Raw genomic sequence first — 1,153,433 nt, forward strand, 5'->3', positions numbered from 1 at the left:
GGAGAATCCACCACTTCCCTTAGTAGTGTGTTCCAACGTATAATCACCCTCACTGTTAAAAATCGTGCCTAATTTCAAGTTTGAATGTATCTGGCTTTAGTTTCCAGTCATGGGTTCTTGTTTTGATTTTTGTTACTACTCATGAAAAACATTGGATTGGCAGCCCTGGGCATAGAATCATCGGACTGGAAGGGACCTCAAGAGTCCAGTCTAGTCCAGTCCCCTGCACTCATGGCAGGACTAAGTTTTATCTAGACCATTCCTGACAGGTGTTTGTCCAACCTGCTCTTAAAAATCTCCAATGATGGAGATTCCACAACCTCCCTAGGCAATTTATTCCAGTGCTTAACCACCCTGACAGTAGGAAAAACTTCCTAAATGTCAAACCTAAACCGCTCTTGCTGCAATTTAAGTCCATTGCTTCTTGTCCTATCCTCAGAGGTTAAGAAAAACAATGTTTCTCCTTCCTCCTTGTAACATCCTTTTATGTACCTGAAAACTGTTATCATGTCCCCTCTGTATCTTCTCTTTTCCAGACTAAACAAATTCAATTTTTTGATCTTCCCTCACAGATCATGTTTTCTAGACCTTTAATCATTTTTGTCGCTCTTCTGTGGACTCTCTCCAATTTGTCCACATCCTTCCTGAAATGTGGCGCCCAGAACTGGACACAATACTCCAGTTGAGTCCTAGGGTATGTCTACACTACGGGATTAATCCGAATTTTGGAAACAGATTGTATAAAGTCGAATGTATGCGGCCACACTAAGCACATTAATTCGGCAGTGTGCGTCCATGTACCGGGGCTAGCGTTGATTTCCGGAGCGTTGCACTGTGGGTAGTTATCCCATAGCTATCCCATAGTTCCCGCAATCTCCCCCGCCCATTGGATTTCTGGGTTGAGATCCCAGTGCCTGATGGGGCAAAAAACATTGTCGCAGGTGGTTCTGGGTACAGCCTCACCCCTCCCTCCATGAAAGCAACGGCAGACAACCGTTTCGTGCCTTTTTTCCTGGGTGAACACAGCAGACACCATACCACGGCAAGCATGGAGCCCGCTCAGCTCAAGACAGCAGTCATGAACATTGTAAACACCTCGCGCACTGTCGTGCAGTTTATGCTGAACCAGGACCAGAAAAACGAGGCAAGGAGGAGGCGGTGACGGCAGCGCGGCGACGAGATTGATGAGGACATGGACATGGACACAGAATTCTCTCAAACCGTGGGTCCCGGCGCTTTGGAGATCGTGTTGTTGATGGGGCAGGTTCTATCCGTGGAACGCCGATTCTGGGCCCGGGAAACAAGCACAGACTGGGGGGAACCGCATAGTGTTGCAGGTGTGGGACGATTCCCAGTGGCTGCAAAACTTTCGCATGCGTAAGGGCACTTTCATAGAACTTTGTGACTTGCTTTCCCCTGCCCTGAAGCGCCAGAATACCAGGATGAGAGCAGCCCTCACAGTTGAGAAGCGAGTGGCAATAGCCCTGTGGAAGCTTGCAATGCCAGACAGCTAACGGTCAGTCGGGAATCAATTTGGAGTGGGCAAATCTACTGTGGGGGCTGCTGTCATGCAAGTAGCCAAAGCAATCATTGAGCTGCTGCTACAAAAGGTAGTGACTCTGGGAAATATGCAGGTCATAGTGGATGGCTTTGCTGCAATGGGATTCCCTAACTGTGGTGGGGCGATAGATGGAATCCATATCCCTATCTTGGCACTGGAGCATCAGGGTACCCAGTACATAAACTGCAAGGGTTACTTTTCAATGGTGCTGCAAGCACTGGTGGATCACAGGGGACGTTTCACCAACATCAACGTGGGCTGGCCGGGAAGGGTTCATGACGCTCGCATCTTCAGGAACACTACTCTGTTTAAACGGCTGCAGCAAGGGACTTACTTCCCGGACCAGAAAATAACCGTTGGGGATGTTGAAATGCCTATAGTTATCCTTGGGGACCCAGCCTACCCCTTAATGCCATGGCTCATGAAGCCATACACAGGCAGCCTGGACAGGAGTCAGGAGCTGTTCAACTACAGGCTGAGCAAGTGCAGAATGGTGGTAGAATGTGCATTTGGCCGTTTAAAAGGTTGCTGGCGCACGTTACTGACTCACTCAGACCTCAGCCAAACAATATCCCCATTGTTATTGCTGCTTGCTGTGTGCTCCACAATCTCTGTGAGAGTAAGGGGGAGACCTTTATGGCGGGGTGGGAGGCTGAGGCAAATCGCCTGGCTGCTGATTACGCGCAGCCAGACACCAGGGTGATTAGAAGAGCACACCAGGAAGCGCTGCGCATTAGGGAAGCTTTGAAAACCAGTTTCATGACTGGCCAGGCTACCATGTGAAAGTTCCGTTTGTTTCTCCTTGATGAAAACCTGCCCCCTTTATTGACTCATTCTCTGTAGGCAACACACCCTCCCCCTTCAATCACAGCTTGCTTTCAAAGGAAATAAAGTCACTATCATTTAAAAATCATGTATTCTTTATTAACTGATTATAAAAAGAGGGAGAGAACTGACAAGGTAGCCCGGGTGGGGTTTGGGAGGAGGATCGGAGGGAAGGAAAAGGCCACTAAAAAAAGGTTAAAATAATGACAGCCTTTTGCTTGGGCTGTCCACTGGGGTGGAATGGGAGGGTGGACGGAGCCTCCCCCCCTGCGTTCTTACACGTCTGGGTGAGGAGGCTATGGAACTTGGGGAGGGGAGAGGGGAGTTATACAGGGGCTGTAGCGCCAGTCTGTGATCCTGCTGCCGTTCCTGAAGCTCCACCAGACGCCAGAGCATGTCTGTTTGCTCACGCAGCAGCCCAGCGTTGCATCCTGCCTCCTCTGCTCTTCCTGCCACCACTTCTCATCTCGAGCATCTCTCCTCTCCTCACGTTGGTCCCTTCTGTCCTCACGTTGGTCCCTCATGTCCTCACGTTCACTGGCATCTTTCCTATACTTTGAAACCGTGTCCTTCCACTCATTCAGATGAGCTCTTTCATTGCGGGTGGATTCCATGATTTCCGTGAACATCTCGTCTCGCGTCCTCTTTTGCGACGCCTTATCTGAGATAGCCTTCGGGACGGAGGAGGGAGGCTTGAAAAATTTGCAGCTGCTGGAGGGAGGGAAAAAAGGAGAGAATTTTTTAAAAAGATACATTTTACAGAATAATGCTTATACTCTTTCACGGTGAACAACACTATTCACATTACATAGCACATGTGATTTCTGTGCAAGGTTGCATTTTGCCTCTTAATATTGAGTGCCTGTGGCTTTGCTGCTAGAGATCACAGACGCAGGTCCGGGCAACAGAATTCAGCTTGCATGCGGCCATGGTAAGCCACTGTCTTTCGGCTTCTGCGCCCTCCTTTCCCACATACCAAGCAAAGTCCGTTGAGTGCTGCGGTTTTCCTGTTAACCTGCAGCAGCAGAAAACAAACTAACTCCCCCCCCCCATCCAATTCTCTGGGATGATCGCTTTATCCCTCCCCCCACCGCGTGGCTGGTATCAGGGAAGTTCCCTGCTAGCCACACGTGAAAAGCTCAGCGCCAATCCCCCCCCCCGCGCTTGGCTTACTACAGGGAAGGATTTCTTTTCAGCCACAGGCAAACAGCCCAGTAGGAAGGGCCACCTCTGTCCCCTTAATTAAATTCCCGTATTTCAACCAGGTTACCATGAGTGATATCACTCTCCTGAGGATTACACAGTGAGATAAAGAACGGATGTTGCTTGAATGCCAGCAAACACCGGGACCATACGCTGCCAGGCTTTGTCATGCAATGATACCAGATTACTTGCTACTAGCATGGCGTGGTCAAGTGTCCTACCATGGAGGACGGAATAAGGCTGCACTGCCCAGAAACCTTCTGCAAAGGCTTTTGGAGTACCTCCAGGAGAGCTTCTTGGAGATGTCCCTGAAGGATTTCCGCTCCATCCTCAGACACGTTAACAGACTTTTCCAGTAGCTGTACTGGCCGCGAATGCATCCCAAGTCCTCAGGGCAAATTAATCATTAAAAAACACTTGCTTTTAAACCATGTTTTATATTTTAAAAGGTAAACTCACCTGAGGTCCCTTCCATAGGGTCATGGTCTTGGGTACTGGCTTGGGAGGGTACTTCACTCAGGCTGAGAAAAAGATCCTGGCTGTTGGGGAGAACGGAGTGCTGTGTGCTCTCCGCAAGCTCGTCCTCCTCCTCCTCTTCCCCGTCCGCAGAATCCTCAGGTGTGGCTGATGAGATTACCCCCGCCTTGGAATCCACGGTCAGAGGTGGGGTAGTGGTGGCGGCCCCCCCTAGAATTGCATGCAGCTCAGCATAGAAGCGGCATGTCTGCGGCTCTGACCCGGAGCGACCGTTTGCCTCCTTTGTTTTCTGATAGGCTTGTCTGAGCTCCTTGACTTTCACGCGGCACTGCTCTGAGTCCCTATTGTGGCCTCTCTTCATCATGCCCTTGGAGATTTTTTCAAAAGTTTTGGCATTTTGTCTTTTCAAACGAAGTTCTGCTAGCACTGAATCCTCTCCCCATATAGCGATCAGATCCAGTACCTCCCGTACCTCCCGTTACCTGTGCTGATGAGCTCTCTGTGGTCACCTGTGCTCTCCTGTGCTGGGCAAACAGGAAATAAAATTCAAATGTTTGTGGGGCTTTTCCTGTCTACCTGGCCAGTGCATCCGAGTTCAGATTGCTGTCCAGAGCGGTCACAATGGTGCACTGTGGGATAGCTCCCGGAGGTCAATACCATCGAATTGCGGCCACACTAACCCTAATTCGAAATGACAATCTTGATTTTGGGCTACTCTGCTCATCGGGGAGGAGTACAGAAATAGATTTTAAGAGCCCTTTATTTCAAAATAAATGGCTTCATTGTGTGGACGGGTGCAGGGTTAATTCGATTTAACGCTGCTAAATTCGAATTAAACTCATAGTGTAGACCAGGCCCTAATCAGTGCAGAGTAGAGTAGACATTACTTCTCATGTCTTGATTACAACACTCCTGCTAATACATCCCAGAATGATGTTCGCTTTTTTTACAACAGCGTTACACTGTTGACTCATATTTAGCTTATGGTCCACTATGACCCCCAAATCCCTTTCTGCAGTTCTCCTCCCTAGGCAATAATTTCCCATTTTGTATGTGTGCAACTGATTGTTCCTTCCTAAATGGAGTACTTTGCATTTGTCCTTATTGAATTTCATCCTATTTACTTCAGACCATTTCTCCAGTTTGTCCAGATCATTTTGAATTTTAATCCTCCAAAGCACTTGCAACCCCTCCCAGCTTGGTATCATCCACAAACTTTATAAGTGTCCTCTCAATGCCATTATCTAAATCATTGATGAAGATATTGAACAGAACCAGACCTAGAACTGATCCCTGCAGGACCCCACTTGTTATGTCCTTCCAGCATGACTGTGAACCACTGATAACTGCTCTCTGGGAACAGTTTTCCAACCAGTTTTGCACCCACTCAAAATAGCTCCACCTAGGTTGCATTTCCCTAGTTTGTTTATGAGAAGGTCATGTGAGACAGTATCAAAAGCTTTACTAAAGTCACGATATACCAGTTCTACTGCTTCGCCCCTATCCACAAGACTTGTTACCCTGTCAAAGAAAGCTATCATGACATGATTTGTTCTTGACATGACATGCTGACTGTTACTTACCACCTTATTATCTGCTAGATGTTTGCAAATTGATTGCTTAATTATTTGCTCCATTATCTTTCCGGGTACAGAAGTTAAGCTTGTAAGCATGTAAAGCCTACATTTAAAAAGATATCTAGCAGTGGTGCAAATTTCCTCCAGAGTGGTGAGCAATTTACCACAAACCAAATCAGAGGTGGATTCTTCAGTCTCTTTGCCCATTCAACCCTAGGCCTCTTTGCCGAAACAGCCAATAAAGGTGCCTACAGTAACTCCTCATTTAACGTCATCCTGCTTAACGTTGTTTCAATGTTAGTCCCTGCTCAATTAGGGAACATGCTCGTTTAAAGTTGTGCAATGCTCCCTTATAACATCGTTTGGCTGCCTGCTTGTAAGATTCTATGGAAGAGCAGGGACTTTACAAGGGAGCATTGCACAAGTTCCGCTTCTCCGCCTCCTCCCCCTCCCTCCCAGCACTTAGGACTTCCTGGGAGGGAGGGGGAGGAGTGGAGACATGGGGCTTCTCCGCTCTCCCCCTCCCTCCCAGCACTTTGGGCGTAGGACTTTCTGGGAGGGAGGGGCAGGAGCAGGGAAGCGCCGCGTCTCCGCTCCTCCCCCTCCTCCCCTGCCTCCCTCCCAGAAAGACTTGGGGATGGGGGAGAGAAGAATGTGATATGCTCCGGAGAGGAGGTGGAGTGGGGGTGGGCCTGGAGTCGAGCAGGGACAGGAAGAGGCAGGTCTGGAGCATTCCCGGCAAAGTCCAAGCCTGTTCTTCTCCAGGGAAGCTGCCACTGCTGCAGCAAAGGTGCTTCCTAGCATCCTTGCCCGCAGCAGGCTGTGCCTGTGTGGGGTAAGCCAGGGTGTAAGCGTGCGGACTCACTCCCTGCGGCACCTCCTGCTGGTCTCTGTCGGGAATTAGCTCGTCCAGCTTCCGGAGCGCCCTCTGCAGGCCGGTGATTTGCCTTACCGCTGGCCCCCATGTCCATCCCAGGACCCCGGTGCCCCTTTCTTGGGGGTGCTGCCCCTCTGGCAGTAACCTCTCAGTCTCAGGGTCTCCCCACCCAGGGGAACCCCCACCCCCTATCCCCACCTTGCCTCAGTGTAAGGCTACTGCCAGTCATCAACTAGCCCCCATTCCCTGGGGCAGACTGCAGTGTATGCCACTCATCACTGGCAAGGGGGGTTTGGACCTGCTGCCTTCCTCTACCACCCAGTACCTTTTTAGGCCTTAAACCAGGCCTTACAGCCTGGGGAGTTGCCAGCCAGGAGCTCCCCTGCTCCTCTGGCTTTCCCCAGCCCTGCTTCACTCCTCATACCCTTTCTGCTAGGCAGCCAGGCCCTGCTCCCTCTCAGACCAGAGAGAGCCTGTGAACTCCTGGCTGCCCTGACCTTTATAGGGCCAGCTGGGTCTGTTTGGGGCATGTCCTCCAGCTGAGGCTGCCTCCCAATCAGCCCAGCTTTTCTCTCAGTCCTCTCCCACGGGTGGCTTTAAACCCCTCAGGGCAGCAGCGGGTAACCACCCCGATACACAGGGGCACTTCCCAACCACAGTACAGTACAGTATTGTACAGTATATAATGCCTTTTGTCTGCCCCAAAAAATTTTTCTTGGAACCTAACCACCCGTATTTACATTAAATCTTATGGGAAAATTGGATTAGTTTAACATTGTTTCACTTAAAGTTGCATTTTTCAGGAACATAACTACAACATTAAGTGAGGAGTTACTGTATTATGATGGTAGTTTTTATAAGATGGACTTGTCCATTAGGAACTGGATTAAAGTAATCAGTTAATTTCATAAAGTCCAAAGAACAGCCATCAGAGAGTAACAACCTTCAGAAACTCACAACCCGGGGCATATTTGACTGATAGGAGAGAAGCTTAGAGCAGTACACAGCTTCTTATTATCAGTCCCTTGAGTCATCCAGTTCTCTATAACCATTTTTATTTTATCTCATTATGCTGCTGCTTCTAATTATGTGGTCTGTAAACTATTTTTTTTACTATCAATTTACTCCCTTTATTATCTGCAGTTTTTAGCTGTAATGGCTTAGTCCAATGGTAATTCTTCAAGTCTCATGGCTCATTTTGTTCTAAACCTGCTTTTACATAAAAATCTTTTTCTCCTAATTTTGTAGCTCAAAGTTTACATGTTTTCATAAAATAGTGTATGCATTTTTTTTACAGTACCAGATATGCATGCACCCCCTGATGCATAGACCTGTGACAGGGATTTGCATGAACACATACCTTATACATGTAAATGAAGTTTTTGCAAGCATAATTGAACATGGGTAAATGTGCACATGCACATACACAGTTTGGGTCTCTGTCTTCATAGAATCATAGAAATATAGGGCTGAAAGGGACCTCAACAGGTTATCTAAGTCCATCCCCCCTGTGCTGAGCTAGGATTAAGTCTACGTAGACCATCCCTGACAGGTGCGTCTAACCTATTGCCCATCTCTCTTTACCGCTCAATATTTAGCTGATGTTTGTTTTCATGTGGTGTCATGTTTTTAGAGATGGGGAGAACCCCAGATCTGAATTCTGCTGAATGCTGGGGTATTTGGAATCTAGAATCAGAGTTGAATTTTGTGATGTGAATCAATTTTTCCTTGTTTTGTCCCACGATTTTTAAAAATTGCCATCCTTCTTGAGGGTCCAGGAGTAAACAGAGAATGTATCTCCAGCAATGAGCTTCTGAAATAAAATGCATTTATTTATTGCCATTATCAACTGCCTATCTACTACACACACTAGTTTGCTCACTTTCACTAACTACTCATGTAGTAGATAGATGCACAATACTGCTCAAATAGACCTCTGTCCTGTAGCATAATAACATGCATTTAGAAAAACACAGCAATGTTTTTCTAAAGAACTTACTTGGGATATATGTTCATTTACTATGCACAAGCTCATCCATTGTTGAAATTAGGAAAAAAAATCTTACCTTTTGTGAATGTATTTTTGTAGGCCCATCTATCTTTTCCTGCTTCTCCACTCCTTTAGCCCTTCCTGTCTCAATAGCTAGATGTATGCAGGTTCCCCTTCCTAAACTCTGATGACAAATTTACTCTTGTACATAAGAGAAGCACTTATGATATCTGCTCCAACAAACTAAACATTTATAAAGAGCTTGAACTTGCTCCAGTTGAAGTAAATGACAGGACTCCCTCTGACATCAATGTGATAAGATCAGACCCAAAAGCTTCTTAAAAGAAGTGAGTAATCAGGAAACAATATCACATCCTTAATATTACAATTTCCTCTAGTGATAGTTTGGTTTGGTAATGATACAATGAGTCTCACCTGTTGTGATTTGAGATAATTAATAAATGGTCCACTGCCCTCCCATATGTTGTACCACAGACAGAGATAAATAAATTCAGGCATATAATTCCAAAGAATTAAAATCATAATATTAAAATGGTAGCAGAATTAATGTTTCTTGGCAGAAGAGGGGAAGCAAGTGGAGTTCTCACCCGGCTCTGAATAGTGGATACATCAAAGTCTAAACAAAACTCCCTTTCTATAGTTAGTCTTTATTGGCAGTTGAAACAAAATAAAAAAGCCTATTCCTAGCGTTTTCCCTATAGAATCCATCTATCTCTGCCCCTTGTTGCCTCTATCCCAGAGAGAAAGAGAGGGCTCCAAACCCTGTTTAGCCTGATTTGAAAGATCAAGATCTAGCTCCAAGCAGGAGGTGGCAGTAATAAAACTGCTTCTTTTATGTAGGATTCTAGCGCCTAGGTTTAAGGAGATTCAGCAGAGAAGTCCAGCATTTTGACACATGGTCCTAGCATCTACCATCCTGTTACAACAGCATATTATCAAAGAAGAGGTTTTATTTGATCAGCAAGAATGCATGATTCTTTAGAAATGTAATGGTAATGAATGACTGTAATGATAATCACTAATAATGAATGTGAGAAAAGCAGTGTAAAACTGCAAAATACATCAAACTTTCTGTAGCTAAGGGTTACAGAAAGATTTTTCTTGAATAAATATATTGTTATGGCAGGCATCGCAAGGCAGTGCAGTTACACATCGTTTTCAAAGTTCTTTTTCTTAGAGTGTGAGCAAGTTTTTACTTTTGGGAAGACATCAATGTAGTTCCCAGTTTTGAATTACGCAAGATTTTTATATAGAGGCAACTTGAGGAGAAGGAGCTGTGAGATTAGCAGGAGTGGATTTGCTCTCTGCTTTAGGCTCTGATTAAAATCAATTCTTGAAGCAGAGCCTGTCTCTGTATCCACCTTTTGTCTCATCTTATATATAGATTGTAGGCTCTTTGGGACAGGGTCTGTGTATTTGTCCTGAGTTTGTACAGTACCTAGCACAAATACCAGTACAAAACATGAGCTCAGCAGTATATGGGAAACACAGATCATGTATATTGCATAAACCGATGTTTAAATACTTGTATAGACTCAAAAATATAATTTTACTATCAGAGCATGAGGAACTGAAGCAGGTGGGTCAACTGTAGGTTCTGGGTTTAATTTAAACTCACGATATAACAATGTTTCTTCCCATCTCTGTTGTACTTTTCAGTTTAACGTATCCCTGCTGGTGACCAAGTCAAGGAGCAAATGCTTGACTCCTTCACTTCATGCTGCAGACCTGTTATTCTACCAGTGGGAAAAAAGGCTTTTGCAGCCCTACTATGGGAAATAAAATTATTCATTCTAAGGAACCTGAGTATTTCACTGGGTAGCAATAGGGAGCCCATACAAAGCTATAATTTGCAATCTGAATCTAATTTCAAACTTCATCTCACCAAAAATGAAAATTAATGTATGAAGGGACTCCCTGTATCACAAGTACTTTCCTTTTGAATTCTATTGCCTGCTGAGTTAAACCATAATTTAATTTTTTAAAAACAAATTACTGTAAATTGAAATTGATGGATGTTTTAAAGTTTATAGTGCAATTTCTTTGTGTACCGTATCTTAACAAATTACATTCAGTTTAGGATAAAAATCAATTGTGCATAGTATGGAATAAGCTTGTCAGGGTTACTGCTTAGCTTGAAGAGTTTTCAAATCTTCTTAGATTAGAAAAGAACTTTTAATAGATCTTATCCAAATGTTCTGAGATTGTGGGATCATACACACACGGTGGGAAAAGATGATAAGTGTTATATCTGGACCCAGCAGAGAAGCAGATAGACACAGAGAGAAGCTGAGAGAAATGCAGCTGTCTGCTGTGGTAGCTTTATTGTTTTGGCAGCAAAACTGAAACCAAACACAAAAGTAAGGCTTTTCTCTGGGAATAGAGGAGTGCAGAGTGCCCACACATTTAAAAGGACAGCACATTATATTCCTCCACCCTGCTTAAAAATACTTTCCAAATATATTTACGTATTATCATTTACATGGCTAACATAAAATACTATATAACCTAACTAAAAGTTGCAGGTAGACTACCACAGACACTTAAATTGCAAGGGATTATTCTGTCCTGGAATGGCAACTCACTAACTAAACAATTTATAAGAATCACCGGTTTTTGCACTCTCTTGGGATAATGTGGTGATAGTGGTGCAGCAGTGTCTTGAACAATAGGAACCACTAGTGGAAAGGAGTCAACTGGATCAGATAAGGAATCAACTGGATTTGGTAGCAAAGTTTCTTCAAACAAATCATCAAAATTAGGAGTTGTAAAAGAAGGAGGTTGGATTGGAGAAACAGAAAGTTCTACTTGAACATCCACTGACTCTGGTACTTGTCGAGGCTGCAACTCGTCCATATGTCATTTCCACAAAGCGCCATTGAATTGTCTGACCATGAACAAAAGAGGTCCCATGCATTTTACAAGTTTTCCTGGTACCCATTTCACTCCACAACCATTGTTGCGAGTCCACACTAAGTTTCCTACTTGAAAAGAATAATGACGAGTCTCACATTAGTATTGGGAGCATAAGTTTTCGTGGGTAAGAACCTCACTTCTTCAGATGCAAGTGAGGTTCTTACCCACGAAAGCTTATGCTCCCAATACTTCTGTTAGTCTTAAAGGTGCCACAGGACCCTCTGTTGCTTTTTACAGATTCAGACTAACACGGCTACCCCTCTGATACTTGAGTCTCACATTGTCGATCAATTTGCATAGCTTGTGATTTAGCTACATGTGAGGCAACTTCAGAGCAGGTCCCAATAGATACACAAAGAGTGCTTCAAGAAAAGAGTCGCAGGTGACTCCTGGGTAGGAGTACATGGTGTGTTCCTGTAGAAAAGCAAGACATTGCCCAATGTCTGCAGATGACTCAAAATAGACTTGTTAGCTCGTAAGGCATGCTTAACTGTCTGTACAAAGTGTTCTGCTAGTTCATTTGTAGCAGGATGATATGGAGCAGAACACATTTCCTGAATTTCCTTTGAAGCTAGTAACTTCTGAAATTATTCAGAACCGAACTGAGATCCATTGTCATTCACCAACTATAATGGTAAACCAGATTGGCTAAGCAAGGTATGAAGATGTCCAATGGTCTTGGTAGCTGTAGTAGAAGTCATTCTGAAAACTTGTGGCCATTTTGAATGAATGTTGACTAAAAGTCCAGTCAATGTGAATAAGGATTCTGAGGCCATAACCAATGGTGTATACAAGACAAGCTGGACTAGGATCATGCTTTATTTGCTGACATTTAGCACAGCACTTTACCTTCCTTTCAATGTCTTTGTCAATCCCTGGCCATCAGACCAGACTCCAAGCTATGGCCTTCATCTGTACGATGCTAAAAATTACCTTTATGAAAAGCTTCCAAAACCTGAGATTGACATAATTTTGGAATGATCACTAGCATTACCCATAAAATGCAACCATGATTCACAGATAATTCACGCTGATATGACACAAACTGTGTAAATGGGGAATTCTTACAATCCTACACACTATCTTGCAGTACCCTTCACAAGAGAAAGCACACCATCCTTAGTGGTTCCTTTATTGATGTCTGTGCTAATGATGAGTAACCTATCCATCAACTGAGATAGAACACTTTGTCCAAAGTTTCTTTGGATTGACAGGAGCTTGGACATGGCATACATAATAGCCCATCGTCATTGCCGTGCTGAGTTCCTTTACAGAATTGAATAGCATATGAATGAGCTGAAAGAACCAATGACCATCATTGCATATGTAACAGCTAATGATGGTGTGATGGGGTGCACTCACCTCTTGTGAGTGCCTCTTGTTGGCTGAGTGTGAACCTAACATCTCTCTCTCTCTTTGTGCTCGTGGTGCCCCCTGTTGCCCTCAGTGGGTGGGTCTTCAGTGGCTCAACCCTCTGACTAAGTCACACAGTCTAAAACAGATGAAAAAGGTCCAACAAGTGCTATAACTGGGCCCTTGTTGGTATCTGCGGCTCTGCCTCTGGGCTCAGTTCTTGGCCCCTTCTGGGCCCCATTACAGAGCAGTGCCCACTGTTTTTTTTCCCTGGAGACTCTGCCTTTTGCAGTTCTATGGTTCCCCAGCTCTCCTTCAATACGAGGTAGCGGATACCAGCCTGCACACAATCTGGATTTGGAAACTCCACAAATTCAGACAGAGTTATCATTATTGATCACTGGTACAATGGGTGTAGTTCACTCACTGTGTGAAACAGATGACAAGACTTCAAAGTTCATTAAACGGTCCAAATCAGCTTCTACCAGAGGCTTTACAGCATAAGGCACAACTCTGAGCTTGCAATATTTTGGTTGGCTGTTAGACACAACAGAGAGCTTAACTAACACATTGTTCATCCGTCCACGTTCTTTTTCAAAAACTTTGTAGTGTCTGTCCAGCATATCTTGAAGATTTCAAGGTTTTTTCGTGATTGCCTGGATCTCAGTCCAATTCACCTTGAGCTTAAGCCAAGATCTGCCAAATAATGGTGGATAGTTTCCTTCAATTACATACAAGGGTAACACAACTGATTGTCCATCTAGTTGAACTTTCACCTGGAGTATCCCATTTGGGACTAACTTTTTCCAGTATACATCTTCAACACTATGGAAGTTTCTTCCAGAGGAATTTGTGACAAAGTCTGATGATAGGTAGATGCAGAAACCAGTGAGATGACAGCTCCAGGATCAAACTCCTAGATGTCATCTCTTACTCCAGTTTCTGATAACATGTGCAGTGCTAGATATTTTGACTTTTTCCACATTATGAATTCCCGACTTCTGTCCTTTCTTAGGTTCAACCTTCATAGGTTTCTTATTGGATGGATGGTTACTCTGTGTTGCTGGTCGTTGAACTGTGTGACTGGTCATGATGACGTGTCTTTTCTTTTGTCACTTTCTGCAAATGACCTGGTGTGCCCAGCAGTCTCTCTTAGCATGCAAAGTTTGTGCACAACAGCCATATGGAAATTCCTTATGTTTCTGTGGTCCTCTGTCACACTGATTCAGGAGATGTACTTCTTGGCTCACATTACATTGGTTTCCAGGGCAATATCCATTTCAACAGCCTTCTTGAATATTGGCGCTGTGTCGGAGGTTGGTTGAGTCTTCTTTCGTATGACTGGTGGAGAGCAGCAACTACAATTTCACCTGAAGTTGATCAAGCCAAATGGCTACATCAGGAGTAGCAGAATTTATTGCAGTGATGCCTCCTTCATATTTATAAATTTGGCAGTAGGTAGTGATATGTTCGATGGTCTGTCATGGGGAACCACACTCGCACACCATGGAGTCCTTGATTTTCCATTTGTGCATTAGATATCCGCATCTACCATGGCTGGTTTAAATTCAGTTCAGAGCTGACCAAGATGACCATGGAAGGTCAAACCCAGGAACCTTCTGCGTGGGATCTGGCACAGGGTTCTTATTTTTAAAGTCTCGTTTAGCCCAATCTGCTTTCCAAACCTCCTTGGTTGAGTGCTCCAGGCTGACAGTGCCACCTAATGGTAATGCTCAGGGATATAACAATTAAAGGTAAGAGTCCAAGGGCTGCTTTGCCTAGCGGCAGAGGTGGTGGAGCCTTCCCAAAAGTGGGGAAGCTAGGAGCCAGGGGCCTCCGCCCCCTCTGTGGCCGCACCCCTGCCCCTCCTTTTCCGCCCGAAGCCTCACCCCTGGCCATGTCGGAAGCCGGAGCAGGCTGGGAACTCTGGACCCTCCACATGCTCAGGGTGGGGGTCTGTGAGATCATCCCCTGGCCTGTGTTCCCACCCCACAGGCTCCCCGCCCAGGGCAGGAAGGTCTGCGGCTCTTCACAGTTGCCCGAGTGGCTCTTACCCCATCCTGGCTTGGGCTGGGGGGCGGGGCCTTGGAGCCACAGCCTGGCCATGATAAGAGCCACGTGGGCAGCTATGGGCGCTCTTTCACATGATAGTGTTGCCCACCGGTGAGAGTCCAAGGGCTGCTTTGCCTAGGGGCAATATCACGTGGTAATGTTGCCCATCGGTGAGAGAGGGGAACCTGGGCCCACCTCCTCCATTGGGTTCTGACCCCGGGCCCTTTGAAACAATGGACCCTGACACATGGTTCAGGCCCTGATACCCCCAAGCATGTTCTCTAGTTCACTTTCTACCCTTGTTCCAGTCCCTCCGATGTTGTCGGAGGGTTGGACATGGGATCCCTCTTGCATTCCCTCTGGTTTATCTCCAAAGTCTCTTTCATTGGCAACAGCAGTTCTCGTGGTCGACCGGCTTTCCATGGCGTGGCTAGGAGGCTCGACCCCAGTGGCTTGGAGTCCTGGTGACTTCCTGGCAGGAGGCTACTGCCCCCAACCGCTCTCCTCCTCAGTCAGCCCAGTTGAGCTGCTCACTTTTGAATGCTCCCTACACTGGAAGCATGTAAGTAGGGGTGAGGGGGCCCCTCTTGGGCCCAGAGCAGTTTGTTAACAATTGCCTCCCTCAGTGCGAGGTTGGTACACCCTGTCACACACTGATACAGTCAATAACGTCTTCTGGATCTGGTCATTGTGTAATCCAAAGACAAACTGGTCACTCAGAGCATCACTTAATGTTTGTCCAAAATGACAATGCTCTGACAACTTCCTCTGAGCAACAATGAATTGTGCTACTGACTCTCCACTTCCCTGGTGTTGCTGATGCAACTGATATTGTTCTGCTATCATTGATGGGGTAGGAGAAAAATGTTCCTGCACTGCTGCCGTCATTGTGCTGTAGGTGGCAGTTTGGCCAAAGTTGGAGACAATAGGTCACGCAGTAGTTCATGCCCATCATTGTCAGCGAGGTTGAAACTGTCCGTCTGAAATGGAGCTGCAAGCTACGAATTGCTCAAAATGTTCGAGGTCACTGCCCATCAGGGCCGGCTTTAGGCCGATTCCCCTGATTCCCCGTAATCGGGCCCCGCGCCTTAGGCGCCTTTTAAATTTTTTTTACTCACCCAGCAGCAGTCCGCTCTGGGTCTTCGGCGGCACTTTGGCCGCTGGGGGTCCGCTCCAGGTCTTCGGCGGCATTTCGGTGGCAGGGGGGCCTTCAGTGCCGCGGAAGACCCGGACCGCCACCGGGTATTCGAATCGGGCCCCGCAGGTCCTAAAGCCGGCCCTGCTGCCCATGATTCTCACTTTTCATCAAACTCCCCAACATTGCCCATAAAAGTTGTCATTTTGCTTCTCTCCTGTTGAACTTCATGTCTCCTGGATGTCTTCTGTGCCACAGGGAAATGTTTTTTTTTTACCATACACTATATGCACTTGATCTCTCTCTTTTGGCTGTGTGCTTATACTGAAAAGTCACTCCCTCTGTTGGCTACAGACCTTTAATGCAGGCTAAAGCTGTTTCTTGGCTTTCTTGCATGTGGTCAACCAAGATTGCTGCTCTCTCTTTACTGTTCTGTCTCTTCAGCAGTGAGGTAGCAATAGCAGAAAACTCCTGTGTTCTGCTCTTAAATGTCAACTTCCCCATCTCTAGCTGGCTAGTTCCAGCTATACCTGAAGCAAAATGCAGCAGCAGTCTGCCACCTTCTGTTTCTAGGAGAACTTCTTTTCCTTCCCCCACCCCCCAGTATTATTTGCTTACCTTTTCTTCTTCTTGGTCAGGCAGTGGGAGCACTGGTGGGATAGAAGACCTTTGTCGCCAATATATCTGGACCCAGCAGAGAAGGAGCTGATAGAAACACAGCTGTCTCCTCAGGTAGCTTTATCCTTCTGGCAGCAAAACTGAAACAAACACCAAAGTGAGGCTTTTCGCTGGGGGAGGGAGGAGTGCAGAGAACCCACAATTTAAAGGGACAAGACATCACAACCAGGACTATAATCACCTTGCTGGATATGAACTTTACATTTAATTCAATGGATATATGGTAAATTGTACTTCTGAGTTGAAAAACATTATATTAGAAAAGATAGTCTGGACAGAGATCAGTGTAATGGTGATGAAGAGAATGATTTTAAGGCCCTAGAAAGGCAATGCTTTCCAAGCAGAGGTGGAATAGATGGCTACTTTTACACAGACTGAATCTCTTGAGTGAGTAGTTTTCAGAATTCTCAGGGCCAGATTGACCAATAGGCTCAACAGTCCTGTGCCTAGTGCCCCAGCTCCAGGATCATGTGATGACAGCTCTGATGACATCACATGATCCTGGAATCCACAAGGAGTGGGTTCTTTGCACAAAGGATATTTCATTCACAGGCCAGACACCTTTTCCAGCCTGGGCTCAGCTCTTCTCCCCCACTCAGTCTTTGTTTCTTAGATGTTTCCAGCAGTCATACTGGATAGGAATTCAGTGAAGAACGAACACTGATTATATCCCTCCCCTTCCTTAAATAGGTTTTTCATATGGCGGAAACCCTTTGTTTTCCAGGATGGTTCCCCCCTCCCCAGTGGAAAAATACTGGTATGCTATCATGGAGTCCAGTACCAGGTGATATGATCACATGACCCTGCAGTGTCAAAGCAGCCATGAGTCAAAGGCCATTTGTAGCATCCCAGGAAGTTGGGAGATTAGCATCTTCAAAGACCTATTGTTCTCCCTAATGGTCCACTTACTTGTCCCCCGCTAGCCAGTCAGACTGATTGCATACTGTCTGGTGGGCATTCCCCAGGTGCAAACACTTTTGTAGTACAGAGGTATAGTCAATATTCCTAACTTTAGATACAAAAATGATATATTCATACAAATAGGATAATCGTATTCAGCAAATCATAACCTTTCCAATGATATCTCACATGCCTTATCTTGCACAAAACATATCATAATTATGTTATAATCACATTATAACAATATTTCTATGAAGAATATGGGGGTGTCACACCCGACCCCACCCCAGAGCTCGTACCCCCAGCCAGAGCCCTCACCCCTCTCCTGCACCCCAACCCTCTGCCCCATCCCAGTGAAAGTGAGTGAGGATGGGGGACAGCGAGCGATGGAGGGAGGGGGGATGGAGTGAGCAGGGGAGGGGCCTCAGGGTAGGGCTGGGGTCTCAGGGAAGAGGGGGAAGGGGGCAGGGCAGGGGTGTTTGGTTTTGTGTGATTAGAAAGTTGGCAACCGTAATTGGAGCAGAAGGGTAGGGGGATGGAAACCAGGATGGGAAAGGGGGTGGATGAGAACAGAGGGGACAGAACAGTCTATATGTAAGCGGGGGAATGGTCCCGCTATTGTGGGGAACTTTCCTGGCTTCTGCACTACCCCGGTGAAGTGGGCTAGCGAAAGGATCCGAGTCCTCGCTCCCACTTCCTTTACCCAGAGGCCTCCCTGCCCTTGAGGACTCCCCTTCCACTCTCCTGTCTGGCAGAGTCCTCGTAAACCCCGACAAGGCTGGGCCCAGGATTCCTGGGGGGCTTGACCCCCAACCCTGCTGTGGTCACCTAGGACAGGGGCTAGGGTGTCCCCACTCCGGGGTACTCTCTTTGCACTGGGCACCTCCCTGACCCACTGATCATCTTATACAATTTAAAGCAAATACAAGTTGTTTAATTAACAATTACTTTTAAAAAAGAATAAGGAAAAATGGAAAAGGTTAAAGGAAACACATCACCCTGCTCTGAGGCAGGGAATATCACAAGCAGTGTCTCTGGAACGTCAGGGCAGTTCACAGTCTGTTCCTTGTAGGTCCCGGGCCTCCTTCTCAGGCCCTGGCTGTGCTGCAGAGACGCTGTGGGTTGGACACTTGCTCTGGCGGTGGCCACACGCTCTCAGGCTCTAGGTGGCAGGACCCTTCTTCCCAGCGTCGCCCCCCGCCCTGTCAGGGTTACGATCCCCCTCCAAGTCTGGCCTGCAAGGCCTCTTGGCTGAGGTATCTCCCTGCGCTGGGCCCCACTGCCAGGGTCCCCCTCACTCTCCCCAGCTGCTCACCGCACCCAGCTCCGGACTGCTCCAGCCCCAGCTCCAGCTCCACTCTGCCTCAGCACGGCTGCTGCTGCTGCTCTGCCTGCAGCTCCCTGGGCTGCTTCTCTGGCCTCTCTGGCTCTGGTTGCTACAGCTCTGCCCCCAGGACAGGTCTGCTCTGCAGGCTGCTTCTGTGACTCTGCTTTGGGGCTGCAGCTCTGCTCCCAGCAACTTAGCTCAGGCCCCTGCTCTCTCCTGGCTGTGCTCTGGCTTTGGGGCTGCAGCTCTGCTCCCAGCTCAGGATCTGCTCTCCCTGGGCTTTGTCTCTGGCTCTGTGGCTGCGCCTCTGGCCCCTCTGGATCTGGCACGGTTCTGCTCTCCAGCTCAGCTTGGGCCCCTGCTTTCTCCTTAGCTCGGCCCCACTCAGTCTGACCCAGGCAATTCCAGCTCACACAGAGGACGGGACCTCCCTGGCCTCCTGACCCTCTGATTAGCCTGCCCGCCCTGTCAATCAGGCTGATCTGGAGCATTGGCCTCTCCCCATTGTTCCTGGGGACTGTCAGTCTCAGGCTCCTGATTTGCCATCGACCCTTCCCCTTTTAGTACTGGGAGCAAGCCAATCAAAACACCCCCACTGAATGTTAGTAAGGGGGCAACAGTCCCCTTACATATAACAAATAGAGGACACTCCCTTCCAAAACCTGGATTTGAATCCAGGAGTTCTGAGTCTCTACATATCTCTGTATCAGCAAATAGCTGTGAAACCCACTGGCAAAGTGTGTTTCTTAGCCTTCTTTGTTTGGGCCACACAGAGGATAACAGCCTACTATTGCCATCATTTACTCCATTAGCTTAGTAGGGGTCTGTGTGGTGGATTTAAAGGTCCAAATCCTGCTGATGACCCAAGCTGGGAGTTTGTAGGTTCTATATGATGTAATTTAAATCAAGCACTTAGAAGTTAGGAAATGCCAGAATAAGGTTGCCTGTGTAACATTAATTTGCCCCCCTTGTGCATATGCATTTCCTAACTTTTGAGTGGTTGACTTTGGAATCTTAATGTTCTTTTATTATTGATTTTTGGAAGTAAAATAAATCTAGTGAAGGTCCCACCTTTGAATGTGCATTCCTCCTTCAAGTCAATAATTTAGTTAGCATTGATTTTGTTAGATTTCTTGTTGTGGTGTTATTGCTTTGTGTAGTTTGGTTTTGTTCTTTGGGTGGGAAATCCACTGCTGAAATTGGAAAAACAACGCCGTCTAAGAGGGCTTAGTTAATAATAGGGTTATGAAATTTCTTTGTGGGAGAGATATAATTACATGTGGATAATTCATAGTTGTATGCTCTGTTGGTTGTTCAGAGTCCTTTATAAGGCAGGACAGGCATTTCCACATTGCTTTATCATTTACTTCAACTTTTAACTTGGAAGAACACTTTCAGAGGTGAGTGGGCATATAACTCAGTCTCTTTGCCCATTCAGATATCTGGCCTCCTTACTGAGACTGACAACAAGGTGACAATTCCACATTTTTTCTGCTGTGGACCTCTTCCCAATATAAACCACCAAATCATTTCACAAAGGTCAACAAACCATCTTGTGGCAATAATTCCCATTGATTAGTACTGACTAATTCAAACTGAAGAAGTAGAGGTGAATCATCCATGTTCCATTACAAAGCCACTTACAAACACACATAATAATAAGATGTATTTTTAATGACTCTGTTTATTGAATTGAAGATCATATTTACCTAAACTACTTTCCAGAATAATTTAAAACAGGACTGGTCAAAACACTGTTCAACACAGTCAGAGGAGAACCCTACTTTGGCCGGGGGAGGGAGTAAATAAAATAATAGTTCTCTTTCATCTCTAACTTCATCTGCTGTAACCTTCAGAGGCCACTTATTAAGAATGATTGTAAGTTGGGTAGATCTGATGTTTTGAACGTTATGATTCAATGTGAATGCATAGACAATTCAATTGTATGGCAGATAATCTTCATGTATTTTCATGAACAGCTTTTTTTGAACAAATACCAAATATTGTTCAGAAGTAAAAGAAAGATCTTAGCTAATACTCAGTCCTTTTTTATTTATGCACATATATTATTGTTAAATAATTTATGTTATTTGAAAATGGAAAGTTATTCTTATGACCGTTGATACTAGTACTGATGTTTCTACTAACATGTAAATTTCCAAAATATATGTATTATCTTTCTCCTCTGTGCTTTGCCTGTACTGCAAGATTAGTTATAATAATGCAGTATTTCACTGTATAAAATAACAGTAGAAGATCTTACTGCACCCACTATTTTTTGAAGCCTCTACTTCTCTCCTTTTTGTGGCACATTTTAAAACACTAATTCCCAGACCAATGTTCAGCAGCACAGACTTCACTTAACAAAAGAGCTCTACAAATACAGGTTCAATTACAAAGACTGTGGTTCAGTGACACAGGTCACTTTGAGCCCAACAATACATGTTATTTCCTTCCCCTGGGGGGGCAGCAGAATATTGCTGTTTACGGGAGTTCATTACAGCTGTATTTGCTATTCACTGGGAGACTTATTTGTAATTGCCCAGTGTCCTGTAAGATAAATAAGCTGTGGTGACACTGGGTGCCAGCAGCACTACTATTTAAAGTGTATGATGGGTATCCATGGGATGGGATGAAATGTGATGTTTCTCTCTTGATGACTTCTGTAAATATTGAAGCATTAAATGAGGGAAATCTCTACATTGTAGTTACTTTACTCTTTTGTGTAAAAGAAGAAATTTGCCCCTGTGAAGAGTGCCAGCCCAAGACCTATGTACCTCTTAAGTTCCACTCCTGCTCTGTTGGGACTGCACATTGTGGTGAATGCAGTGCTTGGTTGGCAGTCCTGGAGGGAAAGTCCTGCCTTGTTTCACACTGAAATTCCTTCTGGAACACTTAAAATGCTGTGCAAAGGGGACCATGAGCAAACTGACTGTTCAGAGAGGTCTCTGCATCCCTCTTTGTGCCACAAAGTTTGTCTCTGTACTGGCTCTGAATAGACTTGGGCCTCTGTGAGCAGGCCAAATGCAGGTGCCCACAACCCAACATTACACATATGCAGGGGCCCCAACCCTGCCAGATGATGGGGCACAAAGGGACAATGGTTCCTATTCCAGTTGATTAGTTTTTGTGATGGAAACAGTGGATTTCATTCTCACAGAACAGGAACAACATAGCCAGTGGCAGTACAACTTTTCCACATTACCCTGCCAATATACTTCAACCCTGAGCTGACCTGGAGAAATCATCTTTAAAGTAAGAGGTTTTTAAGATGAAGTTCTTATTCCAGTATTACCAATGCCAAGTGTTCAAAAATCAGGAGACAGTCCAAAAATATGATGAGATTGTCTTAAAAATCATGAGATTTTTTTTAAACTAATAAATTTTGGGTTTTTTTCATTGCCTTCTGGTTTCTGAGCCTTTAGGTGCTCATTTTCAGTTCATTTTTTCAAGTTTTTCTCTGCAATCATGAAAAATCATTAAAAAACAAAAGTTAGACTTTAGATAACATGACTCCAAAAGTAAGTAATGCCCCAAATACTGCAAGATATACAATAAAATTGTAAGAAAATATCTTGGCCTCCTCTTCCTCACTTGTCCTGCTGCTCTTTGCTAAGATTGCAGAATAAAGCCAACTGCAATGACAGATATTTTTCATGTAGATAACTGATCACTAGGAAATTGACTGTAGCTACTAGCACATTTCATATGGTCTTCCAAATATGGTAACAATCACTAGTTTGTACCAATGTAAGCTAGCTTCAAAATGGCAATTTAGATGTGAAAGGCTCCAGATCCCATTACCAGGTGCCTGGTTTACCCCATCTGCCATTTCATGTGTCTTTTGAAAAGACCCAAGACAATGTAAGACATGCTGAAAGGCAGCTTACTAAATTGGACCTTTCAAAAACCATTTTAGATTAGTTAAACATGGGTGGGATGAGGTTTAACAAAGTGATAGAATGTACTTAATTGAAAAGCATTGGAAGGTAAGTGCGAATGTCCAGCAAGGGCAGCATATATGGATATGCATTAAATAGGGTACCCTGCCATGGAGCAGGACAGACTACAGCTGTAGAATATATGATGGAAAAGAGGGCTGGGAGAAGGTTAAAAGGCTCTGTGTTCTAAATTACTTTGTAACAGAAATGTCTTGGTGATTTATGAGAGATTTAGAACTTATATGACTTCTGGGAAATGTTTTTTTATGGGAAACTACTTAGAATGCAGTGAAAAACATGTTTCTCTAACTAAATATATTATGCACCTCAAGGTGCTGTACAGCAAAATAAACAATAATAAAGATATGTCAGACTAAAAGTCTCATTTCAGCTGGACACATCCCCAGGCGAAAGCTTCCTTTGTACTGCAATTTGGATTTGAAAGGCAGCTGTATTGTTCTCTTTTTCTTGGAGTAAGGCCCCCCAAACCTACAAGGGACTGCACACAGGTGGACTACTTGGCTAAGCTACTCTCTGTTGAAAGCAATGGGGCTCCACATAGGTACAACAGCCTGCCCACATGCAATCAACTGCAGGATTGGGGTCTTTAATTTGTAACAGGGCAGGGACCAGAATGGAGGAGAAATGTGCAAGTTACACTTCACAGTCACCAGCTTTGTTCCTTGCAATCATCCCACTCTGCTCATTAAAGTGCATTTCTGCTCTGAAGAGCAATTATGTACTATATTGCACCTTCACACTCAACAGAACTTGTCACTGTGTGTATTCAGAGTCATAGTTGCTGGCTTTAGTGACAAAAATAAGTTTTTGCTGATTTTTAGTTCTGCTAGCCCTGAAGAGCCAATCCAACTCAAGGAGAGTTAGCTGGATTCTATACTTTTTGAGCATCATCAACAGAATTATTTACTAAATTATAGCAACTTACACATGTGCAAACTCCTTGACAATAGAGGGTTACACAGTTGACTCTGAGAGACTTATCTGGTCTAATCACTGGTCTAATCTTTATCACTAGTGATAAGCTGCGAAAAGTTTGATTCACAGAGACCTGGTTGAGTCCACAGGGCTGGCAACTGGAAACAAACATCTTTTTACTTGTAAACAGAGGACATCTGATATGGAAATCACTGAATGACAGTAAAGATGAATGCTACATGCCATTTTTACAGAGTCACTTTACAGAATATTAGGACACACTAAGGCAATATCCTCCTTTCCAATCTGCATGGCAGCTTTTGATTCCAATAATCTGCTCTTCTATTTATATCAGTGGGAGTTCGCAGCATCTAAAGAAGAACATTCGAACTGAGATTTGCCTTGCAGGACTGAGATGAGAATTCTTCCCCAAGTCTGAATAAACATCAAGTTCAAAAGGTGCAGGTTTTACTAGTTCAGACTATAGAAAAAAAATATTAAGTGCTGCAATGTCAAAAGGAGTCCACTCCTGTCAACCATTTGGTTATCTTCTTAAAGCACCGAAATCAATCCCTGAAATAAAGTAAAAGTAGCTGTATTGATCCGGTAATGGCCTAATTTTTGAAAGTCAGTGAGAGGTTATAATGGTATTTTAATAAAATCCGGCAAATGCTGCATTTTGTTGCGAGTTGACATGCAGGCAGTGAGAGGGTGATGTGATTGCTCCCATCAATCTCAGGACTAGCGAGTAAACAGTGATAGGAATCTTCCCCAGGGTACAACTGGAAAATAACAAGATCATTCAAAAATACAAATTACTAGTCAATTAAATGTGACAGTCTTGATAGTGGGAAGATTTTGTGGTTATCTTTGGAGCTGAGAGGAAAAAGGTGCAAGGCTGTGCATTTTTCAATGAAAGCACACTGAAATGGTGCACTTCCTGTTCTGATAGTTATTTTTCAAGGAAAATTTCACACAAGCCAAGAAAAAGATGGCCGAACAGCAAATTCTTTTTTGTTCTAACCTGCCTTAACTTACTTGCTGTAGCTCTCTTGAGAGCCCTTGTAGAATCATAGAAGTTAAATATAGAAAAAAACCCAACTAGATCACCCAGCCTCTCTCCATGTTGATGCAAGCTGTTTCTGACTGTACATTATATTGGATTAGGGCCAGACTGAGTGCCACTATTGCTCACCCACGCAGGGATTTGCATGAAGCCATCCCCCATCATCCACTTTGTGGAACTGCTCTAGGCAGCACACAGTGGCAGCACCTGCACTCTTTTTGATATGAGGAGCACAGGGACTACTTGCTTCTCCTCACTACCAGGGTGCAAGGTGGCTGACGGAGGGCCATGGCCCTGTCTCCACTCTACAGCAGTCTGCAGAGAGGGCCAGGTGTTCCAGTTGGGAGCATTCTGTGTCAGTTTCTCGGCTAGTGCAACGTCTGCCCTCTCCATGCTCTGGGAGCAATACCAGGAAAGAGACTGCTTGTGGCATAATCTCTCTGGTGCTCCTCCTGGAGCAGTGTGACTTGACAGCCCCTGCTCAGGGCTTGTGTGGTATGTGTCACAAGCTAGCCCCTACAGTTCTGTGCAGGCTAGTTTTTAAAGGCTGTTGGTGTGCTAACACCACTACCTAGCTTACTGCCTCATTGTTCACTTGTACTCTCCTCTGCCTGGGCTCCAGCCTGAATGGGGATGGCTACACTGCTATATTTAGCCCCATAGCATGAGCCTGAGTCACCTGCCCCGGGCTCTGAGACTCCCTGCCCCGGGTTGGGTTTTCTTGCCATGTAGACATACTCTAAGTGCGTCTTTCAGTGTCATAGTGCCTTTTAGGCACCTACAAAAATCACAAGAATAATACAATGAATGGGAAGAGAAAAGCACCTGTCAAGGCTGTATCCCCACTTTGAACTTTAGGGTACAAATGTAGGGGCCTGCATGAGGACTTCTAAGCTTAACTACCAGCTTAGTTTTGGTTCGCTGCCACCATTCCCTACCCTGGGAAGCTTTTAGAAACCTTTCACCAATTCCCTGGTGAATACAGATCCAAACTCCTTGGATCTTAAACAAGGAGAAATTGACCCTTCCCCCCTCCTTCCTTTCACCAACTCCTGGTGAATACAGATCCAAACCCCCTTTGGATTTTAAAACAAGGAGAAATCAATCAGGTTCTTAAAAAGAAGGCTTTTAATTAAAGAAAAAGGTAAAAATCATTTCTGTAAAATCAGTATGGAAAATAACTTTACAGGGTAATTAAACTTAAAGAGCTCAGAGGACCCCCCTCTGTCTTAGGTTCAAAGTGTAGCAAACAAAGATAAACACTCTAGTCAAAGGTACATTTACAAGTTGAGAAAACAAAGTAAATCTAAGACGCCTTGCCTGGCTTTTACTTACAATTTTGAAATAAGAGAGACTTGTTTAGAAAGATGGGGAGAACCTGGATTGATGTCTGGTCCCTCTCAGTCCCAAGAGCGAACAACCCCTTAAAACAAAGAGCACACACAAAAGCCTTCCCCCCCCCCCCAAGATTTGAAAGTATCTTGTCCCCTTATTGGTCCTCTGGGTCAGGTGTCAGCCAGGTTACCCGAGCTTCTTAACACTTTACAGGTAAAAGGATTTTGGAGTCTCTGAGGAGGGATTTTAGTACTGTACACAGGAGAGCTGTTACCCTTCCCTTTATAGTTATGACAGCACCTTAGACTACGAGCCACAAAACCCACACGCTAGGCAGGGAACTGCCTAAATTAGCCAATGGGAGATGTCAACAAGAAGAACCCTCCTACCCTCTCCCTCTTACCCTCTTACAGAGTTAAGGGGGCTAAGTCCAGGTTACCGAGAGGCACCTATCTCTGCTTGCAATCCACAAATGGGAACCCCTCTCCTGGAATCAGGTTGCTTAGGCACCTAAGTTGTTTCTTGCAGGAATGAATTAGGTGCCTGCCTCACTCCATGCCAAATGGTTGGAGGAGGAGAAGGCAGTGTCCCCCACCTTGTAACTTTTAGCCCAGTGGTTAGCGCACTAAGCTGGGATGTGGGATTCCCAGGTTCAATTCTTCCCTCAGATGCGGTGGAAAAGGATTTAAACAGGGGTCTCCCTCAGCTTTCAGGTGTGTGCTCTAACCAAGATGGGATATTCTGAGGTGGGGCTCCCTCACTTTCTCCTGTTGAAGCTGTTCCACTTTGGATAAATACTTGAAGAGTCAATGGGCGAGAAAGCGTGAGAGAGACTTTCTAGCCTGGTGTTTGAACATCCACTGGGGAGGTGGGGTGGCTGCTTTAGTGGGGGTTCCTGGGTTCAATTGCACCCACAGAAATCATGAAACCAAGGGTGCAAAAACATCCTGGAGGGCAAGGAGCCGTGTTTCCTCCTTTGCATGAGAAACTGCACAGTTCCATAGCCTAGTCCCATGTCCCTGTGGCTGTGCTCCTGGCAATGTTGCTGCGCAATGTCAGTCACATGCTGCTACCAGATGCCCAAAGGGCAAAATCTGCCAGAGGGAGCCCTGGGATGATGCCCTCACATATCCCAGTCTCCAGAAAGTAGGGACACTGAAAGAGGTGCCTGACTCATGGTGGGGCCTCTCCCCACTCTGAGCATCCAGGTTCAGATGGTGGGCGGAGCTGCCTCCCCCACTGCATCCTGGATGGGGTTTCTCTCGCCATAGTGAATAACCGGGTGCAGTATAGTGCCATTGAATCAACAGGCTACATCTGTCACTGGAGGTGGGAAACCTAGGGTCCAGTCTCTCTGCTCCATTGACTCTTTAATTATGTTTATACAGCAGAACAGCTTCAACAGCAGAGACTGAGGGAGCCCCACATCAGATTAACCAATAGCTCCGTAATTAGAAAATGTACCTGAGTGGTGGGTGATCTCTGTTCAAATCTTTTCTCCCCCACCTCAGGGAGAGGGGGGAATTGAACCTGAGCCTCCCACATCTCAGGTGAGGGTGCTAGCCACTGGACTAAAAGCAATAAGGTGGGTACCACCAACACTACCTTTTGCTCTAGCTGAATTTTGAATAGGACATGATCCAACAGGTGACCTCTGAGCACACCTACTGGATCAGGCCCCATGATAAGATAGGGGGAGGAGTGCCTATCTTTACCTGGTTTGTGGATTGCTTTGGGGCTTATGTGGGAGATAGGTGTCCGGACACCTCAAGGTTGCAACAGTGCGTATGCCCAGAGGCAGAAACACAGGTTCCTTGAGAACTCTTACCCTGAAAACTTAGGTGCCTACACAGTTAGGTGCCTACAGGGTTAGATGGCAGCCAATGGGAGTTTTGTGAATGGTGCCTAAAATTGGACTATGTCTGGGTTTTTGGTACCCAAGTACCTTTGTGGATCTGGACCTAATCTCTTTGGGGCAGCACTTTTGTAGCCGGCATTGCAAGGTATTTACATGCCAGATATGCTAAACGTTCGTATGCCCCTTCATTCTTTGGCCACCATTCCAGAGGACATGCTTCCATGCTGATGATGCTCATTAAAAAAAATAATGCATTAATTAAATTTGTCACTGAACTCTTTGGGGGAGAATTGTATGTCTCCTGCTCTGTTTGACTCACATTCTGCCATATATTTCATGTTAAAGCAGTCTCAGATGATGATCCAACACATTGTTCATTTTAAGAACACTTTCACTGCAGATTTGTCAAAATGCAAAGAAGGTACCAATGTGAGATTTCTAAAGATAGCTACAGCACTTGACCCAAGGTTTAAGAATCTGAAGTGCCTTCCAAAATCTGCGGACAAGGTGTGGAGCATGCTTTCAGAAGTCTTAAAAGAGCAACACTCAGATGCAGAAACTACAGAACCCGAGCTGTGACGAAGTGGGGGATTTTCATATCTTTTTGTGGTTTTCCAATGGTTTGCATGCAGAGGGAGTGGGAATCAGTGTCCCTGGGTGTTGCTGGTTTAACAAGGTGAGGGGAGAGGGAGTTTGTTGTTACAGAGGACCGGAGAGGGAACTTAGGACCCCAGCCAATGGCCTGGAGGATGGATATCCCAGCGACTGGTGACCTGACGACCCGGAGACTCAGCCCAGGAGTCACAGCCGGTTCTGGCCAGTGGGAGGACAATGGGCTGCAATGAGAGGACCCCATGACCTAACCAGCCGGTTCCAGCCAAAGGACAGCAGAGCGGAGAGGAGGCCCAGATGACCCTGTTTACGACCGTGTTTACCTGGAAAGAAGACGATGGACAGAGGCGGGGCCTGGGGTCGGTGATCTCAGATGCCCAGCTGGGAAGCAAGGGGGCTCGGGGCTGGAGAGAGAAAGCAGGCGGGGGATGCAGGGAAGAAGATGGGGAATGTGCTGTGCTGAGGGAGGCCAGGCCTGAAGGTCAGAGAGTTTCCTGTGCTGAGTTCAACGCTCAATAAACCCTCCTGTTTTACGCTGGCTAAGAGTCACTCCGGTCTAGAGAACAGGGTTGCATCAACCCCTTCGGGGGCTGGAGGCCCCGAGGGTCCAGAGCGAGTGGACTCCCCGAGGGGGCCCATGGCAGAGGCAGACGTGCTAAGGCTCAGAGAGGTGCGGCTCCAGGAGGTGGAGGGGCCAACCCCGAGAGAGAGTGGACCCCCGAGAAGGGCTGTCTCACTGAAAGGGGCACCCCCCACGGACCGCACGGGGTCAAGAGTGGGCACGATCTGTAAGTCCATGACACGAGCCACCAAAAAAGAAAATCAACTTTCTGGTGGCATCTGACTCAGATAATGAAAATGAACATGCATTGGTCTGCACTGCTTTGCACTGTTATCAAACAGAACCCGTCATCAGCATGGATGCATGTCCCTGGAACGGTGGTTGAAGCATTAAGGGACATATGAATCTTTAGCACATCTGGCACATAACTATCTTGCAATGCTGGCTACAACAGCATCTGTTCTCACTTTCAGGTGTAATCGTAAACAAGAAGTGGGCAGCATTATCTCCGGCAAATGTAAATAAACTTGTTTGAGTAATTGGCTGAACAAGAAGTAGGACTGAGTGGACTTGCAGGTGCTAAAATTTTACATTGTTTTATTTTTGAATTCAGTCTTTTGGTACATAATTCTACATTTGTAAGTTCAACTTTCATGATAAAGAGATTGCACTACAGTACTTGTATTAGGTGAATTGAAAAATACTATTTCTTTTGTTTATCATTTTTACAGTGCAAATATTTGTAATAAAAAATAATATACACTTGGATTTCAATTACAACACAGAATACAATATATATGAAAATGTAGAAAAACATCTACAATATTTAATAAATTTCAATTGGTATTCTATTGTTTAACAGTATGATTAAAACTGCGATTAATCACGATTAATTTTGAACATCTAGTTTTGGTTCATCGCGAGACTTCTTTTACAGATCATTCTGATGCCGCATTGAATTGACTGTTTGATTTCCCCCACAGCCTCCGAAGTTCAACTTAAATGTTCCTTTTCCAAAGGCCAAGAATCCTTGTTGTCACTTATGGACACTGAGACGATCCCTGCTCTTTCTTATGCTGTTACCTTTCCATTAATTTATAGACAACTATCATGTGTCCCCCTTGTTGTCTTTTCTCTCATTAACTTAATACAGGACATGTAGTAAGTTCATTTCACCTTACAGGTCATGGGTCTGCTGTCTAATCCTGTGCATGACTTTGTTGCCTTCCTTTAAGTTCTTTCCAATGGATCAGCGCATATTTTTAATCAAATTGGCAGACAATAAGGGGAGCCTGACATGCAGCAAAGATTACAATTTTTTTAAAATTTGGCCTGAACAGAAAAAAGGTGGATTTTTGCTATATTGCAAAGACTTGGATCAGTTTCCAGACCTAACTAGAAGCATAGTCTGTATTTTTTGCAGTTTTGTCTCTTAACAAATTGGGAAAATGAGAAGTTTACAGATTTTTTAATCCTGCAACTCCTTCCATTAGAATGGATACCTGTTCTTGTGCAGAGATGTAGTGGAGTCTACAGGTTCTGTGCCTACTCAGAAGTTTGCCCATGCAGAGGCGGTTGTAGGATGGGGAGGCCCTAAATATTAGTGTAGGTTATAGAAGTGGTATTTCAAAATGGATTCTGGGAGATGCAGTCTATTTAGGGTGACCAGATGACAAAGATGAAATATCGGGAGGCGGGGGGAACAAAAAACAAACAAAAAACTGGTGGCGGAGCAAAAAAAAAAAAAGCCGGCGCGACCCCCCCCCCCCGCCTCCAGGCGGCAGTGGAACCGCACCATCTCCACCCAACTCTCGGCTCCGACCCCCGATACACCCCCAGCTCCCCCATCCCTTCGCTCCCGGGCCCAGCCTGGGCTCCAAGCTGTGCAGCTGAGCCGCGCTCCGGGCCCCTCCTGCAGCTCCCGGCCCAGACGCTCCCAGGTTCTGTCGCCCTGGCCCCACAGCAGAGGCTGCTCCGCTCCGCCCCGCCTGGGACACTCGCCCCCGCAGCCCCTCTCTGGCCGCGGGAAGCTCGGGGACCCACCTGGGCAGGGGGCGAACCAGGCAGCCGGGCCCGGCCCCTCCCGGCAGGAGCGTGTCTGCCCCACGCGTGTCTCTACCCACCCGGGCCCTGCCCGCTCCACGCTGCCCCCAGACCCACCGCGCTGCCCCGGGGGCTGAACAAACCAGTTCTAACTTCCAAAATGAAAGTTACTGTCAGAAAAATAGAAATTCCTTAATAGTCTTATAAAGTAACAGAAAATGAAAAATCAACAAAATATCCACATAAGGCTTTGTATTAAAAAAATCTTCAGGTGACTGAAAGAAAAGTGAAATAGATGTAAATAACTTTAGTTAGTGTGTATGTGTGTGTAATGCTGGTTTCAACATTAGCACTTCTCTGAATACACATAACCTGTGTTTGATGTGAAAGTTCTGGATTGTATTGTGATCATATTTTAGAAGAGCCCTGCGTCTTCAAAACCAGTCATCAGAGTGAAGATGGCAGAAGTGGGTGTCTCTGGGTATCCTTCTTTTTTGTAGGCTCAGGAAAGCCTGTATTTTGGAAGCCTGTTACTAGTGCATGGGTAGAGAGAGGAGTTTGGAGTCGGAGTTTAGGTTGCTGAACTTTGAGTGCAACAGAAGAATCCCAACCAAAACTCAAACTTCGTGTATTTGCTCACCCCTAACAAAATATTACTTGACAGTGTCCTTTAAATAAAACGCTGAGATGAGAGCAGAATCTGGAAGTGCCTCTTTGCGGTTCAGTGCATAGAGCTGTACTTATATAAACTCTTCTCTACTGAGCGCAGTAGAACTTAACTCTGGGCAACTTCTAAAGGAAGACACATGTTGTTTCTTGTATTGAGGTAATACAATTAAGACAAACCCAGGAGATATAGCAAGTACTGTGAATCTGAAATATTCAAACTGAATTCAGTGCTTTACTCTGACAATACCTTTGTTTGTTTTTAGGCATAGAGAAGAAAAAATAGCTCTGCTTGGGGCCTGTACTCTTCTATTTAGACAGATGTACATTATAAAGAGTAAGTGGCATTATTATAAACTAAAAAGGTGGCAATTCTTAACAGTGTAGCGCAGAGGTAGGCAACCTATGGCACGTGTGCCAAAGGCGGCACATGAGCTGATTTTCAGTGGCACTCACAGTGCCTGGGTCCTGGCCACCGTTCCGGGGGGCTCTGCATTTTAATTTAATTTTAAATGAAGCTTCTTAAACATTTTTAAAACCTTATTTACTTTACATACAACAATAGTTTAGTTATATATTCTAGACTTATAGAAAGAGATCTTCTAAAAACGTTAATGTATTACTGGCACGTGAAACCTTAAATTAGAGTGAATAAATGAAGACTTGGCACACCACTTCTGAAAGGTTGCCGACCCCTGGTGTAGCAAATTGTCTAATATAGTGGTACAAGCTATATAGCAAAAAGAAGGCCTGATTTTAAGGAATGCTGGGCACCCACAAGTCCAGCTGAAGGTACTGGGTGTTCACTGCCCCTGGAAGTCAGCCCCTAAGCGTTAATACTCTGCTTTTTACAGATATATCATGTCTATTTATCACTGTATTTCTAAAGTGCCCAATCATGGTGGTGTCTCCCAGGGTACTTAACAAAATCAGATAAACCATAGCAACTGAATAATAATGTGGTTTGAAAGGAGAAGCCATTAACAAAAATAAATGCATTTTCTTCACCAGCTACACGAGTTAAAATTCATTCCAGGTTTTAGCAGTTTGAATACTTCAAGAAAGTCATTACATATTCTCTTTGAAAATTCTAAGTAATTATACATTTCCTTTTTCTCCTAGAAGATTAAATGAAAACTACAGTATAATGGAACATAGGTATTTCCACATCCTATCAGACCAATTGTGTCCAGTATTCTGTTTCTGGTAGTGGACAGTTCCAGATATTTCAGACTAAGGGTATATCTACACTACGAGAGTAGTTCAATTTTACTTAAATCGAATATGTGGAATCGATATTACAAAGTCGAACGTGTGTATCCACACTAAGGACAGTAATTCGACTTTGTGAGTCCACATTAACGGGGCAAGCGTCGACATTGGAAGCGGTGCACTATGGGCAGCTATCCCACAGTTCCCGCAGTCCCCGCTGCCCATTGGAATTCTGGGTCAAGCCCCCAATGCCTTCTGGGGGAAAAAATGTGTCGAGGGTGGTTTTGGGTAACTGTCGTCATCCAACCGTCACTCCCACCCTCCCTCCCTGAAAGCGCCGGCGGGAAATCAGTTCGCGCACTTTTCTGGTCAGTGACAGCACGGACGCCACAGCACTGCGAGCATGGAGCCCGCTGCGACCATCGCTGCAGTTATGGCCGTTGTCAACACCTCGCACCTTATCATCCACCTTTCCCAGAGGCAGATGCTGAGAAATCAGGCGAGGAGGCTACGGCAGCGCGGTGAGGACCTGAAGTCTGAGAGTGGCACAGACCTGTCACAAAGCACGGGACCCCGCGCCGAGGACATCATGGTGGCAATGGGTCATGTTGATGTTGTGGAACGGCGATTCTGGGCCCGGGAAACAAGCACGGACTGGTGGGACCGCATAGTGCTGCAGGTCTGGGATGAATCACAGTGGCTGCGAAACTTTCGCAGGCGGAAGGGGACTTTCCTGGAACTTTGTGAGTTGCTGTCCCCTGCCCTGAAGCGCAAGGACACCCGGATGCGAGCAGCCATGACTGTCCAGAAGCGAGTGGCCATAGCCCTCTGGAAGCTTGCAACGCCAGACAGCTACCGGTCAGTCGCGAACCACTTTGGCATGGGCAAATCTACCGTGGGGGTTGTTGTGATGCAAGTAGCCAACGCAATCGTTGAGCTACTGCTCTCAAAGGTAGTGACCCTGGGAAACATGGAGGTCATCATAGATGGCTTCGCCGCGATGGGATTCCCAAACTGTGGTGGAGCTATAGATGGAACTCACATCCCTATCCTGGGACCGGACCACCAGGCCAGCCAGTACATTAACCAAAAGGGCTACTTTTCAATGGTGCTGCAAGCACTGGTGGACCATAGGGGACGTTTTACAAACATCAACGTCGGCTGGCCGGACAAGGTTCATGAAGCTCGTGTTTTCAGGAACTCTGGTCTGTTTAGACGGCTGCAGGAAGGTATTTACTTCCCGGACCACAAAATAACTCTTGGGGATGTGGAGATGCCTATAGTCATCCTCGGGGACCCAGCCTACCCGCTAATGTCCTGGCTCATGAAGCCCTATACAGGCGCCCTGGACACTGAAAAAGAACTCTTCAACTACCGGCTGAGCAAGTGCAGAATGGTGGTGGAGTGTGCTTTTGGACGTCTCAAGGGGAGATGGAGAACCTTACTGACTCGCTCTGATCTCAGCGAAACCAATATCCCCATTGTTATTGCAGCTTGCTGTGTCCTCCACAATCTGTGTGAGAGCAAGGGGGAGACCTTTATGGCGGGGTGGGAGGTTGAGGCAAATAGCCTGGCTGCTGATTACGCCCAGCCAGACAGCCGTGCGATTAGAAGAGCCCAGCGGGACGCGCTGTGCATCCGGGAGGCTTTGAAAGCTAGGTTCCTGAGTGAGCAGGGTAACCTGTGACTATTAAGTTTGTTTACAGAGAAGCTGAACCTGCCCGTTTCTTTACCCAGTGAATGTTCACTATCCTCTCCAGTTACATACCCCGTTCACCCCGTTCACCCCCTTCCAACACACGTTTAAAAATAAAATCACTGGAAATTTGTTAATGAACACCGTTTTCTTTATTACTGTTTTCGCGGGAAAGTGTTGAACCTGGGACGCAGACTGTGGTGGGGAGCGGGTGTAGTGTAGTGATGCAAAGGACGCTTCTAAACTACAGGAATGACAGGCTCCGCACTGGTGGACTGGTTGTTTCAACGGAGCCTGCCACCCCTCCTGTTCGGGACTCTGTGTGTGGGGGCTATGTGACTTTGTGGCAGGGGGAGGACGGTTACAGATCCCCTGCTGCGTGGCTCTGTGATCCAGGATAAGGACCTGGATAAGATCTCTAACCCCCCCCCTCCCCCCACAGAACATGAAAACCACCTCCCAGACTGACCAGGGTAACTAGTGACTGCAATGTGTGTGTGCCCCGCTGCTGAACCTGCCCCCGCGTTTGTACCCTGGTAAAGGTGACTGTCCTGTCCAATTGCCAACCCCCTTCCCCCCCTTCAAACAGACTCTCCTCTAAAAGAACATGATGGAAACAGTAATTAACAGAAACGTATTTTTTATTAGCAACTACACATGAAACTGGGGGATGAAACTGGGACGGGGGCTTGGGTGAGGCGGGAAGGAAAGGACTTATCAAATTTTGGGGAATGAGAGCCTTCTGGTACTTGAGCAGTCTGCAGGGGTGGAGTGAGAGTTTTCACGGACTCTGCCGCCCCTCCTTCTTGGGACTTTGGTGAGGGGGGTATGGGACTTTGTGGCGGGGGAGGGCTCTGTCCTCCTGCCTCCGGTCCTGCAGAACATCCACAAGGCGCCGGAGCGTGTCCGTTTGCTCCCTCATTAGTCCAAGCAGCGTTTGAGTCGCCTGCTGGTCTTCCTGCCGCCACCTCTCCTCCCGTTCCATGTGTGATCAGTGGATTTGGGACAAGTTCTCCCTCCACTGGGTCTGCTGGGCTGCCTGGGCTCGGGAGCAGCCCATAAGTTCCGAGAACATGTCCTCCCGTGTCCTCTTCTTCCTACGCCTAATCTGTGCTAGCCTCTGGGAGTGTGATGCCAGGGTAGGTCGGGAGACAGTCGCAGCTGTGGGATGGGAAAAAGGGAGTGAATTCCTCAGAAAGATAAATTTTTTTGTGAACAAAGAACATAGTCTTTCTCTGTGAACAAGACCATGCACAGCACCCATCACATGCGCACTCAGGACAAGGTCGAATTTTCGGCCTTCGCATTCAGTGCCTGGGGTCTTGCAGTGCAGATCAGACAAGCGGGGCAGGACAGAGGAATTTGGGTAACAGGCTGACATGGTAAGCCGTAGACTTGTGGCTGCTTAAAACTTTAATAATAGCACTGGCCTCCTTTCACGTTCAAAGCAATGCCAGTCCCTGCTGCCAGCAATCTGGCAAGCATGAACTCTGCCCCTGTCCCACCCCCTCGCGGCTGTCCCAGGGAAAGATCCCTGTATGCTGCTCCTCTCCCGCCTCCACCGCGTGGCTGTAATCCGCCGGTTACAGTTCTGTAAAGGAACAGGCAAGCAGTCCCAATACTAACATTCCCCTACCTAATTCAAAGCAGGTCACCATGAGCGACATCACTCTGATGAGGATTTCAGAGACTGAGAAAGAAAGGATGCTTCGGGAAAGCCTGCAAAGACCAGGACCGTATGCCGCCATGCTCTGCAAGGCAATGATCCCCGAGTACTTGATTGTCTCCTGGCGCGGAAACGTTTCCTACCACGGAGGACCCAATAAGGCCGCTCTCCCCAGGAACCTGATGCAAAGATTTTCCAACTACCTCCAGGAGAGCTTCGTGGAGATGTCCCAGGAGGATTTCTGCTCTATCCCCGGACATATAGACCGGATTTTACTGTAGCTGCACTGGCAGGGACTAAACAGTAGAGCGCCTAGGGCAAACCAATCATGCTAAACCGGACATTGTTAGATTTTTTTCCAGTAGTTGCACTGCCAAGGACTGAAACCTTAAGCGCCTAGGGCAAACTAATCATGAAAAACCCATTGTTAATATTGTTAATATTCCTGATCTGTTAAAAATAAATGTTTACATGTTTAAAACACTTACTGACTGATCCTTCCCCTGATTCTGTGTCCGGGTTAACGCCTGGGGACGGTTGGTAGGGGATCTCTGTAAGGGTGATGAAGAGATCCTGGCTGTCGGGGAAATCAGCGTTGTAAGCGCTGTCGACTGCCTCGTCCTCCTCATCTCCTTCCTCATCTTCCCCGTCCGCTAACATATCCGAGGAACCGGCCGTCGACAATATCCCATCCTCAGAGTCCACGGTCAGTGGTGGGGTAGTGGTGGCGGCCGCACCTAGGATGGAATGCAGTGCCTCGTAGAAACGGGATGTCTGGGGCTGGGATCCGGAGAGTCCGTTTGCCTCTTTGGTCTTCTGGTAGCCTTGTCTCAGCTCCTTGATTTTCACGCAGCACTGCGTTGCATCCCGGCTGTATCCTCTCTCTGCCATGGCTTTTGAGATCTTCTCATAGATCTTTGCATTCCGTCTTTTCGATCGCAGCTCGGAAAGCACGGACTCATCGCCCCACACAGCGATCAGATCCAAGACTTCCCGATCAGTCCATGCTGGGGCCCTCTTTCTATTCTGAGATTGCATGGCCATCTCTGCTGGAGAGCTCTGCATCGTTGCCAGTGCTGCTGAGCTCGCCACGATGTCCAAACAGGAAATGAGATTCAAACTGCCCAGACAGGAAAAGGAATTCAAATTTTCCCGGGGCTTTTCCTGTGTGGCTGGTCAGAGCATCCAAGCTCGGACTGCTGTCCAGAGCGTCAACAGAGTGGTGCACTGTGGGATAGCTCCCGGAGCTATTACCGTCGATTTCCATCCACACCTAGCCTAATTCCACATGGCCATGTCGAATTTAGCGCTACTCCCCTCGTTGGGGAGGAGTACAGAAGTCGAATTTAAGAGACCTCTATGTCGAACTAAATAGCTTTGTTGTGTGGACGGGTGCAGAGTTAATTCGATGTAACGGTGCTAAATTCGACATAAACTCCTAGTGTAGACCAGGCCTAAGATGTAGAATCCCCAAATAGAAAATGATTAAAATAATATGCCTATGGGGGACTTTTCTTTCTGATGCCAGGAAATTAGTGGTGGGTTTCTGTCCTGGAGCATGATGGTTTGTATCTCTGATACATTTGTATACCATCTATTGTAACTGCAGATGTTTGTGTTACTTATATCAATATCTAGTTCTGTAAAATCCTAGTGAGCCATTAGTTTCAATGACATCTTGTGGCTGTGAGCCCCCATCTTACTTATGCATTGTGAAGAAAATTATTTTCTTTTATTAATTTTAGATGTGTTGCTTTTCTGTGTCATTGGTTGCCCCCTTGTCCTGGTATTTTGAGAGGGTACTCTCGCTACTGATTATTATTTTGTATACCCCTTTTATTTGTCTGCTTTTTAACAAAATAATTCTAATCTCTCTTTAAATGGAAGGCTTTCCATGCCTCAGATCTTTTTGATTGTCCTCGTCTGGACACCATAATGAATGTAAAAGCATGTCTATTTAGAGTATATAATAGTACTATCATGGGCCAGACCTCCCACCGGTATACAAATAGCACAGCTCCAATGACCAATGGAACTACATCAATCTACATCAACTGAGGATCTGGTCCTACATTTATTTAGTATTGTTCTTTATCCCTTTCTTAGCACATTCTAACATCTTGTTTGCTTTGCTCTTGTACCTTCAGCTGAAATTTTCATTGAGTTGACCATAGTGATGACCAGGTCTCTTTCTTAATTGGTTACAGTTGATTTAGAATCCATCAATATACAGAAGTAATTCAGATTCATTCTTTGGCCTTGCTTTTCCAGCAGTTAAGTTTACAAATACTGTCCATGTGCATTGAATTTTGTCTGCCATCCTATTGCCTTTGTTCTTTCCTTCTGGAGATCTTCACAATCTTTTGTTGAGATGAATATCTTAAATAAATTTGTGTTGCCCACAAATGTTGCCATTTCATCCATTCAATACTCTACCCCTTTTCTGGAGCATTTAACAATGCTTGTTCTAATACAGAGCTGTAAAACTGGCAAACCAGCCAACCTGTGTATGACCCATAACAACTTAACAAGATGACAGGTTTCAGAGTAGCAGCCGTGTTAGTCTGTATCCGCAAAAAGAACAGGAGTACTTGTGGCACCTTAGAGACTAACACATTTATTAGAGCATAAGCTTTCGTGGGCTACAGCCCACTTCTTTGGATGCAAATAGAATGGAACATATATTGAGGAGATATATATACACACATACAGAGAGCATGAACAGGTGGGAGTTGGCCTCTCAGAGTTGGTAAGACAACTCCCACCTGTTCATGCTCTCTGTATGTGTGTATATATATCTCCTCAATATATGTTCCATTCTATATGCATCCGAAGAAGTGGGCTGTAGCCCACGAAAGCTTATGCTCTAATAAATGTGTTAGTCTCTAAGGCTAGGTCTACACTACAGCGGGGGGTCGACCTAAGATACGCAACTTCAGCTACGTGAATAGCGTAGCTGAAGTGGCGTATTTTAGGTCGACTTACCTGGCTGTGAGGACGGCGGCAAGTCGACCGCTGCCGCGCCGCCGTCGACTCCGCTACCGCCTCTTGCCGCGGTGGATTTCCGGAGTCGACGGCAGAGCCATCAGGGATCGATTTTATCGCGTCTTCACTAGCATAGACCGATTGCTACCCGCCGATCCGGCGGGTAGTGAAGACGTGCCCTAAGGTAACTTAACAAGAGGCATTACAATTGTATCAGGACAATTCACTTGGATGTAAATATCAAACAGATGTATTAGACCAGCAATCACTAACCCATTCATTTGTAGTAATAGAAATCTAGGGTAGATGCTAAACGTGTTTGTCTGCATTCCTGTATCCTGTTAAAAGTTTACCAATGTAATCAAATTAGCTTCTAGATGCTAAATCCTTTTCATGTCTTAATTTGCCTTACATTATGTATGCAACTGTGTTCAGTTAACCTTAAGATCAAAAGATGTGAGACACTACAGGAAACTAATAACATTATCTATATTGTCTTCAGCTTATCTTTCCCTATTATAATGAATGACTGGCTGTTGCCTTATGTAAATGAGTGTAACTAGATTACCTGTGTATCCATAGGAAATTGAATGTTAACTTCAAAGTGGTGGGTCAGTGTGTCCTCAACAAAGAAGAATCCTCAGTCACATGCTGTGCTCAAAACACTTGGCAGCCTGCTTCACAATAAAAGTGAAACCTTGGGCCTGATCCTGCATCTCTAGTCCAGTGGTTCCCAAACTTTAACAACCTGTGAACCCCTTTCACTAAAATGTCAAGTCTCACGAACCCCCTCCTAAAAATGAATATTTCCAGGGATTTTCTCCTTTACCTGAGTATAAATTATAAAAGCAGTGATCTTGGAAATATAAAAATTGTTTTTATGACATGCTTATTACACACTATTTATTAATTATTTATCATTACAGTATTTTGATTACATTATGAAAATGGCAACACTCTTCCAAGATCTCACTTTCGTAGCTTGTATCACTTTGAATAAGCCAGTTAAAGACAAGGCTCCTATGTTTCATCAAGGAGTATCAGATGTGAAACAGTGTGAAGGTATTTAAGAAGCCAACTCAAAGAATTCCTCCTACACAAGCATTGAGGTCTTGAGCAGTCCAGGCAAACAACGCACGTTACAACAAAGCTTAAACTTGTTCTTCATAATAATTTTAAAAACAATACTAGCTGCCTATTTACTTTTAAAAACAGCAAAAAATATCCACCTCCCTTTCCATTTCTTAGAAGGAGTCTTGAAGTTTAAATCTCCTCAGTGTGATAGATATGCTTGCTTTGGTCTGCTTAGCTCTTGGAAGTCCAGGGGCTCCGGGCTGCTGGCCCCATGGTGCCCGGGGTCCCTAGGGACAGCTCTGTCCGCCATTAGGGAATTTTTTTCCCGAGAACCCCCTGTAACATTTCGCGAACCCCCAGTGGTTCACGAACCCCAGTTTGGGAAACACTGCTCTAGTCTGATGAACTTTAAACAGGGAAAGGTTCAAGCCGTAGAACTGGGATCTCCAAGCAGTTACTTGGAAAACCATGGAAAGACTAAGACTCTACATCTGAGCTGCATTTGGATGCTAATCATTTGGGATGATTCCAGAGAGACTTTTGCATGCCAGCAGACTCATCCATCACTGCTACAAATCTGATCTAAGGACCTTGCAAGCATTTGTAATGTATATAATCTTTTAACCATTCAATAACTCTCTTCTTTTATTAATAAATCTTTAGTTAGTTTAATAAGGATTGGCTGACAGTGTGATATTTGGGTAAGATCTGAAGTACATATTGACCTGGGGGTAAGTGTCTGATCCTTTGGGATCAGTAGAACCTCACATATGGTGAATTGGGTTCTCAGTAACCTCTCACTATATTAGACCTGTTTGTCTAGATGGAAGCCCAGGGCTGGAATGCCTAAAGGGGACTGTGTTTGTCTTCTTGTTAACCAGTCTGGTGTTACAGAAGCTTTTTTGTTACTGGTTTGGTGAATCTAATTATAACCTCTTTTCATACTGAAAATTCACTATATATTCCTACCTCTTTGTTTACTATCTTTCAGCCTGTTTTTAATTTGCTACAGAACTTTACCTCTCTCTTCTTATCCAGTGTTAACTCCAGATGTGACTGAGGAAACGCTTGGGACATTCTGATAAGGAGCATTATTATCTTATCCTTGATAAGAAAAAAATACATCAAAATGAAACTGGACCAAAATTATATTTAATATATTTTAAAATAAATAAACAAGTGCAAACCTGAAATATTGACATTTAGTAAAAAATAATTATCACCATCCATAACGATCACTGTTCTTTTTCTATTGCAGAATTCTGAGTACGACTTAGAAGATTTAATTGACCAGAGAACACCTACTTTGTGTCACGGAATAAGAGTTAGCAAAGTAGCCTTTAGTTACTGGAGCTTATATAATAAAACGATTAGTAAGAGAACTTGTCTATCAAAGATGGTAAATATTACACTGATTTTCACAAAAAGAAACAGCTTTTTCTAATGGCCCCTGTAGACGAGTTCTTCCTTGCTCGTGGTACAAATCAGTCGGAGCCCAGTCTTTTGCAAACCCCAGTGCCTTTTATTTTCCTGCGTGCGTTTCCACCACCACCTATATACAGTTCTGTACACTTCAATATTACTCAAGTAGCCACCTGGGGAAACAGCTAGCTCCTGTAGCTAGGTGGGAACAGCGATCCCTAACTCCTCCCTTTCCTGTTCCCTCCTGTGTTCCTTCCGGCTAGCTTTATAGGCCTCCTCCCATAAAGTTCACAGGTGATTACCTTGCAGCCCTTTAATGAGCCACACCCTGCCAGGTCCAATTACTTCCCCTAATGGGAGCTGAGCTTACAGGGGCTGGTTCAGTGCCTCTTAGGCCAGCACCCTGTTACACCCCCCCCTTAAGAACGGCACCCCCGGGCCGCCTTTGGCCCTTTGGCCCTTCCGCCATTTCCCCGAGGGAGGCTCTTTCGGGGAGGCCTCCCTGCTCCCTGCCGGGTACTTCTCAGCCAGCACCCCGGATGGTTTCTCCATCCCTCTCCCACAGAAGGAGCATTTCTCCGGGAGTGGTGGCCCCTCCCGCCGCATCTCTGCTTCCGCCCGCAGGTCATCACACCAGCCACAAAGCGAGCTCCCCCTGGGGTTTGGAGTCTGCCCCAACTTCAAGCGGGATCTTCCGTGACTCAGTTTCCCTCGTATCTCCTGGCGGCTCCAGGGCCTCCTGCCCCTCTAACAGGGGGTCAGCATTCATCCCACCTCTGGGTGGGACCTTCTGTGCCTCAGTTTCCCCTGGACTGCCCTGAAAATCTGGGCCCTCCTCCGCGGAGAGCGGGATTCTGGGGTGCTCCCCTGCATCCCTCCCTTCTCCTGGAGGGCTCAGACTAACCAGCTCCCCCATGACATTTCCTGTGGGTTAGCCCGCTCAGGGCTTTGCTGTCTAGGAGTTTTCTTTTGATTCTCAGGCCTAGGCCCACTTCCCTCTATGGGGGTTCTCATTCTCAGGGTATCTACAACCCCTCTCGGGGTTCCCCCCTGCTTTGCACCCGGTAGCGGGAGCCAGTCCTGACCTAACATTACCGGACATGGTAGTTTCTCCAGGATCCCTACCCGCTTCCACCTGAAGCAACCCTTCGCTTCCAGGGGTACCTGGCAATGGCGTAGCCAGGTTCTAAGTGTAGGGGGAGCAAACATAAAAAAGGCGCCCCCCTTTGTTCCTCCTCTGTCCACGCCCCCTTGGCTCCTCCTCTGGCCATCCCCCCTTGGCTCGTCCCGTTTCCCCCCCAGATTAACCCCGGGGCCCGGCTCAGGACTCCTGTGGGCTGCCCGGGAATGCGGATACCCCCGTCCCCCCGCGGTCCCAGCAGAGTCTCTCCTGCCCAGCCCGCTCTGCAGGTGTCCCCCACCGGGCTGCGCCGCCCGGCCCCACCCCCAGGGTCCCATCCCCCTGCCCCAGGCTCCAGGCTCCTGCGCCGCGCCAGGGCCCCCCGTCCAGACAGCGCGGCCTGCGCTCCTGCCCTGCGGTCAGGACAGGCAAGGCACCGGACCCCCGCCGCTCACCTTCTGTCCTGCGCCGCCGCCTGTCCCCGGCGGATCCCAGCTCCGGAGTCGCTGGCCGAGCCTCGCTCCATGGCGCTGCTGGGCCGGGCCGAGCTGGGCCCTGACCCTCCCGTCGCTGTCCGGGGTAAATGCCAGCCCAGATCCACAAGCTCGCCCCGCTCCCAGCGCTCGGTGAGCTCCACGCGGGGCTCGCCAGCCAGGCGGCCTTAAAGGCGCAGGGGCCCTTTCGCCTCCCCCAGCCCACCGCGATGGGATGCGGGGGCTGCGGAATATTTCACTGGGCCGCGAGCCGCTGCCGGGAGCTGCTGCTGCTGCCGCATTAGCAAGGGGCGGGGAGCGCTTGGCCGCCGAGCCCTGAGCCGTTGCAGGAGGTGGCTGCGGCGATGTTGGGGCCGCGCTGAGCGTGGGGCATGATGGCCGAGGAGCCGGCCCCCTCGCTCCTCCAGCCGCGCCTGCCGCCCCCCGCGATGGCTCCACCAGCCGTGCTGCCCCCAGCGCTGGCCCGGCAGGTGCCGCTTTTGGAAAATGTGCTGAGGGGAAGCGGCTGCTTCCCCTGCACCCCGCTAACTACGCTACTGGTACCTGGGCTACCGGGCAGGACTTACTGTCCCCATGTATGCACCCGAGGGCCATCCTTTCCCCCGGAATGAGCCAATGTGGCTTGACCAGCGCCTTTCGCACCAGCGTGCAATTTGAGGCGGTGTCAACCACAGCCGTTTGGGTTTTTCTCCCCAACTTCACAGGCACCGTAGACATACCAAGCCCCCAGTTCCTTCCTGCCCGTTGTGTCCACGCACAAAAGTCTGCCCAACCGCACTCCATATCCGGGCAGTCTTGTTTAACCTGTCCCGGCTTCCCACACCACCTGCAGGTTACCTAGGCGGGTCGTTCGGGTACTCCTCGGGGTTCCCCTTTCTTCTCCTTGCCTTTGCCGGGGAAGGAGTCTATGGGTCTCCGTCCCAGTTCTCTGTCCTTTCGCTGTCGGTCCTCCCTCCGGGGTCCCTCCGCCTCTATATATTCCTCAGTCACCCTAACTACCTCTTCGATGGTGCCTGGCAGGTGCCTTCTCACCCACGTCCTCACCGTCTCTGGGAGACTTTGCAAAAACTGCTCAAGTATCAAGGAGTCCATTACCTCCTCCAGGGTCCGTGTATCTGGCCTCAGCCAGCGTGTGGCCCAGTCCCTTAACCTCTGTGTAAACGCCCGTGATCGCACGGCAGACGTCCACCGGGCCAACCGGAGCTTTTGCCTGTACTGCTCCGCCGACAGGCCTACCCGGTCCAATATCACGGCTCTCACGGCCTCATAATTCTAGGCATGTTCCTCCCCTAAGGCCATATAGGCAGCTTGAGCCTCTCCGGTCAAATAAGGGGCAAGCCGGAGGGCCCAGGTCGCCCTGTCCCATCCGGGACCCGTGGCTACCCTCTCAAAAGTCCCGAGGAAGGCGTCTGGGTCATCTGCCGGGCTCATTTTACAGAGTCCCCAGCCCAGCGGCCGGGTGCCCTCCCCTGTCCCAGGACTCACCAGCCGTTGCAGGAGTTGACCCTGGACGTTGCTCTGCACGCGGATGGGAGCCGAGCTAACGGGCTGGTTCAGTGCTTCTTAGGCCAGTACCCTGTAATAGCCCCTATCCTTAGAGGGGAGTTAATCTGCATATAGAATACATACCAAAAATTGTGTCACTAATAATCTCAATGATCTGCTAAAAGATAGAGCAAGCCATTCATTTGGAAGAGCTTGATAAGATCATACAATCCTCACAGGCTAATTAAGTACGGGGTCCTGACTGGGGCTTTAGTCAGTTGTGTAAACTTTGCACAGTGTACCCCTTTTATCACACATTTTAAGTGAGGTCTTTTACATACTCTAACAGTGGTTCTCAACCTTTCCAGACTACTGTACCCCCTTCAGGAGTCAGCTTTGCCTTGCGTACCCCAAGTTTCACCTCACTTAAAAACTACTTGCTTACAAAATCAGACATAACAATACAAAAGTGATACAGAACACTATTACTGAAAAATTGCTTACTTTCTCATTTTGTCAGTATGAAATTTTAGTTTGTACTGACTTCACTAGTGCTTTTTATGTAGCCTGTTGTAAAACTAGGCAAATATCTAGATGAGTTGATGTACCCCCTGGAAGACCTCTGTGTACCACTGCTCCATCACACTTGAAAAAAAGAGAGTATTTATATAAATGCCTCTGTGTGCATGTGTGTGTGTGTGTGAATTCTATGAAACTACTCACAAAATAAGCTACTAAGCATAGGAGTAGGCTCTAGCCCTCAGGTATTACATTTATCTGATTTCTTACACATTACTATCAGAGACTTCTACTACTTTCCCTCTTCACTAGTCTCAAGCCATCTCCAGGTCATCCTGCGCGCGCGCACACACACACACAGTCATTTGGAGACAACACCTAGAAGTCCAGCTATTTCCTCCAACTCTGACTGTCTAAGCAATGCAAATACATGACCACAGTCACATTTTGACTGTCACTAACATGACCCTAAGCATAAGTGCATGACTTTATGTTTACTACTTTGAAACATGGGATAAGTAGCTCACTGGCAATGAGCCTCCCTCAACTGGATATTCTCCAGTTCACAGTACATACACTGTAAATGTTCTGTGATTACCTGGGTAACCTATTACAGATGTCCTTACCCTACAAGAGACTCACTTATCAGATAAAGAAAAAGCATCAAAATGTCGCATTCCAGGATACCCCTTAGTGGTGAGTTAACACCACTCAAAACATGGACTGGCAACATTCATGAGACAAGACCTCTGGAACATGTGCTCCATCGGTTCAAACTCTTCAATGGCATATGCTTTCACAATGTTCTGCTCTCATACGATTTTTTTCCTTGTAGCAAACTTGTCCTGTTTCAACCAGTCATACATTGGAAGCAGTTGTAAGAACACACATCCAGGATAGCAGTGGTTTTCCAAAGCCTGTGGGAATTGGACATCAGCAAAAAACTATGGGCCAATAAAAAAACCTTTGGGTACTGTAGTTGTGCTGCTCCTGGCTGAAGGTCTTCACAGATCCCATGGGAGCTGTTTCTTTCATGACCGCCATTCCATAGGTTACTTTGCCAAACTAACCTGCTCAAACTTGGCTTTTGAGGTGTGGTTTTCCCCAGTCCAGGGGAAGTCAGTGCTTCACTTCTCTATATCTTCCCTAGGCACTGAAGTGCGGAGTGAAAGACAGAGGATTGATGTTTGTGAATGGACACCAGCAGGTGAGTCTGAATCTCCTGAAACCCACTCTCCTCATTCACGGCTTGTACACTTGTGTCCTTTCCACACTAAAGCTTTCCATCCACAGAATCACTGAGGCCAAAGCCTCATAAACTGAAGGTGTACCCCAACAATTATCTTAAAGCCCCCAGGGGAAGATTACCCTTGTACCCTTCTTTCAAATTGTGTGTACTCTTTTTTTTCTAAAACAATATTTTGTGCCTAAGATATTTATCTGTTTATATTTATAAAAACATTTATTGGTGCCCATGCCTTTGACCTGGGCATCCATCCATCAATTAAAATACTTTTTACGAAAGTCAGCTTTTCCCATCTTAATACACATGTATACATCCACCAGCTAATATGAGGAAAACTCAACCCAAAGCCCTTCACTGTCAGCCCTAACATCTTTTCCAAAAGCTAGGGAGAAAAGATTGGCTAAACAGCATGGCCAGAAAGTTAACAAAGCCCAGCTCTGTTGAACCAAAAAGGGGGAGCAAATTCCAAAGTTGAAGACCCCTTATGGAGAATACCCTGCCAGCAGCTCCTTCTTATGCGCAGCAAAGCAGCGGCAGCTTGAATTGATATCAACTGCACCAGTATGGTCTGGGGAAAGAGTGAAGGTGAACAGGTCTCAAACCATTTATGGATTTATGGATAAACACCAAACACCTTAAATTCCACCTGGAAACTTATTGGAATTCAGTGCAGATAATGGAACACTGTTGTAATTTGTATTTGGTGTGAAACTGCGCTCAGTAAGCAAGCAGCCACATTCTGCACAAGTTTCAGTTTCCTAATGGTCTCAAGGTACAGCCCCATGTAGACATCATTACACCTAATTTCAGGGTGATAAAAGCATGGTGTGACAGACCCAGACCAGTGGGGTACAGGAGTCTGGTAGAGGGCAAATATACTGGTCACTGGATGAGTAGTTTTCTGTTCCCTGAGTGACCAGAGAAGGGGCTGCACTAGAGTAATCAGGAACCTGCTAGAACCAGTTAAGGCAGGCAGGCTAATTAGGACACCTGGAGCCAATTAAGAAGAAGCTGCTAGAATCAATTAAGGCAGGCTAATCAAGGCACCTGGGTTTTAAAAGGAGCTCACTTCAGTTTGTAGTGCGAGTGTGAGGAGCTGGGAGCAAGAGGCGCAAGGAGCTGAGAGTGAGAGGGTGTGCTGCTGGAGGACTGAGGAGCACAAGCGTTATCAGACACCAGGAGGAAGATCCTGTGGTGAGAATAAAGAAGGTGTTTGGAGGAGGCCATGGGGAAGTAGCCCAGGGAGTTGTAGCTGTCATGCAGCTGTTACAGGATGCAGTCCACAGGGCCCTGAGCTGGAACCCGGAGTAGAGGGCGGGCCCGGGTTCCCCCCAAACCTCCCAATTGACCTGGACTGTGGGTTCTTCCAGAGGAGAAGGTCTCTGGGCTGTTCCCCAACCCACATGGTGAATCTCTGTGGCAAGAAAATCCACCAATAAGCGCAGGACCCACCAAGATAGAGGAGGAACTTTGTCACAATGGATAACTGTGGCAAAATCTGCATCATCATAAAGAACAGGTCACACTCCTCTCACTAGGCACAGATGAAGAATTTGCACCAGTTCCTTTCTACCAGCCTATAGATAGCTCATTTGTAACTGATGTGTGTTGAAGGGGATTTATGGGTACCCACCGAGGATTACGGTCTACATGGGTCTAGTAGCTTAATCAGCTACAGTGCCTTTGAGCTTTGGATATAATAAACTATTAGGTGTCCAAAACTGTTCAGTGTACCATGACACATGTGATGACTTTAAAAGTGTGTGTATGTCTTTTACTACTGCACTGAATAGTAACAATCAGCATGAACACCGTGAGCTACATCAGTCCAATTCCTGTTTGTCTAGTGGAAGCCTTATTATTATACCAGCTAGATGCAACAGCATGCAGTGAGTGTTTCCACTTCACCTGCTGTGTATGAGAATTTTAATAACCTTGTGAGCCAGTATCATGCTTGACAAGCAGGACAAACATGATTTTTGTTCTGTTTTCTTACTCAGACCTACTCTTTCTGAAAGTGAATCTTCCAACACAGCCCTAAAAGAATAAATCTAGAATGAAGGACTAACATGGGGAATCCATGAAATGAAAAAATCTAGTAGTTTTGTTTCCTCAATATGATTAACACACCAAATACCACCAGTTAATAGCACTGGGTAAACAGTCTGCACCACTGTTCAAATAATAAAATAGAACACTGACAATTCTAACAGATTTTCATTCCTGTGACTCCCCAGCAGCCTCTGGATGGTAGAAATGAAAATATCTGTGCACTACCAGAGGTCAGAAAGTAGGTATCAAATCACATATTTTCAGTTGAGATATAAAACTGAAGCCCCAAACAATTGCAGTTACTCAAATCCATGCCCTACACCACTGGATTAAATGAGATTTTTGTCACGGAGGTCAAGGAGAGCAGGATCAGGTCCTAGAGTGCTTTGTTATACGTGTTGCACGATAACAGCTGCACATATAGAGACAGGACAATCATGCATATATAGCTGAAGAATATAAATATCCATAATGAAGAATTATTATTCAGGATAATACACTGGGGTATAATAAAATAGATTAAGAAAGGTAAGATTAAGGGTGAATATCAAGAAAAACTTACTGACAATGCAATGCACTGGAATATAAAATAGCTTCCCAAAGGAACTGATAGTAGCCCCATTCCTTGGGACATTTAAAATTAGTGGGATAACACTAAAAAAATGTTTTGTAGGGAACAATACATTGGTAGGGAATTGGACTTGGTGGCCGAATGTCTTTTTTCATCTTTAATTTCTATGATATTTTATGACTACATGAAAAAAAGAAGGGATACAGATGAGTGTTCTGATTAAATTATAATTGGGTTAATTATATTCTGCCCATCTAAATTCACCTGTCACTTTAATTAGGTAAAGTAAACTTGTTCACTACCAGTCCTAAAACTGTTTTCTCCTAAAGCCTTTCCTGTTCTAAAAGCAGGATGTAGTGTCGCTAAGGCAATCAATAAATGATGTGCCTGCATGTTTGCAATATGCCAACCAGGCTGTACCATATGCCACAAATTGGTAGTGGCCTAGTGGAAGAGAGAGCTGGGTGGTCACCGTGACATTAATTCAGTGACCAATTTTTCACATGCAGCAGAATGGAGAAGGAACATGTGTGATTTAGGATGGGGAAGCGTCATTATGTGTAGCTTCTTCACACCTGGTGTTCAGGAAAATCTAACAGACAATTCTCCCTATCTGGCTCCTCAGTGAGGTGCTGCATTCTCAAGGTTTGATGCCAAGCATTTTTCATCTGTGTTTCTGTTTTCATGCTGAGAAGTGAATCATTTGACATTTCAGGGAACTGATGTAAGGAACAGGCATACATTTTCGGGTGGTTTTGTGTCAGATATTTGGGAGATGGACTGAACCTGTCACAAGCTGGCAAGCCTAATTCATAGGTGTAGGGAGACATAGCCTCCCAGGAGCCTCTTCCAACCCGATAGTCTTGACTAATGCCCTTTTCATTAACTTTCATTACAGTACAGGGCATTCTCGGTCTCCATAGTGATTCTGCACCTAGTATAGCTGATGTACATCAGCTATTCAATCTACTCAGTGGAATATTGTTGTCATCTGACATGTCCTTCATTTTAGTCAGGGTTGGGGTAAGCTGCCAACAGCTCTCAAACATTTCCCTAGCAGGACTAACTTTTTGATTGCCAAATAGAGCTAATTGAAAAATGCCATATTTTCCATGGGAAATTCTGATATTTCAAAATTTGGTGTCATCCCGAATCAGGACAAAAAAATTGAAATCCTGAAATGTTTCATATAACAAAATATTCCAAAAATATTTATATTATAATTTACATTATAGTCTAACGTAAAAGTCAAAATGGTGAAGGAGACATTAACTGTGACACTGGCAGGCCAGGTCATGCTAGAGCATATACCCCTGTAAATAAATAACCCACCAATGAAATCTTGTGAAATACTAATGAAGGACTTAAGGACTTTAACAGAAAATGCTAATTTCAAAGCAAGTGGCCATTATGTATGATGATCGGAGGTCAAAAGACTAAGTACATTCCTAACTCACCATAACCAAAGGAAAAGCTCACGTTGGTAGAGAGACTGTCAACTTGTCTGCTTTCAGAAGACGATATAAGAATGGATTCAATGAAAGCTCCTTCATCTCTGAACAGTTTGGACTCTTACAGGGAAATGTACCAGATGCAAAGCGGAGATCATCACTGCCACCGTTTGGAGTTACACTCTGTGATTCACCTATACATACATTTTACCTGCTTTAATCCCTCAATAACTCTATTTCTTTTTCTTAGATAATAAACTGTTAGTTTACTATAGAATTGGCTGCCAGTGTCGTCTTTGGTGTAAGATCTGGAGTACCAATTGATCTGGGGTCAGTGATGGTCTCTTGGGACTGGGAGAAACCTGCTGTGGTGTAATTTTTGGTTTAAGCGAACATCATCACAAAGTCCAGTTTGAGTGGCAGGATAGGCTGGAGAGTCTAAGGGGCCTGACTAGTGACTCCATGGTAAGACTGATATAGTGATCCAATAGTTATTGGCTTGGTAGAACATACCACCAGTTTGGGGTATCTACCCTTGTTATCTGACAGTCTGCTGTGAGGTATCCATTGACAGTTGTGAGCCGCTTTAGACAGCGTGACGGAAACATTTCAATAATGTCCAACAAAAATGTCAACATTACTGATAAGTTCCTCCAAAATGTTTAGGTTTAGTTGAATCAGTATTTTACAAGGACAGCTGTTCCATCAGCTCTACTGCCAACTATTCATAACCATCCTCTCTCCATCTAAGGTATTTATATGGTCTGAATTTCCATAGTATCGGAGCACCTCACAATCTTTACTGTATTTATCCTTACAGAGTCCCTGTCAGGAGGGGTAGTACTATTATCCCCATTTTATAGAAGGGGACTTGACTTGCACCAAATCACACAGGAAGCCTGTGGCTGAATTGAAAGCAGGTCTCCCAAGTCCAAAGCTAGCGCTCTAACCACTGGACCATCCTTCCTTCCCTTATTGGATCTCATCAGTATTTATAATATGACATTTCAAAATGCGAGGCCAACTTAAGCCCATTGCAGGCAGCCTAAATTGATATTAGTTGCACAATTCTGATAACTTGGAGGATTAAAGTTATTTTCTAAGTTGTCCTAACATTATTTATTTTTTACATATTTTTATAAGCCTCAGATGATCCTTGTTGGCAGCATGTAACTTTATACAGATGTTAAAAAGAATGGGATAAACAGAGTGGAATCTTTTGTTCTGATCCTCCTCCCAAGGGCACCGGAACCTTTGTAAAAGTGGTGGGAGGGGGAGGACAAAGTGCACCCCCACTCTGCAGCTGGCTGCTCCAGTAGTGAGCCAGCTGCCCTGTCTTCTGATGCCACAGTAGCTCTTGGTGAGTGAAAGGTGTAATTGCAGTCCCTCCCCAGCAGAATCTATTATTCTGCGGAGTAAAAAATCTGCAGGGGACATGAATTCTGAACTTACGTTTCATTTGATAAAAAGTGGAGGGGAGGTGTGGCCTCCCACCCATTCCCACCCCCAGTTCCAGCACTGATGTCTCCTCCTGTTTCTCAGCCTTTGCACAGTACAGTACAGGAATGTTCACCTGTACACAGTATTGATATCTGGTGCTTATTTTTCCTGTTGCCCTCAAGATTGTTGTGTAAACTCACTCACACCTTCTCCTGCCCCTGTTACTGTTCCAGCATTGGACTTGATTTTCTTGGCAAAATCTTGCAGGCAGGAGTCCCCTCTCTGAGCACCTTAGGAATGAAACTCTGTGTACTGTGTGGCAAGATGGACTCAAAATTTGCAGCCAGCCTCCTGGTTTCCATAATATTTTGGTGAGACAAGCTTGAAATTCTGTGACAGATTAAGAAAATAAATAATGCAAACAGTACAGCATCCCTGGTAGGCATAGTTCTGTGATGGGGGCAGTGTGGAGCCATCCAAAAATTGCAATATGTATGACTAACTCTAATATTGATTCCTCTTGATACCTTGCTGCTTACTCTCTCTTTTCTCTGTCTCCTTCCTCTTTATTAATATGCAATAGACTGGGCAGGAGGATTGCAAGTTAATACTGATACCAATCTTTCTCCCACCAAATCTTCTCTCTTTGAGAATGTATTTAATCTGTGAATGTTTTTTGTTTTTACTTTGAATACAAGCCATTAACAACCATGTATAGAAATTTGCTCATCTATCTTTGCTCTTCTGATCAGCTGAGACCTGTATAAGCTTTTGCTGATAGCACTAACGAATTTGATCAAACTATGAGCTAATACCAGGAAACACGTATTGAACTGAGAAGAAGAATGTAGATGTCAGAAAAAGAGTCTGTAGTTTTCAGAGTTACATTGCGGAAAGGTAAATTAGCATTGGAGTCATAACTAATTCAAATCATAATTGTACTGTATGGGATGCTTTAATACATTGAAACATGGTGCACACTCTTTGGTTAGCAAAGATTTCATAACAGAGGTAAACTGAAAAGAGAGAGTCAGATTGAGCCTTGGTGCAATCCCAGTGACTGTCTTGGAGTTGCAGCTACATGCTCCAGATTTGAATATGTCCTAATGTGCCTCTAAGAAGCTTGGAATGAACTTCAGTTGTGGGGTTGATGACACGGTTATAAAAGAGTTGGCTGAGGGGACCTCTGGCCTGCTTATTTAATAAATCTTGGAATACTGGGGAAGTTCCAGAAGCCTGGAAGAGTGCTAATGCTGTGTCAATATTCAAAAAAGGCAAGTGGGATGACCCAGGTAATTACAGGCTGGTTAGCCTGACATCAGCCCTGGTCAAAGTAATGGACAAACTGATACAGGATTAAATTAATAAAGAATTAACAGCTGGCAATATGATGTCAGTCAACATGATTTTATAGAAAATGGGTCTTGTCAAACAAAAGTGATTTCATTTTTTGATGAGATTACAAATTTGGTTGATAGAGGTAACTACATAGAAGTAATGCACTTAAACTTTTGGAAGGCACTTGACTTAGTACCGTATGACATTCTAATTAAAATATTAGCACAGTACAATATCAATAAAGCACACATTAAATGTATTAAGAACTGGCTAATTGAAGGATCTCAAAAATAGTTGATGGAGAATCACCATCAAATGGAGGTGTTTCTAAGGGGGTTCCACAAGGATTGGTAGTAGGGCAGCTCTACACAATATTTTTATTAATGATCTGGAAGTAAATATAAAATCACCGCTGATAAAATTTCCCAGTGGCACAATGGTGGAATGATAAATAATGATGAGGACAGGGCAGTCATACAGAGTGATCAGAATCACTTAGTTAGCTGGGCCTATTCCAACAAAATGTGTTTTAATACAGCCAAATGCAAGAAGCAAAAAATGTAGGACATAACTAGAGTGAGGGAATGGATCCTGGAAAGCAGAGACTCTGAAAAGGATTTAGAATCATAGAGAACAAGTAATTGAACATGAGCCACTAGTGTGATGCTGTGTCAAAAAAAAAAAAAAAAGCTAATGAGATCCTTGGATGTATAAACAGAGGAATAGTGAGGTGATTTTACTTTTGTTTACAGCAATACTGCATCTAGTGCTGGTGACCACATTTCCATAAAGAATGTTGAAAAATTGGAGAGGATGCAAAAATGAATTGAAAGCTGGAGAAATGCCATATGGTGAGAGAATTAAAGAGCAAAAGCTGCTTGGTATATCAAAAACAATTAAGAGATGACTTGTAATTTCCCTTTCATCACTGGTTTAGCACCTGCATGATGTGTAAACAGAAGAGGGGTACTTGAAAAAAAGGGTAACCAGTGAGGTGGCAAAGTTTGCAAATGATATAAAATTACTCAAAACAGTTAAATCCAAAGCTCACTGTGAAGAGTTACAAAGGGATCTCACAAAACTGGACAACAAAATGCCAGATGAAATTCAATGTTGATAAATACAAAGTAATGCACATTGGAAAACATAATCCCAACAATACATATAAAATGATGGGGTCTAAATTAGCTGTTACCACTCAAGAAAGAGATCTTGGAGTCATTGTGGATAGTTCTCTGAAAATATCTGCTCAATGTGAAGCAGCAGTCAAAAAAGCGAACAGAATGTTAGGTACCATTAGGAAAGGGATAGATAATAAGACAGTAAATATCATAATGCCACGATATAAATCCATGGTACACCCACACCTTGAATACTGCATTCAGGTCTGGTAGCCTCATCTCAAAAAAAGATATATTACCATTGGAAAAAGGACAGAGAAGTCCAACAAAACATATTAGGAGATGGAACAGCTTCCATATGAGGAGAGGTTAAAAAGACTGGCAGTTTTCAGCTTGAAAAAGAGATGACTAAGAGGGGATATGATAAAAGTCTATAAAATCATGAATGACCTTTTCTTTCTGCCTACACTTTTAAAACTCTAATTCAGAACCTCAACATCTCATATCTTCCTGACTGTAATCTTCTCTTCTTTACCCTCCCTAACACTCACATTGCCCCTTCCAGTCCATTCAAAATGGATTAAGAAGAATCTACTCTGGGCGTGAGTAGAGCTGTCAAAATTTTTGCCAGCCCATTTCGCACCAGTGGAGAAGAATGCCACTCTAGTTCAGGAGCTCACCTTACCCACATCGAGACAGCACATTGGCTCAGAACCAATTGGCTGGCACAGGTATGGTGCTAGGAGGAAGACCATGAGCTTAGGCAGAGGACATGTTCCTGCAGCAGCTGCTGGAACGAGCAGTCCCAAATGCAGCCTGGACCCAGTGCTGGTTTGGCCCATGGATCAGGCTGGGGTACAGCTGCAGCCAGGCTGGAAGGGTGGCCCAAATCCAGCAGAGGCGCTGGCTAGCATGGCAACCACCAGGATGCACAGCTAGAGGTAGAGGGGAGATGCGGATTCATCACTCTGAGCTCACAGTGCATCCAAGCACCAGCAACCACTGTAATGGGCAGGAGATAACTTATTCTGGGACTTTTGGCTGGTTGGCCAATTGTACTCTTAATCAAGTTAGGTGGTGGTAGTCCAAATATTTAGATGCTTAGTAAATTGTGGTATTGAGGAGAGGGGGAGATCTGTATGAGTCCCATAGGTGCCCCTGAATGGTGTCTTGTACTACCTGAGATTTTGTCGCTGGCCAGATAAAAGTCTTAGAATTACATCTGAATGCAGCATTTAATTCTGGGGTTCATGGCTGCCTCCAAAAAGGTTGTGGAAGGGAACCAAGGGGTTTGAGCCTAGTGAGAGGCAAGTGGGATTCTCCCCTCTGAGGCACATGGATTGGAATTAGGGAAATGCACAACAAACTGGGATCCCCCACCACACATCCTACGAACAAAGGAGCGAGAACAAAAAAACATGTGCTGTGAAATGTTAGAGTTACAGGGGTGAAAAGGGGGGATGAGGGGGTAGGAGTAGCACTTTCCTAAGAGCTCCTACAACTAAACTCCACCCACTTGGGATACCAGAAAGAAGAGCTAATACAGATTGGCCAGATCTTAATAATGGCCTTACTCACGAGTGGTGTCTTACTTCACAAGTATTTCCATTGTCTTCAATAGGACTACCCATGGAGTAAGGTACTATTCAACATAAGTAAGAGTTATCACAATCTGACCCAATATGATCAACCTTCTCCTTTCTGGTTTGCTTTGGTCGTCTGTAAGATAATTTAAAATGTCCACAATGCTATCATAATTACAGAGTTAATACCTCACTGACATAAATGTGGGTGGGTAGCTCACCTCTCTGACATTGCATGTTAATTTAAAGCGAACCTGGTGGTTATTAAGAACCCCAACCATGTAGTAATCCTTACTTGTGTGTGTCAGTGGAGTCAAAAGTTACTACTTAATTTAATACCTATGTGAATAATGATTTCCAGGACTGGACTTTCAGGCTTTGTCTTCACTAGGATTAATTCTCAATGAGTCAAGTATCAGAGGGGTAGCCATGTTAGTCTGGATCTGTAAAAAGCGACAAAGAGTCCTGTGGCACCTTATAGACTAACAGATGTATTGGAGCATAAGCTTTCGTGGGTGAATACCCACTTCATCAGATGAAAGCTTATGCTCCAATACATCTGTTAGTCTATAAGGTGCCACAGGACCCTCTGTTGCTTTCTCAATGAGTGCAATTCTATCGATGGTTGCACCAGAAGAAGCTATAATGTAGAGATGGCTCAGACATTTTTACCACTATCTTATCTATCCAAAGCCACTCAGCAAATCACTGTCATAGCAAGGTCCTTAGGCTTAGAACTCCTTAAATAATATTAATCAAATAAATCATTTGAATAATTTTGCAATACTTTTTGCATGTATTATATGACTTTTTTAAAAGAATTCATTCATCTATAGAGCTGCACTGATCATTTGACAAATATATTTGTGAGTAATTTATCAGACACATTTAATGTTATTTTTAAGGTTATTCACCCAGCTCTATCTTGCAACTATTCCATATGGAGAAATGGCAGCAATGTATATAAAAATTTCCCAATTATGGGTGATTAGGGAGCACTGAAAGAATGATTTGCCTAGCTAAAAGGTTTTGAGAGGGCTTAATGAGGTGTAGAATACTGTGGAAGTGTTATTGAAAAGTGCTTGTGTGTGTTCTTTCTGGAGACTACAATAAGATTCTAAACCTAGCTAATCTCTCTAGAGCTCAGTCAGAGCTTTGAGAATATTCTGATTTATCTAAGGCCTGGAAATGATTTCTGCTAGCAATTGTTGATGTATTCCTTTTACTTAGTAAAGGTTGACCTTTTCTCACAAATGAAACCTGAAGACAATGTAATTTTTAAATCCTAGGGCAATTTACTTTAACGTGACAGTACATTACATTAACCACACAATAGAAAATAATGTTCTAACTAACCAAGTGGCTGCAGGATGTAATTGTTTAGGAAATTAAAAATGATCTTCTACAACATAGTCCAGAGTATATTATTTCAAAGGAATCTATTCTGAAAAATTCTGTCTCAGTGGGTTTTGTCCTACAGTGTTTGGGTTGCAGCTAACACAAAAACTAAAACATATTCAGCTGTGTCTTGTCTCTTGTTATAAAGTGAAATATTTACTATAAGAGACAACAGTGAACAGACAATGAAATTATTTTCCTATAATAACTTCCTAGGAACACTTAATTTTTAAGACGACTGTGGGTATGGTGTGCAAATGGATGGTTAAACAGATATGGAAGGCTAGGAGCAACCATTTTAATCAATAAGGCACTTAAAGCATTACCTTTAAAATCTAGTTGACTGAGTAGTTTACATTGTCTCCCATAAAGTTACTGTAAATGTTTTGCAATAAAAGCAACTGTTGAAGAGGAAAAATAAATCACCAAGGCCCATGTCAGGAAGATAAAGAGAGAAAGGTGGCTGGCTGTTCATGAGACACTTCATCAGAAAAAAACAGCTTATATAGATGGACACATCTCATGAATAAGGATGATTTTTAAAAGGAAATTTTATAGAGAGAAATGATAATATTATGGTTAGGGCCGTAACCTGGGACTAGGGATATCTATGTTCGATTTCTGGCTCTGCCACAGACTTCCTTTGTAACCCTGAGTGAGTCCTGTGGCCCAGATCTGCAAAGGGATTTATACATTATAATGCTTAGAATTGCACTGCCTTACTTTTAGGTGCCTAGAAAATCACTGGAACAATAATGTGATCCACAAAGCCTGGGTCAGGTGCCTACATTCCCTATACAATTCATGGGGAGATATAGAAGCCTACAAATTAGATCTACAAAAGCTAGTCAATTCAAAGTCAGGGATAGCATTATATATATATATACACATATATATATTTTCCTTTGGAAGAAGCTGAGAAATCCTTCTATATAACACAACTTTTCTGTAGAAGTCCACAATTTTATACTTTTTAGCATTCCAGGAATGTGACTTTTAGACTATCTTTGGTTCTCAGACAACTTTTGCAGCCCCTGAGGATGGAGCAGAGGCTGCCAATGGCATGAAAACTATACTAATGCTTTCAAAAATTTAAAATGCTGAGATTGTCTGAAGGGATGAGGGTGAGGGATGGGGGCAGGACTTAGTTCCTTCCAAGGGTATATTACTAGCTTACTATTTCTTCTTTAAAGGCTTGCCAACATTTGGAGAATATAGCCATTTTCAAGGTGCCAGAATGGAAAAGAGACGTGACTTTCCAGTCCTGTGGAGGAGATCCAGCAATCTATGCCAGAGAGATGACTCAGTTAATGATCATCCCTGTACATATTGCTGAATTACTCCTGGGGGAATTCTGCACCAGTATGCACACGCAGAGTTCATGTCCCCAAGATTTTTTTTCTCCACAGAATAGATTCTGCTGAAAAAGTGCTGCAATTACATCTTTTGCCCACCAAGGGCTTCTGTGGCACCAGAAGAGAGGGCAGTGGGCAGAGAAGCTGTGTTCCTCATAGTGGGGCCAGGTGAGAAGGCATGGGAGGGACAGAGCAGGGCACACGGGGCTACTGGGGTCACAGACTGGGGCTCAGAAGGGATAGTGGGGGAGGGAACAGACTGGGGCATGAGCTTAGGAGCTAATGGGGTGACAGCATTGAGCCACGGCCTAAATCAGAGGGGGGCTGCAGGGTCACATGGGGATGGGGGTTGCAGTGCCACATGGGGATCGGGGAGGGGGAGGTTCAGGGACACATGGAGTAGGGCGGAATGGGGGTGTAGGGACACATGGGGATGGGGGGTGGGAGGGTGCAGAGACACACAGGGACAGAGGCAGATGTGATTGATTGAATGGGAGAAGCTAGGGGTCAGCCAGGGTCTGCATGGGGAGGCTTTCCAACTCCTTAACAATCCCTCTCCCACTCTAACCCCCCCCTCCAGTTCTATACTTCTCCAACCCACACCCAACAACCCTCCAGGTTCACTCCCAGGCTCCTTCCCAGCAATTACTTCCCTCTCCCAAGCCTTTGCACTGCTTCTGAGGGGTGAGGGAAATAAGTTTCTGTGTTGTAGCCTAGTAAGGAATCTATCTATGAAAAAAAACATTTCCCAAATCTTTTTTTTGGTCTGTATTGTTACAAAGTCCCACAGTGACTGTTTGAGTCTTTAGCCTTCCTGTACAGGATCCTCAGATTCTTGATATATTCCCGGCACTGGGCTCAATGCCTGCCTGCTCCAGCCTCTGTGAAATTTCCCAGTACAAGTGAATGTTCGTGTCGTTCTGGGTGAAATCATGGAGGATGGTGTACTCTGATCACACATAGATCAGGTGTGGCTGGCAGGCCATGTGGCTGCTCAGAACTGCATCCATTGTCACCTGTACAGCTTTGTAAATAGTGTAGCAGAAAGCTCTTCCAATGTGGTCAGTGCAGCATGCTACTACCAGTGAAAACAGCGGGAAAGGACCTCTATAGATTGTGTAAGGATTAGGAAGAAAAGGGTTCAATGCATTGTGAGAATGAGGATGGACTTGGAAGTAACGGAGGAGGAGAAGGACCTCGGAGTCCTGGTTGATCGCAGGATGACTATGAGTCGGCAATGTGACGTGGCCGTGAAAAAAGCTAATGTGGTCTTGGGATGCATTAGGCAAGGTATTTCTAGTAGGGATAAGGAGGTGCTGCTTCCGTTATACAAGGCACTGGTGAGACCTCATTTGGAGTACTGTGTGCAGTTCTGGTCTCCCATGTTTAAAAAGGATGAACTCAAACTGGAACGGGTACAGAGAAGGGCCACTAGGATGATCCAAGGAATGGAAAACCTGTCGTATGAAAGGCGACTCGAGGAGCTCGGTTTGTTTACCCTAACCAAAAGGAGGCTGAGGGGGGGATATGATTGCTCTCTTTAAATATATCAGAGGGATAAATACCAGGGAGGGAGCAGAATTATTTCAGCTCAGTACTAATGTGGACACGAGAACAAATGGATATAAACTGGCCGTGGGGAAGTTTAGGCTTGAAATTAGAAGACGGTTTCTAACCGTCAGAGGGGTGAAGTTCTGGAACAGCCTTCCGAGGGAAACAGTGGGGGCAAAAGACCTCTCTGGCTTTAAGATTAAGCTTGATAAGTTTATGGAGGGGATGGTTTGATGGGATAACGTGATTTTAGTCAATAGGTCAATAACGTGCCATCGCTGGTAATTAGTAACAATGGTCAATGATGGGATATTAAAAGTTACTAGAGAGAACATTTTCCAGAGGGTCTGGCTGGAGAATCTTGCCCACATGCTCGGGGTTCTGCTGATCGCCATATTTGGGGTCGGGAAGGAATTTTCCTCCAGGGTAGATTGGCAGAGGCCCTGGAGGTTTTTCACCTTCCTCCGCAGCATGGGGCAGGGGTCACTTGCTGGAGGATTCTCTGCGACTTGAAGTCTTTAAATCATGATTTGGGGACTTCAACAGCTGAGTCAAGGGAGAGAATTATTCCAGGAGTGGGTGGGTCAGCTTTTGTGGCCTGCATCATGCGGGAGGTCAGACTAGATGATCATAATGGTCCCTTCTGACCTTAAAGTCTATGAGTCTATGGAAGACTATTCAAATTAAGACCTGGAACATGCCCTTTACCCCATCCACACTCAAACTGGCATGGGTACAGGGCCATGCCAAAGGCTGAGGCATGTACATACGCACACCCCTCAGGAATGCTAGCTTACTTGCCCTCCACTTGCCTTCAGACATGTGCTACTGGGGTTTAGTTGTGGGCAATAGGGACATTATGGGACAACCACGCACATGGACCGGTGTACAGTCACTAGTGTAGATGTACTTTAAGAATTAGAAATGAGCCCCACCATCAAACTTCTGATCTAAAACTGTATCACATACATTCCTTCCCCTTAAAATGTGTCTGTGTTCAGATCCAGGTGGTGGTGCACACTTATCCCTACTAAAAACTAAATAAAAATTATCTGAACGTTTTCAGATTTGACATAAGATTCTTGTTCAGTTTTGGATCAAGCTTTGAGTCAGGTCTTATTTATTTGAGCTAGTTCTCCCAATTATTATTAATCAAAATCTACAGCCTCACAACTTTTTATAAATATAAACAAGTTCATTGAGTTTTTCTCTCTCCATCATCCAAAAAGAGTTGGAATTCCATGGTCTGAATGAAAACAGTTCCTTTCCCTGTTCAGTTCCCTGCTTCAATTAAGCAGACTGATTTAATAATCTTAACACGGGAAACCTTGGGTTCATCTAAATCCCTCAGAAATTGGAGCCCTGGGTTTATATACCTAAGAAACTGAAAAATTAAAAATCCACCCAAAATGGCAGTGAGAGAAAAAACAGGGAAAGCTGTAACACCTGTCAGATCCAATGGCAACTCTGTTTCTTTCCCCTCTAAGTGAAACTGACAGGGATTTTGATCTGAAAAGTGTAACACTGTGAGATGGACTGAAATGCATAGTAGTGCTGAAGAGATTCAAGCATTGTGAACACTTCTTTTCGACATTATACTACAAAGAGATTATAATTGAATTAGTCTGAGGCTTGAGGGATGTTGACGTTTTCAGCAGGAGAACTTGTCTCTTAAAAGTGCAGTATCTCATATGACCTTTCAACTTTGCAGACCTGAAATAATACTTTGTTGCTTGGAATATCTCTCATATTTCAGGTGCACTGTTTGAAATATGTTGGGATTGGCAGAACTCTGCAGATAAGCATAAGCTACTGATATAGAAGTGTTCCTGTTCTGTTTCTCTGTGCATTCTTTTCTATACTCTCTTTTTAAAGTGAGTTTAGTGTTAGCGAAAAATGCCAGACTGACAGCTCTAGAGAGAGAAGCCCTCTTTATCCACCTAACAAATAGCAGCAAAGCAGCCTTCCTTCACATAACATTGCCCGAGGATGTGCTTAACAAGGAGAGACTAGTTTTAGGAGTGAGACGTTAGCTAAGGCCACGTCTACACTACAGCTTCTACAGTGGCACAGCTATGGCATGGCAGCTGTGCCACTGATGCACCAGTATGTAGATGCTTACTACATTGATGCAAGATGTTTTTTCAATCAACGTAGTTAATCCACTCACTTCTTCAAGAGGTTGACGGAGGCATTCTCCAATTCTCCTACACTGGGGGTTGTGTCAACCTAACCCTGGTATTCAGGTTGATCTATTTTTGAAGTGTACACGAGGCTTCAGTTTTACTCAGTCCTTAGCCTGTTTGGAAAGGCTGCCAACAACAGTGTCAACTGATGTGACTATCAGTTGCTTATGTGGCTGAAACAATGATTCATTGGGACCTGGACCGAGACAACCAAAATCATTTTTCATAAGCCCTCAATAACTGTTTGATGGTCTTAATGACTTTCAGTCATATTGGCTTGAGCCAAATTCAAAATGGTGACTTCCAGATAAAAATCTTTGGATGGCTTAATTTAAACCGTGAGTTTAAAAAATGTAACTAGTCCATTTTAAGGACTAAACTCCTGATCTAAAATTATTAGCAACAGTAAGAAGAAAAGAAATACTATTATCTGCACATATTGAATACCTTCCCTCTGAGAAACTTAAGTTCCCTTAAAGAGGTTGGTATTAATAATTATTATCACAGTTCTATTTGTATAATGCCGTAAGTGTGCATGGAATTTCATAGATAAATAAATATCACAGGCTGCTGCCCTAAGGAACTTAGAATATTAATTAGCCTCAACATAGCAAGGGATGACAAAAAGTGAAGAGTGGGTGAAAGGGAGGTGTGGGAGAATAAGGATTATACCAGTGTAATATATGAGATAAGTTTATTGTGATGCATGCATCCTTTTACTTCGTTTTTGGATCAATTAGCCCCCATTTTACATTTGGGGAAAGTGAGGCTGAAACAAGTTGAGTTGCCAGGGCAACCAAGTAGCACAGTTGGGAATAGAATCCCAGTCTATTGCCTCCCAGCTCTATGTTTTAACTACTACACCAAACTATTCTCTGCAGGGTTTGGAAAAATAGAACAAATAGTGTCTGAAAACTTGATAATGTAAATTGTTTGTTGCTACTCTCTACTTTGAAAGAGGCTTAAATAGAATTTCACTCAAAACTATTCATATCTTGATGGATAAGTTTCAGCCGAACCTGATTTGAAATGGCAGTTTAAAAAACGTGATAAAGGGGGTTTATGATGGAAATGCTAACAGAATGTGAACAGTGGTGTTGCTATCCGGTGCCACTGTGTTATATTATAGAAACTGTCAAGTCTGATACGGAATTGCCTTCCTTCCAAACTCCCACAGTAAATTTCTTACCCAACTATTGAATTTCTCATAATATTTGCTAGGCATCTCCCCGGGCACATTGTGGAAACTGTAATTAAGCTAGGCAGAAGGCATTCTTTGTATCTGATTAATCATACCAATCAAGGAGAGGTTCCACCAGTTCCTTTTTCCTATTGCAAGGTAATTTGGACAGTGATTCCAAATTAAGGACCACATTTTCCTCTGATTGCTACAATGAAGCCACAGTGAAGCTGTGTATAGTCTATATTCTCCAGTAAGATAACCAGAGCTTCTATCTATAATGTGCCTGGCAGGACTGACCCTAGAGTTTGCAGGACCTTTCATCTCCATTCCCTAAGATTTCCTCTCCTATGACAACCTATCTGTATCATCTTTCACAAACCATGGCAAACATCTTTTCAACGCTTCATGAGGCTCAGTGGCAACTACTGACCCACCTATACTGAAAACACTTGAAAATGACTAAGGAAAAAGCTGCGCAAGGAAATATGTGTATGAACTTGAAACTGGAGATGAGAGTGTGAGGATGTGTGTACTCTTTGTAGCAAAACAAACAGGCAGGAGAGGAAATGGGAAAAGTTCCAGGCAGAAGCTCTACAGTGAAGCAGAGAGAATGTTAGATAATACTGTTATCTTTATTCTAATAAAGTTCCTTGTTCACTTTTAGAGGAAAGTGACTCTTTCCCATTGTTGTGCAACAGAGAGAACTGGCTGAGAGAGCAACTGAATTGAAACTGAGATGAGAGAACAATTAGATTTGAAAGAGTGCTGTTATTAGTGCTGCTGTGGTGGCAAATAATGTGGCTATGTCCAGGGTTCCTGTCCTGTCAGGTCCTAAACTACCAGAGAGGTCACATGGGGCTAAGGCTGCAATTGGTGCCTGATGGTAATAGTATTATTTCCTTTTCCTTCCAGCTAAATTTTAAACCCCGATATTTCTCCATATCTTTGTAAACAAGAAAATCAGTAGCATGATATGGGATGGAGGGAAGTTGGAGAGGTACGGTATGGCATGGGAATGTCTGATCATAAAATAATTTTGGAGACTGGCAATATAAAATGATGGCAAATATACACCTTAAACAGCTGCTGAGACTACTAGCTTGTACCTCTGTAACCTAATACTCTTCTTTTTAATAGATCAATTCAGAAAAGATTGCACACTTTTTATTAATGGTACTAAGTGACACACTCTGTGCTGTGCCACTGGGAGTCTTTATTTTGGCATTTGTAAATGTCTACCTGAATGACACCCATCATTCCAGAGGGAACGTATTTCTGTGAACCACCTTTCTAGCTGTAGCATCCTGTAGGATCCTTCAGGGGGAAAGGTACTGTGTGCATGTAAAATATTTTCTGAGATTCAAAATAAGAGCATGAGACAATAAATAAGGGAAGAAAATGATGTAAATATAAGTTACAGAGTAAATGGAATTGTAGAAGCCAATGTATAGAACATTTATATATATTGCACTGCAGGATATCACATGGTAAATAGAATGTTGTTTTATGTAGTATCAGGAATAATTATGTCTACACAAAATGTGTTGCTGCCATTTAAGGAAAGTGTGAACTGAACGAATACATTGATCTGCTGTACTGAATACTCCTAGCATATTGGATAAAGTCAGACTTTTAATAATATTACACCATCTGGAATCATATGATCAACTCCTCCATATTTTAAATGTTAAAATAAAATTAATAAGTGAAATTTGAAACTGAAGTGGTACACATCAACACAAAGATGCCTGTTGCTAGGCATCACTTAGTCCCACTGTGACTGTTTTGATGCCAACATAAAGAAAGGCGGTTAGACTTCTCCACCTTGAAAACACTTCATCAGGAAGCATAGCAGATGCTACAAAGGAACCAGGTTAGATCTATCATCCTTGCAGATCCAACTGGAGAGCAAGAAGCTAGTCAGGAAAATGGAGAGCTTCTACCATTCCCACCATATTTGTATCCCTGTCTGGAAAGTTTGTCCTATTCCCAGAAGGGTTAGGTGAAAAGTGGAGTTAAATATGTGTGGGTAATAAGGAACATTTTCCTGGCCAGAGTCTGTACTGATTTCTTTCTTCTTCTTCTTCTTTTTTTTTTTTTTTTTTTGGATGGGGGAGATGAACCAGTAAGATATGGGTCACAGACTGGGACGTAGATATGCTTCTCAATTTTGTACCTGCAACATGTATCAGAGCTGCATACTGCTATGGTATAGGTTAGTACATTCTATAATCTAAGACAGCACAAATACACTATGCAATACATTTTCCTATACTCTTGTATTATTCTTTGTTATACTTATAGAGTTCAAGGCTAGAAGGGATCATTGGATCATCCAGTCTAACATCCTATATATTACAGGCCATTACCCTAAGTGAGCCCAATAACTTGTGTTTGACTTAAGCATATCTTCCAGAAAAGCATCCAGTCTTGATGTGAAGAACATCAAGAGATGGAAAATCCACCACTTACGTTTCTAGCTTGTTGCCTTAGTAGTGGCTAATCACTTAAAAAATTGTGCCTGGTTTCTAATTTGAATTTGTCTGGCCTGAGTTTTCAGCTACTGATTCTTGTACTGCCTTGTCCACTAGATTAAAGAGCCCTTTAGTAATGGTATTTTCTCTCAATACTTAGATACTATAGTCAGGTCACCTCTCAATCTTCTTTTTGAATAAGCTAAAGAGACTGAACTCTTTAAATATCTCAGGGTCAATGATCTTCTCCAGGTCTCAAATAATTTTTGTGGCTGTTTTGTGCTCTCTCTCCAATTTTTCAAAGTCCTTTTAAAAATGTGGACACCAGAACTGTATACAGTACTCCAGTATCAGTCTCATCAATGCCATATAGAGAGGTAAAATCACCTCCCTACGCCTACTCACTATGCCCCTATTAATACATTCCAGGATTTTTTCCCCCCCCATAACAACACACTAGGAGCTTGTTCAGTTGCTTGACCTCTAAATCCTTTTCACTGTCACTGCTCTCCAGGATACAGACCCCCATTCAGTAGGTATGGCCTGCATTCCTTGTTCCTTGTATCACTTCGTATTTGGGCTATATTAAAATGCTTTTTATTTGAATGGGCCCAGTTTACCAAGTGATCCAGATTGCTCCACATGACTGTTCTGTCCTCATAATTCTTTAACACTCTGTGTCATCGACACATTTTATCAGCAAATTTATATTGCAGTAGTCCTAAAACACACCAAGTACTGGGCCCATTGTGCTAGGTTTGTATAAATTAATGGTAAATGACAGTCAAGGAGCTTACAATGTAAAATATGCCATCAGCTAAGTCTATAAATCTAAGCTCACATTTAGTTAGAAATAGTGTAATATACCATTTCCCGCTTGTCCGAAGGGAAGGGCAAGAGAGAGGGAGGGGGGAAAATGTCACCAAATATGTTTGAAATCAAGTATACAAGATATCCTATAGCATAATGTTTTGAAAAGGACCCACCACAAAAATCTTTAAAGAGACATTTCGACTTGAGAGAAGGGAACAGCATGGCCTTCAATCAATATATATGATGGTTTTGTGCAGCAGGAGTACAGTTCTTAAATTCTTGACCAGACAAAGCAGCTGCAGAGGAGAGTCCAGCTGTTTTTTCATAATCCCAGCATTTTAAGAGTTTAAGCAGCAAATGCCAGAAGCTGCTGCTGTTAAAAAATATACGGTACATACAAATAAATTGGATTGGGGCACTGTGACGATCCCTTTGAAAATGAGTTTGGGGAACGAATGATAATCAGGCTTTATTTCCATCACTAACGACGTCAAAAGAGCACATCCATTATCAAACCAGGCTGAAGCATTATTTGATGGAAGAAATCTAATGAAGATGTAATGGAGCTTTCCTATTAAATCAATAGCACAGAGTAATAGACAGATGTCCTAATTACAGTTCATCATACCTAGCGGCCATATTAGCTAAGTTTAAAAGGACACTGCTGAGGTATTTTTCATGATTTTCAAAATTAGTTTTCTCTGCAATTGGAAGATTAGTACTCACTCAGATCAGCCATCTTAGCTACAGCAACAGAAAGGTCAATCTGTGCTTGACTTTTATTTAAGAGGCCGGGGATAGTTTTATAGCAGAACTTCACAACAGCAGCTCTTTTCAACAAGTTGCAGTATTGTTAAGGAAACAGCCTGTGTTTTGGAATCAAGTTTCCCTTATCTTTCACTGTGGTCACTGTTAATAGGAAAGACTCAGTGGTGGGACTGGGTTAAAAATCATTCATGTTTCATTAATTAACTCCCAATGTCTTTTCAGCAGAAGCATAAACCCTATTTTTAGAATAAATGGCCACATGGAAAATACAAATGCATATATATCCTTGTTGGTAAGGTTTATTCTGACAGTAACACCGGGTCCAAATGTCAGGATTCTGTAATGGAAACGGTGCAGCCTGTGATATAATTAAGGAAGAATAATCACGGAATCACAATACATTTTCCATGTAGATTCTGAGTAATTTCAAGGGTAACCTCATGTAGAGCATGTTGCAATAATCTAACCTGGAAGTTACAAAGGCAGGGAACAGTGTAGTGGAATAGTCACTGCCTCTTAAACAACTGTAAGTGAAACAGGCACTAAGAGCCAGATCCTCAGGAGGTGTAAACAGGGCCAGATTAACACAGGGGCTTTAGGGGCTGCAGCTCAGGGCCCCGGGCTAAGGTGGACCCTGGCGCAGCAGGGCTCAGGCAGGCTGCCTGTATGCCGTGGCCCTACACCACTCCCAGAAGCGGCCGGCTGCTGGCACGTTTCTGTGGCCCCAGGAGGGAAAGCGGGGCAAGCGGCTCCGTGCTCTGCTCCTGCCCCCAGCACTGTCCCCGCAGCTCCCATTGGCCAGTTCCCAGCTAATGGGAGCAGTGGGCGCGGCGCTTGTTGGCAGGGGCAGTGCATGGAGACATGCTGTTCCACTTCCCCCAGAGGTGCACAGAGACATGCCGGCAGCCAGCTGCTTCCGGGAGTGACGTGGGGCCACGGCATGCAGGTAGGCAGCCTGCTTGGGCCCTGCTGCACTGCCAGCCGGGAGCCGCCTGTGGTAAGTGCCTCCCAGCCAGAGCCTGCACCTCACACCCCCTCCTGTACCCCAACCCCCTGCCCCAGGTCAGAATCCCCTCCTGCACCCCAACCTCCTGCCCTAGGTCAGAATCCCCTCCTGCACCAAACTCCCTCCCAGAGCCTGCACCCCTCACCCTCTCCTGCACCCCAACACCCTGCCCCAGCCTGGAGCCCCCCCTGTACCTAAACTCCCTCCCAGAAAGAAACTAATATAACAGCTGTTCCAAGGTAAGAAGGAGGCTATTTTGAATTAATTTAACTATATTCTACATGTTTTAAGACTGAAATGTAACCACAGAATGGCTTAATGTTAATTAAAAGGCAAGTTTAGTATAGCGTTAATAGCCTCGATGCCATAATTGTGATCATTTTGTTTTAAATTAGGAAAAAAACTTGTATACAGGGCCCCACAAAATCTAATAGCTCTGGGCCCACAGGCGAATTAATCTGGTCCTGGGTGTAAATGAGCACAATCTATTGATTTCCATACACGCATCTTACAACTTGCAATGCGCTCGTCTTCTTGATTTTCAGGATGCAACAGTAGCACATACGGCCAAATCCTCGGGTGGTGTAAATTAATACAGCTCTATTGACCCCAGCCTAACCTCACCCTTTCTATGTAATCTAGACAAATCTTTGTGTATGGCAGGAAGAGGAGAGTACCATGAGCCTCACTCACCTGGTCATGCAGTTACACCCTTCCTGATGGTCTAAGTACTAGAGGTCCCTCCTTGTTGCCCCCCCTTCATCACGAGAGGGTTGAGAGGGACTCCCTAGTGCCACCTCTGCTGCTGTCAAGGGAGGTGAGGACCCTGCTGCCACTCCTTTGGGAACTGAGGGGGCCTCATGCCATGCCCTTCCTCTTTGGGAGGAAAATGTTTTGTCATTGTAAGGGGTGGGGCCACCAGGGAGGTGGCTTGTTGTGCTTAAAACCTTGGATTACCTCAGTCTGGCCCTGGTCTTTATCGTCTATGAGGGGCAAAATTCTCTCCAGCTGACAGATTGTTAGAAGATACCCTGTAAACACTGCTACCTCACTGACCAAAACCAGATGAAACACCAGCAGAGAAGACTGTATTTATAATCTGATTGGCTATCACCTAACTGAGCTGGTCCTATCAGTTCAGATCTAAATGTGGTAATCCACAGCTAGGTTCCAATTCTACTTTCACTTGCATCTGTTCAATTCTAGTCAGACACCGTTCTTTCACTGAGGCTGTTCTTTTAAAGTATGTGAGATATTGGTTTGGGGGATCTTGTTTTTAACCCTGTTGTACAATGAGCAGTGTTTATGTTTTTGTTTTGGGGGGGAAAAGTGTGCTTTAGCCCACCATTTACAGTACAATGCAACTGAAATAATCTTTTGGGGGCACTGAATGCATGTACTTATCCCAACTTAATGTTTTATCCCACTTGTTCAGCCATCTAGCAGTAAAGATTCAGTAGATGTAATTGTTTTGCCAACTGTTTGTTAAAAAATAAATTTGGTTGAGTTTTTAAAAAATCAGAATCTTTACTTTGAACAAGTCAAGTGGAATGCAATGTGAAACTGCAGGTAGGATTTAGGCAGGCAAAATGCAATTGCCCAAAACTTAAATTATTATTTGAATTGCAGTAATGCCTCAGACCCCAGTCACAGGCCAGGACCACACTGTACAGACAGAATAACTAGAGATGGTCACTTCCCCAAATAACATACAATCTAAGACAGATTCACACAGACACGCGGATACAGACAGATGGGAGAACATAAGGAAACAATATTCATCAGCCTGGTAGGCAGTCGGCTCAACACACCAGGGGCTAGATCCACAAAGGGACTTAGGTGATTAATTGCCCCTATAGGCACCAGAATCAAACATTTAGACACCACTGAGAGCCTCAGAACCCCTACACAGCTGCTGCCTAAATTTCTATCAGGGGGCATGTGTAAGATAATCGAAGCCCCAGCAGGGTTCTCAAACGAGGCATAGGGTGTGTTCCAGAATACCCAGTAGCCAGGACAATCACCTGGATGTTGGAGATCTGTTTTCAGACTCCCACTCTGTCTGATTTGGAGCAATGACTTGAATCCAGGTCTCCCACAGCCTAGGAGAGTGCCCTAAACACAGACTATTGGGTATTTAGGGGGCTAGCTCTTTCTCAATCTCTTCAATTGAAGATGTGCCACTTTGCATGAAATAATTAAATATTTCTTGGGCCAGAGAGCAAAAGCGAGAGAGTAAGTCTGTAGTCGGTAAGGGCATTCATCGGGGGTGTGGGAGACCTAAATGCAAGAGACCCCAATCCACTGAAGATTAAATTATTTATACACATAACAGCTTTAACAAGAGAGCGCCACACCCAGAAGCCTGGTGGTTAGGGCACTCCTTGGGGACATGGGAACCCCAAGTTCAAATCCTTCCCCCAAATCAGGCAGCGTGGGGAGTTGAAAACAAGCCCCTCAGGGAAGAGCCCTAACCTCTGGGCTATTAGCTGTACTGGACTGGTTTTCTCTCCTTTGTGGAAAAAGGGCTCACCTAGTTTAGATACTTAACTCCAGGAGATGGTTCACAGCTGTGAATCCTCAGTGACAGCAGGTGCTCAACTCCCTTTGAGGGGCGGGTCTCAAGCCCCACTCCTCTCTATGGCATTTCCTACTCAATAGGAGGTGGCTTCTTTCTGGCCTCCATGGATCCCATACTTAGGCACCAACATCTCCCTATTGTATGGGGAGCCTAGACACCTAACTCAGATCTGTGAATTCCACTGGCCAGCAGCATGCCTTCAAATTAGGTGTTGCATCACCTAAATCCCTTTGTGGATTTAGCCCCAGCTGCATAACTGTTGTCTTTTTTTTTAACAGAAGTGGTTAGGATTTCAGCATTATGTTTCATCTGAAAAGACAATACTTCCATCCGCACAGAGTAGCCCAACACCACAGTGGTGAATTGTTTCAATATTAATTCAGAGGAAAGAGTGTCACCTGCTGAATAACCAAGACCACTTTCTGCACCGTCTGGATTTCCTTGGAAAACTCCCACCCATACTGAGCTTCTGAAGTCTTAGGAAAAAGGAGGAAATACATATAGGTGGCAATCCTTTTCTGCCCTATACTTGCTAATGCTCTATAAATGCACCAGAAGAATGGCATCAGTGAATTGTTGTACCAGAAATCATGTTAGTTATTGTCATGGAATATTTTTTCTGGCTGGGCTAGGCAGCATTCAGTTACCCCAGCATTGGTACCAATAGGCCAATTGCCACTGCCACTAAGGACTAGACTATTTCTTATGGGAGTTTAGCATCAAGATCAGCCACTTCCACCAAGAGGGCTATCCATGCCCATGCTGGTTTTCCTTCTGCAAATTTGTTTTTGCCTAATTAATTACTTCATGCATGATGGGAACAATATTTTCCCTTGTTGAATTATGTGTAAAATCTATGCAATGAATTGTACAGTGCTCAAAAAGGTTGAGCATGTAGAACAATTGTTTTATGTAGGTGAATAATGCCTGTCTTGCCTCTGTATCAAGATTTTACTTTAAAAATTTTGTTCAGGTTCCTTTGTATTTTTTGTGCTACCTGCTGTAAGAGTTAAACACTGACTTTCTCTGTGATTTAAGCTGTGAACAGAAGAGCCAGAATAAAGGAAAACAGTGAGGGAGATCGACCGAGCCAACTTTCTGTCAGTCTTTCATGCTGATTATAAGTCTCACACTGCGCAGTTACCCCTTGGAGTATTTTACAAAAGATTTAAAATTCTGTTGAAAAGGTAAATGGAATTAATTTAGGAAAAAATTGAAAGAATTTTCTGACAGGCTTTGTTCTAATGAAGTAAGGAATTATTTTTGTATCATTTACATTCATCGGGCACAGTAAAGCTTGCTGACAATCTGAGTGGCTTTATAAAGTAGCACTGTATGTGAGAGATGGCTTAGCCTGTTCTACAATTTTGTTGTTTTAGAATTATTTTTTCCTCTTAATGTGATTGATTTTAATATGTTGTGAAAAACAGATTTTTCCCCCCCTTGCCACAAAACATTTTTTGTGCACCCTCCTATTCAGGAAACACTGGATTGTAAGCATTTCTCACTTTGCTATCTGATAACATTTAAGATTAGCCAAAAAAGGTTGCTACAAACCGTGTTAATATTATTTTAATCTCTGGCTCCTTTTAATCTTACACACATCAGAAGTAGCATGGTTTTTCTTGAAGAATAAAGCATTCAAGTTTTCTTCCATATTGTTAATTAAACTGGGCAGTTTTATAAATCAGATTAATCTCCTCTTTAAATATTCACTGTTAAATTATACCACCATACAGTCTAAATTGGTCATGTGTTATTCAATGAATAACTAATTCAAATTGGCTTTGTGCATATGACTGTCTATTTTAAAAAAAATAACTTCCATTTTATTTATGCAGGAACATACTGTATTTATACCACCACAGTTAGGGCCATATTGTACCATTATTTAACTGATTTCAATGAAGACTTCTGCTTAAAAAATGATAGCATGATAGACCCTTAGTATATTTTTGAAAAGCATTACATAATATTTCTCTGTTGGTGACTCTATTAAAGCAAGTAACATCCCTCATTGTGACACTAGAGTCATTCAAATTTAGAGAACTGGAGTTACAGATCTTAGGGTAACATTTTCAGATGTGCCTAAATCCCATTTCCATTGAGACTAGTGTCTAAGGGCTAAATCCAAAAGGATACTGAGGTGCCTCACTGCCTCTTTACGTGCCCAAGTCCGCCATTTAGATACCACTGACATTCACAAAACCACTGCTCAGCTGCTGCCTAACCCTGTAGGCATTTAAATCCACATAAGCACCTAAGTTTCTGCCGGTGGCTATGTGCAAAGTCATCCAAACCCTGACACTGCCCCATAACTAATGAGCTGTTTAGAGCACTTGCTCATGCCTGGCCAGGAGTCTCAAACTAGGCCACACAAGAGAGGGGGGATGCACCCCCTGGATCCTTGCACCCCCAGGAGTGTGTAAGGGACACCTACATGTGCACATGCTCTGCCCACACTAGGACCCAGATGGTGCTTTCTCCCTTCATGTGGCTTTGGCAAAAAACTGCAGAGGAGCCAGCCAGAAACTCCAGCTGGTAGGGACAGAAGCGGCCAAAGCACAGACCTGCAGGCATCCAGAGACTATTCTGCAGCTTTGACTGGACTTTCTCTGCCTTGTGCTGAGTGACTGTTCCTGCCAACCCTCTCCTCCTCCTGCAGTGTCGCTTCACCCCACACCTGCAGGGCCAGATATACACCTTATGCACCCCTAGGCACAGCATCTTCTACACCCCCCGCCTACACCTGACCTTCACGTTTTCCATAAAAAACGAAACTTTTAACCCACTTTTAACTTTTAGGCATCCCTAGGCACGTGCCGACTGTGCCTATTGGAAATCTGGCCTTGCATATCTGCGCCTCTTACCCCTTGACCTGTTCTCCCAGCCCATTCCCTTCCCATTTAGCTGATCCCCTAAATGGCCTCCCCACCCTGTGAAAAAATCCTGTGGCACTAACATGCCACTTGCTGCCATCACATTGTTGACTCTGCTTGTGTGTTCTACCCCTCCCCCCACTTGAGTCTGTCTTGTCTGTGTAACCCCAAGGCGCTCCCCTGGCCTCCTCGGGCTCTGTGCGCTGGTAGCTTGGGCGGGAGGCCAAGGGCAAACTCAGCCTCTCCTAGGCAAATCAGCGGGCGAGAGGAAAGACACCATATCGAGTGCCAGGGGCCCTGTCGGCGCAGAGGCCAGAAAGCAGGGGGTTTGCTCAGTGTCTGAGAGAAAGGAGGCGGCAGAGTCAAATGGCTGACAAGTGAAAGCTGGGGAAGAAGAGCTAGTCTGACCAATGGGAAGTGAGATGCCTGCGCCTGGGCACTCTGGGGAGGGGAGAAGCCAGTGTGGTGTGAGTAGTGTGGAGCCAGCCACAGAGAGGGCTGGACTGGCTGAGTGAGCTGGTTAGTCCCAGGACTGCACCCAGGTCCCCCCCGAGAAATGGCTTCTGCGGATCTGGAGGCAAGGATTTGAAACCAGGCAAAATGCCCTAACCACTGGGCTCTTAGCAATGCGGGGGATCTCTTTCCCTCTGTTTTCTTTTTGCAAGAAAGGGCTGACCTGCCTTAGATGTAGGGTGACCAGACAGCAAGTGTGAAAAATCGGGACAGGGGGTGGGGAGTAATAGGAGCCTATATAAGAAAAAGCCCCAAATATCGGGACTGTCCCTATAAAATCGGGATATCTGGTCACCCTACTTAGATGGCTAACTGCAGGGGTTCTGCAGTTCACAGCTGAGAATCCCAAGTGGAGATAGGCACTTCCCTCTACCTGTCAGTCAGGTGCTTAAGGCCCAGATCAATGGGAGTTAGGCACTGTCAAGGCTGTATCCCCACTTTGAACTTTAGGGTACAAATGTAGGGGCCTGCATGAAAACTGCTAAGCTTATCTACCAGCTTAGCTCTGGTCCGCTGCCACCATCTTAAGAATTCCCTCCCTGGGAAGCCTTGAGAAACCTTTCACCAATTCCCTGGTGAATACAGATCCAAACTGCTTGGATCTTAAACAAGGAGAAATTGACCCTTCCCCCCTCCTTCCTTTCACCAACTCCTGGTGAATACAGATCCAAACCCCCTTTGGATCTTAAAACAAGGAGAAATTGACCCTTCCCCCCTCCTTCCTTTCACCAACTCCTGGTGAATACAGATCCAAACCCCCTTTGGATCTTAAAACAAGGAGAAATCAATCAGGTTCTTAAAAAGAAGGCTTTTAATTAAAGCAAAAGGTAAAAATCATCTCTGCAAAATCAGTATGGAAAATAACTTTATAGGGTAATCAAACTTAAAGAGCTCAGAGGAATCCCCTCTGTCTTAGGTTCAAAGTATAGCAAACAAGAAAAGCACTCTAGTAAAAGGTACATTTACAAGCTGAGAAAACAAAGTAAATCTAAGACGCCTTGCCTGGCTTTTACTTACAATTTTGAAATAAGAGAGACTTGTTTAGAAAGATGGGGAGAACCTGGATTGATGTCTGGTCCCTCTCAGTCCCAAGAGCGAACAACCCCTTAAACAAAGGACACACACAAAAGCCTTTCCCCCCCCAAGATTTGAAAGTATCTTGTCCCCTCATTGGTCCTCTGGGTCAGGTGTCAGCCAGGTTACCCGAGCTTCTTAACCCTTTACAGGTAAAAGGATTTTGGAGTCTCTGACCAGGAGGGATTTTAGTACTGTACACAGAGAGCTGTTACCCTTCCTTTTATAGTTATGACACGCCCCCCAAATCACAGATAGTGTTGGACGTTTGGTTCCACACTGGCTGTGATTTCTTTCCTGGAGCTCTAGGAGAAAACAGAGTTAATAAGACACACGTACCTTTAGACATACTACTGATTATATAAAAACTAACAATATGTTTCATTCCAAAAACAATTGTTAACCAGTTAACCCTGGGAAACTTTCCCGGGAGAGTGCATCAGCCACTTTGTTAGAAGCTCCCGAAACGTGTTGTATTTCAAAATCAAAATCTTGGAGAGCTAAACTCCACCGAAGAAGTTTTTTGTTATTTCCCTTGGCGGTATGAAGCCACTGTAGCGCAGCATGGTCTGTTTGTAGTTGGAAACGCCGTCCCCAAACATATGGGCGTAACTTTTCCAGCGCGTACACAATGGCGTAGCATTCCTTTTCGCTGATTGACCAGTGGCTTTCCCTCTCAGACAGTTTCTTGCTGAGAAACACGACAGGATGGAATTCTTGATCCGGTCCTTCCTGCATTAAAACTGCTCCCACGCCTCGCTCGGACGCATCTGTGGTTACTAGGAACGGTTGGTCAAAGTCTGGGGCCCTTAGCACAGGGTCAGACATGAGTGTTGCCTTAAGCTGGTTAAAGGCCTTTTGACACTTATCAGTCCACTGAACTGCATTTGGCTGTTTCTTTCTGGTTAGGTCTGTCAGCGGGGCGGCGATTTGGCTGTAGTGTGGTACAAATCGCCTATAATATCCGGCCAAGCCTAAGAAGGATTGGACCTGTTTCTTTGACTTTGGAACCGGCCACTTTTGGATAGCATCCACTTTGGCCTGTAGGGGATTTATAGTTCCTTGACCCACCTGGTGCCCCAGGTACGTCACTCTGTTTTGGCCTATTTGACACTTTTTAGCCTTAACAGTTAGTCCTGCCTGCCGGATGCGCTCGAAGACTTTTTTCAGGTGCTCCAGGTGTTCTGTCCATGAATCAGAAAAAATGGCCACATCATCGAGGTAGGCAACTGCAGATTCTCCCAATCCTGCTAGGAGACCATCTACAAGTCTTTGGAAGGTGGCGGGTGCATTTCGCAACCCGAAAGGGAGTACATTGAATTCATACACCCCTGCCTGGGTGACGAAGGCTGACCTTTCCTTAGCGGGTTCATCTAGTGGTACTTGCCAGTACCCTTTGGTTAAGTCTAAAGTAGAGATGAATTGGGCATGTCCCAATTTTTCCAATAGCTCATCTGTGCGTGGCATTGGATAGTTGTCAGGACGAGTTACAGCATTTAGCTTACGGTAGTCCAGGCAAAAGCGTATTTCCCCATCTGGTTTGGGAACTAGAACCACTGGAGATGCCCATGCACTGGTAGAGGGGCGGATTATACCCATCTGTAGCATGTCCTGGATCTCCCTTTGTATAGCCGCTTGGGCATGAGGTGACTCCCGGTAGGGTGGGGTTCTAATTGGGTGAGCATTACCTGTGTCAATGGAGTGGTATGCCCGTTCGGTCCATCCTGGAGTGGCTGAGAAAATCGGTGCAAAGCTTGTGCACAGCTCCTTTATCTGCTGTCGCTGCAGACGTCCCAGAGTCGTGGAGAGGTTCACCTCTTCCACGCCACCATTCCTTTTTCCTTCATAGTAGACACCTGCAGGCCACTCCGCGTCATCAGTTTCCTGGGCTGTAAACTGGCAAACGTTTAATTCTCTAGAATAAAAGGGCTTAAGAGAATTAACATGGTATACCTTAGGCTTTATGTTGGAGGTGGGGGAGGCTATGAGATAGTTAACAGCTCCTAGGCGCTCCTGGACCGTGAATGGTCCTTCCCACGACGCTTCCATTTTATGGGCCTGGAGCGCCTTTAAGACCATGACTTGGTCTCCTACTTTGAAGGACCGTTCTCTGGAATGTTTATCATACCAGGCCTTTTGCTCTTCCTGAGCATCCTTTAGGTTTTCTTTAGCAAGGGCTAAAGAGTGTCGGAGGGTGTTTTGTAGGTTGCTTACAAAGTCTAGAATGTTAGTTCCTGGAGAAGGCGTAAACCCCTCCCATTGCTGCTTCACCAACTGTAATGGCCCCTTAACCTCGCGGCCATACACAAGTTCAAATGGTGAAAACCCTAAACTGGGATGTGGTACAGCCCTGTAGGCAAAAAGCAACTGCTGCAACACTAGGTCCCAATCATTGGAGTGTTCATTTACGAATTTACGTATCATGGCCCCCAAAGTTCCATTAAACCTCTCCACCAGACCATTGGTTTGATGGTGATGAGGGGTGGCAACCAAGTGATTCACCCCATGAGCTTTCCACAGGTTTTTCATGTTCCCTGCCAGGAAATTAGTTCCCGAATCTGTAAGTATGTCGGAGGGCCACCCTACCCTGGCAAAAATGTCTGCTAATGCCTGGCACACACTTTTAGCCTTGGTGTTGCTTAAGGGTACAGCTTCCGGCCATCGGGTAGCAAAATCCATGAAAGTCAGTACGTACTGCTTTCCTCTGGGTGTCTTCTTTGGGAAAGGACCCAGAATATCCACAGCTACTCGCTGAAATGGGACCTCAATTATGGGTAGTGGCTGGAGAGGGGCTTTAACCTGGTCTTGGGGCTTTCCCACTCGTTGGCACACCTCACAAGACCGGACATAATTAGCAACGTCCTTGCCCATTCCCTCCCAGTGGAAGGACTTCCCCAACCGGTCTTTGGTTCTGTTCACCCCAGAATGGCCACTGGGATGATCATGGGCTAAGCTCAAGAGCTTTACCCGATACTTAGTGGGAACTACCAACTGTCTTTGAGGATGCCAGTCTTCCTGGTGCCCACCAGAAAGAGTCTCCTTGTATAAAAGTTCTTTTTCTACAACAAACCGGGATCGGTTAGAAGAGCTGAGAGGCGGTGGGGTGCTCCGTGCCGCCGCCCAAGCTTTTTGAAGGCTGTCATCTGCTTCCTGCTCGGCCTGGAACTGTTCCCTTGATGCTGGAGACATCAGTTCCTCCTTGGACTGTGGACTGGGGCTTGGTCCCTCTGGAAGCGATGCAGGTGCTGGGGCTTTTTCCATTGACTGTGAACCGCTGTCCGCTGGTGCACTATGTGGTATTTCAGGCTCTGGCTGAGCCTCTTGGGTAGGGTTATCTGCTGCTTCCGCCAGTTTAGGCTCGCTGGTGCCCTCTGGCATTGGAGTTGTAGACGGGGTTGCAAGCGCTGGACTCAGTGCTGGCAATGGTTCTGGTGCTGGTTGCGTTGCCAGTTCCGGTTCTGGGACTGGCTTTGGCTGGGTCTCTGGGATTGGATCCACTACGGCTGTTGCAGTCGTTGGCAGGGGATCCGGTTCCACCACCTGTGTTTGGGTCTCCGGTAACACAGACGGGGCCCTGGTGAACGGCTCAGGAACAGGGATGGGGGTGAAAGCTTGCTTAGCCTGGCTGCGGGTGACTATTCCCACCCTCTTGGCTAGCTTCACATGGTTGGCCAAGTCTTCCCCCAGCAGCATGGGAATGGGATAATTGTCATAGACTGCAAAAGTCCACATTCCTGACCAGCCCTTGTACTGGACATGCAACTGGGCTGTAGGCAAGGTTACAGACTGTGACACGAAGGGTTGAATTGTCACTGTAGCCTCAGGGTTGATGAGTTTGGGGTCCACTAGGGATTGGTGGATAGTTGACACTTGTGCCCCAGTGTCCCTCCAAGCGATAACCTTCTTTCCGCCCACTCTCAAGGTTTCCCTTCGCTCCGAGGGTATGAGAGAGGCATCTGGGTCTGGGGTTCTTTGGTGTGATTGGGGTGTAATGAACTGTAATCGGTTGGGGTTCTTGGGGCAGTGAGCCTTTATGTGCCCCAGTTCATTACATTTAAAACATCGCCCTGCTAAGGTATCACCGGGGCGATGTTGGTTGCTGGAGACTGGTGTGGTGGGGTGAGAAGACGTCTGGGGTTTCCCTTGGGATGTGGGTGGGGTCTTGGGTTGTCCCCGGTGATAAGGTTTTGTTTCGGCTTGCCCCTTCTGATATTCGCTCCAACTGCTACTAGCTTTTTTCTTTTCTGTCACCTCCACCCATTTGGCTCCAATCTCCCCCGCCTCGGTTACAGTTTTGGGCTTCCCATCTAGGATGTACCTTTCTATTTCCTCAGGAACACCCTCTAAAAACTGCTCCATTTTTACTAGGGAAAGCAGATCTTCCAAAGATTTAACATTTGCTCCTGATACCCAGGCATCACAATTTTTGTCAATGTGATAGGCATGCCGGGTAAATGACACATCTGGTTTCCACCTTAGGGCTCTGAACCGCCGACGGGCATGCTCGGGTGTTAGCCCCATTCTGAGTCTGGCCTTGTTTTTAAAAAGTTCATAACTGTTCATCTGTTCCTTAGGCATTTCAGCCGCCACTTCTGCTAAGGGTCCACTGAGCTGCGGCCTCAGCTCTACCATGTACTGGGTTGGAGGGATGTCGTATCCAAGGCAGGCCCTTTCAAAATTTTCTAAGAAGGCCTCAGTATCATCGCCTGCCTTGTAGGTGGGGAATTTCCTGGGATGGGAAGTGGTACCTGGAGAGGAGTTATTAGGATGGTCTGATGCACCCTGCCTAGTCCTTGCTGCTTCCAGTTCCATCTCTTTTTCTTTCAGCTCCATCTCTCTTTTATGGGCCTCCTGTTTGGCTTTTTCTTCTCTTTCATGGGCCTCCTGTTTGGCTTTTTCCAGCTCCATTTCTCTCTTGTGGGCCTCCTCTTTGGCTTTCTCTTCTCTGTCTCTCAGCTCCATCTCTCTTTTATGGGCCTCCTGTTTGGCTTTTTCTTCTCTGTCTCTCAGCTCTATCTCTTTTTCTTTCAGCTCCATAGCTCTCTTGTGGGCCTCCTCTTTAGCTTTTTCTTCTTTGGTAGTCATTTTCCTGGTTTTCTTGTGCTGGGTCACACCCCTCTGCAGTTGACTGAAACTGGGATGTACTTAGCTCAGGCTCCTGCTGAGTGCTGCTGAGTTAACAGAGAGTTTCTAACTAGCTACTTCCGAGGATGTAAAAAAGAAAAAAAAACACAATTCAGCTTGTAAATTATCTTTACCAGTTGTTTGCTCATTAATTGAACCCTTCTCTTAACAAAGGACCTTGTTAAAAAAACTTAACACCTCTGCCTTCAGGCCAGGAGAGATAAGATATGCATCTACCTTCAGCTCTGCTCTCCAAGCAGCTAGAAGGAAAAAAAAATCTCTTACTGGCTTTTGGGTTTAAAACGATCCCACCGCTGTGCCACCATGTCAAGGCTGTATCCCCACTTTGAACTTTAGGGTACAAATGTAGGGGCCTGCATGAAAACTGCTAAGCTTATCTACCAGCTTAGCTCTGGTCCGCTGCCACCATCTTAAGAATTCCCTCCCTGGGAAGCCTTGAGAAACCTTTCACCAATTCCCTGGTGAATACAGATCCAAACTGCTTGGATCTTAAACAAGGAGAAATTGACCCTTCCCCCCTCCTTCCTTTCACCAACTCCTGGTGAATACAGATCCAAACCCCCTTTGGATCTTAAAACAAGGAGAAATTGACCCTTCCCCCCTCCTTCCTTTCACCAACTCCTGGTGAATACAGATCCAAACCCCCTTTGGATCTTAAAACAAGGAGAAATCAATCAGGTTCTTAAAAAGAAGGCTTTTAATTAAAGCAAAAGGTAAAAATCATCTCTGCAAAATCAGTATGGAAAATAACTTTACAGGGTAATCAAACTTAAAGAGCTCAGAGGAATCCCCTCTGTCTTAGGTTCAAAGTATAGCAAACAAGAAAAGCACTCTAGTAAAAGGTACATTTACAAGCTGAGAAAACAAAGTAAATCTAAGACGCCTTGCCTGGCTTTTACTTACAATTTTGAAATAAGAGAGACTTGTTTAGAAAGATGGGGAGAACCTGGATTGATGTCTGGTCCCTCTCAGTCCCAAGAGCGAACAACCCCTTAAACAAAGGACACACACAAAAGCCTTTCCCCCCCCAAGATTTGAAAGTATCTTGTCCCCTCATTGGTCCTCTGGGTCAGGTGTCAGCCAGGTTACCCGAGCTTCTTAACCCTTTACAGGTAAAAGGATTTTGGAGTCTCTGACCAGGAGGGATTTTAGTACTGTACACAGAGAGCTGTTACCCTTCCTTTTATAGTTATGACAGGCACCTAAGTACCTTTGTGGATCTAGCCTCTAAGCCCTGCCCTTTCCTCTGCATTTTGCTTCTGGATAGCTTAGGTGGCTCCCTGATCAACTTGCTGGCTTCTGGGAATCTATTTGTTAGGCACCTAACTCTTCCCATATAATGCATGGGGTATCCAGGCACCTCAATCAGGGCTGTGAATTCAAACAGGCAGCAGGGCATCTAGGAGTTAGGCATTGCAACTAAGTCTCCTATGTGAATCATGTCCTATAGCCCTTCACATCTTTCCTCACACTCCTCCTATCTGGTGCATTTTAAAAAAATTTATTGGACCTTTTTTATTTTATTATTTTTATGAGTCAGTTGCTTTGAGGAGCCTTCCTAGATTTAGGCTATAACATTTTTTACATTAGGGTACTTTAACAAGAGAGAGAATAGTCTAAAAACATTTGCAATATAAGTTTGAATAATGACACTGCATATTCTGACTTGGTGTATCCCTATTTGAGTATATTTGTAAATGGGAAGCAATAAAAATAAATTGTAAAAAAATAAACCCTGTAAGAATAATTTTTCACTTGGAGAATTTTGCTCATTTACTTTCTCCTAGCCTGTTGAAGTTTCAATTGAGCCATAATCTTATTTTTTATCAATATGAGGCATTATGAAAAAAGTACTAGATCCATATGGAGGGACAGGGCTTGACTCCATGTTCTGTTGCTCCTCTTCTTGTGTCTTATTTAACATTTAAAAAAAATCCTTTACATTTGTTTACTGCAGCTTTTGGTGTCTTCTGTAGCTCACAAGTTTTCATATTTTGGGTGCTGAGTTACATGACTAGTCGGAAAGAAAGAGCTGATGAAATGGATGTTTTTCACAGCAAGCTCAAGTGCCATCTGACCTAGAATGGTGGTTCTGTCTTGTCAGGATCTACATAGGAAGGCTCCCCACTCCCCAGGCACTTAAGAGTCCTAACTGAAGGTATACACAAGAAAACCAACTGACTTATGGTGACTATGACCTTTCTGCATGGCAAAGTTGAAAGGTTATTAGCGAAACATAATTTAGAAGAGAGTTGAGGGGAGGAAAACATTGAAGAGGGTGAAGGAAAAAGCTGAGGTTTTTAGGCCTGGACTCATCAAAGCATGTTCTTAACTGTAGGAATGTCAGTAGGGCCACTGATTTAAATTGGACTACTTGTGTACTGAAAAGCATATGCTTAACTACTTTGCTTGATCAGCGTTTTTCTGAAGACTGTGATATTTTCAAGCATACCAAGAATTTTATCAATAACATTCTGAAACAAAGGTTTTTGAACAAGTAGTGAAGTTGCAAAAACTGAAAATGCTGAAGGCCTGAGGGTGACTGGAAGAGGTGTGATGTTTTATGGAACAGGTAGTATCTCATTTAGTCATAATCAGTTTAAAAGATAACATATTTTCAGTACAAAATTAGGTCATCAGAGGTGACTAACTGGAAGTCAGAAGCAGGGGAGAGCTTTGAGGCACAATAATTGTTATTGTCTTTGTCTTCTGAGCCATCTGATCAATCCCTTAAGACAATCAAGTCCAAAAATGACATCCTTATGGTACTGTAGATCATGAGATTTAATTTTTCTGGACATCCCAAGACAAGTAGGAAAAAGCTGCATGTGATTAAACAAAACTTCCCTGCAAAGGAATTGAAGAATGTGTTGTCATCTCCCTTGTGACACACTCCATGGCTATGACTACATTTGGAGCTGGAGGTGTGCTCCCAGCTCGAGTAGACATACTCGTGCTAGCTCTGATGGAGCTACTACACTAAAAATAGTAGTGTAGACTCAGTAGCACAGGCAGTGGCATGGGCTAGCTGCCCTGAGTACATATCCATGGAGTCTAACCAGATTTGTACTCAGGGTGGCTAGCTCGCCACTGCTTGTCCTACTGCAACTATACTACTATTTTTTAGCACACTAGCTCAATGAAAGCTAGTGCAAGTCTACTTGAGCTGGAAGTCACATCCCCAGCTCCAAGTGTATTCAATACAATATTCAATATAAGATCAATATTTCATATTTTGACATGCAATGTCTGCTCAGTAGTTAATTTATTAAATTAAGTCTGAATTCTTCAAACACTTACGGGTATGGATAACTTTATATTCCTGTGTAAACTTACTCATGTGTGCCAGTGTTTTCAGGAGCGGGCCCCTAAATGAATAATTTCTGGTTAAGGACTTGGGATCAAATAATTTGGACACAAGATCTTTCCTCATCCCTTTTCTTTTTATGAATGAGGCTGTGTTAAGAATGTTCACTTATATGTGGGTTTCCTATAAATGCTGATACAAATTTTGCAAGAAGATCAGGTTGTTGCACTAATAACTGCTAAAGTCATGCTATCTCTTTTGAACTACTCTCTACAGAGTTACACTTACTATTTGAGTTTGAGATGCTACTATAAAAATAATCTACTTATTCTAATACCAACCACGCAGTCAGGCATTAAACTAAAGGAGGCCTGGGAAGCTCCCCTGTCTTGCTCTCTTTCTAGATTGTAGGAGCCTTGCTTTCATAGAACTCCCTCTCTTCTCTAGCTGGTGAAGTGAGGTCTCAACAGGCAGAGGAATCTAAAGTGGAAATAGCAGATGGAGCTGATGCCTGGCCCTCCCAGCTTTCCCCCCAGTGTATGGAACAACATTGTCACCTAACAGGGGAAGAAAAAATGTCTCAGCTGAGGGTCCTCTAAAGAAAAATCTGCTTTCCCCTCCCTCTTCCAGGGGTAGAGGAAGAGAATCCCTATCACCCACCAACCTTCACTCTTCCATCTTCCTTTCCTCCCTGGAAATGTGAAAGGTGAGGAAAGAGGGAGACAAATAAATATAGAACACAGAGTTTTGCATAACATTTCTCTCTTGAAATGCATTTTAAATCTTCTAAGATACAGGGAAATTACTTTCAGCATTTCAAAATTTACACACCCTGCTCCGAATCCTCCATATTTTATTTGCTTTTACATCAGTACAGATACTTATTTTAGGCAAATCCTCCATTCTGTTGGAAATTGGAGTGGGGGACAAAAGAGGTGTCTCTCTAGCCAGATCCATGTTTTGCACACGTTCTGATTTTCTCCTACCTCGAGAAATTAGCTAATTTTAGATATTCTTCTTTTGTCCCCATCTATATCACTCCAGTCACAGATTATTGGGTCAGAAAAGAGCCCTATGATAACCTAATATGACCTCCCATATAATACAGGCCATTGGACTTCCTTGAATTCATTCTTTGATTGATTTAAAAATTACAAGTGATGAACCTTGGTAAATTGTTCCAATGATTAATTACCCTCACTGTTAAAAACTGGCACATTATTTCCGGACTGAATTTGTCTAACTTCCACTTCCAGTCATTGGATTGTGTCTGCTAAAATAAGGAGCTCATTATCAAATTTTTGTTCACCATATAGGTACTTACAGACGATGATCAAGTCACCCCTTAACCTTCTTATAGTTAAATTAAACAGATTAAGCTCTTTGAGTCTCTTACAAGGCATAATTTCCAGTCCTTTAATTATTCTCATGGCTTTTCTCTGAACCCTCTCCAATTTATCAACATCCTTCTTGAATTGTGGACACCAGAACTGGACACAATATTTTAGTAGTGGTTGCACCAATGTGAAATACGATAACAATATACTAAAATAATAAACCTCCCTACTCTTACTTGATATTCCCCTCTTTATACATTCAAGGATTACATTAGCCCTTTTGACCACAGCATTACACTGGCAGCTCATGTCCAGCTGATTATCAGCCATGACACCAAGTCCCCCTTCCTGTAAGTATGGCCTACATTCTTTGTTCCTATATATATAACTTTACATTTGGCTGAATTGAAACATATAGTGTTTGCTTCTGCCCAGCTTACTAAGGGTATGTCTACACTACGAAATTAGGTCGAATTTATAGAAGCCGGTTTTATAGAAATCGGTTGTATACAGCCGATTGTGTGTGTCCCCACATAAAATGCTCTACGTGCATTAAGTCGGCAGACCGCGTCCACAGTACCGAGGCTAGCGTCGACTTCCGGAGCGTTGCACTGTGGGTAGCTATCCCACAGTTTCCGCAGTCTCCGCCGCCCACTGGAATTCTGGGTTGAGATCCCAATGCCTGAATGATGCAAAACAGTGTCGCGGGGGGTTCTGGGTACATGTCGTCAGGCACCTCCCCCTCCGTCAGAGCAACGGCAGACAATCGATTCGCGGCTTTTTACCTGGGTTACCTGTGCAGACAACATACCATGCCAAGCATGGAGCCCATCCAGCTCAGCTCAGCTCACCGTCACCATATGTCCTCTGGGTGCCGGCAGACGTGGTACTGCATTGCTACACAGCAGCAGCTAATTGCCTTTTGGCAGTAGACGGTGCAGTATGACTGGTAGCCTTCATCGGCGATCTGGGTGCTGGCAGACGTGGGGCTGCATTGCACACAGCAGCAGCCCCTTGCCTTTTGGTAGAAGATGGTATATTACAACTGGTATCCGTTGTCATCGTACTGCAGTGGCTGTCAATCATGGGCACCTGGGCAGACATGCTCAGTCCTATCGAACTATCTTGATGATGATGGCTATCAGTCGTAGTATGCTATTTTCTGCCAAGCACCCAGAAGATGCCGAGGGCTATCAGTCATGCTGCACCGTCGTCTGCCAGCTTAAGATGTAAAAAATAGATTTGTTCTGTATTCATTTGCTTCCCCCTCCCTCCGTGAAATCAACGGCCTGCTAAACCCAGGGTTTTGAGTTCAATCTTTGGGGGGGGCCATTCTGTGTGACAGTTGTTTGTGTTTCTCCCTGATGCACAGCCACCTTTGTTGATTTTAATTCCCTGTACCTGTATGCCATGTCGTCACTCGCCCCTCCCTCCCTCCCTCCGTCACATACTAGTTTCGCGCCTTTTTTCAGACCAGACGCCATAGCACTGGGATCATGGAGCCCGCTCAGATCACCGCGGCAATTATGAGCACTATGAACACCACGTGCATTGTCCTGGAGTATATGCAGAGCCAGGACATGCCAAAGCAAAACCAGGACCAGCCGAGGAGGCGATTGCAGCGCGGCAACGAGAGTGATGAGGAAATTGACATGGACATAGATCTCTCACAAGGCATAGGCCCCAGCAATGTGCAAATCATGGTGTTACTGGGGCAGGTTCATGCCATGGAATGCCGATTCTGGGCACGGGAAACAAGCACAGACTGGTGGGACCGCATCGTGCTGCAGGTGTGGGACGATTCCCAGTGGCTGCGAAACTTTCGCATGCGTAAGGGCACTTTCATGGAACTTTGTGACTTGCTTTCCCCTGCCCTGAAGCGCCAGAATACCAGGATGAGAGCAGCCCTCACAGTTGAGAAGCGAGTGGCGATAGCCCTGTGGAAGCTTGCAACGCCAGACAGCTACCGGTCAGTCGGGAATCAATTTGGAGTGGGCAAATCTACTGTGGGGGCTGCTGTGATCCAAGTTGCCAGGGCAATGAAAGACCTGGTGATATCAAGGGTAGTGACTCTGGGAAACGTGCAGGCCATAGTGGATGGCTTTGCTGCAATGGGATTCTCAAACTGTGGTGGGGCAATAGACGGAACCCATATCCCTATCTTGGCACCGGAGCACCAAGCCACCGAGTACATAAACCGCAAGGGGTACTTTTCAGTGCTGCTGCAAGCCCTGGTGGATCACAAGGGACGTTTCACCAACATCAACGTGGGATGGCCGGGAAAGGTACATGATGCTCGCGTCTTCAGGCACTCTGCTCTGTTTCGAAAGCTGGAGGAAGGGACTTTCTTCCCGGCCCAGAAAATAACCGTTGGGGACGTTGAAATGCCTATCGTGATCCTTGGGGACCCAGCCTACCCCTTAATGCCATGGCTCATGAAGCCGTACACAGGCAGCCTGGACAGTAGTCAGGACCTGTTCAACTACAGGCTGAGCAAGTGCCGAATGGTGGTGGAATGTGCATTTGGACGTTTAAAAGCGCGCTGGCACAGCTTACTGACTCGCTCAGACCTCAGCGAAAAGAATACCCCCATTGTTATTGCTGCTTGCTGTGCGCTCCACAATATCTGTGAGAGTAAGGGGGAGACATTTATGGTGGGGTGGGAGGTTGAGGCAAATCGCCTGGCCGCTGATTACGCGCAGCCAGACACCAGGGCGGTTAGAAGAGCACAGCAGGGCGCGGTGCGCATCAGAGAAGCTTTGAAAACGAGTTTTGTGACAGGCCAGGCTACGGTGTGAAACTTCTGTTTGTTTCTCCTTGATGAACCCTCCGCCCCACCCCACCCGGTTCACTCTACTTCCCTGTAAACCAACCACCCCACCCTCGCCTCCCCCCTTCGAGCACCACTTGCAGAGGCAATAAAGTCATTGTTACTTCACATTCATGCATTCTTTATTAATTCATCACACATCTAGGGGGATAATTGCCAAGGTAGCCCGGGATGGGTGGGGGAGGAGGGAAGGAAAAGGACACACTGCAGTTTAAAACTTTAACTCTTATTGAAGGCCAGCCTTCTGATGCTCGGGCAATCATCTGGGGTGGAGTGACTGGGTGGCCGGAGGCCCCCCCACCGTGTTCTTGGGCGTCTGGGTGAGGAGGCTATGGAACTTGGGGAGGAGGGCTGTTGGTTATACAGGGGCTGTAGTGGCGGTCTCTGCTCCTGCTGCCTTTCCTGCAGCTCAACCATACGCTGGAGCATATCAGTTTGATGCTCCAGCAGCTGGAGCATATCAGTTTGATGCTCCAGCAGCTGGAGCATCGACTCTTGCCTTCTGTCTGCAAGCTGACGCCACCTATCATCTTCAGCCACCACTTGCTCTGTTCATCCTGTGATTCAGCCCGCCACCTCTCCTCTCGTTCATACTGTGCTTTTCTGTAGTCTGACATTGACTGCCTCCACGCATTCTGCTGTGCTCTGTCAGCGTGGGAGGACATCTGGAGCTCCGTGAACATATCATCCCGAGTCCGCCGTTTTCTCCTTCTAATCTTCACTAGCCTCTGTGAAGGAGAAACATTTGCAGCTGGTGCAGGAGAAGGGAGAGGTGGTTAAAAAAGACACATTTTAGAGAACAATGGGTACACTCTTTCACGTTAAATTTTGCTGTTCACATTACACAGCACATGTGCTTTTGTTACAAGGTCGCATTTTTCCTCTTATATTGAGGGCCTGCCGGTTTGGTGTGAGAGATCACTCACGCAGTGCCAGGCAACAGATTTCGGCTTGCAGGCAGCCATGGTAAGCCACAGTCTTTTGGCTTTTTTAACTTTCTTAACATGTGGGAATGGTTTCAAACAGTAGCGCCCTCATTTTCCATACCAAGCACCCGTTGGGTTGGCCATTTAAAATGGGTTTGCAATGTAAAAGGAGGGGCTGCGGTTTCCGGGTTAACATGCAGCACAAACCCAACTAACCCCCCTCCCCCCCCACACCCAATTATCGGGGATGATCACTTCATCCCTCCTCCCCACCGCGTGGTTAACAGCGGGGAACATTTCTGTTCAGCACAGCAGGAAGGGGCACCTCTGAATAAAATCGCCCCATTCCAACCAGGTGACCGTGAATGATATCAGTCTCCTGAGGATAACGAAGAGCGATAAGGAATGGATGTTGTCTGCATGCCAGCAAACACCGGGACCATATGCTGCCATGCTTTGTTATGCAATGATTCCAGACTACATGCTACTGGCCTGGCGTGGTAAAGTGTCCTACCATGGCGGACGGGATAAGGCAGCCCTCCCCAGAAACCTTTTGCAAAGGCTTTGGGAGTACATGAAGGAGAGCTTTCTGGAGATGTCCCTAGAGGATTTCCGCTCCATCCCCATACACATTAACAGACTTTTCCAGTAGCTGTACTGGCTGCGATTGCCAGGGCAAATTAATCATTAATCATTAAACACGCTTGCTTTTAAACCATGTGTAATATTTACAAAGGTACACTCACCAGAGGTCCCCTGTGTGCCCTCAGGGTCTGGGAGCATGCCTTGGGTGAGTTCAGGGGTTACTGGTTCCAGGTCCAGGGTGATAAACATATCCTGGCTGTTGGGGAAACCGGTTTCTCCGCTTCCTTGCTGCTGTGAACTATCTACATTATCTTCATCCTCATCTTCCTCGTACCCCGAACCCGCTTCCCTGTGTGTTTCTCCAGTGAGGGAGTCATAGCACACGGTTGGGGTAGTGGTGGCTGCACCCCCTAGCATGGCATGCAGCTCCGCGTAGAAGCGGCATGTTTGCGGCTCTGCCCCGGACCTTCCGTTTGCCTCTCTGGCTTTGTGGTAGGCTTGCCTTAGCTCCTTAATTTTCACGTGGCACTGCTGTGCGTCCCTGTTATGGCCTCTGTCCTTCGTGGCCTTGGAGACCTTTTCTAATATTTTGCCATTTCGTTTACTGCTACGGAGTTCAGCTAGCACTGATTCATCTCCCCATATGGCGAGCAGATCCCGTACCTCCCGTTCGGTCCATGATGGAGCTCTTTTGCGATCCTGGGACTCCATCATGGTTACCTGTGCTGACGAGCTCTGCGTGGTCACCTGTGCTCTCCACGCTCAGCAAACAGGAAATGAAATTCAAACGTTCGCGGGGCTTTTCCTGTCTACCTGGTCAGTGCATCTGAGTTGAGAGTGTCCAGAGCAGTCACAATGAAGCACTGTGGGATAGCTCCCGGAGGCCAATAACGTCGAATTCCGTCCACACTACCCCAATTCCGACCCGCTAAGGCCGATTTTATCGCTAATCCCCTCGTCGGAGGTGAAGTAAAGAAACCGGTTTAAAGGGCCCTTTAAGTCGAAAGAAAGGGCTTCGTCGTGTGAACGTGTCCAGGCTTAATTCGATTTAACGCTGCTAAAGTCGACCTAAACTCGTAGTGTAGACCAGGCCTAAGTGATCCACTGTAGTGACTACTTGGTAGCAGTGACCAATCCTCTTTGTTATTTACCACTCCTCACATATTTGTCTCATCTGCAAACCTTATCAGTTATGATTATATGTTTTCTTCCAGGTCATTGATAAAAATATTATTTAATGTTGGGCCTAGAACAGAACCCCACTAGAAATACACCTGTTCAATGATGATTCACCACTTACAATTACATTGAGAGATGTCAGTTAGCCAGTTTTTAATCAATTTAATCTTTGTTGATTTCATATTGTTCTATTTTTTAAATCAAAATGTCATGTGGAACCAAGTCAAATCATTTGCTTTACTGAAGTCTATTACATCAACATTATTATCTTTATCAACCAAACGTGATCTCATTAAATATATATCCAGTTATCAAGCTAGTTTGACAGGATCTATTTTACATAAACCCATTTATATTGGCATTAATTATATTAACCTTGAATTCTTTATTAATTGAGTCCCATATCAACTGTTTCATTATTTTGCCATGGATCAGTCAGACTGACAGGTGTACAATTACTGTGTGACAGACTACACTCGCACCCAGCACCCTGGCTGGTTTGTTTACCTGCCGTGTCCGCAGGTTCGGCCGAACGCGGCTCCCACTGGCTGCAGTTCACTGCTCCAAGCCAATGGGGGCTGCGGGAAGTGGCGGCCAGCACATCCCTCGGCCTGTGCCGCTTCCTGCAGCCCCCATTGGCCTGGAGCAGCGAACCGTGGCCAGTGGGAGCCGCAATCGGCTGAACCTGCGGATGCAGCAGGTAAACAAACCGGCCCGGCCTGCCAGGGTGTTTACCCTGGCGGGCCGCGGGCCAAAGGTTTCCGATCCCTGTCCTACACACTGTTATAATAATCTTTGTACAATATATGCCATATAATGTATCATTTGAAAACTCATAATTTGCTGGTCAATATTGTCCTGATAAATATGTATGGAAACATTGTATGTGAAGTTATATGATTCCCCTATATGATGTTATTAACACATGTTCCAAACCCTACAGCTCTACTCAGGCAGAAGTCGGCAAATAGGTCTGTCCTAAACAAAGGAATGTGTGCTTGCCTTAATTTGCATTTAAGCAATAAACAGAGTCATGAAGCAGGAAGGGAAACTAAAGGTGAAAAAAAAAAAAACAGCAGGGAACTCTGTCTCCTGGTTCTAGTTCTGAGCTGGAAATATTTTTCAAGAGTGGGACTGAAACAATAAAAATGAGAAGCAAACACCCCAAGACTCCCTTCTCTCTCTTTCTGTCCTTAGTATTCTCTGTACCTGAGAAGACAAAGGAAACAGCCATTGGACTCTGGGGGAGGGGTCCTGACCTATAGAGGTTAGTCAGTAATCTTGCTGGAAGCATGTGGTGAGAAATTTTGCTTGAATCTAGAGTTGTTTAAGGTAAGCACTAGAAAGTGTTTAAGGTCAGGCTTGACAAAGCCCTGGCTGGGATGATTTAGTTGGGGATTGGTCCTGCTTTGAGCAGGGGGTTGGACTAGATGACCTCCTGAGGTCCCTTCCAACCCTGATATTCTATGATTCTATGATTCTACTGGAATAAATTGTCATTTTATTTATTTGCTTTTCAATGGTACATATTTCTATATTATCTGAGCACCAAACCATAGGAATTTCACTAATCTAAGCCATTAAAAATCATGAGATTTAAAAAAATAAACATGGGTTTCTTTTTATTTGTCTTCTTTTAAGCCCATAGGGTTCATGTTTTCAAGCTTTACTATGCAAACATGAGGTCTGGAAATTTACTTTTATACAAAATGAAAGCTCATACTGTAATGTAATCACACCTTAAAGTTGAGGCTTTAAGAAAAACAACCAAGATCACAAGTCTCAATAAAATCATGAGCATTGGTATCACTGCCTTAGTACTGAAACATAATGAATTTATCTTCATCTCACCTTTGGGGTAAAGAAGTATGACTGTTCAGTTTCACAGATGAGGAGCTGAGGCACAGAGACATTAAGTGATTTGGTCAAGGATATGCAGGGAGTCTGTGGTAGGGCCAGGAAATCAAATACAATTCCCCTGAATCCCATCCCTGTGCCTTAACTGCATGACCATCCTCAGCACTGCCAACTCTACATGCTCCAAAATCATGAGACTGGCTTAAAAATCATAAGATTAAAATAAAATAAATGCATTTTGGGTTTTTCTAGTTTTTCAACCTTCAGGTTATGAGAGGTATGTATGTCATATTTTTTATGATTTTCTCTGAACTATGAGGGCTAAATTCCTTTTTTTTTTTAAAAGGAAAGCAGAGATTTGCAAATACTCATGACTCCAGATGTTGGGCTTTAAGAAAAAACAATTATTGCGAGACTTAAATGACAAATTTTAGTAGCCATTTTCTTCAAGCTTGCTTTCCATTCTTGACTGAAGCATTTTTTTGCTGCTGTTTCATGTGGTGGGCCTGAACAATGAAGTGATAATGCATAGTTGGACAGCTGGAATCAGATGCTAGCACTGATGTGAGATCCTTGCCAAGATTCCTCACAGGATTCTCTCTGTTGAAAAGCCAACTCATCTCCACATGCAGCCAGCTCTATTCATATATTCCTCTCAGAGTTAGTGACAATAAATATTATAAAATCACACAAATCCAGATGGCATGGGTTATAGTTGCCAGCCGTTCAACTACTTGTGAGTTCTATCTCTTGTTCTGCAGCTTTGCACACACAAAAAAAGATAATCAGTCTTCTCTAGTCCTGTTACAATTATTTTTAAGCCACCCTTCACCCATAGATATTTTCAAGTCTTGGTGTACAAGAAGTGTAGGAGCATAGCAAATTGTTGGTAGCAAATCAAAGATTTGGCCACTGTACATGTTTTCAAATGGTGGCCTTAAACTCTCCTAAAATAAGAGCATCCCAATTTTTACATTTGAAGAGAGACTGTTTCAGGAATTCTACCTATATATGCTAAGTTGTTTAGATAAAAAATTCCTGCTTAGCACATTTTCCTAATATTTACTGCTGCAAAAACAAGGGGAAACTGCTACTGAATCATAGAACTGGAAGGGACTTAGAGAGGTCATTTAGTCCAGTCCCCTGCACTCATGGCAGGACTAAGTATTATCTAGACCATCCCTGACTGATGTCTGTCTAACCTGCTCTTCAAAATCTCCAGTGATGGAGACTTCACAACCTCCCTAGGCAATTTATTCCAGTGCTTACACACTGACAATTTGGAAGTTTTTTCTAATGTCCAACCTAAACCTCCCTTGCTGCAATTTAAGCCCATTGCTTCTTGTCCTATCCTCAGAGGCTAAGAAAAACATTTTTCTTCCTCTTTCTTGTAACAATCTTTTACATACTTGAAAACTATTATCATGTCCCCTCTCAGTCTTCTCTTTTCCACACTAAACAAACCCAATTTTTTCCATCTTCCCTCATAGGTCATGTTTCTAGACCTTTAATTATTTTTGTCGCTCTTCTCTGGACTCTCTCCAATTTGTCCACATCCTTCCTGAAATGTGGTGCCCAGGACTGGACACAATACTCCAAATGAGGCCTCATCAGCACAGAGTAGAGTGGAAGAATTACTTCTTGTGTCTTGCTTACAACACTTCTGCTAATATATCCCAGAATGATGTTTGCTTTTTTTGCAACAGCGTTGCACTGTTGGTTCATATTTAGCTTGTAGTCCACTATGACCTCCAGATCCCTTTCCACAGTACTCCTTCGTAGGCAGTCATTTCCCATTTTGTATGTGTGCAACTGATTGTTCCTTCCTAAATAGAGTACTTTGCATTTGGCCTTATTGAATTTCACCCTATTTACTTCAGACCATTTCTCCAGTTTGTCCAGATCATTTTGAATTTTAATCCTATCCTCCAAGGCACTTGCAACCCTTCCCAGTTTGGTATCGTCCGCAAACTTTATAAGTTTCAGAGTAGCAGCCGTGTTAGTCTATATCCGCAAAAAGAACAGGAGTACTTGTGGCACCTTAGAGACTAACAAATTTATTAGAGCATAAGCTTTTGTGGGCTACAGCCCACTTCTTCAGATGCATATAGAGTGGAACATATATTGAGGAGATATATATACACACATACAGAGAGCATGAACAGGTGGGAGTTGTCTTACCAACTCTGAGAGGCCAATTAAGTAAGAGAAAAAAACTTTTGAAGTGATAATCAAGATAGCTCAGTACAGACAGTTTGATAAGAAGTGTGAGAATACTTACAAGGGGAGATAGATTCAATGTTTGTAATGGCTCAGCCATTCCCAGTCCTTATTCAATCCTGAGTTGATTGTATCTAGTTTGCATATCAATTCCAGCTCAGCAGTCTCTCGTTGGAGTCTGTTTTTGAAGTTTGTTCCTGTGCTTTGTCAGGGAGTTTTTTTGCCCCATAACCTCAGCCATGCTGAACACAACGCCATCTACAGCCTCAGAAACAACCCTGACATCATAATCAAAAAGGCTGACAAAGGAGGTGCTGTCGTCATCATGAATAAATTGGAATATGACCAAGAGGCTGCTAGACAGCTCTCTAACACCACATTCTACAGGCCATTATCCTCTGATCCCACTGAGGATTACCTAAAGAAACTACACCATCTGCTAAAAAAACTCCCTGACAAAGCACAGGAACAAATCTGTACAGACACATGCCTAGAACCCCGACCAGGGGTATTCTATTTGCTACCCAAGATCCATAAACCTGGAAATCCTGGATGCCCCATCATCTCAGGCATTGGCACCCTAACATCAGGCTTGTCTGGTTATGTGGACTCTCTCCTCAGACCCTACGCTACCAGCACTCCCAGCTATCTTCGAGACACCACTGACTTCCTGAGGAAACTACAATCCATCGGTGATCTTCCAGAAAACACCATCCTGGCCACTATGGACGTAGAAGCCCTCTACACCAATATTCCACACAAAGATGGACTACAAGCTATCAGGAACAGTATCCCCGATAATGTCACAGCTAACCTGGTGGCTGAACTTTGTGACTTTGTCCTCACCCACAACTATTTCACATTTGGGGACAATATATACCTTCAAGTCAGCGGCACTGCTATGGGTACCCGCATGGCCCCACAGTATGCCAACATTTTTATGGCTGACTTAGAACAATGCTTCCTTAGCTCTCGTCCCCTAACGCCCCTACTCTACTTGCACTACATTGATGACATCTTCATCATCTGGCCCATGGAAAAGAAGCCCTTGAGGAATTCCACCATGATTTCAATAATTTCCATCCCACCATCAACCTCAGCCTAGATCAATCCACACAAGCGGTCCATTTCCTGGACACTACTGTGCTAATAAGCGATGGTCACATAAATACCACCCTATACCGGAAAACGTACTGACCGCTACACTTACCTACATGCCTCCAGCTTCCATCCAGGACACACCACACGATCCATTGTCTACAGCCAAGCTCTAAGATATAACCGCATTTGCTCCAATCCCTCAGATAGAGACAAGCACCTACAAGATCTCTATCAAGCATTCTTAAAACTACAATACCCACCTGTTGAAGTGAAAAAACAGATTGACAGAGCCACACGAGTACCCAGAAGTCACCTCCTTCAAGACAGGCCCAAGAAAGAAAATAACAGAACACCACTAGCTGTCACCTTCAGCCCCCCACTAAAACCTCTCCAGCGCATCATCAGAGATCTACAACCTATCCTGAAAGATGATCCTTTACTCTCACAGATCTTGGGAGACAGACCTGTCCTCGCTTACAGACAACCCCCCAACCTAAAGCAAATACTCACCAGCAACCACACATCACTGTACAAAAACACTGACTCAGGAACCTATCCTTGTAACAAAGCCCGATGCCAACTCTGTCCACATATCTATTCAAGTGACATCATCATAGGACCTAATCACATCAGCCATACCATCAGGGGCTCGTTCACCTGCACATCTACCAATGTGATATATGCCATCATGTGCCAGCAATGCCCCTCTGCCATGTACATTGGCCAAACCGGACAGTCTCTACGCAAAAGAATTAATGGACACAAATCTGACATCAGGAATCATAATACTCAAAAACCAGTGGGAGAACACTTTAACCTGTCTGGCCATTCAATGACAGACCTGCGGGTGGCTATCTTACAACAGAAAAACTTCAAAAACAGACTCCAACGAGAGACTGCTGAGCTGGAATTGATATGCAAACTAGATACAATCAACTCAGGATTGAATAAGGACTGGGAATGGCTGAGCCATTACAAACATTGAATCTATCTCCCCTTGTAAGAATTCTCACACTTCTTATCAAACTGTCTGTACTGAGCTATCTTGATTATCACTTCAAAAGTTTTTTTCTCTTACTTAATTGGCCTCTCAGAGTTGGTAAGACAACTCCCACCTGTTCATGCTCTCTGTATGTGTGTATATATATCTCCTCAATATATGTTCCACTCTATATGCATCCGAAGAAGTGGGCTGTAGCCCACGAAAGCTTATGCTCTAATAAATTTGTTAAACTTTATAAGTGTACTCTCAATGCCATTATCTAAATCATTGATGAAGATATTGAACAGAACCAGACCCAGAACTGATCCCTGCGGGACCCCACTCATTATGCCCTTCCAGCATGACTGTGAACCACTGATAACTACTCTCTGGGAACGGTTTTCCAATCAGTTTTGCACCCACCTTATTGGTCCCTAGTTTGCTTATGAGAAGGTCATGCGGGACAGTATTAAAAGCTATACTAAAGTCAAGATATACCATGTCTATCGCTTCCCCCCATCCACAAGGCTTGTTACCCTGTCAAAGAAAGCGATCAGGTTGGTTTGACATGATTTGTTTTTGACAAATCCATGCTGCCTGTTACTTATCACCTTATTATCTTGTAGATGTTTGCAAATTGATTGTTTAATTATTTGCTCCATTATCTTTCCAGGTACAGAAGTTAAGCTGACTGGTCTGTAATTCCCTGGGTTGTCCTTATTTCCCTTTTTATAGATTGGCACTATATTTGCCCTTTTCCAGTCTTCTGGAATCTCTCCCATCTTCCAGGACTTTTCAAAGATAATCACTCATGGCTCAGATATCTCCTCAGTCAGTTCCTTGAGTATTCTAGGATGCATTTCATCAGGCCCTGGTGACTTGAAAACTTCTAATTTGTTTCACTCTATATGCATCCGAAGAAGTGGGCTGTAGCCCACGAAAGCTTATGCTCTAATAAATTTGTTAGTCTCTAAGGTGCCACAAGTACTCCTGTTCTTAATTTGTCCAAGTAATTTTTAACTTGTTCTTTCCCTATTTTAGCCTCTTCTGATCCTACCTCATTTTCACTGCCATTCACTACATTAGACGTCCAATCACCACCAACCTTCTTGGTGAAATCCGAAACAAAGAAGTCATTAAGCACCTTGCCATTTCCGCATTTTCTGTTATTATTCCTCCCCCCACATCCCTCATTGAGGCCTACCCTATCCTTGGTCTTCTAATGTATTTATAGAATGTTTTCTTTTATCCTTTATGTCTCTAACTAGTTTGATCTTGTTTTGTGCCTTGGTCTTTCTAATTTTGTCCCTACATACTTGTGTTAGAATCATAAAATCATAGAATATCAGGGTTGGAAGGGACCTCAGGAGGTCATCTAGTCCAACCCCCTGCTCAAAGCAGGACCAATCCCCAACTAAATCATCCCAGCCAGGGCTTTGTCAAGCCTGACCTTAAAAACCTCTAAGGAAGGAGATTCCGCCACCTCCCTAGGTAACCCATTCCAGTGCTTCACCACCCTCCTAGTGAAAAAGTTTTTTCTAATATCCAACCTAAACCTCCCCCACTGTAACTTGAGACCATTAGTCCTTGTTCTGTCATCTGCTACCACTGAGAGCAGTCTAGATCCATCCTCTTTGGAACCCCCTGAGTAAAAGCTGTTAAAAACAACAAAACAATCAGATGCTGAACACATCATCTAAGTTGGCAGGTCCCTGCTTCAGTAGCGTTCTTCTTTGGTATTAGGAAAACTTTAACTATAACAATAGTTAAGCTCTGAAATAGGCTTCCAACAGAGGTTGTGGAATACCTGTCATTGGAGGTTTTTAAGAAAGGGTTGGACAAACACCTATCAGGGATAATCAGGGTCTAGGTTTACTTGGTCCTGCATTTGCGCAGGGGGCTAGACTTGATGACTTCTCAGGGTCCCTTCCAGCCCTACATTTCTATGATTTTGTAATTTTGCTCTGTCTGAATCTCTGGCTTGCTCCTCCCAGTAGTTTAATTTGTGCCCATGGCGGGGAGGACTTGTGGGACTGCATAGTCCCTGGTACTTTCAGAGTGGAGGGTGGTCTCCTTTACAAATTTCTGCATCTGGGAGTGCTAGGGAGAGGGGGGTACTGGGTCTCAGCTCCTCACTTCCCCCAGTTTCATATAGTTTATAAACAGACTGTTTAGTTGCAGAGATTAATCTGCTTAAAATTTTATACTATGTTCAACATTGTGGTATCTGAGCACCTTCTAATGCTAAAAATAAAGGGCCAGATCCTGGGTGATATAAATCAGCATAGCTCCACTGACTTTACTGGAATGATACTGATTTACACAAACTGGGGTTTGGCCCAAAGAAGGCTAACACCAGTTAAAGATTGAGATTTGTGGTCATCCTTAGGTCCAGCAATAGTGAATTCTACAATGCTGGACCAGGTCCTGAGAAAACCCAGCCTAAAGTAGGCACTGGCCTCTTAATCAAAACTCTGCTCACATTATAGGAAGGTATCATCTGATTTGTAGTTCCATGAATGCCTCAGGATTTCAAATACAACATGAGTCACAGCTGAACACCTTGTTATTTCTACTTAACTCCACTGACAGAAACTTACAGTGGGAATTTTGCCTGAGTAAAGAAGCGCACCCAAGAGCAGCACTGCCAATTCTTATGAATAACACGATTTTGGCCCTGACTGCAGATGATTTTGTGATGATGTGATAAACTGCAGTGTCCACATGGCTTTTAGACAGCAAACTATAGCTCTTCCACTGCCAGTATTTCTACTGTAGCTACTCTGGGGAAGGCAATAGGCAAGATGCTAATGTCAGGGATCGTATTTCTTTCCCTTACCTCAGCTTACGTTTCTGCTGTAGCACAGACAAGAGTTCGGTCTTTCCAGGCCTTTTGATTATATATATATATATATATATATATATATAAAATTTTACAGTTAAATCTGCACTAGTTGGAGTGTGATGCAAAATCTCTAAAGGAAAACATTTAACAAATCTATCTATCTTTCTATATACGAGAACTTAAAATCCTTGAAATAATTGTGACTATTGTCAGTAACAACTGTTTTATGGACAACACTTTCAGGGTGTTTCTCCCAAGTTTTAGTACTTGTTACCCACCCACCGACCCACAGTCCCCCAAGGCTCCTCTCTGGGAGGATTTATACCTTTCAGTTTCGGTGGAATGGTGTCCAAGTCCTCTGTAGGGCACGCCAGCCTCCTTCAAACTCCCCTGTAGTCCTTTCAATTTTCACAGTGTGCAGCAATTCTAGTTCTCTTCTTCTTCTCCAGCAGAGCATGGGAGCCTACAGCTGAAATCCAACAAACTGGTGAAATCCCTAGAGTACAATTCTTACATCAGACCTTTCTGGAACTTGTGCTGCTCCACCACTGGATCCTCCAGGCTGGTTCCCACTGTTCCTGTTTATAAACTACTACTCCTCCTCCCTCCCCCTCCCCAATTCTACTCTCAGAGAGTGACTCCGGATGTCCTACCAGACTGCTTGCCCACAATGGAGAAAACCCAAGTAGCTTCAAACAGACCATGAGTATATATACTGCCTGCCACACCCAAATTCTGGATGATTCTGAGTCACACCTCCCTCACTCTTCACCGCCCCCCACATGACTCCAGCAAGTCTGTAGGCACAGAGTCCCCAAAAACAAAAACAAGAATCCATATATCTTTCCCACTGTTCCTTCCCTCATGTAAGTATAGAGAAGATAGCTCAGAAACTTCTGTTCTCCCTCTCTCATAACACTAGAGCTAGGGGATTCAATTAAATTAAAACGTGGCAAATTTGAAACTAACAAATTAAATGCTTTTTCACACAGCATACACAGAGACTGTGGAACCCAGTGCCACAGGAAGTTGTTGAGGCCAAGAATGTAGCAAGATGCAAAAAGGGATTGGACATTTATATGGATAACAAGAATATCCTTCATTATAATAATAAATGCTAAAAATCATTTTGGAAGAGATATTAAATCTCATGCTTGAGGGTTTAAGCTAATCTCTAATTATTGCTTACTGCAGTGTTCTTGTTCCTACCTCAGAAGCACCTGGTGCTGGGCACTGTTTGAGACAGGATAATGGACTAGATGGACATCAAGTATGATCCTGTATGGTAAATCCTGTGTTCCTAGAGAGTAGGGAGTGGCACTATAGGGGAGTAGTTCAGCACATTGGTGACAGGATACAAGAAAACACAAGAGATATTTGTGGGACAAGTGGACAAACATTAAACATGTTTTCTGATGTTTTATTCCTTCAAGGGTCCTTTCAAATCCTTTCCCAAAAACTACAAAAGAAACATATTGAAAACAATGAAAAATTATATTGTCCAATTTAAAGCATGTCTTATCGCATTAAGGAGATTTATTGGATAATGTTTTTGGCAAGGGCTCCTAAAGGACACATTAACAAAATGTAAACCTTGCATTTGTTTTGATGATCTTACTATCCATGCTGAAAGTGTATTTTAATTGGGCATCACAGCAACTTGTATGTCTTTTGGTACTGGTTACTGATAAACAGATCCACGGCATCTAGTATAATTTCAAACAAACAACTCCCTGCCCTGGAGGTAATTACCAGGAACCTCTCCAGCACAGGTCCTTAAAACTGAATGTGTCTTTTAGTATATATAGTTAACTTCATTCAAAGACAATATGAAGTGGTTCTTACTGTATGCCAGCCAAATTCTGCCTCAGTTTACACCCAGTAAACATGGAACTCCATCCAGGCCATGGAGTTGTACAGCAAGTAAATCAGAACAGAGCCTGGCCCTGTATCTATACTCAATCATTCAGATCTGCTGCATTAGGGAACTAATTTAAAATAAGCACTGGTGTTCCTAGACATGCCCCAGTGCAGCTTTAACACATTTTTAGCTTGAATCAGCAGAATTTCTGTAATTATTGTATGTTTGCAAGAGACTTCAAGATTGAGGTAGGGAGAAATGTTTTATCAGCAGAGTTTTATCCAAAGTGGGCAAAATTATTTTAAAAGCACCATTGGGAAATCTTGTCTGTAGCATTTTATCTTTACTAACATAAGCAAGGGCTGATAATTGACCTTAATACCTTAGAAGAAAAGTTTCAGGTACATGCAGCCAAAGCCTAACTCAGACAAGTAGTCCCACAGAAAACAACGAGATTCCATATATTAATCAGGTGAGCAAGATTTGGATGTACTTATGGCCTACGGGGCCAATCTCCCATTACACTGGTTTTGTCGGTGTGACTATTGCTTTCTACCTGGTGTAAGAGAGTGGTGGTGTACTAATTTAGATGGAATATACGGGGGCCAAAGAGTTAAAGGTGTTAACATGAGCCTGTAACTGTCCAACATTGAACAATGTTAAACAAGGTTTGGGGTATGGTATACAGAGACCTTGGCCTTCTTAGTACCAGGGCAAACAATTAAAAATCTTTTTTGCCTTCTATTAAAGACACGGAAGAGCAGTTAAAGCATTTGAAATAAAGTATTAAGTAAAGCTTTCATTTTAAAAATACTCCCTGCTCCCTTTTCCTTCAGCTGAAGAGAATTTTTAGAAATAAACTCACCTTTATTTACAATCTTGTAGATGCTAATAACTGTCCTTTTTGGGGGAAAGAGAAGACTTCAGTTGAGACAGACTGGATCTCTTGTTGTTGAATGCTGTCCCATTTCCCAGACAAACACACACAAGGGGAAAGAGAAGAAGAACAGCAAAGAGAGAAAAATATAGCTTCTATCTCTGGTATTAACTCTCACTGGCATCCTCCCTGCTGGAAAAACAGAGGTACAATACATGGCTTTATTAGCCACTCTGAGGCCTGGCAAATGTGTACTAGCATCAGGCTGTTTGGGGCATTGCTTTTAACTACTTTTTGGCCACAGGCTTACAGCAGTGTTGCAAAATATGCAGTCTTGGATGGCTGAGCCAAATTCTTACTAAACACAGTAAAAAAGGGAGAGGAAAGAAAATAAATATCATAGCAAAGAAAAAGGATGCATAGGGGAGTGACAAAGTCTCACAACCTAGGTGGTGTTCAGGATTTAGCTGAAACCTGTGGAGGCAGCAATGTCATCTGGCTCCCTTTCTCTGGCCTTGTCTGGTCAGGAAATCTCTGGATCAGGCCGATATTAGTATAAATATTGGTATATTGTGCTAAAATTGGCAATAAAGATGATCTTCTAGAATCTTAATATTTTTAACTGAATATATTTTCATTAGGGATCTTGGCATACCACACAATTCTCTCTCATTGGGGTATATTCACATTTAAGATAAAAGGAAATTCAGGAGCCATTTGGAAACTTAGGCTGCTTATTAACTGATGGTAAAATTTTCAAAACTGCCTATTTGAGCTAGAAGCCTAAGTCCCAATAAAGGTTTACAGCAGTGCTTCTCAACTGGCAGATCATAACGGGGTGGGGGGGGGCGGGGGGGAGGGGGGCGGAGGACAGGTCATAAAGGCAACTGAAGACCATGAGATGTTGAAAGTTGTATAACAATCTAAAGCTAAGAAAAGCTAATTTCCCGCACACCCTTATCCTTCAAGGTGAAGTGTTCGCTCAACCTCTGAAATCACATACACAAATTATATAGGCTTATTATAATTGATATACTTTTATTCTTACTTTTTTAGTAAATGTAAAGGGATAAATTTTACTTCAAATAAGGGGTTGCCAACAGGAAAAATTGAGGGGCTGTTAGCACCAGTAGCGTGTAAATTCTAGTGCACTAGTGTGTTGCACACTAACTGGCCCATGAGGACCCTCCTGGCATGCACTAAAAGTTTTCTAGTGCCCAGTTTGAAATGGGACATTAACACACACTAGAAAACTTTTAGTGCATGACAGCAGGATCCACACAGGCCAATTAGTCCACAAGATGCTAGCGTACACTTGAATTTACATCCCTTTGCTGCGGACTAATGCACCACACAGAGAAGGCCTGAAACCCCCCACAGATTTATGGGATTGTGAACTTAAATTCTGATTGACCCACTTAAGTGTGGGATGCTATGGTAAAATTTTCAAGAACTAAGTGACTCAGGCTTAGATTCCTAAGTGCATTAGGCACTTTTGAAAACTTTACTCAGGATCTTTATTCAGAGGCCACTGGTTTAGGCCTTCAAATGAAACAAGAGAAGTGAAAATGTGAAGTTCCTTTTTTCTATTTTTATTCAGAAATTTGAAACAGGTGTCACACTTGTTTATATAGGGTTTGTTAGTATGTATAACCCTAATCTCGATCTAGCTGTGAAATATGTTAAACCACAAAGGAAAGAAATAGCTGGGTTTAAACATTTTTTTCACACATTCAATAATCCACACCATTGTGGATATAGAATATAAATAAATACATATGCTTGTAAAAGTGTAAAATGAACATTATTGACCTTATGAACATTTTAAAAAACCAACATTGCAGAAGTTTCTAACGATACAAACATTGGGCAAAAAAAATTATAATACAAATAAAATGTGATATGGGGGTGTGTAATGCAGATTTTCATAGGGAAGAACCAAGGGAAAGAGTACTGTTTTAAATTCATTTCAATATATGTTGACCAGGATCAATCCTAAGCAAAGGTGTGAGCTTCCAAATAATTGCACTAGTGCAGACACCTGTGCCCAAACAGATCATGGAGGGCACAATTTGATCCACAGGAACTTTATCACTGGTTATGATGCACAAGAAATAACCCAGCTTGACACTTAGATCCCATGCTGAGTCTGAACAGCTGGGGGAAAAAACATCGATTTACTTGCAAATGGAGAATGTTTGATATAGAATCCTTTGAGACACAAACAGGGAACCACATTATGGTCCTGGTCCCAAAAATTTCCTTCCCCACCCCACCGAGTCACACTAAGGAAGAGGCTCAATGGATAAAGGTTGAGAGCAGCTTTTAGATAGGGAATAAACTATGCAATACAGTCACAATGAACTTCTAACATCCATAGAGTATACCTCTGAAGCACTATGTTTTATAAAGTTATGTACTGAAGTACATCAGAAGCTGATGCTTCCACAAATCTTTATAATTACACAACATTTTGATAAAATCCTTTTTGTTATTTCTTCAATGGATCAGGTTTAAATTGCAAAAAGTCATTGTTGGTGATTTAACTTTCAAATAATAGTGCAAAGGTAGGTGACTTCTGGGAGTGGTAGCGTTTCCTAAGACTTTGTTTTTGCAGTTTATTATCCAACCCCATGAAACAGGGCCAGTGAATGATTATAGAAAAAGTGAAATGTAATTTGTTAAAAGAATTTTGCCCAGTTTTCTTAGATTAAAAGAACTACTTTTGAAACTAAGTGCAACCGTCATTAACATTTTGGTACTTGATAATAATTACCTAGATAATTCAAATTAAAGTGATGTTATTGTCTCCATAAAATGGCACTAACAGGTACCTGCTAGAAAAAAATCTCAAAACAACAAAGAGATCCCTCCCTGTATAACTACGTCAACAAGTTTAGATTCTAAATGAATCTTCTCTACTCAGCTCTGTGTATAGTAAAGGCAATTGCTGAGGCTCTAGGGCCAAGGTGCAGGCATTGTGATCTTACAGCACTTCTTTGTGAGGTGCTGCCTACAACTACTAAAGTGAGAGCCATGTGTCCATTTTCCATTTCAGTTACAACAGAACGGTAAGGAGAGGGAAAAGAGAAAGATGAACGGACAGAGAAACTTCTACTTTCCTCCCTTATATGAGGCAAAAATGTACAGCTTTGAATAATTAGCAGACAAACAGCTCATCCTGGTGAAAAGGATGGATAACAAAGACAATTACTTTAATTTATTCTGTACTTGTCCCACAGGTAGAGCGCCTATTAAAGTCAGGGGGAGATTTGTGCACACGGTAGCTAGAAAATCAAGCAATATGTTAAAATGTACCTTGACATTAGCTAATGGTGTTTCTTAGATTGAATACTAACAGTTATGAAATGGCAATGAGTACCCAAAAAGGTAGTGAAGTTAACACTTCTGAGTGTTGTGCATATATTTACATCCAGCATTCTGCCACTGAGGACAAATTTTAAAAGGAAGAGCCAGTATTAATGAAGATGTGATAGAAAATCATTAGTTTATGCTCTTGCTTTTTGGCAGTGGCTCGGGGAAACTTTTCACAGCTGCTTTGATGTCACTGATGGACAGGATTCATACTGGAACAAAAAAGTGTGGTGGTATTTTACTGAACTATGCCCACAATCCAGAGCAGCTGAAATATCTAGAATACCTGGCTTCAGAGTTTAACATCCCACTGATAGTAGGAGGTAAAAAAGCTTCAGCTTGGAAAAAAGATGACTAAGGGGGGATATGATAGAGCAGTGTTTCCCAAACTTGGGACGCCGCTCGTTTAGGGAAAGCCCCTGGTGGGCCTGGCCGGTTTGTTTACCTGCCGCGTCCGCAGGTCTGGCCGATCGCGGCTCCCAGTGGCCGCGGTTCGCTGCTCCAGGCCAATGGGAGCTGCTGGAAGTACGTGCCGCCAGTACGTCCCTCGGCCCGTGCCGCTTCCAGCAGCTCCCATTGGCCTGGAGCAGCGAACCGCGGCCACTGGGAGCCACGATCGGCCAGACCTGCGGACGTGGCAGGTAAACAAACCGGCCAGGCCCACCAGGGGCTTTCCCTAAACGAGCGGCATCCCAAGTTTAGGAAACGCTGTGATAGAGGTCTATAAAATCATGATTGGTGTGGAGAAAGTAAATAATGAAGTGTTATTTACTCCTTCTCATAACACAAGAACTAGGGGTCACCAAATGAAATTAATAGGCAGCAGGTTTAAAACAAACAAAAGGAAGTATTTCTTCACACAACGCACAGTCAACCTGTGGAACGCCTTGCCAGAGGATATTGTGAAGGCCAAGACTATAACAGGGCTCAAAAAAGAACTAGATTAATTCATGGAGGATAGGTCCATCAATGGCTATTAGCCAGGATGGGCAGGGATGGTGTCCCTAGCCTCTGTTTACCAGAAGCTGGGAATGGGCAACAGGGAATGGGTCACTTGATGATTACTTGTTCTGTTCATTCCCTCTAGGGCACCTGGCATTGGCCACTGTCGGAAGACAGGATACCGGGCTAGATGGACGTTTGGTCTGACCCAGGATGGCCGTTCTTATGTAATTCCATTTCTCCGAGTTGAGAGTGAGTCTACAGTCAAAAACTACATACTGCTTCAGTTCTCATTCAGAAAGTTATCTTTATCACTTAATTCTTTACAAAGAAACTGATGGGGCCACCACACTGCCTATAGAATGTATTACTGAGCACTAGCTCAATCTTACCCCTGGATGATATGCCAACAAGGAAGTAAATTAAAATAACCATGTTAATTTCAAGCTTGGTTAGAGATATGGGCTGTGTGTGAAGTATTCTTTCCCCATCAATTTTTCCATCTGGCAAATACCCTCTGCCCTGTTTGGAAATAAACATCTGAGAAGAAAGAACTTTGAACTATTTTAAATTACTCAACAAATTGACCAAAATTATGCTCTGATAAATCCATGTAAAACCATCTATGTAAATCCATGACATCGCTGTACAAAATATCAACGCAATATAAATTGAGGAACTGAGCAGAAGTTGGCCAATTCTCTCTAAAAAGTAGAATTTTAGCTCAAACTGAAGCTGAATAGAAGATACAATATTCTCCTATTAAGAGTGTTGGAAACATCACTGGTTACTATTACAGGATCAGTATCTAGAGGGTGTTATAGTCAATGACATTTGGTGGTGCTCAATACCTCACAGCATTAGCTCTTTAAGTAGTCAATATTGTACACAGGTTTGAAAATGTAATGGCTTCAATAATATACTGCAGCTGGAAGCCTGCTTCCCAGCCTGGGTAGACAGATCCGTTCTAGCGCCACTCCCACTATGACGCTAAAAATAACAGTATGGATGTTGTGGAATGGGTGTCAGCTCAGAGTAGCCACCCGAGCTTGGACCCAGGGGATTGGGTGGGCTTGGACTTGGGTGGGTTTGGACTTGGGTGGCTAACCTAAGCTGTTGCCAGTGCTACAGTGTCCATGCTGCTATTTTTAAGTCTCTCTACCTGGGCAGGAAGGCTCGCTCCTAGCAGCAATGTAGACATACCTTACGTATGCCCCCAATCCTGCAACTGGGTCTGTGGCAGCAGACCCACAGGCCCTGCACAGAACCTCCGTGACTTCAATGGGGTTCTGTACACACGGATCATCTTGCGATGTTATTATTAAACTGCAATTCTTAAAATGCTTCCAAAAAGGAGTGTTTTCAGATTACATTTCTTTAATAAAAATATTAAGACTTTTAGAAAAAGAAACACTCTGGGCTTAAACCTGTTCTCCTATCAATGGTGTTTTTGCCATTGACAACAAAAGGAGCAGAACTGCATCACTGAAAAGTGCTTATATAGACAAACATTAAATACAGGAGACTATACATACTGAAGCACTTGAATAAATAGTCAGATCTACATAACATTCCAACACATTGCCAAAATAATGCTGCTAAAGTGAAGAGGCTTTATTATTATTATTATAGATTTTGGCTGCAGTTATTAAAAATATATTTACCTGAAAGGAAGGAACTCCAAGTATATAATTTTACAAACAAATAATTTAAAATACTGCAATAAGCAACAGAAACTATTGCTTTTTTTGTTTATACATTTTTGGCATAAAACATTGCCATACCATTACAGAGTTATAAAATATATTTTTATAGTACCTTACAAATCCAGAAACTGGTTACCACTTCTACCACATACATATGGTATTGGTACTAACAAACATGCACAGCATTCTGTAATTTAACACTGCAAAGGAATACAGAGTACAGAGCAGGCCCATACATTAAAAATAACATGTTGCCATTTCATGTTACAAGTAAAAAAAAATTTTTTTTTTTTTTACAATTACTGCACTTTTTCCTGAAATACATTTTAATAACCATGTACACAATAAGTCCAAATTTTACTAGTGCATAAGCACATCCAACCATCTGTCACTGAACTTATTCAGAAAGAGCGAACAACTAGGAAGTTAAGTCACAGGAAAGAAATAACTAATGACTAGCAAACATGCCCTGAGCAGGTCCCTCCAAAAATAAGTGCTAAAACCTTATTTACTATGAAGACAGTAAATTTCACATCATTAACTACAGTAGTAAACACATTCAGTATAATCTAGTTAATGGATATACTTTCAAATTTATAAGCATGTTAGAATAAAAAGTGCTGAGTTCCCTAGGAAATAAGAAACTATTTAGAACTATTTGCCCACTCTTCTATTCAGCCATTTACAGCAAACACCTTTATGCTTTCTAAAACAAATATGGAAGCGATTATAAATGTTAAACCACAGGGGTCTCAATTTAATTGATTTCCATATGATTTTGAATTACATTTTTCAGACTGCATCAGATTAGAACTTATTTTCATCAGATGTATCAAGGATAAAGCAGTTTTTTTTTTTAAAAGAGTATATTGTATCTTTCCCATGTTCTTTGATACTTAGGATTTGAGCTGTACAAGTAACATATGATGTGAGAAAAAATGGTTTATAGGATAATGTGGTGCCCAAGAGAGACTGATCACAGAGAGAGAGGTCTAAATTACACTGCAATGTTGTATTTAGTTAGATGTTAGTAGCTAAGCCACCCTCATTTTGCAGCACATCCATCACAAAGTAGTGATACATTATCACAAACTAATGGGCAGATAGGGCACTGGTTTTCATGGTTCAAAAGGGGGAGAGAAGGGATTTTGAGCATCTTATTAGATTCACAAAGAGGCACAGTGAACTTGTCAATCTGCATCCTGCACAAAATCTTCTCCATGCACACTCTCCTGACCCAACTGCTCTTCTCAAATTGTACCACTATACATAAGAAGAGGATGAGTTAGTATGGGGGCAGAGTGAGGTGGCTATTAATGGGCCTTGTTGGACCATTCTTGACCCTCAACGTCCAGCATTCAGCAGCTAGATTGGGTAAAATAGTTACTTCTGTGCAGCTGCATTAGCAACGGGAGATACGTACTAGGACAGCCACCACTATTACCTAAATTGGGGACTACGCTTGTCACATGCTCAGGATTGTATCTTTGCCTTCTGCATTGTCACAACTCTACACCCACTTCCTATCCCTAATTTTTGACCTAAGAGATCTGACATTGGTTTAAACAGTGCCATAGTACCACCACTACTATTCTCTCCAAACATAAATCTTACCTCATTGGGCTTTGTGCTAGGATTACGCTTTGCCTTTGAGTAATTACTTTTACACCATTAGACAAATAAAATTATTAATTTTGTTCTGAAGATGGAATTTTATTTTTAATACTTCACTCATTAAACACTGTATTTTGAAACAGTTCTGTAACTATTTACTCACCAGAGGCAAGTCATCCTTTTTTGGCTGTCAAGTAAAATATCCTTACTGTCATCATCATGATAAGGACAAATTAATACATTTTGCTGGGCGGGTAAGTTTTCATTACAATTTATCAAGGTTGTTGTGCACTAAAATTAAGGTGACTAACATTCACTTTACCCACGATATTCTTTTAATGTATTTGTTAGAGTACAGTGGCAGGTTCTGAGTTAGTAAATGATATCATAGGTCAAAGTGTATAATCCACAAATTGCTTTCCATTTATTTAATGGGGAAAGCTACTGGTAGATTGCTGCTTTCCTAATGTAAACCAGATAAACTTAGCAGTCGTCAACAAAATTCAAAATTATATTTTTCATACTTCTGACAAACATGCACAATAAAGTTGTGTTTTTCACTTGAACAGAAAAAATTCTAGTCCATTAAATTTTACTATAATTTATTATTCATTTTCCAGTGGAAAAAAAAGTCACCATCATTTCCTTTTTAAGGAGAATAAAGGATTTTTGTAGCTTCTAAATGGCAATATTGTCAAGTTTTATCAAGTTTTGAATAAGAGATGCTACTGAATTTTTTTAAAAAAAATCAGTGTAAAATGGTTTTAGAACTCATTAAAAAAGCAACATTTTTGTGTTTTCATTTCCCCCCCATATTAAAGTTAAAGTTAGTATGTTGCACACACAAAACAAGGCTGTAACCATGTGATCAGTCTTTTAGAGGCAAACCAGCATTTCCTCTAGCCACGTTTATAAATGTATGCATGCTATAATGTAAGTTTACGTGCAGCTTAAAAAAAATAAAATGCCCCAAACCCCATTGCATGAATCACTACCAGCACAACCCTCAGTCTCAATAGAAAAAAAGGTTCACAAAATAATTTAGTTAAGCAGATATAAATACACTTTATTTTAAAAGAAACAAGACTCGTTTTCCATTTAAATCTATTATACCTCATTTGACTTATCTTATTGGATCATCCATCAAAACTATACCGCAGATGTAAACTTTCCATGTATGGTACAGATATATGCAACTGTACATTATTAGAATTACCCTAGAATAATAATTCAAGCAGGATTATATCTAGGTAACATGAAATATAAATTAATATTATACAAACACCTAGTACATAGGATCCTTAGAACCTTAAGAGTCTGATCCTGAGAGGAACTGAGCAAGCCTAACCCTCAGTGGCTTCAGTGGGGAGTCGCGAGTACTCAGCAACCTTGAGGATAAGTTTGTTAATTACCAGAAATATCGACACTGTTTTGCTCCTAGACATGTGCACATTTATTGCTGCATTTCTTGTTTACTGGGTAGTAGTTTTTATGTATTCTGTGTCAAAGGGTTTCCATGTATTGAGGCAGGATTAGGTTCAGGGTGGTGGGGAGGTGAGCTGTAACTCCAATTTCAGATACAAAGAGAAGCATACCTGCAGAACTTGTAAAATAAACTACTACACTTGCGCATGTGTACCCAGTAGAAAGTTTTTCAAGTTACACACTGGTATGCCCCTTCACATGATATTAGAATAAAATACTATGGTATAAATCAAATTCCCACCTGTCTACGTATGCATATAACTCCTAGTTACATTATTAAGAGTTAAACATATCTATTTAATAGAAAATAGACCCCTAAATGGGAAGGACGCTTTAATCTATACATGAGCTGATCAAACTCCCCTTAATACTGGGCAGAAGCAAGTTACTGTACTAAGCACACAAAAAAGTCCCAAACATTTAAGACTAAACAAGTTCAATAACCTATAAATTTTATGGTGACAGGTTTCAGTGGTAGCCGTGTTAGTCTGTATCAGCAAAAAAACCCGAAGAGTCCTTGTGGCACCTTGTCCTTGTGCCCAAATAAATTTGTTAGTCTCTAAGGTGCCACAAGGACTCCTTGGTTTTTTGGTAAATGTTATGGTTTGTTTGGATTTTGAAATAACTGGTGAATAACTAACTACTTACATTTATGAATACACAATCATTTTCAATAATTTCAACATGAATTGCCCTTTAATCCTGCAAACCAACCAAATCCAAGTGTTAAAAATCATGTATGCAAGTTCTGGCAGGTGCTTTTACAGACTATGGGTTTATGCACACAGAGACTTAATGCATGGCAAGCCAGGCTGTGAATGGAAAGCACATATTTGAAACAGCAGAAGTCAAGTGCACTATGGAACTTTTAGTGAACGGCAGCAGGGTCCACATGGCAACTTAAAACACAGCAGATTTACACCCTGGTCTACACTACAGAGTTAGATTGATGCAAGACAGCTGTACATTGACCTAACTCTGTAAGTGTCTACACTAAAATGTTACTCCCATAGATGGAACTTGCACGCTACTTGCAAGAGGCATAGTGCTTAGGTTGTTGTAGTTATGTCGACGCAGTGTCAGTGTAGACACTGTGTTGCTTACATCGACTGTTGCTGCCTTTCAGAAGCTGTCCCACAATGCCCCACACTGACAGTTAAATCAGCGCAAGTTCTCTTGGCGAGGCTGCACGCTGCCGACACAAGGAGCATAGTGTGGACATGCAAAAGTGATTTAATTACTGAGGTGGCTGTACGTCGACATAACTTAGGTCAACATAGTTCTGTAGTGCAGACATCTCTTAAGTCTCTGTATAGGCAAGCCCTACGGCCCTGATCTTTCAATGCAATGCAGATGCATGCAGGTGGACCCCTGCATCCACTTGAATCCCCACTGATTTCAAGGGGGCTCCACATTGTAGGATTGGGGCTTGAGCTGAATTATTCTTTAACCACTTCCAAAATAGGGGGACAAATTTTGATGTTCTTCCATAGCATATCCATTGACTAAAGCTAGATATTAAAATGCTTCATTGAGGCAAAAACATCCTTATAAATAGTGGTCTACTGTCACAGCATGAAACAATTGGAATTTTTCCAAAAATTGAAACAAGGAGTTTTCCTCTGCTTAAGGTGTATTATGTACAACATGATTATAATATTTACTTTTACCACCTTCCTTCAGGAAAATTATGACATACCATAATATTTTACATATAATGGCATTTATTAGCTAAATGCTGAAGTGCCCATGTAGGAATTGTTTTATTGGTGAAGTTATAAACAACCATTATGGAGCCCAGGAGTGCTATTAGGCACAAAGACATTAGTTTTTCTGTAGCATGACACTTTGTGGGAAATTAATATCTCATTGCATTTCATCTTTATGAGACCTGACCAAAATGCTCAATCTTAGGTGCTTATAATTAGGCAGTTAAATCTGAATTTAAGCACCTAAAATTTTGACTGTCTTTTCAGAGATAATTCTCAGGTTCTCAGCACTTCTGTAAAAATCAGGCCATTTTTATTTTAGGTGTCTAAATATGGATGGACGGCCATTATTGCATGTGCAAGTAGTGTCACAATGACAGAATATATTTCTGCAACTATAAACTTTTTGGATTCACATCCCAACAATCCTGAGCCCAACAACTGAAAATTCAGAACCAGATTTCTTTTCTTTTTTATACAGTAGATGGAAGAAGCAAAACCTGTCACCAGAGGGACACACTGGAGAGAGATTGAAAGAGATCTAAAGCACAGCTCACCCTGCAACTGTGACAAGGACTGTACATATTAAGATTTTGTACAGTTTAATCATGAGTTACACTTCCACTTAATTTATAATGATGCTTCACAAAATGGAACATTTTGATACCCATTTCAGAAAGTCTCAGCCAAAAATGCTCATTTAAGATTAAAGACTTTGTACCTAATTTTGCCCTTGGATATCATGCGTGACTTCCACTGACTTCAAACACTGGCAGGCCTGGGCCCTTAAAAATAATTTGCAGAATATTGAAAAAGGCAATCAATATTGCAGTCTTTTCCTGTAAATCTTAAAACACCAACATTCTAATATTCTAATTTTTTAAATAATAGATGAACAAAGTGATATCAGAAATGAATGGCATTCCTTTCTAGACCGCAATCTAGCTGAAAAAGGGAATGTATAGAATTTAATCCTATATAGTTGTTTCAAATTAGCATATACATATTTTTAAACCATTTTGGATTGTGCCCTATTAACTGAGTTAAAATTAAAAAAAAAAAAATCAACCCCTGAAAAGCTTAATCTGATGCTTTCAAATCCAGCCTGGTCCCATGATCTTCCTTACATTACACTAGATGTGAATATCATCCAAAATGAAAGAACAATGAATTATTTGTTTCATTCAGTATGAAACATAACTAGTTTTAAATTTGGACTCATGATTGTATCTCATCTTTGTTCTTTATGGTGGATTCCACTGGAGGTTTAACCTGACCTAGGTTGTCTTGCACGTCCGCTGATATATTATTTGAACAGTTCTCACTGTCACATGGCTCTGTCTCTATAACTGTCGGATTTCCACAATCTTGGCTCAGATTTTCGCCATCTTTTCCCTTATCTTTTTTGGAATGAGAAATGTTCTCCTTTTTGTCTGACGAATTGAGAGCTTCCTCTGATTTGGAATTTTGACTTTCAGTATCACTGTTCTTTTCACTGTTGCTCTGCTTAGCAGCTTCACAGTTGGTTTCTGTTCCACACTGGTCGTTTTTTTCTCCATTTCTTGTGAGTTCTACCTTTTTTTCTTCAGCTGTTTTGCTACTTGAGCTACCAGTTATGGATGTATTCTTGGAATCTCTCCATTTCTTATGTTTAGAAATGTAACTATTGTGAGAAGAAACTGGGGATGTTGGCTTTTTACCTGTTTTGTTTCCCTCCAACTTCTGTTTTCTTGGTGGTCCCCAGATGAAATGCTCTGAAGGTGTGTAATGTTGTTGGGCAAATCGCAGGAGCTGTCTCCTTTCTCTTCGGTCTCTAATGGTATATACAAAATATTCCAAAGCACTTTGCTTAATGTTGGGAATTGTGTCTTCCACAAGAGCTTCATGGAGAATAAATTTTACAAGCGGAGATTTGAAACTCTCATATCCAAGCTCTCCAAGACTTTTCAGAATGCGAGTGATTCTTAAGTAGTTGTGTTGGGACCTGCAAGAAAAGATTCACTGAACTTATATAAAACTAACAGGGACAAGAAATGCTTAAAAATAAATTCTACTGAAGTGAGAGATAGAGTATAGTCTAGTGGTTAGAGGACTAGAGCCAGAAGTCTTGGGTTCCATTATCTGGTTTGCCATTGTGTCACCCTGGACATGTCATTTAATCTTTCTGTGCTTTATTTTCACCATCTGTAAAATGCAGATACTACTACTTAATAGTACCTTCCTCATAGGACAGTTGGGAGTGATAACTAATGTTTGTAAAATGCTGGGAGACTCCTGAATGAAGAGCTGTAACTATGGAATCTGATCACTACTATCTGTTTATTTTAGCAATACACTGAATTAAAACTGTTTGGCTAGCTAGCACTGGAACACCTGAATTGAGCTTGTAAAATATGCAGTGACTGAGACCTTGGCTCTTGTGCTGCCTGACTTATTTAGGGCCTGATTCTAAGTCTACTAAGGTCAATGAGATGACTCAGATAAATTACTGGATAAAGTACTTGATGATTTTTTTCAAAAAAGGTAATTATTTGACCAGATTTATTTATAAGCAACCCTAACCTAAGAAAGCAGTGTGCACCCATAATGTCAGGAGAAAATATTGCAAGAAAACACACTTCAATTTCAAGCTCAGTGGTATTAGAAAAGTAGTATCAAACTTAAAAAAAAATTGAGAGATAAATGTTGGCCAAATTCAACTCAGATTTATCTCCCAGATAATTCCTGTGAAGGAAATGGGATTACACAGGGTGAGAGTCAGGTCAAAATTTGGTCCAGTGTATGTTAAAACTATTCAGGTAGTGTTATAGTTGAGATAAAGCATTTAATTTTTAGGGGAGGATGGAAGCCTGCGCTTTTTCAGCCCTATTAAAAGTGTGGAGAATTTGCTCTTCCTTTTAAAAGTAAAGAAAAGTGAATACTTAGATAATCCAATATTTGTTAATAGGCTAGAAGCATCATTTTGGGAATAGTTGAGAAATGTGTATAGTAGCGTGTTAGCCAAACTAATATGGAGTTGTGTTCTTATTAAATAGTACTTGAAACAGGGGTGAAAGTAAGTTAAAGGACTTACCGGTATGCCGGAGTCCTGAGCAGGGGCGTGGCCTCAACCGGAAGAGGCGTGGCCTCAACCGGAAGAGGCGTGGCCTTTAAATCACCCCTGGAGCTACCAACTGCAGAGGCGGCTGGGAGCCCCAGGGCTCAGGGGCGATTTACAGGGCCCGGGGCTCTGGCCGCCGCTACCACAGAGGAGCTCTGGGCCCTTTAAATCGCTGACGGAGCCCTGTTGCCGCTCCGGCAGCCAGGCTCGGGCGGCGATTTAAAGGGCCCGGGGCTCCGGCGGCGGGGATCCCTGGGCCCTTTAAATCGCCGCCCAAGTCCCCCTGCCGGAGCCCCGGGGTAGCAGCAGCAGGGCTTGGGCGGCGCTTTAAAGGGCTGGGGCTCCCCACAGCGGCAGGAGCCCCCGGCCCTTTAAAGCGTCGCCGGAGCCCTGCCGCTGCTACCCCGGGGCTCCGGCAGCGGGGCTTGAGCAGCGATTTAAAGGGCCCTGGGCTCCAGCCGCTGCAGGGAGCCCTGGGCCCTTTAAATCGCCAGCCTGGGAAAGCCGGTCTGGCATGGTGTACTGGCTTTTGCCGGTACGCTGTACCATACCGGCTTACTTTCACCTCTGACTTGAAAGTACTACGGCCAGTGAATTCATGGCTGTTGGTTAGATTGACAGTAGGTAAGGAGCATAGTCACAAGAATGTGTGGAAGATTTACACACATACAGACACAAAACAATCATTGATTCTTGCTTTTTGTCTCTCCCACTTTCCTGGCATTCTTTTGAAAATATGTCCTGCTTTTCTCTAGAAAACAAAGGATAAAAATTCTAAGGTAATTACATAGCATCTAATGCATGCCATTACTTACTCATTCAAATGTTGAAATCTTTCTTGCCAATTAGCAGCTCGAGCTACATTTCCTGTTTTATCAATTAGTTTTATTCCAAAAAACTCCAACATCATTTTATAAGCCAACAGGAATCTTCTAATTGCTTCTTTTGTTTTCTTGAATTCCTAATAAAACAAGAAGTTCATCTAAAATCCTAAATGGCTCTACAACAAATACTTTTGCATTGTACACAACAACCTGATACAATAACAAACAGTCATACTTCAATATTAATCTGACAGTTGACAGTAAACTCAATTTACATTACCTCTATTTCATATGTAGTTAATTCTTTAGCATAGAAATTCAAACCTTGTTCTCTAAGTGGAAAAAGCCTGTTTAAAAAAAAATTGTTTCAGTTTATGGTGAACAAAATAACACTTTTAATCAAATCAATGCTTTAAAATAAAAATAGCTAATAAGTAACCAACCACTGTATATAAGTGTGATTATGTTCCAATTTTTCATAGTCTCCCTTCCATTTATTCAGGACTTCTTCAATGTAAACTCCTGTATAAACAAATTCAGGAAATTATTAGGTAGCGATCAAAAATATCTTTCAAATATATCACAAATGTTTTAGGCCTATATTGTGCTTTGTGCTAAAGACATGCCATTAAATTAAAGAAGAGGATAATTAGCATTGTCCATACACAGATGTTAATTAATATAGACCAGCTATTCACCTTGCGTAAATTGGCATAGCTCCATTGATTTCAATAGATGCAGATTTATAGCAGCTGAGATATGGCACTATAACCTGTGTAAAGTATATTGACCATTGTTTACTCAATGGAGTAGATTTCTTATCACATCTAAAACAAGCTATTTACTCTGATGATATTCAGAGTGAAATCTGTAGTCACTCCATTAACTCAACTCTGCATATATGAGATCCTAGTCTAGTAGCATAGGTCATGAATACTGCAAGGAAGTCATTGATTCAAGAATCTCTCTGGTTGCCAGGTGCATTAGGATCTGGGAATTTGTTTCAATTAATTGTGCCTGAAACTCCTGATGCCACTAGTGCTGCCAAGAATTTAAATGGAGTTTCTCAAGTCACACTGGAAAAATCCACAACACTCCAGGAGAATTTCCACTTGTATTAGTCTCATCACATTAATGCATTTGGGTCCTACTGGCAAGCACAAACAGAAACCAACAGTAGGGGACCAAACCAAAATGGAATTTATGAATTATTATTAATCATTCATACTGTGCAGCACCTCAGAACAAGCTCCAGTCACACATTAGCACCCCTTTGTGCTAGGTGCTGAACAAAACACAGGACAAACCAATGACCCCCGGCCCAAAGCCTTACATTCTAATTATATAGTGGGATTTTCAAAAGCACTCTTTGCTAACTCTTCTCTGGTTGAAATGAACGGCAGTTTTATCACTGAAATATTGCCAACCCCCAAATTCAAAAACCATGAGAAAAACTAAAAAACAAACATGAGATTTAAGAAAAAAAGATTCTCTCATGTCACAGTGCCACCAACTCTCCCAAATGTATAGGGCACGCTGATTTTGGCCCCCACTGCAGGGTCTCCACATGGCTACCTGATGGTGCAAAGCTTCCAGCTTCTCCCCAAACCAAAGTTCTAATTCATTATTTCTGTGTCTGCCTGCCCCAGTCCACATCTGCCCATCTCCCAGCCCAGCAACAAATTAAATACAAACACTGTGCCTACATCAGCTTTGCTCCCCACAGCCTCCCTTATCTGCTCTGGCAGTTTCAAGGGTTCTTCACCCATCTCCTAGGACCTTCTTCCTTTCCCCCCAATCCTGGGAAGGAGAAAAGCTCTAGAGGCTCTTCACCCCCACTGTCTCTGCCCAGGACTGCATGGAGGGGATGCAGAAAGCAGACTGACCCATTTTTCACAAAAGGGCAGCGGGAAGGAGGGAGCAGAGCTGCCTTGAGCTGCTAGGATCTTTCTACTCACTACCTCCTCCCTGTGATGGAATGCACCCCTATATTCACACCCTACACATTGTTGTAATAATCTTTGTACAAAGAACGACTTGTGAGATATCATCTGAAAACTCAACTTGCTGATCAGTAATATCATGGTAAAATGTGTATAGCAGCATTAGATGTTAAAAATGCATGTTCAAAACTCACAAAGCATCAAACTGGTCAAACAAGCCTGTCTTGAACAGAGTGTGTGTTTGTTTTAATTTGCATTTAAGTAATAAACAGAGTCATCAAATAGAAAGCGGAAGGGAGGAAACCTGCATGTGAGCATACACAGGTGAAAAACACCTCAAGAGTCTCCTCTCCTCTCTCCCCCTGTCCATCTCACTCTTCGCATTTGAGAAGACAAAAGAAGCAGCTGTTGGATTCTTGGGGAGAGGTCCTGGAAGCATGTAGTGAGAAATTTTGCTTAAATCTAATATAGTTTGGTAAGTGTTTTCATCTTTATTTTTGTAACTATTTCTGACTGTTTTTCCTATGCTTATTCTCAATTAAAATTTCTCTCTTTATTATTAATAAACTGGTTTTGTTGTTTTATCTAATCCAGTGTGTTTAAGAAGTGTCTGGGTTACTCCATTTAAGGTGGCAAGTTGTATATTATTCCCTTAAAGGAATAACAGACTCAATATATTTGGACTGTCCAGAAGAGGGCTGAGCAGTACAAGACATCCAGATTTCTCTCTAGAAATTTAACTGGGAATGTGTTGGTGTCACCCTGCGGTATAACCAAGGCTGATGAGAGCCAGGTGTGACTGACAGGCTGCAATTACAGAAACACATCTGGGAGTGACCTGTATGCTGGCAAGCTGTTTGTAAGAGGTCTAAGTTGGGAGCTACAACAGTAAGGCACCGCAAGGCACCACATGTTGCAGGTCAAGGGTGACACAGCCCCCCCACTGGTCTGGATTGCCAGGGTGTGACTGGTATGTCACACTCCCCTCCTGTGAGAATGGCATCACTCCCCTACCCAAAACCACCTCTGACTCCTGAGGGGAGAGCTAAGCCTGCCTCCTACAGTCCTGGTTGGATGCTCTTCCACAGGACATGGGGCAGTGAGGAAGGTAGCCAGTGAAAGGGGTTTTTTCTCACGAGTAGGGCTAGAAATCACCAGGAACGCCTCACATTATTACCATGCTGGCTTTAGTACCAGCCAAAATGATGTTATTCACAGTGATTCAAGAGATTGGCAGCACTACCACCAAATTCCAGGGGAGCAGGGGAAGGCCTATTCTGAGTGACTCTGGAAAAAAAAAAATCACACCCTAAATCTATAGCCTTTAGCACCAAACTATGGCTACCTCAGAGCCAGTGTTGTGGTAAGCAGGTGGAGGCAGTGAGCTCCTTTCCCACTATGCTCTCGAGCAGTTGGCCCCATAGAGTGGGTGCTTGCACTCCCTATGGACACCACCCAAAATTATATGGAGTCACACTGGAGTGGGAGATCCTTCCTATTCTCTCTTTGGAACACTTCCTTGCCAAAGCTCAGAACCAGTACTTTATCCTCATCCCCCTTGATCTGTCAGCCATTTTTGGCATAGTCCTCCATGCTTTTCTTATTGAAATCTTGTCTTCCCTTGGCTTCCATGATTCTGTCCTCTCCTGGTTCTCTTCCTATCTCTCTAATCACTCCTTCAGCATGCCCGGCAGAGGATCCACCTCATTCCTCCTCCAATTTCCTGTGGGGGTGCCACAGAGCTCTGTCCTTGGTCCCCCCATCTCTTCTTACTATACATTTTATCTCTAGGTAATCTCATCCACAATCATAAATTCAACTACCATTTCTATGCTGACAACTCACAGATCTACCTCTTGATTCCAGACCTGTCACCTTCTGTCTCTCGTTTTATACTTATATCACCAGCTCTCTAGGGCAGGAACTGTCTGTTTGTTCTTTGTCTGTACGGAACCTAGCACAATAGGATAATGGTCCATGACTAGGGCTCCTAGGCGCTACAGTAATACAAATATTAATAATTCCCATGCATAAGCAAGCATCCAGAGGGTTGTGCTGGAAAAGCACCTTCTTAACCATTTTTAAAGGTGTAACAAGTGCTGCTGGTGACTCTTCTTACCACTGGAGGCATTGAGCCTGCTCCTGGCCTTCTCAGGTATAATGCGTCCAGTGCTGGTGTTTGCAAGAGGCACTTCCTCCAGCCCTACTGCATCATCACTCTGTCTGTAACAGTCATAACGCAGCCCTTAAACTATTCTTAATGGAATATCTTATTTCTATGTTAAGGATATCACTGCAGCTTGATGTGCAGTTCGTAACATAAGCAACTGCCATTGGTGTTCATGAAAGGTGCGGTTAGTGCCCCATGACTGCATTGGGAATGCATTGCTTAGAATTTCTAGCCATGACTGAAATTTTCCACTGTAGAACAGGGAGTAATTTAATAAATAATTTCTGTGTTATACATCCACCTTTAAGGAATGGTGTATACTGCAGTGTTCTCAGTATATTAGCATTACACTACAGGAAAAGTCAATTAAAAAAGGCACTGTGTGGACATTTTTGTGACATAAGTATTACACAAACCTAGTCCTTAGTACTTAGTAATTATCAGTTCAGTTTTATGTTATTATTTCATATTTTTTTGTTACTACTAATGTCAGATTACTCACCATCAGGTTTAAAGGGAATTTTATTCTTATAAAATCGGAGATTGCACAAGTCATTTTGATACCGGAGATCTTTAAAGTTCTGCTGAAAAGAAACAAACAAAGCATTATTAGCCTGCAATAAAACTATCAACAGTGGAAGTATGCTGGCATTCAGCTCTTTTAAAAAGATTTTAGAACCAAAAAAGTAGGCCTTTAAAAATATTAAGTCACTGGGACTACTCACGTGCTTAAAATTAAGCATGTGCATAAGAGTTTGCATGATCGGGGCCTTAGACTGTAAGCTCCTCAGGCATGAAGAAGTTTTATAGGTTTGGGAGGAAACAATGGCACATCGGGTCCAGTCGTCTCCCTCTGGCATTTTCTTTTGGCTATTACATCAGAAATTCTACTCTTTTCATGGTCTCATACTTAATAGGGAAAGATAAAGCCTCTTTTAATGAGTTCTGTTGGTTATTGTTCTTTATTTAAAGAGTGTTTTTAAACCACAAAATGCCCTTACTGGATATTGGTGTCGATACTTGTACAAGTCTCTTGCTGCATAAAAGCTCCTCTTTGGTTTCGTTGTCAGCTCAGTTGCATCATCACTCTGAAACATTTAAAGAGTAGTTAACATCCACCTACAGCCAAACTGAACACTGATTTGTATTATTATGGTGTTAGACATTTTAAAATAATTATTTTGCAGAATGGGCTTCAACAATTCTGAATATATAGATCTACAATTGCATAAATTTACTTAAGCTTTCATCAAACAATATAAATATGTGACAGGAAGGATATTTTTAACACAACAACTTTACTTTAACATATGAACAAAAGCAGGGCTAGTACACATGGTAGATGCTTTAATAAATTCCATAATTTCTTGAATTTGGACCAGTAGGTTGGCCACTGATTTATTTACTGAATGTAAAACTTATCTAGAAATTATTTAAAAAGCGCAAACGCTTATCATGACAAAATAAGAAGTGGCTGAACATGAAAGTGAAGCATAAAAGTGTTAAAGTCAACAGTGTGCTGTTGTTGCCAAGAAGGCTAACGGCATTTTGGGCTGTATAAGTAGGGGCATTGCCAGCAGATCGAGGGACGTGATCGTTCCCCTTTATTCGACATTGGTGAGGCCTCATCTGGAGTACTGTGTCCAGTTTTGGGCCCCACACTACAAGGAGGATGTGGAAAAATTGGAAAGAGTCCAGCAGAGGGCAACAAAAATGATTAGGGGTCTGGAGCGCATGACTTATGAGGAGAGGCTGAGGGAACTGGGATTGTTTAGTCTCCAGAAGAGAAGAATGAGGGGGGATTTGATAGCAGCCTTCAACTACCTGAAGGGGGGTTCCAAAGAGGATGGAACTCGGCTGTTCTCAATGGTGGCAGATGACAGAACAAGGAGCAATGGTCTCAAGTTGCAGTGGGGGAGATCTAGGTTGGATATTAGGAAACACTATTTCACTAGGAGGGTGGTGAAGCACTGGAATGCGTTACCTAGGGAGGTGGTGGAGTCTCCTTCCTTGGAGGTTTTTAAGGCCCGGCTTGACAAAGCCCTGGCTGGGATGATTTAGTTGGGAATTGGTCCTGCTTTGAGCAGGGGGTTGGACTAGATGACCTCCTGAGGTCCCTTCCAACCCTGATATTCTATGATAACTATACCTTTATGTTAGTGAAATCAGACTATTCTGATTCATAAATCTGTGTCATATCTTACCATAAAAGCATACCTATAGCTACCACTGCATCCTGTGGAAGAAAACTGTTGAATGGCAAACAAGAATATTTGTAGCACTGTCAAACTATTTTATATAATTCAATAAACTAGTGTTTAGAACTGTCAAGGCTGATTCCCCACTCTGGTACTTCGAGTGCAGAAGGTGGGGGCCCACAAGGATTTTAAAAATTAATACAGGACACTCCAGGCTTGTATTAAACTCCCAAGGTTACAGCTTTTCTCTGACCTTGGCTTGGTAAATGCGGCCACCACCCAAATACAAACCCCTTTTGGACCCAGGAAAGAGCACATGGGAATTCCTCCCTGGGGGGTACCCTCAAGCCCTTTCACACACACACCCCCTTCCAGGGAAGAGCTAAGAAAGAAAACAAAGGAATCAGCTGTTGCCACCAGCTAATTAAACAACATGTGCACAAACCTCTGAGGGCACCAAAAATCCAATCCTGTTCTTAAAAAAGGTAAATTTTATTAAAAACAAAAAGAAAGAAAATACATCTGGCACTTAGGCTTTTGCTAGATTTTAAAAGAGCAATTCCAAAAATTAAGCACCCAAAATAGCTTTCTTGGGGGTTCAGCTTAAAGGTTACAAGCAAACAAAAGCATCTGGGGTTAGAACAGAGCCTTACAGAAAATAAAAGAAATAAACCTAATTGCATCTTTCTAGACATTCCTAATCTACTTACATATTTGGGTAGTTCTAGGTATAATCTGATGATTTCCATACCTGGCAAAAAGCTTTTTACAGCATAGTCATAGCCCTGATTTGCTCTGTTCCCCTCTCTCCGGAGAACAACCACAGAACACAAAGGGAAAGCTTTTTTCCACCAATTTTAAAAAGTTCTAGCCTTCCCATTGGCTCTTTTGGTTAGGTGCCCACTCCCTTTTCTATACCTGGAGGATTTTTTAACCCTTTACAGGTAAAGCAAGCAGCCACCAAGAGGGACTTTATAGCTAACTGGCTGGCTGGGTGTCCATAAAAGGGAGCTACTCCCTCCCCCCCTTCATTTATCACAAGACATAAGTTTACGTTCCAGTGAAAAGCATCATTAAACCCCTAAAGCAAAATTGTTCTTGAAAAAAAAAAAAGCATTTCTGAAAGCTTGTAGCAGATCCCAACTGTTTTGGAATCTATGGGCCTGATTCAGAGCCCACTGAAGTCAATGGAAAGACTCCCATTGGCTTCAGAGGGTGCTGGATCAAGCTGTATACATTTTACAAAAACCCAACCAAAAGCATCCATATATTGAGACTTGCTAATTCTGTTATGCACTTTATTTTTCACACCATTTTGTTTTCTACAATACTGTAATCAGAGATACTGCTATTTGTTTTAAGATACTGAAATAAAACTCTCTTACAGAAATCAATACACAAACTTTGGTGGGGTGGGGAGAAAGCACACACTCCTTTACACCTTATTTGTGGTAGTACGGACAGAGCCAGGCTTACTCCTGTGTGATTACACAGGATATCCTCCATCCACTGTACCCCAAACTCCTTGCCATTAATACATTGTTTACAAGATGCTTTGATGACAAACTGTCTTTGATGACAGGCTGGCTCTGACTCCAACTAAAGATAAAACATGCTTACTTGGACAGGAAATAGCCTTTGATAATTAAATACCAGGCATTAGCTGCTCCACCATGATACATGAAGCAGAATGACAGTAAATTTTAAAATTCTAGTTCTTATTTCATTTACGTATACCTCAAAAATTAAACACTTCTACAAAGCTAAGAAAAAGCTGGACCTCATTGATGAAGTTCTGATGCCACTGAAATCAATAACTGTTTTGCCATTGACTTAACTGGGTCAGGATTTCATCCTACGTTCCTAAACATAGAACTCAGTACTTGAAACTCTCGATATCAGGTCCAGCAAGACGTCACAAATCTATGTTGTATACTACCCAATACTTATACATATCCTCAACCCCTTCAACAGAGGGGGTCAGTTTAGAAACAAATTTAATTTTGGTGTTTCAAAGTTTAAAAAATAATCTTCACTGTGGATGTCAGCAAAGACTTAGCGCAGGCTTTCTGATTGAAATTGTAAGCACATTGCAAGGGTTACCGTATATACTTGATCATAAGCCGGTTCGTTTATAAGCTGACCCCCCCCGCCCAAGATGGATAAGTAAAAATTGAAATTTTTATAACCCATTCATAAGCCGAGTCTATAATTATTCAGGGGTCAGCAAACTTTGGCTTCCGGGCCATCAGGATAAGCTGCTGGTGGGCTGAGGTGGTTTGTTTACCTCGAGCATCCGCAGGCATGGAGGTAAACCTAAGTAAACAAAGCGTCCCGGCACGCCAACTGCTTATCCTGATGGGCCGGACAGCAACTGGTGGGGAAATTTTTTGGGGGGGAGAAGCTGGGCGTCAGGGGAGTAACCCCTGTGACCACCCCCCACATGACCCCACCCTTAGCCCGGGACCCTCACACTCTCCCCATCCCTTCCCACCTTATCTGGGGAGGGCCAGGGGAGGATGTCTCTGACCTGGCTGGAGCTGCTCCGGCAGGCTGGGCAGCGCGGCCGCAGCCTGCTCCGGCGGGCCAGACTGGGTGGCGCGGCTGCAGCATGTTCCAGCAGGTTGGGCCAGGTGGCACGGCCGCAGCGTACTTTGGCGGTGTGAACACAGCCTGCTCTGGGGGGCGGGGCCAAGTGGCATGGCTTCAGCCTGCCAGCCCCGGAGCTGCAGCTGCTTTGGAGGCTGGGGGGAGCAGCGTGGCCAGAAGCGGACAGACTCTGGCCCCGCCTCTTCCCTTCTGTCTCTGCTATCTGTACTGCCTCTCCTTGCCCCCTCTGTTGGGGGGAGGGGCTGTGTCCCACCTCTCCCTCTCTATACCCATTCATAAGCTGACCCCCTTCTCTGGTGCTTCCCTTTTTTACTAAAAAAAATTCGGCTTATGAACGAGTATATACGGTAGTTATCTCACTTTATGGCTTACAAATATCTGCTACTATAGTAAATCTGGAAAAAAAATGGACTTGTTTTGGACATCCAAGTGTAAGAATGCTTACCATAACAAGACACTTGCAAGCTGTGCAATATATTTGTGTTTGGATTGATCTTATGTTGTTAATTTTCCTAGTGCCATCTATGATACACAACATTTAATTCTAATTGTTCATCTCAGTCACTCAGACATGAGACAATCTTCAGTTTAGACTCCTAGGCACTGGTTCTACCCTGTTACATGGGGTGCAGGTGCACCTCCTATTAATGTCAATGGGAGTTGCACATGAGTAATTGAGGGTCAAACTGGGCCTTTAGGCTTTATTTACATTAGTCTTTTTCCCCCCTTTAAAATTTCCCACCACTGCTGCCACCAGTTCTGCTACTCTGGGGGTAACAGTGGTAGGAATGATGCCATACATAGCAGCTAGCAGCTAGCTCTGCTCAGAATCGGTATACGTGTTATGGCAACTAAAATATTGGCAGCTGCTGATACACTGGCACCCAGGCGTAGTCAATTATTTTTTGGCAAGGTCCACATTTCTTGGGCAAGATTTAGTCAAGGTTCATATTCCGGAGAAAATAATAATAAAAAAATAACAATAATGATAATAATAAGTAAATACATAGATTTTGGGGTCCATTCAAAAACATCTGGCGGTCCGGATCTGGCCCCTGGTCTGCCTATTGTTTGGGTGCCAGCAGGGATAATCTACACAAGGGCTCCCACTGTCGCTACTCTTCGTAGAACACTACCGATGCTAGCAATGGTGATAATTTTAAGGGAAAGTTTCCTACTATAGATAAAATCTTAGTGCAGAAACAAACATGGAAGCTTCAGAGATATCAAGACCACATCAATATACTAGTCTTATATCTCTTAATAAGCCACTGCTGCTGAGCCTGACAGCTGCTCTACTACACTAACAATTCTCAACCTTTTCAGCAACTGTACTAGTTTAGCAGACACTGATCCCGATGTCTGGTAACGTGCTGAGCTCTGTGTTAGGGATGTTGAGCACTTTCAAATCTCACTAAAGTCACTCAGCCTGTCGTAGGTTCAGGAGCATAATACCTTGGTTATACCAACCAGTGCACATCACTTTCTATCCTTTTGTGCACAATTTGTGGACCCTGAGCTGTTCCAAACCTCAGACAGGTGCAATCATGAGAAAGCAGCAAAGCTGCCACTGCAGGTCACTTACAGATGAATGGGAAATTGGTAGCAAAGCAATGTGACCTTGCACTGAGAATCACTATTGAAAGGGGAGCATAAAACTCCAATCACGGGTGCCAGAAAGTACTAGAAGTAATACTATAATTATTGTACTTAGCATGTTTCATCTTGAAGGACTCTACAAATATTAACTAACTTTCCCTCTCAAGAGAGATTAAGTCTTCACAGAGAGGTGAAATCAAAAGACTTGCCCTAGGCCACACCAAGGTGTCAATATCAGAGCCAAGATCAGACCTCCTGAGTTCCTGGCTTCCAGTCCTTTGCTCTAGCCACACATTCCCCATGGTTGGTAATCATAGCATTAGATTACTAAGAGGATATCAAAACAATCTTGGTCTCAAACAGCCCTTGAGGCCAGTAGAAATGAGCTGTGAAGCAAACTGTGCATTAGGGGAAATACAAAAAAAAAAAAAAAAAAAAATCCCCACAGCCCAACACACTTCCTCCTTTTTCAGCTTGATAACAGAGCACACGTCACCAGGAGGAAAACAAGCAACCAGGCAGCAGCAGGCGGCACACACAGAAAGCAGCGAAGTACCCAAGCGGGGTCTGCCTCCCCCAGCTCGGGGGTGCCACTCAGCCCCCTTCGCCCCCCCCCCCATTTGTGCTGCTTTATTCCAAGGCAAAGATCCAGCCCAATTTACTCTTACAACACAAGGGGGAAGGGTACCGAGAAAGCAGAGCAAAGCCTCAGCGCCCCAAGCCTGCTGCATTCATGGGACACCCATGACCGTAGAGACCTCCCACAGCCCTGGCGGGGGGCGGTGAGAAAACACCAGCCGCTCCAGGACTGCCGGGGCACGGGGGGTTCTGTCTGGCTCCTAGCCAGCCTGCAGAAGTTGGCGGTGTCAGGGGTACCTGCTCAGGGCCGGGGGCTGCTGCTGCTTCTCGGCCCCCTTCCACCTCTTCCCCTTCCTGCTGGGTCTCCTCGGGCCGGGCGCTTGCAGCAGGGAGCGGGGCCGGCGGTTCCGGGGCTGGCTCTTCCCCGCCGACCGCCTCCTGCTGCTGGTCCCCGCCTGGGTCCTGCAGCTCGGGCTCGGAGTCCGTCTCCCAGGTGGAGTCGCAGTCCTCCACCGTGGCGGGCTCCTTGACGCTGACCCCGCTCAGCAGGCTGCCCATCGGGGAGGCGCGATGACAGCCCCTGAGCCGAGCGCCTTCGCCTCCTCCGGGAGAACGCGGAGAGCCGGGGGAAGGGGCCGCGGGCGGGCTAGGGCTGCAGCGGCTGCTGCTGGGGCATGTCAGTGCGGGGAGGCCGCAGGCGGGGAGCCCAGGGAGGAGGAGAGCGGGAGCAAGGCAAAGGCGGCAGCCGGGGCTGCCTGCGCCTCAGCCGGTCCCCAGCCTAGAGACACACACACAGGGAGGAGCTGGAGGCTTCGGGATTTCCACAGCAAGCGCTCGAGCACGCCCCTTCCCTCCCCCTGCTCCTGCATGAATGAGACACATGGGGCAGGGTCTCGCTCAGGCTCCCTCGTGGGCTCGCCTGCACTAGCCGGTTAGCACGAGGTAGAGCTCTAGTCCCCTCCCCAACAGGTAGGGCTACACTGCAGCTGCAGGTGTAATTTCCAGCTGGTGTAGACATAGCCGTGCTAGTGGCGTAGGTGGTGGCTCCGTCCAAGACATGTCCGCACTATGAGGAAATGGATTGCTTCATTAGCAGTTCCACAAGCATTGACCCTGATTTTACACTGGATAGTTTAAGGGCTTTGTGCAGGGTTGTGGGTCAGATGGACAGCAAGGAACCCACAGAGCAAGAAGACAGAAAATTGGAGCTAGAGGAACCAGTGTTTGGTGCTTCTGCGCCCAGTCTGAGCTGGGTCTTGAATCCCAGGACATGTTTGGGAATTAGATTGAAGCAACAGGAAGGGGCATCACAAATTCATAGTTTACGGTCAGAAGGGATCATTGGATCATCTAGTCTGACCTCCTGTATAGCACATGCCATTAAATTTACTCTTGTATTGAGTCCAATAACACTGCTCTACAGCCAAAATGCTTCTGAAATAAATGTAGTCAAACTTTACTAATTCGGGGTCACTGAGAACGAAAATGATGCTTAAAATTGTTGATTGGCTCTAGTTTTCAAGATATGCTATTGGGTCAGTATATACGACCCTTGACTTGGGAATGGCGGAGGATAAGTGAGTTATAAAGGGAAAGGGATCTCAATTTAAACCAGAAATGACTAAAATACATCTTTGACTGGATCTATGAATAAATCTATGACTGGGTTTGGACAGTACTTGCTTTTTAGGCAAACCAATGAATGATGCAATCTGAAGCTGGTATTGCGTCATACATGATATGAATTGCATCATGTTATTCCTAGAAGTCATGGATGATGCAATCATAACGAAGCTTACATCACTCTGCTGAACAAATTGCCCTATATCAGCTCTAGAAATCATACAGTGCCGTGCTCTCTTATTTGTCAGTGTTTGATTTTGCAAAGGGACATATTTCTGTTTAGCCAAAGTGAGCAGAGATGCCTCGTACTTGTGTGAACAGTGCAGATAACTTCTGCTATGTTTGTGGTGAAGTGACTTTTGCATCACAAAAGCGCAGTATAACCACTATGGTTATGAAAGCCTATCACCTTTCTTTTGGCTGCAAAATTGGAGATCAGGACAAGAGGTGGGCCCCACACATATGCTGCAACACTTGTGCAACAAATCTTCGCCAGTGGTTGAACAGGAAAAGGAAATCTATGCCTTTTGCAGTGCCAATGATTTGGAGAGAGCCAACAGATCATACCAGCAATTGTTACTTCTGCATGGTGCCTCCAGTTGGGAAAGGTGTGTCAAAGAAGAAAAAGTGGACTGTGCATTATCCAAACATTCCATCAGCTATACGCCCAGTACCCCACGGAGAAGGACTGCCGGTTCCTGATGCACCAGAATCATTCTCACTTGAGTCAGACGAGGAAGAGGAAGAGGATGAAACTTCTGGTCCTGAACCATCAGTGTCACAGGACCCACATTTTCTCCCATCCTCCTCCTCTGAACCACACCTCATAACACAAGGTGAACTGAATGACCTTGTCAGGGATTTGGAACTACCCAAGAGTAAGGCAGAGCTGTTGGGCTCCAGACTACAGCAGTGGAATCTCCTGGCAGGTGTTGTTAGGGTTTCCATGTTACGTGACCGTCAAAAGGATCTTGTCCCATTCTTCTTCATGGAAGGTGATCTTGTAGCCTGCAACAACATCGATGGTGTGATGGCAGCCCTCAACATCGTTCACGATCCAGATGAGTGGAGACTGTTCATTGATTCATCGAAGACGAGTCTTAAAGCTGTTTTACTGCATAATGGCAATGTTTTGCCATCAATTCCAGTTGGTCATGCAGTCCATATGAAGGAAACCTATGACAACATGAAACAACTTTTGAGGTGCATAAACTATGACCAACATCAGTGGCAGCTTTGTGGCGATTTGAAGGTTGTTGCTCTCTTGCTTGGTCTGCAGACTGGATACACAAAGTACTGCTGTTTTCTCTGCGAATGGGATAGTCGTGCAAGAGATTCCCACTACGTCAAGAAAGATTGGCCACTCCGACAGTCATTGGAGCCTGGGAGGAAAAGTGTTCAGCATCCACCACTTGTTGAACCAAGGAAGATTTTGTTACCACCCTTACACATCAAGCTGGGTCTGATGAAGAACTTTGTCAAGGCCATTGACAAAACACAAGCAGCTTTCAAGTACCTCCGTGGAAAATTTCCAAGGTTAAGTGAAGCTAAGATAAAGGAAGGTGTCTTTGTTGGTCCTCAGATTCGTGAACTTCTTCGAGATGATGCATTTGACCATGCACTGCGTGGCAAGGAAAAGACGGCATGGAAAGCCTTCCAGTTAGTGGCAATAAATTTTCTCAGAAACAACAAGGCAGACAACTACAGGTTGTTGGTGGAAAACCTCCTCAAGGCATACAAAAGCCTTGGTTGCAACATGTCACTAAAGATACATTTTTTGCACTCTCATCTAGATTTTTTTCCACCGAACTGCGGAGCAGTGAGCGACGAGCATGGCGAGCAATTTCACCAGGACATTGCAACAATGGAGAAACGCTATCAGGGCAAATGGAGCCCATCAATGCTTGCAGACTATTGCTGGACAGTGACAAGAGATGCTCCATTTAATGAATACAAGAGACAAGCCAAGAAGCGCCAAGTAGACACTGAATAGGACTAAACTATGTACAGAATAGTTTTTTGCCTTTTGTTTCATAATAAATTTGATTTATATAACCCTTTTGCTGATTTTTGAAGTGTTACATAAACAGGACAGGTGAAATATTATCATGTAAAGCAACCATAAACCCATGAAAAGACCTAGGTTTACAATTTATGATTAAAACTCTACTATCTACACAATATACATAGACATAAAATGTAAAAACTTAAATATCTTAGAAACAGTAGCCAATCAGTTGTTTTAATTGTCATATTTGAATTCAGCACATCAAAATACATAATAAATAGCACATTTTATCTCTGAAGCAGACGACTTCTCAAAAATTGTAGACCAGTGATAACTTGTGTTTGGCAAAAGTATATCTTCCAGAAAGGTATCCAGCACTTCTCTTAGTATTTTGTTCCAATTTTGTTCCAACCTCACTATTACAAATTTGTGCCTTATTTTTTAATTGTCTGGCTTCAGCTTCTAGCCACTGGTTCTTGTCAGAGCCGTCCCTTGGGTAGGGTGAATCGGGGTGACTGCTCCAGGCCCCGCGCTTTGGCGGCCCCGGCGGGCCCATGTGGTTGGCCGGCACGGTCGGTCCTGGAGGAGATTAATCTGTCCTTTCTGCCCCAGGCCCCCCTGTTCCGGGCCCCGCACTTTGGGGGGCCCAGCGGGTTGGTGTGATTGGCCGGCGCGGTCGGTCCCAGAAGAGAAGACTCCGTCGCTTCCGCCCCAGGCTCCGCACCCCTCTAGGGACGGTCCTGGTTCTTGTTATGCCGTTCTCCACTGGATTAAAGAGCCCTTTAATACCCAATATTTTCTCTCCGTGAAGATATTTATACACTATAATCAAGTAACCTTTCATTTTTCTTTTGGGTAAGCTAAATTGATTGAGCTGTTTAAGTCTCTCACTGTGAAGCATTTTCTCCAGAGTGTAAATCATTTTTGTGGCTCTTCTCTGCACCTCTTCAATTTTATTAACATCCACCACAACTATATTCACTATTCCAGTATTAATCTCACCAGTACCATATACACAGGTAAAATCACCTCCTTACTCCTACTCATTACTCTCCTGCTTATACCTCCAAGGATTGCACTAGCCTGATCACTGGTGCTGCTGGGTTGAGCTGTAAGGGGTTATGCCTTTCAATAGCCCAGCCCAGCCCAGTCTTGTCCAGCAGCACCAGCTCCCCCAGCCCGTGTACCCACTTCTCTGCAAGAAAAAGCGTTCTCCCCTCCCGCATGGCCTGCAGGATGCAGACCTCCTCTAGTCTCTACAAAGACCAGTCTCTTCTTGCCTCTCCAGCTACCCTTCCATACCATCATCCCAGCAACCTGCTGTCCTCAGAACCCAGCTCTTCCAACCCACCCCTAGATCAAACAATCTATTCCCAGTCCCCAAAATGGGGACCCTATAATCCAAGATCCCCTTCCTGCCACAAACCCCCAACCTTTCCACAATCCTGTTCCCTGATACCTGGCTTTCCAGTCTGCTCCTAACACCTGCACTCCAGTTCCATCTGATGGCTGCCCCTAAGGCCCAGGCTACTATCCAAAATTTCCCACATCCTAAATGCCTTATACCTTTTAGCTTCAGTTCCACCCTGTGCTCCTCAATGTCACATTTCCTCAACCTCCCTTGGCCCTATTATCCTAATGTGCTGGTATGCCGATCTGTGTCTACCTACCTGCCTACTTACTTATACAACCACCCATCACCATAATGTCTCTTTTCTCTCCAATCCTGCTAGGAAAGACTTTTTGTTTCCCAGTCCAGGAAAGTAGTTGAACAGTAATGGCTCAGCTCCATCCCTACCAACAAGTAGTATTTTAACAATATGATTGAAGGAACTCCCACCAAATGTGCCTGAGCAGTAGACTTGTCAACCATGGTCTTCATTTACACTTGTGATAGTGTTCCACTGTGCCTGAGCAGTAGACTTGTCAACCATGGTCTTCATTCCTGAGCTTTGGGTGGTCTTTTAGATATCCTGGGCCTAGGCTATTGAGTGCTTTGAAGATAAGGACCAAGACCTTGAACTTGACTCGATATTCTTTGGGAAACCAGGGGAAAGAGCAGAAGTCAGATTTGTTCTGCTTGCAGTAGCTCCTGTTGCTGAGGAGATTTGCTGGAATGTTCTGTCCCAGGGCAGTGCGTGAACCGCTGGTTCGGGGAGGCTATCCCCCAGTCCCACCCCATTTGCCCCCTCTGCCAGAGCCCAGAGCCCCCCCACCACAGCCACCTGCCTCCCACCTCAGGCCATACCAGCCTTGGAGCACCAGATGGGTGGGTGGAGCAGCTCCAGCACCCCCAGCCTCGGAGCGCAGGCAGGTAGGTGGCACCGCCCTAGCACCCCCGAGCCCCCATGCGCCAGGCAGGCTCCCCCAGTCCTAGAGCGCTAGGCGGGCAGGCAGCGTGGCCCCAGCGCCCCCCAGCCCCGAACCACTGGGCAGGCTGTGTGGTCCAAGTGCCAGGCAGGTGGGCGGTACGGCCATAGCCAGGGGCGGCTCTAGGCACCAGCAAAGCAAGCATGTGCTTGGGGCAGCCCATTTGCAGGCGCGGCAGGGATCCAGCCTGGGAGCTGAGAACCAACTGCTGCCTGTCCCCCGACTACCCCCCCGAACCCCTGACCCATCTAACCCCCCCTTCTCCCTGCCCCTGACTGCCCCCCTGAACCTCCACCCCATCCAACCCCCCCTGCTTCCTGTCCCTTGACTGCCCCCCCCGGAACTCCCTACCCCTTCTCCAACCTCCCAGCCCCCTTACCGTGCCACTCAGGCCAGCGTGTCTGGCTTCACGCAGCGCCAGACACGCTGCTGCATACATGCTGCCGTGCTCCCCTGCGGAGCCACAGGCCCCCGCCCCAGCACCTGCCTTCCAGATTTGAACACCTCAAAATTCAGGAGTGCTCAAGCTCAGTTTGGGCAGCTGTTACTTCATTTCTCCCAAATCAAATATACTGATCCACTGTAACTTGCTATAGAAAAAGTAGGATAAAATTGAGCAAGAAATGCTTCCCAGTGATTATTAGGACTGGAATTGCTATTTTCAACAGCCATTGCCTTTTGTTTGTTTGTTTGTTTGTTTGTTTGTTTGTTTGTTTAAAAGGAAGACAGTGATATTGCATTGGCAAATTCCCCATAGAAAGAAAGAGTGGAACAAAAGAATAATAAAGGCACCTCAACTTTTCCTCATTTATGTAGGACCGTCTTATAATATTCATCCAGATATCCTCCAATCACACAAGCTGAAAATGGTTCCACTTTACTGCAGTTCTGTAACCATATGGATTCTGTGCACACCTAAAATTCCTGCTGAATGACCTGCCCTGGGAGCGAGTTACTAGGGGGGGGAGAGCCCAGGGCTGGGGCGGCAGGGGGGGTGCAGCGAGGAGCCCAGGGCTGGGACGGGGGGTAGCCAAAATTTTTTTTGCTTGGGGCGGCAAAAATCCTAGAGCCAGCCCTGGCCATAGCCCCAACCCCAACCCAAGCCTGGGCCACGGCACTGGGGAAGAGCTGCAGAGTGGGAAGCAGGAAGGGACCTGGGGGCAGAATGTGGGTGGGGCCACACCTGGCTGTTTGGAGAGGCTGAGCCTCCCCCAGCCTATGATATCTGCTGCCCATGGTTCTGTCCTATTTGGAGTTTGCTGAAAGCTTTATGCCAAGGTATGTTGCACTGCTGTAGTCCAGCTGAGAGGTGACAAAGATGTGTATAAATGGGACCAGAATAGGATGGAGTCTCCTAGCCACCTGGAGATGGTAGAAGGCATTACTCGTGGATGCTGCTATGTGAGCTTAGTGTCAGCAAGGAAACCAGGAGCACTCCGAAACTACCATCTGAAGTCACCATTTGTTGGTGTATGCTTTCAGCCAAAGAAGACACCCCTGTGACTGCAGACTCTTCAAAATGCTTTCCTTTGTCCACCAACACCACCTCTGTTTTGCTCAGATTCAGCCAGGTTTTTTCTATCCATGAGTTTTGAAAGTACACTATATCCACTGGATCACTCTTGTCCACGTTTGTTGACCCCCTCAAAGAATTCTAATAGATTGGTGAGGCATGATTTCCCTTTACAAAAGCTGTGTTGACTCTTCGCTAACAAATCGTGTTCATCTATGTGTCTGCTAATTCACATAAGCAGTCAAGAGATAAGAGGGAAGGTCCTCTCGTGGATGAGTAACTGGTTAAAAGACAGGAAACAGAGGGTAGGAATAAATGGTCAGTTTTCAGAATGGAGAGAGGTAAATAGTGGTGTCCCCCAGGGATCTGTACTGCAACCAGTGTTGTTCATCATATTCATAAATGATCTCGGAAAAAGGAGTAAAGAGTTTGGTAGCAAAATTTGCTGACAATACAAAACTACTCAAGATAGCAGTCTGCTTTGGACTTAACTAAGAGTTACAAAGGGATCTCAGAAAATTGGGTGACTGGGAAACAAAATGGCAGATGAAATTCAGTGTTGATAAATGCAAAGCAATGCACATTGGAAAACATAATCCCAATTATAAATACAAAATGATGGGGTCTAAATTAGCTGTTACCACTCAAGGGAGAGAACTTGGAGTTCTCTGAAAACATCTGCTCAATGCACAGCAGCAGTCAAAAAAGCTAACAGAATGTTAGGAGCCATTAGGAAAAGGATCGATAATAAGACGAAAATATCATGATGCCACTATATAAATCCATGGTATGCCCACACCTTGAATACTGCATGCAGTTCTGGTTGACCCATCTCAAAAAAGACATAGTAGAATTGGAAGAGGTACCTAGAAGGTCAACAAAAATGATTAGGGGTATGGAACAACTTCCATATGAGGAGAGATTCAAAAGAGTGGGACTGTTCAGCTTGGAAAAGAGACGACTAAGCAGGGATATGATAGAGGACTATAAAATCCTGAATGGTGTAGAGAAAGTGAATATGGAAGTGTTACTTGCTCCTTCTCATAACACAAAAACCAGGGGTCATCCAATGAAATTAACAGGCAGAAGGTTTAAAACAAACACTTCTTCACACAACACACAGTCTACCCGTGAAACTCATTGCCAGTGGATGTTTTAAAGGCCGAAGCTATAACAGGATTCAAAAAAGAAAAGTTCATGGAGGATAGGTCCATCAATGACTATTAGCCAAGATGGTCAGGGATGCAACCCTATGCTCTGGCTCCCCCTAGCCTCTGACAGCTAGAAGCTAGGAGTCAGGACTGGATGACAGGGTATGGATCAGTTGATGATTGCCTGTTCTGTTCATTCCCTCTGAAGCACCTGGCATTAGCCACTGTTGGAAGTCAGGGTACTGCGGTAGATGGACCATTGGTCTGATCCAATATGGCTGTTCTTATGTTATGAGTTGATCTCATCCAAGCACTGAGACATCTTGGTGGTAGTGATGTGCATATGTGTGGTAAAGAAAAGATAAAGCAATGTGCAATCTGCATAGGCCTGGCACTTAGTGCATGTTGTCTGAGCAGTTCATCTAGTGGCTGCATGTAGATGTTGAATGGGACCAGAGAGAGAATTGATTCTTGGAAGACTCAACAAGTGAAGACTGTAGTAGCACTCACTGCTACTCTTTGGGTGAGTCCTGCAAGTAAAGATTTAAACCATATTAATAATACCTAGCTTTTACATAGTACTTTTCATCTGTAGAACCCAAAACCCTTTACAAAGGAGGTCAGTATTATTATCCCATTTTACAGATGAGGAAACTGAGGCATCCAGAAGTGAAATGACTTGCCCAAGGTCACAAAGCAGGACAGTGGTAGAGTTAGGACTAGAACCTACATTTCTTGAGTCCCTGGCCAGTGCTTTATCAACTAAGCCAAACTACCTTGTCAGGACCACTGCTACCTCTCTCAGGTGGAACAGATGTATCTCACATTCAACAGTGCTGAATTCTGCAGACAGGTCCAGAGGGATGAGAATGCATGTCTGCTCTCCACCCATTGACAGGAAGAGACTATCCAACAATGCTGTTAAAGATGTTTCTGTCCCATGCCATGGCCTGAATCCAGACTGTGGTGCGTCTAGGCTAGGGTATTAGCTTAAATTAGACAAGACTGTAGCTGGATTTTGGCTAGTTTCTCTATCAGCTTGCTCAGGAATGAAAGATTTGATACTCTGTTGATCACACTATTGCATGTTTAAAGGAGGAAGAGAAGATTCCTTCCCGGAGTGAGCAATTGCCTATTTTTGTCATAAGTATCACCGGTTGCTCATTAGAGAGATATTTAAAAGATATTACACCACCCACCTTGTCTCGCAAATATCCTGGGACCAACACGAGTACAACCACACTGCATACACCAGTTGCTCATGACTGTCTTTCACCAGCCAGGCAGGGCATAGATTGGGTACACAGTTCTTGGGTTGAGGCTCTGTTAGGTGTTCAGTATTTCTTGAGCAGTGACTGTACTAAACTTCAAGAATTCAGTGGGCTGTGGGGGTTTTTTGTTTCTTGTTTTGTTTTGAGTATTTTTGCTGGTATAAGGTGGGGCAGGTTCATGCTCTTTTGAGAGCCTTCCCAAATATAGATGATCTTTTCCGTGAACATGTTAGTTCTTCACTGTGCTTGGTTCTGTTGTGGGCTGTAGGCACTCAGAATTGACAAAGTGGGTTACCACACTGGATAACTCCTTGATTGGCAATCATTTCCGAGGACTTATGGAGGATTGTCGACATCCCAGTACACTAGAAAATTAATGGATTCTTAGATTTTAAGGCCAAAAGGGACCATTATGCTCATCTAGTCTAATCTGCTGGATAACACTGGCCACAGAACCTCACCTCAGTTTTTAAGAATGGCATAAAACCTGGGAAATTACAGACCACTAACATTGACTACAGATATGTGGAATATTGCAAGAACAAAACAATCAGTTAGTTATTATCTAGAAGAACATATTTAATAGGCAGCATGGATTTGTCCAAAAATAAATCATACCAAACTCATAATTTTTCTTTGAATAGAAGCTTGTTGCATAAGGGGTATACAATGGACTTAGTATTGGGCACAACCTCCTCTCAGGGAAGCTAATGAAAAGTGTATTCAATGGAACTACTACAAAATGGATACCGAATTGGATTAAAAATTAAATATGGGGTAATTATTAATAATTCAGTATCAAATTGGAAGGAGGTGTTGAATGGGATCCTTGAGGGTCTATTCTATTCTGCATTAATAATCTAGAGGATGGTGTGGAGAGTCACACAAATCCAAAATTCAGGTGACAAAGAGCTGGGAAGGGTTATGCAGTCCTTGGAGGACAGGAGCAAAATACAATACTATTTTGATAAACTGCAGAAATGGTCTGAATAAATAATCTCAGTAAAATGAGATTCAGTCAAGCTAATGTAAAGTGATTCATGTAGGATATTCAAACGCACAAATGCAGAATTGGAAAATGCTGGCTAGACAGCAGTACGGCAAAGAAAATGGAGGTTTGTAGTAGCTGATTCAGGCTCATTCAGTAAATACTTTCTAGCTAGGTTTAAAAGAACTGCAAAAATGTTGAAAGGTTCCCATGTCAGATAGGTAAGTTCACGATCAATGTACATTAGAGTTCAAAGATCAGTAATTTTAGGAGAGGCTAGGATTTGTTCCATCATTTTGGCATGTTTCTGCAAAGTGTTCAGGGCCTCCTGTGTGGTGCTTAGCATCCTCATATTCCACTGAAATCCATCCCTAGATCAGTTTATCTGGGAACTGGGGAGAAGGACATTCTGGATGTAGTGCTCTCTATTACCTCTCTCCCTTCATATGATAGAGCCCAATTTGCTCACCTTCAAGGCATGGTTTAAAAACTAAAAAGGGCACATTTGATTTATAAAGTCTTTATCATTTGTTTCCATTGACATCACTTGGAGTTGAGGGTATTCAGTATCAGCATTGGGCTGTATGTGAATTGGTGTAGAACAAAAAGAGTAAACAGCTTTTCTATTGGATTCTGAAATTAATCCCAGCAGGTAGAAAGATTTCACATAGATTAAAATAAAATACTACAAAACTGTGCACTAATGGCATGTTCCAAAGCTCACTGAAGTCAATGGAAATCTTTCCACTGATTTCCATGGGCTTTGGATCAGGCCCAAAAGCCTTTAATAAAAATCCTGCTATTACAACACACTGTACTAGGATCCTGGGTATTTTTTCTAATAGACTGGTACACCCATTTACAAGAGCTAGTGGTTTATTTCTTGAGTGTCCAAGGATGTACAGTATAATGTGGCTATATAGGGATAAACTATAACTCTAGGGGAGTAACTTTGAAAGCATTGCCATTACATAGGTCACAGTATATAAGCTTTAATAGCCATAGTTTTCTGAGAATTTTGGAACCATAGCACTGCTGGTATAAAGGAAAGAAAATTTGTAAGCAAATTGATTTTAAAAAATGTGTGACGGATACCAAGAATTTCTTTCAAGTGTCAAGATTTGAGCTCTGTGCCAGGTGCCTTAGTCTAAACAAATGATGTTTCACAGAATAATTAAATCCATAATTCTGGGTAAGAATTTTCAGTTTCAGGATTTTTTCCTATCCCCCATCTGCTGGGTACAGTATGGAACAAGCCCAACTAGCAACTTCTTATTTTTATAATTTGTTCTATTAGAAGTGTTCAGAAAAAAAATATATAAACACTAAGGGAAAATTCACCCCGGTGTATGCAGCTGCCACTTCATTTTGGTCAAAAGAGTTGAAGCCATTTACACCAGGGATGGGTTTGGCACATAAGAGTACGTCTACACTGGGGGGGGGGGGGGAACCCACAGCAGCGAGTCTCAGAGCCTGGATCAACTGCCTTGGGCTCCCACTATAGGGCTAAAAATAGCTGTGTAGATGTTCCCATTTGGTCTAGAGCCTGGGCTCTGAAAACTGGCCAGGGCAGTTGGGGCCTCAGAGCCCAGGCTCCAGTCCAACCGGAAATGTCTCCACTGCTATTTTTAGCCCGGTAACATGAGCCCTGCAAGCCTGAGTCCGTTGACCCAAGCTCTGGGATTTGCTGCTGCAGGGTTTTTTTTTTTTTTTTTTTTTGACAGTATAGACATACCCTGAGTCTACAATTAACTTTAAAGGCTTGATAATTCTTTTATGTGCAGAAAAGCTTGCAAAGAGAAAAGTTATGGTAAAAATTCATTGAAAATGTGCCCTGTAACTAAGATGCAACTGTCTCTGCAAAAATCATGGACACTGGCTGCTGTCATCCAGGAATGGCTGACGTTCCTTAGACTGCAACATGCCACTATAAGGACATAATGTTGTTAACAGAGCGGTTGAAAATATGGCTCAGGGCAACAACTATCCTGAGAGTTAAGGGTATCCTTGGTGTGATGGGGCATCATCTCACACAGGCTAATAAGGGGTTAACAGAGCCCTTGGGAGGCTGCATTAGAAGCAGCCAATAGGGGAGGGGCTCTGAGAAGCAGCCAATCAGGGCCCAGCAGGCCCATATAAAAAGAGCCTTAGGGCAGAGCAGAGTCAGTAGTTGCCTGGAGCTTGAGGACTGTGTCTGGAGTGGGCTGGAATCCGGTAGCACCTTGGACAGAGCAGTATAGGCAGGAACCCAGGGAGCAAGAGAGGGTGCTCCTGACGGGCTGCTGAGACTGAGGAGGGTTCTGTGGCCATGGGGAATTGGCCCAGGGAAATGCAGCAATAGGAGAGGTGCAGCAGGATGCTGAAATCCACAGGGTCCCTGGGCTGGGACCTGGAGTAGTAGGTGGGCCTAGGTCCCCCCCACTCGCCACTGGGGAAGTAGCAGGACAATTTACTGTGGTCGCCACTGAGGTGCAGGACTATTGAGAAGCTAAACTTCCCCTGGAAGGAGGGAACACAGACAGTGACACAGAGAGGACACTGTGGTTCCTGACACTGTGAGACGGGCTGCAGGACTACAGAGAAGGAGTGACAGTGTGCAGACTGTGGATGGAGGTGTCAGCCTCGAGCTAATCCCCGGAGTGACCTGGAGGAGGCGCCAGTCCGGTGATGAGTGATGTGCTCTGTGACACTTGGTTAAAAGGCCAGTACTGATAGCAACCACAGGATTTTCCTAAAGTCCTATGCTGCAGCCATGATAAAGTTAAATGACCCATCTCTTCTGCCATCACAGAATCTAACTCCTACCCTGAACAACTTTTTCAGATTGTAAATTGCTTTGTCAACCCAGATTGTCTCCATGCCATCCCACAAGCCAGCTCTGAAAGATACGAGCAACTATCAAAATACTCGTCACAGACGGTCACTAGCATCCAGGACACACTGTCTGCACAGTAGCCTCTGTAGACTGAAATTAACATGTAGTACACATCTTCTTCCCTCACACGCCCATCCTCAAGAATTCACAGATCAAGACATCCTACAAGTGCTGAAGGAAAATACTTCCCTCTTCTGATTTGAACTTATATCTACCATGGCAGGTGTGTGTGTTAAAATAAAAATGCCTGGGAGCACCAAGGGCCACTGCTGACAAAGTGTCAACATCATCTTTGAAGAAGACAGAGTACTATCCACACTAAAGCATACCTTAGCACAGCCCAGTCTCAGGAAACCAGCTCTGGACCCAGCAGGGAAACAACAAAGTATTTTTTTCATCTGGTTGTACCTGCCTTTGCTTGGGCCATGCCCAGCTTTTTGCCATTCTTCACTTGTGAGTGCTGCTGATGCAGTTTTCTACTCTCAGTTATGTACTCAAGGGCAGCTTAACAGCATTGTAATTTGCCAATCATCTTCTGCAGAACAGTGCAACCTACATCTTTTCATTCACTGGGATGTTATGCACATTCAAGGGATGATCACGTTCAAATGATCAAATAGCAATCTCTAACCAGAGAACAGCAGAAAGCATACCTGAAATAACAAAATATAATGGTAAGATCAATATGGTAATTGTTACTAACAGGTGCCATAATTATCATGGAGAATAGATGATAATATAAAGAGACAATAAAAGACATATACAGAAAATGATGTAATCAAATCTGACGATCAAACCCTCTTGCTCAGGATACACTCCTAATTCAGTCCACCTTCCAGTTTCCCTGCTTTTTCTTTTTTCCACTTTCACTTATGCCAGTGCTGCTGCTGTTTTCTCTCTCTCTCTCTCTCTCTCTCACACACACACACACACACACACGCACGCTTCTAACATTTTCTTCTATATTTCTCTCTCTCTTTCTCTGTCTTTCAAAGTGAAGATTTACTTGACCGGTTCTGGACCTGAGCAAAGCATAGTGTATAAACTGCACCACCCAAAGTAGCCCCGGGGGAGGGCACTGGGTCTCAGCGGCTTCCCCAGCATTAGAGGGCTTTCCCTTCACCCTCTCCCCTGGTTCTTGTCACGCAGACAGAAAGCAGATGACCAGAAGTCCAAAGTGCAGGCAATGTGATGTTTATTGAGGTTAGTTCCAAGCAAGCATATCCATAGCTCTATATGCCAGCAGAGTCTGTTTCCCAGGGTCCCCCTTCCCAGCTCTGATGCCGCAGAGCCTTGCCTGTGTCCCTATTCCCCATTCCCACCGCCTCCTTCTTAGCAGGCCAAAATATACCTGCAATGCATGCCCACAGTCCCACCCCTTACAATTTATGGTTATGTTCCATTTTGGGGGGTTGTGGGTCTGGGGTCTTCATCCCACCTCTTTTGTACTCCATGGGAGGGGTGAGGAATGAGGTTGTGCTATGGTCAGGGACAGGCATTTCTTTGGTCTTTCAGTGTTTTGTACCTTCCCCAATCTCCCTTTGCCTCTCCCGACTGGTTGCTTGACCTTGTCTAGAGATAGGGGTTGAGACAATCTTAAAGTGTGAGCTCCAATAACAATAACTGATCTTATCTATTCCCATTGTACTAACAAACCCGTCTGGCTAGGCAGAAGCAACATACACAGTGTCTTTGTCCTTTATTCACACATATTAGTATAAGATATAAGAGTATCAAAAAGTCAAACCCAAAATTCTCTCTCAGGCTGACCAACAAGCCTATATACTAACACCCAGCTTCCCTGTTGCTCCAGAGTGGGGGAAAGTAACTACTGCAGCCCTTGGAAGGGTGCAAGTTATTTCTTTGCACATGGTCAGCTACTGTAGCCAGTGAGTAATAAAATCAAAGTCAAGGCTCCACCCACTTGTCAGCCGCTCCACCATTCCCTGCTGACAACTGACAGTGGGGAGTATCCGGAGACCAGGGACTCTGCTCTGCACCATACCTGGACCCAAAGTACAAGTAGGCCAAGCAAGTGGTTTACTCACCTTTTCTCCACTGCTTGGCTGAATAAGACATGGATCCAATGTAGCCTCAAAGAAGGTAACTTTAATTGGATAAAGCCTGAAAAAGAACTGAATTAATATGAGCCAGTAGCTAAATATGAATCAATGCAAAGAGATATCATAAAAATTAGCCTATTTATAATTTTATTTATGAGCCTTTAACATGGCCTATAGTAGTATATGTGATGTGTGGATATAAAAATATAGTACCTGGTCCCACCCACCAAACAGGTACTAATCTCCTTTCCCTGCATTGCAGCCATCATCTTTAGATATTCCACACAGAATACAATGGGATAATACAATTCTGCGTGCTACATATTTATGATGTTCTCAGCTCCCTTTAACAATAATGGGAGATGTACATCTAGTCAACTGTCCATGACCCATCCATACAAAATTATCCATATGTGTCCTTTGGAGAAGACCATTGTGGCCAAATCCGAACATTATTAATTTGCTATTTGATGGGCAAAGGCTGAAGCATGTCAAATATTTGGCCAAATATTAAGCCTCTGTAGTAAAAGGAAAAGCCTTGGAACACTACTGAATTGATTGATTTGTGTGTTCCATTGTGCCACTTAACTCCTTGATATTTAATTACACAGTGTTTTATTTTCTCTTCTGACACTTCAAGAAACTCTATTGAGTGACCATCCATCATTTGCTGATTAATTAAAATGTGGAGGCTGTAGGGAATCCTGTCATGTTACAGTTGTACTCATTAGGTCTGATTCTCAGCTAGGGTAAATTGATGTAGCTCCATTGAAGTCATAGCTGAGAATCTGGCCCATACTTAAATGAATCATACTTTATCAATGGAAGTTTTGCAGAAACAAACACCTTCAGTGCGTATGGGGGGAAAAAGTTAGTAAATAATTATTTTAAACCAGCAAATTCTGCCTGTTCCTTCTTGACTTGCTTTTTGTCTGCTTGTATGAATTATACTGGAGTGCAGCAAAGCTACTTCTAAGATCTAATTGACTTCATGCTGGATGTGACTCATTGAGTTCACAGAATTCCTACAAGTAAAAAAGTGTGCACTAAGTTTGATGCACATTCTTGCAATTTGTGGTTTGTCTTTGGAGGAGAACTGTGGATTTTATATAATTGATTAAGGACAATTTTAAAAGGCTTAACCCCATCAATCTTTCTGACAAACTCTGCAACAGTTAGTTCCAGTCTATGGTTGGCACAGTGCCAAGATGCGTGACTGCGATAATTGTCGGCAACATCTGTAACACCACCTGCTTTTCTCTACCTTTTCTACATCATGCTCGATATGTCAACTGTAGCAAAAAATAAATACATTACAAATATTTGGGAGTGAATTCAATGAAGCCATTTCTTTAATTAGGTCACAGGTGTTCTACGATGCTTTTAGTTGGTGAATTTGTTAGTTTAATGAGATTAAGGGGAAAAACTCACTGCATCAGACTTAATACTAACTTCTGCTTTGGGATACACTCATCTCAGGCCCAATGATTTTACAGCCATTTGGACTAGTTTGTTTAAATGTTAAGCATGGAATAAAAAATATAGGGCAAGATCGCCAGGTGCACTAATGCAGAGCTCATGCAAGGAGTTGCTGTGCTACCAGGTTTGGTGGAGCACATCACGCTCCAGTGCCACCCCCAACATAATCCTACCCCCAGCCTGCTCTAGGATCCTTCCAGTGCTAGGTGAGGTGGGAGTGGGGGGCGGAGCTACGCTAGCCCTAAACAAACTAAGAATTTCCCTACACTGGAGTGGTGCAAAGAAGACTGAGAAGGGGCAGAGTATCCAGCCCATAGTTGATATTAGTAAACTGATCAAAGTGTGAGTAGATCTCATTTCAAACACCTTTTGTTCTTCATAAATGCAAGTCTTGGTGGGACTATTGGAAACAATTGATGTCTTGGCTAGACTGGGCAAATAACAGATTTTTCAGATCAGTGGTTGAATTGGCGGGAAAAATCATTTAGGATCAAACCAAAATGATGATTTTTCTGTTTTCCTTGAAACAAAAACCAAAAAGTATTGTTTTGGATCAAATCAATATTTTGTTGGATCAAAAACAAATTTTTGTTTTGTTTCGTTTTCTGGAGGTGGAGGATTTAAATTTGTTTAAAATTAAATTTTAGGTAAATTCTGAAACAAAAAATCAAAATGTTTCATTTCAGAAAAGCCAAAACAAAATATTTTGACAATTCCAGGTTTTTCCTTTTTTTTTTTATAGCCAAAACTAATTTGCTGAATTTGACCCAAATTCACAAATAGTTTTGGATGACCTGGACTTGCAATTTTGGTTGAAAAAACTAGTAGCACAAGATATTTCACCCAGCTTCACACAGCTTCCTCTATGAAATATTTAAACATTAATTTGAATTTCATTTCTCTTTTGTTTCCCATATTATATTCATTGACATGGGCTCCTTCAGACCACTGTAGGACCATAGCCATAGCAACTCTTTCTGTTCTGTAAAAAAAAAGTCTTAATAGTTTGATGTTATACCCCATATTCTTTATGGAAATATGCTTATGATATGGATATGGCATAACTGAGATATATTTTATGTAAGATGGGTCTTGTAAGGTATCACTGGAAAGATTATAATTTACTGAATGTGATTATCCAATTTGTATGCATGTATCATTTCTGTATCTAAAGTTAGGAATATTGACTATGTAACAATTACAGCTGTGTGTGTATTTGTGAGGGCAGGTCTACACTAACCCCCCAAGTCGAAACTAAGGTACGCAACTTCAGCTACGTGAATAACGTAGCTGAAGTTTGAAGTACCTTAGTTCGAACTTACCTCGGTCCACACACGGCAGGCAGGCTCCCCCGTCGACTCCGTGGTACTCCTCTCGCCGAGCAGGAGTACCGCAGTCGACGGCGAGCACTTCCGGGTTCGACTTATCGCGTCCAGACAAGACGCGATAAGTCGAACCCAGAAGTTCGATCGCTCGCCGCCGAACTACCGGGTAAGTGTAGACCTACCCTGAGACACCAACCAGACAACAGGCCATCAGCCTCAATGGGCTATCAGGAAGAAACAATAAGACTTTGAAGATACTAATCTCTCTCCTTCCTGAGAGGCATCCTGGGATGTAGCTGTGACACTACTCGGTCAGGTGGTCCTGTCACCTGGTACTAAACACCATCTTGGACTTCTAGTAATTTTCCACGAAAGGGAGGGGGAGGTCAAGTCTGGGAAACAAAAGATTCCTGCCTTATGAGGGAGGCTGGCTCATCTCATCAAAAGGGCTTTAAACTAGGAATTTGGGGGAGACGGTTGGGAGATGTCCAGTTAATCTCCACGCCAGATTCCAACACTGAAAAAGAGGGCGAAGAGATAAGCACAGATATAGGTAGGGGTAGGGAATTGGACATAAGAAGGAGGGGGCAGATGGACAGTACGGGGTCCGTACCAAATTGCATAACTAATGGGAGAAAGGATAGACAGCATACAGTAAGATGTTTATACACCAATGCGAGAAGCCTAGGTAACAAAATGGAGGAATTGGAGCTCCTGGTCCAAAAAATGAAACCTGATATCGTAGGAATAACCGAAACGTGGTGGAACGGTAGTCATGACTGGAGTACAGGTATGGAAGGGTATGTGCTCTTTAGGAATGACCGGAAAAAAGGTAAAGGTGGGGGAGTGGCATTGTATGTCAATAATGAGCTAAAATGTAAAGAAATAATAAGTGATGGAATGGATAAGACGGAGTCTGTATGGGCAATAATTACACTGGGTAAAAGAACTACTAAAGCCTCCCCTGAGATAGTGCTTGGGGTGTGCTATAGACCGCCAGGATCTAGCCTGGATGCGGACAGAGAATTATTTAATGTTTTTAGGGAAGTAAAAACTAATAAGAACTGTGTAATCATGGGGGACTTTAACTTCCCGGATATAGATTGGGGAACAAATGCTAGTAACAATAATAGGGCTCAGATGTTCCTAGACGTGCTAGCAGATGAATTCCTTCATCAAGTAGTAACTGAACCGATGAGGGGGGATGCAATTTTAGATTTGGTGCTGGTGAGTAGTGAGGACTTCGTTGAGGAAATGGTTGTAGGGGACAACCTTGGCTCGAGTGACCATGAGCTAATTCGGTTTAAACTAAATGGAAGGATTAACAGAAATAAAACTGTGACTAAGGTTTACAATTTCAAAAAGGCCAACTTTAATAAATTAAGGCAACTACTTAGGGAAGTGGATTGGGCTAACATACTTAGGGATCTAAAGGCAGATGACGCCTGGGATTATTTCAAGCTGAAGTTGCACGAGCTGTCCGAGGCCTGTATCCCGAGAAAGGGAAAACGGTTAGTAGGCAGGAGATTTAGACCTAGCTGGATGAGTGGGCATCTCAAAGGGGCAATTAAGAAAAAACAGAAAGCGTACAAAGAATGGAAGAGGGGAGGGATCAGCAAGGAAACCTACCTTATTGAGGTCAGAGCATGTAGGGATGCAGTGAGAAAGGCCAAAAGCCGTGTAGAGTTGGACCTTGCGAGGGGAATTAAATCCAATAGTAAGAGGTTTTATAGCCATATAAATAGGAAGAAAACAAAGAAAGAGGAAGTGGGACCGCTGAAGAATGTAGATGGAGTGGAGATTAAGGATAATCTAGGCATGGCACAATATCTAAATGAATATTTTGCATCGGTCTTTAATAAGGCTAATGAAGGGCTTAGGAATAGAGGGAGCAGGACAGAGGGGAATAAAGGAGGGGGGATTGACATTACAGTATCAGAGGTGGAAGCCAAACTTGACCAGCTAAACGGGACTAAATCGGGCGGACCGGATGATCTTCATCCTAGAATATTGAAGGAACTGGCGCAAGAAATTGCAAGCCCCTTAGCGATAATTTTTAATGAATCTGTAAACTCGGGGGTGGTACCGTTGGACTGGAAAATAGCTAATGTGGTTCCTATTTTCAAGAAGGGGAAAAAAAGTGACCCGGGTAACTACAGGCCTGTTAGTTTAACTTCTGTAGTATGCAAGGTCTTGGAAAAAATTTTGAAGGAGAAAGTAGTTAAGGACCTTGAGGTGAATGGCAATTGGGACAAATTACAACATGGGTTTACGAAAGGCAGATCGTGCCAAACCAACCTGATCTCCTTCTTTGAGAAAGTAACAGACCTTCTAGATAAAGGAAATGCGGTGGATCTAATATACCTCGATTTTAGTAAAGCGTTTGATACTGTACCGCATGAGGAATTATTGGTTAAATTGGAAAAGATGGGGATCGATATAAAAATCCAGAGGTGGATAAAGAACTGGTTAAAGGGGAGACTGCAGCGGGTAGTACTGAAAGGTGAACTGTCAGGTTGGAGGGAGGTCACCAGTGGGGTTCCTCAAGGTTCGGTTTTGGGTCCGATTTTATTTAATCTATTCATTACTGACCTCGGAACCGAATGTAGGAGTGGGCTGATAAAGCTTGCGGATGACACAAAGTTGGGAGGTATTGCCAATTCGGAGAAGGATCGGGATATTCTGCAGGGAGACTTGGATGACCTTGTAAATTGGAGTAATAATAATAGGATGAGATTTAATAGTGAGAAGTGTAAGGTGATGCATTTAGGGATGACTAACAAGAATTTTAGTTATAAGCTGGGGACGCATCGGTTGGAAGTAACGGAGGAGGAGAAGGACCTCGGAGTCCTGGTTGATCGCAGGATGACTATGAGTCGGCAATGTGACGTGGCTGTGAAAAAAGCTAATGCGATCTTGGGATGCGTTAGGCGAGGTATTTCTAGTAGGGACAAGGAGGTGCTGCTTCCGTTATACAAGGCGCTGGTGAGACCTCATTTGGAGTACTGTGTGCAGTTCTGGTCTCCTATGTTTAAAAAGGATGAACTCAAACTGGAACGGGTACAGAGAAGGGCCACTAGGATGATCCGAGGAATGGAAAACCTTTCCTATGAAAGGAGACTCGAGGAGCTCGGTTTGTTTAGCCTAACCAAAAGAAGGCTGAGGGGGGATATGATTGCTCTCTTTAAATATATCAAAGGGATAAATACCAGGGAGGGAGAGGAATTATTTCAGCTCAGTACTAATGTGGACACGAGAACAAATGGATATAAACTGGCCGTGGGGAAGTTTAGGCTTGAAATTAGACGAAGGTTTCTAACCGTCAGAGGGGTGAAATTTTGGAACAGCCTTCCGAGGGAAACGGTGGGGGCGAAAGACCTCTCTGGCTTCAAGCTTAGGCTAGATAAGTTTATGGAGGGAATGGTTTGATGGGATAACGTGATTTTAGTCAATTAGGCAATAATGTGCCATCGCTGGTAAAATGAGGGTCCGGCTGGAGATTCTTGCCTGTATGCTCGGGGTTCTACTGATCACCATATTTGGGGTCGGGAAGGAATTTTCCTCCAGGGTAGATTGGCAGAGGCCCTGGAGGTTTTTCGCCTTCCTCCGCAGCATAGGGCAGGGGTCGCAAGCTGGAGGATTCTCTGCGACTTGAAGTCTTTAAATCACGATCTGGAGACTTCAACAGCTGAGTTAAGGGAAAGTGGGTGGGTCAGCTTTTGTGGCCTGCATCATGCGGGAGGTCAGACTAGATGACCATATAGGTCCCTTCTGACCTTAAAGTCTATGAGTCTATGTAAATCTTATTAAGGCTGGGGAGTAAGGCAAACAGGACTCTCCCTTTCACTGCCTTCCCACACAAGAAGAAAGACTGCTAAAAGTACCTGAAGAGACAAAGGAACTAAGCTGAGGGAAAGGCAAGGGCTGAATCCAGACTGAAACAGAGGATCTAGTCTGTAAAGAGAAATAACTGGAATTCTAAACTACAGAAACTCTGCATCCCGCCTAAGTCAACATTTAGGGTGAGAAATTATATTTTGTAACCAGTTTCTTTAAAATCTTAAGCTTAGTATGCGTGTTTTGTTTTATTTGCTTAGTAATCTGTTTTGTTCTGTTTACTATCCCTTATAATCACTTAAAATACCTTTTATAGTTAATAAACTTGTTTTGTTTGTTATAAAAACCAATTTGTGCAATTTATAACGGGGGGGGGCAAGAAGTTGTGCATATCTTCGTCCACATTGAGGGAGGGGGCGAATTTATGAGCTTATGTTGTATAGATTTCTCTACAATGCAAGACAATATTATTTTGGGTGTACTTTCCAGAGGGGAGCTGCACTTGAGTGCTGGGCGATTTCTTAGCTGAGTCTTCTTATAGAGAGCTGTTTGCAGACTCTGTGTGATTCTACAGCTAGTCCATCCCTACCAGTCTGTGTGTGTGTGCTGCCAGAGGCTGGAGAGCCTAATTCAGCAAAACAGGGAGAGGGAGCCCAGGCTAGTGGAGCAGGCAGGCTCAGTGACATCCCAGTGCATGAGGTGGCTTTCCAGAAGGGGGGTCCAACCCGTCACAAATAGATTCTGTAAAGACTTCCAATTTGTTTTCCCCAAATCTTCATTGCCTTACTGCACTTGTCATCTGTGCTGAGTAAATAAGATTGCAAACTGAGGGAGTAACATTCTACAGTAGGTGCCACTTAAGGATACAGCTACTAGGGTACTGAACAGAGATACACCATCATGCAAGTACATGGAAAATCTTTTCCTTGCCAGAGGAGCTGAATTATATATGCTAACAAATAAAGAATCTTAAGAACATTACTATGTTTCATCTGTCAGGTGACATAATATCACAAATTATCTGAGCCCTGTGTGACATATGAAGCATTCCAGAATTAGCACATCCTAGCTGTGCAATATGCCTTATTACAATCCACTTGACAGCTGTCACTGTGCCCTGAAAAGACAGTTATCCTCTCAGGTCTATATTTTGACAAAGCTGGATGAACCAGTGACATACGAGTTAACTCCTTTTCAAAGGGGAAAGAGACTGAACATATTTATACTTTTTTTTAATGTGAGAAAATAGAGCTGGAAAATATTTATAATGCTGTGTCACAAAGCTACCTCATTATCCACCTTCAAATCCCTCCTGAAAACTCTCCCTTGCCATGATGCCTACATAAAACTTGACAATGGTTAGGCTGCTGATGTGCAGAGACCCCGGCTTATCATGCCGTGTCTCATTGTTTCCTTGTACCCCCTTGTCAATCTCTCTGTATCCATCTGTTCTCTCTTGTCTTATGTTTAGATTGTAAACTCCTTGGAGCAGGGACCGTCTTTTTAGTTCTATGTTTGCACAGTGGGGTCCTGATCCATGGTTAGGCTATACAACTAATAAATGACCAAATGATACCTTCTCCCCAGACAACTTCACATAGGAGAGTCCTTGCTTGCACCATGATTGTTGGAGCACTCACAGAAGCATTCGGTAGAAGAATCCTGTGTGAACTGGCAAACACTCTAACTTTGGAGCAGACAAAGAAGAACAAATTAGATATGCATTTATAACTGCAATGCTGTAAAAAAAAGCAGTGTCACCACAATTACATATGGAGTCAGAAGTGACAGTGGAGAAAGCTATCCAAATAGCTTGTCACTCAAAGCTCATTAAGAAGCAAAATGCAGATGAGGGAACCGCTAAGGAGCTGAGTGAGCTCCTGGGTCAGCCTGCAGAGTCAAAGACAGAGAAGAAATGGAATATGATCCAGAAAAGTGACAAAAAGCAAGGAACTAGCATAAGAGCATGTCAGAAATATACCTGCTGGAGTCACAATGACAACCAAAAGGAAAATTGCCCAGCACTGAATAAATAAATAAATAATTAAATGCAGGAAATGTAACAAACTAGGGGCAGAAGTCAAAGAACATTCTTTTTAGGACTGATACACGTGAAGAAGACAATGATGTCTGATGGTCTGTGATACTATCACTCAATGGTAGGAGAATAGAATTTAAGATCAATAGATAGCCTTATCATACAAGGGAAGAAAAACATGTTGAAAGTGTTTTGTGTTTAGATTTTTAAGGAAGGCTGTTCTGCCTAATCTTTTACCATACCTGCTGTTACAGAATGAAGTATCTACTACTTCTTTTAAAAAGTGTCTTATATTGGAACCAAGATATCTCATCTGTTGTTTACACTGGCAAAGAGGTGTCAAACCGAAAAAAATCCTTTTTATAGAACTGTTTGAATTATTTAGTTATAAAAGTTTAAAACTTTGTTGTGCTGAACTTTCTGAGATTGCACTTTATAGTTACTTTTTTTATTGCTTCTTTAAATACATGTCCTGTATAAAGAACTGCAGGGTTAGGATCTTTTTTTACATGCCCTATACAAAAGCTCTAAGAATATCTAGAGGGGCAGAGTTAGGTACATGCATTAATAGTTTAATCTACTTTTAAAATGCAGTGTAAAATAATCCATATGATCTTTATTTTAAAACTATTTCTATTTCCGCTCAAATCAAATGAGGGGAAAAATTACAGTTTCTTTGACTGGTAATGGAACAACAACTACAGGGAGCTCTGTTTCTCTATGGGTGTCCCTGTGTGACTGATAGAATTGTAGGACTGGAAAGGACCTCAAGAGGTCTTTTAGTCCAGTCCCTGACAGGTGATTATCTAACTTGCTCTTAAAAATCTCCAGTGATGGAGATTCCACAACCTCCCACATGATTGTCATGTTGCACCTTCATTCTGCATAGCTGCTTTGTTCTTTGTCAAAAGGCAGTCCATTAAAATAAACAAGAATCCTGCTCTCTGATGCATTTCCCCCCCAAGAATGGAGAAGCCAGGCAAAGAGGAGGGACATGCCCATGTACATTTGTATCAACTCTTATGCATCCTCAGATCCTAAACAAAAAGTTGCACCCTCCTCTAGGCCTACCAGGCACAACAGTATTCATCATCCTCATTCTTTTTATTAATGAATTCATTATTATTTATATTAAAAGTAACATCCAGGATCACAAATCAGAAGGTACCCCATTGCATTGGACACCGTTCAAACCCGCAGCAAGAGACCATCCACTGAGACCCTGAGCCTACAAACACTTATGCAAAAAGAATCATTTTATACACATGAAAGTCCCATTAAAGTTGCTCACACGTGTGGGTCTAAATTAAGACAAACTGCAACAAGTATGTGTAACAAACAAGCAGAATGAGTATGGGTAACATAAGATGCCATGTTTTTACTTAAACTATGTGCACAATTTGCTTCAGGGGTAGGTTTTTTGGATTTTTTTAAAAAACATAAATACATCAGAGATATTCATGATATTGGTAGCCTCTAGTGGTCACCTTCATATATTATAGTTATAAGTAGTGTGTCATACCCTTGGTTGGGTTGTGGGAATTGAACCTGGAGATTTAGCTCTTAAAGCGCAATTTTCTACTGCTTGAGCTAAATGATGCACCTCTGTTAGTGAAAGCTGTAGTAGACTCATCAACATCTCTCTGTGGCCCAGCCATCGGTAGACAGGGACAGAGTGCCACACTAAGAGGGCTGCATCCATGAGGGACCCCTGAGCCAGGGACAAATCCGCAGAAAACTGTGATCCAGGGCCACTGTCACATGGGACCACCACCTCCTGCCGGCTAGAGATATTCATAACATGGCCCTTTTAATTACTTCTATTCAACTATCACTTTGGCTTATCAGAATACATATATAGGACATCTGGGGCTCTCCACTTTTTGACCCATCTAATCAGAATAACCCTTATTAAAATTATTTTAAAAGGAAAAATAATATGATTGTGTAAACTTTACTTTTATAATAGTCCATCTAATTGATTGTCTGTGACATCTATAGTAAGTGGATCACTTACAGCAGAACCACTCACTGTAAATGGGTATCACACTAAAGTAAAACAGCTTTTCCTACTTATGTTTCACTTCATCAAACATTCTTCCTTCTCCTTTTATTACAGTGCACAATAACATTGGTTAAGAACATAAGAACGGCCATATTGGGTCAGAGCAATGGTCCATCTAGCCCAGTATCCAGTATCCTGTCTTCCAACTGTGGCCTGTGCCAGATGCTTCACAGGGAATGAACAGAACAGGGCAATTTATCAAGTGATCCAGTCCCAGCTTCTGGCAGTCAGTGGTTTAGTGACCATCTTGGTTATCTAATCTAATTCTTTACTGAACCCAGTTATACTTTTGGCCTTCACAACATCCCCGGGCAACAAGTTCCACTGGTTTACTCTGTGAAGAAGCACTTCCTTACATTTGTTTTAAACCTGCTGCCTATTAATTTCATTGGGTAACCCCTGGTTCTTGTGTTATATGAAGGGGTAAATAACACTGCCTTATTCACTTTCTTCACATCAGTCATGATTTTATATCATATCCCCCCCTCCCCCATCACCTCTTTTCTAAGCTGGACTGTCCCAGGCTTTTAAGCTCTCCTCACATGGAAGTTGTTCCATACCACTAATAATTTTTGTTGCCCTTCTTTGTACTTTTCCCAATTCTAATATATCTTTTTTGAGGTTGGATGACCAGAACTGCATGCAGTATTCAAGATGTGGGCATACCATGGATCTATACAGAGGCAATATGATATTTTCTGTCTTATTATCTATCCCTTCTTTCTTAATTATTCCCAACATTCTGGTAACTTTTTTGAGTACCGCTGCACATTGAGTGGATGTTTTCAGAGAACTATCCACAATGACTCCAAGATCTCTTGAGTGGTAACAGCTAATTTAGACCCCATCATTTTATATGTATACTTGTTTTGTTAATTTGGCATTATTAGTTTAATTTACCTGTTTGCATAAATATATATACACACTTCTTTTAAAAAGATTTTGTAGGTTTGTTTGTAGGTTTTTCCATAGCTGCAGACAACCTAACACAACACTTTTAAAGCTCCATCAGTTAGATTACTGAAATTGAAGTTTCACAAGGGCATGTTCATAAGAGAAAGAAACTCTTAAAATTAACACTTTAATTCAATAGATACTGGTAAGGCCATCAGAAAGGTACCAGTAGAGCATACTGTGATGGGGTTGGGTCACAGAAACTCCCTCAAGACTGTCACTAGATGTGCTGGGATACCGCTGAGAACAAACCCCCCCTGCCAGAGAAGGCTTCCCTCCACTCCCATCTTGCTGAGTTAGACACTCCAGTCAGCTACATCACAGAGCACGCCCCCCTGCAGTGCACATAAACTAAGATTCACTTAGCCCAGGGGCTTCTCAGTTAACAGGGACTTTCCCAGCACCCAGTATTCAGTCTTTCTGGGAGCCTAAACCCCAAATGAATCAGTTTTACACTGTATAACGTTTATACAGGGTAAACTCATAAATTCTCCACCCTCTATAACACTGATAGAGAGATATGCACAGCTGTTTGCTCCCCCAGGTATTAATTACTTACTCTGGGTTAATTAATAAGCAAAAGTGATTTTATTATGAATAAAGAGTAGGATTTAAGTGGTTTCAAGTAATAACAGACAGAACAAAGTAAGTTACCAGGCAAAATAAAACAAAACACACAAGTCTAAGGCTAATACAGTAGGAAACTGAATACAGGTTGTGACGGGTTGGATCACAGAAACCCCCTTGGGAGCTGCCACCCAATGTGCAAAGACTACCCCTGCTTCTGTTTTCCCTGCCAGCTCAGGATTCCAGCACCCTGTTTTGCTGAGCCAGACACTCCAGTCTGCTCTAACAAAGACTCAGGGTCTGAATCACTAGTCCCAAAGCTGCAAGTTTACCAGAAACCAGCTCACAGGAGTGTGCTTGTCTTTAGCACTCAGATGCCCAACTCCCAATGGGGTCTAAACCCAGATAAATCCGTTTTACCCTGCATAAAGCTTATGCAAGGCAAACTCATAAATTGTTCGCCCTCTATAACACTGATAGAGAGATATGCACAGTTGTTTGCTCCCCCAAGTATTAATACATACTCTGAGTAAATTACTAAATAAAAAGTGATTTTATTAAATACAGACAGTAGGATTTAAGTGGTTCAAAGTAGTAACAGACAGAACAAAGTAAGTCACAAACAAAATAAAATAAAATGCGCAAATCTATGCCTAATCAAACTAAATACAGATAATCTCACCCTCAGAGATGCTTCAGTAAGTTTTTCTCAGACTGGACACCTTCCAGGCCTGGGCACAATTCTTTCCCCTGGTACAGCTTTTGTTCCAGCTCAGGTGTTATCTAGGGGATTCTCCATGATGGCTCCTCTCACTCTCTCTTCTCTTCCACCCCTTTATCTATCTTTTGCATAAGGCGGGAACCCTTTGTTCCTCTGGGTTCCCACCCTCTCCCCTCACTGGAAAAGCACCAGGTTAAAGATGGATTCCAGTTCAGGTGACATGATCACATGTCACTGCAAGACTTCATTACTCACTTGCCAGCACACACATATACAGGGAGACTCACAGGTAAACAGCCATCTGCAGACAATGGGAGTCATCAAGATTCCAAACCATCATTAATGGCCCACACTTTACATAATTACAATAGGCCCTCAGAGTTACATTTTATATTTCTAGTTTTAGATACAAGAGTGGTACATTTCTACAAATAGGATGATCACACTCAGTAGATTATGAGCTTTGTAATGATACCTTACAAGAGACCTTTTGCACAAAGCATATCCCATTTGCATTATAGTCACTTATTATCAAATTTTTTATAAAACTATCCCAGTTACATTATATTCACTTATTATCATGTTTTTATAAAACCATGTAGACTGCACAACGTCACACCCTCCTCCTGAACTTACTGCCAGAGACTTGGACACTGACCATGGCGGAGGCAGTATACCTAAAATTCGTTTTTGGGCTCCCCTATGGGGCAGACACTCCTGTGTCCCCCAAAAGGGAAAGAGACCCTGATCCAGCTGTAGGCTCACAGCTACCAGCTATGAGGGACCTTTCGCTGGCCAGCAAAATCCCCCCCCTTTCACTCAGGTTGGGTTTGCTTCCAGCTAGAGTCCTTGAGGTTTGTTCCCACCGCAGCAGTCACCAGGACCCCAACTTCCAGCTCCAGGATACATGTCTCTGTGCACCTCTTCCACTCCATTACAGCCAGGTCATGCTTCTGGGTCTTAATTGCTTTGTCTCTTAAGTCCAGGCTGGTGGGCAGCCTTTTCTTTTTCCAGGTCAGCCTTTTCCCAGGCAAATTGTATATCAATTTCCATTTGTCTTCCCTTGAGACCATCACTCGATGAGCTGGGATACCACAGAGAACACCCTCCTGCCAGAACAGGCACCCCTCCACTCCTGTCTTGCTAAATTAGACACTCCAGTCAGCTTTAGCACAGACAGAGGTTGGGCCACACCCATCTGCAGTTCACTGAAACTGAGATGCACTCAGCTCAGGGGCTTCTTAGAGTTAACAGAGACATTCCCAGCGCCCATTGTTCAGTCTTTCTGGGCAATTTGCAACTTGTGTAGTTTTAGCTTCTTCTGATCTTCCTTCTTACTTATTTTGCTTCCTTTTCTGTCCCTACTTCCCTTTCCCGAAATAAGCAAACAGAAAATAACAAACCAGTAACCACTTTGTCTGTTCTCCAGCCACCACACTTAAAACTCACTTAAAATCACTACCAGTATCTCAAAGCAATCAGCTGTGCACAGATCCTGCTCGACTACGCCACTGTGACGGGTTGGATCACAGAAACCCCCTTGGGAGCTGCCACCCAATGTGCAAAGACTACCCCTGCTTCTGTTTTCCCTGCCAGCTCAGGATTCCAGCACCCTGTCTTGCTGAGCCAGACACTCCAGTCTGCTCTAACAAAGACTCAGGGTCTGAATCACTAGTCCCAAAGCTGCAAGTTTACCAGAAACCAGCTCACAGGAGTGTGCTTGTCTTTAGCACTCAGATGCCCAACTCCCAATGGGGTCTAAACCCAGATAAATCCGTTTTACCCTGCATAAAGCTTATGCAAGGCAAACTCATAAATTGTTCGCCCTCTATAACACTGATAGAGAGATATGCACAGTTGTTTGCTCCCCCAAGTATTAATACATACTCTGAGTAAATTACTAAATAAAAAGTGATTTTATTAAATACAGACAGTAGGATTTAAGTGGTTCAAAGTAGTAACAGACAGAACAAAGTAAGTCACAAGCAAAATAAAATAAAATGCGCAAATCTATGCCTAATCAAACTAAATACAGATAATCTCACCCTCAGAGATGCTTCAGTAAGTTTTTCTCAGACTGGACACCTTCCAGGCCTGGGCACAATTCTTTCCCCTGGTACAGCTTTTGTTCCAGCTCAGGTGTTATCTAGGGGATTCTCCATGATGGCTCCTCTCACTCTCTCTTCTCTTCCACCCCTTTATCTATCTTTTGCATAAGGCGGGAACCCTTTGTTCCTCTGGGTTCCCACCCTCTCCCCTCACTGGAAAAGCACCAGGTTAAAGATGGATTCCAGTTCAGGTGACATGATCACATGTCACTGCAAGACTTCATTACTCGCTTGCCAGCACACACATATACAGGGAGACTCACAGGTAAACAGCCATCTGCAGACAATGGGAGTCATCAAGATTCCAAACCATCATTAATGGCCCACACTTTACATAATTACAATAGGCCCTCAGAGTTACATTTTATATTTCTAGTTTTAGATACAAGAGTGGTACATTTCTACAAATAGGATGATCACACTCAGTAGATTATGAGCTTTGTAATGATACCTTACAAGAGACCTTTTGCACAAAGCATATCCCATTCGCATTATAGTCACTTATTATCAAATTTTTTATAAAACTATCCCAGTTACATTATATTCACTTATTATCATGTTTTTATAAAACCATGTAGACTGCACAACGTCACACAGGTAAATCTCACTCTCAGAGATGTTCCAATAAGCTTCTTTCACAGACTAGACTCCTTCCTAGTTTGGGCCCAATCCTTTTCAGAGCAATGTTGTGATTTATGACCTGGGTCCAGCAATCACTCACACCCCTGTAGTTACAGTCCTTTGTCCCAGTTTCTTTCAGGCATCTCTTTGGGGTGGAGAGGCCATCTCTTGAGCCAGCTGAAGACAAAATGGAGGGGCTTCCAGGGCCTTTTATATTCTCTCTCTTGTGGGTGGAAACCCCTTTGTTCTTCTGTGCAAAATCACAGCAACAAGATGGAGTTTGTAGCCACCTGGGCAGGACACATGTCCATGAATGATTCAGCTTTTTTGCAGGCCAATGCCATTGTTTACATGTTAGTTTGAACGTTCCCAGGAAAGCTCAGATGTGGATTGGCGTCTCCCAAAGTCCATTGTCAGTTAAGTGTTTCTTGATTGGGCACTTACTCAGAATAGTTCTTTCTCAAGAAGCTGACCAAATGCTTCACTGTTGTTACTTAGAATCAAACACACTGAGATATAAATACATAGTCAATATTCATAACTTCAAATACAAAAATGATACACACATACAGACAGCATAATCATAACTAGCAAATGTGACAGACCCAGACCAGTGGGGTACAGGAGTCTGGTAGAGGGCAAATATACTGGTCACTGGATGAGTAGTTTTCTGTTCCCTGAGTGACCAGAGCAGGGGCTGCACTAGAGTAATCAGGAACCTGCTAGAACCAGTTAAGGCAGGCAGGCTAATTAGGACACCTGGAGCCAATTAAGAAGAAGCTGCTAGAATCAATTAAGGCAGGCTAATCAGGGCACCTGGGTTTTAAAAAGGAGCTCACTTCAGTTTGTGGTGTGAGTGTGAGGAGCTGGGAGCAAGAGGCGCAAGGAGCTGAGAGTGAGTGCTGCTGCTGGAGGACTGAGGAGCACAAGCGTTATCAGACACCAGGAGGAAGGTCCTGTGGTGAGAATAAGGAAGGTGTTTGGGGGAGGCTATGGGGAAGTAGCCCAGGGAGTTGTAGCTGTCATGCAGCTGTTACAGGAGGCACTATAGACAGCTGCAGTCCACAGGGCCCTGGGCTGGAACCTGGAGTAGAAGGCGGGCCCGGGTTCCCCCCAAACCTCCCAATTGACCTGGACTGTGGGTTCTCCCAGAGGGGAAGGTCTCTGGGCTGTTCCCCAACCCACATGGTGAATCTCTGAGGCAAGAAAATCCGCCAATACGTGCAGGACCCACCAAGATAGAGGAACTTTTTCACACAAATTACAAACTTTCCTTAGACACCTTACTGGACCTCCTTTGTACAAGATTTGGTGCAACTATAGGACCTTGGTTGCAACAATGATCTATAAGGTCACAGTTCATGTCAATAACGTCACACCAATAGATACTGATAAGGCCATCAGAAAGGTACCAGTAGAGCATACCATCAAATACAGGGTCACTCCTAAACCGTGATAGAATGATGTACAATCACACGTGCTCCTTTATTCATTATTTCATAGTCTCTTCCTGCAAAAAAATAATTATGACTTATACACCATTATTGGAGGAACCAAAGTAATAGAGTCCTGGAATCCTAGTATTGCTTTTATGAACATGTGTACTTTTGTACCACCTACACCTTGTGCTTGGTGAAAGTAATTGGGGGAAGTTATGAAAACACCAGGCTCCTAACTCTCTAATCAAACTTGTAAGCTTTATCACTGCACTACAAACTTGATGTACTTGACAGGAACCAGAGACACCAGTTATTTCTTTAGATTAGCAACAGGTGTTTTCAAATATTCGAGTCAACTGAAAAACAGTAAAGGTAACCAGTGACAACTACATGGAGAGTGAGCAGAGCCTGGAACAAGCTGGTGGGAAAGTTTCATTCACAGGTTGAGCAAGTAGGCCAAGAAACTGCCTAAGGCAAATAAAATAAACATCACTTTCATTTTATAAGCGTTGTATTGGTATTTGTCAGTAACTACATCCAGTAATTCTACATGAGGGAACCTTTTAGGAGTAAGCTAACAATAATGAAAATACAATATCTAGAATTAGAATAATAAACCGAGAGAGAGGAAGCAGTACTGAACCAAGGCTCTAGGCACTGTACACAATTTTTAACATCAAAGTTCCATTTTAGCATTTCAAAGTATGCCCACAAGAACAGCCACCCACACTCCCAACTGCAGACTGAGTATATGCAGTAGGACGAGGGAGACAGAGACAGCTAAGAATAGTCAGAATTCAAGTCAGGTTGAAGTGCAATGCCAGTTCATAGACAGCACATACTTACATGTTTGATTAGGTAGTCAGGAGCCTGATGTTTTCATAACTTTCACCAAGTACTTCCGCTGCCAAAAAAGGCTTTGTCCTCCTCTGAGAGCTCTGCTGCCAGTGGAAGGAACTGGCCACAGCAGTCTCCACCTAACTGTCTTTAGTTTCCGTGAAGGAGAGGCAGGCTGCCAGCAGGGATTCCCTAGGATCCCTGCTGCCAAAGGGAAAGGAGGAGAGCAGAGAACTTGACTATCTGTAGCTAGGGGGACCGTGAGCAACTCTGGAATGAGAGATGGCAGCTTTTTATCCTCGGTAACCTGAGCAGCCAGAAGTAGGGAGTCAAGTCCAGGTAATTCTGGCACTTCTTTTTTTAGGGCTTGAGCACTGTTGTACACATGAATGTGTATGCATCTTCCACTACATTGCCTTACTTCAACAGACAGCCTCACATTTACACTTAATTTATTAATATAAACACACCTACCTAATATAATGTACTAGATTTTCTTAACAATCAGTATTTGTTGCCTTTTTTCCTGTCCTCCCATCCCCCAATATTAACCATGATATTTATCTAGAAAATTTTGAAGTTAATTTTTTGCACTGATTTTTCACTTGTTTCTTAATTTTTGTACTAAATACCATTAAATTCCCAAGACATTTAAACAAAATAAAAATGAAGGGCATTGGGAGTAGTAAGAAATGCTTAAGCAGTAAGGAAAAGAAAGGATAAAAAGAGGAAGTGCCATGACTCTGTGTGTGTGTCAGCTTGCTGATGAGGTAGATGTGGATTATGTATCAGTCTGTGGATAAAAACCAGAGCAGACTTAACTTTCAGAGTAAACCTGATGGCTGGACTCATAGAACAAAAACATTTCATACCTCATAACTTAAGTTGTGCTCAGCAGCAACCCCACACATTCACACGTTACTGTAGGTATTTATGCATACAAATACTCAGTAATGCACCCAATTAGCTAACATACATATCAAATTATAGGATTTCCTTTCTTTCAACTAGCTGTGCATTGTTTGCAGACATCACTAAGGAGATGAGAGGTTGAACATTTAAACTCATTGTCCCCAGATATTACCAGAGCCAAAGTTAGAACTGGGATCCTTGTGGTCCTGGCAGCAGTTCTACTAACGAGCCAAAATTTCAAATTAGCACAAGCTTTGATATGGTTCTCAGCTGGAAAGTTTTCTTTGCAAAATTTAACCTTGGAAAGAGTGCCGAGTACCAAAAAAGACACCTGAAAGTAAGTTGCAATGTGCAGATGTTTGTCTCTGCTATTATCCCCATTCTACCACTGAAGAGTGGAGAAAGGCGTCAGATAGTAATTTCTTCTGCCACATCACAGGAAGAACAACAAAAAGATAATTGGGCTACACATCTTTGAGTTAGTGCTTAACCCTGCTTTGCTGTTTTGCTTTGATTAGAGGTCATTTGAAATTATTTGCTATTATAATTGCACACTTATGAAGTTCCCTTTGAAATAAAAGTGTGTTTTTTTTCTTTAATGTTTTTATATGCGTTTACTTTTTTGTCTAAAGAAAATGCTTTTAGTCTACAGGCAAGAGGTGAATATCTTTAAAGATGTATAGCTTTAATTTCTCTGTCTCATTCACTCATCTGCAAAAATGGGAATATTAATACTTCCTTCAGTCTTTGGTCTTCTCTATTTTGACTGTATGCTCTTCAGAGCCGGGACTGCTTCTTGCACATGTGATTCAGCAACTAGTGCAATGGGACGCTGATCTCTGTTGGGGTCTCTAGGTCCTACTATGATAAATATAAAATAATGGGAAGTCAAACTCAGTTCTCTCCAAAAATTACAGTAAGACTCCTTTTATTCCAACATGGAGTGCACAGTACAGGCTTCCTGAACTTGTGCAAAAATTAAACACTTTTTCCATTCAGAGAACATTATCAAATCACCTGAAGACTTGAGACAAGACAACACTTTCTGTATATACAGACAAAGAATTTCATCTTAATCACTGGAGCCCCAGAAAATGAATCAGAGAAACCTGTGAGTTAGAGAAATGTATACATCTTAAAATCCCCCAAAGGAACAATATCATACTTAATAAAATGTTTAGACTAAAATTAGAAACTAACAATAAAAGCCACAGAACTGTCTGGAATACAGATCTTGGTACAGAGTTATCAGAAAGTCAGCGTAAAGTACCTCTTAGTCATGTATCTATTTATAATAAATTGAAGAAGTTGGAATATTATATACTCCACAGGACTTACTTCACTCCTTACCTTCCTTTGTACATTTAAACTAGTCATATTGGCTAAGTGTCCCAAGTGTCACCCAGAAAGGACAACTTTCACTCTTTTGGGGCCAGTTCCAAAATATCCAGCGTTTGGAATCAAGTATATAGGTTTTCAAGGTTATTTCTGGACAAGCAACTGAAAAGCTCCAGCTTTAAGTATTTTTGGTCTTGGTGTAATTCACTGAATAGCTCTGCCTTGAAGTTCATTAGAACTCAATTTTTAATCAGTAGGAGTCAAGTTCTTAATATAGGGATCAAGTACAAATCTCCTACACTCATGACATAGCTTAAGAAGCACTTTTTGAGTGGCTTTGAGTTATGAAACAAACAGCAGAATTGGATAACAAACAAAAGACATTCATATGCTACTGGGGTGATCAGCTACCTACACTTAGTATTTATAGGTTAGTTTAAAATTTGTATAGAAAAACTTAATAGAAAATTATATCTTATAGACTTTTAAAGAATAATGGCTCTAGAATCCTAGTGATTACTTCTCTAGTAATTTTTACAGGATTTGTCCATAAGATATACATTAATAAATAGCTTATTACATGGTATCATTAGTTGGTAAATCATTTTGGGATACAATTTGTATCAAAGAGGCTATAATATATATACTACATATATATATATGTAGTATTGTAAAGCTTTTCAGTTTCTATCTAGATAGGCTGGATTTAAACAAGTGATTTAGAAGCAAAAGACTCCATATTCCATTACTAATCCCATGAGCAATCCAGCTCCCATGGGAAAATATTGATACAGCTGGGATTCCTAATAGGAATCATCTTGCTGAAAAATCAGTAGCATTGACAGTATGGGAGCCCAATGGGAGAGAAAATAAGCCAATTTCCATCTGGCAGCATGGGAGTCCTGTGCCAAACACTGCAAAGCGTCTTCAGGCTGTTTTAATAGTGGTTTAACAAGCAGAAGGAAAACTTAATTTAATGTTAAAAAATTAAACACTGAAATTCTCTTTATGATTGTTCAAGTTAGTATTAAAATAGGATGGGGACTTTTTACAGTGTCAGACAATGAGCTTCCCATTGCCACCACCAGAAATTATTTAAAAACACTTATTTTTTTTTTTAAATATTCAAATACATTTCACAGTTTGTTCATAGAGGGGAGTATTCTTGAACTCTGGATTGTTGGTTTTAGCAAATTAGGCATCATTGTCTTTAAATGCCTGAAATTATTCTAAAATCACACACCCATTATGTTGTCTGCTCTCTTTGTTTTCAACTGCATTTAACTCTGTCTTATTATTTAACAATATGACTTAGAAAGGAAGATGACAAGAATTCAATTTATTTAACCTAAGGAACAAGAATTAAAGGGAGGAACAGAATAACAATATAAATATTCATAGAAAATAATAAAAGGAAGAAAATAATTTGCATTGAGAAGCCACAAATATAACAGTAAAGGATTAAAGTTGAAAAAGGATAAATTTAACTTGTATATTAGAGAAAAAAAGTTTCTGAGGGAGGTAAGGACAATTGGACAGAAAGGATGTTTTCCTTGAGTCACAATCATTAAACGAATATAAGGCACCCAAGCTAGATAAGTACAGCACAGCATATAGAAAATATCATCTTTGATTGTTTCTGGACAACTAAATAGGGCTCTTTCAACCCTTCCAGCTATAATTTGTTGGTTTTGGTAGTCTCTGCCTTTAAATTAAATAAAAAAAAACCTTGTTAGTAAAATAGTCAACCTATCTTTTTAAAAGTCATTAAGATAATTAGGATTGTCAAAAGACTACATTTTAAGAGAGACTGTCAAGAATTGAAGGCACACAACTTCACCTACCTTAAAACTGCTATCATCCAATGGGGAGCATCTTCCAGATGCTAGGAAGTAAAACCCCTGTCTGCGCCTCCCCCTGCTATGGGCATGGAAGGCAATGAAACCTGTGTGGTACTGTCATATAGGGGTAAGGCAGGTTATAATGAGCCCACAAAGGAAAAGGTCCATCACCTCTTGCCCATCAATGGTGCTATGCTCCTTGTGCGCTCCTCTCCACCACTGCACAAGATGTTTTGTTCGGGGGAGGGGGGCCTGGCTGATCTAGAACTACTGAATATGAATCCGTCACCTAAATATCTGGTTGGAGGGAAGATTCACCTGCTGTGATGGCTAACATAGCCTGAGAAATTCAGTATTAGCCATAGAGTGGCTCTGTGGGATAAGAATTTCTTTACCCAGTTGCTGTACAAAACACCACCCCACCCAATCATAAGACTATTTACTTGGACTTCATGAGGAAATCAGAATTTTGCCCTATTTGTTTAGTCAAAAAAATAGTTCAGCCACTTCACCACCAAGAACATCTAAAAAATCAACTGCAGCTATTTTATCATTCTCAGAAAAGCAAAATTGTGCTCTTCCCCAATGCATCTGTAACAGCACCAGCTAAATGAATACTATTCCCAAAGCAAGGTTAGCATTAATGGCTAGATGATGCTGAACAAAGATGAGTTTGGTAAGAGTTGTAGTCATGAGGGGCTGGTGTATTTTGTTTATTAAAATGGGTGTGTCAATTTCAGCTCTATCTAAAACACAAGGAAAGATCAATGATCCCCTAAATGGGGTGGAGGGAGGAGGGAAATAAAGACCATCCCTTTAAAATCAATGGAAAAACTTCCAAACTATTAAAGGAAAACAGGTTTTCATGCTTCTAGGATTGCACTTTAAAACACACACAAGCATGCACAAAAGATAAAATAAATTAAGCTATGGAATAATTATAGTGCTATCAAATATGGCTGATTAATCAATATAACAACAAGAAGTTAAACTTGTGTGTATGTGTTTGAAACAAAACAGTTTTGTCAATTCTTGTGATTTTTAGTGGGGGGGAGGGTTCTTAAACCCCAGCAGCTGGAATCATATTACATGGAAATATCAGCTTCCAGGGTTTTTTTAAAAAATAATAATTTTCTAGCCCTTATGCTTGCAGAGAAAAGCTTCAAAACATGATGCAAGTGCACCCAAACGGCTCAAAAGCCAGAAGGCAAATAAAACATACTCAACATTCATGATTTTTAAGACAATCTCATGTTTCATGAATGTTTGGAGATGGCAATACTGACACATTTCTCATTATTTGTGTTGAAAACCAGTTTCCGCTCAACTCAAACACCCTTTGGTAACCCATCTCATTACATCTAAAGATTTGTCTATACACCATAAAGTTTGTATGTCTGCAACAATACAGACAACAGATCCATGAAATGTTTTTTGACGAATAGATTCCTTACTAGGCATATTAATACGGAACTTTGAGTAATAATTCATTTAAACTACAATACAGAAACGTATTTCCTGCTCCCCTCAGAATCAATGCAAAGGCTTGGGAGAGTCAGGGGTAATGGAGGAGCTGAAGGAGAGGGAAGTAATCTGGGATGGAGCCTAGGAGTGAACCTGGAGGGTTGTTGGGTATGGGGGGAGGGGGGGAGAAATATGGAACCAGGTTTTTTTGGGGGTGGGGGAGGGATTCTTAGGAAGTTGGGGAGCCTCCCCCATGCAGACCCTGGCTGACCCCTAGCCTTTCCCATTTGGTCAGGCAAATCTGCCCCTGTCCCCATGTGCCCCTGCACCCGCACTCCCCATTCTGCCAGGCATAGCTGCCTCAACCCCATTTATCCCTGCACCCCGACTCAGCCACCCTCACTTCCCCATCCCATGTGCCCCTGCACCTCCTCTCCCCCAACTCCCATGTGTCCCTGCACCCCCACTCCCATTCAGCCCCTGGCTCAATGCTGTCACCCCACTAGCTCCTGTGCCCCTGCTCCAGTCTGTTCCCAACTAGCCCTTCTATGTTGTGGTCTTGTAGGGAGTTGTGACCATAGAGATCTCCAAGGGCTGCAAAGGGTGAGGAGTCTGGGATTTTTAGAGCTGTAGGTCAACCAGGGTCTGCAGCATTTGGGTTTGTTGCCTGAGAAGACCCATTATGTTCCAGTGCATTTCCTGCTCTTTATCATGCTGGGACTCCTAGGCCTTTTTAACTGCTTCTTTCTCCGTGGTGTTGGTTATGTTGGTCCTCCAAGCCCTTTGTCCATGGCCTGGATGCAGCATGGGCTTGCGCGATCTCACATATCACAACGGAAAGAGAAACATACATTTCAAGAATCCCTTCCCTTATTCCCATAAATGCTTTTAATAAGAAATACTTATTGACACATCAGTTTTGGAGTGCCTTGGCACAGCACTGCTCTCCAGCCCCAGCCATCGTGAGTATGGATGGGGGGGGGCAGGGTGGGGGAGAAAGGGGAGAGGCAGGATTTCCTCTTGTATGAAGCTGTAAAATGTTGGTCCTTATTTCATGGGCGTAGGTATAGGGAAATGGCACAGAACACTGGCACTACTCTCCACAGGCATCAGTGATTTTAGTGATATCTCACTCCTGAAGGTCACAAAGATACAGAGACAATAGCTGCTGCTGGTGTCCTGAGACTGCCAGGCCCATATGCTGCTAGGTTGTTTACTGCAATGGTGGCAGCTGAACTCATCACAGAGTGGCGTGGGAAAGTGTCCTACTGCGAAGGAAGAAATAAGGCTGCCATCCCCAAAAAACTTTGGGAGGATGGAGTATCTCCATGAAAGTTTCATCGAGATCTCTTAGGAGGGTAAAGAAGCCATCCCTATTCACACAAACAAAGTGCTCCTCATGCCCCTCCCCCACCTAACAACATGGGAATAAAAAGGTGATGCCAACTCTACCTCTGTCTGTGGTACCTTCTACCTCTTCTCGCATGAGTAGACCAATGAAAAGTTGATACCTTTGCGTTAACATGCGGATGGATTGGGCCATTTTAAAATTTAAACACTGTAAAGAAAAATGCATGCGCACACTTACCCAATGTTCTTTCCCCTTCATCAGGCTCATCTGTGCTTGCCTGGTGGGACTGGCTAGACTGTGGAGGAGTCTCAAACAGGTCCTGGCTAGTGGCTTGGTTGCAGTCTCCCACTCCGTCTCCCTCCTCCTCCTCCCAGTTCTCGGCCATTGTCTCTGTCTTGGGCTCCTTTGAGGTATCCACAGTGCTATGAGGGGTTCTGGGGTGAGGTCTCCACCAAGCATAGTATGCCAATTGTTGTAAAATCGCCAGGTCTGCAGCACAGCACTAGATTGCCAGGGATACCACAAGGCCAGGGAGTGCAAAGTTCCTTCATTTTTACGAGTCACTGCTGCTAATTCCTGTTGTACCCTGATGGAATCTGCTCATATATGTTCACATTTCTGCAATTGGTCCATAGCTGTGCCTGCACAGCCTTTTTCCCCCACAGGCCCAGGAGATCCAATACTTCCTGTCTACTCCAGGCAGCAGCAGTTGGAGATCAGTTGGACAGTTGCACACAACAAAGATGAGCTGCTAGGTGTTTTTACCAAGCAAGGCCATCAAAAAAGGTCATTTCAAAACCACATGAGGTGCTTTAAGGGAGGGAGGCTGGCTTCCAGTCTCTGTAATCCCTGGGCAATGGAGTTTAAAATTGTGAGCAGAATGATCACTGTCACAGGGAATGGGGCATTGTGGGACAGCTGCTGCAGGACTGCTAGGGTCAACACAAGTCATGGTGCTATGCTGTTAGGAGAGTTAGTTTTACTGCATGACTATAATAAGGCGCTCATGTCAGATGGGGACAAATATGAGTGCAGACATGTGCACAAATAGGTTGTTGCAAGGCTACTTCCACTGACCTACCTTTGTACTGAAGACCAGGACTTAATCTATATTCCATGTCCTCTTATCTTCAAGTGCTCTCTGCCCTACCTGTTACAATTGCTGGATTGAAATTAAGTATTTACTGAACTCCAGGGGGTGAAAAAGAATCGGAAAGGTCCGAACATTACACCTCATCATCCTCCATATAAAACACTTCAAGGGCCTATTGAAAGTACATTGAAGTCAATGGGCGTCTATCCATTGACTCCAATGGGCTTTGGATCAGGACTATAGAACACTGGTTGCACTATAACATGCAAACTACTTGCAATCCAAGGGCAATCTCATATGGACACTAAGGATTTGCATTCATAAACACTTAGATTTCTGTGCTATATGACAGGAATTGCTCCCATAGGAAGACATTACCTTCCAAGTTGAGTTATCAAAAACCCATTCACTGCCTTTGGCATAATTGTTAAGTAATGTGCATTTTGTGTATGAAATAAAATAGAAATGCTGACAGGCTAGCATTTATGGCTGCTGACACAAACTTTCTGAACAGAGGCTGTGTAAGTTCTGCTGACATAAACCTTCTCCTTAAGAACAGCTGCTGTTGCCTGCTAATTTCCACACTCTCCCCCCTCCGCCTCCCGTGGAGTAAATCCCAAGTGCTGGCTGTGCCGAAGTGCTGTAGCATCTTCTACTGAAACTTAGTTATGTTACAGATGTAAACATATAAAAGACAAAAATGCATCCTTTCTGGTTTCACTCTGGTTTCTTTTCAGACTATTTAATAATCCTACACTGAGGAGTACTTGGATAAGGTGAACAGCTGTCATATAAAATTCTTTCAACACAACGTTATATCTATTCTGTCTGAAGTGATAAGCATTCCAGATAGACAAGTTAGAGCCGACTTTCTTGGCATAAACTAAGGCACCGTGCACTTGATGATTATCAATCACTACCACGGGGAGGAAGTGTGACTGGAGGTTGGTGCACAGGAGTTCTGGGATCTAATCTGGGTGTGGGGTTAATATCTTAAATTTAAAGACAACTTCAAGAGTTTTGCTGATTTGGAGCCTTAGCACCTTGATCAGTAAGCCGCTAAGTGTCCTGAACTCCCATTGAAAGCAACAGGATTGCACATGTATCATGGAGGGCCTAATTTGACTTGTAAAATGTTTCTTACACATATGACCCATGATATAAACCACGTTACATAGGTTTATATATTGTATGGCCCACCGCAATTACAAACAATAAGACTAATATTTACATTTAACAAATACAAACAGCAAATACTACCCATGTAAAACACAACTGAATTGACATACATTTTGGAATTTCCTGAATTTTGTGTACTTGATTTATCATCCTCATTGTTAATATTAAGGGGCTGTTGGCTTCCCCTCCCCCCCATATTTAAACTGTTCTTTTTTAAGAAAAAAATATTCAGTGCTATCTGGCTTGAGGAGCTTACAAATGTGTTCAGTGTGCTTGTAAATTCTTTGCCATGGATATAGCCAGTTTGGGAAGATTACAAACCTCAACCTCTCTCACCGGCATAGCTTGCTAGCTCCTTGCCGTATGCCTAAGCTTAAAACTCCATCTCAGGCAGCAAGTCAGTCTGAAGGTATTAATACACCATGAGCCAGGGAAGAGCAGAATCTAGGAGCAGCAAATTAGGAAGGTCTGATGTGAATGGATTTACAAAAAACTAATCTTTGGGCTGGGATCTTGTGTCATTTTTTTCAGCTAGATATTGCAGAAGACAGTACAGAGGTGGAAAAGGCAAATTTTCATTCTGCTTAAAAAGCGGGGGGGGGCACAAAGTGTCTTTCTTTCTTTCTTTTTTTGCACAGCAGGTATAGTCCACCCTCTTTAGAGCGAGCCATTGTCATTGGGGAGATTATCCCCTGGCCACCTGCTCTTTATGTTCTTTCTACCACAATGTTTTTTAAGACTGGTATCTTTGAAACTTTTTGTATTTCTAACATTTCAAAGATACCAAGAAAGAATGGGAAATGTTGCACATCTCTTGGTTTCCTTCCATTGTGTGAAGTCTGTGTGTTGGTTACCTAGGAGACTGCTGTAGTATGGAATTGAACTGGCTGTCATGACAGTCAGAGTGCTTTCTCAGAGAGAATGATGTGCACAGGTGATGCACAAAAATTAAAAGCCTGATGACATCTATTTGTCAGAATAATGAATACAGAAACTACTGCTCACACATACTCCCCATTCATCCTTGCAGAGGCACAATACACATTTGCTTGCGTTGATGTGGGAGGGAAGTAGGGTGGGCTAGAATGTATCAACTATTAGATGGATATAAGCCTATGAATCCTGCACGTGATGTAAAACTCACCCATCACCCATTCTCCTTTCTTTCCTGGCAGTGAAATTACCCCCAACACAAATCTCTGCGTAACAGGCCTCTTAGCTCATAAAAAGAGATCCCACATGCAATTCTGAAGCCTCACTTATCATTTCGTTTACATTGTTGGACATAACAGTGGCACTTTAGCTGGCTCTGATGTTCCCCAATAATTCTGTTCTTTCCTCTGTCTGAACACTAGTGGTAGACTCCTCCCTCTCTGCCTCCTTGTTCTAACCAATTCCTACTCCCAAATGCAGTGCTACCCCAGTGGCGGGTTAGTCATCACCATCAGGAATATATGAAAGCTACTCCGCATACAGTTAGAGACACATGCACTCCAAGTATTATAGTATACAGCCACTGTGGGCAGTGAACATGCTTTCAACATGGAAAAGTTCCAAAGCAGTCCTGTATCTTCCCTCACCCCACATGAGGTTTTGTTTGTTTTGCACCTAGAGCACCTTGTGAATAACCAATATGCCACATAAGCAAGTGAAAAAATGCAACTACCTAAGGTGTGAGGAAGATTGTGCTTAAATGAGCTCTTTCCAATTATGCTTGTGCATTTGATTTATATTTAGATATTTTCTTTGAGCCTAGAACGCAAAGTGGTATGAGAAAGATGTGATAAGAAGCACTAGTCACAAGGAATATTGGGCCAAGTTTTTAAAAACCAGCCTTAATTTTTACATTTACATTTTGGCATCCACAATCATCTGCAGATACTAACACAAGGGTGGCAGGGGGAAAGGGTCTGTAGCATTAGATGTCTAACTGATCATGCCTGTTGTTAGACATCAAAATGTTATAAATTGTGTCTGCACCTCATTACATTTGCTGACTCAAGGCATGTTTAAAAATTTGCCCCATTATGTTAAATGTGCCTCTTTCACATTGCAAAAGGATTTCATTGCTTGCATTTCTTGTAACTTTACATAGGTGGGATTCTATTTTTTTCAATCCATGGTGCTGTTTGGAATGTTATTCCTTTATTAATTGTTACCAACCTACACATTTCAAAAATCCAAAACTGTGCACAGTGTGGCTAAAATCGAAGAGACAATTTTACCCTTTCCCTAACTATATAAGAATCAATTCGTCCCCCAAACTAACAGAAACCATCTCCCTCTCTCTGAAACGATTTATTGATTGTATTCTTTCCCTTGCCTCTACAAAGTTTTTAAAAAAATTAATTGCAATGATCATACTTCCTCAAAACCTGTTTCTTTTACCCTCGAGACCCCTCGTTTGGGTAACTCAGCAATGAAAGGAGAGGTTACCCATGCAAAATGGATGCCAGTATTTTATTTTCCTGAAGATTATGTCAATATTTGTAACAAACATAACAACGTCAAGGTATATGTGAATACATGTCAAAAGATTTAAAATAACAAGGTAGTTGACATATTATTGTTCACTGTATTATGTGGGTGAATTTTACCACATTTAAATCAAGATAAACATTTTCCCAACAAACAGGCTGCAGACAACCTACATCTCTCAAGGCAAAGTAGATATTCTTGTGTTTGTGAAAGGGAATATTCTGTCCATTCCTTACACTGGTTTTCAGTCACTTTGCCAAGTCAAGCCACCCACTCACCCATTCCTTTAGTCTCACACTCTTTAGATCTAGCTGTTTGGTTTGTTTCTTCTCTCCCCCCTCCCCCCGGGCATTATTATTCTTGGAACCACATACTTTAGGATTTTGTACAAGAACTATAGTGCCCTCTCGTGGCATTTCAACCTGAGTAAAACATTCATTTGACAATCATTGTTTGAAGAAATCTGAAATATAAATACATTTAATGTCTTTAATGGCTATGAATTTGAGTCCATTTTAGAGGTTCATATTATAAAACACTTCTAAGGGTTAAAAAAAAGTCCCAAACCCTCTTAAAACAATATATTGAGGACATGAATCTCTGGTCATATGCATTTTGTAGCTAACACTCAGTGCTTGGAAAACAAATTCAATTTTATTATACTTACTATAATCTCCAGGGTAGAGCAGAAGGAATGGGCTCAGTTTGACAGCAAAATTACTGTATGGTCTGACTGTTATTTACACAGTGCTACTGGTGCCCATGGTAATTAATTATTTAATTAAGGTCAGAGGGCCTGATGCTCCAACATAATTCTGCAGGCAGAGCGGGACAAAACAGCAGCAAATTTGAAGAGAGACGAGGGAAAGGCAAAAGGGGACCTACCCCCTCCATCTATGGAAGCCCCCCTTTAGGTTCTCAATGGACATAGGAGCTTGTAGGCAAGGAAACTGGGTGTAGACCAGCTCAAAAGATAAATGGGGACCTAGGGAACTTGCGAGGTAAACAAACATCAAGAGATAAAAGACAAAGCCGAGCCTTTGAGAGGAGATTAGCTTCCCAGTCCAACCATTTCGATTTTTAAAAACATTTTCAATGACCGACTAATATTTTGGAGAAAGGAAGTCTCTGTTACACATTCAACACCCCTGAATCTTCAATTCAGATGCACAAAGCATCTGCAACACGTTCTCTGTGACATTTACAAAGACCAGACTTGACCTTTTAGTAAAGAGAGCCAGGAAATCCCACCTTCCTCTTCCCAAATCTTTCACCCACAGCTTAAAATAACCACTTTTTAGCTCTTCTAACACATAATAAAGAAGCTAAATAAAAAGGCACAAATCCAATTTAAAAAAATCTTTTGCGGAACAGTTTTAAGGTTCAGCCCATGGTCAGTGGGGATGGTGCATGTACTTTGCTCCAGCTCCAGGAGGTGTTAGGCCTCAACCAAGCAAAGGGGCTCCTGGAGAGCAAGGGCTGTGGGACTGCTGCACCTCTGCTTGACAGAGTGCAGAATGCACTTGCCCTCCCTCTGCTGAGAGTCAGTTCCCTTGTCAGTACTGGTGTAGGGACAGAACATTGCTAGCACCAGCCGCCTAATGCACTTGTTACACTCAGGGGAGCAGAGGCTGCAGTTGTGCCTCCCCCTGCACAGGGAAGAGAAAGGAAATGCTCCTTTTATCCTCCTCCGGTCCCCTGCTAATATTTGCGCCCTCATGCAGGACTGGGTATAGTCTTGCATTAAACATATTGATCATTACATTCTAAGGCCATCACAAGTGATAGGTATTATGTAAAAAAAAAACCACAAAAAAACACAAAACCAAAAACCAAAAATCCACATTATTAAAAAGTACCTTCTACTACATTTTCCAGGAGCTTCTAGTCTTGCCTTAGACACCACCAAGTTCAGATTTCATGGGAATCAGAAGGAATTAATACAGTTTCCTTTTAGAATTTCTTTGCTTAAGGAATGCTGTAGGAAAAGTTATAAAGCTATCTTAAAAAACATTGCTCTGAACTACTGCAGTGTATGAAAAGGAAGCCTCCTGTAGTCTTTCTTTATTAAGGGGAAGAAATCAGTTCACAGAGTAGCTCAGTTTGGAGCACTGCTTGCACAGAACACAGTTAAGGGTTCTGCTGCTTTTTATTTTGCCTCTGTTCAGGATCGCTGAGAACAGAGTGATGCAAGGGTTTGGTTTACTCCTCCCCCCAGAATCTGGATGTATGTAGGCCTTAATTACCCCTGCTCTGCTGTCTCCCTGATGGTACGGTGATGTTGACCATTTGCCCTTTTGGCAAAGCAGAAGCTCCTCCCCGTTCCAGGGCAAAATCAGAGTCCAAATGAAAGCACAAATCAGAGCCTTTGGCTCAATAGTGATTGGCCCTCCCTAGGTCGAACAATCCTTGTAGTTGGCCCTCCTGGAACCCAACAACCATTTTTGCACTTCCTATGCTGAATAATCTTTCACGCCTCTATGCAATGGTCTTCCCCTTTCCCTGTCAATCAGGGGCTAACTACAGTCTGTATTGCAGGGTTTGGTAGTCCTTCAACCTCCCTGGCCTTAACTGTCCTTTTAACCTTTGGTGCATGGGTTTCTGCACCTCCATCCTAGGGGGCATTATGGGGAGAAGGGAGTGTGCTCTCCCCCTCTACTATGAGATCCAATATCACGAGGCAGTGTCTGCCCCAACCCAAGACTGCCTTTTTCCTCTGTTTCCCAAAGCCACCTCATGTGATGCCTCTTTCTGGTTACAGCTCCCTCAGGCCTTGACAGCCAAATGCCTTGCAAGCTCCACTCCCAGCTCTGCTGGCAATCACATTAGCCCAGCCCATGGTGAGCTTCCTCAGACAGCTGGATCTCCCTCCTACTGAAAGCAGTTAGCTTTCTGAATGCTGCTTCCCCATTGGCTTTTCATTTCTCTCAGCCCCCTAGCCTATTGTAGGTTTCAGAGTAGCAGCCGTGTTAGTCTGTATCCGTAAAAAGATCAGGAGTACTTGTGGCACCCAGGGCTGGCTCTGGCTTTTTGGCCGCCCCAAGCAAAAAAAAAAAAACAAAAACTGGGCGGCCAGAACGGCAAAGCAAAAAAAAACAACCTGCGGCGTGGCCGGAGCGCGGGTGCAGGGGGACCAGCTGTGGGGGGGGGGAGGGAGCGGGTGGGAGAGAGAGAGAAGGGGGCGGCCAGGGCTACAGCAGGGGTGCTGCCATGCGGCCCCTTCCGCTGCGCCGCCTCCTGCCGCCTGCCGCGAGGGCTCCGCTCCGGTCGGCGGGGAGGGAAGGAAGAGGACTGCCCTGCAGGGCGCTCTGGTTCTCCGCGCCGCCGCCCCCTACAGGGCGGCCGGAGCGGAACAAGAACAACAACAACAACAAAAACGGCCGTGCCGCCCTAGGATTGGGCAGAATGCCGCCTCCAACAATCTGCCGCCCCAAGCACCAGCTTGCTCAGCTGGTGCCTGGAGCCGGCCCTGGTGGCACCTTAGAGACTAACAAATTTATTTAGCCTATTGTATTAATTCCCCCCGCAGAAGGGAGCAGCTTTGGAAAAATATCTCAGAGATGGTAAACCACTTGGACCAGCCCTTTAGGAAATGACAGATTCTTCTCTTCCACAGAAAAATGCAGGTTGCGGAAGAGGCCTGGAGAAACTCCACTGGTCTGTCCAAAACACTGTAGAGGACTGGTCCAGAGGAGGGATTGATGCCTAGAAGATATCTAGGACCAAATCAGCAACACTTGCTCATATGAGAAGTTAGCTTATCACAAGTCTCTACCATCCAGGCCTGTGAACACTCAGAATTAGATTGCAGCGCTAAATAAATCTGTGCATCATTTGCTTAATGGTAAGAACTCAACTTCCAAAAAAAAAAAAAAAAAAAAAAAAATCCCAATAGCAACTGTGAAGGTCTCAGAATAAACCTCCACAGGAGACCTGAATGCAAGTCAAAATGGATCGCACCTAAATCCTTACTCTCCTCCCCGCACTGTTTTTCATCCCTGACATAATTACAGATCACTGGGGAGAGAGGAATAAAACCAGCCCAAGGCTGTCTCAGACAATTACACCAGTTATTTCAAACAGAACAAAAGAACGTCAGGTTTGACCATACCAAATGCTGCCAAAAGGCGCAAGGAAACCAATAAAGAAAAGAAACACCCCATCTACATGAGCACCATAAACTTTTGAGCAATGTTGTTTCAGTACAACGCTGAATATAAAATCTAGACAAATTCCTGAAAATGGTCAAATTGTACAATATGAGAATATAATTACAATATCAAATGTCTTTCCTAGCATTTAAGATTAACCTACCTTCCCTCTCCCCCCTCCAGAAAAAAACAAAATGTGAGAAAACCTGGAAGATTGTTTAATCATCCACAAAAAGGAAGTTTTGCTTTTTTTAAATGAAATGACAGGGTTTTAATCTAATGCAGGAAATAATGTGCTCATTTCTATGCAATTAATTTGCTGGCTGTAAATTAATTGTAGTAAATGAATTGTAGACAAATGATCAAACATTTCTCCAATCTTTAATATGCTTTCAGTGAAACCAAAGTCAGTCAGTCTGCCCCCCACACCTCCAGCTATCACGTAAGCCCCTTTTCCATACCATTCATTATATTTTACATGTCCAACATCTTAGATAGTTCCTTTAAAGTCTCTCTCAGTCAAAGGCCTGTACATTGTGCTGGACCACTTTCTTTTACTGCCAAGAATCTTGAATTTCTTTCCTGGCTGACAGTAATTATTCAGTTCATGGATGTAAATCCTTGCTGTTCTCCATTTGGGCACTTCTTAAATTCTTTGTGGATTTTAACTGAAAAAACTTTTCATTCAGTCAGTTCAGGAAACTCTGGAGACTGACAATTCAAGCATCAACTTCAATTTGTCTTTAACATTCTTCACTTTTAATCCTTTCCTCCGCCACTTGAAAGCGCTCAGCAAGTTTAAAAAAAATAATCCTGCCAGAAATGTTTTTCTTTTCTCCTCTTGCCCCAGAGGTTTCACTCTCCTATTTTCTTTCTATCCTAATGGCCAAGTCCCTTGATGAAGACTCTAGGAAGCATAAGCTTGTGTAGCTCTAACTGATGGTCTCCTCAAACTAAACAGCAACAAAGCTGAATGCCATTTAAACCCTTTTCCCACCTGCCCGAGGAAAGAATTTATAGGGTAGTGAATATTTAGTGATGCACACATGTAAAATGAACTGTCATAATAAATAAAGTCTATCACTTCCAATGACAAGCAAGAGCTCTTCATTAGCAATTAGAATCTCCAAAGGTTCAGTACCAGCAGGTGCCCCTAAGTTTCGATGCTTATCCAACTTTTTGGAGTCTGCAGACTTGGACTGGATTTGTCACAAAAACAGTCTCTCATAATACTTCCCTTACTTTTCACTTCCAGCTAGGGAAGAAATGCCATTAGAACCACTTCTCTTTGGGGTAGCTATTTTGGCAGGAACCAGGAAGTGCCACAAGGAACCAATAACAATTGTATAAAAATGAGCACCACTGTTTTTGGACTCCACAGCCTGTTTATCTAGAACTCCGGGCAAAAGTGGAGGCCATCTATTTCATTCATACCAGTTGCCCAGCGTCCGGCATAGAAGGCATAGTAAAGAAGTTGCTGCCAGGGAACCTGTTTGTCCTTGCAACCTCTGCTGCCATAAAGGCCCCTGGGAGCTGTTGGCAGTAGTTGTAAATTAGAGCTACTACAAAGGGTGCTCTGGCTTTTGCCTGGGACTGGACCCATGTCAGAATGGCATCAAACACAAAAGTGTCTTATAATCATCTTTGCAACCCCTCGCTGAGACTTGCAGTAACTGCTCTTTTTCCTAGTAGTGTTGAGTGTAGAAGGCACTGACACGTAAATCACAGTAGAACTGGAGGGCGATGGGGAGAGCAAGTTTATGACATGATGTTAAGATGTGTGGTTCTAGTATAAAAAGTGACACTTGTTAAAGTAGCATGGGGGTCTGTGTTCACTGTGCCTTGTGAAGAAAAGTAGTATTACTCCTTTTGCAGGTGGGAACCAAAGCACAGAGTGCGTGCCCTAGGTCACAAAAAAAGTGTCTGTGGCAAAGCTACGAGTAGATCTCTTACACCTAGAGTATCAGTTCAGTGCCTCACATCAACATCAGCTGGGCTGAATCCTGCTTCCATTAAAGTCATTGACAAGTTTCCTATTAACTCCAATGGGAGCAGGACTGGACTAGTGTAAAACTTATAGGTTATTTCATATATAAGATGTAAGCACAAGTTGCACAGCCACCTTTCCCTGCAGAGATAAACAAGATGTGATGACTTTCAGATTACTCATTAAGATAAGCAAGACTGATAATTTTCTTTGAAAAAATAACAGGAGTACTTGTGGCACCTTAGAGACTAAGGGTATGTCTACACTACAGGATTAATCCGAATTTATATAATTCGAATTTAGGAAACCGATTTTATAAATTCGAATGTATTCGGCCACACTAGGCTCCATTAATTCGGTGGTGTGCGTCCAAGCTACCGTAGTAGCATCGATTTCCAGAGCGTTGCATTGTGGGTAGCTTTTCCATAGCTATCCCATAGTTCCCGCAGTCTCCACCCCCCTTGGAATTCTGGGTTGAGACCCCAGTGCATGATGGGGCAAAAAACATTGTCGCAGGTAGTTCTGGGTACAGCCTCCCCCTCCCTCCCTGAAAGCAACGGCAGACAACCATTTCGCGCCTTTTTTCCTGAGTGAACTCTGCAGACTCCATTCCGCAGCAAGCATGGATCCCGTTGTGCTCCAGAACGCAGTCTTGAACATTATAAACACCTCTCGCGTTCTCGTGGAGTTTATGCTTACACAGGACCAGAAAAAAGAGGCGAGGAGGAGGAGGCGGCGATTGCAGCGCAGCGACCAGCGTGATGAGGACATGGACACGGACACAGAATTCTCTGAGACCGCGGGCCCCGGTGCTTTGGAGATTATGATGTTAATGGGCCAGGTTATAGGCTTGGAACGCCGATTCTGGGCCCGGGAAACAAGCACAGACTGGTGGGACCGCATAGTGTTGCAGGTGTGGGACGATTCCCAGTGGCTGAGAAACTTTCGCATGCGTAAGGGCACTTTCATGGAACTTTGTGACTTGCTTTCCCCTGCCCTGAAGCGCCAGAATACCAAGATGAGAACAGCCCTCACAGTTGAGAAGCGAGTGGCGATAGCCCTGTGGAAGCTTGCAACGCCAGACAGCTACCGGTCAGTCGGGAATCAATTTGGAGTGGGCAAATCTACTGTGGGGGCTGCTGTGATGCAAGTAGCCAAAGCAATCACGGAGGTGCTGCTACGAAAGGTAGTGACTCTGGGAAATGTGCAGGTCATAGTGGATGGCTTTGCTGCAATGGGATTCCCTAACTGTGGTGGGGCAATAGATGGAACCCATATTCCTATCTTGGCACCGGAGCACCAGGGTACACAGTACATAAACCGCAAGGGGTACTTCTCAATGGTGCTGCAAGCACTTGTGGATCACAAGGGACGTTTCACCAACATCCATGTGGGCTGGCCGGGAAGGGTTCATGACGCTCGCGTCTTCAGGAACACCAATCTGTTTAAACGGCTGCAGCAAGGGACTTACTTTCCGGACCAGAAAATAACCGTGGGGGATGTTGAAATGCCAATTGTTATTCTTGGGGACCCAGCCTACCCCTTAATGCCATGGCTCATGAAGCCATACACAGGCAGCCTGGACAGGAGTCAGGAGTTGTTCAACTACAGGCTGAGCAAGTGCAGAATGGTGGTAGAATGTGCATTTGGCCGTTTAAAAGGTCGCTGGCGATCCTTATTGACTCGCTCAGACCTCAGCCAAACCAATATCCCCATTGTTATTACTGCTTGCTGTGTGCTTCACAATCTCTGTGAGAGCAAGGGGGAGACCTTTATGGCAGGGTGGGAGGCTGAGGCAAATCGCCTGGCTGCTGATTACTCGCAGCCAGACACCAGGGCGATTAGAAGAGCACACGATGAAGCGCTGCGCATTAGGGAAGCTTTGAAAACCAGTTTCATGACTGGCCAGGCTACAGTGTGAAATTTATGTTTGTTTATCCTTCCTGAAAACCCGCCCCCTTTATTGACTCATTCTCTGTAAGGAACCCACCCTCCCCCTTCCCCCAGCTTGCTTTCAAAGGAAATAAAGTCACCATTGTTTAAAAATCATTTATTCTTTATTAATTGATTATAAAAAGAGGGAGAGAACCTGAGTGGGGTTTGGGAGGAGGATCAGCGGGAAGGAAAAGCCCAGTAAAAAAAGGTTAAAAAAATGGCAGCCTTTTGCTTGGGCTGTCCACTGTGGTGGAATGGGAGGGTGTACGGAGCCTCCCCCCCCCGTGTTCTTAAACGTCTGGGTGAGGAGGCTATGGAACATGGTGAGGAGGTAGGGGGGTTATACAGGGGCTGTAGCGGCACAGAACCTGAGTGGGGTTTGGGAGGAGGATCTGCGGGAAGGAAAAGCCCAGTAAAAAAAGGTTAAAAAAATGGCAGCCTTTTGCTTGGGCTGTCCACTGGGGTGGAATGGGAGGGTGTACGGAGCCTCCCCCCCCCGTGTTCTTAAACGTCTGGGTGAGGAGGCTATGGAACATGGTGAGGAGGTAGGGGGGTTATACAGGGGCTGTAGCGGCACAGAACCTGAGTGGGGTTTGGGAGGAGGATCTGCGGGAAGGAAAAGCCCAGTAAAAAAAGGTTAAAAAAATGGCAGCCTTTTGCTTGGGCTGTCCACTGGGGTGGAATGGGAGGGTGTACGGAGCCTCCCCCCCCGTGTTCTTAAACGTCTGGGTGAGGAGGCTATGGAACATGGTGAGGAGGTAGGGGGGTTATACAGGGGCTGTAGCGGCACTCTGTTCTCCAGCAGCCGTTCTTGAAGCTCCACCAGACGCCGGAGCATGTCTGTTTGCTCACGCAGCAGCCCCAGCGTTGCTTCCCGACTCCTCTGATCTTCCTGCCGCCACCTCTCATATCGAGCGTCTCTCCTCTCCTCACGTTGGTCCCTTCTGTCCTCACGTTGGTCCCTCATGTCCTCACGTTGGTCCCTCCTGTCCTCACGGTCACTGGCTTCTTTCCTATACTTGCAAACTGTCTCCTTCCACTCATTCAGATGAGCTCTTTCATTCCTGGTGGATTGCATGATTTCGGCAAACATCTCTTCTCTCGTCTTTTTTTTACGACGCCTTATCTGGGATAGCCTTCGGGAAGGAGTAGGGAGGCTTGAAACATTTGCACCTGCTGGAGGGAGTGAAAAAAGGAGAGAATTTTTTTAAAAGATACATTTTTCAGAACAATGCTTATACTCTTTCACGGTGTATACTATTCACATTACATAGCACATGTGATTTCTGTGCAAGGTCGCATTTTGCCTCTTAATATTGAGTGCCTGTGGCTTTGCTGCTAGAGATCACAGACGCAGGTCCGGGCAACAGAATTCACCTTGCATGCTGCCATGGTAAGCCACTGTCTTTAGGCTTCTGCGCCCTGCTTTCCCACATACCAAGCAAAGCCCGTTGTGCTGCAGTTTTCCTGTTAGCTTGTTTTCTGCTGCTGAAGGTTAACACCCCCCCCCCCATCCAATTCTCTGGGATGAGTGCTTTCTCCCTCCCCCCACCGCCTGGCTGGTATCAGGGAAGATCCCTGCAGGAACCAAACTAACACCCCCACCACCACCACCCGCCATGAATTCTCTGGGATGAGTGCTTTCTCCCTCCCCCCACCGCGTGGCTGGTATCAGGGAAGATCCCTGCAGGAACCAAACTAACAACACCCCCCCCCCCCACCCGCCATGAATTCTCTGGGATGAGTGCTTTCTCCCTCCCCCCACCGCGTGGCTGGTATCAGGGAAGATCCCTGCAGGAACCAAACTAACACCCCCCACCACCACCACCCGCCATGAATTCTCTGGGATGAGTGCTTTCTCCCTCCCCCCACCGCGTGGCTGGTATCAGGGAAGATCCCTGCAGGAACCAAACTAACAACACCCCCCCCCACCCGCCATGAATTCTCTGGGATGAGTGCTTTCTCCCTCCCCCCACCGCCTGGCTGGTATCAGGGAAGATCCCTGCAGGAACCAAACTAACAACACCCCCCCCCCCACCCGCCATGAATTCTCTGGGATGAGTGCTTTCTCCCTCCCCCCACCGCCTGGCTGGTATCAGGGAAGATCCCTGCAGGAACCAAACTAACACCCCCCCCCCACCACCCGCCATGAATTCTCTGGGATGAGTGCTTTCTCCCTCCCCCCACCGCGTGGCTGGTATCAGGGAAGATCCCTGCTAGCAAAACGCGAAAAGCTCTGGGCCAATCCTCCCCCCCCCCCTTTGCACTTGGCTAAATGCAGGGAAGGATTTCTTTTCAGCCACAGGCAAACAGCCCAGTAGGAACGGCCACCTCTGTCCCCTTAATTAAATTCCCTTATTTCAACCAGGTTACCCTAAGCGATATCACTCTCCTGAGGATTACACAGCAAGATAAAGAACGGATGTTGCTTGAATGCCAGCAAACACCGGGACCATACGCTGCCAGGCTCTGTCAGGCAATGATACCAGATTACTTGCTACTAGCATGGCGTGGTCAAGTGTCCTACCATGGAGGACGGAATAAGGCTGCACTGCCCAGAAACCTTGTGGCAAGGCTTTTGGAGTACCTCCAGGAGAGCTTCATGGAGATGTCCCTGGAGGATTTCCGCTCCATCCCCAGACATGTTAACAGACTTTTCCAGTAGCTGTACTGGCTGCGAATGCATCCCAAGTTCTCAGGGCAAATTAATCATTAAAAATGCTTGCTTTTAAAACATGTTTTATATTTTAAAAGGTAAACTCACCTGAGGTCCCTTCCATGGGGTCATGGTCTTGGGTGCTGGCTTGGGAGGCTTGGGAGGGTACTTCAGTCAGGGTGAGAAACAGATCCTGGCTGTTGGGGAGAACGGAGAGCTGGGTGCTCTCTGCCAGCTCGTCCTCCTCCTCCTCCTCTTCCCCTTCCACGGAATCATCAGGTGTACCTGATGAGATTATCCCCATCTCGGAATCCACAGTCAGAGGTGGGGTAGTGGTGGCGGCCCCCCCTAGAAATGCATTTAGCTCAGCGTAGAAGCGGCATGTCCGCGGCTCTGACCCGGAGCGACCGTTTGCCTCCTTTGCTTTTTGATAGGCTTGTCTGAGCTCCTTGACTTTCACGCGGCACTGATCTGTGTCCCTATTGTGGCCTCTCTCCATCATGCCCTTGGAAATTTTTTCATAAGTTTTGGCATTTCGTCTTTTCGAACGCAGTTCTGCTAGCACTGAATCCTCTCCCCATATAGAGATCAAATCCAGTACCTCCTGTACGGTCCATGCTGGTGCTCTTTTTCGATTATCAGCCTGCATGGTTACCTGTGCTGATGAGCTCTCTGTGGTCACCTGTGCTCTCCACGCTGTGCAAACAGGAAATGAAATTCAAATGTTCCCGGGGCTTTTCCTGTCCACCTGGCCAGTGCATGCGAGTTCAGATTGCTGGCCAGAGCGGTCACAATGGTGCACTGTGGGATAGCTCCTGGAGGCCAATAACATCGAATTGCGGCCACACTAACCTTAATTCGGATTAACAAAACCGATTTTGACGCTACTCCTCTCGTCGAGGAGGAGTACAGAAATCGAATTAAAGGGCCCTTTAATTCGAATTAAATGGCTTCGTTGTGTGGACGGGTCAAGCGTTAATTCGAATTAAGGCAGCTAAATCCGAATTAAAGTCGTAGTGTAGACCAGGCCTAACAAATTTATTAGAGCATAAGCTTTCGTGGGCTACAACCCACTTCTTCGGATGGGTTGTAGCCCACGAAAGCTTATGCTCTAATAAATTTGTTAGTCTCTAAGGTGCCACAAGTACTCCTGTTATTTTTGCGGATACAGACTAACACGGCTGCTACTCTGAAAATTTTCTTTGAGGCACTCTACAGTCATAGACTGTAGTGGTTAGTTAAGCTTACTTACAGGGCCGGCTCTAGGTTTTTTGCTGCCCCAAGCAAAAAATTTTTTGGCTGCCCCCCACCCCAGCCCTGGGCTCTCCCCCCACCAGTGCTGACTCCGCCTGCTCCCCCCTCGCCTCCAGCCGGTCCGGCGCTGGCAGGGTCGGGGTAAGCAGCGGGGCTCCCGGGCTGCGTCTCAGCTCAAGGTCCCTCCAGCCAGGGCTTCCGCCTCCAGGACCGGCCGGGACCAGGGAGGGCAGAGCCGGGGAACCGCCCCGGCAGGGGGCTGAGGAGCCGCGGCAGGGTGGCCCCAGAGGGAGCGGAGCCCCAGAGAGCGGGACGCGGGCCCCGCACGGCAGCGCCCCGGGCACCGGTCCCCACTATTCTGCTCCTGGCCGCCCTGCCGCAGTCCCTGGGTGGCTCGGGCCGCTTCACCCAGCCCCGGCTGCGGAGCTGGGGGGCGGCCGCCCTGCGACATCTGCAGGCGGCTCCGTGTGGCCTGCGGGGCGGCCCCCAGCCCTAGTGTCCCCCGCTCGGAGCCCGCCCAGCCATAAGGTGCAGGCGCTGCTCCCCGACGTGAACTGCAGCGGCCCCAGGGCGCCCCTGCTGCTGCCAGGGTCGACTCTAGGCTTTTGCTGCCCCAAGCGCAGGGCCGGCTCTAGCTTTTTTGCCGCCCCAGGCAAAAAAGCCTCCGGCCATCCCCCCCCCCGAGCGTGGCAGGGGAGGGCGCCGGGGGGGAGGGGGACCGGAGCCCCGGGGGGAGGGCGGCGAGCCCCAGCCGGGGCTCCGCTCTCCCCGGCGGCCAGAGCGCCAGGGGGAGGGCAGCGAGCCCCGGCCGGGGCTCCGCTCTCCCCGGCGGCCAGAGCGCCGGGGGGAGGGCGGCGAGCCCCGGCCGGGGCTCCACTCTCCCCGGCGGCCAGAGCGCCGGGTGGAGGGCGGCGAGCCCGGCCGTGGCCCCGCTCTCCCCGGTAGCCAGAGCTGGAGCGCCGCGCCGCCCCCCTCCAGGTGCCGCCCCAAGCACAAGCTTGGTGGGCTGGTGCCTGGAGCCAGCCCTGCTTACTTAGTACAACTAATCTATCTATATATCATTGCTACAAAACAAGTCTCAAGTGATGTTGGACAAAACTATCTCCATTTAATTCACAATAACATCCTTATAACCAAAGCAAAAGAAGGAAACAAAGGCCTACTGGTAGCTAAGTAGGTCTTGGATGGAGCCGAGAGCCGACTGGAACCAAATTTCACACAAGAGTATGAGACGCTTCAGCTTTTCCCTCCTCTTTTAATTAACAGTTCTTTAGGAGGCAATTTTTAAAGATATTCAGGAAATATGAAAAATATACTAAGAAAAGTTTGCTTTATGTTGAAGTTACTAACACTGGCATAGTTAGTTCTGGCTTTTAAAGGAGCATTGCATTTAAGCTTTCCGAATTGGAATTTTTTGCATGAGTAATTGTCCGTATTGTGCTTGATGTTCCAAGCAAGTTCATGTATGATCCAACAGAGAATAGTTTTTACATGTTTCTAGCTGGACTAAAACACCTAGGACAGGGGTCGGCAACCTTTCAGAAGTGATGTGCCGAGTCTTCATTTATTCACTTTATTCACTTTAATTTAAGGTTTCACGTGCCGGTAATTCATTTTAATGTTTTTAGAAGGTCTCTCTCTATAAGACTATATATTATATAACTAAACTATTGTTGTATTGTAAAATAAACAAGGTTTTCAAAATGTTTAAGAAGCTTCATTTAAAATTAAATTAAAATGTTGATATTACGCCACTGGCCCGCTCAGCCCGCTGCTGGTCTGGGGTTCTGTTCACCTAGGCCGGCAGCGGGCTGAGTGGGGCCTGCGGCCGGGACCCCGGCTGGCAAGGGGCCGGCAGCCAGAACCCCAGACCAGCATCCAGAATCCCAGACCAGCAGCGGGCTGTGGGGGGCCGGCGGCCGGGACCCCAGACCGGCAATGGGCTGAGCGGCTCAGCCCACTGCCGCTCAGGGTTTCCATCCACCGGCTCCTGCCAGCTGGGATCCCGGCTGCCGGACCCGCTCAGCCCGCTGCCAGTCTGGGATCCCGGCCCTGCCCACATACAGTGGGTACCTACCTTCTCCCTGGTTCTGGCCCATTCTCTTCCTCTCTCTCTGCACTGAGCTGAGGGTGGGAGTGCACTGAGCACAGGGCTGGGGGTGAAGGAGCAGGCTGGGGGTTGGGGTGTAGGGTCTGGCCAGGAGCTAGAATGAGGGAGGGGGCTCAAGGTTGGGGCAGGAGGTTTGGGTGTGGAGCGCTTACCTGGGCAGCTCCCATTTGGTGCGAGGGGTGCAGGTGGGAATGTGGGGGGGGGGTGTGCAGGAGCTCCCGTTTGGTGCTCAGGGTGGGAGTGGGGATGTGGGGGTGGAAGAGTCAGGATGTGGGGGTGTGTGTGCAAGAGTCAGGGCAGAGGGCTAGGAGCATGTGAGGGGGGTGCAGGTGTCAGGGCATTGGGTGTGGGGGGGCCTGGGTATGTGTGTGGGTGCCAGAGTCAGGGCTGGGGTCGTGGGGGTGGTGGTGAAGGAGTCAAGCAGAGGGCTGGGTGTGTGTGAGGGGGCTGCAGGGCTCAGGGCACGGGCCTGGGGGGTGTGCGGGGCGCAGGGCTCAGGGCGGAGGGCTGGGTGTGTGTGAGGGGGATACAGGGCTCAGGGCATGGTCCTCGGTGGTGTGCGGGGCTCAGGGCATGGGCCTGGGGTGTGTGCGGGGCTGCAGGGCTCAGGGCTGGGTGTGTGTGAGGGGGGGTCAGGGCAGAGGGCTGGGGGTGTGGGCTGGGGTCGTGGGGTGCTCACAGCAGGGGGCTGAAGGGGATGTGCCCCTATTCCACCACCCCCTTCACCAAGGCCCTGCCCCGCTTCTTCTCTGCCTCCGCCGGGAGCAGCGAGCACGCTGACTCCACTCCTCCCCCACCCTCACAAGGGCCATCAGCTGATCGGCCGGCAGGGAGGGAGGGACGGAGAGGAGGAGGAGGGGCAGGAACCCAGCACACTGTGGGAAGAGGCAGGGGAGCTGGCAGGACCAAGCTTCTGCCCCCTGCCCCTAGCCCCCGCGGGAGGGGGTGGGGGGGGAGGGGCAGAGGGTGGAGAAGAGCATGACATTAAAAATCGGCACGCGTGCCATAGGTTGCCGACCCCTGACCTAGGAAATGCAATATGAATGGGCCATTGCCTTATTTCCAGTATAACATTTCATTGGTAATCATGACTGAAATCCATAGTATTTATTATTTTGCTTTCATTCCAAGACCTCGAAGTACAAGATTCTGTCAGAGACCTTTCAGGAGCTCTAAATTCACAAATACCAAAAGTTAGAACCATCTGTGATTAAATTTACTGTAATAAATAAAATTTGACTTTTGCACATAGGCATCATTGACAGTGCTGGAGGATTCTCTGCACCTTGAAGTCTTTAAACTACAAGTTGAGGACTTCAATAGCTGAGACATAGGTCAGGGCTTGTTACAGGAGTGGGTGGGTGAGATTATGTGGCCTGGGTTGTGCAGGAGATCAGACTAGAAGATCATAATGGTCCCTTCTGACCTTAAAGTCTATGAGTCTTAGTGAAAGAATGCCCCTCTTTCGTTTTATCATTAGGAATGTTTACACTTACAAAGTCAATAGAAGACTTCTTTTCTAGGATATGACAACTAAGCCACCATTCCACCTCCACTATATTGGCCTGCTAAACCCAGGGTTGTGAGTTCAATCCTTGAGGGGGCCACTTAAGGATCTGGGGCAAAAATCTGTCTGGGGATTGGTCCTGCTTTGAGCAGGGGGTTGGACTAGATGACCTCCTGAGGTTCCTTCCAACCTTGATAATCTATGATTCTATGATTACACTACCACCTTTCCCTCACTCGCAGCTGACATTTTATAGGAAAAAACATCCCTTGTTTTTCTTATATTCCATTTGTGAACCTCCAAGGGCAGGCGGTAATATTTGAACCACCAACAATTCCATCCAAGGACTCACAAGCCTTTTTTCTGCCCACGGGTATCTCCTTTATCATCAAAGCTGGTTGTTGGGTAATTTCCCAACTGGGTTTACATAATCAAATATGAAACCCCAAATAAGGGTATTGGTTCAATTGACTTCTGAAGCCACTTACACCTGCAATGTAAGTATTGTAAATTTTCCCACTTATCCTAAATTTAGGAATTAGGAAATACTGTAATAAACCATTTCTAATCACGCCCAGCAATGTTATATAACAAATGAGAATAATTCTGTCACAGGTGGTACAATGGATTGACAGCAGCAAGGTGTTTTGGGTTATCTCAGGAATGTGGGTCAGTAATAAAAGCTGGTCACTGCAGCCTAAGGCATTCTACAGGTGAAGCTGCTGCAATAGCTATCCAGATTGCCTCTTTATGGACCATTGAACGACTTCACTGGTCTTTGGATCAGGGCCTATATGTTTTTATGAGGGGGAAGTTTTACAATAGGTTGATGGTCTGGGAAGAAGTTTCAGTATTTGAAGGCAAGTGGAGATGAACTGGAGAAAAGGAAGTAGGATTTTGCCTTGGAGAGCGATCCCTACAAGGAATCGGTGACCTGCAGATACCATAATTCATGCAGCATTCAGTCAGATAAAAGCCCTTCAGTTAATGCTTTAAATTGAAGGCCTGCAGAGGGTGAAACTGCTGGAAAACCCAGATTACCAAACCTTCAAGTGTCTCACAGTTTGTCAGATCTGTGAAGTGTCGCTAAGAGAGGCACTAGACAGTGAGGAGGCCTGTCTTTTCAATAAGCACGCATAACAACTGAGATAAGTAGGCAACATTAATTGAAATGCCTTTTTCCAGGACAAATGTATCCAAGGCTTTCGGGTAGGTTTGTCAGGGGTTCATTCCTAATTGTTGTTAGCACAGGGAATGTTAGAATACCAGTAATACTAATATGCAAAAACCCCCTAATTTCCCCCCCTTTATTAAATAAGGATTCCATCCACTATTCAGAATGTAACATCCCTAGCAGCCACGACTGTGCCCCTCCTGGAGAAAGGTCAAACTTAAAACACTAGCTTTTTATGGCCAGATTCTGCCTCTGTTACTTGCACTGAGTCTTTATTCTGTCAGTAATCTCCCTGAAACGACTATGGCTTCTGGAAGAGTAAGGTAATACTCAGTGTCTCACCCTGAATGGATACATCTCTGGTTGTAGCACTACTGAAGTTCTTCCACCTGAGACAGAAACCAAAGTGCTTGGGTCTAAGGCTTTTTAAGGCAAATCTGAGTTTCAAAGGAATCAAATTTGAGGGCCAGTATTGCCCAGTGGAGCACTGAATTAGGACTCAGGATCTGCTTTCTATTCCTAGCTCTACCACTATCCTCCTGGGTGGCCTTGGGCAAGTCACTGACCGCCTTGTGCCTCAGTTTCCCCATCTGTAAATTATGGATTATGATACACAGTTTTACAGTATAACCCACAAAAATACATTCATATAGCAGAGAATGGTGACAGCTGAATCTACATTATACTTGAAGTAGTCACTTAAATATAGTTATTTTTATAATACCACATGCATTAGGATATCCTACATGCTCATACAATATCTTGAGTCCAGCAGCAGGTGTTTGAGGAAACAAGACTTGCAATTTAAATTGTGAGTGTCAGTAGTGATCAGTCCCATGTCTCTACATTGACTGAGTTATTTTTAAAAGTTGAACATACCATTTTAGCTTATACTCTTTCTACTGAAACTTACTTTCTGTCTGTGTCACTTGCCCTCCAGGTTGTACTCTTCTTTGGACTCTGGCCTGCCAACACTTCTCCCTCCCCATATTTCTTCCACTCTCTGCTTTAGCCAAGGGCAAAGACTTTATCATTTTAAATTTAGAAGAAGCTGAAGGCATTGTTTCTCCCAAATCCAATATCCTGCTGGCATGATCTCAATCCTGATGGAGAGCAGACTTCAGCTCTTCTGGAGCAGAGCACTGGCACTTGCCGAAGCCGGGACAGAAGGAAATATTTCACAGGGGTGGGGGAGTAACCCCTGAGCTGCCGCCAAGAAATTCTTCATGATGCAGCAGAATCCTAAGACTACCTCACATATCCCATCATGACAGCTGGGGCTGGATAAACAAGACTCCCATTTTAGCTTTACTAAATATAAAATTAAACATAAAACAGCTGAGGGGTTGTGATGAAGTGAGGAGAGTGGAGCAGGGGAGGCAGTAGAGGCAGTGGAGAGAGAAATACTCAGTACGTGTTTTTATTGTAAAATGTACCTAAAACACAAACTCACACCTGTAGGCAGACACTAAGAAGAGGAAGTGAAATTCAAGTCAATCTAACTTTAAATTCATTTCAAAATACATTTTTTCCAAACCATGATTGGACAAAAAGCCATAAGTAGGTGTCCACATGTGCAATCTAGGGGTGTGGTCAATGATGGAAAAAGGAAGGAATGGGGGTGGGTTGGTGAGGTAGCAAACACTGGTATTTGTTCAATACCCTTAGTGAGATCCTGACAAAAATCTTAACTTCACGTTTTTCAAAAAAAAGTTCAAGCTCCACAACCATGAGGGCTCAAAAGTGAACCCCAAAGGCTCATTAAACAGAAGACAAAAAGCACCCTAAGTTCTTTTTTTTCCAAAAGTGTTAGTCTGGATCTGTAAAAAGCTACAAAGAGTCCTGTGGCACCTTACAGACTAACAGACGTATTGGAGCATAAGCTTTCGTGGGTGAATACCCACTTTGTCAGATGAATACCAACATTCATCTGACGAAGTGGGTATTCACCCACGAAAGCTTATGCTCCAATACGTCTGTTAGTCTGTAAGGTGCCACAGGACTCTTTGTAGCTTTTTGGGGAAAAAAAAAGTCTCATGATTTTTGGGAGCCTTACTCATTTTTGAACACTAGAGCAGGGGTTCTCAACCTTTTTCTTTCTGAAGCCTCCCTCAACATGCTAGAAAAACTCCAGGGCCCAGCAGGGAGTGAACTCGGGGCTCCGGGCCAGGGTGGGAATCCTTGGTCATATGCATGAGCACCACCTCTACCCTCTGACCCACCGCAACAGGCCACCCACCCATCTGGGGCTGTGTGCCAGTGGCTATTCCCTGAGGGCTCTGCTGGACCCGGAGCCGCCCGGGCAGCTCTGACCGGCTGCGTGAGCAGTCCAAGGGGGCTGGGAGCTGAGGAGCAACCACAACCCCGGGCACCAGCAGCAGAATGGGGAATGCCATAGCTGCCTGCTCCATGACACCCCCAGCCAGAGGAGCAGCTGCCCTGCGCTGCCTGGATCTGGCTTCCCGCCTAGGACCTGGCCAGAGGGCGGGGCCTGAAGGGGGCTGGAGGGAGAGAAGGAAGAGGAGGAGAGGGAGGGTGGAGCTGCCCCCAGGACTGCCCCACTTTGGGTTGAGAACCGCTGTACTAGAGGATGGCTACACTAGTACTTTTAATTTTCATTATACTTATAAGCAAAAAGTAAAACTACTGTCTTGGAGTCATTCTATTTAAAAAAAAACAAAACACCCCACACATCAGGTTGTAAGTGCCATGCTGTTTTAATTGCTACCACTCAGCACTCTCATATACCAGCAACGCCACAGAAGCATATTAATAACACACCCCTCCTCTCACATTCCTTTCTCATTAAAATTTCACATCACTACATAATTCCATTACTCGTATACTGACACCAAAATGTAAAATACAAAATGCAAGTTTTCAGAATTACAATCAACACGATCAGAGCAGAGACATATTTGAACTTGCAATACTCTCCATCCTCTTCCCTCCAGCTGCATTCCAAGGCAGAGAGAGTAAACAGCCTTCTCCCAGCTTCCTTACTTTCCACAGCTGAGAGTGTAGGATGTTTACAGTACCTGCCACTCAGAGCTCTCAAGAATGAATCACAAATCAGCTGGCCAAGTAAAGACGTCATAACTAAAACTGCAGGAAATATACAGACATCAAGTCAATGGAAGAAAAATATCCTCTACATTTTTATACCACAAAATTCTTACACTTTTTTTTTAAATTCAAGATTTGTCCTTCTTTCTTGGTGTGTGAAAGGGGAGGAATAGTAGAGGAAAGTCCACAAGAACATTTAGCTTGGCATCTCCAGAGGATATCCACCATCAGTTTGACAGTTGTGTTTCAAGACTTCATGCCAGCTCAACTTCTGACGAAGCTGTGCCTGCAGACAGAAGATATTTCCCCATTTTAATTAGAGTGCACAAAAGCATGTTAACAAAAGGAAAATACAGAACACAATATGCTGTCCAAACAGGATTCAAAGTTTTTAATTAGTAGTAATAAAAAGACCTAGAGTGATGGGTTAGAGGAATGTGGAAAACAACTTTATCTACTAGAAATAGCCACCCAGTGAGTCTAAGTACTCAGCCTACCTGCCAGGAAGCGGGATGGGAAAAATATATAGTGTTAAGTGTTGTTTGCCATCAAGGCCTGTAGTGCACATATGAAGTTGCAGAACAGGCCATACTATATTATCTGTAATGTTTTATTTCTGGAAGCACCCACTGTGTGCTAGATAATGTAAACAAAGAGTATTCATTCATACTCATAACACTGCTACTGCCAAAGAGATGCAATATGGGGAATTTTATGGATTCAGATTAAACCAACCTGCAGAAGAGAAAAATTAGCCTGTTGCTGAAGAGGCAAGAGAGAGCTTTACAATACTCTGCTTATTCAACAGAAGGTTTGAACTCATTTCAGGACGGGCTCTGGCACTGTTCTAATCAAGCTGTTCCCTTGTAGCAGAGAAGACTGGCCGAAATTTGAAGCATCAGCATAAGGGCAGGAACTACGTTTTATTTGGACTAGAGTTTACCATTCGTGCATAACTCCCATATCATCAATTGCATCACTTTTGAAAAATCAGGCCAGTTATTTGGCAGCCTGATTTTTCCCACTCATTTTTAGAACTCTTGACCCCAGTTAAGACAGAGGTGACTATATCATCGAGAGAGAGAGAGAGAGAGAGAGAGAGAAAGTGGCTATAAAGTAGCAGACTGATACTTTGGCATATGTAGAAGGGTCACAAAATTGTGCAAGTCTGAAAAGTTCAAAGGGACTTGAACATTTAGATCACGTCCAACATTTAGATCATGTCCACAAGGCCAGGTGAACTGCCTCCAGATGGGATTAGGTGCCACACTTGCAACCAGCTGGCAAATGTGGAGGTACATAAAGAATTAAAAGGTTTACTGCTCATCTTAAGCTCTCCATGAGGAGTAAGTCATCTCTAATTAGCAACTAATAACAGGAATTCTAAATAAGCTACCATGCAACTTTTCAATTTTGAACTCACAGAATACATCGATTCCTAAAAATTTCATTTTAATTGTTTAATAAGGTCAGGGGTTGGGTGCCCGTCAGAGACACTCGGTGAAAAGAGAAACCATTGATCCCCAGCTGGGAAGCCAATCTTTTGGGAGTGCCAGCTACCTTTCAAGAGACAGGATGGCCTGGTGCTGGACCAGATACAAGTTAAACGAGAAAATTAATAGACAAACTCAGAAAAAGGAAAGAAGAAAGGGAGTAAAATGTGTAATCTGCTGCTAGGTAAAAAGATGAGACTTTTCTCAGAATTAAATTGTCAGTATGTCAGAAGGGACCACACTTCTATTAAATGGAGAAAGAAAGAAGTCAGGAAATTCAGCTGAAGATTCCCATGGTAGTTTGAACACAACCCTTTTGTTGATACATCTCTGATGGGTTTTCATTATAACTTTAGAGGACAACATTGTTAGTTCTTCCAACAGCTCCGACCAAACAAAGAAAAAACCCCAAATAATCAGATTACGTATCATGACATTACCTCAATAGGTATAGTCTGACAGCTCCGTTATGAATATTTTCACATATCCATTGTGAATAGGGCTGTCAAGCGATTAAAAAAATTAATCATGATTAATCGTGCTGTTAAACAATAATAGATTATCACTTATATAAATATTTTTGGATGTTTTCCACATTTTCAAATACAACACAGAATACAAAGTGTACAGTGCGCACTTTATATTTATTATTATAAATATTTGCACTGTAAAAAAAATTGTATTTTTCAATTCACATAATACAAGTACTGTAGTGCAATCTCTTTATCATGACAGTTGAACTTACAAATGTAGAATTATGTAAAAAAAAAAACTGCATTCAAAAATAAAACAATGTAAAACTTTAGAGCCTATGAGTCCACTCAGTCCTACTTCTTGTTCAGCCAGTCGCTCAGACAAACAAGTTACAAGAGATAATGCTGCCCACTTCTTGTTTAAAATGTCACCTGAAAGTGAGAACAGGCACTAAAGATTCAGCTTCAACCACCATTCCAGAGGACATGCATTCATGCTGATGATGGGTTCTGCTCGATAACGATCCAAAGCAGTGCAGACCAATGCATGTTCATTTTCATCATCTGAGTCAGATGCCACCAGCAGAAGCTTGATTTTCTCTTTTGGTGGTTTGGGTTCTGTAGATTCCGCATGGGAGTGTTGCTCTTTTAAGACTTCTGAAAGCATGCTCCACACCTGGTCCCTCAAATTTTGGAAGGCACTTCAGATCCTTAAATCTTGGGTCGAGTGCTGTAGCTATCTTTAGAAATCTCAGATTGGTACCTTCTTTGCATTTTGTCAAATCTTCAGTGAAAGTGTTCTTAAAACGAACAACATGCTGGATCATCATCCGAGATTGTTATAACATGAAATATATGGCAGAATGCAGGTAAAACAGAGCAGGAGACATTCAATTCTGTACACTTTGTATTCTGCGTTGTAATTGAAATCAATATATTTGAAAATGTAGAAAAACATCCAAAATATTTAATAAAAATCAAATGATATTCTATTAACAGTGCGATTAATCACGATTAATGTTTTTAATCTCGATTAATTAATTGTGTGAATTAACTGTGATTAATTGACAGCCCTAATAGAGAATTCTATATGGAGAATAGTTTCAAAGTTGGGTGCCTAAAGTTAGGCATATTCTGGCTACCTTAAAGCATCCCATCAGAAACTTATTTATCTATTACAGTCAAACCTCGCAATAACACGCCCCACGATAACGCGAATTCGGATATAACGCGATCATAAGTTGGCTCCCCTTTAAGGACGTAATACTGTTCGCGTTTTGCCAGAATACTTTTTTTACGACATTTATAAATAAACTGCGTTCTTCCGGTCTTATAGGATAAAGTGACTCATGGCCATTGCAGGCTCATTGCACTTAGTACTCGGGTTGTACAAGTGTATGGTGTTTGCCTATGAACTTATTATTAATTTCCTATATTTTTAAAAATATTTTACCGTTATGGATATGCCAGTTCACAAACGCAAGTCGTTTTCTGCCCAAGAGAAATTGTACGCCCTGGATCAACTAAAGAAGGGCAAACAACAAACTCAGCTTGCTAGAGATCTAGGAATTAGCGAGTCCACTCTGCGAGGGTGGAAAAAAGAAGAAAAGCTCTGTAGCCTACTCTGCATTCTTGAGGAGGAAACTGGTTTACAGCATAAAAAGGTCAAGTTTGCTAATGACGAAAGCCTAGATTCAGCCTTGTACCAATGGTTTGTCCAGGCTCGCTCAGAAGGGGTTCCCATTTCTGGCCCTATTCTGAAAGCTCAAGCAGAGAAATTTGATCGCCTTACCAATGGAAATGAATCCAAATTTAAGGCGAGTATCGGCTGGCTGGACAGATTCAAGAAAAGGCACACTATAAGCCAAGTTCTTGTGTCTGGGGAAATCCGCTCAACTGATAAAGAGGCTGACGATTCCTACCCAATTGAGCTTAAAAAGTTGCTGGAGGAAGGTTGCTACACAGCTGATCAAGTTTACAACTGTGATGAGACTGGTTTATGCTTTAAAATGTTACCAGATCGCACCCTCGCAACCAGGACTGATAGTCACAAACGAGAAGGCTTTAAGCAGAGGAAGGACCGAGTCATTCTCTTGTTTTGCATCAGCAAGTCTGGCAGCCACAAAGTTAGAACTCTGATGTTCGGAAAAGCGAGGTCTCCCAGATGTTTTCATCATGTTAATATGAAGGCCCTTCTCTTTGAATACACCAACAGCAAGAATGCATGGATGAATAGCTCCATATTTAAAGACTGGTTCCATAAAACTTTCGTGCCAGCCGTTCGGGGTCATTTGCGAAAACTCAAGCAGGAGGAAAAAGCTCTCCTCCTGCTGGATAATTGCCCTGCCCACCCCCCAAGCGGAAAAACTTGTCAGTCATGATGGCAAGATTAAAGTCTCTTATCTCCCAAAGAACACTACGTCAGAAATCCAGCCACTGGACCAAGGCATCATACCGGTATTTAAGCAAAACTATTGTCGCGAAATGATCAAGCAGATGGTAGCGGATAACAACTCCTCCGTCGACACATCACTCAACTTGAAAGAAGTCTGTCACCTCGGCGGGAAAGCCTGGGATGCTATCTCTGCACGTTGCATTGAACGATGCTGGATAAAGGGTCTTGGTCCAGCTTTTCCGTCAACTACACATGATGATGGTAACGATGACGAGCCTGAATTTACAAGATTCGTTGAAGACGATGTACGTTTAGCCGAAGAAGCACTCAGAGAATATAAGCACAGTCATGATATCCTCAACTGGTTTTCAGCAGATGACATTTACCCCATATATGAACACATCTCAGATGACGAAATTGTTGCAAATGTCAGCAGGAAGAATGAAGTTGCACCACCAGAGCCCAAAACCAGTGGCGCTAATGATGACAACGATGATGGCGCCTCAACTCCCCCACCAAAAGTGTCCGAGGCAGTAAAGCACCTAGAAGCCAGTTTTAGGTGGCTGAAACTCAAGACGTGGACAGCGTCAAAATCCTCCAACTCAGAAGCATTCTTGACTTTGCTAGAAGTCAACAGTCTGCGGCAAATAAGCAGACCACACTAGATAGCTTTATTAAGAAGTGATGAAATTTAAAATTATGGAGTCATGCAACCAGATTGACTTGGCACTCTGTGCAATGATTAGTATAGTCGATTTCACATGTTTCTTTCATGTACATGTAATTAAATTACTACTTTTGTGTTTAAAACACGCTGGGATAACCATTGGTTTTTTTACAAGACTTAAACTGACCGGCTTGAAATGGTAAATTTTCATAACCCCGCTATAAAGCAACCCTGCATTTATCGCGATCAAATTTTTTGGACCCCAATTATTGTGTTATAGCGGGGTTTCACTGTATTTATATCACAGTAGCACTTAGAAACCCCAGCTGCAATCACTATCAAACCCTCTGTGCCACACACTGCACACACATAATGAGCGACAATCCATTTCAAAGAGCTTACAATCAACACAAGTGACAAGAGACAACAGATAGAGGACAGGGTAGCAGTGAAATGATTGCACTGAGCATATATTTTGTATTTTTATTACTTTTCTATCTATTTACCACATCTCCCTTCAACCTTCATTCTTCTTTATATTACATAGGAGTTGATTGAGATGGATAGCAAGGGAATGGGTACTCTATTGGAAAAGGCACCTATTACTGCCTGTAGGGTACGCCATTAATTTTGGTTTTATTACAATCAGTGTTTACCCCTGGCATATTATCAGATATTTTATCTAATACCTATGAAAATGGAGGTAGTGTTTGTGGGCTGGGGGGAAGACAAAGGAGAAATAATAGAGATTATATCAGCCCTCCTAATTGAAGTAGCATGACTACCATTTGTTAGACAGGTTTGCAAATGGAGGTTATGTTGGCTCCTCATCTACTACTAGATGTCCAGGTAGCAGCAGTAGCTAAGCGTATTTCTCCCCCATCTGCCTGGTAAGAATACTGCAACCTTTCCTTTTAGATGCAGAGTTCACCGCTATTATTCATAACAATCTCACCCCAACGTTCGATTACTGCAGCAGATGCTACCTAGGGCTGCACACCTTTAAGCCCTATCTGAAATTTTAGAGATTGCAGATGTTGCTTATAAGTTGCATATAAGTGCTGTGCCACACTACACTACCATGCTCTGCAATACGCACACTTTCATTTGGCTTCAGAGTGATGTTTAAAGGTGTTGCTTTTGACCTATAAAGCCCTTAAGGGTGATTGCTCCAACTAGTAGAGAGACTGTCTCATAACTTACAGAAATACTACAAAGTTGGAATCAGCTGGGACACCTGAACCAACAGTCCTCATTTTAACTGGAAAGGAAGGGTGGCAGGCCATTTGCAGTGGAGAGTCCTCTATTTTGGAGCTTAATTCCACCTCCACTGTCAGAAAGATCCAGATTCCCAAAAATGCCCATTCTTTCAGCTTTTCACCAACTAGTGTAGAAGTGAGAAATAAAGGAGAATTTATGGTATCTTGGAATTCTGGATATCAATGCACCAGAATGTGGTATAGACTTTTGTTTTAAAATGTAAATAATGGACAAGTGTCTAGAGGTAGAAAGATGCATTTTTAAGTCACACTTATGTGCTTCTGGAAGAGTCAAGAAATCCACAGTATTTTCAAGATAGCACGCAGTGGGAGGGAGGAGATTAAGGGCAGATTTATTAATCTACATCTTGGGGCCTCACATGCTAAAACTGTGGATTGGCAGAGTATCTGTGTGCTTTTATGGGGGACGGAGCAGAGATGTGAAGGTGGAATGGAGGCCCAGGACCTTCAAAAAGGTCACTATCCAGGCCAACTGCTGTTTGAATTCAGTGTTTTACTTCACTATAACCTATGCAGTGTTATCCAGGATGCCTCAATGCCCAGCATGACAACATGGTGAACTCAAAGAGCAGCAGAAGTAGGAATTCCTAGTACTGACACGGCTGGACCTACTGGGGTTAAAGTGGGGCAGCAACTGTATAGGACTACAGCTTAGCAGAAGAAATTAAGGTCTGGGGAAGTGGGGAGGGTGAAGATAGGCTGCTGGAAGAAAAGCTTGTTCCTCAATACTTAAAGTAGCACAGTACTGGTGGGCCTGAGCCTGGGTTAGCCCCAAACTGTCTATTCTCATTACGTTTACCCTTCCATTCACCCCACCAACCCACTATCCGTCACTAGATTTGAATCAAAGAGAAAGACTACAGAGTGATTTGAAGAAAGCAGAAAGCAAAACCAAATCAAATCAGTGAACCACGGCCACCCGGCACAGACCCCAATTTGCAAGCTACAGCCAGCCTGTATCTAAACAGACTGTGGTCTTTTCATGAGCTTTTATTTCACATTAAGCATTAAAGGGAAGCACTTCAAAAAAAATCCTAGTCTCTAGTTCTTCCTCTCTTTTAGGTAAGTTAAGACATCACAAAAATCTAAAGTTAGGTGCGCACTTACACAACATTTTCACAACTCTGTTACGTGTTTGGTATATTTAATAACCCAACACTTAGTATATTAATACACACAGCAGTTTTTCCTAATCTTTGGGCCAAACTGTATCCTGATAGTGGGAATTTAAATCAAGTATCTGAGGGAATTTAGGCCTGAGCTTGCAAACATGGGGACAACTGTATATTACCCAAGTACATACACACCTGAAATATGCGACATTCTCACAACTATTTGAGATCACAGTTCATTTACATGCTCCCTTACACTCCCTGTCGTATCCCACCGATACTTCTGCTTCCCTCACACTCCACCATTCAAATGGAAAGGGGAGGCACTGAATCATTTGGATAGTCTGGCACTGGCAGAGGCAGCACTAGTTAGACTTTAAGCTCCCGCATGCTGTATTTTATGAATGGGAAAGCTCCCCATTAAAATCTGTGAAGTTGACAGCTTGCCCACTTTCAAGTCTCCCCCTCCCCCCCCCGAAAAAAAACTCACCTCTGCCATAGGTGTATGGACGGTAGAATAGAGTAGAGGCAAGTGATCACCTCTATCAGGCAGATTCAGTGCTGTAGCCCTCCCCAAGACATTTAGAGGTCAGCAGGGAGAGCGAAGAGCAACAGTCTCAAGGAAACCCTGAAATATTTCAAATCTGTTCCCTGCTCTAAGGAGTCTCTCTGGGAGATGGCGTTACCTTAGTCCTGACATGGTCCTAACATCCAGGTAGATGTTTCCAAACACCTTGCTAGCACCCCCTAGATCAATGGTATGTCTTGGGAGCACGGTGAGGGTCTCTGAGAGTATATGAATAATGAATAATAGTGCAGATTTGGAGTTGTGTGCGGGCACAGAGAAAATGGCAGGTGCTGTTAGGGATGGGTGTGGGTGCGGTGTACTCCCAGTGTATATGACCACACCCTTAGAGGCACCATTAAGGCTTTTGGGCTGGGTGGGAAGCACGACCTTAACTGCATTTCCTCTTTTCTTCTAATGCTTTTATTGTGTGGCTGAGTGGTTTTTTTGGTTCTCAGAGAGGTCTGCTTTTGGCTGCCAGCTTCTGGAAGGGTGCATGGCATTGCTAAGCAACCCTAATTCCCCATTAACAGAGACTTTTGTTACTGAGCTGCTGCCCTTTTTTTTTTTTTTTTTTAAATAATGAGAGAGTGCTAGTACTGAGGAAGGTATGACTAGGAGGCACCCTGGGCTGGGGGCATGATGTGGCTTCCTGGTCAGATCTCACCACCCATCAGCTCCACCCTGCCCCCTCCACATTCTGGGCAGGAGTGGAAGGATCAAGCTAAGGAGTGAACCTGGTAGCTGACAGGATAAGGAGTGTATCTTCCAGGTGGAGGCAGCATCAGTGAAGAGCTGCTGAGTTTTTGCTTCACATTGGGACCTAGTTGGGGGCAGGGAGCTCTGCACACCCCTTGGCTCCTGAAGTGGTTATGAGGAAGGCCAGAATCTCTTCCCCTGATTAGGGAAGGAGCTCAGGGGAAAGGGAAATGGAAGCTCCAGAATGCCTCACGTGTCTCCAAAGCTCTGGGAGGCACCCCAGGCAGCTGTGCACCCACCTTCTGGCAGCATGCAGATGTCTGGGGGTAGTTCATACATCTCCTTGCCCCTCCCAGTATTACAGCAGTCTACCCATGGAATGGACCCAGACTGACTTAACTACATTGTGTAACCATCATGAAATCAGCATGGTTATTCTCTGCTGCACACACGAATCCCAGCACTGCGTGCCAATGGCATGCACCAGTCATTTTAAAAACAGGACATTTTGGAGTTGGGCCTTTAGGAAACCTTTGACCAAGTAATCCTAAATTTGCAGCACAAACTCTATTTCATACCCTAATCTGGCATGCTCATTTTCAGGCCAGTTTCACTAAGTTTGTGGATTTTAGAGCACTTAAAAAAAAATGGCTCCAAACATAAAACACCTCTTAACACTAACTGCTGTGAGGACCACTGCATAAGACAAACTTATGAAATAAAGGTTCAGCAGATGGTTTCACAAGCTTGTGTGAAAGGAACAGCTATAGTTAGGTTTTGTACAAACACCAGGGCTGGCTCCAGGCACCAGCAAACCAAGCACGTGCTTGGGGCGGCACATTTTCAGGGGCAGCATTCCAGCCAGCCTTTTTTTTTTTTTTTTTTTTTGCGCTTGGGGCAGCAGCAGTGCATCCTGCACGGGGGGCGCCCTGGGGCCGCTGCAGTTCACGTCGGGGAGCAGCGCCCGCACCTTATGGCTGGGCGGGCTCCGAGCGGGGGACACTAGGGCTGGGGGCCGCCCTGCGGACCGCACGGAGCCGCCTGCAGGTGCTGCAGGGCGGCCGCCCCCCAGCTCTGCAGCCGGGGCTGGGCGAAGCGGCCCGAGCCACCCAGGGACTGCGGCAGGGCGGCCAGGAGCAGCATAGTGGGGACCGGTGCCCGGGGCGCTGCCGTGCGGGGCCCGCGTCCCGCTCTCTGGGGCTCCGCTCCCTCTGGGGCCACCCTGCCGCGGCTCCTCAGCCCCCTGCCGGGGCAGTTCCCCGGCTCTGCCCTCCCTGGTCCCGGCCGGTCCTGGAGGCGGAAGCCCTGGCTGGAGGGACCCTGAGCTGAGACGCAGCCCGGGAGCCCCGCTGCTTACCCCGACCCTGCCAGCGCCGGACCGGCTGGAGGCGAGGGGGGAGCAGGCGGAGTCAGCACTGGTGGGAGGAAGCCCAGCGCTGGGGCAGCAGGGGGTTCGGGTGGGGGGGGGGGGGGGAGAGCCCAGGGCTGGGGTGGGGGGCAGCCAAAAAATTTTTTGCGTGGGGCAGCAAAAAACCTAGAGCCGGCCCTGACAAATACGCTGAAATAACTTTGCAGGAGTCTGAAGTAGGAAGGATAGCTAGCAGAAAAGCCAAACGGTTTCTTGGCTCAGTGAAGGAAAGAGCAAGAGCTGAAAATTTATAAAGTTATTTCCCCATCTTTGACTGGAACAACCTGTTTTAAACATTAGTACACTGACTACCACCAGGTGTCAGTACAACCTAAAAAATTGCTATTTGTCGCCCCTGTAACTGGTTACTAAGGCTTTTTACCTATTTCTTAGCATGCACAAATTTAATAGGTTTGGCACAAGTCAGGAGCCTACGATCCATTAGAAAGTTAAACTCTTGGAAGAGTAGATGATTCCTCAAGGTCTGCACTTCAATACCATATGAAAAGGTTTTGCACATTTTCTAGATGTTAAAGGGAAATATATATATATATTTAAAAACAAAGCTAGTTAAATGGCTCAAGTTTCATTCCATCCTCCTCCTCCTCCTCCACCATTATTGAAGGCATCAGGAATCAGCATGAGGGCTCACTTCTGGGTAAATTAACCAGTGAGGGGGAGAAAAGGATATCATAGATCTCTTCACTATGACAACCTATTACACTCCTCTTCCCCTGTTCCCCTCCCCCGCTGCCCAAAGCCCCAAATGTTTTTGCAGCAACTCTTCTTTCACAAATACCCCCGAAGCTCCTCAGACTATACTGTTACTTGCCTGTGGGTGTTTACAATGATAACTAAATATAGCTTCCCTCTGAAAGGAGCATTGCATTATTCAGATGGACACATACTAACTGTTGTAGCAGCTCTGTTTCCCACATGCCCCTGGTTTTCCAGAAGAGTTGCAGGAAATGGCTTGACAGGACTTTCGGGTTAAGATCGGATCAGTGTACTTGGAAAGTTCCAGTAGCAGAGCTTAGCTTCAGTTAATTCACTCAAATGGGCATCCAACCATTCTATACAACTATCATTACAATTCAGCCAGGCAAACTGCAGCAAAATATTTTGCTGCATATAGTCTATTGTCAGTAGTTTCTTATGACTACATAGCTCTTATCTTGCAACCTAAAATAATTATATTCAGTTTGTTTCACAGGGCACTTACAAAGATTATATGGCCTACCTAGAACTTTAATGCACACATTAAAAACAAAACAAAATGCTTAATCTATAGTTAGTTGGTCAGTTTTTGCAAGAATTTGCAGATTCAGTGGCTCACACTGTGTGTATGGGTTTTGTTTGTTTGTTTATAAATAGAAAATCTTCCTCAAAAGTAAAAGTATGAGTTAAGAGACTAATAGAACAGTACACACCAAATAAAGATAACTGGTCAGTGACTCAAAAATACAGGCTAAAGGTTTCTAGCTGAACTAGCGCAAAGCATGCAAGGTGTTTATCAATTTCAGATAAAAGGTGTCATTTACGATGTCAAACAATATTCAGGTAATCAAAGTGGCAGATACTGTATGTTAACATAAGGTTTGTTTAATGACACAAGAATGAGCGCCATGAACTTTTGAGTTCTAACCATGGCTCCGATATCACAGAGATAGTAGCCATATAAAGAACTAGATTAGACAGAGCTCCAACACTGACTTGCTGACTTCCCCGGGGCTATAAACTTATCTTCTCTTGCCACGTGTAAAAAAGGTAATACTTAATGTAGTGATATTGTGAGAATTCATTTGTGTTGGTAAAGGACTTGGGAAATGAAAAGCATTAATGATTTATCAATGTCAAGGTTAGATTTTGTATAAATAGGAAAGAGGTCTCTTTGGGCAAATGTCTAAGAATATTTAGTTTCATATTTAGGGTTGTGCGAAAGCCAAGAGTTTCAATGCACTGGAGTTTCAAATATACCTCATTGGTGTATTTATTGTGCATATTTTCCATGACTCCTAAGTTTTGCCTTACCTTTTTTGGGAGGCAACATAGATAGAACCTATAAACCAAATCAGATAAATACAGAGAAATTCAGTCTGGAGCATCTCTACCATCTAAAATGAGGTAAAAGAAACACTGGTGGATCAAACTGGATCCTGCTAGTTCAGAAACAGGAGTGGGAGAGAAATTAGGAGAAGGGACAAATGACCATCACCCAGAAGATTCCATGGTTGTTCAATCTCACCTTGTCGTACCATTCTATAGAGGAGAAGATGGGACTAACAGCACCCTAGGGACCTGATGAAAGAGAGGAACCCAGCCAGGCTGGGCCAAATGTACCCCAAACTGAAACTCAGTAGCCCCAAGTGTTCACTGATCTTCAGACAATTCGCAGGCTGTTATGCTGCCATAACCAAGGATAAGTGTCCTGTTCACAGAATGGGAATAACTATGCTAAGGCTTGTATTAAGTGTCTGAGCATGCCTAGTGGGAACAAGATGTTTTCAAAGGAGTCCGTCCAAGGTGCTTGCTCACAAAGTTAGGAAGGAAGACTGAATTTCTACTGACAAACTCGACTGAATGCTTATTAAATATGGTAAAAGGTCCACAAGGGACTTTCACCTTGTTTGGGGATTAATTGTGAAACTTTTGCATATCTCTATTTCTTATTATGCCATAGAACTGTTAATCTTTGTCATGTTTACCTAGGTTAACTCGTGTTTTGAGATTGCAAACTGGAACTGCTGGTTCTTCAGTCTTGTTCCTAAATGAACAAGGACCCTTGAAACTCAAGCTTCCCCCTCTCTACACTAACTTTTCTTCGAGGATCTCAAATTTGCCATATCCAAACACTTGCATCTACCATATGTCCTCTACAAACATTTAGCTAAGTACTGCAGGTCCTGCCCACCCCTTCTAAAAAAATCTGAAATGGCTTTTGATGCATTCAAAATATGTAACAAAAATAAACTCTTCAAAAGTTTAAGCATTCCTTCTGCATATTGAAAGTCTGAGATGCACATCATGCAACTTCAGTCTGTCAAACCTCTCTTCAGAAAGTACTAAGAACATTACTAGTATCTAGAGTATGTGAATCAAAAGGCGGTAATGGAATAGTTAACATGCAGTCCACTTTTTTTGCTGTATAGACTATTCTGTATCGTTGAGCTCAAAGATCTTTTATTAGACAGTAATAAAGGAATTCTAGCTTCTATAAAAGGTAAATGGCAAAGCTTATTTAAAAAAAAAAAAAAAAAAAAAAAAGCCTGCTGAAGACCTTGCATCAGTAACAGAATTAGTGCTGACTTGTTTAGTCTCAGAATTTAAAACGGCAGCTTTTCTTTTAAGATTGGCAAAAGCCAGTAGCATTCCAAACTTACCCTACAGACAACAACATTGCAAACTGGGAACGCACAGATATGTTTTGATGTGTTGTGGTGATGTAAATCAAATGTTTCAGGGCAGACCAAACTCTGAATAAACTGACAGGTGAGCAAAGAAAAAATAGATTTTTTTCAAGCATTTAAACAAAACAAGTGCATTAGCTGTTTAATAACAGATAATATGTGCAGGTTTACAGCTACTCAATTTTATTTCTTAAAATAACTTTAGCAGTTTACCTTTAAATCAAAGTTCACCTTCTTGGAAGGATTAGGCCAGTTATTCCCACTCTTCTCCTCACCATCTAGCCCCCACCCTCAGATGCTATTAACATTGTACTACACACACTAACCAAACTAGCTAGGCTATTGAATGAATGCCATTTTGCCACAGTCAAGCCTATAAAGCTTTGTTGTGTGGTTGCACTTCAACACTGCACCACTCGTGTGACAGAACAGCTGGGGAGTGATGTCAGGGATGCATCTTTTTCCCACTGACCTAGTTCTTCTAGATAAAGAGGTACTTAAGAAAGGGACATTGTCAGCTTGAAATCTCATCTGTTAAAAAAGTTACAAGTAGATTCAAATAATACACCTGTTTCCAGTCCCCGTGTTGCTTCCTGAAAGACTCTAATAGGACAAAGTGAAATGGACAGTAAAAAAAATAAACAAAGTACTATCAAAGATGCAAAGCAAACAAGATGAAAAAATACAGAAACATTTATCTAATATTTCATTTATAAGATCATATTTTTAACAATAATAAGTAAACATTTTAAGACAGGAGCGATTTTTAAGTTGATAGGGTCACTTTAATAAAAGGTTTGAAACTGCACTTTGAAGGAAAGATTATTTAACATTATTTTATCAGAGCTAAGGACTTTTAAGAGCTTCATTTTAGTGATAAGCTAAGCAAAAATGTTTCTGTTCTAAATGGCTACTGAAGAACCTCAGGCTTCCAAACAAGCAAGTTCTAATAAGCAACAAATACAGAACTTTTTTGAAAATTTCAAACTTGAAATTGAGAGAATTTTTACAAATTATTAAGAGTTAAAATGATATATCTGTAAAACGATTTTCAAAAAATAACTCTCCAGTACATACTCTTATTCTCCTGATCAGACATTCCAATTAAAGTTTCTTTACAGGTATTTCTATGATATCCATCACCATGGTATCTGATTGCCTAAAAGATCAAGTTATTCATCTGTGTAAAACAACAGTTGTTAAGGGACACAAGTAAGTGCCATTTCAGCTGAAAGAAAGGGAGGCTTAGATCCCAGTCCCATTTTATCTGACCCCTCCCAACGTAAAGGGTTCAGGTGAATTCTCTAGTTCCGGTTTTAGCATGCATGCACGGACAGTACTTTTCACAACCCAGTCTGTTTTTTTAACAGTGATACATCTAATTTATCATTACATTTAATCAAATTCCATTTTTTTAGTTTTCTCACTCCTTCACCAAATTAGCAGATTAGTGCTGAAGCAGGCAAAGAACATGTGGCTTCTCCCACTCATTAACATCAGACACATTGTGGCAAGATTCCAAGTCCTTTTTTCCCCTGTAGAGAGTACAGCTTCTGTAGATGTGAACAATCTTGAGCAAGAGCTTATACTCATCAGCTCATTTCCTCTGTTGGAAGGGAGTCTCCCAACTAAATCTCTGCACAAACAGAGCCATGGAGCCAGCTCATATATACTCCGTTTACAGAGACAGCAATATCACTGATACGACAGTTTCAGAGAACTGATACTTGATAACAAGGGACTTGTAGCAAAAAAAAGAGTCACCACTAAAGAGCATACCATACATTAGATCAAAGATGTATAGATTTTAGTTACTTAAATAAAAAGCCTATATAAAAATCTCTCCCCTTGACTCTGGTAGTGTTTATTCAAGCAGAGAAATTAAGAGAGTCCGGATTTGGCTCCAGTTCTGCCTCCCTGCCCCCACCCTCCCTTTTCCTCCTGCCTGCTTTTGAAAACACACAATAGAACAAGCCCACATGATGGCAACATAAAACAAGGGAGAATTTTTTGAAATGAGACCGAGACACTTAATATTTTCATGGACTGAAAGTTTTGGCAGTGGGAGGCAGGGGTAACTGAAATATTTAATAAAATACTGTGTCAGTTACAATTCTTCCTACATATGCTTTGACAATTCTATTTATTTAATAAGCAATCAACCCTTCAACATCTAGTGAACTGCTAAAGATTGGTTCACATCATGATAGTATATGCTATACCCCAAGCTTAGGCAAATAAATAAATAAAATTATAATCCTGGAATAGGACATTTCAATTTAACTCTTTCAGTGCTGCAAAATTGACTTGAATAGCAACTTTTGAAAAAGCCAGTCCAATGGTCAACTCTTAAAGCCAGGTGCTGTTTTGATCATGTGGCTACTGAACTGAATCCAAGACATTAGTGGTAGAAAGTTATCAACTCATATTTTGATTGCTCACATAAAATAAGTTGGTCTAGTATTCTTAGCAGATGTCTGTTATACTGTAATTCTATTTGTCATCTTCTCTAGCAGTTCTGTCTGCTACAAAGCATGCAGCAAAGAACCGCCAGTCATGGACAATATAAATTCCCAGCTTCACCCAAGAAGCAGAAAGGAAGAAACCAAGTGTTAACTGTGGAAGATAAGGGCAGACAGGGACAGGCTCTGGCACAAGGAATTTTTGTGAGCAGATGCCATAGCAATGGAAGCAGCCAGAAAAAAAAAAAATCACGTCTCCTCCACCATAGTAATTGCTAAATCACATATTGCTGTACTATTCTGGACTATGAGTCATCTTGTTAAAATGGAACGATTCCATTCACCTCCAGAATCTGGCATGTCCCATTAAAACAATTAATTGAGCTGATAAGTAACCTGCACCCAAGAAAGCCTTTTAAGGTATCAGATACCATACAATGGATTTAGGCCTGATAATACAACATCTTCCTCTCTCAGTTTGGCCCATTTCACAACATCAGAACATCTCAGAAGCACTGCAGGACAATCAAACGACTAACTGCAACTCCGTTTCATGCTCTTCCTGGCTAGAATTGAGAGCATCCAGTTAGTATTCAAAAGCCATTACTTGATGCAACTAACCTATCCAACTACTTCACTGTATTAACCTCCTGAGCAAGCAAAGAAAGAAGCCTGCCAAGGGTTGTAGGGATGCAGACAGGTACTTCCTTTACGGAGGATTTTTTCATCAGTGTTGCAGTTCGAGTTCTTACCAGGACCCAACTGCTGGGTTGTATCAAAGGGTCAACAATACACTCTGAGGGGGCACTTAGCACAAAAAGTTAGAAAAGTTTTCAAAAAGTTCCCTGATTCACCTCCTCTCTAACACAATCATATAATCTGCATTGTTCACTGAAGATCTCCCACAAGCTATCATTTTAGGATATCAGACGGTTTGCAACCCACATTTTTTCAGTTTGCTCTTCACATGACATATAAAGGGATCCAATTCTGTTACCACCTCAAGTAATGATCCCCTGGATCAAGAAGTGTCAAACAGTATACAAAACACAAGCCAAGCTTTTGGAAGACTTCGCCATAGGATACTCAACCAGCATACCATTCAACTGTCAACAAAAACAAAACATTGGCATACATTGGCTGCCTTTGCTGTAGACAGTCTGTCCACTCCAACAGGCTTCCCATACCAACTAAACATGAAAGACTGCCAACTGCCCTCTCAGAAAAAAGAAAGGAAAGTTATTCCCACCAAAGCAAGGACAAGAAACTAGAGCAACATATCAGGGTATAAGGCCAGCTAATTAGGTCTCCGAACCTGTCATTCCTCCATAAGAGTTAGTAAAATGCAAATTTCAGTCTAATCAGAGAGATGATTTACATTATACTGATACAAGGCTATGAGATTTATAGCTTTAGACAACCTTTTCAGTAAGTGACTGCAATTCAGTACTGGCACAATGTGTTTTCTAGAATATGATGTCACAGCCTGATATGGCTCAGGATAACATTAGCACATACTGTTTCTGCTCATACCCTGCAATATCAAACTTTTAAAAAAAGAGTAGAAAAGGCTATTTAGAAATTGTGGTTAATAAAATAAGTTTAAAAAGCAAAACCGCATGCATCTTTTAAAACGAAAGAAAAAAATCACTGTATTCACACATTAGAAGCTGAACTATATAATCCCATTAGCAGCTGCTGAATCTCATTAAGGACACTAGAAGCAAAGATACTTCACCAATGAAAACAGACAGCAGACAATCTATTTACAGATCCAGTTAGAGTGCTTGCTTGTTTTACAGCTTTCATGGAAAAGAAAGCATCTCTGTGTACAATCACCTTATCCGGTAATTCAACACATCTAACAAGTGTAGTCTGCCATCTGTTTAGAAAGGTTTTCTTCTGTAAAAGAAACCCTTAAAATTTAGTGCAGAACAGTAGTTACAATAGTGCTAAATGTCAAATTGCGTGCTAAGTATCTGTACGAGGACTTTAAGCACCAAATACCATACCCACAATCACGAACCTTTCAAAAATAGTACATTTTAATTCAGTTTAATCAGTACATCTAGCACTGAAGCCAATGGGAGCTGCAGACACTCAGCACCATCTGAAAGTCATGTGTGAGAATGGGAGTGGGGCACACAAAAGGAGTAGACACTTTTGAAAGTTATGGCATTAGCGAATTTTGCAATATTAAACGAGGAGCCTATGGTGGAAAACATTCTAATCAATGTAACCAAGATAAATGGAACGAGAGCCCCACAAAATAGTGGCTTGAAAAGCTGTAAAATGTGTGTAGCTTTTTAGAAACTGAACCCAATTGACACCATACAAGAACAAAAAGATTTGTGCACTTACCATAGTTTTCTGCCTCCACCATTAGCTAAAAAAAATTGGATCCTCTGCAATAGGTTTTCAACCTGCTTGCTGTTTAGGGGCAGAACAAGCCCTGTAAGTCAGCAACAGAGCAGCAGTGACCCAGTTACTGACAACCCAGCCATTATGAAATAAGTTACTTCTATAAGCAGCAGAGTGGAAGAGATCAGAGATACTAAAAATTGTTTTTATTAAAAAAAAAAATTGTCAAAGCATGTGTCCTCTTCCTCCTGGTTCTACCAATATTGTCCCACATTATAAGAAGTTATGTAAGGTGAGGCAGATTTGTGACCCTTCCTACAAGAAAGAAAGGAAATGTGCAGGTAAGCAGGGATAAATTTTCATGTTTTCTGTGCAGGAAGGTGTACAGATCCTTTATCATAGGATTTTGTCAGCAGTGCATAGCCAGGGAGGCAAGTGTTAGATAAGAAAAAAAAATCCCTACATATTATGCATCGCTATTTACAATTGGTCTCTCTGATCACGGAGGTTCCAGAGTGTAGCACTCTTCTTCCCAAAACAGCATCATATACACACACCTATGTTGCAAATCTTTGTTTTGTGAGAAGCATGGACAAAGCATGAAACATCTTCCTTCCATGTTTCCTCACATAACGCATAAAGTCTTTCCACACAGATAGTTGCCATGGCTCTGACTTTGAAGCAGGGGATCAGACGTCTTGTTTTACAGGCTTCCAGTGTGCTCCATTTGATCCATCTTGAAACTGAAAACCCTTGAGGCTTCTTCAGGGCCGGCTCCATGTTTTTTGCCACCCCAAGCAAAAAAAAAAAAAAAAAAAAAAAAAAACCCCCCAAAAGCCAGAGTGCTGCCCCCAAAGGGCCAAAATGCCGCCCCTTGAAAAGTGCCGCCCCAAGCACATGCTTGGAACGCTGGTGCCTAGAGCCGGCCCTGGGCTTCTTGCTTTTGGCTGCTGGATTGTACAGGACACTTTGGCAAGTTTGTGTGTTCTATATGGATCTTGAGAACCCTGTGGACATTTAGCATACGTCAGAGACTTTTTGAGCGATGTAATAGTTTCGGAGAATAAATTCAGCATTAACTCTTGTATAAAGATGTTCAACTTGGGAATTAAGGCCAAATTAGTTCTGAGCACTACTTTCTCTTTGTGAAGTGTCAGTACTATAGATCTATGGACAGAACCCCGAGTCTGACATCCTTCTGGCTGAAATCATGATTATGAGGAAAGTTACTTGGAAAAGTAGCCAGATTGATGTCTCTGGATTGATGTTATGAATAGATGTCAATTCAGTGACAATGGACAACCTTTCTCTAATGTAAGATGCCATCCCAAACAGCTTGTGATGGTGATGAGCCATGACAGCATAGCTTAGAACTGGAAGTTGTGCACTGGTGGTGGAGTGCATTTCCTGGAGCAAGATTTCATGTGCTTCAAGGTTTGTAGTTATGTGGAAGTAGATATCCACTTTCACCACTGATTTCCCCTCAATATTAAAATGTAGCATCTTGAGAACCACCCCCAGCGCTAGAGTTTGCAGCGCTGGTCCTGAAAGGAGTCCCCTTCGAGGGTGTCTCTTCCGGGCTCAATGTCACTTAGAATGGGAGCATTTGTTCCACACTTCTATTTTCATCCATTTTCATTTCACTTTGTGCTACTCACGGGAGACACCCTGAGAAGGGAGTAGACAAGCCTCAGGGTTGTGTTATATGCACCAAAGGAGGACTGATTGGAGACTCCCCCTCCCACAAGGAACTTCTTCGTGTCTAGGTATAGCGAGATTCATCCTCTTCTGACAGTTGTCAACAGTATGGTGGATAAAGCTGCCACTTTCACTTTAAAGATCCAAAGTTTAATATCTGTGGTCAGATTGTCTTGCAGGAATTCCAGGACATGTCTGACACTGGACTTACTTGAGACTACATTATGTACCTTACCAAACATCAGGATCATCGGCCAGGTCCAACAGTATGTGCTGTGGAACAACTTCTTTACAGACGCTCGTTAGGTGACGAGTTTGCTAAGTCCCCCTTCATTTGAATGTTCTCCTTTCAAATACCATGCAGCTGGGGTCAGCATGCAGCCATGATGCAGGATCAGATCCTATGGGAGAGACAGAGAGCAAGCAAGCACAATTTTTTTTTTTTTTTTTTTAAATGGAGATATCCTATCTCCTAGAACTGGAAGGGACCTTGAAAGGTCATCGAGTCCAGCCCCCTGCCTTCACTAGCAGGACCAAGTACTGATTTTGCCCCAGATCCCTAAGTGGCCCCCTCAAGGATTGAACTCACAACCCTGGGTTTAGCAGGCCAATGCTCAAACCACTGAGCTATCCCTGCCCCCTGCATGGGAAGTCAAGCTGCCAACTTCTTCAGGTCAGAATTAGGTTCTCCTCAGTCAGCAAGGAGCTATCAACATCACTCTCCTTCCTGATCTTCAGAATGTATGGATATTTATAAGAGATTTTGGACAACTCTGGGAGAGAGCATCTGTTACCATTTTCTTTTGGTCCTGTCTTTTTGAGAAGAACCTTAACATTATAGCTAAATCAATTGTTGCATTGCCAAGAGTTGACTAGAAGTCTGACCACCTTGTGATGGAGACTCCATTTGGCTTGATCAATCACCTGTTCGAGCCAAACTGTCTTGACGTTGAGCTTCCCCTCTACGTGGAAGACATGAAGCAATGAGAGACTGTTTTCTCAAGAGAGCAGCTTTTTGCTGTAGGGTTGAAGAAGTGGTTCCTCCAGGCTTTTTTGATTTAAAGCATGGTAGATGTGTCATCCATCATTATTGGGATACCGTTGTTATGCAATGTGGGAACAGCTATACTCCAAGGCCATTTCACACTCCTCTGAGTTCCGGCCAATGTATGCCATCTTCTCCCATCTCCTGAAGAGGTTCCCTGTACATATCTCCCTTTTGCAGGTTCTCCACAGCTGCTTAGATTGGCATCTGTCACAGTCTTTGTGGCTTAAAAATCTGATGTCCTTCTCAGATACCAACTGTCCTTCATCCATCACTCTCTGTGGTATTTTAATCTGGACAGTTGAGTTGGATAGCGTGTATGTGGGTAACAAAAGGAGGACATTTTGAAGGGCCTCGTGTAAGTCTATACACTTTAGACTTACACGAGGACATTCCAAGGAGGACATCAGTGTTTGAACCAGGGATTATATGGAATTCAGGATATCCATAGTTGTGACTTTCAGTCACCATACATTCTTCAGATAGTTCATTGTACAGCTACAATGTCATTTGGCACTGAAATGACTTCAGTCATGACATATACGTAGTGCCATTGCAACAGGTAGATTAAGTGTAAACCATCACCACATTCTAATTTTGTGTTACATGAGAAGTAAGTTCTCTGCACAACTCAAATATACTCAGTGGGGAAGAGTTCTTATTCTAAATTATGTGGAAACTGTGTGTGTGTAATTTGGTACTTAGTTTTTTCTCTTGTTTCTGCTGTTACTGGATAGTGATCCAGATTGGGTTTCCCGTACCAATACCCAGCCTGAGGGAACTGTATTCAGTCAGACCACTAGAAAGGAAACCTGCTCTGAGAAAACAGGAATTAATTCAGAGAAGTCCTATGACCTTGGATGTACAGGAAGTCAGACTAGATCAGAACAGTCACTCCTTTCTCTATAATCTATGAAAAATACACTTCCCTCCCAATGTAGCTCAGCAACTTAAAGTCGGTGGCTTTACCATTCAGCTTTCCATTGACAAGGAGGGTCTAAATTAAGGGTGCCTAAATTAAGTGGATCTTTGGATGGCATTTAGGGGTCAAAGGTGACTTTCAATAGCAGAGAGACAGGGTGAAAGTGTCTGGCAGAATTCAGTGTGTTGAACACCTTCCTCGCTCTGTGGTTTGAAGTGTTAATCTAGAAGAATAAATCTTTCTTCTACACTGGATGCATTTAGAGAAAGTGTGTCTAACTGATGCAGCATCGAGGGCCACATCAGCTTGCTATAGTTTTAGGGCTCGATCATATCTGTTAGGGAAATGCAATAGAATGAAGAAACAGGACCTGTACTAAGTTTCAAGCTACATACTGCTTTTCTTGCTCTCTTTAGTTCTTTCTCCTTACTTTCCCCACTTTCATTCTAACTATTTATCTCACTCCTCACTTTGAAAGCACTTTTTCATTCTTTCTTGCCTTTAACTTCCCTTCCTTTCTTCTTGTCTTGATCTCCAATCTCAGATCTTGTCTTTATTAGCTTTTCTCCCCTCAAGTTTCCCATTGTTAACTCTGGCACAGCTCTACCAGTGCAAATGTCGGTCTAGATGACAATAGTTAGAATACTGGTGGTGTGACAAGATGGTCTATATAGTATGGTGGGTCCTGCGCTTTTCTTGGTGTGTGTGTGGGTAAAATACCACCCCTTACCCCTGCTCTTGGGGCACCGAGGGCCCCACTAGTGGCCCAGGAAGGTGGTAAAGGAGGGAAGCGGGGGAGGGGTCTGGGTTTGCTCCTCACTCTGAGTCCCAGCCCCTCTCAACCCCTGCAGGTTCTTACCCTCTTCCCCCTTGGGTGGGGTACCTTCAGTCCTTAAATGCTGGGGGAGGGAATGTCCCTCCCCTGCTGGGGCAGGGTCTCCCTTACTCCGGTTTTCTGTTCCTCCAAGTCTCACAGCACACCTCCAAGCTCCAGTCCTCTCTCCTTCCTCCTGACTGCCTGAAACAGGGAGTTTTATTAGGTTTCTATCAGGGCCTTAATTGATTACAGGTGCTCCAATTAACCTGTAGCAACCCTCCCTAGTCTACAGGGAACCACGCCTTAATTAACCTAGGGTTTATATACTTCCCTTCTACCACTTCCCACTGCTCCCTGGCCCTCCCGTATCACATATCCCCCTCCCCTGCTCAACGCCATGGGGTTGGGCTACTTGGGACGAAAGACAGTGTTGTCGTGATAGGCTGTCCGCGTTGCTGTGTTGGCTGCTGGCTCTATGCTGGATCCGGAAGTGAAAAGGTTGTAGGGACAGGAACCATCTAGTCACTCGTGCATTCCTCTCCTTATTTGTGTGCATCCATTGGAGTGGGGCGTGGTCCGTCACAAGGGTGAACTGCCGCCCAAGTAGGTAGTACCGTAGAATCTCCATGGCCCATTTAATTGCTAGGCATTCCTTTTCTACTATGGCGTACCGTTGCTCCCTGGGCAGGAGCTTTCGGCTGAGGTAAAGGATTGGGTGCTCCTCATCTCCCACCATCTGTGAAAGGACGGCCCCAAGTCCTACTTCCGAGGCGTCTGTTTGTAGGATGAATTCCTTTGTGAAATCTGGGGCTATGAGCACTGGATGGCTGCAAAGGGCTGTCCTTAGGTCCGTGAAAGCTTCCTCTGCTTCCTCGGTCCACTTAACTATCTCCGAGCTCTTATCAGGTTTGTCAGAGGCGCTGCCCTTGTAGCGAAGTGAGGGATGAACCGGCGATAGTACCCTACTATCCCTAAGAATGCTCTGACTTGTTTTTTGCGGATTGGGCGGGGCCATTTCTGTATTGCCTCCACTTTGTTCCACTGGGGCTTCACCAGGCCCCTTCCGACTACATACCCGAGATATCTGGCCTCGGCCAGCCCTATTGCACATTTGGATGGGTTAGCGGTGAGGCCAGCCTGTCTAAGAGTATCTAGTACCGCTTCCACTTTCCCCAGGTGTGTCTCCCAGTCAGGACTATGGATTACCACATCATCTAAATAGGCAGAAGCATACTTGGCATGGGGTCGAAGTAATCTGTCCATCAATCGTTGGAAAGTTGCGGGGGCCCCATGGAGCCCAAAAGGGAGGACGGTATATTGGAAGAGGCCGTCAGGTGTAGAGAAAGCGGTTTTTTCCTTGGCGTCCTCAGCCAGGGGGATCTGCCAGTAGCCTTTTGTCAAGTCCAAGGTGGTCAAGTATCGGGCCTTGCCTAACTGATCCACCAGCTCATCAACACGTGGTATCGGGTAGGCATCGAATTGGGATACCTCATTTAACTTCCGAAAGTCATTACAAAATCTCAGGGTGCCATCAGGCTTGGGGACCAAGACAATAGGGCTGGACCACTGGCTGTGGGATTCCTCAATCACCCCAAGTTCCAGCATCTTCCTTACTTCTGCCCTAATTTCTTCTCTTTTTGCCTCCGGTATGCGATATGGTTTTATGGTCACCCTTGCTCTGGGACAGGTGACAATGTGGTGTTGGATCAGCGTCGTACGGCCTGGTTGTGTGGAGAACACATCTTGGTTCCGCTGGATCATTTCGATGACCTCTGTTCATTGTTCTGGGGCTAATTCGGGGGATATCCTTACCTGCCCTTGTGGGCCATCTGCCTGGGGTGTGGCCGGCAGGCTGGCCAGGCACGTCTCCCGATCGTGCCAGGGTTTCAGTAAGTTGACATGATAGATCTGCTCTGGCCTTCGGCGGTCTGGCTGCTTTACCTTATAATTCACCTCCCCAACAGCTTCCACGATCTCATAGGGTCCATGCCAACTGGCCAGGAGCTTACTTTCTGCTGTTGGTATCAGCACCCGTTCTCCTGGTTGAAATTTCCGTGTTTTTGCCCAACGATTGTAGTAGGTTCGTTGGGCCTCTTGTGCTTTCTCCAAATGCTCTCGTACTATGGGGGTCACTTGGGCTATTCGTTCTCTCATCTGGGCTACGTGTGCAATGACATTCTTCCCTGGGTTGGGTTGTTCCTCCCATTCCTCCTTCGCGATGTCTAATATGCCACGTGGGTGGCGTCCATACAGTAGCTCGAAGGGGGAGAAACCAGTAGAGGCGTGGGGAACTTCTCGTATTGCAAACATCAGATATGGTAGGAGGGTATCCCAATCTTTTCCATCTTGGGCCACCACCTTTTGGATCATACTCTTGAGAGTGCGGTTAAATCGCTCAACCAGACCATCTGTTTGGGGATGATAGACCGAGGTCCGCAAGGCTTGGATGCGGAGCAGGGTACATAAGTCTTTCATTACTCTCGACATGAAGGAGTCCCTTGATCTGTCAGGATCTCCTTAGGGATGCCTACCCTAGCAAAAACCTGCACCAGTTCTTTTGTGATTGCCTTGGACGTGGGGTTCCTTAGGGGAATGGCTTCGGGGTACCGTGTAGCGTAGTCCAGGATAACAAGTATGCTTCGGTGGCCCCGGGCTGTTCTTTCTAGTGGGCCCACTAGATCCATTGCTATTCTTTCAAAAGGAACTTCAATTATGGGCAAGGGTACCAACGGGGCCCTTAACTGAGGTCGGGGACTATGCAGCTGGCACTCTGGGCAGGAGGTGCAATAGTGTTGGACTTCTGCCCGTACCCCCGGCCAGTAGAACCTTCTTAGGACTCTATCCAGGGTCTTGTCTGCTCCTAAATGTCCCCCAAACAGATGACTGTGAGCTAATTCTAATACAGCCCTTGTGTGCTTCCGTGGCACCAAGAGCTGTTCTACTACTTCCCCCCATATTGGCACTACCCGGTACAACAGATCCTGCTTGATCATATAGTATGGCTCTGTGCCTTTGGTTTTCCCTTCTACTGGCATGCCACTTACCTCTACTACCTCCTCCCTCAGGTTTGCATATAGTGGGTCATCAGCTTGGTCCTGCCCAAAACATTCACATGCGGGACCAAGCTGGCCTGATTCTATTGACTTGGGTTCCCCTCCTTCTTTTGGGGTGCTTCTGCTCGTGCTGGGGGCCGTCTCTGGGTCTCCATGAGCCTTCCTCCCAACCAGGGCAGCTTTCTGGTTTGCTGCCAAGATCCTGGTTCCTAATCTTTTGTCTCCTCTCCTTTCCCGTCTGGATTTCCGGGACTTCCCAGGGGGTGAAAATAACTCTGGGGAAAACCCAGCAAAAATTTGGTAGGATCATCCCTAGGCACCTCACATTCTGCTCAGGGTTTACTTCCCTTCCCTAACTCAATGGGGGTGAGTAGGCTCTTGAACCCAGGAAAGTCCCTGCCAATTAAGACTGGGTAGGGGAGCTTGGGGACCACCCCTGCAGTCATCTTGGTAGTACTTCCCTGGATCTCAATCCGTATTGGAATTGTGGGGTAGAAATTTACTGTGCCATGGACACATGTCACTCCAGTGCTCTTGGCCCAGCTCAGCTGGTCTTGCCCCACTAATTTCCCTGAGACCAATGTGACAGCACTCCCAGAGTCCACCAAAGCTATGGTCTGGATGCCATTCATCTTTACTGGCCTGGTGTACTCATGTTGGGCCATCGCAACCCCCACCAGGCTGATTAGGCCACATTGGTCCCCGGGATCCCCCAGATTACATTGCATGGGCTCCTCCCTGTTGGGGCACTGGGCTGCTATATGCCCCAACTCCCCACACTCATAACAGCGATATCTCATTCTGGAGGTTGCCCTCTGTCTTGGGCCCTCTGACTCGCTTCCCCAACCCTCTCCCCCCGGACCCCCAGGTCCCTTTGGGGCCTCAGGCCGCTCCTTGGTGCCTGTTCTTCCAGCTATGGCTTTCCTGGAGTTCTCGATGATCCAGGGCCTCGGGGTTGGGACTGGTTTCCTAAAACGCCGTGTTTCACCTCCCGGGGTTTCGAACAGTTCACGGGCTGCCAGTTGTCTCTCTACAAGGGTGACTAGTTCGTCATAGGTGGAGGGGTCATTCTGGCCTACCCAGGCTTGGAGGCACGAGGGTAGTCCCCTCGTATAGTGGTCCAGTACCAGGAGCTCCATCATTTTCTCTGAGCTGAGAGCCTCCGGGCGTAACCACTTCCGGGCTAGGTGGATTAGGTCAAATAGTTGTGAGCGCGGTGTCTTGTCTTCACAGTACTGCCATTCACGGAACCTCCGGGCTCTCAAGGCCGTTGTTACCCCTGCCCTGGCTAGAATCTCCGCCTTCAGTCGGGGGTAATCTGCTGCCTCCTTTGTGGTCATATCATAGTAGGCCTTCTGGGCCTCCCCGCACAAAAATGGGGCAAGGATCCCTGACCACTGGTCTCGGGGCCAGGCCTCCCTCAGAGCTGTCCTCTCAAAAGCCAGGAGATACGCCTCCACATCATCCTCCCGGGTCATTTTCTGTAGACAGTAGCTGGCCTGTATAGTCTGTGTCCCATCATACCCGCGGCTCAGCTCCGTAAGGACCTTCACTTGGTTCACTAGTTCCTGCAGCATGGCCCGATCTTGGGTGGCCTGAGTCATCAGCAGGTGATTGGTCTCTTGCTGCAGCCGCATGGCCTCCTGTTGGGCAGCTGCCTGGACCCGGGTAGCCTCCTGCTGGGCGGCAGTGGCTTGCACCAGTGCTTTGACCAGATCCTCCATCTTGAGGTAGGGTGGTTGTGACCCACTCTGGATTATGTTCACGGCGCAGAGATCCCACTCCTGACACCACGTGTGACAAGATGGTTGATATAGTATGGTGGGTCCTGCGCTTTTCTTGGTGGGGGGGCTAAAATACCACCCCTTACCCCTGCTCTTGGGGCACCGAGGGCCCCACTAGTGGCCCAGGAAGGTGGTAAAGGAGGGAAGCGGGGGAGGGGTCTGGGTTTGCTCCTCACTCTGAGTCCCAGCCCCTCTCAACCCCTGCAGGTTCTTACCCTCTTCCCCCTTGGGTGGGGTACCTTCAGTCCTTAAATGCTGGGGGAGGGAATGTCCCTCCCCTGCTGGGGCAGGGTCTCCCCCTTACTCCGGTTTTCTGTTCCTCCAAGTCTCACAGCACACCTCCAAGCTCCAGTTCTCTCTCCTTCCTCCTGACTGCCTGAAGCAGGGGGTTTTATTAGGTTCCTATCAGGGCCTTAATTGATTACAGGTGCTCCAATTAACCTGTAGCAACCCTCCCTAGTCTACAGGGAACCACGCCTTAATTAACCTAGGGTTTATATACTTCCCTTCTACCACTTCCCACTGCCTCCTGGCCCTCCTGTATCACAGTGGCTAGTCTACACTTGTGCTACCACCATTGCTATCACCAGTACAGTTCCAACCATGGGAAATTTTACAGGAAGAGACATCCTATATGTTCTTTGCACCTCTCTCTGGATTCTCCCGCTGCCTACCTTCTGAGGCTGGACTCCCAGCGAAGTGTTTACGTTCTGGCTGCCCACAGGTCTTCTGTCTGTCAGACACAGTATGTCTGCTTGCTGGATTCAGTCTGTAGGCCCACCAGTTAGTTATTCTCCAAGGCCAGAACAACAAAGCAGCTAGCACACTTTTGGTGCTATATAACAGTTTTACAAAAAGACCACACACACACACACACACACACACAGAGAGAGATCTAACCAGAGATTCGGTGTTCTTTGCTGCTCATTTAACAATTGTCTGAATTACTCTCACATCTATAATACAATTCTTACAGCCTGAACAGAAATTGCAAGCAAGAAAACTACCCAGGGTTTAAAAAAGTGTCTCTACAGCTGTTTATTACACATAAGTCACTTAATATGAATATTTTAAGACATCTGCTATGTTTCCATGTGTAGGCGACTGAGACCCTGTATGCATATATTCCAGGTCTACTGAAAACAGAGAAGAGCTTTCACGAAGGTTAAATTTTGGCAGGCAGCATCATCTCCATATTCTAGCTTGCCAAACTGCATTTGGATTTCACTGGACATACCTACTTTTTCAATACACCCATGGAAGTAGAAACATTTGTTGCTGCAGAGAACTTGGCTTACTCAGAAGATCTGGAACTGTGCTTCAAAGATGAATCAGAAACAGATTGATTTAGAAATTTGATCTACCTACTCTGACCTCACTGTTCCATTGCCAATATCTGGACGCACTGGAGGTTATACAAATAAGTTAAACTATGTCAGAACTTGAGAGTTCAAACTAGACTATTCTGTAATCTCTAAATGAGACTTTTTTAAAAAAAGTATTGATTTTATATGAATAAATACAGCTTTCTTCAGAATTATGACCCAGCTCAAGTCAAGTAAGGGTCATTTTACCAGAACTGTATCTAACTGTTAGAAGCAGACAACAGTTATGACATCTTAAAAGGACTGGTTTTCCCAGGATAGGCTCATGAGACAACCTTAAGAATGGCTTCTGGAAACCCCAGAATATGGCTAAGATTTTCCAGACTGACATGATTTTGGGTGCTCAACTGGAAATACCTTAAATAGGCCTGATTTTCAGAAAGCATTGAGCACCCAACCTTTGAAAAATTAGAAGCCTTTAAGAGGTCTCTAGCTGGACACCCAAAATCACTGGTTACTTTTTAAGATCTAGACCTGTGTTTTTCAGTCCTAAGCTATTCAAGTCTCAATTTTCACCATCATACTCAAAAACTCAAACTGCTTTTGCTCAAAAACTTTAGAAACAAACCTAATTTTCAGGCAGAGGTCAAACCACAAAATTTTCAGCATGATAGATGAAAGTAATGAGCAACTCCGAAATAGTAGGTTAGAGTCAAAATGTTTAAACAGCCTTACTGATACTGCAATAAGTGGAGAGGACGACTTGTAGTGTTGTGCAATAAGTCAATCCTTCTCCCTCCAATCCGACTTCTTCTATCTCCATGGTCTTCCAACAATCCTCTCTTCCTTCCCCCCCGCCCCCTTGATCTTTAATCATAGGAGTTACCATATTGGATCAAAGCTCTGGCCCACCTAGTCCTGTATCCTGTCCATGACAGTAGCCAGTACCAAATGTTTTTGAGGAAGATGGGAGGAAAAAAAATAGCCACTGTAGGCAGAAGTGGGAGTTTCCTCCTAATTCCTAATATAGTTAGAGATTCGCTTAAACCCTGAACTAAAACTTTTACTATAACCCTGGAAATTCTTGTTATACATGTAAACGTTCCGTCCCTCCTCCCAATTGGACCCTCAATCTCACCTCTTCAACTATTTTTCAACCCATTTATATCACACTGAAGAAGAGTGGAGGACTGGGAAAACTGACCTGCCACAATTAAGTGGGGGAAGGAAATGAATTTAGGAAGAAGAAAATAATCTTAGAAAAATTGGTGCATTATTTTCTTGCTAGAAAAGGGACACCTATATAATCCTTGACAAGTGGCCCACTAGGCCATGAAGTTTTATCCTCTTTGCTGCCAGTGCTTTAAATACATGCTGGGTTTTATGGGAAGGGAAACAGTGGAAGCCCCTCAGAAGTGTTCAGGAGTCAAAATGGACAGCGCACATTCCACTGAGAGGAATGGAGAGTTCACATTTCTAGTATTTCTCAGATTCAGGCAGACAGTATTGCATTCATTTACATTAATGGAAGGGGTTTGTTTGTTTGTTAAATGTGCAGAAACTGATGAGTAAGCCCACCCACTTGTCAAGGAAAGACAAGGTAAATGCATTTGTCAAGCTCCAAAGTAGAGTAATCTGTTCATCACTTACCCGCCTTCCACTATTTCCTTTGTAATTCTGTAGAGCCATACCCATTCAAGGGAATCTTTTAAGGGCTACTACTTACATTATAGCATTAACTGCCCAACTCACTATAGTTAGGAAGGAGAATTAAGAAATCAGTAAATTTGTTAAAGTATAATTTCTTTTTTGTATGTTTGATGGCTATATATGAGAATTATATGACCTGGTTGTAAGTCTACATTACGGTTACGGTGAGATCTGAAAATCTTTAGAAAGTGCAACACTTTTTACATTTTAATGTTCAGCACCTAATATTTCTGTAATCTTATTCACACCTATAAATCTTAATCACATCAGATATGCAAGGAAGCTTTACAATTACATAATATCCACTAATCAAGATAGCTCATTCTATAAAATCCCTTATATGCCAGAATTTTTTATCTGTAATACACTCCAGCCTCTGTATTATGCTGTTGGCACACTGGTAAGTTATCTTGTTCCAGAGAAACAGAAAGTGTTATACTGTTCTTCATGTAGACAAACTAGATATACCAGTTAATTAAAAAAAATGTCATTTGTTAATGATGCAATGAATGCCTAACAACAACAACAACTTCAGGTGTATTTGGAAAATTTGTATTTGTTACTGTAATTAATATCTCATTCATAACTCTACACCCTGAGTTTGGAATAAACAATTTTAACACAAGATGAAATGGAGTAGCATTATAAAAAAAATTAAGGGACCAGAGAATTGTGTTAGGAGTTTATAAAATACTGTTATAGCTATGCTGCCATTTTTTGTAATTAGTGTTTTCACCACCTCTCATAAAAACAGGAGAGGTAGACAATTTTGCTAACAATGGCAGCATACATTGAAAAAATCTAACCATCATGTCACAGTATAATTGAAATTCTGGTAAGAAGTTATTAATTCCAGTCTCATGTTATATGGAGGGCAATGGCAGCCGAAGACAGCAAGTGTGCCCGGCCCTTAAGCGGGCTATGCAAAGGAGGCTGGGGGAGAAATCTCTAAATGCCAGCCAAAATTCTTAGAGATCAGAGTAATTTTCTTCAAGAGTTTTACATAATAAAAGTAACTTTTGCTTTTGTAATTTAAACTCCAAGAAAGCAGAATAAAGGAGAATGCCCAGACACACAAACTCCTCTTTAGAGCCACTCCTTGAAATTGAATAGTTTCCTTGCAAATTCCTTACCTACCACACACACTCATGCTCTACCAAATGTGATCACTGGGCTGCTCAGTCAGTATCTTCTTTACTGGCAATATCATTGAAGTGCATGTTTAGTAAGATGCTACCAAAAGTTTTCAAAAACAGGTGCAAGGAAGAGGTGGATCACATTATTTTTAATTTTTTAAAGAGAAAATAAAATTCAGTGTAATATACTATGGATAATAGGAATTAGCAGCTATACAACAAGGTTGAATTTATGCAAGAGTGACTGTTATGCTTGCTATTTAATTTGAGAGATTTCAATTAAGGAAGTTACTTTAATACCTGAAGCTAAAGAAATGCCTACAGCCATCATCTGGAAAGCCACTAATTGCAAGGTATATGGTTTTCTCCCCATACCCTTTGTCAGTTTAAATAATTTAACTGTTTAAAGCAATAGGAAGTCAGAAATATGTGCCTATAGTTTTGATATTATGTACTGGTAAAAGGAAGGCCCCAGCCCTAAGATTTCACTCATCTTAATCTACAAAATATTGTTTACGGAGGGAAAAAAAAAAGCCTACTCCAGTCCACAATCTTTATGAGAAAGCCATACCTTGAGAAAATTTCCATAACTGCACAATTCCTAGATAGAACATACTTCTGGTGGGTTTTGTTATACTTCTAAAGGATATGTTGTATGTTTTGTGTTAATATGCAAAGTACATATTTTAGTTCTAGAAGATCTAGTTCTCACATCACTAATAGATTTTAAAAGTATGGAGTTTAGCTGTGCATAACAATAACATGGCTTTTTTTTTTTTTTTTTTTTAAAGAGTTAAAATGTATTTTATTTTAGTGAGGCTTGAGTTAGGACAAAAGTCCAGTACTGAAAGCTTGCCTTTCACATCATCAACTGTATTATCTTCATAGCAAGCACATATGTAGGCAGGAATATAATGCTATTGCTGGCAGTTGCCCAGTCATTTTACAAATAATTTCCACAAAGAATAGTCATGGTTAAGTGGTGCTGGTTCATTTAGTAACAGTATGCAAGACTCTGCAGGGTCAAATCTAGTAGCCCTTAGATACAATACCCATAATTTTAGTAGGAGTTATTGGGTACTCAGCTTTTTTGAAAATCAGGCCATTTCTTCAGGTGCCTAAATAAGGCTTTCAGAGCCTAACTTTAGGCACCCAGCCTTGAAAATCATTGCCTACGTGTCTAGCTTGATAACACTTGCCTGCTGGTAGATGCAGCAATAGGTTTTTAGGAGACTGAAAGGATGTCAGGTATTAGGGAGCTTCTACTGAGCTAAAAAAAGATTTTCTCCTAAACACACATTTGAACATGGTAAGATTTGAGATTGAGGAATTCAATCCCCACATATTACGTAATTTTCCCAGAGGAAGGGCACTTTTAATTTTGAGACACTATGAAATTCCGGAAGAGGAGTTATGGAATGAGTATTGAAAGAATTTCATGCCAAAGCACAAGAATTATCAATATGTAAACCTTCACAGGCAGTACTTAATACTCATGATATCAAATACTTTGACTTTATAGGTTTTTTCCCCAGTTGCCCAGTCTTCAAATCTAGTAAAACTTCCAGATAAGCAGGTTGTGTTATGCTAATTCTTATTAAAAAGTGTTGATTAAGCATGTTAAATCTTCATAACCTAATTGTAAAATCACATATGCATTCTATTACATGTCAGTAAGGACAGCCTGAAACATAGCAAGAGTGCGATACCACCTGCCTAAGAATCTGACAGGGCCATGCATTTTGAGCTCTACCTCCAAGCCAACACACTGGTGGGCTTCAATTAACGTTGAGTTAAATTTGCTCGCACATTTCCTCTTGTCTGTGCTGTTCATGGCACTCAGACCAGCTGCAGGATTACAGTCACCGTAAGAGTGACTGCTGCTTGCTTGCTGAAGAGTAATGGCAGAGTTAGAGACAACCCTCCCTCTCTCATATAAGAATGATGGCAGAAATCTTCAGACTCACTTTTTTCAACTGGTCAAAGGGCACATACATAGGTCTTGGCTACACTTGTGAGTTACAGCGCAATAAAGCCTCCCAGAGCGCTGTACCTCACTCCCCGTCCACACTGGCAAGACACGTACAGCGCTGTATCTCCACAGCTACAGCGCTGCTGGTACTCCACCTCCCCGAGAGGAATAAAGAGTATTGCGCTGCTGCTGCTGCGCTGCGGTGCCAGTGTGGCCACCCAATGCGCTCTGATTGGCCTCCAGAAGTATTCAGCAGTATCCCACAATGCCTGTTCTAGCCACTCTGGTCATCAGTTCGAACTCTACTGCCCTGGCCTCAGGTGACCAACCGTCAGACCCTCCCTTTTTATTCCCCGGGAATTTTAAAAATCCCCTTCCTGTTTGCTCAGCCAGGCGTGGAGTGCTATCAGCGAATCTTTCCAGGTGACCATGTCTCCACGTGCCAAGTGAGCCCCAGTATGGAGCAATGGCGAGTTGCTGGACCTCATTAGTGTTTGTGGGGAGGAAGCTGTCCAGTTCCAGCTGCGCTGCAGCCATAGGAATTACTATACTTTTGGGCACATATCAAGGGCCATGATGGAAAGGGGCCATGACCAGGACACACTGCAGTGCAGGGTTAAAGTGAAGGAGCTGCAGAGTGCCTACCGCAAAGCCCGCGACGCAAACGGCCGCTCCCCCCGTGACCTGATGATTCTACAAAGAGCTGGACGCGATACTTGGGGGTGACCCAACCTCCACTCCAAGCATCACCATGGACACTTCAGAGCGGGGGGGGAGGAGGAGGATGAAAGCAGGAGTGAGGGTGCTGGGGTGGGGGGAGACACCCCAGAATCCCTGGAGGCATGCAGCCAGGAGGAAGGTAGCCAGTCGCAGCGGCCGGAACTTGGTGGAGGACAAACAGAAGAGCAGGTTCCCGGTAAGCATTTTGTTTTTTTCCGGGAAGGAATTTTTTCGGTGCGGGCTCTTTGGGAGAGGAGGGTTAGTGCTGCATGCATGCCTAGATGCGGAATAGCGCATTGATGTGGTCTATCACATCACATCACAGTAATCGGCCTCGGTAATCTCTTCGAAAGTCTCATCCAGAACGTGGGCAATGCGCTTGCGCAGGTTTATTGGGAGAGCCACCATGGTCCTTGTCCCAGTCAGGCTAACGTGTCCGCGCCACTGTGCCGCGAAGGGGACCATTGCTGCACACAGGCAAGCTGCATATGGGCCAGGGCAGAAGCCGCATTGCAGTAGAAGACCCTCCCTTGCTTCCCAGGTCACCCTCAGCAGCGAGATATCTTCCAGGATGAACTCCTGTGGAAAATGTTGGGACAGTGTTCAGTGTAGGTGCCCCCTGCAGCTGTTGGCTCTCCCCAAGGCACAGAAACCCAGAGGACAGTACAGCCCTGAAACAATCAGTCCCCCTTACTTACCATTTTGGGGCTCCCATGGGTTATGTGCACTCTCTTTGAGACGGGAAAAGTATGCTATTGTGTAGACTGTGTGTGCTCTCCTTAAGTGCGGGGGAATCATTACTCTGTCTGGTATAAACAATGCTGCCTCTGTTAAGTGTTGCATTTTGACGTTACAGATGCAACCTTGAGATCTCAGCCGTCCGTGTTATCACCGGCTGAGAGACTGCAAAAACTCTGGAAGAGACCGCGAAAAAGCAAAGAAGACATGCTGCACGAAGTGATGCATCAATCTCTTACAGAGAATCAAAAAGCGCAGGAGTGGAGGGAGAGCGAAAGCAGGATCTGCAAGGAAAACGCAGCGCACCGGAAGCAAAGCATGGATCGGCTGATAAGCATCATGGAGCGCCAAGCGGACTCTATCCAGGCGCTCATAGCCATGCAGGCGGAGCACTACCGCGCCCGACCCCCCCCCTGCAGCCCTTGTCCCAAAACTCTTTCCCTTGTGCCCTCATGTCACCTCCAACCCACTTTCCCCAACATCTGGGTTCTTACCGCCACCAGCTGCCTCCAACACCTGTATCTTCACCAAGCAGCCCTGAGACCTACGACCCTTACCCTCTGCACTCAACCCCCATCACCATGCAGTATAGCCATCCTGAAATGCAGCACTCATTGCACAGCACTACCAGACAGGACATACGTAAATCTGTGATTGTACCGTTCCCCACCCCACCCCCTTGCCCTTTCTGATTCCCAAACACTTGTGTTTCTTTTCAGTAAATTAATTTTCTGGTCAATAAATGGATTTTTTGGCTTTGAAAACATTCTTTATTATTGCATAAAGTAAAGGGCACTGCAAATCAGCTTAGCAAACACAGATTCCTACTAACATTGGAACCACTGCACTTCACTCCCGTGCAGGGCACCAGACATTACTGCTGGTTTTCAGCCTCAAATTGCTCCCTCAAGGCATCCCTAATCCTTGCAGCCCTGTGCTGGGCCCCTCTAATAGCCCTGCTCTCTGGCTGTGCGAATTCAGCCTCCAGGTGTTGAACATCGGAGGTCCATGCCTGACTGAATCTTTCACCCTTCCCTTCACAAATATTATGGAGGGTACAGCACGCAGATATAACCGCGGGGATGCTGTTTTCGGCCAAGTCCAGCTTCCCATACAGAGATCGCCAGCGGCACTTTAAACGGCCAAAGGCACACTCCACAGTCATTCGGCACCGGCTCAGCCTGTAGTTGAACCGTTCCTTGCTGCTGTCAAGGCTCCCTGTGTAGGGTTTCATGAGCCACGGCATTAACGGGTAAGCAGGGTCTCCAACGATCACAATGGGCATTTCGACTTCCCCTACTGTGATCTTCCGCTCTGGGAAAAAAGTCCCGGCCTGCAGCTTCCTGAACAGGCCAGTGTTCCGAAAGATGCATGCATCATGCACCTTTCCAGGCCAGCCTGTGTTAATGTCAATGAAACGGTGATCCACAAGCGCCTGGAGAACCATGGAGAAATACCCCTTCCGATTAACGTACTCGGATGCTAGGTGGGGTGGTGCCAGAATAGGAATATACGTCCCATCTATCACCCCTCCACAGTTAGGGAACCCCATTTGTGCAAAGCCATCCACTATGTCCTGCACGTTACCCGGAGTCACGGTTCTTCTAAGCAGGATGCGATTAATGGCCCTACAAACTTGCATCAACACGATTCCAACGGTCGACTTTCCCACTTCAAACTGGTTCGCGACCGATTGGTAGCTGTCTGGAATTGCCAGCTTCCAGATTGCAATAGCCACCCGCTTCTCCACCAGCAGGGCAGCTCTCAATCTCGTGTCCTTGCACCGCAGGGTGGGGGCGAGCTCCTCTCACAGTCCCATGAAAGTCGCTTTTCTCATCCGAAAGTTCTGCAGCCACTGCTCGTCATCCCAGACTTGCATGACGATGTGTTCCCACCACTCGGTGCTTGTTTCCCGAGCCCAAAAGCGGCGTTCCACGGTGCTGAGCATGTCCGTGAATGCCACAAGCAATTTCGTGTCATACCCATTACGCGACTCGCTATCATCGTCGGACTCCTCACTGTCACTTTGGATCTTAAGGAATAGCTCGACTGCCAAACAGGACATGCTGGCGAGACTCATCAGCATACTCCTCAACAGTTCGGGCTCCATTTCCCGCAGACCGAAACGGAACACAGATCGCGCTGCACAGAAACCGTTGAAAGATGGCATTGAAAGCTGGTGCCAAATGGCGCCAAATGTGGACGGAAACACAGGGATTGCTGGGATGCGAAGCGATGCATCACGGGGCTTTGGGACAGGACCCAGAGTGCCCCGCCCCCTTCCCACAACCCACGGTGCCAGAATGGGAAGGGGTGCTCTGTGGGATAGCTGTCCATTATGCACAGCTCCCAATGCCGCTGCAAGTGCTGCAAATGTGGCCACGACAGTGCGCTGGCAGCTGTCAGTGTGGACAGACTGCAGCGCTTTCCCTACTCAGCTGTACGAAGACAGGTTTAACTCTCAGCGCTGTACAGCTGCAAGTGTAGCCATACCCATAGTGTGATTTTGCTAAAAGCCTCCCTTGTCCTGCTCTAATTTGGCATCAGAACTTAAGCCTCTCACCATCAGCAGCAGTGGGTGGAACACAGCAAGCGTTCTAGCTCTTTAAGGTGATAGGGCCAGAGGTAGAGGTAGTACTCCCTCACTGGTTTGCAAAGCAAACCGTAACCCTTACTGGCCCTGCCCTTGGAATCCTGCCACCAGTCTCCTCATTTCCTTCAGCATCATTCACCTGTCCCCTCCTCGACATCTGTCTCCCAGTGCTTCTTCCAGGATCTCTAATTCCACAATTCTTTAGCTCACTACCACTCTCAGGCCCCTTACCCTCTCATCCACTGACACACCCATTCCATTCTCCCCTCCACTTTCTACTACGTCACTATCCTACCTACTTCACTAATCCTCAGCATAGGTTCACCTCCCACATCTGCTGCCTCTGGCCCCATGTTGCCAAATGACTTTTTAGGAAGTCTCATGACCTACAGACTCCTTCCACTACAAGTTTGTCCTCTCCTCCTTCAGTACTGCCATCTCTGTTCCAGGTCAAGCAGCGCTACTTCTCTACTCTGACTGACTCCCATGCCCATAATCCCAAATACCTGTTCACCACATTTGACACTCTCCTAGAACAGAGACACACACACTCTACACATAGGGTCTTCCTGACTGATGAAGGCCAGACTTCTCTTTTGAAAGCCCATCCCATAACCTCCCCTATCACCCTCTCATCTGCTGTCACTAATGCTGATTTTGTCGACATTTCTCCTCTAATTCCTCTGCCTACCCCAGTAACCCCAACTTTCCCCTACCTCAAAGCCAGAGGTCATAACTACTTCTCTTATTCCCCTTTCTCCTTACTCTCCTCAATCCTTCCCTGCTTTCCCCAGTACAAGCTTTTGTCTCCCCCTTCCATAAAAAGATCCCAACTTGGCCTCACCTACCTCTCCAATTACTACATCTCTCTTTTCCCCTTCTTCACCTCTAAATTCAACAAATGCCCATAGAAATGTAGGGCTGGAAGTGACTTTGGGAGGTCATACAGTTCAGCATCCCATGCTGAGACAGCATCAAGTAAACCTAGATCATCCCTGACAGGTGTTTGTCTAACCTCCTCTTAAAAACCTCCAATGATAAGGATTCCACAACCTGCCTTGGAAACCAATTCCAGCTCTTAACTATCCTGATGGTTAGAAAGTTTTTCCTAATATCTAAGCTAAGTCTCCCCTGCTACAGATTAAGCCCATTACTTCTTGTCCTACCTTTGGTGGACATGGAGAACAATTGATCACAGTATTCTTTATAATAACTCTTAACATATTTGAAGACTTATCTGGCTCCCCTTCAGTCTTCTTTTCCCAAGACTAAACATGCTCTTTTTTCCCTTTTAAAAACCTTTCCTCATAGGTCAGGTTTTCTAAACCTTTAATAATTTTTTTCTCTTCTCTGGACTCTCCGATTTGTCCTCATCTTTCTTAAAGTGCTGCGCCCAAAACTGGACATGGAACTCAAGCTGAGGTCTTACCAGCACTCAGCAGAATTGGACAATTACCTCCGATGTCTTATATATGCCACCCCTGTTAATAATAATATGTCCCAACTGCATCACGTTGTTGGCTCATATTCAGTTTGTGATCCACTATTAACCCACAGATTCTTGTCAGCAATATTACCGCCTAACCTGTTTTTCCCTGTTCTGGCTTGTGTTCCTTTCCCATTATTGTTAATATTAATTGCGTGAAGCATCTGGTCAGAGTTAATCTTTGAAGGAGGACTGAAGCAAAATAGGCATTAAACACCTTAGCCTTCTTGGTGTTGTCCATTATTAGCTCTCCTTCCCCACTAAGTAGAGGACCTACACTTTCCTTCATTCTTCTCTTGCTCTCCAACCCAGATTCACTTCTCCACTTAACACTGCTCCTACCAAGGTCTCTAACAATCTCTTCTTGCACGTCTCAAGGCTTCTACTCTATTGTCATTGTCCTTAATCTCTTGGCTGCTTTAAATACCAGTGATCAGAGACTTCTTGAAATCCTGTTGTACCCCTCTCCTTCTCCTGCACCGTACGTCCAGCTTCTGTGACCGTCTACATCTGGCTCTCCTATGTCTCTGGTTATTTCCTCAGCATTTCTTTCAGTGGACTCTCCTTCCCCTCCTCCCCCAACTTCCACTATCTGTGTAGTCTCTTGTGACTTAGCCCTTTGGGCCCCACTTTCTCTCTCTCTCGCCTCCCCCCCCCCCCCCTCACCCCACCTCCACCCCCACTTCAGTAGATCTTAATTTTTCACATGGATTACTCACAGATCTCTCCCTCCTCTTCCAGAGAGTCTCCTACATCCAATCTTGCATCACAGTTTGGATCTCTGATGTGGCTCATTGTCAATTCAACAATTATATTAACTAAAACTGAACTCATCATTCCTCTACAAGTCTCCCCACTTGCCAATTCTATTGACAATACCATCAGCCTCCAAGTCACTCAGAATCATAGCATAGCAGTTATCTTTAACTCTGCCTTTTCCCTGGGCATCCAGGCTGCAACCCAAGTCTTGCTGCTTCTTCCTCCCTAACATATTCAAGATCTAACCTTTTATCTGGACATATCACTTAAACTGTAATCCAGGCCCTCGTTTTCCCTCTTGAGTCCCACAATTTCCTTCTCTCTGCCATTTCTGATATCCATCTTGCCCCCTTCAATCTATTCAAAGTTGTGCTGCTAAGATTATCTCCTTGGTTGATTGCTCTGTTGTTGTGGCCCCACCTACCTCTTTGAACCCATTGCAAAAATGTCAAGGTTCTTATACTCATATTTAAGGCCCTTTACAACAGTGCCTCTCTCTGCTTATCCACACACATTGCCACATGTCTCCTCTGCTGTACTAATGAAGTCAGCCACAAATCATCCATCGGTCAGTTTCTCTTCCAGTTTTCGCAAGCATATGCTTCCATGCCATCCCATATCCATGGAACTAAAGCCTCTACCCTGCCCTCATTCAACTCTATCCTCAAGGCCTACTTCTAGCATAATATTTAATAGGAAACTTAACTCAATGGCTAGGTAGATGGCTAGCAGGGATTATCCATCCTATTTTGTTTATAATTAATAATAAGAGAACGAAAAGACGGACAACTCAAAGCCATCTAATGTAATGCAGACAGCTAATTTATGCAATGTGTTCTTATGGTTAACCTCTCTCTCTCTCTCTCTCTCTCTCTCTCTCTCTGTCTTCCTCCAATTATCTTTGTTGCAGTTTGTCTTAAAATTAGATTGGAATCTCAGTCCTGAAGAGCTCCCTGTACACTGTACAGCACTGATCCTGATTGGAGCCTCCAAGCACTACTGAAATACAAAATAAAACAAACTGAATGAACAGCAAGCCTGCAAATCTACATTAAAGCTGTGTGCTAAAGCATGGATTAGTGACGTTGTGTCAAATATAGATCACACTTCCTTGACCTCAGAGATATGGCTTTGAATCAGTGCTGGCGCTAGGCATAAGCAGACAAAGCAATTGCGTAGGCCCCCTATTTGCTTTTTTTAATGTGTGTTGTGTGTATTCCTGCTTAGGGCCCCCAAAGGGCTAGCACTGCTTCTGGTTTGAATAAGTATGTCAATATGAGTATCGCGTCCAGAAATATTAACTCCTTTATAACACAGAGCTATAGTAGGGTTCAAATGTCTTCTTGGTCATTTATTTTTATATAAATATATAGTGAAGTATACTAAAACATACATATTTTCTTCTGAGAAAGGAAACTGACAAAAGGAAGATGCGTTAAAACTGAACTACGTTCATCTAAACTAATTTAATACACAGATAAATTTTAAGATGAGATATTCAAAATATAAGTGCTTTTCCTATCAATTTCAATTAAGAATGAGCTTCTGACCCAGTTTTATTTTTCCTTTCTTGCCTATGATGAAGTTATGACTTCGCTAACTATAACCCCAATTCTGCAAACTGTTTTGTGCAGCTGAACCTCTGGAGCTTTATGCAAACACAGGGATCCACAAGCACAGAGAAGTCTGCAAGATCAGGGGCTATAATTGTCTTAAAGCCAGTTTGTTTTGGGGGAGTCCAATTAGTTGACTTTTTGTTTGTTTTGGGGGAAGGGGAAGAAATATCATTAGATTTTATTTTTTTTAAATATCTATATATGAGACACAAGATGGTATATGAGCCACAAAAACCAGTCCAGTGAAATGCTGCCATCTCCCCCCTATTTTGTTAAAAATGTTGTTCTTCTCCAAGAATGCTGAGTTTTGAATTCTTACTTTACTGTTACAGCTGGTATATTTCTCCCTTTTGAAATCTTGCAGGCTTCACTTAGTTTCCTAAAAGGCGTCATTTGAAATTCTATATGAACTATCAAAGATAAGCTAAATACACAGACTCCTCTTATAAAGTTTAGTGGGACCTGATATATGAGCCATACAGTATAAACACTTAGCTGTATGAAGCCTACTTTTAGCTTAACACAAAGTTGAGCAAGCATTTTTCTAAGTCAAAGATCTCACCTTCACTATAATAGTTCAGTGTTCCAGGAATTCCTGTTTCATCCCTCTAAGATTTTACTTGTTTATATTTCACATCATTCCCTCAAAAAAACCCTATGAACTATTACTAGATATTTAATATAGAGACATTTCAAGATACATTAGAAGTCAAACGTTTCCACTCTTACTGTTTTAATTTCATGTCTCTGAAATGGACAGAAACCTAGCACACTAGAAGTTTTAAAAGACTACTATGCTTAGGTGTCAAACATTTCTTGAAGTCTGTGGCAGTTGGCAGCTGCAAACATCCGACTGAAAGCCCCATCTGCTGCTTCACAGCTTCCAGTCGAGGATGTTTACAGTCGCTCACTGTCAACAGCAATACACATTCTTTAGCTGCTTACGTCACATTAACAACCAACAGGAGGATCCAAGCAAGTTGCTTAAGAAGACTGGTACAACCTCTCTCCATGTTGCCATCTTGCTACATGCAAATGTATAAAGTAGCCTGTTTTCACACGTTTTTATTAATATGATAACTTATGACTTCTAGTGGAATAGTTTGAAACATAGGTATAGTTAATACTCAAATGTTATATAATTGAAATATGTCTGTTTTACTTATGGTGTAGAATTACAGTAAAGATTTATGGAAGAAGTGACTTGCATGCTCTGTTGCAACTTATTTGTGCCTCCAAGACACTAATAGAACAGTCATGGTGGTGTTTATTATTGCATTACTATGCAATCTACTAAATTCACTTATCAGTAACAAACTTATCAGTAAATATAGTGACAGATCCTTTATTATCCACTGAAACAGAAGATCTAATTTTAAGACTGTTTTAATATAGTGATGGGATTGGCTTTCTTCCTTTCTGCAAAGAGGAATGGGGGAAGCTATGTGATCTTAAAATTAACTTATCCAACCTTTGCTCCAGAATGACTGCAGAAGATAACTGGGTGTGGGGGAGGGCGTAAGCATGCTCTGTGAAAGCTTATGTAAAGTTTAAATGAGTAATAAAACTCTACTAATTTTCTGTTTTGGATAACCAGTTGCCATTACATCACACAGAGTTATTAGAATTACAGTATTTACCACAGAACAAAAAACACAACAACATCTGACATAACGAGTCTCAGTGGTGCAGTTTTGCAGTTGTTTCTTCATCCTAACTCCTGTTTTCTTATGAAGATAATGAAGGGGGAAATTGAAGATTAAGAATTCAACTATTTTTCCAAATTAATTCAAAACCATAGAGAATCAGTTAAGTGATTAAAGTGGCATAAGTAGAAAATGATTTTCCTTGGAACTTGCCTTAAAAAATCAAGTTATCATATAGCAAACTAACTAGTTTATGGGAAGAATATAGCTGCTTGGAATGCAGAAATCTATGGTATTTATAAAAAAAAAAGTGAAGAATCCTCATAAATCATTATTTCAAAGACACAGGGGTTATATTTTCTACACTAAGGTTAAGAAAGTTAATCTTCCAGGCAGCAGGTGAAAACAAGCACAATTATGTTGAGGTCTTTCCCTTTATTCACTACCAACTTTGAGCTATTAAAACTTGCTAGGGAACCACATTTTCCTCAATGGGTCAAGTCACTAAGGGAACAAAGCAAACTTTATTAGCGCTGTGGCAATTCTACATTCCAGGAATTCTTAGCACTTGGCAGCCGTACACTCCAGACCAGAGAGATTGATCCTCCCTCTACATAGCAGAATGACTGAGACTAACTTTGTGAAATTCTCACTAAGATGCCCACTTCAGCGAGTTACAGATAGAATTACTTAATAAATCCCTTTGTAGAGTCTAAACAGCAAAACAAAGGTTAAGAAAATATTTCCTTGATTATCGACTCTTAAAACTCTTGTAAAATGTAATCCAAGCAGAAAACAAGTGAACACACACTGTACAACACAATGCACACTGAGTGCAGAACTAGATATAATTCAGTGATAGCAGAGGGCAAAGATTTCAGTTTAATTATACCTTGTCACAAACTGAAGATTAATAAATTGACAGATGAAAGGCTAATCTAATATCTACAATTCATTAATAGGAAAAGTGTGGGGGAAGGGAAGAGAGAGACTAACAAGATCTTAGTTGTTTGAATTTATTAGATGAAGGACACTGTCACAACAATACACTATATCATTTTCCTCATGTATGGTTCCCTTTCAGCTATTGCAACATAAACAGATTAGATCTATATGAAAGTCAAAGCAAGGTCACATCTAAAATGCTAGACAGTTTTACCAGTAAGGTAAGGGCCATTTATACAAGACAATTTAAGATTAGGTGTTTCCACTATATGATGATTTTCCAATTTGTATTGTGCACAATTTGTATACTATAAAGTAATTCATTTAGCAGGATAATGTAACATTTAAAACATTAAATAAAATGTGTTAAAGACAGAAATATCAGGTAATTAAAGCTTTTTATGTATTAGTGGTGTAGATGCAGAGATTTTGAACGACTATGACTTGAGAAATTAAAGAGTGTTCCAACAGGCTAATACACTTTTGGGATGGTTTTCATAAACTTGTGCCTTTATGTTCACATCTTAGCATGATAACTTTCCATGTTATCAGTGGTAGTGTAACTAAGCAAATTTTGGTCATAAGCCCATTGAGTTTTTCACAGAATGTCAAATAAAAATTATATGAATTATCTGGTGAAGGCACTATAGAAGGGCAAGAGAGAATCGGTATTTAAAAAGGGTGACAAAACTGTCACTCAAATTAAACTCATGCTACAATTGAAAGTTAGCTGGGCAACTAAAATGGCTCCACTTTTCCACCACCTGAAACGTGGATAGAATGACACAGGCAAATGCATAAAGGTAAATTCTAGTCCTTCAGTTAAATTAATCTAATGTCAAAATGCTAACAAAATAAATAATACAAACCAAAACATGGGGAATTTACAAGACCCATGATAAAAAAAAGTCACTCCTTCGCATGTTGCGACTCATTCCCCAACTGTACGTTGTCTACTTATTACAACTTATCTGGGCAGAGACTTTGTTCTCATATTTAACATTAATCCAAAATTCTTCATCTTTCCATTTCTATCACATAGAGTACAGGCAGGGATAAGTGAGAAATTACAACTTAATTTGGCGTTCACTTTTTCTATAATATAGTGGACTAAGAGCTGCACTATTTGTTGATATCTCAGAGTTGGGAATAAAAGCTGTTTGTGCCTGTTCTGCAAAGCCTTTGACTCAATATTTTAGAGCTGTGAGTTGATATGCAGATTCCAATGCATTGAGCAAACATGAGTGCAGTTGCAGACAGACAGGTGAAATTCAGCGCAGTATTTTCCATCTCACTTTGGTAAAGTGACAGTTCGGACATCTTAATAGGAAAGATTTATCAGTTTCCCAAAATACAGCTTGAACAACACTTAGTGCTTTATGTCAGATGCCTCCCCATATTGTCTGATGTAAGTTTCACTTTTTAATGTGGTTTATTTAGGAGGATGAATAATATATTGAGTTATATACAAGTATTAAAACAGTCTCCATGTGGAAATATTTGGGGAGGAAAAACCCAGGAACTTACTTGTTGGGCCCAATTCTTCCTATTTCAACTTCCATTATAATTTATGTAAGCTGCACACTCAACCAGGGACCACCACACTGCCTGGCCATTAAGAGAAGATTCCTGGAAATTCAAGACATGAACTGTATTATACATTTACAAAAATTAGTTGAATGGATTATTGTAATTAAAGAAGCTCAGTTAGCATTTCATATCATCTGGCTCCCATCATTAACACTCTTTTCTAGAAGTAAATTAAAAAAAGTTTCAAGTCAAATAGTTGGATTGGAGAGCAAGTGTCACTTTACTGTTCTACATTTTAGAAAGCTACACTAGGAATATGACTTATTGGCTGATAACGGTTGTCCGAAACTGCCTCCCCTGGCCTCCTTCAGCAGGTGTTGAAAAAAGTTTAACTGCTTGTGTAGAAACAGTTTTTGGGACCATTTCAGAAGCTTACAAGACCCTATGGGGCACAGGACTAAAGTAAGTGATAATACCACACAGACCTAGTGCCAATACCTGCTAAGAAAACCTATCAATTCATATTTTTAGGAAATTTATACATAAAGGTTCCTAGACACTCAAGAGGTTTCCAGGTAAACTCACTCTGCATCTATGATCTGTGACAGAAGTATCAACAATGAAGTGGATGCAATTTTCATGTGGTAATGTGAAATAGCAAGTTGCTGTGGCTAGTAGTTTGGAGTGGGGAAAAGGTTATTCCTGAAGTTGCACACTCAGCAGCTGGATCCTATCTTCAGTACTTCTGGTGGAACTGTTACAAAGAGAAGGAACACAATTACTGAAATGCCAGTACTGAGTACCTTGCATAGCTTTTTCTGTAAATCAACTAAAGATAGATACGGGTTTCCCAGATTTGCCATCTGCCCCAGTAACCTGTAGTCTTTTGCTTTGAAATCTGTCTACACTGTAAGCTAGAGGTGTGACTCCCCATCTGTGTACACATACTCACAGTAGCTCCCATCAACCCAGCGGGAGTATAAACAGCAGTGTAGCCGTGGTAGCACTGTTGGCTGCAGTGGTGGCTAAGCCGTGCCAAGTACATACCTACCAGTTTTAGGCTCAGCCGTACCTAGACAGCAGCCAACAGCAGTACAACTGCTACATTGCTCTTTACACTTGCACTAGCTCAATGAGCGCTACTGTGAATATGCGTACACAAGCAGGGGAATCACACACCCTTTGCTTGCAGCATAGACAGAGCCTAAAACTGAACAGAGAAGCAGTGAGAAAAAAAAAGTACAGGCACTGCAGGATTATATACGTTAAGTTTATTTCTTTTTCCACATTAACCTAATTTCATTAATGTAAATTATTTACATCAGAAGCACTAACCATGATACTGAAGTTATGGAAAATATCTTTGAGAATTGAGCTCACTTTATTTTAAGCTTTCCTTTCTACTTTTCTTACATCCCTCCTTCTGTGTCTTCAGCCCACAGCATCCCATATTTGGGCTTCAGACAATTGAGAAGCATAGTCAGGGTTGGAAAAAACCCCACTGGCCCACAGCAAATAGAAAGCTTTCCCAATGTCATTTTCTGCAGAAACTAAGCTTTGATTTTTGAAGAATTAAGTTTCTAGCCCTTATGATTGAAAATAAAGCCTTCCAAATGCAAACCTGGGATAAATTAATGAAATGCTTTGTTACTAAGCTTGCAGACAGGTAGTTCCAGGGCTTCTCTTGCTGCTCAGAGCTGTCCCTGGCTGCAGTGAGTGAAAACCGACCACTATATTTTCAGAGTTGTTTTTTCCAGATTCCTAAGAGCAGCATTTAAAGTGACAAGAATCAAGTCACTTTCATTCTACTGCTGTTCCAGACAGCCTGGAGCAGCAACAAGAGGAGGCAGATCCAAAAACCAGACACTTGAGGAAGGTAAGAGTAGCAAAGATACATGCCTCTATTGCAGCAAATATGAGTACAGCGGGGCAGGAAACAGTTTTCACAATTTCAAAAAGTCTTCATCAGAGGAAGAGCTGAAATTTCAAATTTTCACACACGGAAAAGCCCCCCAAAAAACTGGTTCGGGTCAACTGAAACATTATGAATTTCAAAACATGTTTTGATTTTAAACTTTTTTGTTTCAAAATTTAAGTTACTCGACAGTGTAAAAACATTAAAAAAATGAAAAGTAATTCCTAACAAAAAAAAAATTTACATTTCAAGTATCAAAAAAATGTAAGTTTTTTTTTTTGGTCAAAACCAATCTTCCCATGAAAAGGTTTTGCTTCAATGAACTGGCATTTTTCTACAGTGAAAAAGTTTCATCCAAAAATTCCTGACCAGCTCTAACCAGGAACCTGGGGAAGGGGTAAAGTAGCAGAGAAGCCCCAACAACTGTTGAAACCGCTGAGAGGCTCTGAGATGGGAGCATGGACAGCTGGAATATTGCTTATTTCTTCTAAAAGCCAGAGAAGAGGCAGAGAGAGCTACTTTGAGTTTCAGACACCTACTAGCAAGAGTTTCATACAAAAGATGGAGCCACCCGAGGGGAGTTCAAGATCTCTAGTCAGAAGAATCTCAACTCCCTAGCTATTTGTCCCTAGGGAGTGGCCAGTAAGTTTTTTCTCTGGTTATTAGGGTCAGGTAAAAATTTCCAGGTCCTACAGGAGCCTGGATAGACATATGAGGGAGGAAGTTAGAACAGAAAAGTATGGGAACAAGGGAAGGAGGAGGAGAGAGTTTTTAGGAAAAGATGACAGCAGAGAAAACACAGTATAGGGACAAAGAATAAAAAAGGTGATAGAAGGAAAGAAGAAAAGGGAGAAACAAGACCGCTCAGGATTATCCACTGTGAACCATACAACAAAAGCAAGAGAAATGCAGGAAGTATGACCGTTAAATAGCACTGAAATATATTTTACAAATTTCACCAATATTCAGTGAATACTTCATATAACAAACACTTTTTGTAAAACACAGGCAGCTCTAGGTGAGCAAATGCTATACAGAAAATACATTAGATCAGGGGTTCCTAAACTTGGTTCGCGGCTTGTTCAGGGTAAGCCCCTGGCGGGCCGCGAGACACTTTGTTTACCGGTCTGCACCGCTTCCCACAGCTCCCATTGGCCGTGAACAGCGAACCGCGGCCACTGGGAGTTGCAAGCGGCCGTACCTGTGGATGCTCAGGTAAACAAAGTGTCTTGCGGCCTGCCAGGGGCTTGCCCTGAACAAGCCGCGAACCCCTGCATTAGATGAATATAGATGAAATTCACTGAATATATTCAATAAATATTTTTTCTGCTATTTGATCAGCCCTATCAGTAAGTTAAAATTAAATAGTAAATTTGATTGGCAATGTCTACAGTTCATTACAGAACACATGAACAGTACAAAATTGTTTTATTCTTTTAAATTTCAGGGATGGGGGTGGGGTGCAGATATTTTTCACTCTGGCAGGTAAGTGTCAAGTGATTATTTCAAGCCCTAGGTATGGTTAAATATTGACATACCTAGTGTAGAAGAAAACTGAGGCCTAAGACTCCTTTACGCCACTCTGCCAGAGAAAAAGATCTAGTGGCTAGAGCACTAACTTATGATTGGAGAGATACTGGTGCAAGTCATCGTTCCACCAGACTTTCTGTGTGACAGCAGGCAAGTCATTTGGGGAAGTAAGCGAAGCACAGAAGCCTATCTTCAAACTGGGAATGGTACATCCCTACCTCAGGGCTGTTGGGAGGCTAAATATATTTAAGATTGTGAAGTGTTCAGATACTCCAGTAATGGGGGCCATAAGATAAGAGCCTTTAATGAGGCAAAAGGTAGCCCCTAGGTGTACTCAATGAACTCCCTAGATGGCGTAAAGCTGCCACAATGATGTCAGCCCCCGCTTAGTAGCATTCCAGGGTAGGGAGCGGGCAACTACAGAGTGACCCGTGCTTAAACTAGTTTTGGCTTCCCACCGCCTGGAGACAGCTCTAAATTTGCATCAGGCAGGCCCCTGGCTGCCCCATGAAGAGAGAGAACACAAAGTGGTGTAAAGCACCTTTTCCTCTCCCTTGCCACTCTTCCTGTGCAGAAACAGAGAACAGGAATGCCTAGACACCTAGGAACAATTAGCTCAAATCATGGCAGGGTCTACGTAGTCTCAAATAACTAGCTGTTGATAAGCTGACTTCCACTCTTTTACTGTACAGAGGTTTTTTAGTCAAGATCTTAACAAGCAGAGATCTGTGGAGATTTCAGATCCCATAGCACTTTTGTAAGAGCAGGATTTTGAACGAATGCCTTTAGTCAAAGTTTTCTCACTAAAAAAGTAGTGCAATGTATTAGCTGGTTGCTAACTTCACATCCATGGTATTTATGTACCAGTCTGTGCCACACACAATAGGAAATCTTGGGCACTGCACTGACAAAGCAATTCAGCTATTTTCTGAGTGTTCTGCACAAACTATAATCACTACCACCACATATTAAAATGGTTTTATAAGAGGCTTGTTCATAGGGAAGTGTATAGCTAAAATAAGGAAACATTCTTGTCCTTAAAGAAGCACAAAGCATAGTAAATGAACTCTAATTGTCATCAAATATAGAGTGGTGTATTCACTGCAGGCCAAACCTGCTTGAATTCTAGCCCTCAGTTGATTTACGAAGGATTCCCTGTTCCTAGGTATCAATATTGCATTGAGGCGAGCAGGGTGAAAAGGAAAACACCTATAAGCCAGTTAACACCTGTATGTTCCCATGGTTGGTAATTAAATACCGTGACCCAGGGGATAAAGTGTTGAAATTTATTGCCAGGGTCATGGACCTGAAATCCTGTTAATGTTATACCTTTAAGTTCCTATTACCTCCAGTGCAATTACTGATTAAAGAGTTACTTCTTACAGCTGAGGTAGAGGAAAATGTAACTGAGTCAAAGTTATCTGTTTATAAAAAAAAAAAAAAGAAAGAAAGAAAGAAAAAAAGCACCAGTTAAAAGATCCCTGTTAGACCAAGTAACTTAGGTAAAGGGGGTTAGCTATTTAAATAGGCCACTTAAATAAGCCATAGTTGGGCACTAGCTAGTATGCATCTCTCACATTTCCCCCAGTACCGACACATTGGAGTTTTAAACCAGGAAGGGGTGAGTGAAAAGATCAAGTGAGCCTCCATTTTTTTTATGTCATGTTCTTAGCCAGTCACTGGAGGTCAGAATTATCTTGTTTATTTCTTCTCTTCTTACTCCAACCCTTTCCCCCCTAGTTATAACATGCTATTTTAGATCTATTATAGTAACGTGATAAAGAATTATGAAGGATGACATAAGAACAGTGTTTTGTTGTTGAATAGCAGAACAATGTCTCAATGATTACAGCTGGGAAAGGCAGGGTCAAGAGACCCATGTTCTTTTCCTGACTTTGCCAGTGAGTTAATATTATAACAATACAAAAGGGGCCCTTTGAGCTCTAAATGCCATACAAATGCATAAGAAGTGTGGAGATTTCCAAAGCCAACTAAGGGATTTGGCCTCACTTTGAAATTGTGTGTTGTGTGGTAGAGTGTATTAGTTGGCTTTGAAAACCTTGACCCTGTTCCCTTCCCCAAAGTGCTTACGATCTATACATGGCCCTCATCACAATAATATCTGAGTACCTGATGTTATTAATGGATTTGTCCTCCAAACACCGCAGTGGTGTAGTAAAGTATCATCTCCATTTTACAGACATGAAACTGAGGTACAGGGTAGGTTAAGTCAGTGGTTCTCCACCGGGGTACACAGAGGTCTTCCATGGTGTACATCAACTCAAACATTTCATACAGGCAAAATGATAAAGTAAGTAATAGTGTGTGGTGACACTTATGTCTGATTTTGTAAGCAAGTAGTTTTTAAGTGAGTTGAAACTTGGGGTACACAAGCCAAATCAGACTCCTGAAAGGGGTACAGTAATCTGGAAAGGTTGAGAACCACTGTGTTAAGTGAGACTTCTCCTAGGTCACAGAAAGAATCTGTGCCTGAATCAAGAATTGAACCCAAGTTTCCTAAGTCCAAGTCAATAATGCTCACTTGGTAAGAGTGCTTCCAGATCCTTGGTTGAAAGGGTGTTCTAAATGCAAAAAAATTAGTACCATTTAAAAAGCCAATGAAACCCTTTTCTAATGTAACTGTGAATATATACTGGTAAGTAATTTATAGAGGGTTTTCCTCATTAAGCGCTTGTCTGTACAGCCCTGCAGTCAGGATTACCAGGGTGTGAATTCTAGAGAGAGGAGTTTGTTAGTTTCACCTAATTCCCAAAAGGTAGCTCACAAAATCACCCCATAATATTATCTCCCAACAATAGTAGTCAGAGGCTTTGATAGTGAATGATTTTAAAAGATTTTTGTTAGACATACAATCAACATAGGTCTGATTGGTGTTTTGGTTAAAAAAAACAGAACAGGGCACTAAGACATATTCATTTCTATTTTGAGGAAATACCTGTCAGTCAGTCAAAATTTTATCACTTGCATATCTTGCAAATCTCCTGCCGCTTGCATGGAAAGAATACTATCCCCAGGCATAGGAAAATGTGGTACATATTGCCATTTTCCATCTTGTACTAGAAACTTTTTAACCCAGGCAGAGCATGAAGTGTTAGGAATTATTTTTAAACCGTTTACTCAACAGGAGGCCCTCCTGAGAAATATGACTTTACTCCAATTACACAACCTTACATACTTCAGTGAAATTTATATTAGTTTTGGCCTGATACTACAGTCCTTATTCTGCCAAAGCTCACATCAGCCTCACAGTGAGGATTGCAGGATCATCCTCCTTAGCTGCATTTGTATAATCCAGGAGTACTACAAAATGAAAGTATATCAGCTATGGAATACACAGAGAATTTTAGCTCATCTTTCCATAGACACCAACATGATTAAACTAAGTTACTTGGGGATTTTGTCAATTTATTTCATCAACTTCACCAATATATAGACACAGTATAGTTTTATTTTAGTGTTTGACCTAGATCACTAGCGATGTGGTAAATTCATTACCTATCAGAACTTTCTGATCTGTAAGGTATTTTTTTTAAATACATCTCGTGTGTGTTGATCCTCTTTTCCAAGGAGAGTCCCCGCACAGAGTGAAGTAGGCAGGAGTCTGACTGCATCCGTGCAGTAGCAAGATCAAGACTTAAGAACGAGCTTGAAAAACAATTTCTGATTTTGCATTGCACGCATTCTATTCAGGATTGAGTGTTCTAGGTTTTGCTTTTTTCAGCGTCAAGAAAATAGTTTAGAAATCCAAACAATCACTACTCTCTTTTGGAGCCCAATCTTTTAAAGTAGTCATACTTTTAATTAACGAATCAATTAATTTTCAATGGTAGTGTCCAAGAGATGAAAGGCTATTGATCTTAGGACCTACAGGTATTAGATTTCATTGTCTGCATTTAAATGCTTTCCTTACTTTCCATAAAGAAAGATTACTTGTAAAACTGATAAACAAGAAAACAAAATTTAATTCTAATCTACAAACTACACAAAAATCCCAGAAATGCTAAGATATACAGCAGGAGATATTACCTCGGTTACAAATCTGGCCTTTAGAACATAGATGTAACAGAAATTAATCCTCAATTAGATCCCTTACTAGCAGCCTCTCAATAATATTGCTATTTTGAGTATCTATACAATTTTTGGTTAAAAGAGTCCTGTGACTAAGAACCATAATGCAGTAGTAAGAGTTTTCTCCCATATACAACTATTAGCATTTAGATTTAAGTTTTTTTTTCAAAACAATCTTTTATATTCAGAACGTTAGTATTAAGACAACTAGATTTTACTTTAAAAAGATACTAAGATAAAGGTTCATAGAGAAAATATTGAAGCCCTGCATTTTAATTTGTGCTAGACAAATATAACCTTCAAACCTTTCAAGGTTACCTTTCCCTATTTGAAAATGCTTCAGGAAAGAGAAAAAATGCAGTTTAAGGAGACAAGAATTTCCATTACTCTCTAACTAGAGGCCACACCCCACACAACAATTAATGACATGAAAGAATTTTGAATCAAAACTCTACAACAAGTACCCAGCCTGAGGCAAAGTAAAACTTTCTCATTTTCAGAGAAGAAAAGAAACTCTTACTCAATAAGTAGCAATTATGCTGTAGAATTTATATGCTGAGCACGACTGAATGTAAGAACACCAGAGCAGTCAACCATAGCTTTAGCGCTTTGAGTATGATTAACAGAATGAACTTTAAAAGGTCAATTAAATGTCAACACATTTTAAAGAGATATTCTTCTTAAGTTTGGTCAATGTGTAATGGCACCCTCTAAATCAGTAATGTCATCTTTACATTTAAGTTGTACACAACCTAAATTTATGTATGCACATACAGGATAGATAACTTATTTTCTATAAATTAATTAGTATTTATATTGTTGGCTTTAATACGTCTAAGCTGTCTTTTATTAGTTGTGTTTAATCAAGTACACTGAGACACCCTTTTTTCATTTCATTCTAACCCACAAGGGAAAAACAAACAGTTTGTTTCACAGGATGAAAGCCTAGTACATTACAACATTAGAATGAAGAGGTTTTCTGAGAACACAACTGAGTACATTACGTGGCTGTAACTCTTGAACATAACTTTGTCAAAAGAGACTGTGACCATAATAATAATAATAATGATTTAAAAAGATCACATATGTATTTTATTTTGCCTCTTCACTGTCACTTATCTTCATAGGTAAGTTTTTAGTGGCTAGAGATTCTGGGAACATCTTAAAGCGGGATTTTCAGTGGCTACTGGTTCAACACTTTCTGAAAAATCAGGCCTCTAATGGCATCTCAAATTGGATACCCAAAATCACTGGTAATTTTTGAAATTGTAGGTCTTTATATATTTGTACAAGCATAATGGGACACAAACCCTGATTAATCTCAGGAAACTACTCTCACAAAAACAAACAATCATATCAATACCAGTTTTCATCAGCAAGACCTTCAAAATAAAGTTAAAATATATTAAAGATTTTTATGGGTGAGTGAGGGGAGGACAGAGGGAGACAATGCAGATTCACTTTTTCTGTAATTAAAAAGGGATACAGTTTTCTGTAATGGTACTTGATAGAACTACATAGTGATGCATTACACATTCCTCCACAGGCATGTTTTAACTCCAAATATGAATAATGGATTTGAAGAAAGGATGTTGCTGCACATATTAATCTGACAAAAAAAGAAAACACTCCAGAGGGCTTGAGAACAGTCAAGATTACTTTATATGGTCAACAATCACATGACAGAAGTATTAAATTTTGAAGTAAATATATACAAGTAGAATTACTTTGAAAATGTAAGAAAAGACTTTCCAGAGTTAGAGATCTGATGTTGTTTATCTTGAGATTTTTTTTGCACACTGATGTTGACTGTGCATGCCCACTCTCTATTTTTTTTAAAAATTATCTAACTTTTAATTGTTTTAAATGAGGCATGGTTAGAATATTTTTCTTCTGGATAGTTATCCACACAAACATCTGTTAAGACTATGTTACTATGGTATGCCAGAGGATCAAAGCCACAGATGATTTAAAGTTTGGTCATATTTTAGTAAAGCTATGTTTAACGCACATAAATACTAGCCATAATTAAAGTTACAAAACACAAGTATGCAGATGTCAGATATCCTTAAGACTGAAATTATGCAATCATTTTAAGCACCTCTTCAAATTGTTTTCAAGCCTTCCTTAAGCTCACGTTCAGCTAATTATAACGATATAGTAATGTCGATGTGTCAGGCATCAAAGGACATTGGAGTTCAAAATATAGTTGCTACATGTAATTTCTTTCTACCTGCTCCCGTTTTTGTTCCTGCCAGAAAACTGAAAATTCCTGTATGCAGTGCAAAGTAAACCAGGGCTGGGGGCAAAAAGCAGGCGAGGGTGGGTTAAAGTACCAGTCGCTGCAGATCTCACTCCAGCTCGTCCTGTTCAGTAGCACTTGCGAGTAGTTTGTTACAGCGTGGGGCAGGCTGGAACCAAAACACAACAGGTGAGACCCAGCAGACAGGTTGCTCCTACCTCTGGGGTTCGCCCCCGCTGCTCTGCCCGGCGGGGCTGCAGAGAAGCGGCCCGGCAGGGAAGCAGCCCGGGCCACCGGCAGTCCAGATCCGAGAGGGGGATCCGAGGAGCCCAGGCGCATTTCAGACAAGTTGCGAACACCCTGTAAAAAAGTTCCCAAGCGCCGCCGCCGCCGCTTTCCCGGGTGCAGTTTCGCGAGCGGCGGCTCCGCTGCCCCCTCCCCGAGGGAGGCTGGTCCCCCAAGCGGAGCTCTCACGGCCAGAGCCGCCCGCCTCAGGTGGGAGAGCACCGGCCAAGGGCGGGGGAAGAGGCCGCCGCCCCCAGGAAACGCCTCTCAGGGCGAGTCCCAGCGCGGGCTGGCGGGACTGGTGCCTGCTCCCGGCCAGGGCAGGTCCGGGGCGCGCCTGCCTGCCCGCCCTCCCCGAGCAGCGGCACGCCCGGGACAGGTCTAGAGGAGCGAGCAGCGCCCCCTCTCCCTACCTGGGCCAGCTCCCGGAGGGCTGCAGCCGAAGCCCCCGGCAAACTTCCCGACTCCTGCAAACTTCCCGCAGGCAGGGGGGCTGCTCGGCTTTGGGGCGCACTGCGGCGAGGTCCCCCCACCCCGGGGAAAGGAGAGGAGTGGGAGCCACTTACCGGAGACACCAGGGGCGCCCAGCCCTGGGAAAACAGCCCCCCTCCCCCGGGAGCCGGGCGGCAGCTGGGCCAGAGTGGGCTGGCCATTATCCTCCCTCCCCCGAGCGTCCTTCGGGCGGGGGAGCGCAGCTGCCGTCGGCTCAGACTCCTCCTTCCCTCGCCATGTTCTTTGTGTGTGTCGCTTTTCTTTGGCCATTTCCCCTGACAGCGGCGGGCCCGGCAGCTCCAACTCCCCCCAGCGGACCCCCAGTAGCAGCGAGAGGCGGGGATGAGGCGGCGGAGACACAACAGCTGCCTGAGCTGCAGGTGACCGGGTATGACTCCGCTCCCCCTCCCAATAAACCAAAGGGGATTCCGTCCCCTCCATCCCGGCTCCTCCAATTAGCTCAGGGGGAAGGGGGCAAGCCAGGCCAATGAAATGCCAGCAAGCCCGGAGAGTCCCATAAGGATGAGCCAATAGAAGGGAGAGAGGAGGCTGCAGATCCGCCCCCACACAGCTCCATTCTGAAATAAAACAGCTGTGGCCAGATGTGTAGAACAGCTGGGAGGAAGTAGACCAAGGTATTCGCAGTAAGCTATCGGTTTGCAAACTTTTCTGCGTAGAGGGGCAATGGTGGCGGGGTTGTAAAGCAACTTTTCTGGAATGTAATAGCCACTTAAGTAAGGAGTGTCAGAGGGGTAGCCCTGTTAGTCTGGATCTGTAAAAAGCAACAGAGAGTCCTGTGGCACCTTTAAGACTAACAGATGTATTGGAGCATAATCTTTCGTGTTTCTGATGTTGCTTTTTAGGTAAGGCGTTGTACTAAAAATACATTTTGTATAAATTCTTTATTAAGAGATTCTGATTTGATTGTATGTTGTTCACTTACAAAAACAAGTAACAGAAATTTGCAGAAAATGAAGAAACAAGTTATAATTAAAAAGCCCTGAAGTCTTTAGCATTGTGTTTTGTTAAAATTCAAAATCAAGTTTTCCAATTCTGTTTAAAAATCTACTATTTTTGTTTTTTGAAATAGTTCATCTCAATTTTTATTTTCATCTAACAAGTTTGCAGAAGTTACTGATAAATAATGGAAACTGTGATTGAGCTTTCACAAAGAAAGTTATACAGCCAAATTGCAGAAAATAATTGGCAACCTTATTGCAGGATATGCTGTGATAGGAGTCCCTTCTAAATGCTCATTATACCATAAGTTTGGAGACTAGCTCTGTGAGTCCTCCATGCACTAGATTGTATAGGCTGTATACAGCCCTTGGTGAGGGTTCCCATAAATACTCATGTTTCAAATAAGTAACACAAAAAAACCTAGAATTGGCAAAAATATAAGATGCAAGTAGCCAAGGTAGAACTCCAACAATTACAATAAGGATCAAACTAAGTTCCTAACTTTATCCACTAAGGGCAGCATGCTACAGGAATACAAAGTTAGATAAGGATATTACTGGGATCCTTCTACACCATTTCCCTGGCTTCTGGCCACTGCCTTGTATCTTCCTGCTATGGCCACTACTGTGCTAACAACATGAGTTTTTGCCTGACTTTTAGCTTTCCAGACCAAGCTCTTAAGCTCCTTGCTGCCTTGTCTTCTCCCCTGGTGCTCCTGTTTCCACTCAGCCTCTGGCTCTTTCCTGAATCAGGTCCCCACTGGTCTCAGGATGTTACTTCCTTCTTTGGTACTCTACGGACCATAGATATCTGTACTAGCTGGATGTTGAACAGGTAACAGTAGCCTCCACTGACTAGAGCTAAACCCTCCAGGTCAGCCAGAGTCAGGGGGAGGTACCTAGTAACAAGCCAGTAGATTCATTACATGCTTTTCATTCTACTTTATAGTTTTTTATATTTCTTAGAAAATACATGAAATTTATATACACACACACACACACACCCCTCTACCCCGATATAACGCTGTCCTTGGGAGCCAAAAAATCTTACCGCGTTATAGGTGAAACCGCGTTATATTGAACTTCCTTTGATCTGCCGGAGTGCGCAGCCCCCCCCCCCCGGAGCACTGCTTTACCGCGTTATATCCAAATTCGTGTTCTATCGGGTCACGTTATATCGGGGTAGAGGTGTACTTAGTAATTATGGTTTTGTGACACAAATGGTTTTGGATTAACCTGATAATAAACAAACCTTGGTCCCAAGCCTGCAGAGAGTTACACGTTGTGAGCAGTCCTATGGAAGCCATTCATTGGACTGCACAATAATCTATATAATAAGATTCCTGGAACATCACTCCATGTATTATGCTGAAGCCTAAAATGTCTGTTGATTCACTGTGAAGTGATAGAAGTAACTACAAACATGGTTGAGAGTACTCTTTGTTCAGAATATCACCAGGTTCAATCATTTTTTTTAAACTCTCTTTAATTTTTAAGCTTTCAACCAGTTTGACTTTACAACTTACACCTGGGTGGTGTACAGCTATAGTAAGGCATGCCAAGAGTCCTAGACTATTGTGATACCTGTCGGCAGTAACTCAACCAATCACCACCCTTACTCTACAGGTAATTTACAGGCAACAACTTCAGTAGTTGTATGAGGGAGACTGCACAAATGGATTTTGTGGCCCAACTGCCTGTTGCACAGGCTTTCAGCTACTAGTTTCCACATAAAGACTTACCATAATTTCCATTATTTATAAGTAATTACTGCAGACTGGTTAGATGAAAATACAAATTTAAATTAACGATTTCAGAATAAATCAAAACATAAAATATACTGTTTTAAAACCAAGCTGGCAAAGCATTTGATTCTGAAACTTAACACAAACAATTAAACACTGTAGGGTTTTGTGTGTGTGATGAGTGGGGTTGTTAAACCTATAATTTGTTACTTTTGGGGTTTGTATTCCTATCCTATGAGTTATCCCAGTCTTCAACACAATCACTTGGAGAGTAGCCAATAGGACTATAAGTATGTTCAATCTGGTGGTGAGTTACAAAAAGTGATACAGAACTTTAGAAAGGGAGACTTCAATAAAATGAAGAGATTAGTCCTCAATTCAAAAGTAAAGGAAAGCATGGCAGGGATGCTACTTAAGCCAACAATGATAGATCTCAAAAGGCACGTATACCTCACGAGAAGAAAGGAACCAGGAAGGCAATAAGTAAACCAGTATGGCTAAATGGCAGGGGTTGAAAGGTTACATAAGCCAAAGAGAGTCTTCAGTTTAGAAATCTAACTCTAGTGAGATCAAAAAACAGAAGCAAAAACCAGGCAACATGTAAGAGAGAAATAAGGAGGGCTCAGATGGATTTCAAAGAGCAAATAGCTAAAGGTATAAGAAGAGACAGCAAGAAATTCTTAAGTATATTAGAAACAGAAGTCTGCAGAAGAGTCAGTGGGTTTTCTGGATCACCACAGAATTTAAAAGGAGCAATTAAGAAAGATAAGAACATTTCTGAGAAGCTAAATGATTTCTTTGCCCCAATCTTGGGTCTGATCCAGTATGTCAGTACCTGTATTCTTATGTTCTTATATCATCACGAAATGCATCCTAGCTGGCCACATTTCCTACACTCCCTGCATCAAAGACATGCCCCTTCAGCCTTTCTGCCAGCATCCTGCTATGTTTGTTTTCACCATATTGAACACCTCCCCAGCAGTTATGCCAGCTTTTGCACCTCTCATCTCTACTGCTCCATGTGTTACCAGCTCTGAACTTATTTGTGTGCTTAATTTAAAGTCAGTGGTAACTTAATATAACAGTGGTTCTCAACCTTTTGTACTGGTGACCACACAGCAAGCCTCTGAGTGTGATCCCCACTTATAAATTAAAAAACACTTTTTAAAATATATTTAACACTATTATAAATGCTGGAGGTGAAGCGGTGTTTGGGGTGGAGGCTGACAGCTCGTGAGCTCCCATGTAATAGTCTTGTGACCTCCTGAGGGATCATGACCCCCAGTTTGAGAATCCCTGATGTACCCCTTTTGCCAGATGCCAAGAGCAGCAACAAGGGCTGGGTTCAGTCCGTCTAGGGGTCCTTTTCTAAAGTATATCAAATGATGTCTTGAACCTCCCTTACCCCGAGTTGTAATCCTTCCAGGCCAGGGAAACTAAAAATTAATTTCCCTGGTCACTTTTGAAGGTTGTTCATCCCCACCCACAGGCCCTAAGGAGTGTTTGGGAATATGGAATCACAAATACTGTTTATTTGGGGGGAAAGGGATACATGAAACAAAAGAAACACCCTGTCATGTCCCTGTCCCCCACACAAATGAACAAAAACCAGTCAGTAGGTCAGGAGTATGGTCATCCCACAGTTCAAATTTGAATTGTTGAGGTCCAGTCACAAAACAATCTCCACCTACCTCGTGGGTCCAGTTAGACCTCATAGTTAAGGCTAAGGTTTTGTCCCGGATATTTTTAGGAGAAGTCAGGGACAGGTCACAGGCAAAAACAGAAATTTTTTTGGAAGCCGTGACCTGTCCCTGACTTCTACTAAAAATACCTGGGACAAAATGGGGATCTGAGGATCCTCACATCACCTGAAGCGGGGCAGCTGCGCAGGGGCTAGGAGCCACCTGCAGCAGCTGGAGTCTGCAGGTACCCCTGCTGCCTGCAGCTCCAGGGGTCCCCCGCTGCCCATGGGGGCAGGAAGCTGTTGGGTGTCCCTGGCTCCCATGTCAGCCAGGAGCTGCAGGGTACCCCCACCACCCTCAGCTCAGGGACCCACGGCAGCTGGGAGCTCGGGGGTTCCTCCACAGCTGTGAAGCTCAGGATCCCCCCGTCACCCCCCTGCAGCTTCTGGCCGCTGCAGGGAACTCTGCCACAAGTGGCTCCAAGGGCCACCAGAGGTGGTGGGGTACCTGCAACTCCTGGCCCCCGTGGGTGGTGGGGGATCCTGCAGCTCCTCACCATTGAAGTCACGGAGGTCACTGGAAGTCATGGAATCCATAACTTCCAGCCACCTCCATGACTAAATTGTAGCCTTACTCATTAACTAGAACTGTGAGTGAGATTTTTGGATAGACTCACTGGTAGTCAGGGGCATCAGGATTGGCTCTTTTCTGTTTCTCTACTCCAGTTCAGTGAAGTCCACCCCAGCATAGTCTGTTCTGATTTGCAGCTACCTGGTCGAGTTCCAGACATTGGCTCTGCTGCTGTTGGTCTGGCCTCAATGTGAAGTCAGCTCTGTGCTGCTTCCAGTCCAGTCAGGCCCTGATGTGACGTCAGCTCTGCACTGCCACCACTGTGAAGTCAGCTCTGAACCACTCCTCCTGCCAATCTCTAGCTGGGAGACTACACAAAACAGGGCCTTTGGAGAGAGCGCTTGGTCCCTGGAACAGAGCCCTCGTCTTGCTGAGCTCAGTCTTGCCAGCTTCCCCTTTTTTTTTTGGCAAGTGATGGAATTTTGGATGGGCTGGAGCCCATCTGCTGATGACAGGAGAAGCTCCAGCCCTCTAGCAAATTTCAGCCTGGCCTGGGAGAAACCCTGCCTCTGATTGGCTGCTTTCCCCCTTTGGGCATCTCCTAAGGAAGAGTAGCCAATCTGGGCTGCTGCAGTGCTTTCTCTACCCCCTTCTCTCAGTGAGGAGAGAGGGAAGGAGGGAGCAGAAAGAACTTGGTAAGCTCAAGGCGGCTCCCCTCACTCCTCCCTCACCCCCCTCTTGTGAACAACAAGACAGCTCCTCTTTCTCCCCCCTCCCTTGCTGCAACATCCCCCCTGAGAAGGGGCAGAGGGGGTTGAAGAGCTCCTGGAAGTGTTCCCCCAGCCTGAAAGGGATAGAGGGGACCCCACTGCAGCTGGCCCCCAGGCCTGGGAGCAGGGAGTGAAAAACCCCAGGAGGAGCAGAGGTGAGGCTAGAGGGCAGAACTGATGGGAAGCAGGGCAAATGTGGGAGATGGGGGACAGATAGAACTGATGGAGGGCTAGGCAGGCAGAACTGACGGTGGGCAAGATTGAGTTGGAGGTTGGGGGCAGAATTAGTTGCTGGGCAGGAAGATATGGGAGTGAGAACTCCTGCAACAAGGGCCAAAATCACCTTATCTAATGTGTTTGGAAGAGTGGGCACACTCTCACGCTCACAGGGGATGGACACAGGGAATTCAAAAGACAGATCCTGAAACACAATATAATCTTTGGCCCAAAAAACATAAGATTTTTTTTTAATCTCATGATTTTTGAGGGTCTGACTCATGATTTATTAACCTTTAATGCTGTCAATATTGTGAGCTTGAATCCTGTTCCCAAACTGGAGTCCATGACCTGTACGGTCATGGTGACCCACATACTCCAAGCATGTCTTACACAATACCTTTTATGAGTACAGTTACTGTAACAATATGTTATAATTTATACAATCAGAACAAAGATTAATTCCAACTAAAGCAACAAAACACAGTATGTGGAACTGTAGGCAACCAACATTATAATTTATGTAAATGAGACCGGCCAGAGCGGAGTTTTCCTGTCCCTCTAAGCCTTCTAGTTCTGAGGCTTACATTAACATGTTTTTCCATAAACAAATTGATAGAGAATTACATGAGTAAATGTCATTCCCAACCAGCTCTAAAGCAGTCCTCATGCTGGGCCAGAACCTCAGCTTGTGCGTGGATTTAAGTGTACTTTAGTCTGAACATCTCTGGCCCCTTACGTAGACTCCAAATTCACCCTCTTTCTGTGGTTTGGTTTATTAGCACAGTTTAACTATAACAAACATTATTATTTCATTTATTATATTGGTATTGCAGCCATGCCTACTGCACCAATCTGTCAGCAGAGCCCACTGTCCCAGTTGGTTTGCAGACACCCAACAAAAGATAGTCTTCCCCCACCCCAGAAGTCACAATCTTAATTAGATGTAGATACAATAGATTGATGGGGGGAGGCAGTGGGGAGGAGGAAGGATGAGGGAACAGTAAAGAAAGCAAATTATCAGACATTGAATAGTGATGTAGGAACTCTAGAACCAGCCAGGCCTTGGGCCTGAGCTGAAAGTTCAGCTCAAACTTTCTCCCAAGGCTTGGCTGCTTCTAGGGTTCCTGCATCAGTGTTGCTCACACCATACTCTAGAGCCTCTCTCTAGTCAGCCATGCTCACCTCCTTTATATCTGGGTGAGATTAAGCCACCTGCTTCAGTGTGTCACCAGAACCCAATTAACCCTTTATCAGCAGGAACAACCAAAGTGTTTAACAATGGAATATATTTGTTTTCAAAATAAATATATATATGAAATGCTTTTGGTTTTAAAAAAGGGCCAACTTTATATGTATATAAATTTAAAAGATATAAGGTTATATTTACTAAAGTTTGTAATCGCTGTCTCTTATGGTAATATGTCAGCATAGTTAACAGAAGCTGAGAGCTCACAGAATCAGTCCGCTGAACTGCCCTTTGTGTTAGAAGACAGGGATTTTTCTATATTATGGGTATATGTCATGAGTGAAATCAACAATATCCATATGGTGATCCACACAGGGAAGTCATTCAGAGTCTTTGGGGTTTTATTAATTAACAAGATAACTTTATCATCAAATCCACAGCCCAAAGATACAACAACTGTGTTTTTACTCACTTTTCTTGTAAGATGAAAGTGATAATTCTCCACAGAGCTCATTAAAAATCCAAACAAGGTAGTAGATCTAACCTTTGCTCACAGATTGGTGGATAAAACTCGTACTGCCAAGCTTGGGTTACTGTGCTGTAAAAGACATCAGAACTAAATGGAAGAAGGAGTTTAAACAAGATTTTTGGGAAATAAGAGCTACTCTATATAAGGGTTGCTATGTGGGAGTGTGAAGGAGTGTACTATCCATTTAAGGGACATACTGGAGCCGAGAATGTAATCAAGGAGGCCCTGCCGTGCCCTGCCTTAGGGCTGGGCTGTATAAACAGGAAGAGGAAGCTGACCAAGGGAGAAGGGAATGGAAGCTATGCAGAATACATGGGTTGTTTCCTCTCAGGCTCTAGAAACCTTTTTAGTGAACATTAAGTTTGGGTGTTGAACTAGGGCCCTGATGTGAGGACTTTATGAACTGTGTATTGTGCTTTCTCCTGTCCTTAAACTGTATTAAAAGGGAATGTTCCATTTGTTAGTGAATGTTGACTTCTCCTTGCCCCAGCCTCCAGGCTGTTAAAATGAACTCATTGTTGCCCCAACTGGGTGAAATTAAGGTGGGGAACACACACACAGGGCCACAAGGGGGTGCAAAAGAACTGTGAATGACTTTACATATGGTGCCTGAATAGGGACTTATGAACACCCTCCCATTAAGGAGGGATGAGAATGCAGATATGTGCCTACACTATCCTTGGATGTGAGATGTCTGAACTCCCAGACTGGTGAATAGAGCAACAGCGACTACCCCAAAAGTTCTGGTCCCAGGCTTGGAGGGCACCCAACAGCGCACGGACAGGCCAGATCATCACAAACACCAAAAGGGAAGAACACATGCATTCCTGCCAATCAGGTGCATGGACTGAGGGCACGAAGATAACTGGGGAGGTCAGGACTATTAAGGATAATGGGATTTGGAGTGCAGGGACCCAGACAACTCAACAGAGACCTGAGGGATGCAGTTTTGGGCCAGGAAGAGTGATACACTGATGATAACTTGTTTTAAGGTGTGGGGTAGTGGGGCAAGTTGGAAGATGCTGCCATCAAGAACTTGGGACTGAGGGGCTGTCACTATGAGGAAGTAAAAGATTGTATGTCTGGGCAAACCTGGGATAGCTCCAGAAACAGGCACCAGGAGGCAAGCTTTTGAGAGGAGGCCAAAGGTCCTGGGAAACGGGTGGCACAGTGGCGCTGCTGGTGTTATTGAAGAGTTAGGTCACTTGCAGTCCCAGATGTAAGCTCTCTTATGGAAACTGGCTGAGCAAAAGGAATAAATCCAGCAATTATCAGAAAGACAGGAAGTGCTGGTTGCAGACAAGCAGAGAAGCCATTTGGTTGTGGCTATGCTGAGGAAACAAATCAAGACACTGGAAAGTGAGCATGGTGTTTTTCAGAGAAAGATCCAGGTTAGCCTCCAAGGGTACATCTACACAGCCCATGGCAGTGAGCCTCCCAGCCCAGGTCAACAGACTTGGGCTTCTGGGGCTCATGTATCGCACCAAAAATATCTGTGTAGACACTGTGGCTTGGGCTTTGAAGCCTACGGAGGGGATGGGCTTCAGAGCCTGAGCTCCAGCCCAAGCTGCGTCTTCAAAGCACTGTCTACACAGCTATTTTCAGTGGCATATCTTAAGTACCATGAGCCCAAGTTTCTCAAACTGGGCTTGGAGGCTTGCTGAGATGGGCTGTGTAGACATACCCCAAGAGCCCCTGCAGTTAGAGGAAGCTCCAGCACCTGTGTGAGCAGATGAAGGCTGTGAGATGGTCCAAATGAGGGAGACATTTACAGCTGATAAACATGACAAGTGCCAGGCAATGCACAAGAAGAATGATTTGATGGTGGGACTGCCAATTCCCACGGTCAAGAAGCACTGGCCCTAGAGAAGAAACAGTGTTGGACTCAGCTGCCAGCGGAGTAGAACAACAATGAGACAGTGAACAACAAGAAAATAAATCTGCGGGTCAGCCAAGTAAATATGAGCTTTGAAAGAACAATGATGTCCAAGTACCAGTCTTCCTTCAAGGCCTTGGAAACAAGGATAGCCCCAGTGGAAAAACTAAGGGACACTGAGTCCAAGAAATTCCAGGCTGCCTGCCACCAGGAGTCCAAGGTGGAAAAGGAATTATACAAGGGAAAAACCTATCCAGAAGTTGGAACTGGAAGGGCTTGAACAAGCCCTATAAATAAAGAAGGAACAACCCCAGAATGAACTGCAGGACATGAGCAGGGCAGCTAGAAGACTAGAAGAGTGTGTACCAAGTCTTCCAAACCTGCATCTCCAATTAGAGGAAAGTAACCAAAAAAATATGAAACTCTAGCAATAAAAGACTGAGCTCCTGGAACAAGTTATGGCTTTGGAAGGCCTAAAGATGACTACTTTGGAGAGGACAGAGGTTTACCATAGGACCACTAGTATGTGCGATATGGAGGAAAGGAGACTGCTGTCCATTCAGGAGAGTGGAATGGTGACTCCGATATTCTAGAAAATCGTTCAAGGGAACTGGGTATCAACAGGTGTCTACAATGGAAGCTACAGAAATGGCGATACCCTCTACAGCTGCTCAGCAAACTCATCAACTAATAAGCTGGAAAGAATTAGAAGAGGAGGTTACTGCAGCTGAGTGGAAGCCTTTGCAGAGAGGAACACCCTACAGGCCCAAGAAGCAGAAGCATTGCAGGAGCTGGAAGAGAGATGCTCCTCCAAGGACCATGTCTTGGCTCAAGCCATAAAATGGGAGCAAGAGTTGGCCTGCTTGAGGGCAAAAGAAGAAAATGGTGAGCAACAGTACTTGGTGTTGGAGAGAGATCTGGAAGGGCTTCATGAGGAAATCCTCTGGCAGATCATCAAGGCTAAGGATGAGAAGGCAGCACTTATTCAGGGTTGCCTTCTCCATCTCTAGAAAGGTATAAGCTTTGGGGGATGTCAAGTAAAAGATGAGCTGTGTGAGTCAGTGTGTAAGCCCTCTGAAAGGAAAAGCCACCATGTTAGTGATGCAGAAACACCTGTCCAGGAGAAAACCAAAGTAGATAAGAGAGAGAAACAAGGGCTCAGTCCCTAGCTGGAGGTCTGGAGACAGCACCACAGTGCCTTAACCAGAGTAGGGCTGAAACTGTCCATCCCCACAAGAGGAGAAAAATAAAGGTGATCCTCCAGTTGATACTATCACACACAAAGTAGCTTGGGTGCAAGAGGATTGGAAATGGGCAATTATAAGTCTGGAGACTGGACAGAGAAAGATGTGGTCAGTAATAATTAGAAACCCTAACAGGGAGTTAGGCTGGATGAAAGACTACTTTAACTGCAAAGGTGTTCCTTTATGTGTATCCTTTGCGGCTGCTCTTGAAGAGATAGGAGGCAGTCTTACATCACTTAAGCAATGGTGCAAGCCTGGTGCATTTGATTACCTCTGATACAGCTGGAGGACTTGTCTTACAAGGTGTAGAGCTTGTTTTGAATTATGACATGTCAAAGATTATGGGGGAGTTTGTGCGTCAGGTGAGCAACAAAGAATGTTGGGGAATGCAACTCCAGATCTAAAAGTACATCACTGATGAGAATAAAAATATGGCCAAGGGTCTTGAAGATTTCCTTGGGGCTGCTAAGCAGGAAGTGCCCCCCTGGCTGGTGGTCAAGGGGAGATAGCTAGGCCAGCAGCCTTGTGAAGTCAGTTAGGATGATTGCCCTGTTGGAGTGCACATTTTGTTTGTGTGAAAGAGAGAGAATCAGCAGTGGTCAGCTTGGAAAGGCCTCCGGGGAGCCCAGTGTACAATGCAGGTATGTTCTCATTGTGTACCCTGTAATTACCCCATTCGGGGGAAACCAAAGCTGCGGCCAGTGAACAGGATGTGGGCAGGTGGTGATTGTTCCCTTTCAAGCTCAAGGAGACTGGCCTAACTTTGTGAACTTAAGTTTGGGCCCTGAGGATCTTATGAACTGTATAGTATACTTTCTTCTTCCCTGAAACCCTATTAAGAGGGGGACATGCCATTTTTAGTATGGGTTGGCTTCTCCTTGCCCTAGGCAATTAAAGCGAACCCATTGCGGCTCCAACTGGGGGAAATTAAGATGGGGCACACCCACAATGCCCCATGGGGGTGGGTCCTATTGTTGCACCATTCTTATTCCAAAAAGGCGCTTAACTACCTCTTATATTTTTCCAGCCTGAAGGGCTGCTGTCATGCCCACTAGCTTGAATGATTTTTCCCCCAACTGCCATCATAACAATTATATATTCTAAGAGAGACACTTGTAACACATAGCTGGATTTAAGATTCCTTTTTTTGTTTTAAAAATTATAGTTTAGTGTAATGAAAATGATGAAGCAGAAAATTGCAATGAAGATGGTGCCATATTACACCATATCCACAATCTAAGCCTTAATGTATACGTTTTTCCATTCTTCCAATATATTTATTTGGAATAAAGTTAAAGGGTGGTGCGACCTCATGTGGGGCACTGCTCCAAGCAACACTTGCAGTTGTACAAAGTGATTTTTCTTTTATTTTGTTTTCTGCGTGGCCAGGACTTTTAGGAGAGCTTCATTCAGACGGTATTCTCTTCCCTCTAACTTTTAATTAAAACATTAATACATACATAATATGTATTTTCCCAACAAATTAAAAATGAAATTTCTCATCTGCAAAAGAATCACTATTTATATCCATTCCACACTCACCAACATTAGAGCATGGGGAAAGGGCTAGGAACTTAAACTCTTCACTACAGTCTTCTGCAGTAGAACATAGAGGTGTATTCCTTTGGAAGTGTTGACATTCCAATAGAATATCCGTCCTTCAACACTGCATGACTGATAAATGAGGCGCCACACAATGTACATTTTGCCCTATGTAAATTGGTATTTATAGCATACACTCAGCAGACGCTCAGAGTTAAAACTGAGGAGTAGTTTACATTAATATAATTATAGTAATTAACTGTTTCTCTGCCTTGTAAACCCTTCAAAATCAGAAGATTAGGACAGCTGGAAAAATATCCTGCATTTTTCTGCCTAGAGACCATAAATCAATAGTGTATGAAGTAAATAAAAATTAAAAATGTTGTAAAATATTACATTAGTGATTAAGCCACAGAGTTCAGGTATAGAACTATCTCCAGAGATGGAATCTCCATTGTGACGTTGTGCAGTCTACATGGTTTTATAAAAACATGATAATAAGTGAATATAATGTAACTGGGATAGTTTTATAAAAAATTTGATAATAAGTGACTATAATGCAAATGGGATATGCTTTGTGCAAAAGGTCTCTTGTAAGGTATCATTACAAAGCTCATAAGCTACTGAGTGTGATCATCCTATTTGTAGAAATGTACCACTCTTGTATCTAAAACTAGAAATATAAAATGTAACTCTGAGGGCCTATTGTAATTATGTAAAGTGTGGGCCATTAATGAGGGTTTGGAATCTTGATGACTCCCATTGTCTGCAGATGGCTGTTTACCTGTGAGTTTCCCTGTATATGTGTGTGCTGGCAAGTGAGTAATGAAGTCTTGCAGTGACATGTGATCATGTCACCTGAACTGGAATCCATCTTTAACCTGGTGCTTTTCCAGTGAGGGGGGGTGGAAACCCAGAGAGACAAAGGGTTCCCGCCTTATGCAAAAGATATATAAAGGGGTGGAAGAGAACAGAGAGGAGGAGAGGAGCCATCATGGAGAATCCCCTAGATAACACCTAAGCTGGAACAAAAGCTGTACCAGGGGAAAGAATTGTGCCCAGGCCTGGAAGGTGTCCAGTCTGAGAAAAACTTACTGAAGCATCTCTGAGGGTGAGATTATCTGTATTTAGTTTAATTAGGTATAGATTTGCGCATTTTATTTTATTTTGCTTGTGACTTACTTTGTTCTGTCTGTTACTACTTTGAACCACTTAAATCCTACTGTCTGTATTTAATAAAATCACTTTTTATTTAGTAATTTACTCAGAGTATGTATTAATACCTGGGGGAGCAAACAACTGTGCATATCTCTCTATCAGTGTTATAGAGGGCGAACAATTTATGAGTTTGCCCTGCATAAACTTTATGCAGGGTAAAACGGATTTATCTGGGTTTAGACCCCATTGGGAGTTGGGCATCTGAGTGCTAAAGACAAGCACACTCCTGTGAGCTGGTTTCGGGTAAACTTGCAGCTTTGGGACTAGTAATTCAGACCCTGAGTCTTTGTTAGAGCAGACTGGAGTGTCTGGCTCAGCAAGACAGGGTGCTGGAATCCTAAGCTGGCAGGGAAAACAGAAGCAGGGGTAGTCTTTGCACATTGGGTGGCAGCTCCCAAGGGGGTTTCTGTGATCCAACCCGTCACATCCATCTCTGGAGATATTTAAGAGTAGGTTAGATAAATGTCTATCAGGGATGGTCTAGACAGTATTTGGTCCTGCCATGCGGGCAGGGGACTGGACTCGATGACCTCTCGAGGTCCCTTCCAGTCCTAGAATCTATGAATCTATGAATAGCAATATCTAACTCTTATATAGCTATTTTCATCAATAGATCTCAAAGTGCTTCACAATATTGAATGTATTTACCCTTACAACGCACCTGTGAGGTAGGGAAGTATTATCCACATTTTACAGATGGGGAACTGAGGCATTATTCTTGTTTAGTTGATGAGATTATATTAGAAATACCATATCACTGCAGTAACTCCATGCTTATCTCAGTATCTCCATAGCCACTGTCAATTTTTGCCTCTGTGCTCATTATTACTATAGTTCTAACTCCACATGGTGCTTTAAAAGGAATATATGCTAAATGAAAAAACAAAGATTTCTTAAAGGCATGAATGGATACAGTGCACTGAACACAAGGTGGTGTATGTATTTTATCACTGCTAGTCTTGGTGAAACAGGGTGACAACTTTATGAAACTGATTAGAAAACTAGCTCTTTCCAATACCTATACCAGCTTCCATATTCAATCAAATAACCTCACTCTAACAATTTATCTATTTATTTGTTCTTTTTAATTTTTCGCAAGTATTCTGTTCCTTAACCAAAAACTCTAGGAAATTCAACACATTATATGTGATTTCTCCCTAGAGTATATTTTAACCATATGGTACAAGGAAATCAGCTTGTCAACACACTGATGTTAATACAGACACACTGCACTTATGTATTCACAGCTACCGTACCTGTTGGTGTAGGAAATCCTAAGACAGAGATGCTCAAAAAATCATTGCCAATTGTTAAAGGATGATCCCGCCTCAGTGGAAGCATAGAAGTATAGATGGTAGGTAGGATGGCAATCCCTCACTACCTGACCCTCCTTGATGCTGCACAGGAAATTGATTATGTTCACATCCTCACCTCATTTTTATAGCTGCTCCCTGCTCAGTGTTCCACAGGAAGGCAAAATACTTCTAGAGTCTGGTCAGCATATATTGTATGAAAATACCTTATTGTTGGATCAGGATTGCTCTGGCATTTTAGAGGCTGATCTTATTTCCTAGCCCCAGTCACATGACATGTGTCAGCATTGCAATAAGTCAGGGTTTCTCAAACATCATTGCGCCACGACCTCCTGCTGACAACAAAAATTACTACATGACCCCAGGAGGGGGGGACTGAACTCACCTGAGGCCTGCTGCCCAAGGTGTGTGTGGGGGGCAAAGTCCAAGCCCCACTGCCACAGGCGTGTGGGGGGGGGGAGGCCAAAAACCAAGGGCTTCAGCCCCAGGCAGGGGGCCTGTAACCTGAGGCCCCGCTGCCCAGGGCTGAAGCTGTTGGGCTTTGGCCCCAGGAAGTGGGGCTCGGGCTTTGGCCCCAGGCCCCAGCAAGTCTAAGCCAGCCCTGGCAACCCCACTAAAATGGGGTCATGACCCACTTTGGGGTCCCATCCCACAGTCTGAGAATCACTGCAATAGGTTATACACCTCACATGGCAGGAGTACTGATTCCACTGGCTACTGTTACAGCCCCCTCTTTCAGAGGGAGTATGAGGCAAAGTTTGTTTCAGCGGGGGCTTGGCTTCCAGAATCCATGGATCTCAGAAGAGTTGCCTGAAGAAAACTGCCATCTACTCCTCACTGGTTTCGGGGCCCTCTTTCCCGTAGCTAATTTCTCTCAGGGTTCCTCCACCCCATCCCCCTTGCCTAAAAGCCCCCAATCTGAAGGGAATTTCACTTAAAAGGCTGATATAGCCTCAGGCCACATTAACTTTACAGGGTGGGTAAGTAGATTCTGCCCCCGCACCGTCTGCAGGGCTAGTTGGAAGGCCAATAACCATAGCACAGCCGGTACCTGATTCTTCAAAACTCCCATTGATTAATATGGTGCCAGATCAGGGCCTTGCCCCCATCAGCCTGTTTCTAACTTATTATTTGTATTGTGGTATTGCCAGGACCCTTTTCTGCTAGACAATGTACAAATATAATAAAAAGCTGGTCCTTGCCCAAGAGTTTACAGTCTACATTTCAGATGTGACAAGAAGGGGGGTAGGGAGAACAAGGGAACATCGATGCTGTTATGAAGAGTGGAATAAGCAACAGACCCAACACACTAGCCACCTAACTACTAAAAGATGTTCTTTCCTAAGTGTCAATGCAAGGGGTAATGACAGATGCATGCACTAGTGGACATGCCATGGGCCAGGTGATCACATTCTTTGCACATTTGAATAAGGAACATTATAGCCAAGCACTCAGAGATAGCATTGGTGTTTAAATTAACCTGAATCTTAGTGAGAATTATGCTAGTAGCTCCAGCAACAGAGATTTCCTCTCATCAACTTATCCCACCCTCAAGAAAAATATAGATGTAAATGTAATTTTTTTCTCTTAATTTCTAGGATCATCTGTGTTTTTTATTTAAGTTAAACAGATCCTTTTACAAGTCCTTAGTACCTTTTAAGGTGCATACATAAAGAGAATGTTCCCTCTTGTTTTCTGATCCCATTGAATGGTAGTTTGTCTCTGAACTTCCCTGGAGGCAGAATGTCACCCTATGTAGTCTGTCAGATCTGTGACCCTTATTGTATTGGTCTCCATGTGCTTTTATTTTACACAGTTTTTTATTAAAGGCAATGTTCTTCTGAAGAAGAAACATTCATATAGTATACTAATCATGTTCAGATATTGCTTGTGGTTAATGAGAAATGTTGTGGTAATAAATTACAAAATAGTTAATCCTCAGAGGCCACAGAAACTACATTGATATACTAGATATCCCTTCAGGTCACTTCATCCAAGTGCTTGCAGTCCAAGTTTGAAAGCAGCAGAAACAAAGTGAATGGAAAGCACACTGAGAACCTGAAATTTTATAATATATAAAACACAAATCTGTGCTAGCTTTGCTCACTTTTGTTACACAATAAATATGACATTTTTGTATGCCTGATTTTTTTTCTTTTTCTGAACCTGGCTACTTTTGAACAGGGTGAACAGTAGTTGTCTCGTACTGTGCTCCTGTAGCCATGGAGTCAAAGTGAAGCTGTGCACGATGAAAGTCTTCAGTATTGAAAACCAGCGTAAGGACAGTGTTACTTTTTTATCATTGTTTATAAAACTGTGGGCCCACTTCTGCCTCCCTTACTCATACTGGTGCTGATTCTGAGTGTACTGACTGTGGAATAAATAGTCATTCCATTAAGCAGTGGTGTTACATTGGTGTGAAAGAGATCAAAAGCAGGTCAGTTGAACAGTACCTTATTCCCTAAGTAATCCCGCTGAAAATCATGGGACAGTTTAGGGAGTAAGAGACTACTCAACATGAGGAAAGATGGCAGAATCCAGCACTGAAATTTAACATAAGGCAATAACCAGGAAGAATTCTAGTGTCTTTGTTAAGGCACAAACAATTGTTCTCATGACAAGATATATATATTCTTCAAAAGAAGCTAAAACAAGATATTTGTGTTGTTATAAAGTGGTAGGAAACCTATATCTGTGTGAAAATGTTGAAGAAAAGAAAGTATAAGCTATTACCATGTAAACATAGTTAAAATTTGGGGGAAAAGAGAAAGGGGGAAAATGAGGGAAATTGAGGGAATATGAAAGAGTCAGATCACTACACTGTCAGGGCTCACATTTTACACATTTAGGCCCCAATCTTGTAAACACTTACGCATATGCTTAACTTGAAGCATTCAGGGCTTGTGTCATTAAAGTCAATGAAAGATTGGTTATTGACTTCAGGATCAAATCCATGAATAGTCCCACTCATTTCAGTGGAACTACTCGGATATCTAAAGTTTCCCAGAGGTGTGTGCATAAAATTTTGCAGGATCGGGGCCTTATAATTCATGTATCCATAATAGTTACTAATTCCTTTATTTTAACATGAATTGTTCTGTTCACATTGCTGTTTAAGTTTCATGGCCTTATATCTTATCTCCAGTTTAATGACTAAGGAATTGGCTACCACTCTGAAATTAGTCTGTCTGTATCCCTTGTTTTTCTGGGACTTAATTCTACTTGCCTTAAAAGCTTTTTTTGCCCCAGGCTTTCATATATTCCAACTGTTCACTTAGATGCTCTTATGAAGAGCTAACAAAAACAGTGATAGCAATATTTTACATCATTCTTGTTTTGCTTCATGGCAGGGAACTCTGAGGCAATCTAGAGGCAACTCTGAGGCAATCTACGTGGTGGAGCAACCCCAAAGCTATGGCCCCTGGAAGCTCTGGGTCCCCAGCAGCCTGCCAGGGAAGCTGGCAGGACACCAGTCAGACAGGGTTACTTCAGAAACCTGCTGGTGTTCTGGTGGAAGTGCATCAAAGCTGACATTTTTTGCGAAACATTTCTGTTTTAACAAATCAGCATTTTCTGAGGGGAAAAAAAATTGTCATAAAATTCCTGACTAGCTCTCATAATGCATATGTATGAGGAGACTGAATTGCAACCTTAATTCTGGCATTTGCTAACATTTGAGTGTGTGACTGCTACCTTAATAATGCTCTTTTAAGGTACTTTGTGTGTAATTTCCTAGGTTTTTAAAAAAGGAAACACCCTCCCCCCCCAGGAATTCCATCATGTGGCATCATATTGACACCCACCTGGTTCATCAGTAGAGTTGGAAACTTTAGATCCACTGCACAAACCTCTGCCACTTGAGCTGATGGAGTAATTGTTAGTAGTAGTCAGTTGTCATCCTCCATGTGGATTGTAGACCAGTACCAAAAGAGGAATGAGACACTCATTTTGCCGTTGGGTTTCACGGATATTTGCTGACAGACAGCAGAGGAATAGCGAGACTGAGGAATCTTGGGTTCTATTCTGGGAGTGCGCTATAGTAGGCATAGACTCTTCTGCCTGTCCTTCCCAAGTGTGACTCCTCCTGCCCCATCCCACCCAACCTGTTTCTATCCCAGTCTTGTCTCTTCTACACCCTGATTTTGTGACTATCCAGTCTCAGTCTCCACTTCTCAGTCTCCACTTCTCCACTTCTAATCTCATTCTCTTTGCTCCTACTCTCCCACTCTGGGTTTGTTGTCTGAGTCTCAGTCTCCATTCACTCCTTATCCCCAGTCTCCTTTCCCAGCTAGTCATAGTCCCCTCCTTCCTGAATCCTTGTCTGATCTGTCTCTCCCCATTCTCTCCTGGCTCCAGGTCTCAGGCTTCTCATCCAATCTCAATCTTGCCCCAATCTCCTCCCCAGCTCCTTGTCCCAGTCTCCCTCCTTCTTTGGTCCTTGCCCTAGCACTTTGTCCAGCCAGTCCCAGGTCTCCCTCCATCCTCCAGTTCGATGTCAGCTTTGTCTCCCTTCCTTTATTCACCCCCACTCTGGTTCCTAGTCCCAATCTCTTTGTCCAGTTAGGCCTAGTCTCTCCCAGCTCCTCGTCCAATCTCAGTCATTCCTCCCCTACTCAATTGGCTCCCAGTCTCCCCCAACCCACCCCATTACTCTCACTACCTCCCAGTCCCAATCTCTCTGGGCTGCCTCTTCCAGCTTCCTTGCCCTACCACTCCCAGACTCCCCTTCCCCCTGCTCCCAGTTCCCACCCACTTCCCAGTCCGTCTCCTTTCCCAAAGAGTCCCAGTCCCCCAATTCCCTCAACCCCAATTCCCAGTTGCAGCTTCTTTCCACACCCTCAAAGTCCCTGTTTCACCAGATTCCTTGTCTCAATTTACTCCATTCCCTCTTCCTGGTCTGGCTTTTGTTCCTTCAACATTCAAAACAGATGGCTTCTTCCTCCATTCTGCCTGGGTGTGAGCTGGGTTTGGGGAGTCAGTGAGAACACAGCAGAGACAGGCTCCCTGCTCTCAGTTCCAGTGCCTGGCCCTACACTGGCCCAGAGCAGCTGTGAAGAGAGGGAGTATGCCCAATCTCTCTGTGGGGAGGCACATGCACAGTTTGGTCAGCATTAGGACCTGTGAGTAGAGGAAGCATACTCATGCTCCATGGGGATGTCACATGTGCTTTATAGTCAGCACTAGGAGCTGTGAGAGGCTTAAGCATGTTCAATGAGAATGGAATCAGAGATTTTAGCTGCTGAAATCTTAAAGTCTACTGAGCATGTGCAAACTGAGATTTTTCCAAATATAACGTTGGCCAAATTCAGGCAGATTTTCACAGGATGTCAAAAGGCACACCCCTGACAAAAAGAGTACCACCTCTACCCCATTTCAAGCCCCTGATTCAGCGGATGGGTGAAATTTTACAACAATTTAGGCTGAGACACACCCCCAGCATGAAAAATTTCAACCCAAAACAGATAAAGTTTAGCAAAAAGTTATAAACAACAGAAAACAAGGTTTATAGTGGGAAATTTTGGGCAACCTTAATAATAGATGGTATGACCAGCCCTGCCTCTAATACAGGGGTGGGCAAATTGCGGCCCGTGGATCTGATCTGGCCCACGAGCCATTTTAAGCCAGCCCGTGAGCCACACCATGCGGTTTGGCCCTGCTCCAGCCAGGGCGCAGGTTCGGGGGGCCCACCAGGTGGCTCGGCCCTGCTCCGGCGCTCTGGCCGGAGCGCTTGGTCAGGGCCACAGCACGCGGCTCGGCCCCGCTCTGGTACCCTGGCCGGGGTGCTGGGTCGGGGCCGCACCACGCGGCTTGGCCCCGCTCCGCCGCTCTGGCTGGGGCGCTGGGTCGGGGGCCAGACCAGGTGGCTCGGCCCTGCCGTGGCCGGGGTGTTGGGTTGGGGCCACACCACGCGGCTTGGTCCCGCTCTGGCGCTCTGGCCGGGGTGCAGGGTTGGGTCCACACCACGCAGCTCCCAGAAGCCGCAGCATGGCCCCACTCCGGCTCCTATGCACTCCAATGGGAGCTGCAGGGGTCGTGCCTGCGGATGGGGCAGCGTGCAGAGCCGCCTGGCGGCGCTGCCACGTAGGAGCCAGAGAAGGGACATGCCACTGCTTCCGGGAGCTGCTTGAGGTAAGCACCGCTCAGAGTCTGCACCCCCTGAGCCTCTCCCCATGCCCCAACCCCCTGCCCCACCTCCGATCCCCCACCCTCTCTCCAAACCCCTTGATCCAAACCCAGAGCACCCTCCTGCACCCCAGACTTCTCATCCCCAGCCCCACCCCAGAACCCGCACCCCCAGCCAGAACCTGCACCCCTTCCCACACACCTGCCCCAGCCCTGATCCACCTCCTGCCCTCCGAACCCCTCGGTCCCAGCCCAGAGCACCCTCCTATACCCCAAACTCCTCATCCCGAGCCCCACCCCAGAGCCCGCACCCCACCCCCAATTTCATGAGCATTCATGGCCCGGCATACAATTTCTATTCCCCGATGTGGCCCTTGGGCCAAAAGATTTGCCCACCACTGCTCTAATAATACACATGGAATATAGGCATTATACTTACAGTCAAAGGCACGATCTAAATTGTTACAAAAAGTATAAATCATTATTGAAACTCATGAGCAGCACACATCTTTTCAGGGACAAATCTCTGCGAGTTAGAAGGAGCTGCACAACAAAGGGAGACAGCAGAAGTTATCCAGGATAGAGGAGGTGAGGCAAGGGCTTGGAAAGAGGGAAAGGAAAAGTGTATCAGGAATGGAAATGAAGGAGAAGTGTTGCCTAGTGAATATGGCACTGGACTGGAACTCAGAAAACCAGGGCTCTATTCCTGGTTCTGCTACAGGCCTGCTGGGAGACCTTGGGCAAGTCACTTCACCACTCTTTGCCTCAGTTTCCCCATCTATAGAATACTGACTTCCTTTGTAAAGTGCTTTGAGATCTACTGATGAAAAGTGCTATACGAGAGTTAGGTATCATTATTAATTATTATTATTATTTATTTGACAGACAAAAGTTGCCTGGGTGTCAAGCTGTCCTGCAGCAACTTAAGAGCATGACTATCAGCCACAGGGCTGACTGTTAGAAACAGGGCACTAATACCAAATTGATTGTGAGTTCTAAATACTTGGTTGATGAAATCTAATTTAAGTGTAAACTCCGCAGACAGTATAACAGTCTAACCTTGGAGTCACACATAGACCGCTTGGATACTCTGATCTGTCTCACCACCCAGGTGAACCAACCTTTGTGATAATTGGTCCCTTACACCAAGAATCATAGCAATATACAGGTCACTCCCAATCCCAATGGACTAGTCACTTACCCAGGTCAATTGCACCTTATATCTCACACCAAAGACAACTCTTGTAAGCCACTCTATAATATACTACATACAGATTTCTTAACTAGGAAAAGGAAATAAGAGTTATTTACAAGGTTAATGCAGATAAACAGGTACACAGATGAGTTACAATCTTAAATTTCAAATAGTAATAGAAGCTTTTGAAAGGGCTAACCCAGACTAAGCACAAGGGTTCTCTTGCTTATGCCTAAAAAACCTTGTGCCCCAGAGTCCAAGCAGCATAGAGATCCAATTCCTTTTTCTTAAGGGTTTTTATTCTCTTCCCCCCATATGTTCTGAGCTGCAAACTTAGCTAATGGGAAGAATCTATTTGCATGACTCATCTTCTTGGGTGGGGTGGAACAGGAGAGCAGCAAAGTCTTTTGTCCTCTTTAAATGTTCCACAATAGTGCATCTGTTGTTGATAGGCCTTCCCTGTTGGGCAGGACGTAACACTGTCTTCTGGAGACCAGCACTGCACACTAGTTAATGTCTCTCTCCTGTCTGGTGATTTACAATGTCACAGAGGCTTATAATATAAATGCTTAAATATTACCTTATAACATGGGATACAAATGCTATAAGTGAGATTAATGCATGCAACAACTCACAAGTATTTAATAAAGTATAAGCACTAAACCCAGTCTTATAATGCTAATACCTATTTTAACAATACTAACACACAACTGGAATCAATCTGGCTCCCCTATGTATTTATCAGTGTTCAGTTGAGACACAGGGACCTTGGCATAAGCTGGCACCTGATCCGACAGCGTTACACTGGAGTCTAAGCAAAGTAAGAAGAAACAATAGTAAAAAACCCAAACAAGGTGAGGAGTACTGAAGTGAGATATTTGAGATACATATCCTCCAGCTGTATCTGTAGAACTGGTATTTCAGGACTGATACTTGGTACAGTAGCAGAGGGACTGACTTTTTAGTGTTCTCCAGCTGTCCACATTTAAAAACATGCTTTAGATAGATCACAGGGCATTGCATATTTTGATGTTAATAATTACAAATGTTCCAGAGCATGTTCCTCCTGGCCTGCCTAGGAGATGCTTTGGTTACTTAATCAACTGGAAGTGTACCCATTTACCAAATATTGGAGGGTGTGGAGATACACAAGCATATTTTTTCTACAGTGTGTGGGTGCTGAGGCTTAGGGGAGGGACACTAACGGCAGCTGACTACTCTTCCATGTAAGAATTCGGTCCTCTCAAAGGAGATTCCAGTCAAGCCCTTATCTCGCTCTTATTGCAGTCATTGGCAGTTTTGTCATGGACGTGAGCTGGAGCAGGAATTGGACTCCTAATCAGCATTTCCAGTTCCAGAACAATCTGTTTGATTAGTCAATATTTTCATCATAATTTTGGAGGATTTCAAAAAATGCACTGAGCTGAAACCATTTGTAGTCCTCAGCTGAACAGTCCTACACCAAATAATGCTGACCCCCCCACCCCATTCTCAAATGGCAGCTTTTGCTACTGCATGAAATGCAGTGCTCTTGCAGGTAAGCCTAGAAACACCACTTCAGGGACAGATCTGAATGAAAATGAAGGTTTTTCAACCAGCCACGCCCTCTCAGAGGTCCAGAGAGGCCTGGGCCACTTCCAGCATTTGAGGCACTTAGCCATAATAAAAATAAAAATGACAACACATGAAAACAAAATAAGGCACCAAAAAAAGAGTGAGATATACTGGTAATTTGAATATTTTTTTAACAAATGCTTTTCTAGCCTTTTTCTGTGCAAATGCACTAATTATTGAGGAAAAATCTAGCTTTCGTGCAATGTCACAGTTGATATTAAGCATAGCAAGCCCATTCAAACGCTCTTGTCCCATAGTTGAACGGTGATAGTTCTTTACCTGCTTCAACACGTTGAAGGTGCATTCACCTGAAGCCACTGATGCAGGCAAACTGACAAAAATACGCAGTGCAATTGTGATATTAGGAAACACTCCAAAGAGTCTCATAGACTCATAGACTTTAAGGTCAGAAGGGACCATTATGATCATCTAGACTGACCTCCCGCATGATGCAGGCCACAAAAGCTGACCCACCCACTCCTGGAATAATTCTCTCCCTTGACTCAGCTGTTGAAGTCCCCAATTCATGATTTAAAGACTTCAAGTCGCAGAGAATCCTCCAGCAAGCGACCCCTGCCCCATGCTGTGGAGGAAGGCGAAAAACCTCCAGGGCCTCTGTCAATCTACCCTGGAGGAAAATTCCTTCCCGACCCCAAATATGGCGATCAGCTGAACCCCGAGCATGCGAGCAAGATTCTCCAGCCAGACCCTCCGGAAAAAAGTTCTCTGTAGTAACTTTTAATATCCCATCATTGACCATTGTTACTAATTACCAGCGATGGCACGTTATTGACCTATTGACTAAAATCACGTTATCCCATCAAACCATCCCCTCCATAAACTTATCAAGCTTAATCTTAAAGCCAGAGAGGTCTTTCGCCCCCACTGTTTCCCTCGGAAGGCTGTTCCAGAACTTCACCCCTCTGATGGTTAGAAACCTTCGTCTAATTTCAAGCCTAAACTTCCCGACGGCCAGTTTATATCCATTTGTTCTCGTGTCCACATTAGTACTGAGCTGAAATAATTCCTCTCCCTCCCTGGTATTTATCCCTCTGATATATTTAAAGAGAGCAATCATATCCCCCCTCAGCCTTCTTTTGGTTAAGGTAAACAAACCGAGCTCCTCGAGTCTCCTTTCATACGACAGGTTTTCCATTCCTTGGATCATCCTAGTGGCCCTTCTCTGTACCCATTCCAGTTTGTATTCATCCCTTTTAAACATGGGAGACCAGAACTGCACACAGTACTCCAAATGAGGTCTCACCAGTGCCTTGTATAACGGAACCAGCACCTCCTTATCCCTACTAGAAATACCTCACCTAATGCATCCCAGGACTGCATTCGCTTTTTTCATGGCCACGTCACATTGCCGACTCATAGTCATCCTGCGATCAACCAGGACTCCGAGGTCCTTCTCCTCTTCCGTTACTTCCAACCGATGCGTCCCCAGCTTATAACTAAAATTCTTGTTAGTCATCCCTAAATGCATCACCTTACACTTCTCACTATTAAATTTCATCCTATTACTATTACTCCAGTTTACAAGGTCATCCAAATCTCCCTGCAGGATATCCCGATCCTTCTCCGAATTGGCAATACCTCCCAACTTTGTATCATCCGCAAACTTTATCAGCCCACTCCTACATTCGGTTCCGAGGTCAGTAATAAATAGATTAAATAAAATCGGACCCAAAACCGAACCTTGAGGAACTCCACTGGTAACCTCCCTCCAACCTGACAGTTCACCTTTCAGTATGACCCGCTGAAGTCTCCCCTTTAACCAGTTCTTTATCCACCTCTGGATTTTCATATCGATCCCCATCTTTTCCAATTTAACCAATAACTCCTCATGCGGTACCGTATCAAACGCTTTACTGAAATCGAGGTATATTAGATCCACCACATTTCCTTTATCTAAAAAATCTGTTACTTTCTCAAAGAAGGAGATCAGGTTGGTTTGGCACGATCTATCTTTTGTAAAACCGTGTTGTAATTTGTCCCAATTGCCATTGACCTCAAGGTCCTTAACTACTTTCTCCTTCAAAATTTTTTCCAAGACCTTGCATATTACAGATGTTAAACTAACAGGCCTGTAGTTACCTGGGTCACTTTTTTTCCGCTTCTTGAAAATAGGAACCACATTAGCTATTCTCCAGTCCAACGGAGCTATTCTCCAGTCCAAGTTTGAGTATTTCTTGAAGCAATTCCTTTGGCTTGCAATCCAATTTAAAGTTGCAATGACTCAAATCGACGTGTAAGACCTGTTTGAATAGAGTCAATGATGACAAGGAAGACTTTGACCCTATAATGCTGATCGACATCGGATTCAGTAGATAAGTTGCGATTGGTGGAGATCTTGGATGAAATGCCAATATTCTGTGCTACTAATTTGAACTCAGTCAGGATCACATCCCATTGTTCATGAATCTGTTGAATGTCATTGATAAGACTTTCAATGTTATCCCTCTCAACATCAAGTGTAGCGTTGTGTTCTTCAATTACCAGATTAGTTTGGTGGATCATTGTAAGTAGCATCATCCACAAAGATGACATCAGAATGCATTTGAATTTGGACATGTGCTTCTGAATAGACTGGAGTTCAGTTTGAGCCTGTGCAGTGAGATTGAGCGAGTCAAGCTCATTTAAAGCCTTTCTCACTGAATTCAGATGCTGCACAACTGGTTGAACATGATCAATCCCTGCAGACCATCTAGTTTTGGACATCCCATGCAGTGAAACAGGAAGATATTGCTTCAGAATTTCCCACCTTTGTGGACTGCTACTGAAGAGATTGTACATTTGCTGAACAGTTCCAAATTAAGTAATTGCCTCCTTGCATTTTTCAGCACAGTCAACCTACAAGGTTTAGTGTGTGGTTTCCACAGCTGGAGAAAATACAGTTTGAATTATGCTCAAGCAGAACTGCTTGTATACCTTTGTACTTCCCAGCCATATTAGATCCATTGTCAGAGGCTTGACCAATGCAGACTTGAAAATCTAACTTAAAACCTTCAAGAATTGCTAGTACTCGAGCAGCAATTTCTTTTCCAGTTTTTCTTGTGAAATTATCAAACAAAATAAACCTTTCTTCAATTGAAATTTTTTAGCTGTCTACAATCTTAACATAACAAATAACCATAGTAGTCTGTTCCTTATGAGAACAATCTGGAGTGGCATCAACAATGATTGAAAAATATTTGGCATTTAGAATCTCATCAAGAATTGTTGTTTGTACGAATGACCCACATAGCTCAATAAATTCATTTTGTTCTATGTGGAGAGATAATGGACTTGCATGTGCTTTTGGCTCTCTTGTGATTCTCAAACACATTTAACATGCGCTGATAAAAGTGGGTCATATTTGCTGAGGAGCTCAACTATGCCTAAAAGTTTCCATTTGCACGATCACCAATACGTTGACTGGAACCAAAGAAAGCCAATCCCTGCTCAGAAAGAAAAAGGATGACATGCAGGATGCGCTCAAGAAGTTTTTTCCAGTTATTAGTTTCTGTAGAGAGTTCAGTCAAGAGTAAATTCTCAACTGAACTTTCAGCTGATGCTGCCCTACTGGCTGATTTCCATGCAACATAGTGTTTTTTGTGTGATGTTGAACTCTCATGTGATGGTATTTGGTCTTTCAACTTCCTCCAACCTCTGTTGATGATCCATCCTGATTGATCAGAGAGAACTGATGCATTTGCAGCACTTTTGTTCAAAATGAAGCAGAGTGCATAGTACAGAGATTGTTTTTCCATACTCCAGCATAATCAGTCTCTTGTGCAGGTCTCACTATTTGGAAGATTTTTTGTCAGCAGACGAGTAGGGAAAGCATGATTATCAGCATCTCGTGGAATGTTACTTGGAATTTCAAAACAACTAATTTGAAGAAAAGATTGCATTTGGGCAGCATTGCTCTTGTCAATAATTCCAATGTCAGTCACAGTCAAACCTGTAGTACTCATGGATTGCTCTTGCTGCGTAAGATCTACATCTTGCTGTTGCTCTTGAGTTTCTTGATCGTACACAGGATCTTCTGCTGCATCTGTTACTGTTGGCACATCTCCTTCTTGACTACTGTCCTCATGTACAAGATTGTCCTCACAAATTTTCACCTTGAATCTAGGCCTATAGACTACGAAAGCCTATGATGATGGCCAAGCTACCAACCTAGGGCTCAACCAACCACCAGTCACCTCTCTTAGCTACCATATGAAGATAATAATGAGAAATTCTCACGCATAAATAATTCCTTAATCAACTAGACGTAAAACTATAAAGACACTAAAATGTAACAATTCTCTACCTTTCAACATGCACATGATCCAGCACCAGCCACTAGTAGTGGTTTGTTTAAATAATCAGCTGATCTGAGAGGACACCTTCATCACGGTCTAATCTTGTGCCATCAGAACCGATATATTTTTATTAATATGTATGAACATTTTAACTCTTTAATATGACAAAATCTATATAGTTAACCAAAAATTATGTCTTTTACCAAATCACATCTCTTATTTGCTTAAATTTGCAGCTCTAAGCTGAGAGAGTGTGTCACATTTTGGTCTGATAGGGATGCGCATAAAAACAAGTTGCGAAACTTATCAAATGCCAAAAGATTAACAAGTGTCTGAATTTGAGGCCCCCTTTGAGCTTGAGATGCAGGCCAAATGGCCCTCCTGGCCCCTCCCCCCTCTGATTGGCCCTGCAACCAGCTTAATAGTACAATATCTATATTTATTTACTATGGATGTGAATGGGTTGCTGTGAAAGTAACTTAAAATGACAGGCTCTGACCGCCAGGCAATGCAGTTTATATTAGGTCACTGATATCCTGAGTATTTGAGAGAAATACTGGATTCATTGGTAGATCTTTCAATGGAAGGATAATATGCAAAAAGCAGCTCTGTCAAAATGACTTTACTACTGATCATTTTATAACAGGCATACAACTTGAAATCTAGTTTATTAATTAAATCATATCAACAAACATTCTGAAGAAACCAGCCTTGCTGAAATATGTTTCAACTAAACCAGATAAAGAACATGTCAAAAGTTTTTATGGTATGCCAAATTACCTATAAAGGATACTATTTGTCATTTTTCAAAATATTCTGAATACATTTTCTCTGTATCTTGCCTCACTGACTATGCCTATGGGAGCATTTGTAAAACTGAACTATGTAAGAACAAAGAGAAAAGAAAAAAACCCCAAACACACAAAAACACATCTGGACAACAGTGGAAATGCCTTTATATCCTGAACATATTATCTAGCCTATCAAATAACAGAGCGAAGGACACCTGCGCAATTCTACTACTAATTCTTCCACATTTACACTTTTTGTAGGATTCCTTTTTGATTTTCAGCTCATTAAAGAGCTCCTAACGGAGCCATATTGGCCTCTTTCTATTCTTCCTATCGTTTCTTCACATCAGGATAGTTTGCAGTTGTGCCTTTAATATTGGCTCCTTGAGAAACTGCCATTTCTCCTGAACTTCATTATCCCTTAGACTTTCTTCCCATAAGATCTTACTTACCAGTTCTCTGAGTTTGCTAAAGTCGACTTTTTCGAAGTCCATTGTCCTCATTCTGCTGCTCTCACTCCTTCCTTTCATTAGAATCATTAAATCTATCATTTCATGATCACTTTCACCCAAATTGCCTTCCACCTTCAGATTTGCAACCAATTCCTCTCCCTGTTAGTCAGAATTAAGTCTAAAATGACTGTCCACGGGTTACTTCTTCCACTTTCTGGAACAAAAAGGTGTCCCCAATACTTTGCAAGATCTTACTGGAGATTGTGTTTTTTGCCATATTACTTTTCCAACAGATGTCTCAATAATTGAAAACTCTCTTTACTACCAGGCCTTGTGTTTTGGATATTTCTGTTATTTGTTCTAAAAAATGCCCCATCCACCTCTTCTTCCTGATTTGGTGGTCTATGGTAGACTCCTCCCATTACGTTACCCCTTTTATCTTTTTATTTTTTTACCTCAGAGTCTAAACTGGTCTGTCTCCCACCTGCTTCTGGACCTCAGAACAAGTGTATATATTTTTGATGTATAATGAAATACCTCCTCCTTTTTTACTCTGCCTGTCCTTTCTGAACAAGCTACCCCTCATACCAATATTCCAGTAATGAGATTTATCCCATCAAGTCTCTGTGATGCCAATTAAGTCACAATTTAACTTATGTACTAATACTGTCAGTTCTTCCTATTTATTCCCTGTCCTACTTGCATTTGTGTATAGATATGTAAGATGTTGATCAGATTCCCCCACTGATTTCCCCCTAGTTGCTCCTCCGTTTCCCTCAAAAGGGAGTCCTCACCATCAGCTCACTATATCTCCACCTCTTGGGTGCGGTGGCCATGAGCTTTCAAGCCTTGGGGGCGAGTGGATCTTTCTCCTCAGCCAGTGGGGTCTGCTCATCACCTTCTGTTTCCAGTACAGAAGAATGGTTCTTCACCTCGATGAATGGGGGACCTGGGTGGGGGGTAAAGTGCTCCCTGAGGTGGCCAGCAGCCAGTTCCTCCTCTGGTGCTGCTGTAGTCATCTATAATCAGCCAGCATCCTCCATCCCAGATGTCTCCATGTGTGTCCTGTTAGTGAAGTCCTCACGCTAACAGGCAAGCCACCTCCTCCTGCACCTCTCTTACCTGCTTCCTCAGGGACTCCTCCAACACACATCTCTCACACTGGGTGGTTCCCCTGCATGGCTTTCATTGGCAGTGACATGCAGCCTGCATTCCCAGCAAGACCAGGGCCTGTATGGAAGCCTCCAGGACAGAGGAGATGCATGGGGGACACATGGGGTCATGTGCTCTCCCCCCCTCTCCAGATTTCTCAGGGTGCCTCTTGCCAGGATGCCCAGGAGCAAGGAGACAGCAGCTCTCCCTGGGAGCAGCTGGCTGAGCCTCCTCCCTCTCTCCTCTGCCTCCGCTACATGGGGTTGCTTCTCCTTCCTTGCTGCTGGAGACCCAGCGCTTCCTGCTGCCTGCTTTGCAGACTGCCCGCTGAGGTGAGTCAGGAGGTGGAGGCAGAGCCAATGAGATATACACTATGCATTAGCCACAGTTACGTGTTGCCTCTGCTCAAGGGTCAGGATGCCTGTCTGATGGAGGCCACCACAGGTGCAGGGAGAGGAGAAGGTAGCAGCGGTGTTGGTGACATGCTGTTTTTCCTTGTGGAGTACCTGCAAGATAAGGAAACAAAAACCAACAAACAACCCTACCTCCCTGCCTTCTTCTGCTGGCGAACACAGCTAGCTAACTGCCTTAGTCTCCCAGCTGCTGTTGTCTCACCAGTCATAGGCAGCCAGCATGCTTTTTGAAAACTAGGATCCACACACAGCTGGAATGGGTGACTCAACCCCTCTCACTCAGCCACCTCTACTCACTGTCCTATCCAATCACAAGCTGCACTGCTCTCACTTCCAAGGACGCCCTGCTAGAAAGCAGGTGCTAATATGCCTAACTTCAGAACATCTTAGCCCAGACAGTCACCAACCAACCTAGATTCCAAAACACAGCCAATGCAGCAACCAGCCCAGAGTCCTACCAAACTCAATGGCAAGTTCCAAGCACAGAAAGTGCTCCTCTTTTGTCCCTCAAAGGTAATCAACAGCAATAAGACAGAAGTGCCCCAGAGATACTCCCCAGTTAGCTAGCTACTTCCCTTAGTCTCCCAGCTGCCTTCATCTCACCAGGCATTGGAAGCCTACATGTTTGTTGAAGCCTTGACCCCACACCCAGCTAGAATGGGTGATTCAACCCCTCTCACTCATCCGCCTCTACTCATTGGCCTATCCAATCACATGCTGCACTGCTCTCACTTCAAAGGACCCCCTGGTATATATATTTCATATACACATTAAAAACTCTGTGTGATTTTAACTATAGAGGTGTGACCTGCTCCTCAATAATAAATAAATGTAACATTACACTGAAGTCCTCTTAAATCTCTTTCAAAGTTTTATTGGTGAAATGCTTTAATTAACTTGTGTTTTTATTCACAGATCAGTTGTGGCATTTCAAATGTTAGAAAAAAACACACTGAAATTCATGTACAAAAAACTCATGCCCACTAAGCTTGTCTAGGAAGAATATGTCCCAGGTCTTGCAGCACTCCCTGTTCACTGAAGAACTGCTGTTCTGGATGCAGTCAATAACAAGCAGAAGAACAGTGCTGTGCTGCTAATCCAGAAGTCTTTGGAAGAAATATATAAAAGTGCTGGTGACATTTTCATAGGAGTTAGAAATAGAAGTGACCTGGGCAGGGCTGTGAAAAAGTTTCATCAGGAACACAGAGCCCACTTGAACTGAGCCAGGATTCAGTGTCCATTTTCCATCGCAAGCCACAGTCCAGGTTCACACAAGGCTCTTGAAGTTGGACTGAAGTTCTAGTTTCTTCGCAAACTTGTTCACCAACCCCTTTCCTCACCAACACCCCTCTTCCCACAACCCTGCCATTAACTCTATCGGCATGCAGAGGAAATAATGGGATATCCCTACAACAAAGGCCCCCACAGAGGCCTCACCTCATTATCTTACACAGCCCTCCAATCACTTTCCTTAGATTTGAACTGTGATGGGCGGCAATTCAGGTGGCCCACCACATCTTGCCCTCCCATCTTAACGAGAGTGACTAGCTTGCCTGCTTCCACTTTCTAAACACTTTGGTGGGGAATTCATAGATTCATAGTTTCATAAGGCCAGAGGGACCATTAGAGAATCTAGTCTGACCGCCTATATATCACAGTCCATAGCATTTCACGCAGTTACCCCTATATTGAGCCTAGTAACTCCCTGTACCACTAGTAGGGATAATGCAAGGACCCAGGGAATGCGTCTTGTGCCTTTGTATTTTGTACCTCTGGGGGCCAGTTTGGCACTAATCAGGTTAGGGAAATTCTGAGGGCAGCCCTTGGTCCTGCCTCACTGCAAGGGGATGGAGTGGATCACTTCCTAAGATCCCTTCCAGCCCTACATTTCTGATTTCTATGATTCTAACTTCTGCTGCCTCCTCATGCTCTTTGCCTACCCCAGAAAGCCCTCTGCATTGAGTGCTCATATGGCAGGCTTGGACCACCAGGTTATGTGCTTGGTGGAAAGGTCCTCTGTGCAGTAGTTCTCACCAGGAGAGCCTTATATCCACCCTATGGCTTCTCTGTGCTGGTGTAATTGGTACAAAGACACCACCATGCAACTATGAATCAAATCCTTATGGAGCAGTTGGCTTGCCTACTTCCCCATCGTCCGTTTTTGAGCTGGGCATTGTGTGGCTAAAGCATGGATCTCTGTCTCCTCCTCCCCCCAGTTCCACAATCTTCAGGTGGATTGTCCCCAGCTCACTCTTCCATCCTATACATTGGGACTGACTTCAAACTGAAACGTTTGCCTCTGCTGACCCATCTTTTATAGGCTTATCCCTGAGAAACTCCACCCCCATTTGGCAGGGTTTCTAAAGCCTGGAAGGCAGGGGGGTCAGCCCTTTGGCAAAAATGCAAGAAGAAGGTCATTTCAGTGTATTCAGCAATCCCCTCCATGACAGCAAATTGCAGGCAATTTCATAGGGAGATCTTAGGCAGGATAGGCTGTCTTTAGTTAGCCTGGGAACTAGACAGCCAGGCAGAACTACAGGGTCCATTCTGCATACAACAGCCAAATTAAAGAACCCTCTTTATATTTGTGATAGCCAAGCATCTCTCTCTCTTTCTCTTGCATGAGTTTTGCTACAGTCAGGACATGTGGGTTCTATTTCCAGTTCTAGCAGGACTTCCTTTATGACCTTTGGACAAGTAACAACTTCGTTTCCCTTTCCATGAAATGAGGATAATAATACTTCCCTACCTCAACAGGGAGTTCAGACTTAATCCATTATTCGTGCCTTGGGATCCTTGGACAGGAGGCACTATGTAAATGCTTGTAGCTATAATTAGTATTCCCTGGGCTGAGATCCTCTCTCTCTTTGCTTAGTGATGCGGATGGTCTGTAACAAGTATTCCAGGTTGGAACAGCAGCTGCAGCCTGACGGTGGGCGAGGTGGAGTCCATCTCCCACTTAGGTCCCTGCACAAAGCTTATTTACTTCTGAATAAAATGCTATGGATAATAGAAATTAAGCTCATGGAGGTTCCGCCACTAATACTGGTTGGTAGAGGTTCTATATGATCCTTGTTTCTCAACAGGAAAGATTTTGAATTTTGTGTTTAACAAAAGTTTTGTATTTGGTGCTTAGCAGCAAGAGACTTACTTGGTAGCTTCTTGCACATTTATTTGTATGCTTTAGGCTATTTTGATTTCAGAAGAAAATTACACTTGCAAACAAAGTAACTGGAAATTTGTAAATAAAAGGCAATTTCCCCTTAAGAAAAAGCTGAAGTAATTTGGGTACTTGGGAGAATCATTGTTTAGCAATTCCTGCTGTGGGTGCTTGGAATTCAATTCTATTGTCCCTTATCTGAATTGCTTTGAAAAAGGTCACATGAGGAGAAAAGGAAGTTTTGACTTTCACAAACCTGTTATTGCTAAGGAAACCACTTCCTTGGTATTCACATATTCAGCATGTCTCCAGTTTTGGCTCTCGGACAAACTACATTGTGCTACTGCATCAAGTAACAAACGGGGGGGGGGGGGGGGATATTGTTTAAAAAAACCCTCAGCCTATTTTTAAAGCAAAAATAGAGTCTTCCCATGTTTCGCCTGACATGTTTTCCATACTCCATTTAAGTAGGAATGACTGGCCTTCTTTAGCCTCAACTGGATGTCTAGAACGCACAAAAATGATGATAATCTGTCACTAATCATTGGCAATGGTTCTGTGTAATCTTGGATACTGGGAGCCTCATTTTAAAATATGGATGCATCCAAATCTTCCTCCTTGTACTTAATTCAGCATTTAAATGCATAATTGCCTATTCCAGGTGTTCAAATGCCAATTTGAGTAGCCAAATGTGGAATTCAGTGACCTCATTAAGGCATTTACATTTGAAAATTGGGTCTAGAGGAACTGTCCCTTTCTCCAACTTCTAATTTGAACAAAGAAAGAGATGAGAGTTACTGTGGTTTAGGATTAAATGTAGTCTTTGTAACCCAACTGTAGCAAAAGTTGCTTTGAAGAAATATGTTTGCTGCTCTCAAACTGACAAGAGCCTATATCATAACTAGGCTTCTTTATTTCTAATTTTTTTTTTAAAAAAAAGCCTGTAATATGCCTCAGGCTATAATTGAGTTTTATTATAAATATACAGTAATTACTAAAAAGTATGAGGCACACACAAATAATGGAAATTGTGCAACTAAACCATTGTGCAACTCGTTGATAATTTAAGAGTTACTGTTTCCTTTGATGCATCAGGAGCTACTTGTCTGAGCATTTTCAATAGAAGCAGCGTAATCTAGTGAACTGAATTTAGGACTATGGAAGCCAGGAACTCAGAATTCTAATTCTGAATCTGCCGCTGATGTCCTGTGGGGTCTCAGGCAAGTTATTTAATCTCCCTGCATCTGTTTCCCCATCTGTAAAATAGTGATGATAAAATTGAGCTACCTCACAAAGGCGTTGTAAAGATTAGTTAATGTAAATCATTTTGTGCACTTGGACTTGAGGTTTCAGATTTGTTTGTTTAGTACTGAACACCCCTTGCACAGCTTTTTTGGAACAGTAGAGCTGTGGTTATTATTATTAACATCTTCTACAAGGCAGGACATCAGGAAGGAAGGAAATAGTGCATTGCTAGTTTGCTCCCATCCATCCAATCCCACCTCCTCCAGCCATATGTGCAATGTTTCCTGGCGGTACCCAAGATTGTGAGGCACCTTTCAACCACCTGCCCTTAGCAGGAGGAAGCCTTGTCTGTGCCTGCCGGGATGGGGATGGTCAACTCCCCAACTCCACCAGCCAGAGGCAACACAGACACTGTTCGCTAGGCCTCGCAGACTGTCCCATCTCTCTATAGCAGGGGTGGCCAACCTGAGCCTGAGAAGGAACCAGAATTTACCAATATAGTAATACATCAGCAGCCCCCCCATCAGCTTCCCCGCTTCTCCCAGTGCCTCCCACCCACCAGCAGCCCCACCAATCAGCACCTCCCCTTCCCTCCCCATCAGCTGTTTCATGGCGTGCAGAAGGCTCTGGGGGGAGGAGGGGGAGGAACGAGGGCTCGGCAGGCTCAGGGGAGGGGGCGGGAAGGGGTGGAGTGGGGGCAGGGTCTGTGGCAGAGCCAGGGGTTGAGCAGTGAGCACCCCCCGGCACATTGGAAAGTTGGCGCCTGCAGCTCCAGCCTTGGAGTCGGTGCCTATACAAGGAGCCGCATATTAACTTCTGAAGAGCTGCATGTGGCTCCGGAGCCACAGGTTGGTCACCCCGGTCTATAGGTTAGCGATTGGTAGCCTTGAGCCCTTCAAGCTTCTCCCTGGAATGTCCAGCCCCATGTCCAGTGGACACCTGCAGTATTCACAGATTCATTGTTTCCAAAGCAACTGTACACCCAGCTTACCAGTTCCACCTCAGATCACCAATTTGCTTCACACACAGCAGTTAGAAGAAAATTGGAAACAAACGTTACATATAAAATAAAATCATAACATGCATTCTAGATCTTAGACTAAATTAACAAGCTACTCTCATGTCTAACGAAGTATTGCTCACCCGAAAACCTTGCAGTGCTTTACAGTCAGATTTTGCTGTGACTCTCCTTTCATGAGACAGACACACTGTCCTCTTGCCTCCATTGTGTTTTCTTGCACCCCCAAGATATACCAGAACAATCCTTTGACTTTATTCATAAACAGGAAATCCCGGCCCCCCCGACTGTTTGTTTAATCTTGTAGATATCTTTTCTTGTAGATTTCTTATTTGCCTGTGGCTCAGTATGCAAGCAGGCATACACTGTGAGTTATATAATACACAATGACCAGAGAGGGAGATAGGGGTCTGTTCCCTCCTGCTGGAAAGGAACATTTCTGAGGTATGTCACTTCCTGGTGACCTGCCTTAAACCCAAGACCTTAAGAACATATTTTTTTGTATAGAGATATAACTCCTTAAATATTATCTGTACGTGCATTTTTCAATTACAATGACAACCAATTGGCTATCTATTAGTAGACACCCATATGCCACCCTTCTATGAACTGTTATGCAGATATCTATGCCAGGGGATCCCTATAAAACCCTGTGCACCCCATGTGTCCTCTGCCAAGGGGTCCTTGGGTCACAGTATGGATGACACCTAATCCTCTCTTCCATGTGGAGAACCCTCTATGCTGGATCAGGGGGTTTCACACTCTCTTCCTTCCCAACTTGTAGGAAAAATAGCTTGGTTTATGAGGATTTTTATTGTAATTATTCCAAAACTCTTGGTGTGTGCGCATATGCATGTTCTTCAGACATTCTGATCACTTCAGGAATGAGTCCCATAATCTGGGTTCAGTGCCTGAAAAAGCTCTGTCTCCTGCACCCAGCAGAGTCTCTTGTTGGTCAACAATGTAATGGTTCCAGTGTAACATAGCTGTTGTAGTAGGTCATGGCTGGAGGATTAGGTAGCTAGGGCCAATCCCGTGAATGGCTTTGAACATCAGGACAGAGACCTTTAATTGATCTCTACGTTCAGAGAGGTTGCACGGGGGTGATGTGTTCATGGTGATCTGTGTTGCGAAGCAGACAGGGTGTTATGTTGCTAAGCAGACATAACAGGACATGGCCATTATGTCTGGCACAGACACATTTTTAATGAGCTACATGCTACCATGCATTACATGGTTTAAGTTGTAGTAAAGCACTAGCAAAAAAGGGTCAAAAGTATAGCGCTCATGAGCTAGCATGCAGCCTGATACATTAGATCATTTATAATGTTCTCAGTAGAAAAGTAGCTACTCAGGGACTGCTAGAAACCCGGAAGCCCTGAAAACAGGGAGAATTTTGATTGGCAAAGGGCAGGAATGTTACCCTGTGAAACTGGTGAAAAGTAACTCAAGGCCAGCACTAGCTCTAGCAAGCTAATTTACATAAGTGCTGGGTGTTTGCATGTCCCCAATAGGCTGGTGGATGAGACTACTGAGTGCAGGGGGAGGGAAAATGAGATTCTCCTCCCCCTTACTTTGCATGTCTACACTGTTATGCACACTGTAAGGGGCAGGACTCTGCCTGCTGTGAGGATATGTCTGTATTACACGCAAAGATGTGACTGTAGCAGGGGTGGACGTACCCACACTAGCTTTAGTTTAGCTAGCACAGGTAACAAAAGTAGCCTAGACATGGCAGGCTGGGCTTTAGCACAAGCGAAGCTCCCAGGTACAAGTCCACAAGGGAGCCCAGGAACATACTCAGTTTGCTAGCCTGTGTCACCCCATCTACACTACTATTGTTATGCAGGCTATCTATATTAAAGTTTGCACAGTAGACCTATCTGAGCTGTAGTCACACCTTCACTGGCAAGGTAGACATACCCTGAGCAAGCCCTAATACGTCTGCAATCTTGGTGCCAGGCTGATGTAGCCTGCCTCTTTGCTCATCCATATATCCTTGATCCTGCTTTTTTTGTGAGGTCCACTGCCATCTATTTCCCTTCCCTTTTATGGATTTACTCATTTCCTAGTGTGTTAGCCACTCTTCTGGGTCTCTGTGACAATGCTTGTGATTACACAATTTGCTGTTTTCCACATATCTGTGGGTAGAGTGGGCTTAATTTAGCAGTCTTTTTTTACAGCACACTTTCCTACCTACCTATCTTATATCTCACAGCAATATGGGGTAGACCAATTCTTCTGAAGAGCCTGACCTTGAGCATGCGGGCCCAAGTCTGATTTTACTTCCATTGGTGTGACTATTAGACTTCAGTGGCAGTACTGTTGATTTATCCTGGTGTAACCAAGATTTGAAATTTCACCGACAGCAAGTATTTACTATAGAAGAATATCAGGGGAGAAGCAAGCAAAATAGCCAGTGCCATTGAGCTTGTGCCAAGATTTATTTCAATGTCATTTGGAAATCACATCCGGGAGACTGACATTCACACCCATGATCTCTTTTACTTCCCCCCCAAAGAAGAGTTAACTTATGAGCAACTAAAAAAATCAAACCCCCAACTCAACAAATTGGAAAAATTACTGATGGACAGAACAAAACACACTATCCCATTGGTCTTTTGCACTGCTTTTTGTTACCTCCTATGATCTTTTATTTCTACATTGTTTATTTAGAATGGAACCTCTTTTGGGCAGGAAACCTGTGACTATGAAGACTCTTAATCATCAAAGACCAGATTGTGTCTACAGGCACAGCCCTGAACAAAGGATGGTGTACCTCTGGAAGCTAAGGGGGAGATGTGAGCAGGCAATGCAGTTGTATGTCCAGACTCAATAAGCAGGCAGCCCACTGCTGAGCCCACACTCCACATTGCCAGCAGCACTGCTGTCAGATGACTAGGCCTGCATCCCCACAAACGCTCGATGATTAGGGGGCGGGAAGAGTGGAGGTGTTGGCCTCTCCATCCCCAGAGCCCTGATTTGCTAGAGAGCTAACAGGAAGCCCTACTCCTGACTTCCTGCTGTCAGCCCCTTCCCATTAGAAGAGGGGAATGTTGCTTCAGAGAGGAGTGTAGCTCTGTTCTAGTGGAGATAGGTGATTAGTTATAGGACACCTGGTCAGATCCAGACCAATTGGCTGGCTTAAAGAAAGCCCCAGGGCCTGGGCTGTAGGGAGGTGCATGTGCTAGTGCTGCTGGTGGTTCAAGAAGCCACATAGGGTAGATCTACACAGCATTGTAAACCCAGATCTGCAGGACCCAGGCTTGTGGACTCAAGTGTTTCCAAGCCCATGCTTGAGCGTCCATGCTGCATTGTAAACTTGGGCTTATCATTGCTGGACCTTGGTGTCTCAGCCTTCTTACGTGTCCATACTGCATTAGACAGACCTTCTGACTGAGGTCTGTGGTCTGAGCTGCATTTGCACTGCAAAATGACAGGGCTTTGACCTGAGTCACAATGAGATTAGACACTGACTCACCCCCTTCCCCAGCAGGGTCCTAGGCCCCGGGTCCTGAGTGCTTGCTGCCCCAAGTCACACTGATTTGTATGGGGGCTCAAACCAGAGCCAAAGCCTGGGTTTAATGCGCCGTGTCAACATACCCACACAAGCATGACGTGTAAGCTGGGAGATCAGCCCAGGAAGCAGTCTGGGTGCCCAGTTACAACCAGCTTGGTGGTGCAATCCAGCTCTAATGGAGAAAGCCTGGATCAGCACACTGGCCACAAGGATGGATGCTAGGAGATGCAGCAGAGATTGTGAGGAAGGGACTGGGGTTGGAAGGAAACTGGAAATGCTTGGCTACTAAAAATTGCCTAAGTTGAGCCTAATTGCCTAAAGCTCCAGGATGAGGACTGTGGACGACAACTGTACTCATCAGCACAATGGAGCTTCCAACCACAAGTGTGAACCTTGTCTGTGTAGGAGAAAGAGCTTTCTCCAGGGTCAATCTTGAATAGTGTGGAGTTTGTTCCTCAGTCTAAGGACCATCCCAAGCCTCACCCTCTTCCATTCCAAATGCAAGCTACACTTCTTTGACCTTGCCTTCTGTAATATAAACACACAGCATATTTTAAAAACCCTACAAAACACTTCACTGCACATACATTTCCTCCACTAGGAGAGGAATGAGGGAGAATGAATTACACATGACAGATATTCATTACATTGCAGGCATTTAAAATGACCTGTGTTCGCTGGAGATCCCTATACTGTTCTGAGCACCATAGTATCTGACCACCTTCCAGTTGTGCATTAAGCAAGTTATTGCATTGTGTTTTAGGTGTACAATTGCTGTGAGAAGTTCACCATGTGTCAGCCATTTTCTGCTCCTTTTAATGACACTACGATTCTACCCATGCCACTATATTGGCCAATAATGGTGTTAATCTGTATGTGTGGCTACATCTACACGACAAGCTACGGGTGTGATTCGATTACAAACTCACCTGAAACCGATAGGAATGTACTCAGTTTAGCTAAGTGATGCCCTCCACTGGTTCTGTGGCTACACTGCTGTTTATACTCATGCAAGCTGAGTGGGCCATGAGCAGGGGAATCACACCATTAGGCTAAGTCTACACTACGAGCTGTGTGTTGTGGTGATTCTGGTATAAATGCCTGCCTCTCCAGTGTAGAAGGGTTCTTCACCCCAAGGCCAAGGGCTGGAAAGTTGGGAAAGCCTCTCTAAGCTGGCAGCTCTGATCAAAATGTAACCTTGGCATGTGATGTAGGGCTGAGTTGTTATTCCTCTCTACTCCCATGCATAGGCATGTTGCCCAAGTCACAATCTAGCCCTAACTGTTCCACAAAATTGTTTCTTCTTAATTAAAAATCCTGACATGAAGAAGTACAGTCGAGGTGGTGGTGGGGTATGGCTGAGTCTAGCAAAGCTCCTCCTAAATCTGCAGAGCTCCATAGAGCTTCCACAGAAGGGCTTCTACAGGGTTAAACTCAGACTTTAAAATCAGGAGAGACCATCATGATCATCTAGTGATTGACCTCCTGCACATTGCAGGGCACAGAACCTCACCCCTCCCCTCCTGTAATAGACCTCTGGCTGAGTTATTGAAGCCCCCAAATTATGGTTTAAAGGTTTCAAGTTACAGAGAATTCATACTAATTTAAACTTGCAAGTGACCCTGTGCCCCATGCTGCAGAGGAAGTGAGGTGCATGCAGCAGGGCCGCTACTGTTTTCTTCCACAAGGGGCAAAGGACAATCTGGCCCTATACTCACATTGTCGCTTTAAGATTTTTGCCTTTATCCTATGGGTTTTTAATGACATTCAAATGCACCAGGGCTCCTTTTCTGATTAAAAATTTATATTCCTTATGTTCGTACAACAGTTTAACAGACTCATCTTAAACTCCTTTGTAATTGCACAAGCAGCCAATAATGACCAGGAATATTCCATACGCTCCCACAAGCAATGAAGTATATCAGTGCTCCAAGATTACATTTTGTACATAAGAATATCTACTCTTTGCCTGTAATTGTCCACTCATAGATGCCACTCATCTGTAACTCCTATTGAGATGTGGGTTAAAGTGCCAAGGATACTAAATACTATTGGCAACCCTACCATTTTGTATAAGCCACTTCAGCATCATGGCTTGCTTACTGTAGATAGGATATAGACGTAGAGAATTTAAAAACAGCATAGGATGTGTTATTTTTATTGTGGTTATTTCACAAGGGAACATGTAGTTTGCTACCATACTATTAGTTGATCTAATTTCACAAAAAGTACAGGTCATAGCAGTGGCTAAAGATGTACTGGTTATTAAATTACACAGTAATAATATACAATAGGTGTGGCTAATAATAAACCTTTATACATTTTTCTATGAAAGAATCTTGCTAAAGGATTATTTTCCTTAACAAATACATTGTCAAACAGATTAACATGGTAAAATTATGTAGGAAAAAGGTAAAGATAAAGCTGTGGTCTAAAGCCCTTCACAAACTTAACCAAGTGCTTTAGACACAGTACAAATAAGCATGATTTTGTTAACAGAAACAACTGCATTTGTGGTGGCACAATCTGCTTTTATGACTTCACTGCTTCAGAGAACTACTTTCCAGCTAATCAGCATGAATTTCTCATCTATGTATTGATAAGGGTACCTATCGCCTTCTTATCTAGGCAGTGAAGATTGCATGCTGTTATGTTTACTATTAATGAGGCTTGGTTTTCATCTTTATCATATTACTGCAAAAATTTTATTCCCGTAGTTTGAACTACAAGTATAATGTTTTAGATTGTGGGTTTTAAAAACAAATGCCAGGTTTACCATGTGTGAATTAAGTAAATTAAAGCTTCTTATTGTTAGCTTTCCCCCAAACCAGGGAACTACAGTTCCTTTGCATCATTCTCTCTCTTTCCCCCTCCCCCAAAGCGTCTGGGGACTGGTGCCTAATGAGGTAGTCTTTTACCTTTATATTGTATTTAGAATCTCTGTTGGCAGTAACCAACAGTTGTTACCTATATGATGGGTGTTCAAAGGTGGTCAAAGCTCAGTTTTTAGTGGTTATGTCTTCACCTCATCATCAATGGAACTGGCAGTCTCCAAGATTGGGCATGGAGATGAACTACTCTCTTGTCCTGACACATGGCCTCTTTTAGCACAGCATTGAGGCATGCTAAGTAGGAGTCTGGGGAAACTTACACATGGCTACTGGCCTGTGATGGAATATATATCCCATCCTGTCTCTGAAAGGGTTAATGTGAGCCTGAGAGGCCACTCAACCCAGCTGGTTGTACCTGAAAGGTAGGTTAGGCTTAATTAAAGATGAAGCCCAGCTGGGGAAGGAACTGGGTGGTGATTATAAATGCAGGAAGTGTGGAGCAGAAAAATAAAATATTTTATGTAGAAGCTACTCAAACACATTCAGCGTGGAATGTGGAGAAGGAGGAAAATGCCAGTGAGGGAAGAGAGCTATTTGTACACCACCACATTACACCAGGGCAGAAAGATAATATAAGGGGAACAGATGAAGATGTACTACTTGTAGGCAATGAGAAATTTATAGCATTTATGACAGAAGTGAATAATTGCACTTTACAGACAGGGAAGAAGATAGAAAGAATAACAAAAGCAGTAGAAAAGTATTTACATATGGGCCATCTCTCAATAGACCACATTGATGCAATTTTAAATGAAGGTAGCAGTTTAAGCAATGTTTCTAATGGTTTTTTTGTTTGTTTTTTGTCTGGAACATAGTTTAACAACACATGGTCAGGTAATAAAGGAAACTTTAAATGGGGGGGGGGGGGGAAACAAAACACTTGACGTGATACATGTACCAGAAACATGGTTAGTGAGAACTTATATTTAGACTTCCAGGATATGATGTAATCCGACATGACAGAGAAATAACTACAAATATAAAGACACTTCCTGCTCTAAAGGAAGGTCTTAGTTACATTGACATAGATCAGTGGTTCCCAAACTTTAACAGCCCACGAACCCCTTTCACTAAATTATGAAATCTCATGAACCCCCTCCTAAAAATGAATATTTCCAGGGATTTAAGTTTAAATTTCCTCAGTGTGATGGATGCGCTTGCTTTGCTCTGCATAGCTCTTGGAAATCCGGAACCACTGGAGAAAGATAAAGTCTCAGATCTGGTTCGGCATCAAATCTGTTTCTGTATTTGGTTTTCAGACGTGCATACAAGGAAAACGCTTTCTCGCATAAGTATGTTATTGAAAATGGTAACAAAACTGCAGCAGCTTTTTCTGCCAGAAGGGGGTACTCGTTTCTTAAACTCAGCCAAAAGTTGATCAATGACAGATTTCTGAAACTCCTTTTCAGTTCGTAATCACGGGAGATCTCAATCAATTTCTCTTTTTCCTCAGCGTTCAATATCTTTGTTGAGAAAGTGGTATCATCAAAAGGGTTGCAGATCCAGTCATTATCACCTGAGATAGTTGGAAAGTATTCCCTGAAAGTTGTGCAAAGTCCTTTTAGGTGTGCAATTATATTGGTTTTAGTGCACTGATCCAACTGAAGTTTATGTTCTGCCAGGAAGTCGTGAAGATTACTGAAACACTCAGTTTGATTGTTTTCCAAATAAACTTTCCCAGAACTGCAACTTCTTTATCATGGATTCAACTCGCTCTTGCACATTGAAAACTGTTATATTGAGACCTTGAAGAGATAAATTTAGGTCATTAATTCTTGAGAAAATATCTGCTAAATAAGCGAGGCTCTGGAGCCAGACATTATTTTCCATACAGCTGGCAAGGTGGAAAGGGTGGCTGTTGAAAAAACAAAACAAACAAAAACTAGGATTTCCGTTGTAAGCTCAAACAAGCGCACAAGGATTTTGCCCCATGAGAGCCATTTAACTTCAGTATGGGTCAGACAATTGTGTATACTACCCATTTCTTCACAAAGTACATAAAATATTCTGGAATTTGTTGGCTATGATTTTATGAAATTCACCATTTTCACTGCATTGTTCAGCACTTCCTTCAGTCCCTCAGGCATGCGTTTTATTGTGAGGGCTTGTCTATGGATGCTGCAATGAGACTTTTGATGCAACCTTTTTTGTTCGAGCTAAAAATCCAGTATACTTCCCTGTCATTGAAGTGGCCCCATCAGTGCAAATGCCTAGGCAATGACATCAATCTATTTCCTTTTCTTGAAAATATGCATTAGTCAGATTGAAGATATCTTCTCCAGTTGTATGTTCTTCCAATGGTTGGCAAAACAACAAGTCTTCTTCAACCAGACCTTCATTCACATAATGTACAAATAGTAGCAAAATAGCTAGATTAGCTACATCAGTTGATTCATCCAACTGTATAGCATAATATGGACTATTTTTCACTCTCTGTACAATTGTGGTCTCTACATTATTTGACATGTCATTAATTCTTCGTGACAATGTATTATTGGACAAAGGTACCATGTCAATCCTTTTTGCAGCCTTTTCTCCAAGCCTGCAATGAACTACTTCTTTTATACGTGGACCAATCAAGCTCTCTGCTATGGTATGGGCTTCTGATGCTTTTGCTACTCGGTAGCTCACGCGGTATGACGCTTCAAGTGCATTTTCATTATCAGTACTTGCTTTGGATATAAAACTGGTAATGTCACTTTTCCTCTCAGCTAATTTTCGCTTGAAAAAATCAACAGGCTTGTTGATGTGTGCAGGATGCCTAGTTTCTAAATGGCGCTGAAGTAGAGAAGGTTTGAGGCTGCTGTTTGCTAGAACATCATCACAAATCACACACAGTGGTTGTGGACGTTCTTGATCACCAATGCATGTAAAGCCATATTTTATATAATCGTCATATTTTCTTTTCTTTGTAAGTGACTTTCCAGGACCATCATAATCATTAGACTTAGATTTTCCACAGTGTGGACTTGAGGAAACACTAGCTGATTCTTGCGTCTTTACACTTTCCTTTTTCAGCCACTTATCCATTGAACTTGTGTACAAAAGTTCTAATAAAAACAACACAGAGAGACTGCTAACAACCAACAAACTAGAAAATTGTCCAGAGAGAATGACAATTACTGAGGCACCTTAACACTGCTACACGGGCTAGAACGTGCTTCCGGCTGGTTTGGCTCGCAAACCGCTTTTCTTCCGCCACGAGGTCTGTCCCTAGGAGGGTGTCCTGCAAGGGACAAATTAGCTTGGACCACCTCCCACGTACAGCGTGGCCCCTGCTCACTCTGCCCTCCGTAACAACTTCCCATCTGACAAGGACAGGGGTCCGAGCTGCCACATGCGTGCCTGGGGTCTCAGCTGCCGCCTTGCCCACCACAGGGCTCAGGCTACTGGCTCCGCACCGGGGTCTGGGCTGCTGGCTCCGCACTCTGTGGGGCTCCTGCTGCTGGACCCTGTTGACCGCCCCAGTCAACTGAGCTCCACTGAGCTTGTGCTGCAGGTCCCACTGACCACCGGGGATTGGGCTGCCAGCCCCAACTACCCGGCCCCACTCTCCCTGGGGCTCGGGCTGCCAACCCCGCATGGAGCGCTGGGGTTCGGGCTGCCGGCTCCCCCGCTGACAGGGGCAGGGCTCGGGCTGCCAACCCCAACTGCCCAACCCTGCTCTCCCTGGGGCTCGGGCTGCCAGCCCGGTGCGGAGCGCTGGGGTTCGGGCTGCCGGCTCCCCGGCTGACTGCCAGGACTCGGGCTGCCAGCCCCAACTGCCCAGCCCTGCTCTCCCTGGGGCTTGGGCTGCCAGCCCCGCTGGCACGCTAGGGTTCATAGATTCTAGGACTTGAAGGGACCTCAAGAGGTCATAGAGTCCGGTCCCCTGCCCTCATGGCAGGACCAAATACTGTCTAGTCCATCCCTGATAGACATTTATCTAACCTACTCTTAAATATCTCCAGAGATGGAGATTCCACAACCTCCCTAGGCAATTTATTCCAGTGTTTAACCACCCTGACAGTTAGGAACTTTTTCCTAATGTCCAACCTAAACCTTCCTTGCTGCAGTTTAAGCCCATTGCTTCTTGTTCTATCCTTAGAGGCTAAGATGAACAAGTTTTCTCCCTCCTCCTTTTGACACCCTTTTAGATACCTGAAAACTGCTATCATGTCCCCTCTCAGTCTTCTCTTTTCCAAACTAAACAAACCCAATTCTTTCAGCCTTCCTTCATAGGTCATGTTCTCAAGACCTTTAATCATTCTTGTTGCTCTTCTCTGGACCCTCTCCAATTTCTCCACATCTTTCTTGAAATGCGGTGCCCAGAACTGGACACAATACTCCAGCTGAGGCCTAACCAGTGCAGAGTAGACTTCTCGTGTCTTGCTCACAACACACCTGTTAATGCATCCCAGAATCATGTTTGCTTTTTTTGCAACAGCATCACACTGTTGACTCATATTTAGCTTGTGGTCCACTATAACCCCTAGATCCCTTTCTGCTGTACTCCTTCTTAGACAGTCTCCTCCCATTCTGTATGTGTGAAATTGATTTTTCCTTCCTAAGTGGAGCACTTTGCTTTTGTCTTTGTTAAACTTCATCCTATTTACCTCAGACCATTTCTCCAGAAGATTTTGAATTATGACCCTGTCCTCCAAAGCAGTTGCAATCCCTCCCAGTTTGGTATCATCCGCAAACTTAATAAGTGTATACTTTCTATGTCAATATCTAAGTCGTTAATGAAAATATTGAACAGAGCTGGTCCCAAAACAGACCCCTGCGGAACCCCACTTGTTATGCCTTTCCAGCAGGATTGGGAACCATTAATAACAACTGAGTACGGTTATCCAGCCAGTTATGCACCCACCTTATAGTAGCCCTATCTAAATTGTATTTGCCTAGTTTATTGATAAGAATATCATGCGAGACCGTATCAAATGCCTTACTAAAGTCTAGGTATACCACATCCACAGCTTCTCCCTTATCCACAAGACTTGTTATCCTATCAAAGAAAGCCATCAGATTGGTTTGACACGATTTGTTCTTTACAAATCCATGCTGGCTATTCCCGATCACCTTACCACCTTCCAAGTGTTTGCAGATGATTTCCTTAATTACTTGCTCCATTATCTTCCCTGGCACAGAAGTTAAACTAACTGGTCTGTAGTTTCCTGGGTTGTTTTTATTTCTCTTTTAATAGATGGGCACTATATTTGCCCTTTTCCAGTCTTCTGGAATCTCTCCCATCTCCCATGATTTTCCAAAGATAATAGCTAAAGGCTCAGATACCTCCTCTATTAGCTCCTTGAATATTCTAGGATGCATTTCATCAGGCCCTGGTGACTTGCAGGCATCTAACTTTTCTAAGTGATTTTTAACTTGTTCTTTTTTTATTTTATCTTCTAAACCTACCCCCTTCCCATTAGCATTCATTATGTTAGGCATTCCTTCAGACTTCTCAGTGAAGACCGAAACAAAGAAGTCATTAAGCATCTCTGCCATTTCCAAGTTTCCTGTTACTGTTTCTCCCTCCTCACTGAGCAGTGGGTCTACCCTGTCCTTGGTCTTCCTCTTGCTTCTAATGTATTGATAAAAAGTCTTCTTGTTTCCCTTTATTCCCATAACTAGTTTAAGCTCATTTTGTGCCTTTGCCTTTCTAATCTTGCCCCTGCATTCCTGTGTTATTTGCCTATATTCATCCTTTGTAATCTGTCCTAGTTTCCATTTTTTATATGACTCCTTTTTATTTTTTAGATCATGCAAGATCTCGTGATTAAGCTAAGGTGGTCTTTTGCCACATTTTCTATCTGTCCTACCCAGCGGAATAGCTTGCTTTTGGGCCCTCAATAGCGTACCTTTGAAAAACTGCCAACTCTCCTCAGTCTTGATTCCTATGGGACCTTACCTATCAGCTCTCTGAGCTTACCAAAATCCGCCTTCTGAAATCCATTGTCTCTATTTTGCTGTACTCCCTTCTACCCTTCCTTAGAATTGCAAACTCTATGATTTCATGATCACTTTCACCCAAGCTGCCTTCTACTTTCAAATTCTCAACGAGTTCCTCCCTATTTGTTAAAATCAAGTCTAGAACAGCTTCCCCCCAGTAGCTTTTTCGGGCTGCCGGCTCCCCCGCTGACGGGGGCAGGGCTTGGGCTGCCAGCCCAAACTGCCCAGCCCCACTCTCCCTGGGGCTCGGACGGCCAGCCCCAACTGCCCTGCCCGCTCTCCCTAAGGCTCAGGCTGTCTGCCCTGCAGCCGGGTCCCACCTGCTGCCTCCAATGCCCGGGGTTCTCTGGCCGCCATTAGAGAAATTTTTCTGGCAACCCCCCTATAACGTTCTGCAAACCCCCAGGGGTTTGCGAACCCCAGTTTGGGAACCACTGACAGATGTACAGAACATAAGTTTTGAGTACAATGCTGTTGAGATTCCTCTGCAGGATAGCACTGCCTTACACAAATCAATAAGGTTTACAACCCGTCTAAAAAAAAACAACAACTAGACAATCTAGAATTGGAAGAGTTAGTTAAGGGTGTCAAAGGCCTGGATATTATTTGGGGAGATTTTAATAGCCATAATGAATTGTGCGGAAGCAGGAAAACTGATTATAGCGACAAATGCCTGGAACAGTTCATTGAACTGCACAACCTGGTATTGCTCAATACTGGAGCACCTACTAGGTTTAATTCTGTGGATAGAATCTTTTTATGTTTAGATCTGAGAATAGCAAAACGCAATATAGAATGTAAATGCAGCTGGGAAATCTATAGCGAGGCCAAGGTAATGTTGAAAACACTTAAGAAATTCCTACCTAGAGCCTTAGAAAGGCAAACTGGGGACTCTAACAGTAAGTATGCTGAATATCTAATATCCAATTGTATCAGTGATAATCTAGAGGAATTTCATGATAATACAATAAAGGGAGTTGTAACAGCAGCCCACCTAGCTATATGTAAAACACCAAACTGCCACAAACTCAGAAATCCAGTTCCCTAGTAGAATGAAGATTGTCTAGCAGCAATTAAAGAAGTATATACAAACAAGCAAACAATACAATGAATAGCAAGGACTTAATGAACTATAAAAGATGTAAAGCAATGGCGCAAAGAATGATTAAAAATGCGAAGAGAGTTGGCGAGAGTATTGTGAGAAAATGAACAAAGATTCCAAGGTTTCAGAGACATAAACAAGTTAAAAAAAAATCAGAGGGGTAGCCGTGTTAGTCTGTCTCCACAAAAACAACGAGGAGTCCGGTGGCACCTGAAAGACTAACAGATTTATTTGGGCATAAGCTTTTGTGGGTAAAAAACCACTTCTGCAGATGCATGGAGTGAAAATTACAGATACAGGCATAAATATACTGGCACACAAAGAGACGGGAGTTACCTTACAAGTGGAGAATCAGTGATGACAAGGCCAATTCAATCAGGGTGGATGTTGTCCACTCCCAATAATTGATGAGGAGGTGTCAATACCAAGAGAGGGGAAATTGCTTTTGTAGTGAGCCAACCACACTTAGTCTCTATTCAAGCCAAAAAGGAATGGTGTTAAGTTTGCAAATGAATTGTAAACTCTGCAGTTTCTCTTCAAAGTCTGTTTTTGAAGTTTTTTGTTGTTGAAGGATGGCTACTTTTAAATCTGTTATTGAATGTCCAGGAAGATTGAAGTGTTCTCCTACTGGCTTTTGTATGTTACCATTCCTGATGTCTGATTTGTGTCCATTTATTCTTATTATGTCTTTTAAATAGGGGCTGGCTCACTACAAAAGCAATTGTCCCTCTCTTGGTATTGACATCTCCTCATCAGTTATTGGGAGTGGACAACATCCACCCTAACTAAATTGGCCCCGTCATCACTGATTCTCCACTTGTAAGGTAACTCCCTTCTCTTTATGTGCCAGTATATTTATGCTTGTATCTGTAATTTTCACTCCATGCATCTGAAGAAGTGGTTTTTGACCCATGAAAGCTTATGCCGAAATAAATCTGTTAGTCTTTAAGTTAAAAGACTGAATGGGATATGGAGTAAAAACAAAATTTATACATAGTCTTATAGTAAATGATAATGTTGACATTTCTAACTTAGGAAAAATGAATATTTTAGTAAAAGAGTTCCAAAAAAGTTAGTAGTGATACAAAGCAAAGAAAGGAGTTTGATGAACAAAAAATGTTTGCTGAAGAAAATTGTGAGCAATCACATGACAGGGTAGAATATAAAGATGATGTACTGAATGAAAATTTCAGCATACAAGAACTCAAAAATGCTAAAGGCAAAAGTAAAAATGCAGTATCCCAAGTAAGAATAGCATATGTAATGCAATGCTAAGCACCTACTGGAAAAGAGTTTGTTTTATTGAAATTATGGTATATATGGGGAAAAGGAATACTAGCAGCAGAATGGAATCAAGTGGTGGTTATACGGATAGGAAAACCTGGCAAACTATACAAAGACGTGATGCATATAGGTCTCTCACATCCGGTGTGGGCAACATTATGAAAAGACTGATAAATGAGAGATTAGTAGCATACTTGGAAAAATTATAAACTGTGTACAAAGTGGTTTCAGGAATGGAAGATGCATAGTTGATCATATTGTAAGATTAGAAACAAATACAAAACAGATTTTGATAGCTGTCTTTTTGGACACTGAAAAACATATGACATGCTACGGAAGGAAGCTTGATGTATAAAGTAGCCACAGTTGGAGTAAGAGGAAGAATGTTTTGGCGGATAAGAGACTGCTTAAGTGGTAGAACCATACAAGTCAGGTGGGGGCAGGTTTGTCGAATATTTATAAATTTACTAATTGCATTTCACAGGGGAGTGTTATCAGGCCAACCCTGTTTAATATTATTATTAATGATCTCCCGGAGAGTATACAGGCAGGAATAGGTATTAGTCTATTTGCAGATTACTGTGATATATGGGCCAAATATAGAAGACTTAAGATAGCTGTGGAGAGAACCAATGAGGCACTCAGGAATTTCAGAATGGGGAGATACTTGGGGATTTAGGTTCTCACTTGCCCAAACAACGGGAATGATCTTCACCAAAAAGTAAGACTGGGGAAGAACGGAACTTCTCTCTCTCTCTCTCTACAGAAAAAAAAATCAGTTCAAAATTTTAACATTCTTAGGAGTTATGTTCAATAAATTAACTTGGAAGGGTTATAGATAAAAATCAGAATTAACTGTAAAGATAGGATGAATTTGCTTAAAAGTATTGCTGGGAACAACTAGGGGTGCAGATAAGAACGAACTGTTGATGCTGTAAAGGACATTAATAACACTAGTTATAGATTATGGATACCAAGACTTTAATTCAACTTCTAAAATCAACACTAAAAAGAAAAAAATTTCATCAGAGCTGATCCAAGCCCAAGCTCTGTGAATCACATGTTGTGCGAGTATTACGACTCTGGACTCTCATGTGTGCTGCAGGTAGCAACCTGAGAAACGCCTATAAATTTAAGGTAGAAATTGTTAGATTTAATCTTTTGAGCCAAGGTTAATGGAAATAGCAAAGATAAGAGTACTAAACAAATATATGAGCACAGTTGGGAATTAAGTAGACACAAACTCCCACCTGCGAACAGGGTCAAAAGGTGGGTTAAAAGGAAGGTCTGGAAGAAATTAAAATCCTTAGTCATGGGAAATTAAACTATAGCAGGATGGTTTTCTCCCCAGTTGTGGATTTGAAATTATATGATACAACAAAGGTAAGAGCAGAACCATCAAATAAGACGGCTATAATTTACGAGTTTATACATGGCAAATGGGGTCATCATTGCCAAACCTATACTGACTGCTCTAGAGATGAGAATACAATTTGGGAAGGGCTTTTTGTATCCCTGAATCTGAAATTAAGAGACCTATGAGACTATCCAATTTTGTGGCCATTATGACAGGTGTATCAAGTATAATGGTGATTAGAAAGGAAGCCTCAGAAAGCAGGACTGGTTCAATCAATTATTCTTAACTAAAAAGAGTACAATTGGGTATACCTATCATAATAGTGTGGATTGCAGTGCTTGCTGGGATACTGGGCAACAAAATGGCAGATAAAGCAGTGAAAAATGTCTTAAAATGAGGAGATTGACATAAAGAGCCCTCTGAGTATACAGGACTTCAAAAGTTTGGTTAAGAGAACTTAAGAGGGAATGTCAAGGATTATGGACCAAAGAGAAGGGAAAAAAAGGACATAGGTCCTATGAAATTTGTCCTAAACTTGAGGATAATGGTATACTTAATAGCTGTGATAGAAGAAGTGAAGTAACTATACATTTAGAGGGCTAACAGGTCACTGTGATCTGAATGGTAATTTATATTTACTAAACAAGCACAAAAATGGGTTATGGACACCTGCAAAGTCCAAGAAACAGTTAAGCATCTGCTGTGGCAATGCAGGGGCAGTTACATAGAAAGAAAAATTCTTTATGAAGAACTGAGACGCACCCAAGGTGAACGAATATAGTCTGAGTACTGGGAAAGTGGGGTAGTATTAAAAAAGAATTTATTTGATTTTTTAAGGATACAGGACTGGGTGAGAGGATATAGATTTTGCTTATGCAAAAACTGCTGTAGGTGGCAGTCATAGCCTCATAGGCTGAGGCTGCTGCACCATAAAACAGGAAGCAGATAGAAAAAAGAAAGAAGGTGGTTTCGGGGAGAGAGAAAAGAATTTTGCATTCACTCCTCAGGTATAAGAGTAGCAAGACCCTGAGGGTCGAGGAGGAAGTCTAGGAAGAAGGTTGGCCCTGGAACCCTCTTATGGGTAGAGAAGTTTAGCAAGAGGCCAGGTGAGAGACAGTGCAGCCACTAGGACTGAACAAGCTTCAGTGTGGTGAGCTCTGATAAAAGGGCAGGATCTGGACTTCCAGAAAGAGAGCTCTGGCAGGTGGTTAACTGAGGGACTGTGCAAGGGAAACTTAGGAGGGATGAAAAGTGAAGATGGGTTAAATTGTACACTTGGTATGAGATTTACTGGCGGATTCCAGGGGGAAGATCTGGCCCTGAAAGGAGGGTGAATTTAGAGAGGTTGTGAGAGAGACCTGCTGGCAGACTTGGTAGGAAGAAGTCCAGAGAGGCAGCAGTAAAGAGTCTGACATGGTAGACTTTGGCTGCTGGTTGTAGGGTCCTTGGACTGGAACCTAGTGTAGTGGGAGGACCTGGGTTCCCCTGCTAGCCACCAGGGAAGATGGCATGAAACCCCTGATACAAGTGGAAAAGGACTTTTGACAGCCCTGAGATAAGCAGCTCTAAGGAGCACAGTAGGCCAGAATCGGGGCTGAAGACCTTTTGTAAGGACATTGGATTATCTGTTGGACTTCACTACCCTAAAAGGGGTGGGACCTGGCTGGAGAGGCTGAGTCACAAGAAGAGGCAGATCACTACAGGGCTTGAGCAACTGTCGGCAGAGGGTGCTAGAAGAGAGTCAGCCCAGACATGAGGGGATGCCCTTGTACACGCCTATATGCTATCTGGTTTTTGAAAAGAGGACACCAGCCCTGGTGCTTTCTAGAGACATTTAATTGATCACTATATCCACATCCGTCATCTTTAAGCCCAGTGCTTCTGGGTTTCGGTTTGCTTGTAAAAAGTGGTGAATTCTGGGACTATTTAATAGAGGGTAAATCTTTTTAGAAAGATAACATCAATTTTCACTGCTCCCCATGAAGACTGAGATCTTTGTCCTGCTGTACTGTCCACTTTTCTTCATCCCCAGAATTACTTGGACTCAAGTGCTTCTGCAACAGAGCTCGTATGTATCTCCCCTGTGTAAATGCCATACTGCAATTGGTCATCCTTCACTGTAGCCCAAGACATCTGCTTGGTGGAGAACCTTGCTGCCCAGCCCCCTGAATTGCTGACAACTATGACACCTCCTAATCCACCCACTCTTGTTTTCATATAATTCAATGCAGTGTCAGCAGCGTCCACCGGTGACATTCCTGAAAACAAGAACACAGAAGAGTGATGATCATGTAGTATCTGCTTCTGGTCCTATTGAAGTCAATGACAAAGTTCTCTTCAGACTTCACTCTGTGCAGAACCAGGCCCTCTATATTTCCTTTACTGAATGCCCAAGAAGTTACAAGTGCAATGGCTGGAAAATGCTTTGTTTATGGGAGGAATGTGAACAACTGCAAATAGCTTCTATGCTGTAGTAATATGTAGCTTCCCATTATTCTGAGGTTTTAGTCTTTTTGATCTAGCATATCTGGTGAACTTTGTAGTTCAGTGACACATAATGGGACATTTTTGAAGGGTGGTGGTGGTCACTGTTGGCAATCTGCAAACGTGCCACTAGCAGCGGCCTGCCAGGGAATTTCTGTCTAATATACTTATGACGAACACTCACAATAATTCACAGAGTGAGAGTTTAAGGCCAGGAGGGACCATCAGATCATCTAGTCTGACCTCCTATATATGACAGGCCACCAACCTCCCCAGCACCCACTCAAAACCCAACAACCGAAAGTAGACTAAAGTATCACAGCCCTTAGGAGATTAGACTATTACAAGCCACAGGCAGAGAATAGGAGGGATTGAAGTGCACCATGCCTGAGGCCCCCCACAATGGCAGGGAAATGATTGAGATATACCCAGATAATCCTGGCAAATGACCCACACCCACAGGCTGAAGAGGAAGGCAAAAAAAAAAAAAAAAAAAAACCCAAGGTCACTGCCTATTTGACTTGGGTGAAAATTCCTTCCCAACCCCATATATGGCGATCAGTTAGACCCTGAGCATGTGAGGAAGAACCAGCCAGCCAAGACCCTAAGAGAGAATGCATGGAGAATTGAACTGAAACGTCACTGTGGGAACCCCTACAAAGTTAGACCAATGAACCCTGAGGAGCTCAGAGTGTGAATTCTGTTTGTGATGAATTTTGGTAATGTGGACGCTGATGCTACTGTGGGTGCAGCCATTGTTGGGCAGGATCTGCTATTAGCCTTCATATCGTTATCGGACTATGCACTGATGACACCAACAGCCAAGATCCTTTACCATACTCAATCCCTACTAATGAGAGCACTTTATAAACAAATTGAAGAACACTTTGGCCTACGCAGAAGTCTGTTAATAGTTATGTCCTTGTTCACAAGCTGTAACTCTTCATTTGTCTCCAGAAATGCCGTAGTGCTTGGTCTTAATACTGTGAACTAAAGCAGCTGTGATGTTCACTTGTGTGTGTGTGTGTATATATATATATATATATATATATATATATATATATATATATATATATATATATATATACTACTGACTATATGCATTAGCCCTCCTTCAAACTTTCTGTGAAAAAAAACCATAATAGAAACTATTCACAATCTTTGCCACTGCAAGTTGGGAATCCATTCTCTAACATTGTGGCAAAATCCTGACTACTGAAGTCAATGGGAGTTTTGCCACTGACTTCAACAGGATCAGGATTTCACCCCGTGACTTTTCACCAAGGCAACAGCTGCCACCATAAGGCAGAAATTCCAATAGCTGTTAAAGATTTTTTCCAAACAAGTCACAGATTATACATGACAAGAAGAACTTACGTGAACTTGTAATACTTGGCACCCAGCAAAATGGAGGAAACTAATTAAACACACTGCTCAAAACATTCCTTCAAATATTGAGGAAACAGAAATAAGACTCTCCCCAAATGAAAGATGTTAAGGGAGAGCCAGCCATTCTTAACACTTCATGGATGCATTATATGCAACACTGGCATTCTAAAACACTTGTTTCCTATTTTTAGTAGTCTAAATCCTATTTTCAAAAATAAATTAAGCATTTAGGAGCCTATATCACACTGACTTTCAATGACATATAGGCTCTTAAGTCACTTAGGGAAAAAATTTCAAAAGTGCCTAAGAGTGCACGCAGGCTTATTTTACGGTTCTTAAATATTCTGCTTCTATTGGCAGCTCAAGTGCTCAAAGTAGAAATAACGATAGGAGTGAGTTTTGGCCCTTTCTTGAAATGCTGAGGAATTGCTCATTTGCTGGGGTCTTTGCCTGGAAGCTGGGTTGCTCCTCAACATTTCAGGGAAGGCTGAATAGCGGCAAGCTAACAATGAAAGGATTTCTACACACTAAGAAATTTAGAAATGTTTAAAAAGGGTTTTAGTGTGATTCTCCTCTCAGGCTAGTGTAAATCAGGTGCAACTCCACTGAAAACAACGGAGTTACTCCAATGTAAAACCAGGGTATGTGAGAAAATTACCTGGCTCAATTCTTTCTGGTAAATTTAAGATCGGGAGGCCATTTATGAAAGGAATGAACTCCAGTGAAATAGGACAGTGAGGTGGGGCTGTGGCATGTCAGGGCTTTGGGGAACAATCTGTACGGAGTATTATATTTTATACTGATATTTTCTCTTGGCTCTGCTAAGAATGAACCATGAATAGCATATGTTGGGACCACAAAACATGTAGCAGTTACAGAAATCTTCTCAGCTGCTACTTGCCTTCTTGTTTCACATTTCTCTTATGAATAGGAATGTAAATGAAAAATGGTTTACTGTAATTCATATTCCGGTAAGAGTATCAAAAGTTATTGCTCATTAATACTTGCAAACCATAGCTTTCTAAAATTAGCAGTGATGTCTACATTAATGGTTCTGTAACTGCGTGCAGTACAAGTATGTTGTCTGACTGTTTACAGGCTGTAATATAATCAAGGGTTTGGATGACAGCCTAACTGATGAAGGTAAAGCTTTAAAGAGTCATCCACAGTTAGATTGTGTTACAGTCAGATGAGACACTCCATGCCAGCTGTTTACCACATATGCACCTGGTCTACTTAACATACAGTTTAGTACACTTTCCAAAACAAAACTAAAATGCAGTCATATGAATTCCTTTTTGAATAGAGAGAAAAAGGTTGTAAAATTTCTATTGCTACAAGCAATTCAGTCCTATGAATTGTTAGAACTTGTGGAGTCTCTAAACTTCTTGTGTTATGGAAGCTTTGCACTATCCTTTATTTGTACTCTTTTTGGTTTTTACTAATACTTGCTTGCATTTGCATTTTTCCAATTCTCTGCTCATGAAATTACTTAAAATTGTAAAAGAAAGCTTCAGATAAACATAAAATAATTTATATGAATAATGATATATTATGATGCTGTATCTAAAACATAATGGAACAAAAATATCCACACTACTTGATATTCAAAGAACACAGTTGGAATTTATTTGGTTTGCACTTTTAGTCCTGCTATTTTGTGTGTGCTTTGAGATAATCCAACCAAAAATGGCCAGGAAACCGGTTTTTTGGGGGCGGGGGGCAGGAACTGTATTGCTAAGAGTATAATTTACATAAACCAGTTAGTTCCAGTATTACTTTCCTTCATCTTACTGGAAAGTTTAGATTGTACCTTGTTCCATGTGATAGAGAATAAGTCGGGCTAGGACCACTTTCATCATGCTTTCTCCATGTCCTGTGGTAGAGATGGCACCAACATGGTTATCAGCATAGCCTCCACTTCCTGCTCAAAGAAAAAGTATGATACTAAAGCTTTAGGGCAAAAGAGATTTACAAGCAATGCATGATTTCGAATCACAGGCCAATTTCTGAAGTTCTGGAGGTCCTGTTGCTTCTAGGAACAAAGACCTGAAAGTTCATATGTGACATCTTTGTTTCTGATTTCTTCCTCAAAGTTTCAACAGTGTGAGAAGTCAGTCACAGCTAGAAGAGGTTGGTTGCCGAGTTATAGGGTTGGAAAGATAATGGCATAATGGGGGAAGGAGGAATAATGGCGAATCGGATGTTGGAATAGGAAGGAGTGAGCATTAATAGTAGCCAGATCAATAGCAGGTAGATGCAGGAGAGGCATGCAGGAAAGACAAAGGTAGAAAGGCAGGCAGGGTGATGGTGGGGAAAATAGGAAGCAGGAAGTGGAGGATGGGAGGCAGCTAGATCTGCACTGATGACTGACTGGCTAGGGAGGTGCACTGCAGGAATGTGCTGACCAATGGGCAGCAGAGAGGTGGTAAGAGCTCGCCAGGTAGCAGCATTAAGATTCCACTGTGACAGAGCATGGGAGAAAAGCCCAAACAGGAGAGCTGCTTCCAAGTTAGCTTTGTAAATTCAAAAGGCTGCACTGACCCAGAAGTGCAGCAAACCTGCTGATATCAGAGGACCTCCAGGTGCCATCATTTAAGCAACAGGTGTTTGTGCCTCTCCGTGGGTCACTAGAATCAGCACCAAAGTTAAGGTCCTACAGCCACCTGATATCCCAACTCTCAGCTAAAACAACCACTCACTGAACTGTTTTTTTTTTTTTTTAAGTCAATCTAGTGCTCATGAATGGTGCAATTAATAGTTACAATGTCAGGAGCCATGGAAAACAAAGTCAAATTATCATTTGCTTATACTTTTAAAATTCTTTGAATTAAAAAAAAAAAAACCACAACAGTAGAAAATCTTGCATTCAGAAGAGACATGGTTTCAAGCATGCTCCTTTTTATGAATGTTGTGCCTCCCCCGAAAAATGAACCTTAAAAAAGCCACACACCGATGATGCTCTGGGAGAGAAAAATGTCCTGGCAGATATTTTTGAATGGGAAACTCCTGTAGGCCCCTTGAGGGTCACACATTTGGTGCCTTAAGATGTTGTTCAGGGGTCAACCAAAATCTCTCCCCCTCCTGCAATCCTATTTAGGCTAACATCTGCCAAGCCTAATAAGGCTCTTTGTGAGTGCAGGTGTGTTTTGAGGGATCCCACTGAGACAATTAAGGCAGATCAACCCCCAGATAGTGTCCAAAGACTTGTGGGGGGTGGGCCCTGATGCACCTCCTATGTAGCACAGAGTGATGAACCTGAGGTCCTCAGGAGAAGCAGAATGCTCTCAGGCTGCTGACCCCCCTTCCCATCATCACCACTACTTCATTCCGTGCCCCCTTATCCACTGGCTCCCTTCCCTACCATTCTCTACGCTGGTCATCTCCATTGTATCTGCTGAGGCAGTTATTTGCCATGGGCCTTTGGAGGTGCATAGGATAGGATTACTACAGTTAGTATGGAGTTTAGGATGGGGAGCAGCAGAGAGTGAAAAGTTTTCCTCCTTCCCACCCAAAAAGGGATACTCAAGTTCCCTCCCTTGATTAAATCTGGACCTCCCAGAAGATCCAATATGCATTGAAAATGTTGCCATATTCTATTCTGCAACAAGTTTGGAACATGTTTTACTAAAAATATTGTTTTTCCAGTTTCTGGTTCCATGGGAGAACTATGTAGCAATCACCAAATACAAGCCTGTCCCGTTAGAGGAATTCACTGGAGAATGGATTAAGAGTCCCTTTATCTACAGATGAGAGAACACTTATAACATTTATTCTATTCTGCTCCCCACCATCATGCTTTCCATGGCTCTTTATGAACAGGAACTTATTGAGAGAGTCAAAGCTTTAAATAAGAGTGACTTAAGTTGCCAGTCATGTTAGAGACTTCTAGTCAAATTCTCATTGCTCTCATGAAACTCCAATGACTGCAATTGGAGATGCACCTGATATACAATGGTATAAATGGGAGAAGAATCTGGTGCATTTGGTTAATTTTTCACAGTAGTTTTGACCCTTTTCTTTGGGAGACACCTGGATTAAACACCATCTGAGCAACTAATAGAGCCTTAGAGGGGAACGGGTTGCAATTTTGTCCGTGTTGCAAGGGAACATAGCAGATGAGTTCTTGGTTTTTGCATAAGAGTATCACAGTATAAGGGACATGATAGGGAAACCCCAGACCATACTGTTTCCAGAAAAAGGGGGAATGTCTCCTATTTCTGTTTGTTCAGACCTACCAGAAAGCTGGACAGTAAGTACAAAACATCTACCCCACCTGCAGCCTTCTGGTTGCATGGAAGGAGCAGTCGCTAAGAGGATAAACTGACTCATTTTAGTATGCTTTAATTTAAGCCTCAATTCTAGATCAGTTAGTGTCAATATTTCATTTCAATCATAGAAAATGTGAGTGTTAACTGATTTAATTTACCCGTACCTATGCATGCTGAATCACCGACTCGGCCAACCAGTTTATTAGTGAGTCCCCCAGTGGATGTTGCACAAGCTACGTTTCCTTCATTGTCTATAGCAACGGCACCAACTGTTCCAGGGTCTCTGCCAAGAATAATATTTCACAGAATTAGGCAGGGTTAAGAATACTTGCCAAAGCATGTTGTGTCCATTCTGCAGGTAGCTTTTACAAATGTGAGATTACAACAGAAGTCTACAATTGAATGTCATTAACTTTAATCTAGTCTCATGTCAGAATCACTTCATTTTCATATAATTGTGTTGTTTTTTTAATGTAAAGAGTTTCATTATGAAATCCACTATCCATTTCAGATAACAAGCAATATGTAACAATTCTGACAGATGTCAAATTCTTGGCCTGTTTGATCTATTTATCTGATCTCCACACGATAAATTTATATGCTACAGTATGAAAGCTTTCATTTGGAAAGAATATAAAAATTCCTAGCCCTCCTGACTGTGAAGATAATTTTTCAAATGGGACACACTGAAGCTCTGAATTAGCCTGAAACAGAAACTCAGAAGTGGGAACTGCCTCCACTGTTCCAATTGGAGGAGAGCTCTAAGCCTAGTGATGATACATGCAAAAAGAGAAATGAATAAAGAAATAGCAGTGGTCCTAAAAATGCCATGCATCACTCCCCCATATAGACTGGCCAGCCCGCGCCGCTTCCTACAGCTCCCATTGCTCGGGAACGGCGAACCGCAGCTACTGGGAGCTGCGGGCGGCTGTGCCTGAGGATGGTCAATGTAAACAAACTGTCTCACGGCCCGCCAGCGGATTACCCTGATGGGCTGCGTGCAGTCTGTGGGCCGCAGGTTGCTCACCACTGCTCTAAAGCCTAAAATGTTGGAGTCAGTGTGAAGTGATAGAAACAGCTACAAGCAGGGCTGAGAACTCTTTATTCAGAATATCACCATGTTGAATCATCACTGAGTTTTGCAGTCTGTTGCCATCCTGTTTTTATGTTCTCAGCCCTTTAGACTTTACAAATTACACCCAAGTGGTGTACAGCCTACAGTAAGATGTGTATCTATGCTATGCCAAGAGTCCTAGACCACTGTGATATTGGAGGTAACTCAACCATTTAACCACCCTTACACTACAGCTAATTTACATGCAACAGTTGCATTGGTTGTATGAGGGAGATGGCAGAGATAGCGGATTTCTTGGCCCAGCTGCCACAGTCTTTCCAAACCACCCACCCAACACAACCAGCACACATAATCCTAAATACACACACAGCCCCTTAGTGCAGTGCACATACCTCACTTGCCACCCCACAAATCAACGCATCTCCCACCACAACCCCCGAGACCTGAAGCAACACAACCAGCATACACAGGGACCACATACACCACTCTGAAGTCTGAGTCAGTGCGAAGTGAGTAAAACAGCTACAAGAATGGTTGAGAAGTCTTTCGATTTAGAAGATCACCAGGTTCAAGCCTCACTGGAATTCGTGGTCTGTTACCCCTTAACTAGTAGCTGAAAGTCCATGCTGTTGCATGGTTGTAATTCGTTTAGAATATATCCTCATCCTGTCTACAGCGTGAGCTTGGCTGACCTCTGAGATGTACTTTGTGTCATACTACTATACTACTTAATAAAATAGCTAAGTAACAATACATAATACATTGTCTTTCTATTAATGAGTCTTTGCCCCCTTCCACTGTCACAAGATTGAAGCTCAAACAGTTAGTATTAATAACCCCACTCCCCACTGAAAAGGTCAGTCATTTTGATAGTTGGTTATTCTCCCTACTATTTTCCCCTCCCCCCCATTTTATTATAAAAAGTTTCTTTCTTTCAAATGTCTTTCATTCTGCTGCTGTCTCCTACCCTCTCCCTCTGCTAATGGCTTTGTTTTTCTCCCTCATCCCCCCAGAACTGGTTTTTAGGCTATTTTAGCAATGCATTTTTAACCACCAAACTGGTCTGCTTGTTTTCTCAGTGACCAAATACCACTGCCAACCCCTGAAGAAAGGAACTATTAACCAAAATTTTGTAGATTATAAATTAATTGTTTGATCCATTTTAAAACAAATCCCAGTCTATCTTGGTTATGCGGACTTATGGATAGATATTTATGTTCTGCCAGGGTCTGGCTGTTGGTTTAGCAGTGGAGACAGTGCCTCATTTAAACCGCAGCTCTCCTTTGGAGAGTGACTCTATATAGATGGCACTTCCTTGCTCACCAGATCTGCTCAGTGTTTTTGTTCAGGACTATCTGCTAACTTCAGTTGAAATATTTTTTCCCCACCTGCCAATGGTGGAGGGCCCATGCTGCTAAGTGATCATGAGCTGGATTCTCTTCCTTCTTCAGCATCAATGGGATTGTTTCTCAAATTTCATCAGTTACACTTGCCTACTGAAGGTTGCCCACATATCATGGAGGGCATAATTTAAAAGCCACGTGGAAGCACATGTGTATGTCATGGCAGAATTAAGCCTACAGAACTACTTTCAGATCCCACAGCGAGTCTGCATGGTTGCTAGTTAGAGAAAGCACTTACACTCTAATGTCTCTGTGGTATCAGTAACATATTTTGTGCAGTACCTACTTTTTAAACTCATGAGGGTTAGAATCTGGCTCAAGGTTCTTGTTCCATCTCTCCCAGGATCTTTCCGTTATAAGTTTCTCCCCTGGAATCTCAGGAACACCCATGGCCTTGGCAAAAAGATTTGCCCCATGGTCAGTCAGCAACATGTGCTCTGTCTGATAGGGACAGAAAAAAAAACTCGACACTAATTGGAGTTCAGTACTGATCTGTATAGTCTTAAACACTTCATTGTTTTTACAAATGTATTCAAAGACATGTTTTTGTGTTAAACTTCTTGGAAACCAATAAAAGGCACAATTGTGGCCTCAATCCTGCTCCCATTGACTTAAGTAGGAGTATGTTTGGATTCCTGTTTTACTTTTTTGATGGAACAGGAAGATTTTGGATTCAATAATGCAAAAAACCCCAAAACAAAATAATTAGGATTAACAGAATATAATTGCCTTAAAATATTCAATACTCGTTAGATGAGAAAAATAGAATTCACTCATACTATTTTTTTTCTGAAAAAAGATAGGATACTGCTATTGCAATCCTTTATGGAACTGGTTTTGCAATCTCTTGCAAATCCAATCAATCAGTGGTATTTTGCTTATCTACATGATTGGTTTGACCAGGTCACTGAATGACCTAAAGAACTATTTTTATTCTAAGAGATATATGCTCAGTGGTGACCTGCAGAAAAAATTATCCTTTGTTCAAACGTTGTTATTCCTTGTAAATAGTAAAATAATAATCCTAAACTTATCACACACTAACATACATTTTTCTTAACGTCTAAAATGACTAAATTGATGTTAACCCACCACCAAACTATTTACTGACCTATTTAGGTCCAGCTCCTGTCCTTATGTATGCAAATACCATTCCCGTACAGTACCTGAATCAGTTGTCACATGAAGTCAATCAGTTTGGTGAGGGTCCACTTCTTACTGTAGTAAGGCCCTGATTCAGCAAAGCACTTAAGCACAAATTTATGTCATACTGAAGTTAATGGGACTTAAGTACATGTTCTTAACGTTAAGTACATGCTTATGAGCTCTGCTGAATCAAGGCCTGAATGAATGTCCTCAAACTTCTGAGCCCCTTCTGTTCCCCAAAATGAATTTACTCAAAGTAGCACTTCTGTCATTCTGCTTTACTAGGAGCTTTATAACTTTGACAGAATGAGGAAAGAAAATTTTAAAACAAGAAAAGCATTTAAAAACATTAAGATCCAAATCCTTTAACTAGTGCCCATCCTGAGCAGCTTGGCTGGGTCCGGGCAGTGTTGCAGAAGGGAGAATTTGACGCTAAGAGTCTGATCGTACGAGAATGCTGAGTGCCATCAACTCCCACTGACTTTTAAAGTTGTGACATGACATAAAAAAACAAAAACAAAAACAAAAAACTTCACCCTGACACAGATGCCAGGACACAATGTTTCACTGTTACTACGCAGCAAACTAGAGACCTAAGAACACATAGGCAACCTGACTTTAAATTGCCTGGGGTCTATCACAGGGTGTGTTACGATCTTAGTGTTAAATGTTGCAAACATTTACACATGAGTACTTTTACTCCCGTGATTAGCCCCACTGAATGCATTGCTTGCGTGCATAGGCATTTGCAAGATCATGATCTTAAGATACATCTGCACTGGAATAAAAGACCTGCAGCATGACTGCCTCCGGCCCATGTCAGCTGACTCAGGCTCACAGGACTCAGGGCTGTAAAATGGCTGTGTAGGCATTCACACTCAGGCTGGAGCCCAGGCTCCCTGAGAAGGGAGAGTTACAGAGCCCAGGTTCCAGCCTGATCCTGAATGTTGACACAGCCATTTTGAAGTCCCACATACTGAAACTTGCAAGCCTGAGTCAGTTGACTGAGGCCAGCCACAGGTGTTTAATTGCCAGATAAACACACCCTCACAGTCAAACACTTTTTACATTTTTTTTTATTGTCAGACTAAGTCCTGATTCATGAGAACACAGACATGGAACAATTTTCACTGTAGAAGTGGAGGCATGAGACAGGAGTCTGTGTCTTCGTAACAATGGACAACACAGTCTTTTATACAGAGTGATGTTACCAAACAATAGAAGACATACCTGTACTGTGAGCCTATTAATATTTGTCAAGGAGAAGAATAAAGACAGTGTATTCAGACAAAGCTGAAATGATCTTGTACTTTGCTGAACAAAACTTCCTTTGTGCAATACTGCCCCCCTATGCCTTTGTAACTAACCCACTAGCAACCTGTTATTCAAAACCTCCGAGAATTAAAGTGGGAAGAGAGACACTTAAATACATACATTTCAAAGCAAATTTTAAGAAGTCTACCTCCAACACCTGCTCTCTTCTGCCTGCCCCCAACAAAAGGGCAGATGGGCAATGGAAACCTCTTCACTTAAATACAATGAACATAAATTCTCGAAGCCATTACATGTCTAAACAAACAACTTTTCATTTTATATGCCCTATTAGGTTATTTAATTTTTAAAAGTTTGTTTAGCAAAGCAGCTCTCAGGTGTTCCCAGCATGCACTGCTCTGGTGATGCCTTCACACCTTAGAATAGGTTCTGAACAGGGAATCTTTGTCAACAGAGGAGTGTCACAGAGGCCCATTCCTTTAAGCTAGCTCTTACTAGGAAAGAATATAGGATGGGTCCTCAGTGTTTATTCTATAGCACTTTTCTAAAAGGTTTGTTTATTTAACAATCTTATTGCATAGCCTAGAGCTGGAATATTGAAAAATGGACTTCCCCGCCCTCTAGAGAGGTAGATACGATACTCGCTTCTCCCCCCACCTATTTTTTCCATGGCCTCTTGAATATGTTTGTTTATTAAATTAACAATATTACAGATATTGGCAGTTAGTGGAATATAAATAATATATAGACAAACAAGAGTTTCCAAAGTGAATAAGAAAGGTCTCAGGGTTAGGGTGGCAAACAACAAATGGTCATGGGTGCCAGTTTAAAAGACTTTGGCAGCCAGCCTTGAATTCAGACTAAGATTGCCATGTGTTTATTCAAGACCCTGGCACAATACAGAACACAGCAAAGATACTACCTCCTGCATTAAGGAGTTTATATTCTGTATTAAAATCTTTGGGGTCTAATTTAGGGAGGTGGGTTGTACTGTAGTTGAAATTTATTCACACAACTCATTCATTGCACAGAAAAACCAAGTAAACCAGTGTTCCAATCATCATACAATCTTTGCCTTTTTGAGTTCTTTTCTCCTGAAAATGCCTAATAATTCTTTCATTTTTGGATGGCTATTTTCACACACATATACCCTATACATCAGTTTTCTATTTCTGTTCATTGCAAATAATAATTTAACAGGAACTGTTGGCTCACTACATTAACCTACTAAGCCTTTCACCTCTAGACACTTCTCAATTCTGTCTTATGGTAAGTCATCAGTTAACGTTATTCTGGTACTCTCATTTTCGTTTGGCTAAGTTTGGCCCAACTGAGAGCTTGAGTTACAGAAAACTAGGATACCAATGGGTGTTGCAGAATTTAAAGGAGTTGTTTTGGCCACCAGATGGAGCCCATATTGTTCCACAGGCAGAACTGAAATACTGATAATTACAAAACAGCTTTTATCATCATCATTATGGCTGTTTTTCAAAGGAATCTAAGGGAGTTAGGCACCTGATTTCCATTGAAATCCAAGGGGATCTGGGCACCTAATACTCTTAGGATCCTTTAAAAATCCCAGCCTTCATCTTCCATGTGTTATGGAGTTCAAAAGTTGTTCCTAGTGCATACAAAAAAGCTTTGTAATCTGCAAATATTAGACCTCCATTCAATTTATTAGCAACTAATTTTTTTTTTCTTACCTTCCATAAATAGGGTACTCTTTAAAATGATGTGCATGATGTTAAGAGTAGCTAGGGCTGTACAAAGACAAAGTCACACTTGGGTGCAGAGGACTGCTACAAGGCCTAGCTCAGCCATTTTGTAAGGTTGTGCAGGAGGGGAACTATGGCTGGAGCAGCCAAGCGGGAGGCCTCTGCACCTTCTGTGCACCGCAGAGATGAGGTCTGCACATATGCTGCTGGCCCAAAATTTCTGTCTACAGCGAGCAGAAGGGCAACAGCTGGTTAATAGACTAGAATTCTAGCCAGTGGATGGGAAAAGGTGAATTCCCCTGCTGGCTGAGGATATATCAATTACATCCCCACCACCCACTTGGACTTCTGTGTGAAGCCTGGTTACTAGAGCTTTGAGGAAAGGAGTAAATTTTACCAAAAAATAAAATCTCATTGTTTTGTTCTGTCAGATTAATACAAGCAATCTGTTCCTGTATAGTAGCATTCTATTACTTGACTTAAAAATCTAGCCTCAATATTTTTGACTACCAAAAAATTTTACCCGCCATTGTACAAAGACTTCACCATGATTGTAGGGAAAGAGAGAGGCAAGTAAATAATAATACCATACAGCTCTTGAAAAGCACTTTTCATCAGTAGCTCTCAAAACACTTTACAAAGGGGGGAGAGGAGGTGTCAGTATTATTATCCCCATTTTCCAGATGGGGAAACTGAGGCACAGAGTAGGGAAGTGATCTGTCCAAGGTCACCTGGTAGGTCAGTGGCAGAGCTGGAACCAGAACGGGGGTCTCCAGAGTCCTAGTTCTGTCACCTGAGATGACTTTTTCAAGAGTGCTGACTGTTAGCCTAATTCTGCTCCCACTCAAGTCAAAAGGTGGTTTTACCATTTAAAGACAATAGCCAAATCAGAACTTTTATCCTTTGAAACATGAATTGCCAAAGGTTATTAACGGTGGCAAGTTTAAAAAAAATACAATCTGTGTCTTAGAATTTTGAGAAAGACCTGGAAATATTCCTCTCAGACTTATTTTTACATTAGAAATGTTAGGCCTTGTCTACCCTGGTTTTGCCTGGATGACTCTATGAACATCTGTCGAATTAATGAGAGAAACATCACAGGTGAATGAAACCTTAGTAACTGAGTGAAAAAGGGATTTTTTGTCAGAATCCTTAAAGAAAGCCAATCTAGATTTTTTTTTTTTTTTTTTTTTACATTTGTTTAACCCAGTGTTTTGATGACAAACATTTTGGTGGAAAGCTCTCTTTGTTAGAGATTTGAACTCCCTATTCTTCTATTAAGGGCTAAGATTGCTCAACTCCAGTTCTTTAGTCCTTCAAGAAGCCTTTCAGAACAAGTCTTAATATTTTTGATCATACGAGGTTATAAGAAGAGAAACAAATACCTTTAAAATCCCACATATTCAGGCTTTTATAGATCATGAAAGGAGGGGAAATGTTTGTACTCCTCCTTTGTAAGTCACCTTTAAAGTAGCCAGGAGACTGAAGTAGAAGAAACATGAAAAATAAACCCACTTAGGCCTGGTCTACATGAAAATATTTCTTACCCTTGTTCAGCTATAGTGGAGCTGCACTGCTACTATCAATAGTGTAAATTCTAGTTTAGACAGGGTTGCTAGCACTTTTAATCACCGTGTCATATAATCCTCATTGTGGTTAAAAAACAGTGACACCCTGTGTACTCTAGAGCTTCCCCATTGGTTGCAACACTGTGGCTACGCCATTGCTGAAAAACAGGCAAGTAATTTCCTCATGTAGATACCCATTAAGACACACTTGTTACTGGAGAAAAATGACATGTAACAGTTAACATGTATGTAGTCAAGTCCAGATGCTCATTATTTCATTTGCCACATATACTGATAAATTATTTGTGTTCAAACAAGTTCAGTTACCACAAGTTGCAGCTTTTACTGCTATCTGCTCCTAGTGCAAAGTTGCAGTGCTAGTCTGTGACATCACTAGTCTTTCCAGATCAATCATCTGATTATTTCACAAAATCTTAAAGTAGAAGTGGAAAGGTCATCTAGTGTAATCTATTAAACCATCTAATAGAGTCACTATTGTGTTATTTAGGGCTTGTCTTCACTACCCGCCCGGATCGGCGGGTAGAAATCGCTCTCTCAGGGATTGATTTATCGCGTCTCGTCGGGACGCGATAATCGATCCCCGAATCGACACACGTACTCCACCAGCCCAGGTAGGAGTAAGCGCCATCGACGGGGGAGTCGCGGCGGTCGATTTGCCGCTGTCCTCACAGCGGGGTAAGTCGGATCAGATACGTCGAATTCAGCTACACTATTCCCGTAGCTGAATTTGCGTATCTGAAATCGATCCCCCACATAGTGTAGACGTAGCCTTATTTCTATCGCCTGACTTTGCATGATTGTCTGTGGGGGACAATCTCCAGTACATTGTCCTGCAGGATCAGGCAGGAGGGCTGTGAGAGACACTGCTCTTATTAAAACAAATATCTACAGTATTTAGCTCAGAAAAAAGTGAAAACAACTGGCAAAGTAAATTACGTATATCAATTTCTCCTCAAGTTTGCAAGTATATGCAACACCCTTTTAAGAGTTGAATAAAATTAGCACTTCAACTAATTGGAAAATCTGAAAATAAAAATAGTCTTGCCTCTTTATATTCATGCCCATGGTCTCTACCAGTACCACTGATTTCTTCCTCCTTCCCTGATTTAAAATACTACACAAACATCATAGTCAGTGAGGTGTATCAATACATGCAATGAAATCCTAAAATAAACAATGTTTCTTATTCAAGTGCACATTCAGCATACCTTTTCCATGACAAGACGAGCAAGCTTTATTGGGTTAGCTATACATTTAACTGCAGATACTGCTCCTGAGGCTAGATTTTTTCCATCCATGATAATGGCATCCATTTCTACTTCACCCTTCTCATTTAAAACAGATCCACAGCCTAAAGACCAAAAGGGAGGGGGGAAAAAAAAAAAAAAAAAAAAAAAAAAAAAGACATTAAGAGCTAAACATGGGGTGATTCAGTTTTATTAGCCTTTATTAGGCAAACCTTTTTTCCAGTTTGTGTATCGGTTTGTTTTAAGCCTCCTAAATGCCAAACAGGTTTTGAAAAGAGAAACATTCCTGTTCAAACAGAAATAATTAATAGGACAGTATATGGAACTTAATATAATTGAATTGTAATGGTACCTAAGTCACATTAGGTGTGAAGAGCAGAGTTATAAACAACTATAAATGAGACTGTTTCTACCCAAATATCACTTTTTACACACAAAACTATTTTACCTCCACATTCCTCCAACAATAGATGCAATGCAACCTATCTGAATACCTGAGGCTAGGTCTACATTAGGGGAGGGGGGCGGGTCGACCTAAAATACGCAACTTCAGCTACGTGAATAGCGTAGCTGAAGTCGGCGTATCTTAGGTCGATTTACCTGGCTGTGAGGACAGCGGCGAGTCGACCACTGCCGCTCCCCCATCGACTCCGCTTCCGCCTCGCACCACGGTGGAGTTCCGGAGTCGACGGCAGAGTGATCGGGGATCGTAGACGTGATAAAAATCGATCCCCGATAGATCGATCACTACCCGCCGGTCCGGCAGGTAGTGTAAACGTACCCATAGTCTAATCCTTTGAGGTGCTGAGATCAATCAGAGATGACGGCCCACAGTATCTTGCCAGGCCAAACAACAAGATTTCAACCACTGTTGGATTTGATGCAATGGCACAAATGCAAAATTCTAGCAAGAGTGAAAAAATATATTTTCCATTCACCAAAAGTCTGAAATAAGGTGAAATATTTATTGTTAGCAAAAATAAATTTAGGAGTTAAGTAAAACACCAAGATAAAATGCTGTGAAAATCTAAGCAGTTATTGGAATAGCTTTTGCAAATATTTATGTCAATTCTGTAGTGAAACCTTCCTTTAACAATGAGATGTACTGTGTGATATGCAGGGTGTTACTGCAAAAAGCTCTCTAGTAACTGGAATATTTTATCATGGGTGCTGGTTAGTAATCAGTCATCACTGAAATCAACACAAATGTATAAGTCTTGCAAACAGTGGGGAGAAAAGTACAACTCCATATGAAGGCAAGCTCCTACTAGAAACACTTTCAGTATGTTGTTAACAGGATTGGTGCTTTAGCTGTGTTTAAACTGTGAAAAGGTATTTTCCTGTTAGTAAACACCAGTTTCCATCTGTAGCGGGGTGGACAGCCGCTCCTGCCCTGAAGGGCTTAAAACAGCCCTGGTAGAAGGCTGTTGCAGGGGGAAGCAGCTACTAGGCTGATTGGGGAAGCAGCTGCAGCTGGGCCACACCCCAATCAGGCCTCGGCTGGCCCTATATAAAAGGCTGGGAGCCAGCAGCCTCTCTCTGCCTTCAGAGAAAGAAGGGCCTGGCTGCTGGGAAGCTCAGGGTGCCTAGAGTGAGGCAGGGCTGGGGAGCTCCAGGCTGGCAACTCCCCAGGCTGCAGGGTCTTGTCCAAGGCCCCAGAGAGGGGCAGCAGGCCCAGACCCAAGCTTGCTTATGATAAGTGGCTTATACTGCAGTCTGCCCTAGGGAGTGGGGCTAGATGGTGACTGGCAGTAGCCTTACACTGAGGTGAGGTGGGGTTAGTGGGTGGGGGGTTCCCTGGGGAGGGAAGACCCAAAGAGAAAGGGGTTACTGCCAGGGGGCAGCCCCCAGATAAAGGGGCACTGGGTCTGGGAGGGACATGGGGGCCAAGAGGCAGGTGGATCACTGGCCTGCAGAGGCAGCTCCAAGGCAGGCAGAGCTAATTCCCATGGATGACCAGCAGGAGGCGCCGAAGGGGTGTGTCTGCTCCTCTACACCATCCTTCTTTAATATTGGTTTAACAATCTGACAGACTCTTAGGCCAAAATATTACAGACCTGGTGACACTGACTTCTGTGAGATTATTCACCTGAGTAAAATTATGTATGCCCTGATGTACAGGGGATGAAGTATCAGTGACCTCAACTCCCCACTTTCTACTAAAAGCACAGCTCTCCTTTCCCCCATAGTTTGAATTCATCCACAATTTAGGGTTGCCAACTCTCCTGATTGGCCTGGAGTCTTCTGGAATCAGCACTGATCTCCTGATGACTATTGAAAGCAATCTGGGAGATTTTAATAGGATATTTTAAGAAAACATTGTCATGTTGGGGAGGAGGAAATCTCTGGAATAGCTTCAGTCAGAGTTGGCAACCCTACAGCTGCTCCTGCACTATTCAGGTCAGTAAGTTAGCAGTCTGTGACTACCCCTGGCTGCCATCTCCCAGCTGGGTCACATATCTGTTCCTACCTCACATGCCTAGGAAGACCAGTTCATGCAGGTGTTTCAAACCCAGGGTGTTCAAACATGACAGCTGCTGTGCATTGAGATGGGCATAACTAATCACAAGCCACTACATTTGCAGCAGCACTTCACAAAAATATGGGTAATTTAGCCCAGCTTTGAATCAAGGGCAGGAAGCAAGAGCCAAGGAAAACCCAGTGGGTCTGACCTCTTCCAAACTGTAGTAGGGGTTGTAGGGTATTGCACTTATCTAGCAGATGCGAGGGAGTCTGTGTGCGCCTTTGTCTGCTCTCACTAGAGCCTGTTTCTCCACCCTTCCTACTATCTATGGACCACAGTGTAGCTGGGCCTGCAAGGGAGAAGAGAGCATAAAAAGCCTTATACTCCTTACATAGGAGCTGTAGTCCTTGTACATCTTGTACACGGTAGGTTCGGGGTTGCTACTAGCAGGTCAGGCTTCTGTATCGGATATGGACTGGCTGCAGAGCTATTCCAGAGAGATACACCAGAGATGTAAGACACTTTAATAACTACCAGGAATAGCTGGTGTGAACTCGTTATGTTACACAGAGCACCACCTTGTGGCTGAACAGTATAATACAGTTTAGAATTCCATTCCATATGGAATGTAAACTAGCACTGTTAGCCCCCACAGAGGGGGTGGAAAGGAGATGTGACCATGGCCCCCTCTCACCTCAGGCAGTGGAGCTAACCAGCTTCTAAAGGGAGTATATGCTGCATGCTCTGTGCATGCACTTAGATCTGGAAGATATTGTGCCTCCTGAACGCCTGCAAGGGCTGGGAGACTCACATCATTCACAACACACAGCCCAACTGAACCCTGTTATCTGAGAAGAGACCTGCATCACTTGGTCCTTATCCCTATTTCCTCCTCACCACCCTGCTTGTCTCTTAGCAATGCTGGTGTTTTCCAGCAAACATTACACAATAAAACGGCTTTCTCCTTTATGGAGATAAACACCACATGGTGGGTTTTAAACAGCCACTCCAATCAGGCCTCTCTTCACATAGCTTTCAACTCATTTTCTCCTGCTCATTAAATACAGCTGTTCTCAATGAGCTTTAACACATGTAGCTGTATATGCAAGTGATTACAACTACTTACCATGTGCATTAGGGAAGCCAAACTTTAATAAGTGGGCTGCAAAACTGTTTCAGCTGAAAGCTCAGGCCCAACAACCTTAGAAATTTTTTGTTAAAAGTCAGTTGTCATTTAATGTGTGAAGTACATTATAAACAGAGCATGAAATACAGTTATCTGAGCAAAGAATAAATTTGAGTAAACATTATTTAAGCAAAACAATCTATTTCAGGCTTAAAATATCCTGATTTGCTCATTTATAACAAAAGGTGGCCACAAGACTCAGTCCAGGAAAAGGGAAGCCATATACATGTACTTTGCTTTACATGCTAGTTAAATGTTAAAATTGTTGACGATCTCTTTGGTAGAGGATAATCTGATGTTTTATCAGCCATTTGCAATAGTTTGATAAATTCTGAGCAGTTGCTCACAGTCATTAAATCAGCAGAAATAACAGTTTAAACACATGGGGCTAAATTCCCCTCTCAGTTACACTGGCCCACTGAAGCCAAAGGGTTCAATGCAGTGAAGCTAATGAAGTAACACCAGTGAAAGAGAAGGAAAATTTCACCAACAGATTCTTTGTCATGTGGTACAGCCACTCCATTTTAATGGATTAGTTGGTTGATACTGGGGTAGTAAATTCTTACAATGCTCTGTCAGAAAGGACATGACTAAGAACCTCAAGTCTTGTATTCTAGAAAACAGGGCAAGACTTCCCATTTAGGGCAGTGTTTTGCAGATGATCACTTTTCTTGCCCTAGAGAGAAATATGTAACTTTAAAATATTGGTTACTATGCGTCTGAGCTTGATGTCTACAAGATCGACAACTTGGACAAGGAATAATGATAAAGTGAAGGGGAATGAAAATATCCCCAGATGGAAAAGCTAGGTACATATGTGGTGGTGGCAAAAGAATGGTATACCTACCTGTCCCTAGCCAACTTATTTTTTCTACTCACTCCCCCTCCATCCCAGTAGGACTCAAGAATAGTAATCCCAGGAGTCACAAGATACTGTATAGAGGGCTATGGAGAGCCTTGGGTCAGCTTTTGGGTATTACAAATTATATTATTTCAGTGGCCATTGTAGTCAGCCAGGTTTTCAGCCTTTTAAATTTAAAAAAAAAAAAAAAAAAAAAATCTCAATGGCACCCAGATATACTACGAAAAACACCACACACAAGTAAACTTTACTCATCCAAGAAGCTCCATTGGCTTCAAATAGATGCTCTGTCAGAATAAAGATTAAAAATACATGTTCACATGTGTATTTGTAGAACCATCTATACTTGTGCACAACAAATCAAGAGACCACATGATCTTTTGGTTGTAATACTTCCCTTTCCCCCGTCCTCTGTTTTTCCATCATCACACATAGTGTTAAGTTTAAATGTAGGCCCAGACCCTGTGACTGACTCCCTGCAGGCTGATGAAGACCTAAGATCAAGTGGACCTGCAATAAAGTTGGCAGGACTCCTCAAGGGATCAGGGATTTGCCTGTGCAGACCTAGCTGATGTCTTGTATGGCAAAAAGGCAACGTCTGGCTAGAGGAGTGCTTGTCCGACACATACGAAGTAAAGCTTTACAGTACTGAAGCATTAAAATAAATAAAATGCTGAAAACAAAGTTCACATACTGATCCATTAACATGAGCAAATCAAATCTCCAAAGGTTGGGGGAAAGAGAATGAAGACAGCTCTCATGGACAGACAAAGAAAAATGCGAGCTTAAGTAGAAAACAAATCTAGGGCTGGTTATATAACAATCCCACCATGCGTACCATGTTTGCCCCATGTTTCTGTTTCCATTTTGCTAACTCAGAAAGGCTTGTCACCAGCAGTGATACTCTCTGAACTAGGTGGCCATGCTGAAAACAAGCGCTTCTACATAAAGCACTAAACAAATGCAGGCCTTTGTCTTCAGCTCCATTCCTGACATATTGAGTGGGAGCACAAAAGGAGCACTATTTTCTACTCACTTTAAGCAAGATGATAAAATGAGGTTGGTGGGAAGGAGAAAATATTAGACCGCATCATTGAAGATAGGGGCTCATAACTGGTGTTCTTAGCAACGAGTGTACTCGTAAGCATTCACAAATTATCTACTGTCTTAACAGCACTGGTATTCTGAAAAGAACAATCCCACTCAGGCAGTAGATATAGGCCAAGCACTGACAAAAAGATTGAGGTCCAAGTTTTGCCTATAGTTGCATTCAGGTGATTTAAATGGAAATGCCAGGGTTATAATGAAGGCATAATTCACTCTTGAGGGTGTGGGTCTCTTATTAAACTCATAGTACAAAAATGAAGGAACTTCTGCAGAAGAACAACACTGCAGCACAAGAACAAAGCTGCAGGTTTAAAAAAACCTGAGACCAAAAATAGAAACTGTTCTCCTTTTGTGAATCTACATGCTCTTTACTTACAATGAGAAATGAGGCCAGCATCCAAACTAGTGCAGTCTGTGCTCAACTAAATGCATCACATTGAAAAATTCCCCCTCCCCCCAAACCAACAACCAACACAGCAAAATACACAAGGATAATAATGTGGTCTACATAGACAGATTTCATTCTGTGGTTATATGCTTGAAAAATTACCTGCATTAAAATGTGGATCATCTTCCATTGATGTCACTGCTTCTTCAACTGCATCTAATGCATTGCCTCCTTGTTTAAGGATACTGTAACCTTTCAGTGCTGCTCTGGTAACACCTGAACGAGCTCCTTCTTCCCGATCTTTAAAGATGCGGCCAGCTCCACCATGAACAACAACAACAGGCTTCATGCTGCCAAATCCTTGCCAATTACAGATGTAGAAACAGGTTATTCAGAACTTATTTTCCTAAAACACACGCAAGGCAAGAAGCTTTAGCGATTGCTCCCTTCTTCATGTACCAGCCCCACAGATGAAATCCACTACGGTGCTCAGTGTGATATTCACTAGGTTTATTTTTCAGGAGACTGAACATTCTCAATACAGGCTTCCTGATTCTGTAATTCACCTCAAGTGCTGACAGGGCATAAGTATGCTGACCTTCACAGCATATTGCAAAGACCATCTATTTACTCAGCTTTTTCTTGAGGGATGGGTTGAGGAAGGAGGGTTTTTAAAGGTCCATTCTTACTGCCAATATAGTCAATGGAAGTTCTGCATGTGATTTTAGTAGATGCAGGACCGACCCTTCATATCTCATGGGGAAAGAGAATTTGGCTTGAATAGTTATTTCATATGTATTTTCAATTATATTATTCATATAGCTTGAGATACTGTGATAGGCACAGATTTTATACTCTGAGAAAATAAATAGGAGCTCGACAAATGAGTAGTAGAATTATACTGAAGAAAGGCAAAAGAGAAAAACACCTCTCAGGAGAAACATTATCATACTTAAATACTTTTGTCTGTAAATTCTCTTTCTGCATTATGACTGTATATTTAGTAAGTAACTAGAGCCCAGAAACAGCAGCTACAAACTGATTGAATCATATGGTTAGGTGAAAAGGGAACAAAAATGAGGTCATGACAATTCTGCACCTGAAATGGTTTTGGTTTCAAGTTGCTCTTTTTATAGGCTGATGGCAGAATTTGGTCTTAAGATATATGCAGGTGACCGTCATTCACTTCAGTGGGGGTTGTAATTTTTTTAAATGAATCCTAACTTTGACAAGCTTTTAAAAAGAAGTTTGCACACTATATATCTACATCTACAAGCTATTGCACTTGTCTCCCTCAACCTGTTTTAAGAAGTTTCACTTACATGGGGAGAAATAATTCTTCTATAACAAATTATGAGGAAATTAAAATTTGAGGCTTGTTCCTGCTAACCCTTCCTTCATGTCAGGTGAATAATCCTTATCATAGAATATCAGGGTTGGAAGGGACCTAAGGAGGTCATTGAGTCCAGCCCCCTGCTTTCACTAGCAGGACTGAGTACTGATTTTGCCCCAGATCCCTAAGTGGCCCCCTCAAGGATTGAACTCACAACCCTGCCAATGCTCAAATCACTGAGCTATCCCTCCCCCCCCTTATCCTTCACTTTAATCAACATGTTTGCATAAGTGAGTTAAAGCTACTCACCTGACGTGTTAAGCAAGATCTGGCCTTAGTTTAAAACTTAACTGATGCTTTTGCCTGGATTTCAAACCTTTGACCACTTGCAAGGTAAGTGCAAACTTTGTACTCTGTGAAACAAGATGCTAAAAGCTGATAATGAACAGTTTAATTTTTAGCTTTGACTGTATAGAAAGGAACATTAATTGGTTTGCCTCTCTGTAAAGAATGAGAAATAAGGCATCTTGAGAAGCCAGCATCCAAACAAGTACATTTTTCACTCACCTAAATGTTTCACATTAAAAAATTTACACACACCCCCCCCCAACTCTGGTGAGAACAAAGATTTCTTTGTCTTTATGGTCATTTCTCCTTTGCTTTTCCTCCATTTCCATCTTACTTCTAGGACTCATGAGGCATTTCACCACATGAAATTAGTATATCAGGACTCACTTATTATTAAGAAGATGACACATGCCAATGGGAGGAATAGACTTGGATATAATACATCTTTTCACAGATAGGTGGTAAACTGAACCATGTGACATGGTAAATTACATTTATCATGCAATTGTTATAGTCTGGATTCTGCCTTCATCTTCTCCTGGGACTGCTTCAAACATTACAAGCCTCGGAACAGTCACCATTAAAAAAAATAGCCTGATGCCAAAAAACAAACCAACCCCATTTTATTCTTTACCTTCCCAAATGTTTACTCTGAGGTATTTGACTGGCATTATTTAGTCCTGGACATTTGACCAGTTTAGAGGCTCAATCTTTATAAGCCACAGGGTTTTAGAAAGGGGGTTTTATACCATATTACCAGTGTTATTTACAATAGCACACTAAATGTGCTAGGCATTGTACACATACATAGGGAGGCACAGTCCCTACTGCAAAGGGGTTACAGTCTAAAAATGGGGCACACACTTACTTGATTATAGCTCTGAAAGGCACTATGGTATTCAACTTTTAAGCTGAGGTATTTAACAATCTAAATGCTGCCCTACATAAACAAACAATACTTTCCTCTTTGTCAGGGAGAGTCCCATAGTTCGAAGGGAGTCTGGCTTTACTAGAGGAGGGATACAAAATAGTATGGGTTTTAAAAAAAATGCTCTAAAACCAGTTTCTGTTAAATATGGGACACAAAGATAATATAGATGGTGTCATGTGACAATTTTAATTGGCACTGTTTTAGGGTGACCTGCGTAACTCATTCATAACTTTGCAACTGGTAAGGAGTTTACCCATCCCCAACTCTTGCAAATCAAACCATTATACCCCCTAATCATGAACCCTCTCAATAGATTAGATTTGTGGTATTGACCACTACCGAGATTAAATAAAGGGGGAAAATACACCTCTTTTAGCATAAAATGATACAGCTTAGTGAAATAAAATTATTCTACTTAACTGCCAGGGGACAAGTTTGTCATGTACACATGGGAGAAAGTAGAAGGGAGATATGCAGCTTCAGCTGTGTCTTAACTCAGGAAGTTCCTTCAAGAGGAAATGTAGCCAAACTCCAAACCTGGAGACAATGGAACTTTCTGTGTCTGCGTCCTGTAAATAACTAACTGTTTGGTTTGCAAAATAACGCAAGGGGGGGCAAGTAGATGAACAATAAGGGGTCATAAGAGGGGTCATAACATGTAACTTGCTAATTATGTATGGTAATGATAGCAAATTTTGGCCAATCATAGAGCGATAGATTATCATAGTTAACTGCATATAATGCTTTGGTGTAAGTGTTTTCTTTGTTCCTTCTGACTTATGAGCTCGAACCCAATTGCAATTGAAATAAACGGATCGCCCCTCCCGGGGCTCCTTGCTTAATTAGCTGTGTCCCTCTCTTCTTATTCCTCAGCTGGAATGGACAGGAATTTCTACCACATTAAAAATGCAAATTTGTTCCCCTGCTCTTTGGGAGAGGGAACGGATTTCAGAACTCAGTCTTCACACACTCCTCCTGGGGACAAAGGATTTTGCTACACGATTTTCAATTACAAGAGCTTAAATAAGCAAGAGAGGGTCCTGTGGCACCTTTAAGACTAACAGAGGTATTGGAGCATAAGCTTTCGTGGGTGAATGCCCACTTCATCAGACGCAAGCGGGCATTCACCCACGAAAGCTTATGCTCCAATACCTCTGTTAGTCTTAAAGGTGCCACAGGACCCTCTCTTGCTTTTTACAGATTCAGACTAACAAGGCTACCCCTCTGATACAAGAGCTTAAATGTCTCCCTCATTCACAATTCCCCACCAGCACCTGCGGACAAGCGACAGTTCCCAGAAATTCCTGAGAATCTCCCTGTGTACTAAATCAGCACGAGCAGCAGAGGAAGCAGAAAAAGCAAGAAGCAGCTGCTGCTGCAGCAGGAGGAGGGATGCATTCATTCACGCCGTTGCAGGCTGTTTGTTTTGTTACAGGGTAGCGTTACTCACAGGTGGTTGTTCTTGCAGGCTTCACTAATGAGTAGGAAATCTTAAAGGGGGACACAGGAACAAGAGCCAGCAGTCTGCAAATGTTCAGTCTTACTTCCACATAAGATGGTTCTAGGTCAGGAGTCTTCAAACAGGGGCTGCCATTTGTCCAGCCCTCCAACCAATAGGGGAGAAGCGAACAGCTGAGTAGGCAAGGGGCGGGGCCGCCGGCAGTAGCTCACACGGCGCAGCAGCACAGCTGAGCTGGGCAGAGGGGTGAGTGCCTCTGGGAGCCAGTGTCTCCCCCCCCCCCCCCCAGAAGGGGAGCCAACTTAGGGGAGAGTCATTGCTGCAGCCGAGTAGGCATGGACACCTGCCTTAGGAGTAAAAATACAAGCCAGATGCTTAATTACATCTCCAATAAATGGAGTAAAGAAGATGGAAATTAACAATTTCATAATGGTTAAATTTTAACTACATCACTAATAGAACCAAACAGTATTTGTATGATACAAATGTGTGAGTTTTTAGAAATAAAATAAATATGAAATGGTTTTTAATGTATTGACAAATATCTTGTGTGATTTCGCAGTACCTGCATCGATTAACATTTACACCTGATTTAGAATTTAATGCAACACTGACGCAGTAGAATAGTGCTGTTTTTTTAATGATTTTGCATATATTTGCATATATTTAATTTCTTTCACAGTCGCTTCGGCTCGCGAAGCCCCTTCAAAAATCTAATATGGCCCTAGTCTCACAAAGTTTGGAGACCCCTGCTCTAGTGTAAAAGGCTGGTGATCACATGAGCAGCAATTATCAGGCATGTTTGCCCATAGTAAAAAGACCTACTGTTTTCCTGTCTTTAAATGGATTTGAAGGAAGAAGGCTCCCTTAGTTAAAATGGCTACCAGTTCCCTAGGTCCTCTCAGAAGCGAGGCTAGTAAAGGCTGCCATCTATTACTGTCAATAGATTTGAAGCTAAGGTGCCCTCTGTTAAGATTTCTACCATCCTTATCCTCTAGTAGTGGTTTTTTCCTGCCTTTTGTTCTCCCTGAGGCTCTTGTGAGGCGAGGAGGGAAAAGGGCTCAGGAAGCTGAAGGGAGGTGCAGGCTAGAAAAGGAAAACGGAGAGCTGCCCCCTTCTTTCTGCTGGAGTGGAACTGCCGAATCCCCCACCTGGCTAGCAGCCTTTGGCTGTGTGAGTTGCAGGTTAGATTTGCAATGGAAAATGCACACACACATTTGTGGAGAGGCTTCTAACTAAAGATCAACAGCATAAAGCACACAGAAACCTAATCCGATGTGGTGGTTTTAATCTCATGAGTCTAAATTAGTGAAGCTGAATGCAGGTGAAATTGAACAAGTGGAACTTTATTAAACCCTGTGGACTGCTCTATCCACCTGGCTGAGTTGCTTCCTGCCTAACTCCCTATGTTCCCCTCACCAGAGCTGTGCCATCTATAAGAGTCTCTCCGGGAACATGGTCCCTCTGGCAGTGATACAGCATTCAGGTTTTTGAATTCATGAGCCCATGTGCTGCCCCCCTTCTGTAGGTTATGCTGCTGGCTCATTAGGCACAAGAGCCCAGATTCTCGAAGGTATTTAGATACAGATAAATATCTTCAAGGGTCTGGGCCAAAGCCTATGGTCACTTCTGTGCCCCTGGGCCCCAGATGGACATTGGAAGTGATTTCATTATTACAAACACACATGTTTACAAGCAACTCTGCCCAAGGAAGATCATCATAGGTAAACACCCCAAACCAGATGTCATAACTATAAAGGGAAGGGTAACAGCTCTCCTGTGTACAGTACTAAAATCCCTCCTGGTCAGAGACTCCAAAATCCTTTTACCTGTAAAGGGTTAAGAAGCTCGGGTAACCTGGCTGACACCTGACCCAGAGGACCAATAAGGGGACAAGATACTTTCAAATCTTGGGGGGGGGAGGAAGGCTTTCGTGTGTGCTCTTTGTTTTAAGGGGTGGTTCGCTCTTGGGACTGAGAGGGACCAGACATCAATCCAGGTTCTCCCCATCTTTCTAAACAAGTCTCTCTTATTTCAAAATTGTAAGTAAAAGCCAGGCAAGGCGTCTTAGATTTACTTTGTTTTCTCAACTTGTAAATGTACCTTTTACTAGAGTGTTTATCTTTGTTTGCTACACTTTGAACCTAAGACAGAGGGGAGTCCTCTGAGCTCTTTAAGTTTGATTACCCTGTAAAGTTATTTTCCATACTGATTTTACAGAGATGATTTTTACCTTTTTCTTTAATTAAAAGCCTTCTTTTTAAGAACCTGATTGATTTCTCCTTGTTTTAAGATCCAAAGGGGGTTTGGATCTGTATTCACCAGGAGTTGGTGAAAGGAAGGAGGGGGGAAGGGTCAATTTCTCCTTGTTTAAGATCCAAGGAGTTTGGATCTGTATTCACCAGGGAATTGGTGAAAGGTTTCTAAAAGCTTCCCAGGGTAGGGAATGGTGGCAGCGGACCAAAACTAAGCTGGTAGTTAAGCTTAGAAGTCCTCATGCAGGCCCCTACATTTGTACCCTAAAGTTCAATGTGGGGATACAGCCATGACATGGTGGCACAGCGGTGGAGATCGTTTTAAACCCAAAAGCCAGTAAGAGATTTTTTTTTTCCTTCTAGCTGCTTGGAAAGCAGAGCTGAAGGTAGATGCATATCTTATCTCTCCTTGCCTGAAGGCAGAGGTGTTAAGTTTTTTTAACAAGGGGCTTTGTTAAGAGAACGGTTCAATCAGTGAGCAAACTTTGACTGGTAAAGGCAATTTACAAGCTGAATTGTTTTTTTTTTTTTCTTTTTACATCCTCGGGAGTAGCTTGTTAGAAAGTCTCTGTTAACTCAGCAGTAGCCAGAGCTAAGTACATCCCAGTTTCAGTCAACTGCAGAGGGGGTGACCCAGCACAAGAAAACAGGAAAATGACTACCAAAGAAGTAGCTAACAAAATAGAACTGGCCAAACTAGAAGCAGAAGAAAATGAAAGAAAACATCAGAGACTGCTTCAAATTAAAAAACTTGAAGAGGAGGCCCATGAAAGAGAAGAGAAAGCCAAAGAGGAGGCCCATAAAAGAGAAGAAAAAGCCAAAGAGGAGGCCCACAACAGAGAGATGGAGCTGGAAAAAGCCAAAGAGGAGGCCCAAGAGGAGGCCCACAAGAGAGAAGAGAAAGCCAAAGAGGAGGCCCACAAGAGAGAGATGGAGCTGGAAAAAGCCAAAGAGGAGGTGAGAGAAAAAGAAAGGAAGCATGAACTGGAAGCAGCAAGTGCTAGGCAGGATGCATCAGACCATCCTAGCAACTCCTCTCCAGGTACCACTTCCCATCCCAGGAAATTCCCCACCTACAAGGCAGGCGATGATACTGAGGCCTTCTTAGAAAATTTTGAAAGGGCCTGCCTTGGATACAGCATCACTCCAACCCAGTACATGGTAGAGCTGAGGCCGCAGCTCAGTGGACCCTTAGCAGAGGTGGCGGCTGAAATGCCTAAGGAACACATGAACAGTTATGAACTTTTTAAAAACAAGGCCAGACTCAGAATGGGGCTAACACCCGAGCATGCCCGTTGGCGGTTCAGAGCCCTAAGGTGGAAACCAGAGGTGTCATTTACCCGGCATGCCTACCACATTGACAAAAATTGTGATGCCTGGGTATCAGGAGCTAATGTTAAATCTCTGGAAGATCTGCTTTCCCTAGTAAAAATGGAGCAGTTTTTAGAGGGTGTTCCTGAGGAAATAGAAAGGTACACCCTAGATAGGAAGCCCAAAACTGTAACCGAGGCGGGGGAGATTGGAGCCAAATGGGTGGAGGTGACAGAAAAGAAAAAAGCTAGTAGCAGTTGGAGTGAATATCAGAAGGGGCAAGCCGAAACAAAACCTTATCACCGGGGACAACCCAAGGCCCCACCCACATCCCAAGGGAAACCCCAGACGCCTTCTCACCCCACCACACCAGTCTCCATCAACCAACATCGCCCCGGTGATACCTTAGCAGGGCGATGTTTTAAATGTAATGAACTGGGGCATATAAAGGCTCACTGCCCCAAGAACCCCAACCGATTACAGTTCATTACACCCCAATCACACCAAAGATTCCCAGACCCAGATGCCTCTCTCATACCCTCGGAGCGAAGGGAAACCTTGAGAGTGGGCGGAAAGAAGGTTATCGCTTGGAGGGACACTGGGGCACAAGTGTCAACTATCCACCAATCCCTAGTGGACCCCAAACTCATCAACCCTGAGGCTACAGTGACAATTCAACCCTTCGTGTCACAGTCTGTAACCTTGCCTACAGCCCAGTTGCATGTCCAGTACAAGGGCTGGTCAGGAATGTGGACTTTTGCAGTCTGACAATTATCCCATCCCCATGCTGCTGGGGGAAGACTTGGCCAACCATGTGAAGCTAGCCAAGAGGGTGGGAATAGTCACCCGCAGCCAGGCTAAGCAAGCTTTCACCCCCATCCCTGTTCCTGAGCCGTCCACCAGGGCCCCGTCTGTGTTACCAGAGACCCAAACAAAGGTGGTGGAACCGGATCCCCTGCCAACGACTGCAACAGCCGTAGTGAATCCAATCCCAGAGACCCAGCCAAAGCCAGTCCCAGAACCGGAACTGGCAATGCAACCAGCACCAGAACCATTGCCAGCACTGAGTCCAGCGCTTGCAAACCCGTCTACAACTCCAATGCCAGAGGGCACCAGCGAGTCTGAACTGGTGGAAGCAGCAGATAACCCTACCCAAGAGGCTCAGCCAGAGCCTGAAATACCACATAGTGCACCAGCAGACAGCGGTTCACAGTCAATGGAAACAGCCCCAGCACCTGCATCGCTTCCAGAGGGACCAAGCCCCAGTCCACAGTCCAAGGAGGAACTGTTGTCTCCAGCATCAAGGGAACAGTTCCAGGCCGAGCAGGAAGCAGATGACAGCCTTCAGAAAGCTTGGGCGGCGGCACGGAGCACCCCACCGCCTCTCAGCTCTTCTAACCGATCCCGGTTTGTTGTAGAAAAAGGACTTTTATACAAGGAGACTCTTTCTGGTGGGCACCAGGAAGACTGGCATCCTCAAAGACAGTTGGTAGTTCCCACTAAGTATCGGGTAAAGCTCTTGAGCTTAGCCCATGATCATCCCAGTGGCCATTCTGGGGTGAACAGAACCAAAGACCGGTTGGGGAAGTCCTTCCACTGGGAGGGAATGGGCAAGGACGTTGCTAATTATGTCCGGTCTTGTGAGGTGTGCCAACGAGTGGGAAAGCCCCAAGACCAGGTTAAAGCCCCTCTCCAGCCACTACCCATAATTGAGGTCCCATTTCAGCGAGTAGCTGTGGATATTCTGGGTCCTTTCCCAAAGAAGACACCCAGAGGAAAGCAGTACGTACTGACTTTCATGGATTTTGCTACCCGATGGCCGGAAGCTGTACCCTTAAGCAACACCAGGGCTACCAGTGTGTGCCAGGCATTAGCAGACATTTTTGCCAGGGTAGGGTGGCCCTCCGACATACTTACAGATTCGGGAACTAATTTCCTGGCAGGGAACATGAAAAACCTGTGGGAAACTCATGGGGTGAATCACTTGGTTGCCACCCCTCATCACCATCAAACCAATGGTCTGGTGGAGAGGTTTAATGGAACTTTGGGGGCCATGATACGTAAATTCGTAAATGAACACTCCAATGATTGGGACCTAGTGTTGCAGCAGTTGCTTTTTGCCTACAGGGCTGTACCACATCCCAGTTTAGGTTTTTCACCATTTGAACTTGTGTATGGCCGCGAGGTTAAGGGGCCATTACAGTTGGTGAAGCAGCAATGGGAGGGGTTTACGCCTTCTCCAGGAACTAACATTCTAGACTTTGTAAGCGACCTACAAAACACCCTCCGACACTCTTTAGCCCTTGCTAAAGAAAACCTAAAGGATGCTCAGAAAGAGCAAAAGGCCTGGTATGATAAACATTCCAGAGAACGGTCCTTCAAAGTAGGAGACCAAGTCATGGTCTTAAAGGCGCTACAGGCCCATAAAATGGAAGCGTCGTGGGAAGGACCATTCACGGTCCAGGAGCGCCTAGGAGCTGTTAACTATCTCATAGCCTCCCCCACCTCCAACATAAAGCCTAAGGTATACCATGTTAATTCTCTTAAGCCCTTTTATTCCAGAGAATTAAACGTTTGCCAGTTTACAGCCCAGGAAACAGATGACGCGGAGTGGCCTGCAGGTGTCTACTACGAAGGAAAAAGGAATGGTGGCGTGGAAGAGGTGAACCTCTCCACGACCCTTGGACGTCTGCAGCGACAGCAGATCAAGGAGCTGTGCACAAGCTTTGCACCGATTTTCTCAGCCACTCCAGGACGGACCAAACGGGCATACCACTCCATTGACACAGGTAATGCTCACCCAATTAGAACCCCACCCTACCGGGAGTCACCTCATGCCCAAACTGCTATACAAAGGGAGATCCAGGACATGCTACAGATGGGTATAATCCGCCCCTCTACCAGTGCATGGGCATCTCCAGTGGTTCTAGTTCCCAAACCAGATGGGGAAATATGCTTTTGCGTGGACTACCGTAAGCTAAATGCTGTAACTCGTCCTGACAACTATCCAATGCCACGCACAGATGAGCTATTGGAAAAATTGGGACATGCCCAATTCATCTCTACTTTAGACTTAACCAAAGGGTACTGGCAAGTACCACTAGATAAACCCGCTAAGGAAAGGTCAGCCTTCGTCACCCAGGCAGGGGTGTATGAATTCAATGTACTTCCTTTCGGGTTGCGAAATGCACCCGCCACCTTCCAAAGACTTGTAGATGGTCTCCTAGCGGGATTGGGAGAATCTGCAGTTGCCTACCTCGATGATGTGGCCATTTTTTCTGATTCATGGACAGAACACCTGGAGCACCTGAAAAAAGTCTTTGAGCGCATCCAGCAGGCAGGACTAACTGTTAAGGCTAAAAAGTGTCAAATAGGCCAAAACAGAGTGACGTACCTGGGGCACCAGGTGGGTCAAGGAACTATAAATCCCCTACAGGCCAAAGTGGATGCTATCCAAAAGTGGCCGGTTCCAAAGTCAAAGAAACAGGTCCAATCCTTCTTAGGCTTGGCCGGATATTATAGGCGATTTGTACCACACTACAGCCAAATCGCCGCCCCGCTGACAGACCTAACCAGAAAGAAACAGCCAAATGCAGTTCAGTGGACTGATAAGTGTCAAAAGGCCTTTAACCAGCTTAAGGCAACCCTCATGTCTGACCCTGTGCTAAGGGCCCCAGACTTTGACAAACCGTTCCTAGTAACCACAGATGCGTCCGAGCGAGGCGTGGGAGCAGTTTTAATGCAGGGAGGACCGGATCAAGAATTCCATCCTGTCGTGTTTCTCAGCAAGAAACTGTCTGAGAGGGAAAGCCACTGGTCAATCAGCGAAAAGGAATGCTACGCTATTGTGTACGCGCTGGAAAAGCTACGCCCATATGTTTGGGGACGGCGTTTCCAACAACAAACAGACCATGCTGCGCTACAGTGGCTTCATACCGCCAAGGGAAATAACAAAAAACTTCTTCGGTGGAGTTTAGCTCTCCAAGATTTTAATTTTGAAATACAACACATTTCGGGAGCTTCTAACAAAGTGGCTGATGCACTCTCCCGGGAAAGTTTCCCAGAGTTAACTGGTTAACAATTGTTCTTGTAATGAAACATATTGTTAGTTTTTATATAATCAGTAGTATGTCTAAAGGTACATGTGTCTTGTTAACTCTGTTTTCTCCTAAAACTCCAGGAAAAAATCACAGCCAGTGTGGAACCAAACGTCCAACACTATCTGTGATTTGGGGGGCGTGTCATAACTATAAAGGGAAGGGTAACAGCTCTCCTGTGTACAGTACTAAAATCCCTCCTGGTCAGAGACTCCAAAATCCTTTTACCTGTAAAGGGTTAAGAAGCTCGGGTAACCTGGCTGACACCTGACCCAGAGGACCAATAAGGGGACAAGATACTTTCAAATCTTGGGGGGGGGGGGGGGGGAAGGCTTTCGTGTGTGCTCTTTGTTTTAAGGGGTGGTTCGCTCTTGGGACTGAGAGGGACCAGACATCAATCCAGGTTCTCCCCATCTTTCTAAACAAGTCTCTCTTATTTCAAAATTGTAAGTAAAAGCCAGGCAAGGCGTCTTAGATTTACTTTGTTTTCTCAACTTGTAAATGTACCTTTTACTAGAGTGTTTATCTTTGTTTGCTACACTTTGAACCTAAGACAGAGGGGAGTCCTCTGAGCTCTTTAAGTTTGATTACCCTGTAAAGTTATTTTCCATACTGATTTTACAGAGATGATTTTTACCTTTTTCTTTAATTAAAAGCCTTCTTTTTAAGAACCTGATTGATTTCTCCTTGTTTTAAGATCCAAAGGGGGTTTGGATCTGTATTCACCAGGAGTTGGTGAAAGGAAGGAGGGGGGAAGGGTCAATTTCTCCTTGTTTAAGATCCAAGGAGTTTGGATCTGTATTCACCAGGGAATTGGTGAAAGGTTTCTAAAAGCTTCCCAGGGTAGGGAATGGTGGCAGCGGACCAAAACTAAGCTGGTAGTTAAGCTTAGAAGTCCTCATGCAGGCCCCTACATTTGTACCCTAAAGTTCAAAGTGGGGATACAGCCTTGACACCAGATCTTTCATTCGTGCTTATAATGTTCCTGTTTCGTCACAGCAGCAGCCTAGACTGCCGGCAATATTATGCAATGCTGTAGCCTCAGGAGCACTGTGGACAAAGACATGCACCTATTCAGTGAGCCAATCCCAGGCAAAGCCACCTGTATGAACCACTCTCTTACTTGGCTAATGGCACCAGCGTCTTATACACTGAGAACTAGAGTTCGTCAGGAATTTTCTATCAATTATTTTGTTATACCAATAGAATAAAAACCAGCAGGATCTTATTAAGAGGGATAAGGCAAAGATGCCACATTTATTGTAAATATAATGATAAAGCAAAAAATAAAAGTAAACAACGTTGTTTGACTACTTATTTTTTTATATATACACACACACATGTATATATATATAGAGAGAGAGAGCGAGACACAAAGAGATTTATTTACACAATCATTTATTCAAGTTCTGTATAGGTGTTATAGTTACCAGCCTAGAAGTTGCTCATGCCAAGTTACTGGCCAGGTATCTTGGTCATGAGGATGGAGCCGAGTTTGTGTCAGGTGCACCTGATGCTCCTGGAGGTTGGCAGCAGAACCAGAGACTCAAAGTCATTAGTGTTTAGAGTCCATTTTTATAGGAATTAATTCCTATGTTAGTTTATGGGAACAGTTTTATTCTGCTGTTGCTGACTTAATCAGCAGATGGCACATTCCTGTCCAAAGTGGCACATTTCTGGTGGCTCCGCACTGTCCAAAGTTTGTGTTTTTCATTTTTCCAGGCGATGGGGTGGATCCCAGTTTACCCTCAGGGGGTTGTCTGGTGGTCCTACTTGACACATTCTTCGGCCGATGGATACTCCCTTTATAGGCTGGCACCTTTCTAACCATTTATGTACATCAAGCATTTATCAACATACATTCCATATGTTAACCATATTTTAATTTACTGTCTCCACCACTTTCGGGGTGTGTGCTAATTTATTTGAGACTCCCGGCCCTTTAATCACAGAGGGTGGGGGTCTGTCCTAGGAGCCGTTGAATGAAGTGAAAGTCACTTAACAGCTTATAGTGTTTGTTTACATTGTATCAATTACTTTAAGAACAAAGTCAATTAACTTGTTTGTAAGTTTTACATAGTAATAAAGTATCTTTCACAGGATAGATATAATCAATGGTTTCTACAGACGGTAGCTTACAAGTTTTAACAGAAGACCCAAGAGATTTTTGTACTTGGTGAAACTGTTGGATTTTAAAGTGTGGGGGACAAATTATGAGGGGGTCACTGTCACTTGGGGGAATCACTGTTAGTACCTTCTTTTATATCCCTACAATTTTGCATAAGAAAATGAAGTTTTGGGAAAATCAAAATTGACTAGTATGATATGCCAGGATTATGCCTGTCCCATTGCAGAGAAAGGTCAGAAAGTCTCATGAATTTATGGACTGTTCTGCAAAGTTCAGGGCAGATGCCTCCCCTAGATGTGAGCATGTGGTGAGCTATTCACATTTTTTAAAAGAAATAAATAAAATTGTTTTGTTTTGAGAAAATGAGGATTTCCAAGGGTATGATGGTGTCACAGAACTCCTACTTTGTCCCATGATGGGACCTCTACTTTAGTTAACTCTTTGTGCCACAGGTGATTTACTCAATTTTAAATATCAGGTGTTGCCACTGCCTCAGTGTCCTCGTCACTCACTACATAATTTGATTTATCCCTCTGGCTACATTCAGAAAACTCCACCCCTTCCTGAGAAAACAAAAGTTCAGAATAAACAATTATTTGAATCAGGCATTCTTTTCTTTCTCTGTGCCACAGGCCTCTTTTGAGGTGCTGAGCAAGTTTGACAGCATTCATGAGCAATCTTAGACTGTTCATTTCAGTAATACTGTAGTTTAAATTTAAGCTTGATTCAAGGGCAGATATGATTGTGACTTGTAGAGAGACTTATAAGAAGTTGAAGCAGCTCAGAAGACAGTCAAGATGCCTGGATCAATTCAAATCCTATATTGATTACAAAGGCAAGGAGTGGGTGTTTGTCAATAATATGTTCACGGCATATAAACAGAGATGTTAGCGTATGTTATGTTTTATCTTTCTGGAAGGTTGCAATGTAATACTTCTTAAAACCCAGAACCTTAATGCACAAGAACCAAAAACCAAGAGGGAGAGGAAGCAGGCAGCTTTCTTAATCAGAAAGGAACAACTCGCCCCACCTTGCTCTAGGCTGATTCTTTGCAGACTGAAAGCCCAAAGACACAGATAGTACTTTTTCCTATGGAGCCCACTAACAGGTCCAGGAAGCCCCTGAAGAATTTAAAGTGATAGTTTATAATTTTAAACACAGAGTTCACTAAAACACAGTCAATTTTTATTAATGGTCTTCAGGTGAGTGCTCCTTCACTGAAAGGAACTCCGGCAAACCAAGAAGGAATATAAAACAAAAACATTCTCTTTAGGTTTTATTCTAAATCCAGTCCCAGAGTTCCCCCTCATCAGGGTCAAGGCAAACAAAGACTAGGTCTACACTGCACACCACTGGTGGAGGCGTGTACGGTATGTGTAGCTACATGCCACAGTGGAAAGCAAGCTGTGTCCACGGTGTGTTGTGTAGCTACGTACATCTGTGAAAGATTCTGGCAGGGAGAAAGGCTCCAGCAGTGGGGAGGCAGCAGGACACTACAGTTCTAAAATAGCAGTGTCGATGGGGAAGGTACCACGTGGGTATGTAAAGAGCCATGTAGGGTACATACCCTAAGGCTTCAGCTGTGTCTTTACTCACCTAAGCAGTGCCTCACCACCTGCACTGCTATTTATACCCATGTAGCTGTACCCAAAGTCCCAAATTCGCAGTTGTGGCCAACAAGCAGCCAGCTTCCTTCATCATAGCTGTTTGGCTTACTAGCACCTGAGCTGCTGCTTCTCCCTCTTTTATTTGAGGAGTCCATCTGCTTCTGGGCACAAAATGGGCATGACAAACAGTGGGGAGCAGACAGACAAGGATTTACAGCAATATACAATTGCTTGGGTTAGGTATGTTTTAATCCTCAATGTTATAATAGTTTAAAATGAATTAAAATGTAGTTAAATTGAAAGAGAAACTACGTTGGATGGTTTTCCATTGTCACTGACAGGGATTTAAATTGTATATGCAAATCATGTAAGTGCACTATTCACTTTTTTTTTTTAAGTTGAGGACTCTCCTGGTTGTCTACATAAGATAATTTTACTGATTAACTAAATTGGTTTAGAAACTGATTTAGTTAAATCGATGCAGACTCCTTCTGTGTATAACTTAAGCTAAACTGATATAAGGCACTCAAATTGAAATCAGAGTGTCTATACAAGGAGGATACATCACTTTAAACAAGAATAGGCGTGTCAATTTGACTAAACCAATATAAATAATATTAGCACGACTTCTGTGTGTAGATAAACCTAAGTCACTTTGTAAATGCCTAATGAAATTGATACAATTTTAACATGCAGACAAGGTCTGTGCAATCAAGAATCTGAACTCCTGGGGTAGGCTATTTCCTTGCTGGGATAGAAACAAATGGACACAAATGCAGGTTGTCACCTACTTAGTATAATTTATTACGAGTGTGCATACTCTCAAACAGATATGTTGATGCAACATAAATGGAAGTTTATTGCATTAATATGCAGCACTACTTTCAGAACTTCTGCAAAACAGCTGTGTACAGATTTGTAGCCAGACAGCAGCTTAGCCCCAGATGCTGCCTTCAGCTCACTTTATCGCTCTGTCTTAGCTCCTCAAACAAACTAGATGCATTTTATGCTGAAGTATTCCAAATGAATTTGGTACTAACATCCAGAACACCTCCAAACCAGCACCAATCCATCTTAGGTATCTAGCTTTGTCAGAAGGGAGCCACTTATGATTTCTACCTGTGAGACAATGGGTGCAATAGGTACCATATAAAATAGTAGCAGCTGTCCAAGAATTCATCACTTATGTGTCTCAACCCTAAACTATGAACCCATCTGATTAGTTCTCTGGGAGTCCAACAGAGCCTTTTAACAGTTTGTGTAGAGATGGTGTATCTCAAAAAAATGATCTAATTACCATTCCTTTCATATCTTTGTCATTCTTTTTACAATGGAAACCTGTTGCATACAGAAGAGTTGAGTCAAGGCATAGAAATCAAAAACACTTACAGAAAAGTTCTATAGAACTAGATGGAAATCAATCCAATAGGATTCTGTAGACATTACTATAAAAACCTATAGAATTTAGTGAAGAAAGTTATTCTTTCTGTAGGTTTATTAAAGCCAGAGACTTTAGTTAGACCAAAGTATTTCAGTCCTCAGGAGATTAAACTATGTACCAATGCTCAATGCCCCGTAACAGCAGGGAATTGACTAGGTAAGATATACCTAGATTATCTCAACAGCTGAACCATGCCCCATGCTGGAGAGGAAGGCAAACAAGCCACTTAATTACATATTAGGGATTTATTTTTAAATCCTCATTTAAATTATTACTCTAGATATTTAGAGAAATATTTAGAGAAACTTCTGTAGAATCCTATTTACTTCATCCATGTTAAATTCCAAAAGGAAAGACCTTGTATGTTATAATTACCAGGGGAAAAGCTTTCAAAAAGTTTATAATATAAATGTGTTTTATTGAATGGTGCAGCTTTGCAAAGACCAGCTTTCTTACATGTTGGACTGAATGTAAAATGTATGAAAGAAGTGGGAACAGTGTTATGGTAGCTGAGTAAGGGCCAGGATGATGTTGAGTGATTTCATCACATCTGGCTAGAGGATGTTTGTGTGAAAACTGCTAAATAGAGTATCATGTACTCTGCATCTTGGATGCCTAGAATATCACAGAAATCATGCCTTTTATTTTCCTGCCAAAACTGCTCCTAGAGAAATTAGTCCCCAAGAAATGCATCATTACATGTGTTTACTTCATTTGTATTCTTAAATTATTTTTAAAATAGCTCAGTGAAGAAGTTCAAGGTGGAAAAAAGCACTATCCCTTAAGGAACAGTGTCATATACTCCTTGTAAACGGTAGGTTGCAGGGCTGCTACTAGCAGATCAGACTTCTGTAGAGATTTGGACTGGGTTATAGAGCTTCCATCAGGGAGAGAGATACAACAGATGTTCTCTTTAAGACACTTCAATGCACTGCCAGAAATGGCTGTTACCAGCTCAGGTAAGAGTGTGTTTCACACAATGTCTCTTAGTGGCTGAGTATAATACAGTTTTAGCATTCCATCACAGACAGGCAGCAGCCTACAGCCTGGGGATAATCAACCACCAGGGGCTGAGTAATATGAACAGGAAGAAGAAGAACAGACAACTCAGGCAAGCTGGAGGGGGTGGGAGTTGTTCCCTGAGGCACCTGAAGCCAAGCCTAACCTGTTTCAGGGACTTGGCTGTGGGCTATAAGTTTGGGAGTCCTGAATAACTGTTTGGTGTAATGTTTCCTGGGCTGAAGCCTTATTAAAAGGGATACAGCATCTGCTTAGTGTATGTTGTCTTCTCCTTGTCCCTGGCCACTGAAGGTAGGGCACACTGGGCTGTAAAGTGGAGGGAGAGGAAGGTGCTCAGGGACTGCTCACACCTTTTTACAAGCTCTTACACAGCATGCAGGGTCCCCACGCCCCCATTGAGTAAGAGCTTCTAAATGAACCTGTCTTTGTTCTAGAAGCTGTATGAAAAAATCTTGATCAGAGTCATCTAGAAAATATGAGAGACAAGGTAGGTGAGATAGCATCTTGTATTAGACCAAGTTCTGTTTATGGAAGGTACAAGCTTTTGAGCTTCACGGAGCTCTTCTGCATGTCTGGGGAGGGAAACCAGAGTGACCTTCCCCAGACCTACAGAAGAGCTCCGTGAAGCTCAAAAGCTTGTACCTTCCATAAACAGAACTTGGTCTAATACAAGATGCTATCTCACCTACCTTGTCTCTCTTGTATGCTGGGACCAACACGGCTACAACAACACTGGTAGCAGATAGAAGATATAGCAGTTTTCTCCATTGTTTGTATTGCAGTAGCACCCAGAGTCAGTCAGGACCAGAGTACCTTTGGTAAAGGCATACAGACATGTAGAAAGAGTGAGGAAGGGCTTAGTACTTATCTTTAAAAAGGGGAACAAAGAGGACCCAGGGAATTATAGACATCTCAGCTTAACTTTGATGCCTGCAAAAAATTATTAAACAAACAATTTGTAAGCACCTAGGGGATGATAGGGTTATAAGGAAGAGCCAGCATGGATTTGTCAAGAATAAGTCATACCAAACCAACTTGATGTTCTTCTTTGACAGGGTAACTGTGCTATTGGATAGGGGAGAAGTAGCTGACATGATATATCTTGTTTTTAGTAATGCTTTTGACAGTCCCACATGACAGTCTCATAAGCAAAACTATAGAAATGTGGTCTAGATGAAATTACTATAAGGTGGTGCACAGCTGATTGAGAGACTACACTCAAAAAGTAGTTATTAATGATTGGCTGTCAAACTGGGAGGTTATATCTAGTGGGGTCCCGCAGGGGTCTGTCCTGACTCAGATACTATCCATCTATCATTAGATGACTTGGATAAGGAGAGAAGAGTGTGCTTATAAGACTTGTGGATGACATCAAGCTGGCAGTGTTTGCTAGCACTTTTGAAGACAGGGTTAGAATTCCATCCAATTTGTCAAGATCCTTTTGAAATCACCAAGATGAAATTCAATAGAGGCTAGTGTAAAGTGCTTTACTTAGGAAGGAAAAAAACCCAAATGCATAACTACAAAATGGGAATAACTGGCTAGGTGGTAGTAATGCCAAACAGGGGGTTGTAATGTATCACAAACTGAGTCAACAATGTAATGCAGTTGTAAAAAAAGTTAATATCATTCTGGGATTATTAACAGGAGTGTCATATGTAAAACACAGGATTTAGTACTCCAGTTGAGGCCTCACTAGAGCTGCATAGAGTAGAACAACTGTGTGTAGTTTTGGGTGCCACACTTTAAGAAAGATGTGGAGATACTGGAGAAAGTCCCGAGAAGAGCAACAAAAATGATAAAAGGTTTAGAAAGCCTGGTCCACAAGGAAAGGTTTAAAAAAAACTGGGCATGTTTAGTCTTGAGAAAAGATGACCAAAGGTGGACCTGATACATCTTAAAATATGTTAAGGACTGTGTGATTGTGCTCTTGAGGGTCCAACATAAACTACAGGGTAAATCTGAGTAGGGTGCAAAAGTCCTCAGAGTTTGAGGCAGTTTCCTCCCACCCACCCACTGACCCTGGGCTGGGGTCCCCTGAAATCATCTTGTTAGGCCTCTCGCAGCCAGCACAGACCACCCAATGGTATCTTTATAAGAAAGAGTCCTGTGCTGGGCCTACCTTCTTTCTGGAGGGGCTCTGGCAGTTAGCAGTCTCTGCAGAAGTTCTGGGTTAGTCCTTTCCTCAGGAAGCAATTTGATTATTAATTTGTTATGGTATCTTTCCAGATATCAAAGTTAGGCTGACTGGTCTATAATTCCCTTGGTCCTATTTGTTCCCCTTTTTAAAAACAGGTACAATAATCACCCTTCTCCAGTCTTCTTGCAACCTCACCTGTCCTCCATGAGTTCTCAAAGAATACTGGCTATTGCTTCCAAGATGATTTCAATGCATCAGGATGAATTTTGTCAGGCCCTGCTGACTTGAATACATCTAACTTATTGAAATATTCTCTAACCTGTTCTTTTGCTATTCTGGCTTGTGTTCCTTCCCCCTTGTTGTTAATATTAATTGTGTTAAATAGCTGATCACAATTAACCTTTTCAGTGAAGACTGAAGTAAAATAGGCTTTAAACCTACTTGGTGTAACCCATTATTAGGTGTCCTTCCCCTCTAAGTAGTGGACCTATACTTCCTTTGTCTTTCTCTTGCTCCTAATGTAGTTATAGAACCTCTTCTTATTACTTTAAGTATCCCTTGCTAGGTGTAACTAACTCATTTTGTGCCTTAGACTGATTTTGTCCCTATGTGCTTGCACTATACTTTTATACTCATCCTTAGCAATTTGTCGATGGTTCCACTTTTTTGTAGGAATCTTTTTTCATTTTTCAGGTCATCAAAGTGCTCCTGATGCACTGTATGATTGAAATATGACCATGCATATCATTAATATTGCCATTGTTAGACAATTAAAACAAATCTTGTACAAAGTACATAATGTAAGGTGTCAATGGAAAAGTTATGATTTGCTAAATAAGATTATCCTGTTTAAATCCATGTATCATCACTGTATCTGAAGTTATGAATATTGGCTATATATCTCTATCTCATGTGTGTTTGTTCCTGGGGTAATACCCATGAGGTCAAAATCTACATTGAAGCCGGACTGCTCTGTGTTGATGGCCCATTAAAGACACTTAACTCTCTCAATGGGGCTTAGAAGAAACTCATCCTGCCAGTAAGTGTTCCTGTGGATGCCTTAGCATGGATATGACCAATGGCTGCCCCTGTAAGTCAGCAAGCAGTGTAAGCAATGATATGCTCATCTGATCCTGGACTCCATTTTGTGCCAGTAACTTTCCACAGACGGGGGCTATGAGCTTTTTTTGGGACAGTAAAATTCCAAGCACATGGCAGAGGATATAAAAGAACATTGAAACATCTCCATGTTGCCTCTTTCCTGCTCCTCTGGACTATGGACTGAGGACCTTCCAATCTTTTGGAAGTTACCAGAGACTTTACAAGCCAGCAGGCTATAATATCATTGCTACAAACCTGATATGAGAAGATTGCCATTATTGTGTGTATATGAGCTATTAACAATTTTAACTCTTCTTCTTTTCTTTATGAATAAACCTTTAGATTTTAGTTACTAAAGGATTGGCAACAATGTGATTATTGGCTAAGATCTGAGTTCTATATTGACCTGGCTATGTGGCTGATCTTTTGAGATAAGAAGAACTCTTTGTTTGATGAAGTTCGTTTTCAATAATCACTCATCATGAAGTCTAGTGTCTGGGTGGTGAGACAAGGGCTGGAATTCCTGAGGAGACTGCATTTTTGACTTCTTTTTAATCAATGTGGTGAGACAGAAGTTTATTTTTGTTACTGGCTTGGTATAATCTAATGATACAATAACCACCAAGTGGGGTGAGTCTGCTCTGTCAGCATTTTGTTCTCAGCTGTGACCCACTGAAGCCTGGTGACACCTTAAAATACTGTCTCTGAGAAATTGGCACTTCTCCTGAACTCCCTTTTCCCTTATATTTTCTTCCCATGGGACCTTACCTACCAGTTCTGAGTTTGTTAAAGTCTGCTTTTTTGGAGTCCATTGTCCTTATTCCACGGCTCTCATTCCTTCCTTTCCTTAGAATCACGAAGCCTATCATTTTATGATCACTTTCATCCAAATTGCCTTCCATTTTTAGACTGGCTACCAATTCCTCCCTGATAATCAGAAGGAAGTATAAATTGGCAGTCTCCCAGGTTTACTTCCTCAACTGGAAATGTTTATGTTGTGCCATATTACTTTTCAAACAGATACCTGGGTAGTTGAAAGTCCTCCATTACTACTAGGTCTTGAATGTTGGATATTTTTGTTATTTGTTCTAGAAATGCCTCATCTGTCTCCTTCTCCTGATTTTGGTGTTCTATAATTGACTCCAACCATGATGTTGCCTCTTTTTCTTTCTCCTTTTATTTTCACCCAGAAACTTTCAACAGGTCTGCCTCTCACCTCTTTTTGGACCTCAGAACATTCTTGATGTACAGTGAAACATCTCCTCCCTTTTTTTCCCCTGCTTGTCCTTCCTTAATAAATTATAGCCCTCTATACCAATATGCTACTCGTGAGATTATCCCATAGAGTCTGAGGCCAATTAAGTCATACACAAACTGAATTAAGATTTCCAGTTCTTCTTCTTTATTTCCCATGTTCCTTGCATTGTGTATACGCATTTAAGATGTTGAGCAGATTCCCCCATTGTTGCTCCTCTGACTCCCCATTGTAATTTCATAGCCCCCTAACATCCAAGCCTCTGTCAAAGTTACTTTTTTATACCTTCCTTTGAGCTTTTGTGATATTCCCCCTTTTAATCTAGTATAAAGCCCTCCTCCCTAGGTTGCATAATACAACTGCAGTGTGAATGAGACTTATGTTCCTAATCACTTGTGCTTTTTGGACTCCCACCCATTCTTGTTAAACTGCAGCTTGCTCCTTCCTCAAAGTACTTTAACTCTGACTTGGATAATACCAAGTCTTTCTCCTTCCATAAATCACTTGCAGTTATCCCTTACTAACACTAAAACAGTCTTCATTCTAGGCTTATCATTCATTGCTGTATAGTAACTTCTGTCATTCCAATCTTGTCAATTTTTATTAGACATGAGAAACAAACACAAATCTAATTATACATGCTACAATAAAAAAAAAAATTACCACTTTCCAGTGACAGCAGGAATGATCACAAACAAATGGTAGAGCAAGGTTTTTTCTTTTAAAAAGACATTATGAAAGAATCAATTGACAGCTGGCAAAGGTCTCAAACTGCTGGTAATCTGAATACTCAGTAATGATTAGATAGGAGTAAGGCAGCATTATTAAAATTTGAAATTTTCACAACATGCTACAGTACTTTGTTTAGGATTTTTGTGCGTGTGTTTTAATGAGTTTCACCTGCTCAAATTTCAAAAATAACTGATTGCATGTCAAGTTACACAACTAAGTGGGCATGTTTTATTTTTATTTCACAAATACAAATCTGAAATTGCCATATTTTGTCCAAATTTTTATTTTATTTCTGGATTAGCTCTAGTAAGAGTCAATTTTGAAATGCATACTTTAAGAACTGCAGTTACACTAAGTAAGGATTAAAAGTACATTCACTAGGTAAAAGATTAAAAGTACATTTTTATTTTTTCAATTTAAAAGGTATGAGCCATTCTGTTGGGGAAACATTGCCATATGGGAAATCGGAGTTCAGATCTTAATCTGAATTGGGAACTACTAAGCCTATGGGCTGAAGGGAGGCAGCCCATTCAGAACTGGAAAGAGCAGCGGCTATTCTGGGACAGTTCACAGTGGTTTGGTGAACTTCAGATTCTAATCTAAAAATCTATTCTGTCATAAGTGTTCTAGCGCAGACCGGGAACTGTCTCAGTTCCTCCACAAACATGAAAATGCTTTGTGGCTGCATCTTCACTAGAAGGGAAAAAGGGCCATGTGGTTAATATAAGTTAGCTAACATGGTCACTAAGACAAGGTAACATCCTAGTGAAGACAAGGTAGTTTATAACTTTCACACATTAACAGGTCAAGTTACAGACTATGAACAAGCTGAGGGTTTACCTCAGTTTACAACCTGCCTTGTCCTAACTAGCTCAAGGTACATTCCTAGTGAATTAGAGTTGGTATTTTGAATTAATACATCTTGTATTCTAGTGAAGGCATAGCCTTTATGCTTTAATTCCCCTCGTCAGGTTGCCAACTTTCTAATCGCACAAAACTGAACACCCTTGCCCTGCCCCTTCTCCGAGGCCCTGCCCTGCTCACTCCATCCCTTCTCCCTCCATTGCTCACACTCCCCCACCCTCACTCACTCACTCACTCATTTTCACCGGGCTGGGGAGGGTCCCTTTTCAACTGGGTGTTCTGGTTGAAAATCGTACACCTGGCAACCCCTGTGAAATGAGGTTAGTAATACTCCCTTACCTCACAGGTCTACTCTGAGGCGAATCTCTAAGTGCTGACAGGCTGCTGCTCAGATGCTAGAGTGCTGGGGTCCAATATTAATACGTAGGACAGTTTAATCCTTTTATCTGTTTCCTTATTTCTCTTTAGGAGCATGTTTCCTTCTAGACTGCCCAGGACTCTCAACAATTATACACATTAAAAATGAAGTAACTGGAAGATAGTTCTTCCTTTTACTTGCCTTCCACAATTGTGTTTCCACTATAAATATTGGGAACATTCGGGTTGATGCAGTTTTCTTAATTCTTCAGGTGTTAGTGATATCATCAATGGCTGCAGAAGCAACAGAGCTAACATGCTTAACTGTGGAGTTAAAGCAGTTGGGCTCTCTCCACCCAGGCTGTAACGTAACCAGCTTAGCTCATGTTATAGGCAGAGTGCCTTTACACAAGACTTTTAAAATGTTAGCTAAAACTAGAGCTGGTCAGGAATTCCTCCCCCCCCCCTTTTTTGGGGGTGGAGGTTCAGAAAGTGCCAATTAGTTGAAACCAAAACTTTTTGCAGAACTACTGAGTTCTGGGCTAGTCTGGGGTGGGTGCCTTTTTTTTTTTAAAGTGAAAATTTTTGACAGATCTAGTATTTGTTTCAATGTGGAACAAAAACAAATGTCAAAATCTCAGACGTTTTGGTCAAACTAAGTTCTTGTTTTTTGGCCAGCCCTAGTTAGAACACTTGCTAGTGAACACATGCTTACAACGCAATTTTAAATCCTACTCTAAACAGCACCTCAGACACAGGATCTAAAACTTCTGAATATCTCAGGAGTTACTAAATCACATATAAAATCCCTTGGCATTACAAGGGGCCAAATAATGACGTTCTTTCTCCTGCATGTAATCTCATTGGAGACAATGGAACTGCATACAAACAATTTATAGAAGTGAGGGTTTCAGGCTCAACTTCAAAGTTTGGAGACCTGTCTCTGAATAGGACTCCAGAAGGAGAAAAGACAATCACAGTTTCTCAAAGTTAAAAATGATTCAGACAAGTTTTTCCAGTCTCCCGGGATGAGGAGAAAGGGGGGGGGGAACCCTAAAAAGTCAAATGAAGAAAATTCACTAAAGAGTGTTTCTCTCTTCATTACTCCCCCCTTTGCCCCCTCCCCACAAATATACAGATTCCTTGTGGCCTTAAAGGGGTGCGTCACAGGACACAAAATGAAGGGGCACCAGTATGGCAGATATATGCTGTGTGTCATGACACTTTATGGAACAAAATGAAGCTGAGAGTTAAAGGACATTGTCATGGAGTTAACAAAGTGATTGCTCTTGAGTGACTTGAAGGCTTGACAAAGCTACAAAGTAAAGTGGCAACAGAGAGAACCATGGAGCACCTGAACTAGATCTAAGAGTTCATCTCAAGATTTGAAATCAGAAGGCAACGTCGCTATGTGTATACCCTCTAGTGACCTTGTAATTTAAAGAAAGAATCTTAAAAATAACTTAGTTAAATCCCATGAAGTTTTACTTAAGAATGACATAGTAATGATCGGGCATTGCTTAATCTGGTGTGCAAAATAACGATACAGGGAAGATAACTAGATGGTAGTAAAACAAAAATAAAAGGCCAAGATTTCTAAAAAGTGGGTGCCTGAATTATTTTCCTAAATTGAGATTTAGGCATCTAAATAAGAGGCCTGTTTTACAGAGGTCTGAGGGTCTGGACACATCCATGGATTTCAATCAATAAATACAGATTTAGGAGCCTAATTTAGGAATCTATTTTTGAAAACTTGACCAAGAGTTTTATGGAATTTAAATAATATCGTACAAGCTAGGCAGAGCACAGCATCACTTACAGAAAGCTGTAATGTATCAATTAAAACTGTTCCATCATAAGGCCAATAGCAGTAAGAGAGAGAAATTAAGTGTCCTGAGAAAAGATACATTTTAAGATGAGAATTGAAGTGAGGTGGATAGACAGTGGACTTCTGTTTCAGATACCAGGAGCTGTAGAGAAATCTGTCAGACTCAGACTCAGAATAGTGAAATTGTGACAGGGATTAGAGTGGGGCCTGTTGCAAGATAAATAGAAGGAGCAGACATAGTGTAAAGGGAGACCAGGTCTATGAGGAAGGCTGGCATAAGTCCAAAGAGAATTTTGGAAACAGAGTATTTTAACTTAATCCTGATATGAATGTAGAGCTATATAAGATGAGTGATGTGATTACATTATTGTCAAACATGTGGGAAGGATAGGGCAGCCTCCCGCAGAACACTTGTCAGCATCAGGCTGTAGCACATCCAGTGTGCCTGCCTCATTTTCCCCTTTAGGATCCCCCAGAAATAGCCCTCAAAGGCTTTCCAAGTATACGTAGCTCTTGCAGGGTTAATTTATTAAGAGTCCCATGCACATGAATCATAACAAGAGTCCCACAGCCATAGTCCAGAATTCCCCAGCATAGTCCAGATGGTACATGCCCTGGCATCTCTCACCAAATCCAGCCCTGGCATCTCTCTCTGTGTTCATTCAGGCTCTCCAGTACAGCTCTGGCATCTCATCTCACACCCAGTCCTCAGCCCTCCCTGGCCCTCCAGGTTCTGCTCTCTGGTTCAGAGAACCAGCAGGTATCTTCCTCTGCTGCTTTCAGCCTTCACTGGCTGGCACTCTGGCCCCCTCCATATGCTTCCCAGCAAATCCACCCTCTTTCCAGGGACAGTCTGCAGAGAGCTTTCTGCAGCTTTTCCCAGATTGCTCTTCTGGCCTCCTGACCCCCAGCAGCTCTCACCTATCCTTTTCCTGAGTCATCAGCTCTTTCTATCTCTTTTAAGCCTAACTGGGAGGCAGCTGAGGAGTCACAGGTGCACTTGACCCTGCCCATTGGTAAAGGGCCAGTGCTACCCTATGACAGAAAGCAACAGCATTCTGCCTATACTGGAGGAGGAGGTAGTTGGGGGGGAGGGGGTTAGGAAGGAGATTTTGGAGTTTTTGGACAAGAAGGGTCAAAGTGAGAGGATGTGAAGGTATGGGGAAAGATTTCAGCAGAGTTACAGATTCAGTAGTGAGTTAGAGTTAGTTCTATTGCTGGATCCTTGGCTGTTAATCTTTAATCTTTAAAAGTGGGCACAAAACAATACATTGAACCTGACTTTTGATATGCAAAAATCTGACCTGCAGGTGCACATAGAGGCACAAATACCTCAAAATTAGGGGAGTCAAAATTACACGTGTACTCTTGAAGATTGAGACATATCTATGTAGGACAGCTTAAGCATGATGCTAAAGGTACATATTGAGGGAGTGATGATTTGGTGGCTCTGTCTGTACCACTTCTGAACAGTTCATGATTTTATGAATTTGTATTGTGAAATCATGTCATGGAAAGACTACATGTATGTGGATCCACCATGAGTTAACAGTGTCATATCTCTGCCAGGCCAGAAACAAGGGTGAGCAATCAGCACTCAATGATAGTTTACTCAAACACCCGGAACAATGGGTTTGCACTGATTGGGAGAAGACACTTCCTCCTCTTGTCGGAAGGGAGTGGGCCTTGAGAGTAATGGAAAATTACCAGGAGCAGAACATAAAGAAGTGGGCAACCCCAACAGGAGTCTATACATGGAATCAAAAGGGGGAGCTGGAAAGAGAACCATTTTGCACCAGATTAATATGGGAGAGGCTGCTGCAGCATCAGGTTAGGCAAGGGGGTAGAGGACACTGCCAGCCGGCCTGATGGAACACAAATTATCCCCCAAGGGCTCCCCAGGAGAAGGGTGAGTTAGTGAGGGACATTGCATTTAGGATGTTTTAATTGTTTTGTGTGATCTGTACTCTCCATGTGATCTATATAACCAGTTAAGGCCAACAAACACCGCTCACATTTTTGAATATCAAATTTTCACAGTGCTTTTGCAGGGAAAGCAATGTTCTGGAACAATTACCATACATACTATAGTAAACCTAGCTATCAAATTCATTATGTGGCCAAGGCCAACTTCTAGATGCTAGTGTTGTGCAAAGGCCCATACTCTTAGTTGTTCAAATCAGCCTGTTATGTAAAATGGTATATAAAAGTCAGACAAAGCTAAAGACAGACTGAATTAGTCCAAACAAAAAGGTCTACTGATGCCACACAAGGACTGCTTTAAGATCATGACTGGTACACAAAGGAGAATGGAACTGGAAATTAACGAACCAAAGTTGGTGTGTCAGAAATTATGCCTAACTGGTGGACAAAATAATGAGGGAATGGGGTATTCGATTCATCACCTGTTTTGGGGTCCTTCAAAAGAGACTTTGGAGGGGATTCATGATGCCAGGTTGGAGGGGTGAACTGTCACTGCACCCTTCCATCCTGGCTGTCACCCCCACTTTGTGTCACCCCCATTTTGTGTCCAGACTGTGATACCATTGAGTCTTCACTGTCCTGATCCTGAGGGATCTCATGACCAGACTGGGCCAGAGAAAGGGAACCAGATGACATAGCCAAATCTGGTGGAGGTGGCAAAGTCCTAAACAACACCTGAGATGTGAGACTTCCCACACCTTATTTCTTCTCTTTCTCTTTTTGCCTTCTGTTTAATAAGAATCAGGCTGACCTGGCCAAGACTGTCTCTTTTGCAACACTGCTGGAAGCCTGTGACCAGTGAGGCAGCTAAAAGCAATGCTTTAAACAGCCCAACACTGTTACAAGTTGGCCAAGTCTCAGAGTACCTGATAAAACCATGTGCTGTGCTCAGTTTCACCAGCAGTTAGGCTGCATGTGAAAGTTAGCACAAAAGACAGAAGCTGAATTTTCTGTATTTGTTCTTCTTTACTCTCCCCTTTTGTGTGCATTTATCTTGTTTTGTCTTAAAGAAAGCAGAATCAGACTTTAACAACAAGAGCAACAACAGCAGCTCAAGCCATCTCAACTAACTTCATATCTTCCCCCCCCCCAAAAGGGCAATTCCCATCTTTAATACCATCTAAAAGACTACCAGATAGGGAGGGGAGAGGGTTCCCTATAAAAAACTCTGCAGCTAAAGGGCAAGTGAATAAAGGATATTGTTAAAATAAAAGCCTTACTTAATATTTTATATTTCAAATGCTTTAACTGTTTCTTTTTTCTGTATCTCTTATTAAAAGGTCCTAAAGATTTTTAATGGTGGTTGTTGCCATGGGACTAAGCAGGCCAAGGTCTCTGTACTCAAAACCCCAAGACTTGCTTAGCTGTTCAATGTTGCACAGTGACAGGGTAATATTAACACTTTTGACTCTCTGGACCCATTTATTCCATCAAAATTAACTGGGTGTAAACTTAGCATTTCACAGCATTCTCAGTCCAGAGCGATAGAATACCCAGTGATGCCAGTGTGAGGTTTGCACAAAACCACGGGTAAAATAAGGTCTTTATGTAATAACTGAACTTTTAGTTATTTTTTCAATACCCAACGGTTGCGTACTGCATCAGCCAGTGTGAAATATGCTCAACGTTAGGACCCTTGCTATTTCTGCCCTTTGTTTCTCTTTCATCCTCATCCTCCTTTTTTTCATTCCTGTCCCTATTCCCTGTCTTTCTCTCTTTCATCCCTCCTTCCCTCTGAATTTCTTTCCCTCAGCAACAACAAATTCCCTGCAAGGTTCTTCCCCATTCTATCTTCTAAAATTGTCAGCAGTTAAACAGCTAATGCTGACAAAAGTGTCATCATTAGGTTTTAGAGTTAATGCTCCAAGTGAGATTCCTGGGGGAGATGACAACTGAGAATTATTTTTTCAGGCTGTCTACAGACTCAGGAAGATGGCATGGCATCATTCACATTCAGAAAGTTATCTTTGCAAAAGAGTTCCTCAAGCAATAGCAACACTTATGGTAGAATCCGAAGTAATGGACAGAGAGTAGTTAATGTTCTGGACACTTGTACCCCTGTGTCTGTGGTGGTAGATGGTTAAATTTGTTTTGTAGTGTTTGAACCTGCTTGTTTCTTTTTGTCCTTGCCTTTCAGGGGGAAAACAGTTATATATATTATATATACACGATATAGATATTCATAATGCATTTTAACTGGTTATATTATCAGCTCCTTTTTTTTAAAAAAAAGAGGTTTTATGATATTGTGGATAAATGATGTGTAAAAACAATAGAAATGCTTCAAAGCAGGTTGAAAGAAGGAAACTGCAGGCTTTCTGGAATGCTTTCTTTCCGAATGCAAGATAGGGGAACATCAAACTTGTTTTAACAATGGCAACTTTTTTTGTCATGTATAAAAATAGATCATAGTGCAGTGACCCAGAGAGAGGGACTGTAAAGAAGCGTGTGTTCCTGTAAGACTCCTGACTATATTGTTACAATCTGTGTCAAAGAATGAGAAATCAGAATGTCATTGCTTCCTGTATTCTTTGGATTAGAGTTTGAATTGTGCTATGCTGTTTTGACATCTTCAGTATTTTTTAATTTAATTAAGGCTCATGTTTCTCTATCTAGTCCAGGTAGAAGGGCATAGACGAAATAGCCATTTACCACTGTAATAGCACTTCACATTTTTCCATTTCAACTGATATATTTTGAATGTAATTTATGCTACTGCATTCTTTAGCAAACTGACTGATTATGAATTTTAAATGAGAAAAGAATAGAAATGGAGCAAAGTTAACCTGTGTTCATTAGAGAGTGCCCAGGCTGGCTAGAAAAACTTTAGCTGCTTCTCAGTCAGCAATTTGGAGTCCTGCAGGTGGCTGGAATGTTTTCTCACTCATAACTGTCTTATCAAGTTGTTAAAATTTGAACTGCATAGCTCAGGTAATTGGCAGTGCATTATGGAGCCTTTCACCTCGAGGTCATTGGTCTGAATCAAGGTAAGATTATAATGACTGAAGGTTATTATAAGCTGATAGCTGTTCAGTGGCCTATTTAAAATGAACTTATCTCAGTATTGTTCCTAGTTCACAGGTATATGCATTAAAAAACAACAAAACATCCTAATTGACACAGTCCTTGACAATCTCAGGAAGGAGACCAACCTATGTTTCTTATATTAGTCCTTCCAAATGTAACCTTTGATTTAAATATTTACAATTACTATTTTAAATGTAAATAATAATACCAATGACCAAATTAAATTCTTTAGGTTAAAGCCTAAAGATGAATTTAATTTCGTGGAGGATTATGAATGACACAATGAATGATAGAATTAAAGACTTTATTTCAAATAAAATATTTATAGTAGTTAAGGCAAACAGGAATTACAGAATAACCATACACTGCATTTTATACTCACATTCCATGAAGAAATGGTGCATCCAGGGGTGATCAGTCCCTGAAAGAAAAGAATGGGTATATAATCCTTTCTCCTAACAGTACCTTGATGGTAGATGAGCATGCTAATCTAAAATTAGCATGCTACTCTTTTTGTAATAATTTACAATAACAACCCTTAATTAATTAGCATTAAGCTTGCCTTTTACCATATGGATAGTCTGCTACCATAATTAAAATACCTTCTATTCCTTCATTGGCTATGTAATATTAAACATTGTCTGAATTAACATCTGCATAAATATCCTTTCAATAACTATCAGTATAGATGGCATTCTTCCAGAACATTCACATTTTGTCTAAAACTCTTGTTAAAACACGTTTACAACATGACCTGCAGTTATGTCCTAATTTATCTCTTACTTGCCTCTGAGTTGTCTTATTTCACAGTCCCAACAATTCTTGTCAAGCCTAAATTTAGGCCCCAAAACCTGTTCTCTACTCACATTTTATGACATTTCTATTTAACATAAACAAACATCATTTTTATAGGCCACACAAGATGAGGTGGTTGACATACCTAGAAAAGCTATCATGGGAGAGTCTGCATACTCGTTGCTTATGCTTTATATACTGAGTGGGGAAGGAGAAGATATCAGCCTTGGCTGCTGTCAGTCAGGTACCTTTCATAACCATACTGAGAAAAACATCTAATTAATAGACCCTCCGATTTCTGTCAAGGGGAAAAAAACAACTGTTCATTAATTATAAAACTCCATCACTGATCCATTACACAAAAGTAAAGAGCAATGATCTTGCACCTGAAACCTGATGAACTTCAACACATGTACTCCAGATCTACGGCAGTGTAACCGAGAGCAGAATCCATTCCATTTTCTCTCCCATTTTTGTTACCAGGATGTACTTCAGTATTTCAAGGACTTTGACACTGGATAGAAACTAATATTATGCTGACTTAATTGTCACCTGAGAAATAGGGTTGCCAGGTTTCCGGTTTTTGACCGGAACGTCTAATCAAAAAGGGATCCTGGCATCTGACTGGGCCACTAAAAGTCTGTTTGGCCACATTAGGCTGGGGCCAGGCTGTGCGGGGGGAGAAGAGGGCAGTCAGGGAATGGCACTGGGGCTAAGGTAGGCTCCATTGCCGGCTCCATGCAGCTCCCGGGAAGCAGTGGCATGTCCAGCTTCTAGGTGGAGGGGTGGCCAGGGTGCTCTGCCCTGGCCCCTGCCGACAGGAGCCAGCTCCACAGCTCCCATAGGCTGGGAATCCACGGCGGGCACAAATCTGAGACACCGTGGCCACAGCCAGCTTCCTCTGTCCCTGGGAAATGCTGGGGCAGTGCTGGTGCAACTGCTATTTAAGGGACCACCTGGGGGCAGCGCCTCCCGGAGCCCCCACGAACCGCACCAGCCAGAGCCACCTGGAGCCCACACCGCGAACCCCTCCTGGGCCCCAACCCCCTGCCCCAGCTCAGAACCCCCTCCCACACCCAAACTCCATCCCATAGCCTGCACCCCTCATCCCCTCCTACATCCCAGCCCCCTACCCCAGCCCAGAGCCCCCCCTCATACTCCAAACCCCTCAGCCCCACCCCCCAGCCCGGAGCCCACTCCTGCACCCCAAACCCTTCATCCCCAGCCCTACCCCAGAGCCCACACCTCCAGTTGGAGCCCTCACCCCCACCCACACCCAACCCCTTGCCCCAGCCCGGAGCCCCCTCCTGCACCCTGAACCCCTCATTTCTGGCCCCATCCCAGAGCCCCGAGCCCCATCCCAGAGCCCGTACACCCTCCTGCACTCCTAACTCCCTCCGGTACCTCCAGTCCCAAGCACCCTCCTGCTCTTCCTAACAGCTGCCCCAGCTAGGTGATCCTGCTCCCCAGAAGTGGCCGGTGACTGCTTGGGGAGGAGGGGTCAGGTGGAGATGCTCCGAATTTGCGGCTCCCTTCCCCAGTAGTCCCTACACAGGAGCCTCCACTTCAGCCCCTCTGAGCTCTCTGGGGTATGTCTACACTTCAATTAAATGCCTTGCTGGCCTGGCTCAGCGAACTGGGCTGTAAATTGCTGTGTAGACATTTGAGCTTTCTGAGTCCCTCCCCCCTTGGGGGTCTCAGAGCTTGGGGTTCAACTAGCCCAAACACAGCCCCACAGCGAGCCAAAGTCAGCAGCCACAGGGCAGCCAGCTTTAATTGCTATGTAGACACACCCACCCATACTCCCTCCCAGCAAGTGGGACACAGCAGCTGCTAGCTTAGGTAGCTGTGCAGGCCAGTCCCTCCCCGCAGGACCTCTTTAATCTCTCCTGATATGGGACCCGTTCCAAACCCCTAATCATTTTAGTTGCCCTTCTCTGAACCTTTTCTAATGCCAGTATATCTTTTTTGAGATGAGGATACCACATCTGTATGCAGTATTCAAGATGTGGGCATACCATGGATTTATATAAGGGCAATAAGATATTCTCCGTCTTATTCTCTATCCCTTTTTTAATGATTCCTAACATCCTGTTTGCTCTTTTGACTGCCACTGCACACTGCGTGGACGTCTTCAGAGAACTATCTACGATGACTTCAAGATCTCTTTCCTGATTAGTTGTAGCTAAATTAGCCCCCATCATATTGTATGTATAGTTGGGGTTATTTTTTCCAGTGTGCATTACTTTACATTTATCCACGTTAAATTTCATTTGCCATTTTGTTGCCCAATCACTTAGTTTTGTGAGATCTTTTTGAAGTTCTTCACAGTCTGCTTTGGTCTTAACTATCTTGAGCAGTTTAGTATCATCTGCAAACTTTGCCACCTCACTTTTTACCCCTTCCTCCAAATAATTTATGAACAAGTTGAATAGGATTGGTCCTAGGACTGACCCTTGGGGAACATCACTAGTTACCCCTCTCCATTCTGAAAATTTACCATTTATTCCTACCCTTTGTTCCCTGTCTTTTAACCAGTTCTCAATCCATGAAAGGATCTTCCCTCTCATCCCATGAGAACTTAATTTACGTAAGAGCCTTTGGTGAGGGACCTTGTCAAAGGCTTTCTGGAAATCTAAGTACACTATGTCCACTGGATCCCCCTTGTCCACATGTTTGTTGACCCCTTCAAAGAACTCTAATAGATTAGTAAGACATGATTTCCCTTTACAGAAACCATGTTGACTTTTGCCCAACAATTTATGTTCTTCTATGTGTCTGATAATTTTATTCTTGGCGTTACATTAGCTATCTTCCAGTCATTGGGTACAGAAGCTGATTTAATGGACACATTGTATTACAGTGTACAATCTTTTGCATGATTATTGGTGTATACAAGACAAATATTTATCGATTTGCTGTGTAATGTGGAACATTGGGCACTGAATGAAGGATAGGTGGACACTGACACTCTAACATATTTCCTCTCAACCTGCTTTGGGACAAATTTGGGACACAGTACAGGTGAAAAAACGTGAACACTAGAAAATCTATTGGTTAGCAGGATGGTAAAATAGGGAGGGGTCAGTTTCTGCAGCATGAATGACTTTTTATGCAACCTCACCTTAATATTAAAGAGCTATAATGAATTCATAAAATAACATCAATGCAATATTAAGGTTATATATTTAAACATAAGTGTCAGGAAATGTTAACATTAAGACTCCCATAACATAAATTTGTCCACATTGAATATATTGTCTATTAAAGCATACATTTAAACAATTTAACTAGTCATTAAACATGGAACAGCATAACTTTCCCCTCGCTATGCAGTTCATTGTCAGGTAGGGAAGGAATGTCAGTGGCTACAGCACTACTGGAGCCCTACCAGGACAGTTGGCTCCTGCAATAGTCTCAAGCTCCTGCAATAGTCTCTTTAGTCTCGCTCATTGCGAGTGAGCAGGACTCTTTTGGGCAAATAATTTTACATTTGTGTTTAAAATTTCTCCCTGGTGAGATGAAGGGTATTTGAATCTCACGTTCTATCTCCCACATTCAAATTGTTGCAGCTTCTGGTCTTCTCCTGGTGCCTGCTTGGGCCTTGCAGTGAAAATGAGTGGGGAGGGGGGAGAGTAAGCAACGGAATAGGGGGGATGGAGTGAGTGGGGACGGGGCCTTGGGGAAGGGGTGGGGCAAGGATGTTTGGTTTTCTGCAATTAGAAAGTTGGCAACCCTACTGAGAAGGTAAACAACTGGCTGCTGCTCCACCTCAGATGCTTAATACTCTAAAGCACCCTTATAGGAATTACAGATAAAAGTTCAAAACTAGAATTACTGGAAATACTTAATGTTAAATTAAAAACACTCACTCAACCTATTTTGGAATTTGTGGAGTGTCAATGAAAATTTCAAGGCAACTTTTCATGAGTATATTTTGATTTCTGAATTTCATACTCAGTTTAGTTCCATGGCGGACCAATGTTTGAATGTTTGAAGTTGAGCATGGCTAGTCAGCAAAAGCGTAGTTATCTCAGAGGTAGTGCCTTCATTTTCTTTTGCTTGTTGGTTCTGTCATAACACATCTAGTGACTTATTTCTGCAGGGGCCTGAGTGTTGAGATGTTGGCTGCCACACAGATCCTGAGCCCTATGATCATATCAGTACATGATACAGATTTTTTTGTACATTGCTTGGTGACTTATTTGCTAGAATTGACTTGCTGTGATCTGAGTCTACTAATCTTAGGTGTGTAAATCACCATGGCAAGTGGAGAACTCACGAGATTATTTTTGGTATGGAATGCCATGTTTGTAGGTAAAGAACAAAATAGGTCAACATGCATGGAGTAAATAGCCTCAGAGAACAAAGAACTGGTCAATCTTGATTAGCTATAAGGGAAAATATCAAGAGTAAAAAATGGTTGAGGTAATCTAGAAAAACAAAAAACCCAAAGGCTTCAGAAAAAGATATACTGCAAAAAGATGAAAAGAAAGTTAATGATGAGATACACTGGACACTGTGTTTGCAGTGAAAGAGTTCAGATGACAATCAGGTTTGGGAAGTGGAAAGAGTTTCCACTTTAAATCATATATTAATAAAAAAAATAGTAAAGATATCCAATGTAGTTAAATTTCAATCTGATGGATATGTTCAAATCCTACTTTCCAGGACTTCAGAAAGAAAGTGAAGGAAGATAATGTCAGAAAGGATGCACTGACATAACTAGGGGAACAGCAACATTATTTATAGTCTCCAGAACTGTCTTATGAAGCTCACTTGCTACATACCAGATAATATGGTAGAACCAACCTGTCACCTTACTGTTCCATAAAGAAGATTTGACTATAATAGGAAGCATTAAAACTGAGTAACAAGAAACTACTTGAGAAACTAATGAATTCATTTTTGTTCTAAATATACCCTTATTGGAAGGTAACAGAATTCTGCTATACAGTATGACTTGTTTTGTACTCCAAACTGAATGCATCTGTTAATAAGAAATGTGAGAAGTTCAGCCTTTTTGGAATATTTTACTGGACTTACATGTTGTGAATAAATGTTCTTACCTGGTGCAAAGCTTTAAGCAACATATAATAAAATGAGATCTCAGGTATGGACTTTTGAAATCATTATATGACTCAAACTGCTATTATTTAACAGAGAATTGTAACTGCTTCTCCTGTGAGTGACAGATGTGATTCATTACATTTGGTCTTGTTTTTACCTTGAGAATGCTACTGATGCCAGCTCATAGACTAACTTTTGGCAAGTAAAGAGAGCCTGCTATTTTGGAATGTTTCTTTATCATTTGAAATGCCTAAGCTGTAGCTTTGAACTCCGCAGTAAACACTCCATACTAGCACCAAAAAAGTTCAAATAATAAATAATAGAAGCCTTTTATCTAATATCGGAAATCCATAGATACAAAGTGAGTATATATATATATATACACACATTTACTTTAATATTTCAGATCTTGCTTCCACTTAAGAAGTTTAAAGGTCTTTCACTAAGAGTGGACGCAAGCCAAACTTAATCATTATACTGATCATGAATATTTAACATGAGAAGCTCCTACTAAATATTACACAGTTTCATAAGGAATGCACATGTACTGAAAATACCTAAGTATTGCTAAAATTAGGTTCTTAACCCTCTGGGGAGCTGCACATGAGCTGCTGCAGTGTTTCTGACATTGTTGATCATGTTGAAAACTGTTCATAACAATTAAAATAAGGTGTTTTTCCTGCTGTTTCCAAATTAAGAATGAAAAGCTATTAGGAATTCTAAACAGCTCTGACAAGAACCTCAGAGCAATTAGTGCTGAAATAAACAGGGTCAGCTCTGGATTACTTTCACTATAAGGAACCCACAGCAGTTCGTTACTCTTCATTACCACCAGACTCATAAAAAGGATATTCAACAAGTAGACGGAGAAAGAAGCAGAACATGGATGTGCATGTTATGGCCCATTTGCTATAGTCAGAGTTAACTGTGAATCTCAAGTTACTTACATGATGCTAACTAAACACTTTAACTTCTTAATCACCTGCACCCTGTGTCAGCACATAGCATTCACATCTGGAATCAAAAGTATCCTATGATTGCTTATTTGTATTCCCTGGGGGATATAATTTAAAATACGATAGTACTTTCTATCTCAAAGTGCAAATGTCAAAGCTTCTAGGTCTCCATATTTATCTTACCAAAAGGAAGTAAACAATATTCTTGAATGAGTTTATAAAGATTAAAAGAACAATTTAAAACTAAAAACATTGTTTGAGTCCCAGCAAACCAAACATTTGAGGACCCAATCAATGATTTTTAAAGAAGCAGAATCTATGGAAATAGATACATGGCATCATTTAAAGGTGTTGCACAGGATACCAGGGGTAGGCAATCTATGGCACGCGTGCCAAAGGCGGCACGCAAGCTAATTTTCAGTGGCACTCACACTGCCCAGATCCTGGGCACTGGTCTGGGGGCCTCTGCATTTTAATTTAATTTTAAGTGAAGCTTCTTAAACATTTTAAAAACCTTATTTACTTTACAGACAACAATAGTTTAGTTATATATTATAGACTTATAAAAAGAGACCTTCTAAAAATGTTAAAATGTATTACTGGCACGCAAAACCTTAAATTAGAGTGAATAAATGAAGACTCGGCACACCACTTCTGAAAGGTTGCCGACCCCTGGGATAGACCCTTCTAAGCTCAGTGGCCTGAAGCCTACAGAGTAGGGAGCTTGCTATTGACATCAGGCGAAGAGTGACTTAGGCTACATCTACACTACAGGGGGGGGTCGATTTAAGATACGCAAATTCAGCTACGCGAATAGCGTAGCTGAATTCGACGTATCGCAGCCGACTTACCCCGCTGTGAGGACGGCGGCAAAATCGGCCTCCGCGGCTTCCCGTCGACGGCTCTTACTCCCACCTTCGCTGGTGGAGTAAGAGCGTCGATTCGGGGATCGATTGTCGCGTCCTGACGGGACGCGATAAATCGATCCCCGAGAGGTCGATTTCTACCCGCCGATTCCGGCGGGTAGTGTAGACCAGGCCTTAGATCTGCCTGTGAACTCCAGGTAGACAAACTCCATAGGGGAGGGAGTTCTTTGCTGTTATCTGTTGGTGAGCAAGGGGAAACCATGAAATCATAGAATATCAGGGTTGGAAGGGACCTCAGGAGATCATGTAGTCCAACCCCCTGCTCAAAGCAGGACAAATCCCCAGACAGTTTTTTTTTTACCCCCGTTTCCTAAATGGCCCCCTCAAGGATTGAACTCACAATTCTGGGTTTAGCAGGCCAATGCTCAAACCACTGAGCTATCCCTCCCTAAAATGGCCCAGGCCTCATTTGCATTTCTGTTATATTATAGTTTGGGTCATTTAGGTCAATATTCAGCTAAGTTTTAAGTTTGGGGGTAATAAAATATTATTATTCCTGCCAAGTAATGAAAGGGCAAGAGAACTGTATCAAATTTGCCTGAGGTGAGGGGTCACTTTAACCAACTTGCAGTTTGATATAGATGGGTAGCAGAGCCTAGCCAAAGCCAGAGAGAGGTTTTTGTCTTTTGGTGGGAATGCATTTCCTTAGGGGCTGGAGACGAATCTGCCCAAAATCAGGACTCTACAAACCCTAGACAACAAATAGTGAGTGGAGGTGTTCCAGAGGAAGGGGAGGAGGACAATGACTATTGGAGGAACACATTACCTCGGTGGACTCTTACAACTGCAAGTGGAAGATTGAATTCAAGACTATTGCCAAGACACTCTGAGGGTTGAGAGTCTTAATAGATATATACAGATACTGATGATTATTGCTGGCTTTCCCAAGTTTATTTTTATAAAGTTTTCTTTATTGTACAATGGACTCAATGCGTGTGGGCAAATATTGCTTATCAATGGTGCTTGAGGGTATTTAGTTTTCCTGGTTTTCTGAGTGGGGGCTTAAGCCATTGTTATTTGTTAACTTTTCAGAAGGAACCCCATGTTAATTGCACAAAGCCCATTTTGTTGAGATGAACCTCAGTAGGGTGACAGTGTCCTTTAAATATACATATGGTGGTTTGAATTTGGTAACCAGAAACTGATGCATAGTTGTACTATTTACAGAAGATACATCTGTGCTCAAATTGACAGAGATTTGGGCTTAAATAAAGTACAGAATTCTTGATATTCTTAAAACATGTCTGTACAAAAGAGATTCAAGAAAGTATTCAAGAGATGGATACGCATGCATATAGATGTGCCCTGTACTAAGACTGCGGAATCTTGGGTTACAGCCATGTGCTATAAATGTGAGATACATAAATTAGAATTGCTTGAGGATAGACTCACTTGTACAATCCTTTTCTTCAATATTTCTCACCTATGAGCGAGTGTGCTTTTCATGAACACTGCCATCTCTTCTAATCATCTCAAGCTGCCCTCCCACTGCAGTTTTCCATGTATCAGATGGGTTGCAAAATGTACACAAGCAATCCACGTATCTCAGTACTGATTTAGTGTAGTTTATGTGGAAAGGACACTTCAAGTCTTCTTATGCACTACATAAGACAGAGCTAAAATGGAATATAAGGCATTTAAGAATAGAGCCCTCAAGGAGGGTCTCTGTTCTTCCTCAAAATAAGGCCCATTTCTGCTCTCATTAAAGTCAAAGGCTAACTTCCCATTATCTAGGTTTGATATCCATGTTGGTATTAAAGGGTAGATTCTTCCTCACTATGTCTCATCCATTCCATACACTCCACTATAGTCCTAGGACATTTCTTCTTGGCATTCTAAAGATCTCTTTTTCTCTGTTATTCCAAATCCATCACTCTACTCACTTTTCAGTTGATGCAGGCTGGTGGGGAAAAAGCTTCCTGAAACAGCATTGCCAATATTGCTATGTATATTAGCCAGGAGATAGTGCTTGTAGAGCAGCTCTGCTAGCTTGAGGATGAAGAATCCCCCAGGACAGCTTTTATACTAGAGTTTCTGACATGAAATCAATATACTGTGAGAGCCAGTTGAACCCCTCAATATTTTCTGCACCTGCTGGGGCCAGACGGGGAATGTTGTCATAAAGGTGTCTGGTACCACTCACACACATGGGACAAGGAGATCCATGTGGAGAGAACCCCCTGCATTCTTTCAGTTGGGCCCCCATCAGGCCCATTATGAACTTCCAAAATGAGCGTATGTATCAAATGTATGAATCCCCAGCCCCTTTCAGTTATACTAGTTCATGTCCATTGAACCCCATATATTAATTTCACCAATAGAGAATCTAGATGAGGGAGACCCGGGAAGACTATTTGAATATGGTTTGCAGTGTTGTTGTAGCCGCCTTGGTCCCTGGATATTAGAGAGACAAGGTGGGTGAGGTAATATCTTGTATTGGACCAACTTCTCTTAGTGAAAGAGGCAAGCTTTGGGGCTACTGTGTAGCTCGAAAACTTGTCTCTTTCACCAATAGAAGTTGGTCCAATACAAGATATTGCCTCACCCACCCAGTCTCTCTATTTTAATATGGGTTATTTAAGGAAGATTGTCATTTATTTGCACTGGAGTAATATCCAGAAGCTCTAATCAGTGTGGGGCTCCATTTTGCTAAGTGCCATACAGACATATAGAAAGACATGATCCCTGCCCCAAACAGCTTATGTATAATTGATTAAACACATGAATGGTAAGAAATAACTTTGTACTTCAGACTGTAGTAAGTTATATGTATGCATCTAGGCCTCTACCAACAGTACACTATCACTATTTGTTACAATAAGAGGTGTTGAGAACTGAAGTACACGTGCCTATTTGCATTATATGCATTACACAATTATACAGAAATTGCATTGTAGCGAGTCCGTCCAGTTACATAGGGAGTACAACCAAGTCTACTTGATGACTCTCACATTTCATTGGAGTTGCCAGGTGTCTGGTTTTTGACTGGAACGCCCAGTCGAAAAGGGAACCTGGCCGCTCCGGTCAGCATGGCTGATGGGGCTGTTAAAAGTCCAGTTGGCGGCGCAGGCAGGCTCCCTACCCATTTCCACGCGACTCCCGGGAAGCTCCTTGGTGGAGGGATGGCCACCGGGGGGCTCTGTATGCTGCCCTCCGCCCCCAGTGCCAGTTCAGCTGCTCCCATTGGCCAGGAACCATGGCCAACGGGAGTTGAAGGGGCGGTGCCTGGAGGTGCGGGCAGCGCAGAGAGCCACACGATTGTGCCTCTGCTTAGGAGCCTGAGGGAGATGCCAGCAGCTTCCCAGGAGCCGCCTATGGAGTTTGTCTACCTGGAGTTCACTCCATACCCCTCATTTCTGACCCTATCCCAGAGCCCGCACCCCCCAGCATAGAGCCCTCATCCTCTCCCACACAGCAACCCCCTGCCTCAGCCTGGAGCCCTCTCCTGCACCCCAAACCCCTCATCTCTGGCCCCACCCCAGAACCCGTACCCACAGCCATCACCCACAGCCCCCTGCTCCCCAACCTCCTGCCCCATCCAGGATCCCCCTCCCACACTCTGAACCCCTCATTTCTGGCCCCACTCTGGAGCCCGCATCCCCAGCCCAGAGCCCGTACCCCCTCCCACACCCCAACCTGCCCCAGCCTGTAGCTCTCTCCTGCACCCCAAACCCCTGATCTCTGGCCTTACCCACAGCTGGAGCCCTTACCGCCACTCCCCCCTGCACCCCAACCTCCTGCCCTAGCCCGGTGAAAATGAGCAAGTGAGTGTGTGTGGGGGGGTAGAGCAAGTGATGGAGGGAGGGGGATGGAGTGAGCCTTGGAGTGAGCCTTGGGGCATGGCCTTGGAAAAGGGGTGGGACAGGGGGCGGGGCAAGGATGTTCAGTTTTCTGTAAATAGAAAGTTGGCAACCCTATTTAGGTTCCAGGTGTCTCATTCTACTGTCCAGTACCCTAATCCACTGAATAAAGATGTCTCCAAATTTAAATGAGGTTTTGCACAGCTATGTCTGTTCAAGAAAATCAAAGGTTTTTCAACATTAGTCAAAACTGACAAAAGAGGAAAGTTTTAAATCATTAGCATTGTGAACTGGGTGGAACAGTTTTTGTATATTGCTAGGAAATAAGCAGTCCTTCCTAAAGATCTACTCTTTTAATAACCTGAATAAATTTCAAATGGGATACTAAATGGGCTGGCAATGATCTTGCAGTCTTTATTAAGAAGGGACATTTACTTACATTGGCAGAGCTCAAATGACCCTCTTCTATTTTGTGCAGTACAGAAATTCTTTCTGTTTGCATAGTAGTAGCCTACCCTGTCACTGAGAGTAAATATTAGAATTAAAGGCTGAAGAATTTGCACTCAGCAATATTCGGGAAGCACTATTGGAAAACCATCATTTGAGAAATGGAATGGCTTTTCTCAATTGCCTGTGAGGAGAAAGGAAAAAAACATCTAAAATCTTTCCCTTTAGGTGCAAGTGACAGAAGACTCATATTTTAAAATCATCAATTTCCTCATTAGAAGTTCTAACTTGGGTGTTTATAGAATTTGACAAAAAGGATCATTTATCTTCTGTTGAGCAGCAAATTCCTTGTAATAATTACATACTGCTAGAACAAATTTGCATCTTTCTTACCTAATCTATCAAAAGGCATCTCTTCCATTCTCACTCTTGATTGAATCCCCTTCTTAATTTCCAGAATAAAAAATTCAGTCCTATGTTAACTTTATGTAGCTGGTTTATAGATGTTGTCTGGTCTCAGACAGTTCTACGTATGTCTCTGGGGTTCTTTTACATTACTTTCAGCTTCCTGAGGTGTATTCCAGTTTTATTCTTTGGCTCAGATAGTCATGTATCTACGCTGAATGACTTTTAAAGAACCCCACATAAATATTACTATTACAGTCAATCAACTTATTTTGAGTTTTAAAATAAACTGAAATGTTCTGTTTGATTAACTAGCTGTCACTGAAGGGATAATGTGCAGTCATACTAGAACATGGTCTAAGGGAACATATTTTGTACAGTAGCATCCATGACAACCACTGCAAATGCGTGAGAAATCAAAAACATCGAGTCACAACGTAAGAACAAGCATAAGGGAATCTTATGCTAGGAAAAAGGGAAATTGAAGAGATTCTAACTGTAACCTATAATATGTAAACTAATGACAAATTATAGTCTCAAGTCTGCAAAGCCTTACACACCTGAATTCAATTGTATATTTTATTTCAGTGGGCCTGTTCAAATGATTAAAAGTTTGTAAGCAGGGCTCTAAGTCACACATAAGAGAACAGTATAAAACAATATAAAAGAATGTGAATCATCCCTATCAAAGATCATAATAATTAACTATAATCCAATTTTGATCCCCTACCAAACACTTATTTCATTTGGCAAATGTATTTAAAGAGGGAGAGAAACTATAATTCAAATAATATATGGAAGTCTTGTTTCTATAGTGCTTACCACAATGGGCTCCTAGGTGCTACAGTAATATTATTTTTTCTTGTGGACTTATTACTTGTATTACTGAATCAATAGTTTGATGAGCTGGAAACTAACCCCACTTACTGAGGAACTAGTCTACTCCTTTGATGTTAAGGTTGGCAGTTTACACAATACAGAATTCTATCAGCCTCTCAAATTGTAAGTGGTCTGGGAAGTTCTGCTTAAAAACTGATAGCAGAATGTGGCTCATAGTTGTGTAGTGGTTAAGAACAACACATAACTTTGTTTTAAATGTGGATCCCTGCAGAACAATCTTAGATAAAAAAATGTAAGTGGTCTTGAATAAAACACTGGAATTGAAGAACTTTTGCAGTTGGTTTATGATGAGGGATTATGGAGCCAGATGGAGATCAGTGTCACCAAAAAGCCAGATTCACTGACAGTGTTGCAGGGAAGTGTAAATTACCATATATGTATGTATGCAGAAACATCACAGGATGGAAAGGTCTTTATCTGTATGGCTATGATGTAACATGCACATGCACTGGTGTTCAGCTCTTGACAACTCATTGCTAGAAAGCTATTGACAAATTAGAGAGAGTTCATAAAAGAGCAACAAAAATGGGTAGGAGATTGGAAGAAGGAAGGAAAGAATAAAAAGGCTAAATATATACAGCTTGGCTAAGGTCCTATGGAGGCATTATAACAATCTATAAATATTTGAAGGGTGTCATGTGTGAGAGACGAATTAGATAGCATAATGAAAGGGGTATAATTTGGAACAATGGACTGAAACAGGGAAAAGGAAAATTTGGGCTTTTAGGAACACTATCTGGCAGTGAAAGATATTAGTCTCTTGGAATAATCTCCTAAGGGAAGTGGTGGAAGCTCCACTGCTTGGAAGAACTAGACTGGACAAAACACCAGTCAATAGGGAACAAGTCTATACAGACAGGAACTGGGACTAAAATTAACAGATTATGGGGGCCAGAAGGTCATCTAGTCTGACCTCTTGTATAACAGAGTGTATAGAATTTCCCTGAATTAATGCCTCTTTGAACTAGAGTATTGTGAGGGGCCTTGGTCCTCTCCCTTCTACCTAAGATACTATTATGGGTATGCTGGCTTTTAAGAGCCTACTCTCCTATTCCTCTGGCCTATGCCTGCTGCTTTTTAAGCCCTGTTTCATGCTTTCCCAAACATGGGCTTTAGAAAGTCCAGTCCTCCCAACACCTTGTGGGGTAGGGTGGAAGGAATACCCACTTCCCTGTTCCCCAGCAATCTCACTTCACTCACTGGCAGGTTTCTGGGTCTCTTCCTTGGGTTGCTCTTTGCAGCTCACTGCAGAGGAACCTTTCTCTATGTAGACCCCTGCCTCTCTGGCAGCCACTCTCTTCTGCCTGAATTGCAGCCTTTCATCCCAGCTGTTGCTAGTCCATTCGCTACCTGGAGGTGAGGAAGTAGCTGCTCTGTACATGAATCATTTTGTGTTTGTTGCAGCATTGATTTTATAGATCCCATCAGAAGCATTTCTTTTAGAAAAGCATCCAATATTGATTGAAAAATTGCCAGTGACTGAGAATGCCCTCTACCCTTGATAAATTGTTCCAATGGTTAATTACCCTCACTGTTAAAAAATGTACATCTTCTTTTCAGTCTGATTTGTCTAGCTCCAGCTTCTAGTCATTTGAGTGTGTTATAGCTTTCTTTGTTAAATAAGAGACCTCTATTATCAAATTTCTATTTCCCCTTTTACTTATGAATTGTGATCAAGTCACTCCTTTAACCACTTCTTTAATGAGCTAAATAGGTTGAGCTCCTTTAGTCTCTCACTATAAGACAGGTTTTCTAATCCTTTAGATCATTCTCAAGGCTCTTCTATGAATCCTCTCCAACATCATTCTTGAAGTATGGACTCCAGAACTGGACCAGTATGCCAGTAGCGGCCACATCAGTGTCAAAATATAGAGGCAATATTATGTCTCTACTCCTACTTGAGATTCCCCTGGTTATGCATCCAAAGATCTCATTAACCCTTTAGTCATGGCATTACGCTGTATGCTCATGCCCATCTGACTATCCACAATGACTCCCAAGCCTTTTTCAGAGTCCCTGCTTCCCAGGATAGAGTCCCATATATCCTGTAAGCATGACCTACATTGTTTGTTTCCTAGAACATTACATTTGGCTGTATTGAAACGCATGTTGTTTTCTTATGCTTACCAAACAAGCCAGATCCTCTGAATCAGTGACCTGTCCTCTTCATTATTTATGACTCTCCCAATCTTTGTGTCATATACAAACTTTCAATGATGATTTTGTGTTTTCTTTCAGGTCACTGATAAAAATGTTAAATGACACAGGGCCCAGAACACATCGCTATGAGGTTGCTACTAGAAACACAGATGCTCGTTGATGATTCTCCATTTACAATTATATTTTGAGGCTGATCAGTTAGCTAGTTTTTAATCCATTTAATGTGTGCCATGTTGAATTTGTATGGGTTTAGTTTCTTAATCAAGATGTTGTGTGGAATCAGGTCAAATGCCTCACAGAAATCTGAGTATGTTATCTCAACACTATTACCTTTATCAGCCAAGCGTGTAATCTCATCAAAACTGGTATCAAGCTAATTTGAAAAATATTTTATTTTCCATAAACCCATGTCATTTGGCATTAATTCTTTTCCCCTCCTTTAATTCTTTATTAATCAAAACCCACACCAGTCATTCCATTATTTCAACTATACAGGTCATCCTGTTTACAGTTTTTAAATATTGGCACAACATTCACTTTCTTTTTCAGTCCTCTGGAACTTCCTCAATTTTCCAAGACTTATTAAAAAAAAATCAACATTAAACCATCCAGGGAGCTCCTTGGCCAGCTCATTTAAAACTCTTGGATGCAAATTATTTTGACCCGCTGATTTAGAAATGTCTACCTTCATTAGCTACTGTCATCATCATCACTATCACCTTTCCCTTTTATATATGGCTGCTTTTACTTCTCCTCTAAACTAGGTTGGTGTTTTAACCTCTGTAGCCTTTCTCGGTTGTGAATTTTGGGGCATTTAGAAAAATATTCAGTTCCCAATTATTCACATTTTGACTCTTAATTGGTTTTGGCTTTGTGAAACTGGCTCTTTTAAAGCACCAAGCACATATCTTCTGGCTTGGACCTTATTCTGTTTTCACACAACAAATGTAATCTAGTCATGATTGTTTGCACCTTAGCAACCAGTAATTTTTAGTTCTGTGATCAATTCCTGTTTAGTTGTCAAGATGAGGTCTAATATGGAATTCTCTGTGTTGGATGCAACATTTTTTGAGTTAAGAAATTGCCATCTATTCTGAGAATATTTTAATATTGGTAGCATGAGACCTCCAGCATGTCACTTAGACTGAAGTCCCCCGACTCTGCACTAGTTTACTGGTTTGCTGTTTGATGTATTTGAAATGTAGACTTCGTTGCTGACTGTCTGGGGTTAGATTGCCCTTCAGTTATGTGGATTAGTGCCTGAATTCAAGCAGGGCTCTTTGAAGTGAGAGCAGTGCAGTTTTTTTGAATGAGCTGATGAGGAGGAGTGGTTGAGTGAGAGAGGGTGAGTCACCCATTCCAGCTATAGCCTCCAGAGGCTCAGGTTTTAAAAAGGACTTGGGCTTCCAGTGGCTGGTAAAGTATGTGGCTAATGAGATGAAAGCAGCTGGGAAACTAAAGTTAGCCAGCTGAGTTCACCAGCAGAGGAAGGCATGGAAGTAGTTTTTTTTTCAAATTGCAGGTACTCCACAAGGAAGAACCTGCTATGGGAGGAGAATGGCATGTCACCAACAGAACTACTAGCTTTTCCTCTGCCTGCATCTGTGGGAGCTCTGGCCAGACAGGTTTCCTGACCCTATAGGCTTCTACCCAGCTCCAGTTCTTGATTTGCTGGGAATGTGGCCTGCATGTGCCTGCTAAAGAAAGCCAGGCAGAGGAACCACCCAGTGTGAGAGATTGCTGTTGATGGAGTCCATCAGGAAGCATGTAAGAGAGTTGCAAGAGGAGGTAGCTTATGTGTTTAGCATCTGGGAACATGAGAACATCATTGATTGGATGTCCGGAATGGTGGTGTAACGGGGTCAGCACTCGCATCTTGCAAGCGCCCCTTTCTGGCCAATATGTGCCAGAAATCCCTCAGTTTTGAATTATGTAGCACCTGCCTCTCGCAGGTTCCCCCTTTCTGGTCGGGTATGAGCCTGCTTATTTCTTTGGTCTTAAAATGGGGTAGCATACACCTCCCGTGAGCACCCTCTGGCCAATGGTTGTTTGGTGGGTCTTCAGCGACTCAGGCCTCCGTGGGTGTACAGTCTCTAGTTCTTGCTCATGGCCCTGGTATGGGGTTGTAGCTCTAAAGCTTCCCCCCGGAGGCACTGCCTTCTCTAACAGCCCATCTGGGGCCCATCTCCGTACCATTGGTTGGTGTCCTTTTGGCAGCCCTTGCCTTGGCTCAGTCTTCAGCCAGACCAGCAGAGCACATCATGGTACTCTCTTGCCAGGTTTAATTAGGTTCTGGGCTCAGTCCCCTGGGCTCAGCCTGCCCACACGGATCTGTCCATGGTCCTGCTGCTCTTCCAACCAGCCAGGTACCCAGTCTTCAGCAGCCTTCCCTGGGCTCAATCCTCCCTCTTCCAGTTCAAGGCAGCAATCGACTGCTCTGCCTCTGAAACTTCCATTCATATGGTCCTTCTGGCCCCTGACTGGATGCTCCCCTGCAGCCACTCCAGGCTGCCTGGAGGATTTCTCTATTTCTGGAGCAGGGTGAGGCAGGGGCTGTTAGGCCTCTAGCAGGGGGCCTCCAGACCCACTCCACCCCGTCGCAGATGGATACAAGCCAACTAGAGAAGCCTATAGCAGCTCCAGAGAAGGGAGGAAAACTGGCAGTTGAAATAGTTTATTTAAAGTAAAAACCCTTCAGATTATTTGGAACCATCTTGTTGTTCAATATCAAACCTTTATAACCATGTGATCTTATTTTTGTTCACATTGTTCTCCCTAGCCCACTTTGTCACACTCACCTGTTGCATCTTGTTTCAAAGCGGGCCTCACTACTGCAGTCTGATAGGAGCTGTACCCATGTGGAGTGCTACTGAGTGCAATGGGTGTACATGAAGGTGTAAGGGTCTGCCCAGAGGAAGTCTATTATGGTAAATGGGATTCTACATAGGTCCAGGAGGTTGTCTGGGAAAATCAGGTAGCAGGATTGCGAATTTAGATTATAAATTATTTGGAGCAGAGATTATGTATACCTATGAGTTTGTACAGCACCCAGCACAATAGGTCCCTGATCCTGCCTGGGGCTTTTGGTTATTGCCAGAATAAAGTGTAGGGATCATCAGCTCTAGATAAGCTGTATCATTTCTTCACTTTTTTTTCTTATAATGAATATTTTTATTCCTTCAACATTTGTTAAATTGTTTTTTCCTCCTATGAGAATGTATCTCCCTATCTGGTAACTTACTCTAATACATATGAATTTGGAAACAAAGATAACTATTTAAAAAGTTAAACAAAGAATAAGGCTCCAATTTAAACCAACAAAAGCAAAGACATTCAGTATTTAAGTTTGAGGCTAACAATCCATCCCCTGTGAACATGGTAGCTTCCACAACTTTGAAATGAATGGGCAGAGACCCAGAAACTGATGCTGACTTATGGTTATCTTGATATAGTCTCTTCAGATAATAGAAATTAAATAATTCACCGTACACTTGAAAACAAAGTCTTATTTCAATTAAAATGGTAACATTGATAAAGAAGTTCTCTTTACTTTTGGGAAAAGATCCCTGGCTTGTAATTGCATTAATTATAAATATACACAGTTGAAAAGTGATTCAAATGTAAATGTTCTTAATGAGAAGAAAGCAACTGGGAGTATAATTTTTGGTTGGTGCAGTTAATGAAACTATTTGATTTTGTTTTAATTGGACTTTTAATAATTTAAAGTGCTCTCACACTGATGAGATTTCCTTAATATAGCACCACCCAGCAGCAGTGCTAGTACTTCCAGGGGCTACTACTGCTGTGTAGGGTGCTTTTATAAGACCCTCTGTAGAGATAGGTGAATCAAATACCACCTTTTGGGAGTAGTACTATTTGGCTGATCGATATTAGTGTGGTGCTCCAGCTCCCTGGATAACCTCAGGGCACCAAAGAGCTACACTCTTTTGAGCCACTGGGAAGGCAACTTACTCCTTAAAACAAGGTGTAGGAGGAAGTAAAGAAATCTCTAGGGCTTTCAACCTAAGTGAGAGTGGAGGGAGAGACCCGGTGCCCTAGCCCCTCAGTGACACTACTGCAGTGAGACAGAGACTCCTTCTAAAACCCCTGCCAACCTTATGGAGAAGTCCTATAAAAAGTCCTATAATGTTAGACAATAATATCCCTTCTATAAGTTTTATGAACCAACCTATAAAATGCCATTCTATGGGATGGTTCAAAAAGCTTGTAGAAGGGATATAATTCTCTATAGTTTGAAAACATAATTTCTATAGAACCCTATTGGTTTCATTCTCTTTATAGTCTGTATGACTTTTCCATAAAGGCAGTTTCAGAATTTTGTTACCTTCCTGCCCATACCTAGCCTGCCTCACAGTCTCCTAGCTTCTGCACCGTCCTTTCTTTTCCCTTCATACCAGATCTACCTGGCCCTCCCTTCCAGTTTCCACACTTGTCCCACTGCACCAGTTCTGATTCCTTTCTGCTACCTCCCTTACTATGTCTGTGAAACATCCCTCATCATAACAACTCTTTACCCTCAACCAAGCTCAGGCCAATCTGCACAGGACCCCCCTCTAACCAGCTGGCCCTGGTTGTGTACCCTGGCTCCAGTTGTACACCCTGACTTGTGCATCCAGTTGACCCCATGATTCCCACCCTGACTTGATACTATCTTGAGGAATAGCAGACCTTTATCCTTCCAACTTTCTTTGTCTTCAGGGAGTGACTGATTGACTGTCTCTCCCCTCCTAGATCAGCAGCTCAGGCAGGAACTCTCTGGCCAACTACCCCATCTTGCTTCTTTGAGGGCGGGGCCAACTGATAGCTGCCACCCTAAATCCAGGTAGGATCTTCATGTGATAATCCACCTGCCTGGCCTCCTCACCCATTCGTCTATAGTACGAGTGGGAAACCATCCTAATTCCAGTGATACTAGGCCTTTAATGATCTAGGACTAAGACATCCAACAGCGTACCGAGATATCCTGAAACTCCAGCCTGTGAGAAAGTAGTGGCTGAGCAGAACCCAGGCTGATGAAATTTTTTGAACAAAATGTTTTTCTAAAGAAAAAGTCTTTCTAACAGAAAAATCCCCTGACCTCAAATTGCTGACACTGGCAAAGTGTTTTGGTTTTAATAAATGTAACTTTAGCGCCCTTGTAGCCAAGATGGAGTCTGCTCTGCAGGCAGCTCTGGCCAAGAGAAAGCGAGCGCAGGAATGCAGCAGGAGAAATCCCTTCCACCCCAGGGGCACCTGTTCCAAACCCCCCGGAGTGAACACACCCACCCACAGGAAAAGTACAATGGATATAAGAAAGGGAAATATTTATTTACAGAGGGATAAGAGGAAAAAACAACAAGGGAAAATATAGGGGGAGCAGTAAAACAGGGTTGCATCCAAGCCAAGGCCCCACGGGCCCAGTGGTAGCACAGTCTGAAAGGGTAGACACCGAGCAATGTGTCTGCACACAGAGTTCAGGAGTCCTGAGCAAAGTTCCAGTCCAGTGGTGAGTCTTGGGTGCTCCTGGTCATCTTCAGTGCTAGTGAACTTTCCCCAACAAACCCCTCCGGTGCCCTCTTCTGCCGCTCTTTGCAAAGCCACACAGAGGGACTACCTCCCCACTTAACTAGCTAGCAGCCTCCCTCCTTCCCAATGCAGAGTCACAAGCCCCAGTGCTCACAGCCCCATGCAGCTCTGGGCAGCAGTGATACCAGGGCCAGTTCCAGCCTGTCCTTCTTGGGCGATTCCTCCCTGGCACAGTGCTCCTCCTGGCTCCTGTCCTGGGGTGTTCCCGATCGGCCGCCCTGTCCTTCCCAGGCTTCAGGCAGGTTCTCTGCTGCTTCACTTTGTGAGGGCCTGCGGGCTGCAGCCCTTCTCTCTCTGGAGCTCCAGAGCCACTCCCTGGAGTTTCCCTCCTTTCTCTCACTGCTCCCTCTCCCCCCTTAGGAAAAAGATTTAAAGGGGCAATGCTCTCTAAACCCCAAAGGGGTTACATAAAAAATAGTGCCTTTTCTCAATTTCCCCCATAACTTTTATAAAAAATATTACTGAAAATATGATTAAAGTTTTGACAACATTTTTGACAGAATTATTGGGAAAAGGAATTGCAACAATTTATTTTCTTAAAAAAGCATCCATTTAAATGTTTTAAAATGAAAACAACTTTGAAAATTTCCCCAAAAATTGGTTTTCATTTTTTCAATGAACTCTTTATATAAATATGAATACAACTACAAATAGATACATGGTATACATAGACCATGTATATTTATTAACATAATATACTGTAAATTAGGAGTTTAATTGTATTACTTTAGCACTTTCCAGTCTGGCTTCAGGACCTGATACAGTAGATGTGAAGTAATTCTTCCACTCTACTCTGCACTGATAAGGGCTCAGCTGGAGTATTGTGTCCAGTTCTGGGGGCTACATTTTAGGAAAGATGTGGACAAATTGGAGAAAGTCCAGAGGAGAGCAACAAAAATGATTAAATGTCTAGAAAATATCACCTATGAGGAAAGATTGAAAAAGTTGAGGGTTTTTTTAGTCTGAAGAAGAGAAGATTGAGGGGGGACATAGCGGTTTTCAAATACATAAAAGATTGTTACAAGGAGGAGGGTGAAAAATTGTTCTCTTTTACCTCTGAGGATAGGACAAGAACCAGTGGGCTTAAATTGCAGCAAGGGAGGTTTAAGTTGGACATTGGGAAAAAACTTCCTGTCAGGGCAGTTAAGCACAGGAACAAATTGCCCAGGGAGGTTGTGGAATATTCGTCATTGGAGGTTTTTAAGAACTGGTTAGACAAACACTTGTCAGGAAAGTTCTAGTTGTTACATAGTCCTGCTTTGAGTGCAGAGGACTGGACTAGATGACCTATGGAGGTCCTTTCCATTTCTACACTTCTGTGTGAGAGAGGGATTCCCCAGGTAGCACAAAGCCAGCCCCCTGCCACTCCTCCTCCCATCCCCCAGTGTAGGGGTGTTCTGAGGAAAAAGGAGAGCCTGCACTCTGGAAAATTCCTAGTGTCTGGAACAACCCTTTATGGCCAGGAGCAGCTGGGCAAAATGTAGGGCAGTTCAGATTCATTCACCTGTGAATTACAAATACCAAACACTCACTGAATAATTTAAAAAATGAATGAATTTCAGGAGACTACAATCTATTTACAGACAATTTATGAACTACAAAGGAGGGAAAATTAAATAAGAACATTGTTGCCCGACTCCAATTATACATATCATAATTTGAGCAGATATAAAGATGCCGCCATTGTAAATCACAGCAACCTCAAATATTTACACTATATATACTGAAAAATGGTAGATAAGGCATTTTAACTCAGTATAATTGGTTATGCAGAGAAACAGTTAATTTTTTATTTCTTTCACAGCAGCAAGTATTTCAGAAGTACAGATATGACAAGTTAATCCTTCACAGATATTACTTATAAAGGGAATTTGGAGAAAAATATGCATGTTTTAAGTTAAATAAATTGTTCATGGAATCCTTCAAAATAAGCTGTCACCTGTTACTAATTTTATTCTGAGCTAAAAAGGTTCTCTAAAAACAAAGATAGATAGATAGATTAGATAGATAGATAAAATGCATATCTTCTAGTGAGAAGTACATTTATAAGATTAATATTTCTCACATATTTTGGGCCTGATCCAAACTCTATTTGAGTCCTTCCTGTAATGTTAATGGGTGTTGGATCTAGTCTATCGTGCTTTTTTTCTGAGGATCTCAAAGCACTATGCAGAGGTACATATTACAAATTAAGGCACAGAGATTTTAAATGAGGTCACAGAGTACATAAATAGCAGAATGAGGAATAGACTCTAGTCTCTTGGCTGCTAGTGTACTGCTCATTGCATCTAGATAGCATACTTGTATAACCCCCATTACTGTAGCATCTGAGCTCCTCACAATCTTTAATGTTTTTATCTTCACAACACCCTGTGAGATAGGGATGTACTATTTTCTCTAAAGCACCTGTCACTTCTCGTTGAGAAAAAAAAAAGAAACATGCCTATCAACAATCTGATCATGATGCTTGTATGGCAAATCCTATTTTCACTCTCATCATCTGTTTTTTGCTTTCCTAGATTGTAAACCCTTACATGCAAGAACTATGTCCTACTATGTGTTTGTACAGCACCAAGCACCATGAAGGGATCTTGATCTTGGCTGGGCTGTGGGGTGCTATTGTAATACAAATAATAAACGCTATAGTAATACCCTTGGAGTAAATCAAGGGTGTCTTCTCAGAGACTCCCCTGAAGACATATCGCCTAAAGAGATTATTACAGCTGTGCAGGAACTGGAATTTCCATTTAATGGGAAATTCCAAAATTTCAACATTTGTTTTCATTCCATATCAGAACAAAATCAAAACATTTCAAAATTTTCCATTAAACAAAATTTTTGAAACAATTTGTTTTGGGCAGTCAAAATGTACCATTTTTATAACGTTGAAAAGTTTCATTCCAGTTTCAACTTTTAAAATGTTATATGATACCTTAAAATAAATTTTGAAGTGAAAAGTAATTTCAAAATGGAAAATCAAAGCGTTCCATTCAGGTCTGGTTGAAATTGAACACTTCAAAATGCTCCATTCTGATTTTTTTCTAAATGAAATTTTGTTGAAATTGACACATTCCCTCCAAAAAAAAAAAAAGTTTTGATTTGGACAAAATAGGAATTTTCCATGGAATAAATGTTCTGTTGGAAAATTTTCAACCAGATCTAGGGATTATGTCCAGTATGGCTGGAACTGGACTTTTTTGGTATAAACTAGGAGTACGTCTTCACTACCCGGCATATCAGCGGGTAGCAATCGATTTATCCGGGATCGATATATCGCGTCTCGTTAAGACGCGAAATATCGATCCCCGAATGCGCTCACCGTCGACTCCGGAACTCCACCAGAGCGAGCAGCGGTAGCGCAGTCGACGGGGGAGCCGCGGCCGTCGATCCCGCGCCGTCTGGACCCCAGGTAATTCGATCCAAGATACTTCGACTTCAGCTACGCTATTCGCGTAGCTGAAGTTGCGTATCTTGGATCGATCCCCCCCCCCCCCAGTGTAGACCAGCCCTAGGTCTGTGTTTCAAACAATCTTCATTCCAAGAAAAACAGGGAGATTACAGAAGTAGGGCACAACCTCTAGGTGGCTCTTATCTTAGAGATGCAGGCTCCTACTATGAGCAAGCACAGAATGAACACACAGATGAGACATCTGAGTTAACTGTGTGACAGTTATTGCCATAAGTAGCCCAAAAGACTAGAACAGTAGAAGTTAATATTATTTGGCCCTCAGTTCATCAGACTGATGACAGAAAAATAAAACCAAACTTTCATAACCTGAAGAATTCAAGTACACGTTTGTACTAATTTTCAAAGATTTAAAAGTCAGGCATTTGAATTCTGTATTGTAAACTAATATTGAAATTGAAGCTATGCGGGATAGTAATGCTAATACATCAAGTTACAGTATGACAATAACCACCACTGACAGTCTAACTGAATTAAGATAAGTTTCACAGCGCTGGGTGCCTGGAAGCAGAACATCACATTTGACAGATTTCTCCCAGCTAACATATCATCTTCTCCAAGGCAAATACCAGTGATTCTGAGGGACAGATGTTAAATGGAGCTAGATAGAACTAGTCCACATAATGGACAAATCCAGGAATCATCCTGGGGAAAGTCTGATAGATATTTAAGACTTTGTCGAGACCCATACAGACCTAACACTGATCTTGGAAGGGAAAATGATAACCTACCCATGCTAAGGAAAATTTGGAGTGCTAAGTATCATTCAGTCCTTGAGGGAAATAAGCAAAAGGTGGAGTCAGAAAGACTGCTACAAACTGGATTGTGTTCTGCAAGAACTGGGATAAGGAGTCTAAAAGACTCCTGTTGAGTCCCATGTTGGCATGATAATAAGCAGAAAGAGTCTAGACACAGGAGGAAGAGTTTATAGTTGAAGTGATGTCAGATATGTTCTGATAGGTGAATTTGAATAGGGCAAGGTTATCACCTCTTTCTGGACATTGTTCATCTTCATGTCACTGAAAAGCTGAGTTTGGAAGGCAGACTACAAAGAGTGAGGTTCACCATCATGGCCATTCCCACTCCCCGACACTGACATTTACGTTCATGCCTTTGGGCCTTTGTCCTGATCCTGAAAGACTTTCTGACCAGACTGGACAAGAAAGAGGGAACCAGATGACAACTCTCACCTCCCTCACGGTCAGGTAAATCATAAACAGCATCTGCAAATGTGCATCCTTCTCTTTGTTTTCTCTTTCCTCTTCAATTTTATTTTAATCTAATCCATCTCTATTCCTTAATCTTAACTCTACATACATTTTCCTTCTATATTTAGTCTAATTTTCTTCCATTTCCACTCCTCGATTTCTTTATTGCTTATATTCAAACTAGATTAAAGCCACCCACTTTTCTTGTCTGTGTTGTATAAACATATGAGAAACTAATTCTTATAATAATATTCTTTTGATACTGGCCATTAGTCTCGGAATTACCATTCTGTAATTAGCATGATCTTGATTTTTGAAGTCTGGTAATGGACATCTTCCTGTGGGTACTGTTTGTTTATTTTCTAGATCTAGCTCCTCTTTAGAGTTAATTTTTCCTGTGTAATATTACTGCTATTGCCTCTGTCACATCACTCTAATCATGGGTTTGAAAAACTCCCTTTTCCCCTAAAATTTTGTATCTAGTCAACATATGAATAGTTCTTTGGTTCCTTGAAGACCAAAGTTACCTCCTCTCAATTTACTTTTAAGCTTATCTATTTTTTCTTCTAGTTTCCTTTTTCCTCCTTCCCTCCTTTTGATTCTTCCTTCATTCTTGTCTTTCCTCTTTCTTATCTTTTGTATCATTACTATGCTGTTACTTCCCCTCCCCAAAAAACCCATAGTCTCTAGAACCACAACTTGCACCAATTTGTCATTCAGTAGATGTGCCAAACAAGCATAACTTGTGCTGATTTGGAATTATGTAGGAAACTAACTGGACCCTGGCTTAGGCAAGTGCAACTCCCAGTAAACTCACAGAATGTACTTCCCCCCACATCCCTCGCAAGACTGTTGGGAATGATGCAGGTATAAGTAAATGATGGGCTGCATTATGCATTTTATGTTAAAACCCATTAGTTATTTTTCCTCTTGTACTTTTACTTATATAAAAACGGCCATATTGGGTTAGACCAATGATCCTTATAGCCCAGTATCCTGTCTCTGACAGTGGCCAGTGCCAGGTGCTTTTGGCAGTTGGAGGTTTAGGGACACCTAGAGCTTGCGGTTGTGTCTCTGATCAAACTGGATTCTGTGCTGACCTATCCTCCATGATCTAATGTAATTTTTTTAACTCAGTTATATTTTTGGCCTTCACATCATCCCATGGGAACAAATTCTATAGACTGATTATGCATTGTGTGAAGAAATGCTTAGTTTTGTTTGTTTAAACTTGCCACCTATTAATTTAATCAGGTGATCCCTAGTTCTTGTGTTATGTGAAGGAGTAAATAACACTTCCCTATTCATTTTCGCCACACCATTCATGATTTTATAGATCTCTATCATCTCCCCCCTTAGTTGTCTCTTTTTTCTAAGTTGAACAGTCTCCTTGGACAGAAGCTGTTCCATACCCCTTATTATTTTAGTTGCCCATCTTTTTCAATTCTAATATATCTTTCATGAAATGGGGTGACCAGAACTGTATGCTGTATTCAAGGTGTAGGAGTACCAGGGATTTATATAGTGGCATTATGATATTTTATGTCTTACATCTATTCCTTTCCTAATGGTGCCTAACATTTTGTTAGATTTTTTGCTGCTTCTGCACATTACACAAAAGAAGGACTCTGGTGTGGAAATCTGCCTCACATCCTCTGCAATGAAGACTAATGTGAAGGATTAATTTAGCTTCTCCATAATGACCTTGTCTTCCTTGAGTGGTTCGTTAACACTTCAATCATCCAGTGGCCCCAGTGACCATTTGGCAGGCTTCCTGCTTCTGATATACTTTAAAAAATTCTGTTAGTGTTTGTGTCCTTAGCTAGTTAGTCTTCAAATTCTGACTTACTATACTTTTATACTTAACTTGCCAGAGTTTATTCTCCTTTCTATTTTCCTCACTTGGATTTGACTTACAATTTTTAAAGGATGCCTTTTTGCCTCTAACTGCCTCTTTTACTCTGCTATTTGGCCATAATGGCATTTTTTTGTCCCTCTTACTGTTTTTTTTTGTATTTTTGGTATTTGGGGTATATATTTAGTTTGAGCCGCTATTGTGGTGTTTTAAAATAATCTTCATGCAGTTTGCAGGCATTTCACCTTGTGACTGTTCCTTTTCACTTCCATTTAACTAGCTTCCTCATTTTTGTGTAGTTTCCCTTTTTGAAGTTAAAAGCTATTGTGGTGGGTTTCTTTGGCATTTTCCTCCACAAGGATTTTAAATTTAATTACATTATGGAAGGTACCATATCAGAACATGAGGGGGTGCAAAGTTTATACTTCTTGCTTCCAGAAATAGTAGTAAATCTTCCTCATATTTGGTATTTAACTCTTTCTTTTTATTACTCTCTCCATATATGGAATGGAAAAGGCGGTCCAAAACAGCAACAAAACAATATTATGCCTATGAAGAATGCAACTGAAAATGTGATACCATTTATGTAAATCAATGCTATGATCTTACCCGGCATATTGTGTTCAGTTCTGTCATCCCATTTCTGCCAAATTTCCAACCTACATTAGTGAAGAGAGATTGAAAAGACTGTTTTTTGTTTAGAAAGACAACAAAAAAGATGGGAATGGATACAGATACATACATTAATGCATGATATAGAAAAAGTAAATCAGGAACTTATATTTACCTTCTCTCATAATACCAAGAAGAAGTGGACATCCAATAAAATTGAAAGGCAATAATTTTAATACACCTTTTACACAGCATATAATAAACATGTGGAACTCATTGCCTCACTACATTGAGTCCAGAAACTCAACAGTATTCAAAAGAAGAGTGAGATTTATATGGATAATTAGATAGGATATGAAATCTAAGGGACAGAAATCCTCATGCTCTAGAGCATAGAATCATAGAACTGGAAGGGACCTTGAGAGGTCATTTAGTCCAGTCTCCTGCATAAGCCAACTGCCTAGAATTAAGAAGCAATTTCCCCTAATGGTAGGTTATTTTGTAATTGCCCATTCTGGGAATTCTTGCATCTTCTTCTGAAGCACCAGCCATTGCCGGAGACTTGATACTGAACTTGATAAACCACTGCTTTGATCCAGCATGGCAATTATATGCTTCTATGATACCACGGGTGAACCCAAATCAAACTTTCCCAAAGCTGAGGCAGAGGCTGTTTGGATTCAGGGTGTTTATTTGTTTTGTTGTGTTTTGTTTGATCTGAGACCATCTCTTGTTTTAAACTGCAAGTCACAATACATAGTAAATTTTGACATGTTCTGAAAGACAATTGTTCGCTGTGTTGCATACTTCTAGTCCAGCTTTGCCTGTTTGAAAAACTAATTACAATTTGTTTATTTTATAAATGACACTATTCCAAACTTGAGAAATTAAATGAGTGTTTTGGACTTGTATCTGCTTTTTAGTTAGATTTTTTTTTCAGTGTGTTCATAATGATGGAGTAGACAGAAAGAGATAACAGAGCTACTAATATTAGTGCCACTAAGAAACAAATAAGGCAATTAAAAACACACACAGTTTCTGTACCATGATCCTTTGCTAAGACATTTACTTACAGACTTCCCTGTAAAGCCACAACAACTGTTTTAGAATTAGAAATACTGATTGCTTCATTACCAAGACTAACTTTATTCACTAAATACAAAGGGAGGGGGTTCTGAAATTCACTTCCACTGAGAGCCAAATATTTATTTACTTTTCAAGATCTAGCTCTTTTTAGCCATGAGAGAGCTGAAGCCATCCCTGCTATTTTCACATCACTAAATGGCAGTGTGACTAACTATTGCTTTAAAACCAATTTAGTTAATAATATAGGGTGAAATCCCATCCCTCTCATCCACAGGTGCAGAGGCCCCTTCCTGCAGCAGAACACCTGCATATCCCATCTCTGCAGAAAATCTTTCCTCTCTGCTCTTGGAGGTAGATTCATCAGTCATTCAATTGCCCTGGGGGTTTGATTACAATGGTGGTTCTCAACTAGGGGTACGCAGAGGGTAACTCATCTAGATATTTGCTTAGTTTTACAACAGGCTACATAAAAAGCACTAGCAAAGTCAGTACAAACTAACATTTTATACAGACAATGACTTGTTTATACTGTTCTATATACTATCCACTGAAATGTAAGTACAATATTTATATCCCAATGGATTTATTTTATAATTATATGGTAAAAATGAGAATGTATGCAATTTTTCAATAATAGTGTGCTGTGGCACTTCTGTATTTTTATGTCTGATTTTGTAAGCAAGTAGTTTTTAAGTGAGGTGAAACTTGGGGGCATGCAAGACAAATCAGACTCCTGAAAGGGGTACAGTAGTCTGGAAAGGTTGAGAGCCACTGGTTTACAAGAAGAAAGGAGGCTGCTGAGACTGCATTAGTGGCCAGAGAGGCTTCACTCTCTGATTTGGGGAGAGGGAGATGCCTTCCTCTCTTGACTCCTGTGCCAAGCTTTCCTACTGGGCTTGCCAAAAAAGAAAGACATACCTGAGGGTAATCCAAACACTGCCTAAGAAGAATAGGCCCAAGAAAGCTATAGTTCTCTTCATTACTGATAGTAATCTCTTCATGAACCCTTGTGTAATAATATCTGGTGGTTAATTGCATATGCCCTAAAAGGGTAAATTAGGCCCAATTAACCTATAGGTGGCACGTGGAGGAAGAGCCAGGGAGCAGGGATTGATTAATCAGACAGGAGGCTCAGCTGGACAGGAACAGGAGGGGCCTGTATAAAGTGAGGTAGTTGGCAATAGAAGGAGGCTGTAGGAAAGTAGTCCTTGGGAGAAGGGGGGGGTGTTGGGATTATAGTGGACAGCCCACAGTTACTCCCTTGGAGGAGGGAGGATGGTGACCTCAAAGAGAGGGGGGGAGCCAGGAAGGTAGGAGATCAGGGGAAAAGCAGCAAGGAATTGGAGTGCAGATCTTGACTGCTGATTAGAGACACCCTGAGCTGGAACCTGGAGTAGATGGCAGGCTTGGGTTCCCCTACTAACCAGTGGGCATGTGGCATAGACCAGGTAGAGGACAGTGGACTGCCTAGGACAATTTGTTCTGGAAATACTTTTACACTCCCAGCAGGGGGAATTACTTAGTGACCGGCCAGAAGGCTGAGTCGTGAAGAGGAGGCTGCAGTTCCTGCAGTGAGAAGGGTATGCAGAGTGAGAGGATGCTAGAGGAGGGTGCAATGCCTGGCCAGAGCTAATCCCCCACAGCAAGTAGGAGGAAGTGCCACCTGTGGTGAGTGGACCCTGTGACACACCTGCAACTAGACAGACAAAATATAAATGTTGCCAATGACTCACTAATCCATCCACTACTAGCATGACTATTTATGGCCCATTTGGAGATACATCATCATGCAATTAGGTGATATATATTACTTCAACTCTCATTGAAGTAAATGGAGAAACAATCAATGAATTCAGTGGGAGTTGGATCAGGCCTGAATACAGAAATCCTCCAGAAGAATAGACACATTGCTAGTATATAAGGCTCTGTGGGAGTGATTAAAAATATACAAATATGGGTGTCAGATCTCATTCTTAGTATATCAAGATTTCTCACATAACAGAAGATAGACCAGGCAGAGATCTTTAAAATACTCCTATGTAATTAGCAATCTATATACTTTGTGAGGAGAGGAGGGGTTTTCAGGGCTAAACGAAGGATGTTTCCAAACTCCCTGGATACATTTTAAAGATAGGAAGATTTACAATAGAATTACTAAAGGTATATTAGTAGACAATGATACTTATCTGGAAAGAGGGGGCATCTTAATAAAAATCTTAGTCAAGATTTGACTTTCACACCTCTTTCCACGATGTCCTGGGGAAATATTTTTCAAGAAGAAGATTGAAAAATTTACAGATTTATCTATACAGGAAAAAAATAGCAATTTCAATGGGTGGTCATTATCCTGCCAGCTATGAAAATTGATGTTGAACATATAGCAGCTCAGGTTTACACTAAAATGTTAAGTTGACCCAGCTATGTTGCTCAGGGGTGTGAAAAATACAGTCAAGCCAATCTAACCCCTCATATAGACAGCACTAGGTTGTCAGAAGAATTCTTGTATCCACCTAGCTACTGCCTACCAAGGAGGTGGATTAACTAAAGCGATGGGAGAACCCTCCTGTCACTGTAGTAAGTGTCTATGCTGAAGTGCTATTGTGGTGCTGTTGCAGTTTAGGTCAGACATTTAGCAAGATGTGAAGGAATGTACTACCCCTTCCAGGGCCAGCCTGGAGCTCACAAACAGAACAGTCTGGGTGCAACTAAGGACTCCCTGCTCTGCTCAAGTGACCTATTCATGCAGGAAGAGGAAGCTGAGCAATGGGGAGCAGACTAGAAGTTCAGCTGTTCTGCAAGGGGGCGGGGTTTGGGTGCTGTCTTCCCCGTCTCAGGAGGCCAGCATGATTAGGTTTGTTTTGGAAGTCTGGGAGTTCTGAACTAGGGTCTTGAGAAAAGGGCCTTTGAACTGTTATTCCAAGTGCTCCTTCCCTGGGCTTCATTAAAGGAGACATGCCTATTTTGATTAGCTTTCATTGCACTGTACTTTCAAGAGGATTTTCTGATGCTGAGTGGATGGGGCTCACCTGCATGGCCATACGTGGCCTCAAGGGGTGCCTAGGGTGGTTCACCTTTTTGCACAAGAACATTAAAGCAACAAAGTAGTGAGGTAGTGCATGAGTGATTCTGATTACAGTAAATGTGTTTGTGCACAGTACTGGCTTGCACAGCCTGAATTCTGAAGATAACTAAAAGAAAAAAGAGATGTGGAGTGAATGTATTAAACCAAACAACTGTCAAACAGTCCTAATTTGCAGATTTAAACAATAGAGTACAACAGTAACCTATACTTAAAAACACAAAGCCAACAAATAATCATTAAGACTACTTGACCTGTATTCAAGTCAACTGTTAATTTTAATCTCCAGTATTTAAATCTTGTTCTGCCTCATGTTGTCTTGGTGGATTGCAGTGCTCTATCCTGGAGCTTCTCAGATAATTCTGCTTCCCTGGAAAGCGTTCTCCCACTGTGGTGTCCCCCCGCAGTGGCAAGGAGACCCAGTTTTTGAGAAGAATGAAGTGGGATGGAGAAAAGATCTCCCTCTTTTGTCAAAGTGGGTGGGGAGGTGTCTGATAGTGAGTTTGGGAGCGTATTTTGTGTGTGCATGTGTTATTTTGATAATAAAGTCTGCTACTTATTTACATGGGGGGGAAATCGGTATTTGCCCCCTCTGGCCTTTTCACTGCTGAGGCTTCCTGACTGAGTGAGTTTTTGTTTTAATAAGCACATTTAGGGAGCTCCTTTTGAATTTCCTACTTCAATAGCTTTGGTAGCCAGTGTTTTAGAAATCCAGTGGCAATTTATGGGCACCTTCTGACAATCTGACTAGATGATTTGACTAGATGAATAGTTTTAAACAAATTGCATTTTCCCCACAGATTCTAGCCTAAATCCAGTGGTGATGTTTCTAGCAGACCTGCAAGGATCTGTTCTTGGCTCAATGCTGTCCAATATCTTTATCAACTTATATGAAAAAATATAAAACACTGCTGGTAAAATTTATAGATGACATGAAAATGGGGGAGAGGTAAACAGTGATACGGATAGGTCAATTACACAGATCGATCTGGATCACTTGGTAAAGTGGTCTCCTTTGAATGACATGGGTTTTAATACAACAAAATGTAGAAATGTAGTCATACATCTAGAAATAAAGCATTTGACTTGCAATTGGAATTAGGCTCCTAAGTCACTTATGCACGTTTGAAAAAATGTTATCCCCAGTCTTTAATTACATGCTAATTTTCAAGTAACTCAACATGTCGTTGATATTTTCATTCATGGCTTCTCAGTGAGAAAATTGTCTTGCCAAATTTCAGCTTTAAAATGTCAGCCATTTTGGCTGACAGACTGTTCAAAAAAGTCACAAGATTTTTTTTTTTTTTTTAATGGTATGGGAATATATTTTTTCTTCATTCCCGTCATTCCAAAATAGCTGGCTTTTTGCTCAGACTTTTTTTTTTTTTAAACCTTTTGGCAGAAACTACCCATTGAAAGTTTCAGTTATAAGCAAGTGAAATGGGAAGCTAGGTAGGAAACTTGCAGAACCTAAATTACAGCAGTATCTGCCATTCTTGCTAAAGTTAACTTTGCTACTTGGCTTTCCTTCCAGGGCTCTTCAGCACATCCAGCTTCTAGCCTCTGTGTTTCTGTGGTGACTGTTCTCTGTTCTCTTCAGTCATGAGTTACTAATTATTTCCTTCTGAATCCCGCTAAGTCCCTGGGCTGCTCTCCAGTTGTCAAGATGGCACACATGATAAGAGACCTATTGAACTTACTGAAAGTCCTGGACATGCAAATAATGTTGACCAGAGATGCCTTCTTTCATTTTCATTTAGGCAAGGACTACAATCATTCTTTTCAGATGCAGCTCTGACATGGTTACTTCTAGGAGGGCTGCAATGTGCTTTGCCCTCCAGATGACTATAATGGCCTCATAGAAATCTTCAGCTGGAACAGCGTGCAGCAGTCTGCCTTCTCTGGTTAACGAGATCATATCATACCAGTGCTCCTGGTGCAGCACCATTCCATATCCACTGCATGTATGTGGCATTCATCTTCAAGCTCTCCATGGGCTGGGACCTATTACGTACTATCCTGCTTCCAGGATTCCATCTCTCTCTCCACTTCTTAAAGGAGACCACAACTAATTGGGAGGCTGTCTCTAAGGCCTGGTCTACACTAGAAGTTTATGTCAAATTTAGCACCGTTACATCGAATTAACTCTGCACCCATCCACACAACGAAGCTATTTAGTTCGACATAGAGGTCTCTTAAATTCGACTTCTGTACTCCTCCCCAACGAGGGGAGTAGCACTAAATTCGACATGGCCATGTCGAATTAGGCTAGGTGTGGATGGAAATCGACGGTAATAGCTCCGGGAGCTATCCCACAGTGCACCACTCTGTTGACGCTCTGGACAGCAGTCCGAGCTCGGATGCTCTGACCAGCCACACAGGAAAAGCCCCGGGAAAATTTGAATTCCTTTTCCTGTCTGGGCAGTTTGAATCTCATTTCCTGTTTGGACATCGTGGCGAGCTCAGCAGCACTGGCAACGATGCAGAGCTCTCCAGCAGAGATGGCCATGTAATCTCAGAATAGAAAGAGGGCCCCAGCATGGACTGATCGGGAAGTCTTGGATCTGATCGCTGTGTGGGGCAATGAGTCCGTGCTTTCCGAGCTGCAATCGAAAAGACGGAATGCAAAGATCTACGAGAAGATCTCTAATGCCATGGCAGAGAGAGGATACAGCCGGGATGCAACGCAGTGCCGCGTGAAAATCAAGGAGCTGAGACAAGGCTACCAGAAGACCAAAGAGGCAAACGGACGCTCCGGATCCCAGCCCCAGACATCCCGTTTCTACGAGGCACTGCATTCCATCCTAGGTGCGGCCGCCACCACTACCCCACCACTGACCGTGGACTCTGAGGATGGGATATTGTCGACGGCCGGTTCCTCGGAGATGTTAGCGGACGGGGAAGATGAGGAAGGAGATGAGGAGGATGAGGCAGTCGACAGCACTTACAACGCTGATTTCCCCGACAGCCAGGATCTCGTCATCACCCTTACAGAGATCCCCTACCAACCGTCCCCAGGCGTTAACCCGGACACAGAATCAGGGGAAGGATCAGTCAGTAAGTGTTTTAAACATGTAAACATTTATTTTTAACAGAACAGGAATATTAACAATATTAACAATGGGGTTTTCATGATTACTTTGCCCTAGGCGCTTAACGTTTCAGTCCTTGGCAGTGCAACTACTGAAAAAAAATCTAACAATGTCCGGTTTAGCATGATTGTTTTGCCCTAGGCGCTCTACTGTTTAGTCCCTGCCAGTGCAGCTACAGTAAAATCCGGTCTATATGTCCGGGGATAGAGCAGAAATCCTCCTGGGACATCTCCACGAAGCTCTCCTGGAGGTAATTGGAAAGCCTTTGCATCAGGTTCCTGGGGAGAGCGGCCTTATTGGGTCCTCCGTGGTAGGAAATGTTTCCGCGCCAGGAGACAATCAAGTACTCGGGTATCATCGCCTTGCAGAGCATGGCGGCATACGGCCCTGGTCTTTGCAGGCTTTCCCGAAGCATCCTTTCTTTCTCCGTCTCTGAAATCCTCATCAGAGTAATGTCGCTCATGGTGACCTGCTTTGAATTAGGTAGGGGAATGTTAGTATTGGGACTGCTTGCCTGTTCCTTTACAGAACTGTAACCGGCGGTTTACAGCCACGCGGTGGAGGCGGGAGAGGAGCAGCATACAGGGATCTTTCCCTGGGACAGCCGCGAGGGGGTGGGACAGGGGCAGAGTTCATGCTTGCCGGATTGCTGGCAGCAGGGACTGGCATTGCTTTGAACGTGAAAGGAGGCCAGTGCTATTATTAAAGTTTTAAGCAGCCACAAGTCTATGGCTTACCATGTCAGCCTGTTACCCAAATTCCGCTGTCCTGTCCCGCTTGTCTGATCTGCACTGCAAGACCCCAGGCACTGAATGCGAAGGCCGAAAATTCGACCTTGTCCTGAGTGCGCATGTGATAGGTGCTGTGCATGGTCTTGTTCACAGAGAGAGACTATGTTCTTTGTTCACAAAAAAATTTATCTTTCTGAGGAATTCACTCCCTTTTTCCCATCCCACAGCTGCGACTGTCTCCCGACCTACCCTGGCATCACACTCCCAGAGGCTAGCGCAGATTAGGCGTAGGAAGAAGAGGACACGGGAGGACATGTTCTAGGAACTTATGGGCTGCTCCCGAGCCCAGGCAGCCCAGCAGACCCAGTGGAGGGAGAACTTGTCCCAAATCCACCGATCACACATGGAACGGGAGGAGAGGTGGCTGCAGGAAGACCAGCAGGCGACTCAAACGCTGCTTGGACTAATGAGGGAGCAAACGGACACGCTCCGGCGCCTTGTGGATGTTCTGCAGGACCGGAGGCAGGAGGACAGAGCCCCGCTGCAGTCTATCTCTAACTGCCCTCCCCCGCCACAAAGTCCCATACCCCCCTCACCCAAAGTCCCAAGAAGGAGGGGCGTCAGAGTCTGTGAAGACTCTCACTCCACCCCTGCAGACTGCTCAAGTACCAGAAGGCTCTCATTCCCCAAAATTTGATAAGTCCTTTCCCTCCCGCCTCACCCAAGCCCCCGTCCCAGTTTCATCCCCCAGTTTCATGTGTAGTTGCTAATAAAAAATATGTTTCTGTTAATTACTGTTTCCATCATGTTCTTTTAGAGGAGAGTCTGTTTGAAGGGGGGGAAGGGGGTTGGTAATTGGACAGGACAGTCACCTTTACCAGGGTACAGACGCGGGGGCAGGTTCAGCAGCAGGGCACACACACATTGCAGTCACTAGTTACCCTGGTCAATCTGGGAGGTGGTTTTCATGTTCTGTGTGTGTGTGTGTGTGGGGGGGGGCGCTATGTGACTTTGTGGCAGGGGAGGGCGGTTAGAGATCTTATGCAGCGGTCCTTATCCTGGATCACAGAGCCACGCAGCAGGGGATCTGTAACCGTCCTCCCCCTGCCACAAAGTCACATAGCCCCCACACACAGAGTCCCGAACAGGAGGGGTGGCAGCTCCGTTGAAACAACCAGTCCACCAGTGCGGAGCCTGTCATTCCTGTAGTTTAGAAGCGTCCTTTGCATCACTACACTACACCCGCTCCCCACCACAGTCTGCGTCCCAGGTTCAACACTTTACCGCGAAAACAGTAATAAAGAAAACGGTGTTCATTAACAAATTTCAAGTGATTTTATTTTTAAACGTGTGTTGGAAGGGGGTGAATGGGGTGAACGGGGTATGTAACTGGAGAGGATAGTGAACATTTACTGGGTAAAGAAACGGGGGCAGGTTCAGCTTCTCTGTAAACAAACTTAATAGTCACAGGTTACACTGCTCACTCAGGAACCTAGCTTTCAAAGCCTCCCGGATGCACAGCGCGTCCTGCTGGGCTCTTCTAATCGCCCGGCTGTCTGGCTGAGCGTAATCAGCAGCCAGGCTATTTGCCTCAACCTCCCACCCCGCCATAAAGGTCTCCCGCTTGCTCTCACACAGATTGTGGAGCACACAGCAAGCTGCAATAACAATGGGGATATTGGTTTCGCTGAGATCAGAGCGAGTCAGTAAGGTTCTCCATCTCCCCTTGAGACGTCCAAAAGCACACTCCACCACCATTCTGCACTTGCTCAGCCGGTAGTTGAAGAGTTCTTTTTCAGTGTCCAGGGTGCCTGTATAGGGCTTCATGAGCCAGGGCATTAGCGGGTAGGCTGGGTCCCCGAGGATGACTATTGGCATCTCCACATCCCCAAGAGTTATTTTGTGGTCCGGGAAGTAAATACCTTCCTGCAGCCGTCTAAACAGACCAGAGTTCCTGAAAACACGAGCGTCATGAACCTTGCCCGGCCATCCGACGTTGATGTTTGTAAAACGTCCCCTATGGTCCACCAGTGCTTGCAGCACCATTGAAAAGTAGCCCTTTCGGTTAATGTACTGGCTGGCCTGGTGGTCCGGTCCCAGCATAGGGATGTGAGTTCCATCTATAGCCCCACCGCAGTTTGGGAATCCCATCGCGGCGAAGCCATCTATGATGACATCCACGTTTCCCAGGGTCACTACCTTTGAGAGCAGTAGCTCAATGATTGCATTGGCTACTTGCATCACAACAACCCCCACGGTAGATTTGCCCACGCCAAAGTGGTTCGCGACTGACCGGTAGCTGTCCGGCGTTGCAAGCTTCCAGAGGGCTATGGCCACTCGCTTCTGGACACTCAGGGCTGCTCGCATCCGGGTGTCCTTGCGCTTCAGGGCAGGGGACAGCAACTCACAAAGTTCCAGGAAAGTCCCCTTCCGCATGCGAAAGTTTCGCAGCCACTGTGATTCATCCCAGACCTGCAGCACTATGCGGTCCCACCAGTCCGTGCTTGTTTCCCGGGACCAGAATCGCCGTTCCACAACATCAACGTGACCCATTGCCACCATGATGTCCTCGGTGCGGGGTCCCGTGCTTTGTGATAGGTCTGTGCCACTCTCAGACTTCAGGTCCTCACCGCGCTGCCGTAGCCTCCTCGCCCGATTTCTCAGCATCTGCCTCTGGGAAAGGTGGACGATAAGGTGCGAGGTGTTGACAACGGCCATAACTGCAGCGATGGTCACAGCGGGCTCCATGCTTGCAGTGCTGTGGCATCCGCGCTGTCACTCACCAGAAAAGTGCGCGAACTGATTTCCCGCCGGCGCTTTCAGGGAGGGAGGGCGGGAGTGACGGTTGGATGACGACAGTTACCCAAAACCACCCTCGACACATTTTTTCCCCCAGAAGGCATTGGGGGCTCGACCCAGAATTCCAATGGGCAGCGGGGACTGCGGGAACTGTGGGATAGCTGCCCACAGTGCACGGCTTCCAATGTCGACGCTTGCCCCGTTAGTGTGGACTCACAAAGTCAAATTACTGTCCTTAGTGTGGACACACACGTTCGACTTTGTAATATTGATTCCACATATTCGATTTAAGTAAAATCGAACTACTCTCGTAGTGTAGATATACCATAACAAAACAAAGGTGAAACTCTGTGGGCTGGAGCAGGGCATTAAGTGGAGGACTCTTGGGTACAAAACTCCTTGCCTTCGGAGACCAAGCTATTTTTCTTCCCAACCTTCAACACACAAGGCAAGACTCCCCTCTCTGCACATACTTTCCTCTCACTAATGGAGGCTGCCAAGCTCATCAGTGATACTTCTGTCACAGTACAGGCAACTGCACCTGTATTTCCCCTCAGTGGTCCAGCAAGGACACTCACTCTCGGGCTTGCAGATCTCCAGCTGTCCCCTCTTCCTGCCTGTCCCTTTCCATTCTGACCCTTGGTATTTCCAGGCTCCATGGTTCCCTGCCCACATTATTATCCCCAGTAGAGACAGGCTGCCCAAGCAGAACCTGCTTGCTTTGTCTTTAGAGACAGTTAACAGGTGTAATTGCTACATTTATAAGGTGCCACACAGCAGTTCCTAAGGAAGCCTACTTTATTCTGAAGGTGCAAAGCATTACAGAGAAAACATATTACAAACAATGAAAGAACCTTCATATATGCTAATTAGCTCACTAGAGTGACAGAGTCCTGTGGCACCTTATAGACTAACAGACATATTGGAGCATAAGCTTTCGTGGGTGAATACCCACTTCGTCAGACACATGTAGTGGAAATTTCCAGAGGCAGGTATAAATATGCACAAGAATCAGTCTACAGATAACGAGGTTAGTTCAATCAGGGAGGATGAGGCCCTCTTGTAGCAGTTGAGGTGTGAACACCAAGGGAGGAGAAACTGCTTTTGTAGTTGGCTAGCCATTCACAGTCTTTGTTTAATCCTGAGCTGATGGTGTCAAATTTGCAAATGAACTGAAGCTCAGCAGTTTCTCTTTGAAGTCTGGTCCTGAAGTTTTTTTGCTGCAGGATGGCTACCTTTAAATCTGCTATTGTGTATCCAGGGAGATTGAAGTGTTCTCCTACAGGTTTTTGTATATTGCCATTCCTAATATCTGACTTGTGACCATTTATCCTTTTATGTAGGGACTGTCCAGTTTGGCCGATGTACGTAGCGGAAGGGCATTGCTAGCACATGATGGCATATATTACATTGGTGGACATGCAGGTGAATGAACCGGTGATGCTGTGGCTGATCTGGTTAGGTCCTGTGATGGTGTCACTGGTGTAGATATGCGGGCAGAGTTGGCATCGAGGTTTGTTGCATGGATTGGTTCCTGAGTTAGAGTTACTATGGTGCAGTGTGTGGTTGCTGGTGAGAATATGCTTAAGGTTGGCGGGTTGTCTGTGGGCGAGGACTGGCCTGCCTCCGAAGGCCTGTGAAAGCAAGGGATCGTTGTCCAGGATGGGTTGTAGATCACTGATGATGCGTCGGAGAGGTTTTAGGTGGACTGTAGGTGATGGCCAGTGGAATTCTGTTGGTTTCTTTCTTGGGCTTGTCTTGCAGCAGGAGGCTTCTGGGTACACTTCTGGCTCTGTTGATTTGTTTCCTTATTTCCGCACGAGGAAATAGAACTTCAAAGAGACTTCACAGAGAAACTGCTGAGCTTAGGTTTCTCCTCCCTTGGTGTTCACACCTCAGCTGCTACAAGAGGGCCTCATCCTCCCTGATTGAACTAACCTCGTTATCTCTAGACTGATTCTTGCCTGCATATTTATACCTGCCTCTAGAAATTTCCACTACATGCGTCTGACGAAGTGGGTATTCACCCACGAAAGCTTATGCTCCAATACGTCTGTAAGTCTATAAGGTGCCACAGGACTCTTTGTAGCTTTTTACAGATCCAGACTAACACGGCTACCCCTCTGATACTTAAGCTCACCAGAGTTAGCCAGAACTTTAACTTGAGGTCTGGCAGGCGCAGTACTTCAAACACCCTCTGAAAAGGGATTCTGTGTGGTTACAAATTCATCACAACTTCCGCTCAGAGCCAGTATAACATGTCTAGTTCACCTTTTATACAGTGCAGGGATCTCTGAACTGGAGTTTCCAGGAGCATGTAATTAGTAGACAATGGATTTTCCTCCCCAGGGCATAGCTTGAAAAGGGAGGAGATGAGGTGGGTCATTTGCATTCCTCAGGTACTTCCTACAAAATCCACATCACAGGTGGTGTTCCAGAAAGTACTTTTGACATTCCTAATAACTTCCAGAGAGTGCATTAGTCAGTCTTATAGAGAAGATATACACATACAATAGCTCATACATAACTGCATTTTTAATACAATGGATCTCAAAAAGCACCTGGAGCATGGAGAGATCCTAAGCAAGCAGAGGAACATGTCCATTGAGAGACACCTTACAATGGTGCAGTATGTACTCCCTTGCATGTCTCACCAGCAGAGCGAAAGGAAGGGCCAGGTCATGATTTTGCCTTCTCCTTGTCCCCGTTGGGGTTACTAAAGCCCCAGGAACAACTAGGAGAAATCAAATCATTGTCTTGCTACTAGTGATGCATTAAGGTAGATTCACAATTCATTCCTTGCTCCCCTCCTCTGCCGTAGGAGTTTGGAATAAATTACTTCACCCCTTGTAGCTTACTAGTCTCCTTATGCCCTCCTGCTTTGCTGGCTGGAGACTTGGGGATGTGGGGTGGAGTTGCTGCAGTGATCCCTCTCTTCCAGAAGACTCAGATGTGCAGCCCTTGCTCTTCTCCTAGCCCCATTTCAAATTGGAGTTGTTCCCATGCGACTATGATGGGTTCTTACTTTCCTATGTGGCTGCATAGGACCAGGCCACAGCTTTGCCCCAAATTCTTTAAACTTCTATGCACAAAAAGTGTATCATGCTTTAGCAAGATGCTCAGGTACTACATTGATGGACACAGTACAAGTCATGATTGGAACAATCCACTGCATCACAGATGTGTATGTTTAATGCTACATTAGTGCTTCATTTGGTTCTTATAAACAGATCCTTGAAGAATGGATTTAAGGAGCTCTAGTAGAGAAGAAAGGATTCACCTTAAAAATAAAAAAGATGGTGCCTGCCCATTGCTGCTCCGGGAACATTGATGTATGTAAATAAGAAGTTGGCCAGTTTTCTTTTTCTGACTTCAGAGACTGTACTCCTCCTCCTCCTCTGTCTAAACAAACCATTCAGCCAAGCCATTTGAGGATCGAGCTGTGGTTAGATGTGTAATTTCCTTTTATATAATGAACTACTGAAATTCCACTGACGTAAACTGTGGACAGTGATAATTTACAATCTGCTCTGTGGTAAATTCATGCAAACAAATGACATATTATTTCATTATGTGAAGATGTAGATCGTATGCAAAAATAATTGCAACCATTTTGAATAAGCATCAGTTGCAACATGGTACATTTGGTTCTGGAAAGGTCCTATGAAATCTGTATGTATGCTCTGACATGATACCCTTGGCCTCCCTCATTGGTGTATTATCTGGTATGGTCTGTATCTGTTAACATGCTGTGCATTCTCTGGCTAACTCTTTTAATTGGCTGTTAATAGCTGAGTATCACAGGTAGCTCTGTGTCAAACAACCCTTAGATGCAAGGACAGATCTATGGAAAGCAAAGTCAGTAAATGCCAACACAGCTCTGCTGCTGCTAATATAAAGAAAGGTCTGGATCCCTTAGTGCTGTATCCCTTTTGTCTCACAAAGTAGAGCTGAGTAGGGAGCAACTCAGTCCCCAACTGATGCTGCAGCTCCTCCACTGCCCCAGACTAGGGTGACCAGATGACAAAGATGAAATATCGGGATGCGGGGGGGGGGTGTGGCCGAGCAAAAAAAAAAAAAAAGCTGGAGCGCCCCCCCACCGCCAGGCGGCAGTGGCACAGCCCCGTCTCCACCCAACTCTTGGCTCCAACCCCCGATACACCCCCAGCTCCCCCATCCCCTCGCTCCCGGGCCCAGCCTGGGCTCCGAGTTCTGCAGCCGAGGCGCGCTCCGGGCCCCTCCTGCAGCTCCCGGCCCAGCTGCTCCCATGCTCCGTCGCACTGGCCCCGCAGCAGAGTCTGCTCCGCTCCGCCCCGCCTGGGACACTCGCCTTGGGGCAGCCCCTCTCCGGCCACGGGGAGCTTGGGGACCCACCCGGGCAGGGGGCAAACCAGGCAGCTGGGCCCAGCCCCTCCTGGCAGGAGCGTGTCCTTCCTACGCATGTCTCCACCCCCGGGCCCTGCCTGCTCCGCTCCGCGCTGCCCCCAGACCCACCGGGCTGCCCCGGGGGCTGCAGGGCAGGAGCAGCCTCCGCGCTGTGCTCCCGGCCCCGGCCATGGCCCGTGCGCAAGCCTGGGAGGGAGGAGGAATGCCACATGGTTGGGGAAGAGGCGGGGCCAAGGCGGGGATTTGGGGAGGGATCCAATGGGGGAAGGAGGGGGCGGAGTCAGGGCGGGGGGGGTGAGAGCCCCTCTGGGCTCCGCCTGTGAGCTGGAGCAGAGGGCAAAATTGCTTGTTTGTCCAGTGTCCCGACCGAACATTGGTCGGGACGTGGGACAAACAAGCAAATTTCGGGACAGTCCCGATAAAATCGGGACGTCTGGTCACCCTACCCCAGACACAGGGCATTCATTCCTCCCCACCCAAGTGGCATTCTGTTTCCACTCACAGGGTGTGAGGCAGGGGAGCAGGAGCTACAGGAGCAGTGCTGGATGTTGGTAATATAACACAAAGGTCCTCCATCCCTGCTGGAGCTCTGTCTACTCTCTTGCTTCCCACCTAGGCAATAGCCCTCACTTCACCAGCCCACCAGCAGGAGAATCTCAAGCTGGAGCAGCAAGATGAGCTGGTGCCTGGCTATGGAGAATCTTGGGCTTCCAGCCTTCTTGGTGATAGGTGGAGCAGCAGTAGGTGAGATAAATTATCTCCTTCCCCTGCCATCTGCCTCAGATGGGAATGAGAGTTGAAAGGAATGGGGGGTGGTGAATGGAGATGCTAGAAGCTTTAGGAGAATGGAGACAATGGAAGAGGAAGGGGACAGAGGGGAATTTTAGATAGAGGAAGTTGAGGGGGATGAAATGGAAGAGAACTGAAAAATGATAAGAGGCAGAGCGAAGGAAAGAAACAGAGTGAAGTTTCTTGTGGGAAGGAGGAGGAAGAACAGCTAACTTGGGAGACATGGAAAGACACATTTTACATTGTGTAGAAAGTCTGGTGCCATGATATTTCACTACATTATACACACATGTTTGATGTAAATGTTGTAGGACATGGTTGTGTAGGAGGAAAGAATTCCAGACGCGTGGTTTTAGATGTCAGCAATCTGAGCCCATTTGTGTATGTGGGGCAATAGATAGGAGAAGGGATAGCCTTTTCAGGGCCCTATGGGGACATGCTAATATCTGTAGATTTAGTGCATATTTGATATGCACTAAATCTACAGATATTGGGGGGAGGGATAGCTCAGTGGTTTGAGCATTGGCCTGTTAAACCCAGGGTTGTGAGTTCAATCCTTGAGGGGGCCACTTGGGGATCTGGGCAAAATCAGTACTTGGTCCTGCTAGTGAAGGCAGGGGGCTGGACTCAATGACCTTTCAAGGTCCCTTCCAGTTCTAGGAGATGGGAGATGGATATTATTATAAAATGTAACTTGTCTGATCAGTTACAGGTAAATACCAGAGAAGCTTATGTTTTCGGCATAACAATTCTTCGCATTTTAAAATATTTTAAAATGCAGGAAATTGGAAATTAAAATGTCTTGGATTTTCATTTTTTATTTGTTTTTACATCATTAAAGAGGTTCCATTCAGGCAATGTATAAATGATGGTATTTGTATATAGAGAGGCCTGTAGTCTCCATCCTAACTCTCAAATCTCCACCCATTGCACGTATACTTATATTGCCTGCCTGAAAACAAGAACTCCTTTCAAATTCTCTCTTGGCCTATTCACCTTCTCCCCATTCTTTCCCCTTGATTTGTCCCATCACCACATGATGATGCAATTGTGAGAGAAATAGTGTATATGAGAAACAGAATTGTATAAACCTACATTTATCTTCATTTCAGATGAAGTCTATATTGAAGTAGAAACAGCAATTTCCTCTTAGACGAGTTATGAGATGAGTTGCGAGCTTGACCTAGTGAAGGATTTGTAAACTTTCACCTAGTTAGCCTGTAATTGCTGGTTTCAATTTCTTTTATGTGTAGAAGAATTACGTGATATATTTATAAATCTATGGCAAACTATTTTAAGATATATTGGAGGGTGCATGAAGAGGTGTGGCTGAGGGTAACTTCCTCAAAACTGATCTCATGTTCCTCCTTTTGATTTTTTTTCTCTGTAAAATATGATCTGTGTGTGATTAATTTGAGCAAGATTGTTGTCAAGCTTAAGATGAACACCAGTTTTGCCAGTGTTAGGCCTAAAACTTCCGGAAGCTTTATAAAATGAGCTTTGCAAAATTATCTTTAAAAAGCAAGCTTTGCAAAATGAAGCTACAACTTGTGGTCAAAAGACACCTACAACCAGACATTTTATGCTGACTCTTATATGGTATAATAGGTCATGCCCCCGGGTATGGCTTATTGAAACCACCTTTGGAACTTGTGGTTAAGAGACGCTGCAGCCAAAAAACTGATTCCTATGTGGGTTTGATGGGCTAGGCCTTTAGGCATAGGTCATCAAGATAACCTTACCCCCAATCAAGCCAATAGCCCATTTAGAGGTAAGTTACCTAGAAAACTAAGGGAAACCACAGTCGAGACAGTGGGCTATATAGAAATAAGCTATCTCCTTGAGCATAACTTATAAAATTAAAACAATAATTGGCTACAAGAAAATAAGTAAGCATGAATTATACAGCCAAAGTGATAACACTAAATTTGGCCTAACCTGATTGGTTGACCTGCTTCAGAGCATGGCGGGCAGATGAGATTAAATGTGCAGAACCTCAGGAGGGTGTGTGTGTGTGTCTTGGACTATGAAGTTATTCTCTTTGATCAGTCTGACCCGCACCCCCTGAACCGAGGAAACCTGAACTGCACCGACTATCTGCACCTGGCCAATGCAAAGAGCGGTCGACTAAAGGGTAACGTATTCTCGGCAGGGTAAGGTTTTAAAGAAAAAGTCTGGTTGTATGCAGAATAAGGTAACGGAGTAAAGAAGTCTGGGTTGCTCGAGCTGTTTTGATCTCAAGTTGTGCTGACACTATAGTATTAAGAATGGTAGTGTTGGGATAATTTGATCTCAGATTATATTAGTGCTGCAGTATTAAAAATAGTAGTAAAAGTTTAATACTAGTGTTAAATTGTTTAGAAATAGTAGAAAGTTATTAATCAGTTTATAGTATCTTTGTACTTATAGTTATTAAGAATAGGAATAAAAGTTGTAAGGTTAATGGTTAATAAGTAATAATAGCTTAGCATGTACTCGTCCCTGTCATCAGTAAAAACTGGCAATGTTAAGAACATGCTTTTATAGTAATAAGTAGCCAATGCATAACATTACCTGTACTTGTGCTTGTTTGCAATATAATTTGTCATTTATATTAATCCTTATGCAATGCTGGTTTTTAATTTTTCTTTTCCTGTTCTGTCTGTGTTGCATTTATAGCCGTAAGTCATTAAAAGCCTATCTTGAGGAATAACACTGGTCTACAAATTTTGAGAAGTCGTCTGCTTCAGAGATAAAATGTGCTATTTATTATGTATTTTAATGTGCTGAATTCAAATATGACAATTAAAACAACTGATTGGCTACCGTTTCTAAGATATTTAAGTTTTTACATTTTATGTCTATGTATATTGTGTAGATAGTAGAGTTTTAATCATAAATTGTAAACCTAGGTCTTTTCATGTGTTTATGGTTGCTTTACATGATAATATTTCACCTGTCCTGTTTATGTAACACTTCAAAAATCAGCAAAAGGGTTATATAAATCAAATTTATTATGAAACAAAAGGCAAAAAACTATTATGTACATAGCTTAGTCCTATTCAGTGTCTACTCGGCGCTTCTTGGCTTGTCTCTTGTATTCATTAAATGGAGCATCTCTTGTCACTGTCCAGCAATAGTCTGCAAGCATTGATGGGCTCCATTTGCCCTGATAGCGTTTCTCCATTGTGGCAATGTCCTGGTGAAATCGCTCGCCGTGCTCGTCGCTCACTGCTCCACAGTTCGGTGGAAAAAAATCTAGATGAAAGTGCAAAAAATGTATCTTTAGTGACATGTTGCAACCAAGGCTTTTGTATGCCTTGAGGAGGTTTTCCACCAACAACTTGTAGTTGTCTGCCTTGTTGTTTCCGAGAAAATTTATTGCCACTAACTGGAAGGCTTTCCATGCCGTCTTTTCCTTGCCACGCAGTGCATGGTCAAATGCATCATCTCGAAGAAGTTCACGAATCTGAGGACCAACAAAGACACCTTCCTTTATCTTAGCTTCACTTAACCTTGGAAATTTTCCATGGAGGTACTTGAAAGCTGCTTGTGTTTTGTCAATGGCCTTGACAAAGTTCTTCATCAGACTCAGCTTGATGTGTAAGGGTGGTAACAAAATCTTCCTTGATTCAACAAGTGGTGGATGCTGAACACTTTTCCTCCCAGGCTCGAATGACTGTCGGAGTGGCCAACCTTTCTTGATGTAGTGGGAATCTCTTGCACGACTATCCCATTCGCAGAGAAAACAGCAGTACTTTGTGTATCCAGTCTGCAGACCAAGCAAGAGAGCAACTGTCAAGGCTGCTTCCCCACTTTGAACTTTAGGGTACAAATGTGGGGGCCTGCATGAAAACTTCTAAGCTTAACTACCAGCTTAGATCTGGTCCACTGCCACCATCCCAAAGCTAATTCCCTTCCCTGGGTAGCCTTGAGAGACATTCACCAATTCCCTGGTGAATACAGATCCAAACCCCTTGGATCTTAAAACAAGGAGAAATTAACCATCCCCCCTCCTTCCTTTCACCAACTCCTGGTGAATACAGATCCAACCCCCTTGGATCTAAAACAAGGAAAAATCAATCAGGTTCTTAAAAAGAAGGCTTTTAATTAAAGAAAAAGGTAAAAATCATCTCTCCTAAAATCAGTATGGAAAATAACTTTACAGGGTAATCAACTTAAAGAGCTCAGAGGACCCCCCTCTAGTCTCAGGTTCAAAGTACAGCAAACAGAGATAAACACTCTAGTAAAAGGTACATTTACAAGTTGAGAAAACAAAGATAAAAACTAACATGCCTTGCCTGGCTGTTTACTTACAAGTTTGAAATATGAGAGACTTGTTTAGAAAGATGTGGAGAACCTGTATTGATGTCTGGTCCCTCTCAGTCCCAAGAGCGAACAACCCCCCAAACAAAGAGCACAAACAAAAGCCTTTCCCCCCCCCAAGATTTGAAAGTATCTTGTCCCCTTATTGGTCCTTTGGGTCAGGTGTCAGCCAGGTTACCCGAGATTCTTAACCCTTTACAGGTAAAAGGATTTTGGAGTCTCTGGCCAGGAGGGATTTTATAGTACCGTACACAGGAGAGCTGTTACCCTTCCCCTTATAGTTATGACAGCAACAACCTTCAAATCACCACAAAGCTGCCACTGATGTTGGTCATAGTTTATGCACCTCAAAAGTTGTTTCATGTTGTCATAGGTTTCCTTCATAGGGACTGCATGACCAACTGGAATTGATGGCAAAACATTGCCATTATGCAGTAAAACAGCTTTAAGACTCCTCTTCGATGAATCAATGAACAGTCTCCACTCATCTGGATCGTGAACGATGTTGAGGGCTGCCATCACACCATCCATGTTGTTGCAGGCTACAAGATCCTTTTGACGGTCACGGAACATGGAAACCCTAACATCACCTGCCAGGAGATTCCACTGCTGTAGTCTGGAGCCCAACAGCTCTGCCTTACTCTTGGGTAGTTCCAAATCCCTGACAAGGTCGTTCAGTTCACCTTGTGTTATGAGGTGTGGTTCAGAGGAGGAGGATGGGAGAAAATGTGGGTCCTGTGACATTGATGGTTCAGGACCAGAAGTTTCATCCTCTTCCTCTTCCTCATCTGACTCAAGTGAGAATGATTCTGGTGCATCAGGAACCGGCAGTCCTTCTCCGTGGGGTACTGGGCGTGTAGCTGATGGAATGTTTGGATAATGCACAGTCCACTTTTTCTTCTTTGACACACCTTTCCCAACTGGAGGCACCATGCAGAAGTAACAATTGCTGGTATGATCTGTTGGCTCTCTCCAAATCATTGGCACTGCAAAAGGCATAGATTTCCTTTTCCTGTTCAACCACTGGCGAAGATTTGTTGCACAAGTGTTGCAGCATATGTGTGGGGCCCACCTCTTGTCCTGATCTCCAATTTTGCAGCCAAAAGAAAGGTGATAGGCTTTCTTAACCATAGTGGTTATACTACGCTTTTGTGATGCAAAAGTCACTTCACCACAAACATAGCAGAAGTTATCTGCATTGTTCACACAAGTACGAGGCATCTCTGCTCACTTTGGCTAAACAGAAATGTGTCCCTTTGCAAAATCAAACACTGACAAATAAGAGAGCACGACACTGTCTGATTTCTAGAGCTGATATAGGGCAATTTGTTCAGCAGAGTGATGTAAGCTTCGTTATGATTGCATCATCCATGACTTCTAGGAATAACATGATGCAATTCATATCATGTATGACGCAATACCAGCTTCAGATTGCATCATTCATTGTTTTGCCTAAAAAGCAAGTACTGTCCAAACCCAGTCATAGATTTATTCATAGATCCAGTCAAAGATGTATTTTAGTCATTTCTGGTTTAAATTGAGATCCCTTCCCTTTATAACTCACTTATCCTCTGCCATTCCCAAGTCAAGGGTCGTATATACTGACCCAATAGCATATCTTGAAAACTAGAGCCAATCAACAATTTTAAGCATCATTTTCGTTCTCAGTGACCCAGAATTAGTAAAGTTTGACTACATTTATTTCAGAAGCATTTTGGCTGTAGAGCAGTGTAATCAGTAGTTTTAATTTCTTTATATGGACACCACTTAACCTCATTACATCTGTGTTGGGTGGTGGGAAGTAGCGATCACCCAGAGCCCCATTTGGGCCCTGATGTGTGTCCCCTTCTTCCTATATTTCCGCACTGTGATGACTCATAATTTGAGGAAATTGCAACTCTTAGCTGGAATTTTCCAGACTCTTCTCAATTTAATGATTGCATCACTTCCATATTTTTGGACCACCTGGTTGGAGCTCCAGGTGTACTTCACACCTCATTCGCTCAAGGACATCAAAGGGAGGTATTGTAAGGTGGAGAAAAAGAGGACTATGACTAGGGTGACCAGATGTCCCGATTTTATCGGGACTGTCCCGATATTTGCTTGTTTGTCCCACATCCCGACCAATGTTCGGTCGGGACACTGGACAAACAAGCAATTTAGCCCTCTGCTCCAGCGCACAGGCGGAGCCCAGAGGGGCTCTCGCCCCCCCCCCCCCGCCCCGACCCCTGCCCCGACTCCGTCCCCTACTTCCCCCATTGGATCCCTCCCCAAATCCCCGCCCCCAGCCCCGCCCCCTCACTGCCCCATTGGATCCCGAGCTGGGCCTGGGGAGGAGACGCCCCTCCGTGTGCAGCAGCCTGGGCAGCCCTAAGTTGCACATGAGCCATGGCCGGGGCGCGCGGGGTAGCGCGGTGAGTTCGGGGGCAGCACGGAGCGGGCAGGGCCTGGGTGGGCGGCGCGTGGGCGTGGGCAGGAGGCACGCGTGGGGCGGAGAGGGGTTGCGGGGGCAAGTGTCCCAGGCGGGGCGGAGTGGGGTGGAACGGAGCGGAGCAGCCCCTGCTGCGGGGCCGGGGCGACAGAGCCCGGGACCGGCTGGGCCGGGAGCTGCAGGAGGGGCCCGGTCGAGCGCAGCTGCAGGAGTGCGGGGCGGTACCTGCAGGGGCAGCCCCGGGTCTGGCCTGGGGAACCGGCTCCCTGTACGCACCCATGGGTGGGAGTGGGGGTGGGGGTGGGGTGGCAGCAGCTGCCCGCGCGGGGACTCTGATGGGGCTTCACCTCCTGCCACGTGTGCGCCGCCCCGCAGGGCGGGCTGTAGGGAAACCCTGCCCCGGGGCGGAGGCAGCGGCAGCCCCGTTCGTTCCCCTGCGGGACCCGAGCAGGATGAGGGGGCTGGGGCCTGCTGCCCCCACTCCGGGGCCGCCCGCGGGATTGCACCAGCTGGGCACCTTCCCCTACGGGGGGAGGTGGAGACAAGGTGAGCTGGTGTGTGTGTGTGTGTGGGGGCGCTCCAGCAGCTTTTTTTTTTCTCTGCCGGCCCCCCCCCCCTGCATCCCGATATTTCAGTTTTGTCATCTGGTCACCCTAACTATGACTATAAGAACAAAGGTCAAAACAGAAGACTTGTGTTTTTTGGACCAGCAAAGACACCTGGAAAAGTTGACCCCTTCTGTTTTCTGGCCATCTGTGAATTGAGGAGGTGAAGTCTACTACTATGGGCTACACAGACTGACCAGCCTCAGCATCCAAAAGATCCCTCTAGTGGCACAGCGCTGACCCAGCTACCACCTCACCTGGTCCGGTGACTGTAGATAAAGCTACCATGACATGTATATCAAAACTAGGAGAGCTAGAGTTCCAATCCCTAGTTATTTAAATATTTTATGATCTGTAGTTTTAAGAAGCTGTTCCAGACTTCTATTATTGTAGCATGTAAGTGTGGGGGGTGCATGCTTATAAGCACCTGTAAAGCCCCAAGAAAAGGTGCCAGAAGTAAACACCCTAAGTGCCAACTCTTTAAAAATACTGAGAGTTCTCTGTTCGCAGAATCCTGAGATGTTATAAAACTATTATATGTCTTTAACACTCTTGCTCAGTTATCTTTTGCTCATCAGACACTGAGGCTACGTCTTCACTACCTGCCTGAATCGGCGGGTAGAAATCGATCTCTCAGGGATCGAATTATTGCGTCTCGTTGGGACGCGACAATCGATCCCTGAATCGACGCTTGTACTCCACCAGCGCAGGTAGGAGTAAGCGCCGTCAATGGGGGAGCCGCGGAGGTCGATTTGCCGCCGTCCTCACAGCAGGGTAAGTCGGCTCGGATACGTCGAATTCAGCTACGCTATTTGCGTAGCTGAATTTGCGTATCTTAAATCGACACCCCCCCCCCCCGTAGTGAAGACGTAGCCTATGATTTCTGTTGGGGGCAGGGGAGAACAGCAGTAGTCATCACTGTATAAGTAAAACCTCAGGAGGAGGCTTTTGATTGGCTCTAATTGTAAATCAGACAGCCAATTATTTGACTTGTATATTGGATTATTTGCCATGGGTAAAAGTTCTTTAAGTGGGATATAACCAAATGGACAGCCACCTTCTGGAATTCCTGTTTGTTTGTTAAGAACTGATTATTTGCTGTATTAATTCAATTAACTAACTAATCTGATGATTTGATATTAATTCAATACCTTTGTTAAGACCTTGAGCTTTTATTTGATTTTAGTTTGACATTTGTATTGTTTAGGTCTTAGTTAAGTAGAATTTGTAGTATCTTAATTTAGTGATGCAGTTTTTACTTTAGTTTTGCTTGTTCATTCATTTAAATACACAAATAATATTGACTCTTTTTATTTCAATAAACAGCTTGAGTCAGAACCATTGAGAATATGAACAAAACAGCTACTTTATCTAAAAAGCCCATTGGGATCCCTTTAAATTAAACCTTTCAGATCTCACATAATGCTACATTCCCCACTTTTTGTCAAGATCCATCAAAATTGGTGAACTCTTTTCCTATTCTGATCTACTTTAATCACTGATTAAGCTACACCAAGACCACAGCACTGAGGCCAACACCCTTAGTGTCTCAGACAGTTCCCCATATACATTTATTTTTCTTTGTGGTTGGCAATTTAAATATTTAGATTTAACTTAATGACTTTAAGGAACAGCCTCAGTTTATGTCTGTTCTTGTACATTTGAAGATCCTAGGGCTTTTCTCAGGGTCTAAACTTGCTATTCCTTTTTTAAATTAAATTAAATGAGATATCCTATCTCTTAGAACTGGAAGGGACCCTGAAAGGTCATTGAGTCCAGCCCCCTGCCTTCACGAGCAGGACCAAGTACTGATTTTGCCCCAGATCCCTAAGTGACCCCCTCAAGGGCTGAACTCACAACCCTGAGTTTAGGAGGCCAATGCTCAAACCACTGAGCTATCCCTCCTCCCTTTATAGCTTAAATCGCCTCTTACAAGAGCAACAGCATAAAATGGAGAGGTGGTGGTGTGTGGCTAGAGCTGCCTGGGTTACATGCATACAATGTTCTGCCAATATTTTTTATTTCTCATAACATCTCTGCACCAGAACATGATGTTGTTAAAAGAAGCACAACAGTAGCATTGTGCAGAACACCAAGTTATATGCAGCTCTCATTGCTTATACTGATCTACCTACTTGCTGATCCCTCATCCTCCAGTTTTTGTAGAAATTGGCTACACACCCTGCTATTCAAAAACTGCTGAAATTTTACCCTTCAGCCCCATAAGGATTTTGCTCCTGGGATTGGAACACAATTAACACACCCAGAAATGTTGGTGTTTAAAAGTGCCCATGAATATAAGCGGTGTTTGAAATCTATTTCTACCTTCTCCACCAGATCATTAGGTAGCTGGTGATGGGAGGAGGGAGAGGAACTCTGACCTAAATATGCTCTTCTTTGAAGTGTTGTAAAAAACTGACCATTGCATGTTTCCAAGACCATCTCAGTGTTGTACCAGCACCTGATGAACTATATCTCTGGTAACTTGTAGACTCCTGGGGGCAGGAGAGAGAGTATTTCCTTATGTTTGTACAGCACCAAATGCACTACCAGTGCTCAAACAATAATGCAGCAAATGAAATCCAATACAATAGATTTTTCTGGAGTATTTTAGAACTCTAATAAAGAGTTGCTATTTTTTGGTGTTTGATTTTGTAAACTGCATTAAAGACTCATTGAAAAACAAAAGGCTTGTGGGCTTTTCAGTGTGCTTGGTACATTTACACTTTATTTGTGCAAAAGGTAGTAGTTTAATATTGGTAAGAAAAATTATTTTCATGAGCTTGCATGTTAGGATGGGAACTCTGGCTTATTAGTGGATTACTGTCACTGAATGTAATGAATAGCATAAATAAAGTCATAAATGCAGTGGTCCTGACTTTCTCCCTTATATGGTTTGAATCTGTATTATCTCATCTGAAGTCACGTTGGTGTAAATGTGGTATAAAGAACAGGAAATCCAGGCCAGATGAATCCAGTGGTGGCTTTTCAGCATTGTAAGCAATAGCCCCACTCTGGCAAGCATGCCCATAACCCAAAATCTACAGCACGGGGTCTCCAGGAGCTCTCCAACACTTGATAACTGAAATGATGAAGGGTAGCTGTAAGGGACCTAATTTTCCATTGCCCTGCCCCTTTGAAGTCATTTACGCCAGTGCAAAGTGAGTCCAATGTGGGTGTAAACTGCTGCTCAGTTAGACGTGGTACCATTTTAAATTTACTTTGCACAGGTGTAAATAACTACACAAGAATCTGTCTAAGAGGGTAGTAAAAGTAAGTCAGCCCAATTCTCCTCTGACTTAAATTGGTTTAAATCAGGAGAAAGTCCACTGAAGTCAATGGAATTACTGCTGTAAAATCAATGTAAATGAGAAGAAAATCAGGCCCCCCAGGATTAGGGACAGGAATTTCTTAGGAAAAACTGTTGGACTGATTCTCCTCTCTCTTACCCCTGTTTTATACCAGTGTAGCCTACTGACTTTCAGAGCTATTCCTGATTCTTTTCGTGTGAGAAGACATTTCAGGCCCTCTGACTTCTACACAGATTACATGGCTAAGCTTGTAACTACAGGGCGTCATTAAAATTCCTGACAGTTACAGTTACAATAAAAAAGTTTTACTTTTAAGAAACCAAATTTAACTCTGTGCTTGTAAATTTATTTCTCTGCTACACCTTAGGTCTCAATATCAATAGCTAGTGGGTACCAGGGTGGAAATTAGAGTCCAATCGTTTTTTTTAAAAAGGGGCAGCAGGAATAAATCCACTGTTCTGAGCAATTCTTCTCCTGTTAATGAGACTGCCTCTGTTCTCTATGTCTGCATGTGAGCTACAGCTGAGTGCCTGCCAGCCATTGCATTGCCAGTATTTAAGGCATTACTATGTATCGTGCTTAGAAATACCTTGACTATGGTAAATGCTACATGCATTCAAATTCTGTTCTAATTTTTATGTCTACGGTAAGGAATCATATTTATAAATTTGTGGGGTTTGTTCACAGCAGTTGCCATAGAAAGTTTTCATTCACTTGTTCTCCTTTATCTGTGCAGTAAGATTCTGAGTCATGCTCTATTGTTTGCCTTCATTTTACAACAGTATAGGATCAGATCCATGCATACATATTTAATGACTTCAGAAAACCTGTATGGTACTGTATCAGCAGTTATTCAGTGTTGTCTTAGGCTTTGTCTTCACTACCCGCCGATCCGGCGGGTAGCAATCTGTTTTTCGGGGATCGACTTACCGCGTCTAGTGAAGACGCGGTAAAATCGATCCCTGATCGCTCTGCCGTCGACTCCGGAAATCCACCTCGGCAGGAGGTGGCAGCGGAGTCGGCGGCAGCGCGGCAGCGGTCGACTTTCCCGCGTCCTCACCGCTAGGTAAGCCGACCTAAAATACGCAACTTCAGCTACGGTATTCACGTAGCTGAAGTTGCGTATCTTAGGTCGGACCCCCGCTGCAGTGTAGACCTAGCCTTAGTAAAAAGAATCAAATTAATCAGACGACTGGAATACCCACTGATTGTTGTGCTTATAAGTGAAACTCTCTCAGTTCCAAATGGTGTGAAACATTTATATGGCAGGGAAAATGCCAAATAGAAACTGAATGCTGAAGGGGCTCTCAAACTGAGCATCTGAATGTATTCAGAGATCACATGATTTACCTCTAACAAGCTTGTATTGCTACTGTTATGCAGGTACAGCAGCATCTGCCTACAGTTCAGAGAAACTTAAAAATAAGCATATAGTGGCTGCAGATGGTCTATATTAACTAATAATGGTTCCAATTGAAAACAACCAGTGCTTACTGGAAAAAAAGGAAATTGACATTTAACAGATTGTAATCCATTTATAGTACAACCAACTGAAGTCTGCAAAGATCCCATAAATATCTTAGATTCAGAGATTTATCAAGTATAAGACTAGAAGGGACAATTGGGTCATCTAGTCTGACCTTCTATATAACCCTGGCCATTACATTTCACCCAGTTACACCTGAATTCAGCCCAGTAAATTGTGGTTGGCTAAAACATATCTTCCAGAAAGGCTGATCTGAAGACATCAAGAGATGGAGAATCTACCACCTCCCTTAGAAGTTTGTTCCAGTGCTTAATCACCCTCACTATTAAAACTGTGTGCCTAATTTCTAATTTGAATGTCTGGCTTTAACTTCCAGCCATTGGTTCTTGTTTGCCTTTCTCTTCTAAATTAAAAAGCCCTTAAGTATCTGGTATTTTCTCCCTGTGAAGGTACCTATATACTGTAGTCACGTCACCACTCAATCTTCTTCTGCATAAACTAAACAGGTTGAGCTCTTTAAGTATCTCACTTGAAGGCATTTTTTCCGGCCCTTGAATAATTTCTGTGGTGCTTTCTGCCACTCTCCGGTTTTTCAGCATTTTAAAAAAAATATGGACATCGGAATTGTAGGCAGTATTCCGCTATTGGTCTCTCTTACTATTCCCCTGTTTATACATCCAAGGATCTTATTAGTCCTTTGTGCCACAACATTGCACTGGGAGCTCATGGTCAGTTACTTGGTCACCATGTCCCCTATAGCCTTTCCGGAGTCATTGCTTTCTAGGATACAGTTCCCTACTCTGTAGGTATGGCCTGCATTCCTTGCAATGTTATACATCTAGGAGCATTTGTCTGTATTAACAACATTTTGTTTGAATGGGACCAGCTTACCAGATTGCTCTGTATCACTGCCCTGTCCTTATCACTATTTACCTCTCTGCCAATCTTTGTGTTATCCACAAATTTTATCAGCAGTGATTTTATATTTACTTCCAGATCATTTGATGAATACATCAAAGAGCATTGAGCCCAGTACTGATCCCTGCATAACCCCACTAGAAACATCCCAATTTGTTGTGATTCCCCAGGGACAACTATTTTTGAGATCTGTGAATTAACCAACTCTTAGTTTATTTAATATGAGCTTTATTGATTTTGTATAGTACTAATTTTTAATGTCACGCAGTACTAAGGCAAATGGCTTACAAATGTCTACTATTTCTATGCAGTTACATTTATCATCCAAACTTGTAATCTCTTCACAGAATGAAATTGGGTTTGTTTGATAACATATTTTCCAAAAAAACATGTTGACTGGCCTTAATTATATTCTTATCCTTTAATTGTTTATCAATTGAATCAACTTTTCTATTATTTTGTCCAGGACTGATGGCAGCTGGCTGGCTAACCGGCTTATAGTTACCCAGGTCATCCCACTTGCCTTTTTTGAATACTGGCACAACATTAGCACTCATCCAGTCTTTTGGAATGTCCCTTGGTTTCATTTTACTTTCAAGCAAGGATAAAAGTTTCAGTATCCTACAGAACCCTATTCATGTGACAAGTTTTGGATCATGTTCACAACATCCAAATCTTCTTCACCATAACATTGATTCATTATCTGTTGTCCCATAATTGGTGTTTTTTTACATAAGTTTTCTAAGGGATTTCTCCAGTATTAAAGCCAAGAGATTTATCATGTGTGTATGGGGAGGTTGGCAGATAAGGTGAAATCAGGACAGAACTATTACAATGGAAAGAAAACTCACATTAGGGTTATTACACATATTGAATCTATTCCCCCGTGTTAAGTATCCTCACACCTTCTTGTCAACTGTCTAAAATGGGCCATCTTGATTATCACTACAGAAGTTTTTTTCTCCTGCTGATAATAGCTTATCTTAATTAATTAGCCTCTTACAGTTGGTATGGCTACTTCCACCTTTTAATGTTCTCTGTATGTATATATATCTTCTTACTATATATGTTCCATTCTATGCATCTGATGAAGTGGGCTGTAGCCCATGAAAGCTTATGCTCAAATAAATTTGTTAGTCTCTAAGGTGCCACAAGTACTCCTGTTCACATTAGGAGCTGCATGATGCTTAGAAGTAATGTTGAAAAGGAATTATTGAATGTTAAAGCAAGGAAAATAGAACAATTAAGACCTTATTATATAAGAGAGCTTTCTTTGTAGCTATTAAATTCCATTAAACTGCTTGTGGGGAGGGGATGGAGGAGGCAGGGGATGAATGTGCATAGATGAAGCTTGACATTTCAATCCAAAGTTACACATGAGCATTTTAACATTAAATACAAATATTTGCACAAAAACAAATGAATTTTGAGATAAAGCAGCCAGTTGATCATTAGCACAGCCCCTTAACTCCTAGGGATTTCAACCAGCACATATGGTTATCTAACAGGGGGTCTCAGAACAGTGAGTGATCTTATATACCTGTATAGCAAGGAACACCTGGCTTTGGTCAATAATACCAACAAAAGGCTAAACTCAAAATTATCTTGCTTTTATTAGTTGGTATCAGCATCTTACTATTTTAGCTTTGCTCTTGTATTTAATTACTTATTGGGTGGCACCATGAGAATACATTTGTGTCAGTAGGGACAAGTTAGAGGAAATGGTTTACCTACATTTAACTAAAAACTCAAAATGCAGTATTAATTTGTAATTCATTTGATTTTCTGAAAATACATTATGGTGGTCTGAGTCAAATGTAACAGGAAATGCCACAATGGAAACAGACCATGTCTATGGTCCATATATTGCAGCACTGCTATTTTGGCTTTGACATTAAATACTTCACAAAAAAAAGGTATAAAACCCCACCGTGCCCCTAAATATGCAATAATATGGAAAGGAATTTCTTCCTGACCATAGCTAATAGGAATATCTTATATTCTGAAGCATAAGGATTCACAGCCCTTCTAAGTTTCATCATGTCTAGTGTACATGCAGATATGGTTTCATAAATGTCTACCCTATTGTAAAATTATTAAACTAGTTGCCTTAATAGTATTCTGAGGCAGCCAATTCCATGGGTTTGTTATATGCAACATAAAAATACTTCCTTTCATCCATTTTAAACTTGTTGGCCTACAATGTCAAAAGTGTCTACTGATCTTGAGAGCCCATTACAAGATGCCTTTAGAGCCTATTTCCAGCAAGTGTGTGCTCAATTTGGACACTCAAATACTGACACCCTAAATCCACAGTCAGTTCTGAAAATTTAGCCTATTGCATTTTAACGTGGTCACATCATTATTAATGAATATTATTCTTAGGCTCGAAGGCCCTACCGGGATTGTGGGAGTCCATTGTACTAGGTGCTGTACAAACATGAATTAAAAAGATGGTCCACCTCCTCCAAATAGCTTGTACTCTTGGTTAATGACAAGAGGCAACTGGTGGATGTAACAAACGAATGGGGGTGGCTGTGGGGAAAGGAAGAAGAGCTAATAAAACTCCAAACATGTTTTGGCACAGACTAGCTGTATACACAATGTCCAGTCCGCCCTTTCCCCTTTGTAGTATGACAAGGAGAAAACTGAACTTTTTTGCACCAATCATTATTTTACATACTTCTAACATATCTCCTTGCCAAACTAAAATGTGCTAGTGTTTAAGGGCCTGAATTCAAACATGTTTTCCTGTTGCCTTCATTGGGAGCAATATGGAGCCATTAGTCTGCCCTTTCATTACGAATCTCTAGCCTTTTTCTATTTCTACTACTCTCCAGGCTGGGATAGATCCTTAGCTGGTGTAAATCAGCATAGCTCCATTGACATCAATGAAACTGGGCCAATTTACACCAGCTAAGGATTTGTTTTTACATCTTTACAAACAAACAAAAAAAAGACCTCCTGAGGTGCCCAGAACTGAGTGCAATATCCATTAATTAATTAATTAGTTAATTAATGTGAGGGTGTTCTAAGGATGTCTGCATTCTCTCTTCCACCTCTACCCTCGCTTTAAAAAATAAAAACTTCTGGGCTCAGTTGTGCATTATAGGCAAGACTTTGAATTGGGGGTGGTGTGGAGTCTCTGGTGGAGCACTGGGAAAAGCCATCAGAAAAGCACAATGGTTTCCAGCACAGTCACTGTGTTACTCCCAGGCAGGTGCAGTGTGCATTCCTCTCTGCTACCAGCCAGCTCTGCTACTAGTGAGTGGCGGGAGGGGAGTTATAGCCCCACCTCTCCACTTTTGGAGTGACTTGCACGTTGGGGTGGGGGGGCTAATAGGGAATAGTCTCTGTAAGTGGCAGAGCCAAGTTTTGCAACTGGGGGTGGGGGGCAGCGATGGGTCATTGGTGATGGGTTGGAGTGCGAGCCCACCCCACCCTCACCTGGTAGCAGTGGCGCCTGTCCTGTGAGTCTGGGCCCGGCTCCCCACTGCAGGTATTGCAACCTGGAGCACAAGGTCCCAGTGCACCCTTTGCACCGTACTGCAGTGCCCAGAGTGTGGAGCTGGGCCCACCACAGCTGCCAAGTGAGAACAGGGTGGGCTTGGTTTCCAGCCTTGTGTGAAAATTTGTGTTGTACACCTCCTTTTGTCAATTGCATAATATGCTGAAAAAGGCATGCAACATACATCTAAAGGCTACTGGTGGCAGGGGATCACATTCCTGGCCTTTCTATTAGCTCCTCCACTGGTCTTTGTGCTCTAGACTAGATATCTGGTCTCCATTCCCACCCTCCCCCCACACACACCTGGACAGGACCTGCTCCAACCTGGCCTTTAACTTTTTAGTCACAATAAGAACATTTGGTTTTTAATAGTCAAATACAATTAAAAATACCAGCGCAGTATCAGTTCCAGTAACAAACAAAAAAAACCCTAATGTCTCGTTCTCTTTTCTACAAGCTTCAGTGCACTGAGCAGCTATTGTCATCAAGCAGTCCAGAGTTATGGCTAGATGTTTTTCTTGAGAGGTTGCAACTCATTTAGAAACTATCAGGATGCATGCATATTGTTCCTTCCAACATGCATTGTCTTTCAGGAAATACTTGTGCCTTCCTCTTCATTAGAGTGGAAGGTGACATTATCAGGAATTTTGTTTTGCTGTATCTTGTATTCTAACAAGGTTGTTACAACTCTAGCATCCTACTAATTTAAATTGGACATAATTACAAAAACATATTAAGAGGGATCTTGAATTATTATGAAAATGTTTCTGCACATACATTTCATGGCAGCCTACATCACCTCAAGGCAAGTCACGAAAATTAGCTATAGAATATGCACAAGCTTACTCCTGAGAGTCATTGCACAGAGGAAAGTTGTCTAGTTACTAGTAAATGCAGCTGGGGCCTGGGAGTCTGTTCCAAGCTTTGCTCCTGGCTTATTATATTACCTGGGCAAGTCACTTTACCTCTGCATCTCAGCAGAATTGTGTGTATATTTAACTACCTCACAGGAGAGATGTGATAACTGATTCACTAATATTTGTAAAATGTTTTGGGATGTTTTGTTGAATGGCATTCTACAGAAGTGTAAATAGTAATAAAAGTTTATGGAGCTGGAAATAGGCTTCATTTACAATCGGGTTTTTAACCACATGGGTAGTTCCACAATGCATGTCCTGATGGAAACCAAGATTTGCGTCATTGCCACTTGGATCTTCCACAGTGTGATATCATCCACAGAGAGACAATAAATAATAAAACGAGAACATTATTCTGGCTGTTATACTTTCCTCACTACAGGCTCCCTTTTATCAAGGAAGACTCCCTTTTATCAAGCCCCAACAGAGTTGAGAGAATAATTCACAGTGAATACTCCATTTAATGAATTTAGCTTTTCTTTCCGCTCATGGAATGCCCACCAGGAAATCAAGTATTCCTCAAATTTACTTGACACGTTTTTATGCAATTTTTTTGTTCTTTGGATTGACAGCAGGCAGTATGCTGCAAATATGTAATACTCCTTTATAATTTTGATTGGTCACAAAGGTCACATGGTATTTCTAGTGTGAGATTAGATGAGTAACTCTTATAGTCTGGAGAAGAGCTTTAGAAGCCATTAGACTTGAACTCTTTCAGGGAGATGTTGCATTTTAGAGAGAAGTAGTTGGCAAGAAGGATTGTGAAATTTTTGGAAGCTTTAAATCTTTTATTTTCTGAACCATGCAGGTCTTGCCCAAGAAAAAAGACCATATAAAATTTAGACTAACATTTGCTTACTGGGGTCTTCATCCTGCAACGATCGGGATATGCTCAAATCCCATTGAAGCAGAGCTCAATCTGGAGAAAATAATGTTGATGTTCTCCCAGGTCCTATCCACAAGCCAAACATTGCCCACTTGAGATGCCAAAATAAGATGCGACTCACAGCAGATTGTACAGCTGTTAGGAATACGATTGGGGGCTCTGTATGGGCTTGGTTCTTCTTTGGTGAGTTTTGTATACACCCCTAGGCACAATAGGTATGTGCCTAGAGTCCTAGATCCCAAAGTCTTGTGATGGCATCTGAATCTCAGCTTTCATGTCATTGTTTCTAGCTCTCATGGCTGCAAAGAAACACTTGAAACCATGAACTGAGTGTCTGTCTGAGCCTGCAGACAGCTCCCAGCAGAGAGAGAGGAATAGCAGCCATTAAAACTAGAGAAGAAGCCACCTGACCCCATGACCTGACCTGGCTTCAGCTATTCCTGGAGTGGAACTGGTTGATTAGGAAAATTGGCTGCCCTGCTGGAATTCATGAGCTTAATTTCCTCTTGATGGGGTTCAAATGCACACCCTGGCTCCATTCCATTCCTCTGACCTTGTGGCTGTATGGGTCAGATTGGGTAAAAAAACAGTTGGTCCTCTCCAAAATGCCATCCACTCACAGCACCAAAATGAGATGCCACTTGGTGAACTATGGTGATCTTTATATCTGAGTTGTACTTCTGTAGGGTTTAGGGACCCTAGTCCTGAACTAGCACCCCCTTGTGCTTGAGGCATCCCTCTCCTTTCTTCCATGAGAATATTAGCCAAACTGACAACTTTAACTGAGACTCTCTGAACTCTAGAGATATGCTTAGGGTTTGTATGTACAAAGTTCTTTCACAGCTGTTCTTATCAATGAGGAATTTAGTGAATGAAGTTTTTACATATTTTATCAAAACTGAAATTTTTGAGGGATAATTTATTGACCCAGAGGTGACTGACCATGGGATTACATGTCTCCATCCTGTAGAAACCACTTCCCTTCCTCACACCAATGTACTCCAAATATCAACATGGATTCTCCTTTAAAATGCTGCAGCAACTAGTGAAGAGAATCATAGTGAACACATGTACATACAAATTAGTAGGGAGCCTTCCTTGAAATGGTCCTAGCCCCCCAAGAAGGTGATGGCATTAAAAATACACACAGAAATGAGGGAGTGGGCAGGCAAACTTAAAAGCATACTACCACTGAATTACCAAATGGTCAAAATGGCCACTTGTAACGTATTTTAGTTTGGCCAACTAGTTAGCACTAGACATCTATTTTTGGTCACAAACCATCTTAGTTAAATAGATCACATTTGCTGTAGATTATAAAAGCCAAAAGGGACCACTGTAATTGTGACAGGTTGGATCACAGAAATCCCCTTGGGAACTGCCAACTGATGTGCCAAGACTACTTCTGCTCCTGCTTTCCCAGCCAGCTTGGGACTCCAGCACCCTGTCTTGTTGAGTCTGCTACAACACAGACCCAAAGTCTGAACCACGTGCCCCAAAGCTGCAGACTTAACTGAAAGCACCTTAAGAAGTGTTCCTGTCTTTAACACTCAGATGCCTAACTCCCAATGGAGTCCAAACCCCAAATAAATCCGTTTTATAAGTAAACTCATAAATTGTTTGCCCTCTATAACACTGATAGAGAGATATGCAAAGCTGTTTGCCCCCCCCAGGTATTATTAATTAACCCAGAGTATGTATTAAGTAAAAAGTGATTTTATTAAATACAGAAAGTAGGATTTAAGTGGTTCCAAGTAGTAATAGACAGAACAAAGAGAATTACCAAGCAAAATAAAATAAAACACACAAGTCTAAGCCTCGTAGAGTAATAAAACTGAATACAGATAAGATCTCACCCTCAGAGATGTTTCAATAAGTTTCTTTCACAGACTGGACGCCTTCCTAGTCTGGGCACAATCCTTTCCCCTGGTACAGCCCTTGTTCCAGCTCAGGTGGTAGGTAGGGGATTTCTCATGATGGCCGCCCCCTTTGTTCTGTTCCACCCATCTTTTGCATAAGGTGGGAATCCTTTGTCCCTCTGGGTTCCCACCCCTCCTTCTGAATGGAAAAGCACCAGGTTAAAGATGGATTCCAGTTCAGGTGACATGATCACATGTCACTGTAAGACTTCATTACCACTTGCCAGCACACAGAAAAACAGGAAGACTTACAAGTAAAACAGAGCCATCTACAGTCAATTGTCCTGGTTAATGGGAGCCATTAAGATTCCGAACCACCATTAATGGCCCACACTTTGCATAACTACTAATCAGTAGATTATAAGCTTTGTAATGATACCTTATGAGAGACCTTTTGCATGAAGCATATTCCAGTTACATTATATTCACGCTCAGCATATTTTTTATAAAATCATATAGAGTGCAACGTCACCGTAATCATCTAGCCTAACCTCCTATATAACACAGGCCACAGCACTTCCCCAAAATAATTACTTTTCAAAATAGAGCATTTCTTATAAAAACATCCAGTCTAGATTTAAAAGTTGCCAGTGATGGTGAATCCACCATGATCCTTGGTAAATTGTTCAATTGGTTAATTACCCTCACTGTTAAAAATGTATGCTGTATTTCCAGTCTGAATTTGTCTAGCTTCAACTTCCAGCCACTGGATTGTGTATTGCTTTTTTTGCTAGATTGAAGATTCCATTATCAATTCTTTGTTCAAAAGGCATAGGTCAAAACAGGGCAAAAGGTATTTCTTTACTTTGCACAACTCATCTGAACATGAATGTTGCTTATTAAATCTACAGATGGTAGCAGGCAAATGGAGTTTTCTGTTTATTTCCTTATTCTATTTCCTTCTTTTAGTGAAAATGGATGGAATGTGACTTTTCTTGCAGTAACTATGGGCCAGGTCAGTGCCTGGATGCCATCAAAGAGTGTAATAAGTATGTACAGTATAATACTAACCAAGATTTTCAGCTATAATAGATATCTTTACATTTGATGCATGAGTCACAGTATTTATTTTAGAGCAAGAGAAAATAAAATACATCAGAACCTTGCTAAATTGCACAATTTATAATCCACACATAAAACCTGATAGTCAATCCTCATACTCAAAAATATGATAGTAGTGTGCTGTGGCGTAGTCTTGTATTAATATAGTTTCTTTTTACAAAATATTAAATGGAGTAACTAATGTTTGGGCCTGCCTCTAGTGTGACTAGATTCACAATTGCTCAACTGAATATCATAGGCCTTTAAATTGCTCACAGCTAACAGAGATGGCCTGTAGTAGAAGTAATAGGGTCCTTGTCTTTTGCAACAGAAGGACCCAACTTTTATCATCATTGCCATAAAATTCTAATGGCCTTTGCACACAACATAGTGACAACTATAAAGACTTAAACAGACCAGGATATGTAACAATATGCTGCAGTAATTTACTAGTACGTTGTGAGAGATCAATAATTAAAATTAAACTAAGTACATTGTGTCAGATTAACCTTGCTTTCATTGTCTTTGTTCACCTTTGCTAACTCACAATTCAGTAATTGCTGGTGATCCCAATCATTAGTGAGGCTCTGCTTTAGCTCCTTTTAATAGCATAAATTTGTATTTATTTTTTTTAACATTTCAAAAATATTTTTAAATTGCCATATTTCAAGCTTCTAATTGCCTAAAGTTTGTCAGTGCTGTTAAGAAAATAGCAGGTCAAATGGCACCAATTCTCTGTGCAGATCCCGGGAAGTGTACTGTGATGTTTTGTACTCCTCCAGTGGCTATGCTGCCATTGCTGTAGATACAGACCTCAGATCAGTAAAAATGGGTCAGGAAGTTTCACGCTATCCACTGTTTAATCGGAATGTTTTTTTGGAGCAATGTATATTTTAAAAAAATAAAAAAAAAAACCCCAAAAACCCTAACCTGACCAGCCTTTGCTTTCCAACCTCTGTTTCCATGACATTCTCAGCTGGTAGAAGGCAGAAAGCTGGTACAGTAAGAGACAAACAGCAGCTTGAGCAGCACTTTCCTAGCAACACCTACAGACCACAGGATCCTGTTGTGTTAACTTGAACAAGAATAGAAACAGAATCTCTCCACTTCTTTTTTCTTCCCTCTCATGGGTGTAGGCATATGAGGGAGGGTATATGGTCTGCCAAGTACTGACACTCCCATTTATACTGCACCAACACAGCAGCAACTCTCAGGGAAGTAGATTTTTATAAATACACTGCATATGCAATAGGAAAGAAAAATAAATACCTCAATACATTTTATAATGAGATTGCTTGTCTTCTCTGCTGATTGTTGCTATATCTACTTTGTTCTTGTCTGCTATACTAAAGTATGATTCTATAATTTGTAAAAAGTATTTTGCAACAACAGATTACATTTATAGTGTGTGCTTCACAATTAATAGATCTGATCTCTTTACATTAGTGCACACAAAGTTCTATAAACCTACAGACAGGTAAAAGCTCAGAACTTAAAGTACCGAATCTTTCTTTTAATATAGACAAATTGGACATATAGACTTGCGCTCAGCAGAGAATACCATAATTTAAGGAAATATTTATAAAATAATCATATTTTACAACAATCCAGGTGAAGTGTATGTCCCATCTTTTTGCAGCAGCTTTCTCCCAATAATAACCCAAAGAATGGCTCAGCATTACTTCCCTCATGATAGCAACTAATAATAAAATCTACACAGTTTCATAGCAGAAAATAAGAAAAGACTAGAGAATAAAATCTTTCATTCAAATGGTTTGGTTATTTTACTGGCAATCTGATATCACAGGGATGGATATAATAGATATACCTCGATAGACAACGAGGATTTAAGCCCCTTTGTGGTAGGCACTGTGTAAACATAAGAGATGGTCGTTGCCTAAAGAACATACAGTCTAAACAGGACAAAACCTGTCAAAGGTTAAAAACTTTTTTTGCTTGTTTTGCTCCATCCTCTTGCCCCTGCCATTGCTCTGTCCAGTTGCATGAACCATTTTGCCCGGCCATTGCAAACTTAGCCATTTTTTCCAGTGTTCCCTCACACAGACGTTTTTTACTTTGTTTCTGACCCTTCCTACTATATGCTAATTATAATTTATTTATCTGTCACTTCACTGTTCCTTTAACATCATCCTCAATGATGCTTCAGTCCAAGATCAGCATCCACACCCCCGTCTCCTCCCAGAGTCCAGTTGAGATCTGTTCAGTTGGCAGTTCTGATGATGTAGAAGGGATCCTGAAGGGACCTGACTCCCTGCAGATGTAATCCACCCCTGCCACGATGATGATGTTGCAGCTGCTGCCCTAAATCTTTGTTATCCAGCAGAGCAGGGGCTATATGAGCTATCCACTGAGAGGAAGCTGCCTCAGGACTTTGTTGCCACAGGGTCTGGGCTGGCTGGGGATGCCTCAGCCTTCAGTTTGTTGAAATCATTGGAGGCTGGTACCCAGAATAATCGATGAAGCTGCAGGTAGCAAGATTCCTCAATACTTTATCCTATTTAAAGTGAAAGACTGACACTGTGTTTGGGATTGGGTCACAGGGGAATGCTTGGATGGTGAAGTGGGAAGAAAAAGGAGTGCCCCTTTCCCTCTCTGGCCCCTTTCCCTTTTCAGAATGAAAAACTGGGATCTTTATAGTCAAAGGCAGTGTGGGAGAAGACAGCATATGCGGGGGAGGGGTAATGGGGGAGGTCCTGAGAGGTGGGCTTCTGAGGCTGGTAATGGGGAATGTGAAATAGGAAAAGGAAGGAGTCTGAGCCTGGGGGTGTGAGAGAAAGATGTTCAGAGTCTGGGAGTGCCAAATGGGTGAGGGTTTCAGAGCTGAGGAGATTGGTTCTGAGCTCTGGAGAGACTGGGTAGGAAGAGGAGGGGTTCTCAGCCTGGATGCACTGGGTTGTGTTGGGATGTGGATTTTGAGCGGGTGGGAATTGGGTTGGAGGGGTTCTAAGACAGACAAGGGACAGGTTGGGTTGGCAGAGAGGTAATGGGATCAATTGATGAATGAGATCGTGGGTAAAATGGCCATATTTGTGTGTGGGGGGGGAAGCAAATAGGAGAGGATGGTGGAATATGAACTAGACTCGAGGGGAACAGGTTGGGACTGGGAAAAGGATAACGCTTGTTGCTGGGAATAGGGAAGTAGCAGGAACCATCTGTTGAGAGTCCTATATTCTGCCTCAATGGGGCTGAGAAGTAGTCCCTGCTCTTTGTCCCCTCCCTCTATAGCTTGCAGCCCATGTGCTGCCGAGCTGGAAGAGCCAAGTGGCAGCAAGGTACACTGCAGCCTCCAGTGGCTGGAGTACCTTCAGCCACAGAAGGAGTCACCTGGTGTCAGCAGGAGGTACTGCACCCTGAAGAACTAGCTACACTGCAGCGTCACTGTCTGTAAAGTGAGCGCTGTGGCATAATTGATGGGGCATTCTAGCCCCAAAGAGCTAACTGCTCCTACTTGTAATGGATCTCTTAGTCTTGGCTACATTGCGGGTATTTTGTTGATGTAGTTGCACAGGTACAACCCCCCTGCAGTACAGCAGTGTTAATTGTTACTTGAGCTGGTACATCTTGTACAGGCATAAGCTGCACTGTCTAGGTCACCTTGGTGCAGTCCAGCTATGCTACCAGTTTGCACCTGTGCAGTTATATTAGTTAAGCTACACTGGGGGTAGAACACTCATTTAGACAGGGCTTTACTGTAATCTTTGATGTTCTTGGGCCTCTTTCAGTTCTTGCCAGCATAGCATCATTGCTATGAAGAGCCAAGTTCTGAACAAATTCTTGGAAGAGGTCTGATCCATTTCATGTTCAATGTGAATGGATTTACCTTCATTTTGACAACTTCCTCTGGCCCTTAAAAAGAGTTTATTTTATTTTGAAGTCTAATAGCTCTCTTTATTGTTTGTTGTGGCTCTGCTATTAGATTGACTACAATAGGGGTTTTAAAATCCAAGTGGAAAAAATAGAAATGCCTTAATACAAAGTGAGAAGAGCTTTAACAATCCCTTCCCAAGTCCAGAAATAGGTATTTACTACCTCCTTGTTAGCTAGAACTTGCAGCTGTATTAGTTCTTTCTAGGTCATCATACATCCCATTTTGGCCGGGACAGTCCCTTTTTAAAGCCCTGTTCTGGCCGTCCTGAATTTTTGGCAAAAGTGGGCATTTGTCCTGTTTGCTCTTGCCAACTTGATCAGTAGGACAAATGCCCACTTTTGACAAAAAAGTGGGGTGTGGAGGAATGTGTGGGGACAGGGGAGCAGCAATGCCAGCCCTGCACAGTGGGGGAAGCAGGGCTAGTGCAGGGGGGAAGCAGGGCTTGGGCGAGCAGCTCGGGCTAGCCCCACGTGGAAGGTGGCCTCGGGTTAGCCCTGTGTGGAAGGGGGGCTCGGGTTAGCCCTGCACAGGGAGGTGGGCTCAGGCAAGCGGCTCGGGCCAGACCCACACGGTGTCCCATTTCCCCTTTGGGAAACATTGTTACTCTAGTTCTTTCATCACTGCCTGCATACTATAAAAGCCTAAGTTAAAGCTCAGAGATGCATACCCTTTTACTTTAGCCCCTGTATGGTATAAGGAGCTAGACAGACTGCCATTCATTTTGTTAAATTGCAGGCAGCAACAGCTAGAAATCTCCTGGGTTTTCTTCAATGCTTCAGAGTCAGGTCAAGTCAATATAAAAAATTAACCAAACATTCCTGTAAAGGGCCAAGCTGACTTTTTTAAAGGAAGAAAAATCTCACCTATCATCAGTCTAACTCTGGCCTTGTCTACCCTGGGCTGTGGAAGAAAACATGTTAAACTAACAGGATATTAAACATGACTTACCCCCTAGTGCAGGCAAGGATAAATTGTATTTAAAAACACATTAGCGGGCTGTGACTAACTCTAGGGTTCCTTAAGGTCAGAGTTAAAGTTGTAGCGTGGTGATGAAATATGTATTTCTTTATAGTGGATAAGAATAATGGCTCAGATTCTAAGCTGCACCTGAGCTGTGCTTGGCTCAGGTCCAGCTGCATTGGCAAAGGAAGCTATACACAACCTTTAGGACCCCACTGTAAAATAGAACAGCTGTGACTGGATATTTATTGTCCCATGTAGCTGTTCTAGCAGCCAAGAATAGCTTAAATGCAGGGGGGCCCTGGCCACACCCTTTCATGGGCTATGCTCCTTGAGCCAGAAGCCATGATGGTGGGTCAATCTACAGACACTGCAGTGGTTTTGCACCACCTAAGGATTTCCCCTACACAAGAAAAATTCCCAGGTAGTCATGTAAGGTGACTTTATGACTGCTTTGTGCTGCTGCAGTGGCACTAATAAGCTGAAGTACAGGAGATAACTAACCCAATGTATTTGTCATGTGAGATCTGATGGGTTTTTATTGAGTCCCTTGCTTTTGAGAAGCGGGGGCTTGCAAAGGATGTGCTAGGTAACTACACTTAAGGGGTTGTGACACAGCTCTTTTGGAAGTGGAGGAGAGGTGATTTTTTTTCTCCCACTCTGCCTGTATCACAACTTGAACTCCTCCTTCTTCCATCATGTATCTTGTACTTACTTTGTTGGGAGTACACATGCTTTCACCTCTAATAGTGAATTCATTCCCACTCTACTTAGTTCTGAGTATTGCCTCTTCTGCTACTTGAGTTTTGTGCTTACCACACTTTCAAGTAGAATGACAATATTGGTGTAATTGATAGAGTTTTTAAGTTCGTAGTTAACAGTGTATGCATTCTCCTCTTCCATTATGTATGGATCATAAAAGAAGGTGTTTCTCTAGATACAATTCTGTTTTTAATACAAATACACAGTAGTCTAAATACCCCCACATGTTGAATTGCAAACTGATAACTTGATATGTCTGAGAGGCCAATACCCACTCCCCTGTGGTTCAAGATTATTGGGACATTGGAAAAATATAGGCACAGATTTTATTAAGTGTTTAATATCTACTGTTTTATAATAATCTAAGAATTTAGTGTAGGAATCTGAGAATATCCCCTTCTGATTCCTGAGTGGAATTTTGGGAACAGTCAAAGAAAAGACTATCCCAAAGAGTCTACTGCATGCTGGTATAAGACTTTGGTCACACTGTTCTCATTCATCCAGTATAGAAATGACCAATAAAGCTCAGTTACTTAGATCACACTCCTTTCTCTCAGTGTTTCTATTTAACCAAACTGGGATTGAATTTAAAATATTCTACAATATTAACAGATTTGCAAGACGATTATTTACTGAGCCTGGTATGGTTTAATTATAATTCTCTAGTATCACAGCTCTGAACTTCTTCCCTTTTCAAACTCACTTGCTCAAAATATCCGTGTATCTACAGTTGTGTGTTTGCACGCACACACACACACACACAAATAAACCTATCAGTGTCCATTAAAAAATGAAAAATTAAGAAGTGCAAACAAACTATTTTGCTGTATCTTTCTAGTAGGCCAACCGGTGAAGTAATATGATTAAACAGAGAAGACAACAGCTGGTTTCAGTATGAAATAGGATGATATAGTGCTATTTGATATATGATATAGTGACAACATATAAAGGACACTTCCTCTGAATTCTACCTCAGTTCTCTTGTGACTACATAATTCCATAGCATAGTTTTTTTCTTTTAAAACGATAGCTTCAAGAATGGGAACCTCATCGAGACAGCAACTTAAAACAGATTTAGCCTCACTAAAACAATCTGAACTTTCACATTTTGTTTAAAGGATGTTTAGTGAAATCTCTACATTTCACAGTTGTAAATTTATAGGCCCTGCTCCTGCAAATTCTTATGCCTGTGCTTAACTCTAAGTCCTACTGGGACTACTCATGTGCTTAAAATTAAGCATGTGTGTAAGAGTTTGCAGGATCATGACCTTATATGTTTTGATCTAAACATGTCTATTATTCCTGTATGGAATATTTCCAAGTGATATTTATGAGAACCACAAAACTTATTAAAAAAAAAAATTCCTTACCTGTATTAACACCCTAGATTAGGTAAATCAGAAGGACTTTTATAATATACTTTTCACTCCTGTTCCAGAATGAAAATAGTATAGTTTCTCTTTCAGGAGCATAGCAGGTGGATTTTTTAAGTCCAAACAAAACAGTTTTCATTGGAATATTAAAAAAATAAAGCCTGGAAACATTCCAATCTACCTTAGAGTTTGTGAAAGGCCCAATCCTGTAAACGCTACTGATAATATCATATACTATCGTGAGGGTCCTAATGAAGTCCGTGGGGGTAGTAAACACCACAACTTGGATTGGGACCTAAAGTAAGGAACAGGTTTGTTTCTCCTGCTTCAAATTACTTATTGTACAATGAATATAAAGTGCAGGCCTCAACCAAGTCTGTACCTTTTAGAATAAATATTTCACTATAGATAAGAGGTGTAATGAATATGGCAGTTATTTGAAATAAGAATAAAGAACCTGGCATATAGCCCCAATCCCCCCAAAAGTCTTTTAACTACAGTAGGGAATAGAAAAAATTTGGTTAAGTATGTCCTGGGAGGTGGTATGGCCTAGTGGCTGGAGCACTGGACTTGAACTCAGGAGATATGGCTTTGCCACTGACCTGCTGGATGACCTTGTGCAAGTCACTACACCTCTGCTTCAGTTTCCCATCTGTAAATTGGGGACAGAGCTGGTTGGGAACCAACATTTCCATTCTGCAGAAAATTCTGATATTTGGATTTTTTTTTTCCCATTCAAGTTTCCTGTGAAATAAGAAATCTGAAAATTTTTGATTCAGGATCACTGCAATATTGTTTCAACAGTGGCAGTTGATTAATTTCATTTTGACCGATGATAATAAATATAATATGCATGATATTAAAATATGCATGATATTAAAATATACATAATATAATCTGTTAAAATATTTTAATATAATGTAAAAGTTGAAAAAATTAATTTACACATCAAAATGAAACATTGACACAAAACATTTCAAAGCTATTTAAACAAAATGTTTAAATTTTTTCCTGTCAGTTTTTGTGTTGAACTTGACATTCCAGCAAAACATTTCAGTTTTGCCTAAACTATTTTTTTTTTAAAGGAAAACTTCAGTCAAAATTTTTTGACCAGCTCTAATAAGGAATAATCCTTTGTAAAGGGTTTTGTGGTCTATGGATGAAGAGTGCTTTATCTGAGCTAGGTATTCATTATTAGCTAGGGTGCAAACAGATTATGTAGACAGAGCTTTTCAGAGCTCATTCTACTCCACAGAAGCAATTTTGGAGACCAGTCTCACTATCACTGCCATCCCTTTCTCTGCTGCTAGTTTACAGCCACTCTGTCTGGGGAATCAGGTGTTAACTGCTAGTTAGTCTTAATAAAATAGCCGGAGTTTCTTGTAGCAATGTTGACAAGAGTGATTATTTATTGGTGGGCATGCGGCGGAAGGCTTCCGAGAACTCGGCCAGAGTGAGAGGCAGCTCTAGCCGGTCTCGGTTGCCCGCGTTGACCGTCGGGAGTCCGTCCCAGAGCACTCTGCAAGCGTTAGGATCGGTCGGATCTGGGGAGAAAAGGTCTGCGCAGTTGCTGGGTTGGTTGCAGTGATTACAGGTCTTTTGGCTGTATGGGACAGGGTTTTAGACCTCAGCTTGCTAAGTGCCCTTTTTCATAGAGTCCAAGACCAGAACGGACTAATTGTGATTTCTATCTGACCTCCTCTATATAACAGGCCATAGAATTCCCCCAAAATAATTCCTAGAGCATAGCTTTTAGAAAAACATTCCATCTTTGGCAATCTTTAAATTGTGAAGAGGAATCCACCACATCCCTTGGTAAGTTGTTCCAATGGTCAATTACTCTCACTATTAAAAATTTACTTGTTTCCAGTCTGCATTTGTCTAGCTTCAGCTTCCAGTATTGGATTGTGTTATACCTTTCTCTGCTAGACTTAAGAGCCCACTTTCAAAAATTTGTTACCCATGTAGGTCCTTCTAGACTGTGATCAAGTCACCCCTTCACCTTCTCTTTGTTAAGCTAAATAGATTCAAAGAGCTCAATCTATCACAATAAATGCATGCTTTCTAATCCTTTCATCAGACTCATGGCTCTTCTCTGAACCCTCTCCAATTTATCAACATCTTTTTTGAATTGTTGACACCAGAACTGGACACAGTATTCCAGCAATGGTTGCACCAGTGCCAAATGTGGTGGTAAAATAACCTCTCTACTCCTATTCAAGATTCCCCCATTTACACAACCAAGACTGCATTAGCCCTTTTGGCCACAGCATCATAGTGGGTGCTAATGTTCAGCTGATTATCCACAATGACTCTCAATTCCCGCCCCCCCAGAATCACTGCTTCCCAGAATAGAGTCCCCCATTGTGTAAGTATGGCCTACATGTTTGGTTGCTAGATGTATACATTTAGCCATATAAAAGCCATATTGCTTGCTTGCACACAGCTTTCCAAGCAATGCAGAGTTATCTGTATCAATGACCTGTTCTCTTCATTAATTACCACTTCCCCCAATTTTTGTGTTGATTTCATGTTTTCTTCCAGGTCATTAATAAAAGTATTAAATAGCATAGGGCCAAAAACCAATCCCTTTGGGACTCCCACCAGAAAACAATGGGTTTTAACATGGGTGCCATGTTAATCTTACATCTTTCTAGCTTTTTAATCAAAATGTTGTGCAGTATCAAGTCAAATGCCTTATAGGCATCTAAATGTATTACATAAACACTGTTACCATTCTCACCCAAACTTGTAATATCTTCAACAACAAAAAAGATATCAAGTTAGTTTGACAGGATCTATTTTGCATAAACTCAAGCTCATGGGTCTTATCTCTTGATTAATCAAGTCCTGCATCAGCCACTCCATTATCTTATCCAGGATCAATGTCAGACTGACAGGTGTAAAATTACCCCAGGTCATCCCATTTACCTTTTAAAAATATTGGCACCACAATAGCTTTTTTCCAGTCTTCTGGAACTTCTGTGCCATTCCAAGACTTATTGAAAATCAACATTAATGGTCCTGTGAGCTGACCAGCCAGCTCTTCAAAAACTCTTGGATGCACATTATCCAGACCAGCTAATTTAAAAATGTCTAACTTGAATAGCTGCTGTTTAACATCCCCTGAGATACCAACAGAATGGAGAGAGTTATATGATTAGACCCCATCATGTTCCCCTCTCCAATTACAGAACAAAAATATGTATTTAACAATTCTGTCTTTTCTGCATTATTGCTAATTCTACCATTTCTATCTAATAACAGACCAATATCATTCTTTTTGTTCTTAATATACTTAAACTCCTTATTGTCCTTAACTCTGCTGGCCATAGATTTCTGTCCCTTTATTTCCTTCATCAATTTTCTGTAGTTCTTAACTTCTGGTTTATATTCATTACAATCAACTTCACCTTTCTCATGTATTTGTATAGCTGCCTTCATTTTGCCTCTAAACCAGGTTGGTCCTTTAACCAGTATGGTCTTCTTCCTCAGTTGTGGCTTATTGGACATCTAGTAAAGTTATTATAATTCCCAGTTATTATTCACCTTTTATTACGTTCTTCCTCCCCACTGATTTGGCTATTAATTGTTTTGTGAAATTGGCCCTTTTGAAGTACCCAGTTTTCAGGTACTTACAGGTCTTGACTTTGTTCTGTTTGCACATAATGAATGTGATCAAGTCATGATCAATTGTACCTAAGCTACCATTAGTTTTTAATTCTGTGATCAGCTCGACTTTATCTGTCAAGACAAGATCTAACATAGAATCCCCTCATGTTTAGAAGTTCCAAAGATGTTTTAGTTCTGGCAACATGAAACCTCCAGCATATGTCACTCAAATTGAAGTCTCCTATGATCACACAGCTTTTTTTACCTACACATTATAGGCAGATGCGTAAGGAGCAGGTCATCCTGTTCCCTGGGGTGATTTGATGGTCTGTAATAGACACAACTAATAATAACCCATCTTTTACTTTCTGTTGGGACATTGATCCATAAGCATCCAAGATCACTTTTGTCCAAGTTATCAGAAACAGGTAATGCCATTTTTGACAGTGCCACTTCCTCTACCCTCTTGCCCAGTTGCTCCTTCCTAAATAGATTATAATTAATTTTAACATTCCAGTCATGGGACCAGATTTCAGTACTACCAGCTAGCTCAAATTTATGCTCAAATAAGCAATTCCTCTTGTTTGTTGCTGAGGCTCCTAGTAGTGGTGTCTACGCAATTAAAGAATTTATTCTCTTCATGTCCTTTGGTTCCTTGATTAATTTTGTTCTCCACATCTTAATTTTGTGCCGAGTGCTCATATTTCCACTGTTTTTACCCTGCCCTTTTGTTCTTAGTTTAACACCCTCCTGACTACTTTAGTCAGCCCATGCCTGAGAAGACTGGTCCCCTTCTGCTGAGGTAGAGGCTATCCAAACTATACAGTTCCCTCTCCCCATAGAAGGCGGACCAGTGTTCCACAAAACCCTTCACCCTACACCCCTTAGCTAACCAGTGGTTCACTTCCAGATTCTTCTGCCTTCTGTCTTCCTTAGCTCAAGAGACAGGAAGATCTCAGAGAAGATCACTTGGACATTGTTTCTCTTTGGGCTTGTCTACATTGGCAATTTACAGTGCTGCAACTTTCTCGCTCGGGGTGTGAAAAAACACCCCCCTGAGCGCAGCAAGTTTCAGCTCTGTAAAGCACCAGTGTAAACAGTGCACCAGCACTGGAAGCCATGCTCCCAGCACTGGTAGCTACGCCTCTCATGGAGGTGGTTTTTTTAGCTGTGCCGTGACTACACAAGCCACATTAAAGCGCTGCCGTGGCAGCACTTTAGCACTGCCAGTATAGACAAGCCCTTAGAGTGACGCTCTGTCTTCCAGGAGCCAAGACAGTACACTATCATGATGTTTGCCTGGCAGAATGTTCTTTCAGTTCTTCTGTCTTAGATCTGACCTTTATGACAATTTCTCCCACAATCATAATTTAAAACATTTGATATCTTGAAGATAATGGTAAAAAAGACTTCAACGTATAGAGATAAGGTTTTCTAAGAATAAAGGAACTTCATAAATATTTTCATACATTATAATATATTATACTTTTACTATTAAAATTATAAACGTTGAAGGTTTTAAGCACATCTGGAGCAAGAGAAATTCATATTTCAAAAGACTTTTGCCTTAATTATAGAAAATGCTGCATTACTTCAAAGCTTTGTAGCCTTTTATTTTATTTAAAGTGAATTTTGTAATGTGGCATTATACCACTGTGGTTCAGCTCTTCCGTGGCTACAGTTTCAAGCTTAACAGAGTGAAAGTCACCTCTGCTACTTGCTTCAGATTTAGAGTTTTTAGGAACACATAAAGACCAAGGGTAGTGACCACACATACATTTACAATTACAAGGCCTATCTGTTTTACAAGTTTTATTAAAGTTACAATTAAAGTTATGATTACCCAAGCATATAGAAATTCCATAAAGACCTATGTACAAGTTACAAATATAGTTTACTCACATTCTTAACAACAGTGTTAGGGTCTGATGGGTCTCTCATGAATTGGTCATTTCTAGAGTGATGGTTTCTGCTAGAGTTTCCAATAGGGAGCTCAATTTTCCTGCTCTGGGCATCTTCTTTTTATAATGTGATTTTTGTCTATATCAGCCTTCTGCACATGTCCATGAAAGAGTCAACCCCCTTTTTCCTTATTGGTCTGATGTCCGCTAGAAACTTAAGGGACCCCGATTTCTATCAGTTGTGTAGGTTTTCTTTATTCTCATTAGCATTGATGCACAACATGTGTTTTGTGGTTAAGGCACATGTTGGAAACAGATATGCTCTTACAGCATTTTTATAATTTAAAATTAATCCTTTGGCTAATGTTTTGCGATATTACCACTTGGTACTGAATTTACTGAATTTAATCATTACTTTTCCCATCTGCCTGTCTGCTGACTTACAATGTGAGGTGTTGGTTTACTCTGTTTGAGACATCCAACTTCTAATCCTCACTGGTAGCTTTCTTAAAAGATTACAAACTTAGCCACCGACCCTGCAATTGGTTCTGCACAGAGCCCTGAATGAGGCTGTTTGTAGGCTCTGGGGACCACCCACATGGAATCCATAGTTAAAGAAAAGCAGTGGATGTAAAAATGCCCTTTTCTTGGACCAGCTACATTCCCTTTGTGTCACTTTGCCAGTTGAAAGGGGCTGAATTCCCTCAGGGAATACATGTTAATACACCTGGGATAAAAAAATTAAAACATTGATATTTCATTAGACACACATTTGGAAAGTAGCAATACCAAAAAGGAACCAGGTGATAAGACTTAAATGAGATAGTTTGCAAATGCAGTATTGCACCTAAAGATAAAGTGATTTTTGGGCTGCAGATGTGGAAGCATCATCTTATGGAGAAGGAAAGACAGTCCCTCTTTATATAAATCTGGTGGGGCCGCACCAAAAATACAACATGCTTTCCTGGGCCTGTCAGGAGCAGAAAGATATTGTTAATGAGAGAAAAGCAACAGGAATTATTTAGGGGCCTGGGAATTATTTTTTTGGGGTGGCTCCCAAAAGACGGTACTTGAAATAAGACCAAACAGCTTCCAGGATTTCTAGAACATTCATCACCATAGTAGGTAGGCACTATTACAAAGTTATGCATAACAACAAATCCTGTCCAGAATAGGATATGGTTGTTTGCTTTTTTTGAGCAGTGGTTGGCATCCTTTCCCATAGCAGGATGCCCCTACCAAGAACTGTTATCTCACTTAACTTTGATCTAGCTGGCACCTACCTCCATCCAAGGGTAGGGGGGTGATGAGGCCCTGTTCCAGAGGATTCATAGATTTCAAGGACAACCAGGACCATTGTGATTTAGTCTGGCCTCTTGTATAATACAGGGCATAAAACTTCCCCCAGTAATTCCTGTTTGAGCTAGAGCATATGTTATAGAAAGATATCCAATTGTGATTTAATAATTACCAGTAATTGAGAATCCACCAGGAACCTTGGTAAGTTGTTCTTATGGTTAATTACTCTCCCTATTAAATTCAGTCTGAATTTGTCTAGTTTCAACTTCCAGATATTGGATCTTGTTATGCCTTTATCTGTTAGACTGTAGAGCCCATTAAATATTTGTTCCGCATGTAGGTATTTGTACACTGATCAAGTCACCTTTTAACCATCTTTGTTAAGCTAAATAGATTGAGTTCCTTGAGTCTGTCACTATTAAGCATGTTTTTAATCATTCTCATGACTCTTCCCTGAACCCACTCCAATTTATCAACAGGAGTTCCTTCCACTTCATTATTTGAGGAAAGCCCTCTCCCAAAGAGATACATTTTGCAGTGTGCCCTGCAAGTGGTGAGACTTGGATTCTTCCTGTTCTCTGATGGAGAGTTCTGTCTAATCTGCCTGCCTAGCTGGGGTGGGTTTGGTGTGCGCTGTTTTCAGCAAGTGTCTGCTGGACTTCCCTGTTGCTGATGTAAACAACTCCTGTTACACTCCACCTCTTGCATCCTAAGAGGCTGTCCAGGAGCAACTGCCCTCTCAGCCTCACGTTCCAGCCCTCTGACCACACTCTGTTTTCAAGCTTCTTCTACCACTTATGGTGTTGTCACAGGCCACAGGGAAGGCAAGCAGTGCTGCTATTCTCTCTCCTCTGCTTTCTGTGCAAAGTCCCCAGCTTAATTCCTCATTGCAAGATTAGAAACAGGAAGTACAGATGAGGGGCTCTGAGGGTACTGAAGAGGGTAGATACAGAGCCCTGGGTGGGGATCCAGAAAGGACTCTGAGCTGGGACCCTGGAGACTGAAAAAGGCATTGTGGAGAAACCCAGAAAGATGGCAAGTATCACTGTGTTCACTCATGAGAGACCCAGAATTGGGTATATTAGCACAACTGGTAAACCCAGAGCAGGGATGGACCCTGGGATAGCCAGGAAGGAGTATGTCTAGGTGAAGGGAGGCTCAAAAGGGGTGGAGGTGGGCATGAGAACCATAACAGGAGTCAAGGTGCATGGGGCTGGTGCAGGAATACTGAATATGTGGATAGATACGTCATGGTGTGTGTAGAGGGCAGTAAGATAAGAGGGTGTAGGAGTGCATGGTTGTGAGAGTGGATGTGTGGGTTCCTATGTGATCTTGAGATAGCGGGTTTGTGGTGTGATCATGGGTGAGATAGTTGGTATGTACTAGATGCAGAGGACTGGGAAAAGTGTGGAGTAGGTGTGTTGTGGGTGCATGAGTGAGTGGTGTGTGTAGGGAGAAGGACCAGTGAGTATGTGTATATATGTATGAGAAAGAAGGGGGGAGTGGTTGGTGCACAGGTGTGGCTGGGGGGCAGTCAATAATGGGTGCCTTGTTGAGACAGGTGCTTGGGTGCCTATGGGTATTTTAGTGACTGTGAGTGATGAGTGTAGAGCAGCACTGCAGAAAAAGAGGGATATCGAGAGAAGTGGAAGAAAGGAAGAAGTCAGGGGTTAATGTAAAAAAAGAAAGAGAACAAGAGAAACTGATTGAAAGAGACAGTTGGTAAAAAACTGTGAGAAAAGTATGTTATAGGACACGCATTGGTTAAGTAGCTTGAATTAACCAGTTACCTCTTAGTTTGACTGTTCTCTGTATCTCTATTCCTTAGAGAAAGCACAGACTAGAGAGTTATTGTACATTTGAGTTATTAGCCAATGCAGCATTTAAAAATCTAATAAGTTACATAAAGCAAAATAAGGGTATTTAGATGAGAGTGTTTACAAAAATCAAAAACTGAACTCAGCATGGGATGTTACAACTTACCATAGAGTTTAAGGCCAGAAGGGATCACCAGATCATATAGTCTGACCTCTTGTATATCACAGGGCACCAACACCACCCACACATTAAACCCAACAAATAAAGTTAGAACAAAGTATTACAGCCCCCAGGAGACTAGACTATTATGTGCCCAGGGATCGAGGTGCATCAGTGCCCAAGGCTCTTGCAATGGCATGGCAATGATTAAGTGAGAAATATCCAGATAATCCTGGCAAGCGACCTGCACCCACATGTTGCAGAGGAAGACAAAAAAACTCCCAAGGTCATTGCCAACCTGACCTGGGTTGAAATTCCTTCCTAACCCCATGTATGACTATCAGTTAGACTCTGAGTATACAAGCAAGAACCAGCCAGCCAAGCACCTGAGACAGAATAAATCATTTCAAGGTCTTCTCACAGTCCTGTTATAAAAACAAACTTTATCCCAATTCTGTACTTTCTGGGTGGGTGATTTTTATCCTTAAAATATAGATCCTTATTTATGTCCATTCACATTTATATGCCAATGTGATTATGGGATTGCCTGTGACAGTTCAAACAAACAACTCTAAAGTTAGAATTCCAAAGTTTAGATATGTTAGTGATCAGTGTCAACTACATTCAAAGCTGCCTTGCCCAGGTGATACTCAAGCCAAACTTTATATCACACATTAAACCCCAAATATAATATGCCAGTAATAATTGAAGCTATTTTAATTTCTCTGGAATTTCACCAGTAGTATAGACTCTTACATCACTTTAAGAAGGGCTCAAATAGTGTTAAACTCTTTTGGCTTACAAGCCAAATCAAAGGATGTCTCAGAAGCTGTTGATTCTCTTGATTACAAAATCTGTGCAATTTCTAGGCAGAACTATCTAGAGACATTCAGGGTTTCTTGCCGCTAACTTTCTCTTTAGAAAGTGAATTTCTATTACAAATAATACTAGGCTTAGTTAGTGTCAGGAGTTTCTCCAGCCTCAGTGCTCTCAACTACCGATTGACTAGGGCATTTCTACACTCAAGCTTGAGGTGTAGTTTCAGACACATGCTAGCTTTGATAGTCCGTAGAAGTGTATCTGCAGGTTAGGCTACCCATCCCAAGTACAATCCCACCTGGGATCTTACTCAGCGCAGCAAGCCCATACCGCCACCTGAATCTACACTAGCTCGATCAAAGCTAGCATGCATGTCTGTCTGAGCTGGAAGTTACAACTCTAGCTTGCATGTAGGCATACTATTAGGGCCATTTCTATACAACAAAGATTAGTCTTCATAAGAATGTATATCATTGTAGAATGGCAGACTCACTGCTGGAGTGCTCATGGCTGGGTGTGGTAAAGCCAGCTCTTTCCTCTCTAGTGCTCCCTGCCAACATTCACTTCAATCCTACAGTGGTCTCCTGTCTCATAATTCATCCCTCCAGCCAGGTCACACTGTAGTCCCACCCATTCCAGCATAACGAAGTCCAACAAATAGTTCAATATTCTTATAAGAGGTCTTTAGACCCAACTCTGGGCCCTGTAGTTCTCACACCCTTCTCTCGGGACTCTTGTCATCCTTTCCCCCTTCTCAGGAGCTTCACGCCACCTTACCAGTGGCTGGCAGGAAAGCCCAGGTCCACCCTCTGCACTAGATCCCAGTTCTGGGAGCCTAGGACAGGCAGCATAGTCTGCCAGACTCCTTGATACCATCTCCCTGGACTTCCTCCTTTCCTTTAGCCTCTTTAAGTTCTTCCTTCTCTTAGGGCCAGGAGTCACAGAGTTCCCCCCTGGAATTCCCCAATAAATCCCCAACCTAAAATATGAACTTAAACCCACATCTACCCTCTTCAAGCTTGACCTTTCATGCCTCTCTGTTCCTCAGTTGAGCACCTCCCAGAGCTCTCTCCTTGGGAGGCCAGATCCTGCCCTATTATCAGGGCTCACCACCGAAGCTCATTCCACCCCACCAGCTACTGTCAGGGCTGGATTTCCAATAAGGCATGCGTCTAGGGGTGGTGGTGTTCTAGGAGCACAGGCGTTGCCAAGCATATGATTTTTCTAGCCCAATTGGGCTATTTTTAGATGTCAGTTGCCAGGGGGTTTTAGCAGTTGCAAGTTGCAGTATTTTGGGCTATTTTGCTGCCCTGCTGCCGCTGGAAGCACTGCTCAGGAGTTCTCGTGAGGGAGGAAGCTTCCCGATCTGCCCCGCCCCCTGCCAAGATGCCCCACATGCTGCTTGTCTCATGTTGTGCCCTCTCCCATTAGGCAATGTTTGCAGCATGTGCAGAACTCTTGTCCAAGGGAGGCAGAACTTTTTTCTGCAGAAAATGTGCTGCAGTTCTGCCTTCACCCACCAGAGGCTGCTCTGGAGTCAGAACAGCCTGAGCTGGCTGAGGCTGACTAGTGTGGTGGGCAGTGGTAAACAGGTAGCTGGCGGGTGCATTTTATTCCTCAAGTGAAAAGTCACAGCAACCTTCTTGGAACCAGGTTAGGAGGCAGGGCGGGCCACACAGGGCTGCTGGGTGGGGGTCACAGGGCCACATGGGGATGGGAGGAGGGCTCCAGGCAGGGCCACATCAGGAGACAGGGCACTGAAGATGCAGTGCCCAGGGGTGTGTAAGGTATAAATCTGGCCCTGGCTACTGTGTAATTGTCTCCTGGCCTCTTACCAGACTTTGCTATTCACAAGAGGATCCTAGGGTCAGCTTTTTGCCTGGTCATTTTCCTTAACTCACCTAATGCCTGAGAGTGACAACAGAGTTTTTTCCTGCAGCTTCCTTCTAATCTGTGCTTCCTTTCCTCATAATCACCACCCAGCTCCTTCCCCAAGTGGTATTTAATTAAGCCTGGAGCACCTGCCAGGTGCAGCCACATATATTAATTGGCCTCGCAGTCCCACATTTACCCTTTCAGAGCTAGGATACCCATCATAGTCAGACATTTCAGTCAGTCAGAGTTTTCACTAAGGTAAATGCTTTCTGAGAAACATTTAACATAACATAACCAAGTCATTATGTAAATAATACATGTATAAAAAGCTTTGTTTCTTGCTAGTTGGAACTGGCATGAAAGTGAGTTCTCTAGTTCAGCTTCATGGTTACAATGACTGGTTTCTTGAGATAGAAAAGTAAGATCATTAAGGTAATTCACTCAAGGTGTCATGACATCTGTATTTATATTTGCTTTCTGGATTTTGCAGCAGTCTTCCCTACAGAGGACTGCAAATGAATAGAGGTCAGAAGATGTTTGTCAGTGAGAAGACTTTAGTTGTTACCAAGGAGGGGGGCACTTTCAGTGGCCAGGTGAGAGTCTCTCTCCCAGTTTCTTAAATCCCCATATTTCAGCTTCAAGTGGCAACAAGTTAAAGAAAACAAGGCATTTTATACATTTTTTTTTCTGGGTATCATGGCTTGGTTCCTTTTCCTGACACAGCTGATATGGGCCAGTCATAAAGCAAGAATACAAATTTTGCCTCTTCTCATCATCCATTGAAAAACTGAGGTATCTTCTTTATGGCTGCTTGAACTTTGTCTCTGGAAAATGTCAGTATCTTTGTATAAAACATCTTGTGCCATACCAGTTTGTGTAAGACCTTTTGGGCCCTATGTTGCATACCTGTTGCCACAGCCAGCAACACAAATTACTTTCCATGAGTCCATCTGCAGTGTGGTGTTTTAGACAACTTTGTACAACTCCATGCTCTTTCCATGAGCACTTTTACCCGTCTGCAAAAATGTACATTTTAAAGTTAGAATGGAGTCTTTGTGTAAAGTTTCTTCAGTGGTTTGGGGGGGCTATAGCCAAAATTTGCCTTAGCACCACCCCTCTTAGAGCTGGGCATCTGGCCAGCAACTGCCACAGCAGTCTCCCCTTCTTTTGGAACCTGATCCATAGCTGGTGAGGTGCTGGGGGAGCTCGCCTGATGCTAGAGGTGGCGATGCCCAAGTGGGTCTCTGCTGAATTGGAGTGCGGGGTCAGGGAGCTTGTCAGTGCTGGTGCCTCAGGCTCAGAAGTGGAAGCTGTGGCTGCTGCTGTACTGACCAAGTGTTGAGGCTCCTGAGCTTAAAGAGACAGCACGATGACACACTCACTCAGGTGTGTGCGCTCTCTCTCTCAGACACACACACACACACACACACAGAGTCTCGTTCATACTCCCCTCCCTCTCCTCTCTCTCTCACACACAGTTTCCCTCACACTCCCCCCAACATGCACGCACACACACCTGTACTATTGTTGTTACTTGATACTTCCTGTCAAAATGTGCAATGTACATATATTCTCTGTCATTTTATTTTTTTCAAAGTTCATTAAGGATTACAGTACTGTGATAGTTTTTTTTTTTTTTTTTTTACTGGTCTGTGCATTTAATAATTCTATTTCTTTCTTCTTAAATTTAATTCTTTGACTAGTGAGTTCCAAAATGCCTACCTGCCCCAGCTGGAGTAATTATCAGCATTACTTTTATTACTGTATTGTGCTTTGTCAGTCATTATTTAAAGCAGTACAATCAAATCAGGACCTGCTCTAGGCACCAGCAAAACAAGCACGTGCTTGGGGGGCACATTTCCAGGGGCGGCATTCCTGCCATCCTTTTTTTTCAGGGCAGTTGCGCTCTCGGAGCTGCACCACTTAGACGGGGCAAGGGCGCCACACCCCCGGCCGCAGCGGGAAGGGGAAACCCCAGCCCCGGGATGCTGAGCTGCCAGGGCCCAGCCGCTACCTGGGGAGGAGAGGGTGAGTCCTGTCGGGGCTGCGCCAGGGCTGCCCAGAGGATTCAGGGGGCCCGGGGCAAAGCAATTTCGGGGGCCCTTCCATAAAAAAAAAGTTGCAATACTATAGAATACTATATTCTTGTGGGGGCCCCTGTGGGGCCCGGGGCCTGGGGCAAATTGCCCTGCTTGCCCCCCCCCCCCGGCGGCCCTGGGCTGCGCCGCCTCATCTGCGCACTGGCTGCTGCGCTGCCTTGTGCCACCCCTTACATCGGGGCTTCTCTGTGCGGCCAGGTGGGGAAGGGAATAAAGCCCCTGCAGGCACTGGGAGAAGGTGACATCAGTCCCTCAGCTTCCAGTGCAGCCTTTGAACCTCAGCCCCACCTGAGCTTTGGGTGGCAAATTTTTTGCTTGAGGTGGCAAAAAAACCTAGAGACTATTATTTGATTCAGGGCAGTATCCTTCTAGAATGTAAATTTATCTTGTACTCACCTTAGCAGTGCCAGTTTAAAAAACAAAACAAAACAAAAAACCCCACTAGCTAAACACATAACTTTAGGCACTGTGCAGATGAAGGTCACTTCTTTTCAAATTGTATTTTTAATTATATCTGTAAAATAACTTAAAATGCATAGAAAAATAAAGGAGGTTCCAAGTCTGATACTAATAGTAATGATAGAGTCAAATGTTAGTAAGTCACGTACATTATTGTGATTGGTAAACATAAATGCCAAAATATTTTTTTTAAAATTCCCATTCTTAATAAAAGAGAAAAAAATCTTAATCACATGTTAAAATTAAGAAAATATGTTTTTAGTGGAGTGAAAAACAATTGACTAAAATAGAGTAGATAATGATAGTAACACAGAGTGTGTCTGTTAGAGAAAGTAAGCAGCTTTTATTTATTTTTATTTACCTCTGCTAAAGATAGTGTACAAAGTATCAAACTTGCAATTCTGATATTTGTGTTAATGTGCAATTCTGATTTTGCTCCCCCAGCAAAATCTGAAATGAAGTCCCGGCTTCCTCCCTGACTGATTCACATCCCTAGCGAGTGGCTTCCTGCCAAGTGCCTGCTGCAGATGCACATGCTCTGGCCCAGGCTGTGGACACTTGGGTTTGCAAACTGGCTGGGGTGCAGGAGTCGCATAGACACAGCATCCATCCCTCTTCCTGCCTATCACCTCCTCCAGCTGCTGTTAAGGACAGAGCAGAAGTATCCAGTAATGCCTCCTACAGCACCTGTGCTCAGTTAAACCTTTCTAGCACTGAAGCCCATTGCTCCAGATTGACCACAATGTGAGTTGTTGTATTATGGCTCTGAGTCCCCAAATGTTCCAAATATCTTACTTTGCTATGTTCAAATGGCTAATTTTAAAATATAATACAGTACATTCTCTGATTTAAAGTAATTAGCTATTAGTATTATTTAACCAGTATTTTTTCCACAAGTTTGCATTTGTTAGTAGTAGTATTAGTTTATTTATTGACTTAGGTTTTTTTCCTATTGATTTTTCTGTGAATAAACGTTGCACCAGTGAGCTGCCATTGATGAGGTTTAAAACCTATCTGTCTGTATATATTTTTATTATCCTTTTGAGGATAATGAAGATAAAACACATGTTTAAATGTGTATTGTTAAAAAATAAATAAGTATATTTGCCCACAAGATTGAAGCCTGACCCAAAGTTGGGTATATATAATTGTAACTTGAGGATTAACAGGTTTATGTCCCAAGATCAGGCCCAGTAAGATTATTGTATAATTTGGGAACCCCGATGTGCACAGGTGCAACACTCACACTATAGGAACTCTTTCTATATATAAATATATGATTTATTAATAATTTAGCAAAGATTATACACACACTTAAACTTAACAAAGCAGATAGAGATAATACAGAAAGTACATTTGGATGTCCATACTTACACCCTTATCTTTCATACTTAACCATTATCTTTCTCATCACCGTCATCGTCCTCATCTTCCCCAGTGACCATCATTCTGGCCCCTCCCAAGGTCTACATTTCTCCAACCTATCTGCTGCCCCTGGGATGTTACTTTTATAGTAGGTTACGCTGACGCTGCCATGACAAATGCATATTCAATAGAGGTCCTTATTTGTATTTCCTCCCTTTAAGGTGTCGTTATTCTATAGGTTAGTATATGTCTGATGTTACCCTATTAGCATACACGTCAATTTGCTGTCATGGCAGCTTTGCGATCGGAGGTCCTGTCCAGAACTTTCGAGATGCTGGTGTCAGCTATGTTCTGTGCTGGGGTCAGCTGTGTTCTGTGGGTGGCTGATGTCAGTATTCTGGACAAAAGTCCCCCTTATCTTGCATTCTACTTTCAGTTCCCTATAATTTATGAATTACTTAAGTTTATCTATGCCAAAGGTTATAGGCCGCAAGCCTCACACTATCTACTAAAGCCAAATCTTACAGGATAAAGCCTGTAGGTTCCTTGCATTACTACTAAATATAATAAAGCAGGATAACAAAGCAATTAATATAATACCGGTAAGCTGGCCCACTGGGCTACAAGATGCATAGTGCAGTTTTCCCAATTTTCTGTCTAGCCCACCTCCACTCCCCCATTGGGAGGAGGCGGGAGCAGCCCTTGCACTTCTTGATGGCTCTGTATTTGTCTAGTAGTTCATTATGCAGTAATATGAAGACATTTGACTAGTTTGTTTGGTCTGTTACGAATGGGATATAACAATTAATGAAACAATACAACAGTGGTATATATCCTTGCAATATGTTGGTTGGACTCACCTTAAAGGATTTTCCTTTCATATTGGCCTCTCAACATACCATTTGAATCTATCAGCTTGTTTAATATAAAACAAATAACTTGTTATATGTACATTTGTTAAAGGTTAATTATAGCTCATCGATCATATTTCTATTTAAAATAGACAGCATGGTCTAAACTGTCTGCAATACTCTTTGGGGCCAGGTTGCTTTGGCAATGAAACTTCTTCATACTACAAGGTGTGTTACAGAGTGCTTTAGATACTGACAATTTTGTATATAGTTTTTAAAATCTTAATTGCCACCTTTTAGATTTCTAGTATTCCTTGTAATACTGTATCAAATATTATAGCTTGATCTGTTGTATGTCGATTATTAACTTACAGGCTGAAACATATAAAAAAGACAATAAAAGAAGGAGTAATTTCACAATTTAGCAAGAGTTTGTGGCTGTCTAGATAATTAGCTGTTGTTACTCAACTGCTATCTTCTCTGTGTGAAACACAGAAGTAGTATCTTCTGTTTGACATATTCTTTAAAGCTAAGGGCTAAATTAGACCTATATTGGGATGTATATAACAACATTAGTAATAAATTCTATACTTCTGTGTTGTCGCTAATAAAGACATTAGATTTCAAAAAGAAAAAAGAACAAATGAACACAAAAAGAAAAGAGAAAATCAAAAGGAAGGAAGACAGAATAAGTTGAGACAGACATTGATTGTATTTATTATTAAAACATATTCAGTTTCTTTTATTTAAATTTAAATACCAAATTTTTATGGTACATGATGATACATATGAACTGATGTTACTGATATATTTGTTTGAACAATATACAAAATTCAACCATAATTCCTCTCAGTTTGCCAGTCACTGTTTGTTCTCCTGTATACACAAACAAGTCTGGTAAGATAAGGTGGGTTATGATTGCATCTGATGTGTTATTCAGAGGTATTGACAGGCCTACTTGTGCCAACCATTCTATTTCTATACTTGTGGGGAGTTACTTCAGCAGGAGGGACCTGATGAATTCCTTTTATGCACTCATCACTATGGTATATGAGAGTTCTATAGCTCTGGATTGTCTACTGACAAAACCCTGTGTCTGGTTCCCTACAGTCTAACTTTGGTGTCTGTCTCATCAAGAATAGCTTAAGCAGCATGGTACAGAGTGAGAAGCTATTCTTGGGCCAAGCTTATTGAAGGTTTAGAGATTGCAGAGGACTGTTATACTCTCTCTTTGGCCTGGCCTGCCCAGATGGTGAGTTTCTGCATGGTGGAACAGCAGCAGCAGTAGCTTCCTTCTGGCCTTTGTAGTCAGCCCCAAGTAGAGTTTGTTGCTGTACTCCAGTCTGGAGGTGATGAATGAATGGATTACTGCGGCTCAGCCTTTGAGAAGAAAGAATGATGTTTCCTTGCTAGTCAAAGATGGAATATGGTTTTTTTTGGTGACTGTTACTATTTGGGTGACCAGGAGTGATAATGAATCTAGCAGGACCCTGAGCTTAGACATTACCTGGCTCATTGGTGGGCCTATGCCTTCAACTAAGGGGGATAGTTACCAGCTGTCCTGAGTGTTCTGTCCTTCATTCATGTTCCAACTTCTTTTATGTACTGGGATTGCTGGGAGACAGCAGGCTGTGTGCTGGATGAGGAGGACACCGAGTTGGGTGCATCCTTATAGATTTGGTTCGCTAATCAACATCTCCCTTATTGCTTTTACACTGATGTGACAGAACTGATCCCTGCAGTAATATCTCAGGGAGGAGGAGCAGTTGCCCTTCATTACCATTTAGAATTTGCATAGTTGTAGGGAGGCCCTTCATGTTAAGAAACAATTTGGTTTGTTTATAAAGAGTTTGAACTATCACATATTTCAAGCTTGGTTATGGAAGGCCCAAGTAGGAGAAAATAGGAAGAATGTGTGGGGCTAGTCTGAAGTAAGGGGGAATAGGGAAAGTGTGGAGCATGCTCTGCTCTGGCTCAAGATGGGGCACCCAGTGAGAGCGTAAAACCCACATCAAGTGCAGGGGAAGAAGGGTTAGAGTTCATGTAGTGCCAGTCTGCAATTTAGGAGCCCAAGGAAAATATCTACAAGTTCTGTTGAAAGCAGAGAAGCCAAGAAAAGACTGGCATAGTAAATACAGGACTGGGTCAAAGCAGGGACCCAGATGGAGTACCTGCATCCTTAGCCTAAGTCATAGGAGTCTGGTCAGCATGTGTGTAGGGCCAGTGTGTGGTCAGGGGAGACTGGGGAGTGTGTCCAACAAAGTGATGGAGAGTGCCTGGCACGAGCCCAAGGTTGGGGAGCTCCAGGACATGGTGCTGACCTGTAGTGGGGGAGCCAGGTGAAAGCCTGTCACACTGGTTTGCAGTGAGAAAGCTTAGGCAGAGCGGGATAAAGTGCAGGTGGACCCTGCACAAGGTAGGCCGGGGGTAGGGCACCAGATGAGGAGACTGGCAAGGTGCATGGCCATTAATCGACGTAAAGAGAGCTGAGAAAGATCAGAGAGCAAAATATCATCCCAGTAGCAACTCTGGCAAACATGTGGCCCGAGGACAAGTCAGGGGATGCCAGGGGTGTGGGTGGCTCAGGTTCATGGACTCCTCAGCTGGTGGTGCTCAGTGTGAGACAGCAGGAGCATCTTCCAGGAGCGGAGCGGCTTGGACTCCGCCTAACTGACACACAACTCCCCCCTCCCTCCTCAAAGCTAGCAGCAGCAGCATCCGCCCTTCTCTTCCAGCTCTGTGCATCCAGCCTGCCTGTGCACACAGCCTACTAGCTGTAATCCCGAGCCCTCTCTCCCCCCCGCCCCCCCGGGAGGATGGGATGCAAGAGGCAGGAGGGCAGCCCCAAACCTTCCTAGAGCTGGGCAAACAAAGGGAGCAGCAGCAGCCGGGCTGGGGTGGATGCAAGCAACCATGAAAGGCTGGGTCTCCGCCTCCTCTGCTGCTGCTGCCGCCGGAGAGCTGCTGGCTGCTGCCGATGAGCAGAGGACTACACTGTGAAGGGAGGAGGCGGAGAGGCGTGATTGGCTTTGCCGTGCTAAGGTAGAAGGTGTAAGGGAAAAGGCAGAAATAAAAATGTCTTCTTCGGTGGGGCCCCGCGGCCCTCGCCCACCCACGGTGCCTCCCCCGATGCAGGAGCTGCCCGACCTGAGCCACCTGACAGAGGAGGAGAGGAACATCATTATGGCAGTGATGGACCGGCAGAAAGAAGAGGAAGAGAAGGAAGAGGCCATGCTCAAGTAAGCAGCCGCCCGTCATTCATTCATTCATTCGGGGGGGGGGGTCGGTCCTGGCGGTGAAAGCGGACAAGGCAGCGGCGCGGCTGGGCTGCAGCGGCTCTGGGAACGGTGCGGGGCTCGGCTCGGCCACACTGACCGAGCCCCGAGGGGGTCCCTTCCCAGAGACTGGCCGCGGGTCATGCCCCGCAGAACCCCCACCCGCTTCCCCTCACGGCCCTGAACTTCCTTCTCTCCCATCCATGGGAACCGCCTCCCTTCCCCGCGGGAGACGCCTACCTGAGGAGACCCACGTCCAGGAGAGGCGAGGAGGGTCTCGCTTCCCCCCCACGCAGGGGAAGAAGAGCCCCCCCCTCCGCTGGGGTGTGTTAGAAGAGGGGAGATCTTGCCATTGGAAAACCCACCACATTTTGGGAAGGGATTCCTCTGGGGGCCTTAAAACCAAGCCCGTTACAGGAGGGGTAATGGGTGGGATTTCCCTAGGATAGAGCCTTCAAAAAACACCATGCTGCCCCCACCTGGCTCAGTGTAAACCCAACCCTGCCACTTGGGGATCAGGCAGCAACCTGTCTCTTCCTCTGCTAGTTCCACTCCCTGCAGGGTTTCTCCAGCTGGGCTATCTTCCTTTTGCTATCTTCCTATCTGCCTGGTGGTTGCTGTACTGTGGGCAAGGATGGGAGGCATCTTGCTGTGGAGGGGCGTTTTGATGTGGGAAAGCACAGTGTGTTTATAATTAGCTACACTGCTCCTTACAGAGGGCAAGGTGTTAACTTGTGTTGGTGGGCTAGAGAGAGAATTGGTAGGTTTATTACTCTGTTGATTACATAGGGAAAGATGTAGGGGGCTCAGGGCATTGATGGATGCCATATTTGGAAACTAGTCTCTCTCCTGTCTCTCTTGAACCTTTTATCTCTTTCCCCCTTTTCTCCATTAGCAGCAGGCTTCAAATGTAATGTTACTAAATTGCCTCCTAAGAGTGATGAGACTAAACAGATTGAGACTGTGGCCTGAGGAAGAGAATCAAATTTTCTCTTCCTGTAACCACCTTCCAGGCCTATTCACTTTGGGATGGAAATGGCAGAATAGGTAAATGACTACATGCAAAACTCTTAATGTGATCCAGAACCTTTCTATCCTGTAAGGTGTGTCCTTGTCTCACTGTATCCCATTCCCTTGTGTGTGTTTGGAGGGTAGGGCTGGTGGCTTGCACTTAAGGTGTGACATGCTGTGTGTGGTGTTTTCTTTTGGCTGCATCGGAAATAACCAGTTTTAAGGTGTGGATTCCAGTTTTTATACTTTCCCCTGTAGCCAACAGTATAATCTATAATGGATGGAAATATTGAATCCCTGCAGTCTCTTAACTTCTGTGCCATGTATTGCAAGTGATTTGAAGCTGAGGGCAGTGTCTGATTGTGCTGTTGTCTCTGTCCTTTCAGATCAGTGCTGGGATTTGCATTTCTGCGGTGGCTGCTGCTGGTAACTGCAGAAATGTACACTAAGGCCCACTAGCTAGTAATGCTTATTGCCTGGGACCAAGACTAGGGATGGGGGTGTGGCACTGAGAACTGAGTTTGGGATGAAGAGTTCGGTTCACTGCTGCTGTGGTTGTAATACTTGGGGTGTGATCAAGACTTTATTGGGGTTGGAAGAAGAGCAGGATTGTGAAACTGCACTCTACTAGCCAATGTGAGGATAACGCATTCAGGGTCACTTTTGGTCTCTATACATAATAAGAGAATTGAAAGGAACTGCTGGCCAAATGCTATAGACTACATCTCTACTTCCCCCATTCTCTGTCCTTTACCCCTCCACCCATTGCTACTTCCATATACATATTGAACCTTTATTCTGTGTAAAATAGCATTATAAGTCTCATGTCCACTGCAAGAGCAAACTTTTGTCAGGAGTGGCGCTAATTTTCAGTACTATAATTGTTAATGCGGGGTAAGGGATTTCTTCTCTGCTTCTTTCATATTAGCATCGGTGAAGCCTGTAACATTATTTAGAATGTTTTCCATAAGGGTGCTGGGAATCTTCAAAGCTTTTGCTAAAAGACTTGGGGCACCGTTCAAAGTTAATTTTTTAGCACAGGTCAAAAATTGCCCTTTGTGGATTTTGCTTGAAAATTGGATCTTTCTACATTGCTTTAGACATGTATTCAAAGGGTTTGTGATGCCAAAAAGAATTTCTTGTAATTTGGTCCACGTAACCATTCTTATTCAAAGGCATCTGAATAATAGGAAAAGCTCCGCATCAGGCTGTGAAAAATGTGATTTTTAGATAGCTGGAAATTCAGCCCATAGTCATGGAATGAAGGGGAAAGCTTATAAACTTTGCTATATAGTTCATGGGAATTATGTCAGAGTCAGTAGTTTTCATCTAGTTATGATTTTTTATGTTGCACAGAACCATTATATCTTCTAGAATCATTGTCCTTTTTTCTATATGGCCAGCACTACACTTTTTTTTTTCTGGAGCAAGAATTATACATGCTCTTCCTTATAGACAGGATAACAATCTGAACAAATATCTCCTGCCCTAATTCTGCAGAGAGGGTGTATGTGTTATACATATATGATGGTGCTGTCCATGTAATAAATTCCACAGCCATATTATACATTGTGAGCCTTAGACCATGGTACCTGCCCTCTGCCTGTTAATTTGTCTCCAACTGGATTGGTTCTAACATTCCAAATGTCTGAGCCGCTTCAAACAGCTATCAGTTTTCTTTTAAAACAAACTGATAAGGAAATGTTTTCTTCCACAGCACCCACATCCCAAATGTGGAACTTCCTCTCAAAGTAATGCTGGTCTGAGATGCCAAATGGACAATATTCATTCCTAGACCAGTGACAGGTTTACTGCCCAATATCTCAGGATGGAAGATGGATGCACAAGAGGGCAGAATTAAGGTTGCAGAGGCAAACGTAAATCTGGCATTTCCTAATTTCTAAGTGCTTGACTTTACAACCTAAATAATATTTTAAATATAGTTTTATTGTATGTAGTACACATGCAAGCTTTATGAGAAATGGGACTCAGAGCTGAACACATTGGAATTTTGTAAAGTCTGGAATGCAAAATTAGATCCAGATTCCACTGCTGGCTCCAATCTGTAATGGAGAGCTGAAATTTTGAAAGCTATATCTCTGTACAACCCCTTTACACATGCTTTTACACAGGATAAAAATAATTCCCACTGTAGTTATATTATTCAGGAAGTCTTACTAGATGATCACAATAATCCTTTCTGGCCTTAATCTATGAATCTATAAATTAATGGGTGTTATTGATGGCTGGCAGGAGGGATGGAGAAAAGGGGGAGGAGAAATGTAGGATCCTTACATAAAACTCCCCAGAGCAAAGGGGTGTTATAAATCCAGGTTTTGATAAAAATTCTGCAGAAGAGACTATCTTTTTAATATGCTTTCCTCCTAATGTTCCATTGGCTGGCAATCTGGAAAATGCCAGTGTTCCAAGAGTTTAAAAAATAGTAAAGTTTTTCATTCCAAATCTTATCATGCCCTTTTATTTGTTAAGATGTACCTAAACTCTTTTTTTTGCTTCCTTTGACACTGGAATAAAATGGTCAAACATACTGTATTGCTACCTCCATCAGGTGACTAGTTAGTTAGAATATTGCAGAGCATTTTTTAGCAATTCCATTTAATACTTAAGTAAAAGAAAGGTTGTTAAAAAATTTGAATAGGACTGTACCTTATATTGTGAAAACAATAGATCAAATTATCTACTAGTGGAAATGGGCATAGATCAATTGACTACCATGCAATTTTGCTTATTTGCACCATGAAAGAATTTGGCCCAATATTTGTTTTCACTTTGAACCACTTATATATGCAAATATCTGAACTGAGTAACCACATGATTATATTGTTCTAGACCTCATTCCTCCATACCTCACCCCTTCTGTACTTTCTGCTATAGCTATTCACTGGCTCACATCTAAAATTATACTGTAATGGCCAAATTCTGCACTCCTGTACACTGGCCAGATCTAGAGTAACTTCACAGAAGCAAAGGAACTGCTCTGGATTTTCATTAGTATAAATAATAGTAAAATTAGGCTCAACATTCTTCAGGGCATTGCTCTGTTTATACTGTAAAGTATATAGTATAATTTGGGGGACTGGGAAAATAGGGTGGAATTTTCAAAAGCATTCAGCTGGCATTTTACCATTGGGTTTAATGCACGGGTTCTCAAACTGGGGATCGGGACCCCTCAGGGGGTCACAAGGTTCGTACATGGGGGGGGGTCGCGAGCTGTCAGCCTCCACCTCAAACCCTGCTTTGCCGCCAGCATTTATAATCGTGTTAAATATATAAAAAGTGATTTTAATTTATAAGGTGGAGTCGCACTCAGAGGCTTTCTATGTGAAAGGGGTCATCAGTACAAAAGTTTGAGAACCACTGGTTTAGTGGGAGCAGATTTTGGCCAACACTGAATGCTTTTGAAAATCCAACCTATAATATTTTTTGGAAAAATTACACTAAAACACTTGTATCTGCAGGGTAACTTTAGTCTACAATGGCTGTACTGTGGAAAACATTTCATAAGATCCCATCCAATTAGATACAAAGATCAAAAAGGCTTGATTCTGCTCTTTTTGGAGATACCCGTGCATAACCTCAAATTACTGGCAGAAGTTTGCACATGATCAGGACTAGGGAATTTACACCAGATTCTTCAATGAGAGCCAAATGCAAGATCTGGGGGTGCATGGATAGCTTTTCAGATCTGTGAACTTAAGAATGGACATATTGGGTCAGACTAAAGGTCCATCTAGTCCAGTATCCTGTCTACCAACAGTGGCCAATGCCAGGGGCCCAAGAGGGAGTGAACCTAACAGGTAATGATCAAGTGATCTCTCTCCTGTCGTCCATCACCATCCTCTGACAAACAGAGGCTAGGGACTCTATTCCTTACCCATCCTGGCTAATAGCCATTAATGGACTTAACCTCCATGAATTTATCCAGTTCTCTTTTAAACGCTGTTATAGTCCTAGCCTTCACAACCTCCTCAGACAATGAGTTCCACAAGTTGACTGTGCGCTGTATAAAGAAGAACTTCCTTTTATTTGTTTTAAACCTGCTGCCCATTAATTTCATTTGGTGACCCCTTGTTCTTATATTATGGGAACAAGTTAATAACTTTTCTTTATTTACTTTCTCCACACCACTCATGATTTTATATACCTCTATCATATCCCCCCTTAGTCTCCTCTTTTCCAAGCTGAAAAGTCCTAGCCTCTTTAATCTCTCCTCATATGGGACCCGTTCCAACCCCCTAATCATTTTAGTTGCCCTTCTCTAAACCTTTTCTAATGCCAGTATATCTTTTTTGAGATGAGGAGACCACATCTGTACGCAGTATTCAAGATGTGGGCGTACTTTGGATTTATATAAGGGCAATAAGATATTCTCCGTCTTATTTGCTATCCCTTTTTTAATGATTCCTAACATCCTGTTTGCTCTTTTGACTGCCGCTGCACGCTGCGTGGACGGCTTCAGAGAACTATCCACGATGACTCCAAGATCTTTTTCCTGATTAGTTGTAGCTAAATTAGCCCCCACCATCTTGTATGTATAGTTGGGGTTATTTTTCCCAATGTGCATTACTTTACATTAAATGTCATTTGCCATTTTGTTGTCCAATCACTTAGTTTTGTGAGATCTTTTTGAAGTTCTTCACAGTCTGCTTTGGTCTTAACTATCTTGAGCAGTTTAGTATCATCTGCAAACTTTGCCACCTCACTTTTTACCCCTTCCTCCAGATAATTTATGAATAAGTTGAATAGGATTTGTTCTAGGACTGACCCTTGGGGAACATCACTAGTTACCCCTCTCCATTCTGAAAATTTACCATTTATTCCTACTCTTTGTTCCCTGTCTTTTAACCAGTTCTCAATCCATAAAAGGATCTTCCCTCTTATCCCATGAGAACTTAATTTACATAAGAGCCTTTGGTGAGGGACCTTGTCAAAGGCTTTCTGGAAATCTAAGTACACTATGTCCACTGGATCCCCCTTATCCACATGTTTGTTGACCCCTTCAAAGAACTCTAATAGATTAGTAAGACATGATTTTCCTTTACAGAAACCATGTTGACTTTTGTCCAACAATTTATGTTCTTCTATGTCTGACAATTTTATTCTTTACGATTGTTTCAACTAGTTTGCCCGGTACTGACGTTAGATTTACTGGTCTGTAATTGCTGGGATCACCTCTAGAGCCCTTTTTAAATATTGGCGTTACATTAGCTATCTTCCAGTCACTGGGTACAGAAGCCGATTTAAAGGACAGGTTACAAACCATAGTTGTTAGTTCCACAATTTCACATTTGAGTTCTTTCAGAATTCTTGGGTGAATGCCATCTGGTCCCAGTGACTTGTCACTTTAAGTTTATCAGTTAATTACCAAACCTCCTCTATTGACACCTCAATCTGTGACAATTCATCAGATTCGTCACCTACAAAAGCCAGCTCAGGTTTGGGAATCTCCGTAACATCCTCAGCCATGAAGACTGAAGTGCTTCTGCCAGTTGGAGCCGATGTTTAATCCTTACATTATCCAGTGTGTATTTGGGGAATATTTTCCCCTAGAGCATGCCTAGTTGTGGAATGTAGGCATTGAATTGGGTTCTTAGCCATTTCTTCACCAGTCATAACAGATTATAGAGAATGGTTGCATTATCTGAAGTACATTCATGTTTGTACTGATACTTGTTGATCTGGGACTATGTTTTAATTCTCTGTATATATAATTTAAATATCACCCTCAAAATGTGATTGCATGCGAGATGCTGATGTCCACAGAGAGAGTTTTGAACAGGAAAGCCATGATCCAAATATATTTTCTAGCACTACAGAGACGAGCAAACCTCGTTGTGATTTTTAGTCATGACCTACAAAGCCATTCGTACACTCACCACTTTGAAGACATGAAGGGGCAAGGACGTACAGAACAACTGTTTCCAGATAGCGCTCTATTGGATGCTGAACTTTGATAGTAGCACACTGCCTGAATTATTCCCCATCATATCAGCTATATCTTGTCATTTGCAATCACAGGACCATATACTCTCACTCTTTGTGAACAATTCAGTGTAATCAGTGTTAGCTCTGCTGCAGATTGAGAGGAGTGCATGACTGTCACCTCTGTATTGAGCCCAGATGTGTCTGTTTCAGATGCCATCATAATAAATGCATAAATGGTTAAATTTTGGGGGCACTTACTCTCAGAACAGAAAGGAACCATGGATCTGTGGCATGATGCCAACTTTGGAGCACACCCCTACATTGCATAGTGTGCTGCGTTAAGATTACTGCCCTCAGTTCCCTCTTGCTTCTTTATAATAACTTGTTTGCAGACCAAATTATTTAATATTCCACCAGCCTGGCATCCAATTTATTAAGACCTTATAAATATACAATTTCCTTTGGCCCCTCAGGGCCAAACTCTTCCGATTAATGGATTCCATACCCCTCCTTCCTTGCATTGTTCACTACTTCATCCTGGTTAAAGGACTCCACAGCCTTCCTTCCTAGAGCTGTGCAGTAGTTAAGGGCAGCTCCTCCAGCCCACAGTAGCCAGCTTCCAACCCTGCTTCAAAGAGTCTCTCTTCTCTCCTGACTTGGCTCAAGGTCCCCACAGCCCTCATGGCATGGCATTCTCCTCTCTAAGCTGCCTACTCTCTTTCTTTGTCATTCCCCCCTGGCTCTCCAGAGGCTTCTGATTTCATCTCCATCTCAGAAGGGCTGATTTTAGCTACATGGCCTGCTTGTCCTGTCACTTAGGTTGCATTCCCAGGTAGAGAAAATAATCAAAGTGTCACCAGTGGGGCTGGACCTATCCCCCCTTAAAGGGCCATTCACTGTGGGACAGGCACTTCTTGGTGCATGGGTGAACTGAGCACATCAATAGGCTAGTGTTAAAGCTGTTGACAGTCCCTCTACTACCTGAACTGTTTCAGATTTTGGAGATCTATTGTGTGGTTCTGAAGGCAGATTGGAGCCATTAGGGCAGTGATTCTTCAGAATTTAAGAATAATTTTCTCTGTATTCAGTACTTCGGTGATGAACACCAATTTCTGGGTAGAATAAGTGCTTTTGTATGACAAGTCAATCATGCATTTTAAATGCCTTAAATCTAGAGTTATTTTTACAAACTTCATTATGTGCAATTTGTCATTACATTGCTCACAAAAGGAAACAAAATCCAACCATGCTAATAGCTTAAGGAGTTAAAATATGGGCTATAGACATTGATAAGAAATACTCACATGAGAAATATTTTGCGGGCTCAAGCATTTAATAATTAGAATATTTGAAATGTGATAATGAGCGAGTTTGTTTATTTCAAATAATGTATGTGTGTATTTTGCAATTGAGGTTTACAGAGTTTTGAATGTATTCTGTCACATTTCTAGCCATGACATTGTAGGTACTGCTAGTTTTGGTGGTATAAAGCAGTGGTCTCCAAACTTTTTTGATCGCGCACCCCTATCAGTAAAAATTTTTTGAGCACGCACCCCACTTTGGAGACCACTGGTATAAAGCAGTGGCTCTCAACCTTTCCAGGAGTCTGATTTGTCTTGCATACCCACAAGTTTCACTTTTCTTAAAAACTACTTGCTTACAAAATCAGACATAAAAATACAAAAGTGTCACAGCACACTCTTTCTGAAAAATTGCTTCCATTCTCATTCTTACCATATAGTTATAAAATAAATCAATCGAAATATAAATATTGTACTTACATTTCAGTGTATAGTATATAGAGCAGTATAAACAAGTCATTGTCTGTATGAAATTTTAGTTTGTACTGATGTTGCTAGTGCTTTTTATGTAGCCTGTTGTAAAACTAGGCAAATATCTAGATGAGTTGATGTATCCCCTCGCAGACGTCTGCGTAACTCCAGGGGTACGTGCACATCTGATTGAGAACCACTGGTATTACGTATATCATATGTAAAGCAGTTAGTCCTATAGGGGAAAAAATACAGAGCTGAAGTCTATGCTTCATTGCAAATATTTAGTCAGCTAGGAATGTAGAGGTTAACACTGATAGCTTTTTTTCTAACGAGCTTTCTGTATGTTGCACACTAACATGTGCTAAGGACAATAGAGTAATTTATGATTTATATTCATTATTTTGTTTTCTAGGTTTTTAATTCACATTTTCATATGAAGGTATTTACAAAATAAAGCTATTTATAATTTTACATATTTGCAACATTCTCTTTAGAATCATTGTAACATTTGACACAAGGAGGCCAAATTGTGTTCTGATGAAGTGAGGGTACACAGATGTAGGTGGGGGCACAATATGTCCAGAAAGCTTGAATTGTAGCATTCCAATAATCAATACATTAGTTATTGTAGCTGAATATTTTCTTTGGTGCTATTGTTCATTTATTAAAATGTTGACACTGGATGGCAAACCTAAGTTAAGTTTTATTGTTGGAAAAACATATCCATTGTGCATTTTTAAATATATGTATAGATGTAGAAAAGCAAGACAGGCAGCTAGTTAATGGGTGTTCCGACAATGCACAAAGCAGTTTAGAGAGGACAGGACTTGTAAAAACTCTGAGCCATCCCAGTGTAACTCTATTGACTTTGGCCCTGAACGATTTTTCCATTTTCAGTATTTATAAAAACTCCCTGGCCTGTCTCTTTCTGGTATCATAAATTGCTCAGTCAGTCCTTCTACCTGTCTAGCCTTTTGTACCATGCTCATCACTGTATTATCAGAGTGCATTACAAATTCTGAAAGTAAACATAACAAAGGATCTCTCTCTCTTTTTTCGCTACCCTTTTCGTCAGTAGAATTTTTTTTTATGGGGAAGTAAAAGGCTTTTTTCTGTTTTTCATTTTGTTTAATGGTCGTGACTCTTATGCACTGTTTGGGCAATACAGAGTATCATCAGCTAACACCAAATATTAAATGAGCACTTTATTATAAAAACAAATAAGTGAAAGTAATTTGTTGTTTAGCGCACCTCCCTGCTTTTCTTTTCTTTGCAGTTGTCACTTTAACAAAACGTTGCTTTTTTTCATTACACAAAGTAAGTTCGTAGGTACCAAAGGAGAGAGAGCCCTGCAAATCTGTGGATATCCGTGGACCATATTTGTGGATCGTGGATTGGATGCGGATGCATATTTTGTATCCATGCAGGAATCATAGAATCATAGAATATCAGGGTTGGAAGGGACCTCAGGAGGTCATCTAGTCCAACCCCCTGCTCAAAGCAGGACCAATTCCCAACTAAATCATCCCAGCCAGGGCTTTGTCAACCCGGGCCTTAAAAACCTCCAAGGAAGGAGATTCCACCACCTCCCTAGGTAAAGCATTCCAGGGCTTCACCACCCTCCTAGTGAAATAGGACTCTACTTACATGCTGGTGTGCCTGTTTCGGCGATTGGTGGGATAGGTTTAAATGCTTGATAATATGTGAGTGTACAAACTCTCTGCTTATCATATTAGTACAGACAATTAATTGGCTAAAATAATGCGGGGAAATCCTCACCCCTGCTCTGGTCCCGCTATGTTGGATAAAAGGGCCTGAGTGGTATAACAGACCTTAAAATCCCCTGGTCCATCTGGGTGAGGATTCCCACTAGCACAGGCACTACAGTAGACAGGAGTAAGGCTGTGCTTTGAGGAATCCTTCACACTCCCTGGAGTATGAGGTATCCTAGGACTGGGAGGGGCATGTCAGGAGCAGGGCTGCAGCATGCCGTGCTGTGAAGATTATGGGTGGCACTGTGGCCCCTAGGGCAAATCTAGAGATTGCAGTAACTTGGGGCAGGTCTTCACTACCCGCCGGATTGACGGGTAGTGATCGATCTATTGGGGATCGATTTATTGCATCTAGGGTAGATGTGATAAATCGATCCCCGATCGCTCTGCCATCGACTCCGGAACTCCACCACTGCCGAGAGGTGGAAGCGGAGTCGACGGGGGAGTGGCGGCAGTGGACCCCGCGTCATGAGGACACGAGGTAAGTCGATCTAAGATACGTCGACTTCAGCTACGCTATTCTCGTAGCTGAAGTTGCGTATCTTAGATCGATCCGCCCCCCCCCCCCCAGTGTAGACCAGGGCTTAGATAGACACATCCCAGAGCTGTCTAAATTATGCTGCGGTCCTCTCCAGCCCCTAGAGCAGCTCAGGATCAAGAGGGAGTAAAGTAGCTTAAAGACACCTTAGCACTCCCATCCCCTGGGCACCTCTTAGAAGCACAGTATAGAATCTCACTCATAAAGTATAAGTACAATAGGTATGCATTTAAGAATTGGAAAGGGTTTTAGTGTGAACATTCCATATGGAAATATGTACAAGTAATTTCATGGGCTTTAATTTTAATGTTCTATCACTTTAGTGTAACTTAAAATACGTACAGTACACTGTTCAAAGTTGATCAGCAGCTGGAGGTCATTAACAATGACTGCACCACACTTTAAGTGCAGGGGTGGGGGGGAATTGTCTGGCTTGCTGGGGGAAGGGGCATACCTCTTTAGCATACCTCTTTAAGGGCACAGAGGCACATATGTTGCTGCAGATGCAGAACGGGTAAACGTGGAGACTCTGACTCGTCCATCCCCCCGCCAGGTGATCAGAAGAGAGGGGAGAGTATATATGTGCAAGCCAGACAGGAGAAGCCCTCTTTCACCTGGCCCAAGTTGAACAGCCGCTACCCTTGAAAGTGGCGAAATACCAGGTTTGGTCAGGATCCGCTGGAGGCACTGTGCTAGCCTCTAAATTCTTGGGGGGCTGGGAAGGAATTTTTCCTATACTATCAAATTGGCCAAGGCAGAGTGGGAGTTTTTTCGCCTTCCCCACAGTGGATTCAGGTGGAAGGGCTCATTTGGGTCCAGCATGGAACGGGAGTGAGGCTATAATGTTGCAACTCATTTTGTAAATGTGGGGCGGATGTCCAGTGCAGATGTTCCATAGGGAAGGGATACCGTAATTAGATAAATGATTTAGTAAAGGGTTTAAAGGAGGTGTTTGTTAATGGAGTGGAAAAGGGGCAGGGTGTTGGGGCTCCTATGATTGGCACAGCAGAGAGCCAGCCCCCCCTTCTTCATAGCCCAGCTGAACACTTATTTGAAGGGGGTGGGGGGTGGTAAGGTTCCAGCAGCAGGTTGGCTGGGGATCAGGATGGAAAAGGGGGTGGGGCTGACAGAAGGCCCCCAGGTAGATACTGAAATGATCATGGAGTTGCCTGCACTGTACACTTTTATCTGCTGGGTACTCCCAGACAGTTGTTAATAAAGTTTTCAGCCTGATTAAACCACATCCAGTATCTCCTGTCCTCCTTCCAGTATAGGCAGGTGATATAGTCCACAGCCATATCACTTCAGGCTCAAATTTTGCCAGATCGTACAAGTTAATGTCTTGATCCTACAAACAGATGTGACTACACTGTCTGACCTTAGTGGATCTCTGTCCAGTCACAGGTGTGGCTGGGTGCACATCTGTTTACAGGATCCGGGCTTAAATGTGTTTGAGTCTAATCCCTGTTCAGATGGGAGACTTCCACAGTAAATTCTGAATGTTGCAGTAGGAAGCATGCTTCCCTCTGAGTTATTACTGAACCAATGTGGGGTTGCCAGGCGTCTGGTTTTCGACCGGAACGCCAGGTTGAAAAGGGACCCATGCAGCTCTTGTCAGCATTGCTGACTGGACCGTTAGAAGTCTGGTCAGCGGTGCAGTAGGGCTAAGGCAGGCTCCCTGCCTGCCCTGGCTCTGCATGGTTCCCAGAAGCCCCTAGGCACAGGGACGGCAAGGGAGGCTCCGCACGCTGCCTCCGCCCCGAGCACTAACTCCGCAGCTCCCATTGGCTGGGAACCGAAGCCAAGGGACCTGTGGAGGCACGCCTGCAGGTGAAGGCAGCAAGCGGAGTCCCCTTGCTGCCCCTGCACCTAGGAGATGCAGGGACATGCTGGTCACTTACGGGAGCTGCTAAGAAAAGTGCCGCCCGGGAGCCCGAACCCCTTCCCACACCCCAACCCCCTGCCCCATCCCTGAGCCCCCTCCCATACCCGAAGTCCCTTCCAGAGCCTGCACCCCCTCCCGCACTCCGAACACCTTGGCCCCAGCCCGGAGCTCCCTCCTGCAGCCAAAACACCTCATCCCCAGCCCCACCCCAGAGCCTGCATCCCAGCTGGAGCCCTCACCCCCCACGCCCCAACCCCCTGTCCCAGCCCTGAGGCCCCTTCTGCATGCCAAACTCCTCATCTCTGGCCCCACCTCAGAGCCCACACCCTAAGTCAGAGCCCTCACCCCCCTGCACCCTAACCCCCTGCCTCAGCCTGGAGCCCCCTCCCACACTCCAAACCCTTCTCGCACCTTAAACCCCTCATTTCTGGCCTGCATCCCTAGCTGGAACTCTCACCCTCTCCTGCACCCCAACCCTCTGCTCCAGCCCGGAGCCCCCTCCCACACTTCAAACCCCTTGGCCCTACCCCTCCAGCCTGGAGCCCCCTAATGCACTCCAAACCCCTCATCCCCAGCCACAACGCAGAGCCCACACCCCCAGCTGGAGCTCTAACCCCCCTGCCCCAGCCCTGAGCCCCCTCTCGCACCCCAAACTCCTCATCCCTGGCCCCACTGCAGAGCCTGCATCTCCAGCTGGAGGCCTCAACCCCCTGCACCCCAAGCCTCCTGCCTCAGCGTGATGAAAATGAGCAAGTGAGCGAGGGTGGGGGAGATCATGTGATGGAGGGAAGGGGAATGGAATAAGCAGGGATGGAGCCTTGTAGAAAGGGCAGGGCAGGGGGCGGGACAAAGGTGTTCAGTTTTCTGCAATCAGAAAGTTGGCAAACCTATGCCCCAGCTTTGTAAGAAATGAAACCAAGGCCTAATCACGTGTACTTATTAAAGATCTCATAGCATTTTGCAAGAGCAGATCTATGCTCTGATTAAATCCAGTTTAATTAAATATGTTCTGTATACCTATCTTTTCCTGAAGTTTTAATTGCATATGCTATTTTTTTTTTACTTCCTCTGTGAATCTATATGCTAGTGTTTCATTGTGTTGTTAGACAAGTACTGCATTCCACTCCAAAGGGGGAGATTTCGAAGATGCATGAAGTGATTTTTTTTTAATTGGATATGTAAAAATTTGAAAATCCCTTTCGGACTAAAGGCACTGTATATTTTTCCTGTGTTTCAAGACAAAATTAAATATTGATTTTTTTTTAATATAAAATCTATTTGACGAATGTAGGCCTTTGGTAACGTACTATAGTTTTTATATCTTGTGTTTTTATATGATTCAATATTGATTGCAGCTTTAAATTTACAAAAAAACCCCAAACAAACCTTGATATATAATCTCTTTACAACTTATTTTGCTAATTTTGTATGTCCACAAGTTAAGTTAAAAGCAGAGCATCATGCATTTCAATTTTTTTTTAAAAAACACTTCAAAAATTATTAGAAAACTTTTACTTTTTAATTAAAGTAAGAATCAACATGAATGTAAATGGACTGGTGGCTCAGGGAAACAGTAATGAACTACAGATCCAACCACCTCTACATCCTGATTGTTTCCTGCAGTCATCATTAGTTTTCAATGGGCTATGTGAAATATAGCAGTAATTTCAGTCCAGTTCCTGCTGGACACAAGCATATCATAAAACCACATTCTTCCTTTTCTGTCTGTTTATGAGACCACTTAGAGAGAGAGAGAGAGAGAGAAGTTTTGGGCAGAGTGTCAATCACACGTAGATAACACACAGCTATCTCTTTTATCAAACCCAGGTGTTGTCTGATTTCCCAGGATTTAATGTTGATTGGGAACTGGATGAGTGTAAACAGTCTGAGGCTTAATCTGGGTTAGATAGAGGTAATAATGCTAATTGGGTGGAGGAGGGATCTTGAGAATACTAAGGACAATGACACTCATTATTGTGGGATTTTGTCCAACTTTTATTCAAGGGGTTTGTGATTTGGGGGTGTTTTTTGGATAAACTGCTTCTGGAATTTCAAGTAACTTTGTTGATCAAGAACACCCTTTTCCTTCTTCATCTGGCTAGGTGTTGACAACATTTCTCTCAGCTCAGACTTGTCCAAGTGATCCATGACTTCTGACATCTTCAGATAGATTACTGCAGCACCCCCCATGTGGGGTTATACTTGAAGACAACTCGGAAGCTTCAGCTGGAGCAATATGTGGCCACAAAACATACATTATGCCTTTTCTTTGTCAGCTGTATGTGCTTGCTATTCATTTTTGGGTGCAATTCAAGATGTCAACTTCGGTCTGCAAAGTCCCATAGCCTGCATCCTGGCTATCTGATACTGTCTTCCTCCCCATGCACTGCCACAAAAATTGAGATCAGCAGAGACACATAAGGTATTAGTCTCCAAATATAGATAACAGGGGACTTGTGACCCGTCTCAGTGTAGGGTCCTTGGATCTGGAACTTGCCAAGCAGAACTCTCCCTACAGAGCCAAAGCTTAGTGGTCTTTAGGGCATGGTGCAAGTTCTCATCTCATATAGGTTTTTGCTTGAAGGGTATTGAGGCTGGATAGGTAAATTTATTTGAGCAGTCTCTTGTTTTTAATTGAATTATTAGGTTAAAATATCAAGTGCTAAATATTGTAGATAGGACCATGTACATTTGCCATTTTATGAATAAACCAAACAAGCCAATCAATAAACATATGGACTTTGCATCTGCCACTCATGTTGACCCACCTTGTCAGAGGCCAAGGACTAAATGAACAAGAAAACTAAACTATCCCCTTCCATCTGTCCCTGCCAGGGTGGAGTTGAGACAAATTGCGTGTAAGGGAAAGCTGGCATTGCCACAATGCCTATTCTGTGGTTAAATCATAGAATCGTAGGACTAGAAGGGACCTCGAGAGGTCATCTAGTCCAGTCCCCTGAACTCATGGCAGGACTAAATACTGTATTATCTAGACCATCCCTGACAGGTGTTTGCCTAACCTGCTCTTAAAAATCTCCAATGACAGAGATTCCACAACCTCCCTAGCCAATTTATTGCAGTGCTTAACCACCCTGACAGTTAGGGAGTTTTTCCTAATGTCCAACCTAACCCACCTTTGCTGTAATTTAAGCCCATTGCTTCTTGTCCTATCCTCAGAAGTTAAGGAGAACATTTTTTCTCCCTCCTTATTGTAACAACCTTGTATGTACTTGAAAACTGTTGTCATCTCCCCTTTGTCTTCTCTTCTCCAGATTAAACAAACCCATTTTTTTAAATCTTCCCTCATAGATCATGTTTTCTAGACCTTTAATCATTTTTGTTGCTCTTCTCTGGACTTTCTCTAATTTGTCCACATCTTTCCTGGCACGTGATGCCAAGAACTGGACACAATACTCCAGTTGAGGCCTAATCAGCGCGGAGTAGAACAGAAGAATTACTACTTGTGTCTTGCTTACAACACTCTTGCTAATACATCCCAGAATTATGTTTGCTTTTTTTGCAACAGCGTTACACTGTTGACTCATATTTAGCCTGTGATCCACTATGACTCCCAGATCCCCCTTTCTGCAGTACTCCTTCCTAGGCAGTCATTTTCCATTTTGTATGTGTGCAACTGATTGTTCCATCCTAAGTGGAGTACTTTGTATTTGTCCTTATTGAATTTCATTTTATCAGACCATTTCTCCAGTTTGTCCAGGTCATTTTGAATTTTAATCCTATCCTCCAAAGCAGTCTTGCAACCCGTCCCAGCTTGGTATCGTCCGCAAACTTGATAAGTTTACTCTCTGTGCCATTATCTAAATCATTGATTAAGATATTGAACAGAACTGATCCCTTCATGACCCCACTCGATATGCCCTTTCAGCCTGACTGTGAACCACTGATAACTACTCTCCGGGAACCATTTTCCAACCAGTTATGCACTCAGCTTGTAGTCACTCCATCTAGGCTATATTTCCCTAGTTTGTTTATGAGAAGGTCATGCAAGACAGTATTAGAAGCTTTACTAAAGTTAAGATATACCACATCTGCCGCTTCCCCCTCTAACCACAGGACTTGTTATCCTATCAAAGAAAGCTATTAGGTTGGTTTGACATGATTTGTTCTTGACAGATCTTTGCTGACTGTTACTTATCACCTTATTATCTTTATTATCCTTGTTAAATCAAAGAGTCCAGTCTCCAGAGGCTTTATTGTTTGAGGTGTTGAGTGCTTCTTGTGCAGTGCTGAGTACTCATTGCTCCCTCATAGGAGCTGCCAATTTAGCACCTTTCACGACAACTATAAATTAACTTTACAAATTATTTTTAAAACCTGAAGTGTATTAACACTATATCATCTTGGAAGAATGTTCAAAGGATATTTTGTAATACGGTTATGCTTCCTGATTTAGTCTCAGAGTTGAAAATTAACTCAACTGATAACAATATAGCACTCCTCAAGTTTGTGCCTCTGCTGCCATATCAAGCTGAGACAGCCAGCACCCTTCTGTGACCAACAGTGTTTTATACATCTGTCTTTTTCTCAGGTGTAAAAGGTTACCTGCAATCCGTGAATATTTTCCTATGAAATGTGTGTTTTGCTTTAAAGATCTCGTCAGTTGCACTTGGTGCAGTTTCTCTAGGGGTCCCACCTTTTCCCTAACTAGTCCCCTTCAATTAGATCAGCCCTTAAACTCAATTTAAGTTAAGAGTTTATCAGCCCTTAAACGCCGTACAGTCTCCTTTTGTCAGTTTCTCATAGGCAGCTTGGCATGGGGCTGTTACCCGTCCACTATCCCAGGCCTTTCTGTTCCCCCTTCTTTATAGGCTTGTTTTCTTTATTGGATGCTCTATGCATCCGAAGAAGTGAGGTTTTTACCCATGAAAGCTTATGCCCAAATAAATCTGTTAGTCTTTAAGGTGCCACCAGACTCCTTGTTGTTTTTGTAGATACAGACTAACACGGCTACCCCCTGAAACTTGACATCATAAACTCTGTTACTAATGGGACTAATTATGTGAAAATCAATCAAAGACTCAAAAAACAGAGTACACATACTGCTAAATTATGACTAAGATGCAAATTAGGGTCTGTGTGTGGTCTTGTCATTGGATTCAGTTTTTGATTGGTTTAATTCTAACTTTGCCCGTTTTACAGTTTAAGGAATTGGAGAAGTACTTTATGAAATCCGTGGGAGTGAGATGTACAGAAATGGCATGGTGAAAAAGACAAAACAGTGGTTTCTGATTGGCATCCAAACTGCTCATGGACCTGTGCACAGTATCCTTAAGTGGTCTTTCTAAACGATTCACCACACCATATAGCTGTGATGGAAAACAAATTATTTTATACATAGGAATAAATAAAATTCTACTTTCATTTATAAATTTGACCTCATTTGAAGCTGAAGGTGCTCAGCATGTCTGAAATTCGGACCATTAGCTAGGTGCCGGAGTATAGATTTAGTTGTTCCCAAGTTTAAAAAGTTTTGTTTTTCTTCCCACCCCCACAATCCCTCCCATCCTGAAATTATTGAGATCACTGTCCTTTTGTGTATCTTCCTTTGGGAGACCCTCTTGTTTTTCACATTGACCCATTAGAGATGCAGTAGCAGTTCTTGGGGTACCAGGAGGCAGCCTCTCCAGGAGAAGTATCTTGATGGTGAATGGCCACAGAACTGGGCAACAGCAAAGCTGAGACGTTATTAAACTTGCAGTGTTGCCAGCTTTTATGACTTTATTGTGAGTTTAATGATACTGAGGTTCGTACATCTTTTATTCAGTCTTGTGAAATTTTACCCTTATCCAGAATGGCTTCCAATCTCTCATTTATTAAAAAAAGACTGAAGCCACTGGCTGCCTTCAGCAAGGTAACCACTATTTTCCTTTAGCCTTTGGAGATCAGAGTAAGGGTTCCCTTAGTATTGATGGTTGCCACCTTCCATTCTTTCCAATGGGGCTAAAGCCAGGTGGCCCTGAGGAAAGATTGTGGCTCCTTAAGTCACCAAGTGAGGACAAGGGAAGGGATGGGATACTATGGAAATGCAGGGAATGGGCCTGTGGTGGCAGCAGGGAAGAGGGATGTGTTAGGAAATGGGTCAGGAAATTACAAAGAAGCGCAGGTTATTGTTGGTGCAGAAGGCAGATTTTGGGGAGTGGTGCAGGGAAATATGGAATACAGGGGAATGTGGGTGGCAGAGTGGTGAATGTGATGGGTAGGGGACTGTGAGGGGAGAAGGAAAAAATATGAGAGGCAAGTGAATGTAAGGGTTAGGTTGTAGTAGAGGGACCAGAAACTGTGGGAGAACATGGAGGAAGAATGTGGGTGGGGCAGCTGCCTATCTAGGTAGGGAGTGGGTCAAAGAGGGATCAAATGGCACCTTGCCACACCCCAGGAGTTACATAAGTGGAATGTCCCATGAGAAGCAAATAGGGAAGCCTGCATTTTTATGTGTATGTTCGAGATGAGATGACCATGCACATTGGGGATAGGCAGGTTCCCCTTAAAGGTGAAAAAAGCAGAAGTCAGGTAGGAAACAAAATGATTTTTATTTTAATTTCATGATAATTAAGCTAATCTCATGATATTTTGGGGGCTGAGTCATGATTTTTGAATGCTTGGGGTTGGCAATACTGCTTTCCCTTCTCTCTCTGCAGGTCACCGCTAGTTAGATGATGGGATCCAGAACCACAGGTTGATTTGAATACAAAAGGAATTGAACTCCTCAGCGTGTTCAGCTGCTCCCCTGCCACCACGCCCAGTTACTCTAAGCAGCAGCTGCAGTAGTTTAGGGAGTTCTAACAGCACCCTCCTCTTCCTCCTTCCAAGCTGCTTCTGACTAGCAGTTGGCTAACGAGCTGTGCAGGGAAGAGGTGCCCCACACAGCGCAAGGTGGAGTTAGAATTTCTCCTCAGGGTTGCAGAGGAAAGCTTGGAAAGGTGTCCAGAGAATGCACCAAGGGTTCAAAAGCCAGAAGGCAAATAAAAAGAACCCCAGATTATTTTATGAAGTTTTATGATTTCATACCGATCCAATCTCAAGTTTTATGATTTTAAACCAATCCAATCTTTTTTGCGGGCTTGTCTCTTGATTTTTGAACACAGGCAGTTCTGTAACATTAGCTTTATTTTAACAGTTGAGACTTGAGACACCAAAAGATTGTCATACAGGAATTTTGTGGCAGACACAGGTATTAAACCCTGACTATTTTTAATCACAGGCTAATTCTTTATTCCCTAGACAGTTCTTCCTCCCTATATCTTGTCTATCTGTTCCATTAGACCTCAGTACGACTCTTTTAAACTCTTTAACAGTGCTACTGTTTTTGCTAGGGTAAGGCTCAGAACCCAGAAATAGCCGATCGGTGGTAAAAGTAGAGTTGTCGGTGTAGCTGGAGTATAATGGAGGGGGAAATTGGATAGGTTGGAGGACAACAGAAAAGAGAGAAACTTGGTCGAGTTGACAAGTAAAAGTCAAGTGAGAGAGGAAGGTAGATAATGAGACAGAAAATGAGGGTACCAAGTCGCAGATTAAACACATTTACCCCCTCCCCCCATATTTTATTCCCCACCCCATTTCCACCTCTCATCAAAAGTGGTATCAAAGCCCAGAAATGTTGGTACTGGTGTGGAGTGCTTTAACACTTTATTTATAAATCTAGGAAGAGAGATGTTTAGTCCAGTGATGCATGCCCATATTCTGTGGCTAAACTGTTCCATTTTAATTTCTAACTAGATTCTCATTTACAATATGTTTTAGAAGGTGGCAAGTAGTGTATAAAGTAATTGAAAAGTTTAAAAAATAAGTTCTAATTTCTCCTACAAGTAGGTGGTTACTGTAGTGTAAAATAAACTGCATACCCATTTAATATATGCAATTTTAAATTAACAAGGACAGGGATATTTTTTTCCTGTTACTGTTTCTATATTTGTCCTGAATTTTCAATTTAATATTTTTTAAATTATACATGAGGATTTGGCAATTCAAGTGATATGCTTTTGTTTTAATGAGTGTCCTGCAGCATCTAAAGCAAGATGTGAGGAGACAAAATAATCCCTATGTGTAGATTAGGAAATAACCGATACCTCATTTACTACTATGTGGTGACTGTTGACTTTTTAATGATGACCAATATTCTTTCCCAATGGGAAAGGTTCCTTGTCTAGGAGAGCTCCAGCAGAAGTACAGTGAAACTGATGCAATTCTTAAATGTTTCACTGCTTCCTTTAGAGGAGTAGCAGAGCAAACTTTACAAGAAACAGGTCAGTGTCATGCTGCTGTTTTTTCTGTGGGCAGCAGCATAATCCTGTGTGGAGGAGGGAGGGGAATCTAAAAAAGTCACAGAGTGGAGAAAGGGGAGACTGGGAGAAGGAGAAACAGATAAAAAAGGGCAATGTGTACAACTGAAATAAAGAGGGAAAGGAGTGGTACTGTCCTACATCCCAACAGCTAAGAGGAGAGAGTTCCAAGTGTGACACTTACCAGCCAAACCCAATAATGAACTGGTGTGTTTCTGTTGGGAGAGGGGCAAGGGAGATGAGGGAGTTGTGGGATCTAGGGTGATAGCAGGAAGGAGAGGAACATGTTGGGTTTCCCATCAGGGCAGTGCTATTAATCCTGTTACTTCTGGTACCATCTTTTAGATCGGCCTCCCGCTATTAGGTTTAGGTCTCTGATATATTTGTCAAGCTATGAATTATGGTATAGATGTTGGAATTCCCTCCGAGACCTTTTCCACTTGGCTTATTCAGAACCCTCATTCAGTTCTGGGAGAACACTTTGTTCAGTTCCAAAAACTTTGTTTGAATCTGGACTCGTCACTGAGATTTTATTATTGACATTTTTTAAAGCTGCACCTGAGGTGATTAGCCCGTGCATGTGGCGTGTGTGTGTGTGTGTGGGGGGGGGGGGGCTTAGGATCTAAGTTCCCTCTAAGCTGCATGGCCACACAGCAGGCTATAAAGAGCTGTGCAGGTGTGCAGCCACAGGGGCCTGGTGGGGAGGGGAGCAAGTTGGGGCATGCAGGGCTGCCGCGGGCCTCTCCCCCGGCCCCGGAGCTCCTGCTAGCAGGAAGGAGTGCCTCTCACCCGGAACTGCTGCTGGCAGGGAGAGGGCTGGGGGGAGTCCTCTGGCCCCAGCCCCAGGGCAGCCTGCATCCCAAACTTCTCATCCCTGGCCCCACTCCAGAGCCTGCACCCCCAGCCAGAGCCCTCACCCCCCCTGCATCCCAACCCTCTGCCCCAGCCCTGAGCCCCCTCCCACACTCTGAACCCCTCGGCTCCACCCCCGCCACACATCACCTCCATATTGCTGCACATAACAAAATTCATTCCGCACATGGATATAAAAAATTAGAGGGAGCATTGGTTAGGGTGCACCACAACTCGAAAATACATAGTTATAAATCAGATTTTATACATAGACTACCACATGCATTTTACAGTCTACATTGTGTTAAGTGCTTTATGATTGGCTTACTAATTTTGTGAACCAATCCTTGTATAGATTATAAAATATCCATGAGCTGCAAAGTGCACTAGTAAGCAAAGCCGCAGCTGCAAGCTTATCATCACACATTACCCTTATTACTATTTCTTTAGCTACCAGCTACATATTATTTATAAGACCACTTGTGAATTCATTCTTTATCCATTGTTAATCTCTGTTTCCTTACTTCTGTTTTCTTTCATTGTTCATACAAAGCCTACAATAGACATTAAAAGTATGGAAAAGGTTTCCCAGTTCTTATTTGCAAAGTAGAAGAAGTGAATTGGGTGTATGCACAAGCACACCCAAAGCTTAAGGTTTATGGTCAGTGTTCAGGCTCCAGCACCAACGTGAAGCTGCAACAGACTGAACAAGTAGTAAATGTGAGTGCCACAACTTCCATTCATGCAGTGTTGTATGACTGAAATTTTAAAGATACATGTCAGGAAATCTCCTTTGGGTTGAAAAAATGCATGACAAATTTCAGGCCAAACTACCACTTTTTTTTTTTTGTAAAGTTAATGTCCTGAAGGTATGAGCTTTTTCTACTATAAATATAGCTGCTGTGACACCATGACATATTATTTAAATGGCCATAGTGGTAATCCTCATCATATCAGTGTTACCAGTTGTTATTTTCACTAATGAAAATGCTGTTTGTTTTTCCTTTCTCCTTTTACGTGAACATAGAGCTCTTGAAAAGTGCTAGTCTTGGCCACCAAAGTTCTCTAGCCACAAGTAGTGTGCTAGCTACAATTAGTGCAAACTTCTCCACAATTCTGGCGGCATTGCATCTAGGAGTGAAAGGGTAGTTCATTTTCCATTTTTTTTTTAAAAACCTTGATACCTCTGCTGAAATTGCCAGCATGGAGTTCCTGCTAGTACTAATTATGATGGTAGTTTAGTGACAAACACACTTGTTTGTTAGGAATTACAATCAGACCAGTGAGCCTCAATGATGACCTGTTGTGAAATGAGCTGGTGATCTCGATGCAATTCCTAATAAACAAGTGTCTACCACAGTTACCAGTCAGTATCTGTCAGAAAACAGGCCTCATTCAAATTTATGATAGAGATGAAAAATTCTATATTCCACTATTAGTCATCTTAGTATTCATATCTCTTGTTGCTCTCCTATATTCCAAACAAATCTAAACAGGTGAGGGACTATCTAGTTCTTTGAGCAGTGTCCCTATGGGTGCTTCACTTCAGGTACATACCTGCACCTGCAATCGGAGAGTCTTAATAGCAGTGCCTGTTTGGGCTGCACGTGCCCTTCCTTCCTCTCACGCCACCGCTGGTGGCTACATAGCGCTGTGCGGCCAAAGCACCCTCAGTTCCTTCTCAACCGCCCTTGCCCTGAGACCAAGGCCTTGGCAGCACCTCCTTAGTTTCTTCACATTTACCTTTTAGACTTAGTGTTAGTATAGTTATACAGTAGAGTTAGTTAGCTATAGCTACCCTCCTCTCCACTGTTTATTTTCTTAAAAGAAAAATTATTATTAGTTACCTGTAGGATTCCATTCACCCCTATAGTGTAGTGTAGTTTTCACCTCCTTCTTCTGGTGGAACGGTACTGACTGGCATGTCCGGCTCTCTGGGGTTTAAATGCTATCTTTCTTGCTGGGAAGCAATCCCGGTCAGTGACGGGCACTCCAAGTGTGTTCGTTGCCTGGGCGAGACAAACACATCTTAAAAGTGCCACCATTGCCTCAACCTCAAGACTCGCTCCAGAAAAGCAAGGGAGCTCAAGTTAAAGTTCATCCTGCTGGAAAATTCACTGTACACGGCTTCCAACCCTGGACCACAGACCTCAGTGACGGCCTCTGGCAGACATTCCATGCCACCCTTATAGAAGAAATCGCATTCCTCAAAAAAGGTGGTCAAAAAGCGGGCAACAACCTCCCCTTCCAGGGAACCGGCTAAAAATAAATGATCCCCAGTTCGTTTGACATTCTTGGTACTGACAACGGCGCGGTTGAGCACCGTGATTAAGCAGGATCTTCCAGTACCGCTGGTACCATGAAAGCCAAAGACCCTAAGCAGGTGAGCTCTGAGAGGAGTGGCAGAGAGAAGCTTACCTCCTCCTCCACAGTACTGATGGAGCATCTTAAACATGCAGCACTGGGCAGTTCAGCATCACTTCAGTCGATGGCACCATCTACTGGTCCCTTAGCGCAAAGCAGAGCCACATCGGTACCTACAACTGCTACAGCTACAACGGCGTTATGCTTATAAGAAGCACATGGGATCTTTTTCAGGGAAAAAGGCAACACGCCGCATTTATTGAGAATACAACAGTTAGCATATGCTTTTCAGTCTCACACACCCACACACCCAGTCCTGCCAACAGTTGATGTTTATAGTTACCAGTCCAGAGTCTGGATCAATCTAGTGTCCAGCCAGATTGGTCGCAGAGGGGAGCCGAGCTCTGTCGATCGTGATCCGATTCTCCTGGAGTTGTGGCAAGATGAACCCAAAGTCCCATGGCCAAGTACCCTGTTCTTATAGTCTTTTTTTCTCTGTTGAGGTCTATGGATTTTGCTGTGTCAGTTTGTGACCGGTTACTCCTTAATTGGCGTTATCTTTTGATGTTAACATTCCAAAACACCTCCGAGAGGGTCATCCTGTCCTGGTTTCAATTTAATCAATTGTCTTGTCTTTAGGGGTGCCAGCCTCCACCTCAGGGTCGTCAATCTGCCCTTCCTTAATTATGGATGTGCACTGATGGTTCTCTGGTGTCGTTAAGTTTCTTCACCCTTCCTTCCTTGACCAGCTGACTTTAACAATGGCCTTCACACCTTATCTTTTCCTGATGCATGCATTCCTCATTCACACAGTCTTTTACGGAGACCTTCAAAGGTATACAGCAGTTTTTATGTTGAGTAAGAAAGGCATTGTAAATTAAACCTTACTAAATCTTGTAATCAGAACAGTTCACATTGTGACCCGGACCTTCAACATTCCTCTAATCTCCTTAACATAGACACAATACAAGATCCTGTCTCTTACTTACTAAACCTTAAAACAAAGAAATGTATATTTAACTAGAGTGTCTAATTTATAATACATATAGGAAACCATAGTAGACATTATAACTTATCCTAAAACAAAAGGGTGACCATAATCAATCATAAGGATTATTCTGGTCTGTCCCTGCCTTAACATCAGTATAGACACTGGCAGTCTGTCAGATGCGTTTCTATCAATGTCCCAGAGGGTCATTCCTTTCTGCTATTCAAAAAGGGTGGCTGGCAGGATGATCAAATCATACATTAATTCTTGTAGTACAAATATAAAATCCTGCTCCTACAACAGCGCTGCCAACAATATCCTCCTCAATACTGATGCTTGCGGTACTGCAATAATTCCTTTCCCACAAAGGCTTGCTAGTCGCCACAACACTGAAATCTCCTCTTTTTGGTACCGATGTTGCTCTGGCACACTGGGTACCATGTTAATCATCCAGATTAGCCCCATCCTTTTCTAGTGAGGAGGAGGATGATGAGGAAGGGGACATTTACACCTCACCCATTCAGATAACTATCAGACCAGGTCCACTGAAGCAACCCAGATATCACCCCCGGGGTGACACACCTGGGAGGTATGGACATGCATGGATGTCACCACTAGTGCCATTCCCACCACAATGGCCTTATTGGGATCCATGGGCTATGTACAGGAAACATTATTCTAGGTCTTCTAGCACTCACAGAGACAGACTGAGACACTCCCCATCAGCCTCAGTAGGTAGACCCTCCAAGCTTTGGGAAAAGACTTGAAGAGCAGGAGGAGACTTTGGATCAGGAAGTCACTCCACCAAACAGTCTTTCTTCATCCACTCTGGATGAAGCCATCATGCCTCCACCACCCACAATAGCCGATGACTTTGAACAATTCCAGGAGCTATTTAAGAGGATTGCTGACTTGTTCAAGATAACCCTGGAAGAAGTTTCAGAGTCCCAACACAAATTGCGGAACATTTTACAAACATCAACCTCATTGAAAATTGTGCTCCCCATAAATGAAGCACTCGTGGACCCAGCCAAGACCATCTGGAAGATCCCCGCAATGTTACTACCCACTTGTAAGATTGTGGACAAGAAGTATTACGTCCACTCTAAGAGTCTGGATTGTCTGTTTTTACATCCCCTACTGAATTTCTTGGTGATAGATGCCATGAACAAGCGGGGCAGATAACACCACTCCAGAACCACTCTATATGACAAAGATTGGAAGCCGTTAGACCTTTTTGGGTGCAAGGCCAATTCACTAATAACTCTGCAATTCAGAATTGCCAATTATGGACACACTGATGGCCAAATATAAGCACTTGCTGCGCTGGTGCCTGGAGCCGCCCCTGCATGTGGCAGTCATGCCCTTTTGTGTTGGGTATATTGAGACCCACAGTAATGACAGAGTTTAACCATTTAGAAGTCTGTGCCTTTCTCATGTTACAGATTGACCATGCAGATAGGTGAGGTGTATCCAAATTGTGTGCCAGGAACCTGAGAGCCACATCTAGATTGCATTGTCACAATGACCCCTTCTGGCCTTGGAATCTATGAATCTATGCATTAAATGTACCAGTTTGCTGCAACTTTCATCTCTTAATAAAGAGGTGCAGCCCATTTCATGGATTTGAAGAGTACAGCAGCTGCATATTGTGAAAAATATTTGGGACCATGTAGGTGTTTGCAGGATTAATATAATTAATAACATAATTTCTCCTTTTTGTTGAAATTTTATGCTTTGTATATTTATTTGGTTACAATGAAAAAAAATTAGGGGTATGCTTGGCAAAAATTATAGTTGAATAAATATTCAGTGAAAATACAGGATTGAGTAGCACATGCTAGAACCTGGAGTCTTCTTATTAAAGACAGGGACAATCTCAGACCCATTATAGAGCTTGGTGAGCCACTCTTAATTCACATGCTGCACTTTGACCAACTTTGCATTAGATAAGCCAGTTAGCCACATGGCATGTGAATTTACCTAGCAGTAATTTCTTCCTTCTTACATCGCATGTACACTGTGTAGTCATTGAGCTACATTAAGAGAATATTAAAAATATCACCCAACACTTAGTTGTTTAGACAAAAAAAAATTGTTTTAGTGGGAATAGCTTTAGCACCAGTTGCGTAAATGTGAGTTTGACTTCTGAGCCTGCCTCAACTCGAAAAGAACTGTGCACTAGCATGGTTCTCTACCATGATCAGGAGTGGCCATTTAATGACATTCTTCTAAAACTTTTATAAAACTATTGTTAGTATGGATGAGAAAATACTGTTCTATAGCCATGGTGGTGCAGTATCTTAAAAGGACTGTCTGAACTTTATACTTAGGTTAAAACGCAGGTCACCACTACAGTTATAGAATCTGTATAGTGTTTTCCCATCCACACTAGCAATAAAAATTGTTATAAGGCGGCTGACTCTGACTCTGATAGTGCACAATTCTTCTGCTTTCACAGACAAATCCTCTAACACTCCTCCCTTCCTTCCTCCAATCACGTTTATTTTTGTACTGAATATTTTTAAGTCCTATTTGGGAATGTTGGTAAAGTTAACACATCTTGTTTTTGTCATACTGTATAAAAAAAGGTTGAATTTTAGTCTGTCTCTTTTTTTAGCCAGGTTAGGATCTGCACATAGTTTTTAACATAAATGGAGCTGTACGTTTCAGCAAAAGAGATTTTTAAAATCCTATTTACATCTTCTACTAATTTGTTCTATTGTTTTAAACTCTGTGAATGCCTGACATACTTGGACCTACTTCTTCCTAAGGCATTTAATGTGAAAATCCTTCCCCACTAATTGTAAAGGAAACCTAAAATAGCTATTCAGAGAATCTACTTTTGATTTTTATGTTCCGTTTCTGTTGATTTGCTAATTACTGTAAAATTGTATTGAAATCATATGCCTGGTATATGGGATCCATATTGTGCTCTTGTACTGAGGCTGCTTATTATAGTACTTTCTAGTCCCCATTTGGCACTTAATTGTACCCCATAATCTTTGGTTTGTTGTATAATGTAAGTATAAATAAAAGAACCCAAATAATTCATTTCTTTTTCAAATTGAAGCAGTGTCAATTTTATATCCTCTGAAGTCCAGGGCACTCTTTGGAAGAATTGCTGATTAAAATAGGTACACACATCACATGCAGTGAGGCACTGCCAATATTTTAATAAGTGAATTCCACAAAAGTTTCCCCCCTTAGCCTATGATAAAACCTGACGTGAGTGTGCTGCAGAAACTCAGGGAGTCTCTTCATTTGTTTTCCTATGTAAACAACCCATTAGCTCATATCCAGAGAAAGGAGGTAGCACCACTTGGCAAACGTACTTACATTAAGTTGTACTTTGCTGAGAATGTTTATATTTTGTCCTGAAAAGTACACTGAGTATATTGATAACAATGCACAGAGTTCTACTTATGTGGAGAGGGGGGAGAATAATCCCCACAAGAAAATATTTTGTCACAATCTGGTCCATTCGAAAGTTGAAAAAATGTGCACTTCAGAAGTATTATTATGAGCCCCAGAGCTTTGTCCTCTCTTGACAGACATAGTTTGGCAGTGTCCGGAGAGAGAATGATCTCCTTAAAGGAAAGGGAATTCACCAAACCTTTCTTTGGATTTGATGAAACCTGAAAGAGCCCCCATCAGAACATCACTTGAACCCAAGAGAGGCAGGATCTGAGCAAAAAGCATGGTAACTTACTGAAAATAATAACTTACATGAAGTCTCTTTTTGTTAAAGAATAAGGGTCTGGCCAAGTAGAAAATATCTGCAACATTCTTGGCCACAGAAGCACTGAAAGGTTTCAAGTGTATAGTAAAAATTTCAAAAGAAATATAATACCTGGGTACATTAGGTTATGTTAGAGTTCTGTCGTTTTTCTTGTTGTGTAATGTGCTGGTTAAGAAGAAGAACAGCATTGGAATGGCTGATCTGTTTGGTATCCGAAATGTATTGATTACATGGTGTTGTAGGTTTATGTAAGCATATGGATAGCTCACCCGTTTGTCTTTTTAAGTATATTTCAGGAAGCTAACATATGTAGTTTTCTGTAGTGAGTAATGTACTATATGTTAAAGTTCTGGCATATTGGCAATGTCTCCTATGAATAGGAAATTGGATTTCATAATCGCCTAGTCATTTGTATTTTGCCCTTTGCATATATTTTTACAAATAGATGGATCAAAGCTGAGATTGGTTGGTGTAGTCATGAAGGATGAAGGATTTTATGGCAGTGTGAAACAGTCTGGCTCTCTTAACTAACCATTTCCTGAGTTTTTAAATGTTGTTTTTAATGTTGTAGGTTGTTTTCCTTAGAAAGTGTCATTTTTGTGGTGGACGGGACTGGAAGTGGGGGAGTTGCTAGCTGGACTCCTCTGAAATACTTTCAACCTTTATTCCCTTTTAACATTTTTTTGTTTAAATCAGTGCCAAAGTTTACATTGGGTTTGTGTAGAAAACCTGCAAAGGGCAGACCTGCTCCAGCAGACTTTACAGGGCACAGCAAAGCAAGGCTGACATTGTCCTCTAGCAAGTTCCTAGAAGATTTGAACGAGGAGGTAGCTCCCCTGGGTAACATACTGGCGTAGTGTTTGGTGGAGGAGAATGGAGGGATAGAGGGGGAGGTTTTTATCTACATAAACTTTAAATGTTCAAGATTTTAGACCTAGCAAATGTAGAATTAAATGCTGACACAAAACCCTAGTTTTTAAAAGAAAAAGCACTATTTGTATTTGTCACATTTCCTAATGCTTTTATTAAAGCTAAACTATGATCATATGATACCAAAGCCCTTGATGGTTTAGGAGTGGATAGTAGCATTTAAAAATTAAAGTAAAAAGTAAAGATTGCTCTTATCCACTGTAAGAGCCCAAACTTGTGAAGTGCTGAGCAACTAATATGAAGTTTGTGGTGCCCTGAACTCCCATTAAACCTCATGGAGTTTGAGTGTTCTTGGGAATTCACAGAACTGGATCCTAGGAGAGCCAGGGGACATGCAATGGAAATTAGAAGCAGTATTTTTGAGACTGAGATTTTCAAAGAAGTTTAAATTCACTGATTTTTCAATGGGATTTGGGTGCCTAACTCTCTTTGGCTCCTTTGAAAATCCCAGACTGGATAAATAGTAGATATTTATCTTGTAGCAAATATTAATTGAAATAAAACAAAAGAAAAATGTGTGGCTGTGAGGCTACTGGCCCTGTATCATCTAGCCCTGCTTGAAGGATAGACAGACATTATGGTAAAACATCCATGGAAGGTCTACTCTAGCACTCCCCCTATTGCTAATGAATAGTGGAACATCAACAAGGATAATGCAGCATTTGGAAATTTGAAGAAAAATGTTAGTGATGACATAGTTTTTGAGGCAGGTTTTCTAGTTGTTGGAAGGGTTTCCTGTCATACCTCATCTTGTTCCTTACTATACTCTTAAAGTGAGGACTAACCTTGCTTTGGTCTCGGACTCTAATCAAAGTCTTTAGAAAGTTTGAAGAAAATATACTGGGGCATTACTGAGATATGTGAAGGGAAGAGGGGAAGGTTTCATGATTTTTTAGATGTTTTCTTGTGTGCTTTGATAACCCTAAAACAATTTTATTTTAAAAGTTCGGACTAGCTGTGTACTCGGTCATCAATGAGTACTGCATGTTTTTCTTTGTCTTTCTTTTCCTTTTAAAAATTTGGTGTTCAAATAACACTATCAATATTTTAAAACTGTGTGTACAAAATAGGCTTTACAAGGCAATGGGAATAACATTTCATAATAACATGCCCCTACATGGTATATACAAGTGCATATTACGTGTCTATATGATTATATAAAAATCAGTCATCAGCCATCTTTTAAAAGTGTGTATGAAACTAAATCCTTAGGTGGGATTCAATGTTACAGAAAGTGGAAGATTGGACAAATGACCAGGGAGGAGTATAAAAATATTGCTCAGGCATACAGGAGTGAAATCAGGAAGGCCAAATCACACTTGGAGTTGCAGCTAGCAAGGGATGTTAAGAGTAACAAGAAGGGTTTCTTCAGGTATGTTAGCAACAAGAAGAAAGTCAAGGAAAGTGTGGGCCCCTTCCTGAATAAGGGAGGCAACCTAGTGACAGAGGATGTGGAAAAAGCTAATGTACTCAATGCTTTTTTTGCCTCTGTCTTCACGAACAAGGTCAGCTCACAGACTGCTGCACTGGGCAGCACAGCATGGGGAGGAGGTGACCAGCCCTCTGTGGAGAAAGAAGTGGTTCGGGACTATTTAGAAAAACTGGACAAGCACAAGTCCATGGGGCCAGATGCGCTGCATCCGAGGGCGCTAAAGGAGTTGGCGGATGTGATTGCAGAGCCATTGGCCATTATCTTTGAAAACTCATGGCGATCTGGGGAGGTCCCGGATGACTGGAAAAAGGCTAATGTAGTGCCCATCTTTAAAAAAGGGAAGAAGGAGGATCTGGGGAACTACAGGCCAGTCAGCTTCACCTCAGTCCCGGAAAAATCACGGAGCAGATCCTCAAGGAATCAATTCTGAAGCACTTAGAGGAGAGGAAAGTGGTCAGGAACAGTTAGCATGGATTCACCAAGGGCAAGTCATGTCTGACTAACCTAATTGCCTTCTATGACGAGATAACTGGCTCTGTGGATGAGGGGAAAGCAGTGGACATGTTATTGCTTGACTTTAGCAAAGCTTTTGATACGGTCTCCTACAGTATTCTTGCCGGCAAGTTAAAGAAGTATGGGCTGGGTGAATGGACTATAAGGTGGATAGAAAGCTGGCTAGATCATCGGGCTCAACGGGTAGTGATCAATGGCTCCATGTCTAGTTGGCTGCTGGTATCAAGCGGAGTGCCCCAAGGGTTGGTCCTGGGGCCGTTTTTGTTCAATATCTTCATTAATGATCTGGAGGATGGCTTGGACTGCACCCTCAGCAAGTTTGCAGATGACACTAAACTGGGAGGAGTGGTAGATACACTGGAGTGTAGGGATAGCATATAGAGAGACCTAGACAAATTAGAGGATTGGGCCAAAAGAAATCTGATGAGGTTCAACAAGGACAAGTGCAGAGTCCTGCACTTAGGATGGAAGAATCCCATGCAATGATACAGATTAGGGACTCAATGGCTAGGCAGCAGTTCTGCAGAAAAGGACCTAGGGGTTACAGTGGACGAGAAGCTCAATATGAGTCGACAGTGAGCCCTTCTTTCCAAGAAGGCTAATGGCATTTTGGGCTAGCAGATCGAGGGACGTGATCATTCCCCTCTATTTGACATTGGTGAGGCCTCATCTGGAGTACTGTGTCCAGTTTTGGGCCCCACACTACAAGAAGGATGTGGAAAAATTGGAAAGGGTCCAGCGGAGGGCAACAAAAATGATTAGGGGGCTGGAGCACATGACTTATGAGGAGAGGCTGAGGGAACTGGGATTGTTTAGTCTGCAGAAGAGAAGAATGAGGGGGGATTTGATAGCTGCTTTCAACTACCTGAAAGGAGGTTCCAAAGAGGATGGATCTAGACTGTTCTCAGTGGTAGCAGATGACAGAACAAGGAGAAATGGTCTTAAGTTGCAGTGGAGGAGGTTTAAGTTGGATATTAGGAAAAACTTTTTCACTAGGAGGGTGGTGAAGCACTGGAATGCTTTACCTAGGGAGGTGGTGGAATCTCCTTCCTTAGAGGTTTTTAAGGTCAGGCTTGACAAAGCCCTGGCTGGGATGATTTAGTTGGAGATTGGTCCTGCTTTGAGCAGGGGATTGGATTAAATGACCTCCTGATGTCCCTTCCGACCCTGATAGTCTATGATTCTATGTTCAGATAAGTGGGAGGACTAATGTGACTTGAAGCAACCATTGCACCTTCCTGATTCAGGGCTGCTCCAGGAGTTATAGTGGATACCTCAGGGGCTGGAGTTTGTCTAAGGGCTTGTATACGCTACCGTTTAAGTTGATGTAAGTTAGGTCACTCAGGGGTAGGCACACTACAGCTGGGATCGATGCTCTGAGATCAAATCACCGGCAGTTGATTTAGCGGGTCTAGTGAAGACCCGCTAAATTGACAGCAGATCGCTCTCCAGTCGAGCCCTGTACTCTACCCCTGACGAGAAGAGTAAGGTAAACTGACAGGAGAGTTTCTCCAATCAACCCCCTGCGGTGTAGACCCCGCGGTAACTCGACCTAAAGTATGTCGACTTGCGTAGCATAGGTTGATTTACCGCAGTAGTGTAGACATAGCCTACACTGCGCTATGTTGGCGGGAGACGCTCTCCCACCAACTTAGCTTCCACCTCTCGGGGAGGTGGATTAATTACGTCAAATGGAGAGTGCGCTCCTGTCGATGTAGCGTGTCTTCATCAGACGTGCTAAATCGACACTGCTGCAAAGATTGCAGCGGTGCTGATTTAGCACCGTAGTTACAGCGCCTGTCTGCAGCTGCCTCTGAGCTGGTGTGCTATGCAGAATATCTGCAGCACTATGTGCCTAGGATTTTATTTCATATGCATATCGTTATGTGTAAGAAATGAAATATTTTGCTTTGTGTGTGTATGAAATTCAATCATGCTCCTGAGCCTGTCTCCTTCAGTTCCTGCAGTGGGGGCTTCTCCCCTGGAAGGGAATTGGGGCTTTTAGAGTTCCTTTACATTGTTGCAGCTCTTTAACCTGGCATACAGGGGCTGGAGTGGGATGAGAACCTTAGCCCCGATCTCTTCAGGATCATGATCTCTCTTAGTACATTTTTTTTTTTGCTAAAATTTGTCTGCAATTTTGATTTCCCTTTAAGCATAGCATTCTAGAAAAATTTGTCTTTGCAAATGTATATCCTTTCAGAACACATTATAAAGGGGGAAAGATCAGATTCTGAGTAGGAAGTTAAAGGTAATAAAATAGTCAGATGTGTTTGTGTGCAGGAGAGAATCGCCATATGAACTTTAGGCATACATTTTCGAAGGTAGTGTTTCAAGTTGGTACCCAAAATTATTGGCTATGTTTGACAAATTCGGTTGGAGTGTTTGAAACATACTTTGAGATGAAAGGTGCTACGTAAGTGCAAAGTATACTGTTAGGGATCAGATAATTGTTTCTTTTATGCAATTTTATTAATTCCTTTATTTTGTGTATGGTAAGATATCTTAATTGAATGCAGTAATTCTTTGGGTGATTGAAGAACTAATCAATTACAGCTCCTGGTCTTCAGCTTCAAGCTTAAGAAATTTGAGCCTATAGGGACGTTCTTTCTCTCCACTGTTTCACCCCAGGAATACACAGCATAGCAGTACAATAAGATGGCTTGGATTTACATTCCTGAGGGCCATAAATCAGGTAAGAATAGGAAATGTTGTGTTGTTTTTTGTGTAACTTAGGGTGGAAGGTACTGGGGCATAGTTCTCCTAACCAGCTTATGTTAAATCAGCAATATCTGGTGCTCACTGTAGTGGGAGGAGTGGGAAAGAATAAGTGGCATTAGCGCACAATAAAAAAAAATTAGAAAGTGTTTGAAAAAGTTGAATGTTCAAAATGACTGGTTGAATGTTCAAAATGACTGAACCTTTTGTGGCCCGTCTATAGCAGATATACCAAGGTCTAACTGACCACCTCAACATTACAAGGGCATTTATACATGACGATAATATGTTCTTAAGCAATTTCTTATATAATACAAACACATACTTCTCTCCACTCCCGCTCTTACACACACAAGTACATGTCGTTTTACAGCTCATTTTTGTTTTGTCCCTAAATATTTATTCTGGTCTCGGACTATATTTGAGTTTCATAGAATCATAGAATATCAGGGTTGGAAGGGACCTCAGGAGGTCATCTAGTCCAACCCCCTGCTCAAAGCAGGACCAATTCCCAACTAAATCATCCCAGCCAGGGCTTTGTCAAGCCGGGCCTTAAAAACCTCCAAGGAAGGAGATTCCACCACCTCCCTAGGTAAAGCATTCCAGTGCTTCACCACCCTCCTAGAGGAAAAAGTTTTTCCTAATATCCAACCTAGACCTCCCCCACTGCAACTTGAGACCATTGCTCCTTGTTCTGTCATCTGCCACCACTGAGAACAGCCGAGCTCCATCCTCTTTGGAACCCCCCCTCAGGTAGTTGAAAGCAGCTATCAAATCCCCCCTCATTCTTCTCTTCTGGAGACTAAACAATCCCAGTTCCCTCAGCCTCTCCTCATAAGTCATGTGCTCCAGACCCCTAATCATTTTTGTTGCCCTCCGCTGGACTCTTTCCAATATTTCCACATCCTTCTTGTAGTGTGGGGCCCAAAACTGGACACAGTACTCCAGATGAGGCCTCACCAGTGTCGAATAGAGGGGAACGATCACGTTCCTCGATCTGCTGGCAATGCCCCTACTTATACAGCCCAAAATGCCATTAGCCTTCTTGGCAACAAGAGCACACTGTTGACTCATATCCAGCTTCTCGTCCACTGTGACCCCTAGGTCCTTTTCTGCAGAACTGCTACTTAGCCATTCGGTCCCTAGTCTGTAGCAGTGCATAGGATTCTTCCGTCCTAAGTGCAGGACTCCGCACTTGACCTTGTTGAACCTGATCAGGTTTTTTTTGGCCCAATCCTCTAATTTGTCTAGGTCCCTCTGTATCTGATCCCTACCCTCCAGCGTATCTACCATGCCTCCCAGTTTAGTGTCATCTGCAAACTTGCTGAGAGTGCAGTCCACACCATCCTCCAGATCATTAATAAAGATATTAAACAAAACTGGCCCCAGGACCGACCCTTGGGGCACTCCGCTTGAAACCAGCTGCCAACTAGACATGGAGCCATTGATCACTACCCATTGAGCCCGACGATCTAGCCAGCTATCAAATTTCCCTTAAGATACGCATCTTAAGGCAATAATGCAGAGCAATACTTTGCTTCTAACCAGGCCTTGGTTCTGGGATCTTCCTTTGATGTTTCTTTGGCATAGAGAAAAATGAGGAGATGTATCCTTACAAATTCTCTTGCTGCTCCTGGATTGGGTTGCTAAATTCCAAGAGGAAAAAAAACACCAAAAAGAAAAAGATAATGCAACAGAAACAAAGCTGGTAAAATAGGTTTTACAGAGCAAATGGAAAGCAAACAACATAAAAAAAGAATTGTCCCCAAAACATGTTTTTATGTTTCAGCCATGGTAGAAGCTGCAAAAAGATATGCCTGCTAAAGAGGCTTCTACACAATCTTCACAAACATGTCCGTGCCGCGGAAGATTTTTAAAAGTACACATTTTGAATTAAAAAAACCAGTTGAAAGGTTGCACTATTATTAAAATAACATTGAACAATATCTCCAAAATCCCCACCACCGGGGTGTCAGCTGCAAGGTTGAAGGAAGTATAAAAAAAATTGGAACTCCCTCCCATTTATTTCTACATCGACTTAAAACAGATCTAATCTATACCATATAGAATCCAACGTTAATTTGGTATTTCAGTTTACACCATCTCTGGCCTTAATGCTCAGACCTTGCTTATCCTATTTGTTCATTTCAATCTGTTGACGAGGAAAAGGAATGTGAGACGACATAAAGCATAACTTGTCAGCAGTGAGGGTAATTAACCACAATTTACCAAGTGTTGTGGTGGATTCTCCATCACTGGGAATTTTACAATCAAGATTGAATGTTTTTCTAAAAGATATGCTCTAGCTCAAACAGGAATTATTTTGGGGGAAGTTTTATGGCCTGGGTTACGTGGGAGATTACCTTGGATGATCACAGTGGTCCATTCTCCCCTAAGAAACTGATTCTATAAAAGTATGCTTTGATGAGCGACAATGAAAGAATGCATTGGACTATATTTCAAGATCTGCTAGTGAGTCTACGGTGAAATTACAACAAATTAAAATCATATAATGAATTGGATTCCTGCAAATTTCCTCAAATCTTGCCTACTGGACAACAATATATGCTGCTGATGTGAGAAACAGGAAGATAATTTGACAGTCTACTAAGATTTTTTTTTGTTTTTTTTGGCCAATGCTATAAGTGCTATAGAAATATTATCATGTAATATTTATATTACAGTAGCACTAGTATAGAAACATACATTACCAGCTGAGTCAGAATTATGGCCCCATTCCTGCAGTGTGTGGGCAGATGCTTGCTCATTACGGGATGGGGACCTAAATTTACTACATACTGTTTTTCAGTACATGGACGGAAAATAAATAGATTGAAATTGCTCTTGGTAGTGAAAAGAGATTGATCTTTATAAGGTGGAAAATCCTTGGTTAACCACTTTTAAAAGACTGGTATATTAACATAGCCAAAATTGCTCCCTACAAGCATCTTATTTTATAAGATTAATGACAAAACTAAAAAAACTCATATGCTGTAGCAAGAGTTTATCTCTTATCTGAAGAAAAACAAAAATATGCGAGTGAGATTCCTCTGAGATTGCTAGGGAGACACTGTGAGAGTGCAGTGTTGGCAGTTCAGGACTTTACAGAACTAAAGTATTTATCTGTTGTTTGTATTGTTTTGCTTCATTACTTTGAAATCAGTATAGTTATTAAAACAAAAATATGACTGCTATCATATTGATTATTTGGAAATACTTTAATGTAATTAAAGCTGGTATTGTTATATAAGGACACACGCTTACACAGGCGAGGGCAGTATTAAGGTAGTAATGCAACTTTAAATTCTGCATTTCCCAACTTCCGAGTTCTTAATTGTGCAAACCTATCAGTCTCTTAACATATTTTTTAAAGGAACTTCCCAGATTTTTGAACATGGAAAAACAGAAAAAGAAGCTCAATCTCTACGACTTCAAATCTCAGGCTGTATGTTAAAATTGATAATATCATACGCGGACTCAATGGAAGTATTTTACTAGCTACACCTTAAACACCCTTTCCCGGGCACTTCAGGATGCCTGCAGGAGAGGGATCTCCTTTCCTAACAACTTTGGGAATTGCCGAGCTCCTAATGTGCATCAGAGTGAGGTTCCTTCCGGTGCAACATACAAAGTGGTCAGGAAACCTACCTCAACCTCTTTGTACTCTAACGTGGTCTGTAGCGGCTGAGGCAAGTGATCATGTGGAGGCCTGAAATCAATGTTTGTAACCCTTACAAAAAGCCTATTCTGTCTCCTTTCTCATGCTGTTCTTATATGTGTTATACCCACCATCAGGGAAATTTGTAGAATTGGGTGCAAAGTGTTCAGTAACCCTCCCTCAAGCCCTGTGCTCTGTATAGGACCAAATTCTGGTGTCAGTTACACTGGTGTAACAAAGCAGAATTTGGCTCATAAGGAATCCTTAAATTGAAATGGAATAGGATATACCATGTCCCCATGGAGAGACAAGAAAAGCGTAAGAAAAGAAAACCAACAAAAATAACTTTCCCCCACAGTCCCATAACCTAGAATTCTTAGTTTCCCATACACACAAATTTGCACCTGTTTAGTTAAAACAGTGCAAACCTCTGTGTGGACACTCTTATTTCAGTTAAAGAAGTTTATTTTGGGTCTAGTTTAAAGCTGTTCCTAATTGACTTAAACTAAACTGAAATAATTTGGACACAGTTTTTTGCACTGGTTTAACTAAATCTGCTTAAAAATCACACCATATGCTAAACTGGTTCACCTCTGCATGTAGACAAATCCTCAGTGCGGGAGTCTGTACTCCTGCTAATGTGAAGTACTGAGTTCCTGCCACCCTTGGTGTTTTGTGAGGCTTTAATTCAGCAGCAATCCCATGCCCAGGACTTGATTTCAAAATGTCTTCTGGCTCCTCATCTGACCTTAGATCCACAGCGGGACAGACACAGAACAACAGTGAAATATTGTCCTAAGAAAGTGTGTATCCCAGACTGTATTTCTGGGCAGGAGATAGGATTCCAGCTCTGAGTGTGCTTCATACACCTGCGTTCTCCTTGTCTATCTTGTGTTTGGGGATCTGTATTAGCCTTAAGGGCTGGCTTTTGATATAATTGGAATATCTTTCTGGATTAACGCTTCATGCCCCCTCCCTTCCCAGTGGTGGATTGGTCTTTAGAGTGACTGTCCTATTTCAAAGAAAACTATATGATACTACATTCTACTAAGTTCATTTTTAAAGGATGCCACCCCCAATATTTATTCATGGGACAAATGTAGGAATTTATATCTGTGTGTAATTCTTTGCATGATTATTACTTGAATACATCTTTTTACATGAACAGGTGCTCCTTATAGGAGATAGGTAGTGGAAAGTTAGTCACCAAATAATTTAAATTGCTTTTAAAAATACACTTCTGCAGTATTGTTTTAAAGCATGTCTACAGATTAAAAGAACAGCCAAAAAAAAAAAAAAAAGCCAAACCTTCACTTGAATCATAAAGGCAGTATTTATGCCTAAACTGAGTAGTTGTGTAATCTATATTTGGTACCAAAGCTTTTCCTCTCCTCCTCTTCCTTGAATGTGTTATAACCTCACTTGTTTATTCTGTACAATATTTAAACTGAGCAAGGAATAATAGTGAAGTGCCTAGTGGACTTGTAGGTGCTATACGGGATTGGGGGGCACTCTGTGGCTCAAGTCATATGTGTTTCTGAGTTTTACAGTTTGTTGTAAGTGCTATTTAGATAAGTTGTCTAGTATTCCAGCACTGAGGAAGACTTCATGGCTGCAGATGTGTTGGAGAGTTACAGTATGTTTTTGATTGTGTCCATATATATGTTGGCATGTATACGCAGGTAGGTACAGATCATCAAGTTTTTGCCCACTCTTAACTGGTGAGTTTTGTCATATTTTGTTTTTTTGTCTAGAAAAACTTGTACCTGCTTTTCAAGATTCTTATAAGAATTATTTAAAGTCACCTAGTGTGTTTCAAATATCTAGCTTACTAAAATCTTGTCCGCTACTATACTCGCTTCTCTTTTGTATCAGAAGGTCATTATCTTGGACATCCTGAAATAAGTGAGGAAAATCACTTTTGATATTCAGAATATTCCCATCGAGAAAGATTGTCCAGTGGCACCAGAAAATGGCAAAGTTAGGCGTGTGCCACGAGTAGTAACAATGTGAGCATTGGCATGTACAGACTGTTCTTAGGGAGGTTCCATATCATTCTGTGAAACCAACCACATCCTGTGCAATGCAAAACAGAGAGTGGGTCAATTACTGAATACTTGCAAAAGTGCACAGTCAGCAAGGAGATTTTGTCGTGTAGCCTCAGATAATCAGTAAAAAGGAAATATATATATATAAAATCTACATTAAATACATGATTTGCCAGCCACTTCCCATAAACAGCAGTTGGTTATTTTAGATGTTGTTGCTGAATACTTTGCAGTCAAACACATCCAGCCTCCTGTATTGAAAATCTGGCATGTGGGAGTAAAGTGTGAGGACAAAATGTGTGCTGACTTAAGATCAGAAAAAAACCAGTGTTAACAGGTTCTGTAATATATTAATCTGACCCTGTGTCTCTTTTATACTAGATCTCTGAAACCACAGTGCAATCTTATTTGAGTTGAAGTTGATAATCAAAGTGGCTTGAAAAACACTGGCTCAGAACCTAAAATAGATGAAAACTGAACATAGGTTGGGATGAATCATATTCTTGTCATCTTTCAAATATTACAATAATTCACCTAAAATATGTTAGTTTATAGTTTTCCAGAATTTGCTGTTTATCATTTGACATTTTAAACAATGTTGGCACTCTTATGTATACTATGTATTACTGAATGTCACTATTTCAATTTAATACTTATTTTAATTGCTGCATGATTGCAACTTGAGACACCTTAAAAGGATTTTCAGAGGGTGGATATTTGGCACTTCCTCAAAATGAGGCCGGCCTCTATAACATGTCTCAAATTGGGCATCCAAAATCCTTAGTTATATTTGAAAAAATAAATTTGGCCAAATTGTATTAATGCTGAGAAATATCTGTCAGGGTTCAAAATAAGGGGTCATTTCCCAGATAACCATGATAAACCAAACACTATCATACTCATTTGAAATTTCAAAAATTGGCTTATTTTTCACTGCTTAATACTATGTAACTGTTGAATCTAAAATTTAGCTCGAGTGCTAATTTTAGAAATGGTTGTGGGGCTATTATTTCATTTACATTCATGGCTTTAAAAAATGACATTATTATTTGGTATTCCTCTGTTCACATACACTGCTGATCAGGGAAGTCTAGATAGCTATCAGTTCTACCTCTCAAATCTAGGAATGTTGTGCCTCCTCCATTACGCCACTCATGTCACATAAACTCACCTCCATCATGTGCAAGTCTGCTATTTTCTTACTGTAGCTTGTGATGTGTACTGCTGTAACTGAAATCAGTAATACTGAATCTTGACACTAAAGTTATAGAAAATGTTATACATTTACTTGAATGGATATCAAATGAAGCGGTCAGATCAGTTATTCTGCATTCCAAGCTGCTGCTGATCTGTTGGTTAGTGATTTTGTTTCCCCCCCCCCCTTCATTTTTGGTGTTCTATGTGTTTTTGAAGGCGAATGCCACTCAAGCATGGGCCCTTGATAGTTGAGAAGAGAACAGATTGGACAGCACACCAAGCTGTTCCTGGTGGATTTTCTGGTGGCTCAGGGCCACGTGCTCATGCTGCAATCCTGCAGCCTAACACAAACCCTGAATTGACAGAAGAAAATGTTTCCAGTTTCATTGTATTGGTAAACTGCTGAGATAATTGCATGGTAGAGAGGGTCAGTTTTTTTACACAAATATGTAACTTGATAAGTGTTGGAAGCCAGTACCTAATGCTGCAGAGAAATTTTGACAAGAGTTTTACATTTGCTGTGCAAAGCAAGTGTATCTTTTGGATTCTTAGATAACACATGGCAAATACCGTGGTTGCCACTTTACAAATAAATAATATAACTATATTAAAACATACTGCTTATAATAACTTCCAACTTAGCAGTGAACCACTTTCTCTTTCTCTCTCCACCTCCTCCCTCTCAGGCCCAATGCTCCTCCTGTTAAAAAGAATCACCTATTTAAATGGTCAGTTTATTGATTTACTAACAAAAATGAATGTGTGCCACTGGATTAAAATATCTTTTCTCAGCTGGAAATTTGCTAAAAGCTATAAAATCATGATACTGCAGAGACTTTGGGAGATGATAGGCTAACAGATTTTGGTTTAATCCTCTGAAAAGTAATGTATCAGTCCTCTTGGGAGGAAAAGGAGGAGTAGGAGCTTACTTTATATGGTAATGAACGATTTTAATTTTTAAGACTATTTCCAGATAGTCTTAAAACACTTCTGTTTATTCAGTCACAGAATGTATAGAACATTGAGTTAATTGAAAAGAATGTAAATGTTACTCCTTAATTCAGTTAGTATTGATTGGTTATATTATACAGTCCATTGAATTCAAACCATGTACGTTCCCTACAAATTTCTAATTACTCTAAAAAAATGCAAATTGATATTTTTTCTGAAGATTTTTCCAGTCACTTTTAAAATGTAGTATTGGCTGTAGTTATGTTAAACTTGGCAATAGGATATTTCAACATCAGCCTGCCCTGCACTCCTTGTGCACCCAAAACTCTAGTTTTCTTTTGTGGAAGTTTTGGCTACACAAGAATTTCAGGATCAGGCCCTTAGATCTTAGATTTTCTCTCCTTTAGTTCATGTAAAATCTCATAAATCCCATCCTTCTTACCTGAAGATATTTCTTGCCCAAAACATTGATTATTGTTTACAATATATTCCTTGGCTATTTTTCATTTTAAAAGTATGCAAAAAAATTTGGTTGTAGTAAAATTACTTGACATTTTAATAGCAATCAAATGTGACAAAAATATTACATGGCGTCAAAGATCAAAACTTTTGACACAGCTATAGAAAATAGTTGTGTGTAAGAAAATATTTCTTCTCAGTGTGAGAACCTGTAGTTATTCATGCATAATTTATCGAAGTAAAATGCTACCGATTTAAAAATATTTTCTCATTTTATTAATATATTTTAAGAAGTGAACATCAAGACTAGATTTAAATATTCTTTTCCTATTTTGAGTTCTGTGGTATAAAAAATAATATAAAATATAGGAGAATGTTATAATGAAACATACATCAGCCAATATTTTAACACAAGTAATTAATTCAAAAGGAATGAGAATAGTCAGGATATTGTTCAGATTAATTGGTCCTATTTTAATGTGCTGTAGTTACTGCTGAAATATTAATGACTTTTAACTCTAATAAAAGGAAATAAGGTTTAACCTACTACTGAGTTTGAAATAATTAGGTTTCAAACACAGCTGGACAGTCCTAATGTGAGATTTTTATGATAAAACATAACTCAACATTTGGTTGTGCACTGCTGTAATCTCATCAGTAAGGTGTAAAATTAGATTTCTTGATCACTTGTGGGCATTCATGATCTCATGGAACATTTGGCAAGTGTATGGGGGAGGGGTGGATGAGACCTTTTGCCATTGACTTCATTACGGCCAGAATTTCACCCAGGGTGTCTTGCCCATCTTCCATATTCAGGCCCTGATGCTGAAAACACCTTTTGCGTGCCCTTAACTTTACGAGGAGCACTCCTTTGAAGTCATTGTGACTATTCACATATGCAAAGTTAACCGTTTATGTAAGCGTTTACAGGATCCAGGACCATTTTCATACTTACATTTCTCCAGCACTTTCTGTTGCATATGGTTTTGTGCTGTGCACTATTAAAGTGGTGTTACAGTCTATCCTATAGGTGACACTGTCATCACTTATGCTGCACATGTTTGAAAGTGGAAGGCAACTTGGGTGAAAGTGATCATGAAATGGTAGAGTTCATGATTCTAAGGAATGGTAGGAGGAAGAACAGCACAATAAAGACAATGGATTTCAAGAAGGCAGACTTTAGCAAACTCAGGGAGTTGATAGGTAAAATTCCATGGGAAGCAAGTCTAAGGGGGAAAAACAATTGAAGACAGTTGGCAGTTTTTCAAAGAGACATTATTAAGGGCACAAGAGGAAACTATCCCACTGCATAGGAAAGATAGGAAGTATGGCAAGAGACCACCCTTGCTTAACCAGGAGATCTTCAATGATCTAAAACTCAAAAAAGAGTCCTACAAAAAGTGGAAATTTGATCAAATTGCAAAGGATGAATATAAACAAATAACACAAGTATGTAGGGACAAAACTAGAAAACTCAAGGCACAAAATGAGATCAAACTAGCTAGGGACATAAAAGGAAACAAGAAAACATTCTACAAATGCATTAGAAGAGGAAGACCAAGGACAGAGTAGGCCTGTTACTCAATGAGGGGGGAAATACAATAACAGAAAATGTGGAAATGGCAGAGGTTCTTAATGACTTCTTTGTTTTGGTTTTCACCAAGAAGGTTGGTGGCGATTGGATGTCTAACATAGTGAATGCCAGTGAAAATGAGGCAGGATCAGAGTCTAAAATAGGGAAAGAACAAGTCAAAAATTACTTAGATAAGTTAGATGTCTTCAAATCTCCAGGGCCTGATGAAATGCAGCCTAGAATACTCTAGGAGCTGACTGAGGAGATATCTGAGCCATTAACAATTATCTTTGAAAAGTCATGGAAGACGGGAGACATTCCAGAAAACTGGAAAAGGGCAAATATAGTGCCCATCTATAAAAAAGGGAAATAAGGACAACCCAGGGAATTACAGACCAGTCAGCTTAACTTCTGTACCCGGAAAGATAATGGAGCAAATAATTAAGCAATCAATTTGCAAACACCTAGAAGATAATAAGGTGATAAATAACAGTCAGCATGGATTTGTCAAGAACAAATCATGTCAAACCAACCTGATAGCTTTCTTTGACAGGGTAAAAAAACCTTATGGATGGGGGGAAGCGGTAGATGTGGTATATCTTGACTTTAGTAAGTCTTTTGATACTGTCTTGCATGACCTTCTCATAAACAAACTAGGGAAATACACCCTAGATGGAGCTACTGTAAGGTGGGTGCATAACTGGTTGGAAAATCGTTCCCAGAGAGTAGTTATCAGTGGTTCACAGTCATGCTGGAAGGGCATAACGAGTGGGGTCCCACAGGGATCGGTTCTGAGTCCAGTTCTGTTCAATATCTTCATCAGTGAGTTAGATAATGGCATAGAGAGTACACTGTTTGCGGATGATACCAAGCTGGGAGGGGTTGCAAGTGCTTTGGAGCATAGGAATAAAATTCAAAATGATCTGGACAAACTGGAGAAATGGTCTGAAGTAAATAGGAAATTCAATAAGGACAAATGCAAAGTACTCTACTTAGGAAAGAACAATCAGTTGCACACATACAAAATGGGAAATGAGTGCCTAGGAAGGAGTACTGCGGAAAGGGATCTGGGGGTCATGGTGGAGCACAAGCTAAATATGAGTCAACAGTGCAACGCTGTTGCAAAAAAAGCAAACATCATTCTGGGATGTATTAGGAGGAGTATTGTAAGCAAAACCCGAGAAGTAGTTCTTCCACTCTACTCCCCGCTGATTAGGCCTCAACTGGAGTATTGTGTCCAGTTCTGGGCGCTACATTTCAGGAAAGATGTGGACAAATTGGAAAAAGTCCAGAGAAGAACAACAAAAATGATTAAAGGTCTAGAAAACGTGACCTATTAGGGAAGATTGAAAAAACTGGGTTTGTTTAGTCTGGAGAAGAGAAGACTGAGAGGGGACAGACATGATAACAGTTTTCAAGTACATAAAAGGTTGTTACAAAAGGAGGGAGAAAAATTGTTGTTCTTAACCTCTGAGGATAGGACAAGAAGCAATGGGCTTAAATTGCAGCAAGAGCAGTTTAGGTTGGACATTAGGAAAAACTTCCTAACTGTCAGAGTGGTTAGGCCCCGGAATAAATTGCCTATGGAGGCTGTGGAATCTCTGTCATTGGGGATTTTTAAGAGCAGGTTGGACAAACACCTGTCAGGGATGGTCTAGATAATAGTGCAGGGGATTGGACTAGATGACCGTTTGAGGTCCCTTCCAGTTCTGTGATTCTATGTTCTGTGAATACTTGGTGAATACTCTGAGCGCTTAGTGACTATTGCACAACATATTTTGCAAATTTTCATTATCAATTGTAAACCAATGCATTCTGACTGTGTTTGCTCCCAATCTGTGTTTGCTTTCCACGCATCTTCACTGGTAGGAATACTTGTCGAAACAACAAATTCTAAGTAAATACTTACCAATGTTTAATACAATAAAATAAATTTGCCAGGAGCACTCACACTGGAAACCTGATTTTCAGACTTTATTCTTGCAAAGACAAAGCTGAAGTGGCTTAGGTGACCATTGACACAGCCCAAATTTAAAACTTTGAATTCTTACAAAGACCTTCTTATGCAGACTGAGAATTATTTGCAGATCTTGCGCAGTGAATAATTTTGAATATCAAATGGATTAAAGAAACTTATGATCTGCTCATGGGCAATTTGCAAAGAGAAAAAGTGGCAGAATATTTTGAATAAAGCACTCAGAGTTATTCACTCAGCTGTAATATAGTCCTCATTCTCTTGAATTACCAAACACAAGCTCCTAACACCCTTCTTTCTGATTTTTCAGTAGCAATTTTCAGTTTTTTTGTTTAATATTTTTAAACCTAAAATTCATTTTAAATTAAAAATAATAGAAAGCAAAATTAAACACACACACAAGTAACACATCAGTTATCACACAGTGATAGAGTGAAGTTTTACTTACATAGATATGGAAGTTTCATGTGAGAGTTGATATTTTATAAAGGTTCTTATACTGCCCTCATCACCTGAGGCCTTCTAGTCATGGACTCAGCAGTGTGCCTAACATCTATAACATGTGTGGTTTGTTTTTGGTCTCATCCTTTCTCTGGAGGGAAAATTCTGTGGGCAGGGTAGTGTTTTGTTAGAGTAGGACTTTGTTTTTGTTTTTAATGGTTGTGGCAAAATGGCTGATGTTGGTATGGTGGGTCCCGCGCTTTTCTTGGTAGGGGGGCTAGGACGCCATCCCTTGCCCCGCTCTTGGGGCACCAAGGGCCCTGCTAGTGGCCTGGGAAGGGGGTAGAGGAGGGAAGTGGGGAAGGGGACTGGGTTTGCTCCTCACTCTGAGGCCAAGCCCCTCTCAACCTCTGTGGGTTTCTTACCCTCTTCCTCCTTGGGTAGGGTTACCCTTGGTCCTTGACCCTGAGGGAGGGAGTCTCCCTGCCCTGCTGGGTAAGGCTCTCCCTTCCTTTGGTTCTCTGGTCTTTCAATTCTCAGGAACACACCTCCAAACTCCATTCCTCTCTTTCTTCGCACCACCCTGTCTGCCTGATGCAGGGTTTTTTTATTAGGTTCCTGACAGGGCCTTAGTTGACTACAGGTACTCCAATTAACCTGTAGTAACCTTCCCTAGTCTGCAGGGAACCACGCCTTAATTAGCCTAGGGTTTATATATCTCCCACTGCTCTCTGGCCCTGCTATATCACAGGGTACTTAGGGTTGCTAATTTCTAATTGCAGAAAACCGAACATCGTTGCTCCGCCTCATGCCCCGTCTCTTCTCCCGAAGCCCCTCCCCTGCCCCGACGCCCTACCACCCGGTCACTCCATCCCCCCTCCCTTGCTCGCTGTGAAATCTACAAGAGAGAAAATCTACAAGATGAAACAAAAGCAGGAGGGTGTCCTGTTTATGAATAAGGACAAAGTATTGTTCTGGTATATCTTAGTGTGCAAGGAAACACCCGGGATTCTTCACGGAGGAAGCAAGCTGACTGTGTGCTTGATCATGATAAGAGGGTCCCAGCCAACCTGCCTGTGAAGCATTGTAAGGATTTGGGGTGAGCAGTACACTATGAGACATGAGTATCTAATTAAGTCAGTCTAGGTCCTAGGATGCGTGTTATGATTTTATTTTATATGCAACCATGTTTCCAATACATCTACTTGCTGTTACTTGAATCTCTGTGGTCTGTTAAATAAATTCATACTTGATTTCACTATAAACATATCTAAATGCTGAGTGTTAAACTGAGTGGTGATCTGAGTGGAACTGGTAAGCTGGGGTGTTTCTATACTGTTTCTTTGGAAGCAGCAAATCCATGAATACTGTGAGTGTCCAGGGGCTGGACATTCCAGGGAGATGCTCAGAGGGCTCAGGGTTGGGGTGTGTCAATCACTAACCTGTAAAGTAACAGCAGGGCCTGCGAGGTCTAGAGGGGAGTGCTTGTGTTGCCAATGGAGCTGGGATGCTGACCCATGGCAGGTGTAAACATGCTATGGGCAGGTGGTAGTGAGGAGCCTCACAACCCTGGGTACTCTTGAAAAGCGTCATACAAGTTAACGCAGCTGGGGCATTGTTATTGCAGACAGATCAACACAGGTGAACCTCTGTATCCCCTCAAAGAAATTCTACTGAAATCCGTAAGGATGTGAACAGGTGTAGGAGTCCAGTTGCTCAAATGAAATTGCAAGATCTGTAGTGGGCCTAATGTATTCATTCTCATACATTCAATGTTACTTATTAGCTATTGTCTTCTCTCTTTGTTTAAAAGAGAAAATTAAACCATAAAATATGGTATATCATGAGTCGAATTAGCAAAGCATCAAACAGAAAAATCAGGTGTCAAGACTACAAATTCAGGATAAAAATCAATCCACACTTAAAACTGTTTTAAAAAAAAAATTACAGTGGGATGAGTGAGAGTCCAGATTTGTAATGTTAACTCTGGGCAGCCTTTCTCCTCTTGGCCAAATCTTTAATATGTTTGTGACTAATGTAGTTTGATAGTTAAAATACATCTTTTTGTTTTAAATAGAACTATCACAACCAATCCCATTTTCCAATAATTCACATGCTGGGAAACGTACAGTGGCCCAAAATCCAGACTGACACAAGAAAATGAAAATCAGCATTTGTTCTTTATTTTGAAATTATATTTGAAAACAAGTTCCTACCCTTCCAATTTCCTTGAATAACAAAGGATATCAGCTATTGAAGTTATGTCAAACACACTGGAATATGATCATGGCCTATTTCTGGATGCTTCCATGCATCACTGCAGTGAATACCCACCCCACATCACCCAATACTTACGACAGATTTCATGCTCCCGAAATATCATTTAAGGGAGCTGATGGGGGCCACAGGCCCTTCCCTCAAATTGCCACAATTACCTCCTCTTCCTCCTCCTCCTCAAATAAAAAAACCAAAATGAAATCTACATCCTGGAGTATATGTACAAATTCTGTAATCCTAACTGGAACCTGTTAAAAGTGAGAGAAGAAATAATTACACTATTAGCAAAAAGATTTTAATTGCAGAGAAATAAAAAGACTTGGATTGTAAAATCTTTGAAGAAGGAACTATAGGGATTGACACTGTGTGTGCTACCAAAACTTAACCCATCTGGTAAAGAACTGAAACCCCCTTCTCCAAACATAGGTGAGTTGTACATACACAACACACAATTTGCATCTTTCAGCCTGCCTCATGTCCAATGTTTCCCCTCTGGTTTTGCTGACAGCCAGCATCTTTGAAGCCAGCTAAACTAGTGCACTTCCCCATCTGCCTGCCTCCTTCTCTCCCGCCTCCTCCTCCTCCCCCTTGATGGCTGCGTTGTTGTGTCATGCCTCTGAAAGGCAGGTTAATTGTTTGTTACGAGGTTTGCAAAATGTCAAACACCTGATGGAGCCCCTTTCCCCTCCTCTGGCAGCTGCTGGGTCATCCCCACCCCAGCTTCAGGGGCATCTGCCGCGCAGGCTCGCTGCCTGCCCACTGATACCCACCCAGCTGCACTGGCTTCTTCAGCTGCAGGTTGGGCACTTGCAGCTTGCATCTGGGTCGGATCCTCTCAGAGATGCTCAGAGGGGACCCCAGGCTCCCCGGGAAGGCGGCTTCAGCAGCAGGGAGGCAGGGGTGGGGGTCGCTGCAGAGGTGCGGACAAGTCAGCCAGGGATTCTCTCAGCCAGGGCAAGAGCAACAACATCCATGGCTGTCAAGGGGAGAGAGAGAGCCAGCTGCCTCAGCCCATTGTAGGCAGTTCAGCCTGCTGCAAAGAGCGCACAGCTCCCGGCCTCCAGCAGCAGCATGGTCACCAGGCAGAGCCTGCCTGCCCCGCACTCACCCATTGGCCCTCGGCGCCAGCGCATCCTGCTCCCCTGGCTGTGGCCAGCTGGACTTTTAGCAGCCTGGTCAGCATAGCTGACCAGCGCTGCTAGGGTCCCTTTTTGACTGGGTGTTCTGGACGAAAACTGGACACCTGGCAACCCTATGCTATGTGTTTATATTAGAGAAGGCAAGGTCACAGAAGTGTGCTCTCCACTTGGAGTGGAAGATGGTGTGGTTTGCGATAGTCCTTAACTCCTGTGGGACTTTGTTCCACAGTCTTGGACTAGCCCCTGAGAATGCTCTGCCTTCTGCACAGATCAAAGTTCCATTGTGGCTGGGGAGGGGAATTGTAAAGCATGGTCTTCATGTGTGGAACCTTTTAGATATCCTGGGCCCAGACCACTGAGTGTCTCGAAGATAAGGATGAAATATGTGGCCAAAGAGGTGATGGCTGGATCAGATTTAGGTCAGGCAGATTCAAAGCTGCATCAGGATTTATAGCTTGGATTTGATCGTTTTAAAATATCTGGCATTGTTGTCCCTAGATTACTGTCCTAAATGGTAGAAATTTCATTAGACCAGCTGTTTTTGTGAGATTTTTACCAAATTGGGCTGAACTCAAATGACAACAGCTGTTCTCATGAGAATTCTGCTGCATCCAAACTGAAAAGCGGCCTTCTTCCATTTTGTATCTGACTAAAAAGCAAAATTGTAGTAGTGGATTCTGGTTAGAGTATTAAACTCCATCTCTCCCAACCCTGCAAAAATATTCAGAGGGAGATATGTGCGAAATTTGAATCTATCTATAAGGCCCCATGGCAATGGGTGCTTTATTAAGGAGGTAATGGTCAAAACTGCCAGGGTTAAGGTTGAACTGAGTTTTTTACCTAAACCAGGGATTCATGCACTTTATGTAAGAAAAATACAGCGTATATTTGCCTCAAAATTACAGCACTTACTCTTTCAATATAGATTCTATTATCTGAGAATTTACAAGTAAATCCATTAATTAGTTTGAGATCAAATTAATTAAAAATTGAGTCCTTTGAGAATTTTAGCACCTGGTGTCACATTCTTCATTTGTCTTTAATGATCTTATTTACAGAATAATACAGATGCTTTTAACTTTCTGTACAGCTAAAACACACTAAAATGTTGTTCATAGGCTACATTTGAATATATTTCTGCAGGATCAATGGTAATTTTTGCTGTTACTCTTCATTACAAAAGTTACTCCTTCAAAATAGCTTGAGGAATAATGTTCCACGGACAATTCCACAAAAAAACTACCTTCTTTCAAAAGTCCTGCAGTCTGCTATTGCTTACAATGCGGCTGAGGAACAAGCTGCCCTTAGCCAGAATGGCCACTACCTCCATTCATCTGCTCCTTAGTGTTCCTCTCCACCTCATGACAGCATAGGGGGCCATCATTTTTGCTGAGGGCAGGTTGGCTTCACTTGTGTTGGAAAAAAGGAGGCAGTGGCTATTTTAGAAAAGGCCCTCTAATCTGAGGGCAACCTGTGCTCAGTCTCAGGGGAATGAGGGAAGTTGCAGGCGGTAGGGGGAACTGGGTGTGTATATGCATAAGAACTGGAGGGTAGGAGGGAGGAGAAAACTGGGATATATACTCTAGTTGCTTTGCTCTACAGTGTCAATGCAAAACAGCTGTAAATTGAGCTTAACTGGGTTCTGTACAGAGACATAAAGCAGCCAGAGGGTACCAGTGAATCTGGTTCTATAAAAGTTTAAAATAATAAAAAAGAAGATTGATACTTCTTATAATCAAATCATTATCACATGTAACAGTCTCTTTGGGTTTCTTCTTCAATGTTCATGTATGACTTTTTTTTTATTTGAAGGTGGGGGGGAAATGGAAATTCCTCAGAGGAAATTTTTTAAAATGCAGTTGAGTCTGAGTGTACATGTCAGTAATTTAGGATAAAACACAGAGTGGTTTAATTATGTCCCCAACCAGTATTATAAACACAGAAGGACTTAGCTGTGCCTTGTAATGACTCCATGAGGGGAAAAATTAATTTGTCTTTAAAAATCATTTTTATTTTGTTTGGAATTACAAATATTTACATGTTTAATATAGTTATTGCATGGTTGTGACTAGTAAGTAAATTTGTTAGCATGGTTTGTTTTTGTGCCACTATTTCATTTTTAGATGTCTACAAAGTGCCTAGTATGATTCTGGTTCTATATAAATATTAACTAACAAAAGATGGGTCAAATATGGGATGAACTACTAAAAGTTATACCATTTTTTAAAACAAAAACTATAAGAACATATCTATTGGAATTCATAACCTCTACTGCCTTAACTCTACTGTTGTCTCTTACCTTTTTGTATGTGTCACTCGCTTTTAGTTATATGGGAGAAAATAATTTGCATTGTCAGTAATAATGTTTCTCTTTAATGAAAAGCTAGCAAGTAAATAATAATTATTTATAGCACTGATATGGAACACTGATAAATAAGGGTGTGTAAATTTAATCTGTGGAAGTACTATCTGCTGTTAAACTGTGAAAAGAAAATTCTATGAACGCCTTCTAGAATTTCTTGAAAGCTACAATTTCTTAAAATGAAGCTCTTGGTGAAAATGTGTGCACAACAGCCTTCATTTTTTTAATATTCTTACCAAGAATATAATACGTTCTGTTGTTAATACATTAAAAATTGTAGCAAAACCACATTACAACAGCAGATGTATTTTCATTTTGCTTGGATTATCCAATAAACCTTACTCTGAATAGAATGAATTGCACAGGAAACAATCAGGAAACCTTTCATGTTTACAGACACAAAAAATAGTGCCTCACCCTTCTTGCAGATCTGGGAAAAATTAATTCCAAATACTTGGTGTTTTGTGAATACTCTGTGATTACATATGCCTTGCCATAACTTGCAGTGAGATGAATTTAAAGCAGTTCTTCATTAAATCTATTTGTTGAGGAATAGTGAAGAGGTGTATATGCCCACATCTATTTATTTATGTATAGATAGATAAAATAAAAAGGTGACAGAGTTAAAGGGACATAATTATCTTGAAATCTAGTCAGTTTCCAAAAATAGTAGCTTTACTATACCTTCCCTTGGTTCTTTCCCAGTTTTTAACCAGACATCATTCTGCTACTATGATCTAGTTAATAACAGCCTAGCTCTTAACTTTTAATTTGTAGATTTCAAGCACTTTACAAAGGAAGTATAATAATTCCCATTTACAGATGGGAAAACTGAGTCACATATTGCTGAGGTGACTTGCCCAAGGCAAACTAGCTGGGTAGTGGTAGAGCCGGGACTAGAATCCCAGATCTTCTGAGTCCACTCAGTGTACTGTATCCACTATGCCACTCTGCCTCCTTTAAACAAGGAGTTAAACCAAATTAAATTATTTTATTAACACATCTCCTTTTAATAACTTCTCTAATTCTTGGTGAGCATTACCACTAATGGCAGCTGTATCTCTAAAGTCCTTCCCATCAGGATACCTGTAGGGTTCTTTTAAGTGTTAGTTAAAACATTTTGGGCAAGATTTTTTCCTATGCTAGAGCTCTGTGTTTGGAATGAGTGTCAGGAAGCTTGTTCTGGCTCCATGAATCTAAGGGCCAGCCTCAGCCACTATATAATTTAGAGCTGCTGTGGGCAGCTCTATGTTGCATCACTGACATACGGTCCCTAATTAACCATATGCTGATGGAGGTACAGACCTGTATCTGGTGCAAATACCAGCAAAGAATTCTCCTGTGGCAGTGCATCTCTACTGGGCATTTGTGGCTACATTATAGGCCTTTATGCAGCTTGAGTGGAATAAAGGGGGCTGTAAGCACATCAGAGCATCTGACCCTTTAACAATGAAAGAAGCCATTTCTGTAACTTAGTACAGTAGGATTTTATTGATGTGACAAGCTATACAAGTGTTGTCATAGTATGAAAAAGAGACAAACTCCTTCCTATATCTCTTATAGGTAGGTACAATCCACCCAAAATAGACATACCTATACCTCTTCCATACTTGATCAAAATCAGAACATTCTGTCAATCCAACTGGGAATTATTTTGTTTTGATTAGAAAGTCTGTTACCTGAATAACTTTGGAGTTGCTCGTGTCTTTGTCAAAGAGAACTCAATCAAAGCATGTAGGAAAATAAAACTCTTACACAACACGAGAGCCTGTTCCTGCTCCCATGATGTCAATAGGAATTTTACCACTTGCTTAAATGGGAGCAGGACTTGACCTGCAAACACAAAGAAAATGGTCTGAAATATTTTTCCTGTTCATCAGTGCTGTAGTGTTTGAAAATGTCTCCCTCCTCCTATGTTGCCTACAGCAAACAGAGAACTTACACTTTTCAAAAGTGGTGCTTTCTGGTGTGGGGTGCTGAAAATGGATACTCTAAGCTTCAGTACCTTTCCCCTTGCTTTTTTGCATTAGTCTTAACTAGCAAAAAATGTTAAATTCTCTAAGACCGTCTTAAGTGAAAACATTCCTTTGTGAAGTGAAGTATTCAGACTAGGTTTCTAGGAATTAGATACAATTTTCAAGATACCTTATGTGATTAGTGGGTATATGATTCCTAGATAAAACTAGTATTGTATCATTGTTGGCTCTGCATTTGAGGAATTTTTTATGTTACGCAGTGATGCACGAGATGTGCTGATGAAAAGTAGAGTTCCTTCCTGCACTAAATGTTGTTTTTCTCTATTTTTGAAGAACTTTTATCTCCCCTACCCCACCATATTTTGCATTTTATTTTGTGGCCAACGTTTTTATTTGAATTACATTTTTCGTTGTTAAAAGCAACAGAGAGTCCTGTGGCACCTTTAAGACTAACAGATGTATTTTTCGTTGTTGAAGTGTTCAATTGTGCATTTTTTCCCAACAAGTCAAATTGAATAAACAATGGGAAAGAGTTAGTTCAAAGAACATTTGATAAGCTTTGTTAGGAAAAAACTTAATCTCATTTGTACAATTAAAGCATAGGAAGTTGTTGGGTTTTTGTTTTGATCAGAAGAACAGATTTTAATTATCTCTTTGACAACACTTTTTCTGTACAAACAAATTTGGAGTGTGGGTTTGTTTGAATTCAGTACTTTTTCATACATAACATTTTTGCCATTTCTGCATCAAAAATTTCTAAAGTACAATGTAATCAATTTAAAGGATTAGCGCCCATTTCCTAATTAGAAAATAAGTGTTCAGACTTCTCATCATTCCTAGAAATATATATGCCTAATGGCTTGTCTAAACACACAAGTTGCACTGGTTAAACTTAAATATTTTAGTTAAATTAGTGCAACATGTGTGTGGACTCTCTTGTATTGGTTTAAAACTGGTTATATAAATTTTACCTTGTGCCTGTAAATTTATCAATGCAAATTAAACAAATATAAGATGGGTTTAAACTGACACAACAGTGTCCTCACACAAAGTTGCACAGGTTTAACTAAATAGGTATAAAATCACTCCTTTAGGTCTGGCCTACAATGAAAAGTTAGCTACGTTGGTCAGGGATGTGAAAAAACCTCACCCTGACCAACTTATCTATGATGACAGAACCTCTCAATAGAGAAACAGCTCTGTCAATGGAAGAGGGCTTCATTTGGGAAGATGGTGTTCAAATGACAAGAGAAAAATCCCTTGTGGAGGTGTAGACTGTGTCTACACTTCTGGGCTATGACAGTGAAAACAAAGATAAGTCTCCATCTTTGAAATGGCATAATAATATTTACCTTTCCCAGAGTGAACTGACATTTAGGTGATGATTCTATAGTGTTATTAAGTATCACTATTAGACAGAGAAATAGAGGAGAGTTGTGGAGAGTCAGTGGAATATGGGAGGAAGGAAAGGAAAAATAAAAATAACATCAGGTATCAGAGAAAATGGGAGGAGGCAAGAGAAGTAAGAACAATGAGAAGGATGCAATTTAACATGGAGGAGATTGAGGACAACAAAGAATGGGTTGAATGTGAAAAGAGGAATAAGTAGAAAAGAGGTGTTTTTTCTCTTTGTAAAAAGGAGATAATAAGAAAATGAGAAAACAGAATGTTGTGGGAGTGAATAGAATGGGTTCGACCTGGAAGGAGAGAAAATGGAGATAAAGAAATGAAATGGAATAAGGGACTAAAGATGAAAAGATGTTTGTTCAGCCAGGTCTACACTAGAAAAGGTTTGTCATTATAGCTATATCAGCATACCCTCCTGGTGTAGACACCGCTTTTATGGACAAAAAAATTGCTTGTGCCAGTATAGCTTGTACTAATTCTCCAAACAAAATAAGCTATGAAAACAAAAGCTTGTCTATGCTGACAGAACTGTGCCTACACTAGGGCTTTTGCTGGCATAAAAATGTCACCAAAAATCATACCCCCCATTTGACATTACTATATTGGCAAAAGTTTCTAGTGTACACCAGGTCTTAATTAATTTAATTTAATGTACTTATGCGCTTTCCTTTTAAATTACATTTCTCTGGCAGTTAAACTTTGGTTGTGATGCTGCAAAATGAGGCCCATGCTGATCCCTTTGTAGGATTGGAATGCATATCACTAAATTTAATGTAAAGTGGTAGGAATGCTATTTTGAGCACTTTTTACATTAACATTGCTGCCTGAGCTGGATTCTGTACTTAAACATTTGGAGAGAAATGAAAATAACAGAGTTCATGAAGACTCTGGAATGTGGAATCCTAACAGCCCCACAACTGCAGGTTTATTTAGAGAACTGTTTGAAAAATGTTATCAGTGATCCTAGACTCCAGCACCATCAGCAAGTTCTGGTTCTTCTGCAGCACAGGAGGCTGCTGGTGGCCTGAAGATCCTCCTCCTCTTAAATACATAGTCAAGATTTTGTTTGCCCCCAATGAATCACTTAAGCTACCCCTCTCTCCCTCTACAAAAAACAATTTCTATGCTTAATAGAGTGAGTGTGGTGAACAGGAATCTGTTAGGTTTGTGAGGAAGAGTCCCTGAAATCTTTTCACAAGGCAACTCATAGTGTGTTGGCTAGCTAGATTACAATTTTCAGACTTTTCTATGGGTCTGCAAAGAAAACCCCAGTCTACAGGGAAGTCCTGTCTGATTTGGCAACCTTTCCCCATTCTCCTAAACCATGACTGAGAGCAGCCAATCAGCATGTGTCCTGGATGCCCAGCACTTTGTTTATACAGCTGGAGACGGGGCAGAAGCTCTACCTTCTACACATAATGAAGGACCAGGTATTAGCATGTGGGGAAGCTCTGATTTGTTGCCCTTCCCTATGACACAGGGGAAAAGCAGTCAGTCAAAGGGATTTTCCCCTAAACAAGGATGTTCTGTGCCTATCCTTCAGAAAGGATCTGAAAACTCAGTCTGTGGACTAAACATTAGATTTGGCAGGTCTGGGTGCATAAGGAACAGTGGTGTGTGGGTGTGTGTCCATAATAAATGGCTAGTAGTGTTCAGAAGGAACTGGGTTAGGTGTGGAGTAAGTTATCTGGGGAATGTTTGTTTGTGTGTATGTATGTGTGTGTAGTGAGGATGATGGTGGAGTGAAAGTGGGTATGGCTGAATGCATGAAGTAGGTATGAATGTGACAAATATGCAACATGCATATGTGAAATAATGTACACTGATGCAAATTAAAGTTGATTTACACCTGTGCATGAACAAGTTGTTTAATTACAAAATAGAGTACTACACTTAGTACTACTGCACAAATATAAAATGAGGAATAAATAGTTAGGCAATAGTATTGCAGAAAGAGATCTGGAGGTAATAGTGGATCACAAATTGAGTATGAGTCAACAATGTGGTGCAGTTGTGAAAATGGCTAATATCACTCTGGGGTCTATTAACAGGAGTGTGGCATATAAGATATAGGAGATAATTGCCTTGCTCTACTCAGCATTAATGAGGCCTCAGCTGGAGTACTGTGTCCAGTTCTGGGCACTACATTTTACGAAAGATGTGGACAAATTGGAAAGTGTTCAGAGGAGAGCTACAAAAATGATATAAGGTTTGGAAATCCTGACCTACGAGGAAAGGTTTAAAAAAAATCTGGGCATGTTTAGTTTTGAGAAAAGAAGACTGAGGGGGGATCTGATAACAATCTTCAAATATGTTAAAAGCCATTCTAGAAAGGACAATGACCAATTGTTCTCCCTGTGCATTGAAGGTAGGACAAGAAGAAATGGGTTTAATCTGCAGCAGCAAGGGTGATTTAGGTTAGCTATTAGGAAAAACTTTCTAACTGTAAGGTTATAACTATAAGTTAAGTAAATACATTCCCAAGGGAAGTTGTGGAGTCCCCATCATCAGAGGTTTTTAAGAACAAGTTAGACAAACACCTACCAGGGATGGTCTAGGAATATTTGGTGCTGCCTCAGCGCAGAAGGCAGGACTAGATGAGCTCTCGAGGTCCCTTCCAGCCCTGTATTTATTTGATTCTATGATAGTGTTGTTCCATTTTTGTAACTTAAGTAATATGTTTCAGTGAAGTTTTTTATTTGCATTTTTCCTCATGCTGACAATGCTAGTTACTGGAGAGTTATAGTATTAAATACATAATTTTAATAATTCAGTGAGAAAGAAATTGACTAAAGATATGGTGAAAACCATTAATAGTAATTGCTTAAATATATATTTTAAAAAGATGTCAGCACTGATACAGTTTATATTCTGTATGTCATACATTTTTTAAAATACATATGCTTGAGTGATTGGATATCAATAGTAATAAATCATGATTCAGTAAATCTGTTTTTTCTTAAAGTTTCACAAATCCATATCCTGCTGTTTTAGCCCCAAACGCAGCAGGGTGTGCAATGTGATTTGTAGCTGAGGTCCTGCATATTCCCCTCTTCTGGAGTCAGGTTGAATGCATATGCTCTCAAGGATTTAATATATAGCTTGTATTTATATCATTTAAATGCTGAATTAGGGCATGATAATGGAAAAATAGATTCCATAATAACAGTGCAGCTGTCGTACTTGGAGATGTAGCTTCAGATAGTTGAATTAGTATATGTTTATTAAAATGAAGAAACAGTGAGGGAGATGCATGTGTTCTAGATAAACATAATGCTTGATATTTGACAGTTTGCAAATATTTCTAACTGAAGTTTAAATGAAAGAACAGGAGTACTTGTGGCACCTTAGAGACTAACAAATTTATTAGAGCATAAGCTTTCGTGGGCTACAACCCAATTCTTCGGATGCATCCGAAGAAGTGGGTTGTAGCCCACGAAAGCTTATGCTCTAATAAATTTGTTAGTCTCTAAGGTGCCACAAGTACTCCTGTTCTTTTTGCGGATACAGACTAACACGGCTGCTACTCTGAAACCTGAAGTTGAAATGTAGATTTCAGCTAGTTCCCACAGGGCAATATAGATGTAATCTGGGATAATTGAACTGAGCTGTTTTTGTGCTGTGCAAACATAACTGATTTTTTTCTTGAATATGTATATTCTATTACATCAAATATTGTAACAGTAAAAATAACATTATCTTTGTCTGTTTTAATATATGAGCAATGCCTACAATTCTATCCATGAGAATGGTAAGGTGAGCATGTTACTATGTAGTCATCAGCTGTCCCTTAAAACATTGTGGAGAACATTTTAGTTATAATGAGAATGAAGTTTAGAACGTTGTCTTCTTGTATGAGAGTCCTGCAGAGTTAAGACCTTTTGGATCATTGTTTTCTTACAACTGCTGGTCTTGCAGATGCTGAGGGGTTAGGTTTCTCCGCCTCCCCCCTTTAAAATTTAAAATGCCTTAGTCGGACTTGCTTTCAGACAAAAAATGCTCTCTCAGCCTAATCATTTCAGGATCAGAATACTGACAAACAATAGATCAAAAGAAGTCGCGTTACTGAGATTTTTGTACTATAAATAGAACAAGTCAGAAATACTTAGCAATCATTTTGACTATATCTGAAATATAAAATGGCCAGGAAAACAAAATTCTGTGATGTAAGCAAATTCAGGGGCACTAAGAACTGTTTGATATGGGAGCCTGTAATGGTCCCTTGCTCTCCCGTGGGGAGGGAGGCCACTCAGTTCGGTTCTGTCTAGTCAGGACCAGAGTCCACAGGACAGTCAAGAGCCCACAATAGGGCTGGGCGACCAATAGTCACTGTTAGGCTTCAACCTGGATTTTGGCGGCTCAAGCTGCCAGCCCTTAAACAGAGTCTATAACGGAGCTGGGGGCCTGGGCTTGAGGAGGCTCAGGCAGCCAGCAACAAAACAGTCTCAGGATTGGCTTTAGCCTGGGCAGAGCTCAAGCAGCCAGCAACAAACAGTCCACAGGTGGGCTGGGGCCTGGGCTTGAGGAGGCTCAGGCAGCCAGCAAGCAAACAGTCTTAAGGCTGGGTTTAGCCTGGGTGGGGCTCAGGCAACCAGCAAAGCAACAGTCTATAAGAGAGCTGGTAAGGGAAGCTCCTTCTTCAGAGCTGGAGCTTCCCTGCACAGTATAGGGAATCGGCCACCCTGGGCCCACCCTACTCCACCGCGTCCGAGCCCAGGACCCTGGCCGGGGCAGGATTGGCTGCCCCTGCATCGGTGGGGATCCAGCCACAACTTGCTGACTGAGCCACACCTGGCTCTGCAGCCGGCTGCTCCATTGCTGCCCCGGGCCACTTCCTGCCTCCCTAGGGTATGGTACCTGTAGCCTCCAGGCCTCTTCCGGCTCCTCGGGGTACACAGCGGTAGGCACTCCGGGCCAGTCCTCGTTGGCATCTAGGGATCAGGAACAGCCAGGCATAGGATCCCCTCTGGGATGCTGCAGAACAGGTGGACCATCCTTCTCCTCCACAGGCTCTGCCCCCACTGTGCTGCAGGGCCTACCTTTTATACTTCCGGCCATGCCCCGGTACTTCCAGTGAGGGGGGTGGGGCAATCTAGGCTCTGCCCTCCAAGGGGAGTGTAATGGTCCCTCGCTCTCCCGCTCAGAGGGAGGCCACTCGGCCTCACTACAGAGCCATCATTAGTTTTTCCATTTTTCCCAGCAATGAGATAATGAAAAATCCATCTGTGTTAACTTTAGAACACCAGAGTCCCATAGAGCTGAAGGACAGGCATGGGAGCTCCAATATTGAATAATGCTAGTATGATGCTGAATGTCTTGTTTGTCTTTGTAGTGACAAAGATAAAAGTTGCAGATATTGTATATGGAAAATCCCATTCAATTGCTAGAAATATGGAGGTTAGAAGATCTCTCTCTGGGTCTCTGGTCCAGAAACCAACCAACATAAACTGATCACCTTTCTCTGAATTACTACAGCTGGTGTGCAGTTAGATACTTACAGATGAATATGCACTTAAGTAGAATCTAATATTTTTGACAGTATCATCTTGTACATTTTCAGGTTATTAGTCTCTTCTGGGGCCTACATTGCTTCTTACTAACTTTGCAGTACTGTTTGTGAAGGGAGAGCACAGCTTCCTGACTGCCCTTGACATTGTATTTGGGATGTTATTAATTCCTAAATACTTTCCCTAAGGTTGGAGTTCCTTTTGTCTCAGAGGTTCCTGCAAGGATTATCCTCCAGCTAACTGCATTTGAGCCCCATTTAAGTTGTTCAAAGAAAAAAGATGTTATTGGGAAATATTTTGAGGCATGATAGAAACAGAAAAACACAAAATGATCTGCCATCAAAATGAACAAGTCTAGCTTAACACTTTGGAAATGTTCCTAGCTAGGCTCTAAGATTATTCACAAAGAATTGATACTTCAGAATTGTACATAGTAGAAAAGTCCTTTGTGTCCCACACCTGCCAAGCTGACTTTCTTTCTGCATGCTTGTTGTTGTCACTTTATTGTCTGCTACTACAGTGATAGATACTAATATAAAAACCTAGATAGTTCTCAAGTATGTCTGCCTGTGGATCTGATGTTTGCCCACCCCATTGCCTCATTGTGATGACTCAGATTATTTCCTCCCATGTATATACAATTCATATCCTTCTGTTACACAGCCAACTTGAATAGGGCAGTGTTCATTTCTCTGTATAACCGATTAAAAAATTGTAAAGTTTGCAAAGTCAAGCACTTCAAAATGAGGAGGCTGCTGCTTCCTTCTTTTTCAGGCTGTCTGGATGCCAGCAGGGGAGCACTGAGAGTGCAGGAGAGACTGTTTTGTTGCTCTCAGTTCAGGTGCCCAGGACCACAGTGGCCCTTGGCAGCTGGGAGTAGCAATTGCAGGAAAAGTTCCGCTTAACCCCAGGCTGTTGCATGGTCCAGTATGAATAGCACAAAGTTAGGTGGGAGTGGAGCATGCTCAGTGGAGATGGAATATTTCACTGCCAGTTTCTCATAAACCTCTATTGAGCCCATGCCAATGGCAATTTTCATTATAATTCAACCAGATTTGGATGGATTTTCACAAGGACAGGAAAAGGTACCTTTCTGACCCCAGTGTGACCCTTCTGCCAAACTTTAAGTTACTGCTCCAAAGCTCAGAGACACTGGCCTTCTCAACTGTAAGAATTTTTTAACACTGGCAAAATTCAGCCTGCTGGACACGTGGCATGAATGGTTATTCATGCTTCCAAGGAAACAAGGTTAAGGCACACAAGACAATATAAAAGATGATCTAGACTAAATTATGGAACACTTAAAATATTGCAAAAACCAGCAGAAAAAAATAAAATTCTCCACTTTTTTACCACGTGTAGCATGTGTAAATTACATGAATGGTGGCACTTCAGCCTGAATGGTTAAAATTTGTGAAAGTTATAAGCCTTGCACAATGAGATCCTGGTCCATGCTATGGCTCTTAGGTGCCATGATGATGATGATAATAATGAATAAGCAACTGAAAACAGGGTGTCATAATAAGAAGCATTAGACAACCTTAATTATAGACTCATAGACTTTAAGGTCAGAAGGGACCATTATGATCATCTAGTCTGACCTCCCGCATGATGCAGGCCACAAAAGCTGACCCACCCACTCCTGGAATAATTCTCTCCCTTGACTCAGCTGTTGAAGTCCCCAAATCATGATTTATAGACTTCAAGTCACAGAGAATCCTCCAGCAAGCGACCCCTGCCCCGCAAGCGACCCCTGCCCCATGCTGCAGAGGAAGGCGAAAAACCTCCAGGGCCTCTGCCAATCTACCCTGGAGGAAAATTCCTTCCCGACCCCAAATATGGCGATCAGCTGAACCCCGAGCATGCGGGCAAGATTCTCCAGCCAGACCCTCCGGAAAAAGTTCTATGTAGTAACTTTTAATATCCCATCATTGACCATTGTTACTAATTACCAGCGATGGCACGTTATTGACCTCTTGACTAAAATCACGTTATCCCATCATCAATTCTTGGTAGCATTGCCTGCTCCACGTATAATGACTTATTTCTTTCCTTATATTGACTTCTGTTAAATTCTCATCTCACTTCCTGTTTGAATGTTTATATTAAACTGATACACCTTTGAGGTTCCTCATTTCCAGTGCATGCTTTGATCTAAGGTGTGCAACCAATATGTTGTTTTAGGTGTTTTGCATAAAATCTCATTAATTCCTTCCATGGTCTGTTTTTAGAGAAAGATATATTATAAATAAAAGGATAGCTATTTTGCCGGCAGCCTAATTCAGCTTATGGAAATTCAGCTTTTATGAAGCATAATTATAGAATACTTTAAGAAAACGACAGAATGTGCAGTCCATATTGGATAGGCTGGACAATGAGTACTGAGTGTTGTATTCAGGAGGAAGGCATAATGGCTCCTTCTTTGTTATGTAACTAATAATGCATAAGTATAGTAACATTGTTTACACTAGGTGTTGATCTTGTACTAACCTCATAGATATATTGTACTTATTACACTGTACTTATTACACGTTACTTTTTCTAACACTTAAACAATCCTCTTCATACCATCCAAGTCACATTGTACTAAAAAGGTCTGAGTTGTGACTGAATATGTTTGTAGTCCCTTATGCATAGTATTCAGAACACCCCAAGAGCTGAAGAAAATAGTTAAGAAATACATTATTCAACCACATTTTTATCATAGCTCAGATTTAGCCAGATGTAGTTTAAGCTAAGATTGGCATTGAATTTACAACTAACTGATGAAAATAAAGAGAGATACAGAAGTGAAATAATTCATTAAGCAGTATTTCAATCTAAAAAGGGTATACACTACTTCCCTATTTTGTTTAACATTGTGCTCTATTTACAGTACTAAAAATCTAGGTAGATGAAAATGCTTGGGCCAACTTTGTCTTTCAGCATTGTGTCATGTAATTAAATTATAATTATTTATGCATAATATAGATGGGCATGGTGCTTTTCAGGCCAAATAAAAATTGGCAAGTCCCTGCCCTGAGGAGCTTGCAAATAAAATTAGATCTAACACAGCAAGCAATGGTAACTGAAGAGGTGAATGTGGGGAAAACAGTGAAGGATGATGGATTGTCTGTTCTTATGTATATTAAGTTTCTTTATTTTTGTGTTTTTAAATTGCAAATGTATTAGAATGTCTGGATAGCATCCAGGGTGAGGGCGAGTGTGGAGCCTAATGTTGACTACAGTGAATTTTAAATGAGGTTATTTTAAATAATGTAGGAAGTTAATATCAGTGCCTTTATATTTCCCATAGCATATTTAAATGTATTGCAACTCAAATTAGTCACTATCCAGTATTTTTCTACATAGTATAGGAGATTTTTTTTATTCTTCCCGTCTCTTCCCCCTGCTTCCCAGTTACAGTTTGGAGAGGCCTCAGGTTGGAAGATCAGGAATGCTGTGCATTAGAAGTTGGGAATTGGTTGCAAAGCTGCCATTTATATAGTGCTTAGCCTTATCTGAGCTGTCAGACCCTGCTTCCAAGGAAACAAGATTAAGGCACACAAGACAATGTAAAAGATGATCTAGACTAAATTATGAACACTTAAAATATTGCAAAAACCAGCAGAAAAAAATAAAATTCTCCACTTTTTTACCACGTGTATCATGTGTAAATTACATTGATATATGAAAGACACACAGAGCCGTTTGTGGCTAGCCATAGGAATAGTCATATCAAAGGAAACATAGGAATTACCATACAGGAACTAACTAGTGTTTCCTCTAGCCCACTATTCTGTCAGCAACAGTGGCCAGTATCACGTGCTTCAGAGAAGGTATAAGAAACCCTGAAATAGGCATTTATGGGATCCCTGGCCTGAGACAGAGTTTACTCCTACCCCCAATAGTTAGAAGTTGGCTTGTGCCCTGAAGCATAAGGGCTTATATCAATTCCAATATACTTCTTTAATATTTAGTATTATAACTTTGGATATTCTTGTGATCCACATGAATGTCTTCTGCTTTTTTGAATCCTGCCAAGCTCTTAGCCTGTAACATTTTGTGGCAATAAGTTCCACAGGCTATTAACTTGTTCTCCACATTTATTTCCTTGTATCGGTTTTCAATTTGCTGCCCTTTGATTTCCCGAATGCCCTCTTGTCCTTACATTATGAGAGAGCGTAAATAGGATCACCCAAATTATCTTTTATATAAAATTATTGTTTTGCAGATTTCTATTATGTTGCCTCTTGCTCATCTCTTCTCTAAACTAACCAGTTCATTTTTTTCACTCTCTATTTGGAAGATATTTATGCTTCTAATTGCTTACATTGTCTATCCCTGAACATTTATGTTTCTGTTCTATCCTTTTTGAGACTGGGTGATGAGAACTGAACACTGTATTGTAGGTGTGGGTGAACCATTGACTTATAAAATGGCATTATCACATTTTAGGTATGAATTCCATTAAATTATTTTTAACTAACATTTTCTTTGCCCTTTGGCTGCTTGCTGCTGCAAATTGATGGAGGTTTTCACTGACCTGGCCAAACTGACTCCCAGGTCTTTTTCCTGACAGTTTTAATTTAGAGCCTAGTAATGTGTGTGAGTAATTCAAATGAGTAATTCCAATATTTATTACCTTGCACTTGTCAAAAGCGACCTTCATCTTCCATTGTGTTGCCCATTCACCTAGCTTTAGGTCCTTCAGAAGTTCTCTCTAATCTTAATTAGCCTAATTAATTAAATTTTATTGCCTCACTATTCACCCCCTTTTCTAGATATTAAATAGCATCAGTCTCAGAACAACCTTGGGACATCCTACTGGTCACCTTTTGCCAGGTTGAAAATTGACCTATTTATTCCTTCTCCCTGAAAGTCTTTTAGCCAGTTTCTAATTCATGATAGTACTTTATCTCATTTAGTACTCGCCTTCAGGACTACTTAGTTTCCTTCATAGTATCCAAATAAATGTTATAGGACCCTCATTTGTACACTAATTCCAGCTCTTTCTTTTCTGACACCACAATTTCTGACAGTATCTCAGGTTTACAACTTAAAAAGAGTAGGTCATAGAATATCAGGGTTGGAAGGGACCTCAGGAGGTCATCTAGTCCAACCGCCTGCTCAAAGCAGGACCAATTCCCAACTAAATCATCCCAGCCAGGGCTTTGTCAAGCCTGACCTTAAAAACCTCCAAAGAAGGAGACTCCACCACCTCCCTAGGTCTGGGGTGGTATCTCCCCAGCATCCTTTGTAGTAAAAATTGTGGCTTCTCTGCAATGTTCTTATTCTCCTTAATTTCTCACTTGACTCCCTGTTAGTCCAGCAGATCTACCAACGCTCTCACAATTTTCCTGCTTTTGATGCATACATATTTTTTCTATTTGTTTTTAGATCTTTGGCTATTTATTCTTCTAATTTCTGTTTTACCTGCAATGGTTTCTGCTCCTTTGTATTGGTGTCATTTGATATAGGTACCTATTTGGCTTGAATAACCCCAAGAGCCTTACCATTAGATATACTTTACTTCCTTGATTCCTTTCTCATTTTGTGACTCTGTTGTGGTGTGGTTCTAAACATAAGGATTTGCATGTTCTTACTTTACCTTTGAGGAATTCTTTTAACTAGCTTCCTCATTTTTAAAGTACCTTATTGAAAGTTTAGTGTCTCAGTGCTAGTTATCATTCTTTTGAGGATGTTGAACTGTATTGTAGTCACTGTTGTTTAGTGGCTCTACCGTAGTTACTGCTTGAACCAACTCGTGAGCATCACATAGGGCTAAACTGAAAATAAAATAATCTTTTATGTATTTTAGGACAGACTGTTCCCAAAAGCAATCTGTTAAGGTGTCAGATTGAGACAGGTTTTAGAGAAGCAATGTGAAATGTGATCATTTTATATGCATGTAGTTGAACTCACCCATTATTATTGTTTCATTACATATAGTTGACTCTGATCTCCCTCAACACTGTGTGTGCAGTATCCCTCCCCTGATAAGGAGGCGGGTATTTTAAGGCCACCAGACAGGTTAATGCAAAATCAGGCAATGAGAAATAAAAACATTCTGTAGTGGAAGCAAGTTTAATTCTCATTTCTAAAGACCTTAATAGAGTTTCTTACGAACAATGTAGGCAAAGGCATGAAAACATGCCCCAATAAGGAATCTGAGATCTCAGCATCAGAATGTAATGTAAAATTGAAATGTATTGACCCACCTTCTAGCCCTTCCTCCCTGCACTAGTCTCTGGTACATCTGTTGTGCTCCTCGTTGCTGTCTCTCTGGCCCTTTCCTCAGTCTTCTTCCCCTAATATCTCTGCATACTTACCACATCTGCTAATGGTGGTAAAAGAGGCTATCTGTATCCCTGGATAGGCAGGTGTCTGTCTGTCTGTATGAGTGACTTCCATGTCCACTGTTAGGGGCTGACAAGTGAACTGGGATGGAGCGGGCATCAGGCATACAGATGGATGGGTAACTTCAAAGGGGCTGTCAGCCACAGTTATCTTCTCCTTGGTAGCTGTGGTATCTTCCTAGAGATGGGGAAGAGAATGATTGTTTTTGTGTCTGTTCCTCTACGTGTCCTCTGCTCTCCAGATTCCTTCATACCATTTCCCATGATGCTGGGTGCAATGATGCTTCAAAGTGGTTTATTTGGGAATCAGCTCAGTGGCACTTCATACATCTCAGATCTCTTTATAAAGAGACTGTGCAAATCTGCTTCTGCTGGATACTGAAGACAAGGAATGAGTGTTCACTTACAAACCTTTAGATAATGGCTGCTGATTAGGGATTTCTTCTTAGAGTAGTGTCCCTATGGGTGCACCACTGTAAATGTGTCTGCGTCCCTGTGCTGCTGACTGGAGAACTTCAGTAGCAGTGTCCATTGGGCCCACACATGCACTGTGTCTCCTCCTACTGTGCCAGGAGGCTAGTCAGTGCACGCAGGCCAACCCTCCTCAGTTCCTTCTCAACCATCCCTGGCTAGAGATGGAACCATTTGCTGTTCATTAAGACTATCATCTTAATCTACACCCCTATACTTAATCTCCTAGTTATAGTTTCTCCTTTTTATTTTTATCCTTAAAAAAAAAAAGATTTTATATTTTCTTCTTGCCTTTTCTTCCCAGTCGGGGACCCTTTCCCCCAATGGGGTATGCCTGGTTCACTGGGCTTCAAGAAGTGCCCCACGTGTAATGAGGTGATCCCGATTGCAGATAAGCATTCTTAGTGCATTCACTGCCTTGGGGAAGGCAACATACAACAGAAGTGTGATCTTTGCCAACAACTCCAGCCAAGATCCTGCAAAGACAGAGAGCTCCGCCAGAAGATTATCTTCATGGAGACAGCTCTCCAACCCCATTTGCCTGGTAGACATGAGTCTTTCCCACACTCTTCTACATCTAAGGGCACCAGGTCAAAGAAGGAGGCGGTGGACCCCTCCCACAAATCATCTAAGAAGAGAGCAGGAAGCCCCCTAGTGAGCCCGAGATAGCTGCAAGTGATCACCATCTCACTCGGTACCTTCAGCACTGCTTGCAGCAAGGCCATCTCAATCTGGCACACATGGCTTATGGAAACTGAGAGCAACTGGTACCATTGACAGGCCCCCAGACCCGGTGGGCATGAGCACTGAATCATCGGCACTAAAGGACAGGAGCAAGCACTCCTCTAAAAAGGCACTCCTGGTATATGAGCCCACATTGATACTGTCAGCTATGGCTTGCCCTGCACCAGAGCGACTGGTGTGGAGAAGATCCTCAGCACCGCCACCGATGCCAGCCTGATCGTACTGGCAGAACTCCACCATTCAAGAGACCTCCACATGCTGGAGGCACCGGAGTCCCCTGCTCTCAGTACCTGAGACCTGTGCACCGAGCCTCTACCAGGCATGCAAAGTATCCCCGCTGCCATGCCATACCCTTCCACTCTCTAGTGAGGGTTCAGATAGTGAGCCTGAGGAGATAGTGTTTCAGTTCTCCTCCCAAGCTCCATATGGTACTCACTATCAACAGAGTCCAAGGATATACCTGCAGATGGCCACCCATGGGCTCCACCAGTGGGCTCTCAGCCACCACCGCCCCAATGGTCATATTGGAACCCGTGGGCGGTACACTGCCAGCATGCACGTCAAGCTCTGAGCCTTGCCCGAGAACCCTTCCTCGGCACACTCCCTCGGCCGCACCATGCAGGGCTTCGGAACTGTCACAAGACTTAGAGGAACAGGAAGCAAGTACTGGGGAGGAAGTGACTGCAAGGACCATATCCTCTTCCTCCTCCAGACGAAGCCGTCATGACTTCTCCACTGTCTTTGGCAGTCGACTTTCGTCTCTTCCATAAGATGGCAAAAATGGTGGCAGACACTCTCCAGATTCCACTGAAGGAAGTCAGGGATACCCAGCATCAACTCTTTGATATCCTCCATTCTTCAGCCTCCTCAAAGATCGCCTCCCCAAATAATGAAGCCATTTTAGACCCAGCAAAGACTGTGTGGCAGACTACGGCAGCAGAGGTCCCAACCTGCAAGTGAGTGGACAAAAAATACTATGTCCCCGCCAAGGAATCTGAATTCCTATTCTCCCACCCACCACCCTGCTCCATCATGGTGGATGCTGTCAACTCCCATGGCCGACAACACTAGTCAAGGGCTTCTCCCTATGACAGGGATTGGTTCTTGATCTGTTTGGTAGAAAAGCATACTCCTCAGACACTCTACAATTTCGTATTGCCAACTACCAGGCCCTCACAGCTAAATACTGTATGATTTTATTGAAAAGATGCCAGAAGAACATTGACTCATTCAAGGCCATTATCCAGGAGGGCCAATTAGTGGCAAAGACATTGCTGCAATCTGCCCTTGACACAGCTGATATGGCAGCTAGGTCTATCTCCATGGCTGTGGTGGTGTGATAAGCATCATGGCTCCATTTATTGGGCTTCCCAAAAGAGGTACAGTCTATGGTCAAGGACCTTCCCTTTGAGGGCATGAAGCTCTTCACCGAGAAGACTGATGCCTCCCTTCACACCCTGAAGGACTTCAGGGTTACCCTTCGGGCACCGGGTGTCTATACACTGGGACAAAAGAAAGGATTTAGTCCCCAGTCCCAGCATAGACCACAGGTGTCTCAGTACCAATCTCAGCACCACTACAAGAAACAAAGAAGGAAAGGGAAATTCCCTAAATGCAAACCACCTGGTCCACAATCTTTGTCTCAGCCATCTATGTCTAAGCTCCACTTTTGACAGGCAGGTCCAGGCATCATTAGACCACTCTCCCTGACTGACACAGCTGCCCATTATTCCACAGTTGTTTGGCCACCAATTGGCAATGTTATGAGGTGCCTGGGAACGCATAACATCGAACCGGTGGGTCCTAGAGATCATTTGAATCAGGTACTCTATCCATTTTACCTCCCTACCCTCTCCACCACACCCTTCGCCATCCTCCTTCAGGGACCCTTCTCATGAGAGTTTACTACAAGAGGAGATAGATTGCCTTCTCCAGCTAGGAGCCATAGAACCAGTATCCCAACATCTACTAGGCAAGGGGTTCTACTTTCGTTATTTCCTAATACCCAAAAGGAAGGGAGCTTGGAGACCCATATTAGACCTCAGAACTCTCAACAAGTTTGTCAAGGCTCAAAAATTCAAGATTGCCACCTTAACAATCATTCCAATGTTGGAACAAAGGAAGACTGATTTTTTTTGTCCCTCGACCTCCAGGACGCCTATTTTCGTATCTCAATCCTACTGGCTCACAGATAATTCCTCAGGTTCACTCTGGGACACAACCACTACCAATACAGTGTGCTCCCTTCAGAGTATCATCGGCCCCGAGAATATTCTCCAAGGTTCTCTCAGTGGTGGCCACTCATTTACATTCTGAAGGGGTAATGATCTACCCCTACCTGGACGATTGTCTTCTCAAAGCCTGAACTCTTTGAGAGGCTCACCAAGTCACTGAAGCTATGATACACTTGTTTCCAGAGCTGGGCCTACAGATCAACACCCAGAAGTCAACCATCACTCCAGTGCAATGCCTGGAATTCATAGGGGCGGACTTCGACACATCACAGGCCAAAGCCCTCTTACCCCAACACATGTTTCTAACCCTAGTCACACTCATAGACATTGTACAAAGCAGCCCACAAATACCAGCCAGACTCTTCCTCCAACTCTTGGGGTATATGGCAGTGGGCTTGGCGGTGATACCACAGGCCAGGTTTCACATGTGATGCCTCCAAATGTGGTTCAGCTTGGTTTACAGACCAAACAAGGACAGTCTGGAAAAACAATGTCACTACCCACCAGGATCAAAAATTCCTTAAACTGGTGGAAGGACTCAGCCAATGTTTGCAAAAGGATCCCCTTCTCACAAACATTATTGTCATTGATCCTCACCATCGATGTATCACTCAGAGTGGGGTGTGCACCTAAATGGTATTACGACACAAGACAAAGGGTTGTCCGTGGAGCTATCCTTCCATATCAGTCTCCTCAAGCTGAGAGCAGTCAAGAATATCTGCGCCCATTTCCTCCCGCTGATCACAGGATCACACACAAAGATCCTGACAGACAACATAGCCTGTATATACTACATGTATGGCAGGGGGAGCTAGATTGCCCTCCCTATGCACAGAAGCAATGAGATTATGGAATTGGTGCATCTCCCACAACATTATACTGTGTGTGGTGTACCTCCTGGATACTCAAAACTTGATAGCGGACGTCTCGGTCACAATTTCCCACATGACCACGAGTGGGAGATACACCCAACAGTACTTCACGACCTATTCAGACAATGGGGGACACCGTCTACAGATCTGTTTGCCAGTCACCTGAACAAGAGGTGTCCACGCTACTGCTCCAGAGCGGGGATGGGACAACACTCCTTGGGCGATGTTCTCCTACTCCCCTGGGACAGGGACCTTCTCTATGCCTTCCCTCCATTTCCCCTACTGTTAAAGGTCCTCCCGAAAATAAAAAGGGACAGAGCTTGTGTCATTCTCATTGCACCTACTTTTCTGAGACAGACCTGGTATCCTTACCTGTCACAGCTTGCGAAGTGCCTGCTGATCTCTCTTCCGGCCATTCCACACCGTACCCTCCATCTCAACTTGGGGCTTCTCCACCTCAAGGTATGGCTCCTGCTTGGTTCCAACACCTAGAAACCTCCTGTTCAAGGTCAGTACAAGAGATTCTATTATACAATAGAAAGTCCTCAACATGACATACTTACCTGCAGAAATGGTCCAGCTTTCAGATTTAGTGCACATCCCAACAAATTTCCCCAGCATCTGTGACTCTTCCACATATCCTAGACTATGCTTTAACCCTAAAACAGTCTGGATTATCTCTAAGCTTCTTTCACCAACCTGTAGAGGGGTACTAAGTGCTGTCACACCCAACTACAAAAAGGTTCCTCAAGGATATAGTAAATCTCTTCCCTGAACCTCAACTTCCTACCTCCACATGGGACCTGAACCTTGTACTGAAAGGACTGACTAGGACCCCTTCGAATCCATGGCCACCTGTTCACTAGCTTGCCTATCAATGAAAATGGCCTTCCTGGTAGTGATTACAAGACGGTGCATGTGTGGGCCAAACAGACACTGCAACCGAAGTTCTCCAATCAGCAGCACAGGGACACAAGCAAACCTACAGCGGAGCATCCATAGGGGCACACATCTTGAAGAACCATCATTAGTGCACAAGGTGAGTAACTTCTTCTTGTTCAAACCTTATTATCCAGTTTGTGAGGGGTTCATGTTCAAAGTTTCAGTTTTGAACAAGGCCCCAAAACTCCAAGTAAAGTTGAGCCAAAACCAGTAGGTTTTGGGATGAAAAACATGAAACCACAGTCTTACGTTCTTACCAGTTGACATTTTGTTTCAGGCTTGTTCTGCCCATCTGTGGAGGTAGATTTTGTCTGGGTTTGGGTTTCATTTGGGGCAGCCCTGTTAGAGAGAGATGAATGGTGGTTTGCAACCTGCTTGCTGAAAGCTATTGATTTATACTGATTATAAACACGAATTAAATTAAAAATATACTTTAGACAGAGGAACAGAGTTAAACATTTAAAGATATCTGGTAAGATCCCTTTACATTTTTTCAATGTTTACTAATGTTAATTCATGGCTAATGCTCAGTAATAGTTGTGCTACCTGAAGTGTGTGCTCGGTGTAAAGATTTTCCAGCATGGTATATTACATCACTCACTGTTTTCAGAAACCTGCAGTATTTATGGTGAGGGGATGAGTTTGGGCTTGAATATTGGCCTTAACTTGAAAGGCCTTGTTTTTGTCAGTTTACATGTATGCCAAATTGTTAGTTAAATTTTAGGTGTATTGATGTTTTTCAGTGTTGTTCCCCCCCCCCCCATCTTTTTTATCTGAATTCTTCCCATGCTGTCAGATGTTGCTCATACCTCAAATAAGGCTCTGTCATCCTTGTCTATCCTGGGCTGCTGTTTGCATGTCCTCTGTGTTGCTGAGTACCATTAATTTTCCATCTCAGAACAGTGTTTGATGGTAGGATCCTTTGCACATTCTTCCAGCTGCCCAGTGGCACACCTGCCGTGGCAGACACTCTGGCTTAATTCCTAAGATATGTCCCAGATATTTCCATCATCATTTCTGGATAACTTTAGAGATAAGGGGCTGTTGAACTCTCTAATGTTATACATTTATTCCATTTAATACACCTATTTTTCTAAGGCATTTTCTTTGGAAGGTATTTTTAATGGAGAATAGTACTACCCAGCTCCTATATAGCACTTTTCATCCATAGATTTCAAATTACTTCACAAAGGAGGTCAGGATCATTATCCCTGTTTTACAGATGAGAAAACTGAGGACAAGAGAGGTGAAGTGACTTGTGCACTGGCCAGTAGTAGAGCCAGAAATAGAAAAAACTAACTGCCAGAGAAAATCTCTCATTCATAAAATCAGTTGCATCTCTTTGATAGCCTCCCTCTTTGTATGAGGCCTGTGTTCTTAGGTTATAAGCTACTTGGATATGTACTAATGTTGAGCTGGGGGTGTGATTTCAGCTTGAGGAGACACTCTCTAGCTCTCATTGAGCTAGTGCACTAAAAATAGTGTAGCTGCAGCAATGGGAGGGGCTAGTTGCCTTCAGTACACACCCTAGGGTCTCGGAGCAGCTGGTTCCTCGTGCTGCTGTGACAACACTATTTTTAGCACACTTGCTTGATGAGATTGAGAATGAGTATGTCTCCTTGAGCTGCGAAACACACCAAAAGTGTAGACATATTCTTTGAGGCAGGAACAGCATCTCCTTATGTGTTTATAAAGTGCTTAATACAGTAGGACCCTCCAGTCCTCATTGGGGCCTCTGGACTCTACCATGATATAAATATATCCAATAATAATGCTTTCCAAATCATTAAATTTCCCAGTGTTTGACACTTGTAATACCAAATGTAGCCACAAGAATAGTTTTGAAAATACTTACAAATACAATAATTAATTGGCAGGTTGAGATTTTATACTAAGTAGCAAATCCTGAAAAAAATTGGGATTATAAATTAAATGCTTCAAGACCATTAACTGTAGCCAACTTGCTATACTATGCATATATACTAATATATACAATATTGCATCCCATTTTCATTTCTAATTGTCTGATGGATGTTTTGCTTTTTAAATTCTTCATAAGCTATTTCAGTACAGTGATGTAATTTGGGGGCAGTGTTGTGCCTACTAATTAAAAGAATTTCCTGAAATACATTAATTAAAATATATAATTATTTAAAGGGGAAGAAAACACAGATTTTATGATTTTGAAAACATCTAATTTCCAACCCTCTTCTGGTTCGTAGGATACCGTGCTATGGTTGAGTAAACAATTTAACTATGCTTGAATTTTCCTTGTCATTAAATTGGTGAATGGCTTATCAAATGCCAAAGAAGTCATTTTAAGCACCATGCAATGGAATATAAAATCATTTCTTTTAACATAGATTTTACTTTCTAGCATAGTATGATAAAGCTTTAGTGCTTGATAAACCCAAAGTTTGTCTTTAGTCTGCATTGACGACAGTGTGACCATTAGGGGTGGTTTGTTTGGTTTTTTGGTCTCAGTATCTGATCTTTGAGACCAGATAAGTCTCGTCTTAATATGTGAGTTTTGCTTTCACCTTAAAGTCACAAATTAATTGCAGTAATACATTTGTTCCTATGTGGTGTTAACTACCAGACTATTTAACATCCTTTGTATGATGTTCTCATTGTAATAAATGTGCAATGTTGTATTGTTTGGTCATGTATGCATTATACCAAGAAAATAGATATTAATGTAGGAGCATCTGTGATTACTGAACACAAAACAGTTCCTATTAAAATATTATCAATAATATTATAAAATACCTGAAATAGTTATCCCATATTTTGGCTCTCACATTTTACTTCTCACTCTGAGGAAAGAGGGTTTTTGTTTTTAAAGGACTAAACTTTTAAGGAAAAGAAAATTGATTTTGATTAAACAGCCAAAACGCTATTTGGTAAAATGGGATTTTGCAAAAGCTTTTAATATTTAATTTCTGCAGGCTGAGTATCTGGAAGAACATTTAGTTCCTGTTTCAAAGATGAATGCCTTACATTGCAAAGTGTACCGAAAGCTCATCTGCAGTCATAGAACACTGCTTGCTTCTCTAGTACGTACGTGCAAGGAAGAGTAGGAAGGGGTTGAGTGGGCAGTTGGCAGTCATTCATTGTCAGTGATTGCTAGTCATTCATAAAAACTGCAGACCTGAGAGGTGGAGCCAGAAGGAGCAGCCTTTCAGACTGTTGCAGAAGATGCTCATTTGCATAATCATAAGTGATTCTAAAAGCTGCTCAAATACAGCATGATGAATGTAATGACAAGATGTATGATAAATCTGTGTGTAATTAAAAGAAATTGCATAGAATAAAATAAAATATGTTAATTCTTTATTTATTGAGCCCATCACAATTTCATGTACGTAGCAATCTGTCTGACAGTTCTGTTAGTTTCTCTGTGTTCAGTTGAAAACAATAAATCAGGTTAAAGGAGTGCACTCTATTTTGTGAAGTTGCTTGCAATATTTGCATTTATTTCCTTTAATAGATGTCAAACAATAACAGGTAATTAACACACTGTGCTGGAGATACCAAATCAAATTCTATAGCCTATAAAAGTCCATATATTAAGATTCTGAAGTCTATAGAAATAGAACTGGGGGCTTGATGCTGCATTCCTTACCCACCCAAAACATCTGCTGACTCAAATAACAGTTTTGGATCTGCAGGGAGTGCAGGATTGGACCCCATAACTGTTCAGACTTTTAAATGATAGTAAGAATTTAATTTCCAGGGAAATTACTGTCAGAAAAAGCAAACAATAAAAAACTTCTTTCCTCCAATGTGGCTATTTTTTTATGGTTGCTGTATGCAGCAGTTTTATTTTTCTTAACTGCTTATTCACCATACCATCTTGACAACACTTTATATCATCATTGTGTCCAAAATGAGTCAATGAAGCAAAATGGGGATGTTGTGGCACATTGGAAGACATTTTTTTTTAATTTATAGGTTATAAATTTGATTTATTAAAAAACTGGATGTGAATGTTATTACATCCAGTATTCAGTCTTTTAAAGTTGGCATGTCCTTCCCACAAACCTCTAGATGTAATCACTCATCTGACAGCATGCTGATGTAGTATTAGTAAGATACAATATTTAAGGCATGATGCAGTGTCCAGTACCATAGCATTACAATTAAAGGGCCTTATTTTAAAATGGTCAGACTTGATTTTCTGTAATAAATGACTTATTTTGTTATAGTGTAAAACAGCTACTGTATGATGTCACTTAGGAAGGATCTCCATGGACAAGTGAAAGAGAGGGGAATCAAAATCTATCATAAAAATGCTTTAACTTCCCCAGAATTTTGGGTGTTTGCACCTGGAGTTTTGGTTCAGACCCATTTTAAGTAAAGTCAGAAAGAACTTTAATACCAGCCTATGTTAAACACAGAGACAATGAGCTAAATGGTTATATACTGTTTTAGAGTCCCAAATTTACTTTTGAGACTGTGTCACCCGTTATCAGACAGAAGATTTTTACAGCAAAGCAACTCAATGCATCTTTAACAAATAGCTAATAAAATTGTACATTCCAGCCTCTCTGAAGCTTTTACAGAGACTGTGATAAAAAAATGGTTCTATATGGCTATGTTCTAGTGAAAATGTATATATGTTTAATCCTATTTTTCAGAAGCTAATTGTCCATTGTTGGAGAAGAATTAATGTTATAAAGTAAGATAGCTTAAATAAACAATGCCCTATGTACATGTTCTATTACTCTTAGATTGAGACAGACCCAGCCGCATGCAGGCATTGCCCACACACCCCAGTTTAGTCACCCTGAGCAGCCATCAAGAACAGCTGTTAAACTGCTGTCCCTGGAGGTTTCCAAACATCTCCCCACTGCCACAGAACCTTCCCCTCCTGGCCACTTTGTCACCTTCCGGTCAGGAGCCATAAAAGCAGCAGCAGATTCATCACACTGCCTTATGATGACCTATTAGCACTCAGCCGATTCATTACAATATACTTGGCTGTTTTTGATTTTCCATCCTCGGTCAGTACTGCAAGTTGCAGTAGTGGAATAACTAACATTTTACAAAAGGAAGGCTTTTTTCCTTAAATAATTTATAAAATAGATAAAAGCCTACCCATCAGTGAAATGCATCTCAAAGCTGTAGTTGGAATGGCAGTTTCTATTTAGAAACTTGCAGCTCCCCTGCCCATCCCCATAATGGGTTTGTCATGGCTAGAATTTTCAGTAAAATTTCAGCTTATAGCCAGCATGCTCTAACATCTTTTGGGTTTAGAGAAGACCAGACTGAAGGTAGATATCCTTACCCTAACAAATAAAAAGCATCAAAAAAGTGATTGAAAGCCAAGCTTGTTAGAGGTAGGAGGTGAGGCCTAGAGAGAGTCCCCCTGACATTACTAAACCCAAAAGAGGTTAAAGCAGGAATGTGAAGGAGAACTCCCTCTGCTTCTCCTTTCCCTACCTTCAGGGAGTGATGATGCCCCAGAAAGCAGCCCTTCTGCCTTAGTTGTGAGGAGTCCACATACCCACTCTGGAGGGAAAAAAGCAGAGGCCCTGTGGTTCTCTCATCTTTCACTGTCAGTCCTGAACATGTGGCTTCTCTTCCCGCTTTGCACCTGTGAGAAGGAATAAAGAGATTGTTCCGGACTCACCCCATCCTTTATACCTTCAGTTCCCTTGTAGCCTTGATGGTAAAGTCCTGGGCTTGTTGAAGTCAATGACAAATTTCCCATTGACTGCAATAGGGCCAGGATTTCCCCCCTGGCTTGCTTAGTGATAGCCAAAAATTGTGGGCTCCCCCTCCTCCACTCAACTAATTTAAACACTACTAAATCCCCAAAGAAGGAAAGGTTTACAGCTCCTACGTGGTGTTAGAAGATGGTGACCATTCTCATTTCACTATCAGCACTCATACGCCAAGGGCCAAGCTGCTGGAAATACTCATTGTGAGAAAATAGTTTTGTGGAGCTCAGCATTCCTATGAGTATTACAATTCTGAGCAGTAGCTGTTGTCCTTTGAAATGGTTTCAGTGACAAGTAATCAATAGAGCAATATGTAAGAAATCAGATATTTCTTGTCTTTATATTTTAAGGAGGTTTTTTTTTAAAAAAAAAGTTCGAGTACAGCATACAATTTATTTTTAAAATAATGCTATCATGGCTGCTGCTTGAATCCTAGGATACATCTACGTTGCAGCTAGAGGCATGCTTCCCAGCTCGGGTAGACAGACACCCGCTAGCTCTATCTGAGCTTGTGTGCTAAAGATAGCAGTGTAGTCGGGGTACGTACAGAGAGCAGCTGCCTGAGTACAAATCTGTCTGGACCCCCTGGGTATGTGCTGCCACCTGTGCTGTTCCTGTCTACACTGATGTTTTTAGCACACTAGCTCAAGCAGAGCTAGCACATGTCTGTCTACCTAAGCTGGGAAGCATGGTCCCAGCTGCAGCATAGATGTACCCTTAGGCCTTGTCTACACAAATGGAAAAGTCGATCTAAGCTATGCAATTTGAGTTACGTGAATAGTGTAACTCAAATCGACTTAGCTTAGATCTACTTCCCGCGGGGTCCACACTATGCGATGTTGACAGGAGACGCTATCCCATCGACTCTCCTTACTCTTTTCGATCCAGTGGAGTACATGAGTTGATGGGAGTTGTGGTAGATTTAGCGGGTCTTCACTAGACCCACTAAATTGATTGCCAGTGCATCTATCGCCGCTCATCGATCCCCCCGTAAGTGTAGACAAGCCCTTAGTGATTATAAGGGTGTTTGTTGCATGGAACAGCACTTCTCCAGATCTTTACTTAGTAGTTGCTCATATTTTGGCCACTGTCTTCCACTGATGCGCCTTTCTGCTTTTCTGGCATCTGAATTACAGGAAAACTTGCACTTTTTTTCCATGTCTGCAGATAGAGGAAGAGGAAAAAAAGAGGTGATAAGACCGACTCTGAGCCTTTTCCTCATCTCCCTTCAAACTACCAGAGACAGGGATGGAGTCACCTATTTCTTATCAAAGTTAATTTCTGTTATCTTTCGCAGGTAGCTGTGTCTGCAGTCTGGAAACAGGATAAAGGGCCAAATTTTCAGAAGTATTAGAAAGATGCACATAGGTGCCTAGTGACATTTTTTCAAAGCGCCTATGTGCCCAAGTTTCCTTGATATCACCTCATTTAAAAATCCCAAGAGGTGCCAATCTGGATCTTTAGGTGTCTAAATACCTTTGAAAATCTGGTCTGAAAAGGCTTAATTCTCTCAGTGGCAGGAGGGCTTTACATATTTAATTTAAATCTACCATTCACTTCAGGAGATCTGATCTCATCACAGTTTTGTCTTGTGTAGGTGTAATAAAAAGAGTGGAGGACTCCAAAGGAAGGTGTCTGTAGATGCCTTAGGGAGAACCTCTCTTTTGGAAGCTTGTTTTGTTAGAGCTGTCTTGAACTCTGGTTCATTATGCCTTACCTCTGGAAACGTGCAGAGCAGCCACCGGACCCTCTTTTCTTTAGCTGCAGTGAGCCAGCTGTAGTGGCATCTTCCAGTGTGGATTTAGGGAGAAGAGCACTGAAAGCTGTTGGATAGTCCCTGCTTCCGTATTTTATTACGTTTGCCAGTGGGGACAGAATAAAGTTGTATTTAGAACCTTAACTTTGGTATTTCTTATCTTCTCTTTTCCCAGTCCATTCAAAAATGAAGACCGAATACTTTTCTCTAAGTAACAGATTATTGGCCTGTTTGGCCCAGCTATCTAGGTTTAGAAAACTGTTATTTACTATTTGTATTGTGCTAGCCCCAATCAAGAATGAGGGCTTGTTGTGCTAGGCACAGTATAAATACATAGCTAAAAAACAGTCCCTACCCTGAAGAACTTACAAATCCAACTCCTGGGCCCGATGGACATTTCTGCTGGAACAGTAAACTGGATAATGGTTTGTATGTACCCCTTACATCATACCCTTTTTCAATATGCTAAGACCGAAAAACAATTTCCCAGTTTTCAGAAAAAACAAACAAACTTACCCTGGTTTTTGAGCTGGCAGGGGGCTCATCATTTTGACAAGAAGAATAATGCAGGCCCATTTGAAACTCAAACAAAAAATGTTAGACGCTTATATGCATGGCAAACTGAATGTTGCAATAGATAAGTTGATCATAACAGCTATTACATGGGGGGAATGGGAATAGAAAACCTCCCCTATGATTATGAGAATTGGAAGCATCAACCAACGATAGTTCTGGTCGCAACTCAGACCAACAACAATAAGAACATGTACGGTTTTGTCTACACTGGGCATAGCTATACTGGGTGTGGCTATACTGATGTCTGCACTAGTGAAGCTGCATGTTGCACTGGTGGCTAGAAACCTAATGTCGATAAAGTCTTACTGCTTTAGAATTTGGGACCAAAATTCCTGCAATTGATACCCTTTCTAAAGGCTTGTCTACACTACAAAATTAGGTCAACTTAAGTTAGGTTGACCTACAGCCACCACGTAATTTAATTGACTGTTGGTGTCCACACTGCCCTCCTTCTGCTGTTTGTGCGTGTCCACACGAGGAGCACTTGCACCAACTGAAGTGGGGCATTGTGGAGGCACTGACAGCCGGAGTGTGGGGCACTGACAGCTGCGCTGGGCTCACAGCTGGAAACTCCCCCTTCCCCCTCCGCCCCCCGGGCCCGGCCTGCCCCGGGGCTGATAGCCCCAGATGTGAGCCAGGCACTGGGCTCAACTTGTGAACCTGCTCATTGACATCAGTGTAGAAGCTCCATAACCAAAACTGCATCACTGAATTTGGAAACAATTCTTTACATGTTGCTTTAAGGCATCTTCCATAACAACCAACTCTCAGATCATCTAGGAGTCCCCTGGAAAGGTTTAAAATGACGTTTTTAGCCCCAGCTCACAGTACAGTACTAGGGGTTGCTGTCCGAACACTCAAGCTTGAGACAAATTTCAAAATATATCACAGTCATAAGTTAGATCTTAACTCTTTCTTACAGACAATGTCCATGTCCATGTCCTTCCTTTACATTGATAGCTGTGTCCATACAGTCCCTAACCATCCAAGTAATTTCTTTCTGGCAATCATGCCCACCTGATTGGTGTATGTAAATGACAACTCTGTACATGAAATAATATTTTCTACACATTTTCTTAATAGCACAGTAGATCTTTGAACTGCACCAGAGCATAGACTAAGAGTAAAATCTCTCCTTTGCACCTGCAACATGAAATACTATTACCTTTGTTCTTCTCTAATCCATTGCATCCCACTGAAAAACCTTACGTTTGTGGGATGTGAAGAGTTTTTATTCTACTTCTATGGAATGGAACTCTTTTTGGAAGTTTGATGCCCTTTTTTTGTCCTCTTCATCCAGGTCCCTCTCCCCATTGACAGTAAGCTAGTTTTCTTCTTTCAATAAGGGAGAATTTATTTTATGCTGAAGCTATCAGTTGCTCCAAGCAAAACTAGTTACAGCACCAGGGAGGAGCAGGTTGTTTTAATTAACTGGTAACTAACCTTCATTTTACATTTCTTCTGGTCATGGACTTTCACAATTGGAGTCTGTTGCGAACAATCTTTTCCACATATAACAAGAAATCTGAACAAGCAAGCAAACAAACAAAAGAAAATGGATGCATTTAAAACAACTAGAGCCTTTACAGACCTTCACTTTGGAGGGAGAGAACTTCTGGTGGTTTGCATGCTGGGTGGAGCTTATTTTCCTTGTCCCTTTTATAGCACTGAACTAATTGTAGAGGAAAGGCACCCCCTCATTTAGGGGGAGCAGAGAGGGCATGAATGAGAGAAGACCATTTCATCAAAAATAACTATGATGTATTTAATATATTGTAAACCTTAGAATATCAGTATCCAAAACTACATTTTTGTTAGTGCTTAAAATTGAGGAATTTGCTGATTGACGATTGATGGAGTGATACGATCAACATTTATTGGCAGAAAGGGAAAACAAGTTAAGACACAGATTTTATTGAAAGAAACACCAAAATTGAGATGTTGTCTTTTTAAACTCGAGTGATACAAAAAAAAGGAGCTTTACGGTCTTTGAGTTGTGATGTGTAAAAGCACACTAAACCATTTAATCTAAACAGCAACCATGTTGCAGCTTTACATACAAATGTGTTCATATGGAACTGCGATGAGGTGTACACACCCCATGCTGGGCTGGAAGCGGTTAAAGGGCAGTACTGGGCCCAGGTAGCCCCACCCCTCCAGCCCTGCAGAGCACGTTCCAACTGGAGAAAGGGTTGAAAATAGAGCAACCCAGCTGAGGCTTCTGACATGGGAGCTAGAGAATCCTCCCAGAGGGGAAAGACTGTATGCTGAGCCTGGTAAGGGCTGATGGTTTGGGTTGCCTTTTCTTTTAACCTTATATTTTAGTGGAAGCTGGGGGAGAAAAGCTGGTGATAGGAAGTGACCCGGGGGGGTGACTCAGAGGGCACTTTTGGGGACCAGACGCTGTTGACCCTCTTAGGGTCAGAGCCCAATGGAGTAGGAAGTCATGGGCTCCCCTGCCCTTCCTACAAGAGGGACCCAAGCCACCCACCCAGCTCACCACAAAAGATGGTCTGAACCGAGAGACCTACCCAATGGGAAGTGGCACTAAGTGCACTAACCACTTGGATCACCCTATACAGATACACAGGTAATTTAATTTAGTGTGATTTCCTCTTGATTTTTCTGTGATCTTAGCTGTGTAAGAGTTGTTCTTCCTCTATAATTTTCTGTCTTTCTAGATACTTACATGGCACCCATCACTGTAGTATCTGAATATTTTGCTCAGATTTAAAAATAGAAATAAAAATAACAATCTGTGTCTGTCTTCCCTCTCAGTCTGAAGGAGAAGTAGCTAGTTTGGTTTATTTTTTTGTGTGTGCATGTATGTGTGTTCACATGCATGCATGTGTGCTTTTAGTGGAAAATTTTGATGTACCATTGCCAGGGACTCCCATGAAGCACCACACCCCTCACTATCCCAGGAGATATAGTCTGACGAGAGAGCCAGGCCTATAGAAGAGAAAGGGAGCATAAGGCCGCTGAACTGCAACTCCGACAAGGCACCAGGGCAGCATTTCTGAATCAAGCAGTTTTGGTTTTCAGCCAAAATACTTTGGGTTTGATTTTTTTTTTCCTGAAAAGTTATAATTTTCCACTGGGGAAAAAAAAAACTAATTTTCCCCGTCAGCTCTAGTGCTGTGTTTCTGTTTGTGAAGAACTTACTGGCACTCTGGGTTTATGAAGTGAATTGTGGTCCAGAAAAATCCTGCTAGATGTGACTTTACTGCTTTTATGGCAGAGGAGAGGTGGGCTCCCCTTGCCTCCTTCATGTGAATGACATAGGCTTGAAGAAATGTGGTATGTCTGAGTTTGTCTGCATGAGATAATTTTATGGTGGTGGAATTTTTTTTCTTCATGCCATGCTTTCTTTGTTGTAGGTCCATCTGAGAAACCTGTTTTATTTGGGCAGTCAGGTGGAAGGCTGGTGTGTCTGTGCTAGCAGTAGGCAAGGAGTAGTGTAGTTAGAGTGCGTAAATAATGGATTTTTTTTTGGTTGTCTGGCAGTTCCAAAAAGAAAAAAGATTCAGGTTGAAACAAATTGAAAAATTGTGAAAAATTTTTGGCAAATTGAAACAGTCAGTTTCAGGTTGAACAAAACATGTCATTCGACTAAAAATATGGTTCTGGGCATTTTTAAAGGGCTAGTTTCACAAGATGGGGAAGATGGTGGTACCCTCTTTTATAGCCTTTAGCTCAGTGGTTAGGATGATCCCACTGCCTCATGTAAAGAAGGAATTTGAACTTGGATCTCCCACACTGCAGTTGAGGCTAGGCACTGGGCTACGGGCCATGCTGGTGTGGATCTCTTAATGTCCCCTGGTGAAGGTGTTACTCTTAGTATAAAATACTTAACTAGTCACTGAAGCAGCGACTTGAACTTGGTTCTCCCACATCCTCATTTTCACTCTCTTTCCTTGGCCCGAACACTGTCCATTGGATTACTATGAATTGCTACTATGAATGACAAACAGTTACTGGGGCAGGGAGAAGGAGTGATTAGGCTAGGGCACTCCCCTAGGATGTACGTGACCCAAGTTTAAATCTCTTTTCCATATCAGGAGCAGACAGAAACTGAACCTGAGTTTCCCAAATTCCAGGTGAGTGTCCTAACCTCTGGATGAAACTGTTGGATGAATTCATGTCAAGTCGATTGAAACAACATTTTTTTAAAGTGAATAAATTATTTGCTCAAAATTCTTTGTCCAGCTCTAGTTATAGTGCCTTATTTATTCTTCCTCTTGTTGGCCGTGTGGGGGGGGGGGAGGGAGGGGTTTGGTTGAGTTTTGCCTGTGACTCCATTATTCCACCTTCCCATTTCTTCATATATCCTTTTATTTTCTTGCCTTAATTACATCTTAATTTGCATCATGTGATTTCAGTACCATATTTTATTGATTAACTTTGCTCTATAATGATGCCTTGAGGGAGGGGAATAAAGAACAAAATTCTTTAAAAATCAGTTTAACCTAATCTGGAACCATGAACACTAAAATGCCTTAATCATATTGTTATTACATGGTGTCACATATTGTAGATTCAAGGTTGTTTTGGGTGCTCTAACTGTGCATTTCAATTCTTAACATATTTGGATTTCTTTTAGGTTTAACCATAACTTTTAGTTTTCTGGGCTTATAATGCTTTTATAATGACAATGTCTCTGCAACATATTTTCTAAACTATTGATATATACTGTCAACCTTAACTCTGTTTTCACATGGATTTTGCCTGGGAATTTATATAGCACCTAATTTTGCCCTAACGTTGCATCATGCATCTGTAACGTGGTTGTCTGCAGATGGGATTGAACCTGGGACCTCTGTAGCTTAGTGCATGAGCCTCTATGGCATGAGTTAAAAGCCACATGCTTTTAGCTAAGGTTGTAGTAGACTCATTAATCTCTAGGTGGTCTAGGTGCCACTAGAGGGGAACAGAGCACCACATCCAGCAGGCATGGGTTACACATACATTAGCTACCCATACAGTCAAGAAAAGTAGGAAGTCAGGGTTTCTTGTTGAGTATTAATGGAATTAAGAGAGCAAATTGACCATTCAGGGAACCAATGTAATGAATCAGGGCCTCTTACTGCTGATATTGTGGTTGCTCATAGGTATTAAACCCAGGACCTTCCACAGCAAAATCCATCGACACGTGAACTGAATTCCCTAGGTTATGAGAAAATACCAAGCTATTGTACCTATTTGTTGGGGCCAGCCACACGTGAGAGTTATGAGCATGTGCACTATACTACTTTCACAGTAGATCAACAAAACTCTCATGCCCCCTTTTGGAATGTGCACAGAAAGGAAAAGATGTGTATATAAAAGTAACTGGAAGGCATCAGAAAGTGGTAGTGGCACATAAAATTTGAAGCACCATCCCAATTTGTAAATTTAATTTTGAACAATTTGTGTATATGAGACTGTTGATGACACTGCTGTGGATGTTCATTTGTATCAACCCAGTTATTCAGTTTAAATTGATAAATATTTCTATAAGTGGAGAGTTATAATATTACTTTAAAATTGACCTGAAGGTTTACAGAATTAGAGAGAGCAATTCAAAAGGGACAAGCTGAGACCATTCAATAAGTGGAAAATCTGAAATGCAGCCAAGTGTCCTTTTTTATTTAAAAAAAAAAATCCTTAAACTATAGAGGACAAGCCCTTTTTATCATGTGAAAAAATGCTAGAGAAAGAGAGGCAGCATTTTTTAAACATGTGACAAGTAAGCACAGAAATAGCTCAGCAATTAACTGAGTTCTGTGTGTCTCTGTGCAGTGTTTTAAAATGTTGCCCATCAATGTTAGATGTGCATGTTCTATAACTTCCAATTACTTTTTTTAGATCAGTCCCCAAAATCATAGCACTTCAACCAAACAACTAATTAGTAATTACAGTTTATTTATAGATGTGCTAATTAGATTTAGTCAGAGATAAGCGATTTATCATCTGCCATGAATATAAAGCATAGGGTGAGCGACAGATTTACTAAATAATTGATTGTTATGCAGCTCGGCATACCTTCCGCCAAGCCTTCTGAGTAAATATCTGCTATTTATCAATGTGTTCTTCATGCTCTTGGCCTATCACATTTTAAAAACCAGAGGGCCTGTTTTTTGTTGATGGTGAGCTAAACATATTGTGACAAAGTTCCTCCTCTATCTTGGTGGGTCCTGCACTTATTGGCGGATTTTCTTGCTTCAGAGATTCACCATGTGGGTTGGGGAACAGCCCAGAGACCTTCCCCTCTGGAAGAACCCACAGTCCAGGTCAATTGGGAGGTTTGGGGGAACCCGGGCCCGCCCTCTACTCCGGGTTCCAGCCCAGGGCCCTGTGAACTGCACCTGTCTATAGTGCCTCCTGTAACAGCTGCATGACAGCTACAACTCCCTGGGCTACTTCCCCATGGCCTCCTCCAAACACCTTCCTTATTCTCACCACAGGTCCTTCCTCCTGGTGTCTGATAACGCTTGTGCTCCTCAGTCCTCCAGCAGCACACCCTCTCACTCTCAGCTCCTTGTGCCTCTTGCTCCCAGCTCCTCACACTCACACCACAAACTGAAGTGAGCTCCTTTTAAAACCCAGGTGCCCTGATTAGCCTGCCTTAATTGATTCTAGAAGCTTCTTCTTAATTGGCTCCAGGTGTCCTAATTAGCCTGCCTGCCTTAACTGGTTCTAGCAGGTTCCTGATTACTCTAGTGCAGCCCCTGCTCTGGTCACTCAGGGAACAAAAAACTACTCATCCAGTGACCAGTATATTTGCCCTCTACCAGACTCCTGTACCCCACTGGTCTGGGTCTGTCAGAATATATTGTTGTGCAGGGGATGTTAAACCTAGGTCCTAGGTGCTAGCATAGATTCCTTATTGTATGTAATTTGATTAATTTAAAGAAACGTCAGGCAGGGAATATGTTTATGGTGGGTTGGCCCATTGAATCACTTATAGAGATAAAGAAGTAAAAGAATTAATGACTGGAGATATAAACAAAAACAGGGTTCATATGGGAGGGAGAGATCTCATTTATTAGCAAATGCTCAAAAATGAAATAGTCCTGCAGTACATTTGATTAGTGATTAAATAGAGCTCTGTGCTTTAAAAAGCATTTCCTTCCAGTATGTTGTACTGCAAATCTGTACAATGATACAAACTTAGAACAATTGCAAAAGCAAGGTAGCAGATTTGGGAGTGAAGTGTTATGAAGGAGGTGTTACTGCGCAAGGACTGCAAACACAAAATAACTGTGTTTTTAATGTGTTTAAAATCTAAGGTTTTTCCTTTGGAGAAAATATAGGAGAATCCAGGATAGAGGAAACCCAATGTCAATAACTTACTCTGCATATTTGTGTACTGTAGTTGATTTGTTGTATGACTTTTTTTTGCACAGGTATTAACTTGAAAATCACAATATAATCAGCTATTAGAAACAGAAGACATATCAAACCAATATGTAAAGCAAAAAGTTCAAACTAATCTTAGTTTAACTCTTCTGAGCTGTCACTTCTGACCAAGTATAAACACACTATCCTCTTATTTCCCTGGTGCTGGGATTGTTTCCCTGGCCATCCAGGAACTGAAAAAACATGTGGGTGTCTCAAGGTCTGATTCTCCCCTTTGACTCAGAAATATGATACGACCCAGCTCAGGAAGTAAAAACCTGTTTTCTGTGAAGGCAGCACCATCTGCCATTTTGTCTTACATCCCTCATGTTTCTCAACAGCAATTTCTCCAACTAATTATGAAGTTGTAGTGTTGTCTATGGTGATTCCAGTGTTCCTATGTCAGTCCTTATACTCTGGGTATTGTAATGTCTTCTACTGGTGATGTTATTCTTTTCTAACACAGTTATCTGCTTTCAAACATACATAAAATGGCAAAATATTACACACTTTTATACATGTAATCACACATAAAATGTTTTCACTGATACTATGCTTGTTAATGGGAGTTAAATCCTGGGACCTTCCACACCAAAATCCACCGGCATCTGGGAGCTGGTCCCTTTTAGCCTTATCCACACTGGACGCTGGCCACTGCAATTATTATAAATGGGAAATGGTGAAATTCCAGCATTATGAAGAAAATTTTAAAAGTGTTTCCTTCTTTCCCTTGAATCGCCTATTGTGCGTCATTTTCTTGTGATTTTCTTCTAGATTGTAAACTCTCTAGGTAAAGGACTATGCTGATGATATCAGTCTTGTCACTAAGCACATTGTTATCACTAAGCACAAAAATAATAGAACCTTTTTTACAATTGATAATGTTTTCATAAAATTATTTGGGCTGATATTTCTCATTCTTTTTCATTATCTTTTTGGTAAATTTGACCAAAAACTGTTTATGTGAATTACACAAACATGTGAAAAATCCTTTTTTATTTTAAAACAATTCTTTTGATTTCTTTTGCATTCACAAAATAATGGATACATTTTTTTTGCCTCGAACATGGCATGTGGCAAGCTCAGCCCAAAGTAATGATGTCTTGCTATTTGATGGAGAGTGGTATTGAAAGCCATAGGGAGGGTTTGGTGTTTGCTTTGTTGGAACAAGAATTCTTCTCCCCCCCCCCCCGAATTTTAAAAATGACAAGGAAATTGAATGCAAAACCTATTTTTAATGCAGCATGAAAGGTGAGAATTGAAAAGCAAAAAAGGACAAGAGGTTCAAATTCCCACAGCCTTAACTTAGTCATATTGCACATATTAGTATCTGGACTGCCAGATAACACCAGTATCCAACACTGGTTTTGCCCCATCTGTGGTAAGCTAATTAGTTACTGGTTTTCCATGTTAATGTGGACCTTGCCACGTGTATCAATACTTTTGTCACCATGTTGGACAACTCCAGGATGCTCTTTCTTAGGCTTATCTTGAAGATAAGCTAAAGCTCAAATGCTTTAGCTAGTGAAGAGGCCTATCAGTTTCCTTGAGTGGGTCAGAAAAAGTAAACCTTATGCTTCGGCACCATTCAATACATTTAACATAAGAAATTAGTGTGTGTCCTGTGTGCATTAGACAACAGTTCTTTTACATCCTCACATTTTGAGCAGTCCTGTGTGAAGTCATATGAGTAATTTCTTGTGCCTGTAAATCTTTAATTTTTGGATCAACTATAGGTTGTTTATACTTTCAGTAGGGTATCTTTTGAGATGCTCTAGATTTTTTTACATTCACTGGATAATGCATAATGCCTACTTTGCTTTTTTGAAATCTAATATCTTTCACTACTATGTTATATGAACCTCCTTTGTTGAATTCAAATAGTGTGTAGTCATTACACTCAATCAGATTCTTTCTTGATCTAGAATGGCTTATTCCTAAGGCTTGTCTAAACAAAGAAGTTGCACTAGTAGCAGTTCTGTCAGCGTAGTTCTAGGCTTCCACTATCTCTGATCAGCTTAATCTGTACCACAGTGTAAATCCAATAGGATTTGGCCCTAATTGTTTCTTTTAACATAAAATTATCTTTTTAAAGGTGAGATTTTTGTTTTAATGATACAATACAATAAATACAAAACAACAAATGATATTTTCTTCTCTACTGTGGTAGTATTTTCTAGTAAAGAGGGCTTTAGATAAGTATGCTTTAAGTTACTTAGTTAAGTGTAGGTTTCACTACACATAAAAGTATTGCTAACTGTGTCCGGGTTATCTTGAATAAAGCATTTACTACCTTTGGAACCACATATATACATATCTGCTCCTGCCTGCACCACAGCATGACAAGGAGTACAGGGAAAACTTTAAAAATGAAAAATGTATTCCTACTTATGAATTTGGTTTATGCAAGTTGATTTACATGTGTTCAGAAGCTCTCCCAGATATTATAATTGATTATTCAGACAGATTTTCCAGCTACCTTTATTATCATCCCAAGATACACTTTTACACTTTCTTAAAATCCTCTATAGCTTTAAAATAGAAGTAGGACAAAAGAAAAGGGTGAGTGACAGATTTCCTTAATAATTGATTTTGTTATGCAGCTCGGCATAACTTCCTCCAATCATTCTGAGTAAATATCTGCTAGTTGTGAAATGCATTCCTTGTGTTCGTGGCCCATCTTATTTAAAGTATGTAATAGCTTTAAAATGTGGTGAAAACCTAAAGAGAAAACAGGTAATTGTTCATATAACAACAGCTCTTAATGAAAAGGCACAAAAACATTATGACACGTTAGTGTGTTTAAAACTGGTTACAGACAATTAGCCAAATTCAGTCTTGATATAAGCAGATACAATTCCAAAGAAGTCAATAGTGTCTTCAAATACCTAGTTAGGGTTCTGTAGCTACCTTTTTTACTAATTGAATTGACAGACAAATATAACATATGTAATTTGCAGTGCATAAAATTATTGCTGCCCTCTTTTATAATTTTTTTTAAATTAATCTTTTTTGCGTATGGTTGAATTGCCTCTCTTTTGGCTGACTTCACCCCCTGTTGGAGTTAACCTGTCCAGTGGTGCAGAAAACCATGTATATGAATCATGCATAATTTATCCCAGGAATTGTTCTTGTATTATACGGCATATGCAAATCATGTAACTCTGGGCCAAGAATTGTTATGTGATAAGATGTAATATATTATAATGACTCAGTTTTGGGATAAGTGATCAGGTATTTAATCTAGAATGGTGGAAGATAGACTTGGGAAATGCCAACCAAATAGTAGATTTGTTTACCTTTTTGAAGTTTCAAAGATATTCCTGAGTACATTTACAGAGGGCACAATAGTTAATGTGCTAACCATTCTCCAGTCTGTTTTACGCTTTTTACTGGCACCCTTTCCGTGCTAATCTCTTTAGAATCTGGAAAGGCGTGTAACAATTGTTTTAAAGTGTTCTGGAACTGGCAGTCCACCAAACACAAACTTCAGCCAAGGAGGAGTACTGGAAGGTTTCCCAAGCTAAGCAGTTTGGATAAGCCTTAAGGATGCATAGAAAATGACAGAAAAGATTCACTGTCCTTCTGAAGTGATAAATCTATCCTATGGACCAACTTCACAGACTGGAAACAGGGACAATTCCCTTAGAGGGGGATGCATTCTGTAGAGCAGAAAAATAATGTTGTAATAGAGACCTTTTATTACTAAACACAAACACTGTCAGCTACAAAGTGAAAAGTCCCATTGAATCCAATAGGTAGTGCACCCTTCTAAGCAAGAGCACAGTTTGACTCAATATATTGGATACTCATGACTTTATAGTTGTACTCTGTAAACTACTGATTTAGAAGTTAACATACCAAAGATCAAATTCTACCGGGATTGAATGGCTATAACCAAGGACAGAATCTTCTCTTCCTGACCTACTTTTTTGGGGGGGTGTAGGGAGCAGTTGATAGAGGTTACTAAGGGAGGATCTCAGTCCACAAACACTTGAGATCACCCTCTTTGTGCCATAGGCAAAAGGACCACCAGCAAAATCCCAGATCTCATTTATTTTCTTCTGCAGACCTGAAAGAAGGTCCAATAAAAGATATTACCTTCCCCACTTTGTCTCTCTAACACAGTTTTTAGGAATTTCAATCAAATTTTACCACTCCAAGACTTTTGGATGCAAGTTTTTTGTTTGTTTTTTAAATACAGTAATGCTAATTTAAATAAATTATCAAAGATTAGTCAGCAGTGAATGTGTGATCTACAGTGTACTTCAAACACAAGGAAGGTGGTAATTGATGCAAAAATTATAAGCAAGTTCCTTCACAACAGGTTTTTTTTAAGACTCTGCTCTTTTCCTGTCCTATTTTATTTGCATTGCTGTGTTCTCTTCCCACTGGGCATCCCCTTTGGGTCCCGGAATGCTCTGGTGCCCCTGAGGATTTCCCATAAATTGGGAAAACTGGCCCTTTATCCAGTATAAAACTCTGCCAATAATAGGTTTTAGCAGAGAAAATACTGATCTTAGCCTCTTTTCTCAGGAAATTTCTACAGATTTAGTATGGTTTAGTGTTCAGTGCTGGGGTCTGGGAGTTCTTTCTATTAGCCTTTCTTTTCATTCACTGCATGACCTGCTGAAATAGTCTTAATTCCCATGTTGCACAATTTAGCCATATGAAAAATGAATGGAGAACTTACCTTCTTCAGAGTTCTGAGTTTTTATTAATACTGAAAAAGTACCTTGAGGTCCTTAAACAAGAAGTGCTATGAAATTGCCAAAGTATTATTAGTGTTAAAATGACTGGTTGCACTGGAACAATTTTGCTTTGTTTTTGGGATTGCAGGCTCATCAGAGTGCTGTTTCAGGAACAAATGTAAATTGGCACCCCTTCATTCCATTTTTCCCCACCAACTCTTCCCTTCCCTCTGCCACTTTTTCTCCTGCTATTTTTTTCTCCCCTGGCTTCATCCCTGCTTTTCCTCCTCACTTTTAAATTGGGGTTTCTTTTAAATAATCTTTAAAAGAAGTTCAGTAGCCAGTCTACACTACAAAGTTAGGTCTACATAAGTCACCTTGTGTTAATGCATTTGTGCATGTGTTTACACTCAAACTTGTCTCCCACCAATGTAAGCACCCCATTACGGCAATGCAGAAACACCACCTCCCCGAATGGGGTTGAGCCATGGTTGACATACTGTGGTCAATGCAGTGCGAATGTGAACAGTGAGTGACCTTTGTTACCCTAACAGTCCTCCAGCAGCTGTCCCACAATCCCCAACACTGACCACTTTGGTCACAATTGTGAACTGCACTGCAATGGAGTCATGGAGACTGGAAGTCATGCCGTCTTCCCCCTTAAAATTCCTGCATATTTTTGAAATGCCTTTTCCTGATTGCCCAAGTTTGGTGAGCACAGGTAACAGCTCTCCTTGTTGTGTGCAACTGCCCAGCCGACCATGCCAGCTACATGCTCCTGCCTGGAGTAGCCTGGGAGGAGATGATGCTGTGCAGGAGCAGCTATAGAGAAATATGGACATCTATGAAACGATTATACGGGGATGCAGATAAAAGGATATGACAGGGATCAACAGCAGGGTTGTGTGAAAGCAAAGGAACTGCGGCAGTCATACCACAAGGCCAGGGAGGCCAACAGTCGATCTGATGCCAAGCTGCAGATTGCCGCTTTTACGAGCTGCATGCCATGCTTGGTGGAGCCAGCACCAGCACCCTGCAGACTACTATGGATTTTTCAGTGGAGCCTGAGACAGAGACCTCTGTTATGAACAGTGACGAGGAGGAGGAGGAGGGAAGACACACAGTGGGTGAGTCCAGCTATGCCAGGAGCCAGAATCATTTCAAGACTCCACCACAGTCTAGCCAGTCCCACCAGCCAAGCATAGCTGAGCCTGATCCAAGGGAAAAGACCTTGGGTAACTGTGCATTCATTCTCCCTTAAAAAGGTTAAATCTGAAGGTGGTGCCCAGCCCAACCCCAAGTTAACAGGATACAGGTATCTGCTTTTCAGTCTTGTACAGCTACCTCTTCTCATATGAGTAAAACAATCAGAGTTTTTATCTGCTTTTCATTCTCCTTAGGGTTAGATGGGGGAGGAGGGAGATGTGGAGTGGTTTATGTACGTAGGAATGTCCCTGGTATCATTCGGAGAGATCTTGATGAAACTTTCATGGAGATACTCTGCAATCCTCTCCATTTCTTCCTCTGTGGTAGGACATTTGCCCACACTCCACGATGACTTCAGCAGGCAACATTATAGTAAACAGGCTAGTGGCATATGGGCTTGGGCAGCTTCAGGATGCCAGAAGCAGCTGTGCTCTCTGTGCCTTTATTGCCTTCATGAGTGAAATATCCGCTAACATCGCTACTGCCTGTGGCAAATAGTACCCCTGCTCAGCGCCATTGTCCTGTGCTCCTGCCTATGGAAACGGGCCAATTTTTTTGTTTTACACAAATAAACAATTCCTTCTTTACCTCCAACCTCCTTCCTCATCCCTAGAGTGCCGTACTCACCATGATTGGGGCTGGAGAGTGGCAGTGTGCAGAAGCACTCCAAAGATGAAATTTCAACAAATATGCCGGATTTAAAACTCGTTTGGGAATGAGGGACAGGAGTTCTGAAACTTATCTTTTGATTTCTGTTGTGACTGTAAATACAAAGGATACATCTGTTTTATCTGTAGCTGCGACCATTGCGGCCTTGAGGGGTACCCACTCCACACCCGTGGAATGCCTGACCCTGATGAGGAGGAGATAGAAGAGGACTAGGGAGGACATGTTCAGTGAGGTCCTGAAAGCCTGTGCTGCATCAGACTTCGAACAGAAGGCCTGGAGGCTGAATGTAGCAGACAGCCTGGAGAAGGAAAGGATGTTTAGGAGAAAGGCCCGGGAGACACAGCAGGAAAAGGAGAGGGAGATGCACTAGCACATAATGGGGCTTCTCAGGCAGAAAAGGTGTGCTGCAGACTTGTGTTGACCTATAGGTCCCACAGTCATGTGCTCGCCTACCTTTGAAGTCAGTGGAGAACTCCATTTCAGCAGCTCCCTACACCCGCTAACATTCCCCATGACCTCATGAGTAGGGCCCTACCAAATTCACAACCATGAAAAACATGTCACGGACCATGAAATCTAGTCTTTTGTGTACTTTTACCCTATACTATACAGATTTCACCAGAGTTCCTCAAACTGGGAGTCCCAACCCAAAAGGGGATTTTGGGGGCTGCAAGGTTATTTTAGGGGGTTGTGGCATTGCCACCCTTACTTCTGCACTGCGTTCAGAGCTGGGTGGCCAGAGAGTGGCAGTTGTTGGTCAAGCACCCAGCTCTGAAGGCAGCACCCCACCAGCAGCAGCGCAGAAGTTAGGGTGGCAACACCATACCATGCCATCCTTTCTTTTGCGCTGCTGCTGGTGGGGTGCTGCCTTCAGAGCTGGACTCCTGGTCAGCAGCCACTGCTCTCTGGTCACCCAGCTCTGAAGGGTTGCAGAAGTAAGGGTTGCAATACTGTGACCCCCATAGAATAACCTTGCAACCCTCTCACAGTCCCCTTTTGGGTCAGGACCCCTACAGTTACAAAATCATGACATTTCAGATTTAAATATCTGAAATTGTGAAATTTAATTTTTTTTAAATCCTATGACCATGAAATTGACCAGTTTGGTAGGGTCCTTGAGCTGCATCCCTACCCCCACCACTCCATGCCAGGGGACTGTAAGGAAAACCACAGCATCACATACCCTGACCTGAGAGAGCCACTGCTGGTGTATGTTTGGCAGAAATGGACTGGAATGGACACAAATTTTATCTAGTGTTCTAATTTTAAAGTTCCGTTCCATTAATTTATAAGCTTGCATCATATTATTTTTGTAATTGCACATTATTCTTTGCATTGTTTTGGTATGCAATAAATGTTTATTTTTTTGAAATAAATGAATCTTAATACTTCATACCATACAGCAGAATGTATCGTGCTGCTGCTAACACACATTCTTTTTTAAACTTTATTTGTATTTTTTACGTAAAATAAAAAAACACATAACAAAACATATAAATACATGCACAAGATAGAAATAACATAAATAACAAAATTCAATGATCATTATTTGCAGAACCTGGAGAAACAAAGAAACAAACCTGTAGAGGTCATGCAGAGCATTAATTATTGAAGTGACTAAATAGATAAATAAGTGAATATAGCCAATGAGTATCAGGGACTAATATATACTGAACTGCAAAAGTATGCAATAGTTTCGTTTGAGATCAGACATCCTCATTTTTTCCAAGCATTTCTGTTAGACAGCCATTTTTTCCCTTTAATGAAGTAGTAGAGAGCTCACTAAGCCAGTCTTTGTGTGAGGGAGGAATTGCAGATTTTCATTTTCCCAAAATAACTCTCTTGGCCACTAATACAGTTACTGCAATCTATTTTTTAATGTTAACTGGCAATACCAGCTCATCATGCACCCTCAAAATATACAAGGTTGTAGAAGGAAAGATAGTAACACAAAGTTTTTGAGAGAGTACTGAATATGGTGTTCCAGAACACATACATTTTTGACAAGTATAGAGGATGTGTGAAAGGTTGGCATGCGGCTGTTTTCATCACCAACATTCACTGTGTGTTGCCAATCAAGCATTAAACAAATGTTCTGGAGTTTAATATCTTGTTCTGGAAGAATCATAAGGATAAAGAACTTGAAGTATCTTTCACATTAAAGCAGATATCCTCCCACGTTTCTTTTGAGATTCTAAGGGTAAGTTCTTTATCTCAGTTTGCTTTAAGGCTGAGATTGAGAGGGTACTGCAAAGTATTAAGTCACCTATAAGTAATTCCTACAAAGTGACTTTTGTTTCCATATTTTCTTAACATGTTCCTCTAGAAGTGAGAGAATTGAAACAGACTAATTGCCCCCATCCTTGCGTGAATCCTTGAGCATAGCCACTCAAAGAAGGAACTATGAGACAGTAGCTGTGCTCAAGGATTCCAGTTGATGTAAAAACCAGAGAGCTCTCAAAAAATGTCAACTACGCAATGATGGGACTGATGAAGATGGATTCTTTAGTCAGTACACAAATGTCATGAGCATATAAACTAATTTTGTATTCTTTCTGTTCATAGTCATACCTTCAGTGGCTGAGTGCTGATGTATATACATTGCCAGTAGTTCGAGAGATTAAAAAGGAGGGGCAAGGTGGGACATCCCTACCTTGTCCCTCTTTCTATTTGAAATGTAGAAGATATACTTCCACTAGATGATAATGAAGGCAGGGGAGAGTTGTAATAATACAGTGACCCAATTCAGAAATATTGTTCCAAATCTGAACTTTTTTAGGACAGTCTTTAGATAAGGCCATTAGAGATAAAGCTATGGAGGGAATATCTGAGTTTGCTGGATCAAGGGAGCAATTTTTCTCATGTTAGCAGCAGCCCATCTTCCTTTGATGAAACCAAGTTGATCTGTATGTATAATTGATGGGATGATGGTGTTCAGCTTTGTTAAAATTTTGTATTTATTTTGCAATCTATGTTCAATAGAGATATGGGTAGAAGTTGCTACAGTTGCAACCATCTTTGTTATTCTTTAATGTTACAGTGATTAAAGCAGTTCTCATATCACATGGTTCCTTTTTGGAATATTTCAGTGAAGCCCTTTGAAAGAATAGAATATAGTTGATTCCAAAATGTTTTGTAGAAATCTCTGCAAAAGTCATCCATCCCAATGGCCTTGCTGAAATTCATATATTTGTATAGCTTGTCTGATCTCTTGTGTTGTGAAAGCTTTGTCCAAAAACACTTTTTCTGAACTTAGGGTATTAAAAGGTAGGCCTTCAACAAAATGATCACATTTAGAGTCAGAGTGGTTGTCTGATTTATAAAAAGCTTGATTGGATTACTTAAACTCATTATTTATATCTATTGGTTCAAGGACGGCACTCCGGTCTTCTTGTAATAAATTAAGAAATATTGTTATTGGCTAGTTCCATCTTAAGTCTCCTAGCAAATAATTTACCTGTTTTATCTCCCCATTCATAATATCCTTGTTTGACCCTGTTGAGTGTAAATTTGACTTATCTGGATAAGAAGTATTAATTATATTTATGTCTGGCGTTGATTAGAGAACGTAGGTGGTTTTCATTTTTGGGGCCGGTCTTGGGCGTTCACTGCAACTCCTCTATTACCTTGGCCAGAGAGTTTAACTTGAGTCTGTCTTTCTTCTTTTGGGGGCGGGGCATATTTTATGCATTTACCCCTTACAGTAGCTTTCAGAGTTTATTCCCAAAAGAATAATTCATTCTAAAATTGATCAGAAACATTAGAGGCATCAGACTAATGGCTGTGGATTTCAAAAAAGAGACCTTTCTCAAAAGGGAGAATTCCAGAATGAATGAAATCTATGCTCCTCTGCAGACAAGATGTTAGTCTTCTGATAAACAGAGATCCTTTTTTCTTGTTTGCAAGATGAAGTAGTGTAAGAATTCAGTATAAAATCAAGTATAATTTTGCTCTCTAAACTTCATAATTATTTGTAAAACTTCAGTAACGTCAGTTTTTTCCTGAGACTGTGTGCAGTTCATGCAGCTTTATAATATATATGATCTCCAGACATTTATATTTACATATTCTTATTTATTTTATAGACACACTTATGTTGTAGACTATTTATATTATATATACACTTTTTATATATTTAATTACATATGTAAATATAAATGCATGTATAAAATAAATATGAGAGTACACTAATGTAAATGTTTGGTGATATATAAATACTATAAAATATTCAACCAGTCAAGTTAATGAGTGGGAAAGATATGGTTTGGAACTTCAAAATAATTTTCAAAAATATCCAATCAATTATAAATTAATATAAAACAATTAGATTAACTGACACAGGAGTGGGTGGAGGTTGGGTGGACTGTTTGACGATGCGGGGAACTGTTACTATAAGGCAATCAAATTAGTAAACTGATGGTACGCATAATGAAAGCACAGTTTGGTGATGCTAAATACAGCCCAGAGCTGCATAATGCAACCCTGACTGAAACGATGCTCAGTCAGCTAGTACACATGGCATAATGAGGGCATCTCCTGATGGGCTATATTTTGTGGGATCCTCATGGGAATGAAGTGTAGGCAGCTGTGACGTGGCCTGTGCTGGGATTTCTCAGAACTGACTGTAATGAGGTGTTTTCCTGTTAGCCTGAAGCTGGCTGAGTTACTGACTGCTCTTTTACAATGTTCTATTTTATGATTTAAAAGTAGCTTCTAGGAGATAATAGCACCTGAAATTTTTAAAATAGATTTTGAAGGAAGTAAAAATCAACTATAAAAATGATCTCTAATATGAAAGGCCCTGACATTCATTTAAAAATGCTCTTTAAGGACCCTCTTTTTGCAATTTCATGTGAAATCCTATCCTCCTCAAGCACTTTACAAAATGTGTGTTTAATGGAAAAAGTTAGCATATATATAACTAGTTAATGGACTATGTATACAGTGATTGTGCTTCCTGACTAAATGATCTATCCCATTGAAATTATCATGGAGCATATCAATCATAATTAGAAATGGACTCAGGAGGCTATACTGGTTTTGCCAAAACCTCAATTATCACGTGGCCAGTGACAAAATCAAAGCCCCATGTTGGTCCCCAGCTGGGAAGTGGGAGAACAGTATTTTTGCATGCTTTCTCCTCTTGTATCTGGAAATCAGTCCCCAGCTGTTTATGTTCAGAGTTTAGTCCAGATGACAGGGAGTGATTTGATATCTTGAATCATAGGAAACCCCCCAATTTTATAATCTGTCCATTTGAGATACCAGACACATCTCAAATAGTAATCTTCCTTGGATGTATTATTAACACGATAATATGGATTTTCAGAATAAGCTTTTAGAAATACAGATCCCTTGCTTTTTCCGTCTTCATTCTGTCCATGGGAATTGCCATTTTAACAATGTTTCCCAGCAGGAGCCACTTTTACAGTACAGCATGAAAGCATTGGCATTCTCCTTAGAAAACACTGGAAATCAGAATGTTTCAAAGTTATTATAAGATGTTTTGTTAATTTTTTGTTAAACTAATTTAATAGTTTCTAAATTAACCAACATGAATACAAAATTTACCTTACAAAATTTGAGACTTCCTCGTTGTTCCGTACTTTCTAATATGGATTATTGAAGAGAAGTGGGACACTGTAAAATGTAAGCAATTGGGACCTGATCTAAAGTCTGTTGAAATCAGCCTTTATGGGACACTGTGCCTACCACTGAATACTCTGAAGTAGATCTAAAGAGTAAACCTGTGCTTAGCCCTGGTCTACACTAGGGGGCGGGGGGGAGGGGGGGAGATTGATCGCTGCCTGCCGATCTGGCGGGTAGTGTTGTCTACACTTACAATTTATACCAGCATAGCTATGTTGGTTAGGGGTGTGAAAGTTCTCCTGAGCAACATGGTTATGCTGACAAAACCCAGAGCATTGACACAACTATGCCAACATAAGAGTGCTTCTGTTGGTATAGCTAACATTGTTAGGCGGGGTGGTCCTACACTGGCAGAAAACTGTCAGCATACACTGTGTCTACACCAGAGGGCAATGCCAACATAGACTCTGTAGGTAGACATAGCTTCTGTGTGTTTGAATAATGTTAAATCAGTCAGCCCAATGAAACTATACTGAGGCTAGAAGATTTTTTTCCCTTTCTTTGGCGATTATCGCAGACGGTTATCACAGTTAATTTATTTTTTCAATATTACTCTTCTGCAGCAGTCTTGTGACACGGTCTCATTGTTTAAACTTTTTTAGCCTTTTTACATGCAGATTGGAGTCCAATCAATTTTTAAGAAAATGTATATTGGTCAGTCATACATGATACACAGATACCTGTTCTGCATTCTGTAATACGTGGATAGTGCTCTGATGATCTCAGACCAGATTTTCATCTAATAATAATTATGAACTATTACATTGTGGGGTTGCGGTCTGTCTCGAATCATAATTCATGATGATTTGGAATACAGGACAGAACTACTCAGTTTGAAAAGTTACTGGAAAGGGGGGAGGTGTGCGTGTGTTATAGAGGTGGGTGGGGAAGTGTGAGAGCAGCACATGGCTTTCCCACCTTTCTCTCTCCCTCCCTGAAGATTGTTCAGCCTAGTCCCTGTCTGCTTACAGAGCCACTCTCACGTTTTTTACATGCAGGTCATGTGAAAGGATGTCACCAGAAAACTCTGCCAGTGAGGGGTGTGTGGAAGGGCAGAGGTAGGAAACAGTAAGCCTCAATACATTTTTCCTGCCAGAGAACTGTTTTTTAACTAGAGCTGAACAAAAATTGGAATTTCCATCCTATAGACGTTTTGTTCTGACATTGATTTTTGTCCTAATTGGGACAAAGTTGAAATAGGAACATTTTTCATGGCACAAAAAGTACTTTTTTTTTTAAATTCGGTATGGCAAATTTCATTTTGACATTTCTGATCAACACAAAACACTTCAACAGTCCCAAATTGAAATATTTTGGCTTTGTTTTGTTTGTTGAACCAAATCAAAACATTTCATCTTGAGTCCATTTGATATTAAACTGCATCTGTCTGAGGTACCACTGTGAAAGTTGTAGTTTGTGTGCTTTAAGCCTCCATTCTTTCCTATGGGCTGGGCTCCCTGGCCAGGCTATTCCTCCAACACCACATGGATTGGTCAGAGAAGAGACTGTGGTCCATCATGGGAGGTGTAGTCTGGCCAGGAAACCCAATTTTGATGGTGTCCAGTTTGCAAATTAATTCCAGTTCTGCAGTTTCTCGTTGGAGTCTATTTTTGAAGTTTTTTTGTTGAAGAATTGCCACTTTTAGGTCTGTAATTGAGTGTCCAGGGAGGCTGAAGTGTTCTCCGACTGGTTTTTGAATGTTATAATTCTTGACGTCTGATTTGTGTCCATTTATTCTTTTGCGTAGAGACTGTCCGGTTTGGCCAATGTACATGGCAGAGGGGCATTGCTAGCACATGATGGCATATATCACATTGGTAGATGTGCAGGTGAACGAGCCCATGATGGTGTGGCTGATGTGATTAGGTCCTATGATCGTGTCCCTTGAATAGATATGTGGACATGCTTTCTCCTCTGTTCACATATCTATTCAAGGGACACCATCATAGGACACTCAATTCCAGACCTAAAAGTGGCAATTCTTCAATAAAAAAACGTAAAAAACAGACTCCAATGAGAAACTGCAGAACTGGAATTAATTTGCAAACTGGACACCATCAAATTAGGCCTGAATAAAGACTGGGAGTGGATGGGTCATTACACAAACTAAAAACTATTTCCCCATGCTAATTTTCCCCCCTACTGTTACTCACACCTTCTTGTCAACTGTTTGAAATGAGCCATCCTACAGCCCACTTCTTCGGATGCATATCCAAAGCCCACGAAAGCTTATGCTCTAATAAATTTGTTAGTCTCTAAGATGCCACAAGTACTCCTGTTCTTTTTGCAGATACAGACTAACATTACTAAAATTCTATATTGAATTTTCTCTCGTGGCATTTCTTTGGATTGTTCTCTAAAGGGGATTAGGATGGGGAACAGTCACTCAACCCTTCTGCAGATCCACAGGGACAGGAATCTGCAGCACATCCTGTTTTGGGCCTTTTGTGGTGCTGGCTGCTTACCTCATGGCATCATGGTTTCCTTAGGAACCATCCACTTTACTTCACTGCTCACCTTCACAAACTCTCCTTCAAAACTGTGATGCAGGCATGAGGCAGTAGTTAATGCTACTTGAGAAAGCATTAATTTAAGTGTGTGTTTCTGCTTGGCTATGTGGCAATTTCAGAACGAGGAGTATGTGACAGAGATTGTCAGCCCTCCTGGACTCATGTTTGGTGACCAGCAGAACCCTGCCTTGTGGATGAGGAAGAAGGATGTGGAGTATGCTTTAGAGCCACTGCTCCCTGCTATGTTTCATCAGCAGTTAAAGAAAGGACAACATCTTATGCATCCACCCCAGGTGTTGCTCCTGGAAACATACACTGCAGGGCTCTGAGGCTTAATATAGGTGTTGGTATGGGAGTGACTTCACATTATATTATTTGCAAAGTCACTCATAGTAACTTGATACTTGTCCTTACACTCCCAACTTTCTGTACTCTGTGACCCATTTCCACTGGCTTCTGCTCCCCACTGATCGTATCTGTGGAAGGGAGCAAATAAGCTGATATTAGATATTGTAGTACTGACACTGGCTGAGCAGGATATAAAAGTGTTCTGTTACTTGGTAGGTTACCTTAACTCTGCTCCCACTCACTACTAATTATAAACTTGGTATGACCTAATTTAAAAAAATAAATAAATCTGGGGTGCGTGAGTGATTCTATAAACATGGAATAGCACAAGCCCGGGGGCCTGGCTATACACAGTAAAAGCCCTGGCCTTAGAGACAGACTCAGAAACACATAACTCATGAAGATGAAACCGTTTTTTCAACTAAGTACATTAATTCTGTTGGGGAAGAAATTGAATAAATGGAATTGATAATGGTGGACATTGTCAGTAAAATGTTCAACATTAAAAACCGGAGAAAATTATGCCTTCCAGATAATCTGTCTAAATAATTATCTTCTGATGCTGTGCCTGCATGTGATGTGCAATAACTGAATACTATAGTTAGTTTTTGTTTGTGAGGTTGTTGGGGTTTTTTTTGGTGTGGGGGAGATGTTTGCACTGCTGCAACCATATTGAACTTGTTACATTTATTTAATGCTGATGACACCTTCATTGTATCCATAACATTTAATTATGTATGTACCACAGAAATCCTCCAGCATGATTTTTCTGGCATTGATTTCTAGGTTTTAATGTTTCTTGTGTATTTGTTTTCTCTGGTGGTTTGCTAGTGGTTGTCTCCCGAAAGCCATGTTTTTTGTGGGCAGATTCCACAGAATGAGCAGTGTCTGTCATGCAGGGGAGCATCCTACACCAGTTGGCATCTGCCTGCTGGGAAGGAGAAGGGACTTTCCCCTCTTGCTGATATTGAGATGAGTGAGACCTCTTTCTGCTTCTGTGTATTTCTGTTTGTCTGTCTTTTGTTTCATCTTTTTCTGTATTCCAGTCACTTTCTTTTCTTGTTGTTTAATTTTGTCTGTTAATCACTCTCACATATCTAGTTAAACCAAAGATAGGCAAACTTTTTGGCCTGAGGGCCACATCTGGGTACAGAAATTGTATGGTGGGCCATGAATGCTCACGAAATTGGGGTTGGGGTGCAGGAGGGGATGAGGGCTCTGGCTGGGGCATGCAGGCTCTGGGGTTGGGCCAGGAATGAGGAGTTCATGGTGCAGGAAGGGGCTCCAGGCTCGGGCAGGGGGTTAGCATGTGGGACAGGGATCAGGGCTGGGGCAGAGGGTTGGGGCACGGGAAGGGGTTGGGGTGCAGTCTCCGGGCGGCGCTTATCTCAAGCAGCTCTTGGAAGCTGTCCCCCCTCCGGCTCCTATGCGGAGGTGCGGCCAGGCGGCTCTGTGCACTGCCCCGTCCGCAGGCACCGCCCCTGAAGCTCCCATTAGCCGCAGTTCCTAGCCAATGAGAGCTGTGGGGATAGTGCTTGGGGCAGGGGCAGCGTGTGGAGCCCCCTGGCTACCCCTAAATGTAGGAGTCAGGGTGGGGACATGTTGCTGCTTCTGGGAGCTTCGGCACGTGCACGTGGAGCAGCCTCCAACCCCGCTCCCTGGCTGGAGTGCGGGAGCTGGGTGAGCCCCAGACCCCACTCCCTGGCTGGAGCACGGGAGCAGGGTGAGCCCCAGACCCTGCTCCCCAGCAGGAGCTCGAGGGCTGGATTAAACAGGCTGGAGGGTCGGATGTGGCCCTCGGGCCACAGTTTGCCCACCCCTGTGTTAAACTGAGAGAAGGGGGTGTGGGAGCGAAACTGAAAGGGAGAGTGAGGGAGACAAAAGGGAGAGTGGGAATGGTAGAGAGGAGGCGATAAATATGGAGTATAGAATAAAGGAAGTGGGAGACAGAGCGAGTGAAGGGGGTAGATTAAAATGGGCAGGAAATGAGAGAGGGTGACACTACACTCAAAAACTTTAAACTGGAGATCTGGCAGTCATTTATTCTGCTCACAGAAAACAAAATAATTTAAGCCAACATTTGGTCCTGAACCTTTTCTCTCCTGGGATTAATTGGCCAAAAACATTAAAACATTAAAATGCCTATTAGCTTGCTTTGTTGCTAAGAGGAAGATTGAAAAGAAACCTTTGCAGAACCTATGCGGAATAAAAATGTCAGGTAGGCTTAGCAAATGCAACCACTGGGCAGAGTTAGAGAAGATCCAGAAGAACCAGGAAAGTTAAATTATCCACTTATTCATTTGTATGATTTTAAATGGCACAACAAATCTGAAAGATTTTTTTATGGCATAGTGACTTCGTATTTACTTAAAGTAGCTCTCCAAGACCAAGGAGGAGGTCTGACCTGTAAAGAGATGCTTGATCACCCCTTCTGGAGGCAGGCCTGGCAGCACAACAGAATAGCCAGGGGATTGGCTCACCTGCTCTTCCACATCTTCCAGTGGTCTAGTGCAGCAATGCAGTTGGCCCTGCCGTGCTGCCTTTGGATGGCCCCCAATCTGCCACACCATCAAGCCCCGTCTGTGGTGTGAAGAAGTCAGAGGAAGTTATTGTTACTCTAACTTATAGGCAGGGCATGCTGGGTAGAGGTGGCTGTGTCAAGACTCCGCTCCCCCTATGGTTGGTAATGTCCTTCCAGCTCCTCTGCCCATTAGGATCTCAGCACCAGGATTGTGGTTGCATTGAGGATAGAGGTGTATATATGGTGGGTAAGTAATTACATGTGGCCTCCTTTCTCCACTGCCCATCCCTTTCAATCTGTCTTCCATGGATTTTCCATCTCCTTGCTCCCCTCTACATTGTGCAGCAGATGGGAGCAGTGGGCCCTACTCTTCCAGCTGCTAGTCTGTGCACATACCCTGTGGAGTTCATTTGTTTACTGCTATAGTTCAGGGATTCTTTGAACGTGCTCATCAGACACCACTACTTACTGGAGCTTTATTTCTTTCAAACAACCTAGTGGTGCTCAACAATTACAAATTAAAATTGAAAGTGTGCTTTGGTGTTTTGCATTGCTGCAGTTGCACTGATGTCTAGGGAAATATTGTGGTGGAGAAACTCTGTGTTGAAGTAATTCTGGGAATCATGTTCACATTAGAAATCCCCAAACTATACTTTATTTAAAAATGTTTTAATGAGCTGTCTTATTCAGTGCATTAATCTGTCAAATAGAAATAGATGGGAGTGTACTTGGAATCCCAAGGTGGAAGGTTGAGAGAGTGCATTGTGGAGGTGACATGTTAAGTCTCCATGGTAGAAGGCTCTGGCTGATTCCCTCATGCCTTCCGTATCATTAATTCATGAGGTAGCTCTAGGTAGGAAGTCATCACAGTCTCTAATCTGCATTGACCTGAAAGCCAATAAGAATGAAAGAAAGACCTAAGTAGGTTTGAAATTGTGACATTTTCTGGGCTATCACAGAGCCATTCTCTTTTTAAAAGTCCCTATCTCCCCCCCGCCCCCCACAGTTCCTTATATTTCCTTGTCAAGTGCTGGAAATGGGCCATTTTCATTACCACTACAAACAGTTATTTTTCTCTCCTGCTGACAACAGCTCACCTTAACTGATCACTCTCCTCATAATGTGTATGGTAACACCCATTGTTTCATGTTCCCTGTGTATATATATATCTTCCTTCTGTATTTTCCACTACATGCATCCGATGAAGTGAGCTGTAGCCCACGAAAGCTTATGCTACAATAAATTTGTTAGCCTCTAAGGTGCCACAAGTACCCCTATTCTTTATCCTAATCCTGACTCACATCACCCCTTCCCATGGGAGATGGCTATAGGGGAGCAATCTTTCAGAGAGCCCCTTATATTGTCTCTTGGCAGGGGAAGGGACAAACTTGGCTGATTCCCAACAATTCCCAGCTCAGTAGTAGCGTAGCCCTGAACAACCTTACCCTCTGAGAAATGTCCACAGTGATAGATGTATTTTCCCCTTAGTTCTGCCTCCACCCAACCTGTTCTCCTTCCTAGTCAACCCAGTCTCTGCTCCCTCCCACTGTGCAGACCCTATGGAGGAACCTCTGCAGGGTCTGGATGGGATGGAGAACAGACAATGCCAGGGAGGCAGTCAAACCCATCTTCACTATAGTAACAGGGATATCTGTTTTCTCAATGCATGGATCCTGGGAGGATAATACAGTCCTCTTTGTGTTCATAAAAAAAAATTCTGTAGTAAATTGTTCTGTATCAATCTTGCAGTGTGTTTAGAACAGAATGTCATAGTTAATATTTAGAAAACACGAATGTGGAGCACTACACATTTTATACATTACTTGTATAAATATATCTTTCAACATTTCTTAAAGAAATAATAAGTGAAGCAATATCAACAATTACATGCTTAAATCATGTAAACATTTTAACCCCCCCCCCAAAAAAAAACATTTTCAGTGAATATTTAAAGCAAAGAGGAGCAGAAAAAAAAAACCATGTGGTGCAAAACACTTTAAGACAGGGTTAGGCAACCTATGGCATGGGCGCCGAAGGCGGCACATGAGCTGATTTTCAGTGGCACTCACATTGCCCGGGTCCTGGCCACCAGTCCGGGGGGCTCTGCATTTTAATTTAATTTTAAATGAAGCTTCTTAAACATTTTAAAAACCTTATTTACTTTACATGCAATAGTTTAGTTATATATTATAGATTGATAGAAAGAGACCTTCTAAAAATGTTAAAATGTATTACTGTCACGCGAAACCTTAAATTAGAGTGAATAAATGAAGACTCGGCACACCACTTCTGAAAGGTTGCCGACCCCTGCTTTAAGATATACCTTGAACTGTAACGTTTCAGAATGGAAAATAGACATGAACTGGAGGGAAGAAGACAAAAAAGGTGACCAGAGTAGGGTGGTTGAGAGAGAAAACAGTGGCATCTTTGGGAAATGAAGGTGATCTGCTTGACTTTTCAGGTTTGAATGAACAAGTGTGGTTCAGAATTTTGAGCACAGTGAATATGAAAAAGAAATGGTTCAGGAAGTTCAAATAAAAGAAAACTGCAAGATTTAAGATGAGAGGAACAAAAGCATGGATAAGGGTCATATAAAGACAGAAGCAACCATGTGAAAGTGATGATATGTAGGCCCACCAGCATAGGAAATAGGAGAAGCAAAGTTGCATTCATATTTTGAAATACCGTACTGTATAGCTTGTCTATACAAGAAAGCTGCACTGGTTTAACTGAAAGTGTGTTTTAAAACTGATTTAGTTAAATTGGTGTGAAAGACTATGTGGACACTTTAAATTGAAACAAGATACTCTTAAACCATACTGTCTTCTCAGTGGTTTGCACTGGTTTAGCTAAACCAGTTTACGGATGCAACTTTCTCATGTAGACAAGACCTTAGGTGCAAGCTCAGAAAAATAATAGAGACCACAAAAGTTAACTAAAATGTGATTGTTTTTCAAACACTTTTTTTTTTTACAGCAGAGGAATATAATTCTAGTCAAATTTAGCTGAAGAAATCTCAAACAAATCCAAGTATTGACACTGTCTAAATAGGAAGAAATAAACACATTATCAAAAGAATCTAAAGGAGACTGGTGGCTGAACAGAAAATGGTAGAAACAGAACTTAATCAATTAATCCAGGAGAAAAGAAAAACGAGGAAACAGCTAAATAGGGAACCCTGGAGAAGATGGCACTGGCTTGTCTTGATTTTAAATTTAGACATGGCATCCTTTTGGTATGATTGGTAAATTATGAGTGCATTCTGAGATGCATGTATAGTAGAATTTCTAAAACGCTTTTATAGCTTGTGACGTAATGAAATCAGGATGTCAGAAAACACGCATATTCTTCTTGAAGATCAATGTTGATGCTCCTTTGTTAAATAGTTAATAAGATCCTAGCAGTGTTTCCATCATGGGCCTCTTTCCCCTCCTGCTCCTTTGCTAAATACATCCCTAATCTACATTTGTCTGTGCTTTTCAGCTCTCTTTCAGTATTCAGATTATAACTTTTTATAACCCTGGAGAACTTTAAAGATAAAAGAATAAAAACTTCTAAATCACTTATTTTCTTTACTTTTTCACTAATTACATGACTCCCAACACTTCCCTATTCATACAGTTTTAATCCACAGGACATTTATAATCTCTCCCTATCAACGTAAGTGTATCACCTGACCACAACAGATTCAGATATTGGGGCAAATCCTTAGTCCATTGAAGTCAATTTGCTATTGACTTCTTTGGGAGTAGTCCCATTAACCTATTCTAGCCTTTAGCTGTCTAGTGATAGAAAAAGAAAAGCACACATATTAGTAAAGGATACATAATCCAGAGATTTAAATGGAAAAGGCAAAAAAAGAATGAGCAGGAATATATTTTTTAAATCTTTTTGTTTTTAACAAAATTAAATGTGTCCTTAAATTAAAGGCACTTAAATACTTCTGTGATGGATGCTGCTAAAAAGAAAAATTCTTAGAGAGACAGGTGCTAGACTGAAAAAAAAAAAAAGGTATAGAAGTGGCAATGCAAATTTCCCCACAATTCCCTGCCATTTCACAATAGCCCTTACTTGAATGAACCAGCTTGAGGACTGAGAGGGTTCAGGCCCAGTATTCACTTGAGATAATTTCTGATAATGTCTTTGGTGATACGGAAACTAGTCTACTAAAAACTGAGTTAACATCACCGGCTCCTAGCACACAGCCTACCAAATCCTACCAAATAGCTGTCAGATGATAATAACTTTTGGAGTGTTTGTCACTCAGTAACAGAGTTGAAGGTGCTTTTTATTTCCTTATCATTTCTTACCTTGTCTATGAATTAGTCTTTTCCCCCCAGTTTTTAAAATGTGATTAGTCATGCCTAGAGATGCATGAGCACTGTCAAAACAAATACAGTACAGATTGGCTAGATTGTGAATAACTCTAACATAGCTGCACAGGGGGAAGAAGGAGGCAAGCCCCTACATCCCCAAGCGACACTAAAAAAGCCCCATTCTGTCCACCTTCCCATTTGAACCAGGGGGCTGTTATTTTGAACACCTCACTTGAGCATTACTACTGTGTGTGAGGAGAGTGGCTTTATGTTAGGATGGACCTAAACCAGTGAAGGTGGGTGTTATGATGAGGCTTATAATACAAAATGGAAGAGCAGTAAAACATGTATATTGGGGAGGGGGAGCTGTAAGTGAATATATTCTATAAAAGGAGATAAATTACAGTCTCAAATGCTTGTCAACACACTGGCCTGCACCTTGAAAATCCATTACTGTACCTGTGCACACATGCTTATATATATGGAACTTTCTGTTCAGCATTGTGTGTCTGAGATTAGACACAGGCCTACAATCTTTTCTTAAAATAACAGTTAAAGCTAAAGTTATATGTTGTTATGTTCAAAATCCTCAATATTAAGGATATTATTTGTAATTTCTTCAATACTACAAAAACATAATTGTTCCTGAATCAAATAAAAAAGTTGTAATTGCTTTCACCAAACTATTTAAAATGCTGTTAAAGTATTCTCCTTATTAAAGCTCTCCATCTAAATATTTACTCCTCTCCATTGTAAAGTGTTCAAAAGGAAAATCAATAATCAAAATCTATATGCAGCAAAATTCTTTTTAGTACCAGTTTGGCTCTGTTTTGTGGCTTGTAAAGTTGAATCACATACTTTGGAAAAGTAGTAAGAATTCTGTTCGGTGAGTGGGGTTAATTCTGGGTCACTCAAAGATTATTACTGTACTTATTGTTTCTTAAACAATACAAAAGATCCAAAAATGCTGGAACATAGTGAGTATCTAAGAATCCAATCCTGCTCTCATCGATTTTCATGGCAAATCTTCCATTGACTTCAGTATATTTTTGAAAGAAAATAACAGCTTTTCTTCTTGACCCACTGAACCGTGCCCATTGTCATGGCATGAACTGGAGAGTTCACCTTCAGTGTGGTTCTATTCTGAAAAGATGACTTTCTAAAAATGGCATTGTAAGATTCTGTGTTGTCTCACTGATTGATTCTAATCAGAATTGCTTAGTTTAGAAATATTGTTTTTTCCAACTGCAAGCCCTGCAAACTCATCCAGAGCTCAGAGATGACTAGGATTATTTCCTTGTCATTTATCATCAATAATAAAGATTCTGCAGGGCAAGTTAAGCTCCCAGTTACAACTGTGTAACCCCACTGAAGGCTAACAGAGAAAACTAAATACTGAGTCCCAAAAGTGCTTCAGGAGTCCATGAATTGAGATTAAGTGTCAGTGACAGATCATTTGAGCTTGGACTAAAGGCTCAAAAGCATCAAGAGCCCTTAATACTACTGTATGTTAGGAAGGCCTCAGGATCTCAGGATCTCAAGTCAACTCCTCAGTGCCCTGGACCAAGACACAAGAGAAGAAATGAAGCCACAGAGCTTAAAATCTGCCCTGAATCCATACAGCTCAAATGTTGAAGAAAAAGGCAAATTAAACAATAAAAGAAAAAATGACTTAGGACTGACTGGGAGGGTTGGCACACCACTGAAAACACTAATATCAGCTGAAGATTGTAGATGAAGAAACACCTGAGCAGCAGCGAGTGAAGGTCTGGTGTGTATCTCCTGGGGGGATCTTTGACTAGAAACAGACAAGGAGGAAATGATTGAAAGGATCTGTAAGGAAGTGACACTGAAAGATGGCCAGAATGCAGAGGTGGGGCCTGCAGTCTTGTAAGTTCCATAGATGGACAAACACTTAGAACTATAGAAGATGCTGACTTGTCTTACACTGTGCAAAACCCTGAGAGTGGGATTCTGTGGTGGTATTTTTATGTAAATGCAAACATCAGCAAAAGTCAGTATTGAGATAACTGTGCTGATGGGTGCTGTACAAATACCTGCAATAGACAGTCCCAATAATACAACTATGAATGGAATTCTAACATTATATAGCTGAGTGTATATAGGGTTGCCAGGTGTCAGGTTTTTGACTGGAACGCCCAGTTGAAAAGGGACCCTGGCAGCTCCGGTCAGCACTGCTGGCCGGGCTGTTAAAAGTCCGGTTGGCGGCACAGCGGGGCTAAGGCAGGCTCCCTGCCTGCCATGGCTCCGCATGGCTCCCGGAAGCACCAGCATGTCCCCCCTCTGGCTCCTATGTGCAGGGGCAGCCAGGGGACTCCACACATTGCCCCGCCCCAAGTGCCGGCTCCACAGCTCCCATTGGTCGGGAACCACGGGGGTGGTGCCAGCGTGTAGGAGCTGGAGGGGGGGGGGTCATTCTGCTGCTTCTGGGAGCTGCTTGAAGTAATCGTCGCTGGGAGCCTGCGCACCTGACCCCCTCTTGTGCCCCAACACCCTGCTCCAGTCCTGATCCTCCTCCCACCCTCCAAACTCCTCGGTTCCAGCCTGGAGCACCCTCCTACACCCCAAACCCCTCATCCCCAGCCCCACACCAGAGCCCACACCCCCAGCCGGAGCCCTCACACACAGCTCCACACCCCAAGCCCCTGCCCCAGCCTGGAGCCCCCTCCTGCACCCTGAATCCCTTATTTATGGCTCCACCCTGGAACCTGCACCCCCAGCCCAGAGCCAAAAGCCCAAGCCCCAAACCCCTGCCTCATCCCGGAGCACCCTCCCATGCTCCGAACCCTTTGGCTGCATCCCCCAGCCCAGAGCCCCCTCTCATACCCTGAACTCCTCATTTCTGGCCCCACCCTAGAGCCCGCACCCCCAGCTGGAGCCCTCACCCTTCCCACACCCCAACCCCCTGAGCCAGCCTGGTGAAAATGAGCAAGTGAGTGAGGGTGGGGAGAGTGAGCGACAGAGGGAGGGAGAATGGAGTGAGCAGGGGTGGGGCCTTGGAGGAGGGGTGGGGCAGAGGGCGGGGAAAGGTTTTGTGCGGGTAGTAAATGGGCAACCTTAAGTGTATACAACATGAAATAATAAACTAGAATGTTAACCCAATATCCTTTCCTCTTCACCTTGGAACTGGATACCCTGAGGTGGAGTTATATGCACTTTTCTTTGTTCTCGTTCACCCTATTTGTGTTCTAAAATTAAAAATTACTTTTACTCCAGCTTAATAATTTTTTTTCTATTGGCTGTCTGTCAAACATGTAATAAATGAAAGATGTAAATATATTTTCAACAGCCTTTTTAATAACATAGAACTTATACAAGACTAGACTTGTATTATCATAGAAGCTCTATAACAGACTGAAGTAAAGAGCAAATTTTAGCATTTTTTTCATGTATTATTAATGTTGCTTAAATAATGCACAAGCAAGGGTGATAAAATGCATAAAAAATCCTGGTATGGATGCAGGTTTTCCTGTTGTCACCAGACATGCTTTTTTGGTAAATATAGTGATGTGCTTTAAAACACAGCCCTTGATATTTTTATTCATATGTGTGTGTAGGCTTTGATGTATGTGTATTTAAAATATTAATATATGATCAGACTTTTGGGGTATTGTGTTTTGCTAAATATTTAACCTACCTGCCCACTATTAGACTGTTAATTAAGAACATAAGAATGGCCATACTGGCTCAGACCAAAGGTCCGTCTAGCCCAGTATCCTGTCTTCTGACAGTGGCCAAAGGGAATGAACAGAACAGGTAATCATCAAGTGATCCATTCTCTGTCGCTCATTCCCAGCTTCTGACAAATAAATAGGAAATTTATTGTCTATTAGTAAAATTAAATAAAAGTAACTGGACTGTTAATAGCTCTCACCCAGTATTGGTGTAAAATATGTTAATACCAAAGAAATACAGTGTATAATTACCAGAATTTCAATTATATTACTGTATCTTGATACACTGAGCAAGATATTTCAAAATTGCCTTTATTCTAAATGCATCTGCAGCTTAATTTTGAAATCATGAAGTTGTTTTCCTGACCACTTATGAAAAATGCTTTTTTAGTACTTGATCATTTTGAACTCAATGCTGCCCCAATTGAAGTCAGTAGGAGTTTCACCATTAACTTCCATGGGAGCATGTTTCCCATGAAAGACCATCTCTTTCATCTGCAGAACAGGAAGGAATCCAGATCTGGTACTTTCCCTTATGTGTTTAAAATGTAACTATTTGGCTAAGTTTTGGATACCATTCAATAATTTCATATGATGTCCAAAATCACTGGTATCGCTATGAGCCTATATTCTCATTCAGCAAGATCTGCAGAAACTGAGGTCCTGATCCACTGATGTAAATTAAAAGACTCCTATTGACTTCAGTGGCTTTTAGTCAGGCCTACCGAGAACAGTCTTGAAATTGCTTGAGGACAGTTATGTCTTTTATTTTGTAGTGGTCCATTGAAATGTTCAAGATTTCGGGCCCAGACTGACCCTCATATGTAGGAAAATCTAATATACTGGGGACAGATGAGTTCTGCACACCAAATTTCCCTGGACTGTTTTGACCCCATTGAAATAACTAGTAGTCTAGCACCGTAAACTCAAGGCCACTTAGCGCTCAAGGAAATATTAAATCTGCATGAGCTCTGCTGTCAGGGGTGTCTCTACTTACTGCTGCCCTTTTTAGGTATGGTGATATTATTATGGAGACCAGCTCTCTCATTCTGTCCCATCTTGACACATAAATTTAGTCTGCATGAGGCTATCCTGGCAGGGAAGGCTGGGAATAATACCACAGGTCCCTCTTTTTGTATCTATTGGAACTAGTTCTGGGGGGGGGCAACATGAAAAAAACAATTCCAAGGAATTTTGGTATGTAATATTAATCTTCTTTGATCTTAAACTCTGACCTGTAGCGACACAGTTTATCAAAAAGTATCTTAATTTCTATAATCACAGATTAGTTGAAGCTGAGTTTTGAAGGTGTATTGCATATATGTTTTTTCCTCAAATTGTCAGGGTAAGCTAAATGTACTGTCATTCTAACTATGTTTTCTCTTAGGTGTGCAACTCATAAGGAAAAATACAAAACTCATAATGGAGAACTTTAAAGCATTTTAACCAATAGGATTGTTACATGCAAATTAAGGACCTGGTCCTGCAGTTATGTACATGAATTACTTTAGGTACATGAGTAATCCCATTGAAGTCAATGCGACTACTGGATTTGTCTGGTTGAGCACTTACATGTTTGCAAGATCCAGGCATAATTGAGGAAAGAGGGGAATGTGGTGATTGGCTAATTTTATGGTCCACTATCTACCTTGACTTTGATTTTGCTTAGGGCAGGGATGTCAAACTCATTTTGTGATGAAGGGTAAATATACCATGTCAATCAGAGTCTTCAGGATGGAAATAAAAAGTTCACTGACAAGAGGCCAGTTGCAGTCTTGTCCTAATACAGAATACGGTTGTTTAGCTAGCTAAGGTAAATACTGTATTTGAAGACCTTATTGAAAGTAGATGCATTTATGAAATCTCCCAACCTCTAATAACACATCCATCTATGCTCCCCACACCCTATTTTTTTGGGAAGGTTCTCTCATTTACCAATACTGTGAATTTCTCCCTCTTCCCACTTGGACAACCCCCTGTCCCCCACACATGCAGCTTCCCTGTCTTTGGGAATTTCCCCCTTCTCTCTCTCTCTCTCTCTTTCTTCCCCTCTTTTCATGGATTCCGCTCCTCTTCTCTTTGAGGAATCTCTCTCTCTTTTCTCTTCTCCCTTTAGGTAGCATCCCCCAGGCTCATTTCTCATTTTCTTCCTCCTCCCTTCCCTTTTGAGTCCCCTCAGATAATTTTTCCATTGTGTTGGGAGGGGATAGGCAGGGAGCAGGAGCCCAGTTCTGCAACCTGAGCAGTGGCAGCAGGGAAGGTTAAGGGGGAGGCTGGAAAGAATTCTTCTCTGAGACCTCACTTGTGGGGTTTTGGGGGAATGGCAGCTGCTCCTTACACACAGTAGGGAAGCGTCAGATGGTGGAGGGTAAAGGATGAGGGAGTGAAAAGAAGACAGAAGATCTGTAAAGGGTGTGAAGGACACAGAGATGAGCAAATACTACCCTGTTGAAAAATGCCTCAGTCAGTATCAAGGAACTATTTTAAAAAGGAATTGTTTTTGTAGGACCTCACATATTATTTTCTTTGTTGCTTAAGAGTCCTCAAAGCAGTTTACACACCTATGAATCCTAATCTTAGAGCTCTGCTGACTTAATCATTTATGATAGTGCACAAACAAGTAAACTAAACAAAGCAACATTAGCTTGTCACAATGGAAATGTAAGAATAAATTTCATGTTTTCCAAACAGAAAGGGGCAAAGTCTATAGAGAAATTTATTTCAAAGCTTCTGTGCATTAAAAAAAAATGGATAAAACAAATGAGTTGTAAAAAATACTTGACATTGTCCCTTTAAAATTTTGCTCTTTTTTTCTTGAGCAGTGCTCATATTTTCATCACCTATTCCCTTTTTGCTTTTAGCACCTGCAAAGATTTAAGCTGGAAATTTTATCTTTTGTGTCTCTATTCTTGTCACTCTAAATGTCTCTTGTTGTGTGAATCAGTATTGGCTCTGCTTACAAATAAAATGCAAATCATATCCTTGCAAAGCTAAACACTTATCTCAGTGAAATCAGAACAAATACTTGAAGGTTAAAACTGAGATTCTTTGGTTAGCTGAGAAAATCACAGAATGCAACATGAATTTTCAACTACATAGAATGTATACAAAAACGTATACAAAAATTTCAGCTCCGAGAAATGTCCTTCTTCTGAGCTAGAAGTTCATAATTTGAAGTTTTAAAATTAAATGCGAAATTTATTCTATGATTATTCCTTTTTATAGAAAAAGCCAGTAATTGAACAGAAGGTACAGAAATAAGGACAATGATTAAAGGATTGGAAAACATACCATATAGTTATAGACTCCAGGAGTTTGATCTGTTTATCTTAACAAAATAAAAAGGTTAAGGGGTGACTTGATTACATTTTATAAGTACCTACAATATTGATACAGTAAAAGCTTTGTAATCCGGCATGTTGGGGGAATGGGGGGTGCTGGTAAGTAAAAAGTTCCAGTTAACTAAGAGGGAGGGAGTTTGGGTGCAGGAGGGAGCTCGGAGCAGGGGTTGGGGTGTGGGATGGTTGCGGGGTGCCGGATCTGGGCGGCACTCACCTCGGGCAGCTCCTCGGAAGTGGTGACCTGTCCCTGCTGCTCCTAGGCGGAGGCACGGCTAGGTGACTGTGTGTGCTGCTTCCGCCTGCAGGCACCACCCCCGCAGATCCCGTTGGCTGCGGTTCCCAGCCAATGGGAGCTGCGGAGCCCGCGCTCGGGGCGGGGATCCCAACCGCCTGCTCCAAGCCCTCTCCTGCACCCAAACTCCTTTACAGAGACCATGCCCTGCACCCTCTCCCGCACTCTGAACTCTTCATGGCTGTAGGAGCAGCAGGGACATGTCGCCGCTTCCAAGGAGCCAGGTAGGGACCCTGCTGGCCCTGCGCCAACTGGACTATAAACCTGACTTTCAATGAAGATCAGAAATGCTGGTTTATACAGCTTTACAGTTGGTAAAGTGCCGAATAACACAGCTTTTGCTGTATTAAAAGGGTCTTCAATTTGGCAAACTAAGGTATAACACGATCTAATGGCTGGCTGTTGAAGCTAGACAAATTCAGACTTGAAATAAGGTGTACGTTTTTAACAGTGAATGTAATTAATCATCTGAAAGAATTCATCAAGGGTAGTGGTGGATTTTCCATCACAGGAAATTTTTAAATCAAAATTAGATGTTTTTCTAAAACATATGCTTTAGTTCAAAGAGGAATTAATTCAGGGAAGTCCTCTGGACTGTGTTATACAGGAAGTGAAACTAAATGATCCTAATGGTCCCTTCTGGCCCTAAAATCTATGAATCTAGATTAAAAAATAATAATTATATCATGCCATCGTTTGTGATGCAAGGCAGAAGGCCAAAGGCAAAAAGGGAGCAGGATGAGGCCTCCAAGTCATTGGAAGTTTTGCCATTGATTTCATTGGTAGTAGGATTAGTCCCAAATTTAATAGAAAAATATAGGCTCCAGCATCTAACTATTACTGTGACATGGAATTTACCATCATAAATAAGAAAAAGTAGCAGATCTATGTACAGAATTAGCATTAATGACATCACTCGTGACAAATAAGAATGTTCTATTTGTGTCAAAAATTCTAAAGCCTTTTCATGGTCTTAATTAAGGAAACTTTCTGACAGTGGGGACAATTTAATTGGCTGTTTCCTATTTGAAAGGGAAGTCAAAAGAGCTAACTGAAATTCAGTATTACAAACAGCCAACTTTCATTCCTGCCAACATCTGAAATCTATAAACAGGAAGCACAATTCTGAAATCCTTACTCCATTCTTTCTCAGGAGTTTTGCCTGAGTAAAGATTTTAGGATTTAGCCTTGTGACATTAGGGGAGAAAAGTAGGAACACAGGTGCAATCTTGCTTCTGCTGCAGTTAATAGGATTTTTGCCATTTACTTCAATGAGAGCAAAATCAGACTCACAACTTTTAATTCAATTACTATACATTGTACTTAGAGTTTTGTCAGGAAAGGAGTGGAAAAGTGACATTGCTAAAATATCAAGGACTCTTCTTAAAAATTAGAATGTATTTTCACATGACAAAACTACATTTCAGTATGATATACTGTAACAGAAGCTGTCTAATGACAACAAGACAGATTCAAAAAGATAATTTATCATGCAACAACCTTACCCCGACTGGATAGGGGAATCCTTTCAGTCATTTTTTTAATGAAAACTGGTAGCAGTATTTAATAGTAATAACTGCTTTTCAACTATAAATGCCAGAGTATATAGTGGCATAAGTTCATCTATGTATAGCACTTGTTTTTTGTTTTTGTTTTTAATTTCAAATGTATTTATTAAGAGAGAGAGAGACCGATTGTATATTGTTACCCTTTTTCAACACAAGTGGCTAGCCAAAGCTGGGGGTCCTGGGGTTGTTTCAGCTGGGAGTAGAAATTGACTAGGGAATTGGCATCTGGTATTTTCTTTGGTGCAGTCTTGTTTATTTGCATGGAATGTACAAAGTCATGCAAGGGCAGGAGGAACCAAAACCAAAAAGAAGCAAGTCTTCTTTGAATGCTGGCTCCTATGCGTATTCACTGTGGGTGCACATATGGTCCATGCTCCTGGAACCAGAAATTCTTTGATAGCAGTGTCTGTTGGTATGCACCTGTGCCTCCTGTGCTCCCAGCTGAGGTAGCTGCCAAGATCAACTGCCTTTCCAGTTCCTTTTCTACAACTCACAGTCTGGGACAGAACCTCCTGTGTCTGATTCTGCTCTTCAGCATTCTGCTTCTTCAGGTCTGTAAATATTGTAAATAGTTGTTAAAGTACTGGATAGTGTTAGTTTTAGTGCTAGTTAGTTAGTTGGGAATTAGGGGTTTCCCCCATCCTCAGCTCTCCCAACATTTTGGGCACATATTATGCCCCAGGTTCCAGGCTTCAAGCCGTGCCTCGCCTGCCCACCCCGTCTTCCTGGTGAGCACCCTGCATGAGAGCTGCTGATATTGCCTCAGGGAAACGTACATCTGTTTGAGATGCGGCATCTGCCTTGCTTTCCCCCTGCATACCAGGCAATCTCATGAATTCTGGATGAGTGTCTTCATGGGTATGTCTCTTATAAGTGTCTTCATGGGTATGTCTCTTATAAGTGTCTTCATGGGTATGTCTACACAGCCCATGGGAGTGAGCCTCCCAGCCTGGGTCAATAGACATGAGCTAGTGGGGCTCATGCTAGCGCTCTAAAAATAACTATAGACAGTGCTTTGAAGTGCCAGTTCGGGCTGGAGCTTGGGTTCTGAAGGCTGGGGACCCTGGGCCTTCCTGCTCCCCATCTACCCATCCCGCTGAATGGTTCTGATAGATTGGAGTCCTTGAGCAGGCATAAGGATTTCATGAAGCAGAATCATGAGGAAAGCAGGGGCAAACACCACCACAAGAAGAGGGACAGATCTCCCTACTCATTGTCTAAAAAGAGTGTGATGGGTTTCCCCTGAGGTGCCACCTGGAATTGGGATACCACTGAGCTCCCGGCCCACCAGCCTGGGCTCCCTCTCACACTGTACTGCTGTAACAAGCTGCAAAGCCCTCCAGCCTGCACTTTCACCTCCATACATACAGGTAGGGACACACCCAGCTGTAGTTATACGCAGGCTCTCTAACCACCAGCTTCCCAGACTGGGACCTTAGAGCAGTACCATCCTGCCCTGGTCAAATCTGACCAGTATATCGGTTTAATACCTGGTCTGCCTCTCTCTCTCAATACAAAGAGAACAATGCACACTTGTGGTAACCAAGCAGAGATTTTCCCCAAGCCCTCCAGTCAAAGCTCACTGGTTTAGATTAAACAAAAACAAGTTTATTAACTACAAAAGATCGATTTTAAGAGATTATAAGGGATAGCAAACAGATCAAAGCAGATTACCTAGCAAATAAACAAAAAAACACAAACTAAGCTTAATATACTAGATAGATAGGGTGAGAATCTGCTAATTCATATCCTAAGAGATTATACAAGCAGGCTGCAAATTCTTAAGGGGCAAACTGCACTTGCTTTACAGCTTGGAATCCCCAGGTGTTTTGTACACGGGCTAGAAATCCCTTTAGCCTGGGTCCAGCAGTTCCCCCAGTTTGGTGTTTGTTCCTCGGGTGTTTCCAGGAGTCTTCTTGCGCGGGCGTGAAGAACCCCAGATGATGTCACTCCCTGCCTTACATAACTTTTGCATGTGGCAGGAACCCTTTGTTCCCAAAGCTTGGTTCCCAGATCAGTCTGTGGAAAAATACTGACATCCCAAGATGGAGTCCAGCTTCTCAGGAAGGCTCACCAGGTGGGAGATAAGCTTCTCCTAAGGCCTATTGTTCTTTCTAACGGCTCATTGTCCTGAACAGGCCATTCCCCACCCACTATCTAGACTGAAAGCATCTTGTCTAGTGGGTGTTACCCACGTACAATTACATTTGAAGTACAGATGCATAGTATTTATAACTTCAGATGCAAAAATGATACATGCATAGAAACAGGATAATCATATTCAGCCAATCATAAGTTTTCCAATGACACCTCACAGACTTATCTTGTACAAAATGCATCATAATTATGCCATAACCATATTATAATAATATTACTATGAGGAATATAGCGTGCAGTGTCACAAAGAGGTCTTCCTCAACCCTTCCTATGGCACCACTATGGGGTCCACCTGCATACTTCTATGCTTATGGCCATCAACTTTATTAGGGCCCCTGGGAGCCATATTTTGGGCACCTGAGTACAAGGACCCTCTGTATTACTCCCAGCAGTTTCCACAGGACCACTTGATGAAGGAGGAGCTGTCAGTACTGCCAGTACCATTGGATCCACCAGTGGTACTTTCTTTATCTTCGGCAGATGAGGCAGTGTCACTAGCCTCTGCATCACCACTGGATAACTTTAAGCTGTGCCAGGACCTTCTTCAGAGGATCGATCTCTACAAATCCCACTAGGGGAGGTCCAAGTTCTGACCCACAAGCTCCTGGACATTTTCCAGGCTATGCCTCCCTCTGAAGTGGCACTCCCCATTAACGAGGCCAAACAATCTGCTAAAACCATCTGGCACACACCTGCCAGTGGTGCCCGGAAGAGGGCTGGGAAATGATACTTCATTTCCTCCTGGGGAGCTGAGTATTTGTTTTCTCAGCCTAATCTCAACTCCTTGGTGGTCCAGGCTGTCGCAGATAGAAGCTGGCTGCATCAGCCCAAGTCGACTCCTCCAAAGATACGAAGCAGCTTGACCTCTTTGGGAGGAAGATTTCTTCTTTGACCAGCTTAGCACTCCGTATAGCAAATTACCAAGAGCTGTGTCCAAATATAACTTTCTGAATTACAACAAGCTGCCAGAATTCACTTAGAAACTGCCTCAGGAATACAGACCTCAGTTCCAGGCCATCCTAGACTAGGGAAAGCTAGTTGCAAGATCTTCCCTCCAGGCATCCTTCAATGCAGTGTTCCATGGTATAGCGACAGTCATGAGATGAGCTTCATGACTAAAGGCCTTGGGGTTCCCCAAGGAGTTCAAACAACTGAGGACCACCCCTTTGAGGGTAGCAGTCTCTTAAGCGACAAAACTGATGAATCACTACATACAATCAAGGACTCTCATGTTACCCTCTGCTTTCTGGGTGTCAGGGAGCCAGCTGCAGAAGGGTCAGAGTATGTCTACACTTAAACCACTACAGTGGTACAGCTGCAGCATAGACACTACATACACCAGCAGGAGGCATTCTCCCATTGGCGTAGGTAATCCACCTCCCGAAGAGGTGGTAGTTAGGTTGACAGAAGAATTCTTCCACCAATTTACCACTGTCTATGCAAGGGGTTAGGATGACATAGTTACATCTCTCAGGAGTGTGAATGCCTGATACTATGCCAATGTAAATTCCAAGTATAGACCAGCACTACACTGGACAACCAGGACACAGTTGATCCTGGCAGGAGCTGCCTGATTGGTTAAACTTCCTGATTGGTGGAGGTACAGAGCTAGCTACTACTTGACCCAGCAGCAGCCAGAGCTTGCTGGCTGCTCAATACATTCCATGCCTGCAGCTGGGCTTGCTACTGCTTCCTGTGCCTGTCCCCTGCTCCTGCCTAGCCCGTTCTTGTGGTCAGAATCGTGGATGTATGCCTTCCTTCCCATCCTTCTGTTACCTTGCCAAATTTGGGAAAAACAAGCTAAATGTGATCCTGATAGCCCCTAATAGCCCCATTACCACCCTGCAGCTAGCCTCCCACTAATGCATCCACTATGACCACTCCTGGGCCTGCTGTCCAAAATGCAGGACAAACCACCCCAACCCATTGTTCCTACATCTGGCAGCACATTGTAGGAAAAAATTTTTGGATGGACAATGAACATAGAGAGGGCATGCTCTTAGATAATTCAATCCATCCTCAGCAATAACGGGAGACCGTTGATGCAGAAATGCTATTCCACCAAATGGAGGGGATTCTCCCTTTGATGCCTTCAGCACCACTTACCTCCTGAGGCATTGTGTATCCCCTTCATCCTGGAATATCTTCTCTCACTGAAGATGTAAGGCTTGTCTATCAACTGCCTACAGGTACACTTGGCATCTACGAATGCTTTTCATCCCCTTACACTCCCTTTTGAGTAGAGGGCTGCTCGGTCTTTATCCATCCCACTACTACAAAGTTCCTGACGGATAACTGGACCAAACTGGTCCCTACCTGGTATCTGGTATCTTGTCCTTTTTGCTCTAATGAGACCAACTTTTAAACCTCTTGGCCTCCTGCTCCCTCCTGCACCTTTCTTTGAAAGTTGCCTTTTTATTGCCTTTGGTGATTACCTCTGCTAGAAGGGTAGGGAAGCTTGGGGCCCTTATGACAGACCCACCTTATACTGTTTTTCACAAGGACAAAGTTTCTTCATGATTGGATCCAAAATTCATCTCTAAAATGCCTTCTGAATTTCACCTTGACCAGACTGTTCGCCTTCTGGTGTTTTATGCTAAGGCTCACCACAGCATGGAGACAAGGCTCCATTCTCTGGATGCGTGCACTGCTCTGTCTTTCTAGCTGCACAGAATGGCATCCTTGTGGCAGTTTCCAGACTGTTCCTCACTATTGTCGAAAGAATGAAGGGGGAGCTATCTCTTCTCAAAGGCACTCTAAGTGGATTTACTCCTACATCATCCCACTCAGGGCCCACTCCAAGAGAGCCCTAGTAGTGTCAGTAGCCTTCTTGCAGGGAGTCCCTCTCTCAGAGATATGCAGAGCAGCTACTTGGGACTCCGTACACACCTTCACCGGGCTTTACAGTCTGATTCAACCTTCTGCTGGGGATGCCTCCTTTGGCTCAGTGGTCCACCACTCTGTGGTACAGCATACTTCTTTGCACCCTCCTCCTCAATGAACACTGCTTGGGAGTCACCCACAGTGAATACCTGTGGGGACCAGCACGCAAAGAAGAAAGGAAGATTACTTACTTTATAGTAACTGGAGTTCTTCAAGATGTGTTGTCCCAATGGGTAGTCACATCCCTCTCTTTTTTCCCTCTGCTTGCGTTCTCAGTAGATCAAGAATTGGAGAAGTGATTCTGTTCTGGTGATAATGCATACCAGTTGTTCATATCTATACATGTGGTGATATGACAGAATTACTTAATCCAAATTATGGGAGTGCCATTTAGGAAGATTTTTCACATAAGTAGTAAATGTGGGATATAGCTGTTCATGAGCACAAGAATAACAAAACAGCGACAAAAAAACTCAAGAAGTTGAAATCTGAAATTATATGTACATGTTATTCTATGCGTCTCTTGGTAGCGTTTGTACCAAAACAAAATCCAGTTGATACTACTTGTTTGTTCATTATGTTTTCCTCTCAGGAACTTGAGCAAACAAGATAGTTTTGTGGAATGTCTCTGTGTGAACGCAAATATATTCACAGTCTCTGAATACTCAGTGAACAACAAGCATGAACTCTCTGCACATGCAAGCAGAATAAAGTCCAGACTAGCAATATATATAAAAGCTGAAAACAATTATAAGCTAAATCATCTGGGAGGAACAATTTAATCAGAAAAATGTGAATGATAATTGGGAATAATTTAAGAACACCTTACTAGATGCCCGAAAATTCACAGCCCCACAACTAAGGTAAAATGATGTGTTGGCTTTTTTAAAAAAATGAGTAAAAAGTAACAACAAAAAAGGGAGAGATTCCATTTCCCAGCCCAGAATAATTCCAAGCTCTGTGAGGTGGCTCACTTATTACCAACTATGAACAATGGCATTTGAGATAAAAGTCAGATTCCATATAAACTTTTTTTTATCCCTACATAGCCTAGTTAAAGCCCCTATTCTGTAAACTTCTCCACAGGTGCCCCTTTGCAGGATAGACTTAGGTCTTAGACTGTGAGGACTTTGGATCAGGAACTGTGTATTCTGCCTATAAAGGGCCAAGCACACCTCTGATAGTATAATATCTAAATAAATTAGATATAAATATATCAGTAGAGCCATATTCAGCACGGACGTTAATAGATATGGGATAATATGGTGCTGAGCACTCGTATAAGAACCTAGGAAGAGGTATGTATTCATTGTCATAAGTAGTAAATTTGGCTTAGTAGTGAGCAAAGTACTGAACTTCAGTAGAGAAGAATAGGCCATTCTCTTCCATTAAAAACAAAAACACATATCAAACTCTAGGTGAAAGGAGGTTTAAAACGTACTACCTGAATGTCATGCTTTCCTTTAAAAATCAGCCACTGTCCTCCTTTTCTTCCAGTCCATTAAGATGCCATATGTTTTTCATTTGTGTTTATTTGGCATCCAAAAGACTGGAGAGAATTAAATACACAGAAGATGAGCTGAATCATTGTCTTGTGTTCGAGCACTTTGACAGTCTATTTAAAATAGATGTATGAGTCTTTTTTATTCCTTGTAAATATGGATATTACAAAGGAAGGTGAACAGGATGATAAATTAGAGGTCCTCACAGCAAGGCTGTTTAAAGTATTTTTAGGTATAAGACGTACTGTACACACTGGGACTTAGTTGAGGATAATTAATATGAAATGCCATCGCTGTTTGTTGTGTTTGCAATCCCATTGTGTCTTTTCTAGTTCTGCCTCTTGCTGGCTCTTATCACACCCCTTGCTGTGAAATCTTTTCCTGTTTTGCACATGTCCTGTTTATTACCACCATATGGTAGTTACAATTTCAGTAGCATTGCTCTGCTTACAGACCACTGTGCTTTGTCATATCTTTGTTGCTCACCCAGTCTTACCATCTGATACCTATCATCTGTTTAGCACGCTGCATGCCAGAACGATTCACATTTTTTTGTATGTATGGGTGTGTGAGGGAGTGGATGCATTATATGAGAATTCAATCTCAGGCATATACAGGAAGTTGGGTAAGCCCATAATAGTTTTTCCAAAACAGTCTTCCATTATTTTGTCCAAGTTCCCAGAGTCTCTTGCCAATGTGTATCAGAGGACTGAAATGCATTACACCTGTGCTTTGTTGTGTGTTGTGCCACTATTGACAGATTATAATGGTTTTCAGAGTCAAGCATGTTTCTCACTGTCTGAATGTAATATATACTAGTTTTGCAGTCTGTAACAGGCTTTGCTCTTCCCTCCCCCATTATCCAGTTACAAATTGCAAAACTGATTTATTACATTTAAAACATCCTTAAAATCAGGTTTGCTATTGAAAAAAACATCATAGTCTGTCAGCTTTGGCACAACACACAATAAAACTCATATACCCCACCTTTCAGCTATTTGGTGTCTGTGTGGGCTATGTCCTCTGGCCAGGCCACAAACTGAGTTAATGTTGCCCTCCACAGACACAGTGCTGCCCACAGTGCTGCCTCTTACCCCCACAAAAAAACAATCCCCCCAATTACTATATACCCTCTTCTCTTCCCAGTTATTGCTGGCTGGGACCTCCCTACTTTGCCATAACTTCTGTGCCCCTTCCCCTTTCTGGGAGCTGAGAGGCTTCCCAAGCTGCCCCTGTTACTGCAACTCTGGGACCTCTGTTGCTTTTTCCTCCCCTCTCCCTTTCCTTCTGGCACAAAGAGAGGTATGTGAGGGGAGAGGAGGCGGCAGTGGAGGGGAGCCATGCTTTTTTTCACAATAGCGAAGGGAGCAGAAAGAGCTAAGCTGCCCAGGGCCTGTTCTGCTCCCTCCAACATAGGGTTGCCAGTCATCTGTTTTTTGACTGGAATGCCAAGTTGAAAAGGGACCCTGGCAGGACCGGTCTGCTAAAAGTCTGGTCGGCGGTGCAGCAGGTCTAAGGCAGGCTCCCTGCCTGTCCCAGCTCCGCAGGGTTCCCGGAAGCAGCTGGCATGTCCCTGAGGCCCCTAGGTGAAGGGCCAGCCAGAGAAGCTCTGCGTGCTGCCCCCGCCCTAATCTCCAGCTCCACAGCTCCCATTGGCCGGGAACAGCAGCCAATGGGAGCTGCGGGGGTGGCGCCTGCAGATGGGGGCAGCACACAGAGCCCCCTGGCTACCTCTGCACCTAGGGGGCCGCAGGGACATGCCAGCAGCTTCTGGAAGCCACCTGAGGTAAGCGCCACCCAGAGTCCACACCCCAAACTCCCTCCCGCACCCCAACTCCCAGCCTGGAGCCCTCTCCCGCACTCCGAACCCCTTGGCACCCCATCCCAGAGCCCCATCCCACACTCCCACTGAGAGCCCTCACCCCCTCCCTCAACCAACCCCCTGCCCCAGCCCAGTGAAAATGAGCGATTGAGCGAGGGTGGGGGAGAGCAAGCGATGGAGGGAGGAGGACTGGACTGGGGGGGTGGGGCTTGGGGAAGGGGAGGGGAGGGCAGGGCAAGGCTGTTCAGTTTTCTGCAATCAGAAAGTTGGCAACCCTATCCAGCATCCCTCCTGTCTTATGAAAAAGGTATTAGTGCCCCTCAGCTTACACCTTCTCACTCCTTCCCTGTTGGCTTTTGAGCAGCAACCATCTCTCTGCTTCTTGGAGAGGAGGGTAAGAAGCGAAGGAACACAGGTCCCAGAGATGCAGGCTGGAATATCACCTAAAATTGCAGTGCAGTAAGAAAGCGGGGATAAAACAGCGCCAGTGTGGGAGGTACCACACAATGAGGTACATGTGAGAGGTTTGCTTATCCCTTCGGTAAGTATATATTCTGTGTGAGTTTATCAAGCAATTGATACCATACATGGCTAGTGTCATTAAGATATTCCTCACTCAGTCTAATTTACCCTATCACTTTCCATTTGTTTTTGTGTGAACTTCATGCCCTGTGTGTGCTTACACAGTGTGGCCCTCTGTCCCCCTCTAGTGACTGGGCCACATAGAGATTTGAGTCTGCTTGTGACTATGGAATTAGCTTCTGGAGATGAGAATGATCACAAACATCACTGGCTTCATAATGAAACATAAATCCTACTTCTTTGACCTAACCTTTCCTCAGTAATTCCATCAAAATCACATATTTGAACAAATAAAAATTAACCTCCCTTCAGAATGGGGAAAAAGAGAGATATAGCAATATTCCTGTGTTCTGCTTATTGAATTTCTGAGGCACTCAAATAGCATACTGATGGGCATGGTTGAAGTACCTAAATTGATGTTTATGAAGAAAAAATACATCAGTGTATTCTTCAATGACTCATATAATGTATTTGAGGCATAAGTACTTCATTAAAATATCTGGCATAGGTGCTTCATAAAACTTTTTTGTTCAATGGAGGTGATTCTGTTAATGCTCACACAGATTATTTACTCCACTACCACAAAGCTCACAGTACTTTTGTCAACGAAATGGTAGTGTTAGTGCAGTACAAGGGCAAGTCATGCCTGACTAACCTAATTGCCTTCTATGACGAGATAACTGGCTCTGTGGATGAGGGGAAAGCAGTGGACGTGTTATTCCTTGACTTTAGCAAAGCTTTTGATACGGTCTCCCACAGTATTGTTGCCGGCAAGTTAAAGAAGTATGGGCTGGATGAATGGACTATAAGGTGGATAGAAAGCTGGCTAGATCGTCGGGCTCAACGGGTAGTGATCAATGGCTCCATGTCTAGTTGGCAGCTGGTATCAAGAAGAGTGCCCCAAGGGTCGGTCCTGGGTCTGGTTTTGTTCAATATCTTCATTAATGATCTGGAGGATGGCATGGACTGCACCCTCAGCAAGTTTGCAGATGACACTAAACTAGAAGGAGTGGTAGATACGCTGGAGGATAGGGATAGGATACAGAGGTTTCTGAGGTTGTGGATGGCATTGCGTTCTGCACGCCTGAGGTTATGAGGCAAGCGATGTTGTTTTTCCACAATTTCTGCCTGTGCACGTCGGCGGAAGCATTCTATGTATAGGTCCAGACTGTCATTTCGACCCTCAGGAGGAGTCCTTGTGGAGTTCTTCTTCTTGTGCTGTTGGTGGGAGGGTATCTGTGTATCAGTGCGCTGTTCACTGTTATCTTGAAAGTATTCTTTGAGTCGGAGACGGCGAAAGTAGGCTTTCAGATCACCGCAGAACTGTATAATGTTTGTGGGGGTGGCAGGGCAGAAAGAGAGTCCCCGAGGTAGGACAGACTCTTCTGCCAGGCTGAGTGTGTAGTTGGATATCCAGTCGTGCAGAACGCAATGCCATCCACAGCCTCAGAAACCACCCTGATGTTATAATCAAAGAGGCTGATAAAGGAGGTGCTGTTGTCATCATGAACAGGTCTGACTACCAAAAGGAGGCTGCCAGACAACTGTCCAATACCAAATTCTACAGGTCACTTCCCTCAGATCCCACTGAGGAATACACTAAGAAACTGCACCATCTAATCAGGACACTCCCTAACTAACACAGGAACAAATCAACATAGAATAACCCCGGTCGGGGCTCTAAGGGTATCTACTACCCAAGATCCACAAACCCGGAAATCCTGGACGCCCCATCATCTCGGGCATTGGCACTCTCACTGAAGGACTGTCTGGATATGTGGACTCTCTACTCAGACCGTACGCCACCAGCACTCCCAGCTATCTCCATGACACCACTGATTTCCTGAGAAAACTACAATGCATTAGTCACCTTCCAGAAAACACCATTCTAGCCACCATGGATGTAGAGGCTCTCTACACAAACATCCCACACACAGATGGAATACAAGCTGTCAGGAACAGCATCCCTGATGATGCCACAGCACAACTGGTTGCTGAGCTCTGTGACTTTATTTCAAATTTGATGACAATATATACCTCCAGACCAGTGGCACCGCTATGGGCACCCGCATGGCCCCACAATATGCCAACATTTTTATGGCTGACCTGGAACAATGCTTCCTCAGCTCTTGTTCACTCACGCCCCTTCTCTACCTACGATACATTGATGACATCTTCATCATCTGGACCCATGGGAAGGAGACTCTGGAAAAATTCCACCACGATTTCAATAGCTTCCACCCCACCATCAACCTCAGCCTGGACCAATCTACACGGGAGGGCCACTTCCTAGACACCACTGTGCAAATAAGTGACGGTCACATTAACACCACCCTATACCGAAAACCTACCGACAGCTATGCCTACCTTCATGCCTCCAGCTTCCTTCCCAGACACACCACACAATCCATTGTCTACAGCCAAGCACTGAGGTACAACCGCATCTGCTCCAACCCCTCAGACAGAGACCAACACCTACAAAATCTTCACCAAGCATTCTCAAAACTACGATACCCGCATGAGGAAATAAGGAAACAGATCAACAGAGCCAGACGTGTACCCAGAAGCCTCGTACTGCAAGACAAGCCCAAGAAAGAAACCAACAGAACTCCACTGGCCATCACATACAGTCCCCAGCTAAAACCTCTCCAACGCATCATCAGTGATCTACAACCCATCCTGGACAACGATCCCTCACTTTCACAGGCCTTGGGTGGCAGGCGAGTCCTCGCTCACAGACAACCTGCCAACCTGAAGCATATTCTCACCAGTAACTACACACCGCACCATAGTAACTCTAACTCAGGAACCAATCCATGCAACAAACCTCGATGCCAACTCTGCCCACATATCTACACCAGTGATACCATCACAGGACCTAACCAGATCAGCCACACCATCACTGGTTCATTCACCTGCACGTCCACCAATGTAATATACGCCATCATATGCCAACAATGCCCTTCTGCTATGTACATCAGCCAAACTGGACAGTCCCTACATAAAAGGATAAATGGACACAAATCAGATATTAGGAATGGCAATATACAAAAACCTGTAGGAGAACACTTCAATCTCCCTGGGCACACAATAGCATATTTAAAGGTAGCCATCCTGCAGCAAAAAAACTTCAGGACCAGACTTCAAAGAGAAACTGCTGAGCTTCAGTTCATCTGCAAATTTGACACCATCAGCTCAGGATTAAACAAAGAGTGTGAATGGCTAGCCAACTACAAAAGCAGTTTCTCCTCCCTTGGTGTTCACACCTCAACTGCTACAAGAGGGCCTCATCCCCCCTGATTGAACTAACCTCGTTATCTCTAGCCTGACTCACTCTTGCTTGCATATTTATACCTGCCTCTGGAAATTTCCGCTACATACATCCGACGAAGTGGGTATTCACCCATGGAAGCTCATGCTCCAATACATCTGTTAGTCTATAAGGTGCCACAGGACTCTTTGCTACTCTATGTTTTTTGCCGCCCCAAGCACGGCAGTCAGGCAGCCTTCGGCAGCACGCCTGCGGGCGGTCCGCTGGTCACGCAGATTCAGCGGTGTTTCTGCGGGTGATCTGCCGGTCCCACACCTTCAGCGTACCCGCCGCCGAATTGCCGCCGAAGCCGTGGGACTGGTGGACCTCCTGCAGGCATGCCGCCGAAGGCTGCCTGACTGCCGCTCTCACGCAGCTTGCCGCCCCAGGCACGCACTTTTACAGATCCAGACTAACACGGCTACCCCTTTGATAAAAAACATAGAGCCGCCCCGACTGGAATGGGTTACCTAAGGAGGTGGTGGAATCCCCTTCCTTAGAGGTTTTTAAGGTCAGGCTTGACAAAGCCCTGGCTGGGATGATTTAGTTGGGGGTTGGACTAGATGACCTCCTGAGGTCCCTTCCAACCCTGATATTCTGTGATTCTATGAACCTCTCCTGATTATACAGAAGGTCAGCTCCCTGAGAAGACACATTTTTGCAAGTCACTCAGATTGTGTGAGAGATGAGAACTTTACGCTGAACGAGATTCAGCATTGCTATTATGAGATTAGTGTGGAAAGGTGAATATGGCCTAGCCCTTGACAAACGATTGGGGGAAAAGCTTGAATCTACATCTGAAATATTCCAGATTCTGTCTTCAGTTATGAAAGCAGGGTTGAAAGCCCTATGTTTAATATCTGGGTAAAGGAAAATATATTTAAAATGGATGCATTAGATAAAAGCCTGTCTAGGATCAAGTAGCACTATAACTATTTTTAAACTGAGCCCATTATGCCAGTGTTTATATTCATTCTTTCTCCGCTTGTTTGCAGCTGTTAGTTTCCTATGGCTCAGTACCAGCAACAAAATGTTCACTGAACGGTTCTATACTCATTCCCTGTATTATAAATCATTGCCTCCTCACCAACTAATCAGTGCTCTTGATTCCCAAAACATTTTGAAGCACACTTATTTTGCTAACAGTGTTGTCTCATGTTGCTCTAAGAAAATTGAGAATTAAGGATGTTGATTGGCCAGTGAAGACAATAGTATATTTCTTTCTCAATCCTGATGAAACTTTAGGTAAATTTCCAACAGATGTATTTTCTTTTAGAAGGTATTTATATAAATAGCTTTTGGCCAAAAGATTTTATTTGGGCATCTAAATTTTGATTTAGTAGCTTAACTTTAGGCACCGAGTTTGAAAATTTTGGTCTGCATCTTCAAATCCTCCTGGTTAATGCAGTAATGTAACATAAAATGAAATATTTTAGTTTCCCAAATAGTGGTAATTTAGGACATCCTATAGATCCCCATCTTTCTTATGTTATGTATATATTCCCATCTAATCGTTGTTTGGCCCCTCTGAGATAATTTGATTTGTCTCAGTTCAAGTTCCCTCTATTTACACTAATTAGCATATTTAGGAGAGGCCAAGGATTGTAAGGGTCTTGGAGTCTGAACTACCCCTGTTACCCATAAAGGAAGTCCTCCCTGATGAGATTTGAGACATGCTGGCAGTGCAGCGAGCATGGGAAACTTGCCCTGATGCTTGATAAACAGAGGACTTTATTTACAAGAGTTGTCAGTCTGACACCTTTCACAGGACTAAATCTTCAATCAGTGTTTTTTTTAAAGCTGAAGTTTGGGGATATAAACAAACTTGATGCAAATCAGAATATGCAAATTTTCATTTAATATTGTGCATAAGATGTTTGCATAACAGCGAGTGTCCTTTTTGTTGTTGTTGTTGTTGTTCCAAAAGTTGCAAAGCACAGTCACTGAAATTTCAAAAAGACAACCTTAACTTTTCCATTTGGATAAACAAAATACAAAGCAGTGTACACACCAAAGATTAAAATATCGATGCTGCTTATGGCATATAACCAAAGGTCAGGGACGGCCCACAACATTTTGGCACCTGAGGCGGGGAGCTCAAATGACGCCCCCTCGCTTGGGCCAAAACTTTGAAAGGTCTCAATTCTGCCTTCTTCCTGTTCTACTCCTCTCATGGTACTGCTCTGCTACCTACCCCCAATAAAGGAAAACTAACAACTTAAAATTCCTTGTTCAGAAATTTTAAGTAACACTTAACTTTCAAACACCTGAACAGCAAATGTAACTTTTCTTGTCTGCATCGTAAACACTGGCATTTTTATCTGTTTGAATAATCAAAATGGTGCTTTCCGTGCCTTCTTGGTTGCAAAGATTTGAACTGCTTCCTGAAGGTCCACAGTCTGGGTCAGCTCATGCTCTGTTGAGATGGTTGCAAGGCCAACCAGCCTCTCCTGTGTTATTGTGGAGCATAGATGTGTTTTTATTAACTTAAGCTTGGAGAATCTGTGTTCTCCACTGGCAACTGTTACAGGAAGTGTTAGAAATATGAACAGAGCAACAAAAGCATTTGGAAAGAGGGTGGTCATCTTATTTGTGCACATATATTTGGAGTTGATCCTGCTGAAATGTATCTCGGAAGGGCTTTCAGTTCATCACCTAAATCACTCACATCAATATCGCTCATGTCATCATGTGTCAACACTGTCTCTAGTGCCCTGCATTGCTGTGTAGGCCTTCTTCAGGTATAGTGAGGAGTTTTGGAATATCATACAACATCCCAAATATACTGCTGTGTTCCTTGAGCTGCATGAAACGTTCTTCAACTGACTGTATGGACAATCTAGCACCTGGTTAAAGAATTCAACTTTGAATTGTTGTTTGGGGTCTCTTATGGGATTATCCCGTGCCTCGTAATCAAAATGTCGTCTTCTTCGTTGATTCTTCTATTCTTGAATGGTTGGGAAAATAGCTTCAGTGTGAAGTTCCTCTGCCAACTTCTGTGCACTATTCACAACGTTTTGAAATCCCTCATCTGACTGGTAAGAATGTAGGTATGACTTTGCTTTGTCCAGTTGTTCCATTGCTTCAGATATATCAAGGTCAACACCTTGGAGTCTCTTGTTACAACATTTATTTCAAACAGTATGTCATGCCACAACACTAAGCCCCACAGAAATTTGAAGTTATGTATGTTTTTGGTGATTCCATTTCCCTCTATCACTGTTCTCTCACAAACAGTTCCTGTCATAGCATTATCCTCCATAATGGCAACTATGGCATCATCTATTTTCCCAATTTGGTGTTTGATAGGCTTTATCGCCTCCACTCGACTTTCCCATTGTGTGGCACTCAGTGGTTTCAGTGTCAGAGAGGAAGTTCCCAGATGTTGCTTCAAAATTTGCCATCGATGAGTTGATGCAGAGAAAAATACATAGATGCTTTGAATTACATTAAAAAATTCAGCAGCCTCACTAGAAGCTGATGCCGCATTACTGACCACCAAGTTCAATGAATGAGAACTGCATGGGACAATAAAAGCTCGAGAGTTTAACTCTCGGATCCGTGTCTGCACTCCTCTGTTCTTTCCTCTCATGTTGGCACCATTATCATAGCCCTGACCGCTCTCATGTCGGCTATTGCAATTCCCATATCTTCCAACTTTTTAAGAAGCACATTTGTCATACCAGCTCCTGTAGTATCATCGATGTCAATAAATTCTAGAAAATGCTCTCTGACAGTCACCATTGCAGGGACATTTTCACTCGGTTCCGTTGTTGTTACAAAACGCACCATTAAAGTCATTTGTTCCATATGGCTGATGTCAGGTGTGCAGTCTAGAATAACAGAGTAATATCTTGCTGACTTCAGATCTGCCACAATCTTCTGTTTAACTTTTGTTGCCAATAACTCTATGATCTCATTTTGAATTGTTTTTCCAAGGTAGAGTTGTGTGTACATTTCTTGGGTGATGACTCTTCTTAGATGCTCCTGGAGTACAGCATCAAACTCAGCCACCAGCTCCACAATTTTAAGGAAGTTTCCATTGTTTGGCACATACAGCTGATCTGAAGTGCCACGCAGTGCTAGGTTTTGGGTAGCAAGCAGTCTCACCATGGCAATGAGCCTTTTCAGAACATTTTGCCAGTAAAGAGACTCTGATGCAATCTTCTCTTGATGCTGATCATCTAGGGTGGCCTTTAACCTTAGTCTCATCTCAAGTTCTTTCCACCTATGGAATGCTCTCTGGTGATTTGCTGCCTTCTCATGGCATGCCAGATTTCTAGCCAGATTCTTCCAGTCCTTTGTTCCTGTAGAGCCCAATGTGGCTGGAACATTAGACTGGAAGAGTTTGCAACAAAAACAGTATGCAGCATTCTGGGTTTTTGAGTACATAAGCCATAGCCTCTCCACTTTGTCACCATTGGAGATTTCACGCCAGTAATGTGTTGGATGGAAACTTCTATTTTCATTGTCTTTGGGGAACATGAAGTTTTTCACTTGCTGTGGCCTATGCAGTACGAGGAAGTCCCTCGGGCTACTGCTCAAGTGGGTCCACAGTCCTGGATCATCTAGACTTAAGGAACTAAACTCAGCAGCAGCTGTTTCTTGCGCCTCCACCACACTCTTCTCTGATCTACACTTTTCTTCAGGAATGTGCCTGGTTACATCCATTTGAGATGGAGATATGGATGCTGCAGTAGCTGCCAGGTCACCTGCACTCTGACTAACTAGAAGATCAGGCCTCTCCTCACCACACACATCCTCACTGGGGCCGGAAGGCTCACCGTGAACATTTGTGTCTATGTATCTCAGGAGAGCTCCTTCCTGCTTAGATAGAAAAGCTTCCTTTGCTTTCTTTCTTTTTCTGAATGGTGCCCCAGAGGGGCGTTTTCTTCTTTTACTCATGACTGCTGTTCTGTGCCAGCTATAGTAGCTCTCAACACTCAATTGAAGGGGACAAATAAGCAGGCTGGTAGCAGGGCCCGAGTGAGGGAAGTTATCAGCGTCTTAAGGGCCTAACTGGCTCCTACTACTTCAGTTGACTGCCTGTTCTCCTCAAGTGGGTTCAGGGAAGCAGCAGGAAACAGGAAGCTCCCTGAGAAGCTGGTGTTAATCAGTCCAGGCTCCTGGGGGTGCTAGAGAGGTACATAAGAGGCTCCTCCTCCTCTCTCTCCCTGTAGCTCCTGCTGCTTTCTGTTATTCCCTGTCACCTTTTCTCCTGCCTGCCTGTTATGTCTTTTGTGTCCTCCTTCCTCCAGCACAGCACTCCATCATCTCTGTGCATCTAGAGCAGAGAGAATAGATATGCACCAGCAGCAGTCACAATTTTCTACACTCTGGGTCCTAGTGGCACCCTCCCCCACACACACACAATCTGGCCGCCTCAGTTCTCCTCATGGTAAGGCCAGCCCTGCCAAAGGTGGCTCACTGATAGAACTATCAATAATAGCATAGCATAGTTCACAATTCTAATATTACAAACAAAGAAGTTTGTTATAGCTGGTTAAGATTCCTAATGGGAAATAATGTAAAAAATGCCCTAAGTAGGAAAAATAATGATGGATCCCATAGAAATACATCAAACATAGGGCAGAGTTATGCGAGTTTGTGTGTGACCATGGTGGCTGATTGTGGCTGAGAAGGTTAGATTTGTTGGAGAACAGATGGCGTGTATTTGAAATGTCTGTTGGCTTCAATGTGTGAGGGATAATGTATGCCAATATATGGCTTTACTTTATATTTCTTGTATTTCTTATGATTTTGGGGTTTGTCATTAGCAATCTGGGCTGGTTTCATGAAGTGATTTGTGTGTGAATACTGCAACTAAAACCAGAAATTCATTTTCCCATGGGAATTTGGTGACTGCTTATTGGAACTATATTTGAAAAGATGAATTTATTTACAGCACCTGTGTTATTATTTAGATGATAGGCCATAAATGCAAATGTAACAAAATATTTTAATTAAAGGATGAAAACAGATGTCACCATTAGCAAATAAAATAGAAAGGAAATTACATTTTGTCTAAGACTAACTTTGATATTGAAATATACACAGAAATAGAAAATAAATACCTAATGATTGGAGACTAATCTAGCATTCAGAGTGTACTAAGTAAATTATAGAAAGCTAAAATATCTCATTGAACATAAAAGGTTGGTATGTCCTGAATACGGTATATTTTATCACTCTCCTCACAATATTAAAATAGACCTATTTAAATCTGTGTTATTTATTTTCAAAAGAAAAATGTTTGATTATTTGTTTTCAGAGTCTTTAAAGTTTTGATGATTGGTTTTAAGGTTGTCTGACTTCAGTGAGACTTAAACACATACTTAAGTGCTGTCCTGAATTGGGGCCTTGTTTTAGCAATGTATCAGTTTGTTTCATGAGCAATTATGGAATAAACCATTGTCAAGTGCCAGTGATTTTGTACCCACATTCAGCTACTGCTACCGTTCGCTTTTCACATGTTTTGCATACTTTTGCTTTCACAAAATTGTATGTCTATTGAAAAGAAAGACTTTCAAGGCCAAGGAGTCCCAATCTGCACTTCTCCCTGACAAGAAGCAGCACTCCTGTTCTTACAAGACAGTGAATTAGATGATCTTTTGCATTTCGGATTATAACGTGTATTAATGATAATAGACATTAAACATCATATTGATACCAATGGGATCCCCTCCTGAGTGAGATATTACAAATAAATGCTCAGATAGCATGGTTTTGGGTACAGTATAAAAACATTAATAAATAGAACTCAATATGTTGTCTATTGCCCATTGATTAAAATCAGATGAAGGATCATCACACAATGTGACAGTGGCCCAGATCCTCAAAGGTATTTAGGCACTTAATTCCTGTTCATGTCAGTGGAAGTTAGGAGCGTAACTACCTTTGAGCATCTGGACTAGTCTTTATTCAACCCAGCTTGAATACATTTTGAAGTAATATTTTGTGTGGCATTGCATTAGTTAATTTACTAAAGTCAAATTATATCTACTGAATTCTCTTCATCCAAAAGCTTTGTCATATGATCAAAAAAGTTATGATGTTTGTTCTGCTCATTATTTAGGTTCTTACACATACTACTGTCTTTTTTTTAAGTGCAAAGAAGAGACTTTAGACTAAACATAGCACTTAAACCAATTATTTAACCTGACTGTCCAGACTTGTAACCCATGTTAATTATAGCTTATAGTTTTATTATCCTCTGCATAGAGTAGCTAAAATAATGTATTTTAAAATTACCCTTAAAATTTAAATCAGATCTTTTTTTACATGTTGCTAGTTCTTTATTTCCTATTTTATAGTCTTAAATTGCTATCATGGATGCTCTGTACTTGTTTCTTTAGTTTCCTTATTGTTAGTAGAATTTCAGATTTTGCTTAGATTTTTCTACTAAGGAGTCTTAAAATGCTTATGTATACTGAGAAAGAAAAGTCCAGGGCCTCATTATCATCCTTTCTGTAAGACAATGCAAACTCCAAGCACAAAATTGGCAAGCAAATAGCCTGTGCTAGGTTTGCAACCAAAGCCATCTTCTGAGGAATTTCTACAAGTTAAGAAAGCACAAATGCTTCAACCAGGCTGTAGTCCTCCACCAGGGTTTGCAATCTGAAATCAATGGACTTTTTCTCGTTAAGTCACTTAGGGTGGGATCCACAAAGGGACTTAGCTGTTTCACCACTGAGTGTCATAATGTCTAACTTTTAGGTGCATAGAAAATCACAGGAACAACATTGTGATCCACAAAGCCGATTTAGGTGCCTAGTCTCCGTGTATAATGAATGGGGAGAGATAGGCGCCTAAGAATGTGATCCACAAAAGCCAGCATGCTAGGCAGGGAGCTGCCTAAGCTAGTCAATGGAAGATGCTGATGAGAGGAATGGGTCCTAAACCCCTCCCCCATCTCAGAGATAGCCACCTACATCGGCTTAGTGATCCATGTACGGGACTTGCCGCATGGAGTCAGTTGGCATAGGTACCTAAGCTGCTTCTGGAGGGAATGAGGTAGATGGCTGCCTAGCTCCACACAAAATAGCTGGAGGAGAAGGAGGCGGTGTAGGTCGTGGTGCCCAACATAGCCTAGTGACTCTCTGGTGTGGGAGCATGTCGGGGACATGCTGTGGGGGGTATAAAGAAGCAAGACAGGAGCAAGCGGTGCTTGAGTAATTCTTGGCTGTTACAAGCCAGCGTAATTTAGAGCAACTCTGATGATTTTTTAACATGTGCTGGCAATTGAACCGTCGCAACAAGGGCTGGTCACAAAAAGGTCATGTAAAGTCATTTTTACCCTCCCAACTCTGGTGCATTGAGCACAGCCCTGATACAGTTGTGGATGATCGAGCACTTATTCTTTTCTTCCTCTTTCCCCTCTCCCTCTCCTCACTAGTTTTCTTTCTCTTTCCCTCTCTTTATTTTATTCCCTTTCCTTTCCTAATCTCTATAGCTTGTTTCCATTTTTATGGAGTTGATGGGAGCTTTTTTCTTAACTTCTATGGGCACAGCATCAGGCCCTTAATAGCTATAGTATGTTACAAAAATATTGGTTCTAATTTTAAAGGCCTTATTTAGGACATATTCCATTGAACTCAGGAGTTTAGCTTCATTAAGACCTGCAGGCTTGGGCCCAATGACAATGGCTTCTCTTACTGAAGTATGTAATTGAAAACCAACGTGAAGTGGAGTTTTCATAAGAGTTAGTTCATCTTTGATATATAAAAGCAACTTTTAGTTAAAAAAGAAAGCCTATAAAAGTTCCTGCAAGCTTGGTCAGAGGGAAGCTTCCTGGTAGAGCAGCTGCCTGTGATCATGCTGGGAGGAATAGTGGGAAGCTAGCAAATTTAGTTTCCTTTATTTTAGATATCACACATCACTGACTCATAATCAACCAATTGTCCCTCTTGAGTCACAAGGTTTCTGAAGCACCTTTATCTTTCAGTAGGTAGCCTCTTTCATGTCAGATAAAAATTGAGAGCACTGGTGGGCTATAGCTGCACTAAAAAAAAAAATGTATGAAAATGGAATCTTCCAATTACTTACATCACTGCCAGGTTTCATGCAGCTCCATGTGTGACATTTTATGCAAATTATTTAATTAGATAATTTGTACATTTAAAAAACCCTTCATTTAGTAAAGATTTAGCTTGAAGATTGCGTGGATTCACTGATGGTGAAAGACATTAGATAACCGTGGTGAGAATGAAGTCTTTTGTTTATCTACAAAGACACAGTTTCCTGCACAGGCTGCCCTGCCACCATGCCTCCACTCTGCCATGGTGAGGAGGGGGACTTTCTCTAGGGGAAGAAGGGGTAGCTCAGTCGTTGTGACCTAGATAGTTCTTGGCCACTCTTCTGATTCTACAAATTTCTGCCAAAACACGATGTGAATTTGTGATAAGGGAGCTGTAACGTAGTCATAGCTCAAACATATCTCATAGAGGAGCCACCCAACATCATTAAATGCGAACAACTTTTATTTCCTACTGGTCTGATCTGGACTCATAGTGGTGGGAGGGGGGTCTCAGTGTTGTAAACTCTCCCAATTTTATCATAAGTCTTATGATATTTGGTGTTATACTTAAAGCCCCAGTTCCTGGAGTCATGTGAATATGGGAGAATGTGAACTTTCACTTAAAAAAAAAACCTAAGATTTTTGCATCCTCATGTTTGTAGAGAGAAGCTTGAAAATGTGGCCTAACTGAACCCTAAGCACTCAAGAGAAACCAGGATGCAAAACAAATAAACAAAAACCAAACCAATTATTTGACCTAAAATTCATGTAATTTTATAAAAATCTCACAATTTTAGGTTTCTGACTCAGGATTTTTGAACACTTGCAGTTAGTAGTACAGATGACTTTTCATTAGCAGTGTCCTGAGGCTCCCAAACCCTCAGTTAGTGGTAATGTTAAACCTTAAAAATAATGCACTTTCAATAAAGATGTTTATTAATCCAAGTTCTGACCTCTGACTGAACTTAAACAGGCCCAGGGTTTCCTCACAGGCTGCTTTGTCTACTGCAAGCTTATTTTACAATCAAATGTCACACCCTGATCTTAAAGAGACAGTTCCCATTAGAATAATAGAATATCAGGGTTGGAAGGGAACCCAGGAGGTCATCTAGTCCAGGACCAATCCCCAACTAAATCATCCCAGCCAGGGCTTTGTCAAGCTAGATAAGTTCATGGAGGGAATGGTTTGATGGGATAACGTGATTTTAGTCAATTAGGCAATAACCTGCCTAATCGCTGGTAAAATGAGGGTCCGGCTGGAGATTCTTGCCTGTATGCTCGGGGTTCTACTGATCGCCATATTTGGGGTCGGGAAGGAATTTTTCTCCAGGGTAGATTGGCAGAGGCCCTGGAGGTTTTTCACCTTCCTCCGCAGCATAGGGCAGGGGTCGCAAGCTGGAGGATTCTCTGCGACTTGAAGTCTTTATATCACGATCTGGAGACTTCAACAGCTGAGTTAAGGGAAAGTGGGTGGGTCAGCTTTTGTGGCCTGCATCATGCGGGAGGTCAGACTAGATGACCACAATGGTCCCTTCTGACCTTAAAATCTATGAGTCTATAAGCCTGACCTTAGAAACCTCTAAGGAAGGAGACTCCACCACCTCCCTAAGTAACCCATTCCAGTACTTCACCACCCTCCTAGTAAAAAAGTTTTTCCTAATATCCAACCTAAACCTCCTCCACTGCAACTTGAGACCATTACTCCTTGTTCTGTCATCTGCTACCACTGAGAACAGTCTAGATCCATCCTCTTTGGAACCTCCTTTCAGGTAGTTGAAAGCAGCTATCAAATCCCCCTTCATTCTTCTATTCTGCAAACTAAATAATCCCAGTTCCCTCAGCCTCTCCTCATAAGTCATGTGCTCCAGCCCCCTAATCATTAAACCAAATACAGGTGATTAACATATAATACAAATATTAATAATAAATATAACATATAATATACATACAATATGAAACATCCTTTGAATTTCTAAATATTATAGAAGACAATCTCTTAATTCAAAAAGTGTTGCATCCAAACACAGTGGAATACTATATTAGACCTAATCTTTACACTGTGGACCTGATCACTGAACTAAAAATTTATGGTAACATTAAGTACAAGAGATTGTGACTTGATTACATTTATAATGGACAAATAGACTAAAGTCCAGACCAGTGGTGTATATATTTGATGCAATAAAAGGGCCAGTTTCACAAAGCTGAAAACAATTATGAGCCAAATCAGTTGGGAAGACGAATATAATCAGAAAAATGTGAATGAGAACTGAGAATTGTTTAAAAACACTTTACTAGATGCCCCAAAAGCCACAATCCCGTAATCAAGGAAGAAGGCTGTGTTGGTTAAAAAACCGACCTGGTTTAGAGGTAAAGGGAAGGCAGCTATAAAAAATAAAATAAAATAAAGTGGAAGGTGATAGTAATATATATATAAATACAAAGCTAGGAATGGTAGAAAACTGATAAGGGAAGCAAAGTGTTTGGGTCACATGTAGTCTCTATTCTTAGCATGTGTTAGCTAAACCCAATCTAAACTTGACTACTTTTCCTACTAAAGACAAACCCTGTGTGGACCAACCCATAGAGTGGGACGTGATACACACAGCTCTTTGTGAGATAGCAGTGGAATTCTGGGTATCAAGACTGCTGGATTCTACTCCTGGCTTTGAAAGCAGAGTATGATCAAGTAATTAAAGAAAATACACCAGAGCACATAATTTGGCATGTTCATTCTGAAGTAGATCATAGAATTTACCTTCTTGGGCTGATTGCTAAGGCTGATGTAAAATTAAAAATGCTGATAAAGATAGACAAAAAAATCTAACTGATTTTATGAAAAAATTGTGTATGTGTAGGGGGCAAGATACTGCATCTTATTCAGAGCACTATTTTTTTCACACCATATGTGCTACAGCTGCTGAGCTGTACTTTGCACTTCTTACAGCAATGCCACTTATGAGAAGACACCTTTTTTTCTAATAAGATGTGCCCACAGCAGAACATAATTTTAGTATAGAAAATTAGATGTTTAAGGTTGTGAGAGTCAGTAATTTCAGTTGAACATAAGAGAAGACAATGTGAAAATGCAATCTTCAGTGCCATCTGCTGGACATGTGAAGTGACTAGCTACATATTTCAAAGCTTTTCAATATATCTAGACATAAATTGATGCAAATTCATGGCATTCTTAGAAAACGTACGCAGAAAAAGCATGGAACATGTCTTTAAGCAAAATGGACCTTTTTGTCATGTTCTGTCTTTTTTTTTTTCAATGAGAAACAATGGGTCTTCTTGAAAAGAAACAAAATAAAACAATACATTTGGTGGTTTTCATATCATATGTGCAATGTAGGAGAGATAATGTCGCTGTAGAAACTCTTAACCTTTTGAATTTCCTCACTTTTATGTACTTAATTTCTCAGGTTTAGTGCTACTTTAACACAATATTTTTTGCCTTTATTTTCCCCACAAGAAGGGGCTGCTGTAATCCTTCTCCATCCCAGTTGAGGGACTTTACGCCTCGTGAACCCATTTACAAGTCAGAAAAGAGCAGGACTAGTGTGAAATCTTGGCCTTATTAAAGTCTGTAGGAGTTTTGTCCCTGACTTGAATGAGGCAGATCGAGAAGCCACACCTTTGTTTGAGCAGAAGGAGCTAAATTCCAAATGTGAATTTTATAAAGTGTGCTCCTGTAGTTCCTATAAAATGAAAAGTGCTCTTCTAACAACATGAATTTCTCATAGGATCTATCCTTGGAATGAGCCAATAAAGTAATCCAAAACAAGAACTGCAGTTGATGCACCATGTGTGCCCACTGTTCTGAACCCACTTAAGTGAGCACTGTGTTGATATGAAACAAAAACAAATATGAAACTTTTCTACTACACAGGCAAAACACATTACTTTAAACCTTAACTTAAAAAAAAAATCTAACCCTTTTTCCTCACCCAGATTTAGATTGATTTTTTTTCAGTGAGTCTGCATTTTGTACTCTCAGTAATTTTTATATTTTTTCTATCCGTATGAAGCTTCTGAAATTTTTTATGTTAGGAATTGTGTATTTTTTCATGCTAATCTGACTTGGTAACTGATGAACAAATAAATACCCTTTGGGATGAAACCAAGCATAGGGGGAAGTTTCAAAGCAAAAGGAAAAGTGAGACCATTAGGAGTGAAAATGAAGGGATATAATGAATCCAAACTCTGTCTATCATGGTCACTGCCATATGATAACAAATAAAAAAAACACCCCCCCCAATCAAAAAATAATTCAATTTAGGACAAACTAATCAGTCAAGCTGGTAGAAATTTTTTGACCAAAATATTTTTCCTTTGGAAAATATTGTTTTGTCAAAATCTATGGAAAATGTCAATTTCAACAAACTGTTTTGGTTTTCCAACAACAGAATTTGAAATGAAAGTTTTTGTTTCATATCAACATTTGAAAACTCAACATTTTTTTCTTTTTGCTACACATACTAATAGAAAAGGAGCAGGGCAAAGATCTTAAGACAAAAACAGATGTACTGTATTCTCTGCAATCAGTTCTTTCCTGCTTTACTATATAACCCAAGTTTGGCAATACCAGGCCAGTGTGTAGTGGAGGAAAAAATTAATTAGTTTCCATGCTATCATTCCATCCTAGAACAAAATGTACAACAAGATATCCATCAGGAATTTTGTTGCAGCAAAACTAGTCTAGTCACAAATTAAATAACATTAAGCAAAATTCCTGATGGATACATTCTGTGTAATAATTGATTTACTTATGGTACTCTTAAAATTATTTGGATATTTAAATTGGTTATTTTACATATTCCTTAACATTTTTAATAGTTCCCATTAGAAAGCTATATGTGAGCAGATGGCATTAGTTGTCTAATAAAAGTAGTTATATACCAGGGGTGAAATCCAATAATGTAGCCAGTAGTAGTATTGTTTTTCAGTATTTTGCCTAATTCTCTTGACCCATTTTTCTCTTATCTAATCCAACATTGCAAATGTTGCTTAAGCGGTTTAGCAAAAATAAGACTTTGGTGCTACAGCCAGCTTTTTCATTAACACAAAACACTTAGGATAGTGTATAATGCTTATAGAGAGGGAGAAGAGAAAATTAGGATAACTTTGCCTTTTTTCTTCTGTTTCTTTATTAGAATGGTGTCCTAACAAGGTGACTATTATTAGTGTAATTGCTGATTGATTTATTCCTGAATCCCATGTTTCACTTACCCTCATATGGGAAAAACAAGGACAGAGAACATCATTCTTTGCTTACTATTAGAATTGGTCAAGTACTGGAACAAAAAATGTTCCAGTATTCCCTGAGTACTAAGGCTTCCATTCAATTCATTCTTCTTCAGCCCTTTTACTATTTGAAACCAGTGAAGCTTCAAACTAGACCGCGTGGTTTGGTCACATACATTGATGTTAATTATTTAACTATTATTAATTTATTTAATTATGAACAACCATTTCTAACACCAAATATATGTATTTTATCATGAATTCCGGCGGCCAATCTATTAGTTAATTGGATTATGAATTGCAAAGCTTGAATAGCATCTAAAAGAGAAAAATATCCAACTAGTTTAAAGAACCTTTGGGGGAAGTTTGAATTGATTGTGTTACTAGTTAAGATTGAGTTCTATTTGTATCTCATAAAAGGGCACTCAAATATAGAGCTCCCACAAGAGGAAAATATATATAACTAAAATCTGTTAAAGGGCGTGATTCTCAAAGCTAGTATAAAGTAGCCAGCTCAAAGCAGGAGGAAATGATGAAGAGAATAATCAAGGCTTTCATTGACAGACACATGTACTTACATAATGTATTAATTTCAAGATGTCCTGTTTCTATTAATAAGATATTTAGTTTTTCATGTTTTATAATATATAAGGAGATATATATTTAAAACAGTATAAATATGTGAAAACGTTGCATGTGGTCTCTACATAAGGATGGTGAGGTGTATATCTTTTATAAATGTCTCTCTGTATTGTACTCTCACACATATGGGATCTATAACTTCCATGCTAGTTGTAATAGACAGAAAGCCAGAGGTCAGACTGAGGAAAAAATAAGTAGTGGTGATGTCTTGGTTCCCACTATGAAACATTTTCCTACTTGTGGCAGCAAAATGTGCCACTACTCACAGTAGATGATGTAGATGTTCGTTCTTGTACGGTTTGATCAGCTAACAATGTTGAAGTTCAAATTGTCATAATTAAGCTTCAGTCACCATCTCATTCAGATCAATAGAAGTCCTTACTTTTCTCAAAGCTATTTATTATTTAAGGAGATTTGCAGACTCAAAAAGACACCACTGTGTTTATTTTCATATGGTTCACATTTTGAAGGTTACCTTCACCACCATAAGGGTTGTGATTACATTTTTTTAAAATGAAGAATTTAGATTCTAGAACAAAATTGGAAACAACCAAGGAAAAACTGCTTGTTTACGGAACCACTGCTAACTGGCCTAATCCGGCAACGAAAGCTGGAATATATGGTACACTCTATAACATCCATGTAATTTCATGTGGATTTATGCAAAGCATGAACTCTCATGTCAGAATTCTAGGTACACTGTGAAGGAAGAGCCCTGCAATTACACTGAAAGAGACCACTGTAGTAAGGGCCAGAGTGTAATCTTTAGTAAGTCCATATACCTCTGGTATCAATACTGCAGGCATTTTTTATTTTATTTGACACTGGTCTGGCTGTTTATGTTAAAATATGTGCATTTCACTTGGGGAATTTTTTCTTGGTTTTAGAGATGATGGCAGAATGTTTGTTGAAATCTTTAAGTTATGGTCTTTAATTGTTCCATAGCAGTCTAACCTTTTAAACTGACCTTGCAACACGCATCCTGATTATAACCTATGGACACTAGTGCAATGTAAATAAATAAATAATAATAGATGAAACTTTGCTCAAGCAAATACTGATATTTTTAGCTTTGATTTCATACTTGTTAGATACTTTTACATCTGACTAGGGTTTTTTGGTAATCTGTAACTGTATATTTGAAATTGGTATTAGTCATGTAAAATGATTCGCCTGACATCTTTTAAATAATTATCTTTTGACCATTTTCTCCTGTTAGTTTACGCCTATGATTTTTTATGTGAATTTTAAAGCTGGTGGGGCAGTCTTTCAAATTCAACTTGTATTTGATATTGTGTATTTTATTTGTTGTAAAAGTGCCTAGAATGTTAGATGCTATTGTAAATCAAAACACAAATAGTTTGTCTTGTTATTGTTATAAACTGTTTTCTCTTCTGTGCAGGAGGTTGCATCAACAATTTGAAAGTTATAAAGAGCAAGTAAGAAAAATAGGTGAAGAATCCCGCCGCTACCAGGGAGAGCACAAGGATGATGCACCAACGTGCGGAATCTGTCTTAAAACAAAGTTTGCTGATGGCTGTGGCCATTTATGCTCTTACTGCCGGACCAAGTTTTGTGCCCGATGTGGAGGTCGTGTTTCTCTACGATCAAACAATGTAAGTTTTCTACTGTATAGTTTTTATTGCAAATATTGATACGCTCAAACCTACAAATTGTTCCTCACTTATCTTACTTTAGCATCTCTTCCATCCATCATTTCATCTTGATCCTTTCTAAGGTGGAGTTTCTGTGGTGGTAGGTAACAAGTCAAAACAATGTATTCCAAAAGTATGGAGATTTAATACACTAAGTGTATTAGTTTTAGTTTAGTTTTAATTTAGTTTAGTTTTAAATTGTAGTGGTCTTGTAAGTTACCATGGACTAGATTCCCTCTCATGGAGTTAATTCCTGATCCTTCTGTCAGGCAGGTGGGGTTTGCGCCCTCTTTTCCACCTGTATAGAATGAGCTGGAGAGCTTGGCCCCAAACCTTTAGGTTTCCCAGGGATCTATATGGAAGCCTTCTAGCTGGCAATTCCCTTTTCTCTGGCATCATAGATCCATTGGTGGCTAACTATCTCACTCATTCATGAGAGTTGAGATATATATGTAGAAGACCACTGCCACATGCTGATTTTAGGGGGATATCCTGGCCCCATAATATGCTCTAAAATGTTTAAATAGTCTTTCATCTTATCAACGGATATGTTAACTATTGTGAGACCTAGTCCAGCTTCCCAGATGCTGTCTCAAGGCACTAGAATCTTTGACAGTGTCCTAAATATATTTGGAGCTCCCTTTTTCTATATGAACTCAATTCAAAAATTTACAAGAAACAAAATACATAATACAGCTAATCCCTTCTACAACTGAACAATTGTTGTGCACTTTTCCTCTTCTCTGAACTAGAATTTATTTTATTAAGGATCTTTTGAAATTCAGGTTTTAAAAAAATTAAAAATGCAGAAACAGCCTATTTCAGAGTTATACCTTGAATATGTTATACTCTTAGTATACCCGTTTAACTCCCAATAACCCTACTTGGAGTTAAATGCATTTTTTGAAAGAAGAATGCAGCTGCATACATGACCTGCTGAATATGTTCAGAGTTTTAAAACTATGTGTGTGCACCACATCCTATCACCTGCAGGTGGTATCATTAGAACAAGTTATATAGGAAAAACTAGTTTACTTTGGTATTTTAGGTAATATTAGGCAGTGCAAGATGTACAACACAGCTTATTCAGAAGAACTTGAACATGTTTTAATTATTCCTTATCTAATATTTCTGGTCACACGTCAACATTGGTCCAAAATTTGTTCCTGATATAACATTGACTTCAGTAGTGTTGCACCACGCATAAATTTGGTTTACTGTATTTAAAATAAAGCCAAAGGGGGTGACTTAAAACCAAAGACATTCAGAATTAAGGTTTAAACTACTTCCTGAATTTTTCTTGTTGTGCTTAGTCGTTGCAGTAATTATCATTCTTTCTCCAGACCTTTAGAACAGTGGTGCTTTCTATTAGTTTTGCAAAATTCTGTACTATTGTCATACAAGGCAAGGACAGGAGAGTAAAAAATTATTGGTTTTTATCAATATCAACATTGTTATCAGGGTAAATGTGAGTTAGAATATTTTTGTACCTGGTCTGGGAAATGTTCATGATGGTTTTGCAAGGCTGTTACCAATTAAGTATAGTAAATTGCAGTACCTAGGCACAATAAAGAAAGTCAGCCCACAACAGAGACTTCAAGCATTCAATATAAAATAACCTATTTTTGATTGATAGGACCCATCCGTGCTGGAAAAGCAACAGACTCTGCAACAGAAAAGCAATCTGGTTACATAGTTGCCCTCTTACCCAGTTATGAAACAGTTACAATTTGTTTTGTGCACATGACCTAGTGTTGTTATTACTGGGGCAGATGACTGGACTAAAGCCTTGGAAATGGCTAGAGCTTTAGGCCAGTTATGGAACATGGCTAAGGCCTGGCCACGTTATAGATTTTAACCATGTTGTAACTGGGTCAAGAGACATCAGTGTTATAGCTTATCTGATAGTTGTTTTTGTAGTATAGCTCTAAAACCAATTAACTTCCAATTTTTGACTCACTTAAAACTTTAAAATGGTCAAATTGTCCTATTTAAAATAAATAAATAAAATAAAAAGACCCCCCAGATGTCATAACTGGGTTAAGACCTTGTCCAGTATGTTGACTTGACACGTTTCTAGGAGAGGAAGTGTTAAGTTATGGACTCTTGAAAACAAGCAACCTGTGATGAAAACACAAATACATAACTACAGGGCCCTATTAGGTGCCCTTAAAACATTTAGAAAGTGTTTCTCATGGCAAAACTGACATATTAATTGTTAATATTTCCATTCTTCTTTGACTTCTCCATTCTTTGCTACAATCTTTCATGCTTCTATGTGTCTATGTTAGAATATATATATATTTGGGCATGTAGTACTATAAATATTTTTATTTACAAATGTTATATATTTTTTTTAATTCTTACGTTTTTAACTCTTTATAGAGACACTTACTAGAATTGCCTTTCTTTGAAATCTGCCTAAAATCTTTTTCTCTTCCTGTTTCTTTTTTGTCTTTACTCTGCTTCCTTGGATGCTTTCCCAAAGGAGGACAAAGTGGTTAGAATCCATGCTTTCTTTTATCATTTATTATTATAATGTTGTTAGTAAAGTAAATGTGAAGTATATTAATGTTAATTATTGAACTGAAATTTTAAAATCATCTTTTGCAAAAAACAAAAAACAAACAAACCCCAAAACAAAACAACAACAAAAAACCCAAGACCATTCCTGGTTTGTGTGCAGTTGCCAAAATTAGGATAATCAACCAAATTCATTAAAACCTGTGGGCAGTGATCAATCTCTATAGTTCTAAAGAGTTCAAGAAAAGAGCAGGAGATGATAAAATGTAATAAAGAGCTTATTTCAGTAGATATGAGTACAATTACAACCTGACTTTTGATTTTTCTGATACAAGGTCCTTCCATCTGCCTTCAGGAAATCTAGTTTAATTTTTTAAATATATTTTTAATTTGATATATATCATTTGCTGTGTCTTAACTCTTGCTGCAGCAAAAAATCAGTTGACTTCTAATTCATGGGAAGTCAGCCTTTTGATTTTACATCTGAAGTATTTTCACCATGCTGATGCTGGCAAAAGATACTGCCTAAAAATGGGCAAAAGTATAGTGGATGGCGCTTCATGAATCCCATGTGAATAAGGCAAATCATACATTTTGGAAAGTTGAAACGTTGTGGAGCGGTCTGATTCATTATTGAAATGTGCAACAAGGCCTATGCATTTTCTGAGATAGGACCACTGTGCAGCATTTCTGGGTCAAATAAGTATGTTTATGTGGAGCAAGCAGAACTCTGTGTTCAGTAAGTGGCTGCTCATCCAGCTATGCATTCTCTGCACTGGAGGAAATAGTGGATGGATTTGGGTGAAAGAGCAGGTGTGTTTTTCTTAGCTTCTATTCCCAGCCAGACAGATGTAGTACAGAGCCAGGATCCCAGCCCAGAGGCGTCACTCCAGACTTTTACCTTAGCATATCAGGCAATGGGAATTAGCAAGCTTTCTTCAGTCATCTGAACAGCAAAAGGTGCTGGAGGCCTGACAGCCAAGCATAGCGTTAGCCATCCCTGACTTGCAGGCAGCAATGCTATAACTGTGTCATGGAATGGCAATATTTCATCCTGCAGAGGTCAGAGCACAGGCCTAATTTGAGACTAAGGCTGCACCCCCCCCCCCCCCCCCCCCCGCGGGAGAAGCATACCTTCCATGGGAACTGCACTCTGTATTATTAGGATTGCTGTTGGCATATTTACGCTTTTATATATATTTATATATATATATGGAGCATCATAGTATGGGAGTGAATCGAATGTGTCCTTGATATTGATTAACATATATGCATGCAGTACACATTATTATATCTCTAGATTTTGATTTGCACAGGCATTTTTGGCAAGCTGCCATCAAATCCTGGAAACTGGTCCCTCCGACCAGCCTCAGGTTCCTCCCCACTCCAAAGAGATACTCTCCTGTGTACTTTACGTGGGCTTTCATAATGACTGTGAATTATGACATTATAACTTTATTGCATAGTTGGACACTTCACTGTATAGCATATTTGGCACTCTGGACAAAGTGGTGAATTGAGCTGTGGGGCTTTCTGATAATCTAACTTATTTGGGGTGGGGGGGAAAAGCTCCTGATGCAGTACTGATCTGTTTCTAAATCAATACAGCATTGATTAAGCCAACTTGGTGTATTAACAGGGGATAGCTGTTACTGCAAAAGCACTCGATGATGTGAGGAATGTGGAGACAGCAAATACATTACACCTCTACCCCGATATAACGCTGTCCTCGGGAGCCAAAAAATCTTACCGCCTTATAGGTGAAACCGTGTTATATCGAACTTGCTTTGATACGCCGGAGTGAACAGCCCCGCCCCCCCACACACCCCGGAGCACTGCTTTACTGCGTTATATCCGAATTCGTGTTATATCGGGTCACGTTAGAACGGGGTAGAGGGTAGTATTTTTTTTTTTTGTTAATAATGCTTGCTTCTTTTAAAATTTTATATTTTAGGATGAATTTAAAAGTAAAAACTGAGTAAAAATAACTGGATGTCCTTTTACAAGGAACACAATTGGCTGCATTTATTTAAAGCAATGTCAAAAAAAGTTAGATTTTCCAATGTTCAGTAGCTCAGAGTTCTTGTCTAATTCACATATTAGGTCCAGTCTTGCAGACTTTATTCAATCTGAATAGGAGTTTAACCTGAGTAAGGACTTACTTATGACTTCAGGACTGGGCATGTTGTTTCCACTCAGCTTTTTTACACCACCATTTAATTACATTATTTCTAATTGAGGATGATCAGGTTAAATTTTTTAAAGAATGAAGTGGTCCAGGTAAAAGAGGGTTTCTCCTGCCCAGCATGTACTTGTATAACTGTCCACATAGGGGGATGGGTCAGCATCCCCACAATGACCTGCTCTGAGGCTGCTGCAAAATCTCTTCATGTCGCTCTACCACTTAAAGAGGTACCCACCTTCCTCAAGCAAGCCAGACAACAGGCCTCCCACTTAATGTGCAGTGTGGTCAGTTGCATTACTTTTAATCCAGAATGATCAGGTTAAATTTTTTAAACAATGCAATGTAGATCACTTGTTGATTAAGGAAAAACATAGGCGTCAATCTTTTCATTTGGCAAATTTTTTTTTAGTGACTAAGACTTGGTTTTGAAATTATAGGACAGAACTTCCTATCTACTAGGGCTGTCAAGCGATAAAAAAAAATCACGATTAATCACGCGATTAAAAAAATTAATCGCGATTAATTGTGCTGTTAAACAATAATAGAATACCATTTATTTAAATATTTGTGGATGTTTTCTACATTTTCAAATATATTGATTTCAATTACAACACAGAATACAAAGTGTACAGTGCTAACTTTCTATTTATTTTTTTATTACAAGTATCTGCACTGTAAAAGAAATAGTATTTTTCAATTCATCTAATACAAGTACTGTAGTGCAAACTCTATCATGAAAGTTGAATTTACAAATGTAGAATTATGTACAAAAAAACCTGCATTCAAAAATAAAACAATGTAAAACTTTAGAGCCTGCAAGTCCACTCAGTCCTACTTCTTGTTAAGCCAATCGCTCAGACAAACAAGTTTGTTTACATTTGCAGGAGATAATACTGCCCGGTTCTTGTTTACAATGTCACTTGACAGTGAGAACCGGTGTTCGCATGGCACTGTTGTAGCTGGAATCGCAAGATATCTGCATGCCAGATGCACTAAAGATTCATATGTCTCTTCATGCTTCAACCATCATTCCAGAAGACATGCATCCATGCTGATGATGGGTTCTGCTCGATAACGATCCAAAGCAGAGTGGACCAATGCATGTTCATTTTCATCATCTGAGTCAGATGCCACCAACAGAAGCTTGATTTTCTTTTTTGGTGGTTTGGATTCTGCATCTGAGTGTTGCTCTTTTAAGACTTCTAAAAGCATGCTCCACACATCATCCATCTCAGATTTTGGACGGCACTTCAGATTCTTAAACCTTGGGTCGAGTGCTGTAGCTATTTTTAGAAATCTCACATTGGTACCTTCTTCGCATTTTGTTAAATCCACTGTGAAAGTGTTCTTAAAACAAACATGTGCTGGGTCATCATCTGAGACTGCTATAACATGAAATATATGGCAGAAAGTGGGTAAAACAGAATCAGAGACATACAGTTCTTCCCCAAGGAGTTCAGTCACAAATTTAATTAACACATTTTTTTAACAAGCGTCATCAGCATGGAAGCATGTCCTCTGGAATGGTGACCGAAGCATCAAGGGACATACGAATGTTTAGCATATCTGGCATGTAAATACCTTGCAACGCCAGCTACAAAAGTGCCATGCAAATGCCTGTCCTCACTTTCAGATGACATTGTAAATAAGAAGCAGGCAGCAGTATCTCCTGTAAATGTAAACAAACTTATTTGTCTTAGCGATTGGCTGAACAAGAAGTAGGAGTGAGTGGACTTGTAGGCTTAAGTTTTACATTGTTTTGTTTTTGAGTGCAGTTATGTAACAAAAAAATTGACATTTGTAAGTTACACTTTCATGATGAAAAGATTGCACTACAGTACTTGTATGAGGTGAACTGAAAAATACCATTTCTTTTAATCATTTTTACAATGCAAATATTTGTAATAAAAATAACAATATAAAGTGAGCACTGTACACTTTGTATTCTGTGTTGTAATAGAAATCAATATATTTGAAAATGTAGAAAAACATCCAAAAATATATAATAAATTTCAATAGGTATTCTATTGTTTAACGGTGCAATTAATCATGATTAATTGTTTTGAGTTAATCGCGTGAGTTAACTGCGATGAATCGACAGCCCTACTATTGGTATACATTTTTTTTCTCCATATTTACAGCAGTATGTTGTATCTGAAAATGTTAAACCCCCTTGTAATGGGATTTAGGAGTTCCCAGCCTGCTATATTGCCATCAATATTTTATGATTTCAAGTGCACTTGGTAGGATGAATAAGGAGCTGCTGGTGTGTTGAGGTGGTTAATAAGGCATAAACTTTATCTTTATCTTTATAATGTGTGACAAAGTTCCTCCTCTATCTTGGTGGGTCCTGCGCTTATTGGCGGATTTTCTTGCCTCAGAGATTCACCATGTGGGTTGGGGAACAGCCCAGAGACCTTCCCCTCTGGAAGAACCCACAGTCCAGGTCAATTGGGAGGTTTGGGGGGAACCCAGGCCCGCCCTCCACTCCAGGTTCCAGCCCAGGGCCCTGTGGACTGCAGCTATCTATAGTGCCTCCTGTAACAGCTGCATGACAGCTACAACTCCCTGGGCTACTTCCCCATGGCCTCCTCCAAACACCTTCCTTATTCTCACCACAGGACCTTCCTCCTGGTGTCTGATAACACTTATGCTCCTCAGTCCTCCAGCAGCACACCTTCTCACTCTCAGCTCCTTGTGCCTCTTGCCCCCAGCTCCTCACACTCTCACCACAAACTGAAGTGAGCTCCTTTTTAAAACCCAGGTGCCCCGATTAGCCTGCCTTAATTGATTCTAGCAGCTTCTTCTTAATTGGCTCCAGGTATCCTAATTAGCCTGCCTGACTTAACTGGTTCTAGCAGGTTCCTGATTACTCTAGTGCATCTCCTGCTCTGGTCACTCAGGGAACAGAAAACTACTCATCCAGTGACCAGTATATTTGCCCTCTACCAGACTCCTGTACCCCACTGGTCTGGGTCTGTCACAAATGATATATTAAACAATGTAAGGTCTAACTTTTTAATATATATCTAGAAATTCATTTTTAATAAGTGTTCCTGCATACATTATTACAGGATAGAGCAGATTGCAGCTATAAATGTGAAAAACTTTCTTCATATGTTTACAGATAGACTACATTTAATGGATGCAGATGAAAGGGACAGCCCAAGCTTAAAATAAGACATGTGCAATACAGTAATAATAGTAATAATATTTGGGTTTAGCACATAGAAACTAGTGACTGTATGGTCTATGAACAAAGTGCCAATGTTTTACTTTTTTCCATATTACCATACTATTCAAGAACAGTGTTTATTCATTTTAGCAATACATTCAACATATGGGTGACTTTTAGCAATACATTCACCATATGGGTGACTTATATCTAAAAGAGGAAATTTGAGCAGTGTTGCATATACCTTACAAGAAATAATGATACTTATAATAGATGGCTTTTACATGTGAAAAGAACCTACAGAAGAGGTGGTGTGAGGAGTTTTGGTAAGAGAGGGATGGGACATGTTGATCTTATGAGAAAAAATTGATATCCTGTTCTTTAACTATTTTCTTTCCCATTGATCAATCTGTTTCTTTTCATGCAGTTAGTTCCATAGTTATCCTTTCTTGTTTCTCACCTCAAGAAACCAATTTATCATACTTACTTAACCTGCATAACCCTTATGCAAATACACACTAATTATTTCAATATATACTTAAGGGGATATTAAGTACATTTATTAATAGATTGTAGTTTATATGCTTTTCCTCTGCATTGTTTGTTATATCCTCTTAGAAGTTTGAATATAAAATTTGTTCTCCTGTTCCTTTTGATATTTTTCATTGGCATACTTTGCATATTGTATTTGAAGTTTTCCTCTGTTTCTTCTGGAGCACGAGTCCTTTATGTCTCAGTTTCATTTACTTCCTGATATTACCTAACCACCTGCTTGAGAGAAGGAGGAGCAACCCTGCTGAGCATGCTCAGTTCACTTCTTCCCCAAGCTGTAACCTGTGATGTCAATAGCCCGAGTAAGGCGCTCTTTACCTGACACAGATGATTTCATCCTCCACGCAGCTGTGCTGGCCACTGCTGGATGTAAGGAATCTGTGTCACATAAATGGCTGGAGCTCCCTGGAACAAAGAGGAACTGAAAGCATATTGTGACTCTTTGATGGTGTAAATCCTTTCCCAAAATATCCTTCGTGATATTTTTTGCAAAATCAAACTATTGTATTTCTCCTTTATAACCACATGATTATAAATGTCTTAGCTAGCTCTTGTTTCTTCTCTACTTAAGGAAACAGATGCATTTTAATGTTCAAAAGTAATCTTCCATGAGAGGATAGATTTTCCTGGAATCAGGTTCTAACTTGCTCATCATTTACTCTTAATAAATCTGACCACTTGATACTTATAACTACTGAAATTTTCTGAAAGGAGAAAAAATTCTTTTAACCCTCCCCTCATATACCCTCCCCCCAAAATAAAATAAAACAAAAAGTGATAATCAATTTTGACTATTCAGATAACTTTTCACAATCAACCCACAGAGTTAAAATAAAATCTCAAAAATACTTCCTAATAACAAAAAAACTATAAACTTGCAATCTGCTCATGGTTATTATGATTGCAGAAAAAGAGACTAAATTAATCAGATAAATGATTCATTAAAAGTAATTTGCTCAGTTGTAATGATAATACTGATATTTTCTCTAATTTTTTTACCCTCTCTCTGTATCTAATCTTATTATACCATGCTCATCTCGATGGTATCTGGTACCCATTATTGTGCTACTGAGGGTAATAAAACATGTCAGTATAGGGCTCAAAGTAGCAGAAAACTAGAAGATTTGTTGCACGCTTTCCTGTACCTCTGAGAAGTGCAGAAGAACCTTTAAATGGTGAGGACTCCATGGCTCTTGAAATGATGTCTAATACAATTCTTAAACACACACAGCTCTCTCTGAATATGTTTATATATCTATATATTACTTCTTTTCTGTGTTAGAGACTCAGAGATGCTGTAAGTAATTTTCTGCTATTTTCAGTTTTCTCAGAAAATTACTTATGAATGGGCCAGAACCACAAAGTTTGGCTGTGAATGTGAATCAAAACTTCTCCAAAGTTTTGGGGGGGATTCAGGTTTGGGATTTTAGTTCCAGATCATCTCTGCTCCTTATATGGCAATATGATGTTTACCAAGTATTTTCCCAAGACAAATCTAATTCCTTTTCTCCTTCAGTGTTATGAACCACACCACAGAGGACTGTGTGTATCTCCTGCCCCCTGGGAGAAATTTGCATGTGGTTAGATGGTCCAATGTTCATCTTTCAGTTCACTTAATGAAAAGTCCATGTTTCAAGCTGGCTATTTAAATGACTCCACAGTAAGCTTACCCAAGGGAATGTGAATGTTAATGCTGGTTTCTCAGTCAGAACAAAACTAAAATGGTTGTTAGCAATTTCAAGGAATTATGGGAGAGCTTGCATTCCAAGAGAGTGATTTTAGCATCATGGTCAAGCCTTTTCATGAGCCAGATGCTTCTAGTGTGAGTTGAGATGGATAGCCCTGAACTAAGTGATGTATTGTAGTCCAGTAACAGGTAATATTAACTTCTCTTCACAAGCCAAAATCTTGGCCCATCGAAGCCAATGATACACCCGCCTAGACTTCAATAAGACTATAATTTTACAACAAAATTAAACTTGAAAAAGGGATTGGAGCAAACAAAGCAAGATCCTAGTTGCTGCCCATTTTTCACATTGTCCAGAAATTTCAGTTCTGGTGCAAAGGGCAGGATTGGAGAGAGACTTTATCCATTTGTGTGTGTAGGAAATTGTGGGCAGGGCAGGAACTGACTAAAGATCAGAATTTAAAGTAGGTAATTATTGTAGAGCATAGTGTTTATCTGAGCATAATGACGTATGACTGGAGAAACATAATGTCAACTGTTTTTCCTGAAGTGCTAAAGGTTGGCTTTTCTGGACTATGATTGATTGAAATTATTTTCATTATATTACAGTGTAAGTGATTTATAATCAGAAAAGAAAACATACTCATCACAAGATTTTCTGTAGTTGTGGGCCAGGTGTTTGAGAGACTCATCATAATTTTAATGCTTTTTAAAATTTATGTTTGCACAATGTCTTGCTGATTTAAGCCTAACTAACTTGAATGCATATGCTATGCTATTCAACTGCTTAAAAATGTTCGTGCCACAAGACTTTAATGTAGCCAGAACAAAACTTCAGGATTGGCAAGAATTGTTTTCACTTCCCTTTCACAAAAGTCGTAATTTTTGTAAAAAAATTGTCACATACTTCATTAAAAGGCTAATTTGTATGTTGCTGACTAATACAGCTGCAACACCAAAACTTTTTCCTCAAAAGGAGGTAAAATTACATTACAAATTGCAAAGTGATAGATAAATTATCTCTCTGTAGCATTCAGCACAACTTGTTTCCTAAAAGATTTAGTTTTCATATGCATCAGAGAAGAAGCACTGCTTTTCACTCAGCATTGACTAAAACTGCTGCTTTCAGCAGATAAAAGAAGTACTGTAAGAAGTTGAAGAAAAAAAAAAATCTATCTTAGTAAAAAAAATCTATCTTAGTAAGACTTAAAGCCTGACTTTGAGGATGTATTTCAGTGTTGAGTTACCCATAGACTCATAGACTTTAAGGTCAGAAGGGACCATCATGATCATCTAATCTGACTTGCACACTGCAGGCCACAGAACCTCATCCACCCACTCCTGTAATAGAACCCTAATCTCTGGCTAAGTTACTGAAGTCCTCAAATCATGGTTTAAAGATTTCAAGTTATAGAGAATTCACCATTTACACTAGTTTAAACCTGCAAATGACCCAGGGCCGGCTCCAGCATTTCTGCCGCCCCAAGCAAAAAAAAAAAAAAAAAAGCCGCGATCGCGAGCGGTGGCGGCGGCAATTGAAAAAAAAAAAAAAGGTGGGAGTGAGGGACCTGCCGCCTCCAAATTGCCGCAGGTGCCGCCCCTCTCCCTTGGCTGCCCCAAGCACCTGCTTATTAAGCTGGTGCCTGGAGCCGGCCCTGAAATGACCTGTGACCCATGCTACACAGGAAGGTGAAAACCCCCCAGGGTCTTTGCCAATATGAACTGAGGGAAAATTCCTTCCTGAACCCAAATATGGTTATCAGTTAGATCCTGAGCATGTGGGCAAGACCCACCAGCCAGACACCTGGGAAAGAATGATCTGTAGTAACTCAGAGCCCTCCCCATCTAGTGTCCATCTCCAGCAGTTGGGGATTTTTTGCTACTGGCAGATGCCGATGGGCCACATGCCATTGTAGGCAGTCCTGTTATACCATCCCTTCCATAAATTTATCAAGCTCAGTCTTGAAGCGAGTTAGGTTTATTGCCCTCATGGCTCCCCTTGGAAGGCTGTTCCAGAACTTCACTCCTCTGATAGTTAGAAACCTTTGTCTAATTTCGAGCATAAACTTGTTGATGGCCAGTTTATATCCATTTGTTCTTGTGTCCACATTGGCGCTTAGCTTAAATAACTCCTCTCCCTCCCTGGTATTTATCCCTCTGATGTATTTATAGAGAGCAACTTCTTTATGAATTTGTGTAGAGCCAAGTTATTTATTTTTAAACTATATCTTCATCTTTTCAACTGTTTTTGTTTTATGCTTTTTTTGATTGATGTAATTATGTTTGATAGTGAATCATCTGCAACCTTCAATACACAGAGAAGCAGCCACCTAATGGCCTTGGATCTTGGTGGACCTATGTTCTTCAGTTAATCAGATCAGGGCTTCTTCATTTAGTACTTACTCTGATTATGGAGGGTTCATTAGGTCATTTTTAACGTATGAATTTAATTCCGCAAATATGCACACACAAACCCTGGTGTGTCCTCTGGGTTTATTATCCCTGCTAGCCAAATGCTCCAAAAAAAGATTGCCTACTTTTTCCATGTGATTCTGCAGTGGATGACCAAGGTAACATATTCTAGATCCATTCCTTTTTCTCAATTCTTTTTAAAAAGTTACTGAAGTTTTCACAGCTATCTTGGCTGTTCAGCAAATGCCTGTCAATTAATCGGCCATTATATATAAACCCTGTGTAAATGACACTGGAAAGTTTCATACTCAATGGAGCCTGTGTAAATAAAATGTAATATAATTAGTCCCCTAGGTCATTACTACAGGCTATATGCTATAGCACTGTGTGAAACTGGATTGTAGGTACAGTTGCTCCAAATGATCGTCTCAAAGAAAGGGAAATGTTGCAGTGAAACAAAATGTAATTTAGTTAAGAATTTTTCAGCAGTGGTCCTAGTGTATTTCTTGAGTGGAATAATTCCAGTAATCTGCCCTGCCCCTGCAATAAAATCCTAGACTAAGAAAAATTAAATATTATACAGTTAAGCACTCAAAAGTCAAGAAATGCCAAAGTTAAGGTTGTACATACAAGCTTCACTATGCCCATTGTGCTATACATTATTATAGTCATTAATTTATCCTATATGGAACCCCTTTTTATGAACATTACCAACTGTGCAGCTTTTAGCATTCAAGATGCACAGCACATAAACCTGGTCTCCGGTGACCTATATCATTACTGCAGTCATAAATAACATTTCACTGCACAGTGAGGCTTTCTTTAGCTGCACACTTTATGAGTTTAGCAAGACAACTATTCAAATTGCACTGCACCTGCACAATGGATCATAACTCTGTCAAATCAATGCCATACTTTTACAGGAACACTTCTTTTCAATGAAGGATATTAGCAAGCCTGATTTTTACATCCAACAGTTTTGGCACTACGTCCATTGAAAATAAGAAATATTTTTAACAATGGGGAAAGTTTAACCTTTTCACTTTCCTTGTAATAAAAAATAGCTTAAAGGTTTATATTCAAACATAAAAAAAAAAATCACTTTTGGTGAGAAGCTGGGAAAATGTCAACCTAAGGTAAAAGCTTCAGAAAATTACAACCAACTGAAAATGGAGTTCAGTGGAAATGCCTGTGTAGCCTTAACTACAGTGGAAGCAGTTTCGTCTGCTATGATTTTTATCTGCTATTATTATATTATATTCTGTGGGAATGGAGCCTTCAACTTGTCATTCATAGAGCTAATTAGTAGCTACATCTTCAGGAAGCTGACATTCCCTTTCAGTTTCTTCTCACTTTTTTTTTTTGCTTATAAGGCAACTTTCATCAAAAAAGACAGAGAGCTTTAGTGCCTTTCTAGCCTTCCACTACATGCTGTTCAGCTTGTGTGGACTGGTATGATATGTGTCATTCTGTAGCATTAAAGCCTTTCTAAAAAAGCTCTTTTTAGTTTCTTTTAGCAGCTACAGTACATATTTAGAAATTTCTGGAAGTTTTTAATCAAGCTTTAACATTCCCTCCCTTTTAAAACACTATCCCTGAAGAACTTTATATCCCCTGAGACAACTGTATCATGAAATGAGATTCTATGATTTTCTTGATCTCTCTTCCAATTTCTTCCACATCAGCAAATGTTTTCCTTTCATCCCCATGTTACTTTAGCAACTAAAAAATATCATTGACAAAATCAGCATGCCTGCATTTATTAATCAATGGCAAACTCAAAGCATAGTGTGATGGGGTAGTCTGCCCCTTAAGGCTAGTACTCCCTACTGGTCAGTCCTCCTGTCATGTGACCTGGCCTTTAGGAATTTGGGGTGGTCTTACACACAAGGCCTAAGGAGATATGGGGAGAGAGGCAAAGAGTCCCAGGAAGAAGCAGCAGTTAAAAGAAATTCTGTTAGTGTATCTTTAAGGGCCTGGAACCTGGAGCCTTGAAGAGAAGGTGTGGTAGGGCTCCCCTCTCACCCAGCCAATAAGGAATGAGCTGGGAGAAGGGCAGAATTGCCTATATATACTTCAGGGAGCAAGAAGGCTCTTGCAGAGGCCCTGAATTACCTGGGAGAAGTCAGCAGTAGGGGAAGGCCAGCCTGCTGAATTCTCATAGCCTGAGGGAGGAAGGACTGATTGGTAAAAGGGCACAGCTGGGTGAGAAGCTATCTAAAGTCCTGAAGCTGACCTGAACCACAGCCCCACCTCCACGGAGAAGAGCAGTGGGAAATTCTTGCCTTAAGACGGGAAACGGTAAGGATAGTTTGGAAGATAGCCCGGTATATACGAGAGAAGCTGAAGGAGAGCTTTGTGTGACGTTCTGCCTTTGGGGTTGAATAAAGTAGACCCCTGAGGGGGTACTGTTCAATATACAAGCCTCATTGGACTTATTAAACTCCCTGTTTGTGGAAACTGAGGCTGAAATGCAATGGTAGTGCTGCACAGAGCCACTAGGGGCACTCCAGGGGTGAGGGACTCTATTACAATACCCCCTAAACAACCTATGAATAAAGAACAGGAAATTTGTAAATGGGAATAGGGTAAAATAATAGGTTCTGAATATGAATTTGTAGGAAAAAGGGAAAAGAAAAGCTTCTAAAAGAATGTTTAATTGGAGAGGTAAACATCGTAAGTAAACATACACACCATAGCTTATGTAAAAAAAAAAAAAAAAAAAAAAAGCTAAAAAACCTTAGCAGAGAAATATGAAGAAATCATCCAAGGGGTCTATTTTCTTTTGATGTGTTCACATACCTTAAATGTAATGTTTCAAATGTATGCTATAAATATTAAATGAACTGAATGTAGAAGGATCTGAATTGACTAAAATTTAGCAGCTGGCCATTTTCTATATTCTTGGGTGAACAAAGCCTGACTGAATGTTGTGACTTGGCCCTGGAGTGATAAATACAAATAATGCAAGTATTGGCCCATCATTAATTGGTTAGAATGAAGAACTGTGACCCTAAAATTATAAGTAAGTGTGTTCTATTTCTTCCCCTTCCCACAAACCACCAGAGAAAATGGAAAAAGTATGCTCTTACAAGATTAATAAACATGGAAATACCAATACCAAGTTTAAGCAAAATAGTAACGCCATTAAGAATTTGCATCAGAGAGAATTCCAAACATTCATAATCAACTGAAAATAAGATTTATATAAAATCATGACTCCATAGTTAGGAAGTTCACAATTTGCTAAATAATCCATAAGAGTCTGTCTGTATTTCCTACACATAGCATTTCCTTTGTGGCTGTGTTATTCAGCCTAAATTCTCTTTTGGTTAATTATATCCCATTACTAATACTTGTTGATTGTTAATTATTATTTATTATAATAACTAGGAGCAACTGTAATAGTATTAGAGCACCCTACATTGATCTTTCTTCATGTGATTGCTCCTTCAAGTAAACTTGAAGATAGTTTTATCTACTGTAAGTGTGATATATACAGTTAGAAAGCTAGCTGTCTGTCATAGACTTCTGACAAAGTGAAATGGAGCAGAAGGTTTAAACAACCAAGAAATTATTACTAGCACTTCAGTGAATACTGAGGCCTAAATTCTCCTTTTTCTTGGTTGGGTGCTAAAGAGGAAATAGATAACATGGAAACCTGATAGGTGGTGGTGGCCTCAAAGGGATGAAGCTAGCTGGCTTGGAAATGTGGCCAGGGCTCTGCCCCACTCCCATTCATACCTGCTGACACCCACTGTTTCTTTCCAGACTAGTTAAAAGGAGCTCTGCTAAGTGCACTACACCCCTGTTCTCCCAGAATATTTTGCCTGTCTGGGTATGTGCTGTAGGTGAAGAATGGCTAAGGAAACTTGCTAGTAGCTCCTACAATTCTGCCTTCAGTCTGCCTTCTTTCCAAGAACTTCTCTGGCAACAAAAGCCAAAATTTAGTCCTGAAGCAGGGCAACAAAAGGATATAGCAGGCTGCAATTTCTGCTGAGTGTTCACCTCTTGATTATAAAGACCAAGTACACTCACTACTTTTCAGCCACTGGCTTCTTCCAGGAGTCAAGACCCATTTCTTCTTCTCATAGACCTTCCCCTCGATTAGTCCTGGAAATCAACTAGTCCTTAAATTGTAAAACTACTCATGATTAGCCAGACAGTCTCCAAAAGGTTTTTGTCTCTTTTTCAGTGGAAGGGAGGACCTGGCAACTTGAAAAAAAGTGTCGGTTATAGAACACATTTTAACTAGGTAATAAATCTTGTACTTACAGTGGGATTTAATTAATTTTAAAATGTTAAAATGTCTGATCGGACTTGAGAACTTACTACTTTTACTGTGGAAAATTAGCTTACTCATTACAAAAACAATATATAATCTTTTCACAGTGTAATTAAATTCTCGTTTATTTTAAACATCTGCCACAACTACAACATAACTAACCTATTACATAAACTTTAAGACTTTAAAAGAAAACATTACAATGTCTAACAGGAAGAACATCCCCTTCACATAGGACAACATATCAATACCTCAATGACTGTTTAGTTCTGATCCTAAAACGTTGCCCATTTTGTCAAGCTACCATGTCCATTATAGCCTAAAGATAATTAGATGCTATAATATGTCTGTGATAAATGATCTTCTTGACTTGTGCATTTTACTTTAAGCCTTTAGATCTATCATAATGATGCTAATTCAATTATCATGCAAAATTTAATAAGGAATACTTTTTATTTAATTGCATGAATCAGGCTTATTTCTCCTTGTGAATAAAAGTCAGTTTATTTTTCCCTTGGAAGCAATGTAGTGTTAGAATGCATTATTTTTTTTCTGTTTTAACTATATTCTACATTTTATGGGTTTTCATCCCAAAGGATCTAAAAATGGTATATAGATTGTGGATCCAAGTCCGAATTCCTTGTGCACCCAAAATTTCCATGATTACAGTAAATACTCTGGGACATAGGATCCCTTTTAAAAATCAGTTGATACAATGATACTGTAACATGTCTTGTGGATAAGGGAGAAGCTGTGGATGTGGTATACGTAGACTTTAGTAAGGCATTTGATACAGTCTCGCATGATATTCTTATAGATAAACTAGGCAAATACAATTTAGATGGGGCTACTATAAGGTGGGTGCATAACTGGCTGGATAACCGTACTCAGAGAGTTGTTATTAATGGTTCCCAATCCTGCTGGAAAGGCATAACAAGTGGAGTTCCGCAGGGGTCTGTTTTGGGACTGGCTCTGTTCAATATCTTCATTAACGACTTAGATATTGGCATAGAAAGTACGCTTATTACGTTTGCAGATGATACCAAACTGGGAGGGATTGCAACTGCTTTGGAGGACAGGGTCATAATTCAAAATGATCTGGACAAATTGGAGAAATGGTCTCAGGTAAACAGGATGAAGTTTAACAAAGACAAATGCAAAGTGCTCCACTTAGGAAGGAAAAATCTGTTTCACACATACAGAATGGGAGGAGACTGTCTAGGAAGGTGTACAGCAGAAAGGGATCTAGGGGTTATAGTGGACTACAAGCTAAATATGAGTCAACAGTGTGATGCTGTTGCAAAAAAAGCAAACATGATTCTGGGATGTATTAACAGGTGTGTTGTGAGCAAGACACGAGAAGTCATTCTTCCGCTCTACTCTGCGCTGGTTAGGCCTCAACTGGAGTATTGTGTCCAGTTCTGGGCACCGCATTTCAAGAAAGTTGTGGAGAAATTGGAGAGGGTCCAGAGAAGAGCAACAAGAATGATTAAAGGTCTTGAGAACATGACCTATGAAGGAAGGCTGAAAGAATTGGGTTTGTTTAGTTTGGAAAAGAGAAGACTGAGAGGGGACATGATAGCAGTTTTCAGGTATCTAAAAGGGTGTCATAAGGAGGAGGGAGAAAACTTGTTCACCTTAGCCTCTAAGGATAGAACAAGAAGCAATGGGCTTCAACTGCAGCAAGGGAGGTTTAGGTTGGACATTAGGAAAAAGTTCCTAACTGTCAGGGTGGTTAAACACTGGAATAAATTGCCTAGGGAGGTTGTGGAATCTCCATCTCTGGAGATATTTAAGAATAGGTTAGATAAATGTCTATCAGGGATGGACTAGACAGTATTTGGTCCTGCCATGAGGGCAGGGGACTGGACTCGATGACCTCTCGAGGTCCCTTCCAGTCCTAAAATCTATGAATCTATGAAAACATTAACTAGAATGTGATTTAGTAGAATAAATTTATGGAGCAATTCTGTGGGAAGGAATCACAGTAAGACTTTCATTGCTAGCTAAAAAGTTTCAAAAGTAAAGAGAGATTTTTGACTTACTAAACATTAAACAAAACTGACAAATAGCAGAATAATTTCCAGAGAACAAAGTCATTATTAGGGATGGATGTAATCTGTTCTTTCTCCCTCTCTTTTTTGTTACAAAGAAGTTTAATCCTCATCCAGGATTAAATTTCAGTGTATTTTTAGCAGTACTGTGCCCTAGATAAAAGATACTTCTCTCTATATTTTTATACATGTCTTTTAGGATTCTGGAGTATTTTGTCCTTCTATCAAACCATCACATACTGGAATGTATATGTATAAATAAAACATAGATATAAATCTGTATGTGCATAGCTGCAATTATCTAGGCTCTTTCCACATTTTCTAATCACAACAGTGGGGTGGAGTATATGTTCTTATTAAAATACATTTTATAATACACACATCTGAGAATAGAGTATCCTGTAAAAAGTAAGCAGAGCTATAGAAGTTTCTGTGCCTTTTTTGAACATTTCTCATGGTCTTGGTGCACTTTAGGAATAGCTTTTGAAGTTCCTGGTTTTCTTTATAAGGATAACTTTTATTAAAAATAGAACTATAATACGATTAACAAAGTCCAAAAGCTGTCATTTGGTTCTTTAAAGCATAGGTTGACTAGGCCAGATAATGAAATCTCTAATTGACTAAACCAGAGGTGGGTCCAAGTCACATAGTTTGGTCCCAGATTCAGATTTTCAAAGCATTAGAAGGTGTCCAGCTCTGACTTTTAGCAGGATACAGGAAAATCTCATCTACTATGTGAACTTATTTCTACTGAACACTCTACATAGAGCCTGACAATTAAATACAGTTGATCTTTGATTATCTATGTTAATTATATTTTTCATAAAAAAAACTATTTAGCAATAGTGAGACCATGGCACCGATCAATAGTTATGGGAAATTTGCCATTTTCATTTCTAGAGAATAGTGTAAAATATTTTAAAAATAGGTATCGGAATCTGAATATTCAGCTGAGCTGACATGTTTGGGAGCTCTGAATATTTTTTGCTAGTAAATGTAAAGATGTTTGTGGTATTACTGCTGGACAAGATTGTTTGTGCGTATTATTGGGACAAATTCAGTGGTTGTAAATGGTGGTGTAAGTTATACATTAGGTGCAAGTTCTTCAGGAAATGGGTATAAGTGGCAAATAGTGTAGCTTGCACCAATTTGGCATTCAGTGGGTGAGCAAAATAAGGGCAATTTAATAGTTAAGTAAGTGTGTTTGAGACAGATTAACTTTTCAGCTACAGCGTCTTTATGCCAGCATAGCATAGTTTTTGCAAAGGGGTCATGGGACTGGTGTAATTCATATCCGGTGAATAGTAATTGCACGTGGGGTCTTGTTTGTCAGATCTGTGTCACCTCCATAGTCACTTCTGGAATAGTGGATCTTCTAGGGTTGTGTCAGCAGATAAGGGACTGCAGGAAAAAGAGTGGGAAGAGGTGTGACCAGGGCATCTCCTCACTGCTGCAAATTAATCAGTTTACCTACCTTATGCTAGGGTGTGAACTGAACTCCTTTGTCCCTCTATTGGTGCTAGGACCTCACTTCATCTTACATCCTCCTGGTACCTGTTCTTCCTGTTTTTCTGCCACCCCCTTTTTAGCATGCATGTTACTTTAATCTTGCATATCCAGGGACTATCCTACTGATGCAAGTTACACAGCTTTACCACCTATCCCATGTAAATTTGTTTTCTGCTCAATTTACACCTTTTTAGTAGTACTCAGTGTTTGAGTCTCTTGGTCACCTGAGGGTCCTGTGGCACCTTTAAGACTAACTGTTACTTTTTACAGATTCAGACTAACACGGCTACCCCTCTGATACTTGGTCACCTGAATTGACTTTAGTAGACTTCAGTAGACCAGCCACAGTGGAGGCTGGTGAATCTGAGATTAGGGAGGTGAAGCAGATACCCAAGTCTTCACTACAACCTTGCTAACAGCAGTAGGTAAAGATCACACTATCTGAATTATATATGTGAGCTGTACTCTCCGTCTCCCCCAGAGGCAGCTCCACAACATGTGAGGGATGCATATTTTTGTCTTTTGCAGCAGGCTGACTGGTCTTCTAACTATGTTGGCCTTCTGCCAAGCTGGTATCGTTGGCCTTCCGCAGCCTGTAAGGCTTGGAAGGCTGTGAATATTTTCTGCTAGACAGAACTCAATCTGTTTTCTATTTTTATGATAAAATAAAAAAATAAAGAAAAGATAGCAAGGAAAAGCCATATGTCACGAAATGTTGAAATAATCTACAATTAAATTCCTAATATTTAACTTTAGTTTACCATTCAAAATTACTTTTCCATTCCATGAATAGAATACCTGGAACTGTAAAGACCAATATAATTTTAAACTCGCCTGGAAAACAAATAAAATATTACACTGATTTACCTCACCTGAAGATCTGGCCCAATGTATCTCATGGTTGGTGGACCATAATTGCTGATTATCAATAAGTATCAATGGTGCCCAAAACCCAAGGAAAAGATATTCCAGCAGATGGGAATTTCCTTCTCAAGTATCCAGTTGATTAAGACTGTGAAGTGGAAACAGGCTCCCTGTAATCCTCCTCATCTCCTGCTGCAGAGTAGGAGCCATCTCTGGTAGTTAACCACAGCAAGGTCCATAAAGACATTATCCTTAAAATGTGTATTAGAGCCTATAAGATCCTGAACTGGCTCTTCAATACCTTCTTTTAAGACAGAAGTTTCTATAGATTCAGTACACTTTTCTTCAAGACCTGTAACTACAAACTCTGTTGTAAGGCACATGTGTTGACATGTCTGGAAGGTGTGCTTGCATAATAAACAGTTGGTTTCATCAGCAGAATTGCAAGGAGGTAGGTTATTCAAGGAGTTGCTAGACCAGGTGGTAATACAAATAAGTCCCTTCCCTTGTTACCTAAGTCTGTCTTAGGGTTTTAAACTGTTACCCATCACCATAGTAGTTGTCCTCTAAAAAGAGTGCAAATACTTTAGGTATGCATTCCTTTAATTCCCTCAATCACATGGCAAAAGATTCCTCCTCTTCAAAAGAGAAATACAGTATAAAAGACAAAAATATGTACAATATATAGGATAAAAATCCCTAAAAGGCTGGAAATTCCAAGACTCCACATGAACACCATGGTTAACAAGAAACATGAAGTAAAATCTACACAGGACTATCTAATTCAGGCCATTGGAAGGTCAAGACCAGTGTACTAGCAGATGGCCTTCTCGAGATCAGAGAAAGGAAATCTCATTTTCTGGCAGAATTTGAATGCTCCACTTCGGACAAATGAGTCTTTTACAGCATCAAGGAAAATTACTCTCCACATGTGTCAAGGCTCCTTCCCCACTCTGAACTTTAGGGTACAGATGTGGGGGCCTGCATGAAAACTTCTAAGCTTAACTACCAGCTTAGATCTGGTCCACTGCCACCACTCCCAATGGGCTAACTCCCTTCCCTGGGTAGCCTTGAGAGACTCTTCCACCAACTCCCTGGTGAACACTGATCCAAAACCCCTTGGATCTTAAAACAAGGAGGCATTAATCATTCCCCCCCCTCCCTTTCCCTCCACCAATTCCTGGTGAGTCCAGATCAATCCCCTTGGATTTTAGAACAAGGAAAAATCAATCAGGTTCTTAAAAAGAAGGCTTTTAATTAAAGAAAAAGATAAAAATCATCTCTGTAAAATCAGGATGGAAAATAACTTTACAGGGTAATCAAACTTAAAGAGCCCAGAGGAACCCCCTCTAGCCTTAGGTTCAAAGTTACAGCAAACAGAGGTAAACACCCTAGCAAAAGGTACATTTACAAGTTGAGAAAACAAAGATAAAACTAACACGCCTTGCCTGGCTGTACTTGCAAGTTTGAAATATGAGAGACTTGTTCAGAAAGATTTGGAGAGCATGGATTGATGTCTGGTCCCTCTTAGTCCCAAGAGCGAACAACCCCCAAAACAAAGAGCACAAACAGAAGCCTCCCCCCCCCCACCAAGATTTGAAAGTATCTTGTCCCCTTATTGGTCCTTTGGGTCAGGTGTCAGCCAGGTTACCTGAGCTTCTTAACCCTTTACAGGTAAAAGGATTTTGGAGTCTCTGGCCAGGAGGGATTTTATAGTATTGTACACAGGAGGGCTGTTACCCTTCCCTTTATAGTTATGACAACATGTAACAAAGTTTCCATATCAGAGGGATAGCTGTGTTAGTCTGGATCTGTAAAAAGCAACAAAGAGTGCTGTGGCACCTTATAGACTAACAAATGTATTGGAGGATAAGCTTTCGTGGGTGAATACCCACTTCGTCAGACGCATGAGTCTGATGAAGTGGGTATTCACCCACGAAAGCTTATGCTCCAATACATCTGATAGTCTATAAGGTGCCACAGGACTCTTTGTTGCTTTTTAAAGTTTCCATAGTATCCTTTCATCTAGTCCTGGACTTGAAGGAGCCACAAAAACAGAGAATTTCATCCAAAGAGCATTTGCTCGACAAAGGAATAAGCATAGCCAATTTCATGATGAAATTCTGAAAATTCTACTTAGTGATTCCCTTAGTCCCCCAGAAACCCAGAGTGCTAAAGGTATCAACAAATTCCTTTAAAAAATGCAGAAAATTCAGGATGGAAAGTCTGTCATTTAGCCTGGGGCACACCTTTCATTCACAGACTTTTCAGAAGTTTATACTCCTGGGGGAATTCTGTGCCACGGTGCACGTGCAGAATTAATGTGCCTGCAGATTTTTTTTCTTTGCAAAAATACATTCTGCTGGAGAGGCACTGTAGTTACACCTTTTGCCCACTGGGGCTGCTATGGCACCAGAACAGAGGAAGCTGGCTCACTGGCTATAGTGGTCAGCAGCTGATAGGGAGAGAGCAGAGGCTGTGTTTCTCAGAGCATCCTGCCTGTGTGGCCAGGTGAGGAGACCCAGGATACGGGGGACAGACTTAGCGGGGCACAAGGAGCTGCTGAGGATCACATAAACTGGGATTGAGAAGGGCTAGTGAGGGGGACAGACTGGAGTGGGGGCTGAACAGGAGTGGGGGTGCAGGGACACTTGGGGACAGGGGCAGATATGCCTGACTGATTTGGGAGAAGCTAGGGGTCAGCCAGGGTCTGTATGGGGAAGGCTTCCCAAGTCCCTAACAATCCCTCTCCCCCCCCAAACCTGTTCCATACTTCTCCCACTCACACCCAACAATCCTCCAGGTTCACTCCCAGGCTCCTTCCCAGCAATTAATTTCCTCTCCCTCAGCTCCTCTTTTACCCCTGACTCCCCCAAGCCTTTGCACTGCTTTTGAGGGGTGCAGGAAATACGTTTCTGTTTTGTAGTTTAAATGAATTATTACTCCGAGTTTTGTATTAATATACCTAGTAAGGAATCTATTTGTCAAAAATACATTTCTGGAATCTTTTTTGTGGTCTGTATTGTTACAGACATACTTGTTGACAGGTATTTTGAAATAAATTACCAATGTGATTTAAACTGATTATATTGTATTATTTTGACAAATAAAAAAGGCAGAATTTTGCAGAATATTAAAGTATTGTGCGCAGAATTTTTAACTTTTTTAGTGCAGAATTCCCCACAGAAATAAACATATCCCAGTCTGTAAAAACCATAGAAAGTACCCCAGCTTCAGCTATACATCCATCTACTACCAATACAAAGTACTCCTCTTTTGATTAATAGATTTTGAGGTCAGAAAAAACATTTATGATCATGTAGGCTGACCACCTGCATAATACTACAGACTATAGGACTTGACCTAGTAATCCCTATATTAAGCCAAATAACTTGTGGTTGAACTAGAGCACGTCTTTTAGAAAGACATCCAGTCTTGAGTTAAAGACTTCAAGTGATGGAGAATTTACCACATCTCTTTTCAAGCTACACATTTTGGCCTTGTGCCACACGTGTAGTTAACAGAGTGATTTTGGTGCAATAACAGTTCAGGAGCTTAGGTATATGAAAGAAAATGAGTCTTCTTCAACTAAGGTTGAGATAATCAGAGCCTAAGAGTTAGGTCATGAAAGTGAATTGATGAAGGGAGGGAAACTCAGACCAAGTAACTTGAGTGCCAGGAAAATTTCTACCTCCAAAATCTCCTGAATTTGGAATAGGTCCACTTGATAGTGCAGAGACAAATGGGTAAACCTTAAAGATCCACAGATCTCAGCAGCTCACAAATGCCTTCAGTGAGCAATTTGGGGATTAAGTTTCATCCTCTCTTCATGCCATGGTAAACCAAACTCACTTCATCCACATGTTAACTTCTTTAAAGTGTCAGGGAACTTTAATCTTCCAAAAATTTGCACTGCAGTCTTCCAGAGAAGTAAAAAAATGAGGATTGTCTTCTGTATTTGTTAGTTCTCAAAATAACTTTCCTATTGGCAATAATTTGGGCGAGACAGATGTCAGAATGAGAACACTTGAAACGCAGTTGTGCAACTTATGTTCAGCTAATATTATGCGGAGTACTGTAAAAGGATGAGGGCTATCTTATAACACCCTCCTCCTTCCAGACCCAGATTTTCTCTTGCTGAGTCAGCTCACTTCCTGTGTTAATTCTGTCTGAGCTCTCTCAAGGAATCCAGGGAAGCAATTTCCAGTGGGTGTAGTTATTTTATTTAAGCCTTCATAACAAAACCTTTGCAGACTTTTACCTCAAAAGTCTGTGCAGGCTGAGTAGTCCCTTCCCAAGTCTGTCCCTCACTTTAGTAACTTCATTAACCAAAATTTCCTGGCTCTTACCTTAGAACCTCAGCAATACAGGACTCTACACATTCTCCCTTCTGTCCATTTGGTTTCTGGAGCAATTCCGCTCTGCAGTAGCTTCAGTAGCAGTCCATTGGGAGCACAGTCTCTGGGCCCTCAGCTTTCTGGAAGGTTTTGCAGTACTCTTCTCCATTTCCTGCTGCTGTCTTTTATAAGGCTCAGCAAATTAAGTTCCAACTCTTTCTCAGGTGCAGCGGGTGGGGCAGATAAGCCTGCTAGCCAGCTAGCTAACTGCAGGCCTCTGATCCCAGAGGAATGGTATCCCGTATATCTTCACAAGGACTACATGAGACTTTGTTCCCAATTTTGATTCAGTTTTCCACAGATTCCAAGACAGTTCTTTCCTTGTTCTGAACAGTCCTTAATCATAAGGAGTTAGAGATCAGGTTAAGTTTGATGTGAAGAGCATTAATGATGTCCCTTAGATAACAAAACTCTTCCCAAAAATCTAATTTTGATTCATAGCCTTCCACTGAAGTTGGTGGCAGGAGGCTGTTAGACCTTAAGAGAAAGTAGATGGGTCTAAAGCTATATCCAAGATTCTTATGCAAGAACGTTCTTTTGGCTCATGAAATAAGGACAAAGACCAGAGTCAGCAGCACTTCATGGTTTGAAATACCCTTTTACATTAGCTCCAAACATAGAATCGTAGGACTGGAAGGGACCTCAAGAGATCATTAGTTCAGTCCCCTGCACTCATGGCAGGGCAAGTATTATTTAGACAATCCTTGACAGGTGTTTGACTAACCTGCTCTTAAAAATCTCCAATGATGGAGATTCTACAACTTGCATAGGCAATTTATTCCAGTGCTTAATCACCCTGACAGGAAGTTTTTCCTAATGTCCAACCTAAACTGCCCGTGCCATAATTTAAGCCCATTGCTTCTTTTCCTAGTCTCAGAGGTTAAGGAGAACAATTTTTCTCCCTCCTCCTTGTAACAACCTTGTATGTACTTGAAAACTGTTATCATGTACCCCCTCGGTCTTCTCTTTTCCAGACTAAACAAACCCGATTTTTTCAATCTTCTCTCATAGGTCATGTTTTCTAGACCTTTAATCATTTTGTTGCTCTTCTCTGGACTTTATCCAATTTGTCCACATCTTTCCTGAAATGTGATGCCCAGAACTGGACACAATACTCCAGCTGAGACCTAATCAGTGCAGAGTAGAGCGAAGAATTACTTCTCATGCCTTGTTTACAACACTCCTGCTAATACATCTCAGAATTATGTTTGCTTTTTTTGCAACAGTGTTACACTGTTGACTCATATTTAGCTTGTGATCCACTATGACCTTGTGATGTTATCTGATTACAATATGATCATATAGTTCATTGTTGCAACCACTGATATATATTTGCAACAAATCTTGTACAAAGGTTGTCAGGTGAGGTGTCTATGAAAAAGTTATGATTTGCTGGTTATCATTATGCTATCTGTATGCATGTATCATTTTTGTATGAAGTTATGAATATTGGCTCTATTCCTGAATTTCAAATGTTTGCTCCTGAGGTAAAGCCCACGAAATAGTTAGCCAGCACATGTTGGAGGGATTATTCAAATTGAGTGGCCCATCAAAAGGTCACTTAACTCACAATGGACCATGGGAGACGCCCATCTAAACTGAATGGACTTCTCTGTGAACCTTCCATCTGAAGGATAGGTAATGGATTCCTGCAATGAATGAGTGAAATTGGCATGAACATGTGACTTGCCCATGTGACTCCAAACACTGTCTTGTCACCTGTGATTCTCTACTAGCTGTGCTGAGGGCTTTGTTTTGAAACAATGGGTGTCCCTCCACATGGCAGAAGAGAGAAAAGGCCCTGGAAACTCCTCCATTTTGCCTCTGTCCTGCTGCAGTCTCTTTCTTGCTAAAGCCTCTGGACTATTAATTTATACTAATGGAAGCATTTTAACCAATGGACTGAAGTCCTTCCAATGATTTGGAAGCAGACAGAGACTTGACTTAAGACAGTAGTTTATTCCATCACTGCTGCAAGCCTGAACCAAGAACTTTGCAATTACTGTATGTATTTGATTTCGTTAGCCAATTTTAACTCTCACCTTTCTTTCTTTCTTTTTATAAATAAATCTTTAGATTTTAGATACTAAAGGATTGGCATCAGCATGATTTTTGGTTACGATCTAAGTTATATATTGACCTGGATGTATGATTGGTCCTTTGGGATCAGAAGAACCTTTTATTTGATGAGATTGGTTGTAAAGAACCACTCACCTTTAAATCCAGTGTTTTTGGTGGTGATATAGAACTGGAATGCCCAAGGAAACTGCTTTTATGACTTCTTGTTGTCCAGTGTGGTGAAACAGAAGTTTACTTTCGTTGTTGGTTTGGTATATCCTATGGGGGATTAGCCACCAGTCTTGGGGTGTATCTACCCTATTTCTCAGCAGTTTGTCCTGAATTTGGCATCCTCAGTTGTGACCCACTGAGCCACGGTTACAGACCCCCCCCCCCAGAATTCTTTCTCCAGTACTCTTTCCTAGGCAGTCACTAGGCAGAACTGATTGTTCCTTCCTAAGTGGAGTATTTTGCATTTGTCCTTATTGAATTTCATCCTATTTACTTCAGACCATTTCTCCAGTTTGTCCAGATCATTTTGAATTTTAATCCTATCGTCCTAAGCCCTTGCAACCCTTCCCAGCTTGGTATCGTCCGCAAACTTTATAAGTGTACTCTCTATGCCATTATCTAAATCATTGATGAAGATATTGAACAGAACTGATCCCTGCAAGTACTATACCCAGAACTGATCCCTGCAAGACCCCACTCGATATGCCCTTTCAACTTGACTGTGAACCACTGATAACTACTCTGTGGGAATTGTTTTCCAACCAGTTATGCACCAACCTGATAGTAGCTCCATCTAGGTTATATTTCCCTAGTTTGTTTTGGTTGGCCAAACATAAACTGGACCAGCATGTCTCCACTGATGCATCATCTGGAAGGAGAGTTCCCCATGTTGTGGATCCCTTATACAATCTTCTCTTTCCTTCTTTGTTATCTTTTGAATGCTCACTCTTATATATTCCATTGTCATGGGATCTGTGGTCAATATGATGCGTAATTTTTTTTGTTAGTTTTCTTTGACTGTAGACTCTTAGTTACTGCTTTCTTCAGTTAATTTATGATTCTTTCTACTCACTTAAATCAATTATTGTAATGATCGATTTATTGAATGCTGGAGCATTTTCTTGAAATAAAGTTTATATAATTTTTAATCTTCATTTCGAGAGGTTTTTCTCTCAAAAAAGAAAGAGAATTTATTTGATCTTTTTTGGTGGGATGGCATTTTATGTCATCAATTAAACACAGCTTGACAACATTTTTGTAACTATATGCTTCCCGACACCATGAAACTTTGTCACAGACTTTTCACTCTTTCCCCTTATGCTTTGGTGTCGTTCCTTACAGGCTGCTTTTTCATTTAGAAACTGACTCCTTATCATTCATCTTACAGTTTCTTCACTGATGTCACCTATATTGTTTTCTTTAACTTCTCATTGTCTACACTAGCTATTCACCCCCCCCTTTCAGTATTGTGCTTTTTCACTCAACTTGACATGTCTTTGATAACATACTGCCTTTTGTGTTATTTTTGGGTTGTCCATAGGCCACTTAGTACTCAAAGGTTTTAGGCTTGCGTTTGTCACACATCCCTTTTAAAATTTGATATTATAAGGTTTCTGAGGTCAAAAATCAACTCTTACTCCTTGCTTCTACTCTGTTCTTTTCTGTTTGTTTTTATATATGAAGCATGACAAATGAGTTAAATGTAACTACATTGATTCAGCAGTTTATCTTATTGAATAGCTGAAAAGTATCTATTCTGTCAACCACTATTTCTTTTAATCTGTAAATTTCTCTGGATGGCCAAAATTTGTGCCTAATTTGCTTTCTTTCCCATTCCAATTAAAATGTCACATGACATAAGCACAGGGAATTTTCAGTTCATGTATTATAAACAACATAGAAAAGAAGATAATAGTCAAGATTAATAAAGTACAACAGCAGTTTTTCATTTTCAGCCTGCTGTCTACTAAATTTTAGGGGGCACTAGATATAGTAAATACTGTAGGTGTTTCACCAAGAAATGATTATTGTACTTGCACACAAATTGACATAGAAAAATTTCAGATGACTATTTCAGGCTAAATGATTTTAATCCCGCTAAATACTAATGTTCCTGGTTGAAGATAAACGAATAGATATGAATTTACAGAACTGAAATAGAAAAGTCATTTATAAAATCGTTCAGTCTAAAAGACTGCCATTAAAAAGAACCCTGAAAACCTGGTACAATAATCTGATTTTTACACAAAGGACTTTATATATTGACAAGCTTTTAACTCTCTCAAGTAAATCACATTCAGAAAGCAAACACTTCATAAAGAAGAGAACAAGAATTAAAGTATAAAATCAAATGATGAACAAAACATTTATCCCTTGTTTAAACAAAAGGTTTTTATAGCCTTTGTGTCTTAAATGTTCTGGACAAATCTTATTTATTTTACATAGTGAGGACAAATCAAAAGGAATAAAGGATTTGCAGATAAAGAATCCAAATCACAATAACTTGACCTCCAAACTGTCACCGAACCTTTGTTTCAATTTATAACATATTTTTTTCACTTTTAATCCACCACTATTTCCAAATGTGTCTGATTTCTGCTTTTCTCAAAAATAGCACTTTAGTTTGCTCTGCCTCTCTATAGTTTTACTGATTTATTTTACTTTATAATCTAGAAAAGCATATTGTTGAGAGGTATCCAGGATACTTGTAGCCAACTTCCAGATATCTATCTCTAAAAGAACAATTACTTTTTATTTCATTATTTACTTTTTTTATAGCAATATTCGGGCCTGATGCATTGCCCATTGAAATGAGTATGATTGTTTTTCCTTAATGTGTACCCACTCACTGCTCTGAGCACGCTTACAATATATTAAAATTCATTATATCTGATACAATCGTAATATTCAGATAGACTGCCCGCCACAACCAAAAACCTGCCAAAAAATCAATTGCAGTTAAAGGATCCTTCACACAACCACTTCATCCCTCAAGGACCATGAAAACAGATGCATTCAAAAATTAACAGACCTAAATTCAAGTGAGGTAGTAAATTTCAGAGAGAGCCTCCCCGACAGTACAAAAGTGTTCCAGCTCAGCACCTTGAATGACCACAACTGTGATAGTATCACATAGGGAGAGAGGCAGTATCTCAGGTTGCTACGTCCCATACCATCTATAGTTTTATGTTACAATCAACAGCTTTAAACTCCCCTTGGAAACCAATAACTAGCCAGTTCAGATCCTACAGCACAGGTATTATATGCTCTCAGCATTAAGCTTTACTCAGTCATGTTGTGCACCAAGTTTATTTTCCAGGAGATCCCAACAGGCAGCCCTATGTTCAGTGAATTATTATTTTATTTATTTATTAATAGGGTTTTCTATGGTGCTCATCTCTGTAGTATTTGCACCTATCACAGGTTAATGACTTTTATCTTTACAACATTTCTCTGAGCAACAGTGGATCTGGGATTTCGCAATGAAGGGGGGGTGGGAGGGATCAATATGCAAATACCTAGCATAAGATAAATAAACATTATGCACACTAGTTAAATTTTTATAGTTAATTTCATGGTATCTAAGGTTTTTCACAAGGAATAGTCTTTAAAACCTTTAGTGAAGTGGTCACTTGTATTTTTTGTAAATTAGTATCTTAGTCTCACTTTTGATTGTTTGGTACCCTTTGATTTTTATCACTGTCCCTTGCTCAAATGAAAAAGACAGCTGGAAAACTACATTTCCCTTGCAATTCCTTCACCTATCGTGCCTCTTTCCCAGCTTGGTTCTTTTTAACTCCTGTAATTCTCTCGCTTTCCCCCCCATCCTATTTCCTCCAGGTCTTCTGTGCCTCTGACCTCCTTTTTATTTTTCACAGGTCCTTGTCTCCTTTTGCCCTCCTATGTTTGTTTTTCCTCTTCCCTCTAGGGTGGGTCTCTGCATCGACCTGCCTCCACCCTCTTAGTCCTCCTCCTTACCTTTATCCACGTCTCCTCTCATCCTGTGTCCTTCTCTCCAATTATGATAAAGAGGTTATGGTGACCCTTACAGGCAACAGTGGATATAAGAAGGCTTTTCAAAGGGAGAGGACGGGACAGAATTTGGCCTCCAGAAAGCCAGTCACATTTAAACTGATATAAACCCCTGGTTTCTATATAATTAGATGGGGCTTACTGACACAATCAGGGTAGAACAGTGGTAACTTTATTACTACAGGACTCTAATGATTCAATAGTATATTTCAGTACTGAATTGAAATTGATTATAGACTAATGAAAAAGATCAATGAATGATTATTTATACATTCCAGAGAAGAGCAACTTTTAAAGAATCAAATCTTAAATAAACCTCAAAATCAAACAAAGAGCTGGAGGGTATCTGATTAGATCACTAGGGGTTTTTTTAGATTTAAATAACTGAAGTCATTTTGCACTACTAAGGTGATTCTTGTAACCCTGTTATGTAATTAAAGTTATATGAAAATGAGACACTCCAAAAATGGATCCATAAAAACATAAATTACTCAAAATGAGATGTGAGCAGCCTAGCAAGGGGAAAGGTATGGTAGACAAAAGGGGTTAACTGACTGAATGGATAAAATTATTTTTAAAATAATATAAGTATCAAGTTTTATATGTGTTAACCACTTAAATAAGAAAAATGTAAATTAGGAAGAAAAATCAGTCTTTATATTGGAAGGTGATGGAAGTATATTACTTTTTTCCATTCAAGAGGTCCAAGTGGGTATTTTCATCATTCCTTCTGAATGATTCTGAAAATTGAAAATGTAGAGATAGAAGCGAATGGAATGTCAAAAACACTGTAAATAAATCTTTGTCTACTACTTACTGGTAGCTCAAATTAAGATGTTTTAAAATGTCCCTGAACCATTAGGCAGTACAGGGCTTCACTGAGTTACACATTATAGAGATGGCAGGGTGGCAGGCTATTGCTGAGTGAATAGGTCTTTGAAAAGGGCAGAGACAACATATGTGTTTATATGCTACAAGGTCTCTATAGTCACCTCTCTTTTCATCATCTGTTTCTCTCTGTCATAATGTTAAAATATACCTTTTATTCATAACTCTTGATAATCTTCATTAGTGTGTGACTCCTGCCATCTTACTTTGCTTATGTATGTCAGCATGTGTAGGTTGTCCTGAATTATTTGAATCTCACCTACCACTATTCCCTGCCACAGGTAATAGAGTATTGGGAAACTAGACATAGGTAATGAATTAGGCCATTTTCTATTGCCAATATTTTCAAAAATGACCAGTGATTTTTGGGGCCTTAATTTTTGGGTATCTACCCTGAGTCGCCATGAAAGGTTTTAACCAATCCATCAACTGAAAATCAGGTACCTCAGGTTGGGTACACAAAACCTGAGGCACACAAAATCACTAGTCACTTTTGAAAATCATGACCTATTTCTGCTGAGTAAACCATTATTTCTGGATCATGTACTATTTAGTCATAAACAAAATTTTCATCATCATATTTGAAAATTTCTCAAGGATTTTTAGCAATACGCAGTCATTACAGTCCTGCCACCAAGCCAGGTATAATAATAATACCCAGGTATAGCTGACGCCCACAGGACAGGATATCCTAACCTCTATCCTACAGCTTCACTACACAATATGTCTTTTATTTATTTAGGAAATAAACAACTTCATTAGATATCTCTGAATGTACAGGTAAGTGCAAAAGATCAGAATGGGATACTAAGCTTACAGCAAAATTCTGATCTCACTTCTTAAACTTACTTTTGAAACAGTAGTTACATTAGATCATGGAATGTCATTGTTTGGTTTTCTCAGGCTCCATTATTCCATACTGCGTTTTGTTTTCCTACCTTATTGAAACTCCTCTCTTTCCCCTACTTGAGCTGCCAGTGTAGTAACTTAAGGTGAGATCAAGGTAACACACTTCCTCTTAAATTGATTCAATTTCTAATCTATGGATTGGCTTTCAAACCATGCTTTATTTTGATTAATCATTTTTTTAATATTCTTATGCTGGCACAAAACTCCTTACTGCTTTTTCTTGCCCTATTCCCCCATCTTAAATTTTAAATCTTCCATATTAAGTCTCACTGTTGTCAATCCTTTCCCAACCTTTCCCACAATCTCTGACTCTCCTAAATACCCACACCCTTCCTTACCAAAAAATACATTGCTTCTCTCCACTTTTCTTTTTTAATCTCTGAGATATCCACTCAAATTTGTTGTAGAGCACTGATACTTTCTCTCCCCTTCCTCAAATCTTCCATCCCAGATTTACTGAGGTTGCCTTTGTGCTCGAGCTTGCTAGCACAGATAGCACAGACTTAATCAACTTAGCCTCAGACCTCTGCATCTGGAGCGAGAGGTGGGAGAATTAAGAGAAAGACCATGGACATCCCAGAAGGTAGGCTCAACAAAGATAAAGTTGGAAAAAACAAACTTGTCATCCTATTGCAGTAAGTGCAGTACTGTAAATTAATGTTTAGCCAACTCCTATGGTATACTGTGATTTCTTAGATTAGCCAGACTTTTCAAAAAATGGCATTTGGACTGCTATTCTATACCAAGTAAAATGCTGCATGAAAGGCTCAACCTCATTTTGTTTTCAAAGTAGCAGTTGTGGACATTTATAAAATTAGCCATAGTGATGATTGAACACCATGTACAATACGAATAATAATACTTTCTGAATGAAATGTTTTATTTAATCTTTATCAACTCCAGTCTATGACATATTCTACAATTTCAACATTCTAGACTGCCACCTAACATTTGTCTGACTTTGTCTTTTCCCCAATTGCTGGTACTGTACAAAGCATAGTGGAACAATATGTATAGAATGCTAAGGAGGAAATTCGGGCACACATTAAGGCTCTGAAGCTGCATCAGGATCCTCTAATGCAGGCCTCTGTGTCAGTGTGGAGTCTCATTGACTTCAGTGAGACTTTGCGTAGGCATAGGAGTCCACACTAGAAGATTTCAATGAAGGATCATGTGTTAATTAGGAGCTTTAAATATACTGTCTTGATTGTGTGCCGTAAGTACTCTGGCCCCAACTGTCAATCTTAGGTGCTCAAACTGGGGCATCACAATCCATATTTAGCCACCTAAACAAAAGTTACCTGATATTCAGAGGTGCTGAGCACCCACAGTAAAGCCTCTTTTATTTAGGTGTCTCGATATGAATTGTGGTACCTAACCATGGTGGATAAAAATCAATGTTTAAAAAAAAAATCAGATTTTTAAAATTTAAATTGGATTTTTTTGATAAAATGCTTTTTGAGGAAAAAACCCATCTAAAGATACATTATAGCTCAAAGATATCTTAATTAAAACGATCTCATCATGGAATAGGGATTATAAATTCTAATTCTATAGTATGAGACAATATATTCAAGTAATGTTTAAGAAAAGTTTTGTAAATGAATTCCAGTAGTTCATGGATTAGGGACCCAATCTTATGGGGTTGCAGGGGTTTCTCTATAGATAATTTAGGTTAATATTTCTATCTACTCAATGGGACTCAGTGCTCAGTCTAGAAGATACCATCAGAGATGCTTAGTTTTGCAGTTCTCAAACTCTGGATTTATGTCTCCAGAGATAACATGCTTGTTAACAGCAAAAATGTTTTAAAACAAATAAATAATATATAGAGGTGAGAAATAACAGACCTCAACCCTATTGTCCCTCTGCAAATTTGTGTACACAGAGTCAATCCCTTACCTCTCTCTAAAAGTGCAAAGTTTCAAATGTTCAATGAATAGAAGATTGTTTGGGGCGGAATAGATCTGGACAAAGAGGAGAAGTCTGGAGATAAATGTGAGAAGGGAGGGACAGGAAGTAGAAACAAAAGTGAAACTGTTTGAGCAGCATATTCCAGAAGTCTTGAGGTCTTTCTGAGTGTAGCCTTCATTGATTTGAGAGCTACCATACCATTCTCTCACTAGAAGGGAAAACCTATAATGGCAGCAGGCCGTAAAAGGACCCAGTTTGGGAATAAGAACCATTCAAGAAATATATATTTGCTGATGATGTTTTAAAGAAAGTCACACCAGTGAACTGGTCGAAGTCACTTAAGCACTTGGATTCAGAGTCTGTTGAAGTGATCATCTCACTTTTAACAGCAATAGAGTCTTCTGCCAGTGTAAAAAGAATATTTTCTTCCTTTGGACTAAATTTATTCCAAATTGAGAAATCGTTTGGGACTTGAAAAAGCAGGAAAGCTTGTTTTTCTTTTCCAGGTTATGAACAAACAGGAAAATGAAGGTAAAGCCAACTGAGTTAGCGGCAGAAGACAATATTTTAAGTTTTTCATGTTGACCTGGCTGAAATAGTCGATTTTTTTTTTTTTTAATATTTCATTTAACTCTTTTAGTTAAATTTTTTTTTAACAAAAACAAACTGATTTTAAAAAACTTGAATGTTTAAGTATCAGAGGGGTAGCCGTGTTAGTCCGTATCGACAAAAACAATGCAGAGTCCGGTTGCACCTTAAAGACTAACAGATTTATTTGGGCATAAGCTTTCTCATCCAGGCATCTGAAGAAGTGAGGTTTTTACCCACGAAAGCTTATGCCCAAATAAATCTGTTAGTCTTTAAGGTGCCACCAGACTCCTCGTTGTTTTTGAATGTTTAACTAAATTCAAAAATTCATATGCTTGTTTTGTTAAAATATTGTATGTTTGCTGTTGAAGAAGAAAATCCAGAATATATAACATTGTTGTTTTAATTAAATAAAACAATTTAAATGTCTGTTTGGTGATGTTCTCCTCCTAATACAGTATGGCAAGAAAATCCTCCAAATATTAATGATTAACCTGTTGAATTGGAGATAGTTCGCCTCCCAATAACTTCATAAATATCTGCTTCAATTACCTTTGGTAAATGAAATAACCAATCATTCATTTTCTGATATAGCTGTAAAACTAATCTGAAAAGTTTTCAAAATAAATCACTTAAAAACGTATAGTGTGTACCTTCTAAAAATGAAACCTACATCTATTTCTGAGTTGTGAAGAATATATATTAAGGTTATAACAATCAATAAGAATGCACTTTTATGTAGAAATCCATGATTACATCGAGTCTTCCTGACTAGTGATTTAAATCAAATCCACCCTGTACCTAACTATGGGTATCAGAGTTTGAAAAAATTGGCCACTATATCATACCTATGATCCGTGCACTTATGAATAAGGCTGAATTTCCGGGACCTCCGGGACTTCTGCACCGGCTGCTGCTGGGGCAATCGCAGGCCACTGCGTCCCCCTCCCCCAGTAGCAGCAGGAGTTTGGGGAGAGGTGGGGGCTCAGGGCTGGGGGTTGGGGTGCGGGAGAGAGTGAGGGCTGTGGGTGGCACTTACCTCTAGGGGGCATCCCAGAAGTGGAGACATTCCTAGGTGGAGATGCGGCCAGGGGGCTCTGCGTGCTGCTTCCTCCTGCAGGCACCGCCCCTGCAGCTCCCATTGGCCGTGTTTCCTGGCCAATGGGAGCTGCAGAGCTGGTGCTTGGGGCTGAGGCAGCGCGCGGAGCCCCCTGGCTGTGCCTAGGAGCCAAGGGACATGTTGCTGCTTCCGGGGAGGCACAGAGCCAGGTAGGGAGCCTGGCCTGACAGCCCCGCCCTCCCCAGTACCAGAGGGGGTCCTGGGCCAGGCGCTCACCCCCCATAGCACACGCAGTGCTCCCTGGGCCGCCCCCAACCACCCGTGGTGCCCCCTCAGGGTGACCTTCCAACCACCCGTGGCACCCATGGGCTCCCCCCCCCCCCCCATCCAAATGTAGTCAGGGACATATAAGTCATGGACAGATCATGGGCTGTGAATTTTTGTTTGCTGCACATTGCTCAGGCACTCAGGGCTGTGGCGTAGAGAGATACCTGCCCCGGCCCCGACCCAGCCCGGCCCCGACCATACTGGGTTTATAATGGCAGCAGACCCACGTTCAGCAGGGGCCCCGCCAGCCTGGTGCTCCACTTCACTTGCTCCTTTATTCCACCAGCCCAGGGCTTCTCTCCGCCCCCCCCTCCCGGCCCACTCGCTCTGTGACATTGCACTCCATATGATGTTATGAAAATATGCAAATGAGTGTGAAAATAATGTAACTGGAATATGCTTCATGCAAAAGGTCTCTTGTAAGGTATCATTATAAAGCTTATAATCTACTGAGTGTGTTCATCCTATTTGTATAAATGTATCATTCTTGTATCTGAAACTAGAAATATGAAATATAACTCTGAAGTCCTATTGTAATTATGCAAACTGTGGGCCATTAATGGTGGTTTGGAATCTTGATGGCCCCCATCAACTAGGACAATTGGTTGTAAATGGCTCTGTTTACTTGCAAGCCTTCCTGTGAGTCAGGCCAGGAAGAATGAAGGCTCGGGGTCTCACAGGACATGTGACCATGTCACCTGGTACTGGAATCCATCTTAAACCTGGTGCTTTTCCATTTAGAAGGAGGGGTGGGGACCCAGAGAGACAAAAGATTCCGGCCTTGTGCCAAAGTTATAGAAGGGGGTGGACCAGAACAAAGGAGGTTCCAGTCATGAGAAATCCCCTAGTTACCACCTGAGCTGGAGCTAACAAGAACTGTACCAGGGGAAAGAATTGGTCCCAGACTAGGAAGGAGTCTAGTCTGTGAAAGAAGCTTATTGGAACATCTCTGAGGGTGAGATTTTATCTGTAATCAGTTTCTTAATGTGTTAGGCTTAGACTTCCGAGTTTTGTTTTATTTTGCTGGGTAACTTACTTTGTTCTGTCTGTTATTACTTGGAACCACTTAAATCCTACTTTTTATACTTAATAAAATCACTTTTGCTTATTAATTGACCCAGAGTAAGTAATTAATACCTGGGGGAGCAAACAGCTGTGCATATCTCTCAATCAGTGTTATAGAGGGTGGACAATTTATGAGTTTACCCTGTATAAGCTTTATACAGAGTAAAGCAGATTTATTTGGGGTTTGGATCCATTTGGGAGTAGGGTGTCTGGGTGCTAGAGACAGGAGCACTTCTTAAGGTGTTTTCAGTTAAGTCTGCAGCTTTGGGGCGCGTGGTTCAGACCCGGAGTCTGTGTTGGAGCAGACTGGTATGTCTGGCTTGAGAAAGCAGGGTTCTGGAGGCCCAAATTGGCAGAGAAAACGGGCTCAGAGGTAGTCTCAGCACATCAGGTAGCAGTCTTGAGGGAGTTTCTGTGACCCAACCCGTCACACACTCCTCTTAGACGGCCAGCTGAGGGCTCCTCTCTCTGCCCCTGCCCTCTGTGACTGGCACGCAGCAGCTGTTGGCTTCCTGCCAGTGATGGGCGGGGGGGAGGGGTGCGGAAAGGAGCCCGCTGCCGCTCCTCCGGGCCGCCGGTGATGGACAGTTGGCCACTTTGAGCTTCCCTGGGGAGCCCGAAGCCGCAGACTGTTACCGGTGGCCTGGACTGTGGACAGACCTGCCATGGCCAGGGGAAAGGTGACCGTCCCCCGGCTCCAGCCCGGCTTGGACCTGCTGTGGTCTGGGGAGAGGCGCCTATCCCAAGGCCCCAGCCCTGGAGCTGCTGCAGCAGGGAGAGAGAGATGCGGGGAATACTCTCTTCCCGCCGTAGCCCCGGGGCAGCCTGCACCGCAAACCTCTCATCCCCAACCCCACCCCAGAGCCCACACCCCCAGCCTGAGCCCTCACCCCCTCCACACTACAACCCTCTACCCCAGCTCTGAGACCCTCATCCTCGGCTCCACTCCAGAGCCTGCACCCTCAGCTGGAGTCCTCACCCCCCTGCACTCCAATCCTCTGCCCCAGCCCTGAGCCCCCTCCTTCACTCCAAACCCCTCGGCCCTACCCCCCACCACATGAATTTTATTATGTGCACCAATGTGGAGGTGATGTGTAACGTCATTGGTGCACGTAACAAAATTAATTCCGCACATGCATGGGAAAAATTAGAGGGAACATTGCCCATGACTAAAACATAGCCTTACTTATGAACACTAGTGTAAAACTATTTGCACGAAACATAATAAAATATTACTTATGTGCTTTAATTGCTTGAAGGAAACTGACAAATAGGTAAGTACAGACTATAACCATTCTTGAATAATAAATGTGCCTATTACATGTGCTCAATACTACATTTCCTGCAGGGCCCAAACACTTATTGGACAGTGGTCACTGTTATACAAATAATATTTATCCATGGGTACCAAATAGTAATATCTGCGATACCACCAAATTTACCATTATTTAGAATGGGAAATAGGAGTAGTATAGATAATTTCCACTGTGCTCACTTGAGAGGTGACCATTCTGTACTTTTTCACACTGTATACAGTCTTAACACTGGTAATAGAAATAATAATAATAAATAATCATGTAATAGAAATAATAATAATAAATAATCATGTAGTATGGCTTTATTGTTTGACAGGATAGTGTGCTCTTGCTAAAAATTAAGAAGTTAAAAGGACCAACCAATAAAATCAGCCATAATTTAATTTCTTTAATGTTTGTGTTAATAGGTTTGTCTGGTTCTTTGGTCAGTATTGTATCTATATGAAATACTGAAAAGTACTTGCAATAAACCTTTAATATTTATTACTTGTAGTAAACCTAAATCTGTACTTTGCAGATAAATACAATTCACTGAAAGGGAATGGATCTGATTCTGCACTGCCTTTCACCTTTCACAATCACTTACACTTATTGAAAGTGTGTGCAAAGTGCTGCTAAATCAGAAGGTTAGATTGTATACTCATTTTACATAGGTTTAAATGTCTGCATGAGGTGCAAGACAGTACAGAGGAAGGCCTTTGGCTGTAAAGTATTATGAATATAGATACTGTTGTGACAGTATAGGTTATAGTCAGTGATCCAAAGTGTCGTGATGTTTAGGTATCTCAATTTTCCACACTTAATTGCACTTTGCTTGAATTTCCCAGGGTTATGAGAGTTAAAACTTAGCAGTGATGATACATTCCCATTTGATCTATGTTTTTCCAGTCCCCAAATCAGATTCTATGTCCTCCTAAAACTCACCTGCTCAGCTTTCTCTCCTACATTACTTTTCCTTTTGCTCTCTCCTCACCGCAGGAATGCCAGTTTGCAGTTTCAGTGCATTTTCATTCCAGCTTTATTTTCTTACTTCCTCTGTATTTCCATTCATTATTTTCTGTTTCTTTCTTCAAGAGTTGATGTGCCCACTCTGTAAAGGATTCTCTTTATTCTCTCAAGAAAGTATTTTGAGATAGTTTGTATTAAAAAATACTATAGAAAAATAAATTGTGTTGTATTTGTATGAACTCACTTTGGAAAGAGAGGGAATATATCTACTAGAAGAGTGGGTTGTTTTTGTGGAGGATTGTGGGTGGGTTTTTTGGCTACAATTTGAAACAACAGCAAATCACAAGCTATGAGTGAGCTCTAGGTCTTCTGAAGTGATAGAAGTTTTATAACATCCCTAAACATCACATGTTTTATTTACCTTATTTTGTTAGACTTTTGTAATTTTTATGATTCTGCACGTTGATGTTCATTGTATATTGGTAACTACCAATACAGTGACGTGATTGGTATGGGCAGAACTTGATGATGTTCCCATGGTGTATTATAAAGTAAATTTATATGCAGTCAAATCCTTACTCGGGCAAAACTCCTGTTGGCTTTGAGTAAGGGTAGAGTAAAATCTGAGTAAGGATTTCGGAATCTAGCAAGTAATGATTTGAAGTTTGTTCAAATGGTTTGTGAAATTTAGGAGTATATCTGATAACTGCCATTAGTATTTTCTGGTCATCACCTTATGAGAAAGATATGGACAAATTGAAAGGAGTTCAGAGAAGAGCTGCAAAAAATGAGGAGTCTGGTGGATGGGGGGTTGATTTATGAGAAAAGATTAAAGAGTTAAATATTTATACTGTCACTTGCCTAAGTGGTGGTTAATGTTGGGATGTAAATATACAAATATCTGAAAATACCAAGGATTGAAAGGTATTATTTAGTGTGGTACAAGGCAAGCAAGCTAGAAGGGAGAGAGGATATAGCTAGAAAAGATGAGATTAAATTAAGATGACTATCAGGAACAATCTCCCCTCAGTGAGATGTATTAGACTGTGATATAGGCTCCAGAAAAGTGATGGAAGCTCTGGGATGGCCAATTATGTTTCCGGATTTTCCCTCTTTCCAGGGATCCCTCTTATGCTTTTCCAGTTTGATTCCCTCCTCACTCACAGCAATGTGAAGGAAGGCAACCTCCATGACCTATTTGGAAATAAAAAAACAAAGTCAGTGTATAGAATCCCCCCCCCCAGAGAAGGAAAAATAAAGTCCCAACTATAGGGCTTTTCACATCCTTATTTTCAGGTTTTGCTTTAATTCCAGAAACACAAATTCAAACCAAGAACAGTTTAACTCAGATTACTGGATAATAACCACCTGAGTCCTTCCTGCTTTAGTCAGCTGGGAGGAGAGAGGACATACTCTTCTCTGTGATAGCCTCCTATGCCCCCGTTTCCCCTTTCTTTTTATATCCCTACTCAGATGAGCACTATTGCCAACCTGCAATAATATGCAACAATTTATGCTGCCAGTTTATAGTGACAAATATGTTTTTGGCCACCATGCCTCTACATCAGTTAATTTTGTGTCCCAGCAACACATTGACTCTGCACATCCAGCCATTCAATTCTTCACCTCTTTTGTCCCCCAGTACCACATCTGCCTCCTTGCCCACCAGCCACACATCTTCTCCTACAGCTCTGGAGGTTTTTCACCTCTGCCCTGCCCTCTCAAGGCCTTTCAGGTCCAGAGGTTCTAGACAGACAGACAGACACACACCAAACCCGGATGAAGCACTGCACCCAGGGGGTTCTCTTCCCGGGAAAGGAGGGAGGAACCGACTCATTTTTCACAAGGGGGTCAGGTCCGAAAGGAGTAGAGACATCCTGAGCTTCTGGGCTCTTTCTGCTTCCTCGTTCCTGCTTCCCTGGTGTGAGAATAGTATCAGCTACTCCCTCTCCCCTCCTCAAAAACTTCTGTCAGTCCCTGAAGTGAGATGCAGAGGGAAGAGCTCTCTCTGCCTCCTGCAGCAGCGGGGAACTGGGGAAGGAAGCCAATCAAAGAGTTTTTTTTCTCTGGGCTGTCCAATATTGCATGAAGGGTGGAGCTTCTTGCATCATGGTAAGACTGGCTTCAGCAGGGGTCAGAGTTGTGTTACTTGCCATAAATTGTCAAAAGTTGGCAACACTTGAGTGATAGACAGGAGCCCAGTTACTCCTTACAGTTAGTCACAGTCCATTTGACAGCCTTTAGCTATAACTATATTTAGGTTTGGCAGAATTTTTTATATTTTTTATAATTTAGATGGATAATCTAGATATTTTAAAGGAGTTTTATTGTTTTAAATTTTCATAGTTGCACAATATCATAAATTTTAATCCCCTCCCCCCCAGTTATTATCAATTTGAATGTTAACAGGTGAGAGAAATTATGGAAAGACTCAGAGAATTGGGGGGGGGGCTTACACAATAATTATTTAATGACAGTAGATGTTGAGATTCAAAAAGTTAAAGCATTATAACTGCTAAAATACAAATTGTCAACATCGTATGGCAAAATATACAAAGTAATTACCCATAAATCAAACTCTAATACGTTCTCAAGTAGTATTTTTCCTTCTTTGCCTATCTGTAAATTTCAGTTATTATTGAGGGAAAGACTTTTTTGTCAGTTTCTGTGTGTATGGTGAAATCAACATTTAGCAACATTTACTGATTAAAAATAGAATCCTTCCAGGCCTAACTATATTGCTTAGGCCTTCCTCAGGCTTTGTGCAAACATCTGCCGCTTCTTCTTAGTGGCTCATAGAACATTGTGGATTTGACCATTCACTGTGCAAGTAGATTTTTTTTTTCTGCAGAAACCCTGGATTCAGTCTTAATTGACTTGTCAGGCATAAGATTTATCTTTCCATAACGTGTTCCAGATTACCAAAACAAAAAAGGCCTAAGCCCTCTTCATTGGGAAACAGACATTCCTTTGCAGTCAGGACGTTCCTACTTAAGCTTAAGCCTACTTTCAGTTCCTCAGAACAGGGGTAACCATTTATATTGTTTGTATATCCAAAAAGAAGCCCATAAAAAGAAGGGAGCTTCTTCACATCTATTGTAGAGTGTGCCAAATGTCCTGTCCCTACTCAGGACTACTCAGATCAGAAAACTTCAGAGGAAGTTTGCCTGTTTCATTCTTTCCCAGGGTCCAGTGGCTGAGACCCAGTATCCAGGAAGCTCAAAAAGCTGCAGATAAACTGCAGTGGAAAGAGAGCCCAGTCTACTAGGGCCATGGCCATATCTTGGCTGGATTAGGGAGGCATCATTATATAGGTTTTTCAGTGTTTCGTCCTGGCATTCCCTGCACTGGGCATTACTAGCTAAAATGAGTAGGGGTCTTCAGTATGCAACACATCACCTCAGAATTCTTACAGCAGGGCTTTTATGAGAAGTTCTACCTTTGAAGGGAAAGAGTTGGAATTTCCCATTTGCCTCTCTCCCCCTCATGTTCCTTGTTCTAATGTGACTCCAACTTTCTTGTTCTCCATTCCTAAGATGTTTTCTGTTAGGATACTGCTATGCAGAACCCAGCATTTCTTTCGTCATAAGATGAGCCACAGTAAGGCAAATTATATTTCAGTTACAAGCTAATTTGCTTTCTGTGGCTCAGTCAAGATGGCAGTCTCTGACCTTGCCAGGCTTTCTAAACCAAGACTTTGACAAGAGTTGCCTTTCTGGTTAGAGAGGTAGATATAAGTCACCTGATGCTTTCAGATCAGAAGGAAGTCAAATAGAGAAGCCAATGAGAGAACATTAGAGACTGGACAAATCCTACATGTTGATTAGCTGTTGTCTTTTCTGTCAGAACAAGTGAGTAGAAGGCAGAGTCACAGAAAGCAAATTATCCTGGAAGTGGGAATATAATTTCTCTTTGTGCAGTATGTCGTGTGCTTAATGACAGCCTAGTACAGGAGTTATGTGATCTTTATTTTTCTTACATTGTAATATGTTTTGGAGACGACTAGAATAATCCAACATGGAAAAATCTTTCTGATGATTTGTTTTAACCATGTGTTTGAGCTTTTCATAGTTTGGACTTTGCACTCTTTAGAGTATCACAGAACTCTGATTTCATTTGTCCTTCATCTGCAGTGGCCCTCGTGGGCTGTTGTGCTACTCAGAATAGCTACACATAGGAATGCCCCAGTCTACCCCCATGACTCCTACTGTGAAGGGGTGTGCAGAACTAGTCAGCTCTGAACCTGCCAGACTGGCTGTCTACACCAGTGGTATTCCTGGAACAGGTCTGATAGCTACTTTGTGCCCACTTTAGGCTGGCTCAGACAGTGTAAAATGTCCACAACACAACCATGAAGTTCCCCTACAAAGTGTTGATTCTGTTAGGTTGATGATCATAGAGGGTGGTGATGGCTTACTCACCTTGAAGAATCTCTCATGTGCAGTTCATCAGGGTTCTGTTTCATCATATATACTAATCAACATAGATGTGAGGCTGGTGATGACAGTGAGATATGGTGAGCTACAAATAATCATTATGTGGTGTATTCTTTCTACTATGTCTCTTTTTCATCAACGTTGAATGGTGTGGTGTCTTTATTTTCCCAGTGCTACGCTGAAATAAAGGCTTGGAAGTGGCTTTATCTGGATAAATTGAGATGATGCTGGTTGATTCAGGAAATACCCAGCGTGTGTGACAAGGATGGCAATTGTCCACATGATTCCCAACTTTGTCAACTATTTTTTCTGGATCCCTTCTTGTTCCAAGATGGCCTGGATAACGTCTAGTAGACTAAAGTGCCTTTTTCATCTATTAATTGAACGATTGTGACTGTTTCTTTTGGATAGGTTCTTTACAATTACCTGTATTTTTGACATCTTCTGATCACAATAAACCAATGTGCTCTCTACATAAAGCTTTCTTTGAAGAGCAGTTAGAAGTTACAGCTTATGCCCAATGTGTCAGACTAATATCCTAGAAGTAGTAGCTGCATGGTTTGCATTCCCTATTCACTTTCAGATGTGATTCATGGTGTTTACAAATCTAAAACATATGGTTTTGGTCCTAGCTACAGAAGGAGCTGCTTGTCTCCATGTGCACTGCTTCACCAGTTCAGATCAGCTTCTGACTCTCACTAACAGTCCTTAGATGTGGCTATCACCACATTTTCATCCAGAAACCCTGACTTTAGAATTTGCTTCTCTAACTTATCTGACAAAACTAGTTTGACTTTCAGGACATATTACAAAGCTCCTCTGTTCTCTCAGGGTTTTGCCTCTGGGAATGGTGGGACAGTTTTGCAGTTTGATTTTGTGGTGAGTGTCTTTATATCTAGTTGACATCAGTCAGCTAATTTTGTATTTTTAACATCATTTTGTAAGTGCAATGAGGCAAACATGATAGGCATATTTTAAAGAAAAATATATTTTAATACTTTTTAAAAAAGTGTTGTTATTTAGTCATGCATAACTGTTGTATGCTACTGGCTGTGGTTTAGGAAGCAGAGGTACTTTTGGAGGTCTGCACATGATTTTCACCTACTCTTGGCTAAGAAGAGCTATTACTTTATGTAATGCCTTTATATGCTGAGAGTCAAACTCTGCCATCATGTATATGAGTGTAAAGCTGAAATAACTCCAATGAAGTTAATGGAGTTATATCAGCTTTATACTGATATAGTAGTGGGCAGATTTGGCCTCATGAGTGTATTCTAATTTGTATAATAAGCTTTTATACCATGCTTTTCATCCATAGTTCTCAAAGCACTTTACAAAGTGTGTTTTACAGATGGGGAAACCGAGGGGAAGTGATTTGCCCAAGCTCTCACCGAAAACCAGTGGCAGAGGCAGGAACTGAACCCAGGTCTTCAGAGTCCTAGGCCATTAGGTCACATTGCTTCTTGCTGACAGGGCATATTCTATTATTATTTGACAGCTGTCTAGAAATGGTTGATGTAGAAAGGACATGTACAATCCTGGAGCCTTAAAATTCCACTTCTAAAACAATAAGCATTTTTTCCTTACAGGAACTCAGTGTTATTAAATAGAGCTCTCCCGGTACTGTTGGTGGAATGTAAGACTCTGGAACTGTACATACAAACATTTATGGAAATAATTACTTCATCAGAAGCTTGTCTCTGCAGGAGAGAGAGCTTTCTCAAAGACTGGTCAAAGACTTGTGGCATGAACTAAGAACCACCACAAACCTTGTCACATTCTGTTCCAAGTGCAAGGGTCACATCTTCTAACTTGCCTTCACCAGTACAAATACACAGCAGCATATACATATAATTAAAAAAAAAAACTGCTCAGACAATTTATCCTTGGGAAGGGGCAGAGAGAGAGAGAATGAAGCACAACTGACAGATGCTGATTGCACCACATACTGCCCTTCTGGAAGGGACTCAGCTACCCGTGATGAAGATGGTATAAGAGCCTCAATAGAATACAGCAGAGAAAGCACTTTCTACCAAACTGTATTGGTTCACCTTCTTGAACAATTGATGTTGGAAATACCACATGCAAATTTCTGCAATTTTTGTGCACATTTATTTTAGGCCTTAACAGATTTAACCTAAGTATTTATGGGCTCACAGTAAAATAAATTTTGAATCTGGCTGGCAGAGATCTGCCTGGGGGAAATCAGAAGAGAAAGGAGTTTGGCTCGGAGGCTGGGGGAGATGGGGCAGGGGTTAAAAGACATGAGGTTTAGAACTGTTTGGAAATTCTTTGATTAAACTTTTTTGTCAGAAAATGCTGATTTGTCAAAACCAAAACTTTTTGTGAGAACGTACCAGTTTCAGCTAAACTTTCATTAGGATTGCTCAGGTCCAGGAAGTAATTTTTGGTCAAAATCAGAAAAAGAGAGTAAGATCTATCCCAGGACACTCCCTTAGGCTATGAGAGATCCAGCCTAGGTTCATACCAGTGACTTGAACGTGGGTCTCCCACATTCCTGACCACTAGGCTATTGGTTATTTTGGCCTGTGTGTCTCTCTTTGGGGTTTTTCTGCAAAAATCTTTGATAAGTCTCAGTTTCGTTCTGATGCAGAATGGGAAAAATTTTGAAGTCAAAAAAAGTTTTATGAGATTGGAAAACCATTTCCTGACCAGTTCTAAAGGGTTAGACCAAGGGTTGTAGGTCTGACTGAAGTGCAGAGGTGTTCTGGTGGTTCATATATGTGTGTTTAAATGGGCAGGGAGGTCTAAGAGGAGAGGGGTCGAGGGTTAGGTGGGGGCTTTACCTACGCACCTGACAGCTTCATCTCCAGTTTATCCTTCTTCCAACGCTTCAAGTTCCCCTGCAATTCCTCTGAGCCAGGGAACTCTGCTAATCCCATTAAAGCCCATAGCTTCTCTGGAAAGCCTGTCCCATTGACCTCTTCCTGCCCTGGTCTCTGGATTTACAACTCCTTCCTCTTGATTAAGGGATGCCACAACTCTCCTTCATGGGGCTGTCCCATTCAGACAGATTTCCCCAGCCACCACTCTCTGTTCTGGTCTAGTGCCCATCCCTGGGAGCAGACTCTCTCCTGAATTGATGATCCCCTATAATTCTCCTCTCCAGGCTGTCTGCCCTCTCTCCTCCTGAGAGTCACCAGCTAGGTTTTATCATGTTAAGATGGTAACTACCTGATTAACATATGACCCCATTCCCCAGCTAGGCTGCTGCTCCCTTTTATAGTGGTTTCCTTAAAAGTGCCATGTCATGGAATAAGGGTTGGCTGGCCTCAGGTTCCAGTACCCCTTAAATGAGACAGACCACCCTGCTACAGTGAACCACTTCCAACAAGCTCATGTACCACAGCAAGGCAACCTCTGTTCTATATAATGCGCTTGCTCTCTGTTATATAAATTCAGATGTGTATTATTGGCTCGTGAGTTATAGGCAAAAAAACAGAGTGAAAACCTTCCATCCCTTGCAATTTTACATGAAATCAACTTAACCTAACTTTTTGGCTCTTATCAATATTTTAAAACTGTGAACAGTGACTTAGATGGCTGAAATGAGCAGTAACAACCTACAGTGTAGTACACCACCAGGGACACAAGGTATGTCAGTCGCTGTAAGTAATATTCTAACTGGTATTTATTACAAAAGCATTATAAAAAGAAAACTGACTCATAAGCTTTGATTAGTTTAAAAAATAGTTTATATTTTCAAAATAGACATGGTGGGGCACAGGGGCTGCAATTCTGCCTGGTCCTTACACAGCCTTTGCAAAGTGGGGAGGCTCCTTAATCCCTCCTCACTATGCGCCTGTGTAAGGGCCTTGAAGAATCTGGCCTTGGTCTTGGTACACTACAGGGCACATGTTGCCTTCTGGGAACTTATGAGGATTATGCTGATAGTGTTTGTTCTGGATAAGAGGGATAGATTAAAAAGGGAGAAAAAAAGACAATCCACAGTAGGCAATGTGATGGGCTCGTTCACAACTATATTATCAGTATGTTTTATAGTTTGCACAAAGTACGTCAATTTGAACTAAAAATAGTCTTGGAACCAATAGAACCAAACCCAGGATCTGAATCTTTCAAAACGTTTGGGAAGTTTAGATCTGATTTTGCAACCCAGCCCCAGCTCTAGTCAGAATTCACATAACAGCAATTCTAACAAAGCCAAGTAAAATAGATTTTTATGCTTAATTTTATAATCTTAAATCAGTGGTTCCCAAACTTTAACAGCCCGCGAACCCCTTTCTCTAAATTGTGAAATCTCGTGAACCCCCTTCTAAAAATGAATATTTCCAGGGTTTTAAATTTAAATTTCCTCAGTGTGATGGATGCACTTGCTTTGCTCTGCATAGCTCTTTGAAGTCCGGAACCTTTGGAGAAAGATAAAGTCTCAGGTCTGGTTCGGCATCAAGTCTGTTTCTGTATTTCGTTTTCAGATGTGCGTACGAGGAAAACACTTTCTCGCATAAGTATGTTGTTGAAAATGGTAACAAAACTGCAGCAGCTTTTTCTGCCAGAAGGGGGTACTCGTTTCTTAAACTCAGCCAAAAGTTGATCAATGACAGATTTCTGAAACTCCTTCTCAGTTCGTAATCACAGGAGATCTCAATCAATTTCTCTTTTTCCTCAGTGTTCAATATCTGTGTTGAGAAAGTAGTATCATCAAAAGGGTTGCAAATCCAGTCATTATCGCCTGATATAGCTGGAAAGTAATCCCTGAATGTTGTGCAAAGTCCTTTTAGGTGTGCAGTTATATTGGTTTTAGTGCACTGATCCAACTGAAGTTTATGTTCTGCCAGGAAGTCATGAAGATTACTGAAACACTCAGTTTGATTGTTTTCCAAACAACTTTCCCAGAACTGCAACTTCTTTATCATGGATTCAACTCGGTCTTGCACATTGAAAACTGTTATATTGAGACCTTGAAGAGATAAATTTAGGTCATTAATTCTTGAGAAAATATCTGCTAAATAAGCTAGGCTCTGGAGCCAGACATTATTTTCCATACAGCTGGCAAGGTGGAAAGGGTGGCTGTTGAAAAAAACTAGGATTTCCGTTCTAAGCTCAAACAAGCGCACCAGGATTTTGCCCCATGAGAGCCATCTAACTTCAGTATGGGTCAACAGACAATCGTGTATACTACCCATTTCTTCACAAAGTACGTGAAATATTCTGGAATTTGCTGGCCGTGATTTTATGAAATTCACCATTTTCACTGCATTGTCCAGCACTTCCTTCAGTCCCTCAGGCATGTGTTTTGTTGCGAGGGCTTGTCTATGGATGCTGCAATGAGTCCAAGAGACTTTTGATGCAACCTTTTTTGTTCGAGCTACAAATCCAGTATACTTCCCCATCATTGATGTGGCCCCATCAGTGCAAATGCCTAGGCAATGGGACCAATCTATTTCCTTTCCTTGAAAATATGCATTAGTCAGATTGAAGATATCTTCTCCAGTTGTACGTTCTTCCAGTGGTCGGCAAAACAACAAGTCTTCTTCAACCAGACCTTCATTCACATAACGTACAAACAATAGCAAAATAGCTAGATTAGCTACATCAGTTGATTCATCCAACTGTATAGCATAATATGGACTATTTTTCACACTCTGTACAATTGTGGTCTCTACGTTATTTGACATGTCATTAATTCTTCGTGACAACGAATTATTGGACAAAGGTACCATGTCAATCCTTTTTGCAGCCTTTTCTCCGAGCCTGCAATGAACTACGTCTTTTATACATGGACCAATCAAGCTCTCTGCTATGGTATGGGCTTCTGATGCTTTAGCTACTCGGTAGCTCACATGGTATGATGCTTCAAGTGCATTTTCATTATCAGTACTTGCTTTGGATATAAAACTGGTAATGTCACGTTTCCTCTCAGCTAATTTTCGCTTGAAAAAAATCAACAGGCTTGTCGAGTTGTGCAGGATGCCTAGTTTCTAAATGGCGCCGAAGTAGAGAAGGTTTGAGGCTGCTGTTTGCTAGAACATCACCACAAATCACACACAGTGGTTTTGGACATTCTTGATCACCAATGCATGTAAAGCCATATTTTATATAATCATCATCATATTTTCTTTTCTTTGTAAGTGACTTTCCAGAACCATCATGATCATTAGACTTAGATTTTCCACAGTGTGGACTTGAGGAAACACTAGCTGATTCTTGTGTCTCTACACTTTCCTTTTTCAGCCACTTATCCATTGAACTTGTGTACAAAAACAACACAGAGAGACTGCTAACAACCAACAAACTAGAAAATGAGAAGATTCACTCAAGTCTCACTGAAGCAAAACAGCACTCCAGAGAGAATGACAATTACAGAGGCACCTTAACACTGCTACACTGGCTACAACGTGCTTCCGGCTCGTTTGGCTCGCAAACAGCTTTTCTTCCGCCACGAGGTTTCTCCCTAGGAGGGTGTCCTGCGAGGGACAAATTAGCTTGGACCACCCCCACGTACAGCATTGCTCCTGCTAACTCTGCCCTCCATGCCAACTTCCCCTGTCTGACAAAGACAGGAGTCCAAGCTGCCACCTGCAGGTCTGGGGGTCTCAGCTGCCAACCTGCCCACCACAGGGCTCAGGCTACTGGCCCCGCACCAGGGCCTGGGCTGCTGGATCCACACTCCCTGGGGCTCCTGCTGCTGGACCCCATTGACCGCCCCGTCAACTGAGCTCCACTGAGCTTGGGCTGCCGGCCCCAACTGCCCGGCCCCGCTCTCAAGGGGCTCGGGGTTGCCATCCCCGCCGGAGTGCTGGGGGTCGGGCTGCCGGATCCCCCGCTGACAGGGGCAGGGCTCCGGCTGCCGGCCCCAAGTGCCCGGCCCCGCTCTCCCTGGGGCTCGGGCTGCCGGCTCCCCCGCTGACAGGGGCAGGGCTCGGGCTGCTAGCCCCAAGTGCCCGGCCCTGCTCTCCCTTGGGCTCGGGGTTGCCATCCCCGCCGGAGCGCTGGGGCTCGGGCTGCCGGCTCCCCCGCTGACGGGGGCAGGGCTCGGGCTGCCAGCCCCAACTGCCCGGCCCCGCTCTCCCTTGGGCTCGGGGTTGCCATCCCCGCCGGAGCGCTGGGGCTTGGGCTGCCGGCTCCCCTGCTGACGGGGGCAGGGCTTGGGCTGCCAGCCCCAACTGCACGGCCCTGCTCTCCCTGGGGCTCTGGTTGTCTGTCCTGCAACCAGGTCCCCCCTGCTGCCTCCAATGCCGGGGTCCTCTGGCCGCCATTAATGAATTTTTTCTTGCGAACCCCCTGTAATGTTCTGCGAACCCCCAGGGGTTCGCGAACCCCACTTTGGGAACCACTGTCTTAAATGGTATAACTGCATAATTAGCGGAGTCAGAATATTCCTCATGTCTATGCAGAAGGTCCACTGTATTCTAGGACTAGCATTACCTAAATTCTGAGGCAAGATCCCTGCCTTTTGCAGCAATCCAGGCCAGCAGACTGGAGATTCTGCAGCATTTACAGATACATTAAAAATATTTTTTTATTTAATGAAATCTGAAAGTAAGTAGAATCACTACATGTTAATAAGTGTAATCACTCCCGTTGATTTTTTATTAAATTTAATTGTTTTTTTTCCTGACATATCATTTCTAATATTCAGTTTGCTGCAGAATTTTGTATTGAAAATGTATAATCTTTATAGAAGTTATCAGGAGGAAGGAGGTTTTTTGGCAGCTGGGTATGGGACAGTTGGGGCTTCTGGTACCAAGGAAGGCACTGCAGATGCAATTTGCGTTTCTGAGATGAGTATTAGTTGGATGTTGAAATGATCAGCTATTAAATAGTTAACAGAGTTGACAGTAAAATTAGCATTATCGGCTTTCAAAATTAACACCCTATGATGCGGGGGGGAGGGATAGCTCAGTGGTTTGAGCATTGGCCTGCTAAACCCAGGGTTGTGAGTTCAATCCTTGAGGGGGCCACTTGGGGATCTGGGGCAAAAATCAGTACTTGGTCCTGCTAGTGAAGGCAGGGGGCTGGACTCGATGACCTTTCAAGGTCCCTTCCAGTTCTAGGAGATGGGATATCTCCATTATTAAAAAAAAAAAAAAAAAAAAAAAATGATGAATGAACTATTGTTTCACACTGTTCACATCCCTGTATTGACTATAGGCTCTTCACCTCTTAAAAGTACTGTTTGCAGCCATAAGGGCTAGAAACCCATGGCATGTTTACACAGCGATTAAACACCTAGGGCTGGCCCATGTCAGCTGACTTGGGCTTCAGGACTGAGCGTCAGTTGGTGCCTGGGTTCGGAAACCCTGAAAAGGGTTAGGTTCCCAGAGGCAGAACCTGGGCTTCAGCCCAAGTCCGAACATCTACACTGCAGTTTTACAGCCCTGCAGTCGGAGCCCCACAAGCCCAAATCAGCTGACGCAGGCCAGCTGCAGACGTTTAATTGCTGTGTGGACATATCCACAGTGTCTGATTTTTTCCCTTTTTTCCTAAAGTGAATAGTAGGTGGGTATAAAATGCTTTGCTGATGTGTGGTGGAGAATTTTGATTTGGTAGCATTTTACACCCACTTTATATAGATATAAATGATGACACAAAGCAGTGGAAAATTAAACCCAAGTCCTCGGGTCTGGTGAAAATGAGCTCAGCGCAGGACTCAAGGGAAGGAAGAGCAATAATATGGCTGTATGTCTGTCAGATCTGTCACAGCTCTGGGGCTGGCATAAAACTGGTTCAGCCTGTTATGTCAGCTAGGAATCAGCCTGAGCACAGCAGCTCACTCCTCCAGCCATGCCCTCTAAATTGAGCTACAAGAGGCCAGTCACAGAGTCACAGCACTCAAATCCTTAGCTGCCCAGTTAGGCCAGCTTCATGGCCCATTTGCACCTCTGGAGCAGTGGCAAGGGGCCGTAGCAAAGGATGGGATCTGGCCCACAACCTCTATGTTTTGAAGGTTTTATCAATGAAGGCTTGAGTTCTGGAACACATACCTGCAAGAGAGGTTGGATTCTTTGGGTTGTTCCATGGCTGTGGATTTGGAGAGTACACGGAGTCCTGGGCATAGTTACAGCTGCATATTTTGAGATTTTATTATAGTGGAGCAGTTGGGAAACCATAGCTAAGGTTGCATTACCATATTTCAGTTTGATATAGCAACAGAATGAATATAGTACGTATAACTGTCACACAGTTTAACATACTATATACTTTGTAACACTACTTGTTGTTGCCCCAGTGAAATGAAATAATTTTTGATTTAACTTGATTCCAGCAAATGAAGTTTCATAAAGCAAAAAACTGGCCCCAGTCCTGCAATCAGATCCATGTGGGTGGACTCTTGTGTTGGTTGCTGAGATCCATTGACGTCAGTGGGGCTTCATGCAGAGGAAAGGATCTGCTTACAGGACTAGGGCCTGGACAACTGTCTTCTTGAAGTGGATGGAAGAAGTGGCTCAAAAGAGTGTTAACGTTATTGTGCAGTTATGTTGAGACAGACTTAAATAGATGTGCCTCTGTTTATTAGGATCAATCCTCCAAAACAAAATAGATGGAAGAAAATCACAGTCCAGAGAATGGAGCACTATCATTAATAACTCATGGCCTACCAGTGTAGATACTCTAAGTTTTCTAACAAAGTTTTAAAGACTTTTCTTCTGCATCAAAGTGATGCTAGACACTTGCACATCTGGTCTAGACAAAACTTGCATTGACTTCAATGGGCGTTTTGCCTGATTGAGGCTTCCAACATCTGGCTCTAAATTTGGGGTAGAAGTTAAATTTCCTTCTAACATCATTTTTACTTCCTCCTGCTCATGGGATAGGAAGTAATAATGGAAATTACAGTAGAATTAAAGAAAGCTTTTTCTCTCTGCTAATATTATTGCATGGAAAAGTGTAATCATAACGCAGAATTCATAGTTTTGTAAGTGAAAATGCTTATTTATGTTGTATATTGTGGTACATATATTGCATAATACGGATATGTTCAAGTTGGAATTTCATGTTATTTAGTACAGGAATACTGTTCCTACCCATAATGGATCACTTTCAGCAATGCCTGTAAGAGTAAGTGTGAGGCATATCTTTATGTTTGTGAATGAATGCCCATACACATTCCACATGAGGGATGTGAAGCATGGAGTCCTACTGCCCAAAAAGCATGTTTCCACTAAGCCCATAAAGTTTTCTACGTGAATCTGCAGGGGAATCATTAACCCACCTCCGTTGAATCCGGTGTGTCACATTATTTTTGTGACATAGCAGTAAAGCACAGGACTCTTGTGCTGTGCTGTGAAAATGCAGTTTTTCCAATTAAATAATTAATATTAATTATAATATATTAATAATTAATATTAACTTTTTGAAAAAGGGTGCCCCTTATAGTCCTGGCTATTTGGCTCTAATAGCTCCATGTGTAGACATGTATGTGACTGTTGCCTTACACAGGTATATAGAAAAAATTGTCTATGCGTTTCTAGAATGACCTACTGTAATGCTGCATCAGGACTCACTAAACAGAGAAGAAAGAACTGAAAATATTTTGTTAATGATAGATCAGAATAAAATTATCTACCTTACTTCATTTTCCTGATGCATCGCATGGAGGTCCAGAAGCCACATTAGAGCACTGTAATCCTTCATCAGAGTGTGTGTTTGGTTGCCTAACATCTGTGGATTGTTAAGATAAGTTATTACACAGACCTGCTTTAGTTTAGATTGGTTTGGAACACATCCCAGAATATTCAATCAGGATATAATTCCCGCATGCTGCTAGACTGCTTGCTCCACATACTTCTCTAAAAATGTTTTTCAATAAACAGCTTTCTTACTGAAACTGTTATATCACCTCATTTTTTTTATTTCCTTCTTAAAGAAAAGCTTTTGTCATTTTTCCCTTTGGACTGAATATAGCTCAAGGCAAACATAGCATTTAATAGCTAAGTCCTGAAGAGAATCCTAAACAGAGATGTAGTGTAGCTTCTTTGTGAGTATAATGCAGATTTCCTACATATATAATCTGTGGTGCTTGATGTGTATGTTATGTTCAAGCTGTAGTGTTGAAAGACTGGTGTGGGGATATGTTCTATTGTAATTTCACATCTAGTACTTCTCCCTTTTGTATCCTGTATTTATTTCTGTGTCTGCTTCTGCCTTAACTACTCCCAGTTGTTTAGGTTGAATAATTTTGTCCATAACAAATATTTGCAATAACAAAATAAAAGGAGATTGGGTAAGTTTGTTAGTAAATTCACAGGAAAAAGTTTATTGCATATTTTTTGATCTTATAGGTACACTTAGGTTGTATATATAAGAAATTGTGAATGATATTGTTGACAGAGTTACCAGCTTCACATTTTAAAATGTTAATATGTGTATGTTTGAGAATTTGATTACAATTTCAAGCTTATTCTAGTTATCTACAAAATAACTTGTTTTGAATTTTGATTAAAAGAACTCATATCCTTAACAAAACAACATTCAGAACTTGAAAGAATTTTGCAAAAATATTGCATTTTATTTTGAAATTTGCCAGTTTTTGTCTGAAGATATAAGGCAACATGTTAACTAATACTGGATTTAAAAAAAACTCCAGTTCTTATCAGCTTTTGGACAACAGCTTTTTAAACCTTTCTGTGAGCTATTGATTTAATAGCTTTTGGCTAATGACTATATACACCAAAGAGTGAGCGAGCAAGACATATATATATATATATTTATTACCAGGTGGCTACTGCCTGACCGGTTAGCAATCACATTCAAGTTCATATACACATTTTAAAATGTTTCTTCCTGGTTAATCTAGTCTACATTTTAAACTTATTTTGCATGACCACACGCATATTCAGTTCCTCTATTTCAAAATCAAAATATCCCAGGTGAAGAAAATAAGACATTATAATATCAAAGGCAGGTTTTAAAAATGTCTACCATTTGTTTTAAAGGAGAAGCTGCCATTCCTATCATCTGTTGAAGATTGTTTCTATTTTTAACACAGTATATGTTTGCACCACTGCTACAGTAATTGTAACTTTTGATTAGATTCTTTTTTGAAGTACGGTAATTAAAAATATTTTAATATCTTCCTTGAAAGGGAAAAAAATAGCCTATTTCTGATGTTGGATACAGGCACATTATAGATATGGCTATGGATAAAAAGAGAGTTTGATATTTTTTTCCTGACAGTTTAGTCAACTTGTGTAGAACTTACATACTATTTGTAAGTTCTGATGTATTCTTTATGATCTAAAGTGATAACCCATTTTAGAATCCTTTTAACAAATCTGAATTATGCTTACTGTATAAAACGTCTGAAGATTCTTTTTCTTTGTGCTATATGAAATGCCTTTGTTTCTGGTATGCAAAGAACTATTCCTCAGTTCTTGGTATTGTCACAGCCAAAACTCTGTTCCATTCTCCAGTTTTTCCTGAAAAATTATTATTGTTTCTTCAAATCCTTTTTATGTTAAATATTGTGTGGTGTATCTGTACTTTTACACACAGACAATATTTGAAAAATATTTTTCACTTTCTTTTCTTTCTTGTTTCACAACTTCATTTATGCTTCTATTCTAGTTGTTATTAAACTTGCATAACTTTTCTTTGTTGCTTCTGTAATTGGTTTCCATAATTTCTTTTCCCCTTTTTTCTTTCTATGTCTGATGAAACTGTCTATCTTCCCTATTCTCCCCTTTTCCACGTCAGTCTTCTTTGTTCAAAGTATCCTCTTCTTTCCCTAATTATTGTTTTTTTTTTTAAATTTGCATTCACTTTACTTTCCCTATTCAGCTCGCATTTTTCTCTTACCATCTTTTCTTACAGTACCTGCTGGCCCTCATTCCCTGTAAAACACCTATGCCTTAATGGGCCTTATTGTGTGTGCTGTGGTTTTCAGTGCTGCTGGAGGAAAAAGTAACCCATATATGTACACAGTTTAATGGTGACCACCAGGGACTGGAACGCTTGGCCTTTTTTTAAATGTAACTGAGAGATTTAGCACATGGTCATTTCTCAATGATGCAGATGTTTGATCTTTCATCTTTAGCTAATAAGGAAGATTTTCTGGTTTCTTAAAATACTGTACACAATTTTTCATTTCATTATTGTATTTAGTTACATATCAGTATATTTCTTTAGGCCTGGAGTTTACAACATTGGTAAGTAGTTGTGTTTGGTGTAGTTGAAAGTATTCACAGTACGTAATTAATTCATTTTGAAAAACTGCCTGAGATTTGACATTGTTATGTGGGAAGAAAATATTAAGGAGAAATTCTGTAACAATACCTATTTCTTTAATAGTTCATAGTAGTGATTGGAAGGGAGAAGTTAACTGGCTTGAGTTTTACAATCCCGAGTTCAAGTTCATTTCAGGTCACGTCACCAGTGAACATTAGTTTGATAATCCCATTCTAATGTTTGTCCGCACTAAAAAAATCTACTAAACACCAACAACCTGCATAACCCCTCCACACCATTTTGTTAGTCTTTACTCGAAAGAGGCCCAGCACTGAGATAACAGATTAAGATTGAGATACATTGACAGAACATTGTGGAAGCACCTGCCTGCAGTATGCTTGGCCCTAGTAGTAGAGTGATTCTCACTTTTGTGAGCATACTATGAGCACTGTCATGAGCACAAACTTCATCCAATTAAAAAAATACTATGTTTGAACACTTATAAAACAAGGAAATATATTAGAGTTTAGAGGATACTTACACAGATCTTTTTATCTTCAACTAGGTTATGTGGGTATGCAATTTATGTCGAAAGCAACAAGAAATCTTAACAAAGTCTGGAGCATGGTTTTTTGGAAGTGGTCCACAGCCGCCAAGCAGTCAGGATGGAGCACTGAGTGATACAGCTACTGGTGGAAGTTCTGATGCACCTAGAGAAAAGAAAGCAAGGCTTCAGGAGCGTTCCAGATCTCAAACTCCCTTAAGTACAGCAGCTGCCTCATCACAGGAAATCTCTTCTTCCAGTGTGCAGTCTGACAGGAGGAAAGGAGCAGAATTATCACAGCAAGCTATGGGCCTGGAACAAAAGCAGGCTTCATCAAGGTCTAGAAGTGAACCCCCGAGAGAGAGGTAGTACTTCCTAATTTGTCTTTACACATCCATAGCATCTGAACTGCTAGTTAAGCAGTGTTACACAATAATGTATTTCTGGGAGATTACATCTGTCCCTCATTTGCTTTACGCACTCAAGATCAATGGTCAACTATGTTTATTGACCAGGAAAGTGCAAAAATTCACTAAGAAAAGCACTATCTGGACTATGCAGTGAACTCTATGCAAGTGAAGTTAAAAAAAATAGTAAGACAGTTGCACCTTTGACTTACTAGGAATACATACCATGTTTGCAAAATCAGACTGATGATTGTAAAGGTTCGCTTTGTGTCCACAGAGGGTCTTAAAGCCATTTGGTAATTAAAAGGACCCTTTCGAAGTTGTTATACCAAAAACTGACCTGACTCAGAACTGTATTTTTTATAATTAGTAAATCAGTCACTGGTGAAGTATTTAAAAAAGAAAAAGACTAGGGATTCTGTCTGATGTGCTCAGACTTGCTATGTCTTTCATAGTCTTATCAATCATCAGAAGTTACCTTGTAATAATTGAAATAACAAGACAATATTAAAAATAGGTTGCTTACACTTAGAAGTAATTATTATTATCCTGTACTTAGAAGTAATTATAGTTTATTTGCATGTGAGAATAAGGCCACCCATAAACAACTTATAGTATTTAACTTAGTAATTTAATGGTGATGATATTCTTTGGGTATATGTATACTGTCATGAATCTGCTGAACAGAAACAGGTCAGCTGAGAGCCGTGTAATCAATCTGCTGCTGCTCTTTTGGAAGCTGACTAGAAGGTGATAGGGCAACCAGTGGGGGAAGCCTTTGTTCTATGGCAGTGGGGTGCCTGGTTGGAAACCTGCAAGGATTGCAATGGAAGCACCTTTCCCTGGTGGCTGCTCAGGGGAGGGTTGCTAAGCTGCTAACAGTCCTGTATTACAAGGAACGTCCTGTATTTAAATAGAAGATGGCCTGTCCCGTACTAAATCAGTACAGGATGCCTTTTATCCTGTATTTCAATAGCAGGGGGCCAGTACTCAGGGATGCATCTTTCCACTCCCCTCCCGACTCTGGCCCTTCAGTGCTGTGCAGGGAAAGCAGACGGGGCCACGCTCAAGGCCAGGGTCAGGAGTGGAAAGATGGTGGAAAGATGTACCCATGAGTGCTGGCCCCCTGTTGCACAGGGCCCCTTACTGAATCCAGCCCTTGAGCGTGGCCCCATTTGGTTTCCCTGCACAGGCTCTGTCTGTCAGGGCAAGTGGATGGGGCTGCGTGCCCTGGAGCTGTGCTGAAGGACCAGGGTCAGGAAGGGACTCTGTCTGGCAAGGTGGTCAGTACTCTTGGGGTGTAGCCTCCCCACTCGCAAAGTCTCTTCCAACATCCCCAACAGGGCACACAGCACTGCAGCAGGCAAAGACTAGCAACTGCAACCTCCAACTTGGCTCCAGGCTCCCATGCAGAACCTGAACAGGAATTGCAGTGGCTGCTGGCCCTGGGTTCTCTGCAGCATCTAGAGCTGAAGAAAGAGAAACCCTAGGAAGCATGGGAGAGGGAAAAAAGGGACTTGCCCTCACAGCTTCAATTCAAGATTGGAGATAATTGAGGTCTGTCCTGTATTTTTTAAATATGATTTTGGCAACCCTACCTCAGGGTGACCGAGATGGGGATTCTGGAAGTTGCCTGCATATAGCTGGGTCTACCTTTGTTTAAAAGTATGAGCACTCATAAGCATTCACTGATAAGAACTTGTATGTAGCATAAACAGACAGACAACATCCTACCTTACCTTGTAACATCAAATTCTCCCCAACAATGAACAACAATCTGCTTCATGGCACTGAAATCAATCCTCTCTAAGCTGAGAGGCATTAATACAGTAACAAAGTACTATATGTTCCCTTTCTATTTTGCTCACTCCTGAGATCTCTCTTTTTCTGGCCAGAAGTAAGGTTGTTACATTAATTGCACAGTTACAATAGTCACACGTTTGCCCGTTGATTATGTTTTCCCCTTTCAATGTTTTCAATACCCTTCTAAAATGTCTTATTTCCCAGGAGCATTACACTGAAATGCTGGAATATACTGATTGTTGTTGGTCTTCTAGACTATGTAGAAGTACTTATAGCAGTTTTCAAGAGACAGAACTTATAAAAGAATTCTTGCAGTTTGCTTATGTATCACACACTGTGTGACACACATGCAGTTGTGCTCTCTATGTGAAAAATTGCAGATTCATGGGATAAATTGTATTGGTCATGCACCTTTGATTCTATCCCCTACACTTTTACCCTGTACCCTGTTTTCACTGGAGCTACTTTTGACATTCCAAAACTGAGTAGCTTCAAACAGCTGCCAAACAAACAAAATAAATTCTGCCAGAGTAATGTTTGTTATTTTCCTCTCCCTTGGAACATCTGGATGACTGGACTTGTGATACTGGGTAAGTTGAGGGATAGAAAGAATAATATCAATATAGTTTTTAAAAACTAAAATTTCCGAAATAATTTTGTGGTGAAATATGGTATGTACAGAATGCAAGGTGGTGTATTGTGGTTGAAATGTTTTATTGGCACACAATTGGAATGTCTGACATGATCCACTCATAGTTTCACAGGAAGTAAATAATGACAGTCCCAAATGTATGTTGCTAAAATCTGTATGTAATACCACATCATCATATCTTATGCATAGCAGAGAGCCTATGGATGGAGACAAACACAGACTTTGGAATCTCTGACTAAATGGCTACAACTAGTGAACAGTAGGAGTTATCTTGTCTGAGATTTAAAAGTAACCTGATGACATTTATAAGCTGAGCCCCACTGAACTGTGCCACTGCTTGTCAAAAGCACTGAAATTAAATGATAGCAAACACTTTTACTAGGATGGGCTGCCATAGGTCCAGGTGCAGATTAGGGGTTTGTGGGGTCCTGAGCCACAGCAACTGGGGCCCCTCCCTCTCCTTCCACCTGCAGTCCCCCCCGCCCGGCACTCCTGCTGGGGAGTGGGGTTGGGGTGCAGGGGCTTGCACCGCTTCCCGGCAGGAGTGCTGGGCAGAGCGGGGCAAGCTCCCGTGCCTCGACCCCGCTCCCTGGCAGGGGTGCTGGGTGGGAAGACCGTGTCAGGGTGCAGGGGCCCCCAATTGGCCAGGGACCCTGGGCATGGGTCTTGTTGGCACGGTGGCTAATCTGCCACTGCATAGGTCAGGGGGCCCTGTCAGTTCTGCCATGCCAACTCTGATGGCTACAGCTCCTTCTCTAGATGTAGGTATCATTATATCATCCCTCTATGCATTATGTTATACAAATACATGTATTAAAAACTATTCCCATTAAAATAGCTATTTGTTGCTATTTGGCGGCTCTGATTTTACCTATCATCTCTGAAATGCTAGACCCGATCTAACATACTCTACAAGTATATTAAATTTTATGTTCTCAGTGAAGGTCCCAGAGCAGTAGACAGCTAAAGACCTGGCTACTTTTAATGCTTCATGCTATAGTTTTGAGCGCTTTGAGCTAAAATGGCTGGTTTCACTGAAGAAATAGAAAATCTGAGAATCCAAAGCATAGCTAATATAATTGTAGGGTTACCATATTTCCACAATCAAAAAAGAGGACGGGGGGGGGGGGGAAGAGCCCCGCTCTGGCCCCGCCCCTGCCCTGCCCCACCCCCATCCACTCCCTCCCACTTCCCACCCCCTGACTGCCCCCCTCAGAACCACCAACCCCTCCCGCTCCTTGTCCCCTGACTGCCCCATTCTGGGACTCCTGCCACTACCTGCCCCCTAGGACTCCACCCCATATCTAAGCCTCCCTGCTTCTTGTCCCCTGACTGCCCCCTCCTGAGAACCCCCCACCCTAACTGCCCCCCTAGGACCCTACCTGTCCCCTGACTGCCCCGACCCTTATCCACACCCCCACCCCATATTCACATCCCCGCCCCCAGACATACCCCCAGGACTCCCATGCCCTATCCAACTGCTCCCCACCCCCTGACAGGACCCCCAGAACTCCCAACCCATCCAACCCCCCCCTCCCTGTCCCCTGACCAGGGCCGGCTTTAACAAATGCCCAGGAATCGGGCTGTGCTCCAGCCGGAGCGCCCCCTAGGACTCCAGTCCCTTCCAGTCCTAGAATCTATGAATCTATGTATGTGTGTCTTTTGGGATAGACAGTCAACACCTGTTCATTTAATAATCAACAATTACATTTGAATTATAGTTATAGCTAGACAATGTACTCTGTATCTACACTAAATGATATGCTCAGATAAAAAAAATCTTATTCCAATGTGGATATAGCTATGGGGAGTTGCACTATAATAGAGTAGTAGGAAACCGTGTTACAAAGTTTAAAGGTTTGTTGTGCTGAAAAAGGGTGTCTCAGACATAACAAAGAACAAGATGTTAATGAAAACCTTGTTTACTGTTACAGCATTAAAGTTAATTCCTACAGTCTTATTCCTACTGTAACAAGGATCATTTAAAAGCTTTTAAACTCTTTATTAAAGATACAAAAAAGGAAGGATTTGAGCATTTTAAATCTAAAATATTAAGTAAAGCTTTCATTTTAACAATATCTCTTATATCCTTACCCTTTAACTGCAGAAAGATTTTATTAGGAAACCCCTTGTTTGACAGTTTTTGTGTTGTTATTTGAGGTGGTAAAAACTGTCCTTTTGGGGAAACAGAAGTCCTGTCCAGTTTCATTTAAGACAAAACCAAACACACACACAAAAGGGGAAAGAAAATGAATAGCAAAGAGAAATGTTAGCTTCTGTGTTTGGTGCTGACTCTCACTTGCATCTCATTGCTGGAAAAACATGGATCTAGCACATGATCTTATCAGGCACTCTGAGACCTGGCAAACTTGTACCAGTATCAGGTTGTTCAATGCATTGCTTTTAACTGTCACTCTTGTCACAGGCTCTCAGCAGTATTACAAAAGATGGAGTTGTCTTAGCCAGTTAAGTCTGACTCTTATTAGAGAAAAGGCAACAGGAGAGAGTTAAGAAAGAAAAGAAATAGGGTGGGGAAGGAACATGACACATGAGGAAGGGGATGAATGGCAGAAACCCAAGTCTCACATCCCAGGTGTCGTTCAGGATTAGCTAAAAGTGTTGGAGGTGGTGATTTCATCTGAGTCCCCTCTCTGGCTCAGTCTTTTCAGGATATCTCTCAGGATCAAGACAACAAAAGTCAAAGGGTGTCAAAGTGGATCCCAGGCGAGATGGCGAGGGGTGGGGGAGGGTGGCAGCCATGCTAGTAAACTTGTTCCTTCCAGTCCCTGTGCCCCCCTGCTCCCATTCAGTGACCCTCAGATAAACAATGTCCAAGAAGGGGTCGAAGCCTCAGCCTATCAACATTAACTGATCAAAACACATTTTGGTGATTTCAACTATAAACATTTCCCCCCATTTCTAGAATCTTTTAGCTCATTGTCATATTAAACCCTTGACTTTACCAGGAGCCTTGAAGACCCCCTCATCATAGTTTTTAACCTAAACCATTCAGTTTGTAGCAGTTTATTATCTTCAACTTTTGCTGACTTTCATAAGCAACATTTGTGTAATTGGCTGAGTTGGACTTTCTGTTCTCTTGGACAACTTAGAGTTTAGGCCTCTGCACAACACCCCTCTCCTAAGGGCCAAATGCACTTAGTATTGGGTTGGTTCATAAATGACATTTAGAAAACAAAACCCTTATTTAAGTTTAAGCATATAGAACAAAAAAGATGCACTGAGCTATTATTTTAAGGTTTGCAAATTCTCTGTCCCAGATTAAGATTCACATATCTTATTTAGTTAGGTGTCGCAAAAATTACAGTTAGTCCTTCCAGATGTTAACAAAGCTAAGACCTTACAAATCACTTCATTTATAGATAAACCAAATGCCAAACTGCAGTTATTATTATGTTCCTAAGATGTTTAGAAACCAGCTCTTATCACTTTTTTGGCTGTAAGCCCAGAATGAGTAAAGGTGAGGGGGGGGAAACTCCTCACTTTTTTTTTCCTGCTTACACATTTTAAGTTGCACATTTATACCAACTATGACAATTCTATGCACAAGTATTTATCCTTGCTTACTTTTTTTAGAATTTATAGAATTTTTAGCCAAGTTTATTACTTTTTGATAAAAAGAAGCAGGAAGCTAGTGTTCCTGGAACCACTTTTTCTTTTATGAGCCATTTGTAACATTGTAACATACAAAGATGGTAACATTTCACAGGAATTGTTAGTTCATTGCAAATCTTGCCCACCTGTTTCACCACCTTTTGTGAAAACAATATGGCCATGGTGGCAATTTAGCTCTTGACGGGAATCTAACCTGCAACACTAGTACTGTGCTCTCTCCCAAAACAAAAACATAAAAAAATCAACACAAAAATGCAAATAACACATTACCAAAAATAAAACAATTAAAAAAAATTGGTGCTGCAACAGCCCTTAGTTCAGGTGGTTTGACACTCAATTCACAGTTCAGGCAGAAGCAGCCTTTAAACTGGCATTTTGTTAACAAGGTGGTAAACCATAATGTTTTAGTCTGTTTAGGTAACTTAACCTGGAATGGTTCAAAACACTTCATTTTTAATTTTGCTTTTTAAAAAAAGCCTTTACATTAAACAATCAGTTATTACTAATCACAGAAACGACAAACCACTAAGTAAACAAAAAGCAAAATCAGAACAATGTATTTGTTAAAAGGTTAAACAAACTAATAAGTTTAAAATAGAATGATTAAAGTTTCCCTTTTTTAAAACAAGAAAGCTATCTTTGTTTTGCAAGCTTAACATATTCAAGGATTTTAAAATAAATTTTGTATTACGTAGATAATAGCAGCAGCATACAATAGAAGTATCCAGATTTTGATATTATTAATCCTTTTGATGCCAATTACACAGTGTAGACCAGGAAAAATGTGTTCCTACAATTTTTGGTTTGGATTGGCAGATGACAAGTCCACAATTTGTGATGGGGGGGAAGGGAGAAGGGGATATGTGAAGCCCACCCAGGGATACCATATATGTGTTAATTTTGATGGAATAAAAGGGCCCAGAAAGTAAAAGTTGTTAATATGATATTGTTACTCACTGTATAACATTAAACAGTTAAGCGGGGTTTGGGATTTTGAATACAGAGATGTTGACCTCCTTAGTCCCATGGCAAATACACTAGAAAATTTATGCCAGTGTTTGGAAATGTATTGATGAGGATACACAAATGAAAAAGGAATGAAAAAGAATTGAAAACAAAGCATAAAGCATTTTGAAATTGAAATTCAGTGGTTATGCAAAACAAACTTAATCAAAACTTAGCAGCATCCCTTTTTCAAAGGGAGGATATTGGTTAGAGTCTCTTATTTCATCAAGTAATTCTTCTTAATGGGGAAAAAAGGTTAGTTCTGTTGTTTAAGTATGAGTTGACCTCTATGGATGGTGATTACTTTTCCTGCTTTTGACAAAATGAACAGACACAAAAGAGAAAGGAGAAGAGATAGGAGAGTACAGGTGGAGGTATACAGGCTTTTTGTTTAAGTTCTTATGATACAAGGTGGTCAGTCACAGATGGATGCTCTGGGCTGGCAGTTCACCAGCCACAATAGCAGTTGCTCTCGATATTGGCTTGCCTTCCTAGTCCAGGATGTTGTCTCACTCATCTGGTCAGGTCCCTCTTCTTCACTGATTTTTGTCAGATTGGGCAGATCGGGGTGGGTAGTGGGTAGTCTCATGTCATTTTGCTGGTGTCATGCTGTATTGTTGGTCTCAAGATTGAGAGAGAAAGTGATAAGACAGGAGGAAGATAGTGGGAACAACAGAATGGCGTTTTGTGTGTATCCAGTTCATTGTTGGTCCAGTGCTGATGGTCAGGTATCCTCATCAGTTCACTAGTCTAAATGTCCTGATGATCAAGGCTTACCAAAGAATGATAGTCTTTGGAGCAAGGCAGAGGCCTGTCAACCTTTCTCCAGGGGTCTGTTCTGCCCTTTTGGTCCCCAGTGTCTCTTTTTAGGGGCCCCAAAAAGGGATGATAGAGGGAGTAGGCTGTCCCTTCATTATTGTGTCCACCAGTTAGATCTAATTTCTGACATACCACTTTTGGTCCATTAATTTCCAGTTTAATTCTTTACTTCTCTGTTCATCACAACCTTATCACAGTCCTTGTCACATTTGTAGCCCTTTTTGTTTGAACTAATCCAGTCTTTCAGTCTCCCTTTTGTACCTGTTTCTATCAGCATTAATTGTTACAGGTTATTGTAATGTTTTATGAACTTCACCCACTTTCTACCAACAGAGCTCGCAACTGGAGTAGGCCATCCAGATCCAAATTATCGTAGCAGATCTATTCTTACATGCTTTTAAACACTGATCCAATTAATAAATGCTCCTTGGAGCTGACAGCAATTCTGTTTTTTACCTCAAATATCTCTGCTTCCAAGAAGGCTTGTGCTGTCTAGTCATACCAGCTTTTTATGTTTTTTGGAAGACCCAACAGCTGGAAATGTTATCTCAATACACATGCATAGAGAGACAGTAGCAACAGTGCGGTGGAGCTGGGGTGTGAAAGTGGGCCTTGAAGTCTCTGAAGAGGACTATAGAGTTGTAGCAGTCTAGGCCACTAGTCCTTGCAAGGGTATCCACTCAGCCATTTAGGGGAGAAGCCCCAGTAACACCTCCTAGCTGTGCCTGTTCCCTGCTCCCACCCTTCCCCATCAAGATTTAAGATGGAGGGGGAGGGGGACAGTGGGAACAGTAGTTTCTTTTCTGATGTCTGCTGAACCAACATTCTAAGACCTGTTTATCTGCTAAGGGGAGAGAGAATTGTCATATGGTAAGCAGTGAGGGAAGATGAGAGTATTATGTTGGAGTCAGTGTCAGGAAGTGGGTGTTGAAGGTAATATATAATTGGACTGTAAAGCAGTTGGTGAACATAGTAGATTTAGAGGAAGGAAAAAGGGGAGAAGTTAGTGAATCATATGGTTATATATAATTTACACTTTCTAATAAGAGAAAAATACATAGAAAGCAAGGGGGCAGATGGGAATATAATAGGACTAAATTGCTAAAGGTTATGACATTTTAAAATGTTGCCTTTCTTCCAGTTTTTGTGTCTGAGTTATCCTATTAAAACTTGGAAGAAGTCAGTGGGACTATTTGTCAGTAAGTGTTACTAGATGCAAGTAAGGATTGTGGAATGAGACACGTGGGTACCTGTCTTCTAGAGTTTATATTCTCTTTTATTATATACCTATAAAGCATCATGAATATTTTGAGTGCCATATGTATAATATATCATAAATCATTCTGATCATCATTCCCTTCAAGCATGCTATGTCTTGTGGTAAGGCAGGGACAGAGGGCAGCAGGAGAGTGATAGATTTGAGGTATATAAGCCCCAGGATGATCAGAGCCTTATTCCCTGTGGACTGAGGAGAGGTTACTACAGGTTAATTAGAGCACCTGGAGCCAATTAAGGCCCCACCAGAAACTTAATAAACCCCCCCTGCTTCAGTCAGATGGCAGGAGAGCTGACTGTAGTTTGGAGGAGTACTGTTGTTGACCAGAGGATCAGAATACCAGGGGAAGGGAAACCCTGCTCAAGCAGAGCAGAGGGACTCCCCAGGCGCAGAGGACCAAGAGAAACACTGCCCAAGGGGAGAGAGGGCAGGAAGCCCAAGAATAGGGGAAAGAGGTGGCGTCCTGACCCATCACATGAAGGGAAAGCATGGGACCCCCATAGTAGTGTCGGCCATTTGCCACAGTGTTGTACTAGTTCTTTCCTCTTCTTGAGATGGTGGTCCCAGGACAGATTTATTGGGTATTCACATAGACTTTTCCAGACACAGACTTTCCAAAATGTTTTCCAAAGTATGCATCCTGGATTTATATAGGGTACAATAAAAAATGGTAAATCCATTATGATTGCGGACAAAGATTGGGAGATCCAAGAAGAAATACGTTTGAATCAGAAATCCAACTCCTGTTTGCCAAGTGAAGAAGGACTAGGACTGAAATATCCTGAAATAAAAAAGCATAATTTTCAGGTAGTTTCATTGTACATTCGGGCTATATAAAGTAATGCATTAAAATGTGTTGTACTTTCCCATTTCCAAAAATGGAAATTCCACTAATCCAAAAGGCCTATTTTGATTTTCTTAATCTGTAGATTTATGTGAAATGGGTACTTGTTTTCTTTAGGGTTAAGTAAAATAAAGCAAGATAGATCAAATATTGTCTCTGGATAGACTCCTTCCGTTGTACTTTTTCACATATGCATATTGATTCTCTTTATGTCACTGCATACATGAAAGATCTCCCATTTCATGGTGTTTACATATATAATGCTGATGTGCTTGAAATGGGATGTGGATAGGTGGTCATGCCAGACCATCCCCCTCAGCTGCTGACTTAAAAAATGGGTAAGAAAAATATGCCATCACTCTATTATCCTGCTGCAATTCCAGCAATGATACATTATTTTATTTTTTTTGTAAATGGTTTTTATTTTTTTTGTAAATGATTGCTTTGTTTGTTCAGCCATGTTATATTAACATTCTTTATGAGTTTATGCATCAGTTATAGGTTATAGAATGTAAAACTTTATAGTTTTCACTCTGGGAATAATTTCCTCTTGGAAAGGGAAGAAAACAATGTTGAAAAGACAAGTTGTTAGTAGGTGAAATATCTTTCTATGTTCTTTTCCACAGTGTACTTAACTTTTTCTAAACTACAGTTTAGACAGACCAAGTACCCTTTGGCTCCACTGTTTGCTTTTTTTATTGTTAGATTTGTCACATTGTTTTACTTCTTTCCATGGTAGGAAGAAGACAGCATTGATTTCAGAACAAAATGGAAAAGTAGGTCTAAAAAGCGAGCGTAAACGTGTGCCAAAGTCTTCACTTCAACAAGGACAAGCAGACGACAGGGAACGTAAAGAAAGGCATGAAAGTAGAAGGCTGGAGAAAGGAAGGTCACAGGACTACCCAGACTTGCCAGAAAAACCCGAGGAAGGCAAGGTAGCTGATGAGGAAAAACAAAGGAAAGAAGATGAGTATCACACTCGGTATAGGAGTGACCCAAATCTGGCAAGGTATCCTGTGAAGCCACATCCTGAGGAACAACAGATGCGTATGCAAGTAAAATTTTCTAAAGCACGGCATGAAAGAAGACACAGTGATGTAGCTTTGGCACATACAGAAGTGGAGGAAGCAGAGGTACCTGAGAATAAATTAGGAAAACGCTCACAGTTACAGGGAACTCAGGACAGAAAATCTCTTATGGAAACTCAGAGATCATACTCTATAGAAAGACCAGGTGATGTAAGAATTTCTGTTTCTAAACAATTAGCTAATCATAGTCCACCAACTCCCAGACATAGTCCAGTTCCTACAGAACACCTAGAATCCAAGAACCATGATTCCTTTAAAAAACAAAGTCGCCTTGATCCTAGCTCTGCTATTCTCATGCGAAAAGCAAAGCGGGAGAAAATGGAGACCATGCTAAGGAATGATTCCCTTAGTTCTGATCAATCAGAATCAGTGCGGCCATCCCCTCCAAAGCCTCATAGATCAAAAAGAGGTGGAAAGAAAAGGCAGATGTCGGTCAGTAGCTCAGAAGAAGAAGGGGCATCAACACCAGAATATACTAGCTGTGAAGATGTGGAAATAGAAAGTGAAAGTGTTAGTGAAAAAGGTAAGAGCTTTACATATATTATACATATGTTGTGTGTGAAAAATATTTTGTACATATTCTGCTGTCACCTTCATCTTTCTCTTGTTTCCCCCTTACTTTTTTTTACATAGCATTTTCACCTGGGAGAGGTTGAATATACCCATTGAACTGGGTGTATAACTTTTTTTCTTTTGCATTCTGAGTTGAGATAGTCCAAAGTTAACATCAGCTAGTGATTTTTCTCCCTCTTTCCCTCTCCTCTTTCATGTAACAATTACAAGCTGAGGGCTTTTGGTTTATACTCTTCTCGGCGGTTTCTGTTCCCCTTTACTTACCACTTCATCTTATTTTTCAAAATGTGAAATGGTTTTCAGTGAATGGAACAAATGGCATGAAAAATTAGTTCCACAAACATTCAGAACTCATCATAATAAAATGTGAGATCTTCACAAAACATCTTGGTTAATCTCAGAATAAGAATGAACAAAATTCTATTAACTTTAATAAAATATCAAGAATCTGCCATAATACACTCTCAAGAGTGATAAAATATTTATGGGTGGACATATTATTTGGGGGAAAAATAAGGGGGTTGCCAAATTTTGTCTCTTTAGTGAATATGCTCCAGAACTAAACAAAAAATGTTTTCATCCTGTCATTTCAATTTTCCTTTATCAATTTATGGTAACACTGAGCACTAATGAGCAGTACATTTTGTGCTTTTTAATAAAGTGTTTCTGCTTGATTAAAAAATTAACACGAGTAGAAATACATGAATGGTGAACTACTAGTAGTAGGAATAATCGGAAAAGGCTGTGACAAAGTGCTGACTCTATCTCATTGTTACCACAACTTGTCTTTAAATTGCATTAATGGGACTCTGTGAGGACCTCTAGAGGTAGTATTTGGCTTTTTAAACTGCTTAATTATTTGTTTTTGTCATTTTGAAGTTGCCTGTGGGTGTTTTACAGTCACAATGTCAATGGGTTGTCTGCATTGACTTTTATGTCTTGACGTTGTTTCCTGAACACATGCTTGATTCCAATGTGTTAATCTCTACATCTGTTTGTGTGTGTTTACGTGACATGCTTTTCCTTCTGATATCCCTCACATGCTCATTTTATGGAGATAAAACAGGACACCCCTCCATCCTTCACCTTTCATAATGCCATTTGTTTTTCTGTATTAAATACTTGCCATTTGCCTTTTTAATCAGTTATAGATCATATTTTCCCCAATGTCTCAGTCTCAGACAGGAGTTAAAGAAAATCTACAGGCTAATTTTATCATGGTATATATGTTTAGAAGCTATATCTTTGGGAATATGTGGTTTTAGTTACCTTTTTTCCCACATTAAGTAAAGAAAGAAGGATTATGTAAAGCAGGGGTCGGCAACCTCTGGCACACGGCTCGCCAGGGTAAGCACCCTGGCGGCCTGGGCCAGTATGTTTACCTGCCGCGTTGGCAGGTTCGGCCGATCACGGCTCCCAGTGGCCACGGTTCGCCGTCCCAGGCCAATGGGGGCGGCAGGAAGCCGCGGCCAGTACAGCCGCGTGCCAGAGGTTGCCGACCCCTGATGTAAAGTATTATATACAGGAAAAAATTTTAAACTTGTAATTATGCATAAAATTTTATAACTTCTGGAAAAATAGGACAAGCGTTGTAATGTTGTTGTAGCCGTGTCGGTCCCAGGATATTAGAGAGACAAGGTGGGTGAGGTGATATATTTTATTGGACCAACTTCTGTTGGTGAGATACAAGCTTTTGAGCTACACAGATCTTTTCCTCAGATCTGGGAAAGGTACTCAGAGTATCACAGCTAAAAAAGGGTCAAGCAGCTAGTTTAGCATATATTCTTGAATGGTACCTTAAAATATGTGCTAAACTTAGGGCTCGTCTACACTTACATTTTATAGCGCTCTAACTTGCTGGCTCAGGGGTGTGAAAAATCACCCCCCAAGCACAGCAAGTCTGAGCGCTTTAAAGCACTAGTGTAGACAGGCTCCGAGCGCTTGGAGCTAATCCCCTCGTGGAGGTGGATTACCAGGGGCGCGACCACACTCACACTTCAAAGCGCTGCCACGAGAGCATTCCCGCAGCAGCACTTTGAAGTTTCCAGTGTAGACATACCCTTATGCTAAGCCATCTGATTGGCTGTGATGCTCGGAGTACACTTCCCAGACTTGAGGAAAAGCTCTGCATAGCTTGAAAGGTTGTCTCTTTCACCAACAGAAATTGGTCCAATAAAAGATATTACCTCACCCACCTTGTCTCACAAGCATTGTAACATATTCAGTAAGGCAAAATTATGTAGGTCTTCAGTAGGGGAAGTCCGGGAATAAGGTGGTGTGATGATTGAATTGCCTCAAAACTGGAGAAACTTTAATGTTAACTGACATGTAATTTATGGCTTTTCAGAATGGTGATAAGAGCCATGATTAAAATACAAAATGGCTTCACCTATAGAAATCTACAGTCAATCAAGTGACTCACATCACATGCAAGTATTGACTCAAGTCATTTAAATAGATTGTTAGCGATGGGAATAGAAAATACAAGCAAATTAATCTGTCAATTTAATGAATTTGTTAAAAACTTATACTTTATTGTATTTTTTTAAGTGGGGGCAGGATTAGAGAGGAAGGGAGTAGGGAAAGGGAAAAAATGAAAGAGGTGTGAATAGTCACAACTTTTCACCTGGCTTTTTATGATCAGCAAGATAGGGTTTTTAGGCATCATAGCAGAAGTGAGTCTTCGAGAGGGATTTGAAGGAGGATGAGAAAGTAGCTGTTTGGATTTTATCAGGGAGATATTTTCCATGCATAAACGGCAAGGTCAGAGAAAGCATGGAGGTGTTTAAGGTAGATGCTGACAAGTAGGTAGTAAGGGCTGGGAATTCTACCAGAGTGAGGCAGGTGTCAACTCACAATAGCTTACTAGATCAGCCTGGTAGAGTAGGGGCTTTAAAAGAGCTTATATTAGATGCAGAGGTGAAGGGGGAGGCAGTGGAGGGACCCAAAGAGGAGATGATGTGATCAGAATGATGAACCAAGAAGCTGATTTTAACAGCAGCATTCTGAACATATTTTAGGAGAGCAAGGGTGTAGTAGTTAAGTTCTGTAAAGAGGAGGTTGCCATAGTTAAGGCATGAAATAATGGCGGCTTGGATAAGAGCTTTTATTGTGTAGACAGAGAAGAAAATCCAGTTTATAGAGATATGTAAGAAAAAGCAGCAAGACTTAGCAATGGTCTGAATATATGACTCCGGTGATAGGGCTGAGTCAAAGATGGACACAGGGTTCGTGGCCTATGTGACTTGAAGGATGGTGGTGTTGTCCACAGGGACAGAGAAAGGAAGGATAGAGGAGAGCTTCGGGGGCAGATCAAGAGCTCAGTTTTGGCTATGCTGTGTTTAAGATAATGACTGGACATCTATAAAAGATGTCAGAAAGAGAGATACTACATTGGATGAAGGAGGAGAAAGCTTGTCAGTAAAGAGAGAGGCAGATTTGTGACTCATCAGCATAGGAATGGTTGTTAAAGCTGTGCTTGTGGAGAAGAGCCTCTACAAGCAGGGTGCAGAAGGAGAAAATGAAGAGGCCAAGGACAATTCCAGCAAAAGCTGAAGAATACTTTTGCTTGTTCATTGAACTTTATGAAGTGTGTGTTACACTTGATGCATCCACCAAAAACTCATTTGTATTATTGAATTATTATATGTGCCTATTCACCATATTTAATCTGATGTTTGTCCATGTTCAAAGATTCTACTTCTAAAAATTGAAAAATGTGTCATATTACTTTATAAATAAAAGTGAAGAGGCAAACAAAAAGTTAGGTCCCTTTTGCTTATTTAAAAAATAATCATGAATAAAAAAATAAAAAATAAAAATGGGTTTAAGCTGCAAACTTTGCATCAGGATCAAACTTCCCCCAAGTTCCAGATCCAAATTTTGGGTCCATCACTTATAAATTATAAAGAGAAGTGCCAGACAGATGTAGAAAGATGTAGATCTGGATACAAGTATTCTCAAAAATAGGGGGTCTTTTGGTCATTGATTTTAGCTTGTCTTTAACACTGAATCTTCCAGAGAGGGAATCTTTAGTTATTTGTGCAGCATAAGATTTAAAAATATGTGTATGTACATGCATGCGAGCGTGCACACGCACACACACACTCTTGAGTATTAGTTTCTGTTCCATAGAATATGTTTGTTAAATCAATTCCCTCAAAGCTGGATTGCTGAAGTGATGCTTAAACCAAGCAATTAAACCTTTTCACTTAAACATCAGCGATAAATGTATATTGCTAATTTTGCTGTTGTCTTAACAAATTTTCAAGCAAATTCTTTGGATGTACCTTATGGTGATTCCTTAGGCAGGGCCCTTCAGTTTGTGGCACTTCAAGGCCAGTTTATTTGCAAAGGTTAAAAATGTCTAAAGCATAACTAACAGGCCCTCTAGCTTTTCAAACCCTATATTGCTATGACAGTGTATCCATTGTTACATTTGGGATTAACACCAAACTGTGTAGCATTGGGAACATTTAACAAATATAATTCCTATACTAGTATTCTCTGATCCAGATACCACCATGATGGGATGCAGTATCAGAAGGAGAATAGAATAGAATTGGTTGGCTTTCCTAGGCAGTGCTGGATTGTTGTAGCAGAGCCAAAAGACTGGTCTAACCACTACGTAACACCTTGGCATTCACAGGCCACTAGAACCCTTCCTTGTGAGGAGGACTGCCATTGTTCAGTCCAGTTTCTGCGGGGCACTGGATTTAGTGTTCTACATTTTGGTAATTTAATAAAATTAATGTGATTTTGTATTTTGATCTTTTTTGTAGACTAGATCCATGGTATTAAGAATAAATAACAGTGTGATCACCTTTAAAATCTTAGCAAGTACCTTAGAAAAATATACATGGAGCCAAATTCTCTCTGGTCTGAAGTGAATCAGTGTAATCAGTGAAGCTGTGCCAGTTATCAGCACTAGAGGATTTGGCCCATAGTTACCTCAGTATCTGTAGTACCTCCTAGGGCAGGGGTGGCCAACCTGAGCCTGAGAAGGAGCCGGAATTTACCAATGTACATTGCCAAAGAGCCACAGTAATACGTCAGCAGCCCCACATCAGCTCCCCCTCCTCCACTCCCAACGCCTCCTGCCCATTGGCAGCCCTGCTGATCAGCGCCTCCCCCTCCTTCCCCGCACCTCCTGATCAGCTGTTTCGTGGCGTGCAGGAGGCTCTCGGGGGGGGAGAGGGAGGAGCAAGGGCATGGCAGGCTCAGGGGAGGGCATGGGAAGGGGTAGAGTGGGGACAGGGCCCCTGGCAGAGCCAGGAGTTGAGCAGTGAGCACCCCCCAGCACATTGGAATGTTGGTGCCTGTAGCTTCAGCCCCAGAGTCGGTGCCTATACAAGGAGCCGCATATTCACTTCTGAAGAGCTGCATGTGGCTCCGTAGCCACAGGTTGGCCACTCCTGTCCTAGGGGTTCTCTTTAATAAGCATAGAGAATATAGCAAACACTTTAGTAACCTATTTATCTAACCTATTTATCTAAAATTAAACCAAGTTTTTGACGATGATCACTTTACTACGGCATGTTTTTTCAGCATTTAAAAGTGAGATTAAAATTAAGATTTTACTTATCACTGTTAATCTGTTGTATCAAAGGACTGAATAGTTCACTACCTTGCAATCTGTTTGCATGCAAATCCAGAGATTTTTTCAGTCATCATGCAAATCTAATTCTGAAAATTATTTTTGGCTAGTCAAAATGGTCAGTGGCGCCCTTTTCCTTCCCTATCCCCAGAGCCAGAGCCATAGTGTTGCTTAGCTCTTTCCCTCCACTACCTCCCAAACTGCAAAGATCTCTACCTGATTCCGAGGACTGTAAGTATTCAATATTCAGATTTGGTAAATGGTCATTGATAACTACAATTTGTCACTCAGTGAATAAAACAAGTTTGCATTTGATATATATCTAATGTATATCTCTTGATTTAATATTGCTGTCCTACATTATTGACAAGTAGGATGATGTGATCAGGTATTATTATTATTTATCATTGTTGTCGTGAAGTTCCAATAGTGGGCTGGGCAGGTATCTGAGATTTGGTTGTTTATTCTGACTGTTGCATTTGATTCATTGTATAGTTGCCCACTTGCAGTTGTTCTCGGGATTCATTCATTCACACCATTTTTCGGTAGCCCAGCTGATGCTGTCAAGTGTGGCTCCTGAGTTGGTTTTGGTTAATCATGATGGGGTAACAGCCTGTACTTTGTATGGTAATAACTACTCTGGTTTTATACTAGCATAACTCCACTGACTGCAGTGGAGTTGTCCTTGATTTATAGTAGATCAGAATAAAGTCTAGTATGCATGTTTATACAAAAGAACAAAAATTTTCTGCTAATCTAGATATCTATATATCTAGACCTTTAATGTTGTTCCAGTACAAAATGAAATAGTCTTGACTACTCATTTGTATGTGTAGATTACCAAGATGCTATCTTTTCTTTCAAAGAGTCATAATCACTCATGAACAAAATTTTTATGCTTTAAATTGCAATGGAGATAATTAATCGAAATCTGAAATATCAATAGCAAAATGATAAAACTGTTATAGTAAAACTCATGGATCATATTTACGTGAATGTAAATCTGGAATAACACCCCAGAATTAATTTGTATTAGTATAACTGAGATCAGAATCTGGGGCTGTGTGTTTAACGAACAGTGCTGTTACAGGACAGAATTTTACCAACCTTTCCTCTAGCATTTGCTCAAAAGCTGGAAGAGATATTGCATATTTGGTCTTCTAAGGAGGTTAGTTGTAAAGCTTGGGTTTGTAAATCAAAAATGCTCTGGACTTCATCACCTCATCTAAATATGAGTTCAATAAGAAATCTGGAGCCAAAAGAATATAAACAGGGATATAAAAGTATAACAAATCATGCAAATAAAACCTAGAATGGCCTTACAAATAAAAAATCAAGCCATTAAAGTTAATGCAAACAAGAAATGAATGCCAACATACATAAATCATCACCTGAGTGAGAGTACATGTAAGCATTTTGAACGTATAATCATGATAGACTTTTGTACTCTCCTTTAAATGTTTATGAAAAAAACTTAAAACATAATGACAATAAGACGAGTACTGTATTTGCAAAATATCCGGGAGAGATGTGAAATAGAGGAAGGAAGCTAGTGATCTGATGTTAATATTTTGACAAACATTTTCCCCTGTAACCTGTGTTAAAAACCAAGTGGTTAGTGTGTTTGCTCACAGAGATGCTGTGAGGAACTGAGGAATCATTTTACCATTTAAAAGAGAAAAGGCTTCCTCGCAATCACAAGAAGGAGGCAGTATCACTTGACAAACACATTAAGCTGGCCTTTGCTAGAAATATTTATACTTTGTTCTTGAAAACTACTCCATAAGTATATAGATTCTGAACAATGCTCAAGTTGTGTAATTTGAAGACGGGATGGAGATGAGCACTTTGCAGAAAGAGTGGAGATATTGTCCTTGGGGATATATTTTGAAAATACCTGCCATTTTTTGGGGGGGGGGCGGGGGTTCAGATTCATTCCAAAGCAGCCCCAAACTCTCTTTAGAAGTGTTTTTGATAATTTAGGAGTAAGTCATTTCTGGAAAGAATTATTTAATTTTGTCTATAGAAGTCATCCCAACTTACCGTCAATTTGTTGGCAGAATTTTTAAAAGGAAATCACTGGAGATAGCCTAGAATAATAAAAGAAAGAAATGAGTACTTGGGAACGTTCTGTGAGTCAAAAACACAAGGCTTTTTTCCTTGTTACAGTAAGACTGATTTATGCCATTTTTGCATTCAAAGGGGTCTTAAAGTGTACATAAATTACATTTACTCTCACTTTAATGCCCTTTTATATTGTCAGGGTAGTGTAAAGCAGCTTTTAATGTAAATAAGAGTCCCACCCTCTGATTTTAAAACTGTGAAAATGGCTGCTGCTTGGTTCCATAAGGAAAAGAACTAACAATCCAGTTTAGATCTTGGTTAGATTAAAAAAAAAAAAAGTTGCACTGGCTTGCTTCAAGTCTGAATTTTATTCTAAAATTGTGAAGTCAACAAGAATATATTTAGAACTAATAGGTTTGTGTCCAGCTTAAACTGCAGTTCATTTATTTTATCTTGTCATAGATATGATGCATTTTAATAAGTTCCAGATTTCTTTCTTAGAATCTGGAGAAATACGGCATATAGTTTGTCAAAAACAGGGCCTAAATTGGATCCATACAGTTATGGATAGAAAAACAAACAAATTGTTCATGTAGTCAGGTAATTGTTCATGCATGTATTGTTTTTGCATGTGTTAAATGCTTATTTTGCTTACTCATTACTTATTTTTACCTGGACATGCATTTTGCTGACACATCTTAGGCATCTGTATTTGAAAATATGCCCAATAGTCATGTGTCATCTACAAAATAGTGAAAAGAAACCTGTGCCTGCATAGGGATTTAAATGAAGTACAGCTTAGATACATTCCCATTTTTTAACATCGCCTCTGCATTCTGAGTTACTATTGGGGAGGAATCTTATAGAGGATGTTTATGCATGTGTTCATTAAAATAGTGCCTTCCTAATGGTACTAGAAGGAGCAGAGTGAAATGAATTAGTGTCAATCTTATAAGATCACTCTTTTTTGCCAGCATTCGCTAGAAGGTGCTGTGAGCAGAAACATTGGTGCAATCTTTTAGGGTGTTCAGGGCGGGGGGGTGTTCAACAAATTGAAAGAAAGAGTGGTTGAGAAGGCTGTTCATTTGTTTCAGGCAAATGTAGTGAGTGTTAATTGGACTGATAGCAGAAAAGATCTGATAGATTTAATTTCCCCACTTAAACCTTTTGAATCACGTATCAGAAGATTGTGTGTGTAAGTGTACATAGATTCCCATAATAGGCCAAACATAAGTTAAACCCCTACTGGAGATTATTTCTCCAAGTACTGTGACATTATATGCAATAGATAAATAATCAATGGGCCAAAAGAGAACCATGTCGTACACTGCACAATGTAAATTGTCCAAATTAAAAACATCAGTGTATGAAGGTGGAGAGATGAAGCCATTCTGGACTTGTCTAAATTGGGATAAAAGATTTTTTTGAAAAATGTATTAGCTAACACATTTGGTAAATGGGGGGGGGGGGGAGTCTGCCCCTTTAAGGGCCAGGGGCCTAGGTCCAACCAGCCCAGTTTGATTATCAGTCTCAGGTAGGAAGGGGTCAGGTGATTCCTATAAAGGGCTGAGAGATCACAGAAGGAGGGAGATACAGGAAACAAGGTGGCATTTATGGTTGTCTTTGGAGCAGGCGGAGAGATACAATATACCGCAGCTGCATGAATGTCCTTACTTTTGGCTGGAAACACTGCTATCAACCCTTTTAAGGGTTGGCAGAAAACTTAATTCCCTGATCTAAACTTTAGAATCCAGAGAATTTATAGTCCTCCTTCCCACAAGGGTAAAAATTTCCAAGGCTTCTGTCCCAGCCACTAGAGGAGTGAGGTACCATACCATGCCCTTTTCCCCACCTTGTTCAATTCACACCTCATTTCCAAAGCATGTAGGAACACATCCATGTCATTCCTCTCCCTGAAACAAGGGAGTAATTTGGAGTCTACATTAGCCACCGGGACAGGTACCTGGACTGGCTCCACCTAACAGACTATAGCTCTGCTGGTGCAGTCTCTCCATCTCGAGCTGATACCTGCAATAGCCACTTACCTCTGCTTTTGGGCCACCTTATACCTAACATATAAACCTATGACAACAATTACCTCCCCACTGAATGCAGCTGTAATAAACTTCTTGCACTCACCTATAAGCTTGGGCTGGAGGTAATTGAGAACCTCACTGGGGTCAGTACAGTGGTGTTGAAGTATTTTGGTGACTAAATTCTAATGCAGTGATTAAAAATATAAAACAGCATGGTCATTCTGTACTGCTGCAACTTATAACTTGAAACTATCATGTGTGACCTTCCATTTCCAGTGCAAACTTTTGCAAAAACAATCTGTTCTCATAAAAGAGAAAAATATGTAAACTTTCATCCATAAAAAGAGACACAGGGGAACAGGTTGTCTTGCACTCTTTTAGCTGTGAGTTCTCTTTCCTCCATTCCAAAGGAAGTTGGCAAGATCAGAAGATGTTTTTGTATTATCAAGATCTCCCCTCTGTAGCTTTTCTATTGTTTTTTTTTTTAATGGATATTTCTATGGTGTTCATCACTATCGTGTGTGAGCACGTAATAAAATGATTGTATCACCACAATTCCCCTATGAGGTAGGGAACTATTATAATGTCTGTTATACATTTGGGAAACGGAGTTATAGAGATATTAAGGGCCATATTCTTAAGAAAAAAAAAAGATCAGCATCCAACAGCTCCCATTTTTCCACCTGTGTAAGTGGTAGATTTTCAAAAGATCTCACCGCTTGTTTAAGGTCCTACACAAAATGGTTAGATTTTCAAAATTGTTGAGCATCCAGCAGCTTCTCTTAAACTCAAATTAGAATTAAAAGGTACCATAGGAACACTGGGAGCTCCTGGGTGTTGAGCACTTTTGAACACCTGACCATTTCCATTAGTTGCCTAAATGGGAGCTTAATTTTTCTGAAAATCTGGAGCTAACTGTGGGTGTTCAGCACTTTTGAGCCAGGATTAACATCCAAATAACTTAGTTCCAGTGCAGTGCCATAATCACAAGTCAATCCCTCCTCTCAGTACATGCTGTACTAAAGTGCACATACATTTTGTATATACAATGTAGAAGAACCATGAACTGCCACTAATGTCTTATGATTATCCTTTTGATCTGCAAGTTTAGAGGAAGAGATGAGCTATGAAAGAGAAGAACAGAAATACACAGTATTTACTGATGCGGCACAACTGCAGTAGGTCTGTACAATGTATATAAACTCACTCACTGGAGAAAACTGGTTTAGGTTTTGGCACTGATATTCAAACCTGTACTTCCTCTTCAGTGTCAGGTAGCTTTCTGTTCCTCTTGAGGGGAAAAATTAAAATCCTGTAGAAGAGAAGAATAAATTAGTTATTGGCCTTCTTCAGTATAAATTTGTTTTCTGAGTGACTTGATGGCCATTTGCTAGGCAGTTTCCTGGTGATCGATTCATAGAACTTTCCCTGCTGTGCAGAAGAGGGAATCAGCTACCTATGTGGCACTGTCCCAATGCCCTGTGTGGAATGCCATGTGGGGAAGAAGTTGGGTGTATAGGGAACAGGATACTACATGCATCTGTCTGCCTTCTCAACCCTCAAAACTAATAAGAGTTTATTCCAAAATAACAGCGAATCAGATGCGGGCTTTTGTATATTACTATATTAATTTCTGAAGGAGTTGTAATTGTTTCTGTGAATTACAGGAATTTAGTGTATTGACAATAATCATCCTAACTACTGTATACCAAGTCTAATAATAGAATCTGGTCCATAATGCACTAAATAATAAAAGTAATTTAACATATATTTGTTTAATATCATGTATTATTTTCTCTTTGGTACCTCTTGATGGGGAGACAGACTAGTTCATTTCCTAAGCTACATAAGGAAGGTCAGTCCGTGTTTAGGTGGGAGAACTCCAGGAAAAAGTCAGAGTATATCAGAAAGTGGGATTGATGAGTAAGTAGATGGCAGGTCTTAACTCTGTCAGTACTTATCTAATGTCAAAGTACAGTATTAGCAGGCAACATACTATTCAAAGTATCATAATTCAGATGAGATGTAAAACCAAGTTCTTGACCATTTTCAAAGAGCCTCTGGTACTTTTAAATTCCATTTTGGTTAACTTTAGTCTTACCTTCCAATGTACAGGTGCAATTTAAGATGGTATGCTTCTTCACTTCCTGTCCTAAACAATTGTAAAATATTGCTGTGTATTGTGAAAGAGCAGCAGTTTAATCCCAAAGTATTCGGGGCGGGGGAGGGGTTTGAGCTGGCTTGTTTGTTTTTGTGGGGCATGAAATGATTCCTGTATATATTCCATAGTGGTTAGTAGAGTGCTTTGGGATATGTTTTTCTCACATACTTTGTTGCAAATTGAGGTTGATGCACTTTAATACTTCAGCGGCCACTGCTGGATAATGTGACATCTCAGTTAGTTGTGTGTGTGTGTGGTGTGTGTGTGTGTGTAGGTGTAGGTAGGGAAAGAGTGGATATCCTACTATTGAATTAACTTCACTGGTTACGTGTGTGGGCATGGATTTTGTTTGATTTTGGTTTTCAGTTTTACAGCCCATATAAGAATGGGTTTAACGTTTCTGGCTTCCTATGTACAGCACCATTGTGCTCTTTTATTTATGATTTTTACAGACAGGACAGATACTATCCATATCTCTGCCTCTGCAAGCCCTAGGCTGTCAAAAATCTTTGCTTTGAAACTAGGGTGACCAGATGTCCCGATTTTATAGGGACAGTCCCGATATTTGTGGCTTTGTCTTATATAGGAGCCTGTTACCCGCCACCCCCTGTCCCGATTTTTCACAGTTGCTGTCTGGTCACCCTATTTGAAACACAAAATGACCCTTTTTATATCAGGTTATTATTTTATTTAAGAAGGCCCATTGTATTGATTTTATTTATTATTTTAGACTCAATTTTAATTATTGTTTTAATTTTTTATGTTTATATTAATGTTTTGTATTTAGAAAATATTTTCTTGGCATGGCTCAAGTTACACGTTTGCATAATTTAATAGATGCATGTACCAGGCAAAAATCATAAGCTAAGACAAAAGCTGCAGATTCAGTACTCGTTGTGGAAACTCAGTAATATTTTTTGAGGTAGGGGCCATGTCATCCTGTATGATTATATAGCATGTCCCACAATAGAGCGTGGATCCTGGTTGGAGTCGTCGGGTGCTACAGAAATAGGAATAATTAATTATGATAAAGAACATTTCTCATAAAGTGCAGTCCATCTGCCCATCCCACCTGATTTCCAGAGAGGCAACTGAGGTAAGAGATGGACCTTATACTCCCCCCGGATGATGATGTAGTTGTAGTTGTTTGAATCTTGGGTTCATCCATGACATCTTCTTTTTGTCTGGCAGGCAGACAAAAGTATTTATGATGGCTAATTGCTGCTTGATGCACTCACTAAGTAGCAGAGTTCCATTGCTAGTCTCTTTCCCAGTCCCATGCTGTCCGATTGCATGCTGCCAGATTGCCCCATTACTTCCAACTCTTGCATTAAAGTCCACCATGATAATCCGTTTATCTGCCACCAGTGTAGATGTGATGAGTTTGTCTAAGTCATCGTGTCACTTTTATTTCTCATAGTCAACATTTGTCATGGTAGGAGCATAAATGCTGGTGATAAACATACTGTTTATGTTTCAATGGCAACTGTAGAACCCTAAGATGAACACTTATGCCTCTCTCTGCGCATTCACTTGACTAGCTGTAAACATTAATATAACAACTTTCTAGTTGTTAAATAGTTCTAAGATTATAGATATTTTATAAGAGACAATGATTTTAGCAACATTGAACACACTTACAAACAGTAACATTTTCCAGATTCTGGATATTAAATATTTTATTATCGTTTCTTTCCAGCTGTGCAGCATCTTCAAATGATAAGTTTTATTCAGAATATTTTCTTTTTACATTGGCTGACTCTGTGTAAACATAACCTTTAATATGTTTATACAATTAAACACCAGTCCACTTTACTTTCATGCCTGTGGCTTGCTTCTCTGCCCCTTATATGCAAATTATTTTCTGGGAGGATAATGTCAACCCTGAGAATTGTCTAATTTTGACCATTTTTTGAGTCCAAGGATATACTTTCCAAATCAGAAGCTGGCCTTTCAAGGAAAAGTAGACTGTGTCCCTTGAAGTGTGGAACAGTAAGTTAAGTGTTGATCTCAGTATAATGTGTGCTGCATGCTTCACTTAGGAACAGTGCCAGGGTGGGAGCAAATTATTATTATAGGCCCCAATTCAGCAAAGCACTTGAGCACATGCTTAAGTCTGACTACTGAATAGAGATGGTTTGCAAATTGTGATCCTAATTTAATGTTTTGAAGGTTTTAGTTCAGAGAGCTGTCTTCTTGGGGAGGAATAGGTCTGGGGGTGGGGTGGGGGAATAAGCATAAGCTTATGCTTGACTACCTCTCCATTACAGCTTTCATGAGTGACTAAAAATTAATAACTTTCAGCCATGTAATGCGGGGGAAAAACATGCAACATATACTTATACTGATTTTAACTAGTCTATATATTTAATCATTTTCATTTTAGACTGATTTTCAGGGTTTAATCTGTAGAAATCTGGCACAAAATACTATAAAGTTTCCCCCCCTCAATATCAGCATAAGCAACCATAAAGTAGTTAAAATTCTCAGGACTATTCTTGAAAAAATCTCATGTAAAATGAGTTGGGGTGAAAGCATTATTCATAATACTTAAGTATCTGTTGTCTCAGTGTTGTTCACTGAGAAGATACAGAATTCCAAATCATGCAAGCTACTCTGTCTGCATGGGCAGACCTTTGAGCTCACATTGATCCCTTTAGAAGTCAATGAGTTCTCTACATCTGCACAGGAGACCTCCCACATGGAGCAACTTGCAGGATCAAACCTGAGCTCTGAAAGTTAACTCTTAACCATATTTAACCAGATACAGTTATTTCAATAGCTAGCCTTTTGTTAACTTGGTTCTTTTATTGATAACACATCTATAAACTGAGGATCTTTCATCTCTCCAAATGTTTTCATTAACATTAGGCATTTTTTCCTTTTATTTTTAATTTTGTAGTAATGTTTTTAGCAGATGACACTTCCTTTTGTGTGTGTGTGTGTTTTTTTTTAAAAAAAACTAGGTGATGAGAATGTTTTTCTTCATATCACAATGAAAGAAAGAGAAAACTGTACTGAAGTTTGCTATCTTAATCCATCAGTCTATATATTCTTGACCATAAAAAAGCTAAATTAGCCACTAGATGGAGCCTATGGAATGTAATTTTCAACTAGCACGTTAAATAATCATACAATACAATTCTGGTAAGTATCTGTTTCTGTTACCAAAGATAATATCTCTGCAAATGTAGGCACATCTTCATACTTCAGTTGTTAAACATAAGGCCTGTCTTGGAACATACCTCCATGTGCACTCTACCACAGTGTTACATTCCTCCTATTGGCTCACTTCCATATATGGAAATTACATTCACAGGCCTGGGTTTGCTTAACTGTACAATAGTACTTGTTTGCTACATGGGAGTTCAGCTAAAGAGAAAATCATTAAGCCTTCAGTATTACAGAAACATATAGTCAGTGGCAAGAAAAAGTTAGTTTTGTTTAAGGACTATGGACCAGATTTTCAAAGGTGTTTAGGCGCTTAAAGATGCAGGTAGGTGCCTAATGGGATTTTCAAAAGTGCCTAGGGACCTAACTTCCTATTGATTTCAAAAGGAGTTAGTTGCCCAGGCACTTTTGAAAAGCCCACTAGGCACTTATCTGGATCTTAGGTGCCTAAACACCTTTGAAAATCTAGCCCGATGGACTTAAACTCAAAAATTGGATTGAAATACGTATTTTATGGTGTTACCTAATTCATAATATACAAACATTTAATGAAAAACATACTTAATTTACTATGCTATCTGCTTCTACAACTAGAATACAATAAAGAAAATGAATGTTTTGTGTTATCATTAGGGCTGTCAAGTGATTAAAAAAATTAATCGCGATTAATCGTGCGATTAAAAAATTAATTGCGATTAATTGCGCTGTTAAACAACAATAGAATACCATTTATTTAAATAGTTTTGGATTACATTTTCAAATATATTAATTTCAATTACAAAACAGAATACAAAGTGTACAGTGCTCACTTTATATTTATTTTTGATTACAAATATTTGCACTGTAAAAAACAAAAAAATTTATTTTTCAGTTCACCTCATACAAGTACTGTAGTGCAGTCTCTTGATCATGAAAGTTGAACTTACAAATGTAGAATTATGTACAAAAAAAAAACTGCACTCAAAAACAAAACAGTGTAAAACTTTAGAGCCTACAAGTCCACTCAGTCCTATTTCTTGGTCAGCCAATCACCCAGACAAACAAGGTTGGTTACAATTTGCAGAAGATAATGCTGGCTGCTTCTTGTACAAAAAAAAAACTGCACTCAAAAACAAAACAGTGTAAAACTTTAGAGCCTACAAGTCCACTCAGTCCTATTTCTTGGTCAGCCAATCACTCAGACAAACAAGGTTGGTTACAATTTGCAGAAGATAATGCTGGCTGCTTCTTGTTTACATGTATCAGAGGGGTAGCCGTGTTAGTCTGCATCTGTAAAAAGTGACAGAGTCCTGTGGCACCTTATAGACTAACAGACGTATTGGAGCATAAGCTTTCGTGGGTGAGTACCCACTTTGTCGGATGCAATCTTATGCTTGCATGAAAGCTTATGCTCCAATACGTCTGTTAGTCTATAAGGTGCCACAGGACTCTTTGTTGCTTCTTGTTTACAGTGTCATCTGAAAGTGAGAACAGGCGTTTGCATGGCACTGTTGTAGCTGGTGTTGCAAGATATTTATGTGCCAGATGTGCTAAAGATTCATATGTCCCTTCATGCTTCAACCACCATTTCAGAGGACATGCTTCCATGCTGATGATGGATTCTTCTTGATAACAATCCAAAGCAGTGTTGCTCTTTTTAGACTTCTAAAAGCATCCTCCACACCTCATCCCTCTCAGATTTTGGACGGCACTTCAGATTCTTAAACCTTAGGTCGAGTGCTCTAGTTATTTTTAGAAATCTCACATTGGTACCTTCTTTGCATTTTGTCAAATCTGCTGTGAGAGTGTTCTTAAAATGAACATGTGCTTGGTCATCATCCGAGACTGCTATAACATGAAATATATCCAGAATCCAGGTAAAACAGAGCAGGAGACATACAGTTCTTCCCCAAGGAGTACAGTCACAAATTTAATTGATGCATTACATTTTTAACAAGAATCAACAGCATGAAGTATGTCCTCTGGAATGGTGGCCGAAGCATGAAGGGCCATACGAATGTTTATCATATCTGGCATGTAAATACCTTGCAATGCCGGCTACAAAATTGCCATGTGAATGCCTGTTTTCACTTTCAGGTGACATTGTAAATAAGAAGCAGGTAGCAGTATCTCCCATCAATGTAAACAATTTTGTTTGTCTTAGTGACTGGCAGAATAAGAAGTAGGACTGAGTGGACTTGTAGACTCTAAAGTTTTACACTGTTTTGTTTTTGAGTGCAGTTATGTAACCAAAAAAAAATCTACATTTGTAAGTTACACTTTCACGATAAAGAGATTGCACTTCAGTACTTACATGAGGTGAATTGAAAAAATACTATTTGTTTTGTTTATCATTTTTAGAGTGTATATATTTGTAATAAAAAATAATATAAAGTGAGCACTATGCACTTTGTATTCTGTGTTGTAATTGAAATAAATATTGAAAATGTAGAAAAACATCCAAAATATTTAATAAATATCAATTGGTATTCTATTGTTAAAAGTCTGACTAATCACAATTAATTTTTTTAATTGTGATTAATTTTTTTGAATTAATCGCAAATGTTAACTGCGATTAATTGACAGCCCTAGTTATCATGCCTTTTCACTTGGGGAAAAAAAAAACTATGCAAACTAATTTGGCTTTTGTACAAAGTTAGTTTTAGCACATGCAGTTTTTATGACATTCATAAAACTAGATTTTGGTAAATGTGTGTGCATACTTGAATACTTTACATTGTACCTAGGTATTTCAAATTTCATGATTTGTAGGACTGAGGCTTCCTCCCAGAGTATACTGTGATCTATAATTAACAGATTAAGTCAAGTGAATACAAAATTCTGCAAATTTTGGCTTTGTGAAACATTTGGAAGTCAATCAAATGTTGAGCATTCAAAAATATTCAATGGATAGAAGAGTCATACCCCCATGAAAGTAACAGAAGAGTCATACCCCCATGAAAGTAACAGATTTTTTAGATAAAGGAAATGCGGTGGATCTAATATACCTAGATTTCAGTAAAGCGTTTGATACGATACCGCATGAGGAATTATTGGTTAAATTGGAAAAGATGGGGATCGATATGAAAATCCAGGGGTGGATAAAGAACTGGTTAAAGGGGAGACTGCAGCGGGTCGTACTGAAAGGTGAACTGTCAGATTGGAGGGAGGTTACCAGGTTCGGTTTTGGGTCCGATTTTATTTAATCTATTTATTACTGACCTCGGAACCGAATGTAGAAGTGGGCTGATAAAGTTTGCGGATGACACAAAGTTGGGAGGTATTGCCAATTCGGAGAAGGATCGGGATATCCTGCAGGGAGACTTGGATGACCTGGTAAACTGGAGTAATAGTAATAGGATGAAATTTAATAGTGAGAAGTGTAAGGTGATGCATTTAGGGATGACTAACAAGAATTTTAGTTATAAGCTGGGGACGCATCGGTTGGAAGTGACGGAAGAGGAGAAGGACCTTGGAGTCCTGGTTGATCGCAGGATGACTATGAGTTGGCAATGTGACGTGGCCATGAAAAAAGCTAATGCGGTCTTGGGATGCATTAGGCGAGGTATTTCTAGTAGGGATAAGGAGGTGCTGCTTCCGTTATACAAGGCGCTGGTGAGACCTCATTTGGAGTACTGTGTGCAGTTCTGGTCTCCCATGTTTAAAAAGGATGAACTCAAACTGGAACGGGTGCAGAGAAGGGCCACTAGGATGATCCGAGGAATGGAAAACCTGTCGTATGAAAGGAGACTCGAGGAGCTCGGTTTGTTTACCCTAACCAAAAGGAGGCTGAGGGGGGATATGATTGCTCTCTTTAAATATATCAGAGGGATAAATACCAGGGAGGGAGAGGAATTATTTCAGCTTAGTACTAATGTGGACACGAGAACAAATGGATATAAACTGGCCGTCGGGAAGTTTAGGCTTGAAATTAGACGACGGTTTCTAACCGTCAGAGGGGTGAAGTTCTGGAATAGCCTTCCGAGGGAAACGGTGGGGGTGAAAGACCTCTCTGGCTTTAAGATTGAGCTTGATAAGTTTATGGAGGGGATGGTTTGATGGGATAACGTGACTTTAGTCAATAAGTCAATAACGTGCCATCGCTGGTAATTAGTATCAATGGTCAATGTGGGTCTGGCTGGAGAATCTTGCCCAAATGCTCGGGGTTCTGCTGATCGCCATATTTGGGGTCGGGAAGGAATTTTCCTCCAGGGTAGATTGGCAGAGGCCCTGGAGGTTTTTCGCCTTCCTCCACAGCATGGGGCAGGGATCGCTTGCTGGAGGATTCTCTGCGACTTAAAGTCTTTAAATCATGATTTGGGGACTTCAACAGCTGAGTCAAGGGAGAGAATTATTCCAGGAGTGGGTGGGTCAGATTTTGTGGCCTGCATCATGCAGGAGGTCAGACTAGATGATCATAATGGTCCCTTCTGACCTTAAAGTCTATGAGTCTATGAGTCTATGAGCATGAGGGAAAAGATGTCAGAGGCATTCCATGTGTGAGGTTGGGCAAGTCAGGGGAAAGGAAGAGGCATGTGAGAGTGAAGATTTGTTAACCCAAATCTCCACTGGAGGGACTTTTGCTAGTGGGAAAAGTTAGACCTGATCTTGTGTAGCTCTGAACTTGCATGGAGCTCAGTGGATGAGGAACAGGGAGCCACATCTCACTTTGCAACCCCTCTTCTATGCACGTCAACCTCTGGGCAGCATGGAGAATCTGCTGCAAAGTATCCAGTATTGGTATCCAAGCTTTGAAGCAGATCAATACTGAAGTTTTACAAATACTAAAGGGCTCAGATATGGTAAAATCAAACTGAATACCTATTATTCATGAAATATTCACATCCTTTGTGTGGCTGACCAGCTCCTGCCGTAAATGGACTTGACAGAGTAAGCTAAGAACGGAAATGTAATCATAGTTTTGAATTTCATTGCTTTTGTGGGTTTAGTCAAACTCTTAGTATTATATTGTGTATGTTTATATTAGGCAAATTATTATCAGGTCATGACAGCTATTCTTCAAAATCTATTCTTCAAAATCCAAGAAGTATTATTGATCATAAATTCTGATCTGTGAAAATCTGCACTTTAAGTGTGATTTCTCGGTGCAGAAGTTTAAACAATACATATGGGCAACAGTCAAAATCTCACAAAAGGCTGTATATGGCTCTTCTGGGAAGAGGCGGATAGATGTAGGCTATCAGGACTAGAGGTAGTATCTGAGATTTCTACCTCTTATATGTGCAATCTCAACTATTATCAGTGTAGCTAACCATGTTCAAGGGTTTTTCAGGGTTCTCACACCACTAGGGCAGATTTAACACAGGTGGAATCTTTGTTCTGTTTAAATGTACTAAGATTTCCAGTATAAGGCAGAGCAGGCAACTTGTCCTTTCCACAGAGACAAATCTCTTTCATAAATCAATTATACAAAAAGTTGGGTAGCTTTTGTCATATAACTAAAACAACAATACATGGTTTTAAATCCTGTAGCACCAGAAAGCTTCTTGGTTTATTCTTAATCATAGTAGCAGTTCCTCTAAAAGCAGACATTGAGGGAGGCATTCATTTCTGCCACTAAAGGTAATGTATAGTTACAGAGAGGAAAATTCCTTTTTTATTTTTGGAAGGCTTGCTTTAGTGTGGTGTTTTTCTTAATAAGTTAAGGCAGAGTTTATAGTTTGATTTGCTCTTCAATTTTTTCTTGATAAACTCTAATCTTTCTGTAGCTTTCTTTCCTAAAATCTTCTTTAGAAGGATAAATAAAAATATTAACCTATGGCACATTGTTAGAATTTTAGTTGTCTGTGTGTGTGCCTAATCGTAGTTTGACCTAGAAAATTATCATAAGGATTAGGACATGTATTTTGTGACAACATTTACTAACAAACAAGCAAAAAACGAGTATTAAACCCTACATAAAAATGCATCATTAATTGACTCAGAGGGTAAATGAAGTTTAAAAAAATTTAAAAATGCTATTTAGTAGAAGTTTGCCTGATGAAACCAGGTCAACACATATTGCTACTGGGATCTCTAAATTGAATCTGAAATGTTTAGGGTTGAGGAATGGCAACAAAATATATTAATTAACAATAATGTAATGTATTTATGGTAACCCAGATTATGTTGTCAGTATTATCAGCTCTTAATAATGAGCATGCATGATCCTTTTAGTATCTAAAAATCCCTCTTTAAAAATTTCTTCAGAGCTCCATCGAATTTAAATGTTCAAATAATTTTCTGCCTGATCAAAATATTGGCAATCTATTTTTACATTTATTTTTATAATCCCATTGAATTCAGTGGGATTACACGGGTTTAAAATCAGATCAGAACTTAGTCCAATGCAGTTTATAAGAACATAAGAACGGCCATAATGGGTCAGACCAAAGGTCCGTCTAGCCCAGTATCCTGTCTTCCAACAGTGGCCAATGCCAGGTGCCCCAGAGGGAATGAACAGAAGAGGTAATCATCAAGTGATTCATCCCCTGTCACTCATTCCCAGTTTCTGGCAAACAGAGGCTAGAGTCACCATCCCTGCCCATCCTGGCTAATAGCCATTGATGGACCTATCCTCCATGAACTTATCTAGTTCTTTTTTGAACCTTGTTATAGTCTTGGCCTTCACAACATCCTCTGGCAAAGAGTTCCACAGACTCTCTGTGCGTTGTATTAAAAATGCTTCCTTTTGTTTGTTTTAAATCTGCTGCCTATTAATTTAATTTGGTGACCCCTAGTTCTTGTGTTTTAAGGAGTAAATAACACACCAATCATGATTTTATAGACCTCAATCATATCCCCCCTTAGGTGTCTCTTTTCCAAGCTGAAAAGTCCCAGTCTTATTAATCTCTCCTCATACAGAAGCTGTTCCATACCCCTTATAATTTTTGTTGCCCTTTTCTGATTCATGAGAGGACCTTCCCTCTTATCCCATGACAGCTTATTTTTCTTAAGAGCCTTTGGTGAGGGATCTTGTCAAAGCCTTTCTGAAAATCTAAGTACACTATATCCACTGGATCCGCCTTGTCCACATGCTTGTTGACCCCCTCAAAGAATTCTAGTAGATTGGTGAGGCAGGATTTCCCTTTACTAAAACCATGTTGACTCTTCCCCAACAAATTATGTTCATCTATGTGTCTGACAGTTTTATTCTTTACTATAGTTTCAACCAGTTTGCCCGGTACTGAAATTAGGGTCACCAGCCAGTAATTGCCAGGATCATCTCTAGAGCCCTTTTTAAAAATTGGCGTCACATTAGCTGTCCTCCAGTCATTTGGTACAGAAGCTAATTTAAATGATAGGTTACAGACTGCAGTTAGTAGTTCTGCAATTTCACATTTGAGTTCCTTCAGAACTCTTGGGTGAATACCATCTGGTCCTAGTGACTTATTGCTGTTTAATTTATCAATTTGTTCCAAAACCTCCTCTAATGATACTTCAATTTGGGAGAGTTCCTCAGATCTGTTACCTAAAAAGAATGACTCAGGTTTGGGAATATCCCTCACATCCTCAACTGTGAAGACCGATGCAAAGAATTCATTTAGTTTCTACGCAATGGCCTTATCGTCCTTGAATGCTCTTTTAACATGTCGATCATCCAGTGGCCCCACTGGTTGTTTAGCAGGGTTCCTGCTTCTGATGTACTTAAAAAAAAATTATTACTTTTTGAGACTTTGGCTAGCTGTTCTTCAAATTCTTTTTTGGCCTTCCTAATTATATTTTGACACTTCATTTGCCAGAGTTTATGTTCCTTTCTATTTTCCTCACTAGAATTTAACTTCCACTTTTTAAAGGATGCCTTTTTGCCTCCCACTGCATCTTTTACTTTGTTGTTTAGCCATGGTGGCACTTTTTTTGTTCTCTTACTATATTTTTAATTTGGGGTATACATTTAAATTGAGCCTGTATTATGGTATCTTTAAAAAGTTTCCATGCAGCTTGCAGGGATTTCACTTTTGGCACTGTACCTTTTAATTTCTGTTTAACTAACTTCCTCATTTTTGTGTAGTCCCCCTTTCTAAAATAAAATGCTACAGTGTTGGGCTGCTGTGGTGTTTTTCCCACCACAGGGAAGTTAAATTTAATTATATTATGGTCACTATTACCAAGCATTCCAGCTATATTCACCTCTTGTACCCGAACCTGTACTCCACTTAGGACCGAATCAAGAATTGCCTCTCCTGTTGTGGGTTCCAGGACTAGCTTCTCCAAGAAGCCGTCATTTAAGATGTGAAGAAACTTTATCTCTGCATCCCGTCTTGAGGTCAATCTGGGGATAGTTGAAATCCCCCATTATTACTGAGTTTTTTTTATTTTTATAGCCTCTCTAATCTCCCTGAGCATTTCACAGTCACTATCACCATCTTGGTCAGCACTACATGTAAGTCTATCTAGATGTCTCGAGAGATACGCAACCTTTGCACCTGGCAGGCAAGTCACCAGTCAGTTCTCCCGGTCATACCAAACCCAGCTATCTATGTTTCTAATGATCGAATCGCCCATTACTAATACCTGTCTCTTTCTAATAACAGGAGTTCCCTCCCCTGGCAAGGTAGCCTCAGTGCAAGAGTATACCACAACGTCATCTGGAAGGAGGGTCCCAACTATGGGATTGTTTCCCTTTGCTGCAGTTGGATGTTCTCCTTCCCTGAGACTTTCATCCTCTTCAACAGCATAGAGGGTGTCAGACCAGGGGTTAGACTATTCTACTGTTCTCATCTATGCACCTCTCTGTCTCCCTGAGCTCCTCCAGTTCAGCCACTCTAGTCTCCAAAGCTCGTACACGGTCTCTGAGGGCCAGGAGCTTTTTGCACTGAATGCACATATACGTCACCTGCCCATGGGGCGGGTAATCATACATGCTGCACTGAGTGCAATAAACTGAATAGCCCCCACTCTGTTGCTGGACTTCTGCCTGCATTCTCTTTTTACTCCTGCAGCTTGTTCCTTTGTTGATGTTTTGTTTTTATCAGGAGGTGTTTTTGGCTTTAAGTTTAAAGAATGTTAGGTGTATCTAGCCCCCTCTCACAACTCCCTCGCAAAACTTCCCTCTTAGCCGCTCCTGTTCACTAGCTTCTCTAGTCGCTTAGAAGCGGGCTTTTTAAAGCCTTGGTCTTCCTGACTAGCCCCACCCCCTAGTTAAGGCTTGATGGGTGCAAAAGGGCTTAGGGATCAAAGCCTCAGTAAGAAGGTCTTAACCTTGACTAGCAGGCCGCTAGGCTCAGCACACAGTCCCCCAAACAAACAGGCCACACGATATATTTCAGTCGAGCAGCAAGGATACCACAAACACACACAACAAATTTACCCCAAGGGTCACGTAATCACTCCTCCTTCACCTGGAGAACTCCCTCCCAACACACTTAAGAAATGCCATGACTTCGTAGCAAAAGAATAATCTAGTTCATGGAACATTATTGAAGAGGTAATCAGTGATTCAAACAGTGCTTTTGTATCCATTGGGATTCATTGGTAGGTATTTTTGGGGTTATTGTGTACTGAATACTCTCCAGAATTTCTGGACACCTGAGTTTATTTAAAGGGTCTTTGTTCATATATTTGGTGAATTATATGGGATTGAGTATTGACTAGACCAGGGGTCGGCAACGTTCGGCACGCGGCTCGCCAGGGTAAGCACCCTGGCGGGCCGGGCCAGTTTATTTACCTGCTGACACGGCAGGTTCGGCCGATCACGGCCCCCACTGGCCGCGGTTCGCCGTCCCGGGCCAATGGGGGCGGCGAGAAGCCATGGCCAGCACATCGCTCACCCGCGCCGCTTCTCGCTGCCCCCATTGGCCCAGGATGGCGAACCGTGGCCAGTGGGGGCCGCGATCGGCCGAACCTGCCGCATCAGCAGGTAAATAAACTGGCCCGGCCCGCCAGGGTGCTTACCCTGGCGAGCCGCATGCCGAACGTTGCCGACCCCTGGACTAGACAGTGGAAATATGTTGTGTAATGTTTAAATTATAGTATGATTTAAGATCAGTTCTGTACAGTGTTAAATTGTATTTACCCTAAAATATATTATTCTGTCAAACAGAAAACTGTTAATGGAATGTCAACTGTACAATCTTCACATTCCTGAACTCTGATCACTAGAGCACATATCGAATGATAGTGTTAGTTATATGTTCACAAGCTATTTTAGAAATAAAATAGCATAATATCGGACAATTTTTTCTAGATCAAGAATGGTGAAAAGAAAACATGAAAAGGAGGAGTTTCATTCTCCAGTAATTCAAAGGTCTGATAGTTCACAAAAATTGCTTATAGTATGTATATATTTGATAATCTGGAACTATTTGGATAGCTACAACTGGAGGGCCCTGTCCCATGCAGTTTAAGAAGTCCACAGGAGCTCCTTTCCTGTAAACTTTAGGAGTACAGCAACTGTGGAGAAGGTACATTTGCTTCTAACATGCATCCAAGCAGAACTTCCTCCTGCACACCTCACAAAATCTATAAGATATTTGATGTCTTTCTTACAGTTCCAGTTCATGCAGTCATGCATGTTCATATGTAAGTATCTCAGTTTTCATTAAGAAAGTAAATTTAGCCCTACTGGTTGCAGAGAAAAGCTTGAAAATGTAAACCAAGTGTAACCTAAAGGCCCTAACTCCAGAAGGCAAATATAATCAATTTAAAAGTATTAATTTTTAAAAATCATTATTTTTAAGTAAATATAATGATTTTTGAGGTGTCTAACTTATTATTTTTGAATGATTGAGGTTAGTACTACTTTCTCCCTCATGGGTACCTCCATGAAGTATTATAACTGGGTTCTTCCTCATTTTCCAAACAAAGAGGCTTTTAAAAAGGGGAAGGTGGGGAGAAAGAGAGAGAGAGCTCTTCCTGCAGCAGCAGCTCTGATTGGCTGCTCTGCCTCAGGAGGCGGGCAACTGGGGATCGGGGCGGGGCCGAGACCGAGACTAAGGCCAGCAGCCGAGGCCCTGGACTCAGGGCCAGAAGCAGAGCCCCAGGCGTGGGGCCAGCAGCCAGGAGTGGAGCTGGGTGGTGTACCCTCCCCACCGCCTGTGGGGGTTGGCCCATCCCCAGCCGTGCACCCCTAAATGGTCCTCCCCATTACCCTAGGGGGACGTGCCCCAGTTTGGAGAGCTCTGTCCTAGTGGTACTCCAGCTGTGATTTTTTTTTTTTAGCAAGTGGCATGGAAGATAGAGGATATAGAGGGAAGGTGGGCTTTTTTGTGGGGGGAGAGGGCGGAAGGGAGGAGATGAGAGGAAGAGAAAGGATGGTGGTAAGAAAAGTACACATAGGATAGTAAAGGAGGAAACTGTTAAACAATTAAATGGGAGATAGAATCCTAGAACTATAGGGCTGGAAAGGATCTTAAGAGGTCACTTCGTCCATTCCCCCAGGCACTGAGTCAAGCCCATCCTTGACAGGTGTCTGTCCAACATGTTCTTAAAAACTTCCAAAGACGGTAATTCTACAATCTTCTTTGGAAACCTATTCCACTACTTAACTATCCTAATAGCTGGGGGAGCAGGGGATAGGATGGGGAGCGAGGGATAGCTGCTGAGATTTGGAGGAGGGGAAAAGCAGGCTCCAGGCTGGGAAGGGAGGTCCTGGTAGTTACTACTGTGGTTTCTATGCCCTTTTCTTGGTGGCTTGTACCCAGTTCCCTGTGCTTCTCACCATACCCCATTCCTTGGGGGCTGGTGCCCCAACTCCCTCCCACCCATTACCAGGTGCCGATGCCCTGACCCGTCCCTGACCCTGGTGGCTGGTGCATGAGCTCCTGTCTCTCCTGCAGGCTGGGTGTCTCTGCCAGGACCTGCAGTGGCTTGAAGGTGGGACTGGGCTGGGCCAGTCCTACCTGTTCCCTGGTGACGAGACCAATCTCATGGTGGCTTCTCCAGCCCCTTCTCCAGATCCCACTCATTTCCAGCTTCTCCCGTGTGTAAAACATGGCTGAGTCTCATTCTCTCTTCTGTAAGATATCGGGGGTCTAAACACAGATTCCCCACCGCAACCTTTCCATTGCAGCAATGTTAGCCTCCCTGGTTCTGCTGCCCATGTGTATAGTTAAGTTTGTCCTAATAGCCAACCTAAATCTTCCTTGCTGCAAATTAAGCCTATAACTTCTTGTCCTACCTTCCGTGGACGTGGAGAACACCGTCCTCTTTAGAACAATCCTTAACACTCATGAAGTCTGTTATCAGGTCCCCCCTCAGTCTTCTTTTCTCAAGACTAAACATGCCCTATTTTTCCTTTCCCCATTGGTCAGGTTTTCTGAATCATTTTTGTAGCTCTCTTCTGGACGCTCTCTAATTTGTCTGCATCTTCTTTAAAGTGTGGTGCCCAGAACTGGACACAGTATTCCAGTTGAGGCCTCACCAGTGCTGAGTAGAGTGGAACAATCACATCCTATGTCTTACATACAACATTTCTTTATACACTCTAGAATGATATTTGTCTTTTTCACGACTATGTTACACTGTTAACTCATATTCAATTTGTGATCTACTGTAGCCTCCAGCAGTAGTCAGCCGTATTAAGACCATAAGAATGGCCATACTGGGTCAGACCAAAGGTCCATCAAGCCCAGCATCCTGTCCTCTGACAGTGGCCAATGGCAGGTGGCCCAAAGGGAATGAACAGACAGGTTATCATCAAGTGATCCATGCCCTGTCACCCAATCCCAGCTTCTGGCAAACAGTCTAGGGACACCATTCCTGCCCATTCTGGCTAATAGTCATTGATGGACCTATCTTCCATGAATCTATCTAGCTCCCTTTTGAACCCCGTTATAGTATTGGCCTTCACAACACCCTCTGGCAAGGAGTTCCAGAGGTTGACAGAGTGTTGCATGAAAAAATACTTTCTTGTGTTTGTTTTAAACCTGCTACCTATTAATTTCATTTGGTGGCCCCTTGTTCTTGTATTATGAGAAGGAGTAAATAACACTTCCTTATTTACTTTCTCTACACCTCTCATGATTTTATAGACCTCTATCATATCCCCCCTTAGTCACCTCTTTTCCAAGCTGAAAAGTCCCAGTCTTATTAATCTCTCCTCATACGAAAGCCGTTCTATTCCCCTAATCATTTTTGTTGCCCTTTTCTGAACCTTTTCCAATTCCAATATATCTTTTTTGAGATGGGGCGACCACATCTGCACGCAGGATTCAAGGTGTGGGCGTACCATGGATTTATATAGAGGCAATATGATATTTTCTGTCTTATTTTTCTGTCTTATTCTGCCTTTCTTGATGATTCCCAACATTCTGTTTGCTTTTTTGACTGCCACTGCACATTGAGTGGATGATTTCAGAGAACTATCCACAATGGCTCCAAGATCTCTTTCTTGAGTGGTAACAGCTAATTTAGACCCCATCATTGTATATGTATAGTTAGGATTATGTTTTCCAATTTGCATTACTTTGCATTTATCAACATTAAATTTCATCTGCCTAGCCAGTTATTTCCCATTTGTGCATTTGATTTTTCCTTTCCAAATGTGGTTCCTTGCTCTAGTCTTTATTGACAAGTTATGTTATGTTGTTTGAGAAATATTTCTGACATCAGGAATGGAAATCTGTGAAAGTGATTCACAGTGACAACACAAGGAATACCTGTGTCTTTCCTCCTCAACTGCACTGACAGTTCTGTAGCTCGGGCTTCTGTAGCCCATCCATGCTCCACGTGGTTTGGTGCAGTGTTCCTAGCTGGGAGCAGGGGGAAAAGAGGCCACCAGTGCTCACCTTGGATGTAGTGAAATAACCCCAGCTCCCTAATTCCCTCTTTATTTCTCTCCATATAACTCACCTCATCCACAGTTACTCCCCATTTCCTCCTGCCAGGTAAAGTTCTCTCATCAGTCAGATACAATGAAAAGTTGAGGAAAATTGGCATTGCTGAGGTCAAAGAGCTTTTGAGTTTCTGAAAGCCTGCTGCTGTTCCACAGCTGTTGTTCCCCATCTCTGTCTGCAGCTTGCTCTCAAGAGCAGGGCCTACCCCAAGAGAAGGTACTGGGGCTGCTTTGCTCCACACAGATCAGGAGGGGGACAGCCCTTGGGGCTATATATCTCAGAACAGCTTAATCCTCTGCCTCCAGGGGACCTTGCAGGCCCATATTCACTACTCCTCCTCTCTTCCTTCTAGGTGTAGAGTCTGCCACTGAGAGTAGGTGCTGGTGCCCTGTGCAAAAACGAATATAGAAGCTTTGAGCAAATAAGTAGAGCTCTGATAAAAACTTTATTTTCAGCAAGCCACATAATATTTTGCAATTCTTTTGTTTTAATTAACAAAAGAAATTAATAAGAATGCATGTAAAATAACCAGCTTGTGGGCTGATGAACATTTTACCAAGAGGAGATTCTCCTTTTTGAGTTCTCTTTGTCAATGTAGTTGAGAGAACAGGTGATCTAGAGTTGCTTGAGGTAGAGAAAGAGAAGTGGCGAAACTTAATGTAGCGAGTGGTCTGTTCTCAGCTCCTTTCTCACTGACTGGGATGGAATGCAGCAGCTGTCCTGTATCGGCTAAGTAATTATGTACTGGCACTTGATCCAAGTCTTCCTTTATATGGCTGTGCTTTTTCAGTAATGCTCTGAGTACTCATCCAAATGAGACTTTCCTTTGTACATTACTACTGCCCTGTTTGAGAATTTGTTCCCTCCTGCTCCTGATTTATCAGATCTGCAAACTTTTGAATTCTGAAATGTGCAAGAGTGGTGGGAAACTAGTCTTTTACATATATTTTTATAAGTTTACATTGATTTGGAGCAGCAGGACATGGTGAAGAAAGGCGTAAACTTTATTTAAAAACTGGAGCTTTTTATTCACCTGAAGAAGAATACCTTCCTTTTGATCTGCAGCTTGTGTATTGCATATGCCTTTCCCTGCCAAAAGTTGGAAGAAGTGTCAGCTGCTGATTTAAAAGAACAAACAGCCGAGGGCTGGAATAATACATCTGTTTCATTTCCTCCTTCTCACTTTATTTATCATATAGACAGACAGCTGCTATTAGCTCTAGTCTGAATCTGATTCTCTAAATTAGTTAGTGCTAAGTGTCCAGAGGATGCAATGTTTGAGGTTTTGAAATCTGTTTCTGTTCCACATTGGAATGGAAACAAAAACTTCCAGCTGTTTTTGTGAGAACAGAATTGTGTAGAGGGATCTGATGAGAGAGAGAGAGGGGTTAGGGCAGTGGGCTGGAACGCAGAAGACCCATGGGTCAAGTCACTGCTGTGGCTGATTCAGAATGAACTGGGATGAAGAACTGTCAATCAGGCCACATAGGAACTTGAACATAGGTCTCCCTCATCCCAGGTAAGTACCTCAACCACCTGGTTTTAGAGCATCAGAGCAAGTCTTTTTTTTTCTCTACCATGGACCCCAAAGCCTGCCTGATCATATGTTTGTCAAAACTGATAATCTCCATGAAACAGCCTATTTTGTTGAGCTACCAGCTCTACTCAGCTTGACTTTGTAAAATGTCTACTCCTGGTTATTCCATAGCTGGAATTCATATGAAATCCTGAACGAGATCTGTTGGATCCAGAAAATGTTCAAAAACATTCAATATGACCTGCATTAATTAATGAATTTTACAGATTGTAGGTTTGATAACATAAGGAATGAGGTAGCAACTGTATCCTGGGTTAATAAACTCCATGACTACTGGGTTCATTTCCCCATAATATAGTTATTGCCATTTTAGCAGCAAACACTCTCAATGGCTCTTAGTAATATTGACATATGTAATTATTATTTGAGATGTAATTGGCATAAAAATGTTTCTTATTTAACTGGAAGAGAAGTTGATCAGTTTGGAAAAGCATTAGTGAAAAGTAGGGTGAAATCAAAAACTTAACTTTTTTGTGTGGATCAGTGGTGAATTGAGTGGGTTCAGAGCACAGGTATTGGGATGTTGTTCATGTACTGAAAACTGTTATGCAGTTTAGGTAGGTTACCATATGGCATTCCTTTGCGCTGATTGGCTGAAACTGATAAATGATAGTACCTGTAGTATAACGTAATGCTTCTCGACATGTGTAGAACCAGGTCTAACACTTGCTTTTTGACAGGAGAGAATGTGGAGGAGTTCATTACAATTGATGCAGAATGTAGGGGAAAGAATGTCTGACTACCATGTGTCTTCCCATAGTTCTAAGGAGTCTTTCTGGAGATTAATATTAGATGAAAGTGTTTGGTTGTGTCCTAACAATCGTTATCATGTTGTTACTGCACTGTAAATGTAAGTAATAACTTGTTTCAGAGAAGTACTACATTTTCATCCCAACCCACAATTTAAACTAAATCCAGGAATTAGACTTCTTAAAAATTAACAATGTTAATGTAACAGCAGACTAGGAAATCTCTGTGAATTTATCCAGTCATTTTTTTCTTTTGCAGAAACCTGTCAGAAAGTTTATAAATACAGATGAAAATACTATGTAAATGAAGTTTTAGAATAGTATATTACCAGGAAGGATTATAGTGAAACTAATATATGATGGTACGAACGTGAGCCACAGCTACAGCCTGTGTATATTGTACCATTGATATCTATATAATGCTCCTGGGGGAATTCTGTGCCACTGCACATGCAGAGAATTTATGTCCCCCACATATTTCTTTGCTTCCCCACAGAAAAATGACTTTCTGACAGGGAAGCAAAGGGAAGCTACAAGAGCAGTCATGCAACCCTCCCTAGCAGTATGTTTTGGGTGCCCAGGGCAGCCGGCAGAGAGGTAAATCACTGTGGGGCAGGAGGCGGGACTGGGGAAGACCCGGCTGGTGGCTACTACCCTGCACCGGGCTCAGCTGCTAGTCCCAGCTGGGCTGGGGAGGACGGAACTTCCTCTTCCCTTGCACGGCATCCATGGCCCGGGTCAGACACACCCTCAGATTTCTCCCCTGGCTGAAGGAACCTCTTCAAACTGGCCCTCAATCCCCCCCCCCCCCCCGCTTCCTGCACCCATCACTCCTCAGCTGCAGGGGGAGGGATCCCTGTACAGGGAGATGCTCCCCCATCCGCCCAACCCCTGTGCATCCAGACCCCTCATACACAGACCCTCCCGCTGAGCCTCACCCCACCACACTCAGAACCCTTTCCGATGAACCCCACTCCCCCTGCACCTGGACCACCCCAACGAACCACCTGCACCCAGATCCCCACCCCACCAAACCCCAACCAGCTGCATCTGGACCCCCACTGTGCCCCCACACCCATGCTCCCCTGCCGAGCTCTATTTCTCCCACATCCAGCTCCCCCCCTCCACTGAGCCCCAACCACTTTCACCTGGACCCCCTGAAGAGTCCTATTACCGTTGTACCCAGAAACCCCGAAGAAGCCCCTGTGCATCCAGATCCCACCGTACCCAGATCCCCCACTGAGTCGCCCACACCCAGATTGCCCCACACACAACCCTCTCAACCCACACCTGGATCCCCCCACACTAAGCCCCTCCACACTTGGATCCTGCCTTGCTGAGTCTGCCTGCCCACATCTGGTGCACCTGGCACAGAGGGGCAGGCCCCTTGGGTGTTTCTGGCAGCCCAGTCCTTGCACTGTGTCAGGGTTGGGTGCAGCCTCACTGTTGAGGGGGGAGCTGCACAGTGATCTCCCACCTCTGTGCAGCCAATGGCCTGTGCTCCCCATTGCCATGCTGGAGCCTCCACATTTATTTGACAAATAAAATTTGCAGAATTTTGCAGAATTTTAAAATATTGTGTGCAGAATTTTTATTTTTTCAATGCAGAATTTATTATAATTTGGTGCAGAATGCCCTTGGGAGTAATAAGAGCACATGCACATACCTGCAAGTATCACCTATTTCAGACGAAAGTAACTGTAAAATACTTGGCAAGGCTAAAATGCATAATTTATGTATGCCATGCTGCTCAAAGCCAAAGGTTAAGGGCAGAATATATAACTGAAGGTTATAATTTTACCCCATTTTTTGAAGTTGCCTCTTAGACCAAGTTTTTGTATTAATGTCATTAACTTTGTGGGGATTCCCTTCCCCCATTTGGTTTCTCCAATAGATTTATTTATTGGGGAAAGACTCAAGCTCTCTGAATTCCTAGCATAACCTCTTATTTTGAAAACAAGGGCAGGCTCTTGGCATCTTTCTCTTCCCATCCCCCAGTGCCAGCAGAATCATCTTTTTGGAATAGGGAAAGTCTTCAGGGGAATATTAAGACTCCAGGAAAGAGGATCAGGTAGTGTCTTTGGAGGAGAGATGGACTCTGTGAACTATCATATCCTCTGTAGGAGGTCTTTCTTTTGATCCTTCTGCAAGAAATGTCTTCAGAAGAAAAGCTGGACTCTGCTCCCTGGCCAGTGGATGTCTGGGTCATTTCCTGTCTCCTCCAGGATACTTCAAAGCTGGTATCTCTCTCTTCCAGGGGCCATCTGGACCAGCTCATCTCCCTATCAGTGGCCTGTCAGGGAGAAGTACAGGGTCAGAATATCCTAATCTTCTTGCTGCTAATATTATCCCATTGGCCACACTTTACGTCAGTAATGGCATGAGGTGTCAACTATTGCTTCTGGAGTATTTACGAGATGAGAAAGCATGTCTAAGGCAATATTCCATGTGTATTTTTGGTCATATGACCAAGAATTACAGGGGTTTTACAGTAATTTAATTATACTACATTAAATATATACATTCTGTGTTACCAATAACTTTGTATTATTAAAGATGAAAGAATTGTAAAAATCTAATTTACTTAATTTTTTTATATTTACTGTGTTTCTCTAACTGTGGAGATAAAAATAATTAGTTAATTCCACTTTAGTTTCTATACAGTTTCACACTATTATAATTCTGCAACATCTAATTTACTGCAGACACATGTTTATTATACTAAAGAACAAAACTGTTTCCATGAAGGAAACATTTTTGTTGTTTTCAGGTTTGGGAAAAGCTTAAATTACATTTTTGGCCAAAATTGACCTGAAATTGTTCCTTTAATCAATAAGCTTGCTTTAAAAAAATCCCAAAGATATACATATTCCCATTTCTCTTTACCTATATTAAAAATCATGAAATATACCCATAATTTATAATGGTGATACATGACTAGATGTAGTATTATATATTTATTTTAGTAGAAATAACTCTAAGATTTATTAGAACAGGTTGAGAAGTTTTGCATAATTTCTGATAGGTTTATTTTACATGCCGCTGTGCTTAAATAGTCCATTAAAACTCAGTGTAATACTGCTAAACAGAAATAATAGCTGCAGCAATGGAATTGATTATTTTGATGCCTGAGCTTGACACTGTTTCTCTGTGTCAGCTTTAAGGGAACACAACATTTATTTCAAACTGTCTGCAGAGAGGATGCAGCATTTTTGCATCTTGTTTCATGAGACAGTTAACTGTGGACTCTTAAAATCATTAATGGCTCCTATAAGTCTCTTTATCATTGTACTGAGCATGTATAGACTAATGCAGTAATCGATGCTAGCACTACACTGCAGAGATTTGTTTTGATGACAACAGCTCTTACAGGCTTGCTTGGTCTCACCATTGTAGAATATTTGACACTGCAGAATAATCTGGTTTACAATCAGAATGCAAGGACCATAGGGACTTTCCTTTGCACTAAAGTGGATTTTTGATTGCATTACGGGTTTGCGATTATTGCAAGCTGGACTTCGGCAATCTGCTAGATGCCAGTTGTGCTTATTTAACCACTCTGTTGCTGATGCTGCTATGTTTGCTGGGTTTCTCCAGTTTCTACTCCACACGTTGCAGTCAGGGACAGGTAAACAATTGGTACTATAGCACTGATATTATATATGTATGTAAAATATTTCATATATGCAGTTTGAGTGGGGGAAAGATCATGTCCTCAGCATGTAAAATATTAATTATAATTAATTTTCATCTTAAACAGAAAATAAAGGAACCATTTTGCTTTTAAATCTGTTTTTCAGTTACATTCTTGTTTTAAAAGCATGTATAGTAAATATAATTTGGTACATTAGTGACATTATGTGGCATGATTTTTCAGACAAGAATGTGAATTTAGAAAACACATACCAAAATTTAAATGCATTTCTGAAAAATAATAATAATAATCTCATTGACTCATAAATATATTGCATGTTGGAGAAGTCATGGATAAAGAATTCAGAAGATTGACCTTCAGGAAACTAACTAAAATTAATATACCTGAATAACTATTAATCTGTTTGGCAGAAGACAATTGATGTGTCCCCTGAATCATGCTGTGTTTAATAGATTTCATAGCCTTCATTTATTCAAAATGGAATGTGCTTCTATATTTTTATCTTGTGTATTATTTTAGAAAATATTTTATAGCCATATATGTAAGACAAAGGCACATTAATTTAATTCATGATTATGATGATTTAATAATAAGTTATTACTTATATAGCACCATATATATGCATCGTACATTATGAAACAGGGAAGGGCAGAGTCCATCTCCTAAAGAATTTACTGTCAAAATTAGGACAAGATTAGGAGGTGATAACTACACAGGTAATGCTCAGAGAGGGAAATGTAAAAGTAAAAACAAAATGATCATGCAGTTACTTAGGGTACGTGTATGCTGCAAAACAACCTCCTGAACAGGGAGTCTCAAAGACTGGTTTAACTGACTTGGGTTTGTGGGACTTGCGCTGCAGGTCTAAAAATAGCAGTGTAGATACTTTCACTTTGGCCTTCACCTGGGCTCTGAGATCCTCCCTCCTCCTCCTCCCCCCCTGGGTTTCAGAGCCCAGAGTCCAACCTGAGTGGGAACATTTACAGTGCCACTTTTAGCTCTGTAGTGCGAGCCCGAGCCAGTTGACCTGCTGAGGTTGTGAGTGGCGGGAGGGATAGCTCAGTGGTTTGAGCATTGGCTTGCTAAACCCACGGTTGTGAGTTCAGTCTTTGAGGGGGGCCATTTAGGGATCTGGGGCAAAAATCTGTCTGGGGATTGGTCCTGCTTTGAGCAGGGGCTTGGACTAGATGACCTCCTGAGGTCCCTTCCAACCCTGATATTCTATGACTTCTATGACCTGGGCTCTGAGAGAAGTGATGTAAAGGAGAAGATGGAGGCCTAGTAGATGGGATCAGGAAGGGGATTTCATGTATAATGGTTGCATGAAAAAAAGCATGGAGGAGGAAATGGAAGATCACACAGAGTTTGTCTTTTCTAAGATTTCAATCATGTTAGTTAACGTGTTAAATCAATTAAAAATCCTGCTGTGAAATCCCAGTCTAACTGAAATCAATGGAAATTTTGCTGTTAACATCAGTGGAGCCAGAATTTCACCCCAGTGTAGAAAAGCCCAAAAGGGACACTCAGATAAGCACCTTCAGGTGTGGGACAGGTGATGAACAGTTATGTCAAAAGGAGGCAAGTTGTGGAGGGCCTTGAAGGGGAGAGAGAGAGGGTGTTGAATTTAATTTAGGATGCAGTTGGGAGCCAGCGAAAAATTTTGGTGGGTTGTTGGTAGGAAGCGGAGGGAAATATAGTTGTAGTGGTGGACAAAGTAAATATTTTTTTAGGAGATGAGTTAGAGGTGAGAGTAAGGCAAATTTCAGGAGGGCCAAAGAGGTGGAGATTGCGGTAGTCTAGGTGCGAGGTCATCAAAGCCTGTACAAGTAGTAGTGATGGAGAGGAATGTACATATTTTGGAGAAATTATGCTGATAAAATTAGCATGATTTAGTGACAGTGTCTATGTGTCAGTATAAAGAGAGACAAGTTAAAAATGACCCAAATATTTAGTGTCTGTAGGACAGGGAGTATAGTGAAATTGTCGACAGTAAAGGAGGAAAGAGGTGGCATAACATGTTGTATTTGGGCTGGTGGGAGGACATAAAAAAAGATGTGTCAGAGACAATCAGAGTTCTCAGTCTGAATGGAGGGAAAGGTGTGGAGAGGTAGACCTGTGAGATGAAGACATAGGGATAAATAAAGCCATGTGAATGGATGAAGTTGCCTAGGGCAGACTTTAGAGAGTAAAATTGGATGGAAGAGGTTGAACAGCCCCCCCCCTACAGAAAGGATGTGGACAAATTGGAGAGAGTCCAGCGGAGGGCAACGAAAATGATCAGAGGGCTGGGACACATGACTTACGAGGAGAGGCAGAGGCAACTGGGCTTGTTTAGTCTGCAGAAGAGAAAAGTGAGGGGGGATTTGATAGCAGCCTTCAACTACCTGAAGGGCGGTTCCAAAGAGGATGGAGCTCGGCTGTTCTCAGTGGTGGCAGATGACATAACAAGAAGCAATGATCTCAAGTTGCAGTGGGGGAAGTCTAGGTTGGATATTAGGAAACACTATTTCACTAGGAGGGTGGTGAAGCACTGGAATGGGTTACTTAGGGAGGTGGTGGAATCTCCATCCTTAGAGGTTTTTAAGGCCCAGCTTGACAAAGCCCTGGCTGGGATGATTTAGTTGGGGCTGGTCCTGCCTTGAGCAGGGGATTGGACTAGATGACCTCCTGAGGTCTCTTCAAACCCTAATCTTCTATGATTGTATGCTCTACAGCCTTAGCTAAGGGGCCTGTGGCTTTTAGCTCATGCAGTAAATGCTCATGCATTTAGCTCCAGAGCTCCCAGGTTCGATCCTATCCACCAATGACCGGGGTCTATCGGTATTACAGAGGCATAGGACAGAATCTCACCCCTTCAGATCTGACCAATAAATGGTCATTGGATGAAATCTTGAACAAGGGCAGGTGAAGTGAAGTAAAGGAATGGAAGCCAGATTGTAGGGGATCAAGATAGTAAGAGAAGGGAACAGGAATACACATCGTATTTGAGAGTTTAGCAATGAAGAGAGAGAAGGAGATGGGGATTGCATTTAGAGAGGAGATGGATTAAGAGATAGTGATTGATGTTAGCAGAGACAATTGTATATTTTGCCAGAGGAGAGAAAGTGATTGAGGTCATGGGGGTAGAGTCACCATTAGGAAAGGAGCAGAGAAGATCAGAAGGTAGGAGGGGTTAGATTGAAGGGGATGGTGGTTGAGAGAAGCTTGGACACTTCAGAGCCAGATACCAGGATAAAACAGAGAAGAGTGAGAGGCATGGAGAAAAGGGGTTTGAAGAAAATCGAGAAGGGAGTTCCTGCTGGGTGGCATCCATTATAACTTTGAAAAAAATCAACAAGATCCTGGGCAGTGATGGAAATGGAGGAAGCAGCTGGGAGAGGGCTTAAGAAGACAGGGGAAGAGGTGCTGAGGATTGTGGGCAAGAGACACAATATAAAGTGTTTTTGTCAAAGAAGATGGTCAGGCTAAATGAAAATGCCTGCACCCAGATCCTGGTGTGGATTTGCAGAGACTGTGGCCTTCATTTCCCACTCACAGAAAGCCAGGCTGGGGGGACCATCCAGTGTGAGAGGTGCCTGCTGGTGGAATCTCTCAGGAAGCAGATGGGAGAGCTACAGGAGGAGGTGGCCAGGCTTAGGAGCATTTGTGCACATGAGGAATTCATGCTACAGAAGACTGCTGTCATGCCACCGGGGGAGGAGGATAAGACTCTGGTACAGGGAGGACACTGGCTGCTGGTTACTTCTGGCAGCAGGCAGTGCTCCACCCCTACTCCCAACCCACCCACCATGTTGATGGAGAACTGTTATGCTGCCCTGGCAAGGAGCTATGAGAAATCACCTCCAAAGGTGGAGGAGGAGAAGCCATAGAATCATGGAATATCAGGGTAGGAAGGGACCTCAGGACTAGTCCAACCCCCTGCTCAAAGCAGGACCAATCCCCAACTAAATCATCCTAGCCAGGACTTTGTCAAGCCTGACCTTAAAAACCTCTAAGGAAGGAGATTCCACCACCTCCCTAGGTAACCCATTCCAGTGCGTCACCACCCTCCTAGTGAAAAAGTTTTTCCTAATATCCAACCTAAACCTCCCCCACTGCAACTTGAGACCATTACTCCTTGTTCTGTACCCCGAGCCATGTACCCCCAAGGCTGGGAGGATCACAGCCACCACTCCCAGGAGGAAACGGAGGATAGTGGTGGTTGGTGACTCTCTTCTGAGGGGGATGGAGGCACCCATCTGTCACCCTGACATGGTATCCCGGGAGGTAGGTTGCCTGACAGGTATCTGAGATGTTACAGAGGGATTGTCGAGGATCATCCGGCCCTCTGACTACTACCCCCTGCTTCTCATCCATGTGGGCACTAATTATACTGGGAGGTGACTACAGGGCTCTGGGAGTAAGGGTGAGGGAGTTGGGAGCGCAGGTGGTGTTCTCTTCAGTCCTTCCAGTCAAGGGTAGGGGCCTCAGCAGAGACAGATGCATCCTGGAGGTGAATGCCTGGCTGCAAGGATAGTGTCACAAGGAGGTCTTCGGCTTCCTTGACTAAGGGATGCTGTTTAAGGAAGGACTGCTAAACAGAGATGGGGTCCACCTATCGAGGAAAGGGAAGAGCATATTTGGCTACAGACTAGCTAACTAAGTGAGGAGGGCTTTAAACTAGGTTTGACAGGGGCAGGTGACCAAAGCCCACAGGTAAGTCAAAAACATGGCGACCTGGGAGAAGGGTCAGAATCTGGTGGGAGCATAGGCTGTTATAGCAGAAATAAGGGAGAGACAAGACAAAACTGTGGGGGTAAAAATCAAATCAGTATCTTAGATGTCTCTATACTAATGCGAGAAGTATAGGGAATAAGCAGGAAGAAATTGAAAAGCCAGTAAATAAACACAACTATGACATAGTTGGCATCACGGAGACTTGGTGGGATAATACGCATGACTGGAATATTGGTATAGAAGGAAACAGCTTGCTCAGGAAAGACAGGCGGGGGGAAAAAGGGAGGAGGTGTTGCCTTATATATTAAAAATGTGTACACTTGGACTGAGGTTGAGATAGAAATAAGGGACAGACTTGCTGAAAGTCTCTGGGTAAGGATAAAAGGGGTAAAAAACAAGGGTGATGTCATGGTACGGGTCTACTACAGACCACCAAACCAGGAAGAAGAGGTGGATGAAGCTTTTTTTAAACAACTAACAAAATCATCCAAAGCACAGGACTTGGTTATGACGGGGACTGCAACTACCCAGACATCAGTTGGGAAAATAACACAGCAGGGCACAGATTATCCAACAAGTTCTTGGAATGTATTGGAGACAATTTTTTTATTTCAGAAGGTGGAGAAAGCTACTGGGGGGAGGCTGTTCTAGATTTGATTTTGACAAATAGGGAGGAACTGGTTGAGAATTTGAAAGTGGAAGGCAACTTGGGTGAAAGTGAAGTGGTAGAGTTCATGATTCTAAGGAATGGTAGGAGGGAGAACAGCACAATAAAGACAATGGATTTCAAGAAGGCAGACTTTAGCAAACTCAGGGAGTTGGTAGGTAAAATCCCATGGGAAGCAAGTCTAAGAGGAAAAACAATTGAAGACAGTTGGCAGTTTTTCAAAGAGACATTATTAAGGGCACAAGAGCAAATGATCTCACTGCGTAGGAAAGATAGGAAGTATGGCAAGAGACCACCCTGGCTTAACCAAAAAATCTTCAATGATCTAAAACTCAAAAAAGAGTCCTACAAAAAGTGGAAACTCGGTCAAATTACAAAGGATGAATATAAACAAATAACACAGGTATGTAAGGACAACATTAGAAAAGCCAACGCACAAAACGAGATCAAACTAGCTAGGGACATAAAAGGAAACAAGAAAACATTCTACAAATACATTAGAAGCAAGAGGAAAGCCAAGCACAGGGTAGGTCCGTTACTCAGTGGGGGGGGGGGGAGGAGGGAACAATAACAGAAAATGTGGAAAAGGCAGAGGTGCTTAATAACTTCTTTGTTTCAGTTTTTACCAAGTAGTTTGGTGGCGATTGGACATAATGAATGCCAATGAAAATGAGGTAGGATGAGAGTCTAAAATAGGGAAAGAACAAGTCAAAAATTACTTAGACAAGTTAAAAGCGACAGAGTCCTGTGGCACCTTATAGACTAACAGACGTATTGGAGCATAAGCTTTCGTGGGTGAATACCCACTTCATCAGACGCGTCTGATGAAGTGGGTATTCACCCACGAAAGCTTATGCTCCAATACGTCTGTTAGTCTATAAGGTGCCACAGGACTCTCGCTTTTTACAGATCCAGACTAACATGGCTACCCCTCTGATATTAGACAAGTTAGATGTCTTCAAATCTCCAGGACCTGATAAAATGCATCCTAGAATACTCAAGTCGATGACTGAGGAGATATCTGAGCCATTAGCAATTATCTTTGAAAAGTCATGCAAGATGGGAGACATTCCAGAAGACTGGAAAGGGACAAATATAGTGCCCATCTATAAAAAGGGAAATAAGGACAACCCAGGGAATTACAGACCAGTCAGCTTAACTTCTGTACCCGGAAAGATAATGGAGCAAATAATTAAGCAATCAATTTGCAAACACCAAGAAGATAATAAGGTGATAAATAACAGTCAGCATGGATTTGTCAAGAACAAATCATGTCAAACCAACCTGATGGCTTTCTTTGACAGGGTAGCAAGCCTTGTGGATGGAGCTGCTATAAGGTGGGTGCATAACTGGTTGGACAATTGTTCCCAGAGAGTAGTTATCAGTGGTTCACAGTCATGCTGGAAGGGCATAACAAATGGGGTCCCGCAGGGACTGGTTCTGGGTCTGGTTCTGTTCAATATCTTCATCAATGATTTAGATAATGGCATAGAGAGTACACTTATAAAGTTGGGAGGGCTTGCAAGTGCTTTGAAGGATAGGATTAAAATTCAAAATGATCTGGACAAACTGGAAAAAAGGTCTGAATTAAATAGGATGAAATTCAATAAGGACAAATGCAAAGTGCTCCACTTAGGAAGAAACAATCTGTTGCACACATACAAAATGGGAAATGACTGCTTAGGAAGGAGTACTGGGGAAAGGGATCTGGGGGTCATAGTGAATCTCAAGCTAAATATGAATCAACAGTGTAAAAGCAAACATCATTCTGGGACGTATTAGCAGGAGTATTGTAAGCAAGACAAGAGAAGTAATTCTTCCGCTCTATTCCACACTGATTAGGCCTCAACTGGAGTATTGTGTCCAGTTCTGGATGCCACATTTCAGGAAAGATGTGGAAAAATTGGAAGAAGTCCAGAGAAGAGCAACAAAAATTAAAGGTCTAGAAAACATGACCTATAAGGGAAGATTGAAACAATTGGGTTTGTTTAGTCTGGAGAAGAGAAGACTGAGGGGGTAAATGATAACAGTTTTCAAGTACATAAAAGGTTGTTACAGGGAGGAGAGAGAAAATTTGTTCTTCTTAACCTCTGAGGCTAGGACAAGAAGCAATGGGCTTAAATTGCAGCAAGGGCGGTTTAGGTTGGACATTAGGAAAAACTTCCTAACTGTCAGAGTGGTTAAGCACTGGAATAAATTGCCTAGGGAGGTTGTGGAATCTCCATCATTGGGGATTTTTAAGAGCAGGTTGGACAAACACCTGTCAGGGATTGTCTAGTCCTTAGTCTTCCCTTGGGTGCAGGGGACTGGACTAGATGACCTCTTGAAGTCCCTTCCAGTTCTATGATTCTATGAAAAGAGGGCATTCATAGTGGAGAAAATTCACAGAGTCTCTGGATTTTTTAACAGAGAGGTTTTGAGGCTGTGGTGTATGGGTAGCTGACTAGTCAGATGGTGCAGATAAAAATATTCTAACTGTAATCCTAATACTAGTTTTCTATATAAGCAATTGCCTATTTGCCAGAGGAGGTGGTAGTCTCTGTAACTGTTACAGGAGGGGAGGTACTCCTGCTGATCATGAAGGAGGGGAAGTGTCCATGAGATAATCTTTGTACTAAAGTGTATTCTGATCTATGGAAAAGTTTAAGAACCCCTTATCTAATACAAGGATTTCAGGAGTCTTATGAAATCCAGTGGAAAACAACTTATGCTAAAAGCTTATCAATACATAAAGGTCCATATTAAATTCTTGTCAGAAGTCTTTATATATATATATATAGTTCCTGTGTCTCCATGGTTCGTACAGAGCCCTCTCACCCAAAGGAAGGGATTTACAGTGGTTGCTGCAAAAAAGTTGATGTTTTCTAACAGTGCCATACAGTAGTGGTGTATCTGAGGGCTTGTCTACTCAAGGACACTCAGGAAAATTAATCCAAATTAACTAAAGGTGAATTAAAAGTGGATTAGTTAGACTGCATTATACCCCTATGTGGACACTCTCATTCAGAATTAAAGAGACCTTAATTCAGTTTAGTTTAATTGTCCATGCAAGGGATTAACGAATCCACTTTAAATTGAAACCCTTTAAAATAAGTCTAATTAAAGCCATTTTGATTCTGAATGAGCGGGGGTTTAATGCATGGGGTTCATGTTCTGAAAATGGGTTTCCACTTTAAATCCACATTACATTCACACCTTTAGCTAATTTGATTAATTTTCCTGAGTGCTCCTGTATAGACAAATGCTTAGAAACAGCAATTATTGCCAATGGTAAAAATGGTAGAGTTAACTTTTAATGTCAACCACTATACTTCAAGCAATGTCTATCTAAGTTTTCTTCACCAAAAGTCCTGGACACAGGTTGCCAACAATACCTTGCACTGTAGCATCCCACATACGTGGGTACATTGACAAGGGTTCCTTAGATAGATGGCTGTAGCCACAGAATACAACATTGTTCAAAGAAGGAAGCTGCAAACCTTTGAAAGGCTGTGAGGCACTATAATGGCAGTGAGGTGATATACTTATTCCCTATTGGTTGCAATAAGGGTTAAAGCTGGAAAGTGATTTAATTTTTAATCCCCTTTGCCCTGCAGCTTTCCTCTTCCGTAAGTGGCTTTCCAAAGAGCTTACACTTGCCTGCAAGAGTGGGGGGATGTTGGTAAGCGGCCACTGCCACTTTATAGAGAGCAGAAGAGGCTGCAAAAAGTACTTACACATTCATATGATGTGAGGTACTGATACTGAAAGTGTTCATCCTATGGATGCTCTTTAGCCCTTCCTTAAGGATTTGGGGACTGAATTTGGCCATGCTTAAGCATTTTTGGTTTCTCTGGCACATTACAATTCATATGAACGGGCCAGAAAAATTTTGTACTAGCCTGCTTTGATATTATTATTTATTAGCTGTATTGTGCCAGAGAAAAGCTTTATGCTGTACAAATACATATAAAGAGCATCTCCCAAGAACTTACTGTATAAATAGAGAATTACAGATAATGAGGTGAAACAAAAGCAAAGTGCTAAAATTGTTATAGTTGATCCATGACTTGCTATTTCCATGTTTTATATATATATATATATATATATATATATATATATATATATATATATATATATATATATATATATATATATATAAAAACAACAACAAAACATGGTTTGTTCCTATTACAAACTGAACTAAGGAATCTTACACCTTCTTCATGCTCCTTTTGTTTAGCATAGTGTTAATTTTAATCTTACCTTCCTCTTTCATTCACTTTTACTCTAGTCCAACTCTTCTTTTTCCTGGTGTCAGTCCTGTCATTTCTTAATACCTTTCTCACTCCCAACCCACACCCACTGCAGTTACTTCATTCTATTATAAGTGAGAAAGAAAGAGCCAGCTAGCTGCGATCTATCACTGGTACCAAGTGTTCCAGTGTATTTAGAGTTCAAAGTCCAGGTTCATGAGTGAGGTCTCTTGGCCTCTCCTGCCGTCAGCAACAAAGCAGCTTCTGTTGCTGCTCCTCACTGATGGTAGATGGAGTCTGCTGTGGCGAGGGGGAGGGAAGGGGCTTCACAAGCTTCTCTTTCTCCCAGCAGCAATACACCTCCTCCTCCTGTCACTGTCTGGTGGTAGTGAGGGCATTTCTGCTAGTTCAAGAGACCGGGGCAGATCCAAGTCTAATGATTTCTCCTGCTTCCAATTGCAGCAGGATGACAACAGCTACCGCTTTCTGTTAGTTCAATTGAGCAAGCCAGGTATAGAGTGATTCTTATGGCCTCCCCACTTATAGGTAGGGCCCTACCAAATTCACGGTCCATATTGGTCAATTTCACAGTCATAGGATTTAAAAAAATCATAATTTCACAGTGTTGTAATTGTAAGGGTCTTGACCCAAAAAGGATTTTTTTGGGGGGGGGGGGGCGGGATTGTCACAAGATTATTGTAGGGGGAGTTGCAGTACTGCTACCCTTACTTCTCAGCTGCTGCTAGCAGCAGCGCTGCCTTCAGAGCCGGGCAGCTGGAGAGTGGGAGCTCTGAAGGCAGAGATGCTGCCAGCAGCAGCGCAGAAGTAAGCATGGCATGGTATGGTATTGCCACCCTTACTTCTGTGCTCTTGCCTGCAGAGCTGGGCCATCAGTCAGCAGCTGCCACTCTCTGGCCACGCAGCTCTGAAGGCAGTGTAAAAGTAAGGGTGGCAATACAGTACCCCCCCCAAAATAACCTTGTGACCCCCCTGCAACTCCCTTTTGGGTCAGCACCCCCAATTTGAGAAAACTGGTCTACCCCATGAAATCTGTATAGTATAGGGTAAAAGCACACAAAAGGCCAGATTACATGGGGGGGAGGAGGGGGACGGAGGGGGACGAGCAGATTTCCTGGTCCGTGACACGTTTTTCATGGCCGTGAATTTGGTAGGGCCCTACCTATAGGAGCAACATCTCCTGTTGCTCACCATGCAGATCTGGTGTTGCAGTTAGGAGGTTGTCATTAATGGTCCTAGGAGCTGGGAAGAAGTCTTGCCCAATCATCTGGCTCGTGTCACTCCTGTTAGAAAAGAGACATTAATAAACTTGATGCACACTGACATTGGGATCAACTGTTATCTATTGATTCACAGGCATGTGATGTTTTCTCCCTAAGGGAGATTGACTGTTCAAATAGAGCATACAATTTTGTTTAGTGGGAGTTGAATCTCTGAGAAGCTGCTTGCTGGAGCTCAAGTGAGCCTTATAAAAATTCCAGACTCAGGGATGTGTGTTTCTGTGAGATTAGGCATAAATAGCATCAAAATGGATTTAACTTTTCTCTTCTTTAAAACTTTGAAATAGTTCTAAAATCTGTTTATGAAATCCCTTTGTGTATGCTTATCCCTGTTGAAATTTTAGAGATGTAACTAAACCATTAAGTTTTGGTCTGGAGTTTGAGGCAAATTTGCTTTAAATTTGGATGTTTGGGATTGGAATACGAATTTATACTATTTAAATTTTAAATATTGCTAAAATACTTTTCAATATAAAATATAATGTACAGTAGCATGAAGAATTACTAAAACGTAAAAGGTGCACATGAATATTTTCCTGCACAAAAATCTTTATTAAAAGACAAAGTTGAAAATGTCTTAACATTTACTGCAGTTGATGCCCACTCCGCCATTTTAAGACTTCCAAGTATACTCTTATTTTAAAAAAAAAATCTAAATATCTTGTAAATGCCACTTCTGTTTTACCCCAAAGTTGCAAAACATTGTCTATTATTATAAAATGTGTCTTGACAAATTTCAATTAGCTCTGCTTGGTTTTATGAGATTTGGAAGGTGAGGAGTGAACACTGAGTGTCTGTGTAAGCTCGAAAGCTTGTCTCTCTCACCCACAGAAGTTGGTCCAATAAAAGATTTTACCTCACACACCTTGTCTCTCTAAAGCTAGTCCTGTTACCCATGAGGACTCTATTTGTGAAGGAAGATGGCAAACCATCTGATGTTTGAGTTTCTTTGTGTTGATAGTGAGTTTGTGGTAATTTTCTGTGTAGCGGTCTGAAGGACGTGGATACAGTTTTCCTTCATTTTGCACAAAAGAGCTGTAGAACATTTCAGAATTGCTCTCCCAACTCCCTGGGACCTTGGAAGACTTGTCTTCCACACCAAGGACTGTCTACAAACAATGTGATTGTCAAGAAAGTTAATGTTTGCTTTGTGGGCTTTGCATTAGCAACTCTATAATGTGTAGATATCTATTCTGTATGCTAATATAGTCTGAATTTGCCTAATATGTCTACAACTGAGGTAGCAGCTACTTATCTGGTGAACCATTTGAGCACAATATCTATTCCATCTAATATTCTCTACATTTCAATAAATTTCCAAATAGAATTTGGATTTGTAGCAGCATTTCTGGGCAGTTCATTTTCACTATGCAAGATCTTTTGGAAGCCAATATGAATGTGGCAAGGAGGTTGCAGAAATCTCTTTTTAGCCTGGAAGCCTCAGGCAAAGCCACATTTCAGCTTTGCAATTCGGATAAATCCATCATTTTTGCTATTTACCTCATATCTGCCCTCCTGATTTAATGGAAGGATTTCACCCAAAATGGTCAAATTTGCTGATAGGATGGGCATAACATTATTAGGGAGACATATTTGAAGGAATCACTACTTTGTTGCTGAAAATATCCGTTATCCTTATTTTGAAGGGATCATTTCCGTAACAACCAGTCTTAGATACTTATAAATCAAGTGGGATATATTGTAGTGCTGGGAGTTGGGAGGGATAGGATTGGGTATTATAAGTAAATAGATGAGAATAGTCAGTTTTGTTTATTTCCACATTCTGATTGAAGACTGGGGCATATACTATTCATCAAATATTCTATAAATTTATTCCAGTTAAACTGATGCAATTACAAATCAACTCTATCTCCCATAGTCCAGTAATATTAATTACACAGTAGAAAAGATAATAACAGAGAATATATTTCATCATTGACAGGACACAGCATTTTGAATTTTTTCTTCAGGAAGTACATTTTGATGAATATGCATTTATCGGTTTCATTCCATCATTAATCAGAGGTAAAACATGAGTTGTAATGTGATGTATTTTTTTCATCATATACCTTGGAGTAAGTCATGATCATTGATCATTAATTCCTTTGAGATTTTCTTTAATGTAGAAAAATCTCCAGCACAGCTTTTTAATATGCTTATTTTCATAGGACATCATTTGTTTGAATTGCTCCACGACTTTACATTTGGATGGGTGTTTTAAAAATCTGTTTTAAAGCACTAGTTAAAACTTTCTAAGAAGTTAATCATTTGGTAATTAGAAACACGTTCTTTTGTAAACTTCCTGAAATTGTTCTTGTTGCTTTACAATTTTTTGCTTTAAAATTTTTGCTAATCAAGATAGCAATAACAGAGTAAAGGTACACACACACACACACACACACACACACACACACACACACACACTTAACAATAAGAAGAAAAACATCATGTATATGTAACCAACATTTTTTTTGGTTCATGGGACCCAGGGATCCAGGTCATAGTGGATCACAAGCTAAATATGAGTCAGTATAACACTATTGTAAAAAGAAGCAAACATAATTCCAGGATTAGCAGGAGTGTTGTAAGCAAGACATGAGAACATACGAATGGCCCTACTGGGTCAGACCAAAGGTCCATCTAGCCCAGTATCCTGTCTTCAGACAGTGCCAGTGCCAGGTGCTCCAGAGGGAATGAACAGAACAGGTAATCATCAAGTGATCCATTCCCTGTCACCCATTCCGAGCTTCTGGCTAACAGAGGCTAGGGACACCATTCCTGCCCATCCTGGCTAATAGCCATTGATGTACCTATCCTCCATGAATTTATCTAGTTCTTTTTTGAACCCAGTTATGGTCTTGGCCTTCACAACATCCTCTGGCAAGGAGTTCTCCAGGTTGACTGTGTTGTGTGAAGAAATACTTCCTTTTATTTGTTTTAAACCTGTTGCCTATTAATTTCAGTAGGTTCTTGTGTTATGAGAAGTAGTAAACAACACTTCCTTCTCTACCTTCTCTACACCAGTCATGATTTTATAGACCTCAATCATATCTCCCCTTAGCCGTCTCTTTTCCAAGCTGAAAAGTCCTGGTCTTATTAATCTCTCCTCATACGGAAGTGTTCCATACCCCTAATCATTTTTGTTGCCCTTTTCTGAACCTTTTCCAATTCCAATATTTTTTTTTGGAGATGGGGTGATCACATCTGCACACATTATTCAAGATGTGGGCGTACCATGGATTTATATAGAGGCAACATGATATTTTCCGTCCTATTTTCTATCCCCTTCTTAATTATTCCCAGCATTCTGTTAGCTTTTTTGACTGCCGCTGCACATTGAGTGGGTGTTTTCAGAGAACTAGCCACAATGACTCCAAGATCTTTCTTGAGTGGTAACAGCTAATTTAGTTGGGATTATGCTTTCCAATATGCATTACTTTGCATATATCAACATTAAATTTCATCTGCCATTTTGTTGCCCAGTCATCCAATTTTGAGAGATCCTTTTGTAGCTCTTCGCAGTCTGCCTGAGTCTTAACTATCTTTTGTAATTTTGTATCATCTGCCAATTTTGCCACCTCACTGTTTACCCCTTTTCCAGATAATTTATGAATACGTTGAATAGGACTGTTCCCAGAACAGACCCCTGGGACACCACTATTTACGTCGCTCCATTCTGAAAACTGACCATTTATACCTACCCTTTGTTTCCTATCTTCTAACCAGTTACCATTCCATGAGAGAACCTTCCCTCTTATCCCACGGCAGCTTATTTTGCTTAAGAGTCTTTGGTGAGGGACCTTGTCAAAGGCTCTCTGAAAATCCAGGTACACTATATCCACTGGCTCCCCCTTGTTCACATGTTTGTTGACCCCCTCAAAGAATTCTAGTAGGTTGGTGAGGCATGATTTCCCCTTACTAAAACCATGTTGACTCTTCCTCAACAAATTCTGTTCATCTATATGTCTGACAATATTGTTCTTTATTATAGTTTCAACCAGTTTGCCCGGTACTGAAGTCAGGCTTACAGGAGTGTAATTGCCACGATCACCTCTGAGCCCTTTTTAAAAATTGGCATCCCGTTAGCTATCCTCCAGTCATCTGGTACAGAAGCTGATTTAAATGATAGGTTACAGACTACCATTAGTAGTTCTGCAATTTCACATTTGAGTTCCTTCAGAACTCTTGGGTGAATACCATCTGGTCCTGGTGACTTACTGCTGTTTAATTTATCAATTTGTTCCAAAACCTCCTCTAATGATACTTCAATTTGTGACTGTTCCTCAGATCTGTTACCTAAAAAGAATGACTCTTCAGCTGTGAAGACCAATGCAAAGAATTAATTTAGTTTGTCCGCAATGGTCTTTATCATCCTTGAATGGTCCTTTAGCACCTTGATCCTCCAGTGGCCCCACTGGTTGTTTAGCAGGCTTCCTACTTCTGATGTACTTAAAAAAAATAATTGCTATTACTTTTGGAGTTTTTGGCTAACTGTTCCTCAAATTCTTTTTTGGCCTTCCTAATTGTATTTTTACATTTCATTTGCCAGTGTTTATGCTCCTTTCTATTTTCCTCACTAGGGTTTAACTTCCACTTTTTAAAGGATGCCTTTTTGCCTCTCACTGCATCTTTTACTCTGTTGTTTAGCCACGGTGGCTCTTTTTTTTGGTTCGCTTACTAGGTTTTTTATTTTGGTGTATACATTTAAGTTGAGCCTCTATTATGGTGTCTTTAAAAAGTTTCCATGCAGCTTGCAGAGATTTCACTTTTGCCATTGTACTCTTTAATTTCTGTTTAACTAACCTCCTCATTATTCTATAGTTCCCCTTTCTGAAATTATATGCAACAGTGTTGGGTCGCTGTGGTGTTTTTCCTGCCACAGGGATATTAAATTTAATTATATTATGGTCACTATTACCAAGTGGTCCAGGTATATTTACCTCTTAGACCAAATCCTGTGCTCCACTTAGGACTAAATCAAGAATTACCTCTCCTCTGGTGGGTTCCAGGACCAGCTGCTCCAAGAAGCAGTCATTTAAGGTGTCAAGAAACTTTCTCTGCATCCCGTCCTAAGGTGACATGTACCCAGTCAATACAGGGATAATTGAAATCCCCCATTATTATTATTATTGAGTTTTTTATTTTAATAGCCTCTCTAATCTCCTTGAGCATTTCACAGTCACTATCACCATCCTGGTCGGGTGGTCGATAATATATCCCTACCGTTATATTCTTATTATGGAGCATGGAATTTCTATCCATAGAGATTCTATGGTATAGTTTGATTCATTTATGATTTTTACTTCATTTGATTTTACGCTTTCTTTCACATATAGTGCCATTCCCCCGCCAGCACGACCTGTTCTGGCCTTCCGATATATTTTGTATCCCTTGTAATTCTTCCACTCTACTCTGTGCTGATTAGGCCTCAGCTGTAGTATTGTGTCTAGTTCTGAGCACCACATTTCAAGAAAGATGTGGACAAATTAGGGGAAGTCCAGAGAAGAGCAACAAAAATGATTAAAGGTCTAGAAAACATGACTTATGAGGGAAGATTGGTTTTGCTTAGTTTGGAGAAGAGAAGACTGAGGGGGACATGATAACAGTTTTCAAGTATATAACATGATAATAGTTTTCAAGTATATAAAAGGTTGTTAAAAGGAGAAGGGAGAAAATGTGTTCTCTTTAACCTCTGAGGACAGGACAAGAAGCAATTGGCTTAAATTACAGCAAGGGTGGTTTAGGTTGGACATTAGGAAAAACATCCTAACTGTCAGGGTAGTTAAGCACTGAAATTGCATAGGGAGGTTGTGGAATCTCCATCATTGGAGATTTTTAAGAGCAGGTTAGACAGTCACCTGTCAGAGATGGTCTAGATAATATTTAGGCTAGGTCTACACTACCCGCCTGAATCAGCGGGTAGAAATCGACCTCTCGGGGATCGATTTATCGCGTCCCGTTGGGACGCGACAATCGATCCCCGAATCGACGCTCTTACTCCACCCGCGAAGCTGGGAGTAAGCGCCGTCGACGGGAAGCCGCAGAGGTCGATTTTGCCACCGTCCCTACAGCGGGGTAAGTCGGCTGCGATACGTCGAATTCAGCTACGCTATTCGTGTAGCTGAATTTGTGTATCTTAAATCGACCCCCCCCTGTAGTGAAGACGTAGCCTTAGTCCTATCCTGAGGCAGGGGACTGACTAGAAGACCTCTTGAGGTCCCTTCCAGTCCTACATTTCTATTATTATATAATACAAGAATGGCATAAAAAAGGGATTCAGGATAGAGGAATAAAGTGGAACATGTCTGCATACAAAAGTTCTACTGCTTTAATCATACCTGTGTGTGTGTGTATTATATATACATAGATATAGATACTTTTATATAAAAAATGCTTATACTAGTATAACTTATTCTCCTTCTCATACAGGAAGGAGAACAATCTTTGCTGGTATGAGCACTTTTATACTGCTAAAGTCACATCTACAGTATGGTTTTTAGTGATATAACTATTTCAGTAAAAAAAAAATCACATCCCTAAAATAGTTATATTGGCACAAAATCTGTGATTAGGCCAGACTTTTGTCTGTCCTACAAGGGAAGGTTAAAAGAACTAGATATGGATAGCTTTGGTAAAAAGACTAAGAAATGATCTGGAAAAAAACACAAATATTTGAAGAATGGCAATTATAGCAAAAGGATGGATTTGTTTGGAGCATTCCAAGACACTGTAATTATGAGTTAAAATAAGAAATTAAGTGTAAGATAATTTAGCCTGGATGTTAAGAAAAATCACTTAATAAATTCTGCAGCTCAGTGTCTCCCACAATTCTGATACGTATGAGCTATTCCCCTCCTGTCTGCAGTTTCCGGAGGCAGTTCAAAGCTATCTCACAGCCCATGATAGCCATGCTCCTTGCTCCAGCCTGCTCCATATCTTCCACTCTATAGCAGCAGTCAAGCAGTAGTTCACTTTGCATGTAACCTTTTTTTTTTTTTGCCAGCTTATTATTTTATCATTTTTTTCGGGCAATAGCGAGCAGATGTTTCTTTTTTCTCCCTCTCTTGGATAAGCTGTGGAGCAGTGAGGGTGCTCTTAGCCACCTGGAGCCAGCACTGCAGTCCCTCCCAGCCGAACTCTGGCTTGCTCAGGCATGGCAGAGCTGTTGCGCAAACACTAAGGTAAATCCAAGCGGTGTTCTCTTTTTGGGGCAGCCTTCACAGATTATTTGGTGGATGAATTGTGCCCTGCCTGCTCTCAGCCAGCCAACCCTTGCATTGCTAGGACATGGGGCTCTGAGTCGGACAGGCATGTTGGGTCCCCCCCCATTCCAAGAAGCCGTGACTCCAATACAGAAAATCCTGATCTGGAGAAGCAGAGCAGAGAGAGTTATTAAGGACAAGGACTTCAGCCAAAGGGGTAAGTCCTAGGGCAGAACAGGACTGGGGGGGGGGAACCTTTGAGGGGCTTCAGATCCCATCCTACCCCCAAGTCCTAAAATAGATCCTAAGTTACCTGGGGAGAGAAGCGGGGCTCTTACTTGCCTCCCCTTCTTCTCAGCTCAAATCAGGGTATTCCGGCAATGAAACCCCATCCCTGGGCAGGGTGATTGGGACCCTAAGGGGAGGACATGGAGGAAGACATATTCAGAGGGTTCAAGGCACTGCATAAAGCAAGCCACACAAAAAATGCCCTGGCCACAGCCAGAAAGGCTTAAAAAAAACCTGAAAGAAAAATAAAAAGTATAAAAAACTTAAGAATTATTTGTTCTCTGGTTCAGACACCTCCATCTCCCCTGACGAAGGGGAACTCTCAGATTCAGGCTCTGAGCAGGAGATGGAAAAATGCAACACAGGATTTTTTCCCCTGAAATGTTTGAAACCATGTGCAAAAAGGGTGCATCAACAATCTAGATCTAATCTGAGCAGGCAGTAGAGGACACGCGTAAAGGGAAATACCTGCCTTCTAAATCCTCACCTGAGACAGCAATCCCGCTGCACCCATCCTTCCAGCATGTGAGCAGAGAGGAACAGGAAACCCCTGATATGGGTAAAAGTAGCCATGCACTTAGATGTTACAAGTTGCAAGAGCCAAAAAATGCCATTAAAGATACACCAAACGTTGATGCTGCAATGGCATCTCTAGCAGAAGATATGGTAATCCAGTCCGAAGGGGATTTCTTTCCCAAAAGAGCCAACTGATAGAAAGGTGGAAGCTACCCTTAGAAGGGACTTTGAGCGTTTGCTGGCTACTCTTAGAGCATCTCTGGCAGCTACATGCTTTGCAAGAGCCATCCTGACTTGCAGTCTGCACTTAAGAAAATTTCCCTACCAACTGTCTTTGTGACAGATACCTCAATAGATGCTAAGAGATTTTTAAGATGGACCTCGGAATGTATGTCAGCAGCCAGACACCATACCTGGCTTTGTGCCTGAAAGGTTGACGCTCACTCCAAACAAATTCAGTGCTCATTTGAATTCACAGGTTTTCACCTCTTTGGGGAAAAACTAGACAAAATAGTCACAGAAAGCCCTGCCAAACTGAAATAGTCCCTCCCTTTCCAACTCAGTGCTCTAAGGAGGAACAACAAACCTAGCAACAGACAAAAAAAGCTCCCTTCATCCATCCTAACAAAGATAACAGAGGAAAGGAACAGGTATATCGGGGAAATCCTGGAACTGGGAATCAGTTGGAAAATCCCAAGAGGGATCCGTTGCCTCTGACAGCCCACCATGACAATAAATTAATGTGACTCGACCCAGGCCTGAATCTAGGAGACAGAATTTTCCACTTCTCAGGCGAATGCTCTCAAATGACCACAGACAAATGGGTAAAAGAGAAGTGAGTTGTGAATACTCCCTTAAACTAAGTTCCCCACCTCATCCAATCCCCCATCCCAAGCGACTCCATAAAATGTGAGCTGATGTTAAATGAAATCTCACATCTCCTGGAAATAGGAGCAATATAAAGCAATAAAAAGTACTCAATTTTTTTTCATTGTCCAGAAGCATATGGAGGATCAGAGCCATCTTGGATTTCAAGCAGCTCAACAAATGGATGAAGAAGATGAGATTCTGTATGGATACCCTAGCTTCAACAGGAACATCTATGTCTTTTTTCGCTTCTGTGGATCTAGCAGATGCACATCTCCACATTCTCATATGACCATGACACCACACACTGCTGAGATTTGCATACAGCACAGCCCACTACCAGTATCATATGCTCCCATTTTGTCAGCCCCTAGAGTTTTTACTAAGATGCTGGTGGTAATAATAGCCAGACTCAGGTCTCAGAGCACTCCCCTGTATCCCTTCCTAGACAACATCTTGATCATTACTCTGACCAAAGCAGCAGCACGTAGTGCCACAATGCGGACACTGGATCTGCTTCAAGCACACAGATTTGTGATAAACACCAAGAAGAGCTCCTTGACTACTTCCACAAAGGTAGTTCGCATGAGAATGGAAATAGACACAACTGTGGTATATATCAAAAAACAAAGTGGAACAAGGAGTCTAATTCTACACACAGAAGCAATGGAGATAATGGAATGGGCAGTGAGATCTCTCCCTTCTAGAGGAGCAATACATATAAAAGGAGAACTTTACAAAAAGGCAGAGTGGTGCCTGAATCAGGAAGTCTTCTGTCTGATTTTGCAGAAGTTTGGCCTTCTGTCAGTCGACTTGTTCGCCAGTCACAAGAACGCAAAGTGGCCGATGTACTTCACCAGGGAAGCGGATTCCCTGGGGATGGGTGCTCTTTCCTCAGATAGTTACAAGGCCTCTTATATGCATTCCTTCCCTTTCCACTTTTGGGGAAAGGTGATCCAGAAGATAAGGCAAGAAGCAGCAATGGTGATAGTGCTAGCTCCACACTGGCCAAAGAGACTATGGTTTTCCGATCTGATAGAACTGAAATTGGAACCACCATTGTAGCTATCAGTAAACCAGACACCTTTTACCAAAGGCCATTCCTCCATCCAGACCCAGACTGTCTACATCTGACAGCCTGGCTATTGAGAGGGAAGAATTAGCCATGCCAGGATTATCTTCCAAAGTGATTGGAACTCTCTTCTTCTCCAGGTGAGCTTTAACCCTAAAGGCCTATTCCTCCATCTGGACTAGGTTTAGCTCATGGTTTCAAGAACACAATAATAATCCCAAGGATCCTGGAATCCCAATTATCTTGGACTTTCTTCAGGAAGGTATAGACAAGGGACTTCATAGCATGCCAGGTGTCAGCTGTAGCCTCGTATTCACAGAGAACCCTCAGATACCCAGATTTCTCCGAGCAGTCAGACTGGCTAAACCTGTAGTTAGACCAATCTTTCCCAAGTGAGGCCTAACACTGGTGTTAAAAGCCCCACACTTAGCCAGGATGGGCAGGGATGCAAAACCATGCTGTGAAGTGTCTCTAGCCTCTGTTTGCCAGAAGCTGGGAATGGGTGACAGGGGATGGATCACTTGATGATTACCTGTTCTGTTCATTCCCTCTGAAGCACTTGGGATTGGCCACTGTTGGAAAACAGGATACTGGGCTAGATGGACCATGGGTCTGACCCACTATGGCCGTTCTTATGTTCAAACTCCCTTTTGAAACAATAATATCAATATCTCCATTCTACCTATCCATCAAAACCTGTTTTCTGGTTGCCATCATGTTTGCTAGACAAGTTTCTGAACTGGCAACTGTACCCATGCAGGAACCTCATGGTGTGTTCCATAATGACAAGATGATGCTAAGAATTCCAGAATTTTTCTTTCCTAGGGTTAATTCATCTTTCCATGCCTCCCTTCATTATGTCCAAACCCGCCACATTTAGCAGTAAAGCTGTGGCACATTTTAGATGTTTGAAGAGTGCTAATGATCTATAGCAAGCACACCAAATCAACAAGATCAGGGTTGGCATAAGAATATGCTTAAGGTTGGCGGGTTGTCTGTGGGCGAGGACTGGCCTGCCTCCCAAGGTCTGTGAAAGTGAGGGATCATTGTCCAGGATGGGTTGTAGATCACTGATGATGCGTTGGAGAGGTTTAAGCTGAGGACTGTAGGTGATGGCCAGTGGAGTTCTGTTGGTTTCTTTTTGGGGCCTGTCTTGTAGCAGGAGGCTTCTGGGTACACGTCTGGCTCTGTTGATTTGTTTCTTTATTTCCTTGTGTGGGTATCGTAGGGAGGCAGGCCAGTCCTCGCCCACAGACAACCCGCCAACCTTAAGCATATTCTCACCAGCAACCACGCACCGCACCATAACAACTCTAACTCAGGAACCAACCCATGCAACAAACCTCGATGCCAACTCTGCCCACATATCTACACCAGCAACACCATCACAGGACCTAACCAGATCAGCTACAACATCACCGGCTCATTCACCTGCATGTCCACCAATGTTATATATGCCATCATATGCCAGCAATGCCCCTCTGCTATGTACATTGGCCAAACTGGACAGTCACTACGCAAGAGGATAAATGGACACAAGTCAGATATCAGGAATGGCAATATACAAAAACCTGTAGGAGAACACTTCAACCTCCCTGGCCACACAATAGCAGATGTAAAGGTAGCCATCTTACAGCAAAAAAACTTCAGGACCAGACTCCAAAGAGAAACTGCTGAGCTCCAGTTCATTTGCAAATTTGACACCATCAGATCAGGATTAAACAAAGACTGTGAATGGCTATCCAACTACAGAAGCAGTTTCTCCTCCCTTGGTGTTCACACCTCAACTGCTAGCAGAGCACCTCACCCTCCCTGATTGAACTAACCTCGTTATCTCCATACTGATTTATACCTGCTTCTGGAGATTTCCATTACTTGCATCTGAAGATATGAGGCATCAGTTACTCCTGTCCAGATGGCACCAAAGCACACTCTGCAATATTTATGTTGACTTTGTGGGCAGAAGGAGCTTGTGCTTCCACTGCAGAGATCTACAGGGCAGCAAGGTGGTCATTAGTTAACACCTTTATTAGGCACTGTAACATGGACTTTCTGTCCTCTGCAGAGGCCTCCTTCAGGCAGTGGTCCAGTAGTAGCTTTACAATTTTGGGCAATTAACTTAGCGAGGTCTTCCCTATTTCATTCTGTGTTTAATTCTCCCTACCTCCTGCTGTTCACTGCTTGCTACTTCCCATATGTATCAGATTTGTGGGAGACACTGAGCTGCAGAATGGTAAATTCCTTACCCAATAATTTCCTTTCTGTTTACAGTGTCTCCCACAATTCTACCCTCTCTGGTTCTCTTCCTAAGCAAGGGACAGTGTTTATTTTTGATAGTTGTGCTAGTAGGCTGTAGCCAACAGAACATAGTTTATTGGTTGGCATTTAAGTTTTTCTTACTAATCATATTCTATGAGTTTTTACACAACTATGGAATGAATCATCTGTCAGCAGGCCAGAGAAAAGGGCACGGTTAGCACAGGCTGAACTACAGCCTTTGAACTGCCTCTGGAAATTGCAGACAGGAGGATAATAGCTGTAGGGTGACCAGATGTCCCGATTTTATAGGGACAGTCCCGATTTTTGGGTCTTTTTCTTATATAGGCTCCTATTACCCTCCACCCTCTGTCCCAATTTTTCACTCTGTCTGTCTGGTCATCCTAAATAGCCCATATGTATCAAAATTGTGGGAGATGCTGCTAAGAGAAAGGAAATTATCAAGTAAGAAATTTACCATCTCTTATAGGATGTGGTGGAAGTCCTGTTGCTGGTATTATTTATAATTAGGCATAATTATATAATTATAATCATAATACTACTTGTATTCTATTCTGCTCTATTCTTATAGATGGCATAGGCGCCAGGTTGTAGTTTAGGTTGCTGAACACTTTATAAGATGTTTTCAGTGGCTTATAACTTTCCAAAATATAAGCTGTTCACTGAAATTTTCCATTCCAGGTGTCTGACTCAGGCTGATTTTTTTTTTGGGGGGGGGGATGGAGCAGGATTTTTAATTAAAATAGTTCAGGTATTTTCAGGAATGAGGTTTGGTAAAAATATATTGCTTTGCCCATATTAAAAAAAATATTCCAATGGTTTTGTTGAGAAGCTTTAGCACCTCCATGCTTTACGGGCCAGTGGCTTAACATTTGGCAGGAGGTGACTCTGATGTCAGGCCTTTTATCTGCCCTGTGAAAACTTGCTAGAATTTGGCCAAGTTATAAGCTCTAAAAAAATTGGAGTTTGCACGTGCTCAGCTGAGACTTGTTTGAATTCTGTAGCTAAATTCTCCAAAGATTCCATCTGTTCTGGGCATGCTCTGTCCCAAGCTGCAGGGACTAAGCAGGACTTTCCATGCAATTGCTCTTCTTCCCAGCTGCAAGAAGCTGCTGTGGCAGCGGGCACCAGAACTTTGAACATGGGAAATGGATCCCCCTGCTGGTGCCCAAGCAGTGCTCTCCATGTTCATGCCCATGCAGGGTAGAGGAGGAGGAGGCAGCCTGACTGAAATGCAGAAGGTGAGAAACAGGAGAGGGGTGGGGACAAAGGCAGGAGTTTGGGGGAGCAGGAAGGGAAGGGATTTGATGCCTAGGGGGATTAAGAGCAGGACAAGAGGGAGGAGGAAGGCCAGGAGGAAAGGGGGCAGAAAACTGGGGTGGAGAGAAAGAAACAACATTACAGGAGAGGGACAAGAGCACAGGGAGGGTGAACAGGAGAGAGGGAAGGAGCAGATGAGGCCACGTCATGGTCAGGGCAGGAGGAAGAGGAGATCAGGGAGAGGAAGGAAGACATGAGCAGAAGCTTGGGGATGGGAGGGACAGGGCAGGAAGGATAAGAGCAGATGGACAGGGACAGGAGTGTGGGCGCAGGCAGGAACCAAGGGGGATAGCAGTGGAGGGTGGGGTACAACCTTCGTTCAGCCCCCTTGTGCATATTACATGATCACATCCAATTTTTTCCATAGGACCCCTGCCTCCTTTAGTCCACATAATTGGCATCTAAACACCTGTAAGAGAATGAAATCCATAGACATAGAAAAACAGGAAAAATACAGTATATAGACATTTGAGGACTCTGAGGTGTGGAATTTACTGGAAATCCAACTATATATAAAACACACTGTACTGACATGGGGACCCCTATCATTTGCAGTGAGGAATTGGAATTTGTGGTCCAGCAGGTTCAGTTTTTCAATAGTCTGATACTATGGCCAACACTTGTTAGAAATTTATTACATTATACAAAGTTTTTAACATTTGTTATGTACACTAAAAAAGACACTCAGACACAATTTTGAGATTGTGTTAGCTAGTTATGAAAAAATTTCATGGTAGGGATTTGTAACCCCTTGGTATTGGGCTGGTTTATCGCTCCTTCAGTTAAAGCAATTTGAATGAACACATTGTTTTGAGAAATCCCAACTCCTAGTGATAGGGATATGCAGTATATAAAACATGACACAAGCCACATTGAGATGTGAAGATAAAAATATAAAGGTTCTTTTTGTTGTTGTGGGTAAGAAAAGTTACTGTTGTTAACATTATATTTAGTTTTTGGTTTAGTTTTAGTCACTGATATCCCATTTTGTTTGGATGTTTATTTCTATGTATCTGTAACAGTAATGATCTAAAAGTGTTCTTCACTTATATAGTTATACTTGCTAAAAGTTAATAAAAGCACCCAGGCACTTTGTCTAAAGTGGGACTAAAAAGTAAATTGGGATTTTCTGAAGTAAAATACATATTAGAAGTGAAATCCTGACCCATTGAAGTCAATGGGAGTTTTGCCATTGACTTGAGTGAGGGCAGGATTTCACCACAGGGTTTTTAATAATCACCAAAGCGTGCCTAAGCATATCACGAGACAAGTATGTGCAGATTTTCTCCACAATATACCCTCTGCCAGTACAGACTGTGGGGCATGAATTGTCATCATTTAAAAACATCATTTAAAAACATAAGGAAAATAGCGTACATATATGTTTGAAGGCAGGCAATGTTAAACTTTCTTTAATGAACTGTTTTTTCCAAACATAGCAAAGAATCACCACCAAATTGAGGGGAGACCACGTGCCAAATATGAAAGTAAAGGTCCAAATTAAGCCCTTGGTAAAAGATGAATTGTTTGGTGAGACAACTCCAATTACTTCCAGGACTGAATTTAGCCTACATAGTTCAGTTTTCTTTTATCAATTTGCATGGTAAATGATCAAAATGTCTAGTTTTAATTTGTTTCTTTACATCACCAGTTTTATTTAAACTTAAAAAATTGTCCATTTTGGGGCCAAGATCAGGTATATAAATACAACTAGCATCTCAAAAAGGGTTTAGAATAATTTGCCCTTTTCATCTTCAACTATTGCTTTTGATAATACTCTATATTGTCACAAAGGATAATATTAATGCAAAGATATGAAAGGTAATAGAGTACATGGGGCATATAAATATTGTGTTTTAAAAAAGAGAAATGATCTTTTGCAAATAAATAAATAAAAGTTGAAAAAATAAAAAAACAACATACCAGGCTCTGTTCTCATTGCATCAGTCTCTCTCCCCACTTGTTCCATTCCATCCTGTCTCATTCTCCCAAGTCTTTCCCAACACCCTTTGCAGCCATCCCTCTCATCGTAAAGTTACATTCCATATTTGGTAGGTCAAAATACACTGCCAAGTCATTTGTTCTCCAGCCCTCCCCATTACACAGCCCCCTGTGAGCTTAGACATCCTTTATCACTTCATCCCCAGTGCATGCAGCACTCACTCCTCACTCAAAGTCCCTCATAATACTGGTTCTGTGATTCCACTTGCACTTGCTCCCAAGTCCTCCCGAACACATCCTCTGAGATTCCTCTACAACACCCAATTGATTATCAGTAGTCTCTTCTCTCTACACATAATGCATGTCACCTCTGTCTGTCCTGAACAAAAATAAAAACCACAACCTTGAATTAAATCTGTTGGCATTATTTCCTGTGCCCGTACTGGTACTTTGTTTGGTAGCCTGTGTTGCATTCCTTTATGGCTGGCTCCCTCTGTGTGTTTCCTGAACTGTGCATCTCTAGAGTACTCATCATCATTGTGCGCAGGCACCACTTCATAGTTTCTTCTTGTGGTTTGCTGTTGGCCCATCCTCGGGGTCAGCTGTAACCAAATGTCTCTTTTTAGTGGCAGCTTCCTCTAGAATCATAATTAGCTCTCTAAAGGACTGGCACTATGTGTTCATCACAGTAAGGATGAGAGGTATGAAAGGGGGCATTTATCACTGGAAGGTGGGTTTCAGCAGCACAGAAAGTCAAGTTGGGGCACGCAGCAGATATTCAGTGAACTATTGAGAAATTGAAGGTCTTTGTACTGTGACACATTTTTATATTTGAAGTGTTAGTATATATTGTTGTCCCTAAATTAAAACATTTAAGATCATTCAAATCATGGTATAATTTATGCATTTGCTTCATAGAATTATTGTACATTAAAATTCATGCATGCAGGTGATGCATTCACACACATTTCTCTCTATAGGAGATTACACATTTCTTTCCATTCATATTCTTCCAGGTGACTTGGATTATTACTGGCTGGATCCTGCCACGTGGCACAGTAGAGAGACATCCCCTATTAGTTCGGTAAGATATAGGCAATGTAGGTTTATAGGTATGAAATAAATTGTTAAGAGGTTTGTTAATTATTTCATTTGCATCACAGTGGTGCCTTCTAGTCTTAGAATCTATGAAATTATGAATTTCAGTCTTGTAAGATGCTCACTGATACTAGAACTTTGTTCTAAAAATGTGAAAAAAATGTTTCTAGATCATGAAAATCAAAATAAGCATGAGATTTTCTATCTGAATCTATATTAGAAAAATAACTTGAGTATTTAATCTGAAATAGAGATTTTTTTCAAATGAGTGATTATATTTCAATCCATTAGGCTATCAGTTAGACACCAATGATGTCAGCAGAATTTTTGTCCTTGACTCCAATGGGAAAAGGATCATCAGACTTTTACTATATAATGAACATATATGAAACAGCTGGATAACATAAATATTATTCTACAGGACTGTTATTTTTTAAAAGGAATTTTCAAGATAATGGAATACAAAGTAATGCATTTATTTTTACAAGCTGAAATACATCTTAAATGCATTAAGCTTCAAATCCGTTTTATAACTGCACTTGCACATTTTGGGTGTTGAGATAATTTTACAATGAGGAAGGGAAATTGTAAATATTTAATGAAGCAGGAGTCAAGAAATATAGTTAGGGCCCTACCAAATTTACGGTCCATTTTGGTCAATTTCATGGTCATAGGATTTTAAAAATAGTAAATTTCATGATTTCAGCTATTTAAATCTGAAATTTCACAGTGTTGTAATTGTAGGGGTCCTGACCCAAAAAGGAGTTGTCGGGGGGAGGGGTCAGAGCTGGGCCCTCAGTCAGCAACCGCCACTATCCAGCTGCCCAGCTCTGAAGGCAGCAGAGCAGAAGGAAGGGTGGCATGGTATGGTATTGCCACCCTTATTTATGCACTGCTGCTGGCTTGGTGCTGTCTTCAGAGCTGGGCGCCCGGCCAACAGCTGTTGCTCTCCAGCCACCCAGCTCTGAAGGGAGCACAGGAATAAGGGTGGCAATACCATAACCCCCTCCTAAAATAACCTTGTGACCCCCCTGCAACTCCCTTTTAGGTCAGGACCTCCAGTTTGAGAAACGCTGGTCTCCCCCCCTGAAATCTGTGTAGTACAGGGTAAAAGCACACAGAAGATCAGATTTCAGGGGGGGAGACCAGATTTCACAGTCCGTGATGCGTTTTTCATGGCTGAATTTGGTAGGGCCCTAACTATAGTATTATAACAGAGAGAATTTTGTCAGACATTATTCAGTCAAAGATTAATTGGATTTATCTCTACTGTGACATAACAATTTAGCTGATTCTACTTGTGTGTGTAAAACAGGAAGAGATTTCCACTTTTTTGCTTCCACTTTTTTGCTTCCACTGATATTTTCTAATAGCATCCTGTAACGTGGCAACCATCTAAAGAGGGAGATCGCTTAATTGGACGTGTTATTCTTAACAAGAGAACTACCATGCCAAAAGAGTCAGGTGCATTACTGGGGCTAAAAGTAAGTATTACAAAGGTTATGCTGTAAATGAATGAAACTTCCATTAGCCTAATAGACAACAGTTTAGTACACTATAGCATATCATAGATATCCAGAAAATCTCCAGTTATACTGCCATTTGAGAAAAATTTTACATAGTTATGTTAAAAAAGAGTGGAACATACCTTTTTCCCCTGTGTATTGGACAGCATCCTGAATTGATGCAAATATATCAAATATTGCCCTCCACTCCCTTATGTGTACTAGGACCCCATTGACGGTGCAGCCTTTTACCATGTAACATACGGTAGCTGCAGCTGATTGTGTCCATTTAATCTGTCATGAATAATGACTGCAGTATATATATATTATCCAGATATAAGAACACCTTCTCTGTCTCTCTGTAAAACACACAAAAATAAAACACAGAAGAAACACACACACCTAATAGATAGATAGATAGATAAAACATGGTATGAAATTCTATAATTTAGATCGTGAGCCTACCAGATACTGAGTGCCTCCTCAAAAATGCTTAGGACCATCAAGTACCCTGAGGTTGCAGGTGTTCAACAAAGCACAAGATTTAGCCTCAAGTGTTTTTTGTTTTGTTTTTTAAACCAAAATTGTGCAAGATGAAGTGGAAATGCACCCTAACTCAGGCGTACTTTGTTAAGCCTTGAAAAATTAAAGTGAAATATTATCAGCGGAAACCTTCTTTAATCCCTTTTTTACATTGGCCTATTTACCCCTGGCAAAAGAACAGAACTGTTTTGATTAGAAGGCCATGAGGTAGAACACAGTCTATCCATCTGCCTGTTCTCCAAGCATACACAGTACATCCTAATGCATTCATGGATTTACCGATTTTACTGCATGCATTTCAATCGTGTAATCTTCATCTCACGTTCCACATTCATGAGTGTCATGTAGACACTAATATTCACAAAATCAGTGTTTAAAATCTGCACTGCCAGGAAGAAACACAAGTTGCACACAGTGTATAACAGTGCATGTGCATAGTTTTGGATAGGTCATCTTAGGCTTTGTCTTCACTACCCGCCGATCCGGCGGGTAGCAATCGGTTTTTCGGGGATCGACTTACCGCGTCTAGTGAAGACGCGGTAAAATCGATCCCTGATCGCTCTGCCGTCGACTCCGGAAATCCACCTCGGCAGGAGGCGGCAGCGGAGTCGGCGGCAGCGCGGCAGCGGTCGACTTTCCCGCGTCCTCACCGCTAGGTAAGCCGACCTAAAATACGCAACTTCAGCTACGGTATTCACGTAGCTGAAGTTGCGTATCTTAGGTCGGAACCCCGCTGCAGTGTAGACCTAGCCTTAAATAAATAACTGCTCTTCAAAACCTAGCAGTGCTGCTGTTTAATATAATTCTCTTAATATTTTTGCATTTGTAGCAAAACTGGTGAGTTTTGACTTTTTGCCGGTTTCACCCTGGGCCCCAAAATTAAGACATTATTTTAGACTAGAGTAACAAAATCTAAAGCTGATCTTTACTGACGGGAAACAAGGTTGTTGTTTTTTTGTTTGTTTTTTAAACTGGAGGAAAAATACTAAAGATTCAGGCCCCAAAACAGGAAATCACTTTTAGGGAACCTTTACTCTTCCTTTCTTGTGTCTTACCTTGATTTGTTATGTGCTGTACTACAGATCATTGACTCAGCGGTGGGCTTAGCAAGGTGTCCTGTTGCATCCTTAAAGCTAGTGGAGACTGCCTGAGATTCAATTGTATAAGTCAGTGGACTAAAACTAAGATCAGCCACCACTGTGGCAACATGAATAAATAAAACTTTATCAATGGCTGCTACACTGGTGGGTAATGAACATTATAGTGCATTTCATTATAAAACTCTACGCAAAATATTTCTGAGAAGACCACTGGCTGGACAGATTCATTAGGACAACTCAGCCATTCAGGAAGGACATGTAAAACCAGCATGATCAAAATATTGGGTTTGTATTGCTTTAAAAAAATCTTTAGGCCTGTACTTTGTGTAGATTTTTTTTTTACTGTGAGCAAGTGGTGTAACTTGTATCATTAAAATTTTTTGTATTTTGACAGAATTTTTAAAATTCCAAATAGAGACTCTCAGCCCTGGGTAATATGTCTGAATTGACAGTAACCACTGTAGACAAAAGCAAAATCTGTTTTATTGCTACACATAGTCACATACTGTAAAAATATCAACATGTCTTTGTTTTTTGTATTGATATTATTTATTAACTGGAGTGTCATTAATAAGACAATCAGCAATTTCTGTATGCTGAGAGGAAAGAGGTTTTAGCACTCTTCCTTGCCTGAGTCCCTTTAAAGAGACTCATGTCACTTTCTCCATCAATGTCCTGTGCATCCTTATTTGGAGGACACTCTCATCTCTGTTGGAGGATGGGAGAAGTCTGGTGCCTCTGCCTTCCTTACTCTTTCACTGAATCTTTACTGTATTCTGATGAAGATGTTAGTGTCTGTTGTTAGCTGGTAATGATATTGTTCCATGTGTTGTATTTAGATGTACTGTTCTCATGTATTCCCTAATACTGCACACAATACACTTTTAGTTGAGAATTTCAACTTTTACATTATTGGTTTTTTAGCATTTTTGTACTGACTGCTGTGTAAGGAATTTCCATGCTTACAATCTGCTGTTTCTGCACATCCCAAACAGTTAACCATAGATTTGAACAAAACATGTTTTCTTGATTATTGTCTCAAAACCCCCACAACTGATCATTTCTGATATTTGAAATGCTATGCTATACATTCTGAATTAGACTAATTAAACTAGTGTTTTACAAAGGCAAGTAAAAGCGAATTTCAAGCTCTCTTCACTCTCTATGTGGCACAATTCTGGCTTTTTTATACGACACTCACCTTAGCGTGAAGTCCATATACAAATACCATTGATAATAACAACACAGTTAATTATGAATGACTGAGGCCCTAGTTTTAAATATAATGTTAATGTGATTAAATAACCCATACAAGCTAAACTATTTACATTATATTCCTTAATATGTTGCCCAGTTTGTGGTTTGAAAACTCATAAATTTATGATTATCCAGGTTGTTGGAGGAAAAATGACAGATTTAGGACGACTTGGTGCCTTCATTACCAAAGTAAAGAAGGGTAGTCTAGCTGATGTGGTGGGACATCTAAGAGCAGGTAATAAAATCAACTATTCTCAGACATATTTATGTTATTGTTGTGACTTTCTAAAATGAAATTGTTAATGTTATGTGTTATGTGGATAATTTTCGTATAAAAATATTGTAAATAATGAAAAATGTTTTTCATTTTAATGTGGGCAGTTTTAATAACATGACTACTGTATCACTACATAATTACATTTTGCTTAGATATATGTGCAAATTCTATACAGTAATCGTTAGCTGCTGAAGGATCAACATTGAGTTTTGCCAGTAATATTAATAAAATAAAGAGTGAATGGTTTTAGGAAAAAAGTGAAAAGATTTTCTCAAAATCATTTTATCATGAAAATTGTTTGTAAGTAATACTCCGAACAAAAACAATTGAACAAAAACAGTAAAAAGTGCAATGCCTTGAAAATGAACTGCACCTAGATTTAATTCTGAGATTGGCAGCTGGCAAAAGGTAAGAAGGAAACTGGGATTGGAAATTAAGGGGGAAAGTGGTGACTGGGACTGGGAGGCAATGAAACTGGGCCTGGGAGCAAAGGCAGATACTGAGACTGGGAGCTGGACTGACTGGGTAAAGAGACTGAGACGATGGTATGAGGGAGAGAGGAGAAAGAACTGATAAGGAGCCAGAATGCTGGGGAAGAACTGGGAGTGTCTAGGCAAAGAGACTGGGACAAGCAGCTGGAAGGGAATAGGCAGACACTGAAATTGGATGAGGAGAGAGCCTGGGAGATAGTGGGGACAGATGGGAGGGGATTAGAGGCCGAGTTGGGGGTGAGACAGATTGAATGAGGTGCCAGGAGGGGTGAACAGAGGACTGGCTGGGTAAGGAACCTGGTGAGAAGTATCTGCAGGCAGTTGGAAACTGTCAAGGAGACTGCAACTATAAGTGGAGAGTCAGGAAGAGTGAGACTAGGACTTGCTAGGTAAAGGGACTGGGATGAGAAGCATGAGAAAGGAACTGGCTAAGTGAGGAAAATGAGCTTGGGAGAGGGACAGGTTGGAGGGGACAGGGCAGAAGGAGTCAAACTTGGTGGGAATTGGCAGGAAAGTCTGTGCCCTCCAAAGCCTGGAATGGAACCAAAAATTCTTGAATCTCACTACTCCTTTTTTGTCAGCAAATATCTGTGAAAACCAATGACAGTGTGTCACATGTCTCATTTGTCCTGGTCCACATTGAGGACGACAACCTATTACTGTTATCAGTTACTCCATTCGCTTAATGGACAGAGGTCTGTGCAGTGGATCTAAAGCAGCGGTTCTCAGCCCGCGGGCCACATGTGGCCCAATTAGCACAGAGCTGAAAGTCCGTGCCTGAGATCCTGGATTCCCAGCTGCCCAGCGCAGGGGTGTCCAAGCTGCCCCACTGCCCAGCACCGAGGGGTCCGGCTGGGCTGTCCCGCTGCCCGGTGCAGTGGGGTCAGAGCTGCCGGCATGCCCTGTGTGGTGGGAGTTTGGGGTGGGAGCTGCCACGGGGTCAGGGGTTGCCGGTGGCCCCACAGGGTTGGGGATCCGGGGCTCCCGGCCAGCCCTGCGGGGTCGGGGTCTGGGGCAGCCAGCCTGCCCCGCACCCAGCTGCTGCTCCGCCCGGCGCAGAGGGGTCAGGGCTGCCAGCGAGCCCCACAGGGTTGGGGATCCGGGGTTCCTGGCCTGCCCTGCGAGCTCTGGGATCTGGTGCAGCTGTCCAGCCCCACAAGCTGCGGGGCTGCCGGCCCACCCTGCCTAGTGGGGGTCAGGGCTGCTGCCAGGCCCCACAAGCTCCAGGTCTGAGGCAGCCGGCCCGCCCCGTGTAGAGGGGGTCGGGGCTGCTGGGCAGCCGTGTGACAGGGGTCCAGGGCAGCCACCTGGCCCCATTGGGTCTGGGGTCAGGGCAGCTGCATGTCGGGGACCAGTGTTCGGGGTAGCCTTCTGGCCCCAGTGTCCAGGGTGGGCAGCTGTCCGCACCACATAGCAAGGGTCGGGGTCGGGGCTGCCGCTGCCCTGCCACCCAGCCCCTGTATATACATATATAGTGGGCTGCATATGCGGCCCACTATATGTAATCAGTTGAGAACCACTGATCTAAAGGGTCCAACCATGCTACTAAGCATACAAATGTCAATATGATGCCACATGATAAAAGGACTCTAAAAATTCTAGATCCAGCTATGGGAGAAGAACTGCAGAATACAGCCATTAGCCTCTTTTCTGTGACTTGCTTACAAGCTCTGGTGTAAGGGGCATGTCACAGACATGAGCAGGGTGCCAGGATGAGGCTGTTTGCTTTTTAAAAAAAATTTTTTAGGAAATTATGCACACAAAATCTATATTAAAACAACATTATTAAGGTTGTAAAGTCAAACATTCAAAAGTTAGGAAATGCCAAAATTAAGGTTGGCTGTACTAAATAGGCTGCTAGTTAGTTTTAGCTAAATAACCCTGTTTATTTCCCGCCACTTCAAAGAGGAAAACTAACTTCAGCAACACTGAATGATAATACTCCTACATTAATGTACTATAACATCTCACATCCTAAAGGATCCCAAAGTGCTTTACAAACATATACAAACTCTGTACAGGGATCTTTATGTCTACTCCTGAATTACAGATTCTTCGGAGGTGAAAGAATAGCAATTGTTGAACAGAACATAGAATTGTGGAAGGCAGAATGTAATTATCTGAAATCAAGTTTGACTAGGATGGACTTTAATCTTATGAAGAATTCCATTAGATTTTTAACAAACTCAGTTTTTCAGGCCTTGCTTTAGATCTTATCCAAAGAAACTCCAGCAACACTGTTAAAGCCCAACACCATACCTGAGTCACTGGTACAGGACTGAACCTGAGAAATACTAAGTCATCATCACTAAATAAAATAGTAATAAAACAAAATGCAGTGTGCGTTGCAGTGCTTTTGATTACTCCCTATGATTGGCTCTGGTAGTAACTGGGAACTTATTTAATTGTTTTCCCGAGAATTAATTTGACCTTATTTTAGAAAACATTTTGTAAGGTTTCCCTCTTGATGTAACACTGACAAATATAAAGGGCTGGTCTACACTGGAGGGGGATCGATCCAAGATACGCAACTTCAGCTACGCGAATAGCATAGCTGAAGTCGAAGTATCTTGGATCGAATTACCTGGGGTCCAGACGGCGCGGGATCGATGGCCGCGGCTCCCCCGTCGACTGCGCTACCGCCGCTCACTCTGGTGGAGTTCCGGAGTCGACGGTGAGCACGTTCGGGGATCGATATATCGCGTCTTAATGAGACGTGATATATCGATCCCGGATAAATCGATTGCTACCCGCCGATACGGCGGGTAGTGAAGACGTACCCAAAGATACATTGTAAGTATATGTTTGGATTCTAGCTCTGAACACCTTAAAAGAGAGAGTAACTCTCATCCAACAATTTCACATCAGCTTGTTTCTTTTATCTTTTCAGGAGACACTAACTCATCCATCACTTTTTAATCTTTTTATTCATTTGGTACAGGCTATGAAGACTACCCTTTGGGTACCAAAGTCATATTAAATACATATTATATAACTGTCAATGAAAAATCTCATGATTTGTAAGTTTTTAACTCTTAGGTAATCAGAAATTTCACTTTTGGAGATCAACCTATCTTTATTATACACAGGGTACCAGCTCTCGTTAATAAAGTGACTCTCAAAAGGCAGCACACTGCTTTCATTCCATGGTACAATACTGGTTGCCATATTATTTAAGAAATATTGAAAACACTGTACTGTTTGCAGGTGATAGCAGTGTTTTGGAAACAAGTATTGAGAGTGTCTTAAAAACTCTTTCTAATATCTCCACAATAGTATTTTTGATTTTAGGGAATGTAGCTTAGAGATACATTGACTTTAAATATGTTTTGCTGTTTTTGTGAAAAGAAATATGGAAAATAAGATTTAAAATATCTTTCTTTTTAAATTTAAGGGGATGAAGTTCTAGAATGGAATGGTAAACCCCTGCCTGGAGCTACAAATGAAGAAGTTTACAACATTATTTTAGAATCAAAATCAGAACCTCAAGTTGAAATTATTGTTTCAAGGCCTATTGGGTAAGGCTAAAAAAACTTGCTTCTTAAGTTTAGTAAATTACATGTATTAGCAGGATTTTTAAAAATGGATACATATCTACATATATTTGTAGTGCTGTAAAATTCTATGACATGTTAACATGCTAGTCAGTTTGAAAGTTATCTTATAATATTGGAGGACAATTTACCTTTTGAAACGTTTACTTACAATCTCTATACTCCATTTTCTTCACTGCCTGTTACAAACTTAGTTTTGTTCTATAGCTGCAGTAATATCACTATTAAGGAGAAATTTTCTAGACAAAGTAGTAAAGAGCATATTTGTCACATGGCAAAGGGGAAATATTGCCAGTAATGAACATAAACTGAATAGACCACCTTAAGGACCTTGCCAGAGATCAATCTGGGTGGCACTTGATCTGTAAGGGGTCTTGTCCCTTTAGGATTTTCTATGATGTTGAAAGGAGAAACTTGGGTCCTGATTCTGCTGGATGTACGCAGGTGAGACTCCCATTAAAATGGGTGGGAGCTGTGCCTGCGTAAGACCTGCTTTATTAGGCTCTCAAACTTGATTCATTCACAGTAACATCAGTTATTTGAACACAGCTTACTTGGAAGCAGGCATAAGTAAACATTAAACATCATATGACTTGAAATAAATCAGTTCATGAGGAATTCAAGGAGTGCCATTTATAGTTAAAAGTTCTATTGTCTAAGTTATTTCCAGGATTTTTTTTTACTGTAATTATAAATTATACTGTCATTAAAAGGTGTTTGTTTAATATCTGTGTTCATTAGTTTATAAAATCATTCTCATAATAACAATTTACATTAAATTATTCTGAATTTAATATAAATCCAAGTTTGAAGTTGCAAAATAATGATAATTTGGGGGCCAAATTCTGCTTGTCTAGATTCCCACAAGGAATCAGTGAAACTATTTGCTTAAGTAAGATTAATAGGGTTTGGTCCTAGAGCTGTGATCAAACTGGGTATGTCTACACTGCGGCTTGGAGGTGGAGTTCCCAGCTCAGGTAGACATACACACACTAGCTCTGCTCGAACGTGCAATGAAAAATAACACTATGGCTATGGCACCCTGGGCGGTGTCTCTGGCTAGCCACCCAGATACAAACTTGATGATTCCCCGCATACACACTCAGGCGGGATTTAGGTTTGTCTCTATTTTTTTACTCAGGAATAACAAGAGGTGAGCAAACAGAGTTTAGTTTCAGATAAAATTTAGTAGACTGTGTAGACTGTCGGTCCTTCATCAGTTAAGACTGAGCCGATCACAACACGTTTTCCAAGCTTCTCTCGCTCTGGCCATCCTTCGCCATGTTTGTCCATATCTCCTTGTTAAGAAATCATCCCACCTCTTTGGGATGATTTAGTAAAATTTGAAAATGTTTCTTTAGTTTCCTATCTGAATTTCACTTGCCCAAATGTTAGTGATATGTGTACTGTATGGAACTCAACACTAATGCTGTAGCAGTAATCTTCTAGTTAGAGGCCCAGCTGCTTTTTTCTCCAAAATTGTGCATTCTTTTCCCAATCTGAAATTTCCGATTTTCATCCATGTCATAATTTATCTGAAATGTGTCTCAGATCCAATAATGATCTTTAGATTCAGAAGTTTGAAACACTTATTCTTACTATAAGGTTCTCCTCCCTGTGCTTGACAATAAACCTCTGGTTTAGTTAACATAGAATGATTGTTTAGTATTTACCAGGTGTTAATGTACCTGTGATGCTGTGGAATGGCTACATTTGGTAGATGTTGAAGGGTTGGGTTTTTTTAATGGAGACCACTATACATACACAAAATTACTCTACATTGGTACTTCAAGAAAAAGTAGGTCAGAGAAGATACAATTTTTGGACTGCCATCTTGAGAGTCGCCTTTTAAATGGAAAGTGAAAGCCTGACTCTGTGAATTTGTTATTCAGAAACTGAAATCAGCATTACGATAGTAACTGCGGCACATATAAAAACCTAAAGCTGCATTCCTTATTCAGGCAAACTCACCCATGTACTTTAATAAGGAGATTTTCCCAGGTGAAGACTGTAGAATCAGACTCTAAATTATAAGAATACCAAAACCAAACAAACTTTATTGAGATTTTTATAGTCTTAGGTCCAAACTTTCCCACACTTAACTGTGTAGCAAAACCGGTATGTATTTCATTGGGCCTAGATTGGACCTCAGTGTGGTTTTGGGTGGAGGAGAATGTGCAAAATAATTAAATGACTTGAGCAATTGAGGCAGAAATACAGAAAGAAGATGCCAAGTAATAGAATATTGTTAAATTGGCACTTGCAGATAGTGCAGCTTTAGAGATAGTAACACTGACATATTTTTAAATACTTCATTACATATGGTAAATAATTTGTAAGATAACTGACCGGTAGAGTAGATGAATAAATGAGATAATTATAATAACTTTCAAAAGCATGAAAATGTTCTGTAAAGCTTTCTTGAAGAAGAATTGTACATAAAATGCAATTGCTGAGTAATTAGAATGTATCATACTAAGTGCACTGCAAATTTTTTTTACTGATGTCAGGAATGTACCTCTTTAGATCTTATAGTGATGAATTTGACAGTTTTTATTGCACTTGTGAATAGAACAACCCAAATGTGATTATTTGCTTCAACATATGGTTTAATCAATGGATATTTTCTTGCAGTAAGAGGGAAAAATATTATAGACCAAATCCTGCTCACTATAATCATATGAGTATTCATATGAGAGGCTTCAGTATTACTATATTATTAAATCAGAGTAGGATTTGACACACTACCTAGAAATGTCCCTCTGCTGTGATCATTCATTCCTGACATTTCACTACTTATAGCTGTTTCCTACTGGCACTAATAACTGGAAAGAACAAATAAATGTCACAAATGGACTGGAGCATATAACTTGAAATGAAAGGCTTCATTAAAGACTTGATCATGCAATTATTGCAGTCAAAAGATAAATTTCCATTGACTTCACTCAGAGTGAGATTGACCTGTCTGTCATTTTTTAAATGGTCAATCACACACAATTTACAACAGAAGAAATTTTGATAAAGGCTAACAAAAAAACAATGCACCATAAAAATAATTATTTTCCTTAATTCTGAAATGTTATATTTGAAATAAACTGTAGTATCGGAAGAACATTATTATTGTTGTTCGCTTTTGGATGACAGATTGCTAATCTCTTGTAGCTTCTTTTTTGCTTTGCCACCTGAATTACGTGGTGACTCCAAACTCATGAAAGTGAATCTTATTTTTCAGCTATTAATAGAGATCTTCCTTTGTTTAATACACAATTTAATCTACTTTCTTATATAGTAAAGTCTTCAGGACAGGGATCCTGTCTTTCTATATGTTTGTAAAGCAACTAGCACAAAAAAATTCCCAATCCTGACTGGTGCCTCTGGACAAGTAATAATAATAATAATTAATAAAGATATACCATATGAAATATGGGTTGACATTGAAATTGTAATTTTATCCTTAATGGCACACCATATATTATTATTTCTTGAAGACCAGTAGAGGTAAAATTATTATCCATTTTCATGTGCACGTCCTTTACGCTTCTATAAATAAGTGGTGCCTTCCATGGCTAAGAGTCACACAATCTGATTCACAGACTATATTATAGTACATGCTAGTCATCAGGGCCGGCGCTTCCATTTAGGCAACCTAGGCAGTCGGGTAGGGCGCCAGGTTTTGGGGGGGGCGGCATTTTGCCGCCCTCGGTGGCAATTCGGCGGCAGGGGGTCCTTCCGCGCTCCGGGTCTTCGGCGGCAATTCTGCGTCAGGTCCTTCACTCGCTCCGGGACCCGCCGCCGAAGTGCCCCGAAGACCGGGAGCACGGAAAGACCCTCCCGCCACAGAATTGCCGCCGCCGACCGGGAGCGCGGAAGGACCCCCCCACCGCAGAATTGCCACCGCCGACCGGGAGCGCGGAAGGACCCCCGCCTAGGGCGCCAAAAACCCTGGCGCCGCTCCTGCTAGTCATTAATAAATGTCACGTCATGTGTCAGTACAGAATTTTGTAGGGATTCCAAGTAAAGATGATTTCTGAGCTGGTTTCTCAAATCCCTGCAGTAAGAGCAGCATAACCTGGTGTCTGTCACTGGCCACGTTGTCCAGTGACAACAGTCAATCATACTTCTCTGCAGAAATGGCCTTTAAGCTATAAGAAAAACCCAGGATGCCATCCCACATTTGTGTTATTAGCCAGAGAACTGTTGCCCATTCAGTCTCAGCTAAACCTTGCAGAGTTTGTACTCTTTAAATGCATCGCCTAGATTCCTGGGGTGAAATCTTGACCCCTACTCTTGCCCTCTTTCACCAAGTACAAGGGCCAGAGTGGTGTAAAAGGACTCTAAAAATTCTAGATCCAGCTATGGGAGAAGAACTGCAGAATACAGCCATTAGCCTCTTTTCTGTGACTTGCTTACAAGCTCTGGTGTAAGGGGCATGTCACAGACATGAGCAGGGTGCCAGGATGAGGCTGGGGGCAGGAACAGCATGTCGGGGCAGGGACACAGCAGCCCTGAAGACTGTCTAAATTATGCAAGGGATGTCCCAGCCCCCAGAGCAGCCCAAGTTTATTTGGGGGGGTGGGCCCAAAGGGGGCTTAAAGTTAAAGCTTTTTCTGCCTGGAATGTAAAGTTTTAAACAAAGAAGGTATGATTATTTCTCCCTCTCCCCGGTTTCCATAGCCTGGCTCCAAAGACCAGTTCTCTGTTATCTGCTATAAGCCCCTTTAAGTCTTCCTCCCTGCTCTTTAACCCTTGGCTTGTGTCTTCCCCTCGCCTTCACTGTCTTATTCAATTTTCTTCTTGTAAACCGTAAGGGCCTGATTCTCATTCTCATTTTATACTTAGATAGTGCAACCACTCTGACATTTAACTACTCTGACAGTGCAAAGTGGCTTTAATGTAAATAAGAATCAGGCTGTAAGAATCAGTGAAATCTATCTATCTATCTATCTATCTATCTATCTATCTATCTATCTATCTATCTATCTATCTATCTATCTATCTATCTAAAATACTTGTAAGTGCTTGTGTCTCCTGCCAAGTCCTCCTGCCTCTAGTGCTCCAGGTGATTCCAGCCTTCACCGCCCATTTTTGTAATATCTGACACAAACATATTTGTGCCTTCTTCCACATTGCACTTTTCCCTCCTTTAAATCTTCCCTTGAGTCTCACCTTTGCTCAGAAGCCTATTAGAGATCAGCCAATTTGCGATGGTTATCACTTGACCGTAAAGGAAAAAAAGGGAAATGTGTATATTTGATAATATAACTCGCTCCTTACCCTCTCCTATATAACTTGTCATTTTAGATACAGGGCAAGGACCATGTTTTCATACAGGACCATGTTTTCAGCCTAGTACAATGGGGTCCTTATTTAAGTGTCTAGGTGTTATTGTAATACAAACAAAGCTACATTTCAATTGGGAATATTTTTAAATGTTTGGAATGGGAAAAAAACATTAAGTTAATATATTACCTGTATAAAAATCAGTTTGGATCTGTTGAGTAAATGCTGCAGGTTTGGTGGTTAAATATGCTAAGTTCCAGGTTAAATAAAAAAAATTAAATACTTCTTTAAATGGAAGACATCGACTCAGCCTTGACTATAGAATGTCTAACAACACCTCAATGATGCGTATGTGTGTGTAGTTTAGCAAAACAGGAATACACTAAAGAATGGAAAATGCTGTTTCCATGACTTTATTTCTGTGAGTTTTGAGGTGACCACATCATTCTTGAACTGCAAAGCCAAGCCACAGGAAAACATTTCCATACACTATAACATAAGATTTAAGCTGAACTGAGATACTCACTGATAGCTTTGGAGTTTGGTTTTGTTTTTTGTCTGTTGTATAGACCAAGATTTTAAAAAATAAGACCCTAAAGTTAGGCTCCTGAATCAATTATTAGGTACTCGGGCTAGAATTTTCAAAGGAACCTAAGGGAGTTACATGGCCAACGCCTATTGAAATTCAGTGAGACTTGTTTATCAACTCCTTTAAGCTCGTACAAAAATTCCAGAGCAAGTTACCTGATTTTCAAAAGTGCTGCATATCTGGCAACTCTCATCAGCTTCAGCACTTCACCTGAAGACTCTAAATAAGGAGACAGTGCCTTAACTTTAGACTTCACTTTTTGTAAATTTTAGCTGTAAATTGTATTGCAGTTTGTAGTTTGGATTATATTATGGGTGGTTAATCTTTTTTTTTTAAGTGACTCGTTGAAAAAATTTATTTCCTTTCTTACTCCTGGAATATATTTTGGAAATTGTTGGAAATAGTACTACAGGGCCAAATATTAATAACAGCCAGACTCTGACAGTCACTGTAACGCTGATGTCAGTGGGGTTACTCTGGATTTACACTCATGTAACTGAGATCCGAATTTGATCCACTCTGTTTTTCTATGTGGGTCTGTATATGTGCTGTATGTCTGTGTATATTCAGTTGCAATATGTTGCATGCTAATATTTATAGTCTTTGAAGTAATACATTATTATCCTTTTCTTTGTTTAACATTGCCCATGTTATCTGCTTTTTCTCTTTATTGTCATAAGACATTTTCATCGGTTTCATTCAGCGAACTCCTTGAGACGTGTGTATAAAAATTACTAGTGAGTTTTACAATCTATGTTGTTTTGATTTGACGAGAAAAGAAGTGAGCTTCAGTAGCCATAGCACTTCTCATTTCCAAAACACTTTTGCTGTTTTGGTTGTAAAAATATTGTGGAACCTCCAACTACAATATTAGCATTATAGTGACCATGGTTTGTTTTTATTCATCGTTTGAAAAAAGTCTTCTTTGGGATTAAAGCTTTCATTCACATTAGTTAACAGTGGCAAGCTGTCCTGAAATAATTCCCCTTCCTTACCACATATTGACAAACACATTAAAACAAAAACTAACAGATGTCTGAAAAAGGTGTGCCAGAAATTTTGTAGTTAACTGTGTGTGTCTAGTACTGTGGAGCAGCAGTTCAGTTGTTTCTTATTATTTTTTTGTATATTTCTCTTTTAGTGACATTCCAAGGATTCCTGAGAGTTCCCATCCTCCACTAGAGTCTAGTAAGTATACGCTTTGTTTTTATCTGCACACATATTGCAAAAATATTTTTACATTAAAAACCCAGTCAGTTTCCTGTATCATTGTGTAAAACTAGAATCAATATTCAATTTATAGTTCAAATCTGGGCTGGATTTTAATGCTTTCTTCCATAGTAACAATGAAAGGGCCAGGTGGTGTTAACACCATGTGGATACAACAATTTTCATGCTCCCAGACTCTCTAATCTTTCTAGATCAGCACTGTAAGAAAGGTAACTATTATTATCCTCATTTTACCTATGAGAAAGATGAGGCAGAGGAGTTAAGTAAGGAAGTTGCCAGAGGCTTCAGAGGGAGTCATAATTTCCCATCCCTGATTAACCTTCCCCTGTTCAGATCCCTAGACCACACCTCTCCCTATCTGATCCAGAATTTGCTCCTCTGTGAGGGTCTTAGGCCTTGTCCACACTGCCACTTTACAGCACTGAAACTTTCTCGCTCAGGGATGTGAAAAAACACCCCCCTGAGTGATGCAAGTTTAAGCGCTGTAAAGTGGCAGTGTAGACAGTGCATCAGCGCTGGTAGCCATGCTCCCAGCACTAGTAGCCACTCCCCTCACAGGGGTGGTTTTTTTACAGCGCTGGGAGAGCTCTCTCTGTATTGCCCTGGCATTTATGCTGAGCCTGGTGGTGTGGAATAGTGAAGCGCCAGGGAGCTGATGATGTTAATCTTAGCAGAAGACCTGTGGAAATGCCAAGGAGGGGGCTTGAGAACCCTACTTACCGGTACTTCTCTGCTGCAGCCAGTGAATAAGTTTTTGCAGGAGAGTAGAAGTCTTTAATAAGGCACAGCTGGAAGAAAGCTGCTTCCACTGGAAGTGAGGGGCACCTGATAGATTATCTCACATAAGAGATTCCAAAATGTAGGTAGAAGTGAGACCTTGTCTACACATAAGCTTGCACCTGCTTAGTTAAACTGGTGCAAACCCATATGGATACTCTTATTTTTGTTTAGCTTAAACCTGTTCCTAATTTACTTGAGCTAAACAAAAATTTGCCTGATTTAAACTGAAATAGGAGTGTCCACACAGCTTTTTGCACCAGTTTAACTAAAATAAGTTTAAAATCATACTTTAAAATAAACTGGTGAAACTCTGCATATAAACAAGCCCTGAATAATTAGAAAACTAAAGTAATGCACAGATCTAATAAAATTGGCTTCAAATCAGTTCTAGGTCTGAGATTTTCTTTCTCTCATTCATTTAGGTTCAAGTTCTTTTGAATCTCAGAAGATGGAAAGGCCTTCTATTTCTGTTATTTCTCCAACTAGTCCTGGAGCTCTAAAAGATGCACCACAAGTCCTACCAGGGCAGCTTTCTGTAAGTGTATATTAGTACCCAGAGGGAATACCATTTATCTGTTACAGTATATTTTGTTTGTTTCTGTGACTATTGAGAAATATCTGGTTATATTACATAACATGGGTAATCTATTATAAAGCAAATAATCAGTTTTCTGCCACTCTTTCTGTTTCACGTCTGTGTAGGACATTTGAAGAGTTATATTCTTGGAAGGTCTATTCTGTTTGTGACGGGTTGGATCACAGAAACCCCCTTGGGATCTGCCACCTAATGTACCAAGACTACCCCTGCTCCTATTTTCCCTTCCAACTCAGGACTCCAGCACCCTGTCTTGCTGAGCCAGACACTCCTATCTGCTCCAACACAGACCCAGGGTCTGAATTACTTGCCCCGAAGCTGCAGGTTTACCTGAAAACAGCTCACAGAAGTGTGCTTGTCTTTAGCACTCAGATGCCCAACTCCCAATGGGGTCTAAACCCAAATAAATCAGTTTCCAACTCATAAATTGTTCGCCCTCTATAACACTGATAGAGAGATATGCACAGTTGTTTGCTCCCCCAATTATTAATACATACTCTGAGTTAATTAATAAGGAAAAAAGTGATTTTATTATATACAGAAAGTAGGATTGTAGTGGTTCCAAGTAGTAGGGGGGAGGGATAGCTCAGTGGTTTGAGCATTGGCCTGTTAAACCCAGGATTGTGAGTTCAATCCTTGAGGGGGCCACTTAGGGATCTGGGGCAAAATCAGCACTTGGTCCTGCTAGTGAAGGCAGGGGGCTGGACTCAATGACCTTTCGGGGTCCCTTCCAGCTCTATGAGATAGGTATATCTCCATATATTATATTAGACAGAACAAAGTAAGTCACCAAGCAAAATAAAATAAAATGCGCAAATCTATGTCTAATCAAACTGAATACAGATAATCTCACCCTCAGAGATACTTCAGTAAGTTTTTTCTCAGACTGGACAACTTCCAGGCCTGGGCACAATTCTTTCCCATGGTACAGGGGGGGAGGGATAGCTCAGTGGTTTGAGCATTGGCCTGCTAAACCCAGGGTTGTGAGTTCAATCCTTGAGGGGGCCATTTAGGGAACTGGGGTAAAAATCTGTTTGGGGATTGGTCCTGCTTTGAGCAGGGGGTTGGACTAGATGACCTCCTGAGGTCCCTTCCAACCCTGATATTCTATGATTCTACAGTTCAGGTGGTAGCTAGGGGATTCTTCATGATGGCTCCTTCCCCCCTCTGTTCTCTTCCACCCCTTTAGATATCTTTTGCATAAGGCAGGAACCCTCTGTCCCTCTGGGTTTCCACCCCCCCTCACTGGAAAAGCACCAGGTTAAAGATGGATTCCAGTTCAGGTGACATGATCACATGTCACTGCAAGACTTCATTACCCACTTGCCAGCACACACATATACAGGAAGACTCACAGGTAAACACAGCCAGCTGCAGACAATGGGAGTCATCAAGATTCCAAACCACCGTTAATGGCCCACACTTTGCATAATTACAATAGGCCCTCAGAGTTATATTTCATATTTCTAGTTTTAGATACAAAAGAGTGGTACATTTATACAAATAGGATGATCACACTCAGTAGATTATAAGCTTTGTAATGATACCTTACAAGAGACCTTTTGCATGAAGCATATCCCAGTTACATTATATTCACTTATTATCATGTTTTTATAAAACCATATAGACTGCACAACATCACACTGTTCAATGATACCTTTTTGTTTATATGAACATTACTTCATGTAATTTTCTGTGATTATAATAGAAGTTGTGCATATAAAAGATGTAATGAATACTCTCATAGACTGATTTGTACATGCTTCCAGTCTCTTTAAAGGTATTGGAGTCACTTAGATAGTAATTCTGCCAGATGCTAAGCAGAGAACAGACTCAAATATGTCCTTATGGTACAATTATTTTAAGAAATAGCTTGATCACATTTAATAGTTTTCATAAAAGTATCTGCTAACAAGTCAGGTTAAATGCATTCCACCTCTACTTCATGTATCACTACAGTACAGGCTTCCCACCTAGCACTACTGAAGTAAACTCACTCCTATGTAACCCAGCGTAATGCATGACTATGTACAGTACATAGTCTACAGGCTAGACAATATAGCTAGCCCACAGTTTCCATCTGCAGCAGGCTGTAATCAAAAATATATGCTGTTGCTTTCTAAGGACCTGATCATGTATCCAGTGAAATCAGTGGCATATATGTTTGACTGCAGGGTCAGGCCCCAAAGAAGCAATAGTGTAAACCTCTCTGTATATTCATCCATCCTGCTGTAAGACTTCTCTCTTAGCAAAACAGAGCTGAGACAGCAAAAGTAACAATGGCTAGTGTCCCCACTCCCCCCTCAGTGCTGTAAGGTTTTGCTTCAGTGAGTTAGAAACCTAAAAATGTTAGTTATACTTGAAGAAAGTAATGAAGATCTATGGAACTTTTATTTAATAGTCAGATTTTTTTGAAGAGTGATATTGCCAGAGATTTCATGATCCAATATCTATGTGCAAAGCCTTTGCATATTCAAAAAAAGGCTTGGAGAAGTAACTGTCATGGATTCTTCCAAATTGGCTGAGAGCCATTTGTTTAGTTCATGTGGTTGAGATGGTGTGATTTCTGCCAGAAGAAACCCAAAACGTCCAAACTAAAATCTCACACAAAACAGAAGAAAAAAAATCTTGTAGAAAACTATGAAACGTGGTCAGCCCTTCTGAAAAACATTTTATGTTTTGGCTAATGATAGGCAGCAAAAATTATTTTGTGTACTTTCACTTTCATTTTCATGAATAATTTCTGGTAACTTGGATCTTGTAGGTGAAACTGTGGTATGACAAAGTGGGGCATCAGTTAATAGTAAATGTTCTACAAGCAACAGATCTGCCACCTAGAGGAGATGGGCGTCCCAGGAATCCTTATGTAAAAATGTATTTTCTTCCAGATAGAAGGTAATATTCCAAGTGAAAAATGTATCAACTGAACTTTTTAAATATATTAATTATACTTTAAATGCATGTTTCTTTCATATTTTCCTTTAATAATTTATTGTAGTTTAGATGAACATTAAAAAGTATAAAACTAGCATGCATCTATAATCAGATAATATCAAATTGTAAATAATCTGCTCCGTGGAAATATGGCTGAACCTGGAATACTGCACAGCAGATACTGATCCCTTTTAGACATAAGAGATCATTAGGCTTTTTATCAGTAAAATGTAAGTAAACATCGATTTCACCGTACACTTACAAACCGATGAAAAAATATTCCCATCAATAATAATAGAAATGTACAGATAGGCAAAGTAAGAAAAATGTTGCTTGAGGACTTATTAGAGTTTGATGTAAGGATATTTACCTTGTGTATTTTGACATGTGATGTTGACAGATTGTGTTTTAATGATTATACAACTTTAACTTGTTTGAATCTCATCACCTATCATTAAATAGTTATTGTATGCCCCATTGTCTAATCCCTCCCATAATTTCCCACAATTGTGAACATTTAAATAATTAAAAATGGAAAAATGCTTAAAATTCATAATTTTGTACAACTGTGAAAATGTAAATAGATACAAAAAAATGCTTTAAAATAAACATTGATGATATCCATCATAATTATAAAAAAATACAAACTGAATGCTGCCAAGTCTAGTAATCATGATGTTTAAATCAGAAAGGATGAAAACAATTATAGTCTTGGTTACTAGATGGCAGTATGTGACCTGTTTTTGCATTATAATTTACAAGACTGTTTATGTTTCAGTGATAAAAGTAAAAGGAGGACCAAAACAGTAAAGAAAAGCCTAGAACCAAAATGGAACCAAACTTTTCTCTATTCACATGTACATCGTAGAGATTTTAGAGAACGAATGTTAGAAATAACCGTATGGGATCAGCCAAGAGTACAAGAAGAAGAGAGTGAATTTCTTGGAGAGGTGATATATACAATGGCATTACAAAATAGTTAGACTTTCTTATATGCTTAAAATATAACATATTTCTGTATTTTAAAAAATAATGCTATGCAGTTTTAAACTAAGATTAAGTTTGATAAATTTTCCCCCAGATCCTTATAGAGCTGGAGACAGCACTTTTAGATGATGAACCACATTGGTATAAGCTGCAGACACATGATGAATCCTCACTACCTCTGCCTCAGCCATCACCTTTCATGCCACGGAGACATGTCCATGGTGGAGAAAGCACTAGCAAAAAATTACAAAGTAAGTCCAAATGCTATCGCTGTCCTTTTTCAGTTTTAATTTGGGAATGATTTATGACAATCAGTTATGCTGTAATAATGTTTAGATGAAGTTTTGGCAGCCATATTCAAAAATAAAGATATTCTTTCCAAAACATAACCGAAAACACAATTGGAAATGGAAAAACTATTACAGTTCCTAATCAACTCCACTGTGGTATGCAACTTCCAGGTTGGCAAAATTTGTTGAAATTACCTATAATTTGAAATGTTAGTTTTTGCATAGCTGTCTTTGTTAAACACTGAACTGAGCATAATAAATGATTTTAACAAGGAAATTGGGATGTTTTTATTATTACTAAATGTTGGGTCTTAAAAAAAAAACGCTTCAAGGACTCTAAAGCCTGGGAACAGCTTTTAGTATATTGATCATTTCAACCTCTAACACACTTATTGTCCAGATATAAAACTTACTTTTGCTACACAGAAAGTGTTTGTATGTGTGTGTTTGGGAAGATGAAAATCACAAAATAGTACAATAGTCAAAACCTGTCTTTCTCTGATCAGGTATTAATTTGTTGAGACTTTAAATGTGAAAACAATGGTTTTTAAAAAGTGGCATTTCTCAGAGCCATAGCATCCCAAGGCTTACATAGTATGGGTTGAAATAACTGCTATATGGAAATAGCTGCAGCTCGTCAACTCTACTGAAATTAAATTATATTTTAAAAATATGAAAGAAATACGGAACAAATTCTAAAGATATTTTCTCAGTTATTTTTTCTGATCTTTTACCAGTCTATTAAGAAGAGTAAGAGTAAGGAAACTAATAAATTCCAGCCAGTGCATAACTTCGTAATTAACTGATGCACTCGTAGTAGCTGTACCAACTAGATACTGTTGAAACTGGTGCATTAAAAAAAATAAGCATTTTGATACCAGACTATGCCCTCATTCTAAATTCAGTTTAATTCTCATTTCATATTGTTTAAATATAAAATCACCCTATGTTTGAATCACAGGAATAACTAGAGTTTTTATTAAAACATATTTTTACATTTTCCAATACAACCAGATATACAGGTATTTATTTGCCTTACTGTTGTGCAGGATCTCAGCGAATCAGTGATAGTGACATCTCAGATTATGATGTTGATGATGGTATTGGAGTAGTTCCTCCAGGTGCGTGGGTGAAGAGCATGGTCCTGCTTCTTTTTGCTGTTCCTTCCCTCCTCCCCCTCTAATTTTCCAGACTCCTGCAGGATGCTGGTTTTGGAGATTGTATTATGGACAAAACAGTATGACTAATTACTCTGTGGTGTCTTTCCTTCTAAATTAAATTAAAATGTACTTTTATTTACTCATTAATATTTTTGTTTAGATGTGACTCTTTGGATTTTGCATTAGATGGTTCAAAGCTGTTTGTTTGTTACTTCACAATGCTCTATGCATAAGTGAAACTACAATTTTAATTCTAAGAATTCAGTTAAAATACTAATTAAAATTTCAATATCCATTGCATTTTTTTTATTTTGCTTCTTGCTTGAAGCCCAGATATAATGCAATCCTCCATGGAATATATTTAAAATGCATGGTTGCAAATTAAAATGCATGCATGTGGCATGGCTATATCTTTTATACTTTTCATAAGTATTCATGAATTATCATTACCGTAAATGTGCATAAATGTATAAATATAGAGAGAGAATATCTTGATCCCACTTTAGGGTAGCACCCTTTGTATATTCAATAAAATAAAACATTGGGGCATATTTTAGATACCATACCTTAAGTATATTTCATTGGCAGTTGCCACAAATCACAAGATTAAAACTCCCATTCATGACAGACTAGTAAAGAGTTGCTGTTTACCCACCCAAGCTAAATCAGGTTTTCTATGTAAAAGTTACTTGTGAAAGTTACTGAACATACTAAAAATATGGTAGTATTTGAAAAGTTCTCCTTATTAATCTATTATTAAAATAACCTACAAACAGCAGTTATTCATTGCATTTTTGCCATTTGTGTGAAATATCACTGCATTGCTGAATGGGCTAAACTCTGCTCTCATTTACATCAATGTAAAGCAATAGTACTTTAATAGGGTTGTGCCCGAGTAATCAAGAAGAGAATTTGTCCCAATATCCGTAGCACTAGTATTGTGTTTAATGGAGTGATTTTCTTCATTCTTTCATCAAATAAAATAGAAAACTATTTTAAATAAAATGATTTCCATCATTTTTTCACATTACTTTTTTTCCTTTTGCAGATGGGGGTACAGATATTGGCATGTGTAATCTCTTACTCATCTCTAAGGCTGCACTATTCCTTATTTAAACTATATGGGGCTTTTCACTTACCAGTTCATTCTGGGAAACAATTCCCCATCTGCAATGACCTATCTTCCATCCCACAAAGCAGTCTTTCAAAATGTATATGACAACAGCACTCATTGAAATAGATTTTCAAAGGCTCAAATAGCACTTAGATGCCTAAGTCCCACTGAAAGTCATTAGGAGTTCGGTGCCTAAGTGTCCCATTGTACCTTTGAAGAATTCATGAGCCATATGTAACTTGGGCCTTTGAGGTCTCAGAGATCACCTCTCTGCTTTTGAAGTCTCTGGCATCCATGATAGTTGAGTTGATACTAACGGTTGCTAAATTAATGTGAGTAGGCTGGTTGGAAGAAACTCATTTCCAAACTAGTTCTACCAGCTCATGCAAACCCGTTTTACTAGCTGATCTGACAGAGTCCAAGTTAACTGGCCTTCAAAACTTAATGTGTATAACATGTTTAATTCCTTTGACATTTGTCAGATATGGTGAGAGAGACTGTAGAGTTGGTTTCCTTCTAGTTTCTGTCTGGAAGAAATCTGTGTGTAGATATATATGTGAAGTTACATGCTTTACTGCATTTATGCATGCAGCCAGAGCTCTTTAGAAAGGGCAAATTTTATAAATGAAAAAAAAAATAATGGTCTGATAAAGGAAGGTGCAATGCTAAACTTATATTAAGACACACAAGTTAGAATTAAACAGCAAGTGAGACTCAACTCTGCTGCTGCGGGTGGAAAACATCGTCATTTTTATGCATCAATCTCAGATTGCCTGAGAAGCTAAATCCCCAAATTATTTTTGAACATAACTTTCACACATGCAGTATCAGATGGCTATTGGGTTGGAGACATCTGTGAAGTGATAACAAGATAATTAAACAAAAGCTAAAGGATGTGTGTGTGTAAGATATGGTCCTGATGTGAGTCTTTTTGCTACACTTTTCTTTTTTCTCTTTCCATCTTTTAATATTTGATTCTCTGATTTGGTGCAATTCTAATGGCATCCAAAGTTAACATTTGAAACTTGCTATCAGACAATCTACAAGTGAGGAAAAACAATTAAGATCCCATATTTTGTTGCTTTATCCTAACTTGCTCTTTTAAAAAAAAGAGATTTACAAATGATATATTCCAGGCTTTGAAACAGTATATCATGTGCATGGAATCAAATATATATTTAGCAGAGATACAATGTCAGATGGCCATAAGGTTCATTAAAAGTTTCTAGATAGATAACTGACATTAAATGACTGCCATTAACATAATGGATCACTCCCTCCTTGAAGAAATTCTTGCTTTCGTGGTCTCTTCCTATCTCTCCAGTCTCATTTTTCTATCTCTTGGGAGTTCCTCCTTCTTTTCTGTCTTAAGTCTTTCAGGATTCTGCCCTTTCATTGAGCAAGCTCATCTAGTCACACATCAGCTCCTGCCTCTATGTTGATAACTTACACTGAATCCAGAGGGAAAACTCTCATTATCTTTAATGAGGCCAGGATTTCACACTATCGCTAAACCCCAAACTACTTCACTTCATTCAGATTAGAATGTACACTTGCTTGTTCAACATCTCTTCCTGGAAATCCCATTGCCAAATTTTTTAAGACCGGATACTGCCAGCCTTACTCACACTGAGTAAGTAGTATCTTGCTTCCTTAGTAGTGCTATTGACTACAGTAGGACTCGACTGGGATTAAGATGCTCCTCAGCATGAGTAAGGGTGGCATAATCTAGCCTATAATGTGTAAGAAAATTGAATTTATTTTTTTTCCTTCCAAGCCCTCTTTGTCCCTTTGCTACCTCAGTGGTTACATTACCAACTATGTTGTTGTTATGGTAATTATGAAGCTCTATGCTAAAGTTATTCTTACCATTGTTAATTGTTTCTTGGTGTTGAAGTAACAATGCCAGAGTACTACAGAATAGGGGAAAGTGTTGTTTTAAGGGAGCTGCCACCTTTGTACGTTACACATTTTTGTAGTATTAAACATCTCAGAATCATGTGAATACAGAACCTGTGTTGACTTTTAAAAAATATAACACAGTTGTTCAAAAGGAGTTTCTCTGTCCACTCTGTTGCTAAAGCAGGAGTTCAGATTGTTCCTTGCCATAGCTAATGATTTCTCCAAAATCTAAGCATTCAATCGGGTATGCCATGTGCTCAATTGTTGCATGAAATTGCAAACTCTGTGAACCTTTGGTTTGTATATTGCGTAGCAGGGTATCCACAGTCCTTTGGCGGGATTTTGGTACTTCCATAACGTAAATATTGAAGAAGAACAAAAATGATATGCTGAATACTACTCTTGATAGTAGTATTGGGGGAGAGGGATAGCTCAGTGGTTTGAGCATTGGCCTGCTAAACCCAGGGTTGTGAGTTTAATCCTTGAGGGGGCCACTTAGGGATCTGGGGCAAAAAATCAGTACTTGGTCCTGCTAGTGAAGGCAGGGGGCTGGACTCGATGACCTTCCAAGGTCCCTTCCAACTCTGTGAGCTAGGTATATCTCCACATATTATAGTTAAATGAACAAGAAGCTGCTGCTGAAGTATTTTTGTTTGGAAATGTTGATAAAACAATTTTTAAAATTGGACAAACATTCTGATAATGATTTTTAATTCTAAACAATTTTTTAAAAAATTTACTTAGCAAACCATTTGCTGTTCACTCATATTATTCACAGGAAAATTACGTATACAGTATCTGTGGTATCCAATTACTATGTTCAATATAATGTCAATACTTTTATGTTCGTTGCAATAAGGGTGACTCTGGTCCGGTTTACTTAGAACTCAGCTGAAACTGGCTCGGGGGACATCTCTTTATCTCAGGGATGCTCTTCTGTTCCTTACGAGCTGCTTCTCCCATTCATGGTGGGCAAGTAGTTTAGATGAAAATAACCTAAATTGCTTCGATTTCATAAAACAAACACTGAATGGGGTTGGGGTTCACAGTGTAAAACAATTACCATGTCACTTGAAGAAGTGACCTCCAGTGAGCAGTAATACTTAAGGCATTAGATTTTAGGTAATATCCCCCAATTCAGGTGACTTGTTGAAGCCCCCCCTCCCCAGGGATATCGCAATATGCACCCAAACTCCTCTCAGTTTCTCTGCCTCTATACATATACACACATTACATTTAAAGGTAATGCTAGTAATTAATCCTGGCTGCATGACATTTCAGGATTTACAAAGGCTAAATGACTACTTGAAAATCTTGTAATCATTTAGATGTGCTTTCCTGGAAAGACCAACCATTACCTGCATGTTTGCAGACCCAGATCTTACTGTCTAACATCATTTTGTTGCACTTTTACCAGTAGGTTATAGATCTAATACTAGAGAAAGTAGATCTACAACGTTAACTGTGCCAGAACAGCAAAGAACAACACATCATCGTTCACGATCTGTATCTCCTCACCGTGGTGATGATCAGGGCAGGACCCGTTCACGTTTACCAAATGTGCCATTACAGAGGTAGGGTTCACAAGTTAGCAACATTAGTTACTGAAACACTTTGGTGATTCAAAATTTGTGTAACCAAGCAGAGGTTCTATGTCACTTTCATCTGATTGAACTCTTCATTATTTTTCACAGTGTATTACTTTTTCTTCATGTGTTAGTTTAATATTGAAGCATATAAATTGTTTGAAGTCTACCACATCCTTAATCCTCTATTTAAAGCACCCATCAAGTTACTTCCTTGTTAATTGCAATACGGTAACCCTAATCTTTCCTTTCCTGACATCCTCCCTACTGTTTATCATTTTGGTCATTGTGTTGTATCTAAAATTTAGATTGGAAGCTTTTTCAGGTAGAGACTGTGCCTTTTGTGAGTCCACTGTGGGTCCTATAAATAATAAATAAAAATATACCATTAATAACCATGAATGATCTGATTTTGCAAGTAAGAGTAATCTGAAGTTACCAATTCCTACAAATTACATTCTAAGATTCTTTTTATGGGATTTGTTTAGTTAGAGAGAGAACAATAAAATACCAAATGATATTTAACGTAAGATATATTTCAGAGAACAATGATAACATTTAGACTGGCTATAAAGTTAAGTATATAGTTCCTGTATGTATAACTTCTGGTAGGCAACATGTAATGAATAAGTGAATCTCTTTTGTTTTTTTCCTGCTTTACATTCATAAAAATGTGTTGTGTGCTTTACATTTTCAGATGTAGACATTGCCAGGGTTGGTAGACTCAAAACTTGACCAACCTCCTTCATTCCTCTGTATGGAGGAAGGGAGAGGAGAGGGAGCTTCTCTGAACCTCTCTTGAAACCCGTAGCCTCATCCACTCATTCTCAGTTTTCACTCCTCTGTCCTCTGGAGGTGTCTACACTAGAAATCTTGGTACCTGCAATAGAGCAACAGCTAGCAATACTGCAGTTATACTTGGTACTAGCCACTAGTGTAAACAGGGCTCATGCATTTTGACATGATGGTAAAAAAATGATAGAGCCCTATTCATATGATTGTATAAATATAATAGTAGTATTGATGCTGACAGCTACTGTAACAAGGATACGTGTTCTAGTGTAGCCAAGGCTTCTGTTGCAGATAACATCCCTTGGATCATAGATGAGTATAAGAGACTTTCTTCAGCGCCAATCACATGCAGGCTCCAGAATTACTTAATCCAGAGTGGCACTAGATTCTCCATCCCATCCAAGTGAACTAACTGCAAAGGTGCCAGCCAGTCTTTCCTGGCCTTACAGTGGGAGACTGAGTTGCACTTAAGAAATGTGTTCCTCCATAGCACAGGCTATGAGGCCGACCCCTCTTTTTATTCCTCACACCTAGCTGAAAGGCCATACAACCTTTCACTTCCCTTTTAGAAAACAGAGTTTGAGTTCTTCTTGGAAAAACAGTCAGGAACTTTCAGTCTGTCAGCAAAACAATGAAACTCAGTATAAACATATGGCTTGATTCACTCCCACTGGCACAGAGGGCTGCATCTTGGTCCCTCCTATAAGAGTGGCAGTTACTGCCCCTAATGAGGGGGAGGAGGCAGGAATCAGCCCTTCAAGTGATCAGTGGTATTTCCACTGCTGCTTTCCCTCAGGAATTTCACCATAGGAAGAGAACTTTTAGGTCAGACTCCGTAGCAGGTCAGAAACTTCCGGAAGATGTACAGTCACAGCCCCTTCCTATGCAGTGCCACACACTTTAGGGATAGTGCAGACTACCTGTGGTCTACCATGTCCCACCCTAACCCTTGCTGAAGGGTAGTCACAGACACTTCTTTCTGCTGCAAGGACTTTCCACTGACCAGGGTCCACAGCCCGGGACTCTGCCTTTGGAAACCTAGGTATGAAACTATAAAACCATAAACTTCAAAATGAATTCTTGCTAACTATTCTCCAGATACAGGAACATGTCCCCCATTAACATTGCTGAGTTCTGTGTTCACAAAGAATTTAATTCTAAAAAGGGTAAAAATTACTGTTACCCATGCTAAATGAGGGTTTTTTTCCAAAGAGCTAATATTTTTGAAAAGTCATACATTAAGGAGAAACTTTCCAGCAGGCAACTTGTAACCTTGTAACCTGTTAAACTGTGTTAACTATGGGGAGAAGAAAACCATCATACAAATATGTATTATATAAACACTTCTAGGAGTTTAGATGAAATTCATCAAATGAGAAGATCACGTTCTCCAACTAGACACCATGATGCCTCCCGAAGTCCAGTTGATCGCAGGTCCAGAGACATGGATAGTCAGTATTTGTCAGATCACGAAAGGTATGTTTTCAACTTAAACTTATGAACATGTATAGAAGTGTCTTTGTCTTTTTGGCTAGTGTTTGAATGTACTTGTTTGAATGCACATTTGGGTTAATGGGAAAGGGGAAAGGAATGGTCATAACTGACAAGAACAATCATGTTTACGACACTAGGAGAGAAAAGGTGCTTTTATCAGTATTAGGCAACAGATAAGGAATAGGTTCTATATTCATACTGAAAATATTTTTTGTAGCATAGAATATGAAAAGAGGAAGGAAGAATAAACCAGGAATTTTGCCTTGTTTATACATAGAAATCATATGAACAAATTTTGGTGCAGTACTTGGAAACATAATGGTGACTCTGGTTGTTCATATTTGTAGGTCACTTACTTATTTTGTGGGAAAACGGCATATAGCTAAATCATAGTGGCCTATATTCTGCTACCCTTACTTTGTCAATAGTCCTATCAGTGTGAGTAAGGGTGACAAAACCAGTCCCGGTGTTACTATTTTAAAATGATTCCTCAAGCCTACTATTAACAATGCCGTCTGTAGTAGGGTGGAGAAATGGGAGAAGGGAATAAAACTGCAAATATTTCTGGAACTTTTGTCCGGTTTTGAAGCAACATAGTAATTTAATAGCAAATGGCCTCTGCAGTGATCCCTAATTCAGTTTTGTATATGATCTTGCCTTTTCAAAGTTTAAATGAGATAACTTACATCTAGGCATTAATACGTGTTGTTGATAGTTTTAATTTCTTGAGACTTGTTTTACCATGGCATACAATAAAAGTAGGCAAGAAATATGTACAGAATTGTATAAGTTGGATTGTACCACTGATTTTCTTCTTAGAGGTGAATTGAAATGCTTTTTAATCATAAAAAAATCAATTTTACAGTTAAGATGCTAACACTGCAGTGTTTTCCACCTTATATGTATGTTTCATTTTATTCTTTATTGTAAAGTAGTTATGTACTCAGTATACATATTTTTCACATATTTTTATTGAACATTTTCCTTAGTATTCTTCCTCATAAGTAGAGGTTGAAAGGGAGTAGGGGACATTCAAGGGTGACTCATATTCCTAGGCGCAAATTTAGACAATAAAAGTATATGAAAAATATCCCACAGTCAAAAGCAAAAATCCTGACTGTGTTCTTGGATCATCTTGTCCCTTCCTGCTTGGATGGAAGGGCTTTGGGGTTCTGCTCTGATGCTGGCTGAAGCAGAAGCCATCAGAGCAGAGTCAAGGACGGGGTGCTGCTAGGGTGGGACTCTGACTGGGGAAAGAGAGTTTTCCATTCTCTTCCGCTTGCTTTGAGAAGCCAGCTTTTGATGGATAAATGGGGGGGGGGTGTTGCTATCCTGAGGGCCCCCTGTACCTCTGCCAGGAGTTTCTTCTCCCAGAGACAGCAGCTGCAACAGTCTCATTTCACTCCCACCCCTAAATAAAATTCTGTTGTCCAGCTATTCTAAAAGGAGGACAGGAGACACTTGATATGGTTTTAATCAGGCCACAACTTCATTATTAGATGTCTGAGACTACCTGGCAGATAAACCTATACAGGTAACTCCATGTTCATTCAATAGCTGTCCAGAGGCTTCCTCCAGCCCCCATTCATTTTCCATCCAGGTGCTCCAGCTAACCCTTGCTGGGACCTTACCATTCCCCCCCTCCAATGAGGGATACAGTGTGCTATAAGGAAGGGGGTTTGGCTCCCTCCCTCTCCCCCTCCTTTAACCAACACCTCCTTTTTAAGTCCTTTACAAAGCCATTTATCTGGTCACTGTATCCCTTCCCTATGGAGTACCTGCCCTGGGCATCCGCCCCACTTGTACATAACGCGTTGCAACATCATAGCCTAACTCCCTTTCCTACTCACCATAACAAAGCCCTCCCTGAACCCATTGTGGGGAAGGAGAAAAACCCCTCCACTCAACCTAGGCCAAGCTGGTGGTGAGGGAAAAATTCCTTCCCAGCCCCCCTGGAAAGAAGCAGCTAGTTCAATGCCCACAGCAGGTCCTGACCAAACCTGGTATTTTGCCATCTCAAGGGGAGGGGAGGGGAGGGAAGGTGGGTGCCGCTTAGCTTGGTCTGGGGAAAAGGGGCTGCTCCTGCCAGGCTTGCCCCTATTCAACTCCCCGGGCCTTCTGGTACCTGGGGATGAGTCAGCATCACCACGCTGACCCATTCCTCTTTTTGCAGCAGTTTCTGAGCCCCTCTCCCTCCCCATTCCCCACCCCCATAAAGCGCTATTCCCCTTTCCCTGGCAAGCTGGACAGTGCCTCCCCCTGCTTAAGGTGCACTGCAGTCATTTCGGAAAGCACTATACAACACTTGTTTATTTATCTCTAGTGGCGGGTCCCATGAGAACCACAAACTTATCAATGAGTAATACAGGCATCTTAAGGGGGAGCCTGTTGCAGTTACTACCACGGAAGAAGATTAAGAATTTAAAGAACCTTTATTTGATATGCTCTTGCAATAAGTTCACCCATTTACAGAAGTCCTCATCAAAATCCATACCTGCTGCTATCTGTCTAATATAACATCCACTGGAAAGGAATGGATAGATCCATAGAAGTTCCTACTATCCCCATGCCTGAAATAATCTACAATTATTAACTGTATCTGATCATACCCATACAAATTGTTACTAGTTATTTATTTGTATTATGGTAGCACCCAAATCAATACTGGGTATTCCTGGTCATAACCTTCATAATCTTTGTTCAGGAATTTCAGATGTTATTTTTAAATTATTATGAAGGAGCAATAACAGAGAGTCCTTAGATTTAGGAAAGTGAATCATGACCTCATATAAAATTCCAGCTGGAGGATTGTTCAGCAACAAGTTGTGATATATTTCCAACAGAACTGGGATTGTCTGCGGTGCTATTTTTTTTTAAATAAAAAATTACTGGGGAAAGCTATCTAGCCTGGTGTCATAATTCTGACTGCTGTGAATTCAGGTATCATTATCTGATTCTCAGTGAAATAGGTCTCTCAGTGTTATATTCCATCCATTTGTTTATAAAGAAGATGTGGTAATCTCCATGTTCATATACATAATCTAGTATCTCTTTCAAAAATCTTTTCTAAAGGAAGACATTTTTCTGTAAATGTGTCAAAAACATCATTAATTATGAGAATATTAATACCTTACCAGTATGATTTATTTTTCAATTTGAGGAAATAATTAGAATTGTATTCCATATGTATTTGCTATTTTATATTCGATGCATGGGTGTGTTTTATATCACTATTTTCAATGGGCCAAATCTTGAGGTCCTTGATAGGCAAACTTTGACTGAATGAAGACAGAGTAAATATTGAGCAAGAACTTTAAGATTTGACCTACGATCCAAATTCACTTCCCTTTCTGCCTCTGGATTTCATTAGTGCATCTCCTATAACAGGTTTCAGGGGGGTAGCCATGTTAATCTGTATCAGCAAAAACAACGAGGAGTCCTTGTGGCACCTTAGAGACTAACAAATTTATTTGGGCATAAGCTTTTGTGGGCTATAACCCACTTCATCATAGCCCATGAAAACTTATGCCCAAATAAATTTGTTAGTCTCTAAGGTGCCACAAGGACTTCTCATTGTTTCTCCTATAACATTTTATGTTGTCTCTGGGTCTGTCTACACTGCAGTTAAAAACCTGCAGCTGGCCCATGACCCTAACTCTGGCTTGTGGGGCTCATGCTAAGGGGCTTTTTAACTACAGTGTAGACCTTCAGGCTTAGGCTGGAGCCCAGGCTCTAGGACCCTGCAAAGTGGAAGGGTCCCAGAGTTTGGGCTGCGTCCTGAGCCCGAATGTCTACACCACAATTAAACAAGCCCTTAGCCCGAGCCCTGTGAACCCAACTCAGTTGGCACAGGCCAGCTGCAGGCGTCTAGTCGCAGTGTAGACATACCCTCTGATAACTAAGCTGTGATGGTCCTCCATCCTTACAGTGCTTTGGCTTTTGTAATGTCCTCAACTCTTTCAAGAGAAACACAGAATCCTTTGTGTGTACAAGAAATAAGAGGATTTTTATTTTCAATTACTTTGTTTTAAATTATATTGTATTTATTTGTAATTTGGAAGTCTACACATAAATTCTGCTAATGATATGAGATATTAAATAGTTTTATTGTTCTTTCCTTTTAAGAAAAACAATTCAGTTCACCTTTAATATATTTTGTTGCATCAAAATCAGGCCTGTAGTTCCAGATGCAAATTTAAATCTCACATGTGGATTGCAAGCCGTGATTTTGATTTCCCTGGTTTATTATATTACATAAATATTGCTTATGATATACCAGTTTCCATAGTGAAATTTATAGTAGTTTAATGACGATATGAAGCATGAAAGTAATTGATCATTTTGCCACCTTGCATAATTTTTATATCTTTTCTCTCTCTGTTACCATAGTACTTCATATGATTCTTTGATTCTTTTTAAATGATGCATCTTCATGAACTTTAGCTTCACTTTGGTGTCAATAACAATAAGGAGATTCTGGGACTTCTCTTTGTGATTTCCACTGAAGTGCAGATACTCACAAAAATCACCAAAGGGACATACTGTTATCACAATCATGTTTATTAAAGATAGAAATGATTAATTTACAGTAGCTATATTGTTGGCTGTAGCACTTGGCTCTTGTAATATACTGCTGGTTGCAATAATGGAATAAGTAGACTGTAAAATAGAAATGGTTAGAAAGGAGATTTTGATAACTGATTAACACATTTTCTATTTCTGTAAGGGGATGTATAACAAAATATTGTAATCAAAAAGCTTTAGATCAGAATTTACATTTGTATAAACTTAATATTTTAGTGGACAAATATTTTTCTTTTCACCAAAATGATGAGTTGATGCTCCTTACACTGTATTCACTAGAGCATAAAACTACATTTATAACTCCTCACCACCCCTCAGCACGCACACAGTCTTGTCTGGGTTCAAAAAAATGGAGGTTCTATAATTCCATTTTTATTATCATGCTGCCATGTTTTAATAAATACCTACTTCAAGAACTAGAAGATTGCCATAGCAGTGTAATTTGATAAAGAATCCTGTCAATTTTTAATATTAAAATCTCTAAAGTAACTTCAAAATTTTTTTTAAAAAAAGACAAAATTAGATGTCCACTTAAAAGTATTATCTGAATATATAGTTGTCATAGGTACTTTATTGCTTACATTTTAGAGCAGCATTGTAATTTGTTTTGGTTTGAACACTATCAAGACAGCTATCTCAGTGTGAGCTTTCTGGTTTCTTTTTTTTACGTTTTCATTTGCATATCATTTGCATAACTCATGTCATCTAATGCTTCATATTTATATCTGTTTCACTCACCATCCATCCTGTCTGTGCAGTGAGCTTCTTATGCTGCCCAGAGCAAAACGAGGAAGAAGTGCAGAGTGCCTACATACCACCAGGTAAATACAGGAATTCTATAACCGTGATTTCTTATGGATAGTTTCTGTGTACTTCACTAGCCCAATCATTTCCTTTAGCTTTATTAATATTACAGTAAGTAATGGACACTGTTTTCTTAACACGTAGCTGAATTGTCATTTAATTATTTTCTTTTTTAAAAAGAACTGATCAAGATTTTTACATATGTTTGTTTACTTTGATAGTTATGATTAGAGTAGTTGAAAGCCTAGTGGTAAAATAAGTGTCAACAGTCACATTTGAAATTAAATAATACAGATATTTTTGCAGCATATAATTTTGTGGTAGATTACCTGTCTAGTCAGAAAAGGCCTGATTTTCAAATGCACGGCAGTATTATTGTGGTTTTATAAAGTTTCTTTTTTTGTGTGGATTTTTTATGGTTGTTTGATTTCTTTCCTTTGTTATTATGTAAAATTAATAAATACTTCTTGTGTTGTGACAACAAACTTGAAGAAAATTCCTCAGAAGATCACATGACTAGATAAACAAAGGTTGCATATCATTGTGCTTCACCTTATAACTCTCACTTGGGTATGTCTACACTGCAAAAAAAATACCAGTGACAGCAAGTCTTAGTGCCCAGGTCTACAGACTTGGGCTCACATGGCTTGCACTATGGCACTACAATTAGCAGCGTAGATGTTTCTGCTTAGGCTCTGAAACCTGGCAAGTCGGTGGGTCTCAGAGCCTGAGCTCCAGCCCGAGTGGGAATGTCGATTCTGCTATTTTTGTAATGTAGCATGAGCCCTGCAAGCCCAAGTCTGTGGAGCCAAGTCTGTAAATCCAGGCTTTGAAACTTGCTGATGTGGTCTGTGTGGTTGGTTGGTTGGTTGGTTTTTGCAGAGTAGATGTATCCATTGTTTCCTACCTTCCATTTAGAATTTTAGTTTTGGCTTTGTCTGTGCTGGGCCCTGCTAGGGCATTTCCCACCTTTGAATTGATAAATGCACTATATTCTGTGAGGACTCCAAATCCCAGAGACTGCAATACTCCGCATTGACTCCAGGCTCCAGTAGCTCCTACAGCACTCAAGAACTCAAGAAGAAAGGACACAGCACTAGTGTGGGGCTGAGCCCCAAATTTAAATTATTCTGTAGGGAGACGGACCTTCAGTGAAGTAATGGGACTGCTTATGTGTTTAAGTTAAACATATAATTAAATATTTGTAGGATCAGGGCTTGTAACATCTGAATTAATTTTTAATGCTTTTGCAACATGAGGCAATATTTCATACCTCAGAGAAGACACATCTTTAGTTTTGGTATCTCCCTGGATTCCCATTTGGAAGATTTTGTTTAATTAAAATTTTTTAAATCAGGAAACTACTCTTTAGAGCCTAATTAGAGCATACTGGTGATGAGAGTACACAGGCTACCTGTTAGCAGTTAGAAATCCCTGAAACTTCTTTTCACATTTTAAACTGGAAGCCATTTACTCTGACTCCATGTAATAAGGAATGACTTCATGCCATTTAGCAGACAGTGCAAACATTTTACTTTCTAAACAAATAAGTCCATAAATCAAAAGGTTAGATACTTTGTCAATGTGTCATACTGTATCTGCTGAGAGTTGGTTATGGTTTATGTACTCGTTGTCTACTCAGACTCTGGTGTAATACAATGGTGAATCACATTAACTGATGCACCATTGTGTTACACCAGATTTACACCAATTCATTATTGTAATCTCAATGGAATTACACTGATATAAAATTTGAGTAACACCCTGGTGAATCGGGTGCTTGATTTCCAATTTCCCTGGGATAAGAAATATCTGTGGCCATATTGAAAAACTGTGTCTTTCTATGTATTCAGCTTGAATCCTATAGTTCATTATGCACTGTATAGACAGAAAGATCTAAGGACCAGATTTAATGGAGGACACTGATTTACAGCAACTGGGAATCTGGGGAGAGTCTCTAGCAGAGATGGGCCAAAACTGAACTTTTTACATTATCTAACACCCAAACCCATGGTGAGCTTTGGTGGTTGGTATAAGAAAGAACCAGGATTAAACCACCCCATGGGAGCCCTACACCTAAAGTTTCCCATCTCATTTCAACCCTTGTTCCCACATATTGCTAAAGGTTGGGTCCAGATACATCTTCACTCTGACACCCTTTCCTAAATTTTGGAGCTTTCAATAATATGGAATCCTGATGTGAACCATTCTTGGGTTTGCAAAAACAAAACCTACCTGATCAATTTTTGTGAAAGAAAACTTTTAGGTCAGACTCCGTAGCAGGTCAGAAACTTCCGGAAGATGTACAGTCACAGCCCCTTCCTATGCAGTGATCACTTTAATTCAGATCTAAAATTTGTCTAAACAAATTGGTTATTAGTAAGCAAAGAAAAATATTTTTCTGATCTAATTTTAAGAGTACTGAGGCATTTTCAATTTTATTTTATTTTTGTTAGGATAAATTGGCAGCACTTTCTACAATCTTTGTATATCTATTTCTATTTCTCCTCTTCTGGTGACATTTATAAATATAAGTGTCATTGTGTGCAATCGACTCTTTTGTAGATGGTACAGTTATGAGAACTAAGGAAAACATGTATGTACTTTTCTACTCACAAACTGATCGTTAGTAAAAGTTTAGGTCAGTACTCTCTAAATTTTACTTAATCTTAGAAATTAGGATTGGAGAAGACCCTGTAAAACCATGCAGTCCAATGCACCACTGGTCTGCAGGATTTTTCCCTACACAATTATTTTCACAAATTTGTCCAGGATAGTTTTAATTGTCCAGGTCTCATCAATGATAGTGGAGGGATGAATTTATGGTTAGGTTCTGTTACACTGTATAATACTTAGAAAGTATTATATAGTTTATAAGAACTTCAGCATCAGTGCAACTGTTCCATTAAAGTTCATTTCAAATTTAAACTATTATCATTAGAAAAGAACTGCAGGCTAACTTTCTGTGACTGAGGAAGTCCGTGCTTCAGTGTTTCAACATTTAATAAATCATTTCAGTCCCTGTTTCTCTGTTGTTCCTGGCCCCCTTTCTTTTTATGTCAGCTTCATGGGACCATGCAGCTCCTGTTCCTTCACGTCCCTCTTCTGGCCTTTCTTTTTTCAGCTCCCACTTCTGCATCTCTTTGTCTCTTTCTGAGTCTGTATTTGCTCCTTTCCCCTTACAGATCATCAATTACTTTAAAATGGCTGAGTTACAAATATTTGAAATTCTCACTTAGTTCTTATATGAAACACAGTATGGTGACTTCTATCTGGCCCCTAGTGGAGTTTTAATTATAGCACAAAGCCTCAACACAATTTAGCATGATCAACAGTATTCTTTTGCTCACAAGTGGGATACAGGTCAGAATGGAGGTGCACTCATGTAATTTCACACAGCACTTGCCTATGTTATGCCTTGCTCTCGTCACTGTTGTTTCCTCACTTTCAAGTTCAGTACCAAATACACCAATTTAAAAAAAATAAAATTGGATACTGTACTAACAGTATAGTACTTTTAATAATGTATTTGATATGTATATTTATATAATAGTTCCATACTCTGCAGTAATATAATGGAGTTATGAAATATGACAGTATCCATTGAATAGCTTGTTTATTGCTGAATGTACTTGGTACGTTGGGTTAATTCCATAGTAGATGCTCCGCAACGTGCTAGGTGGTCACTCTGAAGTACTGTTATCAATACAATGATGACACATTGTTATGCATGGAAGCTAGCCCACCACACAGCAGTAGAAGTATAATAATGGCTACCATAGATTGGTTGCTAAAATGAGTTACAAGACTTATGGGGCCTGATCCAACTCCCATTAAATTCAGAGTTCAAAAAAGACTAATGGCTTGGATGCCATTGTCTCATATGCCCACTCAACAAGTTATTGGGCATCTATGTTGTTTGGCATTGTTTCTGCACACTCATTTACATTGGTGTAACTATAAAGTTTAGGCATGCTGTGGGCATAGTGCTGTAGTAATACATTCTTATCTTCTAGACATCTTATTGTATTGCATTGTATTTATTATTATTGATAGTTTTAGTTTAGAGTATAGTGTGTATGTGACATTAATTAGAGATGGTCCAAGATTTAAAATCAGGATTCAGATTCAGAATCCCTCACATATGGAGGTGTTCAGATACAGGGATACAGATGCACCCAGCTCTAAATCCCACGTGGAGTCAAGGAATGCTATTGAAAGGAATCACACCTGGAGGTGGCAAGGACCTCCAGGGTGCGTATTCTCCTGCTCGTCCCACCAAAGCCCTACCTTGGTGGAATGTGTGGACACTCCATAAAAGTTTCAGTTTTAATTCCAGTTAACTGCATTATGTGGGACAGAGTTCAATTTGGGTGGTCACGTTCTTCCTTTACATTTCTCCTGGAGTTTCATTTGTATAGGGTAGTCCACACTCCTAGTTCTAAAATGTTATGTACTGTGGCCTTGGTTTATGATGTAAACAATTCTCATCCAAAGGTACGCTTATGCTTCAAACTGGAGGTGTAATTCCTAGCTTGAGAAGACATATGTATGCTACCTCAATCAGAATAGAAGTATAGCCTCAGTGATGTGAGCAGCAGGAGAATCTACCTGCACTTGGGTTGGCTAGCCTATCCTGGCCCTGTGGCTACACTTCTGTTTTTAGCATGCTAGCTCGATCAGAGTTAACGTGGGTATGTCTCCTCAAGCTGGAAATTACACTTCCAGATCTGTGTAGATATACACTAACACCACAGAGGTGCTTGATGATGGATAAACCAATTCCTATAGTTTTTAAAATTAGCTCACCATTATTAATGCCGTTTAACTTAATGTGATCTATGGACAGATTCACAAAAGGACATTTACGTGCCACTGGCATTCTTAAACCCCCCCTCAGTTGCCACCTAATCTTGTAGGTGCATAAACTCATTGGCACCTACATTTTTGTTGTGAAAGGTGCCTAGGCACCTATGTTTCTGCCTCTGAGAATGTGCACTGTTGCATCATTCTAGACATCCAGATGCCTTAAGCCCCAGCATGATCCACCAACGGGAAGATAGATGTTCTCCTGCCAATCTCACCTGTGGGGCTCGATCTGGTAGGCAAGCTCTGAGCTTGCTAACTAGATCAGGGCCCTTTCAAATTCCTGGGTGGGGGGGAAGGAAGGGCTGGTCTCTATTTCATAACTTTTAGCCCAGTAGTTAGAATGATCACCTGGGAAGTGGGAGACCTGGGTTTAATTTCCTCTTCTGCTTGATTGGGAGAAAGGATTTGAACGTGAGATCTCCCTGCCCCACCTCAGGTGATGTTGGCTTAGCCACTGAGCTATGGGATATTCTTATATGTGGCTCCCTCCATCTTTCCTCTTGAAGCTGTTCCACTTTGGATTAAATACTTAAATAGTCATTGGGCCAGAGAAAGGGAGTGTATGTGAGAACAACTCTATGACTGGTGTTTAGGGCTTTCACTTGGGAGGTGGAAGACTTAGGATCCAGCCCCCCTGCTCCAATAGCTCTCTAATTATTTATCCGAAGTGGGACAGCATCAACAGTGGAGACTGAAGGAACCACACATCAGAATATCCCTAAGCCCAGTGGTTTGGGCAACCTTATGAGCAATGGGAGGTCCCCTGTTTAAATCCTTACTCCTCATCAAACGTGGGGGTATTGAACCTGGGTCTCCTACATCCCAACAGAGTGTTCTAACCTCTGGGCTAAAAGTAAGCACTGGCATCACCACCACTGGTGGCATTTCTTGCAAGAAATAGCTTAGACACCTGACGAGAGGCAGGGCTCAGGACACACCCTCTCATCACCATCTCATTGATTAGTTTAGACAGCCCCTGGCCTAGTTTGCTGCCTTTTGTGAATCTTATGCTTAGGGGTCCTATCTCTCCCCATATAGGGAACCAGGTGCCTAACTCAGGCATTGTGAATACAAGTGACTTTCTAGGCACCTAAAAGTTAGGCGCCATAGTACTCAGCATAGCAATGCCTAAAGTCCCATTGTGAACCTGGCCCCTAGTATACCACCTCTAAAGGACTTTAACTCATGACATTTTTGAATACTAATACAACTGTGGTTTAGTTTGTGATATTGTATATAGAAGTGAAGGCTTTTAATTTATCGTATAGATAACTAGAAGAGATCATTAAATCACACAAGGTAGATTAAAATAAAGTAGTATTGACATAAAAATAGCAAGGTAAATACCAACTTCATGTTTTACAACAGCTTATACATTTTAATCAAAAATTGAAAAGATTCCAAGGTATTTTAGTTCCTGAGGAAAATTCAGACCTCTGATGTTACTCTAAATTTACTTATGTGAGTAGGTTTACTGAGTTTACATGCATAGGAGATCTGGTCCTGAAATTATATGTTGGTTGAACAGAGAAAAGGATACATTGAAAAATCTATGCATATAGCAGTTCAAACTTGCTATAGTATTATGCACATTACATAGTCTTCATTCTAGTTAACATTGTTCTACCTTTACCTATATTTCCATTTCTGGCATGCTTTGTTTTTGTTTTTGTTTTCTTCTGTTCTGCCACATTCAAGAAATTCTGTTAGGCACTATAAAACATTACCACCCAAGATGCCTTTACTAGAGAATGGTACTCACTGGAATATTTACAGGTAAGTAAGTATTCACTTAAATTATTTAAACAAACATACACATTATAATAATATAATGGTACTTTCTAGAAAACTTTAACAGATAAAAACATACACTTATAAACATAACTAGATTCAAGTATCTAAAATTAATTCTTACATAAGTGTCATAAACACCTGCAACCTCTGTATTGTCTAGAATTCTTGTATCATTAAACTCTACTGAAATGTCAGTATTGGAGTTAAGTAGTATTACAGTTTTCTTTTCCTTATGTCTCATTTCTTTCTTTATATGTATGGTTTTGATTACATGTGAAATTAAATTTTATTTTTATTTTAAATAATTTTAATTTATAAAGCTCAACTCTGCCTGCATGTGCTAAAACCAAATCAGTGATTAGACAGGATATTTCGCTCCTTCGTGATTGCCTTAATGCACAAATACCGAGATTTACAGATGAACTATTGGTTAGGTAAGAACTGAGTAGAAGTGCCCCTTCCTGTTTAGAATGTAATATGGTTTTCTAAAGTAAATTAGCTTCACTCTAAAGTACTTTCACTTGAAATGTACTGTATCCTGTCCTTCTGTATAGCAGTTGTTACTAGTAATAAATATTTAGATGTATTGTTTTAGTATTTCCCGTTCCACTTTCTCATAAGTATATATTGTTTAGTCTCATTTTATGGTCTTAGATACTTGAGATTTTTTATGCAAACAAGTTCAAACATAATCTTTCGTTTGGTTTTATTTTTTAAACAAATATTTGCATTGTCATCTAGTCAGCTCTTTTACATCTTTATTAATTAAATCATTGTGATACCACATTTTTATGTAAAGAGAACATTATTTTATTATTTAATATCTAACATTGTGTTCCTTTCTTTGTTTTCTTTTTCTTTCTCTTCTACCATTGGATGCAATGCACTGGCACTAGTGAACTACAGCCCTCCCTTGACAGGGCTAGGAGTGCTAGTACCAACTGCTTGAGACCAGATACTAGTTTGCATTCACCAGAACGAGAAAGGTATAAAGTAAAGACTTATGAATTTCTTGTCATTTGTGCTGGTGAACTTTGTCAATTTTGTTTGTTTCTCCATATGAGTCTTCTACATGTCTGTACATTCATATCTGCTTTGGTATTTGTAGACATTTTTGCCCCTATACTCATATATGCCATGCAAATTGTGTGTTGCAGTTTATAATTGCTTCTGGCTTCTTCTTTTCCTATTTTTAGTTCAAGCTGATGTTATTGTTTACAAAAGTCCTCAGTATGCTGATAATAACACTGCAGTGTTAAGTGAGGTGAAGGAGCACCACTTGGTTGTTAATCTTCATTATCATCTGCTAAAATGTATTACTTTTATTTCTTGCCCATTCTGCAGATTGCAAATGAGATGGTGACATAAAATTTACAAATTATATGAATTAGGATGCAAATCGTTAGATCAAACTCTTATTTTTCAAATCAAAATTGTAATTTGTATAACAATATATACATTAATTTCCACAAACCAACCAACCAACTACATTATTTTCTTAATCTAATCTGCCATATCTATTGCTGTTTGTTTAAATTGTAAAGCAAAACAATTTAATTATTTTTGCACTATATAACACCGTATTTAGTTTACATACATTTAGCAACATTTTCAGCAATTTAAATGAAATATAGTTGCACTTGTTATGTTGAACAGAAACATTTAATGAATGCTTTCTGAACTTTCACCTTTAGAGCTAGTGTAGTTCAAAGTCACAGGGAAACCAAATACTATGGACAGATTTTGTAATTAGATGTGAGTATGTCTTAACAGGGAATTTTTGAATGTTTGCAGTATTTTTGTCTAAGAATTCTTGTTTTTATAAAGTGAAATCCTGACCCCCCCCCCCTCCACCCCCCCCCCCCCCACACACACACTGACGTGAAAAGTAAAACTCCCATTGGCTTCAGTAGAAGTAGGATTTAGCCCATGGTGTAAATACTCAAGTAATATGTAGGATAATAATGTGAATTTGCTCATCAATCAGTGCAGAAAAATTGGTTATTGAATTACCAACCAATTGAATTGGTTATCAATTAGCACTGACCATTTTTGTTGTTGTTAAGTGATGAGAGGAGTAACAAGCAATCCATAACTAAGGCCTAGGATATTAATGTAAATTTTGTGTGTGTTTTTAGCAACAAAAATATTCAAAAAAATAGTTACATTTTCAAAGTAGGACTTGTGGTTTGCTGTATTAATTTCAAGGGAAATCATGCCACTAAAACACTGTACATCATTTTGAAAATTCAGGGAACAATAGCTGGTAACCATTAAAACATCTAGTTATGGGGAAAAAATCTTAGCTGAAAATTAAACCCGACTTTGGAGCTATGTAGAAGCCTCATGTTTCCATGAAGGGCAGGGTCCCCTAGGAGGCTAATTATGAGGGGGAAAGGAGTCCAGGAGAGCTGGCTGTATTTTAAAGAAGCTTTATTGTGGGCACAGGAATAAACCATCCCGATGTGCAGAAAGAATAGCAAATATGGCAGGTGACCAGCTTGGCTTAACAGACAAATCTTCGATGAGCTTAAACACAAAAAGGAAGCTTACAAGGAGTGGAAACTTCGACAGATGACTAGGGAGGAGTATAAAAATATTGCTCGAGCATGCAGGGGTGTAATCAGGAAGGCCAAAGCACAATTGGAATTGCAGCTAGCAAGGGATGTGAAGGGTAACAAGAAGGGTTTTTACAGGTATGTTAGCAACAAGAAGAGGGTCAGGGAACATGTGGGACCCTTACTGAATGGGAGAGGCAGCCTAGTGACAGATGATGTGGAAAAAGCTGAAGTACTCAATGCTTTTTTTGCCTCTGTCTTCAGTGGTGAAAGAACAGGTTAAGGAGTATTTAGAAAAGCTGGACATGCACAAGTCCATGGGTCTGTAACTAATGCATCTGAGGGTGCTGAGGGAGTTGGCTGATGTGATTGGTCATTATCTTTGAAAACTCATGGCAAACGGGGGAAGTCCCAGATGATTGGAAAAAGGCAAATATAGTGCCCATCTTTAAAAAAGGGAAGAAGGAGAGTCCAGGGAACTACAGACCGGTGAGCCTCACCTCAGTCCCTGGAAAAATCACGGAGCAGGTCTTCAAGCAGGTCCATTTTGAAGCACTTGGAGGAAGCAGGAAAGTGATCAGGAAAAGTCAACATGAATTCACCAAGGGCAAGTCATGCCTGATCAACCTGATTGCTTTCTATGATGAGATAACTGGCTCTGTGAATATGGGGAAAGCGGTGGACATGATATATCTTGACTTTAGGAAAGCTTTTGATACGGTCTCCCACAGTTTTCTTGCCAGCAAGTTAAAAAAGTACGGATTGGATGAATGGACTATAAGGTGGATAGAAAGCTGGCTAGATTGTCGGGTTCAACGGGTAGTGATCAACGGCTCAATATCTAGTTGGCGGCCGGTATTAAGCAGAGTGCTCCAGAGGTTGGTCCTGGGGCCAGTTTTGTTCAACATCTTCATTAATGATCTGGATGATGGGATGGATTGCACCCTCAGCAAGTTTGCGGATGACACTAAGCTGGGGGAAGAGGTAGATACGCTGGAGGGTAGGGATAGGGTCCAGAGTGACCTAGACAAATTGGAGGAGTGGGCCAAAAGAAATCTCATGTGGTTCAACAAGGACAAGTGCAGAGTCCTGCACTTAGGACAGAAGAATCCCATGTACTGCTACAGGCTGGGGACTGACTGGCTAGGCAGCAGTTCTGCAGAACATGACCTGGGGGTTACAGTGGACGAGAAACTGGATATGAGTCAACAGTGTGCCCTTGTTGCCAAGAAGTCTAACAGCATATTGGGCTGCATTAGAAGGAGCACTGCCAACATAATGAGGGAAGTGATTATTCCCCTCTATTTGGCACTGGTGAGGACACATCTGGAGTATTGCATCCAGTTTTGGGCCCCCCACTACAGAAAGGATGTGGACAAATTGGAGAGACTCCAGCAGAAGGCAACGAAAATGATTTAGGGGGCTGGGGCACATGACTTATGAGGAGAGGCTGAGGGAACTGGGTTTATTTAGTCTGCAGAAGAGAAGAGTGAGGGGGGATTTGATAGCAGCCTTCAACTACCTGAAGGGGGGTTCCAAAGAGGATGGAGCTAGGCTGTTCTCAGGGGTGGCAGATGACAGAACAAGAAGCAATGGTCTCAAGTTGCAATGGGGGAGGTCTAGGTTGGATATTAAGAAAAACTATTTCACTAGGTGGGTGGTGAAGCACTGGAATGGATTACTTAGGGAGGTGATGGAATCTCCATCCTTAGAATTTTTTAAGGCCAAGCTTGACAAAGCCCTGGCTGGGATGATATAGTTGGGGTTGGTCCTGCTTTGAGCAGGGGGTTCAAATAGATGACCTCCTTAGGTCTCTTCCAACCCTAATCTTCTATGATTCTTGCCCATCAGGTTTTCTGCCTAGGTATGGAGTAGAAATTACAACACTGGTTGATGATGTCCTCTTAGTGAACAGTGTCCATGCTGATCCTTTGAGGTCTATCAGCAATCTGTAATACCACTGAACATTAGGTTTAGTTGAATTCCCTATGGTCCCTAGCTAGAGTATATATCACATCACTCTGGGGTCGTTCTGTTTCTAGCTTTATTAGAAGTCCCATTGGATGGTTGTGGGTAGTTGTTTCTGTCCTATGGGATCTCTTGTGTGGGATGCCCACAGATTACAAATAGTATGATGCCTTTGTGGAAAATAATAAGATGACTTGGGCTGTGACTCCATCGACATACTGATGAGATACAGCTCTTTTAATCAGACCCAGATGGCATTTGTTTTTCAAATGCCTGTCCAATTTTGAGAGCAAGATGCAAAAGTTGAATTTAAAATAACACAAAAGCAATTCTTTCGGGTTTTTTTTTTTGAGGGGGGAGAATTTTCCAGGGATTTCAGATCTCATTATTTAATGTAGCTGTCCACTCTGCATCCAAGAGGTTAGCAATCTATTAGCTATGTTGTACTTAATCCAGAGCCATATGTTGATTTTTTTTCTTATTTGCTTTGGTGGACTTTTTCTAGAATTTATTTGTAAGATTTTAATCAGCAGATACTAGTTACTCCATATATTGAACCATGGTTGGTTTGTGACCATCATGTCACTGTTTCTGAAGTATATTCTACTTTTATGGAGAAGTGTAAATAAGGAACTCCTACGGTGGTATTCCAGATTTCCTTCACAGGAATTATAAATTGTGTTTGGGCTCCCTTTTGTCCCAGAAAATATAAAGTAAATGAAGTGTGAAATATGAAGTTAAAAGTGCCTGCACTTGCATTTTGAACAAGGTGATATGGGCTGTGTTTAGTGTACTGACAATAAAGCACTTTGTTTGCACATTAATGTTTTATTGGAAATAGTATTGATCTTTAAACTCTGCACAGTATTGTACTTGTCACCTTAAATGCTACATCAGACATTTTTAGTTCCTTAACAATAGAATATAGACTAAAATGTTCAGTGGCCTAGCCTTACTGTACAATCAGGAGATTGTACTGGACTGTAGGATAGTTTTTTATTATTCTTGTTTTTGAAAACTTTTTTTCAACATAAATTTGCAAGGTTTCATACAGTGAAGTTAAGCTCTTCATATATTGTACCTTGGTTGCTCTATGAGCATCAGGATGCTGCATCTGTATAATTTAATCTTAACATAACTCCATTTGAACACTGTCAGGTGGAATGCTGGCACTGGCTTTCTGCCCAGTCTTCCCATTAAAGGCGTCACTGCATGCCTTCCTCTTTACTTTATATGGCAATGGGTCAGTACAGATGGCAATCAGGACTTTACAGGACATGCCCAGAAAGCTTCCTTGTTCCTAAGGCTGCTTAAATAAATTGCTGTGCTGTGTTAGTGGTGGCAGAAAATGTTGAAATATACATTGCCATTCACTGCAACTTCATTTAAACAATTTGAATTGTATAAGAGCAAACTTTTTCATAGTTGACAGACAAGAACTACACAATTTGAAATTATTTGGGACGGGTCCTACTGGGAAACAATAAGGAAGACTGTTTAAAACACAGTGCCAGTGAATTGTAGGAGTAGGGAAGGGAAAGGAATGAGTTTGAGTATCAGTGGATGAAACCAAGCCATTGAGCCTAACTGCAGATTTGAATAGAGCAGATTACCTAGCCATGGCCCAAGGCTAAGTTAGCTCCCTCTTTAAAAACTCTGGGCTAGTGAATGTACTTTGACTACATAATATATGATAGATAAATATCTATAAATAAATAATTATAGTAATAATAATGCCGAGGGTTTCTTCAGCATTTGCTCCTCCACTGTAGGTAACTGAAGGCAGAACCTGCCTAGCTGAAAAATATGGATTCTGTGAATTAGGCCTCGCCTATATTAGAAACGTCTGCCGGTATAGTGCTGTCACTTAGAGGTGTGATGATTTTTTTTAAACACTTCTGTACCGGTAAAAGTCCTCCCATAGATGCAGTTATACCATAACTACATAAAAGAGCTTTTGCTCAGGAAACCGATACAAACTTTTCCGGCAAAAGCACTTTTTGGCCTGTATAAGCTGTGTCTACACTAAGAAGGTTTGCTAGTATAACTATAGTGGCAAACCTTTTGTAGTGTAGACATAGGTAAAATTTTTGCTACATGTGAATAGCCTGGCTGTAGAGCCAAAATGCTGTCCACAGCTCTCTGTGGCACAGTGTGCTATAGAATACGCCTGAAGACTTCAGCACATATTTGTTAATAGAATATTTTGACTGTCTATTAGTATTCATTTTGATTAAAATACCTGAGTGATTGAAGTTTCTATGAGACCTGCAAGACACGTAGGAATTTATATAGCAGACAATAACACCCTGAAACATAGATTAAAATGCTCCAGTGTCACCACCCCTTAGGCCTCATCTATACAGTGGTGTAATAGGGGAGTGATATCCAAAGTGCCCGGACATGTCAGGAATGGTCTAACTATTACTTAGTCCTGCCTTGAGTGCAGGGGACTGGACTAGATGACCTATTGAGGTCCCTTCCAGTTCTACACTTCTGTGATTCTATGCTGTGCATTTATTGGTCTGTATAGACCCTGCTGGTGTGCACTAAAGATTCCCTAGTGCACTTTAACATTGTGCTGTTTGAAACAGTACTATGTTCGAGCACACTAGGGAACCTTTAGTGCATACCAGCAAAGTCTACATGGACCAATTAATGTAAAGCACAATTAGGGTGCTTTAAAAATCCCACGCCCATAGTCCACATTATCTCACTGTATAGACAAGCCCTTTGTTTTAGTATACTTTTGTCATTGTTGATCTGCCTACTGGCCCTGTTTTTTTCACTCTGTCACTCTGAATTCTGGTTTTGGTTTGTTTTTTAGTGGACCATCTTATTTCTATCTATAGATTTCTCTGTCGCCAGACACTGTGGTATCTGTGACCACAATTTAGGAAAGCACCTAAGCACATGCTTAGAGACATGCTCGAGTGTGCTTTCCTGACTCAGAGCCTCACCACCCAACACATTATACTACACTGAGAAGACACTAATCTTCATATAGGTCAGTTAGTAATATTTTATTGATTATTAATTGGTAATGTTATGGCCAATGTTAGTTATGCAGTAATACCTGGTGACAGTTTTTATTTACACTATAGGAGCCCAGTCCTGCAAAGACTTAATACCAGTCATAGTTCCATTAGTAATGTTTGTAGGTTTTGGCCTTAAGTGATTATTTAATGCAGGTCTGAGCAAATAAAATTGGGAACAAACCAAAGTGATTGAATTAAGTAGAACACTCTGTATGTATATCTTACAACCAGGCTTTTCTATGTTCATATAGAAAAAGTAATAATATTGGCTGCTCTGGAATCATGACTTGATTGGGATTTTTGAGATGGTAAACTCTGGTGCCTTTATCTGGTCTCCATGACCTTATGAAATCCTAGGGTGTAGATATTTGATGAAATTCCCATGAATAGGTATTTATAAAATTGGAGCTATCATTTGTTCTTGACCTAATCGGCTCTATTCTGCTCCAGAATCACCATATTTTCATGTTTTTATAAAACCATTAATAAAACAAAACACCCTCTAGCATTAGGAAAGTAAGTGTGTTTATACTGCATGTTTTTTTAGAGTTGTTGTTTGAATGTGACTATTTGTATTTGAATTAATTACATAACAGTATAACTGTTGTTAATATTAGGTATGCACTTTATTGTTTTTTTCCTCTCTTTCAACCAGTGTAGAAGAGTACATTGTTGCATGTTTGTCTGAATTGTAATGTTGCACATGCTTTGTACAGTATATAACAGGGGTGGCCAAACATACTGGCCCTCCGAGCCGCAAATGACAATCCTCAGAAGTTTGAGAGCCGAGGCGCACCTGCCAGGGGTCAGGGCTCGGGGCTTCAGCCCCATGAGAAGCACCTGATAGGGCACGGGGCTAAAGTCCCAAGGCTCCCCTCCCCACTGGGCAGAAGCCCCTGCTGCACCATCCCGCTGCAAGGCAGAGATCCCAAGCTCTCCCCCAACCAGTCCGGTAGGTGGAGAATGTGGGGGGTCTGGGGAGCTCTGAGAGCCACTCTCTAACTGTAAAAGAGCCGCATGTGGTTCATGAGTCAGTTTGGCCACCCCGGTATATAAAGTTAAGCGGCATTGAAATTTACGGAAAGAGAGCATGCTCTCAAAGTTCATAATGCATGATGACCAAAATTAGTAACGTTCTATAAAAATGCAATTTAATATTTGTAGAGGATATCAGCATATTAAGGGCTTTGACTGAGTGCACTGATGCATTAACATTTTCTTTAACCCTTGCTTTGGAGAGAAAAAGTAGATAACTACTAACAACCTATTCCCTTTGGAATCTTTTAAAAGAGCTACCTAAATGTGAAGTGATGCTAAATCTCCCTGAAACTTTTGTTATTTGCATGTTCTGTAAGTGAAACACTGTTTCTTAATATATGGACTGGAAGGTTGCCTCAGAAAGTGAATAGTTCATGTAAAATATTACTCTGCTAACGTAAATATATATATATATATTTTTAAATGATTTCTTGCCTGTATTTTCAAAACTAAGTAGTGTTAGGTTTATACTATATTATCTTTCCATTGTGACTGAGCAGTTCTATTGTTCTAAATCAAATGAGCTTTTGAAAGAAAAAAACTACTAAAAATACGAATGTTCCCCATCCCACCTACCCACACTGATTAAAGATTTTTTTCTTTAATTTATAAAATCAATAGAAAGAGACTGGCATGAACTAATAAAACTTGGACTGCACATTTTTTAAATATAAAAGAAATTTTATAAATTTTCACTAGTCAAGGCGCACAAATATATACTAATTAATTTCTTTACTAACATGCAAATTTACAATAGTTACTATAAATATAACATTATTAGCTTGACTATTAAATAAGGATATCATTTATTTATTTAACTCAACAATAATAGTTAATATGTTAAACTTCTTAAAATATTAATTATACTTAGCAAGATTTGTGAGAGCTTCTTGCTCCCAAGTGTCTTACCTTTTCGGACAAGTTAACTTCAATTTAATGAATCTCATCTCATCTTTTCTACCCGTCTCAGCTATATAAAGGAATTAAACTCAGAAGTCAATAGTGACTGATCCTGCCTTTTAAAAATGTGTTGTCTGTCTCTGTAACAGTGCTCAGCAACAAAAGAACCTGGGATGGATGGTGTCACAGGCTCTGCTCCTAGAAAATAGTCTTTGATGGGCATGTAATGTAAAGAGTAAAAACACGTGCTTGTCACCAAGGAAGCATTACCACTTTTGGAATATGTAATATCCTCCATTGCTGCATAACCCAAAAAACTTTCAGAGCTTCTGTGTGTTGGCAGCCCCAAAGAAAATTTTGGACTGCATAGAGCCCTTCCATTGCAGATTGAATAGGGGTCCCTACAAGCTGATGAGTAGAGCAGATGGTGACACAGGATGAGCTCTAGGAAAACAGATCACTTTATGCCCCACATTCTGCAGTTAGCAGTGTAACATGATGCTTTAATCCCCTTAAGGGTCTTTTTGTAATTTAAAACCACTTTTTTTAATGGAAAAATTTTGTTCAGTGCAGAGTTAATGGGGGAATAAACCCTTGGAAAAATGAAAGAGGAAAATAACAGCCGATCAACACCTGAAAAGTTCTTCTAGTTTATAATTCCAACTTCTTATATGAATAACAGGTTTTTAGATTTTCTAGCATTTGAGGATGTTTGAAATACTGTATATGCCATGAAAATTATTTAAATCATTCTAAATTGTGCATGCTTGTACACTCATAATTGTTTGTATAGTGTACTGCTATATAGACAATATACCATAACAGACAACCATAAGAATAGTGTATCCAAATTTAAAAAAAAAATTAGAAACAAGAATTATTATATTAAAAACAATCAATTTCATTACTTTTTGGGGTACTTTTCCAGTCTCAATTCCCATACCTATTTTAATTTTTTCACTCACTAAATATTTTTTTCCTGTTTTATTGAATGGGCAAACAGGGGTAGATGGTCCCCCTCCCTAGAGAGGAGACGACCTACTAGTCCCAGGATTCATATCCAGCATGCATCTCCGGAGGATGACAGGTACTAGCCAACTCCTCCTAACTGAAAAGTGGCTTACTGCATCTTGCACTCTGAGAGAAGTATAACAAAGTTTTAAAAAGATCTTTAATAAACTTTAACTATGACAAAACCAAAGTAAAGTGTCAGCTCAAAGTACATCTCTGCATTTTGTCGAATTATTGTAAAGCACCTAGGAATGTGCCCCAGTCAAGTCTTCTGATTGTGTGAACATTCCAAGGGATAGTTTCTGAAATCAAGATGTCTAATCTGATGTAGAAACTTCCATATTAATGGACTCTTTATTCTTTTTTCCCCCTATTTCTGTAAATGTAGTTTTTTCCCCCCTGTGGTGCTTTATAATATATTAATATCTGTCAGGGAGCCTATTTTATCTTTTTTTTTTTTTAAACCTCAGTAGTGTTTCTTTCTCTGCAAAATGCTTATGAGGGGGAAAAAATCAGATACACAGAGAGAGAGGCTCTGTGGTATATATTAATTGGTATATATAATAATTGGCACGGTTATGAAATTCATAAATTAAGGTTATCTTCAGGGGACAGGTTTTCCCTACAAGGTAGGTTTTGACCAATAATGCCAGTGCTTTGGATCCACTTTATATGCTGATTTGCCAGTTGTGATGAATGTAAACACCTTCCATTGTTTTGTTTCTTGCTCTGGTTTTCTTATCCAAATCAGTTTTGATGCCTTATTGTATTTGTAATAGTAACATTCTTCTCATATGTTGTCATTTCTTCTACTAGAGCCACTTTTTAAATCAAAGCAGATATTAATTCAGCACTTTGAATGTAACGCAAGAGCAAGATTTATTTTCTACCCTTTAAACCCTGATGTGTTATAGTAAATCCTCTCATTCTTAATTTTTAAAAAATGTTTGTGCAGCTCTTATGAGGTTTAACTCTCATGAGTACAGTATACAAGTAACATTACAGTTTCTGTAGTGCTGGTATTCTCTTTCTGCTTAAGAGCACCTACATTTATGCCATAGTCTGTTTTGCCTTGCCTTGGAAATATTGCCACCAACTTTAGTGGGAACACTAATTGGCTTTTAGTTATACCTGGATTCCATTTCTGTGTGCAATAGTATGTTTTTAAATTATCACATGAAGTTTTTTTTATTCCAAAACTGACTCCATCTTGCAGTCACTGCATACCTAAACATTTCATTGACTGTAGTACTGGGTCCAATGTGATCTTTGTTTTGGTATTTTGATACTTCCAAAAGGACATTATCAGCAAAGATAGTACAATTAGTAAACATAGTCCATATTTATGTAACCTAGTGGATGGTTTAGGTAAAGAATTAAGTAGAAGTTAGGGCCTAAGTTAGCCTAAGTATAGAGGAGTATGGAAAATTGGAGTTGCTAGTGTGAGAAAGTTGGAGATAAGTTGGAGACAGCAAGACAGGAAATTTGAATTTAGCAAGGACATGATCTAGGGTTATGTTGCTGCGATGTTTTGGTTATAACTGGTTTGAGCAAGGTTTTTAATAAGTGTTTTGAGAATTTTGGAATGTTGTATTAACATGCTATCTATACTGATAGTATGGGAAGGATATTCATGCAGAAGTGAATTTAAATAATGTGTAAGGTAAGGAGCCAATAAGGAAATGGTGGAAATATAATTATGGTAAAGGGTAGTTTAATGTTAATTAATATTATAATAGATTGAAAAAGACATAGCCTTGCAACATTGCAGGGGAACGCCAATTAACTGTTAGGTTTCAGGATTATAAGGCTGTACTTCACGCTGTTGTCAGTGGACTAATTACCCACTGATATACACTATTTCATCTTTGAACATATGTATAATTGTAGTATTGTGTAAGTAGTAATTGCATGCCTGTTTGCTTACCTAATCATTTTCCTTTTGAATAAAGTCTGCTTGTATTATTTAAACTGTTGCCCAATGGTCCTCTACTAAACAAATTTTCTGTAATTACAGAATTTTCTATAGCCTGAAAACTACCTGAAAACTATGTTGGGGTTTATTACACCCTTATCTTTAGCAACTTAATATTAATTTGGAGCATTTCAAGATAAAGGTTACAAAAGGTTACACTTTCTAAACGATGGGCATTTTTGAGCAACTCTTTCCTCTCATTATAATAGCCCTTTGAAGTCCATGAAAAGTCTCTCATTGACTTTGGTGGATCAGGCCCATCCTGAGTAGGGCTCCCGGGAGAAATCCTGACCCCATTAACATCAATGGTAGTTTTGTCACTGACTTCAGTGGAGCCAGCATTTCACCCTAATACTACAATCCTTTCTTAATCATCTTTATTCTTGTTGTCATTGGGACAATGCCTGAGGACTTCAAGATTGTAACCATAGAGTGTACTCCTGTCGTCTGTTTTTCTATCTTTGTTATAATAAGTATATTACATTAAACTGTCTGCATAAGAGGAAAATTGTTAAAAGCTTTTAAATCATAAAAAAATTGTAGTTTAATTCTCAGTTTGATATAAGTGTCTTTCTATAGACATTGTAAGAAACAGAAGAAACATTTTTGTTTCTTTTCATGTATGTCTAGTTGGTGTGATTTCCTGGCTGAGGTGCAGAAAAAGGCATGCATTAATGCCATACCCTTTTTGCTACTCAGATGCTGCTCATTTACACTTTCTTCTGTCTCCATGACAGACAGAAGTTACAGCAACTTAGGCTCTTTTACACATCCAGTAGAGTGTGGATGTCCAACAAGTAGGTGAGGAGTCCAATTTACACAGCCTACTCATCACCTCTGAATTTGGCCCTAAGAATTTAAAGTGGTTTAACTTCCTTATTTGGGATAAAATATGTTTATTCAGTACTTAGGGGTAGATGAACCTTGGGGTACTTGACTAGTTTCTTGTAACTGAAACCCATTTCCTGATCTGTTCCCAAGAGTTATTCAGTTTTTAAATAAACCGCACTTCCTTGCCCATTAAGCAGGAGACTTTTGGTGCAAAGGAGTGGGACTGAGTATGGTGATACTCTGCTTATGTAGTTGAGCCACAATCCCAGGGCAACTGTATATTTCTGCTAGAATGATCAACAGTGAAATAGTTAGAGCTAACATTTTAAATAAGCCAGTATTCCTTTATTTCTTTTTCTTTTCTATTCAGTTCATTTTGTGTATAATGTAAAAGAGAAAACCAAAGCCAAATTACATTTATACAATTGGAATTCTCTTACATTTTGTACTAATTATTGCCCTTAAAAATCTGTTTCACAAGCAATTCTGTATATTAGCTAGTACCATTCAGTACTAGCATTTGCCTTTCTTTGGTATGCTTTTGTGAAGGTTGTCAAAATAACAACTGATGATTGAGAGGAGGCTGTGCGTGACACACTGGGTTACTTTACTAGCTTTTCATACCATGACTTCACAGATAAATTGAATTTGACAGCTGTCATGTCAGACTCCATTTGGGTACATCCCAGAATTGGACCAATTTGCATTCTGTGCTCAAGATATACAGAGGACTGGACCAGTAAGAGCTATTTCTGTATAAATATAAATATGACTTATGAGTGTGTAATTTCTTATTTTTGAACATTTAACTCTGATATTAGCAACATTGCATTTTTTATACTTATTCAGATAAAAGATTTCAGCAAGCATTTTAGAAAGATTTTTGTTGTTCTGGAAATGATTGAAATGTCATAGCAGAAAAATTACTTCATAGTATATTTAGAGAAATGAATAAATAGATTACTTTTCATTTTAAATATTGACTCAAAAATGTTAAAAAATCATGAGTTTGTTTTTCTTTTTTGCTTTTTTATGATATGTTATAAAGATGACCTCAACGTTTTTTCCCCCTTGTTTGTTTTTCACATTAGAAATTCAGGTCCTGTCTAGGCTTCAAGATTTTATGGTTATAGTTAAACTAGGGAAATGGTGATATCACAAGTGATGAGAGGAGCCAAGTGAGTGAAAGTTGAGCAACTGACAATAGAAGGGACATTTATTCAGACTGTTTGCTTTTATTAACACTATATATTTAACTTCAATGGCTAAGTAACATTTTGGCTAAAAGAAGCCTTTGTTAAAATTCAACAGTCTTGTCCCTTTCAGTTAAAGTGTGAAAGCTCTCAGTAAGCCTCCCTGAGACCTTCTAGAGGTCTTTTGCCAAAACCAGGAAAAACCAAACTTGACATTCTTGATATAGATAAGGTAGAAATGCAGAAAATAGTTTTAAAAGCTTTCACACTCCTTTATAAATTATAAAGAAGCAAAGCTAAGCTAAATAAATAAATAAATCCACAAAAAACAAAGGCCAGAAACCCATTTTTTTAAAATATCCTTTGAAAGTTTCCTTAAAATGAATACATTGTCTTTTGAAAGAAAATAATGACCTGATAAGGACCTGAATTTCTCATATAGGTTATACTTATAGCTACACTTTAAGATGACTTCAGGTTTGGGACACACAGAATCCTCACTTCCAAAATTTGAATAACCTGCCTGTATACTAGAATGGGCATCTCAATTAATTGCTGATTTGGAATTAGTTGCATCCGTATAAAACAAGCTAAGATGCTTTCAGAAATCTGATAGGGAATACAGACAAACAACATCAGAAACAGAGAGACAAGATGGGTCATATCTTGTATTGGACCAATTTCTATGAGTGAAAGAAACAAGCTTTTCAATCATACAGAGTTCTTCTTCAGGTCTGGTCTGAAGAAGAGCTCCCTGTGTCTCGAAAGCTTGTCTCTCTCACCAAAAGAAATTGGTTCAATAAAAGATATTACCTCACCCACCTTGTCTCTAATATCCTGGAACCAACATGGCTACAACTACACTGCATACATCAGAAACATGTTAACTATATCTGTATTTGTTATAAATTATAATTTTCTTCAGCAAGATATGAGCAAAAAAAATCCTCCCCCTTTTTTTAAAACAGTAACATATAGATATGTTTTTTCCCCAGAAGTTAGGTAAAATATTTTACTTTAAATAAATCAAGTTGTAAAACTCTTACTTCCAAACTAACGTCCACTTGTGAAAACATACAGTTAAGTTCTATAGAAGTAGGAGGGACCAGTGTCAACCTTTACTTTCTAGCCTGGGATGTGGCCTTTGTGATATCATCCACTTCCTGGAAGGCAAGAAAAGAAGAGGTGGAAGCTTATCTTCACCTAGGCAAGAATTAAGGGGTCATTCACAGTATGTATATATGGAATACTGGGCAATCCTGTTTGTGGTGCCAATCATTACACTATGCCGACCTCACATTGAATTGTTGGGAAGGTTCGGCAGAAACAAGAATTCTTCACTACACAACTGCCCAGCTTGTATCTCTGGGACTTATTGTTCCTTTTGTTGTGGAGGCCCTTCTTCAAAGCACTTAGCTCACTGTTTTACACTGAAAGTAAGTTTAAGAATGTGAGAGATCTTGACCATCCCAACTTCCTTCAGTCAACTTGCTGTGGAAACAGGATGGAGTAGGTAGATCACGTCCAGTTAATTTACAGGCTTCTCTAGCTTTCAGGTCCTTATACCTAGTGAAGGAATTTTCCCCAGGAATAGAAGGGGCAGTCAAGAGAACATGCAACGTATTGTGTTCTCTGCCCTATTTTAGTATGGGCCAGAGGCCTTAGGTGAGCATGAATTGTTCTGTGCTCTTGACAGATAGTAAATGGCAGGAGATTCATCCATGCCATCAAAGTTTCTTAGGTGGGCGCCGCCTGCTGGAAATGCTACTATGGGGGAGGCTAAATTTAGGAGGAGAGACTCCACCATGCAGCCAGATGTCCCTATGTCAGGTGAAGAAAAAAAAATCAACGATTTGACACAAGAGAAGAGAACAGTCCTTCAATCCTCAGCTCCTGAGGGAAGGCCCAGGGGAAGGCAGGAACTTCCCTGACAATAACTGTCCGAAGGTCTCTCTCTGAGAGAAGAGAAGGCCTGATTCTAATACATCCTGAGAGGGAGGCACTTCCCGCTCTCTCTGTTACTAACTCTGTTGATTTGCATTAGTTCCCCTTGGTTTTTATTTATGGACTATCCTGAAAGGGGAGAGACTTTGAAGGGACCTGGCTGGAGGGCCAAGTCACAAAAAGAGGCAGACCACCACAGCAGTGGAGAGAGAGCTGCCATGCCACACCCCACCTCAAGGAGGTGCGCGCGGTGAGCCAACCCATTCACACACCAGCTGATGCTGTGTTATGTTCACACATGGTAATCAGTGAGGCTACTAGCATGAGCAAACTTACTCATGTCTGAGTTTGTAGAATCAGATCCAAACTGAGTAGAGGACATTTTTTTTCCAGTTTCTTAGAGGGGTCTGAAAATAATGAAGAATAAAAAATAAACATTTAAAACTATGAAAATTACTCGACTGTGTCTTCTGAAGTTAGATATGTGGCCTTATAGCAAATCTTGCACTTTTCATTATATAGTGACAAGTAGTAATAACCACATAATTTTTCAGTCAGTTTGGCAATCACATTCAGGGGTCAAAGATGAACATCTTAATTTAACATTATAGCTGAAAGGCTGAGGTTATACTATAAAGCATTAGTAGATATCTTATTAATTCTGTATAGCTGAGTTTGGTACCTGGAAAAAACCTAGACCTACACATCGAGTCTGGAAAAAAGTTCTCTTTTGTACAGCCTGCATGTGAAAACTGACAGAACAGTTATATTTAAGTCAAATTGTGAGCTCTGGATAATTTGTAAAGATGTTAAAAGAGTTTAAGCATAAAATGAAAATAGTATGGAAATTACAAGAGACATATTTTGACCATCGTTAGAAGAATAATTTTTTTAAATAGTCTTGCTGGGTCAGTTTGCGGCCTTCATGTGATTATTGAGCAGTTATTTATCAAACCAGCAAAACATCTGGTAATTTTAATATGGATATTTAGGAAAGTTTCCTTAAATGCAAATAGAATTTACTTGATTTTAATCAAGATAACTTGCCAGTACTTAATACCAAAATATTATTTTTCGAATACTATTTGAATTTTCATTTGGATTGAGGAAGAAGCATTTATCTATTATTCTAATTAACAAAATTTAGATTTATTCTCAATTAGGAAAATGGGAATTGGTGAGCTACAGTGCTGTAATTCAATATAGATTTTACATTTTTCAGTCACTGATGTTTTACTTTTGTACTTACCATGGTGCCACAGATTTTTAAAATATCCCCCTTAAACATGTGAATAAAGGGGACATCAGAAATGCAGTTTGGTCAGTACTTAGTACCTGAATGCTATTGGTTTATATATTTTGACTGCATGTCTCCATCTTCACTGCATGTGACCATCTCTCTGTTTCTGTCCATTCTGTCCAATTCACTTCCATGTTTCCAAAATTTGTGAAGAACAAGGACGCTGGAGTCTTGCATTCCAAAACAAGACAGTATAAACCACCTAAGTGCTAAACCTGGAGCAACACAGAGGTATCCTTATTAAGTCAAATTTTAGTTCCAAGTAAATGAGTTATTGATTCTAATTTATGAACAGTGAACAATTTCCTTCCCTGACAATATGCTCTGTTATAAATATTTTATTTAATATGCTTTTTCATTCTCTTTATAGCTAAATATACATTATAGCTGTTTGTTTTTTCATACTAACATATTTAACCTCTTTATATAGAGTACACTAAGTGGCTAAATTTGCACATGGAGTAAGTGCCCACCATACACCCCTATGTGCACTCTGGACATTGGGTACAGGCATTAAAGTATAGGTCAGGTGCACAGCTCCCACTTATTTGCCCCAGGGAGTAGCTTATTCCTGCCTGTGTGCCCAGCACATAAACAGGTGGAACCAGGGCTCTTCCTATTCCCAGTCCTTCTCTTCCATCTTGTTTGTAGTGAGGAGAATCAGGCACTGATTCTGGGGGCACTGCCCCCCCCACACCACACACACACACACACACACACACACTGCAGCAATAGTCACAATCTGAGCAGGGCCAGTTGGGAGAAAGAGGAAGGTGGTCTTACTCTGCTGCATAGTACTCTTAAGGGCTGAGACATCTAGCCCATGAGTAGCCCCATTGAACTAATTGAACTCAGTGGGGCTACTCAGATACTTAAAGAAAAACACATGCTTCCATGCTTTGGGGCCTTCAAAGACAACTGCAGCATCTGTAAAGAATCTTAACTACTAACACAGATCTCCTGATTTATGCTGCTTAACTTTGGCTGCATATAGGAGAGTAAAAGAATTATGTAAGGAAAATAAATGCAACAGAAGTTTAAAGTACAGAGCATGGTGGGGGAACAGGATTACACCTGTTAATTAACTAATTTTTTAGAGTATTTTTGTGAAAACCTACATGATTTTAGTTACTAGAATAAAACTGCTAACAAGATCTTCATGCATGCAAAATTATTTTGTTTAAGATGTGTTTCCATTTTCTGTTCCTACCTGTGAAACATACCATATAATGGTTTAATCCTAATCAAACATTGCAATAGCTTGAGGAGAACATGAAAATCATCTGTGATCAATTATTTTAACTATAATGTCATTTAGTTCTAATGTCTGTATACACAATTTCCAGTTCAGACACTGAGTTTCTTCTCATTTTCCCCAAGGTCTAAAATACAAATCTTGAAATGGCTCTTTCATCTTACTTTTATTTCTGCATTTTACCTGTCTAGCTTAGTGCATGAACTTGATTTTATCAACATCAATTCCTTGTGCATCTCTCCAAGTCTTATTTCCTATGTCACATAGAATTTGGGGTTTGTCAACGTTCCTTGTGCAACAGTGGGCAAACAGTCAATCTCTCCTTTTTTTTACCACATTTGAATGGCAGTCTGCATTGGTTACCTCTCAGGGTATGTCTACACAGGATTTTGGAGCAAGTTGCCCAGCTCGGCTCAACCGACTCGGGTTAGCACTGCTTGCACTAATGTTCTAAAAATAGCTGTATAGAGAGTGCTTTGAAGTTGTGGTCCTGTTGACCAGGGCTGAGAGGCTTACTCCCCACTCACTACAAGATGCCATGTAGACATACCCGTGAAGACTAACCTTTGTGTATTTAAGGGAACGCTGATGGCCACATCCTGTAGAGAGAGCTGGATATCAGATGTTTCCTGGCCTCATTCTGTAATAGAGTTAAAAATGCATACAACTCCACAAAAGCAAAGAGCATTGAACCTATAAAATGTCTCACACACACATGTTTGAGAGCACCTTGCAGTATAGCAATAGAAATTAACAGGAGCTGACTTGTAAATACTGACACAAACAAAGAATTATAAATAATAGTGAAAAGCACGTTCCACAGATGCAGAGCCCATGTAGAGATTCCTGATAATATATTTGCAATCTCTGGATCATGATGGTGAAAACATGCACGGAAAATACTCTTCAGTTAATGGGCTTGCCTCCTCCTCCTCCTCCTCCTCCTCTGTATTACAGTGGCACTTAGAGCCCTAGTCATGGACCAGCACCCCATTGTGCTACATGCTGTACAAACACAGAGCAAAAAGATGGTCCCTGCCCACAAAGAGCTTACAATCTATGTATAAGTCAAGAGACAATCAATAGATACAGACAGATGGGGGTGTACAATCATGTACACCACTTACTGTATATTTCCATGGTACCCAATTCAGTCAAATTGTACAGTCACATTTCTGCCTTTGACTCTAATGAAAGGGGGCAACAGATCAGCTGTTGATCTCTTTATGTCCTCAATTTGGCTATCAACTGCAAGTCCATAATTTTTATCTTGGGCTCAGCTGTATTTCCCCCTTCCTGGGGCAGTCCTTTTCATGGTGCCATAGTCTGCAATGAGATAACCTGCACATAGAAGGCCTGAATCTCAAACAGTTTTATGCTCTTGTAATTCACTGACTTCAGGCAAGTTATTCCTGATTGACACTGGTATCTGTGAGAGTAGCACCAGACCGTATCTACCTTCAAGGCTGAACTTTTTGTATAAGTTGCAGATAAATGGCAAGAAAGCTGAATTTGGTGATTTTCCCAGACACCCACTGCAATGGCTTGAATGAGAACAAGAAATCCCTCTTCATGAAAATATGGAGATATCTCATAGAACTGAAAGGGACCCTGAAAGGTCATTGAGTCCAGCCCCCTGCCTTCACTAGCAGGACCAAGTACTGATTTTGCCCCAGATCCCTCAGTGGCCCCCTCAAGGATTGGACTCACAACCCTGGATTTAGCAGGCACAAACTGCTGAGCTATCCCCATGGCCCACGTTTTTGTCCTCAGTGACATTGCCATAACAGTGCAGAAATTGCCCTGGTACCTCCATATTCTTCTCTATAGAAGTATTTTTATTTTACACAAATTATAACAGCCAGGTCAGACACAAAGAATAGTACTAGTGTGCAGGAGAATTTTCCTGCAAACTTGATGTCATTTACATAATTTTGCAGGCTTGAAATGACTGTTCATTGGCCTGGACATCACAGGAAGAAAGGTAAAACACTAGGAATATGGTTTAATGATGGCAACTTTAGTAACACATCTGGGAAACTATCCTGCAGTAATTCATCCAGTGTCCATCCCCAAAACTTTTAACCTGCTCCAAGCACTGTTGCTGGGACTCTATGGCGCTCTCCTCATACGGAGGTTGAGGGTGTGGAGGAAATCCTCTCCCTACCAGATAGTAGGAGACCCAGCCTCCTTCCTCATCTTCTTTAAGGGACACTCTTTGCTAATACTAATTCCAAGTCCGGTTTATTAGGATCCCCCTACTGAACAAGTACCTGCACTGGACACTTATCAGATAGTGACAACATGAGCACCCTACAACCTACCCTGTTCACCAGCTCCCTGAGCTGCTGAGAGGAAGCCAAGCACAAACCACCCAGGCCAGTGATGGGAAAATTCTTTCCCAGCCCGAAAAGGTGACTAGTGTAATGCCCATAGCAAGGTCACTGAAAATCGGGCCACCTCTACTGCTTAAGGAATAGCTGATCTAGCTTTCAGCTAGGTTAAGATAGACAAATTAAAATATGGCCCAGCAAATGTACGTTTTATATAATCAGGTAAAGAGTTGACTATTGGAAAGTGGGAAACAAACAAAATTTCAGTCTCAGGTCTCTTCTGGCTCTTTGTGAAAGATATATATGGAAAAGGTATAAGGAAGCTAACTAAATTTACATGACCCAATTACATATTTTAAAAAATGATACCAACCAGTTAATATTTGATAGAGAGAGAGTATTATTAAATTGTTATAGAAGTTTTCCAAAAATTTTAGCGATGTTGGTACAGGAAAATAAGACAAGGTTTTACTAATATGCAGTTTAATTTATACTTGATCTTCATTACAATATTTTGTTTTCTTTGTTACTTGAAAAAGTGATTTTAAAACATTTTTCAGATTTACATTTGAGTCTTCTATTACTTCCCAGTCCTTTCTGCAACCGCTCTTTCTTGCAGCACTATTTTCTTGTCAAGGGAGGACCTAGGAGCTACTGTAGGTGTCATTTCTAATCCTGTGAGAAGTCTTGTTAAAAAATGATGCAACTAGCTACTTACCCCAAGAGTCTGAACTAATTATCTTTCTCTTCTCTAGCATTGAGTGAGGTCTCCTGTTTGGCAGCCCACTGCCTTCACACCAGCAAGCCTGAACTAATTTAATGCAATAATAGAAAAGGATCTTGTGATTTAAACTACTAATTCAACAGCCCATTCATAAAGATAGCTATTATTTTTCCATCTGTCAACTACTTTTCATTATCATTATAATACATAATTAAAGCTTTATTCTTCATATTTCCTGTATCTTTTCTTCTTTTTTTCATTTTTTGACATCTCATTTCACAGGCAGTCCAGAAAAGTGGAAAGATATAACAGCCAAAAACAGACTAGGAAAGACTCTGCATCTGAAACAGAAAGGTAGGATTGATGCTACAATACGCAGCAATCTTCTCTCTTAGTCAAATTGATTCCAGTGCACCTGCTGCTACTTTAAATGTCACCTGTAAAACACTAAATGTATAAAATTACTAAAACAAATTCATGCTGCCTTAGTTTAAAGTACTGATGAGCTCACATCTATGTTACAAGATTGTCATTGCCTGGTATGTTGGCCTCATATATGTTATATCATAGTATAGAAGTTTTCTAGCTTTCTTCATTTATGGATGAACTCATAGGCCAAGATCAAAAGTCACTTTTCTGTAAATTTAATTATTCAAATCCTTCACACATTAAGTCCTGGAAGTTTTGGCACTGGATCTCTATGATCAGGATGTATGTATAATATGTGAAAGCCGTGAAAGATTGCTTTGTTATTGTACTTCACCATTGATATTTCTTCCTGGTTTTTTACATTTTAAAAATAATTTTGACAGACATATCTATGTACAAAATGTGAAGCTAACAATAAATAATTGCAAAACAGATTCTCTTAATATAACATAAAAGTTGCACAATTGAAGTTGCAAAAATTAAAGAATTGCCACATTCAAATAGCAATGTTAATATGGACATGCTGTACATCCTTTATTTTCTAAGGTATCCATTTCACCTTGTAAATAGAAATATATTAAAAGACATGTATAGAAAATACTACAGTTTGTAATTATGCAATGTTAATATTGCTGCTGGAATTTTAACTTGCTTTTATTGAGTTTTACTGTGCATTTATTGTGATTTTAACTTTCACCTTCGATGCTATAATAATATAGGAGTTTTGCACCCAGGTTCTTCATTTTAACAAAAAAAGGTCAAAGAAAAGAAATATATGTGCTTAATAACGGTAGTATTCTACTGGTTCCAGTTAGGTTTAAGTGCACATCTTGATGAGATAGTGAAAGAGGGGTAAGATCCCACTTTTGCTGGAGACAGATTTCTGTAAGGCTGGATCAACAGGGCAGCAGAACCCCTATTTACACTATGAGAGGTGAATACTGCATTAAAAAAAAGATAAAAAATTAATTTTGTTTTCAAACAAAAAGCTTATAATTCGTATAATGTAGTAAAAATTGCAGACAGCTTGCAGATTCCACTGAATCTTTGATTTTTTTCCCCGACGCCTATGATTTTCTATACTTAGTCTAAAGGTAGGAGGTTTTTTGCTTTTTTTATTGTTTAATTTTATTTTATATATTTTTATTTTCCTGTCCCAGTAGCAGCTCCTTTGCCAGGACAAGCACAGATAATATGCATTGTAAATGATATTATGGCCCTAATTAAGTCAATAGGCATTTTAGCATTAATTTCAGTGGGGCCAGGATTTAACACTATGTTTTGAAAAAGGTTCAGTGCTTTATTATGCTGTGCTAAAAAACTTAATGGATGCCCACTGTGCGTACTCAAAACTTGCTTATATGCTTATAAGTTGAGTTTTGGTTTTCCCCTGAAGATAGACACATCATACAACCCTTAGTGAATAGAATGCCCTTGCTGAATTTCAAATTTCAGCCATTTTTGCTGTAGCCTTGTGCTTTATATGTTTGTGCTTTAAAAGAGGGTATTTATATATTTTTACAATGGGGAAAATGTGTGTGTCTCATGTATTGTAAGAAAGAGAGAGAATTTTCCCCATGCTTTTAAAAAAATAATAATAATTCAAGCAAAGAGTAAGTACAGAAATTAGTAGTGATAGCTATCATTTCCCATGGCTCTCGATAGGACTGAAGCCAGATTGTCCTCAGGGAAGATGGCCATCTCTTATGCTATATGGTTAAGAAACTGGACAGGAAACTGGGAGGAAAGACACTGTGGGAGAAATGATGGAGACTTAGGTTACAGGGGGAATAAAGGGTGCCAGAGAGGGAAAATAAGAGGGAAAGAAGAGCAAAGGAAAGGGAAGGATAATATGCAGAGTGAGCAAATGACCATAGGAGCCACATGGGGAAGAAGAGAATCTGAGGGAGCATGGAGAGGGGGATGTGAGTGGTCAAGGAGGTGTAATGGGAGTAAAGAGAGATAGGATGTCGCTAAGGGAATGGGGTGGAGATAGAATGGCTTTTGCTATCACCACAGGGAATTAGACCAGGCAAGTGAAGTCCCTCTCTGCGCTAGCCATTGGGCAGGCCCGTGTTTCTCTGTGTGTATTTAAGGGTGATTTTGAACCTGAAATGATCATACACAGATTGAGGGTGGGCTGCTTCCTTCTAAAGGATCAAAAATCATAACACAAAACAACCTCCCCACCCCTCCCCCCACCACACCTGATTTTAAAACATCTAATGGTTTGTATGCTAATCTCATGATTGGGGGATGGGTCTGACTCATGATTTTTGATCACTTGGGATTTGCAACTGTTTCAAATGGAGAGAAACTGTTTTGCAGAGAATGTGAATCTGGTGTATTTTGCTGGACGTCTGAAAGCTAAAAATGTAAGCTTATAAAATGCACTCTGCTTTTGCATTCTAAGAATGAACGCACTTGTAATTATATTACATTAAGATATAGTATATTCTATGTCTACAACAAGCTATTTTTCTCCCAATAAGGAATTAACCTACGTCTGAGATCCAAACTTTACTGACCACTTTAAAGTTTTGATAGCACTTGCACAAAACACAGGAAACATAAAATGTTTACACATTTAGTTAGCCTTCTTTTATGTTTTTGTGAGCAAATTTGAGACTGGATATATCTGTGATATATATAATAGCTTTGCATTGATTTATAGATACAGGATTTAATGGATTTATAGCTTGGTACTGCAGTGTCATGGCCTCCGTTGTGTTAAAATCCCTTCCAATTATCCAGTAGTCAGTCTCCTTATAGCTACAACAATCACCACTTAAAGTGTCTGAGCGCTATTTTTTACTAATGTGACGTTTGTTATTAGGGGAGGTCAGGAAGATTATAAAAACCATTCTGGACTTTTTAAAATATTTCTTTACCTTTTAAAAAGCATCCATGTCACTAAGTACTCCTTTACGTCCTGGGAATGACAAAAGCATAGGCACCGACTCCATGGGTGCTCCAGGGCAGTCACCTGGCATGGAAGATTTCAGCTGAAGTGATAGAAGCAGGCCAAGTTATAATGGGAAGTATCTGGCAGTCTTAATAATAAAATAAATAAATAATTATTATTGTTGTTATTTATATTATTGAAGCACCTAGGAGCCCCAGTTGGACCCCATTGTACTGTACAAACATGTGCTTTCAAATTAAGTATAAGATGAGAGAAAACAGAGGGATGCCGACAAATTCGGGATTACGAGGAAACAGTGACCTAATATCATCTAAGACAGACAGACACAGGGTGGGGGAAGGCGTGTAACATACAAGCAGAGTGATCAGTGTGATGGCAGCAAATGGGATACTAGTTCCACAATTATTATTTTGGGGGGAGAGGATTATTTAGTAGGGGAGCAGCTAAATGTAAAGAAAGGGGAAGGAATGGGTAAGGAGGACAGAAAAGGGAACAGGAGGAGGGACAGGTGCAGAATGAAGCTGAAGGGATGGTGAGAAGGGAGGAGAGGGAGAGGGTTAGAACAAACAGCCAATTAGAACAGGACAGAGAAAATCACAGCGGATTCTACAATGCTGACTGGAATGTCCAGAGGTCCAAAGGTCCCTGCTCCCCCCCAGTGGCGTTTCTATCTCCTGATTGAGGTGTTATTAGAGGAGGTTTTGGAACAAATTAATAAATTAAACATTAATAAGTCACCAGGACCAGATGCTGTTCACCCAAGAGTTCTGAAGGAACTGAACTGTGTAATTGGAGAATGGCTAATTTCAGCTTCTGTGCCAGATGACTGGAGGATAGCTAATGTGACTCCAATTTTTAAAAAAGGCTCCAGAGGTGATCCCAGCAATTACAGGTGGTGAGCCTAACTTTGGTACCAGGCAAATTGGTTGAAACTGTAGTAAAGAACAAAATTTGTTGGAGGTAGAGTCAGCATGGTTTTTGTAAAGGGAAATTATGCCTCACCAATCTACTAGAATTCTTTGAGTGGGTCAATACGCATGTGGACATGGGTGATCCAGTGGATATAGTGTACTTAGATTTTCAGAAAGCCTTTGACAAGGTCCCTCACTAAAGGCTCTCAAGAAAAGTAAGCTGTTATGAGATAAGATGGAAGGTCCTCTCCTGGATCAATAACTGGTTAAAAGATAGGAAAGAAAGGGCAGAAATAAATGGTCAGTTTTCAGAATGGAGAGAAGTAAATAGTGGTGTCCCCAGGGGTCTGTACTGGGCCCAGTCCTATTTAACATATTCATAAATGATCTGGAAAAAAGGGTAAACAGTGAGGTGGCATAATTTGCAGATGATACAAAACTACTCAAAATAGTTAAGTCCAGAGCAGACTGTGAAGAGTTACAAAGGGATCTCACAAAACTGGGTGACTAGGCAACAAAATGACAGATGAAATTCAATGTTGATAAATTCAAAGTAATGCACATTGGAAAACATAATCCCAACTATACATATAAAATGATGGGGTCTAAATTAGCTGTTACCACTCAAGAAAGAGATCTTGGAGTCACTGTGGATAGTTCTCTGAAAACATCCACTCAATGTGCAGCGGCAGTCAAAACAGCAAACAGAGTGTTGGGAATCATTAAGAAAGAGATAGATAATAAGACAGAACATATCATATTCCCTCTATATAAATCCATGGTACACCCACATCTTGAATACTGCGTGTGGATGTGGTCGCCCCATTTCAAAAAAAGATATATTGGAATTGGAAAAGGTTCAGAAAAGGGCAACAAAAATGATTAGAGGTATTGAATGGCTTCCGTATGAGGAGAGATTAATAAGACTGACTTTTCAGCTTGGAAAAGAGACTACTGAGGGGGGATATGTTTGAGGTCTATAAAACCATGATTGGTGTGGAGAAAGTAAATAAGGAAGTGTTGTTTACTCCTCAAAACACAAGAACTAGGGGTTACCAAATGAAATTAATAGGCAGTAGGTTTAAAACAAACAAAAGGAAGTACTTTTTTACACAACGCACAGTCAGTCTGTGGAACTCTTTGTCAGAGGATGTTGTGAAGGGTTCAAAAAAGAACTAGATAAATTCATGGACAATAGGTCCATCAATCTCTATTAGCCAGGATGGGCAGGGATGGTGTCCCTAGCCTCTATTTGCCATAAGCTGGGAATGGGTGACAAGGAATGGATTACTTGATGATTACCTGTTCTGTTCATTCCCTCTGGGGCACCTGGCATTGGCTATTGTCAGAAGATAGGATACTGAGCTAGATGGACCATTGGTCTGACCCAATGGTTCTTATGTTCTTATATCTGTCTCCTCTCTGCAGTCCACATGGTGGGAGGGAGGAAAGGTACTGCCTGGGTTCTAGTGCCCCCACAGTGTCAGGGTCTCTCCGGCTCAGTTTTGGGTCCAGCAGGGTGCTGGGAGGGGAGGGGGGAGAAGAGTGGCCCTGGCTCGGCCTCATTTTACTCCCTGCCTTACAGTGCAGCAATCTGCTTCTACCAGATGGAATCTCTGGCTAGAAATGCACAACTCAGTCACCCAAATAACCTTAGCTCTGGCCTGTTGTTCCATCATGAAATAAGCATCTGATTATGATTAATGTGTTATTGTAGCTGTGTTGATCCCAGGATATTAGAGAAACAAGGTGGGTGAGGTAATATATTTTATTAGACCAACTTCTGTTGGTGAGAGAGACAAGCTATCAAGCTTACAAAGAACCCTTTTTCAGCTCTGTGCAAGATACTCAGAGTGTCACAGCTAAATACAAGTTGGAACAGATTGTTTAACATAAGTAGTTAATGCATATTGTAAGAAACTATTCAAGGTGAAGAGGCCAGTTAATACCAAGCTCATCATCAGAACCAAGCTCCCCACAGACCAGAACCCACCAACGCAAAGCGGCACCAAACCCTGCCAGAACAACAAATGCAAAACCTGTAGACATGTCTCCACAGCAATGACAATCAATACTTACCAACAACACACCTTTCAAGATCTACACATGCCTATCACAACACATGGTACACCCCAGTAACAGCTATGTTGGTAAAATGAGACAATCACTACGCTCTTGAATGAACTCACAGAAAAATGATAAAAGACAAAAACACCATATTACCCATTCACAACGCTATCACTCCATATCTGACCTCTCAGCACTTAGCCTAAAAGGAAACCTGCAAAACCTTCGTGAGCCTATGAACTTAAATTCATAACTTTGCTAAACATTAAAAATCATGGACTCAATAAAGACACTGGATTTATGGCTTATTTCAACAACCTGAAACCCACTAACTCCCAGTTTTGTCCTTTAACGGCGGTAATGTTAATTGTCCACTTCATCTTGGTTTCTTTCACCAACAGCATGTGGTCCAATAAAAGATACTATCTTACCCACCATGTCTTTTTGATTTTGACTCAAGCATTTTAGTGTGTTTGAACCCATATTAGATTGAATTGATTGAATTGATACCGAATGGTACTGAGGCCAGTGGCTACCCTCTGTTAACGAAATGGACATTGTCCCCCATTGTTCCCAATGAAAATAAAGCCAAGCTGCCCTCAGGAAAAATGGTAGCCCTCTATGATTTATAGAGGTGAAGATGAACAAGTGAATGGAGGCCGTGGCAATCTTTACAGTGGGTACTCAGTTACTTAAAGGACTGATTTTTAATTAAGTTTACCTCATAAATTCTCAGAAAATTCATTCTATATCCGAGAGCAAGTGGTATAATTTTGGGGAGAATATACTTTATTTTTCATACATAAAGAAGCAGAATACCTGCATTAAGTGTAACTCAAGTTTAACTGTAGTTGGAGTTGTAACTGGGCTTCCATGAAATATATTGTTTCTCTAGAGGTGGCCCCAAAGCCAAACTATAAGTAGCATAGCATAGTACATTTTGGAACTACATAAATAATAGCAAAAAAATCTAGTCCTAAAAAGATTATTAGTATATAGGATTCCACCAGAAATAAAAGGGAAACAGGTACGTGTGTATTGGAAGTGGGCAGGTGTATGGTCAGTCCTTTGTTTATGTTGGGATTTTTAACTTATGAATGGGTGCCAGTAGTTGTAGTTTAGAAATCTGAAAAAAATAAATTAATTAGCAAATAAAATATTGTAAATAGAAGTAGTGAGACGGCTCAATTCAAAAGTGTCCTAAACAACAATGCGTTTTATGGAATATCACACAGTTGTGAAAAGCAGAAAAGAATTAAAAAGGCACAATTTGTTAATTTAAAAGTTAATTTTATTTGCTTACTTACTCATAGTTCAGGTGATTATATTTAACATTGCTATATTATATTTAACATTGTTATACTGAGGCCATTAAAAAATTGTACTTCATTTTTATTTTAATACAGTTTTCATTATTAGTCCTGAAGAATTGTCTCTCTAATTTAGAACCCAGTTCAGCAAAATACTTCAGCACATATCTAATTTTAAGCATGAGTTGTCCCCAAGAGGCTAGTGAGATTATACGTGCTTAGGTACCTTACTGAACTGGGACCTTCATGGGAATTCAGGTAAAATTTTAACACCAATAAAAATGTGCATTTTGAAAACACGTGTACTGTGGTTAAAAGTAGGCTTTGATTTTTTTTTTCTGTAATGGTGGTACTTCATCAGAGTATTTTCCAGATGTGCATTAGTCTTCATTTGCTATAGTTAAAGTAACTGAAGCTGAAGCTAATATTTTTCGCCAACCAGCTGTTAAATTCAATGCAATTTATGAACTACACGTTTACATGGCATAGGTATCTGCAGTGAGGGTTTTTCTGTTTATCATTTTGAAAACAGAATTGTAGGTTGAATTAATCATTTTTCAGAGTCTGAAAATGTGAACATGTGTCTTATTAAGCAGGCTTTCGGTTGCTTTCACTGGTGGAGGGAGGCATGGGGAAGCTTATGTGGAGCTAATGACTGAACAATTTCTTTTTGGCCCTAATGTTTTAGGGTTCTGCTACCATGTCTTTCTAGAAGGGGACTTCCAACCCCAAGAACAACTGAGCAGCCAGTCATTAGGGGAAAACATCACACTCGCTCAAGGTCGAGTGAGCATTCTAGTATCAGACCATTATGCTCTGTACATCATCTAGTTCCAGGAGGGTCGGCGCCACCTTCTCCACTTCTGACAAGGTTCCTATTAAATGTACAGCACAGCATTCATGTCCTACCTTCCAGATGTCACTGTGGTGTTGTACTTTCCCGAGTATATATGGTGCATTCACCCTTTCTAGCACACGACTATAATCCTTTCTCCATGGTACTTACACTTCTCCCATATCCTCTACTCCGTCTATCTTCACTGTCCAGATGGTGCTTTTGACTGTTGAAATATACAGTTATGGAACATGAGAGTTAAAATTTGACTGTGTTTTGTCCTTCCATTGTTTTGTTTATGTACTCATATGAAAACTTGCAAAATATTTTGTTTTTAAAATGTGCTGTAAATAACACACAATTTCCACACAATTAACTCTTGCTTTACAGCAGCAGGTTAAGAGAAAGTAATTTGGCCTGTGCAATGCTAATTGCTAATACTCACCATCTGTAATTTGTTTAACTTGTATTAATGTTTTTCAGATAATAGAAAAAATTGAGAAATTATATATGTCTAACTTCAATATATTAGATAAATGTAACATATTTAGAAAATATAATACTGTACCTGGCAATGAAGTTTAACAATTAAGCCCTGTCAGTAATCAAGCTTTTTCTCATCTATGTATTTTAGCTATAGTATTCCAGGTTACCAGCAATGGCCTTAGGAATTTTATATGTAAATTTACTTGAACTTCATAGATATCTGGTGTGATAAGCTCAGTGTGTCTAAAAGAAGCCAACCTATTTAGAAATTATGCTAGTTAAGTTCATCTATCCACACAGTCAAAGCAAATGAATTGAGAATATCTACTTGGGTAAGAGTATTAAAATTCTGTGGAACTGCTCTAAGAAGTTGCACCTGTTATCAAACACACACACACACACACACTACAAAAATTAACAGAAACAGTGCCAATAAAGAACTACACTTCTTCAAAAGAAATGTTCAGAAAAGCCACTTTACCTCTATAATATTAGATACTTGCAACTTAATTCTCTGTTGCCCTGCACCATGTTAAGTTTGACACTAATGCAAACTGGGTATAAAATATCAGAGGGGTAGCCGTGTTAGTCTGGATCTGTAAAAGCAGCAAAGAGTCCTGTGGCACCTTATAGACTAACAGACGTCATGACATGCATCCGACGAAGTGGGTATTCACCCTCGAAAGCTCATGCTCCAATACGTCTGTTAGTCTATAAGGTGCCACAGGACTCTTTGCTGGGTATAAAATGTTACCAAATTAGAATGGTAGTATTTTACACCCCTTTGCATTGGTGGAAATGACTGTACAAGGTGGGAGACAATGGTGAACCAAGCCCTTTGACTCCTGTCTGCGGTTTGCAGTTCCTGTCTAGAAACATTGAAGAAACATTGAGAAACTAAAGATGAAGCTCTGTTAACTCTCCAGGCATTGAGGACTGTATGAGTAAGACAATATGGCATACATAAAATTTCTGCATCTTCCATATATGCATTTTAATATCGGCATTAACTTTACCACTCAAAATATATTGATTCAGATTTTATTTGGATTATTTTATTTTATCTTCATTCCATCTGCAGAATACACCAACAAGGAAGTCCAACTCAGTCACCTCCTGCAGACACATCATTCAGCAGTCGTAGGGGAAGACAGCTTCCGCAAGTTCCAGTAAGAAGCAGCAGTGTAGAGCAAGGTATCAAATAATGAGTTTATCATAATTCAGAATCTTGGATTTCCTTCCTTACCTTATTTTACTTTGTCTTTCATAATAAAATGTTCAGTGCTTTATTTATTTCTACCCACAAAGGAATATATTTGAATGAAAGAATAATGGTAGATTGGAAAGTATTGTAGAATTTGATTGGTTGATTATTCTATAGTCTCCTGGCTTGGTTTGGTTTTTGACGTATACCTTAAAATTTCTATTGCAAACATTCCATTATCTTAGTACATACCTACCCATGACCACAGATTTAGTTAGTGTTCAGGTCACAGAGCTCAGTGATGTTACTTCTAATACCACTTTGCTCATGTTCTGTTAACTTGGATTTGTTGGATGAGATTAACTGTTGTACTTTGATGATAGAAACTGATGAAAGTCAGATAATGTCAATCTCTTTTTTGTTCCCTGAGTCAGACAAAGGCCTACTGAACAGAGTGAAAACACTTAGCATTAAAAATGTGAAAGCATGGGGTCATGAACTGGTGCATGTTTAAGGAAACAGGTGGTCAAGCAAAGAGAATTTTTCCTTATTGAACAGTGCAAAGTTGAGCTAGGTTACTGTGAGAGGTGCTGTATCCAAACATATCAAACAAGTGTTAACATAAGTGTTTCCTTTCCCATCAACATACTGCAGCTCAAGTGTTGGTTACTATATTAAAACAAAACAGATTTAAAATATGGTTTAATTTCACCTTGGGAAATATGTGTAAATTCAGTTCTCTATTATTCAGTGCATTGACTATATCTGACAACTCAAAACTCAAATTATCAATACTGCAGATCTTTCTACTAAGCAGAAACTAATGCATGTAAGAACTTCTAATGTTTGTACTTCCTGTGTTTCCTGAAATATTGTCAGACACCTTCCAAAGCAGATGGTGTAGTTCGCTTTGACTTCTTTACCAAGCTAGGTATACCATATACTTCTTTGCATGATAATGAATTAATTGACTGGTTACATGAGCTTTATGGGTGTGAGCCATCCTAAAAGTATCATTATAGTACATGCTTACTGACACATGAAAATGTTTTCCTGTTCACTATATTTATTTATTGTGAATATTCATTATACGTTACTGAGTTTGACTGGTGGATTCGACTAACTCTGAATTTTATATTCAGTTCTTCTAATTATATCTCTGTAAGAGCTAAGGACTCTCTTGGTTTTAAACTGGTGGCAAACTACCTCTGCAGCTTAAATTTTTATGTTGCCCAGTGTATCTCTAAGTTGGGAGCTGTGTAAGAATGAAAGTATGATATGATTTCATACATTCTGTGCATCATAATTCTTATGTGATTCCTGCATTTGACACAATACATGAAAAGAATATACCTGGTCTATCACTTTTATTTTGACTAAGTATTTTTCTCTAGTGGATATTCACTTATTATCATTATCGCTAGATAATGTGTAAGAAATAACATTCTAGTTTATATTATGTTGACAGAAATTTTAAATGTATGCAGAATTTTGTATGAGCTGTGAGACTGAAAGGAGGGAGCTGGCAGTTACATAGCTAACAAGAAAAAGTTAAACAATCAAAACTGAAGCTAAAATTAGCATATGTTCAGAGGATTATTGATATTACAAGTACATATGAAGTGGAGTATTGATATTTCAAGCTGTGAATACTTATTTACACTGGTGATTTATCCTCTCTCATCATAAGTATGCAAGGGTTAGCACATCCGTTTCTCTTGCTATTACTCTAGGATTGTATGTTGTATCGTTCATGTCAGTGAACTGACAATGTGGCTGGAGGTTGAAGAGAAGACTTCCTCCTTTACATACTGATTTTCTTTTTGTTGTGTGATTGGGTTGCCATTTTATTGAAGATATCTTTTCCCATTTTTTCCCTCTATTTAACTTACGATTGTGGTTGATTGTGGTACTTCTTTGCAAACACGCATGAAAAACGTTAGTTTAGATGTTGTTGAGTTAAATACAGACATGATTACATATACATTTCTCTGACATACAACTCGATGAAATGTAGGCCATAAAACCAAATACTTGCTTTGATTCATTGGATCAAATTCTGCCATCTGGTACAGCTGTCCAACCCACATCAAGCCAATTTCAGTATAAAATGGAGTAACTAAGAGTACAATTTGGACCTAATTTAGGGTGTAATCCAAAACATATTGAAATCAGTGGAAGATTTCCTATTAACTTTAATTGGGATTGGATAGGTCCATAATGACTTCAATTCACAGTCAGCAGGGCTACATGAATGTAGATGATGGCAGGATCCAATGCAATCTGTTAATGTTAGGGGGAGCTGCACTTCTGGGTTCAATATTCTTTGCATTTCCTTCAGTTGTAAATAAAGCCAGGTAGTGTTGGGAAACACTACATCCTGCATTTGAAGAGAATACTGTATGCTATGATGTTATGAGTTTATGGAAGGTTGTGTTAATTCTCCTGAACTAAGAGGGGTGAATACAAATGGTTTTACAAAAAAATCCATTTTGTGGACTATAATAATCATTGTAGAAAGGTTATAGCAATATATATCAACTGTAAGTGATATCATTCATCATGATTTTGCATAGTCAGAAGACATACCAGCTTTCAGTAAAACAATTTTAGTATTGTGTAAAGCTCTTGCTGTCAGAGAGGGGAATGGATTTTGGAATGAGAGGTGGGTGGCGGTTTTATTTTTTGTTTTGACAAATAATGTTATTGTGGAGCTGTTTATTCTGTAGTAAATTATGACATCCATGCTAATACCTCTTTTACAGGATTTACACAGTATCTCAGAAATTCAATTTTGGTCATTATTAAGTTAGGACTGAAAAAAAAGTAGTTCTGATTTATTGCCAGTATCAGACAATGACTGATAAGTTAACACTCCTGGAAACAGTTTCAATTTGAAGCTGATGGAAAGCCAACTTTTGAGCCAGTTTGTCAGTTTAGAAATGCCCATAATTGTAGAAATACTACATAGAAAATCCTATAGAAGAAACCTCAGAGTAAAGGATGGTGACAATCCCATTGCATCATAGAGGCAGGGTGATACCTGTGGTCAGGTACAAAGGAGTTCACAGAACACAATTTTACAGGTAAGGGGAAAATTACAGTGTAAGATATCTTTTTGTTCCTAAAATTCCAAAATGGCATAATTTTTTAAAAAATGAACTTTTGGGGGCCTTTAGTTCTGAATGGAGATCAATGCCTTCGTGTGTTTTAAAAAAAATAATTATCTATCAAGTTGTTTATTTAGAAGAGCTATAAGACATGCAATAGTATTTTTCAACCCATTGCAGTATGTAAAAATTTTAGCACTTGGACTCGGCTATGGACTTCTCTCAAGCAACAGAAATTTGAGTGAAAGTCACGATAACATTTGAGTCAAGTGTTTGTATCTGTGCATTGAAATGCAAATATGGACCTTGATATGCAACTATGCCAGCTGTATCATGGCAAAAATTTCCAGACTCCCGTGATCACGTGGATCTCATTGCAGGATCAGGGCCTGAGAGGTCTGCAAGTGAAAACTACTCTCTACGGGTGTTTTTACATAATTCACATTTCTAAACATCTGTAAGTATTTGCAAATAAGCTACCATGCAGTGGTCATTACCCAGACTTGTAGTATTTTGAAATATATCATTTTTCTTTCCTTGTTTTAATTGGCAATATTAAAAAAGGATATAAAAATAGCATGACAATTTTTTGACTCAATGGTTAAATTAATGAAATTCTAAGCCCTGGCAAAGAAGAGTGCGTGTGCTCAACTTGTCACATTGTGTTGAGCGATTGTAAAAGGCTTGAATCACTCTTTGTTACTACAGTACACAATATTTAAGTGGCAAGTAAAGAGTGGAGTTTCTGTATTAACTATGAATTTCTCTACTGTTGTATCACAACTTTTTATACAGTTGCATAGATTTTGTTGTTAGAGTCTATGTCTGTAGTCTTTACTCAGTCCTTTCTCTATTGATAACAAGAACTGACTTAATGGGAGTTTGACCTGAGTAAGGATTTCAGGTTGAGCCCATACATTGTTATTTGGTAACTATTCACCCTTATTGTTCAAGGAAATTCATACAGGTTGGTGTTCCACAGCAGTTTTTTTCTAAGGCCGTCTTTAGCTGAAGTAGGTTGTATTCTGACAAATGAATAACTGAGAGGCATGTGGTTAAGAAAAGGTGTATTAGAGCTTATCAAAATTTCTGAACCAATGAGACACATGGATGATAGTATTTATTATGGAAACTACTTTTCAAGAATCCTTTTAGACAAACCAGATTGCTGTCCCTGTCCTCACTCTCATTTGACTCTTGACAAAATGATTTATTTTTCATTTGGTTAACATGGTTTCACCTTGCATAGTTCTTATAAGGATACAGTGTGTGATATTGGATATTAGATTTAATGGGGTTTTTTTTTGTTTCTTTGTCGTTTTTACATTACTGACCTGTTGAGTTGTACCAGTTTACACTTCCATAAATAACTTTGTGCCTGACCCAGTAGCACTTAGAAAAATCTCCCACCGGAGAATGTGAGAACAGTGCATGAATAAATATTGCAAGAAATGACCCTGTACTAACAGAAATCTAAACCAGTTGGCTTGAAATTTAGATTCAGGTAGGAAAGCAGCTTTTTATCCAGAAAGTGGGTACAAAAATTGTCTCTTGATATCTTCCTTTAAAATCAAAATAGGTCTTTTTTATACTGCATGAGAGAAAACTATTTTCCATGTCTGAAGTAAAACAGAGGAATGTACTTAAAGAAAAACAAATGAATTTTCTGACAGATGGTGGTATGCAATTATCAGAAATTAATTGTATTGTATATATTTTCAAGTTAACTCTTAAATAACTCCATCTAACCAAAGGGTCTCTTATTTGAAAAGAGTTTAATGCCGGTGTTAATATGGTATGGGTACAATTTATATAAACTAGATTGAAAAAAAATGATAAAATAGACTTATAAAGATCTCCATTGCATGGAGAAAGAACGTATACTGACAAGTTATTTTCATTGTTACCTGTGGACAAACAATCATAGAATTTCATATCAAAGAATCGCAATATTGTTAAATAATAAAATTGAGTGGCAACTATAGTTCTCAGTTAGAGAATACAGAATACTGGTTTCTGCAATGCCATTGCAGCCAATGGGCGTTTTGCTTGAGTAAGGGCTGCAGGATTGGACCCTCTCAATTAAGTTCTGCTCTCAAGTACACTGGTATAAATTCAAAGTAACTAAGAGCAGAGTATGAGCTTTCTAACAAGAGGCTAATAAAAGAGGATACTATTTCAGTTTTCAATTCCCGCCTTTTAGCATTGTTTTTGTTTTGTCTTCATGTCCCTAGGTTCATTTAAAATTGTTAGATGGCATTGCATATTCGGTGCCAGATTGTGGAACCTTTACTCATGCTGAGGGACACTCACTCACATGAGTAGACCCTTTGACTAAAATCAGTGTTGCCAACTCCCACAATTTTATCGCAAGTTTCATGATATTTGGTGTTTTCCTTAAAGCCCTGTTTTCTAGTGTCCAGTGATTTATTGAGAATTGCAGCTTTCAATTCAACAAGTAAGTTTCTAGCACTCATTGTGGAGAAAATATGAAGTGAGTTCACCTTTGAAGCTCAGAATTCAGAAGACAAATAAACAGAATTCAAAATTTATTATTTTAAAACGTGTCTCCATTTTTGGGGGCCTGACTCATATTTTTTGAACACTTGGGGTTGGCACTACTGCACTCAGCAGAAGAAACAAGGACTTCACAATCTGACCATCAGTAACTTCATTGTTACCCATAGTTTTAAATAAATATTCTGCATTCATAATTTGTCATGGTTTATCATCCTGATTTTCCACATTACTTTTATGTATGCTCTGATACAGCCTATTGTATGTGCCATTGTCAAATGCAATACATTTCTTTGTCTAACTTTAAATTTGCTGATTTCTTTCTTTTGTTTCCATCATTCCGTGCATTTAATTCATTGAAGAACAAGAGAATTATAACTCTTCCTCAAAAGGTAAATATTCATGTACATTTTACAAACACTTGACAACTGTGAATTTTATCTTCCTTCCCCCTCCCCATTATTTTCCATGTTAATACATTTCATTCAGTCATCAATGAAAATCAACTAAAAAAAGGTTCCATCTCAAATATCTAGCTGTTATCTGGTTTATCCCTCTTTACGACTGGAAAATGATTTTGATGTGTGATCTCAAATTTTTGATTAAAATGGTGCATAGCGTATGTAACCTGAGTCCCTTGATATTATATGCAGTAGAGAACGTGCTACTTCAGGTAGAAACTCAGTCCAGAGGCTCAGCTTGCACCTCTTCAAGGTCCACAAGTTGGCTCTGTGCATGTGGAGGCACAGAGGAACAGCCATGGCACCATCCTGTCCTCTCCTCCAAAACCCCTGGACAATTTGTCCCCAATTGGGGATTGGTCCTGCTTTGAGCAGGGGGTTGGACTAGATGACCTCCTGAGGTCCCTTCCAACCCTGATAGTCTATGAGTCTATGAATGCTTCATAGGTCTGAGGTCAGACAGGAGGAGTGGTTGGAGAGTGGGATGGCCAGAAGGACGACAAACATTATCCCTCCTTCAGATGCAGGGAGATTCTGAAGAAAGGATAGTACAGTTTGGGGTTGAGTTATATATTCTTGGTATGAGGATCACCACTGCCTGGGAAGCCCTTAGTAGCACAGCTCCTATGCTGCCAGGAAGCTACCAGGGCAAGATGAAATGCAGAGGCACCCCACATGGTTTTGGCCTCCCATGGACCCACCATGATTCCTGTGGCTTATTCCAGGAAGTGGAAGTGGAATAATACTTTGCACCCAGGGCTGGCTCCAGGCACCAGCGCAGAAAGCAGGTGCTTGGGGCGGCCAATGGAAAGGGGCGGCACGTCCAGCTCTTCGGCAGCAATTCGGCGGCGGGTCCCTCAGTCCCTCTCGGAGGGAAGGACCAGCTGCCAAATTGCTGCCGAAGAATGAAGCGGCGCGGTAGAGCTGCCGCCGAAGTGCCACCGATCGCGGCTTTATCTTTTTTTTTTTTTTTTTTCCCCTTTGCTGCTTGGGGCGGCAAAAAAGCTGGAGCTGGCCCTGTTTGCACCTCCCCAAGTCAGGACTACGTGGGGGGCAATTCTGGCTTTTTTTGAAAGAAGGGATGATTCAAGACAAAGTCTGCTTGGGGAGACAAAGAAGAATTCAAATGAACCATATTTAACTCTGACAGTAAAACACTGCACTAAATAAACAATAATAGTAGTGATAAGCCCAAATTAGAACATCAGATTCAAGTGCTCCCAGACTCTGAAAAATTCTGATCTGAATCTAAACTTCATAGACTGTGGCCCAACCATCAGAGATCTGATCAGATTGGATATTGGATTTGAACCAGAACAGCAAATACCATCTGCTTTGAAGAAGTTTGGGTCTTAATCTGAATCCCATCTCCAAAGTTCTAGGCCATCTTGTACTAACAGTTCAGGACACAATGCTGTGCAGCAAGTTTTTAGTCTTTTCACGGTATATATTCAAATTTTATTTTTCACTATCGGAGAAAGTGCCATAAAAAGAGCAACCACTTCACTTTGTCCTGTGTTCACTTACTTGGCTTTCACAGAACATACTGTATATGGCCCAATCATGCAGAACTTATCTAGGCAAAATTCCCACTGTCTTCAATGGCAGTTTTATCTGGTAAGAACTCCGGCATCCATTCTCATAGTCAGAGGCATATTTTCAGCATGATCTGAATAATTCAGTGTTAAAGGGACACTGTCTACTTTCTAAGGTCCCCATGTGCAGACAGAAGTTATATCAAGGTTTATATGTTAAGAGCAGGCTAGCGTTTCAGTATTGCCAATCCTGTGGCAAGATTGGCTTAAAAATCATGAGATTTTTTTTTAAGGCTCATGTTTTGGACTGTTTTCTGATTTGTAAGACAGAGGAGGTATCACCCCATTTCTGTGTATGTATATCAGGAAATTTAACCTAAAATGAACAATTGGAGGACTTCCTTCCTTTTTTTCTGGCTGATAGATGCAGGGCCGGCTCTAGGCACCAGCAAAAGAAGCTGGTGCTTGGGGCGGCACATTTTTAGGGGCGGCATGGCCGGCGCCAGAATGCCGCCCCTAAAAATGTGCCCCGGCCGCCCTAGCTCACCTCCGCTGCTGCTGCCACGGCGCGCGAAACAGCTGATTCGCGGGCCGCGGCGGCTCGGGGTCTCCCCCTCCCTCCCAGGCTCTCAAACCTGGGAGGGAGGGGGAGATCCCGAATGGCCGTTTCGCGCGCCGCTGCTCCCCCTCCCTCCCAGGCTTGGGAGCCTGGGAGGGAGGGGGAGAAGCGGCGCCCGCGCCGCTGCCACTCGGAGTCTCCCCCTCCCTCCCAGGCTCTCAAACCTGGGAGGGAGGGGGAGATCCCGAGCGGCTGTTTCGCGCGCCACTGCTCCCCCTCCCTCCCAGACTTGAGAGCCTGGGAGGGAGGGGGAGAAGCGGCGCCCGCGCCGCGGCCACTCGGAGTCTCCTGGGAGGGAGGGGGAGATCCCGAGCGGCCGCGGGGCGCGAAACAGCCGTTTCGCGCGCCGCTGCTCTCCCTCCCTCCCAGACTTGAGAGCCTGGGAGGGAGGGGGAGAAGCAGCGCCCACGCCGCGGCCACTCGGAGTCTCCCCCTCCCAGGCTCTCAAACCTGGGAGGGAGGGGGAGACTCCGAGTGGCCACGGCGCGGGCGCCGCTTCTCCCCCTCCCTCCCTCCTAGGCTTGAGAGCCTGGGGGGAGGAGGCAGGGCTGGGGATTTGGGGAAGGGGCGTAGTTGAAGCGGGGCCGGATGTGGGGTAATTAAAAAAACGGGGGGCGGCCAAAATTGTTTTTGCTTGGGGCGGCAAAAATCCTAGAGCCGGCCCTGGATAGATGAGACACTTCATAATCTTCCCCTGATCGCTGGTACTGCCTTCAGCTCCCCCTCAAAGCCCCATGCCTCCTACCTCACACTCTCTGCTTCTGCTTGTGATTGCACCTGTCCAGCTCCCACTGTAGGTTTAGTTTGCAACTCTGCTCTTTCCCTTTCTCTGGATATTAGAGCAGCCCCTGCCCAGTCAACCCCACCCCTTACACCCTACTGCTCTTGACCAGCTCCCCTCCATACAGTAGCTCAGCAGCAGTGGGGAAATAATGGACTCCTGCAGGCTGGAGCAGGTGGGTGGACATGCTCCTGGAATCATTTCTTTCCCTCTTCTCCCAACCCCCTTTGCCCCCCGCTTCCCATAGCTCTTCTCCTAATCAGCACAACACTAAGTGAATGTAAGAAGGGGCAAGCGGGAGCTGCCTCTGCTCCTTTTTGTAACAGCTTCCGACTGCCTCATCTGCCCCAAGGTCTGCTGCTCCCATGATGCTCTGCACAGGCCGTGCAAACATTGGAGAAGAGATTCCACAATAGATTTAGCAGTGGCCTTTGCTGGTGGCAGCCAGGCCTGCAGCCTAGTGCCTGTGATACAGGCTCCCAGTTATATTCTCTGGTGGCTGTGGCCAGAAATGCATCATCATTTATAGGTCTTTTATTACAACAGTTGGCGAGAGTGATGTTTTCCATATGCTAGAGCGGTCTTGCACTACCAGAAAAAAAGTTCCATAACCACAATGACTTTTTGAAGAGCACGGTTTCTCTTTCTCTCATATAAATGCAATAATATGCACTTGTGTGGAAGAAATGAGACATCTAGTGGCCAATGAGAATGGGAATGTTTTCAACCGATTGCAAAGAAACTCTCTCATTTTCTTATATCAACTATATTCCTGGCCAACATAGGGAGTGAGTTATGGTACTGAGCCCAGTGTCTCTAAAAAAAACAAAACAAAAAACACCACCATATTACTAGAAAGTACATTACAATTTTAGATCCACATACCTTCTTGGACCAAAATAGGCCATATTGTTATATAGTCACTAAAGATATAAACAATATAATATTCTTCTTCAAACAATTAAAAGTTTTACCATGTTGGTAAATAGTAAAATTGAAACTTTCAATTAGTCTTAGACTCCTAAGTGCCTATGTTACTTTTGAAAATCGGATTTAACCTCTAAAGTAACTTAGGTGCTTTTGAAAATTTTATCCTAAGGTTTAAAGGGTAAAAATCAAAGGGGAATATGTGATATCTACTAGGTAAGGTCTACAGCTCCCTGAATCTTGTGGGCAGTCTCTGCTAGTCCTAGCTTAGGTTGAAGCAGCCTAGGGCAGTTCTACCCTATGGTCAAAAAGAACTGTATACTCACCTGAGGGTTGCTGAAACATGCAGCGCAGCCACAGCTCCTTCCCTATCTCCTATACAACAGCCTGCAGATGGGCCAGCATAGGAGCCGTTATACCAGCTCTATACTGGTATGATGCCAGAAACCCCAGCTGTGGAGATACGAGCAGCAGAAATGAGATTGACCACAACAGCAAAGCTGGAGTGGAATTGGCCCCAAAGTTCTTAGAGCAGTTCTGCCATTTTGATTCCACTATCTGTGACTTGGACTGCTATCTACGCCACACTAAGGGAGAGTTAACCTGAAGTGAATGCAGAATAGATAAAAAATAATCTTCAAATGGTTTCAGATTAGTCCATGCAGCACACTCAAGTCTTTGAGTACTGGTGTGGGTAGTAAATTTGCTTTGTGTTCATTATGTACACTCACCAGTGCTAGAGTTTCTGCATTGCTTTAATGACTCACAAATTTATTTATAGGAGCATAAAACTGAGTGCTAATACATAAGAAATTGAAAGCTTACACGTAGACTGGGCAGAGACTGTCTTCTTGTGTGCAGGTGGATGATCCCTAGCATTTTTTCCACTGTTTGGATATACATGCTTTAGCTCCCTCCCTCCCAGATGGTTAATTAATTATGATTCTTAGTCCTATCCCAGGAGCTGCTATTAGGACAGAAAGGGTAGATGTATACAAAAATCTGTAATTTCATTGGGGATCCTCCCTTTAATAGTTAAATTTGAATGCAAGATAACTGTATGAATCATCTGAGTCCAAAATTCTTATCAGTTTTATTACCATACATTCTAAAAATGTATGGAAGGCAATATAGTTTGTACAAGAAACTGAAGAATCCACAGGCCTGAATTTGTCCAAAATAACTCTTTTCAAATGTAAAATGAAAACCATTCAGAAAAAATGAGGGTGAACAATGAGGGTAGTAAAATAGTAACTGAATATTTCATTAAATAAATTTCGCAACACTTTTCAATTGAAATATTTGTAAATTATTCACCCAGCTCTCATGAACATAAAACTGAATCTGATTTTGTTTTTCATGAACATCTTCAGTACATTCTAGTTATGTTAGTTGGCTGATTGAAGAACTCAAAGGAGACAAAATATCATGCAGAATTAAAATAGTAAATTGCTGATTATTTCTTTTGGGTCTGATAAAGAGTGAATGGGTATATATTCTCCCAGTACCATATTTGGGGCACTCTCACTAATGATATCCCACATTTTAAAGTGCTAGAACCACTTTTTCAGTGGGCTAAATTACCCTTCAGAAATTGCCTACTCATTGTCTATGTTCTTTCTTATATATATATATACTTTCCTTCAACAATTTGAATAGGAAATTGTCTAAACATTATTCATGGATTCATAGATTTTTACTCTAGAAGCTATTATTATGATTATCTGGTGTGAGCTCCTGAATAACAAAGGCCAAATCATTTCACCCAGTGATTCTTTGCATCAAGCCCATATCTTGTGGCTGAGTTAAAGCATATTTTTAGAAAGATATCCTCTTTTGATTTGATTTAAAGACATCATGTGATGGAGATTTTCCACATCTCTTGGTAAGTTGTTCCAATGGTTAATTACCTGTTAAAAATGTACACCTAATCTCTGGCCTTAATTTATCTACCTTCAATTTCAAGATCTTGTGATACCTTTATCTGTTAAATTAAAGAGTCCTGTGTTATCAGAAATCTTCTCCTCATATGTAGGTAATTATAGACCATGGTCAAGTCACATCTTATCATTCTCTTTGATCATTCAGCTAGACTGAACTTCCCAAGACTGTCACTGTAAGGCAGCTTTTCCAGATCTGGAATAATTCTTTTAGCTTTTTCTGAACCCTTTCCAATTTTTCAACAACACTGAATCTGGAATACATAGAGTCCCTGAAATAACTGCTCCTTTTGAAGTTAGATAAATTGAGTAGTGTGTGGTTTTCAATGTATTTTGAATGTCCTAAAACTGAAGGTCTGTTTTGCAATGTGTATTGAAGATTCCTGACACCTCCCTGGTGTCCTTGGCCAAAATTTCCCTTGCCCACTAGTGTTGTTCTGTTTGCTGGGTGGCTGTTAGTCTCCACCCAAGAGATGATGCAATTTCAGTATTCTTGTATGTGTATAGTTTGTGGAAAGTTCTTTAGTTTGGAATCTGGTGAAGGGCTTGAAGATGGCCACTCACCATCTCCTGAAATAGCAGTATCCTGTGTAGTGATGTCGTCTTTATAATAATTCACTGCTAAAATAATTGTAATTCCTCTTTCAGATAAATGTGTGTGTGGTTTTTTAATGTTGCTCATTGCCAGGATTCCAAGCCTGAAAAGTCTGCATAGTGTAGTCTGTCTATGTTGGTTATTGGTGTATGTGAAAGAGGTGCAGGAATAAAAGCATAAAGTAGGGAATCATAAGCTAGTGATAGAAAAGAACCACAGCATCTTCTCCATCCCTGCTAATGCGATATTGCTACCTACCATATATTCCTTAGTATTTAGACGGGGGTAGATCTCAATGCCTCACACATTGGGAAGACCACAGTTTTTCATGGGAGATTGGTCAGCCATCCAATGGGCCTTACAGTTAAATGGTTCCTGATACATAACACAAATTTTCTTCAGCTACATTTCAGCCTGTTACTCTCACTTCTTGATATTTACACCCATTATATAGCTATAAATTACAAGTCAGTATTTCTAGGCCCCTAATCAGTTTATATCTCTTCTTTGAATTCATTTTAATTTGTCAACACATTTCTTGCATTAAGGTTCTCTGAAACATAAGCAGTACTAGATATGGTCTCTTTAGCATTTGATACCAAGGAACTCTGCTGTCTCCTTGGTCAGTGATATGTGACCTGATATTTACAGCTCAAAACCCGCTTTGTTTTCTTGGTATTCACATAGCATTGCAAGCTCAAATTTAGATTGCTTTGCTTTATCATGTTTGGGCATATTTTTTAAAATATCTTTGTTTATATTTTTGCAAGAAGAATCTCGGTTTATTATTTCCTGCCCATTTTTTTACCCCTTTGTACTATTTTCATGTCAGCATTAGTGTTTGCAATATCCCTCAATTTAATAAAATCTGCAAATATAAATGTATATGTAATTTACCCCCTCCAAATTGTTAGAGATGTTAAATAAATCCAGACACAAACCCAGTCTCCATGGCACTGCTGATTATCATTACTGGCCTTCGTTTGCAGACCTCCCATAATTTTCAACCTGTACTGTTCAGATTACTTCAATTTGAATTAATTTAAAAATAAGATTTCATGCACTATTATGTCCACATTTTTACTAAACTCCAGTATATTGCATCTACTGCATTCTGTCCATTTATTAATTTTATAACTTGGTTAAAAACAAATCTATTGAATTTATCTGCTGTGGTATATTTTATATATGACCATACAATTTATTGCTCATGGTTCTATTGTTCTGTAGAGGCACTGGGGCATTTGGAGGGCACTCCTCCAAAAATTCATAGCTGGCATAAGGTCCTTTAAGGACTGTCTTAAGTAATAGCAATTCTTGGCCTGCTCTAATTTTTTCCAGGGCTGGGACTAGAGCAGTTGCAGCTTGAGAATAAGAGAGCTGTAATCAGCTCCCTAATGTGTCTTCATCTCTTCCCCTCCTGCACTGAGCAGAAAGATTCCAGTCCATTGTGAATTTGGATTTAATTTTTGTTTTACACAGCAATTTAAACATACAGATACTATAAATACCACAAAATAATAAATGAGACTTGTTTTTCTTGTGATGAAAATCTGAAACAAGAAGTATATTTAATTTTAATTGTAGCTTGTTTTGTAACAATAACAAAAGAAATATTTCCATCTTTCAAATTGCTATTTATAAACCATTACAAATTATTATGATGACTTACTCTTCCACTGCATACATACCACAGTTTGTTATTCTGTATACTCAAATTAGAAGTCCAGGTATGTAGTTTTACTTCCAAAATCTGACAGGGTTCAATTCTGAATCTTCTCTGACACATTTAGATCACTCTGCTGTATTTGGGTCTCTCTCAGTGCAGAAGTCCACCCACCTGGATTTGACTGCATGATCAGGGCCTTATTTGTTAACTTATCTTAATAAAACAATTTTCAGTCATTTCCAGGTAAAAATGTACATAAACTAGGGAATGAACTTTACAGTATAACTGCATGTCTTCCCCTCCACTCAGTGAGCAGCACAACCCTGTGTAAAATATGGCCTAAAAATGTTAGGTAACAAAAGTTAATATAAATAATGAAAAGAGAAAATTCTTCAGGAAATCTTTGGGGTACACTGGCAGCACAGTGACCTTAACTCTTGTGGTTCAATCTGCCCTTGGATGGTTCATGTGACTTTAGGGGGAGCCAAATATTTAAACATGCAAATGCAGAATTTCTTTATGTTAATAGAAGACACATATATAATGTCCTGTGCAACACATTAAACATATATCGTAAGGCTAATGTTTCCAAAAGAACTTAAGGGAGTTAGGTTCCAAACTTCCATTGAATTCCAGAGGGAGTTAAGCACTTAACTTGCTTAGGTGCTTTTGAAAATCCAAATCCAAATCTTTCTACAGGAATATATAAGCAGTAATCTATTAATACAGTATCATTTTACTGGTACTGGTTAGTTTAGGGCTTACATTAAATTCCACTTCCTGACTTAGTGGGATAAGACTGGCAGGGCAATTGCTACACCCCAAGGTCCAAGCTGGTGGAAGGATGTGCCTCCTTTTCCTCTCTCCCTGCTCAGAATACATGTAGAGATCATATGTCAGTAGGGGCTGGTGCCGGAGAGTGTTGAGCATAGTCACACATTAGCTAATTCAGGAGTATATGGTAGGTTGGGGAGGGAGCAAAAATTGGCCCCAGCAAACCCTCCTTCTTGTGTATTTAAGCATTCTTGGGCACAGAGCACCCATTCTTGCTACTTATAGCTGTCTTGCCCTGGTCCTTCAGTTGGTGTAGTTGTCAGAGCTGGGTTACCAGGTTTTCTCTGGATCTGATCCAATGGCCTTTTGAGATTAGAAAGCATTTTTTTTATTTCTTCTGGACAAGACCGATAAAGGTATCTGGTGGGTTTTTCATCCTCCTAACAGCATCCTGGAGGTATGATACGTGGGGGTAAGAAAATAAGAGGCTGAAGAAATGTATGTCAATAAATATTGTCACAAATTGCAGCCAGTGCCCAGCATATAGAGTTTCACAAGGCCAGCTCTTGGGGTGAACCTAACCACGGGACGCAGGAAAGGTATGAGAAGGTATTAAATCTTTGCAGACTGGGCTCTCTCTTGTCTGTACTGTCATTTCCACCTTCAGTAGGTGGTTAGTGGGACGGGACAGTGGGCTGAATCATGAACTGAGCAGGGGTATTTAGCAAAGGGAGTCTGGCTTCATTCCTTAGTGGTATGGTGAGAGGCCATTCAACCCCACACTGGACACAGTTAATGTCTGGCCATTTGAGGAGGTGGGGATTCATTCCCTCCTTGTATGTTAAAATTGATAAAGTTGAGGCCTGACATTTTAAATCCTTTCACTGGCCTTTGATTGGCTTTATGCTTCTTCATGTCCTGAATAATGTGAATCATTGCTCTTCAACTCTCACATAGTTTACCCAGGAAGAGCCTGAAAATCCCTTATAATACAAGCTCTGCAAGACCTGCAACCCCATTGTGAGTAATCTACTTGACTTCATGAGTAAGGGCTTTAGAATTTTCCCATAGCCATCTGGCTAAGAGAGTACCTCTGAGCTATACATCTGTGGATTTTGACCTCTTCAGCTGCTGAAATGGGCCATGTGAGCTCTCATCAAATAAATGCATAGGCCAAAAATAATTGTAATGCTCTTTTGGGGGGGGGAATAAATAAATGCATACATAAAAATAGGTTTCTCCAAAGCACATAAAAATCCTGATAAATGAGTATAATATTAAGAAGACATATAAACAATTAATGTAATTGACATTTTTAGACGTATGAACAGTTGTCTGTGAAATACTACAACCAGAACTGTCAAACTGTGCTTCCTTTTGGGGAAAGTGAATGAGAACTAACCATAAAATCCTAATGAAAGTTTCCTAGTGCAGTTCCCCTCTCCTAATATGTTATAATATTGACTTCTTGCCTGAGTCAGTGGGTGCTGATGAGACTTGGGATATGTCTACATGGCAAACAAAAGGTGTGTTCTTAACTCGGTGTAACTAACCCTTGTTAGCAAACTCAGGTCAAAATAACAGTGAAGACATAGCAACTCCCATTTAACTTGGGTTAGCAGCTTGAGTTTAACCTGCTCCCCTACCCCAGGCTCTCAATTAAAAGCCAAGTTGCTTTGTCTTTATTGCTATTTTAACCCTAGTTAGCTAATCCAAATTAAGAACACACCTTTTTTTGCAGTGTAGACCTACCCTTAGTGTGGGAATTCTATCAGGTGTGGCTTCCACCATTGAACACAGAGGGTGAAATCTTGGCCCCATTGAAATTAATGGGAGTTTTGTCATTGACTTCAGTGTGGCCAGAATTTCACCCATAACATTGGAGTAGCACTTCTTACTTTGTGTAACTATTGCTGATGATGAGGTTAGAGGTCTGTGACTCTAATGCTTTAAAATGTAAATTAGTGTATACGCATAGTGCTCAAGATTGCTAAAAAAAAAAAAATACCCCAAACCCCAACCCTTTGAACATGCACAAATTCTAAAAGGACATATATCATATTTCTCTTAGAAGCAGCTGTACATTAAATGTTCATATGAACTCTGGGTTACCTAACAGCACTTTTCCAATAGACTAGTTACATAATCAAGTAACATTTTTGAATCTTCACATCTGATTGAACCTCCTTTCAGAACATTCAGTTAGATGCATAACAGATATGTATTTGTTTCTGCATGGCAGACACGGTACAAAGTACCATAGTTGTATTTTATATATAAGATATGCATTTTACACATTTCCTGTTTAGGAATATAAGAATAATGAATCAGTGGGCTTAATACCATTTACTTAAATTATAAACAAAGCCAAATTTATGAGACAATTTTAATTCAATTCACAATCCTCACTGGTGGTTCTCATGTAAGCTTATATAACTATCAATTCCAGGCATAAATACTGGGATTAAGATGTCAGTCTTTGATGGCACATACAAAATAGGTAGGGTAGTGATCTAATTTAATCCTCTCATTTCTCCCCACAATTTATTGTAGATTGAGAATAAGATGCCATCTTTAAAAATGTAATGTAGAGAGCTCAATTTTGCCTCAGACACCTCCATGCAATTTCCATTTAAGTCAATTTGAGTTGTACTTGCATATCTGATGGTAAAACTGAACCCCTAGAATTAAGGTACACATTTCCCAGCATAATTAGTAATCCAGAATACTCTGTGGGCCCAATGTGGCATTCTGCATGTCTAGGATTTGCCAGATTGGGCCCACCATAATGTGTGGATATTAAAGGTTACAACAACAACTTTGACTTTTGCATTTCTTGCCTTTAGAATTTAAAATCATAACTATATCAGATCAGTAATGTAATTTGTTTTATTTAATTTTCCCATTTTTAAAAAATAAAAGTAGAGGAAAAGGGATGTTCAAAATTGTGCACCTGTGCATTTGCTTGTACCCCGCCAGCGTATAGACATTCCATGATTTACACGCGCAAGTGCAATAGATAGATGCACAATCATTGTTTGGGCAATTGCTCACAGTTTTGAACAGCTGACCCTAATCTTCATAGTGATTTTTGTATATTTCTATACTTGCAAAGTCAAAAATGTAGGCATGTATAGAACTCCACAATAAAATAACACAAAGCCCGACAGCCTCAATATCTAGAGAGACAAGGTGGGTGAAGTAATATCTTTTATTGGACCAACTTCCGTTGGTGAGAGAGACAAGCTTACACAGTTCTCTTCTGTTAGTTCACAGTGCAGACTTGTAAATACCATAGTGTATTAATTTTGAACTTAGTTGACATTCTGAATTTTATGCTTGGAAAACTTATGTTTTTCAGTGACTTATAACTCAGTGCTTTTTGTTTTGATTTGTTTTGTTTTGTTTTCCCTCACTGTCCTGGGTATTAACCCTCAGGGATTAATTACCTGAAATTTTTTGATTTTTAAAATTCATCTATATTTGAGAGATGCATGTGTAAAAAAGAAATTAACATTTTGACATCAGAAAATAAATGTATAAAGCCATGTGTAACTCAAAAGTAGGAGAAAGGACTGTGCTCAGATTTTTCCAAATTAAAAAAATCATCTTTGCTCTGAGACAAAGCAAGAATATTTCAGATGAAAAGGAGAATTTTTGCAGAAAGTTATGACCCTGTAAAAACTGACAGTCAGAATGGAAGTCTTAGTGTAACTTTAAGTATAGTGACCACTACAAGATTATTGGGGCCTAGTTCTACCACTTGTACTCATATTATGTAGTACTATATTCTGAGAGTAAACTCATTGATTCCAGTAGGACTGCTTGTGGAGTAAGGTGCTACTTAATGTGAGTAACGATGGCAGAATATATAGCCCATTAAGAGAAATATATGTAGCAGTTCATTTCTTTTACTTCTTTTGACTGGAGGAACCTTTTTATACAAACAGCCACCAAATACTGAGCAAAAGTAATGGAATAAATGTGTGCTTTCACCCAAACACACACAATCTTTCACATCTTGTCTCCTTTATTTTTTCAAAGGTATATTTGCAAATATATTCAGTACTATCTGTGCTAACTACTTTCAAGGAAAGAAGATAATGTTCTCTATAATACTACAGTTCTTAGTTTTTTTAAAAAAAAGAACAGTAAATATTACAGTGGGAAAAAGTAAAAATGCAAGAAAACATTCTTCATTATTATTATATTATTATTTATTTGCAAAAAAAGGAAACATGGGAAAGCAAATACTATATTTCTAAGGTCCATGAGGCACAGCAAGCAAAAATTATGCAAATTATTTTTGTATGTTTTATAGTCAGAGAAAATTGTTCCTCCTTATAAATGTTTTAGTCATAGTAAACAATTACTGTGTTTGAAGATAATGGTAGGAATTAATAACTTCTTATTTAAATATTTTTAGTATTATCTGTTCAGTGTATTAACACTTAGAACACAACAACAACATTTTTCACAGTCAACAAATGTATGGTTAGAAGCATATGTATGCATATCCTCTGCATCCAGACGACTTAAGAAGCTTATAGTTCAGCCTATCAATTTAAATTCTTTTCTCTTTTGACATCTGTTACACTAGCTTGATAGTATATGGGAAATTTGGATATCTATCCATTTTCAGGTAAAGACTCTAGGCAGCTGAAGTGCTTGATTTATTAATATTAGCATTCCTCTGTTCAGTGTTTACACCCTGCTTGTTATTGTACTGTTTGTATATTTCTTTGTTTTGTTGAGATGGAAATAAGATCAAAATTGCTGCTAAACCATTTATTTCTTTAAAAGTTTTTCACCACTTTTAATAGGCTTCCATTATGTGTTTTTACAGCAAGCTTAGTAGTGGAGGAACAAACGCGACAGATGAAAATGAAAGTGCATCGTTATAATCAGACAACAGGGTCTGGTTCTAGCCAAGAATATGAGCGTGAGCAATATACCAAGGTAAAGTTAGTAGTATTAAAACAATATTTTGTTTGGAAAGGTGAAGGAGTAACATGGCTACTTAAAATATTATCCAATACTTAAGGATATAATGTTTATACATTTGAAGAAAGCTTTTTTGAATCTAAGCTTTATTATATCACTTTGACCCATAGTCAGAAAAGTGTATTAGATGTCAGTTTTTGAAGTAATCTAAAATGGGTTTGCACAATACAAAATGCTTTTGCAGATGCTTGTACAGGATAACATTTTTGCTTCCTAATATTGCTACAGACATGATCTTTCCTGCTTGGAAATGCATGAAGGGATTTTGTTTTCACAGTGACTCAAACATCAGTTGAGTTTTGATCTTCTTTTCTAATTGAAATGTAAAATTTTCTTTTGAGACACAAATTTACATGATAAAAGTTGCATTAAAAAGTTCAGTCCAAAGGTACCATATGGCAAATTTTCTTTATAATACATATATGTGCTCCCACAGCCATTTGATCTTTCTGCTGAATAGGTCTCAATTAGAACACAAAAAATGACTTGTTGTGTTCTGTTGTGCCTTTTACAAGCCAGGTCATAGAGGACAGAGTTGTCCATATGTGCATAATTGCTGAAGGCATATGGTCTCCTGGAGCACTGAGGCAGGAAGGATGCTTCTGGAGGTCCTGGGGGAGAGGTACTTAGAGGTAGATCCTATCATTCCTTTTTAGAGAGACAGTATTGTTTCTACAAAAAGAACAGGAGTACTTGTGGCACCTTAGAGACTAACAAATTTATTAGAGCATAAGCTTTCGTGGGGTACAACCCACTTCTTCGGATGCATCTCTAAGGTGCCACAAGTACTCCTGTTCTTTTTGCGGATACAGACTAACACGGCTGCTACTCTGAAACCTAGTATTGTTTCTATTTAGTGTAAATAAAAGACCATCAAAGGCAGAACCAACCACTCTGCTGCTGTACTAGAAGCATTCTAACAAAAAAAGTATTGCATTGAGACTATTGTATAACAATAATTTGCTTACTATGAGCAGCCATAGGGTGACAGTATGAAGATAAAAGCATACTGTAGGAAGTTGTAAGTACACAGTATTACCAGCACCACCACTGTAAACTAGTCAAAAATCATGAATAGGCCCCCCAGACTCATGAGATTGTAAATAATATATTTTGGGTTCCTTTTATTTGCTTTCTGGCTTTTGAGCCTTTACTGTTCACATTTTTAAGCTTTTATTCACATGGACTAGAACCTTTTTTTTTTTTTTTTTAAACAATGAAAGCTGGGGTTTTCACTCTCACTCCAGGCACTGGGGCTTCAAGAAAAATGCCAAACCTTGCAGTAAAATCACGTTGGCATTGCTAGAATGCTTCAAACATGTACTCCACAAGCACGGGTATCCAACTGCTAGACACATTCCCCCCACCCTCCCCAATCCAAAATACATCTCTCAGTGTTTCTGAGAACACAGCAACTTCCAGTTAAAATTAATGGGAACTGCTGGGTCCTTAATACTTCAAAAATCAGGCCACACACTTAGGCTCCTAAATCCATATTTAGGTTTGAAAATGTTGGTCTGAGTATAATTAAACTGGAGAGCATATCAAATATGGGAATATTTGTATAACTGGGATATAATTTGTCATCAAAAATAGAGATAAATACAAATAATCCCAGGAAGAGGAAGATAATATATTAGGCCACTGGTTGTCAAATTAATACAGATGCTGGTGCTATAGCACTTTTTGCTGAATATTTCCAGTCAAATCATCTGAAAAACAGCCCTACTTTTTGGGTAAAAGTAAAATAGCTCATTTTATGTTGGGTTTATATTGTAGATCACATGCAACAGATTCAGTCAACCAGATACATGGGAGAAATACACATGTCCCATGTGACCTATCCCAATCAATCACAAACTCAAAATACAGCATACGCAGTAGCTTGTTAAAAATTGTGGGTATCCAGATAAAAGGAAGAAAGTTCCCCCTAGCTTCTTTGGCACTTCATAGACCTACAAAAAGTTTTGTCAAATCATTGTTGGTTCACAGCTGCAAGTCAAACTTCAGTCATAGTTGGTTTGTTCTAACTACATATACAGTTGAAGTCAGAGGTTCACACTGCTCTAAACATACCCAATTTTCATAATATTTCAACACAGATATGATAGACATGTATTCCTCAATGACAGTGAAACACTTATTAGATTACGTCTGTCTCAAAGAGGATCATGTGCTTTGGTTGGCGTTTGCTGTCAGCCCTTCAAATTCCTAGCTCTCCCGCCAGTATTTATATGTATTTGTCACGGGGCTGATATACCCCATGACCCTTTGGGGGTTGGAGAGAGGTGCATTACAGCCCCGCAGTTGAGTCGGTAGGACTGCCCACAGTCTCAGGGTGTGTGGCCCTGTGACCTTAGTCAATAGCCTGGCCCTTGCGCTCAGGGCAGGGCAGCCTAGCAGCCAGAGTCAATAGTGTAGGTGAGCTGAGCCACCACCCCGGAGTGGGCGGTAGCCAGGTGACCGGGCCAGGTGACCGGGCCCACACTCTACACCAACTCCCAACCCAGGGCCCTGTCGGTGGCGGGGTTTCCCACCACCAGCTCGGCAGGGATCCTACCGAAACACACCGAGCCCGTCTCCAGTTCTACCACCGTTTCCCCGCAAAGTTTCCCTGGGTCACTTCCTACACGATTCTCTGCAGTTTGCCATCTCTGGGTCTCCACGGTCTCTCCCCTCTCTGTGGTGTCCCAACCCTATGTTTTGCAGTCTGTCTCTATCTGGCTGGCCTCCACGTCCTGTAGTGCAGGCATTCCTCCCCCAGGAGTCAGCAGTGCACCTCCTTCCTCACTGGCAGTCAGCGCAGATTGAGCTGCTCTGCTGCCTTTTATATCCTGTTTCCAGCGGGAGCATGCCCAGCAGAGCTGAGGGGGCGTGACCTCCTTGGCCAAGAGAGAAGGGTTAACCCCTGCTGCACCAGTGTGGGGCTGACACACCCCATCACAGTATTAATATGGGGAACTGAGGCCAAAATTAAACGATCATATCTTAAAGGAAGCATGGTGTCCATCTATTGTATGACAGGGTTACTTTTTCTGGGCACCTTATGTCATTACAAAGAAGCTGAGCTTTTCAAGATAAAACAGTTGAATGTAAAATGAGTAACTTGTGCTGAGCTTGAAATCCAAAATATCCTTAAAATGCACCTGTTTAATGTTCCACCTAATTAAAATCAGATATAACATCCAAGCTGATGATCATATGTCACCTGATCCGGATATATGGGTGGATAAAGTTTTACACTGTGACCTGTGATTTAAGTTTTTTTTAATCTCAGTTATTTTTAACTTGTCACTACTATATTGTGGTTTTTGCTCCAGTAACTTTGTCATTTTATGCGTTAAGGTCATTATTGCACAGATAATATAATCCAGACTGTTATAAATGTTTAAGGTATAAGGTTTTAACTAAGTTCATTGTTCAACCACACCAGAAAAAAAGACAGGAGGCAATGGATGTCATTTAATGAGGCTGCAACTTTATTCACTTATAATATGTGGGAGTGCCCAGCAAGAAATTTTACAGTGCAGGAAGAAGCAGGATCAGTTCCCTGCTTTTCCAGCTGTAGGAGCCCCAAACCCCTTCCTCAGCTCCCTTAAAGGAGTCTAGAATCAGGAGGGAGGTAGGTTCCCTGCTCATGAGATGTAGGAACTGCAAACCCCACTTACTCAGCTCCCTTAAGAGATGCTTTCCTTCAAACTCTTTTCCAACACATTATATCCAGTAACCATATCCATTCTATACTGAGTACCTGCCCAGGACATCTGCCACAAGGAGGCACCAGCAAAATGCTTGGTGCCTCCCCCACCTCTGCCTGGTTCCCAGATATTCACAGATTTCTTCCTGTTTTTGTTTTTAACCAAAGTGAACCATATTTGCATCCGGTGTCTGCTCCCAAAGAGTGTACAACACACATCAGCTGGTCCAATAGCACGCCTCTGCTTCCATGCCAGCTCAGGCTTGCCTTACTCTCTAGGCCCAGATGTGAACTGCTCACCAACCTGGAAGTCCTGCCTGTGTGCCCAGTATACAATACTGTGCCTGCAGGTCCACATCACTGCCTACCTGGCCTACTTGCATGATTCTGAAAGTGGAAGTACAAGAAAATTAACTCTGATTCTCTACCTGGGGTCTACATAAGAACATAAGAAAGGCCGTACCGGGTCAGACCAAAGGTCCATCTAGCCCAGTATCCTGTCTACCGACAGTGGCCAATGCCAGGTGCCCCAGAGGGAGTGAACCTAACAGGCAATGATCAAGTGATCTCTCTCCTGCCATCCATCTCCACCCTCTGACAGACAGAGGCTAGGGACACCATTCCTTACCCGTCCTGGCTAATAGCCATTAATGGACTTAACCACCATGAATTTATCCAGTTCTCTTTTAAACTCTGTTATAGTCCTAGCCTTCACAACCTCCTCAGGTAAGGAGTTCCACAAGTTGACTGTGCGCTGCGTGAAGAAGAACTTCCTTTTATTTGTTTTAAACCTGCTGCCTATTAATTTCATTTGATGACCCCTAGTTCTTGTATTATGGGAATAAGTAAATAACTTTTCCTTATCCACTTTCTCCACATCACTCATGATTTTATATACCTCTATCATATCCCCCCTTAGTCTCCTCTTATCCAAGCTGAAGAGTCCTAGCCTCTTTAATCTCTCCTCATGGGACCCGTTCCAAACCCTTAATCATTTTAGTTGCCCTTTTCTGAACCTTTTCTAGTGCCAGTATATCTTTTTTGAGATGAGGAGACCACATCTGTACGCAGTATTAGAGATGAGGGCGGACCATCGATTTATATAAGGGCAATAATATTCTTATTCTCTATCCCCTTTTTAATGATTCCTAACATCCTGTTTGCTTTTTTGACCGCCTCTGCACACTGCGTGGACATTTTCAGAGAACTATCCACGATGACTCCAAGATCTTTTTCCTGACTTGTTGTAGCTAAATTAGCCCCCATCATATTGTATGTATAGTTGGGGTTATTTTTTCCAATGTGCATTACTTTACATTTATCCACATTAAATTTCATTTGCCATTTTGTTGCCCAATCACTTAGTTTTGTGAGATCTTTTTGAAGTTCTTCACAGTCTGCTTTGGACTTAACTATCTTGAGCAGTTTAGTATCATCTGCAAACTTTGCCACCTCACTGTTTACCCCTTTCTCCAGATCATTTATGAATAAGTTGAATAGGATCGGTCCGAGGACTGACCCTTGGGGAACACCACTAGTTACCCCTCTCCATTCTGAGAATTTACCATTAATTCCTACCCTTTGTTCCCTGTCTTTTAACCAGTTCTCAATCCATGAAAGGACCTTCCCTTTTATCCCATGGCAGCTTAATTTACATAAGAGCCTTTGGTGAGGGACCTTGTCAAAGGCTTTCTGAAAATCTAAGTACACTATGTCCACTGGATCCCCCTTGTCCACATGTTTGTTGACCCCTTCAAAGAATTCTAATAGATTAGTAAGACACGATTTCCCTTTACAGAAACCATGTTGACTATTGCTCAACAGTTTATGTTTTTCTATGTGTCGGACAATTTTATTCTTACATACATCTTGTGTACACTTGAATGTCATTGCCTGAATTGCTGTGGCCCCTACCCTAGGTGGGCCACAACCGTTGCACGCCCTATCCAGAAAAAGTGGGAACCACATTCTTGCACCAGTAGCCCCAGCTTTGAAAGTCCCTTTTTGAAAACTGTAACAAAGTTGTGAGGAGCCTTCCATCACCATGGATAAAGAGGGGTCTTATGGGTCTCTTTATTGTATAAGTCCTTAATGTTCTTACTGGGCAATTCCTTGCCTCAACGCACAGCTGTAGCAATATAGACTCACCTTGCCCCCTTGATCAGTTTTGGAAATCCTCATGGTTTTGAAAACTGATTGCACTTCCCATTGTAAATCCTTCCATTCCAAAGTCCTTCCAAAAGTATCCCTTGCTAACTCAGGCATTAGTTCACTGACTTTAAAAGCTCCAAAAATTGCTACCAGGAATGCAGCTTTGAACAAGGCTGCCTCCTGGCTGCTTCTGCATATTTGATTGAGAACTTGCACCAAATCTCTAAGGGCATGTCTACACTTAAAATGCTGCATCAGTGCAGCAGCACCGGTGTAGCTGCACTGCTGTAGCGCTTTAATGAAAATGCTCTAAACTGATGGGAGAGAGCTCACCTGTAGGCTGAGAGCTCACCGAGAGGTGGTAGCTATGCTGGCGAGATAAGGTCTCCCACTGACATAGCTCTGTCTATACACAGGATTAGGTCAGTATAACTACATTGCTCAAAGGTGTGGATTTTTCACAACCCTGAGCGACGTAGTTATACTGATATAGGTCTGTAATGTGGACCGACCTAAGTGTTTGAACAGTGATGGGAGAACGTGGATCTTTTCTAGGACCCATGTCCGGAGATTACTTCACTAAAAACCTCTGCACTGAGAACCTACCACAAGAATCTGGGTAACCCCTCATTCTACTGGCAATATAAGGCTCAATAGGCAACCAGAGATGGTAGATGACACTACTAGAGTACAGCAGAGTAGGCCATATCATTGGCAGACCTTCTGGCCTCTGAAATTTCACAAAATCATTAATATTCCTGTCACAGGCCCTAAACATTATGGCGCTACTGATCTCTGACTACGCTGAGAGCTGTAATACATCAAAATTCCAGAGTGCTACCGGCATCTGTTCTGGTTCCTGATTGCTCCCTGGTGCTAGTCTCTGATATTTGTCCATCTGAAATCAAGACAACACATTGGCTATGTCATTAGCAATCCCGGGCATATGCTTGGCAGAGAAACATATGTTAAGATTTAGCCACTAGAATCCAAATGCCCTTACCAACTTCATGGTCCTGGGAGATCTGGAGGACCGGTGATTGTACCACGGCAATGTTGTCATTACAAAACTGCACACTTTTGTTTCCAAAATATGTTCCTCAAATAGTTACTGCTACCAAAATGGGAAAGAATTCCAAGAGTGGTATATCCTTCACTATACCTTTTTGTATCCAATCTGAGGGCCATTTCTGGGCATGCCACCTGTCTTGATAAAATACTCCAAAACCTATTCCTCACGATGCATCTGAATGTACCATTAAATTTGCCTCTGTCATCCTTTCCCCCCTCCAAAAAGACACTCTGTTGATACAGAAACTGCTCCAAAACCCTCAAATCCTCCTTCACCTCTTTATTAACCCTTATCGTTAAAATGGTTGGGCTTTGCTATCCCCATGACAAAATGCCCTGGGGCCACCACTTGGCAGCCAGATCCTGGTAAAGATGACCTATCCACGGCTGCATGGGGTATAAATACACCCCCACTCGTCTGGTCAGCAGGAAGGATAGTGCAGTGCCCTTCTCCTGACCTGCCCCTACTGCTTCCTGCCTTTCTTGTCCATCCCTGTAAACTTTCCCCCTTCTCTCCACCTCTGGTAAGAAGCTCTTAAAGGGGCAATGCTCTTTTTCTTCCAGCTAACCTTTTGCATGCTGGTTGTGGAGGGCACATTCTCAGCATTTTAACTTTGTAGACATTCTTCAGTGATGAAATTCATTACCCTGAACCACTGTAATCTGATATGTATATTGGTACAGGAAGCAGATTGACTCTTAGTGCTATAATCTTTCCTTGTCTACAGCAGTTTTTTATGAGACAAACAAGAAACCATAGACTAGACAATTTAATACCAGTTGTGATAAATATCTGATAAACCATATTAAGAGATATGATAGCTCTTAATTTAAGACTAGCTAGTGTGGTCTTTAGCAAGAGATGCCCATATTCAACAGTCTTACTAGAGTTCTTTAAAAATCTTATTAACATGGTATAAAGTGAAAAACAATGAAAGCTATAGAAGATGGACTTATTTTTATGGGTAAAGACAAATTGTTGAGGTGATCTAATATAAATTTTAAAATTCTGAATGTGAGTGATGAAGTAGTAGATGTAAAGAAATTGTTCATATTAGTTGCAAGCATATAGTTTGCCATCTCAAAGCAAAACCAATTTCCCCCATCCTGCCACCAGTAGAGACAATGAGGCATATGATTATTGCTTCAGAGAAAGATGAGCCACTCTCCCTAGTGAGCTCGTGGCCAATTATGAGGTGCTGTGCATAGGGAAAATATTCCTTCCTGGGTCCTGCAGTAATCAGTTGACACCCCGAAGCATGAGATTTGATTATTCCCCTTTTACCATATGTAACTGTAAATGTTCTGTTGGGCACAGAATTATCTAAATGCTGTTAAAATCCTCAGTGTTCTGCTGCATCATTACCTCCAGTAGTGAATTCCATATGGGAAGAAGTATTTCCCTATTTATTTAAAATATGCTTTGTATTATACATAAATTATTTTTCTTTCAAGCTGTCAGACTGCGACAAGGCTGTACAGCTTCCAAATTAGATACATTCATGGAGATAGGTCCATCAAGGTCCATTAGCCAAGATGGTCAGGGACATAACCCCATTCTGTGGGTGTCCCAAACCTCTGAGTGGCAGAAGCTGGGACTGAATGCCTGGGAATGGATCACTTGTTAATTGCATTGTTCTGTTCATTCCATCTGAAGCATCTGACACCAGCCCCTGTCAGAATACAGAATACTGGCCTAGATGGACCATTGGTCTGACCTAGTACGACCGTTATTATGTTCTGAGCTAAAACTGGTACATTTTTTCCAAGCATGCAGTTCTCTTCATTCTGGTGTTGGGATTCTCATTCACTCTCACTATATGGTTATTTCGCATATTCGCAGTATTCAGCCATTAACCAGGCAGCGTGTTAGTATTTGAATAATCACAGTCCGGCTATTTTTCAGTAAACATACTGTGAATAAGCAAATCTCTGCATGAGGACTACTATAATCCTTCTCTTTGTGATTGTCTTTTGTACTCTGAATTTCAAGCTGTTTTGGAAGCCATGTAGATGCTGGTTCAGCTCCTTACTGGCTTCAGTTAAAATGGAAAAACTCCATAATTTACATGAAAGGATTAAATGAAAAAACAAAGAAAATGTTGCTGTGAATCTAATGAAAGGAAATTTTTTTAAAACAAAGTTTAAAGAATTATTTGACTCATTTCCCCCTTCACTATCTAAACATCAGTAGGGCTCTTGTCCCCAGAACAACAATAATATGTTTGTGTTAATGCTATGTTTTTGTTACATGTGGGAGACTCACAGGCCCTGCTATCATGTGATTCTGGATTTACACGGGTGTGAGAGAAGAATTTGATTCAGGATCATTTGTTACAAATATTACATACTCCACATATGCACAAACTCCAAAGCTGTTCTTGTTCCAGTCAACGCACAACACATTTTTAAAAGAGGTGTTTATTCCAGATGGCTACTGATGAGAGCTTTATAGTAATCATTTAAAAGGACGCCACTCTAGATTTAGGTACACTGCTAGCTCAGTTAACACTTGGAGTCTTTTGAAAGCATTTTGTTTAACGTAAACTTATTTTTCATTGAAGCCATGGGTTAAGACTTAATCTTTAGGAAAGCTGCAGCACTTGTCATATCCAGCTCAAAAAAGGAGATATGACATTTAACAGGGGCTTTATTTTAGGACCAGGCTGCATAGATTTTGGTCTACAATTTAAGTCTTCCAGGAGAGGTGGATTGGCCGTTCGCTTGGGATTTGGCAGACCTGTGTGACCCTGGGCAAGTCACTTAGTTTTTTTGTGTCTCAGGTCCACATCTGTAAAATGGGGATAAAATGCTTTCCTACCTCACAGGGTTTTTGTGAGGATAAAGATTGTGAGGCATTCAGATACTATTGTAATGAGGACCATATAAGTACCTATGATAGAGAGAAGCCTTACAGAAGGGCCGTGAACTGAGCAACTGTGTTCAGAGCTTTGCATGCCACACAGAGAGAGTCCATAGAGGCTGGTGTATACAGTGAGCTTTATTGTGTGCTGCAGGAAAGCCACAGGATCTTGACTATGAAGCTAAATCCTAAGCCCCTTTATATTCTATACTCTATATATATACTATACTACTATATAGTAGTAGGGAGAGTGGGGAGAAAGAAGTAGAAATGAGCTTTGAACCCACTAAAAGATTAATGAAATGATCTGTGAAATTTGCCCTTTAACCAAGAAAATATTAATATCCCAGTAACAGAACTGGAATAACCTCCAGCAAGAACATTCTTTTAGTTTGTGTCTCCATTATTTCTACTGAAGTTAGTGTGTCTGCAGTTCATCAACCCTCTTTTTCTACTTTCACTGACACAGTACAGGAGCGAGCTACTCCATAGGTGGCAAGTGAACAGAATAACTGCAGTACAAGTTTACATTTCAGATAGTTATATTGAAAGAGTGCTATATTTTTGTAACACAGAACAGGAGTTATAACTAATGCTGTTACACAGCAGAGGGAATGGACTTCCCATCCTTGTTACTATTAATGACTAAAAATAGACCTACTGCCTAGTAGTTGTTATCAGAACAAGTACCATATTCTGCTTTTGGGATGAGCAACACATTTTGGGAATAAAAACACCCTAAAGTACCACATATGGTTGGGAGAAAAATAATTGTTGCAAAAAATTCTCATGCTTTAGTTTATTGAAGCTTTACAAATATATTTCTTTGATTCTTTTTTTGCTTTTGTGGCCACTTAAAAATGTGAGAAGAAAAAAATTGATTATATGAATTTTCTTAAATAAGGTTTGGAGTCCACTTGGACAGCTGAAAGTGTATTGGGATTCTAGATGAATAAAAGACTCCTTCAGACTTCTGCTGGAGAATGCTCCTGAGCATTACTAGGCATTATAAAATGTGTCTAAATTACTGTGTATTTACCTCCAGTGCTAACCCCTATTCTTTCTTTCTTTCTTTCTTTCTTTCTTTCTTTCTTTCTTTCTTTCTTTCTTTCTTTCTTTCTTTCTTTCTTTCTTTCTAAATAGCAGATTTATCCTAGCCCCTTGGACCCTAGTGGGGTTCTCTACCAAATTTTAAATAATAGTAATAAGAGGATCTCTTTCAGTCCATGGCACTTTTCTCTGTAGGGCAATGCCATGTGTCCTGCTCTAATATAATGTTATTGACCTAAATAGCATTGATTGATTGTTAAATGAAGTAATATAATATTCACAAACAACATTCAAATTAAATCTGTTGTTGGAAGTGCTATTTACTCCTGTTTCTAACTGAGAAAAATCACTTTTTAAAAATCATTGAAATTTGGCCTTTCTGGGTGGAATATGGCTTTTTCTGTCTTTCTGTTTATCCTACATTAGCAAAATACCCTTTCAAGTACAATAAAAAGGGCATTTGATTGGCAACAATACAATTTACTCATTTTGTTTTTTCTGTGTGGGAAGTTCATTAAGAACAGGAAAAACGGAACAGAGTGTTTTCACTTGCACAGCCCACTGGTTGCAATTCTGAATCCAGACTACTCCTTCCTGTGGGAAGTGGCCAAGGGAGGGAGAAAGCTTTGTGAGGGTCTCCCACAGAGTCTTCTGTGAATTTTCTCTTGGAGAGGGTACCCATGTTTGCTTCTCTCCTTCATGCAGAAAATTCAATGACCCTCAAGGATCATAAGGTATCCTCTGGAGGCAATAAGCCATCTGTTTGGGGCCCTGTGCCTCTGCGCTGGCTCTAAGGCCACTGGCTCCTCTTGGGCTCCTTGTCAACATAGGTGCTGGAACTAGGGGTGCTACTGCACCCCCTGGTTTGAAGTGGTTCCCATGATATACAGGGTTTACAGTTTGGTTCAATGGCTCTCAGCACCCCCACTATATAGAATATTCAAGCACCACTGCTTGGCAACAATTGCCTAGCCTGGAGCCACTCCTGGAAGCTCCATTTAAGGGGGCTTCCATAGTGCAGAGAGTATCTCACGTAGAAGCTAATCATTCTCGGGCAGAGTGTTTTCTAAAATGGCTTATGATTTCCTCTGGTGGAGCTTGAGTGTTAGGGGGATATTTTTGGCTGTATGTGTTCTAATAAATCCGTATTTATTTAAACTATGTCCATGCAGCATAAGGAATAGAACCGTCTGCTTTAAAATGCAGGCCTCTCTCACTTGGGAATAGTAGAGAATCCTTATTAATATCAGTAGCAGTACTTACACCTTTTTTGTAGGGCAGTCACTAGGAGGCAACAAGTACCACACTTCAGCTGGTCTGACATTCCATCCAGCCCTGGCCACTGTATACCTACATAATCATGCAACACTGAGATTCCTTAGGACTACTGTTAACAAAGCAAAGAAAGGAAAGTTGTCAGTGTATATTAAGAGAGAAGCATAGATGGCAAAAGAGGAAAGATGGACAAATCCCAAAGTTGAGAAAAGATACGTGACCACAACATTCCAGTGATGTGCACAAAGTACAATAAAGGTGTTGCAGTCCAGGAAACCAACACACTTGAGCCACTCCTGAGATCCTGCTGCTCTTTACTATATGGAAACATGGAGTAAAAGAGACTTATTATGTTCAAAACACATTGAGAGACTTTGGATGAGCAGTGTGGGGTATCAGTGGTCACTGAGCAGCTAGACTAAGAATATGTGCTGGGAACTATGGAAAACTTATCTGGTATCAGGCAGAAGCAAGACTCTCATCCAAGTGAAAAGCAGAAAAACAGGGGAAGGTTGTTGTGCTAGTGATAACTCATCAAATGTCTCAACCTGGGTTTCCTATTCCATCAGTCTAGAGAAGACAGCAGTCTCCCTATTGAACAGAAATCAAAGTTTCAGCTTGCATAAGGGATCCACTGTCACATTGTAGCTAGTTACAAAAGTTTTCAAAGGACATGAAAAAGAACTTAATAACTTTAAACTTTATTTGCTCCTCAAAGTTCAATCCTGGGCAGAAAAATCATGATTGAGAGAACAGATTTGCCACTCTTACACTGGTAGGATTGCTTTGAGAAAAGGGGGAAATTGTAAAAGGCACTTGTGGGCTATTTATCCTATTGAAGATACTAAGAGTATAAATCCTTGGATTGGAGTGAGAATTTACATTTATATTTTAAACAAAATGTTTTTATAGCATTGCCTGTTGGGAAATCACTCCTTGCTTTGGCTTAAACAAACATGCAGGGTGAAATTCTAGCTCCATTGAAGTCAATGGGAATTTTGCCATTTATTTAAATAGGGTCAAGGTTTCACTTTCAGTTGAAGTCAGGAAGATTAGGGCACTCCATACTTTTTAGATGGTACCTGTTACATTCTATGGGAGTTTTGCCATGAACATCAATAAGAGCAGGGTGAGGACCTAAGTTTGTAACAGAAATTGGATTGGGGGGGCAGTTGTCCAATTTTTGAGCCTCTGTGAGTGTTACATTTAACTACAGTAAGAAGAGAATTCATTCCCACAACTTATTGCATTGAGCTTCTGCAAATGTGAGCGTGATGGGAGGAAAATGTAATGGCATTTAATTTTGTGTGATTCTTTGTACTCCAAGCTATTACTCATCTCTTCCCATGTTTCCGCTCAGGGCCTTGCTGGTTTCACTACAGAATGGAGCTGAAAATTCACCTTTCCCAACCCAGTGCTTTTTCTGTCCTTTTTCGTTTGCAGGAATTCACCCTCTCTCTCTCTCAGCTGTTTTTACACAAACCACCAACACCCTTCTCACAAACTCCAATTATAGACTGAAATTCCCAAGCAATTATGTAGCTGTCCCTGGATCACACAGTGGTCAGTATGAACCCTTCAGTGTTTGATTCATAAATTGGTTTGCAAACAGGATTGGTTCACAGTAGTGAAAATTCAGAAAGCTCTGACATTACAAGCACAGGATAAAAACCTTTAGATGTAATACATTTTATTTCCGGGTCCGGTGTTGTTGAACATCTTTATTAATGACCTGGATGTAGATACAGAAAGCATACAGATCAAGTTTTTGGATGACACAAAGCTGGGGGAGAGGGTTGCCAATACTTTGGAGGATAGAGCTAAAATTCAGAGGGATCTCAATAAATTGGAGAACTGTGCTATAGACAACAAAATGAAATTCAACCAAGACAAATGTAAGGTGCTTCACTTAGGGAAGAAAAACCAAATGCACAAATACAGAATGGGGGGAAATGGCTTAGCAGCAGCACTGCTGAAAAAGATCTGGGATTTGTGATAGATCACAGCTTCAGCATGAGTCAGCAATGTGATGCTGTTGCAAAAAAAGCAAAAGCAATTTTCGGTTGCATTAACAGCAGTATAGCATGCAAGTCACGGGAGGTGACAGTACTGCTCTACTCAGCACTGATTAGGCCTCAGCTGTAGTACTGTGTCTGATTTTGGTCACCAATGTATAGAAAGGATGTGGAGAAACTGGAAAGGATCCAGAGTTGAGTGACAGAAATGATCAAAGGGATGGAATGCAAACCATATTAGCAAAGGCTGAAGGAACTGGTATGTTTAGTTTGGAAAAGAGGAGATTAAGGGCGGACATGATAGTGGTCTTCAGATACTTGAAAGGCTGCCATAAAAAATATGGTGAAAAGTTGTTCTCTTTTGCCACAGAGGGCAGGACAAGAGGCAATGGGTTCAAACTACAGCATAGCAGATTTAGATTAACTCTCAGGAAAAACTTCCTAACTATAAGAACAGTAGGACAATGGAACAGATGCCTAGGGAGGTTGTGGAAGCTCCTTCACTGAAAGTTTTCAAAAGGAGGCTGGATAGCCATCTGTCTTGGATGGTTTAGATACAACAAATCCTGCATCCTGGGCTTAGACTAGATGACCCTTGTGGTTCCTTCTAACCCTATGATTCTATTATTTTATTTTTATACTCTAACTAATGTTACTGATAGGCAAATACTTGTATGACTGAAAGAAAATCAGAGAAGTATTTATTTTCACTTCTCTCTTCACAAACAAAACAAAAAGAGTATAAAAGTAAAATATGGCATGCTAAGGTGTGGGGGGGGGGGGGAATCCGCATTTTTTGAAGTCATCCCTCAATGCTAGATTTCTGTAGTTCTAACTGTATACCTGTATACAACTTTGCTGTTATGAGTTGACTCTCTAAAGGTATTTCACAGATATGGCATTTGGAAAGTTGTAGATAGTCAATTAGTTTGTATAAGAGTGTGTGCGCATATGTGCACATACTTGAGAATGTGTACATACATATAGACACACATGCATAGTGTAGATCACAGATTATTGAAGAACAAGAGCCTAATAACAGACTTCAAATTTTCAAATGGAAGAAATCAGCATAAGGCAAAGGAAATTCAATCACTAAAATCCTCAAGCAGTTACCAGTTCCTTATACAGTATAACACCAGTAAGCGCTTAATATGAGGCACATGGGTTTAAAATACATAGGGTCTAATCTTGAAAAGTACTAAGGACTTGCAACTTCCATTGATACCTTTTGGAGTTGCTGGTCCTTAGCAACACTCAGGATGTGTTCAGTACAATTGAATATTGGTGAAAATGACTCATCCTGATTGTCATCGGATTCATTGGACAATCTGATTATAGTGCAGTAGTGTTATAAAGTATCTGAGAAATATGATACAAATATATTTAAGAAGCCTATCTTGTATCACAGAGGCTACAAGCAACAAATTATTATCTATTCTTCCTTCCCTTTCTTACCAGCAGATTTGTATGTGATTGACAGAGAATGAGGGGGAGGAGTTTCCTTCAACCTTGCATTCTGGATTCCTGTTTACTCTTGCAACTCTGAGTCCTCTTTTTCCAATACCCACAAATGTACAGGAGAAGGTGCATTTAGTGCATGAGCTAATTACAGCCCACACAGACAGTGTCTGTCACCCACCATGATGCTTTTGACATCTAAAAGCAGAAACTACAAAGTCACTCCACAAACTGAGCTGGCCATCCTCACCCCCACCCCTGCCCAACATCATGAATTTCTATCAGAAATCGAAAAAATGACATCCTTAAGTGCCCTGAGCTCAACAGATTGGATTTTCAAACTTGACTGAAACCCTGTGGATGTGCCATGTTGTAGTTTTTAAAAAGGAAGTCCTACTTTGGTAAAACCACATAATGAAAAGCAGTTAAGGGGTTTATTGGGTGGAAATTTCTTCATTGCTTTCCCATAAAGTCAGATGAGGTCTGACAATCAGAAGAGGGTGACATTTTTAACATAAAGTAGATGGAGCAACATGAAAATTCTGATTCAGAGCCTAAAAGAGGCTTCATCTTCCATTAGCATTCTTTGATCAAATATCTTTAATATCATTTTAAACACTATTTTTCTTGCGTGAGTTTTCTCAAAATAATAAATAAGTAGATCACAAAATGACATTGGTATGTATGTTACATTATTTTAGCTACTGTGCTCAACCAATGAACTTTTCAATGTATTCAAGTACCTTTTCTCAGAGTAAGGTTAAGGATTCAGATATCAAGTAATTTACCACTTACTAATTATTAGTGAGGATGGATTTGTCAATCCATGATCTTCTTTTGATACATCCCAATGTATCCATCTTTGGCACATATAGAAACTTCAAAAGAGCCCTAGACAGTTTCACAGACACCACAGAAATGTCTAGAGGTAAATAAAACATTTTATTTGTACAAATCATAATTTGGTGCACTAAATAACAAGAAAATAATATTCTAGTGTTCCATGCATCACAGTTTAGTTCTTTCATCCCAGCCATACAGATGGAGCCCATCTGCTTGAAGTAACCTATAGTATTTTCAGTTTTTTCAAGACATTATTATAAATATATGCACTTTTCTGAAGTTTTTGGGACTTTGGCTATTTCAGGCGTTTAAAAGAATTGTCCTCATCATTTGTTGTCTGAGTATATTTCACATTTTGAAAAGAAACCTCACACTTTCTTTTTTTAATCTTTAGTATAACATACAAACAGATCAGTACAGAAGTTGTGATAACGTCTCTGCCAAATCATCAGATAGTGATGTGAGTGATGTGTCAGCCATTTCCCGTACCAGCAGTGCCTCACGCCTCAGCAGCACAAGCTTTATGTCAGAGCAATCTGAGCGCCCTAGGGGCAGAATCAGGTGAGTTTATGATGCTATTTTAAATGTATAAAATTTTCTTGTTTAGTGTAAAAATAAAATATAAGAATAAAAATAAAACAAGAAATATAAATATTTATGATCTATATAATAGAATATATTTAAAATATCATATATATATAAACACACACACATAAACATACACGTGATCATCCTAAATCTTTTGTGAAATGAACATATTTTTCCATCTTGGCATCCAGCCATTTAAACAGGTAAACAAAAAATTCAGACAGGGCAACAGCAAATTTTTATATTTGTGCAAGGAGAAACCCAAACTTGGAGCAAGTTGGAAATTAGTACTTTAAAGCTCTGATCCAGCAAAGCACTTAAGTGGCACTACTTACATGCTTAAAGTTGCACATGTGCTTAAATGCTATGGTGGACTGGGGCCTAATTCCTTAGTTTGTGTTACCACAGAGGTCTTGATGCTGCCCAGATGCCCATACCACCCTCTGTGCAATATCATGGCCAAAGGGCCTATTTCTATTAAGATCAAAGGCAGCTGAGAGAACTGACTACCTAACAGGATCAGGGTTATTAGAGAGGAAAGTCAACTAGCTATAGTTTAAAGGGAAATTACATGGCCATCAAACAACTACATAAGTGAAGGGCTGTTTCTTGAGGTTGTATAAAGGAAAAAAATTGTTCTTCAGAGTGCGTATAAATGGTAATATGTCAGTTTGCTGCCCATAGTACTGTTGCTGCACTTTGCATTTTCCATAAAAGGATTTAATTTTGCACAAAAAAACAACTGAAACGCAAATTAAAAATCATTAAATGTTGCCAGATTTACCTCTTTATTTTACCAATAAATCAATATGTTTGGTTAACTTTTTCTCTCAGTGTGTCTTTGTTGTGAGTGTACATGTGCATGTGGGCACATGCAAACGCACACTGCCCCCTGCAGATAGGGAGGATTTTAGATGTAGCTGTGTAGCCTTAAGCATCAGTAATCTGCTTTGCTGTGTTTTGGCCATAATTTAATCTCATTACCATACAAATAGGACTTGTCCAGAAGTATTGATAAATTCTTTCAGTTGTTAGGTTTCCACTTTGTGGAGTTCATATGGCAACCTAATCAGCGGTTCTATTTCCTTTCGATTTTTTCAAACACAGATCTCTTTGTAGTATTTTTATAACTACAAGTGCTAGAGCACTTTGGAACACAAATCATTAGTTTTCCCCAGCTTCTCCTGGGGGTGGGGCTAAATTCTGCTCACCTTTCTCGTGCAAGTAATTTCACTGGAGCCCATTGACTCCATTGTGACTTTTTGCTTACATAATATGAGTGGAGATTGGGTCTGTTTAAGGAGACTAATTTTTACTTCCAGAAGCTGGTTTTCTTTCACAGTAGATTTTTAAAAATCTGATTACCTTTTTTGTAAATCTGTGATTTTCAGAGCCAGATTTAACTATTTGAGACTACTTGGGGTGCAAGGTACTATTCAACATAGGGTAGTAGAATGTGGCCCTAAATGAGGAATAAACTTGGCTTCCTTATATTTACTTTCAGTCAGTGTCTCTTTTAGATTTCTGAACAACAAGTGTATCAATGGGATATGAATACACCTTTTGGTACAATAGGAATTACACCTCTACCCCGATATAACGCAACCCGATATAACATGAATTCGGATATAACGCGGTAAAGCAGCGCTCCGGGGGGGCGGGGCTGTGCACTCTGGTGGATCAAAGCAAGTTCGATATAACGTGGTTTCACCAATAACGCAGTAAGGTATTTTGGCTCCCGAGGACAGCGTTATATCAGGGTGGAGGTGTATAGGACAGGTTCTTGCTATACTGAGCATGATTTGAATCTGAACCTGAGATTATTTTTAAACTAAACCCATTTTGATGTAAACACTGGTATATAACCAGAAATTGTCTGAGGCATAAATTATTATGTTAATAATATTGTTTTCGTTATTTACATGTTAATGTTTTCCTTTCCTATTTCAAATGAAGGAGCACAGTCCTGGTTGGTTATGCCTGTGAAGCTATAGGGCATGTGAATAAGAATATTATTTCTATATCTCAAAAATTATAGCCAACATGTTGTGGTATTGATTAGTTAAGATCTATTTTCAGTTGAAAAAATTAATAATGTCTAAAATATCTTGCAAACACTGCATTTCCAACTTCCATAGAGCTCCTCACTACGAGGTTTGATCCAGCTGCACTGAAATCACTGGGAGCATTATGGTGTGCATTCACCTTTAGAACCCCTACCTTTCATGTCAGGAAGTGCCATTGCAGGGATTCTTCCTCTCTAGTAACCTTCCTGTGTCTTGGTTCTATAATGATCTGCTCCTTCTCTGGCATAGCATGCCGGCCAGTCCCCTTGTGGGGCTAACCAAAAACAAATCTCAACTCAAAATAGCTACCTGGTGTTAAAGTCCATAATATAAGCACTAGTCCTTCATAGAGATCCAGGAAATATTGACCTCTGACCATGCCCAGGTTCCTTTGGTTAGGGCAGAGAGATGGAGCCTTCCTTGTCCAGGCTTCACCCAGAACTGGTCTCTTCTTATATTATAGTACAATGAGCAAAACATAAAATCATTATAAGGTAACTATAATTACAGTGTTGTTCAGTAAAAAATATGGAATTTTTTTAAAAGCATTTGAAAAAAATATTCTTAATCTGAATTGCTATTCTTCCAAACTGAGAATCAGATCTTCAGTATCTTGCACTCCTGAAACTCTCATTAAAATTAGTGGGAGGTATCAGAGGAAAATTCTGGCTCCACTGACTTGAGCAGGGCAGGATTTCATGCCAGAATTGCAGGATCGGACATTATGATTAGACTGAATTTTGTGATATTATCAATAATTACCACCCTTTTACCCTCTTCAACTCTTTGAGCCCAATCCCACAAGAATTTGCGCACATGACTAACTTTCCTGAAGTTAGCAAACCTATTCATTTTAGTGAGACTGCTCCCATGATTAAAGTTATTCACATGCACAAGTCTTTGCAGAGTCAGGTCCTTATTCATGTGAACGTTCCTTGTGCATATAAGCTCAATGAAGTCAATGAGACCAGTCACATGAGTAAATGTTGCAGGATCAGACCCTTACTACTTAATTATTAATATTTTTAGAACAAACTGTATCACTTTTTCAGACTTTCCTCTTTCTCACATACTTATAATGAATCAGATCCTATGGTATGAAATCTTTAAAATTAAATAACCCATAATTCCTTTTCAGATGTAACTTACAGTTGGTTACTGTAGTCATTCAAAAAGTGTTTCTTACTGAAATTTAAAGTCATTTTAATTTAATGTTGAAAAGTGTTTCATCAGGTGAATCTAGAGTTAGCATCTGTAGTTCATTATTTTCAATTTGAGTTGTCTACATTTAATTTTGCATGCCTGCATGTTATGACTATGGAAAGGTCAAAGTCCTTAGAGATCTGCAAAAATGATGGCAAAAGAGAAAGAAGGATATCATGGGAATTAGATGACCAAACGGGGCACAGTGAAAAGAAATTGGATATGGAAGACAAGAAAAAGAGAAGGCATTCTGTTGCTGATTTGAGGTAAAGGTTAGCTTCCTGTCCTCATGTGTGTTTCCTAGCTGCCATCTCCTTCTAGTTTTAATAGTTCAGCAGCCTGTGTGCTATACAAACCAACATTTTATGTGCAAAGCTTGCTTATCAAATGGAAGAGCAGAGGAAACGCATCCAAACCACGTTCCCACCCCCACCTTCATCAGTTAACATAATTTGCATCAACTTCTTCCCAGCGGCCATGTAAAGTGTGTTTTTGTAATGTTGTGTATGAGGGTAGAAAGTATAACATGTCTAAATGATGTGAATGTAAGCATGAAGGAGGGAGGGGAATTTACAAATACAGGGGATGCCAGCTGATTTTAGAGAGAATGTAGCAAATTAGATTGAAGTAATAACTTTAGTTAATATTAATAACTAATAGTTGTATGAAATGAATATTGATAACCCCTTTTTGACTGAGCCAGGGAGCATTAGCTTACTAATGTAATACTGAGTTCTTTTCACAGTATACTTTTTACCTTAGACAGTTCTTTCAAATCAAGACACTTTTCGTTATTTTAAATCAATTTTATTCAGCCACTGCAGACAATTTATATAATCAGCAGTTGAAAGAGGATCTGTGAATCAAGTCTGAATGCACAAGATATTCTAGTCATATAAGAAATACTAAATACAGTCTTGCAAGCAATTTATGTAGATTATGATTAAGGGTAAGCAAGAGTATAACAATAATTCTTTACAATAGACAACAATCAGATATCAGATTTCTTCCAGTACCTCTAATTCTCTAATTCTCAAAGGAAAAGAGGTTATTCTTCATCTAAAGGTACTGCATGACTATCTGAGCATTCAAAGGTAAAATCAAATGATTATGCATACATACACTCTGAGTATGAACGCCTCAGATTCAGAGAGCTCTTAAATTCAGTAGCTTCTTCAAAGGGAGGAGAAATTAGTCCCTAGTTTAAAAGGATGGATTTTAAAATATCAAAATGCTTTAAAATACTCCTTTTAGGGTTTCTCTTAAGCCAATCTCCTTGTTCTTGTAAAGAAAAATCTTTTAGATGAAATTATTCTTAGCTCTGAATTCCAGCTTCCTAAGGTCTCACAAGAATTAGCAACGATCCTGCAAGTTAACTTTTAAGATACTTATTTTAATCAAACTAAAGTTTTTAACTGTCTTGAAGTGAATTCTCACCACTCTTCCTTGTATAACCCTTTGATGAGGCGAGAGACTGTCCAAGGTGTGGCAATTCTGACTCTATGGATTCTGGAGCTCTTATTGGGTTCAGTGTCATCTCTAAAGGTTCCCATGGGATCTTAGCTTGTAAGTCCTTTTTCTGTGAGACAGGTTGGAGGGGAGCAGCCTACTGGATGCTTGTCAGATGGAAGCGCTGTTTTATACACAGGTTTTGTACCACTTTAACTATAAGGGCCTGTCTACATGGCAAGTTACCATGTGCCAAGCCAGGATGTGGTTCTACAGCTCACCAGCTTGCCGCGCAGCACGATCCTGTGTTGACTCTGTTACAGCACAGGTAAAGTCCCAGAGTGCGGCTTGGTGTACAAAGCTTTCAAGTACTATGCCAAGCTGCACTTGGGAATTTTCACTATACTGTAGCAATATTAGCATGGGACTGCACGAGCATTGTAGATTCACACCATGGCTTTCTGCACAGTAATTTCTTGGGTAGCTAAACTCTAACAGATTAGACAATTAAACTTACACTTACCAAAATAAGTTATACCAGTGGAAGCACCTTTATAATGGTATAATTGTGTCCACAGTAGGGGGTTATACTGCTTTAACTACATCTGTTTTCTAAATTGATCTTGCCTTTTATCTGGATAGAACTAAACCTTTCCATTCCTCATCTTGTCTATTTGTTTAATATGTGGACTGAATGAAGGGGCAAGCAGCCTCTTCACAGACAAAGGTAATTACAAATCTGTATATTGACTTTGTATTATAATATCCTGTATCATGATAGCATATGAAGTAGCCCAGGCTACACCTTCTCAAGCAGTATGAGTTCATTCCACAAAATCTCAGGCAATGTCAATGGCATTGCTAAATGACATTCCTATATTAGAGATTTGGAGGGCGACCTTTCGGACCCATGTGCATACTTTGCAAACCATTACGCCATTATGGCTGCATCCAGATCAGATGGAAATTTGGGAAGGCAATCCTTCAGTCCTTCTTTAAATGGACTCAGAGCCCCACCTCCTGCGAGTACTTGCATGGAAGCCATCTGCATGGAATACAAGGCTGCATCTACTAGAGGAAGAAAAAATGCTTACCTACTTGTAACTGTTGTTCTTCAATATATGATGCAGACATGGGTTCCACAACCCACCCTCTGTCCCCTCTGTATCAGAGTCTGTTCTTCTGACATTCGGTACAAAGGAACTGAGGTGATCAGAGTAGCTCAGCCCTTATATGGCCAGGGACAGGGGCTAGGCAAAGTTCTCTGGTGCATGGGGCCGCTGCATCACATCTCAAAGAACAACAGTTACAGGTAGTTAAACTTTTTTTCTGCCTCCACCAGGTAGCATGGGCCAGGCCCGCTGCACCAAAACCAAATTTGAACCAAACAATCACAGCTTTCTTAAAGCCTTACTTACAAGCGTTCCCATTGGGTGCACAGGAGCCAATAGGCTTATGCTGCAACTTTCTGTCCAACAAATCAGCCACAGCACACAGCCCCCCAAGACAGGGAAAGGAGGGTTACAATTCTTAAAGGGGCCAAGTGTTTTCTTTCCCTTGCTAGCCAAGACAAAGCCCCCCACATCTGAGTCTGCAGACGGGTTGCGGGTGATACTCTGGTTTCAGGTCACTGAGAAATGACCTGAGTGCTGACTGGCTGGCATTACACTTTTGGACAGGAAAGAGGAGTGAAAATTCACTCCGAAAAAATAAAACACAGGGAGTGCAAGGATAGAACGGTCTATTCCTGTGTATCATGGGTGTGAACATTCATTGTCGTCAACAGTAGAAGAGATAAAAATATTATTAATAGCAAAACAGGGCCTTCTATAAGGACTACTTGTGTGAGTAAGAGTTGCAGTATCTTTTAATACATAATTGATATCCAGGCCCCTAATATGTAATGGATGTGGCGACCTAGTCAGTGTCTAGATTTTTGCATTTAGGTGTGCGTTGTTTCAGTTCCCCATTTTGTTTCATACTGTTTATTGTACAGTTCTCATATATAAAATGCTCTGTGAGCCTCTTCGTGCACCGTGGCAGTCAGTAGGGCTGTCACTCCAATTTGAACATGAATCAGATTCAATGGGAATGGGATCAGGCCTCCAGGAGCAATCTTATCTGATAAGATGTAACCACAATTGGACTCGTTGATTTGGAAATAGTTTTTCCCTTTTGGTTTTCCACCTGCCCTTTGGGTGCTAGTGCTGTACTGCAATTAGTACAACAGAAATACTGCATCACAAAGCCTCAACATCTAAATTTCGCCTCAGGCTATGCCAGCCAAGGAAATCATAATGAACCAAAGGCATTTAAATATTTTTAAATTGATGAGGTTTTGCACTGTGTAGGTTTCAGAATGGTAGCCGTGTTAGTCTGTATCAGCAAAAAGAAGGAGGAGTACTTGTGGCACCTTAGAGACTAACAAGCATGCATCTGATGAAGTGGGCTTTAGCAGACGGAAGCTTATGCCCAAATAAATTTCTTAGTCTCTAAGGTACCACAAGTACTCCTGTTCTTTGTACTGTATAGTTTCACATTAATTACAAAGGTAATTACAAATCTGTATATTGACTTTGTATTATAATATCCTGATACACTGTGGCTGTAGTTAATATTTTTCTCTGTGATTAATATAGAATAATTAAAATCTAAAACCTTTTAAATTTTTATTACAAGGACTTGTAGACAGCAATAGTAGAAGTGATAACAAAAGGAAGCTGTTATGAGAGTTTGTGAAAGCTGTTAAGTTATTTATAAAGCAAACAAAAGCAAATAATCGCTGGTGGGGAAAGGGAATAAATCCACAGTCATGTTCAAACTGGAGTGACATTTTCAATGCATGGTCTAAGGTATTTGCCATCCACACCCACACCAACATATAAGTGGGAGTAATAGTACTAAAATCCTGAGTAGTGTTATTGGCTAATGGGGACTCATCAGTATCACAGTTGGGCTCAATCCTGCATCCTTTGTGCATCTGGATTTCACTGGGAGTTTGAACCACAACCAGAAAAAGCAGGATTGGGCCCATTATATTAGCAACAGTATTCATCATTTAGATACTGTACTTCAGCACAGCAGGAACCATAGTGATGCTACATGCCCTCATCTCAGATTACTGTCAGTTGAACTGGGGGTTCTCAGTACCTCATAGTATATAAAATCATGAGTGATGTGGAGAAAGTAAATAAGGAAAAGTTATTTACTTATTCCCATAATACAAGAACTAGGGGTCACCAAATGAAATTAATAGGCAGCAGGTTTAAAACAAATAAAAGGAAGTTCTTCTTCACACAGCACACAGTCAACTTGTGGAACTCCTTACCTGAGGAGGTTGTGAAGGCTAGGACTATAACAGCGTTTAAAAGAGAACTGGATAAATTCATGGAGGTTAAGTCCATTAATGGCTATCAGGAGTAAGGAATGGTGTCCCTAGACTCTATTTGTCAGAGGGTGGAGATGGATGGCAGGAGAGAGATCACTTAATCATTACCTGTTAGGTTCACTCCCTCTGGGGCACCTGGCATTGGCCACTGTCAGTAGACAGGATACTGGGCTAGATGGACCTTTGGTCTGACCCAGTACGGCCGTTCTTATGTTCTTATATAGTACAAGCTCAGGATCTTGAAGGTTCGTGATTTTTGTATCAATTAGGCCTTGATTCAGCAAGAGATGTGCTTAACATTGCATTAAGTACATGAGTGGTCCCAGTGAAGTAATTAAGTATGTTCTCTGGTACATTGCTGGATCAGGATTTCAATAACTCCATTTGCAGGTTTGTGAAATACATGCCAGAATTTCTCAAAATGTATACTTTATAGAAGCTATGCAAATGGCATATTAGACCATATTCTTTTGCTGAAATACCTCTGAAAAATATTCTGTTTTAGTAGAAAATTCAGGGTGATAAATGTACTGTACATGTAAAAAATCACACTACATTTAAAGATTACATTGGTTCTTGACCTAGAGACTTGTGCATTAATCTGTGTCATTAATACTATTATAGAAATTGATAATTTTTTACTTTAACACATTTCAGTTATGGTATTTTTGCTTTATATAAAGGATTATATCTGTACCAAACTGGTATCTTATACAAGATGGAAAAGTCCTGGGTCTAGAAAAATACACTCATTTTCTTTATTTGACCCAGGGTCCTTAGAGTTACAATCTGTGTGTTACAGCAATTGAACTTTTATTATATATTTTGTACAAAGCACAGATTTCAGTAACCAATACATCTTTTAAACATAGCACAAAATCAAATAGTATAAAAGATAAAACAAACTAAAGTTAGGAAAACTGCCTTTTAAAATACATATAAACACTCTTGGGGGGTCATAAACAGTTTTATGACCAAGGAGGTGTTATCTTCCTGAATCGTAGCTAACTTTTGGATGACAGAAAGAAGCCTTCTGTAATTTCTTTGATTAGCTTGAACATTTTATAGCATAACCAACTATAGACAGGTATTGTTACATTTTCAAGCATCCTGGTTATAACATATTTGTAGATATATATTTTAATATTCAGTAAAGGACCAAACAAGTTTGTAATGGCCTAACATTATGAAAATGAGTTATAATAATGTTATTCATATTATTTTTGCATCAATATTGAGGTCTCTCTACCACACCTTGCTCAGTATGCTCGCTTCCATAAGTGGCAAAAATAAGCTTCTTTTCTATTCTGTTCATAGGACCACAGCAGATGTTAGTATTAATGTGTGGTTCATTCCTCTTTTGAGGACTCTGGGTGTTTGAAGGATGGCCCAGTTGCAAATGTAATATATGTGTCACCTGTAACATGGATATCATGTTGCTGTCATATCAATAATAAGCATGTCTTGGAACTTGCATGCATGTCATGCATGCCATTTAGTGTTTAGATCTATGTCCTCTAATTTGAGCATGGACTACTGGCCTCATGATAGATCTGTCTCTAAATGGTATTACGTGTCAATTAATACACAAGGGACCAGATCTTCTACTGTAAATTGGCATATTTCCATTGAGTTCTGTGGAGCTATGCAAATGAATACCAACTAAAGATTTGGCCCTTGATCCATATTCATTTCATTGTGTTGCTAATTTACATGATTGAATGAACCCATATACAGGATTTCAATATGTGCATCAACAGAACTACATTTCAGAGTTCTCAGGCAGGCAGTACTACAGACCAGATAGTATATGTGCAGCAGTAATAAAAGTGATACATACTGCTGAGTGAATATTCACATCTCTATCAGGTGAGATTTCATCTTGGACATGTTTAAGTCAATTCTTTTATTATAGGTTGGTATATTTCTTAGGATTCTGGGCTGTGCTCCCATTAGTTATTTATCTTCATATTCTTACTGTCTTTCTATGAGCTTCTTTAGGTTTGTGCTATACATGATAGAACATTCATATTTTACTTAATTGCTAGGACTATAGGCAATCAGCTAAATATTGGGTCTTCTAGAGTCATAAATTAAGGTGATTTTACTAACTATTTTAGCACCTATAGCTACCCTCAATGAAACCATACTCATTTATTCTCACAAAGCAAATTGGCATGGATTTGAGAATGTTATAGTAAAGTTATACATTTCTATTTTGGAGAATCTTTTCCTTCTGAGTGATTATTTATATCCATGATGTTGTGCAAATTCTCTATTTCTATTTCTAAGCTTGTGCTTCTTCCAATTTACTTTTATTGAAGACCTGAATATTTCTCCCCATTCCCCATGCCAGGTAGTAGGCCCTGTAATTTTCTCTTACTTGGTATTTTATAAATTACCAGACTATCTCATTCAATTTTGAGTCTTCCACCAGGTGCATATTCTTCTCTTCACCAATCTACCATCCCACCACATTTGGTTTTTGTGTGTGTTTTTGAACTTGTTTTCTGCTTCTCAGCTTTCTACTGTTTCTGACACCACAACTGCGTACTGGAGGCTACTTCCTATGTTACTGCTCAATCTACTTGCTACAATTTAGTTTACCTCCTCAGGTAACAGACAACTATTACTTAGCCATCATCCCTGTTTCCTGTATGCACACAGGACTCAGTAAATCTGAATGAGCCCAGAGATGGTTCAGATCCGTAGGAAAATTCTAAATCCACAGTGTTGGCCTTAGTACAAAGACAATGTGATTATGTAAACATGGCAAAAAGTTGCATTACATTTAAGAATTAGATTGTGATGATGATTGCATTGATTTGTTCATTTTAAACAGTTCAGTTTGGCCATTTCAGTGGTCCAGTAATTAAACAGAAATAAAACAGTTTAACAGAGCATGGAGGATGGGACACCAATAAGAAAAGAATTGGAGTGAATACTGTGCTCTGCTGCTGTATTAGAAATGGTGTGTCAGAATGAGGCATGTGACCCTGAGTTGTATATGAGTGTATTATGCTAGGAGTTAATCTAACTCCTGTGAGATTTGTCTTTTACTATTTACAATCATATATTCATTGCAATAAAAATGACCAAAAAAATCTCCTGCCCAAGGAAGCTTCCCAACAGGAGAGAAAGTTGTCAAATGGAATTCACTTCAAGATAACTAGTTTGGGGGGGTGGTTCTTCTATATAGTTCAATAATCTGTCCAATTAACCATAAAATACACCAGTTGTAACCTGGAAGCTAAACAAAGTATGTTCTAGCCATAGAAAGTTAGTTTGTTAATTACACCAAATGAGTGAAGCTGGAACAATGTTAATTGTTCTCAGGAGCCAGCAAAAGTAATAATAGCATACTCCATCTAGTGTTAAAAGCATCAGTTCACCGTGTGATATTATTTAGTGGGAAATCCATAGATTAGACAAGTTTGGGGCTAACTACCTTCACAGGTAGAAGATATAGAGGACTGTAATCTAATAGACAAAGGCATAAGAAGATCCAATTGCTGGAAGCTGAAATCAGGAAATAAGATGCAGATTTTTAACAGTGAGGATAATTAACCACTTGAACAGATTACCAAGGACTATAACTTGTTAATCACTAGCTATTTATACCTTTTGGTCCAACCTTGAAATGGCAGCAGTTGAAGTCATTCAGCACTTTGCAAGGAAGTGCTGACTCAGCAACTGGCAAGCTTCCGCTAATTGCTCTGGTGTACAATTGTCATTCCCCTGGCCAAAACTAATTTCAAAACAACTATTTGGGATTGAATATAGGATTAATAATTAAGTGCAAACTCTAATGCTAAGTGTTGGGCCATTATTAGAACACAGAGTTACCCTTCAGAGACAATTATGACAAGGCTAATAAGCATTTTAATTGATAGTTTGAGTTTTTAATGCTGGAGTGAAGCTTCAGTTTGGTAACAAAGATTCTGTAAATGCCAGCAAAAAAGACTGCAGTATTTATGACATGAAGTATATTACAGACAGTTTGTCTCCAATGCAGTTCTTATTTAGCTGGTTCTTTGTAGCCTAGGTTTTGTATTATAAACAGATAATAGAGCATTTAGGTTCATCCAGTGTGAGGTTCGCTTTTGACTTAAGGTAATAATCAATACTTGTGATGCCAGCAGTTCCGTTGTTTATAGCCTATCATTGACATAATGAGATTAATTAGCTGATATTTCTACAAAGAATGTACTGCATCCACAGCTGACTACGTCCACAGCTGCAACTAGTGGTGTTGACAGACTGCAGACTTTCCATGGCTCTTGTTATCATTACAAATAAAGTAATAAAAAACCTTCATTGGACTCATAGGCCTGTGCCTTTGCCATGCCTTCAGAAGCTTCCTTTCCAGCTTGGAATTTTCCATTACATATTACTTTTGTAAAAATAGTATATTTAAGTTAACTTTTTACATTGTACATTTTTTTCATTTATTCTATACACAAGATCTCTCAGTGTTAATTGATAGGGGGAATTGCATCTGGAGTATCACTGAGTCCATATTTTTAAAAAAACATAATATTCCTTGAGATAATTTGTAGAACTTAGCCCACACTTTCAAATTCATATTACTATAATAAAATAAGAGGACGTTAAAGGTGATAGAAACATTTTAGATTCAAACAAGCTCTAATAAAGCATTGCCGTACATTTATATATTATACATTTATTTATTTTGGCATGGGTTTTCAAAGCTGAGTGACTCTCATTTGCACTAAATCAGATGTTCACATGCATTTGCATGGATACACATGTGCATAGATATGGGTGCATTGTAATCCATGATTTGTGTGTTATGCAAAAGATGTACATAACAAAATGTGGGTCATCTTGTCAAAAACAAACAAAAGCCATCTTGAATATTTTACCCCAGTGATAAGAACTTAATATAAAAGCTAAGGAACTTCACATCTGAGTTTAAAGTGTAGTTCAGTACATTTTTACACATCCCATTCCACTGTGGAACGTTGTTAGCTGAAAAATAATTTCAGGGTAGACAAAGTTACATAGCACGCTAAACTTTTTAGAACCACCTTGTACTAAAAATAGTGATCTGTTTTTGTTAGGTACAGTTTTAGAAACTTTATTATATTATTTACAGTTATTCTCTCCAATTATTTAGAGCTTAAAGGTCTAGAAAAGCCTAGCATAGGATTTTATTTTTTCAGCTCATGTTACAACCTTGCACAAATTCAGTTGTTTTGGCTGAAAATTTTAACTATTTAAAATGGGTTTTGGCTCTAAAGATAAAGGAAAATACATCAGGAGTCAAAAAACAAAACAAAATATGTCTCACATCACCTTTTTTTTTTTTTTAATACCTGCAGTTATAACACGTTTGTCTGTTATTAAAAAACTTGTTCTTTTGCACTTTTATCCAGCTTCTTTCACGGAGGAAAGAAGTTAACTTACAAACATTTTCCAACAACTAGGAGTTTTTTAAAAGCAGTTTAAATAGTTTCCTGCTTTTAAATTTAACCAGCAAAAGTTCAAACTGATTGAAAAGTTAATCAGGTTTGAATATAATGTAGCTGAATTCTTATCCAGTAGTGGTGTTCATTCATAGTGTCTTGCAATGATTTAAAACAGAGAACTAAGAATAAAAGAAACAATAGTCTGAGCAGTGTTTAGCTGAAAGCCAAACTGCCAAGATGAGACTTGAATTTATTTGAATATAGCAGTGCAATTTTCACCTGTCAAGGTGAAAAATGAAATAATGCCATACCTACAACCAAAGCGTTTCAAATTAAATGGAGGAATTGTTAATAGTACATGACTAAGGAGTTGGGGGAAAAAAGATTAATGAATTAAATAAAAAATGTCCAATTTAAAAACTGATACAAAGAATTGTAAAATGCTACTATTGAATTACTGAAAACTTTAGGGGTTACATATATGGCAGGCCTATCATGAGCATGGAATGTCTCAGATGCTGGAGATAAACCACAGCCTGTAAATACATTTTATTAAAGGCCCAGCAAAAGAGGGATGCTGTAATTGAGCTTCAGTCTAAGGTGTGATCTAAATTGTCCATATCAGACTGAGAAATAAAGGAGCATGCTGTGTCCAAGTCTGTGAGATGGTGGAAGATTTAATTCTGGCAAAGGAAGAACCCTCCCCAGTGGCCTTCCAAACCATATAGGCAGCAGAAGGCTGCAGCAGATGCTGGCTGCCTTCTACATAAAGCCAAATGGGATCAAACCCTGTCTGTTATGGAACTTCTAACTAAAAATGGTCTGCTTTAATAATAGGTCATCTCTTTGGCACCCCAATTACCTGGAAAGTGGTAGTGCATGCTCTTCTCTCTCAGTTTTGAAGTGGAGGTGGGAGGTATATTTGAGACAACAGTATCTTTTCTTCTACTCCCTACCTCTCAGGTACAAAGCAGTTAGCTAAGCAGAAGGGATTTCTTTACATTGTGTTGCCCTTTTAAAACTCTTTCCTATCTGAGTGACATTCTATTAGCTCTGGAAAAGCCACTCTCATGTTGGGACTGGTTGCTATTGCTCTCAAGAGCCTGTTCAACACAGGAGTAGACAAATGGGTTAGGTGGAATCTGAGGGCTGGTCTTCACTACCTGCCCGGATTGGCGGTAGAAAATCGATCTCTCGGGGATCGATTTATCGCATCTCGTCGGGACGCGATAATTGATCCCCGAATCGACACGCGTACTCCACCAGCCCAGGTAGGAGTAAGCGCCGTCGACGGGGGAGCCGCTATTCGCGTAGCTGAATTTGCTTATCTGAAATCGACACCCTCCCTCCCCCCGTAGTGTAGACATAGCCTGAGTCTATCCCTGGAAAGGTGAAAGGTTTTGGTTAGCTTGTTTCATGAAATTCAATAAAGACAAGTACAAAATATGACACTTAGGAAGTAAAAATCAAATGCACAACTGCAAAATGGGAAATAACTGTCTAAGTGGTAGTACTGCTGAAAAGGATATGAGGGTTATAGTGAACCACAAATTGAATATGAGTCGTCAATGTGATGCAGCTGCAAAAAAGGCTAATATGATTCTAGAGTGTATTAACATGAGTGTAGTATGTAAGACACAGGAGGTAATTGTCCCACTCTACTCGGCGAGGCCCCAGTTGGAGTACTGTGTCAAATTCTGGGTGCCACAATTTAGGAAAGATGAGGTCAAATTGGAAAGAGTCCAGAGAAGAGCAACAAAAATGATAAAAGGTTTAGAAAATCTGACCTATGAGGAAAGGTTAAAAAAGCTGGGCATGTTTAGTCTTGAGAAAAGAAGACTGGGGGAGACTTGATAACAGTCTTCCAATATGTTAAGGGGTTTAGAAAGAGGATGGTAATAATTGTTCTACACATCCATTGAAGGTAGGACAAGAAGTAAGGGGCTTAATCTGCAGCAAGGGAGATTTAGCTTAGATATTAGGAAAAACTTTCTAACTATTAGGGTAGTTAAACTCTGGAATAAGCTTCCAAGGGAGGTCATGGATTCCCAATCATTGGAAGCTTTTATAAACAAGTTGGACAAACACCTATTAGGGATGGTCTAGGTTTACTTGGTCCTGCCACAGTGAAGGAAGCTAGACTTGATGACTTCTCAAGGTCCCTTTTAGTCCTTCATTTCTGTGATTCTATGACAAAACCAAAATTGAGCATGTTCTACTGAGTGAGGAATAGACATCTGAAATAAGGAGAGGTCTCCACAGTTGTATGTAACCAAGGAGAACCATGTTATTTCTTGCTATTTATACTGGTTTACCCATCCAGATACTTATTTGGCCCTCATTGCCATAGTTTCTTCTATATAGATGCAGAAGTGCTTAAACAATTTTTATAGTGGGGATGCTGAGGGCCATTGAACCAGAGTGCAAACCTTGTTTATAGAAACCACTTTGAGCCAGCCCCCCTAGTTCCCGCACCTATGTGTAGATGCGCAAAAGGACTTAGGCATGGGAGCACTTGGTTTTGTGGCACCTAGAATCTCACAGGAACTGCACTGCGATTCACAAAGTCCAAGTTAGGTGCCTAGGTTCCTATACAATTAATGGGGGGGAGATAGGTACCTTAGAATGCGACCCACAAAAGCCAGCATACTCGACAGGGAGCCTACTACACTAGCCACTGGAGATGCTAATGAAAGATGTGTGCTAAGCCCTGCCCCTCTCATGGAGATAGGTACCTAAGACTGGGTTGCAGGGAGGCACCTGTCTCTGCTTGCGATCCTCTCCTGGAGTTGGGGTGGGGAAAAGAGGAGGACCTCCCTCATATCTTTTAGCCCAATATTTAGTGTACTTACCTGGGTATGTGGGAGACATCCTGCTCAAGCCCTCCTGATGGAGAGAAGAGATTTGAGCAGAGATCTGACATCTCTCCGGTGAGTTCCCGAATCACTGGACTATGGGATATTCTGATGTGAGGGTTCCCTCAGGCTGCAGAGTGTATGCCCAGTGGCAGAAACATAGGTGCCTAGGGACCTTCTACAGCAAAAAACATAGGTGTCTAGGAAACTTTTACAGTGGACATTTGAATGCTCAGTGAGTTTAGGCACCTACAGGATTGTGCATCACAGTGATGCCAAAAATAGGATTTAGGCTCCTAATTTCTTTTGTGTGTCTGGGTCTCAGCATTTCTGTGGCATCATTCATGAGAGCTACCTTCTATTCGGCAGGTGTTTTTTTTTTTCTGAAATGAGAAATAGTATTTTAGTAGAGATTGATATTTTTAAAAAATTAGTTATTCAGTTATTCACAGTTTGGCCCCATGTCTCCTGAAAAGTTGACTTAAGGAGATGGAATTCATAACTGAAGCGAAAGAATGAAGGCATCAGACAGAATAGAAAAGAGAAAATTATGTTGATCTGTACAAGTTATTAAGAAGTGGAAAGTCAGAAAAATATGTGTAATATGATACTCAGGATGGGTGGCCTAGCAATGCAGTATTCTGACTGAGACTGATAATGTCCAGGAATAGAGTAGAACAGGGGTCTCAAACTCAATTTACCTTAGGGCCAGTGCCAGTCCTCAAATCCTCCCAACGGGCCAATAATGTCACTGAAGATGTTGTTCAGAAAAGAAACATTTATATTGTATTTTTATTTTGAATTTCTTAGAAATAATAAAGCTGCCATAAGACAGTCCTTTCTCTTCCTGAAATACTTCCTCAATCACTCAGGGGCGGCTCTAGCTTTTTTGCCGCCCCAAGCACGGCAGGCAGGCTGCCTTCGGCGGCTTGCCTGCGGGAGGTCCGCCAGTCCCGCGGATTCGGCAGCAATTCGGCGCCGAATTGCCGCCAAATCCGTGGGACTGGCGGACCTCCCGCAGGCAAGCCGCCGAAGGCAGCCTGCCTGCCGTGCTTGGGGCGGCAAAAAAGCTAGAGCCGCCCCTGAGTGATTGAGGAAGTATTTCAGGAAGAGAAAGGACTGTCTCATGGTTAAGGTAGTTGAATGCTGCTCTGAGGAACTGAATTTTGTCCCTGCCTTGGCCACAGAATTCCTGTATGATACTATGCAAGTCCCTTAAACCAAATTTTTGCAGTTCATCATTAATTGTGCATTCCGCATTTTCTGGGTGCCTGATTTGTTAGCTGTGTTTGAGCTAGTGTACTAAATATAGAGTGCAGCCATGTCAGTGCAAGGTGCTAGCTGCCCCAATTACATACATAATGTCTTGGATGGGTAGATATATGGGGCAGCTAGCCCCTCCCCCGCTCATGCTGCTCTGGTACACTCTGTTTTTAGCTCACTACCTCAGTATGTCTCCTTGAGCCGAGAATTACACCTTCTCAAACTGAAGTTTACACCTCCAGCTCAAAGTGAAGACATACCCTCAGCCTCCTTGCCCAACCATACCAGTTTTTGTCTCCCCACCTATTCCCAGTCAGCCCCCAACTATTTGTCATTTTCTCTCCCTCTGCCAGTCCCAGTCTCACCAGGCTCCTTGCCCCAATATATTTCTTTCCCTCTCCTTCCCCCTAGTCCAGCATTTGCATTTGAATCAGACAGCGTCCTCCTGCACTCTGCCTGGGCACCAATAGGAGGGTCACTGAGAGCACAGCAGCTACTGGCTCCCTGCTCTCAGTTCCAGTGCCTGATACCATGCCCACCGCCTCCAGCCCAGAGTAGCTGGGATCAGCAATTACAGGGAAAGTCTGGTTTTGTCCCTGTAGCCGTGAGCTGGAGCATGCTCAGTCACCTCTGTGTGGACAGCACAAGCGCAGCCTAGACAACACTTGGAGCTGTGAGGCCATGGAGTATGCTCCGTGAAGACAGAAACTTTGGAGATTTTAATGACTAAACTTCTCTGTCTCTACTGAGCACGTGCAAACTTCAAGCTTTCAAAGATTCATAACTTGGACAAATCTGGGCAAGTTTTCAAAGCAAAAGGCACATCCCCGGCACAAAGGCCACCCCATCTGCAAAGTCCCTACTCCAAAGTTAGGGGGCACTAGGTTGAATTTTTTGACAGTGCAATACAATGTATTTTCACTACTCTCCTTCTCAGAAATGACTGAATAATTGCAGCCGGAAATTTAAAAAAAAAATCACCCTGAGGCAGACACCCAGTATGGAAAATTTCAGCCAAAATGGTAAAAGTTTGGCACAGTTATAAGCAACTGAAAACAGGGTCTTTATAATGGGCAGCCTTAATAATAGGTGTCACTGACAGCCTCACCTATAATAAGATCTTTCTTCTCTAGTCCACCAGTTGGGATCTCCCATAGGTCAGTAGTAACTAAAAATTCCTACCAGATAAAGGCTAACCAGACTATGTGAAATGAATTAGTGGTCTCAGGTTGATTCCTGTTGTCCACAAGTTACTGTAGTTCAAAAATCAACATCAGCATTGTGCTCACTGCAACTGAATGCAGTGGGTCTTTGTCTGGCAAGGGAAAAGAAGAAGGAATCCTTGTTTCTTTAAGGATCGCCTCTGCGTTGGATTGTGAGGCAGGGAAGAGAACATACCCGAATGGAGCCAAGGGGGAACAGGAAGTGGCTGGTCCAGGTGGGAACAGCGCCTCTCCAGGTGCCCAAGATGGTCTGGGTGGTATTTTTACCCAGGCAGGTCCCTCTCTTTCATCAATCATGGGCTAGCAACATCTACCTTCCCACCCATGGGACCAGAAAAGGACTGGGTTTTATGATCTACTGTGGGCATTGTTCTAGTCTCCTTTTTCTTTGGGGCTGGGCAGGAATTTTTCCCTCACTGCCTGAATGGCTGAGATAGGGTGGGGTTTTTTGCATTCCCCACGGCAGATCATGAATCCAGTGAGTTAGGCAAGGAAATCAGGTCAAGATGCTGCAACTTAGTAGGTAACATGTGTGGTAGGTGTCCAGTGCAGGATGTAGTTCTAGTGAGGATGTAGTTCCCTGATAAACAGGAGTTGAAAGGGGATTTAGGAGGAGGAAGGAAGCTGGGTAAAGGGGTTTCAGGATCCTAACATCTGGTACAGCAGGAAGATGCATGCCCTCACTTCTTTTTCCACCTCTCCCGTTATCCCTCATACAAGGGGAAGGTGGCAAGGTCCCAGCTGACGACCACCTTCCCTAACAGGCAGAAATGATTAAGGAAAGAATGGTGACCTGCACTGTACAATTTATTGCCGTGTAGTTCTAGATCAATTAGTTGTGGTCTAGTTAAAAATCCATTGCATACATTAAAATCCATTGCATCTTGTCTTTGTTCTGGCATGGCTGGGACAATGTTTCATTAACTGGCATCTTTGTTGTCGGTTTTATTGAACAGACTAAGAAATGAGTGGGCTTGGAGACTGACTAATTTACCCCTACCTCGTCGGGTTGGTTCACACATTGGTGGGGTGATGTGACTGTCACAGCTATTCCTGTCATAGGGAAAAATAGAAGATGTTAGTCTCCAAGATTACTAATGTGGCTGGCACCTTTAATAAAAAACAAATTTACCTCAGCCATTCTACCTCTGACAAAATAGTTTATTATAGAAAAAATACAGCCTGGCTCTATGGTCATTTCCATATAAGACTCAAGGTGAAGCTAGGATAATTAATGCTCTAATTATTTATTATCTAAAGATAATGATTTTTACAAAATCCTTCAGTGTGAACTGTTTTATGTGACTGTCAGAGAGAGAGAGATGAAGTCTTTAATCTCTTGAGAACATCTTCACATGAAAAATCTAGGATCGGGCACTGCATGTGCATTTTAAATTATCTAATTACCTTTCTTCTTTTAAGAAACGGCTACATTATAACATTTTTAAAATTGTAATTTATATTATTAGAATTAGCTAGTGTCCATGATATGTGACATCAGAAGTATTCCCTCTTCTCTTCTTCACCTCTATCCTTTCTATTCTTCTCCTTTTCTTCATCTCATCTCTCTTTCCTTCTCTCTCCCCTTCCTTTTCCCTGCTCCTTTTCTATTTTGTGTCTGTTACCAGTACTATTATTGCTGTTGTTTATTGTTTAAAGACCAAAAAATAATGTGCTTGATACTGACAATGCATCTGTATTCCATAAAGAGCAATGAGATCACACACTCTATGTGCAGTTCATCTACTGGGGACAGACAGAAACAAACATAGGGTTTTATTATGGAGATACAAATCGGTTTTATTAGGGAGAATTATTCAAACAGCAAAGGAAAAAGTGTGATTTTAGTGCACTATTGGTACTGTTGAGCAAGTTTCCTCAGTTGTGTTGACAAGTAGTAGTGTTTAAGAGTTACTTTAATTCTCACTGAAGGATGCTGGCCAGACTATTAATTTTTTAGGATCAGCGCTGAATTGAGCTTTATTTCTGTTCAAAAATTGTCCACAGAGTGATTTTTAAAAGTGAGTTTGTTCATCATTTGTTCAATATAGTGTTAATATTAACACATTTCTGGATGTTTACAAACACTTCATTAAACTATTGCTTTATATGTTTCATACTTGTATTTCGTTAATTGGGCTGTGTGATTTGTCACCTAACTCACATTGTATTGTAAATATGGTTTCACTTCCTAATTGGATAGCTTCCAAACTCTCAAATAGCTTTCTAGATAGCATTTAAACATTTCCAGCATCAAACTCCTGCAAATATATATTCACGTGAGTTTTTGACTCAGTTTATGTGAACAAAATTTAATTTCTGGCAACAAAAACTAACTTGTACAAGTATTCTTGGAAAGCATATTAAAAGAGATTGCAAATATGCAATTCTTATGTAATGCCCATAAATACTTTTTGAATTATTTTCCCCATTTTACTGAAGACTGACAATTTCAGAAATTTAAAAACAAAAAAAAAGGTCGCAGTTAGTACAGACTGTACCAGAATTACTGAGTATTTCTTTGGTCCAGCTAACTTCCATCTGATGTGAAAAGAACTCTGTTTATTTTAGTCTTAGCTGGCAAAAATTTCAGGAAAAAAGGATATGTTATCCCCTGTGTTTTCTGAGAAACCAGAATATTTGAATTAATCTATTAAATGCTATATTTTGTAGAGGCATGAATCTTACAGCAAATATAATTTATCTTAGGTAAATATATTTCTAAGGTTGACAAAGCAATATAGACAGACACTTTATAGTTTGGAGATATTGAAATCTGAGAAACTTCTAATAAAAAGAGTTTATTTTTTTGAAATGTGATATTCGTTCTCATCTTTCCCTTTGGTCCAAAACTATTGTATGCTTAGATAGTTATTAGTATTAATGAGCTACTTCATTGTAAATGGTTGCCACGGGGGCTAAGAATTACTACATGGTTCTGCATTCAGCAGAAAAGGCAAGAAGCTTACTAGCTAGTGCTGGTGCAGGCTGGTGATTCTAAGGATTCAAGTCATTACATCTATGTAAAGACAAGCCTTATCTTAATTTCTTCCATACTGCAAGGAATACTAGAGATTATTTACTTACTGATGGCTCTGTATATTGGAAAAACAAATGGAGTAAAGATTGGTGATTATGAACATATACATCTAAAACATCTCTTTATGAACCATCAATATGCCTAAGAGGATGAAAGAAACATGATTTTAGCTATGATCATGACTAATGACTAGCCTGAATTTTTAACAGAATTTATTTACATAGGTGATATTACATAGGTGAGTTTATTGGTGAAGCATGTTCTAATTAGCTATGCAATGTTTACTTTTCTTTTTCATGTGATATAAATGTATGTATGGCTGGTATGCATTTGATACAACTACAGAAAAATAGTCAGGGTATCACTAACTTAAATGTGTATTTCTAAATCAAAATTATTGCCTTATCTATGCAATATGTATTAAAACACTTTAAATATATGTAATTGATCTCTGCCTCTGGTTATATAGATTGTTTACATAGTGCCTGTTCAGTGTTCATTTTGCAGGATTTACTTAAGGGTTATTTTTTATGCCAGTTGGTTAAGAACATACTATTCTCTGAATAGATATTTGGGTCCTCATGGTTTATTCTTCATTCAGGTAAATACCAGTGAAGTACAACTTTCAAATAAATACAATAGATTGCAAAAGTACTGTTTTCATATTTGCTTCTGGCTATTGAAATACAAAGTTGATTTACCGGAGTTTGGTAGGGATCTCATTTTACTTACAATCCATTTCAGTTACATAAATTATTGCTTTGGCAGATTATAATTAAAACTGTTTTTCATTCATAAAGTAAACATTCTGCTCCTGTTTGGCACTCAATATGACTAGAATTTAATAATCTGTCATGAATGCATAGTGCTGAAGGACAACTCATATGGTGTGAATTAGGGCCCGATCCTGCTTTCATTGTAGTCAATTGGAGTTTTGTTATTCCATTTCAGTGGAAGAAGAATCAGATCCTTCATTTTCAATGCTAAAAATGTTTAAATGTTTAAAAGAAAAAAAAAACAAGAATAAACAATAAAACAAAATTACAGTTATTTTTTGGTCTAGTTAAAAATGGTTTGTTTCTACATTTGGTGGATAAAATATAATAAATATTTAAGTCAGTTGTCTGCCATTAAACCTATATTTTAATTTACTTTTCTATGTAAGCCTTATTAATGATTCATATAAATACCAATCTGAAAAAGGCACATAAAAGTACAAATCAAAGAACTAAACTTAACCAAAATGGTTACAAATTAAGACAGAGCTACTACTTATTTCATTCATTCACCTTCATTCATTTGTCATGTAAAGTGCAAAAACTATTACTAAAAAATCAGTATTTGAAGATGTCTGAGGTCCAGTGTTTTTAAAGTAAGTAATATGCAAATCCAAAGAAATCCTAGTATATGTGAACTGTAAGAAAATGGCTTGAATACAGGATTTTATCATTTTTTAGATCTACTATGGATGGCTTTTTAATAAAAGGTATGAAATTAAGTTATTACATAGTAAAATACAAAACACAGAAGTTCTGTCCATAATACAGAAATACATTTAAACTATCTGTAACTGGAATTATTGTACACATTCATGATTTTTAGTTTGTTAATACTGTTTGTGAATCAATATTTAATCATTGTTAATTATACTGAATGGCTGTAGCCACTGTAGTAATGGTAACAGTGTTGCTATGGTGATAATTAGAAACAACTTCATCTTGGTGCTGTAAAGATGTTCATCTGGAATAGTAGTTACAGAGAAAAAGATGCTCAGAGAATCTTCAAGAGAAGGTTAGGTGACTTATGTCTCTGAAAATCAGTTAAGTATATTGGTCCAGACTCTGATCTCCATTACCCTTGTGTTAATCTGGAAAACTCTATTCACTTCAGTTAGATTTACACTTTGATAATTGAATCTGAATTGACATCTTAACTTCAGAATCTACCAATTTATGTTCCAATCCTGCAAAAGAATTCTGTACGTGCTTAAATGTAAGTGTGAAAATAGTCCAACTGAGTCTTTGCAGAGTCATAGTATAGTAGTATCTAATATAAGCATTAAGGTGACATGCAAAGGGAAAAAATTGCACTTGTGTTATTTTTTGCTTCTTTATGATATATAAAGAAGGCTGGAAATGTATTTCCAAAAACAAAATTTGGGGGGGGAGGGTTTATGTGTCTCTGGACTCAGCTATAGCCTCTTTTTTGTCACTCTGACCTTTTCCTAGCTAGCTGTATACCACCTCTCTGTTGCCAATGGCAGCAAGCAATGTAGCAAGAGAGTACTGCACTCCAGTGATCCTCAAGGGACCATTGCAAGCTGGCAGAATTTAGAGCAGCCCTGCAGTCGTGCTAAGTAACGCCGGGGCTGATTTAGCCAAGGCATTCGGAGAGCACAAAAAAGGCTTCAAACCATCCTTTCCCCTCCCTTTTCAGCAGTGCTGAGTAGAGGTCTGGTGCAGCTGAGGATCTGGCCCTAAAAACTTTGGGTCCTGTATCTTTATGTCCTTGCCTCCACTAGTCTCTGTCTAGTCTATTCTGACAGCTGTTCACATTGGGGCCCAGCAGCTGTGGGACAGCAACAATGCCAGCATCATATTAGTGAGAATTTTTAGGAAAAATAGGTTAAGGTAGACAAGGCTGATGATGATGGAGTTTTAATGAAAGGTTGACACCACAAGAGTGAAAGTTGAGCAATTGATAGGGGACGATATTTTTAAGTGGACTGTTTAAAATTCTGTTTTTTGCTTATTTTTGTTAACACTAAGCTTCAATAACTAACAAATTTTTTGGACAAATGCCATTTCTGTTAAAGATTTAGTAACCTAATCCCTGTAGTTAAGGTGTGAGAATTTATAAATATGCATCTCCTGAGACCTCCACAGATTCCTCCAGCCAGCCCAGGAAGACAAGACTTGAAATTTCTAAGATAAAACAAGCAGAACCCCAACACCAAACTTACCCCATTTTTCTCTTTAAGAAGAATCTTTGATGTTCTTTATATATCATAAAGAAGCAAAAGGAGGAACTACCCTAATTTTTAATAAGGCTTTTACAGGTCACTAGGAAATGTAGTTATAAGTCTCGAATTGTTTAGGAAATATATATATGAGAAACATACAGGATTTCTTTTTAAATTTACTAAATTATAAAGCCACATTTCTTTATGAATTAGAGGAAATTATTTGCTAATAGATTTTATAGGGAAAGATAATAATGAGTCATAAAAATCAAAGCACAAAACAGTGGGAGTGTAGTAACAAAAACATGTAGGCTTGCTCTAAAAAACCTGAAAAACCTTCAGATTCATGTTTGTTTACTTACTTCAAGGATGAATTTTATAAATTAATACAATTAATCAGTTGATATTCATTATCAAAAATGACACATTCCTGTAAATTACTATTTCAAGTAAATACATTTTAATGTGTTTGCAACATTTCAGCTAAATGTTAACAAACACTGTGAGCACAAGTATTTAAAATTTCTTAATTCTTTATTACATGAGATATTAATTTCACTCTATTTTAGACTATACTTATTTATAAACTAAGAGCTGTACAATTGTATGGGGCTGTATAGCGCACAGCAGAGGTAAAAGTGCTACAGAACATTTCACCAGCAAGCATGATCTGCAGAAATTCTCACTAAAATTCAAACTGCAATACTAGTGTAGATGAGGCTCAGGCATCTGGGCCCTAGATACACAATAACATGGAGCCCCCATGGCTCTGTCCCTATAGCCCCACCTCTGCAATGTGGCTACACCTCAGACATGAAATGACAGTAGTAAAGCTTCACCCTCCCAGAAAAGTAAAGCAAGGAACATTGGGACCCCTTCTTGCCCCCACAAATGGCAACCGGGGCCTCTTCTCCCCAACAAAGGGGCAGTAGATGGACTCCTAGAAGCCTTGGTATATCTGTGTCTGTGGGTAAATGGGCCAGGCCTGCTGCACTGCCATAAACTACTTTCTGCTGGGGTAGTGTTGGCAGGACCCTCGTACAGTGAGCCATGACGTTAACACCCTATTTGAATGTGTGGGGCAGATCACACTACTCAGAACTATTGTGTCAGGGTCAGGCTGTCTGCAGACTCAGGCAGATAGTATTGCATTGGTTACACTGGGTTCACATTCTCTGTCCTTTCTTTTATAACTGTGAGGGCTAGAAATTTACTTTTTAAAAACAAAATGAAAGAAGTGATCCTGAGGTAATCACAGTAGCCTAGGAGCTGGGTCTCTGCCACAGGCCAATAGGGCATATCTCATTTCTAGCCTCATCTGGCACTTGGGAGCATTGTTAAAGCTCCTGGTGACTTTTTGGTGACCTGTGTAAAATGAGTTGCCCAGTTCAGTTCAGATCTTAATTGCACTAACTGGCAGCTGATTGTCGTTTTAGTAGAGAAGCTAAAAACTGAGCTATCATAAGACTAACTACCCTCAACCAAGAACTTTGTCTGCACTAGAGAAATTTACCATCTCCCTAGAACATGTGTACAACATTTAATGTGCACCTCCCCGCAACTCATAAAGATGATGCCTATGATTCAAAGAACAAGTTGGAATAGACTAGGCTTTCAGAAGGTTTAAAATATGGCTTACACTTAACCAATGTACAGCCAGTGTGATGTGGGTGTGCTGAAATGGCTCAACTAATTCTCTCGCCACTTTCCCCCAGTGCACCTTTCAAAATCTCCTCCAGGAACTGGGCTAAGATACCCAGAAAATATTGCGACAGAAATCGTTTAAAAGAGAACTAGGGTGAACAAAGGGAAAACCTGCTACAGTTCCTCCACCAACTCAGCAAGCGTGATGCGGAGGCAATGAACACTTTATGATTGACTTCAACCACTTCAGTTCCCTAGTATAGATACAGCAACAGAGGCAGTCCCTTGCAGGTCAGAGTCAAGGTAGAATGTTGCTGATGCAGTGTGGAGAAGCGTGCACTGCCGCTGCCTAAGAGGTACATGTTCTATAAATAAATGGAAAGTTCAATGTGCAGTATTGACAGTCTGACACGTTTCATGAGCCCTGAATTCACTATTTTTTTTAAATATGAAGTTTCAAAACTTCCAAATATAACCTTTAAAATGCTATATTTTACTGAAGTGGGCTAATTGTCCTAGCAACCTTCAGTTACAGAGCTAGAAAATATACACTTACCTTCATGTTCTATAATTCAAGTCTCAGAGAAAATACTAATTTGTATTCCCTGTTCACAAAAGAAGTTTCTAAGTGAATTTTGTAACTTTCATTAGAGTATTTCTAATTGGTTGGTGTATGTATAGTAAATACAAAAAATGCATTAACTACTGTATTCCTATGGGTTGGGTAGTCCTGATTCACATTCAGTTGGCATTGAAGTATTTGTGGGAAGGAAAAGAGGAACAAAATGTGTGTGTTATATGAAATAAAATATGACTGTTAGAAAAGATATTTTGAAAGGCTGGATTTTACTGCAGTGAAATAGATCTCATTACAGCGAGGTTGATCTAGCAATAAAATAGTAATAGCAAGTGAGGTAGAGTATTTAGTTTATGAAGCAATCAGCATACTTGTAAAACAGTTTGCTTGGGTATTGAGAGCAAGAGGGAAAGTCTCTCTCTCCCCACACCACACACAAAGGTAATATTTTGGTTATGTGCACCTACCATCATGACTGGGGTAAAAAGGAAAAGAATGAATCTGTGTGCAAGTATGATGGCCTTCATGTATGCCAGCACCAGGCTTTGAAGTGGGGACATTTAGAGTATAGCTACACTGCAGCTGGAAGCATACCTCCCAGCCCGAATAGACAGACTCACACTAACTCAAGCCAAACTAGAGGACTAAAAATTGCTATTTCGGGTGGCAGCTCAGGCTCTCACGCCCACCCAACCCCCTGGGTCTGAGCTAGGGTGGCTAGCCTGAGTCTCTGCCAGTGCCATGACATCCACACTGCAACTTTAGCACGCTGGCTTGAGCCAAGTGAGTACAAGCTCGCCCCGAGTTGCAGTGTAGACATAACCTCAGTACTGAACGCATGAGTCTACAGTTTCAGATAAAAAACCAGGCTCTGTAGGTTTGGAGCTGTAACAGATTTGCATCATCTGTGAATTGAGTACAGAAGAGGACACCCACTGACCACAACATTTTGGCACCTAAGGCGGGGAGCTCAAATGACGCCCCCATGCCCCCTTGCTTGGGCCAAAACTTTGAAAGGTCTCAATTCTGCCTTCTTCCTGTTCTACTCCTCTCATGATACTGCTCTGCTACCTACCCCCAATAAAGGAGAACTAACAACTTAAAATGCCTTGTTCAAAAATTTTAAGTAACACTTAACTTTCAAACGCCTGAACAGCAAATGTAACTTTTCTTGTCTGCATAGTAAACACTGGCATTTTTATCTGTTTGAATAATCAAAGTGGTGCTTTCCATGCCTTCTTGGTTGCAAAGATTTGAACTGCTTCCTGAAGGTCCACAGTCTGGGCCAGCTCATGCTTTATTGAGATGGTTGCAAGGCCAACCAGCCTCTCCTGTGCCATTGTGGAGCGTAGATGTGTTTTTATTAACTTCAGCTTGGAGAAGCTGTGTTCTCCACTGTCAACTGTTACAGAAAGTGTTAGAAGTATGCACAGAGCAACAAAAGCATTTGGAAAGAGGGTGGTCATCTTATTTGTGCGCATATATTCAAGAACAGCCTTTGGAGTTGATCCTGCTGAAATGTATCTTGAAAGGGCTTTCAGTTCATCACCTAAATCACTCACATCAATATTGCACATGTCATCATGTGTCAACACTGTCTCTGGTGCCCTGCATTGCTGGTGTAGGTCTTCTTCAGGTATAGTGAGGAGTTTTGGAATATCATATAACATCCCAAATATACTGCTGTGTTCCTTGAGCTGCATGAAACGTTCTTCAACTGACTGTATTGCACAATCTAGCACCTGGTTAAAGAATTCAACTTTGAATTGTTGTTTGGGGTCTCTTATGGGATTATCCCATGCCTGGTAATCAAAATGTCGTCTTCTTCGATGATTCTTGTATTCTTGAATGGGTGGGAAAATAGCTTCAGTGTGAAGTTCCTCTGCCAACTTCTGTGCACTCTTCAGAACATTTCGAAATCCCTCATCTGACTGGTAAGACTGTAGGTATGACTTTGCTTTGTCCAGTTGTTCCATTGCTCCAGATATATCAAGGTCAACTCCTTGGAGTCTCTTGCTTACAACATTTATTTCAAACAGTACGTCATGCCACAACACTAAGCCACACAGAAATTTGAAGTTATGTATGTTTCTGGTGATTCCATTTTCCTTTGCCACTGTTCTCCCACGAACAGTTCCTGTCATAGCATTATCCTCCATAATGGCAACTATGGCATCATCTATCTTCCCAATTTGGTGTTTGATAGGCTTTATCGCCTCCACTCGACTTTCCCATTGTGTGGCACTCAGTGGTTTCAGTGTCAGAGAGGATGTTCCCAGATGTTGCTTCAAAATTTGCCATTGATGAGTTGATGCAGAGAAAAATACATAGATGCTTTGAATTACATTAAAAAATTCAGCAGCCTCACTAGAAGCTGATGCCGCATCACTGATCACCAAGTTCAATGAATGAGAACTGCATGGGACAAAAAAAGCTTGAGGGTTTAACTCTCGGATCCATGTCTGCACTCCTCTGTTCTTTCCTCTCATGTTGGCACCATTATCGTAGCCCTGACCTCTCATGTCAGCTATCGCAATTCCCGTATCTTCCAGCTTTTTAAGAAGCACATTTGTCATACCAGTTCCTGTAGTATCATCAATGTCAATACATTCTAGAAAATGCTCTCTGACAGTCACCATTGCAGGGACATTTTCACTAGGTTCTGTTGTTGTTACAAAACGCACCATTAAAGTAATTTGTTCCGTATGGTTGATGTCAGGTTTGCAGTCCAGAATAACAGAGTAATATCTTGCTGACTTCAGATCTGCCACAATCTTCTGTTTGACTTTTGTTGCCAGTAACTGTATGATCTCATTTTGAATTGTTTTTCCAAGGTAGTGGTGTGTGTACATTTCTTGGGTGGTGACTCTTCTTAGCCCAGGTCTACACTAGCGGGGGGTCGACCTAAGATACGCAACTTCAGCTATGTGAATAGCGTAGCTGAAGTCGGCGTATCTTAGGTCAACTTACCTGGCTGTGAGGACGGCGGCAAGTCAACCGCTGCCACTCCCCCATCGACTCCGCTTCCGCCTCTCGCGAGCTGGAGTTCCGGAGTCGACGGAGAGCGTGATCGGGGATCGATTTTATCGCATCTACACTAGACTAGACTTTCTCTGAGATGCTCCTGGAGTACAGCATCAAACTCAGCCATCAGCTCCACAATTTTAAGGAAGTTTCCATTGTTTGGCACATAAGCTGATCTGAAGTGCCACGCAGTGCTAGGTTTTGGGTAGCAAGCATTTTCACAATGGCAATGAGCCTTTTCAGAACATTTTGCCAGTAAAGAGACTCTGATGCAATCTTCTCTTAATGCTGAGCATCTAGGGTGGCCTTTAACCTTAGTCTCATCTCAAGCTCTTTCCACCTATGGAATGCTCTCTGGTGATTTGCTGCCTTCTCATGGCATGCCAGATTTCTAGCCAGATTTTTCCAGTCCTTTGTTCCTGTAGAACCCAATGTGGCTAGAACATTAGACTGGAAGAGTTTGCAACAAAAACAGTATGCAGCATTCTGGGTTTTTGAGTACATAAACCATGGCCTCTCCACTGAGAAGCTGGTGTTAATCAGTCCAGGCTCCTGGGGTGCTAGAGAGGTACATAAGAGGCTCCTCCTCCTCTCTCTCCCTGCAACTCCTGCTGCTTTCTGTTATTCCCGCTCACCTTTTCTCCTGCCTGCCTGTTAAGTCTCTTGTGCCCTCCTTCCTCCAGCACAGCACTCCACCATCTCTGTGCATCTAGAGCAGAGAGAATACATATGCACCAGCAGCAGACACAATTTTCTACACTCTGGGTTCTAGTAGCGCCCCCCCCCCCCCCAGTCTGGCACCTGAGGCAGCCACCTCAGTTCGCTTCATGGTAAGGCCAGCCCTGACTGGTTAAACATTAGTTGAATTAATATTAGTTTGGCATATTGTGCTGAATTAATAAAGAGTGCCCTCCCCATATTGCAGGAAATTTAATTGTTTATAAAGTCTGATCTTGTGGTAAAAACAAAAGTAATTTTATTTTTTAAAAAGTGCTGGTAACACAAATTCTTTGACAAAAGTAAGTTCCATTATTAGCAAATTTAAATAAATGATTAGATTGATAGGAAGGAACATTTTCAAAGAAAATATTTGTTTGTTCTCAGAGAAATATGCAGTCTGCCGAACAGCTTGAGAATTGTGTTGAGAATTGGATCCATGGTTGAGCCACATCTGTATTCCCACTATGAGCTGATAGGATATAAAGAGCTAATGTTTTAGGCATTCTTTTCTGACTATGAGACACAATGTTCTTAGAATCCTCCTTCCAGCTATTTCAAAAGTGCCGTGATTGCGGCTCGCTATGGGTGTGTTAAATGCCCCATCCTTACATCCAGTGTTAATGCATCGCACAATAGCGCATAGATGTAACAGTAAACCCAAAAAGTGCATACCCTGACCAGATTGGCTTAATGAGATTGGTTTTGGCCATGGAGAAGTCCACGGCGTGGAGATGCCTGAGGTAATTTTTTAATTGTATTTATTTAGATGTATACAAACCATTGAAAAGCCAGGAGTCTTGTGTCTTGTCTCCTATCCAGGAGTATTGTGTCTTTCCTAGTGCACACATGCAGTCATTTGAAGGCAGGCATTATAGAATCCAGATAACTAATTACCTGATTTTCAATGACAAATGTTATTTATATTAAAAAATCAGGTAATTAATTATCTTAATTTTGCTATTTGCACCAGCTGCAATTTGACTGTACATAAAACTGGGGGCACAAATTCAGAGTCTATTTTAGAAAATGTGACTCTTTAAATTATTTTATTTGAGAGGTCCTTCCTGAATACCAGATCCACCAAACTCTTACTCATTCAAGAAGTTTGAACTCCTGCACTGAAGCTGGTAGAACTTCTCCTATATGTAAGGACTACTCAGATGAGTAAGGGTTTGCAGACTCAAGCACTTATTCACAAATTTAACTTAATGGTAAATATTCATTGCAGTAGTTACTTAAAAATAATAATAGTTCTTGTCAGTAATACTCAATCCATTGAATTTTAGAGTTTGTTACATGCTTTTATGAAGAAAATATAATTGTAGTAACATCTTGTACATGGATCCTTTTCTCTGATGTTTATACATTTTCTGTAGAACATCTTTTTGTGCAATGATGGTTTTGGAAAAAGAGAACAGTTTATTTGAAAGGGACAAAGTTTTCTTGATAACTGCTGCAGGTTCTTAAGAATTCAGATTTGTTAAGGATTGAGGTTTTTATATACAGCATACTAAGAAATATAAAACAATGTTGTATTGGAAGTATCAGAATGTATGTGTCCTTCCCATATAAAACAAAAGTGTTTTGCTACATGGGGGAAAAAGGGACCTATTTTAAGCTCTTTGTGCCTCAGGTAGTCCACTAAAAAGTCTCCGTGAGTGCTGCAATGCAGCACAGCACATTGTCTAAGACAAGCGAATATATGTTTTAGTTTCCACATAAAGTTTCTTTCAAGCTTACAATAACAAACTGCTGTGTGATAAAAGGTGATCAAACAGAGAATCACTTTTTAATACAAAATAATAGTTTTCTTACAAATATTGCAAGATGTTATTTTTCCTGTTTCTTGTATCTCACAGTGACAGAGGTTATTATGTGTGCTGTTTATATTGTGAGAGATTAACAAACCTGGATAAGTGGCAATAAAAACATTCTAGATTTGTATTTATTTTATACTTCTCTATGATCACTGTTTGGACAAAGATGGATTAAGGCTTAACGATGCCCAGATCCATGGAAACACCAAGGCCGTCACAGAAGTCAGGTCCTCCCCACCTAGGAGGAAGACTCTTCTTCCCAGCCCAGCCCCCTTAGCTCCTGTCCTGACAAACTTTCTTGTCTATCTTATACTTCTTACTGTTTGTTCTTCCTGCCAAGTCAGGTAGAGAAGCCCACCTCTCCATCCAAAGGAGGCTGCCCTAATCAGCCCCTTCTTTAGGGTTCTGGTATGTCATCATGTCTCCTTCTGAGGAGGTCCTGGCAAGTGAAAATCCAGTTCATCAATAAATTCCACTTTCCATTTCGAAATGGAGATTATAAAATACTCAATTAACCATCCTTCAGACTTATCCCACTGTGTTTTGTTTGTACGTTACAGTAAAGCTAATCAGTAGTAATACAACTAAGATCAAGAACCCAGACTGTGTTAGTCTAATTTAACAACTCCAAAACATAAATTTTAAAAATAAAAAATTAAAAATTTAATTTTAAATAAATAAATTAATTAATGGAGATATCCCATCTCCTAGAACTGGAAGGGACCTTCAAAAGTCATAGAGTCCAGCCCGCTGCCTTCACTAGCAGGACCAAGTACTGATTTTGCCCCAGATCCCTAAGTGGCCCCTTCAAGGATTGAACTCACATCCCTGGGTTTAACAGGCCAATGCTCAAACCACTGAGCCATCCCTCCCCCATAAAGTGGGTCAAGTTGCAGTTTAAATTCCCGGGTCTATATGGGGATGATTGCCAACTTAGCACTACCATTAGAGATAAGATAACACCTAGTATTAGGAATCTGAGATGTTAGCCTTTATTAAGTAACTTAGTCTGTCCCTTTGCTAAAGTGGGATTGTTCCCTAGAGTATAGTTCCCAATGCTCTGTCCAGTCCTTGTCTGCAGCATCAACAGGAGGTTTATAAATTGAAAGCACTCAAATTCAAACAGGTATTTGCTGTTTTATCAAATGAAAATGAAACAAACAAACAAACCTGGCTATGTGCTTTGCTTTTTGAGTTAATTTAGTGAAAGACCCACTGGTTGGTGGGCAAGCTGGAAAATAAAACTGACTCATTCAGCATCAAATGCCACAGCAACAACTATATGGCTGAAACCAGACAATCATTATGCTCTCCAATGAACTCACACAGAAAAAATGATAAAAGACAAAAACACCATATCACCAGTGGGCAAACACTTTTCACAAAGTGATCATTCCATATCTGACCTCTCAGTACTCATCTTTAAAGGAAACCTGCACAACATCTTCAAAAGACAAGCTTGGGAACTTAATTCATAACTCTGCTAGATACCAAAAACCCTGGATGCAACAGACACTGGGTTTATGGATCATTACAACAGTTTGTAACACACCCCACTGCTTGCTGACCCCTAATTGCCCACTTCATTTTAAGTGGTCTCCCACAACATGTCTTAATCCCTAATGGTTAACAATCTGTGTCCACTTGTATTTAGCTCAGACACTCTGGTTTCCTTCCTCAGACCCTAAGAAGAGCTCTGTGAAGCTTGAAAGCTTGTATGTTCCACCAACAGAAGTTGATCCCCCAAAAGATATTACCTCACCTACCTTATCTGACTCATTTATGACATTCTTAAGACTATATATTTTCCTCCATAGAAGGATTGTTGCATTTACCTGAGAAAACCAATAGGAAGTCATAGAAAATACTCAGATAAATTACATCCTTGCTTACAAGGGAGCTGGTTACATTTGGCAAGCTACTCAATTGACCTTTGAGGTCCTTGGAATACATTGTCCTATAATAATGAATAGAGTTATTTTAATGGGGGTCTGGTTATTTATTCTTCTCTTTTAGTAAAGTGTAGCAGGTAACAAATAGAGTGTCCTATGTCTAGTGACAGCCCAGTCCATTGCAAGCAATGCTTATAATATATGTATATTAACCTACCTGTGTTTTCTTTAATATATTTGTTTACGTTGGCAATAAAAAATACTAGAGTATCACTGTATATATTCAGTGGTCACTGTATATATTCAATGGATGCATAGATCAAGACTCCATGTAACTGATACATCTCTGTGTTTGTGTGTTTCCACCTCTTTGAAGAACCATCATGTTTATTTTTTTGTTGAAGAGGTGAAGGATAGATTACAATGTAGAGAGCATATAGTTTGAGAGATGTCAAATCAATTATATATTTGGATACCAAATAAACAGAGTTATAATAAGATTTTACTTTAAAATGACTGTTGAATTAATTTGCTAATAAAATGAATTACGTTTTGGAGACACTATTACACTATTACACTTAATTTAAATGTTTTTACTTTGTAAATATAGTACGTTTACCCCTAAAATGCAAGGCAGACGGATGGGGACATCAGGGAGAATCATCACAAAAAGCACAAGTGTGAGTGGAGAGATGTACAAACTGGAACATAATGATGGGAGTCAATCAGACACTGCTGTCGGGACAGTTGGAACAGGTGGGAAGAAAAGACGATCCAGCCTCAGTGCCAAAGTGGTTGCCATAGTATCTCGAAGGAGCAGAAGCACATCCCAACTTAGCCAAACAGGTGAGTGACATATACTCAAATTGAAAACAGGTCCCTTTAAATATTTCAGCTTATACTTTACCCATGGCATATGGACTAGTCATATGTGTATGTCAGAATGTAGTCCACTGAGAAAAAGCTCTTTCCATCTCAGAAAGAGTTTTTGAGTCATTTAATTTTGTCTGATTTCTAAACTTGGCAAAGAATCCATACAGTGGTGTTTTAAAAATATGTATTATAAATCTCTTCTGTCCTGATGAATGAATGTGTTTATCTCTCAGAAGCCTTGTTTACATGTAGCAAGGAAATGCAAAGAGACATATGTGGGTATCAAGAGTTTATGGGTTAGACATGAATGACATACTGCATGTACAAAATCTTTTTTGACAGAACAATTCAGTACAAATGCAAGACTTGTAACCTGCAGCATATAAAGGTCAGTTATATAACAGGCATAATTTTAAGGTGTAGGTGTAGCACCTACAGTATCAACATGTTTAATATTATTTTTAAGAGATTACATCTCATTTCTCAATTAAGAGAAAACCTAGTGTTTTCTATTTAAAAACAACACTGGCAAAATGGGGTCAGTGAATTCAGATAAATTAGAGTGCAGCATGATGCTTCATTATGCGCTTTAGGGGTTCCAATTCTTTATTGCTACTTCAGAAATCTTAAAAGCCTTGTATCTGTGTGGCCTGAAGGGGAAACAGCTCATACAGAAAGAAGCAAAAGGAAGAAATGTTTTAAAGTCCCCAGTCCTGCTCCTGCTGAACTCACTGAGTTTTGCTATTGACTTCAGTAGGAAAAGGATCAAGCCCTTAATGTCCTGTGTTGCTTAAAAAAAGGAAAGCTTCAGAATAGCCCAGCACTCAGGCATACTGTAGTGTTTCTATCACACAGTTAGGATAATCCCAAAGTGAAGGTAAGTATCAATATTGTATATTTGTATTATCAAGTCTCTGCTTTTCCTTGTTTTTCTTTTTCTCTTTTGTGAGCAGTAGAAGCAAGTTTGTTTTTATTGAGATTTCAGGCAGTTTCAATTAAAAATGTATCTATTCATCTACTTCTAATCTTATGTTTTTAAACTGAACATGCATGCTGAATTATGCATTTGAGTCAAATGATAGCTGTAATGGGATCATTTGAAGTCCAGAATTAGAAGTTATGTTAATAGTATGTTGTGCTGCTCAGAAATGCTATAGGGTCATTACCACTCAGTCTCATTAATCTAAGTAGCAAACAGATTGTTACTTAAAATAAACCATATTAGTTCAGATCAATCCAAATCAGTTACTGTAATTTAAAATTTAAAAGTGGTCTGGCAGTATTCAAAGTGTCTGTGCTGATATATTCCCCCTTTATTAAGAGCTACATATTTTAATTTTATTTATAATTATTATTTTATTTAAAGTTTATATAATTTGGTTTGAAGCTGCATTCCTTCTGGACTTCAACCCCCAATGAAACAGGAACTAACATACTGGATTAGACCTGTGATCCACCTAATAGTCTGGTACTCTGTCTTGGGCAGTGGCTGGAACAAGCTGCTTCAGAGAAGGGTACAGGAAACTCCCCAGAAAGCAGAGGTGGAGTAATTGGTCTGCCATGAAGGTCTTGCCCTGCTCCCTAATAATTATAGAGACTGGCTTAAACTCTGAACTCTGAAGTTTTATATCACTTCCCATAGGGTTTATTTTTGTCTGTTTAGGATTTTTTAACACATTAATTACTTGTAACTCTGGATATTTTTGTTATCCATAAAGTATACAATAACTCTTTGAATCTTGTTCAAATCAAGTTCAAATTGCAAATCAATTGGAGTTTTAGGTGTGTCAGGAATATAGCATCAGGCTGTTAATTTGTAAAGTTTTAAAAAGATAATATTAAATTCAGCCTGAGACTCATGTTATACTATAATTCTCTAGAGTACACAATGTCTTCCACTGCAGTGGAGACCATTGCAGTGACTTTTGCTAGCAAAATTATGGTTGTGTAGTACTTTCAGCCCTAAAACAGTGTTTAATGTGATTCTTAGTTTCCCTTATTATAAACTTAGCCAGTTCTACTGTAAGGTAAAATCTAAGCAAATTCTGTTTATTACCTGTGATTTCTCAAAATATTCCCAACAATACAGAAACTCAGTATCAGAATAAAAAGTAAGTCATTCCAAAAGGACGGGAATCAAATATTGACCTAGTAGACAGAATTGCTGACATTCCTTTGAAAAAATTCAATAGTGGAGTTCCAGGTTTCCTGAATGTGAAAGGACAATGAAGAATAATGTCTAAATGTATACAGTGCAATAATGTAAAAATCCCAAAGGTCCTTGTTTGGGCACATTTTTTAGGCCTATACAGACATATAACTTTATGTGCTTTCAGCAAAATATATGTCAGAAACCAGTGAGTTGAATTAATTGTATTTTATTGGATTAATTTAGGCACCTAGGTATAAGGCCTGATGTTCTCTTTCCAAGGAAAACCCATAGTAGGGGACTAAGTATTCAAACCCTGAGTCCTAACTCACAGAATTGTTATCACATTTTCTCTCCAGGAAGAGGGGTTTGAGGCCACACACAGAGGATGGTGGAAGCAGGGATTTCAGTAAACAAACCCTGAGGAGCTTGAGTGAACTGGGTGGCACCACTGCAGCTCTCAGTGCATTTGCAAGGAGAGCTAGCCATTCTGTGTTGGTCCCTAAATTATTTCTTACCTTGATAGTCCACCAACCCTAGGCTCAAGTATAAGATATGCTGTTCTAATGCCTAAGTACTTGTATATATTAAGACTATATAGTTCTTTATCTATCTATAGCACTATATATCCATCCTATACTTATGTATTTTGAGTGACATCATTTAAATAAATGTAGGGTCATACAATATATAAAAAAATTACTACTTGTCTACAGGAAATAGGGTAATTCAGGCCAAATAAATTAAGGATGCTTTGTGGATTTCTTTATTTTCGCACCTGTTATATTTTTATAACTCATTATTGGCTTCTCTATTTAAAATTAAAATGTGTATGTTGCTGATTAAGTAATGTAAACTAGACCCTTTAAAATAAATGTATAAATATTTATCTGTTACTAATATTTGAAAATCAGCTTCAATAGATAGACTTTTTCACAAAAAGTTGTAAATTTACATCACTATTAATATTGTGCTGCCCTCTAAAAAAAAAAGTCAGATATGCATTTATGCTGTAGATCTGTAATCAGCCAACTGATAAATGCACGTTTATTAAATTAAATAAATGTAAAGATTTATTAGTAGCTTTGAATAGCCTCGCCTGTGCCACTCAGGTCAGTTTAATAGAATGGTTGTGCTATTTACCAGAGAATATGCAATCTGAAGAAACTACTCATGACTTGCATATAAATTTGTTTCTAACCCCACGCCTTCAGGCACTGCCCTCACAGCTCCCAGTGGCCACAGTTCTCAGCCAATAGGAGCTGCGGAGCCGGGGCTCAGGGCGGGGGCAGCGCGCGGAGACCCCTGGCATCCCCTGCACCTAGGAGCCAGACATGCTGGATGCTTCCGGGAGCCGCACGGAGCCAGGGCAGGTAGGAGGCTTGCCTTAGCCCCGCTGCGCCACCGACTGGACTTTTAGCAGCCTATTAAAATCTCCATGATTGCTTACAATAGTCACTGGGAGATCAATGCCGATTCCGGTAGACTCCTGGCCATCTGGGAGGGTTGCCAACCCTAGCTCTACCTTTTAAAGCACTCACGATCATTACACAGCCATCTTGCCACTATCTCTGCTCCACTTTCCCTATACTTGGGGTATTGTCAAGCTGTATTTCCATGATGCTGTGCATCTGTCGGACTAGATCACATGTTTTCATATCAAATAGGTGTTATTCTGGGCCAAATTGGCAGGGTGTTTGCCTTCCTCACAGCATCACGGAGGCCCAATTTTAGGTTAAAAGGAGTGTGAATAGGAATTTTTAATGTTAAGAAATAATGTTGAAATGATTGGTTCATCATTATTTGTATACAGTGTCCACTGAGGACATTGGCTGAAAGGGCTGGTGCCCAGAGAAAAATATAAAAGATCTTGGATGTAGCTGATGGACCTTTTAGTAGGGAGAAGGGGAGACCTTAAGTCTTTGCAGACTGAGGTATCCTTCAGAGATACCATCATTCCCCATCATAGAGGGAGGGAAGAGAGGATCTTGAGGTAGGCTAAATCCTAGGAGGTTTTTTTTGTATTTGGGGGTGGAGGGGGAGGAGGGTCAGATAGCACTTCCCAGCTATAGTTAAAGTTGTATCCTGCTCTTTAAAATCAGTCTCCTTATCTATGTTTCATTCGCCTAATTTTCAATATTTGAAATGTGTCAAAGTGTCAAAGATCTTGAGGCAAACACTTTATACTGCAGTAATTTCTAGCATCCTGTTTAAACGTGTATAGATTACGTATGGATATGTGTGTGCCTAATACCTAATCCAGTCCCTTTAAGGTCAGTATAACTCCTATTGACTTCATTGAGAGTTGGAGCAGGCCCATAAAGAATACACCGTGCTGTGATGGTGATGGAATAAAGTTTCTACTGGTTTGAACTGGCAATGGCTATGTTACTCATAAGTGACACATCCAATAAAACCTTTTAATGAGTCCAACCATGGCACATATTTCACACAAAAAACTATTTCAGAAATGTTTTAGAGGTTTATTTAAACTTATAGGGTGATCTTCACCCCCTGTAAAGGGCCAATATTAGGCCTATACACCCTTTGTTCCTATTTTCACCCATGACTATGTTGTGAAAATTGTGTAATGCAGAAAATGCCATTCTTTGTGCTACTCCATAATCCATGAGAGGCAAAGCTATGTTCATTGTGGAAGAATCGGGATGATGTGTTACAGCTGCATGCTTGCTGGTCAAGAACAAGAAATGGAAGAAATTAAATTGAATGATTTATATAATGTAGCATATATTCTCCTCCATTCTTGCCAAACAGGTTCATGAGGAGAACAATATAATTCAATTTTTTTTTTAAAGGCCAGTTTCTGGGTGCCTTTATATTAGAATGCCTAAGTAGAGATTTGTCTCCTAGGAGTCTGATTTGTCTGAGGTGCTGAGCAGCCGTACCTCCAAATATAAGAATCATGGCAATACCTGGCAGGGAATCATGAGGAGTTATTTCGTCATAAGAACCAAAGTTATCTATTGTCCCTGTTTCTGTTTGCAAAGTTGCACTCTGGAAATAAATCAGACCTTATTTGAAAAGGAATCTTCCATCCTCCAGATGTGGAGGATATACTGTGGGATGGAGCTGTAGTCCTGAATTTTCTGAAGACAAAAGCTTTGAAAACCTTTGTATACATGTTTTCTTGACAAAAATGAAGACACTGCTACAGAAAGACTCTGTAGACCTGAATATACACGGGATAGCTTTAAGATACTGGCATGAAACAAACATAGGTGAGGCATACGTGTGTGCTCAGTCAAACCTAAGACTGTTCTGCAATTGAGAATTATTTCCATCAAGAAGTCTCTATCAAATGTGAGCAAAAAGACTTGAGGGATTGTCTACATTAGAACTGCAGGTGTGCAGCTTGTGTAGGTGTACTACTCTAGCTGTGCTCTAGCTAGCTAAAAATGGCACCATGGATGTCGCAGCACGGGCTTCAGCACTGGCTGCACAAGCTGGTACGTACTCGGTGGGGAGACAGGCAGTCTCATGCAGCCTGTGCTGAAGCCTGCACTGCAACGCCCTTGCTGCTGTTTTTAGCAAGCTAGATAGAGTACAACTAGTATGGGTATGTCTACACATGCTGCAAATCACACTCACAGTTGTACGTCTACACTATGGTTAGACATAAGGGGCTGTTTAATTGTGTAGACATTTGGGTGGAGCCTGGGCTGTAGGACTCTGCAACATGGGAGAGTCCCAGAGCTCGGGCTGCAGCCTGAGTCCAATTATCTACGCTGCAATTAAACAGCCCCGCAAGCCTGAGCCCCGTAACCCCAAGCTAGCTGGCACGGGCCAGCCGTGGGTGTCTAATTGCAGTGTGGACATATCCCGCCTAGAGAATCATATGATCTAGTTCTCCCCCATAAGCTTTTAGTCTTCCCCACCACATAGCATGAGTAGAACCTTCCTATAGTCACCTGAAGTGTTTCCCTTAATTAAGGGATAAAGAGAATTCCCATACATCCTCAGGAATTCAGCTTTGATATCCAACATGTCAGTTTCAGAGGACAATCCAACAGTCCACTCCTAATAATATTGCACTATCCAGTTTAGCAAGCTATGTCAGTGGTCGTTTTCCATGCAGGCTCACAGAAGCTGATGTGAAATTCCTGCTACATCTGTCTGATCTGCAAGCAAGGCTGCTTTCTGAGAATAATGCTGAGACCCATGGATACAGATGTCATTCTCTGGTTTCTTTGTTGAATGACTGAAGTTGGGTAAAATTTAGAAAAGGCAAACCTATTCAGTAAATACGTGTGCATGGGCTATAATCATCCATCGGTGCAAAAGACAATAGCATACCCAGTCATTGACTGACTGCAAGTGGGTATTATTCTTCAGTGGTAAAAATAAGAGCGGTTGGGACACTTGAAAGGTAAATAAGCAGAGGACAGCAGTCTTCCAAACCTAGAACCACATACTTTCACAACAGACACTGAAAAATATGATGCCAGTACTTCATTTTCACAGTCCTCATGCTAGCCTGAGTGTAAATTACACCTGCAAAGAACATTCCAGGCAGAAAAGAAGGTCTATGGATAATGTTCCACCTGTCTTGGCAGCTGTGCTGTGGCATACCAAGAGACGGCTTGCCAGACAAGATATTATTAGGGACAAATTTTAGGCTTTAATATTTTGGAAATAAAATATTATTTAATAAAGAATTTTGTCTAGTAAAACTCTAAAATTCTTCTGACATTCCATCAGTGCCAGAGTCCCATTCAACTGTCAAACACACAAATAGCCTTGTGCTAGTACCACTGCCTATCACACCGACCAATACTGTTCCACTGTTGCTTTGTACTCCCTTGTCAGTCTGTATCTATCTGTTCTCTCCTCTTGTAATTAGGTTGTAAGCCCCTTGGGGCAGGCACTGTCTTTTGTTCTGTGTTTGTACAGTGCCTAGCACAATAGGGTCCTGGTCAATAAATAAGAGTTCAAAACTGAAAGTGAAAAAGATTTCCCTACCCAATTTAAATTACAGAAGAGATCTAGGCAGGCAGATGTAATTATCCAAACTGGAATTTTGCAAGAAAAAAGTGGACTAATATTCCCTCCTTTGCTAAGACTGCTGTTGCATCTTCAGTGATTACAAGTGACTTGAGAAACTCTGACAGCAAAGGGACCCCATAATCTTTCCACTACTCCACCACACCAAACTCCCTACCTCTCTACTAGGATGTCAATTCAGTAATGACTCAAAGGGAAGAGTGCTATCTCCTTAACAGCATCCTGGCCTTTCCTTGACCAATTCTCAACCAAGCACTGAACAGGCTCAATCTGCTTAGCAGAGGAATACATAAAACCCACAACTTCCCTCTATTTTACGGGCCGTTATTTTGCTATCATTGTTAATTTTTTTTAATTGTTTTAGTTTTGAATGGCTTTGTTTCTTAACCCCTCCCTTTGTGTATTTCTGGGCTGCTGTATTAAAGGACAGTTCATTAAAAATGTCAAATTGTCAAGCTGTATCAGGAATATTTGGTGGCCCAGGCAGTGAGATAGTTAATTTTCTTTTGTTCTACAGTTTGACAAGACACGGCATCATGTCTGTGTTTTTATAAGATTTCTAATATTTTTGTTCTCTTTCACGGTCATCTTTTATTTGGCCAGATTTGTTACTGTAAGACCTTGACTGTTTTGATAGTAAAGTAGATTTGGGGAGGCTTCCAAGAAACAGAGTTACAAACTATAAAACAACCCTCCTGGACCAGCATTTCTATACAGTTCACTTGTGGTTAATGTTACCGTATGGCATAGAAGAGCAATTCCAAAGTACTTGTTTGCGTTGTCTGCTCACTGCTGCAGGAAAGCCTGTTTAATACTAGTGTATATCCTCCTCTACCCTAGTGTAACTCCATTTTGTTAGTCTAAGGATGCAAATTTCTGCCATAAAACTTCCATATATACTTTCATTATCTTGTGTACTTGTGGAATAATTCATGGTAACCTGGGGAGTAGTATCTCTTTCCTCAACATTTCCACTCTCAGCCAACATTTATCTCACTTTAATATTGCCATAGCAGGAGTCTGCTTCCTCTGGTTATTGTTAATTTTCACAGACTTAGCCCTTTCAGGCTATTTCAGATAACTGAAGCAAATCTCTGAAGCTATTTACACTATCCCACAAAAGAAAGTATAGAGAATGAGGAAAGGGCATGACATCAATGTGGGTTTTCCTTTTCAACCAAACTGGAAAAAAAAAATGCTTCTAGAATACCAGCAATGGATGCTGATGGTGCTTTGGGAGAGCTGTCCAGAATGGGGCTCTAAACCTGACAACTAAATAGTAAAGAATATTTTGTTGAGAGGAACAAAACCTTCATTCAGATGTTGCTTTAACTCAAATAAATGCATGGAGGAAAAGACCACCACCATAAGCTAAAGAATGATATTGAAAGAAAAGGAAAAGAAGGGAAGGTAACACAAATTCAACACAAACACCAGCTTATTTCTGTGAGATGAACACTTTGTTCTTGCGATGATTCTTAATTCTTTGAAACTAGTGAGTGAATGTAAGCATGTTCTTTTTCATTTGCTGTTGCCATCTAGCTGAGGAATTCACTACCGTTAATAGAAACATAATTCAGTCTGAGTTACTCATCTTCCGAAAGATTTCCTAATAAGGGTTAGTATTTTCAAACAAAGTCCAGCCTGCTCTGTTGAATTAGTGTTACATATGGTTCTTTTCCTTTTTCCTGAACTATAAATTTTGAGTTTGATGATGTTTTGCACTTGGTTGAATCACAGTAAAGTACTGATTTGCGGTGGTATTTATTAGCACTTTTTTCCCCCTGGATTTTTTTTTACACAGATTCCTGTGAACCCCAGTCATTATATTTTTCGTTGTTACCAAATTATAATTCATTTATGTTTTAAAATTCATGCAAGTTTAATGTCGGAAAATTAAATTACTGTGAAACAGTACAGCCATCCTTTTATCTGTGAGTTTGCATGCATGTAAAACAGCACTATAATTAAAAATATTTAAAATGTATTGGTTTAAGGAAGGAAGGACTTTGTTCCTGTTCTGTTTCTATTTTGTTATCAAACAGTGAAAATTAAATCACTGTAAAATAGTTCTCATTCATTTATGAAATATAGTAAAAAGTGATCTTACTAGTAACGTTTGCTGTATTTTCATTCAGTTTTATTTAACCAGGACTATTATTTGCTTTATCATCTGACCAGTGAGCTCCTTTCATACTTTGGTCCCACATTCTACACAGTGTAAATATAAAAAGATGTATTGAGATAATATCAAAGTTGTGACACAAATTGGCAGGAGATAGAATAATGCCTAATTTCTGTCAATGGAGAAAAGGTTACTACCATCTTTCGGTCAGGATTTTTTGACACAGATGGGTAAATTAAGACAGTGTGTCATCCTTAAGCTTGAATGTCATTGCTTGTCACATCCTTTGCACCTGAGCCTGACCCAAATGCATGGCTTTCTGAGACACTGAAATGTCTCAGAAGCTAGCTCTGCCTGCAATCACCAAAAGAAAAAGCACTGCAGTTCTGTGTCACAGAGTCGAATGGCTGCCTGGGGAAGAGACAACGCATCCAGATAAACTCGCTGTTTCCCATGGCTAAGCATCTGCCTAGAGTTGGGAACATGTCCATCTCTCCACATGAAGCAGAGACCCTGCAGAATACCATGAAGGAGTCCAGCTGGAATAACTGCTCTGCACAGACTAACCAGTGCAACTCCCAGTTAGATAAAATGGGGCTTGCATTGGTATGACTTACTCCAGTAAGTTACTAATATAAGTTGCACCTGTATAAGACCCATTCTGTGCCAGTGCAGTGGGGTTTTTTTTGCACTTAAACCCAGGCCCGGATTTACACCTTACGCCTTACACCTAGGCACAGCATCCCTCCCCGCTATCCCCCCACCTACAGCTGACCTTCATGTTTTCCGTAAAAAAAAATGAAACTTTTAACACACTTTTAACTTTTAGGCGCCCCAGGCACATGCCAACGGTGCCTAATTGGAAATCTGGCCCTGTTTAAACCACCAATACAATTACATTGGTGCAAATTTGTCTAGTTTATATAAGCCCTTAGTGGTGAGACAAACTAGCTGTGTGACCAACTTTTTAGAAGTTTCACGTGGTATCAAGAGAGATCTTCTTTCCTCTGCTACCTGCCTGGCTTCCCACGTAGGGTTCCCTTCATACGTTGGAGGAATTCTGAGTTGCATAGTTAAGGCAGTTTTGAAACAATCCTTGTGCCAGGGGAGCAGTGCAGAAGTGACTTAACCAGGCCACAAGGACCTAAATCTTTAGAAAAAGTCCTGGCCCACCTGCCTACACCCTTCCTCAGCAAATGTATCCCAAAGTTTTATAAAACAAAACAATTTTGATCATAAGCAACTTTTGAGATCATGCCAATACATTGTGGTATTTCTTACAAACCCCTTATAGTATTTTATGAGTAGTCTTTTCATGCTGCTGGGGAATATTCAAATTGCAGTAATTTATTGATTCATTTGATGAATTGTAACTAGCATAATACTGTAACTATAAAGAAGTAGAAGCAGCAGAGTCCTGTGGCACCTTATAGACTAACAGACGTATTGGAGCATGAGTTTTTGTGGGTGCATGTAGTGGAAATAAAGAAGTAATAACTTAGACTCGTGAAGAATGATCAAAAACGTGAGTGGATTGGGACATAGATATAATTATGGGCGTCATATCTCTGGAGCTGTTCGGGCATGGAATTATTTAGCTCTGGATGTTTCAGAAAATACAACTGACAAATTTTCACCCTCCTTAAAAAAGTTGCAAATGAGAGCCAGAGAGAGAGAGAAATTGGCTTGAAAAGAATCATATCTCTGACATTAGCTACATTAGAAAGGGTTTGCCAGTATAGCCGTACAGCATAATTATCCTGGCAAACCCTCCTAGTGTAGATGTAACTTACCAAAAGGTGTTTTTTTGTTTGTTTGTTACTGGTAGCTTATACCAATCCTTTGAGCAAAATAAGCTATACTGGCAAAAAGGACTTTTTTACAGTTATACCTGCGTCTACACTATAACATTATAGCTATGTCACATGCCTAGCAGAGCTCAGCCAGTGTACATTTGAAGCATAGCCTGGGTCTCTGGTGCAAAATTGGTATCTGTTTCTGTGAAAATAGACAGAAGTGCATTTCACTGAATAGAATTAGATATTTATGATGCAGAAGCTGTAGATATTTTAATCTCTCATTTAGTTCTGTTGCAGCTATGAATCTGAAGAGAGCTGTGAAGAAATCTTTGATACTATTCTCTGTTTTGGCCAGAAATAGTTCCAAAATCCCAGCAAAAAAGTTCCATGACCACCTGAGACAATGTAACACAGTAATGCAAAGAAAAAAGCAGTAGACTTATTTTCAATTATGGGGTGATATCACCTGCTACTTTCGTTGCTGCTAATGATGATGTCAATTTCTATTAAATTCTGAAATGCAGAGAATTTACAAGAGGCAGACTGGAGGTACTATGAATTTTCAAATCATGCAGTGTAGAGAGGGAACCAATAAGGGCAAAAAGAGAGCAGCACTGTGGAGGGGGAAAGCAGCTATGCAGTAGCATCTTCTCACCAGCTGCTGTGTGGGAGCTCAGCATGTGAATGGACAAGAGTCTGGGGAACAGCTACTCTGCACAGTATGTTTCCCTCTCTGAACACACTAAGGTACAGTGCAAAAAAGTAAATTCAGTAACTCCCTTCTCCATGGTTTTTACACATCTTGAAGAGGGTGTGGGAGTTCATCTGGCAAAGACGTGGATAATGGCAACACTGAAAAAATACGGTTGTGTGGTGAAAAGGCTGGAGAGGAGTAAGGACAGGCTGAGATCTACAAGAACTGGCCTTGTTCCCACATACCTCAGTCTGCCACTGTAACTGCTAACCATGGCCACTGACCATGATGTGCTGGCCTTGTTGCCAAGAGGGAGAACTGCTGTAGAGCAGCAATCAAATAAAAACAGTGTGACAGTGAGATTTGGTGCTTCCTTTTGGTGCAGTTTTACGTGTAGTGGGGAGCTTACTGCCCAAAGTCAGCTACTGTGATTTAGAGGGGATGTAAATCAAATTAATAAAAAGTAATAACAATAATAATAAGCAGTAACACAGGAGGGGGCCAAATAACCCCCTCTGATGTTAAAAAAAAGCCAGTGGCTTTGAAGAGAATTTCTCTCCTGCCACCACCACCACCAAAGTGATCTGAGTATGGATCCCCTGCAGATTTCACCCCACCTTCCAAAACCCTGGATCCTGAGGGGATTCCCTAGAGGCCAGGTTCATCCTCATATTAACTTGCTGAACATTTTACTATAATGTGACAATCTGTTTAGATTTGCAGGCTGCAATGGTAACTTTAATCAAATGATATTTAGGGCAATGCAATAGATTCTGAGTAAAATATTCAAATACTTCCTCAAGTGGGGGAGAAGAAATGTTATAATTAAAAAATATAGATATGTGTTGTGTTCTGCTGCCAGGTTATCTTGTTTGATGGATGTTTTGATACTATCTAATGCTCATTGATAGATACTTGTTCTCCTTTCTATGAATTTATAAAATATGCAGTTTATTTTATTTTAAAATTACCAGATTATTCTGCTTAGTATATGCATAAGTATTGATATGTCAGAAACCAAACTTCAGGAATGAAGATTTTTCTGAGACCCAGAGACAACAGAAGCTGTGAATGTGACAATGGTACATGAGAAATCCACATATGCCAGAAATCCAAGAATTTAGGATTCTCCTGATAGTTTTGCTGGATTCAAATTTTTGGTTTTCCCCAAAAAAGAAGAAAAAAGACAGGTCAGTCACTAGCAGAAGGCATTGTGAGACATGGCTTCAGTACGGATGAGGTAAAACCTGCTTCTCTAGCCTCCAGCCTGGTGTGCGGTGCTGTGCTGTGCTGCTGTCTTCTGTACAATTCCCTTCTTGGTGTCTCACAGCCTCAGAACTTGGTGTGACAAGGAGGAAGCAAGGGCTAGAGCTCGGGGAAGTAACTGTCACTATGGTTTAGTTTGCTTGTTTTTGTGACTTGTGCAGGACAAGGGGGAAATGGCTAAGGATATGAGGTAAGCACAGCTGTTTACAGAGATCAGGATAGACTGCTTTGGTTTTAAATAGTGTCTTAACAATACTGATGTTGAATGGTTTTGAACATTTTTATATGGGTTTTTTTATCTTTGGAGAATATTAAATTCATTTGGGGCCCTGTGGTTTTGGTGTGCGTATACTAGTATTAGAACAGAACATAATTTGCCACAAGTTGGCACAGGATTCCAGATAAATGCAGAATAGACTATCATTTTTACTGACTTGTTTATAATATCTGAAAATCTTTTTCATTGTACCTGTTCAGTTTTTCCAGGGGAGGACCCCTGGTGCCACTGTTTTGCTTTGTTTTGCTTTCACCTCTGCACTAACTGACCAGAGGTCTCTTTATAGCTCTTTAACTGAATGTAGATTTGATGCCACAAACTGTTCTTTCTCTCTGAGTTCAGGCAAACTGAAACAATGAGCTATATTCAGATGTGATCTAGGATTTGTATATGAAAGAAGATAAACTTCAATCATCACTCTTCCTAAGAATGCTCCTCTGATGTCCATCTCCTCCCTGCCAATCCTGTCTTTCTCTTGGGGCCAGGGTTGTGGGGAGAGATTTCATTGGCAACCCATTCATCTCTCGTTAGTCTAACTGAAAAGCCACTGTGACATTAACAAAGATGTTGAAGCCCTAGTACTGAAAATAAACTGACAAGGTAAATATGCAATGGGATTGACCTATTCTGATTACATACTAATACCACTTTGTTACAAGTTCAGTTTTTAGTGATAAAAGAAGGAATAAATTAGAGAAACCATCTTGAGGGGCTTATCTATTTTTATAAATAAATCCCAGTCCCCATCTGCCTCTGACAGACCTCCCCAACAGTTCCAGGTTTTGTGGGACTGTTCCACTTTGACCCTCAAAACTCCCTGTCCCAGTTGAAGCAGTGCCTGTCCCATGGGGCTGGCTGGGCTTGACTCCTTGCTTAGGTTGTTGCAACCTCGCCCTGGTGCCATGGGGTCACAACTCTGTGCAGGTTTGGCTCCGCCCCCCTGACAGTGGGCTGGCTGGGCGAAACTTGAGTGAGTTGCATTGCAACTCTGTGTGCCAGGTTGCAACACTCAAATTTGGCCCAGCTGCCCCGAGACTCTTTTGAGGGGGCTGAGCCAAACGTGAGCAGAGCTGCAACGCTGTGTGCCGGGGCCAGGTTGCATTAGTTGGAATGAAGAGCTAAGCCCAGCCTGCCCTGCTGTACAGGAGCCACTGATGTGCAGTGAGCTTGCTCTGCAACACCCTCGCCATGGATCTCCCCCCGGGGGTGGGACCTGTCCCATTTAGCCACTTTACATGTTGGGAGGTTAGCTATAAGCATATGTTAAGAGCCAGATTCTTCTATTCTCACTAGATATAGCTGCTTATGTGTCCCTCGTCACCGTAGTGTTTGAATGCCTAGTATTTAATGGATTTTCTCTTCACAATGCCCCTGTGAGGAAGGGAAGTATTATCCCCATTTTACAGCTAGTAACTCAGGCTAGATTAAGTGACTCAGTTGAAACAACTAAGAGGACAATCGTTGCCTTTTCTCCCTCCCTCAAACTGCTGCCCAGGCGAGAGGCACAGCCTGGTTGTATTTTAGATACGTTTTGGTGTTCACTGTACTAAATGCTTTTTACTGTATGAACTTTCACAATGCTGGGCTAAGCAAAAGTGATGCTTCCTTGAAACTGCAGCTTGTCACATAATAAACAAGCCGTGAAGCTGCAGCAGGTTGTGTTTCACTTTTTCCTGAACAGTAGCAGAGTTCAGATTACACATTTGAGCCTTAAAAGTGTTTCTGGCCAGTAGTGACCAGACTCTCAGTACATCTTCATTACTCTTTTTCGTTGTAGTGGAGCTGCCTCTATTTAAACAGGGACTTTTTTGTTTGTTGTGACCATTCTAAATTTCTGATAATACTTTCATAAGTAAAGTATTATGTCATATTATTAAATTAATTGGTGATTTCATTTCATTCTCTAATGAACAGGGGGGAAGGGATAGCTCAGTGGTTTGAGCATTGGCCTGCTAAACCCAGGGTTGTGAGCTCAATCCTTGAGGGATAAAAATCTGTCTGGGGATTGGTCCTGCTTTAAGCAGGGGGTTGGACTAGATGACCTCCTGAGGTCTCTTCCAACCCTGAAATTCTATGAACAGATATCCACATCATAACTGACACTACTTGCTTGGTAGAAATCTTACTAGTCAGGCTAAGGATTGAATGAGCATGCAGAATGAACTAATATTTAGCCTTATTAATCCTGGTGAAATTTTAACCCATCTTTAAAGAGCTTTGTATATATTGTTATCATTAATCAAGCTTGGAGCATTATAATAAGATGTTCCTATGGTTTTTGGTTTATGATGCTAATTTTAGGTAACTTAAGAATACCTTATTTACTGACAGCTCCCTTTGTCAGATCATTAGAGACACAAGGTGGGTGAAGTAATGTCATTTATTGGACATTACATTTATCTGTTGGTGAGAGAGACTAGCTTACCTAGAGCTTTCCTTCAGGTCATGTTAACCAGAATAATGGACAATTCTCTGCAGAGCAAAATTAGACAGCAGTATTGTCACATGCTAGAAGATGGAAATTTCTCAATCTCAGTCTAATTTTCTAGTGATTACACTGCTCTACAGCCAAAATGCTTCTGAAATAAATGTAGTCAAACTTTACTAATTCTGGGTCACTGAGAACGAAAATGATGCTTAAAATTGTTGATTGGCTCTAGTTTTCAAGATATGCTATTGGGTCAGTATATACGACCCTTGACTTGGGAATGGCGGAGGATAAGTGAGTTATAAAGGGAAGGGATCTCAATTTAAACCAGAAATGACTAAAATACATCTTTGACTGGATCTATGAATAAATCTATGACTGGGTTTGGACAGTACTTGCTTTTCAGGCAAAACAATGAATGATGCAATCTGAAGCTGGTATTGCGTCATACATGATATGAATTGCATCATGTTATTCCTAGAAGTCATGGATGATGCAATCATAACGAAGCTTACATCACTCTGCTGAACAAATTGCCCTATATCAGCTCTAGAAATCAGACAGTGTCGTGCTCTCTTATTTGTCAGTGTTTGATTTTGCAAAGGGACACATTTCTGTTTAGCCAAAGTGAGCAGAGATGCCTCGTACATAAGAACATAAGAACATAAGAACATAAGAAAGGCCGTACTGGGTCAGACCAAAGGTCCATCTAGCCCAGTATCTGTCTACCGACAGTGGCCAATGCCAGGTGCCCCAGAGGGAGTGAACCTAACAGGCAATGATCAAGTGATCTCTCTCCTGCCATCCATCTCCATCCTCTGACGAACAGAGGCTAGGGACACCATTCTTACCCATCCTGGCTAATAGCCATTTATGGACTTAGCCACCATGAATTTATCCAGTCCCCTTTTAAACATTGTTATAGTCCTAGCCTTCACAGCCTCCTCAGGTACTTGTGTGAACAGTGCAGATAATTTCTGCTATGTTTGTGGTGAAGTGACTTTTGCATCACAAAAGCGCAGTATAACCACTATGGTTAAGAAAGCCTATCACCTTTCTTTTGGCTGCAAAATTGGAGATCAGGACAAGAGGTGGGCCCCACACATATGCTGCAACACTTGTGCAACAAATCTTCGCCAGTGGTTGAACAGGAAAAGGAAATCTATGCCTTTTGCAGTGCCAATGATTTGGAGAGAGCCAACAGATCATACCAGCAATTGTTACTTCTGCATGGTGCCTCCAGTTGGGAAAGGTGTGTCAAAGAAGAAAAAGTGGACTGTGCATTATCCAAACATTCCATCAGCTATACGCCCAGTACCCCACGGAGAAGGACTGCCGGTTCCTGATGCACCAGAATCATTCTCACTTGAGTCAGACGAGGAAGAGGAAGAGGATGAAACTTCTGGTCCTGAACCATCAATGTCACAGGACCCACATTTTCTTCCATCCTCCTCCTCTGAACCACACCTCATAACACAAGGTGAACTGAATGATCTTGTCAGGGATTTGGAACTACCCAAGAGTAAGGCAGAGCTGTTGGGCTCCAGACTACAGCAGTGGAATCTCCTGGCAGGTGATGTTAGGGTTTCCATGTTCCGTGACCGTCAAAAGGATCTTGTCCCATTCTTCTTCATGGAAGGTGATCTTGTAGCCTGCAACAACATCGATGGTGTGATGGCAGCCCTCAACATCGTTCACGATCCAGATGAGTGGAGACTGTTCATTGATTCATCGAAGATGAGTCTTAAAGCTGTTTTACTGCATAATGGCAATGTTTTGCCATCAATTCCAGTTGGTCATGCAGTCCATATGAAGGAAACCTATGACAACATGAAACAACTTTTGAGGTGCATAAACTATGACCAACATCAGTGGCAGCTTTGTGGCGCTTTGAAGGTTGTTGCTCTCTTGCTTGGTCTGCAGACTGGATACACGAAGTACTGCTGTTTTCTCTGCGAATGGGATAGTCGTGCAAGAGATTCCCACTACATCAAGAAAGATTGGCCACTCCGACAGTCATTGGAGCCTGGGAGGGAAAGTGTTCAGCATCCACCACTTGTTGAATCAAGGAAGATTTTGTTACCACCCTTACACATCAAGCTGGGTCTGATGAAGAACTTTGTCAAGGCCATTGACAAAACACAAGCAGCTTTCAAGTACCTCCGTGGAAAATTTCCAAGGTTAAGTGAAGCTAAGATAAAGGAAGGTGTCTTTGTTGGTCCTCAGATTCGTGAACTTCTTCGAGAGGATGCATTTGACCATGCACTGTGTGGCAAGGAAAAGACGGCATGGAAAGCCTTCCAGTTAGTGGCAATAAATTTTCTCAGAAACAACAAGGCAGACAACTACAGGTTGTTGGTGGAAAACCTCCTCAAGGCATACAAAAGCCTTGGTTGCAACATGTCACTAAAGATACATTTTTTGCACTCTCATGTAGATTTTTTTCCACCGAACTGCGGAGCAGTGAGCGACTAGCACGGCGAGCGATTTCACCAGGACATTGCAACAATGGAGAAACGCTATCAGGGCAAATGGAGCCCATCAATGCTTGCAGACTATTGCTGGACAGTGACAAGAGATGCTCCATTTAATGAATACAAGAGACAAGCCAAGAAGCGCCGAGTAGACACTGAATAGGACTAAGCTATGTACATAATAGTTTTTTGCCTTTTGTTTCATAATAAATTTTATTTATATAACCCTTTTGCTGATTTTTAAAGTGTTACATAAACAGGACAGGTGAAATATTATCATGTAAAACAACCATAAACACATGAAAAGACCTAGGTTTACAATTTATGATTAAAACTCTACTGTCTACACAATATACATAGACATAAAATGTAAAAACTTAAATAACTTAGAAACAGTAGCCAGTCAGTTGTTTTAATTGTCATATTTGAATTCAGCACATCAAAATACATAATAAATAGCACATTTTATCTCTGAAGCAGACGACTTCTCAAAAATTGTAGACCAGTGTTATCGGACAGAGTTAGAAAACGTATGGTGGTATTATCCCTTTAGTGCTGGCAACGTGCTTGGTGTTGTATGCTATACAAAATAAAGATGGCCTGCTTAGTGGCACTGTAGGAACCTTAACCTTAACTTCCTTGACTTTTTTAATTTGAAACAGTGCATCCATGATATTACATTAACGTCCATTTTGGTGTGTAATTTGCAATATTCTTTTTTTAAAGAAAGAGGAAAAACCACTCAGACAAAATGCATTTCAGTTGGCCCAAGAGGTGAAGGAAAACTTGAATCTCCTGCCAAAGTCAATGACTGGTCACAACAAGAAGTGGGAATAATGCCATTTTAGAGTAACAGTTTGAAACCTGCTGATCTTACTTATGGCTTACCTCACTTGTCTCTTTCTTTGCATGTCTACACTGCAAACTTTTGCCGATGCAAGTTATATTGGCATATTCCCACCGCAGTTAGTATATTGCTTGTAGGTATGCATACTTGGCTCCTTGCATCAGTGCTATGCTTACTCACCAGGAGTTCTTGTTTTGATGCACAGTGTGGTGCACCATGGGTAGGTATCCCAGTGTACAACTTGCCCATGTCCAGCACACTGTCATTTGGGAAGTTTTGGCAGTGCATGGTGGGGCAGAAACAAGTCACGCAAGGATGACTGGGACTGCAGGGTCAGGTTTGCATCATGCAACATTCTCTACCCATAATGCAATCTTTATCCCATAATTTTTGCTCCTATTTTGAAAATTCCACAAATTTGTGCAGGACTTGTCACTGTCTTCTATCTCTGACAGAAACATGGAGCCTGCATAGCTCTGCGCTATTGTCATGAGCATTGCAAGCACAGGACGCATGATCCTCCAGGATTTGCAGAGCCACAGGAATAGCCACGGGGAACACGATAGTTTCCTAGAAGTCAGATTGATGTGGACGTAGCAAGAACCAATTCAAGATTGCTGGTGGCATTCGCAGAGCAGGTGCAAATAGTGGAGCGCCACTTTGGGCCTCAAGAAATGAACACTGACTGGTGGAATCACATCATAATGCAGGGTTGGGATGACACGCAGCAGCCGCTGAACTTTCAGATGTGCAAGGCCACATTCCTGGATCTGTGTGCCAAGCTCACCCCCGCCTTCCAGAGCAGGGGAGTCAGAATGAGAGCAGCTCTGACAGTGGGAAAGCGAGTGGCAATTGCACTGCGGAATTGCAATACCAGATTGCTGCCAGTCATTGGGAAATCATTTTGGAACCGGGGGCCATTGTCATGCAAGTCTGCAGGGACATTAATTGTCTCCTGCTATGCAGCACTGTGACTCTCAGCAGTGTGCAGGACATCATAATGGATGGATTTGTAGCAGTGGAATTCCTGAACTGTGGTGGAGCAATAGACAACACTCATCCCACCTTGCCACAGAGTACATCAACACATTTTTCTATGGTTATGCAAGTGCTGGTGGATCACCAGGGATGCTTCACCAACATGTGTGTTGGCTGGTTAGGGAGCATAAGAACGGCCATACTGGGTCAGATCAAAGGTCCATCTAGCCCAGTATCCTGTCTTCCGACAGTGGCCAATGCCAGGTGCATGACTCTCACATCTTTAAGAACACAGGTCTGTTCAGAAAGCTACAATCAGGGACTTTCTTTCCCGACCAGGGGATTACCATTAGGAATGTTGAAATGCCAATAGTGATCCTGGGGGACCCAGCCTTCTTCTTGCTGCCCTGGCTCATGGAGCCAGACACTTGGCACCACAACAGCACCAAGGAACTTCCGGCTCGGCGGGTGCAGAATGCCAGCCGAATGTGCTTTTGGTAGATTGTAGGAGTGCTGGTGCTGTTTACTCACAAGATTGGAGCTCAGTGAGAAACAATATCCCAATGGTTATAGCTGCCTGTTGTGTCCTGAATAATATCTGTGAAGCAAAGGGGAAAAACTTGCCACAGGAGCGGAGGGGAGAGGTGAAGCGGCTGTCTGCTGAGTTTGAACAAGAGCTATCCAAAGAGCTCAACGCAGAGCTATATGGCTCAGGGAGGCTTTGAAAACACACTTTAACTGCAAGCCACAGTAATGTGTTGTGGTATACTGTGCTTTACCTGTCCCTACAGTTTGGATACTGGTTAGGAACTGTATGGTACTTGGTGGACATCTATGAATATATACAGTGTAGTTGTCTCTGATCCTATGAGTTGTGTCACAGTGTACATAAAAAAAAGAATGCCTCACTACCACCAGGCATTCTGCAGCATATGCTGGGAACTAATAAAGATGAATTACTTTCCAAACAGTAGACTTTTATTGAGTAACTAAAACACTTTTTAAAAAATTCTGTGCAAATTAAAAGGAAATACATTAAAACCTCAATAAATTTATGGAAAGAAGCTTAAAGAAGGGGAAAGTACATTCCTATCAATTTTAGCTACACATACATCAACAGTGGCTCTCACAGGCCAGTGTATGTGAAGCCGTGGATGGCATTAAGTTGTGAAGTGGTAGGAGTAGGGATGTGGCTCCTGGTGCCACATGGAATGTTGAGAGGGTGTTGGAAGGGGTTGTATTGGAGTTCTCCCTGGACAGCAAAGGGAGGTGACCCCAGGATTGTTGAACCTGCAGGTCCACAAGAGTCTGCAGCATCTGTTTGCTGCCAGAGATTATATCCTGGTGCATCTCCCTCTCTGATTCCTGGGCCTTTCTCCTGTCCGTTCTGTCCTTCTCCAGACAGCCGCAGCATTCCTGCAGCATTGGTTTGCAGGATCTCTCTGAACATGTCATTCCCAGGCCCCTCTTTGTTCTCCTTATCTGGCTCAAGTGTTCTGCAGGTGTGGAGGGGCAACCCCTCAAGGCTGTAACAGTGGCATCTGTAGATAAAATACACAGAGGTACCATTGTCATGGTCACAACAGAAGGCGAAAGTTAAGATTCAGAACTCCCTTCACTTGCTCCCCTACAGTTTTAAACAAGACATGCTTATTGGCACTTCTGCTTCAGAGTGTTTGTGCATGGCGCCACTCACAGCTCCAGCTGTGGTGAGTATGGTCCACCAGTGGTGAGGGAAATGAGGGACTTGCTCGATTGCATGAAACTGAGCATAGGGCAATGGCACTGAATACTGGCACCATTTTCCACCAGCAGTGGTAATTGTAGCTAATATCTCACTCCTGAGGGTAACAAAGGCACAGAGCGTGCAGCTGCTGCTGGGATCCTGAAGCCACCTGGGGCTATATGCTGGTAGCCTGTTTACTGCAATGGTGCCTGCAGAAGTTATCGCTGACTGGCATGGGAGAGTGTCCTGCTGGGGAGGAAGAAATAAGGCTGCCATCCCTAGAAACCTTTGGGAGAGGATTGCAGAGTACCTCCATGAAAGTGTCTTCAAGATCTCTCAGGAAGATTCAAGGGACGTCCTTGCGTACATAAACAAACTGCTCCGCATGGCTCCGCCCTGCCTAACTCTACAGAGTAATGAAAAGCAGATAACTCTACCTTTATTTGCTGTACCGCTACTTCTACAAGTCTGAGTAAATTAATGAAAACTCAATAGCTGTGTCCTGCTGGGAGGGCAGGGGGCATTACTATAATGGGAAATAAATTTAGATACCTGAGGTTCCTTTCCCTGCATCTGGCTCACCCGTGCTCGACTGCTGGGACAGGTCCTAGCTTGCGGCATAGCTGGAGCCCCTAGTCTCATATCCCCCCCCCATCCTCTGCCTCTTCCTCCTCCACTTCCTTCTCATCCTTCCTGTTCACAGCAGGGGCCTGTGACTTGGACTCCTTGGAGGTACCCATGGTGTTGTGGACTGCACCAAGTATGACATGCAGCTCTTTGTAAAATCTGCAGGTCTGCAGCTCAGCACTGGATTGATCTCTGATATGCCTGCAGCAGTTCTTTTGCTTTCATGCAGCACTGCTGCTGATCCCTGTCATACCCCTTCTCCTGCATTCCCCGGGCAATCTGCTTGTAGATGTCCATGTTTCTATGGCTGGTCCGTACCTGTGTTTGCACAGCCTCTTCTCCTTACAGGCCCAGGAGATTCAATATCTCCTGTCTAATCCAGGCCAGAGCATGTCTGGAGCGTGTAGCTGGCATGGTCAGCAGGACTATTGTACACAACAAGGGAGAGCTGCTAGGTATGCAGAGATCTGCTAGGTGTGCTCGCCAAGCTGGACAATCAGGATAAGACATTTCAAAAATTTGCAGGGCCCTCCAATCTCCTGGGCAGTGGAGTTCACAGTTGTGGCCAGAGCGGCAGTTTCAGGCATTGTGGGACAGCTGCTGCAGGACTGTTAGTGTCGACTAGGGTGACCAGATCACAGGGATGAAATATCGGGCTGTGGGGGGGGGAGGGGCGGAGCAAAAAAAAATGGCGGCAGAGCAAAAAAAAGCAGTTTCGCAGGGGCAGGGGGCATTAGCAGGCCCCAGCCGCGCTGCCGGATCGTACACAGCGCCCCGGCCGCACGCGCTGCCCACCCCAGGGCAAAAGGTGGCCCCGATGCAGAGGGGGCTGGGGATAAAGAGGGCATCGGGGGGGACCGAGAGGAAGCGCTGGGAAGCAAAGAAGTCCGGGTGGGCAAGGGATACGGCTCCAGCGGGGCCCTGGGCAGGGCACAGGCTGGATGGGAGCAAGGAGGCAGAGCCCCGTAGCGGGACCGGGCAGGGACAAAGCTGTCTCTCCCCTGGAAGCGGCTGCAGGAGCCCCTGAGCCCGGGGCTGGCCGCAGGGCAGCGGCGGTGCATGGGGGACGGGGACCCCGGGGGCGGCGCGGCGCGGCACGGGCGTGCAGGGGGCCGGGGCTGGCACAGCCGAGCCGCAGCGGCGGCCGGTCTCTTGAGGGGCTCCCCGGGGCTCCGGGATGGGCAGCGGGCGGGAGCCGGGGCTTTTCCTGGCCCCGCAGAGCCTCCCGCCCCCCAGCCTGCCCTGGGCACATGCGGCACGTCCCGCCGCCAGCGGGGAGCCCAGCGCCTCTCCCGCTCGGCTGCGCTCCAGTGGCTCCTTCCCAGCGGGGCGAGCCACTGGAGCGCGGCCGAGCGGGAGAGGCGCGGGGCTCCCCGGCAGCGGCAGGGAAGTTTATGGGTTCAGGGGACCCCGGCCGGCTCCTTGCCCCTGTCCGCCGGCCGCCCCGCCTGGGACAAGTCTCGCCCCAGCAGCCCCTCTCCGCCGTGTGTCTCCGGCGGCCCACGCCCCCAGTCCGCGCCGCCCACCCGGGCCAGAGCCAGCCCCGGCTGCTGCCTGCACACAGCCCGGGCCATGCCCAGCTAGCCCCCGGCAGCTGCGGCAACTTTCCCTTCCCCTCCCGCGCTCCTGGTAGATGCCCGACCCTCCTCCCTCCATCCCCCCTCCACACATCCCTCCTCCCTCCATGGAGGGATCCAATGGGGGAAGGAGGGGGCGGAGTCGGGGTGGGGGGGGTGAGTGCCAGAGCGGAGGGCAAAATTGCTTTTTTGTCCAGTGTCCCGACCGAAAATCGGTCGGGATGCAGGACAAAGAAGGAAATATCGGGACAGTCCCAATAAAATCGGGGCGTCTGGTCACCCTAGTGTTGACGTAAGTAACACTGTGTCTACATTTGTCCTGCGTTAACCTCAATACACTGGCCATAGCTCAGTGCCGTTCAGGGAGGTGGTGTTACTATGTTGGCATAATGGAGAGCTTGCATCCGTGGGAGACAAATTTAAGTGTGGACGCATGCAAAACTAAGTCAATACAAGGCAGCTTTGTAAACCTAACTTTGTAGTATAGACCAGGCCTTTGTATCTGTACTTGTGTGGCACCCATCACCATAGTATCTGTCCTCACAACACCCTAGTCGGGTAAGGAAATATTATGATCAGTGTAGAGGTGAGACATAGATTTACGAGATTGGCTTTGAAGTCCGTGACAGAGCAGGGATTTAAACACTGATCTCCTGAGCCCTAGTCTATTGCCTCAATCAGAAGACCATCTTTCCTTTCTGCTGTGTTTTCATCCGGCTTTACCATAGCCAGACACCAGACTTCTTGTCCTCCTGTTATTACACAGAATAATTATATGCAAAGTCAGAGAGCTTCTGGTTGTCAAAGAATGTTTAGTTTTTGATTGCTTGGCATCTGTAATTGTAAAATATAAAGCTATAAAAATAAATGTCAAGAAAGGGGTAGCTTGAAGATTTTGTCTTGAAGGTTTGGGGGCTGAATGCTGTTGATTTAAGGGTCTTCAAGGTTTTGGCACTTGATATGGCTGTTAGATTGAAGAAATGGGTGATCTCATTAGACTGTTTTTCTACTAGCCATATGAAGTCTTATTTTCCTTCTGACCTCACACTGACAGCAATTTGGATAAGCATTTTGCATCCTTAACTGCCAGCAACTATGTACAGTGTATGAAAATATGTACTTTTGAATTTTGCTTGGTAGTGAAATTTATTTGATATTTTCTAAAATAACGTTTTTACTTCTATAGTACCTGCCATTTGAGGCTCTCATAGCTCTTTAATTATAATAATAATATAATAAATAATGGTACTTTGAGATCTATGGATAAAAATCCTTATATAAAAACAAAGCACTTTACAAAGGAAGGGTAAGTATTATTATCCATATTTTACTGATGGAGAAATTGAAGTGCATAAAATGACTTGCCAAAGGTCACACAGTCTACAGCAGAGTCAAGAATAGAAACCAGACCTCCTGACTCCCAATTCCATGTATTAACCATAGGAACATCCTTCCTCTTCTAAATGTAATTGCCTAATGAAAGTGCTTTGGGATTAATTTATTTTAAAGGATTCCAAAGCATGTCCTAAATAATATATGCAGAACCACTGAAATGCTGCCAGCTCTGAAAGGGATGGCAACCACCAACTGGTGCCCAACATATTGTTCATCGACGCAGGAGAGAGTATCCTTAGCTAAGGACAGCACTCTCTAAGCAAAAAGTGCCAGGGGTTCTCAAATGTCCATCCAGTAGAACTGTCCACACAGTAAACCTGCACAGAACTCAACTTGGGTTCAAGGACAGAGTCAACCCCTACTGGAATTTGGACTTGTGGCCAAAGGGAATGTAGGTGTTTAATACCTACAACTTGCATCACTAAAACACATCTCTGGCCCGGTGATATCTAGTGTAGTCTGTGCCTTTGATCTTGGGTCAGGTTTTTTTATACCATTATTTTGTTTTCTGATATTTGTTTAGTGAAAATGTGCGTGTGCTTATATTTAGCAGCTATTCAGAGATTTAAACTCAAGTGTTTTGTTTATCAGGAAGGACTTCAATTTATAATGTGCTGAAGTAGATTACTCTCTGCATCATAGAGTTAGTTTAATTATGAGCAATTCATGAGCAAATAGTGCTCCTTGCACTTCATTACTTGTAGTATTTTGTGATATTGACACAGTTTGTTAATTACAATCTGAATCAAGGTTCTACAAAGAAAGATCCTTAAAATCTTTCAATCTGGTCACTTTGTTGTACTGGTTAAGAAAAATCCTCATATACATGCATTATGCAAAACCTAAAGATGGTGTTTCAATGCCACCAAAAGTATTTGTTTGAACACTCAATTCTTATTCAAAATTAATGGGAATTGGGCATCTAGTACCCTGGCAGCAATGAAAGTCTAAGTGTATTCTCACATTCTATTGGTCATTTTTGCAGTTGATGTTTTGTGGTTAGAACAAAGAGTGGTTGCAATTGTTATCTTCTTTGATATCATCTGCTTACACAATGATGGTCTCACTTTTAACAAGGTCTTTTTGTTCAGATTGCCAATATTTCCATCAAAATATTAGCTCACAGTTGCCCTGAGCAGCTCCTGAAAGCTACCTGAGCAGAACGTGAATAATTACCCTTTCTGTTGTAATGAACAGGAAAGCAGCATGGGGGTCACTTGCTGTCTGTTTTTGCTTAGGCAAGCACTCTGGAAAGGCACTATAAAGCCAGGAAACTCAAAGCACAAAGGGAACTGCTTCCTTTCTCTTACAAACCTCCCCCCTTCTGCTTTCAGCCTCCTAGCTTTATAGTGCTGTCCCAGCACTTCCCCAGCTGGGCTTCATTGTTAATTAATCCTGGCCCTCCATCTCCCAGGTGACTTAATTGGCCTATCAGGCCCTCGTTAACCCTTTCAGGGCTGGTGTGGGCTGCACACCCCATCACAGTATACCATATAGAAATACGAAGTTATATGAAATATTGTATAAGTGCTGTTATCAATGTATACTGCTAAATATAATCTCCATCTCCCTCTGTTAAAATACTGTCTGCATTACAGTGAAAACATGTCAGTATTTTTATTTAAATACACTCTGCTAAAGAATGGCATGGCCATGGGGCCAAACCCTATTTGTCTTCTCAATGAGTGGTCCCAGATGAAGTCGTTGTGAGCAGGATTTGGCTTTGGGTGACATGAAACTGAGAATGATTACTTAAGAAATTAAACAAAAATCTCCTCCCTTTACAGACGGGGAGGATCTAGGCAGAAGAATGCAGTCACAGTCGGGCTGTAGGATTTGCTCTATGGTACACATGCACATGCACATTCAATTCTGCTGCAGGCACTGAGCTATGACACCTCAAGTTCCTCTCAAAAAGTTAGGAAAAATAGTGAAAAGTTTTTGGTACTTTTAAAATGTTAACTCTCTTTATTACGTCTTTCATTCCCAAGGTAGGCAGACACAGAGTTGGGTCCTCAGAGAGAGAGAGAGAGAGAGATTTCTAGTTCTTCTAACAATAGCACTTCCAGTACAGGGATCAGAATTGGCACTTTTTATTTAAAACCTTTTATTTAAAAAACAGACTGTGTATTCCTTGTAAGAATTGCTTCGCTCATCTTAGTCTTATGGCCTGAGCAACATGGCTACAGTTTTCCTTTAAGAGGTGATTTTTGTTTTTAAAAATTGCATATTTGTATTAAAATGTATAATGAAGAGATCATTTGAACATGTGGGAGATTGAAAACTCCATGAGATCAGCTCCATTTATATAACATAAAAATACATTAAACTGAGGAAAACATTTTTGGGGCTTCAAGCTCCTTGGAGTGGTATTGAGTCTTATCCTACACTGAAGTCCATGGCAAAACTCCTTTTGACATAAATGAGAGAACATCTACAATAAAAGAAGTATAGAAGGAATATAAACGTTCATGCTTCAGGCCAAACCACCATCCAGCTGGAGCTAGAAAGAAAGTTTGCCTCTGGGCAGGTTAATTTATGACTAGTTTCTTCCTTTTTAAAAAATCGCCTTTCTAAGGATAAATGTCATCATGTTAGTTACTGGGGCAATACCTCCCCCAGGGATGTTGAACTTAATTACATGTGATGATTTTTATTTAATGGCTCAGGTGAAGTTACTTCTTGAACCAATTCCTGTGTGGTATTCAAGATTAAGTCTAATTGTTTTCTTATTCTAGCAATAGCTACTCCATTTAAGATGTTGAGAGATTGCTTCCCTTAACCTTGTTGTGCTGTGATGCTTGATGAGTTTCCATGCAAGTAGTTGATGTCACCAACTATTACTGTTTTATTAGCCTTTGTTGCCTGCCTGATCCTTGACCCTAAATATTGAGTATCTGTTATGCTTTACCTGATCAAGGGCTGGGAGAGGAAGCGATATATTTTTATATATATGACTTGAGATTTGTATCTATACACATTTTACTGGTACTCTCTACTCAAATCTTCTATCTCATTAGATTCTATGGAATCTTTTAGATACAGTGCTACTCTCCTACTTCTAAATCCTAATTTACTCTTCTTGTAGAGTTTATAGCAAGGAATTAGAATATCCCATTGATATTTTTGGCCATTCCGCTGTTTCAGGAATAATTATAATGTCAATATTCTATTCCAATGCCAAGCATTTTAGCTCATATATTTTTGCTTTTAAGCATCTCACATTATTATATAGACATTTATATTTGGCCAGTCATCTATTTTCACTTGTATCAGTCTGATATCCTGCTATTTGTGTGGAATTTACCTTTGTGTTATAAACTACTTCCACTTGTTCAGCTGGATATGGATACCTTTATATTACTGCTATCCCTTCTGTATAAATCTGACAGTTTGAACATACCCAAAAAGAAGCACTCTAATTAATGATAATAGTAATCCTGAGTAATGAGTAAAGCTTTATCTCCCATTTCCATGAAAAATTAAATGCTATTTGGAATAATAGGTAAACTATACAGATAATAAGAGATTAGCACATCTGTTCCATAGAACCTGACCTTCAAACTGTTAGCTCTGGTAAAAGATTCAAGCATCATGATATAATCCCTATATAAAAGGGCAAGTCTGTTCTACCATTGTATTTTCTGATCTCTATCATTGAATGTACATTAAATGAATTCCCTTGAAAGATGTAATGCTACTCAGTTTGGGTGACTCCATGCCAAGAGAACATAGCTGATTCAGATAAGAATTACTACAAAAGGCAATCCTGCCCAGCAAGGGTTAGGACTGGGACCCTGGAGACAAGGTTTGTTTATTAATTATATGTTCATCTTGCACCCTTTTCCATTAGACCAGGCCACTGTGCCCATCTGCTTTTATGCCACATGCAAGCAAATCCAGAACTCTCAACATTTGCTTTGCACTGTGATTGATTCCAGGAGCTCTCTGTGGCTCACATGGTGTTCATTTGTAAATCTCATTCATAATGGGCTGTTTGATATGTTGCTTCCCCTTTTCCTTTTCTTCAATTCAGATGTTGATATGAAATTGACAGTTTCCTGTATATTTACAAAACTGTGTTGTCTTGGTTTTTTTGTGATAGGTTTGCTGGTGCCTTATACCTTAAAACTGCAAAAAAGCTTAAGATCAGTCCTAAATCTCTAGTTCTGCTTTTGCATAACATAAAAACATGAGAATTTGCTGTTAAACAGTTTTAAGCTATTGGAGTAACTCAGTTAGTTTTATACTGTAATCTCAATAATATAGCATATGTACAAGTAGGTGGGTATTGTATTGAATCAATAAGTGTGAGAATGGTAATTATTTTTTTAAAAATAATATACCTGCATTACATTTCGAAAGTACAGCACAGGCAGCCCTACTTTGGTAGTTCATATGGAGACTTTGAAGTGTATTTACTTTAGAGGGCTAGACTTTCTTTAAGAAGAATAATCAATACAAAATAAGCGCCATTTCATTTTATTACACGAAAATCTTATACCAGCTAGGAATGCCCATGTTTGGACTGGCTTTAAAACTTGATAAACAGTTGCTGCCTTGACTGGTCTGTTTTAATTTCTTTGTTGGCAGTAATCCAGAAACTGTCAATATTTGTTTATAGGATACAGCTAATTTCTTCTCTTTCTTTTATTTTCATTAGTGTACCTTTCATAGTGTTTAACGATGTATTATACACAGAAACATTATCAGACAAGCCAAAGTCATAATAAGGAAATCTTGTTTTGCAATGAAAAAATAGCATAATTTACCTGGAGAAAGCACAGAACCCCGTCTCTTCTGTGTATATTATTACCCCCTTTTCTCTGATGTTATCTGTTATCTTGGATAAAGGAGATGCTTCTTCAGTATGCAAGGTTTGCAACACAAACAGGAGCGCTGAGCTGAATGAAACATGATAAGCCAGGTGGAGCTACAAAAATAACCTGCATTTATTTGAATAGCAAAAGGAAAGGATGCCACATGAGCTCCTGCAATCTCAGGTCTTCACCTTCCATGCTGTAAGACAATGATGTTAATCAAAGCAATGTTGTTGCTGCAGCTATTTCTGATTGGTGTTTTGCATATCCAGCACAGTTGGAGTGCATGAGATTGTGTCTGAATGGTTTCCTTGAATGCATATCTGAGAATGGGAATAAAACAGCAATATTGCACATCCTCAAGTTATTCTTAAGCATCCATTTGGGAACTTTGGTAGAATTTGTTATCTTTGAACATGGTCTTTGGGAGTAGTTGTCCACTTTGAATAATATAAGTAAAAATGGAACAGTGATACTATTTAGACTACTACCGTATTTATAAAAACATGAGCCTTTTACCCAAGTCTTTAGGCATATTTACATATTTAAAATCATAATTAATACAAAAATGTACAAAACACTACCAACAGCCAACAACAGCAATCTTAAAATGAAATACCCAACATTATCTCCATGAAGTTTCTCCATGACTCATTTCCTATCCTAACCACTACCCAGACACAAGCCGCCTTAAACAAATGGGCTTTGCACCATAATCCTGAAATTCAACAGACTTGGTTTAGGGCTGACCAACAAAAGGAGTGAGTTCCAGAGTGTAAGTCCTTCCACTGGCATTTTGCAAAGTTTAAATTTTGTGACTGTAAGTTGTCTTGGTTGATTTCTAATGTCAGGAGGTTAATAGAGAAAAGGCAGTCTCTAATGTAGCCAGGACACAGAACATTACACTTCCACACTTCAATTTGTATTCAAAAGCAAACCAGTACAGCATTCAGAGCACAAGTCTAACATGCTAACTTGGCTACTGCTGCTAAGCAAGAATGCTGTCATGTTTTATAGTAGCTGAAGTTTCAGTGTGATCTTCCGTGATAGTTCCAAAGCAGAGCGTTCATGGTTCCTAAACTACAGATAATAGACCCAGTATCCAATCCCCTGAGTTTCGTAAAATTGGAGAGAAAAGTTCAGAGGACGTGGTCTCAGGGGAGAAACCCAGACTTCTAACTCTATTTAGGGCCTGAGATTAGAGTTCTAAGAACAGAATGGGTTGCAACTCCCTTTCTTCTCAGTGTTGAAGGATCCAGCTGAGCCTGTGTGCTTCTAACCAGCCTTTCTCTTACTGATCCAGAAGAGCAGGGCAAACTGGGAGTTGAAATCCCCAGTGTGTCCTTGAGTGTAGTCACGTTTCTGGCAAGGATTTTAGAGAATGGAGGTAGGCATATAAGGAACTTCCTTCCCTCAAAATAGGGAGAGAGAACTGGAAGGCGCCAACCTGGGCTAATGGTCTCTCTGGGAACATAGGGCATGAAAGCCTCTCCCTCTGTGGGTTTGTTGTTTTCTTTAAAACCTTTGTTAATTTCCCCTTTAGTTGGCCAGCCTAAAGAGAGTCCACGTTAGGAGGAAATTTGTTATACACTCAACATAGGGGTGGGCCCTTTTGTCTTGAGCTGCTACAGACAGGCTTAAAGAAATACCCCAGGCATGAACAGACCTTGTTTTTGATTGGTTTCCATACACACGCTAGAGGTGTGCATATTTTGTTTGGATGGCAGTGTGAACATTTCTTTCCTGGAAGGAGTATTGTACTGTCCTCCTAAAGACTGCTTTTTCTGGGGGTTTCTTTAATTGGGTTTTGTCTTAAAAATTTGTTTTAAGTCAACAGAAAACCTCAAGGCACATCACTACAACAACAGTACTCTTTTACTCTTAAATGAGGTAGTGATACACCCAAATCTGTTGATTTTTAGCAACTGGCACTGCAAAAGATTACCACTGATGTATTTTATTAACAATACAGTGCATCTGAAACTATTATGTCCTATCAAAGGGTGTCCATCAGCAGAAAAAATACTTTTTAGAAGTCTCTACACGGGCCTGACTTGAGATGCACCATGCCTCCATCGTACATGAGATCTGAATCTGTTGGGTGCTCTTGTAACTTCAACTCCACTGCAGTCTTTAAGATCAGAAATCCTGCTAATGTCTGAAATGTACAGAATATTTTTCTCATAAACCATTTTAAGGCATTCTTTCTCCTTGTAGAAGATATCTATGCAGACAGGCATGAGCATTTGAGCATAACTGAAACAACTTCCTGTAAGCAAAAATGACAATATCCTGTCCTTTTTCATAAAATCATAGAACCATAGGGTTAGAAGGGACCGCAAGGTCATCTAGTCTAACCCCCTTCCAAGATGCAGGATTTGTTGTGTCTAAACCATCCAAGACAGATGGCTATCCAGCCTTCTTTTGAAAATCTCCAGTGAAGGAGCTTCCACAACTTCCCTAGGCAGTCTGTTTAAAGCTTTTGCTGTTCGTTTACTTATTTTCCTTGTAATACCTTCTAGAACTTTGAAATATCTTTTTCTTCAGCCCATTTGGTCTTTTTCCACTAGACAAATATTAACCAGTTGCTTTTTTTTTAATGGAAGAAACCAACCTAATATTGTTTGTTTATTTATTTTCTCTAAACCAACATCATCAATGATGACAGCAAAGTTCTGGGAGTAGTTTGTTACAATAGTTTAGTTTGTGTTCCCCCTACTTTCCCTGAAAAAGTGAAGCACAACATCTTAAATTATAGGCCCACTTAAATAATGTCTGTTTGTTTGTTTTTTAGTTTCTCAAAAACTGAGTGCTAGGCTTAATACTTATTAAAATTCTATATATTTAAATTCAGAAGTATTTTATACTGGGCTTTAATAATCCAGATAGTTCATATTTTGGCCCCAAAATATTTTGCAGTGACTCTTGATGCTAAAAGAAACAGTCTTGCAAGTACATTCTAAAATGTCAAATCTCTCAAAAGGAAGTTTAAAGGTAAAATTTTCAAAAGTGACGTTAGAGACTAGGCTACATCACCACTATGAGCTAGGGTGTAATTCCCCTGCTTGTGTTCACATACTCGTGTTAGTCCTCTTTGAGCTATCATGTGTATAAATAGCATTATAGCTGTGTTAGCTACAGGTAGTAGTGGCGCCGGAGGCATGGCTGATCCACACACCCACTGGTTTCAGGCAGGTTTGTACTTGGCAGGCTCAGCCGTGCTGCCGCTGCTGCTACCATAGCTATGCTCCTATTTACATGCAAGCTAGCTCAGTGAGAACTAATGCAGCTATGTGCACATGAGCAGGGGAATCAAACCCCTAGTATGTTGTGTCGCTTAGTCCCTAGACACTTAGGCATCAATGGGATTTAGACTTTTAAGTTGCTTAGGCGCTTCTGAAAATTTTACCCTAAATTACTTTTGACCGTGCTTTCCCAGTTCGGAATTCTTTAGATCCTATTTATGCTAAAATTCATGGACAATGAGTCAAAATCATCAAGGTTTGAGAATAATAGAGAAATTCATTTCTAAGGCCAGGTCTACACTACAGACTTATATTGGCATAACTACGTCACTCAGGGGTGTGAAAAATCCACACCCCGGAGCAACGTAGTTATACCAACCTAACCGCCCAGTGCAGACAGTGCTACTGCCTCTCACAGACGTGGATTAACTATGCTGACAGGAGAAGATGTACTGTTTGTGTAAAAGCACCTTCACTTAAGCCCTACAAACATTTTTAGTGTAGACCTGACCTAAGTTTGTTTGACTTACCTTGTCTAGTGGAGAACAACTTTAAAAAAAATCAAACCACCTGCTAAGAATATGTTGTGCTCTTCACAACTTACACATCACTAGAACTTACACTGCCAAGTGAATTTTTAAACCTTTCAGCAATATTTTATGAAATATTAGCTGACAGGTAGTTCAGTTCTTTTTCACTCCAAGGCCCCCTAATGTAATCAGTTGTAAAAAGAACTTGTGACTGAAGCAACTTGATCATTCCTTACAGTTGCCAAGTGGTTTTTTTCAAAAGCTACAGAGGAAGCTCAGAGATTATTCTACCCAGAAACAGCACAAGATATTTAAACAAGGCTGAAGCTTCCTTGGCTTCTTACTGCTCACTAAGGAATATATTACAGCTGATGTTTAATTTTGCTTAAACCTAAGAGGTAAGTCTGTATTTGGTGCATTTTGGTGTGATTAGCATACATGTTAATTTGATTAGCAGTGTTTTAATATATACCTATAACTGTTCATAGCTACCATAGGTAAAAAACAGAAAACTAATTTACTCTGTTGATCTGAAGATCTAGAGATAATTTCTAAAGAAGGTTCATTAACGTATTTTTTTTTAAATCTGCTCTGGAGCTATTGGATGTCCTACAACCAGAAGGGTTCAAAATCAGATGGATCAACCTACTGAATAAAACTTGTTCTGAGTAAGAAAAACTGAGTAAGAGTACTATTGTTGAAGCTATAATATTTTTGATTTGATCAATAATATGTTCATAAATTAGTATTGTGGTATTATTTGGAGATCTTGCAGCTGTACAAAAAAGGCATCTAAAATGTTTCCTTTTTCTCAAAACAATTGTTTCAGAACCATTTTAAGAGTATTGACTTTCAACATTTACGTATATTTTATAAAGAGTATATTTTGGACTTTTATTATTTATCTGTCATATACTTCTCAGTAAACATTGTAAGAAACAGTAATATTATTAGGTATCTTATTAGTGCTCATGACATTGTTTTAATTTTCTAATTATGAATGACACTTTGTAATTGTGAAATTTGTCTAGTTGGATAATAATTATAGTTTCACTCCTGAATCTGCCAATGGGGGTCAGGGAAGTTAAAGAATTTTGGTAAGAACTAACCTTGAGCTCATTTTCATAACTCCCCTTCTACTCATTAAAAAGACAATCTCAAAAAATACACCGAAAGAGAAAAGGAACTGATGTAATGGTCCATAAACAAAATATTTAAAACGAAGACTTCAGGATGTCACAAAACTAGTAGATGGATATTAGAAACCACTTAGCATTCTTCAACGAACAGGATAAATGATGTACTTCAATTCACTTCTTTATATAAATTATCTTATGCTTTCGTCTCCATTCTAATCCCAGCTCGCCCTCCTACATTGACTGGCAGCTGCAGCCCAACACCTTTCTGATGGGCAAATATCATGTCTGGACCCTATGCCAGTTTTGCTCTGAGAATCGTCTAGCAAAAGATTGTAGACCAATATCTAGTCAGCCTTCAGTCTAAACATGTCATCTGCAGAGTGAAATCAGTTTGCATCAGTTTCTCATCCCTCTCCACTTCATTACCTCCTTCCCATAAATCCTATGAGGCACCAAAGTATGAGAGAAAATAGGTGTTTGTAAAATGTTTAAAAATTTGTATACAGTAGATAATTTGTAGACAGTGTGGTCTCATTGTGTTTTTAATTCCTCCAAGAAAGTAAATATTTAGCACTGTTTGAATATCACTGAAATAGGCTTTAGGAGTTGGGAAAAATGTGCATTTGTATATGGTAGCAGTTTGCATCTTATTAATCTTAGTTTTGCACAGCACTTTAAATGGCCAAGCAATTGATACCCAGTTATTTTCATATCAAGGTAAACTGCCTTTTTATTCCAGCAGTAAAAGCGCACTACCATGCATCCTTAACACAAGGTTATCTCTCTTTGGCTGACAAAATGTTGCTAGTTTCATTTAATACAGGGCAAGTGTTTGGGTTTGTTTTTTTTAAGCTACAGAGGAAGCTCAGAGATTATTCTACCCAGAAACAGCACAAGATTTTTAAAAAAGGTTGACGCTTCCTTGGCTTCTTAATGCTCACTAAGGAATATATTATAGCTGATGTTTAATTTTGCTTCAGCAGCTCTCATTCACTTTTTTTTAATTGTAGCTCTTGTATAGGGCTTTTCATCCATAGATCTCAAAGTGCTACTTCAATCAACTAGAAGTCAGTGGGAGCTGCTGGGTAACAATTAATAGTTAATTAAATAGTTAATGTGATTTTTGAATTAACAATGCAAACAAAAGGTCATATTCTGCCACTCTTAGGGTAGTGCTGCCTTACTCTGCAGGTGACCCTATTGCCCCAAATTAAAATAGTTAATATAATTGGAAAGCAGCACTTCGCTTTCAACTTTTCTCCTGTTGTTTTCAGTGAGATTTTTTCCCTTTGTTTCTATCCCAATGTATATCAGTAATAAATACCCGTAGATGGATATATGGTGAGTAAATTGCAATTTTATGTTGGAAATGAAATTGGCTTGCCACCCGAATGTCTGAATCTGAATATGCAGTATAACAGAAAGAGGGTTTTTTTTTTCCAGATTCCTGGAAATAATAAATCATCCAATGCTAATTATATTGAAATCTCAAGTAAATGGATTTGACACACTTTCTAGATGGTTTCTTCCTAACAGTTTATTGGCAGTGAATTTGTTATGCTACATTCAGTGTAGTTTATACATGTTGTGTATCAAAATGAACCCACTGTAACTATTGCTTTCTTCATAGTTGCTGGTGACATTTGGGTTTTGGGGGAGGGATATTTTAAGGATTATAGCAGTGGAGGGGTTTATGCTAAATATTATGCTTAGACACTTTTCTTCATAAAGTGAAATAGCAAAAAGGTTGTGCAGCTTTACTAGAGGTTTTTAAACTTGGGGAATCTCATGTTTTCATTGAATGTGCTGTGTGGTCACTATAATAAACAGTCTGTTGGATTGATGAAGACCCATGCTGCTTGAAAGTATCGCCTGGCTTAATCTAGCTAGTGTCTCGCAGTCGGTGTGTGAACCACTGATGTGGTCGCAGTCCCGGCAGATCTTGTCAGAGATGGCTTGGAGCTGTGGTCCTTTTAGGTTTTCTTCTCTGCATCCATGAGTATCTTTGGCATGAAGAATCATTGGTCCTTGAGCCATGCAGTGCTCCTCTGCATTATTGCCCTTCATTCATAGACTTAGCAATGTTGCATGTTTTAAGTTTTATTAAGGTGTTCTTTTGACTTCTTTAGGTTAGACTTCATTGACTTAGTTGTCCACAGAGAGGTCTTAGGGAATCTTTAGTTGAACTTCCTGATGGTGTGGACAGCTTAGTTGACTGTGTACCTTTATGTCTTAGCTTCAGTTCCAGTAGTAACAGCCCTTTTGATCCTGGCTCTTAAATCTCAAGATGGTTTGCAGGCAGGGGAAGCATCAATTCTCTTGCTGTTTTGTGCAAGTTTAAAATAAAGTAGTGAAGGTAAAATTATTACATGGTGAACTTTCTTTTTGGTCTGAAGCTTTATTCCTAACCTGTCTGTAAGAAAACCAAAGGCAATGTTTCCCCTTCAGCTCAACAGAGACATCACTGGAAAGGATATTGTCTTGATAGGTAAAATGGGATACAAGAGCCATCCAAGTTCCTTGGTAGGAATGGTTGGTGGATTGTAAGGGAGTTATATTACAGTAGCTAACAGTTTACACAAGCTAACTGTGTTATGCAGCTGCAGATGGCTGCTTTGTGATCTCTTGGAGATCCTTCTGGACCTGTTATTAAACCTGCAAAAAGTATTTATTATACTTGATCTTCACTCATCGTTGTTATGCTACTTGTGTAGATGCAATTTGTGCACACTAATCTGAGTTTTTGCAGATGGAAAGCCTTAGATGAAAGTGTATATATAAGTTTGGAAGCCATTTTGAAGCACCTTTGAAAATTTGGCCTTACATGTCATTCAGGAATGAACCAATTTGTCTATGGTCTTCACAATGGATGTAATTTAATTCACACAACATAGGAAAATACCTATAACATGAAAATGAAATTAATTATCCATGTCAAATAATAATAAAAATCAGAAGCTGGCACCATAGCTTCTGAAATAAATTTCCAGGCAAAAGAAGAAAAACTTCTCAGTTATATCACTGCATAGGTATCTTTCTAAGCTATTTTAATAAGCCTGTACATTCATGTAGATGCAGTCTCAAAAGTGTATGTGCATAGGTGCCAGACCTCAAACACTCTTCTCAGAGGTGAAAATAAAAGCTTTAAACAAACCAACAAAAAGAAAAAAAACAGCCCACCTGTTAACTGGCCAGATCCTGCAATTCATCAAGCAACTGATGCTTGATCCCAAGTATGTTTCATACCAGAGACCAACCTAAATTTCCAAAGGAGTTTCAAAAATACTAAAAGGCAATGCAATCCCACTTTAAAGTATCTTGTTAGAATTAGGCTTTGCTGAGAATTTTTAAAGAACATGCCAGTAAAATAAAGCTTGATATCTTCTTTTTGGCAGTATGAGTGGAATAAATAAAGGGTAATGCATATAACTGGCTAGTGTAAGACTTGGAAAATATGTGAGGTATGTGCTTGAGCTTATTTATCTTGAGTGAAGACTATTCTCAGTATCTCAAAAAATCTGTTATGTATCTTACCACACTATTTTAGGTTACTTGTATGGTATATTTCTGATTATATTGCAGAATATTTAGAATTTTGCAGGATCTTTAGAATGTAATTGTAAAACGCAATGGAGAGTGGTGACTGAAGGAAAAGGGAGGAAGCCAGAACAGTTATGCAAAGAATAGTGACTTAGAAAATGTTCTGAAAAAGTTCTTCACAAAGCGCACAGTCAACCTGTGGAGCTCCTTGCCTGGGGAAGTTGTGAAGGCTAGGACTATAACAGGGTTTAAAAGAGAACTAGATAAATTCATGGAGGTTAAGTCCATTGATGGCTATGAGCCAGGATGGGTAAGGAATGGTGTCCCTAGTCTCTGTTTGTCAGAGGGTGGAGATGGATGGCAGGAGAGAGATCACTTGATCATTACCTGTTAGGTTCACTCCCTCTGGGGCACCTGGCATTGGCCACTGTCGGCAGAGAGGATACTGGGCTGGATGGACCTTTGGTCTGACCCAGTATGGCCATTCTTATGTTCTTATGACTCTTTAGCCAGTTCAATGCTCACTACTCAGCAAGAAATCAAGCCTGTCAGAATCATATATGGCTGGGGCCAGGCATACTCCACAGTACAATGGGATCCCAGTCCATGGTGCACACCCTTAAATTCCATGGCAAAAATCACTACATTCAGTGGCAAGAACACCTGTATTCCATGGCAGTGGTAACTTATTCTATTCTATTAAATACTCTTCGTTCCCATCCAAGCCCATCCCCGAACAAACACAGCTATGGCTCATAGCTAGAATCCTCATTACTGTAATCAGTGGATATTTTCAACCATGATTATTTTCAAGGATGGTTTTTTTCACTGTACATTACATGCACCTTGGCTCCACTCCCTAACCCTAACAACAGCAGCCTCAGTCCTGGCAGTCCAGATTATAATCTCTTTCCACCTTTTGTGCCATGGGTGGGAGGAGTTTGTACCTAGCTTCAGTGTCTCATCTGTCCTGTTTCCAGGGCCTTAGCTATTGCACTGTTCTCAGGGCAGCCCAGTTCACCGGCCTTCTTTTCTACCTGCAAATTGGTCTCTGGCTTCCCAGCCTGGCCAGCCCTGTAGAAGAGTGGTGGGAATATGCGGTGTAATGTAACTTCCCCATGTGGATACAGCTGGAGAAGGGAGGGCAACTGCAGATCAATCCCAGCAGTGCAGGGAGAGAGGAAACAAAGTATCAAGCTGTTGGCTGCAGCATATGGTGGAATTCTGCTGAGTCACAGGGCTGTTTATATCTCCCAGAGCTATGATTTCAGGCTCTCTGCAGACTCATTCCACCAGTTAATGTGGAAAACATGAACCCAGTGTCATTTTTACAACTATAATGGCTAGAAACATCATTTATTTTAAAATGAAAATTGAGATTCTGGAGCCTAATTCTGCAGAAAGGGGTAAATTCCCTGGCAGTAGACTCAGAGAACACACACAGTCCATATTGCTTCCAGAGCCACCTATGCACAACCCAGGAATGGAGTGTGTAGCTCTGCCTCACACAAACACTGATGGGTAATAGGGGATATTTTCTCAGCTAATGCATAGCCAGGCATATTGAATGGACTGCATTGGTCCACGGCAGGAACTTGCAGCTGTTGGCTTCAAAATGGAGCAAAGAACTCCCACCCTAGTTGTGATCATTGGGGATAGCTGATTTCTTCTCGGCTGATGGATAGCCCAGGGTATCGAATGGCTCAGGTGGCCAATCCAAATTTGAGCAAAAAACTCCCCATTCTAGACAAGAAGCAGAGAAAATGAATTGTTTTGACTCCAGTTCAACTTCCAAAACAGGTGCTTTTGGAAGTGGTCCCCCCCCTCCCCAGATACTGCCCTAAATTACAAACAGACTGAGAAATGGATGTGGTGAGGTGTGTTCCCCCATTTTGGCTTTGAATCAAGGTGCTGACCAAAAGTAAGAGCATTCACATATGAGGGAGAAGTACAGAAAAATGATTCTTCGTACAGTTATATGAACATTTGCCAAACATAGTACTTCATGAAAGAGAATAATGTTACCAGTGAAATCTGAGGCCTAGTAGAAGGCACATGAACTAACAGAACATTGCAAGTCTGTCGTCAACAAAAATTATCAGCGCAGCAAGAGACTTGTTAGAGACATTTATGATGAAAGATTTGTGAAGTCAAAAGTAATTAATTATGGAATCGTTCTGAACCAGCCTCATTTTTCCAGCACTTGTCATAACTGTAGCAGAATACATTTAACATCAGTGACTGTATTGTCACCTTCAAAACCTGATGCTGGGGTAGACTCAACCATCATATTTTGGGACTCCAGTTGTTTAAATGTAAAGAGTCGTTCTTTGTTGTGAAATTCAAACTTCATTTTAAGTAACCTGTGATGGAAGCTCCTTTGAATGGGGCAATTCATAAAGGAAATATACAAGTACATAATATCTTTGTGTAACATGATGATCTCAGAGTTGCAGCCAGAAGGCTAGAGTGTTTCCATTATCTTTCAAGTGGATTCCATCTGAGAGAGACCACCAACTAGGGACTAGAAAAGAGAGATTATTTACATTTGATTAGAATAATCTGTTTCTGATGTCTTTTTTATGAATGGAAATGGGCAAATTGTGATCAGACAAAAATGTGCAAGAAAACACCTGATCCTAGAATGCAATGCTAATGCTTCCTTTTATTTTTCTACTTTCAGAGGCTGGCAACAAGAAGCTAAAAAGCACGATACAGAGAAGCACAGAAACAGGGATGGCAGCAGAAATGAGGAATCGTATGGTTCGGCAGCCAAGTCGGGAGTCCACTGACGGCAGCATAAACAGTTACAGCTCTGAGGGGAAGTAAGTGAAATTACAAATATGTAGCAGTGCAGAAATACATAGGATTTTCTTATCCTTACAAGAAAGCTGGTTAAATACTAGTAAAAAACAAACCTCCTGATTTTAAAAGTTCCAGATTTGGTTCCCTATGGAATTGCTGTTTGTACAAAATCTTGCACTTGTGTAATTCTTTGCAAATCCCAAAACTTTCAGGCATTTACATTAGAAGAGCGCTTTCTCTAGACTATTCTTCTGTTTAAAGTTTTTCCAGTCTGAGTCTGAAAATTCTGTGATTCAGATTATTCAGTAAATATTTATAAATAACAAAATATGATTACAGAAATCAGGATTGCTTTACTAATCAAAAACGAAGCTAAATTCATAACAAATATTATTTGAAACAAGACATTTGGCCACCTTTACTTTGCACTAGTGGTGGTTCTCTGCTTGGATCAATCCTGAATTAAACTTCAGATGTTTTATGTTAAACTCCCTGTTATATGAAACTGTGTTCAGTAACTGTGTATATAAAGAAAGTTTAGTTTGGAGCTGATCCAAGTACAGTTCTTATTGAAAACTATAAAGTCTTACTGCACATCAGCTAAAATCAAACATAGAAGCCTGAGTATTCAGACAGTTCTCTTCTTTCACCGTTGTCATTGCTAATGACTGCACCACAACTAAAGGTGGGGCAGAATTTGTGTGGGCTTACCCAAAGAAGGACAGCTCTGCTTTGTGGTTGGGGGGGTGGGAGAGAGAGGAAGAAGGTCAGAAACTGCTGCAAAAGGTGCTCGGTGGTCAACTTTGCAGCAATGACTCCCCCCTCTCCCCCCCAGGAATGTGCATAAAGGTATGAAACCTGGGTGGGGCAAGTCTCTATGTGAAAGCAGGGAGGAAGCCAGCAGAACAGGAATGGGCTGGGGCTCTTGCAGGACCACGTGGAAGCAGCATGGCCCCAAGAAAGCATGGCTCCAGAAAAGCAGCAAACAGCATTGGAAACAGCATGGCTCCAGGGGCACGGAGAAGGGTGAGCTCAGGAAAACAGGGGGGCTGTTACCCCTCTCCCCCAGCCCCAGAGACAGGGAAGGGCAGGCACAGGCAAATTACAAAGAAAGGGGACAGTGCAAAGAAGGGGAACTAGCGTCCCCTGCCCCAGGTACTTGATGTTCAGTGCAGGTACTCCATAGGGAGGGCAGCCAGTGACCAGTTAAATGGCCTGGTAAAGAACTTAACAGAAGGTACTGGATAAAGAAACAGAATGGGGGAGAGGGTTCAGGGGCTCCCATGACAGGTACGGCAGGGAGCCAAACCCCCTCCCCCTTCTCATAGCCCTCTTTAAGCCTCTTGCGAGGCTGGTGGATGGTAAGGTCCAAGCCGTGGGTCGGCTGGGGGACCTGGATGGAAACAAAGGGCGGCTGATGGAAGCCCTGAAGAATTGATTTGAATAAGCATGGATTTGCCTGCACTGTACACTTTATCTGCCAGGTAGTCCCAGACATCTATATAATAAAGTTGTGGCCTGATTAAAACCCATAACAAGTCTCTTGTCCTTCTTGCGGTGTACCCAGACAATAAGTATGTAGGAAGAGAGAACAGTGGCAGACCCAGCACAGAGCATACATTCATATGCCAGCCTCCTCAGAGGTCTTAGTGGGACTACTTTTATTGTTAACTGCTGAAACAGCACTGTCTTGGAGACAACCCGATCCTCCGACAATGAGGTCTAGTACTGAGAGGTGAGCAGAGATAGACCCAGCATAGCATACTTTCATACTGCATACAAAAAAAGCTACATTAAAAGAATATGAAGTTTGCAAAATCAAGCACTCAACAGTTAGAAAATGCCCAAATTAAGGCTGCCCATGCAACTTTAATTTGGACCCCGGTGCAAATGCATTATGATAGTCTTTAATTACAATGACACTTATTTTCTGCACAGGACCCCTGCTTCATTCAGTACTTCATAAGTACCTACAGGGGCCAAACTGATAAATAGTGGTACTCTTCCCAGCTCTGCCCATTCGCGACACTAGAGTGAGATGCCACTCTCAGGAAATTTCACAGATGTTCAAAATATGATCTTGCCTACTTTGGACTTTGCTGGGCTCCTAAATGGAATTTCAACCCACTGCTGAGTTAACCAGGCTTATCTTCCCCTCGGTCTGGCTCAGATGCCCAGTTGTGTTCCTTCTTGATGGGAGGAGAAATGTAAGTGTTGGTACTATCATTCAGAGCAGGCTAGCCATTTTAGAGTTCATCAAAGCAGGGAAGAAAGTAGAGGAAGAATCGTATGATGAAAACCTACAAAATGCTGACATTTAAAATATTATTAGCATTTGAATTAACACCTATTCTTCTTGAAGTTATGGTCCCTACTTGTATTCCACTTGAGGTGCATGTGCACTCCAGGAACTTGAGACTAGAAAATTTTTGCTAGCAATGTCTATTGGTCCATGCATACTCCCCTCTCTTCCTTGTGCTCCGAACCATAAGGGGCAGCATGGACCGACCACCTCTACAGTTACTTTCTACTTCCTGTGGTCTGAGATGGAACCTCTTCAGTGCCTACAGCATGAGCCAGTGTTCTCCTTAAAAACTTTGTAGTTAGTTGTAAATAGTTTTTAAACCTGTTTTTAGATATAATGTAGATTAGTAGGTTTGAGGACTTGGGGTCCCCACCCCAACACCTCCTTGTACTATGCCCATGATCCCAGCATTAAATATCCTTGTGGCCTGTGCCTGGGCATTCCCTGTCCTCAATAATTGCGACACATGCCTCTGTTGCTTCAGGGAAGCTTATATCCACTCTAAGGACAGCATCTGCCAGACCTTTCCTAGCCAAACCCATCAAGCCTATGAGCAATCAGTTCTCTTACAGGTTTAGAAGATTCTTGGTGGACTGCACTGTGAGGCCCAAGAAGACAAGGAGGGGAAGGGGAGATGAGGGGGGAAAGGTTATAGTCCAAAGTGAAGATGGGATGCTGATGCCAGGGCTAAAGGGGTGAGAGGCCCTGTGGGGATGTTCCTGGTGAGCCATAGGGACCTGGAGCAATTGAAGAAGGGAGAGTGGGATTGGTGCAGCCAGGAGCTGGGGGCATTTGGGCTGATTTGTATAGTAGATGGGCTGGAAGGTTGGGGCAGCAGAAGGGCCCTGCAGGGAGTAAGGAATTGTGGAGAGCAGAGGGAGTTTGCAGGGAGGGGTGTGGTTTGGACATGGTTTGGAGAATTTTGGCAGGGTGATGTTTTTGTGGAGGTTAATTTGGGGGTTGTGATATGGGTGATTTTGTTTGGGGAGATGGGGGTTGGTGTGGTGGGGAGGAGGGATGAGTGGGGGCTGTGGCAGGAGGAAGTTTTGTGGGGTTTGTGGGCTGTGGGTTTATTGGGTGGGAGGGGCTTGGGGGTGTTTATTTGGGGTTGTGATAGCAGGGGGCTGGATGGGTTTAAGCAGGGCGGGGGCTGGGTGGAGAGTTATTTTGGGGGTTGGGGGGGGGCTGTAGGAGGAGGGTTATTTGGGGTTCTATGGCAGAGGTTTGGGTGGAGATCTGTGGGATGGGGTTATTTGGGAGTCTGTGGCGGGGGGGGGTGGAGGGTTGTGGGGTAGGAGCTGGGAGCACAGGGAGCTGTGTGGCAGTGCCAGTGGCCGCAGCTGGCTGTAGTTGTATCTGGCTCCATCCTCCACAGCCCCTTCCTCTCTCCTCCCTCCCGCTCCATCTTCCCAGCACCAGGGAGGGATGGACTCGCTGCCACCACATCAAGGAAGGTCTCTGGGCACTGAAGGGATGGACTCTGCAAGAGCAAGCCTCGGGGTGGGGAGGGAAAAATTCCAAAGTGCTGGAGCATCGCTGTGTCCCGGACCACTCAGGAAGCACTATCCCCCCGAAACAGTGGATGTCTGTACTCAGTTAGTTTTAAGAGTTTTGCAGCATTTATAATAATTACTCATTACTTTAACAAACCTCAGCAAAACCCTGTCTTGTTCTTGATGATTCTACATATACCAAGAATAAAAGCTTTATGCACCATTTTTAATATATTTCCAGCACAAAGCATGCGGGAAGTAGAGACCCCCTTAACATAAGGCATAGCCTTTAATAATACATTAATTTTGACTAAATAGTTTTGGCTCACACACCTTTATGAGATATTACCCCCTGGTACAAGCTTCCACTGCAGACATCCTTTGGCAGAGCAGTCCTCTAAGTACCCCAGTATTCCTTGCACCCTCCTCCTCCTCAATGAATACTGCTTGTGATTCACCTCAAGTGCAATATACATAGGGACCATCACTTGAAAAAGAAAGAAAGGTTACTTACCTGTACAATAACTGAGATCTGTGGTCGCTACATGTAGTCCATTACCCACCTTCCTTTCCCTCTGCTGTGGAGCCTTATCCAAGGACTATTCACAACAAAAAGGTAACTGGAGTGGCAGTCGGTCCTCTCTGCTCCTTATGCCCTCAGCTCAGAGCACAAGGAGGGGTGCAAACCAATGGATAGTGCTAGCAAAAAATCTTCCACTCTTAGGTGTACCCCAAGTGGAATACAGGCAGGGTTCACATATTCTCAGAGCTCCTGTTACTGTATAGTTTAGTAACCTTACTTTAAGATGACGAGGGCTGTTCACACCCCTCCCGACTATTGTTACAGGAAGTCTGCAAACTCAAGCTGACATTGCTGAATCAGTTAACCTTGACAATGGGAACAGAATTTTGCTTCACAACCATAACAGCTAGAGAGGCCTTTTTTTTTTTTTTAATGAAAGTTGAGATCCTGAAGAATAAGAAGATAGCTTTTAAAAGATGCCACTCTGCTGGATACCAGCACAGTTCATGTCCTGAATACTTAGATTGACAGCTGATTTAGATCATATGAACATAAGAACAGCCATATTGGGTCAGACCAATGGTCCATCTAGCCCACTATCCTGCCTTCTTACAGTGGCCAGTGCCAGATGCTTTAGAGAGAATGAACAGAACAGGGCAATTTATCGAGTGATCCATCCCCTGTTGTCCTGTCCCAGCTTCTGTCAGTTAGAGGTTTTTTTAAGTTATGGTAGTGGAAAGTAGTGTCACAGGAATGTACCCAAAGATAGGTCATTCAGTGCAATAGCAGGTTTTGGTTTATTTGCTACACTTTATATTATCATTATTTGTGGGGCTCGGCACTGGATCAGATCAGGATCTGGTCAGAATAACAAGAATCTGGCCAACCAGTGGCATTAGGATTAAAACTAGCTCTCAACAGCACTATGATTATGGGCCAGTTTGCTAGTGTGGTAAGCAACTGCAACATATATAGTTGCTTTCCGTATATAGTCTAACTGTTTTGAAGGTGGTTGGATATAGACCTAGATCAGCGTGAGGCAGATGCCTGGCATGGAAAATTTCAGCCCAAACAGTTGAAGTTCCGCAAAGTTATAAGCAGGGCTACAATTTTACCACACCAATTTTTAATAAATTTTATGGCAGAGGTACAGGAAAAGAACAATATGTCACAAAAAGGTGGGCAAGGAGTTGGTAGGGAGAGAGTTTTGGAGACTGAGCCCACCCCGCATTCACCCTGCAGCAGCAGCTCCTGTCCCACAGAGCTGGGCTCCAGGTGTTGTGACCTAACTCATGCAGTTGCAATGCCAATCAGAGGATAGAGACAGAGGGGGGCAGAGGGCCAGATTTGGTTGTCATTGAAACCTAGTGCACAAGGTCACAATGCCACACAGGTTTGCTGCATCCACTCCTTTGTCTCCATCTATGTAGGTGCGGATATACTAAACATGAGTGGTGTTGCGATCCTGAGGGCTAAGTCACAATGCTACTTGGTTTGGGTGCATTTCACAGACTTTATTCAAATTCATGGTTTCCGTGACCACCGTGATGTCCAGGACAAAATTGTAGCCTCAGTTACAAGAAACTGAAAACAGGGTCTTATAATTAGATATGTTGGGCAACCATAATTTCCAGCCAGGGCCTAGCCCCACAGATAGTGATAATATAAAGTCAAGCAAATAAAACCAAAAACTGTGATTATGTTAAATGACCTAGCTTTGGCACTTTTCTGTGGCACTACTTCCCACAAACATAACTTAAAAAGAAACTTCCCAAAATATTTGTACATCGGACAGGCAGGTGCAAGACCAATTGACTGCAAGTAACAAAGATTAGCAATTCCAGACCATGGTTGGAAACATATTTCCTTAGGAATTATTTGTGTTTTTCATTAAAACTGATGCAGTATGATAAAACTAATTACATTTTTTAATGACTGGAATTTAAAATTAATCATAGCGGGATAGGATCAGCCTCTGGATTTTTTTTTAATCACAATAGCTTGTCTCAGGAAACTCTTCTACTGTCACATGGCATTGGTAATGGACTAATACATATTTATTTTTATTAGCTGTCTACTTCCTTGAATTTCTCTTTGGCGTAAAGATGTCATGATGCTTCCCAGGGGTACCCTGCGTTGTGAGGCACCTCATTACCACCTGCCCTTAGTGTGAGGAAGTCTTGTGTGTGCCTGCTGGGGGTCAGCTCCCCAAATCCACCAGCCACATGGAACACAACCATTCCCCTCTAGGCCTAGATAGGCCCCCCTGTTTTTCTACAGGTTAGCGATAGGCACACTCCAAGCCTCGAGCCCCCCAGGCATCTCCCTGGAGAGTCCAGCTCCTGTCCCACTGGACACTTGCAGTATTCACGGATTCTCGGCTTCCAAAGAAACAGTTCACCCCAATTTACCAGGACTGGCTCCGCATAGCACTTAGATATGTTTATAGTGAAATCAAGTATAAGTTTATTTAATAAAGCATAGAGAGTCAAGTAACAGTAAGTAGAAGTATTGGGGGGGGGGAGGAAATGGTTACATATAAAACAAAATCATGACATGCATCCTAGAGCCTAACCCTAGAAAAGTCTAGCATTTGGCTCACCCAAAATCATTGAAATGAGTTTCATCTAGATGTGGCTGTGACCCTCCCTTCATGAGACAAGTACACTGTCAGCTTGACTCCCTCGTGAAGAATTCATTGTGTTCCTTTGCCCCCAAGATATACAAGTCCTATCCTTTGTCTTCATTCACAGACAGGACACCCCTGCTGTTTTGTTTCTTCCTGTACATTTTCTTTCTTGTAGATTTCACAATCTCTCACTGATACCTGGCTCATTATGCAAATAGGCCTCAATTGTGAGGCAGACAATACACATATGATCAGACAAAGAGATAAGCGTCTGTTACCTCCTGCTTGAAAAGAATCAATCTGAGGCATGTGACCTCCTGGTGACCTGAATTAACTCCAGGACCTTAAAAACATTATTATCAGTATATAAATACATAACTCCTTAAATATTATCCACACATGCATTTTGCAATGATTATGATGACCAGTGAACTACTGGCTCTCGGTAGACTAGGTCAGTAGAGACCTTACATGCCACCTATTGGTGAACTATTATGCATATTTCAGATCCAGGTGATCCCTGTAAGCCATATGCACCCCCTGTGTCCTCTGCCAGTTGGCACCAAGAGGTCCCTGCATTACAAATGTGTATTTTAAAAGTCTCTTTTTAAAGAATGATTATTGAGCAAATAGCTGGCTTAGAGCAATGGAAAGAACCACAGAAACTTTCACCCCTGAGACATTTGCTAGGCAAACTTGAGAGTCGCAAGCAGAGGCAGCTAGCAGGAGAGTTTTGGAGGGCGTAGCTAGAGACTTTGCGGTAACAGGACTTGGTGAGTGCTGCATTTGGTTCATCTGTACACTGTTTGTGTGACTATTCATTTGTTCTGTGTATGGGCTGTGTAGATGGGCGTTTGACCCCTGATAAGCAGCTAAGACAGGTCTGTTTGTTGGTACCTTGATAAGGGCCAGGTGGGTCTGATCTTTGGAGCTTTGATCAGACCCACTCTTTGAAGCCTATAGGTGGTTAATCACTCACTTGTGGAGCTGAACTGAGCTAAGCTAAGCAGGGGGAAATGATGTAAAAGTCATTTGCTAGGCAAACTCAAGAGCTGAGAACCAAGGAAGCTAACAGGAGAGTTTCTGAAGATATTTGGAAAGGGAGTGTAAGAGGCTTGCAGGTTCAGCTCTATGTGCGATTCCATGATGGCCAGTGATGGAACAGTGGAGGTGACCTGCAACAGCTGTGCCATGTTTTCTTTCCTGCCTGAGCCAAAAGTGCAAGTTGGGGGCTGTACTGGAGGAAAAGATTCTTGGATTGGAAGGGCAAGTAGAAACATTACAGCGAATCAGAGAAGCTGTACAGCCAGGTTCAGGAAATGTCAGCACCCCAGGTTCAAGGAAGAATGGAGCTGGAGAGAGAGAGGACATCAGAGAAGAGGCCTGGCAGTTCAGAAGCACCATAGGCAAGAGGTCTTGGCAACATTCTACATGGCTGGAGACAGACAAGGATGGGCATGCTGTGGCCACCAGAGAGAAGAGGACCAGGAGGATTTCAGCTTGGTCCAAACTGAAAGAAAACCAAGTTTGCCCACAAAGAGATCAGAGAAATTCTGAATTTCTTGGCTCAGCCCAACTCTGTAAGATGAATCTGAACTAGAACAAATCCTCTCAAAATACAGGAAGATTCTGATCTGGACCCAATTTTTTCAAATCTGGCCCATCTCTAATGTCTATAGAGGAAAAATAGTAAATTAAAAATATTACTGGAAAATTAAGTATCAAATGATCACATGTAAATATAAAGAGTGTATTACACTTTTCAGTGCAGTATTTGTTTCAGAGCATACCATAATGAAGATCAATAGAAGACCTTACATAGTGGGTACAGTGAGAGGGGAATGCTGGGATTGTGGGCATCATAGGCATTTTCTCTTTGCCTTTGGGATTTGAGAAGAGCACCATTCTCCCCAGTCTGAGCCTGACCTTAATGGAATATGGAGGGGGGAAAGTCCAGCATCTTTCACAAGTACTACAGTCATTTAAAACAAAACTAAAAACCACAACATACCACAATGACAAAGATTGCTGTTTTCTCATGAATAGGTCAGCTATCAGAATGTCAGCTATCAGCTATCTCTCACATCCTGCATGGCCCAGAGGAGTCGGGTGATGTGGGCTCATTCAAATTCTATGTCCCAGATTTGGGCCCTAATCTCTTATTAGATCTCAGTATCTGTTTTCTCTATTTGAAAACTTTCAGAGAAGGTACTAGTGGACTTAGTACTCTGTGGACTTGGAAGGTACTCTGAACTATGGTACTAGTGGCTTAAAGCAGGAGTGATACAAGAGATGCAGCAAAGGATGGGAAAATTATATCTGGGAATTTTAGTTACAAGAAAGTTATTACAAACCTTAACATTCTTTAGTTTGCTTTCTTTGTTTGTTAATTGTAATACTTTAATTTTTAAATAAATGGAATCAGGTAGAAAATTGTTAACATCAACAGGTGACAGGGTATTAGATGCAGAACATTTCATGACCGTTTGAAGCTTCATTCAATTTTAAAATGTCTCCATTGAACTAATCCCCTTCAAATGCAGCACTTAACACATACGTGAACTACAACTGGGTGAAATTTTTCATCCAAAACTTCTTTCAGCAGAAATGCTGATTCCACAACACTGAAACCTTTTACAAATTCATGTTGATTTTGCTGAATTGTTTGTTTAAAAAAATCCAAAAAATTGAAACATTTAGTTTTATCATTTTCTAAACAAAATGTTTCAATTTCAGTTTGAAACAACTTTTCATTTAAAAGTTTCCTTTTCATTTTAATTTTAATAGTTTCAAAAAGATCAAAATCTAAACAAAGCATCTTAATTTTATCAAAATGAAACATTTGTTTGACCTGAAATGAACATTTTTTAAAACTTTTTAATTCACTGAAATTTTTCATTTTGGGCTGACCTGAAACAATTTTTTTACTTTTTGAAATTGCCAACAAATCAAAAATCCATTATTCACCCAGTTCAAATGTGAACCACATTCAGTGCCACATAATCAGGGGATTATGACCTTCACCACACTTCAGTTCTAGTTGAGTAGGGGAGGAGTAGAGAAATAGCCACTTTTCCATGGAAGTGAAGTAAAAAGGCGATTGGTCTTGCCACAGCTACATCCCAGTGAAGAGGAGATGGTGTTGCTACAACTATTCCCCACTGTGCATGGCCTTCCAGAAGTCCACAAACATTGCTGCCTATAACCCTTTTAACTGTACCAGGTGGAGCGAGGTCCTGCCGTCACAGTCAGGGTCAGCTGGAATGGTTTGTCAGACTCTTTAGTGCTATAGCAAAACTCAAAGATGGCAAGTTGTTTGGGTGAACAAAACTACTTCCCAATGAGATGGTTTCAGTATACCTATTTTGGGGTTCTGGTTTTGCGGTATAGTTTGCAGTTACATTCTCTGAGGCTGTGTATTGTGTCTGAGAAGGACTTCCATGTTAATTATTGTGGGCCACTATGAATTAATGTTGTATTTACATGTACTCATGTTTTATATTTCTGTAGCCTAATATTCCCTGGAGTGCGGCTGGGTGCTGACAGTCAATTTAGTGATTTCCTTGATGGCCTTGGACCTGCACAGTTAGTAGGTCGACAGACACTAGCAACCCCTGCTATGGGTAAGAATAATTTATTCTCATGTATAAGACAAATGCTATCCCATTGACCAAAGTGAAGTTAAGGTGGCCAGAATGCAGCTCCTGGGCTACAGTCAGCCAAAGAGTTCTACCAAATAGCCTTCCCCATCTTTAACACAAAGGTGCTGTTTCAGAGGCAGTGCTAGCCCATTGGTGGGCCCAAACAGAAATATTTTGGAGGCCCTCCCCAGACCCGCTGATGGAGTGGGGGGGGGGGCAAAGGGGAACCCCAGACCCTTTTACATCGCCCGGTGTGCCGCAGGGCTCCTAGGCGTGTGTGGGGTGGTACTGGCAGCAGCAAAGGCAGCCAGGCGGGCATGTGGAAGCCCTTGCTGTGCCAGGAAAGCATGCACAGCAGTGCAGCCAGCAGCAGCTCTCTGGGCAAGAGCCAGCGCAGGCGTAGCACCACCCAGATCTTAGGTGGACCTTTCTAGGGGACCCACTGACCGTTCTAACCTGGGCAGAGTCATCCCTAGGGCATGGTGAATCGGGGTGACCGCTCCGGGCCCCGCGCTTTGGGGGGTCCTGCAGACCGGCATGATGGGCCAGCGCAGTCGGTCCTGGAAGTGACGGATTAGTCACTTCTGTCCCAGGCCCCGCAGACCCCAAGGGATGGCCCTGGCTCTGAGGCCTGGAATTGCTGTCGGCAGGCCTGGCCCTCCCACACAACACATAATAAACAGCAAATAGGTGCCCCCTTGAGCTTCTTGGGGGCCTAAGCAATTGTTTAGTTTGCTTATGCCTAGCACTGGCTCTGCTGTCCATAAACAGAACTGATGCTCTGTTTCTTCCAAAATCAGATGAAGATAGAGCATTTCATCCTGGGACCTGTGATGTCCACAGAGCTCACTTCTGTATCAAAGACAGTGGCCTCAATCTGTTCCTTTCTATGCAGAATAATTATGGTCCTTGGCTCCTGGCAAATTGCTAGTTCTCAGCTAGTTAGCGTTTGTACATGGTTGCCACTGATTATGTGGCCAATAACGGAATCTGACCCAGATTTAGCTGATTGAAAAATAATCCAAAAATCGAAAACTCTACTCCATATTTGCAACAAGGCTGACAACCAATTTACAAATGATGCCATTAGATTGTTGCTGTTGGAACTAGGGTGACCAGACAGCAAATGTGAAAAATCAGGACGGGGGTGGGGGGTAATAGAAGCCTATATAAGAAAAAGACCCCAAAATCGGGACTGTCCCTATAAAATCGGGACATCTGGTCACCCTAGTTGGAACAGATTAAAATTTAAAGTCTAATTTCCAGCAGCCTCTCAGGAGCCACCTATGGTTTGCTCTGTAATCTGAAGCATCTGAGAATCCCCTGGAGTACCAAGCGCTACAGGCTCGCCCCTGACACACCCACTTAGGGTGACCAGATAGCAAATGTGAAAAATCGGGACAGGGGGTGGGGGGTAATAGGCACCTATATAAGAAAACGTCCTGAATATCAGGACTGTCCCTATAAAATCGAGACATCTGGTCCCCCTACACCCATTCCACACTCCCTGCATGGACACTTATGGGGAGCCTACGTAGGGCTGTTTATGATGGCTTTATGCTCTGCCTGCAGTGGAGAAATTCTTCCCCGGGTCCTTGCAGGCTCTTTACGGTACATGTGAACCACCACAGCAGTGTGTAAGGGCAGGAGCAGGGGCAAAATCCCTTTAGTCTGCATTTGAGTGATTTGGTGACATATTTTGTGGCTGTGCATTGAGGATGAAAAATAAATAACCCTTGACATCTCCACTAGCCTAATCACGCTATGCAAGTTAAAAATCACAGATAGCAAGTGCTTTGGCTGAGGAGTCTTAAGCACTGCAGGGGGGGAGAGGATAGCTCAGTGGTTTGAGCATTGGCCTCCTAAACCCAAGGTTGTGAGTTCAATCCTGGGGGGGGCATTTAGGGAACTGGGGTAAAAATCTGTCTGGGGATTGGTCCTGCTTTGAGCAGCGGGTTGTTCTCCTGAGGTCCCATCCAACCCTGACATTCTAAGTGTGTTTTTTTTCTAAGGAACTCAGGTTCAGGAGGCTACTCAACTACTACTGAGGAGAAGTAGGGAACCAGGAGGAAAAATGGGAGAGGGTGCTCTCTTCTTTGCAGCTCATGAGCTCTACAAAAGAAGAAGTCTTGAGCTGCTGTATAAATCCAAACTTAATTATATTTTGTAATAGAAGTTTTTGGGCTATAAGCTTATTGAGCATGCAGCCTGTACAATGTTATAACCCCTCTTAAAAAATATCAGATTTCCTTCTTACAGGAAACAAGAAATGTCTGGGTTCTTCTGTTGTCCATTTTAAAATCAGGGTGATTCCAGTAGTGAATCCAGGTGCTAGCTTACATTCACCTCACTTTTTGCTTAAAAGTTGTTTTCCTCCCTAAACCTCTTCCAACAGGGCTCCTGAGTGCTAACAGTTTATTTCCATCTATTGGAGCCTTTATGTCTACAGGCTCAGAGAAGATTTTGGGCTACAAAATTCACTCAATCGTTCTACCTAACACTTTCTCTTCAAGGGCTTATACCTAGTAGATAGTCGTCTCTGCTGGTTTGAAAATGTCTGTGTTTTGGCACCCCCTGCTGACTGCCAGTAGCATAGACTGGATTTGAATATACAGGCTTACAGCATTGAAAGGTAGCCCAAGAGCACAGTTTATGGAATTTTCCTCTAAACTATTTTTAGCCCAGTACAGAGCTGTGTTTGTTGAAGCAAAGTTTTGATAGATAACAAACCAGCCCTGCTTGGCTTGTCATATCTCGAATACTAGAGTAGTCCAGGGCACTGTGCTATAATATTCTGTTAGTGGAACAAGTGTGCTAAGGTCTCCTTTTCGGTTACGTTTGAACAATAATACTTTTATCATTAAGAATACAGCAAATTCTGTAGCTCAGGTTTATTCACTATTCTTTGCTTAGAAACATGGACCTACATGTCAGACATCAGAAGGTCAGGGTCCTGCACAGGTGGGAATTCCATTTGCTTGCACAGTTACCACAATTGCACATGCCCAATGAGGTATTTGAGCGCCCAGACAGCCAGTTACGTGACTATCTACCCATTTGCATGATCAGTCTTGGTGACTTTTTTTATGAAGCCCTGAACTTCTCATGGTTTGAAAATCAGACCCATAATTACTAAGGCCCAAATCCACAAAGGGACTTAGGTATTGCAACACTCAGTGTCACAGAGACTAACTTGTAGGTGCCTAGCTACCCAATAGAATCCATAAACCTTGGATTAGGCACCTCATCTCCCTCTGCACTGAATGGTGACAAATAGGTGACTCAGAATGGGATCATCAAAACCCATCACACTAGGCAGGGGGTCACCTAAGCTAGCCAATAGCAGATGCAGAGGAGAGGGGTGGGAACCCTCTCCTGGAGTCAGGCACCTAAGCCACTTCTTGCAAGAACAGGAGTGGTGCATGCCTAACTGCAGTGAGAGCCACCCTTCTAGTGGTGGTGAGGGCACTCACCTGGGATGTGGCAGACCCTGGATCAATTAACCCTTTGCCTGAGGAGAAGGGATTTGAACATAGGTTTCCCACTCTCAGAGGAACCCCCTAACCATTGCTCTAGAGTGTCATTCTCATGCTGTCTCTGGCTCAATGCATATTTAAATATTTATATACTGTGTAATGGCCTCAACCAGAGAGATTGAGAGAGACCAGCATCAGTGTGTCTCACTCTCCAGTGGATAGGGCACGCACCTCCTCCTCCCTCCGGACCATTTGATGTGTAGTTAGCATGCTCTGAGAATGCCTAGAATATCAAGACCCACAGCACCTCGTTTGAGCCCCATTTGAGGAACCCACTTGAGCTTAGGTATCAGGCACCTGGGCACCTAGACTGATGTGCACATGTCTGATGGCAGAAACTTAGGCATCAAGGGGACTTGTGAAAATGCAGGCACTGAAGGATTTTAGGCAACCCGAGGGCTAGGCAGCAGCTTAGCAGAGGGTTAGAGGATTTCAGTGGCACCTAAATTTTTGGACTTAGGCACCTAAGTTCTTTTGTGGAGCTGCACTTAAGTGGCTTTTTTCATTTACAGTCTTTCTTTCCAAGTCAGAGCAGCACTTGTACCCCAACTCAGCACTTTTTTTTGGCTGCAGCTGTAGCCAGAGTTGTCATTTGCCAGAACATTCAGAACCGAAGAAGCAGCTTGGAAATCTTGTTATCTTAATATTCTGGCAGTCTGTTCAAGGTGCTGTTCAGGAAGGGAACTGTCACCCTCTTGCACTCATTAAAAAACTTCTGTAAAAAAAAAAATTGTGAGCCTCAAAGAACTTAGTCGTTGGCTAGACAGACTGCAGTCTACTTGTCTGGCTTTCTTCTTTCTGAAGGACAGACCTGCAATGTTTACAGCCACACACTTACCTTGTAAAAACAATGAGGAGTCCTTGTGGCACCTTAGAGACTAACAAATTTATTTGGGCATAAGCTTTCGTGAGCTAAAACCCACTTCATCAGATGCATGGAGTGAAAAATACAGTAATCAGAATATATATCATAGCACACGAAAGGATGGGAGTTGCCTTACCAAGTTGGGGGTCAGTGCTAACAAGGTCAATTCGATTAAGGTGGAAGTGGCCTATTCTCAACAGTTGACAAGAAGGGGTGAACAATTACCTTGTGCTCCTTCCATCTCTTTGTGTATCCACTTGGTATCTCTCCTCTTATACATGGATCAAAGGCTCTTTGAGGAAGGGACCATCAACAGGATACAAATCCCTGACTGGAGACTCAAGATGCTACCATAGTACAATAATAATAATGATAATCAAAAGAATTGCCTGAGTGATGACAATTGACTGTGGTGAGGTCTGCATTGAGCTGACCCAGATCATGGAATAAGCTTTTTCTTCTCCTTTCCTTTCAGGTGATATTCAGATTGGAATGGTGGATAAAAAAGGCCAGTTAGAAGTAGAAGTCATTAGAGCCCGAGGCCTCACGCAAAAACCTGGCTCCAAATCTACCCCAGGTGAGGAAAACTGCAAATGATGGAGGACAGGAGAATACAAAATATGCAGTAAAGTGTGGACCAGAGATCTCCAAAGAGACCTTCTCAGCTCTTTGTAGCAGTCACTACATTTACATGTATTCATTTTCTTTTTCGATAGAGATGTGTATTTAGAAATACCTACTCTGCCCATGTTCAATTCCTCTCTCTGCACACCATTTAACTTCAGGAAGTGCTGCCCTCACACGAGCAAAATCAACATTTCTGAGGCTGAAAAATCCTTGCTAGAAGGAATGTCTCCAAGGAGTGTTCAGCATGTGTAGGGAAAATGTTACATTTAGGCTTAGAGGGATTAGATTTTTATTGGTAAATGTTGATAAATGTCAATTTCATGGTACACACACAAATCAACAAAAAATCCATCAGTAATAATCACAATTTACATGTAGGCAAAGTAAGAAAAATGCTGCTTGTAACTTATTAGACTTTGCTTTCAGGATATTTATTTTGTATATTATTACATGTGATATTGACAATTCGTATTGTAATGGTTTAAAGCTTTAACTTATTGAATCTCAGTGTCTACTGTAATTAGGTAATTATCATCTGATTCCTGCCCCCATAATTTCCTGCAACTGTGAAACTTTACATTGATAACCATTGGGAAAAAATGCTTAAAACCTATCATTTTTCACAACTGTGAACATTTAAATTGATATAAATTGGGAAAAGGGCTTAAAAATAAACTGATATTATCCATCAAAATTATTAAAATAATCAAAATCTAGTTACATTTCACCATGGACCTGGTGATGCATATGGAGTCCCTTACATTATTATTTATGTATTTGTTTATTTCCATCTACAAAAGAGAAAGAGCAGGTGAAAGGGAATTGCAAGCAAGGAAGCTGGCAAGGTGGTGGAAACTCAGTATTGTGATCTTCAGTGACACGGCGGTATTTTGAATAAGTCAGCAAGCGGTATCAGTGCCCGTGAGCTCAAACATTTGAGCTTACTGGGAATAAATTAAATTATAGTTACAATAAAAATCTCATTATTTTAAGAAGTCTTTGCTGGAAAACATTTTTGTTTTCCAGGAGAAACACTGTTTATCATAATAATTAGAATATAGTTTCAGATTAACATTTGCTGAGATGTTACTTAAAAATTATTTGAGACACAAAGTAAATGAGGAACAACTGCCTTTTTATATGAATGTTTTCAGAAATGACTGTTCCAATTTTAAACACCCAGTTCATTGAAATGTCATAGGGAATGGCATATTTTGAAATGGCTTTGAACTCCTAACACATGGAACCATCAAACTGTCTATCAGTGACAACATAGTCTTGTTAATAATATCCAGTTCATGGGACACATACGTTAAAAAAACATACTTTAACAGATAAATGTAAGACATGTGTTACTAATAATAACTTATGCAATGTTGCTGTAACCATGCTGGTCCCAGGATATTAAAGAGACAAGGTGTGTGAGGTAATATCTTTTATTGGACCAAGCTTGTATCTCTCACCAACATAAATTGGTCCAATAAAAAATATTACCTCACTCACCTTGTCCCTCTGATATTTTTGATTAAAACCAAAAACTAGTAAATATTTAATTGACTTTTCATCATCTAAAATGTTTGCTTATTGTTGAAAATTCAACTCAGTTTGGCTAATGAAAGTAATTATGTTCACTTTTCTTTCTAGTCAGTTTCCATTCATTGTTCTTGTCCTCCACCCCAAGGGTGCAGTACTGTGAAATGCTTAAGTCCAAACATAAAACTGGTGGTGTTCGATTTTTGCAGCTCCCTATGTCAAAGTATACCTGTTGGAAAATGGAGCCTGTGTAGCCAAGAAAAAGACAAGAATTGCACGGAAAACACTTGATCCTCTGTACCAACAGACACTGTTTTTTGATGAAAGTCCACACGGTAAAGTCCTTCAGGTCAGTAATTACTTAATCTTGGTTTAGGCCCTGATTTGGTAAAGCACTTGAGAATTTGCTTAACTGTAAGATTCTGAGTCGTCCCAGTCACAGCCCACATAAGCACTTAATTTCAGAAATATCAGTTAATATATCTGAGTGATTTGTAATGTCATCAGACTCCCAAAATGTACCGATGTGGCTTTATTAGAAATTTTTCTCTATTGCTGTCTATGGCCCTAACCCTACCTGAGATTTCCCATCAGGCCCCTTCTCTTCTCCTTTCAAAAAATACTCACCCTACTCATGCAGGTAGGGAGTTGCCGCATGAATGAACATATAAGTGTATATTCTTTGGACAGTGTTAAATCTGTATTTTATGTCCTTACAGGTGATAGTTTGGGGAGACTATGGCCGAATGGATCACAAATGCTTCATGGGTGTTGCACAGATCCTTCTGGAGGAACTTGATCTGTCCAGTGTAGTAATAGGATGGTATAAATTATTTCCACCCTCATCACTAGTGGATCCAACCTTGACTCCCCTGACCCGCAGGGCTTCCCAGTCATCTCTGGAAAGTTCAACTGGGCCTCCGTGCATTAGATCATAGTGAACTTATAGCAGATGCTGTCTAATAAAAATGTTACCATCCAAGATAACAATCAGAACCAGATTCTTATATGATCAAAAGCATTGTTGGAGAGAGACAATCACTTCTGTTTTGCCTGTAGTAGTTATCCAAAAATATGTCTGAATTATTTGTTAAAAGATGGCTTAAATTAACAGAACAAAATAGTATATCAAATACAGTAAGTCAATCTACTAGTGACAGTCACTGATGCTTATTACAATTTTTAAAAAGAGCGGGACCTTTAGATTAGAATAAAATGAAAAAACAATACAAAACTGGAAGCTCTCACTCTGTTAAGTGTTGTATTTTTTCACATTTTGACAGAGCCCACAAGCAGTGTTAACTTCCTGATGTTTCAGCAGTTTTTCTGTACTTGTTACTTCCACTAGTTTTTTTGCTGTGTGATTCTGCCAGTTTTGTAAAAGTCCTCACAATGCTAACAGAGACCCTTCCTTTCGTTTTCTAAACCAAACAAAAAAGGGCTGAAGTATATCTCTGTAAGTATCCCTTCAAGTGTTCAGTAGCCAGAATTACCACACACGATGCCACTAAGGTTCTCATTGTTTCTTAGTTCTGGTTCTTCCAAGTCTTTCAGGTGAAAACCCAGAACAAATGACCAATCAAGATTATTTCATTAACAACAACAACAAAATCACAGTGCTAGTTTTTCTTTGTAAAAAGCAAATATGTTTGCATTATATATAATGTTTTTTATGTTTTATGATGTTTTGCATGGAAGAGTTTTGAAGAAATCTATCTGCAGCTCATGCTGGGGACGGATAAAAGCAGCTTTAGTCTTAATTTTGACACTGAAAATATTACTGGTAATGCAGTTTTCTTCTTAGACTCAGAGAGGAGATATTTACGTTCACGTGTATAAATGTATATTTGACTTCCCAAAATGTTGACCAGGAATGGGGTTGAGCATATGACACTTTCAGCTGTACCCAGGCTTCTCTGATATGTGTCACTTTAGACACACATGTCTGCCCTGGATAGAGCATGGTATGAGTTGTTCAGTATTTCACTGGAAATTCCAGTTGAAATATTCTGCACTTACTAATGTTTTTATCAAATTTTAGTTTACATTTCTTTGAGATTGATGCAAGCACAAAGCTTGATTTTTTAACGCAAGATATCTTACTTTTTTGGTAAAAAAAAAAAATCAAATTTCAATCTGCATTTTATTCATTTGAGTTCTTCTTGGCCTTGAAATCCTGTGTGATTTACTGTAAATGTGCTAAAAACTGCAGACTCTGCTGGTTCAATGATATGTTTTCCCTCCTTTTACAGGCCATTCAATTTTGTGATCACACAAATAGGGCAGCATGACTTGGAACTGTTCAAAGCTGCATGCACGTTTTGTAAAAAGAAGCAAAAAGATTATTTAATAATGTATGTTAGTTCCACATAGGCCGGCTTGTATGTTGCATGTACTTGTACAGTTTGCTCGTAATTACTATACTGAAGTAACCAAGAAATCTAAGCCATCCATTTTTCTTATAGACATTTTGCAGGTTTTAGCCAGGCAAGGTCTGTTAGTCTGGTGCTAAATGTCTATAGATGGACTTTATTTTTTACCCTATGGAAAACGTGATGTAGTATGGACCAAATTCCTTCTAATAAATATTTTGGTGTAGATTCCTACTGTGGGGCTGTAACACATGTAGAAACTCTGTGCACACTAGGTTTTAATTCATAGACATACTGCCTGCACCAAGTGAACTATTTATTATTATTTAACATGCCGGAACTATTCTGCCCAGGGTTCCATAGGGCACAGATTGATTACTGCTCGACCTGCTGAGCAGGAAGAACTGAAGCATTGGTGCACTACTACTAGATTCTGTTCTGTCTTAGTGGCCAAAAATCAACTAATTATAATTCGGTAGTATCTTTCTATTTTGACCACTTGTCTTAACACTCCCCTGTGCTTTTAAATGAACTCCTAACTCATGTTATGTAAACATGTTTAATAAAATTTCCTTTTCATGTCCAGAGTAGTTGTTGTGTTCAGTATGTTCTAAGGTTCGGATGCGACTCTTCTCACTACCAAATTGAATGAGATGTGTAACAGAAGTGAGCAAATAAGTGGTCCATTTAACTGATGTAGAAGCATGTGTTCAGCTGTAGTCTCAAGTCTAGACCTGGGGTAAGTGGGTGCAAGTCATGTGATTTCAATGATGTTGCATTCCCTTCCATGAAGGAGAGGGCCAAATTGTGCTCTCATTTATATGCAGTGCAATTGTATTGAAGACATTGGACCAAACTGAGACTTGGTGTAAGCAGATGCAACTCATTTGAGTTCAGTGAGGTTACATCTGCTTATACTAGGTTGGATTTTGGTCCAGTGGAGTTGCACAGATGCTGGTCTCAGGTCTGTATTTGGTGTAAAAAATGCTATTTAGGTACAAAGGGCAAATTCTGCTCTCTTGCAATCATTTAAATCCAGAATAACGCCATTGTTATTGACACCAATACATATATTATGAATAATTATTTATGCCAGTGTAGCTGAGAGCAGAATTTGGCACTAAATGTTGTTATTAGAGAAGCAAAGATGGTGTATTGTGTTTGATTTTAGTTCTCCTTATACTCTAGATATCATTTAATATAATTTAGAAATACCCTAAAGACTATCACATCACTTTGTACACATACATTTATTGCCTTGTTTAAATGAATACATAACTAAGCTTCAGCAAAATGAATTATTAAAATAACTCTATTCACAAAAAAAGAACTTTATGTTTCTACTTCTCTGGGGGGAGAATGATCTGTGAAATACAGAGGACATTATGATATCGTAAAATCTTCTCAAGTTAGGTGAATGAATGTTTCATGACTTCCATGGCTTTGGATATTGCATCCAAAAACTAGGATCTTTTTCTTACCCATCCTCAGGAATAAATTAAACAAAATTGTTTAGTATTCTGGATCCCCTCTATAACACAGAACATTTTAAACATTTAAACCTTATTTTCAAGCAGTGTATCTAATGAATAAGCAATACATGTATGAAGCATTAGGGAGAGAAGTGATTTTTTAACCCCACTAGATGGTAGAATGTGTGAAGACAGATGTTGCTCCCCCTCTTCTGCTGCTGTTGCCTTTTGAATTGCTCATTGTTGTGTGGTGGGATTTTAGCATCACAGATAAGTCAAAAGAACAGGAGTACTTGTGGCACCTTAGAGACTAACAAATTTATTTGAGCATAAGCTTTCATGGGCTACAGCCCACTTCTTCGGATGCACCCACGAGATGCACCTGTAGCCCACGAAAGCTTATGCTCAAATTAATTTGTTAGTCTCTAAAGTGCCACAAGTACTCCTGTTCTTTTCGCAGATACAGACTAACACGGCTGCTACTCTGAAACAGATAAGTCACTCCTCGCTTCTTTCTTCACCCTCCTACTTCTCCCCAGAGAGGAGGACACAGTATCACTTTACAGATAATGTACATCATAAAAGTAAAGATACTAAAAATCATAATCACTAAATTTAAGCATACGACCTGACATTCATTTTCCTCATGACAAGAGTTTATTCAACTTTATATTGAAATCCCTTTATAATTTACTGCCTTATTACAGAATAAAAGCTGTTAGCCTACGTGGCATAGTGCTGGGACCTTAAGAACTGCTGAAGGCAGATAGGTAGAACGGGCTGCACATTTAACAGCCTTTTCTCCTTGTAAGGCACAAAAACCTTATATTTGCATTGCCCAGCTGACTAATCAGATACAGCACCTGAATGAAAGCCTGAAAACTGAGTGCTGTATATCCAAACTAAACTAGAAGAATTTTAAATGGATAAAATCCTCAACATCTGTTCACAAATGTTATGTATATACCAGGGTTTTATTTATATCCTGAAACGTTACATTTGATTGAGACTTCCATTCCATCACAACCATTTCTGTTTTTCATTAGCTCCTTTAACTAGTAGTAGCTAACCCATCTCTGGCAAGAAGACTATAAGCCACCTTTGCCTCTGTTGCAATGCTATTGATTCAATGTGTTTAAGTCCCATAATGCAGCTGAGCTGTCCTCCAATGTTTTACTAGTATAATACTTAGGATATAGATGCATTTCCTCAATTCATCCTATGGTCTATTCAGACCATCTCTGGAGGTATCCAGGAGGAAATTAAACCTCCAATAGCACTTGTCAAGAAGAAGATAATACCAACATTCTTGACAATTATGCCCTGGCAATTAAAAAAAAAAAGTACTGATCTGTACAGTCACATGGTCAGTGCATTTCCTTAAACAGTTACTACATGACTGACCATGAGTACTCTGGGGTATGCACGGTCTGAAATATGTTACCTGTTCTACATGGAAAATACACACCAGACGAGTAAATATTTTCTAGGCTTTATTGCCTACATGCAGCACTGAAAAAGAATGCATAACATGCAGCATTGTGCGAACTGAGTCATAAGGGGAAAAGAATCAAAAGTACCATCCTCTGTAGACAACAACATGGTAGTTCATCCCTGCCAAATCACTGGATTACCTACAGTACAGCGTTATCTGAAAACAGTTTCAGGTATTTAAGGAACACAATATCCTTAAATGCGGCCACAAAGAATTCAAAATATAAGGGTCCATGCCAAGGGTATCCCTTAGAAGTATTTCCCCCAGTTTGCTTCTTGGCCTTGTTTGATGGGCAGATACCTCCAGGATCACGCCATTGGAATACAGTCCTGTGGTCACATCTGGAAAAGGATCTATAGGATTACCAGCCACCCAGTAATATTTTGGCTGATATCTGAATTGTGGTTCACCTGAGATGAGTTATCTCAAAGGTCTGACAAAGTTCTATAGCCATACGCCAAGAAAGCTTCTCTATGCGTGAGATACAACAAGCTGTTTCTTAATTCTTCCCTATACAACCCACCGGTCATTGTTTTATGTATCTCTTGTGGAAGTGTGTCTAAGTTCTCACATGCCTGATAAAGTGCAGCAACAAAGTCCATAGTGGCGCCTGTGATAAAACATCATACCTGGGGCGAGAGAAAAGATAGTCCAGTGGGTAGGGTATTAGCCTAGAATTGGGAAGGGAGGGGTTCAGTTCCCTACTCCAGAACAGACTTCCTATGTGGTCGTGGGCAAGTCACTTAGGGCCAGACCTTTAAAAGTCTTTAGGAGACCAACTCCTATCTTTTCAATCTGGCCCTGTCTCTATGTGCCGCAGTTCCCCATCTGTAAAATGGGGATAATTGTACTTCCTACCTCAGTGGCGTGGTCTGAAGATCAATACAGTAGTGATTGGGCGATCCTCGGATACTATGGTAATGACCATGTAAGTAGGTCGATAGTAATAGAGCTTATTCCTGGGGTTTATAGTATTTCTCCAATGCCTGAGAAATATCTTATAGTGATGTGTTTAATGTGGAGGAATGCCACTAAAGTCCCACTCCAGAAAAATAAATTTGACATCCCATGATTTGTTGGCTCTTTCTCATCAATACCTGGTGCCACCAAAGCAGTGTTTAACACTGAAGGTATAGCATTGTCACGTTTTGTGCCCTCCAGGAAGGTCAAATCAACTACAGACGTTAACACTACCCCCAGTTCTAGCTGCATGTACCAAAAATTTTTCACCACTTTACCACCAATCGGTACTGTCTGTTCTGACTTGCCAGCCTGTTCCCTTACATTGGTGGCAAGGGGGTCTTTTGAAATGCAACAGTATGTTACAAAAAATGCTTACATGCATTTACTAGCACCCAACCATAGAAGAGCATGGAATAAATCCATATATCACACATTTCATATAGTTACACTAGGGTCCTAGCTAAGCCCTCAGTGTTTAAAGGACTCCTGTCAGTTAATTTAGTCCAAACATTCAGTGTTCACAAAACAAAGTTTTATGGGCTTTGAAACCAGAGGGCAAATAAGAGGCACCCAAATGCTGTAATTGTTTAATCATGATTTTTAAACCAATCATATGACCGGGGGTGGAAGGGCTGCCTCATAATGTTTGAATGCTTGAGGTTGGCAATACCATAGCTGCCACTGTGCCAGAAGGTCTTTGGCCAGTGGGAGTAGATCAGGATTTAGAGTGAGTCCCAAATGCCCCAGACAAAGACAAGCTTTATGGAACAATCCATTTACTTATATGTGCTTAGCTAAGTCTGTGGGACTGAAGCTTGTGCTTAAACTGAAATACATGCTTATGTACTTCCCTGACTTAAGGCTGCACTGTTGACTTGGGCCCCAGACAGGAGGTCCCAGTACCTGGAGACACAAGCATGAATCCTAAAGTGGCTCTGTGGTGTGACTGGCAGAAGGTAGGCTTCTGGAAAGATGCAAGGTCTGCTGAAACTCAGTGTGAGTAGGAAGGCAGTCAGGGAGGTTAGTACCGGGACAATGATGCACCTGCTGAGTTTAGGGGGAAACAGGAGAAAACGGATAGATCATGAGTTTATTTAGCTCCCATCCTTTGATTTAGAAACCTGAAAACAAGAATAGTGGCTATTATTTGGCCAACTCCTGCAGCCCTTGCTCAGGCCAAACTCCCACTGAAAGCAATCAGCGTTTTCCTGAGAGTAAATAAAACAAAAGGCTCCCAGATTTGGCCCAATATTATTAACTTAATATTAGAAATCCAATATACAGAACAAGAAAGCAACCAGTGCCTAACTTTTAGGTGCCTAGATGATCACAGGAACAGCACTGCAACCCACAAAGCCAAGTAACATGCATAGGCTCCCTATACACTGAATGGGAAGAGACTGGGGCCTAAGAATGCGATCCACAAAAGCTGATGGGAGATGCCAATGTGCTAAGACTCACCCCTTTCTTAGAGCTAGGTGCCTAGCTCTTCTCTAGTGATCCTAACTCCTTATAGCTGGAGTGCCTGCACTCCACACCAAATGTGGTGATGCCTCCATTATAACTTTGAGCCCAATGGTTAGACCACTCACCTGGGATGTGGGAGAGCCAGGTTCAAATCCCTGCTGAGAGTGAGAAAGGCTTTGAACAGGAGCTGCCTCTTTCTTGGCATGGTGCTCTTCTCATTGAGCCGTAGCCTTCTCATTGAGCTAGTCTGATGTCGTGCACCCTCAGTCTCTCCTGGTGAAACTGTGCCACTGTGGATACATTAAGAGGGACAGGGCCAGAGAGAGAGAAATGAGTGTGTAGTACAGTGGTTAGGGCACCCACTTATGGGCCAGAAGACCCTGGGTCAAGTTCCCTTGCTCCCTTCACTCTCTCTTTATCCATTCAGCGGGAGAGATGCGTGGAACCTTATGTCAGGATACCCCCTAGCTCAATGGTCATCACAATCTCCTGAGAAGTAAGGAGACCCCTGTTCAAACCTTTCCTCACTGCTCTGCTAAGGAGGGGAGGATTTAAACCTCGGTCTCCCATATTCCAGGTGATACTCTAACCACTGGGCTACAAGTGATAAGGTGGGCAGCAGCACCACTACTGCCTCCTCCTCTTGCTGGATTTTGAATGGGGCCAGATCCAGTGGGTTTTCTCAGAGAGCACGGTAGGCAGCCAAACACCCTGCATTGTAAATCACTCTGGGGATTAGGCAGGAGATTCCTAGAGGGAGGAAGCAGGGTACATGCCCAGAGGCATAACCATAGGTGCCTAGGGAATTCAGGTGCCTACAGGGTTCAGCAATAGCTTTTGGATTGTAGTGGGGGATTTAAGAACCTAAAAACAGGACTTAGGTGCCTACATCTGGGTTTAGGCACCTAAGTAGCTTTGTGAATTCCAGCCCTAGTGCTTTTCAACCGAATGTAAGGGGACTGTTGTCCCCTTACTAAAACTCAGTGGGGGTGTTTTGGTTGGCTAGCTCCCAGAACCAAAAGGAAGGAGAAAGGTCGATGGGAAATCAGGACCCTGAGACTGACAGTCCCCAGGAACAATGGGGAGAGGCCAATGCTCCAGGTCAGCCTGATTGACAGGGTGGGCGGGCTAATCAGGGAGTCAGGAGGCTGGGGGGTCCTGTCCTCCGTGTGAGCTGGAATTGCCTGGGTCAGACGGAGTGGGGCTGAGCTAAGGAGAAAGCAGGGGCCCAAGCTGAGCTGGGGAGCAGAGCTGTGCCAGATCCAGAGGGGCCAGAGAAGAAGCCCAGGAAGCAGGTCAGAGCTGGGAGCAGAGTCACAGAAGCAGCCTGCAGAGCAGACAAGTGCTGGGAGGGGAGCTGCAGCAACCAGAGCCAGAAGGGCCAGAGAAGCAGCCCAGGGAGCTGGAGGCAGAGCAGCAGCCGTGCTGAGGCAGAGTGGAGATGGAGCTGGGGCTGGAGGAGTCCAGAGCGGTGAGCAGCTGGGGAAAGCGAGGGGGACCCTGGGCAGTGGGCCCAGCACAGGGAGACACCCCCAGCCAAGAGCCCCTGCAGGCCAGACTTGGAGGGGGAATAGTAACCCCGAAGGGGCAGGGGCGACGTTGGGAAGAAGGGTCCCGCCACCTAAAGCCTGAGAGCATGTGGCCACCGCCAGAGCAAGTGTCTAACCCGCAGCATCCCTGCAGCACAGCCAGGGCCTGAGAAGGGGCCTGGGACTTGTGAGGAACAGACTGAACTTCCCTTACATTCCAGAGATGCTGGTTGTGATGTTCCTGTGCCACAGAGCAGGGTTATGTGTTTTCTTTTAACCTTTCCCATTTTTTTCCTTAATTTTTTTAATTGATTGCTGTTTAATAAATTGTATTTGCTTTGAACTGTATGTAATGATCAGTGGGTCAGGGAAGCATCCAGTGCAGAGCGAGCACTCCAGAGTGGGGACACCCTAGCCCCTGCCCTAAGTGACCACAACAAGGTTGAGCCCTCCAGGAATCCTGGGCCCAGCCTTGTTGGGGTTACGAGGACTTTGCCACACATGAGAATGGAAGAGGAGACCTCAAGGGCAGGGAGGTCTCTGGGTTAAGGAAGTGGGAGCGAAGACTCAGATCCTTTCGCTAGCTCATTTCACTGGGGTAGTGTATAAGCCAGGAAAGTTCCCCACAATAGTGGGACCATTCCCCCGCTTACACATAGACTAAGACACTTCCTGCCCTGATGAATAGTACTCTAAGGGTTAATGATGGAATTACCCTACACTGAGTCACAAACACTCTGAGAGCTGCTAAGAGCGTACAGTGTAACTGAAGTCTCCTGACACATACTGAATAAGTCAATGATTCTCAAACTTTTTTTACTGGTGACCCCTTTCACACAGCAAGCCTCTGAGCGCAACCCCCCGATCAATTTAAAATGCTTTTTCTAATATATTTAACACCATTATAAATGCTGGAAGCAAAGCGGGGTTTGTGCCCCCCCCCCCCCCCATGTAAGAACCTTGCAACCTCCTGAGGGGTCCAGACCCCCAATTTGAGAACCCCTGGAATAAGTAATCGCTGGGAATAATGAATATCAAATAGTGTATTTCAAGACAGTAATTCTTACAAGTAGCTTTGCTGACATTATGCACTGTGGAAAGGAGATTTGAGCAACTTCTCAGAGAACCCTTTAATGTTACATGATGGAATTGAAACTTTTGTATAGGAAAAAACCCAATGGGAACAAGTTAAAGGTAACTTTCAAAGTTTTGAGTTTGTTCCCATCTTTTACTTTCTTATGTTGTATAAGGAAGAGCCCAAACATTGGGGGGTCTAGGGGGAGGTTGGCAAGGGGAAGATTCTGCTTGTTCTTTACCATGGAAATATCAGAGGTATTCCTTTGTTTCTCCTTGTTTTTTCTAAAGAACCTCCTAGATGTCTGAAAACAAATGATGCCCCTAAGACCTGAATGGAAAGGTTGAGGGTGTTAGGTATTGAAGAAAGGTTTCGTTGCTACAAAACATGACTTAGTCCATTGCAGTTAACAAAACCAGATATAAAACTGAGTTTTAAACAGTATGACAAATGTCTCAATTGCTTAGTCTTTATTCTGCACTCTAGTGATTCACTCATTCCCTGCAGACTTCCAGGGCAGACAAGAGACCTAAATTTCTCATTTTCTAATGTTAAACCAAAACCTAACTGTAGGCTGGCAAACCCACTCCACAGCCTGGAACAGCCACAGCCAGTTCATTTTGGGGCTCTTTCTGTTTATTCTCTAACACAGAAAGCGAAACTATGGAATGATAATACGATGTATTTGTCCTGTTCTCAGCCTAGATTGCAAGGTCCTCTGTTAGCTTAATAGTCAGGTCTGTCCTCAACCCAAGGGTGTCCACAGGATATGTTTGTGCTCTCACAGCCTTCTGCTACAACCACAAAGAATAAACTCTTTTCCCTCTCCTGCTTCCAGGCTCCCTCCTGCCTCTGAGGCCCTCATTTATATCTCCAAGCTGGGACTCATCAGTCCCAATCACTTAAAGCTCTTCAGCTGGTTTGGATGATTCCCAGCAGCTCCTCTCCAGAACATGGCTGGCTTCTCTTTGGCCCCCTTGACCCTTAAAGGGACAGATCACCCTGTTACACTAACCTTGCCAGTTGTTCTTATCCATCATAAAAAAGAGAAAGGGCAGAGGCCCATTTTATTTTCCTTTGCAGGTCATCTTGAATAAGAGTTTAACAACAGTCATGTCAGAATTCTTTGCTCTGGTATCTGTATAATCGTCCATCCTCTCAATATATTAAGGCTCTTCATTAGATTGGTTATACCCATTCAAATTTTCCATAAAGCATGTCCCACAACATAAATCTCAGCAGAGAAGGAGAGGGAGACAAACATTCCCATGGTAGGGAGTAATTTTTCAGGACTAAGCATTTGCCTTGTTTTGTTTTCTAGACCTTTATTCACTGCTTTTAGTACTAACCTTAGCCTTCTTCTTCTTCTTCCATCAGCCACTTGCCTGAAAAGTGTTTGCTGGACTGTAGCTTTTTCCAGTGAAAACCTGTTGGGTGTGATAACATTTAGGTTCCTTCAGAGTTTGACAGTAAATGGAAAAATATTAAGACCTTCTGAATACTTTTTCTCTCTGGAACTGACCTTCACTTTGTATGTGACCATTTAAAGGGCAATACGAAAGGACAGATTTTTTTTTTCTGTTCCATAAAATTTGAGACACATAGTTTATTACACACAGATATGGGATTAGAGTGTATAGAGAACCTCACACAAGGCCAAATCCAAACATTTTCACTCAGTTTTCCTGCAGTCTCTATTCTGGCAACTTCCCATTAACTTCAGTATAAGTTTGACTTAGTAAAGACCTGATGATTTTGCTCCTTATAAATACATTAAAATTAAAACTGATAGTATTGTGAGAACCAGTTAAAAGCCAATGTTTGCGAAGCATTACCACATGCAGGCATGGGAGGTACAATTGTTATTTCCTGTTCAAAGTACTCTGTCATGCTCAAGTTCTAATTTCAGATGCGTGAAAGTGAAATATCCTGTTTTTGATCTAGGCAGCAATCTTAGGGTGATTAGATGTCCTGATTTTATAGTGACAGTCCTGATTTTTGGGTCTTTTTCTTATATAGGCTCCTATTACCCCCACACACACACATACCTCTTGTCCCAATTTTTCACACTTGCTGTCTGGTCACCCTAAGCAATCTGCACAGCATGGCTGAGGTTGTTTGAGCTGAAGATCAACAAAGCGCCCAGGGCTGGCTCCAGGGTTTTGGCTGCCCCAAGCAGCCAAAAAAAAAAAAAAAAAAAAAGCCACGATCGCGATATGCGGCGGCAATTCGGCAGGAGGTCCTTCGCTCCGAGCCGGAGTGAGGGACCGTCCGCCAAATTGCCGCCGAATAGCTGGACCTGCCGCCCCTCTCCGGAGTGGCCGCCCCAAGCACCTGCTTGACAAGCTGGTGCCTGGAGCCGGGCCTGAAAGCGCCCATAAATATTCATGACAATAAAAAATGGGATTTGTTTCGCCTGTATTTGTGCCTCTTTTGTGGTCAGTTTCCATGGCTATGCTCTAACACAGGAGCTCACTGGTAGGAATGTTCATAGAAACAATATATTTTAAGTGTGTATTCACAGAAAGCAAATTCTGAACTAAAAATGTAAAGGTTCAAACCAGAAACTTGATTATTTGCTTGCAAATTCTTTGGAGCAGGGACTGTGTCTTGTGCAGTACCTAAAACAATGGGGCCCTGATTCTGATTGGTGCTACAGCCATATAAATATTAACAAGTTATCCAACCGTGGAACAGAAACAATACTAGGTGATCTAACCAGTACAGCTCCAATATCTGATATCACAACAAACTGCAGATAAATAATCTGAACACCACTAATTATATGTAGAAATTATTTAACAAATAATGAGTACATTTGAAAAGGTGGTAAACTCCTCCCAGACTATTTACAAACAGCAAAAATGCTAAATTTAATCAAATAAATTATTAGTTATGAATTTTTCATTCAGTCCTAGGGGTTAGATCAGAGGTGGGCAAACTACGGCCCGTGGGCCACATCCGGGCCGTGGGACCATCCTGCCCAGCCCCCAAACTCCTGCCCTGGGAGGCTAGCCCCCGGTCCCTCCCCTGCTGTTCCCCCTGTCCCACAGCCTCAGCTCACCTCGCCGCCGGCACAATGCTCTGGGTGGCGGGGCTGTGAGCTCCTGGGGCAGCGCAGCTGCAGAGACAGGGCCTGACCCAGTCTCTGTGCTGCGCGGTGGTGTGGCGGCGGTGTGGCCCGGCTCCAGCCGGGCAGCGCGGCAGTAGCGCCGCCAGCCACCGGTGCTCCTCTGTAAGGGGGCAGGGAGTGGGGGGGGTGTTGGATAGAGAGCAGGGGAGTTTGGGGGATGGTCAGGGGGTGGGGGGGCGGATAGGGGTCGGGGCAGTCGGAGGGGGGAACAGGGGGTTGAATGGGGGCAGGGGTCCTGGGGGGCAGTGAGGAAGGAGGGGGGGTTGATGGGGCAGGGGTTCCTAGGGGGCCGTCAGGAATGAGAGGGGGGTTGGATGGGGTGGCAGAGGTCTGGAGGCGGTCAGGGGACAGGGGGGTTGGATGGGGCAGGAGTCCCGGGGGGGGGGGAAGATAGGAGGTGGGGGCCGAGCCACTACCTCCTCCCTTAACAATTTACAAAACTCGATGCGGCTCTCAGGCCAAAAAGCTTACCCACCCCTGGGTTAGATGCTAGCCTTGTGTGTGTGTAACAGGATGTGTATTTTAGTATAGAATTTGGAGAGTGTGGTTAACTCAGTAGGCCACAAGATGTCACTGATGTTTCAAACGACCATAGCTGAAACTGCATTATGAAATGTGAAGACTTTGCTTCATTAAAATCAATGACAAAACTCCCACGGACTTCAGTGGGGTCAGGATAATCATCCAGTCTGAGTCTGAATTTAATCTGTGCCATTGGATTGGGGTATTGCAGTGATCGAGATTAGACATGGGTGCCCATGTAAAGGTTTGGTTAAATTCAGAAAAGCAACAAAAATTTCTTGCTGAAGCTCATCCTAACATCCTTGAGTTGGAAAATTTACTAGAGTGTTTTCTCATTAGATTTCCAGTGCTGCTTGGTTTTGTCTGGGTCACAAAAGCTGCTAGCATTGCATTGTTAATATTCTCTCCTCCTGTACTGGATGTCAAGTTAAAGGGAAGAGAAGTTTGGGGTGAAGAAAAAAAATGCTACTGAAACTTTTTTCAATTTCAATAGATGAAGCTCGGAGCAGTGCATCTTATAGTGTTTTCCCATGTGTTGCATGTATATTTATAAGTGTAGTGAAATTTATGATTATTGACTATCTTAGTCTCATGTTACCATGATACAACGTGTACTGCTTTCACTATAACAGCAATATCCTGTATTCTGATAGAAGATCTCCAAGAAAACCCCAGGATGCAAAAAGAAACTGTATTCATGATTCAGCAGGAGACACATTTTTCTCTGAGACAGTATAGATTATGGGCTAGACCCACCCCCCTATTGGTATAAATCAGTGTAGTTCCATGGACTTCATTGGAAATAAGCCAGTGTACCCTCACTAATAAGGTTCTGGCCCTTAATCACTAATAAGGTTCTGGCCCTTAATCTCCAAGTATCATGTTCGGCAGAAGTCCTGTGGTATCAGAAATGCTTTCAGCTCAAGCTAAAACTGAAGGAATTAAAAGTTCCAAAATACAGTTGGTGAGGCATATTCACCCGCATATCAGGGATAATTTATGCTGCCTTCCTACATATAGCCTGCAGCGTCAATAGGAGAGCACATTCTTCATTTCCTATTTCGAAGTGCTGTGTTTTATTGCTGTGTGCTACTAAAACAGCTGTCATGCCTTGACAGCCCTTCAGTGAAAGTGCCAGTTGGGCAACAGAGAGAGAGACTTATTATTGACAGATAGTGGTGAGTGCAATACTTGCTTTATATAGTTATAAAGTGCTTTAGGATCCTTCAGGATGAAAAGTGCTCTGCAACTGTACAATGTTATATTATCAGCTGACACAACGGGCCAGATCCTACTCTGTAGAGGTGTGGTGCTAGTCCCTGGCATAAAGCTGTCCTAAACCCTGCCCATCCGACTTTAGAGGCTCCTCACGTCCTGCAAAGGAAGATCCTGGGGTGATACTGATCCACCGCAGTGGGTTCTTTATGATGCCCTCCTCCCAGCTGCTGGTATTGGAGGTCATGGCTAGGGAAAGGGGGACATGGCTGGCATGTCCTTACGTCCTGGTGATTCTTGGCCGCCAAAATAGCCCCTTGGGACCATTGGAGATGGACATAGATTACAGCTGATCTGACAATGCTCTAATTTGCACTGGGATGGGGCCAGGCGCAGGCAATACTTACAGCTATATTTCAGCTACATGTAGCTATACACCCCTTCAACAAAATACTACAATTATCACTAATGAGGGAAGGGTCTGCACCTGTAAAGCCTCTAATTATGCAGCTCCGTCTCTCTCCTATTAGCTGAGGTAGGTGAGGCCTGAAGGGTTTGGTTCATGTGAGCTACATGAAACAGATTTTGCTCAGAGAGACTGACATCAGACCAATCCGTTCTGATTGACAGTCCTGAACCGTAAAGAAACCTCCCCCTTCCAATAGGGCACTTTGCACCAGCCCCTTCTCCCCCCCCCCCATCCCCACCCCCACAATTTCCCCATCTCCTTATTTATCTTACTGAGCCTACACCCAGTACGAGCTCTATTGACAAAGCACTTTTTTGCTGGTATAAACTGTCTGCACAAGAAGGATTTGCTGGTGTTGCCATATTGACAAATCCTTTCCAGTGTAGACTAGGCCTAATGCTTCCCCTTCCCCCAGCCCATGCACAATCCACACAAGGGGTCGTATGGGATGGCAGGAATCTGCTGTCCCCTTCTCACTCGCACAGAATATAAAAGCAAGAGAAGGGAAATACTCTGCCACTGCTAGCTCTGCTTCTGAGCTGGCTACAGATACGGGCCCATAATTCCTAGCCAGGTAACAAGGGAAATCATAACCACCACCCTTTCCTCTCTGCTCCTCCCCCACACTGATCTCCCATATACACATTCTCCCCAGGGTCCCTTAGCAATCATGAACTAAGGATTACACGTTCTCTCTTCCTTGGTGTGTAGTTGGCAGTTCTACCTGCACATCCAGCTCTGAAAATCACAGGATCAGAGGAGCTTCTCACATCAACGCAAGAGCTGCTCCTGCAGGCTCCAAAATCCCATGACCCATGATGAGTTGGTGAGCATAAGCAATTCTGCTGTAGAAATCTTTTTAAGGGCTGGTCTATGTGGGTAAACACTGCTGCTTCCCCCAGAAACCCACTTATAGACAAGGGACAACAGCCCCTCCCAGGTAACCCTGTGAAGACACTGCTGGAGATTGGCTATCTTCTGCCCTCTGAAGAAACTGGGGGAGAGGAAATCAAAATATCAGCTCCCACCATACCCCAGAATCCATCTATGTTATGGTCCAGATCCAGAACTTGAAGAGAGATGAGGTTAGGGCACCTGAAAGGAAGACAAAAGTAAAAAGGTGCTACATTCAAAAACATCTGAAGTCACAGATCACACTAGAAATCAACCCTACCCTAATTTCAGGTGGGCTCACAGTTCTCTCAATGAAGTTTAATACTAATGGGGATGAATGTAATTTCCCACTGGCATTTATGTCATTTTTTAAAATTCTTTAGTAGCTTTTGTATCTTTGCATGCTTTGAAAAGATGGAAAATAATACCATAGTTAAAGTGTGTTTTAAGTCATTCTGTTGTGTAGAGTGTTTTTCTGCCGATGTGCTGGTTACCTAGGAAACTGCTGTAGGGTGGAATTTGGATAGATATGTTGTCAATAACTAATGTGAATTGTAAGTGGATTTTCAAGTGGTGGAAAGGGAATAAAATGTATTGAACAAGTAAATGGTTGAAATATGAGGATTGTGGGCCAGATTTTCTGACTCCTCAGGGTTTAAATGTATCTAATTTGCATGTGCAAATATTAGCATTATGCATGCAATCTGGTAGTTGAAATGACAAAAAAATGCATTTGTGTGAACTGGTAAATGAACTGCGAGTGCAATTGTGCGCACAAAGTGGGCAAGCATCTACTCTAGATGTGCAAGAGGAAAAGAACTGCACTGATGTTTTAAACTAGGGTTACCATACGTCCGGATTTTCCCGGACATGTCCGGCTTTTTGGTCCTCAAATCTCCATCCGGGAGGAAATTCCAAAAAGCCGGGCATGTCTGGGAAAATAGGGAGGGGTCGTGGGGCTTGGATCCGGGCTGGAGCCGCTGGGGCTGGAGCCAGAGCCGCTGGGGCCGGCGGTGCTCGGCCGCCGGCCGGTGCCACTCAGCCAGGGCCGGGCCGGAGCTGCTCGGCCGGAACTGGGGCCAGAGCCGGGCCTGAGCCGCTGGGACCGGGGCTGGGGGTGCTGGGCTGGGGGTGCTCGGCCGGCACTGCTCAGCCGGGGCTGGGCCGGAGCCACTCGGCCGGAACCGGGGCCCGAGCCGAGCCATGCCGGAGCCGCTGGGACCGGGGCTGGGGGTGTTCGGCCAGCGCCACTCGCCCAGGGCCAGGGCCGGGGCCGGGCCGGAGCTGCTCAGCCGGAACCGGGGCCCGAGCCGAGCCGGGCCAGAGCTGCTGGGACCGGGGCTGGGGGTGCTCGGCCGCCGGCCAGCACCGCTCGGCCAGGGCCAGTGCCCCGGGGCCCGAGCCGAGCTGGAGTCGCCGGGGCCAGGGTGGGCCGGAGCCGCTCGGCCGGAACCGGGGCCGGTGCCCCAGGGCCCGAGCCGAGCCGGGCCGGGCCGGAGACACCGGGGCCACAGCCGCTCGGCCAGGGGGGCCAGACTGGGCCACGCCTTCTCGCGCCCCCCCGCCACCGCTCCAGCCCCAGCCCCAGCCCCAGTTTACCTGCTGCCTGCCTGTTTCAGGCTTCCCGCGAACATTTGATTCGCGGGAAGCAGGGGAGGGGGAGGAGCAGGGGGCAGAGCGTTCAGGGGAGGGGGGAGTTGGGGCGGGGACTTTGGAGAAGGGGCGGAGTTGGGTGGGGCCGGGGCGGGAAGGGGCGGAGTTGGGGTGGGGCTGGAGGGCGGAGTTGGGGCAGGGCCAGGGCCCCGTGGAGTGTCCTCTTTTTGTTTTTTAAAAATATGGTAACCCTATTTAAACAATATGTCCAGTGTATTCACATATAGTGTGGAGACTTTAAAAAACATGGCTGCCTGTTGTGTAGACTTGAGCAGCAACATTGGGTGTCTAGAAAAAAATGCATTATTTAAAAAAATGTTATGAAGCATTTGATGATCTCAGGACCTGTCCATGAAGGTTTGTGGAGTCATTTATGTAAGGAAACATTATTGTTCATTGAATATTTTCAGGGAACTGTTCAAGTTTTCTAGTAGGCACTTGTAATATGTTAAAAGACATGAGACAGCAAATGGATGATTCTGAGGGAGTTTTACCAGGGGTTTTATCTTCATAGCTATACTTTCAATCAGCAATCCATTCAAATATCTACTTATCTGAGGCAGCGGTTCTCAACCTTATTTGATTGGGCCCTACTTCTTTGTATCTGTAGTCATTTATGCCCCGCCTACTCCACAAAAATATATATTGCCACAAGTTCTGAAGGAAAAGTGGAGAAAGTAGCTGCTGGCTGGGTGCCCAGCTCTGAAGGCAGCACTGTGCCAGCAGTCGCATAATGGGTGGCGATTTGAAAAGTGATATTTGTCATCACTTTTCACAGCAGACTTAGCACCCCATTGCTACCGTTACTTCTGTGCTGCCGCCCTGGGTCTGACAGCCAGAGCCTTACTGCCTCCAGGTGAGGGATTGCAGCGGAAGGAGAGCCTGAGCCAGGCTGCCTCCCGGTGAGGGACTGAGGGGGGGAAGGATAGCCCAAACCCGGGCTGCCTCCTAGTGAGGGATAGTTCGAGATCTACTGATCTAAGGTACTTATATGGCCCCCGTCGCCATGGTAGCTGAGTTTCTCACAAACTTATTAATATATTTATCTTCACAACCCCCCTGTGAGGTAGGGAAGCACCATTATCCCCCATCACCGGGAGGAGATGTTCCCTAGCACCCACTACTAAGCCTTACATGGCTCTGAAGGCACTTCCAGGCTTAATCTACAATTTTTGGTCTTTTGCTTGGCATAGGATGGTTCATGCTGTAAGCTCAGAGTGAGACTCTAAGTCTATACAGTTACATAAACAAACAGACCTCAGAATTCGGCTCTCTGCACTTTTCAATAAACAAAACCTCAAAGGCAATGGGTTAGTTGCAGCACTTGAGGCAAGTCCCTGACCTGGCCTGGGGTTCTGAGATAGCACTGAAGAGTTCCTCTGCTACAATCTGACCCATATGCCCCTGAGAAGAAGCAGGCAAGCCTTCTTAACTGGCCTGCTAGCTCCAGATTGGTCAGCAGCTTCTCCTGGCCCTTCTAGGCTTCTGGAGGACTAAATCTTGTTGGTAGCCCAGCCTGAGCAAAGTGGTGTCAGGGCACCAATGGCTCCAGCAGGGGCAGAAAAGGCCTGATAGATCACCCCTTTTTACAGAGAGAAAATGTAGGTACAGATTCTATAGTTTGAGTGGTGAGTGGCTGGAGAGGAGCTAATGAATGAGTGTTTCACTTGTCTAGAGTTGCCTGAAATGGTAAGTGGCACAGAAACATTTTTTGTTGGTTTCATTTCTGTGCCTGTAGTCACAGATCTCCCAACACTCCAATGTCTTGGAAGATATGTGATGCCAGCAATTAGTTTTGCATCGTGTCTGAAAGTGCACTGAACCACAACTTCCTGGAATTTCAGTTGCACAATACCCTTAAATGAGCAAATGCAAACTTTTTGTAGCTCAGTCTCGTTATGGCAGGTGTTACCAGGCGAGGTTGTCACACTGTCTTTCAATTTCTTTTTCCCAAGTAAGTGAGCAAGTTTTGACTTTTGGAAAGACATGCCCTATTGTCAGTCTTGGGTTATGTAAGTGTAATGGGCCGGGTGGTAATATTATGCATAACTAATTATGCATTTCAGCATACTTCTCTGTGGAAGCTCAGGCCAGAGCTCAGTCTTTTCAGGGCTTTAATTAAATTTAAAAAACATATTACACAGCATTAAACCACTGAGCATGACATATAAACATCTGCAGCCAGCGCTTGGAACACTCATGAAAACTTTTCTTGAACAACTATTATGTGGTAATTCTATTGGTGTTGCCCCCCCAGGCTTGCCCACTTTGATGCTGTTACATAGGTATGCCTTGGCGCACACACGTGCACATACACACACGATGCTTCTCGGGGCATCCAGGGCTGTGACCCACTTTGGTGCCCCCTGCCTCCAGCCCAAGGGAGTCTTGACTGTGCCAGCTGAGTGTCAGCTCCCTAACACTACCAGCCTGTCAACCGCTCTTGCACTCCCTTCTGGGCTATACCACACTTGCTTTTGCCCTGCACCCCAGGCCCTAAGTCCTTTACAAAACATCCACCCCGGTTGTATCCAAATCCTGATCACTGGATACCCACCGAAATCCCAGCCCCTCCATTCCCAAAGGAACAGTGTACCCCACTTTACCTGCTTTGCCTTAGCCCACTGCTCCTGTGTCACACACACACACAACACTGGAGTTCAATTACAGTTAAACAAAAGGAAATTTATTTAAGACAGAAAAGAGATTCAAATAGAAACAAATGGTGTGATGGAAACAAATGGTTACACTACATGTAAGCGGGGGAATGGTCCCGCTATTGTGGGGAACTTTCCTGGCTTCTGCACTACCCCGGTGAAGTGGGCTAACGAAAGGATCCGAGTCCTCGCTCCCACTTCCTTTACCCAGAGGCCTCCCTGCCCTTGAGGACCCCCTTCCACTCTCCTGTCTGGCAGAGTCCTCGTAAACCCCGACAAGGCTGGGCCCAGGATTCCTGGGGGGCTTGACCCCCAACCCTGCTGTGGTCACCTAGGACAGGGGCTAGGGTGTCCCCACTCCGGGGTACTCTCTCTGCACTGGGCACCTCCCTGACCCACTGATCATTTTATACAATTTAAAGCAAATACAAGTTGTTTAATTAACAATTACTTTCAAAAAAGAATAAGGAAAAATGGAAAAGGTTAAAGGAAACACATCACCCTGCTCTGAGGCAGGGAATATCACAAGCAGTGTCTCTGGAACGTCAGGGCAGTTCACAGTCTGTTCCTTGTAGGTCCCGGGCCTCCTTCTCAGGCCCTGGCTGTGCTGCAGGGACGCTGCGGGTTGGCCACTTGCTCTGGCGGTGGCCACACGCTCTCAGGCTCTAGGTGGCAGGACCCTTCTTCCCAGCGTCGCCCCCGCCCTGTCAGGGTTACGATCCCCCTCCAAGTCTGGCCTGCAAGGCCTCTTGGCTGAGGTATCTCCCTGCGCTGGGCCCACTGCCAGGGTCCCCCTCACTCTCCCCAGCTGCTCACCGCACCCAGCTCCGGACTGCTCCAGCCCCAGCTCCAGCTCCACTCTGCCTCAGCACGGCTGCTGCTGCTGCTCTGCCTCCAGCTCCCTGGGCTGCTTCTCTGGCCCCTCTGGCTCTGGTTGCTGCAGCTCTGCCCCCAGGACAGGTCTGCTCTGCAGGCTGCTTCTGTAACTCTGCTTTGGGGCTGCAGCTCTGCTCCCAGCAACTTAGCTCAGGCCCCTCTCTGTCCTGGCTGTGCTCTGGCTTTGGGGCTGCAGCTCTGCTCCCAGCTCAGGATCTGCTCTCCCTGGGCTTTGTCTCTGGCTCTGTGGCTGCGCCTCTGGCCCCTCTGGATCTGGCACGGTTCTGCTCTCCAGCTCAGCTTGGGCCCCTGCTTTCTCCTTAGCTCGGCCCCACTCAGTCTGACCCAGGCAATTCCAGCTCACACGGAGGACGGGACCTCCCTCGCCTCCTGACCCTCTGATTAGCCTGCCCACCCTGTCAATCAGGCTGATCTGGAGCATTGGCCTCTCCCCATTGTTCCTGGGGACTGTCAGTCTCAGGCTCCTGATTTGCCATCGACCCTTCCCCTTTTAGTACTGGGAGCAAGCCAATCAAAACACCCCCACTGAATGTTAGTAAGGGGGCAACAGTCCCCTTACATTCCCCCTTGCTAAAATACTGCCACATCCACAATATTCACACCGGTACATCCGGGCCCCATAGTAACAACATATACCCACATCATTTTATATCAACAACCCATTAACAATTATCAAAAGAACATTTAACATATTTAACATTCCACATCTACTTCTTAATACCATACATAACAATATTCATTAAAACACTACATAGAACCAATAACATAATTATCTTTAAATCTAACAGGAAGTACACCCTTATTAGCCCTCTGGGACCTTCTTAAGACTGGCGGTTTGTTACCCATATTTTCTATTTTCCTATCCTTGGGTAATACTGGGTCAGTTTGAAGGATCTGGCCATTCTCGTTAGGGTTTGGGTTTGCCCCACTCTGTCCCCCTCTGTATTCGGTTTGTGGGACTAGAACCATTTCCCAATTGGTTTCAGCCTCCTCGGGGTGTACTGATCTACGCCTCCTATGGTCCCTATCTGGACTAAGAGTGCAATGTTTCAACTGGTCCCTATGTACTACTCTCTCAGGACCCCCTCGTTCAGGCCGGATGGTGTAAACTGGTAGCTCGGGATTGTTGTGAGCGACTACAATGTGGGGATTTGACTCCCATTTGTCCTGTATTTTATTACATCTCCGGCGTCTATGGCTACGAACTGGTACACAGTCACCAGATTTGATGAGAGCCCCACTGGACTTGCTATCATAAGTCCTTTTCCCACTTTGGGCTGTGTCTTTAGTTGTACTGAGAGCAACTTTCCAGGCTCTCTTCAGCCTGTCATGGTGACCTTTGACCTGGTCATCATAATTGGTCACCTCATCCTTAGAAAAGACTTCTTGATGCTTCTCTGGCAACGCCCTTATGTTAGCCACATGTGCAGGAATCAGCCCTTGGCGTGCCGCTTGAACTGGAACTGGCAGTCTCCCATCACATCTTTCTTGAAGAAAGGTAACTCGTCCTCCCTTCTCCCTCGTCACCTGCAGCTCATTTCCTGGTACACAGCTGTGTTCGTCAAGGATCTTCCCTCTCCAAGGAGGAATAATGGTCTTCCGTTTTCTGCCCACTTTAACATTTCCCATATGCCTTGTGGGGCCCAGCGAAAGACTCTGCCTCTCCGCTCGAGCCAGTACTTTACTCAGCACAGCATTCTTCGTAGAGTGCTCGTGACAGTTCATCCTCCTGGTCCCTTTTCCTGGTAAGAGTAGCTCCTTCAGCTCACTAATGATGTTCATCCCTAGAATCCCTGGAACTCCTTCTCCTATATGGCTCCCTTTTGAGGCTTTGTCTTTCAGGATGAAGATGCATTTTCCTGGCAGTGTCTGGCCCATATACTCTATGTCTGCTTCAAGGCACCCCACCACTGGGATTGCCAGTCCATTAACAGCTGTTAGACGTACAAACCGTGTGCTGTGCATGGTCAGGTCCTTGTCCTTCAGATATTTTTGAAAATGTGACTCAGTAATGGTGGTGACTTCTGAGCCAGTATCTAACAAACATCTGGTCTTCACCCCTGCTATACATACTTCAGCAGTTAGACAGTCTCCAAATGCTCGCTTACAGAAGTCGCTAGATATGCTGGCACTGCCCACGTTCCTCTCAACACTGTATGCAGAGGGATTTTCCACGAAGGACAGGCCTAGGAATCCTTCTGCCACTGCTTGGCCTTCTACTGTAGATGGACCACTTGCTCCTGGTGCCCCATTGGTTTCGAGTGCCTGGGACTCTGTTCTCCTTCTCAGTGGACATTCTCGGCTAGTATGTCCTGGCCTTTCACAAGTGTAACAAATGTATCTTCCCAGCTCGTCCTTCAGTGGGGCTCTTCGGGATCCCGGTGCCCTTGGATACTTTGGCATACTAATGGGATTTTTTTCTTTCATCAACTCGGTCATCACTTTCAGTATCTCCCCCTGTTGGACCGCCAGTTTTTGGACAGCTTCACTTAAGCTTTCCAATGTTAGCTCTGTTTGGGGCAGGGCCTTTTCCCCAGCAGCTGCATTCACTAGGCCCCCACTTCGTGTATGGGGGCTAGGCTTGGCCACCTCTGCCACAGGAACTTCCTCTTCTTCTGACCACATAATGGCAGCCTGCATGAGTTCATGGAACTTCTTACTGGGCTCTTCTTTAAACCTCCTTTTCATTTCACGTCGGAGGGAGTCATCACGGAGCCCCAGCACCAACTGCTCTTTCAGAACCGTATCTGGGTCTGGAACTCGCTGAGGGTCTCGCCGCTCCACTTTGCTCATTCTCTCCTGGAGGTCATATGCGTATGCCCGGACAGTTTCACCAGGCTCCTGCTTTTTCTCAAAAAACTCCTTTAGTCGGGTTCCAATAGGTACCTTGTCTCCATACACTTTTAGGAGGAGTTCAAATACCTCTTCCACATCTTTCTTGTCTGCCACTGCCATGAACTTTACTGTGGCCTTGGCCTGGCCCTTGAGGTGCTCCTCTATGAAGTCCACATGATCTTCCTCAGGTACTCTTAGCACACGCAGAGCCGCCTTCACAGACTTGACCCACTCCTCTACTGTAATGTCTCCTGGTCTAGTCGGGAAGCCACCAAACTCCGTGACCTTCCGCTCCCGTGGGACATAAATAGTAGGGGGTTTCTTAGCTTCTGCTGTCTGTTGGTCTATTACTGCCTTGGCCAGCGATAAGGCTTCTCTCTGTTCAGTTCTAGCTTGCTGTAATGCCTCCACTTGGTCTGATAATCTGCGCTGAAGTTCAGCAAACTGGGTTCGTAGTTCTTCAATTCCAGCCATGGTAGGGTGCTCAACCAGGCCCGGACCGTGCTACTAGAACTTAACCAGAAAACCAATGGGATGGACCCTGTGGATAGGATCCTGTTCGTGACGCCAATTATGTAAGCGGGGGAATGGTTCCGCTATTGTGGGGAACTTTCCTGGCTTCTGCACTACCCCGGTGAAGTGGGCTAACGAAAGGATCCGAGTCCTCGCTCCCACTTCCTTTACCCAGAGGCCTCCCTGCCCTTGAGGACTCCCCTTCCACTCTCCTGTCTGGCAGAGTCCTCGTAAACCCCGACAAGGCTGGGCCCAGGATTCCTGGGGGGCTTGACCCCCAACCCTGCTGTGGTCACCTAGGACAGGGGCTAGGGTGTCCCCACTCCGGGGTACTCTCTATGCACTGGGCACCTCCCTGACCCACTGATCATTTTATACAATTTAAAGCAAATACAAGTTGTTTAATTAACAATTACTTTCAAAAAAGAATAAGGAAAAATGGAAAAGGTTAAAGGAAACACATCACCCTGCTCTGAGGCAGGGAATATCACAAGCAGTGTCTCTGGAACGTCAGGGCAGTTCACAGTCTGTTCCTTGTAGGTCCCGGGCCTCCTTCTCAGGCCCTGGCTGTGCTGCAGGGACGCTGCGGGTTGGCCACTTGCTCTGGCGGTGGCCACACGCTCTCAGGCTCTAGGTGGCAGGACCCTTCTTCCCAGCGTCGCCCCCGCCCTGTCAGGGTTACGATCCCCCTCCAAGTCTGGCCTGCAAGGCCTCTTGGCTGAGGTATCTCCCTGCGCTGGGCCCACTGCCAGGGTCCCCCTCACTCTCCCCAGCTGCTCACCGCACCCAGCTCCGGACTGCTCCAGCCCCAGCTCCAGCTCCACTCTGCCTCAGCACGGCTGCTGCTGCTGCTCTGCCTCCAGCTCCCTGGGCTGCTTCTCTGGCCTCTCTGGCTCTGGTTGCTGCAGCTCTGCCCCCAGGACAGGTCTGCTCTGCAGGCTGCTTCTGTAACTCTGCTTTGGGGCTGCAGCTCTGCTCCCAGCAACTTAGCTCAGGCCCCTCTCTGTCCTGGCTGTGCTCTGGCTTTGGGGCTGCAGCTCTGCTCCCAGCTCAGGATCTGCTCTCCCTGGGCTTTGTCTCTGGCTCTGTGGCTGCGCCTCTGGCCCCTCTGGATCTGGCACGGTTCTGCTCTCCAGCTCAGCTTGGGCCCCTGCTTTCTCCTTAGCTCGGCCCCACTCAGTCTGACCCAGGCAATTCCAGCTCACACGGAGGACGGGACCTCCCTCACCTCCTGACCCTCTGATTAGCCTGCCCACCCTGTCAATCAGGCTGATCTGGAGCATTGGCCTCTCCCCATTGTTCCTGGGGACTGTCAGTCTCAGGCTCCTGATTTGCCATCGACCCTTCCCCTTTTAGTACTGGGAGCAAGCCAATCAAAACACCCCCACTGAATGTTAGTAAGGGGGCAACAGTCCCCTTACATACAGAACAAAATCAAAATGTGAACTAAGGCCTACACTTAACAGTTACCTTTCCTACAGTGCTTAATTTTTAATGAAAGAGGAGCCGGGGCTCAAACAATTGTTTTACATTCATTGGTTAGTGGGGCAAGTCCAGACATGCAGGGGCTATGAACTGCCAAGCCTAGAGGTGCCAGGGCTCAGCCCTGGCAAGCCCTGGCACAAATTAAACACTGTTTTCCTAGCTACTAAATTAGATGCTCTCCCCACAGTTCAGTCTTTTGCAGTGCTGGCTAGCCCCAAGGAGCTAGGCCCAGTCTTTCATGAAGGACCCCCACTCATCAAGGTATCTCCTCAGTGAATGGACCCAGAGTGTCTTTCTCCACCCTGTGATAGACTGAATCAGTCTTTCGTCTCTCTTCATAGACAGAGCGATCCTCTCACTGTCATACTGTTCCTTTTAATTTCCAAGTAGTTCTGATGTTTATAGTTTTTCTATTGACTTTTCTGGGTTGTTGCAATGGTGGACAATTGTGCAATACACTGCATAATCGGCTAGCCAGGGCGGGGTGACAGCCCCCTTTAATTTGACTGGGCCATCACCAAGACCTCTGAGTCCCTAGTGACTCACTTTCATGCCAAGACCATAAGGGCACAGTTTTCAATATAGTTACATTATTCCTTATATATTATCCATATATACATCTCACAATGATTATGAGTTTTGAATTAATTACAAGCTTTCAGTAGAGATCTCACATGCTACCCTTTGTGGATAAATACCATGAAAGTAGTGTATTAGGTGTAGTGAGTTCGTCAGGTCTGAGGCAGAACTTGCTTTTAAATCGTGAACCTCCTGCCAGTTGGTACTCATGGCTGCTATGTCACACTCCATTCTGATCTTTTCCTGGAGAGGAATTCTCAGTCCCTTCAGCATGGCATCAGAAGTGCATGTGTGTCACTTGGTTTCCTCAGAGTGAGAGAAGAATGACAGCCCCACAGTTCCCCTCCAAACTTCGCAAAATCTCCTCAGCAAAGTGGTCTGAAGATCCTCAAAGCCAGCAGCAGCCATTCCAGTCCCATCCAGTCTGTAGTCTGGATCCAGTGGCACAGGCTCTGAGATGCAGCTCTCACAGCAGATACATCTTAGGCCTGCATTGTTCAGCTGCTGAGTCCATGGGTCTGTGTCTAACATTCCCTATTTATGACCTCCCTACGGAGCTCCAGTTGGCTCAGCTCTCAGATGATGCATGTGTGGAACCTGTTCTGCTGCCCTGTTTGCCCTTAATGGAAACTCTCTGCATAGTTCGGAGACAGCTGCTGAGCGGGTCCAATAACTACCACTCTCCCACTTCTCTAGATGCCTCTTGGCTGTTCTAACTAAGTGTCCTACGCTGCTTTCTGCCAGTGTGTAGAAACACACACTATTAAACAAAAATCCATATCTCTTCCCCACTGCTTCTCTCCCAAAATAATAATAATAATAAATTAATTTAGTATTATAATAAATTGCGGCAGTGTAAGCATGTGAGTTACACAAACTTTTTTGCATAGAGGCAGCTTGGGGAGAGAAGGAGCTGTGTGAGCAGCAGGAGTGTTTGCTCTTTGCCCTGACCTCTGATTAGAGTCAAATCTTGAGGTAGAGTTGCTCTCTGGGAATAGGGCATTGATGTTAGGCTTGAATTCCTGGTTGAAGGGATCGCCCTGCTTGCTGTTTGACTATCTCATTTCACGACTGGCATATGTGTGTAAATATTCTTACAGTATATGCACACTGCGCATCACTGATTTCTCCTCCACTGGAGGCCATCCTGAAAGGCCCCAGACATCTGCTACCACTCAGCATAGGGGTGACACTGGTGTCAAAAGAAGCAGAACAATATTTTGAATATCTCGCCCATTGTTTGTATCTAAACAGCTACTTATGGCCATGATACATTCAATGGGTGTTTTCACTTTTTAACAGCATTTAAATCAGAGAAGGGCCTGAGCCAAAATTCTGGAACATGGCTGAACTTTGAAATAGTTCCAAACTTCACAGCTGGCCCCTCTCTGCATAAACTGAGCTGAATGAGTGCCCTGGATCTGAAACCACCACCACCACCTTGAAAACTTTCAGATCTGGATCCAGACTTTCCACTTGGGGCCCATCTGTAATCTGTACAGGATGTGCAATGATTGGGAGTCTATATGTTTAATAAGCAACTGCCTCAATATTTTCAATGTACATGCTTCACACATGTTGCAAGAAACCACTCATCCTGCTTTTGTAATTCCCAGCAGCAGTAAGCACTAATATATTAAACAACGGCAGATGATGGTAAATATATCAAAAAACAGTCACAATTTTCAGTGTGTGTTTAAAGTTTCATTTATCAGTAGTACAAATTCTGAGAAAGGAACTTGGGGAGTATTGCTGCTGTGATTAGATACCTGTACTGAGACTTGCGCTGTAGCCCAAGCCTTGCAAAATATATGGTTACTGAACATTCCTCCTACTGTGTACCATCATTTTTACCTAGTTTATGTGAGGCATGTACTTTGGAGAAGGAGATTAACGTAATTTGGACTATAGGGACGGCTCTAATTTGTCAGTGGACAAGAAAACCAGAACATAGAGTGAGTCTTTGCTCATGGAATTCAAGCCTACTTCTAATTTGATTGCATACATACAAACACATTCATATTGACACACAAACAAGGGATTGTAATAAAACATCAATCAACCACAGAGTTATGTTCAAGTTGCCTCCAGAAACAAAAATATCCATTCTGTAAGTCACTCTGCTCCGAGTCTTTAAATTCAACAAATGGTCTAATTAATCATTTGTGTGAATGGAGAAAGATTTGAGTTAATGTAAAAGTAGCCAGCTTGAGATATCAAACATAAATTTACACATAGACACAGACTGGGTCAACAAACGTGTCCCAGAGTTCTCGTACATGTCCATTATCTTTGGAATTCCCACAAGGAATAAGGTTTATGTGTGTGTGTATTTACATAATTTATGTAAATAAGTCCGGCCTTAAACACACACACACACACACACACACACACACACACACACACACACACACACACACACACACACACCCCATTGTATATGGATGTAAATCCCAGCTACACTAAAAAGTTAGGTCAACCCAGCTACATCTCTCCAGGGTTGTGAAAAATACACACCCCTGAGCGATGTAGTTAAGCTGACCTGGTGTAGACAGGGCTAGGTCAGTGGAAGAATCTTCTGTTAACTCTAGCTACCTCCTCTCAGGGTGGTACATTGCCTATGCCAACGGGAGAACCCCTCTCGTCTGCATAGGCAGTATCTACACTGAAGAGATACAGCGGTGTAGCTGTGCCACTGTAACATTTCAAATGTAGACAGGCTCTTAGAGGGATGGAATGCTCTGCTCCCTCTATAGGGACAAGGGGAAAAGCCAGCTCTGGCCAGGCTCATTTACATAAATGATTATGTTGCATGCCCATAGTTCCACATCCTGTGTTTTGTTGTTTTAATTGGAATTTGTCTCTGAACGGATTGTATAAATGATAACAGATTGTGACTGTAACTACGCATGAAAGGACATAGAAATGGTGTAAGATATGGTCTGGAGTATACAGGCAGTAGACTATGGTTGGGGAGGACGGGAAGGGTGGGACCCTGGGCAGAAGGGGAGGGGCCAAGGGCTAGGCTCCCCCAACAGGCATTTCACGTGCTGCCCATGATGCTGATGTTGCAGAACTGGGCCAGGGAGCTGTGCGTCACAGTGGGACTTGGCAGTGCAGACTTTACTGGAGTGGGGCAGCCAGGCAGAGAAGAACTTGACTACCACTGAGTCTATCTGACCTCATAAGTGGGATCTTTAAATGGGTGAACTAAGAGTTCCAGAGTTTAACAAGCCAGATAATTAATCATTGGAACTTTGATGCTGATCATCCTGCTGACATACTGATTGGGTTTTGTTACTTTTACTGCATGCAAATATAGATATATGGTTGTCATGTTTTTATTCTCCTTCTCCCCCGCCCCAAAAAGAAGAGAAATTATTTGTGTTCCATATACCCAAAGACTACTGAGCTCTGCGAGTGGGAAGGAACCTGCAAAAGGGACTTGGGAGGTTTTATTCTAAGCTCCCTGCAAGTAGAAATGGGGCTCTGAGTGGGGGCTTGAGCCATTGTTTCTTTTATTTTAGAAAAGGACCTCTAGACAGATTGAACCCCAGCTTTGTGCTGCCCTTGGCACCTTGCAGAAGGGTTAATATATATATTTTTTCAATGCAAATATTTTGTTAAGGTTTTTAACATGAGAGCCTGACGTCGTTAATATTAGACACTGACGTGCAGCTTGGGGCTAGAGTATCAAGTCTTTCCTTCAGAGGTCCTTTATGGCTCTGATCCCACAGAATATACATCCCCACTGCATCTAGTCAAAGCAGCGAGTAGTCACTGCTGAATAAACTGTCCGTTAGTGCAATTTGCGGTCGTTGTGGTTTATTTGTTTGTTTTTGTAAGGATTTGGCCGTGTTCTAGAAATCCCCAATTAGACTGAAAAGTTCAACTGAACACAAAGGTTGGGTGTAGTGCGTGCTGTTGGAATAGAGATATGCAGGCCTGCCTGTAAAGGCCTATACTTTAAGAACTTAGGTGTATTTTTATCACTTAGCTAGTTACAGGGGTATAAAACCAAAGAATCAAAATCACAGTTCACCTGTGTATGGGCCTTCTCTCACTAGGATAGTCTAAGGCCTTGTCCTTAGGCTATGGCCTTTGGCTAAGCAGCAGGGGCAGCCACAAGCTGGGAAGTTTACGGTCTGATCCTCACATTCCAAACCAGTCACATTGAAATAACGTGGTATTGGGCTGTTAGGAAGACAATCCTGTCCTAATAGTGCCCATCACCACCAGACAAAGAAACAGATCTTAAAGTGGTTAAGGAAAACTTAATTTGATAGCATCCTGACTGGCAAGAAATCACTTATCAATGGTTGTGGTTGTGAAACCCTCATTTCTATATTGTTTTATCTTTATGGACCCCACTTTTCTATAGTTAATCTATCTGGTTCTCTAATTGTTTCTGTCTGCTGTATAATTAATTTTGCTAGGTGTAAATTAATTAGGGTAGTGGGATATAATTCTTTAGAGAATTATGTTACAATATGTTAGGATTGGTTAGTTACATTTCAGTAAAATGATTGGTTAAGATATAGCTGAGAATATTGCTATATAAACTGGGGTCAAACAGGAAGTCGGGGGGAAGGGAAATTGGAATCATGTTTGCTAAGGGGGGGGAATGGGAATAGGGAACGGGGAACAAGGACACAGGCAAGGCTCTGCGGTGTCAGAGCTGGGAAGGGGGACACGGGGTAAACGCTCTGCGGCATCAGAGCTGGGAACGGAACACTGGGGAATAGACTCTATTGGCATATAGAGATAAACCCAACTGGTGTGAAGGGCTTTGGAATATGCTTGCTTGGAAACTAACCCCAATAAATATCGCATTGACTGCGCTTCGGACTTCTAGTCTTCTGCTTTCTGTCTACATGACAAGAACTAGGGGAGAGGGTGAAGGGAAAGCCCTCCAACACGTGCTGTTAATATAACTTTAGACTGAGCTTCTCTATATAAACACGAGAGGAGATGAACACATCCCGCATTCAAAGCAGATTAAAAATGGTTCCCCGTGTAACACTTATAGAATACTTGAGTCATTTTTATTTTGTTTTTCGTTCGAACAGGTTGTGATGTTCTGCTTATTTTATTGCTGTCTCTCTAATAAACCATCAGTCTCCCATTCCGAAGGACACAGAGCCCAGTTTTGCCGAGAAGAGACTTGATTTACTTTGTGGTGAGGACTATAAAGTTACAGTTCATTAATGTTTTTATGGTTTTATTATTCAGCAGCACTTTTTATTTTTTCTTTCTTCCTGAATATTCGTTAACTTGCAAACACCTCTGAGTGCTCGTAATTGTAAGACTTACATTGTGTACAGCAAGTGGCACTTAAAGCAATTGGATATCCATAGATATTTTAATATGTTTTATTAGCTTCTTTCACAAGCACAACATGCCCAAAGCCATAGTAAAGGACACATGCTCAAACTACACATTGACTAGCAGCAGCCCTCGGTGCTGCCAGTACGGAGTAATTACTCCCACAGCTAGCCCTCCTAATTTAGATTAGCTCTCTCAGTTCTTGCTGCTTGATAATGGCTTCCAGCTGAAGAATGGTCCTCAGGTTACTAGTGTTCTCTATCTCCAAGTAAAAACTGCCTTTCAGATGCTTAGTTGTGAATGTAATTTAAATTATTTTGCATTGTATGTAGGCGTCTATAGCCAATTATGGACTAACATTCCTCTCTTCCCTAAATCTAATTCCTTTTAAGGTTGAAAGCTCCAGGAATTCACATTTGACTAAATTACACTGCACTGTATGAACAAAAGAAACAATGATCTGTAGGAATTAGCTTAAAATTGTTTTCAAAAATGTATTTCAGCTTCTCCATCATGATTTAATAACCCATAAGAAGTCACTTTATTATAATTATAGGGGAGAATTTAAATAAATATTCATCTTCACCTCTGGATTTCCCAGTGTCTCCTCTCTTCTAAGTATCCATCCTTTACACTGGACTCCTCTCCTGGTGGAGACTTCCTTTTGCTGTGTCCCCTTCCGCAGACTTTTACCAGAAGGCAAAGCAACCTGGGCCATGGAAAGCTGCCATTCGTTATTATAATAATGGCATGTAAATAGTCTCCATGCCAAGCCTCTCCTGTAAGTATAATTTTACATGTGATCTTTACCAGGACAAAGCTACATGTTATTAAGGCATCACACACAAAAGTACATATTAGTTTGCTTAGAGATGTCCATCTCCATCACTGGAGATTTGCAGCCATTGTAGCCCATTCCATTTGATCCTCTGCTTCGCTCTTTGTGGATGAACAGTCCTTTTGATCCACCCTGGCTGCCACACCATCTGGCCAAGATCTTCATTTTCTGCCTAATGTTCTTCTACCATCAGCCCTCACTTCCAGTCTCCATAAACATGCATCACCCTCTGAACCTCTTAAAATGTGCCCTGTAAATAAATTGAATCTTTCTGTTCATAAGATCTCTAAGTAGCATTTGCTAAATTCCAATCATCTCCAATATTTTTGTTGGTTACGTAGTCTATCTACGATGTTTTCAGAACTCTTCTATAACTCCCTAATTTGAAGAATTGTAGTTTCTTTATTATTAATTGTTTGAATGTACATGTTTCACAGCTGTACTGTAACAGACCAAATGTAAAGTTAACACAGAACAAATGCATAACTAGCAGAACATAATTACTCAAGCTGGATATGGCCCAGTACATCAGGCTAACCACAGGAGAGGCTTCTGTAGTGAGTTAGTTGGGGTGTTTATTGTTCAGCCATTAACTGTTATCCTGCTCCATTCTAAATTGTAAAAAAGCTCCCTCACATGGGATAGAGTAACTCATGAATGTTATGTCTAAATTTTTATTACTAAAGCACTGAGTGCTAGGATTGAGTCTAAGTAGGACAGGGCATCTGAAATATCGTCTGCGTTCATCCTTGCTTGCTTTTCTTCAGAAACATTCAGCTTTCTACATAGAATGAAAGGGTCAGATATGACCGTGATCTGCAAAATCATCAAGAGACTGGAGAATGACTGCACTGTCAGTTAAGATTTACCTGGGGAATAATACGGCAGTACAGCTATCTCTAAATATATGAACTCCAAAATTCAATGACTGACTACACTGCTCCATGTCTGCTTGTATCCGAAATTCTCCATCTCCCTTTTGACTAGGTTTATTCTACAGAACAAATGTCTACTGCCAGCATTGTGAATTCACTCCATAGTCAAATCAACATTTGTGTAAAGAAATTGCACCTGAATTGCTTATCACACCTTAACTGCTCCTCAGCCTGTCTTTACATTCTTATTTTCAAATTAGTTTCATTCTCAAACACCCCATTGCTATCCAACTGTTCCTTTCCTTTCAGCAGCTTATATATCCCACTGACCTATTTTTCTAGGTTCAGATGGGCCACATCTTAAAACTAGTTCTTCATAATGTGCACCTCAAACCCGTCAGCAAATTGTGCTGCTCTCTCCTGTACCCATTCTAGCTCAGCAAAGTCCCTTTTATAACCAGGTTTGCCAAACTGCATACACTGGTTCATCCTAATGTAGCCTTACTAGTGCCAAAGTATTGGTCAAATTACCGGAAAATCTTCAGAGCTTAATGATAGCTTGTTTGCTTTTTTTTAACACTACTGTCAAATATTGTAGAGACGGATTTAGTGATTTATGTCTGACCATCCCCAAATCCTTTTCCTGATTATTTTCTCCACTGTGCTGCCTTGTCAGTTATTTCTATGATTATTTTTGTTCCCTATTTTCATTGTTACTTATGGGCCCATAAATAATATTGTACAGGCATCTGTCATCTGTCCAAGAATGACATTAAAAAACCTGTCTAGGCAGCTATGCAGTTGAACAGATCTATCTTTCCATTTATAATCTGTTTTACAAAGCCTGAGAAAGTAGAAAGACTTTACACAAGTCCTTCCCGTCTCCTAGGTGAAGATAATATTACATATCCTACCATTAAAGATGTGTTGTGGTGGGGGAGGAACAGGAGGGAAGGTTTCAAAGAGGAAATAAAGCATAGGGCTAGTATGAAACACCTTGCACTAGATTATGTCTTCAGGCACAGCCCTGAGTAACAGGGTGGTGTCTGCCCCAGGTACAGCTCAGAGAGGGATTATGCTTCAGATGGAGATTTTTACTATGATGCTATTGCAAGGCCTGACAGCTTTGACCAAACCTCACTAGACTATGCAGGCATGGGAGCGCCTAGGAGTGGAATGCTATCGCAGAATACATAGGGAAATGTTTGCTGAATAACTGACATCATCAGAGGAGCAGCTTTGTCTTGGTAAATTTTGTGAAGAATCCTGGGAATATTACCCTAGGGCAACCTCTGCATCCAACTTGAGCAATAAAAACCAAGCAGATGAAAAATAGAGGACAAAGCTTCTTTTTAAAGGGTTTCACCCCCACACTACTTGATTCATGATACATAGGGAATCCTTTGAATTGCAGAATTTACCAGATCAAATGCTTCTTAGGGGTTCCTACATGGAAATGGGTCATGAGCCATTAGGCCTCAAATAAGGGACAGCCCTTAAAATGCAGGCAGGATGGCCCCTGTTGTAATAACTGAGATAATATAGGTTTAACACCCCTTAGAGGTCCCCCTATATTAGGCAGTACCGTGGAGCTCAGATTAGACCTGTGGCAGAGTGTAGTGGTCCCTCACACTTGAGTAGGGAGGGAGGCCACTGAAGTTGCTGAATTTTGTACAGTTCTTGTTAATAGTCCCATTGCTATGCCCTGTGTGAGCAATGCCCTCTGTTCCCCATGTGCGACCCCCTCCATTGTTTTACAGTATGAGTCTGAAAACACATTGTGACAGAGGCCTTTATCAGCTTGAAGAAAGTTGGCACCTACTTTAATGAGTGACTTAGGGTAACATAAAATGGTATGAAAAATTAGACCTGGGCTCAGCCAAACCCCAGGCCTGAACACCCCGTAACTGTGTGAAAGGAGGGAGAGATGTTCCAACTCTGATTTAAGGCCTCTTCTCTATGAAGTGAAACCCCAGCTCTAAGCATTTCTAAACCTGGGAGCCTTGAAAGTATGCCTCTGTGTTTTGCAGCTCAGACCCATTGCTATTCAAAGTCTATTCATTCTATTCATATTGAACTAATCTTTCCCAAATGTGGTCAGCTCCATTGGCTGAAGCTTCCAGACCAACAAAAGTTTCTCTGGATTCATACTTCAGGAGTTACCGTCCCAGCTCACAAGACATACCAAGGCTCCCAGCATCCCTTGAGAATTTGTCATTCCTCGTTACAAAGAGGATACAGATGTCCCATATACAAGCAGTCACCAAACTTGCTCCCAGTTAGAAGCAATGGAAATCATGGAAAAAATCATCACAAACATGTTTTATAGTAATCTGAGTTAGGCCTCAATCCATCATAAGAATGACTTTACTGGGTCAGACCAATGGTCTATCTACCCAGTCTCTTGTCTTCTGATGCTTCTGGCAGTCAGAGGTTTAGGGACACCCAGAGCATGAGGAGCATTCCTGACCATCTTGCTAATAGCCATTGATGGACCTATCCTCCATGAACTTTTCTAATTCTTTTTTGAACCCAGTTATACTTTTGGCCTTCAATACATCCCTTTACAACAAGTTCCACAGGCCTTAATCTGATTGTTAAGATTTCTGGGGCTGGAATTGTATTTGACTCTTAGTTTGTGTGCAGCTCAGCACAGTAGATCCTGGTTGAGGTCTCTAGGTGTTGACATAATACAAATAATGACAGCTGCTGAGGAAACAAGATCAATAATTGATTAAATTTTTGAAAATTTTAGTTTCCCTTTTTCATTGATTTTGGTTTTGGTGATTTTTTTCCAACCAGTTCATCAAACAGTAAAATAATTACACTTTTACTATAAATCATACCAATATGTCTAATGTGCCAGGCCTCTGAACATTTTTTAATATATCTTAGGAGGTGCAAAGAGACGTGATTTGTTACTTTCTCAGTTATTGCTTCTTTTTTACATTGAATCCTTATAGTTCTTTCATATGCCAACAAAAAAATATCCTAGCCTCCCCATAAATGATATCCTAAAATATTAGGGGATGTGGTAGGACCATCTCGCTTCCATGACCTGATTGCCATATACAGCCCTGGGGGCCCCATCAGCGAATGTTCTCAAACACCTTCCTGTACAGTACTAAGGGCTATTCTCTTAAGTTTCTCAGTTATGTTTATACAATGGTTTACCTGTTCTAATGTTAACCCAGCCACCAATGGTTATCCACCCATGTACATATCCTCACACACTGTTTCCAGTCACTTCCCCACCTAACCACCCTGTTCTCTGTTCACTTGCCCGCTCACATCCTAGAACAGTAAGCACACCTCACTGCTAACTCACCTCCCAAAGGAAACATTCTCTAATGTGAGATACTCTGGACAGTCATTTAAAACATAAAGGATGGTAATCATAATGCCCATGCCAGTTGTAAGAACCACTCTTCCTTACATACCATCTATAGTATTTAACAGGAAGACAGAGAACCAAGAGCAATAGCAAATGGTTAGAAAGAAGGACAAAATAAGGTGATTCTTCAAACAAATGAATCCCTTTTTGTGTTAAGGACATCTTGTACACTGCAATTTTCAACTTTCTTCCTGGCAACACTCGTATGTATTATGTTTCTTCTGTAAGAGACATGCAAAAATTGTTTGTTGTAAAATCTACTATTATGTTCTGTTTAAATTTACTTTTATAAACCTATAAATTATAGGCCATTCCTTTCTGGAGGGTTGAAAAAACATTGATTTTTTTTGTTTCTAACCTTACGTATTGGGGCAACTTGGACTAAAAAGGAAACAATTTAACATTTAACTGAAGAAAACATACGTCTGTAGAAATTCTATAATTTTTCATTGACATATCTATATATTTCTCAAAATTTCTGCCACATCTGTTACTGTGGGTAGCTTTGTGCTTTTCTATATAAATTGTTGGCGAGATTAATGTTAGCAATAACTTTCAGAGGAAATTGAGGAAATAGTAACACTGGCTAATAAAAACGAAAAAATATGAAAAAGTAGAAACAAAGAGTACATTTTATGCAATTGCAGTGTACTCTGCTATCTAGTGAAACTGTGCTTTAAAACTGCAATGAATGCATTGCAGTATTATAAATCATGTCAGATAAATAGCACTTTCATAAAAATACCTCTTGTAATAGAAGAAAGGCCAATAATATTCAGAGTTATCCTTAACCCTGAACTTTTCTCTACTTACATCTCTTTGAATATCTGCCTATCACCATCATGGCCATTGCCACCTTTTCATCTTAATCGTGATATTGCCTCTGTTGAATTCCTTATTCATGCCTTCATCTCTTTCCATTTTGACTATTACAGTTCCCTTTTTGCTATTCAGCCTAGATCCTTACCAGGGAAACATTAGGGAGTCCAGAATGTTGAGTCCAGACTATTTTCTTATTATTAAAAGTAGGAACATATCACCTCCAGCCCACCTCATCTTCAGTGAGGCTGAATTCATCTCGGATTCCAATTCGAAATTATCCTCCTGGTGTTCAGGATTCACCATGGACTCAGTCAACAACTATATGACCTGATAAGAACAGCCATACTGGGTCAGACCAAAGGTACACTTAGCTCAGTATCCTATCTTCTGACAGTGGCCAATGCCAGGTTCTTCAGCAGGAATAAACAGAACAGGTAATGAATAAACAGATAACTGGTGACTTTCTATGGTGTCAGTTTTAAACCTAAGATTGTGCCTACGCTAGCATTTTTCTAAAACTTTCCTGGTATGGCACCATTACCAGTGCAGCTACACAATGCTACCAGGAGCAGAAGTGCTATGACATGCCACCTCCCACCATTGTTTAACCACTATGTCAGACCCTATATTGGTTTACAGTGGATTCACTTTTTCAAGACTATTTTAGCAACCTTGAGAGCTAGAAAACATTAAGTGAAGGCTCAGATTTTGGAGAACAATTCTGTGGCAAGCAGTGCAGTTTATAGCAGGCTTGCAGAATAGATGAGGCCCTGGATAGAGAGTATTAATATATTGCAGCAACTAACCTTTCTGGGCTGTATCTGAACAGTAAGTCACAATACTATTGCAATTTCTGAGCAGAAAACAAGGCCAAGATTTTTAAAAACAATAGCCTAAAGTCGGACTCCTACATCCTTATTTAGGCATTTCAACAAGTGGTCTGACTTACAAAAGCACTGAGCAGCCAGCAGGTCCCATTGACTTCCAAATAAATGGAAGACACTCATCACTTTTAAAAATCAGACCGTTCATTTAGGTGCCTAAATATGGATTTGAGATTACGCTGCTATTTTTGAAAATAGAGAGATTTCATTGAGAAGTGAAGGTTCTCAACACCTCACAGGATTGGGCTCTTAGTTCTTAGTATGGTTCTGAGCACTGCCGTTGCTGGTATCAGTAATAGCTCTAATCAATCCATTCATATGGCTTCTTTATTCTTTTTGTTGTGGCCAGTTAGTTATATTGACGCTAGGAAAGCTCTGCCTGAGATTGTCTGAAGAAAAATTTTGGGGAAGGTAATTCAATCTAAAGCTCCCTAACCTGGCTTCCTCTTCCTGACTAGATGAGCAAATAACTGACTGTGGGCTTTTCTGGAGCTCTTCCATCTATTTGGTAGAGAGCCAGGGTAGGCCGCATCCATAAAGGAGACAGTAAATCAGGTTTGAAACAATGTGAACTTATTTTAGTTCTATCCGTTTTGGCAATATGACTTGGAAAATGTGTATATTCACAGATTTCAGCCTCTGAAATCCAGTCAGCCTTCTGACTCCAGCACACCCAGGCTTCAGAGGTAGACATTTCATCGATATCGTTCTGAAGATCACCAATCACATTTCTAACACAATAGATGTTACAAGAGTATTTTTTGTTTAACCTAACATTTCTGAACTTAGTCAACCATACTCTTCCTAAAACTCAGGGCTGTTGTGCTAACCAGTGTCTCCAAAAACTGGTTTGCTGGGTGCTTGAAGAATTGTCTAGAGCAGTGTTTCTCAACCTTTTTGATACCAGGAACTGGTTTGCTGCCTTTCTATACTGTGTCAGGGAAATCTCAGGGACCAGCGTTGGTCCACAGATTGGTCATTGAGAAACACTGGTCTAGAGAAGGTTTCCACAAGCCATATTCTAACATTACAGGGCATAACAACTGGGGCACCTCAGTGATTATTTCTTTTTTTGTCTGTTTTTCTGTTTTACTCTTATCCATTGTAACAGGGTGCTGGCCAGGAGGTCCTGAGCCAGCCCTCTGTTAGCCCAGCTCCAATTAAGAAGCATTAATTGGTGCTGGCTGAGTATGCCACGCCTAATTGATAGAAGGGACGCACCTGTGGGCCTTATTAGCCAGGGGGCTATATAGGGCTGGCAGGAAGGAAGGGGGGGTGGGTGGAGAAAGGAAAGAGAGGAGCCAAGTGCTGTGCGTCCCTGCTGGCTGGAGAAGCTAGCTGTCCCCCAGGTTGCTAGTCTGTAAATAGAAGGTGGTGGGAACTGACACGGTAAATAAAAGGCACTGGTGATTGCTCCCAGAAGAGGTCTCTGGCTGATTTGTGGGCGCAGGGGTCCCGTAGAGTGAGGGTGCACAGGAGAACCTCATTACATCCATCTTTTGTTCATAACTTTCCATTTCAGAGTGGTTTCTTCTCTATGCACACTGATGACAGAGGACTGTAATGCAGCCCCAGATTAGCAACAACCTGCAGTCTGACTTGAACAAGCTGGAAGATGATTCTTCTGTGCTGACTTGTGTTTAAATAAAGTGAAAACCAAAACCACGGGGCTTTGGTTCCTTTCCAAATCACACTAAGGAACAGACTGCTTCATTAAAGATTAAAATAGTTGTTGGCAACAAGAGATAGACCTGCACCAAAGCCCCAGATCCAATCACTCCTACACTTTGTGACTTGAGCCCGTCTCTAACAGTAATCTCTGGGGAAAGGTTAAACAGTTTAAATACCTTGGGATATAGCACAACCCCTCTTGTAATTTTAGCAAACCTGTGAACTGTATTCCCTCAATGGTGGGGACCAAGGTTGGGGGAACTGTGTAAGTCAATAAAGAGTCTGGACACGTTATCAAGAACACAGGTTGCTATCAGTAGCTCTCTAACAATCATCGTCTTGGAATATTGTGCATCAAAATGCATCTGAAGCACTATTATTAATTTGCATTGCCATACTGCCTAGAAGCCAGGGCCATTGTTGTTCTAAACATTATACAAACATATAACCAGAAGACCTCTCCAGCCCAAAAGTGTTTACACTATAAGTTGAAAACAAGAGACAACAGATACATATGCCAAACAGATGTGGGGGAGCACAAGTTAATAATGAGATGATTATAATCAGCATGATAAGCAATGGTCACAGCACATCAGTTGCTAACTCATCAGGTGGGATGGGAAAAGATGAAGTATTGTATGATGAAATCTACTGGTTTGTACTTTCCTGTTAACTTCATCATGCATAATTGCCACCTCAACAATTAACTTAAATGGACAACTTAATTGAATGGGGGCAGCAACACCGTGCTACCAAGTATACCCTAGGTGGAAACTTACTCTAGTTCAGATTTAAAACAGTTTCATTTATAAGCCTATGTTTTGTGTTGCTCAGGGCTATCAGAAATATTCTGTCTTGGGACTAACGTTTCCCATGTTTAGATTTTGCCAAAAGTGAATTTGGGGGGGTTAAAACTTTAAGGAAAATCCCTTCAGCCATTTCTATGTTGCAGGAATTAAACTATATACTTTTCTTCCTTCACACCAATAATGGAAGAACCACTGATCTTTGAAACTTGACATTTGACTTTTAACTAGTCCTTACAGAGGAGTCTGTCCAAGAATAGGGTCTTATCTATATAAACACCTGGTTCACAGCAAGCGGGAGTGTTAATCTGTCCTGCCCTAGTCTCCCCCCATTGATTATCCACGTGGACCCTGCTGTAACTCACTAGAAGTTCTGTGGTTTGCTTTGATCCACCCCGCTTTGAAACTACTTGAACTGAGTATTCATATAGACAAGTCCCAAGTAATTAACAATGTTAGGAAGAGTTAGAAAATCACTTCCCATAGGAGAAGTTCACCATGGGTTTGTCTACACAGCAAGTTAGTGTGCAGCTAGCGTGGGTGTGACTCTGCGGTGCACAAGCTTGCCACACACTACCTGGCCATGTGGACCCTGCTACCATGCAAAGTTCCATAGTTGACATGCTCATCCAAATGGGCTATGAAATTTATAGTGTATGGTAGCAGGGTCCACATGGCCAGTTACTGTCTGGCAAGGTAGTGCCCGGTTGAGTCAGACTCTGCCGTGCTGCACCCTAACATGCCATGTAGAGGAGCCATAAGACTGCAATTTTAGATACGATTTTTTCAGAGCTGCACATTTTCAGTACATGAGATGCTGCTTCACACCTCTTAGCTAGGAAGTGACTGAGCACTTGGTAAGCAACTGAGCAAAATTCACTTGGCTCAGTGAACAATTTTAGTCCCGTGCCTTTAGACCAATACCTCCATCTCATTATTCAGAGGGGAGGGAAGCAAAACCCAGCCCAGCTGGAGATTGTTGTATCAAAGGAGAGAGCAGAGCCTCAAGTTACATGCTCCCCATCAACTTCCCTGGGAGCCTGTGGGTCCTTCTAGAACAATTCTGTCTGGTCAAGGCCCCACAGATTAGGAGGGCAAATTCTTGAGGAATAGTTTAAAAACTTTAAGGCTGTATTAGCAACAAAGGACCTGCTTGTGCCCCAGAAACCCATAGGGACGAGTGCCCTCTGCATTTGGACTTTCCCCTCCCAATGCGGCTCAGCTGCCTCTGCAGCAGCATCCCCTCCTTCCCCTAGACCCTCTGAAGGGCTTTTGGTGGCTCCAATGAATGGTGTAGGAAGAGGTGTCACTGACACTCCTGAATACAACTCAGCATCCCCCTATTCTTGATAAGGCATCTGCCACAACGTTTTCTTTTCCCTTGATGTGGGTTATTTCTATGTCATACTCCTGTAGAGCCAGACTCCAACGTAGTAGTTTCAAATTGGTCCCTTTGGTCTGGTGCAACCATATTAGTGGGGCGTGGATCAGCGTTCATGTCGCGCTCTGTGTCAGTAATGGGCCCGGGCTGGGGAAGCTAATGATCCAACCAGCAGACCAAATTCTGTGATGAATCCTGGTCACATGCCACCTGAAGCACGTTGCGCATACACTTAAAAGAAGCAGGGAGTGGTCCTTTAGAACCTTAAATTTGCTATTATACAGATAAGTTGTTTAATAGCCCAAACTCGGACATAACATTCCCCCTCAATGACATCATAACTCTGTCAGGTGGGATGCAGCTGTTTACTCAAGAAGGCAATGGGGAGGCTCTTGTCCCCCACCCCAGCCTGCCCTGGCACTGAGCCTAGAACCCTCAGTGCACAGCACAAAGGGTTTGCTGAAATCAGGGCTAACTAAAACTGGCTCTTCAGACAAAGCCTCCTTTATGTTCTTGAAGCCTTTCTTACAGGCCTCTGTCCATATCACCCCGTCTAGCTTCCCCTTTTCTGTAAGGTCCATTATGGGTGCCACAATGTTGCTAAGCCCCTTTACAAACCTCCAGTAATACAGTAACTCCTCACTTTAAGTCGTCCAGGTTAACATTGTTTCGTTGTTACGTTGCTGATCAATTAGGAAACATGCTCATTTAAAGTTGTGCAATGCTCCACTCTTAAGTTGTTTGCCTGCCTGCTTTCTCCACAGCTGGCAGCCTCCCTATGCCCCCCCCCACACACAGTGCCTCCCGCCAGCAGACCCCATGGATCAGCGCCTTCCCCCTCCTCCCCCGCCTCCTGCCCGCAGCAATCAGCAGGCTTGCGGCGTTTGGGGGGCAGGAGAGAGGGGGAGCCTGTGCGCCGAGTCCTCGCTCCTCCCCCCTCCCTCCTGCCCCCTAAACGCCGCAAGCCAGCTGATTGCCCCGGCAGGAGGGAGGGGGGAGGAGCGAGGACTTGGCGCGCCTCCCCCTCCCTCCCCTGCCTCCTGCCCCAGGCAATCAGCTGGCTTGTGGCGTTTAGAAGGGAAGGGAAGGGAGGGAGGGGGGAGGAGCGAGGACGCAGTGTGGGAAGTAAAGGGGGAGGAGGTGGGGGGGAGAAGAGGCAGGTCAAGGATGGGGGCTTGGGGGAAGGGGGGTGGGCTAAGGGTTGTGCCCCCCGCCCCTGGTGCTTGCGGAGTAGGGAAAGCTGCAGCTGCTGTGCAACGTGCTTCTCCTAGCCTACAGCACCTTCAGCCTCCTTGCCTGCCTCATCTCCAGTGCCAGTGGGTTGTGCCTGTGTAGGGTAAGGCAGGGGCACCTCCCAACTATAGTACAGTACCTGTATTAAATTGCTTGTTTAAAATGTATATAATGCCTTTTGTCTGGCAAAAAATTTTTTCCCTGGAACCTAATCCCCCCTATTTACATTAATTCTTATGGGGAAATTGGATTCGCTTAACATCGTTTCACTTAAACTCACATTTTTCAGGAACATAACTACAACGTTAAGTGAGGAGTTACTGTACTTGGCCAGACCAATAAAGGATTGGACCTGCTTCTTGGTTTGTGGGGCAGGCCATTTCCAAATGGTTTCTCCTGTTAAAGGATCACGGTGGACAAATCCACTGGTCACCCTATGTCTAAATAAGGTACCTCTGCAGCCCCCATCTTGCATTTGGACACCTTGACAGAGAGGTTGGCTTCTCTAAGTCTCTGTAATACAATTCCTGCATGGTTCAGGTGGTTTAGCCAGGAGTCACTAAAAATATCCCAGTCATCCACATCGACCCTGGAGAACATCTGTAAACCCTGCAGCACCTCATGGACAAGCCTCTGAAAGGTAGCCCCTGCATTAATTAATCCAAAAGGCATAACCTTAAACTCATATAGGCCAGATTCCACAATGAAAGCTGACTTTTCCTGGGCATCAGCATCTAAGGGAATTTGCCAATATCCTCTAGTCAAATTTAGAGTACTTATGAATTTTGCACCCCCCAAGAGATCCAGTAGGTCCTTTATCCAGGACATGGGGCAGAGATCAGGTTGGGTGATGGTGTTGCCCTTCTAAAATCCACACAAAATCTTATGGTTGTAACCTTTTTACATACCATCACAATAGGAGATGCCCAGGAGCTTTTCAACTTAGTAATCACCCACATGTCTAGCATGCTCTCCACCTCATCCTGAATCTGTCTTTACATTTCTCCTTTGCTAGGAGCAGGATGTGATCCTGTAGTTTTAATGGAATGCACTATTTTGTTAGTTAAACCTGGCAGGTTGGAATACACCTGCCTGTGGTATTTCCATAGGGCCAGCATCTCCTGGTTTTGGGTTGGGTTCAAACCCTTCCAAATCTCCTTACTCTCCCTTACAAAATCAATTAAAGGAGCAGTAAATGTTCCCTCATCAGCACAGCAAATCATATTCACCATCATAATCACTCTTCCATGGTAAGCTTTCAATCTATTGACATGTACTATTTGCACTGCTCCCCTGCCATGGGGTTTCATTGCATCATAAGTGACTTCATTCACTTGGTCCCCCAACGATCTAGCATCTTGTTCTTCCTCACTGGAATCAACACCAGCACCACATCATCTATATCAAAAGATTGTTCTCCAGCATGCCTGTCATACCAAGCTTTCTGAGACACCTGATTCCTTTCAAGGTCCTGATGTAATAAGTCCATCATAGACTTTAAATTCTCTTTAAAATGAGTGACATACCCCCCTACAGGCTGTCTTGACTCTTCTGTACTACCCTTCCAAGAGCCTCTGATTAAATTTAAGGGTCCCTTCATCTGTCTCCCATAAAGGAGATCAATGGGGGCAAAACCCACAGACTCTTGTATGTGAATAACATTTAAGGAAGCAAGACATCCCAGTCATTCTCTTGCTGGGTAACATACATCCTCAGCATAGACTTCAATGTCCTATTGAATCTTTCTACTGGATCATTAGTTTCTGCATGATAGGGAGTGGTCTTTTCATGCCTCTCTCCACACAAATTCCATGACTTTTTGAAAACTACAGACATGAAATGGACCCCACCAAGGCCGGCTTTAGGCTGATTCCCCCGATTCCCCAGAATTGGGTCCCGCAGGTAAGAGGGCCCCGTGGGTAAGAGGGCCCCGCGCCTTAGGCTGACCCGGCGGCGGTCCGCTCCGGCGGCATTTCAGCGGTGGGGGGGGGGAGTCCACTCCGGGGTCTTCGGCAGCATTTCGGCTGCAGGGCGTCCTTCAGTGCCGTGGAAGACGCAGAGTGGACCCCCCCACCGCCGAAGTGCCGTCGAAGACCCGGACCGCTGCCGGGTATTTGAATCAGGCCCCGCAGGTCCTAAAGCTGGCCCTGGACACCACCATCTGACAGCATTTCCCTGAGAAAACCTACTCTGCTAAAAATGGTAACTAGGGCAGTAACCACACTCTCAGCTTCTATATTAGACAGACCTATGGCTTCTGTATACCTGGTGGCCGAATCCATCACAACCAGTATATATTTCTCTCCTTTTCTGGAAGGTCTGGGTAGGGTTCCCACAATATCTACAGATACTCTGGCAAATACCTCCTTAATGGAGATGGGGAATGGCTGCAAAAGTGTCTTGCAGGGTCCTTTTAACCTATACACTTCTGATATAAGACTCAATTCTTACAATAATATTTTACTTTAAAACATGTGAGGCCAACAGAAATTCTGTCTGAACCTATCACAGGTGCTCTCCACTCTTAAGTGTCCAGCAAAGGGATGATCATGAGCTATCTGCAGCAACTCTGTGCTGTACTTATCTGGCACAAGCACTTGCTTGCAAACCTCTCTAGGGCAATTCTTTTTCCTATGGGATCCTCCCTTCTAGAAAAATCTACCCTTTCCTTCCACAGCCGGGGAACCATTCTGAGCTGCATTCCTCTCCTTGTCCAGGCAAGGATCAGCCTGTTGAGCTCAATAAACTCCTTTTGAATTACACTTCAGTTAAGAGCAGACGCTGGCAAAGCAATGGAATCTTCAAACTGCCCCTCCGGGGATAAACTGTTACTCTCAGCTGACAAAGGACTAAGGGAATCTCCCGCCCTCACCCCTGCAGCTCTCCCTGCTGTCCACAGACAATCCAGGCGAGATAGAGCCATACTGTCTGTGGCTGTAAGTTATGATGATTAGCCTGCTTAGATGGGGCGAAATATCATTACCTATTAAAACATCAGCGGGAAGTAGATTCCTAATTCCCACAAAATCTCCTTTTAAATTGTCACACTCGTGGTAGACCTTGGCCAAAGATACAGGTACAGGGAATTCAACCAAAGCTAATATATTTAAGCTTTTACCAGGAGGTCTGTCTTCCTTCCTTATCAAACTTTCCATGACCAAAGCCACTTGGGTGCTGTGTCCCTCCCACTCTTACAATCTATGCCAGGTACCTTAGCATTTTTAATAAATGTTTCACTGCCCTCTCAAGGCTCAGTCCTAATGCAGTTCACTAGGGTTCTCCTGCTCTACTGCTGCCCCTGGAGCAGTGGTATGGGCATTCACTGAGGCAGGTGGGTGAGTGGATCATGGGGTTTCCCTTAAATTTTGGTCAATTTGGTTTTATATGGCCTGGGGCCCCACAGTGATGGCACATTACTAGCCTTCCCATTTGGGAGGGGGCTTTAATCCCTAGGCTCCCTTGGGTTTTATATCAAAGGTGGGATTAGGTTTATTTCCAGTCCCCTCCTCCCCCTTAAAGTAGGTGCCAGGGGGCATTTCCTTCCTCTGGGATTTGCGCCCCCCATGGGCTCTTGATTCAACATATTCATCAGCAATTTCTACAGCCTCTAAAACTGTGGAAGGTTGTTGTTATTTTTTGTCACAGATGGCTGCCTTCATCTAATCTCTAACTACCAATAATAATTGCTCCTGGGCCATCAGATCAAACAGCTTTCCATAATTACCTCCAGCCCAACCCCCCTGTGATGTTATCTGATTAAAATATGACCATATAGAGCATTGTTGCAACCACTGTTATATATTTGCAGAAAATATTGTACAAAGGCTGTCAAGTAAGATTTCTATGAACAGGGTTATGATTTGCTGGTTATGATTATGCTATCTGTATGCATGTATCATTTTCGTATTTAAAGTTATAAGTATTGGCTCTATACCTGGATTTCAAATGTTTGCTCCTGGGGTAATGCCCACGAAGTAATCAATCAGATATGCCATGTAAGATATCTGCAAAAATGTTATAATTTGCTAGATATGATCATCTTGTTTATATGTTTGTATCACCTTTGTATTATGAGTTATAGATATGTATGTATGTCTGTTTTTCAAACTTGTGCTATGCTTCTGAGTGACACGCCAGACAGTTTGGCATCAGCACTGCCTAACCTGCTTGATGGCCTATTAAGGACCATCAGCTATACAACTGACCCATTGAGAGAAGGCAGATACACCTTATGACTCAGCAAGGCATGCAGGGACATGCCTATGGAGAGAACTTTAAGGCTTCCAAGCCATGTGCTGGGCAGCTTGTGTTTGAAACAAAGGAAAGCACAGGCTGCCTGGCAAGAGACTATAAAAGGCAGCTGCATCTTCTCCATTTTGTCTTCAATCCTGCGTCTTACCTCTGGAGGAACTTTGCTACAAACTGAAGCTCTGAACAATGGACTGAATGACCCATCCAAGCGGTGGATGTACTCCAGAGACTTGACTAAAGCCAACAGTTTATTCCATCACTGCTACAAGCCTGAGCCAAGATCTTTGCCATTACTGTATGTAATTGATTCCTTTAACCAATTTTAACTCTCACCTTTCTTTTTTTTCCCTTTTTTTTCTTTTCTTTTTATAAATAAACCTTTAGATTTTAGTTAATAAGAATTGGCTGTAGCGTGTAAGATCTGATTGGGTAATCCATTAACCTGGGAGGTGATGTGTCTGATCCTTTGGGATTGGTAGAACCTTTTCTTTTATATGATGAAATAAGATTTACAGAAACTTTCATCATATTTGACGTGGGTACCTGGATGGAGGCCTGAGGCTGGATCACTTTAAGGGAACTGTGTTGTTTGGACTTCTGAGTAACCAATAAGGTAATAAAGAAGCTGTTTTATGCTGGCTTGGTGAATCTAAGTATTGGAATATCCACCAGCTTTGGGGGGGTTGGCTGTCCCATTCTTTGCAGTTCACCCTAATTGAGTGACCACAGCTGGCTCCCCACTAGGACCCGGTAACACCCCCATTATGCATTTTCCTCATAAAATTTCACATTTTATGTAAATATTAAGCCTGAGTGATTGTCAAACATTTTGAGGTTTCTGCACTTCAATCGATATGTCTCAGGGTAATCTTAAATATATTCAATACATTTTCTTGAGCTGTGGTCCCAGGGGTAGCCCCAGGCTGTGAACTTTTGTTTATTGTCCATGAACTGTCCAAGACTTTTACTAAAAATACCCATGACTAAATCTTAGCCTTACTTATGAGCAAAGCTCTCTGCTCCTGAACTGGGACTTTCTTTTTATAGGCTATTCCCCTCTGCAAACATAAATGTTTAAGGTCTTTTCTCACAAGACCATCATATGACTGTGGTTGACTCTCAATATCAAGTTTAAATTTAACAGTGCTGAGGTTATGATCTATAAACTAAATTGACCTGTGGTATGTGAATTCTGTCATGACTACACCAGTGTCAAGCTGCCTGCAGTGACTCAAGAATGTTAGTATAAACTTCAAGGCAGATTGTTAGGAACCAGGGCACAAACTTCAAATTGGTTGTGAGGTCTATATTTTGATTTCACAAACCAAATCAAGTATAAACTCCTCAGGACTATAACAGCCTAATGATGGAGTCAGAGACAGTCCCCTTGGAAACTCCAACCTATCTTGTCACCTAGGCAAGCTTACCTTTGTGATAGATGGTCCCTTACACCAAGAATCACAGCAATATTCAGGTTACTCCCAGTCCCAAAGGACCAGTAACTTACCCCAGGTCAAGTGCTCCTTACATCTCACACCAAAGACAATGCTTGTAGCCCATGCTTTCATATACTATTTAAGGATTTACTAACTAGGAAAACCAAATAAGAGAGTTATTTACAGATTAAAGCAGGTAAACATACACAAAAATGAGTTACAATCTTAAATTTCAAAAAGTAATAGAAGCTTCTATAATAAGCAAGCTCTATATCCATGGTATGCCCACATCTTGAATACTGCGTGCACATTGGAAAAGGTTCAGAAAAGGACAACAAAAATGATGAGGGGTATGGAACGGCTGCCGTATGAGGAGAGATTAATAAGACTGGGACTTTTCAGCTTGGAAAAAAGATGACTAAGGGGGGGATATGATAGAGGTCTATAAAATCATGACTGGTGTGGAGAAAGTAAATACAGAAGTGTTATTTACTCCTTCTCAAAACAGAAGAACTAGGGGTCACCAAATGAAATTAATAGGCTGCAGGATTAAAACAAACAAAAGGAAGTATTTTTTCAAACAACACACAGTCAACCTGTGGAACTCCTTTCCAGAGGATGTTGTGAAGGCCAAGACTATAACAGAGTTCAAAAAAGAACTAGATAAATTCATGGAGACTAGGTCCATCAATGACTATTAGCCAGGATGGGCAGGGATTGTGTCCCTAGCCTCTGTTTGCCTAAAGCCGGGAATGGGTGATAAGGAATGGATCACTTGATGATTACCTGTTCTGTTCATTCCCTCTGGGGCACTTGGCATTGGCCACTGTCAGAAGACAGTATACTGGGCTAGATGGACCTTTGGTCTGACCCAATATGGCTGTTCTTATGTTCTTATATGTCCTATAGGGCTAACCCAGACTAAGCAGGTGGGGACCTCTTGCTTATGTCTAGAAAACCTTGCACCCCTCCCCCCTCCAAGCAGCCCTGCAAAGAGTTCTTTCTTGTTAGAGGTTTTTTGTCCCCCTTCACACTTATGCTCTAAGCTCCAAACTCAGCTGATGAGGAATTCACTTGCATGACTCATCTTCACAGGGCAGGGGAAAATAACATCTGTTGCCCTCTTTAATGTTCCATAATAGTCTGTCTAGTGTTGATGGAGCTTCCCTATTGGGCAGGATGTAACATCTTCTGTTGCAGACCAGCATGTCAAATTAGTTAATGTCTGTCTCCTGTCTGGTTATTTAAACAGCCACAGAGGTTCACAATACAACTGCTCAAATAAAACCTTACAATATGGGCTACAGATTTTTTAAGTGAGAGTAATGCATGCAGCAACTCACAAACATTCAATAAAGTCTAAACACATTCTTATAAAAATAATAAAAAATAATAAAAAATAATACCTATTTTTACAATATTAACACAAAGGTGAGCCAAACTGACTCCAGCTATGTATCTGTCAGTGTTCAGTTGAATCCTGGGGACTTTGGCATGATCTGGTACCTGGTCTGCCATCATAACAGGTACTCTCTGCATTTTGACTTTTCCCTCCCACATGTAAATGGGGCTAAGTCACCTCTTCGGCATTGTTCCCTCCTTTGCCCAGACACTCAAGGGCTCCAGTGATCAACGTAGGAGAGGAAGGAGGGAGTGGGAAGGCCAGGCCAAGAGTGGACAGGCAAAAGTAATGCACTTCTACTTCTCCTTTCCTGCTGATCATGCCAGGATTGCAATACAACCAGAGGACTAGGCCCCCCCTCCATTTTCTTTTCAGGGTGGGTCCTCCTGTTGTATAGTGGAGAGGCCCCTCTGCTAGTAGTAGATTCCATGAAGACCCCTCCTAACTCCAAAAATCACTCCAACACCATTATCAGTAACAAACACTCGGAGGAGTTCACCTAAAAGTTAGGTCAACCTAGCTACATCGCTAGCTTCACATTCCATGAGAGACATAGTCAACCTAAGCCCCGGCATAGGCACCAATAGGTCAATGAAACCATTCTTCCATCGTTAGCTACCACCTCTTGAGAGGGTGAATTTACTACAGTGATGGAAAAGCCCCTTCCATTGCTATACCAAGTATCTACACTACGGCACTTCAGTGGTGTATCTTCAGTGCCATAGCTGGCCACTGTAGTGGCTAGTGTGTAGACGGACCCTAAGCTTTATCAGCAGCAGTCACCCTGATCAGCAATAAACTGTGGCTGAACAGTATAATACAGTTTAGCATTCCATTACCACTACCAAGGACACAAATGGCACAGGATGCTGGGGTGGGATATCCTGCCCTTCTTCTATCCAACCAGAAATCTCAAAGGGTAAAGAGGCTGGTTTCTCTGTTTGCTTGTCCCCTGCCAATTAGAGCCTCAAGGGCAGGCTTTCACAGCACTTCTGCTGACGTGTGGGGTGACTGCTTGTGATAGAGTGCTGGGAACCAACAGCTAAGCCAGCACTCAGATCACTTAAACAAATTACCCCTTCCCCCCCATGTGGACCTACCTGTGCCTACTTAGAGGATTAGAATAGGCTGAGGAGGAGCAAATAGCTAGGTAGCCAATTATTGCAGAGGGTAGAAGAAGGCACAGGAAGGAAGTGCTGGGGGAAGAGAGGCAGGCTAGTGGAGCCAGAACCAAGAAGGCTCTCTGAATGGAGATGTCTCTTCCCTCCCCTCCTGTCAGAGGAGAAAAAAATGCTGTAAATAATGTGATGTAAAGGATCAGTAAGGTGCTGGGCAAAGCAGTGGTTCTCAACCGGGGGTCCGCAAGCAGGTTTCAGGCGGTCCACCATGTAGGACTGACTTTAGACTTGCTGGGGCTCAGGGCAGAAACCCACCACATGGGGCTGAACCCTAGGACCCTGAGCCTTGCTACCTGGGGCTGAAGCCAAAGCCTGAGCAACTTCGCTTTATGGGGGTCTGGAGTATTGCCCTACTTGCTACCCCCTAATGCTGGTTCTGGCTTTTATATGCAGAAAAGCAGTTGTTGTGGCACAGGTGGGCCATGTAGTTTTTATAGTATGTTGGTGGGGAGGGGGAAGCTCAGAAAGAAAAAGATTGAGAACCCCTGGGGTAGAGCAAGGTAACAAACCACATGGTGATGTTTAATGACTGAAGGTCTCTGAATGGTTTGTGTAGGCCGAGGAGTGGGATCTCCTCCTGTCACACTGCTCCACAGTTGATGCAGAAGCCCTACATTGCAGCTCCATGGGAGCCATGCATGTGGGAAGTGGAAGAATGTCAGTGAGACTCAGAGCCCGCATGGGATCTAGGGCATACGGGCCAGCTCCAAGCCTGTTCCATAGCTAAGCAAGGAACACACACAGATAAATGCTCTGAGGAGCAAGGGGATTTCTAGCTGTGAGGGGTCAGCCTGCAGCAAAACCAATCTCCTTGCAACCTAATGACCACAGCTGGTCCTGCTAGAAGCTGTCTGATTGACTGAGCTCACTGATTGGCTTCAAGAGTCAGTAGACTGATACTTAAGCTCAGTAGCAGCAGCAGTTTAGTAGGTGCTCAATGTGCTCCTTCCCTGTTCCTAGCCCAGTTTACCCTTCACCTTTGGCTTTTGACTGCAACTGTGGCTTAGGCTTTGGATTCCTGGATCCCAGCTCTGACCTTTGGCTTTGCTTCAGGACCCTGCCCTGACTGGATTCAGCTCTGACTGGTAAGCCAGACTAACCACAATTTGGTTGCCACCCCTTGGTTTTTCCCTCAGTACTTGCCTGTCTTTTATCATTTGCTTTCTGTATTCATTAGCTCCTTCCATTTTCTTAGAATAGAAGATTAGGGTTGCCAGAGACCTCAGGAGGTCATCTAGTCCAATCCCCTGCTTAAAGCAGAACAAACACCAACTAAATCATCCCAGACAGGGCTTTGTCAAGCCAGGCCTTAAAAACCTCTAAGGATGGAGATTCCACCATCTCCCTAGGTAACCCATTCCAGTGCTTCACCACCCTCCTAGTGAAATAGTGTTTCCTAATATCCAACCTAGACCTCCCCCACTGCAACTTGAGACCATTGCTTCTTGTTTTGTCATATGCCACCATTGAGATCAGCCTAGCTCCATCCTCTTTGGAACCCCCCTCCAGGAAGTTGAAGGCTGCTATCAAATCCCCCCTCACTCTTCTCTTCTGCAGACTAAATAAGCCTAGTTCCCTCAGCCTCTCCTCGTAAGTCATGTGCCCCAGCCCCCTAATCATTTTCATTGCTCTCTGCTGGACTATCTCCAATTTGCCCACATCCCTTCTGTGGTGGGGGGACCAAATAGAGGGGAATAATCATTCCCTCGATCTGCTGGCAATGCTCCTACTAATACAGACCAATATGTCATTGGCCTTCTTGGCAACAAGGGCACACTGCTGACTCATATCCAGCTTCTCGTCCACTGTAATCCCCAAGTCCTTTTTCTGCAGAACTGCCACTTAGCCAGTCGGTCCCCAGCCTGTAGTGGTGCATGGGATTCTTCCTTCCTAAGTGCAGGACTCTGCACTTGTCCTTGTTGAACCTCATCAGATCTCTTTTGGCCCAATCCTCCAACTTGTCTAGGTCACTCTGGAGCCTATCCCTACCCTCCAGTGTATCTACCTCTCCCCCCAGTTTAGTGTCGTCTGCGAACTTGCTGAAGGTGCAATTAATCCCATCATCCAGATCATTAATAAAGATATTGAACAAAACCGGCCCCAGGACCGACCCCCTGAGGCATTCCGCTTGATACCGGCTGCCAACTAGACATCGAGATGTTGATCACTACCTGTTGAGCCCGACAATTTAGCCAGCTTTCTATCCACTTTATAGTCCATTCATCCAATCCATACTTCTTTAACTTGCTGGCAAGAATACTGTGGGAGACCGTATCAAAAGCTTTGCTAAAGTCAAAATATCACATCCACCACTTTCCCCATATCCACAAAGTCAGTTATCTCATCATAGAAGGCAATCAGGTTGGTCAGGCATGACTCGCCCTTGGTGAATTCAAGTTGACTGTTCCTGATCACCCTTCTCTCCTCCAAGTGCTTCAAAATGGATTCCTTGAGGACCTGCTCCATGATTTTGCCGGGGACTGAACTGAGGCTGACTGGTCTGTAGTTCCCCGGGTTCTCTTTCTTTCCTATTTTAAAGATGGGCACTATATTTGCCTCTTTTCAATCATCCAGGATCTACCCCAATCACCATGAATTTTCAAAGATAATGGCCAATGGCTCTGCAATCACATTAGCCAACTCCCTCAGCACCTTTGGATGCATTAGTTCTGGACCCAGGGACTTGTGCATGTCCAGCTTTTCTAAATAGTCCTTAAGCTGTTCTTTCACCACTGAGGGCTGTTCACCTCCTCCCCATACTGTGTTGCCCAGTTTCTTCCAAATTTGTTTTTGCCATTGTCCCAAAGAAATGGCCACTCAACCCCAGAACACTCTCCAATGTTACATCTCTTTCCTGCACTTGCTGTGAGAGAAGGAGAGGCATCAAGCTGAAAATAGAGCTGGCAGACAAGTGAAAAGAAAAAACATGAACATTTTCACTCTTCATTGACATTTGGTTTGAATCAAAATTTTCTGGCCAGCTTTTATTGAGAACATAACTTTCTCTTTAGTAGTTTTTTTTTTTTTTTTTTAATCAGTAAAAGTTTGTCACCAGATTTTAACATTTTCCCTATTAATTTAAACCTTGATGCAGAACAAGGTGTGTGCCAACCCCACATGTCAATAAGTGAGGGAAAAGGCAGGTATGCTATTAAACTTCTTCATGTTGTGTGAAATGGGGAGTGTTGTGATAACTGGACCTAAAAATTTACTCTGTGAGCTCAACTGTAAGAAGTGAGCATGAGTTCATAGGATGTCACAATAACCTATAATAAATGTTGGTGGGGAAAAGTATGAAAGGGAGATGGACTGAATTAGTTCAAAGAAAAAGTCATCCTGATATAACTCAAGCACTGTGTTAAGATCATGCTTGGTAAAGTGTGGAACCAAAAGCCAGTGAACCAAAATTGGTGTGTCAGAAATTAGGCCTAATGTGTGAACAAAAATAATTAAGAGATGGGCTATTCTGCCCATCACTCCCTTTGGGTCCTTAAAGAAAGATACTTTGGGTAGAAAAATTAGCAACTGGAGCAACCTTCACCATCATAGCCGCCACTCCCACCATCCCCTGGGACCTGGGCCTTCATCATCCCAGTCATGAGAAATGTCCTGACCAGACTGGGTTGGAGAGATGGTCCCAGATGACTTCACCACCCCTACCAGCTGCAGCTGAATCCCCATCACCACTGAGGATGAAACTGGATCAGACATGAGCAACAATAGTTCCAGTCCAGCTCAACTAACTTCTCTTTTCCCTATAAGGGCAGGTATTCCCAACTTCAATACCATCTAAGAGATTGTCACACAAGGATTTTTTTTCTTCTTAAAAACTCTCACCAGTGAGAGGGGAACAAAGGATGTTGTTAAAATGAAAGCCATATTTAAAATTTTACATTTCAAATTCTTCAACTGCTTTTCCTGCTTTTCTTTATCTTTTGTGAAAGGTTAAAAGGATTTTTAATGGCGTGTTTGCCATGGTACTAAGCAGGCTGAGGTGTCTGTGTACCTAACCCCAAACTTTGTTCAGCACTGTCTAATGTTGGACAGTGACTGAGTTATGGCCTTTGGCCCGTATAGTCCATCTAAATTAATACAACAGGAGATATTTGTAGAATCAACATGAGTGAATGTGAGTGAGTGAATGACTCTTCACCCGTTTCTGTGGGTAAATAATCAAACTGTGCCTTATAGCTGTGGTTCATAGTCATGGGAATATGAAATTGCCAAGCCATATTGATCAATAGTTCATCTAGTCCAGTATGCGGTCTCTGACAGTGGCCAGTACCAAATGCTTCAGAGGAAGGTCCAAGAAAACCCCTAGTAGTCACTTATGGAAAAAGTGTACAGAGGAGAAAGTTCTTCTTCCTTGTGTAGAGGAGAAAGTTCTTTCCAATTCCAATCAGTAAGTGGTTGGCTTATGCCCTGAACCATGAGAGTTTATATCCCTTATTAAAAATACCTTATGTAATCATAAATGTTCTCATTATTTACACAAGTGTCTAACACTTTATTGAACTCTCAAGTTCTCAGCTTCCATGAATGAGTTACACAGCTTAATTATGTGTTTTGTTTTTTAAAAAAGCTTGTTAAACTTTTGACAATCATGATGTAGATAAAAAAATGATTGTACCTAAACTCCTTCTTGATTTTGCTTTTACTGCAAATGTTTCATGTTCTTTCACAATGCAAAAAGATTGAATTTCAGAGAGCTAAAAAAATGGTAGGTCCTTTGGCATTGCTGAAGTCCAGCAAGCTACCTGGTGAAACCAGTTAGAATTCTGAGTGAAAGGACACACCTTTACAGTGTTCAGAAAGATAGAATCTAGGAACCAGTGGATATATCTTAGGGAAACTGTGCTTATCAGAAATGGTAGCAAAATAGATAAATCATTAGATTTATTTCTGTTCTCAAAAACGTGTTATGCGAATAGAGAAATCCTTAAATCGGGAAAACAAAAAACACATTATCACTCCAAAATAACCCCATAGGGATGAAGTGTGTGTGTGTGTGTGTGTGTGTGTGTATTTCAGTTGTACTACACTGAAACACACATTTACCTCACTTATATTGGGACAAGTACCTTTAGCACATGGGAAATATGTTCTCAATATCTATGTATAAAGGCCCACCATGATGCTATTCTTTTTTAAACACATATTTTAGGTGGTAGCTTTTTGTTCATTTTAAAGAAATCTTTAAAAAATCTTGGACTTTGTTCTGTACTTTTAATTTTGTATCAAATATAGCTTCAGTAACTAGAGATGATAAAACTTTTAGTGTCTTAATGCAAATTACATTGATCCCTGTCTTCTGTAATGCATGGGTTCTGTTTTGCTCTACTTAGCTATACTGACCTTGTTACCACAGCACCATAAATACAGAGGCTGCTCTGAGACCAGCCATCTACTGTGCCATCCTTCTTCTGGACATTAGGTGTCACAGCAGCAGCATGCAAGGAGTCTAGAAGCAGCAAGTAAAAGACTAACTAGTCAAAACACTGAAGATTAATATCCACTTGCACTGAGGGACCATAGAGTAACATCTTCAGCCTCAGCCCCATAGGCAAGAATTTCACCCCACTGGTGCTTGAGGGATCTCAGGTCTGGAGGACCTTCAGAAGCTGCTTTTGTCTTTCATTTCATTTTTATTTTATTTTTAATACTGAGACAATATTGTTCTTTTGTGGAGAAGAGTAAGGCTCCTATACTCTTCCTCTGGTGCTTTTCACTCAGTATACACATCCCCATCACAGTTGCCAGTCCTGCAGGCCAAAAGAGCAAGCCCAGACATTACAGCTCCTCTTGCATCAGAGGCTGTGCATTAATTTATTTTACTCTGTGTTCTTTTGCACAGGAGAGACACGTATGGCGAGTGTATTTAAGATATTTGTATTTCTATTGGAGTTTTCTCCCTTACAGTTTAGCTTCTGCTTCTGTATGATCCTGCATTTGTAGCATTGACTCAATGATGTTCTATTCTGTTATGGTAGACATTATTGTGTGCTTACAATTTCAAGCAAAATGGGCCAAACTGAAATCTGCTTTAAGGCACTGACTCTGACTCTATGATTTCAGTGCAGAATAGAAACAGAAGAAGATGGAATGCAGTAGAAAATAAAAGGTGTTCAGCTGAGTAAATGTACCTCTGATAAGTAATAAAATGACAAGAAATCTGAAAACTATGTAATTGGATTTATGCTAAATTGTGATATATTTAAATGATTTTTCTTCGGCTGAAAGCTACTCTTTAAGCAAAACCAATTCACCTTTATATCATGTATCAAGATATTCTCCATGTGCTGGCTCCATTTCCTGTAATCATGAACCATGACTTTATGAAAGCAATTAGAAAAAGGTCTTTTGGCTTGAGGTAGGAGAATTTGGAACCCATCATGAGAACCTCTTACAACACCTTTTTAGTTTCATTATTCAGAACCTTTATTATTTGTTAGGCAAGAACAACATGTTCATCACTCTACAAGATGGAAAATAAACCCTATTGGAAAGTTTCTCTTTCTGTGTGTGTATAAGATGACATTAAAAACTCATCAGAATAGGTAGTTCTGGGGATTGAAAATGGACTATGGAATCCTTGGCCCTCAAAGATATTAGTTCAAATTTTGCCAAGATCAGAAATTTTACCACGATCTATCCTCTCTACATCTGACCAAATTTTCTTCTCTACCCTCTTTTGCCAATTTATTGTTTCATCAGTTCAGAACATCACAAAAGACTTTTGGGAAACTTCAAAGTTTGTGGGTGCAAAATATCTTCAATGAATCTGAGACTCCAATGTGTCTTCAAAATTACCTTAATGCAAAATTATGACAACAGTGAGCTCTTTGAAACTTTTAATATTTTTTCTCACTTTCCATTTTTCATCAGAAAGAATGATTTCAAATAAATTTTATTATCACTCTGCTTATCACTTCAAAATTAATGATTAACCCCTTCTATTTAATTTCAAGAGTAGAATATCCATCAGAAAGTACAACTACGTTGTATCAACAATATCTGCAGTCACATGTCTTACACTAGCTATAGTTATTACTTGCGCTCATGATTTACAGTGATTGTCATTAACTTTAAACAATTTCCAAAACATGCCAGCTGTGTCATGCAGAAAAGTTTCATGAGAAGTTACCATGTAAGAAAAACACTGGATAAAATTTGATGCCTTTAATAAATTCTGATTTGGCAATTCAGTGTTTGATTTCCTTTTGCTTCTTGGATTGTTTGTTGACAAGCTAAGGTTTCCAAGCAACAATGGACAAAAAATAGTTCATCAAATGAGGGATGTAAAGAATGAAAAGGTTCCATCAAGAAATGGGGGAAGAAAGATATTGCAGGAACATAGTTCATGAGTTAGGCAGAGGCCTAAAAATCTATTTCTGCATTCTATTTCCAGCTCTACTGCAGATTCCTAGGGGGATTTAAGACAAACCACATAATCCAGTTTCAGCCCCAGTTTCTGCAAAGTGGAGATAACAAAACTTATCTACTTTACAGGGCTGTTGTGAAGCTAAATCTATGGATACTTGTAAAGTTCTTGAAGATCCATAACTGGAAGGCAATATAGGAGTGCAAAGTAAATATTAGTAAATAAAACAAAATATAATCATTCCGCATTTTGCCTTCAAGCTTTTTCTATTGTATAAGGATGTTTAATCCCTATTTTGCTTCAGTCTTCACTAAAAGGTTAATGATGACCAGATATTGACCACAATTAATTGTAAGCAACAAGGGATAAGGACCACACGCCAAAATAGGGAAAGAACAAGTTAAATAATAACATAACGTAGTCAAGTCAGTGGGGCCTGATTAAATTCATCCTAGGGTACTTAAAAACTAGCTGAAGTAATCTTGGAACCATTGGTAATTATCTTCAAGAATTTATGGATGACAGGGAGGCCCCAGAGGCCTAGAGAAAGGTAAACATAGTACCTATATTTAAAAAGGGAGAAAAAAGAGGACCCAGGGGATTATAGATTCATAGATTCTAGAACTGGAAGGGACCTCGAGAGGTCATCGAGTCCAGTCCCCTGCCCGCATGGCAGGACCAAATACTGTCTAGACCATCCCTGATAGACATTTATCTAACCTACTCTTAAATATCTCCAGAGATGGAGATTCCACAACCTCCCTAGGCAATTTATTCCAGTGTTTAACCACCCTGACAGTTAGGAACTTTTTCCTAATGTCCAACCTAGACCTCCCTTGCTGCAGTTTAAGCCCATTGCTTCTTGTTCTATCCTCAGAGGCTAAGGTGAACAAGTTTTCTCCCTCCTCCTTATGACACCCTTTTAGATACCTGAAAACTGCTATCATGTCCCCTCTCAGTCTTCTCTTTTCCAAACTAAACAAACCCAATTCTTTCAGCCTTCCTTCATAGGTCATGTTCTCAAGACCTTTAATCATTCTTGTTGCTCTTCTCTGGACCCTTTCCAATTTCTCCACATCTTTCTTGAAATGCGGTGCCCAGAACTGGACACAATACTCCAGCTGAGGGCTAAGCAGAGCAGAGTAGAGCGGAAGAATGACTTCTCGTGTCTTGCTCACAACACACCTGTTAATACATCCCAGAATCATGTTTGCTTTTTTTGCAACAGCATCACACTGTTGACTCATATTTAGCTTGTGGTCCACTATAACCCCTAGATCCCTTTCTGCCGTACTCCTTCCTAGACAGTCTCTTCCCATTCTGTATGTGTGAAACTGATTTTTTCTTCCTAAGTGGAGCACTTTGCATTTGTCTTTGTTAAACTTCATCCTGTTTAACTCAGACCATTTCTCTAATTTGTCCAGATCATTTTGAATTATGACCCTGTCCTCCAAAGCAGTTGCAATCCCTCCCAGTTTGGTATCATCCGCAAACTTAATAAGCGGACTTTCTATGCCAATATCTAAGTCGTTAATGAAGATATTGAACAGAGCCAGTCCCAAAACAGACCCCTGCGGATGAGTCAGCCTAACTTTGGTACATGGAGCGATACAGGAACAGATGATTAATTTGTAAGCACCTGGAGGATAATAGGGTGATGAGGAATAGCCAGCATGGATCTGTCAAAAATCATGCCAACCCAGCTTATCTTCCTTCTTTGACTAGGCCAAAGGGAATGGATGGGGAGGAATCGCAGTAGATGTGATGTATCTTGATTTTTAGTAAGGCTTTTGACACAGTCCCACACGACATTCTTGTAAGCAAAATTATGAAAATGTGGCCTAGATGAAATTACCAAAAGGTGGGTGAACAACTGGTTTTAAAGATTGACAGCAAACCAATGATAACTACAATTTGAATACAAATTGGTGGGGACATATTTAGTAGGATCCCACAGGGGTCTGTCCTGAGTCTGGTACTTGTCAATATTTTCATTAAGGACTTGGATACTGGAGTGGAGAGTATGCTTATAAAATTTGTGGAAGAGTTGCAAGCACTTTAGAGGACAGGATTAGAATTCAAGAGCACCTTGACAAATTTAGAGAAGTGGCCTGAAATCAACATGGTGAAATTCAATAAAGTGCAAAGTACTTCTTTTAGGAAGGAAAAATCAAATGCACAAATACAAAATGGGGCATAACTGGTTAAGTGGTAGTACTGCTCAAAACGATCTGGGGGTTATAGTGGATCACACATTGAATGAGTCGACAATGTGATGCAGTTGCAAAAAAGGCCAATGTTCTGGGGTATATTAACAGGAGTGTTGCATGTACGACATGAGAGGTAATTGTCCAATTCTACTCAGCGCTGGTGATGCCTTAGCTGAAGTATTATGTCCAATTCTGGGTGCCACACTTTAGGAACTACATGAAGAAATTGGAGAGTCCAGAGCAGAGTAATAAAAATGATAAAATGTTTAGAAAACCTGACCTATAAGGAAGTGTTTAAAAAACTGGACTGAGGGGGGAACCTGATAAGAGTCTTCAAATATGTTAAGAGATGTGAGGAGGAGGAGGATTAATTGTTCTTCATGCCCACTGAAAGTAGGACAAGAAATAATGAGCTTAATCTTCCATAAAGAATTTAGGTTAGATATTAGAAAATATTTCTAATTATAAGGGTAGCTACATTCTGGAATAGGCTTCCAAAGGAGGTTGTGGAACCCCCATCAATGAAGGTTCTTAGAACAGATTGGACAAACACCTGTCAGGTATGGTCTAGGTTTACTTGGTCCTGCCTCAGTGCAGGTGGCTGAACTTGCTGATCTCTTGTAGTCCCTTCCAGCCCTACGTCTGAGTTTGTTTCTATATAAGTCATTACTACACTTTATTCAAATTTTAGCTGTATTATATATATTTTTCTTTTATAAAAGACAGATTAGAAACATTTGATTGATGTAAAAAACTTTGTTTAGCCCTATGTGCCTTTTATATAAATATAGAGAATAGCTATGACAGACACAATTGATGACTATAGTAAAATATATGTATCATCCCTGTTTGAAATATTCCATGTGTGCAACCTTTCCTGTTTGTGTGTGTGTGTGTGTGTGTGTGTGTTTTTAAAAAAAAATCAGTTTGAGACCTTCTAATAAACCAAATATCACTTTAATTATAAGAACTAGGGCTGTCAATTAATCACCGTTAACTCGTGCAATTAACTCAAAAATTAATCGTGATTAATCGCAGTTATAATCGCATTGTTATACAATAGAATACCAATTGAAATTTAAATATTTTTGGATGGTTTTTCTACAATTTCAAAAATATTGATTTCAATTACAACACTAGAAATGTACAATGCTTACATTATATTTTTGATTACAAATATTTGCACTGTAAAAATGATAAAGAAATAGTATTTTTTTCAATTCGCCTCATACAAGTACTGTAGTGCAATCTCTTTATCATGAAAGTGCAACTTACAAATGTAGATTTTTGTTGTTGTTACATAACTGCACTCAAAAACAAAATAATGTAAAACTTTAGAGCCTACAAGTCCACTCAGTTCTACTTCTTGTTCCACCAATTGCTAAGACAAACATGTTTGTTTACATTTGAAGGAGATAATGCTGCCCGCTTCTTATTTACAATGTCACCTGAAAGTGAGAACAGGCATTCTCATGGCACATTTGTAGCTGGCATTACAAGGTATTTATGTGCCAGATATGCTAAACATTCATATGCCCCTTCATGCTTGGGCCACCATTCCAGAGAAATGCTTCCATGCTAATGACACTCATTTAAAAAAATAATGCATGAAATTTGTGACTGACCTCCTTGGGGGAGAATTATATGTCGCCTGCTCTGTTTTACCTGCATTCTGCCATATATTTCATGCTATAGCAATCTCAGATGATGACTCAGCACATGTTCATTTTAAGAACACTTTCACTGCAGATTTGACAAAACACAAAGAAGGTACCAATCTGAGATTTCTAAAGACCGCTACAACACTCAACCCAAGGTTTAAGCATCTGAAGTGCCTTCCAAAATCTGAGAAGGACAAGGTGTGGAGCATGCTTTCAAAAGTCTTAAAAGAGCAACATTCGGATGTAGAAACTACAGAACCCGAACCACCAAAAAAAAAATCAACCTTATGCTGGTGGCATCTGACTCAGATGATGAAAATGAACATGCGTCAGTCCACACTGCTTTGGATTGTTATCGAGCAGAACCCATCATCAGCATGGACACGTTCTCTGGAATGGTGGTTGGTTCATGAAGGAAAATATGAATCTTTAGTGAATCTGGCACGTAAATATCTTGCAACGCTGGCTACAACAGTGCCATGCAAACGCCTGTTCTCACTTTCAGATGACATTGTAATCAAGAAGCGGGCAGCATTATCTCCTGCAAATGTAAACAAACTTGTTTGTCTGAGCAACTGGCTGAACAATAAGTAGAACTGAGTGGACTTGTAGGCTCTAAAGTTTTACATTGTTTTATTTTTGAATGCAGTTATTGTACATAATTCTCTATGAAAGTTCAACTTTCATGATAGAGAGTACTTTTTATGAGGTGAATTGAAAAATACTATTTCTTTTGTTTTACAGTGCAAATAGTTGTAATCAAAGTTAGCACTGTACACTTCGTATTCTGTTATAATTGAAATCAATATATTTGAAAATGTAGAACACCCAAAAATATTTAAATAAATGGTATTCTATTGTTTAACAGCGCGATTAATCGCAATTAATTTTTGTAATTGCTTGACAGCCCTAATAAAAGTAGATTAAAACTTTTATTAGGGAATATTTAAAATTATAGAACACAAGTTGTTGAATATACATATATGAATACTCCAGCCATATCCATTCCTGTTTATCAAAAAAGATGATAAACATGAATTGCAAATGAAGAGAGAAAAGTGGTATGAGCTCACAATTCCCCACAGTGGGAAATTGGTCTGGACGTATTATCCTCATATTGGCGGTGTCCAGTAGCATATTCAATATCAATGTCCCTCGACCAACTGATGGTATCGGAAACCATCAACCACCACATCTACTTGGCATAACATCTGGGCACCTTACAGTCTCCGAACACAGTCTCGCTCCTGAGGTCCCGGGCACCCAGTGTTCCAATGATCAGCATGTGAACAACAGTGGAGTATCCCCAGTCTCTCACTGTATCAGCTGGGGGAGGAGGGGGGGTGTATTTCTCCAGTTTCCATTCCCATTCCTCAACAAAGGCAGTGATCTGGTTCTCAAAGTTTCTTCTAGTCCAAAGGTCCACTCTTTAGGAGTGGATCTCATAATCCACTCACTTTTTGCATATTCTGGCAAATCATTAAGCATTACTGATGATATTAGAGTTCTATTTTATCATATACTAATGTTTAATTCATGGTCCATACAATATATAACTATTACTGACTATAAGTTAAAATCCACTGTTAAAAGCTTTCCCTGCAGGTAAGCCAGGGTTCTCCAACTTTTTCATAGAGTGAGCCACAGCTTAATAGCAGTAGATCTCGTGGAATGTTTCCCCTTCCATACTGACTACCTCCTCTCCCATTTGCAATCACAAAACATCCCTATAGCAACTGCAGCAATTGCTTATGTGGAAAAGTAATTTTTAATGTATTTTCAGCTTTTTAATGAGATTTAGCAAGCGGAAACAAGGAAGAGATTTAGCACCATGTGCCCAGCCAGCTCTCAGTAGAGCTTTGTGGGTCCCCAGTGGTCTATGGACCACAGCTGAGAACCACTCATTTTGTTTTGTTAACAAGCTAGATGAATTCTATGCAGTAGTTCCACTAAGATATTTGAAACTTCCTCATTTTCAGCCTTGCATTTAAGTGAGATACAATATACTCCACGGGCTCTTACATTCTATTAAGTGATTTATTTTTAGCTGCTTCCTCTACTTAAAGGTATAGCTGACTCCCTTCTTGACACTTAGGATTTTGTCATTACATGGTGCAAAAGGAAATGAACTTTTACAAAATCTGGTTTAAGGATAATAGAGAGCCTGCTGGCCTAGGCTAATAGAGAACTCCCTGTAGATCAATGACAGAGCTCTTGCTTTGATAACGGAAGATCCTGGATTCCAGTGCCAGTAGCAACCTCTCCTCCTAATTAATTTTAGATGTACTGCAGTCTGTTAAGGGGATGTATGATGGCAACTGAATATTGATAACTGGCAACAAATACCCAACAGTTATAAAAGCTGAATTACTTACTTGGTTGTCTTAGTGTTGGAAAAAAGTGGGGAAATACCATCTGTTTTTAAACTTTTAATAGGTTTTATTTTAACACAAAAATGGCTTTTAGAAGTACTATTCTTTAAGAAATATTCCTGACTAATATATTGTTATATTTTCCTTTAGACTAAATACATACAGTACTCTAGTGTAAATTATTTTAAAAGCTTTATTATTTAATAATCCTTAAAATTTAGAACAAAAATCAAGAAATCAATATTGTACATAGTAATCAGGAGATTTATACAAGGTATGTAGACTCCCCTGAAATAACTCTTACTAGGAAATTGTGTAGTATGTTGTATACCTCCCTGAGGAAAATAAAAACAAGTATAGAGAAGGTTCTATACAAGCAGTGTCAGAGTTTGACTACAGAGCCTGTCTGACTACTCAGTACAATTTATAAAAAGATTCAGCACCTAGATACAAGGGTGTTGGGTGTATTAGATCTGCCTATACAGCTAAGGAGGCAGACAGACTGATGTGGAGGTGTTTTGTATAGATATGGCTTGTAAATCTTCATGTTAAAAACATAAATTAAGCTGAAAGAATGTTATATGGCTAAAATTTTACTGGTCAGCAGCTCTCAAGCATTGTGATCCAATTATAGGCAAGGCTTAATCCTATGCACAGTTAGTTTTATTATACAGGTATGTCTGAAACCACCCCCAGGGAACTGCACAGTTGGCAATCCCATTGGAGCTCCATGTTATTTATTTATTTTCTTTGGGTTAGTTTTTTTTTTTTTTAATGTGCTTATCCACCTTTTTGGGTGCATGTACTTTTTTTTTTTTTTTTTTTAATGACAATCTTTAAGATAGTACAGTGGAGAATAACTGCTGACCAGCCATGGTTTTTGCAAGCAATGCACACTAGAAAAGTAATAAAAGGACCAACACAGACATATATCACTACTGTAGAAGCTTCCTTCTTATCAAGGGCAAGTTTATCCATAAATAATATCCAGCAAAGTGTTGCTGTTGAATGGAAACTACATAAGGAAGGAAAATACAAAGTTAAAATAGAAATAAACCCTTTGAAAGTGCTAATTCCGTTTTTTCAAAATACAAAAACATCTGAAGAGCCAAGCCCTGGTCATAGCTTCTTCTCTTAGCCATAGATTAAATTAATTTTCTTCAGTGAGTCTTCTAAATAGTGTAGGCTATCTAAACCAACCCTCGGTGGGCACATAGTAACCCAGATTATGGCCCTTATAAAGAGTACTCATCTTCTACCCTCCACATTAAAGAGAGGCTCAATCACTTTGACATTTGACACCCACTCTTCCCACACTGGTAATCGGTAGTCTGCCTTGAGGAAGAGACTGAGGGAGGCATGAAGGTAGCAAGGCCGGGATACTACATTGTTCCTATTTGGCTGTGTGGAATTTTGTCAGAAAGGTAATACAACCCCAGTCTGTATTAACTTTCCTGTGTAGCTCCTCTGGGCAGGTCCTAACAGTACCCTGGATGGGGAAGTCCATGATAGTGTAGCTCCATTGGTGCCCCTCTGCCAAGAAGTTGGCTTAGTGGCAGGTCCCTAGAGTGGATTATTATTAGAGATTTCAATACAGATGGCCTTTGCCTCCTATGCATCTCTGGGAATCTACCAAGTTGGGTTCTACTGCCTTTTCTGCAGTGCTGGAACAGACCACACATACCTGCCAGGCAGAGGTGAAAGTAAGCCAGTACGGTCCGGTACAGCATACCGGCAAGAGCCAGTCTGCCGTGCCGGACTGGACTGGCTTCCGCGGCGGTGATTTAAAGGGCCCAGGGCTCCAGCCGCTGCAGGGATCCCTGGGCCCTTTAAAGCGCCACCGGGGCTCCAGCAGCTGGGCTCCCTCAGTGATTTAAAGGGCCCGGAGCTCCGCGGTGGCTCACCGGGCCCTTTAATTCACCCCTGAGCCCCGGGGCTCCCAGACGCCTCTGCAGCTGGTAGCTCTGGGGTGATTTAAAGGCCCTGGGGCTCCCAGCCACAGCCGGAGCCCCAGGGCCTTTAAATCTTGAAAGGCCACGCCTCTTCCGCCCCTGCTCAGGACTCCGTTGTACGGGTAAGTCCTTTAAGTTACTTTCACCCCTGCTGCCAGGACACAGTGAGAGATTTCCTTGATGGGATCCTTGTAGAAATTTCTTCCTTCAGAGTGCCCTTCTGTGGGTTTCTTTAAGGGAGGGAGATGATGTGGGACATTTGCATTTCAGCAGGCCTTGTGTACTAGAGTGTGAATTTCAAACCTAGGCAGAAGGAAAGTAGTTATTGTGACCATATAAAGCTGTACAAATCTTATTCAACAAACACATTCAGTCAGAGCATATTCAGTCAATAAACAGGATCCATTTCTGCACCCACTGAAGTCTGTATCTAAATTACAGCTGGTCAAAAAATGTCCATCAAAATTGTTTTCAGATGGGAAAGTAAGTTTTCTACTAAACACTTCATGAAAAGTGTCTGCTTTCCACAAAAAACTGACTCTTTTTGACACCCCCCCCCCCAAACAAACAAACAAAAAACCCAAACCAGCACAAACCCAATAGCCAAACGCTGAAAAATTTTAATTTGGAAATGTCACTGTGGTGCCTCCTGGAAGTTGTCATTTGACTGCTTGCCTCATGCCCACACTCTCCTCTATGGGTCTGCATTGGACTACCTGTCCCATAATGCACCATAGCCAGTGACTTCCATGATGCAGTGCAGCAGCTCAGCAAAATGGGAGCATGATAGAGTGGCCAGCCTCTTTAAGGGGAGTCAGAGCCCAGTCCAGCTGTGATAGACTGGTTCTCAAAGATGCTCATCTTGACCCACCTGGAAGTAACTAACTGCCTAGATGACTGGTTAGCAGTTTATTGACCTTGAACCCGGTAAAAGGCAACCATACCTCAGTTGGGGAGGTGTGCTCCTAAAGACAGGAGGCTTCTACAAAGAGGAGTTCCCCTAGAACAGAGCATGAGAACTTCTGAGGGGGGGGGACGGGACTTCTCAGATAGCATCAGGAGGTTGCAGCCTGTGAGGAGCAGTGTGCTGCCTAGAAAATAGCTGCAGTTAGCAGGGAGGCCCTTGCTCCAGGAAAGGAATTAAGGTTGAGTGTGTCTCGTGGGTCTGATAGACACTGCTGGGTGTGATAAACTCAGATGGAGTCTGCCTCACTGCTGAGAAGCCTACTGAAGGTCTTTCTTGTGTTTCTGTTGAACTTTCTATCAATAAATGAGACCCCTGAGAAAGGGGCTGGAGAGGTACAGTTTAAGACATAAAAGCTTTGGTGACCTTATTGATGATCCAGTTGGGGGATATTAAGGGAGGGCAAACCCAAAGCACCCCATCTGGCTGCACAGGGGAACGTGGGGATGCCATGAGCCTTTTACAGGAAGATAGCACATCATTTATAAAATTCACAGATGATACCAAGCTGGGAGGGGTTACAAGTGCTTTGGAGGATAGAATTAAAATTCAAAATGATCTGGAGAAATGGTCTGAAGTTAATAGGATGAAATTCAATAAGGACAAATGCAAAATACTCCACTTAGGAAGGAACAATCAGTGACACACATACAAAATGGGAAATGACTGCCTAGGAAGGAGTACTGCAGAAAGGGATCTGGGGGTCATAGGGGTCACAAGCTAACTATGAGTCAACAGTGTAACACTGTTGCCAAAAAAGCAAACATCATTCTGGGATGTATTAGCAGGAGTGTTGTAAGCAAGACACGAGAAGTAATTCTTCCGCTCTACTCAGCGCTGATTAGGCGTCAGCTGGAGTATTGTGTCTAGTTCTGGGCGCCACATTTCAGGAAATATGTGGACAAATTGGAAAAAGTCCAGAGAAGAGCAACAAAAATGATTAGAAAATATGACCTGTGAGAAGATTGAAAAAATTAGGTTTGTTTAGTTTGGAGAAGAGAAGACTGGGGGCGGGCGGGGGGGGGGGACATTGTAACAGATTTCAAGTACATAAAAGGTTGTAACAAGGAGGAGGGAGAAAAAATGTTCTCCTTAACCTCTGAGGATAGGACAAGAAGCAATGGGCTTAAATTGCAACAAGGGCAGTTTAGGGTGATTAAGCACTGGAATAAATTGCCTAGGGAGGTTGTGGAATCTCTGTCATTGGAGATTTTTAAGAGCAGGTTAGACAAACACCTGTCAGGGTTGGTCTAGATAACAGTTAGTCCTGTCTTGAGGCTAGGGGACTGGATTAGATGATCTCTCGAGGTCCCTTCCAGTCCTATGATTCTATGGGAGATATAGTCTGGCCAGGAGCCTGGCCGATAGATGAAAATAGGAGCATGAGGCAGGATTTTTGGCTGAAAGTTTTCAGTTTTACTATTTTTCTCTGAAAAGCTGAAATTTTCCATAGGGAAAAATAACCCATTTTCCAACCAGCTCTGTTCTAAATTTGTGTTCATTTCAGTGGGAGCAGTGAACAAATCACCTCAATGCCATCAGCTCATAAGGCCTCTTACACAGATGCCTTAAAGCTTGTGCTCTCCCATGACCTGCCATTGCTTTTGCTATAGACTTTCATATGATGACACAAGGAAGCAGACCTTAAATTTCCACATACCATGAGCAACACAATTCCAAGAAATGACCTGTGAAAAAGCTATACAGCTCTGCTTGATGATCAGTAAAACCGGGATCAAACAAACTGTAGCTAAAGAAGATTCCTTATTGTTTTCCTACCTCCTATGCTGTAATAGGGACAGCTGGAAAGTCAAAACCAAATGGCAGCTGGATCTTCCTTTCACTGAACACATAAACCTACAAGGCTAGACTGTGCTGCACAGAATCATAATGGGGAGTATGAGCCATACATACAATGCCTTGTTCAGCCTCCAAGCAACTTGGCTGCAGGTGCAGGGATTGTGTATCTGATACCACTCCCTTCCACACACACACCAACACAAATGGACACAAATGGGTGGAGCCTTGGGCCCAGATTTTTAAAGATATTCAGGTGTTGCTTTGGTACTGTCCAGTGGAGATGACCCTGTGTGGAAGTAACTCCTCTGACTTCCTTCTCTGGGCTGTGCAGGCATGGTACAGCTGCACAGGGCAAGATGTAAAGGCACAATTGAGCTCTCACATTTATATAATAGAAAAAAGGGACAGAAAATAATTTGAATGTCTGGTGAAGTTCAAAGGTAGAGCTTTTAGCTAATATACCAGAGAGAGATGTGTGTTTGTCAATTGGTGTGTTACCTGTTTGTGGTGTTACCATATTGTTTTCCGTTTTCTTTATCCTCTGTCATGTTAGGTTTCCTCTCTTTCCCAACTGCCTATTGGCCACTTGTCCCACAGCACACCAAAAAAACTGTGCTGATAAATACTATTTTCATTAAATTACATGCAAAAAATGAGGTGCATGTAAATCAGAAAAATCTGATTTAAGAAAAATCATGTCACATTATAGCTTAACTGTGTCTCATTCATTCATGAATCTGTCATATAAGCCAAGTGGAACACAAAAGTCTAATTCTTCTGTCAGTTACACCAGTGCAATTCTACTGAAGTCAATGGAGTTGCACTGGTGTAAGTCTGAGGCGAATATAGCCCCTATTATAGACATTGGACATAACATGCTCTTTTTTCTCATGTGTTTGACAATGTATTTAGTCCAACTGTCTATCCATATATCGATTAAAAGATAAGGTCTGGACAGTTATGAAAAAAAATCAGCTGAAGAAAACCATTTTAGTTTCTCCAGGATGTTTAGCAGAGAAGGACTAGATTAGAATACATCATCAGAAATGAGACACTCAGCAAAGTCATTCTGTCAAATGTTCAATTAAATCCCTCCCGTGGGGCATTAAACATCATTTGGGAAAAGACAGTACAGCATGAAGAAGGAGCATATCAATCTTCTGCTGCTCATTCAGAAAATGTACTGTTAATAGTTCCCATATATTGGTTGGTAGTTGGATAATGCTTACTGAACCACTGAATTTATAGCTTTGGCAAAACATCAAACCTATTAAAGGCCCATACAGTACTGTCGTGGTCAAAGACACCCACGCAGTGATTTTAGTTCAAAGACTCAAGCCTGAGGCCAGTTTATTGACATACATACCAGTGCACTGGGGTGCAGTCTGAAGACTGACACCCCGAGGACCGCTCGCAGGCGGATTTTATTTCATTAAACTGCAAGCAAAGTACAAACAATACGTCATGAGTTAAGAAATTAGGGTTGGGGTCAGTCCCTCCCCTAAACCGCGAGTTAAGAAACTAGGGTCGGGGTCAGTCCCTCCCCTAAACCGCGAGTTAAGAAACTAGGGTCGGGGTCAGTCCCCCCTTTCCCTTCTCCCCTGGTACCTTCCTCATTATTTCCCGAGAATTGGGTGTTTATTTGGGTAGAGGGGCGCTTGGTGGTTTTCCCCAGGGGTGGTACTTGGCACCAGTTTGGGTACATTTTTCAAGACACGTTATTTTCCGGGGTCTTTTGGTTAAAGATTTGGGGGGGGGGTTTCCATGGGACACCTAAAGAGGATCTATGATTGGCTATTTTTGCAGATAGCTGGAATCACGGAGTGGGTGACAGATCACCCAAAGGAGAAGCTGAATGAGTTAAGAAATTGCATTTAGCTAAAGTTACCTATTGCTTCACACAAGTGGTTATTATATTTCATGCAGTCTAGTCTAGTTCGGGCCCTGGCCTGGGCCCTGGCCTGTACTGCTTTGTGTAAGGGTAGTTAGCATAACAGATCTCTGTTGGAGGGTATTATTTCGGGGCCTTCAGATTCACCGCTCTGGCTATTAAAAAGAAGGCCCCCCTGCTCTATTTCCCCACAATTTCCCTCCTCTGATGCCCTATAGGCATCACTACTCTCATTAAACAAAGGGGCCATAGGACAGTATTCGGATTTAGAAATGACACTAAGGTGGTTGATTTCCGGATCTGAGGGACAATATAGTGTGGGGTGGGGAACATCTGTGAAAATAAAAAGGGCTTCCGGTGGTGGTCGGGGCTGAACTGGGAACCGGGGCAAACGGCAAAATTTACATAGACAACAGCCAACATTAATCCGCAACAAATTGCTAAAACAATCCAAAATAGAATGTGAAGGGCAGAAGAGGTTAGCCAACTGGGTGTAACTTGGGCGATTTCCTTAGAGGCAAAGCATGCAATGTCGTGGGAGGAGCATAAGGTATGTACTTGATAAGCAGTTTGGAAGGCTTTGGCCTCTTTGTTGTATTCTATTTCTATTACATGCATTTGGTCTTGCAGGTGAGATAAGTTGGAGAGCAGAGGGAGTAGAGAAGTGAGGTTTAGGAAGCGGTTAGGGATAGGGGAAGTCCAATCAAATGTAAAAGGAACACTTGGATGGAGGGTTACATAAACCTGAGGATTAGCAGGCCATACAATAAAGCGGCTTCCTTGTGCAGTGGTTAAGTTAAGGTGAAAGGGGATAGGGATGTGGGGGTCTGATGGCAGGGCACATCCATGGTTTCTACTAAATAGTAATTTTCCCTCTGGATCTTTACCTATCGCTTCTCCTTCCCAACATGCCAAATTAAAAGCGTTAACCACTTCTCCAGGATACAATTTGCGGAGGCAAAATAGCTGTGGGGGTTCCAAGGGCCATAATGACCACAAGGTTCCGATACCCACCCAGATATGTTGAGCAGCAAAATCATAGGGAGTGGTGATGAAATGGCAAGGTTCATGGGGTGGTTTAACTTCCCATACCTGCCGGTGGATAACCCAGTCCCATAGACAAGTCGCCCAGGGTTCTGGAACAAGTAAGTGCACTGGAGCCCAGGTGCCATTTACCGGTCCCGAAGCATGGAAGGAGCATGTTGAGGAGTTGCAGGCCCAATCAGATAGGGTCCAGGTATGCCTCCACTTCCATAGCTTGGATGGCACTCCTACCGCGGTGGTAAGGGTTTCAGGCCACCGCTGATTTAAAACATCGGTTCGCATTTTTGCCAAAAGGTTGTTAAAGAAATCTTGCATTTGGCTGCACGCTAAATCCCACCCAGTATCTTTTCCTGTTAAAACGAGGGTGTTTATTAACCTTGTTAAGAGGGTTTGGGTTGTTGTTCCCAACCCTGATAAGGTATGGAGAGTTTTTATATCTGATTGGGTGTTAGTGAGTCCTGCCTCAGTAATAAGGCCCGATGCCCTTTCTAAATTTCCCAGGCGTTCTTCATGGTCCTGGGCTTTGTCTATGTTCCAAATAGCAGCCGCTCCAGTAAGACCATGTAAGACTCCGTCTACCAAACCCCTTTTTCCCCGATGGAAACTTTCCCACTGCACAAGCTGGGCCAGCCGAATGGCTGCTCCCTGGGAGCAATTGGGGTACGGAGTAGTTATTTGGAAAGCAGATAGGGGAAAGGAGAAAATAATAGTTCCTATAGTAGCATTTAGCACAATCCACCATTGGAAATGATAATTTCGTTGGTAGTGTGTGCTATACCACATTTGTTGTTTCGAGACTTGAATTTCTCTGATGCTACGGCCAGACAGATTTGTATGGGAATTGGAGAAGATATGAGGGGGAGTAGCTGGGGAGTGGGGATTATAACGATGGGCTAGGAGGCAGTCATGTAGAGTAGGGGTATCAGGCTAAATCGGAGGCTACTGATTGGCCAAGATTTAGAAAAATATTACTTTTTCCCTCCCCACCCCAAGTTCGTTAAGGAGGAGAGGCTGAGGAATATTAAAAGTTTTAGCTTCAGGTAGATTTGGCTAGCTTCCGCAAGCTATTCTTCAAGATTTCGTAGTCTTAGTTCACTTAGCTGTCCGGCAATGAGGCTGCAAGGGAGGGGTTACTAGCACAATCACCTTGCTTGGTTGGAGGCTTTATTATGGTCTCAGGTGGAGAAGTTGTTTTCTTAGCAAGGTCCGAAGGCTTAATGGATTTGTCAGCGGACAAGAGTCCCTTAGCATGGGGCCAGGGCAGTTCTTTGCTGATGGACCTTTATGTAGACCCAATCTTTTGGTTTCAGTGAGTGGCAGGACTGCTGTATATAGAAAGACCTAACACATTTTGTTAGTGCCTGACTATTGTGTAATTTATTAAACAACTGTTTATTTGAGCCAGGGCCAGCAGGGCACTGCCAGTAGTTGCATTGGGTGCCCTGGTAAAAACTTATGAGGGCTGAATTTGGTCCTTTGATTGGGAGTGGCCTTTAAAGGGCATTTGGCCATACTGGATTTGTGAAGCTGCACATAGCTCTTTTATAATCAGTTCAGATATGCCAGATTGTGAGACAAAATCCTTAAGCAAAAGCCCTACAACAGCCCCCGCATGACACATTCTACCAATGCAAAACTGTTGTAAAACCTCCGCCCAAGATCCTGCATTTGCCCTTTTTACAAGAAAATACATTACTAAAATTAACACATACTTACAATTATAACATTTAAACATTTGAATAAAATTAATTCAAATATTTAGAAAGAGTTCCCAAAGAGAGAAAAGTGCTGCCTGCCCAATTATTACGTCGCTGGCAGTAGTGCTGGGCCACAGAGGAAAAATTTTACTTAACTGCAGCAATCAACGGTGCACAGTCATCCGGTGATGCACGCGAGCAAATAGGGCCAGAGCACCTGAGGCGCAACCGTCCAGGGAGCGCCAAAGGTGATCAGGGTATAAGGTGTATCCAGCAACACTTCAAGATTTCTATTTGTGGCTTTTTAGTTGATATTAGCTTTTACTTGCTATTTGTTACCAAAACAGATTTAAAATTTTCCATTCTCCTGGCTTTGACTACCCTGATGCAGCCACAACTTTGGTCTTTATTTAAAACAATTTAAATTTTATAAAGCATTAAGTCACCTTAAGGATTAAATGCTAAATACCAAAACTAAACAACACTAGTTTACTTTGTTTGGCAAAAGTATTTTTCTTGGTTCCATAACCCCAAAACAACATTTATTTATCTTAAACTTATAAAACAAAAATTATACACACCAGGAGTGTCTTTTAACAAATTTAACTAACTTTTTTATAGTTAAATGATTCTACTTATATAACCTTTTGCCTGGATTATTTACAGACACTCCCAAAGGAATGGCTGCAAAGAAACCAAGAATCTCCCCTCCAACATTCACCCATAGCTCCATTGCTTAACCATGAATAAATGCTAAAAGAAAAACTCCCGGCCCCTCAGTTTTACTGCTTAATTCCCACCAGTAATTACAGAAGAAGGAAAGTAAGAAACCAACTCCGCAATTACTGCTTAATTCCCACCAGCAACTACAGAGTCAACCCCTCACCCCCCCCCTCTTAACTTCCTTAAACTGCGGTTGCCTGCCTGTTTGGGCCCAATCCTTCTTTTCATGGGCACGGGCATTGTTTTACTATTAATTTAGCAAGGAGGGTGGGCTTTTGCTAACCCTCCTTGTGGGAGAGGATTAATTATTTAACAAAGCAATTGCTATTATACTTAAAGAGTGGTTAAACAACACATCAACACTAGAACACTGCAGTAAGCCTTGGTCTCCTTTCCAGGCGAGAGCAATTTTCCTAGCCTCTATTGCTCGGGGTGAGGCCAATCCCCCCAACATTCACGCCACTGGGGAGGATTTACAAGGGAGGTCCTCGCATGCACCCTGTCCGGCAACGAGTTACCAATCCGCCTTTAAGAGGAACGGGGTAGGATGCCCGACTGCCCCAGGTTTTGGCAAACGATTTCCAGGGGCTGGAGCTCACTCCATACGCGAGTCCATGCTCCAAAGGAAGGGGAGGGAGCTCACTCCATACGCGAGTTCATGCTCCCAAAGGAAGATTTGGGGAAGGGTTTAGGTCATAGGCCAACCAGTTTGGAAAATAACTCATGTAGGGGACAGGAAACTTCATATGATTCCCATCACCGAGAGCCCTCTGAATTCTTCAGTTAGGATTGTGTGTCTGGGAAATGAAACTTGGGAAGCAGGAGTTTGTCCCTAGAACCTGTCAATCCCCAGAGTCACATCAGTGGCCAGGGCTTTCTGCACAGAGGCCCAGTGCCTCCACATTGTTGTCCAGTTCCCAGCAGGCCTGTGGAGAAATGCTGACTTGGCTGCTTCTTCTAGCTGCTGCCTCTAGAACTCCCCTTTAAAACAGACCAGGTGTGGAGGGGGGCGGGGGTCCATTCAGGAGATAAGACAACCTGTGGTTGAGGATTATTTTGGAGTGGAAAGAAATGGTTGTGCAATGCTCCAGAGGCAGCTGACTTCCCACTCACTTCTTCCATGTGACCAGGGGGAGATCCATTCCTTATCTTGTTCTAAGTTTTGTGTAGAGTGACTTGTGCTGTGTTGCAATAACTGTTCTTAGAACTCTGATTAGCTAAGCAGATCTCTCCATTTCTCTTGGAGTCAGATCCTTCTCCCATTGAAACAATTACAAAAATGACTTTTACCCTCATAGGGGCTGTTAACTGATGAGACTCGTAAATGCTGAATGATTGTGAAATGTGGTGTATTCCAATCACCATCATAAAGTTATCTTAATAAATGCTGTGGCTATAATAAGGATATAGAAAAATAACTTAATTAAATTTAATAAACTGTGTATGTTTTTCCAGACCTGGAGGGAGTGCATCAGAGGATCTTGAAGGAATTGCCTGAAGCCATCATGGAACCGTGAGTGATAATATATATCTTTTCTTAAACATTAGATGAGGTACTCATGCATTAGAGGAAAGGTATCTAATTACAGTTCTTAAAAAATATATTGAAAGATGCAGATAATTACTTATTTGTTTAGCTGATTTCAATCCTAGGTAGTATACTAGCAAAAATGGAGTTGATTTGTGAGCAACAGGAGAGGAGTTAATTATTGCAAAATAGTTGGCATTAGTGTTTGAAGCACAAGTTGTGCCAAACTAATATGATCACTTTTATGACATAAAGAAGAACAAGGTTGATAGGGGAATGTGGTAGATAAAAATCATCTGTTTTTTAGAAAGATATTTGATTATGCAAAGTAATGCACATTGGAAAGTATAATCCCAACTATACATATAAAATGATGGGATCTAAATTTGCTGTTACCACTCAAGAAAGGTATCTTGGAGTCATTGTGGATAGTGCTCTGAAAACATCTATTCAATGCACAGAGGCAGTCAAAAAAGCTAACAGAATGTTGGGAATCATTAGGAAAGGAATAGGAAAAAGATAGAAAATATCATATTGCCTCTACGTAAATCCATGGTACCCCACACCTTGAATACTGAGTGCAGATCTGGTCGCCCCATGTCAAAAACGATATATTGGAATTGGAAAAGGTACAGAAAAGGGCAACAAAACTGATTAGGAATATGGAACAGCTTCCATATGAGGAGAGATTAATAAGACTGGGACTTTTCAGCTTGGAAAAGAGATGACTAAGGGGGGATATGATAGAGGTCTATAAAATCATGACTGGTATGGAGAAAATAAATAAGGAAGTGTTATTTACTCCTTCTCGTAACACAAGAACTAGGAGTCACCAAATGAAATTAATAGGCAGCAGGTTTAAAACAAACAAAAGGAAGTATTTCTTCACACAAGACACAGTCAACCTGTGGAACTCTTTGCCAGAAGATATTTGAAGGCCAAGACTATTACAGGATTCAAAAAAGTACTAGATACGTTCATGGAGAATAGGTCCATCAATGGCTATTAGCTGGTGAATGCTGAATCTATACATCAAGGCCCGAAACCTGGCTGAACTGCAGGATGGTGAAGGTATGCCTGTAAGCCATCTTCCCACTCCCCTGATCCTTGACCCCACCAGCACCCCAATATAACTTAGAACAACCTAAGGGCTGCTCTAATTTAGGCCAGCTGGAGGACTGTTCCTTCAGCCAGGGGTCACCACAGTACAATGCAGTCTTGTTTCCCCTTCTTCTTATCAGATGCGGAGCTTGCCAAGCCAATTTTCAGCAGCCTCATCAGCAAAGTACAGAGTCCTCAGATCACTATCAAATCTGGTCAGAGGGCAATCATCAATGATGTGTGACATTGCCTGTCTTTGACCACAGCCACATGTGGCACTCTCTTGATGGCCCCAGGTGGAAAGGCTGGCTGCACATTGACCTGGGCCTGTTCGAAGTTGGTTCAGAAGGGCCCATGAGCAGCGTGGCACATCAAAGCTGGGTACACACAAGGTCCGGTAAGTCATAAGAGACTGCTGTCTGACATCGGCTGCAGACCATTCTTCACACCACATCAACATTACAGAAAAACCTGGGCTGGGCAAGTGGGCCCACAATGGGTGCCTCAACTACAAGCGTATTCTTGCATGGTCAAAGAGGTCTGTATATAGTTTGCCCTGATCTTCTCAACCATTTTGGCTGTAGCATCCTCATGACAGATGTGTGGAGGAGTGATGTTGGTTAACATGGGGAGCCACAGTTCTCAGAGCCGTCCCTAGGGTACCTTAGGGACGGCTCTGTGTGCGTGTCATGTGAGGTGCTAGGCTGGCCCAGGGGGTGGGTTAGAGTGTGGGGGGGACAGGCTGGCCCAGGGGATTAGCGGGGGGGGGGGGAGGGGAGGCTGGCACTGGCAGCAGGGTTCAGGCCCGCATTCACTGGCGGGAAGCGGCAGCAGTGACATCAGCCTGCCCTGCCGGCTCCTGGCGTCGCTCAGTGAAGGGGGTGGAAGCTGTAAAGAGGAGGGGCAGGTGCGGGAAGAGGCGGGGGGGGCTTAGGGAAAGGGGTGGAGTGGGAGGCAGGGGCAGGGCGTAGGGTGGATGAGGGGGGTTGTCCTGGGCCCCGTGCCCCCCTAGGGACAGCCCTGACAGTACTGGTGTGGGTCGAACTGATCTCATTAATGATGCACATGGTTGAGTGTAGTTGTGTGTCAGCCAACTTGATGTGAGCCAAATGGAGTCAGACTGGAGCACAGTATTCTGCTGCAGAGTAACAGGGGGCTAAACTGGATGATTGGAGAGTTTGAGCATTTGCTCCCATGAAGTGCTGGCCAATTTGCTTAGAAGGTTTTTTTACATGTACTCGCCTTAGTAACAGTTTTCCTCAGGTGATTGATATCTATTTAAGAGTTTAATGTAGGGTTACTCCGAGGTAGACTGGGTGGGATTCGTGTGTTAAGTGATGTCCAAAGATATTGAGCTCTTGGCCTGCTCTGGCATTGTAAAGATGGAAAACACTTGAAACTGTCTTAGTTACACTTGGTTATAAATAGAATAACCCCAGTCGGGACTCTAAGGGTATGTTGATTTGTTCCTGTGTTAGTGTATGGAGTGTCCTGAGTAGATGGTGCAGTTTCTTAGTGTATTCCTCAGTGGGATCTGAGGGAAGTGGCCTGTAGAATTTGGTATTGGAGAGTTGTCTGGCAGCCTCCTTTTGGTAGTCAGACCTGTTCATGATGACAACAGCACCTCCTTTATCAGCCTCTTTGATTATAATGTCAGGGTGGTTTCTGAGGCTGTGGATGGCATCGCGTTCTGCACGACTGAAGTTATGAGGCAAGCAATGTAGTTTTTCCACAAGTTCTACCTGTACACGTCGGTGGAAGTATTCTATGTATAGGTCCAGACTGTCATTTCGACCCTCAGGAGGAGTCCATGTGAAGTTCTTCTTCTTGTGCTGTTGGTGGGAGGGTATCTGTGTATCAGTGCGCTGTTCAATGTTATCTTGAAAGTATTCTTTGAGTCGGAGATGGCAAAAGTAGGCTTCCAGGTTGCCGCAGAACTGTATCATGTTTGTAGGGGTGGCAGGGCAGAAAGAGAGTCCCTGAGATAGGACAGACTCTTCTGCCGGGCTGAGTGTGTAGTTGGATAGATTGACGATATTGCTGGGTGGGTTGGGGTACCACTGTTGTGGCCCCATGTGGCAGGTAGGATTTTAGACAGCTTACAGTCCTTTTTCCTTTGTAGAGAGGTGAAGTGTGTAATGTAGATCTCCTGTTTTATTTTAGAGAAATCCGTTTGTATGGAAGTCTGGTTATTTAGGAGAGTCTCCAGGATGGAGAGCTCTTTTTTGATGTTTTCCTGTTTGCTGTATAGGATGCTGATCAGGTGGTTCCTCAGTTTCTTTGATAGAGTATGGCATAATCTCTCACTGTGGTCTGTGTAGTATGTAGATAGCAATGGATTTTTGACCTTCAGTCCATTTGGTATGATGTCCATCCGTTTGCATTTGGAAAGGAAGATGATATCTGTCTGTACTTGTGCAAGTTTCTTCATGAGGTTGAATGATTTCCACTCCATACGGCTAAATGCAGTACCTTGCATGGTGTCAAGTATCAGAGGGGTAGCCGTGTTAGTCTGGATCTGTAAAAGCAGCAAAGAGTCCTGTGGCACCTTATAGACTAACAGATGTATTGGAGCATGAGCTTTCGTGGGAGAATACCCACTTCGTTGGATGCAACCAATACATCTGTTAGTCTATAAGGTGCCACAGGACTCTCTGCTGCTTTTACAGATCCAGACTAACACTGCTACCCCTCTGATACTTGGTTATAAATGCCACAGATGGAAGTATTTACCCATCTTAATCAAGTCAGCATTTATGGCATTTAAGTGCCCTGATAGGAAGTGAGTGGCAAGTGATTCTCTGGAGCCAAGTGGAAGCAGGCTGCACTAGGACAACAGTTGGAGCACTAAGCACTGGGGTTTGGGCTGGGTCATTTGAAAGCAATAGAGGTTATAACACCCATTGCTAAGACTGTAATTTGAGTAATGAACATACAGTGGGTGCCATTAAAAATCAATATTTACTGTGCCACAGTATTTTACTGTGTGGTGATTTTCCCTATAATTTTGATAGGAAGCAGTGTAATTAATGTAACTGCTGTGGGGGAGGGTAAATATGATTTTGTTTTTCAATGGCACCCACTGTAGTGCTGGTGAGTTGCATGAAGTACCAAAGGGCTATGGTGCACCCATAGTCTACATCAATGAGATTATCACACCAATATTGTAATGAGCCATCTAGCTAAGGTACTGATAAGGTACCTTGGTATCTTAGTGTGGTTGTAATTGTATGTAATAGGAACATAACACCAATAGCAGAGCAGTGTTCTTTAGTGAGTGGCAGGCAATGGAAGAAGTTGAAATTGAGTTGAAGACTGTGCAGCTCATAGTAACATCACAACAGATCTCTTTATCGTCTTTGATTTTTGAGAGCAGTGTATGGGTCTAGTTGCTGGCACAGGCCTTACTATCAATCCAAGTCTGAGTGAGACTTTATTCTCCATGGTCCACTAAAGTATTGCAGTGCTTGTAAATGGCAGTCTGACTGCAGTACTGTACCAGAAAGGAAAGCGCTTTCAAAAGATATCTTGACAGATCGCAGAACATGAATGGCTTTATTTACATAATGATATTTTAGACAACCTGACTTAAAGGTGGAACAGGGGATTTGTTTCTGTTCTTTTGGTTTCCTTGTACTTCAGATGCAGACATCTATGTACCTTTTTTCCTGTTTCTTTATTGAGATTTCTGAGAAATAAAGAAAAATAATTACCATGCAGCTTAGCCCAGAAACACCAAACTTCAAGGATGTATTTACTGCCCCATTTTTGTTCTGTTTTTTCTGCTATGGAGGCAGCGCTAGCTCTTGGAAGATTTGTCACAACAATAACATGTTCCAGAGGATCCCTGAGGAGCAAAGCACTGCAGTGCACCAGGGGTGTAGACACTTCTACTCAGGCTTCCCACACCTTGCTTGTAGAGTGGGACAGCAGGTATCCTGTGTTTTGCTGGTACATGTCCATGTGGGGATGAGAGGAAGGACTTGCCACTAAGCGTGTTCTAGTTACAGTCCCCATGATACTCATTCTCTGACACTGGAGTCTTGCACAAAAGAAGAAAAATAACCTTGTGCTACCGCTGCAGTCTGGAAGCAAATACATTTTGGTGCAGGTATCACATTAACAGTTTTTCAGAGACAAGTTGTTCCCTCTAATAAGCCTGAGGCAAGCAATCAGCTACTGCACCTTTTTTTTTTTTTACTAGTCCTTCTTTTTACTGCCTTCCTCTTACATTCTCAATCTCCAAATACCCCTCATGGTACTACATTAAAAAAGACCCAAAGATTTTGTAGGTTCTGTTTGTCAAACAGATCACCAACTCCCAATGATCTGTTGTACTATTTAGGAGCCACATTGCCCCAGGAGTTCCCAAATGTGCAGAATCTGCACTGCTGCTATGCAGTCTTTAACGGAATGCAGCATGATTTCCCCACCCCATGCTGGTCAGTGCATGAGGAGGGCTGAACCTACCCCTTTGGGGACTCTATATGCCCCTGTGGCATCTGGGAGACAGCAGCTCTTGCTGTGTCCAAAGCAGTGTCTGTCATTATCCCTAAACTGTGTGAAGTGAGATCAGGTTCCACACATCCCCTGGGTGTGGCAGACAGCAGACTCTGGCACCGCATTAGTACAGAAAGTAGTCTTCCTTTTTTCAACCATCTTTGTTTATTGACAAGTCAATTCAAATGACCTCACATAGAAAGGACAGTCTTATGGTCAAAGCACAGAACAGGATGTCAACAATGTTGGGTTCTGTCAAACTTTGCCTTTTGTTTCAGTTTCTCCATATGTAAGAAGGACCTCAGCTGTCCATCATCAGTGTAGGGATATTCAGGCCAGGGTGGAGACAGCTGTGGGGAGGCTTTTTCACTGTGGGAGGGGAAAAGGGTGTGAATGTAATTCAGTGAGGAACCCACGTGTTTCTTTGAACTCCCAGCAGGCCTGAAATCCAGGGGCAGTTTAGAAGGAGTGTTCGTCCTTGTTTTCTCCTGGGAACTTGGCTGAAGTAAGTGACGCTTTGCTTGAAACTATAGGCTGGGAAAAGCTGGGAAGTATTTTTTCTCCTGTTTGGCACTTGAAAAGATGAGATGCTGTTAGTTCTACGCAGTGTGTGTTAGATGGCAATGAAATCTATCCCTGGCAGTGGAATACTTGCTGGGTGTGATGACTCCTGTCTGTCCTTCCTCAGTGGACTCCCATATCATAGTGGCTTGTAGTTTATAAGGATGCAAAATTACTTCTTAAATTACAGTAAGATTCTTTACTTCAAAACCAATCCTCCTCATAGGGCTATAAACCCCTTCTTTAAGTTTTCTGTTGGCTAATACTTATCATTCAACTCCAATATTATAAAGTAATAAATATCTGATTCTAAATTGTAAGGCTCCCATAATCTCCAGTACTCGGTCTGTTTCATTCCAAGATTGCTCAACATTTTTAGTAGACCTTGTTGAAAAATTTCAAACTGTAAAATATTTCAATGGGGGGGGGGGGGGAGAGGGAGAAAGGGGCAAAGTTTTTTGTGAAAAATTTTCCTGTTCTTCGATCAGTTGATTTCAGTGGGAGGTAGGTGCCTAGGCACCTTTGAAAAGACCACTAGATGCTTATCTGCATATGTGCTGGAACTAGGGTTGCTGGTTTGAAGTGATTTCCATCATATACAGCGTTTACAATTTGGTTCAATGGCTTTCAGTACCCCTATTATACAAATTGTTCCAGCACCCCTGCCTATCTGCATATTTATATGCCTAAATACCTTTAAAAATCTGGTCCTCTGGTCCTCTGTACCAGCCTAGCAAGGGGTTCAGTTAAAAGGGTGCACAGGATGAGGGGGGTTGGCTGGCTGTTGCATCTCTGCCCTTATGGCTTCTGTTTCTGATGCTGTTCCTGTTGATTAAGGCTATGCATCTATGCTTCCATTGTTCCTCATGCTGTTGCACTGTGTCTAGTCCTCCTCAACTGAAACTTAAAATAATAACATACCACACTATTCCTTCTTCCCTCTTTTTATTGTACCTTTATTCTACTCCACTTCCAAACAGATGGTGCTTTTTTCCTCCCACTATTAAGTAAACAAAGCACTCCCAATTTTCCTTGCACTTTCCTTCACTGAACATTATTTTGAAAGCTCCCTTATTTCCCAGATACCCATTACACCATTCACATAATTTCCCCTCAATGACACTTTTAGTCTGAAATGTGACTGAAAATTAAGACTGGTTTACTTTGTAGTCTGCTGTGTGTGGTCAATTCAGTCACATCTGTTTATTTTACTGACAACTATAAGCTATTCCTGATACCACTGCAGAATTAATACAGCTAAGAAAATGTGAAGTGGAGTCTATTCCTTCCTGTACATCCTAAAAATTTTTGTATCTGCATAGGACCTCATTCTCCTCTGACTGAGATTAAATTAATGCTATTGAGTTCAATTGAGTTACTCCTGAATTTCACTAAGAAACTCGGGCCTTAGGTTCAATCGGTCACACCTATATAAAATGCAGTCATAATATGGCCTGCAAAACTTTTACTGGTGATGATGAGATGATTGATGATGAAGGCGAGAACTTGGCCTGACTTTCAAATCCTAGGCTGAATTTACAGGATTGCAGTCAGGAAAAAAATGGTCTGCGTGCTAATTGAGCACACTTGATCTGGAAATAATTAAGACCAAGATGGAATTCTTCAATATCATTTTTGTAGCTGCTTCACAGAGTAGAAACACACATCAAGGACCTGATCCAAAGCCCACTGAAATCAAATTTCCATAGACTTCATTGAACTTTGGACCAGGCCCTAAGCCTTCACCGTCTGGGGAAGAAAATAAACCCTGCTGCCATCTGATACGTTCTCCAGCTGCTGCAGAACAATTATTGCCATGTCCCCAGTGGAATAGTTACTATAGTTTCTCAGCCTAACAGCTTGGCACTTTCTTCTGAAGGGGGAGTATGTTTTAAGTAAGAGTTTTAAGTGAAAGGTATATAACTGATCCCCTTTTATAGACCCTGGGGTCAAATTCCCCCATCTTAAGTGGAGCTACAATGGGATGAATTTGGCCCCTTGTCCTTACTTAATATGGATGTCTTTTTACAGGTGCATCACCTGCCCTGATATAGTTATGTCAGCCTTTGCAAAGTGCATGTGCCGTGTTATCTTATAGCGAGTAGAATAAATGGCTCAATTATAATTCATCATTTTAACTGTGCTTTTCACTTTTCAAATCTTTTTTTACAAATTAGAATAGAATAAGTGATGCTCTTAACTTGGGTTTCTTTAAATCATTCACTTTGTGTTCAAAGCATGAAGCTTACAAGCTTAATATGTTTGTTCCTGTTGATAACTTTTTTTTTTTTTTAATATGGACCCATCTTCAAAACTCACTTTGCATCTTCCATTTTCAACATAAACAGCAATGATTAGAGACTGTGGGGTTTGATTATGTGGCAGTATATTTGGGACACCAATTACTCTGGTTTTACATGTAATAGAGGGTTATCTAGGGAGTACAGTTCTAATGTATGATTACATTTAGGAAAGTTAAGCAGAAAACTCAATCATGTCTCTTTTAAAAACAATATTGGGGAGCTGTGGGAAAGATTTTTTAGCCGTTCTGCTGTTTTGTGTATGGCTAACTTTTTGATCAAATTAAGAATTCTCCAAAAAGAAGCATGCCCTTTGTACAGGATAGGTGATGTGGTTAAAGTACAGATAATAGTTCCAGGCATTGGGGTTTCCTGTATCAGCTTGGCTGAATCACTGCAGCAAAGAGTTCAATGATATGAGGGAAATATTGTTTAAGAAGCTGAAGGAGAAAGAATAAAACCTTGGAGTAGGATTGAGGCATCTGTAGCTCGGGGGAGGGAGTGAGAGAAGGAAAGATTGAATTTCTGTTAGGAAGTCGTAATGAAATTGAACTATTACTAGTGAGGCAATGGATTAGTTGCCATTAGTTAAGGAAGCACCTTTAGGACTTAATTAATGCCATTATTTAAAGACTTGAAGACACTAGAATGTAAAGTGTAAATATCTTGTTTGCAGGAGAAAAGAGCTAAGAACATGTGTTAATTTATATAGCACATGTTTGGTGCTGGAGAATTTGAAAATATTTATATGAGTGGTTTTAAAATGATTTGGAGATACATCTTGTTTAGCAGGCACAAGCATTTTCACAAAGATAAGATAACTACAGTACCTATCACCACAGGCAATGGGCTTCTTAGGCCCAGATCCACAAAAGGGACTTAGGCGTTGCAATGCTGAGCATCACAACACCTAACTTTTAGGCACAAAGAAAACCACCGGAAAAACACTGCCTGATCCACAAAGCCTGAGTTAGGCACCTGGTCTCCTAAACAATGAATGGAGAGAGAGAGGTGTCTGTAGAATGTGATCCACACAGCCAGCATACGAGGTAAGCAGTGCCTAAGTTAGCCGATGGGAGATGCTGATGAGAGGGCTTTGTGTTAAGCTCCCCACTGCCACTCTCTGGAGTCTGGGCTGCGGGGAAATGCCTATCTTTGCTTGTGATTCAAGAACTGGGGGAAGATAGGTGGCTGAATGCCCAAGTCACATGCAGGGCCTGATCAGAGGCCACCTAACACCACACAAAACAGCTGGGGGCGAGGTGGGAAGAAGAGGTAGCGTTGCCATCTGTTCAGGTTTTCCAGGATCATCCCTCTTCTGAGGTAGCTATCCGAGGAAATCTGTAAATCTTCCCAGGACATTAAATGTCCTGGGTTTTGTCACATAGAATAGTCGGGTTGGAAGGGACCTCAGGAGGTCACCTAGTCCAACCCCCTGCTCAAAGCAGGGCCAATCCCCAACTAAATCCCCAAATGGCCCCCTCAAGGATTGAACTCACAACCCTGGGTTTAGCAGGCCAATGCTCAAACCACTGAGCTATCCCTCCCCCTATCTGTCACCTCCCATTAGAAGGGGCAGCCCCTTTTACAGAGGCAAAATCTGGAGGGAAATGCAGGCTGAGGAATGGGAGGTGACAGACTCAGCAGGGGACCAAGGGATGGGAGGGAGCATAACCAGCCTTGGAGCAGGGTGCGGGGAATGGTGCCTGCAGGACAGGGCTGAGGAGACCAAGGTATTCTCCTCAGGTCTGAGCTAATGGCTCTGCTGCAGTATGTGGGGCTGTACCCAGATGGCTTAATGCTCTCCTCTCACAGTCCTCAGTGCATTGCCATTTTAAATGGTTGAACATGTGGAGCAAGCAGCACAGAGTGTGTGTGTGTGTGTGTGTGTGTGTGTGTGTGTGTGTGTGTGTGTGTGTGTGTGTGTGTGTGTGTGTGTGTGTGTGTAAACTGGCTGATGACTAATGACTGACAGATCTCTAAGGGCTCAGGTCAGTTTGAAATGTAAGTTGCCACTGTTGCAGTGATGCTAGAATTAATCAGTTAACCAGATTCTCAGTAACTGAAGTATATAGGAGGCCTGATTAAATGCAGACTAGCTTAAAGCTTCCTTTCTCCTCCTCTACTGAGTCCAGAAAATCATTCGCTTGGCAAGAAGAGAGACAGCAGATAATTAGGGGTCTGCTTAAATCATGGAGAAATCACACACATTTTTGTGGTTTGCTCATGGGCATAAATAGCACATTTCACAGATCCGATCATACAGCAGCATTTCTCAAACTGGGGATCCTCACCCAAAAGGGGGTCACAAGATTATCGGAGGGGCAGGTCGCAAGAGTGGCAGCTGCTGGACGGGTGCCCATCTCTCAAGGCAGTGTTGCTACCAGCAGCAGTAGCAGAGAAGTAAGGGTGGCAATGCCATACCATGCCACCCTTCCTTCTGCGCTGCTGCTGGCGGCAGTGCTGCCTTCTGGGCTGGGAGCCCAGCCAGCAGCCATTGTTCTCCAGCCATCCAGCTCTGAAAGCAACATGGAAGTATGGATGGCAGTACTGACACCCCTCTACCATAGCCAGATTTCATGGGGGAGGCTAGATTTTATGGTTCATGAATTTGGTAGGTCCCTACCGATAATGGAATTGACCATGCTTCAGGGCTCAGACAAAGCAACATTCCACAGATTGCTGCATGTAACGAATTCTGGGGGGGGGGGGGGGGGGGGGGGGGAAGGTTGCTTTCTAAATTTCATATCCTCGAATTACCTGGCTTACAAATGCAATGCAAGTGTTATGGAAGGGTTTGAATGGACTAACTTGCAACAACATTCCTGATATCAATTTTCCTCTTAAAGAAATCACATGGACTAACACAGAGACAAACTTTTAGACATGCCACAATATGTTTAGCAAGGTTTATTTCATTTACATTTGATGAATGCTTCTGAACCCTGCCCAGCAACTGCATGCTGTAGTCTGTCCTTAACTGAAATAAATATTTTTTTTGTGTTTTTAGGTATGTATATGGGCACTTCATGCTCTGCTTGATACAATGCCTCATTAATCCGGTTATGACTACCCTTTTCTTTCAAGAATTACATATGCCTTTTTGTTACTATTCCCCTTGCCTTCCCTCCCCTCTCCTCCCAGTCTCCTGCTGCTTAACCTTCTTGCCCTGGTGGCTGCATGTGAAAATGTAACCCCTCCCATTGTGACTGGTCTGTGGATGTGAGCTGAAGAATAAAAGCAACCCAACCTCAGCCAGGGGTCCCTATAAGAGGAAAACACGTTTTGAGGAACACTTTGGGACTAGTCTGATCTCTTTCTCTCATGCCATCATGCATGTTTGATGGGAGAGATTTGAGAAGGTAACTATTTGGGGTCTCCCTGTATTTACTACTTAGGTCCCCAAGAATGCTTTTCTCACCCCAGTGAGTCAAGGCTACTTCTTGTTATTCAGGTGATGGGAGCCACTAGGAATAGTTTCAAGGTGCTCTCTATCTGCTAAAGGCTTGAATATGCTTCCCTTCAGAAGGAGCAAGGGTTCTCACATGGTCACAATTCTTTTCTAAAAGTTTAGTCAAGTCTTTTGCTCCCAAGACATTTTGTTGCTCTCTTGTATACATGCGTTAAATACACAGGATTGTCTTACTGCACCTGATCAATCTTCTTCTGTAGGGAGATCCCCCAGCAAAGATGAGAGCCTGCTGCTAATAACAGCTCAGAGTTACTCTATCTCATGGTTAGGGATTATGCTTTGAAGGACCGTGGTTTGATTTTGCCTGATATATGAGTATAGTTCCATATAGGCAAGATGGTCCTATATTTGTTTCTACCAAATCAGATGTATAAAATTGACCTTTTGGATGTTAGCAAGTATCTAACATAACCAAAGCAAGTAAAAACTTCTGGAAAAGAGACTCAAATATCCTTTTTCTAACATAGTTTCCAGCATGGGTCAAGCATCAAGTAATCAAATTTCATTGCTAAGCATCCCTGCACTTTGTAGAATATATTAAAATATTAATGAGCTGGACACTACACTAGTTATCTGGGGGGGGGGGGGAGGAAATTGGACTAATATTTTACCCAGAAATCCTCCAGCTATCCAAAGTACCATAATGAGAACACTCAGATGCTATTGTATTTTGTCCGTATGTCTATGTTGTTTCAAGGATACTAGCATAGTGTACTGTGACTTCACTTCTACCCTTTCAGCCAAACTTTTTCTGTCACAAACTGATGAAAACCTCTCTGTATTAACAAGGTGAGAAGCAACTTGATAATGAAAAAATACTTGCAGGGAAAAGCAAGAGGAGAACATAGCATTAAAGTGAGCCTTTCCAAGAACGGCCAATAGCACAGTTCATACAGAAGACTATAACACTGTCAGAGTTAAAGGACTGGATTCTTTCCTGTGCTGAGCTTCACCTGGAGTGGGGGTTGGATGTCAGGAATCCACTTCAAACTGGCTGATTTTCAGGCCCAACTCCAGTCCCAGTGCAATTTAAAGCTGGTACCATGCCAGACAGCTTGAACATTCACCATTGACTCGGGATCCTTAATGAACTTATGCTTTCTCACCTTTAACATGCCCCACTTCCCAGGAGTGGGAGTGACAGGTGCGGGCCTTGGCTGAAGAGCAAATGCATCAGCAAGGACTTCCCCTAAGCCAGGTAAATTTTGTGTTGGACATTTATGGGTACATTACAGTTCCTTGGTGGCACAATGGGGCCATAACCCAGCTAACAATCTGGCCCAAAAGACCTAATGTTTGGATCATGGGGTAAAATTTAGAATGAAGAGTACTACAGAAGAGTTAAGGTTATTTATAGTACCATAAGTGTGCATGGCTATGTGCGCGCACACACACACACACACAAATGCAAGGAAAAACCACCAATTCTGCCCAAGAACAGAGTTCCTGTCCCAAAGAATTGTATATAGTCTATAGATACAAGTGGGTACAATACAGTACAAAACATAGAGTGTCTAGTGGTAACTGCTGCTGAAATGTTGCACCCAACAAATGAGCTTCAAGAGTATTCTGAAGGAAATATCTCCAATGGCCGGTGATGGGACACTAGATGGGGAGGGCTCTGAGTTACTACAGAGAATTCTTTCCCAGGTGTCTGGCTGGTGGATCTTGCCCACATTCTCAGGGTCTAATTGCTTGCCATATTTGGGGTCGGGAAGGAATTTTCCTGAATCAGATTGGCAGAGTTTTTTGCCTTCCTCTGCAGCACAGGTCAATTGCAGCTTGAAACTAATGTAAATGGTGGACTCTCTGTAACTTGAAGTCTTTAAATCATAATTTAAGGATTTCAGTAACTCAGCCAGAGGTTAGGGGTCTATTACAGGAGAGGCTGGGTGAGTTTCTGTGGCCTGCAGTGTGCAGAAGGTCACATTAGATGATCATGATGTTCCCTTCTGGCCTTAAAGTCTATGGAGAAGGATGCAGCTGTTGGTTAAATAGGCTACACTAAGTATAAGGGATGGCACGGAAGAAAGCATGTAGTCAGCAGTGAACAAAAGAAACAAAGGGCCAAATCCTGAGAGATAATAGTACTTGAAATCCAAAGTTACACTGTTGTTAAAAACTGGTGCTAGGTCAGAATCCGGCCTAATTACACTGCTCTACAGCCAAAATGCTTCTGAAATAAATGTAGTCAAACTTTACTAATTCTACTAAATCACTGAGAACGAAAATGATGCTTAAAATTGTTGATTGGCTCTAGTTTTCAAGATATGCTATTGGGTCAGTATATACGACCCTTGACTTGGGAATGGCGGAGGATAAGTGAGTTATAAAGGGAAGGGATCTCAATTTAAACCAGAAATGACTAAAATACATCTTTGACTGGATCTATGAATAAATCTATGACTGGGTTTGGACAGTACTTGCTTTTTAGGCAAAACAATGAATGATGCAATCTGAAGCTGGTATTGCGTCATACATGATATGAATTGCATCATGTTATTCCTAGAAGTCATGGATGATGCAATCATAACGAAGCTTACATCACTCTGCTGAACAAATTGCCCTATATCAGCTCTAGAAATCAGACAGTGTCGTGCTCTCTTATTTGTCAGTGTTTGATTTTGCAAAGGGACACATTTCTGTTTAGCCAAAGTGAGCAGAGATGCCTCGTACTTGTGTGAACAGTGCAGATAACTTCTGCTATGTTTGTGGTGAAGTGACTTTTGCATCACAAAAGCGCAGTATAACCACTATGGTTAAGAAAGCCTATCACCTTTATTTTGGCTGCAAAATTGGAGATCAGGACAAGAGGTGGGCCCCACACATATGCTGCAACACTTGTGCAACAAATCTTCGCCAGTGGTTGAACAGGAAAAGGAAATCTATGCCTTTTGCAGTGCCAATGATTTGGAGAGAGCCAACAGATCATCCCAGCAATTGTTACTTCTGCATGGTGCCTCCAGTTGGGAAAGGTGTGTCAAAGAAGAAAAAGTGGACTGTGCATTATCCAAACATTCCATCAGCTATACGCCCAGTACCCCACGGAGACGGACTGCCGGTTCCTGATGCACCAGAATCATTCTCACTTGAGTCAGACGAGGAAGAGGATGAAACTTCTGGTCCTGAACCATCAATGTCACAGGACCCACATTTTCTCCCATCCTCCTCCTCTGAACCACACCTCATAACACAAGGTGAACTGAATGACCTTGTCAGGGATTTGGAACTACCCAAGAGTAAGGCAGAGCTGTTGGGCTCCAGACTACAGCAGTGGAATCTCCTGGCAGGTGATGTTAGGGTTTCCATGTTCCGTGACCGTCAAAAGGATCTTGTCCCATTCTTCTTCATGGAAGGTGATCTTGTAGCCTGCAACAACATCCATGGTGTGATGGCAGCCCTCAACATCCTTCACGATCCAGATGAGTGGAGACTGTTCATTGATTCATCGAAGACGAGTCTTAAAGCTGTTTTACTGCATAATGGCAATGTTTTGCCATCAATTCCAGTTGGTCATGCAGTCCATATGAAGGAAACCTATGACAACATGAAACAACTTTTGAGGTGCATAAACTATGACCAACATCAGTGGCAGCTTTGTGGCGATTTGAAGGTTGTTGCTCTCTTGCTTGGTCTGCAGACTGGATACACAAAGTACTGCTGTTTTCTCTGCAAATGGGATAGTCGTGCAAGAGATTCCCACTACATCAAGAAAGATTGGCCACTCCGACAGTCATTGGAGCCTGGGAGGAAAAGTGTTCAGCATCCACCACTTGTTGAATCAAGGAAGATTTTGTTACCACCCTTACACATCAAGCTGGGTCTGATGAAGAACTTTGTCAAGGCCATTGACAAAACACAAGCAGCTTTCAAGTACCTGCGTGGAAAATTTCCAAGGTTAAGTGAAGCTAAGATAAAGGAAGGTGTCTTTGTTGGTCCTCAGATTCGTGAACTTCTTCGAGATGATGCATTTGACCATGCACTGCGTGGCAAGGAAAAGACGGCATGGAAAGCCTTCCAGTTAGTGGCAATAAATTTTCTCGGAAACAACAAGGCAGACAACTACAGGTTGTTGGTGGAAAACCTCCTCAAGGCATACAAAAGCCTTGGTTGCAACATGTCACTAAAGATACATTTTTTGCACTCTCATCTAGATTTTTTTCCACCGAACTGCGGAGCAGTGAGCGACGAGCACGGCGAGCGATTTCACCAGGACATTGCAACAATGGAGAAACGCTATCAGGGCAAATGGAGCTCATCAATGCTTGCAGACTATTGCTGGACAGTGACAAGAGATGCTCCATTTAATGAATACAAGAGACAAGCCAAGAAGAGCTGAGTAGACACTGAATAGGACTAAACTATGTACAGAATAGTTTTTTGCCTTTTGTTTCATAATACATTTTATTTATATAACCCTTTTGCTGATTTTTAAAGTGTTACATAAACAGGACAGGTGAAATATTATCATGTAAAGCAACCATAAACACATGAAAAGACCTAGGTTTACAATTTATGATTAAAACTCTACTATCTACACAATATACATAGACATAAAATGTAAAAACTTTATCTTAGAAACAGTAGCCAATCAGTTGTTTTAATTGTCATATTTGAATTCAGCACATCAAAATACATAATAAATAGCACATTTTATCTCTGAAGCAGACGACTTCTCAAAAATTGTAGACCAGTGTTATTAGCATTTGTCTTCATAGCACTTAGTTTGTTTGCAAATTCCAACATCCCTTTGAAGAAAGTGGGGTTATCCCCATTTGACACAGGAGGAAACTAAATCACTGATGAAGTGTTACCCAAGCTCACAAGAGAAGCCAGTGTCAGAGCTGAGATGAGACTCCCAGCCCTAGAAATGGGCTATTAAGCTTATCTTCACATCTATTAAATGGATACCCTGGGCAGTTCACAGTATTCAGCTGCAGTCTTGCACAGGGTTGCCATCTGTCTAATCACAGAAACCCAAACACCCCGGCCCGCCCGTACCCCGCCCCTTCTCTGAGGCCCTGCCCCACTCCCTCCATCCTTCATTGCTCTCTCTCCCTCACCCTCACTCACTTTCACCGGGCTGGGGCAGGTAGTTGGGATGCAGGAGAGGGTGCAGGAGAGGGCTCTGGGCTAGGGGTTTGGAGTGTGGGAGGGGGCTCTGGGATGAGCCAGGGAAGAGGGTTAGGGTGTAGGAGAGCGCTCGGGGTGCAGGCTATGGGAGGGTGTTTGGGTGCTGGAGGGGGCTCAGGGCTGGGGCAGGGGGTTGGGGTGCAGGAGGAGGTGAGGGCTCCAGCCGGGCAGCACTTACCTTGGGCAACTCCCAGGCGGCGGTGCAGTGGGGCTAAGGCAGGTTCCCTGCTTGCCCTGGCCCCACGCCACTCCCGGAAGTGGTTGGCATGTCCCTGCAGCCCCTCGGGGGGGAGAGGGCTCTGCACACACTGCTCCTGCCTGCAGGCCTCATAGCTCCTAGGCCACAGTTCCTGGCCAATGGGAGCTTCAGAGTCAGCACTCAGGGCGGGGTTAGGGCACAGAGACCCCTTCCCCCTCCCCCCCAGGCACCACAGTGACAAGCCGGCCACTTCTGGAAGCAGCGCTGGGCCAGGGCAGGCAGGGAGCCTGCCTTAGCCCTGCTGTGCCACTGGACTTTTAGCGCCTAAAATCTCCTGGTTTGGCTTCAGTAGCCTCCGGGAGATAGAGCCTGATTCCAAGAGATTCTCAGCAAAACTGGGAGGGTTGGCAACCGTAGTCATGCAACCAGCTGGTCTCTTACAACTCTGCCTTTGTTCAACAGAAAAAAATGCAATCAAATGTCGGAGAATAACAGAGTTCTCACTTTTTGTTTGGGTACAGCAAGTCAGATACTTTATTTTCTCTCTATCAATTGCATAGAGGGAGAGAGCTAAACAGGTCTCTCCACAGGTAAACAATTACAGCAAGCATTTATACCTTTTGTTACAGACAATAATGAGCAACAGCTGCGTTTTGTTTATACATAGGTCATTCTGATATCTTGTTTTGCTCACTAATGTAGACTCTTAGTCTACATTCCATATTATCTACACATTATCTACACAAGGTCGCAACAACTTCTCACACAGTTCTTTCCCACTCGCCTCACACATTCCTCGCTTCTACAAATCTCGCGTTATTAGGGTTACAGTTAGCCTGACTCTTGCTAACAAACTGTCATGCATTGCAATCCCCTTCCTGTCAGTTCTTTTTCTGCTTCCACACAAATAAGCAGGATATATAGATAATATTTTCACCAAGCAGACAAACTCTATAATGCAGTGTATATCATCCACAAGTGAAAGATTCAGTATCAAGGTTTTAAAATATATTTCTCCTGACAACTTTCCTCTACCAGGCAAGGCAGCTTAAAAGCTGCTTTCAGAGTTAATAGTAATGCTTCTCCATGGGTGGCAGCAATGGTGTGCCAGCTCAGCAACTGGCTTCTTTCCCATCCTCCAGGACACATCTAACCTTTGCTCGCCTGCTACTGGAAATCCCACAACTGATGTCCAGTTCAGTTCTCATAGTTCACAGCTTGTGTTCTTAATGTCTTTGAATCTCAACTAACATTAAAGAAACTTCACTCTTTCTGTTGGTGAGAGTGAAAAGCTCCTTTTCTGCTGAAAATCTTTTGAGGAGGGTTTAATATTTGCAAAAGTGTGACTTTTGGGGGGGGGGGAGTTCATTTGCTAGAAAATCTCAGCACGAAAAGTGGCTCTATAGTCTTCACTTGCTCTCAGAGAGAGAACTCTATCAACAGCAGTTTATGTTTGTACCATCTCAAAACTTTTTTACATTTTTAGCAATTACATTTTGTGCCACTATGCCATGTTTTAGATCTCTTTAGTGCCACTGTTGATCAGCAGAGTAGTATACAAAGTTATTCCTTTAATCTAAAATTGGACACTGAAAGGCTCTGGGCTGGGCTTGGGATCAGGTCTTGTTTGCCACATAGGAACGAATAGGTATCATTATATGCCAGCAACCTGAGGCACAGTAAAGGAATGTTTCTTCTTATAATGTGGGAGATGAAAGGAAAGCAGGAAATGAACTAGTAGTGGATTTTAAAAATCTTTTCTTCCATTGGAAGTTGTGTGTTATGCATTATGTAGTAGCAAAAGGCATGCACAGATTTTATGCAAGGGGGCACACAAGAAATGTATGTGTAACAACTATAGGCTGTGTGGAAGCTAGAGGGTTTCCAGTCAGGCTTTTGTCAGAGAAATGGAGTGGCTTAGGAAGTCTATGGTGATTGAACCTGTGCTGCAGCCCTTTACCTAGGAGTATGAGTTCTACACTTGGTAGCTTTCAGGCCATGTGTGTTGGGCACGGGCTTTGATCTCTTTTTTTCAGGGACTGCTTTTGGAAATTTTTGCCCTGAGACCAAAATTTCTGACTTGAGTGCTCCAAAATCTTCATGCTGTCTCTGATTTTACTTTAGAAGTACTGTCAAGTAAATTCTCATTAATTAAATAGAGGGAAGATGAAAGGCATTTAAGATAATGTTTCTTTGCACAATGGGTCTGAATCAAAGGAAAGCAAATGCCTTTGTCATTTGATCAAGGGGTTCCTGATACAAACCTCCCTTGCCATGAGCTGTTCATACATTTTCAGATTCTTATAATTTTCTTGGTGCAGCTCCAGTTGTGTGCCAGGATCCAGAAAACCCTTCCACTATAGGAAATCAGAGCCCTTCTCCCTGCTCACCGTATGCTAGAATCTGGGAGCCCCAGCCCCTCTGGGGGTGAGCTCCTCTCCCTTCCATCCCCCATTTGTTAGGTGGGATACTAAATGCCAGAGGGAGGGGTGGGGAAGAGAAAATGCACTCCGATGATTGGAGCAGTTCACATGTCTCAAAACAATTATTGAAAGCTGTGTACATTTCTATGCGGCGCTTGTGACCAACTGTACCCCTGTACAGTGACCCCTTGCACACTACTGTCGTAATCTTTGTGCAAAGTATGCCTTGTGAGGTATCATTAGAAAACTCATAATTTGCTCGTCACTATTGTCCTGGTAAAACATGTGTAGTAACATTGTATGTAATGTTAAAAGATTCCACTGTACGGTGTTACTAAAACATGTTCCAAGTACAAGGAGTGGCCAAACCAGTTCCTCAGAGACATAAGGGCAAGCTGATGCCTCAGCTAGGTATAAACAAGGTCAGTGGGCCAATACCTTGATAAACAGCCATTCTTTGGCAGGAAAGGGGGGGCATGGATGAAAAATCTACATTTAAGTGAAGAAACAGCATGGGGTTCCCATCCACATAGACTTTTTGTCTCCTGCATCTCAACTGGAGATGCTTCTTAAAGGTATGAGTGGCAGGTTGCAAGTGCACACAGACTTACAAGCTAGAGGCTGATTGTGAGTCCAGGAGTGGAGGCAACAACAGCAAAGCAGTGTGAGGGCACCTCAGGTTAGAGGGCAAGGGTGACACAGCTACTCACTAGTCTACATTGTACACGGGGATGTCACAGTGTTCTGCTTCAGCTGAAAGCATCACATTGAGATGAATTGGTCACTTCACACCTCTCTGAGCCTCCTTTGCTGCAGACCTGTAAGAAAATGGTTCTACACATCCACTAGGCTGAGATTTGAAGTGGGGTCTCTGCACCTCCACTCTCCTGCCCCTTCCTGCATTCAGCTGGTACATGCAGTCTTCACAGCCCCACGTCCTTCCCACTTCCCCATGGCCTCTTCAAGATTATTCAGGGTATGGAGTAGCAGGGAAAGAAGGTAAAGCTGAGGGGAAGGGTGCTCCAAGCAGCATACACTTTATGCTTTGACTGCTGATAATTTGTTAGTCACAGAAATGTAGGCCTGAAAGGGACTTGAGAAGTCTTCAACTCCAGCCCCCTGCACTGAGGCTGGACCAAGTAAACCTAGACCATCCCTGAAAGCGTTTGTCCAACCTGTTCTGAAAAATGTCCAATGACGGGGATTATACAACCTCCCCTGAAAGCCTATTGCAGAGCGTAACTACCATTACAATTAGAAAAAAAATCCTAATATCAAACTTAAATCTTTCTTGCTGCAGATTAAGCCTCTTGCTTCTTGCTGTACTAGCTAGGATTTGTACTTTGAGCTCCTATACGCATAGACCCTCAGGCATGGGCTGCAGCGCTGGAAACTATTGTCAAGCCCTTCACTTTTATATAGCAATCTGATAGCTAGGGCCTCCGCTACCACAAAGCTATACTAACTGATTTCCCAGGAGTCTGAGGATTCATGTTAAAACATCTGATTATTTAGCAATCTTAAAACAAAGACTAACAATTGAAAATGAAATTTGAGAAGTATGTCTTTAAAACAATCCAGAATGCCCACTTCCAAATTTTGAGTTTAGTTCTTTCTACTTCTGCAACATCAGGTGTGAATGGCATTTCCTATTGGCTATCTTACAATTTTCCACACAGCTCAATATTTAACTATAATCATAATTAAACCAACAAAATAACCCATAAACTCCTAAAATTGAATTTTTCCTAGCAACAAAGGGAGTTCCTAAAGCAAGAGGAGCAACAACCAAATGTTCATAAATCCTCAGATCTCTCAATGGTATTAAGAAGGCACAACTAGGCTTGTTTCATTAGATGTCAAAGCACAACTCAGAATATAGGACACAAAAATGTCACTGAGATAAAATAGGATTTAGTTGCTGAGGTGCTTTGTATGTTTCAAAAGCATTTTCTTATGCTACAGGAGATCTAATCAGGAGTCAGGGCAAGGATCGTACAGCTAGGGATTTATATTAAAATAAGTGGTTAGAGGTAAAAGCCCTGGCCATTGCTTTCTGTACAAGTTACAATCTCTGCAGAGCAATGTAAGAAAGACCTTAAAGTAGACTGTTTCCGTCCTTAAATCTCAAAGTGACTAAAGCATGGATCACTGCTGAAATGTCAGAAGATAAGTCTGTCTATATAGATTTCTTAGTTGAGATAAAGATTTGATATTCTTAGAATGTTATTCCCAAACACAAAAGGGCAATGACAAGCAGCTCTAAACATTCTAAAGTATATTTAAGATATAAAATTATTAAAAAGTTAATGATGTGTGTATATTATAGGCAAAGCTAGCAGCAACACCTATTAAGTTACCTAACAATTCCCAGTATAAAAGACCCTGTTTTCAGTTGCTTATAACTTTGCAAAACTTTTAACAATTTAGACTGAGATTTTTTCCATCCTGGATGTCTGTCTCAGGCTGAATTTTTTGGAAAATTTCTGAGATGGCGGATTGGCCGGGATTCTCCTGGAATCTGAATCGATCCCCCAGTGGCTACTGAAACCAATCTGGGAGATTTTAATAGGCCGCTAAAAGTCCAGTTGGTGGCACCGCGGGGCTACCTGCTCTGGCTCCACACGGCTCCCGGAAGTGACTAGCATGTCCAGCTCCTAGGCGCAAGGGTCTCTGTGTGCTGCCCCTGTCCCGAGCACTGCCCCCGCAGCTCCCATTGGCCAGGAACTGCGGCCAGTTGGAGCTGCGGGGGCAGTGCCTGCAGGCAGGGGCAGTGCACAGAGCCGCCTGGTGGCCCTGAACTTAGGAGATGGACATGCCAGTCGCTTCCGGGAGCCGCCAGAGGTAAACATTGTCCAACGGAGCCCGCGCTCTTCCCCGCTTCCCGCACCCCTGCCCCAGCCCTGAGCCCCTTCCTGCAGCCAAACTCCCTCCTGGAGCCCACACCCTGAACCCTCTCCTGCATCCCAACTGCCTGCCCCAGGCTCAGCCCAGAGCTCCATCCCACACTCCAAACCTCTCAGCCCCATCCCAGAGCCTGAACCCCCTCCCACACACCAACCCCCTGCCCCAGCCCGGTGAAAGTGAGGGAGGGAGGAGGGGGATGGTGTGAATGGGGGTGGGGCCTCCGCAGGGGCAAGGCCTCGGGAAGGGGCGGGGCAACGGTGTCTGGGTTTGTGTGATTAGACAGTTGGCAACCCTAATGGAACCCGGTGAAGTAAGAGATCCCAAGATCCCCTAACCCCATACCACGAGGCAGGGCTGCTGCCACAGACTAACTGCTAGGCAGGAACCCTCACCCAGCTCATAATGGGTGGAGAAAGCAGGCATAAGTCCTGCTGAAGGACATAAGGCCATCAGAGAAGCAAGGAAGAAAATAAAAAGGGGGCAATCTGGATCTAGAGAAGCTGCTGAAGTGGGTAGTGGAGAGCCAGTAGCAACAGCGTCTATTACTGCAACAGCTGACCACCCAACTCAAGCAGCTCAAAAGCAACAGCAGCAGCAATTCATCCAGGAGCTGACCACTCAACCCCACCACCACCTGGTCCAGCAGATCACCCATTTAAGGCAGCACCAAACCTTGCCATAACACATGCAAAACCCGCAGATGTACCTCTGCTGCTCTGATAATTAATACCCCCCACAACATACCTTTCAGGATCCAGGAGTCCTACGCATACCTATCACAACATGTGGTGTACCTCAACCACGGCAATAAATGCCCCAATAACAACTATGTGAGTGAAACCAGACAATCACTGCACTCTCAAATGAACTCACACAGAACAAGGTTAAGAGACGAAAACACCATATCACGCAGGGGTGAACACTTATCACAAAGCGATCACTCCATATCTGACCTCTCAGTCCTCAATGGAAACCTGCACAACACCTTCAAAAGATGAGCCTGAGAGTACAAGTTCATAAGTTTGCTAGACACTAAAAGTCACGGTCTTAACAAAGACACTGGATTTATGGCTTATTACAGCAACAGTATTGCCAACTTCAAGAGATCAAAAATCATGAGTTAGACCCCCAAAACTCAAGAGAGGGTTTTTTTTAAGGTCGGCGTCTTGATTTTTTTTTAACATCCCCTGCCCATCCCCAGGGTGTGTGCATATGACCATTAGTGTTGCCACGCCGCCACATGTATTGGATAAGGTGATTTTGGTCCCTGCTGAAGGAGCTGTCACCCCCACATCTGCCCCCTCCTGCCCAGCAATTAATCCTGTCCCCCATCAGTTCTATCACCACCCCATCAACCCACCCACTGCTTTCAGTTCACTCTCCCAGTACTCACTCCATCTTCCCAGAACCCACCATCAATACAGCCCTCCTCACTTCACCCCCAGGCCATAGTTCAGCTTTCCCAGCCTCAACCCTGCTCCTCTTAGGGTTCATCACCCTCCCCAGGCCTCTCCCACTTCCACTTCCCAGGCTGGCAGGAGAATTCCAGCTTCCTGGGGCTGACAGCAGGGAGCCCAGGGGCTGGCTGTGGCTCCCATTATCAGCCCCGGGCTGACTGACAGAGGGCAGTGGGAGCTCCAGCTGCCACAGCACTTTCTAAGTAAAATTAATTTCGACTTATGATCTGGGGATACAACTCTCAAATGTCAGGATTTTTTTCCAGCTGCGGATGGGGGGGGGCGGGGCGGGGGGAAACCCTGACATTTGAGAGCTCTATCCTTCAATCATGAGTCAGGCTTAATTTTATTTAGAAATCTCATCTCTCAGGACTAATTCATGAGCGTTGGCATGTCTGCAACAAGTTGTAACCCATGATCCAGAGGTGTTAATTGGCCACTTCAACTTGAATGGTTTCTTACAGTACATGCTAACTGCTTACCCTAAACAATCTGTTACACCTTGTATTTAGCTGTCAAGTATCAGGGGGTAGCCTGTTAGTCTGTATCTACAAAAACAACAAGGAGTCTGGTGGCACCTTAAAGACTAACAGATTTATTTGGGCATAAGCTTTCGTGAGTAAAAACCTCACATCCGAAGAAGTGAGGTTTTAACTCACGAAAGCTTATGCCCAAATAAATCTGTTAGTCTTTAAGGTGCCACCAGACTCCTTGTTGTTTTTGTATTTAGCTGTGACTGAGTACCTTTCCCAGACCTGAAGAGGAGCCCTTTGAAAGCTTGTCTCTTTCACCAACAGTAGTTGGTCCAATAAAATATATTACCTCATCCATCTGCTTGCTCTATTTTCTACATGATCAGTAGAGACTTGCTAAAGTTTTAGTGCTAAATTGCTCAAAGATTCTGCCCTTTTGGGCATGCGCCGGTCCAGGGCCGAACAGGACTTTCCCTGAAATTGCAACTCCATGCTGCTGGCTGGGTGCCCAGGGCTGGGTCCAGGAACTGGAACTGAGAGCAAGGAGCTTGTCTCTTCTGTGCTCTCAGTGACGTCTCCCACCCCCACTGACACCCAGGCAATGTGGAGGAGGAAGGTGCCTGAATCATATGCAGAGGGGGTAAGGGCTGGACCTGGTGGGAGGGTGGGGAAAGTGGATTGGGACAAGGAGCCTGGGCGAGGGGGAGGAATGGGAGTGGGAGTTTTGGTGGGGGTAGACTGGGACTGAGAGCTAGTGGGAGGAGTGAAGATAGATTTGTTGAGGAGTCTGGGTGGGGAGGGAGAATTGGGACAAGGAGCCAGGGGTAGGGCTGAGACAGGACTGGAACAGGGACAGGAGATGGGAATGAGGCAGAAGAGGTCAAGTTGGGGGAAGATGCAGAAGGTTCTTTGCCCACCAGAGCTCACTCCTCTCCAGACCCTGAATGATACTCCATGATAATCATGCTGTCACTTACTCCATCAACTCAAGTGGCTGAGGTCAGTGGAGCATGTCCCTTCTTTTCTCCCTTCCCTGTGAGGAAGTGGGTGTTGGGAAGGGCTGAGGTAGTGGTACTGTGAGACTTTTGTCAGGTTTCAGAGTAGCAGCCGTGTTAGTCTGTATCCGCAAAAATAACAGGAGTACTTGTGGCACCTTAGAGACTAACAAATTTATTAGAGCATAAGCTTTCGTGGGCTACAACCCACTTCTTCGGATGCATATAGAGTGAACCATATATTGAGGAGATATATGCATCCGAAGAAGTGGGTTGTAGCCCACGAAAGCTTATGCTCTAATAAATTTGTTAGTCTCTAAGGTGCCACAAGTACTCCTGTTATTTTTGAGACTTTTGTGGGGAGGTTAATTAACTGTTGTCATATGTATGTCATCACAATCAATATTTCTCTGTATTTTCACCCTTCATTGTTGTGGCACACCATCCAAATGCTGCACTGGGTACAGAATTAATAATTTCTCAATGCTTTTCTGTGATCTTCTCCCCATGGCATCGGAGCGCTTCACAGTCAGTAATGAATTTCTCTTCACAATACTCCTGTGAGGTAGGCTGGCATTACTATGTTTGCATTTTACAGATGGGATTACTGAGACTGTAAGATTAAGGTGAAAATTGTCCAAAGTGTCCATTGATGTTTTGTTTTGTTTTGTTTTGTTTGTTTTTTGGGTGCCCAACCTGTGTCATGTAGGGCCTGATTTTTCCAAATACTTAGCATTTTTATAAGACTTTATATATTCAAGCACAGATCTCACTGATTTCAGCTGCAGCTGTGAGTGATCTGCTCTGCAAATCTGGCCCCAGGTGTCTCAAGTCAGGCACCCAGAAAATGAAGAACACACAGTTAGTGATCATCTGTGAAAATTCTGGCCTAAATAACTTGCTCAGTATTTCACAGCACTCTATGGCGGAGGCAGGGATAGAATCCAGTTCTCCAGGGTGGCATTTAGCTGGATGGAATTTCCCTGATGAGTCCTGTGGGAAAAAATAGTAAGTGATCCTACAATTCAAGACTGTATCGGGCATGCACACAAGGGGGATGAATTAAGGTTGCATAGACCATCTTATTTCTGGCATTTCCTAACTTTCAAGTACTTGAATTTGTCACCTTAATGTTTTTAAACACAGATTTTTTTTTTATTGTAATTTAATATGCAGTGGTGTGTGTCTGTGTATAAACTCTTTACAAATAAAAGAAATGACAAAGTAATCTAGCTTCACAAATTTGGACATCTCTGGATGAGAGGTTGGAGTTCTAAAGGTACTTAGGTGCCCTGGCACAAGTCTTCTGCTATCACTTAAAATCTCATAAATTATATCCTGAACTTCAAACTAGCTTTATCTATCTCCAAAACTTAGTGGTTCTTGACTATCCCTTTCATCCAAGGCTTAAAGGGGGGAGGGATAGCTCAGTGGTTTGAGCATTGGCCTGCTAAACCCAGGGTTGTGAGTTCAATCCTTGAGGGGGCCACTTAGGGATCTGGGGCAAAATCAGTACTTGGTCCTGCTAGTGAAGGCAGGGGGCTGGACTCAATGACCTTTCAAGGTCCCTTCCAGTTCTAGGAGATAGGATATCTCCATTAATTTAATTTTAAAGTGGATTAAGTTTCATGAGGTCACAGATGTAAACAAAAGGGGGCTGAAGGGGCTGAGGAGAGTCATTCAATAGACAGAAGCTGTTTTAGCCTTAACATTTTGTTACTCTGATAAAATTTCAGCTCTGGGAAGCAATAAATGTAGTGCACGAAAATTCAAAGACCACTTTGTAAGCCTTTCCCATATCACTTCTGAAGGTTTGTCACCCACATCCATGTCCTCTGCATTTTTCTTTTGCCTGATGTGAATTTGGTTCCCACCCTGCAAATGTTTATGCACATTCTTAACTCTCTGTACTTGAATAGTTCCACTGAAGTCCATGTGTCCATTATTAGCAGTATTGGCAGAGTTGCTATAATATATATATGTCAGCCTATAGGTGTTACCAAACTTTTACTGTTTCATAGTTTTTGATTGGCAACCTAAGCCACATGTTGTTTTGTTTTTGCTCCCTTGTATCAAGCACCCTTGTGTGCATGAGGAAACAAGTATTCATACAAAGACTAGCAATTTTCCAAATATTTGTGCAGTCACACTCACTGACATGAATATTGTGAAATAGCAAAGGATACAAACATAATCAAACTGAATTGCTTCTTGGATTCTGAACAAATGTTTCGGATATCTATTTTCAAATACTTGGGCAGCTCTACTTCCTTTAAGTAAGTATACTTCCTATTAGCTTTTGAAATTTTACACTAAGTTTGGGGTGAGGGAGGTTTGGAAAGAGAATTATGGTACTATACGATTATTTCATCTGAAATTTGGTTAATTAGCATTTAAAAAGTGGTGACAATTTGACGCCATTCCATAAGAATGAGTTGGGGCAGTATTATTTTGCTTGAAATACCTTGTATATTTTCACTGACTGTGAACCTCAGTCACATCTGCTGCCTTCTGATGTAAGTACTTGCTTTTCAAAATCACTAATACAGAGTATGTAAGCACTGAGAGGCTGAATCACTTTCTCTGTTGCATCCGAAGAAGTGGGTATTCACCCACGAAAGCTCATGCTCCTATACGTCTGTTAGTCTATAAGATGCCACAGGACTCTTTGCTGCTTTCTCTGTTAAAACTCCCTATTTTCATGGTTTATCCATTTGCTGTAAAGGAAAAGGAAAAAAACATGGAAAACAAGGTCCAGGCAGCAGAGAAACAGTTTTTAACTGTTATAAATAGTCCAAATATTTCCTTTTGTTGTTTTAAAGTTTTTTACAGGTCTTGACTGTGTTCATTCTAAGAATCACAGTACCAGCTTCATAAGCAGTATTTCCTGGTATGACACCGCAGTTATTTGACAACACTGATTGGTAATTAGGACAGAGCAATAACCAGAATATTGTGTTCCAGAGTTGGTATTTCTGAGAATAGCCACATGTTCATACCAGCTTGTGACATTCATTGGCAGGAATGGTGTTTTGAAAGTGAACACTTGGTTTCCTCATTTTGGCCCATCTCTAGTTTTCATTACTAGCTATATATCCTAGACAGAAGGAGAACTGGGATGGCAAGTGCTTACTGACACACTTTTCCCTAAGCTAAATTAATATTAAACAGTAGGAAATTGATTGACTGAACCAGCCAATGAGTCAGCAAAGTATTAAGTGAAGGAAGTGCAAGCCTAACAGTTGATGAGATGTGTTTTAGTATCTAAACTCTGCAAAGTGTTTGCTTTCTTGGATTGGAAATGTTTAATGTCTCTTAAAAAATTACTTCATAATTGCCCCAGCAAATAAAGAATGGCCTCTTTGACCGTGTAAATTATTTGTGCATCAAAATATATCCATAAAAGTACATCCAGATGGAGCTTGGTTAGGGAAAGAAAAGAGTTCACACACACAGCTTTACATTACAATAGGTTTTTTTCTTATTCATAAGATAAAAATACCAGAATGTTCATTTCATTCATATATTGACACTAATCTCACACGATTTACCTTCTTGGTCAAATACTATTGCACATTATAGCATGAGTGCCCTGGACAGTTGTTCTTTAAAACTGCCCTTTTAACAGTTGCTTGTATGCAGCTCTGCTAGTATTAGGGTTGCCAGGTGTCTAGTTTTCGACCAGAATGCCCAGTCTAAAAGGGACCCTGGCAGCTCCAGTCAGCATGCTGACCAGGCTGTTAGAAGTCCAACTGATGGCGCAGTGGGGCTAAGGCAGGCTTCCTGCCTGCCATGGCTCCATGCGGCTCCCAGAAGCAGCGGCATGTCCCCCCTCCAGCTCCTACGTGTAGGGGCAGCGTGCGGGCCCCCTGGCTGCCCCCACCCCAAGTGCCAGTTCCATAGCTCCCATTGGCCATGGTTCCTGGCCAATGGGAGCTGCAGGGGCGGCGCCTGCAGATGAGGCAGCGTGCAGAGCTGCCTGGCTGCATCGCCGTGTATATGCCAGAAGGGGGACATGCCACTGCTTCTGGGAGCTGCCTGAGTTAGGCACCATGGGGAGCCTGCACTCCTGACCCCCTCCCATGCCCCAACCACCTGCCTCAGCCCTGAGCCACCTCTAAGGTTGCCAACTTTCTACTTCACACAAAACCAAACACCCTTGCCCTGCCCCACTGCACCCCCCCTCTGAGGCCCTGCCCCGGCTGCACCCCTTCTTCTAGGCTCTGGGCTGGGGGTGGAGCTGAGAGGTTCAGAGTATGGGAGGGGGCTCTGGGCTGAGGCAGGGGGTTGGGGTGTGGGAAGGGGTATGGGCTTTGGGCTGGGGGTGTGGGTTCCAGGGTGGTTCCAGAAATGAGGGGTTCAGGAGCGGGCTCCAGGCAAGGGATTGGGGTGCAGGGGGGTGAGGGCTCTTGCTGTGGGGTGCTGGCTGTAGTGTGGGGCCAAGAATGAGGGATTTGGGATACAAGAGGGGGCTCCAGGCTGGGGATGAGGGGTTCAGAGGGTGGGAGGGGGATTAGAACTGGGGCAGGGGGTTGGGGCATGAGGGGGAGTGAGGGCTCCAGCTGGGGGTGCGGGGTCTGGGGTGGGGCTTGGGATGAGGAGTTTGGGGTGCAGGCGGGTGCTCTGAGCTGGGATTGAGGGGTTTGGAGGGCAGGAGGGGGCTTAGGTCTGGGGAAGGGGATTGTGGCGCGGGAGGGGGTCAGGGGTGCAGGCTCTGGCAGCACTTACCTCAGGCAGCTCCTGGAAGCAGTGGCATGTCCCCCTTCTAGCTCCTACACGGAGGCGTGGCCAGGTGACTCTGTGCGCTGCCCTGTCCACAGGCGCCACCCCATATGCAGGCGCCACCCCCGCAGCTCCCATTGGCCACAGTTCCCGGCCAATGGGAGCTGTGGAACCGGCGCTTGGGGCGGGGGCAGTGTGCGGAGCCCCCTAGCTGCCCCTACACATAGGAACAGGAGTGGGGACGTGCTGCTGCTTCTGGGAGCCGTGCGTAGCCGCACCAGGCAGGGAGCCTGCCTTAGCCCCGCCGACCAGACTTCTAACGGCCCAAGTCAGTAGTGCTGACTGGAGCCACCAGGGTCCCTTTTTGACCGGGCAATCTGGTCGAAAACCAGACACCTGGCAACCCTAGCCACAGCGAAGCTTCACACTTGGAAATTTTACTTTTGTGTCACCCCTCACTCTGTCCCCTTATTCCAAAGATCCTGTCCCCAGTAGCATGGTGCTTGCTGATAAATATGGTAAGTTGGTGTTCGAGAGCCACTGAAGGAATACCCAGTAGCCCCAGCTCCATTGCAGACTTAGTTAACTAACTGTTACTGTTTTAATTACAAGCTAACCCCTCAATGAACTCATTAGAGACCATTCCTGAAACCTTCAGCCAGGTCCCAGAACAACCCACTTCCAGCCGGGAAACCTCAACTCTCCCTCCCAATGGTTCTCAGCCCAGTGCTGGAATTCAGACAAACGTTCTATGGTGGCTTGTCATGACCAAAAGGGCCTTTATAGTCTGCAGATGCTGCATCACTGACTCATGTACTACCACAGGTTTTACTTCCCCTACATACAATAACATTAACTGACACCTCACCATTTTCTCCACAGACTAAAATTTTCCACGTTTAGTCTCTGTCTGAAGGTGAACATTGGAGCACACATTGTTCAGCCATTTTTTTTAACTGGAGAAAACAATGAGGAGTCTGGTGGCACCTTAAAGACTAACAGATTTATTTGGGCATAAGCTTTTGTGGGTTAAAAAAAAAAAAAGCTTCTTCAGATGCATGGAGTGAAAATTACAGATACAGGCATGTGTGTGTATGTATTAAAAAAATGGCACATGAAGAGAAGTGAGTTACCTTACAAGTGGAGAACCTGTGATGAACTGTAGCTCTGCAGTTTCTCTTTGAAGTCTGTTTTTGAAGGTTTTCTTTTGTTGAACCAATCCCTGTAACAAACCCCGTTGCCTACTCTGTCCCCAGATCTACTCTAGTGACACCATCATAGGACCCAACCACATCAGCCACACCATCAGGGGCTCATTCACCTGCACATCTACTAATGTGATATATGCCATCATGTGCCAGCAATGCCCCTCTGCCATGTACATTGGCCAAACCAGACAGTCTCCATCTAAAAGAATAAATGGACACAAAGCAGACATCAGGAATGGTAACATACAAGACCCAGTAGGAGAACACTTCAATCTCCCTGGACATTCAATAACAGATTTAAAAGTAGCCAGCCTTCAACAAAAACAACTTCAAAAACAGACTTCAAAAAGAAACTGCAGAGCTACAATTCATTTGCAAATTTAACACCATCAATTTGGGCTTAAATAGGGACTGGGAGTGGCTGGCTCACCACAAAAGCAATTTTCCCTCTCTTGGTATTGACACCTCCTCACCAATTATTGGGAATGGACCATATCCACCCTGATTGAATTGGCCTTGTCATCACTGATTCTCCACTTATAAGGTAACTCCCTTCTCTTTATGTGCCAATATATATTTATGCCTGTATCTGTAATTTTCACTCCAGGCATCTGGAGAAGTGGTTTTATTTTACCCACGAAAGCTTATGCCCAAATAAATCTGTTAGTCTTTAAGGTGCCACCGGACTCCTCGTTGTTTTTGTGGATACAGACTAACACGGCTACCCCCTGATACCACTTACCACAGGGTGTTCTGGGGTCAGATTCAGCATCCCATGATGCAGTTTTCTCCGTCTCATCATTCGATGCACATCCTAGTATGTTTCACTCCACTTTTAAACAGCCCCGTAACCTGCACGCCCACCATATCTACCAGAAAGCCTGGATCCTGCACTGCTCTCCAATATTGTATTGAGCATTATGAACACAACGCACCTGATCCTGCAGTATTTCATGAACTGCAACACTGATGACGATACCTTGATGTCTGCCTTGCTGTGTGGCATGGAATGAAAAAATCCCTGATTGCTGTTGGCATTCGTGAAGCAGCTTTACATGGCGGACTGTCAGTTCTGGGCTCAAGAAACAAGCACCAAGTGGTGGGATCACATCATTATGCAGGTACAGGATGACGACCAGTGGCTGCAGAACTTTTGGATGCAGAAGGCCACCTTCCTGGAACTGTGTGCAGAGCTCACCCCAGCCCTCCAGGGCAGACACACTAAAATGAGAGCTGCACTCTACATCCCCAGTGATAATCCTCTGGTCTGGAAAGAAAGTCCATGCTTGCAACTTTCTGTACAGGCCTGTGTTCCTAAAGATGCGTGTGTCATGCACCTTCCCTGATCAGCACCACCATCTCCACTGCTTCTTCCTCTTGGAGTGTGGTGTGAAGCGAGGCAGGTGTCTAACTCATTCCTAACAGAAACACGCTAGGTGACTAAACTGCCTGACTCCAGATGGTTGGTTCCCATTCATGGATTGCTAAGCAGAGAGGCACCTGTGTGCAGCCCCAACTTAGGTGCCAAACTCAAGAAAGGGGGGTTTAGGACACATCCCTCCCTCCCTACTGTGGTGCCTTTGTGGATCACATGATAAGAGCCTATCTCTCCCCATTTGCTGTATAGGAGCATTGGCACCTAAGTTGGCTTTGTGGATCGCAGTCTTGTTCCTGTGATTCCTCTAGTAGCCTTAAAGTTAGGTGTTACAATGCTGAGTGTCACAGCTCCTTCAGGGATTCCACTCCTCACAATGGGCCCTGGGTGCATTAGGGATGTGGGTTTTTTTTTTTTCTTTCCAAGAGACAGTGCTAACATTCTAATAGCAAAAGCTCACTGGGAATTACAAATCATCTTCCATTTTACATTTTTGAATTTTTTACTATAAAATATCCCAATGCTATAACTGTGTTGCCTAATCAGCAGGCACAAACACAGGAAGTATCCAGGAAGAAGCTCAGCCTTGGTGTGAATTACCGTCCTCATAAGACATCTCATTGAAGAAAAATACTGTTGTTGCTCAAGTTATTGTCTAGCCAGCTAGAACAACAACACAAGGAAATGGGCTCATTGTTTGTTTAAAATACCAATATTGTCCATATTTGTATTAATAGTAAGATGGTGACTGGAGTGATGGGGTTCCTGTAACAGCAGCATTCGTATTAGTATCATGGGTAACTCCGTGTGCAGTTCCCCATGACACTTTTAACATTAGAGCAGTGGTTTTCTTCATTTGCAGTTGCTTTCTATAACTTGAGCACACAGCATTGCTATCCAGTCTCTCCACATGAACCCTACTAAAGCAGCGAGCTTAGAACAGCACTGTAGCACCAACCCAATTTAGTTCTCCTTAGCTGAGCAAGGTAGGTATTTTAACTCCTAAACTTATTAAAATATGTATCTTAAAGGATCGTTTTATGGGAACCATTTAGTCTTGTTTTCCCCTAAAAGTTTTATTTAAAAAAACACTTGTCTGAGGATGGCCTCCTTCTTTTCTCTTTAAGTCATCCTTTCAGAGTAGTACAACTTCATTTTCAGCCTCCCCTACACAGCTTCACCACTGCTACTTACTGTCTCCTCTAGTTCCCCCTTCACCTTGCCACTTGTCTCAGCACATACTTTGTCCTTTCCTGCACTTTCCATATGCTGCCTCCTTCAGCTGTTGTCCCCACCACTCCATCACTCACTATCTGCCATGCATCTTCCAAAAATATGGTGATAGCAATAGTACTTTCCACTTCCAATTTTAATCTCATGATATTGAAGCACTTGGCAAAGAAGGGATCACATGCCCCCAAGAAGCCAGTGGAGAAGATGGGAACAGAACTCATCTGCTGTCTCCCACTCAGATAGATGCCTTAGCCACGGGGCCACTGCACCTGCCCTGATAGGATCTGGAGCTCTGCTTTACTGGTACTGCAATTATTACTGCTTTAAACATACCCTATAAGTTCCTAGGTAGCTCTTCATTCTATTAATACTTTTAAATAAATACTGCAACACTTGCTTGGTTTTGCACACCTTTTTTTAAAAAAATCAAGCTTTATTTAATTTTAGAGTAACTAGATTTTGTCACAATCTCTTTTTGGCAGGACTTTATCTCTTTCAATGTTCCCCAGATGCCATATGTAATGGAAACGTTGTGGGTTTATGGCTTTGCAATATCTGTGCTGAACTTCAGTGACAATGTTTATGATGCCTTGTGCTGTTATGGCAACTGCAATCAGGTTCTAAAATGATACTCAGGAAATAAGGACTCCTATGTATCATGTTGCCATGGAAACACATTTTCTGTGTTTAGGAAACTCAATCTATAGTGTCACATGTCCCTTTTGAAACATCTGGACGACAGAGTATGGGCTACATGGTGGCTAGAACACCACAGTTAAATGGCAGGGAATGCAGGGGTGCATCAACTGAGCAACAGAGTTCAAATGGAATCATTAAGCCTGACTCAACTGGGATAAGTTTTCCCCCATGCCCCAGTGGGCCTTCTGCTCAAGGGACTGAGGGTATGTTCCAAGGGCTTCATATGGTCAAAGAGCAGCACTACTGGGCCATGGATGCTCCTGTATCCTACCCTGCCAGATGATCTGTACCAGGAGTGGCAGCAACAGTGGAGAAAAGAGACCCTGGTCATCAGAAGAAGAGAAGCAGAAGCAAATGCAGATGGTTACCCTTCAGCTGGCAGAATGTGTAACAGGTATAGAGTCCAGCAGCTGTGTCAGTAATACAAGACCCTAAGAACCCATCACCTTGGTGCTCCACTCTTTTGCCCTTGTTCCACATTGAATTATGCTCAAAGTACAAAGTGTGTCTCGTAATATTCAAAGCCCTCCATAGGATTGGCTGAAACTGCCAGAGTGATTGCCTCTCCCTCTGTGATGATGACTTCCTATAACAAGTATGTTTTACTGGAACTATGAAGCTGTTGACAATAGGAGGCAACTCAGGAGTTCTGAAGCATTAACTACAGAAGCTGAATCTAATTTGTTTTTTCAAAAAAATTTAGTTTTGGTTTGTGAAAATTTCCCACAATATTTTTATCAAAAAGAAATTCAACTGAAAAAAACAAAAATATCAATTCGTTCCAACATAATGCTAGGTGAGGTGGAGGAGGGGTAGGGGAAGCCATGGTGTAGGTTCAACTTCTGTGAAAGTTCAGTCTCCCACAGGATCATCTTCTCCCCCTACCCCTTTCAGGCACTGGAGAGCCAGAAGAGATTTTCTCCACTCGCTCATCCATGTCCAGAGATGAGAACAACATCAGTTCATGGATGGGAGGAGGAGCAGAGGAAGCTGAGAAATAGGAGGGCTTACACTGACTACCTGTGAAGGATGTGAATATCCCACATGCCAAACTGTGTACATTCTTGCTTTATTTGCAATGCATATTGGTACACACTAAAAACTCTTTAAAATTGCTCCCTATTTCTGCACAACTGTGCCTTTCTGCACCTTCCTGCTCATCTACTGCATACCTCTCTCAAAATCTAGCTAGTAAATTTAACCAACTGTTTCAAGGTTGAATAATAAACTTTTAACAGTCAGGAAATGTGAAAGTTAAAGTTGGATATGTAACCTTAACTCTGACCCCGTGTATGTAAGGATTATAGTAGTTAGCTTACAGGATCATATAATAATTGGCACTAATCCTGCAAACACTTTTGCACATGAATAGCACCAATAATCTTAGTGGAGCTACTGAGGAGTGTAGGTGTTTGCAAGATTAGGGTCTTGTAATACTTACTCCATATTTCTCAATTTATGATAATCTTATTGTCACGGTCTTGACAACTTTATTGACTTAGGCTTGTTGTATGATAACACCTCTTCTCTCATGGTATTTACCAGAATAATTTTGTCAGTACCCAAGAAGTACTCTTGGGGGTGGTCCAAGACTGTGGAACAAACACCTTGTAAGAACTCAGCAATCACAGATTTCACCAAGTTCTGTCCCAAGTGCAAGGTGACTGTCTCTGATCTTTCCTTTTGAATAAAAACACACAGCATGTGTATATAAAATATATACTAGTAGTTGAAAGCCTATGCTGTCACATGGGTATAATTCATAAAGGCATGTGTGGTTTTTAAAAAATGGAAGGAAAAAAGGCCAAAAATTGCTGAGAACTTTCAAAACGGATGGTAACCAACTGTGAATGATTGAACCTGGTTATATTCTGAACAAAAAGAGCTCTAAATCATGTCTGTAGCAGTTTCCATAACTTCACGCTGACAATACAAATAGGATAGCCTTCCAAGTCATGTTTCGGGTTATTGTGTATGTTGGTTGTCTTTTGTTGATTTGTATCTGAGGGGGTTGTGGTGCGACATTTATGGTGATTCATGCAGTAGAGAATGAGGGGTGTGTTTGCTGCCCTGAGGCACAAAGTTTGTTTGGGTTATTGCGTCTGGTGATTTGTGTTATATGGGTGGTTTTGGTATCTAGACCAAGTTATCTGCTGTCTGTGCAGTATCCAATTAAACTATTAGCTGTGGAGTAAGGGTGGTGATTGGTTGCGTTACCTCTGATACCACAATGGTCTAGGACTCTTGGCATGACATAGATATGTTTTACTATTGCTGTACATCACCCGGATATAATTCATGGCTGAAAACTTAAAAATTGGACAATAACAGACTGCAAAACCCAGTGATGATTGAACCTGGTGATATTCTGAACAAAAAGAGCTCTCAAGCATACTTATAGCTGTTTCCATCACTTCATACTGACTCTACAGTTATAATAGGCTTCAGAATGACACACCGGGTGGCATTCCTGGAATCTTATTATATAGAAAGTAAAAAGATTATACATACACAATTTTTCCCAGGGAGAGGAAGGAAGAGAAACAGTCACACGTGACCGCTATTAGTCCTGTCATTTAAAGCGCTGGTTGAAAGCGCTCAGATATTGTGTCTTTCCATTGACTTTGGATCAGGCTCTTCTTAAAATTCTAAAATGTGTTCAGTACTGTATGACACACATTAAGAACAGTGCCTGCCCTTAGGAACTATTGATTTTTAAACATCAGATATTGAGGAGAGAAACAGCAGAGACCCAGAGAATGCCGATGATTTAGATTTCCTTTTGTTTGGTTGATCACCTTCCATGTAAAATTGAGGTTATATGATATGGATTAGCACTCGTGGACACCTGAAAAATGTGAATCTTTGAGAGGTATGACTGACTAGAAGCTGTGAGTGTGTGGCACTTGAATCTCTACTGCCCTGTATAAATTTAAGTACTTGCCTCTTTTAAATATGAGCCTATAAATCTTAGAAAAAAGAACAGGAGTACTTGTGGCACCTTAGAGACTAACAAATTTATTAGAGCATAAGCTTTCGTGGGCTACAACCCACTTCTTCGGATGCATATAGAGTGAAACATATATTGAGGAGATATATATACACACATACAAAGAGCATGAACAGGTGGGAGTTGTCTTACCAACTCTGAGAGGCCAATTAAGTAAGAGAAAAAAAACTTTTGAAATGATAATCAAGATAGCTCAGTACAGACAGTTTGATAAGAAGCAAGTGTGAAAATACTTACAAGGGGAGAAATCTCCCCTTGCAAGTATTTTCACACTTGCTTCTTATCAAACTGTCTGTACTGAGCTATCTTGATTATCATTTCAAAAGTTTTTTTTCTCTTACTTAATTGGCCTCTCAGAGTTGGTAAGACAACTCCCACCTGTTCATGCTCTCTGTATGTGTGTGTGTATATGTGTATATATATATATATATATATATATCTCCTCAATATATGTTTCACTCTATATGCATCCGAAGAAGTGGGTTGTAGCCCACGAAAGCTTATGCTCTAATAAATTTGTTAGTCTCTAAGGTGCCACAAGTACTCCTGTTCTTTTTGCGGATACAGACTAACACGGCTGCTACTCTGAAATAAATCTTAGACTGACTGATTATTATACGTACTCTTAAATCTGATAAAAGATCATGGTTCTTGAGTTTTTGGTGCCATTATTCTCTCTTTGTGTTGCTTGCCAACACAGGAAAGTACTTTGAGGCCTTCAGGGTTTTGGTCAGTTTTAAAGGTCACTATTGCACTGGATAATCTTTCAATGAATCATCAGAAACACCGTCACTGTTTCTTTGGTCTCCTTATGTCTTCTAAAGTATTGCTGAAACTGAGCCACATCTCTCAACTCCCTAAGCTAATATAACTGTGTTTTGGCCGTGTACTCTGCTGTATAGTTGATTGGATTCTGGACATCTCAGTTCAACAACATTTCTTACCCAAGCCCTCTGGCCTTTTCATGCAGTGCAGCCTGGAAGAGCTATTTAATGGGAATAGGAGGGCATATGAGGTAAACTTGTATGGGCAAGTTAGAAATTTTAAAAACAAAAATATGTCTGTACATCTGCATAGCAATAACTTCATGACAGTTGCACAGTGGGGAGTGGAAGTGGGAGGTGGAGAGTGGTCCTGGTTCTACATTACAGCCACTAACGACAAAAAACGTGGATACCCAATGTTCCAATAGGCAATTAAAATCAATATCTTAGACTGGGGAGAGACACGGGTTAATGGGATTCATGAGTTCAGTTACTCAGGACATCTGAAAATCAGGTTACTAGTATGACAGGAGTACTTCTAAGAACTATGGTCAATAAGAGTCAAACTAACTGAGTGTGTTTCTGTCTCTCTAAGAACAAAGATGATAAACCTGGCCACTGTTTTGCTCCCATCGCCTTACAATGACAATTAAAAGAGAATGTAGATTTCTTTGCTCCTGCAATTATATCCACATTAGGACATGCTGTCCCCAAGAGTTGGGGTGAGGAGAAGCAGGAAGAAAGAATCTTTAATTTCTGAGGGTATGTCTACACTACGAGAGTACTTCGATTTTAGTTAATTCGACTATGTGGAATCGATATTACAAAGTCGAACGTGTGTGTCCACACTAACGGAGAAAGCGTCGACATTGGAAGCGGTGCACTGTGGGCAGCTATCCCGCAGTCCCCGCTGCCCATTGGAATTCTGGGTCGAGCCCCAAATGCCTTCTGGGTAAAAAAATGTGTCGAGGGTGCTTTTGGGTGCCTGTCGTCATCCGTCCGTCACTCCCGCCCTCCCTCCCTCCCTGAAAGCGCCGGCGGGAAATCAGTTCGCGCACTTTTCTGATTACTGACAGCGCGGACGCCACAGCAGTGCGAGCATGGATCCCGCTGCGACCGTCGCTGCAGTTGTGGCAGTTCTCAACGCCTCGCAGCTTCTCATCCACCTTTACCAGAGGCAGCTGCAGATAAATCAGGAGAGAAGGCTACGGCACCACCGTGACGGCATGAAGTCGGACACTAGCTCCGACCTCTCAGAAAACATGAGACCCAGCGCCCAGGACATCTCGCTGTCACTGGGTCTTGTGGATACTGTTGAACGGCGATTCTGGGCCCGTGAAACAAGCACTGACTGGTGGGACCGCATAGTGCTGCAGGTCTGGGATGAATCCCAGTGGCTGCGCAACTTTCGCATGCGGAAGGGGACTTTCCTCGAACTGTGTGAGTTGCTGTCCCCTGCCCTGAAGCGAAAGGACACCCGGATGCGGGCAGCCCTGACTGTCCAGAAGCGAGTGGCCATAGCCCTCTGGAAGCTTGCAACGCCAGACAGCTACCGGTCAGTCGCTAACCACTTTGGTGTGGGCAAGTCTACCGTGGGGGTTGCTGTCATGCAAGTAGCCAAGGCAATCGTCAAGCTACTGCTATCAAAGGTAGTGACCCTGGGAAACGTGGAGCTCATCATAGATGGCTTTGCCAAGATGGGATTCCCAAACTGCGGTGGGGCTATAGATGGGACTCACATCCCTATCCTGGGACCGGACCACCAGGCCAGCCAGTACATCAACCGAAAGGGATACTTTTCCATGGTGCTGCAAGCACTGGTGGACCATCGGGGACATTTTACTAATATCAACGTTGGATGGCCTGGCAAGGTTCATGACGCTCGGGTTTTCAGGAACTCTGGTCTGTTTAGACGGCTGCAGGAAGGTCTTTACTTCCCGGACCACAAAGTAACTGTTGGGGATTTGGAGATGCCTACAGTCATCCTCGGGGACCCTGCATACCCGCTAATGCCCTGGCTCATGAAGCCCTACACTGGCGCACTGGACTCAGGGAAAGAATTCTTCAACTACCGGCTCAGCAAGTGCAGAATGGTGGTGGAGTGTGCTTTTGGCCGTCTCAAGGGGAGATGGAGAAGCTTATTCACTCGCTGTGATCTCAGCGAGACCAATATCCCCATTGTGATAGCTACTTGCTGTGTGCTCCACAATCTGTGTGAGAGCAAGGGGGAGACCTTTATGGCGGGGTGGGAGGTTGAGGCAAATAGCCTGGCTTCTGAGTACGCCCAGCCAGACAGCCGGGCGATTAGAAGATCCCAGCGGGACGCGCTGTGCATCAGGGAGGCTTTGAAAGCCAGGTTCCTGACTGAGCAGGGTCTCCAGTGACTGTTTACTTTGTGGACACAGATGCTGAACCTGCCCCCGTTTCTTTACCCAGTTACTGTTGACTATCCTTCCAAGTTACATACCCCCTTCACCACCTTCCCAACAAATAAAATCTGTTCCGTTTTGTTAATGAACAAGGTTCTCTTTCTTACTGTTTTCGCGGGAATGTTTTAAACCGGGGACGCAGACTGTGGCAGGGGGCGGGTTTAGTGTTCTGATGCAAATGATGCTTCTAAACTCCGGGACTGACAGGCTCCGCAGTGCTGGATTGGTTGTTTCAACGCAGCCTGCCAGCAGTCCTGGGTGGGACTGCGTGTATGTGTCGGCCAAGTGACTTTCTGGCAGGGGGCGGAGGGTAACAGACCCCCTGCTGCGTGGCTCTGTGATCCAGGATAAGGACCGCGGCATAAGATCTCTAACTGCCCTCCCCCGCCACAAAGTCACAGATCAACCCCCTCGCACCCCAGAACATGAAAACCGCCTCCCAGACTGACCAGGGTAACTGGTGACTGCACTGTGTATGTGTCCTGATGCTGGACCTGCCCCCGCCTCTGTAGCCTGCTATAGGTGACTGTCCTGTCCAAGTAACAAACCCCTTCCCCCCCCCTTCAGACAGAATCCCCTCTAAAAGACACTCTCGGAAACAGTACTTAACAGAAACAGATGTTTTATTATGAACCGCACATGAAAAGGGGGGGGAGGAAACTTGGACGTGGGCTTGTGTGAGATGGGTAGGAAAGGACTTTTCAAACTTTGTGGAACGAGAGCCTTACATTGCTGCAGCAGTGTGCAGGGGCTGACTGACAGTTTTAACGGCCCTTGCCGCCCCTCCTTCTTTGGACTTTTGGTGAGGGGGGTGTGGGACTTGGTGGCGGGGGAGGGCGGTTAGAGATAGACAGCAGCAGGGCTCTGTCCTCCTGCCTCCGGTCTTGCAGAACATCCACTAGGCGCCGGAGCGTCTCCGTTTGCTCCCTCATTAGTCCAAGCAGGGTTTGAGTAGCCTGCTGGTCCTCCTGGCGCCACCTCTCCTCCCGTTCCATGACTGCTCGGTGCATTTGTGACAAGTTCTCCCTCCACTGTGTCGTCTGGGCTGCCTGCTCTCGTGAGCAGTCCATAAGTTCATAAAACATGTCCTCACGCGTCTTCTTCTTCCTTCTCCTAATCTGCGCTAGCCTCTGGGAGTGTGATGCCATGCTGGGTTGGGAGACAGTCGCAGATGTGTCTGTGGGAATGGGAAAAAGGGAGTGAATTCCTGAGACAGATAAATGAAGTTGTGAACAAAGAACATAGTCTTTCTCTGTGAACAACACCATGCACTGCACCTTTCACATGCGCACTCAGGACAAGGTCGAATTTTCGGCCCTCGCCTTCAGTGCCTGGGGTCTTGCAGTTGCGATCAGAGAAGCATTGCAGGACACCTCTACTTTTGTGGCAGGAAAACATGGTAAGCCGTAGACTTGTGGCAGCTTAAAAATGTAATAGTAGCACTGGGCTCCTTTCGCACTGAAAGCAAGGCCACTCTCTGCTGGCAGCAATCAGGGAAGCATGAGCTCTGCCCCTGTCCCACCACCTCGTGGCTGTCCCCGGGAAAGATCCCTGTATGCTGCCCCTCTGCCGCCTCCACCGCGTGGCTGTAAGGCAGTCCCAATACTAACATTCCCCCCCCCTAATTTAAAGCAGGGCGTCATGTGCGATATGACTCTGATGAGGATCTCGGAGAGCGAGAGGGGAAGGATGCTTCGGGAGACCATGCAGAGGCCAGGGACGTATGCCGCCATGCTGTGCCGTGCCATGATCCCGGACTACTTAATGGACTCATGGCGTGGGAACGTGTGTTACCACGGTGGACCGAATAAGATCGCCCTGCCACGGAACCTGATGCGCATGCTTGAGCGGTACCTCCAGGAGAGCTATGCTGAGCTATCCCAGGAGGATTCTCTGTCAATTCCCGGGCACATTGACCGTCTTTTCGTTTAAGTGCAGTAGAAGGGACTACAGAGTGGAGCGTCCTGTGGTGGCCTAATCATGAATATCCGGACATTATTTGATTTATTATACATAGTTAGGACTAAATAGTTGACTAAGCCAAAGAAATCATGAACACCAAATTGCTGATCTAGTTAATATTCCTGTTTTGTTATAAATAAAAGTTTCTATGTTTAAATGAGTGAATGAAAAGCCCATTCTTAACAATATAAATACTCCAGTTATGTTAAAATGAAATGGTTAGATGTTTAAAGCACTCACTGCTTGATCCTTCCCCTGATTCGGTGTCCGGGGTAACGGCTGTGGACGGTTGGTAGGGGATCTCGGTAAGGGTGATGAAGAGCTCCTGGCTGTCGGGGAAATCAGCGGTGCAAGCGCTGTCGACTGCCTCGTCCTCCTCATCTCCTTCCTCATCTTCCCCGTCCGCTAACATTTCCGACGAGGAACCGGCCGTGGACAATATCCCATCCTCAGAGTCCACGGTCACTGGTGGGGTAGTGGTGGCGGCCGCACCTAGGATGGAATGCAGTGCCTCGTAGAAACGTGATGTGTGGGGCTGGGATCCGGAGCGTCGGTTTGCCTCTTTGGTTTTTTGGTAGCCTTGTCTCAGCTCCTTGATTTTCACGCGGCACTGCGTTGCATCCCGGCTGTATCCTCTCTCTGCCATGGCTTTAGAGATCTTCTCGTAGATCTTTGCATTCCTTCTTTTGGAGCGCAGCTCTGAAAGCACGGACTCATCGCCCCACACAGCGATGAGATCCAAGACTTCCCGATCAGTCCATGCTGGGGCCCTCTTTCTATTAGATTGCACGGCCATCTCTGCTGGAGAGCTCTGCATCGTTGCCAGTGCTGCTGAGCTCTCCACGCTGTCCAAACAGAAAATGAGATTCAAACTGCCCAGACAGGAAAAGGAATTCAAATTTTCCCGGGGCTTTTCCTGTGTGGCTGGTCAGAGCATCCGAGCTCGAAGTGCTGTCCAGAGCGTCAACAGAGTGGTGCACTGTGGGATAGCTCCCGGAGCTATTACCGTCGATTTCCATCCACACCTAGCCTAATTCGATACTGCCATTTCGAATTTAGCGCTACGCCTCTCGTTTTCGAGGAGTACAGAAGTCGAATTTAAGAGAGCTCTATGTCGAACTAAATAGCTTCGTGGTGTGGACGGGTGCAGGGTTAATTCGATGTAACGGCACTAAATTCGATATAAACTCCTAGTGTAGACCAGGCCTGAGATGTCTTGGTGAGGCAAAGAACCCTTAAGGTTAAAACCCAGCCCCTGCCACCTCTACAGCTATTGTAGGTCACCATGCAGCAGTACCAGGGCAGATGGGCTGCATAAAAGGGTTGGGGGGAGGGGGAAGCACATCCCCCATGTGTTGTGTGTCAGGAAGGGAGTGGTAGTACACAGGGAGCAGGTGGGGGTGGAACAAGTTTAAGCTAAGAGAGGAACCGGTCCAGGGGACACACTACTGTGCATTCTCTGTCCTGCCATTGTGTGTTTGGAGAGCGTGGGAGAAGAGGTTGGAGGGGAACTCTGAGCCTTATTTAGCTATTGGCCTGGAGTAAGCTCTATGGAGTGGCTGCATAGCTGTTTCATGGCCTGATCAGGGGATTTGCTTCTCACCTACCCCAATATATCTGCCCAGCACCTGGCCCAGCTACTTGGGTGGGCTGCTTGTCAAAATATTGTAACCTCAGGGAAAACCCAGTGATATAAAATAATAATACATATTGCTGTGTGGTTCCCAAAAGGAGGTAGGAAATATCCTTTCATGAGAACAAATCTCTGTCATAAGTCCTTCATCTGGTTAGGAATTGCTACAATTGGCGGCGAACAGCAGAGGCTAACAGAGGGAGTTTGCCTGGGATCTGTCCAAGAGGAGATATGCTAAGTGCTGCATTGGGGGGCTGTGTTGGTGAGTATCTGAGTGTCTGTTGCTTGGACAGTTTGTCAGTTTGACCATGTGCTTGATTGCTTGCTTGTTTGTTTGAAAAGTGTGAATTGGGAGTGCTTTGTTCCAGGTGGGCCTTGAGTGGGCCTGACTGGTATATAAGGGCAGTCAGCAGCGAACCAGCTGAGCGGCGAACAGCAGAGGCTAACAGAGGGAGGTCGCCTGGGGAGAGCTCACTGAGGCTTTTATCTGCGGGTTTCTCTGAGTAGTTACTGAAACAGCTGAGGAAGCTCTTAAGAGGAAGGTGATATGGAAGGTGAGCGATCAGCTATTGTAACCTGCACAGGTTGTGCCATGTTTGTCTTTCTTCCACAGGACAGAAGCGACTTTGTCTGTACAAAGTGCAAGCTGGTCTCCATATTGGAAGAGAAGGTTCGAGGTCTGGAGAAACAAGTATCAACTCTGCGTTGCATAAGGGAAAATGAAGATTTCCTGGACAGACGTCAGGAGATGCTTCTACGGCCACAACGTTCTGAAGATTCAGAGCAGGCGCAGCAGGGACAGAAGGATGGTGAAGAAGTTTGGCAGCATGTGACACTGGTCTACAATTTTTGAGAAGTCGTCTGCTTCAGAGATAAAATGTGCTATTTATTATGTATTTTGATGTGCTGAATTCAAATATGACAATTAAAACAACTGATTGGCTACTGTTTCTAAGATATTTAAGTTTTTACATTTTATGTCTATGTATATTGTGTAGATAGTGGAGTTTAAATCATAAATTGTAAACCTAGGTCTTTTCATGTGTTTATGGTTGCTTTACATGATAATATGTCACCTGTCCTGTTTATGTAACACTTTAAAAATCAGCAAAAGGGTTATATAAATAAAATTTATTATGAAACAAAAGGCAAAAACTATTCTGTACATAGTTTAGTCCTATTCAGTGTCTACTCGGCGCTTCTTGGCTTGTCTCTTGTATTCATTAAATGGAGCATCTCTTGTCACTGTCCAGCAATAGTCTGCAAGCATTGATGAGCTCCATTTGCCCTGATAGCGTTTCTCCATTGTTGCAATGTCCTGGTGAAATCGCTCGCCGTGCTCGTCGCTCACTGCTCTGCAGTTCGGTGGAAAAAAATCTAGATGAGAGTGCAAAAAATGTATCTTTAGTGACATGTTGCAACCAAGGCTTTTGTATGCCTTGAGGAGGTTTTCCACCAACAACCTGTAGTTGTCTGCCTTGTTGTTTCCGAGAAAATTTATTGCCACTAACTGGAAGGCTTTCCATGCCGTCTTTTCCTTGCCATGCAGTGCATGGTCAAATGCATCATCTCGAAGAAGTTCACGAATCTGAGGACCAACAAAGACACCTTCCTTTATCTTAGCTTCACTTAACCTTGGAAATTTTCCACGGAGGTACTTGAAAGCTGCTTGTGTTTTGTCAATGGCCTTGACAAAGTTCTTCATCAGACCCAGCTTGATGTGTAAGGGTGGTAACAAAATCTTCCTTGATTCAACAAGTGGTGTGTGACGTTGTGCAGTCTACATGGTTTTATAAAAACATGATAATAAGTGAATATAATGTAACTGGGATAGTTTTATAAAAAATTTGATAATAAGTGACTATAATGCAAATGGGATATGCTTTGTGCAAAAGGTCTCTTGTAAGGTATCATTACAAAGCTCATAAGCTACTGAGTGTGATCATCCTATTTGTAGAAATGTACCACTCTTGTATCTAAAACTAGAAATATAAAATGTAACTCTGAGGGCCTATTGTAATTATGTAAAGTGTGGGCCATTAATGATGGTTTGGAATCTTGATGACTCCCATTGTCTGCAGATGGCTGTTTACCTGTGAGTCTCCCTGTATATGTGTGTGCTGGCAAGTGAGTAATGGAGTCTTGCAGTGACATGTGATCATGTCACCTGAACTGGAATCCATCTTTAACCTGGTGCTTTTCCAGTGAGGGGAGGGGGTGGAAACCCAGAGGAACAAAGGGTTCCCGCCTTATGCAAAAGATATATAAATGGGTGGAAGAGAACAGAGGGAGAGAGGAGCCATCATGGAGAATCCCCTAGATAACACCTAAGCTGGAACAAAAGCTGTACCAGGGGAAAGAATTGTGCCCAGGCCTGGAAGGTGTCCAGTCTGAGAAAAACTTCCTGAAGCATCTCTGAGGGTGAGATTATCTGTATTTAGTTTGATTAGGCATAGATTTGCGCATTTTATTTTATTTTGCTTGTGACTTACTTTGTTCTGTCTGTTACTACTTTGAACCACTTAAATCCTACTGTCTGTATTTAATAAAATCACTTTTTATTTAGTAATTTACTCAGAGTATGTATTAATACCTGGGGGAGCAAACAACTGTGCATATCTCTCTATCAGTGTTATAGAGGGCAAACAATTTATGAGTTTGCCCTGCATAAACTTTATGCAGGGTAAAACGGATTTATCTGGGTTTAGACCCCATTGGGAGTTGGGCATCTGAGTGCTAAAGACAAGCACACTCCTGTGAGCTGGTTTTCAGGTAAACTTGCAGCTTTGGGACTAGTGATTCAGACCCTGAGTCTTTGTTAGAGCAGACTGGAGTGTCTGGCTCAGCAAGACGGGGTGCTGGAGTCCAGAGCTGGCAGGGAAAACAGAAGCAGGGGTAGTCTTTGCACATTGGGTGGCAGCTCCCAAGGGGGTTTCTGTGATCCAACCCGTCACATGGTGGATGCTGAACGCTTTTCCTCCCAGGCTCCAATGACTGTCGGAGTGGCCAATCTTTCTTGATGTAGTGGGAATCTCTTGCACGACTATCCCATTTGCAGAGAAAACAGCAGTACTTTGTGTATCCAGTCTGCAGACCAAGCAAGAGAGCAACAACCTTCAAATCGCCACAAAGCTGCCACTGATGTTGGTCATAGTTTATGCACCTCAAAAGTTGTTTCATGTTGTCATAGGTTTCCTTCATATGGACTGCATGACCAACTGGAATTGATGGCAAAACATTGCCATTATGCAGTAAAACAGCTTTAAGACTCGTCTTCGATGAATCAATGAACAGTCTCCACTCATCTGGATCGTGAAGGATGTTGAGGGCTGCCATCACACCATGGATGTTGTTGCAGGCTACAAGATCACCTTCCATGAAGAAGAATGGGACAAGATCCTTTTGACGGTCACGGAACATGGAAACCCTAACATCACCTGCCAGGAGATTCCACTGCTGTAGTCTGGAGCCCAACAGCTCTGCCTTACTCTTGGGTAGTTCCAAATCCCTGACAAGGTCATTCAGTTCACCTTGTGTTATGAGGTGTGGTTCAGAGGAGGAGGATGGGAGAAAATGTGGGTCCTGTGACATTGATGGTTCAGGACCAGAAGTTTCATCCTCTTCCTCTTCCTCGTCTGACTCAAGTGAGAATGATTCTGGTGCATCAGGAACCGGCAGTCCTTCTCCGTGGGGTACTGGGCGTATAGCTGATGGAATGTCTGGATAATGCACAGTCCACTTTTTCTTCTTTGACACACTTTTCCCAACTGGAGGCACCATGCAGAAGTAACAATTGCTGGGATGATCTGTTGGCTCTCTCCAAATCATTGGCACTGCAAAAGGCATAGATTTTCTTTTCCTGTTCAACCACTGGTGAAGATTTGTTGCACAAGTGTTGCAGCATATGTGTGGGGCCCACCTCTTGTCCTGATCTACAATTTTGCAGCCAAAATAAAGGTGATAGGCTTTCTTAACCATAGTGGTTATACTGCGCTTTTGTGATGCAAAAGTCACTTCACCACAAACATAGCAGAAGTTATCTGCACTGTTCACACAAGTACGAGGCATCTCTGCTCACTTTGGCTAAACAGAAATGTGTCCCTTTGCAAAATCAAACACTGACAAATAAGAGAGCACGACACTGTATGATTTCTAGAGCTGATATAGGGCAATCTGTTCAGCAGAGTGGTATAAGCTTCATTATGATTGCATCATCCATGACTTCTAGGAATAACATGATGCAATTCATATCATGTATGACGCAATACCAGCTTCAGATTGCATCATTCATTGTTTTGCCTAAAAAGCAAGTACTGTCCAAACCCAGTCATAGATTTATTCATAGATCCAGTCAAAGATGTATTTTAGTCATTTCTGGTTTAAATTGAGATCCCTTCCCTTTTATAACTCACTTATCCTCCGCCATTCCCAAGTCAAGGGTCGTATATACTGACCCAATAGCATATCTTGAAAACTAGAGCCAATCAACAATTTTAAGCATCATTTTCGTTCTGAGTTACCCAGAATTAGTAAAGTTTGACTACATTTATTTCAGAAGCATTTTGGCTGTAGAGCAGTGTGACCTCCAGAAGGTGAAAGAGGAGCGTCCATGTACCAGCAATGGAGATACAGGTGAGCAATCGTTTCCATATTCTCTCTACAGGTACTAATGTGGACAGTGGACTAGATGACACATCTGAGGGAAGGGAGCAGAAGGAGACTCCACCGATTGGAAGGCAAAAGATGCACTGTCCTAGGGATGAGGGATTCAAAACCACCACTCCCAAGAGGAGGAGGAGGGTGGTGGTGGTCGGGGACTCCCTCCTCAGGGGGACTGAGTCATCTATCTGCCGCCCCGACCAGGAACACCGAGAGGTCTGCTGCTTGCCAGAAGCTAGGATACACGATGTGACGGAGAGACTGCCGAGACTCATCAAGCCCTCGGATCGCTACCCGTTCCTGCTTCTCCACGTGGGCACCAATGATACTGCCAAGAATGACCTTGAGCGGATCACTGCAGACTACGTGGCTCTGGGAAGAAGGATAAAGGTTTTGTTTAATATCTTTATTAATGATCTGGAGAATGGTGTGGACTGCACTCTCAGCAAGTTTGCAGATGACACTAAACTGGGAGGCGTGGTAGATACACTGGAGGGTAGGGATCGGATACAGAGGGACCTAGACAAATTAGAGGATTGGGCCAAAAAAAACCTGATGAGGTTCAACAAGGACAAGTGCAGAGTCCTGCACTTAGGACGGAAGAATCCTATGCACTGCTACAGACTAGGGACCGAATGGCTAGGTAGCAGTTCTGCAGAAAAGGACCTGGGGTCACAGTGGACGAGAAGCTGGATATGAGTCAACAGTGTGCTCTTGTTGCCAAGAAGGCTAACGGCATTTTGGGCTGTATAAGTAGGGGCATTGCCAGCAGATCGAGGAACGTGATCGTTCCCCTTTATTCGACATTGGTGAGGCCTCATCTGGAGTACTGTGTCCAGTTTTGGGCCCCACACTACAAGAAGGATGTGGAAATATTGGAAAGAGTCCAGCGGAGGGCAACAAAAATTATTAGGGGTCTGGAGCACATGACTTATGAGGAGAGGCTGAGGGAACTGGGATTGTTTAGTCTCCAGAAGAGAAGAATGAGGGGGGATTTGATAGCTGCTTTCAACTACCTGAAGGGGGGTTCCAAAGAGGATGGAGCTCGGCTGTTCTCAGTGGTGGCAGATGACAGAACAAGGAGCAATGGTCTCAAGTTGCAGTTGGGGAGGTCTAGGTTGGATATTAGGAAACACTATTTCACTAGGAGGGTGGTGAAGCACTGGAATGCGTTACCTAGGGAGGTGGTGGAATCTCCTTCCTTGGAGGTTTTTAAGGCCTGGCTTGACAAAGCCCTGGCTGGGATGATTTAGTTGGGAATTGGTCCTGCTTTGAGCAGGGGGTTGGACTAGATGACCTCCTGAGGTCCCTTCCAAACCTGATATTCTATGATTCTATGATTCTACAATAGCAATATACTGGATAGTTTAGTTTCTAAGTTTTAAATCAGCTGATTTTGCAAAGAGGAAAAAAATTAAGGTGCTATTGAAACGTATGGGTGACAGTATCTGCCAAGCAGGGTATAATTCTTTTGGCCAACTGCAGAAGAAAAACCTAGATACTTAAAGGCTGTAAAAAGTTTTCAAAGCTGATGCTTTGGTGACGTAAAGTATGGTGCTTACAGACTGCAATTGTTCCATAAGATGTTTTCATCTCTTTCCGATAATGTCTGCCTGTTTGGTTTTTTCTACGTCATAATCAGTTGCAGATAATAAGCAGCAGAAAAGTTGGATACGAGAGGACTTTACTCAAGAATACATATGCGGGGGTAAGTGTTTCCCCCGTTTACATTTCTTTTACACTCATGTGGTTTTAGAGAATAAAAATGTAGAAGCATTCCTTGTTGAGTATGTGACGTCCAAAGAGTGTTAACTGAATGTTGGAAATAGCTGGGTCAGTGTCCTGCCCTGAGATTGATTTTTTTTTTTTCCCTATAATGATGTGATTATTTGTACGGTTTTTGTTTTGGGTTGTTTGGTGGTTTGTTTTGTTTGTTTTTTGGTCACTCCTGTTGGCTGAATTCTGAAAGTGTAGTTGTAGAGTGATTCGTGACTTTCTATATCTTTCAACCTTGTTCATGTCGTTTAATTCAGCTTCTTAATAAAGCAGTTCTTAGCTTTTCCCTGCAGATTTTTCAAACTTAGGTGCCTAAAGTTAGGCATCTGAAGCCATGTTTATGCACCTGGAGAAGTGGTCTGATTGGTCAGAGGTGTTGAGCAAGCCCAGCTTCTGCTGAAGTCAATGGGAGCTGCACGTGTTCAGCACCTTTGAAAATGAGTTTAAAACGTATATTTGGGAGCCTTGCTTTAGGCTCCCAGGTTTTAAAATTTTGGCTTTCACTAGTATTATTTAGACACAACATTATCAATTTCTATGTTGGAATTCACTTGCAGTGAAGCCTTCAAATATGCTGTAGCACAGTTAATATATATTTAATATCATTAAGTAACAGAAGGGCAAAACCAAAACAGTATAATGGTTCCAAAGAGAGCTACTTGGTTTATTTCTAAAAGAGGACTGCATGGAGAGAACTTCAGAAATTAAAAACACAAATGGAAAGAGACAATGCAAAAAAAAAATCTACAGCTGAATTTGTGAGGAAAATATCAGAAAATCAAAGCAAGGGAACCAAGGATGGATGAAAAAGATCTTGTTAGATAACGCCTACTGTTCTGAAGGTCAAGAAAATTAAATCTAATGTGCAAAATAAAAGTGGATAGTTGTTGCATAGACTCTCCAACCAAACAAATACACGATAAGATAGAGTAGGTGTGAAGAACATTACAAATGATGACTTTGAAGGCCAACTCAGGTATTGGTAGTTTATACCAGATAACTGTGGTTCATTAAAGGGGATAATTTATCTAGTGGGACTAAAGGAACCTTTGTGTTGAAGATAAACAATTCCAAAAAGTCTCCGTTAGTGAGCATTGTTGAAGTTTTCCTAAGCCAATGGATTTTGTTCCTAATTAATGAAGGGAAAATGTTGATGTATTCACATTTAGAGCAGTAAATAGTTCGCTTTTATTGTGCCATAAATCCTCAAGTTAATTGGACCCAATGAATTCAGAATATTCCTGATCTTATAAAGACTTCTTTCTTTGTCACATGATCATCCTCAGTACTGAAAGAACAGCAATGGCTGTTGCTCAGACACAAACATCCATACTAACAATTTTTTTAAAAATCGTTCTAGCTACAGATCAGTCTCACTGTACTGATCATGTCAAAATTATGGAGGGGGTTTTAAATCTAACGAGCAATGTAGACCACAACAGTAAAATCTACCAACTGCCAGAAACAGAGTGAACAGTCATGGAAAAAGTTAAGAATTGATCCTTTATTCATATAAGTGGAAAGAAACAAGGAATCAAATGCTGAGGTTCCTTTTGTGGCATGTGGCAAGTTGCCAAAGAGCAAACCATTTTGTGTATCCTTCAGGGCTATAAATATTTAAGAAATATTGTATATAAATGCAACATAGCTAAAAGAAAAACAATAAATGAAATGTGCAGATCTCAAAATCCAGATTCAATAGGCATAAATTGTCACATTTTGTTTTGCACAATTAAGGACTTGTCTAGATGGCACCACAGTCTAGAGGCGTGTGAATTATAGAGCAGTCCAATGTGTGCTGGTGCAAACTAAAAAGTACCTAATGGGTGTTTACATAGTCCCATGATAGGCAAGAGGGTGGAGGACCCTGCCTGCCTGATAGATGGAGCACAGATGATCTTTGAAGGGAAGGGTGCTCTAGTGAGGGACATTGCATTTAGGATGTTTTAATTATTTTGTATGATCTGTACTCTCCTGTGCTTTACATGATTAAATATAAAGAGCATAAATATAAAGTTGATAGACTGAACAACGTGTGTGTATGTTAACTGCTTCACAAATACTATGTGCCCTTGAGAGAGTTAAACTGTAAACCAGAAGCTTCACACCTTTTGGGTGGAGTTCTGGGAGAGGGATCTGTTTTGAGTACTGGAGGTGCTTGCCAGATAAAAGGTCTGGACCCTGAGATTTGCGCAGTAGCTTGGCTTCATTCAGGCTCTTGGAGCTTGAAACACCTCTGGGAATCCAGAGCACAGAGGCTTGGATTTCCCTTGTAGTGGGTGGCCAGGAAGGGGCGTTCTCTAGGATCTATGATGGTACATTGTTGGGATTTCCTCTGAGACCTTATCCAGAACACCTACTCCAGTTCTGGGAGAACGCTTCATCCAATTCTCTGCAATCCAAGAAATCACTTCAACTCCAGACTCATTACTGAGGTTTCTTTATTGGCATAGAGTCAAATTACACTTGAGTTGATCAGGATGTACTGCACATCCAACATACTTAATCATGAATCTATATATATCTATAGATATAGCTAGAGATATAGATATATATATATTCGATCATAAGCAGATTCGTTTATAAGCCGACCCCCCCCCCAAAATGGATAAGTAAAAATGGAAATTTTTTATGACGCATTCATAAGCCAACCCTATAATTCAGGGGTCGGCAAACTTTGGCTCCCGGGCCATCAGGATAAGCCGCTGGTGGGCTGAGATGGTTTGTTTACCTCGAGCATCCACAGTCACGGAGGTAAACCTAAGTAAACAAAGTGTCCCGGCGCGCCAGCTGCTTACCCTGGTGGGCCGGGACAGCAACTGGTGGGGAATTTTTTTTGGGGGGGGAGAACTGGGGTCAGGGGAGTAACCCCTGTGACCACCCATCACATGGCCCCACCCCTGGCCCTGGACCCCCACCTTCTCCCCTTCCCATTCCTTCCCTCCTTAGCTGGGGCGGGCCAGGGGAGAATCTCTCTGGCACGGCTGCAGCGTGCTCCGGCGGGCCAGACCGAGCGGCCTCCGCCTGCTCCAGCGGCGCGGCCACAGCGTGCTCCGGCAGGCGGGGCTGAGCGGCATGGCTGCAGCATGCCAGCCCCTGAGCTGCAGCTGCTTCGGAGGTTGGGGGGAGCAGTATGGCCAGAAGCGGAGAGACTCTGCCCCCGCCTCTTCCCTTCTGGCTCTGCTGCCTCGCCTTGCCCCTTCTGTTGGGGAGAGGGGCTGTGTCCCACCTCTCCCTCTCTATACCCATTCATAAGCTGACCCCCTTCTCTGATGCTTCCCTTTTTTACTAAAAAAATTTGTCTTATGAACGAGTATATAGGGTACTTTTAATATTATTGGTTAATACATTGAATCACACACTTTGATTGGTCTAGTAATTTTTGTAACCACTCCTTGTATAGATCGTGAGCTGTCCACAAGCTGGAAAGTATGCTAGCAAGCAAAGCAGCAGCTGCAAGCTTACCTCATATTACTCTTCTTACTATTTGTTTACCTACTAACTACATGTTATTTACAAGGCCACTTGTGAGCTTATGCTTTGTCCATTGTTAATCTCTGTTCCTTACTTCTGTTTTCTTTCATTGTTCATGCCAGGTCCATATACGTATGCTTAAAATGCAATTCTAATCATGACTTGACTACATCTTGCCTTTGTGGTACAGTCAGAAAGGAAAGGATGCAATTTTCTGTATTCCAAAATGTAATAAAGACCAACATTAATCAGTTCCCAAGTTTCAAACTTAGGTACCCAACATTAGACACCCAAATCCATATTTAGAAACTTAAGTCAACACAAGTGTCTGATAAGAGTATTTGGGTGCCTAAAGTTAGACATCCAGGTCTGAAAATTAAACCTTATAAAAAGGCAATATACTTCATCTAATTCTTATCTCCTCTTCAGGGAACATTATCCCACTGAAATCAATGTTCAGTTTATTTATCCTGTTATCATATATTGGGCATAATAGTTTCCCTGTAGTCCAAATCTGAAAGTTCCTGTTGACTTTGGGGGAAAAAACAAATCATATCAACAAATCATTACCTCAAAATCACTACGTGTTGTTATAATTCTCTTTTATATAGTAACTGCTTTTCTGGGAAACGAGTTATAGAAAAATCATTCCTTCAAGTTCCTAATCTTCTTCATACATTAATGCATTACTTTTTCACACGGCTAAGCATGATACCCTAATGAATTCCACAGAATACTTTCTCATACTAGCAGCAAAGCAGAATGAAAAGTATAAAATATGAGAATTCAAAATACAATATCAATGACTAGACTAAACATAAAGGCCCAGACACCTCCCTGGTTTATTTCCATGGAAGTCAGTTGATTGTGGAGTTGCACCAGGAGGGATTTGACCTACATCGTTTCCAAGAATCACTTTTATAGAATATTATTTAATGAAAGCAAACTTACAGTAAATTCCATTTACAGCTCAGAAGGAATTAAGCAAAGATGTTGGGAAACATTAAATGCATAGGTTGGTAGCACATTAAATATTTGAATAGTCTACCCTCTATATGTATTATTTGTTTAAGAGGCTGGATTAAAACAATTGAGATTCCTAAGAATCCCCATCAACTTCCCAGGGAGCATCTGAGATGTTGCCCTGCCCTTGCGTGGGGAGTTAACGGTAGAGACTGCTGTGGAGCCCCTACCACAACCACTCCTCTTTGGGGAGGCCTATCCCTTCCACAAACCACCACTTCTTGTCTTCATGAGGGCTCAAGACAATTCAGCCCCTACTCTGGGAAGAGGATTTGGAGGTGGTGAGGTGGAAGACAGAGTCCTGGTGATATCACCTATCAGAGAGACACTGGGTTGGCACCAGTGAGGTCACCCATCTCTCCTCCATGCGCACACACACAATCCTCAATTGGGGCAGTGTTGACAGGAGTGCCCTGCCCCAGAGAAGTGGTTTCAGAGTTAATTCATTGCAATAGATACATTGTTCACACACACACCCCCACCAGGTACATGCCTATAGTACCTGTGCCTTCATCCAGCCCTGATAGTCTGCAGTGTGTCACTTTACTAAAATGTATCCTTAAGCTAGTTTTACCTGTTCTGCTGTTCCAGATATGTATACCTTTAGTCTAAACACTTATTAGAAATATCGTCTGACAGAGTTCTCATACTAGTTCCACTCAAGTATATAATAGTTTACTTTATCACATAGTCTATTTATTCTTTAATGGTTTCCTTCTCTATATAATAAAGGGACATTAAAAATACACCCTATTAAATGGTCACCAAAACTACCTCTTATTATTCATCTCATAATCACAGAGAGAAAGTTTGAAGTAGCACAACCTGTGAAATTCAGTTTCCCAACAGGCTTTATCTCTGGAAATGCTTCAATATGTCTTCCTGACACCTATTTGGTAACAGCACTAGTGAGGCAGAAAAGAATTGATTTTGTGAGAGGATTATCGGCTACAAGGACTCCTATCTTAGCCTGCAAGTGGGTATGGTGTGTTAACATGATTTTGAGGGAAGAATTTTACTTTAACAAATCTTTTCCCTACGGACTAATTCACCAAGGCATCTAATTCAACCATATATCCTATGTCAGTATCTTTTTTTTCTTTCCTATACATAGAATATATTTTGAAGTGGGTGCTTTCTCAGCTGACTAAAATCTGCAAGTCCTGCTTGAATTTAAATTTTAAAAGTGTGTATGTTAACTTTTAAAATGTTTATTATTATATTTGTCATTCTGGGCTTGCAACACTGGAAGACCATTATTAGAAGATTAATCTAAGCTATTGTGATTTGATTTTGCACATCATCCAAACTCAAAACAAAGTGCTCGGTAGGAGAAATGGTCTTATTCAACACAGTTCATATTGTTTCAAATGATTTCATTTATGCAAATATATACATATGAATGTTCAAAGCCATATATGGTTTGAGACATTTAATGTTTTAGGCGCTATCAGAACAATAGCAATGATTGAGTCTATCAGAAATATTGTCTACTAATAAGATGAAAGCCTATGAAATGTAGCATATATGGTTTGATGCTAATTTTGTGTCCGGGGCCTAATTACGGTGTTCGGAAAATGTTTCTTAGATTCAGTCTCTGTGCTTTTTGGTCCTGTTTGTGTTTTATGGTTCATGTCACATACTGGAACTAGGGCAGTCTTGCCTAGTGGTCGGTGCAAAAGCAGAGAAGTCTAGTGCTCAGAGCTGGAGTCAGAAGGCAGGAACAGCACTAAAGATCAGAGGTGGATACAGAGCCACAGGTCAGGAACCAATAGTCAAGAACTGGGCAGGGCTGAAGGAGACTGGGCAAGACAGGAGTAAGGCACGCACAGGAGAAATCACAGCTGCAGGCATGTTACTGAGCAGCCAGAGATGAGATGTAGCTGTTGGGCTTAAGAGAAGACTTGCTTATTTCCTCAGCCAATCGGGTGGAGAGATCGATCAGACGGCACTGCTGTGGCTCAGCTGTGCTCATAGGCTACGTGGACACTGGGCAGGTGCAGCTGCAAGCTGAGTCCTCATTCCTGACAGCTGGCAGGGCAAATGTAAAAAACTGGCAAATTGAAGGATTTAAGAGAATTGACTGGAGAGAAGAGAGGTTTGGATAATTCCTAGATTCCATTTTTTTAAAAAGAACAATTGCCTTTTCCTACTCACCCCTTCGGCCCAGCAGAACAAGCACCTGGAATGAGAAATCGCGGAAGTGCTTGATAGTGTGAAGATGGTCAGATGATGCAGATCTATGTGTAAATTTAAAAAAAAAAAAAGTGGAGCCGGAACAAAGAATGCTATCAGTAGTCGTTCCGCACCCTCCCTTTCTCCCTTTTACCAAGTGATGCAGGGAGTACAGCTGGCAGCCCATGGGTCACACTAGAAAATATTCTGTAAGTCTTTTTACTGCAATGGTTCTCCACTTTCTCCACCCTAGTACCTCCCTTTATACACCATATGAAACCCAATGAACTTTGGGGTAGAAGAGCAGCTGTTGATTTGGAGTGCCCATTTCTTCACATAGAACAGCAAAGAGGCATTCACTGTCTTTCAGTTCAAGGTCTTGCCTTTATTAAAATTCACAACATTAACAGCTCTGCTCCCTGAGAAATGTGTACACCACCTCCTCAATCATGACAGGCTCATTCATGCCCCAGTCTCCTGGGGCATATTAAGTCTGAGCAATTAAGGTTCCAGTCTGAAGGACCTGGTAAGATCTTTTGGATGAAGGCAGGCACCCCATCCCCCTTAGAGAATGGCAGGAGGTTTGCCAGAGTGAACAGCTGCCTGCAAATCAAAATCTTCTCTTCTCAGGAAACTATGGATGCAAATGTTCCAGTCTTTGCTCTCATCCCTATTTCCAGCAGGAGAAGGGAGAGGGGGAAGGCTGCAGGCAAAATTGCCTGAGAAGCTGATATTGTGGTTCCAGCATGAAGACCGCTTCTGTACTTGTGAACCGCTTAAGGCTCGTCAAAATAGAGCTCAGGTCCAACACGTTGTGGCTAGTCTGTGCTAGTGGGACACCTACTGCCCAACCTTAATGCACCCCAGGGAGGTTGGTAGGGCGGGGATGAGAGGCTGCGAAGAGCTGTAGATGCAGGACAAGTGGAGTTGTCAGGGAGCCAAGAAAACAGCAATGGAGAATGGAAGTAGCTGGTGGATGTTCGCCTGCTTTTCTTTTGTGCAGCTAATTTTGGTTGAGACAAATTAAGGGCATTATTCTTTTTGTGTCCATGTGTTTATAATTTTAAAATGGCTTGGGACTGAAAACAGAAAGTGTATGTGTGAGAGAGAGAAACCTATTTGTGTTTCTTTAGCTAAAGGAAAATGAAACAACTTGAGAACCTTAGGGACAAAACCCCCAAAAAGATTACTTTAAAATTTCCCTGAAAAAGTTGGTAAAAATTTTAACAAAAATTGTGGGAAGTTAAACTGTCCTCTGAAGAGCTATTGTGTTAGATTTGGAGTCTAAATTCAGATATTTGAAAGAGAGATTTCAATACCTCCCTGTCTAAAGGAGTCACTGCCAATGCCTCCATAATTCCAATAGCATGCTGCATAAGCAGTGTTAGTAACTGGTAACCAAAGTCTGTAACAAACAAACGAAGATAAAGCCTTCAATATCTTTACATGTAGTGATACTTTCATCTAATATGCAAGACCATCTTCTTTGATGCATGTTGTGTTCTGTTCTGAATTGAGGCACTTTCCAAGCCATGGTAACAGAGCATGCTCTTAAATTACTTGGAGATAGTTGGCAGCTGGTGCATTTGAAGACCACCCTCATACTGGCCTTTACATTCAAACAATTGGTGCTAACTTTGGGCTAGATTTTAAACTATTCATTTATTACTGGGAAAAAACTTCCCTTGGGTTTAGGGAGGAAGGGCTAATTTCTAATTTTCTGTTTGCTTTCCTAGCTCCTTGAGGTTAGTAGGCATTACAAAGATGTCATTTCAAAAACACAGGTTCTAAAACTGATGGTAGACCTGGTGGAGCCATATAAAGAACATAGAAATTGTGCCAATTTCCCTAACTGCCCGTTTTGCTTGTGTGTGTTTTTTTGTTTTTAAGCAACCTTTTGTTTCATAGCCTCCTCCAGTGGCCAACTGAACGCCATGAAAGCCTCTTGCTTGGGTTCTCCCCATCTTGTGCTGAGGATGGTTTTCTCTCACTACGCTACCAACAAACTGAAAGGTTCAAACCATCAGTAAACAGCACTGCTTCATGGATCGTAAAGCAGACCATCTGTGCATCAAACACATTCAGTTGTAGTGAATGCAAATATCACCCAGTGCTGATTCGTGATATGAAAAACACTCTGATCATACATTTTTCAAAGTTACTATATCTGAAATGGAGGTTGTCAAATGCGCTATGGGATAGATCACCCTGTGATGATCTATAATAGTTTTTTTCAAATCGTAAGCTCTGTTTCCAGTTATAAATTTTTTTCTTGAAAAAGCTATTTTCCCCTTGTCTTATTTGTGAACTAACTTACCCACTTTTATTTTTTTGCCTCACCTTTAACTAGACACCAAGCTAAAGGTGGGCCATTGAGTTAACACCGAAGGAAAGCACCAATTTCTTTTTTTGCTTTTGTCAGGCTGCTGCTTCTGTTCTCTGCACTCACTTTGGCCCTGAAATCGGCAGAGATTAATGCTGTGCACATGGTGTACTATATCAGTAGCAAGAGAGTGGTAGTAAATGCCAGGACTGATGATATCCTGAAAGCAGCTGGGGAGCAGGTCTTTAGGCAGTGAAAGTGTTATCCTGGGTATTAAAGTGACCACTGCAATAAAGAGCCTTCAAGCTTGCCTTTAAAATTATAGTTTTCCTAAAGCTTAGCTTACTAATTGACAGAAAATGTCTTAAGGAAGGATAGTAGCAATAAAAAAAAACACTATCTAATTTTATTTCTTTTTCTAAAGTTTAAAAAAAAAAGGAAAGAAAAAGCCTAGTCTCTTGGAATTCACAGAAACTACAATGCCTTTGGGGTAGATCTTATAGATTCCAAAGCCAGAGGAGACAATTGTGATCATCTGTCTAATCTCCTGTATAACACAGGCCTTAGAATTTCTGCAAAATAATTCCTAGAGCATAGCTTTTAGAAAAACATCCAATCTTGATTTTAAAATTCAGTGATGGAGAATCCACCATGGTAAGTTGCTTCAGCTTACTCTCACTGTTACCCTCACTGTGAAAAGTATGCACCTTCTTTCCAGTCTGAATTTTTCTAGCTTCAGCTTCCAGCCATTGGATCATATTTTATATCTCTCTCTGTTAGATTGAAGAGATCATTATTAAAAATATGTGGGCACTTAGAGTGTAATCAAGTCACCTCTTATCTTTGTTGAGCTACATGGATTTAGTTCCTTGAGTCTATCACTTAGTATAAGGCATGATTAATCCTTGAATCATTCTTGTGGCTCTTCTCTGAACCCTCTCCAATTCATCAACATCCTTCTTCAATTATGGATACCAGAACTGGACACAGTATTCCAGCAGTGGTAGCACCAGTGCCAAATACAGAGGTAAAAGAACCAGTAGCATAGCTAGGGGGAAAGCGGCTGCTCCCCCACTGAGCACAAGTGGCGCCTTGTCAATTTCCTGGCGCCTTTGTACTCACCCGGGGGAGCGCGAGAGAAAAAAGGCACCACCCGCTGCGGCGCTTTTATTTTACTCACCTGGCGGTTCTCTGGGTCTTCGGCGGCGGGACCTTCAGTGCCGCCGAAGATACCCGGAGCGAGTGACGGTCCCGCCGCCAAAGACCCGGAGCGCCGCCGGGTGAGTAAAAGCGCCGCAGCGGGTGGTGCCTTTTCTTTACAGGGGAAAGCAGGATCTCCCAAATTTAACCCTTATTTTGGCTTCTGAGTTGGCAGGATGCAATGATACAGATTCCAGATGAAGAAGCTAGATATAATGAGTTTTCAAGGTAAACAGAAATCATGGTAATGTCAGTTTGGGACTAAATTAACACCCCTTTGCAGCCCTTTGGGATATGCGATTTCAGTGTTGGTGACACTGAACAGAGACAAGTCAGGGGCTAATAATTAGTAGTTAAAGCACTACTTGGAGGCCAGCTCAAACTAACTCAATTACTGTGTTACACTAGTGCAGGTAGACCCTTTTTTGTTAATCTGCCTGAGTACAGTTTCTTTTTGTCAACACAGACTGGAGAATTAAGGACAGGAAAAACGCAGGAGTAGTGATGGGATTGCATGTTCCAAAATGAAAAAGTTCGACAAGTAAAATAATATTGTAAAGGCAAGCAGAAAGTGTCCAGTTACAAGAACAGTTGAGAGGCAGACAAATAACAGGATATGGCTGGTAGAATAAATAGAAGGAGACAAGTCTTAAGGAGTTTCCATGACTCATTGCTGGGCTACAGTAACCAAAGCGGCACAGAGAAATTATTCAAAGGGAGGTAAGGAAAATGGATGCAGAAGAAATAAAAAGGAGGATAAACACTTTGTAGGGCTGAGGAGACAGGGAAATGGATGAGCTGGAATGATGTCATGGAGAGATACCTTTCTTGGCCAGACATGTGGAAAATTGAGGCACATAGATTATAGTTCTGTTTATGATCCTTTGCCAGCAACTTCTTGTTTACAGCACTGAGGGTTAAGAAAAGATGACAGCTGTACCTTAATGTGACAGGAAACCTTATTTCGCAGTAAGTCTGGTTGGCCTGGCAAGAGGTCAGGTCTGGTAGAAGTGGAGGCATGTAAAGGTTTTAAAAATCCAGTAAGCATGTGAAGAGAGCAGATTAGTTTCAGAAAATGAGATGGAATAAAATCTCTCTTCTTTTCCAGCCCTGTGACACAATAATGAGAGAGAGCTCTGCAAGGGATCAATGCTAGATGCCACTAGAAATATAAATTAAAATCAGCAACTAGGAAATCAAAGAGTATTTTAGAAAGGTATTTGTTTTTATTCTCGCCAAGAGCAAAAGCCAGAATGAACCTGAGCTTACAGTAGCCATTTAAGTGAAATAAATAGTTTTCTGACTAAATAGATACCTTCATATTGCCATGGGGATATCTGGCACATTAAAGAGGTGAAAGGAATCAACAGATGATAAAGAAGCATAGGAGATCCTGACAGAACTCAAGATACAGTGTGTATCTTTAGAAATGATCTGTAAAGGACATACACAGGAGGAACAGTCCCAGCATTTCAGGATTCATCAGTAATGTGAGATGAGATTATTCTGGAAGTCAGATGAGGACAGAAGAAAACATTACCCTTGTTAATTTTAGAAACCCTAGGATTACTGTGTCTTTTGCAATAAAGGAGCATTATTTAATGGGTATTCGAAAACTTTTATTAACTCATCCTCAATTATATTTATATTTTACTCCCTGGCCCAAATTCAGCCTTGGAGAGTAACCAGGTAAAATTTCCATTGAAGTCAGTAGGAGTTGTGTGCTTTCTCTGGGGCTGAATTTAGCTCTATGATTCCAGCTCTTAACTGGGTGACCCCTTGCAAATTCAGGGCCAGATTGAGCCCTTGGTTTACCTGACCACCAAAGTAAGCTCTCCTCAACCATCTTTTGTAGCTCTCTGGGTCTGGATTCAGTGTAGAATGCACCAGCTCTGCAAGAAAGTGAGTAAACTGGGGTTTCACAACTTACTGGCAGTAACTTGCCAGTCCCAGGCTTGCCCTCCACACCAGTCCTCAGCTGATCTCACTCACCCCTCTCTGGGGCCCCATCAATTCCCATGTTGCAGCATGATGGTTTCCTCCAGCCAAGTAGTGTGTAAGGACTGGGCTGGGGGTAGGGTGCAGGTCACTTGCCTTAAAGTTAAATTTTTATAATATAATAAAAAGTAAACTTAAAAAGACCTGGAACTAGCCACATTCATATGCTGGCCACCATCATGATCGCTTTGCTTTTATACTGTATCCCCTTCCTCCATTCTTCATCTGCTTTCTCTTTTTAGTTTGTAAGTTTGCCCACTGCCTGCACCAGAAGATTTCTCTCCCAGATGGTTTAAGAGGCTTTCATGCCTCCTATACACTGACACAGGCAATGTGCAAAACAGTCTCCAGCTCGTATGTGGGGCCCTTTGCAAGCTGTAGCATAGGGGCTGGGGCTGGGTGAGGCTGTTGCAAACATTGGTACACCTATCCTGAGCCCGTCCAGTTTGGCTTCTGAAAATATACATTGACACTCTGCTGGGTGTCAATTTTTTTTTTCTGTTTTGATGAATTCAAAATCTGCTATTATTGCTCAGCCTTTCTCGAAAGTGACATTCTTCGACATAGACCAAGCATGAATAACTTCAGCCCAAAATTCCAGAATCCTATGGAAAGTTGTGCTTTGTATTTGAAACAGGGGGTTGTTCTTTAGTGAAAATGTTTACAACCTTAATTGTTTGAGTATTACCATTACCTACTATAGTGACATACCTTGTATATGACATTTCAATATACTTTAACTTCAGGTGCAGCAAAATGGAAATAAAGTAGAATTCTCAGGCCAGCCAAAGAATAAGCTGCTTAAAGAATATGTTCCTCATCCATCAAATAATAAAAAAATACAATTAAACCCTTGCCTATCATAGACATTCCTATTGCTGTAAATAGATCTGCTTTATTAATATAAATATCTAGCTCTTATAATGCTTCAGTTGATCTCAAAGCACTTTATATAGGAGGCAAGTATCACTATTGCTGTTTCTCAGATGAGGAAACTGAGAAAAAGGGAGTGAAGTGAAAGTGACTTGTCCAAGGTCACGCTGAATCTCAGTGGCAGAGTTGGGAATAGAACCCAGTCTCCTGTGTACTAGTCCATTGATCTAGGCACTAGGCCACATGCCAAATCCACAAAGCCCTCTGCCTTTAGCATCACATTATTAATGTTTTAGTTTTCATACAGTTTGTACGCTGTTGGCTCTTGGACCCCAAAGATTGAATTGGCAGCTGTTAGAAGAATGCCTTTTAATGGGTCATGCATTTAATATTTACATTAATAATTTGTATCCAGGCCTCACATTTGAAGAATACAATACTTATCCACTTTGCATTTGTACACAAGGTTTTGAGTTGAGGGTCTGCCTGCTGGAATGATACAAGGGTATGTGAGAATACATAAATAGTATTACTAATATTCATAATAGCATTTTCCATCCTAAAATCTAGGAGCATTTTGACAGTATTTTCCCCCTTACAGATGGAGAAAGTGAGATACATGCAGGACAATTGACTTGCCCAGCTCACACCGCAAACCAGTGGCAGAGCTGGGAATAGAACTCAGCTTTCTTGAGTCCTGGTATTGTGTTCCAGCCACTAGATGACACTGCCTTCCATTGCTTTTCTGGAAATGGTGCAGATTAATGGACTACTAGTTACACATCTAACATGAAGCCATGACACATGGAAATTTGCAGTGAGCTTTTCCAAATCCGTCGTAGCTTGAGGTGAAGCACCCACAACCAGTTTCATATAGCCTGTGTGTGCAAGGAAATCCATTGAAGCCATTTCATTATGCTGCACAAGTGTGCTTAATTTGCTATTATTTTTTCTTTAGTAATTGTTACTTTTTTTTCTAAGCTTGTTTCCTCAGGGCCTGATTTTCAGGATCAACTGCCGACTACCCAGGACTCCAACTGACGTTCAGGGCGGCTGGAAGTATATCTGGTTTCCCTCTGTGGAATCACTCACTTGGGGGCCCTCCAATGCAATAATTTGATCTCCCCAAACTCAGAATTGTAAGGAGGTGTGAAGGAAGGGTGGGATCATGCAAAAAGTGAGGACACCTAAAGATAGGGACTAGTAGCATTTAGGCATCTGCCAGCTGGAAAGAGGAAGTTTTCCTTCCTTCCACTCATCATTTCTCCTGCCCATATGTATCAGCAAGGCATGTGGGCCAGCTCAAAAAATGTTCATACTCAACCTGCAGGGTGGTCAGGGTGTCTGTATTGTTCAACAGGCATAGATTGCTCAACAACGTCTCTCAAGATCTGCAAGAAGAGAAATTAGCAGTAACTTTCTCTATTTGCTTGAGAAGGAAGCATGCCAACCTGGGTGAAGATGCTTATACAGCCCACTCTCACACATGCATGTTTAATTTCCATTGCTGCTGCTTCACTCCCTCAGTAAAACAGTTCTGCCCTCTCAGTTAAGTCCATCTCTCCTCAATAAAATAATTCTGCCCTCAGTCAATTCTGTCCAGGGCCGGCTCTGACTTTTTTGCCGTCCCAAACAAAAAAACCCAGGGTACAGGGCGGCTGGACCCGGAGGCAAAGCAAACAACAAAAACAAACAAACAAAAACCCTGGGCGCAGGGTGGCCGGAGCAGCAAAGCAAAAAAAAAAAAAAAAAAAAATAGGGCAGCCATGCCGCCCTAAGATTGGACGGAATGCTGCCCCTTAGAATCTGCCACCCCAAGCACAAGCTTGCTCGGCTGGTGCCTGGAGCCAGCCCTGATTCTGTCCCATCACTTTGCAAGGCAGGGCTCCTCCTGCTGCTTTCTCTGTACTCAGTCCACTAGTTCCTCCTATAGCTTGGTCTTGGCTCCTCTCTCCGTCTCCTCTCCTGCCAAACGACTAGTGGTACAGGGGCTATTCTGCTCCTTCTTCTCCCCAAGCAGTATCACTTGTTCCCTGCCTCCTTCTCCCCACCAGAGAAGACCTAAATCACCCTTCATAACATGAAGCCTTCTGCTACTGTGGGTTTCAGAGCCTATGTGAACTGGCCTTGCTGAAGTCAGTGAGAAGTACAGCTGCTCAGCACCCATGAAAATCAGACATGGTATTTAGGATATGCCTGACTCTTCTTCGGCCATAGCCTTTCTTGTGGAGTTTGCAGATGTTCTGTATGGGACTAATTTTGTATTATTGGTAAGCATGGCCGCACACTAGCTAGGAGGTTTTGGCATGTGCATAGAATTCTGAGGCAGGCAGTGTAGTGTATTTTAACCCACAGGAGCATATGGTCCATAGACCTGATGCACAACGCACTGGTGAGCCCATATGAATATTGTGTGCTATAGATTTCTCTGTACATTTCCCTCAAAGCTTAATTATTTATATTTCTAACACCATCCAACATTTATGACATACACACAGAGGCTGTTTGTCAGTCACCCATCACATTAGTGCTTAATGTTTATATTACAGTTACATCCAGAGATGTCTGTCAGGATTTGAGGCAGTTATACTAAATGCAGTATTATCAATCTATCTAGATTCTTATATGGCCCCCAGGAGCATAATATCTGAATAACTGCATAAACATTTATTTTATACTTTCTCTCTCTAATCACCGCCAACTCTGAGGCAGTGTGACATTATACACCTTTGGGCTCATTGACTATTTTAACTGTCTGTATCTTTTGTGAGCAGGGCCGGCTCTAGCGTTTTTGCCGCCCCAAGCAGAAAAAAAAAAAAAAAAAAAAAAGCCGCGATTGCAAGCAGCAGCAGCTCTACTGCCGCTTCATTCTACAGCGGCAATTCGGTGGCAGGTCCTTCGCTCCGGGGAGTGACGGCCCCGGCGCTGAATTGCCGGTGAACGGCCGGACGTGCCGTCCCCCTCTTCATTGGCCGCCCCAGGCACCTGCTTGCTACGCCGGCCCTGTTTGTGAGGCACTTCTGCCCACGTAAAACAGATGTAGTCTCCACTGCATGGGTCTCAATCATAAGCATCTGCTATGATAGGCACAATGAAAACCACAGGAACCAAAATGTGACTATGATATTCTCCCTCTTAAAGGTTTCCGACCAATCTCAACTGCTGTAAATTGGTGTAGGTCCACTAAAATCAATGGAGCTACAGTGAATTACACCAGCTGTGAATCTGGCCCTGTGTTTTTTGTATGTTTAAAATGTGTTGTTAAAACCACTGTGCCATGCAGAATCCACTCTATTCTTGGGTGTAAAGAACCTAATTTAATTTGTATTTTGACTTAAGAGAACAAAGGTTCAACACCTCCCATTTTTGGGGTCTTATGTGTAACGTTTATATAGACCAATTAGTTAATGTTCCAAGACCTTCAAAATTCTGGTTATTTGGAATCTATGACCATGTCAAATATAGTGCCATACTAAATGCATGATAAATCTTGTATGTAGATAATTATTAATCTAAGTATTTGTTTGTTTATATGTTTTGCTGAATGTTTTGGACTTTAAAAAAATCCTATCACATGAAATATTTAATGATTTACCTTAATTATTTTTTTGTTTACTATTAAAATGTTTTATATTACATAAGTACACAGACTGCTATGACTAAAAAGTTTTTCATTTAAAGCACTCTATTTTCTGTCATTTCTAGCTGTTAGTTGGTCTTATTTATGACTTTAATATAAATGTGTTCCTCAGTGTATTTATCACTGTAATCTTGTTGAAACTTTTGTTTTAAGCCATAAGAAATCCCTGTGTCTGGAGGAATTATTTGTATTGGAATTTTGTCTCTTGTTCTATAAAATATTAAGCTGCTATTATATGTTAACATTCTCTCCACATTTACAATCCTTACTGATAGCAGTGGAATGCCTGAATTGTTACACTTTCACAATGTCTTGGCTTTGTGAAATTGCCCAGCTCAGTTGTAGCCTCTAATCTAGGGCCAGCCTTAGGGGCAAACAGAGTGGCTGTCCTGGGCACCAGCATTTGAGGGTGCCAAATCCTTCGTTCCCCCAGATGCAAATCCCCATTTCTGGTTTATGGCGCAACCGCTTTGTTTGACAACTTTTTTTTTTAAGCCTTTTTGGGGGAAGTGGAGCTGAAAACCTTTTCTGTCCTGACAGCAAAATACCTTAAATTGGCCCTGCTCCAATCCTGCAAAGATTTATGCACATACTTAATTTTACACACATTTTGTAATCCCATTGAAGCCAAAGGGTGAAATCCTGGCTCTGTTGAAGTTGGTGGCAAAGAGTGACTTCAACGGGGCCAAGATTTCACCCAAAGCACATAGTTTAACCCAAGTGAAAGAATCAGGGGCATAGATATTGAAACCATTTAAAAAGTCTATTTTAGTATTAGGAATATTTATAACACTATTTATCTGGGTCATCACGTTTGTTTTATTGTTACTACGGTAAATTTGCACATTAACAATTTGTGTCACTTCAGATTTAATTTTCCATTTGTTCTTCATTCTTTTTTGGAAACAAGTCATTTCTTTGGGGTCTATTTTGTGATCAGTTGTAGAAAGACTACAGATATGAAGCTACATTAATGCAGTAAAGAGTGGTAAAAGGGAATTGCCTGTACTGTCTGGACAGATTGTTCTGCTGTCTCTCTGTTTTGGAATCTGGCTTTTTGGTGATCTTCCTGTGTCACTCCCACTTCCTCTGTGACAGGGCTCTTCCTCCTACTGGGTAAGTAGTAGGTTGCAGATAGGAATTATGCCAGAAGAAGTGTCCTTATTGCCTACCTTGGCCACTAATGGACAATAATTTGAAAAGACTTATATTATCCCTTCCATGGGGCTCAGAGTCGTGGTTCAGGACCATCTCTGGGCATACATAGTTATAATTTGAAATAAAGCTATTCTAAACTCTGAAACTGTTTATCAAGCCCATCATTTGACCTAATAACACGCCTAAGGTAAAACAGGTCACCTTTTGAAATTAAGGTTATTTAATTCTATTTGTTTGGAGGGAATTACTTCCCCTCTCCCCCACCATTGTTTGTTCACCTGTCCTTTTAAAGCAAACAGTCATCAGAGAGTTTTTGATGCAGACTGACTTGGCGTTTGTGTGACAGATTTCTGCTTCCCTTAATCTGTTGATGCAGTATAACCATGACGGGCACTATACCACAATTCCGTACAACCTGGTCACCCAGACCTTGTGTAGTCATGTTAGAAGGTATGATTCTGGCCTGTCCATTAACTTTGGAAATATTACTTTGGACTACTAGAAGAGGTGGGGAAATCAAGAGTAAACCCAGAAAATTGGGAATGCTTCCAATCCTACCACATTCCCAGTTCTCTGGATTTACTCCTGATTTCCCCTCTCTTCTAATAGTCTGTGTGCTCCCAGCTATTGGAGCCAGCACCACGGAGGAGGTGCCTTTTGAAGATCTTCTCTTGCTAGAACTTTCACACCAGTGTCAGGAAACTGTCAGAGCATCCATGAGGTGGCGGTGGGCATTTTCAGTGACTGATTTCCTGATGAAGCTGCAGGAGGAGGAGGAGGCAGCAAAGGAGGAGGAGCACCCTAGCATGATAGACTCGCTCTGGCAGATGCTGCTCAGTACAATTGGCATAGCCACCAATGCCCACTATGTGGACTGCTGCTTCTGGCGCAGTGTCACAAGCACAGACTGGTGAGACCACATCATCTCACAGACCTGGGATGACCAACAATGGGTCCCAAACTTTCGCATGAAAAAAGCCACATTTCTGGAGCTTTGTGAGCAGCTTGCCTCCACCCTCCAGCATAAAGAGACACAACTGAGGTTACTCTTGCTGGACCAGAAGTGGGTTGCTATAACCATCTGGAAGCTGGCTTCCCCAGACTGCTGTAGGTCCGTTGCCAACCAGTTTCGGGTTAGACAGTCGACTGTGGGTAAAGTGGTGGCAGAGGTATCTGAGACAATCAGGTGTGTGGTTTACCCCAAGGTGATGGGCATTAAAGATATTCTGGAGGTAACTGCTGACTATGAGAGAATGGGGTTTCCTAACTGCTCTGGGACCATTGATGGGACTGATGTGCCCATAGTTTGCCCTCCTCAAGGAGCACATGAGTATATAAAATGCAAAAGGTACCACTCCATTGTTAGAGCAGGCCCTCATAGACTAGAGAGGCAGATTTATGAATGTCAGTGTGGGCTGTACTGAAAAACTTCACAATGCCAGAGTTTTCACCACTTGGGAGTCTAAATTCATGGCAGGCTGGGACACTATTCCCACCAAATGACATTGACATAAATGGTGTTATTGTCCCCACTCTTATTCTGGGCAACCCCACGTACTCCCTTTTGCCTTGGCTTATGAAACTCTACCCTGGTTTTCAGAGGCCCTGGCAAAAGAAGGTTTAGTTACACTCTTTCAGAAGGTGTAGAATGGTTCGATGTACTTTTGGCAGATTAAAATCACGTTGGAGATGTCTACAGATCTGTTTGGATGCCAGTGTCATCAATGCATTTCTGTGGCTTGCTGAGCTCTTCACAACCTTTGTGAAGCCAGAGGTGAGCCATTTCCCCCTGAATGGACCTAGGACAGCGAGGGGACTGTGGATCGTACCCTCAGGCAGAAAGTGCAGCTACACTGAGGGAGCTGGTTGAACCTGGGCAGCAGAAGTCAGGGATGCTTTGTGTTCTCACATTATGGACTTGCATGGCCCAATGGAAGAGGGGGAATAGTACCGGTATGAATGTACTTGGGGGAGGGAAGAAGTGGCTCGCTAATTTTTTAGGGGGTGGGGCAGTGCTTGGTTGGGGTGTGGGTTTGATTGCCATGCAATGTAATTCTGAACAACATGATGAATAATGAATCTGGGTGTTGGGGGGAGGTGGAGCAACATGGGTTCACAGATGGAATTTATTGAAATGTGAATTGCTGTACCTAGCTAATTAGAGGAATAACATTTGCCTACTAAGGCGTAATTGCTCCTGAGCATGTGCTTAGCTTTATTATCTCAAATCATGATTGTTTGATGTGGTGCAGTGACAACAATAAACTTTCTTGAAAATATAACATGCTTTATTTGTAAACAGGTATTAAAATAGCACAACACTCTCACATTCTTGGGCAGGCCACCTGCATGACAAAACCACACACCCACAAAAATGGGCAGGAAATAGTTAATACCCCACACAAGCCCCACACTGCTATATGTCTCCTGGCCTCAGTCTTCTCTCCTCGCTTGGGAATGGGGGGAAGGTGGAAGGTTGTTTCCACAGGAGAGGGGTGGAAGAATGAAGGCTGTATTGGGGTTCAGTTGCCCTGCCCAGTCACTCATGAGTCCTGAATGCTTGGGTCTCCCTGATATGGTGTTGTCCATGCTACTGCTGGACTGAGGGTATGTTGCAGGGTGATCATGTCATAATATTGGACAGGAAGCAGGAGACGGTGCTCTTGCAGACATTATGAACAGGAGTTGCTGAAACAGTTCTGTCCTCTTCCCTTAGCTTCCAATCCTGTACCAGGAACTGCTTTGCAAGTGCCCATTCCCTCACTGAAACTTGTCCTCCACCTGGGCGGCGAGCCTCAGCATTTCCTCCCTGCCTGTCAGCAGGCAGTTGTTCCAGTCTTTTGTCCCTCTTCTTCTGGTACTGGACCTGCTGGTCTGCCCTCTCAAGAACGTCAACTATAACTTCATCACAGGGACGCTTCATTTTGGAACAGTCTGTGAGGGTATGTTGGGCCAGGGATCGAGTGCCTGAAGAACAGCAGGCAGTAGAGTTTGAGGGTTATTGTCTAAAGTAGCTCAGTGGAGGAGCACAAAATTAATTATTGTGGCATCTCAAGGGCAAGAAATGGAACATTTCTAAAGTGAACCAACACATATCGTGAAGGGGATGTTTCAGTCTTCACACTGTCTCTGGACACAGACTTGTTAATTGAAGTTACAGAAGTGCAAAGACAATGCTGAGATTAAAATTATAAGCTTTTTTTCTGTTTCATAAACATTTCATAACGTATTGCCATATAGAGCAGGGTGTGTGGATAGCACTCTCACTGCAAAAGGCTTTTTCTGTCATTTCAGCCTTGTCCCATTTTGGAAGACATAACTGTTCTTGGTGGCTGGAGGGAAACCTTCAGTGTATGCAGCTGACCTATTCAAACATATAGTGACCAAACTGCACATTTGTGAGTAGGGTGGACTAGTCAGCTATACGGGCGGGGTGGGAGGTCCTGGAAAATATGCCCTTCCCTGCGGTTTAACTGGCTATCTGGAATTCCTGCTTCAAGAAAAGTTTGCAGCTATTATCAATCAGGATTGGGTAAGAATCCATGGGGGAATTAACATGGTGCTGTGTTAGCTCACACGTGGCTTACTCTGTTGTTGCAGCACACAAACTCCCTGAAATCTGCCGCTTTCCTCCACCCAACATGGTTCTTGGAAAAAACTGACACCTTGCTCGTACTTTGGGGAAATGATTTTGTGACCTGCAGACTGAATGGATTACCTCTAACTGAAATGGACTAGATTTGGAAATAGAAGACTGTTTACCAAACACACACACACACAGTTCACTGCTTACAGGCAGCTGCATAGACCTAGAAGGAGTGATAACAGAGTGGCAAATTTCTTATTACTAAAAGGAAAACATGAATGCCCTTAGCAAATATCTGTGACTTTACAGTTTAAAATAATCTTTGACATCTGTGTATGAATATTTGAAATTCCAGATCACCATGTTGAACTTCACAGGGTGGGGGAGAAAGGGAGCGGTGATGCCAAGGCGCTGTGATACAATTGGCCATTAGTGTCTATACTCTGGTAGTCAGAGCGTATCATTTTTGCATTGCCGCTTACAGCAGAAATCCCTCCCATTACTGTAATAATAAACTGTAAATTGGAGTCATGCACCTATCGGGCTCCGAGGTGGCTTCTGTCTCCACCATGTTTGCTGCAATCTTGGCAGTGGGCTGCTCCTTGGAAGGTGGGGGCTGATCAAACAGCTCTTCCAAGTAGGGGCTGAGAATTCGCTGTTGATTCTGATCCACAGCCTGCTCAGGGATCAGTTTCATAAACAGTCACATCATGCTCCTCCCTGGGAGCCTGCTTCTGGCTCCCATCAGTCCCCATGCTAGATTCAGGGGCCAGCAGCAGGGCACCATCCCAGCTGAGCACATTGTCATGAAGCACAGGTGGCTCTGTGCTGGGTGCAGTGAACAGAACCCCGTCAAAGTCATCATAAAATGGGTATGTTGGCGAGTTGCCTGAGCTGTGATTCTTGTCCCTGGTCTTCTGGTACTTGCTCTTCAGCCTCTTAATACACTTCCTGCACTGATCACCTGTCTGGGAAATCTGCAGCGCTGCCAGCTTTTCTGCTAGCTGCTGGTCTACGTGATTGTTCCTGGTGCTTTTGCTCAAGTCCATGGTTTTATTGGTCTCGTGCCAGAGATTCACCAAAATCTGGCTGTGCTCCTGTCATAACTATAAAGGGAAGGGTAACAGCTCTCCTGTGTACAGTACTAAAATCCCTCCTGGTCAGAGACTCCAAAATCCTTTTACCTGTAAAGGGTTAAGAAGCTCGGGTAACCTGGCTGACACCTGACCCAAAGGACCAATAAGGGGACAAGATACTTTCAAATCTTGGGGGGGGAAAGGCTTTTGTGTGTGCTCTTTGTTTTAAGGGGTGGTTCGCTCTTGGGACTGAGAGGGACCAGACATCAATCCAGGTTCTCCCCATCTTTCTAAACAAGTCTCTCTTATTTCAAAATTGTAAGTAAAAGCCAGGTAAGGCGTCTTAGATTTACTTTGTTTTCTCAACTTGTAAATGTACCTTTTACTAAAGTGTTTATCTTTGTTTGCTATACTTTGAACCTAAGACAGAGGGGGGTCCTTTGAGCTCTTTAAGTTTGATTACCCTGTAAAGTTATTTTCCATACTGATTTTACAGAGATGATTTTTACCTTTTTCTTTAATTAAAAGCCTTCTTTTTAAGAACCTGATTGATTTCTCCTTGTCTTAAGATCCAAGGGGGTTTGGATCTGTATTCACCAGGAGTTGGTGAAAGGAAGGAGGGGGGAAGGGTCAATTTCTCCTTGTTTTAAGATCCAAGGGGGGTTGGATCTGTATTCACCAGGGAATTGGTGAAAAGTTTCTAAAAGCTTCCCAGGGTAGGGAATGGTGGCAGCGGACCAGAACTAAGCTGGTAGTTAAGCTTAGAAGTCCTCATGCAGGCCCCTACATTTGTACCCTAAAGTTCAAAGTGGGGATACAGCCTTGACATGGTGGCACAGCGGTGGAGATCGTTTTAAACCCAAAAGCCAGTAAGAGATTTTTTTTTTCCTTCTTGCTGCTTGGAAAGCAGAGCTGAAGGTAGATAGATGCATATCTTATCTCTCCTTGCCTGAAGGCAGAGGTGTTAAGTTTTTTTAACAAGGTCCTTTGTTAAGAGAAGGGTTCAAAGCGAGCAAACTTTGACAGGTAAAGGCAATTTACAAGCTGAATTGGTTTTTTTTTTTCTTTTTACATCCTCGGGAGTAGCTTGTTAGAAAGTCTCTGTTAACTCAGCAGCAGCCAGAGCTAAGTACATCCCAGTTTCAGTCAACTGCAGAGGGGTGTGACCCAGCACAAGAAAACAGGAAAATGACTACCAAAGAAGTAGCTAACAAAATAGAACTGGCCAAACTAGAAGCAGAAGAAAATGAAAGAAAACATCAGAGACTGCTTCAAATTAAAAAACTTGAAACAGAGGTCCATGAAAGAGAAGAGAAAGCCAAAGAGGAGGCCCACAAGAGAGAGATGGAGCTGAAAAAAGCCAAAGAGGAGGCGAGAGAAAAAGAAAGGAAGCATGAACTGGAAGCAGCAAGTGCTAGGCAGGATGCATCAGACCATCCTAGCAACTCCTCTCCAGGTACCACTTCCCATTCCAGGAAATTCCCCACCTACAAGGCAGGCGATGATACTGAGGCCTTCTTAGAAAATTTTGAAAGGGCCTGCCTTGGATACAGCATCACTCCAACCCAGTACATGGTAGAGCTGAGGCCGCAGCTTAGTGGACCCTTAGCAGAGGTGGCGGCTGAAATGCCTAAGGAACACATGAACAGTTATGAACTTTTTAAAAACAAGGCCAGACTCAGAATGGGGCTAACACCCGAGCATGCCCGTCGGCGGTTCAGAGCCCTAAGGTGGAAACCCGATGTGTCATTTACCCGACATGCCTACCACATTGGGAAAAATTGGGATGCCTGGATATCAGGAGCAAATGTTAAATCTACGGAAGAGTTGCCCTTCCTAATGCAAATGGAGCAGTTTTTAGAGGGTGTTCCTGAGGAAATAGAAAGGTACATCCTAGATGGGAAGCCCAAAACTGTAACCGAGGCGGGGGAGATTGGAGCCAAATGGGTGGAGGTGACAGAAAAGAAAAAAGCTAGTAGCAGTTGGAGCGAATATCAGAAGGGGCAAGCCGAAACAAAACCTTATCACCGGGGACAACCCAAGGCCCCACCCACATCCCAAGGGAAACCCCAGACGCCTTCTTACCCCACCAGTCCCCACCAACCAACATCGCCCCGGTAATACCTTAGCAGGGCGATGTTTTAAATGTAATGAACTGGGGCATATAAAGGCTCACTGCCCCAAGAACCCCAACCGATTACAGTTCATTACACCCCAATCACACCAAAGTTCCCCAGACCCAGATGCCTCTCTCATACCCTCGGAGCGAAGGGAAACCTTGAGAGTGGGCGGAAAGAAGGTTATCGCTTGGAGGGACACTGGGGCACAAGTGTCAACTATCCACCAATCCCTAGTGGACCCCAAACTCATCAACCCGGAGGCTACAGTGACAATTCAACCCTTTGTGTCACAGTCTGTAACCTTGCCTACAGCCAAGTTGCATGTCCAGTACAAGGGCTGGTCAGGAATGTGGACTTTTGCAGTCTATGACAATTATCCCATCCCCATGCTGCTGGGGGAAGACTTGGCAAACCATGTGAAGCTAGCCAAGAGGGTGGGAATACTCACCCGCAGCCAGGCTAAGCAAGCTTTCACCCCCATCCCTGTTCCTGAGCCGTCCACCAGGGCCCCGTCTGTGTTACCAGAGACCCAAACAAAGGTGGTGGAACCGGATCCCCTGCCAACGACTGCAACAGCCGTAGTGGATCCAATCCCAGAGACCCAGCCAAAGCCAGTCCCAGAACCGGAACTAGCAACGCAACCAGCACCAGAACCATTGCCAGCACTGAGTCCAGCGCTTGCAAGCCCGTCTACAACTCCAATGCCAGAGGGCACCAGCGAGTCTGAACTGGTGGAAGCAGCAGATAACCCTACCCAAGAGGCTCAGCCAGAGCCTGAAATACCACATAGTGCACCAGCGGACAGCGGTTCACAGTCAATGGAAACAGCCCCAGCACCTGCATCGCTTCCAGAGGGACCAAGCCCCAGTCCACAGTCCAAGGAGGAACTGATGTCTCCAGCATCAAGGGAACAGTTCCAGGCCGAGCAGGAAGCAGATGACAGCCTTCAGAAAGCTTGGGCGGCGGCACGAAGCACCCCACCACCTCTCAGCTCTTCTAACCGATCCCGGTTTGTGGTAGAACAAGGACTTTTATACAAGAAGACTCTTTCTGGTGGGCACCAGGAAGACTGGCATCCTCAAAGACAGTTGGTAGTTCCCACTAAGTATCGGGTAAAGCTCTTGAGCTTAGCCCATGATCATCCCAGTGGCCATTCTGGGGTGAACAGAACCAAAGACCGGTTGGGGAAGTCCTTCCACTGGGAGGGAATGGGCAAGGACGTTGCTAATTATGTCCGGTCTTGTGAGGTGTGCCAACGAGTGGGAAAGCCCCAAGACCAGGTTAAAGCCCCTCTCCAGCCACTACCCATAATTGAGGTCCCATTTCAGCGAGTAGCTGTGGATATTCTGGGTCCTTTCCCAAAGAAGACACCCAGAGGAAAGCAGTACGTACTGACTTTCATGGATTTTGCTACCCGATGGCCGGAAGCTGTACCCTTAACCAACACCAGGGCTAACAGTGTGTGCCAGGCATTAGCAGACATTTTTGCCAGGGTAGGGTGGCCCTCCGACATACTTACAGATTCGGGAACTAATTTCCTGGCAGGGAACATGAAAAACCTGTGGGAAGCTCATGGGATGAATCACTTGGTTGCCACCCCTCATCACCATCAAACCAATGGTCTGGTGGAGAGGTTTAATGGAACTTTGGGGGCCATGATACGTAAATTCGTAAATGAACACTCCAATGATTGGGACCTAGTGTTGCAGCAGTTGCTTTTTGCCTACAGGGCTGTACCACATCCCAGTTTAGGGTTTTCACCATTTGAACTTGTGTATGGTCGCGAGGTTAAGGGGCCATTACAGTTGGTGAAGCAACAATGGGAGGGGTTTACGCCTTCTCCAGGAACTAACATTCTAGACTTTGTAAGCAACCTACAAAGCACCCTCCGACACTCTTTAGCCCTTGCTAAAGAAAACCTAAAGGATGCTCAGAAAGAGCAAAAGGCCTGGTATGATAAACATTCCAGAGAACGGTCCTTCAAAGTAGGAGACCAAGTCATGGTCTTAAAGGCGCTCCAGGCCCATAAAATGGAAGCGTCGTGGAAAGGACCATTCACGGTCCAGGAGCACCTAGGAGCTGTTAACTATCTCATAGCCTCCCCCACCTCCAACATAAAGCCTAAGGTATACCATGTTAATTCTCTTAAGCCCTTTTATTCCAGAGAATTAAACGTTTGCCAGTTTACAGCCCAGGAAACAGATGACGCGGAGTGGCCTGCAGGTGTCTACTACGAAGGAAAAAGGAATGGTGGCGTGAAAGAGGTGAACCTCTCCATGACCCTGGGACGTCTGCAGCGACAGCAGATCAAGGAGCTGTGCACAAGGTTTGCACCGATTTTCTCAGCCACTCCAGGACGGACCGAACGGGCATACCACTCCATTGACACAGGTAATGCTCACCCAATTAGAACCCCACCCTACCGGGAGTCACCTCATGCCCAAGCGGCTATACAAAGGGAGATCCAGGACATGCTACAGATGGGTATAATCCGCCCCTCTAGCAGTGCATGGGCATCTCCAGTGGTTCTAGTTCCCAAACCAGATGGGGAAATACGCTTTTGCGTGGACTACCGTAAGCTAAATGCTGTAACTCGTCCTGACAACTATCCAATGCCACGCACAGATGAGCTATTGGAAAAATTGGGACATGCCCAATTTATCTCTACTTTAGACTTAACCAAAGGGTACTGGCAAGTACCACTAAATGAACCCGCTAAGGAAAGGTCAGCCTTCGTCACTCAGGCAGGGGTATATGAATTCAATGTACTTCCTTTCGGGTTGCGAAATGCACCCGCCACCTTCCAAAGACTTGTAGATGGTCTCCTAGCGGGATTGGGAGAATCTGCAGTTGCCTACCTCGATGATCTGGCCATTTTTTCTGATTCATGGACAGAACACCTGGAGCACCTGGAAAAAGTCTTCGAGCGCATCCGGCAGGCAGGACTAACTGTTAAGGCTAAAAAGTGTCAAATAGGCCAAAACAGAGTGACGTACCTGGGGCACCAGGTGGGTCAAGGAACTATAAATCCCCTACAGGCCAAAGTGGATGCTATCCAAAAGTGGCCAGTTCCAAAGTCAAAGAAACAGGTCCAATCCTTCTTAGGCTTGGCCGGATATTATAGGCGATTTGTACCACACTACAGCCAAATCGCCGCCCCGCTGACAGACCAGAAAGAAACAGCCAAATGCAGTTCAGTGAACTGATGAGTGTCAAAAGGCCTTTAACCAGCTTAAGGCAACACTCATGTCTGACCCTGTGCTAAGGGCCCCAGACTTTAACAAACAGTTCCTAGTAACCACAGATGCGTCCGAGCGAGGCGTAGGAGCAGTTTTAATGCAGGAAGGACCGGATCAAGAATTCCATCCTGTCGTGTTTCTCAGCAAGAAACTGTCTGAGAGGGAAAGCCACTGGTCAATCAGCGAAAAGGAATGCTACGCCATTGTGTACGCGCTGGAAAAGCTACGCCCATATGTTTGGGGACGGCGTTTCCAACTACAAACAGACCATGCTGCGCTACAGTGGCTTCATACCGCCAAGGGAAATAACAAAAAACTTCTTCGGTGGAGTTTAGCTCTCCAAGATTTTGATTTTAAAATACAACACATTTCGGGAGCTTCTAACAAAGTGGCTGATGCACTCTCCCGGGAAAGTTTCCCAGAGTTAACTGGTTAACAATTGTTCTTGTAATGAAACATATTGTTAGTTTTTATATAATCAGTAGTATGTCTAAAGGTACATGTGTCTTGTTAACTCTGTTTTCTCCTAGAACTCCAGGAAGAAATCACAGCCAGTGTGGAACCGAACGTCCAACACTATCTGTGATTTGCGGGGCGTGTCATAACTATAAAGGAAAGGGTAACAGCTCTCCTGTATACAGTACTAAAATCCCTCCTGGTCAGAGACTCCAAAATCCTTTTACCTGTAAAGGGTTAAGAAGCTCGGGTAACCTGGCTGACACCTGACCCAAAGGACCAATAAGGGGACAAGATACTTTCAAATCTTGGGGGGGGGAAAGGCTTTTGTGTGTGCTCTTTGTTTTAAGGGGTGGTTCGCTCTTGGGACTGAGAGGGACCAGACATCAATCCAGGTTCTCCCCATCTTTCTAAACAAGTCTCTCTTATTTCAAAATTGTAAGTAAAACCCAGGCAAGGCGTCTTAGATTTACTTTGTTTTCTCAACTTGTAAATGTACCTTTTACTAAAGTGTTTATCTTTGTTTGCTATACTTTGAACCTAAGACAGAGGGGGGTCCTTTGAGCTCTTTAAGTTTGATTACCCTGTAAAGTTATTTTCCATACTGATTTTACAGAGATGATTTTTACCTTTTTCTTTAATTAAAAGCCTTCTTTTTAAGAACCTGATTGATTTCTCCTTGTCTTAAGATCCAAGGGGGTTTGGATCTGTATTCACCAGGAGTTGGTGAAAGGAAGGAGGGGGGAAGGGTCAATTTCTCCTTGTTTTAAGATCCAAGGGGGTTTGGATCTGTATTCACCAGGAAATTGGTGAAAAGTTTCTAAAAGCTTCCCAGGGTAGGGAATGGTGGCAGCGGACCAGAACTAAGCTGGTAGTTAAGCTTAAAAGTCCTCATGCAGGCCCCTACATTTGTACCCTAAAGTTCAAAGTGGGGATACAGCCTTGACAGCTCCCATGACCAGGAAGCAGCTTGCTTTGCCAAAGTCTTGTTCAGTTCTGTCTCTATTGCAAACCCAGGAGGCTCTCTGGCAGTGTGCTTGCAGACCAGTGATCAGAAGAGAATGGCTTAATGCTGACCTGAGCTGCTCCGTTTGCCAAGGAGGCTTCCATTTTCAAGAGTAGATTGGAGATTGTTGGGACAGAGAGGACTAAGGAAGTTGTCCCATGGAATTGTGGGATACTTTGGGAAGACTACTGGGACATGAATCAAGCAGGGCTGTGTCTACACTGCGAAGCAATAGTGTTTGAACCCTGCATCCCAGCTTGACTCATGCTCAGACACTGCAGAGTCCTGGGACCCTTAGTCCAAGCGCTGGTTAGCACAATTGCAGTGTAGACACAAGGGAAGGTTAGGCTTGATCCTAAGCTTAAGCACGGGCTTACGATGCAGTGTAGACATCCCTTGGTAGACTGTGAAGCACTCCTGCTTCTGTCATAATGGTGAAGCCTCTGTCAGTCTTCAAACAGTGATGTTTCCTGCTAATTGTAATCTAGTCCAGGCAGAGATGACATGTAACTCTCGAGGGGGGGGCATAATTGAAAGGTTCTAGGGGGGGCACGTGACTGATCCCTGCATAGACTCTGGGCTGAGGAGCAGCAGCAGAGCCAGGAGCACCAGGGCAGTAGCGAGCGAGTGCCTCAGTGAGCATCTCCTGGCAGCCGGGCTCCACCGGCATCGTGCCAGCCAGTGCTGGGCTCCTTCAAGGGAGACACAAGGGAACATCAGGGAGCAGCTCAGAGCTGTGCCACCCACCCTGCCTGGGGAGCACCTGGCCATGCAGCGGTGGCACCATAGGTGCCAACTTCTCCTGGCACCGGGGGTGCTCGACCTTCCCCTAGCCCCGCCTTGACTCCACCCCTGCCCTGTCCCCATGCCAACCCCTTCCCCAAAGTCCCCACCCCAACTCCGCCCCCTCCCTGCCCCTATTGGACTCCTTCCCCAAATCCCTTCCCTGGCCCCGCCTCTTCTCCGCCTCCTCCCCTGAGCGTGCCACGTTCCCGCTCCTCCCCCCTCCCTCCCACAGCTTGTTACGCCACGAAGCAGCTGTTTTGCAGCGACAAGCGCTAGGAGGAGAAGCGGGGACGTGGCGCGCTCAGGGGAGGAGATGGAGGTGAGGTGAGCTGGGGCGGGGAGCTTGGCTGCTGGTGGGTGCAGAGCACCCACCAATTTTTCCCCATGGGTGCTCCAGCCCTGGAGCACCCACGGAGTCAGTGCCTATGGGTGGCGCAGCTCAAAAATCAGGGCAGGGAGTGCTTCTGGGCAGCCAGCGCTCCAACTCCCACAGAGCAGAGAACCAGGGGCCCAAGTGGGCTGGGTGGCTCCCACCAGCTTCCGATCCACCAACTCCAGGCAGGAGGCGATGATTTTCAAACTGTGGGGTGTGCCCGTGTAGGGGAGTGTACCCATAGACTGAAAACCTCTGTGCTAAATGGAAGGTGGAAATATGGGGGTCATGTCCCCCCCACAGTCACCTCTGAGTCCAGGATTCTCATGTGCCAGTTAGACTTTTTGACTAATTAAAGTCAAAACCAAGCTCCTCATCTCATTAGTGTGGCTGTTTCAAGCATTTCTTTTGTGTAAATTAATCATGATCAAACTTGCAGAAGACTCCAAATTGGAGAAGAAAGCAAACACATTGGCAGGCAGGGCCAAACTGCAAAGTGACCTGGAGAAACCAGGGAGTGTGGACTACATGAAACAAGGAGAGATTCCGCTACAATAAATAGAAAGCTCTATACCAAGGGAAGGAGATGAACAAAGATACAGAACAGAAGGATGTAACCAAACAGCCATACTCCCTTTACAAAAGCTCATTTTCACCTTGTGATCTTACTGTCCTGCTATTACTTTCTCATGTAACCAAGTTACTGCAGTGAAGTGTGCAATGAGAACTGGACGATGCCTTACTAAATATATCTATGGGGCTGGTCTAAACTTTCTGGAGTTTTGAAATTTCAATGACCAGTTTAACTGAAACAATTTTGACAAAATAAAGAAAGGAGGGGACTACAGAGACACTTTCATGAAACACTTCTATTTTAAGCAATAAAGGGACAGACATCTTGTGACAGTGTACCCCATAAGGCTTTATGGGGGGGGGGTGCTTATAAATGTATGTATGTTATAACTGGAATAGGGTTTTGCTACATATGCTATGTAACATATCTATGTAAAGGTTATGATCTACGGGTTATGTTCATCCTAGTTGTATGCAGGCACCATTTGTGTGTTCAAAGTTATAAGCATTGGCTGTATAATTGCTTGATTTCTAAGTAGCCTTAGTTAGAACATTTGGTCACTTTTTGGGAAAGGAATGTGCAAATTAGGTGCTCAATCGGGAAGCACTTAACAGACAAAAGAGCTTGGAAGACTCCAATCCACATAAGAAGTCTACCTGAGGACATTCAAGGTAGCATGTGGGTAATGGCTACTACCTGCAAGTCCTGAGTCATGCATGGGCACGTGACTTGCCCATGTGATTCCGAATCTCCATTTTGTGACTGGATTCTACACAGGGTGAGGAGGGGGTCTCCACCCACAAGAGAAAGTCTATTTAAACCCCTGGGAGACCCCTCCATTTTGTCTTCAGCTGGCTAAAGAAGGAGCCTCTCCACCCCCCAGGATACTTGAAGGAAACTGGAACAAAGGACAGTAACTACAGGGGGTGTGAGTGATTATAGACTCATAGACTCATAGACTTTAAGGTCAGAAGGGACCAATATGGTCATCTAGTCTGACCTCCCGCATGATGCAGGCCACAAAAGCTGACCCACCCACAACAGAATCTTCCAGCCTGAGACCCCTGCCCTATGCTGCGGAGGAAGGCGAAAAACCTCCAGGGCCTCTGCCAATCTACCCTGGAGGAAAATTCCTTCCCGACCCCAAATATGGCGATCAGCAGAACCCCGAGCATACAGGCAAGATTCTACAGCCGGACCCTCATTTTACCCGTGATGGCACGTTAATGCCTAATTGACTAAAATCACGTTATCCCTTCAAACCATTCCCTCCATAAACTTATCAAGCCTAATCTTGAAGCCAGAAAGGTCTTTCGCCCCCACCGTTTCCCTCGGAAGGCTGTTCCAAAATTTCACCCCTCTGACGGTTAGAAACCTTCTTCTAATTTCAAGCCTAAACTTCCCCACGGCCAGTTTATATCCATTCGTTCTCGTGTCCACATTACTACTGAGCTGAAATAATTCCTCTCCCTCCCTGGTATTAATCCCTTTGATATATTTAAAGAGAGCAATCATATCCCCCCTCAGCCTTCTTTTGGTTAGGCTAAACAAACCGAGCTCCTCGAGTCTCCTTTCATAGAAAAGGTTTTCCATTCCTCGGATCATCCTAGTGGCCCTTCTCTGTACCCGTTCCAGTTTGAGTTCATCCTTTTTAAACATAGGAGACCAGAACTGCACACAGTACTCCAAATGAGGTCTCACCAGCGCCTTGTATAACGGAAGCAGCACCTCCCTGTCCCTACTAGAAATACCTCGCCTAACGCATCCCAAAATCGCATTAGCTTTTTTCACAGCCACGTCACATTGCCGACTCATAGTCATCCTGCGATCAACCAGGACTCCGAGGTCCTTCTCCTCCTCCGTCACTTCCAACCTATGCGTCCCTAACTTATAACTAAAATTCTTATTAGTCATCCCTAAATGCATCACCTTACACTTCTCACTATTAAATCTCATCCTATTATTGTTACTCCAATTTACAAGGTCATCCAAGTCTCCCTGCAGAATATCCCGATCCTTCTCCGAATTGGCAATACCTCCCAACTTTGTGTCATCCGCAGACTTTATCAGCCCACTCCTACATTCGGTTCCGAGGTCAGTAACGAATAGATTGAATAAAATCGGACCCAAAACCGAACCTTGAGGAACCCCACTGGTGACCTCCGTCCAACCCGACAGTTCACCTTTCAGTACTACCCGCTGCAGTCTCCCCTTTAACCAGTTCTTTATCCACCTCTGGAATTTCATATCGATCCCCATCTTTTCTAATTTAACCAATAATTCCTCGTGCGGCACAGTATCAAACGCTTTACTAAAATCGAGGTAAATTAGATCCACCGCATTTCCTTTATCTAGAAGGTCTGTTACTTTCTCAAAGAAGGAGATCAAGTTGGTTTGGCACGATCTGCCTTTCGTAAACCCAGGTTGTAATTTGTCCCAATTGCCATTCACCTCAAGGTCCTTAACTACTTTTTCCTTCAAAATTTTTTCCAAGACCTTGCATACTACAGAAGTTAAACTAACAGGCCTGTAGTTACCCGGGTCACTTTTTTTCCCCTTCTTAAAAATAGGAACCACATTAGCTATTTTCCAGTCCATTGGTACCACCCCCGAGTTTACAGATTTATTAAAAATTATCGCCAAGGGGCTTGCAATTTCTCGCGCCAGCTCCTTCAATATTCTAGGATGGAGATCATCCGGTCCGCCCGATTTAGTCCCATTTAGCTGGTCAAGTTTGGCTTCCACCTCTGATACTGTAATTGCAATCGCCCCTCCTTTATTCCCCTCTGTCCCGCTCCCTCTATTCCTAAGCCCTTCATTAGCCTTATTAAACACCGACGCAAAATATTCATTTAGATATTGTGCCATGCCTAGATTATCCTTAATCTCCACTCCATCTACATGCTTCAGCGGTCCCACTTCCTCTTTCTTTGTTTTCTTCCTATTTATATGGCTATAAAACCTCTTACTATTGGATTTAATTCCCCTCGCGAGATCCAACTCTACACGGCTTTTGGCCTTTCTCACCGCATCCCTACATGCTCTGATCTCAATAAGGTAGGTTTCCTTGCCGATCTGTCCCCTCTTCCATTCTTTGTACGCTTTCTGTTTTTTCTTAATCGCCCCTTTGAGACGCCCACTCATCCAGCTAGGTCTAATTCTCCTGCCTACTAACCGTTTCCCCTTTCTCGGGATACAGGCCTCGGACAGCTCGTGCAACTTCAGCTTGAAATAATCCCAGGCCTCATCTGCCTTTAGCTCTCTAAGTATGTTAGCCCAATCCACTTCCCTAAGTAGTTGCCTTAATTTATTAAAGTTGGCCTTTTTGAAATCGTAAACCTTAGTCACCGTTTTATTTCTGTTAATCCTTCCATTTAGTTTAAACCGAATTAGCTCATGGTCACTCGAGCCAAGGTTGTCCCCTACTACCATTTCCTCAACGAGGTCCTCACTACTCACCAGCACCAAATCTAAAATGGCATCCCCCCTCGTCGGTTCAGCTACTACTTGATGAAGGAATTCATCTGCTAGCACGTCTAGGAACATCTGAGCCCTATTATTGTTACTAGCATTTGTTCCCCAATCTATGTCCGGGAAGTTAAAGTCCCCCATGATTACACAGCTCTTATTAGTTTTTACTTCCTTAAAAACATTAAATAGTTCTCTGTCCGCATCCAGGCTAGATCCCGGCGGTCTATAGCACACCCCAAGCAGTATCTCAGGGGAGGCTCTAGTAGTTCTTTTACCCAGTGTAATCATTGCCCAGACAGACTCTGTCTTATCCATTCCATCACTTATTATTTCTTTACAGTTTAGCTCATTATTGACATACAGTGCCACACCCCCACCTTTACCTTTTTTCCGGTCATTCCTAAACAGCACATACCCTTCCATACCTGTACTCCAGTCATGACTACAGTTCCACCACGTTTCGGTTATTCCTATGACATCAGGTTTCATTTCTTGGACCAGGAGCTCCAATTCCTCCATTTTGTTACCTAGGCTTCTCGCATTGGTGTATAAACATCTTACCGTATGCTGTCTATCCTTTCTCCCATTAGTTATGCACTTTGGTACGGACCCCGTAGTGTCCATCCGCCCCCTCCTTCTTATGTCCAATTCCCTACCCCTATCTATATCTGTGCTTATCTCTTTGCCCTCTTTTTCAGTGTTGGAATCTGGCGTGGAGATTAACTGGACATCTCCCAACCGTCTCCCCCAAGTTCCTAGTTTAAAGCCCTTTTGATGAGATGAGCCAGCCTCCCTCCCAGAAGTCTATTTCCTTCCCTACTCAGGTGAAGTCCATCCCGTGATTGCTGGACCCAGGCTAAAAGGAGATTAGCCTGTAAAAGGGAGCATTCTGGAACTGGTGAGGATCTTATCTGTGTTTAGTTTGATTAAACATAGATTTGCGCATTTTATTTTATTTTGCTAGGTGACTTACTTTGTTCTGTCTGTTACCACTTGGAACCACTTAATTCCTACTTTCTGTATTTAATAAAATCACTTTTTACTTATTAATTAATTCTGAGTATGTATTAATACCTGGGGGAGCAAACAACTGTGCATATCTCTCTATCAGTGTTATAGAGGGCGAACGATTTATGAGTTTACCCTGTATACGCTTTATACAGGATAAAATGGATTTATTTGGGTTTAGACCCCATTGGGAGTTGGGCATCTGAGTGCTAAAGACAAGCATGCTTCTGTGAGCTGTTTTCAGATAAACTTGCAGCTTTGGGGCAAGTAATTCAGACCCTGGGTCTGTATTGGAGCAGACGGCAGTGTCTGGCTCAGCAAGACAGGGTGCTGGAGCCCTGAGCTGGCAGGGAAAATAGGAACAGGAGTAGTCTTGGCACATCAGCTGGCAGCTCCCAAGGGGGTTTATGTGATCCAACCCGTCACACATCTCTTCCTGAAACTTTAGTTATTAATTCCCTCTTATACTGTGCAGTGTTTTGGTTAAGAGCTGGGCTGATTACTGTGAAACCCATGCTATCTAACCTGGAAGTAGGTGTTCAAATAGAATAGTTTTTCTTGACAAGAAGCCCAAAGCTGTTAACAGATTAGCTGTGGCTGAGATATGCAGCTTCAGTATTTAACTCTGACTGCAGCAATCAAGATACCATCTAAGTAAAAACACATTTTTCCTCCCAGAGAATTTAGGAGATAAACAACTGCTCTCATTACCAAGGTAAATACACTTGGACCAATGAACAGGCCACATACCTTCTATGGATACAGTTCCCTTTTCCAGGAAAACCATGGAAATTTCCTTTAAAAATCACCCACGTAGAATTATATCTGTACAAGTTACCTGAATGACAAACTTTATAACTGAATTAGCAGCACATGAAGATTTATTTCAAGAGAAATTATTCAGTAGAACAAGCCCTACAGGCTTAGCGTTTTCTTGTTCACATTCTGACATGTATTTTCTGCAAAGGTGTGAGTGGCTTGCTTGCTTGCATAATGACAGGTTTCAGAGTAGCAGCCGTGTTAGTCTGTATCCGCAAAAAGAACAGGAGTACTCGTGGCACCTTAGAGACTAACAAATGGAAATAAATAATATAAATTAATATAAATAATAAATTTGTTAGTCTCTAAGATGCCACAAGCACTCCTGTTCTTTTTGCTTGCTTTCAGTCACTGCGAACCGCAGCCACTGGGAGCTGCGGGGAGCCGTGCCTACGGATGGTCAATGTAAACAAAATGTCTCGTGGCCCACCGGTGGATTACCCTGATGGGCCACATGCCGAAGGTTGCCGACCCCTGGGATAGTCTATAAAATAATGACTGGTGTGGAGAAAGTGAATAAGGAAGTGTTATTTACCCCTTCATATAACACAAGAACTAGAAGTCACCAAACAAAATGAATAGTTAGTAGGTTTAAAATAAACTAAAGAAAGTACTACTTCACACAGCAGCCAGTCAGCCTCTGGAACTCATTGCCAGGGGATGTTGTGAAGGCCAAACTATAACTGAGTTTAAAAATGAATTAGATAAATTCATGGAAGATAGGTCTATCAATGGCTATAAGCCAATGTGATCAGGGATGCAACCTCATGCTCTAGGTGTCCTAAGCCTCTAACTGCCAGAAGCTGGGAGTAGACAATAGGGGATGGATCACTCGATAATTGCCTTGTTCTGTTCATTCTGTCTGAAGCATTTGGATTGGCCACTGTCAGAAGACAGGATACTGGGCTAGATGGACCATTGGTCTGACCCATTATGATTGTTCTTATGGCATCTAGTCCAGTCTCTTGCACTGAGGAAGGACTAAGTATTATCTAGACCATCCCTGACAGGTGTTTGTCTAATCCAGCTGTTTTCAAGCTGTGGGTTGGGACCCCATTTTAATGAGGTTGCCAGGGCTGGCATTAGACTTGCTGGGGCCCGGGGCCGAAGCCTGAGCCCCACCACCCTGGGCGGTGGGGCTCAGGCTTCGGTTTCAGCCCTGGGTGGCGGGGTTCAGCTTACAAGCCCCCGCCTGAGGCTGAAGCCCTTAGGCTTCAGCTTTAGTCCTCCTGCTCTGGGGAGCGGGGCTCGGTCTTCAGCTTTGGCTCCCCCTACCTGGAGTGGCAGGGCTCGGGGGGCTCAGGCTTCGGTCCCCCCTCCTGGGGTTATACAGTAATTTTTATTGTCAGAGGGGGTTGCAGTGCAATGAAGTTTAAGAACTCCTAGTCTAACCTGTTCTTAAAAGCTCCAATGACAGCGATCCCACAACTTCCCTAAGTAATTTGTTCCAGTGCTTAACATCCCTTACAGTTAGGAAATTTTCCTAATGTCTAGCCTAAGTCTCCCTTCCTGCAATTTAAGCCTATTGCTTCTTGTCTTGTCATCAGTGGTTCTGGAGAACAATTTATCACCCTCCTCTTTGTAACAACCTTTTACATACTTGAAGACAGTTATCATGCCTCTCCCCCCTCAGTGCTCTCTTCTCCAGGTTAAACAAACACATTTTTTTCAGTCTTTCCTCAAAGGTCATGTTTTCTAAACCTTTAATCATTTTTGTTGCTCTTCTCTGGACTTTCTCCAATTTGTCCACATCTTTCCCAAAGTGTGGTGACCGGAACTCGACACAGTACCCCAGTAAAGGCCGTATCATTGCTGAGTAGAGTGAAAGAATTATTTCCTGTATATCTTGCTTACAACACTCCTGCTAATACATCCCAGAATGATATTTGTTTTTTTTTTGCAACAGTGTTACACTGTTCACTCATATTTAGCTGTGATCCATTATAACCCCCAGATCCTTTTCTGCAGTACTCCTTCCTAGACAGTCATTTCCCATTTTCTACTTGTGCAATTGATTATTCCTTCCTAAGTGTAGTATATTGCATTTGTCCTTATTGAATTTCATCCTATTTATTTCAGACCATTTCTCCAGCTTGTCAAGATCATTTTGAATTCTAACACTGTCCTCCAAAGCACTCGCAACCCCTCCCACCTAGCTATCATCCGCAAGCTTTATAAGTGTATTCTCTATGCCATTGTCCAAATCATTTATGAAGATATTGACTAGAACCAGCCCCCAGGACAGATCCCTGCAGGACCCCACTTGATATGCCCTTCCAGCTGAGTTGTGAACCATTGACAACTACTTTCTGAGTATGCTTTTCCAACCAGTTTTGCACCTACCGTATAGTAGCTTCATCTAGGCCAGTAGTTCTTAACCAGGGGTCTGAGGCCTGGGGGAGCTGTGAGCATGTTTCAGGGGGTCTGCCAAGCAGGGCCAGCACTAGACTCACTGGGGCCCAGGGCAGAAAGCCAAAGCCCCACTGCCTCAAGCCCCGCCACCAGGGCTGAAGCTGAAGCCTGAGCAACTTATTTTCACAGCGCCCCCTGTGGCGTGGGGCCCAGGGCAATTTCCATGTTTGCTACCCCCTAATGCTGGCCCTGGCTTTTATATGCAGAAAAACAGTTGTTGTGGCACAGGTGGGCCATGGAGATTTTATAGCATATTGGTGGGGCCTCAGAAAGGAAAAAGTTGAGAACCCCTGGTCTAGGCTATATTGCCCTAGTTTGCTTATGAGAAGGTCATGTGAGAAACTATCAAAAGCCTCACTAAAGTCGAGATATACCATATCTATTGCTTCCCACCCTATCAACAAGGCTTGATACCTTGTCAAGGAAGGATATTAGCCTGTTTTGACATTATTTGTTCTGGACAAAATCATACTTTCTGTTACTTATCATCTAATATCTTCTAGTTTCTTACAAATTGATTGTTTGCTCCATTATCTTTCCATTTACTGAAGTTAAGCTGAGAGGTCTATAATTCCCTGGGTTGTCTTTATTCCCCTTTTTATAGTTAGGTACTATATTTGTCCTTTTCCAGCCCTCTGGCATCTTTCCTATCCTGCATGAGTTCTCAAAGTTGATTGCTAATGGCTCAGAGATCTCTTCAGCCAGTTCCTTAATTGTTCTAGGATGTATTTTGTCGGGCCCTGCTGACTTGAAGACTTCTAACTTATCTAAGTAATTCTTAATTTGTTCTTTCCCTATTTTATCCTCAGATGCTACCCCATTTATATTGATATTGGTTATATTAGTTGTCCAATTACTGCTAAACTTTTTGGTAAAAACTAAAACAAAAAAAGACATTTAACACTTCAGCCACTGCTGATTTTTCTGCTATTGTCTTTCCCCCATCCTTGAATAAGGGGCCTACTCTGTCCTTGGTCTTCCTCTTGTTTCTAGTGTGTTCATAAAACCTTTTCTTGTTACCCTATATGTCCGTAGCTAGTTTAATCTAATGTTGTGCCTTGGCATTTCTAGTTTTGTCCCTATGTGCTTGTGTGTGGTTTTCTTTTAATATTCATCTTTTGTAATTTAACCTAGTTTCCACTTCTTGAATGACTCTTTTTTGAGTTTCAGGTCATTGAAGATCTCCTGGTTAAGCCAGGGTGGTATCTTACCATACTTCTGTCTTTCCTATGCAGTGAGATAGTTTGCTCTTGAACCTCAATAATGTCTCTTTAAAAAACTGCCAATTCTCCTGGACTCATTTTTCCCTTAGACTTGCTTCCCACCTATCAATTCTCTGAATTTGCTAAAATCTGCCTTCTTGAAGTCCATTGTCTTTATTCTGCTGTTTTCCTTCCTATCATTCCTTAGAATCATGAACTCTATTTCATAATCACTTTTCACCCAAGCTGCCTTCCACCTTCAAATTCTCAGTCAGTTCCTCCCTATTTGTCAGAATCAAATTAGGTAAGTTCTTGGAGGATAGGTCCATCAATGTCTATTAGCCAGGATAGTCAGGGAAGCAACCCCATGCTCTGAGTGTCCATAGCCTTTGATTGCCAGAAGCTGGGAGTGGAGGACAGGGGATGGGTCACTTGAGGATTGTCCTGTTCTGTTTATTCCCTCTGATGCACCTGGCACTTGCCACTGTTGGTAGACAGGATACTGGGCTGGATGGACCATAGGTCTGACCCAGTAAGGCAGTTCTTATGTTCTTAGAACATCCTCTCCTCTAGTTGTTTTATCCACTTTCTGCAATAAAAAGTTGTCTACACTGCATTCCAAGAATTTGTTGGACAATCTATGCCCTGCTCTATTATTTTCCAAACAGATGTTTTGGTAGTTGAAGTCTCCTATCACCACCAAGTCCTGTGCTTTGGATGATTTTGTTAGTTGCTTTAAAAAAGCCTCGTCCACCTCTTCTTCCTGCTTAGGTAGTCTATAGTGGACCCCTACCATGACATCACCCTTGATTTTTACCTCTTTTATCCTTACCCAGAGACTTTGAACAAATCTGCCTCTCACTTCTATTTCAACCTCAGGACAAGTGCATACATCTTTAATATACAAGGCAACACTTCCCTTTTTCCCCGGCCTGTCCTTCCTGAACAAGATGTACCCTTCTATATCAATAGTCCAGTCATGTGAATTATCCCATCAAGTCTCCGAGATGCCAATTATGTCACAACTATGATTATTCACTAGTATTTCTAGTTCTTCCTGTTTATTCCCCATACATTAGTATACAGATATTTAAGATGTTAATTAGATTTCCCCTCTATATTCCCTCTTGTCTCTCCTTTCTTCCTGCTCTTGCAGATAATTATTGAACATTAAGATTGTTTTTCATTCTGCTGAGACTGCTTCTAATTACAGTCTTATGGATGTGGGAGGAGGGACTTTGGTCAACTGAGCTACATCGGTCGGGCTAGCCCCCAGTGTAGAAAGCACTAGATCAAAGGAAGAAGTTCTGAATCAACCTACCTATCTCCTCTCAGGGAGGTGGATTAACTATATCAATGGAAAAACCCCTCATGTTTCTGTTGTGTCTACACTGAAGCGCTGCAGCTGTGTTGCTGTAGCAGCTTAAGGGTAGACATAGCCTCAGGGTCTTTAGCATTTAGCTCTCCAAGAACAGGCTATCAAGAGGGGATACAGTGCTTGGGAAAGAGAGTGGAAGTACCTACCAGGTTCACTAAGGCCCTGACCTTGCAGACATGCCCTTGCTTAATTTTACACAAATGAATAGTCCTACTCATGGGTGGCAGGTTTGTATAATTTTTGGTGGTGCCCAAGTGGATCCGTCCCATCCATAGGACGGACCGGGGCAACCGCCCCGGGCCCTGTGCTTTGAGGGGCCCGGTGCTTCAGGGGGACACGGGGTCTAGGGTGGCCTGGGGGGTTAGCGGGGTGCCTGGTGCCGACAGCAGCAAGCAACCCTGCTCCATCCCGCCCCCACTCTACCTCTTCCCCAAAGCCCCCGCCCCTCAGCAATGCTGGAAGCCAGCAAGGTGGAGCGGAGTGGGCTAGGGCCAGGTCACTCGCTGCTGCCAGTGCCAGGCCCCCCGCTAACTCCCCAGGCTGCCCTGGATCCCGTGACCCCCTGAAGCACAAGGCAGGGGTAGGCACCACCATGTTGTGCAACGAACACTTGACAAAATTACCGGACTTAGTGATGGACATTGGGGGTGGGGGGTATTATGTCATTCAATCATTCAACCCATAAAATAGCACACATTTTGCCATACTGAAAAAAAACAAAACAGTAACCTAGCTAATAACAACAATAATAATAATAAATTCAACTCATATAATTAATGAAAAGTGTGTATACTGTATATGAGATTATATGAGAAATGAACATGAGCTTGCTTTGGGATTTTACAAGGCACTTATCATTTAAACACATTTGGTACCCTGAGTAATGATAACACTTCTTGCAAATCACATAAATAGGGGACCCATGGTCCCCTTCCCTCACCCCATTGCAAAGGCACAGGGATTATTGCTGGCTGCCCTAGAGCTGCAGAAAACCCTATGGGCAAAACATATGGAAAGAAGACGATCAATTTATACAGAGGGCTGAAGGGGACTCCCATAGTGTATTAATTAACACTTAATATGTACATCAAAATTAAATACATTACAGAGCTAAGAACCTGTAATGACAGACTTTACTTCATGAGAAGCTCCAGAGAAAGAAGACCCAGAGGGAGTAATGGTAGGGGCAATCCTAGGGAGACCAAAGGGGCTGGTAGAGGGAGCAGACAGAGAACAAAGGTAGAGGCAGAGTCACTGCAGGGTTGACCCAGTCTTCTGCCTCTCCCCTGTAGTGGAAACACTGATCACTATCACTATAGGAGGGAACAATAGAATGGAATGCCAGAAGAATGAATGGCTTGAGGACAATTTCCTGAGGGGACCCTTACCCTTGCAGAACTTTTCTAGCTCCAACATTTACATTTCTACACAGGGTGGTTTGGCCCACAGAAATAAAAAACTGCACATCTTCCATGTGTTTTTGGACCAATGGAAAAAAACAGGTACAACTCGACTTTTTGTACGACTTTTAAAATTGCCTATGAAACCAAGTTAACAAAATTAATGAGCTTATGAACAACCAAAAAATATACTTCTCAAGTGAAAAAACTATAAATGGACTTCTTTGCAAAGAAATAGTAAGTTTTCTTACAGGAAAAGGAACAAATTGTCTGGAAAGGAAGATTCGATTGAATTACTTGCCTCAGTGAAATTAAATATCCAGAGAATTGCTGTGCCTGTGATGATGATGACTGGGGCTTGCTTACCTGTGGCTTCCCCTCCCCGTGCTGTGGAGGCACGGCCAGGCAGGTCTGCATCTGCAAGCAGGCCCCCTGCCTCAGGTGCAGCTCCCATTAGCCATGCTGGTGGGGGGAGGAGGCAAAGGGGGAGATTGTAGGGAGCTTGGGAGCAGGGTAGTTATCTGGCACAAAGGGGGCTCTCTGGAGAGGGGTGACAGGGGCACAGAGGGTTGTGTGGGTCTCTGTGGGGTAGGGGGGGAGTGATAGACGGAGCCAGCCTCAGCCTGGGTCTGCTCTGCCAGGGGGGCGGGGAGGGTTGCTATAGTCCCCTCTGTACTTTATCCCAGCCCTGGGGTGCCCATTGCTGCTCCTTTCCCCTGCCCACAGCTCCATCTGTCTGTCCCCACAACTCCCTGGCTCACCAGCTGTGTCTATCATAGAATATCAGGGTTGAAAGGGACCTCAGGAGGTCATCTAGTCCAACCCCCTGCTCAAAGCAGGACCAATCCCCAGACAGATTTTTACCCCAGTTCCCTAAATGGCCTCCTCAAGGATTGAGCTCACAACCCTGGGTTTAGCAGGCCAATGCTCAACCCACTGAGCTATCCCAATGGGCTGGGAGCCAGGTCAGCACTGGGGCCTCTCTGCAGCACGCAGCAACTCCGGGAGGGAGCTGCCCCTGAGTTGAGAGTGCCCCATATTGCTGACACATGGCGCGGGGCCCCCCAAAGCATGGGGCCTGGGGCCCAAACATTGGTGGAGCTGGGCCCACCTTCATGAATATTGGTGGAGCATGGGCACCACAGGCCCATATAACTCGCTGCCTATGGTCCTACTGACTCCATGGGAGTACTCACGTGTAAAATTACTAATGCCTAAATGTTTGCAGGACTGGGGCCTTTGTGATTGTTTAGAGTAGAAGAGCAGAAACTGTGGAAGTGGAGGAAAGTACACTGTGTTAGGCAAGCTTACTACCAAGGCTAAGAAACAAACCTGAGTCTTGACCAGTCTCAGTCTGCTATTACAATCCTGGAGCTTTCTTGAGCAGAGACTATCAAATTGTCTCCAGATTTTGCAACTCGATGAAAGTTAGCACAAATATGTGTACGTGATTAGGGGAATTAGGCCACTAGTTTGTATCATAGACATAGCCTTGAAGATGAACCCAAAACTCTTAAAGGCAAAAGGGTATTCTACAAAGTCAGAGTGCTACCTTGCTCTCAACACCTGCATGTTACTCATGATACAGAAAAAAAAATAATGTAGGCCTGTGCCGTACAGAACCTGCATATTTAGTTTGAAATCTTTATACATCTAAATATTTATTTACCATTGAAAAACTGCCTAAGTTAGAGCATGTTTTAAAAGACTTAAATGTTTAAGGTACAGTGAAGGGGTATACCAACCCCACACTGATCCAGCAAGGGTTAATGAGCTGCTGTGGGCCCACTCAGCCCTGCCCTGCTACACCTGCACTCACTGTCAGGTAATGAAGGGGCAGTTAAACAGGGAAGAGAACAGCTCAGTAGTGGGCTGATTGGGGAGGAGTACAAGCCTCCTGTTGCCTGGGAAAGGACCAGCCCAGAACCTCTGCAGAGACTGCTGACTGCCAGAGTCCTCCAGAGAAAGATAGGTAGGCCTGGCACCAGGACTACTGAGTTTGTTTTGGGGACTATTTCTTTGCTTTACCACAAAAAGGAATATTGGGCAGTCTGTGTTCTCTGAGACAGGCACATAGGCCCTAAAGACTATTGGGCTGTCTCTGCTGCCTGGGACAGGCCTAAGGAGACTGGCAGGGAATTCTGAGGTTGGCACATGTCATCATCCCATTTGCAGGGCATTTCAGTAAGGAAGAACCAAAAAACTTGAGCCAGTTTTTTTGGACTGGAATATACAAAGAGGTAGCAGACTTTTATGCCTCTTGTCCCGAGTGCCAATGTATTATCCGAAATGGAGTTGCAAAGACTCCTTTAGTCCCCTTCCTGTTGGTGAATAACCTCTTTGAGAAGATAGGAGTGGACTCTGTAGGGCTCCTTGAGAAATATGCAGTTGGATACCTCTATATAATGGTAATTGTAGATTACGCTACCCAGAAGCGATTCCCTTACAATGGTGTTTTCTACCTGGAACAGATTTGCTTAACACAGCATCACATTCAGACCGAGCCAGAGCAACCCTCGCCCACATCTCCAGAAAATGTGTGAAGTGGCAAAGCAAGAACTCCATACCATGCTAGAACTGGGCGCTATTGAATAATCCTACAGCGAGTGGTGCAGCCCCATTGTGTTAGTTCCTAAATCAGATGGGACCACCAGGTTTTGTATCAATTTTTAAAAAGTAAATGCCATTTCCAAATTCAAAGCATACTTAATGCCCTGGGTGGATGAACTAATTGACTGGCTGGGGGAAGCTAGATAGATTATTATGCCAGACCTGACAAAGGGGTAGTGGCAGATTCCACTCACACAAGCGTCCTGTGAGAAGATGGCTTTTGTCATTCTAATAGATTATACCATCTTCCTATGATGCCTTTTGGCCTACCTGAGGTACCCATGACCTTCCAATGGCTGATGGACCAATTCCTCCAGACCCATGGTGCATATGCCACTGCTTAAGTAGATGATGTTGTTATTGATAGCCAAGACTGGGAGACCCACCTTAGTCATGTATTGGATGTCCTCTAGTTGTTGGGAGAGGCAAGACTGATGGCAAAATACAAAATCAGAAAGGAGGAAACTACCTATTTGGGGTACACCTTAGGAGAGGGCCAAATTTGGCTACTCATAGACAAGGTGCAGGCCTTGAAAGCCTGCCATGCTCCAACAATGAAAAAAATGGATGCAAAGTTTCATGGGGCTCACAGAGTATTATCGCCAGTTTATACTGAGATTTTCCATGGTAGCAGCCCCCTTCACAGAGATGACCAAAGAGAACACCCCAAAAAAGACCAGCTGCTTCAATGTTCGTAAAAGAGCTTTCCAGTCATTAAAGAAGGGCCTGTGTGAGGAACTGATCCTGTATAGGCCAGACTTCTCAAAGGTATTTATCTTGAAAAATCAATGCTGTGGAGGGCAGATTGGGAGCAGTATTGTCCCAATAGGTTCAGGGGGAGGAACATCCCAGTGCTACATATTAGGCCTGTTCCCATGGAAACGTCTTTCATATGGCTTAAAACCAGCAATGTTGGGAGTACCTACTATCCATAAAGGACGGTTGTGTCAAAAGTGACTGAGCTGCCCACACTTGAAGAAATTGCCTTCAGGTAAGGCCGCTGTCCATCTCCCCTCCACTGGGGGTATCATGGCTTGGGGAGCGTTAGCTTTAGTGTTTGTCGGCTCCCTTAGCCTTTCTGTCCTTGTGATGACTGGGGGGAGATTGGCTTTCCTGCTTATTGCTTCCTGTTCTTGTTTGTTTCCTGATTCCTGCTCCCTGAATTCAGTGTTCCGGTTCCTGTGTGTGTATACATAGCATTGGGTGTATACGGTTACACAAGGCCTGCTGCTACATACCTGTCATTTGGACTGTTTTTATATGTTGTTCAGACTGTTGCTGACTTAACTGGTTCACGGTTATTACATGTATTTGACTGACCACCTACCTGCATGTTTTGGGGATTGCTGTTCTGGGATGTGTCAGAACATACCATTATGGTAACAAATTCTTCTATTCTACGACCCATGCTGCCTGCATATCCTTTGGCTGTTGACTGGGAATGACTCCTAGAGTCCAAGTCCTCCTTTGATGTGGCTGTGCAGCATCTCAATGAGTATTTTAGGACTGGACATTCTGTTCTGCTAAACAAGAAAATGTTTTTTGAAGCTCGCCAGCAGCCCAAGGAAACTATACAGGAGTATGCATGTCGTTTGCAGTGGTTGGCCCAGAAATGTGAATTTGGGGACATTTTGATGATCGTGCTCAGGGATATTTTTGTTATTGGCATAGGCAATGACCAGCTGAGTGAATGGTTACTGACTGAAGATGCTAGAACTCTAACTTTTGATGCTGTAGTTGCTGAGTGAGGCATTTGAGAGGGTTCAGATTGAAAGGGGTTCTGTGTCTCAGACTGCTGCTACCTTTTGTGCCTACACTTAAACCCTCAGCTGCTCCTCCTGCTTCCATCACTCAGAGTCACACAATGCTACCTACTCCCCATTCCACAACTTCAGGAGCAAAAGTTGCTAGCTCCTCACTGTTTCCGCTGTGGTAGGTAGTACAGGTTACTTGGTCAATTTCCCTGCCTGCCTGGCTAGAACTGCTATGTGTCAGACTTGTGGGAAGGAAGGACACTTTCAGTTAGTCTGCCACGGTACACTGGCTCACAATGACAGGAGGCCAGAAGTGCATACTGTAAATGTGGAGCCACATGAGACTACCTTCCAGGGACCCTTTAGTCGATCTTCTCATGTGACAAAGGGCTGGAGCTGGTATCCCATATTGTAGAAATTGATGGTATGCTGTTGAAGTGCATGATGGATATGGGTGCTGAAGTTAACAATCTCCCCCTTCTGGGTTAGTTAATAATCTGGACATTTGCCCAACTATAGTGGTTATAAAAGCTTGGGATTTGTATGCTTTGCAGACACTGGGTGAAGCTGTATGCTCTGTGCTTTACAAAGGCACAGCCTTGACAGCTAAGTTTCATATTGTGACAGGTACTGCTGTGAATGCTATTCTATTATTGTCCTATGATCGGTGCTTATTGTGCATGAGCTCAGAGACACCATGGTGTTTCTAACAGTGATCATGTTCTGTCCCTGAGATATTGTACGCTCTTTACATTGCTTGCATGTCATGTACCTCCTGCACTTGTGGGCCTATGGATTGGGCCCACACACAGTGATTATATACAAGAAGAATGACAACATTCTAGGGCACTTAATAAACATGTGAAACATGATCAGTTTCAATTGCCAACTTCAAAGAGGTGACATGCCAAGTAAGTAGATCCCAGATTTTCTGTTTTGGATTACCAGTCTGGTTATTGGCAGATACCTGTGGCTGAAAATTCATAGTTATTAACTTTCAGCACACACAACTCCCTTTTGGTTTAGTTTCTGCTCCTGAGGTATTTCAGAGAGTTCTCTCAGCTCCTGGATAATATCCAGGGCATATGTTGCTATTTGGATGACATCCTCATCTTTGCTAAGACCCTTCCTGAGCATAATGCTATTCTGGACCAGATGCTAACCCAGGTCTAACAAGCTGCCATAAAGTTGAATGAGGTCAAGTAGGGTTTTGCCAAAGATGCTGTACAGTTTCTAGGGCATTCTCTGTTGGTCAGTTATGGGAAACTGACACGTGAACAGCTACAAGCTGTTGCTTCGCTACCATTACCCACCGATCATAGCAGTTTACATTCATTCCTTGGCCTAGTTCAATACATAGGTGGCCATGATCTGCGCCATTTTAGTATCCTTGCCAAGGCGCTGTGGGATTTAACGCAGGGCCAGTTGGCTTGAACTAAAGAGGCAAAGCAGGGTTTTGAAATCCTGCATCAAGCCTTGTGTCAGGTCCAATTCTGTCCTTATTTTGATCCAAGGAAGCCCACAATGATTCAGACCAATGCATGCAATTGAGGCCTGGGCACAGTTCTGCTCTAGGAGGGATGGCCAGTTGTATTTGTATCCCGTACTCTCACCCTGTTGGAAGTGAAGTATTCCCAGATTGAGCCAGAATTCTTGGCAATAGTTTTTGCTATTGTACATTCCAAAGTCTACATAGTGGGAAGGCATTTTACATTAGAAACTGATCATTTACCTATTTTTGGCCTCTATCATAAAGCCATTGACCTGATCAGTGTGAGGCTGCAGTATTTGCTTATTCAGTTGTAGTAGTATGATTTCAATGTGGTACATATCAAAGGAACATGTCATTTATTTGCCAATGATCTTTTGAGAACTTTTGCTGGCTTGGCGCCCTCGTATGCAGAAATGGCAGAGTACATCAAATGCTTTTTACTGAAATATATCCCAATTGATTTAAAGTGGACTACTGACTCCACCATAAGCAATGCGTAGGGAGGGAATACGGGGTCAAGTGCCCCCCCAGCATATTTCTGCTTGGTCTGCCAGGGTGAGGGAGAGAGGCTCTGTTCTTTTTCTGCTGTGGCTGCCCCCTGGCACGCTCGGCCTCTGTCCCTGGTAGCCAGGCCCAGGCGGGAAGCAAAAGGGGCAGGACCAGCTGCTTCTCAAACCGGCCACTCCAGGTTGCTGCTCTGTGCAGCACGGCGGCTGCCCTCAAGAGCTTGGGTGGGGAGGCAGCAGTGGTGGGCTGTCTCCTGCCTGAGCCTGGCTGTGAGGAACAAGGGCCAAGCAAGTCGAAGTCCCTTCTCCTCCCCGGTATGTTTCCAGCTCATGCGGCCCCTAACCCCAGCAGCCGGGAGTGAGCCACTGCCTCCATCTCCCCATCTGGGATCTCTCTCAGACAGCTGCTGCGCTGCACAGAGCAGCAAACTGGAGCGGCCAGCTTCAGCCGGCATGAGAAGCGGCTCCATCCCGCTCCCTGCCTGGGGGTGCCTGCCAGGGACAGGGGCTAAACGTGCCCAGGGGGAAGCGCAGTGGGAGAAGGACAGAGTCCTCTCACCCCCCATAGGTAACTCTGGTGGGGTGGGGAGAGTGTAACAGCCCTGGGCTGGGCACAGGGCAGGGGGGGTCACTGGGCAGAGGAGATGCATGGAGTGGTCACATGTCCTCTCCTTTAGATTGTGCTCCCCCACCCAGTATCAGGAGGGCACGAGTCGTCATGGACACCACTCTTCATGATGCTGAATTGTCCAAGGTGATACTTGCTGTGCAAGTGGATTAGACAACCTCAATCTTTAATAGAACTTTGTCTAAATTCTAGAAAATTTGTTCCCAGCTCACAGTGAAGACATGTGCTACTCAATACATCTTAGGCAGAGGAGCCAGGGTGATTGTTCCCACAGTGTTGCAACAAACAGTCCAGGATGTGGCTCATGAAGGACGTTTGGGAATTATGAAGATGAAGAAACTTCTGTGTAGTTATGATTGGCATCAATGGCTGCACTTAGTGTCGAAGTGTCATTTAAAGGCATGCTCAGCAAGTATGGCAAGAGTGTGGCAAGTATGTTTACTACAGTGAGAACATGTTGTTAACCAGTGGCATATACTTCTTAAAGAAAGGAGAACAGATAGGGAAGAGGACAATCCTTCTGTATATGATGACATCATTTGGCCCATTGGGGAAGTTGCACCACAGCAACAGCATCCACCTCAAACTGATCACCCCGGGGATCACCTGGTGTCTCCAGCCAGGTACCACTGAGCTTTTGGGGAAAATAGAGGAAATTATTATGACTTTTGCAGTTGGGGTGGGGGGACCTTTCCTGCTTATTGCTTCCTGCTCCTGTTCCCGTGTGAGTATGTACATAGCATTGGCTGTGTGCCGTTATTCAGGGCCTACTACTACATACCTGCCATTTGGACTGTTATGTTTTGTTCAGATTGTGTTGCGGACTTAACTAGTTAATGATTATTACATGTTTTGATTGACCACCTACCTGTGTGTCTTGCTTTGATATTCTTTTATTTGGGGACTGCTATTCTGGGGTGCATCAGAGTTTAGCAATCTTGGGGCTTTCTTGCTCAGGCTCATAGTGTCTGCCATGGAAGTGACTTGGGCGTCACTACAGCAGACAGTCTCCTGTGCCCCACTCCCTCCTCTGCGCTCAGCCTTCCATGTTCAGCGATGGCCTAGCCTCAGGATACCCATCCTTGAGAGTCTGGGTGGGAGGCACCCCTTCGGCTGCCAGGCAATTTTCCATGAGGCCTACTGTCTCTGCCTGGTCAGTATCTCTGTACCCACTCCCAGCCACCAACTGGGAGAACGTGGATATATTGTTCAAGAACAATATTCTCCACCACCTGCGCCCCAGTTCACTTCTCCAGGGTTAGCCAGTCCAGCAATATTCTCTGAGGCACTGGGCCCCATAGTGGGTGTCTTTTTCTCTCTGTAAGCACTGGCTATATGTCTCTAGGGAGATATCAAAGTAGTCTAAAATGGCTGTCTTGACTTTCTGGTAACCTAGAGCATCCATGGGATCTAGCACCTATAGGCTGCCTGAGCCAATCGTGCCAGATATTGGTCCACGAGTGTGGCCCAGTGATCCAGCAGCCATGCCACCAGAGTGGCCACATGCTCAAATGTCACCAAGAAGGCTTTGGAGTCATCTTCTAGGCCCATCTTCATCAGCTTCACTGGGATCTCTGGTATCGGAACCCTCCCAGAAGACCCTGGCCCTAAGTTAGTAGCAGCTCCTGGGGACTGTAAGAGAGCTGCCATTCTGCTGGACCAGGTGTTGTTGTTGTCCTTGGTGTTGGGTGGTCAGCCCTTGAATGAATTGATGCTACTGTTGTTCATGTTGAGACACTTGCTGGTGGTGTTTGACTCTGTTGTTGCTGCAGCTGGGTGGCCTGTTGTTGTTGGCTGTCCACCTTCCACTTCAGCAGCTTCTCCACATTCATATCAGTCCCTCTTTGTGCTTGTTGTTGTTCGTTGTTGGGCTCTTTTTTAGTCTTTTTCACTTCTCTGCTGGTCTTATGTCCTTCAGTAGCAGTGCTGTTGGAACAATTTTTATAGTGGGGGTGCTGAAGGCAGAAAACATGTATTTGGATTTGTTATTACTACTTCAAAGACGGGAGTTGCAGCAGCACCCCCAGCACCCTTAGTTCCAGCACCTATGTACAGTAGCACTGGGCCATCTTTGCCCGCATTCTCCACCAGCTGTGAGCAGGTGAGCCCCTGCCTAGTGGTTAGCCCCGCAAAGTGGTATGGGGTAGGGGAATCAGGCCCTACCACTCCACTGGGTTCCAATGCCGTAGCTCTCTTAGGCACCATAATAAAGGTCTGCACTACTTGTGGTCCAGCTAAAACCCTTCCCTGGGTCTTTTCCTACCACTCTGTCCCTCCATGGGGTACATCATGGCTTGCAGTTCTTCCTGGCAACCGGGCCCACAGGTCTCTGCAGGCGAGGGAGTCCAAGCTTCAAGCAGCAGCCCTCCTTGTGGCGATATTCTCTGGGGATAGTCCCTCTGTAGCTGTGAGCACGGGTCTGTTTCTGTCCCACCAGCCACTCTGCTGTACTTAAGAGACTCCCTCTTAAGCCCCTCCTCCAACTGGAGCATGTACAGCAAGCCTGCCATTGTTCCTGCACCCCCTCTCTCCAGTGTGGGGTTATCCATCCCATCACATTGCTCTGATTACACAGGCCTGGGATTTACCCAATGTCATCAGCATAGAAAAATTTCTGTGATGATGTTTGAGGAAAGTTGCTAATATAGATATTAAACACAATTGGTGCTAGGACTGATCCCTGTGGTAGGCCTCACTGAGAGTACTTGGCCTGCTGACCTGGTTATGAAGGAAAATGCTAAACCTAGAACTGGTCAAAATTTCTGGAAGAATTTAATTGTTGCATTGTATGGAATAATTTTGCTGGCTATCAGGAGAAGAACATTCTTCCATACTTGCTGTAGGCAGCAGATAAATCTAAGAAAGCTGCCCCAGTCTTCAGCGTTTGCTGCATTGTGTGTTGTTAAGGCTAATACTTGGTGCAGCTGGTCCCTGGTCAGAAACCCATTTGTTCATTCTGTAACATTGTTTGTACAAGGGACACAATACTTCCCAGTAATATTCTCTCCAGAAGTTTGTATGATGTGCAGAGGAGTGATATGGGGCATAACAATGAGGAATTACTTGTTGGCTTCCCAGGCCTGGCAGTGGCAAAGACCATAGCCTCACACCAGATCCTTGATGCGCCTTCCTGCGCCGCTTCCGAGGGCTCCGATATGACGGGCAGCTCCTTTGTCTCCATCCGAGAGGTCTTCCGCGAGACCTCTCCAGGCTGCCGGTCTTCTACCAGGACCTCCTCCGGACCTGGAAACTGTTCTCAGTGACCAGGTCCGTGGCGGCCACCGTGGGGGCAGATCTCCTCGCGGAGCCCCTGCTACACAACCCCCAGCTCCGTGTGCAGGTGGCGGAGTCCCCCATGGTGCGCCAGAGGTTGGTCCTAGCAGAAGTCACCAAAGTCGGAGACCTCCTGGACTACGACCGGGGAGATTGGCTGGATCCCCTGACGCTCGCTCAGCGCATGGGGCTCTCCAGACCTCATACTCCCCAGCGCGTACTTCAGGAGGTGAGGGCCACTTTGCCGCCCGCTGCTCGGGACTATCTCGACCGGGTCCTGCGAGAGGGCACGCCCGGCCCACCCTCCACTCCGAGCCCTCCAGATTTTTTCATCTGGCCTCTGCCCCGTGGACCCAACCGGCCCCCGCCCCGTCCATTCGCCATGAGCTGGCTGCATGATCTACAGCCGGTTCTGTTCCGGACCGCACCAAGGAAACATCTATACACGCTCGTGCTCCATGTTCTTCATGTCCTCACCCTCGCGTCCCGCCCCAATACGAAGTGGCGGGACCTCCTGTCACCTCTGGAGGGTGAGGAGCCCCAGTGGGCCAGCCTTTATTCTACTGTGATCCCGAAGCCCACCAGGGACATCAGTTGGCGGCTCCTTCACGGAGCCATGAGCATGGGCGTGTACTTGGCGCGGTTTACCCCTATCCCAGACACCTGCCCCTTCTGCAGTGTGAGGGAGACCCTGGTGCATGATTACCTGGAGTGCGCCAGGCTGCAGCCCCTATTCCGGCTCTTCAAGGATATTTTGTTAAGATTTTGGTTGCATTTTTCCCCTCACCTTTTTATTTATGCACTCCCTATCCGTCGCCCCACAAAGTCACGAGACCTCCTGGTCAACCTCCTCCTGGCCCTAGCAAAACTGGCCATCTATAAAACCAGAGTGAGGAGGTTGGCCGATGGAGTCTCCTGTGACTGTGGGGCCTATTTCCGGTCCTCCGTTCGTTCACGTATCCGGGCAGAGTTCCTCTGGGCGGCGTCCACTGGCTCCCTTGACGCCTTCGAGGAGCAGTGGGTGCTATCCGGGGTTCTCTGCTCGGTGTCCCCATCTGGTTCCCTTCTTTTGACCCTTTGACCTCACTCCTGTCCCTGTTCTTTTATTAGTTGTCCCCCGTAATTTTTTGGTCTCCAGGTCCTGTGGACCCCCCCTTAGGCTGGGGGGGATCCTGGATCCCAATAGGACCAGATCCTTGAGACAAACCCTGTGGAATGGATATTAGAGATAAGTGCTGCCAGCCATTTCCATCCCTTGACTCCAAGGTATTTAAGAAAGTCTGGAAATACCCCATAAGGTCCTGCAGCTTTCCCAGCTTTCATGAGTGAGAAGGCCTTAGTTGCCCTTCCCTGTTGAGAAGGCAAACATAGGGAGGATGAGGCAAATACTGAGCTGACTATTTGTTGGAGTGCTGTGCACACTTTGCACTTTTGAGTTCACAAGGAGTTTTTGCTGGTGCTTTTGAGTTCTTAAGGAGCATTCTTGCAATCACATCAGCTGAGACGATGTTTTCACTAGGTTTGCAGCCCCAAGCTAATGCAATAATACCCATGCTTTGTGGCTGAAGAGAGCAAAGTCCAGAATTTCAACTATGTGGATCCATCTTTGACATTGCTCTAAAATCAGTGACTCTAGTAGGGATGTTGCTGTGTTTGAGTCACCAGATGTTTGGTGCTCCTGTAATAGACTTTCTGTTTCTGGGTTTCCAGCATGGGGTGTATCCATTTTGATTGTTGCAGGAACTGTTTTTTTTCTTGCGGCTATTCAGATGAACCAGGCAAAACAACTGAAATTTTTGGGCCTCAGTGGAATTATGTCAATGGTGGCCTCAATTGTCACAGTGAATTCTAGCCAGTTTGCCTTTCAGAAGTCACCAGTCAATGCTGACTGCGTGGAGAGTTACCAAGAATGGTTTTGGAGGTGTTCTGAGGGATTCCTAACTGGTCTTTGCTGAAGAAGCAGAGATCTGGGCTGTTGTCTTTGTTCCAGCAGACAGAATGAAAAGTGTCTCTGTCTTTTGCATCAATAAGAAGGTATATGTCTTCATCTGATGACCATTCCACAAGTGCCTCACCCACAGTATCTATTATACTATTATAACCCAACGTCTTGTGGTGGCTATAGAAATAAATGACATATCTAGTCAGGCGAGAAGTTGTGGGTAATGGGGGAGAAGGCCAATCTGTTTTCAGTGATTTATATGCATTACTACCTTTTGTCTTGATTCTTATTGAGATGGTAAGGATTCTGGAATTGCTCCTGGTGTCTGTCATGTTACAATCCTTAATGCCTTCCTTGATGTAGGTGGCAAAGCCATGACACTTGAGACTGTTGCAGGGAACCCCTGGCCAGGGTGCCTAATTGAGCCTATGTTGTAGTTTTGTCTTGGACAATGAAGAAAGTGTTCACAGTTTTTTCATTTCAATATATGGCTAGGTTTGGGATTTTTTTTTTTTTTTTAAATCTGACCTAAACGTTGGTTTACTTAATTGTTTATTTTATGGCATGGGATGACCCAGGCTTCAGTTTCAAGAGCTGACTACCTCCTTACTTCAGACCTGTGTCTCAAATCAAATTATCTGAAAAAATGCTTGAGGGGACTGCAAAATCTCTTTTCTTGCAAATAACTGCTGAAATATTATGAAAAATTGTGCTTATTGTCTGAAGAAATTGATGAGAACGAGCCATTGATTTTAGTACAAAGGTACAGAAATTATCAGGGGGGTTGGGTTTTTTGCTCTTTTTTTTTTTTTTTTTTTCCTTTTGTTTTGATTGCATTCATTTCTTAGCACGGAAAGAAACCTGCATAATAAGCCTAACTACTAGGGCATTTTTGAATCAATTATTATTTTGCTGAGTTCCTTGTAGCCTTTGGGAGCCTAAATAGTATCCAGTTCCAATTTATAGCACAGCTGCATCATGTCAAATTAAACAGTACATTTCTTTGTTCTCCAGCAAGTTGAGTCTACAGGTTGGTTTGTTTGTCTCTTATTTTTTTCACATTTAGGCATGTGGATGCCATAACTAATCTTCATTCCCTAATTTTAAAATTAAATTTGAAAAGCAATTTTCATAGTGGACCTAATTAGATAAAGCAGATCACCTAGTGCAACCTGACACTACATTTGGCAACTGGCTGTGTTTCTAAATCGCTACAGGTAATAGCTGTCTCTCTATGTAAGTATCAAAGGGGTAGCCATGTTAGTCTGGATTTGTAAAAGCAGCAAAGAGTCCTGTGGCACTTTATAGACTAACAGACGTATAGGAGCAAGAGCTTACGTGGGTGAATACCCACTTCTTCTCTATGTAAGGTTGTTTTTAACTTTAAATGGAGAAAGAGGATCCATGTGAGGTAATTGCCTGCTACAGTCAGGCACTCTGGATGGATTCACAATGGGGATTTAGGCACCTAACATCCACTATAGAGGCCTAAATTCAACATTTAGACACCTCTGGCATTCCAATATCCCTACTCAACTGCTGCCTAATCCTCTACGCACCGAAAGTCTCTAGGCATCTAAGGGTACATCTACACAACAACAAAACAGACCTAAGGCAGTGTGTCTCAGAGCTGGGTCAACTGTCTCGGTCTCATGGGGTTGGTGCTCATGGGGCTAAAAGGAGCAATGTAGGGATTCAGGCTTGCGCTGGAGCCCAAGCTCCAAGACACTCCCTCGTCGCCAGGTTTCAGAGCCCAGGTTCCAGGCCGAGCCCAAAAGTCTGCACTGCTATTTTTAGCACTGTAGTAGAAGCCCAAGTCAGATGACCCAGGCTCTGAGACTCACTGCTGGGGGAGGGGGATTGCTTTTGTTTTGCTGTGTAGACATATACAGTAAGTTTCTGCTGTTAAAGTCCCCTAGGCTTTATTTGGGCAGCTGGGTGCACATCCAGCTGCCTCCTCAGCAGGATTCACAAACTAGGTGTTCCCCCATCTCATCTTTTGGGCCCAATACCGTAGCATGCATTCCAAATGTCTCCTCCATGTCAGGTAGGAGAAATTCAACTCCAGTCTCCCACAGCTCAGGTGAGTGTCTTAACTACCGGGTTAAATGTTATAAGAGGAGGGTGGCACTACCATCACTTTTTTTTTTTTTTTTAAAGGGCTGACCTACTTTAGGTGCTGAACTCTCGGAGAGGATTTATGGCTCTAAAAGAGGGTTTATGAATCCGAGTGGAGATAAGTGAATTAATCTATACCAAAAGCATCCACACAGGGATTTAATGCAGTTGAACAAATCCACTTCAAATTCACACCTTCAGTTAATTCAGATTTTTCTTGAGTGTTCCTGTTTAGAGAAGCTGTCAGAATTCAAAAGCAAATGCATTTCAGAGCCCTTCCATCACTAAGATCTCTATTCGGCAAATATTTACACGTGTATAAATCTAAACACTTGAGCAATTTCATTAAAGTCAGTGGAAATACTTATGTATGTCACTGTTTGCAGGATCAGTAACTGATCTGTACTCTGCTAAGGAAGAAATAATGCAATTGAGATATACTCCACTGAGGAAGATATTTTGCTTTCTAAACAATGGGAATAGCAGATATACTTCTAGGGGTTAGCTACCAGGTTAGCCACTATTGAAGAGTGCCACGGGTATCTAGCTCTTGTCTTTGAAAAATCAGTAAATGATGTCTATCAAAAATGATTATCCAGGAACTAGATTTTGGAAGCTATACAATATTATTCCCCACTGTTGCACTTAGTTGAGTGCTACTGTACCATGAGATAACAGAAAATGCACTTTTGTTTTGTTTTAACTAAGACAATTTTGTAATAATTTTGATTAGAGATGGTCAGAAAAACTTCAGTAAAACAGATTTCTGGTGGAAAATGCAGTTACATCAAAACTGTTTCCAATTCACTGACATTTAATTTCAGAGAGGGGAAAAAAGGAAAAGTTGTGACAAGATTGAAAATCCTGTTTCAACATTTTTGTGTTCCCTGGATTGAGTTTTAACCAGCGCATAATAACCCAAGTCATTCTGTCAAGCAAGCACTGGGTCATCAAAGAAATGGCACCTTCTCTGTTGATGAAAAGGGGAATTGAACTTGCATGTCTTCCATATACTAAGAGCTTCAGAGCCTAACTCTTCTTCCTAGCTTCTCCACCAGCCTCACACTCACACTGAATGGGGCATGATAGCATAAAATCCTGAGGAAGACATATGACCGAGACCTTAGGAGCTAATGAACAATTGTTTAACAAGACCTACTGTGATCTTTCTAAAAGAAAAGAACTACTTGAACAATCCTGACTATCCCAACCAGGCTCATGGTCAGTGGCATCAAAAGTTGCAGGAAGACCCTAGCATAGGCAGTTGAGCCAATATTTTCAAAAGTGGCTAGTGATTTTGGGTGCCTCTCTTTTCTGGTACCCACCTTAAGATACCTTGATTTTCAGAGAGCAGGTACTCAGAACTTTCTGAAAATCAGCTGCCTCAAAATGTCTTGAATTAGGCACCTCAAATCATTAGTTACTTTTGAAAATCTTGACCATGATCTTTGTTCATCAGTAAAAGTACATCTTCAGTCAACAAAACTAATGTAGACTTGCCATATTTTGGCCTAAAACCAGACTGATATGGATGAAAGGAGTGTGAGGGTTCCCAACTTGCCCCAGAAAGGACTACTTTAGGCAGATGCCAATTTATGAGATTATCAGTATGGATATAGATGGCCACTTATTTGAGAGAAGCTGGCATCCTACCTTTCTGTGAAAGATGCTTCATGATCCTTACCAACAATGAATATAATACTGTACCTCCACACCAACTTGATTTTACTAGCTAGTATGAATATGGGCCCACAAAGCTCCTCAATATTTTTATAATGTATTGTAGTTTATGAAGTTATTCCTTGCAGTAATTTTCTATTTTACCAGCTAGAATCTGGAGGGCTAAATTTTCAGTTTGTGCAAGTGCACTTTTTGAGTAGCAATATCTGTGCATGCAGTTGATTTTTGACATCTGAGTATTAAGATGTTAGTGCTCAGCCAATGTGTGCATTTGCTTGTGTGCACGTAGTATATATGGCATGGATAGGTCTGGGAATTTTTATTGTAAATAAGACAGTAGGAGTTTAGTCTGAGTATGGACTGAGTAAAGATCTTTTGGCCTTTGTTTTCTCAATATGCTCCAGTAGTCCCATTGCTAGTACCCAGAACTACATGGTGATGGCTTGAAATGTGAGTCTTTCTGCTTTTGTCCCAAAATAACACAGATTCAGGCAGAATATCAGCTTGGAGACACTTATGTTTCTGACCAGTGGAAAACACAGAATGATTTAAAATGTATTAATGAAACAAAATATATAAACAAATTGAGATAACTCCCATGTTTTCCTTAGTTTCTGTTTATTATGAAGCATGTGGCCAATTTCTTTTCTTTCACTATTTCTCCCAATAAGCTAGCTAAGTAAACATTTTTCTGACATTATTTATAATAATACATGTACATAGGCAAGAACCAGGATCTCACATCAATAACTCAAGTAACCTTTATGCACCAAAACAAAAAACATTTACAGAGCATGTGAAATGGTCTCTCTCTCTCTCTCTCTCTCTCTTTTTAATTTGTGAGGGGATGTATTGCTCAGGCATGTGTGGAACTCTAATTGGTGCACTTAACATGCTTTTACTGGTTTGAAAGTTTGTCTGGTTTGAGAGAGGTTTCCTGTCCATATAACGGGGAACGAATCGAAATAATAAGCCAATAAATACTTTTATACTGGTAGTTTGCCTGTTGTAATAGCACTGTCCTGAACCAGCTGTTGAGCAATTTTCCACACATAGTTCTGCCAGTGAAATTGAATCCTGATTTGCAGTAATCATTCTTCTCCAATTTCAAGTTTTGCTGGAGCAGACAAAGTGAGAGAGGCTCATTCCGTGCCACTGCTTCCTCCATCATCATCATAGCACTTCCCAGAGGGACATGGTCTCATGCAGATAGTGTCACATGGCTTTCCTTGGTATATCTGCTTCAGAATTCATTGGTTTGCAATTCTAATAATATGTCCATTCCAAGAAAGCCTCAGAAACCAGATCTAGAGGCAGTTGCTGGGTTTGGCTTCAAATATTCCTTATCTCTGATCTTGCCCTGCCATTTGATATACAGTAGCTGACGAGGATGACAAGAATTGAAAACATCAGTGGGTGCTCTGCAGCCTTCCTCAACACCGGTGTTTCACTTCCATACAATAGGATCGGTACAACCATAGTTCTATACATCCATGACTTCATAGCAAGCTTGATGCCACAATGTCCCCACAGAGGCAGCTGAAAGGCCCGAAATTTGGCAGCAGCAGCTGCTGCTATATGAGTGTCCACATCTTTCATCTATGATGCTTCCCAAATATCTGACATTTGCCACCTGCTTGATGTCCGGTCTGGTGCTAGCCGTAATCTGGAGTTGGAGGCTGCCTGATGGTAATGGGCATGGGCTTGGTGGTCAACAGTCATGGATGTCTGTATATTTCAAGATTTGTATTAAAATTTTAGGAGAAATTGAGGGCTTAACTGGGCTATGTCCTCAATACAAATTTATAAGGGATTCAATCATCTATACAAGTCTGATTAATAGTATATAAATAGACTAGTAGTGGGTGTACTAATTAGATTTAGGTCATACAACAGCTAATAGTAGTACCTAGCTTTTTCAAAACACTTTTCACCAGTAGGTCTCAAAACACTTTCCATTTCAAGTTCACAGAGGTGCTGAACTTAACACTGACCATTGGCTTTTGCTGACAAAAGTGAGCTTCCAACTTTAAACACAGGCAGTTAATGGGCCGACATTAGTCCAATTCAACCAAAAGCTCTTATTACAACCACACTATCAGATGGCTTTTTGTTCTGAACTCCTTAAGGCCATCAAAGCATTAGAGACTGAGGGCTCATGCCCCTGTCATCTGACAAGGAATGGTATTGTTTCAGGTCATCAGTGCTGATTACTGCTAGTTCAGCACTGAGGCCTCTGCCCTTCAAACATCATCCATGATCAATGAGGAGACCCTCACTGTGGTGGGAACTAGTTATAAGGTAAGTCTCCAAACACACCTTTGTTGATAGCAAAAGCAAAGACAATAGGTTTGTCATCTAGTCATTGTGTAAGAAAGATAAGGAATCCTGGTGGTTGACTCAGGCAACCAATTTAGAACAGGCTGCTGCCAGGCATGATCTCCACACACTCCATTCAACTTTGTTGTGTTTGCAGCAGAAGGTGTTTGTGGCTTGTCTAACAAAGAATTGGAATGGCTGCATCAGCCAGTCTGCAGAATCATTTGCAAACGATGCCTAAGGGCATGTCTACACTTACCTCTGGAGCGATCAATCCAACAGGGGTCGATTTATCGCGTCTAGTGAAGATGTGATAAATCGACCGCTGAGTGCTCTCCCGTCGACTCTGGTACTCCACCGGAGCGAGCGGCGCAGGCAGAGTCGACAGGGGAGTGTCAGTAGTCAACTTACCGCAGTGAAGACACTGCGGTAAGTAGATCTAAGTACTTCAACTTCAGCTACATTATTCACATAGCTGAAGTTGCGTAACTTATATCGATTTTCTCCCCCCCTCCTCCCCCCCGCAATGTAGACCAGGCCTAAGTGTGGCCAGTTTTAGGTTTGTTTATGTTGATATATGGGGAGTAGGATACAATCAACAAACTAATTTTCTTGTGGTTTCACAAACAAGGGATTTGAATCAAGATCTGCAGACGTGAAAAGATGGGGTATTTTAACCCATTTCACTACTTAGGTTTGTGTCCGGACCCCTCTAAACTGAAATTTCTCTTAAGCGTAACTACTAGTACAGTAGAAGAGTAGAGAATGGCAGGATACTGGAAAAGCAAAAATAAGAATGAGATTTAATATAAACTGTAGCTATGATGACTTGTAATTAAAATAATAGCTCATTTCCTACCATATTTTGCTTAAATCAGTACTCTTTGTTTCCAGTACTGTCCCAATAAACTTTGGCCCAATATTTCAAACTAGAGTATCCAAATCAATTTTTTCATTTGGCTGGATTTTCAGAGGCATTGATTACCTACCACCTCCCTCTAAAGTGAATGAAAATTAATCTTATGTGTTGAAATTTGAATGTATTTGACTTAATTGTAGGCATCCACGCTGGAAAATGTTAGCCTTGTATCTCTGTGATACAGTGGGCTAGTATGTTCAATGGCTACTCAAAATGTTGATAGTTGGAGCCCACTGAAGGACATTGGTATCTTGCCTTCTTAGCAGCTAGATACTATGGTGCACAATATCTTGTCTCTCTACATATATCTAGTGCTTTTCTGTATTATGGCCCAAATCCTGAAATCAAGTACACAGGCTGAATATTGGTCTGTGTTGGTAGCTCTGCAGGGGACGTGAGGAAAATAATCCTTCCCCCAGTCTATGGTGTGGCAACAGAACCACCCAGCTGCTTACAACTACAGCCCCATAGCACTAATGTGTTTCCTGGCTGGCTGGAAGGGACTAGAGGGGCATAATAGAAGAATCCACATAAGCAGTGAAACCTCCAGAACTGACTTTCCTATGCACAGAGCCCTCATATTAACTACCTGTTTATATTGTTCCCATTATTATATTAAATTAGACAATAAGCAGGTCATTTCTTCAGCTGATGGGACCATCAAGATTCATTTACAGGGCAGATAAATATTAATCAAGTGGACCTTTATCTGGAATGCTGCACATCAGATTCTAGCATCGCCCACTGAAAGGCGCAAACAGCATAATTTTGTTTTAATGTGTGTCCAATCCACTTTTTTATCAATATTTTTCTATTTATTTTTAAAATGGAATAATATGTTTCATTTGGTAAGGTTTTTTTAAAAATATCAATGCAAAAAAATTTGTGTTAATGCAGTTAATGACTGAGATTTTAAATGCTGGGAAAATTTAACTATTTGCATGGCAACTGAGTCACATTGATTGCACATGTGTAGTAGCTTACGGTTAACAGCATTATATGTCAATACAAAATGTTACAAATGTGAAGCCTATGCAAAATGCCACACTTATTAGGCAACATTTTATGTTACAAGCCTGCCCTCCAGGGCAATAAGTAGAATTCTGCTCCATCTTTAGTAGAACACCACCTCCAGCAAGCAATTAGTTTCTGTTGGTCCCTGGGGTAATTGCTTGAGTGGATTTATTTCTTTACAGGCTTAGGTATGGTGCTAGGTGTGATTGCACCTGTCTTGCACTGAAAAATTTGTCCTCTCACCAACCCTGGAAAGTGGGGAAGTACCTATTTTACAGATGGGGAAATGAGGCACAGAGATATCATGTGACTTGACCGGAGTCCCACAGGAAGTCTATGGCAGAGCTACAAAGAGAACCCTGATCTTCTGCCAAGCCAGTGCCTTAGCAACAAGAGCATCACTATAGTACACACTATGTAGCTGCTGTGCTCTGCCAAAGAAAGTCAATAGGAGTTACATTTGCAAATTACCATTCGTCCATTACTTCACCATCACCTGAGCACCTCTTGCCTCTCTCCAGTCAAAGAAGAAGTACAGTTCTACTGTTCCCCTGTATCAAAGCTTGATCTCTCCCAAGGTAACTTATTCCTCTGCAAGTTGAGTCATTAAGGCAAGTTTGGGCAAAGTCCTTCATTCTTTACATAGTCAAGGCCCCTCTGACATCTAAGGAAGTTTGAGGCATGCAAGTTTGAGCCCCTGTAAGCAAGGTATTGATATTTTTCCAGGTAACTCTCAAAGCTTGATGGGCTTTATTAAAATATATTATAGATATTGGATAAGACAGAACAAAAGATTACATTACACAGTTAACTAAATTTCTCTTAAAAGTTTCTCTAGAATTATTGATATAATTTTACAGCCATGCCATGCCAAATAAAGCAGTTAATAACAGTAGACAGAACTAAGAGTTTGCAGAAAAAATTGAAACAATACCCAGAACAATAATTTATCCCTTCCAATAACTAGCTTAGATACATGTTTTTCCAATATGGAGCGTTTACTGACCTAATATAAAACTGTTTAATACCAACGCAAACCTCTCTTCATTGCTTTATTATAACTTTGTAAAACCTGCATCATTAAATGTTGTTATAACATACTGTAGAGAAGAGCTACTCTTAGGCAGAACTAAATAGTGATTGTTGTCATAAACTAATGTTTTAATATCATAGTAGAATACTGCTTACACTCCAGCTTAATCATTTTCTGCTCTGTGCAGGGCCGGTGCAACCTATTAGGCAACCTAGGCGGTCGCCTAGGGCACTAGCATTTGGGAGGCGGCATTTTCTTCGGCGGCGACCGCAGCAGCCGGATCTTCGGCCGCCCAGGTCGTCGTCGGCATTTAGGCGGAGGGAGCTGGGGCAGGGGGGCGTGGGGAGGGCCGCCTGCAGCAAGTGGGGGGGGGTGGCATGCAGGGGAACTCCCCGCCCCAGCTCACCTCTGCTTTGCCTCCTCCAATGAGCTCGCCTCCCCACTCTGCTTCTCTCCCTCCCAGGCTTGCAGCGCCAAACAGCTGATTGGCACCGCAAGCCTGGGAGGCGGGAGAAATGGAGCAGCGACGGTGTGCTTGGGGAGGAGGCGGAGCTGGGGTGGGGAGCTGCCACACGGCTCCCCGGGGGGGGGGAGCTGCCACAGGGGAGGTGCCTCAGGGCGGGGGGTGGGGTGGGGAGCTGCCGCGGGGGAGGCGCCTCAGGACGGGGGGGAGGGGGGGAGCTGCCGCAGGGCTCGGGGAGGGGGCGGAGCAGAGGTGAGCTGGGGTGGAGAGCTGCTGCACGGCTCCCCGGGCCGGGGGGGGTGGGGAGCTGCCGCGGGGGGGCGCCTCAGAGTGGAGGGGGGGAACTGCCGCGGGGGGGACGCCGCAGGGCGGGGGGGGCGGGGAGCTACCGCAGGATTCGGGGAGGGCACAAGGTGGAAGTTTCGCCTAGAGCGCGAAACATCCTTGCACCGGCCCTGGCTCTGTGTGCCTTTACAAGGCATGGTGGTGCCTGTGAATGGGCACCATACCAGCTCCCATCCCCAGAGGCATTCTGTCTTTGGGGCACTAAGGGAAATATGCTTGCAGCAGACTATACGGGTATTGACCTCTGCTCTCAGGATTACTACACATGGGTGAAATGATGCAGAAAGGGTGTGAGGACACTTCCGATTATGCCAATTAGAAGCACTAATATTCACTGAGTCTTTCTACTCTGGAGGTGTTGCTGTCCTCTGAGCAAGTGCACAAAGTTGGGGAGAGGAGTAGAAAAATCTGGTTGTCCATATTTATTTGTTCCACACAGAGCCATCTAAGACCAGGTCCTCTTTATTTCCTCTACTTCAATTTCACTTGTTTAGAATTCCTTCTCCCTTCTTTTGCAAAACCCAGTAAAATATAAAACTACCACTGAATTACTGAATGAAGTAACAAATATCTCTTGACTATATATAATGTGTGATAAGAGGGAATCAAATGACATATTATTCTAATTGCATTGTACAATGCATAAAAAATATGATCTGGACACTTGCTCACTTTCTGCCAGGAAATGTGGAAAGTCTGCATCTCTACCATCCCACATTAACTTGATTGTGGAAGATGGTAGGAGTCTGAAAGGCTGGTCAGGAGATACTCATGCTCGCTGAAGGATTTTAAAAAATTGTGCATGTATAAGAAAAGTGTGCATCTAAACACTGCCACTTGCACATGTAGGTTCGTGCAGATTTTAGAATCTATCAATTGTGTGCACTGATATCAGTGCCTAAAATGTATTTGCACATTCGAAATTATGTGTGCACAACTGGATGCCAGGCTGAGGCCCTTTGGAAAGGTGACAAAGGTAGCTGGCATGAAGTTCTATATTGGACCTGAACTGATAAACCCTTTACTTAAAACCAAAATAATCCTAGAAATGGATCCCTGGTCTTTGAAATCCCTATGTTTATGAGGAGGAACTTCTCTGGGTGTGTAATAATAAACTGAAAGTTGTTACTATATGGAAGTGGAGGTGGAGCAGGGAGTTATAAGTATACTTACCTTTAAGACTGACAGTTAAAATTGAATATGCTAATGAGGATTTTTGAAACCTGATTTCCAAGCTCTATAACAAGGAGCTGAACTAATGGTTCCAGGAGACAAGAAAAGTTTTTCCCTCAGGGAAACATGAGGAAATATGTGCAAGTATCTGTTGCACAAGGGCTCAGCAGTTGTTTCTCATAGACATGCCCCAAAAGTGAGTGTGTCCATGCTGTATACTATGTTCCTTCTGGCCTTAGGGATGTATGTTGTCCATGGTTACAGAGACTGTGTGAAGGTCACAAATGGATGGATGATTTCCTGTGCACTATTGGGCTTGTCTACACTACACAGTTTTGTCGACACAAGTTACACCAACCATCAAAAACCAGTATAATTACTTCGCTTGTGCATGTTCACACAATGCTCCTTCTGTCAGCGGAGCGTGTCCTGCACTGTGGGTAGCTATCCCACTGTACTACTCACCACCTTCTGCAGCTAGGAGTTGTGCAAAGGCGAATGTATCACAATGCATCATGGGTGCAGGCTTAACATCCTATGATGAAGTTTTTTCCATCCCATCATTCTGAGTTTCCGACTGTGTTTCATGGCATTTCCCAATGGCCCCTGTTTACTGTGCACCTGCCATCTCTGTCTGAAAGGATGGATCCCGCACTACTCTCTATTGCTATGGTCACTATTATGAACACATCGCGGATGGTCATGCAGTATATCATGAACTCCCAATCTGAACAGGAATCAGAGTTGCCTGACATTCTGTGTGCCATGGAAAGAAACACCACCAGATTACTTTCGGTATTCACAGAGCAGCTGTACACAATGGTCTGTCTCTTTTGGGCTCAGGAAACAAGCATTGAGTGGTGGGATTGCATCATTATGTAGGTCTGGGATGATGAGCAGTGGCTGCAGAACTTTCAGAGGTGGAAAGCCACCTTCCTGGAACTGTGTGCAGAGCTCACCCCAGCCCTGCGATGCAAGAACACCCAAATGAGAGCTGCCCTTTCGGTGGAGAAGTGCATGGAAACTGCAGATTGCTACTGGTCAGTCATGAATCAGTTTAGAGTTGAGAATTTGTGCAGGGCCATTAATTGCATCCTGCTATGAAGGACTGAGTTTGGCAATGTGCGTGAAATAGTTGCTGGTTTTGCAACAATGGGATTCCCCAACTGCGGCGGAGCGATAGATGGCACGCATTGTCCAATTTTGGCCCTGAACCATCTTGCGATGGAGTACATCAGTAGAGAGGGGTTCTTCTCTATGGTACTGCAGGTGCTTGTGATCACCAGGGTCATTTCACTGACATCAAAGCTGGGTGGTCAGGGAAGGCACGTGATGCATGCATCTTGAGGAACACTGGCCTGTACACAAAACTGCAAGCAGGGGCTTATTTTACACACCAGAAGATTCCAGTGGGGGATGTTGAAAGGCCCATAGTGATCCTGGGAGACCCAGCGTACCCGTTACTCCCATGGCTCATGAAGCCTTACATGAGAAACCTGGACAGCAGCAAGGAGTGCTTCAATAGGCTGAGCAGGTACAGAATGACCATAGAATGTACCTTTGGCAGATTAAAACCTTTATGGCAGGTTAGACCTAAATGTGGAAAATATTCCCATAATCATAGCAGCCCACTGTGCACTCCATAATATTTGTGAGGCTCAGGATGAAAAGTTTCCCCCGGGGTGGATCGCCTCGTGGCTGATTTTGAGCAGCCAGAGACCAGGGCTATTAGAGGGGCACAATGTTAGGCTATTCAAATCAGGAAGGCTTTGAGGCAACAGTTTGACAATGCCCACCAGTAATGTCTTTCTATATAGCACTCTGCCATGCTTTGTTAACTTGCTGCCTTGCATGAAAATTGTGATTCCTGACTGGGATTTGTTAGTCAGCAAATGATCTAATTGCCACTATGTATGTCTACCAGTAGCAACCACCATGTGCAGGAAATAAATAAAGATTGGGTATCATCAGAGAGTTTGTTTTTATTAAATACCAATTAACAACACACACAAAAGGCTTGGTGGAAGGCACATAAGAGTGCAGTGCATGTAGGCTCTCACAGCTGTGTGTAAGTCCAGCTTTCACTTTGGAAGCTGTCCGAAGTTGGTGGAGTGAACAGGATACTGAGACATTCTGGGAAGTTGCAAGGAATGCGTAGGAGGAGTTTGGGGAGGGCATGGAAAGCAGTTCTGTATCAGCTGCAGGGAAGGGGGAGGTGAGCACACATATTCTGCCTGGAGCATGATAAAGGACTTCAACATCTCTGATTGCTCCTCCATCACTTTTATCATCCGCTCCTGGCCCTTTAGAATACGCTCCTCAATGTCTTTTCTGTCCTGCCTGTCTATTTTAAATTTTTCCTTCAGGGTTTCTGTCCACTCCGTGCTCTCTCTTTTTTTTTTTTTTTTTGGCCTCTGAGGATTGGAGCACCTCTTGGAACATGTCCTCCTTGCTCCGCCTTGGTCACTTCCTTATCTGGCAGAGGTGCTCCGCCAGTGTGTGTGTGGGTTCCTGTGAAGGCCACATCTGCAGAAGCACAAAAAACAATAAACAGAAGCATTATTGTTAGTTCACGCACAGCATTGAATCATTATAGTAAAATACACCTCTTTTTACATACGAATCACTTTCCCTTGGCAAGCACACATCTCAGTGAACACCCTAACCATGGTGAGTTCAGCCCGGGGGGAGGGGGAGCTGGGCGCTCAAAATGGGGCAAAGGATCTAGATTTTTTTTTTCAGGGGATTACTGCAGGCAACCAGGGACCATATTGTAAATTTTGCTACCATTTTCCATAGGTGGGGGTCATTGAAGCCAAGATCTCACTTCTGAGGGTAAGCAAGGATGCATCTCCTACAAGCGAAGTTTCGGGCCTGGTCCCTATGCTATTCGCTTGTGTACCACTTTGGTCCCTACACAAGTGATTGCTGATTGGCGCGGGAAAGTTTCCTACAATGGGGGAAGGAACAAAGCAGGTCTGCCAAGGAACCATTGACAGAGGATTGGCAAGTACCTTCAGGAAAGCTTCCTAGAGAGCTTTATGGAGGATTCCCGTGAAATCTCGGTGTGCATTAACACACTGTTCTGCCACACTGCTTAGTTGCCAGGGGAATGTGGAGCACACACAAACACAGCTAGTCTTGTACATTTCTATCCCTTCACCTACTTCTAGAATATACAAATCAAAGGACAACTTTACCTCATATAACAGAGTAGCATCAACTCAAAAATAACACTTACCAGAGCTGTGTATGTATCATGCGTGCCATACACAGACTGCTGGGACTGAACAAACCCTTCCGGAGTGGAAAAGAGTTCCTGCCTCGCTGTGCCACCAGATGACTTTGACGTGTACTCTGCATCGTCCTCCAATTCATCTGCCTCATCCACAACATCGTCTTCAGGGTTGAGTCCACCATCTCCAGCCCCACCATCCTGAAAGATGATCCCTCACTCTCACAGACTAGTCCTCGCTTACAGACAGCCTCCCAACCGGAAGCAAATACTCACCAGCAACCGCACACCGTACAACATAAACACTAATCCAGGAACCTATCCTTGCAACAAAGCCCGATGCCAGCTCTGTCCACATATCTATTCAAGTGACACCATCATAGGACCTAACCACATCAGCCACACCATCAGGGGCTTGTTCACCTGCACATCTACCAACGTGATATATGCCATCATGTGCCAGCAATGCCCCTCTACCATGTACATTGGCCAAACCGGACAGTCTCTACGCAAAAGAATAAATGGACACAAATCTGACATCAGGAATCATAACATTCAAAAACCAGTGGGAGAACACTTCAACTTCTCTAACCACTCAGTGGCAGACTTGAAGGTGACAATTTTGCAACAAAAAAACTTCAAAAACAGACTCCAAATAGAGACTGCTGAACTCGAATTAATATGCAAATTAGATACAATTAACTTAAGTTTAAACAGAGACTGGGAATGGTTGGGTCATTACACTAATTGAATCTTTTTCCCCATGTTAAGTTCTCCTCACACCTTCTATGGGTCATCTCGATTATCTCTTCAAAGGTTTTTTTTCTTCTGCTGCTGATAGCTCATCTCAATTGATTGGCCTCTTACAGTTGGTATGGCTACTGCCACCTTTGCATGTTCTCTGTATGTATAAATAACTTCTGTCTGTGTGTTCCATTCTATGCATCCGAAGAAGTGAGCTGTAGCCCAAGAAAGCTTATGCTGAAATAAATTTGTTAGTCTCTAAGGTGCCACAAGTACTCCTGTTCTTTTAGCCCTACCAAAGTATCCACAGGGCTCTTGGCAGTGGAGGTGGGGTCACTGCCGAAGATGGCGTCCAACTCCTTATAGAAGCAGCAGGTCTTTGACACAGCACTAGAGCGATGGTTTGCTGCCTTTGCCTTCTGGTATGCCTGCCTCAGCTCTTTTATCTGCACATGGCACTGATGCATGTCCCGTTCATAGCCCTTATCCAACAAACCACAAGAAATCCTATTGCTGGAGCAGAGCTAGGACTGCAAAGCCTCCTCTCCCGACAGTGCCAGCAGATCCAACAACTCAGGTGTGCTCCAAGTGGGAGAGCATTTGCTTCATGGAGCTGCCATTGTCAGATGGGTGAGATGCGATGTGAGCTGTCCACGCCAAGCAAACAGGAAGTGGAATTTCAAAAATTCCTGGGCCTTTAAAGGGCAAGGGGCGGATGCCAGTGTACCTGGGTGCAGGACAGTGGAATTCGAACTGCTGACCAGAGCGGTCAGGATGGGCATTGTGGGAGGCCATATTCAGCAACATAACCAAGCGCAGTGTCTATACTAACATTTGTTGATAAAACTTTGCCGCAAAAAGCTCTACACCTCTCGTAAAGGTAGCTTTATTTTGTCAGCAATGCAGGAGATGTTTTGTCAACACAAGGCGAATTACAGTGTGTACACCTCTACGGTTTTGTCAACAAAACCTGACTTATCTCGACAAAACTGTGTAGTGTAGACAAGACTTTAGTATGAGAAGGTTAAGCAAATGTGCTAATATATTTCAAATGAATATAATTCACTTGGGCCTTAATTCTTAGTTACACTTAGGCCCCTTTACACCATTCTGCCTTTACACCATTCTGGCAGCATAAAGGAGCCTAAATGTAACTGAGAATTCAGTAATTTAATAAGGGGTGGTCTACACACAAACTTGGATGGGTTTCGTTTTTTTGTTTTTGTTTTGTTTTGTTGTCTTAGGGTTGGAAGAGACCTCAGGAGGTCATCTAGTCCAACCCCCTGCTCAAAGCAGGACCAACCCCAACTAAATTATCACAGCCAGGGCTTTGTCAAGCCGGGCCTTAAAAACTTCTAAGGATGGAGATTCCACCACTTCTAAGTAACCCATTCCAGTGCTTCAACACACTCCTAGTGAAATAGTTTTTCCTAATATCCAACCTAGACCTTCCCCACTGCAAGTTGAGACCACTGCTCCTTGTTCTGTCATCTGCCACCAGTGAGAACAGCCTAGCTCCATCCTCTTTGGAACTCCCCTTCAGGTAATTGAACTAATGCAATCCACTGTGTAAACATTCTCATTTTGGTTTGAGTGGTTTATTTTGATTAAATTTAATCCTGTTCCTAAGCAACTTAAACTAAATCATAAAAGCTTGGTTTAAACTGTATGCATCAGTTTAACTAAGGGTATATCTACATTGCAGCCAGAGATGTGACTGCAACACATGTAGACATGCCCAAACTAGCTTAAATCTAGTTAGCATAAGTACCTTGCTGTGAAGCCGCATCAGCACAAGCTTCAGCATGAGCTAGCTTCCCGAGTAAGTACCTCGGACCTGGATGGGCTCGTTCATAGAGCCCTGCAAATCTGCGAATATCTGCATTATATCTGAGGATACTTGCATCTGTAGATGCAGATATCCGGGGACCAAGTTTAAGGATCGTGGATTGGATGTGGATACAAATTTTGTATCTTGCAGGGTTCTGCTTGAATAGCCCACACTGAAGCCCATGCTGCCTTGGCTTTACAGCAATTGATACTCACACTAGCAAGATTAAATCTAACCCAGCTATATTTACACATGCTGCAATCATACCTTCAGTCACAGGGCATACCTTAAATCGTTTAACAACACATCTAAAGTTAATCTGGTGCAAATCTGCATGTAGACAAATCCTAAGCAATGATGTGCAGTTCTTCAAAGCTATTAGGCACCTAATTTCCATTGATTTCCACAAAGACGATCAACAAACAAGGGCTAGCCAAAGTGACATATGTTCAGAGCAAAGATCCAAGGAGCCTTGAATCAATTTAACTGTAGTTGACATTCAGGAGACTAAGGAATCAAAAGGTAGCTTTATCCATGAAAGCTTTTATAAGGCAGCATAAGCACATGACCTCCTGCAAAAATGTGACTGATGACCAATGCACCCTGTAAAAGATATGGGGTCTTGTGATTGCATAGCCTAACACCTGTCAGAATTTTACTGCTCTGCTATATTTATTTAAGCTTCTCTTGTAGGAGTTTGCATGCTAATAAATAAAACATTACAATAATCAATTTGAAAGGACACTGCAATGAACCAGAAATTCTGCTTCAAAAAAGTATGAATTATTTTCAGATGGGAAGTCAGCATACAGTATAGAAAAGAAAAGTGAAGTGTTACTGAACCTTGTGAGAAATAAACCGAATACTGCAGTCATGGCAACTGACTTTTTTTTTTTTTTTAAACATTTTTTTTTGTGTAGCTGGGAGCTCTGCAGAACCAGCAAACCTGCACCTCTTTTCCACCAACACCCTTTTCTTTTCTTTCCTGATATGAATCATTGTTATCTGTAGAAAGATGAACAGATACCTTCAATCAATACTCCTTTCCGCACTCAGGAGCTCTGCTTCTGAAGCTCTTGTCAATAGAGAAAAACTTGTCATCTCATGATGAAAAATGTATTGGTCTCTAGCTGCTTAAAGCCCAACACTGCAAGACCTTTTGTCTTTTCTTCTAAAAAAAAAAAAAAAATCGAAGACTCACTTGAGAGCAATGAGCCAGGATATGACAGTACCACTACAAAACAGTTCTAAATGTCAGCTACTCTGCTTCCTGGGACAAACTGCAAAAATTGACAGGAAACATGGAAAGGTACAAAGGACAATAAATAAATAGACAGGATACTAGCTGATAAAAACAGTCACTAGCAAATAAATGGAGACAGACTTAATTTTAAAAAATGGCAACTGAGGTGGTCTATTTTTCACCTATTCCCTGCCTCATTCATTAGAGGCATACATGCTGTACAGAAACCTTAGCTGAAAGAAAATGAGTCATATTCATCCCTGATGTAATTCCACTGGAGTTAATAGGGATACAGCTGGGAATTGAATCTGGCTCAATATGTCAAGTCCTAACTACCTTAGTTTATTTAAGTTGGTACTCAACTAATCTCCATTCTACAATTATATCCATAAGCATTAATCCTCTTAGTTTCTTAACATGATCATATACTATTTAAAACCCCAGTTGAATAAAACTTAAATATTTTAAAACAGCCTTAAAATATAATACAAAAAATGGCAATCAAAGGACATGTAATATCCAAAAAAGGAAAATTTGGAAACAAAGCTATTGCACATACCATTTACCAATATGAGGCCACTTGTGTAAACTTAATGTATAAATATATCACCGTAGAAATTAAATTTATTTCCTTCCAAAAAACAAACACAACTGATAACACTTTCAGCATTCAATTATATAGGAATCATCCTGTCAGTAATTAGAGAAGTAATTGCTTTAACATAATTTCAGTCATAATTTCATAATTTTATACCCTTTTATAAGTGTCTTTTTATACCCTTCATCTCTAGGGATATTCTGTGTTCAAAAAACATTTTGAAATCATTGTATGAGTTGGTAGACAAGTATTTAATCACAGTGCTAAATTATATTGTCCAAATATAACAAGACCATGCAAATACTATAAGTGAAACACAAATCCAATAGCAGTAGTGATGACAATTAAAGGAATGGACTTCCCAGGGAACATATGGATATGGGAATACTATTTGTAATTTCTTCCTGATTGAGTGCATCCCTTTTCCTAGAACAAGAGCACATTTATTAAAAGAACCAAATTCTATGTGTGACTATAATAAAAATGATAAACAGCACAAATTCTTAATATGATAATCCATCCTGGATTTATTCTTTGGTCACCCAGTTGGAAAGTTTCGTTTGAAAGGGTTGTGTTGCCATTGGTGGTTGAGTCTTATTTATTTTGTTATCTTTGTCTGATCCTCAGTTTCCCCAGGTGCGGGAAGGGAGCTAAAGGGCACTGCACAAAAAGTCAGACATTCCCTGTTGAAGTGATTTCCTGGATGTTACATTTTTCTGTAAACAAGTTGCCAAAAATGCAGCCAGAGTGACCACTGCTGCAGTACAATGGGGTGCACTATCATACATCAAAGATAAATAAAGAAGATGTTTCCTTGGCTGTTTGCTCAATGTTCTTAGTGCCACCTGCTGAATAAATTTGGCTACTGTAGTTCTTAGTTTTTAAAGGAAGTTTGCAAAAATGGCAAGTCTTAGCATAGCATGAGTCTAAAGAACTGCATGAAAGAAACAATTCAGTAATATAAGAGCTGATTCTGTTCCCATTGAAGTCACTGACTTCAGTTAGACCAGTGTTGGGCCTAAAATTCCTGGAACTTTGGCATGATGCCTATATGTTTCAGCTATACTATGTAACTATGCTTGGGGCAGGACTACACAACTGATCCCACTTCTGGTATTGTATAAAGAATAACTCGAAGGCTGCTGTATTTTTAATATACAATGTCTCAGATATACAGTATCATAGGACTTTAAACTTATGATAAGTATCAGAGGGGTAGCCGTGTTAGTCTGAATCTGTAAAAAGCAACAGAGGGTCCTGTGGCACCTTTAAGACTAACAGAAGTATTGGGAGCATAAGCTTTCGTGGGTAAGAACCTCACGTCTTGCATCTGAAGAAGTGAGGTTCTTACCCACGAAAGCTTATGCTCCCAATACTTCTGTTAGTCTTAAAGGTGCCACAGGACCCTCTGTTGCTTTTTACAAACTTATGATAGTCTCACAGTTTGAAGTTCTAAATGAAGATAAAGTTATTATCCCCAGTATTGTCCCTTTACCCTTCCACAGTATGGCTGTTTGTTCTACCACTTCTGCCCTTCCTCAACAATAGCTAATTTAAAGTTGCATTTCCAAAGTCTTGACAGACAGACTAGTTAGTTCCTGAAGAGTTGTTTAACATAACATGCAGTATGCTGTAAAAATTTTTCCATCGCAAAACAGTTTTCAAAAAATTATGCAAGAGGAGGTAATAGTACATTGTGGAAAATATTTCTTGTAACTAAAGTAGTGCATTAAACCAAAACACCTTTGAGACACTCTTGAGCCAGAAACAGTATATGGAATTAATGCAATATTTGGCAAGCTATGAAAATAAAAATATTTGCTCTGTAACCTGAATCAATGCTACTCAGGATCCTGTACTCCTGGGGGGATTCTGTGCCACTGCGCAAGCGCAGGATTAATGTCCCCTGCAGACTTTTTTTTTCACCACAGAATAATTGATTCTGATGGGGAGGCAAAGGGAAGCTGCAATTATACCTTTCACCCACCAGGGGCTGATGTGGCACCAGAACAGAGGGCAAGAGACTCACAGCCCAGAGCAGCCAGTCATGGAGAGGTAGAGGGCAGATGCTGCCTTCCTCATGACACCCTGCCTGTGATGCCAGGTGAGGAGGCCCGGAATGTGGGGGGGATGGTCAGAGTAGAACACACTAGGCTACCGGCGGGGGGAGGGGGGAGGGTCACACAGACTGGGATTAAGAATGACTATTGGGGGTGAACAGACTGCAGCAGGGGCACAGGAGCTAGTGGGGTGACAACATTGAGCCAGGGGCTGAATGGGAGTGGGCGAACAGGGACAAATTGGGACAGAGAGAGTGGGGGTGTAGGGACACATGGGGAATAGGGGTGGCTATGCATGGCTAAATGAGTGTATAGGGACACATAGGGACAGGAGGAAGTGGGGGTTCAGGCCCACATGGGGACATATGCAGATATGCCTGGTTGAATGAGGAGTAGAGGTTCAGGGGGATGGGGCAGATGTGTCTGATTGAATGGGGTCAGCCAGAGTCTGCATGGGGGAGGCTCCCCAACTCCTTAACAATCCCTCCCCTCAAAATAAAACTGTTCCATACTTCTCCCACCCACACCCAACAACCCTTCAGGTTCACTCCCAGGCTCCTTCCCAGCAATTACTTCCTGCTCCCTCAGCTCCTACATTACCCCTGACTCCCCCAAGCCTTTGCAGTGCTTCTGAGGGGAGCAGGAAATATGTTTCTGTTGTGTAGTTTAAATGAATTATTCCTCAATATTCTGTACTAATATGCCTGGTAAAGAATCTATTTCTCAAAAAACATTTCCTGAATCTTTTTTGTTATCTGTATTGTTACAGACATATTTGCTGACAGGAATTTTTAAATAAATTACCAACATAATTGAAACCTGCATGATTATATTGTGTTATGTTAATAAATAAAATATGCAGAATTTTGCAGAATTTTAAAATATTGTTCACAGAATTTTTTTTTTTTTTTTGGCATAGAATTCCCCCAGGAATAGTCCTGAATGACTGTTCTTCTGAAGTTGCCATCATCAGCATTGCTAGTGCTCACCTCTTTAGAAAGGAATCTGACTAGCTCCCCTCACCACTTAAACAAAATAAGAAGAAAAAGTCCTATACTTTTCCTGCCTTGTTATTCCACATGTTCCTCTGACTTGGATCATACAAATCTAAAAGATCAATAAACTAATGTCCTTCTGTATACTCTGATTCCCCTCTCAGTGGAGGGATCCTAGTTATTGCCACTCAATTATGTGAGCATCCTTCATGTTATCTAAAGGAGTGCTCTTAAGTATGCAGATATTCAAATACCTCACAGAGCTGGTCTCCTTTTGTTACCCTTTACTACATTTTATGGCTATAGTACTGTCTGCCACTGCTCTTCTCAAACCTTTATGAAAAGATGCCTATGGCTGAAATCAGCCCCTGTGCAACCACGTTGCCTTCCCCGAAGTTGCACCTACTTAAACCAGAGATGATTTTGCTTCCTACAATATCCGATATTTACCCATTACCAGGAGCGCCGCCAGCTTTTCTGCCACCCTAGGCGGCGGAAGGTCCCGCCCCGAAATGCCGCCCCCCACAGAGGTGGCGGAAGGTCCCGCCACCGAAATACCGCCACGGTCGCCGCCCCCCAAATTGTAGCGCCCTAGGCGACCGCCCAGGTCGCCTAATGGGTTGCGCCGGCCCTGCCCATTACTAGTATTTTTAGTGTTGTGAGGTTGAATGTGGAGAGCGAAGGTTTGGGCTTTTGACACTTACTGCTAATAAGGGCGGTTCAGCCGTGTGTGTGCGCGCGTGTGAAAGCTAGGCTCCGTAGAACTCAGTGACAAAACTTCCATTGACTTCACTAGGGCCAGAATTTCACTCATGATTGTTTAAAATTGAGTTTGCGTAGATATCCCATTCACAGTACACTAGTCTTAAAATAGTTAATGATATTTTCTCCCCACCATTACATAATTCCGTACTTGTGACCAAAATGCATGTTCAGTCAAAATAGTGCATTTGAGATTGTTGATCAGATTCTTGTAATTGTTTTTCTTTTTGTATCTTTCTCGTCCTTAATTGATAAATGTCTCTGTTGTTGATTTTGTTTGTTTTTCCTTCATGTTACTGGAGGCATTCGCAGTTAAAGAAGCATAGTAACGACTCAGCATAAAGGTTCAGAGAAGGGCAACTAAAATGATTAGGAGTTTGGAATGGGTCCCATATGAGGAGAGATTAAAGAGGCTAGAACTTTTCAGCTTGGAAAAGAGGAAACTAAGGGGGGATATGATAGAGGTATATAAAATCATGAGTGGTGTGGAGAAAGTAAATAAGGAAAATTTACTTGTTCCCATAATATAAGAACTAGGGGCCACCAAATGAAATTAATGGGCAGCAGGTTTAAAACATATAAAAGGAAGTTCTTCTTCACACAGTGCACAGTCAACCTGTGGAACTCCTTGCCTGAGGAGGTTGTGAAGGCTAGGACTATTACAGGGTTTAAAAGAGAACTAGATAAAATCATGGAGGTTAAGTCCATTAATGGCTATTAGCCAGGATGGGAAAGGAATGGTGTCCCTAGCCTCTGTTTGTCAGAGGGTGAAGATGGATGGCAGGAGAGAGATCACTTGATCATTACCTGTTAGGTTCACTCCCTCTGGGGCACCTGGCATTGGTCACTGTTGGTAGACAGGATACTAGGTTGGATGGACCTTTGGTCTGACCCAGTATGGCCGTTTTTATGTTCATTCCTGCTCTACTACTGACTGTAATAGTAGCCACTGGATACTGCCCCCTGCCAAAGATAGGGGTATAACCATGTGTAATCCTGACTCAAATAGAGTCGGGAAATCTTAACAGCATTCCTGTGACACCTTTATTACAGTGACCAAATCCCTGAGGGCCAAATCCTGGACCTCAGCATTCAGCATAAATAGATGTACTATCTGTAGGCTTCTGTTTTTCGGGGTCTATTTTTGGCTATTTTTGAGTTTTATGTAGATGTCCAAAAATCAGGGGTGGGCTGAGGCTTTCTCTTTGTATATGTTGGCAGTCCATCGCTGATGATGATGATGACAATATTGTCGCAATCATCATCTTTGGCTGCGCATATGACTCTGAAGTCCAAATCCTTATGCACAGAGTTGGCCACACTGAGGGCATAGGAAGTCCATATGTATGATGTTTGATGATGCAGCTCTGTGGCACCTTTCACGTGCAGCCTGGAGACGATTTTGTCACTCAAACCTGTTGCATGCTGACTTTGTCGGAGACCGCCGGTGAGACCTGGTCTGAGCCATTTGCTCACGTTCTTTGAGACTGATGCCAGCCCACCGGAGACTGCTCTTCAGGTTATCTTTGAAGTGCTTATACAGACGAACCTTCTTTCTTTTGGCCTGCATCAGCTCCCCATAGAGGATCTGTTTTGGGAGGCAGTGGTCTTCCATTCTGACATGTCCATTCCACCTAAGTTGTGCTCTCAATAGCATTTCCTTGATGCTGGTTGTGTTTGCTCTCTCAAGGACCTTAATATTGGTCATTTTGTCTTGTCAACAAATGCTCATTGTTGAGTGGAGGGAGTGCATGTGAAATTGCTCTAGCTGTTTAATGTGCCATTTATAAAGAGTCTGTGTCTCAGATCCATACAGGAGAGGTGTTAGGACTTTATATAAACTGTAATGAATAATCTCTTTGTAACATTCCCCAGTGCGCTGTTAATGTAGTACTGTTTCAAACAGCACTATATTAAAGCTAACTAGGGAATCCTTAGCGCTCACCAGCAGGGTCTACACAGATGGCTAATGTGCAACACATAAGTGCAGTGTAGAAATTACACCCCTGTAATCCACATTATTGTTCTGTGTATGCCCTTTTCTTTCCTAGGAGTGTTTTATCAGTGTTCATCAGTTAAAACCTAAAAACAGAAGCCCTAAATATGTGCAAGGGATCACTGCAGGTACGAGGGGGAGCAGGAACCGAATACTTTTCCACAGCCACAAAGCAGCAGTGATTGTGCTCCCTGGCTCCTACATTGCCCCCCAAGCCTGTACATTACTATTGTGATGGTTGCACAGTCCCTAAATACTGCCTCACTTTCCACAGGAAAATTTCCAGAGCTGTAACTAGGCATTTTAGTGCCCAGAATGAGCAAGCATATTTGTGCCACCTACCAGAGGCAATGCATGTGGGGGCATGCGGGGTCACATCCCCCCCCCCCCAGAATTTTTGGTTGTGCCCCACCAACCTAGACAGTGAGTTAGGGGGTGGAGGTATCCCTCCCTTCCTGACCCCTGCCACGTGGAGCTAGCCTGACTGACCCCTGCTGCCCCGCAAGCCAACTGTCAAGGAAAAAGACAGTCCCTGTCCCAAAGAGCTTACAATCTAAACAAGACCAACAGTGGTGGCTCTTCAAACAGCAAGTTTTACCTAAGTTAATTAGGTATGGTTATTCAGTATCTCCAGTAGTTCTTCATACTTCTCTATATTTACTACAGAAATACTTTGGATACTGAAATCGGCTGCAAATGCTTGCTCTCATTATCTAAGGCCTGGTCTACACTAACCCCCAAATTCGAACTAAGGTACGCAACTTCAGCTACGTGAATAACGTAGCTGAAGTCAACATACCTTAGTTCGAACTTACCGCGGTTCAGACGCGGTCCACACGCGGCAGGCAGGCTCCCCGTCAACTCCGCGGTACTCCTCTCGCCGAGCTGGAGTACCGCAGTCGACGGCGAGCGCTTCCAGGATCGATTTATCGCGTCCAGACCAGACGCGATAAATCAAACCCGGAACTTCGATTGCCAGCCATCGAACTACCACGGTAGTGTAGACCTGGCCTTAGGCAATGGACAAGATTTTAACAATCAACTTCTAAGAGAAGATGTTATGAACTGGGAATTCCAGAGTAGTCAATAACTTGTCATTTTTGTGTCAGGTTAATGATCACAAAAGGTGAAATTCAACACGGTGCAGAGGCCCAGCAAAATGCCTAGACATTGTTTAAGTCATCATTTTACATTACATAATTGGAAGGTGGTGGTAGTAGTAGTAGTAGTGTGTGAATTGAGATCTTCAGCCAGTCTGAAAACTATATTTTTAATTTTCTTCCAGTTCCAAAAAACCTATCACCTTCCCCAACTGAGGGCTGAAACATCAATATTTCAACTTTCTCCACAGTGGCAGTCTGTGAATAGCTGATTTAGGTCTTTGGGTTTCCTTGCAATTGCACCGTCTGCTCTGCTGGACACTGCCAATCTTATCAACTGGGTGGGTATTGAAATATAGAAAATCCTCCTGCCTTAGGTACTTGAAGAACTTGATTCTGGTATGTGTTGCTACACTTACTACTTCTAGAAGCAGAAAATGCTATAGATCAACAGAGCAGAGAGACAGATGCAGTGCTCATGTGTGCCCACAAACCAAAACACAACTGGCTTGTCTAATTTTAGGCAGTCTTTTCAGCAGCTGAAAACAATACTATTGTGAAAGGTTACACTGACAAGGAGGAACACGATAGGCAAGATTCTCTGCTCACTTGCACCAGTGAAGTTATCCCGGATTCATAGCAGTGTAAAATGAGAGTCTAGGGCTAAGTCTTCAATAAGTAATTAATCCACTCTTTATGTTTTACATTTTAAATGGAATATGTATGCTTTGGCCCTGGAGGATGAGGAGGAGTAGCGTACAGATTAGCTCTGGAAAAACAGAGGGATTCTTATCTATATGAATTTAAATAGGGAGAGACACAGTAAATGGAAAGAACTGCTTCTTCAATCAGACACCATAATTGAGTTGTATGTATACGTACCCAGACAATGTGTTTTGTGAAATGTTCCAAAATGTTCATCTGCAAGCTTTCAGCCATTTCTCATTTCTGTGCCATGGAAGCATTTCAAGCAAAATTAATTTTGCTATCAGGGGTCAACACAAGGAATGTGGAATTATGGTGATAACTACTTCCAGCTGAATTATGGAGCATCTGGAGATAAGTTTGTTATTTTTATCATTCTCTATAATTATCTTCTAAGCCATCATTTTTTGTGAAATGTATAGGAGTTCCAGTATATAATCTGCACAATATGGAAAATCATATGGGAACTGGGCCATTTTAAATGCCTCACTTCTCCTCTCACCATTCCAGTGACAAGATAATTGGCTATGTAACCCACTAGCTATATATGCCACATCCCCCTCTAGTGGCTAGTCTACATAGAGAATAAGAGCCTACTCCTGCTACCAGTAGTTCTTTTAGCTTAAATGGTGGAGATGTGTGCTGTGGTGCTCAAGTCCAGGTTTAAAACCCTGCTGATGACCCATTCTGGAAGTTGTTAATGCTAACTCTTTGTTGTCATTAAAAACATACCATCATGCAGGGCTATATTCTCTTAGGGTGAGTAGTTCATTATGCTGTGAGTAGCCCTATTGAGACCAATGGGACTATTTGCAGAGTAAACTACTGTACAGCATGACTAATGGAGGCAGAATCTGGCCCTTATTTCAATTAAACCATTTGAATGTCTTTAATATGAATTTTCTATCAATCGGAGACATAAAATCAGGCCAAGATTTTCAAAAGTGATTTAAATGTCTAAATTTTTGGGTGTCCAAATGGAGACACCTTAAAGAGACCTTATTTTCAGATTGGGAGTGCTCAGAACTTTCTAAAAATCATGCCTCTGTATGGCATCCCAAGTTGAGCACCCAAAAACTGAGGCATCAAAATCACTAGTCCCTTCTGAAAAATCTTGACTCAGAAATGATGCGATTTTTATTGGAAAAAAAGGTTAGTAACTAAGCCCCAAATATCCCCTCCCACAGAAAAATCCTTGGGGGTCTATGGGGTATGATGCTGGCAGACCAGATGCCAGCTCTTGCCCAGACTGTAGGCATCAGATGAGCTCTGACTAATTCATAGCTAGAAACCAGACCAGATCACCCATGTGTTAGTATTGTTCAAGATAGGTATTAGACTTATAACAATGTATTTAGTCTCTATGGAATGCTTGTAAGTGGCTGCATGCATTAATTTCACTTATAATGTCTGTATCTCATGCTATAAGGTGATATGTAAGTTTTGTTTTATAATTGTAAAAATGCTTGCTCTGACCCTGTGAAACCAGTCAGGAGGAATGGTCCGCCGCCCATCAAGAAGGACAATCAAAACTAAATGTGCCATTGTAGAACATCACAATACAAAGGTGTGGTTAATGGCCCTGTCATACCCATGAAGGTGCTACATGCAAGAAAGCTCATCCCATCAACTTGAATACTGGAAGAAGGGGATAAAAGAGGAACAAGAACATTTTCTGTTTCTTTTTTTGCTGTTTGGACTCTACCAGGGCTGGATCTATGAAACAGAAACAGAGATGCCCAGAGTCAACCTGGGTTAGCCCTTAAAGAGATACAGTGCTGATAGATTACTACAATTCTGTCACTTTTTGGAATCATAGACTGTAACTCATTTGTGCATATATGTTTCCTGTTTTAACCTGTAAATTAACTCTCTCATTTATTTTTCCTAGTTAATAAATCCTTAGTTACTTTACTAGAGGATTGGCTACAAATGTTGTCTTTGGTGTGAGATCTAAGGTGACATGGGGGAAGTGACTGGTCTCTTGGGACTGGAAGCAACCTGAATCTTTTGTGATCTTCAGCACATATAGCAACCAACTATCACTAATTTCAGCTTGCCTGGGTGCCAAGATAGATGGGAATGCCCAAGGGGACTCTCTGTGACTCCATGGTAAGACTGTTATAGTGCTTTAGGAGTTCACATTTGTTACTGGGTTGGTGAAATCTAATTAGAGAACATACCACCAGTTTGGGGTGCCTGCCCTGGTTTTTGACAGTCTGCCCTGAAGTTGGCACTCATGGTCGTGAACCACTCCAGACAGCATGACAGGGGAGAACTGTTGCAAAAAGTCTAACAGGTTCAAACCATCTGAAATAGAAGAAAGGGGTTTGCAGCTCCACAAAGTAGGGGTGGAGAAAAGAAGGAGCATTGGCCTGCAAAGCCCACAAAACTGTAATATGTACAGGGAAGGCAGAATATAACTGCATGACTCTTATGCCACCCCCAGAGGTTGCTTTTACATCTGTGCTAGCCTTAAGGGCTCCTCTGCCAGTGGAATTGATCCAGCTATGTCTTCATGTGATGACTGGAGGGGTGCATGTGTGAGAATGTATTGCCTTTCTGCTCCCTGTTTTTGTTTCCTGCTTCTTGAACCCAGTGTTCCTGTTCCTATTTTTTTTTAAGGGGGAAAAAAGCTGTGTCATTGCTTGGTGGCCAAGGCTGCGCTCAGACACTGAGCGATATGTGAAGGCGTGCTTGGCCTGCACAATGCATAGAACTACTGCTCTTCTGACCCCTTTGAAAGTGGTAGTCGTAGACAGACCATGGCAGAGAATTGCATTGGATACTACTATTCCCTCAATTGCACTGCACAGCTAAACTCTGAGTGATTTAGACTATTACTTGTGAAAGTGAAATGAATTATATTAAAGAAATAGAATGAATTAAAGAATTCTGTATGTACCTTTAAGTAGAAATGAGAAATGCTGCAAGCCAGGGGGCAGGAAAGTAGACATTAACTGCTTAATGAATTGCCCCACTTAAGGGCAATTGGTGAAGCATTAGCCTTAGATCGATAAGAGTTAATAAGGAAGCAGGATATGCATATTGTGCCCTATGCAAATTTTACAATTTTGCTCTCTCTGTCCCTTTGTTTAGTTTGCACCCTTTTATCTGTATAAATAAGACTGTTTGAATCTTGCATGGGGGCTCACATTATCTGAATGTATTAGCAGAGCGCTGTGCTAATAAAACAGAGTGGTCTGACAAAGTATGAGTCCTGAGTCTAACTTTGACAATTTGGAGGTCCCACTGAGATGGCAACCGTCTTCACTGGGGCCGTGTGATTCCTGACCATTTTTGTAGGATGACCGTGGCAGCTGGCACCTGGGCATTTGGCCCAAGCGGTCCTCCTCCTGAATGGAAGGGCGCACGACCACAGTGAGGTCTACGCCATCGAACCTGTTGGTTCCCACTCTGTTCTGGTAGGGATCCCGGGATCTGACATCAGGAATCTGGTCAGGTAATTATTTCTGTGTTTTGTCCAGACTGAGGACTGTCCTGTCTCTGTGTCTATCCGTCCTCCTGTGGAGTGTTTGAGTCTGGGTGCCATCTCCGTCCGGGGATTGGCCGACCAAGGGGTTCCTGTCCCCGTGGTCTGAGTGAGTGAAATCTGCACAATCACAGCCGCACCGCATCTTGGGTAAAACCCTTGGTGTGAAAGCAAGGGCGATTGAGGCAGTAGCCTGTGGGCTCCTTTTGTGTGTTGCACCGGGCATCGCTCTGACGAACCCAAATTTCCTTCTTGTGTGATTGGTGTGTGTAAAGTCCTCCTGTATTGGTAACCAGACGTCTAAGTCGGGACAGTTCCCTAGAGGAACGCCGGCTCAATTTTAGGAAGGGTCCGGACTCCTGTAAATTTCTGGAAAAATGGTCTAGGCTAACTCAGGGAGATCCCAAAACTCAGTGGCCCCTGTTAAAATCTTGGAACAAGGACCGAGTGGACATCTTAAAAGACAAACTTGGCCAATCTAAAACTAAATTGGAAAAGGAGAGGTTAATTGTTTCATGCAGTGGTGGGAAGAGGCAAATCGTAGGTGGACAAAATCAAAACTCCCCTCTCTCAAATATTCAAATAAGTTAAAAGCTTTATTAAAAGCCTCCTCTCCCACCACCAGACCGAGCGCTCCCCTTTACCCCGTTCTCCGGAAAAAAAACCAACAACCCCGGATCGATCCCAACCCCCTCCATACTCCCATCTCATTGTAAAAAGGACAAAAAGCCCCTTGTTCTGTTCCCCTTCATTGTCTGCCTCAGAAACTGATTCTTTAGTGTTCCACTACCAATTCAGCAAGGAGGGTGGGCTCCTCAACTCCCCTTCCTGGTCCCTTTCCTTAAACATTTCTTTCAAAATTGTGAAATGACCACAATATCACTCACAAAAACGGTTCATTGGAAAAAGCAGGATCAGGCCCAGACAAGCAGGCAAGCAACAGATAAAGAAACTGAAAAACAGGTTGGAAGCCCTAAGGGCATAGTGTCAGGAGTAAGTGCAAGCATGAACCCCTGGAACAATACTTAAAATGGTGAAATCTGAGTTGATAAAGGTGTCATTTTGGGAAATAAACAAGTGATTTAAGGAAAGAGAGTGAAAAGTTAACTCTACAGAGGCTGAAAAGAATTAAGCAGTTAAACCTTGTAAAAATGTTTAAAAGGACCTTGTTAAAAGAATTCTTGGTTTCTTTGCAGCCATTCTGAAGGGAAAATGGACCCTTTTCCAAAAGAATGTCTGTAAATAATCCAGGTAAAGAGACTATCTAATTAAAATCATTTGACTATGGACAATTGAGTCAAATTTGCTAAAAGAACATAGGGGGGGTTCTATTGGAACTTAACTGCCCCAAATGTATAAAGGTAAATCTATGTACAGCTATGTAAAAACAAAGCAGTGTAAAAGGGATGTTAAGTAAAAGAAAATGTGTATGTATCCGTCTGTCTGTGGGAATATGTGAGGTTTGTAAAACTCCTGTTTTGTAGGTTTAAGATAAATTGGTTTTGTTTTGTTTATAATGCCACTAAAAATCCATTTGACTCTTTAATTCAAAGTTGCAAAACTGACAGACCTTTTTGCCAGACACAGGTAATCAGTGTTGGTTGGCTTTGAGATTTAGTATTTAACCCTTAAGGGGTAACTTGATTCTTTACAAAATATAAATGTTTTCAAATAAAGACCAAGTCATGACTGCAGCAGGGCAGTCAAAATCAGAAGAATAGGGAGAGATTCTGGATTCTTTTTTGTTTGTTTGTTTGTTTTTGTAACAAAATAGCAGATGAAAGCTGTAGTAAAAGAATAAAGACAGTGCCCCTCTGAAGCAACAGCAGGGGTGAGGTGCACAAAACAAAAAGAAGCAATGTTAGAAACACTGAGCCTTAAAATGGCTCTGTGTAATCAGACTGTCACTTTGATAAGGGTACATAAAACTCTGTAAGAACAAAAGAAACAGTTACACCTTATGTAAAAATTAATATGGCTAATGTTTTAAAAGTTAAAGTATAGAAGGAATGTGCAGACATGTGCAGTGTATATTATAGAGGGGGTAAAAGAAATGCAAACGAAACATGCTACTTAATTAAAATCCTATTAGGGCTCCAAAGGAGCCACAATAGACTGTGTTTTCTTTTTCAGCTCTTTGTGTGTTTTGGAAGCAAGAGTTAAAAGTAATCAAAACTCTGGTAAAAGTTAATTGTGTTCCTTTTAAGACAGAGTCTCTGAGCTCTGCTGATGGCTTTGAGTCCAAAAGCCAAGCCTGTGTTGATGCAAATTACCTAACTGATAAAGGAAGTGAGAGATCTGCCAGCACAAAGAAGTTGCAGATAAAGAACATACCTGGTCAGCAAACAAATTGTCTAAATAAAAGGCACGGTATAACAAGATACCTTTAATTAAAATAAATTTAATATTAATAAGTACCCCTGTAACAATGTATAGTGTGTATGATTTTTGGAAAAATCCTTTATGGTAATGATGCTTTTCAGCTGTTACCTGTAAACAAACTTAAAGCTTAACACAGCAGGAAAGACACTGTAAACTTGGTCTGCTGTAAAGGGAAAACTGAGGTATACCACCTCATGGATTTAATGACTGAACAGTGGGATAATTTCCCCATAACTCTTAAAAGATAGAAGCCATTGAAACCTGGCCTGCCTATAGAATAAAAACACAGGAAAATATGGAGGTAATTCCTCTTGTTTTGCCTGCAATCAGCAAGGGTATTTGTAAAAGAAAGGAATATTTTAAGCAATAATAAATGCCACCCCAAAAGGGGTAGAAAAATGTTATTTTTGTCTTTCAGAAAAAGCTGAATTAATATCTGATATTAATCAGCTACAGGACAACCTAATACGAAACAAATAAAAGTGAGCATGATTATCCATGCCTGTTGCTCCAAAGCCCTGTGGTAAAGACATCTCACTAGGATCCTGTATGTGGGATAAAATGAATAATGAGACCAAAGTACTGTATAATGGGCTATGTGTATGTGTTAATTCTTGGGGGAAAAGTGTTTTAAAAGAATGGACAAATAGACAAATGTAAATGTAATGTAAGTACTGTGTTTACAAAAGGTAAAAAGGTAACATAGTTCCTAAAACAAACAAAAAGGCAATGTGGGAAACCGACCCATTCATATTATACACGCAAATGGGAACATGTTAAGAATTGCCACTGCAGAAAGACATAACAGCTTACCATTGGTATAACATATTTTCTGAATGGTCTCCCACAACTACTGGCATACTAATGTTACTAACCCTAATTGTTTTTGGTTTTAAATTGTATGTGTTTAATTGTAATG

General features: G+C 42.1%; 3 protein-coding genes and 1 long non-coding RNA gene across 9 annotated transcripts; 1 reads left to right on the top strand and 3 right to left on the bottom strand.

The window, feature by feature from the left end:
• Positions 1–115,268: 115,268 nt before the first annotated feature.
• Positions 115,269–129,631, bottom strand: OGFRL1 (opioid growth factor receptor like 1). The gene is made up of 7 exons (XM_065401970.1): positions 129,371–129,631; positions 123,089–123,175; positions 122,590–122,671; positions 118,418–118,496; positions 118,255–118,321; positions 117,966–118,111; positions 115,269–116,034 (listed from the first exon to the last, which is right to left on the bottom strand). Exons 1-7 carry the CDS (start codon positions 129,629–129,631, stop codon positions 115,269–115,271), a joined length of 1,488 nt encoding a protein of 495 aa, XP_065258042.1.
• A 64,433-nt stretch (positions 129,632–194,064) lies between these two features.
• Positions 194,065–250,246, bottom strand: LOC135876542 (uncharacterized). The gene is made up of 4 exons (XR_010561309.1): positions 250,110–250,246; positions 240,825–240,993; positions 240,237–240,338; positions 194,065–194,708 (listed from the first exon to the last, which is right to left on the bottom strand). It is a non-coding gene; the product is annotated as an uncharacterized LOC135876542 (long non-coding RNA).
• A 54,761-nt stretch (positions 250,247–305,007) lies between these two features.
• Positions 305,008–330,960, bottom strand: ASRGL1 (asparaginase and isoaspartyl peptidase 1). The gene is made up of 7 exons (XM_065401538.1): positions 330,849–330,960; positions 326,949–327,146; positions 320,741–320,883; positions 314,097–314,251; positions 311,497–311,615; positions 308,875–308,985; positions 305,008–305,446 (listed from the first exon to the last, which is right to left on the bottom strand). Exons 2-7 carry the CDS (start codon positions 327,133–327,135, stop codon positions 305,223–305,225), a joined length of 939 nt encoding a protein of 312 aa, XP_065257610.1. The 5' UTR covers positions 327,136–327,146; positions 330,849–330,960; the 3' UTR covers positions 305,008–305,222.
• Positions 330,961–449,794: 118,834 nt separating this feature from the next.
• Positions 449,795–937,334, top strand: RIMS1 (regulating synaptic membrane exocytosis 1). 6 transcript variants are annotated; one of them, XM_065400580.1, is made up of 36 exons: positions 449,795–449,958; positions 461,985–461,999; positions 463,188–463,219; positions 556,387–556,420; positions 598,139–598,352; positions 600,880–600,891; positions 657,302–657,645; positions 668,459–669,330; positions 731,579–731,646; positions 733,034–733,144; positions 736,201–736,300; positions 740,228–740,351; positions 747,398–747,444; positions 748,689–748,801; positions 751,626–751,756; positions 752,574–752,745; positions 752,877–753,033; positions 754,122–754,193; positions 758,666–758,822; positions 760,977–761,102; positions 766,463–766,525; positions 773,076–773,153; positions 773,492–773,605; positions 774,068–774,157; positions 783,677–783,760; positions 795,522–795,593; positions 803,571–803,753; positions 805,285–805,397; positions 825,182–825,294; positions 842,160–842,326; positions 877,519–877,754; positions 919,123–919,264; positions 929,705–929,817; positions 934,712–934,813; positions 936,606–936,745; positions 937,116–937,334. In XM_065400580.1, the coding sequence occupies exons 1-36, from the start codon at positions 449,795–449,797 to the stop codon at positions 937,332–937,334; spliced, it is 5,094 nt and encodes a 1,697-aa protein (XP_065256652.1). The 6 variants fall into 6 exon arrangements, with proteins under 6 accessions (XP_065256652.1, XP_065256653.1, XP_065256654.1 ...); XM_065400581.1 differs by lacking the exons at positions 461,985–461,999; positions 463,188–463,219; positions 556,387–556,420; ... (1 more) ...; positions 773,076–773,153; positions 773,492–773,605 and adding exons at positions 791,081–791,158; positions 811,397–811,426; positions 845,745–845,888; XM_065400582.1 differs by lacking the exons at positions 461,985–461,999; positions 463,188–463,219; positions 556,387–556,420; ... (3 more) ...; positions 783,677–783,760; positions 803,571–803,753 and adding an exon at positions 811,397–811,426 and having other exon boundaries at positions 758,669–758,822.
• The last annotated feature ends 216,099 nt before the right edge of the window (positions 937,335–1,153,433 follow it).

This window comes from Emys orbicularis, chromosome 3 (assembly GCF_028017835.1).
Source record: "Emys orbicularis isolate rEmyOrb1 chromosome 3, rEmyOrb1.hap1, whole genome shotgun sequence".
Taxonomy (NCBI): Eukaryota; Metazoa; Chordata; order Testudines; family Emydidae; genus Emys; species Emys orbicularis.

Coding starts and splice junctions, on each gene's coding strand:
- RIMS1 (XM_065400580.1), top strand. CDS start 449,795: ATGTCTTCTTCGGTGGGGCCCCGCGGCCCTCGCCCACCCACGGTGCCT. Junction 795,594..803,570: donor TCTGCATCTGAAACAGAAAG/GTAGGATTGATG, acceptor CTAATGTTTTAG/GGTTCTGCTACCATGTCTTT. Junction 934,814..936,605: donor TGGCTCCAAATCTACCCCAG/GTGAGGAAAACT, acceptor CGATTTTTGCAG/CTCCCTATGTCAAAGTATAC.
- ASRGL1 (XM_065401538.1), bottom strand. CDS start 327,135: ATGAAGCCTGTTGTTGTTGTTCATGGTGGAGCTGGCCGCATCTTTAAA. Junction 320,884..326,948: donor TGATCCACATTTTAATGCAG/GTAATTTTTCAA, acceptor TTTGGTCTTTAG/GCTGTGGATCTGTTTTAAAT. Junction 314,252..320,740: donor CTCGTCTTGTCATGGAAAAG/GTATGCTGAATG, acceptor TGTCCCTATCAG/ACAGAGCACATGTTGCTGAC.
- OGFRL1 (XM_065401970.1), bottom strand. CDS start 129,631: ATGGGCAGCCTGCTGAGCGGGGTCAGCGTCAAGGAGCCCGCCACGGTG. Junction 118,322..118,417: donor AATCACACTTATATACAGTG/GTTGGTTACTTA, acceptor TTTTTTAAACAG/GCTTTTTCCACTTAGAGAAC. Junction 118,112..118,254: donor TAACTACATATGAAATAGAG/GTAATGTAAATT, acceptor TTGTTTTATTAG/GAATTCAAGAAAACAAAAGA.